A 955,284-nucleotide genomic window follows, 5' to 3' on the forward strand; every position below is an offset into this window, starting at 1 on the left:
TAGAATAGTTATATATTAAAGTAACTTCCGAATCTAGTAGGGAATTCTTACGCTCTTAGCGTACTAAGCCCGATTTATTACGAATTCTTACGCTTTTAGTATCCCGCGTCGTAACTACGATAAAGTCGACGACTTTAACGACGTACTACGTATCTAATATTCGTCGTAGTAATACAAACTTAACGCAGTTCTATTTTAAATTACTTTAAGTGTCTACTTGCGCCGAAAAAAATAGGATATCTGCCTTTTAGTATCTAAGCCTAAGTCTAAAACTCTACTCTAGACTCGACGACTAGCGAGAGAATACGAAATCGTTCAGCGATGACGTCCTGGATACTATTCGCGACCTAGCTGCAAGTCTGAACGAAGACCAACTCAAGTTTTTCGACAACGTCATGAGAGGTGTGCGCACGAATACCCTCATATTGGAGGGCTATCCGGGCACTGGCAAGACCCACACTTTGGCCATCACTGTCATCGTATTAATGCTCATCGGCACGCGAGTCATCATCACCAGCCAGTCCAACAACGGCGTGCAGGCTCTCTTCGAGAAGATCCTAGCACTCATCCAGACATATCCCGAACTACAGCACTTGCAAGACCAAGTCGTACAGCTCCGCAGTGAGCGAGACGAGCAAACCTACGCTCAATATGAGCAGTCCGGCGACTTGCGTCGATCAGTCAAGTTTGCGGCCGCAAACTTCTGGATGTCTGGAAGGATAGCAACTTACTGCAAGAGCCATCCAGACGAACCGGTGGTTCTGCAGTACCACGCACACATCAAGGCGCGGAGAGCGGGCAAAGAGGATGATTCACTGCCGCCATGGAGCAAGGTCCTGAACATACTGCGAGGCATGGTGTTTGATGCGTCTTTGTTGGTCGCATGCACCACGTACGTCGCGGGCGGCCTGAACCCCAAAGGCCACACGCAGTTCAAGGCGAATGCTATCTTCCTTGACGAAGCTGGTCAAGCAGTGGAAGCTGACATGCTCATGGCTGTCATACCTCACATTGGCAAGTTGCACCTCCTCGTGCTGTGCGGAGATGTGCAACAACTTGGACCTGTTGCGAAGTCAGAGGATCACAATCCCCTGTACCGAATCCTCGCAACGTCGACATTGAAGCGGCTCTTGGATGGCTGGCCACAGATCACGCGGGTACCTCTTACGTACAACTACCGCGGCCACCCATCGACCTACGCCATGTCAAACTGCGTCTTCTACGGAGGTATCATGAAGCCAGGACATCCCGTCAGCCACTGGGACACGGAACTCGCTCAGACGATTACCCGCATTCTCAAGCAGAAGGTCACCAGGGCCACACGATATCCCCTGCAGGCGCTCGACGCCAACAACCGACAGCTCTTCCTGAACGTCGACTCTCCGTCCGAGCGAGAAGTACACGGCACGTCCTACTTCAACCAGGGTGGCATTCTCGCGGTGGAGGGTCTGGTCAAGATGCTGCACGAAGGAGGCATTGCCCTCAAAGACATCGGCATCATCACGATGTACAAGGAAGATCTCCGTCTGCTTGTACAGCAGTTGCGTTTGAACGGATTCGACGATGTCGAGGTCGGCAAGGTGGACTTGGGATATGGCGTTCGTGTCGCCACGGTGGACTCTTTCCAGGGAAAGGAAAAGCCGGTCATGATCGTGCATTTTGTGGCTGCCCACAAATACGGATTAGGCGGCGATCCGTTCGGGTTCGTGAAGCAGCAGTTGCGGCTCAACGTCGCGACGACGCGATCTCAAGAGTTCCAATTCCTCGTCGGGAACATGAGTTGTTGGCAGCCGTGGAGGGCCTCGCGCACAACCGACGATTGCAAGCACATGGCCCATGTCATCGACTGGATCATCAACAGCCATCAGATGGTGGATTGGAGCACGGTAGAGGGACTTTTGGATGATGACAAGGTCAAATGGGTGGATGAGAAGTCGTCCTGAAGTGGAGATAGCATGTACGGTACCGTCGATTGCTCCTTCTCATTACAGTCTATCAATGGCATCACTTGCTTTTGGGAATATACATCGCAGAGGTGTTGAAAGGGCATCTACTCCGACTAAAGGTCGAGCGCCGAGACCATGCCTGCAATGCTCCAATACTTTGCGGCCGCAAACTGGCTCTCTCATTCAGATGCCTTGCCTATGCGGACTTGCGAGCGAAGGCTTTCCAGCAGAACGGTGCCACTTCCACTCTCATTCTTCCTTCACGACGATCTTCCTCCCCTTCTTCATGACCTTCCTCCTCCTCTTTATGACCTTCCTCCTTCTCTTCATGATCTTCCTCCTCCTCCTCAGAATAGTAGTGCTCCTCTTGTCGATACCGCAACACCGTATAGTCGTCCTCGTCAACAACAACGCTGGAGGTTTTGTGTCCAAATCCGGTGCTACCAGATTGCACGCCATACTCGGTAGATGTAGTAAATGTAATGGCCTCGAACGTTGGGCCGGGGTCCGTTGGTATGCGACTGATCTGCAGGCGGAAGAAAGACTCGAGTGTCAGAAGCTGATTCTGACGGTGGTCGTGACGAGAGGGCGGCAACTGTTGCGCCATGAGGACGCTGCATGCCTATTACGAGCTGTTAGCGCTATGCAATGTGACAAGATGAGGAAGCTCACCATCATAGCCACAGCAGGAAGAAGTCGCGAGCACTCCCCAAGCTCTTTTCTGAGCCTCACAAAACCACTTTGCAGCGGGCAAGGTCTGAGGTCTGGACTCTGCCCCTTGATCAAAGACTGGAACTTGGACATGAAGTGCTTCGGCTTCAGGAATCGCGTAGATTCGGTGAGATGCGGAGCACGTAAACCCCTTGCCTCCACCAGGGTGAGGAGCGGCGGTACGTACTGTACGTACTCTGCGACGAGGGTGGCAAGACTGCGTGCCAGCTTGAGAAACGCTCGATGTGAGTCGTATGTCGGGGTGGCAGGACTCTGGGTGTGGATGGTATCATCGATCTCGCCGAGAAGGTCTACACCAGCTGCGTACAGATCGTCGGCGGCTTTCAGTGGCAGGAGGTATTCCAGGTTGTGAAGCAGAGCTTCTATGATATCGTAAAAGAGATCAAACGATGCTTGATCGGCCAGCCCTTGCCGAAAGGCTTGGTTGAGGAGGGAGAGGGAACAGGAATCGAGGGCGAAGCCCAGGCGCAGGGAGTCGGTGATGAACTGTAGACGCTCAATGTCCGCCAAGTTGTCCTCAGTCATCGCCTCCCTCTCGTCTTCTAGTTCATGAACACATGAGCTTTGGAGATCAGTACCTGCAATCGCCAGATGATGGTCGCGGCTTACAATGTCCTCATCTGGGATGGATCGAGCACAGCAACACTGCCAATGTGCAGCAACTCGCAGACGTCCTTCTGAAGCAACGACATGGTGGATTCCAGTGTATAGAGGCGGCTGGATGGACTGTGCAGTTGTGTTTGTGTGAAGACCGCCAGCAAACATGTGACGCCAAGCCGCTTCCCACCACCTCCAATGCCGCTTTCAGCCATCCAACCAGCTGCTCCATCTCTCTCACAACCACACACCACTAAGAGGCGCTCCGCGTCAACCATACCACCACCGACAGGCGCTCCGCGTCACCTTTACACCATCATCAACATGGCGCCGACCTCGTGGTCCGCCGCGTGAGTTCCATGTCGGTTCCCACACGTGTGCTGTTGTTGCTGACATTCTCTCCAGGGCGGACATCAAACTCTCATCCAGCCTCGAGCAGAACTTGGCTCTCCACTCCCTTCATGGCAGCGACCAGCTGGGTATTGCCAAACGCTTCATCCACGACTACGCATACCTCGTCTACGCAGCAGCGTGCCTTAGCAATGCCACCAACATCTGGCCAAACAGCACCGAAAACATCAGAGAGGTGATGAAGTGGGTCGAGAAGGCAAACATTGCGTGGGGTGCTGTCTCCTCTGAGGTTCGTAGAGGCGCCACTGGTGCAGGGACCGCTCTGACAGGTTTCGCAGCTCGGTCTTCAGCTTCATCGCATGACTCAAGACGCCATCAACGACAGACAAGGCGACATTGAATGGTATGCGCTCGGCACGTCAGACCTCCATAGCGGTATACACGCCGTCGTCAAGGAATACGTGCGCTTCAGCTTTATCGAGCCAGTCCTTGCCAAGAACGCGAAATACTGGGGTCTTGTCGACGAGGATGACACCCGCCGTACGGGATCTGCGCAGCTCGAGAAGGCGACTGATGACCTGTGGTCAGCGCTGGAGAACCCGATCCCATCTCAAGTCGAGGCTCGCAATGCAGAGTTGGATCCAGTCCGTGAGCAAGACCGTATGCATAAGACCTTCGGTATCCGCGCCAGAATGGTAAGGAGTGGCATGTCGTACTCACTTGTCATGACGTTGCTGATATCGTTTTAGGCAGAGGCGCTGCAGCCGCTGTTGACGCAGTATCGCAAGAATGGCTTCGGAGTCGCTGATGAGGCTACTCTCGAGGCATTGCGCCCAGTGGTCCAGCAGTACAAGAAGGAAGTCGCTCAGCTCGCCGTGATCACGGAGTACGCTGAGAGTCCTGCAAACAAGGGAGTGTTGCGGATTGCAGGGCCGCATGTCGACCTCATCCTCCCAGGCGTGGCTGGAAGCAGTCAAGTCACTCGCATCACTGGTACGTAACTTGCGCCCAGTAGATCAAGAAGGAAGCGATGGTGTGTGATGGAGAGCTAGCAAGGGCTCTCGCTGTGGCTGTACAATAGATCAAAATGAAAATGAGATGCTTTGATGCGCTGCATGAAAACTTCAACTGCCTTGACGATGTACATTTCATACAGAAGCTGTTCGGCTATGGCTCGAGGCGATCGAGTTTGCGGCCGCAAACTGGAGTAGCTTGCGGAGTGCGATTGATAGCGCCGATATGAGGAAGTCGCTACAGGAGCAATGTCATTCATACTGCTATCTTACCCGGACAGTCACCGCTATAGTGCGGTAAAGTTGCCATGGTAAAACAGCATGTTCCTTGGGCTTCTCGGCACCCTCGCCCTTGTGCACCGCATCCGCCTCATCCCAGCTTCTCCTGATGCTCCTCCACCTTCTCGATGAGATACGCCATGTGATCCATATCTTGTTGAAGCCCCTGCACGTCTGTACCGTAGTCTTGGGCATCATCGAAGTTCTTCGCGTCCTTCATCTTGGCTTCCGCGGCGGCCATATCCTTCTCCAGCGCTTGCATTTGACTTCCTGCCCAGTTGGCGATGTTGTTGAGTGCCTGATACAGCATGGTTGCATCGTTGAGGTGGTTCTGAAGGTCTGGGCAAAGGTTTTCGGGTGCGAAAGCTTTGACTTGGACGAGGGCTTGAAGAAGAGTGCCGCTGACGAGAGATGGTGGAGCTGTGAAGAGGTCAGACGAGCACAGCAAAAGCGGACATGATGCTCTATGCGTACTTGGAGCGAGAGCTCCTTTCGGTTGACTGCCAGGTGCCATGCTGGTGCGGCTTTGGTGAGCGACGGGTTTGTTTGAGGTTTTTGTTTGGGGTTGCTTGGGGAGGGGATGTGTGAAGTTCGAGAAGCCCGCTGTGTGATCGCCGACCGAACCAAATTCTCCTTTGCCCGACTCCCCCTGGACCACCACATCCACAACCTCAGAAATGCATGGGATGAGGTATCTGACGCTCGAGCAGGATACCAGCACCGACGACTAGTAACGTCACCATATCGCAAAGGGTTCCCACTCAGCAACTCAAGCGTCTTAACTGCTTTGCCATCCCTTCGAGTATCCGCCACTTGCGCCTCCCTAGAATATCAAGAGTTTGCCCCAATTCAAGATCTACGACTGTTGACCGGTCTTGCCCCTGGCTCCTCCATTCCTGATATGGAAATATTCGACACCAATCAGCTCCTCACAACTTAAAGGCCAGGCCCGATGTACCGCTTTGAGCCTCGAGACTGTCACTTCAAGCATCATTGAGCTGCCTCGTCATCCTGGACGCCTGCATATCGACATACGAGAGAGCACGAGCAACGAACTCTTGAGCAAGTCATTTCAAGGGCCAGCTCATCAGTACCTGCTCGCATGCATGGTAAGAGCTGCGAAACAAAGACTGCTGCGTGTTACTGCGGTCTTTCATTGTTAAGACAAAGAAGCAGTCCGTTTCTGGACCGTAAGTACTGCTTGATCAATGGCTGAGATCGGCCTAATTGTCGTTGTTGGCTCCTTAGGCTGATGGCGAGAGCGCAAGAGCCTTTCCGGTAAATTCACCGACCTCGAAATCCACACCGATCCATAACCCCTATCGCCATGCGAGCTGGAACGCTACTTTGCCACCGCCTGGTGAACTTTCTACACCAAGATCTCGACAAGCCCTGAGGCTCTGTTCAGTCCTCACCAGGCCCTTGGAACCGCTTCGCTTCAATTGTTATGAGAAAGGATGTGCCCACTTTGCGGCCGCAAACTGGACTGGTCTCTCCACCCATTGCTACGAGAAAGGATGTGCCTACTTTACGGCCGCAAACTGGACTCGCCTCTCCACTCACTGCTGCGAGAAAGGATGTGCCTACTTTGCGGCCGCAAACTGGACTTGTCTTTCAACCATTCTTGCCCGCACATCCGGACTATGCTAATCACGTTGCCCACTTCACAGCTGCGGAACTTGTCTACTAGTGTCTTCTTCACCCCTTGGAATCTCCCAGCCATAATCGCTTTATTGAAGATTTAGTCTGCCTCATATTCCATGAACTCGTGGCCCGGCGCGATCTGGAGCTGTTACATGCTACACACGCGTAAAAGACTCGTGTCCAACTAGAAGGACTACAGCCCCATCTGCCAGTGCTCGCGCCAGCAAGAACCAGGCCTGTCCCCACGGGTATGCTCTCAGTCTGCCCAATCTCTCCATTCAAGATCATAGCACTCTATTTTGTCATCGGTTGCTGCTTGGCAGTTTGGGTCTACCTCTATCTCGACGCTTCGTCTCTGTAGCTGACGAACGCTATTGCGTTAATCTGACGGGAGTGGCGGACCAGGATGCAGAGCAAGTGTCGTATAGAATGGAGAGTTGGTCCTGGCATATCGAACAAGTTGCATGCTAGCATTCAAATGGCATTGATTCGCTCGTAGCCCACTTGTGATCAGCGAACGACTCAGGAGGCCGAGGCGCCGCGATAAGACACTTGGGTCGTGGGGAGATCTGATGGCTTTGCCATAGCTGTGCCTCCAGACTGGACGATGACTGTTAACCCTTCCAGCATCTAGTAGACGTGCAACATCTTCCACAGGTATATGGGCTCTCCCCCAGTAGTCGTCATACCGAGAAGAGAAAGTGAATGTACAACTGCATCTAGCGACCAATGCGGATGAATAGGATCTCCTGCTGACTGGCATGCCGATGGACAGCTCGTATTGGATCTGGTGGGCGAGTTGGTGGACGAGGGAGAAGGAGGCTCCAGCATGGTGGATGGGCAGGGAGGGCTCGGCATCGTCCGCGAGGGTGAAGAGCCCAGCATCGTGGCCGAGGAGGATGGCTGAAAGCGGCGAAGCCGGGGGTTTTGGAGCATAGAGTACTGGCTAGTGAGGAAGGGTCTGGGTGGAAGTCGATGTTCTCTTGTTGGAAAGAATAGAAGGATGAGATAGATCCTTCCCAATGATACATAGTGTCTTGGCTGTGGTGCTAGAGCATCATCCTCCCCGAGTTGCAAATCATCCCTATTCCTCAACTATGCGCGGGGACTGCGAGAGTCGCAACTGAAGACCCTGATAGAAAACAAAGACAGTCGGCTTCATCTTCCGCGAGGTGTTGACGACCACCCCTGTTTGACTATGGCCTCAATACGACCGCTGCTCCCTTTGAGACACAATATCTGCCGCCACGTCTACTCATCCGTGCGCTGGACAGCGAATGACACACATCATATCTGCACGCTGCAACTTTGTCCACGGCCTGCAAGCGTTGATCGAGCTTCGTTTAATCGTCTAGTGGTAAGATCTAAGAGATTCTGTGTCGAGCGAGGGCCTTGTCCAGGGACAAGAGACCTCCAGGATTTCGATCATGTGCAAGCGACTATGGACCTGATAAGGTCTTAAATTCGACTTGGAGAAGTTGTTAATGTGGGATCGGCTCGGGCGTACTTCGACCTTGGCGAAGCCGGCGTTGGCGTACTAGTTTTTGCACTAGTGGCTCTAATGCTTGGAGTAAGTACCCATGTGTGGTCGGTAATCAAACCACTTAGTGTAGATTCAAGCGTATCAGTGGTCGCGGTGATGAGGCACGTAGATGAAGCAGAGCGTACTGAAAGCAAGAAACGGGGGACGACCATGGAACGAATGGGTAGGAGGGTGGACGGACGAGTAAGAGGAAAAGGAAGCAGCCTCGATAGATGGTAGGGCATAGCAGTCCGCCATGGAGATGCGGTGTGTATGGGTAAGAGGTCTAAATTGCACTCCTGCGATACGGTCAGCTCTGCTGAACTTCTGAGTTATAGTATAAGAAACAAGATGCAAGACGAATAGCTCCGCAACCTTCACTGCCCAGGGGTCAGATATGCTGGTGCCAACAGTAGTGGGACATTTTTCACGGTCGGTGTACCCCCTGAGCTAGGATCCAGTCGTCAGCGCCCCTACAGCATCGTCTAAAATGATATCGTTGAGGCGCAAGGGTATTTGGAGACATGTCACGGTAGACTGCTTCCCTAATGTACTATCCACCAATCTCATTCGATGAGCCTTGTTGACACTTCTTTCTCTCGTGCTGCCGTCTTCAATATCCAAAAGGCGCTTTAATCACCCCTCCACACGTACTAGCAAATTCCATTCGAGAAGCGGCGGGTGAATAAGCTCCGTCATCCGGTCTAACAGTTACAGTTCATTATTGCGTCAAACAGATCAGGGCCGAGGGTGGTGCCAAGTACGGCGAGGTTTGGATGAGGTGGACTGGCGAGCGGCGAGAGGATGGCTGGACGACGAATTCCACATCCGGCGGCATGGCGAGGTGATGGAAGAGAAGTTGGTCGAAGAGAAGTGCGCAATTGCTGCAGAGGATGACAAAAAGAGTTTCATTGCCTGCCGGTGAACAAAGCATCCCCGTTCATGCGGAAATGCCTGCCTGAATTCACCTGCCTTCATCCACTGCATCCCCCTTGGAAATGTCCTCCATATCATCCATACCCCAACTCCGACCCCGACCAACATCTCCATCTCCGGCATCATTCTTGCGACAGGCATCACGCAGGCACTAGCAAAGCACTAATACCATTTTGAACGTCATACTAGAAACGTACATATCACATCCGAGCCCCGCAGCCTCAGCAAGAACATCCCCATCGCTCAACCGAATCCTTATTCCTCGCTACCCACGCGTGACACCGTCCCCGCTTTTTGCTTCCTCTACCTTCACCGACGGTCCTTTGCGACCAATCCACGAATTCACGATGCGCTGAATCAGGAGCGGCCACAACAGGCCATGAAAACACCAAGACCGCCTGCTGCAGTACATATCGCTCATAATATGGGGAGGATGTAGAGCCAGAACTGGATATCGAGACCATCTGTGTGCCTTCGCCGCGGGATGAAGAGTTCTGGGGTGAAGAAGAGCGTGAAGAGGGGCGGGCGGAGGTGGGACTGAGGGTTGGGGGAACAGGAGCATGAGGCGCATATGAGGCTTGGCTGTACTAAATGTTGCCTGAAGCAGGGGATGCAAGGCTACCGGGACCTTAGGAGATGTGGAAGTCGAAGTGATGAATTTGGAAGGATTGCAGTATCAAAGACATGCCGGGTCCTTTCAAACAATCTTAGCCAGCGAGCAGACCATATCCTGAATCCAGAGCAGCATATCACTCGATGGAATAAGAACCCGTAGCCCTCGGCGTATCCGGTTTGAAGACGCTCTTCGTCGGCTCTCCCTATCAGTCGAAAGGTTTGCTGCTCTAGGTCGTTAGACGACAGCCCGAGGACTATTTGATTTCCCTCTACATGCTTATGCAGTATCTAGGCTGAGGCATTTAATGGACCATTGGCATGCCTTGCTTGTTAGTGGTGACGTTTCCAAGCGCTCATCGCTATACTAACGAGGCTTTTCACTTTTCGGCCGCAAACTGGACTTTCTACTCCAGTACTCTCACCAGCACTTGACTTCCTCTCGCAGTCGTGGCCAGATCTGATATGCTCCACGTCATTGTTGGCTACCGGAAGACTTGCCGATTTGCGACCACAAATTGAGCAAAGGATCGATGGCTGAAGCTCCTGAGAAGGCCCCAGGCCCTTGCTTATACGGGTGAGCGAACAGCCTCTTTTGAGCAGTCCATCATTGTCACTCCCCTACCTACTCCCCCACTAATTGGTCTTAATTAGCCTCATCGCAATGAATGGAGCGGCTTTCTCTGCGACCGCAAATTGGACCTTGAACACAACTTTCACTGGGCACCAGGCTACGCGAGTTATGTAAGTCGAGATAGGTTCTAAGCATCTAAACGTCCGCTTTACACTCGAGAGTTTCAAGAGCGAGGTCATGTGCTTGAGAAGCTGGAAATGGAATGCGTATGGGAGGACAGAAGGCTTCTATGCTTCAAACTCCTGAAACACTAGGAGTATTGCTCCTTTCTACCCTTCACCGTGTTGACTGCGTGTGACAGACTATGCTCTTGCCCATTGACAGCGCAAGTCTCGCTTCCATTTCAGGGAACAACTAGGCCTGCAGTAACCATTCACTCACTAGCCAAGCATCACAAGCTTCCACGGCAAGTAGGAGCGCTAGTCCCAATCAGGCAGTCCGTCGCCTCCTCGCGGTAACAATCTGACTACGCAGAACGAACATTGATGACTTAGATTTTGGAGAAATTACTACAGGAATACGTCGACTGTGGTCTAGAGTCATGCTTTCTCCTGTCGCTTGACCACGCCAACCACCACTACGAACTCTGTTACATTTGCTCTGGAGAAGGACCTCACTTCCTCTTGACTGGCTTTTGACATGAGTGCAGGATAAGACAAACGCTATACCTCACTCTGTGCTGAAGTGGTTCGCTCCGGCTTCGTAGAAGATGATGGCGCGGCCATCTCGAACCGCAGCCCCACCATGGCCGCCTTCGCCTGGCGGTCTGATCAGGTTGCGGGCATCTGCCGCCCTGATGGTGTTGATACAAGCCGCCTTGTCAGTCATCTTCTTCTCGATCTCTGCCATGTACGTATGGAAGAGGTAGTAGCAACTATGGTTTCGTCGAGTAGGTGGACTCTGCATTCATTCAGAATCGGAGTGGCCATGTCGTTTGTTTGTCCCAGTAGATGACATGGCAGCAGCAGTGGTGCGGGATCAAGCCCGCGAGTCGCAGAGAAAGGAGCATGATGAGGAGTTTTGGCTTGTCGACGCTGTTCAAGGCTTTCTGGTCAGTCTCGTACTGCTGGCCAAGCGTCTCCTTCTTGGTGAGTGGGTAGTATCGAATCCACAGAACCCTAGATACTTCTGAACTAGAACGACTTTACTGCCAAAGCCAATGTAGATGATTACGATTTTGTTGCTCTCGACGAGTGTCAGACTAACAAGTGTCTTGAGGATGGTACAGTAGGCGTCAGTCAGCATTTGACGGAACTTTGGACAGCAGTGAAGGGACCGTGGGAGCAGTTCCTTCTCGCTCTCAAAGGGGTTTAGAAACCCGTAAAGGCCGCAAGCCCGAGTGTGTCTCATTTCCCATACCATACATCCAAGAGACAGCTTTCGACGATCCTCCCAGGTGTTGGCATTCAGGGGTTGCCATCTCCGAAACCCGGGTAGTGTGCAGATTCGAATGCTTGGCTCTGCCTCGCTCTTGATACGGTCTTGCCTCCGCGATCTTGAGGTCGGTGTCGTGCTCTTCTAAGGACATCTCCGAAAATGCATTACCTATCGTCATCTTGCTCGCCGAGTGAGAATTAATCTCCTTCTCAGTATCGCGAAAGGCTTTAAGGTAATAGGGAAATTCACCGTCCGCGAATTGCAGACGAACTCTCTTGACTTTCATCCGTGCCATATTCTGGGTGTAGGCGACCTCGACTCCTTCGGTGTTGGCGTACGTCGAAGTATAGTCTTGCGAAAGCACTATATCGTCGAACAGGATAGCACTCCTGTTCATCGCCTTCTAGGGTGCTCCTTGGTCGCCGCTACGCCGCTACTATAGCAGCATCTAGTAGTTCCATACCTGAGTCGCTGCACACTGTAACTTGTTGCGGCTATTTGGGTAATGCGTCTCGAAGATCGGATCGCCACCAAATTTTGCTTCGCTGGAGACGCCCTCCAAGTTTGGCGCCGCAGACTCGGCCTTCGAGATCTTGAGCTTCCTCGGCGTTGCAGTTCGGGCAGAGCGACGCTCTGGATCTATCCTTGGGCTCTGGCGATGTCCTTGACTATCGATCTTGTTGTACATGAGAGCTTTCGTGGGCCAGACGTTACACTTTCCGAGCGGGCCTTCACCTGGAAATTGATAAGAATAGCGTGATTGGTAACGTTGGAGCTATGGTAGCTAAGTTCTCGCGGGCAAATCGCACGCTGATCTCCTCGCCCATAGGAGATGCCGGCTGCTTACGCCTGCCGTACCGGAAGACATTGTAATCAGGGCCAGTGACAAGGCTTCGCTCATCGCATGTCTTCTGGACTAGTCCAGCTGGCACTGCGACAAGATGAGGAGTTTCCACGGGGCTCGCGGTGCCTGAATGTCGATGATTCGAGACAGCGGTGTTGCCGGTCGTCATGACCATCTTTCCCATTCCGGGTGCATCTGCAACAATGCCGCCACCACGCTTGGTCTCCTTGTCCGGTGTCCAGACGAGGCTGGTCATTTGGCCGAGCACCTTCACAGGTTGACCATTGCCCTGAGTCGGCATGGACCAGTCATCTAGAATGCTGCAGCCAGGGATCAGTTGGCTACGTGCGTGTCTGACCGTGTTGAGATTGGAGTATCTGGGGCTTACGTTGTTTGTGCCGCTGCGGAGCTCGTCGAACCCTTGCTGTGTCATCTACTGTACCTGACTGAGCTCATCTTCCTCGTTCAACTTGGCCGTCGCAGCGCGATGATCTGGCATAGCTCCCATGCGCTCCAAAGCCTCGCAATCCTCATGTGCCATGGCATATGTTGACTCGGGCATCTGTGGTCCCTCAACTCGATCACTTTTACCCATTACCTCACCCAAGAGATTATCTCCAACCAACGCCGATGTTGTGCGAGTATGAGGATTGTGTTGTTGCGGAGCAGCAACAGTGGCGGTGCGATGCCCAGGTGCTGAACCGAACGGCGATTTTGTTCGAATGTCAATGCTGGGGGCCAAGGTAGCAACAGTGCCGCTGGTGGGACTTGTGTTGCTGCACAGCAGCTGTGATGCTGACGACAGGTGTGGTGAGCGACAGTACTAGAAAGTGGAAGACCATGCGAACTGGATGGATGATCGCTACCTTGATAGCATGCTGTGGAAAGGTAGGAGGAACTAATCAGAGGAACCTGATCTTTTATAAAACGTTCATCTGCCACGAGAAAAGACTTTCAACATCCATTACCTCGTCTTCGGACGTTCAGCGTCACCAAGAGCCTTTCTCAGCCTCGCGAGGCCACGACCAATATTCCTACCTTATGCGGACCTGATTGCTCTCGAGGCGAAGATTGATATGAGTTAACACCTCGTCTTCGCGACTTCTTCAGACAACCGAGATGGCACCGCATCTACCCACAGCGATGTGGACGACCGAGAAAGCCTCAGTTGCTATTCCCATCAGAAGACGCCGACCTCAGAAGAATGAAGCAAGAGGCACACCAAATCCTCAGTGAACCCTAGGGACACGATGAAGAACACATAACCCACTTAGACAGGCAGCTGAGCTACACAAACATGAGCTCATGGCAATGCAGACGAAGTTTCGCCATGCCACCCAAAGCGCAAAGAGCACGTTGCTTCTAGAGGCTGTGATGAAGAAGCGCGGTCGAAGGTGAAGCGGCTCAAGGACGTCACGGCCATCTCTTACCGCCAATCTCAGCTCATTTGACCTATCCCGCTCTCTGGACATTGTCTATCCGACATTTGCACGCTGTGAGATGGCCGACTCATCGCAGCATCTTCTCCTACAGTCAGGGGTGGCACCTAGGCTGAAATTTCGCAGTACCCTTCAAAGTCAAAGCAGACACAGTTTTCGAAAACATTCAAGGTAGCGATTTATTTATCCTCGTCGGCTTCATCAACTGGTGAGGCTTGGGAGGTTCTGGTCCTCTCCTCCTCTGCCGCGCGACGACATTCTCGAGCGGTACTTTGACGGAATTCGCTATCAGCTGCAGGAATCCGTTTCAAAACAAATGAAACTGACCAATACAGCTGGCACAGATTCTACCAATTCGAAGCCGCCTTTCCCAATGGCACCAGCTTGTCTTCAAGGCCCAACATCTCTTCTCGTAACTTGGAGTTGTAAGAAGGGCCTTTCAAAAGCTTCTGCGTCTCATGTCTTCGCTTTCAATCGTGCATGTCACCTAGACCGTGAGACTTAAGCATCCATCTCTCACGCCACCACAAAGACCAACGTTGCTCGAACTCCATTTGAACTTCGCCATCGCACACTTAACTATGACGAAGAACACCTTCGCTTTGGCAGCCGTCCTTCCACTTCTGGCATCATCAGCCGCCGCCCAGAATGTCAAGTGTCAGACTTCAATGGGCACCGTTTCGGTCAAGAATGCGCCCACGTAGACAGTAACAAGCACAAATACTATCTATACTACCCAGCTTCTGGTCAAGGCACCCACGACCACCGTCTACAACGGAACAGTGTCAACGGGCTATCGCTACATTACATTGACCGCCACTACGACGCTGCCCACAACAACGGATACCTCCACGGTCTGGCCAACGTCAACTAGCTTCCGCAACGTCTGGGATACGCTCAACAACAACAACTACAAGTGGATCCTGGCCAACCCACATGCTGGCATCGAAGTCCGGGCCGTCACCACCGGCAAGCAGGGCGTGCAGAAACTCCTTGCTGCTGCCTATCCCACCAAGGTCGTCTGCACCAAAGTCATTCCGTTTACGAGCAACAAGACCGCCTACACGACGCTGCCCGTGTCTCCCCAAACCATTGTGGTCACGACCAAGCGTATCACATCTCTCTCCACTCTGACCGAAACATCGACGATCATTCCAGACCGTGTTACCTCAAGTGAGACCGATACTTCCACCTCGACTGTCCAAACTACTACCACCACCACTCAAACAAACACCGAGACCGCCCCAACCACCACGACCGAGATCGCACCCGGCCAAACCTTCTGGAGTGCTTGCAGCAACCCAAATGGCCTAAACACCCGCAACTTCTTCGGCCCTGATTTCAATAGCGGCGGCGTCGGATACTACGCACCCAACGTCTCCAACAATGGCCCAGGCGTCGCTTCCAACTTCCAGATCGTTGCTGATGGCGCCTCCTCCGCCGAACAGTGCTGTATCGCCTGCCAGAACCTGTACAATTGCGAGAATTTCATCTTCAGACAACAGTTCAAGAACTGCTTCTTGCTGAACCACAAAGGATCCACCTGCTCGAACCCATCGCAACATCCCAACTTCATTCTCAGCAAGAAGATCCCCTCAAGCGGATCCACCCTCGATGGATACACCGTGGGCAACGGTAACTGCGGTTACACTTGGAGCGGGAACAGCGATGGAAGCGTTTTCCGGGTTGATGGTGCTTAATCGGCTCATCATGGCTTTTCGTATGTCGTCCTTTACGTTGCTTGGAATAGCATAGCCAGCGCGACAATTCCAAATTTGACTCTTCAATGCTCTCGATTCTTTGCGTGATGAACAGCCACATACGATGCCGATTCAAACGTTGAACCCCATGAACTAACCCAGTGCAATGCAAAGCCTTATTTCGTTTCATCGTGCAGTCCCAGCTAAAGACATCGACAAATCCAACCAACTCAACAGCCCTTGGCTTCCCCCTGTCTCAGTACTTGCTGAATAACACGGCACCGGTATCGTAGTGACCTCGCAAGACCCCTTTAATGTCGTCCGGGTACACTAGGCTGACCAATGGAGGAGTGTTGGAGCCCAGGAAGGTATGTGTTCCATCGCCATCTGGCGAACAATTCCAACCGGTACTAGAGTAGGCAGACAAGGCATAGTACATTTTGTCGCAATCAATCTCGTTCCGGAAGTTGACGTTGACATGGCAGTCAAATTTGTCGAAGAGGAACTTGTTCCTTGCCTGGCATTCCCGGGGGTCCATGGCGCTTTTCAATTGTTGCCACTGGAGTGGCGTCTGGAGTAGATAGTGCCGTAGTTAAGGCCGTCAGGGAAGAGGAAGCAGCCAGGATCGTAGAGCACTGCATATTGGTGGTTGGCAGCTTGCGGGTGAGGTTGGGGGGATTGGAGGCTGATTGTAGGCTGAATTCACCCATTGCGTTGTGTACTGGTCGAGGTTGTTCCGGCTTGTTGTTGCCGTTAATCTTTATATCCTTTCAAATGTGGGCATATTGTTCACAGGAGACTGAGCGCACTTCATGAATGTAGCCCGCTTATGTTGATTCACCCGGTGGTTCGCTAGGATGCGGATACATATCGCAGCCTCACGGCCTTGTGCTCGCGGGCGACAACTTTGTCAGAAACGAGTCCATCGTTCGCACGCACGCTTGGCCGTATAGGCTCGAGGAAATGCCACGCGTAATCGAAATGGTCTTCCGTCTCACGGTAGAGTGTACCGCCAAGTTGCTGAAACACTGCATGTAGCGACCAGCCCGTACGTGAGCCGACGAGGCTGGTCCGCCCAGGAAACGGCGAAGGAGAAGTCGAAGTCCGGATGTCAATACAAGCGATCGCTAGGGGTATCAATTTGAGTCCTTGGGCATGAGTAATCCATCAATGAATGAGATAATTCGTTGCTCAGAATGTCGCACGCTCAGCCAATCCGAGGAATTCGATATTCTTCTGGATGAAAGTTCCAGATAAAGCCCGGGGAGGACAGGTATATTGTCAATATAATGATGGCACGCAACGCGGTAGCGAATGCGTTGTATCATCGGACGACGAGCACATGTTGGACGCGAATTCTGAAGTCTTCGAAGAGGGATCCTACCGCTTGATTGAACGCTGGATCTGCAGCAACGATGCATTACGAGAAGTTCTCCACTCGAGGTAAGGTTGTCTATCAAACATCCTCTACAATCTATGGTGTGTCTCTATCTTCGTAGCTCTATCGCTAACGGGGGTATATGTCAATCAATTGCAATGATGTGTTTAGGCAATCAAATCTGGGACTCCGATCAAGCAGCGACCTTCTCATCGTCAGACGAGCCGCCCTTCTCATTGTAGCCTTCAGCGTCACCCTCCTCGACGTAATCCTCTCCAACCTCACGGATACCGAGCGTGTGGGCCATGGTCTTCATCTCCTGGTAATCAAGTCGGGGCATCTCATTGGCAACAGTGAAGGCCCACTTCTTCTCGGCATGCGCTTTGGCGAAGATCAGGTCGATCTCCTCAAGATGTCTGCCGGCGGTTTCTGGGTCTAGATCATGTTATGTCAGCAATTCGTTCTGAATAATTCAGACATTTTTTAAAACTCACAGAAGAACCAAGCAACGGGAATAGCCAGCATGTTGACAAGGGCAAAGAAGAGGTACATGCCCCACGGGCTGGCATCGGCGAACACCGGCGTGAACATGACGACGGCGAAGTTGCAGATCCAGTTGGTGCAGGTTGAGGCAGCAGCGGCGGCAGTACGGGTGCGCAGAGGGTTGATCTCTGGAGGGTAGATCCAAGGCAATGGGAGGATAGTGAAGGCGAAGAAGGCAATGAAGAGGTAGATGCCGACCGCCGCACCCTTGGCATTTTCCGTGGTCGGATCGATCAGACATGCCATGGTGATGATGAAGGACAATCCTTGACCCAGAAAGCCGACGAGGAAGAGCTTGCGACGACCGACCTTCTCAATCATGAAGAAGGACGGAATAGTGAAGAGAGCGTAGACAGTAGCAAACACGCCTCCCAAAACGAGGGAGAGGCGATGCCCCAGGCCAATCGTTTGTTCGAAGAGCAGCGTGCTGTAGTAGATTGCGGCATTGCAACCCGTGAATTGCTGGAAAAACTGCGTGCTCGATCCAATGAGCATACGCTGGAACTCTTGCGTCTTGCCAGTGGTGAAGAGATAGCTGAAACCATTGCTGTTGCCAGAAGACTTGACATCGGCTTTGATGAGGTTGAGATCGGTGAGCACACGCTCATCATCCTCGTTGGTGTCGTGGAGAGCGGCAAGGACCTTGCACGCTTCGACCTCGTAGCCTTTCTTGACGAGCCAGCGTGGAGATTCAGGCAAGACGGACATGCCAATGCACATGATGACGGCAAAGACGATCTGAAAGGCCACAGGGAACCTCCATTGGACGGAGCTGTCGACGTAGCTGAGGCCGAAATCGATCCAGTAGGCGACAAAGGTTCCAACAGCGATGACCGCGCCCTCCAAGCAGACCAGCAGTCCTCGGTTCTTTGCCTGGGAAGTCTCCGACTGCCAAACGGGGATCGTCGCGGTGTTCATGCCATTACCGATTCCAGAAATGACTCGTCCCACGATGAACTGTCCCATCGCCCAGTTGCCCTTGAAGCAAGCCGTGGAGATGATGGCGCCGACAATGAGAATGATACCGCCAGCCAGGCAAAGACGAGTACGGCCGATCTTCTCACCGACCGCGAGAGTAAAGATGGCACCGAAGAAGCATCCGATTTCGTAGCAGGCAGTGACGGCGCCACGAATAACAGAGACATGTTGCTGGTAGGAAGGGCTGGAGCCGTCGGGGATGGCGGTTGCCGGGAACTCTGAGTTGAACTCCTGGCCTGAGATGAGGCCCGACATGAGGCCCTGATCGTAGCCGAAGAGAGAGAAGCCCATGACGGACGTGATGGTGATGGCTGTGCGCAGCCTCTGGCCCGTGAGGCCTGCGGTGCTCGCCCACATGGTGATGGAGCAGCGCGGAGATCGGTGTATGGAGACGGGGGAGATCAGTGTCTGGAGAAGGGGCTGCGCAGGGAAAGTAGAGAACTGCTGGAGGAGGAGAAGGAGGAGCTCGTGGAGAGTGGGAAATGGGAGAAAAAGAGGATACTTAATTGTTATCGTCGGTACCCACCATTGCACCCAGCTGAATTGCGCCGGTGCACGAACGACCAGGTGTTGAGTGCGCAGAGGTCAAAAAGTGTGCAAAGAAGTGGATATGGGGCGATGTCATTATGGAGCCACCCACACGCCCGCCCACGCCCCAACTCTCCAACTCTCGTCGCCCGGAGAGGAAAGACGGAGGAAGACGGAGGAAGCCGGGGAGGCTGGTCGGTTCGGCAGCAGCCTGGGCCAATCACAGGGGTCACATAAGCGACGCAAGATTTGCTTGGCGGCGGCTTATCTCGCCCCGACCTCGTCTTCACCCGCTTCTCTCACATGCGAGCCTTGGCGCCGTCTCCACCCTGACGTCGTGTCTGAAAATGCGTGCCCTCGCTGCTGCTGAAGAGGAAATTTGGCCCTTCCTTCGCCGGTCGCCATCGACGCCGGCCCATCGCCGTCTGCCAACACAACACACACGGAGCCAATCGGTGGCAATATTGCCCTCTGCATCGCTTCCACCTGCAGCGCGTGGTCGCCATGTTGAACTTCGGCCCGGCGAACGTGATCATCGTTATGTCGACGACGATGGGACCTGCACACGTGCTGTTAGCAGTGAAAAGGCACGAGCTAGGACGGGCTCAATCCGTCTCCGCGAGTGTGGCAAGACACCTCAAGCATGGACAAGAACGCTTGACCTCTAGCGAGTCTTGGATATGATCCATGTTCTGCTTCCCAGGGCCTGCACTTATCTGTTCGTCGACGATTCAGGCTGCGAGCCCCAGCAGGAAGCTGCCCTCGCCTTTACTCATTTCTTCAGGGCAAGCAGTCAATGACTGAAGCAGCATAGTTGTATTGGTCGACTTTATACTTCGCAGTCCATGAAGAGGCTGCCAACGACTCGAAAGCCCCGATTGACCACTCTCACAATTCGGTAGCCAGACTGCATGCCACGAAGCTGAGCAAACCGGCCTTGACACCCTCGAGGCCGCATGGCAATCGTGTACGCGAATTCAGCATTCATGATGGGTTCCAGTCGTCGCTACTCCCGCCGCAGCGTAGTCATGAAGGCGTTCATAGGACATTGCGAGTTTGGCGACCTCCCAGCCCAGCATGACCTGGTGACTGACGCCGCCATGGCCTTCACGGAGGAAACATGCCCCAACCTGGTTATTGAAATACGGTCCTCGGTTTTCCTTACTCAAAGGCCAACCAACAACAGCTCTATTGACTCCAGGACCCTCACCACTCGGCATCAGACACACCAAGATCTCAACTGACAGGGCAGCCATGAGCAACCAGTGGTTCATCAACGGCGCCTTGTTACCGAGCAGCAGTGTCGTTCGGAGGCCATCAGACTACGTACCTTTTCAAAGCTTCAGTGCAGTTGGCGATCCGACATTTACAGGAGGTTCTGCGTATCCATACGTAAGCGGCACCAATATATGGTATGGCCCATATGGCGCTTTCGGTAGCACAAGACCAAGCGGTGTGGGATACAATCAAAACTACGACTATGCCAGTGGACGAGGTTTCTACCCGACTTCAAACCAAGTTTGGTGAGGCTGGTGACCTTGGTTCTGTGGCTTGGGAGCGGTTTGGGCAAGTTCCCACTGCGTAGCATTGAGTTCTCACGTTTATTATTTGTCTCTTGAAATCTCTTTTCTTCAAGCTCTTCTTGCTCATCTGTTCTTCGGCTGCATTGTCATATGGCCGTAGAATCCTAGCCTCGACTTTGTGCATGTATCTCTTGAGCTCAGAGATTTAAGATCGAGATGCCTTAAAAAAGTCGAGATTCCTACGCTCTAGGGCAGGATCGGGATCCCACGGGAAAGCTAAGGCGATTTTGAATATCGATGCCTCTGCGCGACTAAGACACGATCTGGTAGGCTGATTTGGCGGATGTCAGGTCCAAGAAGAGGATCAAATACGAATTCTGCTTTTCGGTTCTGTCTGAGGTCATGGTCAGGAAATTGCCCACCGCCCATTTGGGGGTTGCAGTGGAAACGCTCTGACAATGCAATATACGAACTTTTTGGGCAGCAGTGTGATCCGACTCGTACCAAACCTTGACACATGAAGTTGTGACTCTCTGTTCAGTTCAAATACTGCAGGTTTGCTGAGTCCTCTGCCCGGCGTCTAGGGGCCTCTCGCTATTGAGATATTGGGTGCCGGCGAACTATTGCCCTCACGAGCATGATACTGCGTTCTGGTTTCTGGTATGTTATCCATCTCCAACACAACCTTCTCAACACCATTCACGATGATAGACTTTTCAGTCATGCTCCCAGACCTTGATATCGAAGGGCCTTCTTCTCCAGCCGCCAGCAACGGCTCTTGATCCAGCGCAGCATCATCCGCAATGTCGGATGTCCTGGCACGATAGTTCTTCTGCCGTTTCAGCGCCGGTATCAATCGCTTCAGGGGTCGATGCTTTTGATCGAACGCATCGCTTTCATCAATGATTTCCTCGCCGATGATCTCTTCCAAGACATCCTCAAGCGTGACGATTCCGATGGCTCCAGTCCCTTCTCCAGGCGATTTCGAGATGAGAACCATATGACTCTTGCCTTCCTGGAAGTAATTGAGAATGTCGAGACAAGTCGTAGAAGCTTTCGTCTCTGGGAGCGCGACGAGATCGAACTCTTGTACTTGCTTACGCTCGGCCGGGTTGTATCCAATGAGGCGTCGTACCAACAGCATTCCGGTAAAGGTTTCAGGATCGTCGGCCGAATGGATGGGTATTCGGGAGTAGCCTTGATCGAGGATATGTTTGATAACTCCCTCATCTACCACTGTATCTGTCGACATTGTGAAGACATGTTCGATGCTTGTCATGATGCTCGTCAACGGCTTGTCTTTAAGATCCAGTGTACTCGAGATGATGGTAGCTTCATCCTCGATCAATTGCTTTGCCGTCTTGTGTAGCTCGATCAATGTTTTCAGCCCTGACTTCTTATACATGGTCCCGTGAGCCTCTTCGCCGAGCACCCTATCCAAGAGCTTCGCCGCAGGCCATGCAACGGGCGACAGCACGACCATAAGACATAGGACCAGCGGCGCGGTCCATGCTCCAATGGACAGTCCATATCGCACACAGATGGCTTGGGGGACGATCTCTCCAAATATCACTGCCTCGTCGATCAGCTTCGTAATTGTTAACAAGTCTAGATAAGACCTACCAATCATGACAGTACTGCCTACGATGGCCACTAACCCGCCACCACCAAAGCTCTTGTGCAGGACGATTGGTAAGGTCTCGTTGGTGATGACATTGCAAAGCAGCAATGTGACCAGAACCCAGTGCTTGCCTTTGTTGAGAAGCCATAGCACTCGTGATGCGTACCTCTTCTCGTTCGTGTCGCCCGAAGATGCAGCGACCTTGAGGTAAGTCTCATCTTGGCTCATCAGTGCTATTGTGAGACCAGCGAAGAGTCCACCCAGTAGGACCAGCCCAGTTGCTACTCCCGCATAGTACCATCTTGGAACCTGTTCATCACCAGCCCGTCGGACCAACGACGGCTCGATAAACCCTTGCGCTGAGAATGCTGGTATGGCCGAAGCGAGGCAAGCGCGGACCGATATGAGCAGCAGCAATAGGACGCCGCCCTGGACACTTCTTCCTGGACTAGAGAATGGGGCTAGTGGCAGATATGCTTCGGTCGTCGACATCGATTTGGGCACCGTGGTGCTGCAGAGCGTGGATGCCACGAGGGCGTTGAAGAGGCATTTTTGGGCAAGTAAGCAGTAGGTTTGTAGATGTACTGCAGCCGAAAATCCCGCAGGTGGAGACTGCGCGACTTCTTGACCTTGGTAGAAGGATTCGCTAGCATTGGAGTGAGCGCCCCCCATCCGCCGCTCCTCAATGATGAGCACAGCGCAATTTGACCTGGCTAGCAATACCAAAGTGTCTGTATTTACGTTACTACATACTGGCTTTGGCTTGGCCTGCTCGCTCGACTGTGCCAACAAAAGCATGTGAAGCAAAGTTTGGCCAATATTGTATTGGCATGATGAGTCCTGGAAATCATAGACTTGTGGACCTCCTCATCCCATCAGCCGTGGAGCCCTTGACCCAGTCTCAACCTTCAGCACAATGCTGTGTTGCTTATCCGTCAACCAACAGAATGGCCAGCTCGTAGCCAGCTGCAAAGGGCAATGAAAACGTCCCGGCTTGACCGCCAGCACTGTTGAGTTGAAGTGTCGTTATACTGCTCGATTCGCCTCCTCGACTTTTCAGATTGTTGATCCTCGTCGACGACGGTGCCGACATGCGCACCAGCGTCGCGCCTGTAGCCTTGCTGCCATTCACGACAACTGCAACGCTGCTCTTCGATCCACCATAGCTAACAACTTTGAGAATCGTGCGAGAGCCAGACTTCGATGCAGCCCAGTAGTACGGGTCGAACCCGCCTCCAGATGCAGCCACTGAGAGGGCACCGTCCTTGCCGTAGTAGGTGCTGAAGAGCTTTTGGACGTAGTAGCTCATAGTAAGAAGAACTTCGTCTGCGGTCTGCTTGATGACCGCAACGGTATCAGGCGCTTCGTCGTAGCTCTTGATCAAAGCACCATAGCTGGTTCCCTTTACAACATCGGAATTGCGTTCGCAGCCGAGCAGGAATATTGCTTCCGCCAGCGCCATTCCGAACGTCTGAGCCCCGGTTTGCCCGGTATTGTTGCCTGAGTTGGTGACAGCATACTCCGCCACGAACAAGGGAATAGAACGTGGCTTGTGATCAAAAGCGTTGAACAGAGATTTGAAATATGACTCGTTTCCATATGGGTGGAGATCGACAGCCACTCCGCTAGGCGGTGTCCATTCAACTGTGGAGATGTAATTCACGTTCGGATACCTGGGCGAGAGGGCTTGGTAGAAAGCGTTGAACCGGTAGTTGACGTAGCTGTTGTAGCCATTGTTGAGGAAGTCTTCGTTGCCAATTTCCACATAAGGAACTTTGAACGGAGCTGAACGTCCGTGTTGAGCTCGAAGGGCACCAAATTTTGTCGACGTATCGCCCTGCTCGTCTGTCAGGTACTGGCTCGGAGTTGCAGAAACCCACCTACCGTGAGAAACTCCATTTCATCAAGGGCAAGCTGCACGTAGGGAGAAAGATCAGCCTGGGTAATCGTTGCGCCGTTCAAGTAAAGGCCACCCCAGACTCCCAAGACCTACGCAGCAGTCAGACATTTCAGCTCAACCTGGCCATATAGCCGTCCTCATAGCTTACGACATCCAGGTTCATGTCTTCTGCCCACTGCATCAACTCGACCAGACCAAGCCCGTTCGTCTGTGTAGAGCCCCACGTGCCTGGAAACCCAGGACGATTCTCCAAAGGTCCCACAGTCTGCGTCCAGTTGAGAAAGTATGGCGGTGCATTACCCTCCAGATTGTTCCCACCGGGAAGACGTAGGTATGCTTGGTTCATATCACTTAACGCCATTGCCAGATCTTCACGCAATCCATTCGCGCGGTTGTTGAAGGTCTGTTTGAAAGCGCTGATAAGGTTGACATAAATGCTTTGTCCTGCGAGCTTGCTGCCATCGAAAGAAAAGCACAGGGTGTTGTTGGCATTTGGTGCGCTGGAGCTCGGGTTGAAGACGTCGGTATAGTATTGTTTCCAGCCTTGGGCGGATGTCTGAGAGATGGAGGTATTGACGGCAGAAAATCTTTGGCCGTTGAGAGTGCTCTGGAAATATGTGGTCATGTTCCCAGTGTATGTGCCACGAAAGTAAAAGTCGGCAATGTATCGTTTTGTGCTGTCCACACTGAAGCCATAGTAGCCGTCGTTGCAGAACCCAACTTGGCCCGTGGCACCTCTTGGGACCGACACTTTCATGTGGGATGCAAGAGCTGAGGACAGCTTTGGCGTAGACGAGTCGATGTTGAACGAAACGCCAGATCCCACGGCTGACCAATATCGTGTTGTGGGCGTCAGACTGGGACTGCCGGTCTGGCCATTGCCGTCTTGTGTCCCTTGAAAGGCACGATTGCGAATCAATTCTCCGTACATGCCGCCATCACCGGAGTGATAGATGTCCTGGAGCAATGCGTAAGCAACACAATCTACCAACTGTAATCTAGTACTAACCTCGAAGAACAGCCCATACAGAAGCGGACTGGACGCATTTTCAGGGGATGAGGCGACAGAAAGTGTCAATGATACTGTCTCATTTGCCAAGGCAACGAGGCCGAAGATGGTCGAGGATAGATGCATGGCTTCTTGATGAGATTGCGCAGTACCATTGTCAGTCCGGCCATCATAATCTTATACGACTCTCAAAGGCTGCGGAGAAGGCAGTGAAAGCCATTAGTTGTTGCGGGGAAGCGTAGAGCGTAGAGACGAGGCTGTCCCATGGGGAAGACGAGAGTCGCAAGGTCTTGCAACACTGTCGGAGCATTTTTCCAGCGACATAGCCCGAGGACAGATGAGCTGAACAGGTGTGAAGGGACGAGGCGCAACAGGGCGAAGTTAATGGAAGACTGGATCATCTGGTCGCATGCATGGCCGGCTTTGAAAGCATGTGATTGGCGCTTGTCCGCAACCCAAAAAGCATGGCGACGATCTTTCAAGCACGGCCTTCGCGGTATTGGAGTTTTCACCACCGAAAGGTGATGCATGAGAGCCCAAGAGTCGTGACGACTGCAAAAAGACTGACTAGGAGGCATGATCAGAAGGCATTCGTCTATACCAGCGTGCTATCGATGCAGAATCTTTGGTACCAAGCAATACAATCACTGATGACCTTGAACACGATAGCAATCTGTCGCCCCACGATCAAATGGCGTCCAGCCCGTCGTCCCGGTTTGCGAATCGCGCATAGATAGCCCGAGGAGGCCAGGCGGGAGGCACATAGACGCCTTCGCGTTCGTGGCAACCACTCCCCAGAGTCTCCCCTAAATTTCGACCTGGCAGGGTGACCTCGGCGGTTGTGTTTGGTGGAATTTCCACGCGCATCCAGAAAGTCCTTGCTGAGTTCTCTTTAACCGCCCCAGCCTTGCCACGGCGTATCTCCCAGCGCACTCGACAGGTTCCATATGCGCTGAGATAAGACCCTTCAGCCCAGTCCAGACCGCCGCCGGGGATGGGCTGGACTGCAAACTTCGACCAGCCAGGCTCGAGAGGAGAAAGACCGATTATGTTACGGTGCATCCATGAGCCGACAGAACCGAGAGCGTAGTGGTTGAAGCTGGTCATCTCACCCGGATTCCCTTGTCCTGACGGCAGCATGCTGTCCCAGCGCTCCCACATTGTCGTGGCTCCCATAGTCACTGGATACAGCCATGACGGACAATCGCGGTTGAGGAGCATCCGATAGAATATGTTCGAGAGCCCGCACTTGGTCATTGCGTGGCCAAGGTATGGGGTGCCTGCGAAACCCGTGGCAATTCGAAAGCGACTACGTCGACGGACGAGGTAGTCCAGTCGCTCTGCAGCTTTGTCCACCTGTTGAGGGGTATCGTGAAGCGAGAAGCACAATGCAAGCGCGTACGCTGTCTGGGTATCTGCAGCGAGTCTCCCAGCAGGAGTAATGTACTCCTCATGGAAAGCTTGCTGTAACCTCGCACATTCTGCCCGCCACCTCGAGGATTCATCGTCAAGCCGCAATGCCTCACATACTTGGCCCATAAGTTGATGGACATGGACAAGAAAGGCGTCTGATACCAAAACAGGGTCAGTAGTCGAATCACCCGGGTCATCAGGAGGAGATTGCGGGTCAAGCCAGTCACCAAGTTTCCAGTCGGAGGTGTAGTCCCAGAGGCCATTGGAGCGGCGTGTAATGCATTGTATCCACGCCGTCATGCTGTCATGGTGACGAGCGAGAAGTTCTCTGTCGCCGAATGCCGTATACATGGCCCAGGGTAGCATAACCGCAACATCTCCCCAAATTGCATGCGGCTCACTGTCGAGTCCGGGCATAACATTGGGCACCGTCAGTGCGACGACCCCCTGAGATTGGGTTTGCTCTGCTGCAACATCTTTCAACCAAGATGTGAGCATCCCGGCCGTGTCGAAGAGATAGTTGGCAGTATCAGCAAAGACGTTGATATCGCCTGTCCAGCCCAGTCGCTCGTCGCGCTGCGGACAGTCTGTTGGAATGCTCAAAAAATTGCTCCGCATCGACCAGACAATGTTTTGGTGCAATTTGTTGAGCAAGTCATTCGAGCATTTAAACTCACCAGTCCGCTCCAAAGCAGTATGGATGGCTATTCCGGTGACAGCACTAGTTGGGACATTTCCAGGCCAGCCATCGATTTGAACATAACGAAACCCGTGAAACGTGAATTTCGGCTCCCATAGGATAGACTTGCGCGCCGGGATGATCAAGGTGTCGGTTGCTTGCGCTTGGCGGAGCGGACGAGTTCCAAGTTCATCGTTCTCCAAGACTTCTGCATGCCGCAGGACGATTTCACAAGGCGTGGAGGAGTGAATCCTAACGCGGACCCACCCAGCGAAGTTCTGCCCGAAGTCAAGTACAGTCTTGCCGGACGGGGTCTTGATGATTGATGTGACATTTAATTCTTTCATCCTCCGAACAGGAGCTCCATCGGGCGCCGTGAGAGTTTTGGGAGCTGGACTGCTTCGGACAGACTGCCAGAGATCTGCGGTTGGGACAGTGATGCGAGCATCGTAGATTTCACCATCGTAGAGGCTTGCACTACAATGAGGCCCATAGCTCCATTGCCAGCCCTGGCTTTCTGTTCCATAAGTTTCGCATGTTCCGTCGATGTAGTGGATGAGCAGCTGTGCGACCAGACCAACTGAGTGGCCGTATATGTTCTTGCGGCCGCCGTTGAAACCAATCCTGCCACAATACCAGCCCTCTGCAACGGTGACTTCGACCAAATTCGAATCTCTGGTCTTCACAAGCTCCGTAACATCGTAGGTCTGGTAAAGCAAACGGTGACGGTAGCTTGTCCATCCAGGGGCCAGGACTTGATCGGAGACTCCAACTCCATTGATGCGCGCATCGTAGATGCCGTGGGCAGACGCATACAGCCGCGCAGACGTTACTGACGACTTGCATCGAAAGCTCGAATGGAATACAATCGGCCGTTCGGGAACAAGGTCGCCAACGGGCTCGATCAAGGAGCACTTCCACTCGTTCGAATTCAAGATGCCTGTTTCGATAATCACCCAATTGGACCAGGGTGACGGTCCTTGCTTTTCCGCGCCAACAACTCTCACGCGCACACTGCATCTTTCACAAGAGCGAAGTGCTCGGAATGGCCAGCGCACAAGCCTCGATTGGGGCGATTCAGTGCTGGTTGAGCTCGTCTGACCATTAGACCATCGTATCTCCAATGTACAGGCCACCTGCTTCCAGTCCGGCTCCCCTTGGTCGAATCGCCATGAAAGGCGAGGCTGGCTTTCGCCGATCCCGATTGAGTCGGGAGCGTGATGCTCGGCATGCAAGTCAGTAGGACGAATCATCTTGAGACTACCCTTTTCGAGTTCCAGCGTCCAGTTTGCCGCCAATATACCCAAGACCCTCTCGGTGCAATTATGAGCGTCGGTACAATGTTGTCTGCAGGTTCCACTAACTTGCCGTCCCCGCAAAGCGCATGCACCGCTGATCTGAAAGTTTGGCTCAGCTCGTAGCCACTGGGGAAGCCTTCGGGCCAATGCAGTCCAGATTTCAGTACGACCAAACGTTGACTGGGATATATGTAGCAGCTTTGTGGGCATCCTTTTCAGCAATATACCAGTTTCTTCACAGCCAGGATCCGCCTACGCATTGAGCAGACATGCGTCTTCCACCAAAGCTTTACCAGGTCCTTGTGGGCGTGTTCGCCTCGCTAGGTTCATTTCTCTACGGATATGACCTGACCATTGTCGCAGAGGGTACTTCAATAGCGAGCGAGAGGGTGGTACTTTCGTTGACAAGATGCAGTCGTTTCCAGCCAGTGCTTCATTGACAAGTTCAACCCTTCCACGGCCAAACTTAGCTTGGTGGCGTCTATGTTGACTGCTGGGGCTTTCTTCGGCGCAGCAATTGCAGGATTCATATCCGAGCGATTCGGGCGCAGGTGGACAATTGTTACTGGAGGACTCATCTTCTGCCTCGGCGGTGCGCTGCAGACGGGTGCAGAGAACTATGCAATGGTTATTGCAGGTCGCTTCGTTGCAGGTTTAGCGTAAGTGTGGCATCCATTCGCAGCGAGCATGTATGCTAACAAATTGTGCCTTGCCCCAGGATTGGTGTTCTGGTCATGATCGTGCCACTCTATCAAGCAGAACTTGTGCATCCCGACATTCGCGGTTTCGTGACCGGTCTGGTTCAATTCATGCTTGGAGTTGGCGGTGTCGTCGGCTCTTGGCTCAGCTACGGGACATTTGTGTCTTTCACGGACAGCCGCCAGTGGCGCATTCCCTTCGGCGTCCAGATCGTCCCAGCGGCCATCATTGCGTCCATGATCTTCCTGTTCCCGGAGTCACCGCGATATTTGATCGCCAAAGGCAAGAGCGACGAAGGATTGAAGACACTTGCCAGGCTGCATGCCAATGGAAACATCGCCGATCCCTTTATGCTGGCTGAGTACGATCAAATCCAGACTCAGGTCACCTTTGAGAGGGAGCGTGAGGCCAAGAGCCTGAAGGAACTGTTCTCGACCAAATCCAGCTTCCGCCGGGTCATGCTGGCGTGTGGCATCCAGGCAGCGACTCAGATGACCGGTGTTTCCGCGATCCAGTACTACAGTACCACTATCTTCGTGAGTGTCGTGTAGCCTTTGGTTGGAGTGGCACTGACATGGACGGGCGTAGAGCCAAATTGGCATCCAGGATCGTGAGACGCTCAAGTGACAAGCCGTTAACTCAATTATCGGCCTCCTTGGTGAGGTGGCTGTCATGTTGGTCGTGGACCGCATTGGCCGTCGCTCATTGATCATTGCGGGCAATCTCGGCATGTGTGTGACTTTTATCGTTAGTACGATACTGCTGGCAGAGTTCCCGCCAGCATCATCCAACACCGGGGCTCATTGGGGGTTCATCGCCATGACGTGGGTCTTCAACTTCGTCTTCGCGAGCATGGGCTCCCTTTCCTGGATCCTGCCGGCCGAGATCTTCGACACCAAGACCCGGTCGTACGGAGTGGCCCTTGCGACCATGATCTCGTTCGCGTTCAAGTAAGTACTATGCAGCCTTACAACGGGTGGAAATGTCTGGGCTAATGCAGCCTCGCAGTACCATGATCGGGCAGGTCACGAATGTCGGCATGAAAAGCGTGGGCTGGCGATTCTACCTGCTGTTTGTCATCGGCAACTTCACCAACGCCCTCTTCTTCTGGGCATTTCTGCAGGAGACGAAGAAGCTGCCGCTGGAGGAGATGGAGAGCCTCTTCAGCAAATCGCCGCTCTTTGTCGGGTGGAGAGACATGGCGGCGTATCGCGAGCCCGCCAGTCTGGCCGCCATGGCCCAAACGCACTACACCATTTGGCCTGGCAGAACTTGCGAGACGCTCAACAGCAATCCTTGAATCTGGCCTCGATCAAAGACCTCGACTTGATAGGCTCCTAATCGAAGAGGTCCACATGGCTGCCGTTGTTGGAATTTCCCATGCAAAGACCCGGAAGAACGATGAGTATATATCTTTGTTGGCATTTATCTAATCTAATCTTGATCTACATCTACATCTCCTCCCACATCAACTATGGCCTCTCCACTGCAAAGATCTACCAATATCCCTTTGTTACACTTCCGCTCCGTCTTCACTCAGATTTTCCTCATCTCGGCTACCGCGTTCTGCACCGTTGGCTCTTTCAATGCTCTCCAGGGCTTGGGGGGAGCTGGCCAGGAGACACCATACGTCGCGAATGCCGCGACCGCCATCAACTTTGGCCTGCTGGGGGTCGTCTGCATCCTTGCTGGGCCCGTCGTCAACCTACTCGACATTCGCTGGTCGCTTTTCCTCGGCACTTGCGGTGATCCCATCTTCGGCGCCGCCGTCTACTGCAACACACGCTACGGCATACAGTGGTTTTTGATCTTTGCCGCCGTTGTGCGTGGTGCATGCAGCGGACTGTTCTGGGCGGCCGAAGGATCAGTCATCATTGCCTACCCTCGCGATCAGCATCGAGGGAAAAGCATCACCTTATGGGTCTTTGCGAAAGAGCTTGGATCGGTTGCCTCGTCTGCAATCAATCTTGGACTGTCGGCTCGGGACGACAAACCCGGTCATGTGGGATACCCAGTCTACTATGCAACCATCACAATCATATGCTGTGGCATACCGCTTGCGTTGCTCATGTCACCGACCCACAAGGTCCGTCACCGCGACGGCACGAAACTTGACGCCAGCAATGCGGGCAAATATGGACTGGAATACCGCCGGCTCGGAAATTTACTGCGCAAGAAAGAAGTGCTACTTCTTGTCCCGTACGCCTGGTTTGCTTACTTTTACTACTCCTTCTCGCACACATTTGTCGCCAAGCGTTTCACAGTACGTGCACGAGCTCTTACCTCGCTGCTCACATCTTTGGCATCCATACTTGGCTCAGCCATCATTGCAGTCTTGTCCGACTCACGCTTGTCATCCAAAGCACCACTCGCCCTCCTCACCACCCTGGTCTTGTCACTCTGCGGCGGGGGTTGGATCTACTTTGCCTACATTGCCATCACATCCGATTCGAAGCACAAGCTGGACTGGGCCGGTCCTGGATACGCAAAGCAAGCCATGGCAGTGGCGATCATCTTCATGGTCATGCAAGCAGCTCAAACTTACCTCTACTGGTCAGCTGCGACGTTCAGCACATCAGTGCGGGATCGATTTCACATGGCAGGCGTGGTCAGAGGAGTGGAGTCACTCGGGCAGTGCGTTGCTTACGGCGTTAATTCGTCCAGCACGAAGCCGACCATCAGCGTAGGACTGAATTTAGGTTTCTATGTTCTGGGTGCAGTCTCGCTTACGGTCTTGCTCTGGCGAGAGTCGAAGCACGACAAGGCTGACCGCGCCATCTCAGGAAGCAACATGCGGGAAAGCGTCGAAAAGTGCAACAAACCATTTTGTGACAGCCACCGCCTTCACCCTAGGATCACTCATCGCGCAGATGTAGATCGAACGGCCTCTTGATGGTGCCTTTGCTGGATGCACAGATGCCAGCGCGATGTGTTTGGGCATAGACGCGGCTTCACCACCAAATTGGGATTTTTCCGAACTTCGAGCAATTCTTCTGACTTCTGGAACAAGCACGCCATGGGTCCCAGAAGCCACGGCTGGAATTGCCCATCTTCAATTCCTGCAACAAACTTGCTTTTGTTGCCACGACATCATGCTAGCGACTAGCCTAACCTTTACACCGCTTCTTCACTACTGTTGCTTCCTCCACCCTCGCAATGACTTCATTCGGTTAGTCGCCAAATGTTGGTGTATTTTGTACACAGATCGGGGCCTGGAACTTAAGTGCTCGGCCCATAGCGGATGCCCTCATGCAGAGGATGCGTTGAAACAATGAATTCAACTTCTCCCGCTCGCAAGTGCTTCGGAAGCGGTAGAAACGCGCCGCAAATGGGAAAGACAAAATGGGGGTTTCCCGATAACTTCTGCAGAACCGCTCGATCCACGGGTGGCGTCTCTTGTTCTGGTCAAGAAGCCTTAACTTTGCAGCCATCGCGGTAACTTCCATCAGCCATTTACTACTTTGGCCATGAACCGTAGGAAGGAAGGCGGTTCGCCAGCCTTGTGACATCTTGGGCGCAGCCATTCAGAATTCTGCTGATTCAACCACATACGTTGACCTCGCCCATTGGACCACGCCTCTCAAGCGATGATGGTATTCGGCCCCGATGGCGGCAGTCTATCCACCCTCGAGAAAAGCAATTAAGTGTGTGGAGACAGGCTGACACGACATGCTCGACCATGCTCATCCTTGACGAGATCGATCTCGGCGAGAAAATTAGGGTATTCGGACGCATTACATCGACAGATACCATGCGAGGAGTGATGTCGAAGAGCGCCATCGTAGGGCGCCTTCGATTGCAGCATAAATAGAAAGGTATGGCTCCCGCATATCCTCTTCTCTCTTTCACCAGACAACTGACCTCAGAAGAGATTTCATACCTTGTTGTGCATTGCCGAACCTGACGCAGCCATGAAGTCCTTCGTGGCCTTGACTGCCTTTGCTGGCTACGCAGCCGCATATCCATTCGTACTGGAAGAACTCGTCGGCCGCGACGATAACAGCTACGGGCGTGGCACGTATGGCAGTGGTTGCGGTAACCAAGGCCCTGGCAATGGTGGATACACTTGGCCTGGAGACAAGGGTGCCTGTGGCTGGAGTGGTATGCATCCCACGTTGAAAATTATACGGTCTCGTCGCCTCTGCAAGACACTGATGTAAATGCAGGCTACCAATGTCCCACGCCAAAGTACAACTCCTCCGCACAGGCAATCAGTCAAAAGCGAGGCAACTGCGGCGCCGGCAATCCTTGCACCACGTTCAATGCCCAGGATCAGCTCGTTAGCACTACCGGCAACAATGTGTTCAAGGCGCCTACAAGCAACCAGATTCGTGGGCCATGCCCAGGTCTGAACGCCGCCGCCAACCACGGCTATCTCAGCCGGTCAGGTGAGGAAAGCAGTATCGACAACGCTCACGCTCATGTACTTATTTTGACAAAGGTGTTACAAACAACCAAGAAACTATCGATGGCTTGTTCAAAGCATACGGCATGAGCGCGGACATTGCTGGCGCTCTAGCCCAGCTAAGTATTGAGCAATTCGGCGATCCAGTCACCCAGCAGTGGTCCATCGGAGGCCCAGCCCAACGGCGGCGTTCCTCAAAACACGCTGACCAATGTCGGCATCTCCTACAGTCACAACAACTACGAGTCAGATGCCTCGCAGACTCGCTGCGACGCGGCCTTGCTCAGGGGTGATGCTCACAGCCTTGTCGTCTCTCGCTTCACCGAAACCTACGTCAACCGTCTTGTCATTGGTCGTGGTGCTACGCCAGGCAACAAGCGTGATGCAGGATACACACTGGACAGCTTTACCCAGGATTATACTTGCAAGTCGCAGTGGTCTATCGACAAGAACCCGATCTATGTGTCGAACCCTATCTATGTGTCGAACCCTCTCGCCGGTTTCATTGCTGCACTAGCGGCTTACAACTGGCAGTCTTCCCGAGAACATTACTCCTGCCATGCCCTTGTGTATTGGGCATTGTGCTAACTATACTGCAAGTCATCCTCAACTTCATGAGCAACCACAGCGCAGACAATACCCAAGGATGGCTCTCACCAAGCGTGTACAAATCCTTCTTTGCCATCCAAGGCGAATACCCAAATCTCCGCTGGGCCAAGGGCCAGGAGCGTATCCCCAACAACTGGTACCGCCGTCCTTCTCTGACGCCATACAACAACGCCCTTCTTGTCGCAGACCTGCTCACCCAATACGCCGCCTATCCGGAGTCGGCTCGTCTTAGATGCAACAACAGCCGAGTTGGCACTTATACCCAAGGCAACGCAGCCAGTGCTTTGTCAGAACTGACCACCGCTGGTCTGATTGGCTTCATTCCTGCAGCTGGTACTCCCGTCTCGCAGCTTAGTGGCTGCCCTGGCAACTTGTACGCACCCAAGGGGCAGGATCAGCTTTACTAGGCGAGCAGACTGGCCTGAACTGGAATGGTGAAACGACTGAACGACTGTGACAAACTGGTATGAAGGCTGTGGAAATTGCGTGGACATTCTGTAATACATGGGAGCTTTCAAAAGACCGGCTCACTCGTATACGGGTTCACGAGGTGAAGATGTACTTACATCGGTATGCTCGAGGAACACATATACCTGAAAGTGATTTCTGAGGGATCTTTGTGATGCCAAGCATCCTACTTGCGATGTTGACCTTTCGAATTGCGACTGGCCATGAACTGGCTCTCGAGACGAGAAGTTGCTTGACAGTGACTGACCTGCAGGGGGACCAAGCCACCGACGATGTGGGCGCTAACAGTGTAGTTGTCGACGAATTTCAGGATTCCAACATCGTGGCCCAGCAGCAAGGGATGTCGAACAGGTCAATTCGAGCATGAACTCCTCGTCCTGTCAAAGAGCGTGACAAGGCTTCTAGACTCTGCACACGTGGCCCCCATGGCCTGGCGTGGCGTTAACCCGACAGGCTGGTCTGCCAAGTCCTGCAAACTTCCATACGTCCGGTATCTCAGGTACTACAACCAGGCTCGTACCAGTCGTACTACTAATAACTATTCCTCCCAGAAGCGACTTGGTTCGGACGTTAGAGCATACCATAGTATCAGTGAAGACGGTGAACTGCAAAGTGGCAAGCAAGCTTGGTAAGTCCCTCGCTACTCTGTTCTCGCCGATGACGAACCTGCACATGCCGTATGACATTCATGTCTCCGGAGCTGGTCTCGTGTTGCTTGAAAAGACAGTTCGAACATGTTGCGCGTTCCCCCGACTCGAGCAGCTCTCCAGCTAACTGCTTTCGCTCGGCTCTTTCAAATCCGCCTGGACGGTATGATCGCGCGAGCAAAACAAATAGCTAATCTATTCGATCCAATCGAAGGGCGAGGGCTATCGGACGGCAGGCACATGAGATCATTTGGTTGCGCCACGCCCTCGGTTCTCCACAATCTCGAGGTCGATCCCCATGGGGCCAGACCCCAGATGCAGCCGCGATTCGACTCCGGAGTCAGATCTGCTTCGTTTGACTTCAGCCAACCTCCTCGTTTTGCCCAGCTCCGTGATAGCTCGTCACGGTGTCGCGGGGCTTCTCAGACATATAGAGATCGGGAGCAACGGGGCAAGGAAGCATCGCTTCGATTTCATCAATTCCCTTTGCAGTTCACGAGAAACCGCCATTGTCGTCGCCCAGTGTCTGTGTCGCAACTATGGGGAGCATCAATAATGGAAACGGGAGCGCGATGAAAGATGTGGAGAGGGGAAGTTTCAATGGCGATGGAGCCAGCCACGAGGAGAAGCTGCGAAATGCCTTGACCAACACCATGACGCTTTCTCCGGAGCTCTTCGAGAAGATCTACCTCTCTCCCAAGGGAAATACCAAGGGCGACTTGAGGAAGACATTCGCCAATCCGGTGGGTATCGAAGAGAGCCGGCATTCCGGCATCTCACATTCGAGACATTAGCTGACCATGCCTTCACGTCTTGTAGACCCCAATCGCCATTACTGGTTTCGTGGTTGGACTTCTTCCTCTATCCTGCGAATTCAGTGCGTTGAGCAAGCCAGGTCGCTTTTGCTGTTACTGACTCTTCCAAATAGTGGGCTGGCGCGGTTCTGGAGGCACTTTCGCAACCCAAACTACAACCGCCAGTGTCTTCTTCGGCGGCGTCCTCTTGACCTTTGGCGGCATTGGTGAATTCTTCTTGGGCAACAGTTTTCCCTGTCTCGTCTTCTTCGCTTATGGCGCCCATTTCTTCACTTACGCTTGTGCATTCATCCCATGGTTTGGTTCCGTCGCCTGGAATGCGGCATCTACCCCTGGAAACGATTATTCTCCTGGACCGACGTTTGCAGCTGGATTTGGTGAGCTCAATCTAAGCATCAGACGTGAGTTTTAGAGTGGTGACATGTGGTGACAGGGTTCTACCCACTCGCACTCGCCATGCTTTCATTTATCTTCCTGATTTGCTCCTTGAGGACCAATCTTGTCTTCGTCATGATCTTTGTCTGCGCGACCATGGGCTTCGGTTTCGCAGCCGGGTCGTTGTGGGCGACAGCTCAAGGATCGGCTGCCTATGGAAACACCTTGTTGATCGGATGTGGAGCTTGCTTCTTCGCGGCAGACATGCTAGGATGGTACCTCCTGCTCGCCATCATGTAAGTTCATTGACCATTGCGTTGCCGGCATTTAGGACTTCTCTGACTTGGAAACACAGGATCGCCGTGATGGAGCTTCCCGTCGGACTTGGCGACTTGTTCACTTGAGAGGTGCACTTGTTAATGTGGGGGTGATATTGCAGCATGGAAAACCGTTGCTCCTGTTGTGGCTATATACTTGTCTCTCCTTGGAAGATTCGCCCAGCTCGCAGCACCGAAGCATCGAGGCTTACTACGCTGTCGTCCCTTTGCTCTGTATCTGCAAAGCACACGGTCGCTGGCGGTGATTTGAAAGCCCGCCAGGCCTCGCGCTTACACAGCCTTGCATCGTACACCGAATTCGGAAGGTACACAGCGAGTGTTGGTCCGGCCTTATTGAGTATCTCTATGAATGTGTATATCAGTTCAAACTATTCGAAACATTCTTCATCGTTCTCAATCCACACCGGCAATCACATCGACGAGTCTTTGTTAGCTGCATGACTTTCCATGGCGACCAGATCGTTTCGATCAACTCTTGACCTGTCGCAGTCGGCTCTGCCTTCTGCCTGTATCACACAACCTGCATTTCCATCTCCGCTGATAATGTCTCTGGAGGGCGATTACCCTAGAACGAGGACTTGGACATCGATGCGGATGTGGGGCAGCAGATGGAGCGACCAGAACCCACAATCCGCAAAACAGCCATCAATAATGGCCCATCACTGAAGCTGCCATCGAGCAATGCGAAGCTCACCGCAGCGATCAAGGTCCCGAACTCGACAGGACACTGCACCATATGGCGCTGTCCAAGGCTTTGCTCCGGCAGAAGGCCAGTCGAACCGATCGTCGAGTGGGTGAGATTCCAGATGTCCTGGTAACATGAGGTGAGGGTTATTGGAAGGTAAATTGTCTGGAAAGATTGGAAAATGTGGCTAGAGAATGGACATCTGCACAACGGCAAAGAGGTGATAGCTATTTTTAACCCCGTGTCTTATTGCCGGCGTCTCCACTTTCTGCACGGAGCCAAATCCGCTCTAGTTCTAGCCCTTGACGTCGACCAAAGGGAAGCAGAAAGGAGGCAATAACAGACCGATTTCCGGCTGACTCCTCGCCTTGCAACTTGGACGATCCGGCCTTGTATTCGAAGAGTGCGGAACTGACGCCAACAAGTCTGTGTTCGAGGCCGCCCACTCTCCATCCAACCTTCACGCAAAGAAGTCGGTCCCATTTGCCTTTCTTGCTTACAGGTTCTACTCCCCCACTCCGACAACGCGGAGCAAAATCCGTCACTCCTCCATGTGTATCATCGTCACAGCTTCCTGCTGGCCGACAATCACCTCACCACGAGATTCGGCGCCGCTCCTCGGCCTGTACGCGATGAAAGACCGGTGAAATGCTTTCGCCAGAGAACCTTCTAAGAACGATCTCTGGCGCGGAGCTGGAGGAGCCAGATCAGACTTCAGACCGGGAACAGGAATCACGGGATGGCGGTTCCACATCGAGAGCAGTCGCACGAGGGAAGCGCCCAACAGCCCCGGCAGCCTGTCAACGTTGTCGACAGAGGAAGATCAAGGTACGGTTCAGCGATCCGAGGTGCATGTTCTGCTCTAACACACGGACTCTACAAGTGCGATGCCCTTCGTCCTTGTACAGCGTGCGCTACCAAGAATGCCGAGTGCCACTACGAGACGCAGGCTGGCGAGAGTCGCGCGCAGGCGTCCAAGCGTAAATACGATGAGATGGCGCACGCTCACGACACATATGCCGAGCTCTTTCGCATGCTCCGTACCAAAGGCTAGAGAGGGGCGTCGGAGATTTTGCGCCAGATCAGGGGTGGCCATAGTCCTGAGGCAGTCTTGAGGTTTGTGAAGACAGGCGATGCAGCATCAAAGGTGCCGGATGCGAACAAGTCCATTCTCGAGTCCTTCTTGGTCAGCTTGGCGCACAGTACAGGATCGCTGCAGGATATCACCAGGCTTGCCGCGTTGACGCTGCATCCGAACGCACTGGAGCGGCTGCCGAAGCCCCAGGACTATGCTGCGCTTCACAATCGTATAGTGCATGTGCCTCACGTAGAGACATTGCTGCTGCGAGGAGGCTCAGAGGGTGACAGAACAGCTGGCTCTTGCCGATTGACGACTCTGGAGAAGACCCGAACAACGCTGCAGGGATTGAAAGCAGCACACCGAATACTGTCGGGGTAGCTAACGAGACAGGTAAAGATGGCCAACCAATACATCAGGTCTCGGCACGGCCATGGACGGCCATCACTACAAGCGATGAAGCAGTGTCACATCTTGTGTCGCTCTTCCTTGCCTGGATGAATCCAACCTGGCGTTTCGTAGAACAGGACATTTTTCTGCGAGGTTTGTGTGCGCTCTGCTATGCCCGTGATTATGAAGAACTAACTGTTTGGTTGCCTACATAGGTATGCGTTCGAAACAGCTCGACTCAGACTTCTGCTCGTCCTTCCTGGTCAATAGCATTTGCGCTATTGCGAGTGTACGTCGTGATGTGACTTTTCATGGATCGTGGAGACGCATGCTTACCCAACACAAGTTACAATCTGAGCACGAAGTTGCTTTTTCGGGCGAAGGCCGAGATAGGATCACTCGCGGTCGACATTTTCATGACGAAGCCCTTCGTTTGTGGGCGCTCGAAGAGTATCGCCCAAGCCTCACCAACATCCAGGCATTGTGTATATTGAGCCTCAAGTAGGTTTGTTGCAGTTCTCCTGTGTGCTGCAGATGCTCACGCCGTCAGGTCAAACTATCGGGCCAAGGATAGATTAGGCCTGACACTCATTCCGATTGCAGTGCAGCTGAATAACGAGCTACCACTCAACGAGTACCAACGACGGTACGTAGACAATGACTTTTACAGGCGTGACTTTGCAGTTGCAAGGCTTTCCACCCACTGGACAGCCAAGTGTACGCACATGTAAGTGTTTCACTCACGATGCTTGGAATCAGATGGATTCTCACGACTACAGAATCATGAGACTTGCTTTCATGAGCCCCGCCACCGTCACAGCCAATGTGTCTGGCCTGCCCAAGATCCGTGAGGTATACGACGACAGAAGCGAGCCCTGGATAGGCTATCCGTTCACAACAGACGCCGTCGCCTACAGACCGACGATGTACCTCGTTGAGCGGTGTAGACTCGCCGAGTTGTTCCAAGAGATGCATGACTTGATCTTCACCCAGCGCAGGATGAGTATCCGCGAGTTTGCAACGGCGCTAGATCAACTTTCGTCGAGGGTGCAGCAGTGGTATCAGCATCTGCCTTTTGAACTGCACTATGAATGGCCGATGAGTATCTACATTTGGGAGCTTCAGTACGTGTGCCATATCACTCGCATCTCTGGCTCGTGAAGCTGACCGAATCCGCTAGCGCCTCCTATCTCACCTCTCTCATGATCCTCTGGTGTGCGGCGAAGACGAAGTTCGAACAACGACAGGAGACTTCCGACTACCCGCAATCATCGACAGGAACGACCGGCGGTGATGACCACGATGACGCCCACTTCAGATCGCAGATGGCACAAAAAAGGCTGTCAAGTTCAATCTTACTCGCCCACAAAGCCGCCGAAATGCTAAGAGACTTCCGAGAGCGATATGGGTTGAAAGTGACGCCAGCATGGCTACTGCAGCTGCAGGCCGTGACGGCTGGCGTCTTGCTGCAAGACCCCGAACTGGCAGATCCTACCATCATCTCCTCACCAGAGGTCAATGCCTCGGATCGATCTATCCGAAATTCACATGCCGCCTTTGACGAAGTCTTTCGCTGTCTGCTGGGGACAGGCGTCGAGGTAATGATTGCTAGAGGCATCGCCCGCATGATGTACCACACTGCGCTGGACAGATAGATTGCATTGTCCCGGTCGACGAGGTCGATGTTGCAGCTCATGTCCAATACCGCTTGGCGCCCATCGGATCTGTCTCTCATGAGTTCTGCTTTTCCGAACTATGCCGCTTCGCAGGGCCAGGAGGGTGGCGAGAGACTGAGTGAGCTGCTTTCCAAGTGGGAGACACTTGAGATATGAAGAAGTGAGCTTGGAAGGGGAAGCGTTTTTGCTCTACGAAAGGATACGCCTTGCGGAAAGTATCGAGCAGAAAGACAAACCGCCGGTTGAGCCATTCGCTGGCTCTTTGTCAACAATACCTACAAAATTCCCAACAACAAAAGGACAACTACCAACGTCTGATGCTGAGGTCTCGATCGCCACCAATGTCCGCCTGATCCATACCCTTTATGCCTCTCATCACACCTCTTTCACAAACAACCTTCTTCGCCACCACCACCGGCTTCCAATCATTTTCCGGCGGTCCAGCAATCACCTGTACCATCTGGGGCAGCGCACAACATTGCAACCATCTCATGGGCTCTACATAGATACTCATCGGGTAGTGCTTGACAAATTTCTTGAGGCAGACCCGCATGTAGCCACCTGCACGACGGGGGTTGATTCCAGGAACAGTCCTCGACGCCCAGTGCTTGAGCTGCCGACTGATGGCTACAACCTCAGGCGAATCACGACATTCTCTCGGCCACGTCTCGGTCATGTGCTTCCAGATCTCAGCATTGCTGATGCGTTGCCAATCGTCGCGCACTTGGATGGCCAGCCTGATGTTCTCGAGCTCTTCGCTTGAGGCATGGAGCCATCTTCGGTGGTTGAGCGCGATGATGTCTTCGACGGGCTCGGACCATTTCCATCTTGCTTGAGCGGCAGCTGGCCCTGGCTGATCTTCAGATGGCTTGCGTGCATGCGAAGGTCCAGCGTTGTCTGCATTCTTTCGTGGACGACCTCTACCTCTCTTTGCTGGAGGGGCAAGTGATTCTGGTTCTTTATCGTTTGCGATTGGGGCCTTTCCCTTCGCCTTCACTGACGAAGCGGCTTGAGCTTGAGTAGAAGCATGAGCGGCATCGTCTGCGGGCCGGACTTTCTTCGCATTGCCAGGTACGGGTGCTCTGTTGACAGCGTCGACATCAGACATGGGCTGCACCGGTAGAGAAGCCGGTGGTCTGGCTCTTGCAGAAATCTGCCCTCCGCTTGCAAGAGAAGTCTGTATGCGTTGTTGGACATACTCAGAATCGGAGACAGCTTCGCTCATTACATCTTGTTCTTGCGTATTAGGCCGCAAAAGCAAGCCTCCTGACGTCGCAGGTGGCAGAGTCGTCGAGTCAGCAACCGCTAATGCATTCTGTCCTGAGGCGGCAGCGGCTTCTTTTCTGGCAGCTACTTCTGCATTGGAACGCCGTCCACGCTTCCTCTTCGCCGGGGTATGAGTGAGCAATTGCTGAGGAGTGGCCAGTCGGATGAGTTGCGGTACGCTTCGGGGGTCGGTGCGCATGGGTCTGTTTTGAATCGGTAGAGGCACTCGCGACGCCCATTTCGGACTAGAGGCACTGGCATGTTGGCTTGGAGTATGTTGATGGTGATGCTGTCGATTCTGATGCTGTTGATTCTGATGCTGTTGGTGCTGCTGATGCTGATGATGCTGATGATGCTGATGATGCGACATGGAGGATTTCTGGAAGAATGTTGATTGTCGAAGAGATAATGGTGGTTTCGGATTGGTGTCGTGGTGTTGAAGACCTCCGATCCGCTCCTGAAAGGCTTTTGCTAGTAACGGCGGCATCTGGACAGAAGGCACGAGTCTCCTGATGGGAAGGGATTTGCTAATCGTGGCATGATACAGGGTAGCCGCGCGACGATCGGCTATCTCAGTAAGAGCTGCTCGCTGCGCTTCCTGAATCTGCAGGTCTCGATTGAGTTGGCTGTTTTTGTAATCTTTGCTAGGCCTCTGTGCTGCTCCTGGTCGTCTGGGATAGACAAAAGAAGGATCTGGCGGTGGATATCCTCGCGCGAGAAACCAGTCTTGACAGTTGACTTGTCGTCGCACAATGGTTGCTTGTTTGCTTGTGTTTGCAGTGGGTAGGTCCATTCCGTGCGTACGAACGAGATGCTCGACAACTTCTTCGTGACAGGGGTGACCGACACCACACCCAGGGACGATGCAGTTGTAGACCAGAAAATCCTCGTTGTGGATGACATCCCAGTGCCTCTCTAGAGTTTCGAATCCCCTAAAGGCGAATGGACAGTCTTCCTCGGGACACTTGACGACATATGGGCTAGCTTGGTGGTGGCAGAAGTGGAAGTAGGCGGCGATGTAGCTGTCGAAGGTGCGATTGCAAGCGACGATCGGGCAACAGTATCTGTTCAGGATGGGGGTTTCTGCGTGCAAACTCGGGGTCGGCAGGTGCAGCTGGTGTGTTGCTGGGGGATGCGACGAGGCGGGTCGTGAACAGGACAACATCGGCGGAGGATTCGCCATTGAGCGATCGCTAGACATCGATGTATCTAGCTCCCGTCTTGAAAAGTTGCAATCTTCTCACCAAGGGCGAGGTGGTTGGGAAAGAGATGGGTTAGAAAGGCACGGACCTCACGCTAGCGAAAGCCCAGCTTCTTCCCGCCATGACAGGGCTGTTGAGTGAATGTTCACGTTCATCTCTTGAACTGGCCTCAATAAATGTGATCTCCTTCCGTTTTTCCAGAACACTCCTCACTCTTGCTGAAGGTAGTCAAGTGCAACTCGACCAGCTTCCATTCGGTCCACTTTTGAGTTCATCGAGGGACTTCGGTGTCTACGTCTCCGAAACGATCTCATCAACCAAGGCCTGTCGGGCGTCTTCTAAGACAGACTCGATCTCAGGCCAATAGAAGCCATGATTTTCGCGCATGTCAAGGACCATCTCAAACAAACGCGCTGCCACGGTCAAATACTGCCCTGCAAACGTCTCATTCGTCTTCACGTCGGATGCCTCGATCCTCAGGCAAGCGCCTCGAGAGTAAGCTTCCAACCATTTCTTCAAGTTTAGCCACGCATGACGAAAGGTATGTTCTCTATTGTAAGGAAATACGCACTCCCATCGGATGTTCGCTGCAATCCTCCATGGCGACCTTCCGCTCCAAGCAATGTAGTGCCTGGCGTAAAAAATTGACAACGGGGCATCGCCACTCATTCTCCTTATAGTAGATCGTGATGGCTTCATTCCGAATCTGACAATTTGTGCGAAGTACTGGCGGCTCGGCAGGGCCGGGTCTTGCCCAGATCTCAAATCTTTCGTCGATTGGTAGTACCCGCCGGTATATATCGTTCCTAAGCTCCGGGGGCAGCCTGAAGAAGTGTGGTTCTTTCAGCTCGTCCTGGCCATGGGAGATTTTTGGAAGACTGTCGTCCAGTGCGTGGGATGGCTCAGTCTGCATTTTGGCGTATCTCAGGTGGAGAGCTTTTGCCGCCGAATCGCGTTGGACGATCCTCTGAAGGAAGGAGTGAGGTGATGTGAGTGAATGAATGAAGACGAAGTGATGTCCGCGGGGGCCGGATGGCTGGTGGTGGGGATGATCGAAGCGGAGCTGGTTCCGCACTTTGGCCCGCACGCGCCAATGTCGCGTTGCTCCTTCCTTCCAGACGCGTCCGCGATCTGCTCCACCAATTCATTCACTTCACTTTACTAGCACCCTCTCGCCAACAACATCGCCGCCGACGACACTCCCCCCATGAACACGAATTCGACGGCAATGCGATCATAAGACTCCATTCGTGGGCCACGCCGGCCCCACTCATCCACCGCCATGCCCGTCCGCCGCAACGAAGGCCGCTCGCGCTACGGCGCCAACAACAAATCTGGCCAGTTCAATGACCGGACGAGACGAGTCAAGACGGTAGACTCGGGTAGTCTGCGATCCTCCGAAACCACATCCAACAATGAACGGATCGAGGCGACCCGCCTGGTCAATCGCATCGATGAAGGACAAGGCTTCGAGCGGTTCGAGGCCGGCAAGAAGCGCGTTGGGTGGCTCTGCAACATGCACAGCACCGCCATCGAAGACTCCAAGATCCCCGGGGGTCGCGCCGCTGTCGACTTTTACTTCATCGGAGACCAAGGCGAGACTTTCAAAGCCGCAGTGGAGTACCAGCCGTACTTCCTAATCGCGGTCAAGAAGGGAAAAGAGCCAGATGTTGAGGAATGGGTGCGTAGAGCACATGAGGGTCTTGTAAGGGGCGTCGAGAGGGTGGACAAGGAAGATCTGAAGATGCCAAATCACCTGCTGGGCTACAGACGGACATTCCTGAAGCTGCTCTTCGCCAATGTCAATGATCTGCTTGCGGTCCGGAGAGTAATCTCCCCCATCGCCGAGAAGAACAAGTCCACGGTCAGCGCTATGGATACCTATGCCGAGGTTGCCAGCGCGAATGCTGGATTCGACTTGTTCGACGACGACGAGGCGGATCGAAACAAGAGGCCAACAACCATTGCCGATGCCAGTGACTTCATTGTCGACATTCGTGAATACGATGTGCCCTACCACGTCCGAGTTGCCATTGATCTGGATATCAGGATTGGAAAGTGGTACAACGTCGAAGCAAAACATGGCCATATCTCCCTCAGCTGCATCGAAGAGAGGCTACAGCGTGCTGATCCAATTGTCATGGCATTCGACATCGAAACCACCAAGCTTCCCTTGAAGTTTCCAGACGCCGCGATCGATCAGATCATGATGATTTCGTACATGATCGATGGCCAAGGTTTCCTCATCACGAACCGCGAGATCGTGTCAGAAGACATTCAAGATTTCGACTACACACCGAAGCCCGAGTTTCAAGGGCCCTTTATGATCTTTAACGAGCCCAACGAGGAGGCAGTCCTGGAGCGGTTCTTCAGCATGATCAAAGAGGCACGGCCAACCGTCATGGTCACCTACAACGGCGACTTCTTCGATTGGCCTTTCGTTGAAGCTCGGTCAAGCATCCACGGCATTGACATGTACCAGGAAATCGGCTTCCGCAAGAATAGCGAAGACATCTACCAATCCACTCATTGTGCCCACATGGATGCTTTTGCTTGGGTCAATCGTGACTCCTACCTACCGCAGGGAAGTCGAGGCCTGAAGGCGGTCACTGTCGCAAAGCTTGGTTACGATCCTGACGAACTCGACCCCGAATTGATGACTCCATACGCAGCAGAGCGACCGCAAGTGCTAGCAGAGTACTCGGTCTCTGACGCAGTGGCGACGTACTACCTGTACATGAAATATGTACACCCTTTCATCTTCTCCCTTTGCACAATCATTCCCCTTGGCCCAGACGATGTTCTGAGGAAGGGTACCGGCACGCTCTGCGAGATGTTGTTGATGGTCCAAGCATATCAGAAAGAGATCGTGCTGCCCAACAAGCATGTGCAGCCTCGAGAGTCGTTCTGGGAAGGCCATCTACTCGAATCCGAGACGTATGTCGGTGGGCATGTCGAAAGTATCGAGGCTGGTGTCTTCAGAAGCGACATTCCGAACAACTTTGCGGTGGATCCTACGGCAATTGACGAGCTCATCAATGACTTGGACGCTGCGCTGGAATTCTGCATTACGAAAGAAGAGAAAAAGTCGATGAGTGACGTGGATAACTACGAGGAGGTGAAGGCTCAGATCCTTCAACAGTTACAACTTCTCAAAGACACTCCAAATCGGAGCGAGCGACCCTTGATCTATCACTTGGATGTCGCGTCCATGTACCCCAACATCATGACGACGAATCGATTGCAGCCAGACAGCATGATTGACGAGTCTGTGTGCGCTGCTTGCGACTTTAATCGACCAGGGAAGACTTGCGACAGGAGAATGCCCTGGTCTTGGAGAGGCGAGTTCCTACCGGCCAAACGAGATGAGTACAATATGATACGACACGCACTGGAGAATGAAAGATTCCCCGGGAAAGGTCCCAACAGTCTTCCACGAGCATTCCAAGAACTGAGTCTCGACGAACAGACTTCAAAAGTGAGGAGTCGCTTGACCGATTACAGCAAGAAGATCTACCACAAGATCCACGATGCGAAGACTTTGGAGCGGGAGGCGATCATCTGCCAACGAGAGAATCCATTCTATGTCGACACCGTGAAGGACTTCCGTGATCGCCGCTACGACTTCAAGGGTAAGCAGAAAGTATGGAAGGGCAAGACGTCAGATCTCGAGAAGGCCGGCGCAAGTCAGCCAGAAATCGAAGAGGCAAAGAAGATGATCGTCCTCTTCGACTCCCTGCAGCTCGCCCACAAGGTCATCTTGAACTCGTTCTACGGCTATGTCATGCGCAAAGGATCTCGCTGGTATTCTCTGGACATGGCTGGCGTGACATGCCTGACTGGCGCGCGCATCATCCAGATGGCACGGCAGCTTGTCGAGCGCATTGGCAGACCTTTGGAACTGGACACTGATGGTATCTGGTGCATTCTTCCGGCGACGTTTCCCGAGAACTTTGCATTCAAGCTGAAGAACGGCAAGAAGCTCACGATATCGTATCCCTGTGTCATGCTGAACCATCTTGTGCACGCCAAATTCACGAATCACCAGTACCAGACTCTCGTCGATCCCGCGACCTTCAAGTACGACACACACAGCGACAATACTATTTTCTTCGAAGTCGATGGGCCTTACAGAGCCATGATCCTGCCAACTTCGAAGGAAGAAGACAAGAACTTGAAGAAGCGGTACGCCGTCTTCAACAACGACGGCTCGCTTGCAGAATTGAAGGGGTTTGAAGTGAAGCGACGAGGTGAGCTGAAGTTGATCAAAATCTTCCAGCAGCAGATCTTCAAATTCTTCCTCGAGGGCACAACCCTTGCAGAGACATACGGCGCCGTCGCAAAAGTCGCGAACAAGTGGCTTGACGTCCTTCACTCGCACGGCAGTACTCTAACAGATGAAGAGCTCATTGACCTCATTTGCGAGAACAAAAGCATGACCAAAACGCTGGAAGAGTATGGAACTCAAAAGTCGACTGCTATCACGACTGCGAAACGACTTGCCGAGTTCTTGGGTGACCAGATGACCAAGGACAAGGGGCTGAATTGCAAGTACATCATTTCCTCGAGACCAAAGAACGCACCCGTCACGGAGCGCGCCATACCAGTCACGATCTTCTCTTCGGATGAGACAGTCAAGCAGCACTACCTTCGCAAGTGGCTCCGCGAGGATCCTGGTGATATGGATCCACGCACGATCATTGATTGGAACTACTATCTAGAGCGTTTGGGCTCGGTCATCCAGAAACTCATCACCATCCCGGCTGCGCTACAGAAGATCAGCAATCCAGTCCCACGAGTCGCTCACCCGGACTGGCTGGAGCGAAGAATCAGGACGAAAGAGGATCGATTCCAGCAGACCAAGATGACAGACATGTTCCAGAAGCAACCCCTGGCCGAGCGCGATGCTAACATCATGAAGCCTCGGACGGGTGGTGGTGACATGGAAGATTTTGGTGCTACGCCCATGTCAAAGCTGAAGCCTGCGACTGCGGCGAAGATTGTCAGCTCCCAGAAGCGTAAGGCAGTAGACTCTGCTGCCCCGGTGAATCCTTACGACAGTCTGCCTGCGATAATGCCTTCGATTACAGAAGACTACCGAGGCTGGCTGAGGTATCAGAAGAAGAAGTGGAAGATCCAAAAGGCAGCAAGGGCCCGTCGACGACAGCTCTTCGGCGAGAAGCGCCAGGATGCTGCAGACGCAATTGGATCTTTCTTCCGCAACCAAGCAGAACTTCTTTACACAACAGACTGGCAGGTGCTACAACTGCGCGAAACCGACTCTCCTGGTGAAGTCAGAGCTTTCGTCCTCATCGGCAAGAAAGTGCACCAGCTGAAGGTCGTTGTCCCTCGGCAGGTGTACCTCAATCTGAAGGAGAGCGACCTCCCTGACGTCGACATTGATGGAGTCAAGGCCGAAAAGATCATCAACCACACGCTGCCCAACGGCCACCCATCAGCACATCTGTTTAAGCTGACCATGAGCGAGCAGGTGTACGTCAAAGAGTCCGAGAAGCTCTCCATTCTTTTCAATCACCCCAGCGTGGAAGGCGTCTACGAGAGACAGGTGCCGCTCGACGTTCGTGCGATGCTCGATCTTGGGTGCGTCTGCACTTTCGATGAGAGCCAGCGAGGTGTGCTCGGCAAAGGTTTGGAGCAAGGGTTCGATCTTTCTGCGCTGCGAACAGTCCCCCCAAAGAAACCTTACATGAGCAACTCGTCCTTCAGCTATATGGCACTGTATCACATCAGCGCTGGCGAGAGGCAAATCTATGCCCTCTTCTCGTCTACAAAGCCAGAAGCGAAGATTGTAGTACTGAATAGGGCGAGGGGCGAGCAAGGCATGCCCAATGTTGATCGGATATACGAAGACTTGCTCAATCGCAAGCTAGAAGAGGCAGGCGGCCAGCCCTGGCAGAACATTGTCGATTATCAGGATTCGCTCCACTTCAAGACTGTACAAGTCACAACTCATCGACGAGCTCTGCAGGAGTTGGGCGACGGCATCAAGAAGCTTCAAAAAGAGGAATCACAGCCGATAATGCTCGTGTTGCAGTCGCATTCTGCCGCGATGCTGTTGCATGACCTGCCTGTTCTTGAGACATTACCCACATTGAAGCTGCGTGCAGACGAAGCCGACAAGCAACTCCCTCCCTTGGGATGGCAGTCATTTGTTGCCAAGCGTGTCGTCAGCCATTACTTGGATCTTGGTCTTTGGATTTCGCACATGCTGGAGTTCTCACGGTACGGCAATGTTCCACTCTGCAACCTGGAAATGGACGATCCTCGATTTCTCATCGACATTACGTACGCACGAAGACTGCAGAAGGAGAAGGTCGTGCTCTGGTGGTCAGACGATGCCAGGCCTGACCACGCCGGACACGAGAGGGATGATATTCTTGGTTCAATGGAGACTGTCGACATGCCCTCCGTCAACAACCCCGGCACGTACTCGTCAGTTTGCATCGATCTCAGCGTCAAGAACCTGGCTATTAACACCATCCTTTCGTCTGCTGTCTTGAACGAGGCAGAAGGTGCAGACCCAATGGGCATCTCTGGGGCTGGCGCCAAAGAAGACGCCCTCGATGAGACGACGCAAAATATCCAGTCTGAAAATGCTTTTGCGGCTGCTGGCATTGGCGCTCTGCGAGAGATGGTGCGTTCTTGGTGGCAGGAAGCGTGCAATGGCGGCAGCACGATGGCAGATGTTTTGGTTCAGCATCTCGTGCGATGGGTGGAGAGTCCAAGCTCACATCTCTACGATAGGAACCTGCATTACTACGTGCAGGTGATGTCGCGAAAGGCCTTCCAACAGCTGATGTCCGAATTTAGAAGGAATGGCTCCCACGTTGTGTTCGCGAATGCAGGCAGATTGCTACTGCAAACGTCCAAATCCGAGGTCGGCAATGCCTATGCATACAGCAACTACATCCTCAAGACGGTCAGCACAAAACCAGCCTTCCATTTCTTGGATCTGGCTATTACCGAGTTCTGGGACTATCTTGCCTGGTACGATGAGTTCAACTACGGCGGGAAGGGCTGCACGGAGGTTGTCGAGGAAGAGAATCAACAGATGGACACGATAATGCACTGGCAAATGGCGACGTTCCTCCCTCCGATCCTACAGCCTGAATTCAATAACTGGGTTGTCGAGTACATCGAAATCATGCATCAACGCAAAAGGCCTGCCGGACAACCCAACGGAACGCCGCGAGCGACGCAGCTCCCGATTCATGCTGCCATGTTCAACTCGGAGAAGGATGATCAGACAACACCCGGCAATGTCCTTGCTAAGACATTCTCAAAGCCGTTGCAGAAGCAGATTGCGCAGCTCGTCAAACGGCAACGCACAGAGGCAATGCACGAAGAGCTGCTGCAGGACTGGACATTCCCTGTTCAGCCAGGCTCACACCTCAACCTCCAAAACCCGGTGCTCGAATTGGTGAAGAGCATCATGCAGGTTCTTAGCTTGGACAAGACAATCACCCTGGAAGCCCGACTTCTCCGCAAAGACCTTCTGCAGTTGTTTGACATTCGAGAGTTCAGCGCAGACGGAGCTTTCACGAACCCAAGTTCTAGCCTGTGCCTCAAACAAGTCAGCTGTTCAGAGTGCTGCGTGCCAAAGGACATTGATCTCTGCCGAGACAGCGACCTCGTGCCAGATTCCTCAGAGCCAGTCCTTACGGTCAAATGCGACAATTGCAATGCCAACTTCGATCGCCTTCACATCGAAGAGCGACTGCTCTCCGACATCCAGAAGCTGGCTGTGCAATGGATGACTCAGGACTTGAAGTGTAAGAAGTGTGCACGGGTACGGACTAATGAATTCATGGATCACTGCGCCTGCGCCGGCGAGTGGGTAGCGACTGTGAAGAGAGATGATGTGTCAAAGATGTTGAAGGTATGTGGCAGTGTGGCGAGATTCTATGGGTTGAGGATGCTCGACGGCGTTCTCGAGGGTTTTAAGGCGTCGATATGAGTGGGATCCAAGTGCATATGTTTCATTGCATGGCATAGCATGGCATGAGCGAGGCGTTCTGGATGTGAGTTTTGCATGACTGAAGCATGCACAGGGGGGCTTTCAGAGGGTTCGGCGGGTAGAAACTGAATTACGAATGCTTATACATCAACACAACAGTCCGTTTATGCGTTCTGAGCCACAAGCTTCTCAAGATCCGGCTTCGAAAGCTCCTTGATCCCAAGCAGCTTGTTGTCGCTGTACTCCGACCAATCATTGCCGTACCCATCGTCCGAGAAACAGCTGGTTAGAATGAAGCCCAGCATAGCCGGCCCAACGCTCTCGCCACCCTTCTCCAACCCGGCGTACGAGTCCTTCAACACTTGGTCCGTTGTAACATGCTGGACCTGCGGCTCAAAGCCCGGCTTGACCTTCCTCGCAATATCGAGGATCTCATTCTGCGAAACGGTCGCGCTGTAGATATACACCGCTCGGTTCCTGGTCTCCTCGGGGTGCAGTAAAGCACCTGCCACCGCCTTGCCGATGTCAGAGCGTGTGGACAAGGAGTGCTTTCCATTGCCACCATCGAAGACCTTCACTGGTCTGTTCCCTTTGAAGTCGACCACAATTCCAGCTTCCAGGCCCCAGTCGAGGAAGAAGCCGTTGACGATGAGGGTGTAGCTGATTTGGTCCTCTCGTTCCTTGAGGTACTTCTGGATTGCGACTTTGCCGTCCTTGAAGACGGGTAGGGCGGCATTGTTCTTGTTGCCGCTGACGTTGCTTCCAAACTCCGAGGGGATGAAGCGCTTCACGCCAGCCTTGATGGCCGCATCGATAAGCGAAGGCTGGGATTCGTAGTTAGGCAGGTTGGACACCACGACTTCTTGGCCTTGTAAGGCTTTGACGAGGGAGTCTTGAGAGTCGTAGTCGACTTGGGCGCTTTTGACGGTCGAGGGCAGCGTTCCAGTGGCCTTGCCAGTCCCACGATCTTGCGTGTTTGTCCTTCCTGTACGGCTGAGGGCTGTGACTTCGAAGCCGGCGTCGAGGAGAGCGTTGACGATGAAGGGGCCTAGGGTGCCCGTGGCGCCTGCTATGGCGATCTTCTTGTATGCAGACATGATGAGGATGTTGTGAATGGTTGTCCTGATGGAGTGTGGCGATGTGCCGAGCAGTTGAACTCCATGTCTACCTTAAATACTTCACCAGCGTGAAGCCTCTTCTATTTTCTGATTACCCACCCCGGAGCAAGGCCACGGGACAGGGATGGCGAAAGTGGTCGCGAAAAGCTCCCATCTTACTAGATCAGATGACGACAGCTGAGCGGTGATGGTGAAAGGTCGTAAACTCCGGGGCTGGTTTTATGAAATACGTGCACGCAGAGTGCGGAATGCTCCCGGTGTCATTGTCAATGGCATTGTAATAGAGACACTGGTTTGATGATATTGTTGCTTTGGGGAGGAAACGGTTTGATTTCCAAGGAGAATGCTGCCTCTACAAATATATCCGGCTGACCAACTTCGGAGAGCAAAAGCCGGGAAGTCGGCCGAGGCGACAGCCTCAGCCTGATCCATGTAGCTGTGAAGAGGATGTTTGTTGGTCAACCTAGTTGTTGAACAGGGCACATCTGATTACTGGCCTACCTGCTTCAGAACTTCTCGGCGTATCAATAGTAAAGGCACTCGATGCAGACCAACCTTTCGGAGTGCCAACAGATCTTATACGGATCAAGGAATGAAAGAATGACTTCTGGCATGCGGTACGTCTTCATTCTCCAAGTTATACAGCAAGGACTGACATATTCCAAACGTCTTCGCCCGGTAAATTGGATCGTTTGAGACTGGAGTGTTGAAAGAATTCTCCTTCGAACACTGTGTTGATCTACCAGCCTGATCGATCTTTACCACGTCCTGCTCCCATTCATTGGACAGTCACTGCATGGGAAATCTTCACAGTCTCAATGTCCTTGAAACAACGACACATGCAATTCCAAATCACCACAGCCTTGCCGGGTCAAACCTCACAGACAAGGTATCCCCTGAATCGAAGAGCGTCAACTCCGCCTTTGCATGAGGCTGATCCATGTCTGTACGCACAATTAAGTTGTATTGAAAGCTATATGCCGCCTGCTAAGGATGATGTCCATAAACTCGCCACGCCGACCTGTCGTTCTTGGTGCGTCTCTTGACGTAACCTTCCGTAGCCGACTCAGCTTCACAATGCTCATATTCACGCTGGCTACGCTGTCTGCGATAGCGGCCGCTACCCAAGATTCGAATTGCAAAGAAGTGAGCTTCACGCTTTCCGGCATCGCCGCGAACAGAAACATCACCGGCATCCCTCTGAACGAAAGCTTGAGCGCCATCATCGACTTCTACAATCACGCTCGCACTATCGCTACTACGGGAACGCAGTTGATCAGGGGAACATTCTGCGATGCTTCCAAGCGCAACGACAACAATGCCAAACTGCAGGTCTTATTCCACAGCATCACTACTGATCGCACCGCCTGGTCGGCTCTTGGTGGCGTTGGGAGCGAGTACGAAGCCTATAAACCCGAGAAGTATTCGTGGGTGCGCTACAGTATGCGAATTCTCAGGGGTATCCGACTCTCGCGATCGATCGGCTGGGGAATGGGAAATCAGCACATCCGGATCCTGTGCTTGTTGTTCAAGCGCCATATGAGTAAGCAAGTAGTGGAAAGACGGGCCGCCCTTCGTTCTCTTACTGAGTCTGCATAACAGGATAGCGCTCTACCACGACCTCGCCATGCACATCCGTGCCGGAGATGCACAGCTTCCAAGCCCATACACTCACCTAATCTACATCGGCAACTCGTACGGCTCGCAGCTCGGTGCCAGCATCGCCGGAACGTATCCCAAAGCATACAATGAGTACATCCTCACCGGCTTTACGAACACTCCACAGAAAGGTTTCGGAGGCGTGGGTTTGGTTCAAGCGATGCCAGCCCAAACTGTCGACCCGCTTCGGTTCGCGAATTTCTCCGCGGGCTATCTCACCACAGCCAGCAAAGAAGGCCGCACTAACGCTTTCTTCGGGTCGAAAGCGCAGGTCGATTATGAGGATACGGTCGCAGACCTGTTCTTCGAGCGGAAAGATGTCGTCTCGATCGGACAGTTCGTGACCATCTACGCTTTTCCTTTCGACGGAGCAAGGTTCAAGGGACGAGTCCTCGTTCTGGACGGCGAGCAGGATCAGCCGTACTGCGGGCCTGGTAGTCCGGTCATTGGGCTTGCGGAATGCGGAAGGCAGCCGAAAGATAGTGGGGTGCTGTTTCCGGATGCAGACTATAACTATCAGACGGTCGATAGGATCGGGCATGCTGTTCAGGCGCGTATTCGCTCGCCAGTGCTTTTTGATATTGCGCACAGGTTTTTGGCGGGTAAGAACTTTAGCAGTATGACGCCTGTCTGAACGACATGTCACAGAATAATCATCGCTGGCGTGGTGTTCAGAAAACCGGTCTTGCATTTTGGATGGAAGATCAAGGCGTCCGAGATGTTATCATCCAGAATTCGAGCCTGACGTCTGAGGAAGTCAGTGATCTCTCGATGCATCACGAGAGCAACGAGTCGTCTACTGCCACTTCTCCCCCACTCGATCTAATCGTTTCGTTTGTATTAGTCCGTCCCATCGCGAAAACAATGATGCAAGACCGTCCACCCTCGCTTCACATGCCAACGCCCAAAGAGGCAATAGTGGGCGAAACAAGTGAATCCGATTGGCTTCGTATTCGTACACCAACTATGACTCTGGGTTCACGTTGACGTCGCACGAGTAGAACGATGTCTAGGCGAGGTCTTGGAAGACTTCGATATATTCGGAAGAGGAGGAGGAGGAGGTGTCCACAGTTGGTTCTGGAGGTATTGCAATCAATCGAGCTCGTTGACATTGACAATCAGGAAGAATGAACCCTATACTCGACACAGCACTCTCCTATGCCCTTCGATGCCTCATCTTCCTCGTCATATCGATCGCCATCTTCATCGTACTCCAATCAATTCGAATCTCCAAAGCCCCTCACGACATTCCCTGGGTCGGACTCAAGAATCGAAGATTCTTCCCAAAACTACGAGCATGTCTTTCTGAACTCACAGCTGGTCAATCGATGCTCGACGAAGGCTATGAGAAAGTAAGTACTGACTGACTTACATAAAAAACCATTTCCCGCTCCTCCTATCTTGATACTGATGACAATGATCGTTAGTACGGCAAACACAACCTCCCCTTCATCCTCCCCAGCATGCTCTGGAATGCTATCGTCCTTCCCCCCTCCAACGCCGTCTGGATCGCCCAACAACCCGACTCCATCCTCAGCGGCAACACCACCATGGACGAACTCATGGGCCTCGGACACCTAACCCACGGACCCAATGCAGAATCCTGTCGAGACTTTACGGTCATTCGACGGGATCTGACAAGACAGTTCATGAGGCTCTCGGGTCAAGTTTACGAGGAGATCCAGGCTGCCTTCGATGATGAGTTGGTTGATGTTGGGGAGGATGAGTGGACTGAGGTGAAACTGCAGAGGGTCTTGCTGAATGTAGCCTTCCGCGCTGGGAACAGGATTTTCGTCGGGTTGCCCATGTGCAGAGATAAAGCGTACAAGAAAGCCGTCGATCGATGGACGCAGGCATTTGGGATCAGTACGATGATGTTGAGATTCTTGGTGCCAGAACAGCTCAGGGATGTGTTCCTGAGGATTGCGGCGATTCCGACGAAGTATTTGGAACGACGGGCGGCGAGGTTCTTCCTGGCGAGGATTGAAGAAAGATTGGTAAGGCTGCGAGGAGGCGAGGAGGGCCCGAAGGAACAAGACAACGATATGATGCAGTGGATCATCGATCAGAACGCTTCCAAAACCGATTCGAGAGAGCTGGAGTCAGGGAATATCGCAGCCAAGATGATCCTGTTGAACATCTTTGGTAAGCAAATCCTCAACACTCTCAAACATGAAGCTCACTATTCCTCCAGCAACGGCCACAACAGGCGTACAGAGCGGAACAACTATTTTCAACCTCCTGACCTCCTCACATACTTCCTCAATAATCCCTCAACTCCACGCCGAAGCCATCAAAACAATGCCTCGCATCCTCGAAGATCAACGCAAGATCCGCGAAATGCACAAACTCGACTCCTTAATCCGCGAAACCCTCCGCTACCATCCCATGACACCGCAAGGTCTGGTCAGACAAGTCGTGCAACCAGGCGGCCTGACAAGTCCAGAGGGCGTGTATCTGCCCGAGGGGACGCATGTCCACTCTATAGTGAAGAACATGCACCACGACTCCCAACTATTCGGCGAAGGAGCTGATGAGTTCGACCCATTGAGATATTACAAGCCACCTTCTGGTGATCAAAAGAGCGCCGTGCATATCAGCTCAGACTTCCTCCCATGGGGTTTGGGGAAGCACGCTTGTCCAGGGAGATTCTTCGCCGTGCATGTCATGAAGCTGATGCTGGGACACCTGTTCCTGAAGTATGATTTCGAGCCGTTGAAGGAGAAGCCGAAGCCGGTGCGGATTGGTGATATGGAGTTTCCGAGCGAGGAGGTGGTGGTGAGGATGAGGCGGAGGGAGGGTGAAGGGAGCGGTATCGAGAGATAGGTTTGGAAGTAGCAGGATCTGTATTTGTAGGTTTGGCCCAACACCACTCAATATGGGATATTCAACCCCTTCTTTGGATTCATGGACAAGACATCACAGCTCCACTTGGAAGTTTGGTGAGGCTGGATAACACATTTCCGATGCCACATCCGAGGTTCAAGAAGCATGAACTTCTATCAGTCCCTTCCTCCGTCCGCTTTCCCTTCTCTTGTGGGCCCGGTTACTCAGCCTCGCTCCGTCTACCACTGTCTTTCTTCAGCCAGGCCTCAATATCAGCTACTACAAGTCTACTCTTGAGGCATTCTTTTCTGCACCCCTTTTCCTCCTCCTCCATATATCCATCCAAAGATTCTGAATCCAGAGAACCATTCTCGAAGTCGTCCTCCAAGTCGCCCTCCAAGCCCTCCTCAGATTCATCCTCAGATTCATCCTCAACTTCGTAACTCTTATTCGCTTGAGCATACACCCGCACGATCTCAAGACCAAGCCCAGCAAAAGCCTCAAGTTCAACTTTGGGAAACTCATTACAATACGCCAAACAAATCTCCACGGACGAGAGGTTCCTAAGCCGAACAATGGTGCTGGGACGAACACTTTGAAGGTCAGGCTGGTATCCTTTTCCCCAGTCTCCTAATTGTATACTCTTGATAGCTCCCCGATGCGGAGCTACTAATCTCTCGGAGAAGAACAGATCCAGGGTATATCCGCAGCGGAACGCGAACGTATGGCATTCGTAAGGGATTACAGCCGCCTCGTTGTGGATCTGTCGACAAGCTCTCAGAAGGCTGAGGTCGAGCGCGGATTCTTTGTGGAGTTCATCCCGGGCGACACGGTTCGCCTCACGCTGGAGACGACGTTCTTCGGTCGGATTGTTATGCGGTTGGCCTGTCCGTGGGAGCATAAGACAGAGATCCTCGAATTCTTCGATGAGTGAAAAGCAATCTTCGTGGCGGTCCTCGTAGGGAGGGATGGTGATCCAGCGACAGCCTCGTTGAGGACTGCAGCTCCTCGAGAGTTCGTGTACATCGCGCTCGGATGCTTGTTGCGTGCAGACAGCGTGGGAAAACTTGTAAGGAGACTTGCGGTCTCCTTTCCCTGGTGCTTCAGACCGGCGGTATAGCTTCGCACGGCTGAAGGAGCCTTTGACGTCTTTGGGGCATTGGTGGCGGTCGATGTGGATGACCTTGTTTGCTAGTATCTCCTCGTAGATTCTATTTCTGACTTCGCCCGACAGTCGTAGGAAGGGCGACTCTGTTGCGTTTTGTTCGTCTCTATGCATTGATCAGTACCAAGTGGATGTATTCCTGTAAGACACGCACATATCCTTGTACTGAGGCGGGCATTTGGCTGTTTTCATCAGGCTTGAATTGGTCTCCAAATTCTGCATTGCGTCAAATACTCGTGTCGATAGTAGATGAGTCGGCGGTAGTTCAGAAGAAGACGCAACGGGTAACTTTTAACGTTCGAATGTGATCCAAGGGGGTGGCAACAAGAAGTTACACGAAGAGACGACTCTCAGGCAACAGTGCAATGCTGTGCCAATGAAGAACTTCTCGCCGCCTACTCATCCCAACTCCGCAACGACCTCATCCAGCCCTTGCATACCTCCCTCCAGATAGGCGTCAAACTCGCCCTTCATCTTCGCATGATCCTCGTTGATATCATCGGTCCAGCGGTAGATATACACGGTCTTCATGCCGACGTTCTACAGGGCAGGCATCAGCACTCATACCATCGACAACAAGGCAGCGAGGGAGACTCACCTTCGCACCTCTCACATCATACCCATGAGCCGCCACCATCACACATTCTTCAGGCTTTCTCTTGATCAGGCCCAGACATTTATCGTAGTTCTCTCTCGCGGGTTTGATGGTCCCTATCAGCTCACTCGAGAACAACATATCGAAGCAATCGCTCAAGCCCGCGGATCTGGTGATGTCGAGCTGCAATCTCGTCGTGCCATTCGCGTGGACGAAGACTTCATAGCCGCGTTGTCGAAGTTTGAGGAGTGCGGGTCTGGTATCGTCCCAAGCAGTTTGATGATGCCATTGCGCTATGCATTTCGTCTTGACTTCTTCGGTGAAGAGTTCAGCGTGCGCTTGCCATCTAGGTCGAGTGAGCATTTCGTCCAGCGTCATTCGATGCGTGATGTCGATGTCTTCAGGCGGGTCACCGCGACCTTGTCGTGCGGCATTGGTGTCGAAATAAAGTTGTCGCCATTCGAGCGCGAAGTCGGATCTGTCTGGTTGTGGGATGGTAGATGGGAAGATGTTGGTGATACCGGTGTGCCAGTCGAGACAAGTGCCCATGTAGTCGAAGAGAACTGCTTTGATTGGCATCTTGGTCTTGGATCAGATTGATGAGCTGTTGTCGAGATCTTGCGGTGTTCTTTGCTCAATATGAACGTGGTAGGCTTGCAGTAAGGCGCGGTTACGTCAGCTCAGCTTGCTCTGCATGTGAAAGATCTGCTGCAGAAGGGCGTTCGGCAATATCAGTAGAGAAGGCTGTGCGTTCGAGTGTCGCAACCCATTCAAGGTAGTGGTCTGTCCTTGGGTGAGAGTACATTGTCTCTGATAATCATTGCAAACCACAGGCAAAGAAACTTGAATTGCACAGGTCCACTTTCAGACCTTGGAGATTTATCTATACAGTCAGCTTTTCTTCGCTCAAAGCACGACCTCACCACTGGTTCATTCCCCTTCACCGTCCCTTCTTCACCCAGTCCTGCACAGCTTCCCTCGCCTCTTGCACCTTGTCCTCTGCCATCGCAAGACCCATCTGGCTGTGCGCCTTGCCCGTTTCAATAAAGTGTCTGACCCCCTGGCTTATTCTCAAGTGGTTGTCGCGCACAGCTGGGAACTTCTCCTCGTAGCTCCAGATCAAGTTGCCCACATTCTCTGTAGTTCGTGGGATAACATAGTTCGCGGTGACGACACCCGTCAGAATTGGTGTTGCAAAGCGCACCAGGATGTTCCTGTTGCGGCTGATGATGGAGCCGGCCATGGCAGCAACCAAGACGTATATGCCACCTGGTAGCAGCTTCTCGTTCGACTCCTTTGGTGGAGCGAGGGAGGCGACGGTGGATGTGAAGGACTTCTCCGTCTCCATGAAGCGGGCCATGCCATTGTTAACAGCGTCTTCGGCCTTCACAGCGTAGCCGTGGACGAAGAGGCGCGAAGCCTTCACCTGCTCGGCAAGGCGGTCGGTGGGAGACGGTCGCCGTGGGGTGTCGTGTTGTTGCTGCTCTTGCGGTTTGGAGGTGATGCCGGAGGCTGGGGGCGGAGTGGTGCTGGCGATGCTGCGGACGTCGGCTTCCAGGGGCGCGTCGTAGATGGGTTTCCGGATGCGCTGTGCATTGTAAGTATGTCTCTCTGCCATGTTCTGCTATCTGCGTACAATCTCTTTAACCGGATCTGAGGGAGGCTCTTCGGCGAGGACGGATCGCGTAGGGACGAGAGCCAGGGCGGTGGTGAGGCCGGCGAGGGGCAGAACGTGCTGGATGAATTAGTACTGGTCGCATCGTGACATTGATTGACTCTTACCTGCCGCAGTAGCGGAGCGAAGGCCATAGGAAGCGGGTGTCGTGGTCAATGGCTCGTCAATTCCAGGTCAATGTTTGTCGCAGCAGCAGCGTCAAGCTTCCGCTCCTCCTCGGTTGATCCCGGCTCCTGCTTCTTGGCGGAGTCGCATGTCCGTCCGCGCGCATGTGAATCTGGAACCCTTTCCTTCTTTCACCTCACCACGCGAGCATGCTGAAGCGGCTGGAACGGCAGGCTTGGACGTGTCCCAATTGCCTGCGGAATCAACTGCGCCAGTCTCGACGATGTCTCGTCACCTCCAGCCAAAGCAAAGGCGCTGCAACAGCCGCCGCCATCGCAGACGATGAGCAGCACCACCCGGTTTCGAAGGCCGCCCCCAATGTTGCACACGATGATCGAACACTACGACAAATATTCGATTCGCCCAGCTTCTGGAAAGACTTCTCATCGAAAACGCGATATCACCATGGCGGCAGAAGCGCAGGCCTGCTTCAGAATCGATACCTCACTCGACCCCAAGGCTTTGCCGAGTTCGCCAACATCACCCTTCAGAAATGCCAAAAGATCGTTGCGCATGTGTTACAGTACAACACTATAGAACAGTACAAGAGGATTACACGGGACCTGGATAGACTGAGTGACTTGCTATGTCGAGTCATCGATCTCAGCGACTTTATACGAGCCGTGCATCCGGATAGGAGCATACAAGCTGCAGCGACCCAGGCATACGCTGCGATGTTTCAGTATATGAATGTTTTGAACACGACGAGTGGGCTGAACGACCAGTTGAAGAAAGCAGCATCCATTCCTGAAGTACATTCGAGCTGGAGCGTGGAAGAGAAGACGGTTGCCGAGATCTTGATCAAGGACTTTTCAAAGTCAGCTATCGATCTGCCAGAAGGAGAGAAGAACGCATTTATCGCTTTGTCGGACGAGATTGCTACGGTGGGCAACGAGTTTGTGGACAACATGGCTGCCGAGAGACCTTACCTGTCGATTGACAGTAGCAAGATGAAGGGAATGGATCCGGTCTTTGTCAGGCAGTTGACGAAATGGGGAAGGGTCAACCTACCAACAGAAGGCATGCCTGCGACTCTGGCATTACGGACCGTCGAAGATCCAGAAACACGACAGGAGATATACATGGCCAACCGCACAGCTTCCAAGGACAACCTGCACCGATTAGAGCGATTACTTAAACGGCGGGCAGAGCTGGCGAAGTTGTCTGGGTACGAGAGCTTCGCACATATGACATTGGCAGACAAGATGGCCAAATCCCCAGAAGCCGTAACCTCATTCTTGGACGGCTTGGCCCAAGTCAATGCGGCCCAAGTTCGAGAAGAGTTACAGGAGTTACTCGAGCTGAAGAAAGGGGATGCTTATTTCGAAAACTTCCCCAACGTTTTGAATGCGTGGGATCGAGACTACTACACGGCCAAGCTCATGGCGTCGATGCGATCGAAAGCACGAACGCCAGACTTCCTCAGCGCGTATTTCTCCCTTGGGACAGTCTTCCAAGGGCTGTCCAGACTCTTTCATCGATTGTATGGCATTCGTCTCGTGCCTCGTGAGACACTTCCAGGAGAAACATGGAACTCAGACGTTCGACGCCTGGACGTGGTCGATGATCAGGATGGCCACATTGCTGTGATATATTGCGATCTATTCGAACGACCTGGGAAAAGTCCAAATCCTGCGCACTTCACCTTGCGCTGTTCGAGGCGGATCAGCGAGGAAGAACTACAAGAAGCTGCTGAACTCACCTCTCAATCCTTATCCACCTTTGCCACGGCACAGGAAGCTGTCAATGATGGCCTCGCAACCAACTTCAACCGCCGCGACGGCAACGCGCTTTACCAACTCCCTACCATTGCACTCATCTGCGACTTCGCTCTGCCCCCATCAGGATCGAAGCGACCTACTCTACTGACGTTCCGCGAACTAACCACGCTCTTCCACGAGATGGGCCACGCCTTGCACTCGATCTGCGGACGAACGGCGCTCCAGAACGTCTCAGGCACTCGTTGCGCTACCGACTTCGCTGAGCTTCCTTCAGTACTCATGGAGAACTTTGCGTCTGCGCCAGAAGTTTTGGCATTGTATGCGCGTCACTGGGAGACGGATACCCCGCTAGATCCCCAGCGAGTGAAGGAAAGGGTGGAGATCGATCGACGAATGCAGGGGGCAGAGACCGAAAGCCAAATCTTACTGGGGATGCTGGATCAGAGGTATCATTCTTCGATACCGGCGAACTGGTCAGAAAGTGAAGTGGGAGCAAGCACGAAGGTGTACCACGATGTCTGGACCAAATACTCCTCCGTCCGTGAACCCCAAGGCACCAGTTGGCAGGGTTTCTTTGGCCATCTATTCGGCTACGGCGCGACATACTACTCCTACCTGTTCGACCGCGCAATTGCGGGAAAGATTTGGCGAGATGTGTTCCAGCGGCAGATGGGAGATGCGGTCAATCCAGAGCAGGGACATCTCTTCCGTGAGCAGGTCTTGAACTGGGGTGGTGGACGAGATGGATGGAGATGCGTTGCGGGTGCACTGAAGGACCGTGAAGGGGTGCTTGCAGATGGGGGGAAAGGTGCCATGGAGATGGTCGGCAAATGGGGAGTGCACACTTGACGTGGATAGTAATCATATCGTAGTAGGCACGTAAAGTAGGCTCCTACCTACGTTGATGGATAGCAGGGAATGAAGAACAGTCCTGACCCATTTACTTTTATGCTGCTTCAATGATGTGCCATTGATTGAGTTGGAAAGGTAAGCTGGTAGACTATGTGCTGTAGGTACTGCCGCTTCCATTATGCTCCGCAGTGTCTGCCTACAAGTCGTGAAGCCCACCAAGCGAAGGCATGGCTATTCTTGAATTTCTCCGCCAAGCAATCACATCGAGACAATGCTGAAATGCAGCAACAACGTGGCCGGCGAAAAACGTGCGTGAATCGCAGTAGAGCCATGATTATTCATTTGACCCTGGGCTGCTGACATCGCAGGATATGCCTGGATCCGGCGTCGATGGGTGATCCTTCGGCCCATCTCATCAGTCAGCTGAAACGGAGACGCCGCCGCTGCTGTCCATCCTCCACCACGAGGTGACGTGCAGGACAGTCCGGAGATGCTCACGGAGAGGATGGGAGAGTCGGCCTTCTCTGCTTGATTTGCATCAAAGTTCAAGGCAAGGCAAGGTTGGCTGTCGTATTGGAATTGGCCATAACCGAGGGACGGGCAGATTGATGAACCGGGTAGCTGCACGATTACTTGGCTGAACAGGAACGAATGCGACAGACGAGATACGACGCTGCACCTTTGGCGCTTCTGCCTGGACAGCAGACGTCGTCGACGGGGGCTGTGAAGAGAAAGAGAAAGAAGACAAGAAGGAAGACGGGGACATCATTTTAACATCGACTTGCCACGCGAGCCTCACGCCGTAGCCACGCAGCAGCGTTCAGCTTCCAGCACACTTCGGCCGTAACCACCGCGTGGCATCGAGACTGCGCCCAGCGTCCACGCCGCATACCACCATGGACTCCTGGATGTACGTCCCCTCGGGCAGTAATGGTAACAATGCTCTGCCGGGTAACACGAACGAGGGCGGCTCGAACAGCCAGCGGAATTCCCTCGACAACACCAACGCCGGCACCACGACCTATTCCGCCATCCAAGCCGCCACCTACCGAGATTCAACCTCTCCCGATCAGCTGCAGCAAGGCAGTACTAAACCCGGCGGCGCCCACAACCCTCGAATCCGAAGGCGAAACCGCCAGATCACTTCGTGTCTGGAATGTCGGCGTCGCAAGCTGAAGTGCGACAAGCAGGCGCCATGTTCGAATTGCACGCGCTTCCGGAGGGATTGCCTCTATCTCGCCCCGGCCTTGGATCCGCAGAGCCAGCAGAAGCTCGCGGATATCAAGGAGAAGATGGGTGCGTTGGAGAAGAATCTTGAGAGGGAAGTCGCTGCGAATAATAGTAAGGCGCATCTTGGGGGAAGCAACGTTGCCAAATTGACTGCTGAGGTGAAAGCTGAGATGGCTGTGGCGGAAGAAGAGGAAGAGGATGATGCGGAGGAAGATGAAGATGGGCTGGAGCCGACGCCTCTGGCTGCGCTGGATCAGGTGTATGAGGAGACGGTTGACGACGAGTTGATGGATTTAGGCGTGCAGGTCAGTCCTCTAACCTTCTCGTAACAGAACCTTCGCTTACTCACTACGTACTTTACCAGATGGGCAAGATGCGCATCTCCGAACGCATAGGAGGCTGGATCCGGCCCAAGCTCGTCGAAGAGCTCAACGACACGCTGGAGGATGTCAAGGCGGGCAAATCTCGACACTCCCAATCACCCGCCATCATCGATCACCGCGAGTTACGGCCGGGAGCAGGACCCAAGCTGCAAGCCTCGCCTAAGAGCTATATCGGTCCTGGACCAGACTACATCGCCCCGGCGAGCAGCTTCTTCTTCCCGGGGACGAATATGAGTACGAGTTTGATTGATTATCTGCCGTCGAAGAATGCTGCCGATCAACTTATCGCACAGTACTGGCATGCTGTGCATTACCTGGCCAGAGCCGTGCATCGCCCGACGTTTGAAGCCCAGTATACGCTCTTTTGGGGCCAGATCGCTACGGGAAGTGAGCCTGTTCCAGCCGTGCAGGGCATCATCTTCGCGGCCATGTTCTCAGCGGCAGTCAGTATGAGCAATGAGCAAGTCATGCAAAGGTTTGGGACTTCAAGAAACGCGCTTGTCGACAGTCTTCGATCAGGCACGGAGCAAGCCCTCGCCAAAGCCAACTTCCTGCGAACGACCAAAGTCGATACCATGCAGGCGTTTGTCATGTATCTCATCCCTCTGGTACGGTCTGAAGTCTCTCGCGCGCACTCCGCTCTCGTAGGAACAGCCATCCGTCTGGCAGAATGTATGGGCCTCCACCGCGACGGCTCCTTCTACAATATGACTCCCGTCGAAATTCACGTTAGACGAATAATCTGGCATCAACTGTGCTTTCTGGACATGCGAACATGCGAAGCGACTGGTCCTCGCCCGCAGATCCGCAAAGACGACTACGACACCAAGATGCCCCTGAACGTCGACGACATGGACCTGCTCGATCCCAACGGCCCACCAACAGAAGACAAGCCCTACTGGACCGACATGACCTTTATGCGAATCCGCGCCGAATGCCAGGAAATGCGGCGCATGGTGTGGTACGACATCGTCGCCCTCGACAAGAAGAAGAAAACCCTCACGTCCGTCCTCGTCAAGGTGCAGAAATTCCGCGCGTCGATGGAAGAGCGGTTCCTGCCCATGTTCGACGACTCCATCCCCATGCAACGTCTTGGGCACCACATCTTCGAAATGCACACCAAAGCGCTCCATCTCCAAGTCCTCCACCGCTACCTCTTCAGCACCACCCAACGCATGCCGGACCGTCTCCGCCAAGTCCTCATCGAAGCCGGTCTCGTGCAGATGGAGTGCTCCATGACCTTTGAGACCGATCCCGCCATGACAGCCTGGACGTGGTACCGCGGCGCCTTCAACCAGTACCACGCCGCGCTCCTCCTCATGGTCGAAGTCTACGCCTACCCAATGCGCCGCGAAGCCGCGCGAATCTGGAAATGTCTCGACTACATCTTCGAGATCCCGGCGCATCTCGCACCAAAACAAAAGGCCGAACTGGTATTGACCGACCTGCGCGACCGCATGGAAGTGTACCACCAAATGCGGAAATTGAAAGTGAGCAATCAGATGGAGCAGCGAGTGGGCGGCGGGAAATTGGGCTTGTACGGCCGGGCGGAGTATCGCGTCGTGGATAGTCTGGGGCAGATGGTGCAGCAGAATCCGAATGAGTTTAGTCCGCCGCCGCCGGTGGCGAGTTCGGACTCGAATTCGAATCCGAGCGAGAGTCGGCAGGGGAGTGTGGCTGCTCCGAATCAGACGAATACTACCGCTGCTGGAGGAGGGCAACAAGGAGGAGGAGGAGGAGGAGGAGGAGATGTGCAAATGAGCATGATGGATGATATCGATTGGGTAAGTCCTCCCATCTCACAAAAAGCAATCTCCCTCAATACTGACGTGATATGATAATTCCAGGCGGAATGGGAAAAAGTCTTCAACCCCGAAATCTACACGGGCGACCTCAACATTCCGGACTTCAACATGACGGATTTCACCGGTCCCTATACCACCACAACCAACACCTCCCAAACCTCCACATCCACCACACAAAACCCCCCTTCCACCGCTCCGCTAGACCCCATGACCTTCAACATCCAAGCCGCAGCGAATATTTCAAGTCTTGGGATCACGAGTTCGGAGGCCTTGAATGTTCCTACGGGTATGGACGGGGTGGGGGAGGGGGATTTGAGTGATGTGCAGTTTCCGGCGAGTACGTGGTTTGCGCCGGGGATTGGATCGGGGGCGGGGCAGTCGCAGGGAGGGGGTGGTGGAGGTGGAGGTGGGTATGGGAGTGGGTGGGGGAGTGGACAGGGGAGGTATGGATCTGGATGAAAATGAAAATATATGAGGAGAGGAGGATGAGATCGATTTTTATGACGATTTTGAAGGTTATGTGTAAAAAGGAGAGATGTTGAACGTCTTGCTCTGCTCTACTCTGAAATTTCTGGGTCGTGGAAATGTTTCATGAATGATGCAGCGTAGTCGTGGGTTTGAAACGAATGTTCGGTTATGTACACATTTTCTTGAACACATTTTCTTGAATCTGCGAGATGCAGCAAGCCATTTGCAATCAGAACAGAACACTTTGTTAATTCCCTGTCGTCTCGTCATTGACTCCATTCAGCATACTCATACCCTCATCACATCGAAAAAATCCCCCCTTCTACTCTTCTCCCTCCCCCTCATCATCCTCATCCTCCTCCTCCAACTCATTAACATAAACCCCCTTCCCCCTCACCTCGGTACACCACAACCCCCAAGGCCTCTCCACATGCTCCATATTCGCCTTCCACGCATCCTTGCCCTCCCTCTCACTCAAATACCTAACCCCCTCCTGCTTGACCTCTCTGCCTCCGCCTTCTTTCTCCTTGGCCGCCAGGCTGTCCGCGAGGAGGGACATGTTGTGGGATTGCTGCATCAGTAAAGCGGTGGTCTGGACGCGGGCGTTGGCGCAGATGAAGATGGCGCGGTAGACGGCTTCCTGGATCGTCGTGCCGATGCAGGTGAAGCCGTGGCCGCGCATGAGGAGGGTTGGGTGTGGAGGGATGGGCGGTGGGGAGGTGGTGCTGGAGGTGATGTAGTTTTTTATCATGGTTGTGGCGGTTTTGGTTATGGTGGAGGGGTTGAAGCCGATGGCGAGGGCTGGAAATGACTGGTTAGATGGGGAGAGATGCGGAATTGAGGTTATTGATGGCCTACCTTCTCCTAAGTGGGAGTTTGTCACGAGGAGCGAGTGCAAGTCATCGCTGGACTTGTAGTGGTTTGCGATGTCGTAGACGGGTGGTTGGGAGCCTAGAGAGATTCAATGAGAAAGATAGAGAGGGAGGAGAAGAAAGATGGAATGGTTTGATTGAAAGAGGGATTCTCAGGATGAAGGTTGAACTCACCCATAACACCACCCATGTGGAAGACGGGCCTCAAGGGCACACTTGTAATACTGAACGGCAAGACAGCCTCGTTATGAGCATGGACCACGCTGTTCACGCCCGAATACTTCTTATACGTCTCGGAATGGATGAACCTCTCCGCATATCCTTTTGGAGCATCCTTATTGACGGGACTGGCATCCTCGACGTAATACTCTTCGAGATCTTCCCTCTTGGAGACCAACGCTGGAGCGAGAGATCTTGACAGGAAGAAAGTCTGAGGGTTCTGCGGATTGCGAACCGATATGTGACCGTAGGCGTCGACGACACTATGGTTGTGGAGGATGTGGTTGGCGGTGATGAGGGTGCTGAAGAGGTCCTTGGAGGGGGGTTTGGAGGCACGGAGGAGAGCGGCTCTTTGGTCTTCCGAGGGCATGGCGAGTGAATGAGTTGAAATGAGAAGTGGTCTTATACCCGGTGACGGTGGCTCATCAAGGTCCAGCAAGCGTCTTGGTGTCTGCGGTCGTACAGGTCTAGACGGGGTGGAAGCCTCGGGGGTCGGTGGGCAAGGTGGAGCTACCCTTGTGATTTGGCGGGGATATGCCCATCGGCGTTTTCTGGAGAGTGGGATGACGTTCAGGGTTGGTGATCACTGCAGTGGGGAGCTGCCGTCGTGCAAGTTGGAGCTGTCGGCCATTAAACCGGCGGCAGCTGAAGACGATAAATAGGTTGCCTGATTCCACGCCGTCAGTTATAAATTGATCAATCCCCTCCACAGCTGCTGTCCAGACCTCACAAACATCCACTCCGTACAAAATGCCCACCACCGAGTTTGTCGTTGCGCCTCTGAAGCCAGGCATCGAGATTGGCGAGCCCGACAATGAGGGCGCCAAAGCCATCAAGGAGTGCGGCGACACGCTGAACAAGGCGGATGGCCTCCAGCGAGTGCGCATCGGCACGCAGGTCGAGAACCCCAGCAATTTCCAGATGGCCGTCAGTAAGTTATTATCAGCCTTTCCACCCACTGATTCGCCTGTCGTCCCAAGATAGCACAGCTGCTGATGAGGTTGCAGTCTGGGACCACATCGACAAGCACAAGGAGTTCATGGCCCAAGACAGCTACAAGCCCTTCCTCGAGCGCTTCTTGAGCGTCGCGGCCGGCCACCCCGAGATCATCCACGCCGACATGGTGCCCGAGGGCGCCGTCAACAAGGCGTTCGAGGCACCCGTGACCGAGATCGCCACCTTCTACTTTGGAGGCGAGGCTCCCAGCGGATACATCGACGAGGTGTTGAAGTTTGGACAGACGCTCGACAAGGAGCAGCCCGAGGGCTACCATGGCTCGGCGGTGGGCATCACGCACGAAGACATCGAGAAGGACGGGCACAAGGGTAAGGGTGCGGTGTTGACGGTGGGGTGGAGCAGCGTCGACGCTCACCTGAAGTTCCGCGAGACGGAGACGTTCAAGACCCTCGCTCCAGTGCTGCGGAAAGGGGTCAAGACGGCCAACGTGGTGCACGTTGCGTTTTTGAGTGTTGCCCAGTAGGCGGTGGTGGGTTGATAGACAGACTGTATGTGACGGGATTCATACTCTTCACCCAGCTGTGCGATGTGATCTGCAGTATGCGCGTGTCAGTGACCTGGTTGAGATCGACAATCCATTTTTGGGTTGGGCATGAGGGATGGGAGGGAGGTGTTTGACTTAGTATCGGCATTCATCAGCAGCCCTTCACGACGCGATACATTCATTCATGATTGTGGGATGGCTATCCGCGTGAGCTCAGACTACATATGTACAGGCGAGAGTAGTGAGACAGAAAGGGGACAAGATTATTTTTCCCTGCCAAGACAGAGGGCAGGAGCGGTCCTTGGGTTCGGGCGGGATGTGCCGCTGTAGGAAAAAGTCAATACATCAAGAAGTGGATGTGATGGGATAAGATGTTGTTTCAGCAGCGTCGTCGAGTGTTTGAATAGCGCCCCATGCCGGCCTATTGCTGCCCATATCCAAGGCACCACCCGTCTAGACTTGAAAAAACCACGCTCAAAGTGGGAGGCATATTGCTTTTATCGCGTGATGAGGTGAACTTGCTTGGTTTGGGCGGTAACTCCGTGCCGGCGCGGGCTCCTCTGCTGCCCACTGCTCAAGCTGCTGCTGATTGTGCCGACTCGTCTGCTGCTGTCACGTCTGCTCTGTTCTGCTTTGCGTCTGAGGCTTGGGCGGCGATGCGGCTCTCTCAAGCTGCATCGCTCCTACTCCTCCTACTCACCACCCAAGCCAACCACACTCGCTGACTCCCTCCGCCCAACTCCTCCCCCAAGCCCCGAGTATCGCCAGCCCGGACATTGATTAGCCCTCGCCAATTCTTCCACCACCACCCGATCGCATTCGCCCGCGCTGTCGTCGCGGCCCGACGAGCAGCACCTGCGCCTGATTCGCCGGCGGACTCGAGTCCTGCGCTGCGATTCCCGTAGACCTGGTACACCTCGACAACACACCCACCGCACCCATCGCCGCCAGCGACCCCCGATCCGCCGCCCACGCCTCGTCCTCCGCCGCGCCGCCCCCTGCTCGCCGCGCAGCAGCACATATGCTGCATTCGGGCAGTCTTGCCATCACCACGCGGCGGGGTTCACTGCTGCTGGGCCGCCCCGGGCCTGCCATCAATAATCTCCCGACGACCGCCATAACATCACACGAGTCGGCCCGCCCATCATGAACGGCTACTCCTACAATGGCGCCGACGTCGGGCATGGCATGGACCAGGGCGACGAGGCCCAGGACAACGGCATCATGATGATGGACCAGAGCGGCATGCCCATGACGGGCGCCATGGGCGGGCAGTCGCTGGACGACATTGTCAACAACAACGCCAAGATGATCCGTCGCCAGAGCATGCCCCAGGGATACGGCACCAGTCCGCAGCACCTCAACGCCGACGTGCGCCGTGTCTCCATGCTGGACTATGCCTCACAGTCGCCCGCAGGCTCCATGGGCGACTTTCAGTACGATCCCAACCCATCCCTCGACCAGTCGGCCTACGCTTCTTCAGGCCAGGTCACTCCTACCGCCGCCGCTGTTGCCCCCACCGTCCAGCGCAGACCGCCGCCCACCCCAACCCACCACCGCCGCCCGTCGGGCAGCGAGCTGTCGCTCAACACGCAGTTCGCCAACAATCCTCAGAACTTCCCCACCAGCATGATGCCCCCCAATTCGGCCTATGCGGTGTCGCCTGCACACCCTCCGAACAACATGGATCTATCGGCTATCGAAAGTCCATATATCGATTCTTCCATGGGAGTGAATATGGATTATGGCATGGAGCAGAGTTTGAACGGCGCCGCGACCGCTGAGCCCATGCCGATGAACCTGTACAATCAGCCACAGTTCTCTCAATCCAACCTTTCCTCCCCCATGCACCAGCAGCAACACCAAGGGACGCCGCAGTCGGGCAGGATGTCCTCCCACGATCAGGCTGGAAACAATAGTGTGCGCTCACACTACAGCTCCACCAATCGCACACCTACCTCACACGCCAACATCCGCCAGCTGCAGCGGACTCAGAGCTTGCATGTATCGGACGTGACCAGCCCGGTTCATGGTGCTTCGCAATCGAGTGCGACTCCAACGGGTGCTCCTCCCCAGATTCCTCAGCGCACTCCATCTCGTTCCCAAACGCACTCCCAACCGTCATCACAACAGCCGACTCCGGGGCACAAGACGCCTGGCGTGGGATTTAGCCACCAGCCGCAGAATCCGCCACATGGCTCATATCAAGACCGAGGAGTCGGCCAGGTGTCGGCGCAGGGCTATGATGGGGTCAATGGGCCCGTTCCAGTGGCCGTGACACCGCAGAACTACAACCCCAACAACCAGAATTTTCCATGGGAAGTCCCAGAGGGAGGCTGGCCGTCGACGATGGTGGGCAAGACGCACATGAATTCGGCCTCCAAGAATGCGTATTCCTCGACGGGGTTCGATATGCTTGGCGTTTTGGTGAGCTTCTCTGCACTTCTGTTACACCGCATGATGGCTGACTATTCACCTCTAGATGCGCGTCGCGACACGTCCCCACCCTGAAATCAACATTGGATCCGTCGACCTGTCTTGTGCCTTTGTCGTCTGCGATGCGGAGAAGGATGATTTCCCCATCGTGTACTGCTCCGACAACTTCGAACGTCTGACCGGCTACACGAAGCACATGATCCTGGGTCGTAATTGTCGCTTCCTGCAGTCGCCCGATGGCAATGTCGCCCCAGGGGTGAAGCGCAAGTACGTGGACGACGACTCGGTGCTGTATTTGAAAAACATGATCAATCTGCGTCGCGAGGCTCAGATATCCCTCATCAACTACCGCCGCGGCGGCCAGCCGTTTATGAATCTGCTCACCGTGATCCCCATCGCCTGGGAGACGGACCAGGTCAAGTTCTTCGTGGGTTTTCAGGTCGATTTGGTGGAGCAGCCCAATGCGGTCACGAACAAGAATCCTGGTATGTGCCATCGGCCGATGCGTGAGCCGATTCGCACCGATCGGCTGCACCCAGAACACTCCACCCTCGCGTAACACCAAATTGTACCCTTGCTGACAACTGTATACAGATGGCTCATACTCGATCAACTACCAGCGGGGCATGACGATGCCTCGCTATGTCATGAACGCGCCTGAAAACACTCCAAAGTCGGATCTTGGCCAAACGGTACCTCGTGACGATGTGTCCGCCATCCTCAGCACAATCGGGAGCGGCGAATCAGAATACGCCAAGCGCATGTGGGATAAAGTCTTGCTTGAGAACACTGACGACGTAGTGCACGTGCTGTCCCTGAAGGGCCTGTTCCAATGGGTCTCGCCATCGGCCTTGAGAGTCCTCGAGTATGAGCCCAGCGAGCTCATAGGCACCGCCCTCAGCTCAGTCTGCCACCCGAGTGACATTGTCCCAGTTACGCGCGAGCTAAAGGATACCTCGACGGGAGCTTCAGTCAACGTCGTGTTTCGAATACGGCGGAAGAACAGCGGCTACATGTGGTTCGAGGGGCATGGCTCACTACACACCGAACAAGGCAAAGGACGCAAATCCATCATCATGGTGGGCCGCGAACGACCGGTGTACAGCCTCGGCAAGAGTGAGCTTCTCAACGCTGGAGGCATTGGCGAGAACGAGCTGTGGACCAAGATGTCGACTTCTGGCATGTTCTTGTTTGTGTCTTCCAACGTGCGGCAACTCCTGGATCGGCAACCTGACGAGCTTGTCGGTGTCAGTGTGCAGTCACTCATGCGCACTGAGTCCAAGGCTGACTTTGGTCGAATCTTGGAACATGCTCGCACGGGTAAGAAAGCGTCAGTCAAGCATGAGATGATCAACAGGAGAGGTCAAGTTCTCTCTGCCTTTACCACGCTCTACCCTGGAGACGCTACCGAAGGGTTGAAGCCTACCTTCATCGTGGCTCAGACCAAACTCATCAAGTTCTCGCGTGGCAACCAGTCGAGCCGACCACCCATCTATCCAAAGGCGGAGAGAACCTCACAAGAATCCATGCAGTCTGGCCAGACTACCGGCGGACAGGGGCAGGATGACAGCACGCAGACACCAAACTCGGCCCTTTCAGGACGATACATGGCCACGGACGGGTCGGCGGCGACATATGCTGGGCAACATGGACTGCAGATTGGACACCAAGATCAGTCGCTAGCGGCAGAGGACAATCTCTTTGACGAGCTCAAGACGACCAAATCCAGCTCGTGGCAGTATGAGATTCGGCAGCTGGAGAAGCGCAATAGATTGCTGGCAGAAGAGGTGCAGTCGCTGATTGCCGCGAAGAAGAAGCGCAAGAGGAGAAAGGGGGCTGGTAACCAGCAAAAGGATTGCGCCAACTGTCATACTCGTGTGACGCCTGAATGGAGACGTGGGCCAAGTGGGCAACGAGATCTTTGCAACAGCTGTGGATTGAGGTGGGCGAAATTGGTAAGTTACCAACCTATGAGAGGATCGTGGGATGATACTAACCTCTACAGAACGGCCGCGTATCGCCGCGCACCAACTCGCAACATAGCGTCCACTCGGCAGCTTCTGACAAGGCTTCCAAAGCCAGCGCTTCTCCGAGGAACCCCTCGATATCAAACACTGGTGCTGGAAGCAACAACATCAAGATGGAGAGTCCGAATGACGCCAATCGATCCAATGCAAACCACGATCCACAAAGAGCTAATGCCACGTCGCCAATGAACGGGCCGAACCAGCATGGGTATGCCGCTAGCATGGAGGGTGCTAGTGGTGTGCCAGCAAAGATTGATGAGGCCATCGAACCGGATTGAGCATGTCTGGGCGATTACCTCTTTACTCATATATCTGGCGGTCGGCTATCAAGCGCGGTACTTCGGTGATGGCGGCTCCGATCCACCTGGATCTTTAACGTTTGCGGTCTTCAGAATCTTGAACCGCCGTGCTGGACGGATGCGACTGCTTTGTTTGACTGTTTTACATTTCTTGGAAACGAGATACCCCCTTTTTGACCCATTTTAGCTGGGCGAACTGACGTTTACGACCGGGACGGGAAAAAATCTTTTCATCTTGGGACACGGCATATCCGCTCCGCCTGCTATTCTTTCCGAGGGCATGACGATACACGAACACGACGATGCTTCACTGGCGTATTTTTTGATTGTTATACAGATGCAGTGCTCGAGAGGGGAGCGCTGCGAATGGGGATGGATGGGAGGGGAGGTGTGGATGACAGGAAGGGAGATGGTAGGGAGAGACACAAGCGCAAGCTGCCGCTGCTCTAGTGCTCTGTTAGGGGTGATTGTTTCGAGAAAAAGGCGTGATCAGATGTCCAAGAACAAGCGGGGGAGAGATCAATCTTGCCAGTGTCTAATGTACAGAGTGAGAAACGAGCAAGTGAATGAAAAGGAACTGAAAGTGATTCGTACTACGCCTCTTAACTCGTTGATAAAGCCATGACCCGGGAGAGAAGAAACAAGTAAACATTGTAAGCTTGGACGTGGGATTCTCCACTCCACCGCAGCGATGTCGTGCAGTAGTTGGATGTTTCGACCACAAATTTCCCAGGAGAAAGGGTTGGGTTCGAGCCTGATTTATGAAGACGGAGGCGGAGTGAAGTCAAAGTAGGCTTATTGTAGGAGAGCCGCATGAAACTCTCCTGTCTTTTAGGTATACGGTAGGAGGTTGGCTCTTGTCTGGGGTCAGGATGCCGAAGAAGAGTTGACATTTGGAATTGCCGGGCTGGTGTACAACGGATAGATACATGTACATGTTGCCCGGCAGTGTCGTATATAGTGAAGTACAATTGTACTTGAACCTCAACTATGCCTCGGGAGTTCTATGCCGAGCCGATGGCATGTGTCTGTCGAAAGCTCCACACGCACGCACCACGCACGCACGAACTCGATCTGCGACCAGGTGCTCCTCCCCCTCTCCGCTGCCTCACAAACCCCTGCCAGCCTGGACCTCCTCCGACAAGCTCACCCGGTCCAAACACGAGCTGCGGAGTTGGAGTTGGGCATGAATGTTCCTTCTCCTCCTCCTGCTCTTGCGCAACTCCCGACGCTACTGCGCACTGGTTCTGCTCGTTGCTACCTGACCGTTGGGGTTCTTGCTAGGAAACCTTAACTTTGATTTTTTGTGTGCTGCGTTTCACACCAGCGCGAGCGAGCGTTGAAGGACGAAACGATTAGGGCCCTTTGCCTTTGCTACTAGTATTGACTCCTTTTTTAATACTACCTATTGGTTTTCTTGTTTACTGCTACTACTACACCACAGCGAATACTACCTGTTTGTTATCTATCTACCTACCTACGAACACCGAGACAAGTCGCTTGTGAAACCGGGGCCTGCGACTGCGTCCCTCCACCCGCCTCACTTCTGACATACATCCACCCATCCATCCACCCACCAATTGCCGGGACCGCCTCGACCGGACGCGCAGTGTTAGCCTCCCCCTCCGTCGGGGAAGTGAGGCGTGGGAAGAAAGAGAGGAGAGTTGGACGTGGAAGAGACGAGACGAGACGAGACATATTTGAGATACTCGATCCTCAATCCCGCTGTACCTATCCTTCGGTGCGACTCCTGTACGAATCTCGTACGCGCTTGACGACTCTATAAGACTCCGGCATTTGCATACATCCCTCGATTTCTCGCAAGACATGGACGACAACCACAAAATCTCCATCACCGTCTGCGGCGACGGCGGCTGCGGCAAATCGTCCATCACACTGCGTCTCGTGCGCAGCCAATGGACGCATGAGTAAGGATGAGCCTTGCAAAGAACCCACACAATCACTTCCAATCATCCTCTAACGCATGCGAACGTACCTGACAGATACGACCCCACCATCGAAGACTCGTACTCGGTCACGCGCACCATCGACGGCACCACCTACTCGCTCGCCCTGACCGACACGGCGGGCCAGGAAGAATACCGCGGCCTGTGGTCCTCGTCCAACATCAACTCGGACGCCTTCCTGCTTGTCTACGACATCACGCAGCAGATGTCGCTCACCGCCCTCGACTACTTCACCCAGCTGATCGAGATGGAGAAGGAGAATCGGCTGGAGCGAGGCGCGGTCCTGCCCGTGTGCATCGTCGCGGGGAATAAATGTGATTTGCAGGGGATCCGCCAGGTGGGTGCCAGGGAGGGGTTGGACTGGGCGCGCACGAGGGGGTATGGGTTTATGGAGACGAGCGCGAGGGAGATGGTCAATATTGAGGAGACGTTTGCTCGTATGCCTTTTCCCCTTACACATACACATACGTTGTGGGATGTGAGTGCTGATGTTGGATGATAGTGTTGGTCCGACGAGTCGTCCAGGCGAGGAAACAACATCAGGAAGGTGGCATTGCGCCCAATGCATTGCCTTCGTCCACGGCGAGGACTCGACCGCTGGATCCTTTGCCGGGTCAGAATGAGAAGGCGCTTCCTCCGGATCCGAAGTGGGATGATGAGGATGATGCGAAGCCGCTGAAGTGGTGGCAGAAGTTGAAGTGTTGGTGAGAGGTATGAACACCCAATAGCCTGGGCGGATTCTTCGAAGGAGACTATGCGGATGGTCCACCACCAGACATCGAAGGGCACAATACACTTCAAGCCGCCTCGTCCCTGGAGCTGGAATGACTACGGCACTTCACGACTCCTATGGACTCTTAGTCACACGCATGCTATGCTCACCTCAGCAGTGTGGCCTCACATGCGGCATCTGTTCGGTCCATCACGACGGGACCGGACTCTTTTCGAGGGGTCAACGGAAAACAAACCCTCCCACCTACAGCCCACGAGGCTTCTATACCCTACGACCTTTGACGATATCGACTATACCACGGGCATGGCCAACAGTACATGCACCCACACATACCCAGGCATCTGGACCTACACATAATTTGGCTTGGATCGGATCTACTGCACATCTGCGACAAAAGCTCATATATGAATAATTGGCCGCGGCATACCCTGATTTGGTTTTGCTTTGCTTTGAGTTGGAGAGAGAAAGAGAGAGCGACAGATGCAAAGTTCGATACCCCTGTATTCGTATATACGACATGATTCTAACGACGACCTTGTTACCTACTACACCATCTTCTCGACTTCGACCGATGAGACGGGTTTCAACTGACAGACGGCAGACATTCGATCAGGGTTCGATGGTGGTCCGTCGCCTACTGATCGATCGGACAGCGAAACCATCGCCTTGGGAGATGGCAGGCAGAACGTCGAGGAGCCTGGAAGTCATTCGCCGATTGTGACGGCGAGGCAATGCCCTCACCAACGCTTGAACACAGGTGAGCCTCGACAAGTCCCCCATACTAGGTATGTTTCCAAGCTCCAGGCAAAACCTAGGCATACGAGGATCGATGACTAGCATTCTCCAGGGGTTCGACCACTCACTATCCCCATCTCCCACACAAGCACTTCCTACCCTCGTCGGCCGAATCTCTCGCCATGCGCATGAAACTGGACTTTCGCTTCATGACCTAGACAAGTACGAACCTTCTTTGATACGCCCACCCAGGCTGAACAGCGGCTTCCCGACTTTCGAACTCTCCTGATTCTTGTTTACCGTCTGGCTGGGGTGACTTGGCTCGCGTGCGTGACAGCCGTCAAGGTATTTAAATGTGCCATGTGACGGACGTATCTTTAATTTGCGAGAGCGAAAGCATCTTGCAGTACGACAGTTCCTTTCTCTCTTATCTTTGCTTCTTGGTCTTTTTCGAAGACGTCTACATTCTTTTGCTTTGATTGAAGATCACTCTCTTTCTGGACGAAGAGGACTTCGCACCCTCGTTGACTTCTGGCATTTGAGACTTTCGTTCAAGAGACTGCCTTCACTTCTCTAGAAGATGCGACTTTTCCAGAGCGGCGGTCTATTGTCTGGAGGTTCCGCCCTCTCTTCATTAATCGCATTTCTTCTGTGCATCTCGACAGTCGCCAGCGCTGCGCATGTACCCAATGGCCATGCCAAATTCCATCACAGGGTCGAATCAAGAGGAGAGAAGTTGGACACAGTAGCAAGGCAGGCCACGCAGCATGTACAGTCTGGATTCAAGACGGTCGGATACTATGTTAGGTTAGTGATGGCATGCTCTACATATCGACACTGCTAATGAGATACTCCAGCTGGGCCATCTATGGTCGAAACTGGCCAGTCACCAACCTGCAATCGTCCGAACTCACCCACGTCCTCTACGCATTCGCAGGCATCGACAACAAGACCGGCGACGCATCCCTCACCGACACATTCGCCGACGTCGAGAAGAAATACCCAGGCGATGTCGATCCCCCAAACAACAAGACGACCAACCTCTACGGCAACCTCAAACAGCTCTACCTCCAAAAGAAAGCCAACCGCAACATGAAGACACTCCTCTCATTCGGTGGCTGGAACCTCCGTACATACTTCGCCCCTGCCCTGAAGAACCTCTCCGGACGACAGAACTTCGCGCGGACGAGCGTGCAGCTCCTCAAAGACCTCGGATTCGACGGTCTAGACATCGACTGGGAGTACCCCAACTCGACCTCCGAAGCCGCCGCCCTCGTCGACACCTGCCGCCTCTTCCGCGAAGAACTCGACAACTACGCCCGCAACCTCACGGGCCACCCGCACTTCCTCCTTACGCTCGCCGTCCCCGCGGGCCCCGATCACTTCCAATACTTCGACATGCCGGGCCTCCTCCCCTACGTCGACTTCATCAACCTCATGGGCTACGACTACGCGGGCTCCTTCTCCAACTACTCGGGCCACATGAGCAACCTGTACAAATCCCAGCGCAACCCGCGCTCCACCGAGTTCGACACCCAGACCGCTGTCGATTATTACTTGGGCTCCGGCTGGCCGAAGGAGAAACTGAACCTGGGCATGCCGCTCTACGGCCGCGCCTTCGCTAATACCCTCGGTCCCGGTACCAACTTCACCGCGAGCACCGTCGGCAGCTGGGAACCGGGTGTCTGGGACTACAAAGTCCTCCCGCAAGCCCTCAACGGCTCGCAGACCTTCTACGACGACCAGGTCGTCGCCTCGTGGGCGTACAACAACCGCACGCGGTACATGGTCTCCTACGACGAGCCGGTCATCGCGGCGAAGAAGGCCGAGTATATCGAGCACAATGGGTTGGGAGGCGCGATGTGGTGGGAGACGAGTGGGGATGCGCCCGTGAATAGTTCGAGGAGTTTGATTCGGACGGTTGTGGATGCTTTTGAGGGGTGTGGGGTGGGGGTTGAGTATTGTCAGAATTGGTTGGAGTATCCGGGGAGTAGGTATGCGAATTTGAGGGCGGGGATGGAGGGGGAGTAGCAAGGTGAGAAGGGGGTGAGGAGGGCGATGTGGTCGTTGTGGATGGGATGGTCGAGAATCATTCTGTTGAGGAGATTGTAGGTCATGATCAATGGGCGCTGACGCTGATGCATACGTGACACTGCTGGCTGGTTTAGTACACGATCATAAGCTCGGCTCCCTGGAAGCTCAAACATCAACACGCAGTCTCTAAGTGCAGTCAAACATCGTTTTAGAGTTGAAGAAGATAGACCCATCCCTACAGCCTTAGTAAACGTTCGCACCTTCCCCTTCAAGCTGGAGGTATCACAACTAAACTAACCACTCTAAGTATGTCCTACCTGTGGGGATTTTGCTTGTACTTGATAGTTCGCATACGCGAGTATCTTCAGCGCCCAAAGACCTATCAGAAATGTTTGCTGTGTAGCTATCAACACGTGCGTGATGAAAGATAGCTTGGTAAGTTCTAGTAAGCGAAGGTACATGTTTTTTTCGCTCTCCGGTGTAGAGCTATAGGGGTCTAGGTCTAGATGGATGCGCGTCCTGGTGCTGGGGTAGAGGCCGCACTCGCGTTTTAAGATAGAGGAAGAAGAAAGAGAGGAGGGGAGGGGAGGGGAGGGATGGGGTGTGATGGGATGTGCAGGTACCGCTCGTTCAAGAGAAAGGAGGGAAATAATTTTCTTGGTGGCTTTGCTGTGCTGTGCTGTGCTGTGTTGATTTTGGACTTCTATTTTTTCTTCTTCTCTTTTGGGCTGTATTTGCAGTCGACAAAGGAGATAGTGATTCGTTCTTGACGGACGGTATCGGTGTCTAGGCGGATGAGAATCACAGACCGGACAGAGAGAAATCTCGACGAGAGGATGTCGTCTTCCTCGAGCAATTCTTCCTCATCCACGTCTTCGCTTGCACTCTTATTACCACCCGCCAGCACCAATGAGAACAACTCGCCATCATATCCAACAGACCAGAAGTTCGCGCAAACACCAGCAACATCCGAGCTCGAGACGCTGACTCGCACCGTCATCGATGCCATCAACGCCCGCTCCTACCAGCCCATCCATAATCTTGTTGCGTCGACGTACAAGGCCGATCTGGATGATATCTCTCGATCAGACTCGTACGATCAGGATGTGACGCAACTCTGGAACTTGAGTTCGGATAATCCAGGCTATCGTGTGGAAGTAATGGAGGTCGAGGCTGACGTGGATGAGAGGGGTGGTTATGCGATTGGTATGTCCAGGTTGATGAAGCGAAAGTTATTGTACGCTGATTGCAAATCTTTCATAGTGTACTGCTTGTTGTCTGTGACTGGCAGACCTGCGAACATCAGAAGGCAGTCGGTATCGATCGTCGAATGGATGCGACGAAATGGCCAGTGGCAGTTTTACAAGGCCACTCTCATGAGAGGCCTGGACGGCACCGAGATCGCACACCCGGGATGCAGGCGTTGCGCGCACAAGAAGCCCAGGCGAAACTCTGCAGTCAACACAACGTGACGAAGTTGAAAGTCACTATCTCCGTGCCTTGGACGAAGCTGGTTGACAAAGACTGGTTCATGAGGCCCTCGACTACCAGCGCTGTCTTGAGATGGCTTGTCGATGCTGTTGCATTCTTGTCTCCCAGTTGGTGTACGCATTGTGCCAGCGAGCTCTTCGGACGGAGATCCGCCACCATTGCACCCAGAATGCCGTGCGCAAATGGGCGAGCGTACGTGTAAGGGACTGCCGTGCCTGGATCCATTGCCAGCGGGAGGCCCATATTTGCAGCGGCATAGACAAGCTCACTTGTTTACCCTGAGCCACCGCATGCCTCGAGGCCAAATTGAGATGGCTGCCAACCAGTTTGAAAGCCGCCAGGAGTTCACGGAACGGGAGGGAGAAGGTGGCTTCTGCTTTCACAGTCTGGACTTTTGAGTCGATCTCGCACGATATCTTCAAGGACTTGAGCGGGCTCTGGAGTTGCGGCGGCTGTGAGCGGAGAGGCCATGCCAATGTGAGGCCGATTTGAGGAGAAGTCTGGCTATTTGTGCTTTGAAGATGGAGTCTCCGTAGTCTGACGAGGAATCTTGCAAATGGAGAGAAGACGGCCATGGCGACTTTGCTTGTTTTATGTTAGAGGGAGGAAGATGGAGCATCAACGTGGATAGAGCGCACTTTCTGTCGGCTTGGGGCTTGCGCAGGATCCGGAAACATCGCGAACAGTTGATTGCATGCCCTATGGCGAGCTGAGAATGCACGTGTGTTGTACGACGTTGTCCGACGGCACAGGCTGGAGCGACGACCTCAGGATCTTGAGTACACCCGAAACCCCGGCGAGAGCAGCAAATAATACTTAGAGCATCCTTCCTGAGATTGGTAGAGGTCGGTTCTTCAAGAAAAGTGGTCTTTTTCATTTCCTCGGACGTAGTTACGAAGCTTCTCCAAGGCCGTGACGGTAAAGACAGTCCGCTTGTGCCTGACTAAACCCTTGCGAGTGGAGGTTTGCATGAAGTGTTCGAGCTGTTCGGGGTCCAGAAGCGTGTCAAGGTTGTAGACTGGCACACTTTTGACAGTCGTCGACTCCCTCGCTGGCGCAATTCCTGTAGATGTAAGGATGCAAGCCAAATCATTTCTTTCCACGGGACCGTCCCCGGATAGCTGCACCAGTAGATCTTCCCCCTCTTGTCGACCCAAGCAGCCTTTCAATGACTCTACGGCTTTCTCCCTCAGTTGTTGCAAGACCATCTCGGGCGTATCGACATCCCAAGACCAATCCTTGTGCGTAAGCTGCTTCCCCATTGCAGCCACAGCGCAAGCCTTGACCTGTTCATTGAGCATCACTTGCCATCTACTCTTTTTGTCGCTGACATTCTCCAGCGCTTCCCGAGTACCTATGATATACGATTTGCCCTGGACCTTAGAGCGTAGTGCCGGCACTAGCGATGGCTTTCGTTGCTCGTCTGGAGCGGGAATGTCGGCTGCAAAGGGGACGAGGAAGTGGGAGGGCAGGAGAGCTTGCGTGAGGCGGCATTGGCGGATGTCGGTCGCGAGGGCGTGGGCTGTGTATGAGGCCTCAGCAAGCATATTAACCAGAAAGCCTCCTTATGTTCGTACCGAATGGATTGAGCCTAAGCTTCTGCTCAAATTCACTCAAGTCATCTTCTCTCTTGACAACTCGTTCCTTCATCTGCTTGTGCCTCTGCTTTCCCGCAATGGCTATGGGATCCATGATCGGCGGTAGAGGCAAGCTCTTGTTCCCATATTTCCTGGTCCGCAGTGTTTTGCTCCCATCCTCGCTGATCACGGTGGGTTGTGCTTCTGCTTCGTAGGCAGGATTGGTCTTCCAGGCGTAGAGCCGGCGTGAAGGTGGGTGTAAACCATTGCTGGCGGTGGTCGATGCCTTCAAGGATTGATGTCTTCCCGTGTACATGACATGGCGCATGCGATGCTACAATGCTTCTCTTGGAAGAGTTGACGGGAAAGTTTGAAGTTGTTGTTGGTCGCGTGGCCGCTCGAGATTCACTCACCAGCTCGTCAAAGCGGAAGGTGGGGCGAGGGCATCTCCTTGGGGAAGTTGCAACCATTTCCCTCCATCGTCAACGACACATCTGCAAGTTCTCTACCACAACACCCGTCAGTAATCATGGAACACTTTGCCAGATCGAGCCTGAGGGCTACCAGATCACACATCCTCCGTCAAGCAGCTCGAAGACACGCCCGAACCTTCTCCAGCATACCGCAATTCCCACCAACACTCAATGCCACCCCGCAGCAGCAGCAGAAACCACCCAGCTCAGCCTTGCCGATGCCCTTCGTAACGGAGACCGTCGGCGGCGGCTGGCATACCTGTACGAATAGATACACCCAAATTAAACGTCCGCTCACTCACAAATCCTCCCACAGACGACATCTTCTCCCGCCTCCTCAAAGAACGCATCATCTGCCTCAACGGCGAAGTCGAAGAAACCTCCTCCGCCTCCATCGTCGCCCAGCTCCTCTTCCTCGAAGCCGAGAACCCCTCCAAACCCATCTCCCTCTACATCAACTCCCCGGGCGGCTCCGTGACCGCGGGCCTCGCCATCTACGACACGATGCAATACATCCAATCGCCCGTCTCGACGATTTGCTTGGGGCAGGCTGCTTCGATGGGCAGTTTGTTGCTTTGTGGCGGTGCGAAGGGGAAGAGGTATTGTCTCCCGCATAGTCGGATTATGGTGCATCAGGTCAGTGGTGGGTATCATGGGCAGGCGAGCGATATTGCGATTCATGCCAAGGAGATTTTGAGGATACGGGAGAGTTTGAATAAGATTTATCAGAGGCATTTGACCAAGGAGAGGAGCTTGGAGGAGATTGCTTCGGTGATGGAGAGGGATTTCTTCATGAGTGCGGAGGAGGCGAGGGAGTGGGGGATTGTCGATGAGGTGTTGGATCGGAGGTCGAAGGAAGGTGATGAGGCTGGGGAGCAGAGATGAGGACATCACAATCGTGAACAGATGGAGGCCAGAAGAAGAGACGAGGGCACAAAGTTTCACGCTTGGGCATTCGACGTTGAAGTCGATCGATGGCATAGCCTACCCTACTTGCTGGGTATAGCATCCAGTGCCGTCTGGAAGACTTTCACCAACGTGGCAGTCTCTTCCAACCCGACACTGAACCGCACCAGGCTCGCCTCGCAGCCAAACTCCGCCGCCCAATCGAGCTCTGCATAGTGAGCCAGCAGCACGAACGGCGAACTCAGTGTAAAGTTCGTGCCCAGGCTTGGACCCTTTTGTGTGTCGAGACTGTCATAGAAGATAGCAGCGTCTTCGACAGAATGGAACGTCGCACTCAGAAGCCCTCCATATCCACCTTCTGGCAGCCGGCAAGCGTCGTAGAACTCCTTCGTTGGACTGTACTTGGGGTAATTGACTTGCTTGACCCTGTTGTGGTTTCGCAAGACATCCACAATCGCCTCTGCATTGTGATTGACTCGCTGAATACGATCCACAAAGTCTCGGCTGTTGCGTTCGAGGTACACGCTGTCTTCTTCAAATTGATTGTCTTCATACTCCTCCGCCAGCACCTGCTTCAGATTGCTGTACCATTTGGATCGAGGATTCAGGATCATGGCGCCTCCCATGACGTTGCTATCACCGCTGAAGATCTTGGTAAGGCTGCTCACGACAATGTCTGCGTGAGGAAGGACGTGGACGTTCAAGAAGTTGCCAATTGTTTCGTCGATGACAATCGCAAATTGGTACTTGTCCGCCAGTGTACGCAAACGCTTGAGGTCGGGGGTCTTCAGAAGCGGATTACCAGGGAATTCGCAGTACAGTGAGAGAAAGCGCTCTCCTGATTCCAGCCGTCGCTCGAGGTCGTCAATATCGTCGGAATTGCCATGTCCGTAAAAGACAGCTCCAGGCCCAAATTTCTCCAAAACCTTGAGCGTGTCGACGTAGGGGAAGCCATACATAACGCTCTTCATCTCACCTCGCGCCAGCCTCAAAGCTCGATGTGAGGTGAAGATGGCGTTCATACCCGTGCCGAAGAGGTACACATCATCCACGGTAAACTCTGGCACGTCTCGTGTCCGCTCTCGATTACGGTCCACCGGCTCCTCCAACGACTGTGGCAGATCCGTGTTGGTGGTCAGCGAGCCTGCGATACGCTTGCGAATGGCGAGCTTCGCTTGCGCGGCGAACTTGGCATTCAGGTTGCGTCCAAATCGTTCTTCAATGAATTGCTCCGAGTCAAGAACATTGTCTCCATTCGTAGCCGCTTCACTTCCATTTGGAGCTTTGGCATGGCCATTCGTGAGGCCAAGGTCAACCGACGTCTGACGCTGGTATCGCTTTGGCCCTTTCGTCAACCGAGGAGTCTGTGGTGGCGTGAGTGAGCTCTTCTCTACCAGAAGGTTTTCGTCAAAAGCCCTCTGGCAGAACTCAGCCCGTCGACTGGAGATGCCTTCGCCAGTATGCTGCCAAAAGACCTTCGCCGCTGGCCAGCTCTCTTTGGGATAGATGACAGCGGACACTTTGGGAAGAACACGGCCAGGCTCTTGTGTGGCTATCTTCGATGGGTCGGGCACAAAGTCCAAGTGGCGAATAGTCGACGGGTCAGTCTTTGGGATTTGACTTGATATAAATTCTTTGCAGCGGGCAGCACATCTGGGAGATGGCATGAGCATGGCCTGCTCAGTATCCGATGAGCCATGTGCAGCTACGATGCTCGCGGCTAGCTTTTGGATCAGCTTGTGGATAAAGAACCTGGTATATGGTTAGTCAGGGGCGCAGAGTAGTGGGCTTGGTCACAAGAAGGGGTGGTTTGTGCTTTCAGTAGGAACAATTGGTATATTAGAAAACCCTCATTGATTCACTCGGGTGTACAAGTAGGTGTCATCACAGCATGCATCGAGGAGAAGAGGTCTGATCTCGACTCACCTGGGATAACCGCATTGCATCTTCTGCACGACCCAGTCCTCGCCTTCCTCGTAGCCAACATTGGACAGCCATGTCGGGAGTGATACGCTGACAGCCTGACAAACGTCAACATTGGATCTCACAAACAGGCAGTGGTTCTCTCACATGTGGAGTGTCAGGGGGAATGGTCTCTCCCAAGGTCTGGTTAAAAGGCAATGGTGTCGGTGCACCGGGCACTCTGACTCCCGGCATTCTGAAAACTTTTCAGCGGTGGTGGTGATTGGCGAAATGGATCTCTGTGTTGAGTCGGGTCTGCGGGAGATGCTCTTCTCGTTGTTATAGACAGTGTCGAGTGCACGGAGACCGGACGAAGTCGGGGAGTCAGAGCCAGAGTCAGAATTGAAATGCCGATGGATCATGGAAGGCTTGTCTTTCCCTCTTGCGGCGACACTTGATCCCTGTCACTCGCGTGCATTAGACTTTCCGCCACAAAGCTTGGCGTCGTCGAGCTCTTTGGAGATTTTGCAAGTCCATTTCTTGGTCGGTCGCAAAACATTTCCCGCTTTCGACATGGCTCCCCCGGCCAGCAAAAGGAGGAAGACGGACCATGTATCCTCAGGCGACGAGGACGATGAGGCGTCCTTCGCTTCTTTTGGCAGCGACGAGTCTGGAGATGAAGAGGCCCCGGATGAGGTGAACGGCTTGTCTGCTGAAGAGATGGATGAGGATGCGGGGGACGAAGAGGAAGATGAGGATGAGGATGAGGATGAGGACCCGGCGGTGAATCTGGAAAATGTTCAGTCCAGGGCAAGAGCTGACAAGAAGGACAAGACTGCATCGCAGTCAAACCCGAAGCCAGCCAGACGCGCAAAGGCATCACAACCGACCATAAGCACTCTCGCAAACGGATCATTCAAGAGCAATGTCTTCAAACTGCAGGTGGATGAGTTACTGGGTCAGATACGCCCACGACATGGGAAACGCGAGACAGACGCTGAGAGTGCTCTGCACACGATCAAAAAGTCTATCGAGCAGATAAAACCTCGAGGGCCGTTCACGTCGGTCGACGCTGAGCGCGATCTCATCAGAGAGAAGGTTGCGATACCGTTTCCCAATCCAAGGCCACCAAAGGACGCAAAGTACAAATTCGCCTACGAGAAGCCCGCCAACGTAAATGTCGTCGGTAGCTATGCTCTGAAGACCGCGAGCAGGTCGAAGGAGTTCTTAGAGATTGATATGGTTGTTACCATGCCCGCTTCTCTGTTTGAAGACAAAGACTATTTGAACCACCGATACTTCTACAAGAGAGCGTATTACCTGGCTTGCATCGCTGCAGGACTGAAAACGTCAATAGGCAAAGAGCAGTCTGTGCGATTCAAGCTGTTCCACGACAACCCTCTGAAGCCCATATTGGTGGCGAAGCCGATTGGACCCAGTCGCGACGAGTCCAACGATACACCGAAGTCGAAATGGCGTATCAATATCATTCCTTGCGTGACTGAGAAACAGTTTCTAGCAGAAAAGCTCAGGCCAGACAGAAACTGCGTAAGAAGTCAGCACCAGGACGAAGTGCAGTCACCAACCCCATTCTACAACTCTTCGTTGCGCTCGGAGATGCTCATGACACCCTACCTGAAGCTGCTTCACAGCGCATCGAGAGCATGTGAATCCTTCATCGATGCATGTCTTCTGGGAGCGACGTGGCTTCGACAGAGAGGATTTCAGTCGTCGATGGACTCTGGTGGTTTTGGCAGCTTTGAGTGGAACACACTGATGGCTCTTGGCTTACAAGGCGGCGGGCCCAATGGAAAGCCTCTATTGAGTGAGGGATACAGCAGCTACCAGCTTTTCAAGGCGACTTTGCAGCTACTCGCGATGAAGAACTTCACTAAGCAGCCGCTACTGCTCGGCGAAAGCCAGACAGGACCGAAAGCTACTGCTGACGGGATTCCCATGGCATGGGATGCAGTGCGAAGTCACAACCTTCTGTTCGAGGTGACTCCTTGGGCGTACAAGCTATTGAGACAGGAAGCGAGAAGCACCATCACCGCTCTTGGAGATCCACTACATGATGGCTTTGACGCGACCTTTATCCTTCGTGTGCTCGAGCCACTCTACCGATACGATTGTCTCGTGGAAATTCCAGCCAAAGCACTGTCTCTGGAACCTGAACCGCGAGAGCGTCTTATTCAGCTCCACAAACTGTTGAAGCAGGGCCTAGGTGACCGTGTCACGCAGATCAATCTCCTCACTCAGCCGCTCGACGACTGGGCTTTGGGCTCATCGCGACCATTGGCTGGCATCAAAGGCAATGTAACCATCGGTCTGGTGGTGAACGCTGACACAGCAAGACGCACGGTTGACCATGGGCCGTCCGCTGAGAACAAGGCAGAAACTGCTGAGTTCCGCAAGTTTTGGGGAGAAAAGGCCGAGCTTCGTCGATTCAAAGATGGAAGCATTCTTGAAAGCTTGGTCTGGGCAAACCCAGAGAGTGGTATGTCTGTTAATGAGCAGGTCATTCGCTACACACTCGGACACCACTTCGGACTCGTAGCCATGGACGACATCACCTTCAGTGGCGACTTCGCTAAGTTGGTGAGGGGTGGTAGTGATCGATCCAGCTTCGAACCATTGATGGCTCAATGCAAGAAGTTCGAGAACGACATTCGAGACCTGCATGATCTGCCACTTTCAATCAGGCATATCCTGCCAGCGGATCCACAACTTCGCTTCGCCTCTGTCAAAGCGCCCCATCACGGCAAACTTGCCCAGAAACCTGTGCCGGCAGATATAACGATACAATTTGAAGGCTCTTCTCGGTGGCCGGACGACCTGGTCGCCATACAACGTACAAAGATCGCCTTCCTTCTCAAGATCAACGACCTTCTCCAAGACGCTGTCGACAATGTCACTACACGGATCGGACTTGAGAATGAGGGGCAAGATGTCTTGAATCAGGCATATCTCGACGTGAGTTACGATTCAGACGCCACCTTCAGACTGCGCATATACCACGAGCGCGAGCAAGGCTTGTTCGAACGGAAGCTCAAGGACAAGACCGCAGACCCGAAGTCCCGTGAGATTGCAGCGACAGGCCTCGCCAAGCACAAGCGAGACTTCGTCAAGAACCCTGCTCACACACAAGCCATTGCCCGCTTGTGTACTCGACATGCGGCCCTAAGTGGCTCTATCAGGCTGACGAAGAAGTGGTTTGCCTCGCATCTTCTGTCCAACCATATCGCCGACGAAGTCGTAGAGCTGCTCGTCGTTCGTACTTTTACTCAACCATGGCCTTGGCAAACACCCTCGAGCGTGCAGACCGGCTTCTTGAGAACTCTTTCTTGGATCTCTCGATGGGACTGGCGCGCGGATCCCCTCATCGTTGATCTCTCTGCTAGTGGTGAGCTGAAGCAACCGCAGGCTGAAGCCATAGCAACCAACTTCGAAGCCTGGCGCAAGTTAGACCCTGCGATGAATCGTGTAGCCTTGTTCGCCGCATCGAACCTTGACTCAGATGGGACCACGTGGACAGATGGTGTTCCTGCAAAGGTTGTAGCTGGCCGTATGACTGCACTGGCCAAGGCTGCCTGTTCGGAGATATCAGACAAGCAATTGCGGTTGGAACCACGTGCTTTGTTCTCTTCGCCACTGGAAGATTTTGATATGGTCCTTCATCTCAATCCTGCCTTCGCCGGTGGCAAGAGCAGGAGGTCAATGGGTAACGGCGCGGCTTTCAAGAACCTGGAACTGGAGGCTCTAACTGACACTGATATGATCGGCCACGAGCCCGTGCAAGAGTTCTTGAAAGAACTGGAAGATTTGTATGGATCTGCGCTCTTGCTATTCTACGGCGGCACCGAGAGGCCTGTCATCACTGGACTGTGGAGCCCGCTCACCGCGCGACGAAGCTGGAAAGTCAATTTGTCATATTCCACGATACCCGTGAAAGGCAAAGACGAGGAAAGTGATGTTCTGGCAGACCTGAACAAAGATGCTGTCCTCGCAGAAATCGCTAGGCTGGGCGGAGATCTTGTTGAGAAGATTGAGGTGTACAAACATTGAGAAAAGGCCGTGACTGCTCGATGCAACATCATGCTTCAGAGCCTTTACGTTCCACCATGGAAGAAGTCTTTGCGGAACCTAAGATGTCAATGCGCACTGCGTTGTTGACTGACGTGTGTGAATAGCTGCTAGCGCCAAATAGCCACAATCACATGCACGTTCGACGGCTCCACGTCATGTTGCCGGAATATGTACAAACACGCTCAAACATTTTTGCCATTGCAAATGACTACTACTCGGTAGCTAGAGTAGTTCAGTGGTGGGCGTTAATACTAACGTTGTTGCAGGAAGAAAGAGCGACAAGAAATACTGAAGCCTGCTGCTTGCCCCGCCATCTTCGATTGCATCGATTCATGCAGGAACCCGCATCCTTGTGAGACGTCACCTACTCTGCAACCTGCCTGCCACCTCCATTATTAACACGCAATACCAACACTGAATTCCCTCTCCAAACGAACACTTTGACCATCAAGAAGACTTCACAACCATCATGGAAACAATCAAAGGCATCTTCCCCGGTTCCGCCCCCAACAACGTCGCCGCCTGGGCGCTCAAACCCAAACAACGCCCTCTCACCGTCGGAGCCGCACCCTACACCAAACCGCCCGCCGGACACGTCGTCATCAAAGTCTACGATGTAGCCGTCAACCCCATCGACTGGATCTTGCAGGACGACGATCTCTTCAAGGCGGAGTACCCGACCGTCTTTGGATCGGATGTGGCGGGCGAGATTCAGGCCGCGGCGGAGGATGTGGAGGACTTTCAGATTGGGACGAGGGTTATTGCGTGAGTGATTGAGGATTGAAAGCCGAGAGAAGGCGATTTTGGATGCTATGGAAGAAGTTGTTATGGCTAACGTTGATAAAACAAGTCACGCCTCTCGCGCTCAAAAGGTCGATTTGCCCAGCGGTGCTACGGGAGCTTTCCAGAAGTATGTCGTCGTGCAGAAAACTGCTGTGGCCGAGCTGCCGTACAAGATCCCAAGCTCAGTGGGCGTTGTCTTGCCGTTGGGCATATCGACTGCGGCTGCTGGATTGTACCAGAAAGACTTCCTTGGACTCCCATTTCCCAGCGCAGAAGAGAAGCCAAAACCACTAGACCGAACGATCTTGATCTGGGGTGGAAGCTCCAGCGTTGGGTCCTGTGCGATTCAGCTGGCCGTGGCATCTGGCGCTGAGGTAGTGACGACGGCGAGCGCGAAGAATGCAGATTACTGCAAGAGCCTTGGAGCTGCGGAAGTCTTCGATTACCACTCCAAGTCCGTTGAAGATGATGTTGTGAAGTGGCTGGATGGCAAGACGGTTCTGGGTGCTTATCATGCTGTTGGCGCTGATGGTGCAGTGCAAAGCGCTGCTCGCATTGTGGACCGCAGCAAAGGTAAAGCGATCGTTGTTTCTGTGCGAGGCATTCCAGATGATGGCATCCCCAAAGCCGTGAGGACGAAATCTAGTAAGTTTCGATACTCAGAAACCTCGTAGTCTCTCAGAGCTAACGACATGGCCAGTCTCGTCATCCTCCATCTTCACCAACGAAGTTGGCCCCAAGATCTGGCGGGAATACCTGCCAAAAGCATTGAAGGCAGGCACAATCAAACCCAAGCCCGATCCGAAGATTGTTGGCGAAGAACTGCGATCCGTCCAGCTTGGCCTCGATACTCAGAAGAAAGGCGTGAGCGCGCAAAAAGTGGTGGTATCGTACATTTCGTGAAGGGTCCATTAAAAGTATGAAGAAGGTCGTCGCGTGAGCGTCATCAAATGCAAAAAGTCTTGCGTCGAAAAATCGTATCCTCCAAAAGTCATAACCGAAAACTCATCAGGCAATTTCCTCTCCTCAGGGTGTGTATTCGTTCTACACATCTTTATTCGAACTCTTCTCATCACTGAGCTCGCCGGATTCCAGTCTCCGATCGATCTCGGCAGCCCTCTTCTTCAGGCCGAAGAAGTTGGACACGTCCCTCTCTTCCTTGAGCCCTTCGATCTTCCATCTGTTGAAGGAGTAGTTGACGGGACTCTCGCCACCCTTGAAGATGCAGAGGTCGTAGATGAGACCTCCCAGAAGTGCACCAGTGATAGTCGCACAGCAGGGACCCCATATCCACCAGTTCTGATGCGAGGTGAAGGATGATGTAGGGTAGCCAACTGCGATGGATGCTAATCGAGGACCGAGGTCTCGTACTGGATTGAAACAGCCTCCTGTGCTGAACCCCAACGCCATTGTAACGGTCGTTGTGAGGAGTCCGATGATGAAGGCGTGCATACCAGCACCTGGCGGGGAGTTGTGGGAGTCTCCGAGGGCCATGATCGAGCAGCCGATGACGGCGGTTCCGAGCATCTCGGTGAAGAAGGCTGTAGAGTTGCTAACCCAGTCTTTGGGCTGTGTATACAACGCTGCACCGGTGGAGTTGGGGATCAAGCCTCCATCGAGATGGATGATATTGTCGCGGTAGATGGCGAAGGCGAGCAGCGTGCCTGTGAACGCACCAAGGAGCTGAGCGATGATATAGATCGGTACTCTCCTAGCAGGGAACCCACGAAAGACAGAGAGCATGATCGTCAAAGCCGGATTGAGGAAGGCACCAGATCCACCACCAGCGATGTAAATGGCCAGCATGACAGCGAATCCCCAGCACCAGTACATCGATTGCATGGAGCCCGTTTGGTAGTTGGATGTGATGACTGACAGGTTGCCGCAGGAGCCGACGAACATGAAGATGGTGGTTCCGAGCCATTCGGCGAGTGGTCGCTGGAGATGGAGTCTGATCTTGGCCCAGTAGTTGAAGGGTCGATCGTCGGGGTCGAGTGGCTCAACGAAGTCTTCCTCAGCGATGGATCCAAGACGTTGGCCGCCAGAACGATAGGCATCGATGCGGCGATGTTGTACCGATGAGTCTGCGTTCGACGAATCACCTCCCCCTCCTACTTCCGTACTCGCTTCTGAGTCAACTGTGGGAGCGGTCAATAACGACTCTTGCCATGAAACAGACTGTGACTTACCCCTGTCATCACCACCATGCTGGGGTGGATGCGTTGCCTCTTCCTCTTCCGTATTCTGCCTCGTTGCCTGCCTGTTCGCTTCCGGCACCTGCGGCGCAGGCTCAGTCCCCATGGGCTCCGACGCCTCCGTCAACCTAGGCTCTCCCTCCTTGGGCTTCCTCTTGCCCCATCTTATATGATGCGGAAACGTCCCCGCCAGACTGAAGCTGGAACCGGGCTTCTCATTCCCCATCCAAGGATTGGCTGCGCGGTATCCTTCCTGGTAGTACGTGTTGTGAGGATCATATCCCTGCGACCGAATGCGCTCCTCAGCTTGGATGGGGGAAGGGCCGGCCAGACTGTAGCCATCGCCCACACTTGTAGCCGTACCGGCGGTCCTCGCGGTCGCGCTCCTGCCACCCGCGGCAGGGCGGTTCGATTTCGATTGCGGTGGTTGTCCGCCTGACATCACCACCCTGTCTCACTTTTGTTCTGCTTCTTGCGTGTGCGGGAAATGTAAGGGGAGAGGGAGATGGGGGAGGTCGACGCGAGGAATGTGTGAATGCTTGCACACCTACGCTTTGGGGGAAGAGAGACCGCACGTCAGGACGGACGGCTTTTAAAATCGAGAATGTCGTACTCCCACTGGCGGCGAGCCCGAGCGCAATGCATGCGTTGATGATGATGCCTGATAGCGCCCTATGTAGGTGGATCCGAGATAGTGTTTGCATAACCCTGGAGATACATGGCCACTTGGGACGTGCGAGTTTTGTTGATGTGGCTAGTTAGCATGACCTTGTTGATGTAGTATGGCGTCTATCTGCAAGGCCTCGCTGCTTCGTTGGTACATCAGGATGTCTGAAACTGCTCGTGCTGCTTCGGCGACTGTTTCTTCCGTCAGACTTTGCAACATCCACCTGAATCGTGGCCATTCATTGCAAACTCGGCAATTGTGTGAGAGCATCCGAGTGATGGATCAGTCGGTGGGACATGGCATGTGTTCGGTGGTGATAGCGGGCCGAAAGACTGTGGCAAAGCCGCGAAGAGATGCCAATCATTCTTCGTTTGCAGTGTTTGGTTTGATAGACTAGGCTGGGGTGAGTTGTAAGCGTGGCTTCAACACTGGTTGAGAGATCGATCGACAGCCGTGTAAAAATGTGAAGCCTGTGACGTGAGGTTGACAACATCCCTGTCCATCCACCATTCTACAGGACTTGTGAGCCAAAACTCTTGGTGACATTCAATTCTCCAGTCGGATATTCGCCCGCCCAAGTAGATCTTTCTCCAATGAATGGTCAATGTGTGGCAACGTGTGGCGTTGCTGAAACCTCAAACCCGTCGACGAAAGGAGTGTCAAAACGTGTTATGCCGGGCCCTGTTCGAAGTGAAGAGAGCACGCCATCTTTGTCTGATGGAGCATCGGGCCGAGAAAGGGTAGATAGATACGATGCAGACCAAGTTATCCTATTTCTCTGATGTTAAAACGCGTTTTCAGGCTGTCTGTCTGATTGAAGGTTCCCCCATGACTCGACGCCGATACGAGTGAGGATTGCATTCCTGACCCGCTTATGACTTTGATGCCTTGCATCCCCAATTCTTCCGGCTCGTTGGATCTAACAGGGCGAGGCGAGGCGAGGAGTCTGAAGTCTCAATGGGGAGAGAAAGTCCTGTAGACATCCAGGACGGCAAAGTCGAAGACGAGAAGTCGACCAAGCCCAGGTCTTGAGGAATGCTGGCCCAAATTTCCAACAGGCTCAGCAAGTTTCACGCGGCCAATTTCGAAGACGAGGCCATCAAGCCAGGCCACTGGGACCGGATCTCCGTCGAGTGAGAAGGCCCGAACCACTCATTTGGAAATCAACTTGTTACATGGGGATCACGAGGTGTCGGATGGAAGAACGAGATGCCGGATGCCGAGATGCGCAAAGACATGTGGAATGCTGGCCCATTCTCCGCCATCTATTAGTCAAGATGGTGCGTACTTCATCATGAGACTGAGGTCGAAAGGGTCGCGGCGGAATTCATAACACGGTAAACCAATCGAGCTCTCAAGCATTCGCGCGTCTCCTTCGAAACAGTCCTAAGATTCCCTTCCTCTTCGCCGGTTGTTGCACGTTCCCAACCATGTCTCGTATTGGCCAGCCGTTCATCTCAGCCTCTCTGTTCAGTCTCGACATGGCGTCGAAGTCATATGGTTCAGCCCACTTGTGCATTGGAATCTCGCCAAGCTTGGTGGCATCTGACTCGATTGAGTAGTACGTTGGTGTCGGCTTCCGCCTGCGTGGCTCCATGGCTGGCAGAGGGGCGGAATTGGGTATTGGCGGAAGAGGTTCATAATCTGGTAAAGGAGCGGCAAGACGTGGCGTAGACTGAGTAGCGCGCAGCTTCTCCTCTCGACGCACCTTCGGAATGTCCATGGCGGAATGTTTTCTTTGCGGTCTTCTATCACCTTCAGGAAGCGTTTGTGAACGGTGATTAGGAGGTCGCAAAGGAAGCTCAGGCGCTTGCAAGGCCAACGAAGTGGTTGATTGTACTTTGGGAGATGCCGAGCTCGAAGACTGCCCTGACTTCCTTCTTCGTTCGCCAGGTCGGACCATAGCTACTTGCGAAGGCCTGCTAGAGTCGGCGATTACCACCCTCGCGAGCATAGGGCCTTTCACTTTGTGGTGTTTGGGGCTCGAGATCTTCCTCCTGCTCGCTGCAGACAAATTTGACCTTGCCCTCGCCCGATCCTCCTGTCGATGGTTGTCAGGATAGACTCGAGCCGGAACACGCACCCGGGTTATTCGGCGATACAATTGGCGAAGTGTTCGACAGGTATCAATTCTCGATCTCTCGGACAAGCTCGTCAAGGACTGATAGTCGAGCTTGGTATCTTGCTTGTCCCGCGTCAGGAAGGTGTTGATGATCGTGACAAGGCCGGTGTTGAGCTTCAACAGAATCTCAGCGAGAGCAGTCTGGGCTACGCCTGCAATGCATACGTCGTTAGCTTGGTCCACGAAGGGTTCTTGCAGAACCCACCATCTCCATGAGCAAATTGATCTGCTGCAACCTGTATGCTCCTCTGGTACTCTCTGCCAATGTCCTCTGGCCCTTGTCTCAAACTCCTTGCTAGTCTTAGCTCTTCGTCATCCACTGACGCGTTCTTCTTGCTCCTCCGCTTCCTGCTCTTACGCGATTCATGGAACTTCTTGAACACATCCAACCCACTTGTGAACGATGCTATGATCGAGATCACACAGCTGGACACGTTGGTCTGGGCCATTCTCGCAGCTTTAGCAAGCCGGAAAACGCGGTTCGAGGAGACCTGAAAGTCAGCACTGGGAATTCATGTTTGCACCATCACAAGGACATGTTCGAAACGAGGAGCGTCACACAGGCCATGCTCGCGACCGTGGATGTGCTGTCCTGTCAGGCGAAGCGAGGCAAACAGAGATAGGGAACGAGCCCGACTCTGCATGCCTCATGTATTGACCGGGCGTAGACGCATACTCGGTCGCCTCGATCCAACTCTAACAACATCAGAGAGGATTGCCGAGCGCTTCTCAGCCCAGTAGACAGGCAGACGCTGCAGGTCCAACAAATGGCATGAACTGCGACGTCGCTGCGGCTGCAGGGCCAACACTCGAGGATGTATCGATTGGAGGAGAGATGCAGCTGTCGTGAACCTGGCGGCGGCCGGATCGTCCAGAATCCTCCGAACGGGGAAAGCTCGAGCTGCATGGTTGTCCTTGCTCAGAAGACCCACCTTTCACGTGCTGCTCGAGACTTCACTTTCACCGTTCCATTCGGCACCCTTTATCTATACAGTTTCTATATCTTTGATTCTATTCTCGTCAACGAGACGTCTCAATAAGTAAACCAGCAGCGCATCGCCCTCTGTGACTGATCGTTATCATGCATCGCTTGATTTGCTAAAGTCAGGATGTGCAGGCCCTTTCTTTTCCATGATGGCTGCTCCCTCGTTCCTCCTAGTCTCGATCACTTCCATTCCTAGTATTTCTTCATAGAATGGCACGGAGCGGGCCCAGTCTGAGGTGAAGAGCATGGACCGACGCAGATGTGGCATACCGTCAATCACGTCTCCTACGCACTTCACGAGCCATCGCCCCAATCCACGTTGCTGGAAATCCTTGTGGACCCAAACGTCTGTCAGGTAAACAAAGGTCGTGAAGTCGGTCACGCAGCGCGCTAATCCAACGAGATCATGCGGTCCAGCCGAGGTACTGTCTGAGGTGCTCGTCTTTTCGGTGGCCGTCGAATCAGCTTTTCCAACATGATATATGCCGAACGTCAGAGAGTTGTCGAGCATTTCTCGCGCAGCCTGGACAGGAATCGGCTGAGCCCAGTATATTTCCTTGGAAGCGAACATCCCGGCCAGAGAAGCGATTGGTATAAGATCAGGGTTCGTGGAGATGAAGAATTCGCCTCTCTCCCACCTCTTCTTCGAGAGTATCGATTTTGCGGACTCCATTTTGCTTCTGTGGCACCGAGGCTGAAGATTGGGTTGGCGATCAGAAGTGGAAGGATGGAAGATTCGATTGTGGCTGACTTGAATATGCAGTTCACTCGTTTCAGCTTAAAGGCATTGCAGCAATTGCCTAGGGAGTTCTGGAAAGAAGCAGATCGTGCAAAGCATCGCAGTCGAGATCAACTTGAATTTTCGAGTCACAACCATGGCACAGCCTGGTCTTGACTGTGGATACCCACGACAAAGGACATTAGCCTTGGATCGCGGCTACTGCGGACGTAGCGGGCCGATGCAATTAACGAGTCGATGAATCATTACGCCCTGCGAAAGACACATCCGCCCGCGCCATTCTACTCAGAGCTGATATTTATCCCCGTTGCGCGTGAACTGTTTAAGCAATCCAAAGGATGATTGAGAGCTTCGTCGCTTTCAGATATCGAGGGATAGCGATTCCACCCAGTCTACTTTGAGCGGAACGACAAGCAGCAATGGGTTGCACATGAAGCTCATCTTGCTTTCAAGACTTCTTGTATACCGACCCAAGATCAGAACATGATATGGGTTACGCCGAGTAGGAATGCGTCTAGACTAAACCTCATCACCAGTCTCAGCCTCACGAGAATATTATCTTAAGAATAACTCCGACATCAAAATGTCTATAAGACTGCAATCAAGGCTAGGGTGAGCGGCTTCTTCCATTGACAGTCTGCCTCGTGATCAAGGGGATCCACCAAGGTTCTGATAGATGTACCGCCGCGCATCGCACAGTTCAAGATCTCCAGTACGAAGGTCCATCCGTAGCTTGAGGTCAGTCGACGACGGATTCTTGGGGTTTCAGGGGCAACATCAGAATATGTCATCTTCCACGAGAGCCCAGCAGCGCGCCGCAATATGTTCGTCAAATGGCTTGTGTTTTGGTCGTGAGTTCACATGCCCCTTTTGCAGTGTGTTGACTTTCAGATGCCCGGACAGACACATGCGATGAACGCTCGGCTTAGGTACAATGTGAACCTTTAAAGGTCCTCTGCGACTGACGTCTCTCCTCTTCTCGACTACTACTCTCTAATTGAGACTTACAGACCCGCCTACACAGTACACTCCCCTTGAGCTTAAAACAAAGCAATCGAACACTATCAATACCACCGCCACCAACGACGACACTATGATCAGCAACCAGCTTCTCTTCACTGGCCTCGCCACCCTCTTCCTTCTCTTCACCACAGCAGCTTCCTGGTCCATCACCTTCTACGAGACCATGGACGACTGCATGTGCACCAAGGGCCCCTGCCGCAAGACCTACCTTTCCTATCAAGGTTCTGGAGACCCCTCGGAGTGCATCACGACTGGCGTTGGAACTGACAATGCCAACTGTGCCTACACCACCGACGGCGGCGTCACCTTCGGAGCATGCGACCACTACATGCACATGGGAGCGTTCGCCATTGGGGCTGATACGCAGTGTGAATGGGGCCACTACTGTACCGGAGCCGGAAGCGCTACCCAGTACGGCGAGGGCAATTGCTTCGACGCTTCGGACTACGAGGCTGAAAAGCTGTTCTTCAAGTGTGGCAGCACCCAATTGTGAGGTGGAGACAAGTCTCACATTTACATCAAGCTCCACATCTGGCCTATCCGACACACTGCACCCCACCTTCACTTCCTACGACTTTCTGGCAGAGTCGTAACTTCTTGCAAATACTTTCACAAGCCGGCAACATCTGACGCGGTCTTCGGATTGCACCTGCCCCTTTCAATCGTCCCTTCATCAACACTGATCTCACCAAACCACCATTACATCTCTTTCAACATCAACACCCAACCGACAACAACCCGAGGACTACCGACCAGTTTCACCAGCCAAGATGCAGTTCAACTCTCTCATCACAGCTCTCACTATCCTGGCTCTCACGACCAACTACGCCTTACTCTGGACGCTCATCATCTACCCAGAAACTCAAGACTGCACGGGCGACAGCCACGTCAAGTACACCTCAGACAACACCTCACCACAATGCTTCGTCGCCGGTAAACCAGGAGAAGATGTGACTTGCGAAGTTAAGAGCGATGACGGCAAAACCTGGGCTAGCTGCCGTGATGATGCGCTGGCCGCAGATCCGGACAAGCTCTCCTTCACTATCGCGAAGGGCAACTATTGTACTTGGGCGGCTGTGGGCGAGTATTGCGCTGGTGACTCTTCGAAGTCGCAGGGAGAGTGCCTGAAAGGCAGTGAATATGGCCACGGCAACAACATGCGTTTTCAGTGTGCGAATGAGTGAGCATGGCTTCAGGAGAGACGAGTACCAAGCGATGAGCGAGACCATCACATGCATTTCAAATGTACATTAGCAAGTCACTACCTAAACTGAAAACCAGCGGCCGCTGGACGGCCATCTGTTCCTCACACTTTCTAAACATTCCATCTCACAACGTCACAATTTAGCTCCAACACTAGCGTCAAGTGAAGTGAATCCGCACCATCCAGCATCCTCTGCGTACATCTCATCCCACGCCAACAACATCACCAATCGTGAGGTCATCGACGACATCATCACCACCACCAACGCCTTTCCCCTTCCACAACATCAACGACAAGCTCAAGCAAACCAGCCGCCTCCCTCATGCTCAAAGACTTCCCGCCCTCCCCATCTTGAAAACCTCCCAACCATGACAGCGCCCTTCCACCGCCTCCTCGCCTTCTACTCCAACCGCAACCCCCACGACTCGCAAACGATCCGCCTGCAAGACTCCATCCGCGGCAACCTCGCTTTAGGCCTCGATTTTCCTGTCGCGCTCGGTGTAGCCGTTGGTCGACACCTGTGGCTCAAGAATACGGGCCTCTTCTCGCTCAACATCCACGTCCCGAGCGTGTCGTGGAAGGAGACGCCGCTGCATGGCGTGCCTGTGGATGAGAAGAAGGAGTATACGAGGAGTGAGATTGTAAGTCTGGCGCGGCGGGAGAAGGGATTGTTTGGAGCGGCGGATGCGGTGGGGTTGTGGAGTCTCGCGGCGGATGTGAAGACGGGCTTGTTGAGGGGGGAGGATGTGGTGGGGTTTCAGGAGGGGAAGTTGTTTGAGAGAGTTGAGAAGAGGAGGAAGGATAGAAGTCAGGTGTTGCCGTTGTGGAGAGGAGGACCGATCAGTGTTGCGGGACATTCGTGGGTAGTGGGGAGGATGTTCGGTGTGGAGGTCTACCGCAGCGATTGGAAGGAGGATTGATCGATGAGGGTATGGATACACGTTGGAAGCGGTGAGCGGGAGAAAGGTTCAGACTAAAACTGGACAAACGCCCTGAAACACACTCCAGGGTTCGATATACTTTGGATCCTGAACTGCGTATAATACTGGATTTGCCTTCGAGCGGCAGTGCCATTGCTGTCCATGACCTCGAGCTGATACACATCGACAGCTCATGCCTGGAAACATCCTACTCCCGAACGACAGATGTCCGAACGACACATGCGCAGATGCCGACAGGTCATTATCCAAACGCTTGTATCCAACCTGCTGCATCAATACACTCTGCTTGCCCATCTAGTCTTTGCTGGAGTCCGGACTGCTGGATGAAGGGCCTCGATTCATTGCGATCCCACTCTGCTGACTCCCACTTGCACGGCGACTGGGGGTGGCGCTCGAAGTCGTGGTGCTACGGAGCAACTTGGATGCTTGCCGTTCTCGCCATTCCCGATAGTTGCTGACGGGCCCGAGCTGGTTGTAGTATCCACTTATCACAGCAATATCAGAACCCGATCCCAACAAGGTCGAGACCGGACGACTTACCTCGCGAGACGCGCTCTGAGCGTCCTCCACCATGCGATCGACATGACGATCATGGCGGCGACTAAGAGTATGACTGCAGCCATTGCCCACCAAGGTCCTTCGAGAACCGATTTGCTGTGGCTATGCTCGGCCGGCTCTGTGGGTGTGGAGGTTGTCATTGGAGTGCCGTCATATTCGACCACGCCTGACACGGCTGCGAAGGGCGGCGTAGTGTAGTTCAGGGGCTGGAGAAATTTTGCCGGCATCTCTGCCGTATCCCAATTGGAAAGGCTCTCGTTTTCGTTGCACCCAGAGTTGAAGCAGGTTGGGCTTGATCCAAGAGAGCTGGACGCGAAAGCACCGCCAACAGACGGTCGCACAGTGGGTCGCAGCCCATCTTCTGGGTATCGCTTACCTTTCGTTGGCATTGCGATGGACGACTTCGCAGCTGCTCCGCTTCAGATGGCAGCCCTTCGCAGCTTACTCCGCCCAACATCCAGGACTGGAAACGACAAGACAGAATTACTTCGATCGCTGCAGGTGGTCGTCTCAGGCGTGGAGACCTGCCGTTCGTTCGAGACCAAGGTCGCATCGCAGCAGAGAGACATGTTCATACCGATTCAAACCCGTGGACTGCCGACATAGCTGGGGAGCTGAACCAGCACAAGCCCCTGCAGCAGGGCGATGTTTTCGAATGAAGAAGAGTGGATTAGCTTTCTGCTCATCGTTAAATGGCCCACATCGGAGTCCATCGGCAACGGCATACCGTTCGAGGAAAACGTATGAGGCGAAGAACCGGCCTCCAGAGCCTTGCTCAGGAACGAACCCAAGGACGAACAACCCAACAAGCTCTATCCCACCCAGCAACCACTCTCCCAAACACCAACACCCCTCAAAAGCCGAAAACACATTACCAACCGCCTGGATCCCCCTCAAGAGCTTCCAAATCTCCAACGCTTATTCCCCAGCCCGTCTAAACCTTCGAGCAATCAAATAATCAAGAGCGCTAGTCGACGACATCTCAAACCCAAATCCGATGACATAGTGGGAGAGGCACGCGCGAGCTATGTATGCACCCACTAACGTCAGAGGATCAGTCGCCACCATCGTGGAATGCAATGTCCCATCTGGGCAGGTCGATACCGGGTTCGTAGACTAATTTTCTAGTGGACCAGATTGTTTTCGAGCCAGGACATGTGTTCGTTTGTCGTTTGGGGTTGAGGGGAAGTTGGATGTGTGGGTAGGAAAGACTTGGTCATTGGTCCTTTCTCCTCTCATGTGCGCTCTTGTGGTGGTCTGGCCGCAGGATCCGCCCCGCTGCTGGTGCTGTTGGTCCTACGAGCGCCGTATTCCACGTCCTAAGTAATGATGAAGTAGTGTTGTCCGTTCGATCATGTCGTGGCTATGCAATCATGGTGTCGTCGGGACTGTGACAAGACTTTATGTGTCCAGTTCCGTATACATCTCATCCTTCAGGATGGTCAAACATGACAATGCTCGTCAATTGGGACATTTCAGCAGTAGGATTGTGAGGAAGAGGGGAATGGCAAAAAGATGTCAATAAACGCTCTTTGCGTTTCAAAATCTCGTTTTCTTTCTTTCCAAACTATATCTCCCCAACGAAACTCCTTGTTTTTCCCTTCTCACTCAAAACAGCAGAATCGGGTATACAAAAAGTCTTCCTCATCAACCCCTCGGAACGAACGCCAACGCCGTCCGGGTCATGACAAAAAAGGACTACTCGATACATTCTCCCGTTCCCCGTAAAACTGAAACGCCGCACAAGTTCAGAAAGGAAGACTACTCCCCACAACGCCATGCGGTCGTAACAATCATTGCTTCATTGCTTCATTCCAGATTCCGACTCGGCCGTGAGCAGCGTAGTGTGCTCGAAACGGACGTGAGAGTGGAGTTAAAGTTTCGCTCAGTAATACAGTGAAGGTCCAAAAAGGCCTCGAGGAAGTTTCAAGATGGTGTGGTACTTTTTCCTTGCTGGGGGTATCAAAATCCCACAAGGTGGTGTATTCGACGCACTTGTCGAAGCGAATGCTTGGGCCTGGCGTTGATAAAGATCCAGGCAGGTATGTCCAAAAGTCAAGTCGACCCAGTGATTGGTCAGCTTTTGATATGCAACCGTTCATACTCGAACATGAGGCCTTCGCGGAAGGAAGATATGGTTTGCATTCCACACCTTCATCATGACAGCTCCTGAGCGGCATCGTCGTAGTTGAACATGTCGGCTCCCCAATCCCCGTCGCCATTGCTGCCAGGGGTGATCTGGCCGCTGTTGCCGAAATCGTGGGAGTTCAAGTCGAATCCTAGATCGCCAAAGTTGTTCGTGTCGTCGCCCATATCGCCCATCATCAACGAATCAAACGAGACGTCCATGCCCGCTGGAGCAGAGACGGCAGACTGCGGCTCGATCTTGCTGAAAGACTGGCTAGAGTACATGTCGGCAGGTGTTAGAGTCTGGTCCAAGCCACCGAAGTAGGACGTCTTCTCGCCGCTGGCGGATTTGGGCTTGCCATTTGGGTTGTAGCTGTATGATCTGACGGACGGCGTCGGTATCCCGGGTGACAGCTGTGACGGGTGTGTCGCGTTGCTGCCCATCAATTGCTGCGTCGCAAGTGGCAGCTTCGTCGTCAGTGGGAAGATTTGGGCCTCGACGTTGGCGTCGTAACCTGAGACGGGAGGCACACCGGCACTGGCGCGATACTGCGGCATGTGCTCATGGCCAGATGCGGAGCGCGGAGTAGGCACTTGCAACGGCGATTGACCAACTGGGTGAGGGGTAGGTGGGTGACTTGAGGAGTTGCTGCGTGGGTGTGATGCCACTGGGGAAGGCACGCCAGGCGATATGGCAGGAGCGGGTACTGACATGCGTCGGGTGTCCAAGTGCATCGGCGTGTTGGGCTTCATGTTCGCGTTAGTTGTCTGGTGTTGGTACGCGAGCAGCTCTTGTGGAGTGGCGATCGATGCCGCGCGGTGGTGTGCGTTGTTGTTCGGTCGCATGCCCTGCATGGGGTTTTGCATGGGGTAAGGCGACTGTGGCATGCCTTGGATACCGTTCGAGAACGCTTGCGGTCGCATCATGCCAGACTGCATGCTAGTTGGGTCCATCACGGGGTTGAAGAACTGATTCTGTTGGAATTGGGCGTTTTGGTTCGCAGCGTAGATGGCGTTGTGAAGATACTCCCTCACGCCGGCCTGACCCTGCAGGTAGGTGCTGAGTCTGCCATTGAGGAAGTTGGGGTTGAGAGCTGATATTCGTCGGTATTGCATAGGTAGGTCGTCGTCTTCCTCTTCGTACATCTCTTCGTTCATGACATCTTCCTCTCGTACGCGGAGCGACCGACCGGTTCGTTTCTTGTGGATCTCGGAGGCTCGTCGTGCGGATTCGACGCGTGCCTCGAGGCTGCGGTCGCTTCGTCGCGATGCGGCAATGTATGCTCGCTCCTGGTTTTCTTCGTGCGTACGCTCTGTGCGCATGGGCTTGGCTGGGGGGTTCCTGAGTGGAGGCATTTGGGATTGCAATGAAGAGCCTGTGGAAGTAGCTTCCGTGGCTCAATACTGCAATAATGTTGTCAGAGTCGGGTGCCACGTCCACAAAGACGAGTGCTGGGACGATGAATAGCAGATTGTGTATTGTTTCGTTATGAAAAAGCGCGCGATAGTTGAGAAAGTGGCTGCGTTGCCATGTCGATGCGTGTCTTCGACGAGTGGCAGTGCAGCTACAGGCTCTTCAACGATGCATTGCGACCACGGCTGCGACAGAAATCTGTAAACGTACCAGATGGTGGTTGCGCGGTAGTAGGGGCTGACCAGCTGCACGTCGAAACGCGGCTTCGGTGAGCGGGGCGGGCGAATAGCTCCGGGCGGGTGGCGAGAGGTGAGTGGTGTGACTCTGCGGGAGTGGGCGGATGGAGGGGGGCAGCTTGGGGGTCGTCTATTAAAGAATCGTTTGTAGAAGAGGCGTATGGAAGAATGCAAGGTGAGAGCACTGGGAGGGAGGAGGCGGCGGGCGAGGACAGGCGTTGGAGATAAAGGGAGCTGCTGGTGGTGCTGTGCGGTGCGGTCGGCGGAGTCAAAGCCTACGCTCACGCAGAGCCATCGTGCCAGGATGCCAGCGATCGCAGGCGGCGCTGCAGTAGCTACGGGGCTAGCAGACTGCCTCCCATGCGCTGCCCGCCAGCTGCTCGCTCTGTGCCATGCCCGTCGATGCAGGCGCAAACGAATCGACGCTTGCCCGCTGTGGAGCAGCTCTGGACGAGAAGCCGCCGTCGGGCGCGTCCATGATTGGGCTGGCGGAGGGAGTGGCACGAGATTGACTCCCAGATCTTGACCCGCCCACGCTACTAGCGACCCAAATTTGCGTGTTTGTGAGATCCTCCTCGATGGCCCTACGCTGCTTTGGGCAGGAGCGAACCCCCGGCGATCAGAGATGCATGGACTGCTTGCCGCCCATGACGAAAGATGGACGAGGCCGAGCAATGGATGCACGAGCACGCATCACGCAGTTCGAGCGGTGCCTCTGCCTGCCCCTCTCCATCTGACGTGGGGACGGCCATGCAATGCACAGTGAGATTTCGGCGCGTCGACTGCCGTGCGGCGATAGCTCCGAGATGTGAACCTACCGTTCGTCTCTGCCATTCCATCCATGCTGCGGTTGTCGAGACCGGCCGTGTCTGCGAATGGCACGCTGCACCGGTGGCGTGCTGTTACGCAGATGCTTTCTCCCTCTCTTCCCTTGACATGGCGATTTCGCGAGGATGCCCATCGAAGGTTTATTGATGAGCTCCTGCGGCCAAATGACCTCAGCGGCTCAGTCGGCCACGAGCAGACCCAGAGGCGTGAGAAAAGTCCCGATGCTGGCGACAAGCGGCTCCACCGTCGTTCAGACTTTCGGTGCCAGGCGATGGGAACAAGGAGGGCGCTTGCGACGCACTGCGATGGCCCTGACGACGGCGGTGGTGTCGGCGAGCGAGAGACCAGTGGCTAGTCCCTGCCGTTGCAAATGCCACGGCGCCCTGTCCCGATCGCGAAGGATTCAAACTCGTCGCTCGCGTTTTCCCGCTTGCGGCTCAGTGAAACTTCGCTTATCGCATTTCGATCGATCTCCGCCGTTGCGGCGAGCGGAGACGCGGCTTGGCTGCCACGGAGACGTGTCTCGGAGCTTCCTCCTCTTCTGCTGCTGCTACGAACGATTTGGACCTTGGTGGTAGGTTCCTTGCGCTATGCTAGAGAACCCTTGGGCTAACGACTCCCCACGAAGCCCCAATGGCAGCAGTATCGCCCGAAGCAGACTCCAACTGCCTCCCAGGCTGAGGTACTGCTGCTGCTGCTGCTAGATACCTCCTCACACTGCAGCAGAAGAGGAGTCGGATCCACGTGGCTCGATAGACTGGCGAGCATTTCACGAGCCACCTTGGGGAAACGGCAGCCGGGTGGCATTTCGAACCTTCGGTACCACCACCGCTTCCTTACTTCTCCCTTGTCATACAGTCCGCTCCATCGTAGACTCAGGACGCCTTGGCCGCTGCTCAACCTTCAATCTCGCCAATAGAATGAGCACACATGGTTCTGATTTCAGCATGTCCCTCAGGCTGCAAACGTGATTGTCCGCCAATCCTATATCTTCCTCTATCTGGTATATGCACGCCACTTTCCCTTCACCACAACGACGAGGTACGGGATATTCCTTCGGATGGCTGCCGGAATAGGATTATAGATCTACCCCATCCACTGAACCCGCCAATTCACTGCATCACACCAGACCGCCATGCTTTTCGGGCTTTTCTCCTACTCGATTATCGGAACCTGGAACCAAAGACGACTGCCCTTCGCGAAATGACCTCTAACCAGGCTCGAGCACGCCTTTGCCTCGTCGACAACATCTGGGTCTTGTGCCGCATATGCGAGATAGCATCCACACAAGCTCGAGTGCGTATGTTACAGCAATGCCACTATGGCTTAGCGAACCCCGTTCAGGAAGATTGCATCTGCCTCAAACCTGGGGTCTCACGGTGCTCACCCCGAGGGGTTGGGTATCACAACAGTAGGGACGTTCACTTTGCTGGAAGCGACGGCAATGACGATAGGTTGTCCTCATGTTTCGGCGTTACTTCCGTCAACCTCATCATACCTCGCTGATCAGGCTAATACAAACCAGTAGCTCAGCCATTAGCTGGAAAATTCCCCGGCGAATCTGAGATCTCTGCATGGGGACTGTGGAAAGCGCTGCTCGGCTTTTCTCTCCACGTAGAAATGACCAAGACGGCATCTATCAAACTTCAATACATGAGATGTACTACATGTACCCCTGGAAACGAAGAAAACGCCACGCCAGGAACCGTTCTCGCGAACCTTCTCTTGGGAGATCAAACAAGCTCGTGCTCCTTACATTGGCTTTCTGAATCTCAAACAGTTCGAGAAGCACCGAAGGACAGGACCCCAGCAGGCTCGGAAGAATCCCCAACGCCACCAACCGGAGAGCTGCAGTAGCCTCGCTGCACCAAGGCCAATACTTGTAATCAATACCCCAACCCAATTGATCCTCCCAATCGTGCTCGACTCGTCTTCCCCAACAACGAAACTCCGCGTCGCAAAAGCTCAAGATACACATGTGCGGATGAATTGCATCTCAACCAATTGATTACAATGCAGACTTCAGTTCATCCAAGAGCTGATATGACCAACAAGTCAGCGAAGGAATGAACGGCATTCAAACTTCAATACTTTGTCGGATCATACCCAACGGGTCCCCGAACACTGGCAGGCGCCGCCGCTGACATGCATCTTGCCTTCGCAGATCACTCACCTGGATTAGATGTCGAACACCTCATCTCACGCGGAGAGATCTCCTACGGCGTCGGCACCGAGAGAGACACATCATCCCAGGAACAGGCACGAGCTCGCACAACGGCGCTCGCGAATAGGGCTGATCCTATGGTCGACCCTTCATCAGCATGTGAAAGTGTTTGAGAAGTCCCAGCCACGAACCAGAGAATTCCCCGGTCCAGCCACCGTACCCATGTATCTATCTATCTATCTATACTATGCATGCATGAAGATTCCCGCGATGCAGCCAAGCGATTGCACCTCCTCGCCCGCTCGAAAAGGGAAGTTCCAGCTTGTGATTGTTGTCGAGAGATAAGCTGTGCTGATGAGGAATCGAGAGAAATCTTACCGCTCAGGACTCAGGAGGAGAACGTGTTATTTCTCGGTTGTCGTTTCAGAGGAGGCGAGTGGTTGTGATGGCTTTCGCGGAGAGAGGAGTTAAAAGCGGAAGATAGAAGGCTCCCACGACATGTGAGACAGTCTATGCTATCGAGAGCATTGCTGGCTGCATTGAGATGGAGAAGAGTTTGAGATATCATCTTGAATTGTCTACCCAGAGAGCCATATTCGGCGATGAGTAAGGTAGATATCCACGTCCCCAACCCACGTTCGAGTCATGATTACATCCCCAAATCCCCGCCCGAATGCCATCGACAGTGCCATAGAAGCATCCTCAAGCCTCATCGTCGCTGTCCGCCTCGATGAGCCCCGTGCCCTCCTCCTCCTTGACCTTCTTCTTCGCGCTGCCCATCTCCTCGTCATCCTCATCTCCATTCTCAGCAGCAGCGGCGATAGCAGCCATCTCGGCCTTGGACTTGCGGCCGCGCTTCTTGGGCGTGGCGTCCGTACCATCAGCCTCCTTCTTGGGCGTCTTCTTCTTGGGCGTCTTCTTCTTGGGCGTAGCAGCAGCATCCCCGTCACCGCCAGCAGCAGTCGCGCCGCCATTCTCATTGGCAGACTCCAGCTTACGACGCAGCTTGTTCCAGAGGACGTTGGCGGACGACTTGGCCAAGCCGCACTCCTGGGCGAGTCGGTCGTAGTCGATCTGGAAACTCAAATTAGTCTGTTGCAAGGATGTCGTAAGGGGTTGTGTGCTTTGGTCGAACCTTGGGCATGCCGCCGTCGACGCAGAGCCAGGCGCGAGAGAGCATCTTGATCTCGGACTCGGAGAAGATGAGCGACATGGTGGCGGTCGGTGTGGGTGTGGGTGTTGGTCTTGTTCTTGTTCTTGTTGTTGTTGGAAGTAGGGATGTTGGATGGTGGATGTGTGAGTGTGGAAGTCTTGTTGAGAGTGCGGTGGTTGGTGTTGAACGGTTGGTGAGTGTCTTGGGAAAATGAAATGTTTCGATGAGGCAACAGCCCTTTTTAAGTTTGGCAAACGGTGAATTTCACATGTGAATTGTGATGTTTCAGCGAAACTTTACCGTTTCCCCTTCACTCGTCTGCAGGAATGGACGAGAATTCAAGTGATCTTTCCGAATTCCATGTCAGTCTTGAATTCAAATCAAGTATTCTGCATGTGCAAGGTGCACATACAATTCCCATGTCGCTTCTGCTTTTGATGTTTGCGGGAAACGCGCAGGTGTCTCAGTGCACTGCGCAATCGAGCCCCCTTTCCATTCTCCAGCCTCCATCCTCCATCGCAGCGCCACGACTCCGTACCCGAGATGTTCCTATCCCACCGTCTTCATCTGAGAGCCACGCGATGCACCTGCACCACGGCCTAAAAATATTTCTCACGTCAATATCATCAGAATCCTCGACCACCTCGTCCCCGACCCCTTCCCCTACCTCTGCCACCACCACCACGGGGGCCGCCACGTCCACCTCTCATGCCACCAGCGCCACCAGCAGTCTTGTCCTGCTCCTTGCGTGCCTTGTTCTTTGGCTTGGGCGCATCGTCGATAAGGAGCGTGTCGAGCGGCAACGAGTCTGGGAGGATGTAGTACCGAATCTCGCTACCACGAATGCTGACATGGTCGAGCGAGATCTGAGAGCCATTCTTGGGAGTCATCTTGGCGTTGCGGAGGTTGGTGTTCATCTGTGGGGAGACGGAGGCAATGGTGCCGTTGACGATGGTGCCTGGAAGCGTTCGCTCATGTCAGTATAAGTGCAGCCTGGGGAGGCTGGCGTTTGGATCGACTTACCGGTCTTGAGCTCGATCGTGACCGTCTCGTTGGTGCATTTCATCAAGAACCTACCACATGCCCGTCAGCCAGGCCTGTTCTCCGATTGCAGCCTTCAAGAGGTGTCTTTCAGCAATGCGCTTCCGCTTGCTTCGCGGCTCAGGATGGGCTTACCTGACAAGCTTCATGTCAGCGGTGAGCGCGTCCTTTGCGCGTGCTTCTGAGTGTCTGAAGTATTTTGATAGCCCGCTGTCCAAGTCCCCTGCTCGCCTTTTGACCTTTGCGCGGCTCTTCTCACTCTCCCTCTCGCTCTCTGGATTCGAATTCGGTGAAGTCGCTCGACAGTCTCGGTGGTTGTGAGGTTTTTGGGGGTGGATGTAAGTCGGAAAGTGTTCAAGTTCGGATGTGCGCGGTGACTGATTGCGCGGCGCAAAAGTTGTGTTTGCAGATGCTTGAGATGAAGTTGGGTCGCGAAGTCAAAGTTTCATGATGCCAAGAGTTGGTCACGTGAGCAACTCCGACAGCGACGACGACTTCCAAGTTGTGTTTGAATGTCGCAAATAGCAAGCAAAGGTGAAATGTGCAGAGAAAATTCATGTGACAGCAAGGTCAGAAATAACATTCAGATTGAGGTGGTCTCGTGACATCCAGCCTTCCAAGCATCTGTACTATGACCTCTCATCAACCTTCTCCCACTCACTATCTGTGCTAATCTCGCTCGCACTCTGGTTGCCATCATCAGCTTTCCCTTGCCTCTTTCTCACATCTCCAGGAGCTGCTTTGGACGCTGAGCTCCCACTGACCCTCATAGCATCCAAAATCTCCTCCCTCACCCTCTCATCCTCCTTGCTCGGCTCCCAACTGCCACTACTGATCGTACTCGCTTTCAAAGCATCCGTCTCGACCTCTGTATCCTCGCCTTCATCATCCGCAGCTCCCTCGTCCTCTGCCCTGCTACCGGCGCCGGCCTTCGCATTCTTCTTCCTTATCCGCTCTGCCTCCACCTCTTTCGCTTGAGCAGCTGCAATCTCTGCGGCGAACCAGTTGATGCTGTACCAGAGACCGCCGCAGAGAACACTGAGAATGGCGAAGTGAATGCTGTAGGTTGCGAAGAGGAGGCCCGCGAGAAGGACTTGGAGAGCGCCGAACGTCACGTTGGTTGCGACCAGGAGAGTTGGTGTAGGACCGGCGGTGAAGACAGACTCCCAGAGTTGAGAGAGGAAGTCCGCCATGCTGAAGCGATTGTTTCTGATCCCCTTAGCCGGTACAAGGTGGCTTTCTAATGTGGGAGCCGCCGGAATTCCAGCTTTCGCTCGTGCTTTGGACTGCTGCACTACCCAGGTGTACTCTTGCCTTGGTTGGTATTCTCGCACCCACAACGATGTATGAGACTGCTCCCGACTGCTTCAACAACTTGAGACAGCTACGCGCCGAGGTCTTCAGGAGCTCCGATAAGGTGGCCGGCGTTTTTGCAGCTCTTTCTCTTTAAAGCTTCTGGCGGCTGGACACTTGGACGTTTGGCAGAGGACACCTGGCGATGGGGCAAGTTCTGAGGCAGCGAGAGTTGGAGAGGACAGATAGCTATGCTTTGTTAGTTGTTGGGAGCAAGTGTTTGCGAGCAAATAACGTGAAAGGCCCGCGTCATTCCGCAGCTCACGCGCCGTCGCGGTCGTTGGCGGTAGTCACGCGAGGCATGTCACGCAGTAGCACTATTCGATAGTTTTGAGGAGGAGAGGTAAGAGAATGGCACAAGAATGTCCTTATCCAGGTCACCGACTCTATACTCCGTGAACCCTGAAGCTGTTACTGTTGCCCTGCACAAGTCGAACGTTGATGAGAAGTGTGCATGGACCCACTTTTCTTAGCTGTTAGACGACATGCGACGTGAATGTTCGTCCTCTCCATCGTCCTTCACCACTCAACATACATGTATCCGAAAACTTCACTCTTAGTGTGTCAGGCTTCACGACAAGCAAAGCCGTCAGATTGAGGAGGAATCTGTGAAGGCGAGACCAATATCGAGACCCTCTTTACGACTTCCGGTACATCGCGAGAAAGGAGGCCTTGATAAACTCCATGACAGCAGCAATGCACGCTCTCGGTTGCCCATCGAAGCTGGCGCTCTTGTCTGATCCGCCGCACCCTTCAGCCTTCAACATCGATATTGATAGCCTTCATTCCTGAACTTGCTACTTTCCCCAGCTCTGCGAGTCGGACCACGCCGTGGGCAAGTGGATCGACCAGTCTGAGAAGACTATTTTTCTCGGGATTTCGTGCTGGAAGTGCTCCGGTGCTAAACATTCGCCTTCGCAATGACCTCGTGCGAGCCATCTCGAACCTGAATGTCTTTTTGGAAGTCGGCGTGACATCGGCACGGCCGCTCTCACCAGCGCCATCTCTACAATAGGGACAACGACAGATCTCACGGTCACAATAGATACAATACATCACCTCTAAGTTACAATAGCAACGGTAACAAAGCTCACAGACACAATAGGCACAATAACATCGCCTCAACTACTAATACTTTCTCTTCGCCTTCCTGCTTCTATGTTAGCTTTCTTCTTCCAAACACCGTCAACAGATCAAGCTTCTGTCACATCTTCAATTCTCTATCAATCGGGCAGGCCCCTTTCACATTACTTCATACAAGAGCAGGCCTCTTACCACATCTCCAGCGCTGTAAGTTCTCTCTCCACCTCCACGATTGACCTTATCCCCCTACCAACCGAACTGACCAAGCCACCAGTCACTCAATCAGCATACCTCAGACCACAAATCCAGCCGAGATGTCTTCTACGTTCGCAATCTCCACTTACCCCCTAAGCGCCACCACGGCGCTCATCAAGCTCTCGCCAGCCCCAACGGCCATCAGCATCACCCCAACGCCCAAGTACCTCGCCTACCTCACCGAGCAAGAAAACTACATCTTCGTCGCCATGCGCTTCGGCGCGGTCTGCGCCGCCCTCACCCGCTTCGACATGACCGACTCAGCAAGCAAGATAGGCCAGTTTGCCGTCGACTTCCTCGGCACGGGCATGTTCCTCACTAGCCTCGAGCACTACCTGCGCGAGACTTCACTCGGCGACGACCTCGTGTCCATCAAGTACTGCCTGTCCGATCTGATCGAAGATCTAGAGGCTCACCTCGACCCGAAGATGCAGAGCGGCTTTGGCGGTGATTTGCGCGAGGTGGTCAAACAGTGCGGTCTCATGTACGATCCCAGTGAGCTTCCTGAGGTGATTGAGATGGAGGAGATTATTGTGGTTGAAGACGGAGAAGAGGCTTTCACAGACGCTGAGGGCGAAGACGACGACGAGTATGAGGGTTGAAATGCGCTGGCGCTGTGAGTGAGGTGAAAAGAGATTTTATGCTCTGCTTGTTGTTTTGCATTATTACCATCGAGACCAGATCTCAGCATTTACTGGCTTTGCTAATTGACTGGCGTTGGTGCCGGTAGCGTAGACAGCGTTTGAGCGAGCGAGAGATGTCCATACGCAATGCGATTACTATGCGATTGAACAGACTCCCGCCTCTTCGATTCATATGCCCCTGCCTGTTTCAGTCTATATCCACCCACAGACCTCGTCCCATGCTCGACCGAGATTGTCGTTTTGATGCCGTGAAGAGCCATCCCGCATTAGGGACACAACACAGCAGAGTAGAGTCAAACCAGCTCCTCGAGCCTCTCATAATCGCGAACAGAGCTGCGAGTAGATTCAACCACAAGAGCCAGTCTAAGAAAAACAGAGCAGCGTGTTTCTCTCCAACTCCCAAGCGCCTCGCAATGCTGAAACCCATCTACCCATCTACCCATCTACCCATCTATCGCCGCCTCGCCTTCCTGTCACCACCCAAAACCACCCTCATCAACGCCCCTTACTCCCCTTCAAATACTCTCTGTCATTCTCCACATTATCCGCCCTCGCCTCCTCGAGCATCGTGTCGATCCCTCTCTCCTTCAGCGCTTTCTACAAAGAACAGCCAAGTCAGCAACAGAACCCTCGAGATCGGGCCGGAAAGGTGGGAAGAACATACCCCGATGCAAGCTTTGTACTCCCGGAAAAGAGGCTCGCACTCGTCCGTCTTCGCGGTGCCTCGAAGGTATTTCTCGCTGTACCATTTCAGGAAGCAGGTGTCGTAGCGTCTGGGATGGGGTTAGTGATGGGTTTTGATGAGGAGACCGTGACAAGCAGGCAACAAAGGAGGTGTGCTTTTGATGGTTTGATGGCTTACTCTTTCACTTCGTTGCACTCTGGCGCTAATGAGGCCGACATTGTGAGATCGTTGCTGTTCGAAATGAATGGATGTTCGGAGGTGGTGGACTTCTGAAGACGAAGTGAAGTTGACCTTTCGCCACGAATGGAAGGTACGCAGTGCGGTATGAAAGCTACGCAGCCCGACACACATTCACATGTGACAGTGCACTGAAGACACACGCGGATGCTTCGAGATGTGCACAGACTCAACGTTCTCGTTATCAATATTCACGGGTTTCGAAGTACATGTGGCATCTCATCACAAGTGCGGGCCCCAGTGCCAACCCGACCTTCCTCCCGCCTGAGCAAGAACTTTTCCCTGCTTATTCACAACCCTGACGGCTTGCTGACTGCCGCTCAACCTCGCTTTCATCACCAGTCCATCTCCATCCCAAGAGAAGTCTACACTACCACCACCTCTCAGCCTCAGCCCTTTCACACTGCCATTGCCCCAAGCGGCAGGGATCGCAGGACCCAACACCACAGTCCTAGCCTCTCGTCCCTTTCTACCCAACTGTTCGTTCGACAAAGGCAAGTCGACAACGAGCATACTCAGCACCGCGCCCGCAAAACCGAAGTTTGCATCGATCTGGAAGGGTAGGTTGGCGCCGGAGTACATGCTCAGCAGATTGCCAGCCCAGTTCTCCCCAATCGTCAATCGCAATTCATAGTGAGCTCGCTCGACGTTCTTCAATCGTGCCCAGCATGCTGCCCGCCAGACTTTCTCCCAGCCTGCGTTAGAGTCTATGATACCGACACCTCGTGAGTACAGCGTAGTCTCAATCGCTTTTCTAATGGTGTCGTTGTTGTATCCGTCCTGGTAGGAAGACAAGGAGAAGCCTGGATGCCAGCCGATGAGGTTCGAAAGATGGCGGTGAGTGTCGTTCTGAACGTCCATGTCAATCTTCCATTCCTGGATCTGACCCCACTTCCCAATGTGGAGGCCCTTGTCTAGCTGCGAGAGCTGGCTCTGGACGTCGGACAAGAATTGCCTATCGCGGTCCCCGATAGCCGTGGCAGATTGGAGTGTCGTTTCGAAAAGCTGATAGATGAGTTGTTGGTAGTGAGTACATCCGAGTGTGGTAGCACCGTGCTCTGCGCTCGTGCAAGGGTTGACGACGAGTGTGCCATCCTTGAAGTACTGATCTTCCTGCAGCTGGCTCAACCAAAATTGAGAGATCTGCTTCAACAGAGGATATCCGGTTGACCGAAGAAAGTCGGTGTCCTGGCTGTAGTCGAAGTGGTCCCATACATGGAGCATCATCCAGGCGGCGGCGATGGGATAATCGGCCCAGATTGCATCACCAGTCTTCATGCTTGTGTGGCCGAAGATGTTCATCTCATTATGCACAACCCAACCCGGAGCATTGAAGAGCAATTTAGCAGTCTCGGCGCCCCTTGGTGCCCAATTCTCCATGAGATATTCCCAAAGCGGAGTTTGCAAGCCGCCCAGTCCAGTCTGATCGGCATGCCAATGGTTCATTTGGATATTGATGTTGGCGTGATAGTCCGCGCTCCAGGCACTGGTGAGCTCGTTGGACCACTTGCCTTGCAGGTTGGGTGGAAGAGCACCATCTCGCGAGGAGGTGATGAAGAGATGGCGGGCAAGATCGAATGTCAACGATTCCAGATATGGATCCCCTGTGGTACCATTGGCGTCGTAGCGTGAGACCAAATCCGCGGTTTCCAGTTTGGAGGATCCTTGTGTATCGGGCAGGTCGAGGCTGAAAGCGTCGGCCAGAGCGCTATAGTCTGCGATGTGGGTGTTCAGGAGTTGATCAGCGCTCTTTCTTGATGCCTGTTCGACAGTGTTGTTGACATATGGTGTAGGATCAACACCACGAAAAGAGTAGTCATTCTCAGCGTTCCCTTTAGACTGATCGAAATCTGTTGCTGCAGCGATGACGAAAGTGGCCCGATGCTGGTTACTCGCCGGTAGAATTAAAGAGCCATTGTTACAATGCGTGCGAATATTGCTGCCAACCACCCTTGTCGCTGCTTGATAGATCATGCCAATGTCAGCTTTGGTTGTTCCACGAAGTTGTACTTGATCCTGCGAACATGTCGACTTGACAAGTGTTGCATTCGTCAATGTGTTTGACATGGAGACCGAGATACTTGGCAATGACCTGGTGGAGCCTACATTGTACACGCATACGTCGTCCGGGTACGTGCAATAAGATTTGCTTGGAGTTGTCAGCGACTCCTTCGTTCGTCTGGACTCACCACTTACATGGTGTACGCTGAGCCATGAGTGCTGAACGTAGTTGTGTGAACACCCGTGCCGAGATCAAGTACACGTTTGTAGTTTGTTACATCCTGTACGCCATCAATGGTAACGGTGAGATTTCCAAGCACAGCATAAGCCCCGTAGTTGTTGTTGTCTCCCATCAATTTGGTCACATTGCCGGTGCCATTCTGCCAGATCCAATCTCGGATACCAGGAAGGAATTGATATCGCTCGCCAGCGTTGCCACCGGCGTAGCTGCTGTTCTCGAAAGGACCCCCAGACCAGAGAGTATCACGGTTAATGCTCAGCGTCTCGTGGCCAGCTTCCCCAAATGACAGTGCTGCAACTTTGCCGTTGCCAATGGGATATGAAGTACGCAATACATCATCCGAGACTGCTGGCTTGGTCGACCACAGGCTCTTCGCCAGCGAAGTAGAAGAGTGTAAGAAAAGTAGAGGTGTTACGACAGCTGAGAGCCGCATGTTTTTGATCAGGCGAAAATAACAGCAGATAGGATAGACCTACGTTCTTGATCACATATATATGTATATGCAGCCCCCTCAGTACTCCTCTGGCTTGTACGAGGTGGTATTGGGATGTGGAGGCGAGTGCGGAGAGGGTCGAGAAGGGCTATTTCTTCCGTAAGATCGGCGCCTGTCAAAGATGAGTATTCATAATGACTTGTGCTTCTGGGAGACGCAGAGAGCCAAGACAATCTCAACCACGGGTCCTCCACATGTCCGAAGACACAGAAGCAGGTGTGTGTGCCATTGTCACGCCCGGTGGCCGGCGCAGGTGAAGTCAGATGGAGGAGAGAAGGAGACGTTCGGGAGAGCTTTGCCGAGCATTTAGCCGCGACAGAGTTGACGCTAGTGGAATAAGCAGCGGCCTGTGCTTTTGTGCATGCGTCTTGTGAACTGGAACTTTTTGAGTGAAGGCTGCAACACAACTGCCCTGACATGGACGCAAACATACCCTTCCGCGCGTCCACCTAGGCCACAACCTCGGATCGCGCACCATGGAGGACTTCAACAGCGTGGAAGAGAGCATCAAATCCGCCCTCATCTCCACCATCCGCAGCGCCAACTCGCTCGGCAGCGAGGACCTCGCCTTTCATCGATCTCTCGATTCCTCCGTCGGCACCACTCTCGACCGCCAGAATGCGCGCCTTCTGGGCCTTGCGGACCGCCTGGTGGGCACTGCGACTGCGAATACGGAGATAGTACGTCCTCCGCGACTGAGCGACCTCGAGTCCGTCGAGGGCAACTGGAAGGCGGTCGTTGATGTTGTCGACAGCCTGCTCGAGCGCGTAGACACTGCGCTGGACGAGTTCACTGGCGCTGTAAAGAGATTGAACCCTGGGGCGGATCAGGTAGGCATATCGAGAAAGAGAAGACAATGTAGCAATTGGATACTGAGTTGTGATTGAAGGCAGCATTGCACAGAGCACCGAAGCGATCAAGGATTGAGGCGACCGTCAAGTCGCTTGAGATCGAAAAACCCCAGCTCAAATTCGACCATGTCACCAGAAATGATGAGGTCCTCCCCTTCAAACCATTGTTGCTGAGCAAGCCTCACGCATCCGTGCCTTTGGAGGCCGAGCCCATCGCTGCCGAGCCTGGATCGCAGCCAGCGTAAGTCTCACGTTTTCATACGTCTTCTCTCGGGGCACTCGACTATGTGAATGGTTCAAAAGCGAGCAAGAGCCACGCATGTACTACGCAGATTCTGACGTTCCCGAACAGATATCCCCATCCATATCAAGTCGAGCTGGAACAGTACCGCTACCCGTCATCTGTGTACACCCACAGCGAGCCCATAATGTACCAACCGTTCGATTCCACCACGGCAACGCTCGTTGAAGACGAGGAAGAGCTTGAGAAGATGCTCCACGAGCTGAAGCAGGCGAAAGAAATCGCAATCGATCTTGAGCATCACGACAGCCGCACGTACATAGGTATTGTGAGTCTGATGCAGATCAGCACCCGCGACAAAGACTGGATAGTGGACACTCTCAAGCCATGGCGGCGGAAGTTGCAGTGTCTGAACGAGGTCTTCGCCGATCCAAGCATTATCAAGGTGCTGCATGGAGCCTACATGGATGTTGTGTGGCTGCAGAGAGATCTGGGGCTCTACCTCGTGGGCTTGTTCGATACTCACTACGCTGCCCGAGCCCTGGGCTATCAAGGAGGCAGCCTTGCTTTCCTACTCAAGAAGTTCGTCGACTTCGACGCACAGAAGCAATACCAGATGGCAGACTGGCGTGTTCGACCGCTACCCAAGGAATTGTTCGACTACGCCCGTAGCGACACCCACTTTCTCCTGTACATTTTCGACTGCATGCGCAACGAACTCATCGAGCGATCTCGGTTCGATGCGCCGGACCACGAAGGGGACAAGATTTGGGATGTGTTGCAAAAGAGTACCGAAGTTGCCTTGCAACGTTACGAACACCCTATCTACGATGTAGAGTCTGGCCAAGGTCCCATAGGTTGGTACAGGCCTCTATCTCGAACCCCAACGCTCCTCGACAGGCAACAGTTTGCCGTATTTCGGGCTGTGCACAAGTGGCGAGACGATGTCGCACGCGAGCAGGACGACAGCATACACTACATTATGCCAAATCACCAGATCTTTACCATTGCTAAAGCCATGCCGCCCACCAGACTGGCGCTTTTTGGCATCGCTCAGCCTGTCACTCAAACGGTAAAGCTACGAGCGGACGAGCTCGTGAGCGTTATCGCAAAGGCCAAAGAGGAAGGCGAAGACGGACCTGACATGTTGGAAACGATGAATCGTCTTGATCCACGGAAAAGCGAACGCACAGCCCCGGAACCTGAGCCTGTGCCAGTACAACAAGTCAAAGCTCCAGCGCCTCAACCGACACCTGCTGCAGTGAATGGTGCAAGTTCGACATTGCCGCTGCGAAGTAGCAGTTCTGCATTCTGGGGCTCTGCATTCGAGAGTAGCTCTTATCAAAAGCGCGCAGCCTCCTCGAGGGCTGAAGTATCACTCGCTGTGCCGCTCCCGCCACTCACAGCAGAAATCTTTGCTGATCCGACAGAGGCGATGCCTATGAACGATGAGCCACCAACGCCGGAGCCAGCGTCCGCTGAGGAAGCTCAGGAAGAGCAAGATGATACGTTCGTCCTCAAAGACCTGGGCAGGAAGCGCAAGCGCGCTGATCCATTCGATGGCATGGCTGCCAACTTTGACGAGGTCAACCTCAATGGGCCATCTACAGAAGAGACTAGATTGCGGGAAAGGGCCGAGAGAAAGGCCGCTAAAAAGGCCGCAAAGAAAGCTGCGAAGACAGCGGCTGCAGGAGGTGACTTGGATGAAGCTGCGGATGGCGAGGTCGACGACGAGGTTCCTTTTGACTACGCCTCTGCACCGAGCATCCTAAATCCACCACGGGAGACGAAAGAGAGCGCAAAGGAGAAGAGGAAGAGAGAAAAGCAGCTGAACCCATATGCCAAGTCTCTCGATGCTCCCAAGGGGCTGCCGAGGAACCAGAAGGAAAAGGCAGGGAAGAGCAAGACTTTCAGGAATTGAGACAGCATTTAGCCATGGCGTTTGCGAGGGACGCGTGAAGCATCAATGTGGGTGGCTTCTGTATGCACTGACTGTGTCTTGCAAGGCATGGATCGGACTCCAATTCGTGCATGTGTATAAGGCAATCATTCGGCTGGAAAGAGGACGTCTGCCATCATCATGCATTAACTACGATCCGACAAAATCATCGAAGACAGCTAAGCACTTGCTCCTGCTTGGTTTAAGTCACCTGAATGAATGACATTGCCATCCTACTGCTCGTGGTTCGATTTCGCATTCGCCGTGACGGATCACCGGGCCTTGCAGTACGAACAACCCTTGAAGGTGTCGAAGCAAACAATAGGTCGGAGCCTTCCACGGACGATGTTTTTGGAATTGTCTTCTCGTGCGAGCCGTAGCTGGATCCTCCGCGGACTTGCCGAAAATGCGAGCCAAACAACACTCCAGCCCATTGGAGTAGACGACTACGACATGCAACCGCAAGAGGTATGCAGTTCGATACAACCAATCAACAGCCCCTTTTCTACGGAGCGTAGGAACTTGGCAGAGCTGGGCGGATTCGCTCTTCCAGCGTTGCTATGTAGCCTCCATGGAACGAACGACTTTCAAGCCAGCCTGATGTCCATTGTCTGCTTGTGATACACTGAAGTACTTGTATAAGTGAGTGCGTTTTCGACTACTTTTTGCTTCATTCACATTGTCGTTCAACCACTTCCGAATACCACTTCAACTGACGCTTGACTTTCGCATCTCCCCATCGACATGGCTGACACACGAGCCAGGCTCCAAGCTCTCGTCCAAGAACTCATTCCTCTCGCCGAGAAGTACGAGGAACCAGCTCCAGGCGCCTTCGGCATCGAGGATCCCCTAATCACCAAAGCGAAAGAACTGATCGCCCAAGCCCAAGCTCCAGTCGACTATGCAACGTCCCTGATGGTCACAACCTTGGAGGCGATTAGCCTACGCACGCTGCTTCAACTGAACGCTCTTCAGGCGATCCCAGCATCAGGTAGTATCTCGCTCACCGACTTCTCCACAAAGAGCGGCGTCCAAGACTCTCTCCTCGAGCGCCTGCTCCGCGTACCTGTGAACGCAAACTTCATCGACCAGGACTCCACTTCAGGAGAATACTCACACACCCATCTCTCCCAAGGCTTCACCGACCCCAACTCCATGCCCTGCAGACTCTTTTCCTTCATCTACGACGAAGGTCTGGGAGGACTGATGCCTCTCCTCCCCCAATACCTCACGCACCAACACGCACAGACGGGCAAATGGGAAGAACCCGGCGCCTCGCGGGACTCAACCCGCTTCAACATCCAGACCTGGCACGCCAACGTCGAGGGCGTAAAGACCGCCTTCGAAGTGATGGAAATGAATCCAGAGCGTATGAAGAGATTCCAAACATCCATGGCCATCGGCGAACAACTCAACCCATTCGTTGGATACTACAACTTCGACAAACTCGCCGTCTCCTCAGACGAAGAAGAAGCGGATCGAAAAGCCCTCGTCGACGTCGGCGGCGGGCAAGGCCTCGCCCTCGCGGCGATCCTCAAAGCCCACCCGTCCCTCAAACCCACCCACTGCGTCCTACAGGACACGGCGCCCGTCATCGCCCTCGCGCAGACGTCCAACCCGGCCAACCTCCCGCCAGGGATAACGTACCAACCGCACGACTTCTTCCTCGCGCAACCCATCCTCAACGCAAAGGCATACTACCTCAAAGCCATCGCGCACGACCTCAGCGACGCGAACCTCGTGGCCGTGCTGCGCGAGCTTGTGGCTGTGATGGCGGCGGATAGTCGGGCTCTGATCGCGGAGAATGTTTTGCCGGAGAGGGGTGGGAGTGGGGTTATGGCGTTGATGGATTTGATGATGATGGGGATTGGGGGGAAGGAGAGGACGGAGGAGGGGTTTCGGAGGGTTTTGCGGCAGGCGGGGTTGGTGGTTGATTGGGTGCATAGGGCGGGTGGGGGGAGGAATTATGCGATTGTTGAGGCGAGGTTGGAGTGAATGGAGGGTTTGGATTGTAGTCTGGGGGCGTAGGTCGGAGTCGATTTGAAGGTTGCAGTCTGTCTTTATGTCGCTCGTCAGTATCGATTCGCGAACGGGTTGCGTGGGCTCAACTCCGCTCCTCCTGAATCTTGAACAAGTAGGCATGCGGATGACTTGATTCATTCCAGGTTCGATCATCGAGGTTTTGTACAGTCTTGCCCTTCAACTCCTCACCAATGCCGTCCTGCGCCTGTACATTGGAAAGCCATCTCCAAAAGACACACCAGAACTGAAACGCCAAAAGCACCATCGCTTACTCTTGTACAGCCTACACGAGAGTCTCTCAGACCCCAGCATCCTCAGGCTTGACATCCAAATTCCAATTAATCACCCCCTCCTCACCATACCTCTTCTCCAACCACTCGTTCGCCTGCTTGAAATGGCCGCAGTCGAACCATCCCTTATGAGCACTCAGCGGACTAGGATGCACGCTCTTCAACACGAGATGCTTGCTGGCATTGATCTTCGCACAACGATCCTGCGCCGGCTTGCCCCAGGCCAGGAACACAACACCTCTCGTCCTCTTCATCGCCACAGTATCGATGACTTTCTGCGTGAAACGCTCCCAGCCCTTCTTGGCGTGCGAGTTGGCTTCGTGAGCACGCACCGTCAAGCATGTATTGAGCAACAGGACGCCGCGATCGGCCCATGGCGTGAGGAGTCCTCCACCGTTCGGCGGCTCTTTGAAGTCAGGATAGTCTTTCTTCAGCGCGATGTACATGTTCTTGAGCGAGGGTGGGGCTTTCGTTGGTGGTCGCACGGAGAAGCAGAGGCCGTGGGCTTGGTTGATGTTGTGGTAGGGATCTTGGCCGAGGATGACGGCTTTGACGGAGGGGAGAGGCGTGTGTCGCGACCTGTGGTGGGAGATCGCGTTAGCGAGCTACATGGACTTGTGGATCTGATGGGCTATACCAGCTGTAGACATCCTCGCTCGGCGGGAACACTTTCTTTCCGCCTTCGACTTCCTTCTTGAGGAACTTCTTGAGCTCGAGGAATTGAGGACTTGTGACCTCATCCTTCAACACAGCGAGCCAGCTTTCGTGAAGCGTCTCAATCTCGAGCTTGAGCAGCTGCTTCTGCTCGTCATTCAGCTTCGCAAGCCACGCATCTTTGTCGAATTTGATGGGAGCTGTCTCGGGCGCTGTAGGCGAGGAACTCGGCTGGGAGGGATTGGTCGATGAGCTGGACGGGTTCGTCTTGGGCTGGCCGAAGAAGGACGTGATGGAGCCGTTGGCTTTGGGCTTCTTCGCGGCTTCAGTAGCCACGTCGACGGCCTTTCGTTTGAGAGACATGTTGTGTGATTGAGGAGAGTAGAGAGTCGCGTCGTCGATGATGTCGACGCGTAGAGTAGTCGTTATGTAAGCCAACTAGCTAAACCTTAACCAAAGCTTTATTGATCCTTTCGTTCCAAGGTTTCCTGTCTCTCTTCGTCTTCGTCTGAGTCCTGGCCTCTACCCAATTCCTTCCCAACCCGTGTGCTCTGACCTGTGAGCGTTCTTCTCCACGGCTTTCTCGACCATGCAGCGTTTAGGACGTTGATCTTCTATGTTCGATCTTTCCTGGTGGCGGCCGTAGCTGCGGGTGGGGAGCGGCAAGAGATCATTAAAGACCATTTGCCCAGAATGAGTTTTCTTTCAATCCAGTGTCGTTTGCGCTTCTTCATCCAATGTCTTTGCTCTTCCCCTTGCCCTTGTTCCTGACAGAGTCAAATCCAGATTCAATCAACGAGGAGGCCATCCCAATAGCATCCTGCATTCCAACCATAGCTGCTGTAGCGATGACGATACCCTCGATGATCTCGGCAGTCAATCCTCGTTCGGATGGTAGAATCGTCAAATAGCCTTGGTGCTTCGACCACGGAGCTGCGCGGGTATAGGTCGCCACAATGCGATTCGACCATTCTTCGACGAGATGCTGGGTTGGAAAAGGCGTCCAAGACAAACTCTTGACTGTCGATCTTCTTCGATCCTTGCTCGATGGTTCGTCAGGAGCCTTTTCAGATGTGCTCGGATTTCTTTCGACATTGGCTTCTTGTTCGGAGTCTTTGGTCGTTTCCCTCCCCTTGGGGACCATCCATACCACTCTCGACCCACCCAAGGCAGGCAGATCCAATGCAAATTTAATCGCGACCCATCCGCTACAGTGCATGTATCTCTCCGTCGCAGAGACATGGCGGAGTCCCGCCCTTTCGATCTCCTCTTCGTGGGGCCAGAATGTGATCAAGGGCCCGCAGTCGGGCTTGACGTTTTCAGGGAACTTGATCTCTGCGACTTCTCTGAGAGGAAAATTTGACTGTGGTTCTGGCGCATGCCTCCGCATTGTGGCCTTGTATCTTGTGCTGTACCTCAGTTGCCAGTAGGAAAGTTCGGGCAACAGTTCCAGGGGTGTGATGTTCAAGGTCCAGAAATCCAGCATCGGTTTCTTGAAGTCAACGACAAGTTCCAGCATGCCGGTCGCGGGATATGGGGGAATACTCGGGCTCGACGTTGATCTCAACGAATGCCGTAGTCGCTCTTTCTCGTCTACATAGCCGCTCTGTTGTCCGTTGATTGGAAGGCTTGCCGATGAACCTGTGGCCTCGGCATATGATGGCGGCGGGAGTTCGTTGTGTTCATCTTCTTCATCGCCTCCCACGTGATTCCTCGCCATGGTGAAGGCAATGACATGCGAGGGTTTGTCTGACAAGTATGAGATTGTAGGCAAGGTCGCCAACTTCGAGGTTCTTGACAGCTTACGAAAGAAGCACGAGATGAGTTCGAGAAAGTGTAGGAATCGCCCACAAACACTCACCTGTCGCGCGCCTGTGACCAATCTTCCACGCGCTTATCCAAGAATAGTGGTGAATGTGTGCTGGTGCGTGTTGTCGCCAGCCCGCGGATGGCGTGGCAGCTTCGGCTTTGCTCCGTGGCCTGTGCACACGAAGGGCAACGTCAACACTCGACTTCGCCTCCTTCACCACTTCATCGCCATCCTCTCATCATTCACGTCGAGCCACCTGGCCGCAACATCAGTGTCACCGCCAGTGTTTCGCCAGCAGAGATGCACTACGCGCCACTGTGATCGAGAGGCCCGCTCCGTGCGACTTCGAGATGAAGCTTCGCGGTATCAAGACAGCGATAGAAAGAGGTACCGTGCAGTCCAGCTGGGCAACGAGGTACACAATCGCTGTGATAATAATGTGAGTCGTGTTCAGCAAGAAAGAACTTGCTAAGTGAGTGAACAACACTTCTTCTTGCTTCCACCGTTTTGGGGCCCTTGCAAGCCACACCATGGGCCAGACCGGATCTTTTTGCAAGTGCCAGCTCGATCGACCGACTTCAGCTTCCTTCCAACATGAAGCGGTCCCTCTACAGCCTGTCGTCGACATCCGATGGCAGCACTCCCCGAGGAGTACTGGCAGCCGCCCATTTGGGATGTCGCAGATGCGCAACATACCGCTCCACATCCTGTTCGATACGACCACTATCAACCGCTACCCGGCCCCGAATGGATACGGATCTTGATTATCGAGCCGGCAGCCAGCCTCCAAGATGCTCTGGAGTGCAGCATCCAAGTGGTTCCTCTCCAGCCTTTCTCCAACTACGCCGCCCTGTCATACAGTTGGGGCATGAACAGCGATGGCGATAAATCTTTGTCTCGCGTCATCGAAATCGCTGGAAACCCGATGCGCATTACTCAAAACCTCTATGAAGGGCTTTGCCGCATTCGACCTCAAGGGGAAGCGTGGGATGCACCAAAGCGGGTGTGGATCGATGGCATCTGCATCAACCAAGCAGATGATGTTGAACGTGGTGCACAGGTCGCAGTCATGGCTTTGATATATCCGTACTCAACTGAGACTATTCTATGGCTCGGCGAAGGCCCAAGTGAAGCAGATGATGTGATCGTTTTGAGACTGCTCGAACGGTTGGAGGCCTGTCCTTCGTTCCAACTTGCCACCACGCTCAAAGCCATCATCCATACACGACAATGTCTCTAGAACTTGCATCGCTCGAGTTGTATATGTCTTGGCAGTGATCCAGTTCTCGACAGATTTCTCGGCCTTGTAGACGGCCAGATGATGGGCGAGTTCATGGGAGAAGCTCTGCCCAATGCGATGAAACGAATCATCGACAACGTCCGTCCGGACTTGCTCGACGCTATTGAACATAGCTCGCAGATGTTTGAAGCCTTTCTTACACGCAGATACTGGAACCGCCGATGGGTTGTGCAAGAGCTCTTCTATTCAAGATCCAAGCACATGTATTGGGGCCCGTGTAGGCTGGACCTCTCTCAGCGAAGGCTTGATCAGTCTCTGGATAAGATAAGAGCCACCATGAAGAACATAAGCTGGAGGATGCAGGGCGGCGTGGATACCACGGACGACGACTCATGCCCTTACCAGAAGCTCTCCGACGGGGCGGAGGCCATCAGAGAGTTGTTCCGTCCATCCTATCCAGACTCTACATCACTACTGGTGCATGCGCTTGGCCGATTCAATTCCATGGAATGTCAAGATGCACGAGACCGGCTGTACTCCTTCATATCTCTCGATCAGAGTCCCAAAATCGCTCCAAGCTACCAGCTTACCACCGCAGAAGTGTACATTCAATTTGCACAGGCGCTCATCGACCGTGGCATGTTCATGGACATCTTCCACAACCTACGACAGCGCTTCGTGATTCCAGAGAAGGCGCAGCTGAACATGCCAACCTGGGTTCCGGACCTCAGACTCACTTTCACTTCGATCCCCAGGCGCACAGTCAAGGTACCAAGGGAGTTATGGGCACATCGTGATGGCTCCCTCAGCTGCTCTCTGTACTACATTGGGACAGTCGATGCGGTTTGCATGACCACCAATGACTCTTTCTTCTATGTCCGTCTTCTACCAAGCTCCGTGAAGCACGAGAGCACGGTTGACTCCCAAGGTATACCAAAACCACCTGCGACCAAATATTTTCTTGCACCAATGAATGAGCTAGTTGTTGGCGAACCCACAGCCTTGATGATTGAGCGCGGCGACTTTCTCTTCTCTCCGATCCCGATGGAACTACCGTCCAGCAAATTCGAGACAACGAGAGTGATGTTTCTGCGCAATGTGGGCTCTTACGGAAATACCATGGCGTGTAGCATCATTGGCGGTCTGCCTGCACACGCTCTCAAGAGTGCGAACGATGATGATTTAGACATACTAGAGCGTAGAGAGATGGTAGTGCGTCTCATTTGAACACGCTCATGTGGTAGATCTTGTGCCTCGGGACGACTGTGAAAAACAGGAGAAGAATGTTCACAACTGGTATGTTTCGAAATCTCAGCATGATATCGAACTAATCGTTACTATTTAGACAGATTATGCTACAGCTTCGAAAATCGAGCTGGCCAAGCCATTTGAGCAGGCCTTTTCCAAATACACTGCCTCGCCCAATTGCGTCCTTTACTTGTACATTACACAAGAGCCAATACTCTACAACAGCATTGCGGCACCAGCAGCGCCCATGATGATGTTCGCCAGCATTGGTGCGCCGGTCACAACCACGCCAGCTGCGCTGCTGGAGCTGCTCGAGGAAGTCTGTGCCGCAACCGAGCCAGAGTTGGAACCAGTGCTAGATCCAGAAGAGGCGGTGGTGCCAGCTGAGCTGCTTGATGCTGCGGACGTGGCCGCTGACGAAGAGGAGTCGGTCGCTGTCGCCGTGGTATCCGAGTTGGTCATTGGTGACGAGCTGTCGCCAGTCTGTGCGGCGAGGGAGCTAACAATCGACGAGTAGTTGGGATCACTGTAGGCGACGGTCGTGCCGCAGGTGCCCCGAGGCCCCATTGTGCCAACACCAATGCAGCAAGATCCTTCGTCGTCGATTTGAATACCGCTGCCAGGGCAACAGTAGATCTGGTTGCTGTTGCCGAGTTGGTTGCTACTCCAGCCGTCTGGACAGGAGGAACTTCCTGTTCCGAGGCCCCCAGTAATCTACAGCGATCTATTAGATTGGGAAGAGTTTGAAGCAAGGGGAGTGAACGCACAGTCTGATCTTGCGCGACAGCAACGGCGCCAAGGGCAATGAGGAAGGCTGCTTGGGTGAACATCTTGATGATGAGTTGTTGATTGAAGTCTCGGTGGATTGAGCGTGTGGTGTTTCTGACGAAGATTCAGGTGTCAACGATGATCGTTCAGCTTGCAGGAAGTATTGGATCTTCGTGACCAAGCAACGCTGCCGCCGATATATATACATCTCGACTCCTTCATCAACACTGACCAGCTGAATGATGATCATATACAAAGCCCCTTCGACCAAGCCGCCATGTAATGATCGCCATGTGCACGGCTGTGGCCGCCAGTACAGCAACACTGTCTCAAGTACCAGCGGCCCGCCGCAAGGACCATATGGACCTCCTTCATTGGCTGAATCGACTCTGATCAATGGGACGCCTGACGCTATAGGCATTTTCGGAACCATAGAAATACTAGCGACCGTTGGGTCTATACCACAACAGGAATTTTTTTTCGGCCTTCCGCTTTGGGAAGGAGCCTCCCAAAACGTATATGGTCCTTGAATACTGGATCGCTTGGAGATGGCGATGCCACTTTTACCCAACATGCGAGTCACGAGGCCTCATTCTGCAAATGATCCTTCGGAGGATGAACCCTATCGTCGACGCATGTGGCTGCGTAGCCTGCGTTAGGTCGAAGAAGGATGTCGTTCTCGTGTGTTTTAAGAGCAGATCAGTGCCCTTCAGGCACGCCGCACATGGCACAGTTAGAAGGAGTTCTCCGACACACCGAAAAAAGACTCTGGAAATCGCCGACTGGGGGAGATGATCACTTCTGGCAGAGCTGGGAGCTAGCGGCCGCATGGTTTCTTGGACTTCACCTTCGACTTTCTAAAGACCGACTGTGTCCCCTCTCTTCAGATTCTTTTCCAAGCAGAACACTGATACTCGCGGCACCAAGACGGCGATAAATGGTTGAGATAGAAGGCGGCTTGCCTTTGATGTCTTGACTCCAGGGTCAACTTCGTCCGATGATGCGTAAAAGCCGCCGCGATGGGTCGCCTGAAGAAGTCAAGAAGACTTAGAGCTGAAGATTATAAGTAACAGGTGGAATGGCATGAACTCCAGGGCATTCTCCATACGAAAGTCTGATCGAAAATGTCTTTCACCAAATCCGACCTCGTCCTCATCACTGGCGCAAACGGCCACGTTGGTTCCCATCTCGTGGATTACCTTCTGAAAGATCCCAATGGCCCACAAGTGCGCGCAGCAGTCCGAACTGAGAAGTCTGCAGCACCGCTACAGGCGACCTTCAAACAGTTTGTTGACTCCGGTCGCTTGAAATTCTCCTACGTCGCAGACATGACAGCACCCGGTGCCTACGACTCAGCAGTCAAAGGAGCCACGCACATCGCCCATGTAGCATCGCCTCTGATCCTGGATCCTCCCGATTTGGAGAAAGATCTCTTGCGACCCGCGATCCAAGGCACGGTCGGCCTGCTCGAATCCGCAAACAAGTCGAACGACGCCAAGAGCGTGGTCGTGACGAGTTCCTTCGCCGCCGCATTCGATCCGTTCAAGGGCTGGAGCTCAGACTACACGTACTCGAGCCAGGACTGGAACCCCATCACGTATGAGCAGGGCGCTGGCAGGGAAGCTACAAAGGGCTTGGATGAGAGATATCAGGGCTTCATGGCGTACTTGAGCTCGAAGAAGTTGGCTGAAGAGGCGGCGTGGAATTACTACCACAAGCACGTCGAGGGTGGAAAGGGCAAAGGATGGAAGTTCTCGACCATACTTCCAACATACATCGGCGGACCCTGCGTCCTCCCTCTGAAAGGGGAGGTAGGTCTGGACGGTAAGTAGAAACAAGGCAAGAGCCTAGTGCTCGTGACCAAACATGCTGATGGGATATATCACCAAAAAGGCTACAGCTTCTCCCAAGCGAAAATCACCGACATCGCGCAGCGTGGCACAAACAAAGGCCTCGTTGACGACTTCCCGTTCTGGGTAGACGTGCGAGACGTGGCTAAAGCCCACGCGCAAGCTCTCCTCCGCCAAGAGGCGCATGGGAAGCGGTGGATTCTGGCTTGTCAGAAGGCGAGGATGTGGCAGATTGCGAAGTCGATTCAGGTGCAGTCTCCGTGGAGGGAGGTTGAGGTTTTTGAGGAGAATGACCGGTCTTTTGATATTGCCTGTGATGAGTCTTTGCAGGGACTTGGGTTGGGGGAGTGGATTGGGCTTGATGAGATGGTGAGGGATACTGTTGGACCTGTAGTGGGGAATCTGTAGATGTACAGTGCGAGGACATCTTCGAGGGTGGTGCGAGTGGTGATAAGAAGAGCAGGATTGGAAAGAAACGGTCGCTGTATCAACATAATCGTACAAGTCTTAAACCATTAGCCATACACATGATATTCCCTCTTCTAACCTCCCCACTCAAGCCATGCCTCCATTGATCCTCAAGACTTGACCCGTGACCCATCTACTCTGCTCTCCAGTGAGCAGCGTAACGGCGTCTGCAACCTCATCCGGCTCGCCAATACGACCATGCGGATTGGTGCTGCCGATAGCCTTGATCATCTCATCCGACTTGCCCTTGAGGAACAGCTCGGTAGCTGTTGGACCAGGGGCGACGCAGTTGACATTGATGCCTTTTGCTGCAAGGTCCTTGCTGAGCACACGAGTAACCTGCTCGATGGCTCCCTTGGTGGCGTTGTAGAGCAGGTAACCAGGAGCAACTTGCGAGACGGCCGTCAAACTGGTAGAGAAGAAGACGATGCGGCCGCCGCTTGGGATGTGAGGCACCGCTTTCTGCGAGCTATGTCAGCATGAATCAGCTGGAGAATACGAGCAGGTAGCCTTACCTGAGCGAGGAAGTATGGTCCTTTGACGTTCAATGCGAATGTGTCATCGAAGTCCTTCTCGGACGTCTTGTCCAGTGTCCTCATTGGGAGAACGCCGGCGCATGGGACGAGGATGTCGATCTTGCCGTGTTGCTTGACGACCTGGTCGACCATGGACTCGATTTCAGGAATGCTGGCTGCGTTGGCCTTGACGGTGGTAGCCTGACCATGGCCGTTCTTCTTGATCTTCTCGACCAGCTTGTCGGCCGCTGAGGAGTCTGAGGAGTAGTTGATTGCGACCGTGGCGCCAAGGCTGGCGAGGCGCTCGCTGAGAGCAGCTCCGATACCCTTGGAGCCACCAGTGATAAGGGCCACTTTTCCTGCGAGTGCGCTCATGTTGTCGTTGTTTTCGTCGGTTTTCTTCGTTCGATGGGTGAGTTTGGCAGTAGCTTCTTTGATGCTCTTCATGTAGGAAGGACGGTGATGCTGGAGAATGACATGTTGCTTTGCCGTTGGTGCTGCCTTGCTTTATACATCAAGGTGGCTTGTGGATTGCGGCGTTCTTTGTGCGGCCATGCGGCGTTGTTTGCTCAATGTTGGTGCTACGTCAGGAGCAATTCGCGGTGGCTTGCAGCTGTTGCTGCACACCGAAACCGGCGCTCCGGAGCAGAGCCATCCTTCATCTTCAGCTCCGGCTGAGGGCGAAGTCGTTGCTGCCGATCACTGCCTTGAAAGGAAATATCCGCTGCGTTCCGCAAGACCCGCGTTGATTCCGGATGGTCATAAACCCCAGCTTCCTCCCGGCTTGGATCTGGAATTCCTTCTATCAATCATCACACTGCTACCGGCGCCTCTCGCTGTCCCGGAGGTAGGCTGCAAGAGCATACCACGAGTACGTGTCCGCGTTCGAGATGGTCCTTCGGAAATTGGCATCTTGGATGGCCGCCAGCTTTTCGCACGCAGCGGCGGAAGTAACATATCGCTGGACAGTGTCGCCAGGAAGCAATTGCTACGATGACTGTTAGCCATTACTTTAGGCGGAAACAATGCGGCTAGAACTACCTTGCGATAGATCATACTGGGTCCATGATGATCTTGTGGCCACGGAGCGATGGATGGAATTAGCATCAAGGCCGTTATGAAGGCTCTGGCTTGATTCTCGGCGGTGTCAAGGTCGGTCGCTGAAGTACCACGATTCTCTGCTGCACTGGTCATGCTCTGCATCTGGAACCACTTGTCGCACCTAGGAAGTGTCAGCGGCATGTCACGATTGAGTGCGGTCCCTGAAAACACTCACAACATCAAGGCCGGTCCATCACCTCCCAGATAATTCCTGGCCACTACAACAGGATCAGGCTGTCTTGAAGATGCACACTCATCCTTCAGTGGCCCCTCCATCGACTGGTCGTGGCAGAAGACCTGCACCCTCTCGCTATGAGTGCCCGCTGCGAACTCGTGTGCACTCCTGAAGTTCTGCTGCACTCTGGACGACCATCCATGGTAGTCATTCGCAACTGCTTGCCCGAAGAGCTGAATAGCTACAGGTGTCTGCCTCCAATCTGCGAAGTTTCGCACTCTGTGTGTATCCAGGATGTCTCTCGAATCGTGCATGGCTTCCAAAATCCTGGACCGATCGTTGACGCTGCAGCCTACCCAACCATAAAGGTCGCCCGAGCTGAACGCCTTTCCATTCTCGTGATTGCTGTCGAAGTCGTGGCTTCCGGAATAGACTTGTTGAACCTCATTGGTAGGTCTGGCCCAGCTCGAGTGAGTAAGGAGCAAGTAGCTTGCTGGCAGTATCATGGAGGATCTCATGGCAAAGGAATGACACGCTCTGAATCGTTCTGTGGCCCGACAAAGCAGAGAGTGTCTGTCAACTTATCTGCAGTCGGCTTCATGGTCTTCTCGTGCGTTCGACATGTCTGTAAGCGCTGCTGAAGGCTTTCCGAATCCATATTGCGGCAAAGCGGCGGCAACATGAACGTTATCTCGCGCTACGGTTTGACTTCCGCTCGTAGTACATTCGATGCCAATGATTATTTTGCTGCTGTGGAGGCTCTTCTTACTGGGTAATATCTCTTGCCGCCTGCTGGACCTAAAGATAAGTTTGCGTACTTCGGCGTGAGATCGGCGTATCTCACATGTTGGCAGCGAGGCGCTGGCTGTGCCACAGTCGGCGGCAACGTACATAGTCGGGACTTGAGAGTCGGCAAAGGAGTAGACGCCCTTCGGGCATCACTAGCAGCAGCAGTGGCCATCAAGAATGTTTATCACACTTTTGTGACTGCGCCTTGATTGATTTGAAGCTGTGCTCAATTGTTTGATGTGTCCGATCTTGTTAATAGGGTCGAATGGCCATTAAGCGGCTTCCATGGATTCATGTTTGTGGTCATGATCCGAGAAATCTCTTTGCGTAGGGTATCATAGTACGCTTTCACCTACAGTACAGAGGACAAGTCAGGAAACACTCGAAGTAGCTCAGTGTCATTCACTCACATGCCCTCTTGTCCATCCAAAGCCTAGCGCGAAACCTTGTACCCCACCGGTCTTTCAGCTGTGCCCTAAACACCATCGAAACCAAAAATCCTCGCATAGACATCAACAAACCACTTCCACATGCATTCCCAATCGATGACTACATCAACCGAGGGCCGAGGGCGTGGATGAACGTTGTAGCGACGCTTAGCCAAACATCATAAAGGGCCGGAAAGCAGCTTCCTAAAGGTCGTGAAAAGAAGTCAATGCATCGCCTCTCAGCTTTGAAAGACCAACTTACCCCTTCCGGCAAAGCCCAAAGCCAAGTTATGTCGATTCAGATCAGCGAGGCTCGCATTGCCCAGATCAAGGAAGTCATCACCAATTGGTGTGACAACTTCTCCAAGTCCTTGAGTGAAGCTGAAGCATTGGAAGAGATCCAGAGGGACTTCGATCCCCAAGTGGAGTGGTATGATCACGGCTTCTACATCTGCCGAGTCGGTCACAATGCAGTCCTTGGCTTGCGAAAGAGCTTCCTGCATTGCAATCAGCCCTTCAGGTCGGAGATCAAGGTGAGAGAGATCCGTAAGTTCACGTACGTTGCATGCAGCTGATGATCTCTCTCAGAGTATCCTGCCTACCGCCGACGGAGCGGCGGTTGAACAGCTATGGATTGGTCGATGCACCAACGACATCGTTCGACCGGACGGCAGCGTCGTCATGAGAGGCAGCGGGAAGGAGTTCAAAAGCCATGTTGGCTTCTTCGTCAAGATCTCGGAGGCTGGGAAGATCACTAGGATCGATGAGTATGATCATCGTTATTGGGATGAAGGCGTGCATGAATCTTCGTACAAGCGAATGACTTGAGGATTGGTTGATGGGTCTGTTCCAGTTCCCGAACGACATTCATCTGTCCGGGTGGTTACACCACGCGGATTGTACGATGACCACTGACCTCGTCAAATGCAACGGCCGGAACTTGCCACTGTGTCTGCATTTCCTTCAATCGCTCGACAAACCTCGACATCCCATCCGCTTCCGACCTCTTAGCGGATATCTCGCCAAGTCCAATGCGCCTGAACGTGTTCGGCGAGTCTTCAATTGCTTCCAGCAGCATGCAAATGGCCACACGGTTGTGTCGGATCACCAGAGGCATGCAGTAGTGTTCGTCGGCTGTGCTCCGCGTCGGTACACTACTCTTCCCGTAATCGGGCAAAGACAAGGTCGGGCTGTAATGATCTTCCAGACCAGCCATTTTGAAATTCCAGTAAGGGTGGCAATCGTCAATGTGTGTGGCAAGGCCTTCAAGAACTACGGGGATGATATTTCCTCTGAGGTAGAGTGCTCCGTGCTGAACCGGCCCAGTAACGTCGTCCGTGGGGTGCTTAATCTGGACATCGACGACCTGGTATAAGTATTCGAACGCCACAGCTCCCCCTTGATCTTGCAGCGACTGGCTCAAGTACGTTGTGCCTTCAACAGACAGCCACGACCAGCTGGGCGCTCGATACTGAGATAACTTCGACTCGTCATTCTCCAACCAAACTCGCCGCCACTTTCTGATTGGAACTTCCCAGACGAGATCATGGTGGATTGTCTTTTTCCACATCCCCACCCAATAAGTGTCTTGCAGGCAGCTCTGGAAGAGCTTCGCCAGACCAGCGAGTGCAACGACGCGGTCGGTGACGACGGTCAGCCTGGTGTTGGCGAAAGCCTTATGGACAATGTCCCAAGCGCCCTTCATGTCGATGTTCGGATCGCCACTGCGGGCGAGCGCCAGCAACTTCTTTGGCATTGCTTCATTCTTCCAGCCTATCTGATCCCGATTCAGATCTTGGGGAATGCCATCTGGAAGCAGTTCACTCGCGAGGCCATCTCCGCATTCCCATATGACTTCGTCTTCTGTAAAATGTACCACCCTGGTTGACAACATTCGCTCCTGATAGACCTTCATTGGGTTGATCAGTCAAATCGTGGGATTGGATTGCAGACTCAAGGTGTGAACATGATCACTCACCCAAGCGCGCTTGTTCAAGGGTCCGTCCTTGATCTTAGCGGTATAGTCGAAAGACGGTCCGTCAGCCTTGGGATTCAAGACGGCATACGTTCCTGAGGCAAGCTCTCCATACTCGTGGGAAGTGACTTCAATCGTTTGAGCGGGCTTGCGACTCTTGAAAAGCCCTCCATTCCCATCCGTCGAGGCAGTAGCAGCCAGCGTGCAGAGCGAGTGGGCGTACACTTTATCCATGAGAACCGATTCGCGAAGCCAATCCGATTTGTCCTCTTGGTCTTGCACAATGCATAAGCTGTCAATCCACAGATATTTGACGTCCAGATATCGGCAGACTGCTATGGCATCTTGGAACGTCTTGGGTAGGGTATCGATACTGTACCCTTGTCTTAGTTGCAGCTCAGACTCCGCGGAGAGCTTCATAGGCTGACTGAGGCCCCAACAATGGCTGAGCGTAATGTATGGGCTGGCCGGTTTGACTTCTTTGCTTTCCACCAAGCGGAAGAGCTTGCCAAGGTGCGCTGAGACGTCTAGTAGCCGAGTCGGCCACCATTCCTTGAGAGTGGTGAATTGCGAGGTGTGGCACTTCAGACATGTAGCTAGCTGATCTCGGATGAAAGCTAGCGACTGTCCTGAGCCTGTATTTGCCACTGGAGCAACATCTCGAAGCCGCCTAGATACTTGAGTGGATTACGATGTTATTCATGGTTCAGTCATACAAAAGGGGCTGCACCTACGTATTGTCGTGGGTGTACATGTCGAAACAACTACACCGCCTTCCGCTTGTTTGATCTTTGCGTGCAAACTGATGCGCGGCACTTCCTTCTCAATGTCAACCCTGAACTCAAGATCGACCTCAGATGCTTCGCGGAACCTCTTTTCGTTGTATTTCAAAATTCCCTCGCAGAACCGGCATCCAGCAGCTGCGGAATCGTGCACGCCTTTTGCAGTTTGGTGATGGACATATGTCGCCGACTGGGACGAAGAGCGCCTCACCTCAGCTCTACCTTCCAGGCAGTTCTGGCAGAGCTTGCAAATTTGGACTTTCATCTTGCTGTCGGATCGAGAAGTGTGGCAGAGGTGGTTGTTGAAGTCTCGGCATCAAGGCTTCCAGAGTTCGTTTAGCTCAGCTAGCTGACCTCACCTTAGCCTGTCGTCAGCCCGACGATACCTATCTTTGTTGTCAACAGCTCATGCAGCCTGACACATGCCAGTCGCCGGCGTCGAGCGATGCAATATCCAACGCTGAGTTCACGTCCGGTTTGCTGTCTCTGAACGCCCCAATAGATGATGAACCCTGTAGGTGATGGCCTTCCTTTGTAACACTTCTGTTTCCTATATTCGCGACATAGTCCTCGTGCGACTGACCCTCTACCTGCCGCCAGTCTCGCTCTTTAAATTGAATTTGGATCTCGGGATCTCGTCGAAAAGTCGTCTCTGGGGACTCGCAGCTCGAGGAATAGGGGTCAACCTACCACTTCAGTGTACTTCGGCAACCAATACCACGCGTCGTAAGCATCGACGCCTTCAATTTCCTTGATCATGGACTCTAATCAGCTTCTGTCGACCGTCCGGACGGAGTGAAACCGACCTGCGAGGTATGGAGAGTGGTCCGGGGCCGACGACGCGCTCGAGGTTCGACTCAACACACGCGTCGAGCACGTTGATCAAGCCGACGAAGATGCAAAAAACTCCATAACCGTGATCGGACCAAGACCCGTCCTCCCCAAACATTCCATCCTACCAAAAGCGGGTCGACTCCGGCGCAGCGGAGCGTAGTCCGTCGAAACGTCGAGATACAACTTCTGGCTGTTCCAACTACCACTTGTGTCTGATCTGAACGCGCCGTTATGACGAACGTGCGGATGGCCACCTCTGAAGACCATCTGAGAAGTGGTGATGAATCGTCGGATTTCTTCGTTGCCGGGTTGCAAGTCGCACAGGGAAGGAGGGTTGCCCGACGCCGTCGACTCAGGGGGCCGGATGCGGTTTTCTGTGGAGAATGTGATGCTGTTCTGCCTGGGGTGTGAAAGATCTTGTGGATTTTGTGGTGTGGTGGCATTGGTCGACGGCAGATTTCAGGTGTTGAGGCGAGATGGACTGTTTTCCGAGCTCAAGGAGCAGCCTCCGCTATCGTTCAGGAAGATGGCCAAGCGACGTCTGGGGCCAGCAGGAGCGTTAACTGCCGTGCCGCGGTGTCGATGTTTGTGGCAATGTTGACTCTTGATGGCCCAGGCCTTCTTGATTTCCCGTAAAAGACCATCTTGATAGACGGTAGGGGGTCGCGTACTTCACGTTTTGTTGCGCATAGTAGTTATTGCCGGCTACATACCGGCTAACCCATGGCTCGATAACAACGAAAACCTACTCTAACATCCCAAGCAAGATGTCTATTGTACATGCCGTCGTTAGCACACACGACTCTCCATTACCTACTGCCCTCGTATGCCTCCATCTTCGCCATCCGTTGAAACGATAACACGACCACAACCCATCTCCTGGCTAATGCCACACTTGAGAACGACTGTAAGAGCCTGTAAGGCATACTACTTGTGACAGGTAGGCACTCTCCCATCCACAACGAAACATCAGAATATTACGGGGAGAGCCCCGAATCCTGAGGTCATGCGAGGGTCTTTGGCCATGATCGCCTATGTCGTGCTGTCAGAGGAGAGCCGTTCCATGCAAGCCCATCAAAGCACACATTGCGAAGTCACCGTCGTCCCTGCCATGGCTTGCTGGGACGTCGACGCGGTCCCGCACAACGGCCTTGCGAGATGGCAGCCTGAATTTCAGACACTCGACGATATTCTTCAGCGCTGCGCGTCAGACACGTTGGTTTGGACGACTCTATCTACTGCACAACGCGCAAACGCGCTGCTGCTCGTTGAAAGGCCGCTCCCCTCTCTACATTCATTCTGACGAAGCGCTAAGGCATACATGGGCTGTACAATGAAGGCCGTTTCCGCACTAATCATCGCTAACTCACGGAAGCGATCGCGCTCCAGAATCATCGGCTTCCTCCTCTCTCTCCTCCAGGTCCAGAGTCTATCACCTTCTCTTCCTGCCACCGCACGCGTTGATCGGCTATCTCATGGAACTCCTCATTCAATCGCTGCAGCGTCGACAACTCGGGATCAGTGGCTGCTAGGTCCAGCTGCACAAAAAGCTCGCTGCTGGGTGTAAGAGTCGGCTGTGTCACTGGGCCTAAGCTTTTCACGATGGCTGCGGCTTGTGATGGCAGTTCGACCCCGATGCGTCGTGCAACCTGCTGGAAGCCGATGATAAGATAGCGCGCCAACGGATAGGCATTGGCCATGCGCCTCATCAGTTGGAGGCACAAGCAGAAGTAGAAGCTTTCGTCAGAGACGTCCGGCTTGCCCTTGAGAGCCATAAGCGTGTCGTTGGCAACGAACATTACAGAAGTCGTCAGATAGTAAAGAGAGAAGGGCAGGTCAGGAAGCTCAAGTTCCATTTGATGGACGAGCAATCTTAGCTGAAGTCGGGCCTGCTCAGTGTGGTCATGGGCAGGTTTGAACTTGATTTGAGCCTGAGGTTCATTGTCCGCAGCTACGAACGGCTTGAAGAGCTCAATGACGCTTCGGTAGTAGTCAGAGCTGGACGTTCAGGTCAACATGGCAGCCATGGTCACGCGTAGAGTCGAACAACTTACTGCAGCGTGAAGACGTGTGGAGGGGCCCCGTGAAGCATCCCTAATCGTCCATTCAAATCCTTTCGCCGGCTTTGAAGCTCTTCGAACAGCTCGAGGGCGTTTATCCAGTGTAAGTCGCGATTCGAACCGTCTCTATGTCTCTGGTGAAGTGGGAGGATTTTGCTGGCCGTCTTCCACATCATTGCTCGCGCGCTTCGATGGCTGCTCATAAGACCAGGTCTTGGAGGCATTTGTAGTGGGTAAGGACTCCAATTCTTGCTGTCTTCCTCTTTCTCGATTACGGGTGGGCCGACCGGCGGTGAATGGCTTAACAGAGGCAGGTGTTGGGGGAATGCTAAATTGTGCATTCTGATGCTATTAGCGGACTTCTTACATCGTTTGGCAACCACGTTCACTCACCCCTGATACGAGTACAAGTTCCAGGCTAAGATGGCCCTGTGCTTTGCTAGTTGTGAGTCAGAGCTGGGATATGTCTGAGGCGAGCGATCTGAAGAGAAGAGCCCTGAGTCGGAAGCCAGGTTCACTGCGCCCGATATGTAGGGAGCGCCGTCCTTATCTTGCCCATTGCTTTCCAACGTTGCATAGAGCAAGAGTCCAGCAGACATGTTGGCAGGGACTGCAGCGTCCGAGTCCCAGTCCCAGAGCTTCGTGATCTCGTACATAGCACGGTGGCCGATCGAAGCAGGCTTCTCAGGAGAGAATAGAGAGAACATCTTCTGCACCATATGTCAGCGGCGAGCGCACGCGTCGTAGTCGAGCCAGAAACAGCTTACAGCTCCAAATGCCACGATGGCGTGCACTAAAGCGCGGTTGCAAAATTCTGAACCTCCTACGATGAGGCCCTCCCAGAAGGGCTCTTCCTCGACGAATCCGAAAGTCGGGTTCTCCCACACGAAGTAGCACTTGAGTATCTCCAGCAGAGTATGGTCATCCGTGTAGTACACCTCCCAGTCGGTCGCTTTCACGCCCCCAAGTCTTCTCTTCCACGACGTATCCGTGCTACGCGCTCTCGTAGCTAGGAGATTCACGCTTGACGCTGGCTTGGGACGAAACGTCGCCGGTGTAGACCATGTAGGCCGTGCTTGAAGGCCCGGGCGCGTCGGATCGAACAACCGCGTCCGTTTTTCAGCGCTCCGCTGGCTGCGCGTTGGGGATGGGTGTGACACTGCCGTTTGTTTGCTCGCGTTGCCGACTCGATGAATCGCTTCGGCCTCATCGTGCGGTTCTGCTGCGGTCCTCGTCGACCCGCGGCGCTCTTGTATTGACGACTCCGCACTCGTGCTGGATGAGGCTCCACTGTTCTCTGCTGCTCGCGTCTGCTGGGTCTGGTCGACCAGGAATGAAATCGACTGCTTATCGATCAAGCCCGTGGGCGGCTCAGTAGGCGTCGAGGGCTGCTGGAGCTGAGGGTCGCTGGCTTCAGAGGATGAGGTCTCGCCAGAGCGATGAGCGTTGGCGCCCTCAATCGCCAGAATCAAGCTGTTGGTCGCTGAGCCATGTGCACGGCCATCATCACCAGCTGTCAAGATGGACGAGATGCTCTCATCGGCGCGGATACGTTCGAGGATGACTTGGGCTTCGTCGTCGGCGGTGTCGCGCAGAAGGCGGATCAAAGCTTCGTTGTTGGAGGATGTATTGGACAGTTCGACGAATCTGCGCTTCAAAGCGGTAACTCGCAGCTCGTCGGGCTCGGTGATGTAGACACAGTCTTTGATCTTCTTCTGACAGCTCGTGCAAACAGGACGGACGCCATCACACTAGTCCGTTAGTCCTTTCTCGCTTCTCGTGGCATCACCCCGGACTTGAAAAAGGGTAATCAACGATACCTTAATCTTGCGAGTGCGGCAGGCCTCACATGCTGCTTTGACCTTGGGTTGCGCCTCGTCCGCAGGTCGGGCAGAACTCCCGTCTCCAGACTTGGGCGCCATGTGCGGGTGTATACTAGAGCACAGCAGTCACAACAGCCATCGGGCTTTAGGTAGTTCTCCTTCACCCTTGGGCTGTCCTACGCCGGCCGCCCACCTAATGTGGCTCGCCACGCTAAACTCGCAGTATGACATGCGCCTGTTGTAGGACAGCCGGAGTTCGCTCCTGAAGATTTATGGTCTCCACATTTCTCTTTGCGACTCCCACATCGTGATACTGGTCGGGATCATTGTCGAGCTCATGCTCGGCTCTGTCATCCCTCACGCTGGGGGAGCCCTTGCCGCCCTCCGAGACCTTTCTCGTCACGGGAGTTTATGTTACAGCGAGCTTGGCATGCCAGATCCTGGTCTAGTCTCCTGAAAGCCACATGGGCATACTATCACCGAGAGAGTTTGCCACTTCAATACTTCTCCTACAATCTCCCTAAAGACATTTTATGGACTAGATGCAAGAAAAGTGGCTGCAGAAGGCAAAGCTTGTTCTCTGCGGTACGGAGACGTTCGGACAGGCAAGCACAGCGGCGTGCAATATATGTGTGGATCGATGGTTAAGTCTAAATGTACGCTTCTACTCGTAAAACACCAGGCATCGCACTTCAATCGACTGTCGATATGGCGCATCTTTGGGCGTCTGTGGGTCGACGAAAGCCGTATGTGGCGTTCTCACCGCGAGGCCGCTCTTGCCCATCGGCTCAGAGTCTCCGTACGAGTCGTAGCACTTCAAAAGCATCACCTCCTCAGGGGTCATGTCCTTGTAGTACCAGAACTGGTGTTGCGAGTTTGGTGCAACAGAGAGCGTCTCGCCTCTCGGCTCGTAGCCCTCAGTCGAGAACAACGTCGTCTCGTCCGGCAACTTCTCCTTGCCTCGGTCATCGTCATCCATCGCCGAGTCGGGACGCTGTGGGTACATGAGATCCACTGGGATGAAGTCCTTTGGGGAGGTCGAACGCCAGTCGATCACGGCAAGTGGAAAGTCTGATGCCGGGTTCTCGATTGGTCGCCACACGTTGATGATTTGGTAACGACCCTTTAGCAACTCCTCGGCTTCGTCTTCAGGAAGATGTCGTCGAACTCGGACTTGTGTAGCTCCCGGGGTTTGGTCGACATGCACCTGTTGGACAGGTTGTCTCGGCGAGTCCTTGCTCCTCCTTCGAATGGTGTGGTCGAAAATGACGACCTTCTTGACTCCTGGGTGTGTTTTCCTGAGCAAGTCTTCCACCTCTTCGTAGTAGCCTGTTCTTACGGCCTTGTCATCGACAAAGGCCTTTTCCTTCGCGGGTGAGTTGTACACTGCGAATCCTGACACATCTGTGCTGAACTCGCTCTCTCTGCCGCGGATATTTTGTACGGGGCGCTCGATATCGGTCTCTTTATATGATTTGCCTGGTCCGTCGACCTTGACCCATGGCTTGCCAGAGTACGACGATGTGTCGATGTGCTTGAAGATGGCGGTGGTCATCCTTGCTCGCAGTATCGAAGGCCGAAAGGAGTTCTAGTCTCTTGAGCTGGCGAATCGTGAGGGTCGATATCGCAAAGTCATGGGAGGACAATCATCTTATAGCGTACCCCGCGTATACTCAATGCTGTGTGTCGCAGCTGTGTGGTCAGTTTGTGAGCAATGACGCCATATCTCCGGCGTGACACTTCAAGTCGCTGATGATTTCCAATCAGCAGAGCTTCATTCGCGCCATCCAGCGGCGGGGCCAATCTCTTCACAAGTCACACTTCTCTCGATGAGTGATCTGGCGAGACAACTCCGATGTGGTGACATCGCATTGCATCTCTGCTGGTGTGTGATCTGGAGAAGAGACGCAAGCCGGCCGCTCGCCCGAAAAGCAATGCCGCCGCACAGACCAAATTGAAGTGAATCTTCAATTTGATTGATATCAATCAATTTTCATCAAATTTTAGTTAGCGAAGCACAATCGCACAGCAGGTGTTAGAACGAACGTAAGGCTTCATCGTCGTGAAAGTGCGAGGACACAACGGGAAGGAAACGGGACTGAAGTCGGCGGCAAAGGCGACGTTTCAGGCCACTCCAACAGCCACATCTGACAAGTACGCTGCTACAACACTAATAACATCATCTGTACAACTCAATACAGTCCAGAATCTAGAACCAAAGTCAGCAAAATCACGCCTCCAAGCGAATCATCAAAACAACTCACAAAATTCGGCGAAAGGAACTCATCCCCAGAACTGCCCGAAATGACATTGATCTGGATACTGTTCTGCCCAGCGACCAGCTCGCTGCTGGGGATATCGACCTCGTACGCCTCGCCATAGCCCCTATACGCACCCCTTGTGACACCACGGCTGTCGATCTTCGTGGGGGCGTCTGGAGCATCGGCGGTCCAAGTGTTGACGACGACCTGTGGACGTCCGCTGGCGAACGCGAGGGTCGTGCGGATTCGTAAAGTGGCGTCGCTGCTCGCGTCTTCAAGGCTGAAGGTGATGTTCTGTCCACTGTTCACGGCTTTGAACAGAGCCATGGGGAAGTCAGTGGCGTTGGCCTCTCCCACGACGAAATCTGTGGGTCCCCAGTCGGACATTCTGGAGTCGGAAGGGTGCATTCTGAGCTGCTTATCCGCGTTGAGGAAGCCTGTTGGTTGGCCGTCGCAGGAGCCGATGGTCCAGAGGCTCGTGGTTGGGGCGGTTAGAGTGCTGGCGATGTCGCTGGACGTCGTTGATCCTGCTGAAACGTCCACACTTTGAGAGGCGACCTCCAGCTCGGTTTGGTACAGCTTCATGGTGTATGTCCCTGGCTTCACGGCAGGAGATGTGAAACTACCATCCGTCGACGCATATGCCCAGTACTGCGCCTCGTCGTTCGACCATGCCACCACAGTCTGGTAGTCGCTGCCAACCCCAGAAGCTGTCCCCGAGACGTATCCACGGCCAGATTCTGCCACATACCCTTGGATGTCCAGATCAGCAAAGAAGGAGAAGTCGAAGTCTGCCAACGCTGGGACACCGCTTCTACTAAATGTCAAGGCATACGGTCCATGTAAGCCCATGCGGAATGCTTCAGTCTGAACGTGGCCTGAGTTCATATAGAAGGTAAGAGATGTGTAGTCCCCTCCATTGTTAGTGTCGATGTCTCGGAAGAATGGACCACCTGAAGCGGCTTCGTACGCCAGAGCCGGTTTGACAAAACATGCATGGGTGTCGTCCCCGTATACGCAATGGACGTGATCATCGATGAAGCGATCAGACGAATAGAACTTGCTTCGAGTTTCGCCGTCGACTAGAAAGACGTCTGAGCCTTCGATCGTCTCGGTGCTGCCGACAGTGGTAGAGACGTCGCCGAACGGGTAGCTTGAGGGCAAGATGCTGTTGTCGAGACGAGCGATGTATCGCAGCTCTCCGATCTCCGGCTCAGCTGAAGTGTAAGTGGCCATGTACAGATTCGCCTCGCCTGACTTGACCACGATGTAGTGCGTAAGTGTGTCGGTCTCGCAAGTGACCTTGACATATTGGTCTCGGACCGAGATCAGTCTTGATACCTTCTGTGTATTCTGGAGACATACCATCAATTGTCTGAGCAGACACAGTTGCACTTCCCAGACCGGATCCAATATGAGTATATTTGCTCGAGGATTGTAGCTCCGCCCCGCGGTAAACGATTGAGGTCACGTCGCAGCTAGCTTTGTCGACTGTGGCGACAAGTGAGTTCGCAGAGCCAGCATTGACAACATAGCTATCATCATTGTCAGTGAGACCGAATTGGGCTGTAACGAGTGACCCAAAGCCGATGGCGGCTGCAAAGATTGACGTTGCCAACATGGCGCCAGCACCAGGTGGAGTTGGAGAAGAGAAGGAGAATGTTGGCTAAGAATCCCACGTCCATGGAGACGATGGGAGTTTTGATATATTGAATGCTTCTTCGAAGCGAGTGTCACTATCGTACTTTTGGTCTTCGTCCGGGATAGGTGGAACATCTCGTTTCATGTTGATCTCTCCCCGCCAAGGACTTCATATGCGGTGTAGTCGAACGTTGGAGAGGAATAGCTTCGCCCGCCATGTTCGACCTGCAATTTCGATGGAGAGAAAGAGCTATTCCATAGGTGTAAGCGGTATCACGACCCCCGGACAGTTTGCGATTTGAAAGAGTCCGGGCGAAGAGGTTTCCAGATGAAAGCTGGATACCCCTGTCATGCACAAGCCTCCAGACCCACATACTTGATGCACGTCAAATGAATCTTGTTGCCGACTGGTGTGGCATGAGTTCTTGTTGAGTTTAGATTCTGCCTAACCGATGGGCACGTTCAGTCTTCATCACTGGAGTCTCGAATAAATGCTAAAGCTTAGCGAGTTCTGGCAAGAAGTATTACGATTAGCGAATCTCGAAGAAATGACATTGTCAACCGCCACCTTCCCTGGAAAGCTGTTTAAGATCATGTGGAGATACCCTCGGGTAAATACGTCGCAAGACCAGTGTCTGCAACGTGTGAAGCTGCCGTAGACGTTTTGCGTGCCTGAAGCGTATACTCGCAAGCACTGGCTGGGAATTCCAAGAGTGAGTGAATGGCATCGCTGCCAAACGCATCAAGTAGCATGCATATAGCAAGGCAGTCCCGCTGGACTCGTCTTTGACACCACCAAAGGTCAGACTTTCCAAGTAGGCCGAACCAGTAGCTTAATATGAGCAGTGCTCGATGATCATTCTTCTTCAAAAGCTCAACATATGGAGGATAGATCCTGGCTCCAAAGTGTAGGTATTTCATGAAATTGTCCGGTTCGAATGGCATCAGAAGCGCCAGCGCATGCAATGGATCGTGATATGGGTTTGGGTGGATCGCAGGAAGACCCATCTCATCCGTGACATCGCAAAGCTCCCACATGGCTTCTGGTAGTCTCCTGACATCTTCGCGATCGTTTCGCGACACATAAAAGTAGTGCAGGACTTCGGTGTCAACGAGAAATGGCCGCACTTGCTCGAGGAGTGCACCCATCCCTTGTTGCACTAATAGCCAAGCAATACGATCCAGGTCCTTTGAGAACACCCAGGAGTCCTTTGGGTTCGTGGTGTCGACCCAACTGAAGTATTGCACGTTGATCATCAAGCAGGTCATTAACACCGCATCGGATTGCTCCTTGGCTATGGGTTTCGAGATAGTCTGCTGGAACTGCCGCAGCGCTGTCGACAGATGAGAAAGCTTGGCCTGTCGCCAGCCCTGGGATCCGTTCTCCAGCAAGTGGTTTGCTGCCAAGGCGAGCATGGTGTGGAAGAGAAACGAATGCTACATGCGCAAGGATAAGCTTCTCTGAGTGCTCCTAGCCTCTTGAGGCTTCGTCACTTACGTTCTGTGCCAGACGGAGGATTGCGTTATGATATCCGGGAGACGCAGGGCCGACGAGAAGAGCCTCGTTGCTGAGGGTGTCGAAGTGCTTCAAGAGATGCAAATCCGCAGACGATCGAATCAGCGTCCTGGGTACAGACGACGTAGGGGCCAATGAGTCCTTCAGTAAAGGTGGGATCTTATCCAAGGCGACCGTGAACGTGGAGCTTTCTAAAGCTTTGGGCGAATTCGCATCATAGTTGCAATCGGTGTAGTTGCGGAGACACCGGGAGCAAGTAGGCTTCTTCTCATCACACTTCACCCTCTTGACCTTGCACGTAGAGCATCCTGCTCTGGACTTTCTGTGCGTTCGGCGAGTGATGTAGTCCTTAGTCTCCTGAACCGCGTCTTGTGATTGATTCGCCTTCGCGGAAAAGACGTGAAAGGTAGGCGCCTCTCCCGCCGTTTCTGTCAGAGGTGGTGCCACTGCCATGACGGGCCCGTATACAGCTTGTGGTATACGAAGAAGCAGACATCTTCTAGCTTTAAGCAATTGAGGTCCAATGACGGAGAAACTGGGCGAGATGCCTTGGTTTCGAAGAGGCCCACTTCTCGTTTACTTGATCTGGACGAGGCGGCACGTGAGCGACAGATTGCGATCAGCGATTGGCTGTGTCGATGCGCTTGGACCTTGGTTGAACTCTACAGGCCGGAAGGATTTCGTGTTACCAAACCTCACCTCTTGTTGCTTTCACATCTTTCTCGCCCAGGCTCTTGTCTATTCTGCCGCGCCTCTCCATCTGAGTTACTTCTCCTCTCCCCTGCTCACGGTTAATACAATGACTGGATTGCTCTCGGATGACCGCAATAGGCAACAACATTGCAGAGCCAAGACTTGGGCTACTGTACCGTTCGACCCCTTTGTGTTGTACAATACTCATGCATTCTGCTCTGGAAATACTCAAGCATGAGTACCACCAGCACGACATCATCGTCAACACAAGAGAAAGGCGAGTAGCTTTCCTTTGGTCATCGGCTGGAGCAAGGCGCTCTTTCGTGGAATGTGTCGCGGACTCGGAAACCATAGGTGCCCTCCAGATACGTCTTTTCCGCACGTCGTACGCAACGAATTTCCATGTACAGGCGTATGTTGACATACTGGCCAGTGACGATGTAAGTGAATAAAGCAGTCTAAATCACGTTGCCAGGGCATCGCGCGAATCACCTCTCCTCTCGCTCTTGCAGACAAACCCCCAGCTACACAAACACTCCTACTTGATCCAACTTTGCATCAAGAAAGCAGAATGGGTTTTGCATTCACGAACAAGCCGCCGATCGCGGCGAACACCGCAAGTGCCTTCAAACCCTTGCCTTCGCTTCCTGGCACCGTTCTCCGCCATTCGCACGATATCCAAGGACCAGCTGTCAGAGCAGAGAATGCTGGGCTTCCCAAGAATCAACCTCCGCTCGTCTTCGGCATTCGCACCACACCCGCCCCCGAGCCCGACACCACCAGAAACGCCGATGCCCTCAGCTTCTTCCTGAATTCCAAAGTGCCAACCAAGCGACAAGTGTGGGATATCAAGGATGACTTCGACACATGCAAGCCACGCAGCAAGTTCACCTGCTACTGCGTCAGCACCGCCGAGTGTCGAGTTACGTACCAGCCCAGTGTCGCCGCCCACACAATACAGCAAACCGCTTTTGGCGAGCCAGACTCGAGCGACAGTCCTCGTTCGTTCCGCTTTATCGACCTCCCTCCCGAGATGCGCAACAGAGTCTATTCAGCCGCGATCAGCCCTGAACACATCTCTCTTCGAAGCTGTGCTACTCATCATATGTCTATTGGGGTTGAACCGCCACTTGCGACTGGAATCTTCGCCACGAGCAAGCAGCTCGCACACGAATCGAAGGACCTGATGTTCGAAAGCACTATCATCGTCGACGTCTCTCTGGAGTCAAGCGTCCACTCCATCATCAACCCACTGCGACTGCCCCGCAATCTGTTAGCGAAGATCAAACACATCGTTCTGGTGCTTGATTTCACTCGCGTTCACGACATGAACCCATTTCGAACCGACTGGAGGACCGTGCAGAAGATGACCGGACTAAGAACGATGAGGATCTGCGCCATCCAGATGTGGCCTCCGGCGGCGTTCTTCCGACCAAATCGCACGCTGCGGGATCATCACAGAGAGACCATCAAGACTATCCTTGAATGCGTACCGAAGACATGCGCTGTTGAGTATGGCTGGAGCAGCGAGGCAGAAGAGGAGCACGTTAGGGAAATGCATCGACGCATCACATTGCTGCCCAGTTCGCAGTGACAGAGCTTTTCGGGAGCCGAAATAGCTGACCCTGCTGAGCTGGCCGCCGCTGCCAAAGATGTCGAGAACGAGGCGGAGAAGGGGAGCAAGAGTGGAAGCAATGTTGACTATCGCCACATTGGGTTATAAACTGCGTCGTGGGAGACGTGCAACCAGAAGCATGGCGATGGATGATGGGAAGAACAGACGTTAGCGTTGAGCTCAGGGCCACGTGCGAGCTGCAGAGGAGACAGCAGGCGAAGGTCTTGAGTGGAGTGCATTGTTGGAGAGCTTTGTCGAGGATGGCTTGAGAGAACACAGAGCAACAATGGAGCGACTTCTAGGCTCAATTGCCTCTCCTTTACTGAGGCCACTGTTTCACGATGCTCAGTCTAACAGCCGTTGCAAAACGTGCGTAGACTATGTATGTATTCAAAAGTAAGTCATGCTACACCTATAATACTTCCAAATGTAAGGTAGCCCCGATCAGTGAGATGTCGGGAGATGATACCAATGACCGACAACGAGGGATCCCGCACCTGGATACAAATACGGAGAGGTATCGACGCCGAATGCACAGAAGAGAAGTGGGTTTGACTTCGACGACCACATGCAGGGATGCTGGGGTAGCGTTTCGGCAATGCACGCCCGGCACGCCGTCCAACGGGGATCAACGCTACTGCGAGACTCCTTCCTCGCGCATGTGGTGAACGCGCTCTCCTCCATCCCGTCGACTCGATTCTGCCCGCAAGACGCTGTTGCGACGTCCCCCACACGCTGCGCAAGTCGAGAGCGCGTCGAATCCCTCCCCCGTTGCGGTTCGCCCACTTCCCCCGCCAAGCAGCGACACTTCACCGCCATCAATGCAACAAGCCGTCCCATTTCCCATCCTCGCGCCCACCTCACCATGGACGACTCCCTCCCACGTCTGCCCAGTTTCGGCAGCGTGAACAGCTCCTCTGTCACCGATGACTTCTCCCAATACGATGCGCACGACGACGACGACCGACCGGAGACACCCCGCGCAAAGATCACGACTGCCGCCTCCCACTTTGACGCGCCCACAGACACTGCCATTGCCCAGCATGTGCAAAGCATTCAGGTCCCCGAGACGGTCGCTAGGGACTTTCGCCTCAGAAATCGCTCCTCGTCGCCAGCAGCTCGCCGGCCCATGTCTTCCAGCGGGTTGGACAGCAGCACTCTCAGTATCCTCGACCGTCCGCGTAGAGCCCTGACGCTCAAGGAGCAGAACACCAAGATCGACAAGCTTACGAAGGAGAACTTCGACCTGAAGCTGAAGATCCACTTCCTTGACCAGGCATTGCAGACTCGATCTGATGACGGCGTCAAGGAGCTCATCGAGAAGAATGTACAACTTCAGACTGATCTCGCCAATGAGCGCAAGGAATCCCAAACCATGCGCCGGAAAATGCGCGAGATGGAGCAGAAGATCGCAGAGCAAGACGAAGCTCTTGCTGAGGCGCGAACTCACAAAGCCGCCAAGGAAGAGGAGGACGATGATCCAACACTGCAGGCTGAAATGCACGAGGAGATTCTCTACTTGCGGCAGCAGCTGGATCATTCTGAGAACCAAGTCACGACACTCCGTGACGAGGTCATGACGAAAGAGCTTGAGAAACGAAAGATGGCAGAGCACATGCGCGGTATGGCTGGCAGGCGTGGTGAAGACACAGCTGGCATGAAAGAGACCATGGACATGTGGCAGGATCTGCTCAACGCTGAGACTGGGCGACGCGAGCAGGCAGAAGAGGACGCCAGCAAATTGCGAGACGAGCTCACCACGCTACGCCTGCAGCACGCCTCTCCAGCCGCAAATCAGTACCACCAGAACGACAGAAGGCGCCGAAGCCGAATCGACACTGGCGAGAGCCCAGCTAGCGACCCAGAGGCCGACCTCGTCGAGAGCATGGAGAACGCTGAGTCGGGCGCACTCATCGAACAGCTAAAGCACGAAAATGCTGAACTGCGACGTGATCTTGGTGCTCAGACCAGCATGCTAACCTCTCGCAATCGGGAGCGTGAACGGCTGCAGCAGGAGATTGAAGATCTGAAGCTACTGCAGCGTAAGAGCGACGGCGCAAGGTCCCTCGCCGGCGAAAGCATCTTTGATCGCTCCATTTCGCGCGCTCACCAGCGAAGCCAGTCGCGGATCAGCGATCACACGCAAGTGACTGAAGCCGAGCGGGAGGAATGGGACAAGAAGGAGGGTCAGTTGAGAGATACAAATGCCGAGCTCAGAATCAAGTACCAGGAACTTGACCGAACACATCAAAAGTATCTGCACTATGTCGATGTAATTGAGAATGATTACAAAGGCATGGAGGACGAGCTCAACGAATGCCGGGATGATCTTGTCAAACTGCAAAAGGAGCGAGACGATGCGCTGCAGGCCTACCAGGAGCAGGAATCAGAGTACGCAGCTCTCAAGCAGGAGGCCCTTGAGGAGATCCAAGCGTTGGACGAGGAGAAGAAGATGCTCGATGCTGAGCTGCAAGACACGGAGCGGAAGCTGCAAAAGACCACGTCGAAATTGCAGACCACCAAAGACGACTACAAAGGTCTTCAGAGCGAGCTTCGCCAGCTCACGTCCCGAGTCAACAATCTGGAAGATCTCAAGGAGCGTAACACGCGAACGATTGAGACCCTCGAACAGCAGCTGTCTGAGGCTGAAGACGAACTGCAGAAGTGGGAGCAGAAGTGCAGCGAGCTTGATTCGAAGAATCGCAAACTCGAGATCAACCTCGAAAGTCTGCATTCAGAGATCACATTTCTGCGAGAGGAGCAGGAAGGGGACAAGATTAAGATTGGTGAACTCGAGAATGCGCTCAGTGCTGCTCAGCAGACGATCCAAGACGAGCAGGAGAAGCTGCGCGAGATGGAGGACGAGAGGGTTGAAGAGAGGCAACAGCGCGACATACTTGAAGACAAGTCCAAGGAGGAAGTACAAAAAGTGCTCGATGACCTCAACGCTGAGAGTGCGAAAACGAAGGATGAGGTCAGGAAGCTTCGCCGTTCACTGTCCGCGAAAGAAGTTGAAGCTGGCAGCTGGAAGCAGAAGTTGGAGGAGCTTGAGCAAGCCTTGCGAAACATCTTGGGAGATCCCGACGGCACAAAGCCTACGCTGCTTGCCGACATCGAGAAGCTGCAGAGAGAGCTTGAGACGACCACGAATGACTTGGAAAGGGCACGAATGGACCTTTCTGATAAGGATCGCCTGCTGAGACACCGCGATGGCCTACTGGAGAGCACCAGTCTCGAGTCCCGAAGGCTGTCAGATCTTCTTGAAAAGGAGCGATCCTCCCGCAAACACGACCTTGATCGCTTCGAGAAGGCTCACAGTGGCCAGGCGACACACTTGCGCACCATTGCTCAGAAGGAGACCCGCGTGCTGGAGCTGGAGACTGTCCTGACTCAGGATAGGCGAAAGATGACATCTCTCGAACAACAGTACCGCGAGCAGCTACACGAGCGGAACAATCTTCTTCTCGCGTTGTGGAACCGCTTGTCTACACTCTGCGGATCAGACTGGGCACAGAACCACAGTCTTGTCAATGGCGAGCTACCAAGTGCAGACGTCATCAACAAAAACCTTCAGAGCTTCAACAAGAACATCATCTCGGCGGTTAAAACAATCGAAGCGCTCATTGGAAGTTTCAAGGTCCGAATCCGTAGCATCGAGAAGGACTTGTGGAGAGACTACCAAACGATCGAGCACAACTTGGAGATACGAGTGCGCAGAATGGATGCCATTGAGCGTGCGGTCAAGGACACCCAAAATGCCATGGTGGAAGAAGCTGCGCAAAGACCTCAAGCCAGCCGCACCGTTAGCACGAAGAGCGTCAAGGGCAGTGAAGAACTGGCAAAGCTCAAGACAGACATGAAGCTCCTTAGGTCGGAGTTGAAGCTCCATCGCCAGTATCCGAGTGCTATGGCACAGCAGCTCATCAACCAAGAAACGCAGCAGAACCCGGAGCACCTAAGACGCCAGTCGAGCAGCGGCGGTTCGAATGGCAAGTCGCAGTACAGTCCGGCCAGGAATCTGGTGAACAATCTCTTCCGACATCACTCGACATCAGCAGTCGAGCAATTCCAGATTCCCAATGATGAACCTCCACCACGGCCGCAGCCCATTATGCTGCCCCAGGTTCCTGTACAAGCCAACGACGTTCGCTGGAACCATCGCCTAAAGGAACTGGAGAAGCGGCTGAAAGCTGAACGAGAAGCTCGATTGTTGGATCGTCGTGGAGCCAGGCAAAGGCTTGAGGAGGCGAGTCTTGAAAATGAAGAGCTGAGGGCACGCCTTGAACGGGCAGAATCTCGCAGGTCCAGCGTACAAGAGGAGAGCGGAGCTGTCAGTGAGCGGTCGATTGACTAGGATCTGAAGGTGAGAGGATTGGAGAATGGAGGATAGGATAGGATATTGATGTGGGAGGAACGGCCGATGAATGTGTACTATATTGTTACAACTAGCCGCGAGGCAACGATGAACGATGAATGAATGCTTCTGAGCAGGAATGAATACCTCCGATTCGTACAAGTGACATGTTCAAGTGAGTGAATGTTGCCTGATCAAGCTTTCTCCCCACGCCGGGCCGGCAGAGCCGCGCTGGCTTGGCCGGTGACAATTGATGCAAGGTGGTTGTGCTTGTGTCGACGGCGCCTGCGAGAGCCGCAACAGAGTTGCAACTCATCTCTCTGCTAAGAAGGGGGAGCCATGCAACCCACTCCACTGCCTTAGTCACCGTTTCAGCGCCCACTACCCACTAGCCACAGCCATCATGTCGACCGACACGGCCCACCGCAAAGACTCGGACGCCCGTCCTCCCCTCCAGCCCCCTCAACCGCACCACCAGAACCCGCTCATGTCCACTCTCTCCTACTTCACCGACCCTGTCTCATACACCGTCAAGGGCCTCGTGCGCAGGCTGTCCGAAGACGAAGCTCCCACCCCGCTGGCACGAGCACTGAGTGCGAACTACAACGGCTCCATGACGGACCCTACGCTGGGTCTCTACCACCCGCCACAGGCTCCCAAGCGGAGGAAATCGCCTTTCCAGCCTCCGCCGCTGACTCCGCTGACGTTGACGGGCTACAAGCAAGGCACGGCGGGGAGAGCAAAGTTGTTGAGAAAAGCAGTGGCGGAAGAGATCAGGTTACTGCTCCCTCCGCGGCTGCAGCTGATGGATAATTGGAAACTCGTGTATTCGGTTGAGCAGAACGGCAGTACCTTGTCAACGCTATATGGTCTCTGTGACCAGTACAGAGGGAAGCGAGGCGGCTTCGTGGTAGTCGTTCGCGACTCAACAGGTGGTACATTCGGCGCATACCTGTCTGAAGCCCCCAAACCGCAACCACACTACTTTGGCAATGGGGAGTGCTTCCTCTGGCGTGCCCTTGTCCTGCCCGCGATCCCAGACCTCCTCGACCTCCCCCCACCGCCCAGCGCAGACACCACCCACGCGCAGCGAATGACCACAATTGGCATCGCGAGAAACGGCTCTTCAGCATCCCTTGCGTCCTTGAACGTCCCCAACGCCAACGGCACCAACGGCCACGCAGCTGGCACAGAAACTCCAGAAAGAATACGCTTCAAAGCGTTCCCATACACCGGCGAGAACGACTTCCAAGTCTACTGTCAACAAGACTACCTATCAGTTGGCGGCGGAGACGGCCACTACGGGCTATGGCTGGACCAGAGCCTGAGCAATGGTGTTAGCGATACTTGCCCCACATTCGGCAACGAGCAGCTCAGCGACGAAGGCTCCAAGTTCGAGGTCATGGGGGTGGAGGTGTGGTATGCGGGGTCGTGAGGATTGAAAGGCATCTCGACAGGTTTTGGGTGGTGGATCGAAAGCTGGAGATGGAAAGCAGGCATCAAAGGCATATTAGATGGGCGCTCTCTTTTTTTCTTCTTGGGAGGATGGGGGGCGTTGTTGGCATAGAAGATACCCGGCTGGAACCAACAAATGATAATGGAAAGACATTCGAAAAGAAAGACGTTGAGGGAGTATGTATTTCCTGCGCGTGAGTATAACGATTCAAGCCCAGACCAACCAAATGGTCAAGTTGTTGATGGCTGGAGCGTAGGATTTAAACCTCCGTTCCATCCTTCACTCAGAGATCCTACAGAACGTTGCCAGGATGAACACACAGTGGCCTTTAGGGCGATAAGCTGGCCCCCAATCCTCAATCGGCTCGCTCATCAACATGCGGTGCAAAAATCTGATTCGAAAGAACAGGCCTTGTCCTTATCCTCTGACATCACCGGTGTGCCTGGCGAGGAGGTTCTGGGTCATTATTACAGGCAAATGTGGCATGTGTACATCTCGGGAGAAAGGCCGTATTTGCTGGAAGTGCACGGGAAGGATTGTTGAACTGCGATGCTAGGAGGTACACAGACAGTTCCTATTCTGGATTTTGATGAGACATGGCCAACTATTCTCCGTACTCGCGGGTCTGCCCACATCTGGACTGCATAGCCATGTGCTGCTTTTGAGGAGTGGTTGCACATGGCGGGACTCTGGACTAAAAGCACTCACCGCTCTGCCGCAACAGCCCTGCGCCGCCTTCGACATGGTAGCTCACAAGATCTCAAATCAAGCTTCCAGGCAAGAGGTCCAGGATATCACAACAATAGAGCTTGTGTCTGTTCTGCAGGTACACAGCATAGAGTCACGGACATAAATAGAGCTGGACTCTAGGCTTTGGCAAGGTTTGCCGTTGTGGGATGCTCATGCGGCTTGCGATGCACCGCCGCCACGATCCTCCAGCTTTTGGGGGCTGAACACGAGTATCTAATGAGGGCGTGGTCGCTCGTCGCGTGAAGGTGTGTTTTTTTGTTGTTTGGAGTCTTGTTGGAGTATTCGCTAATTGAATATGAAGCGGCTTCTGCTGGGTGCCTTGTGCCTGAGGGAGGTGGCCATTGCTGGTGCCATTGCTGTTAGATCAGTGTCGAACTCGACGACGACGATACAAGATGGAAGTACTTCACAGGATAACGGAGCGACGGCAAGTTCTATAACGGGTCCGAATAGTCAGGCTACAGGCAATATCGGCGACTACATCATGCAAGGTCTCAGTCAGCCGAGCCTGCAAGCGTTACCGACGGACGCGGCGAACAGTACCACAACTCGGCATACCACCATCCATAGCACAGTGGTCATCCACAAGACTGTCACGGCGGGCAACGATAGTTGGCAAGATTGTCAGTCAAGCTGGGTGGCGTGGAGTGAGGAGTACAGCAAGACCCTTTCGCCGACGGTTTATACGACTACCAGCTGGGCGACTTGGAACGAGACATACAACATAACGTCTGGATCAGGCGATGTCTATACAACTATTGACGGTATTCCCCATGTGCGTGGAAACTTCACTCCAACCATTGTTGGTACCTACATGCAGTAAGTCATCGCCGTCTCCGAAGTTCGTTCGTCCCGTTCTCTAACGCCGCCAGGAACTTCTCTGAACCACACATACGAACGTCAACCAGAACACTCAATGTCAACTTTACAACGCCCTCTCCGACATGCAGCATACCGTATGATCGGTGCAGCAAGATGTGGCAGAGCTATCTACTCAGCTTGGGTATCACGACGCCGCTGAACGAAGCCACTGAGCCTGCCATCACTCCCATGCCCACAAACCGACCACGATGTTCCATTGGAGATGCAAGTTGGAGTCACACTGCTGCGACCTGGGATAATACTTGTTTCCTTTCTGGAGACCGTGTAGAGTTGTTCTACTGGCCCACTGCGACGAGCGAAGTTACGGCCATGCCTACAGGAAACATCACGGCGGCACCAGTGACGGCCGTGAGAGGAAACCTCACGTTTACGTCTCCGTCCGTATACCTCTCCTTCAATACAATCTCTGCCATACTGGGCCATGATGCAGACCGCATCAGCAACAGCCAGACAATCCCTCTCGGAGCCAGCTCGCAAAGCACAGTCTTAGTTGGAGGTTTCTACCCCGAGCCTGTCGGCCCTACTTTGACAGACCAGATCATATCTCTAAACCCCACCGACCTTTCCAGCGTCATTGCGAACTTCGGCCCTGGGGTCAATACAGTGAGTGCCATCAGTGAAATCGCTCACGGAGGACCAGATTATGCCAAGTGGATCTCTGCTCTCAAGGACTCTCGTCCCGTGCCCACAGCCAACAACTCGTACTTGATCCGTCCTGTCAACTACGCGCATTTGACCATGCCGGGCACAGAAGACTACTACATGCAGCCCAGCATCGCGCCAGGCTGCTTCAATCCATACGGGGCTCATCCCGCGTGCAGCACGATCTTCGAAGGCGCGTACAGAGCTCAACTGCTTGTACCGCAGGAAGTACGTAATCTGGCGCCTGAGTGGGCAGGCTGTGGAATCCCTCTTGATGGAGTCTACGATCCTCCTCAGGCTTTGAGTGAGGCAAGATCGGAGGTGAAGCCTTTGCCTCCTCCACCTACTCTTATAAAAAGCACGGATCCGGCGACTACTACAAACCCGACGACACCGGGTGGGAGTAGTCAAGAGGCGGAGCCGCAGTCTACGATTAGTGATCCGCTACCAGAAGTCACGGCTACTCCTTCGCCGCAGCCTGATCCGACGCAGCATACTAGCGTGGATGGGAGCGCTTCGAAAGAGCCTGATCCGCTGCCAACTCAGGGCACTCCCACTGTTGAACACACTTCTGAGGCTCTTCCTTCGCCAAGCCCTAACAGCGAGCCGAAAAGCTCAGGGAGTGGAGATCCAGCCATTGTATCTCCATCGCCTCAATCTGAAGACAATACGCCCCAGAGCTTGCCCTCCAACGAGGTCTCTGTTACCGTTGATCCAGTGCGGCCTTCAGCGACTGCAGAGCCGCCCTCCCAGAATCCCGATCCAGCATCCAAACATGGCAAGTCGAACACTGTTGTCGTCGTAATCGGAAGCCAGACTTTGTCAGTGCCAGCTCCGGCTCCATCTTCACCTGCCCACAGCGAAGCCCCTGGGGAGGACTCACCTCAACAGACGAATGCCTTGTCTGTTCTTGCAGCAGCACAGAGCATAGAAGGGCAACCAGCGCCTTCGTCGCCTACACAGCCAACCCCCGAGACACCGTCAATGGCTGCGGTGGTCAGTCTGGCAGATTCCACTATCGTTGTCGCCAGCCCTCAGCACGAGACTGGAGCAATTACAATCGGCTCAGCAACACTGTCTCCTGGTGGACCTGTCGCGACCATCAGCAACCATGAAGTCAGTGCTGGATCCCAAGGCATAGTCGTCGATTCGCAGACTATGCCGTATGCCGCATACAGCGTACTGGATCCTGTGTCTGCTCAATCACCAGACGTAAAGCCATCGACCGCAGGCAGGCCGACTTTGGCTGCTCTGGTAAAGCTTGGCTCGTCGTCGATGCTCATACCGAGCCCGACGGGAAGTGACCACGCTGTGGTGATTGGGTCCATCACAGTCGCCCCTGGAGATCCAGCCACTACAGTTGATGGCCATGAAGTCAGTGCTGCTTCGAACGGCATTTTGGTGGACTCTCAAATGGCGGCCTACTCAACAATGCTAGTTGCTCCCGCGGCGGCAGGTGATGCGGATGGCTCCCTTGCTCCATCAGCAATCGTTGCTGCAGTCACTGCCGGCGAACATACCTTTTCATTCTACCAAGCTTCTGGCTCCAATGCCGTGGTGGTCGATGGTCAGACACTGGGCGTGGGCTCTCCAGCTACAACAATTTCCGGACAGGCCATCTCTGTTGGAAGCAACGCTGTAGTCGTTGGATCGCAGACTGTCAGTTTCACCAATGCCGATCTCAGTGCACCTTCACCTTCAATCGTTGAGCTAGGTGCTGGAACCTTTGTCTATGGATCTCAAACGATCACAGCGGGCGGGCCAGCACGAACGGAATCTGGGCATATCGTGTCAGCGGCGTCTTCAGGGGTTGTCGTTGATGGCACGACGTTGCCTCCTGACTCGACTGAGACAAGCGGCTCGACCGTGACAAGCGGCTCGACAACTTTGAACGATACTAGAGCGTCAAGCAGCCAGGTCACGACAACTTCGACCTCTCGAGATTCGACAAGCCCTTCTACTCCAACCCCTGCCAGCGCTACAACGTCTCGAAGCACGGCGTCAAGCATGTCGATGAGGTTGGGCTCCTGCCTCACGGGTCTGCTCGCAGTAGTGATGATTGCAATTGCTTTATGAATAATGTAATGGTAATGAATTTTATATGGCGAACGATGTACGGACTAAAGGAACCAACGCCTTGGTGTGCCTGTTGCTACAGTGCATCGATGATACCGTCGTCTTCAGCCTCGGATGCTGGGCGTGAAGGATCGTCGCAGACCGAGGACGCTGTAAATTTAGATAATGAGTCACGGAACGAATGTAATATCCGTAAATACTTTTTTTCCTTCTGACTCCTGAACATTCACCTGCTCTAGTGCCTTGCATCTCACAAGAAGCACGTGATGCCAAGAGATCTCCCCTGCTTAGCGTGACAAGGCTTGCGACCGCAAGTGCTGGTCACTGTTCCGAATAACACAGACCGCCGTCGAACCTCACCCAGCAACTTCCGACTTCAGGTACGTCTTTCCATTCCACATACACTCAAGCACACTCTTGCTGAGAAATGTGTTCAACGGCCATGGCCATGCTCGCGATTTCCCAGTCGAGGTGTTGCGAGCATCTGACCATGCAGCTGCTTTTTGCTTCTGACGCAACCGAAAGCGTTTCAGTCTATTGCTACTTGAGATAACACTGCTAACCATGACTTGATCTCTTCAGATCGGTGTGCGTGAGGCACACCGTCCTCAACACCACCCACGATGCCGTCCGCCATGCTCGACGATCCGCTCGCGCAGCCCATCTACCGCAACTCCGGCCAGCAACCCTTCCCCGAGCCATACGGTCCCCTCCCAGAGGACATCACCCCTCGAGCCGTCACCCTGCGCGATCGCGTGACCACAGCGACCCTCGTCCCATTCTCATCACCGCATCAAGTGCCCCCGCACCTCACGGCTTACCTCTGCGAGCTTCTGAACCGCGAGATCGAAAAAGGCGATACGTACCCGATGATGGAGGCCATGGCCATGTCGGTGTTTGGGATGTACTGGTTCGCAAACTTTGGCGCGATTATGATTCTGGGAGACATCCAGACGGTTGAGGAGGTCACGCATATGGAGGAGCGGGGTGTGGATTGGGCGAAGGAGTGCTTGGGCAGCTTTTACGTCAAGCCCAACTATCCCGGTAGGAGCAGCCATGTTTGCAATGGTGGCTTTCTGGTCACGGATGCGGCTCGAAACCGCGGTGTGGGACGGCTCATGGGGGAGGGATATCTTGAGTGGGCGCCGAAGCTGGGGTATACCTACTCCGTGTTCAACCTGGTCTACGAGACGAATGTGGCTTCGCTGCGCATTTGGGATGCTCTGGGCTTCAAGCGGATTGGTCGAGTCAAGGGATGCGGTAATCTGAAGAGCTATCCGGACCAACTCATCGATGCCATCATCTTTGGTCGGGAACTTGGTGGTGAGGGAGACGAGTATGTCAGCGAGGAGCGTTTTGAGAAGATTCGCTTCTACCTCAAGAACGGCACATACCCCAATGGCTCTGATCGAGCTGAGAAGTCGAGACTTCGCTCAGCAGCCACGCACTACAGACTCGTGCCGAATGACAATGGCGACGGCGACGACGACAAGCTGATGCTCAAGGGCAAAGAGGTCATTTCTGATCCACACAAGCAATATGAGATCGCGCGTAACATGCACGTCCAATCGCACGGTGGCATCAACAAGACGACCGCAGCCATCGCGGACAAATATCACTGGGTTCGCATCAAGGAGACCGTTAGCGCCGCGATCCGCAACTGCAATGATTGCAAAGACTCTACGACTCCCAAACCAGCATCCACATCTACACCCTCCACCAAAGGTCGTCCACCAACTCTCAACGCCAGCTCTTCCACTCCGTCAAGAGCCACTCCTCGACAGACTGTGAGAGCTTCTGCAGACTCATCAGCAGACGCAGTTGGAGGTGCATCTGACCAGGCTCATGGGCAGAACGCCGCCCCTACTGCATCCATGCAAGGCCTGCAGTATACCGACAGCATGTCCACGGAATATGGCGACATGCCCGTCGACCCGCAGATCATGCACAGTATGCACGATTGGTCCAACTCCACTACCGCTCAGCAGGCCATGCACCTCGACTCAGGCGATGCTAAGAGTAACGTCGCGACTCTTGAGGAGCAGGATGATGATGACGACGACGACGACGACGACGACGATACTGATGACGATGCCGCAAGACTCAGAGAGGAGTTGGAGAATGCGATCGTTTACAACAATGGTGACAATGACGATGACGAGTACACCGCCACGGCGGCTTCCCAGGTGCAGCGAGCGCGGAACCGATAGGAGCAGGTCCCAGCGGAGTCACAGCAGCAGGAAAAGGAGACGACGCAGGTGCCGCAGCGAAAGAAGGTGAAGCTGTCGCAATTGCAACCGCAACAGGACGTGGAGATGGCGCAGATGCAGCAACAGGCGAAGAACACGGCGCAGCAAGGCCTGGAGATTTTGCAGAAGCAGGCCCAGCAGCAGGAGAATGTGTCGCCGGTGCAGCGCGAGACTCAGACGCAATCCCCGACTCAACCGCCACCGCAGGCACAGACGGTTGAGAAGGGAGATATGGTGATTGACGACGACAAGTTCGAAGTCTTCCTTCGAAGCATGCTGGACGGCTGTCAAGCGTAAGAAGGAGCAAGCCGCAAAAAGCATCCCCGTCAAGAGACTTGGAAGGGGATGGCGAAGCAGAGCAGGCTGCTCACGCGCGTTGGAGGAAGGAAAGTGTATGTACTCAACGATGGACAGCTTCTTCACGAATCCTGCCGATAGCAGCAGGGGATGAATGAACGAATGACTGAAGAAACGAGCGTGTTGCCCTCTCGATGCCTTGCCAACCTTCCTCGCCATTGTTAAGTGTGTCGTGAGACTCGCCAGACGTCGACTCCTTCGCGAGTGGGATGCACAAACATGTACTCGGTACATATGTAGTCCATGACTCACCAGCATTTCAAGTTCTAGTCGTCCAAGATGGCAGCTCTTTCTCTGCGAGCCATGTCTCTGCCCTTACAGCCAAAGATGGACGTGCTCGCCGACGACGAGGCGTGCCCATCACAGGTCAACCTGCTCGTCTTTCTTGTTGAAGCAAAGCCATTCCACACGAGAGAAGAAACTCAAGACACATGCAGTGTTTGATGCAAATCTTGCCATTTGATTGAATACGCGTGCAAAAAGAGTTTAATTCCATGTCCTTTCTTTCTATAATAGTTAGAAGAATCATCTTGTGACCTTATGACCCATCCTCCAGTTGCCATTTGCCATGCAGACTTACTACTCCCACCACCCAAAGACAAAACACATTGTAAAGAAAAACTCCGTCGCCCAAACAGGGCCCTTTCCAGTCAGTCGTGTGTATGATGAGTATGTTTTTGGGAGGAAAAAGACGAATCATAAAAATGCGCCAATCGCTTTCTCCGATGCTTCGCGCCTCCCACCATGCTTTGGTGATTACAGCCTCTCATTACCGGCCGACACTTCTCCTCCTCCTGGTCGGCCGCTCCCACGTGATGCTGTTGGTACAGAGGTTTGAGGTGCACATCTGCAATTTCCTGATGGTGGTGGTTGAAATATGTGCGATGGTAGGAGACGCGTCAAAAATTCGCTTCGGCCGTCAAAAATCAGGGTCTGCTTCGTTTATGCATCGTACGTGAACATCATCCTCGCCAGCTTGTTGTTGCCGGTCGCCGATGCAGTGGCCGACGCACCACCGCCAGCAACACCAGTACCGGTGTGCTTGCCAGAGGTATCATTGTTGTTCCAGTCAGTCGGCTGCTGGAGTTGCATCGGGAGGTCGACGTTGAACGTCACGAACTTCTTGAGGATGACTGGGCCGACGATGAGGACCAGAAATAGGATGCACATAGTGAAGTAGAGGATGGCATAGCGGATGACTCGTCGCTTGCGAAGCTTCGACTGCTTCAGAGAGTAGATGGGTGGTCGGATTTGACGGCTGTAGGCACAATTAGTACATGGTCAAAGTCAGTGCACGCAAGTTGACGTACCTTGGACGCAGCCAGAAGAGCATGACAGAGTGGAACTTGTCAATGTAGGGGACAAGAAGCGGTGGCAGCATGAAAAACAGCAGGAAGTGGCCCAACAAGAAGTCGGCGGCGAAGAAGCCCATCTCGGTGATCTTGCACAGGAATTCACGTCCGGGCTGCGAGAGAGTGTGCCATCCGAGGGCGTACCATTTGCCGGTCCACCATGCAATGTTGGAAGTATCCGCGCGGAACTCTCTGGTAAGAGCAAGGGCGATGATCAGCTTGAACACGAAGCGTTGAATAGCGACGACAGCGATCATTCCAAGAAGAGCCTTGGTAAAGCTCCAACCTTCCAGGAAGAACATGACCTCGAAGAAGACCAGGAGCATGATGACCGCGATTGCGTGGGCGATGGCAGCCAAGACGGCACCAAACTTCTTGCAGCACATGCTGAGGACTGGTCCCATACAACAAGCCATGCCGAAGAATCCAGCAGCCACACCCGCGTTGACACCAATTGGAGCGAAAGCAACAATGGCGATTCGGATGAGGGAGTTGGTGGGCTGGAGGTCCTTGCCAGGGTTCTTGTCTGCAGTGACACCAGTGCCTGCGTTGATGTACAGATATGGAATCAAAGTCGCAGCGACGAGGACAAGCGGGCCGATGACTTCGCTGAAGAAGATGTTTGTGAAGTGTGCTCTTGGCGTGTCACCGGACAGCTTGGCGGATGGGTCACCGAGCGCCTTGCGCTTGAACCCAGTAAGGCGGGTACGCGAGAGACGGACGAAACCAATCCAGGAGGCGGAGTGAGCCTTGGTGTTTCCTCGAGACAACCAGCGCAAGAACTCGCGGTAGTCGATGAAGAAGTCGGACCACGCGAATTGATGTGGGTTGAACAAGAAGGGCGAAATGCAGAGAGCCAGCAAAGACACCCAGAACCAAAGCAGCCAGCCATTCCAAACAGTCATCGTACCGAACAGGAGCATCATCATGAGACGAGCTCCTAGGTAGATCGATGGGCTGGCGAAACGTGAGTATAGGACACCAAAAGGCATGCGGGCGGTCGCGAAACCACGTCCAGTACCGATGTAGCGAGCTCCTCCGAATGATAGATCTTGCTGCAGAGCGAAGGCGTATATCTGGGTGACGAACACCTCGAATAGCGGGGAGAGAGAAGAGAAGTGCTTAGCCAAGCGGGTTGCAGCTCGCCAGAATCCACGCTCCGTCAACTCCTGAATCGTGAGAGGCACGAAGGAGATGAAGAAGACGATGAAAATGGACAGAATACAGCGCTCAACCCAATCCATGATAGGGATGATGTTCGCGCAGCCTGTGGGATAGAGCGGATCTGTCTCTGGAACGTTTCTGTTGTAGTTGCAAGTGATGGTCTCATGGCGAAGCGCACCCAGGTTGAGCAAGCACCACATGAAGAGCTGCACCGACAGCATGACGAACAAATTGTTGATGTGGAAACCAGGATGAGCGTAGTAGAACGACAAGAAGCGGTCGAGGGGCAGTTGCGTGCCGAGGTAGTAGTACTCGCGACACAACATCTGCTCGCCCATGCCAGTACCGATCTTGGTGGTGAAGTTCAGGATAGAACCGAAGCCCAAGTCACGGCCTTTACCACACTGGTAGTACTCGCAGTGCTTGATGCGACCACCGCGGAGGATGGCGTTCATACCAGCGTAGATGTCCTCGTTTAGATGTAGACCTTTTTGGGCCTTCGAGACACCACCACGAGTGGTCATGAAGATGCCGTTGAGGAAATCAGGATGTCCGTAGTGGAGCTTTCCACCGATTTGGGCGAGAGTACGAGCGAAGAGGGTGCCAAAAGTCTGTTCCTTTCCGGCGGCGACGTCACCAAGAATACCGATGTTCTCAGAGAAAATGTATTCACGGGCACCGAGAATGGCAACTGGGTTGAACTTGGTGGGTGGCAGACCTGGAGTGTATGGCGAGACGTTATCGGTCGTCATCTCTTCGAATTCGGCAAGAACGGAGCGAATCTTCAAGCACTCCTCGAGGTAGTTGTCCTGGTTGGCGTCGATGAGCTGGATGTACTCGCCGCGGTAGAAGATCAAGCAGTGGTTCTGGTTGTCGGATTTGCCGTCACCAAGAATGGGGTTGCCGGAAAGCATGATGCGGAACTTTGGACGACGCATACCGTTCTCCATGATCTCAGAGTGGCCATCGATAAGAGCAGAGAAAAGTCTTGGGTCCTCGCCCTCTTGAGTCGGAGGCTCCTCGTCCAGGTAGGCAATCTGCAGATCGGGGTAGGCACGGAGGAGGAACTCGGCGTTCTCACGCTCTTCCTTGGAGAACTTGGCGTAGCGCTGCATGGAGACGACAATCTTGAACTTGCGGCGAGCCATGCGCTCCAGTTCACGCTCGAGCTTGTCAGAGTTTCCACCGAACATCTGGACGACCTCGGGATTCTCCACGCGGTAGAGAAGCTTGATAGCACGGCTGTAGTTCATGAAACCAGAGATGGTACGGTACAGGGTCTGCGAGCGGAGCGAGGCCCAGATACGAGTGCGCAGGGTGTACTCGGGAGCGGCAGACTTGAAGCCAATGCAGTAGAAAGGCAAATCATCAATCTTGCTCTTCTCTGCGTCCTTCTCGCTCTTGTCGTAGTCGCCATTGAATTGAGACGTCTCGTCAGCCAGGATCTTCGTGTCCTTAACGAAGCAATCCCACTCGTGGGGGTGAAGCTGCTTGAGGTACTCCAGCATAGTGACACGAGAGTATGGCTCGTCCTCGCGAATGATCTCACGGAGGGAGAGGAGAATCTTTTCGCTGTAATGAGGAATCATGACCGTGAAAGTCGGCATGTTGTCAACAGGTAACGGCTCAGGGATAGGGGTCGAAAGCGACTGGGCGAAGAAAGATATACGACGCTCGGCCTCGGATTGCGCTGGGAAGAACTCGGTCTTAAACGAATGATCCTCCTGGGACACGAAAAAGGTTGGAGCACGAAGAGTGCGCTTTCCTTCTTGCTCGGACGGGACCTGGTGGTAGAGCAACTTTTGGACGTGATCAATGGCCAGCAAGTGCTCGCGGTACATGGAGATGACAATGGCGTTCCAAATTTGAGAGATGAGGACCTTGGGCTTGTACTTGATCTCCATGTCGGTGGTGGCCAGGATCTTAGAATAGACACGCTTCGGCAAGCGCGAGAAGATGTTCCTCCAAGGTGTCCAGATGGATACACCAAGGTAGAAAGACCGAGCCACCGAGAAGACACAGTTCCAGATGACGTACCAGAGGTACGTATCCAAGAAGAACAGAATCAAGTCTGTGAAGTACATGAGGATGAGCAGGACCGTCGGTTGGTGGTAGCAGAGAACTTTTCCGATTATGGCGTCTCCAAGACAGTTCTGGATGTCCATTGTGGACAAAATACGGATCGGATCACGGAGCGATAGGGTCAGGAAAAAGTAAGACTCGGCAAGCTTGGCCGCGAACACGAGAACCCAGAGACCGAAAGACATCCACATGTCGTTGCCGCGCAGCCGAGGCCAGCTGGCCGTGAATGTCTGGCTAGCCACATACTGCCTCCGCTTGCCATTCAGGTAGCTTCCGAAAAGACCACCCAAGGGCATGATAGCGAAGAAGAAGACGGTGGCCAAAGCGATCAGGAATTGGACGACGCCCAGAACAAGGGCGACCTTGCCAGCTTGCGTGACACCGAAGATGTAGACCGAGGGTGCAATGTTGATGACGAACATGACAATGAGGACCAAAAGGCGCTTGGTCAAGTGCTGAGCGCCAGCCCATCTCCGTGGAACGTACATCCATTCGACCAACGTCGCGATGATTTGGATTAGGCAAGCGACAGTACCACCAAGAGCCACAGCAGACCAGTGAGCTGAGCCACGCGGCTGATTGTTAAGCTGCTGCTGGTAGTTCTTGGTGTACAGGGTGGGCGAATTGAAGGCCGTGTAGAACCAGAAGATACAGACGTGGATGATCCAGATACGGTTGAAGTTGGTCAACATGTGGAACCATGAACGGGTCTCCTTGTAGGTCTTGAAGAACGCCTTCTTCCAGACGACATCCTTGAGGCGCTCATACCGCTCAGCTGGTGGGAGATCGACCAATCGAGTCTTATCTTCGAAGGCAATCCGCTCTATACCCTCAGGATACCAGAAAAGCTGGTTCATGTCGTCGTAACCGATGATCTTGTTGTGGTCACGCTCCTTGCGGACGTACTTGCCCTCGTAGATCTCATAACCCTGGTCTCTGCAGTAGTTGTACAATGGTGTGATGCAGTTGTTCAGGTATGTGAACTCTTCGACCGGCTCGACGCGGTTCTGGCAGGCGGGCGAGTGGTAGTAGTCGTCTGCGCACTTGAACAAGAAGCAGAGAACTTCGGACATGTAACGCACTTGATTGGCCTCACCCCAGCAGAGCAAGTACAAGGCGATCTGGCGGATTCTGTCGTGCTGAGACATCCGGTTCATGCGTGTCTTCCAACGGTATTCAGCGGCTTCCAAGCTGTTGTCGCCTTCGAGGCTCTCAAGAGTCTGCTCCTCGTTCTGTGGGTCGGCTCCAGCATTCTTCTTCTTGGCTGCCTTGCGAGCCTTCCGAGTCGCCCTGTTGGCCTTTCCGAGTTTCATATTGGCGAAACCGACGGCGTCGTCGAGATCGAGATGTGCAGCAAAGTACCATCTGCGGTAGTTGGCGTTCTCGCCACCGATGTAATCAGCGTGGAGGGAGAGAAGGGCCTGGTTGGGAGACATGCGGGAAGCACGCGAGTCGAGTAGGGTCATAAGGTGGTCGAACATGTTTCGCATGCTGTCACGCTGGAAACCGAACTTGGCGGTCAGGTCGAGGAAGATGTCCTCAATCTCTTCCTTAGAGAGAGGAATCTGGGCATCGGAAGTCCAAGCTGGGTATGGCTCCCTAGACCTTTGACCAGCTGGCAGAGCGCTCGAGTAGTCCATGCCGTAGACGGGCGTGGAGGCGCCTGAGGAGCGATTGCCGCCGTACGAGACCTGAGATGATGGAGGGCGGTATCCGCGGCCTTGGCCTTCGCCGTACGAGTTGTATCGCTCATCACCGCGGCCGTAGTAGTCCATCTCAGCAGCACGAGCCATGTCAGATCTCATGGTGAAGTCGCTGAAGGTCTCAGAGTCCTCTTCCGAGTCGTGGCCGCGACGACCCTTGCGCTGACCGTATCCGCGACCTTGTTGCTGATACTGGCCGGCAGCGGGAGCACCTTGGTCGTAGTACTGATCGTTATAGTACTCGTCTTGATAGCCGTGCTGGCCGGCGTCGTAGTAGCCATCTTGCTGGTAGCCGTCGTGGCCGGCCTGGTAGTAACCGTTGTCATCGTAGTATCCATCATGCTGGCCTTGGGCGTAGCCCTGTTGATCGTAGTAGGCCTGCTGGTCGTCTTGGTAGTAGCTGTCGGCGTGATGGCCGCCGTAGCCGTCATCATAGCCGCCCTGATGGGGTTGGGCCATGGTGGAAGTGGTGAATTAGATATTACTGGGCCGATGCGTCAGCGACGAGTGTCTTGAGGAGTCGTGGGCAGTGGGTGGTGGGCGCAAACAAGCTAATGCCAGGGGCCGCGGAAGGTGAAACGGGGCTGCGACAGGTTTTGTTGTTGATGCGGTGAAGACGTACCTTGTTCAAGCGTCGACCATGGAGATGCAGATGTGCCTTGCAGCGGCGGCAGCCGGTATTAAGGGTGGTCGACGGTGGGTGGAGGCGGGCTTCGCGAGCGAGCGGTGGAGCGGTATGGTGGTCGTGGAGCGGTGGTTCACAGAGGAGCGAGCGTTGAACGGGCGGGCGAGCCAGGAACGAGCGCTGCGACACGGGGTGGCAGGCGTGGGTGGTGCGAAGCGAGCGTGGCAGTTGCCAGTGCAGTGCAGCACTGAGGCGCGAGAGGTAGGCGCCGCCGGTGCGTGGATGCTGCAGCAGAGCGACTGACTGAGTGAGGAGATGGCGGCGGAGGTGGTGGTGATGAGGCAGAGTGTGTTACTCTGTTGCTGGGAGAACGAACGCGCGTTGGAGGCGCTCGCCCAATGCTCTCCTGTAGCGTGGCCGGTGATTGGGCCGGGCGGCAAAGTCTGCGGCTGTTCCGTCGCGCACACAGATCCTTCGTCGTGGTGGGCAGCGGCAGTCTCTCGCTCTCGCACGCAGCAGCAAACGAGTGACAATGTACAAACAACAGGCAGACAGAGGAGGTGGGTGAGCAGGGTGGAAGGTAGGTCGAGGAGTGATGGAGAAACACGAGGCAGGCGGAGAGAAAGGACGACGGTGCGGTGGTCCCGTGGAAGAAGCCGGCGCTGCGATGCGATGCGCGGCAGGGAGCCGACAATTGGAGATCCACACCACAGCACAAGGCAAAAGGGGCGCGGAGGCGATGGATTTTGCACTGCTGCTCGCTTGGCCCGCTGCGTGGAAAAAGCTGGTTCCCAAGAGTGTCCGCCAGCTCCCATCCGAACGGCTAAACCACGATTGCTTCCGCGCGGTGGGCCTCCCCTGGGCAGTCTTGCGCTGTGACAGGCCAGCGCTCTCCTGCGTTTTCTCCCCTTCGCGCCGGAGCCAACACCTTCGACTGCCCGCACCCAGCTTCTGCGTCCAACCGTTCTTTCAACCACAACCGCCACCGCCTTATCCCTGTTCAGTCTCCTTAACCACTGCCGTATTATCAACACGGGCTAATCGACGATGCATTATGCATCTTTGCGGTATAAAGTCAAGCGTGTGCTGCACTACTGCGAAACATGCAGCGCAATGCCTTGCTGCGCGTATCCGCTGTGGCAAAAAACGCAGACGTCGAACAAGTGTGGAGTGCTGCTATCGATTCTATTTTTGCGCCGGCCGCATTTTATGAAGGCCATCTTCGGGTATCTCAAGTAGTCCGCATCCGCCCAGCCTTGCCACAGTCGTCCTGTCCTCCTCGCACTTTGAACATCCTCCGACGAGAGCAATAGTGTTCACGAGTCTAGCCACCCGCTTGAGTTCAATAAACTTCATCAAGTTCTGCAGCCCGTAAGATGGAGGCTCTTCTCACCAGCCATTCACCGGACGCACATCGCTCAATGCAGTATCTTGCTGGCCATTTGAGCTCACTCACTGGACAGAGACTGCTTAGCTTCCGTGCAAAGCCGGCCAGGACCATGGAGCTTATGGAGTCTGAAACGCCTGAGCTGCAACCTTGTACACCACCTTCGTAATCGAGACACCCACGAGAGAGTCGCTCAAGAGGCGCAGTCAACACATATGTGCCTCGTAGCAGCAATACTTATGTACAGATCGACCTCAGCTTGCCATTTCCTTGATTTGAGACTGCTATCTGCCATGGACGCAGCTCTAAGAACTGCTCTCCCCGCATATTGGTTGGGTTGGTACCTGCAGTAGGCTGGAACTCATGACGCCAAAGATTGAACTGCCCAGTGTGAAGCTGTCGTCCAACACCCCCACCAAGCTCCTAGCTATGAGCCTCCAGGTGCTTACGATGTACCTCGCTCAACCGTGGCGCCCTGTTTGCAGGTCTTGCAATGCTGGAAGGATGTCCATATCAGCAATCTAGACCTGACTCGTTTCGCAGACGACGCGTCTTGGGCATTGGCATTAGCCAGCGGTCTCTTATCGGCGCCTTCGAGAGCAGTGATCAGTCCGCTCCACGGCATTTCATAACCTGACAATAATAGCTGTTCAAGTCGGACTTGGAAGAAGCGTCTCTCTCGCCCCGGACGGGTGTCCGGCTGTCGAGAACGATGGTCTATGATGAAGTGAAGTGTGTGAAAAAAACGTTGAGCCAAGCCATGATAGTCTACCGGCACGCCGTTTTCACGAAGCCCCGTGTGCAGTAATTAGCACGCCACGCAATCGTCATGCTCTTCGCTGGCGGCACGTGAGTCGCAGTTCGAGTCTTTCCAGAAATCGTCGAAAGGCAGGCATTCGACGAGGGTCCTTCTTCAGGCGTCTCGTCGCACGTTTCCAAGCGCTCCAGTCGTGCCCCTGGATGGATGAATTGAATAAGAGACCCTCCCTGCACAGCCAATCATCGCCCTCTGAAGATCTCGCCGGTGGTGGCGCTGCAAAGGTCCCTAGGTCGAAACGGGGATAGCGGGTCGGCGAAGAACGCGCAAGCCGAAAGGTTGAATGCTCGGCGCGTCTTGTCTCCTGAACAACACCCTCTCCTCCATCACTCGTTTGCACGGCAACCACTCTTGTTGTGCTTGTCTGTCGCTCTTTCCTTGGCGGAGACCTCTTGTGCTAATACCGCACCTTCCATTCACTCGTTCTTTGCCACTCCACGGTCCCTGTGCTTGCTTGTGACTGCGTCACATTCCGCGCCAATTGTTTCCCCTGCCGATTCAAGGCCAATTCGAAGTATCAGCGGCACCCGCTTATCCATTGTACCAACACCACCACACCACCACTTTAATCACCATCTGCTATCCACCATGCGCGGCGCCGGAATCGCGTCGACCGCTGTGGCGGCGGCGAGCCTGTTCGCCAACACCGTCTACGCCGCCGACTTGCCCTCCATTGTGATCAAGGGCTCCAAGTTCTTCTACGAGAACAACGGCACCCAATTGTAAGAGCGCGGACTAGATAAGGATGGCTAGAACTTGACACTGATCATATTACAGCTACATGCGCGGTGTCGCATACCAGCAAGACTACTCCGGCAACGGCACCGTCTCGAACAGCCAGACATACTCTGATCCTCTCTCCGACGCCGATGCTTGCAAGCGCGATATCCCATACCTCCAGCAGATCTACACCAACACCATTCGTGTCTACGCCATCAACCCCGACTCGAACCACGATGACTGCATGAATGCGCTCGCCGACGCTGGCATCTACGTTATCGCCGATCTTTCTGCTCCAGTGGACGGCTCTTCTATCAACCGTGCCTCTCCAGCATGGAACGACGCCCTCTACGAGCGCTACACCGCTGTGGTCGATGCCATGCACAACTACACCAACGTTTTGGGCTTCTTTGCTGGCAACGAAGTCTCCAACGCCCCAAACAACACGGATGCGAGCGCATTCGTCAAGGCGGCCGTCCGCGACACCAAGGCCTACATCAAGGCCCAGAACTACCGCACCATTGGTGTGGGTTACGCCACCAACGACGATGCTGACATCCGTGAGAACATGGCCAACTACTTCAACTGCGGTGACCAGGACAGCGCGATCGACTTCTGGGGATACAACATCTACTCCTGGTGCGGTGATTCTTCGTTCACAGAGTCGGGCTACGACGTCCGTACCAAGGAATTTTCCACCTACTCTGTGCCCTCTTTCTTCGCCGAGTACGGCTGCAACGATGTCGAGCCACGTCCTTTCACTGAGGTTGGCGCTCTCTACGGCTCTAAGATGAACGACGTCTGGTCCGGCGGTATCGTCTACATGTACTTCCAAGAAGCCAACAACTACGGTCTTGTCTCGGTCGATGGCAACAGCGTCTCCACTCGCGAGGACTTCAATAACCTGAAGACCCAGCTTGCCAGCGTCTCGCCAACTGGTGTCAATTCGGCATCGTACAGCCCAACCAACTCCCCAGCCTCTTGCCCAACTGCATCAGACTGGGACGCAAAGGCCACGCCCCTCCCACCATCGCCCAACAAGGAGCTGTGCAACTGCATGTACAACTCGTTGGGCTGCGTGGTCACCTCTGCCACCAACACCGATGACTACAGCGACCTCTTCGGCACTGTCTGCGGTTACGGCGACAGCATCTGCTCTGGCATCACTGCCAACGGCTCGACCGGCGACTACGGTGCTTACAGCATGTGCAACTCCACCGAGCAGCTTGCGTTTGCCATGAACCAGTACTATCTGAGCCAGAACAGCGCGTCTGACGCTTGCGACTTCAAAGGCGCTGCAGCGACCAAGGAGGCCACCACGGCTTCTGGCACTTGCCAGACCCTCATGTCTCAGGCTGGAACTGCCGGCACTGGCACTGTCACCACCTCCCCAACTGCCAACTCCGACGCTCAGGGCAACTCCAACAGCGGCAGTGGTAGCGGCAGTGGCTCAGGTGGCAGCTCATCCTCTTCCGCCGCCGCTGGCCCAATGGCCGCGGTCCCAAGCGTCGAGACCAGCCTGCTCCCAGTTGCATTCATGACCATTCTTGGTCTGATCTCTGGCATGGGCATGATATTCTTGTAAAGTATTCATTAATGTTTGTCAATGGTTTTCCGACAACTTTCAAGTTCGCGAAGGGGGAGAACGAACAGGAGATGCCCCCACGGCAGGAGACGAATGTTGGATACTGGGGGACTTGATAGCGTTCACGCAGCTGTCACGAGAGCTCGGGCTTAGTCTTTCGGCGACACCGATCAGTAATGAGTTGATGGCAGGATCGATGCCCGCCATGCAGCCAAGAAGTTGTAATCGATTCATTCAGCCACGATACCGCCTGGGATCTCCTAGGTATGGGTGTCACCGAGCTGGCGTTTGGTGGTTCATGGACAGCGACCATTTGGACTTCGTGAGGAAAAGCTTCTTGCGTGCTTTCGAGGAGTACCCATTTTCCCGTCTACTTGCTCGCGTGTATAGCCCTGCTGAAATGAAAGTCGTACCAGTTCTCTGATCAAAAGTTACAACCAACCAGGAGGAAGAAAGTTGAGTTCAATGTCTTCGGAGAACCCGCGTGAACGTGATGGCCAGCATCCAGGTTTTTGACGATGGAGCTAAGGAAAGGTTTCTATTTCCTTCCTCTCCTCCTTCCGTGCTACAGCATTGCGGCTGAAAGAACACCACAACGAATACCATCGTACCCTATGCCCCCAAAGAATTCAGGATGCGCGCGGCTCACAGCCCTAGTAGTACGGCCCATCATTCTTCTAATCCCGAACGAGCAATTCGACTCCCATGACCTAATCTTTCGAATGCGCGATGGATTTTATCGGCGAACGCGTAAGCGAAAGCTTGGGAGAATGAGAGAGCTGAATGGATGACATGCACTGCATTTTCGTCTGCTCTTTTAGGCGAGATAGACGAGTGGGAATGTCAGCTGCTGACTACTTACTAACTATTGAGTCTGCGTGGCCATCAGGATCAGGATAACATGGGGTGCGGTTTCCTGGGGGAGATCCTTGTTGTCGGTGTCGGTGTCGGTGTGTCCGGGAGAGTTTGGGGGATTTTGGATCCCTTTCTGCTCAAGATAGGATGGGAATGCTGCCTTCAAGGGCTCGACAGGACAGGTCTTTCGTCTCTGAAGAGTTTCCTGGGCAGAACCATTGGCGGTTCGTTACCTACGGTCTGACGGTGAGTAAGAAGACATGTACATGTAATGAGTTCGCTAAACCTGGCCCTACACGCGACATGAGAATCCACAAGCGAAGTGCAGTGCCCAGTGCCCAGGTCGGCGGGTCAGCCTGATGAGACCTTACTGTACACAGTCAGCCCAAGACCCTATGGGGCGGAAACGCAGTACGGGGTTAGGCTTGTGTAGCGCCAACATTGGAGGAGGATCTTGCGAGAGTAAAAGTATGTCTGGGCCCTGGAAAGGTGATGCACGGTTTGGGGGTTAGGTCTTATCGTTGCTGCTGCTGCCGCGCAATGCTCATCGCTAGGTAATGTATATAAGGAACGGCTGTTGCAGGTGGTGAGCTGTTTTCGTGGGATTTTGTTGGGTGCGAAGGTCGGAGAGACGACCAGCGTATTCTTGCTTGGGAGATTGTTGCTTAAGTCACCTTTCCTACTGACCTGGAAAACCGAGTCTTGCTCTGTGTCTTTTCGAAAACGACGCAACCCGACTGGTGTTGAGCCATCATGGCCAAACCAGAACACTTTGACGTCGTGGTCGTTGGAGCAGGTACGTCTGACGATCCTCCATCCTTGCCTTCTCACTGACGATCACTCAGGCATTGCAAGTCTCGGTGCCGCAAAGGCGTACATGCAATGTGCGCCACAAACGAACCTCCTCATCGTCGACTCCAACAAGACCATTGGCGGCGTATGGTGCAAGGAGAACGTCTACCCTGGCCTGCGGACCAACAACCTCTTTCCAGCACTACAGCTCCCGGACTATCCCTTCCCAGACGATCTCGGCGCTCGACCTGGTGAGCACATCCCTGGTGAATCGCTACATCAGTACTTCGTGCAGTACGCGGAGAAGTTTGATCTGGCACAGAGGGTGAGGTACCAGACCACTGCTTTAGAAGCCGAGAAGACGGAGGAGGGTTGGAAACTGCTCGTGAAGACGAAGGGTGAGGAGTACTTCCTCACGACTGCCAAGTTGATCGTTGGGACTGGGATCACTTCGCGAGCGCAGAACATGCGTCTCAAGGGCGACGACACGTACAATGCGCCTGTCTTACACGCCGGTGCCCTGGCTCGAGAGGCACCTGCCATAGCAAAAGATCCTAAGGTCGAGCGAGTAACGGTGTACGGAGGTTCCAAGTTTGCTTGGGATACAGTCTATACATTCGCCTCTGCTGGAAAGCAGATCGATTGGGTAATTCGAAAATCAGGACATGGACCGACCTGGATCGCCAACATCTATGCCAAGTTACCCATTCTGGGAGAAGTATGGGCTGAGCGCCTGGTCACCACACGATTCGTGCAATGGTTCAGCCCATTCCCCTGGGTGCTGGATGGAAGTGGATGGTGGAGGGGGTTCTTGCAACGAACCTGGCTGGGTCGAAAGATCATGTCGGGATTCTGGGACAACATGGGCCACGACATGTTGACGCAATCTGGGCTCACGAACCATCCGAGTCTGAAAGGGTTGTGGCCTGACTGCGGCTTCTTCGACATCGCCTCTAGCTTTGCCGTGTTCAACTATCCCACCGATGTTCTGGATTTCGTAAGATCAGGCCAGGTCAAAGTGTACCGCGAGGATGTCTCTCACCTTTCCGACCACACCGTCCACCTTGCAGACGGCACCATCCTCCCCTCGGACGCCCTGGTCGCAAGCACCGGCTGGCAATGGCAACCCACCCTCAAATTCAAAGATACCCACCTCCACTCAGACATCGGCGTCCCCAGCGCCGACCTCACGCCCTCCCAAAAATCCTTCTGGAACGAATGGGACACCAAAGCCGACAACCACATCATGACTTCCTTCCCCTACCTCGCCACGCGGCCCGTCCCTCCAAACCAAAACGAAACCGCCAAAGCCAACCCCTACGCCGCCCCGACGACCCACGACCTCGAAAAACAACCCGACTACTCCCCCCTCCGGCTCTACCGCACCATCGCCCCACCCAGCCTCTCCGCCCGCGGCGACCGCACCCTCGCCTTCGTCGGCTTCGGCGTCAACATCTCCCACAGCCTCAAAGCCGAACTCACCGGCCTCTGGATCTACGCCTACTTCCACGACCTCCTCACCATCGACCCGCAGCACCACCTGCGCGACCAGACCTACTACGAAACGTCGCTCATGGTGCGCTGGAGCACGCGGAGGCATACGTATGGCTGGGGTCAGAGGTTTCCGGACTTCATGTGGGATGCGGTGCCGTGGAATGATGTTTTGTTGGGGGATTTGGGGCTGGAGGGACGGAGGAAGGGGAGTTGGTGGAGGGAGACGTTTGAGCCTTATGAGCATGAGGATTATAGGGGGTTGGTGGCGGAGTGGTTGGCGAAGAGGAGGGCCGGCAAGGAGAAGAGTTTGTAGGTGAGTGGGGATTGTGTTGCCACTTTCAAGCCCTTCTTCTGTTGGGGACTAGTCCTCAGACTCTGATGAGTCTACAGACAGATTTTGGTCGCAGCATTCTTTCTGAAATCTCGCCCATGGTCCGCGCTTCTCTCTCATTCGTTTTGGTCGTCGCTCACTGCTCCCGGCGTCTATTTTTGGCCGGTTGTTGTACTTCACACTTCTCTTTCGGCTTGTGCTCATGGAACGCGCAGTCCCTCACCTCAAACATATTCTTGTGCTTCGCCAGCCGCATCTCCATCAACCTCATACTAAGATCGCTCAAGAAGTTGCGTTCCACCTTATCCTTGACCGCCAGCAGGTACGCAGAGTCCTCCTCGCTGGCATAGATCTCCACGAGCGCTCTCTGAAGCGCTCTCTGGTCCAACCCTGCGGCGAGGTAGGCTGGATTGTACGCCGAATTGATACAACTATGGTTGGGCAGACACTTCGCACTTCCGGACTTCGGCTCCCGGGCGGATCTGAGCAGCACGCTGACGATGGCGTTCCTGAACTTCGCGTCCTTCAACGTGGTTCCTATCAGGTACAGCTGCCCAAGCAGCGTGTACTCTTTAGCACTTCCCAGCTGGCCCTCGACGACGCGGACGATGCCCGTGTACAGCCAGTTGACCTAGATCTTGAAGAGCATCTGGCTGATGTGGTGGAGGTGGGTCTCGGTCGTCTCGGCGGACGCGAAAACATTCTTGAGGAATTCGGAGGTGCTGCAGATGACGTCGCGGTGGACGGAGACTTCGTCGGGCGAGGCGCCGCCGACGTGGATCTTGACGAGGTCGGAGGATGCGATGCTTTGATCTTGCTGTCAGCTTTTGATTCATGGAAGTGTTCGCTTGGATCGACTTACGAGATGTTGTCGGCATATAGCCCTGTAGGTACTGCTTTGGCCGCTGCCATGCTGCTGATTGCGAGAATTGGCGATGATGGTATGTGAGTCAGCTATTTTTGATGTGTCTTGAATGAATCGCAAGAACGCAAGTCTTCGTTTGAGCAGGAGAAAAGATAGGAGAGGTGCATTTGCTTTGAGCTAACTTCACTGTCGTGGCCGAGTGAAGTTGGAAGCTTCATGTGAAACATCGATTGTAGGGTTTCACGCTAGCGTCAGATTCGGTCTTGGCGAGCATGTGACAGAGGATAAAAACCAAGATCTTGTGTTTTACCTGCCATTGAAATCCTTTGTGCGCAGAAGGTGGTTCGGTACGTTCTCTAAGACATCTTTGAAACTCGGATCACGAGGAGAGTATAGAGAAGTAGCCAAGGGAGAGGAGGGTGGAGAACGGGCAGAAGAGTTTGTGGATTAGTACGAGGATATGTGTCGCTGATGAATTTTATTGTACAAAACAATGCAAGACTTTTGGTGATGGCACTACCATCCGCTTCAATGTACTTGTCAACCCTCGCTTTCCCACCATCGCTTTGCAAATCACTCCTGCCGACTCCGCTTCCTGGCTGGCTCCTCGCAGTCCTTCCCATCATCATGTTGGTGGAAGTCGCATGCTCTTAGGTCTGGTATGTTCCGAATCTCCAGAAGTCTGCGAAAGACATCTCGCACGAAGTCTTGGTCCAGCATTTTGTGCCCGATCACCTTTTCCACCTTCTCCGAATTCGACTCGTGCGCGAATATCTCGACCAGGGCATTTCGCAATGGCAGAAGATCATGCCGTTGCTCTATGAGTGGCCGCGAAGGCTACATTGAGTGGCTGGTAAGTTGGCAGTTTTCCAAGTCGGTTATCTTGCGCTTTGTCGAACAGAGCAGAGATGATATTGTTGCGGTAGGTGCTGACCTTGACTTTGATACCCAAGAAATACCCTTGGATAAGCGATAGATATTCTTCATCGTCGTAATGGTTCTCATTGCTGACTTTCGTGCACACAAGGCCACTATATAGCCAATTCGCGTAGAGGGCAAAGTCGTGAGGGTTAACGTCACTGATAGTCATTTCTTTGACTTTCAGGGATGACAGTTGGTCTTGCATTAATTCTGAAGTACAGCAAAGAGGCTGGCGGTGGATGGAGAAGTCTTGGAGATAGCGTCCTTGTATCTTGACCTTGACGATGTTGTTGGACATCGATCTGGGAGAATTATGTCAGCGCTTGCTCGCTAACTCATGGGATCTGTCCGAAGATACTCACGCGATGGTCCTTGAGAGTGGTGCACGGAGCACCGTGGATGCTGGCCTTCTTTCAGCCATCCCTGAGCGGGCCCAGAAAGTACCGGTGTCGACGCTTTGAACGACGAGATCTGATTTCTTGATGAGTCTCAAGTTAAATAAATTGTTGTTGAAAGGAAGTTTGAGTGAAGACCACAACAGAAAAATGTTTAAAATCCTCTTCTTCATGTGAACATGGCTTCTTAAAGTAAAGAAGATAGCACGAGATTCGAAGCTTCACGCTAGTGGTCTTAGCAAGCATGTGACAAAGACGAAGATCCGTGATCTTGTGAAGTACCACTGATTGCCTTTTCTCTGGAGGGAAATCTGGGTCAAATATTTGAAACAACGTGGGGGCTAGGATTGCGGGAAGCTTACGGACGAATAATCAAAGAACAGGATTGTGGAAAGGAACGAGAAAAGAGTTCGCCAGTGGGTGAGTCTCAGGTCGTATTTGTGCTCGACAAATTTAGGTCACTAGAAACACAGCAGAAACTAGGAAAACGACAGTCCGCTCCGCTTCAGATCACACCTAGTCATCTTCAGAAGATGATCTTCGCGAAGCCGCTTGCTCGCTGGTTCTTCACTTCCACCGCCTTCCGTGCTGACACGCTTGTGAGAATCCGAAGCAGCAGCATAGCCTGATGGTCTGGGATTCTCGTGGAAATCAGAGGCCTGAATCTCATCGAACGACTTGGCTTCCTCCGGACGCAACCTCATGAGTCTTGTGCACAGGTCAATCACAAATGCCGCCGGTGCGGATTTCTTGATCCTGTCGAACTTGCTGGCGTCCCGACTGCGTGCATACATCTCCACAAGCATCTTCTGCAGCGGTTTTGCACCTCAAGCTGAAGTGTCGTGATAGCCCTCGTACGCCAACTTGATACACTCGATGCCAGGCAAATCCTCGTAGAGATGTTCCTGGCTCTTGTCGACCATTGCGGTGATGATGTTGTTTTGGAATCTGACGTCCTTGATCTTGAGACCCAGGAAATACAGCTCGGCCAATAACTTGAACTCCTCCTGCATCCTGGCGTACTTTGTTCCCAAGATGTCGGTGTACAGCCAGTTGAGGTAGATCTTGAAGTCCATGAGTTCTACCTTATCGAGTTTGACCTCTCGGCAGGTCACGTCACTAAGAGCTTCTTTGATAAGGCCCGAAGAGTCGCAGATGAGCTTTCGATCGACGGCGAGTTCGCATGGAATGTAGAGTCCGACTGTGATCTTGACGACATTGGAGTATGAGAATCTGCCACGGTGTCATTAGCCTGTAGGTTTTACTTGCTCATGGTGCATGCGTACTCAAATATGTCGTTGTACTCGCCACGCACCACGATGTCTCCAGCCATAGCATATGGTGGCTGATATGATGCTTGAATGAATGCTTTGTGGGTTTTATATCCAAAGAGTATGACGAATATCGACCGCTTTTTGATTGTTGTGTGTCGTTGGATGCAAGCACGAGTCTAGGAATGACCACTTTATAGAAGCACACACAGACACCTCCTATTGTCTTGTGATTTGATGTGGTCTGTTAGAGTGACAGTAGCTCATGAAACATCCTCACTCCAAGATTTGGCGCTAGCAGGTTTTCCGGTCTTGGCAAGCATGTGACAGAGGATGAGGATTAATATCTTGCGCAGTGCCACGAGAATAACTTGCGTTTTCTGAGGAGATTGCCATAGAAGATGAGAACACGATTTGGGCAGGTCGTCTGAGGATTGCCGATGCGGTGCTCATGTGAACGATAGTGGGAAATCACGCCCACTGGTCTCGAGGTTTTTCTCTCATTGTCATTTGTAGTAGCTATCAAGACCTGCAGGCTTGCGTTCAATCTTGGAGCCATCGCTACTTCCCATACGCTGGTGACCATACAGGAGACAGTATCATCGCAGGGCCAGCTGGAACCACATCAGCCTTCACATTGCCCATCTCCTCGTGTCTCCCTTGTTTACTCCTCTCGCCGCCGCTTCCTCGATGGCTCTTGCGCGCTGCACTTCTCATCACCTTCGTGCTCATGGAAGTTGCAGACCTCCACGAGCGTGGACACAAGCTTTTGGAAGAACCTGTGGCTCAGGGCTTTATCTTCTAAAGCGTCCCAGAGCGTTGCCAGGTTACCGCTTCGTGCGAAGATCTCCACGAGCACATCTTGCAGCCGCCAACCGTCATCGAAACGTCCGTTGGTCACGTCTGCCTTATTGACGCATCTGGTCTTCGGCAGCACCTCAATATCTTTGCCGCTGCATTGCTCTGCTTTGTCCAACATGGCGCTGATGGTGGTATTGCAATATTTGCGGTCCTCGAGCTTGATACCTAGCAGATATCCATCCACCAGAGACTCGTATTCGTTGTCCGCCGCTGTGCCTATATTCGCTTCCTCGCACTTCGTGTGTAAGACCCCAGTGTAGAGCCAGTTAAGGTAAACTTTGACGTCAAACGGTGCGATGTCGGTGAGAGTAGTTGCTGCTTTGTGCTCATGGCTCGTACTGAACGTCTTCCTCAGCACTTCAGAGGAGCGACAGATCACGCTACGGTGGACCAAGAATTCAGTGCGATTTGAGGTAGATAGTCGAATCTTGACAACGCCCAAGGTCTGGAATCTATTGCGTAGATGTCAGCTTTCCTGTTCATTGCAATGGATAGCGGCGGCATGTAAGGGCCACTCACTCGATCATGCCGTCGAGAGCGCTGCGATGCAAGCCCATTTGAGACATTGTTGTGATTCTTGAGTGTTGAGCGAAGTTCGAAGCTGCGGTTCAATTTTGTGTCGGCAGGAAGATAGGAAGGAAGGCGCGACCATAAGGTTCGGCGCTAGCGACTCATGGGCCTTGGCTCGCATGTGACAAAATACTGACCAATACCTACTATATGCCATTCAACGGCCTCGAAGAACTAAACTAAAAGCCCCTTGGAGATGGCTGTCTATAGAAGAGGTCCCGCTTATGAAGCTGCTTGAAGACACAGACTCATACTCAGGAAGCCGCTCTGTATTGTCTTGCTCTCGCCTTCCTGAGCCTGCATCTCATATCGAAACCGTCTCTAACCCAAAGCCTCTCTAGGCTCAGACTTTGCAGCAATTGAAGCTTCATTTCTTTTTGCCGTATCGTCCTTCAATCCTCCGACCCTCCAGACTGGCCAGCACGCTTGCGTTTCCTCGTGGGTGGGGGCGGCAGGTCCGTGGTCATCTGATTCTGCATAGCCTTGAGCTCCGCCGCTTCCTCCTCGCCAATCTTTTCCGTCTTGTCTCCATCGCCAAGCATGCCATCAATGAAATCCATCAGAAACTCAGTCGGGAACGACCCCATCCTCATGCGTTTCTGCTCCGCACGCTTCACATACATGCAAACGATGAGCTTGCGGAGGAAGAGCGCCTCCTTACCCTCCAAATAGATGATTGTAACAGCATCTGAGTCAGGGAGGAACGCATACAGCGTATTGTCGGTGGTCGTGTTGAATTTCTCGATGATGGCGTCCAAGATTGCGTCGCGGAATTTGGTGTCGCGAAGCGGTTCGCTGGAGAGGTAGATACGGAACAGGTCCTCTTACTCTGTTCCCAGGACGGTGTCAAGCTTGAGGCTGTCGCCGCCGCGAAGCCAGTCGACGTAGACACGAAAATTGGAGACAAAGACGGCCTTCAGTTCTTCGACTTCACCCGTGCATAAGTCGGTCTCGTCGGCTGTTGCGAGGAGGTTGGAGGCGTTTTCGAGGCAGCTCCTTGGAATGGTGAAGCGTCGTTGGGCTGAGCCGACCCTGACGATCAGATCTGTGCGTCGCAGACTTCGTGATATCAGCCAGAGTGGCCACCTGAGCCTTGCAAAGTATACTTACGTGGTGGCTTTGTTGTCGATAGCATGGTGTTCCTTTGCCTTCGCCATGTTGTCGTGTTTTAATTGTGAATGTGTTTTCCTTTTGGTGGTGTTTGTCGCTTTGAAGCGGACCTGTTTGTTTAGTAGAACTTTCCGGACCGTCATGTGAAAGAAAGGCCCGTGCACGAAGCGCCTCTGCCGAACTATCCACCGAGATTCACTTGCTTCATCACCTTGAACTTGATACTCACTTGCTCACCAAGTCAACTCTAAAGCTCCACTCCACCCATCTAAAGTCCCTCCCACTCGCCTTCTCCCAGCCCCCTGCCTCTCCTACACACGCAAACAAAACCTCCCCCTATCCAACCCCGCCTCCCTCCCCTCCTCCCCCTCCTTCCTCCCCCTCATCAACTCCCCAACCTCCCCCTCCAAAAACCCCCTATTTCCAACCCCAAAATGCTCCACAACCCCCGCATACCTCACCCAAACCTTCACCATCAACTCTCTCCCCAGCATCCCCTCCGACCCCTTCCCGCACTTCTCGAAGAAGATATCGATGGCGGTGCTTCCCGGGAGGCTTCTCGTGGCGGGGTCTTCGACTTTGGCGAGAATCGCGGAGAGGATGGTGTTTTGGAAGTGTGCGTCTCGGAGGCGGACGCGGAGGGCGTAGAGGCGCGCGAGGAGGATGAATTGCGGGTCTTCAGCGGAGGAGTAGTGTGGACTTGAGGGGTTGAGCTGAACGCCACCGTCTTCATCTTCATGGTCGTTCTCTTCGAGACAATAGAGGCGTCCTGAGTAGAGCCAGTTGACGTAGATGTTGAATGTCGGCGGTGAGACGTTGATGAGTCTCGGCATAGCCACGACGGAGAGATCTTTTCGGGTGCGGCCCAGGTGCTGCTTGACGAGCATGGAGGACTTGGAGAGGAACCGAGCGTGCACCATGAACGCGGCTTTGACGTGGCCGATGGTGAAGCGCACCAAGCGGGTGTCGTTTGTGAAGCTACTGAAAAGTCAGGTATAGATCAATAGGGGATGTTCAACAACGTACTTGGTCGCCTCGAAGCACGGAGCTCTTGGATCCAGGGCTCTTGGGGTGGAAGGCTGGGATTCTGCCATCGTGGGCCTGCTGAAGGATATGTTAGCTAAGAAAACCACCTTGAACGTGGCCCATGACTTACTCGAGCGGCTTGGAACGTGAAGGGCATGGATCTTGTGGAACAGGAACTCCTCCATGTTGCTCTGCCATAGACGATCTCCTAGATGTGATGCTGCTTTGTCGGTCGCTGCTCTCCAATTCTTCGAAAATACTGGAGCTGCTGAAACTGCACATATCCGCCATGATGTTCGGGTGAGAAAGTCGAAAAGCTGAGAGATATTCGACGAGCGTTTGAAGAACGAAGCCTATTCTGATCAGCTTCTGCAGAAGTCCACTCACTTACCGCCTCATCACATGAAGGCGAAAGGAAGTCTGCGCTCCAACCATCGTCAGTCAGCCGTAAAACATCAATACACCTACATTAGCAATCTGTCCTCCTTTTTCATCCCATACTACTCGGCGCTTCGATCTTCGTCAACCAGCCGGCAAACATCAATACACCTACACTATCCCCTCCTCCCCCTTTTCCCACCTCACAACCCAACCATCGCCCCAAACGTAACCAACAACCCCAACCCCGCAACAAACAATCCCCCAAACCCAACATTCGACGCCTGCACCGGCGCTCCACTCCCACCGTTCGTCGTCAAAGGCGCCGCGTTGGTATTCCCCGCTCCAACTTGAGCGCCAGAAGTACTGCTCTCGGACGTACTCATGCTGGTGGTCATGCTCTCGGAGCCACTGCTGGTAGAAGTCATAGATCCAGAAGAGGTAGACGAAGCTGTCGCCGAACCCGTCATCAGCGTCGTGGACACCTGCGAAGCCGCTACTGGTCAGCGGCAGATTCTGTACATCACAACTCACCTGGGCTGCTCGTCATGCCAGTTGAACTGGTAGGTAACAAAGGCGTATCCGGCGGTAAGGTCGAAGTCACATCTTGACTATCCGTCACCACAACTGACGTGCCCGTCGGATGCCTCGTCGAATCATATTTGACACTCTGCGAGGCGGGAACGCTTACGTATTCATAGCTCGCGGTCGTCGTGCTTGCGACAAGGCCATCGAATCCGAGGGAGAAGACTTCGCCGTCGCTGAGCGTGATGCCTTCGTGGCGGAAGGAGATTGTCGTTCCGTCGACGACGGCGACGCCGGAGGTGCTTGGGGGGACTGTTGCTGTGACGGTTGTGCCTGAGAGGGACAGGACGGCGATGGTCTGGATGTCTTGGGCGGAGGTTGTTGGGGAGGGTTGTGCGGCCATGTTGGATGGTTGTTTCTCTCGAGGTCGTAGAGCCTTTCCACTCTGAAGTCTCTTTCTCAAGCTCAATATCACTCTCCTTCCTCCAAATGGTGGTAGGTTTGTGTGACCTCGCCTTACGCGTCCCTCACACTTTTTCAAACAAATATCACTCGTGCCGTCTGCTTAAAAACCACTCGTCCTCGCAAAGCGAATGAAACACGTCCCAAATGTTCACGCGATCCCAGCGGCAGCAGCTCACTCCAGGGAAGAACCTTTCTGTTGAAGAACGGTGGGCCAGTGATATGTACTTGCAGCACACTCCTGCGACGATGTGCATTTGCTTGCTTGCTTGCTTCTTACCGAAGTGGAGGTTCGAACGCACCACCACTGCACACACCAGAAATGCCATGTGCTCATCGAGGAGCTTACGCAGCTCTCTCTGCGAAGAAAAGCATAATTCTGAAAGCAGTTTCATCTTCGATCGAGGATGTTCCCCAGGATCGACGGCGTGTTGGTCTAGCATCCGTAGCACATCGTCTCCAACAACCCCGCGTTACGATGCAACCTGCAACGTGTGTGCGACCGGGTTCGAGGAAATGCTGAAGTCATGTCTGTCGTTGCTGAGCCGCACTACCCTTGTCCAGGCTAGTTCCTTCAATCCTGCCGAAGGTGGAGGTGGAGGTGAAAGTGAAAGCTTAGAGGGGCTTGTTTCAGCTTGTCTTCCATCTCCTCGTGACCACTATGTAGTGATTGAAGGCCGTCCGGGTCCAGTTGAAGAGAAAGTAGATATCAGTGCCAGCCAGGAAAGGCGACCAATCTTCAAGACGCACTTCATTCACGACATTGTCTACATTCGCTATACGTCCGACGCAGGCCATAATTCCGCCATGCATCATTCCAAGATCAATGTCAAAGATCATCGCAGAGCCATAACCGTGCACCTTGCCTCATCCAGCCCAAGAAGTTCACTAGGGAGACCAGTGCGGGATATCATCCATCCGTCCTTTTTGCCATTCTCCGTTTCCCATTCCTCACTCCTCCTGATTTGAACCGAACGCCATTGAAGCCCCATATGATAATGTTCATATGCATATCCCTCGTCCCATCCCATTATCCAGAATCGTGCAGAGCAAGCCGCCCTGTGGTTGAAGACAGGCGCAAATCATCTACAGCCTGCCATGCCTCGCCTTGAAAACCGCAACCTTATCATCATAGAACAAGATCTCCCTTAGACGCAGCCTGGCCGCTGCTTTGCTCCTCGAGGCGTCCGTGCCTTCGTCATCGGAATCTTCGTCGTCCAGGTCGACATCGTCTTCGCTCTCTGTGTCGTCTTCTTCATATTCTTCGTCATTCTCATCATCGACATCGTCCACATCATCGTCCTCGCCATCGTCATCTTCGCCATCATCGGATCCTGCTACGTCTGCAGGGTTGTGGCCGCCAGGAAGGACACCCAAATGAGACTCGTTGCGGTTGTCGTCAGAACGGTTCTCCAGAATTTCGAAGCATTTGTTCGCGATGCCCATGTAGCACAGCTCGACCTCAGGCCGCAGAGCAACGATGTCGACAATCTGAAGCGCGAGCTCACGAGGGTCGACATTGGGCCCTGAGACATGATCGGCCAAGAACGGGAGGTACAAGGAGCGCAGATGCGGTATCGAAGGGATATGCTGAAGGAAGAAATGCTGTCACAGAAAGTCAGTATCACCGGCGAATGCAAGACGTGTCTTCGACTTACCCAATCTCTGTAGTCCAAGGCGCAGCCCAACTCCTTCAGAGCGGGCATCTTTCCACTGCAGATGAATGTCAGAATCTCTCTAGAAAGCATCCAGCGGCGCCAGCGGCTCGAGTTGGTTGGCAGTCCATCAGAGCCCTTTTCAGAGCTATCGATCAGGATCTTTTTCAGGCTATTTCGATGCCGCCGCAGTGGGCCCTTGAATATGGCTTCCACGGTAACGGAGGAAGAGTAGCTGCGGGCTTCCTGGAGGAAGAGCACCTCCAGACTGTTTGGTGGTAACGTCTCCTTCAAGAAGGATATCAAAGCGGGCGAGACAGTGTTTGTGTGGACTTTCTTCAAGTTGAGGGGATACTCCAGTTCCACATCACTCGAGGACAGTGCGGCTTTGAGGCTCTTCTTCGAAGCGTTCGTGGGCAGACGGCGCGGAGTTGGGTAAGTAGGTGATTTGGCTGTGGGTGCAAATGTCCTTCGCAAAGTCTTCCAGAGCTGTTCGTGATTAGGGCAGTGCAGTAACGTGAGAGAGGTCAGTCGAGTCCAGTCGATGCCCTTCTGCAGTACAGGGACTGAGATTGGTACACGCTCAAGCTCCAGGCTCTCAAGCGTAAGCTTTTTCTCCAGTCTGTGTGGCTCGTCAGCTAGGAAGTCCACAGGCACAACTTTCTCGTCGAGAGGCTGTTCCTCCACTAGGACCTCAGGCAACACGCTTGCTACCACAGCATCCACACTATCGATAGGCAAGGGCCCGTCACTCAAGACCGCCTCTCCAGTCACTGGTGATGAAGGAGGGAACGCAAGGCTTGATTCTGGCTCATCCGCAGGTAGCTCAGCCATCACATCTCTCAGACTTGTGAGGCCGCTGGAGACGAGCGGTGGACGTTCCAATGGCTGTGCATTCTCCGATGGTGCGGGCATCTCGGCAGGCGGGCTCGTCGCTGTGGCTCTGCTCGAGTGCCTTCTATGTCGTATGCGCTCCGGAAGCACTATCCTTGGCTTTCGCATGTCGCAGACGAAGCCAGTCAAGGTGCCCAGCACACCACCAAGCCTCTTCTCACCGATTGTGAGAGATCCTGCAGTTGGGTAATCTGGATCGACCTGCTGCAGAGTCTCGCCTTCCCAGACAGTCACCCAATCCCTCGTCGCTGCGTGCCTAGCGATACCAACTCGAAGCTCTCGCAGCTTGTCGATCGACTTTCCAATGAGAACGGCCATCTCGTCTAAGTAGGCTAATTCATCGATGTCGAGTACGCTGAGGCTCTTTAGCGCAGGTAGGACGGAAAATGAAGGATGCTCGACCCGATCCAGTGCAGCCGGGTGAATCTGAGGAAGGGGCGCATTTAAGCTCGTCGTCTGCAGAGGTGGAGGCGGAACGGCAGATAGGTTGATCGGAGGGGGCGGAGGAGGTATCGGGTTGGTGGTGTCGGCGGATGTGTTGTCATGCCATCTTACCCACACCTTCTCGAGTCGACACGGTTTCCCATCGTAACGATCTCCCAGTGACGAAAGTGCAAGCCACACATCTCGCAGTATGCCCGTTGGCATGTCCCATATGAACGTCTCGAGTGCTCGCATTCGTGCCACAGCCAATGCAACCAACGTGCCCAGCATTTTGCCGCCCTCTTTCGTGATCAGATACTCTTGCACCCAATCTGAAGGTCCATTTCCAAGCGAGAACTTCCGTGTGAACTGCGCATAGTGGTTGCCTCGTCGTCGCCGGACTGTCGTCTCCGTAGCTTGCCCAATGCCGCCCACATTGAAGCGATTGCTGTTGTAAAGCTCCCTCCTCTGATTCGGCGCCTCCCCAAAGATCTCCTCTGCCATGACCAGCGTAGCCAGGCCATATGTCAACGCATCGACCCCGCTCCTAGGCTCCGCATGAGTGCTGCTGTCCGGCCACACTATGTCAAATCGCGAGTAGATGTGCGGGATCGTGAGGCTATGCAGAGCACTATGGCACAACGCCAGGCTCGTGAGATCATTGGTATGGGTAACCTCCTTCACGATGTCCTTGAGGATATCCACCGGCAAGTCCAACAACCGTAGCGGCTTCTTCTTCTCTTTCTCAATTGGTACAGCCTCCTTGCCCTTCCCTTTGAACATCCGACTCGAACGCAGCCGCGGACTCGGCAGGGTGCTGTCCGTCTCGACATGACAGTCCTCCAGGAAGCGCGTCCCGCTGCTCGGTCCACTTGGCGCCAGGCTCTTCATATCTTTGACAGCGAGCTCCGGCGACGGCGTGTTGGTGCTCGGACCTATGGGCGGCATGCTAGCGGTGGGCTTGGGGACCTGGCTGGCGGTGATTGCGAAGTGCGGACCGGATCCTCCATGCCGCGCATCCTCGTCGTACGCCGCTGGGGTCGAGACTTCGCTCGAAGGACCTGCGATTGCTGCGGAAGTCGATGTCGACGCCGCAGACGCCGTGCTGGCCTCCATGCACGCGTGAATGTGAGGAGCGTGTCGTGTAGGAGTCGGTGGTGGTGCGGTCTCGGCTTGTGTCCTCCGGTGTTCCGCGAGCTCTCGAGGGCTCAGCGCGGCATAGGAATGAGCGGTGTCGCACTGGGCAGGTGGTGTGAAGGGGTGGTGAAGGGCGTAGGGGCGGCGCGGTGAGGTTTGAGTGTCGACAGCTTGATCCACTCACGGCGCAGTGGCAGGGAGCTGATTGTTGCTAGGATCCAGATGTCTTGCTTGCTGGTACTGGTGTTGCCGGGCCGGGCGCTAGCACAACCGAAAACTCTAGTCCATCACATTTCCCCATGGAGTAGTTGCGGCAAGTCCAGCAGTATCGGTGAATGTCAATGCAGACGATAGTCACAAGTGAACATGATGATTGGCAAAGTGACAGCCAAGAACAAATACCATAGTCGGAGGCTGTACACCATACTGCACAAGATTTGAAGTCTATATGTATAGTACATCTTACAAGCCTAACCACATCACAAGCAATATGAATTTGCTAAACCGTCCATCATTTCCTTTGTCGCCATGCAACGCCTGCGACAGCAGAAGTCGAATAGTGAAGCACTCAACATATGTCGAATTCGCCTTCTTCTTTCACGCTCATCTCCCTTCGCACCCAAGCTCCGATGCTCTCAGCAGCCCTTACAGCACTGTTCAGATGCAGCTGAAAGAAGCCTTGCAATTGCGATGGCGTGAAGGTATTCTCCGGTATTTGATCGGCGAACTGAGTTGCCAACATCTTCAACTGTTCCAACGTCACGAACTCGTTCAGGAAGTCGCCACTCTCAAGGCTTCTAGCGGAGGATCGTGTTTTTTTGTGTTCTCTCACCATGTTCTGACCGAGCAAGTCGGGCGCGAACATTCGCATGAACATTTGTGCCGCTGAAGCACGGCTGATGTTGCCCATATAGACTTTGAAGTCGATTCGGCCAGGACGGACGAGCGCGCTGTCAAGCCGTTCGGGTTTGTTGGTCGTCAAGATGACAACACGACCTTCTTGAGACCCAACTCCATCGAGAACGTTGAGCAGTCCTGAGAGCGTGACAGCCGATCCATTCTCAGCATCAATGCGCTGTTCCCTTGCAGACCACACTGCATCGATGTCTTCCAGCAAAACAATGCAACGTGGTGGAATCTCTTGAAACATCTGTTCCAGCTCGCCATCGTCCTTGATGCTGGGGACTTTCACCTCGTACAGGTCCAGACCAAACTCTCCAGCAATCGCTGTTGAGAGGGATGACTTGCCGGTTCCAGGCGGTCCATAGAAAAGATAGCCTCTCCTATAAGGCATACTCCGACTTTGATACAACTTTCTCGTCCTCAAGTCCAGGTAATTCCTGATATCCGCGATCAAGTTCGTCTTGACCTCATCGTCAAAGTGCACCGTCTCAAGCTGCCGCAAGGGTTTGCGATACTTCGGCTTCCAAGAGAGTCCGTATCGATCTCGACTGTAGATGATGACATAGAACTGAGACTTACTCTCTGCATATTGTCGACAACGCTCTACAAATTCTTTGATCGGCTCGGATTGAAGGCCTAAAGAGGAGATTTTGATTTCCTCACCACCAATTCCGTCGTAACTTGGATCGCTCATGGCCGCGTTGAAGCTGTCCAGAGATCGCGAGATGGCGAACAGTCGTCCTTCGTGCCAGAACCAAGCTGATTCCCAGTGTGGGAGGTACGCCACACTTCGCTGAGATTTCTTCAGACTCGCACCCGGGTCCTGAACATCTCGACCCAACTCCGTCCGAGCAGTGTGAAATCGTAAGTTTCGTGGGTATATAACATTATCCAGGAGCCATGTCGTGACACTTCGGTTAATGGGGTCGCCGGCAGGAATCGTAATCGAGGAGATGAAAAATCGTTTCACGCAGGTCGCAGCATCATGCCAGGCTCGTTGTATATATCGACATGCCGCCGGTAAGAGACTGGCAATTGCTAGTAGCGAGCCGAAATGAGTGAGGTCCAGGTCCTGAATCTGGCGGAGGAGAATGGCCTTGAAGTGCGGCAAGTCGAAGATGGGAAGTCCTCGCTTAACCGCCGCTCCACCCGCGTGGAAGAAGGGCATATTAATACAAAAATGGAGAAAGAAAGGCTGACATGGTACTGCCAGCAACTCAGTCGATGTGGTCGAGTCTGAGATTGTGATGGAACTGAACTGAGAGAAGGGAAGGAGTTGATGCTGACAAGGTTCAGGGGATTTCGGTTGCTTCCGATGCTCATAGGTGGAGACTTTCACAAGAGCAGTCTACAACTGGTATCAAGAATCTTACGGTAATGTGAATGCGGGTTTGTTCGATCGTCAAATGTCTTGAATACAGGTTCGAATCGTCTATGCTGAGTGCAGAGCAGCTACATCGTAACGTTGCTCTCCCTTCTCGGGGCAGCAAGGAACCCCAGAGCACATGGCGTCTGCCGCTCCTCTATACGCCAGACCCGATGCTGTAGTTATACATGAACATCCTCCATGTTCTTTCCCCTCTCTGCCGTTGTGACTTGCTTACGAAGGCCCACTTGGCTGGGTGTCCACATCCATCTTCTCACCAACACCCGCCTCTCCGTCGCCAATGTCGTGCACCGTCACGTACTTGCTGATTTGCTCCTTTGTGATGACCTTCTCGTTCAGTACAGCAGTTGTACCCCTCTTGAACTTGTAGTCGCGCTGCTTCTTCTCCCTCGTATTTGGTGTCTTGAAATTCCGCAGCAAGGTGGTCTTCTCTGGGGTAATCACACAAACATCCACGTTCGAACCAGATCCCAAATCGTTCCAGATACCAGCCTCGATGGCGTCCGCGCAAAGCTTGACGGCATCGTCGCGGCTGAGGTTTGGCTTCCACTGAGTCTCGAAGACGGACATGGCAGCCAGCGAACCTGAGCCCATGGTGACGTACGGCAGCTTATCGGTGGAGCCGTGTGCGTGAACCGTGAAAAGATGGGCGCCCGTAGGGTCGCAGCCTGCTACGACGAGATACGCGCCGATGTGACCTTGGTAGCGGAAGAGGTGCTGCTTGAGCATAGTCATGACCGTAACAACGCGCGGTTTGCGGCCCGTGGAGAGCGAGTGTAGTTCGAGGTTGGAGGAGATGATGGCGGTGGTGAACTCAGTGTCGGCGGCCGTACCTGCTCCTGCACACCATATTTGAGGTGAGATGTAGTGAAGCTTCTCGCAGTTCTACCAATTCACACAGGTTAGCTTGTTGGTCTTTGACCAGATCGTGCCGTATCGATGCTCACCTTGTCCGCGACTATGGGACCGCTTGTTGCTCGGGTATCTGCTGCAATGACAACACCGCCATCGTAGAGTGCGCCGACGATGGTGGTACCGGTGGATGTGGCCTTGGGGAGAGGAACGCCTCTGGCGTGGAGAGCGACGTTTCTGTTGTGGTTGCTGAAGTCGAAGCCCGGCATGATGGGTGGTCTGTTCGAAGGTGATGTGCTCGATTCAGTTTCGGGGTGGGAGTGGTAGATGGAAGTTGTTTGGCGAGGTGGTCGTGTGTGTTGGGAGTGGACGGAGAGCTGGAGCTGTCTGATGATGCGCGGCGTTGGAGCCTTCGCTTGAGCAGCTGCTGTCACAAGCCGGCGGACAGAAGTCGTTGACTGTGGCAGCACCTATCTTGTTGCACGCCTCTCACTGATCGCAGTGAAAGACCAACCAAACATTAGGTCAAACACTGGTGAACCCTTATTGAATTGAATCGCGTTCGTTCTCATCGATGCTGCGATGTGCCGTGTTTAAAAATTGGCCATCGATCCCACGTCTTTGCCAGCACGGTCGCGTCCACATCGGAGCTGTTTCCGCTCGGCGACGCGCTGTCACGTTTAGCTTTGCATTCAAGTGAATGAATCTTTGTTGACTACAGCTGCCTGCCAGCCCTCCACCCCCTCCGACCCATCCTCTCGCCGACTCGACTTCTCCCGTAGCAGCTCAACACCTTCTACAAACGACCTGATACGCTCCCGCTCACCTTGCGAAGGCCCGTTCACGACACGAGAGCACAACAGCGCTTGGAGGTGGTAGAGACAAAGGCGCATTGCATGACGACGGCGCAAGGATGAATGCCGCCGAAGCAAATACTGGCCCGGACTTTCAAGAGACGGTGGGCGATGAGATCGGCTTTCAGGACATTGCATCGAAGGGCACAACACTGCGAGTCTCTCAGCCATGGCCCGAAGATCAACTCCCTCCCACGACTGCATCGCTGCTCAGCATAGCCTCGAACAAGGAGCTTATGGCAGTCGCAAGTCCAGATGGGCTGCATATCTCGAGAACTGAGAAGACGCGGAGGAGATATATCCCACGACCAGAGGGCAACGACAGCGTGAGACCTCTGGAACCGGAAGTCACGCTGTCGGTGCCGCGAGTCTCGCACGTCACCTTCAACTCCGACGAGAGCTGCCTCATCATCGCAGCCCAGGACGGTGGAGGACTGGCGATCTACGATACAAATCAGCTGGCCAGTGGAGCTCAACCGGCCTTCCAGATCGGGACAAACGCAACGAGCGTGCGACAACTGCTACCCAACCCAAATCCCTCTTCAGACCTGGCGTATTTCGTTGGCATTGTCCTCACTGATGGCAAGCTTCTGCTCGCCGACCTCAAGGCCCGTAGTCTGGTCAACAACGCGAATGGAGGTCTAGTGTTTCACGAGAATGTCACAGCTGCTTCCTGGTCGAAGTTGGGCAAACAGATTGTGGCTGGACTTTCTGACAGCACTGCTGTTCAGATCGATGCTCAGGGAACAGTGAAAGGGCAGATTCCGCGGCCGCCACAGTTACAGAATGTGATGCAAGAGATCAACTACGAAAACGTCCAGGCGATGCCCATTACCTCGATATCATGGTTGTCCACATACGAGTTCTTCATCGTGTACAGTCCGAGCTACGCGCAACCGGACGACATGAACCAGAACGACTCTCTTTACTTCATAGCAGCACGCGCCGCCAAAGGAGAGCCTTTGATTTTCCGCAGATTCAGCGTTGACCCAGCGCCACCATTTGGCATGTCCAGTCGGACTCCTTCGCATCAGTTTGTCCTGCGAATAAACGATTGGCACAAATCTGCCGACATTCTCATCGTCGGATCCACTGCCTCTACCGATATCAACGCGCTCGGAAGATTCAAAGAGGGAGCCAAGGACTTTCCGGCGAACGAGTTCGTGACCTGCACACCAGCAGCGGACGACAGGCGAATTCAATTACCTATGAGTGCGTCTGGCGGTGACACATCTCCACTCGGGTTGGCCATCGATTTGAGTACCAAAGAGGTCGCCCCGTTTCCGGTTCCGTCTGAAGACGATGCTATTCATCACGCTGGATTGCCCCTACCTGCCATGTATGTGCTGAATACCGACGGTATCCTCAACATCTGGTGGATTGTCTACAACGATGCCGTTCGAGATAAGCAGTTCTGCCCTGGAATTGTGCACAGATCAGGTCGGTATGCGCTGTATAGGAAGTTTGCGCCAGAGATAGAGGCTGTGCCGGCTGGCGTAGAGGGACGACACGCAGGTGCAGCAGAAAACAAAGAGTCTGATGAAACAGAGCCGCTCGGGGACTCGGCGGATCCAGTGAAGCCCGCCCCCAGTACAGGTCTCTCAAATGGTCAGTTGGGATCGGCTTTCGGATCAGTATCTGGACAGCAAACACAAGCATCCGCTGCACCTTCAGCGTTCGGGTCGAATCCCTTGTCCAAGCCAGCATCTTCGCAACAACCAGCATTCGGACAGTCTTCTTTCGGTCAAAGCAGCGCTTCGAGCACTGCGGGCTTCGGCAGCTCCAACGCACTTGGTCAGAACCCTAACCCGTGGGGTGCCCCCTCTAATGGTACAGCGAAACCAGCATTTGGCAGTTCGAATCCGCTGGGATCTAAACCCAGTCCATGGGGCACTCCTTCCACAGAATCATCAGCAAAACCAGCTTTTGGACAGAGTTCCTTCGGACAGCCGTCAACTCCAGGCCAGGTGTCTGCGTTTGGAAGGCCTTCAACACCAAGCCAGACGCCTGGTTTTGGGAAGCCTTCCATGATCGGTGGTGGAGGAACCTTTGGGCAACCGTCACAGACTGCAAGTGGCAGCGGTTTTGGTCAGGTGGGCCAGCTTGGTTCCAACAAATCGTCGCCTTTCTCAAACCCTGCAAAACCTGCCAGCGAGTCTCCCTTTGGACAGTTCAGAAAGAAGGACACCCAGCAGAATACTGCTAGCCCATTCGCTTCCACCGCCACTCCTAGCCCATTCGCATCTGTCGCTGGTGCCAGTCCATTCGCGGGATTGGGCCAGAAGAAGCCAGAACTTCCGAAGGAGACATCTATCGGTTCTACTGCAACTTTAGGATCTGGCTCAAGTGGTTTCGGTAGCTTTGGTCAACCTTCAGGTCTGGGGAGCTCTTTTGCGAGCAAGCCTGCAGTCTCGAGAGAGTCCACGATGGGTGCCACAGAAGAGCCAAAGCAGCAAGGTGGCGGCCTTACTGGGCTGGGTCCGGGAGGTTTCAGGTTAGGGTCTGGATTTCAAGGGGATGGCTCAGCGAAAGACGACCTACCGAAGCCGAAGATAAGTGACGAGATCTTTGGTTCAGGCTTTGGTGCAGCGCTGGGTGCTCCAAGTAATGAGCCCTCCACCAAAGCAGAGCCTGGTATTGAGAATCAACCCTCGCTACAGCAGATTCCAGCCGCAAAAGAAGAGACTCCAGCTCCCGAGGAGGCGCCATTGCCCCCCGACCCTTCGACATACAAGGCGCCTGCAATGCCAGATGATGCACCTCTACCGCCAGATCCGTCCACCTACAAAGCACCGAAAATGCCCGATGATCTCCCTGGTATGCCTGGATTTCAGGTTGCCAAACCAGAAGAGAAGGATGTACCCATTGCGGGAAGTCCACCTGTGGATGTGACAAACAGTCAAACCTTCTCACCAGCACAGGGTTCTGAGGCAGGTGGGCCGTCGGAAGGAGACGGGCCTACCGATGACGACGAGGATGAGTGGGAGGAGGAGGAAGAAGAGGAGGAGGAGGAGAAGGAGGAGGAGGAGGAGGAGGAGGAGGAAGAGGAAGAGGAGGAAGAGGAAGAGGAGGAAGAGGAACAACTCCCCAAAGTCACGGAGACAGGGACGATTGAAGACCCAGTCGGGCACGAATCGTTCATGAAACGCGTGGAGCTGCCGCCGAATTTGAACTCACCTACGTCTCCCCAACCGGCGAAGGAGGCATCCCGAACACCATCATCAGATAACAAGACCGACTGGAGCAGTTATACGCCTGCTGGACTTCCCAAGGGCCCTGTCTTTGCACCGCCCGCAAGCAGAACGCAGCAAAGCCCTCGCTCGCCCACTCCACAGCGAGCCGTCACGAGTCCCGTGAGGGGCCCTGGAATACCAGTGAAATCTTTGCCTTCACAAATCAAGACCAGCGCAGTGCCGCCGGCGAAGCCAGTCCAACGACCTGCCGCGCCGCCAAAAGCACGAGAGCCGACGGCGGGCGAATTGGAAGACGAAGCAATTGCCCGCGTGGAGGCGCTGCTTGCTGCTCCAATTGAACCCTCGAAAGACTTCCCATCCTTCTACACTCACACGGACTACACGGGCGCGGTCGAGCATGCCGGAATCGGAGGACAAATTGAACGAGTGTTCCGCGACGTCAATTCTATGATTCACACTGTCGGGCTCAACGGACGCTCTCTCGCCTCGTTTTTGGAAGGTCAAGAATTTCTCAAGAAGCCCGGCGAGCGAACCGTCGAAGATCTCGACGACTCTGATGCATGGTGCCTTGGCGATTTGCCAGATCTATCCAAATTGCTGGAGAACATCGGAAAGCAGCTGGAAGATGGCAAACTGGAGGATGTGCGCAACAAGCTTGAAGACATTTCAGAGGAGCAGAAAGAGGCGCCCAAGCTCAAGGCAAAGACAACGGAGATGCGAAAACAGATCCAGTCGCACACGGACCCGGCGCAGCGGGCTATGCGAGACGCAGCTCCACTGTCTGCAGAGACGCAAGCCCAACAGGCCGAGCTGCGGCAAGGTGTTCAGAGAGTTCAGACTTTGCTGAGTGAAGCCGAACAGAAGATGAGCATGCTGCGTGCTGATCTCGCCTCACTTTCCAGCAAGGATGGTCAGAAGAATGGCGCACCCGTCCCTACAGTCGAAGCAGTCACCAACACCATCTTGAAGATGACTGCCATGGTCCAGCAAAAGTCTGCCGACATCGACCTACTCGAAGCACAAATCAAGCGCTTTCCCAACGGCATCGCATCCCTTCGACTAGACGACGACTACGAAGACGACCTCGCCTCCCGTCTCGCAGGCAACCGGCTCCTCACCAACCGCAGCAGCCCAGCAGCGACACCACTCCGTCGACCTAGAATGGCTGCAAATGGCGACCCACTCGGCATGAGCGGCATGTTTGGCATGAGCAAATTCCAGACTCCACCAAGCAACCGTAGGAGCCTGCGCTTCACGCCAGAGGCAAGCGGTCTAGGCCGGAGCACGGGATCGTTGGGTGCGAGTGCGAGGAAGAAGATGAGCGAAGTCACGACTGAGGAGGTGGATATGTATCAGTCGAGGGTGCAGAGACGAGCGAAGGTGCTCGGGGCGCTGAAGTCGAAGGTCGAGCGGAAGGGGCCGAAGGTCGTTAGGGTCGAATAGAAGGAGACCTTGAAAGGCTTTGTAGGATAGATGAGATGAGTGTAATGATTGGTCGCATTTGAGCGCTCAGCGAGGGTACGTGTATAAAAGCGGACTTGAGTTCGCCTTGGGCATGTAAGACTTGCATCGTTTGCATTCCTTTCGAATGACCAGGTGAAGACATCCGTGAACAACCCAGTTAACATAATCGTACACTCAGCACATTGAGATATCAGGACACAACATCTGATACCTCCCCTTTCCCCATCCCTTACTGTACTGTACCCCTTTCAAACCTCCGCCCGCAACCCCGTCAAATCCCTCCTCGTCTTCCTCCTCTCACGCGATCTAATCCCCGGCATCCTGCCCTCCGGCACATCCCTCAAAACCACCCTATGCAAAACATCCCTATCATCACGATACTGCAATTCCGCCTCAGCAGGCTGGCTAGGCGGTTCGTGGCTGATTTGGATGTTTTGTCCTCCATTTCCACCATGAATGTGGCTTTGATGCACAAGGGCCGTTGCGCCAGACGATGAATCTGGATGGTGACGTGAAAGGACCTCCGCCGCCGACGATGGATTATGCGTTTCAGTGACTGTCCCCGGCCCTCCCATCTCGCGTTGGACACGACCATCGACTTCGCCTTGTGCGAGGGCCGTCTCACAGTCCGCAAGGTCGGTGCGCGAGTTCCCGGATTCGAGGTCGGACTTGGGCGATTTCTCGTCGTGGGAGCCGATCAGGGTGTCGTCGGCGGTTGTTGGGGGGATTTGGGATTGTTTGGCGACGTAGCCGGTGGACGTCGAGAGGGATTCGCCGTGGGACCAGCGCCAGAGGCGTTGGAGGAGGCCGGCTGTTGCGGGCTGGGAGGGTGTGAGTATCTGTGTTGATGAAGGTGGTGGCAAGGGGGTGGACACGTACCATGCATGTTGCTACGATGCTGAAGTTGATCTCGATGATGCTCCACATGGAGATGGTTTGGTAGACCCAGGTGGCGTTCTGTTTCGTGTGGAAGCTGTTCACTTGATCAGTATTGCTTGTAGCAGGTCGGGGTTGAATGTATGGCCCACCGGACGAGGTACTGCAGTCTCACGATGGCAATGATCGTGACAACGAACCCCACAAGGAAAACGGCGCACACGCCAACTTTCTTCTGCCATGTGATGTTCAATTTGAGCAGGCTGTGGATCTGGACGACGTTAGCTCATCCCACACGATGAGACCAGCAGGGCGTTCTTACTGGCAGGAAGAAGATGAGCACATCGTAAGAGACGCTGACGGCACCGTAGGAGTACGTCAAGGCGGGCAAATTGATGCATATGCCCTTTTCGCCCTGGATGTAGTTCCAAGTGCTCGAGACAGGGACGCACTGTTCAATCCGTTAGCTAGGAGCTTCTTCTAGTTGGACATAGGACTTGCCTGGAATATCAGACCGAGGTCGAACGCAATGATGGAAAGGATGAGAACCGCAATGATGATCCAGCTCGTGATGCGGAAGGGTGGGGTGATTCTATCGGCCGACCATACACCTATAAACACGATATCAGCATAGAGGCAGCGTAACAGACCAGCCAGATTTCAACATACGAAGATACAACAGGACCACGGCGATCTTGGTCGTCATGATGATAGTGTTGTAAAGGATCTCACTGATATAAGTCCACTGTGAGGCAACAAGCCAATGTCAGCATCGTTCACGAAGTCGTCGACATTGAAGGATTGACTTACCAGCATGTACCGACTGATCTGCTCAGGAGTCAACCTCCACTCATCAAGTCCAGACCCATTCACAAGAGTCAATTCCGTAGCAACAGCCACAACGACAGCCATGCCGTACGTAAAGATCATAACATGATCATCCCAAGAGAAGCCACTGCCTTGCAATGCCGGCATGCGAGAAAACATGCGTAAAGCGAAGAACAGCGTAGCAACGGCAAACGTTGTCCAAAGTACCCCTCGATGGAGCGGCTGTCTTGTGCGGTAGGGATAGTTGCATGTATGAGCTTGGTATCTTGCCCCTTCGAGTTGGTCTGCGGGCATCATGCAGCTGGATTGGATGCATGCTGTGTAGGTCGCGGTTATGTTGCCTCGCGTGCAGAAGCAGGTTGTATCCGATGGTTTGCAGTCATTGCTTGTGGTAACCTTTGCGCTCGATCAGTACAAAAGTGAGTGTTGTTCGAAGAGGTGAGGGCTCACGGAGTCCACGCAGTTGGCAACGCACTGAGGCAAGGCTCTGTACTCTGTCCGATTGAAGTCTCGACGAGATAGTGTCTCAGCGGTGGACTCTTTGATAGGACTTAGTAGGGTGGCAGGAGCCAGGACTGGCAGTGAAAGAGCCCAAAGAGCGTGCTTCATCCTGAACGACAGCGCATGTAGCAAATCCACGAGTGCTGCTTTCTGCGCTCAGACCGGCCGAGGATGCCTGAAAGCAGATACGAGTTGAGCTATGTATTCACCGCGTTACAGCATAAGTCGTAGGGTCTGCTCCTCCTACGTATGTGATATGGCACACATACGGAGCAGTGTCAATCGTCCACTGCTCAGCAAGCCTGACGGCTTGCATGGAGTATGAGACGCTGGGGCAGTTTATCTAGTCAGACTTTGAACTCTCCTGGACATGCGGCTTGAACATTAGGACTTGTTGCGCTGGTGAGGCGTGGAGATCGATGGTTCCTGTTGCAGTGCGGTGCCGCCCTTCATACCGCGCCGTAACGACCGTGACAGAATCGACGAAGCAGTGAACGAGGGATGTGTCGATGTCCGTGCAGTTTGCACACGTAGGGTACCTGACTCGAGGAACTATGATGGACCGGGATATCGGTTCCAAGTCGTGTCAGTCCAACATTCGTTCGACGTATCGGAGGGAGAGATCAACAGAATCGTGTGCCTCTTGGTGTACATAATGCAGAGCGCTCGACTCGGACCGCCGTCTTGGTTGTCCCGTGAGAACGGGCGCGACCATGGAACGGAAAAGCTGCGGTTCACTGCTCCAGGCACGACTGCAATCGGCTGGATGGGAAGCAAATCGGTTGCATTGCGTGATCGTGTGGAGGCTGATTGCGGGATGATCGAGACGATCACGTTGATTAATGCAATGACTTACAGCGGTGGCACATTGTACTGACGCTAGCTTCCACACCAGCTTGAGCCTTTAGCTGGATGAGACTCTCATGAGTCTACCCTCGGTGTTCTGCTCAAAGTGATATATTGCATCCCCGTTACTCCTAAGCCATCTAAGCAGCTTGGGTGCGATTAGCAGCACGGTCGCTTGTGAGAAGTCGGAAAGAGGGCAATTGCATATCTTCCACTTCGAGCGGACCGAAGAGGGTAGTCCTTGGAAAGGGGAATGGGCAACGTGAGAAAGTCCACGGGTTGCAGTACTCGATCTCATGCCGATCCAAAGTTGAGGCTGAGCTCTCAAACAAGGCGATGTCTTGATGCTGATGAAGACTTCGGTTCTAGGTGAAGCATACCTTCAAAGATTCTGTACATCACCATCGCAGGCGCCGCGGTGCATATTTCTTGCGTCGAATGTTGTTGGCTTACGGCTCCGCCATGGTATCCTCGATCATTCGATCTTGTCACAGACTCCCATGCCCTTCTCTGAATAGCTTGCGAGCCATGCCAGCCGGCCCTCAACTCTGGGAATTACTCGCCAATGCCAGGAAACCTCCTCTTCGCGAGTCGCCAATCACGCATCGATCTGTCTCACGGAGAGGAGGTTGGACGGAGGGGGCGTCGAACATGTGGTGTCTTGTCGTTTCATGCATGAATACAGCGCTGTCGACGATATCGTGCTCGCATTTTGAGATTTCTTTGCGTGCTCGAAGAGTAGAAGAGATGTCGTCCACGCGTGCTTGATGCTAGCCTTCAAAGGGAAGGCAAGGACGACGGCAAACACCGGTCTTATCTCGCACGTGACCTCGCAACCGTTTCCATCATCTTATCTTCGCGTCCAACTTCACCTCCTTGATACACATGTCTCGCTCCAATGCTACGGCAATGATCAGACCAGGCTGTTGATATTTGGTGGGTGTCATGGGAGTATGAGTACTGCTTGAAGTGCAGCCTCCAGCCACCGCTCCCGATACAGCTCCCAAAGGAATCAGGATCAAGAAAGACGTCACACAGGCAACGAAATATTGTAGAAGGTAACTGATTTTCATGCTCTTTTCTTTCCATCTATATCTACAAGATGACCGTCATTGAGGTCAAGGTGTACTTCGACAACATCTGTGCTTGGGTGAGTCTTCCAGATCAGAGGCAATGACTTTTGCTGAGCTTCTCCAGTGCTACATCGGGCATCGCACTCTTTTCCAGGCCATCGCTCTCTTCCAGAAGACATACCCAGGTGCATCGTCCGACAACTTCAGGGTCTCCTTCTCCCCGTTCTACCGTGACCGAACGCTCCCGGACGAGGCCGTGCCACTCGAAAGTCGACTTGTCTCGTCCTTGGGGGAGGACAAGCTCGGGGATGTGAAGACCCGTGTTGACCGAATCGGACGCGCCAATGGTATCAGAATCAACTTGCAGAGCCTCATTGGAAGTACACGAAGCTCACAGCGCCTGGTGCTCCATGCAGCAAGAGTTGGCGGACTGTCCACGCAGAAGGACCTCATCGAACAAATCTATTTCCGCTGGTTCGAAATCGGCGGCGACATCACGTCTCATACTTTCCTGCTCGAATGTGCAGAAGCAGCGGGATTGGATGCCTCGGAAGCAGCAAATGTACTGAAGACCGGCAAGTATGGCAGCGAAGTCGACGAGCTGGATGTCCACGCGAGGAATGATGGTATTGCCTGCGTGCCAACCTTCATCGTCCATGGAATCAAGATCGAGGGCGCCGAGGATGCAGCCACTTTCTATGAAGCTTTCGTCAAGACCAAAGAGAAGGAGGCATCTGACGTCCCCGCTCCAACAACATGAGCAGGTGACTTATTACAACAGCATGCTCATGATGAGACGACCGATTTTCAGTATGCCACTGCCACGGTATCGGCATTCGAAAACAGCAAAGGTTTCCAGCTGCGTCTTGAACGCCAGCATTTTGCCTTCACCGGCGTCCGACTCCGAATTCTCCACATCGCGCTGGAAGCCGCCACTTCGGACAGCACCAAAATTGTGAAAAAGTCCTGTGCTTGGACCAATACCTGACGTAACAGATAAATATGCTTACCAGCAATGGTGCGAGATCGGCATGCGTCAGTCGCCGTGAGGAGAACAAAACCAAGTGTCTACGTATAGATCGTGGTTTCCTGGACTTTTGCATCACTGTCCATCGCCACCATGTCAGATTCGAGCCGCGAGATTTCGAAAGAGCCCTACCGCGAAGATGCTGAACCTACGCAACGACGTACTAGCCGATATGGCGACGACTGGAATCTCAAGGCGGATCCGTTCGGCGACGAATCCAACGCGCAAGTCAAATATCGGACTTTGACTTGGTGGCAGACATCTCTGTTGATGATTGCTGAGACGGTGTCCCTCGGCATCCTCTCTTTGCCCTCAGTGATGGCTGCGATTGGCATGGTACCAGGCGTTATTCTGCTGGTAACTCTTGGCGCAGCCGCTTCATACACTGGCTATGTCTACGGGCAATTCAAGGCAGCATATCCGCACGTTGCAAATATGGCAGATGCAGGAGAGGTGCTCATGGGCGCCTTTGGCAGGGAGTTTGTCGGAACTGCGCAGGTACGTATGATCGAATCCGATTTTGATGGAAATTATGGCTAACATAGCGTTTTCAGATCATCTTGTTGGTGAGTGATGCAAGAATCCAGCATCTGGCAACATGAAAGACTTATCCTTTCGAACAGATCTTCATCTTGGGCAGCCATCTACTGACCTTTACAATCGCATTCAACGCCATTACTGGTCATGCGACTTGCACCATCGTCTGGGGTGTAGTTGGGCTGTGTGCGTTCTTCATCTTGTCTCTGCCAAGAACATTGAAGAAGGTGTCGTACATGTCCATAGCATGTAAGTCCGAAATCTCCATAACGATGCAGAATAAGCTGACATCTCCAGCCTTCATCTCGATAGTTGGTGCCGTCTTCATTACACTTATCGCCGTGGCGATCGAGAAACCCGGACGCAGAGTTGATGCCACTGTCACCACTGATTTCGCGTCAGCCTTCTCGAGTGCGATGAACATCTGCTTTGCATACGCAGGCCACATGGCTTTCTTCAGCTTCATCAGCGAGATGAAGAAGCCAGAAGACTTTCCCAAAGCGCTGGCTGGTCTGCAAATCAGCGATATCAGTCTCTACATTATAACGGCGGTAGTTATCTACACGTATGCCGGTCCAGACGTGGCCTCGCCTGCATTGGGTTCAACGACGCCAGTGGTTAAGAAGGTGGCGTATGGTATTGCATTGCCAACAGTGAGTCCCGTGCCCAGCTCCTTTCGAGATCGCCCTGGCTGACAAGAGATCAGATTGTGATTGCTGGTGTCATCTATGCAAATGTGGCAGCGAAGCAAATCTACGTTCGACTCTTTCGAGGGACCAGACACATCCACGAGTCGACTTGGCTGTCGGTCGGAACGTGGATAGGAATCGTTCTCACGCTCTGGATCATCGGCTGGATCATCGCGGAGAGTATCCCAGTTTTCAACGACCTCAACTCTCTGATTGTGGCACTCTTCGTTTCGTGGTTCACCTATGGCTTGCCTGGTAAGTCACACTTCCTCCCTCCCCGACCGTCTTTCGCCCACTAACTTGCAATAGGCGTGTTCTGGCTGTTCATCAACTACGGCCAATCGTTCAAGAACTGGAAGAAGGCCAGCTTAACAATCATCAACATGTTCTTAGTCGTGCTCGGCGCTGCCATCTGTGGCATTGGTCTCTACGCCACAGGAACAGCGATCAATGCTGATGCTGGCAGCGGAGCCTCTTGGAGCTGTGCAGATAACTCATGACGACGATATGATATGTATGTTGGATTGATAGATACTGCATTACTAGCTTAGGGAACGACTCGAGCAACACAGGCTCGCACCTCTATTCACAAACCCTTCGGTGCCGACATAGAAAACCGCTAAGTAGGTTCTCAGAGTGGAGAGATCATCGCCTCTACGCATTGCCTCGAAGAAGCTTGTCGGTGGTTCTTGCCCACGCGAACATCAAGAAGCCGAGGAGCTTCCAATGGGCCTGATGGCCACCAAGATCAAACCCATTGACCTGCAGATGACTAGTGGGTTGGAGGCCTCTCGGTCTCGGACATCTCGTATCACTTCGTATGGACCGCTCTTATACATACGATGAACCCTGCACCGGAAAGTCGACTGCTCTACCTCTCCTGATCGGTCTCGTCCACGTCCTCTCATCGCTCGCTCAGCATGGCTCAACACGATACTCTCGAACGGCTTCTTCCACAGAGCCTCGCCAATGCACAACGCGAGGTCTTCTGGGCAGCATTACTGGTCCTCGTTGCTTCTCTTTGGATCGCCACGTCGTTCACAAAACAAGTTTCGTTGTTTCCATCGATCAACGAGGGCAAGTCGCCATGGACGAACCTGAAAGCTAGAGCACATTACGTGAAGAATGCGAGGCAGCTGTTGGCGGATGGCTTTCGCAAGGTATGCCGCATGAGATTCGAAGGGGATCTGTCTACTGATTGAAGGTTGCCAGTTCGCTGGGCCGTTCACGGTGTTGACCGATGGCGGGAGAGTGATAATGCTGCCTCCCGATATGATCGAGCATGTCAATGCTCATGAGACTCTGAGCTTTAAACAGTATACGCGAGAGGTATGTCAACTTATCTTCATGAAAAGCAGTCGATGTGTTGTTGCTAACAAGATGTTCAGTACATGCTCGCCGACTATGAGACCTTTCGAACGTTCAAAAGTCCACCGGAGGGCATGTTCGAAGAGGCTGTCATGAAGGGGCTGACTAGGAGCTTGCGTAAGGAGGCCTGGCACATTGAAATGGAGATCTAGGTAGTTGACGATACTGTACAGCCAAGTTCACGAAAGCCTTGTCAAACGAAATGACCGATTGCCTGAACGATAGCTGGAACAAGCTTGACGATGGTGAGTCGTTGACTTCAGACGTCTAATGTTCCTTACTGAGCGTGAACAGGCTGGCACGAAATCAACCCAAGAAACGACGTCCTCGACTGGGTCGCCAGACTCTCCTCACGAATTTTCCTCCCAGGCTCCTTTGCAGAAAACAAGGAATGGCTACGCATCTCAATCGATTTCACAACGAACTGCTTCATCGCCATCACCATATGCAGATTCGTCCCCTGGCCGTTGCGATGGACGGCAGAGAGGCTCTTACCACTCTGCCGTAAAGTGCGTGCCGACTACCGCGCTGCGGCTCGTACGCTGCAGCCTGTCTTAGACGAACGACATAAGGAGATTGCGGCTGCTGAGCGAGAAGGCAGGAAGCCACAGCTACCTGACGACTCGATTGAGTGGTTCCGAAATGCATCCCATGGGCGTTGTTATAATGAGGTCGATATCCAGATGGGTTTGGCGGTTGCTGCTATCCACACGACGAGCGATCTGCTGGTGCAGGCTTTGTTGAACCTTGGAGCACATCCTGAGCTATTACAGCCGCTACGAGAGGAGGCGATATCTGTGTTGACACAACATAGATTGCAGAAGACCGCGTTGTACGAGCTTCGTCTACTGGAAAGCTTCTTCAAGGAGACGCAGCGGTTGAAGCCGATCAATATGGGTAAGCCATCAAATCCACATAATCTGAATCGTCTTGTTAATGTGTACGATAGCCACTATGCACCGCACAGCAACAGCAGACGTCGAGCTATCAAACGGCATCAAGATTGCTCGGGGCCAGCATACAGCCATCTCGTCTCACCAGATGTGGTCAAACGAGCACTATGATGACCCTGATGAGTTCGATGCTTTCCGCTTCGTCAAGCGAAGACAGACGCCTGGCTTGGAGCATCGCAGTCATCTCGTGGCCACATCTCCTGAACATCTCGGCTTCTCACATGGCAAGCACGCCTGTCCTGGAAGGTAAGCAAGCTCGGCACTGAATATCACTTGAAGTCACTGACGTGAGGATAGATTCTTCGCTGCGAATGAGGTCAAGATTTCCATGTTACACCTTATCTTGAAGTACGATTTCGAACTCAAAGATATTGGCATGGCGAAGTGGATGGAGTTCGGAACGAATATGGTCGCCAATCCCAAGGCTAAGATCTGGTTGAGGAAGAGGCAGCCGGAGATTGATTTGGAGGCACTTGCGAGCGAGACGTAGATTACGTTAAGCTCATACTGCAGTCTTTTGAACACAGACCTTTCAACGACCAAATGGCGATGACCGTCAGCTCAGAAGGAACGAGATCAGGGCGTCAGGTTCATTCCCCCTCACAACCTCTTCCTCCCCCCATCCTCACCCTTCTTCAACCCAATCCCCGCCACAATCGCCACCCTCACCAACACAAACGGCCAAGTCGTAACCGTAACCCCCCAATCCTGCCCCGTCCACTCCCACACCTTCAGCCACTCCCCCCACCCGCCCACCGCCTGCGCAACAGAATGCGTATACAAAACATCACTCAGCAAAACCGCCCCACACAACAACTTCCACACCCTCACATCATCCACGAAGCGTAGGACGACGGCTTCTATGAAGACGATGACGAGCCAGCCGCCGGCGAGTTGCGTGTAGATGAAGTCTGTGGTGGGTTGGATGGCGGTGATGGTTTCCCGCGTGAGGCCGGAGAGGTAGAAGCCGGGGTTTGTGAGGCACATTAATACGCCGCCGAGGGCGAAGAGGGATTCGACGTTTGTGAGGAGGAAGCGGTAGAGGTAGGGGATTGTTTCGGTAGCTTTTGGTAGTGGGGAGGCCATGGTTGTTGCGTTTGTGCTGGTTTGGGATTCTTCTCAGGTGGTGTTGGAGAAGTTTCTGTCTGCAAGCTTAGATTGTTGATACATGTCTCGCTGCCGGCGACTGTTTGTAAGTTTATAATTGTGATGGAGATGGAGTCGGGCTAACAATGGTATTGATGAGGTGGCCATCTTGGCTCGGCTGACTTGCTGTCAGACCAGACCAGGGGATCCTTATGCGCAGAAACCTTGTCCAGCAGGTACAGGAGATAGAAATAGTATCGAGCCCGTAGGGTAAGGGGATTATAGCAATGTGGGAATACGCGCGGTAGGCTCGAGCTCACACTGAATTTCCTTGCCGTCATTCTACTCACGTAGTAGTATTTCTAGCGATCTTCAGCAACCATGTTTAATCTTCCTCGTCGACATAAAGCAATCACCTCGCCAACCATCTTTGAGAATTGATGACACGCCCTCACTCAAAGGTCCAAGTCCAAGCTCTCCTTCGTCTCCTGCTTCTGCTCAGCATTCTCCAGGTACTGCTCAATCTCCTTCCACATCTCCTTGCGAATCTTCTTGCGAGCATCGGCGGCCTTCTTGACCCGGCGATGTGCCTTGTCGACCCTCGTACGGTCTGCAGCACTCACTGGCTTCACGTTGCCGCTCTCCAGTTTCTTCAGACGGGCCTCTTTCTCGAGCTTCTGCTTCTCCATCTCAGCAATGTTGGACTTGAGCTCGGGCAGTGGGACAATGTCAGCTCCTTGCTTGAGCAATTGGCGAAGCTCCTTCTCTTCCGATTTCAGGGCGATGGTCTCTTTTCTGATACGCTTGGTGTCTTCTTCCATTTGTTGTAGCTGCTCGATCAAGTCCTCCTCTGGCTCTTCCTGCTTGATGTTAGCCGCTGTTCTATGGGACTGCCAGCAGAGCCACACTTACCTGCAAGGCATGGTAGACTTGCTGCTTGCCGGCTGCTCTGCCTTCGATCTCCCCTCGCTCATGCAAGTCTTTGAGTAGTTTGGCTGCCGCGGCCTTGGTGACTCGATTCTTCAGATTGGAGCTGATGTCGGTTGCACTGTAGGGCCGATTCTCTTTGCGGAGATAGTCGAGAACGAGCGCGGCTTGCTGCTCAGGAGTGAGCTTGGCCTCCTTCTCGCCGTCCTTCTTTGCTGCCATTGTCGATATAGTTGACTTGGTGACTGAGGTTTCTACGGCGACTGCAAAGTGCGTGAGAAGATTTCGAAAAGATGGTGTGGTGTAGATGGTGGGTATTTGTAGGTGGTGTCTGCCTTCGAGGTGAATTTCTCCAAAGGTGAAGTTCGTTTAAGCTTCGGGAAGGCAGGTGTTCGTGCCTTCCTCAACATGCCATGTGAGGATGCACGGACCCGGAAGATGCCTGACGGGACCATAATACGGCAGTCACATGTAAGATGGAGCGTTTTGTCGAAAGAATTTCATGAGCTTCTTGTAGGTCGTACTATGCCACTGAACAGTACGATCCCGCCAAGAACCCAAGCAGGCCACCAGACACTCCAAATGACCAGTATGCTCCAAACGCCCTGTGCAGCCCATCCCTTGGCAACCTCTACGAGCATCCAGGTGATGTCCTTGCCCAGGTACCAGCTGAGTGCGAGCATGGCCAGTGGTGGAGAAGTTGTGACCCATAGTAGTGAAGAAATGGTTGCGTGGAGGATGTTAAGCAGCGCACTTGGATCGGTTGATGAGGTTGTCAAGGTCATTGGCCGGATGAAGCTGAGTGGAGATGCGAGCAGACCAACAATCAGGGCAAGTGAGAAGTTGATAGTAGCCCAGGTCGACAGTGTTGCTCCCACAAATAGCAGCGAGAACGACTGCAGCATCTGGAGCTGTTGAACGCTGGCATCCCAGACCCTGACAAGCACGCCGCTGAGGTAGATTGGCAGAAGGTAGCTGGATATCGCCAGTGCCATAAACGCAAAAGTGATGCCCTGCAGAGAATTTAGTCATTGATGCTCGCCATTGGCTAGTTGCTTTATACTTACCGACTTCTCTTTGTGAGTGAGAACATACAGCGGCACCAGACTCATCAGATGTACACCCAAAACAACAATCGCTGGCAGGAACATCTTCCGCTCGATCACTTCAAGCTCTGATTTCGGGACGAGCGCCACATCTTCTCCGTCCTGAACTGCCACAAGAGCTTTCTCCTTGAGCTTTTCGCTTGTTCCTCCGGTGGGTTTGGGTTTGCCAGGAGATTCCACGGGTCCTCTGCCACTCAGCACCCAAAGCGCTAGCGCATTGATGGTGAAACTTCCTGCCACAAGCATCGCAGCAGGCAGGTAGCTACCAATGCTGACGAAACGATGAGTGTTCAGGAGAATGTAGAAGAAGAAGCTCTGGTGGAACTTCTCCAAAAGGTTGTTGATCGAGCGGAACATGCTCTCTGCAACACGGCCCAGACTCATCTCATCGTGCCAGCCATCTCCCACAGTTTTGAGAGTGATTGCATCAATGTGATATGGCATGAACGCAGAATGAGGACCGGTTGCATGTCCCGCAGCTTGTGACATGACGCCCTTGGCGAGGCATTTGAGGCGGTCCTGATAGCTGTCGGAATGATCGATGATCCCGTGAAGGCTGCAGCCAATGCCCATCTGGCTGCTAGCGACAGATACAGCAGTGTTGAGCAAGTCGAGATTTGGGAGGGCGCCGTTGACCCCGTCGTAGAGCACGTCGAGCTTGTCGAATCGCTTTCCCCATGGACCGACTGGGTAATCTAAAGCTATAGCTCCCTGTAAGGCACCCGCCTTGACTGGCAAGGCGCTGATATTCCGAGAAGCAGTAGGTATGGTTGACGTGCTGTGGTACGCCGAAACCCAAGCCTCTGGACCGTACGTGCTGTCCGCTGGGAAGAGTACCAGAATGTCCTTGCTCCATACGCTCCACCGCTTGAAGTATCTTGCCAGTGTCAGGACCAGAGCAACCGCCGAGTAGTTGACCTCGCCGTCGAAGTTCCGCCAAGCAGCCATAAGGACCATCGCCTCAGTCGCGTCGGCGCGTGGACCTTGGAGGAGGCCATAGACATTGGTTCCTGCGATAGTCTCGCCCGCAACTTGGAAGCTGTACGGTTGTCGCGCTGGCCTCAGCCCAATCTCTTGCAGCAGATCATACAGCCCATTCGTCACCTCCTCATCAGATTGCCTGTGACCCAGCGACCAGACCTCCTGACGATATGCTCGAAAGACATTGTGCTCGCTCCCGCCGAAGTATGTATGGACCTGACCGGGGAGAATCGCGTTCTCGGAGATGTATGTCTGCCGTGAATATTCGTTCAGAGGGAGGAGTAGTAGCCAGGAGATTCCCACAAGGATACAGATGAGAGCTACGTATGTTGGTAGCTTCAAAAGTATGGGTGAACGTCGCAGCGTCAGAAGACGCGCAGCTGGTGATCGTATTGTCAGTTGGAAAGTCTGGAATATCTCATGTTGGTTAATGCTCACAAAGACCCATTCTTGCTATAGCATACTGTGTGTCGTGGAGCTTGTGACAGGGTGAACAAGAGATGTGCTTGCAGCTTAATCAAATTAGCCGGAATTGATTAAGAATCGGGAAGCCCAATCGTGGCTGCTCCTTGCCGGATCCGCGCGGACCCTTGATGAAGCCACGCGACGCTGTCATCAAGAGAAACGGTTCCTGTGGTTGCCTTCTTCCAACATCACCTGCGAAACAGCTTCGCGGCATTCCGTCGTCGTTTTGATGGCCTACTCGTTCCTTCAGTCGCTGCCGGACGCACGCCGCATACGAAGTTCTTTACTACGACTCCCACTCTGCACTCGCGGCCTGGTCGCGGTGATTACCTTGCTCTACGTGGTCCATTGGTTTGTGCCTGAGATTACGGAATGGGGAGCTCTCATACCCTCTGAGATCAACCTCAGAACGCGTACGTCGGCGGAGTATTCGATCTTGTAAGAAGAGCAGCTAATTCCTCGCCAGTACATCGATTGAACACCTTCCCTCTCCTGCACCGAGACATCTTCCACTACCTCCTCAACATAATCGCTCTTACGCCCTTGCTCGACCGATTTGAATCAGAACACGGCACAATCGTGACATTCATCCTCTTCACCGGACCATTTGGTCTCCTTCCAGGCGGCCTTTACACCCTTCTCGAACGATTCGTCTTCCATCTCGATGGCCACGCAGTTGGATCAAGTGTATGGGTGTTCCTACTCCTCTCCAGCGAGTCCATAAAGACATACCGCGAGAACCCATACTTTCAGATATCTGACTTCAAGATACCGACGTGGACGACACCCATCCTCTTGATCCTTGTTATCAATTTCCTGGTACCACACACAAGCCTGCTGGGACATTTATGCGGAGCACTGGTGGGATTTCTATGGGGCCTGGGGTACATCAAATTCCTGGCACCGCCTGACAAGATCTTGAGGTGGATTGAGGGCAAGCTGAACTTACTCGGACGGCTACCGCACTATGTGAGTGTGGATCAAAAGACCTTTGGACGATATGGAGTGCTTCCGAGCACAGGCGGTGGAAGGGTTGGCCCAGGCAGAGGCACATTAGGTGCGGCGAATGGTGTTGCCGTCGGTCCTTTGGGAAGTACGCAACGACTCGGCCCTTGATATCAGAAAGAGTTGCATTTAATGCCATAATAGCAGCCTACGGGACATTCTGGAATGCCATCATTCGTGACACATCAGCAGCGAATGAGCCGCCTCAGATATCGGTGGACCTTGTCGAGGAGAAGGATCAGCCTACCAGTCCAGATGATTCGGGGTCCTCCGACGTGCTTGAGGCGTCGGCTGCCTCCAGTGCAGCCACGCTGGGGGAAGCCTCACCTGCGCGAAATAGAGCCTCGTCTTTGGTTGTCCGCCCAAATCGTCCTACCGTCTTGCAGAGATCCACTACAAACATCTGACCGACAGTCCCAAAAGCCGGAGTTGCAGTCTTCAGGCCGGTAAACTTCATGGAGAATCACAGAATCCGTGTAAGCTCCCCGCGTGACGTTGTTTTAGTCGGAGTCATGCATCTGATGGTGAAGATCTAACAGCAAATTTTAACGGATACCAGCTCCAGCAAATCTTACCGTTCTCTCCACTTCTTAATGGACATTCTCGCACAATCGATGATTCCAAGCTTGGATGTGTTCAGCCTTGGATAATTGTCATTACAGACATCGCTCGGCCAGAAGTTCAAGAATCGCTTTCTCGATCCTGGTTAAAGCAGCCCTGGAGCTTCGCCGCAAGATATTCCTCCTGAGGCACTCTGTTCCTGATGTCGTCCATCGAGCGGCTCAAACTCCTGGCCTAAGTCGACGCCAGCTGAGAACTCACGTCACTCTCTACTGGTGTATCGATCTTCTGTCTTTTACTTCGGCCATTTTGCAAAAGCAGTCAGCGAATGCAAATATCGTCGCGACGAATGAGACCCATTCTCCGTCCAGCACAAGTACACACGCCAAAGTGACTAGCGACTTGGCATGGCATGACATGGGCTACACCATCTACACGACCCAGAAAGCCAACATCAAGGTGTGGATCGACAAAGCTTGAGCAGAAAACATGTGTAATAGATTGGAGCTGGGAGTTTATTGCCGTCGATCCCCCAGACTTCTTCGCAGCCAAGATCCTCGGTTTCCGGCAGTGTTTCGAAAGGCACGCACATTAGTCTGGAGTTTACTCATGGTCTTCGCAGGGACTCCAGCGCTAGCAACGACCAGCGATGGCCTTTCCATCTGATAAGATTCTACCAAGCCCCAGATGAAGAACAATCTGGACGATTGGAGCTAGGCTTTCCTTCGCATGCAGACCAGTGTTCCTGCGTCGCCCGCAACAGGCAAACCCTCTTCCCAAAGAACTGGACGTGCAAGGGCAAAGCCTATCGACGTGGGTGAACAGCTGATGATGGCTGTCTCTCTGGCCAGTACGGGTCCCTGTGCTCCTCGTGGCCGTCTCCATTGGCGATGTGAACAAGAAGCTTCTCAAAAGCTTTGGCGAAGGCTTCTTGATCTTCACCCGATGTCACAAACACGGCGCCTGCTTAGACACTACCAATAGACTGGCAGACATGTCAAAGGGCTATGGGACAGAGAGTGCGAATAGCTTCGATGGTCTGCAGCAGCAGAATCACTACCTCCGCGGCAGTGAGCACGATTTCATGGCTCCAAACGCATATAAGAAACCGAGCCGTCCAGGCAGTATCTGAGCCAGCAACCACAGGACTCCTGCACACAGTTCCCGAACTTGCCAACAACCCAACGACTAAATACTTCAAGATGATTGCCACCAACATCGTCGCTGCTGCTCTCGCCGCCCCGGCCACCGCTCAGGTCATCCGTGGCGTCCAGTTCCAGGACACCTTCGACAACCGCGACGGCCACACCCCAGTCACTGAGCCAATCGGTGACTCTGCCACCGGTGCTCTCAGCTACAACGGCTGGCAGTACTACGACGCTGCCCTGGAGAGCAACGTCGTGCCCGCCACTGGCCCAAACGTCGCTGCCTTCTTCAGCTCTGGTGAAATCCAGGCCGGTCAGGATGTCTGGAAGCCACGCAACTCCTCTGTCCTGTCCTTCAACCAGCAGAGGTGAGGATGCCTATACATAAATGAATACTTGGCCATTTGCTGACTTGTGTCTTCCGAAGCTTTGCCTACGGCTGCGTCACCAACTCGGAGGGACCAGCGGTCGCTGTGACCTGCACCCTCCAAGCCTCCGCCCAGCGTGTTGATGGCACGACTGTCGTTCAGAACTTGGCCTATAACCCGCGTGAAATTCGTAACGCTTTGAACACTACTTCTTTCCCTCTCAGCTTCACGAACTTGCAGAGCTTGACCATCCAGGTGCTCAGCTCTGCTGCTCCAATCGACACCGTCGCTCCTCTCATCGACAACAACACCTACGTTGCTACCATCCGCACCTCTACCTAGAGGGACTTAACTGGTACAAGGCTGGCAAGGAAAGGAAAGTTGCATGTCTGGTAATTGTGTGGAGGATTCGGTTGACTGCATGCACGGTCGCTGATGAGAAATGATGGTACGACGCTCGTTTTAAGACACAAGTATACAGTATAGTGTCGAAATAAAATGAATATTTAGTCTATGTTTGTTTCGTCCATCTTGTCGTCAGAATTTTCCAACGTGTCGTCGCGTGAAAGGACAGCGGACGTGAAGTTAAAGTTGGCTGTGACGTCGGCTCGCTTAGCACGTTGCCCAGGCCGACGGCATTGTTTACAGCCGGGAGAGAGGCTGGGCCGCTGGACAGGGACTCCAGCCACGACCTGCCATCGAATATTCAGCGACGACGTGTGCTGGTGACGGTCCACGCCTGAACGGAACTCCCTTTCGATTCTCGCAGAGCTAAGTCTCTCCCTCCTCCATCATCCACCACCACTTCTGCACCAAAAAAGCCCCGTTCTGACCACAAGAAAGAGCGTCGCAGACAATCGAACCTCGCCCCGAACCTTCCACTCTTTAAGACTACAGGCACGCATTCCTCCTCCTCCCGCCCTCGGCACGCACAGCATTCCAACACAGCGAGACAACAGCATTGTATCGAGCCGAGAAGAAGCATTCGTTAGCCTGCCGCATTCCACAACCCTCCCAACTCCCGGCCATCGGGCCGCTGGAGCTCCTCGAAATCCCCTCGCTCGACCAGACAGCCGGTAGACCTTTTCTACCATGCCGAATGTACGCTTCGCAGTCGGCATCCAGAGGCTGATTCCCTTTCTGGGATATCATCATGTCTTGATGATCTTGATTGCGATTGCGATCATCCTACTTTGTGAGTAGTCGTCGAGAGTCACGAAGGGGAGGGAATAGATTGGCTGACTTGATAACTACAGCATTACTCTTGGCAGGATGCTCGTCCTCGTCACCTTTAATACCGGGCATCTTCCTCATATCCTTCTACTACGAGATGTACACGCCAACGTACGATCCTACACAAGTCAACCCAGGAGTGACGGCGGCGATAGCGAACATCGTTGGTGATGCGGGTCTCGAAGTAAGAGTGGGATACTTTGGATTGTGTGTGAACGCAGACGGTGGAAGCTTCCTGTGCTCGAACAATGCGACCTTGTTGGCAGAGCAGGTGACCATCGATCAAGATCCACTCAATCTGATCTGGGTCGCAAACACATTCAAGAACAGTGTGGTGTTTCCATACCTGCTGTGAGTTGAGGCATAGTCCGACATCTTTATTCAATCCACTAACCTACGAACAGCATCGTCGCCATCGTCCTCGCCTTCATCACATTCCTCCTCCTCGCGACCTTCCCGGGCTGGCACGAAGAGCACGACGCACGAACCGGCAGCGATATCGACATCAAGCCATTCCCCTCCCGACCGGTCTCACAAGTCGCCCTTGCCCTCATCTTCATCGCCTCCATCTTCGTCCTCGTCAGCGTCCTATGGCAACACACTGCATCCGTAGCTGCAGCACAAATAACGCAAGACTTCGGAAATGGAAGCGTCAAGAGTGGTGTGGGCACCAGTGCAATGGTGTTGGGTTGGTTCGGATTTGCATTGCTCATCATCGTCACGATCGGTCTACTGGTCATGATTCTGAGCATACACTTGCTGGATCGATTGACGGATGAATGATGAACGAGAAGAGAAGAAAAGCATGCCACGACAGGAACGAAGAATGTGAATAGGAACATGCCAGGACAGGCTCCTGCACGACACGAAGCTCAAGAAGCTCACCACATGGCGAACAACGACCTAATGGCTTGCGAAGAGCGAACGTGTACGAAGCACTGGCGAACGAAAAGGATAGAGGACACCCAGCTTTGCTTGGACGATACCAGAGCTGCTGACCATCAGCTCACCTGCACTGCATAAAGACTCAAGTTAGCGGCATCATGATGGGCGTTTCTCCGGAGTTTGTGATTTTCTTGTAATGGGGACGGAAAACGGCATGGCATGGGCTGGATAAATGTACCCTCTGCTCCGCACTGTCGCTTGTACGAGACATGTGGCATGAGAGTGGATGTAGATAAAATGACTGAAATGGATGGCTACTGAGAGGCGGCTGGTGATGAGGATGTTTTCCGAGTTTCATTTTCTCCCGTCTGCCAACTCCTACTTCCGGCCGTTGACATCTTCGTGTGTGAGTTGCTATTCCTTGAGGACTGGCGGAGGTGACTTTCCTCTTCAGCATTCTCGCCACTCCTCGAACACGGCATTATCATCATAACATCAATCCATCTGCTTGAGCAAGTAGAGATACTGCATCACCGGACATCTTCTATCTCCCAGATTCCATATCCTCCCCACTGAGCGAAGCAAGCCAGGGATGGGCAGTTCAGGGCTGGAATGGGGTCAAGTTCCATTTCAGCTCCCAGATCTGTCGACCTTGCACGGTTGCACACTGGTCTCCCCTCTTCATCTCTCTGTTCTTTAAGAGGAAATGCATAGAGCTCCCTTGCACTCGTATCTCCCATTCCCCATCACGTCTCCCACACAGATTCTCCCTATTGTCTATTTCGTCATCCTTTGAGCGAGCACATGCAGAATCTCCTACCTTCTCCTTTCTTCATTCACGAGTCCCGTCTTCGCTTGATCTCCTCATGGGCTGAAACTACGGTTCGTTTGTATCTGAAGATGTCGGGCAATGGGCGCAATTCATCGACACGCAAGAGACGACGAGATGCGGTGGGAAGAGTTCCACCCCCTTGCCCTTGAGACTTTGACCTACCCCCATAAATAATTCTGGTGCGATCTTTCCCAGCCTACATGCAGAGCAAAGACACTCAAAACACGGAATGTCGCTTCTCCCAAACTCCTGGTCAAATCCTTTGAGGAGTACTGGTAACATGTCTCCGCTTCCCGTTCCCGTTCTCGAACATGAGCATCTAGGTCCGCGGAGACCTTCCCTCTTTGCTGCTCCCGACTTTGTTTTGATCCTTTTTCGACCATCGTCGTATATCGATGCTCTCGATCCTGAAGTCCGGAGATGAGGCCCAACCTACCACCTAGATGGCCCGTTTTTCCCTGTGAGAGACTAGCCCCTGAGTCTTCTGGTATGGCATTCTCAAGCAAAGCAAATTACACTTCCTCCACCTTCGCATTGTGCCCAGCTCTATTCACTCTCCTCGAACACCGCGAAGATGTGCACCTAACTGTCGGCTGATCACATCGAGATCTGCCGTCCGTCACGAATGTCTTATACGTTTAGAAATTGGAGGTCTTCTCCTAGAAAAGCCTTTAGACTGGTATATGCGGAGCTAGGAGCCGAGCATAGTCATCGACGGTTTGCTTGAGAGATCGATCATTTTTCTGGCAAAGAAGTTTCCAGCTTTCCAAAGGCGCCAATGTCGAGCAGCATCTTGAAATGTATCTCATCCATATCCACTCTCGAATCATCTCCAATCCCCATAACAACCCATTCGTCCATGCTCTCGAATCTCCCTCTCCACGCTTTGAGACCGACCTTTTGCTCGGGAAGCCCTCCTTCTTCTTTGTCAACACCAACTTCCAACTTCTCTAATCACAAATCCGCCAGGCCGCCCGCCACACTCCTCCCTCCATCTCTCCTTCTCCCACGATACATCTCTTTCCCCGAGAATGACGGTGATTACATGCTATGGGATGTAGATCCAGAGTGATGGTATCCCTCTTTTGCTTAGGAGTGTTTGCTTCTTTCTAGACGTAGAAACTTCCTGTGCCTCCAACGACGAGAAGTCCAAGGATCTCAGAGTCTGGCTCGGGCATTACATTCTTGCTGTGTGTTGATATCTCAGGGAGTATTGGAGGGTTCATGCTCTCGATCGCAATGGAGAGCATGCTGAGATCTGGAGTTTACTTGGGAAAGGCTGACTTCCAGGCGAGGAAGCTTCTGAAGTGTTTAGAGAAGTTGAGCTCGAGGATTGCAGAGTTCGTGGCACCGGCATTCAATTCTTCAAATGTATTTATATCCCCGTGAATAATGGAGGGTCCATGCTATCAAATCGGCTCTTGTAGGAATAGCGCCTATTCTTTCCGTGGGGATGTTTGCCTCTTTCCAGAGAAGCGAAGATAAGCTCGAGGATCGCAGAGTCTGTAGCTCCGGCATGAAATGCATTAATATCCCCGTGACAAGTGGAGACTCTATGCCATCGAATCGTCACTCGGAGTAGCAGTGCCCGTGATTTGCTTGGGGATACGTCCTTCCAGACGTAGAAGCTTCTCGTGTCTTCAAAGGACGAAGCCCTAAGGATTCCAGGATCTGGCGCAGTAGAACCTCTGCTTTTCCTTGTTGTTATCCCCGTGAATAATGAAGAGACCATACTATCAAATCGGCTCTTGCAGAGATAGTGCCTATTGTTTGCTTGGGGATGCTTGCTAGTTTCTTCCAAATGTAGAAGATTTTCTTGCCTTCAAACAAGATGAGCTCGAGGATCCCAGAGTCAGTTGTATTCTTCTTATCTGTTGATATCCCCAGGAATCATAGAGAGTCCATGCCATCAAGCAGGTACTCGGGGTAATGGTGCGCATCCCTTGCTTGGGGATGCTGCTTCCTTCTAGACGTAGAAGTTTCTCAAGTCTTCAGAGGAGATGAGCTCGAGGATCGCAGAGTCTGCACTCTGGCTCCAGCATTACACTCTTCAAATACATTAATATCCCCGGGAATAATAGAGATTCCATGCCATCAAATCGACGCTCGGAGTAATAGTGCCTATCATTTCACGGGGGAAGGGGAGAAGAAGATTTGGTGTGCCACCTTGGGCATCTGTTTGGTTTTTCTATTCTACTAGTACAGCAAGGAGAAGGAAATCAAATCGCTCAATCATCCCCGTTGAATCTCATCTGTCTGAACTCCCGTTCGTCGTGCCAATGCCTCAATTGAGACTTGCGTGAATGAGATAACCCCTTAGATGTACCACATCGAGGTCATGATGTTGCCCTGGTTGGGCATGTCGAGCAGCTTGGGGAAGTCGCCTGGGATGCCCGACGACGAGCCCGACTTGCCCTGAGAACCCGACTTGCCCTGGGAGCCCGACTGAGAGCCAGAGCGAGGACGAGTCTGGCTCGTGGGAACACCGTCGCTGCTGCCAGCCCAGTTGGGGTCGTGGGGCACAGCACGGTTGGAGGCCAGATGGGCGTAGTAGATGGCGGGATGCTGCGAGATGGGCGTCGTGGCGCGCTGGTACTGGTACGAGTGCTCGTAGAGGAGAGTGTGGAGCTGATCGTTCGGCATGTTCGCCTCGTTGAGGAGGACGTAGTAATGGACAGGCCGAGCAGTACCCTTGATGGCGGCGTGCGACTGCAGGTAGAAGTCATTCTCGTGCGGGTTGGTGACGCCGGTCTCGACGAGAGTGCCTGGGAAAGCGTTGCCGTTGCGATCGCCCTTCTCTGGGAAGAAGCGGACGTGGTGGCGCTTGGAGCCGACGATGACGATGAATTTGACATTGGCGTTGCCATCGGCGGAGCGAATCAGCTTCTTGAGATCTTGTACCTCCTGCTCGAGCACCTGGGCGTACTGGCCCTCGGAGACACCATCACGCATGTAGATGATGGTGCTAGGAACCTTGCCGTTGTTGACTGTCTGCATCCAGTGCTGAACCATCGGCTTCAGCTCTTGGGTGAGGATGTCGGTGTTGATCATCTCAACGCGGAAGCCATTGGTCTGGCACAGAGCTGCGTAACGAGTGGCAAGCTTGTCGAGGGAGACGGTAATGGCGGCCATGGAGGGAGTCTGGGCACCAGGAGCAGCGTGGGAGACGTCGGAGCCGATGATCATGGTCGGAACTTGGAAGATGCCCGCGGGGCCGGCAGTCTTCTGGCCAGAGGCGCGGCAAGTGATACCTCCCAGCTTCGCGTTGAACTTCATGCACACGTTCGAGATGTACTGGGGCTGACACTTCTGAACGTGGGCGTACTGAACGCACTGGGAGACAACACCGTAGCGGCACTCAGCTGAGCGCTTGATGCGACCATAGACCTGGCTGTCCTTGTCGGGGAGGATGAACATGAGCATCTGGGGACGAGACTGAGACTGGTTGCCGGCTGCGTTCCAGGCAGCAGTCACCCAAGCGCCGACGTCGTCACCAGCAGCAAGCGACATCTGCGGGTTGCTGTTCTCAACACGACCTCCGTGGTTCTTGTAGCCAGTGACGAACTGGCCAATGAAGCGCTCGATGGCGGACTTGTCGGGCTTGCCACCACGACGGCCGGAGATGACAGTCACGGACCAGCTCTTGAGAGGGACGGTGTTGGGCTGGAAGAACTTCTTGCCCTTCAGATCCCAGCGGCCAGAGGTGCCTGGCTTGGCCTCACCAGTGCCGAACTTCACGGTGGGAGCAGTAAGGAGACGAGCCTCGACGACAGTCTTCTGAGTGTTGATCTTCATGCCGTACTTCTTCAGCATCGGGTCGTTGGGCCAGTCGAGCATCTTGAGGCCCTGCTCAATGGATGCCCAACGCTCTGGAGGCGGGGTGACGGCGAACTTGATCATGTTGGAGGTCTGACGCTCATCCATCTTGTAGGCATAGCGCTGGTTCTCCTTCACCATCAGAACCTCCATGGGAAGGACAGTGCTCTTGCCCTTGGTCATCTTGACGAGAGGGAGACCAGGGTACTGCAGACGAATGGAGTAGTCCTTGGCGAAGTAGTCGTAGATAGAAACCTTGGTCACCTTGCCGGATGCATCGCGCTTGTCGAACTTGTAATCCTTGGCAGACTGGAAGATGAACTTCTCAATGACATACTCATCGACGGAGCCACGACCACGGTGCTTGGCCTGGACGTGAAGCTTCCGCATGCGCTTCAGCTCCTTGCCAGCGCCCTTGCCCTCGCCACTACGCTGGAGAGCGTTGACCAAGTCTGCGGTATCACGGCAGCCACAGACCAGCTGAGCAGTCTTGACGAGCTGCTGAGCAACCCAGAAAGTGCCGTTGGCGACGTCGAGGTTGACAGACAGACGGCCGGGGTGGACGACGCGGAGAGAGGCGAAGACTCCCTTGAAAGCCTCGACGCCACCGCCAAGCTCGAAACGCTTCTCGCCCTTGGCGAAGAAGTTGCGCTTGATGGACGTGAAGCGCTGGGATGGGGTCTGACGGAGGAGGTGGTCGGCGAAGTTGATGGTCTCAAGGCAGGTGTTGTCGAACGAGGCGTTCTTGGTGAGATGAGCCATCAGCGTCTGAAAGCCGACGGTGTTGGTGCAGCGGATGGCAACACGGTGCTGGTCAGACATGCCCTCACGTGGCGTACGACCCTGCTCCTTGTCTAGATCGACGATGATGCGGACCTCACGGTCGATCTTGCGGCCAGACCAAGCAAGCTTGTTGCCGTCGAAGATGGTGTGCTCTCCCATCTCCTTCTGGACGGCCTTGGAGTTCCAGACCTTGTGAATGACACCGCGCTTCTCGACGCCGTTGCCGATCATAACATCGTACTGGTAGATGGGGAGCTGAGGGAACTGCTCGACATGGAACGTGTTCAGTCCGATCTTGACGGCCTGGCCAAGCTTAGAGGCAGCTTGACGAGCTGGCATGGAGGAAGAGGTAGTCTGACCACGAGCAGTGGCCCAGCCCATCATGCCGAGGTCGAAGTTGCGAGGCTCGACGGTGGGGCGGGAGGCGTTGGGGTCACGAACAGCAGTGCTGCCATCGCTAGGGTCTTGGTTGCCGTCGTAGCCACGGGCAGAGCGAGGAGCAACACGAGAGTCGGAGGTGCGAGCAGTGCCGGCGTTGGAGCCAGTGGCACGGCCAGACGAAGAGGTGTCGCCGGAGCTGGAGCCGCCAGTGCGAGGACGAGCACTCACCTGCTCCTTGGAGACGCGGTTCTTGCCAGGTCCAGCCATTGTGTGACTCGTAGTAGGTTGGTTGATGTGTTGAAGAGGTTGTGTGGTGAAGGGGAACTGATGGGTTGAAAGTCAGTGATGTCGGTTCAGTAGATGTGTCGTCGCAATGTGATGGTGGAGGATGAAGATGAAGTAGTGAGGTTGACAGGTGATGAGCACATACGACGATGGCACTTGAAGCCGCCGCGAGTGGTATCGCTGGTGACAAGCTCAAGGCGCGTCAGATGGTTGGTGTTGTGGGTGGAAGTGGTGTTCAAGGGTGTGGTTGATGTTGTTGAAGGTGGATGGTGGTGGATGGTGGTGGAAGTCGAGGTTGGAGTGTGTTGTTTGGAGAGGAAGAGAAGTGCAAGGTGGAGGGGTTTAAGTAGGCTAGAGATTCGCCCGCGGAGGCAGGTGCGCGCACGCGTCTTCACATGAACTCCGTTTGCACGGTGAGATTCAGAGTGAAGGAGAGCGTGTTTACAATGCCGTTGTGGTGAGGGGAAAGTGGTGGCAGTTGGAACTGCGGGCTGATATGGCACGTACCTGATGTGCAGCGCGTAGCTGTCGGTGCAGTGGTGGTGTGGAAGGGTGGTTGACTGTTGATGGATGTGAGAAGGTGTTTTTGTTGGTTGTTGTTGGAGGATGGAAGATGGTGGTCGAGGGAAGAGGTGGTTGTGTGTGGGTGCAGTGGTCTGAGTTGGAGTGGAAGAAAGGCCGTCTTAAGTACCTGGCCCCGTGGCAAGGGATGACGCGTCAAGGTGCAGATTTGCTTGTGATAGGGACGTACCTGATGATCCGGTGTGCTTTCTGAGCGCTCAGATGAGTTCAGAAGGATGTGTGTCGAGGTTGGTGGTGTTCGGCAGGAGGAAGGAGCCAGCAGTCCGCTGAATTCTGAAAAGCTGAGCGTGAGCCAGGCGCCCGGGCTTGGCACCCGGAGCGACGGCGAGCTCTCAGATGCCTGAGGAAGCGCGTGGTGGCGGTGACGTGATGTTTGAAACGATTGGCAAAGACACTTGGGCATTGGAAGATGAGATCAGGACAAACAAGGGCAAACAGACAGTAGAGTTCTTGGACAAGTCCTGAAAGAAGACCTCCTTTGAACCAGCTACGACTGCTCTCCTATGCTGTCCCATACTTCATCTCTCTGGTCCTGCTCGATTCAAACCCCTACAGTCTCTCCACCGTAGATCCCCGCCCCTTCGGTCACCCCCAGCCCAGCAGCAACCAGTCTACCTTCTAAGTAGTCCTCGTCGGGACGCGAGTATCAACCAGTAACGAACACAGCAGCAGCGCAATAAACCTTCATGGCCGACCCCGACGATTCAAAACGATCTACGAACCACGACGGCACGTCCGAGATCCCTTGTCAAGAGGAGGATCTTCTGCGCGGTGAGCCTGGGAGGCTGGGACGTTGGAGGATATTCGCTCGGAGCTCATCTTTCGAGAGAACCGTCTATGGCGCGCTGCATTTCGCGGCGTTGTTGCTCTATAATACTCCTGAGACAAGAAATCCGAATCGTCTGATCGCGGTCCCCACCCGGACGGCGACATTGTTTCTCGAATGCACACGCGTCTGCCATGCCAACGAAGGCAGAGAAAGAGGACGGGTGTCCACATTGCGCATGAGATGGTGGTTGAAGCGATACCGAAGTCTCGAGGAAAGACTCATCGATACGTCGACTACCTAGATGGTCGTTGCTCCAGCGGCTGACTCCTGATCGAGAACCCTCAACCATGGACGTGTATGCTGGAAAAGAGCAGCACTACCTTGTCGCATGCTTCTGCGGCCACGACTATACTCAGGTTCAGATCGAGTGCGGATGGCGACGCGTCTCATGGTTCTCGTATCCACGGACTCCATCGTTTTCCCAAGCCTAGCTGTCGAAAGCTACTATGTGTCCCTAGACGCGTTTTGGAACAGCATGGTAATCAAGAGGTGATGCAGCTGGGACAGTAGAGGTTTGCTGCACCTGTTGCAGTGATGACAATGATTCAAAGCACTTGAGCTCAACTGTGCCAGCAAACGGAACAGAAACCTTCGTTGCACCGGTGAGGCACTGGTTGAGTACGCCGAAAAATGAGGGTGCATCAGATGGCTCAGCGTCAGTGAGCTCGTGGTCAGGCGCCATTCTCCGTTCAATGCTGTCCTGAAGAGGGTTTTCCTGCAGTATCCAAAGCTCTTGTGATCAAGGGAGAGGCCAGAGACACCCGGCGCTCTCCTGGCGCCTGCTGCTCGAATAGAGGTTGCGAGGCCTCCGCTAGCACAGCCTTGGATTGAGTGTGTGGGATGGATTTTGTTTGAAGTACAGCAATGTTCCGAGGAGACCGCACACAGCTCAACTGATCCATGGCATAGTCTCTCCAGGAGTTCAGGTTGGATGTCGAACGGGAGAGCCAGAGAACATCCTCCCACTTGATTTGGCCTGCATATCCGGAATGTTTGACCCAAAGGACTGCGACAGAGCCATGACAAAAAGAGTGAAGGTGCTTTGAACAACGAGACGAGCACATCCGTTGTTGAACCTCCAGACGATTGACAGTCAGGAAACGAAAGACGAAAGAAGATTCAAGGAAAACGCATATCTCCAGCTCGTACATGCAGGATAAAGAGCACAGAGCGAACAAGGTCACAGAATCCAACGCTCTCCGTGAGAGGAGCGAGAGACGTAGCCCATCCTCGCGCGAAGCTGACGGAAATAACGGACGCCCATTCAAGTTGGCCGTCAATGTTGCCGCCATCTCTGCTTCTGCATGGGATCCAATACGCCGAGAAATGCCATCGATGGAGATCGTTGATCCGAAAAGAAGAACCAGAGCCGCAGAGTCAAAGCCTCAATGATGCATAGCATGACGGAGGTGGTTCCGCCATCTGCTGCCTTGGAGGGCCGGGAATTCTGAGACAGTGTTCGCGCCATCCGTCGAAGACGCATTTCCATTGTCGAGTCCCTGCCTTTTAGGTGTCTCCTCGCGGTTTTCCAGATGGCCTCATCGAACATGTCGCCTGCAGCAAATGCCTGCATCGTCTGCACACAACCCTGGAGGCTCTGCGAGGTGTCGTTTCCCGCGCGTGACCACGGTCAACTATTTGGCGAGGAGCATGACTGCTCATATCCTCCGAAGGTGCTATTTCGTGCTCTTGTTCGAACTCTGAGGCGCAGCATCGTCCTTTGCTTCCATCTCATCCTCAGCCAGTGGTCGTGGTGGAGCTCGCAGGCGTAGCAGCTCGTGGCCTCTGCTTGTACTTCGTCATGGCGTTTGCGGAGGCCGTACGGCGGCGCTCGTCATCTCAGACGCAGTTCCTTCCAAGAACATCGATATCGTGTGCGTAGAGACGCTGGAAGACCCGATTGTCGTTGACTAGCACACGAGAAGATGTTGGTTTTGGCTCGTGGACAAGCTCTGGCTAGCGCGCCAGTTTTGGCTTCAACATTTCGGGCCCGATGGTGACGACTGTCTTGCCCTTCTTCCTCTCTTGCATTGCCATTAGCATCGTGTCAATGCCATCGGCGTATACATCATAGCTGAAACGACAACAAGCGCTGGCATCCAGTACGATGAGGACGTTCGAGATGCGAAGCAGAGGGACGTTGGGCAGATGCTACGCACGGCAGTAAGCTGCCTGCATACAGCACATCCGCACGCCAATGCCAGACGTGACGAACTCGTGGAAGCGCCGGAATCGCCAGAGGTCAAGACCAGAACTCCGCCAGGCGAGAGAGATGCAGACGAAGAGGTTGATTTTTCCTGGTGCTCAAAGAATGTATCTTCAGAGACGGGCAGAATTTGGCAGCGAGAGCTTCCCTCGCGAGACTGAGAATTGCACGCCCTTTTGGAGCTTTCTCATGGGCGTGGCCCTCAAGACACTCGCCGAGACTCCTGGTGAAGGAGGACTTAGCAGGACCGCGGTATTGCATTTAATTCTACATTTGACAATTTGACTAGATCAAACGAATCTGAACCGATACTCCCTGCGTTTACGGAATCCTTTGGCTACGTTTTGCCTCGAGATTCAAGACGAAGCTTTGATGACCATTCCTTTCCCAAACAATGTCCAATGGCTACTAACGAGTACACGTCGCGCTCGATTGCCTTACCTTGGTCCCGAAGGAGCTATTTCCTCTACATGGGAGTGTAATGCATCTGCTCATTGAGGGATTTGGACAATAATGGCGATGCATTTTGAACAACCCGAGCAATACTGTCCCCGTCCCACCAGAATTAATGCCATGGCCACTGACTGGCTGACCTGGAGCTGTAGGCCATCCTCCCTTCATGATTGATTCAGATATCCGGACAATCCTAGAGCTCATCAGGTGAGGTCAACTTTCCTACTTTCATGCTACGCTCTTAGTTCTGATATATTCGTGACGGCAGCACCTCTGCCCACTCTCTGACGGGTTGGAAACTCCGAGGAGTGCGACTGAAGCCTACCAACCAGATTCCATCCCGCTCAAGGTCCTACCAAGACCCCTAACAATGACATCAACCAATTTGTTAAACAGGTTCCCAACACCTCCCCAATTCGACGTATCCGACCTCCTATCGAATCCCCGTGAAGATAAATTGTTGAAATCTCAAGAAACTCGGAGTTTGGAAAACAACGACGGTCCCACATCTCCAAGCCATACATTTCTATGTCGACTACGCCACGTAAAAAGCATCCCGATCTCGTAAACGGTTGCTCTAATGGAGAGGGAACCACATCTGCCACCACAAGGATAGTTGGGAGTTATGTCTTCGACGTATCCATCTTCATCTCTCGGGACGAAGTTCTTTGGGCCTTGCTTTGGTATATTAGCAAGATACGGTAACGATCGGTCGTTAATGCCAGACTTTCGGACATGCAATCTTTGAAAACATCAAGGGAATACTTATCAAATACTGAAGAACGTTCTGCGTCCTACATTCCATTTTGCCATATCATCGAATTTAAGTGAGACTGCAATGTTTGCGGGATAGTAATGAATCAGGCAGTACGGAACACTCTGAGGCTTAAGAACTCCAAGACAAAACTTTCAAACGACTGGCGAACGTGATATAGAAAGAAAGGAAGACTGCATCAGAGAAATCGCATCAGACAATTGGTACGCTACCTAAAGGAGTCCCGATGCCGCTAATGTACAAAATCAAAAAGCCTGCCTGCCTGCCTGCCCTTATTCATCGATGAATCCCGCAGAACCAACCAGTAACATCCCAGGGCGGCCGCAATTCAAAACAACCATGCATGCTCACCCAGACTTAATCAACTCGCTCGTCGAAAAAGTAATATCCTCATAGTCTCATCCTTCAACACGAAATGCCCAAGCCGGAAAGGTAGGCGAACAAGGAAGGTAGATCCTGTCGACCGCCTTGCCACACGGGCCGCGGACCATCCTATCGCCTCGCGTTCTGCGGGTTGACGGTCGGCATGAACTGCACCAACTTGCCCGGGTCGAAGCGGACGCCGTTGTAGGCAGCCGCGTTTGGCAGGATGCGCAAGAACCAGTCGATGATGGGTGGTAGCGGACTAGGAGGCGCGGGAGCTTGTGCGGCGGCGACGTTGGCTGGCACGAAGGTCTTGGTCGCGAAACCACCGCTCGCGCCGCCAGTGGTAGTGGCCTTGCCTTGCATGCGTACGCCAGCGGCACCTTTGAGGGGCGACTCGGCGCGCATGAACTTGCGTTGAGGCGTGTCTGTGTCGGAGTCTTCGAGAGGGCGCTTGGGGCTGGCGACGTAAGGACCATTTGGTCCAAGGAGAATCTCGGGTGCTTTTGGACTCATTCGCTCTTCAATCGACGCCATGGCCTCAGGAGGTGCAACGATGATGGGCACCTCGGTCTTGGGCTGCGCTTGAGTTGGGCTGAGAAGGATTTGGGCGTGCATTGCGTCGAACGTAGGAAGCGAGAAGCGGTTGCTGAAGCGCATGACATCGGGCTCTTCTGGGTACATGTCTGCCATGCGCTTCTCCAGGCGGTGGATCTGAGCAAGGTCACCATACTTGCTCTCGTAGTCGTGCATGAACACGAGGAGCAGCCGGCACTTGTCTCTCTTCTGTTCTTGAGTGAAGTCGGCAGAATTGGTGATTTTGGAGATGGTGGACTCAAACACGACCCGAGCATTCGTGATATCACCTTCGGCTACCAGATGCTTCACGTATTCGAGAATGAAGATCTCATCGGTTGGGAAGAGCTTCAAGCCTCGGTCAAAGATCTTCCCTGCCGAAGTGTCTCGGTAGGTGTTCCACTCGATCAACGCCGATGCAATGTAGACATCGCTGGAGATGAAGCCACGCGGACGAGCTTCCTGGAAGATTCCTCTCAAACCCTTGACCGCCGGCGGTCCACCCTTCTTTTGCGGTTGGCCTTGACCCTGCACACGGCGAAAGGCTCGCATCTTTGCGACCCACACGTATGAGATGGTGCGCTTGAGTATGTCCAGCTGGCTTGTTGAGGCGGCTTTGACAGCATCAAGCTGAGCCCTCTTCTGCTCGTCGCGTGTCTGCGCCCTCTGCTCTGATGCGTCTTCATCGTCACCATCCTCCTGAGTCTGCATCGCATCGTCTTCTGCTGGTAAAGAGGCAAAGTAGTCGTGAATCTGTGCCACAGCTTTCTTGTCCTTCTCCAGCATCTTATTCCTAACAGCGTACAGTGCGGTGTGCAGGGCTTCGTATGGAACATCGAGCCTGTCACCGTTTCGTAAGAGGATCTCGTCTGTGTTTCCGGAGTCCAGACTACTCTCCACACGATCCGCTTTCATCATCGCAAGTAGAACCGACTCTGGGTTTGCAAGAATGCCCTGCTCGAGGAATTGTTCGCCTGACTTTGACAACGAGCCGACGTCACCTTGCGCAAAGCACCAAGACGCTGCTTCAAACCAAATGTCTGGGTAGAAGTACAACGACATCGTGGCTTGTTGGTAGGCGTACAGGACACGCTGTCGCCATACAGCGTCTTCTGTGCCTTTCAGAACCAGTGGATCCTCGTCTCTCTCCCATGCAATCCAACCTCGCCACTTCTCCACCTGCGTGCCAAATTCCTCCTCGCCAGCACAGCCGTAGATCGGAGGCAAGCGAGGGAGAGATTGGCGATCGAGGCCTTCAATCTTCTGGTCAAGTTGGACCTTCGCCTTGCGTGATTCGACATAGAAGGGGCTCTGCTCTTGAATGTGCTTTCGTCCGGTAGCCTTGTGTAGTCCCATTTCGAAAGCCTCGTACTCTTTCCACGACTTGACAGACTCTGAATGAGGTACTCGAATGGCGCGCTGGTATGCTGCACGGAGACGATCGACCTTTTGTCCATCCTTGACCGATGAGCCGCCGACAGTGCCAGGTGTCTCTTGCAAGAACTCGATGTAGTCGTGATAGATGATACCGGCGTCTGGGTCGGTCCCGATGTTCTCGAATGCCAGACTGAAAGCCTGGTCAATGGTGGCGAGGTTGTTGCCATCATCATTCAGAAGTGGCATGACTCGGCGCACATGATCGAGGTAGATTTTGAAGAGGTCGACGTTCGGGACTGTTGTGACACAAGCCGCGAGCAGCGAGACCACTTTGTCACGCTCATCCAGCTCTCTCTCCATCAGGATACGCTTCTTCCAAATCGAAGCCTGCAATACGTCAGCAATTTGACTCGGAAAGCCGAGCTAGAGCGGTAGCTAGCTGCTGAAGCCGTTGCCTGAGTTAGTCAAGGTAGGAATTGTAAGACGTACCGATTTTCGAAAGACTGAGACAAAGCGATCGTACACATTTCTGACCTGGTCATACTGGCCCTTGTCGGTGTAATGGTCGATGAGAGTCATCCAGGCATCAGTATCGCCCTTGGGGTCGTCCTTGATACGATCCTCGAGCTGTCCGACTTTGTCATGTGGGAGTCTCGCCGGTGGTTGTGAAGTGGCGCCATTCGTCTGGGTTGTGGGCGGAGCAGGAGCTGCAGCAACTGCGGATACTGGAGGTTGCGGAGTTGGAGCGATAGACGCCTGAGCCGATGCGACTGGCGAAATGGTCTTACCCTGTTCTGGAAGAGGTTGCTGAATTGAGGGATCAGGAAGTGATGGAGAAGTAGATGCAGGGACATGAACAGTGGTGGACCCATTGAGACTTGTGCTAGAAGTAGCAGTGTCTTGTGGTGCACTACTTAACGATACATCCTGCGCCTCAGAGGCTGCCACCGCGCCGAGACCAGAGTGCGCACCAGCCGTGCCGTTGAGTTGCGACGGTGGTGGCGCGCTCTCGTCTTGCTCATCATCACTCTCTTCCACTATGAATCCGGCGACTTTTTGCTGTGGCTTTGGGGCCTTCTCGACTGGGGCGGGAGATTCCTGAGCTGCGGGGGCTGGCTCTGTGGGGGTGGGTTGCTGGTCTGAGCCGTCGCCGCCGAAGTTGAAGCTCGAGGGGTCGTAGTCATCGTCTTCGTCGCCGGCGTCTTGCTGTTCGTAGTTCTCATACTCGGTCGGGTCGTAGGCTTCTTCGTCCTCGGCGGCTGCGTCAAAGGTCGGCGGGTCGAGCGGGTCATACTCGTCTGCCATGATGGCGACCGGCGCCCGAGGCGCACTCAAGGGCTGAGTGCGGTTGACAGCTGGCGAGCTGTGGTATGACACCGGAGCTGCAGTCTGCGAACACGTGAAGTCACACGCGGAGCACGGTGTGGACAATGCCGTCGGCGCTGGTAAGTGGGAATGAGTCGCAAGCACTGTTTGTGAGATTGGCAGAGGGGTATTGGATGGAGAAGGAAGAAGTCGCGGATCGGTGGTGGTGTTGTTGGTAGTTGCAGAGCAGCTGGCGGAGGGAGCAAAGAAGTCATGTTCGGCTCGGAAGCTCGGACCTCGTCGCTTGGCAAGCCAATCACAGCACACCGGCCAGACAAGTCCGCTGCCTGCAAACCTCACGTCAAAGAAGATGCCACATCATACTTTGGGGTGACATTTGCTGCTTGCGAGGTAACCGAGACGATAAACTTGAGGTCGGAAGCATCATCGACACGAAACCGCTGTCTTTATTCCATCAGAACCAAGGAATCCGGACCAGGGAAATCGCATAAGGGATGCTCCTGTGACCACGCGACATCAGCAATTCCCATCTCCTCGTCCCTTCAGCAGACATTGCAAGCCTCTAGCGATTCTCTGAGATGTCGTCAACGCAACGAAGAGGTCACAGCATGCGGATACCGCCCTTCTTCCGCAGACTATTCAAGTTCACATCCATGGACTTTGAAACAGTAAGCCCCCCGTTCGACCGCAGAATGACAATTACCTGACCATAGCTATAGGCAGTCTGGGAAATGACATATCTTATAATCGCTCCGAAGAAAGTCTTCAGGAATATCTATTACCACGTAAGGAGACTACTACTTCCTACCACGAAACCCAGCATATTGACATCGCCACGCAGAAACAAACCAAAAACACCTACCATCGGGCAGATCCGGCTTTCTCATATCTGCTCTCCCTTTTTCTGGCACTGACTGGACTCGCCTGGGGATTGGCATACGCGAATGGCTTCGGCAGGACCATCTCAGTTGCATTCGCCTTTGTACTCGGCCACTTTCTCGGCACTTCACTCCTGGTCTCAACAGCAATGTTCTTCCTCGTTGGCCGAGTCCTGGGCAAAAAGAGGCAAGGCCTGTTTGGGCCACCAGTGGGCGGTGAAGATGGCCTGGAGTTTGGCTATTGCTTCGACGTGAGTGACTGCAGAACTGTTGGGACTTTCCTCACATACTGACAATATCCAAGGTCTCAATCCGCGCCTTCCTCCCCGTCTGGGTCTTCCTCTACGTCCTCCAATTCCTCCTCATGCCACTCATCAAACAAGACTACTGGGTCTCCAACTTCTTCGGCAACACGATGTACCTGCTCGCGCTGAGCTACTACTTCGTCATCACATTCTTGGGCTACAACGGCATGTCATTCGATAGATACTCGTCATGCACCACTTCCGCTAACTCGCTTCACAGCTCTGCCCTTCCTCATTCGAACCGAGATCCTCCTCGCACCCATACCCGTCCTCGTCGTGCTCTGGTTCATCAGCCTCTTCACCTTCGACTGCGCGACAAATCTCGCGCCCGTCTTGTGGTGTGGCGTCAGACTCCGAAAGCCAGTATAATCCTTTACGCACTGTGGTGTATTGTACAATAGCCTATAGTATGCCAAAAGTCTTGATACATCCACCAAGATTTCGTTTACCATCTGGTCGTCCTGCGAGTTTGCGAGGTGCACGATGACAAACGGTCATCAAGAATTGTCATGTGGAGTATTAACATTACTTTCCAATTCATGGACTGCATCTCACCAGCCTATCTACTCCACCAATACCCATTCGCCCCTTTCAACTTCCCACTCCCACCCTTCTTACCAGGAGGCAAAGACGCAACATGGCCGTTCGTATGCGCAAAGGCGCCAACTCCCTCAGACTTCCTCTCCCGCGTCAATAACTGCCACAACTCTCCAATCGTGGCCCTCTGTACAGGTAGCATGCTATACTGCAGGCTGTACAGATTCTTCCTATGAATTGGAGGGATGAATTGCCCGGAGACGAGGCAGAGAAAGACTCGTGGCGAGATATAGTGTTTGCGGAGACGGTGGCCGAGTTGGGCGTATTGGGAGAAGGTTTGTGAAAGAGGTAACGGAATGGACTAGATACGAAGTCAGTAAGAGTCCAACGTTGGCAGGGCAGTATGTGACTAACCTTCAGCTTGATGTACGAGACTGGTGCCGAAGCCAGTTGTCGAGAAGATGATGACGCAGAAATCAATGCAGCAGGGGTATCTTGCAGTTCAAATCGAATCCCGCCTGGTAAACGCCGAGAGTCCTTGATCCGTAACATGAGTGCGAAGAGCGGAAAGTGGTTCAAACAAGCGAGCCATGTGTCCAGAGCGGCCTTGAGAGCGATGATTGCCATCCTAGCTCCAGCAAATGTCGCATAGAAGACCGCGACTGTAGGGAGCAGGAAGAACAGCAGAGTAAACAAGATCGTGCCCAAGAGCAGTTGGTCCAGATCGTAGTCGCAGCTGTCGATGCGGTTCCGCAAAACATTTCGCTTCTTCCCTCGGAACAGGTGGAAGAGCGAAATTATAATCGTGAGCTGCCAGTTGTATATCCGAGCTGATGCGATATAGAAAGAGTAGACGTGGATGGTGAGCAGCGACAAGAGGTCCGAAAACATCGATATCGGAAGACTGGCGCCAGCAAAGCTCGACATTCCAATGAGGCGGATCACGAATGGCAAGAACGGTCGGAGCTGGGACATACAACCATTCCAGTAGTCGATGACCCACAGGAACAGATCTCCGAGGAATTGCGCCAGTTCGTTGTTGAGCTTCAGCCCAGCAGGATAGTCCATGAGCCATGTGAGCGTCCGCTGCAACCCTTCAATCGAGTACGTGCTCATGATACTGTCCATGCGGGTAGCCACAAAGTCCACATTCTCAATGATGTAGGAACCCAGCGCAATGCCTATAATGACATCGTTCGCCACGAGCCACAAGCTGTTGAAAAAGCGGATGTAATCAGGATGGCTGTTCGTGATGCTCTCCCAGTCACTTCGTCTTTTGTTAAGGGTGATGTATTGGTCTGGCCAATAGCAGAATTGCTGCAGTCGTATGTCCAGCTGCTGTGCTGTAGCTGAGACGTCCTTGAGCGCAGCGCTTCCCAGTGGTCTCCAATCCAAGAACAAAAGTAGGCCTTCGGCTGCTATTCGAATGCCCATCAAGTAGATGATAAGGACCTGAGATGCAAACGGCCAGACATGTTCTTTCAGTGTTTGCTTCGACCAGAGTATGATGAAATCCCAGATGTTGGTCGCCGACTCTACAACTCTTTCACTGACACTTAATGTTCGCTTCGTCCGTTGCCCGACCAGGTGAATGTTCTGTTGCATCAGAGCATCAAGCTCAGCCGAGCAATTGATCTGCACGACGATATCTTGAAGTGCCAGCTCCTTTTGGGTCCGCGGGTAGTGTATGACTGTGTGTTGCTTCAGCTTCTCCACCAGCTTCTCCCTCCTCTTCTTTTCGCGCTCCTCTTCCTTGTCGATGGTATCGAAAGGTGGTACGCTGCCAAAAGCACCTGGCTTGTCTTCGAGGGCAAGTGAGATCGGCGTGAGCGAGAAATATTGCATTCGCTTTGGATCTGGCCTATCGAACATGATCATCTGGAAGGTGATGGCGGTATCTGGAGGGCAGTCGACTTGAGGAGTGGTGCTTCTGAGCACTGTGTGCAGCGAGAGGAGCTTGGGATCGAACGCTGCAACCGTGTAGTTGGCATTCAACGTGCCCAGCACCTGCAATGGCTTGCCACCACAGTGCTGAACGATCTTCTCGACAGAGTAAGGGCTGCCTCGAAAGAGGTGTTGCACGCGCAACGCATGCTCAACATTTCGCGCCTGAATTGTGTCAGCCTGTGGGCTAGAAGTTACATGAGTACCCACCTCTACTCCCTGCAGGACACCCACTACGAGGATATCCAGATCTGAATTCCTCCATCCCACCAGAACCCCAGGTATTGTATCCCTCGGCGCATCAGAAGGCCAGAATATGCGCATCAGACCATGGTTGCGGGTGGTCATGCTCCCATCGCGGAGAGCTTCTTGCTAGAACGAGCCGCGTCGCCTCAACTGTTCTCGAGCGGATATGCCAGCGTCTCGCGTGCGTGGGTGCTGGCGCCTGTTAGACCAAATGCTCTTCGTCGCGAACGCACTTCGCAAACTGACAAGCTCGGCTTCGCGCGCAGCTATGCGCTCAATGGGGATGCAGACGATGAGGAAGAAGATGGATAGAACGGCGCAACCCTTAGCAGCGCGCGTCTGGTCATATCAGTGAGCGATTCCGCTGTGGGATTGAAGATGAGCATACAATGACACCGTGATCCCAGGCGAAGATGGCTAGCTCGTACAGCCGAGTAACCAGATCCCAGCGCGCAGTGATGTAGCCAGCTAGAAAGATGCCAAAAGTGAGGACGGAGACGGGGTGCATGAAGCGATTTGATCATGTCCCGCGCGCAGTCGCAGATGGAGGACGGAGGAGGCTCTCGCAAGAAGGAGGCGGGCAGCGGAGGTGCGATTGGGGGCGGCAGAGCAGCGTGGCCGTCTGGAGAGAGAATGTCGTTTTAGGCGATGGAGAAATCGGTCGTTCGCTGCGGAGAGTAGATGACGATGGCTAGCAACCTGTCGGCCATGATGCCGGTGTTGAATGGCTTCGCTTCGTCCCAACATCTTCTTAGGAGGTAGGTCGTCGCATCAGGCCAAGCTCAATGCGAGTGGCACGTGCGCGTGAACCACATTTCCCTGCCGAGACGAGACGAACCATGCCGACAACCCACACCTTCACCAACTGCTCTCGCCTGCAACACAAGTGAATGCACGTCATTCAAAAGCACATCGGCCCTGACATGTCCTGACGCGCTCGTCTTTCTTTGTTCCCCAACGGATCCCGCTCCTGTCGACACCTCAAAGCGCCACGCGCAGACAAGTACTGGTCTAGAACGGAGAGCGTCGACGTCAAAGCAGGAATCTGGACATCTCTCCAAAGAGTCTGTCGAGCGCATGGTCACGACTTACCGGATGATGCGGTAGAACGTAGCAGCAACCTCTCCGCTAACAAGATGGTTGTTTGCAAGTTCTTCCTGCAGGGAAACTGCAGATTTGGAGGTACGGCGGCGATGGGCGATGTATGTAGCAGGATACTAAGTCGAGAATAGATAACTGCAAGAATGAACATCCCAGAAACCAGCCAGCTTCAAATCGCTTCGCGCCGCTTCAGAATGGCGGGAGAGGTAGATCAGATGCTTTTGGTGAGTGATCCTTTCTTCACGGGCTGCGGCAGCAAAGCCGCGAACGCCTTGTCTCAAACAGCACTTCAAAAACACTTTTCGACAGTGTCACCCCATCATAACCTCAAACATCTTCCACATCATGGCGTACCGCAACAGCAGATGGCCAAATACTTACGTGAAGGCAGGCCAATCCAATTCGAAAGGAGATCAGTGAGTTCAAGTGTCCTATTCGAACTCGCACTTCCTGCTGATGACATTCGAGATACGGCAACATCACGACCGATGAAATCAGACTCGACCTCACGCACATCAATCACGATGGCAATCGCCCCCAATGGCCGCTTTCATCATACGCACCCGGCAGGAACCCTCCACGGCAGCTGATCGAAGGACCGCTCGAGATCAGTCCTGAAGAGATGCGAGTCCAATGTTATCTGGCTCGAGCAAACGGCAAGGGGGACGAATACGTGCGTCAAAGCCGACACTGCGAACGGTCATTCGCTAACAGTCATGTAGATCAGCCAGGAGAATCAGCTCATCAGCCAATCCCAGCAACAAGCCCAAACCATTCTCAGTGGTCTCGAGGCAGCCAGAAACTATGTGATAGATGGACAGAACCACCACCCTAACCGTACCGACATGGAGATCAAGCCGACGCAGAACTTCCCCTGGGTCAACAAGCCCGGTCTCTCTCAGATATCGCAATCGCAGTCCCAGACGGGTGGTTTTGGACAGACTTCAGCATTTGGCGGCGGGGGCACGAACACGACGAGTGCCTTTGGACAGCCTTCTTCACTGAGCACACCCAAACTGGCATTTGGAGCACCTACACCAGCCGGTCAAGGCTCAGCCTTTGGGCAAAGCTCAAGTCTTGGAAGTGGCTCAGCCTTCGGGCAAAGCTCAAGCCTTGGGAGTGGCTCTGCGTTTGGCCAGGCGTCTCAGATGGGAGGCGCTGGTGGATTTGGACAGGCCTCTAAGCTGGGAGGTGGCAGTCCTGCTTTCGGTCAGGCCTCGACACCTGCAGCAAGTAGTCCTTTTGGAGGTGCTCAGAAGCCAGCAGCATTTGGGCAGGCATCTCAACCTGGTCAGTCTTTGCAGCCGGCGTTCGGACAGTCAGACTTTGGTTCAGCGGCGAAGCCAGCATTTGGGGCACCGAGTCAACCAGGAGCGTTTGGACAACCAGCACAGACGTCTTCGCCATTCGGCCAGCCATCGCAACCATCACAAACAACTTCAACATTCGGCCAACCGTCGCAAGCAACACCTCCAACACAACCATCAGCATTCGGCGGTGGACAAACAGGTGGCTCAGCATTTGGTCAACCCTCGGCTTTCGGTGCTGCCAAACCATCACCCTTCGCTCAAGCTGCACAGAACGCGCCACCACAATCAGGAGGCTCAGCATTCGGTGCCAGCAAGCCCTCCCCCTTCGCTACAGCAACCCAACCCACCACTTCAAGTCCTTTCGCCATAGCAAACAAACCCACGACCTCCAGTCCATTCGGCACCGCATCCAACCAGCCAGCGACATCAAGTTCCTTCGGCGCTCCAAGCAAACCCACAACATCAAGCCCCTTCGGCGCCCCATCACAACCCACAGGACCATCAACCGGCTTCGGCGCCGCATCAAATCCCACAGGAGATTTTGGCACATCCTCCAACACCACAGGAGGTTTCGGCACAACAACCAACAACACAGGCGGATTCGGCACCGCCGCAGCCCAACCCAGCGGCCAAAAGTCCATCCCCCAAACCTGGAAAGGCCACCGTGTCCTCCAAGAAGGCAACAACCTCACCTACTACCTAGTCCCCGCGCCCACCCCAAAAGACCCCTCCGCGACCAAGAAAATCCGCATCTGGTTCCCCACAGGCGCCCCCGAAGCCAAGGACGCTTCGTACGCGGAAGCTGCGTCGCCGGACGTGTACGAGGGCCAGCTGGGCGAGACGCTGAAGAGTCTGTATGAGTTTGTGGCGATGAATGCGACGTTCAAGGATGGGATTATGCCGGAGGTTCCGCCGAAGAGGGAATGGATTACTTGGGACTTTTAGAGAGGAGAAAGTGGATGGACGTTGGAAATGGAAGTGTTATAAGAGAAAGACGAGACTCGTACTCTTGTACTTTGTACTATCATGACCTTTGGAAGGGAATGCATCTCTCGCGCATTGCCTATACAACAAAATTCCTCGACGTATGGGTATGGGTACTTTGAACGTGATACCCTCTTGACCATCGTGGTCGAAGTAGGAAGGGTAGAAGTGTGATTCAAACAATCAACGCAGCACATTAGCGACATGCGCACATTCCCCATCACTCAGTAAACAAGAAACGCCACGATAACTCCATGCCCAGTTCATTGCCCCATGTGTCCCGTACCATAACCATAATCGCTCTCAAACGCTAGTCTCAGGCCGCTCATTCTCGGCGACGACCGCAACGCCCAGTCCTCGATCGGGCGATGATCGTACAAGCGCCTCTTGCCTCCGAGCTTTCATAAAGTCTGAAACTGCTCGAATCAATATGAACCAGCCAACAATCATCAAAACATATGAGAGCCACTCGCTCGTGGATATGCCGCCGACGGCCGCTGCTGCAGCGTCACCACCGGCTACTTCGCTGGGGTCGAAGTCGTGTGAATTGGGGTCATCGGGTATGCCGTCCATTGGTGCGCCGTTTCCAGGTCCTGCTGGTTCCCCTGGTCCGGGCATGGAAGCAGCATATCTCATCTGAAAGCCGTACTGAACGAGAGTAATCCCCAAGCCTGCTCGAGAACCATGCTTTGCGGCGTGGGTCGTGTGTAAAAGGTAAGTGAGCAGGAAACCGATCAGCTGGAAGGACATCGAGATCAGTGCGTTCCAGATGAACGAGAAGAGTGAGCCAACGAGCAGGCCATCAACGAACACATCGTCTGGGTTGCCTATTGTGGCGTATGGCGACAGGACGGTCGTCTCCCAGTATGGTGGTGTCGCATCTGCCGCAGCCTGTTCGTAGGTCGGTGGCTTCTCGTCAACGTCCTCTCCAGCCCGCGGCTTTGCACTCAGGTTCGCCCACACTCCATCGTTCGCGCTGTTCCCGATAACTCTTCCACTTGATGCTTGGGGCGTGAAATCAGGCAATTGCGTGACTTGTCGTTGTGGTCCATCTGGCCTCAGCGCACTGCTGGCCTGCGCTGCATCTTGTGTACCCGTGGTATTGTCGCTGGTCACAATTAATCGCCTCCGGTCTCGAACATCGTCGTCGTCATCGTCGTCGGAGGGAGCGTCAAATGCATCGTCAAGATCTCGTTCTTCCTCGTTCTGCTGAGCTTCATCCCGCGATGGTCGGCGCGACGAGGCTCGGGAGCGGAAGGAGGGCGGTGGCGAGTTGGGGATGGCGGCCGGCGATGGGCCTGTTACATGATCGTCGCTATCATCTGTCGTGATCTGAGTTTATGCCATGTCAGCTGTCTGCCATATGTTTGCGGACATTCCACCGCTCGAGGAGTCCATGGTCAGGCGGCGGCTATTACGTACCCGCTCGTAGCGCTGAGAGCTCATGGCTCTGGCGACGGAGTGTAGTGGGTGTGCCAGTCGTGATGTATGCTCTGTTCAAATGCGCGGGGCCGTAAAGGTGGTTGTGGTCGGCGTGAAGAGGGGGTGTTGGTGTGGCGGTCGCAGGATGTAGTCAGTTGGAGGTGGCCATCACGGAAGTCGTCAACTCTGGAGACGGAGGCTAAACGCCGGAATCACGTGGGTCTTACTCAGCCACCAGACTAAATTTGAGTCGCGATTCCATTGTGCTTCGACCTGCCTCGCAGCAAAGATCAGAAAATCGTCACTACGTCACGGACGCTGTCGATGCCCTCAGAGCGGGAACTTGTGAGGGTGCACATCATCAAAAATGCAAGCAGAGGACGATGACATGTACGCTGGACGGCTTGAGAGTTTCGACATTCGACTTACCATCATAGACGACTGCCCGCGGACACGTTAGCCTTGCTGGAAGAGTTCAACCGTGAGAAAGACGCCAGAGCAAAGCAGTTCGAAGACTTGAAGACGCAGTCAGAGGACGTGTTCAAAGCCACCGGCGACGGGAAGCTCAGCATGGACTTATTTGGCGAGGACTGGAACGTCTCCCAGTTCTGGTACACTGAATCGACTGCCAACCTCCTCGCGCGGCAGCTCTTGAAAGGTTGTACCAAGGATTCGGCGATCGCTGTTGTGTCTGCTCCCAGCGCATACGTGGCGTTGCGAAACATTCTGGCAGACCAAGACCCAACGACCACGCCACAGCTGTGCTTGTTGGAGTACGACAGGCGGTTCGAAGTGGTAGGCTCCGATTTTCAGTTCTACGACTTTCAGCAACCTCTGCGCCTGCCGAATGAACTCAAGGGAAAGTTTGATCGCATCATATGTGACCCACCGTTCTTGTCTGAAGACTGTCAGACGAAAGCGGCCCTCACAGTACGATTTCTTGCGAAGAAGTGGTCCAATGAAGGTGATGACGGCCTTCGCTTCATCTCTTGCACCGGTGAGCGCATGGAGTCGACCATACTCAGGCTGTACAGCAAGATCGGAACTCGGACGACAGATTTCGACCCAGAACACAGCAAAGGATTGAGCAACGAGTTCAGGTGCTATGCCAACTTCGAGTGCGAGGAGTGGGCATGGCGGAAACCCTGAAGACATAGTAGATGTCGTCGCTCGCCACAATCCAACTTTCTCGTTACCTGCTCTACTACACATGCGAAGTCTAGTCTGTGCCGCGTCTCTCCCGAATGTCGGATGCTGTACAACATCGCGAAGCTGTTGTTCTACGCCTTCGAGACCCTTTCACAGCGAGAGCGTTCTTTGGCGGAAATGAATTACTCCTTTGCAGCTTCACATGAACGAAAGCTGTTTCGGTGCTGATCCAGCTCATCTAGATGTCGACTCCGCATTGACTTATCGTCCGCTACCAGTCGTTTGAGGGGAAAGGATGGTCTCACGATATGCATTACCGCAGCAATAGCAAATCTGGTTCTGTGCGACGATGGGCTGCGCAACCCGTGGCAAACTAATGCCGATTCTCCAGACCAGGTTGAAGAGCTCGTCAATCCAGCATATGCATGCAAATGTGCGCATCCATACTGTACCGGCGAGCATTGCAAGCACCCGCTTGCCATCATCATCATGACCACCAAAATGCTGCACTGGCTGAAGGAAGGCAGGGCACCAATTGAGGGCTTCACATGGCCGTCCTGCAGTATCGTTCATGGTCCTGTTCAGACAGCATCAAGAATGTCCACCCCGTTCACCTCGTGCGATCCAGGCTATCGATAACTTGCAGCACGACTACCGGCAATGCAACACGGCACGTTCTCTTCGCTCTTGTCACCTTCCCTTTTTGTCACAGTCTTTCAAAAAATCTACGGCGGTTGGCCGCTTTCAATCAACGGCTTTCACGCCTAAGAGGGTAGATGCTATAGCGACTGCATTGCGGCCGTTCTGGACTCGCACTACGTGCCGACACGTCGTGCGGCGTGAGGGCTCGAGACTGGCGCAACACCCCTACAAAAATCCAGGCGCCATACATGCCGATACGCCGCCACCCTCATGCAGACCCAGCAGCATCTATGTGAGATCGATTGGCTGAACCTCCGCCAGGATACCGGCCAACAGAGCAGCGGTTTTGGCTTGACCACTGACAATGCACGTACGCCAGCGATTCCTGTCCGATGCGGAAGTTGTATTCTGCATGTTCCTCAACGCGCCAACACTGCGCTACAGTATACGTACGTATCCGCCCTGCGACTTCTTTTTCGTCGCTTCCAAGCAGTTGGAACATTCATCTCGGTTCCGTGCAAACCAAAGTTAAAAACAACCACCATCGAAGGCCCAGACCCTGCGTCCCGAGCAACCGGCCCTTTTCTTGTTGATGCCAGGTCTTCCAGGGTGCTAGGTGGACACCTCACAAGCGCGAGACGGGCCACCTGTAGTCCACGGACATCGATAGTGAACCACATACGCCAATGCGATCAGTAACATTTCCAACCTCCGCATCCAAAGCACGTGGCAAGCCCATCGATTAGGAAAGAGTAACCGGAGAAAGTGTGCACGAGCAATCTCATCTCATCACACGCCCCAAACGACGCAGGTGTGCGAATGCGACAAGATTTCATATATCTCGCCCGCCCACTGGAACAGGTTTCACGTATCGGGCGACGAGCAGACAGAACTAAGCGGATGGATCAGAAGGGCCGGACAGCCTGTGGTACGCAGACGCCACCGACACAGTCCCATTCCCTTGTCGCGTGCGGCAGCAGAGACAGAGAGGCGCCACGGTGCCATGGGGAGGCGGGCTAGAACAATGTGTTTTCAGGGATGAAGCTCGTCGAGTGCGGGCATATGCGGCTAGTAGTGCTGTATCCTGTCCCAGCAGAGCAACCCGACCCATGCAGTATATCAGACAACGACCCATGTTCAGCCAAGAAGTAATCAATTCGAACGTCGCTCTGGATGCGAGATAAGTCTATGATTGCGGAGAGCTTGCAGCAAGCCGATTACAAGACTCCAAAAGGCATGGCATCGATAACCATCGTCTCGAGGAGAAAGCGAAGCCTCTCTATTACACGGAAATGTGTCCCCGAAGCGAGAGATGGAGCTCTCATCGACGTTGGCGACTTGTCTGGACCAGGTGCTCATAACGCGCTAGCTCGTGAGCGCCGCGTGGTGGCGGCTAACTCCGCGTAACCAGGGCGTCGGTAACAACATGTATTCCAATCGCTGGCTGGCTTTTTATTTTCCACTTCGTCCTTGGATTGCCTGTTCTGGTGGCAGGGAGGAGGAACTCCGCCGAGGTGCGTTTGGCTGGCGGAGGAGCTCGGTGGCCGTCAGTTGCCGTGCGATGAAATAGATTGCAAGGCCGAGACGGAGAAAGCAGCTGGAAGAAACGGAGAGACGGAGTTGTCTGCTCCAGTCTGGGGAGGCGGGGAAACCTCTGCAGCGATGCAGAAAGACGTGGGCCTTTTGGAGCAGTGGCATGATCACGACCTCGGGTTGCACGAAGGGGGTGGACTTTTGACAGCGGGTAGCTACGTTCACGATAAGCACAAGCACAAGAATAATGAACGAACATGACATGAGACATATTTTCGTCAGTGAGCATTACCATTACAACTTTTGGTTGGTGTATGTACGTTCCCAACACCACCCTTCCTCCCTTGACGCCATATTCATGTTCTCGACAACCCTCCCGATAGCTAGCCGTCCAGACCCCAGACGCCTGTGCATCACAAGCATGCATGTCCTCAACGCCACTGCCGCCAAAATCAAGAACCCCCAAACCAGTGATTCGCTGCCAGCATGCAGGAGAATGAGCTGTCGGTCCGCCGTCGTGCTGTGTGCTCACTGCACAGCGCCCTCCAGGTTGTATGTATGTAGCAGCACGCTCGAAAGCGGTCGTGTGAGCGGGGTGGGTGAGCGGACGGGCGTGGTTGTTGAGCATGTGCTGCGTGCATGCTGACCGACGACGGCGTTTTGCATGCATGGATCAACCACATGTCGAGATGACGCTGTCCTTGCGGGCCTTTTCGTGCACCTAGCACTCAGTAGCTGTTCCTCTTTGAACGACGCAACGCTGAAAGCACTTCTCATTGTGACACATGGAAAGGGAGGAAGGACTGGGCACAAGGAGGAACATCACGCTTCTTGACGCACCTGTGCGCTCCCGTTCACAATCGTCGGTTCGTTGCTGCTGCGAGCCGGTTGGCTGCTAGTACCTGCAGCAGGCGGGGATGTGATCGGCGTCTGATCCTTGTCGAAACGGACGTGGAGCGTCATTTGCATGAAAGGAGTGCCATCAAAAGTTCGAAGGGCCCTTTGCGCTGCTTCGGCGGAGGCGTATTTGATCGTGGCGTTGCCTTTGGATTTGCCGGTCTGGGGGTCCTTTTGGACTTCGCACTTGACGATGTCGCCGACTTTGCTGAAGTAGGCTTCGACGTCGCGGGTGCGGGCTTTGAAGTTTAGGCCAGAGACGAATATCCCTCGTGCCTCGACTCTTACCACGCCGTTGGCGGTGTTGATGGGTGGGCCGGTAGCAGCGTTTCTGGTGTAGACGGGGTATTGCATTGCTTGTTGCTGCTGTTGCATCTGTGCTGCTTGCGCTTGGCGGGCGTAATAGTGCCGGAATTGTTCAACGTGGGTTTGGTTTTCTGGGTTTAGATTCATTGCAGCCATGGCTGCCATGAGCTGCTGTTGTGGCGACTGTATCGGTTGTTGAGGTGGTTGCGGGATAGGCATGGGCGCAGCTGGAGGCATAGCAGCCATTGGCGGCGATGGGTACGGGTAGAAGCTTTGCCATCCAGGTCGCAGTGCCATCTGTGCAATCTGTGTGCTCGGAGGATGTAATTGTGGGCTGAGGCCACAGTTGCATTGCACAAACATGGCCGGGCCGTTGCTGATGTCCCATAGGTGGACTCTGAGGTTTCGATTCTCGACCACGTTCTCCGTGAGCCATCCTGTTCAACGTTAGAAACCTGCCCTCTCATCTTCTCCAGATACCGTAGCGTACTGTAGAGCTTGTATGCCTCATCTTGCCTCTGCACCCGCGCATGACCTTTGCCACTTGGCTGACCGTTTGGCCAGAGCGTTATCTCTGTCCAAATGCCGTGGTTTGCTTTGCAGCGAATGAGATCCTTGAGGTCTTGCCATGTGTACCGCTTGGGAAGCTGATTCTCATTAGCTTGCGTTCCACCGTCGCATGTGTATAGCTCACGCCTTCAATGACAAGGAAATATTGTCCGTTGCTTCTATTCGAGGCAGAAGTTGCAGACATGTTGAGCAGATATCCACCACAAGTGAAAAGACAGCGGCCACTCCCAAGCAGAAACGATGGTAGATGCTGTGTCGATAGCAAAGAAAGATGCAGCACAGAGGTTTGAAGGAAGCGACTGAACGGCAATGCAATTAGAAGACCTCACCCCGAGGAGCGTTGCGGTTTGAGAGGAGCACATGGGACACATCGCTCTTTTGAATGTTTGCCACGAGCCCGGAAATGGCGTTGCTCGGGAGCTTCAACGCATCAAGCTGATACGTTGGTGCATAGATGGCCGCCATGCATATGCTTTGAATCTGTCCCAAGCACGGTTGACAATTGAACGGCTCCGTGCTGTACATGTCTGTTAGCGCGAAATCATACTGCCTCTTGATCCCGTCTTTATCGTGGCGAGCACCCCGGCAAGCAAACGCAACAACTGGCACACTGCATTACTTGAACGGTGAGAGCTCCCGTTTGATAGGATAGGCGCTTGAAAAGCGTGGATGTCCCTGCAGAGCCACCTCCAAGCCCACAGTGACAGTACTATGTGTGGTCAAGGGATGTGGTGAGCAGCTGTCTCGAGGGACCTCCCAGCAGATGCTGGCAGTGGCGTCGCCGTCTACAGACGTGCATGAGCAAAGTCCCACATGGAGAACTAGGGTCTCAAAATCGATAGGCACGTGGGTCCTGGATCGTTACAATATTGCTCGTCAAATGATCTGACCAGACATGACAAGTGACTTGTCGAAAATTATCAAAGTGGCTGTCCGCTCGCGTGCGTAGAGTGTGATGGCGCGGTCCAGCCATCGATCAGTCGTAAACACACCGGAGATGCGCATCGCGGCGTTCCGGGGTAGATCGGGGCTTGGAGGAGAGCAGTGAGCCCGACCGAGTTCTCGGGCCGCCGTCAACAAAAGTCGCTGTGGTGGCCGGCTGTGCGTCAGGCTCGCTGGTCAGAGCTGGCACCCTGCGGGCGGCTGTGAAGAACCCAGAACCGGATCATTATCCATTCGCGGCGACGCCTCTTTTCGAACATCATGTCGTGCAACGGTGTCTTGAAGGCCATGGCAGATTGAGAGTAGCGTCTGTGATCGAGACTCATGGCTCGTTCGCTCTAGATCGCATGGCTTCGGAGGAGAGACCGGCGTGGCTCATCGGCCAAGTGATGAAGGCGTGAAGTCGAAACAGGACAGAGCATGAAGTCGTCTTTAGCTTTTTGAGTTTCGGGCTCTTCATCCGGTTGCTGGCCCGAGCACATCAGAGAGGGTTGGTTTTGGGTTGACTCCTGTGACTCGGGGTGAAGAAGCTGTGACGAGATCGTGGGGGTAGCCTTGGTGCGCCTGTGACTGGGTGTAGACTGACAATCGGATCAGACTGTACTGCATTCGTCCTCTTCTGTAGCTGTCCTCGTTGTATCTGCGCCAAAGTATCGCCATATTGACAGCCATCGTCATACTGGAAAGTCGTGGGGAAGAAAGGCAACGCCTCCCACTCGTCTTCTGATCACCTCCATATACATATTGTCCATGGGCGAACCGCCGGAGGTATGACACGCGGGTACAAGGCGTCTTGCGATACAATACTACCATTCCCTTGACGATAGACCACATGACGAGGTTGTAGAGGATCACCGCATGAGACAGCTTCGAGGCTTGGCAACTCGACCTCATTCACCCACGCATGTCCGGAGCGTCAGGAGCGATTCGGCGAGGCTCGTAACCGGATTGACCCCAGCACGCCCGCCATGGACGATGCGTGGTTCCATACCCTCACCTCGGTGTCCGCCACCACAGCGACGAGAGACAAGCCCCAGCATCAGCGGCGAGCATCGCTGCTGCAACAGCCCGTAAGCCGGCCCTGCGCCCCTTGCCCATACTGTTCTGATCGTGTCCCAGGCGGAGGAGAAGGCTGATGTGGCGATAGAGCCCATTCAGGAGGTCGCTGAGGATGAGGATGCATGGAGCGGTCCACCCACAGCCACGGTGGCCAGGCGTGCGCAGAGCTACAGCGACTTCTATCACGCCGTGAATACGTACACGAAGGAGGCAGCATTGGAGAGGAAGAAGAGCTTGGATCTACGACAGGATACACAGCATGTTGGTAGCGCTGAGTTGGAATTCGAGAGCGAGTTTGAGGCTCTTGAGGATGAATTGTTGGATCAGAGCCATTGGGGATACCAGACCTACCAGGAACAGCTGGAGCTTTCCGACTCTCATCTCGAGGGCTTGCTCACTTCGACCACAGACACCCTGTCAGTGTTGTCGGCGTTGTCAAGCTCTTTCAAAGCTGTTGAGGCACAAACAGACGCTTTCCGGCAGCAATGCGAATCGCTCATAAATGAGCAGAGGCGCCTGACCTCTCTTGCAGATGCCCTGGACGAGAATGTCCAGTACTATAAGTATCTTGAGCCAATGACCCGACGACTCAATGCTCCAGGTGCCGCAAACCTGGTCAAGGGCAAAGACTTTCCGGAGATGCTCTCCAATCTCGACAACTGCTTGGCGTACATGGAATCGCATCCAAAACACAAAGAGTCCGCCACTTATCGCAGCCGATATCGATTGCTTTTGACACGAGGATTGACTCTGATTCGTCATCACTTTACCAAGTCTCTTGGTGAGATTGCTGCAGATATTAGCAAGCGTATCCAAAGTGGCCAGCTCAAGGACACGACTCATTCAGCATTGCTGTACGCCAAGTTTCGAGTACCCGCCCCTGAGCTGAAGGCACTTGGTCTGGAAATACAAAAGCGAGCCGTACCTACACCGGAGGATGTCGATGCTGGACGAGAGCCAGAATATCTCAGTCTACTCCGCGAACTGTACCAATCCTATGCTGCTACCCGAGGTCGACTCATCTTACCCCTGGTGGCCAAGAAGATGGCCGAGCTTGCGGCAACACCACGACAAGCAGATGTGGTAGCTTTTGCGAAGACAAGTTTAAGCTTCGTTCGAGGCATTGCTCTGGATGAGTATGACCTGTGGTTCGAATGGTTCGAAACTGATGGCGCGCTATACGAGTTCCTCGAGAGCCTACTTGATCCGATGTTCGACTACCTCCGACCGCGCATCATTCATGAGACCAAACTTGAAAAGCTCTGTGATTTGTGTGCAATGATTCAAGGTCGATACATGGAGCTTGATTCTGAAGAGGAAGACGACCCTGAGAATGCGCTGATGAGTCCATCGATCAACGGACGGTCTCTTGGCAGGAAGCTGGACTTTGCGAGTTTAGTGCAGCCTGCACTAGAAGATGCCCAGACAAGGCTTGTATTTCTGGCTCTCAATGTGCTGAGAGACGGTATCGAGAACTACAAGCCGAAAGCTGAGGATCTTCACTTCTCGCCAAAGGCTGCTACGACAGGCGCAAATGGAGCCAAGAAAGGGCCAGTGCTCTCAGGCAAGCGGAATCCTTCACTGCCCAGTACACCCGTGCCCAAGACACCAGCAGTCGAAGACGACGCCGACGACGGCGAGAGTATGTTCAGCAAGCAGCTCACCGCCGAGACAACAACCCCAGCAAGCCGGCATTGGTACCCCACCCTACGCAAAGCCATCTGGCTACTGCGTAGGATCTACCGTCTGGTCAACAGCACTGTCTTCGATGATCTGGCACATCGAATCGTGCATTCTACGATCGCGTCTCTGATCTATGCAAGCCAACAAGTCGGGTCCAAAAAGAGCACGGAAGACGGTCAACTGTTCCTCATCATCCATTTGCTACACCTCAAGCAGCAGATTGTTGCCTTTGACATTGAGTTCATTCCGCCAGAGGTGGAGTTTGACTTCTCTTCAGTGACGAATACGTTCTACGAACTGCGCGATCGTGGCAATCTCTGGAACCCTGCATCTTGGATGCGCCTCGTAAGCGGTGCTGTTGGAGGTGGCCTGCTTCCTAAAGTTGTGGAGAACATGCTTGATGCCAAAGCTGAGCTTGACGGGCGTCTCAGGACAGTTATCAACGACTTCGTCAACGGCTATGCCAGTCACATTACCGCGCCTGTGGAGCCCGTCACGGTCGCCCAACAAAAGACTGAATTCGACCCATTGAAAGCGGTCCGAACGGTGCGTGGTCTGGCCGAGAAGGACGTGCCTGCCCTTCGTGCCAAGCTGGAGGAGTTCGTCGACGATGTGAGGACAAGAGAGACCCTCGTCGCTGCCGTCAGAGATCAAGTGATCATGACGTATGAAGAGTTTTTCGACAATTACAGTGAGGGCAAGGGCAAAAAGCTGAGCCGTAAAGGCAAGGCCAGGGAGGACGAGGTTTGGGGGCCGCTGCTTTTCAATGATTCGATGGAAAGAGTATTTCAGGTTGGTGAGGTGGACGACAGTGAGGGAAGCGGCAATGTGAGCGATTAGGTAGGTACATATTGCTGCAATACTGATCGCTTTCGGTGCCTTCCTACATGTATGAATGCAGTCTGATGTTGGCAGTATGATCCGATAACTTCACACAACATCGTTTTCTCGGCACATTTACTCGCAGGGTCAAATGGCAGACGCCAGAGATTACCGTGTAGATTGGAACGTAGGCTTCAAGTGAGGCAACCCATGATATCCCACGCGCCGAAACTGACACGACTACTAGCATCGGCAACCAACCTCACATGGTCAAGTTCGTCGTTGAGGATGGACAGTTCATTCACCATATGGAACTTTCGATGCTCCATAGACGGTCACATCGTTTCAAGCAGCATGTGGCAGGAGGGATTATGTTACCCCATCGACTGGTTTTACACATGCCACCTGTTTCGTCGACGACATTCTTGACATATTTGAGATGGGTCTACCGCAGAGAAGTCGGCTGCAAAGATTCAGGAACAACGCCATCTTTCGCGAGGGAGCTTCATCGCCTGATCAAACTATACCAGTTCGCAGAAGAGCTACGAGACCTCGACGCCAAGGATGCTGCAACTAATAGCATCATGACCGCCTACATTGACTCTGTGTCGCGTGGCGAAGGCACCATCCCGTCGTACGTACTGCTCCAGAGGCTTTGCGCTGGTTACAACTTCAACGAAGCTTACAGACCAGGAGCGATTTCCACCTGGGCCAAGGCCGAGAGAGACCGGCTGGATACCAGCACGCTCGAGCTGCTGCTGGGCGGTCTTTGCTTCTTCGAAGGAAAGCCACCGCCGCACAGAGGACCGACTTTCACGGGGCCGTCGAAACCCTTTCTGTTCCGAATGGTATGTCTCAACCCAACGAGAGTACAGATGTTTGTTCCATGCATCTCACGAGTTGCTAATGCATCTGTTTCCATCCAGCTTGCGTCTGTAACTGAGAACCCAAGACTGGTAGGCCCAGGTGGGTTTCGCCACGTCAGCGTCTGCAAGTATCATTGCCACCCGCCGGATTATCCGTGTCCGCACAAGAAGAGCGCGGAAGAGATGAAGGAAGAAGAAGAGCACGACGCACTGCCAACCCAAGGCGAGGATCAATCTCAGCCGAATGTGCGGGAAGAGCAAGGCAACGGCAACGATCGCTCCACATCCCAGCAAATTCAGGGGGACGATGGCCCTCTGGTGCAGCAAGATCAAGACATTGATGCGTTTACGCGGCAACAGGGTCAAAGCGGTGGTGGCTTTGACATTCAACAATATCCAAGCATCGACGGCCCTCTCGTCCAACAAGGCCAGAATAGTGCTGGCCCCATGATACAGCAAGATCCAGGGAACAACGCTGCCACTATTTCACACGCGGAGAGCAACCACCACGCCGCAGCCTGGGCAAGCGACGGGCACGATCTCTTCCACCATGTACAATCTCACGGCGTCGCGCTGAGACTGCTCCTCCAGGGCAATCATGACTCCCAAGTGCAGGAAAGCCACAGAAACGTCAGTGCCATTCCACTTGAGATGGACAAGGATGACCACGCTGCAGCTTCGGGGCCCAAAAAGCCCAGGCCTGTACAGGAGCACATACAATCTCACGGAACCGCGCCCGAACAGCAACCTCAGAGCAACGGTGGCACCCTGGGGCAACAAGGTCAGAGCGACGACAGTGCCATTGCAACTGGAACAGACAACAGCAATTACGCCGCAGCTTTTGAAGGCATCGATTACGTGCCTCCTGATGGATGGGACAGAACCGTTCCGGATGTAGACGTCGATTTGGAAGAGTTTATGTTCGGTTCGGATGGACCAGATGCATGAGGTCTTGGTCGACATCACAATCGCTATGAGGACAATGATACTGAAGAGCATTGTTTGAATGATCACACTTTCTCAATTATGAGATAAGACTATGGCAGGCCAGTCTGTGGCTGCTGTCGCGGTAGTAAGTAGCCAAAAGCACATGTGAAGGTTTGCATGTGAGTGTTCAAGCGTTCAATCACATGCTTCACTTACCTTATTAGTGCTCAAGGCTGCCCTACAAGCATATGATGGTGCACTATAAAGGAAGTCATTCCTCGTAGGCATCTTCTCCTCTTCACCAACACAACTTGCGCTCGGCCTTCCTCGACATGGCAGACGTCGTCGACCCAAGGACAACGCCGAGAGACTACATCTTCATCATCGCTCACGACGACCAGACACCAATGGCATTTCACCGGCGATTGGTCTCTGAGAGATCACCGTTCCTCAAAGCCGCCTGCAAAGACAGCAAAGACAAGAATTGGCCCCTCGTCATCAAACTCCCCACAGCCGAAACCAGCTTTCAGTTCAAGTGGATTACACTCACCCTGTACGCCGAGTACATCAAGACCAACCGCATCAGAACCGAACACATATGCGCGGAGAACCAGCCAATTCCATTCGACCAGTACTCTTGCTTCTTTGCTATGTACCTATTGGGAGAATATTTGGAAGACTCGACGTTCCAAGACGACGTTTTGGACGCAATCCTGGCCCGATACAACGATGGCGAAGCGAACAGCAACGCATGGGTGCCTACCAACGGCACGATTCACTTCGCATACGCTCACACGCCCGCCGGTTCGCCGCTCAGGAAGTTCCTCGTCGACGTGCACGTCTGGGCAAAAGCGGTAGGGCTCAAATCAGAGAGGACTCACAAGGTCTTTCTCGGTGAACTGCTCTCTGCGTTGGTGCTTCGGAGGACCAATGGCAAGGTGGAGGATCTTTTTGAAGCTGCTGCTGCTCTCGTTGACATCGACCGGCCATCGACGCAGCGCGTGCCGCGCTTGAGGCCCAGATGTGCGCCTCAAGCGACGCAGGTCTCTCGCAAGATTCCCACTGGTGTCAGCTGCTGCGACTACCACAAGCATGAGGTTGGAGTCATCTGCGGCAACAAGAAGCGGAAGAGGGAGCTCAAGGAGGAAACGGAGCGCGCGGCGAAGCGTAGCTCAGGACGAGATCGAGAGGACTCCAGTAGCCGCGTCATGCGACTTGTGAGTATCTCGGATGATTGAACGGACGAGAAAATGCTGGCGTTCCAGGTCCAGCAATTTGTTCTAACGCAGCCATGGTGTTACGATTCACGTCCGAATGCAAGGAGAGCATCTGCCTTTCAATGTCCCTCACGGAAGAACCCCTGAAGAAAAGAATGACACACGGGAGGCGATGTAGCTAAGCAAAGCTCCATCATCCCAGCAACAAATCAACAGACTCATCACCAGGGGATTGTGCGTAGGTACCCAGCAGAGACGTTAGGAACAGACGAGGAGCTGAGCCATATCACAGACTGACAACTTCAACTTCACGACGGACTTCTTCAAAGCATGAATTCAAGAACGGAGGAGGCTCTCAAAATGCTCTACAGCGATTCAGGAAGCATCTGTATCTTCAAAACCAAAAAGCAATGCCATCCACATCTCATAAGCCAATGCGTTCTTACTGTCGTAACTCCATCGCTCATAACACATTCGCCATTCAAACGCCATCTCATATGCTGCTACAAACGGCCGTTCTCACGCACCCTCACTACCGAATTCCTTGGTCCATTCCTCGTTCCTCTTGAGATCCTCTCCGCTGACCGTCGGTCGTGCGCCCTTGATGGCTTTGATGAAGTCCTTTACTTGCAAAGGTGGCTCGAGGAGTTGGTCGGTTTCGACTTGTGTCCAGTTCATTTCCATGGCGCCTTCGTCGCCGGGTGAGCAAGGGGTGAGCATTTCTTTGCCATCAACTTCGACCTGTGAAGGATGTCAGTATTGCAGGTGGAAGTCTCATACATCTCCTTCCACATACCTTTTTGTAGTGTGTCGCCGTCTGAATCTTCCGCACAGGCTGCATCAACGCATCTTGTACCGCAATGGAGATGTCGCTTCCGGAGTAGCCTTCCGAGTATTTTGCTAGTGTTCTGTAATCATCCGCTTTAAGCTCGCAAGGTGTCGATCCAACCGCAAGTTCAAACATCTTCATTCGCGCAGGCTGGTCAGGGAGCGAGATGTGCACTCTTCGTTGGAAACGTCTTCGAATGGCTGCGTCGAGTTGCCAAGGGATGTTCGTTGCGCCGAGAATGAGCACGCCTTTGCTGTCCCTACCCACACCGTCCATTTGTACAAGCAATTCGGTCTTGATACGTCTTGACGCTTCTGATTCGCCTTCGCCTCGAGGTCCACACAGCGCGTCGATTTCGTCGATGAAGATGATCGAGGGTTTGTTCTCGCGGGCCAGGTTGAAGAGTTGCTTGACGAGTCTGCACCATGTCAGCACATATCCTTACCAGACAATGATATCAACACATACCGTTCTGATTCACCCATCCACTTCGACACCAGATCCGACGAACTGACACTGAAGAACGTGCTGTTCGCCTCGGTCGCAACCGCCTTCGCCAAGTATGATTTCCCTGTTCCAGGCGGTCCATACAGCAATATCCCCTTCCACGGCTGCCGCTTGCCAGTAAACAAATGCGGGAACTTGATGGGTAATATAACCGCCTCCTTCAGCGCCTCTTTCGCTCCCTCCAAACCCGCCACATCCTCCCACTTGATATTCGGCTTATCCGTCAGAATCGCACCCGCCAGCGCCCCCCTCAGCTTCTTACTCTCCGGATCTTGATCGTCGTCCTTATCTTCGCCCTTCCCCGCTCCGTTCGATGCCTTGCCGTTAGCACCCATCGCCGCGGGTTTCCGCTTGCCTTCCTGTTCTGATAGATGGTTTTTCAGCTTCTCCGCTCGCTCCATGTATTCGCCTGCTTTCTGCCGTATCATCTCCTTTGACTTGGCGTTCTTCTCCCATTTGAGCGCCAGCATGAACAGCTCGAGTGCTGCGTAGTAGCCCTGGTACGCTTTTTCATAGTCGCCGTTTGTGTCGAATTCGATTGCTTTCTTGACGGACTCGATTGCGCGTCCTAGGAAGTCGGTGTTCGACATGGCGGCGATTACAGGCTGCTATCAGGTAGCAGCGTGGGGTGAGAGCGGTCTCGGTGTGGGTATTCGCAGTGTCTGGATTGAAGCTGAGTCGTCGCGTTCGACGCTCGTTCGTAGATCTCGTGGTTCTGGGGATTCGTAGAGGCAAAGTCGGTGGAGATGCACAGTATGTGGGAATTGTGTGATGCAAGAGTCTCGACCACGCAGTACTGAGTTTGGCGTAGCTAGGCCCGTGCAATTGGCGGGGGAACTGCCGCAGGCGGCGTGAAACAAGTCGTGGTCAAGGTTCACGTGCTAGCGCCTTCCGCACTTTTCGACCTCACCTCGTCCAGACTGGGCACGAGACATCTTCAAATCGCAATTTGCCAGAAGACTGAGCATATCTGGACTCCTCAGAGCTCTTAGTTCATCCACGAAACAACAACTTCCATTTCGACCAACAAAATGGGCGACCGAGCCAAACTCCAAGGCCTCTCAGATGAATACCAGACCCTTCAGACCGGTAAGCAAAGAACCAGCTCCAGTCTCGCCGTATATGCTAACTTTCCGCCAGAACTAAGCAGCCTCGTCTCCGCCCGCCAAAAGCTCGAATCCCAACAACAAGAAAACGAGTCCGTTCAAAAAGTACGAATTCGCTCCCCTTCTCCCAACCCCATTTCGACACGCAACAACTAACGTTTCACCCAGGAATTCAAAACCATCGATGACGACGCCAAAATCTACAAACTCGTCGGACCCGTTCTGTTGAAGCAAGAGCCCTCCGAGGCGAAGAGCACGGTGGAGGGAAGGTTGGAGTTTATTGAGAAGGAGATGTATGTTCTTATTCCTCTCATTGCTCTTTTCGCGGCTCCGTTACTGACGTATATTCGTAGCAAGAGAATCGAAGGCAGCATCAAGGAGATCCAGGATAAGAGTGAGGGGAAGAAGATGGAGGTAAAGATCTACTTTTATCACGACACTACAAGAATATCTGATACTAATGACGTCCCTCGCAGATTCTCCAGATCCAATCTCAAATGCAACAAGCTCAGGCTTGATTGAAGTTCGGCATTGCGGTTCCTCTCGGAAGCCTGACGATGACAGAGACTGGGAAGCCGATGGATGGCTCATACCGCAGACTAGACCTGCGATTGCGGACCAACGCTGTCGAAGGTCTTGCTGGGAGGATTCGCCCACATCGTCGCAGTGAAGGTCCTCTACACGACCACAGGATATGCGAACTGTGGTTTGGGCTGGCTCGCAAGAAAATCATCCGCGCCGGAGCAGAGAGTTGCGGATAGCAAGGCCTCAAGTCAGTCAGCAGCCATGTCTGAGAACACTCCATTGAAGATAGAAGTGACGCAAGCGAACCTGAGAATCCCGTCTCTGGTTCCCATATGGACTCAACGAAATCCTTCGTCGCGAACAGACATTCCTTCCACGCAAGAAATGCACTCGGTGCGATCTTCTGTCCAACCCATTCCTCGGCCAACAGACAATCACTGCCCTTCCCAATCTCCATCATCATCATCGACGCGCCCACTTCCCCCGCCCATCTCCTACTACTCGTCCCTCCCCACCCCCCTCAACAACAACCCCTCAAACTCCTCCGCCCACCTCCGATTCCGATGCGCATCCCCCTTGTTCCCCTTCGCATGCACCGGCTTCGGCCCCACCACAACCTGCACCCCCTCCAACACTCCCTTCGGCACAGCCGGCAAGACGGGAACCCCCCACCCCTTATAATAATCCGCCACACTGAGCCCAAAGAACCTCAAATCCGTACACTCCAGAACACTCCCGCTACTCACCGCCGCGAACGGATCCCGATACCGCGTCGTCTCGCAGTGCAAGTATAACCTCCGAATCCAGAGGCGTTGAGTCGGGGAGAGCGCGATGGAGAGGAAGAGATCCATATCCTCGGGCGTTTTGAACGAAAAGGTATTATCCGCGTACAGATACCCGACCGCCTCGTCATACACCTGCCGACACGTCTTCAGCAGTCCCAAATCGACTTTCCTCCGCCCGGCCGTGCGCGCGGGGCGGAGACACGCCGCATGGCGGTCCTCGTAGTGCGCGACAGAACTCTCTTCGCGGCTGGCGAGCAGGGTCTGGGCGTGCGCTTCCGCGTCCGTGGTGGCAGCTGTGCAGACGGTCGCGGAGATTCCCCAGGGTTTGCCAGCGACGATGTAGACGTTTAGGCGCTCGGAGGGGTGCACGACGGCGTTGGAGAGGAAGCGGCAGTCGATGTGGATGTTGCTGCCGGTGAGGATGTATTGGTAGATTTGGTTGCGGATTTCGGCGGGGAGTTTGGTGAGGAAGGGGGAGGTTTGGGGGATGGTTTTGTTGGTGGTGGTTCTGGGGATGGGGTTAGTTTGGAAGGCATTGTGTCTCGTTGAGAAGGGGAGGGAATGCGAACCGTGACCCTCCTCCCATATTCGATTTCATACTCTGCATCTTGCCGATCTCTGCCTCAGACTCCGTGACGTCAAATATAGTAATGACTTCGAGGCTTGTTTGTAGTCTTACAAAGGTACCATGGATTGAACAAGTAGTTGCCGAGATGGAGCTCTGGAGTTCAAGTACCGACGCGGATGTCGTTTAAGAAAACGCCATCAGAATTTCCCCCTGAAACTCTAATCTCACACGTGTGAAACACGAGGATCCTAGACTCAACGGCTATACACTTGGCAATCCGACTTTGCCGGGGTGGAGAAGAGACGCCCAAAGGCCAACGTTGAAAGTAAAGGTCTTCGAAGCCATTTGCCAGATTGCCAGAGAGAGAGTCAAACGACTTGGTAGAAGTGCAATCCCAGTTTCATTGTATTCTGGTATACCTCCCCCAAACCCAGACCGGACGACTCCCAGCGAGTATTGTATAAGCCGAGCCCTTGATGCTGATGAACAAACGAGCCTTCGCTATACAACCAGCCTCCCACGCAAAATGCTCATCACTCGGCAAAGCACAGAACGCCGCGCTAAACAACCCATCGAAATCAGAAAAGCAGAGATGCCAATGCTACATGACAACCTGTGTCACTGTTAGCGTACGTTCACATTGGTAGGTGGTTTCCACGACTTACACAATCCTTTTCCTTCTCCTGCGCAGGCACGCCCATCTCGTCGAAAGTCTTTGGTCCTTTGCCGGGCGGTCTCGCAGGAGTGGGTGTGGAAGTTGGCTTGGGTGCATGCGCAGGGGTGTCTTTGCCTGGAGGCTTCGGTGCCGTGGAGGGTTGGCCTCCAGATGGTGTTGACTGCCTGTTGTCCGGTGGTGGTCGTGAGCCTGGCCTCGAAAGCGGCTGTTGATTGAAATTTGGCATGCTGTTCTCTCGAGAGTTTGGCATACTGTTTTCTCGATGATCTGACCCTCTCCTCCGTCGAGGCTGCTTCTCTTGATATGTGGGATCTACGGTTGGCGCTCGTGGTTCAAGAGGAGCAGCAAAGCCAAAGTCAGGAGGCCTGCTCTGCCCAGGAGGACCAAGTCCAGCGCCAAGTGCTGCTGGGGGAGCTGTTGGCTGATGAGAAAGATGACCAGGACCTGGAGGTGGTGGCCCTGGTGAAGGTCGGCCGTTCTGCACTCCTGCAGGGCCTGATGCGACTCGGCCACCCATACCAGGTCTCGCACGTGGATCGTTTGGATTCAGAGGACGGCCATCGAATGCGTAAGCGGGCGCAGAGGACTGGCGCTGATCGTACGGCTGAGCAGTCTGTGGTCGATATCCTGGTCCTGGAGGTGCAGGTCCGCCAGAATATGGGCGACCTTGTGCAGGCACAGTTGCAGTAGAGTTCGGGCGGATGTCAGGATGCAGTTGGAAAGCAGATGAAGGGCGTTGCTCTGGGTTCATAGTAGTGGCAGGTCGAGGTGCTTGAGACACATTGAAGAAACCTCCAACGGGGCCTTGCTGACCACCCGGTCTTGGAGGTCCATCCTCAAGCGGATACGGAGCAACTGATGCTGGCCTTGCTTCAATCTTGGGAGGGCCGTTATCTTCAGGGTATGGTGTCCTTGAGGATGCGCGCGAAGGCGGTGCTCCAGAGCCATTCCCATAAGCGGCATACGGCGCTTCTTCGACTGTCCCCATTTGCGGCACTGCCGGTTTTTGTGAGAATCTGCCTGGTCGTTGGCCCCTCATTGAGCCATGCTGAGACTTGATTCGGTTGATTGCGACGTTCTCGTGATCGCTCTTGTTCAAGACCTGCTTCCTCGCGAGTCCTTCCAAACGAGCCTGAGCATCGGTGTTGCCATGCTTCGAGGCTTTGTTGTACCATTCTTCTGCTTTCTCAAGATTCACTGGGACGTGCATGCCGATCTCGTTGAAGTAGCCAAGCGCGAACTCCGCGGTGGGAAGTCCAGAGGCTGCAGCTCGCTCGGCGTAGGTGTATGCCAGTTCTTCGTTCTTGGGGAAGAGACCTTCAGACCCAACCAAAAACCACTTGCTAAGAGCCATGTCAGCATCAGCCTCGCCTTGCTTGGAGGCTAATGCGTTGTAGTGCATCGAAAGAGCTGGGTGAAACTCGCATCCGAGCGAGCCAAGTTCATATAATGACCCCATCTTTGCCTGTGCCTTGGCGAACTTCATGTATGCCGCCTTTTCAATATTGAGCTTCGCAAGTTGCTCGTTGTATTGCAAGAACGTTTCCGGTACGTCGATTTGTGGTAGTTGTCGAGCGAGCAGCATGCCGTAAACGTATGCACCTTGAGCGGCGTTCTCATCAGCCGCTTCAGCCGACCGCTTGATAAGGTCAATACCCCTCGCAAAGTCTTGCTGCTGGCCATGCTGTCCTCGTAGGGTCATCATTCCGAGTCGGTAGCACGAAGCGGCATCACCAGCATCCACGCCTCGATGGTAGTGTCTCAAAGCCTTGATCGGATCGTTGTACGACTCGTAGAGCATGCCTATCCTATACTCTGCCCTCGCGTACCCTCTATCCGCAGCTCTTGAGTAACATCTGAACGCCTCTTTCTTGTCTTCGCGCTGTCCGAATCGACCCCACTCCAACCACATACCGCGAATGAACTCGGCTCGCGGATGGTGCTGGTCTGAGAGGAATGTGACGATGTTCATAGCATCCTGCTTTAGCTGATGCTCTACCCTGGGCGTCGCTGACCGCGCCTGTAGAGGCTTCAACGCTGCCAGTCGCTCTGCCTCATCGGCGCATACCCCACAGTATACCAACGCATCCTGAGCCCACGCCAGCTGCATTTCCGGGTCGTTGGAGTTGAGGACCGGTTGCCGCGCATTTTCGAGTCGCGTTTCGAGGTCATCGTCGGACGGAGGTACGTTCGGCGGTGGGTTGCTAAGCTTGGGGAAGGGCGAAAGGTGAGGCTGGTCTGGAGTGTTGGAATAGGCGCGATTCCGGCTGTTCAAGTCCATGTGCTGGAGGCCGTCGGCGATCTGGTTGGGCATCTCTGGATTTATCCTGCATCTGTGTTAAATCGTTTTCGGAGGGTTATATTATTCATGGTTCGCTTAGAGCTTACTGACCTCTGAGGCTCCGGAGCAACCAGTGGGGGGCTCGCGACGGGCATGTAGTAGTCATCGTCGAATGCGCCGGGGACGAAGGTGGCACTCATGCTGTCGGGCTGGTAGTGGTGGTTGTGGTAGGCCATGGTCGGGGGTCAGCACTACTCTGTGCGCCGTTATATTGGCATGAGAGGGCGTGTGGGGGCCTGCTGATGAGGACGAGGATGGGCTATTTTAACTAGAATGTTGGTTAGAGCGCTTGCTAAAAACGGCAGGCCATCACCCAGCGTCCCAGTCCAGCAGCGACTGTCTCGTGCGCCGCTCGAACAGCAGCATCGAGGAGGGCGGGAGATTGGGCGTGTTGGGGTGGACAATGAAAGGCGCCTGTCCTGTCTTCGCCCAGCTCCACCGACAATGTCGCTGCTTCTCGGCGGAGCGCTTGGACCGGGTGCGTGACGAATGCGGTGACGAACGACGCACCTGGATCAGGCAATAATTTCACCCTCAATATCCGCCTCCTGTTCTCCTGTCTATACGACGTGTCCGGTGGATTGTTGGTGCTGGAAGAACGGCACCCGCGGATGGAGCAGTGGGCGAGGATAATATGGCGGTGCGAGCAATGAGCATGCGCGTACGCGGAAGGTGAAGGATTTGGAGCCCAAGGCTGGGAGAGGTCGCCAGCAACAACACAGCCTCCTCGCCCTCGTCTTATGAGAACACATGTGGGAGACTGCTACGCTACCGGTCATGCCTGTCATCCCATGCGACACGACGAAGCTTGATTCCACCTCTCGCCAATCTGCATCGCCCGTGTCTCGTGGCCGCAGATCCAGCTACAAGAAATGTCCTTGCTTACCGCATCCTCCCTACGCCTTTCGCCCTCAGCCTCCTCGCATTCGTCGGGCTATGGCAACAGCGCGACTGCGAATCTCGCTGATTAGTCTGTCTGACGGGCCGCATGCTGCATGCAAGTCTCGGGCGTGCGTTCCGTCAGCGGCAACGTGCATGCACTGGCATTGCTCGCCGTGGCTGAAGTCGACACTAGACACGGAAATATCTTGAAACAGGCACCAAAGTCAAGGCGTCCAGGAACGACTTCAAAGCTTTCGTGAGCATTGACTGTGTCTGAAGACTTGCTGCCACGAGGTCTCACGTGCGAGCCGCGATGGGCAGAAAGTGTCACATTCACAAAATCGCAGTCGACCACGCTGGAACTAAACGAGTGTCACGACAACGAGATTTGCACCGCAGCAGCCCAAGACTTCATGTCTGGCAACGAATCATAACAATGTTGATTCAGCAAAGTCCAAGGAGCCGGGTCGTCTGTATAAGCTACCCAGAGCCATGGTCTTGAGCTTCACTATCCAACCCACACTCTGCTCAACTGGAAGAGAATGGCTTTTTTAATTTGCGCTTTCTTGACCCCCGAGTCGAAGACGTCCACCTCCCCAAGAACACGCCACTTGCCGTGGCCTCCTCAGCACCTCATTCCAGATCGACGAAGATGTCGATACTCACTTACTTGCTCACAGCGCTGTGGCCGCTACATTCGGCCGCGCTTCCCTCGCAGGCGAGTGCTGTGCCCTCTATACCGCACAATAGCTTGTCTCGAGGTTGGTGCATACTTCCACGAGACAGAACCGCCGCTAACATACTCATAGCAACGAACGAGACAACAATTTTCTGGTCAAATTGTACAGGGTTGAAGACAAAACTAAATCTCGAATGTGCGAACATCACCGTGCCTCTCGATTGGGATCGTCGCTCTTCGCATGAGAACATCACACTTGCCCTTGCCCGTATTCCTTGCACAGAGCCAGCCTCCCGCGTTGGTACTCTTGTGTTCAATCCAGGTGGTCCAGGGGAAGGGGCTATTGGCAGTCTAGGAGTCTTTTCCGATAACATAAAGAAATATTTCGACCTTGGTATGTTGAGTCCAATCTGCGAGCGCCGCGTAGCCGCTGCTAACGATTACGCAGTCGCTATGGATCCTCGAGGTACAGGAAGGAGCGATAAATTCAAATGCCCGCGTAGACAGTTCTTCTGTCCCAAAGGTTTCCCGCAGACAGAGACGGAATACGAAGCTCTTGCTAAGTACAACCGAGACTACGCAGAAAATTGCTACAAATTCGAGCGGCGATATCCTCAAGTATATGGACACTGCCAGCGTCGCTCGAGATCTGGAAGCGGTTCGAATCGCTCTCGGCGAGGGAAAGCTGAACTTCGTGGGTTTCTCATACGGCGCACAACTGGCAGTCACATATGCGGAACTCTTCCCAACGAATTTCCGAGCGATGATGATCGATGGCGTCTCCGACAATACTGTCAGCCAACTAGAAACGTCAATGAGACACGTCAACGGCTATCGAGAGGGCTTTGAGCGATTCGCTACGTGGTGTGACTCCAGCCTTGCTTGCATGCTCCACGGCCGCCATGTCCACAAGATACTCGACCAAGCTCTCGTCAAAGCTGGCGACGATGCGAACTGTCTATCAGACAACCTAGCCATGTGGATAATCGAAGGATGGTGGGGAGCATTGGCAGAACGCCTGGCCATTGCAGCTGGCGAAGACGACATCGTAGCAAGGTACTCCAGTCGCCTGATGGCCACCTTTTCGGATCTTCCGAAGCGGCCTTCCTACACTTACAACTACACCGAACTCTCACCGCCTTGTGAGTCGCACGTGCAGTCTGAGCGCGCACGCATGGCTCACATCGCTGTCCACTGCCTCGATGCGCCCCTCACCAGCCCCAGCCTGTCCGACTTCACCCAACAGCAGCGCATCATCGACGCTTCCAACTCCTCGCTGAAAGATTTTGGCGCCGACAAAGAACTCGCTGCGACCTGCATCGGCTGGCCATTTCCCCCCAGGAATCCTTCCCATCGGCTGAACTTCTCGGTTGAGATCCCACCGATCTTGGTCGTCAACTCTTTGCACGACTATCGAACGCCCTATGCAGGCGCTGTGAATATACAGAACCAGCTGCCCAGTTCTGTGTTGTTGACCACGAAGGTGAATAGTCACTGCTCGTATGATTATGAAGGTAGTCCGGCAACAAGTGTCATGGAGGAGTATATGATTAACGGGAAGTTGCCTGTTCCAGGGACGGTGTTGGATACCTGATCAAAGGCGACGACTGAAATGATAAGTAGAAGATCTTGTACTGATTTGGAAAGACATCTCCCTTTTCTCCTCCCAACTGCTTCACAATCTCACCTCAAAGCGCTGCTTCGGCCGCATAAGGAACATGACACCCCTCACAAACGATCAAAAACTAAACCCTCTCCCACTCTTCCTCACCCACAAACCCCCGGCAAAGACCCTCCCCCACCACTCAGCATCGCCCCACCACCCTGCACCCTAACACTCTCCACCCCAAGCCCATCTTCGCCTCCCCAGCACCCTCCACCTCTCCACTACTCCCACTCTCCCCATCCTCCCCCGCCAACCACCAAATCCGTCCCGACAACCCCCTCCTGCACCCACAACGTCCTCAACCTCCAACTCCTCCCCAAATGATACTCATACCCCTCACCCACGCAGACCTCCTCTCGAAAAATCTCCTCCACACACACCTTCCTCGCGGCAGGTTGCTCTCGACGCCCGTAGACGAGCCGCTTCATCTCCCGACGGGCTTCTTGCAGGCTGAGAAAGACTGCGCGGACGGTGGCGGGGCGGAGGAGGGTTGGTGGGGTTGTGGAGGTGGAGTGGAGCTCTTCGAGGATGGAGAAGAGGGTGTCTGGAGATGAGGGCGATGTTGAGTGGGGTGAGTCGTTCGACGCTGAAGTTTTGGAGAGGGGGATGTCGATTTGCGGAGAGGTGGGAGTTGTTGGGGTCCAGGGGAGGGATTCGTCTTGGAGGAGGGTTTGTTCATTTTCAGTGGCTGCGGAGGAGGTTTGCTGGTTTCCGTTGGTGGTGGTGGAAGAGGAGGACCTCGACTGTGTCTCGGCCATGGTGGCGATGTCCGAAGATGCGAAGTTGTTCATGGTTGCGATGAGTTGGAGTGGCGGTATGGAGTAGGAGTGTCACATTGGAGAGGGCTTGAACATAAATGTTATGGCAGATGTTTGCTCAATTCCTTGTCAGTGTTGCGTTTGGTCCTGCATCTCTTGTTTAACTTGCATCAAAGGAACAACCGTTTCATGCTCATCGAGAATGTCAGACAAACATGCAGTTCATGAGAGTAGGAGACATCGCTTGGAGCACTGAGTTGGCAGGGAGGCGAGATATCAACTCAGGAGAAAAGGAGAATTGAGATGGAAGTTTGAGAGAGGCATAGAGAACTGGATCATGGCATACAGACTTAACATTGGTTTCGCGAGAGACGAACAGCTTGATCATGCCGAGCATGAGTATCGGCACCTAGTCCACCATGTAGAACGTAAACGCTTCGATCTCGCCTACCGTCTCCTCGAAAGTAATAATCATGCTCTTAGTCCTTGATATCGGACATGCTTCCAGACTTAGAAGTTTGAAGGAAGTCTCCCCTTATTCTTCTTCTTCTTCCCCGAGCCTGGCCGGGGTTTCTCGTCGCTCTTGGGAACAACACGGCCTGGCTTGCGTGATGGAGTCGTCTCCGGAGCACCGCCGCTGCTGTCCACGTTCCCGGCGTTCGTGGGCTGTGAATTGCTGGTACTTGGCTGCAATGGCCGCAATGTTGTCGTGACCGGCGCCGTTGGTGCTGTCGGTTGCGTGTTGCTTGCTGCGTTTTCTTGATTCTGCTGATTGACAGCCACGCCTTCATCCCAGTTCGTCAACCACGGAGGCAAGACAAGCTCCCACGGCACGACCTGCATCCAGGACATCCTCGTCCACCCATCGACCGTGATCAACTCATACCCATCGCCCAAGTATTCGCCAGCCGGTGAATAGATCTCCCCGAGAGCGTTGAGCGCTAGATAGTCAACACCGCTCCTGTATCCCACAGGACTGGTAGTTTTGATGAGTTTGCTGAGGTGTTCGATGGCGTCGATGCGAAGCAAGAAGATCGCGCTGAGCCACGTGTGACTGTCGAGGGCGTTGTCAGGGGAGACAGTTTTGACTACGACGGCCCAGAAGTGGTAGTGGGGAAGGTTGCTGAGGGGAAGGGAGGAGACGAGGCGGATTGTAGGCTCAAATTCGTCCATAATTCGATGTTGTGGGCGTCGTGATTTCGTGGTCTTGTGGTTGATGTACTGGGCATGTTGAAGGGTCGACGGGTCTATGAATGATCGCAATGTCTTGGCGTCTGCATCAAAAGACTTGCGACCAGATTACTCGACGTAGCTGGTTTCGTCTGGAACTCGCCTTGTTGTAGAAATTACGGGGAAGTAGTCGCATAACGTCTTACTAGGGATTTCTCCTCGATGTGGAAAGTCTGACATGCTTTGTTCAGTGAGACCTTGATGTTTGGGGCTAGTCGCCATTCACTGCGTACGATCATGCTCGAAGTGAAAAGAGACAGCCAGCAGCTACTGTAGCTATTGTAAATGTAAGCTGAAACTCATCCACTTCCTCTGGGTACAAAACGTAGAACGATTCAAGTAGTAAGGAATTCTCCAACTTATCGATCAGCCTACCAGCGTGCTCTCCATCAATAAGCAATACCCAGGCTCTCCTGAATCCAAAGCATCCTCTCATGGCCGCTTCCAGATACTCGATAATGATACCCTAATCCGATGTACTTTCCACCAGAGAAGATCGCATCCAGAGACTCCTTGTCCTCCAAGAAATCATTGATGCTAGCGTAAGACTTTCGTGGCTTCAGCTCTGATGTCAAGTCGATGATTTGGCCGTGTGGCTTTGCTAGACACGGGTCCTGGGTTATTAGTCGCTTGAGGTAGTTGACAGCATCGACTTCGTCCCGGTAAGCGCCGCAGTAGTCGCTGTGCTTCTGAAGGGCATCCTGTGTGTTGGGATCGTGGGTGTGTAGAAGGACAGCGCATTCTGTGACGCGTACGCCTGGATTGCGACGCGGTTGCTTAGCAGAACTCGATGTCTTGCTATCCATAGCAGATAGTTCACACTTCCTGTCGACCGTTGTTCCTGTGGGAGAAGCTGTTGCCGAACAGTAAGTCATATATACAGTGTATCGCAAACAGATCTGCATCGCATCTAAGGAGCATGGCATTGATCAATTCTCACAAGCGAATGTCTAAGAAAGTGATTCATTCCTTGAAGCCTTTCGGCTTCTAGCAAACCTTTTTGGATCGATCGATGACATCTCCAGCCTGTTGAGCGTCTGAGTTGTGCACACTGCAATCATACGCTGGATAGGTGTCTGCAAGCTCTATCGCGAAGTGAGGTACGATGTCGATGGCTCTCCTGCTGGACATTTGCTGAGTGGATGTTGTTGGCGATGAAGTGGTACTTTCAAAACACGAAGCGACGTCGAGCTGAAATTAGGCGCACGGATCACTAGTCCCGGGCCGGCCGGGTAGATCCTTGCACTTATCGCCAGCCTCCCCTCCATCCAGCCACCGCGAACCACATAACGCGATGTCAGGACGACTTTCACCCACCACCCGCTCTCTTTCGCTCTCTGCTCGACGCACTCACCTCCTCGTCGTCAGCTTAGGCTGCCACCATTCTTTTCACTGTACATTTTGCATCGCGGTGCCTGAAGCCCAACTCAAGCAACGAATCCATCGCCAACGACTTCCCCACACAAGCTTCGATCTACAGCTCCGAGATTCGTGGCCTCGTGCGATTGAACGCCAGTACATGCAACACAGTCAACGCTTGGGCTTCGGTACAACGCCATAGCATTCGTATACACAACATCGACAACGCAATCGCAGCCAAGAACGAATTCAGGCCGCTCCGATCGCTCCACAAAACCCGGCGCATCGCAACCCCAAATCCATCTCCATCCCGCAGCCGACCGAACGCGAATTCAAGGGCAGAAAGAGGCGAACAGCAGCACAGAAAGCTGAAAGCTCTGCAAAGCAGTATCAGCAGGCCATACAACCCGCCAAGTCAAAATGGCGCGCAGCAGCGTGACCCGTGAGAGGGTCATCGTCCGACAGTCCTACTACTGGCCGGATTGGCAACTCAATGTCTGGATCATTATCATGCTTGCAACAGGTGGTGTGCTGGTAGGAGTATTTGCGAACTTCATCGTGGTTCAGTCGCATCTGGGTGGACTTGGGATACCATGGTAAGTTACTGCTTCTAACCAGCCACCGATCCACTGCTAAGGTCTGCGCACAGGATCATGCCTTTCGGAATCACAGTCGGCTCCCTCACGATCATCTTCATAATCCTCATGCTACTCCTCATCATCCAACGACGGCTACTTCCGGGTATACTCATAATAGGATCATTCATCCTGCTTGTACTATACATCACAGGCCTGATCGAAACCGCCATTCAACTCTTCGGTCCGTCCGGCGACATCTCCTCGAAATGCCAGAACTATGTTTTCGACCAGCCACAGAATAGCTTGACCATCAACACCTTGGCGTGGCTGGAACAGAACAGCATATGCCAGAGTTGGCTGGCCGTGTTCTCGTTTTGGATAATCGGAGCCGTGTTCTTGGTGTATCTGATTGTACTGGCGAGTATAGTGGCTCAGGGAGGATATGGAGACTGAAAGTCGTCTCAAGAATGAGAAGGATGTTTTTGAGAACGAGCACAACGAACATGGAATGGCTAGGACTGTACAACCATGGAATGTGGATACAACGGGACATACGGCGGCGTTCACTTGGTAGATACCCAGATCTGTATGGTTCACAGGACATTATTGCTGTGACTTCAAGCGTGTGCAGACAGAGTTCGAACATTGTAGTTCCGCGACTCAAAGCTACAGTACGAGCGAATCTTGGTGCCTCAGGCACTAGCTACTAGGGTTTCCGGCGGTGAGCTTTTGACCTTCTTGCTTCTGGGCGTGTGCTTTTTTCCATCGACATCACACAAGCCGACCACAGCATTTGCCCACGAGAATGGCGTCCCGCACGCCCAATGAAATGCAGCTTAGCGCATGCACAAGCAAACGCCAGCAGGGCTGATGATCGTGGCACTGCTTTCACCTCAGCTCTGCCACCGAGCAGCTGCTTGTGGTGTCGCAGCGGGCGGCCTCAAATTGTGCTATTAGACACGATGGCACTCCGTCCCAGGATTGAAGAGCGTTGAGCCTCTGAACCTTGTCGAATATAATCTCTATTTGAACGAGACTGAAAGCAGAGATGGCTTCCCTGCACTGGGAACCTGCCGATGGGGTCGAAGTCTTGCGAAGGGGTGGGTTCCCTTTCCCATGTGATTTCGGAGTGGTTGTCACTGACGGTCCAAGTGTCTGGAGGCATAGCGAAGGATCGTCCTCCGTTGATAGACGCTACTACACTTCAAGCTAATAATCGGGACCCGGCTGTCCTGTGAGTCTGCAGAATCTGCTGTTCCATACGTTTGTTGACAAGAGCCAACAGTTTCCTCCAGGCGTACAAGTCTGAGCAGCCTACCAACTTGGACGCCACTACAGAATTGTCGTCTGCCTTTGGAATTCCAAGATGGCTCTGGATGACCAAGGAACAAGATTCCAATGGCTACTTCTACGGACGGACGTTGGCGCCGAGAGGACAAACCTCCACGAAAAGACATGTCACGGTGTTCCGCTTCATGATCAAATATGTCACCAAGGTCTTTCCTAAAGAGTTCCGACCGATCCCAGACATATCCTACGACTGGCACATTCTGACATTCGTCACGTACTGGGAAGAAGGCGAAGTCGCTCGGCTGCTCTGCTTCAACAGCCCGCTTCAACTGAAGCAGATGATCGAGCACTCGCTGCGCGAGGCAATCATTGACGATCTACTAGCCCACCCCTTCGCTTTCCATGCCATTGTGATGGAGCACGTTGCGGAACTGTACGATCAAGCCATTTGGCAATTTCGCGACTTCGTACGCGACACAGAGAAACAGCGCATGCTCATCGAGGACCCTCAGCCGGACTACGCAGCCATGCACGAGCTGTCAAGGCATGTAATGCACTGCAGTGAAGTTCTCTCCACGGCACTCAACGTCACGGATCACATTCTGGGGGAGCTTGCCAGATGGCAACATGCGAACGTCCTGCAACCCGCCCAAGACGATCCAGCGCCCGCTATTCGACATCAGAAGTCCATGCTGCAGTTCATGCACAACAGATCAATCGCAGTGGAGGACAGACTGAAGAATGAGATCAATCTCGCCTTCCACATCACCTCGCAACACTCCAACCTCATATCCGCGAAGATCGCCCACGCCGCGCAGGTCGACAGCAGGGCCATGAGAACCATCAGCATCCTCGGGCTTGTCTTCTTACCCGGCACCTTCATCAGTGCCATCTTCAGCATGTCCTTCTTCAATTTCACGCCCGGGAACCAGGAGCAAGCTGCAAGGTGGACAGTCTCCGAGAGGTTCTGGTTATATTGGGTCGTTGCGATCCCCGTCACGGCGTTGACGGTTCTCGTTTGGTGGACTTGGCAGAAATGGGGAGTGCCGCCGACGCCAGAGGTGAAGTTTGTTCAGAAGGAGAAGAAAGAGAACTGTTAGTACAGTATGACGTGACGAACAAGCGTGGAGTTTCACAGGAGAGGATTTCTTCGGTATAATGATCGGAATTTATCAACACATCAGATAACAAAATAAGTTATTGCTATCTCACCAACGAACTACTCAATATGTACACTAATAATGTATCCCTCCAACCCCCCAACCCTATCCCGCATCTGCACCCAGACCTTCCAAACATCCCGTCCCCGAGCCGTCTCCTCGTCTCATCCCGTCCCAAACCACAAACCCCAAACACTCCAATCGCACACCTAGTACGCTAGTGGAAGTACATCGGCCTCGTCCCGCGAGGTACACTTGCTTGGACAGGCTCGCATCCTACCACGGGACGATATGTACGAGCACCATAAGCCGTGCGTGTATATGTCGTAGCAGGGGTGGTGGGGAAGGAAGAGAGTGTGTGACGCGGGACGGGACGGGACACGGAAAGTTGTGCAGACGCGGCTGGGCTTTTTGTGCAGGGGCGGGACGGGATAGATGAGATTGTTTGATGTGGTGTGGAATCGTTGCGGTTGCTCTGGTTAGATATTGTTGTTCACTGCCGTTGGAATCGGATCTTTTATTGCTGGGTGCATCAAAATGAAAAGTCGGGCAAGAGAAGATGCGAGTGACAAATGCATGCCAGGTACACGTAAGGTTGAAGTGGGCTTAATTATATCGAGCCATCGTCGAAGCAAGACGGCAACCGACTCTAGAACGATCCGAAGGCTGCTCATCCATAAAGATAGTACATCTCAAACCTAGTGCCATGCGTTTGCGTGTATCCTCTGCTCTATGCGTTTCCTCAGGGTATACATCCTGCACCGGCATCTACTCATCCACATCCTCTTCACACCAACATTCCCTACCTCGCCTGTTCCGGCTGGCTCATCGTCTTGCTCCTCATGAACTCCTCCACATTCTTACTCTCCATGCCATCGATCCGCGGGTCTTCTGGCTTGCTTTCCTCGGCTTTCGCTTCCTCCTTCTTACCGCCCATTCCAACTGCATTCAGCGCCATAGCAGGCACGGCTTTCGCGGTTTCCACAGCCTGTCCGGCCAACTGCTGTGCTTGCTCAACCATCGTCGGCGCACTGTCGTCTTCCCTCGTCAGGGGCGTCTCTTTGGGAGCTTGGCCCACGGTCCGTGGCTCCATGACTGCGTGTCCGCTTCCCTGGCCGTCTTGTCGGACTGCGGGTGTGCCTTCTGCGAGTGTGCCATCCGCGTGAGTGTTGCTCTGCTGCTCGAAGCGCGTGCTCGAGGTCCCTTCTCTGGCGCCTATCGGTGGTGACGCCACTTCATTCTCGTGGTCCCGGTAGGGAACCGTAAATGTGCCCGCACGCGAGGTGTCTTGTACAGTAGCATTCGGCGACTTGCCAACATTCAGATCTGCGTCTGTCACTCCCATGGCTGCAGCTGGATTCGCCGAACCGTTCGCTGCTGTGCCCTTCTTGCCGCCGGCGGTCGCGTCTTTGCTCAGTGTCTGTTGCAGCGTCGTCGCCCCAGCGCCACTGACACTCGCGAATAGTGCAGAATGAGGATTTCTTCCAGGTGATAACGCAAGCCTTGCTACGTCAGCTTCAGGATGAAGCCCCGCAATAACCTTCTGACGTGGGGTACCGTTCTGCGTTCCAATCGCTACCGCCACGAGGTCGCCGTCGCCGTCGTACTGCCATTTGATTGGTCCTATGGGGAAGGTGCGGTGCCCTTTTTGTCGAATGTCTTCTTTCCAGCGTAGCGAGTCTGCAATCGCTGGCTCGAGAGCGGGCATGTCGCCAAAGGACCATTCGAGATTGCCGCCGTATTTTTTGGGGATGTTGTCAGTATCGACGAATTTCTGGAGTGTGCTGAGCGTGTTGGCTTGAGACAGGATCGAGATTTTTTGCTACTGGAAGTCAGTACACACTTCCAGAACCAACTCTGAGCAATACGTACCACCGTGATTGGATCGAACCATCGTTTCGCCCATTCCCACACAGTAGGGAAGAAGCTAGGTGCTCCCACGACGAAGATACGATCCAGCGTTTCTGGATAATGAGCAGTGGCCAGACGACTGGAATCTTGAAGATGCGCCCTCAAGTTCCAGAACTGCTTGAATCCGACTTTGCTGATATCGACCACGTTGCTGCTCTGGCTCACGGGTGTTTCTGCGCTTGGGCGGTTGGGTATGGCAGAGCACAATGGCAGCACGAACCTGCAGAGGTTCTCATACAGAGCGAACAGCCGCAGCATCTTTCGCGGTACTTTCGACCTGATATCCGGCCCTCCTCCATCCTTCTTTCTGTCTTTGTCGTTTTGATACGCCGTGACCTCCTTAGGGTCAAGGTGTGCGACCTCGAAGACGTAGAAGGGGATTCCACGCTTGTCTCTTCTGCCGGTCCATTGTGGATAAAGTCTCCGCGTCTGCTCGTACTCGTCTATATCTATTGTCTCGTAGAGGTTGTCGAGATCGTTTTCTTGCCGCCAATCCTCGGTGTCTTTGAACTGTCCGAAGGCGTCTTGTGGGATGAACTTGCGCGCACGCAGGTATCGGAGGAGAGTCTCGTCGTCGTGAGAAGGAGGAGTCTTCCCCTCGCCAGGATGGTAATATCCCTTCTGTTTACACAACTCTTTAAATTTGTCGAGCGCGCCCTGCTGGCCCTCGCTCAAATGCCCGACGTGTCCTGAGGGCCACTATACAAGGTCGTCAATATCACATCCGCAGCACAGGAGCGTGTCGCGAGATGTCGGCGCACCTACTTGGAAGGAGTCAACCCGCTTAAGGTCACCACCGTCGATCTGGTCGCTCTTGGAGGAACTCATGGCTAACAGCGATATCCCAGCAGAACGAGTGGATGCCAAGAGTGGAGTTCGTGGGAGGGGGAAAGAGAAGGATCTGGAGAGCAAAGGACGCAGGGAAGCACTTTGTACTTGATCAATTCCTCGGGCCAACTATGTAAGACTGTAATAGCGTGAGGAGGGTTCTGCGGGAGTGTGGTAAGAGCTGATATGACGGCATCACATGTCCGCTCCTGTCCGCCCGCCATGCCTCGTGCTTCTGCGATCGCTGTCAGTTGCGGATCGAGCGATTCCGAAGCGCCGGATTCGAGGCACTTGTGCTGGAGTAGGCAAGGGTTGATGGTGTCGGTGTGAAGAGTGAACTGAACGCGGCCGTTTAGAAGCCAACAGGATGTCTAGTCCCGCAGCGGTGAGGCAACTAAATATTGATTAGATCTTTTTGATGAATGTCAGAGCCACGGCGCGGTGAAGCTCACATCATTCCACGCGGAACCAGGTCCGTTCTTCGCGAACGTCATCGCCGACCATTACTGTCCCCAGTCGCATGCCACTGTACACCTGACATCGACACACGACCCAACGCAATGGCGTCCTCCACAAACGATATGACCGAGACGCCCAACCGTTTATTCGCTCTGCCCGATGAGCTGCTTGAAGCAATTGTTTCATACTTACCACCGACGGCCACACTCTGCTTCGGCACGACATCCCGCCGAGCGAACAAAATCACATACGAACCTTTGGTATGGCGTCGCCACTGCACCAGCACATGGCGGTACTGGGAAAAGAGCCATGTGCTAGAAGAGAGGCTCGAGCTTCCACCGACCCGGACTAAATGGCGGCACTTGTTCAATGAGCGACGGAGGATTGATCGAGAGGCGCAAGAGCTATTCGATCAGATGCTTACGACACAGCAATGGCGATTCGAACGAATGGAGAAGATCGCCTCCTGGGGATACGATGTCAAAGACTTGCTACTACAGCTAAGAGATGCAACGCCGGACGATGCAGAAGATGCCTTGTGCCGACGATACTATGCCAATGCGATCTTGGGGCAAGTACATCGAGCAACGGCTTTGGAGAAGTGGACGCGCTTGCAGAAGAGACAGATGGTGCGGCTGGAGGAGATACTAGGCGCATACGATCTTTTCGTTCTGAGTGGCGAGAAGGGAGACTTGGATGATATGGATCGCGAGTTCGACAGGCTCGCAGCAGCTATCAGGGCACGGGATGATGAATTCGACGATCTCCCAATTCGAAGAAAGGCAGTACAAATTGCCAAATTCTTGAGAAGTGAGAACCTGGTGGGCAACCCAAGCGAGGACGACTATCACGCATTGAGGAATAACTTCATCAGCATGGCCTTGTTTGATGAGGTACATACTTCATTACCTCTGCAGAGTGTCGCCATCTACTGTGCAGTGGCGAGAAGACTGGGCGTCAACGCAAAGCCATCGAACTACCCTCAACACGTTCACGCAGTCATTGAAGCTCCCGCAGATCAAACTCTTGATGGCAGACCCAAGATACCCACGCAAGGCGACGAGCCAGAGCTGATGCATATGGATCCGTGGCGTACCTCTGAAGAGGTTCCAAATGAACACCTCACGCTGCGACTCCTACAAATGGGGGCTCCTGCACAGCAGCACCATCACCATCTCGGTGCCACATCTACTCTCGAAATCGCCATGCGGACCAGTCGCAACATTATGCATTCTGTACAAGAATCTCGCGAACGCCAACGAGGCATCTCAAGACGTGTTACACATCCTGACATTGAAGCAGCCTGGTACAGCATGCTCTGGTCCATGCTTGTGCTAGGCGACTCCAACTCAGCCACGACCCTGCACCGCCGTCGCCAATGTCTCCCGTACCTCGTCGACCACTTCCAAGCACACTTCCCGGAGGACATCGGTCTGATTGAGAAATTTATACCACCCATGTTTGAATCTGAACGAGAACACAACATCCTGATGCACCTCATCACGACAGCACGCACCGCCGATAGAAATCGCAAAGCACCCAGCGAAAGAAACGAGCGAACCGAAAGCGTGAGGCTCAAGATCGGCACACACTTCAAACACCGCCGCTACGGCTACGAAGGCGTCATCGTGGGCTGGGACATCAAGTGCGGAGCGGAGCAGCGATGGATGGAGCAAATGCGCGTGGATGACCTGCCGCGAGGAAGGGAGCAGCCATTCTACAACTCTGTGTATGCCTCCCCGCCGAAACGCTCGACACGAGCGTACTACTACGTCGTTGGCAGTTCAGACGCTAACGCTTCTTCTCCTAGCGCGGACGACAAGTCGGTGCGGTATGTAGCGGAGGAGAACATCGAGGTGGATGAGAGTGAGCCGAGTCCGGTTTTGATGCAGTTGGCGGGCAGGTACTTCAAGCGGTGGGATAAGGAGGGGAGGACATTCGTGTCGAATATCAAAGATGAGTATCCCGATGATTAGATCCCGTACAGCATACTCGACAACCAAATACACTACAGCATCTGCGCAGCTTCCGTATGCGTCACAACCCCCTGATCCCTCTCCTGCTCCCTCCTCCTCGCCTCCATCCTCTCCCGATTCCTCCTCCTCACGCCCTCGGTCCTCTCACGCACAAGCCTCGCCACGTCCTCGACCGGAATCTCCCCTCGCGCCCTGTACTCCTCGATCCTCCTCAGAATCTCCTGACAGTCCATCCAGATCCTCTCGCGGTTTCGCAGACCCCTCAGAGATCTATACTTTTCATCGTTCTCCCGTTCCTTGAGGAGGAGATAGAGGCGATGCCAGTTCGTCCGCGTGGGATCTAGAGTGTTTGGCACGGGGACGGGGTTGCGGTTTTCGGGGGCGACGGGGTGGGATTTTAGGTCTTTTTCGGATTTCGTGGTCCAGAAGGAGTATGTTGGGAGGGGGGTTGAGGGGTGGGCTTCCCAGAACCAGGGCATTTCTTTCAGGAGGAGGTGGTGCCATAAAGAGATGGGGAGTTGGCGGAAGGCGCGGGAGGAGAGGCGGAGGGAGGCGATGGATTGCGAGGGGAGGTCTTGGAGGATCATGAGGCGGAGTTCTGCGGGGAGGGTTGTGAAGGGGTCGGTTTCTTGGGTTGATGTTGGGGGTGTGAGTTGGGAGGATGGGATGTCGAAGGCGCCTTGGCCGACGTCGAAAGACGGGTCTGAGCTGATGGTGGTTTGCAGCTCGTCGGAGAGTGTCGGCATGAAGAGCGGGTTGCACACGATCCATTCGCTCCCCACGGCGTGATCCCACCACTGTTCACGCAGTCCGGTGGTTGGACCCGCCCGAGGGAAGGCAAAGAACATTTCAAAGTCCGCTTCGTTCTCATACCATCCCCACAGCCCGGCGATATCGACTTCGCCGCTCTTCGCGTGCGACGCCCGCTTGAAGACCTCGAGACACCAGGGGTGGAACGGCATGCAGGCTGCCTTGGCGTCGGTGTACACGCTATCGATCATGCCGTTCGTCACGTTGGGTTTGCGGACGCCGTGGCGGGCGGGGTGAGTTTCGGCTGATCCGCCGTCCATCGTCTCGGGCATGTCGTCGGAGATGCCGCTGAGGAAGACGTCTTCGGTGCGTTCGAAGGCTTCGTCGTCTGGGGCGGATTGAAAGGTCTCGGTTTTGCGGATCAGGGTCTGCCAGACGCGGCAGTGTTGCATTTCTTGCAGGGAGATGCGGTGGCCGATGTAGCCGTTGCCGTTCGTGCAGTTGGGGCCGGCGATGTGTTCTGCACCTGAAGGTTTCCCGCGTCAATACTCATGTCGAAGGAGAAGCGGATTGGGAGGTACTTACTCATCAGCTCAACAAACTGTTCCAGCAGCGGCGGCTCGTCATCGTCCTCGTCGTCTTCAGCGTTAGGAGCAAACTCCTCCCCCTCTCCATTTCCATCTCCGCCTCCCTCGTCATCTTCCCCCTCGACAACTCTCCTCTTCCAGGGATCCTGAAGCACATCCTCATCGAGATCCCGATCAACGATCATACATCCTGACTTTCGACCACAGTTCTGGATCGTGCCCTCCGCGTCCACAAAGTCGGAGCCGTAGTAGATCCAGGCGGCGGATCTGGGCTCGTCCGGGCGGCGGATGCGGGCGATGTTGAAGGAGACGCCGCAGATTTGGCAGAGTTGCTGAAGTGTATCTCAGCAAATAGATGTATCAGTGACGTACGCAGGAAATTTCGCGTACCTCTGAATAGCCCATGATGTCCACGCGAAAGACCGCCGTCAAAAAAGCTCAATCCGCCACAGGGGTCGTCGTGGAGTTGGAGTTGTAGTAGAGGGCGCCTATGAAAGTATTTTCTCCCTTCTAATCTCAAAAGAGTATGTCAATGAATCGGAGACTTGGCTTCATAGTTTCGTATTCCAAGGCCTCAGCTCCTTTGCCACGACGGTGCAACGTGCCGGGCCCAAGGCAGACATCGCCCGAACGAGCATCACAGTGGAGGCTTGGGTTTGAGTTCTAGGCCATCATGCCAATGAAATGTTCGACTTATCTGTGAGCTTGACATGAATATTGCTCTGCAAACATTGCATGTCTTTGCCTTCTCAAAAGAAGGGCGTTGATGGCAAGAAGTGATGTTCCGTCTTGAGAAGTAACGCGCTGATTGGCTCGCTTGGCTAATCCTCGGTCCAGTACTATAAGCCTATATATCCTGGTTTGCGTTCTCATCCAATTGACGGCGCGGTTGGGTTAATCAGCATTCACCTTGCCTTTTACCAGATGAATCCTTGGTCCACCGCGATAAGCCGCATTGTCAATCTTTGGAATTCTCAGTTCGATCAACCGAACTTTTTGTTTTTCTATTGAACCTTTTTGGCGCTTTGGCTATCGATGAGGGTGGATGTGCGGTTTTTTGTAATTCTTTTTTGGTGCGGTGGAGGGCGGGACTCGAACTGAGTGTCGAGGTCGCGAAATTCGATCATTTTGACTTCAATGTTTGCATCACATGTAATCTTGTAAGGATTGAGTGGAATTGTGCAAGTTTGTAGTAAGCATTTGGTTGCACGCTTCATTCTCATCACTACGAACCGGTATGTTTGCAAATATTCCATCATGGTGCGCTGTAATAATTCAATCTTTGAATGTGATGCGCAGGGCAATCGCTCAAGTTAAGCCTCCACCAAAGCTATTGAGACTAAAGACATGTCCCATTGATGATTACTGAATCCAACCCTATCACACCTCACCGTCGCCATGCCGAATCCCCAACAAAGACCGAATCTTGAGAATCCCAAGCATATGAAGAACATACCACACCGCCCATACAATAAAGAGTATGCCAAATAAGACAAGCAACGCAATAAACATGGCGATACCCCCAGTCCTCAAAATCAACACCGACAGCGCAGCTTGCTCCAGCATCGAGCCCTGGGCGAACGAGATGAGATAGCCAAGCACAAGGTATATCGAGTACTTGTCCGGCATCTGGGTGCACGACATAGTGGCTTCATCTCCAGTGTAGTCCGGGTCTCCGAGTCTGTTCCAGGGTTGGCCGTAGGTACAGGTCGTGAAGACGACGCCCCCGAAGTCTGGATCTTTGTAGGCTGTGTATGTCCTCGGATCGCCCACGAGTTCTTCTTCGAAGAGGAATGTGACGATGCGACTGGCGCTGAAGTCGTATTCCATTCGCTTGACTCGGCTGTTGGCGGTGGAGATGTTCTTGGATGCTCGTCGATCGATGTTGAACTGGACCGCTTTGTAAATTGACGTCCTGCTTCCCGAATGGCTGGCCGAAGCATCGTGACGCTCAAGTCTTTCGTGGGTGCAGTCGACGGGGGTACCTCTTGCCTGCCTTATTGAACGTGTATCAGCGACCATGTCTGCCGGCCGTGAGCTGTTCTTCTTTTGGCCGAATCCAGCAATGAGTTGGCCTACTGGAATCTGACTCCAATCAATGCGGTGACAGTGTTCCTCCTCTGTCCAGCTGTTTCCTTTTTGCTGCACATGACTGACGCACTTCTGAAAGTCGAAGTCGTGCGGCGTATCCATCACAGCCATGTAAGAAACTGTGTCTTTCGTCCACGGAGTATGAGGTGTAGTGATGTTGGGAGATGTGACTTCGAGCTGCCGACCACGATGAGGCTCTCTCCTCTTGATCAAATCTTGGCCGTTGAGAAGGTCTTTCGGAATGAAGTCATTTGACAGTGGCTTTCTGTCTTTGCTCTTCCGTCCAAAGCCTTCAATTCTCTTTCTCGCTGGCACGTCGGCCCATTCGACATCAACACAGGTGGGACCACATGCTTTGAAGATTTCGCACCCGTTGTTGTCTATCAACATCAGGAATTTGCGGTCGTCGCGATGTGGATGGTGTCGATTCTTCAACTGAGTGTTGGTTTCGCTGCTGCTACGCTCGTAGTCTGTGTTCGTCTGCTTCGAGTCATAGGATTTGATGAAGATGTCCTCTTCCGCTCGTTCGAAATCACCGAAGATAGGTCCAGCAACGTATGCGCCCCGAGGAACGACTCCACCACTTGCAGGCTCGCATCTGGCCTCCTTCATGTCGATGTTGGCCAGGTAGAACCAGGAGCATCTATCGTAGTCGCCGCCTCCGACCGCTTCGTACTAGGAATCATTGTCGCTTGCGGGTGGGTCTGACACCTCACAATCTGCTGAATGTAACGGTGCGGCTGTAGCTAGCAGTATCACGGCCGCGAAGGTCACGGTAGTCCATTGTGAAATAGTCATGTTCAAGCACGCCAAGGAAGGAAAACTCAACAGTGTTGTACGTGAAATGCATGCATTTATCGGGGGAAAGAAATCAAGTGAAGAGGAGAAAGGCTGGATAGGCGTGCCTGCTCCTAACTTGTGGGAAGGCGATGTCCTGTCTGCTAGAGTCTGGGGTAGCAGCAAAATGTGCTTATGTTTGTTGGCAAGTGCGATGGAAGTGAATCGTGATGTGTATTCTCTGCCCGGATGATCTTTCTACCAAGATCACATACGCTAAACAGGCAAGGTGTACGAGATCAATCCGAGCAACGACCCCACGTCTTCCAGCACCTCTTCTGCCGCTTCCATCTCCTCTTCGATAACTTTGCCCAATTCATCGTAGTCACAATTTCTGGAGAATCCCCCTCAGCTATGCAAATGGGGCAAGTGGTCATGCTGGTCGACTGCAGCACGCCGGGACGCCGCAGCTCTGACCAGGGCGACCGAGGACCGGTGAGGCTGAGGCGGGTCCTCCATCGCGTTGGTGATGCGCATTTGACTACACGCTTGCCGTCTTGCGCAGTGTTTGTGTCGAATTAGAGGGGTAAGTAGTCTCAAGAATGAATGAATGATGGGGGGATCGGCGGTGTCCGAAAAGAGTCGCCTTCGCAATGACTGGTCAATGATTGTTGCCTTGGCGGGTGAGTACAGCGATTGACTCAAACGGGCTCGAATGGCATATATATTATTGTGCAGCTGAGCAGGCAGCTTGCCGACACGAGCACCAGCCACAACGTCAGCTCGACTAGCAAACAGTCATCGCCTCGTTTGACTTCCATTACTTCCACTACGACTCCTCCACTACAACTACCACCACCTATATCGCACGTCTACACTCGCATGCACCCAGCCATAACTCGTTAACACACACACCACGCTTTCAATCACCGAGAGCGTACCATATACTCTCCTAACCCCCAGCATGGCGGCCGAACAACAGGCCAACACGGCCAAGCACTCCTTCCTCGACACCACCTTTCCTGTCGACCTTCCAGAGATCGATGAGCTCACATTCTCCAAGGAGCAGTTCAACACATACTTGAAGTCTCTCAAGGCCGACAGAGCCGCCGCCGCCACCTCGACTCCACTCGCCGTCCGCGCCAAGCCAAACGATGATGCCGAGCAGAAGGATGTCAAGCAAGAAGATGTCGCTAACAACACGTCCAGCCAGGACAAGTCCGCCTTCATGGATGGCCTACTGGCTGATAAGGCCACTGCACCAAGTTTCGATGAGCGGGATGGCAAGATGCTCACCGAGAACGCCGACGTAGCCCACAGCACCTCGGGTGAGCCTCTGGTCGATCTCTTCTACGAGCTGGAGGGTGTCGTCGGTGGCGACCGCCTTCGCCATGTTCTCGAGAAGGCCTGGGCTACCGACGCTGAGTCAACTCTCAAGATCATCTGGAACGCTCGCTCTATCCACCTCGGCAAGAGCAGCCGCAACGTCTTCTACCAAGCTGTTGGCTGGCTGTACACCAACCACCCAGCTACCCTCATCATCAATCTCCCTTGGCTGGTGCGCCCACTCATCCCCAAGAAGGCACCACAACAGGAGCAGAAGGGAGAAGAGAAGGGAGAGGCCAAGCAGGAGGCCAAGGATGTCGATAGTGACTTTGAGATGATCGATGAGAAGGAGCTTCCAGGCCAGCCCGAGACTAAGAAGATCAAGCTTGACGAGGATGCCGCTCTATCGGAGTTCGATGTCAAGTACGGAGTGGCCCACGGTTACTGGAAGGACCTGCTCAACATTCTGGCTCTTGCTGCCAACGACGAGCTCAAGTTTGATGGCCAGCCACGCACCATCCTCAACGTGGAGAAGCCAAAGGGCAAGCCTCGCGACCGTGACTGGACAGAGGGCCGCAAGAAGGCCATCACGCAAGCGCGCCACGACAAGATTGTCAACAAGCTCAAGACCGACCCCATCTACAAGGCACTACACGTCAGCGTAGCACGCCTCTTCGCCGACCAGCTCAAGCTCGACTTTGATCGCCTCCAGTCTAGCGCCAAGCAGGATGTGAAGGCCATCACTCTTTGCGGAAAGTGGGCACCAACCCACAAGGCCATGCACGACCAGCACACCTGCATCGTCACCTCGATCGCTGAGTTGCTCTTCTCTTTCGAGGATGTCTGTCCCGACGCCGACCCAGGCGACCGCACTCTCTACATCAAGCATCTTCGCCAGCGGTACCACTTCACCATCCCCAAGCTTCGCAAGCATCTTCAGATCGTTGAACGCTCCATCACCGCTGAGAAGTTCGACGAGATCAAGTACAACCGTGTGCCATCTCTCGCCATGAAGCAGTACACACCACTCTTCGCCAAGAAGGACTTCGATCGCTTCGACAAGTACATTGAGGATGTCGCTCAGGGCAAGGCTACAATCTCTGGTGCCACTCTCCTCCCTTCCACTCTGGTGCGAGACGTTCTTGGTGGTCCTAGGATGACGCACGGCCGTGGTTCTGTGACGACTACCCAGCTTGTTGAGAAGAAGATGCATGACATCAAGCTGAAGAGTCTGGGAGGGCAATGGTCGACTCTTGTCCAGCGCATCAAGGACTCGGGCACTTTGGAGTCTTCCATCGCCATTGCCGACGTGTCAGGCTCCATGCACTCTCCAGTCTTCCCTGACTCTACCCGTCCCATCGACTCGTCCGTTGGCTTGGCTCTCCTCATCGCCGAAGTCACCAAGCCTCCATTCGGCGGCGCTTTCATCACCTTCTCTGATCAACCTCAAGTCATGCGTGTTGGAGGTGACTCAGACAAGCGTTCGTTCAAGGAGAAAGTCGACTACATCGAGCGCTCGAACTGGAGCATGAACACCAATTTCGTGTCCGTCTTTGAAGACCTCATCCTCCCCATGGCCATTGAGAACAAGCTCACTCAGGAGGACATGGTCAAGCAGGTCTTCGTGTTCAGCGACATGCAGTTCGATGGTTGCGGCGGCGGCCAGCGCTGGACCACCTCGTTCGAGCGCATTCAGAAGAAGTACAAGGATGCTGGCTATGAGATGCCACAGATCGTCTTCTGGAACCTGGCTGGCGGTCGAAATGGCACCGCTCCCAAGCCTGTCACTGCCACTGAAGAGGGCACGGCGCTTGTCAGCGGATACAGCCAGGGTCAGCTGAAGATGTTCCTTGAGAACGGTCAGTTCGAGGACCCAGAGGAGGAGGACGTGATCGGGCAGACGGAGGATGGCGACGAGGTTGTGATTGAGAAGAAGACGGAGAAGAAGAAGCAGGACCCTCTGGCGCAGGTGAAGCGGGCCATCTCTCACGATGCGTACCGCATGCTCAAGGTGGTTGATTAGATTTGGAGTCTTTTCGCACTGGGATAGCGAGGCGTTTGGAGGCGTAGGAGACATGACGCATTTTGGGGATACTGACGACATTATGAGTGCATGGTGCAGCGAGTCTGCATAGGACATAGTAGTCCATACTTGGAATGAAGCCATAACTTCAATCTTCCTTCATCGTCTGCAGCGATAGCCTCACTTCACTTGACCGTTACTTCTCGCCGGATCTGCAACAACCCCCCTCTCAAATGAACAAAATCACGGCACCCCCCTCCCCGTCCTCGTCGCCTTCGCCAACTCACTCTGCGCCGTATCATCCGCATACCTCTGATAAATCGGCAAATAAAACTCCCGCTCACTCGTCGTGTCCCTTATACTCGGCCTTTCCTCCAAGGCCTTCTTCCACTTCCTGAACCGCGCCCAGAGAGCTTCGTCTTCGCCGCCTTGGCCTTCGGGTGGGATGCCGAGGCCGCCTTTGAAGTGGTCGAAGATCCAGAGGCGGATCTACCCATACACAAAACAATATTGTTAGCGTGTCATGAACGAGGTATCGAGAGGGAGGGGGAGGGGGTAGGAATAGTGCAGGGGGACATACAATCCAAGGCGCCACGACAAAATCAATCAAACTCGGCTCCTGGCCCCCAAAGAAAAAAGGCCCCTCCCCATGCTCCATCATCTCCTGGGTAAGTTCCTTCAAAACCCCCAAAAACTCCCCCCTCACCCTCTCCAACCCCCCCTCCTCCCCATCCCCACCCCCATCAGAAGACTTATTAGAAGGCTGCCACTGCAAAAACCGATGAAAACCCGTCACAACCCTCCCCGTACAGAACCCCACCCAAATCCTCGTCTTCGCCCTCGCATAAACATCCTCCGGCATCAACCGCGGTGCACACCCCGGGTACGCTTCCTCGAGGAACTCGCAGATCACGGCGGATTCGTAGAGCGGTCGGGAGTCGTACTGTAGGGTGGGGACGAGGCCGCGCGGGTTGAGGGCGAGGAGGGAGGGCGGTTTGTCGTAGGGGTTGACTTCGATGTATTGGTAGGGGATGTTTTTCTCTTCGAGGAGGGCCCAGACGCGTTGGACGAAGGGGCAGAACCAGCCGGAGTAGAGCTTTAGGGGTTGGGGGGCTTGATGGGCGTCGACGAGGGCTTTGGCGGGGCCGGTGGCCACGGGGTGGAGGTTGGAGTCTGGGTGGGAGCCCATGGTGGATGTCTTTTGATGCAGATCGAATGTCAGTCAGTTGTAGAACTGGTGGGAAAGGTGATATTGAACCGTTGATTTGATGCTGTCTGTCATTAAGTATTAAAGAGAATACTGTATCTCAAATGCTAATCATCGTGTCGCATGACGTTTGCAGTGGGGTATCATCACACAATGTCAAATACCAGTACCTGCCCCTCCCAATCCATCCCATCCTTGAGCTCCAGCCCGGTATACTTTTCAAACGCCGACTTCTATTCATTAATAATCGCAGTTGCAGAAAGTCATTCCTGTCGTTATTCACATTACTGTGCAGCCCGGCTTGATGAATTCGTCGCCGTAGTCCCTCGCTAGCTGTGCCATTTCGTTCTCCTTCTGTCGTTTCTTCACTTCCATCGGAAAGTAGATTTCTAAGAATTCCATCGTGTCCATGTCGAGGTTCTTGCCGTTCGCTTGCATGACCGTCTCTGCGTTGCACATTGGGCATTTCGTCATTCCCTTTGCTTGCAAGTCGATTACGCATCGGATGCAAAGAACTGCCCGGCAACAGCCCAGGTTCACCGGACGCCAGGCCATCTCGCAGCACACCGGGCAGATCCAGTCGTCGAGCTGTGGCACAATTGCGAGGACTTTCGTCCCCATCTCAGCTTGGAGATCGCGTCCGATTGAATCGGCAAAACCGCTCTTGTTGGACTTGATCTCCGGATACTTGACGATGAGGTTCTTTGCAAACTTATCTCCTTGCAAGTGTGTTCGCTTGTCAAACTTCTTGAGAATCTTCCTCATAGCCCTGGCATTCATCTCCTGGAAATGCATCACTTTCAAGATTTGCAAGTTCAGGTCGAGGAATTGTTGTGCTGCAGCTTTGGCTTTTGGCGTCTTCATCTTGGCAAGCAAACCCGTCTCGCGAAGTGTTTGATCATAGTTCTCGAGATTCTTCTTGGCCTCATCGAATGTGATGGCGCCCCGCTTCTGTTCTGTCTCGCTGTAGAAGATTGGCTTTTCGAGGTACAGTCGGAACATCTCCCTCCAGAAGTACAGGTCGCGGTAGCTGATCGATCGCTTGGCCTCATATCCTTCTCTAACAGGCTGAACGACGTCTTCAACCAGGTCGCCAAGATCGAGTATCTTCTCCTCCAGATTGCGTGTCTCGGCGTCGCGCAAAGCATCGAGCTCGGCCAGCTTGGGTTCAAGCATCTCGAAGAAGTCTTGTGCAGACGCGAGTGGTACGTACACCCATCGAGCATCCTCCACATCCGGCGTTACCGACTCTTTGCGCTCAGAGCCGTCGTGAACAGGTGCTGTCTCACCGAGTACCTGTGGTTGTTTTGGGCGTGCTTGTGCTTGTGCTTGCTCCAGACGCTTCTTTCGACCCTCGACGACCATCTCATGCCTCGCGAGCTTTTGCAGAGAAGCCTTGGTTTCGGGCGCAAGTCTCGCGTCAAGCGCCCTACCCGTCTTACTGTCGACCAGTACCTTGAGTTGAGGAGCGAACTCTTCTTGGATTGGAGAGAGATCTGGGTTGGCAGCCGAGAGATAGTCTTTGGAATCGGTCGCTGCTGGGTTGGGAGTCTGAGGCTGAGCCACGAGGTCGTTCATGGCGGCCAAGGTGTGCTCGTCCAGTCCCAGGCTCTCCAGCTCTTTGTGTACCCGCTTGATGCATTTCTTCAGATGCTTGTAGTCGATGGCGCTGTTGACCCATTGCTCGGGGTAGCCCTCGCTGGCCAGGGCCGTCTCATATTCGTGTCCGAACTTCATGGTGGGCGTGTCATGTGATATCGGGTGGTTGATATGGTACTCAGGTGGGGTGCTTTCCAAGTAGGTTTTATGGAATGCTGATCGGTAAAGTTAGATGCTCCTAGGTGGCGAGCAAGGGGGCGCGAGGTTGTTAAATAGACGGAGGGAGGAAGAAAGAGTGAGAGATTTTCGTGCGAACTTGAACCTTAGTTGAGGCGGGTAGTGTCTTCGGCGGGCGCTCTCAGGCCAAACTCGACGCAGTGGGAAGGAAGGCACGAGACCTTTTGCTCGCCAGGCAGCAAATGAGCGTGCAAGCGCGTGCATGTGCAGGCTGAGGCGAAAAGCACGCACGCTGTGTGGTCAATGGAGCCTGGTTATCCTGCAAACTCTGCAAGGATGACGGACGAGGTCGGCGCCAAGATGACTGATAGAGTTATTAGAGTTCGACGACGTCTCTGACAGGGCTTAGCGCTGCCGAGACCGGTGGCTGTGCGTCACCCTCCTCACGTGGCGGTCCAGAATGCTAAACCTTCGGCGTTCGTGCCGCACCGTGGTGGTGGAAGGCACGAGACTGTCTGGATTCTGCGTGCTGCGCATGTGAAGATGGGCCAGAGCCAGTCGTCGGGCGGGGGCAGCACCGCCACGGGAGGCTCCCAAGATGTCAAGACCAGCTACTACGTCCTCCTCGGGGTAGAGCGAACGGCGACAGAGGACGAGATCAAGAAGGCGTACCGAAGAAAAGCACTCGAACTCCACCCCGACAGGAACTATGGCAACGAAGAGGACGCGACGAGACTCTTCGCAGAGATCCAGTCTGCGTACGAGGTACTGTCAGACCCTCAGGAGCGGGCTTGGTACGACAGCCACGAAAGCGCCATCCTGCGAGGTGATGACGGCGGAGAGGCCGGTGCCCCAACGTACGAGGACGTACGCGTAACCACGGCCGATGACTTGGCTCGCATGGTGAGCAAGTTCAACCGCAATGTGGAGTTTTCCGATTCCCCATCTGGATTCTTTGGATACGTGAGGGAGACATTCGAACAGCTGGCCAAAGAGGAAGATATCGCAGCAAGTTGGGAGGATGTCGAGATTCGAGACTATCCCAGTTTCGGTCACAAGGACGATGACTATGGCGATGTCGTCAAGCACTTCTATGCCGCGTGGTCAAGTTTCTCAACGGTCAAGCCGTTTTCCTGGAGGGACAAGTACCGGTTATCAGAAGCACCCGATAGGTGGTACCGACGACGTATGGAGCAAGAGAACTTGAGATTACGAAAAGAAGGCAAGCAAGAATTCAACGAAGCTGTACGGTCTTTGGTAGCATTCATCAGGAAGCGGGACCCTCGATATGTACCCAACACGCAAACGGAGGCTGAGCGAGCCAAGATTTTGCGTGACGCTGCAGCTGCACAGGCTGCTCGAGCACGGGCGGCGAATGCTGAAAAATTGGCCGCTGAAGATATCCCAGAATGGACCAAGGTTCGGGAACCCGAGGAGCTGGAGGAGAGCGAGGAGGAAGAAGTCGAGGAAGAGATCTTCGAGTGTGTCGCATGCAACAAGACTTTCAAGAGTGAGCGGCAATGGGAAGCTCACGAGAAGAGCAAGAAGCATCAGAAAGCTGTGAAGACGCTTCAGCACAAGATGAGGAAGCAGAACGCACATCTCAATCTGGATGAAAGCGGCACTGAAAGCGGCGTGGCGACTCCTGATGTAGACGACGAAGAGGAGGAGGTTCTCGACGATCTCGCCGTCGAAGTAGAAGACCATGAAGCCCAGATGAATGGAAAGGAAGACGATGACGACGAACATATCGACGACCTCGAAAAGGCCGATGACGACGACGAAGATACAGGTAGCGACAAGGATTTCCCCAAAGACAACACTCCCGACACAAACGACGCCGAAGTAAAAGAAAAATCAGCATCACAAAGCGACGACCCCTCCAACTCCGAGGACGAAGACGAAGATTACGCCCCTCGCGAAACCATCCAAGCCCGCATGGCCTCCGCCAGCCTCGACCCCTCACCCAAAGAACCTTCCGAAGAAGACGACTCACAAGCCTCCAAACCGAAGATCGGCAAGGCGGCGCAGAAACGAGCAAAGAAGGCTGCTGCGGCGGCGGCTTCGGGTCAGCAGGCAGAGGCGGCGGGACATCGGTGTCAGGTCTGTAATGAGGAGTTTTCGTCTAGGACGAAGTTGTTTCAGCATGTTGAGCTGGAGGGGCATGCTGCGCTGAAGACTGTGGGTGGGGGTGGGGGGAAGTGGAAGAAGGGAAAGGGGAAGCGGTGATGATCCAGTAGCTTTGCATGCTGCATGAGGTGGCGTTGAGAGAGAAGGAGAGCATGATAAACGCATAGCGAACGGCGTTGAGATAGAGATGAAGATACCCCATACACATAAAACATCACATCAATCATAAAAAAGCCTCAAAACTTTTCACTACAACACCCACCGAAACCTCTCATTCTTCGGCCCCTCCTTCAACTGCTCCGTCGGCACATCCCTCGCCGTCAACCGCACCCCCTGCTTAGAATTCCTCCTACGATTATCGAGCACCATCCAAAACCCGAGTCCCAACGTCAACAAAATCCCCGCGCCCCCAAACGCCGCCGTCGTCGCCAACGCGGGGATATAATTCGGCGCGTCCTGCGTGCGGAAAATGTTCGACGAGACCACGCCCATCATATTCGCGACGGGGACGCCGATGGAGGTGAGCATGACGCGGCGGTTCTCGTCGGCGATGTTGTTGTTGTACCAGACGTCCAGGATGACGGAGGGGGCCGACGTGCCCCAGGTCATCATGAAGCAGGCGAAGTAGGCGACCTGGAGGTTGTGTTCGACGTCGATGGCGGCGTAGATGATGAAGCCGCAGAAGGTGAAGAAGAAGCCCGCGGCGATGTACGGGAAGCGCAGGCGCGTGTAGTCCGAGGAGTACGCGAGGACGAGCAGCATCGCAGCGCCGGTGACGTTGGGGGCGACGGTGTAGAGGTTCGTTTTGATGGTGGAGTAGCCCAGGCGTCCGACGATTTGGGGCAGGAAGAGGGAGACGGACTGCAGCGGGATGCCGAGGCAGATCTCGATGGCGAGGATGACCCAGGAGGTGGGTTGGTGCAGGATCTTGAGGGCCTCGCGGAGGTTGAATTTCTCCTCGACCACGGCCGAGGAGTCGACTTGGATGCGGTAGAAGGCGAGTTTCTTTTCGTCTGCGTTGAGAAATTTGGCGTGTTGGGCTGAGTAGGGGAGGAAGGTGAAGGCTATGATGGCGCCTAGCACTGTGAGGCCGCCCTCTAGAGCGAAAAGGTATTTCCAGCTTGGGAGAGCGCCGCCGTGGAGTTGGAACATCCCGAAGGCTAGGAGGCCGCCGAAAGCGTAGGCGATGTTGCTGGCGGCGTAGAAGATGGCCAACCTACGTGCCAGCTCTCCACGACGGTAGAATTGCGTCTGATAATAGATAACCAGAGGAAAGAAGGCACTTTCAGCCATTCCAAGGAACCAGCGCAGAGCCATCAGACCGCTCCAGTTGTATGCCGTGGTGGTGAGGAGGGTCATGGAACCGAAGCAGAACATCATGCAAGGCAGCACGCGCGATGGGCCCCAGATTTTACCTGCCATGCCCAAGAACGGTGCTGTGAGAACGTAGGGCACGAAGAAGATGGAGAGGAGGATGTTGTCTGCTTTCACGTTAGTCGTCCACTCTCTGTCAAGAAATCGATATACCTCATACTAACATTTATTAGTCCCAGCGAACCCCAGATCCTTCTCCAACCCCGCCGTCTTCGCATTGCCTAGATTTGCTTTGTCCAGACTGTTGAAGAGGTACATCATCGTGAGGAGTGGCAGTATCCGTAGGTCAAACTTCCAGAGCAGCGCACGCTCGGCCTTCTTGTCGATGGTGAAGCTATCGCCATCCTCGGTGACGATGACCGTGTCACCTTTGGCATCGGTCGTGACGCTCTTGGTTCGCTCCAGGCTGTCTTTGCTGCCGTCTTCGACTTCGGGGAGTTTGCTAATGTCGGCCATGTTGGCAGTCCCTTTTCCACGAGCCTCCCGAGTAGACGAGTTCAGAAGTCGGCGAGCGCAAGAGAAACGCGTTCAGGTTTATGAAAGACAGAGAAATAATAAAACGCCATGCCTACCTTATCACCCGCCGGCCGGCGAGGTCTGCACCCAAGGCCTTGCCCGATCGGCGCATCCTGCATGCAAGTGTGGCAGCGGTGCTAAATCAAAACGTCGCACAATCGTCAGAGGAATAGGTAACATTGATAGAGTAGCATTGATAAGAAAGCTTCTTGGGGAGCGAGTGCTGCAGTTGCCGAGGAGATGCCGTCAGTTGCCTTCCACGGCCCCCCGTCTCGGGGCCGATAGATATCAACGACATTTACTTCGCGGTTGAAGTCAAGATATCTTCTTCACAATCAAGTCCTCTGACAGAATTGGCGTGTTTTCATCGGCGAGGCTTCGATTCCGGAAAAATCGAGACGTCCATTCGCCTGCACATCGGCGGCTCGCTCACGGTGTCAACAATGGCCTCCAGATCTATCACTTCCTTACGCACCCGAAGCCACATCAATATCAGCTCCTCGCAGTTCTGAGTCCAGACGAGCAGCTTCCGGTTGAGCTTCTCATCCTCCTCCTCATCTTCGTACCGGAAAAGCTTCCACGTCACCTTCCAAAACGGCCGGTTGTCCGTCCTCTCCACGACGACATGCATCCAGATCAACTTGGCCTCACCCACGCTCGGCCGACACCAGAAACTGACTTTCGAAAGCCACCGCGCATGCATCTTCAATACAGAAGGAACGCCGTACGGCGTGTAGAAGATGAAGCGATTTCGACGAAAGAACATCTCTTGCGCTTCGTCATTGGTCTGTCTGCAAAGCTGCACCATCTTCATGAGGTGTTGATAGCAATCCGTAACACCGAAGACTTCGATGCCTGGAGGTGGTCCAAATCTTCTGCCCATCCGTCCTAGGCCGTAGGTGAAGGAGACCCTCGTGGCTCTGTCGTAGCCATGTGTCGATTTAGAGTTGTAGACGAGCATGACTCCTGGTGGTTCGACGAGGAGGTAGGAGAGGATGTGATCTCGCAGTTCTCGTGGTAGGTTCAGTAATGGTGAGTCTTGTATGATCGTCGGCTTGTTGATGGGACTATTGTCGGTGCGGCTGGAGATCAGGGCACTGACGGTCGCAGCCATCAAGTTCATGAAGTAGTCCATGGCGTTGTCTCGTTTCTGGATTCGTAGATGTCGTTGGTTTTAACGGACGCAGTCGAGGGTGTCGTCGCTGGCGCTGCCGTCTTCCTCGCTCGGCCAAAGTCCTCGGCCGGTATGGTATGAAGTCTGGATTTGCCCACGAATGCCTGTTCTGGCTCAATTCGTCTGCATGAAGTCGTTGGCTTGCAAGACGATGCCTTGATGGACGAGTCGAAACTCAGATGCAGACGAAGTATCACAGCAAGGAAGGAGCGACCCAGCGAATTCTGTAGCCTGAGGAAGGCACGCCGGTGTGATCATTGCAGATGCCTGTGAACCTGCAAGCCAGCTGTATACAATCAATGATGCCTTGAATTAGCGATAGCCAAACGATGTTCAATGGAATATTGCTTACCAGCTTACTGCCCTTGATTCTACTAGCGCGTTCACATGCGAGCCTCAACTGGCGCTACCACGAACATCTCGCAAGCTCCGTCACTACCACGGTGCTGGATGTAAAGCTTGTAGCCTTTTGCACGCACAAGTAAAATGGCAGGGAAACTCCTCTTCCACACTGCATTCGTTTCCCTCTCCCATATCACCACCGCCATGCGCTTCTCAACCCTCCTAACGGCCCTCCTAGCCAGCGCATCAACAAGCCTCGCCTTCCCAACACCCCCAGACGAAGACCTCTCCCTCACAAACACCACCCTCACCGGCCCCACCCCACGCGGCGACCGCAGCGAAGAAGACCGCAAATGGGACAAGAAGAAAATCGTCATCTGGACCTACACCAAAGACGGCAATTCCTGCGCCGGCCACGCCGCGCAGTCCAAGCACAAGCTCAAGCCGTTCAAGTGCAAGAACTTCGGGTGGTTTGATAGGTTTTCGGAGGTCCAGTTTGAGTTGCCCAAGGAGGTCCACAAGGAGGGTGTCAACTGCGAGTTGACGTTCTATGATGGTGACGGGTGTAAGGAGGGGAGGGAGACTGGGAGTAAGTTTGTTGTGTTAGTGTGCTTTTCTGCTTCTTTGTCTCAGGCAGGGAATGGGTGGACTTGTGCTAATTGTCGTGTGCAGAGGTGCAAAACGAGGACGAGAGACCAGAGTGCCAAAACGAAGTGGGCAATATGATCGAAAAGAGATCTTGCATGCCCAGGTGTTGGAAGGATTAGCTGGAGGTGGTAGAAGTGAAAGGGGTCTGACATGTTCAATCGTCGTTTCTCATCCAAAACCAATACTGCTAAGCTTGCTTGGTTGTATCGTACAATTAGCAATATCTACTCCTTTTAGTTGTTTGGGATATACCTCTTATCATCGTGTCGTGTCGTAATCGTAGCATGCAGTGTAATGCAATCATGGAAGCCATAGTAGTCGCTGTCGTTAGACGACTGCCCAGAGCGTACCGCCGGCGTTGCTCTTGACTTTGCCCTTGCCCTCCATTTCGTCAAGAAGCCACTTCACATCATCATCGCTGTGGACGAAGCCTGGAAGGACCATCCTCATCATGCCCGTGATGCCTAACATGCCTGAAATCTCCTTCGGGCCTTGGTTGCGCAGCATGCCCTCGATGAAGTTCTGATACATCAGAGCGTTCTCGCGAAGCAGCTTCGTCTCTGGATCGATTTCTTCGAACATCTCGAGATCGGCCTGGGTGTCTTCAACCTGTTCGATGTGCATATCCAGTCGCTCCAGCACCGCGAACTTGCCTGGAGACTTCTCGTACAGCACTTTCTTGCCGATCCAGTAGCTGAGGGCGCTAAGAACAAGATCTTCATCCATCTGCAGTGAGCTCTGGAGCTCTGCAACGGATGCACCCATGGTGTTGTCGTAAGTGGGCAGTCCAAATGCATCCACCAAGGTAGCCTTCCATTCCTCGATGCCGTTCTCCTCAACCACGCGATCTTCGAACTCCAGCTTGATATCGGCGCTTCCAGCACCGTGCTTCCACTCCAGCTTTCTTTGCCCGCTGATGGCTGTGAAAGCTTGTTCATAGTGTGCCATGTGCTGCTTGATCTGGTCGGGAACGGCGAAGTTGAGGTCTCTGAGTTGCGGCCAGAAACAACCAGAGACAATCTTGGCCCCAAAGTGAAGGCCAATTTCTTCAGAGGCTGCAGCTGGTGAGTCTCGCATAGCTTCAGCAGAAAGTCTGGCACGCTTTGGAAAGTAGAGGCCGTTGCGGTGTCGCGCGACAAGGTGCAACGCAGCAGAAAATTCCTGCCGCTCCATACGACCTCGAAACCTCTCCCAAAGAGAGACCACGGTGATGCCGTCTTCTGGTAAGGCTGCTTGAACATCTTTAGGTGTTGGCTTCGGTGCTCCCTGCGGCATGTGATGCGTAGGGTTGATGCGTCTGTTCAGGTTGACAGAGTCGCGCATGTCTTTCAGCATGACTTCAGCCTGTTGAAGCTTCGACGCATCCAGCCTGGACTTGAGAAGTTCAACCAGGCGTAGCTCCTTCACAAGCTCTGTGTCGGACGAGCGAATGAGATGTTCTCCGAAAGCTGCAGCGAGAGCCTTGATGAAGTCGTCGGCGTCGAAGAGGCCAAGGATGTATCCGACAATGTCGTCCGACCGCGAGGACTTGTAGTTTGGCCCAGCATCGATAGGATCGGGGACCCATTCCATATCATCCCAGTTCAACAATCTGTCATCTTGGGCATCGACTGTCGAATTTGCGATCTCGATGGTAATGTCGGAGCAGATCTTCTCGAGATCATGAGCGTGGACTTCTCCATTCTCGTCGACCTCAGCAAGAAGACTAGCGGCGATGACCTGCACCGTATCTTCTCGATTGCGGAGGTAGCTTCGAATAGGAATCGCGACCTTTTCGAGAAGGACGCCACGAGCGTCCAAGAGCTTGAAGACGCTGATGACATTCATGTAGACGCTCAATATCTCCGTCGTGCTTGCACCTGCATGCAGGAGCCTGCTTTGTATCTGATCAGTGAAGCTGGAACACAGCTGTACCTTTTCGCCGGGGCCGTTGGCGTTGATGTACTCTCGAATATCAAGAATGGCTCCTTCGCTTGCTGGCCAGCTGTTCACGTAGTCGAAGAGGGCGCTGACCCGCTGTCGACCGAAGCTGGATACAGCCGCTGACATGAACTGTTCGAGAGGTAGTTCGATGGTCGACTCGCCAGTCAGAGTGGCGACAGCCTGCTGAACGGATGGCATGAATTGGTCCTCAACCCAGGTGCGGAGCTTTGCGATGACGGAGGTATGGTGATTCCAGTCCACTTGGAAACATCTACGCTCAGTAGCAGGCCCTTCGATGAACTTGTGCAAAGCGTGAGCGAAGGCGCGCTGGCCATGACTGCCACCGAGTCCGATGTGGTGCAGTTCTGTCAAAGCGTCCAAGTCTAGGTTGATGTGGCACTGGCAGCGACCAGATTTCGTGCATTTCTCTGGATTACTCGAGTCCTTAAGACTCGACTTCATCGACTGGAAAAGGTAGCTTGCCAGAGTCTTCTGTATCCTCTGACGTGGTAGGGAGTTCAGGACCAGCACATGAAAGTCTTGCTTGATGTGCGTCATGAACTCTTGTAGGTCATGTCGATCTTCGTAGTCGTCGCCGGTGTTCAAGTAAACATCTTGTGCCTTTCTGAGGACTTGCACAGTCTTCGAAAAGACGTCGTGTGTCTTGTCCACAGGTATCGCCTGCTGCCAGAATGAAAGCCCCGGCAAGATGAAGTGTCGAAAGTGAGTGCTGACCTCGTGCATGTACCAGTCGAGGAGATCCTTGCGGGCCGAGGGAGAGTCGAGGAGGAAGTGAAGGGCATGATCGACGTCGGGTGAGTGTGTTGAGTTTCTTGATTGCTCAGTCAGCCCAGCTGAGAGAGTCAAGAATCTGGTCGCGATGCTCCAGGCTCGATTGAGCTTTGCAGCCTCATCTGCTGCGTTGTTGGGGATGTCGAAGCCGCCGAATGCCCCTCCAGGCGAGGCAAGCGTGCCAATGTTTGGTGTGGCTTCTGGTGTCGGCGTGGTGTGGTCTTTGGGCGGAAAAACGGAACTGAAGATGTCATCGCCATGGGCGGGTCGAAGTGCGGTAGCAGCCATGGCTCATTCTGCTGGCTGTTGTCGTGTTTGTTGTAGATTTCTTTCTAGTGGTGGTTGAGTTGCAAGAGACATTGAATTGGAAGTCGCGAAGACGTGACACAGAAAATGCGCCACTGCGCGCTGTCACGAGGCAGGCACGAGCCACAAAAGCACATGCCGCGTGGCTGTGCTTTGTACGTCACCGCCCAGGCGAGACAAATGAAACCAAGTATTTAGCAGGGCAAGCAACAAACACTCACGTCCTATATCTAGGTACCTACTGCAAACACCTGTGGAAACTCGCCCTCTACTCTTCAAGCCCTCCTGACCTTGGAGGTATCTCGCCCACGAATCTGAGTCGGCGTCAATTCTGCTTCTCTAACCAAAAGCTCCAAATTCACGCAACCCAAACGCCAGCATGTCGAAGCGCTCTGGACTGCCCAATGGCGTCGACAAGGCCGCCAAAGAGGTCACCCAGGAGCCCAGTGAGTAGCAGAGGATAGACACGTTATAACTGATATGCTGACTGCGTCAACAGCGGAAGACAAGCAGTCCCGCCTGCTCAACGACCCCAACCCAGGCCACTTCAGTCTGGTCCGAGCCTACCACCTCGCCGACCTCATCACCCTCATGAACGGCTTCTGTGGAGTCATGTCGATCCTGTCCTCCTTGCGCTACGCCATGGGCTCGCCTCAGGACACTGGCAACGCGTGGGCTGCCCTCGCCTTCATGCCATTTGGCCTGTTCTTCGACTTCTTCGACGGCAAGGTTGCAAGATGGAGGAAGAAGAGCAGCTTGATGGGTGCGGAGCTCGATTCGCTGGCAGATCTGGTACGTGACACAGAGAAGAGAATGTAATGTTCGCAGGCTAATGGATAATACAGATATCCTTCGGAGTTGCACCCGCTGCCTGCGCTTTCTCGCTCGGCATGCACACGCCTCTGGACCAGCTCCTCTTGACGTGCTTCGTCCTGGCTGGACTCGCACGACTGGCTCGCTTCAACGTCACTACGGGCAACGTTCCAAAGGACGCCTCCGGCAAAGCCAAGTACTTCGAAGGACTTCCAATCCCCACCAGCTTGACCATTGCTGGTTTGATGGCGTTCTGGGTGTCGCGAGGCTGGATACAGCAGGATATCCCATACGGAACGATTGGTGCGGGCTCGATCTTCGAGTTTCACCCAATCGTCGGACTGTTCCTCGGACACGCATGTTGCATGACGTCTAAGACCCTGCGCATCCCCAAGCCTTAAGCACGACTCAGCCTACATTTTGGCTGGACGAACGATTGAAAGCATGAAAAGAAAGCGAGATTGATTGAAAGTCTTGAAATACGAGAGCGGGTACGGCGGGTGTTTTGGCTGAAGATACCCTTCATAGTGTCTCCATTCAACATGAAAAAAGTATACATAAATTCAGATCCAAACTTTCTATATCTGGTCAATTTACGTCGCGCTTGACAGCAGCTCTACTGTCTCGCTGCCAACGCCTCGCTCTTGGTCGTGCTGTTCGGGTCCAAGTATGGTGCCTCGCCAATGCCCACGGCTCGGTTACCAAACCTCTCGCCAAGACCCTCGTAGTCGAAAGTAGCAGTGTGGAAAGCGCTGCGATTGTCCCAGATTGCTGTGCAAATCATTAGTCACGATCAAGTTTCGTTTGATGGTACTTCCACTCACCAATATCATTCTCATTCCTCCACTTGAACCTCACAGTAATATCATGATTCTCATAGATGACATTCTTAAACGAAGCCAACAACTTCTCCGACTCATCTTGGTGCAGCTCGTTGATCTGCTTGGGGAAAGGACCGATCGCGAAAAGGGTCTTCCATCCAGTCACGGGGTTCGTCCGCACGATGGGGTGCACTGTGGTAAGTCCACCTCCAACGTTCTTGGAGCTGCCTCGAGGTTCAGTGTAGATCTTCACGCGCTCGGGATCCGCCTCGGCGGCTTTGATGAAGCCGTCGCCGGAGAACGTCGCGGTCAAGCCTTCGAAGAATTTCTGATAGGGCTTGGAGAAGCGGTCGAAGATGTCGTAGCCCGACGCCCAGAGGGTGTCGCCCCCTGTCTTGGGGAGCTTCGATAGGCGCAGGGAGGTGTAGTCTGCCGGGACTGGCTCGAACTGGATGTCGCTGTGCCATTGAGCGGCGTCGTAGCGGCGCTTGTTCTTTTGCAACTCGTGCTTGAACAGCTGCTTGCGCTGCTCGGAGCTGATGGTGCTGATCTGGGCGTCGCCAACGCCAAACTCAGAGGTATTGTTCAAGACTGGGTGGATATGGAGGCTGCTGTCTGCGGGCTTGCCAGTGAGCTGACCGAGGCGATGGACGAAGTCTTTCTGCAGGTCGTTGGTCAGGTTGTCTTGGGCGCGGAAGAAGACGACGCCTCGCTCGGAGATGGTGATAGCGAGATCTCGAAGGAGCTCGTCTGCGTTGGCGGCGTGCAAGAGGTCGTCAACGATGTTGACGTTGAAGAACTCACGTCCGATAACAGGAGTGGTATCTTCATACTTGAAGCTCTCCAGAGCGCCAGACTGTCTCAATGGCTTGGGATAACTCTTGTCGCCATTGTCGGCGGCTCCAGAGCGGAGAGGAATATCGTCTGAAAGAATACCAGGTGCCATTTTTAATGATAAGAAATGCTGGAGAGACAGAATCAAGACGAAGGAGAGGGGTAGACTATATGGACGAACTTGCCTTTATCATCACTGCTGCCGAACTATGCGGTGCTCGCAACTCATCCACGCCGTCCTTTGAGCATGTGGCCGTCTGGCGTGTGGGGCAAAGCACGCGATGAGAGCACGCCATATCGACAGCTTCTGGAGCTCTTCCTATTGCACATGCTCGACACGATACGAGGGCGAATAGCGTGATAACGATGATGTGGTGGATGATGTGTGGGGGGTGGCGGCGAAGACAACGACTTGCCTTGTTGCGACGCCGAAGAGGAGGTGTCGTCAACCGGGCTGTCGGTTTCGGCACGTCGGGCTGAACCCGGAGAGGAACATCACCTCTCATGACAGTCGTCTTCTTACCACACTTCGCTACCATTACAAAGGCGCTTGATATTGCTGTGCCTTGCAAAAGATCGTCACATGAGGCTCTCGCCACGTGCTGGCTCTCCTAAAGGAGTTGATAGAGTTTGGCTGGACCAGAATGGCATGCGCTCCTTTTCTGTGCGCGCTATTCGGTGAAGGTCCCGGGAAAATGCAGGCTTCGCAGATACACAGTGGCCGATGATACTGCATTGCATGTCATGGCCGTCTCCAGAGACGCCACGGCTGTGGTGACAGCGACTGCGAGGAGACTCACGCCTGCGACCTACTGCGAGGGATGTCACGAAGTGGCCTATCTGCAGCTCACCGTCCCTTCGAACTTCGCCAGAGTCACGAGAATCACCGTCAATGTGACCTCCCATGATCAAGGTACTCACACAAAAGGGCAGGTCCAGAAGGGCAGACTCTAGTCCGGGAACTAACTTCAGCAGGCTTCAGTAGCCACGAAAACCCAGTATGCGGGAGCTTCTTCCATGTTGCAATCGTTGCACCAGAAGGTCATTTTCGCCAGCGATGGCACGCGTTTCAAAACAGGATTGCCAACCCCAAGCCATTCACCCAAACTCGGACGTGGCCCGGTGATGCCTTGGAGAAGTTTGCCGTTCGCACTATCAGAGTGAATGATACTATTCAAATCCTGCCGCAAACTCATTTCGTTGCTTGGAGAAACAACGTCTTGAAAGCGAATATCGAGATTTTTGGCGAGGTATCAGCATCTTCGAGAGGTCCTGTCAGTCCTTTGGAAAGCTACGCCAACTATATGCCCCAGGCGCTATATGCACCTTTGAAAGAAAAGGAGATTCGTGTTCTGCGACTACTTGACGGAGAGCCAGGAAGCACAATTGGCTGTACCTTGGAACACATGCAACTTGTCTCGGTCGAACATCTGCAATTCGAGGCTCTGTCCTATTGCTGGGGCGATGCTTTAGACCTCAGAACGATTGAAGTCTCCGGTCGGCCATTTCAGGTCACGGCGAACTTGCACAGAGCTCTACTGCGACTGAGATCAAGCACAAAGATGTTTCCTCGGGTTTTGTGGATTGATGCTATCTGCATCAACCAGAGCGACGAACAAGAGCGCTCTGTGCAAGTGGAGATGATGAAAGAAATATATTCTGCGGCATCGCAAGTCATCGTGTGGCTGTCAGACTTGATGCTCTCGCCTGACGACATGTCGAACATGCGAGAGATATTCGACGTCAACAACGATGAATCGTCATCCGGCTACCCAGAGCCTTCATTAGATAAGATGTCTCCTCTCGATCGGGAGACGCTGTGGAAAGGATTGCCTCAAGTATACGGTCAGGCCTCCTCTGCCCTCTTCAAGAATGAATGGTTCAACAGGGTCTGGGTGCTCCAAGAGGTCTTCAACGCGAAGAAAGCCATTGTATTCTGTGGTGATCGAGCCCTCTCTTGGACTTCAGTACTTCAGGCGGACGAGGGCGTACACCGCTCGCAGTCCTCTATGCATGACTACCAAACGATGATGTCGACTTTGTTCTCAGACGTTTTCGAATTGACAATGTCAGATAATGCTTCGGCACCGAAACGCTTTGGCTACCGGCGAAAGCCACCGACGGCGGATGTGCTGGACATCGTCATCGCCGGTCTCGAGCTTGATGCAACAGATCCGCGCGACAAGCTATACGCCCTGTTGAGCTTGATCCCATCATCTTCAAACACTGCCCTGCGTCCAGACTACACCAAAGCCGTAGGCGACGTACTTCGCGAATTCACCCGGTGGTGGATCTCTTCAAGACGGTCATTGCGCATCTTTTCTGCGATTCATTGCTCTGTAGGACGAACCTGGCAAAAGCTGTCGCCACTTCCTCCTAGCAGCTCCAGCTCGGAACGATCATCGTGGTCTCTGTGGTATGACGGCAAGAGTATTTGGGGCCAGGCTACACTAGGCTTGTCGCCAACAACCACCTATCGCGCATCAAGGGAAACAATCCCTGACGAGACATTGCTGTCGCAGACCAACAACGCGTCGAAAAGTATATTCTTGAGAGGCTTCACAATCGACATTCTCGACAGCATCGTACCGTTTCCGTACTATAGCGCTATCCAGCCTACATCGCCACACGCGACCCTTCGCAGACCATACGAGAGACTCTTCGATCCTGTAGGGCATGTAGCCGTCTTCCATACTGGCTCGCCCAGTCGAGTGCACGGCATAGGGACATACTTGGATGCGCCAGAGACGGAAATGCCAGGTCTCGTAGACCATCTGCGTACGCACGAGGGATATGCGCAGATCACTGGAGGTGCAATCAAATGCCATCCTCCCTGTTTCTTCACCACAACAACTGGTATCAAAGGATTGTGTCCTCACACTGCGCGAGAAGGCGACCTGGTTGCTGTGTTGAATGGTGGTAAGGTACCATATCTTCTTCGGCGTTGCGAAGACGATGGCCCTGGTGATGGTTCATCTTCGCCCGAGATTGCTCAACGACAGCCATTTCAACTGGTTGGCGAATGCTATCTGCAAGGGTATATGGACGGCGAAGCAATGGACGATCCAAAGGCTGGGACCGAGATCTTCGAGCTGATCTAATGGCTGCGGTCTGCCCAATGGTTTCTCAAGCCACGATACCCCCTACCAAGGATTTTCTTTCTCAATGCTTACTACTGAGTCCTGTTTCATACTCTCCGGCTACGGCGTACGGTTTGTCATTTTTGTCCATAACAGTCGGTGTTAAGGTTAGCTGCCATGGAAGAGATCCCGAACGTTGCAAAGATCCGATCAAACCTCATGAACTTAGTCGATATGACGGCGCAGATCGAACGAAACGCGTCGATGCGGCTATCTTTGTTGTTGTTGTCTCGCCACGACCAAATGTCCTTCGGCACTCTCTATATCAACACAAACCTCGACAGCCGGACCCAGCGACGTCCGCTATCGCAACGCACACAAGCCCATCATCAGCAACGAGAAGCATGCAATACTCTGAGACGCCCCCGGTCATGGGACTGCCAAACGGAGTCCTTATGCGGATGTTTTCACTACTTCCCAAGAGACAGGATGTCGCTGCCTGTCGTTTGGTCTCTCGAGACTTCAAAGAACTTAGCTCACCTCATCGGCTTCACATGGGAATATTCACTTTCACTCATGGTCTGTGTGCTTCTTTCCGCTTAAAGCTTCACTGTTCCATCTCTTCAGTTTCTCTCCTCCATCTCCACCTCGACATCGACATCAACACCAGCATCAACATCCACAATGGCACCGCCATTGACGACGGCAGTGCAGCCAAAGCTGCAACCTATCGTCAAAAACACGGCGTCATCCTCCAAATCCAAGCCCAAGCCAAAGACGACCTTCCTCTCTCTTCCTCAGGGGTTGCGAGATCATGTGGGTGCGACCCAATACCCACCACGGTGAAGCCTCTGCTGACATATACTCACAGGTGTACTCCTACCTACCTTTTCAAGCCAAGCAGCGCATCTGCATCGTGCACAGCATAGGCAGGCATGACGAGGTCCTGGAACTTGCTATGCGCCTCTCCCAGACCTGCCGCACAGTCAGCAAGGACATGCAACAAGAGTTCTGGGCGTGTAACAAGTTCTACTGGTACGTAAAACCGGGCGCAGAGCCAGGTAAGTTTCGGGGTCCGTGGACGGCGGCAACGGTGGCTCGTATCAGGGACTTGGAGATGGCACTTGTGGGCTGTTTCTGGGTGAGCGGAAGACGCTATGTTGGTTGGATCCATTTGGTCGAAGAGGATGGGGTCTGGGTTGCGCGGCTGTTGTCCCGCAATCGGGGTCAAGGGGGTCCGGGCGTGTATGCATCTGACGAGGAGAAGGCGAAGTGGGACAAGAGAGCCAATGCGATACGAGACAAGATGGAGGCGAAGGCAAAGCCGTATCTTGCTCAGGCAGAGCTTGAGCTCAACAAGCGTGGCTGCATCACCGTGAAGGTGCTCCAGATCTTGGACGACATGCGAATACCTCCAATCCAGAGCTCCTGGCGCTGAATTGAAGACGATCATGCCATCGGAGGAACAACGGGTGGGATTGCTGCAGCCATTGAGAGGCGATAGGAACGTAGCTATCGGAGACAAACGAAGTCAGCCCAATCCCTTCAACCATTTCATTATCGACTTGCCCAATTCCCATAGGTCCAGCCTAATCACAGCAACTGGCAAGCGCATACCTCTCTAACCCAAGTCTCATGTCATTTCAATCCCCAGGCGGCGCATCCGTAAGCGGCACATACTGCACACCATACTCCTTCTTCTTCGTCACATTCCCCTGCTCATCCTTATCCACCACATAGATATGTTGATTATACGCCTCTTCCACAGGGATGAACAGCCTGAGAATCCACATCAGCACTCCCACCACTGCCAATATATGTATCACCCCGAAACTCACCTCCCCGGACTCCTCAACTGCTCAATCAATTTCTCCTGATGCCCCGCCGCAGCAGCCCCAACATGAATAGCATCATAAGGCGCCTCCTGCGGCCACCCCAACCTTCCATCCGCCTTCCGATACTCCAAAGCCCCACTAGCCAACAGCTCCCTCCCCTCTGCACTCTTCCCCGTATTCCTCTGCCCCATCTCCACCAACGCCTGGATATGTTCGACCCCGACAACCTTCCCGCCGGGTTTCACGAGCTCCGCGAGCACGTGCGTGAGGTACCCGGAGCCGGACCCCACGTCGAGGACTTTGGCGCCCGGGAAAAGGTACGGGAGGAGGGATTCGGCGGCGGAGGCGTGCATGTGCGGGGCGGAGATTGTGGCGCGGTGGCCGATGGATTGGGGGGAGTCTTGGTAGGGGGATGTGGGAGCGTAGTGCGCTCTGTCGACCTTTGGGTACAAGAATCAGCATGCAAGCCTTTCAAGGGAAGTGGTTTTGATGGACGTACGCCTTTCATGGCATTCTTCACTCTCTCGGAAGTGATGAGGCCATTCTGGGAGAGATTACCGATCAAGGCTTCGTTCGTCGCTCCGCTAGAGCGCCAGGCCATGTTTCGAGTGGTCTTCGTGGAGAGGGCCCGCACGGCCTTGGATGCTGAGGTGCCAATCCTCGCGAAGGTGTTGAGGTTCGTGAGATGGGATATGAGAGGCGGTGCGGCAATGGCTGCAGCGAGAGCGAGCACAAGGAGTGTGAAGTGTAGTCTTGGGAACGTCGTGGTGGGAAGTGGTGTGTTGCGGTCGGTAGGAAGATGTTGGTTTCGTTCGATCTATCAAGGTCAGGAAGTGAGGTTGATATCATAGTTTGGAAGCTTCGTTGTGGAGCTGGAGCTCGCCCCAGGTGGAGACCCCAGCCATTACACATGATCGACGTTGGACCGCACTTCATCTTCTAACAATCCATCATCAGTGAAAGGGAGAATTGAATGTAAAATGTCTAGTGCTATGAAGGCATCTAGTGTACAGAAGGCATTGCACATGGCCAGCAGATGCACCTTCGGGATGAAGCCAAACGTCGGTAAGCCCACTTCACCCCATTTATCTTGAAAAGAGGATTCCAGATAATCGGTACATCTCGAGAGCCTGCACATTTTTCCAGTCGAAAAACGCCTTCCCGCCTATGCAAATGCTCCCAGAATGCCGGAGACCTTTGTACACTCGGCCGCACTCATAACCGTGTCGAAGGAAAAGTAAGCTCGTCAGGTTCGTCTACTGGAGGAAACCCCAGTACTTTTCGCAGTTGAAGCTGCCCGCGAAGTCGCTCTTCCACATGTCGTCGAAGGCGGTGTAAAGAATGATGTCCTTGTCAAAGTTCTCCTTCAATCCGCTGAGAGCGGCCTGCTGGTTCTCCCGGCTTGGAACAGCAGCGCCGTTGGTCTCTCCCTGCCATGGCCAGCCACTCTCGGTGATGACAGTCCTCTTGCCACCACAAGCCTGCTTGACGCGCTCGGCCTGGTCCTTGACGAAGCTTCCAGCCTCCTGTGCAGTCTTACCACCGTCGAAGAAAGCGTGGCAGTTGGCGGCGGCGTAGTCGGAGGCCTCGCAAAGCGATGGGTTGGCGATCATGGCGACGAAGGTGTCGACGGTGACGACATTGCCGCTGTAGCCGGCTGACTTCAGCTGGCCTCGGACCGAGTTGATGGCACTCACGACCTGGTCAGCGCTGCCCTTGCCGCCGTTGACCCACTCGTTGCCGACGGACACGGTATCAATGCTGCTCCAGTCGCCATTGACAGCGTCAATGAGAGTCTGGGCCTCCTTCCCGGCATTGGTAACATCGAAGATGCCAACGAAAAGCTTGATGCCCTTTGGCTTGGCCGCGGCGAGAACATTGGTGACCTGCTCGCAGTCGACGCCATACAGACGGATCAAGTCATAGCCGCTGATCTTCTCAATGTCGCTCTTGACCTGATCTTGCGACTTGCAACCACCACCAGCTACGTAAGGGGAGTAGGTGATTCCGCGACCGGAGCCAGAGTCGCCGGAGCCGGAGCCGCTGCTGTACGAAGGTGCAGCTGGCGCGGATGAAGAAGCTGGCTTGGGCTGTTCAGCGGGGGCTGAGGAGGTGGTTTCAGGCTTTGGTGCTGGGGCCGGAGCGCTGTAAGGTGCTGGAGCTGGTGCGCTGTAAGGAGCAGGTGCTGGAGCCGAAGAGGATTCCTCCTTCTCTGGAGCTGGCGCAGGTGCCTTGTAAGGAGTGGCAGCTGGGGCAGGGCTGCCATCATATGCGGTGGAGATTGGCTTGCCATTGCCGTCGACGTAGACAACTGCGTGAGGAGCCGTCGCGGTCACGTACTCGACGTGGGTCTCGACAGCCTGGTCGCGCTTTGGGTGCACGTGGCGGTGGTGACGCTCACCACGGCGGACCTGGGCGCTGGCAGAGGCAGCCAGCGCCAACACGGTAACGATTCCAGCCTTCATGTTGGTGGATTGTTATGCTGGGTTGGGGGGATGTACTGCCGGCCAGCCAGTCAGTATCAGTCGGTGAATGGATTGTCGCGATGATGTTGTCGTTCGAGTGTCAAAGGGGGTCCACTGTCGAGAAATGCGACAGCTGAAAGCGGCAATGCGACTGAAAAGGACTATTGAAAGAAGTCCATTGCAAGACCGATCATGTGGACATTCGGTGGGGTATTCACGGCTTCGTGATAAGATGTCGAAGCGAAGGACTAGACTTACGGTCGTGTGAGCGAGCAAACGTCAGGTGAGTTGTTGCTTGCCGAGCGAGGTGGAATGCTGCGACGACGGGGTCAAGGAATGTGGTGTGTGTAACGAACGTGGTAGCCGGGGGTCAAAGAGCGTGGTGGATGGAGCCAATCGTCGCTGCTTCCAGAGCGCAGAGGAGACGTACTTCTCGAGGATGTTGTTGATGTAGAGGGGAGAAGAAGAGGACGAGGATTAGGAGGACGTTTTACCGCGCTCGTATTGCAGGAGCGCTTCTTCCAAACGGCGTTCGCGCCTTCCTGTTCCGCTGCTGTACCTGCAGCCGGTTGTGGGACCCACACATGGCGCTCTCATCTAACTTAAATTTCACCAATAGCAGCGCTTCGTCTGGGTAAATATAGCGCCCGATCGCTGGGCGTTAAGAAACGGTCGTCGATGCCTTTTGCCAACGGCGAACAAGCCGCTTGCCGCCTTCACACTTCGATCGCATCTCTCAACAGATTCCAACACCTTTGCTTCTTCTTGCTATGCTGACCACAAGCCATGCGTCGCACGATGGATGTTTCTGATATGCAAGGTCTCACTACACCCACTCTTCCTGGCCAATAATTTGTGCCGAGGACAAGTCTGGACCATGGCCTCCAAGACCAGGAACACCCCCTCCAAACCGACCGTTCTCTGTGGCATTGCTTGGTACTCTGCCGGTCCGTCTTTGACCCTTAATTCTATCCGTTCACAGCGTGCGCCGTTGAGGCTGTGAAATGCCTCTTACGTAGCATGCGATACTCACAATTTGCTAATGGGGGATATTCTCCCCTACTTTCTCCATATTCATCACACAGACGAGCAGCTTCCACTATCATACAACAAGCCGCTAGCTGGTCGAGAAGCCCTATAGACGGCAGCGAATACCTATTCAGATGGGGAAGAAAAATTCAAGAAAACTCACCCGCATAAGACTCCACAACCCGCACATGTTGAGAGTCCTGGCAGCTCCTTCACATGCTCGGCGCTCACTTGCAGCTTGTCTGTTTCAGCCCACCCCGATGCAGGTCAGCAGCGAGCATGACCTCCGCCATCTGCAGCATTCAATGGAAGATCGAAGACATGTGGGAGTTTAGGTGTTGCGGTGCCGGCTGTATGGCGAACTCTAGCTACCTGTCGAAAACTCTTCGGCTGGCCTTCCAAACTAGATTTGCCTCGTTCGCAACAGTTCCAGCCTCGGTCTCCATGAACGAGAAACATTCTGGATCCCACGTCTGCAGGCACATTTGCGGTGCCGATACTCTACCTTATGCGGCGACCGAAACCTCTGGAGAGTCGCCGAAGCACCGGGCCATCATCGCAGCCGGGTATCTGGCACCCTTACTGCCGCCCACGCTCTCGACTGCCTTCCTGAACTCTTGCTCCTCCTCTTTGCTCAGCTTCACGTCAACCGCCGCGGCGTTCTCCTCGAGATACTTGACCCGTTTGGTGCCGGGGATTGGGATGAAATCGTCGCTGCACTTCATCAGCCACGAAACCTTCAGCCAGACACGAAGGAAGACGTCTTACCCTTGAGCCAGGACCCAGGCAATGCACAACTGCCCAGTCGTGCATCCTTTCCTCTTCGCCAGCTCGGTCAGTTTCTCCACCAACTTGAGGTTGCTACCAAAGTTCTCCTCTGAGAATCTCGGATGGTTCCTCCGGTTGTCCCCCTCATCCAAGTCATCCCTGCTCTTCATCGTTCCAGTCAGGAACCCTCTGCCCAATGGCGAGTATGCTACAATCTTGACACCCAACTCCCTCGCTGTCTTTAGAAACTCCGTCTGATCCGACTCAATCTCGAGCGCGAAAGGCGAGAACTCCATCTGCGCGGCGGCAATTGGGTGCACTTTGTGAGCTCTCCTCAGCGTCGCCGCAGAGCATTCAGACAAGCCCAAGTATCGAATCTTTCCTTGATCTTTCAACTCCACCATCGCTTTGACAGTCTCTTCGATGGGAACTTTCCCATCAACACGATGCTGATAGTACAGATCCACCTGATCAACACCCAGCCTCTCCAAACTCTCCTTGCACGCCTGGTGGACCCACTCGCGGTCTCCTCTCACTGTGGGTGAACCATCTGGTCCTCTCAAGTTTCCAAACTTGGTTGCAAGGAAGATCTCCTTACGACGGCCAGTCTCTTTGAACCAGTGTCCCAACAATTTTTCATTGGTGGCCGGGCCGTATATATCTGAGGTATCCCAGAAGGTGATGCCCAAGTCAGCCGCCTTGGTGAGGACTTTGAGGGACTCGGCGTCGTCGTAGCCGCCGTAGGAAGTGTATGCGAAGGACATGCCCATGCAGCCGAGGCCTTGGGCGGAGACGTTATCCTCGCCGATTTTGCGTTGTGGGTAGGATGGTGCCATTGTGCTGATTGCTAATCGCTTGGTCGGCTAGGGTTGGAGTTGGAGATTGAGTCGATTTTGCTGAAAGCCAGAGAGGTACGTCGAAGATATCCCTTCCCTTTTAATTATTCTCGAAAACAAGGCAAACACACGTCGACACTTGGTCTTCCCTGTGTCGATGTTTCAACCCATTAAGTCCTATCGCCGCTCCAAACTTCCAGTTGACCTCCCCCATTGCTACCCCTCCTCGAGCAGTGGGGCAGGCTGGATGGACTTCTGACGGCTTACGTCTCGGGCCAAAATGACGGCATGGGGGCCATTGGTATAGGGTATTGTTGCAAAAATACCATAGGGCTCGGAGACATTCTTCAACGCATGTCTATGTGCTATCAACAACGCGCGGTCATCGCCGCCACAGTGATGATGAAGCAGGAAGCGAGAGAATGCATACTGTACGATGCTCGTGGCTTTGCGATTGACTCTTCGAACTTGATCACAAGACACCGCCGTGGCGTCGAGTTGCGTTCCTCGTAGGTCGTTGAAAACTATCCACCGGAGGTAGTGAGGATATAACTTTCGCAGCGGTGGTGTTGTTGCGTGCAAAGCGTCGACGGCAAGTGCGGGAGAAGTGGAAGGTGAATGGCATTGCAAATCAACGGCGATAGCGTGATAGCGGGTTGGAGAGAAAAGACTGATGCACTCCCGGGGACCATATTGTAGCAAGGACCGCTTGGGGATATGATTGAGTGGACGCGGTCGAGAGAAGGCAGTGCAGACTTGACCGCATTCACTACGACTAGCAACGCCCCAGACATCGGGCTGGCCTTGCAACTATTCTATGCTCTACCTTATCCAACATCGACGATACAGAAGGGACGTCTCATGGACATTCTCTACGACTGCTGGGATGAGAAGCAGGTCGGTCTTCGGGTGGTCACTGACCATGCTGAGGCGACACGCCTGTCGGTGAAGAGATGGTCAACTGAGTACTCGGGAGAGCAGGAGCAAAACTTGAATACGACCTCACCTTCTCTCCTTCGACCTACTATTCGTTGCTGGACATCGAGGCTCGAGTACAAACAAGACGGCTACAAGAACGAGGACGATGAATTATATATCAAAGTCTTGGGCGCCAATACTCCAGGCCTAACTTCCTTCTACGGGTCGTTATGATTGCACTGCTTGATTCCTGTTGGAGCCTCCGGAAACGTTTCGGCATCGACACAAGTCGCTCTCGACATATTGATCGTTCGAGCACCACAACCGCGACCCGGATGAGGAGTTGCAAGTTTTGATTGTCCACTTCAATATCTACTGCGGTTTCGATTGGTTCGTCTCAGGATTTGAGGGTATTAGAAGAATCTTTTCCTTACCTTACTTTCGCAGTCTTGATCGCCATTGTCCTTACTCTAAACTGATATATCTCTACAGCCAATGAAAGTCCTCGAAGCAAAAGTCAATTGAGTCTTAACTCCGAGAATACGAGCCTTGTTGCCGTGGGGGGTGAGAGCGACTCCAATACAGTCATTTCAGCGATGCCTACCTTACCAACAAACTCTTGATTGTAGATACTTGAGGGGGCTGAGACACATCCTTCCTCTCGCGTCCTTGGTGTACGCGACTGTACCCAGGAAAATTGTCCCCTTCTGCAGCCAACATGGAAGAAGCAGGAGCATTTCCAACGCCAGAGGCTGACATCCAGGCCGAAGAGAGCACCAAACTAGAACCACAAGAATATATCAAACCACGCACTTGCGCCGAAATACGCTCGCACATCGAATGGGTAATCCACTCCGTCACACAATCCGTCAACGACCGCACCTTCGACGCCGCGCCTGGATGGAAATATATCGCGGACGACTTCATCGTGGCGGGCTCCTCACAGCCTCGTCTGCCCTCCAACACCAAAGCAGACCTCGCCGAAGGCTTCAGGAGCACCGCCGCCGAGAATCCCGATTTCCAGCTGGGCGTACCGGTCGTTGAGACGGAGATCGATTTGTCCTCCGGAGTGGCGCGAGCGTTTGCGAATTCGCAAGGGACGGCGGGGTCTGTGACGAGGAAGCATACGGTTGTTTTTACGTTTGTGAGGGATAAGGCTGGGCGATGGATGGCGAGGAATGAGACGACGGTTTTTGGTAAGATTGTGAATTTTGCTTGTTTGGAGAAATGCTCACGGTGGTAGGCGTCCTCTGAGGTCGACATGGGTGTTCGAGCTGTCATCATCAGCTTCAGCTACCGACCATTCTCCATCTGCATCTCCATCATCGAGGTCCTCTGGCATCATCAAAGACTGTCCTTGATGATAGAACAGAAGGATAAAGGAGGATCAGGTCCACCTGACCCATTTCGAGTCGAAGCGGGCGTTTTCAAAGATGACGATTTCGGCCGTCACTCCGGGCGTGACGGCATGGCAACGCCAGAAACCGTCAAGTCCAATATTCGATCAAACAGACCTGGAAGCTACTTCCATTGAACAAACAGCTCACACACAAATTTCCTCAACTGCCACCATCTTCCCTTCAACAACCTCGATCACCGCCACCACATCACGACTTCCTCGCCACCAGCTTCCAACCCAACAAGATGCACTCACAACGAATGGCCATCCGAGCCACACGCGGTGTACGCGTGAATGCACCAGCTGCCCGCCGTAATGTTCGCCGCTACGCAGACACACCTCGACCACAAGAGCAGCGACCCGGCCAGCCCAACCTCAATGGCGGCTCATCCAGCAGCGGTAGCAGCTCCGGTGGCAGCAGTGGTAGCAGTACCTCCACTCTCGCCTCTGGCGCAGCTGGTGGTGCCATTGCCTCAGTCCTTGTCTTCACTGCCTGGTACCAATTCAGTGGCGTGGGCAAAGCCGCACGATCTGTCAAGCAGACCAAAGCCTACCTGGACAGCACTGCCGAGCAGTTGAAAGTACAGTTCAAAGAGAACACCCCGGAACCCAGTGAAGCGATCGAGACCCTCAAGCAACAAGCTTACAAGTACGCCGTCTGGATACCTGGCGGCAGAGAGTACGTGGATAAGGTGTTCAAGGACCTGGACATCATCCGCAACAAACACGGCGAGGAGGTAGACAACATCGTCAAGGATGCTTACGGCGAGCTGCGGTCTGCTACCAGCAAAGGCCTCAACACGGAAGCCGCTTCAGACGTCTGGAAAATCCTCTCCAAGTACGCCTCCAAACTCGCCTCTCTGTCTGTGGACGCAGGTCAAGATATCCTCAACAACCATCCTTCACTCAAATCATCACTCGGCGGCTCCTTCGACCAACTTAAGCAATTCGGCGACAACCTTGGCCCTGAAGCCAAGAAGCAGGTCGAAGATACTTACAACGAGATTCGTGATGTGATCAACCAGGGTATCAAATGGGACACTGTGGATCGAGTGCGGAAGCTTACTCAGGAAAAGGTGAAGGAATTGCAGAAGCTGGGCGAGCAGGCGTGGAATCAGGGCTACGAACAGGTGAAGCCTCTGCTTGAGAAGAACCCACAAGTCAAGCAGCTGGTAGAGCAGAACATCGATACGTTCAAGAAGGGCAACATCATCGAAGCAATCGACAAAGTGAAGAATGCGGCGCAGTCGGGTAATGTGGGCGATCTCCAATCCTACATCGACAGGTTCGTAGATCCTCCCCAAGGTTGATGAAAACATACTGACAAGAAGTCGCAGCGCGAAATCAAAGGCTGGCAACACCTCCTTTGGCAACCTCAGCAAGTGGATCGAACAAGTGCCAGGTGGTTCGCAGATTCTTCCTCAACTCCAGAAGCTACAAGAAGTCGCTCAGTCACAAGGTCCAGAAGCAGAGAAGCTGGCCAAGGACACCTTCGCGGATATCCAGAAGGTGTTGGAGAAGCGTAGTGGACAAGTCGAGGAGCTGTACAACAATGCGAAGAAGGAGGCTGAGAGTCGGTGATTGTGGAGAGAAGGATGAGATTGTAAGAGTATGACGAAGTCGGAGGACGATGAATGAGAAGAAGATGACGATCATTCATGGATGTACTTGTAGCTCCTGAAGCTCAAGCCTCGTTGCAGCTAGCTATGCGAGGGCTGACAACACTTCAAACGGCAAGTATCTCACCAGATTGGCATTGTCCATCCCGTCTTCGTTTACGGTTTCCTCTCCGCGTATATAATCGGTTTGGCTGGTGAATGACTAAGTCAGCAGGATGGAGAGGGTGAGGTACGTACATATATGACTTCAGTCTCACAGCACTGCTTCCAAGGTGCAGTCTGTATTCTTGAGCCTACTTGTGGATATCTCCCAGCTCGACCTATCAAACCAGATTCCGGTGCCAGGCAACTTGATCACCAAACAAGAAAAAGCAAAACAAAAAAGAAAGGGGAAAGGAGAAAAATGCCACCAACCCAAGAATCCAACGCCCTCGCCACCCTCTTCAACACACTCAAACCCAACATCACGCCCACCACCACGCCAGCTATCCGCCGCCTCCTCGGCGACCAAACCTGGCAAGTCGGCGCGGAGCCCACAAACGTAACCTACGAAGAAACCACCCTCGGCGGCTCTCCCTGCCTGAAAATCCATCCCCTCCAAGCCTCTCCCACCCACGCACTACTCTACTTCCACGGCGGAGGATACCACCTCGCGTCGGCCTTCAGCGGGCACAGGAAGTTGATAGCACATCTGGCGAAGAGCTGCAACGTCCAAGGCTACGCGATCGACTACCGTCTCGCGCCCGAGAACGTCTACCCGGCCGCGCACGAGGACTGTTTCGCCGCCTACCAAGCCCTCCTCGAGAAGGAAGGCTTCGAAGCGAAAAACGTCGTCCTAGCGGGCGATTCGGCGGGCGGGGGACTCGTGGCTACGACGGCGTTGACGGCTCGTGAGGATACGAAGCCAGCGGCGTGTGTATTCCTCAGTCCATGGTTCGATCTCGCGTGCGAGAGTCCGAGTTTCCAGAGCAATGTAGGCAAGGACGCCCTCAGCTCGCACGAGTCCGTGACGCGCATGGCGGAGATGTACACGGCGGGGAAGATCGACGTCAAGGATCCGAGGGTGAATGCTTTGTATGCGGATTTGGAAGGTTTTGCGCCTTGTTGGGTTAGTGTGGCCGGGTGGGACAGTTTGGCGGAGGATGGGAGGAGGTTTAAGGAGGTGATGGAGGGGGCGGGAGGGGAGGTTGTGTTGGAGGTGGGGGAGGGAATGCAGCATATTTATGAGTTTATGGTGGGGAAGGCGCCGGAGGCGGATGGGAGTGTGCGGAGGATTGGGGAGTAGGTTAGGGGGAAGATTGGGAGTTGAAGGGAGATGAGCTTGTTACTTAGAAACCTGGAAGTAGTTGAGCTGTAGTGGCGGAATTCGTCTTGGATCAGACACGTCCGGAAGTAATGTGTACTTGCCTCTTCCGTCTTGACTGCTGTGTTGCTTAGCTTCCGTCTACCATGATTCTCCGCCGCCAAGACCTTCCCTACTCACGTCCAAGCGGCGATGGCGGCCAAGAGTCAAACTCGGTCTCCAAAACCCGGAGCCGCTTTTTCATCTTTCCCTCTGGGATCTGCCACGCATCCAACACCTCCTGGCACGGCGAATACCCGTAGAACGAGTACAATTCCAGCACCCATTTATTTCCCCTGCACTTCAATTCCAGATCCTGGGTATCTCCCTCCTCCCACGACAGCAGCAGACTCGTTATCTTCGGCATTTTCTGCGCGGCGTACCCGGCGCTGGCGTACAGATCGTCGAAGAATCCAGGCACGATGGAGAAGCTGGAATCTCCATTCTCGACGTACTCGAGCCGTTTCGGTCCGGGTTGCTGCCAGGATGTGAGGGGCATGGCGCCGCCGTCTTCTCCGTCGGGCCAGTATTCGTAGATCAGAGGCTGACCGGTCGGGGTTGCGGTGGGGTTGAATGTCAGTCGAAGGGTTTCGAGGTGGGGCCATAGGACGGTGGATTGGTGTTCGTCTTTGGAAAGACGGAAGAAGTCGGATGTCATGTCCAACTGCACGATGTACAGTTCGCATAATTGCATAGATACGCTGTGCAAGGCCCGCGAGAGCGCGTCAGATCGTACGGCCAACTGATATTGCGGCTGCGTCCGCTGCTCGAACACATGAGGTGAGATCTCGTCGCACCATTCCAAGTGCAGCGTTTGGATCCGTTTGGGAAGGAGGTGCAGGACTTTGGCCGTGTCGTTGCGCTTCTGGGTTAGGAGTGAAATTTGATTGCCCATGTAGTAGGATCCGAAGAGATTGGCTTCTACAAGAGCGTCGCAGTCGCCACACGCCGATAGGATCCGTACTTGTGCAGGCAATGAAATCATGTTCTGCTCTCCATTAGCGGTAGCGTAGACTCTAGGGAATTCGACTGCTCGAACGCAGCTGACTGGTTTTAAAGTAGTTCCGCTCCTCAATGTCCCCGTGTACCATGCAAGAGGCAATTTGTTGAGCTCGATGAGACCCGTTCCAGGCTCAACCTTCATGTCTGTAGTATGTACTTTCTCCGCCTGAAGCACAACACTCAACGTCAACAACGCAGATCTCTCCGCCCACGACGGCGACGACAAGTACTCGAACAAGGCTTGCACACCCGTCGAGAACGCCTCATCATTCTCGCGACGCAACGGATTGTCGTACGAATGCTGCTCCGAATTCCTATCGGGACTTTGACGCTCCCTAGTGCGGTCCTCCAGCCAATGCGGCACCGCAACCCAGTAGAAAATATGGCGAATCGCCGCCCGGCGGGCCTGTCGCCATGGTTGTGGTCCGGTGGTGATCTCGTCCAGCTGCTCTTGGGTCAATCCAACTTTCTTTCGGGGCTCTGAATCACGGCCGATGAAGACGCTGTCGCTTTCGGATGGGCTTTGGACCCATACGGTCGAGTAGATTTCCTCTTCGAACGCGGCTTGTCAGGCTTTGTTGACGAGGGCGTACCGGCCCAGTTTGACACGGGGGTGGTGTTCAGTTTCCCTTACAGAGACGGACTTGGCAAAGAGAGAGAGGATCTCGTGGGGCAGTTCTGGAGCCGTCATGGTGAGTGCGTTCTAAGGTTGTTCGAGGTTTTGTTGAGGACGAGGAAGTAAGTGGGAGATTTTGTTTGTATCGGTTTAGACAGAACGTATTAGATCTTTTAGCTAGTCCTTTTCTGGTTAAGATCTGTGGCTGCGGTGCACGTGTATATGCCTAGCGCATCTTCCACTTGTCCACCATCTTTCTGCTCTCAACTACAAACAGATGAGCCCGATCAGAACTCGAGTCAAATCGTGCGAACACTGTCGACAGCACCGCCTCAGATGCGACCGTATCTCGAGGGAGCCTGAGCCATGCACCGCCTGCTGGAAGCGAAGCATCGATTGCGTTTTCAACTATGGCAACGGCAGGCCCCCAACGAGGCGTGTGCAATCCACAGGACATTCTACTGTCCAGCACGATGAGCCATTGCAACATGTGCCGCCCTTTCAAGCTGCCATTGAGGACGAAACCACCCCGTCTTTGCGGCCCTACGACGGCGCAGACGTGCACGCTGACAATGGTTTCACCATGACCGCCTCGCAAATCAACAACTGCTTCTCGTCCTTCATCAAGGCTCTGCATCCCCATTTTCCTCTTTTGTCGCTTCCCCTGGACGTCCAAAACACCCTCGAGGCGTCTCCGCTGCTTTTCTGGACCATCATCACCGTAGCCAGTCGCCATGACCGGGCATCATATCGAGCGCTGCAGCCCTTTGTGCGCAAATCCATTGCCGGCGTGCTTCATCCATCCGGCCACGGCCTGCAATCCTGTCAAGCTTTGTGTCTCGTATGTCTATGGCCGTTCGACGCCGAAGACCCCAACGATGACCCATCCTATCTCTATGCGGGTATGGTCAGTCACCTGGCCTTGAAGATGGGATTGCATCGACCAGAGTTTGCCCATGAATTCAAGGACATCAATGATGCCTTCGACCGGGCACAACATAATCATGAGAGGTGGCCTACATGGTTAGCTTGCCAATTCGTCGAGCATATGCTGGCGAGCAAAAATGGTGTTCCCAGCGGTATCAGATCGGACTGGTCGTCGAACTATAAATTGCGCAACCAAGACAGTCCTGCCCAAAGGAGGATATCACCAATCCTGAGACATCATGTACAGCTATGTGCGATCCGAGATCGTCATCTCACTGCCATTGCATATCAGGGCCAGACACTTTCGGGACTGAGACCGCCCAAGGACCGCGAAGGCTATTTGAAATTGTACCACGCCGAGCTGGACGACTTCGAAGCCGCTACCTCGCCGCTTGACCCTCTGAGTGCAGTCTTCTTGAACATGAGTAGGGTGACCATTGCTGGCTTTTGCTTGGCCCGGGACATGATGCCATGTGATCATCAGCTTCGCCTGCTCCTCCGGTCTGGTCTGTACTCGGCGACAGCCATTCTCGACCTCGTAGCACCTTTGGCTTGGGAAACCTTACCTGTGCATGTTCTACGATCGCTCCTTTACGCTGGCGTGTTTGCTTCACATCTCGCGAGATGCGACATGGACACCTTCTCGACCGAGCCGATGATCGTCTTGGAACGAGCCACGGATATCCTCAGACACCTAGCTCACGGGCAAGACTTTGCGACTCGGGCTAAAATCGTCCTCGAGACCGAACTACATCGGCATGCGAAAGGGGCTTCTTCAGTCCAGAAGAGGCAGGCCGGCGTGGAATTCCATGCGCGGATGGAGGCTAATATGTATTGGGATCTTGTCGAGAGTGATAAGTCGAGGCACAACTGGAATCAGACAGCAAACGACATCTACTGGAAACTCATTCTATCCGAGGCGAATCCAATATCGCCAACGAGGCGGGGTGCCCCATCTGCAATTGATTAAACAAGGGATACACTCATGGCAAACGCGCATTCCTCGCTTTTGAATTTCGCAAGTACATCAGCTACCTACAGATCCATCATGTCTATGCAACCAGCTTTACAAGGTGAAGAGGAATTCCGGATGATTCGTCCCCAGTTCGTCAAACGACTTCTCGCAATCCGCCGCCCATTGCTCTGAACCACGCAGTGCATGCTTGTGTCGATTTTGTCGGAGAAAGTAAAAGTCGAGACCGGCAATAATGATGCATAGAGCAACGAGGCAACCTATCGTTGCCATTGTTCCCTGGAAGTATCGAGGACCGTCCGTGAAAGTGTAGCTCACCGCGAGGCCCCCGAATTGTCCGCATGCATTCTGGAGTGGAATGGACAATGCACGCCTTGATAGCCCCACGGTGTTGGTGAACAAAAACGCCAGCGTCAGCGGAATCAACGGCTGGACGCTGAAGCTGATCAGACAAAGAGCGAACATGCGTGGACCTTTACCGTGGACTACACCAGCCAGAATCGAGAAACCCGCAGCGCACACAACAGCGAGCCCGATGATGAGGGGCCCGCGTAGCTGGAATCGATCGCTGTACCAACACCAGAAGTTGACAGACAAGAATCCCAGGAAACAGATCGGAACCGTGAGCAATTGGCTTTCTGCCTCGTCAAAACCCAGGCCGTTGACAATAGAGGGTAAGAAGTTCCCATAGCCGGACGACGTCCAGATCACGCAGAAGTATGCAAGCCACATGGCGTAAGTCTCGGGGCTCTTGAAGATGCTCAGCATTCCTGAGAAGGTGATCTGGCCGCCCGCGGTGTTGCGTGCCCGCTGGGTTCTGGTGATGCACAACGCCTTTTCTTCAGCGGAGAAGTACTTGGTCAACTTCTCAGGGGACGAAGGATAGAAGTAGATCAATATGGGGCCGAAGACGATGGGCAAAATGCCCTCAATGAGGAACAGCAGTTGCCAGGGTTTGAGACTCGAGGCGGCATGTTCCTGGATCCCATAGGCGATGATGCCATTGAAGCTGCCCGCAAGAACACCGCAAGAGTACCAGATACCAGTCCGTGTCGCGATCTCGTGCTGGGTATACCACATGGTCAAGAAGACATTGTTGATCTGCGTCAGACCTTCCGCGGCACCGATGAATACGCGCAACGTTGCAGGCAGTGCGAAACCTCTGGAGAAGAGCAGCATGATGGTCATAATACCCCAGGAGATATTCGCCAGGCCAAGCAAGAGATATTTCTCGACCCGACGGATCGCCAGACTGCCCACCGGCTGGCAGATGATGTAGCCGATGTAAAAGAACGAGATCACACTGGAGAATTGTGTCGGTGTGAGATGGTTGTCTCGAGCGAACCCGGCCACCTACGGAAGAACGATTAGTCTATCTCTCGTCCAAAAGCAAGGAAAGGTGGGAAATACTTTTGCATTGCCAACGTCAGCGCGATCCATGGATGAGAAAAAGTAGTTGAGGGCGCACAAGGGCAGGATGAGCAAATCGATCTTCCTGAGAATCTTCTTGTCGAGCGCGCGTTCCTCGGCGTTGAGTTCTGGTATGGCCGACTGCATGGGTTGCATCTTCTCGACATGATCTTCATCGTTGTCGCGGACGGCCAGGACATCTGCTGGCGCTGTATTCTTGTTGATGTTCACGTCCATACTGGTGTTCAGACAATGTCGGGCTGGGAATCGTCAGATCAGTCGCAAATCTTTGGACGCGGGAAGGGACGTACTCGTTGGAAACTGGCGGCCGATGTCTTTGCTATATACCATTGCTGTTCCATATCGGATATGTGGCCACGTGAGAGTCCTTGAACAAAAGTGGCTTTTTCTCCATGGGACTCACTGATACCATGTGGTTTTGGTTGAACTCTATCCCCGGAATTCCGAGTCTCAAGGGTCTGTACGATCCTCAGGAATACCCAATGTGGTGAAGGATTCATCGGAATTCCAGCTGGCTCAAATTGGAGATTCCTGGCTCCGCGAAACGATTTACTCGACTTGTCTCAATGAGGAGCTTTGTGCAGACTCGAACGTGGATTTACGGTTCATTCGGTAGTAGGAGAGGCCCACGACGGCCACTTCTTCGACGGCCAACTTTCCCTTCGATTTGCATTCTCGCCTGGTTTCCTTCCTCTCTCACCCTAATCAACCATTGTGTTCGAACCTCCCTTAAAGATGGCAAGTCTCTCTATGATCACCCCCGTCGACAACTTGTCACCAGACGTCGCCCAAGAACTAGGCCTACTGGGTTGCGTCCCCGCATTGTCCTGTGTTTCCGATCCCAGATTCTCCTACTATCTCTACGCCCCGTCGACCTACCACCGCCAAACGACGGCACCACCTCGCGTGCTCGTCCTCATCCACCACAGCCTCCGCAACGCCTACGCCCTCCGCGAAGCCTTCCGGGCGTTCGCCTTAGACCACAACCTCTTCCTACTCTGCCCGCTCTTCCCCATCGGCTTCCTCGACCCCGGCGACACAGACAACTACAAGAATCTCCACTACCGCGGCGTTCACTACGACCGCGTGCTCCTGTCCATGGTCGATGAGGTCCAAGCCCGCTACCCCAAGATCCCCGCCGACACCACATTCGGCCTGTACGGCTTCAGCGGCGGTGCACAGTTCGTCCATCGCTTCGCCTACCTGCATGCGGAGCGCCTGTGGGGCCTGGTCGTCGCCGCACCAGGCGCGCAAACCCCGTGGGACCACACCCGCGACTATCCCGCCGGCGTGAGGGATCTGCAAACTGTGTTTCCCGGGACCGCAGACGGGTGGGAGGGGCCTTTGAGGCTGCTCCCCACGGCGTTCATGTGTGGGGCGCAGGACACGGATGTGAGCTGGGCGAGGCTGAGAGGACGTGAAACGCCCGCGGAGGGGGGACGGCTCGCGGCCGCGAGGCGGTTGCGGGAGGATTGGGTTAAGCAGGGGGCCTTGCGGACGAGGTTCGTTGCTGTTGAGGGGGCGGCGCATGAGGAGAGTAAGATTTTGGAGTGCGTGCAGGGGTTTTTTGATGAGGTGCTGGCGGAGGGGCAGGGGCAGGAGGGGAAGGAGCAGCAGGAGGGGAAGGAGTTAACTACTCGGGCAAAGACGACGACGACGCAACAGCAGCAGCAGCATTCTTACACTGCCCATGTTAATCCAACTCCGAAGTTGGATGCCCATGGCGTGAGCATCGTTGTTGGGTAGGGAGGTACTGAGGAAATGAAACGAAATTTCGTTTTTCAATAATCAAAGATAGAGAAGGGTTAGCAAGGGCATGCATGCATATCAAGAAGATAGATAGATAAGATGGACGACATGACGAATAATGGGATGTGAAGTAGAACAAAATGTCATTTAACGTCTATCCCTTTGTCGAGGGACGCACCGTGTGCCGGGACAGCTGAGGCACGATTGCACATCAATCGTCCCTTCCCCCACTTTTCCGATCGGAGACACTCGGATATAATTTGGTATCTAATTCTCCTTCGAGAGACATCAAGCTTACGGGCTTTCTGATTTGTGTTTGACTCCGCGAGTCGATCTTTTATCAACTTTAGCTCTATGGTCGACATTTCAAGTCAGCCTAGTCGTCGCTGCTTCCTTTGCTTGCCCTAAACATAGGCAGACGACGTAGCGTCAGGTAGTTAGATGCTGTTTGTAGGCTATGAAAAGTGTTTGAGTTTCGTAGCGTCTGTGATTCCAGAACGAGTGCGAAAAACAGTGCGAAATGGTATCTGTGAAAGTGGCGTCATTTGTGGCGCATGGCGCCTCTAGTGGCGTATGGTCTTAGAATTTCTTTGTCCTGCCAAGTGGGCTGGGGCGAGCCTCTCCACGAAAGCTGTAAGTATATATAATCGCGGGCGCAGACATCTGCCGAGATCGCTCAAAATGCAGAAAATGATGCAGAGTAATGTCCACGTCTTCATCTCGCGCGAAACTTTGACAAATTCTTCCTAGATGATATGTATCTTCGTACGACTTGAGTTTCCGCTCCACTGCTCCCCGTACATAATACCATGCACATAGCAGGCACCAACCAAAGTATACATCCCTTTCTTAATATGAGGTCGAAGCAGGTAAGGTACATCGCATCCTGCAATAACAGAAATTATGTCACCGATTTCTGCCTGGTAAGGCACATGGCAAATGTAGCCTTTGTCAGTACGGCCTCGACTTCCTGCCGCGAATAGGCTGAATGCCTGCACCACGTAATGTTCGTACAATGGTGCTTCGGCGTTCAAGGGCGGGCCTAGCGTTTCGGCAACCAGCATCACATTTTCGCAATGTTTTCTTTCATCTCTTTCCGCAAGAGGCGTGATCCTTTCGCGCTCTGCATCAACCCAGTGTCTCAAGTGTTCCAGCAGGTCTGTTAGGGCGTTTGCTGATTCGTCCCACTGATCACAAATGCCGAGTCTGTAGAGAACTTCGGCCTTCGACTCGCCGCTAGGGTATCTATCCAGGACGTGCAGTAGTCTTAGCGCGTCGGCGAAGCAAGCCATAACATACTTGAAGTGGTAGCCAAGCTCAGCCTTGAGTGCGAGCTCAGGATTGCCAATCCGCTCGATTCTGTCAAAAAGCCTACCATTTACGACTAGTGCTCGATCCTCGTCTAATTTGAACATTTGCTCTGACTTTTTGGCCGTACAGTAGACCTGTTGGGAACCTGACATAGCACGTGGCTTGTGCGGAAGCAAATGTCTACGATAGCTCCAATCGGGAACCCAAGATGGAAGACCTGCGTGCTGTCTTGCCACGCAGCGCAAAATGTCGGGTCCGAATCCATTCGAGATCATATATGTTGCTACACGCAAGCAAGTTTGAGGAAATGTCCTTTGATAATCCGGTTGAAGCTCTAGCACATTTGACTCTTTCGAAATGCCAACAAGTGCAAAGAGGTGGTCTCGGAGATCTGTTGCCGCGTCATGTTCTGTGAATTGCAACAAATTCATCAGATGAGCACGGTGCCAGTATAGATTTTGTACAACGATCTTCGTGCCAACAAGCGCTACTCCTCCTGACTGGAGCGTGTTTATTAGGCGGCAGCGGAATATTGCTTGAACCATAGGGCTCCGGGTTTGCAGTCGAGGTTCTCGGTCAACAGCGTTCGGAAGAAAAGGATATCGACTCAACGTATCCAGCATAAACACTAATGCCTGTAGATCGATCTCCCCTTTGCCGTAGAACATCAACGCGTTCTTCGCAACAACACTCTCTTGGATCGTCCAAATCCTACGAAACCAAGGGTGTTCCAAAAAACGTACGAAGTATTTCCACTTAGGATCTAGAATGTCGGGCAGGCCATAAAGTACGTATTCCCTAGGGTCCAGTGTTTTTGGCATCTCTCCTTTCCTAGCACGATAACAGAACATGCTGAGTGCATCGAACAGGGAGCCTATCTCTTCAACGAAATAGTGTTCAAACTCGCCCAGATGTACTGCAACTCGTGTAGCCGACTCATAGATTTTAACCATCATCTTGACTTGGTTGGTACGCTCTTTATCGTCGTCCTGGTTGATGCACACAGCATCAGCCCACACTCTCAGTATCCCGCGCTTTCGAAGTCTCCAGAGTGCACTAGACAAGTTTGGTCGAATTCTGAGAACATCGTCACCAATGGAAAGCTCTGAATCTGGTTCTCCGTCTCCCCAAGCATACGATAGAGCCACATACTTTAGCTCCTTTCTAAGGCAGTGAGTGGTGAGGTGCGCCTGGAGAGGAGCCTTATCGGAGGCTTTCTTAAGGTAGAGCAAACGGATGTATTGACCGGTTGGCAGGGTCTGGTACTCGTAGTCTTTTTTTGCCATTATTCCTACGGCGATTCTTTGACAGTAAATCGCAGGGTGTGATTCAGGACCTCAGCCGTCTTTTTTAGGCTGCAGCCCGAGATACGTTTCAAGGTTTATAAGGTTCGATCAGTGATACTGACCGACGGTACGGTTGTAATCCGATCAACGGCAAGCGATATGTTTAGGACCGTTCAATAAAGTTGATGATAGGCAGACAAGTAGTGTCGGAAGAAAAGTTGCACTCCGTTGTACGACGATGCAGAAGTGTGCAGATGTCATGCTATGCTACGCTGGCTGCAGAAATTTCCCCACATCCGGCTCTTCGGCACACCCGGAGGCACACTAGGAAGCAAGAGTCTGTGTGTCTCATAGTAATTAGACGATACCGCAGTAGGCTGAAACATTATATCGCATCCGGCATTGCAACTTTGACACTTCCGATCGTGTTTGTCGAGAGGCAACGTCTCAGATGCGCCACAATTGAAGCCAAATTGCCACAGGTCAAGCCACGACAGCTGAAAGAAACGCTCCGTAGCCACAGTGGCTTGCTGTCCCGCGACACAGTGCGTCCCTGGACAAAGGGTAACACGTTACCGTCTTGAAAAGTGGACATGCAGTTCTTCAATCGATCGATAAATCCCTCGACAGTTCTATTTCCCGCCCAACCCTACTCTATACAAAACCTCCCAATTCAGCACATCTCATTCCCTCAACCCATTCAAAGGAAACACGCAACAGGGTAAAAACCAGGACTCCGAAAGGGAAAGAAAGAAAAGTGAGGCCCTTCAAGAAGTAAATCAATTTTCTCCACTCGGGCGATGGACGTATCCTACTCTGTACAAAGAAAAATCCACAATGTTCAGCAGTCTCATTCATTCAAATCATTCAAAGGAAATAAGCAATCAGGAACAACGTACCTGCGATAGCCAACCAGCCTCCGACTTCCAACGTCTCAGCATCCGACGTCGAAGTCGATGAACGCTCCTGGAGATGTAGACGGCCATATCCACTGTTATGCTTGTGATAGTGACGGGTGGTGCGTACCCTCCGAGCAATTCCGCGCCTGCGAAACATTCGAAGCATTCCCGATCGAATACGGCGTCGCCAAACGTCCCCCCGTCACCAACGTAGACGTAGGCATCTCATGGCCCTCATGTCTCTTGGACTTGACACTCTGTCCATTATTCGAATAAAACCTGACCCCCGCAATATCGAAATACGCCTCCCGAAACGCCTGCGGATGATTCGCCACATACTCGTTACAAGTCTCAACACCCGTCCGCTGCGCCGCGCCGTCTACGGCCCAGGTTTTTCCCGCCCAGTCTCCGCAAAAATCGATATTGATTATTAACGCCATCTCCGTGAAAGCAGAAGTGAAATCGCACTCCCCCTGGGACTTGGCGAGGGGTTTCTGCGTCCAGCTCGAAGGGTTGGGCGAGCCGGCGACGAGGTCTTTCGGCAGACCGCCGTGCGGGAACATCCAGACCGTGATGCCGTCGGGCTGCCAGTTGTGGACGTAGACGCCGCCGTTTTGCTTGTTGAAAGCAAACCCGGCCGTCGCGACACGGGTCTGCGAGTTTCCAATGCGATTCTGACCGTACGCGGCGATGGAACACCCCGTCGCGGCGTTGCCGGCATTACAGTCGGCGTTCTTGAGCTCGCCCTGGAAGGACTCGCTGGCGTTGCGGATCGCACACCCGGGCGCGGTGTGCAGCGTCATGGCGTTGTAGCGCGTCTCGTGGACGTACTCGAGGATGTCGCTCTCGCCGGAGGCGGGCCAGGTGCCCTGGGAGCCGAGCAGCCAGATGGCGGGCCAGGCGCCGTCGGCGACGGGGATGTGGTTCGTGTCGATGACGGCCAGGGAGCCCGCGTTGAAGGTGTCCTTGGAGATCAGGCGGACGGAGTTGCGGCCGGTCGGGGCTTTGTTTGTGTGGTCGACGCCGATGTAGGCGGAGGTGGCGTTGGAGGTGGCGTTGAAGACGTGGCCGATGAGGTTGTTCGAGGCGGCGAAGTCGCGGGATTGGTATTTGACGTGGCCGTTGGTGGGGTCTGCGTCCGTGAAGAAGGTGAAGTGGTCGAAGAAGTTGGCGCCGGAGTAGTCGGCGATGAGCTTGTAGGTGGTGTTGCTGCCCGTTGCGCGAGGCAGGGAGGCGGCGTTGGCGATGGGGCTTGAGGCGACCAGTGCCAGGGAGAGAAGGGTGTTGAGAGACATCTTTCCGGAAGATGTGGTGTTGTGGTTGGGCTTGCTGGTATGCGGTGTGATTGTTCTCGTCCAGGAGAACGTTGATAGAGGGTTGTTCGTGGACCAGCTGTCTCAGGCAGATAGTAAAGTGTTCTTGCAGGCGAGGTAGAGAGAGTTTGTGTTTGTGTGTGGGTAAAACTTGGAAAGCAAGCAATAAAAGCACATTCAAGGTCGAAGTGCATATATTGCAAAAGCGTGGAGTGTCGTGGAACAAAGGAAAGAAACATAAAAGAGACAACAGTCATTGTAACACCCTTGAACCCCTTCATTGTGCGTTGCGCGTCGACAATGAATGCAACAATGAGAAACAGCGAACAATAGAGAACAATGACAAAGAGAAAACGCACTGACCATCCTTCACAAGCCGAGGAAATCCCGGTTAGCGCGAAACTCTCATCAGTGAATGTTGAAGCAAACACACTTTTTCCTCATTCCATAATAATCCCTGACACTCACACATAGTAGAAAGAAAATGCGTGGTTCACGTCCATATCCTATTACACGTGCTTTCTCGACCCTCCACCTTTTTCGCCCGAATACATCTGCAATGCTTCCCGTTTCCCTTCGCTCATGCATCCGTCCGTCTCATTATTAGGTGGTTGAAGAAATGGGAGGCCGTTTGTCGAGTACACTGCACGGCAGTAACCCAGCTCTTAGAATTCGAATCATGCCCATGTAGTGGCTTTTTAAAGTCGGCCTTCGTTCTGCGCGTCACGGACCTGCTCAAATACCTGCGAAATGTCAGCAACTAACAACCGCCAAGAATGTATGATTTGCCCACCTTCAACAACTTCGTCCTCGCGCCCTTAGCTGCTACACCTCTCTGCTCCAAACCGTCATCATCCAACTGCACCAGATCCTGCCACTTCATATCCTTAAGATTGTCCGTGTACTTGTGCAGTCGGAGAGTTCGCAGCCAGTTGGGGATATCGTTCAGAAGCGCCAGATCGGTTGGGTCTTCCGGTGGCTTGGAGCTTCCTCGTCGACCACGCGGGGACCGTCCACGGTTGATTTCAGAAGCATCAGAAAGATACCCTTCATTCATGTGGCCAATGCCGAAGTTTGCCAAGTTCATACCCGCCATGCCGTTGTTGAGTCCACCCATTCCACCGTCGAAAGCTGCCAGATAGCCATTGTTCTGCGGCACTTGCATACCCATAGCGGCGGTGTTGATACCAGGAGGTCCAGTTATAGCGATGCCGGGTGAGGCAGGACGTGAACGACGACCCTGCATAGCCGCAATCTGCTGTTGTTGCAGGGCAGCTGCTTGCTGTGGGGTCAAGATTTGACCCAGTTCGTTCGTCATGAGAATGTTCGAAGGTACACCTGGAGACATTGGCTGCTGCTGGCCACCCTGGCCTTCCTGAGACCTAGCTCGTCTATACTTGCGCACATCGTCCAACTGGATGCGGTTGTTCACAGTGGAGAGTGCAGCAAGCTTCATAGCAGTGGCGTTGGCAACCATGTCGGCCTGGTTGTTGCTTTGCTGAGTGTTGAAGTTGGAAACCATCGGAGTGTTGGTCATCGAAGCCCAGCTTGCCCCTGGTGCGTACGGAGACAGGATAGGCATGCCGTTGTTCGATCCATCACCAACAGTTGCAGTCTGACTTTGAATGTTGTTATCGCTCGACAGTGGGAAAGGCCTCGAAGAACGCAGTCCAGCAGATGGAGGAGGCTGGCTGACACCAAACTGACCCATGGGTTGCTGGCCTTGGGAAGACGACGACTTTGGCCGCCCAATAGGAGGTTGATTCTCCCCCTGAGATTGGCTAGTGCTTCTCCATGGACCAGACGGGATGTTCGATCCATTCTTCTTGCTCTCCTCCTCAGGGGCAGAGATAGTGGGCATGTATTGCGAAGAGCGATCCCCAACAGCACTGCTCCTGTTGGATTTTGGTGCGTTGCCAGTCGTCTTCTGGAATTCCGCCTTCTGATCCTCAATGGCGTTGGCAGCATCCGGGAACATGGACTTGATGGTGTTGGGGTCGAGTCCAGACATGCGTTTGGCCCCAGGAGATGGTGGCGGCTTGCTGCCGAAGCCAAACGAACCGCGTGACCCTTCGACATTCAATTTGTTCATAGCATCGTTCATCCTCGAAGACATTGGATCTTTCTCGCCAAACGCAGCAGGAGACAAAACGCCGGACATGGGATGACTCTTGGCCATCTGCTGAAGGACCTGAATGAAGAAGCGAATCTGAACTTGCGTCGTCTGCTGGAGGAGCGCGTACAGAGCAGCAGTCCTTTCAGGCTCACTGAGCACACGGAACCACTGCTCAATCGCACTCAGCTCGTCCTTGAAGTCCTGATCGAGCGTTGCCGCAGCCATCTCTTCCAATGTAGTCTCGTATTGATCGATGTCAGCAATCCATTGTTGTGCCGCCTTTTCAGCCATATCTTCCGGGTTGCCCGAGTTCCCGCTCTGCGAGAACTGGTTGAAGTAGACCTCTGAGGCCGGTCGGATGCCGCGAGTTGCGAGGGGAGAGGGAGCAGAGAAGGCGCCCATGTCAGCGGAAGCACGCAGATGGTGGCCAGACCCAATGGTGCGAGATGGGGGCGGTCGAAGGGTGGAGCCGGACAAGGAGGAGCTCGAGGTCTCCGGGGTGGAGTTGCGGTTGCCGATGATGTTGGACATGGCGACGGGCTGCTCGTGATGGAGGGGTTGAGGGGCGGTGGTTGATGGCGGCGGTGGGCGAGCGCGTAGAAGTCGGAGACGGGAAGTAGCCTGCAGACCAGCTGTCCTCAAAGGCTGTGAAGGTCAAGTCGTAGACGCGGCAGCAGTAGCAGCATGTGCAGTATGTCGACGGCTCGTGATGTATCTCGTCAGCGAGGTCGACCAAAGTTTGGCGCCGTCGAGCGTGCAGTCGGGAGCGTTCCTGGAGCGTGGAGTGTGTAACGCCGGAAGCAGGACGAGTGCAGCCAGCTGGGACGGACGACTCGAGCAATAACGAGTGTGGTGTGGGAGATGGAGGTGGAGGGGGGGGAGAGGTGAGGGATGGTGGTGGGCGAGGAACAAAGAGAGAGGAAGCAATCGTCCTGCTGCCCTCCATGCATGCCCGTCTCTTCTCTTTCGCGTGCCGCTCCCACACTCCTCCTAATTGGTACAGGGTCCGTCGGTTCCAGCCGAGAACGCTCCTCTGCAAGCCAATCAAATCCCCAATACCGACTTCTTCGTGTGATCCTCTCGCCTGCTCCGTAGCCCTGATATCACTCCCATTCCACCTTCCTCCTCATAACTATCTTCAACAGCTTTACAAGTCTTGATCTTTGTTCAAAGCAAGCACAGCACGCGTTCGGCTCTTCTGGCGCGTGCTCGGAATAAACTCCCACGGGATCATCCACAACCTTGATCTCCACCTTGTAGAGACCAAGAAGGGCAAAGTCCAACGTCTACACTATCAATTTTGCTATTCAAAGAACACTCAATCCCATCTCCTCCTGGAAGAGATGCTGCACAAGAAAGGGATTTGCTCGTTCAGGTGGTGAGCGTCTGCATGAGCTGCATCTGGAAGACTGAGCGAATATATGATTGATAAGCTCCTGTGATATAGTTCGTGAACGAAAGCAAAGACGCAAAGTCATGATTCATGACTCGCAGCAGTTGCAGACACAAAACGGTGACCATTGAGCCCTACCACAGGGCGTGTTGCCAAGCTGTATGAAATCAAACATCATTTGCACACCTGTGGAGAGAAAGGAACTGTCGCGGACAAAGGACCGTGAGAATGAACACATGCAGGTTCCGGGCGGCTCCCATCTGCCGTACCACAAATCAATTCTCCTGCCGAACCAGCTGCTGATGCCGAAGAGATACATCATCAGCAATACGAGAGCGACGGAGAGATCATAGCCCCGTCATAACGAATGCAGCCATTCCCAAAACACCTCGCTTGCAAGAATTCGTCTCATCATGTATGCCCGGCCAAACACTTTACACCACCTTGCCATGCTTCCCCGACGCTTGCCTCCTCTGGCTCTTGACACCCTCCAACTTCTTCATCAACACCTCGTGTAATCTCTTGTTTCCGGCCCATTGCTTCGCTAGGTTCTTCATTCGGACAGAGGCGATCACAGCAAGGCCAACGGTCTTGAGAGAGCGCTTCTTCTCTCTGAAGGAGTAATCTGGTGTGACTCCGATCTCCTCTAACAGGCGGAGGTCTTCCTTGTTGCTACGAGCAAGTCAGTACATTTTCACAGTGTATAGGTGGGATGTCGACTCACCAAGCATTGTACATGCTAACCTGCATCAGGAACCACTTCTTCACAAACACCAGGTCCGCCCGGAAGGTCTCCTCACGGATGCACTTGGCACGCAGGTACTGGATCTGCTTCACGAGACCCTTCAGCTCGCTTTGGTGCCGATTCTCGAACGCCACCAGCTTCTGGTCTGCCGCAGCGAGCTGCCTGTCATCCACAGTACGCTCGTTATCAGACGTAGACAACCGCATGCTCTTGATCTTGGCTCGAAGCTCTTCCTCACGCTTGAGAGAAGATTGCAGCCGGTTGCTACGCTCGACAAGTTGAGATTGGAGAGCCTGGAGCTCAAGTTCGGCATCATCCAGTTGCGCTTGGAGGTCCTGTCGATTGAGCTCGAATGTCTCATCAGCCTTTGCACGGCGGAGTCGATCACGAAGCTCGTGTTCCTTTTTCATGGCAGCCTGCAGTCTCTCGTCCTTCTCCACGGCATCCTGCTGCAAACGGTCGACTCCAGATTTGGCATCACGAAGCTGAGCACGTAACTCTGCCTCTCTCCTCGCATGGCCAGATGAGCTGCCCTTCTGATCTTGGAGCTGCAACTCGAGTTCTTCAAGTTGAGTCTTCGCATACTTGAGCTCCTTGATCTGGGCACGGTACTCTTTCTCTTTGGTCGCCGACGCCTCCAAGCGACTCTCGAGCTCGAACACCTGCGCCTGGAAGTCCTCAAGCTCCGACTGCGCATTCTGGAGTTGCGTTCTTACTTCGCTCTCTTTCTTCTTTGCAGAAGACTCCTTCTTGTCACGCTTGGCAAGCTCGAGCTGTGCTTGTTCTGCTTCAATCTTTGCCGACTTGAGCAGCTCATGCAGATCTTGACGCTCCTCTGCAATGGTCTTTTCCTGCTGAGCAAAGGCAAGGTCGGATTCCAGCGTTTCCACTTTGTATTGCAGTTGTGTCATCTTGGATTCTGACTCCCGAAGCTTCTGGCGTAGTTCATTCCGCTCACGAACCGGCGTGCCGTTGTTCTTGGACTTCATGATCGCATCAAGCTCTTCCTCCAGGCTCTTGACCGTGATCTTGAGGGTCTCTCGCTCGTTCTCGACAGTCTTCAGCTTAAGCCGTAACTCGTTGCGCTCGCGAGCGGGAGTGCCATTGTCCTTTGCTCTCCACGCTCTCTGCGCTTCGCTCTCGAGCTCCCGAACACGACTCTCCAGACCCGCCTTCTCGCCCTGCAACATCTCCAGATTGTCTTCGAGGACAGCAATCTCGGCTTCAAGATCTTGCTTGGCTTCTGCGTGTTCAACTTGCAGATCTGCCTTCATCTTCTCCAGTCGACGTTGGGCCTCGTCAGAGCTTCCCTTGCCACTGACTGGAGCAATCTCAAGGTCACGCTCGAGGTTGCGGACATCCTTCTGTCTCTGATCGGCTGCCTGTTGGAGCTGTGCTTGAAGACGTTCAAGCTCTTCCTCCAAAGCACCGATCTGTTCATCTTTACCTTTGAGCTCCTCGTCTTGGTGGCCAATCATGCTTTGATCGCGATCAGCAGTCTCGGTTCTTCTACGAAGGGTGTCGACTCGCTGCTGTAGCTCAGCATTCTTCGTCTCATAGATCACAAGCTGCTGGTCAAGCTTTTCCAGGGCGGCTGCTTGCTCGTCGAGTTCGGCCTCCTTCTCTTCATCCATCTGCTGGAGTTGCTGTTGAAGTGAACGAACCTGCTCTGCTTGTTGCTTGAGCAGGCTATCCTTCTTCGACGGTGTCTCCATGGCGTTAAGACGAGACTTCAGACTGGCAAGTTGCTGGCTTTGGTCCTTCACCTCACGCTCTTTCGCCTTGAGCTCAGTCTCGAGTCGCTGCAGCTGTTCGTTCTTCTTCCTCGCTTCCGCGCCATCGCCGGATTGCAGTGTGTTGAGGCGGTTCTGCAAAGCCTGCATCTCATTCTCACGAGCCTTGATGAGCCCATCTTTCTCATTGAGCTTGGCTTGTGAGCTTGCAGCAGCGGTACGCAGTTTCTCCTGCAACTCTCTGACTTGGTCTTCCAACTCACGAGCGCGATGATCCTGCTTCCGAAGTGCTTCATTTCGGACATTCTCAGCATCACGCACTCGCTTCTGAAGATCGGCCAACTCGTCGTCGCGCTCCTCAATAACCCTCGACTTTTCCTGAAGAAGACGCTCTTTGTCCCGGATAAGGCGGTCCTTCTCTTGAATACGCATATCCGTCTCTTGTGCCTCAGCGTCCCAGCTACCACGTGCCGTCTGAACACGCTCCTGGAGAGCCCTTATCTCTCCATCCTTGTCGGCGAGTTCTCGTTGCGTGTTACGCAACTCACTCTCCCGCTGCCGCAGGTCTGCAGCATGGGCCGATTCTGTGGATTGCATTCGCTTCTCGAGTGCACGTAACCGGTCTTGGCTGTCATCGAGTGCCTGTGACTTCTGTCGCAGTTGGTTTTCAAGCTCAACCACATCGCCACGCAGCTTCTTCGTCGACTTTTCTCGGTCATACGCAGAATTGACCCGCTCCTCAAGTTCGTTGATCTTGGCATCTTTGCGGTCGAGCTCATCATCCTTCTCCTTCAGTTCTGCTTCGAGTTCATCCATGTCTTGCTGCATATGTGCGACATTCTCGTCGCCCGCCTTCGCAGCTTTCAGTTGATCCCTCAAGCTCTCCAGCTTCTCGTCTTTCTCATCGATTTGGTTGTCTCGGTCCCGCAGATCATGCTCGAGGTCCTGAATCTCGTCTTTTAGACGCTGCAGCTCTTCCGAACCACCCTCTGCTTGCTCGGCACTCTGAAGCTTCTCCTGCAGGTCTTCCATCTGCGCGTCCTTCTCATCGAGCTGGCGGTCACGGTCACGGACGTCTTGCTCCAGATCCTGCAATTCGTCCTTCAATCGCTGCAGTTCGTCGTCGTCAGCTTGCAATTGCTCAGCACGATCCAGCTTTGTGCGCATATCGTCAAGCTCCTGTTCGCGCTCGTCGGCAATTTTCTGCGATTCGTCCGCCATCCTTTGCAGACGTTCAAACTCTTCGCGATCGCGTTCACTGGTATGCCGCTTCTTGATGTTCTCCTGGTACTGTTTCAACGATATCCGGTATTCTTCTAGTTGCCGCTCTGCCTCTTGAAGCCTCTTGCGCTGCTTCTTGATATCAATCTCGAGCTCTGCCTTATTTGTCTTTAGGTCCACATTCTCCTTCAGTGTCTGCTGGTGAAATTCGTTGCCGTTCTTCCGCAGTGCTTCCTCCAAGAAGTGGATCTTGAGCTTCAAGCCGAAATTGTCTTTCTGTATCTGATCGAGCTTCGCCTCTTGATCTCGCAAAGTAAGGACGTTCCCTTGGTCCAAGACACCGCCTTTGTGGTTGTTCGGTAGTTGCGGTATCGGTGTCGAGTCGATCATGGATGAGCTCCCGACCTGAGGAGCAATAGGTGTGCGATCTCTGTCTGCTGAACTTCCAGTCTCATCATCAAGCATGGAACTGCTCACGGGAGGACCAGGCGTAGCTTTGCTGCCGTAACTTTGGCGCAGACCGAATGGAGTTCGCAGGTCACCTGTCGCAGTGTTCTCCTTCTCTTCGAGGATGCTCTGTTGCATCAACTGGTTACGCTTCGCGCTCTTCAGCAATGGGGTAAACTCTTGCTTCCCTCCGGGGTTGCGCTTGTCGACAAGAGCGGTCCTCGGTCGCGGTGTTCGAGTGGGTTGTGGATGGCCGGGTAAACCTCGCATCTGATTGCGGAGGTCTTGCGCCGCATTCTTCGAAGGTGACTGAAAGGGCTGCACGAAGGAAAAATCGGGCTCGTTCTTGCTGGGACTGATGAAGGTATGGCCGGCGCGCTCGGTTCCTGGTGTGTCGATGTAGTGGGCCATATTGGCAGAGTCGCACGCTATTGTGGTGTGTTAGTCTTCGACATGCGCGCGTCCGGCGTGTCTTTTGTCGCAGAGTGAATGCTTGGATAAGTTCGTACACGTCTTGGTGCGTCTTTTGTTGTCAAAAGTAAACATCGGCATCTGCGCCTAAGTAATGCCGATCGGCGCTAGCGCCAAACTCTAATTTGCCATCCACTTCACGTCTTGTTCTGTCATAAACTTCTGCTGCCAAGAACACGACAACATGGATGATCAACCTCCAGACGACGGTCTGAAGTGGTTTGGTGAAGGCTTTGATGGCTTTCCCAAACGCCTACCGGATGACTGTGTGGAATACATAATCTACGTCGTCGACCAGAAATTGAACAACACCATCGCCGTTCGCAATCGACTCAACGAGATACTGAAAGCCGTCAACGATCTCAAGAAGAAGCACTTGAAGGACTACATCTGGCAACGAGATGGTTTTGAGCTCACTGTACACCCAAAGCTCGACCTGTCAAAGCCTGATAACTCGAGGCCTGCAAACGGACCCTCGCAAACGCCGCCACATCTTCGAGGGCGAACAGACTTTGGCGACTCAGTCGCAGACGAATGGATCATCGTCTTTCTCCTTGTCGAGATCAGCAAACGGTTTCGAGATGCTTGGATCCGCGTCTACGATACCGATGGCGAGTTCCTCCTCATAGAAGCTGCCAACTCGCTGCCAAAGTGGCTCAACCCAGACGTTGCCGAGAGTCGTGTCTGGCTCAACGAGGGACATCTCAAGATCGTTCCTATGGGACCTGAAGCATCGCGCAACCTGGCTGTCCAAGAGGCTCTTACCTTGATCCGCCAAGACCAGGACAAGCTCCTTATTGAGCCAGCAATCGAGAAGGAGGCATTCTACAGACTACGGGAGTATCCTTCCGCTATCTCCTCTTCATTCCACCACGCTCTCATCACAATACCAAGAAGACTGGCATACATTCTTCACCGCAGTCCAGCGTTCATTTCCCCAGCCACTGAGTCATTCTATCTTCGAGATCCCGTCAGTCTAAAGCCGCTGAACACGAAAGATCTCTCGACACTCTCCTTCTCTCCTGAGGACTTCGTCACAATCAGTGTCAAGTTCACAAAAGTTGGATACGCTCAACTTCGAAGTCAAGTCTTCGACCCGCCACCGGCGTGGACGGCTGTCATCCCGCGCATGCAAGATGAGAAGGTCGCGATCGGCATGAAGCTGACATGTGGTTTTGAGATGCTCGTTGCAGACCCGCAGAACCAGGACAAACGAAGTGTCCAAGCCATTAAGCTGCTTCTGGAAGATCTTGAGAGCGGCGACGAAACATTACCCTCGGACGAGGAGATTGCTGCTTGGCCAAAGACTCAGGATGATGAAAAGTGGCTCGACATCGACTACAACGACTTTGAGAATGAACTTTCCGGTAAAGGTGGATCGAAAAAGAATGCAAACGATGGAGGTTTTGGCGATCAAGGCGCACAAGAGAACTTGAGGAAGATGGTCTCTCGATTTCAAGATTTTCTTGAAGATGATGAGGCTGGCGCGGATGGCGTGGACGATTTGGATGACGACGACGATGATGAGAGTGGCGATGACGATGCCGATGAGGACAAAGAAAAAGTGGACACATCTGCAGCGGATGAAATGGAATTCGAAAAGTCCATGAATGAGACGCGCACGATGTCGGAGGATCATGTCAAGGCCAGTGGCTTGTTAGAGGAGGCGCGCAAACTTGCTTTACAGGATGACGAGGATGCCAGTGACTTCGACGATGAAGAGCAGTTGCAGAAGGTCATGGAGTTGATGGAGAAGGAGCTCAAAGGCCACGGTGCTCTCGTCCTCAATGGCACGGGGGAGTCGAAAGTCCAAGGCAAGGGAAAGGGACCCGCCACGGCAAAGACTTCAAAATCTGAAGCTACTACGAAGCCCTTCTTTGGCCCAGAACGGCCACCAGGCGCGCAGTCCAACGCTGTGGTTAAGAAGAGTGTGCGCTTCGACGACGGTGACGAAGATGATGATGATGTTGGGCCTGGTGATGGAGAGCTCAGCTCAGACGATGAAGACTACAACGACGTCGACTTAGACTTGGCGAAGAACATGCTGGAGTCTTTCAAGGGCCAGGCTGGTATGGCAGGCCCGGCCGGGAATTTGATGAGAGCGCTTGGCGTCAACATGCCCAGGGACGAAGACGGCGATTGATTGTTACTTGCTCTTAGCACTGTCGACGTGATGAGGAGGAGGCGTGCGCTCACGACATGTGAGTTGCAACTGCCAGCAGACCAAGATCTTGGATCATCGAACTTGGTAGCTAACATTAGCCGAGCGCGTATATATCAGAGGGCAGCACGACTTTCTCTTGTCCTCCATCGACACTCTCAACTTTGCCAAACCCAAACTGAGCCAACCTCGAAATCACTCCACACCCATCTTATCCCACAGGTTCCACTAAACAGTTAACCTCAGAATGTCTCAGAATCAGTCATCTCCCACTCCTGCAAGCTCCGTCTCCGAGACCGACCCGCGCGCAGTCTTTCCACTTCTGGAGGATCTCGCGAAAGAGTCGGTGTCAGCACTCGCGGAAGACTCCCATGGCCCGGTGATCGACGGCCTCAAGGAGGAAGCCAAACTGTTCGTCCCTCGCGTCGAGAAAGAGGGTTTGGTACCATTCCTCGTGGCAGCCTTGCAAGAGTACAACGACAAACGCATCAAATACGAAAGTCGCATCGAAGAGCTCAACGACATCGAAACCGCCAAAGGCGCCGAAGCGGCCAAACGTACCAAGGAGGTTAAGCGCAAGGAAGAGGTCAAGCGCATCGATGAGGTCACACGCAACAATATGGTCAAACAAATCGATGGTGTCAAACAAGTTGCAGAGGCCAAAGTCACCGAAGAGCTCGAACGCATCGACGACGACAGACGTCAGAATGCAGAACAACTGTTCTGGAAGGTCTTCACCAAGTTTGCCGAGGAACATGACTTGGCGCTCATCGTCCATTTTTCGAAGTTCATGCCGGCGGGGTGGAAGACGAACTTTTCGTCACTCACTGACTTCAAGGCTCAAGGCAAACTAAATTTGAAGATGGTTTCGAATGACGGATCCATAATGTTTATTGGGGAGTTCGGCCCAGCACTGGCTGATAGCTAAACGGGCTCGGATTTCGAGATTGGTGGAGAGCTGTCACTTTGACAAGGTTGGAGCGTTTGGCCCATGTTCACGATTCCGACTGGTTTATGCGCGTTCCATTCTGGAGGTTAATTTTTAGATGCTGTGTTCTGGTTCTTGGATTTTGGTCATTGCGTTGGACATTTGGCGTTCTCCTGCAGCGTTCTCCTGCAGCGTTCTAGCTGTCATTCACTTGAAGCTTGGCAGCCACGTGCAAGCGGGACTAGTGGATTTAAGCGATTACTCAAACTGGTCATACCACGTTCCCAATCACGATTGCAATTACTACGGTCATGAACGTTAAACATGAGCACTTTGAAAGTCCAAAGCAAATATAGAGCAACGTATAAATACTTGGAAGCATCAACGCTACGTGGCCCGGGATGGACGTGACCCAACAGGCGCACGAGGTCACTATGTGCGACTCGTTTGCGACTGTCAGACATGAACGATACGGGTATCTTCGGATTTCAACGCAAACGAATAGAGTAGGGTAATGATACCAGCAAGCATCAACGCTACATGACCCGCTCCCTCGGCGTGACCGAAAGGACCCAGGTGTCCACTGTACGCAAGCCGTTCGCGACTGTCAGATATCAGCAACATGAGGACCATCAACATTGAACACCAAGGGACAGAGTAGGGTGAAGATACCAACAAGCATCAATACTACATGACCCGCTCCCTCGACGTGAGCAAAAGGAAGCATGTGCTCACTGTCTGCGAGCCGTTTGCGACGGTCAGATATCAACGACATGAGGACCATCAAACTTGAAAGCAAACCAGCGAGGCACTGTATAACAATGTCGAAAGCAGCAGTGCTACATGTCATCAATCGCACTACTTACCGCCGTCTGCTTACCACCGTCAAACGAATCGAACTTGAACATACCTCACGATGTCGCCTTTACTTGGGGATTCTACGTATGATCCCTCTCAAGATACCGAGCCTGTCGATGGCTTTAGAAATAGCGGCGCTGTGGACGAACTGGTTCGGTTGAGCTACGAAGGGGCGAGCCAACCTGACGACGATGAACTTGGCCGCCGCTCGGAAATCGCAGAATCCTTGATAAGGGCAATTACGATCGCCGAACTGCGCAGACCCGCCTTACGAATCATTGCGGGCAGGGTTAACGGTACAAGCAACACTGCCGAGATGTTTAAAGCCCTCCTCGAGCTGTTCGCCCCCAACGATAAGAGCGGCCTGATCACGGAGTTGAGAGACTTTATGCCGCCTGGATGGGAAATGGAATTTCCGAGTCCGAACGCGTATGGTGGGCTGCGCGTGGTGCGTGTTAACGTGCCGCCATCTGGCTTTGAAGTCTTTTGCGCAGTTTGGTGGTCTGGCTTATGCCCCTTTCGGGGTGAGGCTTGGTGCTGCGTTGTGGTTGTTGAGTTCAAGTTGCCTCTTACCTGAACCTTTGCTTCATTCCGGCTGCTGCGTTCTACTTGTTGCATTCTTGTTTGTCGTCACTTCGATCTGCGGCTTGTTGTATAGTGGATTTAGCAATCAACGAAGGCGGGTTTACATAACCATTTCCAAAACGTTTCCATTCGAGTAGGGGCATGTGCACTGTCAAACTTGAAAGCAAACCGAGTAGGCACTGTATAAAAATGTCGAAAGAAGCACTGCTACAAGTTCTTAATCGCTCTACTTACCACCGTCAAACGAATCGAACTTGAACATACCTTTACGATGCCACACTTTCCCCAACTACCCCGAAGGTCTGGAAGCGGTAACGAGGCCAATCCACCTCAACAACCGAATGGGCAGAACAACGGCCTCTCGGGCGCTAATGGCACAAATCAACCTCGCCAAACGAACAGACAGACCAACGGCACGAATCAACCTCGCCAACTGAACGGGCAGACCAACGGTACGAATCTACCTCAACAACCGAACGGGCATACCAACGGCACGAATCCACCTCAACAACCCAATGGGCAGGCCGACAGCACTCGCAGAGACCGTGCTGCCAATGCACTGGCCCAAATCCGGGTTGAATCGCAACCCTCAATAACACCTGCTGAACAATACGGCCTCCTCCAAAACGCACAAAACTTCCTCGGGGCCCTCGAGACGGTCAGCATGCTCGACTTGTTCATTGGACGTATGGAATCACACAGCCGCCGCCAATTCACCACCCAAGAGTTATTCCAAGATGTTGTCGGCCATCTCGGCGAGCTCAATCGTCGAGATCTCGTCAACCGCGTGGAAATGTTCATGCCTGCGGACTGGCGGGCTGTACCAGGGACTGGCAGGGCTGGGCAGCGTATCGTGCTCGTTAATGTGCCTCCAGATGGCTGGTTTGTCTTCGGAGAGTTTCCTCCTCCACCAGCTGAGGACATTGTGGACTCGGATTGAGCTTTGGGTGCAGGTATTTTAATGTTCTGATATGGTTTTGCTTTACTTGAACGTCTATAGATTCGTTCTGGAAGTTGCGTTCTGCGTGCTGCTTTTCGAGCGTTGCATACATGTAATCTAATGGCATTCGTTCCGAGCTCAAGTCAGACCTAGTCGATCTAGAGATCAATCAAACGGTTGTCACATGGCTATCTCAACATATGATCCTAGTAAAGACTGTAATCGTGCACGACCAGACTTGCAAGCAAACGGGACAGACCAGCGTATGAACACTAGCAACCACTGCTGCTAGCAATCCTCTATTAACATGACCATAGGAAACACGAGCTCTGTTGCAAACGAGCATCATGAGATCCTCCCTGGAGTCCGACAGCAAACTGGCCATGCATCGTATAAAATCAGATTCCTCGCCGTACTTCACGAAAGCCAGTCTTCTCACATAATAGTCAACCTCCAAACGCCTCGACAATGTCACAAAATCAGAACTCTCGACCTTTTCCCACCACCACCAAGCCCCCTCAACAATCGCAGCAACCAAAGAAAACCATTTCAGCAGCTGAATCCCTACTGAAAATCTCCAAATCCTCGAATACCTCACTCCCGCTCGAGTACATCAAGTACATGGACACTCGTCCCGACGGTGGCGCTCCCTTGAACGCCGCCTTCAATTCCTCCAACAACTTTCGGTCGGCCGGTAGCGACTACAACACACTCCATCATGATCAGAAGAAGTTCTACATGAGAGTTATCGGCGATATTGCCAAAGCGGACCGCTCGGACCTGATCGAACCCCTGCTATTGTTCATGCCTACGGGCTGGCGGACGCGCCATGTGCCACTTCCGAACAAGGGTCAGGAGTACATTTTACAGTCTCCTGATTTTAAGTGCAGGATGATTGGAAGGTTTCCTGACCCCGGGGCTCCCGCGATCGAGTGGGATGATTGGATCGAGGAGTGTGAAGACGAGTAGGACCAGACTCTGGTGCTATGGTCTGGTCGCCGTCTGATTTGATGTTTTTGAAATCTAAGCGCTTTCAAATGGGTCTGAATTCTGTGTATAGTGTTTGGCACGTTGCATGCTGTGTGCTTTTCCGTTCTCTGTTGCGTTCAAGCTGACATTCACTCACGCGGAGCCTAAGCTAGCTTTAGTGGATTTTAGAGTTCAATCAAACTGTTGTCGACCAGGGCCATGTGCGCTATCAAACCTGCGAGCAAACCTGATAGCGCTGTGAAAGCAACCCTTTATTAACATTCCAGTAGATACGACTGTAGTCTAGACAATCTCATACCAGCAAGCAACACAAAGACCATGCGCCTGAGAGCAAACTAGACATACCAGCATATATATACCAGAAAACATTACAGCTTCATATCCTATCTCTCTCCTCAAACTCGCAAAATCAACCATCATCCTTTTCCCACACAACCCAACTCGCAACAGCCTCAGAATGTCGAGCAACCAGGCCTCCAGCAGCTCCAACACCACAAACCAATCTCAACAGCCCAACCCGCCGCCCAACGTCGACGCTATCGCCGACGCCCTCGCCAAGTTCAGCATCTCAGCGGCCGATCCACCCAACCAGGACCAACTCGCCACACTCCTGCAGCGCTCACATACCTTCCTCGAAGGCCTCATAGCTGTCAACCTGTTCCAGGACTTCTTTCACATCGCCGGAGAGTACTTTTATGGCCATCTCCAGAAGCCAGATGTCTTTCACCGGATCATCCGTGGACTCGCCAGCGAGGGCCATGAGGCTCTTGTGGATCAGTTCTTGTTTTTCATACCGGCGGATTGGGAAGTCAAAAATGAGCGTACGAACACGGGGGAGCGCGTCATATTTGTGAAGGCGCCGGGAGGGCAGTTCGTTGAATTTGGAAGGCTTTAGGAGATTTGAGGTCTCCCAGATAGGCGAGTGCGAGTTGCTTAGCTTGGGATGCGTTTGAGATTGAATTCTGAATTTTGTATCGTATGTGAGAGTCGTGCTATGCGTGCAGCGTTCTATGTACTGTGAGCACATTCTGATTGCAGCGTTCGGGGTGTAGCGTTCTACTTGTCATTCACTCACGCGGAGCTTGAGCTAGCTAGTGGATTTAGCGCGAAATCAAACTGTCGTCGAACCATCATATCTTCTAAGCGAGCCAGAGATAGAGCAGAACATGTTATCGCTACTGGCAACTAGCAATGCCAATAATCCTTCATCGACGTGACCAAGAGGAATCACACTCAATTGTGATATATTTGCGACTGTCACATACTAGCCACAGGTGACCAAGAAGCAAACCCAGCAGAGCAGCATATAAATACAAGAATGCACTTTATCATACCATCTTCCTTTCTCACTCTCCAGAACAATACCAGAACAGTTTAGCACCGACTTTATCACAACGTGACTCTCCAGCCAGAACAAGATCCAAGATGTCGGACAGTCAGCCATATCGACGCCCGAGCACCATATACCCACCTCCACACGTAGCGTCCCAGCAGTTCCCCGAAGTCGGCATCGAGGACTGGAGCTGCGCGCTGGCTCAACTTGTGGAGCTCGCACGAATGAGGATCGCAGACCACGGCGGTCTCCTATCGGACCTCTATCAGCTCCAACAGCAAGGCAACCCCTTCCTCAGCGCCGCAGCCTCAGCCAACATGTTTCCCCCATCTCTTGGCGGCCTTCCGAGAGTGGAACGGCGATTCCGCCAACAATTATCAGCTTTTCAAGACAGTCATCACCAAGTTCGCCGATGAGGGGCATCGGGATCTCGTCAATCAGTTCTTGATGTTCATGCCGGCGGACTGGGAGCAGGATTACGAGAGTAAAAGCGGTCGAGGGCCGGGAATACTCGTCACGATGCCCGGTGTGAAGGGTTTCTGTGCTTTGGGAAGGTATCCTACGGGGAGTTTTCCTACCTATCCTCAGGGGCCATCCAACGAAGGGGGGCGATAGGCTGTGGTAGAGTGGGTTGGGACTAAGTCCTTCATGATATTTGCAGGGTGCCATTGGTTTCAAGCTTAAGCAAACGTTGTGTATGTCGTTCCGAACATGGCGTTCTCGTTGTAGAGGATCACACTCAATTACGATATATTTGTGACTGTCACGTACGGGCGACGTGTGAGTGATCAAACTCGAAAGCAAACATGACAGAGCAGCGTATATATAGTCAAAGTCTGTCCTTCTTCATGACTGACCTTAAACCTTACCCAAACCAATTGAAGAACGTCGACCTTCTCCACAATCACGATCACCAGCTTCTTCTCCGAACAACCAACCTTAGGCATACCCAAGATGTCAGACCAAGATGACCCAGCTCGAAGGGAACTTTTCGAACGAATTGTTGCCACAGACACCAACTACCAACTTCCTCGCCAGCGGTCCCCCGAAGAACTCCAGCAGGACTGGCAGTACCTTGTTTCCAAGATGCAGGAGCTCGCGCGAGGGGAGATCAGCAAACGCGACCCAGGCAGTCTCGAAGAACTCCGTCAACTCGAGTCACACATCGAACCGTTCCTCCACGCCGTCCAATCAGCCGGCCTGTATTACGAGTTACTGGCGGCCTTCCGCTACGTGGACTTCTACGACCGCGACGTGTTTCGATTGTTTTCCAATGTCACCACGGCGTTGGCCCCTTCCGGACGGCGGGATCTTGTCAAATCCTTTATGCTGTTTATGCCGGAAGGGTGGATACAGGATGACCACAGCAAGATGGGCCGGGACATAATATTTGTGAAAAGACCTGGAGGGTATTGGCTTCCTATGGGATCGTACCCTGACCCCTGAGCAGCCTGAGCCCTTACATACATATCCCGCTTGTGGGTTTTGCGTGGGGTTGGGTTACAAACCAACGGGTTGCTGGGGCTGGTTGAGGACTCAGGGTCGGTGGTTGCGTTCTGCGTGCAGCGTTCTGTATGTACTTCCCGGTCATTGTGTTCCTGAGCGATACCTGTAGCGTTCTGTATGTCTAATTCTGCACACCATTCACTCACCTAACCGTTAAGCTCAACTTGCGAACTACGCGATAAATTTCCAGGGGCTATCGACCAAGCTCAGAATCGTTTCAATCATATGCGTACCTAACCCTCATGCTCATCGATACTTCGCTTAGCGACTTATACACTCACTACTCGTGTTGCAGCATTCCCCATCCACCATCGCATCCCCCAAACCACTCACTCACTCACCCAACCGCCAAGCTCCACTAGCGTATCCTCATCCAAACATCAAATCCAGGGGCTATCAACCAAGCGCACACAACCACCTCAATCGAAAACCCCTTATACTCAAACATCACACCCATCGATACATCTCTTAGTAACTGATACACTACTCGTCAAAACCAAAGACCCAGTTATACAAACGCTCCAAACCACAAAATCCCGAGCGGATGATGGTTCGCTGAACCCCTGAATGGATGTACATTTTCCAGCGTCAGTAGCACCGACTCATCATCACGACACCACCAACAACAACAACATCCACAGAAACACCCATTCGAGAATTTTCAAAGAAGCGCTTTCTTGCCTGCTTTGCCTGGGAGGGAAGTAAAAAACACACGCACGGCAAAAAAACAATACAAGTAGCAGAAGAAAAAACACACCAGCACACACGGTCGTGAAAATCAGACACAGTAAAAGAACGCCCTCCCGGTTTCGCCACCCAAAACCCCCCAGAATATTGTTCCCCTTTCTCCCGCTTACTTCTGTACACGTGTTGTTTGTTGCGTTTTCAACCACACAAGTCACACGACTCCCACCCTGGCCCTCGCACACCCGCCCAAAAGCAAGTAAGATCATAAGAGTAATTCCGTAAACGCGAGACACACGCTCCGTGACAACTCCAGGTTAAAAGTCAATCAATTCCGACTCTCGCGCCTCGATCCGAAATCCGCCTCCGCTGTGACCGCTTTTCGGTCTTTCCGCTCCTTGATCCCAAACTCCATCATCAATGGCAAGTGGTCGCTGGGGAAGTAGTGGTTCGGCCAGCCGGGGACTCGGCGCATGTACTCGGGGTCGACTTCGCCGAGAAGGCCGTTGACTTGGACCGAGTTGGTTGAGTAGAAGACCCAATCGATGACCTTGCGGAAGTCCGGCGTGTAGTTCGTGAAAGGCAGCTCGTTGATATGGCTGTAGGCGCTCTTGAGACTGAATGGGTGGTTCATGCCGTGTCGTGTGAAGTCTCCGTACTTTTGGTTGCCGAGCTCGACGTGCGAGTTGGAGAGAGATCCCTGTGTTATCAACTCGTGCACACCTGAGTCGCGGGTGGAGTTGAAGTCCCCGCAGACAACCAGTGGGATGTCCCGCGAGTCGTCGTACTTCATCGAAGGCGCATGATCGGGCTTGATCTCTTCCACATCTTCGGCGCTGTCTTCGTTCGCGTACTTGAAGAGTTCCTTGTCTTTGCATGGCGGTAGTTGAGCCCACTCGTCTCCTATCTTCACCAGTGCCTCCATCAGAATGGCAACTTGAACAATCTTGATATCACTGTGCCAAGGTTCCCAAGTAAGATGGGTATTTGCCACGATCAGCCTCGAGCCAGTCTGCCTGTTCTCCAAGAAAGCAACCACAGCGATATGATCTCTCGGCATCACGCGGTTGTACACGTCGTGTTCACCCTTCATGTCCGGTCGTTGAATCGCTTCCCTCGAGTAGACGATCTGCTTCTTGTCGAGCTGGATGTATTTGGTGTTTTTGAAGAAGATGGCGCATCCATCCACATTCCTCGATTCCTTCTCGCCCATCGTCTGCGCTCGTGACTTGGGGAAGAATATTCCCTTGTAACCCGCGGACGCCAGATTCGGTCGGAAGAACTCGTTGAAGTTCTCAATGTCCATTTCTTGCAAACACATGATGTCGGCGTTCCTGCCCGTCATTTCTTCGAAGATCATATCTCGTCTATGCTGCCAGGCGAGCGCTTCCGATGGCGTGTAACCATACATGGCTGCGGTTGCCGCTCGATCGCACAAGATGTTCCAGCTCAGTACTGTGAAGGTATCTGCAGGCGTTGCTCCTGTCCTCTCCTCGGTAAGAGGTATCCATTCGCGGTCCATGGGCGGCGTGGATCCTGTGATCCGCGATTAGCAGTAATTTTGTCAAGGTTGAAATTTGCACTTACTTGGAGCTTGTTCGCGCAGGTATCTGATCAGTTCCTGCGGGCCATGTTCCACAAGCCGATCCTTGTAGTCCTGCCGCATGGGGTTTCCTTCAAGACCAAGCATTTCCAGTTGGAACAGTGAGCCCATCTCGAAGGGAAGATCTTCTAGTCGGTTGTCGAACAGTAGCAACCTCTTCAAATTCGTGAGCATGCCGATTTCCGGTGGCAGGTAATCCAGTTGGTTCATCGACAAGTCCAGAACCGTAAGATAGCGCATCTGCCCAATTTGTGGTGGTATGGTGGGCAGCTTGTTCCAGTTGAGGTAGATCTTCCGTAGCTTTGGATAGTGTCTGAATAGCGCTGGCGCCATCCCTCGTAGACCTTGGCCACACAGATCCATTGCATTCCATGTACCCATGTCCTCTTCTGGATCAGCTATGCGCCGCCGGTCGCCATTCTCGTCGCCTGAGTTCTGCTGATTGTTCGAGGATTGAGAGTTGGCCACCTGTCTACTCACCGAGGAAGTAGTTCGAGCGTAGAAGTGTGGTTTGTGCTCTGCCATCCTCAACTTCTGGTATTCCCTCAACTGTTCGGCGTAGTGCTCATTGGGTGGCTTGCCCAGCGAGTTCGTGGTTTCGGGAGTGCCATTTTGAAGGTGCGCAGGTGTGAAGTGGGGAGTGTTGTTTGACAGCGTGCTCGCGGAAATCGTGTGCTGGTGGTTGCCGAAGTTGGCGCCGTGGCTTCCCAACCCGCTATGGTCATGGTTGTTGAGGTGGTGTCCCTGATGCCCATGCGTCTGGCTCTGGAAAGCCTTGTTCAGATTGACCTGCGGCTGGAAGTTGTGGTGGGTTGCCCCGCCGTTTAGAAGGCCATGGTTTTGCCGGTGGTTTTGGTTGTTGTACATGCTGTAGGGATTGTGGGCGGGCGAGTTGGCGCCGGGCGATCGATTCGGCGAGGGGGTGTCGGCGTTGGGTTGGAAGAGGCCTCTGCTATTGCCAATGGGCGAGCCCGTCCGGTGGTGCAGCTGGTTGCGCGGATGCTGCGAGTTGTGATTCTGGTAGTAATACTGCCCTCCGGTATTGAACCGGTTGAAACCATCGGCCATCACCAGATGACGGTGGGCTGGCGGGAGCGAGCGCTTGTGCTGCCTGTCTCGGGCTCGATGGGCGTGGTCCAAGGATGCGCGCGGTGTGTCTTAGGGAGGAGGAGGTTCTGGCCGGCGCACTCGTCTTCTCCTGTACATGGGCGCCCTCCCCGCGACTCATGAACGAAAGAATATGGCCTGTCGCAAGACGGTTGTGGATTTCTTCGCCCGGCTCTTGCTTGCGCTCCCCGTCCCAGTTGGCTAGTCGAATGAGGATTGGGGCGCGTTCGAGGTTATGACGGAGGGCGGTCGGAGTCGGCGAATTGCGCTCGTCGAGGCACGGTAGTGATGCCGTCGTGGTATGCAGTGTCTGCTGGAGGAACTGTAGCGTCGAATGGAGCTGGAGTGGACGGCGGGAGTGATGTGTTGACGGCGTTTGGAGGTGGTAGCGCAAAGTGGTCGTTCTTGAGCTCGTCCCGCCAAGCTCGAATCACGTGATGTCGAACCAGATGTTGTCAATTGAACGAACTCCGAAGACAAAATGAACCTTCCTTCCAAAGAATCGCTTCACAAGACGACTTTCACACGCACGCTCAAATCTGACAGACGCGTCATACTCCTATACATCTGAATATACTACACTTTGATCATGTGGCGCGACGACTCAGCTCGAAGTCATCGTCCCAAACCTCCGCAGTGCACATTCGAGATGGCTGTACGCATCGAGACCAGCTGAAAACCCAGCCTTCCGTCCCAATCTAGCCACGACTCGGCAATCGCCCTCTCCAAAGCAGCAGTCACGGGTGCAGCTGCTCCATCGCCTCCCTCTAGCAGCGCCTCTCATCGACCGCCCGAATTGCTGTGGCGGCGGCGAGACACCCCAAACCGCGTCGACAGCGATGGCCGACCTCTTCTGAAACGGCATCCCGTTCCTCTCATTGGCTCCTGCTCTATTCATCCTACTGGCGGAATGCTTGTCCCGGCGGGCGAGTAAAGTCATCAAGATTGCTTGCCTCTTAACCGACTCGATGACTACGGCTTGTGTCGCGCCAAAAGGGCAGCTCCTACTCACACGCAACCGCAGTGCAAGCACAAACCCTGAATGTGAAATCTTGAAACTCGATCAATTCCCCAGCACTGCAATGCGTGTGGTTCTTTAATTCCCTCGCTCCCACATCCCACTCTGCACACCACTTGCTCCCCCATCACTATCCCGTCAGTGACCCGCTTCCGACCGGCAGTCAATATCTCTTCGCCCACGCCAATTCGTCACCCAAGCCATGAACAAGAATGCCGAGCAATAGACTCCTCGTTACGCGCGATCCGTCGCGGCCAAGAAACTGATTAAACTGCAGCCGCCGCCGCGAAAAAGGCGCGAGCACGAGAGCTTAGCCTGTGCCGACCCACGTGGGGAGGGATTCCATCGGATAGCGCAGCGAGGTGTATACATAAAGATGGACGGCCTGATCTACGCTTACAACTATCCTCGTTCGACCGGGCAGGCTGCGTATACTGAGGCTCGTCTCGCTCAACTCGCGCAGCAGCGTCGCGAATTGCAGCAGCAACGTCAACAGCTGCGTCAATCGTCAGAGGAGGAGCAGCGGCTTGAACGCACGACATCGCGCGGCTCGAAAACGAGTCAGGGTTCGACGTCGCCTCCGGCTACACTGCGGTACTCGAGAAAATGTTCTTGGGGAGAAGTACCTGGCTTGTCGAACACTACCATCATGGAGGACTTGGTCGCGCGGGCTGCGACCGGATCGAGTGCGACATCACTACCGCTGCCATCACAACCAAAGATGCAGCGCACATTATCGGAACAACAGGAACATGAACTATTAAGCAATCCATTCGAACTACGGCATGGTCGCAGATATCTGAGAGACGTGCCTTATCCGTTGCCTTGCGATCTGGCTGAAACCCAACGACAAAACCTGAGGACACTGCTATCGGTCACCGCGTTCGGCCGCCCTGTGTGCTCGCCCAAATGGGACAACGAAGCACCAAAGAGAGTCCTTGAAGTTGGTTGTGGCAGTGGATACTGGAGTGCGATGTGCCACGATTACTTTGTCGAGAAAGGTTATACCGATGTCGAGTTTGTCGGCATGGATATCGCTCCCTTGGCACCCAATCTGAACAAGCAGGGCATCAAATGGAAATTCGTGCAGCACGATCTGCGGAAAACGCCTTGGCCCTTCGATGACGGCGAATTCGACATGGTGATGATGAAGGACCTCAGCCTCGTGCTCACCATGGGCCCTGTGTCGGAGAAGATTCTGCTGGACTGCATCCGACTCGTCCGAGAGGGAGGTGTGATGGAAGTATGGGATTCAGATCATGCGATAAGATCTCTGATGCCTGACACGCCACCGCCGCCTTCGAAAAACCCCAAGGTCCAGGAGGTTGCAGAGGAGACTGGGACATTCGCCCTCGCGCCCGGCCATCCTTTCGTCCCTGCTCAAAACAAATTCATCTACAAAGTGAGCCAATGGATCACAGAAGCCCTGGACCGAAGGAAGCTCCATCCGACGCCTTGTGTCCGAATCGCCCAAGTAATGCTCCAGGAGGCGGACCTGATCGATCATGGCCAACGACGGATAGCCGTCCCTCTTGGAGAGCTTCGCTGGGAGCGAAAAGCCTCCCAACAAAAGCGCCCTCTCAGCAATGGCCACGATTCGCCCATGTCGACCGGATCCCGAGACCAAGGCGTCAAGAATGGAGAATACGTCTTGACAGCAGAACAGGCCGCCCTTCGACAGACTGCTCTAATGACCTTCCTCCAGATGATCGAAAGCATGGAGCCAATCTTGAAAGAAGCCAGCGGCAAAAACGCCGAGGAATGGAGCCATTGGTGGGCGAACATGATGTCGAGTCTGCTGGATCCCAGCAAAGGTGGCTTGACAGGTGAATGTCTCGAGATTGGCGCCTGGTGGGGGACTAAGGTCGCCGTGGAGGAGTGAGCCACGATGAATTTATGGCGCCCCGGCGTTGAGTAAAGATCTCAATTGCTGTCATATCGCTGTTTCAGCGCCCGATACCGCTTGAGGTAGTACCTTTGCAGAGAGACAACGGCGTTAGCACGGATGGGGAGTTCAAGAGATACCAGTTCCCTTGGAATGGGAATATGTTTGTAGGAAGGCAAAGCAGGACACAACTTACAGAGCTTCAATCTCTATAGAAACAGATCTACGTCAGCACGAACGAATGACAATTTCACGATGGAGAAGTTCGCGTACCTTTCTTCACATACTCTGCCTGCGCAATGCCCTTTCGAATCTCATCCTCGTTTTGGAGATTCGACTTGGCTTTGAAGGCTTTGTGGAGGCGCGGGCGGAAGTAGTCGTAGCCGAGAGGGTATTCGCGGCCGAGGTAGAGGAGTTCTGTGGTGAGAGACTTGGTTAATGAGTGTTTTGATGTGTTTTGGGGAATGGGGAATGGGGAATGGGTTGTGGTGTTGGATATATGTATGTACCTTTGTAGATGCGGATGACTTCGTGGCGGAGCGGTGTGGTTGTCATTGTTGGTTTTTGAGATGCAGTCCGAGTTTGGATTTACTGGCTACGACCCTCTCTCAAAGGTTCATGGAACTTGAAATGAGGAGTGATTGAGGTACTGTATTGAGAGATCTAATGTTGATGGATGAGCATTCGATGACGGAGTCAAGGAACTCGGAAATCGGCCCCCCGTTGAATACTTGCCCCGCACATCCGCAGGAACGAAACTCAACACGCGCACGCGATTCTCTGCTAGCATCTAAGCGACTCACTCACAACACTTACAGCGAGGAGAAGAATGCAAAGAGGAGGTCCCCTCGCCCTCCAGCGAGCAACAACAACAATAACAACCCTCCACCATGCCCCTACCCGCCTAACCACAACGCGCCTCCTCTCCTCCTCCTCGACCGTCCCTCCCCAACCAGCAACGCAATCCCTCTCCCCCCGCTGGCTCTCCGAAGTCAAGCACCGCATCGGGCACTGCATAACCTTCGGGCTCACAACCCCCCAAATCCACGAAGCCGGCAAGATCCTAACAGCGATCGCGAAAGACTGGAGGGAACTGGTCGCGGGGAGTGAAGGGTTTTTGACGGCGCGGGAGAGGAGGAGTATGTTTCGGTTGCCGGTGGTGTGGGGGGAGCAGGATTCTATGGTAAGATATATCGCGATGCTTCTTTCGGGGTTGTTGTTGTGGATGGATGGGTTTTGTTGAGATGAGATCGGAGAAGGTTGGCTAAGTGTTCTTCTTTTGGTGGGTTGTAGGGTCATGTGAATAATGGTAAGGGATGAGAGGATGCTTTTGGGAAGGAGTGGATATTGATTTGGGGGGTTGTAGTTGTCTACAATCGATACGCGGAGACCGGCCGGATAGGATGGGCATCGAATTATTCGAAGTACATCGACCCAGAGAATGCAGATGCATGGCGAGGCCTGTGGACGCCCAAAGGCGAAGGGCTCATTCTGAGGAAGATCACCACGGAATTCAAGTTCGTAAGTGTCACAATCGGACGCTAGATATGTCCGAGAAGACTTGCAGAGAAGGTGTCACTGACAGATGCGTCCCAGCCAATGCAATACCCCGACCACGTTACCATATACCACAAACTCGCAAAGCAGCCGGTGGAGGGTACAGACACTTTTGACCTGCACGTGCTCATCCTCTCCGAGTTGCATCAACGACCTGCAGCGCGGGTGGTCGAGGATTGCGTGCTTTACGACTATCGGAAAGGCAAGAAGACACCGATCCGGCCATTCATGCTGGATGTCCTGCAGGAGACGTGGAGGCTACAGGAAGAAGCCAAGCGGGAGAACAGTAAGCGAGTCGTTGATATCCTCGACAGAGTACGGCGGCTTGAAGTGGATTCTTGGGATAGGCCAGACGCTGTGGAAGATATGGGTAGCAGTCAAAGTAGGTGAAGAGGTCGGTCCATGCAACGTGTGCCGATCTCAATGGTGTGAGAAATGCCGTGATGTACGGCCGTCCAGGATTGCCTGTATATGGAAAGTGGAAGCCTGGTAGCTTCGAGGCCAGAAATTGAGGTGCAGCTGGCAGTGAATGATCAAGCAGGGTTGACGTGGAAACAACCACATACAAGCCGGCATGCTGGCAGCAGTATACAAGTCGGCAAAGATCGGTATGACCACCCATGCGGCAGCTGTGGCATACACTTTCGCCAGTAAGCATGAACAAGCCGTACAAGCCTCATCCTTCGTGGAGCTGCGGAGGATTGTGCGATTAGTCTTGCAGGAAGGCGTGTGGGCTGGCAGCCGTCTGACGCTGACTACGAGACGGCTGCTTGGTGATGATGCGGTGGAGTCGAAGTACCTGGGTACCACCCGCGAGCTTCCAATTGCCTTGCTGCAGACGATCCTCAGCAGCGACCGCCTGGCTCTTGCCGGGCCTGATGTAGCAGAGTGTCTTCTGATACACCGGGATAATCCAGGCTTATCGGTCTCACTGATAGGGCGCTGGCGATCATTTCGCTCGCGACTCCTACCTCGTGACGTGCAGAACGGCCGCATTCGAACCAGCGCAGAAATGAAGTCGTGCGGGCCGAAGCGGAGGGAGCGTTAGCAGGAAATAGTTGCTGTGATCTGCGCTGCTCCAGCCAATCCGACCCTTGTTTCAGCAGCAGGACGGGGTCGAAGCAGCAGCAGCCTCCACCCCGCCAATTGAGCAGACGGCTCGGTGGGTGATCTGCGTTGCAGCCGGTTAGCACATTGGAAGGGCTGCTGGCGAAGACATCCCGAAATCGGTGGAACGCGGTGTTTGACGAGTGTTTTCTGCCTGTGACCGCGACTGTCGTTGCCGCCGCCGGCGTTCGCTCGGATCGTCAGCTTTTTCAGGTCGGTGTTGGCCTGGTGAGGTTGTTGTCGAACTCTGCGCAGATCCTTGGGAGCGACCTTGGCGCTATCGACCTAATCGGGCCTAGCTCGAATTGTCAGCCGCGCTCGATAGACGGAGCGCAGGCTCAGTGTTTCTGTGACTGACTGCTCGAGGCCAACACCCATTCCACACCACCCTCCCACCGCCGTGACCTCGCCGTCACTACTGCCACTCCACCCCCTCCGCACCGCCCTCCCCATCTGGCTCGCCGGACGCCGCGCAGCGAGCCAGACGGGATCCATCAGCCTGCGCTGCGCCCACAGGGAGTTTCATGCCTCCCAAGGGCAAGGCGAAGAACGCACCGAACCAGCACGACAAGCGCCACGAGAACGGCCTCGCTCCGCCGGGAAAGCGAGTGGTCCGCCAGCGAAGCAACGGACACCTCAACGGGCAGCTCAATGGCAAAGCCGTCACGCCGCCCGCCCTCCCCTCGACAGGCCTAAATCAGGGCTTCAAGTTCCCACGACCCGCAGACCCCTCCACCGACACCAGGACTGCCTCCGCCGCCGCCGCCAAGGACCATGCGGCTACCCCGGAGGACACGCAAAGAGATAGGACTTCGTCAGACGTATCTGTTGACGACACTGGCGCATGCGGAGACATGGCAGATCTCGCACACGAACCCCCCTCCATCCCGCTGACCAGCGTGGAGGCGCCGTCGGCAGCATGCAAGCCCGCTGCTGCCCATACTGGCACCCTCTCCGCTGTTTCGACCATCCTCACGTACTACCCGCTGCGAGATGCCATTGCCATCCTCATCCTGCTCCTCTCTCTACCGCCAACCCTGGTTCTGGTGATCCAGACGCTCTTCGCTTCGCTCACCTTCGTCCCTCCCACCGCCGGCCTCTCCCTCTCGACTCTGCCCAATATCAAAGAAATGTTCAACTCCTCCAATTTCGGCTACCCCGCTTTGGCTACGATTCTGTTCGTTGATTTGGTATTCTGGGTCTGTTGGCTGCCCGTCTGGAAACCTATGCAGGCCATCCTGCTGGACCTCTCCCAGGCAGTCATTGCAGTCTCGTTAAGTGGAGCGGCGGCGAGTACGGGAGGGCCGACGTACAGCATAGCGACGTGCACCCTCATCGTCTGCGTGGTCCACGTGCTGCGGTACAAAGCGATACATCTTACCGCCTTGGACTACCTCCGCTCCGTATTACATAAAATGGACATCGGAATGCCGTTTGATGAACATTTTGCAGCAACATCTTTTTATTCTTCGACACCACTCGAACGGGGGATGGCTTTCACGGCCATTCGCACCATTCTTGGAATACACATAGTTTCGCAGGGCATCACGACCTGCATTCGCCGCACTCTCGCAAACGCAAAAGCAAACGAAAAAGACCAAAATGTACCGGCCATTACGAAAACCGATACCGAAGCGACCGCTGGGTCAGAGCTATCGGCACGCTCAAGTACTGGGCATGCTGAGGGTTCTCCACCTGTTCATGGAGCTTCGAGTACTGATGGCCGCCCTCCTGGACAGCCGCCCTCACATCGCGACAACAAATTGCGCGAGTCGAGCGGCAAGAAGAAGCGGAAGCAGGCTAATCAAGTTCGAAGTCAGCAACCGCTTTGGGCTGCTATTGCTAGTACAAAAGTCACATTCGTTAAGGAAATGGAGCAGCGAGATGCGGCGGATGATGCTCGTGAAGCCGCTGCCATGAATAAAAACAACACAACAAGCACTTTTGCGAGCACTACTAACCCCACCACGGACCGTATCTGGATTTGCGAAGTTCGAGACACCGAGATTTACTTTTCTGTGGAACTCTCAGCTGAGAGCACTGCTGAAAGTGCCGATCGCAAGGAAGACACGCCTGCTGTGACTGCAGGTATTGACAAGTCGAAGCCATTCTACGTTCGCGTCAATGGGGCTGGATGGAGCTCCACGCGGATTATGGCCAGTGAGGAGCAAGAAAAGGGTGCTGGAGAACGATTTGTTGGCGAGATTTTTGGTCTTGCGCCATTGAGCAGCTACCACTGCGAAATCGTCAGCATCGCAAAGCAGCGGGTTCTTTGCTCGGCAAGTCTGATAACACAGCCTGCGCCGACTGCAGAACAAGCTGCTTCTGCGCCGATTCCACCACAGCACCAAGCGCTCCGACCGTCTTCGCCAATCACCACTTTGAAGCAGTCCATCCAGCAAGCCGAAGCCAAGCTCAACGAGGTTCGAAATCGCACGAAGAAGACCAAGAAGGACCAGCGGGCTGCTTATGCCGACATCAAGAAGGAGATCAACGTTCTCAAGAGCAAGCTCGAGTCTTCTGGCGGCGTTGACGACAAGCAAGAGCGCCGACTATTGCAAATCACTCAGCACAAGAACCAAGCTGAGGAAGCCACGACTGACTTGAAGAGCCAAATTGATGCTTTGGGCGAGATTCCTGCAAATGAGTTGGCTGAATCGCAGGTCAAGCGACGTGCCTGGCAATCAGCATTTGACGCCAAGACTGCGGCTGACCGCGATCTTTCCAGCACACTCGCTGAGCACGAACGCGAACATGCCCGGCTGCGGGCTGAGATCGCCGCTTCGATATCAAAGAAAGAGAAGCTGGTCGCTCGCAACACTCAGCGTGCCCAAGAACTGGAATCACTTACCACAAAGCAACAAGCTGAGATGACAGCCAAGCAGAGGCGTGATCTGGAACGTACGCAAATGCTCCAGGATCGTGAGCACCGAACAAACGAGCTACGCTTTCACATTGCGCAAATGGATACTGAGGCACAGACCTACGCTCAGAAGGCACAAGAAGCCTGGCAACAGGCATCAGCGTTGTCGAATTGGTCTACTCAACCTCCGCCAGGATATCCAGGCTTCTCTTCTCCTCCCACGCCAGAAGGTATGCTCCCAGGCTCCAACGGCGGCCAAGTCAGTCCTCAGGCCAACGGCTTCCCTCCTGGCGCTTTCGGCCCTCAGGCATTCGGCTCACCATTCAATACCACTCAGTCTTCGGTCACCAACATGCACGCCACAGCTCCTGGAGTTCCGCGTGGGCGAAGCTCGTCTATGCTTAGCCAGTACAGCGGCTTCACCGACAATGGGGAAGAATTCACCTTCGTCCCGGGCGAGCACCGTCAGCAACACACCTGGCCAGTACAAGGTAGCACAAGCGCTGGTGCATTGCTTGAAGATCGCAAGCCGAGTGATGGCGACACCGCTTCAGGATCTGGTACTGGATCCGGAGGCGGAAGTCTGGTGAATGGTAGCACGAATGGATCAAATAGCCCTCGACCTGAAGCGAAGCCGTTCATTCCTGGCGCTGTCAACAAGTCACCCGGTCCGATTGGACCGCCGAGCAAGAAGGCGCCGCAGAGCCCGACTTCGACAAGTGCTGGTGCGGTTGGTGGTGGTAGATAGTTCGTCTGCAATCAAGTGGCTTGTGTTGTGTTTGATCAATTCTTTCATTCCTATCGATGGCTTCATCACGAGGTAATGTACTTGTCGCTTGGTATAGAGCACTAACAATGGCAGATGGCAGCGGCGTCGGTTGTTCGTCTCGTGGGATTTAGGCTGCAGTGGCTTGCGACTTCCCGTCACCTCGATTGCTTCCAAAGCACCGACACACTTTCGACGACAAGAGATCATTCATCCATCCATCAATCTACAACCCATCAATTCGCCATAAGCCTCCTCAACCATTCTGCTCACCAAAATCAATCAACCCCCCACCCCTTCTCCCTCTGCCTCTCCCTCCTCCCCCAATCTCCTTTCCCAACCCCATCAACCTCCCTGCCCCTCCACAACTCCCGCATTCCAACTATTCGCACCCCTTAACAACGCCCGCTGCTCCCTCAGAAGCGTCTTATACTCCGGATCGTCCTCCCTCATCGCCATCAAACTCATCCGCGCTTGATAGACCATGTCCCTGGCCTGCTGGTGGTTGATTCGGTACTCTGGCTCGATGGCCTGGATCGCGAGGTCGATGTCGATGGATGAGGGGTGGGTTGTTGAGGGATCGTCGTTCTGAAGGTCTTGGTGGTTGAGCATGCTGCTTTTGTGTTTGGAAGCGCAAGCTTGAGGTCTTGAAGAGGCTGCTGCTGCCTGTTGGCTCTGGTTGTGATTCTGGATGTTGAGGTGCGCCATATCTTGTTCTCTGGACGAGCATTCTTTCTGGATACCCGCCCCGGAAGAAGCCATGCGGGTGTTGCTAAATTCTTGTCTTCGAATTGGAATTGATGTCATGCTTCCAGGCCTCTGGTGTTGGGCAAAGTCGGGGATGACTAGTAGGTTTGGAGACGACGTTCTAAGTTATTTGTGGAAGGAGCAGCAGCTGATCTGAATTTCGAGACGGGGCAGGCGTGATACTTATAGGACGAAGGTGGGCGTGACATCAAAGTCACTGGCTTGCTTGGGTCATGTGATCCCTGGGAGGGACGGAGGGCGCTTGGTAGCGGAGCGGATTGGGGAGAGTCAAGGTGGGTGCCTCGTGCTTTAATATACCCCTCTGTCTTCCTTCAATTATTTACATGTGCTCTCGTTCGTGTCGTCACGCATCAAGTCGTGACTTTCCCTCGCGATCCTGCTCCCTACTATCCCTCCATTTCTCAACCTTTTCCGTTCGCGTTATTACTCCCCCTCCCCTGTCGATACTCGAATTCCAACGCAATGCTCTCATACTCCCTGCCTTCCAACTTCCTCCGACCCATCCCCTTCGTCCTAGTCACAGGCAGCAGCCTTTCGTACTGACTTCCCCACAGCCAGGTCTTCAATCCATCGACGCTTGGTATGTTCTTGTAGATGGCTTCGATTCTGTCGGTGAGAGTTGATTTGGCAGGCAACAAGTTGTCCTGAGTTCTCAAGGGAGTGGTCTCGTGGATGTCGGTGATGAAGGGCACGTTGCTGTCTTTGCCTAGTTGGGTCTGTTCGAGAGAGTCGAGGGAGTCGCTGTCGTTGTCGTTGTCGTCGGGTCGATCGAATGGGTCGTGATACTTGGTTTCTGATGGCGAGGATTGTTGTTGGTCGCCCTCCTTCGAGTTGATCATCGGTGGATCGTAGAGTTGGTCGGGTTTGTTTCTTGTGTCTTGACGGTCGCCATGTTGTTCGGGCACTGGCGTCCAAGGGTGTTTTGAAGCTGCACCGTTCAAGACTTGGTTGCTCGCTTGGATGCCCTTGGATTCACTAGGCTGATCCTGTTCTTCCAGGTAGACAACAGTCGTCGCAGTCGTATTGGACGTTTGAACGTCTTGTGGAAGAGATTGCAATTGGCATGCGGATAAGAATATCGTGTCCACGCAGGGTAATTGAAGTTGTACCAGGCTCTGCGTTGGCATTGCCACGCAGTAGTACTGCTGGCCTCCAGTGTGTCTCAGAGGAGAGTCGACGTGCTGTCTCTGGTCTTGCGGTCACGATATTCGTTGCCCCAGCGTTTTCCCTGTTCAGTTTTCTTAGAAGCCATGCTGGATTGTATCAAGTCAGTCGCTTCCGGTCTGCTGTATCGACGGGAGTCGAGAGGCTTCTTGGTTTCATGCACGCATCTATCGGCGTATCTTGCAATTATTTATCTACTGTAGCAGAGCCACGTGATGGCAATCCAATTGCCATCCCCAAAGTGTAATATTACATTTTCCCATGCGCAGTGTCTCCCTCATCTCCGAGATTGCCCCAAGATTTGTGATCATGATCCGTCCTTCGTGTAGTTCGCTTGATTCCTGTGCTGGCGCGGCATCTTTGTCGTCACAAGTGACAACAACGACCCCGAGCGCCGAATAAAGTCGCCAGTCTTGCGTGTTACCATCGTAGCCCGGTAGTCAGCTAATCGTAGCGTTCCATAAGAGGGTCGTAGACTCCGTTCATGATAGCTTCCATAGCTTGCATACCGTCGGCGATTCCCTCATAGTACAAGTCTTGCACAACGAGGCGCACATATGCCATGCGAAAGTCTGACACACGAGCCTGTGGATCGGCATCTTCCGAGCGCGCCCGAATGGACTGCTGGAGGTGGCCACGGAATCTCTCGATGTTGCGTCCTGTCCTACGGGCAAGCCCAGCCGCGTAGCGAGCGAATGTAAGGGGCACGTCGAAGGGGTTATCGAGCATGCTGGGTGGGAGATTTGCAGCTGGAATAAGGTCGACTAGGTCAAGGCCCGTGGATTCCGTGATGATGACGAAGTACTTAAGATGATTGGCAGAGTATCCGGTCGAAGACGGCGCAGCCTTGGCCTTGGCCTTGGAGATGCCCGCTGGCTTGCTACCAGGCGAAGACGTTGCGGTTTGGCTGGAGGTGCTGCCAGATGCCTTTGCTTTGTCTGAGCGAGGTGCCATGTTGTGACTGTCCGAGACAGTGCGGTGCTTGTTGGTGTGGTGGACTGTTGTGTGGAGTTGTTGGAAGACCTTGAGACAGAGGCGCTTGTGAGGACTCGTGTGTTCGTGTGCCAAGTGTTGAGAGTTGAGTTGGTGGGTTTGTTCGGACGGTGGTGGGGGCTGCGATGAGACAAGTGCCAGCAGAGAGTCGACCGTGGGTGTATAAGAGTCTCACAGATGTGTGGCAGCCGCTACGACACTCAACACACGAGGCCTTGAACTGCCCCTCCACCTCTCAAGGAGTCGCCAGACAATGAAAAGCTGAAGGGCTGAAACGTCAGTCACAAGAACATCAAAGAACTCACCAAGCCTTCACCTCCAACAATGCAGTTACTAGCCAGTAACACGTCGAGAACAATGCAGGAGGCCCTTCTAGGGGTCATAATGCCGGTTTTCTCGAAGTGTTATACTAGTCTGTCGTGGCCGTGTCCCGCAGTGCTCGAGTCGGGGTAGGTGTGAAGTGGGTTCTTTCAAGGTCATATTCGATTCACAACTCTAGGGAATCTGCTTTGTGAGTGTATATGTACAGAGCCTTCGCCGGGCCTCTCCATCCCATCCTTTTCGTATTGACCCTTGTTTATGAAGCAGTTTCCAATGGGGACTGGACTGGCACGTCGATGCCATATCGCTCTTTGATGCGCTCTGCTCTCCTCTGTTCGTAGCCTGGCGCATAGACTCCTGTGCGATTGTCAGTTGGATGCTGCTTTCCCGACTTTCCAAATCAATGAATCACAGAGGGTATATCCTCTTTCTTCGCAGTGTCAACTTACCTCTTCCCTCACCCAACTCGTTCACTGTTTCCTCGATCGACCGCCTCCTATTCTTCCTCAAATACTCTTTCCGTGCCACCTCGTCAACATTAGGATCCCGGGCGAAACCGCTGAGAGTACCGCCGGTGTACTGGAAAGCTGCCAGAAGGATGGCAAGGCCTGAGCCGTAGCCGATGACGGCGGGTGCTGATCGGACTGTACGTATCCCGTCAGTATCCTATACCCTTCGTTCTCCAACAGATCGTGCATTCCGTACATCTCAGACCCAACATTGTACCCGAGAAGAATCCTCCAATCGCTGTGTTGTAGGTGTCGTCCTTCTGTCTCAGATTTGCGGACGCGGTCTTGGTGAACTCGTAGGCTCCCCCCATTGCGGCTGTCTCCCGTCAGCTATGCTCTCACCTCCCCTCCCGCCCCTTCTTTTTAGACGTACCAAATACCGCAATAGTACCACCTGTCCTTGTAAATATACCGAACGCGCCGACATTCTGCTTGGTGAGGGTGTTCTGGATGGTGGAGATGAAGGTGCCGGCAGCACCAGTGACCATGGTGGCCTTGATCGCAGCACCCAGCGCATCCTTGGGTTGGTAGCCAGCCGACGGCAGCTCCTCTTGGGCGTGTTCTGCCATTGTGGTGGCAGCAGAGGGGGGATCTAGAAGACAGCAGACACACGAGCTTCAGAGGGAGACGTCTGGAGGTCGAAGTGAGGTCGTCGGAGTTACCACGATGCTGATTGGCTGCGGCTGACCTTCCTCGTTGATCCCAAAGCATCCTGAGGTATTGCTATTCAAAGAGCTGCCTGTGGTTCACGACACCTTTCACAACACTCCACAAATGTCTTCTTCGATAATACCTTCTTCCGGACGGTAGTCCTCACTACCCTGCACCTCCATCAAATGGCTCGACGACGCCGCCCGCCGCGGCCTGGAGCCCTGGCAGACCTGGCCCCTTTGCGCATCCTCACTCAGATCTTCCTCTTACAGCTAAGCTACTATGGCACGGCGATCGTCCTCATCGTCTTCACGAGCATTGTCGCTGGAAAGCATCCGGATCCTGGCATGTTCTTCGACTGGCGAAACGTGCGAGGAGATGTCACCACTGGCTGGACCTTGGGTCTTTGTTGGATGCTCGATTCTCTCATAACGTATGTACAACGATGTCGAGACTCAGGCGCATAATACTCATGCTTAAGACAGTGTAATACCGATACTACTCCTAATCGCCCGAAGCAAACTCGTACCCGACTTCGCCCTTACGATTCACCTCATCCACTTGATCATCACATCCCTTTATACGCGCACGCTACCCAGCAATATTTCCTGGTGGATGCTCCAAATACTCTCCTCTGTACTCATGATATCGTTGGGAATGTGGGCATGTCAGTGGCGGGAGCTGCGGCCTATGGCATTTGGTGGAAAGTCGAAACAGCAGGCAGAGCCAGGCACGGTCGCGAATGGACACCCTCCGGAAGCGGACGAAGGAGCAGGATTTGAAATGGGGAGTGGAAGATCAGGCGGAAGAGATGGTGCAGGCGCGTACGAGATGGTCGGCATGGCGCCCAGAGAGCCAACTTGAAAGAGTACAGTGCAGGAGGGAACAAATGTAAGAGAATCCTAGGGATGACATGCTCGCTTGCAACGCGACAAAGAACCCGTTGCCATCCAACACCGCTCGCATAGATGCATTCAACGGTTCGACCAACACGACTCAGCCCAGGCCACACTAGGAACAGACATAGCTCTCAACTTCCTGTCCTCTCAACCAGAACGGACTCTCCTCGTCGGCGAACCGAATCAACCCATCCTCCCTGGCGAACGAGAAACTCCGTTGCTCTATCCTTTTCCCGCGGCGCGTGCTCTGTAGGCTATGCGTCCATACTTCGCACTGGATCTGGTCCAACTTCTCGGGATTCGCAAGTTGAGGGGAGGTGTTGATCAAGGTCGTTATTCGCGCCGTGAGCGGATGAACAGGAAGAGTAGGGGCGTCGCCTAGAAAGCAAGGTCAGAGGTGCTTCCATGGCAAGCTTGCGGACAGACATACGGGTGTACACTCTCCTCCCCAGGGGCACCCAGAAATGCTTCACCTCCCCAGTCTTGTCGGTCAGAAGCACGCCAACCGAGTTCTCCTGCGCCTCGAATCGATAGTTAGGCGATTGAGGTTCCAGCACTCTTTGCGGTGGTGGTATGCTCGTGTCGGGAGGTGCGAGGAGCAGTTGCTGGGAATCTTGCAGGCTCTGGAACGCTTTCAGGATATGTGTCCGAGGCTTATCGACCGGCCAGATCGGCTTCGCAGAAGTGAGGACGAGGAAGACGGCGACATGTGCTGTGACCGGCAAAAGCTTCATATCGTCGAGAGCAGTGAGGCGAGTCGTACAATCGAAGGCGCGGGCACGACCAAGAATACCAGATCGAGAGAGAAGAAGGCGATCGAACGAGCGAGAGATCGGATCGTCGGACTTGTGAGGCTCAAAACATTGGAGATTGGGAGATGGGGGGACCCGACGACACAGCAACGAACAAGGATGAAGCTGTTCAGCAACAAACTTGACAGCAGCAGTCGCCAAGGAGAAGATGCTGCTTGAGTCGCGTCTCACGTTTCACGGTGGTGGAAAGAACTAGGGCACACGTCCAAAAGGCAAATTGTCCTGGCAACTTTAGTACACTGCTTGGGGAGGCAAGAATGAATGGTGGACGTGCTGCGCGACATGCCAAGGGCGCGCGTCGTGATTGCATTACATTCCTCTCGAGATACATAGCACGCACAGCACGCAACGCCCTCGCGACAACGTCGCATGATTGTTGAGTGCTCCAACACCCTTTTCTTTGCTTGCCGCACAGAACATATACATCTATAGCATTAAGATTCTCACCACATGCACTGCCCATACATTATCAGACCCAAACAACCAAATATAGAAATATAGAAATACAAACAGAACAACCAACAACAGAACCTCATCATTCCCAGTCAGTCGAGAAGGCAAAATGCCATGTCTTAGATTGACAGATTCCTTCGCAGCATGAAGAACTAAGATAGTACCGTGATACCTCTCACCAACGAACCATCAATTTTCGTCTTTTGCGTTACGCCAAAAGCCCAGAGGCGTTTCTTTCTTTTTCTTCGTTCGCCTAGCCTACCTTGACAAGTTCTGGTCTGGTCTGGTTCTGTGTCCCGAAAAGTCTCTCAATCTTGCGTTCTGTTCTGTGCCTTCCAGTGCCATGGTCATCCCGTCATCAAAATGAATACATCCATCACAATCAAAACAAAAAACAAGAACTCTCCTTCTCTCCTCCTGATCAACCACCCCTCTCCCCAAACTCCCTTGCCCAATCCTCGAATTCCTTCAGGCCCTGTTTGCTCACACTCGGTCGAATATTGACGAGACTCGCTTCAAAGTCCTGGATGCCAATGGGTCGGATCTCGTCGGGGGACATGTGCAGCAGGCGTTCGCCAAGCGAGCGCAGAGGACCCATGGCGGCGTCTTTGGCGAGGGCGGTGATGTCGGAGCCGGAGAAGCCTGTTTACGCATATCAGTCAGTACGAGTGAGAGACAGAGATGAAGGGTGGTGAGGACGTACCATCGGTAAGCTTGACGAGAACTTTCAGATCACGATCTTTGAGCGAGTGTTTCTGCGCGCTGAGTAGTGTTCGTAGTTGCTGCTCGCGGACAAAGTCTTCGGGGAGAGGGATGTATTGTCGCCGCACGAATCGTCGTCTCGCTGCCTCGTCGATCGCCCAGGGTAAGTTTGTCGCGGCGAGGACCAGGACGCGTGTAGCATCGCCATCGCCATTGTCCCTGCCAGCGGCGGCTTTCTGGAGGTCACTCCATTGGATCAAGAACTCCGTCTTGATGCGTCGGGTCGCTTCGTGTTCTGATCCACCTCCTCGAGCTCCGAGCAGAGAGTCGATTTCGTCGACGAAGATGATCGAAGGTGCCAGCTCTTTAGCCAGGGCGAATAAGGCTCTGACCAACTTCTCGCTCTCTCCGAGGAATTTGCTCGTCAGGCTACTAGCCGAGATGGCAAAGAAGATGCTCTTGCTTTCTGTCGCCACAGCTCGTGCCAACATCGTCTTGCCTGTCCCTGGAGGTCCGAACAGTAGCATGCCTCTCGCTGGCTCTCTCAACCCCATGAACAGGTCCGGGCGAAGGAAAGGATACACGACCGTCTCTTTCAGCGCCGATTTTGCAATCTCCAGTCCGGCAACATCGTCCCAATGTACCTCATCTCCCTGGATCACGATGTCGTTGAATATCTGTTTCGCCGCTTGCTCGTCTACACCTTTTGGAAGCTTCTTCATAATCTTCTTCACGCGCTGCTCCCACTGCTGCTGCTCGGTCGGCGAATCGGCATAGTCAGAGTCGGGCGAGTCGTCGGTCGTGGGGGGAGTCATGGCTCGTGCTGGGACCGGTTTGCCTTCGATCTTTCGCTTTGAAGTTGGCTTGCGTGGGGCGTGATCTGGGCTACTGCTGAGATAGTCGCTTCGACTTGCTTGGGGATCGCCTCCCACACGGTCTTTGAGCTGAGATTGAGTGTTATCGAGCTTCTGCCTCTCGACTGTTGCACTCGTGACCCCTACTGCTCTGGTGACAGCTTTGCGAGGGATGGCAGGACTCGTCTTCGCTTGTACAGTCTTCGGCGACGCCCTAGATGGTCCATCAGAGTCTGAAGTACGCTCACTCGGCTTTGTAGGGATCGGAGGAGGCGGCTTCTTAAATCTGCTTGGTGGGTGATTTGGATACTCTTTCATGTAGGAAATCGAGGTCGGTCCCAGAGATGCTAGTGAAGCAGGAGCGGGTGATGGCTTCTCAGTAGGTAACGGCGGAGGAGGAGTACTCATGTGGGGAGGTGGCGGTGGAGGTGGTGCTGACATGGGTGGAGGAGGTCTTGCAGTCTCGACTGAGTCGTCGCTGTGGTTGAAAGCTTGTTGAGCATACGGATTCATGACGGGGTAGTCTGGGTATGGAGGTGGGTACCCTGTCGGCCTTGAGTCTTCGAAAAAGCTCATGCTGTTCCTAGGCTGCATATATTCTGAAGGACTTGGAGGTTGTACGATGTCCGATCTTCGCCGCATATCCGGCTGCGGCGTCAGTTGCTGTCTGTCTACCAGAGATCGTATGTAGGGATCCCAGGTCGAGTTCTGTTGCGTGGAGCCACTGGCCATATTGCTGCTACCGTTCGATGGTAGAGACGGTCTTTGTTGAGGCACGGCCCATACTTGCGTTGCTGCCTTTGCGGCTGCAGGCGGTGGGCGTGTTCGCAAAGTCGTGTTGGCGATCTTTCCACCTGACGGCGGCTTGTCCTTTCGCAGTGTCTTCAACATACCTCCTTGCTTCTTTTCCGGACTTGGGGTCCGAGTGCGTCCACTCTCAGCTGCAGGAGGTACCAGACTGGTCGAGGAATTGTTGTTTTGCAGGCTCCTCGTGCGCGGCACATCACCGGAACTCTTCTTACTGACGTACGATGGGCGAGGGGGAGGAGTTGGTCGCATTTGAGTGATCGGCTGCGGCCGTGGTATGTCCGCATACGTCGCTTGCGGTACAGTGTCATTGCCCAGCCAGGAGGTGGTAGAGGAGGTTCGACCGTCAGACGTGGGTTGCTGCATCGAAGCCAAAGACTCTCTGCTCTTGGAAGGGCCGCTGCCGTTCGCCTTTGCCTCTTCGTCTGCCTCCAGTCGACTCTTTCTCAAAGCTTCCAGCAAGTCTACACGCTCTTTGCATTGGAGTTCCATTGCCCGTAAAGAATCCCACAAAGCCTTTTCTGTCTCGCTCCGCGGAGCCCAGCTCGAGGGCATCTTGTAGGCATTGTGGTAGTAGATCTGGTCCAGGGCATTGCGCCAGGCGCGGAGGGCTTCAGGTTCATTATTCTGCAGTCGCAATCAGTCTTACATTCCTCCCAAACACACAGCCTTGTCCTGGCTACGCACCTGCCCTTCGAAGTAGATGGCCGTGGAGCAAATGAGGTAGCATTCGTCGTACGTCTTCTGCATCGAAGACGCCTGGGATTTTCGCATCATCTTGACAGTGGTTCGAGCATGAATCGGCGGTCGCCCAGCAATCGCTCGCCCGTGATATGCGTGTGCTCCGCCCCAGACTGGACGTCGTGTAGTTGAAGCCACTGCCGGTACGTCACCGCGGTCACCCGTAAATAAGGTTTCGCGCTACGGCCTCAGGCGAGAGATCTAAAAGCGTTTCTGGCAAGTACAGCGCATTTGCATGAGCCAGACACTCTTCTCATCATCCATCAGGGAAACATCAAGAGTGTGGGGGTGGAATGGTCATTGTTCGCAGGCGATGAGAGCCTGGCGTCCTGCATCATGCGGCACGCGGATACTTAGAGCTTCGCCCAGGCGCCTTCTCTCCTACTCACGTGCCCGCCAACAGGAGGACAGTCACCAACAGCAAAAGTCGCGAAGCATTGCAGAGCTGCTACAACGCGGATCTGCTGTTCAAAATGTCAGGGTCGATGGCTGGGTTCGGTCGGTGAGAAAGCAGAAGCGAATAGCTTTCGCTGCAATTGGAGACGGCTCGAGTCTTGATTCAGTGCAGGTGGTGTTGAGGCCAGAGGATGCTGCAGAGTATGTGCAACATCTCAACTTTTATTGACATTGGCTAACGTAACAGTCTGTCACATGGCACTGCTGTCTCCGTAGATGGAGAATGGATACCGTCTCAAGGAGGCAAGCAGGCGTTCGAGCTTCAGGCTGGGGAAGTGTCAATCAAAGGCGACAACGATGCAGAGAACAACCCGGTACAACCCAAGTACCAGACAGCTGAATTTCTGCGAACGATTCCACATCTGCGTCCTCGGATACCCGCCAATGCTTTGCTACTGCGCCTACGTTCGCAAGTGATAGCGACTCTGACGAGGTTCTTCCAAGAGGCAGGTTTCGTTCAAACCCATACTCCTGTTATCACCTCCTCGGACTGTGAAGGTGCTGGCGAAGTCTTCACCGTTTCCTCCAACGCTACCAAGGAGGCTGGACAGAAGTCGAAGCCTGAAGGCGAGACCCAGATTGAGCACTTCTTTCGAACTCCCAAGTACCTGACCGTGTCGGCGCAGCTACATCTGGAAGCTCTGGCTCAGGCTGTGAACAAAGTCTGGACTTTGTCGCCAACGTTTCGAGCGGAAAAGGGTGACACCGCCAGGCACTTGAGCGAGTTCTACATGCTCGAAGCTGAGCAATGCTTCACCAACGATCTGAACGATGTCATGAGTGTGGTCGAAGAGATGCTCCGAGCCGTTGCCAAAGATCTACAGCAATCAAAAGTCGGCCACGAGTTGCTCCAAAGCAGAACTACCAATCAGTCCGCAGAAGAGGATGACCAGACAGCAGTCACAGCAGACGAGCTGAAGTGGCGATGGGCCTGCATGGCTTCCAGAAGCTGGCCTCGAGTGACTTACAGCGACGCAATAAATGAGCTCAAAGGTGCAGGCTTCGATGTGGACTACGACGACGGCTTGGAGACTGCACACGAGCGATGGCTTGCCCAGCATTTTGGTGGAGGCACCCCGGTTTTCGTCACGGACTATCCGGCGGTGCAGAAGCCTTTCTACATGATGCCTTCCAAAAACGGCACCGACACGGTCGCTTGCTTCGACCTACTAGTACCAGACCTGGCAGAATTGGTTGGAGGCTCGTTGCGCGAGCATCGCTCAGAAGAATTGCTTGATGCCATGAAAGCAAAGGGCGTGGCTGGCAACAACCTGGAGTGGTACCAGGATTTGAGGAGATACGGCAGTGTGCCTCATGGCGGCTTTGGCCTGGGCTTCGATCGACTGCTGTGCTATCTCAGCGGGACTGGCAACATTCGAGACGTCGTCGCGTTTCCGAGATGGTATGGACGATGCGAATGTTGATATGGAAGAAGGAAACGGAAGTCTTCACGCGGAAAGTCCGAGACGTGCAGTCAGCCAGTGGACCTCAGGCTCGTATCCATTACACTTTGTGGGACGGTCGCCACGCGACATAAAAGACAAAACTTTTATGAACAGTATGAAGTCATTCTTGCAGTTCCTTCCAGCAATCGTTCATGTTGTTCAAGGAAGCGAAAAGTTCAATTGCATGCGAATGCGGTCCTTCAACACGACCTTCCTGAAGCGGGCAACACCCACGAGGCGCGACGAGGCTTTCGCTCCGACATCGCGGGTCGGCATGGATGGGCTGCATGGGAGGGATCAAGAAACATTGTGAAGAGGCCTCACCTCCGATTTGACCGGCGCCAATCCTGCGCGCAGGTCGAATTCGTGCGAGCAGGATTGCCAGCTCCGAAGGCGTGCGTGTAGAGTGAAGGCTGTCCATATCAGGTAGCAGGAAGAAGCAAGAGCACTACATATATTTTATGCAGTCGATCATCCAGCAACGCCCTCGGCTTCGGGTGGAAGTAGCTAGCTTAGCTGGAATTTGATTGAGTAGCGCCAATCTGACCATCGATCTGGGCCGCGGAAGTGTGAAGACCACCCTTCACGTCCAAACCTAAAACTCCTCAGCGACGACATACACCTGGCCTTGCAACTTTTTTTGTCTGCACCGTGTGCGTGTGGCAACCCGCTCTACTTCCTCGTGTAGCTTCACTCCACCCGCAAGATATTGCGTCGGGAGCCACGATTCAGCCTTCCTCCGATCCGCCGCTAATCTGGCCATCTGATAAAATCCCATCCTCCCGGAGCTTCGACAAAACCCAAACGAATTCGCATGTCCACCACCTCTGCTCCCGCCATCGTGGAGTCTCTTGTGGCGAAGCCGGCCACTATGGCGGCACACGACAAGCTCGTCATTGAGGAAGCCGACGAATATGAGTGAGTCGCATTGATGGCGTCGCGAAAGGGGGCCAGACACTGACCGCATCGACAGCTATGAATCGCTTCCACCCAACTTCTCCCTCGCCGCGAACATGGTGGCAGGCGCGTTCGCAGGCATTGCAGTACGGCATATCATTCTCTTCCGGCGGCCTCGCAGCTAATCCTCCGCCAGGAACACTCAGTCATGTACCCCATCGACCTCCTCAAGGTGCGTATCAAGCAAACGACGGACTCCGAGCGCGCCTCAGCTGACGATGCTTTTTCTTTACAGACCCGAATGCAAGTCGTCAATCCCACGCCCGCCGCGATCTACACCGGAATTGGAAATGCCATCTCGACCATTTCAAGAGTTGAAGGATACATGTCATTATGGAGAGGGCTGTCTAGTGTCGTGGTAGGAGCAGGTGCGATCGCTCTCGGATATCACACGCTGCCAAGTCAAAAGAGGCTGATTGGGAACAGGTCCTGCGCACGCCGTATACTTCGCCACCTATGAGGTCGTCAAGCAAGCAATGGGCGGCAATGCCGCTGGACATCATCCACTTGCAGCAGGTGAGAAATTTCAGAGCGGTGTTGAACGCGGCAACTGATGGACTGATTGAACAGCCTCCAGCGGCGCCTGCGCAACAATCGCGAGCGACGCCTTCATGAACCCCTTCGACGTGATCAAGCAGCGAATGCAAGTACACGGCTCCACCTACCGAACCATCACCGAGTGCGCGACCCAGGTCTGGCGAAATGAAGGTCTCCGCGCGTTCTACGTGTCTTACCCCACGACCTTGACCATGACCGTGCCTTTCACAGCACTGCAGTTCACAGCCTACGAATCCTTGACCAAATTCCTACAGCGGAGGCGGAGGCCTGGTTACGATCCGATCACGCACTGCACAGCTGGTGGCTTGGCTGGTGGAATCGCCGCGGCAGCGACTACCCCTTTGGACGTGATCAAGACCCTGCTCCAGACCAGGGGCACCGCGAACGATCTCGAAATCCGAAACTGTCGAGGTTTGTTTCCAGCAGCAGGTATCATTTGGAGAAGAGAGGGTATGCGAGGCTTTTTCCGCGGCATGAATGCTCGTGTCGTGACGGCAGCACCCAGCACAGCAATCTGCTGGTCTGCATACGAATTGGCCAAGGCATACTTCATCAGAGTCGAGGAAGAGTCATGAAAATGGATGGACAATGTTCAGAACAGCCTTGGCGTAACCGCCTAACACACAGCGCCGGAGACCCCAACTGCGCTCATTGCGTTGGCAGAGCCGCGGACAGTCTGACGAGAGGAGCGGAAGAATAAGATTCAATGAGTCAGAGTTGTGGCGATCAGCACAATGCGGCGGCTGGAGAAGAACAGCAGAGAGAGCGAATCTCTCACATCGACCTCACCCCAGGGGTCGACTTCATATTTGGCGCGGCGCTTGGAAAGGACATGTGGGAGATTTTTGGAACATGGGCAAAAGGCTGGCGCTTCTTCGTTGACGGGATGTCAAGGACTGGACAACCATTCTTGACGGCAATCGGTCCAGCAGACTGGGGCAAATCATCTCGGTCACAGTGTGTAATAGACTTGGGCCTTGGTCGAACGGCCACCGGAGCACGGTCAGGCCCGAGGAAAGAATAGTGTATACATAATTACCAAACGCCGGCTTGCCATGGCATGAAAGTCTTCGGTTTCAGCAATCGGGAAAGCAGAAAAACGTTTTGAGGTTGGTACGCCGCATCAGGGACGACGTCTGGAAGAGACTCAATCTCAAGTTGAAAGCTCAGGGAGTCCGAGTCGATCCACGGAAACAGCATCAACTATCCTTCCTGAGGCCGCGAGAAACTAGGTACGTATGCATCGTCGTGTGATCTAACGCTACTAGCTCTGCTTCTCACCACGCACATGGACATCACCCTCGACGCGATTCTCCACTAACAACCCCAGCGCCTCCTCCCTTCTGATCCTCATCAACTCGAAATCAACCTTTGGCCCACGAAACCTCTTCCGCTTATCAAACACCCACAAGAGCAAGATGAACGAGACCAACGCCACAGTCACCACCGAAATCCAGTTCATATTCTCCAGCGTCACGGGATAGCTGACGGGGATACAAGCCAGGACGTCAGTGAACAAGACCCAGGCCACGGCGATGGCATTAGTGAGATATCCCCAGGGCTCGGCGATTCGGAAATATCGAGGCGGAAGGACTTTGGAGCGGCCGCGGAATAGGAGGATGGCTTGTGGGAGCGCGCAGGAGGTCTGCAGAAAGACTATCAGCGCGGAGATCATGCTGCTGAAGACGGTCGCGCTGCCGATGAAGATGAGGCCGTAGAGCTGTGGTGGTGGAGTGTTAGTTTGCTAGGTGGGAATACGTCAGGGGGAAGAGCAACGTACTGTCACCACGACGCCCGAGAGGAGCATGGCGTTCACAGGGACCTTCAACACGGGGTGGATCTTGGCGAAAGTCTACGAGAACGGCACCGCCCCATCGCGACTGATTGCCCACAGGATCCTCGCGTTCGTCGTCCCGTTCGCCGCACAGCATCCAAACAACGCGAGTGCGTACAGTGCCATGAAGACCGTGGCGACTGCTCTACTCCCTCCTGTGCCCTGGTACAAGACCTCAATCAGAGGAAACCCCGTCGGCGTCGTTAGCACGGCCTCCAAATCGTATATGCTCGCCATCATAGCGACGGCCAAAGGCCACGCGACGACGAAGCCGATGAGGATGGGCCACATGATCACCTTGGGGACGTTCCTGGATGGCGAGGGGATCTCCTCCGCGAGGTGCGCGCCGCAGTCTGTGCCTGCGTAGGCGAAAATTCCGTTCATCGTGGCGAGCATGAACGCGAATCCCGTCGAAGGCCAGCCCGTGGAATTGGTCGTATCCGTGAAGATCCACTCCGCAGAGGAGTAGTGGTTCCTACTGCAAACGAGCAGCGTAACGAACGACGCAACAATGACCACAAGACCGAAGAACATGAGGAACTGATTCCACGCCGGAATCCACCTCCCCCCCAGCGAATTCCACCCAACGTTCAACCACACCACCCCTACAAACACAAGATACTGATGCCAGCTCTCAATGCTATACCCCTCCACATTGAACACCACCATCGCGAGGATCATCCCCGCCAACAAACTTCACGTCGCCGCCTGCCCCAACCACCACCCACAAACATTCACCCACCCCGTCACGAAACTCGCCCACGGCGCCCACTCTGGCGCGGACACCACGAACGCCCAGTAGTACTGCGCGCCCGCGACGGGGAACGCGCTGGCGAGCTCGGCCGTGCCGTAGGAGAGGATTGCGGTGAAGACGCCTGCGATGACGAGCGAGTAGAGGACGCCGGCGGAGGAGGCTTCGGTCAGCGCGATGCCAAGGGAGGTGGCGGTGCCCAGCCAGGTGCAGGTTAGGGTGAAGGAGAGGGATGTTAGGGTTAGGAGCGTGAAGCGCCGGGGCATGGCGCGGACGTAGCCTTGGGCGAGGAGCTCGGCGTCGTCGATGGTCATTGTGGAGGCGGGGGTGGGTGAAGGAGGGTGTTTCGAGATGCTTGACATGATGTTTTTCTCCAGTGGTAGGGTGTTCTGAAGGTTCGAATGAATGGATGAACGTCGAAAAGAAAAACGGGACCATGTGGTGGATAGATAAGACCGTACTACTACGACAAACTCACGAGCCTGTACGTACGTCTTCTCGAAGCTTATTATCCTCGCGACTTCACTGTATGGTCATCAGCACGCAGCCCTGTACGTACTTTCAAGCTCCAACATTCAGCATTGATCCGCGATCGTCGCCTTGTCGGGTCTACCAACTAGACGGGAAATCTGATGAGATATGCGTCTGTTGTGCATAAACTTGCGAGCTTGATGCGAGGGAGGTGGAGGTAGAGATGGCTTGGCAGGGGTTGTGGGAAGGGTTGTTCAGTACATGTGTGTATCTCATTGTGAGTCTGAATGTAGTACACATTTCGGTCGATGCTCACCTGACTTCAAAGAGGTCGTTCCTTGGCAGCCTCTTTACCGGCGTATCGCCATGTTTCTCCTTCCATTACTGGCACGATAAGATGTGGGGAGAGAGAAGAGACTCCAAACCCCTTAACACCAAGCCTGCTTCCTACACTACGACGACCCCCAAACATCCTCCAACCACTTCAACTGAATAGCGCTCACGCCCCTCGCATATGCCTTAGTCGTAAACACAAACTCATTATAAATCACCGCCTCCACTTTCCTCCCAAACAACACGCTGCTAGGATGTATCGCAACCGTCTGGTTGCCCGCGAAAGTCTTGTACGTCTTATCCGGACAGAGGCGCGCGATGTTGTTGCTGTGGTAGCCCTTCAGGAAGCATTTGAGGATGTTCTCTTGGGTGGCTTCGTCGGTGGTGGAGCGGATCGTGGGGTTCGGGGAGAGTGGTTTGCATTGGGCGATGAGCTGTTTGCGGACGTTCATGACGTTTTGCATGGCGCGGTGGGAGATTAAGTGGTCCGTTGCCCAGCGCTTGCGGTCGGAGGTTTCGGAGGCGTAGGCTTGCACGGCCGCGAGGAGGGTGAGGTGGTCGCCTTGTCTGCGGTGGAGTTGCGATCTGGCTTCGAGGGCTTTTTCTCGGGCTTCTTCGGTGTCTGTGGGTTGGAAGATGTTTTCTACGCTGAGACAGGCGATGATGTCGATTACTTCGAGGAGACAGTCTCGTTCGGGTCGGGCGGCTTCGAGGACGATGCGGCCCAGTGTGGGTGTTAGGGGGAGTCTGGCGACTTTGCGGCCGATGTCGTTGATCTTACCGTCTTCGTTGAGGGTACCGAGAAGAAGAAGCTGTAATAACGCCTTCTCCATTGCTTCACGGTTGGGTGGAGTCAGGAAGGGGAAGCTGAGAACATCCTCCACACCTCGAGCCTTCATCTTGAGCACTGCGTTGCTCAAGTCACAGCGCAATATCTCGGGCTTGGTGTCTTTTTCCAGCTCTCCATAGCTCTGTTGGGTGTACAGACGGAAGCATTGCCCTGCTGCTTCTCGACCAGCTCGTCCTTTGCGCTGGTCTGCTGATGATTTCGAGATGGGCTTGACCAGGAGCGACTCCAGCCCTAGGCGGTTGCGATACTGTTTGATCTTGGCTTTTCCCGTATCCACTACGTATCGAACTCCAGGTACTGTGACAGACGTCTCTGCAATATTCGTGGAAAGGATTACCTTTCTTGTATTCGGTGGTGCTCGCTCGAAAATACGCTGCTGTGCCGCTTGGGGTAGAGCTGCGAAAAGTGGTAGAACAAGGAGTCTAGGGTATTCAGAAGGCAGATTTCCCGCCAACTCTTCTACCAGTTTCTGAAGGCCCTGGATGATTTCTTGTCCAGTCATGAATACGAGTATGTCGCCAGGCATGGGTTCCTTGCAGTGTAGATGTAGTATGCGTTGTAGTGCGGCGTCCACGACGTCTTCCGTGGGATTGTCGAGGTAGTGCAGCTTTACCGGGTATTGACGTCCCTCTACGCGGCAGGTAGAGACTTGCTTCTTCTCCACAGGCGTAGGTTGCTCGCTGTCAGAGAACCCATTGAACTCCTCATCGTCCCCATGTACCGTGCCATTCGAAGTATCGCCAGACACCTCAGGCTTGGTCATCGGCGTGGAGAAGAACTCTGAAAGACTTTCCACATCAGCAGTAGCACTCATGACTACAATCTTGAGCGGTTTCCTCCTCTTCCCGCTTTCCAGGAGTTGCTTGAGAAACCCGAGAAGTAGATCCACATCCACACTTCTCTCGTGAACTTCATCAACGACCACGCAACTATACTGGCTCAAGGTCCCATCTCTCAACATTTCCTGCAGAAGCATTCCCTCGGTGAGATATTTTATCTTGGTGCCAGGGCTCGTATTGTCGTCAAAGCGCACGCTGTACCCAACTTTACTTGCCGGACTCGAAGATCCCAGAGGTGAGCCCATTTCCTCCGCGACGCGCCGCGCAAGTGAGATCGCTGCGACCCTTCGAGGTTGGGTCACCGCAATCTTGCCCGTACACCATGATTCTGCGAGGAGAAATTGCGGCAATTGCGTAGACTTTCCCGAACCAGTCTCTCCGGATAATACGAGGATGTCATGCTCTCGGAGACGATTTCGAATATCTCTCTGCCGACTCCAGATGGGGAGGTTTTGTCGGGATTGCAGAAGCTTCTGCTTTTTGACGGCTAAGGGAGATTGAGATTGAACTTGAGAACGAGGGTTTTGGGCGCCGTCGACCCTCTTCCGTTTTTTCGAATCGTGTGCGTTGTTCGGCGATTTGTTCTCCATTATCCCTCTATCTCAGCACGAGTTGAAGCATATGTATGTGGTGTTGTCGATCGTGCAGTGGCGAAAAGGGACGTGAAGTGAAGTCAAGGACAATTCGATGTTCAGTTTGCGGAGTCTGAGATTGAGATTTTTGATTGGCTGGATTAAGTTCGGCGCTAGCTTATGTTTCCAAAAATTCACCTACTCTTCTCGTTTATGTACTAGCGCCGGCTAAACGTATATCCGCAAGCACATGTCAAGACTTCACTTGCATTCTGCCTCAAACCACGACACAATGACATATCAGTGCCCACCGACGTTCACACTGGATTTGAAAAGTCTAGTTCCAGTACGCATGTGCTGGACTCCAAACAATGAAGTGAAGACTCCTTCGTCATTCCTTGGGCAAGCGCCTCATTGCTTGTCCATCGACTTGGCCAACCCCCTACACGAACTTACCAAGATGCAGGCTGAGGCACTGCCCACTTTAGTCTCGAATCATCTTCAAAGATTGAGTCACAGCTCATCTTACCGAGTTTCATGCAGGCCCCTCGATGACTCTAAGCGCTGGCTGTGCCGCATGCGGATCTCCCTGTGCCATATGATGACATTGCCTGTCAACTTCATTCATATATAGATCTATTGATCCGAACACCTGTTCATCCTACGAACATCTATCATCGTTCCGTTCCATCAGGATAACAAGCCTCCCAGGACATACTGCGAACACAAGCAAAAGGCGCCTCAGCGAGATGGCCAAGGGTATGCGCACCAGTTAATAAGGCTAGCCTAGCACTGATAATTCCCTACAGTAGCGACCGTGAAGATCGAACTGTCACTGACATCCAATGTCTACCGAAGATCTGCTCCCTTGGACGAGAAACCACTTTTTTGCGTCACCGCCACGCTGTTGACTCCCAAGATTGCGACCGTGGAACTAATTGGGGAGTTTGACACTGGCACGATCCTCGAGCGCTGGTTTCGCATGCAGCACTTCAACATCCACGATATTGTGACAGGAGATCACGTTGTGAACGAAGACCCTTTTCCAGGAACTTGCGACCCACACGCAGACTTATACCTAAGGTCTGTCTTGGAACTTCATGCCTCCCAACCATACATTTTGTGTCGCCCTATGGACGAGATTGATCCAAGGTCAGACCCTATCCGAGATCTAAAGATTGGCCATACGTACCGTTTTAAGCTTCAACCTCAGCGAATTCTATGCTACGATCGCAGCATCGTCGATCTGTTTGGCAAGGACGACTACGTTTCGAGAGATGAGTTGCTACCAACCTCTATCGAGATGCTGCTAGCAAGCGATGATGAGGTTATCTTGAAGATTGAGGAGTGAAGAGTAGGAGTTGATAACGCACCGATTACAAGCAGTATGCAAAGTGTCGCTTCAACCCTATTAACAAAACGTACTACGAAGATGTTCCTCCCCACTCGCCAATGCGAATGCTGCATCGAAGGACATAACACCCACTATTCACTTGCATATGTGATTGTCGAGGACTAAAGTTCGCTTCTTAGCGTCTTCACACCCAAATGGACGGAGCCTTGGGGATAAGTTGATGAGCGTCCAGAAGCTGTGTTGACTGCAACAGATTTAGTCACTGATGAGCTTCCAGTCAACTCCAAAACTGCGGAGAACTCTGCGTCAGTCGAGCGCTTCGATGCTGTTTCATCACGCGCTAGAAGGGATGTGCCGTATGTTGCTTGGACAGGCTTCCATCATGCTTCACGTTTCGAGGCCACTCTTCCCTCCTTCCCATAGTCACTACATTGTACGCACAAATGAATCCGCACTGGAGGCTGTTCACGGCGGCTCTGGTGCTGGTACTATCCTTCGGCCAGGCTCAGCCATCTGTGCAGAAGCCACTGCTGCCAATTCACGGGCCTTTCTTTTCAGACCTTCACGATATTCAGAAGTCGATTCCAGGAAACTCGCCTTTCAAACACTGCTCAAGTAACTGCACCAACGACGTTCTTCAAATCGAGTGGATAACTTTGATACCGAACGAGCCACATATGTAGGTGCGTAACATGGACATGATCTTGGAAGCAAAGTCACTCATCTCCTCACCGCGGCCACGGCATCCAGGTCATGATCAATGGCACTCTGAAGGAAGACATCTCTTCAAACGCAACCGTCCGCGTCCATCTCGCCAAAAATGGAAGCAAGTACGAGCCCCTCGACTTCAAATGGAACTTCTGCCATCCACTCGAAGAAGTCAGGCAAGAAGACGGCCCTCGATGTCCTCCAAAGAAAGGCGGCGTCGAGATTACGGCGCACGCTTTCGTGTGGTTCGTTTCGGAAGGCAACGTTCTAGAGACTACGATTGAGGCTTTGACGCCGGGGAATGAGACGATTGCTTGTCTCTATGGAGAGTTGGACGTGGTGAGATGAGTGAACAAGCCAGGTAGTTGGTCTGATCGAACAGATGGTCTATGCGGAGTTCATGAGTATCGTCGAGAAGACAATGTAAGAGAGCTCGATTGAGCTCTTCATTCAACGCATTCGTCTCCCCTTATCGCACCCGCTCTTCTCATATCTAGGGAGTTGCTTCGCCCATCGACCGACACTTCCTAGCGCGGAAAATGCAATACGCGCATCTCTCGGGTATCTTTGGGTCCGCCAGGCACTCCACAGTCCCATTCTCATCACACCTGGTGCATATGCCCCCAACTCGAGCTACGGATTCCACTTCCATGATGTTGCCAGCGCGACTCCAGTGATGTTGACTAGAGGTTTTGGCGGAATCGAACTTCTCTTGTGAGACCGACCACCACGCATCAGTCTGCTGTGGGCGGCGAAGAGTGAGTTTCTGTCTGCTGGGAGCTGCGCCACGACCGGCAGCCACCAGGCTCGACGTTGTCGTTCTTGAGATGGGCGCAGCACCATCCGTGAGAATATTCGCAGGAGTGATATGGGGAGGCTTGGGCTTGTGGTCGTCATCGGCAAGTTCAGGATTGCCGTCGCTGTCGCTCAGCTCGATGACTTCGATGTTGGATGACGAGGATGACTCGGCATCTTTGGCTAAGTTCCTAGCCACAAAGTCCAACAAGCGGCGCAACTCGATGAATTCGAGTTCTTCGACTGAGTGTGACGAGCTAGCTTCCAAGTGCAGAACTTCCGCAGCCTGTCGCCAATCCTAGGGAGGCTCTGTTAGCATGAACGACGACTTCGAAAGTCATTCGGCATGATGTTTACCTCTTTGTCTTTGGTGTCACCTTCAGCGCATGCGAGAACGACATAGTTCTGGATCTTCAGATTGAGTGGTGGATCGCTCTCCAAGTTTTTCTTGGCAAATGCGATCGCCATGTCCCACTTTTCGTCCTCCAGAAGCTGCCTCGCGTATACTAGGCAATCATGATCGACCTCCATGATCGGGTCGTGATGTATGACCATGGCTCATGGGTCGTGCCGGTATTCCGAATGCGGTGTTGTTGCTGAAGCGGCGGCTTTGCGTCATGGAATTGTGCAGAAGAACCTGCAAGCAAACGGAGGACAAACAAGGTTTCTTGGCGTCACATGCAAACGCGCTAGCGGGGAAGTGTCCTGGGCGTCCAGGCTGACAGCGCCATTGCTCTTCGACGAGACACCTGCTACATAGGAATACACTTTGGCTCCTTGCAGGATCCAAGAACGAAGAACGATGCCCTGTCACAGTGGAGATCGAGAACGCGGGTGCTCCGGCAGCTCAGCAGAACTCGCATAATCAAGTTGGTCGTTGATGATGCTCGGCTTGGCGCGAAAGAGCTCGAGGAGTCAACTTCCTGAACAACCTTTCTCGGTTCAGCTACACTTGTCAGCCGAAAGGAAAATAGAGATGGGCAGTCTGAAAAGACTGTACCATAGCAGTTAGTACCGCGGCCATCTCTCCCCTGAGACAGCATATCTCTCGTCTTTCCTGTCTACTGGATGTCGAGCCTAACGCACTCGCGATAACCGAAGTCAACCTCAACACTTTTGTTGTACCTCCAAGGCATGCTCTCCAGGACAATCAGGCAGTGCCGAATGTGATGGTGGTCCCTAATACGGTCCAGTGCCCAAACGCCAGTATGCTGCGTGCGAGCCTCGTGAAGCGCATCCGATGTCGACTTCCACACATAAAGACAATGCGACTGATGGAATTCTTCGGTCGTGTATGCAACCGGACTGTCGCCCAGAGTTGACAGGTCAGATTCGGCGATCGGGACTGTCATTTCAGAATCCAGATACCATTTGAAGGCTCCTGCACTTCCATAAGAGACAATGATCGAGACATTTTCGAACTTAGCGGAACGCTGTCGATCGTAGCAGGCAGCTGGCACCCATCCTACCGAGAGTACGTCGAAGATGCATCCCTTGGAAAGAGCTTCTTCTCTTGTTGAGCCACAGGTCAGAACTCCAGACTCGTTGGTCGCAGTGGCCTCGCCTTTGCTTGTCTTCGTCTCACAAGTAGAGATAGATCGGGCCCATTTGGAGACGAGCACCACGTAGAGTGTTATAGAGAACACCAAAATCACGACGGTGACAATAAGGCTCTTGAAGACGATGCCGCGAGCGCGCTTTGTTCTCGACTCTCTGGATCCGAGAGTTCCTTCGTCTTCATCTGTGGGTAGCAGCTTTCGTTTGTACTCGTCCAGGTCCACCATGATGTTTGTTGTGATTGACTTCTCCTTCTTCTGCCAGGAATGTGGATGATTACTAGAAACCGCGGAATTTCAAAAAAGCGAAACCCGCGGCTGCGAAGAATTGCCACTTCACTCAACATCCGACGAGGACGCAGTCCGCTGTGCAGGATGAACCAGCTGAATCCCTTGATGCAGATGATGCAGAAGCACATGAATGTAACCTTCCAAGTTGAGTTTGACTAGTCTCCACCTAGCTGCGGTTCGATATGCACTTACCTTGCAGCTTGTATACAAGACCATCCTTCGACTTTTAGGGCCCTGTTCGCAGCTGAATAACGCATCGACGGCCGAGCTACTCTTTTCGACGTTGTTACCTGATACGACGCCACCGAGTAGATCATTCGCGAGATGTGGTGTTAGATACGTGATCAGCTCCTGCCGAAGCACCTTCCTTTCTCAGAGGAATCTCAGAGGTCGAAAATATCGATACAGAACGCATATTCTTACACATCAAATAGAGCTCTAGCAAGCACAGTTCTACGGACTGCTCGACGAGAGACATGAAGGAAGACGAAGCACCGTTGCTCGAGTCCCTCGAACAAGAATGGTCAGAGAAGAGGCTGGCCAACAGCCGGCGGACAGCAACGTCACAATGGCCCAGGTGCAATACTCTGAGTGCACTGTTCAGTCTCTTCGGGGTAGTATGTTTAACCCTGAGCGTTGTTGTGGTCACTTTCGGCCCTGCCCAGGCTTCAGAGAAGAGCTCTCCAGCAACCATGAACCAAAAGCTGAAAGACACATCGTTCTACTGTACGTCTCCCACACAGTCATAAGCTCTGACGAGGGCAGCATTTATACTAATGAAGACCAAAAGCCCCAGTCCTAGATCAACTCGAAATCCCTCTCATTGAAACAAAGTCCTTCGGGGCATTCTTCGAGGACGTCGACAATCCATCTTTATTTCGTCAACCTCCCAGTCCTGAAGTCGACGCCGCCTGGGACGACCTCGAATGGATCGGAAGATTCTACGTCACTGATGAAGAAGTCGTCAAGCTAGGCAAAGACCCATCAATAACAGTCAAGTCTCCAAGACACCCCGGGAAAAACATAGCCATCGTCACAGTCTTCCACGAACTCCACTGCCTCAACTCCCTCCGCAAAGCCCTCTACCCCGAGTATTACTTCGGTACACCGCGAACGGACGAGATCTACTGGTCGCATATATACCATTGTATCGACGCCATTCGGCAGTCGCTTATGTGCAACGCCGACGTCGATGTGACCACGTGCCATTGGGTCGAGACGCAAGAGGCTCCGTATGCGGACTTGTCGAAGAATCAGGTCTGTAGAGATTTTGACGCCATAAAGAGTTGGCAGAATGAGACGATGGAGGATTTGAATGATGTTCCGGTTCACAAGCAGGGTGGGGAGGTTGAACTTCCGAGGCCGAAGAAGTTGAAGCAGATACATGAGGCTTCAGAGAATGCTGGTGCTTAGATAGCCAGAAAGAGGAAACTTGGTTTTCCAAAAGAAATGTTCTCTATCGTCAAGACATTCAGAGACTCAATTATACGTATTACGAACACGCAAAACTGCGCGACAGTTCAGCTTGTTCGTCGAATATCTATGGGTAATACAACGGAAGTGTTGACAGCTTCATAAAAGTCAATCTATAGGCCATCGAAAGCTACTAAGCCACGACATCCACCATCCTTGGTTGTCAGTGTTGACAACCAGCCATCATCTCATCGTAGACATGACCGACATCTCCAATTTAGTTGACTGGGCCCGGGGCAAGATCGCTCTTTGCCCAAGCCTGCGCCAACTCTCCACGCTTGCTGACAGGGCCAGGTTGAAGGTCACCATTGCTCCAAGCCTGAGCGAGTTCCCCACGCTTGCTCACTGGACCAGGAGCAAGATCAGACTTAGCCCATGCCTGTGCGAGTTCTCCGCGCTTGCTGACTGGACCAGGTTGGAGGTCGCTGCTGTCCCATGCCTGGGCGAGTTCGCCACGCTTGCTGACCGGGCCAGGCTGAAGGTCACCGTTGCTCCAGGCCTGAGCTAGTTCCTCGCGCTTGCTGACGGGGCCAGGGGCAAGGTCACTCTTAGCCCAAGCTTGCGCAAGGCTACTATCCTCTCCTCGAGCCTTGATCCCTTTGAAGAAAGACTGGTTAGCTCCAACTCCAGTTCCTGGGGATTTGTCCAATATACCGATGTTAGGCTGAGACAGCGGGGCAGCAGAAGAGGCTGAGATGCCCAGGGCCAAGATGGCGAAGACCTTGCTTGTGTGCATTGTAGCTGCTTGATAGGTTTGAAAGGTCGATGTCGTTGATCAGATACAAGTCGATGGCCGGAGACACTGGTAATTCCAAGGGTCAAACTTAGCCATCGAACAGCAGGGACCTCCAACGGATATACATCCCCTTTCCCACTACCAACAGAGAAGCTCCGCAGACAAGCTCCACGTAGCATTGCCATTGATGCGATCAAGGATCACAATCACGATACAAACATTCCGCACAACCACGGCGACGAGGATCGTGGCGCCTTCGAGATATTCCCTGTTGTGGGTACTGGCCCCTCAGCTGAAAAGCAGCCATGTTACATCCAACAAGGGCCGATCTCCTGTGAGTGCATCCATCGTTTCGGCCGTCGTGGTTAGATGCATGCGATACCATGTCGGTGATGATCAATGAAGAACCACATCATCCCTAGTATATGTCCGTAGGATTCTCTACATGTCGGTAGTGCAGGCGAATCCAGCCCTGATGCAGAATGGAAGCTATTATTCAGCCTCGCTCTCGCACAAGCAATCAAGTGAAGCTAGTAGACTGCTGGAAGAGGCAGGTCGGAATCTACCGCATTGTACTTGCGATGGCGAAGATACCTGCCGTCTGGTGCCATTAAGAGCTTGCTGCATTCGTTCGTAATTTCCGCGGCCGAGCAGAAGAAGAGCGAAGGCGGCGCTTTCAGCGCATTCGCCGGCCAGAACTCAATGACAAAATTGTTATGTAGTCAGCTGGCAGGCTTTTCGGTCAGGGAGTAGTCATGATGTACGGTGTTGGTGGTGCAGAAGAAGGTAGTCAAGGAAGAGGTGAGGTTGAGAAGTTATGCAGCGTCAGCGCACGGGCTTTTTATGCGATTTGTGCTGAGATATGCAGAGCCCTCACAACTTCACTCCTTCCTCAGGCTTCAGCTACAAGTCAAATTATACCATCCCATCGGACGAGGAATATTGGCAGCCTCTTTTCCTTCAGTGTCTGCAATATGATGACACAAAATCATATGTTGCACCATGCGCCGCTCAGCCTGCCAGAGATGCCGAGCGAAAAAGCTCAAGGTACGGACAATCGCCCACATCCCCCAACTCCACCCTTTTCTAACCGACGGACAGTGCGATGGCCCTAAACCATGCTCGCATTGCCGGAAGGCCAACACGGAATGCATTGCTCGGACAGTGAGTATCGGGACGACAGCACGTCCTCTCCTTCCGGCACAAGTCAGAGCAGAGGCATCCGTCCCGCAATCCGCCGTTCTTGAAGAAGTCAACAGCTTAGATCTGAGCAAAACGGTAACGATTTCATGACACACACGGTTATTGATGTGGTCTCTCACAATCTTCTGCTAGCTACTTGCAAAGGGATCCGAGCACTATTCTGCATCTGCCATCCCTGGCGGTCACACATGTAACGAGACTGCCCAACAAGCTCCTCCATGGCGAGAACAGATCCCTTTCGTACTACCAGACCAAGCGATACTGGACAGTCTCGCACGTCAGTACTTCATATCTGTCAACTGGTTCATGCATGTATGTTGCATCTCCTGGCCACAAGACAGGATTAAATGGTAGCAGGTACTTGATGAGGAATCTTTCAACGAACTGTCCAATGAGCACAGCAGCACCGCCACTGTACCCGACTCCAGGGCCAACTTCAGTGTCCTCCTGGTTTTGGTATGGGCACTCGGGGCACACTACCTCTGGACTGATCCATCAGCGCCTTACGACCATCAATATCTAGCCAACTTTCGTCTGCAGGCTTTCTCATACGTCGAATCCAGATGGTTGCACCTCTTATCTCATCCAAATCTTGAGACTGTACAAGTCGGTATCCTTTTTGGTAGCTTTCACCTATTCAATGGCCTGCCGAACCTTGGCTTCGGGATTCTAGGAAGCACCATCAAGACCGCACAGCTAATTGGGCTACATCGCGGCTTTCCAAGGACACCAGCATATGGACATGATCGAAACACATGTACGAAAGTTTGGTGGGCATTGGAGATTTTCGAGAAGTAGATCTTCAACTGATGATGACTCCGTGAAATCTTACTGACAGTCTACAGGTATGCAGCGATTGCTTTTGGACGGCCTTGTGGAATCGACGATTCTGACTGTGATGTTCCTGATATTCAGGTCTTACCTGATGATGCTGGCAATCTACGATATCACTGGGAGAAGTGCCGCTTGTATCGAATCGTGGGGGCCTTCCTTGGGCGTCGCAAAGATCCAAAGGGACCGAAGTCCCTCCACGACATCCATCTCCAGCTTCGTGCATGGTTTGATGCACTCCCAGACGATCTGAGGGTGAAACCAGACGTCGAGGATAGTCATGGGCTCAATCTTAGGCTGCAGCAAGCAGTCGCACTTCAACTAGCGTACGACAACATTCAGATTGTCTTACACAGACAAGCTGTCTTCACTCCACGGTCGAACCCATCAATAGCCACGAATAACGATACATCGCTCGACCAGCTCGTTGAGTCGGCCATGCGAACAGCCAGCGTTACTAACAACAAAGCAATGTTGCCAATTTGCCTATCATCCCACGCATCGATGCATATAGCAATTTGTCTCTTCACTGCCGGTGTCGTGCTTGCTGGACTCTGCTTGACTGATCGCCCCACTTACGATGTCAATCAGCTTCTTTCCGGCCTGGAACGGATCATCACCTTCTACCAGAGCTTTCCTGGTCAACACTACAATCTTGTATCGCAATGCCTGGAGGTTCTCAGTACGCTTCAGCTCAAATGCAATCGCTCAATACCATCTAACCCTTCGCAATCGGAACTCGCATCCAATACGACCAGAGCTGGTAAGACATGTGCCAAGGGTACAGGCTTGGTCGCGTCGGAACTAATTTCCATCTCGTGTAGACCTTGCGGAATCTATCCAAATCGACCGGATGGGGAAATAATGACATGACATCATTCTCAGACTTCACCACGACGGAGCTCTTGGACTATGCATCCGGAAGCTCGTTGGAAGGCATTGCACAAACCTGGCTGTGGTCCGATCTTGAAGGCTGGCCTTCGATGGGAAGTGAATGAGTTGTGCAAGGTTGGTGCTGACCAAGCTGGACATTTCCATGATCTTCTACTACTCTCAGAACACGCATGCCATTGAATCGAGGACTCGTCCACTAGCTGATGCTCTCAGAGCTGAAATGCCATCCAATCACTACCCTCTGCCTTCCGGATGCAGGGTCTTGAAGCTCCAAGGACCGGCTCCCTCACGGAATATGCGGCTATCTGATTGGTCTGACCTCCGACCCAAACAGTGGTGAGGTCCATCTCAAAGGCTATATAGCTCTGCTCCTGCGTATGAGATGAGACCTTGCTCCGTCTCACCAAACCTCGCCACCACACTCACCACCATGTCTACAGAACAAGACCGCAAACCCGTCGCCGACCAGGCCGAAGCCGACGCCTGGTTCCCCTCCCCATACTCCCTCACTCAATACGTAGCGCCCAAGACCGACTTCGACGGCGCCGACTACCCCAACGCCTACAAAGGAGGCAAATGGCGAATCCTCCTCATCGCCACGCAAGAACGCTACCTCCGCATGGCCGGCGGCGAGTTCTTCTCGACGGGCAACCACCCCGTCGAAATGCTCCTCCCGCTCCTGCACCTCGACATGGCGGGCTTCCAGATCGACATCGCCACCATCTCGGGCGACCCCGTCAAGTTTGAGATGTGGGCGTTTCCCAAGGAGGATCAGGATGTTAAGGAGGTTTTTGAGAAGTATAAGGAGAAGCTTCGTCAGCCGTTGAATCTTCAGGCTGTTTGGGGGAAGGGTGGTTTCGATAAGGACACGCCTTATATCGGTGTCTTTATCCCTGGCGGTCACGGCGTGCTGAACGATGTTCCTGCCTCCGAGCTCGTCGGTAATATTCTCCGCTGGGCGGATGCAAATGATCGATACTATATCTCACTCTGCCACGGCCCAGCCAGCATGTACGTATATCCACCCTCAAAGCATCCCATTCCCCCTCCTTCCCAATTCTCGCCCCAGAACAACACCTCTAACACCCACCCCCCTCAGGCTCGCCGCCAACGTCAACAAACCCCCGGGCTCCAAATTCATCTACTCCGGCTACAAAATCGCCGTCTTCCCCGACGCTCTCGACACATCGACCAACATCGACATCGGCTACATCCCGGGTAGAATGCCCTGGCTCGTCGGGGAGGAACTGAAGAAGTTGGGCGTCGTGCCGGTTAATACGGGGATTACGGGGGAGACGCATCGGGATCGGTTTGTTTTGACGGGGGATTCGCCGTTGGCGAGTAATAATTTGGGGAGGTTGGCGGCGAGGACGTTGTTGGAGGATGTTGCTGCGAGAGGTTGAGGTGAGGTGGGGTGAGATGGAAATGGAAGGTGGGAGGGGAGTTCTCTGAGTGGACCTTCGAAGGTTGTGTTGAGGTTGTCTTCAAAACTTAAGTGAGAAGAGCAGGCTCGTAATAAGGCCAAGCGCCATAGATCGTGCGTGTCCCGAACGAGACTCCTCTCTTTCCATCTTATACTATCCAAGGCCAACGAACGCCCTCGTCCCTTCACATCAAGAGTAATTATCGATCGAATCCTCTATCTAACCACAAATGCCTAGTTCGATATCCTCCCCTCAGCCACGCACATTCATCCTTCCCTCTAGTAGCGCAAAGCACCATCTCCTATAGCACAATACAACCCGGCACTAACCTCCGTCCACCTTGGCGCGCAAATCGACAGCATCCCTTCCTGTCAAGGGAATTCGCATCAGGTCGGTCAGCCCAGCAAGGACGATTCCATCCATCCATCGGTGGAAGGTAGGCTGTACTGGACTGGACTGGACTGGAAAGATCGCATAGCAAAACAAAGGAGACTCCAGCTGCTACATCTCGAGGAGGGGGAGGGAAGGGGAGTGCTATACGTACAGTCGTTCATGCTGCGAAGTGACTACTGGCCCTGCTACTCCCAATACATTTCAGTCCACGCTTAGCGAAGAGGAGACGACGTGAGACATCTCACCCTCACTCTCGTCACCCCCGACCGAAATAGATCTTCTGCAGCCTCGAGGCGACGAACGAACGAACAAAGCAGGGAAGGCAACAGCGAAGAGAGAAAGGGGAGAGGGGAAGAAGAGAGACTTAACCTGCTATCTCTGGAGATGATGAAGCCATATCGCAGAATCAAAAAGCAAAAACAGAAGATCCTCTCCCCCTCCCTTGAGTCAGAACCACACATACACAATACCCAGAATCCTCATTTCCCTCTCTAAAACATCGATAGATACGTAGCTCACGACGGCAGCATTCGTAGCGAGGATGGAAGAGAACAAGACGTACGAGAAAATCTAGATAGGAAGAAGAGAAGTTAGCACGTACGAGAAGGGTAATTGTGCATCAATAGCTATTGCCATTACCATCTCGACCGTGTCCTCTTCTTCATCTTCACCTTCTCCTTCCCCCAGATAGGACACGCCGCAGGCCGCATTCATACATACACTATTAATCGTCCACAGCCAGAGGGAGACGACACAAGGCCTCCAACAGTTCGCGCACGCCCAAAAGAGCCAGACCTCATCATCACGTCTCAAAGACTTCACCACCCCTTCATTTCAATTCACACAAACACAAACACAGCAGCACCGACATGACAAGTCAAGTAGTAATGAATTAGCGTTCGCCTCATTTCTCGAATCATTCCTTAAAAGGGTATCGACAAGGATTTGCATAATAAGGAAAAAGTACCACACAAAAAAGCAGATGGGTCAATTGGATTCGCAATTCGCTAATGTTGTTTTGAACAAAGTCGAAGTGAGACGCACGTAATCGGTGGTGGTTGGTTGGTGGTTGGTTGGTGGTGGTTGGTTATGTGGTGGGCATTCCCCATTTCACGTATGCCTTTTTCCCCCTTTCATCATTGCGCCAGTGAGTCGATGTTGAGGTCGTTGCCTCCGCGTTCTCCTGAGGTTTCTTCTATTGCTTCGTCGAGAGTGAGTCGTCAAAATGGTATGTGGCAGGGCCCGCCGCGTCGTTTGCTCAGCTTGTGCCGATGCATCCGCGGGGGCGCCTTGCGTGGAGAAGTATTGTGGTCGGTGGACGGCCACTAACTTGAGTCCGGGTTGGCGACCTGATGTCATATTAGCTCCATGAACACAACATCATCAATGATGACACATTCATACCCTCAATATCCTCCTTGAATAGTCCTGGTTATCTGCCAGACTGCCGACGCTGTTCCGCCTCGCTCCAGCTTCAGGATCTAGCCGCTGATCACTGTATCCGCTGTAGCCTGTGCTCGGTGGTTTCCTCTCACTGGTGCCGCGCATGAAGTCAGAGACTTGCGTACGCTGCTTGTAATCTTCCTCGGCCTCTTTCCGCTTCTTGTGTCGGATGAAAAAGAATAAGCCGGCTATTATGCCGGCCAGCGCAACAGCACCAACAACCACACCAGCAGCGATGCCAGCTGTGTTGGATGAGCCACCACCGGATTTGCTGGCAGCTGAGCTCGATGCCGCCGCCGCCTCAGGGTGTGCAGCAGCAGTGATGGTAACGACAGAAGTATGACCGGCTGAGATTTCGCTGGTAACGACTGTGGCCGCGGCGGATGTCGACGTTGGTGAAGTTTTCGATGAAGAGGGCGCCGCCGATGATGAAGAAGAACCCGAGTCATCTGATCCGCCATAATATGTGGCGCCGTCCTTGAGCGTATACACGGTCCAGAAGCCGTCACCACCGCCTGTATATCATCAGTAAGAAGCCATCACAGATCTCAATGCCGCGACCACATACACATTTCCTGGCCGAAACCATCGCACTTGGTGGAGCACTTCGAGTCGTCCACCTTATCACTTTCCGCCGGTATTTGGTCTCCACAAAAGCACTGGTTTCCATCGGTGAGACCCATTACTGCCGAGCTACAGTGTTCCGAACAGTATCCCGACGACTGGTACATGTATGTGTTGATGTTGTCGAGGGGGGTCGACGAGGAAAAACATCCGACGTAATCGCCGGCGGTTCGCTTGGATAACGAGTCGACTGGAGGGGCGGCGTCGGCCATGGTTGCGGCGGTGAGGAGGGATATGAGGGTGAAGGTGTGTGCGGCGCGCGCGGAGGTCGATCTGAGTGTTGATGGCATCGTGTCAGGTCGAGGGAGGCGCTCAGCGCCGAAGCAAGGAGGTTGGAGGAGTCTCGAAGGGGCCAGGCTAGCGAGTGTAGCGAGAAGGCCTGGTCGAGCGAGTGTCAGTGGTTGTTGAAAGAGTGCGGTGCGGTGCGGTGATTGTGGTGGGTTATTGTGAGGCGAAGTGGTGACAAAAAGACATGTGACGTGGTGTTAGATTAGAGTCTTCACACCTTTGTTTGCGGCTGCCAGCAGCGCAAGCGTGACCCGCGACAGGGAAGAAAGACAGACGGGCGGTCTGGCTTGAATGCCTCTCGGGGGTGTGTTGACGGAGCGTGTGCTACTCCTTCACGCCTGCTTCATGCCACGCAGACGGCGGTTCGAGGGTCGGTCGCTAGTGAATGTGGTGTCCTCCTCCCCTGATCGGACGGCGAGGCGTCGAAGTCGAAGTCGGAGGGGAAGTTGAGAGGAGCGTGGTTCGCGTGAGGCCACACGGTCGGGCGACAGGGCTGGAATGCAGAGGTGTGGTGGGCGAAATCAAGAAAGGGAGTTGGTCGGTCGCATGCAGTTGGGCCGGGCGGAGAAGGTCGTCGTCGCGTTGCACACCAAACAAGCACCGTGGCCAAGCGAGCGTGAGCAAAGGAAAACAGGCCGTTCAGGTGAAAGAGTGACTGTGAAGAGACGGCGGGCGGGTAGTGTACAGACGGAGGTGAGGTTGGGTGGTGTGCAGTGGTGGTGACGATGATGGGAGGGCGAGCAGCGACGGAAACACACGACCACGCCTGCCTCGCTCACTCACTCACCCATCACTCGCAGCAGCAGCAAGGCAAGAGCGACGGACGGCGCAGGCGAATCCTCCACGGGCCAAGGCTGCAAGGTACCCGACGCGACGCAAAAGGGAGCGGCCGCTGATTGGCCGCGACCCCTGCCGATGGCTTGTCGTTTGTTCAACGTCCGCCGCCCATCAAATCCGACGCCCTCGCCAGCAAATCTCATGAAACGCGTATCAAACACCGTCGACAGTACAAGTTACCCACTGCATGTCACCCTCCATCACAGCAACACCTCCCACCTTCACAACAACACAATCATACCATACAAAAATCAAAGGAAAACCCTCCTTCACCAGCAGCACCACCACCGGAACACGGCGGCAGCCCACCCGACACACACAAACCAGCCCGTCGCTGACTCTCAACGTCCGTCCGTCGGCCGGCATCATAATTTGCTCTCTCTTGCACGGCACACACCAGAACCGTCCGAGCGCGAGATCGCGTACACTGCCTCGATTCCCAATCCGGCATCCTGGTCACACTCCCCCAGCCCGCTTTCTGACTAGGACATCCTTAATCGAGAGAGCCTGCTGCTTGGCTAGAAATTGTCCATCCACATGTCTTGATGGAGAGGAGACGACTCTTCTATCATAGCATCTCTTCTCTACTACAACAACAACAATATGTCTATGAGAGAAGAATCCCCCACGATACGCGACCACCGGCGTTCGAGACTCCGCACCTGCATACGAAAAAAAGTCTGCAAAAGGCGTCGTCTCGTCTCAGCGTTTCAGTCAGGACCCCCGTGCCCGTGCCCGCAGTACCAAGGTCGCTTCGCATCGGCCTTTCATCGACTTTTCGCCTCTGCGCCCTCACAAGCCTCACGAGACGAAAAATAACAAGCCACCTGCATCACCACTTTTTCTTCCTATGATAACGCCGCGGCCGAAGAAGAACGCGAAAGAGTCGCGTCGTCGTTGTCTACTGTACCTACTGTGGTAAGTTTGATTCTGGTGGATGAATGCTGAATCATCCTACATCCGTCGAGGAGAGCCTAGACCTTTCTTCCTCTTCCCTTCCTCGCCCGTTGCGATCTAATAACTTACTACCCAATATACCTCTCCCTCATCCAAACCCTTCTTCCACTCTTGCCTACGACCCTTCCCTTCACACGTGTCTATCTATCTCCCACTTCCATCCAAATCCACGATCCATTACCACTCTTTCTTCTCGCCAACAAAACGCTCCAGTTGCCAATACCACTCTTTCCCCCGTCCCCGACCGCCCAGAAAACAAGGGTCCCCAACACATCCCATTTCCACCCCCAGTCCCAGAGAACCTGACCTCCAAGGTCTAGAACTTTCAGACTCCCTGCTAGAAAAGGAGAGCAGAAGGCGTGGATCGATCGCGGCGTTCAATTATTGATAATGTGTCTGCCTAAGCAGTACCTCAGGTCGTATTATTGATGCTAGAAATTCGGTGAAGTTGTGAGGAGATGATCACATCACTTCATCATGACAGAGAAGAAGGAGAATGAATAATGAGGATGCATTAATCTCAAACACCACCATCGTCATCAATGGGCATCCCACACGCACAAACAAGGACTCCCTCGCCTCGTTAACGTAATCAAGCAGAACAACACAGCACAGCACAGCACAGCGCAGAGAACAACTCATCATCACCAACATAATCACCTCGCATCAATACAGTAAAGAAGATAGACACCCAGGTCTTGCATGCCTACCCGGGCCCTCCGACTCTGACCCACGTCCACCATTCTCGAATTTCCATGCTTGTTCGCCCACACGGGGGAGTCGGGACTTTCCTCGAAGCTGAGGCGCAGCACATGCATATACGGCACAAGTAGTACAGTATAGAACAGCATATGACGTGGCGTTTCGGCATTGAGTCTCCGCTCCCTATCCCGTACGGTACACATTGGCATTGATGAGATTGATGAAGGATGGATGGCTTGTTCTGTTGTCATTGTCGCAGCAACCGAAAGTATTCCGAGGACTTATAGGGGGACTTCAGCTCTTAATGTGATACTGCTGGCGTCTTCGTGCGCCTCATCATTCATGGCTTTTTCGGGAACCGAAATCCGTCCCTTGGTCTCGTATCCGGTTTTCTCGGTCGGTTCTCCTGGAATAGCACATGGCGTGCCGCGTCCTCCTCAATTCCATTCATCCATCTATTCAAAGTCCACGGGAGAGCGCCTCGTTCCTTTGACTTAGAAACCGAATCTCGCCTTGATAACTGCAGCACGACGATGTCAGCATCCCTCACCACATAGACAACAATAGTGATTGTCAAGACTTACTCCCACCCGCCGCATTCCTCTTCTGCCTTCCCACAAATTTATTCACATCATCCAACCAATTCGCACTGTTCTGCTCCAACGCATCCATACTATCCCCGACGAGGCCCAACTTCTCCGTGCGTTCCTGGATCTGCCGCTGCATATACGCCCAGTACGTCTCGTCCGAGGCCGACGCGTGCGTGCTCGTGCGGCCGGAGCGGCGACGCTGTTCTTCTTCCGCTTTGACTTGCGCGATCATGCGTTTGGAGGGCGGTCGGTCGGGCCCACCGATGAGAATGTCCATGTCGGCAGGCGTGATGTATTGCGTGCCCGTGACCCATTGGACGGTGGAGATGGTTGGGCGGGGTGGGATGAGGCGTTCCGGGTCGAAGAGGCGGTCTTGTCTGCGTGTTAGGGGTTCGCCGGTGCCCCAGAGGTTGAGGAGTGCGAGTTCGCTGGGGCCTGTGAAGCCGAGGATCGTGCCTGTCTGGCTGATGGTCGCTTTGTAGAATTGCCGGGGGTCGAGGCCGAAGCCTTGGTTGTTGATGTTGGTGAGGTCGATTGCTGCAATTTCGCGTAACGAAGGGATGGAGTATGCTCGCGCCTTGCCGTCGCCGAAAAGACCTAGAAGCGCATAGCCTTGGTCTTGGTAGCGGACGACGCTCGCTCTGTCGCAGAAGAAGCTGTCGAAGCTCTTGTGTGCTCCTTTGGAGGTTGCTGGGCGGAAAATGTGGATGCCAGTGGGTGTGACGGCTAATAGAGCGCCATTCACTCTCAGACCATTGCGAAGTCCACCCATGGCGTATTGCGAGGCGATGGCAGGCTTGCCGTTCTCTGCATTGATCGGTGCGATGTACATGATCTTGCTGCTGTCCAGTGCCACCTTGCCAGCGTATTGTACAGTATATCGGCCACTGGGATCCGGCAGAACCTTGAATGTGCCCAAGTTGCCTTGGTTGGTGCCAACATGGAGCAGAATCGAGCTGTAGTCGTCGCCGTCGGCCATCAAAATGCTGAACTGCAAATATGTAGCCCACTCAGGCTTGCTGCTGGCGCTACTGGCTCGCCGACGGATGCTACCCTTGTGATGACTCTTGGAGAATTCCTGTACTGAAGTATTCAGGATGATGGCTGGCCCACGCAAGTCAACCACGACGATGCTTCCTCCTTCAAAACCAGCGGCTGCGAATCCAACTTCGCTCATGCACACTGCTGTGACGGGTCCATCCTTTTGATCGAGAAGAGTGAAGGGGCATAGACCTTCGCTCAATGATGGCTCGACACGATCAGTGATACTCGTCAATGCGCCAGGTTGATTGGGCTTTGATGGCGGTGGTTCTCTTCCAGCGTTCCTGTTAGTGCTCCACCGGAAGATAACAACCTCTCCACTTCGAAGTCCAACCGCCAACTCTGCACTGTTGCCAGCGAATGAGATATCTGTGACATCGATGTTGTGCCAGTGACCCACCGCCCTGGCAACATCAACCTGCAAAAGCTTCTCGTTTTCAATCTCATCACCATACCCAGGATCCCAAAGACGAATAGTGCCGTCAGCATGAACAGCCTGTGCAATGCTTCTGCTTTCAGATCTTCGCAAGTGACCTGGCATATCACTTCCGCCTTGAAGTATCGATGGACCTTGCTGGCGGCGTTCTTGCAACCCAAGCCACTTCTCCCTCTCGACCATAGCCGTGCTGAGAGACTTGACGAAGGGATGTACGAGAGTGAGGGACACAGGTAGCTGATTGGTTGGACATATCGGCATGCCTGAAGGGAATGAAAGGGTGATCAATTCTCCAGAAGCCAGCAGAGCGAGAATTGCGATAGGATCATGCGCGCCATCAAAGTGTGGCGACGTACGGGGTATCAGGCAAGACTCGACAACTTCAGCGCCAGGAGGTGTAGGCAGTATTCGTTGGCGTTTGGGCTCCTCGAAGTACTTGACCAGCATTTCCCACGAGCTTGTTGTGTATACAGGAGTTCTGCCCATCTCAAAAAGCGTTAATGCCTTTGTAGGTGATTGTGTTGATTGGCCGCCGGCGATCAAGATCATCGTATCTTCTGGATCGTGCTGATTTACGCACCACGACATACGAAAGAGCGGCTCCTTGACTGCGAGTGTACCTGGTCGCTGTCCAGCATTACCAACCACTGTCCCAGGTGTTGCTATGTTCGCGTCGCCCAATGTTCTGGCCATGAGCATTCGCCCATCTTTGAGGGTGTCCCAGAACACGATCGAGCTATCGTCATGACCAGTCATTACGAATGTACCAGTTGGATGCCAGACTGCGTGTGTAAGCTTCGGCCGCCTGACAACATTCGCAGATGCTGGGTCGCCGTCACCACCAGGGGCTCCACGAGGAATCTCATATTGGTAGAATCTCAAAGGCTTATTCAGCTTGAAGCTATAGATTACTGCACCTTCCGTGTATCCGATGAGCAAGGTGCCGATGTCCCGCGGGTGGAATTGTAACGACACGACAGTCTGTATCCTGGCGCGAGAGTTCACTTCAGCCCACAAGTTCGGTATCCTGAACGGCGCCGGTCCTTCTCGGTCCATGTCATAGGCAAGCACTTCTCCAGTTTGCATCCCCAGAAGCGCATAGTCAAGCATCGGATCCGTACATAATACCGTGACAGATCCAGGGGGTGAGTAAGAAGTGATAAGCCTCTTCAACTCAATGGAGTAGAGGGAGACATCATGCTTCGAGTCCAACGCAATGAGCTTCTCGGCACAGAACTGAATCGTCTTAATGCTCGCGCCTCGCGCCGGTGTTGGCAGCACAGCCTGTATGCGTCCCTTGCCAAAGAGGTAGATCTGACCCGGTCCGAACTGGGAACTTTTGGTGCCGACCGCCAGCAGTGATTGCACCGGATCGTAGGCCAGGCATGATATCTGCGAGTTCACACCGAATCGAGCAATATCGTCAATCTTGAACAGTTCCGTGTTCAAGCCAGCGCTGAGGTCGTTTTGAATGCCTGCCTGCTTGCCTCGGAGCAGGTGGGCCATTTTGGGTGAAGAGTAGAAGTGAATCGGCAGTTCAACTTATTCTTCAATGAGTGCGCTGCACTGTCTTATAGTCCCTCATTCGTTCATGGCCCAATAGGTTGGTGGTGGAAGTGCAAAGTGCCTTGTCAGATCCACCCGGCTGTGCTGGTGCTCGGAGTCTGGCGAAAGGCGGGTCAAAAACACGTGACCTTGCTTTAACACGCCTGCCACTAAATGGCGCGTAAGTCGCGTCCTCTTTCACCCGCGATTCTTCTTTCCTACTGCCGAGCGACAACAACAAACGCCGCCATCAACATCCTCCGTCTGCAATCAACACACCCTCATCAACTCACTATCATCCACCATCAAGCACTGCTCAGCAACACCATCAAACTCAGCTTCAATTAGCTTCACTACATCACCACTTACCGCTTCCACCTCAATTCGACACCCCGCCGAACACCACACGCCATGGCGACCGTGTCGCTGCTCAACGTGTCCGTCCGCAACAATCCAGCCCCCTTCAACTCACCCTACGAGTTCGAGATCACCTTCGAATGTCTCGAGCCATTGCAGAAGGACCTGGAGTGGAAGCTCACTTACGTCGGATCTGCCACTTCGTGAGTATCTTCGTCTGATGCCATATCGCCAGGCAGACGTCCAAGCTAACACGTCACGTGAAGCTCTGAGCACGACCAGGAGCTGGACTCGCTGCTAGTCGGCCCAATACCGGTGGGCGTCAACAAGTTCGTCTTCGAGGCAGACCCGCCAGACACCAAGCGCATCCCCGCGACCGATATTCTTGGTGTCACCGTCATCCTGCTGTCCTGCTCATACGCCGAGCGCGAGTTCGTTCGCGTGGGCTACTACGTCAACAATGAGTACATGGACCCATCCATGAACGAGGAGCCACCAGCCAAGCCCGACTTTGACAAGATCCGCCGCAACATCCTCGCAGACAAGCCCAGAGTCACGCGATTCCAGATCAAGTGGGATTCTGAGGAGAGCGCTCCCAGCGAATACCCACCAGAGCAGCCCGACGTTGACGCCCAGGAGGATGATGAGACCAAATATGGTGCCGAAGAGCTTGAGGAAGAGCAAGCTGAGCTTGCCGCTCTCGAATCTGAAGAAGGCGCTGCTGTGAAGAATGACGACGGAGATGCTGAGATGGAGGGTGTCGAGAACAACGAGGGCGAGGGCAAGGACGAAGATGAGGAGTCCGACGCCGGCAGTGAAGACCTCGAGGCCGAGAGCGATGGAGAGGAAGAGGAGGATCTTGAGGAAGAGGAGGGCGAGGGTGAGGGCGGCGACCAAGATATGGAGATGGACGAGTCTGGACCTGCTGAGAATGGCGCGAATGGCACTGCACAGCATCCTCAAGGCCAGCAACAGCAACAGCCTGCCGATGTGATGGTGCATTAGTGGCAGCCGTCCCAAGCTACCAACGCCTCGACCTCCGCTGTGCCTGATGCACTCAGACCGGCATAGTGGCCGAAGCTCAAAGGTGCGAAGGACATCCCTCAATCGTGCATGCGAAGACTGGACAACAAGCTTCGTGCTGATTCGGTCCAACCTCAACACGATCTCGTCGACAACTCTGTACCCACCGTCTGGACAGCAAAGGAATCCAAGCAACCTCAACAGCAACTCTCCGCCTTCCAATCTGGAGACGGCAACGATCCCAGCCAGAACTGTCCGCAATGTCACCTACCCAAGCACCCTTGCGCATGCATCGACATCACCTCCCGTGGCCCCGACATGTTCTATTCACCATCCACGACTCCGTTGCTAAAGCCGCGGCAATCGCGAATGACCCTGCTGCCACCCAAGAGGTACGCGTCGGACACGTCGGAAGACGAATGAATACTATTTCAGCAAATGTTTTTTGGTGTTTCTTGCGGCGTTTTCATACCCTTGCTCAGCATTGGCGCGTTTTATCATGACATGGTTTTTTGGAATTGCATCGTGGCCAGGTTTTTCATAGATGGTCTTGTAGAGAGAGAGATGTGGACACACGCAGCGATAATGCGAATGGATTGGAATGGAATGACTTTGAATGATCACAACGACCCTGTCTCTCTCCTCCCTCCTCCCGATCATTTGCAGTCAGGGTATCATCATTCCCCTTTTCCCTCAAGCTTTGTGCCTATGTACACATTTCCTATACCTCGCGAACGCGAAGAATTCAGAACACACTCCACCACACACCGCTCAACCGAGCCTATACAATAAATCCTCACGCCCTAAACATCATCATAATCTTCATATCTTCATAAAGATCTCATCTCCTCTCATCGAGATCCCTTCTCCTTCCCCTTCCTTCCATTCCCTTCCCTTCCCTCCCCTCCCTCCTCCTCCACCCTCCTTCTTCTAAACGAAAACCTCACCGCTCAATCTGAAAACTCCCCATCTCCCTCTGTCCCCTCTCCAGCACGCCCTGATTCTTCGCCTGCGCCGCCGCAGCTTTATCCGGGTTCCTTCGCGGGAAACGGTTGTCGAGTTCGTTGTTGAGGGTGCCGCGGAGGGTTTCGCCGACGCCCTGTTTGTTCACGTCGTTAGTCGGTCAATCATATATATGGGGTTCACCCATCCTTTTTGGTGCTGAGGAGGGGCTGAGGGTGCTGTGTATTGTGGACTTACGTGTATCCCCCTCGCGGCGGCTCGGAGGTTCTCGAATGTACTCTGCGTTTGCGGGGATGGCGAGGAATGTTGCTGCTGCTGCGGCTCTTCGACGCCGAGAGCTGTCGTCGAAGGAGGTCCTCCCGCGCGCGCAGGGTAGCTGAAGTTGGAGCCGCTGGTGGGTTGGATCGGGCTGACGGGTGGTTGTTCGCTGAGGGATTCTCGGGTGACGCGCTCGGGCGTCGCGAGGTTCTCGCGCGACATGCGGTTGGGGTTGCGATGCGGGAGGGAGGGGGTGTTGGTTGTGAGGGCTTGGCCGCTTGGGCGGGTTGCGTTGGGGTTGGGGACGGGCTCGGCGGGCATTTCGGAGGGCATTTCGGAGACGACGCTGTCGCGGTTTTGGGCGACGGGGGAGGGGGTGGGCGTTGGGTTTGAGACGACTTCTGTGGTGACTTCTTTCTTGCCGCCGCCTTTGGTAGTTGTCGTCGTTGTTGTCGTTGTCGTTGTAGTTGTTACGGTCGAGACGACTTCGCCCGTTCCTTCGTCTTGAACATCGCCCGTAAGTCGGTTCAGTGTCAGGTTACGTTCCTGTCCTACTCCCGGAACTTGACCAGTGTTCTCCAACGGAACGATATGCGACGACGACGATGTCCTTTCTTGCGATTGCGAATGGTTCGCATCACTGCTGGCATACGCCGAGTCCAGCACTTGCGTACTACTCCCGTTGATGACGACCGACGGCGTAGTCGTTGTATCCGACGGCGCCGCCTCTTTGTCCTTCCTCTTCCAAAACCCACTGAACCTCCTCTTCTCCTTCTTTTGCTGCGCTTGTTGCTGTTGCTGCAACACCTCTTCCTGTTGCTGCTGTTCCGCAACCGGCAACGCCGTGAGTGCCTCGTCCTTGCGATCCTTCTTGAGCTTCATCATGCCAACAGTGTTAACGGAAACAACCAAATCACTAGTTGTATATCCAGATATAGGCGAGACGTATGAGAAGTACGGTACGAAAATGACCGAAACCTGCTGCGAACGATCCCTGCCTACCTACCTACCTACCTCTTACGAAACAGGACGCCTCTCTTGAAGTTGGTCAAGCGGCGCATGGGGGGTGATGTCAGCGGGCGTGTCGATCCAATGGCTCCAACTTTCGAGGAATTCTCCGCAGCGAGCAAGTTGCCTGAACTGTGCGCCATCTTTCTGCAGTTGGCCATGTGGATCGGAGCTTTGTGGATGGTCGGATTACGAGTGGCCGTCTTGTTGTGTCGTGGCTCACATGTGCCTTCGAATGCGGCGCGTTAATGTCCAAAAGGAGGTATTCCTAATTAGTAGCGATCATGTTCTCGGACTATTTCTTGGGGTCGACAACGAGATCGAGTTTGCAAGTCGACCTTATCGTACTGTGGCCAGAGTTGCGATGGAGCGTATCGTGAATGTCGATGTTTGGGAGTCGAGTTGCTGCCTTTGAGACTCTGCGGACTTGGGGAGTGGCCAAAGCTCGAGCGTTCACGTGACTGTCGACAACGATATATTCTCGCCGCTCTATGCCTCTTCTTCGAATATCAAGCGACGCAGGGGTATTCTGTGAGATCTAGATAATCTGTGCTCAATATTTCGACTTCCCCCGACTCGTATTGGTCGAATTATGGCTTTAGTCTGCTTTTACCAGTCATGTAGACCGTGTTCCATCTGATTTCTCTTGGTCATGCTCAGAACCATCGAAAACGACGATTGCGAAAGTACAACAAGACCAAACATTGCTCGAATGGCTTCAAGGTAAAACGGAACATTAAGCTGGACTATACTCCTGACGAGACGATTCATCATTTCATGCTCTACTTGGACGCTACCGACGATATTGTCGTCGTCGACCTAACCCCAGAATAACCCTAGTGCCTGAGGCACCAATCTATACTGTATTCTCCTTGTCCACCATCGAACGCCAAGCAATGCAGGATGGTCCCATTTGCCATGAAACAAACACAGAAAGTCACAGAGGCGCATCTAGGCAGCAGAGAAGCCACACCCGGAGCGTGCACCGGCGCCTCTTGCTCTCCTTAACCCAGGCCAGCCTTCGAGGTCCTCATGACCTGCTCGACATGATGAAGTCGTCCCTCGCCGTCCTTGCCCAATCCTGCACCCTTGGTCCATCCCATCTTCTCCATCATACGATGTCCGAAATTGTTTTGTCCAATCTCAGCAGCACCGGCACCGACGATTTCTCCATCCCGTAATCCAGTCGCCGCCTGGCTGAATCCACCACCTCGGCCAGCACGCTTGCCCAACTGCTTCGACATCTTCTTTGCTTTGGCGTTCGTGAGGAAGCCGTGATTCGAGGCGTTCAGCACCCGACCGAACATGTCGTCGGAGTACTCCAGCGTCATCGAAGTCTTGTAAATGATCGGGAAGCGGTTCTTACCCGCTCCCTGTGACTTTGACTTCAAGTTCAGCGCCGTACAGACCTCATGGAGCGACTTGCGGTTGATCTTGTCCATAGGCGGGAATGCCCGCTGGTGGAGATCCTCGTCCTGCAAGAACTCACGTAGCTCGTTGTGGACTTCTTTGAGGGTCATGCCGAGCGGGTATCTGGCGCTGAGATCAGGTTTGCCCTTGCGTCCGGCTGACCCAAGAAGGCCTTCGCGACGTAGTTCCTCTCGCTCCAACTTCTTCTCACGCTTCTTCGATCGGTCATTGGCCCATTGGCCGCGCATCTCCTCCTTCAACTCCTCGTCCGAGAGCATCTCCAGCTCTGGCGGCAGCTTGCCCTTTCTACCCTTCTTGGTAGGCCGAAGTGAGGGTCGATCATAGTCCATAATGTCGAAGCCGTTGTCACCGTATTGATCGAGTGTATCCGCTAGCATGGTAGCATCAGGAAAGAAGTCAGGGTCCTTCTGGCTCTTGTTGCGTCGCATGCCGTGTTTCTTTGGTGCACGAGCGAATGTCGAGTTCGTGATGTCCGAAAGGCCGGCACGTGCAGCTTGCAAATCGCCGAAACCGTCATCAGATTCCAGGTCGTATGCTCCGTCCTCCAGCAGTAATTCATCACCCTCCATTCCGAGCTCTTCTTGCTTCGCGAGTAGTCTCGCGATCTGCTCGTCCGTCATGCGATCTATACGTCTCTGACGCAGATCATCCTCGTCCTCCCACTGTTGTCGCTCGGTGTACTCGAGCTCTTCCTCCAAATCAGAAGCGTTGAGCGATTCGTCAGAGGAAATCTCGTTGAAGTCGGGATTCATCTCACTCTCGGATGTCTCCCACTCGTTACTGTCACCATCCAGCTCGCCGCTGCCGCCAGCTTCACCTGACTCCCCCTTCATGTGCTTCGGAAGAACTTCATCTTCACCAAACTCTTGCCCATCTACCACCATAGATGGTCCAGCGATGGAACGTGAATGTGAAGACGACTCCTTCAGCACGTCCATAACAGACTCTTCACCCTCCGCCTCCAACTGCGCCTTCAAGTTTTCCATGTAATCTTCGTATGCTGCTTCGCTTCCGCCACCGTCCTCTTCATCGGATGATATGATGATGTTGCGCATGGCCCTGTTGTCGGTCTTCCTGCCACCCTTGCCGCGACGAGACTTTTTCTGTTGTTTGTTCTCGCGTAGAGTAGCTTTCCACTCGGCCTTTAGGGTGTCAAGTGACTTCTCCGTGTTTTCGCTCGTGGCCTGTTGTGAGAATTTCACCTTTGACTCTCTTGGGCCTGATTGCTCGAATGCCTTGACTTTTGCTGCGGAAGGTGCAAGATCTGGTCGTGGTACCGCCTTCCCCTTGCCCTTCTTCCAATATGGGTTCTCTGGTGCAGGTGTCCAGCCATCGGCCGTATGCGCAGTATTACCGTACTTCGACGGTCTCGCGCCCCAGCCCATCACAGGCAGCGAGGATCGGCTGGGCTCGGGAAAAGCTGGCGAGTATCCCGGAGTCGGCGCCTTGAGAGCGTTGAGTAAATCGTCTGTGATGTGTGGACTCGATGCCTTGGGAGGGGCGGGTGCCTGCTGCGGTGGAGTCTGCGTGACTGGATCATCGATGATGGTGGCCTGCCCACGATTGCGGCCATGGAAAACGACAACCTCCTCGCTGGAGTCTGATGGAGCTGGCGAGGGACTGCGCTTCTTGGGAGGTCGACTTGCGTTGGTACGTTGCTTTCCCGCGAGACTAGCATCTCCAACAGTGTCTACCACGAAAGAGACGTCTTGCTCGGGAACAGTGTGTGAGTTCTCCTGAGCAATCGCGCCTGTATCTATCTCCATCATATCAGCGTTGTGTCCTGCGATGTTCATCTTCGCCACTCCTTGCTCGGACAGCTCGATGTCGGCATCCATGATGATGTTGGTCTGAATGGCGCCGTCGTCTATGTCCTCGTCATCAAATTCCCCCTCGTCGCTATCGTCCAGCGTGATGTCCTCGTCGCCGGTCTCTTGTTCTGCGGGTTGTGGAGGCTTGACGCTTGGGGAGTTGACGCCGGCGCTGACGAAAGAGATGGCTTGATGTCTGAGCTTTGCATTCGCACTTCGCGGGGTGGAGCTAGCGGGAGTGTTTTGCGAAAAACCTCGAAATTGAAGGGGATTCTCTTCTTCTGTATCACGACCTTAGCTCAGCTGGACACCTCAACCTGTATGCGCCTACTGACCCCAATCGTCATCTAACAGCATCTGTCGAGCAAATCGCTGGTCCCGTGACATGGGAGTGCGCGGAGTGTTGTTGTTGCTGCCCTTCGCCTTCTGTTTCTGCTTGGCCCGGCCATTCTGTGCCTTCCCCTTCTTCTTGCCCATCTCTGAGAAAGCACCCCGCTCAGCGAGAGATCCCGGCAGCAGTAGCGATTGTCCCTTCTCTTCAACAACTTGAATCTATCCGCGATCTAGCGCTTGGTCGAGCAAAGAGCGACTGTGGTGAAAAGCAGAAAGTGGAGGGAAATTAGAAGACAACGATGAGGCCAGCTCCACCGCGCACTCTCCTTTGACGTTCGATGACATGCTGCACGTTCCGAGTCAGACCCTGCAGGCTTCGACGATCCGCGATCCGCCCCGCATCCTCCCAGCCAGCCAGCAGCAGCAACATCACCGCATGTCAACTGTCTGTCTCTCAACAAGTCTACGCAAGCATCCCATTTACCTCGACGCTGTGACCCTTTTTGGTGCCGGTACCTGAGGACAACAGCTTGTCAGATTGCTGGAATCGTCCTGACTGCTGCAGCTCTCCCCTTACCTCCCAACTAGATCCAGGGACGTCAGCCTCCAAGCATCACATGCCACCTCACACCTGACGTCCGCGTGAACACCTGCTCCCTGCGAAGAAGAGAACCTGCAACTCGCATTACCTCTGAACCGTTCTTCTTCCACGGCTCGCCATGAACGAGTTCGCTCGCTTCTCCAAGCGGGCCGTTGACTATATCTTCGATCGACCGCCTCGAAACGACGACTCATCCCCGATCTGGTGTCTTGGAAAGTCATACGAATCGAACGTCCACCCCGATCGACCTCTGACAGTCACGACTGGAACCTCGCCCTCTGCTAAATCCGAGTCCGAAGCCTCTCATGCCGATTCCGCCGTCGTGACCCAGCCAACGTCCAACACTGGGGCGGAAGCTCAGAATGCAGAAGATGAGCTGACGAAAAGCTTTGATCAGGTTCAGTTGACCAAGTCTATGGAAGAGGAGGATCTTGGGTGGCCGCAGGAGTTTCTTGAAGACTTTGAGTCGCGAATCTGGTTGACATATCGCAACAACTTCCCCCCGATAGCCAAATCGAACGATCCCGCTGCTGCTTCGGCCATGTCCTTCACGACGAAGCTACGCAACCTGGCGAACCAGGGTGGCTTCACATCAGATACCGGATGGGGTTGCATGATCAGGAGTGGACAGTCGCTATTGGCGAACACCTTACTTCTGCTGCGGTTGGGTAGAGAGTGGAGGAGGGGACAGAAGGAGGATGAATACAAGGATTTGCTCTCCTTGTTTGCAGATACACCAGAATCGCCTTTCTCAATACATAAATTTGTGGAGCATGGAGCTCAGGCTTGTGGAACATATCCTGGCGAGTGGTTTGGACCGAATGCCACAGCGAGATGTATACGGTGAGTCTTAGCAGATTGATCTTCCACGGCAGCAAGCTTATGTTGTGATAGTGCCCTCACAGACAAGTACCACGAAGCTGGACTTCGAGTATACGCTCGGCCAAACGACAGCGACGTCTACATCGACTCCCTCGTGGCCACCGCTTCCCAAAAGCATGCAGATGACCAGTTCGAGCCAACCCTGATAGTCTTGGGCATCCGACTCGGCATCGAGAAAGTCACCCCAGCCTACCATGCCGCACTCAAGGCAGCACTCGAGCTCCCACAAAGCGTCGGCATCGCAGGTGGCAGACCCAGCAGCAGCCACTACTTTATCGGCAACCAAGGCGACAACTTCTTCTACCTCGACCCACACACCACTCGACACATGCTCTCAGCCCAGCCATCTGCCGAAGACATCGAGACTTGCCACACACGTCGCGTGAGGAGACTCGGGCTCGCGGAGATGGATCCATCGATGTTGCTCGGCTTCTTGATTCGCTCGAAGGAGGAGTTTGAGGAGTGGCGGAAAGCGGTCGCGGAGATGCCTGGGAAGGCCATCATCCATATCCATGAGACGGAGCCGAAGTATGCAACGGGTAATGAGAGAGCTGGTGCGGTCGACGAGGTGGAGACGTTGGACGAGACGCTCGACGAGGATGATGGTGACGATTCGGCGCTTTGAACATCACTCATGCTGCCTTGACTGCTTCTCGCGAATGAATGTCCATGCATGACTCAGACGCCACTTGACGATTCGATGCATCTTGTAGATACCCAATTGACCTTCATCTTTCTAGTTTTTGCTCTCATTCAAGTCCATCTCTTTCCTTTCACGACTTCTCGAATCTCTGGGCTTGGCGGCATGTGAACAAGCGTGTCAATCTCGTGTCGTGCGCTAAGACGGAAGGGGCCATCAAAACAAACCGCATTTGCTGTTGCACAAGTCAGATAAACGTGATGGAGAACAAGTCGAAGTCGAGGTCGAACTGAACTTCAAGATAGAGTTCATTTGAAAGCAATGGAAGAAGTAGAAAGGTTGGAGAACAGACAGTAATGTTTTGGAAATCATGCATTCATCTCAAGCTGCTTCTCTAGCCTGAGCCGCTCACTGCTGAGCCGCTGCTACTGTACAGCCCTCCATGATCATGCTCTGCGCGTGCGCAATGCGCGCGTGGTATTGTGAGCACACACCGTAAAATGAGAAAATACCATTGTGTCAAACAGAGAAAAAAGCAAACCCATCCCATGATCGCATTATCAAACGCCTCGGCCACCTTCATTGAGCCCTTGTTGAGTAAACCAAAGAATTCATCGTAAACGCCCCGTCAAGAAGACCCTGTCGTCATCTATTTGGTGGACGAAGAGTACTTGGTGACGGCCTTGGTGCCTTCAGAGACGGCGTGCTTGGCCAACTCGCCGGGGAGGATCAGTCGCACGGAGGTCTGGATCTCGCGGGATGAGATGGTCGACTTCTTGTTGTATGCGGCGAGCTTGGAGGCCTCGGTTGCGACGCGCTCGAAGATGTCGTTGACGAAAGAGTTCAGGATGGACATGGCGCGGTTGGAGATACCGGTGTCTGGGTGAACCTGCTTGAGGACTGGAGACAGAAAACGCGTCAGCACAAGATGAATCATTGATGGAAATGAGATGCGATGGATGCGACGAACCCTTGTAGATGTAGGAGCTGTAGGTCTCCTTTCTGGTCTTGGTGCGCTTCTTCTTCTCGCCGGATGGGGCGGCGGTCTTCTTGCCAGCCTCCTTCTTCTCGGCGGGTGCCTTGCCAGCTGGGGCCTTGCCGGCGGTGGTTGGGGTCTGCGGACGTGTCAGATGCGGTTTGCGACTTCAAATGGCGCATCAGATGCGAAAGTACCTTCTGAGCTGCCTTGGGTGCCATTTCGAGTGCGGTTTTTTGGTTGAGTTGGAGTGGTGGATGAGTTTGGTTGACTTGGGTGATGGATGTGTGATGGATGTCGATGAATGCTGTCGTGCGTGTGTGGAAGAGAAGAAAGCGAGTCGACGGCGAAGTGGGAGGTGCAGGGCCTTTTAAAGCGCGGGCGTCACGCTGCAAGCTGCCAGATCAAACTTGCCGCGCGCCCGCTGTTGTTTTGGTGCGCACGGACCTCCGCGTCACGTTTGGCAGCGACGCTCAGCGCTGCGTGATAAGGGAAGCGCGGGGAGCACGCCAGCGAATAAATACCGCCGCCGCCCACCTCTCTTCACAACAGCTTTTTCCATCTTCCACACCACATTCCATCGACAACAGCCACTCCACCAGCCCATCCATCACCACCAACCCATTCACACCACCCAAACCACCCAAACAACTCAAATCACTCAAAATGACTGGAGGCAAGTCCGGAGGCAAGGCCAGCGGTGCCAAGTCCAGCGCTCAGTCGTAAGTCTTCACTGTTTACTGCATCTTTTTCAGATGCTTCCACCTCATCCATCACATTTGACGCGCTTTTCCGGTCCAAAACAACGCGTTTTCCATCTGATATCGCATCTGGCGCAAACTGACATCATCCATCACAGGCGTTCGTCCAAGGCTGGTCTCGCATTCCCAGTCGGTCGTGTCCACCGTCTCCTCCGCAAGGGCAACTACGCTCAGCGTGTCGGTGCTGGTGAGTCGCATCCGTCTGATTGCTTCTGCCTGATCGCATCATCTGACCTTCATCTCCAGGTGCTCCCGTCTACCTCGCCGCTGTCCTCGAATACCTGGCTGCTGAGATCCTCGAGTTGGCTGGCAACGCCGCCCGTGACAACAAGAAGACCCGTATCATCCCACGTCACTTGCAATTGGCCATCCGCAACGATGAGGAGCTGAACAAGCTCCTGGGCCACGTCACCATCGCCCAGGGTGGTGTCCTCCCCAACATTCACCAGAGTAAGCAGAACCACCTCCACAATTGCATCCTCCAGTCACTGACATCCACTTCCAGACCTGCTCCCCAAGAAGACCACCGGCACCAAGCCAGGCAAGGGCCCAGGCAGCCAAGAGCTGTAAATGCTTTCTTCTTTCATCAAGTGACAACGGCACAATGGGTTCTGGCGTAGAATGGGGTTTTCTGATGATAATGGGCTCATCGACGGCGGGCATGAGCTCTGGTTATGGCGTGTTCTGCTTTTTTCTTATTACTGCTGCATGACGATGCCTCTGATCTGATCCAGAGGCAGAGGCGAAGAGAGTATGCTGTACATTATGCCCATAGCAAGCAGCTATTGGGGCAGCAGGCTTATGATGATACCAAGCTTGAATTGAGCAATCCGATCAGACTTCAAACACTTCATTCAAACTTCTCCATTTCTCAACCTCATTCCTATTGCTTTCGAGACTTTTACTTGCAGCTTCCTTGACGCGTTGGTGAGGTCGCGTCAAAACAAAAAGCATCCAGCCAATCGGCAGCAAGCCGTATTTCTGACCTTGAAGAACGACCACGGATTTGGAGAAGTCAAGACCTTGAAGGAAACATGCGTGAGAAACGTTTGCTGATGAAGGATGCATTCGAGTACTGCAGGTTTCTGAAAGTTGAAGAGATCGTAGAAGGCGGACGGGCTCCGACCGAAGGGCGGCAGACAACCAACACACTCTCGAACTCCTTGGCTTGGAAGAAGTCGCAGCATCGGAGAAAGATCCACGTATTGGATGAAACAGGTAGAAAGAGGAAACGGAGAAGGTCTCTCAGGATGGAACGCTTGATTGTAATCTGTACAGCATGCAAAACCTACACAACATCCTCCACATGGTAGCCTGCCATCTACGACAGCAGCATGAGTCTCGGGTCCTGTAAAGTGGAATGTCAGCAAATCTCTCCTCCAACTTGACACGTTTTGTCCCGACTCACCTCTATCAACTTCTTGATCTGTACCAAGAAAGTGACTGCTTCCCTGCCGTCCAGGAGTCTGTGGTCGTAGGTGAGGGCGAGGTACATCATGGGGCGGATCTCGACTTTGCCGTTGATGGCGACGGGCTTTTGGTTGACGGCGTGGAGACCAAGGACGGCGGTTTGGGGGAGGTTGATGATCGGGGTGCCCATGAGGGAGCCGAAGACGCCGCCGTTGGAGATGGTGAAGGTGCCACCGGCCATGTCTTCGATCGTGAGCTTGTTGTCGCGTGCCTGGTAACCAAGTGTCAGTGTTTTGTACTCCTCTCGTATATAATCTTGCCCACCTTCTTGCCGAGATCTGCAATAGACTTCTCAATACCAAGCATGTCCATGCTCTCAGCGTTGCGGACCACGGGTGTCACCAGACCCTTCTCAGTTGCCACGGCCACAGAAATGTCGACGTAGTCCTTGTACACGATGGTATCTCCGCTACCTGGGCCTTCGATGCTGGCGTTGACCGTGGGGACATCTTTCATGGCCAGAACAGATGCCCGTGCGAATGCGCTCATGAAACCAAACTTGATGCCAGTCTTCTTGAGCACATCATCCTTGTAGAGCTTGCGCATCTCCATCAGAGCAGACATGTCGACCTCGTTGAACGTGGTAAGAGATGCGGCGGTGTTTTGCGACTGCTTCAGACGCTCAGCGATCCTCATGCGCATGCGGTTCATCTTGATTCGGCGCTCTTCACGGCTGCCATATGGAGATTCGACCTTTGATTCTGACTCTTTCGGCTTTGACTCTTCCTTCTTGGGCTCAGGCTTCGATTCTTGCTTTGGTTGTGGCTTCGACTCTTCTTTCTTGGGTTCAGGTTTCGATTCTTCCTTGGGCTTGGGCTCTTCCTTCTTGCCCGAGGTCTCGGATGCGCTGGGTTGCGATTCTGGCGCCGGCTCTTTCGGCTCTTCCTTCGCAGTCTCTGCCTTTTGTCCTGGCTCGCCTCCAAGTTCGAGCTTCACGAGATCTTGACCAACAGTGACAGTATCCTCTTCCTTCGCAAGGAACTCCTTGATCGTACCAGCAGCGGGGGCGTTGACAGCGACATCGATCTTGTCGGTCTCGATCGTGGCGATTTCCTCGTCCTGCTCGACATAGTCTCCAACCTGTTTCGAGAACTGTTTCAAGGTACCCTCTGAGATCGACTCTGCCATTTCTGGCACTTTGACCGTTTGCTCCTCTGCCGCATAGTCAGTATTGATTCTACTTCGTATCGTATTTGATTCTGACCATAATAGCGACTTGTCAAGCTGAATTGACGCAATTGTACAGGCTGGAAGGGTTTCCTTGTTTGCTGGTCAGTCACTGCGCCATTTTTGTGTTTCAGGGTCGCATACTTCGTAGGAAGCAGTGCTGGGAGCGAATGTGACGATGATGAGCTGGTAGAAAGTGTCCTGAGTCCAGTAGATGATCGTAGGAGCTTGCTAGATGCTGTAGGAGACTGGCGGAGGAGGGAGGCTGGACGGCATACTGAGCCGCTTGCGAGCCGGCGAAGGCATTGTGAAGACGACATGGCGTGAGAGACGGCAAGCTGCCTTTGATGAGCTCTCAGTAGCAAGGCCAGACAAAGAGGTGGAACGAAGGGCGGTGGGCGGTGTGAGTGGAGTCGTGGTCAGCGGAAATGCAAGTGATGTAGGTTCTTTGATTCTTTGAACGAGTACGGGCGAACGAGGCAAGCTCTGCGGCTGCTTCCGCGCCGCCCAACTCCAACTCCTTCAGTGCTCTCATCGGATAGGTTCCACGGCTGTTCTCCTTCTATACCCGACGACCAAGCCACCATTGACACACCTCACGGGCATTGTCGGAGAGAGTGCGACACCTCCTGCTGGACCAGAAGCCTTGCTGAACGGGCGACTCGCCCTGCGATACCACCGCGGCCATGGCCTCCAAGCAGCACGTCCTGTAATCCACCCCATGTCATTGGCCAGCAAGAGACCACCCTTCTAACACGCACGCGACAGCTCCCTATACCGCCGCTCCCTCAAGTTGGCCCTCGATTGGGCTGTCCACCGATATGTCTGGCGCGGCCAGGCGCTGTACATCAGAGGGCTGTTCGAGGCCAACAAGCACGTCACCCAGCCCAGACAGCAAAGAGTAAGGGATCAGAGATGAACAGGAAGATATGGCAGTCGACTGACTGCGTGGGCAACAGGAACTCCTAGAGCAGACCGAAGCGCTTCTTGAGAAGTGGAAGCACCCAGACCCATACAGACCACCAACGGCACCGGGTGGCAGCAAGTACGAGCGCAACCTCCCTTGTCCGCACTTGGATCGTGAGTATACACCATACACTATGGAGGAGCATTCATGCTGACTATTCCAGCACCTCCACACATGCATCTGTAGGGAACGGGACTGGGAGACGGCGCTGGGACATGTATATATGGATGACAAGCCTTCAGAGAAAAGGCACAAATGCTACAGCGAGACGCCAACTTTTCTTCAAACGTGCACGACTTTGCCGCCAGACTCATCCAATCCGCCATACTAACACATGCAGTGTCTCGAAAGCTCATTCTCATTCACAATCGTGGTCTTGATTCTATGGGTCCATCCAGCTCGCGAACCCTCCTCTGCACCCAGATGCGAATGGTGTGGACCAGGCCGTCAATCTGCTCTACTGTGTTGCCAGCGTGCAGACACACCCTCACTCTCTCGGTTCCTTCAGGTACGGTCGGCGACATGATCCCACGGACAACGAACCCAAGCCGTTGGCAGTGTGCAGCCAGGACTTTCGGCTCGGATGAAAGTACTGCAAATATGGGAGTCTCTGGGCATGCGATCGGGCTCCTCACCAAATGCTCGTATGCCGGTGGTAGGTGCAGCGAAGCCTGCATATCCAGCAGACGTTCGTGTAACGTCTGAATCAGCAATTGAAGGTTTCTCGCCAATGCCTCCGTCTTCCCGCTCATCAGCCAGTCATACGATGCCCTTATAGCTGCCAAGGCCGGATAGGACATGAAGGTTGTGTATATCATCGGTCGCGCGTAGTTCACCAGGTACTCTCGGATCGCCGGACTGCAAAGGAGGATGGCACCATTACATGCTAGAGCCTTGCCGAAAGTGTGCAGTCGAACAGTCACTTCCTTCTCAAGGCCCAGCTGGCAAACGAGGCCTCTTCCTTTTGGACCAAAAACACCGTTCGAATGGGCTTCGTCAACGATCAGATGGCCGTTCCCTTTGGGCAATAAGTTCTTGATCAATGCTACGATTTGCTGGAGTGGTGCAACATCGCCGTCCATGCTATAGACAGCTTCAACGGCGATGAAGACATTCCTCTTCCCAGCTCGGATTTGCTCGTCTTCGGCGGTGCACTGCTTCAACACCTGTTTCAGCGCACTAACACTGTTGTGCTGGAAGAACACCTTCTTCGCAGCCCTTGACGACTTCATCCCATCGTGAACACTCGCGTGAATGAACTCATCGTACACGATAACATCCCCCCTCTGCGGCAGACAGGAGAACAACCCAACGTTGGCATCGAATCCAGAATTGCACAAAAGTCCAGTCTCAGCATTATGAAAAGCTGCAATATCCTTTTCGAGTTTCTCTGCGTAGTTGGAGTTCCCGTCCAGTAATCGTGATCCTCCACTGCCAAGATGGGAGGATAGGGCGGGGTCGGAATGCAGCTCCTGGAGAAATGCATGGCGAAGATCCTTCGAGGTTGCAAGCGAGAGGAAGTCGTTCGAGGAGAAGTCGACACTCTCCGGCGGGTTGGTCGTGAGTCTTCGCAGTGTGGACTGACTCTGCCGTTTCGACAGCGTTGCCGTGATGGCGTCTTCTAGCTGAGACCTTCGAGCCATGGTTTGAAGCTGAGTCAATAACAATGGACTGGATCTTTCGCTTTCTTCACTGCCTCGCAGCAGCTCGCATGTGCAGGAAGTAGCAGAGCTCTATTTCCAGCCCCACGCGCTCATCAATGGCCATTGACTTCTCCCACCAACGCACGAGCTATGCCTCGGCGACAGTACCCATTGGCATTCTGCTGCTTAGACTTTGGTTGACGCTCCCACACCGCTACACCCTGCACGAACGAAGCCCGAGCGAGAGCAAGCCAGCACTCGGCTGCAGCCGCTGTGGATGTCAACGACATCTCTTCTTTCTTCTTCCTTCCTCATCCTCCAACTTCCTGTGCTTTTGTTGAGATCGGGGCGGTTGTCGTGGTAATGCGTGCAAGATGAGACAGGTTGGATCGGTCCTGTGGCCGAAGTTGCGAGTGCTGCAGGTGTACGGTGCCAATACCGGTGTCGGCAAGACGATTTTCAGTTCGCTTCTTTGCCGAGCGTTTCAGAAGCGACTTCCCAGCGTCAACTACCTCAAGCCTGTCTCCACGGGGCCGCTGGATGAAGCTGATGATCAGTGAGTTTGTCCATATACCCGATCGATTCGTTTGTACGAAAATTGGGCAAGGAATCAAGTTGGTTGTGTGTTTTTGAAACATGCGATCTAACCCCAACAACCCTAAGGGTTACAGTCACTGACGGACATCTAGCCACATTGCAACGCTTGACACGGGCGTGAACTCGAAATGCCTCTTCCAATTCAATGACCCCGTCAGTCCGCATCTGGCTGTTCGTTCGGCAGGCAGGGTAAGCAGGATTGTAATACAAGTCGATCAAAAGATTGACATTGATAGCCCATCACCGATGCCACAGTCCTTGCGGCAGTGTACGATGAGCTGTCGAAGCACGCCAATGGCCAAGATGGCATCTCCATCGTCGAGACAGCCGGTGGCGTCTTATCACCAACCCCATCCGGAAGCTCACAAGCAGACCTGTATCGCCCGTTGAGACTGCCTACTTTGCTTGTGGGAGATCACAACCTCGGCGGCATTGGAACGACCATCTCGGCATGGGAGTCTCTACACATGCGAGGATATGATGTCCATTCCGTGGCTCTCTTCTCGGAAGATCGTGGAGTTGATCGATACGGCAACTTTGCATACCTCAGGGATTACTTCCAAGATCGAAGCGTCACGGCGTTCTCAATCCCTCCGCCACCTCCTCGGAATGTGAACGTCGAGGAAGATCATCAAGCCATGCAGGAGTATTATGAGCAGTCAGCCGAGCATCGCGATGTCATGGCGTTTACTGAGCGATTCCTTGCGTCTCACGACAAGAGGATAGCAGAGATCCGATCGATGCCAGAGGAGGCAGAGAAAGCGATTTGGCATCCTTTCTTGCAGCATACCGAAAGATCTAAGGATACCATCATGGCCTGGGACTCTGCGTACGGCGACTACTTCCAGAGCTATACCACAACGCAGCAGACCGAGCAGAACTCGCCGGCTGATCCCGAACCATCTCTACTCAAGCCTGCGTTTGACGGCTCTGCATCGTGGTGGACGCAAGGTCTAGGCCATGGAAATCCCACTCTCGCACTCACTGCTGCCTACGCGGCTGGCCGATATGGCCATGTGATGTTCGCCGGTTCCATCCACAAACCTGCCCTTGACTTGGCCCAGACGCTCATTGAGAAGTCTGGAAACTCGCGTCTGAAGAAAGTATTCTACACCGATAATGGAAGCACTGGAATGGAAGTGGCTGTCAAGATGGGACTTCGAGCTTCACTCATGAGGTACAAGCCCGAGAACCCTCGAGATCTCGATATCCGGATACTGGGGTTGAAGAACAGTTACCATGGGGATACGATCGGAACGATGGACTGCTCAGAACCAAGCATCTTCAACGAAAAGGTTGAATGGTACAAAGGACGAGGCATCTGGCTCGACTTCCCAACGGTCAAAATGCGAGAAGGGAGATGGCTTGTCGAGCCTTTCGAAGGAGCGCCCTTCAACACCAAGTACTTTCACTCCCTAAGCGATCTTTTTGACTTCCACCAGAGACACAGAGACTGGGACGCATACAAGCGATATTTGCGGGAGACCATCTCAGACGCCGTCAAGCAAGGCGACAACATCCGTCTCGGCTCCGTCATCATCGAACCCATCATCCTCGGTGCCGGCGGCATGCTCTTCGCAGACCCCCTCTACCAGCGCTGCCTCGTCGAAGTCGCCCGCGAATTCTACGAACCCAACTCAACAACCTCCAACGGGGATGGAAACGGCAACGGAGGCGACTGGACCTCAATGCCCATAATCTTCGACGAAGTCTTCACAGGCCTCTACCGCCTGGGCCGCTTCAGCGCCGCCTCCTTCCTAGGCCTGCAACCGGACATCGTCGTCAACGCCAAACTCCTCACCGGCGGCCTCCTCCCCCTCTGCACCACGACCGCCAGCGACGCCATCTTCTCCGCCTTCCTCTCGCCCTCCAAAACCGACGCCCTCCTGCACGGCCACAGCTACACCGCACACCCCATAGGCTGCGCCGTCGCGAACGAGAGTCTGAAACAACTCCAGAATCTGGAGCGCGCCGGTGCCTGGGAAAGTTTCAAGGACGACTGGTCCCCCCGCGCCTTCTCCTACGGCGTCAGCTACCAGGGCTCCGAGCACGCGTGGAGTATGTGGTCGTGGCGTTTCGTCTCCGCCTTATCCCATAAGCGCAACGTGGATAATGTCTTCGCGTTGGGGTCTGTGCTTGCGATTAGTTTGAAGGATGTTGAGGGTGGTGGTTCGGGTGGCGGGTATGCGTCGACGGCGGCGACGGGGGTAAGGGATGCGTTGTTGAGAGGGGAGGGGAGTGTAGGGGTGGATAATTCGGTCGTGCATTCGAGGGTGCTTGGGAATGTGCTTTATTTGATGGCGGCGATGACGACGACGGAGGAGACGATTAGTGGGATTGAGGAGAGGGTTTTGGAGGTTTTGGATGGGTGATGATGAGGATGAGGGGGATGGGGATGATAGAATGTATGGGTGCGTGTTCAGATGTATATATTTGTACGGAATAGAGGTTTGGGTTTACGTTTACAGGAAGCCTGTTCCAGTATGACGGTGGACTACCAAGATCATTTCGACGTTATACACTACATGCTGATCAGTCATACCCCAGCGCCGAACGATGCATTTCAAACCTCCCAACTTCATTCGCCGGACGTAGCACCATACAAACCGAAACGTGCTCCCAAACCCAAAATCAACCCTCACCCTTCACAGCCTTCAAAATCTCCTCCACACCCAAGTCCGGCCCACCAGGCACGACCTCCCTCCAAACCCCCTCACCCACCCTCTCCCCCGGCTCCAAAACCCTCCAATGCGGACTCGGCTCATTCCTCAACCACTTGAAATCATCCACATTCGCCCACTTATTATCGACGTCCTGATCCCGCTCCGTCATATACGCTTGCGGGAGGGGCGCGAAGCGAATCTCGTAGCAGTCCTCGATGATGGGGCGGGAGGTGGCGAGGAGGTAGACGGCGCAGTTGGCGGAGTCGTGCATGCGGAACTGGCGGGCGGCGACGACGAGGACGGAGTTTTTGATGTTGGTGAGGTGGGCGGCGCCGGAGACGTGGCCGCAGATGATGAGGGAGTGGGAGATGTTTTTGAGGGTTAGCGTTGCGAAGGGTTGGCCGTTGGTGGTGGTTGTCGGTGGGGAGAGGTCGATGATGGAGTGGGAGAGGTTGGAGACCGTGCCGGAGCTCGTGGCGTGGCTGGCGGCGGTGGGGAGGACGATGTGGATGTTGTCGTGGTCGCTGATTGTGACGGAGGTGCTTTGCGAGAAGGAGGGTTGGCGGATGGTGCGGGCGGTGGTCGGGGAGAGGGTGTTTTTGGAGGCGTCGTTGCTGGGTTGGGTGGCTTCGGTGCCAGAGTCTTGCTTCTCAGCTTCTTCTTGGTCCTTCTCCCGAGATGGCGTGAGATTGCTCGCAGGCGTGTTCACGTAGCTGCTGTTGTTCGAAACATCCGAAAGATGACCCGGGATCTGCTTCCGCTTCTGATCCGCCATGTCAGCGGCGTCGTTCAAACTAATCGCAGAAGGGTTCTTCTGCGCGCTGAACAATGACTTGTTCTTGAACGAAAACTTCTGCCTGGGAGCATGCACGGCTCGGACATCCTGCAGTTTGGTGTTCAACGCTTTGATCGCATCTCCGTAAGTTCGCTGGTCGTAAGCGGGAATGTAGGAGGAGGCATCCTGGACTTCATTGGAGAGCCGAGCGATTGCTGAGAGGCAGTGGTCGACGGCGTCTGCTCGTTCGCCACCTGAGGAGGCCGTGTTCTCGATGCGGCTCATCTGGTCCTGGAGGTCTTGTTTTCTCGCATTGTTAGTGCTGAATGTTGGGTCTCTTCATGTTGAAGGCCAACCTGTGACTTCATGCTGGAAATAGCGAAAGAACTTTTCGTTGGCCGTGGGCTGGGCAGTGCCGTCTGCCGCCGTTGTCGCCATATTTCTTGGAGGGTCTTGTATCTTGGACGTGAGTAGGTGAGTAGGGTCAAGTCAAGCTGGTGTCGCGTGCCTCTGATCGAAGCTGGAGATCAGGTTGAAGACGTCCGTCTGATGTGTTTGGAGGACCCTTTTCGTTCAGCAGATTTCACATGGCGTCATGGAGCGATATAGCAAGCGTGTGCAAGGGAATCGCTGGGTGGTATCGAGATTGCACCACCACTCTCTGCACTCGCCCACCACCACAACCTGGCAAACATGAGTGAGGAGACGTCAGGCGCGAAGCCCCGCTATTTCTTGCGGTCAGCCAATCAGACTGCAGATAAATGTCCTAGTCTGGATCAAGATCGGCACACCTCGATCACCAACATCCACGTCAACGCGTCCTGCTCGTACCATGTTACATCTCCCTCAGATCAACAATGAGACTCCTAGGCAGCCGTGGAGATGCACAGGAGGATGAGGAACAGGTGCTACGACCAGCGGCGCCCGACGATCGCTAGACCTCCCATCCCCATCCTTCGTACAAGTCGACAACAACCATAACAGGCCCCATGGCACGGTCTCGTCTGAAAGGGCCGAGAAAGAATGCAAAGAGACGCCGTGAATATGAACAGCGGACTAGACAGAGGCAGGGATAAACGGCCGTTCAGAAGACCCGGAATGTTGAGGAACGATGTAAAGAGATGCAAGTCAAACGCGCGTTGCAGCAATAAATTCGCATGGCAGAGACGAGACATCTCCCATATTTACGGCAAGGTATTTGAGGGTTAAGAAGAGCTAATCATACCACTGCGCTCTTTCTGCGATTCGACCACCCTCTCCGCCCCGACCTCGATGAGCTCGTTCCTCAGCGCGACTTTCCGATCGACATCGCCGTCTCCATAAAGGTCCCAGAATGCAGGTGGCAGATACTCCGTCGCCACTTCTTTGTACTTCTTCTTCGCCAGGTCATCGAACGCGCCCAAGTCCAAATCTTCCAATCTACCTTCCAGCGTCGAGCAGACAACCGAGTCGTCTATCACATCTCCTTCAAAACGATAATTCGGCCAAACGAACGACTTCAGGCGGAGCGAGTTCGCGAGAGGTTGGTATACAACCATGGCATACGCACAGGCCTTGCCATTTCGACGGTCCGCTTGACAGCCACACACCTCCGCTGCATGATTCGAGATGGTGACATCCTCCGGGGCTGACGAAGAGTCCAACGTCCACTCTGCAATCACCTGAGCATCCTCCTGGTAAGGTATCCGATCGCACCCGTCTTGACTCTGAATCAGCGTATCCCAGATCATATCCGCGTCATCGTTCGCACAGATGGTTTCCTTGTCGGGGCTCCGCAAGTAGAATCTTGCACCACGAAGAAGATGTGGGAGAGCGAGAACTTTGCGACGCAAGGCACACAACTGTGGTAATTCGTGCCCGGGGAGGAGGTGGAAGAAGTGGTTGAGTGCCGTGTGTGGCAGGATGTCTCGCTGGAAGACTTGATCTACTTCGACCTGGAATTGGCGACAGACCAGTCGCAGAGATGTCAAGGTGAGGAATCTCTCCTTCGTAGGCTGCAGTTGCTTGGGAAAGTTTTCGTCGAAAGGTGGGAGTGGTTCTGGGAGGATCGTGTTTTGTTACGCGAAGTAGTAGATTTCTTCTCGAAGTTCTAGTGGGAGGCCGAGGATTGTTGGTAGGTTCGACGACGACATCGTGATGAACGCTCTCACGAGTGTACAGCAGGACGGGAAATCCCTTGTCGAAATGGCTCCGATATATGTCTTCTGCGGTCAGTCTCTTTCGGAGGCGGTGTCAGCTGCTGCTTCGCCCCCTGGAGCTCAGCGCAACTCGGACCCTACGTTGTGTACCAAGTGGATCCACCTGCAACATTTCTCGGGCTTCTTACGAAGGACATGCTCACCGCGCGTGGGACTACAGACATTGCTGGTATAATAGCTACTTCCCGCCTGCATACTACCAGCTCCTCAAACTCGGCAAAGAATCGAGCAACAGCGCATGTGACAGAACAGTCTGTGCCAGGCAGGAACAGCAACTTCCTTCCCAAACGAGCCAAGGAAACACGCAGTGGTGACAGCGTCGTCTCGTCTAGTACACAGCATTCTGTCGACTACTCTCCATCCTCTGTCTAACTCTTACCCTTTCACCCTTCACATCTCAACCTCGACATGCCCCGGACTAGGCGGCGGCCCCCCCGTCTCCCACACCACAGGCTCATCAGTCATCTCAAAGACAATCTCCCCTCCCCTCACCATAACATCCCCATGCTCGAACCAATTCCTCGTCCACGTCCGCCCATCAACCCACACCTTCCCAACCCACCGGTTCCTCCCCGACAGCTCTGGAGCTCGAATCCTCAGCCACACCGTCCCATCATCACGACTACCATCCACGCCCACCGCCATGCGGAGGTCCCGGAACCGCGGCGCCCCGAGCAGGTATACCGGCTGGCCCGCGACAGGCCACAGCCCCAGCATCTGCCACACCAACCAGCTATTCAGGGCGCCGGCGTCCGAGTTGCCCGGCAGGCCCTGCGCGGTGGTGTTGAACCGCGTCTCGGCGAGGTTGCGGGCGGCGTGGACGCTCTTCCAGCTGGCGTTGAGGTAGTGGTAGAGGTAGGGGACGGCGAAGTCGGGCTCGTTGCCGATGTTCATGATGGTGTCGATGCCGGCGCCGTTGACACCGAGATTGGCGAGCCCCGGCGGGTTTGGGAGGAACATTGTGTCGAGGCGCGTGGAGAAGGATGTTGGGCCGCCGGCTTTGGCGATGAGGCTTGCCATGTCGTGCGCGGCCGTGAGAGTGTATTCCCATGGGGAGCCTTCGGTGGTGTAGGGGGAGGAGGAGAGGGGGTCGTAGGATGTTAGATTGAACGCGCCGTTCGCGAGGCGTGGAGCGAGGAAGCCGGTGACTGTTGTTTCTTTCAGTGACCGTCTGCGTTAACTCGGGCTTGAACTTACCATTCAGACTCGTCACGTCGTCGCTCCACAAGCGCTGCCAACCCGCACTCCGATTGAGATACTTCTCTACATCCCCCGGCTTCTCCCCCCTCGCCACCTGGCTCAACGCAAAATCATTCGCACTATACTCCACGGTCCTACTCACCGCCGCATCATCCTGATCAGCAGCAAGAAACCCCACCCTCTTCCAATTCGCCAACCCCGCCCTCCCCTGACTCGACGAGCCCCGTACAGCCAAAGCCGGGAAATCCGAAAAGGGAACCACCTCTGCGTCCTTCACCATCGCCGCGTACCCATCCGTCCAGTTGATCCCGCCCCGCAGGCCCTTGACGTACGCGTCCGCGAGCACGTTGTCGGCGTTCGACCCGCCTTGCGTTTCGCCGTTGAAGTTGCCCGAGCGCCCGTCCGGCATGTAGCCTTGTCGTCGGTACATTTCGATCAGGGCCCGGATCATGCCTTCGTAGCGGCGGGGTTGGAGGAGATGCCAGAGGGCGGTCGTGCAGCGGAAGAGGTCCCTGTGTGTTGTCAAATTGGTTAGCTCTGCTCTTAAAGGATTTGGGATGGCGATGGGAGCGGGTGTGATCCTCCCTCTCCACGAGATGGACGACAAACCAAAATGTATAAAAATCATCCCACCAGGGCTCACTCGTCTCCCAGAGCGGATTCTCCCCCGTCCGATCCGAAGGCATGAGGTGCATAAAGTACAGACTCGAATACAGCAACTCCAGATCCGTGCGATTCGACGAAGGGCCCGTATCAACTTGGACCTTGCTAAAGACCTCCCGATTCCATTCCTCAACAGCAGCTTGTACGGTGGTGTTCAAGTCCCAAGTCTTGATCTCCGTGTCTTTGAACTGGCAAGCCCGGTCGGTAGAGATCCAGGAGATGCCGACTTTGGAAGAGATTTTCTGGGCGGAGGTTTCGTTCCAGGTGAAGAGGACGCCGACTCGGTCGTTCCAGGGTCCGGAGTGAGCGGACGAGGCGGAGGACTGCAAGACGGCTTGGGGAGTGGGACAGTCGGCGCAGGTCTGGTATCTCGAGACGGGATCGTTGTTGTAGCCCGAGAAGATCTGGGAGTTTGTGGGAGGGACGGAGAATTCTCCGCAGAAGTAGATTGTCATTGGAGCGCCTATTGTTTGAGATAGAGGTCAGTGGTCATTCTCTTCTTCGCTCTCTTCGAGATCTGAGACAGCTTACCGTAGTTCCAGCCCCCTATGTAGGTCCCATACCCCGTGTACAAATTCCCCTCGCTATGCAGCTTGATTTCACCACCAACATATTTCTGTTCCTGCGCGCGAATTGGCGGAGAGGGTAGGTAGTGCGACACATCCACCACGACATGCTTCTCCCCACGCGGAAACGAGTACTGCATAAGTCCCGTGTGCTGCGTCGCCGAGAGCTCAATATGCACACCATTCTCCAAGCGGCTCGAGAAGTATCCCACACTCCCCTCATCATGCCCCTTGCGAGGCTGACTATAGGTCATGTTATCGAGCAAATTGACCCCCTCGAGCGTAGTCAACGGCATCTGGGGAATGACTCCATACTTCGCCCCTCCTCCAGTGCCATGGACATGCAGAGCGCTGACGGCGGTGACATTCCCATCGGGCGTCCAGCCGCCATTGAGGAAGGAATTCGCCCCATCCGCTGCGGTCGTGTCGAGTCCGAATCGCACAGCACCGAAGGGCACAGCGGCTCCCACCCAGATGTCGCCACCGCCGGCTGTGGTCCCAGCCACGGGTCCTTCTGATCCGATGAAGACGCTGACGTATTGACTGTAGTCGACCATTTGGTTCGTCCCTGTGGCAGCTGCTGAAGCAGCCGCTAGAGCAAGTATCAAGTCGAGATAGGCCATGACCGAGGGGACAACTTTGCAGCTCATGAAAGCTGGTCGCATGGATCTTGCAGCCTTCTCGATTCGTTTTATGTGTATGGGATGAGACGATTTTAGGCTGAATGCGCTGGGAGTCAATCAAGGTCCTCCACATGCAATACGAACCTCTCCACCTCTCGGAAGGGTCAAGAAACTGCACATCACCAAGTGCTCAGTAATCATTCCTATGAGACAGACCCCGCAAACAAAAGGGTCAGGTCCGAGGCCTCGATGGGTATGAAGCTCGGACGATGGGTTGAGCTCCGTGAATGTTGATTCATGTTGGATTTCGAGGAGGTGCTCCGAATCTCCAGGGGCTCATATGCCATTTGAACGAACAGAGGCTACCTTCGCTGCCTTGCTAGTAGTGACCTGTCTCTGTAGTCTAGCCACCGAATGATTGATGCAGGCATTCATTTGAAGTGAGAACACAACTGCGCTCTCAAGAGCTTCCATCTCCCGTACTTGAAGCGGGTGGTTTGTTACTATCGTCGGTCCCCCTTTCTGGCATTGACGCTGACGCTCCTAATCTCATCCCCTTTCGAATCACTGCCATCAAGCCGAATATGTCCGTCATCTGTCCCAGCTCTGCGATGTCTATGCGACGGACTTTTCCGCACTCCCTTCCTCGGACGCTTCATCTCCACGCTGCGGGCCTTGATCTCAAGCTCAGGTCCAGAAGCAACCTCTGAGATTCCCTCCTGCCTGACCGGCCGAGCTTTCGTCCTCGCAACTGGTCGAGCGGATCTGCAAGAACATGGCAGGAAGTTGAGCGGCTGAGCGTGGTCACGAGAGCGCTGTGCGGCGGAGTCGTTGGCGAGGTGGCTTTCAAGTGGAGGACCGGAACGAGGGGACGGGGGATCGTATTGAGGACTGGATTGACGGTTTCGCGGGGGTTGGATCAGGCTGTAGTTGATGAAGCCTGCTGGTGGATAGGTCATTTGGGTTGAGAAGGAGTGTTGGCACTGGGTAGAGGATTCAGTTCGCGCCCTCTTTATCGGACGCCGTGGAGAGATTGTCTTCGGTGGTTCTGTGCTGTTTTGAGGTGATGGATTCGTATTTGAGTTTGTTGCATACTCGGCGGAGAACTGCAATGATAACGGGCGTTTCGGCATGATGTCCTGCGCTTGGAACTGGTGCCTCTGGAGAGATGTCGATGCCTGAGACAGGAGCAGCTGTCTTCACGAGAGCCATATCGACGAGCGTCCAGTCCGACCTTTACACGATTAAATGGTGTTGCCCGTAGCAGGAACGCATGAGGGACTTGCAGCCTTCCAATCTCGCGGCCAAGGCGAATACTACCTTCTTCGAGGAGCACCGCCTTCTCCTCCTCTTTCCGCCAGACTGACCACCTCAGAAATACCAGCTGCCTCCTGCTCATCCTCCAGAGCCTGAATCTCCTCCCGGCAATCCCACCATTTCTGTTCTGCACGATCGAAAGCTTTCTTACGGATCTCCTTCACGGATCGATCTTCAACATTTCGCTCATACTTCATCTTCTCCAGAATGACCTCTTGCCACTCTGTCGAGGTTCTTGAGAAGAAGTCGCGTAACGTTTCGAAGGGTCTGGGCATTGGCAGATCGTCCTTTTGAGCCGATGTGGTCTCTTGTTCGTCTGCGTCGGCTTCTGTGGCCGCCGTGGGCTCGGACGCTGCCACTGAGACTTCGTCTGCCACGGAAGCCACTGGTGTGCTAGGTTCTGCGTCTTCCATATCCTCATCCTCCTCGTCATCAGAACCCTCCTCCTCATCGTCTTCATCGCTCTCTTCGTCTTCACTGCCTTGCCAATCTTCGAGTTCACGCTTGAAGACTTCTTTCACACCGTCGAGCTTTCCAAGATCAATCGCCCACATCTCGTCAAAGGTAAACTCTCGATCACCCTTCTCGAAAGTACCACCAAAAATGTACAACGTATCCTCTTGCACTGCCAATTGTGCATTGAATCGAGGATGAGGCATCTCCCACATTGTCGGCTTCTCGATTTTCGCCGGCTCGTCGTCCTCATCGTCACCATTTGCAGCCGGTGCGTCTGGCATGTCTTCATCTCCAAGGGAGCCCTTGTTCTCGATAAGTGCCAGATTCCTCAACAATTCCTCCTCATCCGCCTTGCCTCTACCACGCTTCCCCCTCTCGGAAGCAGGTACCGCTTTCTTCCCTGATGTGCGTGGCCGTCTTAGACCAAGCTGGAAGAACCGATTTCGATCGATGTTGTAGGCGTGCAATAAATTGAAGAATTCACTGTCGATACCTTCCTCACTCTCTTCAACGTCGTGCACACCACCGAATGAGATTCCACGTCCTTTGTGGTGTGCCATGGTAGCTCCAGCACGAGGTGGATTCGGAGTATTGGCCGGTCGTTTTCTGCGTTCCCATCTTACCGTAGGGAGAGTATTTGCTGGTGCATCTGCAGCAGGAGGCGTGATTCGCAGGAACCATGTATCTTGATGTACCATTGGCTTCATCACGACTCTCGATGCCCCGACCTTCCCGCCCTTTGTAGCTCTCAATGCAGCGCTTGCCTTCACTCTGGAGTACCCTCCATAGATTACAGCACCACTCTCGTGTGGAAGCAAGCTGAAGGAGCTTCGAGGATCGGGCTTTTGGCTCGCTGGAGGCAGTACTGGTGCATGCCAGACAAAACGTTGTGTGTCGTAGATCCAGATATCCTGCAGGTACTTGGTTTGCTGACTTGTATCTTGGAAGCCACCAAATAGGATGATGTAGTTCTTGAAGGCAGTCATGCGATGCCCACTTCGAGCCGGGGGACCGCCCTTTCCTTCAAGTTTCGTCCATTCTCTCGTACTAGGCTCTAGTCTCCAGAAGTCGTTGTAGTGGTAGAAAGTACCCTGCTTGGGAGACGAGAACTCGCCACCGAAGAGGTAGATGCCTCCTCCATTTCCACCCTGACACATCGCATGCCCGCTTCGCGGGAGCGGCGTATTTGGAGAAGTGACTTTGCGCCATACATCCTGGTTGATCTTGTACACATACAAATCGTTGAAGAACGTGGCCAGGGCACCATTGTAGTACTCGCCACCAAAGAGGAAAAGCTCACTGCTGTTACTGGGCGATGCAACAAGCGTGGCCGAAGATCTCGGCGATGGAGGGTCTGATGGCGCTTCTGTAACTTTCAAAAACTGTTCTTGCTGTTTTTGATATGCGGCGAGCATAGCATCGAGATCCGCATCCTCAACATCGCTGTCGTCGTCTTTGGTAGGCTTTTTGCTCTGCTTTTTTTCTTTTTGCTTTTCCTTCTTGGCCGTCTTCTCTGCGACTCGAGCCTTCTTGTCGGCTTTCTTCTTCTTTGCGTCTTTGGCCATGATGGGATACAAAAAAGTCTAGGATGTTGTTGATTTGCAGGACGAGTCGAAAGTTTGATGCTCGATATTCACCTGGCTCCAGTTTTCTTGGTGCTCAATTCTACGCATCACGTGCCGAGATCTTCCGGTGAGCTCGTTTCTTCCACTTCTCTTTCGTCCTCGCATGTTCTTACCACTTTCATTCAAAGACTCGGTTCAATAAGAGTAGGTAGATACGCTTCGGTTGAGCCCCATCGGAGCAACTCAGTCCCCTATCAAGGTACTGCAAGTTGAGGGTCGAGTCAAGCTGTTTCAAGTCGGCTGCAGCTCTCTCCAAGCGCGCTGAATCGCCGACTTCACCTCTTGCATGAATATCCTCAGACGCAAGATGTCGACTATCAAGGTCTCTCCGGCCCAGATCCTCAGCGAGAAATCGCATCAGATCGCTGGTAAGTTGCCTGAACATTGAAGCACACTTTCTGCATTCAAAAAGTGAGAGGCATTGGATTGGCAAGGCGCCTAGAATGATACCCTCTCCTAAAACACTGGAGTTTGGACGCCTCCGAGATAGGAACCTTCGCTTCTTCGTGAGAAGGTTTCAATTCTTTTGACTGACAGACACGAACTTGATCAGGAAAGCTCAAAATCACCGAACACCACTTCCTCGTCCCCAAAGACTACACCAAACCCGCCTCGCCCACCAACACACTCAAGATCTTCGCCCGTAGCGTCAAGAAACACGACACCCCAATAATCCCCAACAATGACCCCGCCAAAGACCAACTCCCCTGGATGCTCTATCTGAACGGCGGTCCAGGCCTCGAATGCCGTGCCCCAAACGCTTTCGCCTTCACGCACCGTATCCTCGACGCAGGCTACCAATTGCTCTTCCTCGATCAGCGCGGAACGGGACTTTCGACGCCGGTCACGGCGAGCACGCTGCAGATGCGGGGGTATAACGACGTGCAGGCGAAGTATCTGAAGCTGTATCGTGCTGATAGTATTGTGCGGGATTGTGAGGCGATTCGGCAGGCGTTGACGGAGGGGTGGCCCGAGGAGAAGAAGAAGTGGAGTGTGATGGGGCAGAGTTTTGGTGGGTTCTGTATTGTGACTTATCTGAGTTTCTATCCGGAGGTAAGTTGTGATGATCTCTCGGATGGCTAGAGTGTATTGACTTGAAGCATAGGGCCTACGAGAAGCCTTCCTCTACGGCGGCCTGCAACCCCTGGTCAACGGCCCCGACGAAGTCTATCGAAGACTTTATGTCAAAGTCAAAGAACGAAACGAAGCCTACTACGCCAAATACCCTGAAGACATCGAAAACGTCAAAACGATCATGAAATACCTCTCCCGCTTCGGCGACGGCAAGATCAAGCTCCCCTCCGAAGGCAACCTCACACGACGACGATTCCGAACCATGGGCATCGCACTGGGTATGCATGGCGGTCTGGACCAGATCCACGACGTGGTGCTGCGGGCGAGTTGCGATATTGAGAATTTCGGACACTTGACACGACCGACACTGAGTGCGATTGATTCCACGACGTCGTTTGACAATCATCTAATCTATGCTATCTTGCACGAGCCTATCTATTGTTCTGGGGGTGGTGTTGCGCCGGAGTGGTCGGCTCATCGGATGCAGGAGGAGTTTAAAGAATTCGACATCGATGGCCATGAAGGAGGACCGATCTATTTCACCGGCGAGATGGTCTTCCCTTGGATGTTTGAGGATTATTCCGAGCTTCGCAAGGTTCAGGATGTGGCGAACCGGGTCGCGTCTGACACGGATTGGCCGCATCTTTTCGACGAGGAACAGTTGGCGAAGAATGAGGTTCCGGTGTATGCTGCGAGCTATTTGGAGGACATGTATGTCGACTCTGGCTTCGCCCGGGAGACGGCGAAGAAGATCAAGGGCTGCAAGGTGTTCACGACGAATGTCTTGTTCCACGATGCTATCCGGTCGAGGATGGACGAGGTCGTGCGGGCGGCGTTCGCGTTGAGGGACGATGTTGTTGACTGATGTCGCTGGGACTGTATCCTGGCTGGTTCGCTTCGTTCGGGACGTAGATTGCCTGTTTAACCGACAGATAGCATAGATCTCACTCCACAAACTTCACGCCCTGTTCTCTTGCAACGCGGTAGATTTCATTACAAATCGGCTCGACATCCGTCTTCTTGATCGGCACTCGATGCGTCCCGTCCCACTCCAGTAACGTCGACGTCTTCGGATCGTGATACTGCTTCAACATCTTCCTATGCAAGTGCAACCCCGGATCATTCAACCCATGCACATGAATCGTCGGTATTCTCAACACATGTGGACTCTCGCCCTCATAGTGAAACCCCTCACTGACCGCCCCTGGCCGCACACACGCCGGATGCTTGGTATAATCCGAAAACGACACAATCGGCGACCTCCCCGCCAACATGACCGCAAACTTATAATCCGTCTCCGCCTTACCCTCCTTCTCCACGTGAATCTGCTGCTCATACAATAGTGAACTCGCCAGCTTTGCGCCCTGTGAGAACCCCATCAAGCCCACCCACGGCCCGTCACCTTCGTCTTCATCCTTGCATGTCTGGATCGAATACCGCACCTCTTCAATGGCGCTCTCGTCGTCGATCTCCGGGTGTTCGGGGAGCCAGCGCAGCCAGCGGCGGAACGGGCCACAGTCTTGATATACGGGGACGATTCCAGGCCCGGGGTTGCAGAAGAAGGGCCCGTCGGCGAAGACGAGACGGAAGTCCGGGAGGTTCTTGATCAGGGAGCGGGCTTGGGCGCGGAAGACTTCAGCGGTGACGCCGCCGCCGTGGAGGCAGAGGATGCGGGGTTTGTGGAGGTCGTTGGCGGAGGAGGGGACGGGTGTGGTGGTTGAGGAGGTCATGGCGGAAAGAAGGGGCGGGACGCTGTTGGTGCGGAGGAAGTGAGAGTGACTTGGAGGGAGGAAGTAGTTGGGTTTGGAGGAGGTGGAGGGTGGGGGCGGAGATTGGATCAGCATGTGAGAGGCGATGCGTGGTTGGATCCTTTGTGACTTCTTCTTGCCATGCTGCAAACAGAAGGGGAACGTTCGAGATTATATCCCGAATCCTACACTTACCTGCACCGCTGATGATGTTCGGAGTATTCTATTATCGTTGGGGGCTGAGAGGGATCGCGCTGCGTCGGCGATGACACTCTGCAGGGGCGCGCGTGTGGACTTCCGGCGCTGCATCTTCTCAACGTCCCCGAAGGCGATGCAACATTGTTATCGAACTCCCGACATGAGGCCACGGGCATGGCGATGGATATCAGTGACGGTGTCTCAGAGATGCTGGTGACGACGACGCATCTAAATCTCGGCGGACGCTCTCCGGTGGCTGGGATCATGGGTGCTCTCTTACACTTTACATGGCCCGTTTCTGGCTGAATGTCGACTGCCGAATCGACCTTCCCTTGGCTATATATATACCTCCATACCCCGTATTCCCGTCATCTGCACTCCTCAACTCTGCCGTCTGCATGGTTCGAGACTGGGACATGCATCGTCGTGGCCCCAGATCCGTCAACTTGGAGGAAACTCTAGGGCTACGTTCTGATGTGAGGACAGCTCACGCTTCGCGTAAGATCGGATCTTCAAGATAGACCTTGCTTCCGAACATGACGAGCGGTATATGCGAGCGTTGTTGGTAAATATTTCATGGTCTTTTCTTTTCCGTGAGGTTCCACTCCCATCTCTCTTCTCATCATGGCTCAGTACGGAATGGATTCTGAGAAGAAGTACTCCCTTGCGATAGTGGGTGGAGGAATTGGAGGGCTTTGCACTGCGATTGGGTTGTTGAAGCAAGGTGTTGATGTTCACATATATGAAGGTATTGTCTTCATCCAGCCATGTTGGGACAGGATGGCTGATGGTGTATAGCGGCTCCCCAGTTCTCGGAAATCGGAGCGTGAGTATATTCTCAACCATTCTATCTCAGACGACAAGAGCATATCTGAATGCTTTCAGAGGCGTCTCCCTAGGTCCCAATGCCGCTCGAGCTCTCAAAATGATCGATCCAGCCTTGTACGCCGGATACGAAAAGACTCGGACGAACAACGCCTGGCTTGAGAAACAACATCACTGGTTTACTTTCCGCATAGGAGACGACGCGAGCAAGACACTCCCCGAAACCCATCTCTTGGACCTCCACTGCGAGACAGGGCAATCCAGCGTCCACCGAGCACGATTCCTCGACGAGCTGGTAGGCCTCGTACCAGAGCACATCGCCCACTTCGGCAAGAAACTCCTCTCAATAGACGAACGCCCCTCTTCCATCACCCTCCACTTCACAGACGGCACCACCGCCACGCACTCCGCCGCAATCGGCTGCGACGGCGTAAAAAGCATCACCCGCCCCCTCGTCCTAGGGAAATCCTCCCCAGCAAGCGCCCCCACCTTCACAGGAAAATACGCCTACCGCGGCCTCATCCCCATGTCCACCGCAGCTGCCATCCTCGGCGACGAGCTGGCGCGCAATGCACAGCAATATCTCGGGCACGGAGCGCACGTCCTCACATATCCCATCTCCAACGGCGCGATTCTGAACGTCGTGGCGTTCGGCACGAAGGCTGACGGGAGGTGGGAGGGCGAGTGGGTGAAGCCGATGGATCGGGAGGGGATGATGAGGGAGTTTGAGGGGTGGATTGAACCGGTGCAGAAGATTCTTGGACTGATGGAGAGGAGCGAGGTTTGGGCTTTGTTTGATCATCCGAATGCTGAGAGTTACGTGAGTGAAGGCGGGAGGATTTGTCTTTTGGGTGACGCGGCTCATGCATCTACGCCGCATAATGGGGCTGGTGCGGGTCAGGCTGTGGAGGATGCGTTGATTCTGTCGAGGTTTATGGGGTGTGTAAGGGAGGAGAGGGACATTGAGAAGGCGTTCAGGGCGTATGATGTTGTTAGGAGGCCGAGGAGTCAGATGCAGGTTGAGAAGGCGAGGTTTGCGGGTTTGGTGTATGATATGCAGGCGCCGGGGACTGGGGATGATTTGGGGAAGATGAGGGAGCAGTTGTCGGATAGGAGATGGTTGTGGGAGCATGATTTGGAGGCGGATGTGAGGGAGGTGGAGAGGTTGTTTTGTGAAGGGAGGAAAGAGAATGGGGTCAAGGTTTGATAGTACCGCATATGTCATAATGCAACGATGCTACGAGATCTGCGGGCCTCCTGATAGTCACCCATATCAACTCCTTCTCTCAGAGACCATGTCCGGCTTTCGAAAAATCCCTTGACCCATCCGTCGCACGGCACAGTCACCATTCCACCTTCTGACTTTAAAACTTGTGGTGCCCGTGCCATCACTTTCCATCAGGTCTATTTCTCTGGCGCTCTGCTGACAGAGAGTGAGAATTATTGCAAGGCTTGTGTGAACCTGTCACCGGGGTTCCTTTGACCTGTGTTGGGCTGCGCAGAAGAAGCACCTTGGTTGGGAGGTGGTCCTCCTTGTGGTGGCGGACCTCCTTGACTTCCATGGAATGGAGGTGCTTGATGGGTCTGAGGTGGCGAGTACAGGACCATGCCAAACCGGGTATCTCGCTGAATGAGGACGCCTGACGACAGTGTGGTTCGCTGAGCGGCGAGTTGATAGAGAGGTCTGTTTGGCATGTGTCGCAGTTGGCCTGGAGCGGGTACGAGGGATTCCAAAGATAGGGCATCTTCAAGTGTGTGCAGGTCCGTGAGTGCGCCTCCCACCGTGGCGCTAGTAGGTGTAGCACGAACAAGCTGGAAGTCTGCACGGGAAACCTCCTCGTCTGCGTCGGCTTGGTTCTGGGATTCGGTAGTGCCGATTACTTGGTCTTGATCGGTTCCGTGCTCTGGCGCGTTGTTGAAGACTCGAGAAGGATCTTGATCTTGATCATCATCATCCTGCGAGTCATGCAGCGCGTCTGAATGATCTGCGTTGTCAGAACTGGTCAGGACTGCATGACGCGAACGCTTCCTTGGCCTGTCTGTTTGCTTCGAGGAGTCTTCGTTGATGTCGCTCTTGTCTGAATCTCTTGAACGATCGCGTTTTCCGGTAGTTTGGACGCTTTCTCGTCTTCCATGCATCTCTGCCCCAATTTCTTTCAAGCGTTCATCACTTGCCAGCTCGATGTCATCTGCACAGAGCTTGTCATTGCCCGGGCTTCGATATTTTCTTGCGGCCCTGGCTAGAAGTCTGACAGCTAGATCAATGTTGCCTGCTGTCAATCTGGCCAGCTTTGAGAAGTTGAGGAGATAGGATTCGCTCCAGTCACGGGGATCTTCCGGCAGCTGGCCAGGGCGGTAGCGTCGTGGAAACCAATCCTCCACTGTCTCCATACCCCAGTGTTGCTGAATTTCTCTGAGGTGTCCGCTTCTACGAAGCTGACTTGTTGGTGAGAGGTCGACGTATGGCTTATGGCGGTTGATGGTGGATGTGTCACCAGGCTCTGCTTGAGTCCGGACGCCAGAGCCTCTGCGTGGTCTTGAACCAGTTGAAAACGGCAGGGATTGCAACGAGTTGTCCGCCATGCTTCGTTGAAATTGCTGAACGGGATGTCGTGTGCGTTTTACTGGTGAGAAGTAGACCAGAATCGCTGATCTTATATATACAGAAGTGACGTCCATGTCGCCAAGACGCATGTCTCGGACCACTTCACTGCAGATATTGTTTGCCAGGAGACAGCAGATGCTAGAAGTGGAGACATGAGTCCGCATGTCGCAGCAAATGACTTTCCACCGAGAGGCGGAGTTTGAAACCTAATATGTAAACGTCAATGTATTGTGCTCAAGGTCAAAGCCAGCCAAAGCTCGATTTGATCTTGCTGCATGAATGTGTAGAGAAAGGACCCTGTAGCATTGAACAATTTTCTTAAATCAGTGAGACAAATGGACGAAACAAAAAAGAATGGTATTCGAGCATGGCGGGGGCGTGCACTTTCTGCGCCTCACGATGAACCCAAACTCCGGGATATATACATGATGACTTCAGTGGCATCGATGGAGGTATCGAGACATCTACTTCGTAACATTCGAAGGGGTGACTGCGTATGTCGGCCGCACGAACCTGCACAGTTGTTAGCACCATCGTATGGCCCACAGAAGCGTAACTGCGTACCGGTCGTTGTTGTATACTGGGACAGCCTTGCCCAAAAGCTCCTCCTCCATCTTCTTCTGTGCGAGATGCCTTCGCACCAAGTCGCGGTCCTCTTCGGCTTGTAGTAGTGGGATAAGGTGGATCCGTGACCACATCTTTTCTCGTGCGAGCTCACTGTGATGCCCAGTCAGCCACGCCTTCTGGCCCATATGGATGATACTCTTATCCTCACTTGTGCTCTCTGATTCCCTGCCCAACTCTGTAGAATCCGTATGTCATGATGCCGGCGACTGCGACGAGGTACCACGCGGGTCTGAAGCCACGGACTGGCAGGTTTCGGCGGTATTGGACTGGCTCGTAGCCGCCCACTGGCGGCATATCCTGAGGCATGATTGCGGTGTGCAAGCTGGCCTGCTCAAGGGATCGTTGGGTAGATATAGTGTCGTGTGTGCTCTCCAATGGTGTGAGGTGCAGGAGTAAGAGCTCGGATGCTGCGGACCGAACCGCACTAGCGTTAGAGCTCTTCAATTTTCGCGAATTTCCAGAGGTCTGCTGCTGCTTCATCTTGAAATCGCACACCAACACGGCCATGTGGAGGGAGTAAAAGGCGCACAATTCGATCACATACCCGATATTCAGCATCCAACCCGTCCGATAATCTAGCCGACAGCGATACGTCCGCCCACCATGTCGGTCGACTACCTCCTCCACGAGTCCTCCGTGGGCTATGCAATCTTCAAGGTCAAGCTCCAATCCGACACCATCGGCGCTCGTCTGAAGGAGGTGCAAGCTGCGCATGAAGATCTGTCAAAGTTCGGCAAGATGATCGATCTTCTCATGTTCGCTCCCTTCCAGGGTGCTAGCCAAGCCCTTGAGAACGCCAACGACATTTCTGAGGGCATCATGAGCGATTACCTGAAGACGACCTTGGAATCGGCCTTGCCCAAGGCGGGAAAGAAGAACAAAATCACGTTGGGTGTCGGAGACAAGAACTTGGCAGGTAGCATCAAGGGTGGCTTGAATGGACTTGAGTGCGAGACACCAGAGACGAGCGAGCTTGCCGGAGACCTGCTGCGAGGACTTCGACTGCACGCGGAGAAGCTTCTGAAGCAGCTCCAGACGGGCGACATCTCTCGTGCTCAGCTTGGTCTTGGTCACGCCTACTCGCGCGCAAAGGTCAAGTTCAGCGTGCAGAAGAACGACAACCACATCATCCAAGCCATCGCCACGATCGACCATCTCGACAAGGCTGTGAACACGTTCTCCATGAGAGTGCGAGAATGGTATGGCTGGCACTTCCCTGAGCTTGTCAAGATTGTTAGTGAAAACCACAAGTACGCACAATGCGCGCTCTTCATCGGCGACAAGAAGACTCTTTCCGAGGACAGTCTTCATGATCTGGCCAAGATTGTCGACGACGATGAAAGCATTGCTCGTGCTATTATCGAGGCTGCGCGTGTGTCCATGGGTCAAGATATCTCGGAGGCGGATATGGAGAATGTCATGATGTTCGCAAGAAGAACCGCTGAGCTCACGGCTTACCGAAAGTCGCTGGGCAACTACCTCGTTGCGAAGATGGGAATCGTTGCTCCTAACCTTGCAGCTCTTATTGGTGAGACTGTTGGTGCTCGTCTGATCTCCCACGCCGGCTCCCTCACCAACCTTGCGAAATACCCGGCTTCTACGGTCCAGATTCTAGGTGCGGAGAAGGCGCTTTTCAGAGCACTCAAGACCAAGGGCAACACTCCAAAATATGGTCTCATCTACCACTCGTCATTCATCGGCAAGGCCGGCCAGAAGAACAAGGGCAGAATATCACGCTTCCTCGCCAACAAGACTTCTATCGCCTCGCGTATCGACAACTTCAGCATGCAGCCGACCAGGAAGTTTGGTGAGGCACTACGAGCTCAGGTTGATGAGAGATTACGATTCTATTCAGAGGGCATCAACCCAACCAAGAACGCAGATGCAATGGTACATCTAGAGAATGTATTGCAGTCACGAACATACGCTAACACTCATCACAGAAAGCCGCAATGGACGCTACTCTCGCCTCAATGGACATCGACGACCCGACTGCTGCTGGTGCTGAAGAGGAAATCTCAGCACCAGGTGTCACTTCGCAAGCGGTTGAACAGAAGCAACGCAAGGAGAAGAAGAAAGAAAAGAAGTCCAAGTCTGCGGATGTCGAGATGGTCGACGTTGACGACAAGGCTGCGAAGAAGGACAAGAAGAAGCAGAAGAAGCAGGAGGCAGAATCTGCCATGGACATTGATGAGGATGTGGTCAAGGCTAAGCTTAAGAAGGAGAAGAAGGAGAAGCGGAAGGTCGAGGCACTGGTGTCAGGAGAAGCGGAAGGTCGAGGCACTGGTGTCAGGAGAAGTGCCAGATGAGCAGATCAAGAAGAAAAAGAAGAAGAGCCAGGCCGAGTAGATTCTCGTCTACATTTGGTGTACAGGCAGGTTTCGAGGGAGTTTGAGGCGGCGGAGTTAACGGCGTCTCGTGGTGTTCACGTCGGTTGGCATTGGTTGTTCGACGAGCGAGACATGTACTGAATGATTGATACAACAAGCCTCTCTTGTAGAGCGCGGTATGTACAAAGCAAGCTTGCAACTTCAATTGACTCCAAATCTTCGATCTGTAGAAACGTCTCGACGACACGGATGCCTGCGCGGGATAATCTGAATCACTCTAGCAAGTTCACGATGTCTCAGAACTTTGATTTAGATGCCTGGCTTTAAAGACTTGCATCCGTGAGGATTTCGATGGTTCTGGACACCTTGCCAGGATACAAAAGCGAGCTGCTTGCCCACTTCGTCTTGGAAGCAGAACCAGCAAACCTCAATTTCGAGCCAACAATCATGACATCAAAAATGCCGGAAAAGCGCAAGTTCGACGGTGGGGAAGCGGGTGACGACAAACAGGAAGCGAAACGTTTGTGCGGAGACAAAGCAAAGGCTGGAGGCCATGAACATGAGTCTCTGGCACCAACAGCATCAGCGTCAGAGAGAGAGAGTCCGGCAAAGTGGAGAATTATGCCAGCAAAATCAGGGCCAACGAGAAGAGTCATGGTCCACTGAAAACCATACTCAAGCCCAAACGTCCAGTGGAGCGAAAAGCTGTGGATGACGCTTCCACGGTGCAGTACGGAGAACTCAAGAACAAGGAAACCGAGCACACCATCGCACTGAGTGTCTGGAACGAGCACTTCGCCCCCAGAAAGACGAAATGGGGCACAAATTTCAGGCACCGTGTCTGGGAGAAGCTGGAGGAAGAGACCCAGATAGCCCGACGAAAACTGATCGTCCAGATCCACTCCGTCACTGGAAAGAATCACGTCTACTATCTCTGCATTCCGAAGGCTGTGCGTCCAGAGAGAGCCCTACCGTCGGACCCGTGCGATTGCAGCATTGCTGTTCTGGAGCCCATCAGCTCTATTATTCTGAGTCAAGGCCAAGAAAGAAAAGCCCAGCAGCGGAAATGGCGGCAACAGAATCAACCAAACCCCTGGTACTGCCATTGGAAAGACCACAGCAACGACCACTACCAACAAGACTTCAAAAGCTGAAGCTACGGCAAAGACACCCACTGCAACCCCTGGACTCGGCAAGCCAGTAGCACAGGGGCCCAACTCGCCGCAGCGAAGACTCGGAGAGCAATCGACTAAGACCGAGCACCCCAAGCGAGCAGTCGGACAAGGCAGTACTCAGAATAGCAGAGAGGCTGGAGCGGTGGCAGAGCAGGCAAACAATCAGAGGTAAGAACTCCGATCAACAAGACATTGGTAGACTTCGCTGACAGTATCGTAGCGTGGTGCCCAAGAAGTGATGGGCTGGTGGACCCAGAAGACAGTGAGGATGAAGTGCTTTGGGGGCTATCGAGAGGATCTTCTCTTCAGGGCCCCATTCAAGTGTAATGTAGCGATGCGATTCATGCTGGGAGTCGTCTGAAAGGGAATTTCAAGACGTGAGTTGCGACCACTATGCGCTCTGGACGCTTCGTAGAAAGTGAGATATGGATCCTTGGCGACAACGAGAAAACATTTCGATCGATCGTACCAGTCGAAACCCTTCAGAATGCGACTTCCCTGGTATGACTTTGACCAGCCTTATCCTGTGATTTTTCCTCTTCCAGCATCTTCACAGTACCATATATTGCGTCAGATTCATTCCAAGCGTTCTTCGTAATTCGTGGCTGTATAAGTCTGTTGTTACCCTCGGCATTCTGGTCAAGATGAAACGAGTGGCATCATCCCCTTCGATTCCAAGAGCAACATATCTGCCGATCATACGGCAGGTTGACTGGACAATTGGCGAGCCATGGGAATGCTCCACTCTAAGTGGAGTGGGGAGGATACCTTCAGGTAACAATCAGTTCATTGCCCATTGGGTTGGTGGTGAGTCCACAGGTCTGAGACTCAGACTGGCATGCTTCATCAAGACGCTACTCGAATCCCATGCTACGTTCCTCCTCAACGTAGACCCTCACTCTTCTTCCCGTTCTTCTCGCCGTGCTCCGGCTCTGGTTCTTTCTTGGAAAGCCCCGAGAGGCTGTTCAACTCTGATTTAATTTTAGAAATTAGCTGCTGCACTCAATCACACATCATCTCCTCTCACCTCTTCTGCGACTTCAAGGACTTTCTTCTCAGATTGGTCTGGAACTTGGACGGCTTCTTCTTTGGCTGCATTCACATCAGCACTGCAAGCTGTTGGCAGCATGATAGTATGTCAGACAAGACTTACCCGGAATACCAGATTCTCAGATTGCATGTCTCCTGCTGCTGGTCCCTCGTTCGTATCCGGTTCGTTTTCATCCTCTTCCATGTTGGCGACTCTGTCCTGCATGAGACCTGGATTTTGTAGGCCGTGTCCCGAAGCCTCGAACTTCTCGTCCTCTGCATCTTGCTGGGCCTTCTCCCGTTCTATACGGTCTTTCTTCACAACATCTTCCAAAGCTTTGACTTTCTCGCCGAGAATCTCGATGGTAGGAATGTCCTTTCGCGCATGATTGACTTGCCAGAATCTCAATTCTTCTTCGGCGCGCTGGAAGTAGTCGAGAGTGTCTCGAGGTTCTTCAACGCTATTGCTAGCGAAGATAAGGCTAGAAGAGGTAAGAGGAAGGTCAGTATGTGTGTCACGACCACAGTTTAGACTGAACTCAGGACCAAAAGTTTCAACGAAACCTTGGACCGGAGTCTAGAATCTGCTCCTAGAATACATACAGCTGGATGGTATCGCAACGGCTTAGACAGGCATCTTGCTCAAGTAGTATGTCGGCAGCCTCGATGAAATCCTCTAGGTGATCATCTTCGTAGAGCTTGTAGACTTCGTTCAGATCTGGGAGGTCGGCTTTGGCGTCGGACGTGCGAGACATGTTGGTGCGAGAGATTCGAATGTGGAGTCCAAGGATCGAGAGCAACGAGGCGAATTCGACGGAATACTGCGAGATGCTGCAATACCTTGTTTTCCGTATGGTGTTCGCAAGTACAGACCGACTGGAAGGTGATGTCCACTTTCGGACCCGAACTGGGCTGGACCCTGCTACTTCCTCATTCGATCTAGTGAAAAAGCTTGTGGAGGCACGTCGACGTGCGCTGCCCTCACCACCTGGACCACAACGGACCTGCACAAACAGCACAGCACAGCACCACATACACATACACTAAAATGCAAGCTGCATACGACGCTGCCTGTCGGACCATGCTACCGGCTTCTACAACCCGCTGTGGTTCGGTCTGACCGCGAACAATACCCTCAGCTTAAGTGCGTTGCCTCTGGCAGAAAGAGATAGATACAAGCACGGACGGCAGAGCGACAGATGAAATTCTAGACAGAACACCAGACATGCACGGAGTCTTCCATCGTATGAGCGTGCTGGCAAGTACAAGTCAGCGGCATCATGATGGCTCGCCTGGCGGCGCTAGTGATGTTGGCGGCAGAGTACCCAGGAAACGAAGTCCCACTCTGCCATCTAGAGGCTCTTGCGCTCGTCAGTGTCGTTGAGAAACCAAGGAGACTCGTTACAAATGTGTTCAGAGGTAGAAAGGCTACGCTGTCCATGTGAATCATTGTGCCCTCACTCTTGAACAGCCTCGTGTAGGACGGGGACCTGATAGCAGCTGGCAAGCATCCTGGCGACTTGGAGTCAAAAATGTAAGGTCTCGAGGAGAAGATTTTCAAAGAGTCCGACTGGAATTCAACGTCGAGTGAGGGCACCAAGTCGTCAAAGACAGCGAGCTAGGTGCTCGCTCGGAATTGGCCGCGCCAATCCATTCAAGCCCATGGATCAAGCCAGCATCGGCAAGCAAATGCCCATGAAGCCCACCATCTCAATAACTCAGCTCTCTACCCCCCTCTTAAACATCAACAACACTCTCATCCTCCGGAAGCTCACCCTCAATGAAATACCTATCCACCATCTCCGTCACCACACTTCCCTCCCGCCCGTAACTCGTATGTCCCACCATCTTCGTCCTGACAAAGACCGCCCCAGGGATCTGCGCTGCGACGTTCGCTGCTCCCCCCGGCGGCGTCCTCATATCGTCCAGCGAGTTGACAACCAGAACTTTCGGCAGTCGTGAGCGCTGCGGGAAATGCAGTTCGTGCGGTGTGTTGCGCGAGGCGGCGAAAGGGAACCCCGCACAGGCGATGTGATCGTCTCGTAGAAGGGCCATGGAGCGGAAGGTCGGAGCTGCGGCATCGAGGAAGGGTTTTTGGTGGGTGAGGTCAGCGAGGGTGAGGTCGGACGTCGGGGCGTCGTGGCAGTTGATGGCGAAGAGGTCGATGGGGACTGGGATGCTGCTGTTCATGACTTCGAGTTCTTCATCGCAGGCGGGGAGGTGTTGGAGGATTGGTGCGTCTGCTGTCGAAGGGTCGGAGGCGAGAGAGAGGAGGTCCGCGACCTTGCCGTAGTGGTGGTGTTCGAGGTGGCGCCACGTCGACTCGAGGAGACAGCTTGCGTTGTTGCTGGCGAGGTTCATGGCGCGGGCGGTAACTTCTTGGATGTCTTGGTCTTGGAGGGGACAGGTCTCGTTGGCGTTGCACCACGTCGCGAAGCCGTTGAAGGCGGCTTGGGCTGCTTGCTCGAAGCCGAGAAGAGTTTCAAATGGCGGGACGGTGTGGTCGAGGACGACGTCGAGCAACATGGCGTTGAAATTGTCTGGGAATAGCTCCAGGTACGTCGTGGCGAGATGTGAGCCCCATGAGGGACCGAAAAAGTTGAGTTTGCCGTCGTCGAGGGCCCGACGAACGGCTTCGACGTCACGAGCTATGGAGCGGGTGTCCATGTACTTGATGAGAGGGTCATTGGCGTAGCATTGCTCGACGTTATCGCGTACACATTGCTTGTTGGCATCGAATTCTTCTTGTGTGCTGGGCCAGTCTGACGAGCAGTAAACCCCCATTTCGGTACAGTTCAGGGGTGAACTTTGGCCCATGCCGCGAGGGTCCATCGTTACTGTGTCGAAGGATCAGTGGATCGCAAAAGGCAGACTTTAGGATGGTTGACCTGACTCACCGACATCGAAATGCGACTTTAAGAGATCCGACAGCCCGCTCACGCCCTCCAATGCAGGAGCAGGTTCGCCAAGGCTGTAGAAGATGGTGCCCTTGCGGGTTTCTGGGTCAGCACAGCGGGATCTCGCTATGGCGATGGTAATGTTTTGATCGGCTTGTGGATTGTTCCAGTCGAGCGGCACCGTCATGTTGGCGCACTTGGTCTGACCGTCATCTTCATCACCGGTGAACCTGCATTTGGTCCAGTGCAGCTTGGGCTTGGTGGATGCTTGAGATCCTGTCAGTACTGGATTTGACCCTCGGCACGGCAGGACTTACCTGAGAGGGCGGTCGTAAAGTCGCTGTGATGATAGTCATCGGGGGATCTGAGGTTGCTGCCACTGACAAGCAAAAACAATAGTGCAAGCGTTAGCAAAAGCGTGAGTCTGGACATATTGAGTTTGCGGGATGGTCTCGATACAAATCGTCCAAGAAGCAATGCATGATTGGAAAGTGTGCTATATATGTACTGGAGATTTTCTCGACAAAAATTGCCGACGCTGAAGTGGGTATATTTTGATGGTAAGCAAAATCGAAAGATTGGTTAGGCTTTGGGACCTTCCACGGCTCTGCATTCTCCCAAGATACTCTTGTAAGGTCGTTACAGCCGGCGGCCCTCATCTGGAGTCGATGACAGTTGTGCCGATGTCTGGTACCGTTGATCTCGAAGAGGTTGTGAAGACGGACGCCGTCGTGAATTCGAAAATCGGTGTCGTAGCGTTGTCGGTAGCCAGAATGGCCAACATCTTGGTCGAGTATTGCGCTTGCACGCGTGCTGCCTCGTGCGCACGTGTCGCTTGCACTCCATGGTCTGCTACTAAGCAGGCTCGAAAGGCCAGGAGTTGAGGCTGGGTGTCGAAGCTACCTTCTTCAGAATAGCGAATCATATTCTCCTCTAGGTCCTCAACCATCATCTCGTAGTCTCACTTCGCAGACTGCTCCGTGTCCATTCCGATCCAGCAGATTCACTGACGACTCTTGAACGACTCTGATCAGTCCGAGGACTGCTCATAGGTGATGAACTGGGCCAAGACGAGCGGACGAGCATGGATTGAGACTCGACTTCTTCCAGTTTGCCAGCCCAGGATTGCCTCATGTCTGATTTGCGGAAGCATGTTCTTCTTTGACGGTTGACGACGAGGGCTGCGAAGGCGATTTGGATGATGTAGCTTGTGTGATGTTAGTAAATAGAATATATGGAGTGTGATGATTGCTCACAGTATGAAAATTGTTGGGACTGCCCACCGCGCTCCCCCAGGACTTGCAACAGACCACGATGGATACCAGCCCCAAGGCTCTCGATACACCCAAGGACAGTATCCAGGTATATCGTCGTAACCCCCAATACAGTACGACCAGAGCACGATCTGCAAGACCCAAGCACCGATCGCCACGATAGAGGACACGAGTATCCAAATGGGGTTCAATCGATTCGTCCAAAGGCAGATGTACTCGCACGCCGAGACAAGGACGTACACGAACGGTACTACACACCAGAAGAGCACGAGCTGGCTGGATGAATCGTCAGTTTGTGTATGAGACAACACATCAGGAGAGAAATCAGTGGTTCAACGTACGCTCTGACCTGCACACCATGTGTCGCAAGGTATTCGGGCACAGGCCGATCGTGGTGGGACAGATCTAGCGTGGCTGCATTGAACAGCGCAAGAACGAAGGCCGCGATGGTGTTTGCCAGAAGGAGTGCGCCCACAATGGGCATGGCTGCACGGAGCCAACCTTTCCATGGTGCTTTGATGCCCATCGTTGCATGTAGTAAGTGATTCCGGCAGCGATAATAGACGAAAGGATGTTGTGTAACGATTGTCAGGATTGAACGAGGAAAAACGCTGCTTGGAAATAGTAACTTACATATTTTGCTCGCTTCAGTCCTACAGCAGGCGTTGTTGTTTGAGTTAGTTGGAATCAGGCTGGATGCTGTGCCTCTGTGCTGTGTTGTAGCTATTTTGTCGCTACTAGGAGAGGCTGATGCGAGAGTGGATGCAAGCCGCCTGTGCCATTTGGGGGCGGGTGAATGATCAAACGCACTACAGAAGACGCCTGATGTTGCTTTTGGTCGTAGATGTGGCCTATCGCAGTATGGACTTGGCGGACTGAGGCAGACTCGGGTTGGTGGCATCTACTCAGCCAGTTTCTCGGCAGCACACGTGGGATATTATTAGCGCTGCGACGTGGAGTATCAGACTGCTGTTGGTGGTGGTTGAGAGGCTGTGCGACTGATTGGCGCTTGACCGGGGCTGTGGTGGTGGAAGGATCAAACTCGCAGCGACCTCGCCTTCGTCTTCTTCATCAAACAGGCCAAACCTCGGCGTGTTGAAGAAAACAACATTGAGGCGGCCCACAGCCTGTCAAGGGGCCCCGGCGATTCTCGCTACTGCGGTGGATTCTGTGCGACGTGACTCTGAGATCTCTGTGTCACCCAATCTGCTTGAAACGCGTGCGATGCGTTGCTGGCCTCCACAGATCGGACAGATACGCGAGATAGCGACACAGCAGGATGTGTGTGGTGAGACAGTCGTGCGACGCGGGAGACAGTTGCCGGATGCAGTTTGCTGGGCAGATATGGGTGTGTCGGGTGGTTGCAGACAATATATCATGCGGTGGTCAGTGTTGACGTGGAGAGAACAGAGCCGTTCGTCGCGGTGCTGATGAGATCGGTGGCCGATGCCTTCTCGATTTCTGTCAGCGCCACGACTATGTTGCGTGGATGTGAGATACCGTTAGATGCCGGGCGTGAGAGATCGTGTGAATCTCACGTTCAAGAAGAAATTGAAGAGGCTCGCTTAGGCTCGCTGGTAAGGCAGCGAATGCGTTCTTGTTGTTCTCATACCGATTTCTGGCCCCACTCAAGTGAATGCATGGTTCTCGGTCGGGCTTTTTTCCGCCGAGACCATCTGCGAGCCGTTCCTTTTGTGCGATGTCAGAGTCAGAGATCTGGCTGGACAGGAAGATCGATCGGCGCTACTGAACTCTCGCCTAGCGCCATAGATCTCGTAACCCGCATCACCACTTTTTGCTTCCACCACATCGTGTCGTCGACGTCGTGACCTCTCACCCTCTCTGCTGCACCACTCTGGCCTGAGACAACCACCACAGCCCTGCATCTATTTCATCCTGCTGTGTTCCGCCCTCTCTTTCAGTTGTAGCTGAAGGCTGCAGCAGAAATTTTCGCGGCACAACTGTTCTTGCACCACCGCCGCCATGCCTAGGCCAAATAAGCAGCGCGGCAGGCGCATGAAGAGGAAACATGAGGACGACCCAGACGACCCCGCTGTGGAATCCAGTTCGAAGCGGAGAAAGTCAATTGACCCCGAAATTGACGAACAAGAGTTCTTGCCGCTCGAAGTTCAAGACGAAGACATGTCCGCGGCCTACCCAACCGAGAAAGCCTTCTACGGGATGCTGGACGAGACCGAGCAGGAGTACTTCAGACTGGCCGACGAGAAACTGGAGTCGAACGAGTTCGAATCTGCCGAGGAGCGAGCCAAGTTCATCGACAATGTCTACCGAGAAGCTGAGGGCAAGGAATTGAAGATTGCTCATTCGCAGTCGAGTTCCCGCTTTCTGGAGCGTCTCATCCGTACATCGAATGCATCACAGCTGAAGAACCTCTTTCAAAAATTTAGTGGACAGTATGTGTGGCGAGTCGACGCCTCCGGGTAATCTTTTGCTAATGTTGTACAGCTTCATCAATCTGATATCCCACCGCTTTGCCTCGCACGTCTGCGAATCACTCTTCACATACGCGGCTCCTTTCGTAAGTCAGGAGCTTCGCGAACCCGTTGTTGAGGCCGGCAGCAGCAGAAATGTGGATGAAGTCTACGTGTCCATGGAGAACCTCTTCCTGTACACAGTGGCAGAACTAGAAGGCAACGTAGGCTTTCTTCTGACTGATCAGTATGCTTCTCATGCTTTGAGGATTCTCCTCTTGATCGTTTCTGGAAAACCCATTTCTACCGAAGCCATGAAGGGCATTCTCCAGAGCAAACGCAAAGAAGGAAGTTCTGCCCGGGGAGGTTCGAAAGCACATGCCGAGTCTGCTGCCAAAGATCGCCCTGTCCCAGACTCATTCTCCAAAGCGTTAGAGAGGCTCATCAGCGACAGTGTGGCAGGCTTAGATACTGACAAATTGCGTGCCCTTGCAACACACACCAACGCCAATCCGACTCTGCAGCTTTTGCTCACTCTCGAGCTCACCCACTACGGTAAACAGCGCGCCAAGGACGAACGATCGATCATTCGAACCCTCCTTCCTGATGAGCCTTTCACTGCTGAATCCGAGAGCGCGGCATTCATCGGCGGCATGGTCCATGACCCTATTGGATCGCATCTGGTGGAGAAAATCATCGAGAGCTCGCCGTCGAAGTTGTTCAAGAGTCTGTACTACAACTTCTTCAAGGATCGCCTTGCTTCGTATGCAAGACACGAGACCGGAACCTATGTCGACTGCCGCTTGATCGAGAGATTGGGCTATGACGATCTCATGGAAGCTCACGAGATCTTGTGTCCTGTGTTACCAAGCCTCCTTGAGAAGCATTGGACGAGCCTCACCAGAACCCTGATCGAACGCTGTACTGTCCGGGACATCGATACCCAGGCCATTGCAGCCACTATCGAGGAGACTTTCAATGGGCCCCAAGGCTTCGATCTACTCAAGATGTTGAAAGTTGACACGACGCCTCACAGCTCAGATCGACAGCCAGCGCAGGCGAACGGTACTACTAACGGTGATGGTACGGCAGGGGTGACTGGCACTTTCTTTGCACGACCGGACGAAGGATCGAAGGTCCACTTCAACATCCTCGCACAAGCCATGCTCATCGTTCCCGGGTCACTGAGCGCTCTCATCCTCGACTCTATGATCTTGCTCGAGACCGACACACTTGTCAAGATGGCCAAAGACTATATCGCTACCCGAACATTGCAACAAGCAGTAACGACAAAGAATGCATCGATGATCCAACGACGCAAGCTCGTCCAACGATTCTATGGGAACATTGGCGACATGGCGCTTGACAAATCGGCGTCTCACGTGGTTGACTGCATTTGGGAGGGAACACACGGTCTTGCCTTCATTCGAGAGCGCATCGCCGAAGAGTTGAATGAGAACGAAGCTGTGCTGCGTGAATCAGCCAGCGGGCGTGCTGTTTGGAAGAACTGGAAAATGGACATCTACAAGCGCAAGAGACCTGAATGGATCAGACAGAGCAAGATCAAGGCAAGCAATGACGGCTTCCAGAGCTTCTCTGAGCTGGACGTCAGGAAAAAGAGCGATGGAGTTCAGAAGACACCGTTGCAGTTGGCGCGGGAACGACATGTTCAAGAGAAGGCGAAGAAGACAGAGAGATTGGACAGGTCGGACAAGGCACGGAAGGCAGAGAAGGCGGAGAATGCAGAGACGGCGGAAAATGTACAGAAGGCGGAGAGCGCAGACAAGATAGACAAGGGGAAAAAGGACAAGAAGGAAAAGAAGGACAAGAAAGAGAGGCGCGAGAAGAAGGACAAGACTGGCAGCGGTCGTGGATCCAGCAAGTCGAGCACCAGCGTCGTTGCTGGACCTGCTAGAACTCCTGCCGCTGCAGCATCTTGACATCAATGATGCTACCATCCTTCACATGCCAACGGCCAAAAGTGGAGACAGACGGCCGCTACTGTACCCCGGGCGGAAGCGCGGTTGAAAAAGATGGCATCATGGCTTTCTTCCCTCGCTTTTTCTTCGCTTACTGAGCGAAGTATCTAACTACTGCATAGGTAGTGTCTATTAGAGGTTTGTATACTTTCAACAAACTTTAACATCACCATATTCCTTGCCGTTGACCAGCATTTTTATTACATTAAGTCTATCATCATCTGGTGACCTCCGGAATGGCAGGCACTAAGACAAAGGACACTAACGGAGCAAAGCCTTTGCAAAGGGCAGAGGAGGCTGAAAAGGTCTGTGAAACATGCCACAAGACTTGAAGGGCATCCTATTGACGATGATATTCCAGCTCCTCTCAGCTGTCCAACAGCTGGTGACTTCGTTCATTCGTTCCGCCGACGAAAAGGCGTCAGCAAACCCAGCTCCTATTACTAAGAAATCAACGAACGGATCAACGACGAATCTGCTAGAGCAACATTCACCCAAGGAACTGCAACACTTACTTGGCTTCTCACTCCCGGAACAGGGACTCGGTCACGATGGTTTCATCGAAATGGTTGACAAAGTACTTCGACATAGCGTCAACACTTGGGACCAAGGCTTCTTGGACAAGCTATACGCCAACACAACACCGGTCGGACTGGCAGCAGATCTCCTTCTCAGCTCACTGAACACCAACGTCCATGTCTACCAAGTCTCCCCTGCTCTCACCATCATCGAGAAGACCGTCACCAAAGCCGTGGCATCCATGCTCGGATTCGATGGCCCCAACGCAGGAGGCGTATCTCAGCCTGGTGGTAGCGCGGCGAATCAGTCTTCGATGGTAATTGCGAGGAACAATCTCTTTCCGGAGACTAAGACAGAAGGTAATGGGAGTTATCCATTTGTCCTCTTCACGTCTGCACATGGTCATTACAGTGTTGAGAAAGCGAGTCAGATCTGCGGATTCGGATCCAAAGCCGTTCGGGCGGTGGACGTCGACGAGCGAGGCTGTATGAAACCCGAGGCTCTGGAAGCTGCGATACAGAAGGCGAAAGATGCAGGCGAGACTCCCTTTTATGTGAACGCAACAGCTGGCACCACCGTTCTCGGCTCCTTCGACCCCATCGACGCAATCGCAGAGGTCTGCCACAAACACAACCTCTGGCTCCACGTCGACGGCTCCTGGGGCGGCTCCGTAATATTCAGCGAGAAACACCGCTACAAACTCCAAGGCATTGAAAAAGCCGATTCTGTCGCCATCTGTGCGCACAAAATGCTCAACGTCCCCTTAACCTGCTCCTTCCTCTTTGGGAAGGATCTACGCCAATTCCACAAGGGCATGACATTACCTGCTGGCTATCTCTTCCACAACTTCGACGATGGTACGAATGGCGTGGATCCCGAGAAGGAGGTCGAATACTGGGACCTCGCAGATCTGACACCGCAGTGTGGACGTCGCGGCGATAGTCTGAAACTCGCTTTGACGTGGTTATACTACGGGACATCTGGACTGGCGGCGTACATCGACCATGGTTTCGGAATCGCCGCTTACCTCGCCTTTCTCGTCAAATCGAATCCAAAGTTCACATTGGTATCGGAGTATCCACCGCCTTGCTTGCAGGTCTGCTTCTACTTCGATAAACAGAAGAATCCTGAGGTGAACAGCCAAAGGACGGCGAGGATTGTCGAGGCGTTGGTGGAGAGAGGTTTCATGACGGACTATGCGCCTGGACCGGATGGGAAGTTCTTCAGGGTGGTCGTTAATGGTCAGACGAGGAGGGAGACGGTGGAAGGGCTTGTTAGAGGGATTGTGGAGATTGGAGGTCAACTGAATGGATACTAGATGTCTGGCTCGAGCAACAACGATGGGAAAGCTCAGATCACCTGAGGTCGATAGTCCTTCGTAGAGTTGGGCTCTTCGTACGACAGGGACTTGGATCTCACCATGTGCCTCCTTTGGTCCACATTGCACTTGCTGGAGACTCAAGAATCGGACTCACGAACACGAACACGAACACGAACAGTACGAGAACAAGGCCCCAACACCAGACAAGAGATTCCTGCTGCCAGCCAACGTTTGCGAGACATGGGAAAAGGGACGGAGATAGGGGATTAAGAACGGGCGTTGTGCTCTTCCCCGAATACAACTCCAGGTTCCCTAGATTATGCCAGCAACGACAGTACGAAGCGAATGCATTCGTCTCCAGCGATCCAGAAGAGCCACCGTCATTCCTCCACTGAATTGCCACATCTGGCAGTGTGGATTCCTCGCTAGCTTTACACAAGCTGACGGTGCTAGGATCGAAAGGGCTAGCCTTTTCGAGATGCGACATTGTTCTGAACAGATATTAGAACTTGATCGAGGGCTGCTTCTTGTCAAGAAATAATTCGTTCCAACCTCGTTGACACTTCGACGGCCCAACAGCAACATGACTTCGACTCAGAGAACTTGGCTCGTCACAGGAGCATCGAGCGGTTTTGGCACCGAAATCAGTCTTGCTGCTCTTCAGAAGGGGGATAAAGTCGTTGGTACGGCTCGCAATGTCAGGAAGGCAGAGCAGAACAATCCGGACTTTACCAAACTGGGAGGACACTGGCTTGAGCTTGACGTGACCTCTCCGAACTGCGAGGAAGTGGTTGCCAGAGCTGTCAAACAGCACAACGTCGATGTGCTCATCAACAACGCTGGGTATGCAGAGGGCGGGACGTTGGAGGATAGCAGGTAAGGTATACCATGGCCCTTCCCACGACGAACAAGACTGACTTTTTCACAAAGCATGACCGCCATCCGCGCCCAATTCGAAACCAACGTCTTCGGCGCCCTCGCCGTCCTCAAAGGCACAATCCCCCACTTCCGCACCCACCGCCGCGGAACCGTCGTCAACATCTCCTCGACCGCCGCCATCGCGCCCCACTGCTACTTCTCCTCCTACGCAGCCACGAAATTCGCCCTCGAAGGCGCGTCGGAATCCCTCGCCGAAGAACTCTCCCCCTTCAACATCCGCGTGCTGATCGTCGAACCCGGCGCTTTCCGCACGAGCTTCTTCGGCGCGCTGCAGTATACCACGATTAGTGAGGTGTACAAGGGGACGGTTGTGGAGGAGACTGTCAAGGCTTTTGAGGCGATTGATGGGACGCAGCCGGGGGATCCGGTCAAGGCGGGGAAGGCGATTGTGGATGTTGTGAGGGGGGAGGGGAGAGGAAAGGAGGTACAGGGGAATTTGAGAGTGCAGTTGGGGACGGATGCGGTGGTCAAGACGAGGGATAAGGCGAAGAGGTTGAGGGAGGATTGGAGCAGGGGCGAGGAGGTGGGAAATAGTTGTGCTTACGACAGCTAGATCTCGAGGTAGAGACTATGGGCATGGTTTCTTACTTTTAGATCATTGATCTTCCCCTTGTCGACAAGTCCAGATCTCTTCCACGCGCGCTAAGACGTGATGTCACGCTAGCGCGCCTTCACATGCTTCCCGCTTCCCATCTCGGCAACACCCGACCGCTTTGAGTTGGGGCCTTCACCTCATCAATTCTTTTCGAACTTCTCTCCGCAAAACACACCAACATCGACCGGCGAATATGGCGATGTCGGATGCCAGTGACGACGACTTGTCGCCAGAAAATTGGCTGCTGGACATGTCGATAGAAGATCAGCGGCCCCCAGTGCCCAACATCTTCTTCACCCTCCCTGCGGAACTCAGAGACGACATCTACGACCTCGCGTACGGCGATAAGCGCCCGGTCGTGGTCGAGATGACGCGAGAGCAGTGCGAGTGCCGCGAATGGCTGCGCAAACAGAGGGAGCGGGAGGATTTCGTGGTACTGTGTTTCCAACTTTCCTTCATCGACGAAAAAAGGAATGAATGCTAATCCGTAAAAGCCAGGCGAAGAGTAACCCGAAAGCGACATGGCGCATCTGCTCGTCAACAAGCAGTACTTCGAGGAGTCGAGCAAGGTGTGGCTGCGCAGCAAGACATTCTACTTCTGGCACAACCACGATTTCGCCAATTTCGTGTACGCGGACGGCCCCATTCAGCGCTTCATGCTGGGTTCCGTCACGAGGATCGAGGTGAACGACGAGATCATATCGGAGCAAGCAGAGCAACTTGCCTGCGTCCCGGCACTGCGATCGCTCCGCGTGCAGATGCGCGTCTTCCACATGGAGTTCGCCGTCCCGGGTAAGATGCCATGGCTGGATGACTATACCGACGCCGAGTTGGCCAGCATTCCGCACGTCTCGGCCCTGCTGTCAATTCGTGGCCTCCGCCGCATAAAGCTCATGTGGCACTCCTTCTCTTTCGACTTTCCCAAACCCGAGCACCGCGTCAAATGGGAGGCGTTCAAAGCTCGAGTCGAGGCCTTGATCCACGACTTTGTGACTCAGCCGAGAGAGGAGACGGAGACGGGCTACAAGTCCCTACACTCGAGGAGGCTTTGGAGGAAAAGAAGGAGATGGGCGTGGTCGAATGGCCCGACATATCGCAGACTTCGGCGCCAGTAGTCGGGTTCGTTGACGGGTCGCTGTCGGACAGAGACATTCCACGAACAGAGGATCAGATGCTGCGACTGTTTCTGTCGAGGCCAGCGGAGTTCGCGAAGTGGATCAGAGAGGCCGCAGACAAGGGCATCAGTTGCACTCGGTCTTGACGCGCCTTCTTGAGTCCTGGCTTCCTTCATGGCTTCGAAAACGGCGCTTCAATGATTCGCACATCCTACCGACGAAGCATGCCGACATGTCTCAACGACAGGAGTGAGCGCTCCAGCAAGCATGCTCATACTCAGGACCGGAGGACATCGACAAAGAAATCATGCATGTCATCAAACGGCGTTGAGCCAACCTCGCTCATCCAAGGATTGATCCGCTGTATGCCATACGAACAAGCAACACCACTACGCCCTCAGGTAGCCAAGTAGCTCAAAACAACCCCATGGCTCATACTCATCTAGCTGGGAATGACACAGGCCATCCAGTATCTACAACTTCTAACACCTCCCACTCCTCATTCACCTCAATAGTCGTATTGGCGTCGAGCCTTCAATGCAACGTCCCCTCTCCCCTTCGATTTCGTCACGATATCTCTTTGTGCACATAAGTTAGGCAAGCGCCCCTTGCCTTGTACTCGTGGATATGCCCCCTTCTCAATACCCATCACCAAAACGCCATCCTGTATGCAGAGTTCTCGAGAAGAAACCAAAAGCACAACCGAACGATCAGTCACGTTGAGTGACGCTCACCATCAGATGGCACCGTACTCCTGAGGCGCCTCGAGGTGGTACTGCTCCTTCTGCAGACCTTCCATGGCCTTCTTACCCTCCTCACTCAAGATCGCTCGGCCGTCCTTCTCGGTTACAGTGGTGAAGAATCGCGGATGCCATTCCTTGCCCGTCTGCTGTCGTTCAGTGGCTTTCTCTCGTTGCCGCTCTTCGAGTTGCTGTTTCTTCGTCGTCGCCTGAGCGAACTGCTTGGAGAGGATGAATTCGGTGACATCGTTCCAGAACTGTCGGCTTTCGTTGGGGAGCTGCTCTTCCTTGGGTGGGCACTTCTTCTGCACTGGAAGCAGAGGGGTGACATCCATGAGCAGGATTCTATCCTTCTCGGGCACCTTCTTGAACTCGTTGTCGCCGTATACGAAGTAGATCTTCTCTGTCCAGACGCCTTCTATCCTGCCTAGGATCTGATCCTTCGGTACGTCTTTTAGCCGGGTGACGTTGTCTGTCTTGATATCCGTCGGTTTGTAGATGATGCCTTCCACCTTGTTCTGTGTCTTGCCAAAGTAGCCTTCTTCGAGGTAGTGTAGGATGGTCTTGAGACCGGTCTTCTCGCAGGTGACGTAGCAGGTATCGGCGACTGTGACGTAGAGGTTGCCTCGCAGGAAGCCTCCGAGAAATGCGGCGGGATGAGTGAGGCTGTACTCTTCATTTTCTCGGTTCTTCAGCCGAATGAAGATGCCTTGGTTGTACTGGCCAGGCGTGACCTTGACGCTGGTACCGGTGAACTTCGCGCTGAGCTGATCGTACCCTGTAGCTTCGACGCCCTTGTCTGGGCATTCGTAGACATATGCTGAGACGGGCGGGTGATGGCTCGTCTGTTCTGTGATGTAGTTGACCTTGACCGGCTTGCCCTCCTGATTCTTCTCGTTCTCAACTTCCCACGTACACCTGAAGAATTCTCCCAGCGCGCTGTTGTATGGCTTGCACGGCTTTCCCTTGACATACTTCAGATCTTTGGTAAACCAAAACCGCAGGCAACCCAGCATGCGCTCGAGAGGGTCTTCGCTGTCGCCGATGGCCGCAAACGTCTCCGGCCTATCGAGGTAGTGCCAGTATTCGAGATTGGGAATCGGTTCCATAAGCTGGGCGGGCAAGCTGAAGCGAACTGCGGCGATATCTGTCACACCGATGAAGCGCTTCAGAATCATGAGGAACGTCCTCAGCTTGCTGGTATCTGAGGGTGTCTGGCCGTCCACGGCGGCAGCATGCGCCAGCTCTTCCTTTGCCTTGATGGGATTGCCATTGCCATTGGTCTCGACGGAAGTGTTTTCTGACACGGGTGTGCCTGGCGTTTCTGTGGCAGTCGCTGAGGTGGAGGGTGAGTCGTCTACAGGCTGGTCATTAGCCTTCTTGCCGAATCCTAGGACCATGATGGCGGTGTAGCGGGAGGCAGCAAAGACGCTGCGGCGGTGGTTGAGGATGTGCTCCTCGCTGGCGGCGGCAGTAGTCAGGTATTTGTTCGGCGGATCGGACGCTGCTGAGCAGGAGGGGTGGAGCAGAAGGGCGAGTGTTTGCCGTCAGAAATTGAGTTTGGATAGTGAAGACAGGCAGATGCAGAGTCACGAGTTTGTTTCTGGCGGTGGATGGATCGATGTGATGGTGAAGCCCGCAACAAATGCCGCCGCCCTGCAAACTGTTGGTGACGTAGGGCCAAGCACGCCCCTCTCTGACTCGATCGTTTAGAGGCTGAGGACTCGAGGCTGTCTGATGGTTATCGTAAGACTGAGGAATTGAAGATGGATAAGAGGGAAAACAAGAGTTGAACTTCAGGAGACTGCGGTCGTGTGCTGGTCCTTGCGGGTGATTCTTTGTCTGGCGACGAGGCAGGCGACAGGGTCTTGCGCGCGCCTGTTGAGGGACGATGTTCACGACGCCTCCTGGCCACTCGTTCGACCACGAACTCCCTCTTAGCCACATCAACACACGCATCGTTTGTGGCGGTCGTGTCTTGTCTCATCTACACCGCTGTCGTGTCACGGGTGATAGCGGCCACGAGATTGGGCGGTATGCACGTGAGAAGCAATGCTGACATTACCTGCATGCTACCTGGTATCCTTCAAGCGCCTGATCAGATCAAGCACGCCTCCAACTCCTCGCTAATCCGCAAAGCAAATACGACACGATACGATACATCAATCGTCCCACGCTCTCCAAACTCCGCACTCCAGCGAATTTGGCTGATCGACAAACAACTCCACCACAAACCGCTCCTCTTGCGCCTCCGAACTGACATACATCCGATCCAGCACGATCCAGCAGTCGCGATAGCCGTACTTGACAAAGTCAGGTCCCAAGTCGAATGCATCTGTTCGAACAGGTCCGCCGCTGTCTGAGTATTCGCCGTTGTTCGATGCAATGAGGATTCGACGTTGCGGACCTCTTCCAAGCTCAATACTCAGTCGGATGTGAGAGTGGTTGGACCGTCGTGTGGTTGTGTTGCCAGCATGCTGGTGGTCGAGATGTCTTGCAATGGCGTACAAGTTGACCAAGCGTCCTGGTTCCAACGGTGCGGCGACTTTGCTTTCGCCTTGCTTGAAGGCGACAGTACTGAGCTCTGTACGAATTCTGCCAGCACCCTCCCGTGGTAGCAGTACCGCCCTGACAGGAAGTGCGGACATTATCTGCAGGGCGAAGCTATCCAGTTGCTGGGGCTCGAAAGTGCTGCAGATGATGGTGTACTGCCCGGGTTCCAAATCCTCAAATTCGGCCAAGCAGCATCCTGGACGATATTCTTTGCTGTCAACAATGATGTCCCGGTTTCGGATGCGGAATACTCTTTGGCCGTTGCTGTGCAGTAGCTTGACGTGCACATTCAGCTTTTCGTTGCAGCTCTCAAGAAGCAAGCAAATACTAGTCTTGTTCGGCACAACCAGCGAGTACTGTGGATTGTCACAATATGACATGTGCTGAGCATTGCCGCCTGCTGTCTCCTTGGTCCATGAGCCTGTGATTGGGAAAGTATGCGTATAGCGAGGTGAAGCCTCACCCACTTTCATCTGTGCATTGCTGAATGTCGAGATCGTGAAGGCGTGATTGGTGGCTGGGAGTTCTTGTTCGAGCGGCACTATCGTATAAGGGACGTTTGGCTCGCAATCCTCCAGCTTGAGCAATGTCTGTGGACTATCGACGAACCAGCCTTTCTGCAGGTACTTCTCTGAGAGTAGAACTTTGCGGCCGCGTGACGCGAATGCTATGAGGGCAATGTGTCCAGTCAAGTCGATGTGATGGCGTCCGCTTTCAATCTCGTCTGATGTTGCATGCTCTGGTACTGAGTTCTGGAAATGGCGCCAGAGCAGGATCCACATATCGCTCTTCTTAGTCGTAGTGACAGTGAATTGAGGATTGTGCTGAAGGCTGAATGAGGGTCCCCTCATCTTCTTGATGCCGCTACCATTCGTGGATTCAGACAAATCCCAACCGAAGTGCACATCTTGACGATGACGAAAAAGGCCAGAGTTCCAGTTCAGATACATCGACTCGAAGTTTTGCAAGACATTGTCGAGGTCCATCCAGAAAGTGCCAGGCTTCAGCTTCTCATTCACATTCAGAAGATCCCGCGGCGAATGAACTGGCTCGCTATCGTCTTCCAGCTGGATCAAGTCTGAAGCTGCGGGAGGCTTGTCAGATCCCGCAGCTCCTTTGAATCGACCGCGCCAGCTCGTGCCTTCGACCCATGGATTCTTAATGAGGAGTAATCGTTGGCCGTCTACTTCTCGTAGATCCAGCACAGCGTAGTCGTGCTCGCCAGCAAGTCCAAGCGCCTTCTCCGTCTCGCTCGACATTTTCCCGGTTCCCATGGTGATGAGCACATCGCCGTAAGAGAAGGCATTGGAAATGCGCTTCCAGAATCGGTCCAGCTCAAGGTCATCCTCTTGCAGGAAGACTTGTTCTGGGATCCAGCCTGTCAATATCCACAAATCGGTGGCGCTGTTGCTGCCTGGGAAGTCATAGCCCCCTCTGACCTTGAGGTATGCCTTCTCGATCAGCGCTGGCCACAGCAATGAAGGATTGTTCCTGTCAACAACATGGATCACTCGGCTTGTCGAGCTTGTCGGGATTCTATCGTCGATGACGACTCTTCTATAGCAACCATTGAAGTTCATGCGTACGATGTATTTTCCATTCTTTGACAGGATTGGTCGCGAACTTGCGAGATCGTAGGGGAACAGAACCGCCTGCATCATCCTTGGGTGGCCGCGTTGTGTCCTGGCGACCCCAGCACAAAGCGACGCAACAACCGAACAGTCAGTTGCCGCATCTTGTACGAGGTCAGTGTCTTGGCAAATCAGCATGCTTGGTCCAGAAGAGTCGTGCTGTTCTTTCGGCCATGACGGAGGCGGCAATGCCTCATGGGGCCGCTTCCAATCATCCAGAACGTCCAGCTGGAATTCAGATAGAGGCAGCTCGGATGCTTCGTCGCTTGAGGTTGAGAAGATTAGTAGCAAACGAGATCTCAGGACGCAAGGAGACATACAGAAACAATGCCTCACCGTCTTCCAGCTCGAACTCGCTGGCAGGAGGAGCGCCGGTCCATTCTGGAAACTTGACGCCATTGAGAAAACCCCCTCTGAGTAGGATAATGCGCTCTTTGGTGGACAGTTCGCGCGAGTTGACGGGCTCTGTGAGCATCCTCACCTGGGAAGCTTGCTGCACTGCCTGCCTCCAGTCGCTACTACGATTAATGGTTTCGGCATCTTGCATCAACTGCTTCGCTTTGGCTGTATAGCTGGCCTTCTCATTAGCGTCTTTCACCAGTTTGAGGGCGCTGAATGCAGTCTCGGCTGCTTTGATGGCGATGTCAAGGGCTTCATCTTTGGTAGCAGAGCGTGGCAGGCGTTCGGCGAGTCGATCGGCATCCTGTCGAAGCTGTTCGAGATCCTGTAGATGTGAGCTCATGTTTGTATCCGCGCCTACATATAGCGCGAATACACCATCCCCTCTCCAGTGAGATGTTTGTGGTACGTGCGAGAGAAGGCCGAAGGACGACGTTGCGGTCGACTCGGTAGCACGTGAAAGGAGGGACCCGGGAAGATCCGACGTCGGCTAGTTTTCGCTTGTTTTCAGAAGGAAGGCGCGATGGACTGCTGACCTCGGCAAGAGCTCCATCCTTCTTCGCCCGTCGCACCGATCATGATGCGTTACCTTGGTGCGGCCGTGTGCTTGTTGCCCGGTCTTGGTTCTTTTGGATAGAAAGCAATTCGGCCTCCTGCTTCTGTCACATCTTCAATGCTCGCAGTCCATATACCCTAGTCCTACCACCAAACTAGCTGCCGCCCCACCAGCCTCGGCCTGTGAAGAAAGAGACTCGAACGACTCGGAGATAGCACTCACTTCTGGGATCTCGCATTCGACAGGCCACACGGCGTGGGAAAGAAGACAAGATGGCACCCGCCCTCTCCAAGCAGGAACTCCCACCATGGGGCATCGCGCTCGCAGGCTCCGCCGGTGCGCTCGCCGCCAATGCCGTCGTATATCCGCTGGACATCGTCAAGACTCGGCTGCAGGTGCAGGTCAAGAGGAATGAGAAGGATACGCATACCGACGACGGTGACCACGTGCACTATGAAGGAACGATGCATGCTATCGGACACATCATGAAGGAGGAGGGTATGTCGGGGCTGTTCCAAGGTATCACTGGTAACTTGATCGGTGTCGTCAGTACCAACTTTGCGTACTTCTACTGGTATGGTCTCGTGCGGGACCTGTACCACAGCAAGATCGCGAAGAGCAATGCGCCTGCGTCGACACCAGTCGAGCTGCTTCTGGGTGCCGCTGCTGGTGCTTTGGCACAATTGTTCACGATCCCGATTTCGACGACGACCACGCGACAACAGACCCAAAGAAAGGGCGAGAGGAAGAGCATGTTTGCAACTGCAAAAGAAATCATGGATGGCCCTGACGGCGTTGCTGGATTGTGGAGGGGTCTCCGAGCCAGTATGGTGTTGGTCGTGAACCCAGCTATCACATACGGTGCCTACGAGAGACTTCGAGCTATGATCTTCCCTAACAAGGCGAATCTCGCCCCACACGAAGCTTTCCGTAAGTTTTCAATCTTAAGAGAAGCAGAACGACGCTAACAAGGTTACAGTCCTCGGTGCACTCTCAAAGATGATGGCCACAGTAGCAACACAACCGCTCATCATCGCAAAGGTCGGCCTTCAATCGAAACCGCCACCACAGCGCCAGGGCAAGCCATTCACATCGTTCCTCGAAGTCATGCAATTCGTGATCGAACGTGACGGCTTCTTGGGACTCTACAAGGGCATTGCACCTCAACTACTGAAGGGATTCTTGGTTCAAGGTATCCTCATGATGACCAAGGAGCGCGTGGAACTGCTCTTCGTTCTCCTCTTCAGAGCTGTCCGCAAGATGCGACAAGAGCAACTTGACAAGCTCGCCCGCATCGCAGCCGAGAAGATCGACAAGGCCAAGCAACAGGTTGCGTAGAGGAGGCGACTTCAAAAGGTATGGACACTGGATTTGTACAGATGCCTGGCAAATTCCCAGCAGCGAGCATTGGCGTTACAGGAGCATAGAATGGGAAGTTACATGGAGCGATACATTTCTTGCATTATCGTTGCCGAGGAGATTTGATACCTGTTTCTTGGATTGAGCGAAGACGGGTTTGCACGCTTGTTGAACGGCCGGAGAACGAGCGCGCAATGCGGATTTGGGGTATATAGTATCACAATGTACAAGAACATGAAGCTTGAACGCAGCTCCTCTGGACCGTCTGTTTGTTTCTCCTTGCGCGCAGTAATGCCAGTGTTCGACAGCTTTGATTGAGCTTGGCCTCTTATTTCTTCGTCTTCACTTCCTCCTCCAAGGCCTTGACATAGCCTTCTAGTCTCTGCACCGCAGATTGGAGAGCCTGGACTACCTGTCAGTCTGGTGTTGCGGAGTGCACAGGGCCGGCCCTCGGTTGAGGGATGCACGTACGTAGATGTCCTCCACCAGCAGCTCGTTCGAGACCTTGTACTCATCGACCACATAGTAGTAAAGCCCACCACCTGCAAGCACCGTTCCTAGGAGGAAGCCAAGCAGCCTGTCGAGTCCCCTTGTTAGCTATCCCTTCTCAATATGACCCATGCTCATCCTCTCCTCGGCCATAAGTCTGCCACTCTGCAGGCCAGCCAGTCCATGTCTGAGAGACTCACGATCCTCTGAAAGCACCAATCGGCTTACTCGGCGACACCACATCTGCCATCATCTTCCGGCTCGTCTGGAAGCTCCGTCGTGCATGCTGTGTTTGGGTGAAGGTGGCAGGTCGCGAGAGGGCGAGGGTGCGGAGGACGGAGGGCATTCTGGTGGCCATGGTCGTACGGTGGCCTTTTGGATGGTAGGTTTGGCTCAATAGCTCGCGCGGTGTTTCGTAGCTATGTCAAGGTGAAGTGAGGTCTCCCGATTGTTGCCGTGGTTGGAGGTCAGTAGGTCGACAGGGTTGTTCAGAGCTACGGCTTGTTGGGCAAGTGAGCCGAGGAGATGAGATGAGTGAACACTTTGTTGGACTTTGGTCAGCGAGTCGCATTTATGATGAACGATTCCCCCAACAGTAGTCAACCCCTTCATTTGTATGTCTCGTTTACTTCCTACGCCTTTCTTTACCTCTCATTCATTGTGTTATTGCCAGAGTCTGTCCTCAGGCATGACTGGCACCAAAGACGTCACTGGTCAAGAATCACTTCACCACCAGCTGAATACCATTGCACATGTCGAGTTGGACTCGGTAATACTGCAAACACAACGAGACATATGAGACCGCGACCTTGAGGCCACGATTACTCACTGAGGATCCTCTCGCTGGACTGAGGGACGAAACCACGCTCGAGAGGCGTGACTTGCTTCCTCCTTCGCCAGCATGCGTCCATCATCGCATGTCAAATGGACAGTGGAAGCGCCGCCTCTCAAGTATGCCGAATGCTCTGTCGACCAGAACAAGCGCTCCAATTGCGACTTTAAGCGCTGGGGAGACTACCATGCAGCCCCCGAACAACGACAGAATCAATCGTGAGGGTCAACATCCTGCCAATGGTCTAGATGTGGCAAGACTTTACGTCTTTGGCGAACAAGATTGGTTTGGGGAGCTCGTGGACTGTCTGGCGTGGGCAAGTCGAAAGACTGTACAATCGTGAGCATACATCCATTCAAGCTTTCATTGACACCTGCAATGCAAAGATCTACGGGGCCGCTCTTCCTTCTTACGGAGCAAGTGATGTGCACTTGATGATCAGTGAGTGCTTGGGCGTCATTTCTTCCGTTTCTCCGCCCATGTTTGCTTTTGAAAACCAATGCTGCATACTTTCGTACCCTCGTACAGCGCTTTGCAATCTCTGGACCAGCTCACGTCACAGCAACTCCTTCTGTTGGCACAATTACGGTGTGGCATCAGCCAACAGCCATCACAGAGGCTGGCTACCAACCCAGAAGCTCCGTCTTCCAAATCGAACGCCTCGACTCGAACTTCGAAGCTCCACGGCTCCAATCGACGCGTTGCCGTCCACTGCGTCATCACCATTACCGGAGCTAGCAAACCTTCTTCGACTCCTTCAAGCCACGACACGTGGTGAGCTCTGTCCGTATTGCGGGCTTCCACCTCGCCGATAGCACACTTGGATTTATGCTCGGCGGCGTCGAAAGTTTGCATATCAAGTCTAGAAGAGAAGCGGGGAACAGGCTCGATTGACGTTATGACTGCCGAGGGCGACGTAGAGTAAGTATAGATGGAGGTCCACACGCCAGGTTGGCAACCCTGATAACTTTCCTTTGGTCAAGGACCTTGTCCAATTATTTCGTATTGTATCACGTTACCCCAGAGCTTCATCATGTCGAGCAACAACGCAGCAGACAAGGCCAGAGAGACGGCCGACCAAGCAAAGGACTTCGCAGAGCAAGGAAAGCAGACCTTCCTTGAAAAGTTGAAGGAAGATGGCGTGTACGCAGCACTCATATACCATGTCAACGGACTTCCGGACTGAACATAAAACAGCGTCAATCCACAAGGTCTGAGCAAGTTCGCCTTCGGCGGCCTCTTCCTCGCCGCCGTACCCGTAACATCTTGGATCGCCCAACCCAATGGTCTCCTCGAGAAAGCAGTCAACGGCGTCGTCAGCAGCGTCGCCTTCCTCGGCTCAGCAGGCTCCACAAGCAGCGTCGCGCAGACCGGCAAGATCGCAGCTCTCGGTGCGCTCTACGTGACAGTCACCTACGCGATCTCAGGAGCCGGTAGTGCTGCAGGTGCCGATGCGGGTAACGAAGGCGGTAGAGACAACAACCACCCACGTGCGCAGACTCAAAATCTGAAGGGTCTGCCATTGAGGCTGCATTCGGCGCATTACAACTTGATGGAGATGTTCCCGGGTTGGGCGATCAGTGCTGCTCTCGCTCAGGCTATGGCTCCGGGAGACCAGACTTTGATCAACCTCTTGGGTCTGCATGTGTTAAGCAAGGTCTTTGTGTAAGCGGTGAGCACTGTTGAGAGCGAGCGCGACTGATTAGGCTTCTCTAGCTACTACCCGTCCTACCTGTTCAACATCGGTCTTCCACGAACACTCTCGCACGTTGTGGCAACCGCCAGTGTCATCAATGTGGCGCTGAGACTCTCCAAGAAGCCAATTCTCTAGGCAACGACACTTATGATAGTGGATCGAGGGATAACAACGCGGAATGAGAAGGCCCGATATCGGGATCAGAACGAAATAACAGTAATATGTACGACCGGCAGAGCAAGTGGAACATAGATTGGAACACAGCATCTTGTTTTTAGTTATACCCCTTAGGTACAGGAAATCATGCGAGCAAATAAGCCATCACTAATGAACACGAGACCAGACTTTCTAGTTCCCTGACCACCATGTATAATTGTTCGTCTCTTCCGCAGTATCCCACACCAGCTGCGAGCTGCTGTTGAGAGGTCTCTCAGGCCAGACGTTCTTCGTTCCGACCCAAGCCTCTACGTTCTCGAATGTTGCCTCCGAACCGTCAGCGACGTACAATCCGAAGCCCGTGCTGCAGGACTTGGATGGGTAGATTCTAGCAGTTAGTGCGAAGCGCTCGTTGACGTAGATTTCGGCGATTGAACCGTCGAGGAAGATGTCGATGGTGATAGACTCGGTCTTGCCGTTAACAGTGTATGGATAGAAATATCCAGTGATGGTAGCGTTGTTGAACTCGGCGATCTTGCTGCTGTGCAGACGCTCGACGAGGATCGTGTGGTTTGAGGGCTCGTAGATGACGGTCGTGTATTCTTCGCCGTCAGGAGAGGCAGCGAAGCGAAGACCCGCGGCACCTGTGGCGGAGGTGATGGTCGCCTTGAGTTCCATGTGTGACGAGCCTTGCTGCTCGAGGAGTTTGGACGAGCTTTCTGTGCACTGGCTGTACGACTTGTGGTGGGAGCCTTCACGGAGACCTTCGACGACATCTGAGAGTGGACGAACACCCAGGGACCGTGCTACGCCGTCTTCGATGGCCGCGCTCTTGGACTCGGTGAGCTCGTCTGTAACATCGACATTCTCGACTTCATGGACAAAGAGCTCCCGAGGCAGAGACAGAGCACCCTGGAAGCCCTGCTGCCGGACACCGAAGAGGCCGCCGTCCCCAACGTAGTCCTCCTTGAGCCAAGCATACTGCACGCGCCTGTTGTTCTTCGTATCGTTGAAGCTGGTGAGAGCATAGCCAACGCCCCAATCTCCAGCTCCGCCGTATGTAGGCGTGAACTCAGCGCTTCCATTCTCACGACGAGTGATGCTTCCTCCGTTCCAGAGAGACCATTGTGCGGACTGGTGGAACGAAACGTTGCCGCCCTCGGTGCCCATGTTGACGAACCAGTGCTTGTTGTCCTTGCTGTCGGGAAGAGGGAAGAACCCGGAGACTTCGAAGTTGAAGCCGTACGAGCCGGTCGAGAGAACAGGTCCGAGGGAGGTGTTCTTTGCTGGCTCCCAAAGAGAACCAAGGAATGTCCAGTTGGTCAGATCGCTCGACGGAGCACTCCATAGTGGCATTCGTGGTCCCACTCCCTTAATGCCAGATCCAAAGACCGAATAATAGTGTGGCTCAGAGACGCCCAGGATGACATCGAGCTCTGGAATAGGCTCAAAGAAAGGATCGCGGAAGCCAGTGAGATTCCAGTGCATGGGAGCAGTCTCAGTCGTAGCCTTGATGACTGGGTTGCCATCGTACTCCTGCCACGTCTCACCACCATCTTTGCTAATAGCAAGGCTCTGCGTCTCCGTATACGGTTCATAGTGTGACTGCCAGTTCGTGGGCAGGTAGCTGACCGAGGTGTAGAAGATGAGCAGGTCTCCATTAACTTCGCCTTGAAGGTTCACTGGCTGTGCTGTTCCTGAGAAGATGCCCAGGCCATTGTGTGTTCCGTTGCCTGTTGGGCCGAGTATTTCTGCGTCTGCGCCCTGCCAACTTCCATGATCAGTCCATGTGATCAAGTCCTTGCTCGTTGCGCTTCCCCAGCTGATGTTGCCCCAGTTGTAGTGCTCTGGGTGCCATTGGTAGGAGAGGTGGTATTCGTCTCGGACAGGGTCGTAGACTGCGCCGCATGGATCGTTCATCCAGCCTGCGGGAGCCAGGAAGTGGCTTTGTGGTCTCCATCTTGTGAAGAGCGTGTTATTGCCCGACGAGGTAATCTGATCTGCCGTGAGCTCAGTGCATTGCTCGCCTCCTGGTTGATGCTGCCACGGCTTTCCTGGACGGCCACCATTGGCCCATGGATGTCCCCATTGACCGTTGTTCCCACTGTGACCGCCCCAAGATCCCCACTGTGCGGATGCAATTGAGGCAGATGCCAGCAAGGCTGAAGGGGTGGAGAAGGCCCGCATCTTCAAGCAGCGATGGAATGCAAGAAAAGAAAAGGCTGGCCACGCGCACAATGATATTTTTGCACAACGATCAAGATGAGAAAAACAAAATGAACAAACCTGGGTCATAGCCTAGCATTTGTACTGCCCACTGAGACAGATCAATACGAGATCTCCGCCATGCGACTGCCCTGCAAAGTCGTCAACACGGACCACCGACCATCCACACAAGAGTTTAGTCGACTGAGAAGTCAAGAGAGAAATAACCAAAGCTCCGGTCACGAGTTAGCTGTATGCAGGTGCTCCCCGCCGAGACCACTCCATCTGGAGCAAAGCTGGGGTGCGAGGGCCTCCACAACGCAGGTCGGTCCGATTAGAAATATGGCCATCCAGGAACCACAGCCTTTTGCCGCCCCTTGGCTTCACTTCGTCTCTGCGGTTTAGCCGAGATAGGAAGGCGCGGTATTGGCAAGAACGTGTTTTAGAGGCGGTCCTTCCCCGGCGCTTCGGTCTCTGGCGGCGGATATTGCATGGCAGACAAGGATGGGAGAGCCACGCTTGGTTGCGAGAACGTGGTTCACGTTCTGCTTCTCGGGCCTATTCTGCATCGTGGAGTCTGGAGGTTTAGAAGGGCGCGGAGAAAATGGCGCAGCTGAAGGTGGCCGACGAGACACGAGAAGGAGGTTGCAGTGATTGTGAGTAAGGTCGTAGACAGGGCACTATCACTCATTAGCCAGAGCTACCCACCATATCCATGCGCCATGCCGAGCCGTCAGATGAGATGTCGTCGACTCCGGGTATCAACAGCAGAACTGCGCTATGCCAGTGTCCCAAATACATCATGCTGCTTACTTCTCAATGACTTCTTCATCGCATCATCTTCGTTTATCATTTCATGCTGGCTGGCCTTGGGCCTTGCCTTGCCAGAGCCCATTAATGGCTTGCTGTTGTCTCCTCTGCTGTTCATCAATCTGCTCTTGTGTCTGACCTTTGGCGTTGCCTCGCGGGTCCATGCTATCGACTGGCTGTACAACCTCAGGACCACTTGCATCGGTCATGTTGACGTCTTCGTCCTTTGGCTTTACGCGGTCGGGGTTGAAAGACATGGCACCGTCCATCATGCCCATTCCACCAGCGCGGAGTTGGTTGATTGCAAGGACTGTATCGATGGCCTTGTGCAGCGTTCGACGGGCGTTGAAATTCTTCTTGACTGTTGGCAGCAGATCCTCGTCGCCGCGACCGCTTTCTGGGCCGGCAATCCATTCATGAGTGAGTGCCTCATGGGCGGTCATGCGTTTGGTCGGGTCGATCGTGAGGCATCGCTTGATGAATTGGCGTGCCGTCAAGCTGACTCCACGCCAGTATTCCAAAGGTGTAAAGCTGTAGTCCGCAACCAAGATGGCCTGCATCTCTTCCAGATTGCTGTCCCTATCGAAGGGAGTGTAGCCACAGAGAAGAAAGTATGTGATCACACCAATCGCCCACACATCGACTGGCTTTCCATGCCCACTCTTCTTGAATATCTCAGGAGCCATATATCCTGGAGTACCGCAAGTCGTGGTCAAGACATGGAATTGCTCTTCATCCATGATACGAGAAAGACCAAAGTCTGCAATTAGCAGATCGGCGTTGTCCTCTGGCGTTCGGAAGAGAAGGTTTTCGGGTTTCAGATCGCGGTGAACGATGCCGTGGTCGTGGAGATATGCGACAGCTGAAAGAGTCGCTCGAATAAGGTCGGCCGCGTCGGACTCGTAGTATGAGCCTTTTCGACAGATACGGTCAAAGAGCTCGCCGCCGAGGGCCAAGTCAGTCACCAAATAGACTTGGATTCGTCAGTCTCCCTCTCACTTTGTCGTCGCAACCTTCACCTACGATTGTTCATAGTCTCAAAGTAGTCGACCAGCGTGAGGATATTCTGATGTCCCATTGACACTCTCTTCAGCACCGCAATCTCGTTGCGCACCATGTGCTCTCTCCCGGCCATAAGCCTCTTGTTGATGACCTTGGCCGCATAGTATCGGCCGGTATCGATATGCACGCATTCTTTCACAACACTGTACGAGCCAGCTCCCAGCGTTTTCCCAGTCTTGTATCGGCACGGTTGGACTTGTGCTTGCGGTTGAGCCATGGTGGGCTGACACGGGTTTGGCTCACGGCCGGCGAGGAGCGATGACTCGTCCGCGGTTGAATTTCACCGTCAACGGCTTTCGATATCGGTGGGAACGAGCGTGGACGTGGATGTAGATCAAAGGTAGGAGAGGATCATGACAAGGGTCATGCTGTTGTGTGTTTCAACTTTCACGGTCGCGGCTGGCAGCGTGTGAGAGACAGGTGTAAGAGTGGGGTTTGGTGCGGAAGCGATTCGCCCGTGATAGACTTATTTTTAGTCAGCCCTCGCCGCAAATGTTCTGGGCGTGGCTTTCGTGCAGCACTTTGAGATGGTTTCTTTTATGTATCAATTGGCAATCGAGACGATGGAGTTGTCGATGTCATTATCGCTGTCGCTGTTGCCGGTTTCGAGCAGCCTTGCTGTGACTAGCGCCTCGCGCCAAGCCAAGGCTGGGCTTCAACAATTCTGAATATTTTTCCTCATATCATCAACCCTATGACTTGAGAAACAATAAAGAGATGATTCTGAGGCTGGATCAGTCACTGCTGGTCATGTTGTACCCAGCGTGGGCGCGTGGGGGCTAATGTGGAGCCTCATATACAAAACCGGATTTTAGCCACCCATCCAATCAAGCTCGTAAGTTACCACGTGTTCCTGGATGCAAGGGACATTGCTAACGGTCGACTAGCTCTAGCTCAGTGGTAGAGCGTGGGATTGCAGTCCATTTGCAATCATCCTAAGGTCACTTGTTCGAACCAGTGAGTCCTCGGGACCAATGCGATCAAATTTCGACCAAATTCTGACTTGTATGAGGGTGGGGAGCTTCCAAAACCTAATTATGTTTTTGCCCGTCTTCTGCCGTGCCCAGATTAACGTCTCTTTTGTGCCTTGAACAATTGGCACCTTTTATCAATCGTTACAGGCCGTCGGGCCTACTATTTTGCTCTTCTCAGGCACGGGTTTGGACCTTCGGATGCCCAAACTTTAGCAAGTACGATGCACTCAACCCTCCAGAACCGTCAGCAACGCTATTTAGAACGATAGATGGCTCGGTGTTGAGATGTTCGGCTCTGGAGACGCAGCTGATTTGTGCCAAGCCTGATCACGTGAGGGTGACCCCTGAAGCATTTGCACAAGTCTTCAAGCCGTACATGTCTATGCCGCTCAAAACTCTCGTCAAAAACTTCAAGAATGATTATCAGTCTAACAAAAGGCATTTTCGATGAATAGAATGGATATTGTGGGGCAGAAGAAACGTTGACGCTTGAAAAGTCGGTGGACGCAACGACACAACTCGGAAGCCTGACTTTGAAAAATGATGGTGTTCAAGACATTGCCACGTGCAATCTATTTTCTATAGGATGTAGAGAGTCTATTTACTCTCCCACGTAATCGTAAACTTGGTCGCATGGCCACTGCCCGAGTACACCTTCGCCTGCGTGCTCCCCGAAGGCGCAGAATCCGTAGAAAACGCACTAGATCCGCTGTACAGCAAATTGCCATTCGAGCTCGTGAAGACGGTGCTCGAGACACCGGAACCGCAAGTGAAAAGGCCGGACTGCACCCCACAGTTACCCTTGGAGGACTTGAGCGTGAAGCCGCTGCCGGAGGAAGCAGCAGTGAACGTCGCGCAGGTCCCGCTGGTGTACCATGTCCCTGCGGAGATGATGCAGCCATTCTGACTGCCGCCACTGACGACGTTCAGGTAGCCTGAGCCGCTGAATGAGCCCGTTGGACCGGAGCCTGGCGCGGTGGTGGTTGTCGTTGGAGATGGCGAGGAGCCGCCGTTCTTGGGGAGGTACTTGATGCCGCTGCTTGGGCAGTTGGACTTGGTCAAGGATTCTGCGGCCTCGAAAGTGCCTGTTTGAACGGAGCCGCGGGTGTTGTAGAAATACCAGAGCTCGTCGAGGGCGCCGGATGCGCAGCCGACGTAGGGGGTGTAGCCGCCGTGGTTCTTGGCGAGCGCGGACTGGATGGCGGAGAGGGTGTATGTCTTACTGCTGGAGGGGGTGATGCCTGCATCGGAGAGCCAAGTGTAGGATGGGAGGTCCTTGAACAGGGCAACAGTTCGCTCGAAGAAATCTGGAACTTCTTCTGTCGGCTTGTAGGATGTGTAGCAGTCTGGGTCCAGGGTGCTGATGCAAGTTCCGTGCTTGCTATATAAGTGTCAGAAGGAGTAGTATCAATGTTGCTCGTCGAATGATGCTTACCCCCACTCATGCTCCCAGAAAGTTTCTGCTGAACCAGAGTTGGACGTCCAGTACGTGTTCATATAGTCAACAAGATCTTGCTTGCCAAACGAATTGAGAATGGCCGTGATGTTGGTATATGCACGATCATCGTCGCAGTTGGCTTCATAGGTGCCATCGCAGTTGTCAGGCTACCAATAAATCAGCCAACGAACGATACCCAATACTCTTTCGATATCCTACCCAAAGCCCATGAATCGTCCACGAATCATCCGGTCCAGTAGCAGGATTCGTATCCCAAAACTGCGTCTGCAAAAGCGAACCACCCGGCGAGTTGAAGCAACAAAGATCCTGCACCGCAGACGTATTGTGGCAAGAAAGCTGCGGGCTGGAGCAAGTGGCCGAGTTACCCTGCTCGTCCTGACGGGCCACAGGACTCTTCAAACCAAGCCCCAGCACCGACTGAGCAGCGCCCAGCGCCGTGAGAGCAAAGCCAGAGAAACAGCGTACAGAAGGCATGTTGTCGAAAGTGAGAAACTCTGGTCTGTCCAGCAGGCGGACTATCGAGTCGTTTTGTAGGCGAGCATACCAGGCCATAGTACCACTCTATTTTCCCTAGTCGAATATCAAATCACCGTCTCTTCTCTTCTCTGCCTTCCTGATGCGTGCTCGCGCCGGAGGATCGCACGGAATGAGTTTGCAGCCAATGCAGGATAGCCGAAGAGTAGCATTCAGGGAAGGTAGGCTGCAGTGGGATGCATTGAGATCTGCCCGTCACCATTCACTCCGAGGCGTCACGTCGTCCTATCGTTGGCATCTGATCAGACGCGACGTCCGCATGACTTGCACCTTGCTGGGAGACCGTGAGAGAAAGAGCGAGGGTGATTGGATGGTCGAGGAAAGAAGACGACCCCGGTTCGCGCCGTCACGCCGACTCCACAGGGTTTGATCGTGGCTTGAGTGGCTGAAGTTTGATGAGCACCACCTTCGTATGTGCTGCTTGCCTTCGCGCACCTCCGACGGCATTATGCCCGTATCATGTTCTCGCGCACCATCATCCGCCAGACGGGCCGCCATGGCCTTGCGGGACAATGGATGAAGGCGACCGCCTCCCACTACAGCAGTTTCTCCGGCGGCGGCTCAGGCTCGCTGTCCTCGACCATCAAGCTCAGCAACATCCCAGCGCCGCACGCCGGCGAGATTGCCGTTTTGTCCTTGAACAGGCCCAAGGCTCGCAATGCCATCAACACCCAACTCCTCGGCGAGCTGAACAGAGTGGTCGAACAGCTACACTCTGAGGGGTCCAAGAGCAGCACCCGCGCCTTGATCCTCGCCAGCGAGAGCGACGATGCCTTCTGCGCGGGGGCAGATCTCAAAGAACGTCTGACGTTCACAGAGGAAGAGTACATACCCACTACAACCTCACATACGCATTCATAGCTGAACACATCCCAAAAGCACGAAAGCCTTCCTCAAATCCCTCCGCCACACCTTCACCCGCCTCTCCACCCTCCCCATCCCCACCATCTCCGCCATCAGCAGCACAGCCTTCGGCGGCGGCCTCGAACTCGCCCTCTGCACCAACTTCCGCGTCATGGCCTCCACCGCCCAAGTCGCCCTCCCAGAAACCCGCCTCGCCATCATCCCCGGCGCTGGAGGAACCTATCGCCTCCCCGCCTTGATCGGCCAAGCACGTGCCCGCGACCTCATCCTCACGGGGCGACGCGTGAGCGGCGAAGAGGCGTATTTCATCGGCCTCACGGACCGCATCGTGCAGATCACAGAAGAGGAACAGTCAGGTGCTGGAGTCGCCAAAGGCAAAGTCCTCGAACAGGCGGTTGAAATGGCAACAGTGATTTGCGAGGGCGGACCCATTGCCATTCGGGCTGCTATGCAGGCAGTCAGTGGATGTTGGAAGGGTGAAGAGAGTGAGAATGCGGCTTATGATCTGGTGATTCCTACGCAAGATCGAATCGAGGCGCTGAGGGCTTTTGGGGAGAAGAAGAAGCCGGCTTTCAAGGGGAGGTAAGAGCATACTCTCGTGTGGGGAGGGGTATACATGATAGAATGTCGATATGATGTGTACATTCTTTGTGATGAATTGATGTGCTGTCATTGCTATCCAGTCTGGTCTGTGAACGTCTGAAAGTTGCCATGTTGTGAGATCCAGTGCGTTTCCGGCAGCTGTCGACGGAGTAGTTTGAGTCTCTCTGCCACGCTGAGCAGCGTTGCAGGTCGACATCAGGCCATGGAATATGATCAGTGATAAGTGATGGCCGAGCAGCCCTCTCTGTGAATTCATGGCGATGCATACGACGTATTCAGCAAATCTCAGGCTAGGGCAGTCGGATACGTATACTCGTGGGCGATCATGGAACATTTATTTCTTGTTCAATCCGACCATTCACGGCCTTGTATTCTTGATCATAGTCTACCAATCCGCGCCTCGCTTTGCACGCAGATACGAAAAGCCGAAGATAGTAGAGGAAACCCTTCCCATCCATGCTACCCGCAAAAGCTCCCAAAATCCAAGACCCCTTCATTCGTAACATGATGCATGCACAGCCGCTGTGATAAGCTCTGCTTCTATTAACGCATCCCATGATAAGACGATTCGATTCCTCCCATCGGCCAGCACGCCTAGTAGTATGTGTGTTTGTGTGTCATCCGTGCTGCCTGAAGCCATCATATTCAAGTGTCGTTCTTCTAGATCCCCTTGATGGCGACGGTGCGCTCGCTCTCGAGCTTCTCGCGGTTGCGCTCCTTCTCCTCTTGCTTGCAGTCCTCGAGACCGCTGCAGTTGTGCGACTCGAGCATGCGGTGCTTGCCGCAGAAGTGGCCGCTGCAGAAGCCGCAGTCGCCGACGATGCGCTGCGCTGCGTCCTTGCAGTCTTTGAAGTTGCAGCGGATCTTCTTCGGGGCGCCGCCACGGAGCGGAAGGGCGACGTGGAGAGTGCTTTCTCGCGTGATGTTGTAGGTGGCGAGAGGTTCTGAGGGTGCGAGATGCTTGCCGGCGTGGACGAGGCGGAGGTCGGACTCGGGCATGTTGGTTCGCAGGGCTACGAGCGAGCGGAGCGTGCCGACGGTGGTGGACTCGGGGATGGTGATGGGGAAGGCTGTGGAGTGTTAGACGGTGAAGTTGAGGGAGTGAGATAAGGAATACTGACTGTTCGATGAGGCGTCCTTCACGAAGATCTGCATCGTCGGCTCCGGCTCAGCAGATGAGGCACGCGAGGAGACGGAGGAGATGGACGAGATGCTGTTGGAACGCATGATTGCGGTGGTGGTGAAGACGGTGTCGGGGGAAGTGATCGTTTGCTTGACAGCGTCTGTGAGTCGGTCGTGAAGTGGGTGGTGGTGGCGGCTGATAAGGTGGATTGAGGTCGGCGGCTGGGTGGACGAAAGCAGAGGAGCAAGTGTGGAAGGCGAGAGAAGGTTGTGGCAGCGCTTTAAAGAGGATGCGGCGGGCTGAGTAATGGGCACGTCAAGTGAAGTGGTGAGGCTTCAGGTTAGTTAAGGGCAGCAGGGTCGGGCTAGGGTGTTGTCGTCGTGGTCCATCGTCCTGTGACTCGCCGCCGCCCAAGTCACTCGTCGGTAAGCCGGCGAAGTCGAGCCAGTCTGACGTCGCACAGCCGCCGAACACCCAACACCCCAATGCCGCAAAACGATCCCTGCGCTTGCCCTGCATCAATCCGCGCCGTACTTCAGCCACGGCTCGACGGGCAATGTCGTCAACATCTACGGCCGATTCTGCCATCATTGTTGACGAGCTGTTCTATCGCCGGTCATCACTATCGCCCGAGTCTCCAAAGACAGAGATCTGCACACGAGCATGCATGAATGCGCGCCAGCGGAACTCATGCGTACATCCGCTTCAGGCATCGGCGGACCCACGAACCGCTGGACACGTGGACACCTTTATCACCACCTTACGCCGCCCTTGCGCGGTGAATGTCGCTGTCGTGGACGAGTAACGCAGTGAATATGCGCGCGCCTAATGTATCATGCCTCTTTAGTGATTTGGAGCCCGATGCGACTCATGTACAAGCGTTGAGGAGCGATACAGCGCATAGGTCGCCAAGCATTCTTCACAGGCCTGGAACATGTGGCCCTTTGTAGAAGATGATCTAGCGAGTGCAAAGGCAAGACAGGTGCTGGCCAGGCCACTTACATTTATGCTATGTCTATTCCCGAGCTTCCTTGTGTACCATTCATTCGACACTGGCACTGGACATCCTGCTGGTTGCCTCGTTTGCAGAAGAAAAATGATTTCTTCTAATCTTTTCTCCATGACTGATTTAGTCCAGTAGTAAGTACCATCGCCGTGGCGAGTATTCGGAGTAGCCATGGACCACTGCTGTGGCGACTACTGGAGATGTAAGTTCATCAATCCGTGGTCAGCATCCAGGAACCAAAGTGTGGCGTTCGCTTAAAGTTCAATTTAACCTTTTTGCGTTTAGCCTATTACGCACCACCTCGACTTCGCATTGCGTATACTTTCCATATCCGTTTGGTAGTCTTACACTTCTTTACAATGCCTATGGAGTTCCTAACCTATTGTTGATTGGTATGAAGACCATTGCAGTGACATCGCTCCGATGGCGCTGCATTACGCCTTCCAGACATCCGTTACATGAGCTTATCGAAACGGCAGTCTATGTCCTCTGCCAACGCTACCGCCAGAATGATTAATCTCGTCTTGCTATTAGGCCTTCTGGCCAATGTATGCCATGCATCCACAGAGCAGGTCCCTCTCGGATCGGCAAAGAAGCAGCCGAACATGGTCTTCGTTCTGACGGATGATCAAGACCTTCACATGGACTCCTTGTCCTACATGCCGCTTTTGAAAAAACACATAGCAGACGAAGGCTTATCATTTACACGACACTACTGCACTGTCGCCCTCTGCTGCCCATCGAGAGTCTCGTTGTGGACGGGAAAAGCGGCACACAACACCAATGTGACAGATGTTAATCCGCCTTACGGAGGGTATCCTAAGTTCATCTCGCAAGGCTTGAACGATGCATACCTGCCGCTGTGGCTCCGAGACACAGGATACAACACATACTATGTTGGAAAGCTCTTCAATGCTCAGACCGTGGACAACTACAACAAACCAGCTGCGGCGGGATGGACCGGCAGTGAGTTCCTCTTGGACCCATATACCTACGAATACCTGAACGCCACCTTCACTCGCAATGGAGAAGCTCCGGTCTCGTATGAAGGTCAGTATAGTACCGATCTGGTAGCCGAGAAGTCTTTCGGTTTTCTGGACGATGCGCTGGCCGATCAAGACAAAAAGCCATTCTTCTTGACAATTGCCCCAACCGCACCGCACAGCAACGTACACATTGGCTCGAACCTCATCGACGGAAATTTCAGCGAGAACACAAATGTGCAAAGTCCACCTATCCCAGCTGAGCGACACAAGCATTTGTTCAAAGATGTCAAGGTGCCAAGGACTGAGCACTTCAACCCAGATGAACCGCATGGCGTCTCGTGGATCGGACGTCTGCCGAAGCAGAATAAAACCAATGTGAAGGACAATGACCACTTTTACCGCTCTCGACTACGGGCTCTGCAAGCTGTTGATGAGATCGTCGAGGAACTTGTAGATCGGCTGGACAAGGCTGGCGTACTGGAAGAAACCTACATCTTCTTCTCGACTGACAATGGATATCACATTGGCCAACACCGGCTGCAGCCTGGGAAGCAGTGCGCTTTTGAGGAGGACATCAACATCCCGCTCATGGTTCGGGGACCCGGTATTCCAAAGGGGCAGTTGACGGATGTTGTCAGCAGTCATACCGATTTGGCTCCCACATTCCTCAGACTCGCGGGAGGGGAGCTACGAGATGACTTTGATGGATCCGTTATTCCGTTGTCGGAAAATGAGCTGAACGGAGACGAAACCAAGAATGAACACGTGAACGTAGAGAGTTGGGGCATCATCATGAGCGAGGGCAAGCATGGTGCTGTACTATACCCGAACCATACCTACAAGGCGCTGCGAGTGATTGGCGACAGCTACAACTACCTGTACACGGTGTGGTGTACAGGTGAACATGAGCTCTACGACCTTTTGGTAAGCTTTGATGAGACTTCAAAGAACACCTCTTGCGACTAACAAGTCGAATAGACCGACCCATACGAAACAACCAACCTCCTACCACAAAACCACCCCTCCAGCAACACCGAAAGCCTCGACCACCCCACCTACCACAGCGACACCACGCCACCCGGCCTCACCATCCAAACACACCCCAACGACCCAGCCCACCCCTCCCCACCAATCCCCCGTCCCCTCAAATCCATCACCCACCGCCTCGATGCCCTCCTCATGGTCCTCAAAACCTGCAAAGCCTCCGCCTGCACGCATCCCTGGAATGTCCTGCACCCGAAAGGCGACGTGACGAATTTGAAGGGAGCTTTGGATCCGCGGTTTGATGAGTTCTATGAGCTGCAGCAGGAACGTGTGAGGTTTGAGAGGTGTGAGAAGGGGTATATTTTGGAGAGTGAGGGGCCTGTGGATGTGAGGCCGTATTTGGAGGGAATTGGTGGTTGAAAAAGGAAGGGGAGTAGTAGTACATGTAGCTTTATGATACGATGCTTCATCAAGCCCGTGAGCTGTGCATCTGATAGCTCCCGTGCGATCATGTGAATGATCCCCGTCTTCGGCCGCCACTTGCTGCAGCGCAGCCTCAAAAGTAGAAACATGTTGCGAGTGCTTGCTGGGAGTATCAGAACACACGGGACGTTTTGAAAGTTGATCGACCATGTACATCAACACTACTTCTCCGAGTCTCCATGCGAACTACCAGCCCTCTGCGACGTTGCTTTCGCCTCTACTACCAACGACGACATGTGTTGCTGTAGTGCAAGACGACTTGGATACGGTCATTATCATCTTTGGCATTCTCGCTACGCTGCTGGCGTTTTGGACTTTGGGCGTTGCTGTGGTTTCGATTTCCCAGAAGTATGGCCAACGAGGCCAAAAAGAACGCGACCCTTAAACCGCCATCGGCGTTCGCATCTCTGTCTTCGTATGGTTGGGCCGCTGCAGGATGTTGACGGTGTAGTAGCAATTCGGGGCGACCTGAAGGTCACACGAAGACCAAATGTTGGTTTTGGAAGTTCCAACGTGAGAGGTGTTGATCACGCATGTCAAAGCAGTCGCAAATGGGGTATAGAGCAATATCAATAGCATGATCGGGGATTTTTTCTTTCCACACATCAATCCACATACACCAACCATCCATATGCCTTGCCTGTCCACCTCCTCGCCAGTCGTGCTCCACTCTCCGTCGGCTGGCTGAAGGCAACATCACTCTCCTTGATCGCCATCCTCCGATCACAAAGTTGTTTGGCTGCGCTCGTTCGAGCCTCCTTTTGCGCGGGCGTACTCTTAGAGTTGTTCTGGATACACATAATACTGTTCGTCATCTCGAGGTGATGGCAAGATTTGGCGTGCGCTAGCGACTTGTCGAGTAGGCACTTTGCTATGCCTTGACCTCGATGCGTCGGGGAGGTCCAAATGCGCGATATGCCTAGCATGGCGGGCGATTTGGTGGTCGAGAGTACTATTGGGCGTTTGTCGGCTTCGAGTAGATTCTGCTTTTCGGCGTCCTTGCGGGCTTGGAGGGCTCCGAGAGCTGTTGTCTTTCCTGTTGTGGGTTGGGAGGGTTTTGGGGCCATATCCTCTGGTTGCAGGACTTCCAGTGCTTCTCTGATCACCTCTGTGAGCACGAACCCTATGCACTTGGTCCCTCGGATGTGTAGGTAGACCTTAAACTTCGGATTGTCGGGATCCTTCCCTTTCGCATCCCATATGTCCTTTTCAGGTATTTCCACAGCGCCCAGCTCCTTTTGCACGATCTCCAGTACGGCCTGTCCTTTCCTCTTCCTCTGCCACGGGTCTGTACAGTCCAATAATACAATCGCATCGTCATCTTTCACCCCGTCGAAACGTCTCGGCCGGCGATCAGAATGTTCCGTCTTGCTCATAAAGTCTTTGCCGACATCGTACCCTTGCACATTCTGCTTGTGAAATTTATCGTGCAGTTTGCGATCCTCAGCCGAAGACGCTGTATATTCCATTCCACACTGCGCGCACCGTTTCTGCACCTCCTGCCCCAAGCTCATCTGCATCTGCACCAGCTTCGACCCTCCATCTTTCGTCTTGACCGTCTTCGCCAGCTTCCTAGGCTGCGCATTACCGCTCACGTCCTCCAGCGGCTTTCGTTTCCCCAGCACTGAAAACGCATTCTTTCGTGGCGGTGAAGATTGCGTTATCGCATTCTCCGATGCAGCATCCTGTTTCTGCTGCACCCGCTCCCAAGGAAAACCTGGCGGGCTGGAAGGCGGAGTTGTTGGACGCGTCGCTTCGTCCGAGAAGAGGGCTTCTCCTCGTGAGGGTGTCGAAGAGGGCGCAGTAGTTTCAGAGTCTAGAGATGGCATTGCATTCGTGGTCATCGTCTCATCGTGGCGGTCGTTGTAAGAAGTACTGTTGTATTGTTTGTCTAGACCCAAGTTCCCTGACGCGTGACGGAAGCTTGACGCGAGCTCAATTCAAGGTTCGACAAGCCATGCCTGTCGGCTCCTTCCCGTTGATCCGACCGGCGCTATATTTAAGCGAACCCCACTCGCCCCGCCTTCACATGTGCTTGTCCAACCTCACCTTCTCTTTCACGATGCCCTTCAGCAAACGCTCCACCAACCCTTCCGGCCCTCGAAGTCCCAACAGCTGGTGGTCGCGCTTCAAGTCTCAGATCAAGAAACCCTTCGTCCCGAAATATCACAGCCAGTATGACTCTGAGCGGGGAACGAGCGCAGAGCTCTACCTCGAGCCGAATCATCCGCGTTTCAAGTTCTCTTAATCCGATTGATTTTGCGCCTTTTGGGGAGGTGGTTGAGAATCCGGAGACGCATGGAGGGAGAGGGAAGGTGCAGAAGGTCGAGGCTAATCAGGGTTCGGCGACGAAGTGGCTTGATGTCAGCCATTTGGAGAACTGGTACACTCTGGCGCCTTCGAGGAAGGCGGCGAAGTCGGTTATGAATATGTTTGTGTGCAAGCCGAGGAAGCTGGAGGTGAAAGATGGGAGAGAGGTGTTTCCTGTCAAGATCCTCGAGAGACACCCGTTCACGCCACAGACGTTCATTCCAATGGGAGTGAGTCCTGAAGACAAAGACGTGAGATACCTGGTCATCGTTGCACCGACGCTGAAGACAACGAAGAGAGATAGCGAAGATCTCAAAAAGCCATACCCAGCCGAGAAGCCAAAACCGAACCGAAAGTCGCTCAAGGAAAGACTACTTGGAGCGAGGCCAAACCCCTTTACGAACGACTTCGAGGCGACCACCACTCCTTCCATGTTGAGCCTAGGCCCAGGTAGACGACCAAGAGGACCAGGTGGACCGGACCTGGACAACATCCAGGCCTTCATTGCGAGAGGAGATCAAGCTGTGACTTATGGACCTGGAACATGGCACGCTCCGATGGTTGTGCTGGGCGATAAAGCGATTGCCTTTGTCGTTGTCCAGTACGCGAATGGTGTAGGGGTTGAGGACTGCCAGGAAGTGGACATCAGAGGAGACTTGAGCGTCGACATTGATGAGAGCGGGATCAAAGCCAGCGCACCTGGGATCATGCGAGCCAAACTTTAGCACCGGGCTAACGATTGTGATTTGGGTATTGCTACTGCTTCCGGAGAAGGTCTATAATACTTTTGCATCAAATCTGCACGATGACACCATAAAACATGATGGCCTCATCTGCCTTCTGTCTCAGCCGCGTTTCAGGGGTCTGGAACCGGCGCCATCTGTCGATTTGATGTGGGCGACGGGTTTGATGGAGTCGTCGATTATGGAGGAGTTGTCCTAATTGTCATCGACTCTGGAGGGTCCAGGAAAGGATTGCTTCTATTAACCGTCGGAAAACCTCAATTAAGACGACAATTCCCACGAACCGTTCTGCAGACACCTGCATCACTTGCGCATGCTCGACGTCGGCTCCTCGACCACGACGACGGCCACAACGACGATTGATTTTGATCGTTGCCATTGCCACAACAAGTGTGGCAGAAGTCAGGACCGTTGCGAGTATTCCGAAGATCATGCTCGATCTGTACGTCTTTTCATCAATCACGCTTGAAGCGTATGTCGGTGTGGCTAAGATTGATTGTGTAACAGCGGTTGACAAGTGCGTCGTCATGGACCCAAATGTGGCATGGGCGAGAGCCGATAAGGCTGTCAGATTGGTATCCATGTCATGGATTCTGAGCTTTGCTGGGGATGTTGTTCGAGACGGTCGTTGAGTGTGAAGCGGTCAGCTTGCAGGAAGAAAAAAAGGAAGAACAGGAGGAAAGGCTCGCCTTATATCTTCACTCGGGAGGCTTCGTCATTCTTCCAATGTATGAAGCTATTGGGCGGCAGCGACGTCAAATTGCTCAGCCTCCCAAAAGCTTTTCCAGAACAAGCAACTTGGTTTGAGAGTTGCGCGCCGTTCCGCTGTACTTGTATCACTCGTGCAGGACAGTGAGAACAATCGTTGGCTTGCGGTGTCAATTCCTGCAAAGAGGCGAACGAAGAGTGCAGCGAACGTCCATCGTGCCAGATGACAGACCTTGCCGAGCGGGACGTCGCGTGAACCTGTACGACAGCAGAACGTCGCCCCAAGATGCGATGGATAGATGGCACATGGGATGGTGTCCCACAGGTATGCCAAGACCATCTGCTGTGCATTGCGTACCGTCGTCACGACGCATCGAGCACACTCTGAAGACCAAGACGTGCCTCAATCAATAAGATGATTGAATTCGCCCGCGAGTCTAGGTGACATGCACTGAGTTGTTGCACCGGGGCAGAACTCTCTCTCGGAACCCATCCCACCGCCCATCGAATGCCAAGACATCGGGATGAGAGTCTACCTAGGAGCTTCCATTTTGTTTGCGCATTTGAGAAACGTCACAAGGTTCGTCGCACGCTGTTAGCGCGAGTCGTCGTGACTGGTAGCGCGATTCTGATCGTCGTTGGTGCGACCTGCACGAGCTCGCGATGTCTTTGGCAGCCTCCCTTCCAATGGTCAGCTCGATAGCCAGCCCCACCATCGAAGCTCAGGCAACGAGGAAGATTGTTGGTTGATTGTACTTATGGCGGTTCAGCGCCACATGGATGCTGCTATCCTCCAGAGACGTGAGATACATTGAGGCCGCTTCCATGAAATCGGTTGGATGAATTGGACTGGCGTGCTGGGAGTCCTTTACTGCTCGTTGCACTTCTCGATCGAGGAAGTGACCACAAGAGGGACTTGAACATAGACTTGACGGAGGGCAAAATCGACCCGAGTGGCCCGGCATCATGCGAGCAAGGCAGCGATGCATATATACGGAGTGTTGAACGGCCTCCTGATCATTTCTGTGGCAAAGATGAGAAGGTCTTTCCAACCCCTACCGAGGTACAGTCGCCGTCCCCTGGCGTGACATGATTTTTTGGGTCCTTGTGCTTCCCATGTGGCACGTCACAGCTTCGGGACACCTGCGAGAATTTCTGTTTGAGGACGCAGGTTTGAAGAGCAACGAAGCAATACTGGAACTATGCCATTTTGGCGATGCAGGTCTTGTCATCATCTGATTGCAGGATCGTCCGCTGGAGCTTGGGACCTGATCGAATCATATGTATCCCGCGAAAGCATCAGACAACGGCTGCCTGCGTGTAACGACAATCGCTGCTTTACTCTCAACTTACAAGTGTACAGTGGCGGCGATGTTCGTTGAATCTACATGAAGACCAGCACGGTTCGCGATTACACTCCCCCAACAAAAGCCTGCCCACGCCTCCTGACCCTCACCATGATCGGCGTTTCCAGAAAGTCCCCGCCATGGTTCGCAGTCACCATGTGCTCATCCGCGTTCACGAAGCCAAACTCGTAAGCTCGGAGCAAAGTGGTCACCATCTTCAGAACGTTCATATGGGCGAAGTCTTCGCCCACGCAAGACCTTTTGCCAATCGAGAATGGAGCGACGATCGACCGTAAAGATTGACTGCGGTGCTCGTGCCAGCGGTCGGGATTGAAGTCGTTTACGTCGCTGCCCCAGATTCCTGGGTTGCGGCCTAGTGAATAGAGGTTTGCAGAGACGATCGTCTGGTGAGTGACAAGTCAGCATGAGCAACGGGCATAGTTGAGGAATACCGAGCACTTACGCCTCCAGGGATGTAATTTCCATCTATCTCTACACTGCCCTCGGGGACGATTCGCGGCATGTCGAACTTCGCACCAGGATCTTTGCGGTAGCTCTCGAGAATCGCCATATTAACGAAGTCGAGCCTCGCTTCCACATCCTTTTGCTGGAAAGCTGCTTCATCAGGACCCAGCATTGGAAGCTTTGCATCGATTTCTTCAATGGCTCTTCTCAAGAAAGTCGGGTTCCGTGAAAGATTGGCCATCAATGTCGACACTGCATTCGCCGTGCTATCCCCTCCGCCGATGATCAGCTCGACAGCAAGATTCAACACCACATTGTCGTCTTGTGCCTCACCAGCGCCCTTTGGGCGCTCAAGATCTTTCCGAGCATATCAATTCGCCCATCCGTTCTGGCAGTCCGTGCAGCGATCGCCTCGACAGCTTCGTGCTGGATTTTGGACAGCGAGTTTAGAAGCTTCGTGATATACTCGCTCGGAAACCACTGAATCAAGCCCAGCAGCCAAGGCACCGGCCACGACCCCTTTACACCGCCCATATAAAGAAACTCCTGCACCGGCGGAAGCTTGCCGATATCTTCAGCCTCTTGCGCTCCCCAAACTTTGCCAAAGGCCAACTCGCCAAGAGCATCCGACAAGCAGAAGGAGATGTAATTTTTCAAATCGAAGACCTCGCCGCTCTCCGCCAACCGATCCAACTGCTTTCTCAGAATGCCATATCGCACATCCATACTCCCTTCCATTTCCCGAAGGCTCCGCATCGAGAAAGCCGGCATGAACATCTTGCGCTTGACGCCATGCGCCGCCTCGTCCGTCTCGTTGAAGAGACCTCTTGGACCTGGCGCTCCGAACCCATCGTAGAATGACGACTTGCTCCAGCCGGAGTTGTAGATTTTGATGAACGCCTCGGCGGAGTTGAAGTGCAGACTGTTCGGACCTATACGGATCACGGAGGAGTTGTAGTCGGCGTGGGAGGTGTGTAAAGACCGTGGGAGGTGGTCTTTCCAGGTTGCGGTGAACTTCCAGAGGTTGGTGAGGGCGGCGATGGGAGGGCCTGGGAAGCGGGCGAGGGGCTGGAGAGTGAGGTAGTAGGTGGTGTAGGTGATAGTAAGAAGGATCAGAAAGGAGAGAGAAAAGAACAGGGGGTCAAGCGAGGCCATAACGGTTGTTAGACCTAACATCCCGTTGACAAACAATATATGTATAGCTTTGTCGATACTGTCATTACGAAAAATGATGCCACATTTACTGCTGCTATGCACACATATATAGCTATCGATGCTGTCGTTCACAAAAAGATGAGGTCACATTCGCTCTTTGGTGTCTAGGCTAAGCGCCGAGCCGGCAAATCCCCAACTTCCCTTTTGGGACATTGTTCACAAATTCATTCCCGTTCGGTCACGTACAGAATTCCAGTAGAGAATAATACCAGTCAATTGATCAAAATGCGTACATAGATAAGAATCACATTCCTACGCACCTATTACTCGGAATGGTAGCCTCGTCAGGCTCGGCTCCTTATCCATGCTCATTATTAGTCTTAGGCAAAATAGCAACTTCGCCATCGGAATCAATGTAGAAACGCCATCCGGTCCTTCAAAGGCCCTTCGGCAGGGGGCTTGCGCTTAAGTATAACGAATGAATTTTAGATGTTGGCCACCACGAACGACATATTAAAGAGCCTCACCCTCCGTCGCTACTGACTCTCTGCAAATCAATCACTCAATTACGATGCCGACCTCAACCTACACCATCGCCATCGTCGGAGCCAGCGGCAAGCTAGGCCGCCTGATCACAGAGCACCTCATCACACAACACCCCGAAATCCAGATCCACGCCATCGCCCGCTCAAAAGACAAATACTCCCCTGTCGTCCAAACCGCCCCCCAAGTCAAGCTCTTCCAAGCATCATCATCCGACAAAGTCGCCCTCCGAACCGCCCTCTCCGGAACCGACATCTGCGTCTGCACATACTTCGGCACCCCAGACCTGATGCTCCACGGCCAGAAACTCCTCATCGACATCTGCATCGAGGAATCCATCCCGCGCTTCATGGGCTCCGAGTTCACGTTCAACTACCTCGCCATGCGACCCGGGCAGCATCCCGCCGAAGATTGGATTCTGGAGTATAGCTCGTACCTTGCGATGAGAGAGGAGGGGTCCGGTGGTAAGCTGCGCAGTGTTCGGGTTCTCAATGGGGCGTTTATGGAGGCTGTGTTTGCGCCGTTCATGCAGTGGGTCGATCCGGACTTGAATACGTTCAAACATTATGGGAGTGGGGAGGAGGTGATTGAGATGACGGCGATTGCGGATGTTGGGGCTTTCGCGGCGGAGGTTGCTGCAGATGAGCACGCCGTGGGATGTTTTAACGGTACGCTCGATTGACCTTTGCGTGGCTGGAGTTTGTAGAGAGTTGACGATATTCGCAGTCCTCGGTGATCGCAAGACTATCCCGGACATAGCACGGATATGGGGTGATGTATTTGGCGTCGAGACGAAGGTAGAGTGTCGAGGTTCGCTGGGAGGGCTCGACGCGCAGATGTGGGCTGCATATCATCGAGAGCCGAACAATCCAGAAGCGTGGACGGGTCTTTTCTATAACCATGCTATGGCGGATGGAGCTATATACCTGGGCGGATTGGATAACGGCCGAATCCCGAATGTCAAGGCGGTGGATTTGCGGGAGTTCTTGCAGCAGGGAATGCCCGCCCAGCTGTGGTAGAGTGCTTGAAGGTACTGTGTATTAGCGTTTTTCGATTGGATGACTAGGAGGAGCTGCTTCTGATCGCAAGCATAAAGACATGATACTCATCTGCTGTTACGGTCATTCTCTCATCGCAACGTCGTATGACAGATGCACATGCCTCTTCAGCTTCAATTCTGAGATGGAGAACATTTCAAAGATGAATGACTGTCCACGAGCTGTCTGAGTAGTCATATCAATGGTATTCTCTGCACTTTTGATCTAACCTACGTTAAGGCACACCCAGTCCATTTATCTCACCCTGTTCATTCTGCGCCGCGCCTCCAACAGAGTAGCTCGCGCGCCATCGCATCTTGACGCTGGTGCCCTTGCCCCTATCAACGCCCTGTAGTCGTATTGTTTGAATGATGCCATTCTGCTGGTGGGGTGTGAGACTGCGCCCTGATTGAGGCTCGAGTTTGAGAGTGTATCCCTATGAGGTCGTCAGTAACGCGCATTGAAAATTTCTGTCAGAATAATCGTACCTTCGTGACAGCAAGCTGGAAAGTAAGATTATCGACCGCCTGGGCCGTAGCGTTCGATATCCGACTCTGCAGCACAATCTCCGTATCACTGGATCGAGACACACCAAAGACCGTCTTGATGGAGCTACTAGTGACCGTGATTTCTGATGGTTGGTCGGGCAGAGCAGAGCTGAACTCCCATTCATCTTCGTGAGATGCGGCGGGGGCCGGTGCGGGTGCCGGTGCGGGTGCGCTGGTGTCCATGCCTAGCAGGTCAATTGGTTGCGAGCTAGGCGGCGCGGGAGATCGAGATTGCAAATTTTGGAAGGGCGATGCCGTCCGTGAAGGTGTGTTGAGCGCAGCAAAAGGGTCTGACTTCTTTGCTTGGTGCTGTGGTGCTTGAGCTTGAGACGGAATGGGCGTTGCCGGTTTCGAGGGCGGCTGTGAACTGGACGTTTGAAACGATCCGAGAAGATTCGGGCTCTGCTGCGACAGTGAAGGAGATGCCTTGTGTTGCGTGTTGAAGATCGAGTTCGAAGTCGTTTGAGGTTGCTGAAACTGTGCCATGATGTCCGCTGTGCCGTTCGAAGGACCAAGTGAGATGCCACCGCCTTGGCCGTAATTGCCGTCTCCCATGTTAAGACCGAGCAGGTCGTCTTCCAGGGCGTTGCCCTTCGCTTTCGGTTCGCTAGGTTGAGTTGCTGCCGCTGCAGACGTACCAGCTTGATCGGCAGACGCTGGTTCATCTGCTCCACCGAAATCGATCAAAGACAGCTCGTTGTCTGGTCCCTTCTTGACGCCCGCCCCACTAACGCCTAGCGTGCCCTTTGGAATAGCATTGGCAGCCTCGATGTCTCCCTTCTTCATCAGCTTGTACCGCTCAAGTGTCCGATGGATCGAGTCGTTAATCTCGAAAAGCTTCGCGACAGCCTCGGTGTCTTCACTCTCCTCTTCACACATCTTCTGGATCTTCGGGTGTGCACTTGCTAGCGCATTGGCCAATTCTTCAAACACATCTCCGTCCTTGATTTTGTCGCCTGGCTTGTACTCGGACATCATCTCCTCGAGAAGCTTCGCCTTTTGCTGGATTTTGCCAACTTCTTCAGCCGCTTTCGCACGGTAGTCAGTCTTAGATCGAGTGTCGTATCCAGCCATGACCTTCATCAGCTTGTTTGCTTCCTGCAAATCATGCGGAGTACCCCTTCGAATCAACTCTTGCAGTTTGGCACTCTGCGCCGACCTCTCCTCCTGCTCCATCTCCTCAGCGCTCTTGAGATTATCACTAGGATTGAGCACTGCCGCATCTTCTCTGCTGACCTGCGGGAACTGATACCCTTTATAATGCAGCAGCCTATGCATATCCCGAATGAAGCCCAGATCATCCTTGTACTTGCTGGTCTCGCATATTGTGCTCCTCCATTCCTGAATCAGCTCCAGTATCCGGTTCTGCACTCTAGTCGTTCGAATCGGCGGCCGTTCGGGGAAGCGTCGTACAAGCTCGTTGAGGAACTCCTTGGTCGATATTTGCAGGTGGAAAGGATAGCCGCAGTTCTTGACGCATATGTCAAGCAAGCTGAGTGCGAGTAGGCTGACATTGGGGTTGCGGTGGTTGATATAGCCCACGATTGCAACTGCTGCCTCGCGCGGCGCCCCGGCTTGTTTGGCATTGATCAGGTCGGCAATCTCGAGACACAGCGCTAGATTGGGCTCAAAGTTCTCGGGCGAACAGGCATTTTGAATATAGCGCTGTAGAGGGGTCGAGGCGGGTTCGGTGGGATATGCGAAACGGTCGCGGGTAGCATAACGAGCTGAGGCGGCTTCCATGGTCGGCGATGGAGCGTCTATGGGTCTTCCTGCCCCAAGGATGAACTGCTGGGGAGCGAGTGGTAGGAGAGAAGAGTTGAGATGTTGGTTGTCTGGTTCACGGGATCAATGGGCGCATCGGAAAGAGGAAAGCTGGTAGTGGGTGGCCTGCCACGTTGAAGACGACGTTGCTCAAGCTCCACCGTAAGTGGGCTGTGTGCAAAGCCGACTTCCAGGCCACCGTATTTCATGACGTCGCTATTCAATTTTAACCACAACTTCGATTAAGCCGCAACCACCGAATCACTCTCTCACAACAACACATAAACATGGTCCGTCACAAGAAAGACTTCTCCTCCAAAGGAAAGAAAGGGGCCAACGGACCTCGAACCTACGCACAACACACATACCCTGACCGCGAAAATAGCCTGGGCGGCAACAAACGTCCACCTTTCAAAGCGGCGGCATGGGATCTGAATCACTGCGATGCGAAGAGATGCTCGGGGAAGAGACTGATGAGGCTAGGCCTGATGCGCGAGCTACACGTCGGACAGAAACATCAGGGAGTTGTTGTCAGTCCGAAGGCTAAGACCATTCTAAGTCCGGCGGATAAAGACATCATGGAGCAGTACGGCGCAGCAGTTGTAGAGGCGAGCTGGAACAGGATAGATGAGGTACCCTTCAATCGCATCGGAGGACCGAATCCCAGACTTCTACCATACCTAATCGCTGCGAACCCTACAAATTATGGCAAACCCTGGCGGTTGAACTGCGTGGAGGCGCTGGCTGCTTGTTTCTACATCTGTGGACGACCTGAGTGGGCGGAGGAGATTCTGAGTACTTTCTCGTATGGCGAGAGCTTTATTGAGATTAACAAGGAAGTGCTGGATCGATACGCGAATTGCAAGGATGAAGAGGAGATCAAGAAGGCGGAGGAGGAGTGGTTGGCGAAGATCGAGAATGAGTGGAAAGAGGATCGAGAAGCAAGAGAGGAGAATCGAGATGATGCGTGGAGGGGTGGGAACATGAATCGGAGGACACGTATTACTGGGAAGGATTCAGACGATGAGGATGGCAGTGGCGACGAGGATGAGGAGGATGATAGCGATGCGAGCAGTATGGGTGGCATCGATCTTGGAGGTCCAAAGCCGGGCGAGCAGCCGAATGTACACGGGAATACTTCAGATGGCGAGGACGAAGACGAAGACCGTGACCCTTTCGATCTACTACCAGACGACGATGACGAGGAAGAAATGGCAGAGCTCCGGCGAAGAGTCCTCGCGTCAAAACCTTTCTCCAATCCCTCGAAACCTTCCACAATCGACGAAGAAAGAAAGCAACCCGAACGCGTTCAGCGACCATCAGAATCAGGCAACCCACAACTACCCGAAGACTCCGACGCAGCATCAGGATCCGACATTGGTGACGAAGACGATGAGTTCGACAACATCATGAACGCAGCACCCATCACAGATCGAGCAGGAATCTCTGCCGCTCAAAGAAAGCGAGCAATCGAAAAGGAAGGCAAGCTGAGCGCAACATTCTCAAGAGCGGTCGTAAAGGCGCCGGGTAAATGGCCGCCGTAGTAGTGTCGTGATTATAAGAATAGAAGAGCTGTACAACATGTCCTCTGCCTGCAGAGTGCTGTGCCTTTCTCATAGAGGCTTTTCTGCCGTCAAGAATGAACTTTGAGTACTTCGTCAGTATAGCCGAGATTCAGGAGATATTTTTGACTCACCAAAAGGTATATAAATGCATCTTCCCCGAATTCATCTCCTGCCTGACCCTCGCCAACAGTGCTTTAATCTCCAGTTCCTGCCACTGCCCTACCCTCGTGAAAAGCGCCAGCGTATACGCATCCAGTCCACTCTCCAGAAACTGAAAACGAAAGTATTTCCCAATCTCCTTCAACTTCCGGTCCTTCGGCCAACTTCCAAAAGGCACTAACTTCTCCACCGTCCGCACATTCTCAAACCGTTTCGAACCCTCCATATTCTCGACAAGCGAGGGCAGACTCGGGAAGACGTCGAAATTCATCTTTGAGGACAACCGCCGCCACTCCATCAACCACTGAAATGTAAAAGAATCCAACAGGACGGAATCATGGGCGTACCAGAAATTCGCGCGGCCTTCGGAGATTTCGAGTTTGCCACCGGGGCGGAGATGGTGGTAAGATTGGGATATTAGATCGTTCCAGTCGAGCATGCTCCCGGCTAATTGTCGAATGTGGATGAAATCGAAATAGTCTGGGGGATACGTCCACTGGTCCCTCGCGTCGTCGATTTCGAACCGCACGTTCGGAGGGACCCATGAAGGCTGCACGGGGGAGAGATCTGTTCCGTGGATTTCGGCGTAGGGGAAGACGTCGCCCATCTCCATCGCCCAGATTCCGGTTCCTGTGCCGACATCGAGAATTCGTTTGGGGTCGTCGAGGGACGGTTGGCTTAAGCAGAGGTCGCCTTGGAGACATAAGCGGAAGATGTGGTGGGTGATGTCGAGACGGTCCTGTTCCGCTTCGTCGTTGGGGAGGAGGTATTGGCCTGCGCGGAAGGCGTGGTAGCGTCGGCCGTTTTCGTATTGGTAGTCGAAGATGGAGGAGCTCACGCTGGCGGTTGATGAAGCTGTGGATTCGTAGTCGGAGGTTTCGCTTGCGGTCTGGAGCAAGGATTAGCCGCTTGAATACATGCGATATGGTTGTGTTCTACCTCGGCTTCGACATCTTCTACGTCGACGACGGGATGGGCGGGAGGCTGTATATTCGCATCTACCGCTGCGTCTGTTCTTTGAGGCGGTGATGGAGTTGGCATTTTCGTTTCTTTTGTCGGATGAGGGTCTCGTAAGCGCAAATTCCCTTCGAGGAACTATGGAAATAAAAGACAATCCCCTGTATAACGATATTATCCAGGGTCTTGTGCGACTGCCGGAGTCTGTATTCCTTCACGCAGATACCGGAAGAGCAATCCAGGCCCCTGCAAGATGTCGTGTACTGAGGTCCAGATTTGTTCCATGTTCCCGGCGAGCCGCGGGCCGTCCCTAGCGCAACGTTGTAGCGCGAACACGTTGCTCGGCACGTGTTCGGTACCGCAGTGGCAAGTGAACTTCTTCTTGAACGTCGCCCAGCTCCACATTGTCGTTCCTAGTGGATGTTGCAGGTTACGAACATCGACTTGACCGCCGCCTTGCGGTGACAACCCTCACCATGGCGGTCCTGGACTACCAGATCCTCGCCCTCTTGGCATTCACCGCTTATCTGGCCTACTGTTTCGCCCTCGTGGTCTATCGAGTCTGGTTCCATCCACTGGCAAAGTTTCCCGGACCCAAACTCGCATCGTGCTCCCTCTGGTACGAGTTCTACTACGATGTCGTCTTGGAAGGAAAGTGGGCCTTCAAGATCCGGGATATGCACAAGCGGTACGGGCCAATCGTTCGCATCAACCCACATGAACTCCACATCAAGGATCCGGACTTTTACAACGACATACATGCCACTGGGCGCCGGAATAAGTACCAATGGTTTGTGAACATGGCGGGTGCTCCTGGATCTATCTTTGCGACGGCCGATGAGGGACTCCATCGGATGAGACGAAAGCCGTTGGACAACTTCTTTTCGAAGAAAGCCGTTACTGATCTGGAGCCATTGATTGAGGAGAAGGTCCATAAACTGAGCGATCGTTTTGCCCAGGCTGCCGATAGCAGGGACATCGTTCGTGCCGATTGTGCTTTCATGGCCTTGACCATGGATGTGATTTGTTCGTACTGCTTTGCCGCGGATCGCATGTACTTGGACAATCCAGACTTTGGCCTCGAGTGGAAAGAAACCATCAATGGTGCCTGGCAGAAAGGAGGGATGATCCGAGCTTTCCCATCCATGCCGTTCTTTATGCGAAGATTCCCGCGCTGGCTCGCGAAGAAATTAGACCCCGATATGAGTCTGTTCCTGGCATGGCAGGACAGTGTTGAGGCTACCGTAAAGCCTATCCTGAACGGGGAAAGCGAGAAGAACCAGCATAGCATCTTCCACACTCTTCGAGACAGCGATCTTCCGGCACAGGAGAAGACCTTACGGAGGCTCAGTGATGAAGGTGAAATCTTCACTGGAGCTGGCAGCGAGACGACCGCCAAAGCTCTAGCGACCATCCTATACTATCTAACTACATATCCAGCATGTATGGCTAAGCTCAAGGAAGAACTCAGAAGTGCGATGCCAGATCCTTCGAAACTTGTCAGTTGGACCCAACTTGAGCAACTACCGTACCTATCGGCTGTCATTCAAGAGGGGATCCGTCTTGCGGGAGGGATAACGACTCGACTTCCGCGCGTGGCGAATGAGCCATTACAATACCAGGACTGGATAATACCGGCCGGCACACCGATATCAGAGACCATCAATTTCATCCTCATGGACCCTGTCATTTTCCACGAGCCATACACCTTCAGACCTGAGAGATGGATTGAAGGTGGACAAAGATTGAGCAAATACCAAGTCAGCTTCGGCAAAGGGAGCAGGCAGTGTATTGGGATGAAGTAAGATTGAAACGTTCTCCTTGCATTCAGATCACGCTAACGTTATTTTCTAGTCTCGCCTACGCTGAAATGTACCTGGCCTGCGCGGCCCTCTTCCGACGCTTCAACTTCGACCTTTACAAGACGGATTCACGAAACATGGAGTTTGTCCACGATTTCTTCGTCGCTGCCCCGGCGAAAGAATTCAGAAGCGTCAGAGTTCGAATAGCCAAGGACGAGTAGTAACGACTTAACGATTTCGATTCACGACCAACCTCTCTTCTTTCCCATCTCACCTCACTCAAACAACATATCCCTCCGTAACCTCCATCTCCACCCCTTCAAACTTCCACTCATAATCCATCCGCCCCGCAATCGTCGTCGCCACCTCCACCCCCATCCTCTCCTTCACAATCCAAAGCGCCGCATCAATCCCACAACTAACCCCACCGGCATTCACAACCCTCACACCCCCCTCCATCCTCCCGCCATCCACAAACCTCTTCCTCACAACCTCCGTCCCTCCCGCCTTCTCACAAATCCCCTTCAACATATCCAGCGACGCCCAATGCGTCGTCGCCGTCCGTCCCGCTAGCAACCCCGCCGCGCCGAGGAACAACGCCCCCGTGCACACGGAGAATAACCACTTCCCCTCACCCTCCAAAACCGCAAACCCCCTCACCACATCCATCAGCCCTGTATCCTTCTCGATCGCCTCGAGCACGAACTGCGGCGCCGCGCCCGGGACTAGGAGCATATCATTTCCTTCCAACCCCGTCTTCTCCAGTTCTTCGTAGGTGATGTCTCGATTCACGGTGATCCCCTCGTGGGAAGTTGTCGTTGGTGTGGAGGAGGCGATTTGAATCGAACGTGTGGAGGGGTCGAGACGTGAGTTTCCGAAGACTTCGGCTGGGCCTGTCAGGTCGAGGATGTTGAAGCCTGGGAAGACGGGGGCGAGGATGCGGAAGGGTTTCTTTTCTTCTTGGGGGGACATTGTTGTTGTTGATAGTTATGGAGTCGAGCTGGAGAGGGTTTGTTGGTCGAGTTCTCGCCTTCTTCTTCAAGATTTGAAGATCTTGGATTTTGGGGAGATGCAGTGTCTATTTCAATCCCGTCTTTGCGCTCACAACTCCAGCTCTTTGATAAACTTCGCCGGATACGATGCGTAAAGTGCGAGCATCCGCATGTGAATCATGCCCAGAAGCCAGGGCTATGGACAGGGGCCAGTCGCTAGCCCTAGCTTTACTGCTCCTCCTCTTCACGACCACCTACCTTCTGCGAACCAAATCTAACAAAGACTGCGCCGCGAGAAGCAAGAAGATTATGGAAGCGCGGAAAGATGCTTCAGCTGGAATCAGTTCCGTTGGCGGAAAAGTATCTCGCAAGAATCCTCCGAGCGTGCTGTGCAGTGGAACAGTTCCCACGACGCGAGGTAGCAGCAATACGATACGTAGAGCCCTAAACGTTGGTTTCGACACTACAACCGCCCATTCCCCCCAGGAAGCCTCACGCTCCCCCTGGTCTGTCTCGCCCACACATTCTCCTCATCCTCCTCCTCTTCCCCACCTACCAACCCCTCCCCCTCCCCCTCAGCCCTCCCGGGCCCATCCAAAGAACTATATCTCCCCTCTCTCGCCCTCCCCGAAGCCCATCTGGGCCACACAGCCACTCGTCTTCGATTCCAGAGAACGTACCCCACCCCACCCATGACCGCCAGCGCGATGAGGATGAAGAAGGCGATGACCCATCCGTTACCTCTGCCTTTCCTCTTATGTGGTGCGGAGACGTCGTCGTCGTCGGATTTGAGCACGTACGCCAACGCAATCCCCATAACCGGCTCCAAGCTCCCGTCCTCGTTGACCATAGGCGCATAGCTGTACGTATCGTAATCCGCTTTCACGCGCCACTCGTCGCCCTTCCGCACATCGCCGGCGTCGACGCAGAACGGCATGGAGCTGATGTGCTCGGATGTATACTCCGGCACGGAAGAACACACCGCCTGCCCATTCCTCAAAACCTCCAACTTCTCCCCTCCGTCGTGCAGATGCGTGCCAATGAAGACGATTTTACCCGCAAAGTCAGATGTCATCGTCGGCGAAGCGTACGAGAAATACGACTCGTTCGCTGCGGGTTTCTCGCTCGATCCGCAGCCGCCGATGTCGAGCCAGTAAGGCGTGACACGCCTCATCCCTTCCTCCTCAGGTTCCTGGACAAACCCCCAAGTCACACTAACCTCCACCTCGACCTCCTCCTCACCCATATTCATCAGCTCCCCTCCAAACATAACCTCATCGCCGTCCTCAAAAAAATACCCCGCCCCACCCACCTCACTCTCCCCAAAATCAATCGCCCCCCGCTCATTCCCGCTCGCGAAGAACCTCTCCTTCTCCTCCCCGCCACACACGCTGTCCTCCCGCGCCGTGTTCACAAACACCACATGATGCATCCACATCCCCGTCGCCGCGTCCGCCGTGCGCCCATCGCCCGTGTACGCCAGCGCCGCTTGCATGAACGTCACGGCGCAGTTGGTGCAGGGCGGGGCGAGGGGTGCTTCGGAGCGGAAGTGCAGCATGCCATTGTGGTGGGAGCGCGAGGGGACGGTGTAATTCCCGTAAGAGATTTTCGTTCGTGACGAGGAGTCGTGTCTGGGCGTGAGGGTAGCAGCAGAGGCGGTGGCCAAGAAAGTTACAAGCAGGAGTAGCGGAGGCGTGAACAACAACATTATCCTTTTCTCAGTCCGCAGGCATGTGGTCTATTTTCTGTTTCCAAAGTCTTCCGATGCCAATGCATGCAATGCATGGACTGAGAACGCGGGCGAAGATGAAGTCCGCAGTTGCCTGGGCATTGCATGGCCGTAAGCTTCTTTCGACAAGGTGAGATGAGGTGAGGTGACGCGGCCCAGGACAAGCGCGGTGTTCCGTGTAACGAGGGCGAGGAGGGCGCAGTTTTGAGGGGTTGGCCAATCGATGGGGGTTGTTTGTTGTTGTTCCTGCAGCGCAGTCAGCGGGAAGGATTTGCTTTCTGGTGTGTTGTGGCCTGTCGCATTCGGTATTCATGCGTGAGGCAGCAGCTTTTGATCGATGAATGCTCCGAAAAGCTATGCCTGGACGCTGGATATGTAAATGTGAGTGCCAGAAGACGGCTACGATGATATACTGTTCTTTTTCCAATTTTCACTGCCTACATCTAGCAGGCGTGGTGATATGTGTTAATAAAACAAATTTCCCTTGTACCAGCCTTTCGCGGCTTTCCGTTCCACCAGCGCCATCGCTCATGCTAAACAGCAATCAAATCACTCATAGATCATCCAAAAAAATCATCTATCCAGATCCCCAAACGCCCTTCCTTTTTCATGAGGTGTTGACCTCTTGTGTTGTGCTGTCTGCCGTCTTTTGCACATCTCCAGCCGTTGCGTGTGCGGTCGGCTGTGGTGCTCCATCCTTCACTGCTTCGGTCGTTGAGATACCATTTGGAGCCCCGGTCGTAGTATCAGGCAACGGTGTGGGCGAGCAGTAGTCGGTTAAAACTTTCTTCAACTGCGGTCGCTTGATCGGCTTCGCCAAAAAGTAGTCCATGCCACTGCCATAACACTCCTCGATATTGCTCTGCTCGGCAAAAGCAGTCAGAGCGACAATGGGTCTCTTGAACCCCGATTGCCTGATCAGCCTCGTACTAGTCAGCCCATCCATGTTCGGCATTTGGACGTCCATAAAGATGAGGTCGAAAGGCTGTGCGGAAGGTCGAACATTCTCCAGATCTGCTGGTGCAGATTCCGACTTGACGAGATCCAATGCCTTCTGGCCGTCCTCGGCAATCGTCACGTCGCTGATCTTCTCGAGCTTCAACATGCGAAGAATTACCTCTTGGTTGACTTTGTTGTCTTCGGCAACGAGGACTCGCACGTTACTGAAGTCTTGGCCTGTCTGCTTCTTGCCTTCCCTGGCTTCTTTGGTGGCTTGCTTCACGGCTTGCTTCAGGGGCGTGTCAGGCGATTTCGCCGCAGTTGGACTTGGTGCGACATCGTGATTTTTCCTCTCTGCCTTGGGCTTCGCAGAAGTGTCGACCAGGATCGTACCTGGTGCAACAATCCCACCATTGCTACTGCGACCCGTAGACTGCCTGCTCAGGGATGATGTTTCGGGCTTCTCTCCCATGGCCAGCGACTGTCTGCGCGACGCAGTAGAAGAAGCGTTCGTGATGGCGTCTTGTGAGGATTTCGGCGTGTCGGTGCGCATCAGGACATGCCTGAGCGGGACCTTCATCGTGAAGCTACTGCCTTCTCCCAGCTTGCTCTTGACGGCAATACTGCCTCGCATGAGGGAAGCCAGCTGACTGCAGATGCTCAATCCTAATCCAGTCCCAGAATGCTTCCTGCTCAAGCCCACGTCACCCTGGACGAATGGCTCAAAGATGCGATGCTGGTCCTCTGGCGCTATCCCAGGTCCTGTGTCTTTCACTTCGAATTCGATGAACAAGTCTTTACCAGGCGGTGCAACCGTCTTCTCCTGAGCCTGTGAAGCCTCACGTGGATTGATGAAGTTCGCGGTTCCGCTGCTAACAGATCCAAGCATGGTGGAATCGCGTTTACGTTGCTGTTGGGAACCGTGATCCTGTACAGATTGGCGTCTTGCTGGTCTTTCCGTCAAGCATCGAATAGTAACCGTTACTGATCCGTTCTCCGGTGTGAACTTGAGGCTGTTGGAGACAAGGTTGATGATGACCTGCAATAAACGGTGAATGTCGCCCCAGAGAGTGACGTCCCTCAACTTTCCGGATACGCCGAAAACATCGCCGTGCGTTTCGTCAAAGGCCACGCAGAGATGGATCCTCCTGTCCTTGGCTTGCTCTCCGAAGATGGAGATGACCTGCGTTTCGAGGTCGCGAAGAATGAACTCTTTCTCCTCCAGCATCAGCACTTGATGGCCGACTTGATTCGTGCTGAACGTGAGGAGATCGTTAAGTGTCCGGAGCAAGAGATCGCCACTCTTGTATATGATGCCGAGTGACCTTCGAAGCTTGTGTGGGTCATCCTCTTCCATGCACACCGCACACATGCCCAGAATTCCGTTCAACGGTGTCTTGAGTTCGTGGCTGACATTAGCCACGAAAAGTGTCTTGCTCTCGTTAGCCGCCTCTGCCGCCTTCTTGCTTTGCTCCAACTCAATCGTCCGTTGCCGCACACGATCCTCGAGCTTCGTGTACTGCATAAACAGCTCATCAGACATCTCGTTAAAAGTCTTGATCAGATCCGACATCTCATCTTTGATCCAAGACTTGCGCGTCTTTACTTTTCCAGGTATGCGAAACTTCTTCTCATCTCCTTCACGGCTTTCGACATGCGAAGCGGCTCTTCGGGTCCTCCATCTAGTGACCGCCGTGAAGATGGTGTCCTTTCGAGAGGGGCAGTGTTCTTTGAAAGCGCCAGATGAGTCATTGCTGAGTGCTTGACTACTTCCGTGGCTACTGCCACTTCGGTGAGGCGGATCAATCGTCTCCTCGGTTGCGGCACGGAGCCAGATGATGGGTCGAATGAACCAATGAGCCAAGGGAAATGACACAATGAACAGGAAGCCAGCAACTCCAAACAGACAGGCCAAGATGATGGTCCTGAGCGTGTTGATGGGCTCCCACACTTCGTCTCTTGACTGCTCCACAATAACAACCCAGTCCACCAAATCCGAGGGCGGGGCAGAGAAGCCGACAGAAACCTCTTTGTTCTCTTCGTTGTGTGTCCGAAGTACACTGCCGATAGTGTCATTGCTTGTATCGTCTTCCATAGCATCAGCAACCGCGGGATAACTGCTGGCCAGGAATGGAGGATTGGCTGTGCCAACGATATGCTTCGAGTGACGACTTGCAGCGCTGGCATTGAGAGGAAGAAGATAGCGCACTTCGGTGTTTTGAGCTTGAGATGTGCCGAGGACTCCAGGTGCGAACAAGTTGGTTGAGTTGACGGGTCCAAGTAGGAGAGTCTGTCCAGTCTTTCCCAATCCTCGCTGATCCTGAATGACTTGTTGTATTAAGCGTGCATCCGTAGTGACTGTGATCCACCCAAGAACATCATTGTCGTTTGTGGTGTTCATCACTGCCAAAGTTAGAGATAGCAATGAAAAGGTCTCATTCACAAGCAGAGGGCCGAGGACAAGTGTGGATGTGGGAAGGATAGTAAAGCCGTTATACGTAGCGACGTAGTTTGCGCCGACTTCATCAGGATCCGTTGGTTGCGATACGGTCAGATTGGGGTAAAGCGCTGGCGGGTATCCCAACCCTGGGTCGCCCAAATGCGCTCGAGTGCCATTGTCGTTATTCCACGGAAGTGCAATAGATTCAGAGCCGTAGCCTGTGCCGTTGAAGACACTGTATGACCCAGCCGGACCGGACGTGTTTCGCGAGAATACCATAGCCTGGAGAACCAAAGCGTTGCTCAGTGGCCCGACATCACCGAGTGTGGCCTCCAAATCGGCCTCAGCTAAAGCCCAATTCGATGTTTCGTTAGCAGAGCCATTGTTATAACGAGCCAGTGAGCCCTGAATAACAGCGCGAGTGGTGACAAAGGTGGCAGCAGTCTGCATCAGCTCCAGGTTGTACGCGAGCTGAGCGGCCTTCAGCGACGCAGTCGTCTCGAGACGTTCGCCCGCGATATTGAGCACGAATTGATGGTTCGCTATCCATGTCGCGATGGCGAGTACAGCCAGTCCGATACATCCTGACAGAATCAAGAGCAAGGACAGCTGCTGCCGGACCGATATTCGAATGTTCATCTCCGGCGCTGGAGCCCTCTCCCGGGTGGGAGAAGCTCCCAAAGAGCGTCCTGGATGGAATCCGTGGCGACAGATGCGGTATCAGGGCAGCGATGGTGATTGTCGAGGTGTTTGAAGGTGGTTTGACGGCGGCCTAGCCCACTACCCCCACCGCATCTCCAAGCGCTGCCGCAGCCACCGAGCCTCTGGGCAAGACGTGTCGTCGTGTTCTCCGGGGGTCCACGCGGCACTGCAGGCGTCGGCAAGGGGTTTTGCGCCCAGTCAGTCGACGGCGGTCGGTGTTCAAATGTTGCGTGGTGGTGAGAGATGGCAGCGATGAGGGTTTCGCGGATTCCAGAGCGCCCACAGCATTCTCAGAGGCTCAGCGGCCTCAGCCTACGGTGGCGCCGGGGGTTGCTGACGAAGAAGATCCAGAAGCAAAGCAGTCCGGGATTGGACGATGGGCCGCAGCATAACAACGTGGATCAATCCTTAGTCAAGTATTTGGGATGGTTCGGGTCTGGATCGTCCTGATACAGAAGTAGCTTGTCTAGATACAGTAAGCGATACAGCGTCTATGTGCAGATAACGGCGCAAGGGTACACTATTCCAGGTGGGCAGGGTTTTGTTGAACCAACAACTCGTAGAGAAGCGAAAGGAAGCTTGGCACCAATCTCCGCCCGCGGTCGGGTTCAGGGATTGATATTGATATGAACTCCGGCTTTTCTTCTCGACGCTGCAATTTTCGATCTTGAAAGTGGAGCGTCGTCCTTTTGTAGCCGGTTGTCGCTGCAGACTCATTCATGCTCATTCAATTGAAGTGGTGAATTATTGCTGTCCTTCAACATCCCGTGGCAGGAGCTGGCGGAGGAGCTGTTGCCAAGAATCGATCCCTGATGCCACCCGTCGATGCTCACTTCGCATCCAGCAGTGGTCGGTATCGAATTGGCGCGAGTGAGATGCAACATAACCTGCAGGCGGTGCTGTTGTCTGCTCTGACTGATCGCGTGACAAAGCCACGATCGCTTTCGCGCTGCCATGAGAAGTCATCTTCTCAATCTCATCACTGTCGGATCTCTCTCGCCCGAAGCGGTCCGTCGTGGAAGTCGTGCCAGGATGTCTTTTCACCGGATCCGGATGGGATATTCGAGGTTAGGCAGAGTGCAAGTGAGAAGGATGGTGCGGGAAGAACGAGGAAGGAACGAGGTTATTTCGCTCTCATTGCAGCAGGCACGCTGATTGCTTGGAAGCGCCGGGTCGAAGGCTGAGAGTCGATGTGAACTCGCCCGCAGAACTCCTGTCAAAAGTAGGCTGGCTACGACGGCGGCAGACTTGCACGCGCTTGATCGAATCCAGAGTGCGAGAACATTGAGAGCGCCTATCTTAAGTCCAGTTCAGGACCAGACAGGCGGGTCTGCCGCCATAGTAACACAGCGTCTGAGCTGGACGCCGCAATGAGCGTGAGTTGAGAGCCACAGCGTGTGTGAGGCTCATGCACGGTAGGGCAGAATCAGACAGACCATTCACGCCTCGTGTTGTGGTGAATGGGGCGGCAAGTGAATGATGGAGTGCGTTGGAAAGACGACTCCTCTCCAGCGCACACAAATACATATCCACCACAGCTAAGACTAAACTGCACCAGACACACACACAGGACTTCTACCCATATCCACCCGCTTCATCCCAACGAAGACTTTGTCACAAGTCGCAGCGACATACAACCCGAAAGACGCCTCCATAACCACCATGGAGCTGCTCGCGACATTCCTCCCAGTGGCCCTGCCATGTGCCTGCACTGTCGCCCTCGCCCTCATGCACCTCCTGCGCATTACGTCGACTCTGGACCAGATTGAATCCGACCCAATGTGCCTCGCCTACATCTACATCTCCTTCATCTTCTACCTGCTCCACTCGAAGCTGGTGTAAGTCGCCTCGTCCTGATCATGTTGGACACGTACTAACTGTCTACCAGCACTTGGCTCGGCAACATCATCCCCAAGCTCTGCACGAAGGTCGAGCTCAAGACCGAGCAGGCTTACGGCTTCTTCTCATGGCTCGGCACTACCATCTGCGTCACCCTCGAAATAGCAACCCTCATACCTTTCGCGTTCCGCGCACTCGCTCTCTTCATCACGGCGGAGCCCATGCTCGCGGACGCCTTATCTGAGCGGTTCGAGGTGGCTGCCTGGGTCTTGGGCGTCTTCAGCATTGTGCTCTTCTTCATCTCGGCTCAGTGTGTTCCCAGCGGCTTGATCTACGTTCGCTTCACGGTCGTCTACGCCATCTTGTTTGCTGTCCCAGCATACTTGGTCTGGAGCGCTTATTACATCGCATCGTCCTCTGAGGCTCTGGGCAAGGGCTTACGCTCGAGTTGAACTGATTGATGATCTACAATCTTGCTGGGCAACGAAGCCGAGGTGGGACTGAGAGTGGGCATGTCAAGCAGAACGAACGGAATCCCTCGACTAGCGGGTGTGTACTTCGCATGGGCTATCACGGCTCTGAAGGAACCACACTCGGGGTCCAGTCGACATGTGAAGCGACATTGTGTCAGAGACAGGTATGTAAACTGTTCAGCAAAACATGAAAAAACTTCCTCTCCTACCTCTCTCCAATATCAAGACCCGCCCGCCTCTGGGCTCAACAAATCAAACAAAGGTCTCGTCTCATGATCATGCTCCCTACCCACCCTCACCCCCTCAAACCCCTCAAAATCGTCACAAAGATCAAACCAACTCCCCTCAGGATTCACCTGCACCGCCCTGCCCCTCACCCCTGCATCACAACACAACCTCATCAAACACTCCACGCAATCCTCTACCTCCGTCATCTTCAGCCCATACTCATCGCAAATCGGCTGCAGCGCCGCCGTCATGGGCGATCGCGTGAGATGCGGCGCGAGGAGATTCGTCCTGAACAGTGTGGAGAACTCGGGCGTGCCTCTGAGGGATTTCCAGAAACCTCGCACACCCCATTTGGAGGCGGCGTAGCCTGAAGCCTGGTGGAGGGAAGTAGGCGATGTTGGAAGCGACGATTAGGAGGGTGTTGTCGGGAGTGGGCTGCTGGTTTCGACGCCAGTAGTCGATTGCGAGGGTTGAGGTGTAGATGGCGCCGATGAGGTTGACGTTGATCATGGCGATTTGGTTTTTGGGAGCGGCCGGGTCCTCTGAGGAGTCATCTGGTGTTGTGAAGGGGGCGTCTTGGAGCATAGGGCCTGTGGAGATTCCGGCGCACGCAATGACGATGTCGATGGATTTCGTGGGTGAATGCTCGAGGGCGTACTTGAAAGCCTGGACCTGCGAGGTCCATTGTGTTACGTCTACGTGGACGAACTGTGCCCTACAACGACCAGCAACAATGGCACCATCGATCGAGATGCTGCAAAAGACATACTTGAAGCCCTCTCCAACGAGACCCTCGCGGAGCTGTTTGCCTGCCTCTGCATTGATGTCCGCGATCACAACGCATGCCCCAGCTTCTGTTAGAGCTCGTGCTATTCCAGCTCCTATTCCACTCGCCCCGCCTGTGATCAACGCGGTCTTGTCTTTGACGTTTGAGAGGTCTATCGTTTTGGTGAAGTCGACTGGTACTGAGCAAGGAGACATTGCTGGTGTTCAGACAAAGAAGCTTGAGTGTATGAGACTGTCACAAGGTGAGAACATAACCATACATGCAGGCTTCACTTCGTTCAGCATCGTATGTAGTAGTCCTCTTTCAGGCATCGAGCGCTAAGAAGCACTAAGCTCTGGCTAGCGCATGAGCACATGTCAAGACCTTCTCTTTCCTGTTTGGGCGTATGCCAAGAAGAGTCATGGACATCAGAACAACTTCTCACGGCCGTTCAACTCCGGCAGATGTGAGCGATTGTCGATCGGACCCAGCTCCGCCTGTTGGAAGTTTGGTGAGGGGGTTTCTTTGGTCTTCAAAGAGATCAGAACTCGAGTACTGCCCTTGAAAGATAATGACGACTGGCAACGCATGCCGTATACGATCTATCCTTCGATACACGCCTCTATGAGGTATGAGTGTTGCCTAACACGTAGGGCGCAAACCCGTACATTACGGAGTTCGGCATTCGGCTCCTGCTTTGGGTGGATGTTATCAGCTGGCGGGTACGTCTAACATTTGACCATCAACACCATTTCACTTCTCTTCATTATTGACATTTCAACTGACAATGAGCCAAAGCAACGACACAGCACCGCCAGCGGCGCGAAAACCATCTCCAAAACTTCACTACGTCGACAATTGTCGCTCATGTCTTACAGCTCTTGTGATTCTCCATCACACAGCCTGTTCATACGGCGGCATTGGAAGAAATGTATACCAGTCTAGCCTGCATGGGCAGGCTTCATCCACGGCGTTGGTTGGGTTGAATGGATTCAATCAGAGTTTTGTGAGCACAGCAACGTGACAACTTTCGGTTGGAAATCAAAGTACTAACGAATTGGGTGCAGTTCATGGGCACGTATATGTGCTTAGGAGGCTATTTCTCTCGTCGAGCACTGGTCAGGAAGTCACGGGAGGGTTTCGTTAGAGATCGACTGTACCGCTTAGGACTACCTACGATTGCATATACGGCCATCGGGGCACCTTTATGCGCTGGCATTGTTCGGGCCTGGCAAGGATATCCTGTGGGCCTGCACTGGCTCATCGACTACTGGAGAGAACAGCGCGGTATTCGTGGGCCGGTGTGGTTCACTGGCACGCTGCTGTGCTTCGATCTCGGGCTTGTTGCCTATGACCGGCTGCAGAGCGTTCTCTACACCGACAGTACTGATGGCCCATCGCCGTCGAAGAACGACAAGGGGGTCAATCCCCTCAAGCTATACGCCTCCATCGCACTTTGCAGCATATCAGACTTCTTCATCCGAATATTCTACCCAGTTGGAGCCGTGGTCAACCCACTGAAATTACAGCCTGCCTACCTTTCGCAGTATATCGCCACGTATTCGTTAGGAGCCAGCGTCAGCAACCTCGCAGAGGCCATTCCCTCTCTTCCTACGTCAGCCGGACTTCTGCTCACCAGTCTCGCCAGTGGTTTCGTTCTTTTCCAGGGCCTCAAGAATGACCCGAGCTCCACCGCACAAATGGCTGGCGGATGGAACAACCTCGCAGCAGCATATGCTCTATGGAACAACGCGAATGGGTACCTTGTTGGAAGTTGCGTATTAGCTGCTTTCAGGAGATATTCGACAACATCGTGGCGAGCTATCAACGCAATGGCGTTTCCTGCATTCCTTGTGCATATGCCAGTCATCACCCTGCTGGGCATTGCCACTGACAAGTGGGAGATGGGACCTGTCGCTAAGACGGCAGTAATTGGCGCCGCGGGCGTGGTGGGGAGCTGGATTGTTGGGTATGCTGCGGATCGCTTGTGGTTGTGGGCTAAAGGTGTTGTTGTTGGATTACAAGGTCAAGACAAGTTGCAGAAGTGATTAGCATGTGGAAGGGCGATGGCGTAAGTATTTGCTGATGGTCCTTCAAAATTTACACACGGTGCGGCAAGAACTGAGTTTGCTCCAGGGACGTTCTGTAGATGTTCGGGACCAAGGATACCCGTCAAACGTCTAAGTAAGGTCGACTGCCGACGTTACACAACATCACATTCCACACGAAGCCAACGCCGCCTTTCTTCACACAACAAAATTGTCTCTGCTTTGCCGCTCTGCCGTCTCAATTCAACATCAGAAGGACAATGTACAGCTCCACTAAGAAAAGATCTACAGCCATGCGTAAGGTCAACTCCCGAAAGCCTGGCCCGCTAATATTGTTGACCTTCATCGTTACTCTGATACTGGCCTTTTGGAAGCTACGTCGAGACCAAACGTCGACCTCACTGCCACCGGAGCTTGCCAATGCAATGTCACCCAAGAGACCAGATCCCCTCCGATGTCGAAAACTTCCCGGTGCAGCCGACACGCTGGTGGTGATGAAGACGGGGGCTACAGATTTCACCAGCCAAGTCCCGACGCATTTCGACACGACATTCGTATGTGCGCCGAATTACATCATTTTCAGCGACCACGAGGAGATATTTCGTGGCCATCAGATCCACGATGTCCTCGCGACTGTTAGTGAAGAGCTCCGCGCGGAGCATCCAGATTTCGAAATCTACCGGAGACTGAGCCAGTCTGGTCGATCAGCATTGGCGCCGTACGAAAACAAGCAGATCAATTTCAAGGCCGTGGATGGGGACGTGACGGGTGGCAAAGGGGATTCGGCGGGCTGGAAGTTGGATAAGTGGAAGTTTTTGCCTATGTTCCATCAGACGTGAGTTTTGACCCCCCCCCCCCCCCCCTACTGGTCGAAGGGAGAGCAGCTGACCAGTATGTCCATAGACTCACGCTCTCGCCAGGCTACAAGTGGTACATGTTCATCGAACCGGACTCGGCGATCTTCTGGTCCACGGTTCTGAAATACCAACAGCAGCTCGACCATTCCAGGCCCTACTACATGGGTTCGCAAGTCCTCATTGGTGACCTAGAATTCGCTCACGGAGGCTCAGGTTACCTCGTCTCTGATGCGGCTCTAAAGCGTGTGGTGGATTACTACCTCGCGCACAAGGAAGACCTCGAAAAATTCAACGAGGAGCAGTGGGCGGGCGATGCCGTTGCAGGCGAGACCTTCAAGCGAGCCGACGCATCGTTGACGAGGGTGTGGCCGATTGTTCAGGGCGACCATCCTGGGGAGTTTCCTTGGGGACGAGATCACGGAGACAAGCCGTTGTGGTGCTTCCCGACTATGACATGGCACCACATGTCCGCGGCGGATGCCGAGAACATGTGGGATTTCGAGCAGCGGTGGATTGCTGATGGGGGTCTGGTGAGCTTTTTCATCACCCAGTCTTCCAATTCGACATACTAACCTTGCTCCTCCAGGACAACACCACAAGCGGTGGCTACCTCCGCTACCGCGACGTCTTCACATTTTATGTCCAGCCACAAATGAAGACCGCCAAATCCGGGTGGGATAACGGCAGCTCCGACATCGAGGGGCAACTCACAGACCTCCCCAGCTGCTACCGCGCTTGCGAAAAGGACTCGGCGTGTTTGCAGTACCGGTTCAATTTGCAAACCAAGAAGTGCACGACGTCGAAGGAGCCGAGGCTGGGCAAGAAGGCGTTGCAGATGGAGGAGTTTGTGAGTGGGTGGTTGTACGACAGGGTGGAAGAGTGGAGGAGGAAGAGGCCGGCGTGTGAGGAGGATTTGTGGATTGAGGGGAATGATTGAGAGGATTTGGGGAGGGCTTTTGGTATGTTGATCTTGTCATGATAGATGAGGAAGGTTTTGGGTTGTAAGGGAATAGGTATGTTACTTTCCTTTCGGGTACGGACTCGGCGGTTACGTGCTTGTCGCGACAATGGCAGCATGAACCATACGTTCGACCTATAGCATGCGTCCATAAAGGCGCATCGAATTCAACTGACCCGGCTCTATCGAGGCTCGTTTCAGCATCTGCCACACTCCACTATCCACCTCCCTCGAATTCATTCATTCACTCAACCTCGTCCCGCTAAACCTCATTAGGAAACAGCGAAACAACCCCCTCGATTATCTCCAATTCCAACACAGCCTTACCCTTAGAAAACGAGCTCTTCTCGCGATTGCGATCATCTCCCGCCTATCATAGGGTTACATCGAAAAGACCTACACTTGGTGTCTCTGCCCTACGGCAACAGTTTCCAAGAAATTTTCGACCACCGCGCTGACATGCACAAGTGCCGAAGTTTAAAGGAGCGCTAGTTGGAGGGAGCGGGTCCGAGGAGGCCGGCCATTTGGGGGGTTCAAATGCGGTGGTGAGGTGGGTGGAGAGATGGGAGATGGTGGTTTGCATTTCTTTTGGTGGTGATGGAAGTGTTTCATCAAGCATCAAGCTTCATGGAGCATGACTTGTCGAGGTCGAAGAGACTGCCTTTAAGCAAGCAACCTTTCACCTGAATAATTTGTCATGTACCTGACGAGAAGAGGAGAAGAAGCTTCTGTTAGATGCCACCCCCCCCCCCCCCAAAACATGGAAAAGCAACCGCCCTCTTGGGATCCAACGACCCTACAGTTCACACCCAAGGGATCCAAGCGTCAAACCAAGCAACCACCCGAGACGTGTCCAGCCCGTCACCGCTTCCTCACGACCTCATGAGAAATGGAGAATGGGAAATGCTTACGCTTGCTTACAGGACGCCGCGGAGAGCATACCTCAGCCATCAACAAGAGCAGCAACCAGAAACGACCCCCATTTTCCGCCATCGCCCTCGCCTCATCATCAAAACCTATTGAAGAGACTCCATCCATCGTTCCCCAGCCGCTTCTCCCGTCCGCGCCCCGACCCACGCAGCATCCTTCAGGATTCCTCACCACCATCAGGGCTGCACTGTCCCAATCCGGCAACGCAACGAGAAAACATCTGTGCGTTCCAGCGACCGTTTCTTCACGATTGCAGGATTGACGATCCTCGGTATTCCGCTCTTCGGCAACCCGACGCACGTACGACAGTCAGACGAACACCGGCGTCTGTCGGCTCCTGCGAGATGCAAGTTGGCGAGCGAGGAGGCGGATCCTTTCTGTGCGAGAGGGTTTGTTTGTGATCGTGGAAGAGGTGGGAACGGGTCGAGGCGAGACGGGGGAGGATTTTCTGCCTTTTTGAACGAGTGGTTGATTGATTGATGACATGTGGTTCTTTTTGTCGTATCGTATCCTCTGGTTTGTTGATGACGGGGAACGAAGAAAGTATGTATCGTCTACCTCCTCGCCTTATTACCCTACGACGACTACTACAGGATACCGTCGGCATCGCCTCAATCCGTGGTTGGACGTTATCTCGGCACCCTGACCCCGTGCACACCAAAACACCTCGTGTCTAAACTCTCGTCGAAAGCACCAAGACGAGAAAAGAGACTTTTTGGTAGGGCTGACAGTACATCAGCCGTGGGTGGGTGGTTCCTGCAGCGCGTTCCTTGGGCTTGGTGGACTCGGTCTCGCTGATGATGATGAGGAAAACGTCGAAACTGCTGCACGTCAGACTGTATGGCGTTGTAATCCTTGGGTGACGACTGGTTGGAAATGGGTACTTGGGGAGGGGGGTTGCCCTATCTCTGATGCGTCGTGGGGAAGGGTCCTGAGGGAGGATACTTTTTATGTTCTGCGGTTTTCTGAGATTGAGTGTGATGTTCTGTTCAACGTGAGCGGGTTATTTTGAGCATCTCGACGAGTTTTCTTTGCACATGCGAATCGACATCCAGACGTTGTGTAATCCGATGCCTACGACTCGAATGAAGACGAGCCAAATCATTTCGCCTCACACGACCAACCTAGCCGGTATACAGCATGGCTCAATAGCAAAGACACAGGCGAAAATGCCATTGGCACAAACAAGAAATACAACTTACCAGCACCGAGACTCCCTCTCGCCCTGCATCAGCGACCAAACAAAACGAACACAGTACAACCTCTCCCCTCTCCACAATTTAACCCCCATCCTCAATACTGACTATATATCGATCAGAATAGAACGCGGCATGCAGCGCATGCTCGAAGTCGCCGCGGCGAATGAAGCGGCGCTGAATCGCCTGACGACGATGATTGATGATTTTGATCGGAGGTTGAAGACTTTGGAGGCTGAGGGGGATCGGGAGGAGAGGTTGGCGTATGAGAGTATTTTGAATAGGAGGAGGTCGTGATGGTGGGGTTGGGAGTCGTGGCTAGGAGGGCTTTGGGAGGTGAGAGTGCTGGAAGGGTCGTGTTCGAAGGGTGGCGAGGGCGTAGAGGCTGTGTGTGAGTAGTAAACGGTCAACGTTAGGAGGTCTGGAATGAAAGTGACATGTACAGAAGCGAATTGTTGGTATTCATACTCTCTAAATCCCTTTCTCGGTCTATTCAGCATCAATCGGCGCTCTAGGTGGGGTATCATTAACCTGCACGCCTCCTCGCTTCTTATGCTGCGCATCCGAAAAGGGCAATTTCCAGCCTCCCTCCGTCTCGGGCGTGGCGAGCCACAGTCGCATGAGATGCCTCCTCGGCGCTGGTGGTGGGTAGTCCTTGTATGCGGTTCTCGAGTGCAGGACGTGTTCGTTGCTGAGGAACTGAATATCGCCAATGTCGAGGATCATGTGCAATGACAGACGCATGCATGTATCTTCCAGGACTTGAGCGGCCTTCTCTTGTTCGGGCGACAGGGCAGGAATGATGCCTTGCGAGGAGAATCGGGTGAGAGACTTGACGTAGTAAGGGTCCCATTTGGTGTAGACTCGTCCGTTAGGGCCGGTTTCGAGGTAGAAGACAGGCTGCTTGGTCCACTGTTCTTGGCCCGTGGAGACTTCACCTTTACGGTCGAAGTACCAGATGGGTTTGCAGAGGGTCTCTGCAACGTCTGGGTGTTCTTTTTGAAGGGTGTTGAAGACGTGATGCGAAGAGACAATGTCTGATTCACCGCCCTCGAGGGATTTTGCCACGCAGAGCAGACCGACAATGTCGCAGTCGTCGGCGTGGAAGAACTGGCGGGCCGTTGTGCGGTAGATGCGCACTTTGTCGATTTGTGTTGGATCGGCTCCCGTGTCCTACAATCGATCAGCGCTGTTCTGATAACGCTTGCGTCTGCCCAGAACGTACCTTCACGTGCCCAAGGACGTGGCCTAAGCCATTCTGTGACACAAAGTATCCAAGATATGTACCCAGTCCCATGTAAGCTACAGCCGACTTGTGATTGCCCCATGCCTGCACTGGGAAGCCCTTAAACAGGATAAAGCCTTTGCCGTTGAGAAGTTCGTTTCGCATCGCGGTGAGGTACGACTCCATGTTGGGGAGAGGGAATTTCTCCTAACGTTCCATCAGTCCCTGCAGATGATTGCCACCCTCCTCTGCTGACGTACCTTTGCAATACCAGTCAATGGCGTCCCCGAAGCCAAAAAGTCGTCTGCTGCCTTGCTCAACTCGGCCACCTCCTCTTCGCTGAATCGATGCGTCCATCGCTCTGGGTTGTTTTGATAATCCTCTGCCTTCCACACGGTAGGGCCGGTGATTTCTGTGGGGAATTCGCTGTACGGTCGGATCTTGTCGGCGTCAGGCGAAGTTTGGCCACTCGTCTTGATGCCATCGGGAAAGATGGCTTTCGAAGGTTTATCATAGCTGAAGAGCGGGGGCTCAACAGGCGTTTCTGTGAGAGCGGGGGCCATGGTTGTTGGTGATCAAGCCAGCCCAAGGAAGGTTGTTCTTGGCTGCAAGCAGCTGTGTCAAGTGTTGCCTCAGTCGATGATCCTCGGCAGCTTTCAGAGTCGTGTAAAATAGCAGAGCAACACCGTAAACTAAAATCGAGGACATGGTCGCGGGGCGGGCGAGGGGCAATATATGTAGGCGATAAGCGGGCAGTCGGACTAGAGAGCTCTGTTGGATGCTTCGACGACGAACTTGTTGCGTAAGACGGCAGCAGCGCATGTAAGGTACCGTGGGCAAAGACGGTCAAATAGAGCTATCCTCACGGCGATGGCGCAAGAACACACCAATGGCGAGCAGTTGGAGGCCATTGACGTGATGCATTGCTTGTCTTGGCTCGCCGGGATCAGCTGCATCGAATGCCGGCCTTTGTTCGAGTCGGATGCGACGTGATTGGGGCGGCTCGTCGGTTTGGCCAAAACATCTCCGGTCTGTCGGCGGCTGCAGATGTCGAGATTGTACAATTTGGGGACGATATTGCGGGAGGCCTCACACCAGACGGAGATGCTCGTCACTGCGTTGAGTGCCGATATCGTGCGAGAGTGGTGCGACCATGGACGCTCCCTGTCCAGCTTCGTGCCATGGGCCGTGGATCAGAGAGTTTCATCTTTCATCATTGCGCTTGTCGGGTCGCGTGCGCGTGTCATGGTGCACGTGGAAACCTGTTCCTTCCTTCTGACGGACGATGTGAGTGAATGTTCGAGCAGGGTTGGTAGTATATAGGTGTACACTTGTACAGACCGTGTTTGCGCAGGTCTAGGCTCGCGTGCCACGCGGTGATTGGAGGTCTGGTCGTCATGCGGCTGAAGGAATCGCCTCGGATGGCTGGACGTGTGATAGGCGTGTGAGGGCGGTGCAGCAGCAGCAGCAACTGTAGGACGCAGCAGCAGTGAGTAAGGCTCCAAGAGCTGGGCAGCCTTTGCCAACCAGCGACTCTCTCCCACGACAGCCACGAGGCGCAACTTGTATTCCCCTTCCTGCTGCGTATGCGAACGGCCCCATGAGCGTCTCGTCCGACGCCCAGGTTGACATCAGCGTGAGTCTCCCATCACACCACACGCGCCCCGGGTCCGCCATGACCCGGGTGCCGCTGCAGCAGCTCGTTGACATTGGGTGTGTACATAGGCCTGTCTCGACGCCGTGTCGCAGGCATTCAATGATGGCGGCGCCATCATCGAGAAGATCAAGAAGAAGCGGGCGCTGAAGCGAGCGCCTCCCCCACCGCGACTCCTCGAAGAATCGATCGACCAGGCGCCGGCCGAGATCGAACGCGAGAGGCAGCGAGGTATCGCCCGCTTCGGGAAGGCATTCGAGGAGGGCGACCACATCGCCGTGATCTTGCTGCAGCAGATCACCATCCAGCTCCAGAGCAGCCTGCTCGAGAAGCTGCGCAATGCCGCTTTCGACGATGACTCGAAAACCACCGACTTTACGTATTTGGTGGACGCCGCCGACGTGGGAAGAGACAGAACCATAGCGGCGCTGCACGAGTTCAAGCAGAGGTTGATCAACTCCCAGAACGTGAACCAGCAGCAGCAGCAGCAGCCGGCGCAGGACACAGCTCGCACCACGCCCGCCTCGAGCACCAGCAATGTCGGCATCCCACCGCCTGAGCCGACGAGGAGTCAGACAATGCAGGCGTTGTCTAACACCCAGCCAAAAGAAGCGCAACCTTCCAAACACCGTACCTGGACGCGAGAGTTCAGCCATTCGCGCGAGGCATCAGGCGAAGAAGATGCCGCGCCTGGGGCAGCGGAGGAGAACCACAGCCTACACCACCGCAAGAGAAGCTCGCTGCTACACTTCTTGAAGCACAACAGGACACATAGCAGTGAGGCGAAGGACAAGGATAAGGACAAGCATGCACTGCACCCAACCGCTGAAGAGCCCCACAGCCGTGCTCCTTCCACAGCGCCAACGAGCGTGCCATTCCGGCCACCTCCCCAATGCGATGTCAGCAGCAATGACATCCACCACCCGAACCAGTCCCAGTCCAAATTCCGTTATGAAGAGTGGGAAGACAATCCCAGTGAGATTTGGGGCTCCAGGACATCCCTCGAACGACGTGAGACCATGCAAATAGCTCCAGACCAAGCCCAGAACCCCAACGCATCGAGCTCATATGTCGGTCAACCTCTACAGCCCCCGTCGCCAGTCCTGACGAATCGCTCCAACTCCAACCCTCACACCCACCCTCACCCTCACGCATCCACCGCCGTACCCACGCCGAATCCCGACAACGACTTTCTCGGATTCTGTAAAGGCGCGTGGAAGCTGCAAAATGGCGATCGAAAAGGCAGCATGCATAAATGCCGCGAAGTCGAGCCGTGGTCCCGCCATCCCTCTCACTCGACCGCAACATCCTTCTTGGCATGCCAAACCCCTCGCTGTGCTTTTCGGTCATCCTTTGCATCGCAAAACGTCGAGGTGATCTGGAACAAGGTCTTCACTGCCGAAGCAAAGGGGATCAAGATCCGCTGGCCGTTCCTGGCCAAGAGCCACGTCACGCAGAAAGTCGTCGTCAAACACCAGTACAGCTTCAAATGTCTGTTTTGCGTCTTCACGCGCGGTTCCAGTGGGGTGTATCACGGAATGGAATACTACCTGGACCACATCTGTCAAGAGCACAGAGGAACAACTCTCGGAGAGGTGATATTGTACAAGACTGGGTGTATCAACGACAGGATCGCGACGGAGGAAGATGAGTTCGACATCAATCTTTACCCCTTGGCTGCTGGGGCTAATACCGGAGCGGGCGATCGAAGAGAGACATATCTGAACGACGAGCTTATGGATCCGTACTGGAGTAAGAACGACGACAAGAACGATTCAATGTTTGGCGCAAACGAGCCTTGGAACGAGGGCTTGAGCGATTTTCATTACGGCGGGGATTTTGACGGGAATGAACTCGAGTGATGAGGTATATGGGCATTGACGACAGCATCGCGAGAAAAGTATCGAAGCGAATTGGGGAGGACTTTTCGGTTTTCAATCTTCACGATACCCGCCAGATTCTCACCACGCACAACTTCTCCCACCCGGCCTGTTTCCCACTCGAGCCCACGATCTCGGCATTCCAACTTCCTGGCCAAGCTTGGATCTGCTCGACGACTTCCCTCGGCTTGTTCTGCTTGCACAGCAGGACGTATGCGACGCCTCTTAGGCTCAAGACTTGCGGAATTTGGCCGAGCAATCTGTTGGTCGTTTCCATGCCATCCACACCCCCGGCATAGGATAAAGACAGTAGATGCGAGTCTCGTTCGAATTGTGCGTTTCTGTCGAGATCTTGCTCATCGGCAACACTCACTGGCTGTGATGGCAGCTCCTCTGTTGGAACGTAAGGTGGATTGAAGATCAGTACGTCCACACTGCCAGGATTGAGAGAGCTTGCAAGATCTCCCAAAACGACATCCAGAAGAACACCCGCATTGCCCGACTCAGTTGCCGCCAAATTCACCGTCTGAGCGGCTCCTTTGCATGCAAACGAATTGACATCTGTGCCCAACGTTGCCACGTCAGTCCGGCCAAAGATGTGCTTCGCGTGGGCGTTGACAAACGCGACCACGACCCCTGACCCTGTCCCAACTTCCAGGACCAGTGGACAAGGCGTCTTCGGCGGGAATCTCTGCTGCATGAAAGCCGTCTCGCTACTCGATGAGAGCGTATCGAGCAGTAGATAGGAGTCTTCGGCGGGTTCGTAGATCCGGGATGGGTCGATATGGGAGGTTGACGGCGTTGGAAGCATTTTCAGTTTTTGGCTTGGGCGGAGGTGGGTGACTTCTTATGATTTAATGCGTAACGAGCGATGCGGAATGGTGGGGAGTGTCTTTTTCATTTGAGCATGAGATATCCAGATCGGCAGTCGTACATGTAGTCCTTTTGAAATGTCGACAGACGGAATCAGACCCAGTTCTCGTGTACGGCTTTTTCGCTGGAGAAGTGATTGCGCGTGAGCGGCATGGTGCTTGAGGCTGGACTAGCACATCAGCGCCCTCAATCCTAGAGTCCAGTCTTCATCGTCAGTGGTATAAGCCCATTGTATTTGATCTGCATGTGCCAGTCGAGGTTGAGTATCAAGTGAACCTTCGGCAGAAAAGACTTCGACATCTGAAGCTCGGCACCTGGGCTTTCCATGACGTCGATCAAGAACTACACCTCTCCCAGATATTCCTACCATTGGTACCATTGACAACCATTCCTATCACCAACGAATTCCCCAAATCCACATCTCGCCATGCGTGCCACCTCCCTCCTTCGCGCGACCGCCTCCAGCATCGGTACGCAATCCTCCGGCCTCAAACCCGTCCCTCTCGCCCTCCTGCCCCCGATCCCGCTATATCGACGCCTGCTTCGCGCGCATAGGAAGCATTTACCCAAAGAGATGCGATTATTGGGCGATGAGTACGTGAAGAGCGAGTTTAGAGCACATAGGTCGACGGATAATCCAGGTAGGACACGCACCGCACCACACCACACCCAGCCCACGACACATCGTTAACAACAGGTCATTCTCGCAGTCCACATCGTCGGCTTCCTAACCGAATGGCAAACCTACGCGCAACAAATCGAAGGCGACACGTGGCGGGGCGAGAAAATGGACAAGAGCAAAGTGGACAAGATGAGCGATCAGCAGATCGGTCAGATGTTTGAGTTGATGAATGCGATTCGCGAGAAGGAGTTGCAGGAGAATGATCCGGAGTATAGGATGTATGAGCCGCCGAAGGCCGAGGGGAAGGAGTGATGTGTTTGCGGCTACTGGGGTCATGGGGGAAGGGCAGGTGGGTGGATGGGGTGGATAGGGCAGGTGGTGAGGTGGTGATGTGGCAGTCGAGGCGTCTTATCATTTTCGGGAGAAAGGACTCGCGAAGAGGGCGAATAAACAACCACCACCAACTCGAGAGAAAACACACACTATAAGGAGACGCGACATACTCAACACCACCACCACCGAAATGTGCCAAACATACTACTGGCTCTCTCGCGAATGCGGCCACGAATGGTACCAACCCCATCGTCCTCCTCCTACTCTAACTAACTCCATCCTCCCGTCACAGGTTCGAGCTCATGGTTCCCTGCGGCCGCGGCATGAATCTCCTCACTTGTCGCGACTTCCACCCCAGCCAACCCTTCGGCAACATCGAGAAACCTCTGCACTCCCGCTACGCGCGGCCTCACAAGTGTCCGCGGTGCGACTGCCATGGCGGTTATGATATGCGATATCGGAGGATGATGATTACGAAGAGGACGGGGTATAGGGTGGGTGTTGGACCGGCGAGGAGGGATTTGGGGGTGGATGTTTATCCGAGGGCAATGGTTGGGTGCTGTGCTGTTATGTGAGAGAGAGATTTGTCGGGGGAGAGGGGCTGTACGAAATTCGTGTGGTATGAGACTGGGCGATGGCAAATTGTTGTGAGTACATATGCTGATTGGAAGGGTCACATTGGCTGAATCTGAAGCAGAGTTCGATATCCTTGCGTATAATGGCAATCGATTAAGAAGGCAACTTGCAACACCCGGACTCCGAGACACTTATGATACATCAAGAGACCTTATTTCACACAAAGCAGGCAATGCAACCCCAGCCGAGTGATCAGCACCCCACACCAGCAACATGCGGCCTTTTGCAGTAGTTTCTGCGGGGATGGACCTCAATCCATTACCCACTCGCTGCCCTCCCCAGAAACTCGCTGCTAAACGCACATACCGAGGCAGCTTTGACGAGGGAGTCATGTCTTGTGGATTGCTTGTCACGGACAAGGCCTGCTAGGGAGGGAAGGCTAAAAATGCTTCTTTTCCTCAGATCGGCTGATGATGGTTACAGGAACAGTATAAGAAGAGGATGACCGAGTTGCGCTGCGCTCGGACCTTGATCAGGTAATAAAAGAACTTTTCGATTGATATAAGATGATGTGGAAGGCCATTCCATTGCTGGCGTCGGCTGGTGTTGTGGCTGCTCAGGGGCTGCTCAACCAGACGTTGGGATATCTTGAAGGGACTCCTGGATTGAACACTACTTATGACTATGTAGTCGTCGGGGCGGGGACCGCGGTGAGTACATCACAGCGTCGACGGGTGGTAACCGGAAGTGACAAGATCGAATGACAGGGTCTTGCCGTGGCTGCTCGTCTTTCGGAGAGTGGCAAGTACAGCGTTGCTGTCATTGAGGCGGGGACGTTTTACCAGGTGACTGATCCGTTGCTCGCTACAAGTCAGTGCAAATGGGAGATGGTACGCGAAGTTCTTGAAGATAGCGGCTAACGTAGAGAGTAGCACCAGCAGGAGACGTGGTCTTCGTGGGTGCCAGCGCCATCGACAACAACCCCCTAGTCGACTGGAACTTCTACACCACACCGCAGGCCGGCGCCAACAACCGCACTATCCACTACACACGTGGGAAGTGTCTCGGAGGCTCATCAGCCCGCAACTTCATGATCTACCAACGCGGAACCCGTGCCTCCTATGCCCAGTGGGCGAACTTGGTCAACGATCAGAGCTTCCAATTCGACGCCCTTCTTCCGTATTTTAAGAAGAGCTGCGACTTCACACCGCCCAACACACAGAAGCGTGCGGCGAATGCCACGGTGTCGTACAACCCTGGCGCATTCACTCCGGGCGCTGGGCCTTTGCATGTCTCGTATGCCAACTATGCCCAAACGTTCGATTCGTATCTGCAGCCTTCATTCAATCAGATTGGGATGCCGACGGCAGATGACTTCAATTCGGGGAGTTTGGGCGGCATTCAGTACTGTGCTTCGACGATCGACCCTGCTAGAGAGATCCACGCTTCCTCGCAGGAGACGTTCCTCAATGAAGCTTTGGTCCAGAATCGAACGAACCTGAAGGTCTATCAGCTCACCATGGCGAAGAAAGTCCTCTTTGATAAGAACAAGAAGGCTACGGGTGTGTTGGTGGAGGCTGCTGGTGTTCTGCCGTTTGTGATAACGGCAAAGAGGGAAGTTGTCGTGAGTGCTGGGGCTTTCCAATCGCCGCAGATTTTGATGGTGTCTGGTATTGGTCCAGAGAATCAGTTGACGGCGAACGGGATTCCTGTGCTTGTGTCCAACCCTAATGTCGGACAGAACATGCAAGATCATGTCTTCGCGGGACCGACATACCGCGTCAACGTCGAGACCTTCACCCGCCTGGCGAACGACCCTGTCTACATCGCCGAGCAGTTTGCTGGCCCTTACTCATTGAATCAGTCCGGCCCCCTGACAAACCCCGTCGCCGACATGCTAGGCTGGGAGAAAGTTCCAGCCGACCTCCTCGCAAACTTCACTCCCCAAGCCCAAGCCGAACTCGCTCAATACCCACCCGACTGGCCTCACATCGAATACATTTCCGGAGCCGGCTATGTCGGACAATTCAACTCCCTCCTCCTCACGCAGCCCAAAGACGGCTATCAATACGCCACCGTCCTCGCCACGCTCGTGGCGCCCCGATCCCGCGGCAACGTCACCATCGTCAGCGCCGACACCAACGTCCTCCCCATCATCAACCCCAACTGGCTCACATCCCCGACGGACCAACAAGTCGCCGTGGCGGCCTTCAAACGCGCACGCCAGGCCTTCGCCGCCCCGGCCCTCCAAAAAATCGTCATCGGTGAAGAGTACTTCCCCGGCCCTGACGTCAACACCGACGAGGAGATTTTGGCCAATTATGCGAATACCATGTTGACGGTGTGGCACGCGAGCTGTACGTGTGCGATGGGGACGAGTATACGGAACGGAGCGGTTGTGGATTCGCATGCGAGGGTTTTGGGGGTCACGGGGTTGAGGGTGGTGGATGCGAGTGCGTTTGCTTTGTTGCCGCCGGGGCATCCGCAGAGTACGATTTATATGTTGGCGGAGAAGGTGGCGGATCAGATGTTGAAGGGGCAGTGAGTTGGATAGGGAGATGGTGTGTGGTGTGTTGTGGAGGTGTGAGAGGTTGATTTTCTTGCAGTTTCGATCGCTCTGTGAGCTCAAACAATGCCACTATCTCAGCTGCCCATACCTACCGCTAACGAAGTACTTGACCTCCATTGCTCGAATAGGGAGGCTCTGCGCTTCGCTAAACCCTATAGCGATGACCAAGACATAGGATTGCCACTCGTCTGCGGTTTCAGCTCTGACTTCCGCTGATCCTTCTGTAATAAGTGCGGACATCGCTCGAGACACCTGCCAACAGCAACAACAGACTAAACCTACAAAACGGCTCCTGAGCGCCGCCACTCGTTGTGGATCTCCAAGACACGCAATTCAGCCTCCCTCATGGCCTCCACCAAGAATCCCCTCCATCGACTCTTTGGAATCCACGCTCCCAAACACGGCGACTCCAGCCACGATGAACGAGACTCCAACGTGAACCTGCAACTCATCAGTCTCGGACTCCCCCGCACAGGCACGACCTCCCTCCAAGAAGCCCTGATCAAACTCGGCTTCGGCCCCTGCCACGGCGGCGTCGAACTGCTGCGTTCTCCCGCCCAGACCGCCCGCTACCACGACATCTACACCCGCCTCATCGCCCACAAAACCCAAGCCGGCGACCCCGACCTCAACGCCCAAATCCACAAGTCGATGCAAGGCTTCAGAAGCTCCACGGACACCCCCCTCGCGTTCCTCGTGGCCGAAACTATCGCCGCGTATCCCAACGCAAAGTTCATCCTCACCGTCCGCCCAGACGGCCCGAAAGGCTGGTGGACGTCCATCTGGAACACCTCCTCCTGGCACTGGCGCACCGACTGGCTCCGCACCGTCTTCCGCACGCTCATCTACCCCGTCTCGTTTCTCCGGCGCGTCGACGACAAAGTCCTCCTCATCCGCGAGATCTGCCTGCAGCGCTACGGGTGCTGGGATGAAGGGACGTACGAAAGACATAATGCGCTCGTTAGGGCGTTGGTACCTCCTGAGCGGCTGCTTGAGTTTGATGTTAGGCAGGGGTGGGGGCCGCTGTGTGGGTTTTTGGGGGTTGAGATTCCGGAGGGGGTGGAGTTTCCGAGGTTGAATGAGAGGGAGAGTATGGTGAGTTTGTATTTGGGGTTTATGTTGTTTGGGGGGTTTGTGTGGTGTTGTTATGCGGTTTTTGTTGGGGGTGCGGTGGCGGTGGCTGTTTGGCCTGGGTTGTTGGAGAGGGCGGTGGAGGGCGTTCGGGGATGGATGGTAGGGGTTTGGTGAGTGGGCGTGTAACGTCCACCTTATGGGCAGAGAGAAATAAGTTAATTCACTTTACTCCCCTGCCCTCCAACTCCTTGACACTCCCGCCATCAACTCACGACTCGACAGACCTCTCCACGACACCCCCTTCTTCCTCTCCCGTCTCCACCTCACCTCCATCCTCTCCATCCTCCGCCTCATCCCACTATCAACACCACATTCCTCCCAATTCGCCCTACCAACAGCCCTCTCCCACTTAAAAAAAACCTCATCAGCTCCACTCTCCCATCCAACAAGAAAAAAATCAGAAAACTCACATCCTCAACAACCGCCTCCCACAGCAACCCCACCCGAAATCCTCCCATCCTCCTCCAAGCTCAGCACAAACGATCTCCCCCCTTCCTCATCCGGCGTCGTCAACACAATCAGCGGCGTGCTGATCGGCTCCGGCACGAACACGGCCTTTGCAAGCGTTCCGTCGCCTCGCTCCAGGAGGTCGGGGCCCCGGCGGGAAGGGGAGGAGATTATGAAGGCGTCGAGGTAGTTTTCGATTTCGGTTTCGGGGTCGGGTGGATGGTGGGAGGTGTTCGGTGGGAGGTGTTCGGTGGGAAGTGTTCGGTGGGTGGGGGATGAGTGGGTTGCGGGTGAGATGGCATGGTGGGGAGGGGGCTCTGGCTGTGGGAGTGGATATGTCGCCGATTGCTGCAGCGGAGGATCGTGTTGGTACGAGTTTAGCCTGATGAGGAGAGAGGAACGTACTGCTGTGGGTGGTACTGTGCTTCAGATGTAGATGTTGAAGGGACGACAAGTGTGTGTTTTGATTAGGGAGGGATCTTGAGGGGGAAGGAGGAATAGCACTGCAACGACAGTCTCTGCGCTGAGAGTTTCGATGAACCTTTTTTTCTTATTTCTTGCTTACAGTCGGCCAATCATGAAATCCACAATCACATGCTCGTGACATATACCTCTGATATCCTCGTGGCAAGTGGAGCCACTTGCCTCTCTCAGGCTGTTGCTTTCCTAGTAACCTGGTACAGAAGTGCTTCAGACCAGAGCAAGGCAGCCTGATCAGCTTATGCCTCTGCCACGATTGGCCAACCCTCCATAAAAAAAATCCCATCCCATCCTAGAGACTCACTGGCCAGTCTGCGATGAACTCTGCGCGTTCAACAAATTCGTCGCCGCCCTTAGCGACGCCATCAACCTCTCGTAGCCGTGGTTCAGCGCTCGGAACCGCTGGATCAGGTCGATTTGAACTTCGTGCCAGGTGCCCGCGACGTTGATGGGGGAGGAGACGATGATGGGGACCTTGAACACAGTCGTTAGCTCATCGCGGTCCTCTATGTCGGAGGAAAAGGGGTGAGACTTACCTGCTCCTCGCCCGTAGAAGAATCGCGCCTCACACTCGTCGACATGTCGCCGAAGGGGTTCGCTGGGAGGAGGATTGGTGGTGGGAGCTGCAGCTCGGGGATGACGGGCGCTGATTTCGATAGTGGTGTGATAGTAGGCATCTTTGCTTTCTATTATAGATTGTCAGTATACGAGACGATACAAAGGGGTTGGAGGGCAACTGACTGGCATGGCTTTTGATGAAGTGTTGGGGATGGATGCGAGTTGTGAGGTGTGCGATGTGAGAGGAGAAGAGAGACGTGAAGGGCATGTACATTGGATTTAAGGTGAAAGAAATTCGCGCTATGCCTTGTGTGATTTTAACATTTGTGCGCTTTGAAAGCTCTTCTTTGGGGGAAGAGTAGTGAGTGAGTTTGCTTACCTTTCCCGTTCCCACGGCGTCGGGTGCTGGATTTCCTGCTAGCGCGGCTGACTAGCTCCGCTTTCATGTGAGCGCCAAGAGTACGAAGCACCATCACCTTGCGAAGAAGGCAGCCTTATGTCACACTGATAAGTTTCCACCTTACTGCCCTAGAGTTTGCCCTTGTCTTTCCACACCGAACCATTCTCACTTCCGCACATTCACGATGGCATCCCAGCAAAGCGACAGCCATCCAAGCAACCGATCGACAGCATCGGGGCATGGTAGAGGCCAGGAGATGCGAGACGTCAACACCACCGAAGCGGATTCGAAGCGCCGTGAAGAAGCTGAGCTGGCGAAGCAGCTCCACCGGGAACAGATGTACTACGCCGAGAAGAAGGCTCAGATTGGCAAGCAAGCCACCACAACGGGTTGTAGCGCTACGGTGCCCACCTCGACGCCCATGCTCACAACGCAAGCGCAAGAAGTGCATTTTACAGGTGAAACTGCCGTACAAGCAGTCATGCGCCAGAGTATGTCTATGGAGCAGCTTCGTCTGCGTGAGTACCGCCGCAACCTGCGCGCTGTGCATTCTCACGGAATTGATAAGGTACATTGCCAGCGGAAAGGCCAGGAGAGGAATGCAGCGCAGGTAAAAGCGCTTGAGGAGGAGCTCTCGAAGATGACTCTTTGAGAGAGTGTATTGATAAGGATGATGGGAGGCATGGACGGGCTTGTGGCTTCGGGGAGAAAGCGGTGTATTTGTGAGAGGAGGGATGTGTTCACTGGTTGAGACGGCGGGCACTGGATGTGACTGTCTTCGTCGGAGAGCGCATACAGAGATCACTCTCTCCTGAATCTTGAGAGTGACCAGGCTGGCGATTATAGCGCCAGGGACGTACATGGTGGATGGGCTATGGGGAGTCCGTGAGGGACAAGGGAAAGAGAAGCGAACCCAATTGCTACTCAACCTGGAGAAGATGAGCAATGACCAAAACGAGGCACCTTTCGAACGACTGCAACGAAAAATCGAAATGAGAGAATAATTGCAAAAAGGGAAGAGCCACAACGTATTGCTGTGACACGGAATTGAACCGCTTCAACTTCGATTGATCATCGGGGTCTTAACCTTTGTTTGCAGAGCTACTTCCCTGAGTGGCCAGTCACCCTCTGTTGGTTTATATACGCTCATCGCTCATGCATCCATCGCGCAGCGAAACTCGGCCGAAGGAACGAGTGAGTCAAATCCTGTCCGTGGAGCAACCTGAGGCATGCATGCGGATGCGTCTGCCTGCTGCTGTGATGCTTTTGACTTGAAAGGCTCCTTCTTCAATCGCCCTCGCCAAAATCTCCGTGTCCTGTTTTCCGAGCGTGCTCGACTGCCCATTGCTGGCCGTTGCCATTCTGCCCGCATTGGTTGCACTTCAACGAGAAGCCATGCGTGTCGGTGAAGTAGTGCTTGCTCTGCAAGCCCTTGCACAGTTCTCGAGCAGCCTCTAAAGCACCTCCATCGATTTCCTCGCCATCCGTTCGAACGACGTCGAAGACCTTGCGATCAAACTCTGGTTCAGCGCCGGAGAAGGGTGTCACCGCGCAGACGTCGTAGTGAATTCCTGAATAGACAAGGATACACCTCGTCGGCCGTCCCTCATTGAATGTGTCGATTCTCAAGTCCTGGACGTTGATGCTGCAGATCTCGATGTCGAAATGCTGGCTTAGAATCGAGAGCTCGATGCCGCCCCCCCAACTGTCCTCGCGCTGAATCCACTTGCAGTAGTCGACAGGCTTCTTCTCAAGCATGCCTTCGGTGTAGAGGTCGGGCTGCGCTTGGATGGTTTGGGCGACGACTGATCGAAGCTCGGTCATGCCATCTAATGCTGAGCCCAGGACAGCAGAGGAGAGTGCTCGAAACATGCACGAGTTGTCATCTGGCATGACACGTAACACCATCACCCCGTCCAGCAGCGGGACTGGCACTTCTGGCGGATCGCTCTCGATGTCTGGCCGCTTCTTCCTCGTGAGTCCCAGTGGCTGGTCTGGAAAGTCACCTTGCTTGTGCTGAGGTGGGGAGGTCAGGTCCCGGGGTGGCAACGCCTTCACAGTCTCTGGTGCTCGCTGGGTTCCCTCCATGGGACTGGCAAGTTTCTTCTGAACATCTCGCGGAGCGATCGTGAACTGCTCTCCGTTCAGCTTGTGGGGTATATATGAGAGCTTTGTCTGGCCATTGATGGACTCGGTATTGAACGGCTGCGGCGGGTAGCCGTACTTGATGTCGAAGTCTGCAACGCCAGTCTTTTCGCTGATTTCATGGAAGAGTTGGCTCCATGTTGCTGCGCTGTCGATGCTAATTGTTGCCACTCCTTGAGGTCCTCGAACACGCAGACGGATAGCCCCCGTCATGGCGCTTGATCGGAGATGGTCTGATCCAGTGTAATTTGCAAATCTTTCTGTACGTGGCGTATCTTTGAGATGCGTGAGTCTAATGATGAGACACTCTCGAGTCGTAATTCGAGGAATGCTATATCGTAGTCGTGGCTTCTTCGAAGGTGTGGATCGAATTCTGGTGCTTGTCTTGTGATTTGCCTCTGTCACCGTGTCGAGTTTGCTACTAGAAGCGTGATTCGAGCAAGCTGGCGAATGTTTTCTGCCGAGTTCCACAAGATCTGTTAGTCTGTTAGTAATTGAGGCAAGTGAATGATGCGCACGTGCTCTCTCCACGGGAAGTGCGGCTGCTCCCGCTCGCTAAATCTGCAAGGGCCAGCTGCGCGTCTCCAACCTCGCGCATCAGACATCGCCAATCCCACCAGCTCTCCAACGCAACCATCACCATGGCGGGACCAGGACGACCATCCAAGAATCGTGAGAAGAGTCCGAGCACAACCCCCGTTCCGTCGACCGAACAGCAGAATGATGGCTCCAACATCCCCGACGCCGAATGGGCCGCCATGTCCAAAGTCCTCAATGCCATCTACGACTATCGCACCGAAGATGGATTCGACCCATCCAAGTTGTTCCAGCGCAAGGTCAACAAGCGCGTTATCCCGGAGTACTATGACACAATCAAAGAGCCCATGGCTCTGTCCACCATAAAGCAGAAGATCCATCAGAAGCAGTACCAGAACTTTGCGGAGTACGTGCGCGACTTCGCCCTGATACCACATAATGCGCAGGTTTTCAACGTGCCGGAGAGTGGCGCTTTTCAGGATGCGCTGGTCATCAAGGAGCAGTTGGAGAAGCAGCTGCAGTTGCTTGTTAAGGACGGCGTCATCACCCAAGAAGTCGCAACACTTCCAGACCTCGGCGAGATTCCCAACTACGAGCCTGCGCCGGTCGAAGAAGGAGATGGCGACGGCGACGAAGAAGAAGAGTCGGACGAGGAAGGCGAAGAGGACGAGGATGATGACGGAGAAGAGGATGAGGAGGGGAGGAAGAAAAAGAGGCGCGGCCCTAGGAGTGGAACATCAATAGCCAAGCGGGAGGCTGCTGAAGATCAGGAGGGCGGAAAGCGATCGCGAGGGCGTCCGCCTAAGCTGTTGACGCCAATGGAAGCACGCATTCAGGCCATCCTCAAGGGCATTCGCAAACCCAGGAACAACCGCAGCACGCTTATGATCAAGCACTTTGACAGATTACCGGACAAGGCGCAGATGCCTGAGTATTATGTCGAAATCAAGAACCCCATGGCCTATGACCAACTCAAGCGCAAGGTCAAGCGCAAGAAGTACAAGATGTTGGACGAATTCATGGCGGATGTCAACCTCATGTTCAACAACGCCAAACAGTACAACACGGACGACTCGCAGATCTACAAAGATGCCGTGACACTGCAAACGGAGGCTAGCCGCCTGTACGATGAGGAGATAGCCAAGCCTGACGAGTCGTTTGCGGACGATGAGGGCAAAATGCCTATGCCGAATGGTATCCTCCACAATGGCGAACTCTACAAGGTTGGCGACTGGGTCCACATCCAGAACCCGAATGATCTGACGAAACCTATTCCGGCTCAAATCTATCGCACTTACAAGGCAGCCAACGGGCAATCAATGGTTAATGTCTGCTGGTACTATCGACCTGAGCAAACTGTCCATCGCTTTGACAAGCACTTCTTCCCCAGCGAAGTTGTCAAGACTGGTCGATATAGGGACCACAACATTGAGGAAGTTGAAGGCAAATGCTTCATCATGTTCTACACCAGATTCTTCAAAGGACGACCCAGAGGCTTACCGCAGGGCACAGAGATTTACGTTTGCCAATCGCGATACAACGAACAGCTTGGTCAATTCAACACTATCAAGACCTGGGCCAGTTGCTTGCCTGATGAGGTGCGAGACAAGGACTACGAGATGGACCTCTACGACTACCCGCGCAAAATGAAGAAGTTCCCGTCGCCTATCAAATACCTGCTCAAAGACGAGCAGAAAGAGACAGACGAGCTGCCACTTGCGACTTGGGGAGCTGAAGGAGCGCCACCAAAAGTCGGAGCAGTGCACAAGAGACCAAGGAACGAGAAAGACTCGCCACCACCAGAGCCGACTCCAGAGCCTCCGCCAAAGCTACCTACACCACCTCCACGACAAATACCACCAACACCTCAAACCTACACACCCGCCGTGGCACAGGCACAGCCCAACAGACCACCGTCCACTGGCATCGCGCCGAGCTATCCAGGATTAACACCGGCAGCGCGACCACAACAGTATCAACAATACCCCCAATACGCCCCGAATGCTGCTCCGTCTCCGGCCCAACGCCCACCGTCGGCCCAGGCACAAACTTATCAACAGCCGTCGACTCCACAACAGTCACAAGCCGCTCCACCGAGACCGATTGCACCTCCTCAATCACAGTACAGCCAACCAGCTGTGCCACCCAATCCGACAGCATATCCTCCACGGCCGACGACCGCCAACTACCGTGAGCCGCCCCCAGTTGAGGTCTACACGCTGCCAGATGCCGCCAATTTGTCGATTCCACCAGAAGTACGTAAGCAGTATCAGCGGGATAGCTTTGACCGTGTGCTTTTCTTCACCACCCCTCCTGTCAGCGCCGACCAAGATAGTCTCGCGCGTGGGCACAGCGTTCGCTATCTTGCCGAGAAGGCGCGTCGAGCAGATTTGCTCAGCAAGAAGCGCAAAGAGCGCGAGTCGCAGAAGGAGGACGAAGCACAGATTTTCAAAAAGGCACGTGTTGAAGAAGCGCAGCGTTCGACGGGACAGATTCAAGGGTTGAAACGCAAGGCCTTGGATGTCCTTGACCACCAGCTGGCCTCGTCGGTCAAGGGAAAATTAGGGAACCAGGAGCTTTCCATATTGAGTGCGGCACAAAAGACCGAGTTGAAGCGGAATCTTCTTATGGAAAAGAACAAAGACAAGAGAGACTCGATGCGCAAGGTATCTCTCGGCAGCGACTTTTTTGCAGACGACTGGGACTCTAGGCTGGTTCAGTAAGTGAGGTCTGCAATCGAGCCTCGCCGGCCAGCTAGCTGTTTGGAAACTGCCAAACCGTAATCTGCATTGGGATACCCAAAACTTCATTCAATATCAACAACAACATAACCTTCTCACCCAAAGAATCCCCGTCTAAAAGCCACAACGCCATTCTCCTCCACAGCCTTCGGCTCCGGCAACCTCTCCACATCCGCCCCATGACACCGAATCTCCCCCGTCACCAACGCATATCTCTTCTCCCACACCTTCCCATACGCCGCCCAGAAGTCCTCCGCATCCTTCACCTCCAACACCCGCATGATATCTTCCACCTCCGCATGTTCCTCTTCGCCCATCAGCCAGGACGCCGCGAAGATGCAAGCCGCTGTGATGGCTCTTTCGTCCAGGTGAGTGGCATATCAGCCCGAAGAGGCCATTTTCGTGGTGAGATCTTTGGCGATGTGCGTTGTGCGTGCGGGGAGGTGGAGCGCGGCGGTGTGGTGGTAGCAGGCGGCTGCTGAGGGGGGGGGTAGTCGGGGGGATAGTCGGAATGGGAGGACATTTTGGTGTCGACCTTGGATTGATGTGGAAAGTTTTGGGTAGGGGAGTGATTCGATTGGGAGGGGCCTGGGTTGCGATGTTTGCGGGTGAAGTGGCATATGTATGTGGTTGAGAGGGGGGGTATGGTATGTTGAACGATTGAATGAGGGAGGGAGCTGGGACGGTGTGTTGTATGCAACACTACCAAGTAGGTTGCGTGTATGGTACGCTGCGTCTTCATCTATAACGTATCCTTCTCCGAGAAGTCGACCTTCAGCCCTCTGTGCCCTCTCCTCCATACCCTCCACCAAAATGTGCTGGTCCACCACCCTCGTCCACAAATGCAGCCTCTCCACCTGTCCCGCGCCCTCCCTAGCCTTCAAAGAATTCAAAGCGATATCGCCATGCTCGAACCGCGAGAACCTGGGAAGGCACATGCCTTGGCCGAGGGGATGCTCCTTTTGTAGGAACGTCTACGGCGTGCAGAATCCCAGTCCGCATAACACGCCGTTCGATCATCGGATCGTGCAGGAGAATCCCCTCGTGGTGAGGAGGTCGGTTTGTCTGGCGTGTCGGGGGAGGGAGGGTATCCACGATCTGGGTATTCCCAGGAATGACGAGCAGGAAGTCCTCCATCCCTCGGATCTCACAAAGATATTCTGCACGATCCTGAAAATCCCCCACCCCCGAACTATCGACCTAGCAGGCGCAATCGCCAGCACCCTCGATCCCATCCGCCTTCGAAACGGCCTTGCGCCGCACGCCTTCACAGCAGCCTGCATCTTCGCCGCCTCACATATCGCACCCTGCCCCGAACCAATCCCCATCGACCACCTAATCACCACCTTCAACCTCAAAACCCGCACCTGGTTCCTCCACGCCTACGCCACGCTCTTCACACACCGGCACCTCATCGCCGAAGCAGGCGCCGTGCGGCACCCCGCCATCCTCTCCGCCATGCCGAAACCGTGCTGTCTACGCCCGCAAACGAGACATTGCCCACGCGGCAAGAACAAATGGGGGTTCGAAGAGGATCGCTGCACGGCGACGCAGGAAGGCGGACTGCATGTTATAGGCGCGTATGTGGGCTTTCGGAATTGGTTGCAGGATGGCGGGTTGCCGTTGAATGTTACGAGGGAGAAGTATTATTCTGAGAGCGATTTGGTGTTGTTGAGGAGTGAGAGGTTGCCTGGGCAGGTGGAGGGTTGAGTTTTTCGAGGTATATGTGGTGTTGTTCGCTGATTATACGGATTGAGTGGGGTTTTTCTCGACTTCGTCTTGTGCCTTTTTCATGATGCCGTCTTCGATTTCTGCTTGGGTTTGTCCGAAGATCAGTGTGCCGTTCCAGATGCCTCGGAGTGTGAATCCTAGGTTTATGATGTACAACGTCGCGATGAAAACCGTCAGAGCACAGTATATCCCTCGAAACGCTGGGGAGTCCATAGAGTTGGCCAGTTGCAGTATGGCGGACGTGGCTGTCACCGTAGGGAAGACACAACTCCACCATGCCAGCGAGTATGTCGCTTGCTTCTTGATGAGGATCTCGGCGACGCCGATGAAGGCAAGGCCAAACCAGAGAAAATCAAAGCCCAGGAGGAGTAGGGCGAGCAGGATGCCAGAAGTTTGGATTCCAAGGGCGGTTTCTGCTGTCCAAAATGTGCCGTACTGTGGTGATTGTAGAGATGTCGGCTTGTAGTCTGCGAATCTGTTGTGCCCTGCTGCTGAGAGACCGAGAACCTGCAGAGCGGCTGCCAGTTGTCCACATGGACCGATCTGTGAACACTAAGTCAGCTGGAGGCACGAAAGTTACTGTGGTGCTTGCCTACCAAGATGAAAAGACCGGGTCTCTTCGATGGTATGGTCCATCCCGAAGCCAAAAGTCGGTGGAAGTAGATGGTGTAGAGCACTATGGCCATGAAGAGCGCCACACCCACGGCGAAGTAGCCGACCACAAGCATCGGACCTGCCAGACGGGCTGACATACAGCAAGCTCGAGTCGTGATCAATCCTGCCTCTGTACCTGCGGTCGCAAGTCCGACGGGCGCCATGAACAGCACCGGCGTCATGACTCTGTCCGCCTGGTTGCCTGTGTGGAAGAGGACTGGGAAGACCACCATAGCGGTTGCAAACACCCAAGCACACCCAATCCACCAGAGGACGTAGGCGACCAATGTCCATGCATGGCCACTCCAGCTCGCGTTACTGATTTGCGTTGCCGTGAGCGCACCGATAGTCATCAGCGATATGGGTGGTATGGCGTAAGCTAGCAGTTCATCTGGATTATTCATCGCCCGGCGGACTGCAACGTGAGGATAGATGATCCAGCAGGCTATCATAATGGCTGAGAAGAGGATGTACGTTACCACCTCAACCACAAAAAGAATGGAGGCCAAGATCTCGAGCCATCGTCCTTGGTATGGAAAAGGTCCATTGAGGAGGGAAGCAAGGCCACCGGATGAGATGCAAACTGCGAACTGGTAACAATTAGTGCTGGAAGAATGCAGAGGTATCAGCATCACACATACCCACATGGGCGCGAACCCTTCCAGCGCTGCGCCCCATTTTGTCGTGGCATGTCGATAGTGCCTGATCGACCGCATGAAGAACCGCTGTCCTCGATGGGCTTTGTGCTGCTCCGTATCGACATCGTCGTCAAGGCGCTCCTCAATTAGGTTGTATGGTACGACGAAGTCATACTGGCTTTCCGGTCGAGAGAGGACGGCGTTCATCGATCCGCCAATACTGGTAATCGCGGATGCCAAGATGCGAATTCGTGGAGGCGAAGTAGACAATAAATCGTGTCAAGTGTCCAGTAGTTCAGATTGTCTCTAAGTGGTAAATGTTGCGTTTATGCGAAAAGTTCACGTGCAGACACGGAAAAAGGAAGCTCAAAATGAAGTGAAGTCGAAATTGGCTTCTGGATCCAAAGACCTACTTGACGTCAAGCGACAAACCATGTGTACACCCATCCTACCGCCCATGGCGAAGCTGCTCGTTCCTTGAACAGAATCTTCCAAAGCGACGTCGGATTTGCGTCATGGAGAACGCGAAGGCGACAGGGAACTGGGCGCCACCACGGCATCTAGCTGCGAACTGCGCTGGTGAAGTAGAACGTGTACATAGCCTGCTTGGACATTTACGAGTCGATGGATCGTGGTATCGCAGCCAAAAAAAAGTGTGTGAAATGGCGATGGCGATGTGAAAGTTGAGGGAGAGGTGTCGTTGAACTGAGGAGTGAAGAAAGTCAGCGACCACGTGACTTTCTGTTACTAAAAGCGATGTGATTGGCTGAGATAGGGGCACGGCCAACGCGAACTCCACGCGACTCCCACGATCGATTCCAACGACAGCTGCATGGCCAAAAGCCAAGAGATATATCAAAAAACCACCACAACACCAGCTCACAGCACCAGCAGATAGCACAGAAGCCTGGTCTGGACCTTGAATTCTTCTCTTCTATCGCCATTATTGCTGAGACCACCTACCTTCAGCCACGCTAGCAATCGCAAGACTCCATCCTCGAGATCCCTAGCCACGTTGCAAAGGAAAAGCAAACCGCGGAAAAAGACAAACACGTGGAGACCCAGACTCTGTTTCAAATACCATCATAGCAAGCCCTGTCGCCGTGAAGAACTTCGAGACCAAAAGCCCCCAGGCTGCCCGTCCAGCCCGCTTATCTCCATGGCTTCCATTTTGGGCAGACGTTATCTCTGCCAACGATAAGCGTGCGTTCCGGCAGATTGTCCTATAGCTGCTCCTGAATGACGACAATGGGGTCCCCATTGGAGTAAAGACTAGACGGTGATTCGCTCGTTGGTGTTGTCAGCACGAGGTTCGAGGTTCAACATCGGGTCCTTGGGCTGCTCAACGAAAATTACCTTGGGAGACGAAGTCGAGGGGTCGAACGACAGAACGACGCACTCGGCGTGATGAATTGACGACGGAGAAAGAGAATAATACTGCCAGCCTTCAATCGAATCTAGACATCGACAGAAGACGCCTCAAACCCAACATCGACAGGACACCTCGCTGCAGGAAGACAGAGATAGACGCAACAACCCGGGGTTGGCTGTCCTTCTTATCAGGGCCAAGCATTGGCCAGCTGCTCGCATCCATCTGGATTAGAGGAAGGAATCTACGCAGCCAGCAGCACAGCACGAGTCCGCGGACTTGTATTTCTTTTGCTCTGTTGGCTTTGCTAAAGCGATCTCACATTCTCGTTGACGTTGGTGTAGCGTACCGGAGAAGCACGATCTGCGCACTTGCTACCGGAAAGACTTGGGAGGTTGGATATTAACTACTAGAGGAAGTGTCTTTTTCTTGATTTCGTGTTTTCAGTATGCTCTTTGACAATCATTCATCTGGTTCATCGTACTCTAGTCTGCTGCGCTTACCAAAAAGCCGAGAAAGACTGAGGCTATTGGTGCCATAGGCCTGCATCGCGCATACAGATACAGCTGTTCAAGATGGGCTTCTCGATCTCGCTGCTGTGGGCTCAGCCAGAGGTCAATCCGATCAACGGCAAGGCTCGCTCGATTCCAGTCCTCAACCCCATCAACAAATATGGACGAGTGTTCTTCTTCTCCTGGTTTGGTTTCTTGCTGGCTTTCTGGTCTTGGTGAGTTTGGGCAGCTATGGCATTCCAGCTACCACATCTAACATTACATACAGGTACGCCTTTCCACCACTCCTTCACGACGTGATTGCCAAGGACCTCCACCTCAGCGCGAACGAAATCAGCAACTCAAACATCATTGCCCTGGTAGCCACTCTCTTGGTCCGACTGGTAGCTGGACCCGCCTGCGATCGCTTCGGACCAAGATGGACATTCGCAGGTTGTCTCCTCATCGGCGCCATCCCTACCTTCCTCTCAGGCACAGCTTTCAACGTCGCCGAGCTCTACGCACTGCGCTTCTTCATCGGCATCCTCGGCGGCAGCTTCGTCCCCTGCCAGGTCTGGACCACCGGCTTCTACGACAAGAACGTCGTCGGCACCGCCAACTCCCTCACCGCAGGCCTGGGTAACGCCGGAGGAGGCATCACCTACTTCGTCATGCCCGCCGTCTACGACAGCCTCGTCAAAGACGGCCTCACCCCCCACGTCGCCTGGCGCGTAGCCTTCATCGTCCCCGGCGTCCTGATCACAGCCGTGGCCCTCGCCCTCCTCTTCTGCTGCCAGGACACCCCAACAGGCAAATGGTCCGAACGCTTCCAAGCCGCCGAGGAGAACATGTGCCGCCAAAGCGCTCAAGAAACCATCGTCGACGTCCCCGGCGGCATCACCGCCGCAGGTAAACGCTCCGGCTCCTCCAGCCCCGCCAACACCGACGAGAAGAAAGTCGACCCCACCGGCGGCGCCTCCCCAGCAGACATGGAGACGCAAACCGGCTCCCAGCAGATCCTCGCCACCGCCCGCGGCGAGGTCGTCCAGAAACCCTCTTTCAAGGATATCGCGAAAATCTGCGCCTCCCCGCAGACCTGGATGCTCGGCGCTTGCTATTTCTGCACCTTTGGCGGCGAGCTCGCCATCAATAGCATCTTGGGCACATATTACGGGATCCAGTTCAAAGCGGATAACCTCTCGCTGCAGGAGTCGAGCAACTGGGCGGCGATGTTTGGGTTGATGAATGCGCTTTTCAGACCTCTGGGTGGCGTTGTGAGTGATTACGCCTATCGATCGACGAAGAGCGTGTGGGCGAAGAAGATCCTCCTACACACCTACTCCATCATCGCGGGAGCCTTCCTGCTGGCTATCGGGTTGACCAACCCCACCGACCTGGCGACGTTGGTTTGTCTCGTTGGTGTTGGGTTTGCGTTCTTCTTGGAAGGCGCGAATGGACTGAACTTCTCCGTCGTGCCACATGTGCACCCTCATGCGAACGGTGTTGTATCGGGATTCACGGGCGCGGCTGGTAATCTTGGTGGAATCATCTTTGCCATCATCTTCCGGTACAACTACAAGGACTATGCCCGGTCGATCTGGATTATTGGGGTGATCATGATTGCGATCAATGTGGCGGTTTGCTGGATCAAGCCTATCCCCAAGGGCCAGATTGGTGGGAGGTAGATGTGGAAGTAGTACATTACGAGGGTGAAAGCCACATGACTGCCCTGTCTTACATGTTGTTAGCGCGAGATATCCAATACAAATCAAATGAGTACATGACAACGATGACAGCACAGGATCGCAAGTAATGTGCACGTGGAAAGAGTGTGGCCTGTTCTGAAGAAAGGCGCCAGCCGAAGCCAGCGTACTTCATTTCGCTATGGTGTGGTATGGCATGTCCTCCAAAGCCCTCTTTTTCAGGCACGAAGTCCAGGGTGCCCACTTATGCAGCAATGGTAACCTCGACCTCAACACCAGCCTCGATGTTGATGATGATCTGCTTGACGACCTCGGTGGGGGCGTTGAGATCGATCAGACGCTTGTGGATTCTATTTTCAATCTTCATGTCAGTCTCCTCATTCTCTCCTTGTATTCTCCCTTTCTCGCGGAACTCCTCGTCCAAACTCACCTCATCTCATACATATCCCAAGTCTTAGAACCCTCACCGCAAGGCGTCTTGCGGGTGGAGATCTTGAGGTTCTTGGTCGGGAGACGGACAGGGCCCTTGACGCGGAGGTCCTTGGACTTGGCGCGCTCGATGAGCTCGCTGCAGACCTTCTCGAGCGACTGCACCTTGCGGCTGGTGAGGGTGATGCGGATCTTGTGGATCTTGGGTGCGTCGAGCTGGGACGTCTTCTTTGCGTCTTGGAAAGACATGGTGGGCGAGGTTTTTTTGGTGAGGTTTGGTTTGGAGGTGGGTTGGGTGAAGAGGGAATTCCGACCACGACTGTGTTGGTGTTAGTATATTCGCATTTGGTCGTGGAAGTGTGTTTGTTGCGCACCTCGGTCTGTAGACTCGGCAAAGTGATGATCGGTGCAGAGGGAAGTCTTTCGCTGTGGTCGCGAGTTGGGAATTTGGACTTTGAGATGCCAAGATTTTAACGGGTAGTACCCGCAACTAGTCCCTAATTGGAGATCGGTGTCGATCCATTTCTCCAACATCACCTGCACTCCAGTTCGTCGTAAAAGGCAGTCACTGCCAATTCTACAGAAGACTCCGGAAAGGACTATCCGCTCTTTGCCTACCTGCTCAATACATTCACCATGTCGCTGCCGCCTTTTGCACCAATTCCACCGGCCACCGTCCGCATCAGCTTGGGACCTGAAGAGTGGGAAGCATGTCTGGACGCCTGGTTGACGCTCTCTGAAATGGCCCTGCGAGTTACAGTCTCCGAAATCAACTCAATAACAGGCATTGATGGATCTCTGTCAACGTACCTGGTCTCGTTCTATTCCGAAATCTCAGACCTCAAACAGAGCGACGCCACGCTGAGAAACGCTAAGACCGTGTCCATCCTCAAAGTCAACTTCCGACTTGTGAAGCGAATATGGATAGAGTCGGATGCAGTACCACCATCGCTCCTCAGTTTCGACGTTTTGTCGAAGTTCTGCCATGCGCATACTCGAGTGCCAGACCTCCCAGTTACACAGCAGCTCTTGAGTGAGCTATGGAAGCGGAGATCAAGCGCCTTCACCCTTGTCCTGCAGAAACAGAAAGACGCCATGATTCTTTCACTCGATTCGAAGAACACCGATAGCGTCATGAAGCCACTCACTCAATTGGCTCCACTGATGCATATGTCGTTTGACATTAGTGCCTTTTTCATGACCGGCTCGGACTTCATAGATTCCCTCAACTCAGCATATGATCGCAGTCCGATCGATGATCAGAGGAAGGCGATATCGATGATTGTATATCTTGGTCTGTTGTCTCTTGTGAAGACGGAGCCGCCGACGCTTTCACTTCTGTCCGACCACCTTTACTCCTTGAAGAGCTCAGCTGAGAAATCTCCGGGCTCGCTGTTGCTGGCAGATGTCATCTCAAACAGTCAGCTTGTTTCGAAAGTCCGACAATCACTGTCTGGCAGGGCACCAGATAGACTTTCAAAGCTGCTCGACTCGCTTGACACCTACCGTACCCCCAGTCTGACCAGACCAAAGAAACGCAAGAGAAGAGCGGCGTCGAGGGCCAAGGGCAAACAGAAGCAGCAGCAGCCAGATGCTGCCCTTCACATGCATCGCATGAGTCTCGTCACTCAAATTCAAGATCTTTTCCCAGACCTCGGCTCGGGATTCGTGCTCAAGTTGCTTGACGAGTACAACGACGATGTCGAACAAGCCACGGCACATCTGTTGGAAGACAGCCTCCCACCACATTTGGCTTCACTTGACAGGACTGAACAAGCACCTGTGCATGACAATGACTGGCAAACTGAGGTCGACCACCTTGCGCCTAAACCAACACCTCCCCTAACTGCGTCTTTCGTTCCAGAACGACGCAATGTCTTCGACGACGATGAGCTTGATCAACTGCAGCTCGGCACGAGTCGTTTGCACATTGGCAAACAGGACAGAAACGAAGACGCTGAGCAGCAGCCGAATAAAGCCGCCATCCTGTCAGCCCTTGCTGCATTCGACTCTGATGATGATGAGAGAGACGATACCTATGATGTTGAAGATGTTGGCGGCACAGTCGATAACGCACATCCTGATGGTGAACCAGGGCCTGCTGCCAGAATCTCACAAGAAGAGAACGACATGGCACTCTTCACAGCGTACAAGTCTTCGCCTGAGCTCTTCGGTCGAACATTTGATGTGAGGAGGGGCCAAGCACGGCAAGCCCTGAAGGCCGAGACAGGGATGACGGACGAAGCCATCGAAGGCTGGGCGATCATGCTGCAGCGAGATCCAAAACGGCTCAAGCGACTTGAGGCTCAGACGGGCGCTTTCGACGGCAGGCAGACGGAGCTCGCTAGCACTTCGTACCGCGAGAGTCCAGGTGGCACCGAGACCGAAGACTCAGATGCACCTCAAGGCAGCAGAGGTGGCTTCCATGGCAGAGGACGAGGTCGAGGCGGCAGAGGTCGTGGTCGAGGTGGCAACGTCGCTGGTGAATCCAATGACCCGGCTACTGCGCAAGCACAGCGACGCAAGGAGGCGAATAAGAGCAGCAGAGCCAACCATAACCGCCGGGATCAACGAGCTCGCAAGATGGCTCGCGGTGGCTTCCCAGGGTAAAATTACCATACGACTAGGCAGAGGCATTCACACCCGTCAATACCAACACGTTCACAAGTCTGTAGACACTCAAGTTTTCGAGAAGGTCGTCGCAGACTCTGTTTCCGCAAAAGCCCATCCGCTCCGGGCTCGCCACCGCCAAGCAAAGCGTAAGCCATATCGCCAGCCAACGACTCGCCCGCCCAGCACCCAGCCCACAGCACAACCACCGGCCGAGGCTCGCAACCCGCAAGAAGTGACAGTATATAAGTTTGAAAAACCTGCCCTCTTCCAATCATCACATCAGTCACCCAAATCAGGGGAAGTGGTCTAGCGGTAAGACGCGGAGGGGCTTTGGCCAGATATCTCTCACTACTGGTCCAGGGCGAGTTCCATCTCTACACTCAGTACCTTAACTCCGAGACGCGAGTTCGATTCTCGCCTTCTCCAATCTTTTTTGCTTCGGTGGTGGTTTCTGATGCTGGCTTTTGTGGTGGCCCCTGACCTTTTTTTTTTGTGTTTGCCCTGCTCCCTCTCTTCATTTTTCTTGCTGTGGTCTTTCCCTTGTCATCGATTTTCGACCGTCTATTTACACAGCAGGTGCTGTCGATTCAATCCCTGCATCTTCGTAATGGCAGCCTGTGCCATGTCTCTTACAATACACACAAGACGCTCAAACATTGTCACACTCAGCATACCATTACCCAATCGCTACGTAAAGCTGCTTCATCCGACATAAATCGACTATTTCTCAGCCGACACCAACGGGGGAATTTTTCGAAGAGCAGAGTAACGCTTCTGACCCGATTTCGCTTGCGGAGTCAAGGAGGTGACAAGAGAACTCGAACAGCTACTTCACGACCCTCCGATTTACAGTCGGCCTGGCAGACCGAGTTTCCTGGTACCTGAGGGCTGCGACAGATTAAGATGGATGATAACAAGAAGGACCTTCCAGCATCGTCTGCTCGTGGAGAGGCAAGTCGGGGTGATGGATCTGCGTAGAACATCGACCACACCCCAGTGTTCGACGAGCCACCGGGCATACTGGGCGAACCCCTAGACCTGCCCGATCCTAGGCTCAACCAGCTACACCAACCTCCTGCCTGCTCGAGTACTGTCGATGTCCTCCAATCCCATCCATTGCGACTCAACCCTTTCCGGGATGAGATTGTACCGCCACAGCCTACACAAGATGACGCCTTGAGGGACCTTTTCGATCTCAACTCTCAAGGAGTAGAGATAGGAAGAACTGACCGGGCGCTGATGCCACCCATCACTCCGAGCCCCCAGATGGTACCAGCACAACTTCCTTTGGATCCTGACAGCCTTGACACACCACTATCGCCGCGGACAACCATGGATCAATCTTCGATGCTCAGCACACAGGACACAGAGACGAAAAGTAGCTCGGACGAAGCGATGGATCTGGACCCGGATGGAGATACAGACGAAAGCGGAAAGTTCGTCGAGCAGCTGGATTCAGGTGTTGCAAGCACCGCCCAAAGCCCAGACAATATGCCGCTTTCGCAGGGTCATGGAAATATGCGAGGGATTCAGGAAATGATGGAACAGTCAATGGCAGCACCCTCAAAACCATCGATGGATCTTAAGAGCGAAAGCCCTGGGCAGATGCAAGTCGTTGGTCACCGGGATATGCCAATAGGCACCCAAACTCAAGAACAATCGATAGCGACGGCTTCTCAACAAACGGGGGGCATAGAAGTCAATACTGCCGGGCAGTCACAATCATTGCACCAGAGTGAGATGGCAATGTACTATCAGCTGCTTGGACAATCGACATCAGCGCCAATGAGTCCGGCGGCGAACCACCACGGACAGCAGCAAGCACTAGGTCACCACAACATGCAAACGGGCCGTCAACCTCTGGAACAGTCGATGACGGCATCTTCTCAGGCGTCGATGGGTCCGTCTGGGGATCTTTCCGGGCAGCACCAACCACGAGGTGGCATTCGTGACTCGGTGCAGGGTGACCAGAGCAGTCTGGCTGGGGACATCCAGCGCGAACGTTTATTGGAGGCCTTATTTTTATCGGAGACCCAACGTTTGTCGGAGGTGCTTGCCAGGCGACCTGCTGCTCTTGAGCAGTATTTTGGGGTTGCAAATCGTGGTGGACAAACAGTCGCCGGGCAGTCTTCGGTGGCGGGTGGAGAAAGAAATGTGCCCGGAGGAGTGCAGAACGAAAGGCTATCACAGATATTCGCCAGACAGCATTCGCAGGCGACGAGGCAGGGGCCTCCTCCACCCTTTCCGATGGCTCAGGCAGTGGCACCAGGCCTAGCGATGGCACCTCCTGCGCCATCGACGAACGCTGTGCCTTTTGGACCGGCGTTAGGATCCGCGCCTTCTGCATCTCAGAATATGGCAACACCCGCAACCTCACAACCAAGCGCACAGTCATCATTAAACACAATCGATACCACGCTGCAACGAGCAGTCCAGCAACTCAACTCGAGCACCAAGCAGGTTCTCCCCAACGTCCCGGCGAGGACCACCGACGCCTGGATTGTCCAACACCACATCGACATCAACACCGCGGATCCGCGCTCGTTTCATGCCATGTGGATCGGCCAGGCGTATTCGTTTGACGCGGCGGTGGAGAAGATGAAGGACTGCTTGCATGTTGATCCGCCGCTTGCGGGTGACCTTGAGCAGTTCAAGCGCGAAACGCCGCTGAAGAGGATCACGGATCCTAGGGGCGAGGGGTTGGGGATGGGGTATATGTTCTTGGGAGCTGAGAGTGGGAGGATGAGGAGGATTTGGACGAGGCCTTGGAGTGGGTGAAGAGTTCGCAGTCTGACTCTGACTTTCGCTTACGCCGTACGATATTGATGATGGAATGTAGTAATACTAATCATTCTGGCTTATCAAGTGCGGACACCTCCTTCTAGCGATGCAAAGCAATGGAAAGCAACTCTTCCGCGACCGAACCCTTCACTACAGAGCGACAATGAATATCCCCACACCGGCTGTCCGCCAGCAATGTTGTCCATCTGGCGGTTAACTAGTCTTCGTACACGGACGAATTGCCCTCATCAGGGCTGTCGTACGTCACAGCTTTGTTCTTGGCATCCTTGCCATCAGAGCTGTCGACGCTGAGCTGCTTGCGTTGCTTGCAGGGACGACAGAGAGACGACATGTCGACCAGCTCGTTCGAACGCAAGAGATCCATGGCAAGTTCAGGCAGGTCTTCCAGCATCTCCCAAAACTTCTTGTGAACATCAGGCTTGGACCGCTTCTCTTCGGTGACTAACGCAATTCTTCTGACGAAGGACTTGCGGAACTCGTCATAGCCGTCCGCCCCGTAAGCCTCTTTGACGCCGGTAATGAATTCGGCGAGTGGCATGACAACCATGGATATTCCGTATCGGAACCAAGCTTCTTTGGCGAGGCCTGGAATCTGGTACTTGTTGGCGACCTTGTGGACGCGCATGTTCTCGACGATAGTGGTCCGCTCTCTCGAGAAGTTGTAGCAGAAGTGGTACATGTAGCGCAGCATGTGGTTGACAGCATCAGGATCGTCGTCTTTGAGCTCGAGCGTGGCCTCTCCCTGCATCATGGTCAGTCAGGATCCACCCACCCTCACAGAGCTATATGGATTTGCATACCTTGGACAGTCCTTTCACCATCGCCTCGAAGACCGGCGAATGCTGGACCAATTGCATCCTGTGGACTTTCCACTTGCGTTGCTTGCAGATGACGGTCAAGTCGGAGTAGCTGCCAGAATCGAATGCGTTGCGTAGGCGTATGCTGAAGCTGTCGTCGGACGTGACACCAGGCATCTGATCGAGGCCGGGCGGCCAGCTTGACATCTTGAGATTCGGAATGGTTGGTGAAGCAGGAGAGCGAGGCTATGGTCAGGTGAAGGTGAGGTCGTCCGAGTCTGCAGGTGTTGGAGGTTTCACGTCTGCCGGCAAGCAGGAGCAAGCCAAGCGCGGCGCGCTGCGCTAGTCGCGGTGTCAGCTGACCGAAGCGGGCTCTTCTGCCAGAGCTCAATCTTGACGCTTTCACCATGTGCTCGTCACTTTCCGACATGCACATGTGATGCATATGATTTGAATTAACGTCTCATGTCTCGCTATGCCCCCTTCCATCAGTTTCACCCGCGAAAGTCTCCATCGTCACGCCAAATTTTGAAGGCGCCCATGACTCGCGTTTACTACAATCATGCGCAGGACCATCGCTGATCATCCGAGCCAATTACTGGACCTTGAACCATGAGCAGTACGTGCTTCAGTACATCCGCGTGGTCAGGGCTGTGCCGCATCTCGGTGCTCTCACGGTCTTGACCCCGGCAGCTGCTCCTTCCAGATTCAGATGGGGCTTGACTATATTAGGACTAGCGGGCTTATGGGTGAATGTTGCCGGACCAAGAAGCTCATCCCTGGAGGGTTGCTGAAATGCCCAGAAAACGACTTCGAGGCGTTTTTACGATGAGTGTAAGGCTTGCATGCATCCTGATCCACGGCGACCGCCGTGCGCTGTTCGTAAGGTATGGATCGAAACGGTAGCCCGCTTACTGCGACCAGAATCGCAGTAACCACCATGCTTTCCACCGAACCGACACGCTTCTACAGGGCGGTCGAAATGGTATACGACAGTGGCTGCATCAGCCTGGCCTTTTCCCATGATGGTATACCCACAGCCTGAAAGGTAAAACTTCATCTCCGACGAGTCAACGCAGGTTGAGGTACATCGTGAAATTGGCCAACCGAATACATCTGCCATTTTGGAGATTCATACATGATTGCATCGGCTCCAAAGTTAGCAGAAGACAGGCGTGTGCTCTTGCGTGGATTTGCACGCGTTTCCTTCGTCTCGAAAGCTGGCGGAGTTCACATATTTACTGTTGCTTCATTCGGCCCTAAAGCTTTTACAGATGTCTGGGAGGATCTCAGTGGCTCAAGTAAATACATATGCTCTTGCGAAATACACATATGCTTCGTTCGGCCCTAACGCCATTGCATACGTTTAGGCGGATCCCAATGACTTGGGCAATGACATATGCCCTTACATAGTTCACATATACTTCTTCTAGCTCCAAAACCTTTTCAGATGCTTCGGCGCATTATAGCGGCCTAAGCAATTAAATATGCCCTTGCATAGTTTGCATCTACTCTGTTCAGCTCTAAAGCCCTTTCAGATGCTTCGGTACATCCTGACGGCTTAGGCAACAGGAATCCTTCCACAAGGCATTGTATTCCTTAGGTAAAAAGTAGTTAGCCGCATTCTAACGGCTTAAGCAAACAGGAATGTTTTCACAAGGCATTTTGCTCCTTAGATACTAGGGAGATAGGCGCATTCCGACGGCTTAAGCAAACTTGAAGTTTATCACAAGGCTTTAGAGTTACTTGAGTAGCGGCACGTGGGATTTGATAGATTAATCTAGCTTTCTAGCGCATAGTTTACCTATTTAATAGAGCTTCCTCGTTGCAAAAAACACTCGTAGACATCAATCCAACTCGTTTCTTCAACAGCTATGGTGTGTTATATCTAACACATCAAGCTATATAAACGACTAACGCTTTGATTCAGGCTCGACTTTCACACCTCTCACACCAGGCTGCCCCTGAGCAACGACGGGTGCCTTATATGGCTCCAACAAGGCTGTCCACGGCTCAGTTTCACGCTTTACTGCGCTCTGAGGGTACGGCTTGCGGCGTTTGCGCAGCGCGAGCCGTTGAATAGGCGACCCGGTCACACGGTCCAGCGCACTGGCCTCCCCTTGCCGGTGTGCCGAAAGCGGACATATTCGACATTCTTCTCCGAATCCCCAGTCCTTCTCGAGCATCCACACCAACAACAAGAATGGTATCCATTCAGTCCTTGATGTTTCTTCGGGGATTGAGCGATACTAACATCTCTCACAGCCGCGCACCTACAACTCCGGGCTTGGGACGGCGCTCAGCGCCACCCATCTCATCCCAGAAGTCGCCCTTTCTGCCGTGGAGATCCTCACGTATTTCCCGTTGCACCTCGCGTGGCCCGCCATCACCGTGCGCCTGCTGCAGGCGGGATTTCGGGGCCCTGATATGGCCAAGGTACGTTCTTCATATCGACGCGTCCCACTTTCACGTTCTAACTTATGTACAGGCCCAACTTCATGCGCGTGGTAGGCTCACCAGAGCCGAGTTCGAGCGCCGCAAGGCCGCATTGCGGCATGGTATCCTCACCGCCGGCAAGTCCTTCTTCGCCGACACCAACTTCACCCAAACGGGATATGCCAACGATCCCCGTCTCCAAGCGATTGTCCAAGCCGCCTATCCCCATGGCGACTGTATAGCACACTACAATGGCGCGGAGATAACCACGACTATTGATGAGAGAAACCTGGCCCCAAATCTCCAGCAGGTGGCCAACGGGGTGATCAATCACCCAACAGTAAGTCCCTCTCCTAACGGCGCCTCCCAGAAATACAGAAACAGCTATACTAACGATATAATCTACAGGGCAACGATGCGGGAGTCCTGACGCAGGTCATCCAATGGGCAGCCGCCGCAGGCCAATTGGCCAACTACACCACCGACGACGTGCCAATGCTAGCAGAGCAACTTGCTGGAACTTGGGTCAACGAGCCAGCAGCTGTCCACGGTCCCAACTGGGATACCACTGGCCTTGCCACGGTGCAAGCTATTCAGAACCCGCAAGGGAGACTGGGAGTGGACTAGATGGGATTGGGATGAGCACGACTGTGCGTGAAAGCTGTCGCGGGCGTGAAAGCATTACAGACACATGATTGCTACGAGATACGAGCGTGAAAGCGGCGTTAGCGGATTCGTACTTTATGATACCCCTGAATGAGAGCAAGTGCTGTGAATCAGCACTTCTGACAGACTACAAACTTGCTGTAAGAGCCGATCCGAATAACATCTGCTTTATACATTGGTTTGACTCCATGTGTATCAAGTACAAACTCACATGAATGACAAGACGCGCCGAGCAGCAGCAAACATGTGAATTCGCCGAGCACATATCAGAAGTCCTAGAGTTTACTCCTCCCAACCTCCTCTCCAACCTTCGCAACCCCACTACCATCCCATCTAGCAATAAGATCCTCCACAACCGAGACCTCATCCTGACCCCAAACCAAATCACCAGTCTGTCGCCACTCCTCCACCGAACCTGCCTTCCTTCGAAACACGCGATACGTCGGTACACCACACAAACCCGCCTCCTTCGCCTCCGCGGTCCTCGCTCGAAGATCCTTCTTGACAGCATCGGAGTTGGCTTTCGAGAGTATAGCTTTGGCGTCGTGACCGGCTTCGGTGATGACTTGGGCAAGAACTTCGTCGGAGGACATGTTGAGGTTGCGTTCCCAGCAGGCGCGGTCTTGGGAGGGGTTAGCAGATGCGGATGAAGGAGAAGGGAATAGAAGGAGACATACACAATGGAGCGACAAGAGCTGGCTCGGCGATGGCTGCTCGTAGGACTGTGGGCGTGCGAATGGGAAAGATGTCGGCCCAGTAGAAGTCAATGGGCTGATCGGGACGGCCGTTCTGCTCGTTGACTGCATTCCACCACCTCACCCAGTCGCTGTGGTCAAGGTTTGAGTAGTTTAGTTTCTGCACTGATACCGCAGTGGACGGCGTGTTCGGCGCACCGATCCTGCACAAAATCGTCAGCACAGGCCATGGCCCAGGAGTAGGGTGATCTGGACATACTCCCGAAACAAGATCCCCAACAGAAAGGGCTTCATCACAATCTCTAGCCTCTCCCCAAACTGCCTCCTCAGCCTCTGCAACTGTGTCCACCCCAAGAAAGCCCATGGACTACTGAAATCATACCAGAACTCAAGCTTCACCTCTTCACCGTCTGGAATTCCTCCTCTCGTACACTTCGGCAACAAAGTCCCCAGATCTGTCGAGATTTTCCCGAGACTATCTCCATTTCTACCCTCATTCAGCGCAACAAGCACAGCCTCAATGATATGCATCCGATCCTGGCCCCAGTACAGTCTTCCCTCCTTCCTCGCCCCTTTCTTATCAAACCACACTTCCTCCGGAACCCAAAACCCAGGCACACCGGGCGAGCCACGCTTCACCGCCAGATCCGTCGAGACCTCAAGATCCCTTCGCTGTTTGTTCCCCTCAAAAGATCCATTCTCAATCGCCCTTACAACTTCATTCGCGCCGGAAATCCCCGCCCCCCGCACAGCGGTGATCAAAACATTTTTATCACTCACATTCTTCCCCTCGACCCAATACGCTCGATACAGAGCATGCGTCAGCGCCGGTCTATCCGCTCCATCAACAAAATACAACAGCCGCAACGCCGCGGTCGTTTTCTGCGGATGTTGAGGTGGCTCGCTGTAGGGAATCCCAACCCGTTTGATGGTCCTCTGGAAAGCCCGAGACGAGATGGCTTTCTTCGTGGGGTTGAAGACATCTGAAGCCGAGCCTGCGGCTCCTTGAGGAGCGTTTGTGGCGCGGTAGATGGCGCCTAGCAGGACGGGTTTCCAGTGGAGGGTGGCGTTTGTGCGGGCGGCGAGGGCTTCGATTCTGTGGCAGGTGTGAGAGTTGTATGGGTGTTGGGAGGGAGAAGATGCTTTGGCTTACTTTGTTGAGGCTATGTATGCGAAGGGGCAGGATATCTGAGGTTTTGATTAGCGGTGTTGGGATGGGTGAGATTGGGGATTGCTGACGTCGCAATAGAATTCCAGATCATGACCTTTTGTTGGAGCCATTATGTCACTGATAGCTAGTTGAAGGAATGTACTCCCAGTTCACTGGTGGGTTTCTCTTGAAGCAACGATTTTCTTGAGCACACAACGACTCGAATGTTGCTTGACAGCAATGCCTCGGTAGAGCTGGGAGGAGGTGAAGTCAGAGTGCGGAATCCCTTCCGCTCAAATCGGCAGGCATGTGGCAGGGATATGTTTGAGACAACTTGGAAGGCAACATCATGTGTAAGGCAAGTCGACTTTACATCCGTATTTACAGACTAATAACTTCAATGCCGTCGTGGTATCTTCGTCAAGCGAGCTCATCCGGATTCTCTACCAATTTACTCTCCCTTCAATCCAGTTTTGTCCGCCAGATATAACAGTAAATCCCCCCAGATCAATACCCTTACCATCCACCGAGATACTTCAACTTCAAATGCATGCCATCCTTCGGCTTCGTCGTCACAACTCCATGGGGCACAACGTCCTCATTCGGGTTCGCCATGACCATCTCGAAAGAACCAGTGAAAGCCGCAACCAAACACCTCAGCTCTGCCTTTGCGAAACCCTGTCCAATACAACTCCTCGGCCCGTGTAAGAAAGTCAAGATGGCATAATTGCTCGGCGCACCACCGTTGTTGTTCGGCTTCCGCTCGCCCGTCTTCTCATCGGCGTCGATCCATCGCTCCGGCACGAATTCATCGGCGTTGTCGCCCCAGAATGCTGGGTTGCGGTTCGTGGCCCAGGGGCAAAGCATAATCTGCGTGTGCTTTGGGATGTGCACACCACCTAGCTGGGTGGGTTTGTTGCTGTCGCGGACTGTGATCGGAACGGTTGGGTAGAGACGGATCGCTTCGTTGCAGACGCCATTGAGGAGGGGAAGACCTTCGATGACTGTGGCGATGTCGAAGTCTTTGGGGACAGGTCCGTTCGGAGAAGGGAGATGGTCCTGGATCTCCTTCCTCAGAGCACTCTGAATCTCAGGATGTGTGGACAGCAGGTATGTGGCCCATGTGAATGCCGAAGATGTTGTCTCGTGGCCGGCCGCAAGGAACGTCAACATCTGATCGACGAGCTGGTGGTCGGAGAAGTTGTTTGTACGGATCAGAAGCGATAGCAGATCCTTCGACACTCCTTCAGCCTCTGTCTTCATCGCCTCTTTCTTCTCCTTCACGAGCTGCAAGCTGATGTTCACAATGTTTTGCTGGATTATCTTTGACCGCTCGTTGAGCTTCCAGGGAATCTTCGCAACAACTGGTGGGGACAGAAGGATGTTGAGCAGGAAGTATAGGTTCTTCTCCTTGGTCGGCTCCAACAGCTCTTCGTAGTTGACAATAAGTGGGTCTTCTCCGTTCTTCAATGCATGGAAGTCTCTGCCCATTGCAGCCATACCGATGATATCCATGGTGACTTGGTTCGCCCAGTGATTCACCTCCACGATCGGTTCTCCATCAGCCGACTTTGGCGTTGTGCCATCAGTCAATTGCTGGCTCACACCCTGTGTAAGCTGTGCGGACTTTTCCCAAAAGATCGGATAGAGGTCTTTGATAGCTCGGAACGTGAATGCCGGCATAATGTTCTTCCTTTGGAATTTGTGGACATCGCCTTCCACGATGATGAGGCCATCACCAAGAATGTATCGTAAGAAGTCTCGAAGTGGCTTGGGCTTTTCGAAGTCGTACGATCGGGTGACGAGCAGCTCACCGAGGATCTTGAGGTCGGTGACGAGAAGGCGGTCTTGGTGGAAGAAACCACGGAAATAGATGAGGCCATCGTTAGGAATTGTCTTCATCCATCGGAGGAAAGACCGGCCAGCAGGACGCTCAAACACGGCCATGCCATTTCCAAGGATGGGCCGCTCTTCCTGGTGTGGGGTCAGTATTGGGACTGTAATCGAGCTCTGCAGTACTGACTCTTGGACCAGGAAGCTTTCTGAGTGGACTCAGAAAGAAGGGATATATGAACCATCTGTACACAGCATATGCCACCAGCTGGAGAATAGCAAGTCGAACGAATACACGGGACAGAGGTGGTGTAGGAAGATACTCGAGCGGTACAGTCTTCGTAATGACGGCAGATTCTGCTGCTGTCCCCAGCAGGAACAGAACTGGCTTGGGAATGTTGGATGCCATGTTGTCGTTTGCACCTGGAAGCTTGACCGTTGCTTGCACCAGCAAAACCCCGCGCCGGCAACAGTCGTAAATACTCGAAAGGAAAAGATGATGCCTTCGGCAGTGTTTGGGTGTTTGACAATACTGGCATTGCGTATGTGGCCCGAGCGTGTCAATCGATCGGGGCCCCACGTTCTGATCGTCGTCCCAAAGCAGCAGCTTTGCACCCCGCATGCATGTGAATCGTCCACTGAGGTGAGGGCATTTCTTACACTACCTCGGTTTGGGCGTAGACATCAGGTTCAATTCTTGCTGGTCTGCATTAGCAGGACGAATCGTTCTCGCTCTCGGAAAGTTCCATGGCCAAGTTCCATGAATGTCACGCACACTTTTGTTCCTGATCGCACAGAATCTGGAGAGGGGCTCGCTGTCACATGCAGAAGGATTCCGGTGGTTTTGTTGGAGAAGGACGGCCCGCAGAATGTACTTTTGTCAATACCTCAGGCAACACAATGGCGGCCAATCGTCTTCGAGATGTAGGTTTCTTGCCATGCGGTCTGAGGAGATCCTTCAGCCTTGCCACCGCTGCGTTGCACTAGATTTGTTGACATTACAAGGCGTAGATTGGTCGCTATCGTGTTGCCTCTTTCAACCAACGGGAGCGAGGTGGTCTTCCAACTTGGATGTCTGCATGTAAAACTGAAGGCAACAGAATTGATCAGAAATCTAGACATCCATTCGGATGATCCTACCTGCTTTCATTGCATTTGCTTGTGATTGATGGACCAACCTTAGGCCGTGTGAGGTGTAAAGAGCAAGGCACCCATTTCGGCGCCTGTCTCCCCATTCCAGAATACCATCGACTTTAGGGGATGTCGCTGTGACATGGAAGCGAAATGCCGACGTCCGGTCTGAAAGCGCTGCCTGGCCACCCCTTACTGCGTCTCATAGGCCTCGAAAGGTTGCCCGAGAATGTCAGCTTTGATCTGTATAGCCACAAATCTCGAATAGTATCGAGCATGTGCAAAGCCATGGCCAGTGTACCAGATGCCGTGATCTAGAAGCGTTAGCCCGACATTGGCACAAAGTAGAAGTCTCGACACTTACGCCCTGTCTGTCTCCAAGCTCCCAACACTTCACCTTCAGCATCCAATCCCCAGAACGGACGCAAGTGGCGAGACACTTCAGGTCCGAAGATCTCATGTGTTGTCGACCTGAAGTTGCTGGTGTATCCAGTCGCAAAGACAACCACATCCGCATCGATTCGGGTGCCATCATCGAGCAACAGTCCAGACTCCGTGTACGCCACAGGAAGTGCATCACTGCGAACCTTGACTCTCCCATTGGCTATCAGATCCCCAGCGCCGATGTCGAAGAAATGCTTGCCTTGCGACTCGTATATTTGACCCCAAAGATCACCGTATCGCCTTGTTTTGAATCCGTTGGCTTCCATCTGGTCAAACTTGGTGGGGTTGAGGTCAGCCATGGCACGAATGCCAGCCATTGCTTCGAGGCGCTGAATTGACAATGGCAGGCTCAGCAGTATGCGATCGCTGACATCGGTTAGAGTGTTCTCGTTGTACACCGGGTCTACAAGGGCAGAGAACGTTGATCCAGGAAGGACGAACGCTCTGGACCTCTGTATCAGAGTGATGGACTCGAAGTCACTCTTGTCCATGTCTGAGATAACATCGTGAGCGGAGTTTGCGGAGCCAATGACCACGCCGCGCTTGCCTTTCCATGGCGTTGCGTTCTTCCAGGCTCGTGCATGAATGATGTCGCCTTTGTAAGTATCATGATCCTCGTACATGGGAACGTTCGGCTTGTGACCCATGTCGCCAATAGCGAGTACGATGTGCTTGGACCTGATTCGTAGGGCCTGCCCTTGTCTTTTGAGCTGTGCACTCCATACCCTTTCGCGCTCATTGTATTCGGCTTTCTCAAGGCATGTCGAGGTCATGACGTTGGTGTTGACACCAAACATCTCAGCAAACCGTTTGAAGCCATCTGAAAGCTGCTGCCCAGTGAGAAGATACGGGTCGTCCTTCCCAAAAGTTGGTGGCGTCCCTGGCATCTGGTTATAGTGTTTGGAAGTATGGAGCCTGACAGAGTCGTAGCGATCCTTGGTCCAAACGTCGCCGATCTCTTCGTGCTTTTCGACTACAATGTATGAGAGACCCAAAGCTTTCAGTCGTGCCGCCATACAGAGTCCGCCGATTCCAGCGCCTACCACAAGACAATCCAGTGACAGAGATTTGCTGTCCTCTGCTGTGATTGAATGAGACCCATTCATGGCATATTGGCAGATTGCGCTGTCTGACACATTGCTGTTCGGGACCTCTTTCGGTGCTGTTTCAAGTCGATCGACATCCGGAAAACCTTCAGGCTGTTCCAAGACAGTACATAGCAGCCAGATTCGCCAGTCGGAGTTCGTTGAGGCGTTTGCAGGCGAGATACCGATTGTGCCAGAGCATCTGCTTGGCCGCGCCCCATGGATATGGAATGAAAATGTTGCCTGGATCCAGGACATCTCGGGTCCAAGCCGCATGATGAATGGAGATCCATCGTCAATCTGAAATTCATTCGGCATGGACTGCTTGGTCAAGTCTTGCCATGTCTGCAGTATTTTGTCGGGCCCAAAGAACGTCCGGAACGTGCCGCTGAATGCGAACGAATCACGCCAAATGGCATTGTCGGCAAGGCTGCGAATGTTGGGTTTATAGAGCTGCTGCAAAGTACTCTTTGCAACTTCGGTACAGTCAGTCGAATCTGGTATGTTGACTTTCGGTAGCGTTGCCGGATGCTCTGTTAACGGAATGCTCTTCCAAGCGTTCTCTGGTTCCATCGCGTTGAAGTGCTATACTGTCACCGATTCTGCTCTCGTTCTCTGATGGTGAGGGTAGAAGCTGGCCCGCAGAACTTCCAATTTGTCTGAAGTACAGGGTGTGGAAAATCACATTGATGTCAGTGAAGAAGGAAACGAGCTCACGCACCTCTAGCCAGATCGATGCATTAAGAGGACGGTGAGTTTAGCCAAGCCAATTCAGTTGCTGCAAGTCTCTTTCAGCCGTACTTGAGCCAGTGGCTAGATCGCCCAGACATGCAGCTATAAAAGGACAAGGCGCGATGCACAACATTACCACGCATTGCAGGTAAGCTGTGAAGCAAGCCATTGGACTTTCTTCTTGCGGTGCAGACGAAAAGACAACCCCGCAGGAGCTGAAACGAACTGAATTGGACAGCGCAGAGGGTGCTTTTCTTGGGCAGCGGTGGCCAAGCAATAGGAGTCGGAATACGAAATACGACGGCTGACCTTCGATACTGTGAGCAAGGTGATGATGGAGATGTTGGTTGCGAGAAGGTAGATGAAGTCGAGACGGGATTCAGCAGGGAGATGTTTTGGCGCGACTGACGCACAGACCATGACGCGGTTTTGTCGCCACGCCACGTTCTCAGACTTGACCACGAAACCAACAACAATCTCCAAACTCGTTCTCGCAAGGATACAGTCATCGCCGTCTTCATCGAGGCCATCAAGATTCCATGGATTCGGCGTAATCTATGGTGGCTCGATGCCTCCCAGCATCAAGACTTCAGAACCAGCGAATGCGCCACCATCAAGAGCATCGCGGGCCTTTATTGGTGGAGAAAGACCTATTTGCGAGGCGTTCATTCATGCCAGCCTTGTAAGGCGATGGCTGGCCGACCAAAGTCCCGAGATCTGCACGGAAGGTTGAGAAGGAGAGGCTGGTTCAGACCAGATTATTGCTTACAATACGCTCCTATATGTCTTCGCATGCACGATGTATGATTATACCTTTCGAGCGGCACATCCGCACTGGAGTTCTGTGGATGGACCTATGTACGACATCATGCTCAAGATCAGGTCTTTTCGTTGCGCAAACTGGGCTTTGACGAAGATGTCGACGGCAGACACCTTGTACCCTGACTCTATTGGAGCTCCCAATGGCGTTTTCACGGAGACATATACCGCAATTCAGGCGACATGCGACAAACCACCACGATACTCATAGAGGCCATTCGCTCAGCAGCCCCGGGTTTCAGATTGAACCAGATGAAGTGTGGATCTCGGCTGCACACTCGCTTGTGAAACGAATGTAAGTGTGCCTACTGACGCCGTACCTTGCAGATACGGCAATGACTGTATCTGTCGTCGTTCAACTGTTCGCACATTCGCTCCAATGGTTTATTGCGGGATCCATACCCACCTTATCTTCTTCCTGGCAAATCAACAAGACCTGTCAGGCTTGTTATCGGATGGACCTGACAGGGTCGATCGCGAATGGCCCATGATCCTCTCATTCCGCCTCTGAGGTTGGGCCAATGTCTATATTAACTGATTGACCGTCAACTTGGCAGCATATAATGTGGGTAACCTTGTTTACCATGACAAGTTTTAAGCCAACGCAATCCTTCTTCACATCCACGCCGAGACGCTACGGACACTATCTCGATGCTTGGTACTGTACAGACGTATCTACCTCCTGAGATAGAAGGTATCAAGCAGCAACTCCTTCGTTGGCGAGTCTACCTGCGCTTCGGGACACGTATTCACAACAACCTCCGTCGGCGTCGTTACTGGAAAGAGAGAAACAGCTTGGATGGACGGCATGCAGGAACTTGGCACAGCATGATGCCATGCATCTCCATTATCATGCAAATGAGAGCCAGACGGGGGAGACTTACTGAACATAAATAGCGAGCCATGCAGCGTTCTGTCTTCGATCGAAGGCATTCTATCTCTTCCATCCAACAAGCTATTCCACCTTCCAGCAGCCGTTAAGATGAACTGGCTACGTTCGATTCCCTTATTTGCTCTTGCGGCATTGCAAGCAAACGGATACCCCCTTGTCGAACGACAGAGCACAGACGGCGCTTACATTGTTACCCTCAAGAGCAGCCTCACCGCCGAAGCAACCGAAGGACATGTCTCCTGGGCTACAGAGTTGAGCTCCAACGCTTTGCGCCGCCGCCAGGAAAATGGAACGTCAAGCGACTTCAAAAAATACCAGATTCCAGGATTCAATGCTTACTCTGGCTACTTCGATGCCGCCTCGATCGGCGAGATCGAAGCCAGTGAAGAAGTGTGTTCAAAGTCCAGCTTACCACAAGACATTGCTGACAACTTCCAGGTTGCGAATGTGGAGCCAGACGTTCTTGTCTTCGCAACCGTCCTTACCTCACAAAGCAATGCTCCTTGGGGACTTGGACGCATCTCTACCCAGTCTGAGTCAGGTTCCGACACATATGTCTACGACACTAGTGCTGGAAGCGATACTTATGCGTACATCATTGATTCTGGCATCAACGTCGACCACGAAGATTTCGGCGGTCGTGCTTCTCTCGGCGAGACCTTCGTATCCGGAGCCCACGTAGATGATGCTGGCCATGGAACACACGTTGCTGGTACGATTGGTGGTAGCACGTATGGAGTGGCCAAGAACACCAACTTGGTCTCTGTCAAAGTCTTCGACAGCTCCGGAGTACGTACTCTTCATCGTCGAACGTACACAGATGTTGACAGATTTTCGCAGCAATCCGCTACATCCATTATCATGTCGGCCTTCGAGTGGGCCGTCAACGACATCGTCGGCGGCGGCCGAGCCGCACGTTCCGTCATCAACATGAGCCTGGGAACCACCAACCAGCCGATCCAAGCATTCAACGACATGGTCGACGCCGCAAGTGAGCAGGGCGTCCTCAGCGTCGTTGCTGCCGGCAACGGCGTACGCAATGCGATCACGGGCGTGACGACACCTGTAAACTGCATCTTCACTATGTAAATAGCCTGACAATGCTGACTCAATTCCAGATCGACGCCTCGAATGTCTCGCCGGCATCTGCTCCCTCAGCCATCACCGTCGGCGCAGTCGATAGCGACAACGCACGTGGCTACTTCTCCAACTTCGGCACCACCGTCGATATTCATGGCCCAGGCGTGGACATTACGTCGGCCTGGATTGGGTCGAACAGCGCGGTCAACACCATCAGTGGGACTTCGATGGCCACGCCGCATATTGCTGGTCTCGCGGTCTACCTGAAGGCGCTGGAGTCTGGATTGGACTCTGTCTCTGCCATTACTGCCAGGATCATCGAACTTGCCACTGAGGGCCAGGTTAGTGACGTTATGGGAAGCCCCAACTTGATCGGATACAATGGCAACGGGCAGCAGTAGATTGAAGGCATCATACTGACTGAGAGTTGTGACTAGCCACAACAGCGATAGTCTCTGCAATATAGAGATAATATAGAGCCAGGAGAAGCCGCTCTCAACGGCCATCGTCATCGTACTTCTACGCCATGGTTGCAACACTAACCTCTACCTAAGCTACACATATAGTATCTACGCTAACAGTTAATTAACGAACAAGGCTCACTGGCTATTTGCTGTCTTAGCTTTAGACCATACACTAAACATCAGCTGTCGACCTGCAAATCGGTGTCCGACTAAGAACGTGGTCGGAAACAGAAGGTGTGACTGGATTTTGATACAGTTGCATCGCATGTTGATGGTAACGACTAGATCTTAGCTCCCAACTATACCGATCAAATGCCACAGTCCATGCCTACAACAGACATAAAATCCCCTCTCTTGCCCACCTCATCCGCTCTTCGACTCGATCTTCCCATCCTCCATCCTGTTCTTTTCGAAGCAAAAAATCAGCATCATGAAGTACCAGAGCCTCCTGTCAATTCTCGCATACGCTGCCAGCGTTTCCGCAGCCGCCATTCAAGCCCGCGACTCGGATGCACAACTCACTGTGACAAGTTTGTCACCAAGAACCAATGTAGCAGTGGAGGCGAGGACTCCAAAGTCTACGACAAGACCGGATTGTTTTCGTCGGCGTAAGTATCGTCGGCCATGCAAAACATTGACCTGGCTAATTTGAACGTAGTCACGATTGCTACTCGATCGGTGTAGTCAGTGCTCCGACAATGTCGCTTCTCATCACTGGGGGTAGCGGTTTCACGAACAACAATTGCTTCCTCCATATATTCTCGGACGATGGGTGTTCCCAGCGACTGGCAGATATCGGTCCCATTATGGAAAGCAACGGCTACCCTGTACGTCAGATGCTTGCCCATTTTATCGCGATCGATCTGACCAGTAGTGTAGTACTCTCCAAGCAGCTGCATTGGCGTTACAGGTGAGTCCACCGACATGATGTCCTGGAGATTGCGTTAATTCTCTAAACAGATCCAAACACTGGAGAATCGACTATTGCACGAAGCATGACTCTTACTTGTTAAATCGTCCAGGCTGCCTCTGTAGCGAACGGTGGATCTTGCGAGTAGAGAGTATGTGCTTTCTTGCATATGAATCGGAAAGGAGGTCACGGGTTGCCCAGCGCCCAGAAGAGCAATGTCTAACGGCACACATGGCTGAGATAGAAGTCCACTCACACGCAATCTTTCCAAAGACCTACGCCTCTACACTTTGGTTCACCTTGTCCCAGCTCCTTTACAGGACTAAAATGTCCTTGTGTTGTCTCTGATAAGTGGACAACAGCTGTGTCAGCTGTTAGACGTCCAGCAACAAACAAAAGACGGTTGTAAGCTCTGCAAGAAAGCATATCCGTGTGATAACCAGAGCCTACTCTCACATGTATGAGATAGAGCATAATAAGACGTCTCGCATGCCGCATCGTGGTGGTTTTCTCCTTCACTTGATGTGCACAATTAGGGAGTACGAGGCGACGTTATCTTGCGAATCCTCTGATCGCCAAGCCAAGTTCGGCTGTTGCCGGAGCAACCCAGCCAAACAAAACATCTGAAAGGAGCCCAAGCTCCCGTGAAACCAAACGACGACACAACTTCATTCATCTGAATATGCAAACAGTGCAGACATAAAAAGGCCGAAGAAACTTCTGGAACCTCATGATGAAACGAAATTCCATTTCCACGCCGTGCCCGGCACCTACCGACGGTTCCAGCTCGCATCGCTTGAGCATTTCTTCGGCATACAACAACACAGTAAACGAGGACACCGCACACATCGAATATACACGCGCGTTTGAGCCGACAATCAGGAATACGAAACCCCGGCGGAGCTCTCTGGTGCACGGAAAGATGGCCAAAAAGGCACCTGTTACAGTGTTTGAGGAGGTCAAGGAGGATGAGGAGCTTGTGATTAGCAAGCCTCTAGGTAAGTCGACGCTGCTTTCAAAGCCAGCGAGAAAACCAGCGGTTGGGGCAATGGCGGGCGGTGGCCGCGGAGTAGAGCAGCTAGCGGGTGGATCGAGGGAGCTTGGGCAGAGCAGGGCGAGAGCGTCATTAGGCGGAGCAGAGCTTGGAATCAGTAGGGTCGAGAGGATGCAGCAGATGCCTGGTGTCGGCGGAGGCATGGCAGACAGGAGGAAGAGCATCCGATCAGAGGACTTGTTCGGTCCGGCTATCAAGAAGGAACCAAGGCGAAAGACGATTTTCATCCCCGAGGACACGACTATCTGCACCATCCATCCTGGCGCGAACACGACGGCTGGTCTGGACGATACTTTCAACATTCAGCTGTTCCCGGACGAAGTCTCTACCCAGCCAGAGGAGAAGGCAGAAGATAAGACGAGCCACCTTTCGAAGCCAGTTCGACGACCTAGAATGTCGCTTTCTGCTGCTCCAAGGCGCGTACCACTCGTCCCAATCCGGCCTTCAGAGTACACCGATGGATTCGACGTTTGTGGCCATGATACGGGCAAGGAGAATCTTGCACCAGGGGCACAGAAGTCTTTCAAGCCGACTACCAAGTCTAGTCCAGACGGGCGGCGTCATATGGAGAGAATGGCCCATCCCAAAGCAAGTCAACCTACTGCTACCCAGAGCCATGGAGCCAATGCGGTCCGCATCAACAGGACTGTTCGTCCATCATTGATGCAGCCGACAGCTGCGACCCATGCACGCCAAATCAATGCAGCTCGTCCAGCGGTTCCTGTCCCAACAGCACTCTCTCGTGCGTCACAGGCAACACGAGGCGCACCACCTCCGACGGCAGCTCCACGTGCCACCAAACCCTTGAGTGCGGCCACGACTGCGGCGAAGCCAACAATGCGACACTCTATGGACAACGCGCGTCCTTCGCTTTCACGCAATAACAGCCCGCGCAATTCGCCATCTTCCAACGCAAACAACGCAAACAACGCAACCGAGAAGAAGTCGTTGCGCCAACACATCGATATGAAGCGTCTCGAGCTTCAGGCGTCAAAGCTCTCGCTGTATCCAGTGCTTCCGGAGAACCTGTCACAACCAGAGTTGTACGAAGACCGATGGCTCAGCCAGCAAGAAGTTGCCCTGACGGAGGTTATAAACGAGATCTTCGCTGCCGCAGAACGACACAGTCCAATTGGAAGCCAGACCATGCCACTGCGAGAGTCCCTGATCGCCATCTACCACCAGCCCGAAGTCGCTATGCTGCACCAACGACTCCAGGCGTCCTTGATCTACGGCGCTCTCAGCAGGCCTAGGGCGACATCGACCACCGCGGACCCAGCACGCGACATCGGCCTAAGGAAGAAGTTCATCAGCTTGTTCCTGGAGACTTACGACGAGGACTCACTTCGAGCTGCAACAGAGGTCATTGTTGGCAGGCAGATCCCAAAGCGTGATTCCACGGGCGATGCAAATGGTATCATCAGTAGCGAGCAGATACTGGATCCACGTGCTGGCAGGCGTGCACTGACTGGATTCCTCGAGACCTTCTTTGTCTCACCTGCCGACATCGACTTTGCCGAATGTGCTCGAGCTGGTGACAACTCCGATCATGAGACGATCCGCTGGAGAAAGAGCATCCTGCGGAGCGTTCTGCTCGTCTGGCTGCTTGACCAAGCCAAGGCATCTGACCTGGTAAACGGCTGTCTCTTCAAGAAGACTTCTGCCAAGAAGTCATCAACTGCAGTACTGGTCACGTTCGCGGGCATGATGATGCCTTCGGTCGGCGACATCGTCCGTGCTATGAAGCAGTTCGACTACGAAGTCTCTCATGTGCAAGACCCACTTGATGAGGTACATTACGAAATCAGCAACCTGGCAGTCCACCTTCGAGATGGCATCATGCTCACTCGTCTAGTGGAGATCCTTCTCTACAATCAGAAGACTATTCCGGCAGCTTCAGACGATGCCAATGCCACGATCACCATCCAGATGCCAGACTCGACCCAGCTTCTGAGCGAGATGTACCTACCAGATACATCACTCAATGGCCGGCTCCTCTCCCAGCACCTGAAGATGCCCTGCCTTGGCCACGCGCAGAAGCACTTCAACGTGCAAATCGCTCTCAGCGCGCTCGAGAACCACGGCATCCGCGGCGCCAATGTGGTGGGAGACATCGCCACTGATGACCTGGTCAACGGCCACCGGGAGAAGACACTCAGCCTGCTGTGGTCTCTCGTCAGCACTTTCGGGCTGAGCCATCTGGTAGACTTCAAGTATGTCGCTCTCGATGCTCATCGTGGGGAGGAGAAGGCAATAGCTCAGGAGAGCCTCAACCACCAAGAGCCAGAGAAGCTACTTCTCGAGTGGGCCGCCGCCTACGCCGCCAAGCAGGGCGTGAAAGTGACAAACCTCACGACCTCCTTCGCAAACGGCAAGGCCTACTCCGCCATCCTCTGCGGCTTCCAGGTGTACATCTCCAGCACCAACAACGGGGCTACCACCCTAGAAGCCCGCCTCACAGCCCTAGGCTGCAGCACAGCCTTCGTGAAGCAGCTCACCTCCTCAGTGGGCAACATTCCCTCCCGCGAGACGACGGTCTCGAACCTCGCCTTTCTCGCCTCCCGTCTGCTCCCGCTATCGCGCCAGCATCACGCCGCGCTGATCCTCCAGCGCGCCTATCGCCAGCATCGCGCTCCCATGGTCGCCTCTCAGCACATTGCCCTCATGCGCCTGGCTCACAACTGCGCCCGAGTCGTGCAGACCCAGCAGCGGGCCGTAGCCGCTGCAGTTACGATCCAGCGAGCTTGGCGTGCTGTGCTTGATGCGAGGATCTCGAAGTTGAGTAGCGATGTGGAGGTGTTTCAGTCGCTTGCTCGTGGTTGGGGTGCGAGGAGGAGGATGAGGAGGAATGGTGGTTTGACGGGGAGGGTTATGGGAGGGTGGTAAAGAGGTCGCTTGAATGAGGAGGGAGCGGAGTTTATGATTCGGGATTGATGAGGGCGTTGAACGAGATACCCTTTCTGCGAGTTTGAGATTGAACGTGGCGATTACATTCAGCCTTCACGCCAGTGGACAGATACAGAGATACGAAGTGATAATACGCGACGCCAGCCATGTGTTCAAATGCTCGTGTTCTCGAGAGTCTCAAGTCCTATATACATGTCCTCTCCTGCTATGCAAACACGCTACTCAGACAACAACTTCGATTTCGACTGCATCCCCCTCAACCGACTCTTTCCATGTCCATTCTCCTAGAATACAGCTCCACCAATGATGAACACCCTTTCCTCCTCCCTCCGAATCCACTGGACAACACGATTCGCTCCTTGGGCGAGCGCCGCCCTTGAAGCATGCGGTCCCGCAACACAATACAGCTCGAAAAACGGCGTCTCCCACGCCAAAGCCGTGGCGTTGGATGCAATACTATGCTGAACTTTCAAGTGCGCGGTCCTCGAATGTATAGATTCGTGCATGAGATGATACAACGACATGAGTCTCCTCCTCGCCACGAGATCATTGAAATGAGGCTCGAAAGAGGGCATGGCGAATTGGACGTTTCCGCGGGATTTGTAAAGGAAGTGGCGGAGGACTGTGCCGGGGACGATCTCAGAGCACGAACCGTGGCCTTTCCGGATGGCGGTTTTGATGATGGACATGCTGCCGTTGGACTCGAGTTGGGAGACGAGTTCGTCGCGCATTTTGCGAAGTTCGAAGAAGGCTTCTTTGTTGGCGCTGATGAGTACGATGGCGAGTTCGTCGTCTTTCCCCGGGGTTTCGTCTGTTGGTTCCGTGGTGGTTTCTGAGGCGGCGAAGAAGCTGACGTACATGTACAGGAAGCCGGTGTTGTTAAAACCGGGTAAGCACAGCGGTATCCAGTTCTCTCCGCCGCCTGCTCGGACACTACCTGCTTCGAAGAGCATGTTGAAGATGAGGTGGAGGTCGCCTGGGTGCAGGGAGTGCTTTTTAGGTCGGACTACGCTGACCAGGCGGCCGGCGGCTACGATGAGGCCGTAGAGGAGGTTTTGGGAGCGGACTTGGAGGAGCGTGTCATTGATGACTTTACGATTGCTCTTTCGCATGCGGAGGCATTCTAGTGCTGAGAGGAGTGCTGATGGAGAACCTCTTGTGAAGCCGTCTGCTAAGCCGTCGAGAAGGACGTCGGTTCCTTGGAGCGGTCGTCTCAGGTCTGTAGAAGGTCGGTTTGAAAACATCTTTTCCATGCTTGGTAACGTTAAGGTCGAAAGGATCTGCATGTAGAGTGCCTCCAGTTGACTTCGCAGCTGAGCATCACTCTCTGGGAGACGACTGATTGCGACCAAATTTAAAGGCCCCTTGGATAGCATGACGAACCGAGTGCCTCCAGCAGTGAAGCCCTTCAGAGGATCTTTGGCGCCTTGGTAGAACGAGATCAGTGTCTGTGCAACGCCGACATAGTGACTGATTAGCTGGTCATCGCCATGTCTGCTGTATACCGGCTTCCCAGAGGCTGAAAGAATGAAGAAATGCTTTAGCTTCGCTTTCCAATTCTCTAGCGATACCTCCTCGCTTGCGCCGTCGGCTTGATCAGACTCAACGTCTTCGAACTCGTGTTGGATCTGATCACTCAACGCCTCGTCTTCGTGCGAAAAGATCGTCTGGAATGGATCTTCCTTCTCGGATTCTTCGTTCAGAGCGGTCCATGGAGGACTGCCCTCGTCCCCGCCCACATCACCAAGAATGCTCTCATTTTCGATGCGTGCATCAAGAGAAGGGATGTAGCTCTTGATACTGGCAGAGTCGTCGCCATCGCTGCTATTATTGTTGCTCACAAAGCGGCCAAAATGCGTAAAGCTGTGCTTCCTAGAGACAGCTCTGCTCGCCGGAGACGGGATTGAGCCGACACCGTCCTCTCCACTATAGCTTTGCGTATGTACATCGGCCAGAGAAAGCGCTGTCGTGGGAGTTGATAGTAGTTGTGGTCGCGATGGCTTTTTTGATAATCGCAAGGATCCGGCTTGTGAGAGTGGCGGTCGTGGCGGCAAAGGCGGAGGAGTGAGCTCTTGTGACTTCATCACCTGATCACTATTCTCGTTTGAATGTGATTCGGTGTCGTTCTTCTCCTGATCGTTGTCCCGGCCATTGTTGATATGGGTTTGCGGCTTCTGCGGTGATTCGGAGTCGCCACTCGGCTGGGTCGACCCAGGGCCCGGCGCCTGTTCTTCAGGCATTGCCTCATCTCAGCATCTCCTTCCCAGGTCAATTTGAGACGCGGCTTTGAAAATTAAGGATTAATGTGAAAGTTGATGTGAAAGACTTCGTCGCCGAAGGTCCAGATTCCGGAACGTCACGTGAAGAGGCATTCGCTTGACTTTCCTATTTAGGCCCTAGCGCGAAGCAAGGACGACGACGTGGACTTTCGCAGACCATCGCAACGTCGAATGTCTTTCTTTATGGAATGAAACACCGCAGTGAAGCTTGAATAGTGGCCACATCCCAGATGTTCCTCCGCTGATATATCTCGCGAACTTGTCAAACGGACGATGAGCCTCGAGGCCGCCCTGAGAGAACACGGCGGGATCTCACCAACAGGTTCTGGGCGGTCTTCGCCTGTGCCGCGTGCTGCGCGTCGAACTGTCGAAGATGGTACGCGTGTCTTGAAGGAAAGAGATTGCGTATGGACGGCTGATATATAGGTAGGGCTCTACAAAGCAGACAAGACTTTGAAGCGTTACGCAGCCACCATCGAACGAGCGTTGGCATCTTGGGAGATCTCACCAGAAGAATGGGCAGACTACATTGCCTTCCTGGCACGACTATTGAAGGCCATCCAGACTCATCCGAAGGACGCACCGTTTCTACCTCACAGCAGTAGTATCGCCACCAGACTTGCACAATGTCTCAACCCGGCCCTCCCATCCGGCGTTCACCAAAAGTCGTTGGAAGTGTACACGTACATCTTCTCGACGTTCGGTAACGATTACATCTCAGGGCACCTTCACGAGTTCCTCCCTGGCTTGTCAGCAGTGCTGTCTTTCGCATCGCTGTCTGTTCGCCCTGCGCTGTACGACTTGCTTGAGAGCCATGTCGTGTCACTCTCGCCAGTCCAGCTGCGGCCGGCTCTGAAGTCGCTTATACTCGGCCTGCTACCTGCACTTGAAGAAGAAACCGCCGAGGACTTCGAGAGAGCTTTCAAGATCTTGCGGATTCTTGAATCAACATTTGTGCCCGATTCGAACTCCATTAACTTGGCTCTGGATCCGGATGGATACTTCTGGCAATGCTTGTTCTTGGCTGTCATAACGAACCCTTCGAGGCGACAAGGTGCATTGAACTTTCTCGTTCAGCGACTTCCACCGCTGGGTCCGACCTCCGGAGAGACAGATGGCGGCAACAAGAGACTGGAATTATCAAAAGCTGCCGAATGCGTGGTCTCCCCAGAGCCAGGGCTCTTGGTGCGCTGCTTTGTCTGTGGCCTCTCGGACTCGCAGATTTTGATTCAGCGCGGCTTTCTTGACCTGCTGGTGTCGCACTTGCCGCTGAACTCTCCAGTTCTGCAACAGCTGGTAGGACCCAGTGACTTGGACCGCCTTGTCTCTGCTGCCATACTGGTGTTGCTTCGCCGAGACATGAGTTTGAATCGTAGACTTTGGAGTTGGTTCCTGGGCCCCGAACCGAAAGAACAAGCTACCAACAGTCAGCCCTCGTCACCGGTGCTTCAAAGAACATCATCAGGCGACAGCGAGCCAAGCGTGCAATTGCGTTATTTCTCCAAATTTGGGCAAAATAGTCTCCAGCGATGCATTCTCAAAATGCTTCAGGAACCGGCGCAAGTTCCATGGCAGAAGGCGAGGCCATATCGAATCTGCTTGTCTCTCATGGATCGATGGGAAATTGGTGGCTTACTTGTGCCTAAAGTTTTCCTCCCAGCCATGAAGGACCTCCATGCATACAGTACAGTTGCAGAGTCAGCCGATACTGCCGAAGTTGTCCGCAGCGCCAGTCTCTTCTTCGACGGTGTGGAGGCGAGTCTGATCTGGAGGTGCCTGATAGGGACGCTGCACGAGACTGTGCAGCGAGGCCAACCCGCACTACCAGCGCTTGACCTGTTCAACTGGATTATCAGCACGTTCAATGTCAAGGACGAGGAGATGCTCACAGTTCATATCCCTCAGGCCATGGCGTACTTGATGTCCTGCCTCGATTCGATGGACTTGGAAGCCGGGGCGAGGTCAAAGGTCGTGAGTACACTATTGGCGCTTCTGGAATTTGTTCCGGGGCGCATCTTTCAGACTGGAAGTACAGCAAGCAAGGCTCAGACGGAGACTCAATTGCAGATGTCCGCTGAAAGTGTTCGAGCTGCCGTTATGAACTTCTATCGGCAGACCAGTCATGGCAACAAAGAGACCACTGTACTCACTGGATGGCAAGTTGTCGCCCTGCTTACATCCAAAACCACACAGCAGCTTTCACGTGCATTGGAAGACCTGAATGCGGAGCTTTTCGCCCAACTGACCACACTACTACTTGCACTACGCTCCAAGACTGCTGAAAATGCTTTGCCCGTCGATGAAGACGTAGGCATGGCACTTGCAGCTACCTTCAAGTCAGAGCAGGAGTCTATCATACCATTCTCAATATTGCAGTCAATAATCGCTCTGGAATCGTCATCAACGAATCGCAAGATAGAAGGCAAGGGGTACAGCCGAACCGCGCTCGCACACATCGAATCCGAGGTGACCTCACAACTGTGGTATTATCTCTCACCCGAGCAACCAAAATACCACGTCGAAGCTGTCAAGACCTTTTGGCAACTCGATGGTCTTATATTTCCCAGCGATGCAGTGACGTCTTCTTTGATTGGTCTCTCGAGAAGCATGCCAGGCTGCGCAGAGTCTGGTGTTACGCGGGCGGAGACCGCCAGACGCTTCACGATCCTATGGGATCATTCAATCTCCACGGGCATCACGAAAGCTGGTGCAGGTCGTCGAGGAAGCGCAATGTCGGTGTTGCAAGATTCAAAACAAATGGCTAGGTCTCAACAAGTGCTTGAGGAGCCGCTTCTGTTGACTCTTGACGCTTTGAATGATCCTACTGACCCGGCTTTTGAGGTAGTCAAGAGCTGGCTGCAAGGTCTGTCTAGCCTCGAGCAGGTGTTGCAGATCTTGTTCAAGCACACGCTGGAGCTGAGTTCAGCCATCAAGAAGCAGAGCACCGACTCAGTCAGAAATTGCAGAGAGCGTGTGCTCAAGTTGGACTACATCTTGGGTCACCTGCAACACATCGTCGAGCATGGAAATCTTTGGACTCGCCGTACGCTCGGCAGAATAACAATATTTCAGGAAGGCAGGCCAGACGGCACCGAAGGACTACTACTACTCGCAGATACGTGTGTCGCGCTACTCTGCAGTGACTTTCACGCGTCCAAGGCTCTCAACAGGCGCCTAATCTTCATTCTCGAATTACTTCTGTCGGGCCCAAATGCGGCAGAGCTGAAACAGCTGGACCTTGATTCGACTTTACTGGACCAGTTGATGGTATGCATCGGCGGTGAGATGGAAAGCTTACAAGGTGGAATACTCAGACTTGCCCAGCTTGCCTTGAAGCTGCGACTTGTCCAACCTCCAACTGACCATGCCGCTGACAACCGACAACGAGGCTCAATTAGCTCCAAGAGACCTTCGATCGCTCCTAGCATGCGTCCGAACTCAAGCGCCTCGTCGCTCACTCTGGCGCCTTCGCCACCACATCAACTCTTCCGTTGCCTTCGCATGGGATTCTCGTCAAATCGCACGAGGTTCTACTTGGACCAATGGCTGGCTTTCCTGGGTGACATACTGCCCTCATTTGCAGATGCGCTGTTCACGAACCTGCTGCCTTTAGTTGAGTGCTTCTGTGAACAGCTGGCCAAAGTCCATGAAGAGATTGAACAACTGTCACGCAGATCGCCTACTGTTAACGCGGTTACTCCGGAGTCTGTCGCCATGAGCTTGCTGGAGGGACTTGAAATGGTACTCGACCGGGCCTACGAGTGTCTCCTGACCGAGAACGCCCCCGAGCCAACACCCAAGGACAGCGATAACAAGACCAATTTCTTGACCAATGTCGCTTCCGGGGTCTTCAAAGCTGAAGGTCCACCAAGCAGGACCAGCAAATCGAATAGCCGCCTCACTGTCATACTGGCCCTCCAAGATTCGATCCGAGCGGCTCTGAGAATGTGGCTGTGGGCCAGCAATCCGACAGACGTTTCCGATTTCGACTCGACGAATGCATCAACTACGGCTTATGTAGCGTTGAGGAAACGCAACAAGACGCGCCATCTACTCGAGCAGATCTTCTCTGTCGAGCCTTTGGAGAGCCTGGAAGTGGTAATATCACATTGGAGCAATGCCAGCAGTGAAGGTGAAGCATCGACTGCTCTGAGTCTGCTACACGTGATGTCGGTGTCAAGACCGAAGAATGTCGTGCCGGCAACTTTGGACGCTCTTTGCTCTCGCACGAACCCGTCGGCTATTCCTCCTGCGCGCAACTCAAGCCTCACGATTGACTTGAGCGCGTCTGACACCGCCACGTTTCTGTCGGCATACCTCGACTCCACTGAGGACGATGCCATTGATGAGCTTTGGCCCGACTGCGTTGCATTCCTGCGAGATGTTCTAGCAAATCCGTTGCCCTATCGACAAGTCTTGCCACACTTTTTATCTATCATTCTCCTGCTTGCCGAGAAGCTGAACAACACGAACTTTGGGGAGCAAAGAAAGATGCGTCGAGATCTTGGCGACATCTTTCAGAGACTCCTCACCGCGACTTTCACGACTCTACCCTCTGGCTACGTGGCAGACCTGGCAGCAAATGGTGCTTTGCAGAATGGCACCCTCAAAAGCAGACGCGCCACAGTAGAGCATGACATGGGTCTCGTTGAAGTGCTCAAAAGAGTCATGTTCAAATTGGACATCATTCTGGAGACGCAGGAACGGATGGCCTACGCGATCAACAACATCACCCAAAGCCTGCTTTCGCCGATGTTCAAATCGAAGGCATTCCCACAAAACATCAGTATGGACGCTCTGGCACTGGTTGTGCAGATGACCCGAAAAGCTCCAGGGGCCAAACCATGGAAGAAAGAAATTGCCGATGCATTCAACGACCCTAAACTCCTCGCTTCAGCAATGAGTCTTATGAGCGAAGGATGGTTCCCAGTACTGCATCAATGGTCTTTGCATGACAAAGAACGCATGCCTGAGCTTCTCTCTCGTCTCACGCCGCCAGCGAGTGCTGGCATTATGTTCGGAGTCGGAGCCAGTGCAGCCAGACTCGAAGCGGATCGCAGAACGCAACTCAATCTACGCAGGTTGTGTGTTCTTCTTCTCGCATCGCCTGAAGATACCTATGTTGCTCATTTGCGGACTATCGAAGAGAAGATTTCCGAGCTCTTCGAGGCCAGTCCTTCTTCCTCACCCTCGGCAGCCATCAAGGCAGAGCTCTTCATGTTGTGCCGCACCTTGACACTCTCCGTCAGCAGTGTTCACATGAGTCCGTTCTGGCCGATCATCAACGACAAGCTCGAAGCAGCACTGACATCCCTTCTCCCAAGCAGCTCAAACAGCAATGACTTCAACAACCTGTCCATATTACAGGCATGCAAGCTACTCGATCTGCTCGTCTCCCTCTCGCCAGACGAATTCCAGCTCCACGAATGGCTCTACATCACCGACACCATCGACGCCGTCTACCAACCATCCGACTTCTCACCAGTCGCATTATCAGATCAGATCGCCGAGACCCTTGGCTCAGCCAGCGTCGACAACAACATGCTCGTTACGCCAACAACGCCTGGTGGCGGAGGGAAGGGGAAGCGGCGGCAGTTGCTCGGTGAAGATCTTGCTGTAGACAAAGGCGACATCCAAGCTTTACCGAAGGAGGAATTTGTAAGAGCGGTGATTCGCCCTTTCTTGAGCCAGCTGAGTATGCACTCGTATGAGGGGGTTTACAGCTTGGAGCAAACGGATGGGATGGTGCTCAGGGAGAGCTTGCTGGCGGATTTGTTGGATCTGGGGAGTGTGGTGGAATAGACAGGTATGTTGCACTCAATGAGTCTGATGTCTCGACCAAAACAACTAGTACTGCTCTACAAATCCGAACAGCCTCTCCACTGCCGCTACTGCGGTGTCCCCTTGAGTTTTATCTGTCGCGGCGCCCAAAAGCGGCGTCGAAATAACATTCTGCTCCCACAGCTTCCCATACCTCTCCGGCGTTGGAGGCTCCTGAGTGTACACATCGATTCCTGCCCCCCAAATCACTTTCTCCTGCAAGGCTCGGAGTAAATCGTCCTCGTTAACCACACCGCCACGAGCTGCATTGATCAGGATCGTCGTCGGCTTCATCAGGCACATCTCCCTGTACGAGATCATGTCTCGAGTGTCTTCTTTCAAAGGGCAATGAAGAGTGACAACGTCGGCTTTCCGGACAAGATCGTCCAGGTTCTCGACCCGAGTATGCGGGATATCATTCCAAGTGGTCGTTGGCACATATGGATCGTATGCAATCAACGAGACTCCAAGCGCGCCTCTGAACGCTCGGGCGACCGCAGTGCCGATATTTCCCATGCCGATGATGCCGACTTTCTTGCCAGATAGGAGCTGCCCCGAGCACATCTTCTTGGCGACCGTGATGCCCGCTGTCTGCTTCCTGGTCACAGGTCCGAACTCTCTCGCTACAGCCAATGCGAGCCCAAGTGTCAACTCTGCAACAGCGCCCTTGTTGATGCCTGGCGTGTTGAAGATTTGGACCCCGTTGGCTTTACACGCAGCCTGGTCGATTCCATCGATGCCGACACCTTGCTTTCCAATAGCTCGGAGACGTCGTGCTTCGGCGATGTCTTTTGCTGTGATTTTGCATTGCCCGACCAAGACGTAGCGAGCTTTCTCTTTCCATTCCGCATTTTGAGGATCATTGGGCCCGATCAGATGGAAAAGCTCCCGGCATCTGGCTACGGCTCTTGGATGGTACGGGTCGAGCATGTATACAATTGGCTTGAGTTCGCCATGCTCGTCTACCATCTCAGCAGAGTCTGGATACTGCTCAATAGATCCCATTTTGAGTGATTGAATCGATATACTGTTGATGATCAGTGTAGAGACTTGGCACTTTCGCGACGTTCTTGGATCAGCTGGTCATCAACAGCCTTTTGAGCCGCACGGTGCCCAATGCTTAGAATGTACCATCTCGTACGAGTCGACTCTCATTCCCTCGAGATTGGAAGAGTAGTGGAGCAGGGGAATGGCGAAACCCGATTGTTGCAATTCCCCACGGAGTCGGACCCACACCAAGAAATCGCCACGGCGTTTGGCAACTACCCTTTCTGTTGGGTGGCTGGACATCCTACGCTCCTCTACATAGGTACGAATGAGAGTGTTGCAAAGGTCTGTCAAAACTAGCCAAAATGAATTTCTTCCCACCACCACCAACCGTCGAGGCGGAAGTCTACGTGCGTGTTCCCGAGGAGGTACGATGTACTGGCAAGCAATCAGAATGGGGCGACGAACTTGCTGGATTCAAAGGCATCTTTCTTGAAGGCCCCGTGGTCGACAAGGCTGGCAATCTCTACTGCGTCGACATTCCATATGGAAGGATTCTCCGAGTCGATCCTGACAAGAATGTCACGGTTGTCGCCACATACGACGGAGAACCGAATGGCTTGGCTGTCACCCCCGAAGGCGATATCATCATCGCGGACTACAAACAAGGAATCATACTACTCGACCCGTCAACCGGCAACACACAGCCCAAGATCACTCGTCGCCACCTCGAAAGATTTAAGGGTCCGAATGATTTGATCGTGGATTCGAAAGGGGACATCTACTTCACGGATCAAGGTCAGACCGGCATGACAGATCCGACTGGCAAGGTGTACCGTCTATCGACATCAGGCAAGCTAGATTGCTTAATCGAGAATGGACCTTCACCGAATGGCCTCGTCCTCTCCAAAGACGAGAAGTTCCTCTACGTCGCTATGACTCGAGCCTGTCAAGTCTGGCGATGCCCCCTATACGCAGATGGCACAACGACAAAAGTCTGCTGCTTCTTCCAATCGTTCGGCAACGTTGGTCCGGATGGATTGGCATTGGACGAGGAAGGGAACTTGCTCATCTGTCAGCCTAGCCTCGGTTGTATCTTTGTGGTGGACTCGAAAGGCATTCCCAAGACAAGGATTGTTTCTGGGTCGCAGGGTATCAATTTGACGAATTGTTGCTTTGGAGGGCCTGAAGGCAGGACTTTGTATATTACTGATAGTGTGGAGGGGAATATTCAGAAGTTCGAGTGGCACTGTAGGGGAGCTACACCGGTGCCGTTCGTTAAAGGGGCGGCGTAGACGTGCTGGGTCATCAATCGACCTGGGTTCTGTGTCTTCCAAGAGAGTCAATGTCACTGAATGAGACAAGTTGTTATTCTATACAGGTTAGAGAAAATGCAAATGATATGATGGGCAGTTTTCATTCAGTTCGGGACAATCTCAAGCCGGGTGATCAATGACTTCCACGTTTCGAAGGGGTTTGTGTCGATTTTGAGAGAGAACACAATTACATCTTTCATTCACTATAGCTGAAGGCTGCCTCAAGATTGACTCATCACTACCATTGACCTGATCTGTCGTTACTCAACGGCTGGAGCTACTCTGACCAACTTGTTTCCCAGCCATGTCGACGTGGATATCTTCCGTATGAGTGGCATCTCCCTCAAGTGTGTGTTTAGCCTCTGCGGCTGCCATGTAGTGCTCATTCTCCAAAACTGCGTCCGCTACACGGGCATGTGCAGCATCCTCCAGAGCTCGGAGAGGCATGTAATGGCCAGTCTTCTTCTTCCGCCATCTGGCCTCCATGAGCAAGACAAAAGGCAGTGTAGCAAAGCAGAGAGCAGAAAGTGCGAGTAGACCGACTGCTGCAGCAAAGCCTGGCAAATACCACGGCTTGTACTTGGCTGGGAAGATTTGTGGGCCAATGATACTTGCAATAGACAGCCCAGCCAGCGTGATTGCACCTCCAACTGCCTGCTCGGACGCCCCATACAGGGTCATGCTTCGATAGGTCAAAGCGGCAGGCTGAGAGATTGAGATCTTATTGGCGAGGAAACATAGACCTGAGTCGGTGGTCAGATATCATCAAACGGCTTTGCGACTCTCTGCGAGCAGAACTTACCATATAGGGTAATCGGATGTAGTCCCCCAAGTGACTCAATCGATCCGCAGTATATGTAGACAATATAGCAGGGAAGGGATATGATGATTGGAATGATGAAGTGCCACATTCTCTCTCGAGTCCAGTCTCCATGCCACGACCAGATGGCATAGCAAGGAGCTGACACAAGGAACACGGCAGCTGAGAGCTCATTTGATCGATGGGCTGAGTATTGTAGAAGCTGTTATAATCAGCGATGGTCTTGCATATTCCCCGTATGATGCTTACCGAGTTCAAAATCGTTGGCAGGAAGTTCGTCACGCCAATATTTGGGATCAACAGGCAGATGTATGAGATAAAGAAGACGTAAGTGCTCGGCCTCATCATGACCTGGATGAAGGTCTTCGTGTCCCAAGTAGCATCGGTCTTTCTCGTCGCTCCTCGTCCGAAACGGTTGATTGCTATGTGACGCTCTCGATCGTTGAGCGCAGTGCTGTTCTCCGGGAAAGTCAGGAGCAGGAAGTAGACTGGAACAGCCAAGGCGATGGTAACACATCCCTCCTGCACAGTTATTAGCGTTGCAATGATTAAATAGGCACCGAAATTATACGAACAATGATGAAGACCCATCTCCACGAGGAAAGCCCCAGTCGTCCATTCAAGTTGTCGATGCCATTGGCGATGAAGCCTCCAGTGCCGATGGCAATCGAGTTGGCAGCATGGAAGAGGCCAAGTCTCAGCGCGCGTTCAGATGGCTTGTACCAAAAGCTGAAGTACATGACGACTGGGAAGTCTTGTCAGCTATGCTTCCAAACCGAGAGAAAGACTTACCAGCAGGCACAACGCCAGCTTCTGGAACACCAAGAAAGAAGCGCGATGCCAACAGTCCACTGGCATTTTGGCTGGCTGCTATACACGCCGAGAGTGCACCAAAGCCTGCCATGATCATTGGGAGGAAGTGTTTCCCGGACATTTTTTTCATGAGAAGATTCGAGGGAAGGAGTAGGATCGTTGTGGCGAAGTATGTGATCGAAATGGCCCAGTTGAAAACGATGCCGTGAAGCCCGAGCTCTTTAGACAGTGTGTCTTTCGTCCCAGCCCGGAGGACGTTGACGTATCCCATATTGGCTCTGAGGAGGAAGTTGGACATAGTTCTCGTCTTGGTGTTGGTCACGACGGATGTGCTCACCTGTCAAGGTATGCACAGTAGTACAAGATGCAACACGGGAACAGGACTCGAAAATCCAGCTTCCATAGAAGAGCCCTCTCCTCTGCTTCCTCCCAATCGACAAGGACATTGGTTTCCTCGACTCTGTCCTTGGCATGCTCTGTATGAAACCTTCGTCAACGCTGTCGTACTGTCGTTATGCAGGTACCTTACTGTTGGATTTCGTTGCAGGCACAATAGCCTGCTTCAATGACCAGCCTGATCTTTCAATGTCAGTATACGAGGTAACGGCTATCACACAAGACGTTGCTCTTGTTCCCAACTGACCTCCAATGTAGCATCCCTCTGCTTCGACTGCCGCTCGAGCTTCGCTGAAGCCAAACATTGTGTTGATGGAAGAGCTTGATTCACTTCTCTTTCGTGGCAATGGACTGGCCTATGAGATCGACGAGTGTTCATATGCACCATAGACTTATTTCTGTTGACGCCCTTTAGACATTTAACGGCTTCGATCGAACACGGTTTCCACGGTGTTTCGGCCGCTTCCTGCAGCCCTTTGCTTGTATCGATGTGGGGCCCCCATGGGGTTATAATCTACTAAGCTCTGTAAGGCTTCTGTTGCGAGGCGTTCCAGCCTTGGGATTGATTTGATGGGTTGCTTGGCCGAAGGATTATGGTCGAAGTTTGGTTCATGAGCAAGGCGTGGTCGTTCAGCCGTCCGAAACGCCGTGGAGCTTCGAGGTCTGGCGATCAGTAACGCGAGGCATTGTCTTGCGAAGGGGTTAGAGTATACTTGCAGCACATGATACTTTAGAAACAACACACGGGGCCTCAGATATCGAGTGTACATGAGCAGATCGATTGCAGACACACAGAGGCATTCTTACCAATCCGGTCACAATGGTTACAACGAACGGAAACCATGTCACGCCAACCATCCAAGCCGACATTGCAGTTCCAAATCCTATGCGAGACAAAATGTCACAAGGAGATGTGGCTTCCACCCTCATTATTAAGATGATGAGCGGAGTTGAGGCTCCAATGCTTGCGAAAAGCACCGGATTCGATGGGATATTCATTGACATGGAACATTCACAACTAGACCTCACTGCAGTGAGCCAAATGTGCCAAGCTGCTCTTTTAGCTGGCATAACCCCTATCGTTCGCTCGCCTACCAAGGAGCCTTTCTTTGTGTCAAGAATCCTGGATGGTGGTGCCCTTGGTGTTGTGGTCTGCATACGCAAAGTCGTGCCTTCGTCACCGAGCCGTGCTAACATCGCATAGGTGCCGCACATACGAAGTGTCAAGGATGCCGAAGATGTCGTTGCCGCAGCCAAATTCGCCCCCATCGGTCGTCGAAGCGCAACAGGTGGACTGCCTCAACTAGGCCTACGACCCATACCAGCCAAGAAAATGAGTGTTGCTGTAAACCAATCGACGATAGTATGTCCTATGATCGAGACACTCGAAGCCTTAGAGGATGTTGAGAAGATCGCCGCCGTGCCTGGAGTGGATTCGCTTCTCATAGGTTCAAGTGATTTGACTGCAGAAATGGGAATACCAGGGGATTTTGATAATCCAAGGGTTACTGAGGCGTATGAGAAGGTCATTGCGGCCTGCCGTAAGGCTGGCATCTTTCTCGGATGTGGAGGCTTGACAGCTCGCCCGGACTTGATACAGAAGTTCTGCGAGAAAGGTGGTATCAGCTGGGTAAGAGATTCGCTCTAGTGAGGTCATGCCAAATCGGTCTGCTAATGAAGTTCGTACCACAGGTCATGGTTGCAGCAGACCAGGCTCTGCTATACGGGGCTGCGAAACAGAAGGCGGATTTCATGATTCAGATCAACGAGAATAGGAGGGTCAAGGGCACATCTTGAGAAGTCAACGGAACTGTTCTAGAGATCTGAACTGCAACCATCAACCTGTGGCATTTGGTTCCTGCTTGTGTGTTCATGTTAGAAACATAGATACTACGTTCGAAGATTCATAACCTAGATAGGGGCTGTCATCGTAGTCAGAAGTCACATGAAATACGAGACTTCCCTGCCCAAGTTTAAAGTAATCCCTTGGGTTAAAAGATCACTCAAATCATAATTGGCCACTCCGGTCACCATGCCGCTCAAGGCTGTGATAAAGTCCGTGCACCGCCGTTAGCGCGTGCGCAGGCCCACTTCTGAACCCCAGCTCCTCTTACTTCCTCCTTCCTTCTCCCTTCTCTCCAGTCACGCGGGAGACATCTCTGCAGAATCATAAACGCATGGCACCCTTCGCGGGTCTCTTTGCCTGATGCATTGTGTAGCCATTGATCATGTCATCCTCCATCGGGCGTGGTTCTGTGCGGCGTGAGCAGCTCCGTCGCTCTGGTCTTGCTCAAGCGTGCACCAGCTGTTACCAGAGAAAGGTGTGCTCATCGACTGACTCTACCTGATCCGCCAATGCTGACATTTTGAAGATCAGGTGTGATCTCAGCGCAAAGTCGCCATGCACGAACTGCTGCCTCTACCAGTCCGAGTGCTTGTAAGTTAGCCTTGTTTCCAGTGTTCTTTGCTGAACAGGCTCGCAGACCCAGAACTCGACGAAAACGGCGCACGACAAATGCTTGCAACAGTGATACTTCGCTTCCTCCAGCTTCATCCGTAGCACCAGCAGCTGTATCTCCATCTTCGCACGAGAACCGGTTCTTGCGGCGCGCATCAGAAACGAGTCCAGATGTTCTGAATGGCGATACAGCGACAGAGGACGAAAGCCGCTCAACACCTCAAACAGATCTTCATGACGGCCGGACCATGTATTTTGGAGCACAAGGAAGTACAGAACAAGCCACTACAGCGTATGCCGAAACTTCAGGGCCGTCGCCGCTTCAAGTCGCCAGCTTGCACATCAGCAACGCATTCGAACTACCATCACGAGCCATACAGGACTGCTACATTGATTACTTCTTCAGGTATTGCTTTCAGTGTGCGCCTCTCGTCAAGCGAAGTTGGCTTGAGCAGACAGCAACGCACACGCCTTCCATACTACTCCTGCAGACGGTCCTTTTCACCGGCAGCCGGTTTGCATCGTCCGTCGACCTGGAGGCTACAGCCAGCCATTACACGAAGGTCAAGAACCTGTTCTTTTCAAATCATGAGCAAAATCCAATCCTACTCATTGTGGCGAGCTTGCTACTTCAGTGGTGGAATCCCGCTGGACCCGAAAGGTTCTCCATGGACAATGCTGACTTCTGGCACCGCATCGGCGTGGGAATAGCTTTGCAGCTTGGGATACACAATGAGAAGCCGGCCATGAAGGACTCTGCGTATCGCAAGAGGCTGTGGTGGGCACTAGTGGTAAGGACTGGTCTCCCTTAAAACGCACAATTTCGCATTTCCAAGACGCATAACTTTTCGCCGTGGACACACGCAGTGACTAATCCAAGAACTAATCGACGACTCTACAGGCTCGCGACTGCCATTTAGCGACGGCTCATGGGAGGCCGAGAGCCATTGCTACGGATGAGTCGACCGTGTCAAAACTCTCCCTCGCTGACTTTCCATCTGGCAAAGCTGGCGCATATGAAGTGATGACCTACGTTGCAGTCTCTCAGATTTTCGGCAACATCGGCGAGTGCTATAGACGTAGCGCAATCACGGAAGAGCGGCTCAAGTCAGTCGGCAACGATCTCTATGTCTGGCTCCATGAACTTCCGTGCCATCTCCAACTTTTCAACCAGGAGCTGGGCGCAGGTCTGAACACATACGACTTCGTATCTCGACAGATACATGTGATTTACTTTACGACCTTGATTCTGCTCCTCCGTGCGTACTCTCCGACTGCCAAAGGCGCCGTGTTGGCAGCATCCTTCATCGCAGCTATTTTTGAGGAATTCCTCATACGGGACGAAGTCAGGTACTTGCCAGCTATCTATAAGTTCTTTCTGCTTACTGCAGGCATAACACTTGTGCCGGCGAGGAACAAATTCACTGAGGAGATCAATGATGCCTCGGCGGATCTCGCAATCATCAAGAAGGCTTTGAGAAGCTTCGCAGAACGACACCCTTCTGCGTTAGCAAGTCTACATACACTGGAACGTATGGAGAGATCGTTTGGCAAATCTGCTCAAGGACCAGATGCGCCCGCAGCACTGGACGGCAGCCCGCGGATGTTCTTTCGGACATTCGGATCTGGACTGTGTCGGCAATGGCGTCTTTTTGAGCAATATTCATCAGAAAATATCGTGCAAGAAGCTAGCGACTTCCCGTCCTGTGGCTTCACAGTGCCCAACAACCGAGCCCTCGCAGACCTGGCAGACGACAAGGGACAGGATATCGATATATCAGAAACCAACGGTAACCAGGCAGCCCCTACAGATTTCTTTGAGGGTGGTGCTGGAGCCGGTGACTTGATCTTGCCACTGCAATGGTACGATACTGTCGAGAGTACTTCGTGGATACTCAATGAATGGCCCTTGAATTTTCTGGAGGAGCCAATGGCTGTTAATAATGACGGTGCCCATGGATGATTCTACTTAGAAGATGCAGCGAGCGATAAGCGTTGCGTGGGCACGCCGGATGTGAGATGATGAGATCACATGCTAGAGCTGGCGCATGGAGTGGCACGTGCACGGCTTGCCTACAAATAGCGACACTCCTCGGCCCTTCTTTCTTCTTACCTTTTTGCACCAGCCACCGCAAAGTTGCAGAACTCGCGGTCATGCCCCCTTCTCCTGGAGCACGAGACATCGCTATGTCGACCAAGTCGGACAATGTCTCATCAGACGCCGAGGAAGAGAACAGCGACCAGGTAAGATTTCAAGAGCTGCTCTTGAACATGTGTTGACACAGCCATTCCGCCTTCTCGATCTGCCGCCAGAGCTATGGGTGAGAATCGGAAAATACGCCATAGACGGAGCCGCCAATGTCACTGATCACAACTTTCTGAGTGGTTGCGACTTGAAGCATACCAAGTGGTCATCAGAAAAAGAGGCACGCGCAGGACTCATTCAACCGGCTATCACCAAGACATGCCAGGAAATGTGCCACGAGCTGTTGCCATACTACTACCAAACCAAGTTTCGGGTGTCGTTTGGGTCTTTCGGTTTGTTGAGCAGAGTCCATCGATCCTTCGGAGACTGGCTGCGCTCTGGGTGCGGTGTACACTTTCATCGCATTCAGAACAACCTTCACGTGGAGCTGATCGACGAGGATGAGGAGAGGCGCGAGATGGAGATGAAAATGGCCAGGTGGAATATCGCGGTCAAGCTGGAACAGATCAAAGTGTTCTGGGCGGACGACCGCTATCCCTATCATCGAGTCTGGTTGCGAATGGTGGAGTACAGGATCAAGCTCGTATAGACTCGAAATCACGAGTTGGACTCAGGAATCCGATGGAACATCCATGGATCTGCAACGGGGAGTGAGAGCGATAGGGGTCAGATGAATTATTTCGAGAACCGCAGACAGATGCATGATGCAGAAGCTCATCATTCAATGATAATGCACAAAACCAATACATTTCTTCGACAAGTTTCACATGTGATAGTCTCAACCTTCATTCTGCCTCCTTCCTCTTTCAGATGCAAACAGGGGGGAAGCGCACGGACCCACTGCGTTCTCAAGCCGAACAGCGCCTTCTTCGCTGCAGCTCTTCTCATCAACAACAACCTAAAACTACTTCAGTTTGAAATCTCCCGTGCTGCAAGGTCGTCATGACAGCGACATCAAGCACCAATGGAGATGCTGCTGGAGACGAGAATGAGAAGGTGAGACCATCTGAACCCTCGCAGCACTTCCTTTGACTCACGTGTTCATAGCCATTGAGCCTTCTCGATCTTCCACCGGAGATTTGGTCAGACATCGTCAAGATGGTGGTCGACGAAGAGCCCAAGATCAAAGATCTTTGCAGGCTCCAAGGCTCCCAGCGACCCGCGAATGGTCACCAACCGCGGATCACACAAGTATGCCGCAAGATCCGCCAAGAGGCCCTCCCATACTTCTATAAAACGAAATTCAGCAACTGCTGAGACATCACTTGTGGTTTAGCCAGGCTAAGAGTATTCGGAAAGCTCTTGAAGACCATTGGCTGGCAGAATCGTCAACACATCGGTGGCTTGCGAGTTTCTGACAGTTTTACTCCCGCGCGTGATATCGATTTGTACACGTATTACTTGCGCCAAGTGTTTGAGTGGGACTTTGGATTTGTGCTAGAGCAACTCGACGAGCCATCACAGCTGAGCGTGCACGAAGATCCTACTTTCAAAGTCAGGTTCCTCTCAAAGTGAAGGAAGAAGCGGGAAGCATCAAAAACGATGAGGACGATAACGAGGTCTCTCGATGCAACAGAAACAGCGATGTCTTTGGCATGAGGTACTGAAAGTGAGCCTGCAAGTACGGGCACCGTAATTGAGTTCCTTCTGTGATCGAAATCATGTGCGTCGTCCCCATTTGCAGTTGCTGAAAGACAATGTTTGCCAAGTGCAGTAGAATTCTCGCAATCTCTAAACTATTTTCTGTACCATCTGAGGCGATAGAAACGACTTGCGATGGACGTCGCACGAGGAATGCTGTCACGTTAGGCGGGACCAAGCGAGCTTGTGATTGCCAAGGCCGGCCCACTAAAGGCTTTAGTAGGCTTCATTTTCCCGCACATGACTTTCAACTACAAACCCCCCTCCATTCCGTTGTGAAACACCTTTGATTCAGACACCTCACGATGGAGCGGACGTCTCAAGCCAACATATGGAGACACACTCCAGCCATCGCATACAAGGATGCCGCAAAAAAGGAGGTCAAGGTAATGCGCCTACGCCGAGCTCACATAGTCGCTTCAGCTCTGCTAACACTCAATCACAGCCCTTCCGACTGCTCGACCTGCCACCAGAGCTCTGGTCCAAGATCGGCAAGATGGTCATTAGCGACATCCCCGAGTACCCCATGTGTCTATTGTGGGCTTGCCGCTCTTTAGACTACGCAGCTCCGATCCTCAGGACCTGCCGAGTATTACGAGAGGAACTCCTGCCATCCTTCTACGAAGCCGGACTCAAAATCAGCTGCTGTACCGGAATCGACTTGGATGGTCTCAAGGGACTACTTGGGCACATGGACGAGAACGCTCGGCGTTCGATGCGTGGCGTGCGGTACACGAGCTATGATCATTCCATGTCTGAGGAGAGACTGTTGTGGTTGCGGAGTCGTTTGGGCAACATCGAATTCAATCTGACAGACCCATACTTCGAGGAGTGGAAGATGACCCCTGGATTGATGTCGAGCGTCTGGGCTGACGAGGAAATGCGTGGCCGCGTTATGAGAGTGCGGACATGGACCTTCAAATTTCTCTAAAGAGCGAGATCACACTTTCCGTGTTTCTGATGATAGTGGCGAGCGCAAAATGTAACTATAGTCGATTCAAAGCAGCCCCTTTTCTTGCCCAAGGCAGCCAGAGCGCGGAGGTGCTCTGCTTGAGAACCGATACGCGTGGTTCTTTGAAGCTCACAACGTCTCCAACTTCTCGAATTATCAGATCGCGGCTTCGGCTTTCTTCTTCGCCTCTTTCTTTAACCTCTTCATCTCTTTCCTCTTCGCCTTCTCCTCCTTGCTCTCCTCTTTTGCCTCAGACGGCGAGGCTTCCACTACATCCTGCGACTTTGTCGCACTGGGTGTCTCAGCCTCCGCCCCCTCCTTGGTCTGCTTTTTCTTCTTCTTTTGTGGTGTAGTCGACTCAGGCCAAGGCATAGTGGAGCCCCCGTTGACCATGTCCACATCCGAATTCCTCCGCTTCTTCTTCGACTTCTTGTTCTTCTCAATCGCAGCACTGGTCCCCGAATCAGGTTTTTCGGATGCTCCATGTGCGCCTAGTGCTTTTGGAAACTGTAGGGACTTGCTAGTCTTCTTCGCTCGAGTAACATCCTCGTCTGAACTATCTGATTCGGATCCTAGTCGTCCAGGATCGCCACGACCGAAACCTGGGGGCTTGTACCTCATCCGCAGACCTTTGGGCTGAGGTCGCGCATCACTAACAGGAGCTTGTGCGATGTCGGCCGCGGCACTGCTTCCCCTGTTCAAATCCGCTTGGAGCTTGCTCAGATTTGGTAGTTCGATCTTTTGCTGAAGTTGCAGTGAGGTCTCAACATGCTGCCCGACTGATTGATAGCCGGCATCTGATGGTATGAACACAGTGTCGAACTTTGTGCTGTGGTTCGTGTCCGCCGCCAAAATGTAGTCTACACCCTTGTGATTGAGGACGGGTGTACCACTCTTCACTGCGTCCAACGCAACTTCGGTGATAGATTTGAGAGGAATGCTTGAGGGTGCTACGATGTGCCATATCTGCTTGCCAGCAAGATTGCTTGCCGCGAACGGTGAACCGGTGCCCAGACTGCGCGAGTCCATCGCTGTGTATCCAGATGGTGGCTCAAACGGCTTGGCAGGTATGCTTTCGATCGTAGAACTGCCAACAGCTGGAGCTGATGCATCTTTTCTTTTACTGGGGATCACCTTCTCCTCCGATCCTGAACTGCTCTCCTCCTCGTCTGACGAATCTTTCGCCTTCGATTCGGAGGCAGGCTTTGCCTTGATGGTTTCCTTTCCTTTCGTTGAACTTGTACTCTTGGCTTCTGTGGCCTTCGGCGGCTCATCCTCTGATTCCTCGCTACCCTCATCCTCTGCTGACGACGAATCTTGCATGTCGACCTCTGGCGCAGGCTCTGCCTTCTTTGTCCTCACCACCGACTTCTTCTCTTCTTCCTCTTCACTGCTCTCGTCCTCCTCTTCCGATGATGATTCCTGTACATCAGCCTCGGGCGAAGTTTTCGCTTTCTTCGCAGGGGGCTCTTGTTCGCTCGTGCCCTCTTCCTCAGACTCTTCTTCTCCACTGCTCTCCTCTGCCTTTCTCTTTACCCCATTCGATTTGATTGGCGCGGGCGCGGGCGCAGGCTTATCATCCTCGCTCTCCTCTTCGCTGCTCTCGTCCGAATCGGATTCAGCTTTCTCTTTCTCAACAATCTTGGCCTTGCTCTTGGGTTCTGCCTTTTGCGACACGGGTTTCACCGAGTTTGCAGACTTTGCAGACTTCTTCGGAGCCTGCTTGCTCTTTGCGGGGCTCTCTGTAGCCGGTGCCTCGTTGTCGCTGTCCGAATCGACCACCTTGTCCTCGCTCAAGTTCGATGTCTTCGACTTCGTTGCCTTTGATGATGTTGCTTTCTTGGCTGGCGCATCCTTCTTCTTGGAGATCGCTTTCGTTTCCTTCGCCTTCGCCATGGCTGGCGGCTGCTTGACGGACATCTAGCAGCGTTCAATGGAGAAGTAAAACCGACAAGGATGCTTTCCGCAAGTCTCCAGTTCGCGTAAATTTCGTGAAGTCAATCGAAATATCTGGTCCCGCCGCGCGCACATTTGAGACCACTCAAAATCTCATCCTTCCCGATCGAGCATCTTCAAACATTTCTCCTTTCATGGCGCAGAAAAGAAAGGCTCAAGAGGCGTTTGGCAAGGCCAACAGTGAGTACGGCCTAGTTGAATCACTGTTAATACTAACATTCAACAGCCCAGCTCAGTGCGGTCGCGGCGGCGAAGCAAGCGAGACTGCGGGCACAACAGTCCATACCCGGCACGGATGCTCTGCAAGGCGACATCGATCGAGCCTCTGCTATTGCAGATACCCCATATGACGGCCAAAATGACGCTTCCAGAGAAGGAGTATCTGAACCTGATGTCGAGGTACCTATTGCGACCCTTCCACCAGCCAAGTCAAGTGTGAAGTTGTCGAATTTTTCGCGCGATAAAAGCACTGTCCTCAAAGAGTCCGACGAGCGATGGGAGTTCTCTTTGAAAGCGGACGAGTATGTCACCTTCATCGGCGAGTTTGATCTAGAGGTCTCGAAAGGATTCGCTTCGATTCACGGCGCAATATTGCATGCCAACTCTGGTGTGCAGCGAGTCTACGCATTGAGTCCGCAAGCTATCCCGGCAATAGTGGCACGCAAAGACGACACCATTATCAAAACAACGGCCATTGGCAGAGATCACAACGACTCTGTACTAAGCCTTGAACGACTTTCGCCTCTCTTCGGTAATATCGGTGCGAAGCATAAGTATTCGTCGAGGTCATTCGCTCTGCTGAAGGAGTCATCGGACGACCCTCTACAACGACTGCTCGTCGTACTCGAGGTAGACGATGACACCAAAATGGTACTTTCTAGGCTCAATGCGAAGCTGGACTCAAGTGACAGTGCACCGCGCATCATGGCCGTGGGAGCGAAGTCTTCAGGAAAATCTACATTCAACCGACTTCTTTGCAACATGATCATCACTCGACCAGGACAACAGCGGTGCTTCTACCTTGACATAGACCCAGGCCAGCCAGAATTTGGACCTCCTGGACAAGTGTCTTTGGTTGAAGTCACGACTCCCCTCCTTGGGCCGGCCTTCACACATCCAGCATCGGTCGATTCGAAAGCTTTCCGCCTCGTTCGATCACACACAATAGCCGCCACTTCATTCAAGGACGACCCCGGACACTATGTCAACTGTGTCGTGGACCTGACGAAGCGCATACCGAACGATGTGCCTGTGGTGGTCAATTCCTGTGGATGGGTCAGCGGTCTCGGCGCGACTGTACTATCAGATATAGTCGCTTGCACCAGTATCACGGACTCGGTCACCCTTGGGCCACTAGATGCTGACCTTGAAGATGGTCTCAAATCTCGAACGACTCTGCACAAGGTGGCACGGCGTCAGGGTCGAGTGTCTGCGCGAACACCAGCAGATTCGAGGGCTATGCAAACTCTGGCTTACTTCCATCAGAAAGACAGGACGTCGAAGGGAAGGCTACGATGGGACTCCAAGCGTATCAGTCAAATGCGGCCCTGGATCATCGGATATTGTGGCGAGAGCGCTGGCGTTGAGGCTATTTTATCGTACGGACAGGCCCCTCAAGCCGATTTTTTGAGCGAGGTGCTCGACGGCTCAATAGTCGCCATTGTTGAACACGATTCCGACCTCTTCAATGCCACAGCTGTTGAACGAACCAACAAGGAGGATATTCCCTACATCACCTCCAGAGAAGACGGCTTCTCGTTTCCGATCGATCCCCAGCAGAGCAAGTGCTTAGGCCTGGCTCTGATTAGAGGCATCGACATCCAAAACAAGAAGCTCCAGCTCGTAACGCCACTGCCCGAGAGCCAGATAGCGGAGCTATTACAGCGCAAAGTAGTCCTCATCCGTGGCGGCTTCGATTCCCCAGAATGGGCTTATCTGGAAGATCTCTGCGCAGCAGACAAGGAAGACATGGGCAAAATGGACGCGGAGAACGATCGGCCCTGGGTCACATTGAGAGAACATGTGGGTGTGGAGGGATCAGTGTGGAGGTTGCGACATCCGCCTACGAGGGATAGTCTGCGGTAGAACGTGGGTTCTGCGAGGAACTTCCTAACCAGTCGATGCTCGACAAAACAGAAGCTGTCAACGTCATGAGTGTAGACAGGTTCTGGAGCTCGTGGGTACAGCCCTGCACATGGCCGCAGGATCACCAACCGTCCGCCGATCATTCTGCACTGTGCCGCACGACTTCCACTGGTGGTATACGCTCTGTGATCGACCCGTACTCATGGTTGTCCACAGGGTCGCTCTCCCACGAGAAGCGGCCAAGCCCATCCTTCTGCGCTTACACAATACGCCTGCAGAACGAGTGTGCACTTACCAGCTTGAAACCCACCGTTGAACGTCGTGGAAGATGGTCGCAAAGCCTTCTGGATTCAAGCTTTTTTGTTGGATAGCTGAGCATATCGAAGTCGGTACACCAGCACGAACGTGAACGACAGGATCAAAAGAGCCAACTATTGTGCTCACGGTTTGATGACGGAGGGAGACTTTGACCGTATCATACAGCATTCATCGCTCACACCAAGGAAACGACGAGCATACAACGAACGCGATGTGAGGATAGCAAGAATCGAATAACTCCATTGCCTAATCTAAGTCGTCACATCATACATCATACGTCGTCAAACTAATCACTTAAGGACCATTCCATCTTCCTCCAGCCTCCAACTAAAACGATATCATTGACGATATCCTCACTCCCTCTCGTCAAGCCTCTATTTCAAGAAATCCGGCACCCAATGATGATCCATCAACTTCTGCACCTTACTCCTCTGCTTCTTCTCCTTATCCTGACTCCACACACTCGAGCGCCTCACATCTGCCGCACTCGAACGCCTCACCTCTCCATCCAACGGGTCAGGTCCCCGGCTCCTGCTGCGCGCACGTTCGGTCGACTCGTGTTGCTCGGCGAGGCGGGAGAATTTGGTCGCGACGGGGATGGACTCGTCGTGGAGAATCCCCGTCTGTTGTTGTTGAGCTTGTGTGGTGGAAGAAGTGTCTGACGGGTTGTTAGGATGCAGGTAGGGGAAGTGACGGCAGCTGGGCCTGAGTGGACGTAAGAACGCACTTGGGGGCTCTTGGTTAGAGTTGAGGGTTGGGGTTGTGGTGCTGTCGACCTTGGTGTCTTCCGGTGTTGTAGACATTGTTGCGTGAATGTTTGTGGGCTCTGGTAAAGTCGTCGTTGTTGCGTATGGATCGTAGTGCATCGGCGTGCTCTTGATCGTTCTTGTTTGATTGTGATGTCTTGTGTCGTGTGCTTTCTTTCGCAAATGCGATACTTCCAGGGAAATTGATATGAGCACACGACCGACTTATATACACCATCCCCTACCTTTCGATCGATCTCTTGACCTACGAAGCCATACCGTGGCGTGACCCGCGCTGCCCGAGAAAGGGTCTCACCAGCTTTCCACGCAATTCCATCATCCGGCTGCCGACCACGACAAATTCTCGGCACTGCCATCACCAAGGCCGGCTCCCAAGCTTTTGGGAGGCTATGCAAAACGGTAACTCAGCAGCGAGTCGTGTGATGAAATCAAGAAAGTGGTTGATGAAGTGAGCGGTTGTGGAGAAGAAAAATTGGGGACTTGAGGACTGGGCTCACTGGGCTTCCGTCAGACGAGACGAGAAGGGAGTGGGTTTTTTTGTGGGGATGGGTGTGTTTTGAGGGGATGAGGTTGGTTGTTGTCTTTTTGCATGTGAAGGCGTCTTACAAGACTAAGCCAGGGTCGTCATTGTTATCAGCAGTGAGAAGGAGATGGAGATTTAGAGAGCAAGTTGGACGACAGCCGTCTGTCAATACAACGACTGTAGAATCGATTTTTGATGAGCAGAATGCCTACAACGCCAAACACGATTGCAAGTCCAAACTCCTCATCTGTTCGTTCCTCATCAGAGACATGAGAATGATCAATTCAAAAAGCATCATCCCAAAACACCCTGCTAAAAATTCCAAAACGCTTCAACCCAACCACCCTTTCATTCAAATCCCTCCCTTACTTCCCCTCCATAAAGCCGTAGCTGAACAACTTCTTCACGGAGTTCTTGCTCTTCGCCTCGTGTTCTTTCCTCCACTGCCTCTCCTGGGCAGACATCTGATGCGTGTCCCACGAACCGGAAGTCGATCGACTCCGGCTGTTGACGCTCGAAGATCTTGAACGGAATTCAGTGGGTCGGTAGTCTGGGAGGAGCCATTCGGCTGTTTCTGAGGGACGGCGGGAGTCGGTGCCCATCGTGTTTGTGCTGCCGTTGCGGGTTTCCTTGTCGAGAGATGTTTTCGGAATGTAGTTGGGAGAGAGGTTGTCTGGGAGTGGGTCAGCTGTGTTTGGTATTTCACCGGGGAGAAGGATACATACTGTTGTTTGATGTGGTTGAGGTCGTGGCAGGCATAGTTGTTGTTGAAGTTGAGTTTGGTATGTTGATCTACTGTGAAGATCCAAGTCGCAAAGGAAACTGATCGCGTAGTAGTTCTTTGTCTGAATGCGAAATAAAAAGCGCATCACACGACAAGAGACAGGTGCTTTAATACCTCACTCTTGGCCCTCCTCACCTCACCCTTATCTCAGCTCCATCCATCCTAAACCCCGTTCGTCACCGGTACATCTGAACGACTACGGCCCATTAGCCCTGCCCAGAGCGGATCATCTTCACAGCAATCGCTCGGCTACCACTCATGCCATCCTGCAGTGTGGTGGCTGAAGAAAGACACTGGAGCGGTACGATACCCAACGCAGGCAAGTCCTCGCTCTGACTCCAGGGTCTGCCGAACGAGCACGCACAGCAACCAGCTCCAGAGCTCTTGCGTCAAGTCGCAGATCCAGACACCGCAGCTCTGCTTCTCACAAAGCAAAAGCTGGACGCTGCCCTCGCGTCCCGAACGAACAAGCTTTGCATTTCTTTCGTACAGCTACGAACCAAGCGTGGCTGTGCAGCGGAGACCATTCTTTGAACACAGTCGGCGGAACTCATTCACCGTCAGCGGGATGACATCTTTCCGCCCCAACTGAGATGTTGTTATCCTTCTTCTTCGTTGTGCTTTGTGCATGTGATGTGTTGCCTATAGTGAAGAATCAAGCCTTTCGTACTCGTAAGCTTTGAGATGGCGCATGCGGATCACGGTGTCATGCTTTCGCAAGAATCATTACCTACTTTCTGTTGAGGATGGCTTGTACAGTGCAAGCGGGATGCGCGCAGAACGAGACGGCTTGCGGTCAAGCCGAAGCCTTTGGTGCTTGGTGATGATGGCGTATGTCTTGTGTTGAAAGTCTGTATGTAAGTCATGATTTCAGCCTAAGTGCTGCGCCTTCGTAATCGTACTGTCTGATCTCGAAGCCGACTTTCGCAACTTCGCGAGACCCAACGTCGAGCCCTTGCGAAGATTTCTCTCTATCCCTCGTCATCTACAGTTCCTTCTCTGCCCTGGAATGCTGCGGCGTCTCTTTGACGCGATAGACAAGCTTGGCGCCGCTGACTTTCTCATTCTTCATGTCCTCCATGCCCTGAAGCACTCCTTCCAGGCCCTGAGAACCGACCTTAGCTGGATGAGTCTTCAGTTTGCCTTCTGCAAGGAGCTTCTCGGTGATGCCAAAGATTTCCTTTGCGAATTCGAAGTCCTCTGGAGTGGCCGGGAAGTCACGACCAGCTTTGGAGAAGGCCTCGTTGAAGATGGTGTACATGATTGTGGTCTTGCTTTCAACATCCTGTCTCTCCGGCAACTTCTGTCCAAGGATGGTACCATACTTCGTCCCAGAGCCATCAGAAGACAAAGCCTCTTCACAGATCTTGGCCGATGCAGGCAGCGAAATGGTATCCCACACCAACTTCAGCGCGTTGTTGGTATCTTTGTTGATGTTCTTGCCAACGTTCGGATCCTTGTAGTTGTAGACGGCATCAGCACCCAGCCCCTTGACGAAGTCGTTGTTGTGTGGGCTACATGTCGTGATGACCTTGTATCCAGCCAATTTGGCGAATTGGATTGCGAGGGAGCCGGTTGCAGTGGAACCACCCTGTGAGAATCGTCAGCATGTGATGACTTGAGCATGAAGGGAGGTGGATACTGACGTAGATAAGAACAGTCTCGCGATTCTTTGTTGGGTCCGTTGGAAGATACAGCTTGAGAGCCTTCTGGAAGAGCCCCTGCCCGACGGTCGACACACCCAGAGGGAACGTCGATGCATCCTCAAAGCTGAGGGACTCGGGAATCTTGACCAGCAAGTCGCCCTTGGCCACGCAGTACTCTGCAAAAGCGCCATCCTCGGGGTTGCTGAAGTTTCCACCGTGACAAACGCCAGCAATCCTGTCGCCTGCCTTGAGAGATTTCTTCACCTCTGATCCGACTTCAACGATCGTTCCTGCGAAATCGCAGCCAGAAATGCCATTGGGAGCTGCACGACTGTCCTTAACGTGCTTCCAATCTGTGGGGTTCAGGGCGACCGAGTCGACCTTGCAGAGGACGTAAGTCGGCCTGGTCTTCGGCACCGCGATCTTGGAAACGGCTGCCTTGTTGCCATTGATGATGATGGCCTGCATGGTTGCTGGGGCTTTCGACATGGTGCCAATGATTTGGTGGAGCCGAGCTGACATGTATTTGCTGGAAGGTGATCCGTTCCAGTGTGGTGCTCTCGTTCTGCTGTGTGCTGAGAACGAGACTGTCTGTTCTATGCGGTAACCGCGTAGATATAGTCAAGCATGCCACTTCTGCCACTTGGAAAGTGCGATCAGCCATTGAGTGTTTCCCCGCGTCATAGCCGAGCTTTTTCCACACATTACCAATTGCTATTGCTCGATCACAGTGGATTTTGGAGGGAGCTACCTGGCTTGCAAGCAGCCACTGTGGTCCAACTCTGCTCGTTGTGTTCATGTCCCGCCTGATTTCAGGTTTGGTGTGGCCGAGTTAGAATCCCACAGTGGCTCGAGATAATGTACATGTGGTCGTTGCATGTCCATCGTGCTCTTCAATCTGCGAGAATCGGATCTACAACTCGTATTAACAACCCTGCCTCAGGCTCTGTGTCCACACTACGAACCTTCCTCTCTCACGCGTCTGTTTGACCAGATTCGGTGTTAAGGCTTCACAGAAGGGAGTGACGCCCCTGTCTGTGCATCGAGATCATGTCAGCAGCTCTTCGCTTTGAAAACAAAACGGCCTTGATGATGGGCAGGCCGGACTGCGCGCAGGAGGCCTTCAGAAAGTCTTGCATCCTGTTTGACCATATATCCGCTCTCTCGGCCGGGTAAGACTGTCTCTAGCCATGGATATCGCTTCAGTCGAGCAAAGCCTTGTCACGCGAGGCTCCTGGATTCTTGCTTGTCATCCTGCAGACACATCAAGGGCGAGAAAGCCACAGGTGTGTGTTCTGGTCGCTGAGCAGTCTGAGTGCTGCCATTCTGTCGACAACACATGAACCCGTCACGCCGGCTGTGGACGTACATAAACTGGTCAGCTATGGTCCGCGCCGCTATCTTCATGCCTACGCGCCGCCATACCACTGTCAGATGACTTGAGACCGTACTGCGAATGTCGGACCTGAGAAGTCAGATTTCGTCGCATGCAGCGAGCGCGACATCACTACAGTACGACCACGTATGCTCATTGCATCACATTGCTCACGGCGACAGTGTCCATGCTGGGATGAGATCTGTACACGATGAGACGCGATATTGTCGTTGTTGTCGTGCCCTTGGTCGAATTCGAACTTCTTCCTACGCGTTGACGCGAAATCGGCCGAGGTCATCCACAAACAGACTGATTTACGGTTGTGGCTGAAATGTTGAGCTCCATACGGCTAGTTGATACCGCATAACTAGCTGACTTGAGGCAGTGCTCCGGCTTTTGCGTATGGAGGTGCGTCTACAGTAAAGCATTTGGTGATGGAGTGGGCCGGCCAACTGACATTCATCAGCGGCCACGTCGTTAGATGCGGGCATTGGCGTGAATGAGAACAGCTCGGAGAAGAGATGCGAAAAGTTATGCAATCTGGTCAATTACTAAGTGTCCTTTGGCTGACCGTTCCGAGCGGGAGGAACCTTGACCGGACGACAGCTCCGCTAATTTGCGTGAGCCGTCCGCGGCACCCAACAGCCACCAAAGCATACCGCGTTGTGGTTGAACCGTCTCACTATGCTGTCTGTGGCATACAACACCCGGTCTGTCCGGCCAAAACAATGCTGCTTGTCTTGACGATACCTGCAGTTACCACCAGAATTTGTCGATCACCCGGCTAAGAAGCCAGCCGCATTGTAGACGCTTGTTTACAAAGCACCGGCATATCTCTGCCATGCCGGAGTCGATAGGACGCGTGAAGGCATGCACCGAGTGCAGACAGCAGAAGGTCTTTGCGTCTCATACTGGCATCATCGCAAGCTTCGCCACTGACTCTGCATCGCACAGGTACGCTGTGATGCCTTCAAAGATTACAGTCGACCTTGTTCTCGGTGTCGAGCCGCTGGGCTGCCTTGTGTGATATCCAAAGACTTCCAAAGGCGACCACGTCAAACGTGAGATTCCTCCAATCAAAGCCTTACCATAGAATCATTCTAACACATAACGTAGCAAGGCACAGCTTCAATATGAGCTCGACCGGCTCAAAGCACAAGCCGAACCAGGCTCAGATAATCCTGTGGATCACCGAGCGACAGAAAGTCCGCATACCAGCACGACCCCGGACATGAACCGTCGATCGAGCGATCATGTACAGCACCAAAGATCGCATTCTCTACAACCGAGTTCATCACATCCCGAAGGAAATGCATCATTGCAAGAACTCCTCCGACGGAGCTCTTCAGAGCAGCAAGTGCCACCGCGAAAATCACCAACCCAGGCAACAAACGGAGCAGAAGGTACAGTAGCGCGGACCCTGAACGATATCACCCTGGACCCCGGCAAAGTGAATGACTGCTATGCATTGTACGTCTGTGAAGCATGCTCGCACAGCCCCAGCTAATGGTCATTAGGTTTCTCAGTCATTATGCAGCGTATACACATGGCCTTATCGAAATGGTCATCAGCCCTAACCAACGGTACCAACAATCACCTCTACTTTTCTGGGTCATGGTATGCGTTGGTTCCCGTGGATACACAAAAGATCCTACACTCTATGGGCGTCTAGGCGAACCAGTACTGGATCTGATGTTTAAGTCATTGATACGACCAGCACATGCGTTGCCAGTTATCCAAGCAGCCGTCATCCTCTGCGGATGGCCGCTTCCTGTCGATCTGATATACCGGGAACCCTCAGAGGCGTTGGCTGGAGCCGCGATGAGCCTTGCCATGCAGAATGGCCTGCACATGTACAGCCGCGAGCAAGACTTTGTGGTGAGGTCGTTGAAGACCAAGCCAGCATACTATGACTTATCTGGCGTGAAAACAATTCGCGACGAAGTCGTCAGCTTTCGTACGCGGATCTGGGCGTTCTGCAACATCACATTCCAAGAGTAAGCACACCTGACGCGAAGATGTGTTATACCTGACGATTTGCAGTGTGTACATGTGCGATGGCTTGCCGCCGCTCTCAATCGTCCCGTGCTTCCGACGCTCTGAAAGCTATGGCGACATCAACGAGCTCTTGCCAGAGAGATTAGGCTACAGAGTACAGCTGCATCGCCTGCAGACAGATGCTACGAACCTGATAGCTGGCTCATGTGACGTCCATGGCAAGAAGTCCGACCAGACACTTAACGCGCTGATAACTTCCTACGATGACAGCATCCGACAAGTGCCTCTGCCGCAAGACACGCCCTCATGTGCGTCGACGATAAGATCACCGGGCATTGAATTGGCTAACAAAGATCATAGATCGCTTTATGCGTAGCTGCACCCGTGTCTCCGTCATGGGTCTAATCTACGTCGCTCAGCAAGAACCAGACCACATCCATGCCCTACGACTTTACAGAGTTTCTCGAGAGGCGGTCGGACTCGCGCTCGACCTGGAGCGAGATAATCCCGGTTGCACCTTCTACCTGCCACACTACTATATCCGCATGGTGATGGCGGCTACGCACATCATACTGCGAATGTGCAAATCGCCCCTAGGTGCCAAGCTGGACGTAGATGATGCCGAAGCCGTGATATTTGCCATGGTTGACATTTTCCGAAAGCGAGCGTACTCGTCCACTGACCTCTTCGCATACCATTGCGTAATGCTACCTGAGCTGTGGGCTAGTAAGAAAGTCTTCGTTCGAGAAGGCAAGATTCAGAATGGGCTGAAGGTGAACATGCGCTATCGCCTTGTCTTGAATCCCGTATTTGACAACTTCTGGTGGTGGCGAAAGGAGTACGGAAGACCGTTGGAGGAAGCCCACAACACCTGTGCAGAGACCAGTGGCTTTCAAGACCCATCCACATCGGGTGCCGATGGCGGCGGCGGCGGTGTATGCAGTGGCGTCAGCGATGGCGAACACGAACCGAACTTTACGACCATGCTACCACCGCAGCCAGACATGGCCAACATGGACATGCCAATGCCCACGGGCGATGGCTCCTGGCAGAACTCCTTGGACAACGTGTTCGCGGACTTCATGCAGTGGTGGGATTTCACTGCGCCGTCTGACGACTACTCACCCGGGGATGGATCCTCTCTTCACGATGCCCAGATGACGCAGCCATACGACACACAGATGGCACAGCCTTACAACGAGATGCCGCACACACTCATGTCCGGCTCCGAACGGCTCATGTAACTCGACAACGACAGAAGACGATACAGGTATTTTGGATGGACATCATTGCGATTGTCTCAGAAACTATGAAAGACGTGAGTCAGAGTCTCACTTTCCGACGGTATCAAAAGCTTTGCCGCCAGCAAGCTGGTCCAGAGATATGCATTCCTGCAGCCCAGCCAGGTTGAAGGCCTCCTTCACTCCAGCGCTGCCGTTGTCTTCCGAAACCGTTCCATGCTGTTTGAGATGCTCAAGTTCACCGCGGACACTCTTGATGATCGGCCCAATGCAGACACCCGGCAGGATCATGATGCGGAATCCGACCTCTTGGGCCTCTGCAGCGGTCATATTCGGTGTGACACCACCAGGGACCATGTTCAGCAGGACAGGCGTGTCGCCAAAGATCTGGCAGACTTTGCGGGCCTCTTCCTTGGATGCGAGGGCTTCGAAGAAAAGAACATCCACGCCAATTTCCACAGCTGCTTTCAGCCTCTCCACGGCCTCGTCGAACCCGTATGATTGACGAGCGTCCGTTCTCGCAATGATCAGCATGTCGGATTTGAGCTGGTTTCGAGCATTCACAGCTGCGCGGAGGCGACTGTAGTAGATCTCACGATCAACTATCACCTTGCCGAGAAGATGTCCGCATCGTTTCTCCTGTGCTTGGTCCTCGATGTGCAAGGCTGCAACACCTGCCCTGGCGTATTGAGTCACCGTCCGAGAAACCATGATTGGGCCACCGTATCCAGTGTCAGCATCCGCCACGACGGGAACTGATGGATTAAGAGATGCTATCATCTCGACATTGCTCCTCATATCCGAAAGTGTAGCAATTCCCAGGTCTGCCCATCCAAGCGTTGATATGGAAGTCCCGGCGCCAGTCTAAGCAAACGTCAGCATTTGATGCGCCTCTGTATCAAGGGAAGGAATTTCACACCATATAGAGGCCTTCAAAGCTGGCAGCCAACGCCAGCCTTGCCGTCAATCCATCGAAGACACCGGGAAGTACTACTAGATGCTTTGGATCTTTCAGCAGCTCTCGCAACCGCTGAGCGCCTGTGAATGGTGCCAGCGCCATTTTACCAGACTCTTTGAAGGGTTTGCGAAATTTCGATGTTGACAATCGTTTCAGCAGTTGGAGTACAAATAGAGGGACTGGATCGACCCAAGTCCGAATGCTCGGCGAGCCTGGTCTTCACTATAGCTGAATGTCAGACCGATACTCGGCAGCTTCGGCCTCGCGTAGACGTATTCAAGCTGCCGGCCGACTTTCGCACAGCTAACTCCTACCACAGCTACCGTCGTCGGAGTACATTGTGTGGGGAAAGGTACGTACTTGTGCTCACTATAGACAGAGATGCGCGTGCAATCAGATGAGAGGCATTACATATAAGGCCGTCCGATACTGATGTTAACGCTAATATCTCTCCAACGGCATTTGCAAGCCTGGCTATGCACCTTCGTACATTATTTTGGCTTGTGAGATACGGACAACTTTCGACATGGCAATCGAAGCAGGATTCCGCAGCGCACAGGAAGCAGCACAACAATTCCATGTAGACTTAGCGGCAATACTTTCAAGCAGGAGAGGCATTGAGACTCAGGAATGGAGCAGTAACGAAGGCCAACATGCTACGATCGAGGATGTCATCACAGCTGCCGGCCAGAGCCTACGTCACAAAGGAGAGCGAAGAAGACTCGATGCAGACGCTCTTGACGACACACACAACAAGATCATCAGCAGCAAATCATATGGCGGCTTGGACATAGCACGCGAAACGATTCCAACAACCGCACAGTATGAGGAGATCCTCTTCCAAACCGAAGCCCACCTGGAAAGCGTCAACTCTCAGACCAAATCTCGAGACTTCCTGCAAGTCAGCAATGGGATTGTGCAAGGCGCAAGGCCCATGACCTTGGCCCAGAAGATCTTCACGCAACATGCCCTCAGCGGCATTCCCTCTGGCACCCACGGTCTCGCAGTAGGAGACGTCATCCGAGCTGGAGTAGACTGGGTCCTGGCGTCAGAATTGTCCTGGTCGTCGATGGCGCAAACGTACGAAGAGCTCAACGATCCGGGCATCTGGAGAAATGACCGCTTCTGGCTTGCTGGTGATCATGTCGTCCATCCGACCATCACGGAAGTGCCCAAGATCAAAGCGTACATCGAGACTGCGGAGAAGGCGAAGAAGAACTTCCGCATGACGCAGTATCAGGGGAGCAACTATACGATTATGCATACCGAGTTTGTGCGTGAGAGAGCCGAGCCCGGAATGTTGATTGTCGGTTCGGATTCGCACAGTTGCTCGGCCGGCGCTGTTGGGTGTCTGAGCATCGGACTCGGTGCCGCAGATGTTATGATGACGCTGGCGCTGGGAGAGACGTGGTTCAAGGTCCCCGAATCGATATCCATCGAGCTCGTGGGCAAACCCTTGTTTGCCATCTCGGGCAAGGATGTCATCTTGCACATTCTCCAAGAACTGAAACGCAACACCGTAGCCGCTGAACGCATCGTTGAGTTCTCTGGAGAGGGAGCACAACATCTTTCCTCAGATGCTCGCTTCGCCATCTGTAACATGTGCACGGAATTTGGAGCCATCACTGGAGTCTTCGTGCCGGACGCCGTCACGCAGGACTACATCGGTCGACGGAAACGCAAGGCGAATAAGTCGAGTTCGTTGTACTTCAAGCCTGATCCGGATGCTCATTACGCGGAGAGATGTAAGATTGATCTTTCAAAGGTCGAGCCGACGATTGCTGTCTATCCGGAGCCTGACAATGTCGTTCCTGTATCTGACCAGGCTGGCATGCAGCTGGACGGAGTATTTATTGGTGCGTGCACAACCACTGAAGAAGAGCTCGTGCTAGCGGCTTTGGTTCTCAAGGCTGGAGTGCAGAAGAACTTGCCGCTTGCGAAAGGCAATCGACACTATGTGCCTGGGTCTCTTCCCATTGTGGAGAGACTAAGAGAGTTGAAGCTGCTTGAGATCTACGAAGCTGCTGGTTTCACGAGAGGGCCACCTGGTTGTTCCATGTGCGTAGGTCTAACGGCGGAGAAGGCGGGTGAAGGAGAGACGTGGTTGAGCAGTCAGAACCGTAACTTTGAGAATCGGATGGGTAAAGGTAAGTGCATCTGTCCTCATTCTACAATTGCTTAAGCTAATCATAATAACAGGCGCCTTCGGCCATCTCTCCTCCGCCGTCGTCTGCGCAGCGTCAGCCTTCTCGATGAAAATCACAGACCCAGCCGATCTCCTCAAAGACCTAGACGTGGAGTTCTTCAACCACTACAGAGGCATCACCGACTACACTCTGCCGACCCCAACCTACTCTGAACCTCAACCCCCGGCAGACGGCCCATCCCCAACACCCAGCACCACCACCCCAACCACCCAAGCCGCAGCCCAAGACCCCATCTCAATAACCATAACCAGCAAAATCACCACCCTCCCAGATTTCATCGACACCGACGCCCTCGCGCCCGGCTTCACCCTCACAACCTGCAAAACCGACGCCGAATTCGGCGCCCACGTCCTCTGCCACACGCACCCAGACTTCCGCTCCAAAGTCTCCAACGGTCAGCGTGTCGTCGTCGCAGGCCACGCTTTCGGCGTCGGAAGTAGTCGCGAGAACGCCGTCTCCGCACTTAAGGGAGCGGGCGTGCAGGCTGTGATTGCGAGGTCGTTTGCGTTCATCTATGGACGGAATCAGCCGAGTCTCGGGCTGTTGGGAATTATTGTGGAAGAGGACGCATTTTACGAGGTTGCTAAGGAAGGCGTGGGGATCACGATCGATCTCCCTGGGAGGAAGATTGTGGTTGGCGAAGGCAATGAGAGCGGGGAGTTTGGGTTTGGGTTTAGTCGGATCGAGGAGGAGCTTTTGATGAATCGGGGGGTTACGAATGCTTATAGGCGGTATGGGAAGGGGATTTGGGAGAAGTTGACGGAGAAGAAGGGGGATGGGGTTGAAGGGGAGAAGGCGAAAGGGGGGAGTCATGAGGCAAATGTGGATAGTCGGTTGAAGTGGTAAGGTCGTGAGGTAGTGTGGCCAGTCAATGTGTGCTATACAAATCTAGAACTTTTCTGTAGCAGATTGGCTTTGCGTATGGAGTTCTTCGAGCCGAAGTCTGCCCAGCTTCCTGCTGCACCTTCCACTCACAGTCGATGTATCCTAAGGCATTGCTGGTAACAGTGACATTCGGAATGAACTAGCGTATTTATGCAGCAGTAATGAAATTGCCTCTGCATTTCTTCAGACATTGATATCAATCGCTCTAGTCCCCCATCCGTCCACCCTCTCACACAATGCCTACTCCCGGTCTCGTCAGATCACTCACCAACTTCCCCAACCAGGGCCAACATCTTCAGAACCTCCCCCATCGTCAGCGTAACCTTCGCCCTCGCCATCATGGAGAAAATCATATCCTGCCCCTTTCTCGCTTGCGCATCTAACACATAAATCAGTACCCAAATCCCCATCACTCATCACCCCCGAAAAATAAAACAAAACAAAAACAAAAACAAAACTCACCACTCCCCTTCCGATCCCCCGCCCCCACAAGCCGCTCATACTCCCTCTGCACGCCCAACAACTCAATCGCCTCCCCCAACCCCGTCGTGATCTCCGCTCTGGCCAGAATCGAATACAGAAAACTCCTCGCGGCCGAGTCCTCCGACCCGCCGACGTCGACGCAGACGTAGTTGAAAAACGTATCGAAGGCTCCCATTTCGATCTGCGGGCGCGTGCGCACGTCGACGATGGCGTGCGCGGGGATGTGGTGTGGGATGAGGAAGGCGGAGTCGATGTAGTTTTGTCCGGGGTGTTTGGAAGGGGGAGGCGGGATGGGGAGGGAGGAGAGGAGGGCGGGGAGGGGGAGGATTTGGGGGCGGTCGGAGGGAGAAGATGAAGAAGAGGAGGACTTTTTGCGGGATTTGGGGCTATGGAGGAGTTTGCGGACGGAGATTTGGAGAAGGTGGATTTCGTCGCTGGGGAGTTTGAGCGCCCAGAGTTCGGCGTGTTCGCGGTGCGAGAAGAGGGAGATGTAGGGCGTTGGCATGCGTTCGTCGCGGAGGTAGTGCTCTTCGATGGAGCGGAGGTAGTCGCTTAGGTAGTCTTTTGTGATGGGTGAGTTGATGTGGTCGATGGCGAAGAGGCCTTCGTCGTTCCAGGTTGTGTTGCAGCTCGGGAATTGCACTCGCCAGAGGTATTGGGGGAGTTGGGTGGAGCTGCGGTTGCGGTGGTGGTGGCGGGCCATGTTGAGTCGTCTTGACAGGTCTTAGATGATGGAAATGGGAATGCGATTGATGTTGAAGATCCATTTGTGACGTCTCTCGAAAGATGTTGCAGTGGCCTGTGCCACTCGTATGCCGGTCAAAGTTGCTAAATGTAGCCCCTGGCCCATGAGTTGATCCTTGTGCTTGCTGCCGCAGGCTTCCAGAACCGACGTTCGGCGGGCTGAAGATCCCAGCGCCGATTGATTTGATCTAATAGTTGTACTTGATCCTTGCTCGAATGATAGGTAGTTCTGTTGGACATCGAAGACTCCTCCCGACAGTGACGCGATATGGACCCTCGACGGACGACTTACCTCATGCTTCAAGTTTCGAGACTCTGCCTCGACTGATGATTTACAGCCTGATGAAGTCGAAATGCTCATTTGGCACTGTCTGTGACCACAATGCCGAGTCCCTTCTCCTCATCATCCAATTGCTAAACCTGCAGGCTTTCAATAAGAAAACCTGAAATGCGGATGATCATCCCCAAGATTATCCGCATCCTCCTCTTCCAACCTCCAATCCCTCTCCCCCCTCTCCCTCTTCCTATTCTCCAGAATATTTCCAATCAACAGCGTCAAGCAAGCCGCCGCACAGATCCACACCAGTCCCAGACTCACGCCGTAGCCTGTAGGATACCCGGGTGCCTCGCTCGTGATGAAGACGTTGCTGGCCACGATGCCGCCTGCGTTGCCGAAGCCGACCTGTAGCAGACATATCAGCTTAGTGGTGATTGAAGACGCTGGAGGGGAGAAGAGACGATACCATCACGGCACTACTGATACTCCTCTTATAATGCCCACCCATGCAATTACTCACCCATGCTAAGGTGACGGGCTGACACATATACCCTCCCGTGACAATCAGGAAGATGGCGAAGTACTGTACGCCAGCGGGGACGCCATGCTTTTGAGCTAGGAGGATTGCATATCCGACGGTAGCGACCAGACAGCCGAGTAGCGTAAAGGCGTAGCGGTGCTTCAGGCGATCGGTGAGGTAGGCGGTGGCTACGCAGAAGACCGTCGCGACGATGAAGATTGGGATGGAACGGACTTGCGCCTGCTCCGCCTTGTAGCCTAGCTGGGCGATGATGGTGGGCGTAAAGAACTGTTGAAGCTCTCATTAGCATCTCAACTCGTGCCGTCATCACTCGATCTTCGAGGTAGCACTCACCGACGTAGCATACCCCGTATTAACAATCCCAAAATACACTAAAAGCGAAGGGCGGAAGGTTAGCAAATGTCTCATCAGACATGGGATTGGGTACCTTCTGCCCTTCGGTATACGTACTCGCCGTCCCCACATAAATCTTCCAATCCCCCAAAATCCTCCCCACCGCCCTGCGATCCAACCGATTCATCTTCGCATCCGCCACATCAGCCGTCAACCTCGCAATGAGCAGCTCCTTCTCCTCGGCGTTCAGGAACTTCGCCGTCTCCGGCCAATCCGGCACGAACCACTTCGCCGCGACGCCGACGACGGTCGTGAAGATGCCCTCGATGATCAAGATCCAGCGCCAGCCGCTGTAGCCCGCGATGCCGTCCATTTTGGCGATGGCGTACGCCAGGAGGCCGCTGAAGGCGCCGGCGAGGATGGAGCCGGTGAAGAATATGGACAGGCGCCATTGGAGTTCGTAGCGTTTGTAGTACATTGAGATGAGGTAGACGCCTGGGGCAATGTTAGTGCTGTGGTGGTAAGTGTGGAGAGGGTAAGGGAGATGCTGACATCCTGGAAAGAAGCCAGCCTCGAAGAGACCAAGTAGGAAACGCATGGCTTGTAAACCGCCGTTGGTTCTAACCAGCCCTTGGCCGATTGTCGTGATGCCCCAGAGAGTCATGATGATTGCGATCCTATTTGACAGTTCAGCATTCTGACACCAACGATAGATGTCTGCTCCTGCCATGGAGTTGGCCCTACCATGTCGAAGGTGCCATGCGTTTGATCAGGATGTTGCTTGGAACTTCAAAGAGGATGTACGGAACGAACTAAAACGATGTTGTAAGTCATGATCATTTGTCTCCAGTCGTGTGCCCTTCTTGACGCCAACTTAGAGCTCTAGGAGGACACAGTCGTTCGTAAAAGGAAGCATGTGGACGTACGAAGATGAACAGTGCAATGTTGTAGTCATTTCCTTTCATATTCAAGTCTTCGGTCATGCCCTGGATCTTGGCATTGCCCTTGCAAGCAGACAGCCATTAGCTGACCATTCATCTACAAAGCGATCTGCTACGGACCACGTTGGTTCTGTCCAAGAATGCTAGCATGAAGAGGAACCATAGCACTGGTACGACTCTCAGATCGAGCTTTCTGAGCAGCTTCTTCTCCTTCTCGGGGTCGATCTCGAACTGGGCGATGTGGCGGTCGTTCGCTTGGACGCGAAGTTCTTCGACACGCAGCTCCTTGAGCTTCTCGTCGGCAATGTGTGAGTCCATGGCGGGATGAGACTGGTCGTTGGGAAAAGACGAGGAGTGGAGCAGACAATGGGGAGACTTATGGTGCGACTGTGCGACTGGAGCGTGAACTTGGCTGGGGAAGTGTTCCGCTCGTTGGGTGCCACTCGTCGCCAAGTCCTCTGCGATCTGACATCGCATCCTTCGTCGTCTCACTACTGGCCACGGCTATACATGCGGTTCGGTGTGACCAAGGCCGAGAGAAGCGAGCCAGTGGTAGTGGATGTACTTCTGTACCCCACACGTGGAGACCCCGCGATGCATGGAGAAGATCGCGTTGATCAGGGCCCCGGCATATTGAACGGCACGCTTCTTTGCGTGTTCGCTTGCAGTTTGGCGCATTGAACACATGGAAATGTGTCTCTAAGTGCGGCTTCGCAGCCGCTCACGGCTAGCATTCCGCCCAAACGACATCGACATGCTTATCTCGAGTTCTGACTCTGCAGACGCAAGGCCTCGATTTCCGCCTGGAAGGCCGTCATGTCTGCGAGAACGTCGCGTTGAGATTCCAGCGGGGTCACGAGAGGATGCTCGTTGTTTTCGCCAGGCTCGGCGACCTGTTGTAGACTTGACAAGAAGCCTGAGCGGTCGCTGTCGAATGAGTTGCCACTTGGCCGCGAATGCTCGCTACTGACACGTCTCGCCATTGTGTCTGGCGCGCCGTCCATGCTCGTCCTTTTCGAGCCACCAGCTCTGCGTGGTGGTGGAGCGGGTGGTGCGTTGGGTTGGGATGGTGCAACCGCTGCAAGGAATGCATCTCCAGGTCTCTGCGCCGGAGATTCCGAATGGCGTGGGCTGGGACCAGTCTTAGATGGGTGCCTTCTAGGTGGAGGCGGTGGCATGGCTTTGGGCACTTCGGTAGTCGATTGACTGGGTGAAGGTTTCTCAGAAGGAGGATCTGACGATATGCCTGACACGACAGCAGTCGGCTGTGGCTTTCTGGCCGGGGGAGGTGGTGGAGCCAGTTTGCTGGTTGATTCATCGTCGTCTGGAGGATAGCTGGGTTCTTGCGATAAATTGGAGGAGCTTCGTGGCCGGGCTGTATCACCGGCTTTCCGGCGTGTTGGAGGTGGAGGCGGTGCCTTTTTGGGAGTTGCATCTTCTGCGGTGATCGTGGGTGTTGGTTGTTGAGATGGTGGGAGACTCTTGTCGAGGAAATGGGGCGGCACTGCATCGTAGGTTTCTGCCGGAGGTGGTGGAAGTGGTTTGTTCAGGTCACTGGAGGATCTCGGCGTCGACGGTCTGAGAATGCCGGTGATGTGGGTATTGACTGGAGGTGTTCGGGGACCAGAAGACTGGAAACCTTCAGGTATGGACTGGTCAAAATCGGCAAAGGAGACTGTCTGCGGTCCACGGATCTTGGGCTTGGGCGGAGCAGGAGGTGCCAGGTCGTCGGACCTCCCCTGTCCCATGAGACCAGACTTCTCGTCATCGTCGCTCTCAGATGCGGACTCGTAGTCGTCGAACGAATTGCGGGGAGACTCCAATTGCATGCCATAGTTTCTGTCGAAGATGGAGGATGTGTCTGTATTACTGCTGCTGCTGTCGTGCGGCCTGGAAAAGGTGGTGTTGGGCGCGGCAGAAGGGGTAGCAGTTGCGCCAGCCACACTCGAAGGAGGAGAGGGCGTAGCACTCCCCGTCAACAGAATATTCTTAAAGGCGTCCACGTCCAGCGCAGCCCTCCCACTCCCAGCACCCTGTCTCTGCTCTTTCCCTTGCTCCTCTGCATTCTCCCGAATCAACCCAAACCCCGCATCGCTGCTCGCCAACGTCTTCGCAAAGGGATTGTACGGTGCTCTCATCTCGCTGGCCGGCGCTTTATCTGGCGAAGGCAGCGACCCGGAATTCCTCCTCGTGTTTTTCAACGCCTCCTCCAGCTCTGAATCAGCGGTCGCGGTCGAGTCTGACTCTTCCTCGCTCTCTTCAACAGTTGTAGCAGGCGGCGGAGGCGACCCGGCTCTTCCGCTGGCATCGGCAGCAGACAGTCTTCTCGCACCATTGCCATCGGTGAACTGGGCCTCTGGCGAATCCGGCGGGGTTTGGATCTTGACTCGCTTCTTCTTTGTTCGCTTCGCTGCAGCCGAGTCGTCAGAACACGACCTACCTGCGCACAAAGCCTACAGAGATGTGCTTACAAGGAGCCTCACCACCACCCGCATCTGTTGCGATTGGGGTTGTTGGCGGGAGTTGTTCGGGAAGCTTGGAGCGGCGGAAGGGGTTGGAGGACATGGCAGCGAATGCGCGAGACCAGCTCTATGGGGGAGGCATGCGACGGAGGTGGTGATAGAGGGATAGTAATACGGAGGTTATGTACAACGAGCTCACAGTCAACAGTGCTACTGTACCTTTGAGGTGAGCAGAGCCCCAAGGAACAAGCGATCGTCGCGTCCAGCCCTGTTCTGTGACGCAAGCCCCTGTCGCTCGTGCGCATCCACCGAAAAGCTTCTCGTCGCCGCTCAGGACAACACCTCTTCATCAACCACACTCCATACCAAATTGCATTGCTCTCGGTTTAAACGCTCGGTATAGTCCGGGTCCTTGCAATACACGACAATGCATCTGCGGCTTCTGCGTCAAGCCACAACAGCCGCCACTTGAAAGCGCTGCCTCATTCCCGAGAATCCAGACCAACACCATCCTGATTATCAAAAGCGAGCAGAGTAAGTGGTTCTCGTCGTTAGTCTTTCTGTTCATTTCCTATTGGTTTCACACGCAGTGTGTTCAAGTGGCAATGGCCTCGTCCTCGCCATAGCGTAGTCAAAGCTCGCGCTAGAGCGTGGCTGCCTTGGTCCAGCCAGAATCCTATCGACTATACATTTTCTGCTATATCAATGCACATTTCCTTCATCTTAAGATGCTACTTACCTCACCCTTCTTCTTTTCTGCTCCAACCATGGACGACGTGCCCCACGACCGCATACTCCAATTGATGAGATATGTCGGCAACATCGGCGGCCCTCCCGGTCGACGCCTTACTGCGAAAGACATCCGCGAGGCTGTAACAACTTGGGCAGAAGGGAAGGACTCTCGCATGAGTCCGTGGGGCATTCAGTTCCAACATCCCGACCCTAACACAGGATTCGTGCCTCCTATACCGTACCAAGACTCATCCGTTATTTGTGGCCGCTGGATCAGGGACGTCGAGGTGCCAGAAGAATTCTCTGGCCATCCGGTCGAGTGTACATGTCATGGCAGGCCACCACCGAAAATGACCTTTGCGGACACGCCATCGTGGGTTCCAAGCGTCTTGCAAGCTTTTCAACATGACGAGGTCACTGATGCGTCTTTGGAAATGGCAGAGAGCCTTCCAAAGACCACATTACTGGAATCCCCGTCCGGGAGCTGTCTATTCATGGAACTGCCGCCTGAAATTCTGGAGTTGATCCTAGAATACCTGGTGCCGACTGGACAGACATATCATTTCCTCCCAGCACGGAATGGCAAGAACTCCGTCCAAGTGGTGCAGAAGTTCGTGCCGGACGGGAAACGTACTGGAACAGCAACTTCCAAACATGCTCCACCGACAGCGCCGTTGAGCGCAAATCAATCGCCCGCCCCAAACTCGATGCAATCAATACAGATGTCCAATCCGAAGCACCCAGCCACAGGCTCGACCTACATGTCGCTGGCTGGGACTTGCAAGTATTTCCAGGACATCGTCTACTCGCGATTATTCTCGCAGAACGATTTTGTGTTCAATCTCACGCCGTACACGATCCACAGCGCCATTCGTTCGTGCGACTTCAAAAACTTCAGATGCTGGACTCGGACGACGGCGCACTCACCCAAAGCACTAGGACCACTGACAGCTCGCGCTGCCAAGTACCTCAAACATGTCACGCTCATCGCATCGCTCCCCTTCTCGCACAGCTCACTAGACATCAAAGCCCTCACAGCACTTTTCAGCGATACTGCAAGCACGCTCTTCGAAGCACAGCTGTCTCATCTTGCGCTGGCTTTGAATCTGGCTAAACCTGGGAGCAATGACAATCGCTTTGCCTTGCAAGCGCTGCCTGTCGATCTGTTGCAAGCGGAAGTCAAGAAAGATGGACTGTTGTCCCTAAATATCAGAGAACCAAAGGTGGACCCAGTCCGCGAGTCGAACAAGACACAGCGAGTATTCGCTCCGTTGCTGCAGGGACCGAAAGGTGTGAAAGAGGTTAAGTTCAATGGACCTTTGAGCGAGGGGTTTGTGGGCGAGTTGAAAAGCGCGCTGATGGAAGAACAAGTGTAGTATATAGTAACAAGACATTACTGAAATTACACGTTTGAGATGTGGAAAGATGAGTGGCAGTGCTCACATGGTCCGTGCGTCTCCAAAGCCCGGAGCAAGCCGACTTCACTTAATCCCGAAAGGGAAGGTGCGTGAAAGATATAACCAAACGGCACGAACGAAATACATCTGGATTGCAAACGCGGGCAGAATTGCAGTTATTAAAATAGTTCAATTCGTCAGAACGGAAATCACAATCCGCTGTCTTCCCCAAAATGTCGCTGCGACTAAGACACTGGGCTCGATATTAACACGCGTCTTATGATCAGAGTTTTGGAGATGAGTGGCGGAGTAGCATGCAGGAGGGACACAAACGAGCTGTATGTCTTGGGTAATACCGTCTCAAGAGCCTCGCGGGCAGATGTAAGACAACGCAAACTAAGATCGTAAAATTGCATGTGCATTTATGGCGGTAATGGCGTCTCAGTACATTCGAAAAAAAGTAAAGAACGTAAAAGCAGTCACAACAGTCTCCTCTGGGCAACATACGTGTGACAGGGTCGACAAAAAAATGCGAAACACTCAAAAAGTGCAACCAATAAAAGCAAAATTTCAAGCCCGGGAATCGAACCTAGCACCAAAATAGAAAAAAAAAACCGGCCGAGTGAGCCCACCCTAACACCCCAGATACAGTTTCCGGTTTCCCTCTGCTTAAAGCGAGTTATTCCCGTCCCAGGACACAACGTCTGCGCCTTTTGGGCCGAATCGAAATTTGGCTTACTCAATGCGCACCAAAACTAGACCATTGGTGCGGACTCACTCGACCAATGGAGCTTGCGGAGTTGTTGAATATGACACTTTGCGGGAGCTAGGCCGGGGATTAGCCGGGTCTTTCTGCCGCTGGCGGCGAGGGTGGGGTGGGGTGAAGAAGGCAGGGTGGTGAAGGTGCTTGCTGGGGAAGGGAGGTTTCTAATAAGGTGAGAGTTGTGGCAGAGTGGGTTTGCAAGTGAAATGACTAGCATATAGGGGGAGAGGGTGGAATTGTCCGAAAGAGGAAGGAGCGTGAAAGTTAGGCTGTACAAGGTGACGTTTCATATAATTTGCGTGGGATAGGAATGCGATGAAGTTCAGCAGATTCATATGTAGGAGAAGACAGTGAGGTGTGAAAGTGAAGTTAAGAGACTACATGCACAGGAATGAGAACAAAAGAACCCCACCCTCCAAAAATCCAAACTCCAAAAAGCAACCAAAAAGAATCCAAGCCCGCAGCATGACCGCACAGGATTCGAACCGACGACTACAAAAAAAAGTAGCGCCACAGTGACCCCAGGTCCCCCGTTCGGCTCCAACTAGCCTATGCATAGGGTCTCGGAATGCCTGCGTAATTTGGGCCGTGCGAGGGCTTACTCAATGCGCACCCGGTTATGGTAGAAGTTTTTTGAGGACCTCGACCACTAAGCCACTGTGACAGGAAAAGCAAAGTTCAAGTTGATTATAGACCTTAAGCTGGGCTGGCTGGTGAGCTGGGCCGGGGTTCAGCCGACAGGTGAAGCGGACGGAGGTTTTGAAGGGGAAGGAGCGAACGCCAAGCCGAGCATGTGAAAGGGGTGCGTCTGTGCGAAATGGAACATGCATGCACCGTCTTCGTTGTTGTTCGGTTTCGAATGTCTGTTGCTTCTAACAACATCCACCACACTCTACTGCTTTTTGTTCTTTCTTGCACGTCTCCCTCGCGTCGGCTCTGTTTCGCTCTCACTTTCTAAAATCACAATCACAATCACAAGCATCGTTCCTCGTTCGCCCGCCTCGCAACAATGGCACATGACAATCACGAGGTCAAAATGAGCAAGGCTCAGAAGAAGAAGTCGTTTTCGCACCATAAGCGTGCACAGGAGGAGCACGTGGTGGCCGCCAAACGCGCGGTGGCGAGGGAGAGGAAGGAGAAGAAGGCGGAAGCGAGGAGGGCGGAGATGGAGGAGAGGAAGAAAGAAGTGGTGGTGGTGGTGGAGGTGGAGGGAGAGGGAGAGGTGGAGTGCGCAGGTGACGGTGAAGAGGAGGAAGATGAGCAGGTAGCGTCTGCCGTTGAGATGGCGTCTTCTGCGTCCTCCCCTCTGTTGTCGCTCCAGCAGCAAGAGGAGCAGATGAGGCTAGCTTTCGTCAATGCTGAGTTCCAGAGGAACTTGGCGGCGTTTCGCGTAAGTCTATCCTCATACCCACAAGTGAAGCTGAGAGTGGAGTCTGGGAAGGGGAGAGGTGAAGCCAGCAGTGAGCCTGGCAATGAAGCTGGAACTGAAGGCAAGACTAAAGGAGACAGTGAGCTGACAGGTGATTCTTCCATAGCACATGCGTGACATCCCGCTCGCGCCTCCACCAGAGGCAGCTGAAGAACAGATGCCCGGCGAGTACTTCGTGCCGCCACCTCCCAACACCACCACAACGCCCAATTGGGCTGACGAAGTCCTCGAAGACTTCGACGAAGACTCCGAGATGCCTTTTTGAACGGCCAAAAGGTAGGCAGGATCCAGATCATATATTTCCGCATTACGATTAAACATACAGGAGTATTTGCTAACATCTACAAAGCAGGTGGCAGCAAGACGGGCGCCTACCGCTGCCACTTCTTCCCCTTCATCACGGCAGTGATCGCATGCCGGATGACGATGCCAGCTTTCTCCGTTTCCTTTTTGGACAGGCCGGTGGTGACGCAGACTTTGAGGGCGGGCCGGGGCTGCCACTCCTTCTCCTGATCCTTGGGCGACATGCCGAGCGCTGGCGGCATTGACTTCAACCGCGTGATGAGCACGCCATTGGCGAGACACTGTTTGTAAGTCAGCGGATGAGACGTGAAGGATGGGGATGGAATGCTTACCTCGTCTACACAGTCCTGCAGCAAGAACTCCTGCTCCTGTCGACTGAACCCCCGATCCTTGACATGTTGGTCCTTCAGCACCAACAGCATGACTGGATTCTCTGGCGTGCTTGTGCACTGCACCCAATCACTCCTTGGATCGAGCTGTGCTCGCATGGCACGAATGTTTTCTCGCAGGTTCTGGATGATGCTCGGCTCTTCTTGCAAGATGGTGACGGTTTCGGATGCCGTGGTTGCAAGCAGTGCAGGTAGTGCAGCAGAGAAGGTATACGCCGCAGCAGACAGACGCTGGTGTTCAACGATTTCTTCTGTGCTTGCGCAGAAGCCTCCTCCGCTTGACATGCAGCCTGCCAGTCCACCAATGATCATGTCCACATTGTTAGGGTCGACGTGTTGATGTTCTGTTACACCTTTGCCTGTTCGTCCCATGATTCCGTATGACCAGGTCTCGTCCAGGATGGCACGGAACTTGTACTTGAACTTCAGCTCGACAAGATTCCGAAGATCCACCACATCTCCAGTATTCTCAAATAAACCCTCAGTCACAATGAACCTTCTCGTCAAAGGTTTGCCTTGTCCCTCCTTTACCACCTTTGCCAGGACTCGCTCCAAATCCTCCATGTCGTTATGTTCGTACCATCTCACTGTACTCCTTGAAATCTGTAGACCTTTGCGAATCGGGTAGTTGACGGCCTTGTCCGCAACAATAATATCCCCTCTCTTACTGAAAGCCGGAATGACACTGCTGATAGTCGAGAAACTCTGCGCATAAATGATGCATGCCGGCATGCCCAGATGCGCCGCAATATCCGCCTCACTCTTCATGTGAACATCCTGTGTGCCATAGAAACCCGGAGGCGAACAAGGCCCAACACCATACGTGCGCACGGTATTAACCGCTTTCGCCGTGAGCTCAGGGTTGCTCGCAAAGTTGTAGTGGTTATAGCTCGCCAGATTCGTCACAGTCCTCCCATTCTGCAACTTCGTCTTGGGAGCCGCAGGACCAATAATCACGGGGATTCGATCATTCTCCAACCTTTCCCACTCACTCTGCTCGCCTGCCAACGGCTCCGGCGTCCAATCCTCCACCAACTCATCGATCTCATCTTCCGTCAAATGCACATTCTTCGTCTTCTTGGTGCTGTATGCCGGCGCGAGGAGATATCGCACTGCGAATATGAAGAGGACGAGTTCGACTAGACTGCGGATGGGATCGTTTTGGTAGGAGGAGCGGACGTAGCGGATGACGATGGCGGAGCCAGGGATCTTCTGGAACGAGGCGGCGGCGCTTTCGATGAAGGCGACGGCGGTGGGAGGCAGCTCGGTGCGAATGGTGGACGAGTTCATGCTGGTGGAGTGAGTCGGGGGTGATGGAGACGCGGCGGGTTCAGATTCGATCTTGACTGTCGCGTCCATGCATCGGCAGTTCAAAGTGGTCGCATATGTTCAAGTGAGAGATTGGAGGATGTCACAAGTCGTTTTGTCAATGAAAGAAAGAGTAAGGAGGACGTGAGACTTGCGACTGCCGACGCTTCCTCGAGTGAGGTCAATCAATGTTTCCTGGAGATCCCGGCTACTCGGGTGTCCCCGCGCGCCCTGCATTAGCTTCTTGACTTAGCGCGGAGGTCACATGCCGCAGAACACTGAAGACAACATGAACTGAAAACAGCGAGCATATGTTGCTATAGTCAAGATAAGCTTCGGTCATAGGCTTGTAATTGAGGCGCACATCACTGGGACGGCACATGAGTCTCGTCTTTACACACTCTATAGTCTACTGAGTCTGCTGTCGGGTGGTAGTCAAGCTTTCACAACGAATCCCTTCCATCCATCGAACGTGGCACGGCACTGAGCCTCGTAGTTGTTGATTCCCTGTATTGATGTTAATGCTTGCTCGATGAGTGAGAGAAGTCACTGTCGGCCATACCGCAATATAGGTCAGGTTCTGAGCTTTCTTTCCGGGTATGTTCGATGCGTTCCACCAGGAGTCTGTTTGCCCGAAGAGTGTGAAAGGTATCATCGAATCACACGTGTTCTTCCACTCTTCCTCCGCCTCTGCTGTTGGTTCAATGGACTTGGCTCCCTCAGCTTCCAGCTTCTTGATGATATCGACGGCCATCTCAACCTGTGCTTCGATGATCGTGGGGCCATTTGAGAGCGCTGTAGGTGCTTGGGGTGTATAGCTCAGAAAAAGGTTCGGATATGTTGCGATTGTGATGCCCAAATAGGTCCGGACGCCAGGTTCCCACAGCTCCTTGATGTCCACGCCGTCCTTGTTCTTGAGACCCATCTGTGTTAACGATCCAGTAAAGGAGTCGAAACCCGTGGCAAAAACCACCGCATCAAACTCATACTCCTTGCCGTCTTCCATAACCATGCCTTTCTCCGTGAAGCTCTTCAATGCAGCGGCACCGAGGTCATGCAGGTGCACATTGTGCTGATCAATGACCTCGTAATAGTCTTGCTCCAGGGGATTTCGCTTCGTGGCGAAGTAGTACGGCATCTTCTCCGGAGCCATGATCTTTTGCTTCTCGGGGTCTTTGAGCCTCTCGCAGACACGCTTGCGCCAGTAATCGTAGACAACCTTGTTCGACTCCGGAGAGATACTACATCACAACATTAGCAAACGTTCCTCATGCATCAAGAGGACTGATCCATCTTGATTGGCTTACACGCTGTCGGTATATGCACCCAATGAGAAGTTGAAGCCTCCAAGGTCCCATTTCTCATTGAAGTGTCGCTCTCGCTCTTCTGGCGTTGCTTCACCCATGCTTTTGGGATTTGGGACCGCCGGAAAACCAGCTCGTGAGTCGCGACCCGCGGCGAAAAGAGCAGGATAGAGATGCTTCATGTACTTCTGTTCGTCGGGTGTCATTGAACGCTGCTTCATGGGCAGATTGTAGCTCGGCCGCCGCAGGAATACCGTGAGTTCATCTGCCTGCTTGCCGAGCTCTTGGGTAATTTGGACGGCCGTAGCTCCTGCACCGATGAGGCCGACCTTCTTTCCCTTAGCGCTCCAGTCCTCTGGCCATGCTCCAGAATGATAGATCTCTCCTTTGTAGTCACGCAATCCGGGAAAGTCGGGAGTGTATGTGCGGTGCAGCAGGCCGCTGCAAAGTATCAGATACTTTCCTGTGGCGACATGTCCCTGCTGGGTTTTGATTGTCCATTTGCCTGCGCTCTCATCCCACGACGCATCATTCACTCGGGCGTTGAAGTAGGTGTCTTTTCTGAGATCGAGGGTCTTGTCAATGTGCGCCATATACCTCCTCAATTCGTGATGGTCAGGGAAACGTTCAGTGAAGTCCCAAGTTTTGAATACTTCTTCGATGTTCAACTGGTAGAAGGGAGCTTCGGAGTCAACCCTAGCGCCTGAGGAGCAGAATCACAGAAGTTCAGCAGGTGTCTCAGCAAGAGATAGTATAATGCCAGCCTATCTTACCCGGGTATCTGTTCCAGTACCTAACAATAACGTTCGTCAGCCTCATATTGCCACACAAATAGCAAATGCGACTCACCAAACACCGCCAAAGTTCTCCCCAGATTCGAAACATTTTACCTTGAATCCAATCTTACGTAGTCGATGTATCGCAGTGATACCAGAAAAGCCAGCCCCGATCACTATAGCGTCTGTCTCTATGGTGCTGCCTCCATTGGTGGTCGCTGCCTCTTTTGTGAATTCTTGTACTGCTGGCGCAGGGCCATCAGGCTTGGATGCTGTCTCTGCCGCTACAGGAACCTCATCGTTGAGGTACGGTACTGGCTCGTCTTTGGTCATGATGGCAACTTTTCTGGGGGAAAGCTGAGTTCTGCGGGAGAGTGTGCCTTGTGAAAGTACGACGCTCTTTTACTCGAGGAAGAAGTTAGGAGTGGATTGAACGTCACAAAGGATTCGCGAAAATGAAGTCCAGGTCTGGCAGAAGACGCGCAAGGCAATCCAGTCGATTATATCTCAGCACCTACTCGGTCTGATGCTGGCTCGCTAAAAGGTAATGTGTGGTCATCGGTAAAGATTCCTCACGTCCCTCCTACGCTTAGATAGAACCACCACGCAACCCGCGGCGCTAAGATAGCTGGAGTAGCTGAGAGAGAATTATGCGAGGTTCACGAGCTTCCAAGTCTCTTGAGCGGTCCTCTGTAAGGCGATTCGCAGTTCATCCCTGGCGCACCTCCACATCGTGGAGAAAAGACCCCGCACGGCTAGACGATGGCTCATCATAGGGCTGGTCGGTGGGATGCTGGGGGCGACTGACGTGCGGTCGCAGACGCGGTGTCTCGCAAGTGTCGCAAGTTTCGACTCGTACATCTTTTTCACGACAGCTGTCGACAGTCAGCAGGATCGCGTGGAAGGTTATCCGCGCGGGACTCTCAGCCTTTGGTGGAATGCGGAAGGTCGGTCTCGTCAGAAGGTGAGGTCGGATACCATTCAAGGTTGCCGCGGTTGACACGGCCAATCGCATCTCTTTCACGACCTCACTCGCATCCTGCACCACTGTTGTCTACTCTTCCTTCTCACCACTACAAGCATCGTCCGTTCTCCAAAGGAGCAATCCTTTACCGACGCTCGTCCGCTGACGCAGTCATATTGCGGCTGAATCATCCTTCTGTTCAGTCCCGCAGCTGAGCATGGCTCCGTATCTCGCACCAGCGCAAATCGCTATGCTGACGAAGGCTGCTTCTCAAACTCACGAACTAACGCAGTCTGCTGTACGATGTATAAGGAGACACAAGGCTCAGACGACTCGTCAGGTAGGCCAGCGGCTCCTCACATCCCGCCGAGAAGATGGCGAACACATCTCACCTCATCGAGCTCGCCAGCACCATTCAGTCGCAGGTGACGGAGTTCCACAAACTCCTCGCTGCATCTGGACAACCCGACCCTTCCCTCGAACTCAACGCCCCGTCTCCCGACTTTGCAGCTGCGGGCGTACAGGCGCAAGATGTACGCAGCAAATTGCTCGACCAGATCGATGAGCTCCACGACCTGCTCCTCACGCCCATGGAGATGCTGCTGGGCACCACGCCCACTGATCTCGTGAGTCGTCACACGCTGGACCGCTTTCAGATCTATCAGAAAATCCCCGTTGGCGAAACTCGAACGTACACACAACTCGCGGAAGCCACGGGCTTGCCGCTGACCGTTATCCGTCGGCTCATTCGACATGCCATGACCCAACGTATCTTCACAGAGCCAACTCCTGGAATAGTGGCACACACACCTGCCAGTAAACTTCTGACAGAGGATGTGAGTGCGCGGGATTACTGGGGCACAATGTCCGAAATCGTCTTTCCAGCTGCTTCGCAGACGGCAAACGCGCTCTCAAAATGGCCGGAAGAGTCGGGGTTGCAAACAAAGGAGACTTCTGGCTTCTATTTGGCCAAAGGCAAGACGGTCTATCAGCTGTTGGAAGATGAGCCGGAAACGCACAAGAGATATGATTCGGCGATGAGCGCCAATCGAAATAATATGCTGTTTTCTGTGGATCACATTGCGCGTGGGTTCGGCTGGCAGCCCTTCGGCAACGGTACTATCGTAGACATTGCTGGAGGCATTGGCACTGTGTCTCGATCACTTGCCAAGCACTTTCCAGACTTGAACTTCATTGTGCAAGATCGGCCTGAAGTGTTGGCTGTGGCACCGGCTATCGAGGATGAATCCAGCAAGGCCAGAATCACCTTCATGGAGCACGATATGTTCACCCCTCAGCCGGTAAAGGATGCTGATGTATACTTCTTCCGCCGAGTCTTCATGGAGTGGGACGACGACAAGGCTGTCCAGATCTTGAGAAACCTGACGCATGGTATGACTCCTGGTAAATCCCGCGTCGTGATTGCAGACTTCTACGTGCCTGAGCCGGGTGAAGCTCCGCTGTGGATCGAGCGCAAGTTCCGCAACTCGGATATGTTGACTTTGGTGCTGTCGAATGGTGGATCGCGAGACAGGGAGGCATGGATCAAGTTGTTCGCAAAGGCTGGTTCAGGCTTTGTTGTCAAGAGCGTCAAGCCGCTGAAGAACTCGGACATGATGATTACAGAGGCTCTGTGGCAAGGCGAGTAGGTGAGTTGGCGTGAGTGTGTGATGAGTAGACATGATTATGACGGTGTCACGTAGTTGTGCTCTTCACTGGGCTTGTTGCCACATGCGGCCGTGGCGACTGGACACGAGCCACGCTCCAAAATACCATTCGCACGTCGTAATGAGCTTTCCTTTCATTTCGTGATTCAGCAGTCGATGTTGTGGTGAAAGAGGACGTGCTCAAATCCGTGCACTGTCCCAAAAAGTGACGTCACCTCCCTTACTTCAACATCCACCACACAAACAAAGGGCAACTTCAAATTAACAACTATCGAGCAAAGATGGCAGCAGAAGCAGCAGCAGGAGTCTGGGCCGCCGAGGAGGTCGTCAGCACCGGCGTTCAGGCTGGAGTTGGCGCGTACATGGTCAGTGTTCATGCTTCACGTGCTGCACAGCTTCTTGCAACCTGACCTTCTACATTAGGTAGCCAAACCGACTATGCCCCTGAAGGCCACATTCAACCAAATTGCGACAGCAAAAGACGACGAAACAAGACTGTCGCTGGCCCGTGCGAACCATACTCTCACGGTGGTCCAGGGAAAGGCGTACGTCTTCGGTGGCGAGACTGCGAGTGACAAGCTCGCCAGCAACGAAATCCATGCAGTCACACTCGAGCATAGCGATGAGATTCCTCGATTTGACTACTCGGTCCTCCCTGCTCTGGCCGATGACATCGATGAAGGAAGCGGTCGAGTCCCAGCCGCCCGCTCCAAGCATGCAGCGTGCCAATTGAACGTTTGTGTTGCAGTATTCGGCGGCGTTGACGAAAGCGGCAAGCTGGTGGACAGAGACCCAATAGTCTGGCTGTTTGTTACCGCGAAGTCTTCCTGGCAAGCCCTCGAAGACGTGAGCGGCGGCATAGCTCCGTCTCAACGGAGCAATGCGAAGCTGTTCGAGGCAAACAACAACCTCGTCCTGTTTGGTGGCATCGATGAGAACGGTCAGGAGCTGAAGGACGTGTGGCACTTTCACTACGCGACGAGAGTGTGGACTCCGCTACCAAGTGCGCCGGTAGCCACTTCCAACGCCGCCGTGTCAGGCAACACACTCTACCTCATCTCTTCTTCCGACAACATGAGCAGTGATGCTCATGAGCTCAACTTCAGCAACTTCGAGTCCGCAGAATGGAAGTCGACCTCTTTCCCAACCAATCCTCTCACGCCAGGACCACGTCCGAGAGTCGGTGGTGGACTCTTGCCAGTGTCGACCGGCTTCGGCCGCAACTACCTTCTCTACTTCTTTGGTGCTCGGCAGAACCCACATACCTCAGAAACGACTTCTCCTCAAGACACCGAAGATCCAACACAATGGGCCGACATGTGGAGCTACCAGGTCGAGTCCAGCCAGCCAGAGGTCAAAGCCACCACGAATATCACCGAAGCACTGAAGCCGTCGAAGATCAAGGACGCCATTCGATCGAAGCTTGGGTATGACACGGGTAATCACAGCTGGGCCGAAGTCGAAGTACTGCCTCCTGGTGATCTTACGACTGGTGAAGGCAAAGTACATCCTGGGCCGCGTGCATACTTCGGAAGTGATATGGCCAGCGACGGCAAGAGTGTTGTCGTCTGGGGTGGCCTGAACGCAAAGGGCGAGAGGGAAGGCGATGGTTGGTTGATCACCCTTTCGTGAGAGACTTTGTTCACCTAGGGCCAAACGACAGCATGAAACCATGAGAACAGAAAAGGCACAGAGATCGGGATTGAAAGGTAAAGCATGCATTTGGGACGGTAGCTGACAGACCGAGCTTGCATTGATACCCAGAAAATTGAGCAGACTACAGGGCATGCATCGTTTCCTTATCGCGGTAATATCAACCTTCAAAGCATCTACTAATCATCCATACCATCTCAGCAGAGAAGTCGACCAAGATTAACACGCCAGAGAGTGAAAATCCATTGCTCAAAAACAATGGATCAGTAATCCACTATCACGACCTCTGTCAAATCAACGGAGCATGACCTAAAACGATCACACTTCACGCCGACGGACTGCTTTGACATTCTATCTACGGCATTGGATATATACTTACATGGCCCAGAAAGCTAAGTCCTCCCACGGCTACCAGCTTAGAGATTCCAGCCATGGACAAGCTCCTCGAAAGGACAGCGACGTCGTCGCGCGGCATCAAATACCGTTACTACACGTCCGAGGCAACCAAAGACAACAACTCTCGCCCAGCACTACTCTTCCTCCACGGATGGCCAGATAGTTCGGCGCTTTGGCAGTTCATCGCGCCGGTATTCCACGATCTGGGCTATCGCGTCGTCGTGCCAGATCTGCTTGGGTATGGGGGGACTTCGAAGCCCCTGGACGTGGAGCTCTACACCTTTGGCTATCAAGCGCAAGATCTCATGGAACTGCGTGATAGTCTGGGCATCAAGCAGGTTATTCCTGTTGGTCACGATTGGGGCAGTGGACTGGCGCAGCGGGTTTATCATTTCTTTCCGGAACGTGTGGTAGCGCTCGTCCTGCTTTCAGTAGCATACTTCCCACCCGGTAAAGACGACAGTCCACGCGATCCAGTCGCGGGTAACGACGAGTTCGAAAGGATAGACGGCTACCGACGCTTCCAATACCAGGAACACTTCATCGAAGACGACGCCCCAGAGCTCTGGAACGACCATCTCGAGAGCGCATGGACGGCCATCCACGTCAGCGACCGCGCCATGGCGATGAAACTATGGTGCCAACCAGGAAATTTCCGGGAGTACATCTCCAGCGACAGAAGAGACAACTCCGTGTACGACTTCGCAAAGAATCCAGCCATCAAAGACCCCTGGATCAAGTCGATGCGCGAAGGCGGCCTCGCCGCACCATTCACGTGGTATCGTGCGTTCTGGGCGAACGTCCACTCGACCCCCGAAAAGGACTTACCAGCCGAGCAGGAGAAATGGTGCTTCGGTTACCCCTCCACGGACAAATGCACCGCTGGCGACAGTTCTTCCTTTTTTGGTCGCGGTGTTGTGAGAGGGTGTGGGTGCGAGTGGGTAAGTTCGAATCCCGTTGACTGCTTTTCTTTTGCGTTGCCGTCTAGTGACAGGCATGCTTTCTCTGTGTTTTGCAACAATGCAGAAATTCTTCATCAAGAATCGATGTCGTATGCAAGTTGTCGTCGGACGTCCTGGCGATATATATACTTCTCAACGAACCTCGGCACGCCGTTGATCGCCCACCCATTCGGTGGCTGGATCCTTTACGCGCCAACCAGAGCTTAGTAACGACGTGGTCCGTACTTGCATTCGAACCTCCTGCGGACAGCAACACGACATCCATAGGGCCAGAAGAATATCGTCGTGGTACAGGGAGCCGCTACATTCCGCTCCACAGCCTTTCCGCTTGATGAGGCTGCGATCATGACACCCTGGGCGAGCGGGCGGACCGAAGAGCCCGATAGCGAGGAGCGACATCGCCTCTTGAAAGACGAGGAGGAACTCCTCAATGGCGACCACCCACCCGTGCATCAATTCGAAATCGAAGACGCCGTCGACGAGGAGACGACTTCTCAGCAGAATGGACGGATCCACCTCAGAGCTGATACCGTCGACCACAAAATCAGCAACAAAGACAGACTGCGCTTCGTACTGCTCCTCCCCATCGCCTACGCCACGGGGGCAGTTCAATCACTACTTTCCAACATCCGCCGTCTCCCATCAACAGCCTCCCGACTAGGCTTCTTCGGCACCCTCCGCGCCCTCTTCAACTACCCCGAACCCGGGCTCGAGCTGCGCAGCACCGCCTGGCTCGACGGCCTGCGCGGCCTCGCGGCCTTCGAAGTCTTCCTCTTCCACTACATCGACGGCTGGATCAACCGCTCGCACGGCTGGGGCGAAGACCACAACCTCCGTCCGGAATGGTACTACGCCCCGTTCATCCGCACCTTCTACGCGAGCGGCGATGCGGCGGTGTGTTTGTTCTTTGGGATTTCTGGGTATGTGCTGTCGTATCGCATGTTGGGTCTGATGCGGCAGCAGAGGAAGGAGGAGCTGCTCACGGCGCTGTCGTCGGCGGTGTTTCGGAGGGGGATTAGACTGTACATGCCGGTTGTCGTGGAGACTTTCACGCTGATGATGATGTGTCGGTATTTGGGACTGCCGAAGCCTGGGAATTATGAGCCTCAGCCGACGCTCTTCCTGGAGTTGAGGACGTGGTATATCAGCATCCTGCACTTGCTGCTACCGCTTCGATATCCCGACCGCTGGGACGCTCTGCAAGACCGCTACGATGGTGGGATTTCTTGGACCATCCCCCTGGAATACTACGGCTCCATCTACATCTACGCCTCGATCGTCTTCCTCGCCCAAGTCCGCAGCGTGACCGTCCGCCGCATGCTCTGCATCGGCATGGCGGTTCAAAGCTTCGCCAAAGACGACTGGATCGCCGCGCAATTCGTCATGGGCATGGCCTTCGCCGACTACCAACTGGAGCGCCAAAAAGACCCCAAACCCTCCAGCCCCCGCCGCCGCCTCGTCGTCTTCCTCATCTTTCTCTGGGGCTTCTACGTCTCCGGGCTCCCCGGCGGCATCCTCAAGAAAATCGACGACCAAGGCACCGAGATCCTCGAGTCCCGCCCGGCCTTCGACTGGGTCGCCAAGCCGGTCTTCTGGCTAGGTCTGTACAAAGACCGGCAGGCCGATCGCTACATCCTGTGCTTCGCGTCCATGGCCTCCCTCATCGGCATGGGCGAGACGCCCTTCCTGCGCCGCTTCCTCGAGACCCGACCCGTGCAGTACCTCGGCCGCATCTCCTTCGGCCTCTACCTCTGCCACATCTTCTGGCGCGCGTGGCTGGAGCCTTTACGCGTGGGCATCATCTCCCTGGTCGGGCTGGACACGAGCCTGACGTTCTTCGAGTGGGAGGACAAAGGGCGGATGTTCGTCGCGTATGTGTTGTTCATGATCCCGTCGATGGTCGTCAACTTCATCTTTGCCGGGCTGTTTGAGCGGTATTTGGATAAGCCGTCGGTGTCGACCGGGAGGAGGTTTGAGAAGTGGTGTTTGAGTTTTAGGGAGACGGGGCCGGCGGAGGCGGCGACGTTGCAGATGCATGAGAGGGAGAGGGGGAGGGAGAGAGGTCCAGCGTAGGGGTTGGTGTATAGTAATGTGTATTGAGATATGAGCGTTGATTGGAGATATACTGAGCTCTTGTGCCTTGTGTGATCGGTTCTTCCACCTGATATGCGTGAAAGAGAGCGATCGACGTTGAGACACAGCCGGACGCTGTTGACAGATGCATAGATGCACGACTCTTGTAAGGCTGGAAGGTCCTCATCATAGACCACCGCCAGGTTAGGCCCAATAATCCCAGCTCGAAGGACTTAGACGAGGATAACCAAGTCTTCTCCCAAACCGGCGACGGGAAGCCGTGGCGTACGAGGGCGAGACAGAGTACATTTGACACTCGTAAAACCAACCTCTCTGAACAACATTAATTACATCCAAATACTAAATCATTATAACATGTCTATTCCCCAAGAGTCCCCCGTTCTCCCAGACCAGCCAACGCGCACGCTCAAAAAAGTCCCCCCAAAACATACAACTCATCAACCATCAATGCCTCTCGGTCAAAACAAACCAACGTCTAGACAATCGCGGCGTTCGCCCGATTCGTCTGACTCCTCTTCAGATTCCTCCCCAAGTACCCCTCCGCAACCCCCTGCGCGGTATTCCACCCAGCCTGGGCAACAGTACTACTCCTCCTCCGCGCGAGCGAATTACCATCCTCAGCATCCTTCTCCTCGTCCGAAGCCGTATTCGCCGCGGCGATGGGTTCCCGCGGAGGAGCCTGTTGCTGGGCGTCCGTCTCCTGCTTCTGTTTCTTGGACTTCTTGGACTTGCCGGCGCTGCTGCGCTTCTTGCCCGAGCGGACGCGGAAGAAGTAGTAGAGGAGGACGGCGGCGGCGGTGTTGAAGGCGACGTACGCCCACATGATGCCGAAGTTGCGCCAGCGCTGGGACCAGTAGATGCCGGAGCCGGCGAGGAAGGTGTCGGCGTTGGAGATCTGGCAGTAGTTGCACTGCGTGGTGGCGTTCGGGTTGAGGAGGTAGCCGGTGGTGGTCGGGGCGCTGAGGTACGGGTTCAGGTAGGTCTGGCAGGTCTCGCCGGAGGGCGGGTTGAAGATGGAGACTTCGTCGGCGGCGCATTCGACTTGCCGCCCGGCGAGCATGGTTGCTGCCATGCCGGCGACCCAGTAGGTCATGGGGCTGACGCGGTACATGAAGATCCAGAAGCCTGGGAGGGCTTGGGGTGGTTGCATGACGCCGTTGAAGATGAGAGACATGGCGAAGAGGAGGGTGACGATGGATCCGGCGGTTTGGGCGTCTGGGAGCGCGGCGATACACATGTGTGCGAAGGTGGAGGCGTAGATGAAGAAGACGACGCAGAAAAGGAGGACAAGGCCTTGGCGCTCTGAGGATTGGATGCCGACCACGGGGTAGTAGAATGTGGCGTAGACGATCAGGCCGGCGATGACTTGGTAGGGGATTTCGACGATGATGTTGGCGATGAGGAAGGCGCGCCAGCTGTACGCCTTGCTGGGCCGCTCGCGGACTTCGTAGAGGGATCGTTGCGTGACGAAGAGCGGCATGATCTGCTGGACGAGCGTCGAGAAGATCGTCGTGACCATGAAGAGGGAGTAGATGACGTTTTGCATGCCTTGCAAACTGCTGTCGGCGTCGTAGAAGGAGAAGCCGATGAAGAGACCAGATGCCGCGGAGAGGATCATCTTTGCCATGACATACGCTGGCATGCGCCAGTACTGCTGGAAGACTCGGGACGTCACCTCCACCAGCTGGGTGGTGAAAGGCATGGCGAATTCGGAGTGAGCGGTTGGATCGTCGTCGTTCTCAGGTTGGCCGCCTTGTTTCCTGTGGATGTCGTCGATCTCGCGTTGGACTTCAGCGGCTTCGTGGCTGTCCTTCCAGGTGCCCACCCAGTCGGCGCTCTCGTCACCGACGATCTCGAGCATGTACTCAGCAGGGTTCTCCGAGTCGTCACACTTTCGTGCACCGTTGCCTTCGAAGTAGTCCAAGAGTGTTCTGGACTGCTCGCCGATGTTGCCAAAGTAGACCGTCTTGCCGCCCTTTCTCAAGAACAGTAGCCTGTCGAATTGCTGGAACAGAATAGCGCTGGGCTGATGGATAGTACACAACACCGCCTGGCCACTATCAGCCAGCTTGCGAAGGAATGCGCAGATAGCCCATGAACTCTGCGAGTCGAGACCAGAGGTCGGTTCATCCAAGAACAGGAGCAACTTCGGTTTCGCGGCCAACTCAACACCAATCGTAAGTAACTTTCGTTGTTCGACGTTAAGACCATCGCCAGGCACACCGACCACCGCCTCGGCGAAGTCTTCCATGTTGAGCATCTTGATGACATCTTCGACATAGTCGTACTTCTCTTGCTTGCTCACACTCTTCGGCTGGCGAAGCATTGCTGAGAAGCGAAGCGACTCGCGAACGGTGGCGGTTTCGAGATGGAGATCTTGCTGTTGCACGTAGCCAGTCTTGCGTTGGAAGCTGGAGTCGAGTGGAGCGCCATTGACGAACATGTTGCCGGTGACAACACCCATGGTGGTACGTTGAGCCAGGACCTGGAACTCACGTCAGTTTACGAATTCAAGTCTGAAGCGTTTCAATACTCACATCAAGCAGCGTCGTCTTTCCAGCACCACTCGTACCCATCAGCGCCGTCAAAGTACCAGGCTTCACATATCCAGACACATGGTCAAGCAGACGTCTCGGCTCGCCCTTGATCTCAATGTCATAGTCGACATCGCGCCAGGTGAAAATGTCCTTCTGCGGTGGAATGACATTGACATCAGCCTCTTCCTCGTCTTTCCTGTCCGTCTCAGCAACCTTCTCATCGGCAGCACCAATTTCCTCGTCGTTCGCCTTGCCCTTGGCCATGTCTTCCATATACTTTGGAACATGTCCCCTTCGGAATACCAACACCTCAGCGCTGGAGGATGTCTCAGAGTTGAGCTCCACAGCAAAGAAGTACATGGCCAGGAAGCCAAACAAGAAACCGAGGAGAATGCCAAAGTTGCGCCAGACGTGGCTGTAGTAGTAGCCGTACGAGACGCCGATGAAGGAATCGCCATTGACGTAGCGTTCGCCGGGGAAAGCGCCCTTGGACGAACAGATGAACTGGTCGCCCTGCAGGTTGTTGTACGCGGGAATGTAGCCCGAGCAAGTGAAGTTCCTGCCGTGGAATTCGTTGGCGATGAGGATCTCGAAGGCGTAGAAGACCGGGTTGATCCAGCGAATCCAGCCAAACCAATCACCCATATAGCTGACCGGCACGACGAAACCTGTGTAAATGACAATCGCCAGGACCAGCACACCCGAAAGCGCCATGGCCTGCGAAACAGTCTTCGTAACCGCCGCCATTGTTCTGAAAACAGCCGACATGACGAAGATGGCGATGAAGTTGATCAAGAAGAAGATGAAGAACTGCGAAGGCTCTCTCCTCAGATTCGCCAAGAAGTACAGCACCACGTTGAACGCCACGGCTTGCATGAACTTGAGCGGGATGTCCAAGACGATACCGGCGATGGCTTCCGTGGCGGGGTGATAGAACGCGTACGATTTGTGTTTTTCCACGATGGGTCGCTGGTCGTATAAGCTGTTGATTTCGGTGATGGCGGTCAAGGCGTTGAGCAGGACGGCGAAGAAGAGTACGGCGCCTTTGGCAGTGAAGCCTTGCGTAGCGTCGGGGGTGTTGTAGAAGACGGAACCGATGATTAAGGCCATGATGATGTTGCTGACGATGGGAGTGAAGGTGGACGCTTTGTCGTTCCAGACACGCTGCCATGCTCGTCTGGTGTTCAGTCGGATTTGCATGGGCACGCTGACCATGTATGAGGATTTTGGTCGAGTGTGTTTGGCGTGTTGATCGCCCTTGTATTCGCGGAAAGCCTGCAGCTCTCCAGCGTCGCCGTGAGGATACTCCTTCTCGTAGTCTTGAATCTCGCGTTGGAGGTCGGCGTATTCTGCGCTCTTCTTCCAGTAATCAGCGAACTCATCTGGAGTGCGAGGCACCTTGTTCTCGAAGCCTTCCTTGGCCTGGCGCTCGACAGGGTTGGTGACGGAGGTGAGGAAATCGCCAGTAGTCTGGCGTGGTGGACAGTACCAACCCATCTCCTCGAAATACTTCTGTGCTCGATCGGCCTTGCCAAAGAAGATCTCGCGGCCCTCGTAGAGGACAACGGCCTTGTCGAAGAGGTCGTAAATGGCTTGACTGGCCTGATAGATGGCAACAGCGTGCGAGGTACCAATCAAGTCTGCCGTTTGACGAAGAGACCTCACGAAGGTCAACGCAGTAGCACTGTCCAGACCTCTCGTCGAGTTGTCCCATGCACCAAGTAGAGAGCCCGCCAGTGCCATCTCTGCAATCGAGACACGCTTCCTCTCACCACCGGAGACACCACGCACAAAATCGTTTCCGACCTTGGTGTTGTAGGTGTGGGAAAGACCGTAGACAGCCATACACACCTGCGTAACATGCTTGGAAAGCTCCTGGCGAGATACCTTCAGAGGCCGATGTTGTGGTGTGCGAAGTGCCGCCGCGTGCTCAAGCGTCTCCCCAACGGTAAGATGCGGAAAGTGCTTATCGACCTCCTGGTTGTAGATGATCTCCCCCTTGAACTCCTTCAACATCTGCTTCTGCGGAATACCGTTGTAGTGAATGGTCGATCCCTGATCCAGATTCAAGCCGTGCATTTGGCCCGTCAGCGACTTGAGCAGCGTGCTGCATCCCGATCCAGGACGACCCAGAACGATGAGCAGCTCGCCACTCTTCATCACACCGTCAAAGTCCCTCAAGATATGTCGTGGAGTCTTCTTGCCGAAATTCAAGAGCTCACCCATCCGCAATGGCGACATGAGCATGCTGCCAACGTTGCTCTGAATGTTGAGCGCTGATCCCGAACCGCTGACATTGAGATTCTTGAACACCACACCAGCGCGCTTCTGCTTGACGCCTTCCTCGTCCATCATCTTCAGCGTCATCCGAATCCATTTGTAGAGATCGAATTTCTGGCTCTGTGGGTTGAAGACATCGTCGGTCAGCTCCAGCCCGGCGATCGTGTCTTTTCGTTCGAGTGCCTCGGCGTCGCCATTCGCGTCGGAAACGCTGCTGCGTCGACCAGAGTAGTAGGATTGTGTTCGTGAGGCCAGTCTCCTCAACTCATCTCGAGTGCTGGCATTGATGGGTTCGTAGGCATCGTCGCTGTCAGAGCTGGAATCGCCCTTCTTCTCAATCTGCTCCGTTGGGTCCTCGGCAGCCTCCTTCCCATCGTCGGTGATGTATCTGGCATGATTCATAGGGGTCGGCGTGTCGTCGCTCTGGTTGGCGTTGCTCGACATCCTGTCCGCCAATGCCTCGTCGAGAGGCAGTTTCTCCTCGTCTTTGTGTTGTGTGGAGATGTCCTGTTCGAGTCTGCCAGGGTCATAATCCGGGACCGGCTGGCTTATATCGTTCGAGTCCGCCATTGCGAACGAGAATAATGGACCAGGTACTCAGCCTCAGCAAAAGATTGACTCCGACACGATAGTGTAAACAACAATCGTCATAAGCAGTCAGCGGATAGAAAGGCCACAAGGTGTGCGCGGGCAGCAGCGTGAGTGTTGTCCGTTCAGCTTCCGTATCCGAACCTTGGGCAAAAGGTAAACACTGCCTGCCTCAGGGAACACCTGGCCAGGAACGCGCGCAGGGCCAGAATCCGAGCCAAACGATCCACGACTGGGATGGAGGGTCGGAGTTGGAAAAGCCGTGCTGTGGGAGCGGATGCTGATAAAGGAGGAGATCACGAACCGGAAGGGCCACGAGCCTTACCTTTTCATATCTACGTCCCACACATGCGGCCGCAGAAAAGCTTTTCCTCCTCCATTCTGTGGCACGGTCGACGTCGTTGGGCCAAAGCGGACTGACTTCATCTCCCCCGCCTAGAGCTATGGCAGCCCTACCATAGCAAAGGCTGAACGGACCAATTGCAAGGGCACAATTGAGAGGAAAAGCTGTGGGTGCTCCAACGCTGTCGCAAACTCAAAAGCGAACAAGTCGAAACGGCGCTCCTGCTGTGCGATGCGCCGCGGATCGAAGTAGGAGAGGCGTTAACGCCAAGGCGCGTTAGCACTGTAGATAGGCTTACTACGCTGGAGGCTGAAAAGGCGTCGAAGGCTACAGTAGTTATGCAGAGAACATCCATTGCAAGAGCTGACGAGCTGCCGAGCGCGAACTGTTTACCCGTTGCAGCGAGGCAATTGATGAGATGAGGACAGGGAAGAGGACTGACTAAGCTGACCAAACATCGACGACCTGGTTGCAGTGCGTCCAATTCCGCCGGGCGCCCAGGCTCAAATGACGTTGTTTCGCAGGTACCAGGCAATTATCGCATGCAGCATTCTCGAACTCGCAAACATTGCAAGAAGAAGAAGCATCTGAGCGGGCCGGTATCCTCTATGCCGTTCCCGACAAGCAGTTGTTGTCGTCGGACAGCACATGGCGGTGGCGAAACAGTAGTCTCTTTCTTCCTGCAAGCCATGCCGCGCACTTCGAACTTGGCTGTCGCCGCTGGCGTCATCGCCGAGATTCTCATCATCGTCAGCTTCTGGTGCTGGACTGGAAGTTAGATTTCGTTGAGGCCGTCTCGTTGCTGTGTGAGTGGTGAATGAGCGACAGTTTGGGGGTTGAGACGGTGGCGACCACTTGGACCGGCGTCGGGTTTGTACGAAGGCGGATGTGCTGCTCTCCCGAATTCCGACCAGGGTTGTGCAGCGGCTTTACTTCTTGTTCGCACGTCACTTGTTGAATATTGAGAGTCTCTGGATCTTTTCTGTGTTACAGTACTCTTGTACAGTATAGACGCCTTCTCCCCTCTCCTCTTGCAGACATCACGTATTCGTACAAGCTGTAGCTACAGGCATTGGCGACCTCCCCTGTAAATTCCAACAACGAAACCAATACCGAGTCCGGAAAACGCTCGTCAGGATGTCGCTTGTCTGCACGCCTGCCATGTCGCATCGATGCACCATGCATGTGAGTCCGGATGAGGTGTACGACGACCCTAGCAGCTGTCAATAATGCTGGAGGATCTCTGTCTAAGCGAAGTGACACGGCAACTAGCATACTCGTTCAAGATGTCCAAGCTTGCGGCGGTGGTACAGTGCCGATGACTGAGCAAAAGCCAAGTCCTTTAACTGCCTGACAAAGACATTCACTCGTTTCAACGTACATTTATCATTCAAGAGAAGGCTATCCCAGCTCTGTTTACCTCAGCGAGGGCAGGCATTCGCAGACTTTGAGATCAACATCGACATGTCGCCCTAAGCGACTTGAGTTCCACTGTTGCGCTTGTCTGTCGACGCGATGGAGCATATTGCGCTCACGTGGACGGTATTCCGCTCTTTGGCCATCCATCAATAATGCCGTCCCGAGGTCAAATCTGCCTCTTCGTCGGTTTTAGCCCAATCCAGCTTTGACATGAATAGATGCTCTAGGGTGTCCTAAATTGAGGCAACACACCAACTTAGGCACCCTCGGGATCCGCGGCGGTAGTCGATGCGCAATGGATGTGGCCAGGCTTGCGAGCTTGCAGGATCGTGCTGAGCGATTCTGAGTATTGTTTCCCGAGGTTTCCATGGTCTCTCAAGAGCACCGAGGTCGCATGATGGGCAAAGAGAGTGCACATATCAGGGCAATCATCCAGCCGCCGACGAGGTAGTCAACCTCCATCATTTGGTATGTTGACAGTACAATCCAAGGCGGTGTTGGACAATAGGCCGTGAATCGCCTGCCATGGGCAGACTTATCTCATTCTCGTGATGAGCGCGTCCATGTCAGTCGCGTCCTGGCTCGTGATGCGCAACACATCAACCCCTCTTCAACCCCCCAACCTCCCCTCCATCCCCTTCGCAACCTCCGCCAACCCCCTCAACATCTCCCTCTGCCTCCTCACCCTCTCCTCCAACTCCCCAATCTCCTCCTCCTGCTCCTCAACATCCCTGTCCACATCCGGCAACTTCTCCACCTCCCTCAGCGCATTCCTGATCAATCCTTTGATCTCCAACGCCGCAGTCGGCAGGTCCTTGGGATTCAACGGCTGCTGATGCTCGCTCGGATTGCTCTTGCTGTACGTCGCTCCAATGTCGCCGGGCGCGCCTTCGAGCGTGTGGTAGCCTTCCGGCTCGCCGGGGAGGGAGGTTTGGTTTTGGTGCTTGTCGACGCGGGCGAGGAGTTCGTAGAGGGCGGGGAGGATGTCGAAGGTCTGGGGTGGTGGGAGGTGTAGGGCGGCGGCAGTATCGGTGGATTGCGCGGGCGCGTTGGTGGTCGTTTTGATGGGTTGTTTGAGGGCCATGGTGGTGGTGCTCAGGCCGGCGGCGATGCGTGCGACGTTGTGTGGTTGCTGAGGGTGCGAAGAGAGGGGCATCACATAGTTGTTGTGAAGAAGGCGAGTGGCATGTGAAGAATGGCAGGCCACGAAGCTCTGGACCTGCAGCTGATCCCTGCTGGCGCGGGCGGCGATGATGTCGGGGCTTCAAGTTTGGTGGGATGTGATGCGACAAGCGGTGGGGTCCGTCCAATTTTCCGCCCTCAACACCGGTTGCTTTTGTTTGATAGCAACTCCCCTCACAATTGATTGAGACTGTAAGAATCGCACTGCTCACTTCAAACAGCTTCAATCGAAAGCCGGCTAATTCCCAGCTGCAGTCAATCAATCCCAAGCAAAGTTACGGTCAAGGCCATCATTGTGCTCCATCATGGTCCAAGTCAAACAAAAAGTCGCCCTCATCTGCATCGACGGCTGGGGAATCCCCTCCGACCGCTCTCCGCCAGACGGCAATGCCATCCTCAACGCCGACACGCCATGGATGGATGAGTTCGCCAAGAAGGACAGCAAGATCACCCAGGGCTACACCGAGCTCGATGCTTCGTCCCTCGCCGTCGGTCTGCCGGAGGGTCTCATGGGAAACAGCGAGGTCGGACACTTGAACATTGGTGCGGGAAGAGTCGTGTGGCAGGATGTCGTCCGCATTGATCAGACGATCAAGAAGGGCGAGATGAACAAGGTCGAGAACATTGTCAAGAGCTTCCAGCGGGCCAAGGACGGTAATGGCAGATTGCATCTTTGCGGTCTGGTCAGTGATGGTGGTGTTCATTCGCACATCAATCACCTCAAGTCGTTGCTGGGTGTGGCTAAGGAGATCGGTGTGCCGCACGTTTACATTCATTTCTTCGGCGACGGCCGGGACACCGACCCAAAGAGCGGCAAGGGTCATCTTGAGGATCTGCTGGCTTTCATTGAGAAGGAGAAGATTGGAAAGCTTGCGACGATTGTCGGCCGCTACTACATCATGGACCGTGACAAGCGCTGGGACCGTGTTGAGATCGGCTTGAAGGGCCTTGTCACCGGCGAGGGCGAGGAGTCCTCCGACCCCGTCAAGACCTTCCAAGCCCGCTACGATGCAGGCGAGACAGATGAGTTCCTCAAGCCAATCATCGTCAACGGCAAGGAAGGCCGCATCCAGGACAACGACACCGTCTTCTTTTTCAACTACCGCTCCGACCGCGTCCGCGAAATCACCCAACTCCTCGGCGACCAGGACCGCTCGCCCAAGCCAGACTTCCCCTACCCCCAGAACATCCACCTCACGACCATGACCCGCTACAAGACCGACTTCAACCTCCCCATCGCCTTCGCCCCACAAGTCATGGACAACGTCCTGGCAGACTGGCTCGCGCAGAAAGGCCTCAAGCAATCCCACATCGCGGAGACGGAAAAGTACGCCCACGTCACCTTCTTCTTCAACGGAGGCCAAGAGATCCAGTACGACGGCGAAGACCGCGAGCTCATCCCCTCGCCCAAGAGCGTCGCCACGTACGACCAAGCGCCCAAGATGAGCGCCATGGGCGTGGCAGAGCGGATGGCGGAGAGGATCGGCGACGGCAAGTACGAGTTTGTGATGAACAACTTCGCACCGCCCGACATGGTCGGCCACACAGGTGTCTACAAAGCCGCCGTCGAGGGCTGCACCGAAACCGACAAGGCCATCGGTGTCGTGTACGAGGCGTGCAAGCAGCACGGGTACACATTGTTCATCACCGCCGACCACGGCAACGCAGAGGAGATGTTGACCGAGGAGAAGACGCCCAAGACGAGCCATACGACCAACAAGGTTCCTTTCGTCATGGCGAATGCTCCAGAGGGGTATACGCTCAAGAAGCAGGATGGTGTGCTCGGTGATGTGGCGCCTACTGTGTTGGAGTTGATGGGTCTGGAGCAGCCCAAGGAGATGACGGGACATAGTTTGCTGCAGAAGAAGTAGAGACAGTTTGATACATCAAGAGGAATTGATGAAGATGATGGTAGATGTAGATTATGCGAGCGTGGCGTTGGGAAGGAGGGACACAATCGACCAGAATCGAATGATAGCAAGGTTAGACGTGGAACAATCTGAGTAGATGAAATTCCATGAGCGATGAAACGAATTACCAGCAACGAGCCTCCACACCATCTCACACTATTCATTCCATTCACCCCCGCTCCTCCCTAACCAACTCCTCAACCCTCTCCCCCACCTCCGCCGCCTCATCAAAAACATGCCACAACCCCCTCTCCAACCCCTTGAACGCCTCCTCAAACCTCCCCTTCTCATTCTTCCTCTCATCCATCCCCTCCACGCCGCTCACCCTTCGAATAAAAATCCCCTTCACCCACCCGGGCCACCGCCTCGCCACCTCGCCATAACTCTCCGGGTCCTTCTGCGTCGAATCCCCGATGCAGATGAAGCGGCGATGGGGAAACCAGGCGTGGAGTTTGCGCATGCGGTCGACTTTGTATTCCTGCGGGTTCTGCTGCAGGGAGGCAATGAGGCCGCCGAGGTTTTGCCAGGAGGCGTCGCGCAGGATGATGGTGCCCGGTGGGTAGTGGGCGTCGCGGAAGTTGTGGAGGAAGGGGTAGAGGTTGTAGGGGGAGGCGGAGAGGTAGAAGAAGGGTGGGGAGGAGAGGGTGCGTTGGAGGTGGGCGTAGAGGGCGGGCATGCCGGGGACGGGGTCGGGGGTTTCTTCGATGAAGGTGGAATGTAGGACGCCGAGGGGGGAGGGAGTGTTGGTGATTTTGATGGTGTCATCGATGTCGGAGATGATGCCCCAGCCATGTTCGGAGGCCGCGATGGTCGTGCTGGGGATTGAGAACGGCGGTGGAAGGGTTAGGGTGTTCGACGTGAAAGGTTCGAGACCTGGATCGAAGTGTAGTTGGTGCAATCCGCTGCTGATGCCAGAGTATGATGAGGGACCTAGCGTTTGCTGTTCCTTGTCGTCGATGGCGATTCTGACCGTTCGCTTGGGGAGGATAGTATCCACAAAAGGCTGGACTCGCTCTGCGATGCGCTTCTTGGTGGCCACATCCTCGTCGCTAATTTGCATTTCGTGGGCGATGTGGCCAACGACGCGAGACAGATCCCTGCCGGAGTTCTTCACAAAGTAACAAGCCACGAACTCGACTTCCCATCCCGAACCTCCCCTCACAGGCTGAGGTTTACTTCCATCTTCACTGATGCGTGCTGGTTGTGCAGCTTTCTCCGTGACTAGATCCGCCAGATCAGGCCTCTTGTCTCCGGGTTGCGGGGTACGGAAAGCCGTGTTGTCCAGGAGCCAGACAGTGTGCAACGCAGGGTCCACAGGTTCTGCTTTGTTCCATGGAAAGACCAGCGGGAAGCGGTCAAATAGATCAGGCATGAATGAGCGGAGTTCCTCGGGTACTTCGGGCGAGAAAGGCGAATCTTCATCGATTTGGGAGCTCTGGAGAGCATCGACAGTGGCGCGCCTGCCGACGTCTACGACTTCTTTAAGAAAGTCCATGTTGGTCGCGGGTGCCTGTGTGTAGGCCTGTGATGGTGGCTGATGTGGCTTTGTTCCGGATGACTGCCAGTGTCCAGGGCAGTGACGAGTGCTTTGGGTACCTCACGTGTCGTCCAAGGCAGAGATGTGTGACTCGACTGAACAGATGTTTGTCAAAGGCACCCGTCGCGTGCTTGAAGCAGATGCTCTGTTCTCCAGTCGGACGACGGACACCAAGTAGCCGTACTCAACAGTACCGTATCATGAGGGGACAAGGACTCTGAGACTGGCCCGGCTTCGAGATGTTGGCGTTGCCATCAGCGATGTGAAAGACTTACAGAGCACGAGGTGAGGTCCACGAGATCGGCAGCTCTAGAGTGGCGGCGGCAAGGGACAAGTTGACGTGCATCTCAAACTTGCATCACGCTGCTTCCATCTGCCTTGGCGGCGAGATGTCTGTGCCTGAGCGTATCCCTCGCAAGACTCTGTCTCTTCTTACAGCCACGGAGGCTTAGACTGCAAATATACGAAAAGAGATATGGTTTTTGAAGTGAGATCCAGGTGCAACGGCTCGACGGCTCAGGAATACCTCCTGTCAAAACCCCTGGGACGCAGTGGTGAGGACAGAAGGCTGAGTGCTGGGGAGGACTTCACCATATTGCTGCTTTCTTCGCCCTTCATTATATGGCCCCAAAAGCCTTCACAAGTCGCTCGTTGGCAGAGAATATCTACCCCCTGGTTTTCGATGACGGTTGTTCGACCTCTGGTCCGTTACAATGCTGCACTCGGCCTCACTTCTCCCGAACGCATCTCCCTTTCAGCAAAACCTATTTACTCCCCAGGCTCTACCCCATCTTCTCCACATCCGCATCGCCGCATTTGCTGCGTTTTTCGAGCGACTGTGTGTCTGATTTGGTTGGTGGAAGATCCAGATCTAAAGAAGCCAAGGCAATATGATATCTTAAGATAGTCCTTACTTCTCCTCCGCTCCTGAATGTAAGTCTCATCGATGGTTGTCAAGAACAGGCTCCCAATACGTAGCTATGATTTCCCCGCTCATCATATGCATCATATCTCTCCTTTCTCTCGCTGTCTGCGGTGAGCCAACATTAACCGCACATCTTAACTATGGCTCTTTCCAAGGAGCCTACTCTGCAGAGTACAACATCTCATACTGGATGAAGATACCCTTCGCCGCGCCGCCGACAGGAGAGAACCGCTTTCGAGCTCCACAGCCACCTTCGCAAATACAAGAAAGCATATATAACAGCACTCAGCCGTACGACTTCTGCCCACAACGAACCGTCAACGGCACTGAAGACTGTCTCTACCTAGGTCTATACGGCCGTCCGTGGACAGCAGGTCAAGCACTCAAACCGGTCGTGGTAGTCTTCTACGGCGGAGCATTCATCCAAGGCGGTGGAAGCTTCACCATCCCTCCAGCAGGGTATCCCGTCTTGAATGTCAGCTCTCAGAACGACTTCATCTTCGTCTACCCCAATTACCGCGTCAACGCATTCGGTTTCTTGCCTGGTCAAGAGATCGCGGATGATCCTAACAGCGAATTGAACCCTGGTCTGCTCGATCAACAATCCGCTCTGCAATGGACTCATAAGTACATCTCGCACTTCGGCGGTGATCCGAAGAACGTCTCCATTTGGGGCCAATCCGCTGGTGCCGGCTCGGTAGTTGCACAAGTCATTGCGAACGGTGGCAATACCCAACCTCGTCTGTTCAGCAAAGCCCTCGCTTCAAGCGCCTTCTGGCCCAAGACATATCGCTACAACAGCTCCGAAGCTCAAACCGTCTACGACAAGTTCGCAGAATTGACAGGATGTTCAGGTCCTGACTCTCTGAAATGTCTCAAGTCCGTCGACGTCCAAACACTCCGTGACGCTTCCTTACGAATCAGCGCAAGTCACACGTATAATACGTCTTCGTATACCTGGGCGCCTGTAATCGATGGTCACTTCCTCCGAGAATCTCTTTCAAAAGCAACAAGCAGATGTGCAGTCAACATCGACCACGGCTTTGGGATGTACAACCTCCACGAAGGCGAGAACTTCGTCCCGCCCGGCTTTCAAAACATCACAGGCGGTGGAACTCCCCATTTCAACTCATCCCAACCTTCATTCGAGAACTGGCTGAAAGGCTACCTCCCCGGCCTGTCTAATCTCGATTTGGCGGAAGTCAAGCGACTCTATCCAGCCTCCGGCATCGCCGAAGAATTGAAATACAACACAACCTACGTCCGAGCCGGTCTCATCTACCGCGATACCGTCCTCGCATGTCCAGCCCTATGGATGGCACGAGCGAGTCGTAAAACCGCCTACCTAGGCGAGTATATCATCCCGCCCGCAAAGCACGGCGACGATATCAAATACGTGAGAGCTCCCCGTCCCGCTGTCCACAAGAAATCATAGCTGATCCGAGATGTAGTGGAACCGCCCCAACGCCGTCCAGCAGACCGACCCTCTAATCTATCAGGGCTACGCGGGCGCTTTTGCGTCGTTCTTCCAGACAGGGGATCCGAATGCTCATAAATTGACGGATGCGTCTCAGGCTGGTGTTCCTGAGCTCAGGGAGACGGGGGAGCAGTTTGTGGTCAGGGCTGAGGGGTTTGCGAATGGAGAGATTGAGGTGTTGGAGGGGAGGTGTGCGTTTTGGAGGAGGGTTGCTGATAAGATACCGATTTGATTTGGTGAAAACGAGAGACTATGTGCACTGGAATCGATCCTTGCTCATCACCTTTATGCAGTGGTGGAGCCGCCCTTTAAGGAGGGTGGACTGGCTCAGTTCATCCCCACGTCAAGCTACGACGCTCAAATCATCGTCACAGCTCCACAAGCATTGATCGTCTGCCCGCTGACCCAACGGCTCCCTTCACCAGCCAACCACGCCACAATCTGCGCGACATCGTCCGGCTGTCCCGTCCTCCTCTGCACAGGCGTCATCGCAGCATCCTCCGCAATCCACTCCTTCTCCCACTTCCCCAGCATATCCGTCTCCACCACGCCGGGCGCCACAGCGTTCACGGTTGTGCCATCTGCGCCGTAAGCCTTCGCCATGGAGCGCGTCATGCCTTCTAGCCCGGCCTTGGACATGGAGTACACGCAGCCGATGGGGAAGCCGCTGCGGGCCGCGATCGAGGAGATGTTGATAATGCGGGCGGGTGCGCGGAGGTGTGGGTGGGCGGCTTGGGTTAGGAAGAAGGGGCCGCGGAGGTTGAGGTCCATGACTCGGTTGTAGTCGATGAGGGTGGTGTCGGCGATGGCGCCGAGGAGGTCAGTGCCGGCGTTATTGATGAGGATGTCGATTTTGGCGAAGTGCTGGAGGAAGGCTTCGATTACTTGTGCGGGGGATTCTGGGAGGCTGAGGTCGACGGCCGTGCCCTGAATGGTCGTGTTTGGGGAGAGGGCCTTGATCTTCTCGATGACTTTCGCTGCGCGTTCTTTGCCGCCCGAGGTTGGTGTCCAGGTGAGGAACAGCTACTCAGACATCATCAATAGCATATTCTAGACTTTCCAGAGGCCAGCGACACCAACATCGGCACCTCTCTTCGCCAGCTCCTCAGCGATCTGAGCGCCAATACCCCTGGACGCCCCTGTAACGAGCGCAACCTTGCCTTGAAGTTCCATCCTGATTTGAATGATGAAGGAGCTTTCTTCTGGAGTTTTTTCTGAATACAGTCTGAAGTTTTGGTTTGAACTGAGAACGAAAGAGGGGATCAATCGAAAAGGGGCCTTAAATAGCTGAAAGTCGCCAAGAGAAACAAGCGCCTGGAAGAATACTTAATCCGGATCCTTCCCACAAACCTCGCATTTTGAATTTCGTCTGAACGAAGGGTGTGATGCATGAGGTGACTGCTGTGCGATATTGATATCCTGGCTGGTTCGTCGTGTTTGGTGGTGAAGTAGACGCATCGTTCTTTCTTGAGTCTTGAAGTTGGCCAAGGGTCTTCAGTGGTGGCCTGCCTGTGCTTGGAGGTGATGAGGTAACAACGTCGCATCTAGACGTAGTCCCTGTAGCAGATACCGGCCAGAACTTATCCGGAAACAAAGTTGTTATGGTCAATGATGTTGCTGGAAAAGAAGCACAGCTGCAGGCATGTGACGTCGAACTTAGCGTCCTCGATTTAGCTTGCGGGCGATCCCGTCTTCCGCTGGTGCTCCCCGAACAGGCGCGTCCAGCAACATCATCATCAACTGCCCACCAACACCACACTCACAAGCTCCATCTCGACCTCCAAACCCATCAAAGCGATCCATCGGCTGAACATAGCGCACCCACCACCGACGACTCATACTCTACCCGCCCACCATGGCGTCCGCCGACGTTCTCAGCCCAGCAAACACCGAAGCACCCCATCAAAAACGCCAGATCCCATCATCCGCCATCGCCAACATCGACACCATCGAGGGTCTGGCAGACTCAGACGATCAATATGCGACATACAAGAAGCTTCAGCGACAGCTGGAGTACATCAAGCTGCAAGAAGAGTACATCAAGGACGAGCAGCGGAGTCTGAAGCGGGAGCTGGTGCGAGCACAGGAAGAGATTAAGCGGATACAGAGTGTGCCGCTGGTCATCGGGCAGTTCATGGAGGCAATCGATCAGAACACCGGCATCGTTCAGTCATCGACGGGCAGCAACTACGTGGTGCGGATATTGAGTACTCTGGATCGGGAGCTGTTGAAGCCGAGCTCGAGTGTGGCACTGCACCGACATTCCAACAGCTTGGTGGACATTCTTCCACCTGAAGCCGACAGCAGCATTGCTATGCTTGGCGCGGATGAGAAGCCCGATGTCACTTATGCAGACGTGGGTGGTCTGGACATGCAGAAGCAGGAGATTCGGGAAGCCGTCGAGCTGCCACTTACCCAGTTCGACCTGTACAAGCAGATCGGTATCGACCCACCTCGTGGTGTGCTGCTCTACGGACCTCCTGGAACTGGAAAGACTATGCTGGTGAAGGCTGTGGCGAATAGCACGACTGCCTCATTCATTCGTGTTGTTGGGTCGGAGTTCGTCCAGAAGTACTTGGGAGAGGGTCCTCGTATGGTGCGTGACGTGTTCAGAATGGCCAGAGAGAACAGCCCCGCCATCATCTTCATCGACGAGATCGACGCCATTGCGACGAAGCGTTTCGATGCACAGACTGGTGCAGACAGAGAAGTCCAACGCATTCTGCTCGAACTGCTGAACCAGATGGACGGCTTCGACCAGACTTCAAACGTCAAGGTCATCATGGCCACGAACAGAGCTGACACCCTGGATCCGGCTCTGCTGCGCCCTGGACGTCTCGACCGAAAGATCGAGTTCCCATCCCTGCGTGACCGCCGTGAGAGACGATTGATCTTCAGCACCATTGCATCCAAGATGAGCTTGTCTCCAGAGGTCGACCTCGACTCACTCATCGTCCGCAATGACCCGCTTTCCGGTGCCGTGATCGCGGCAGTCATGCAGGAAGCTGGTCTCCGAGCTGTGCGAAAGAACCGATACAACATCATCCAGCAAGATCTTGAGGACGCATACACGAGCCAGGTCAAGGGCGCAAGCGAGGCGGACAAGTTCGACTTCTACAAGTAGACGGCATCTGGTGCACGTTTGTATGTGAGAGAGTTTGAGGTTGGCTTGGTGAGTCGCCAGCATGGCACAATGAGTGCGAGCCAGGGAAGGAAAAGCAGTTCGCATGGCCATTCGCATGGAGCCTCTGTGCTGCAGGCAAAAGCATGATAATAGCATAGCATGCTCTGTACAGTATCGTATCGACGTTAACCAATCACCCATTTATTCACCGACCCGTGTCCCAACCAACCAGGTCAACGAGAACCTTACGGACACCCATTTGCCAAGACGGGAACAACTCGCGATTGCTTACCTACGGCTGCTTCTGCTGCACGAAGCGGGTATATCTGGCAGACCAGTGCCATCAATTGCACGTGCACTGTACATGCACTCCCAAGCGGCATCTGCTGCTGCTTCACCAGCTCACCATACGCGCCCTCTAATCGCAGCGACCGTGACGATATGCCCCACAGGAGCACATGGATCGCGTCGATGCTGGCTGTGTCGACGACTACCACCACGGTCACTCTTCGGAAAAGCTCGAAGGTTGTCGAACCCGGCCTCCTCCCTACGACGCGACTCTTTAGTACTCGTCACTATACCATTTATCAGAACCTCGAAGTACCTAGCAGAGAAACATTGAACTGTTATTGTCGACGTCACGACCCGTTCGGGACTAGTGGTTGCCTGTTCCAGCTTAACCGGGCCGAGGAGAGGACGACTTTGCTCTCACAGCTTTGATTCGAGAGAGGCGACCGCGCTGCCTCTACGTCGGATGGGTCGCCCGTGTCCGGCGTCGATATAAACCGCTCTGATGCTGGCCCAGGTCGGGTCAATTCTCCACAACTATCCCACAGTCTCCAATTTTCCTCCACACGCACGTTCTCTTAAGTGAGCAACGCTGCTGCACTCTGTTTCCTTTCCCCAACATCGCCTCCCACCTACCTGGAATCTCTCCCACTCACTGTCGATCGAGCAAACAACCGAAATCATGTCTGCCGGCGAGACCATCACCGCGCCCAAGCGGCCCAGCAAGCAGCTGCGTCGCCTCAGCTCTCAAGATGCCACCATCAACGCCCTGAACATGCGTGGGCCAACGGTGGTTGTGCCGCCAAAGCATCTCATGGCTCCCAGCAACGCCCACGAAACCGCGGCTGCCTTTGAGATGGCCAGGCTGGAGATTGAAGATGTCACAGACCCAACCTCTGAGCCTGAGACCCCTCCAGACACGCTCGTTACGGACAAGTTTGCATTCGCCTTCGACATTGACGGAGTTCTCATCCGTGGCGGACGACCGATCCCAGAGGCCATCGAGGCCATGCAAGTCCTCAATGGCAAAAACGATTACGGCATCAAGATCCCCTACATCTTCGTCACCAACGGTGGGGGCAAGACAGAGCAAGAACGCTGCATCCAATTGTCGAAGCAGCTCGACATTGAAGTCTCACCCGGACAGTTCATCTGTGGCCACACTCCCATGCGGGAAATGGCTGAAAAGTTCAAGACTGTGCTTGTCGTTGGAGGCGAAGGCGAGAAGTGCAGACACGTTGCTGAAGGCTACGGCTTCACGGACGTTGTGACGCCTGGCGATATCATCAAGGACAACCCAGATACCACTCCTTTCCGAAAGCTCACGGAAGAGGAGCATGGCAACTCTAGGGAGAGGAATTTCGCTGAGACCAAAATCGACGCAATCTTTGTCTTCGCCGACAGCAGAGACTGGGCTGGCGACCAGCAGATCATCCTCGATTTGCTCATGTCGAAGGGAGGCTACCTGGGAACTCGGTCTGAAAACTTCGACGAGGGCCCACCGCTCTTCTTCTCGCACAACGATGTCGTTTGGTCGGCCTCTCACGATCTGACTCGTCTCGGAATGGGCGCTCTCCGTCTTTCCATCGAGGCTATGTTCAAAGCAGTCACCGGCAAGGACCTAGAAACCACCGCTTTCGGCAAACCGCAGATTGGCACGTTCCAGTTCGCCACCAGACTCTTGCAGCAGTGGCGCAAGGACACGCACGGTATCGATGCGCCACCAGAGACCGTGTACTTTGTTGGCGACACGCCTGAATCAGACATTCGTGGAACTAACCAGTTCAACGAGGAGTCCGAAAACACCTGGTATTCCATCCTCGTCAAGACCGGTGTCTACGAGAACGGTACCACGCCAAAGTACGAGCCCAAGGCCACTGTCGACACCGTTTTGGACGCCGTCACGCACGGCATCCACCGCGAGAACCAGCGAGAGCAAAAGAAACTGCTCAAGGACGCCCTCAACATCACGGACAGCAAGCTGAACGGAAGTGCCATGTTGTCTCCAGACGCTTCAAAGCACAACACCAACCCATTGGACCAGGCTGCCGTCGCATAAGTGCCGCAGCAGCATTCAACAATATAATCCCTTTTACTACAAACGAAAGAGGCGTCATTGCATCGCGGAAAAAGGCGTTGAGAGGGAAAGGTTTGCTTTTAATTGATACCACCACGGCGTGTCTGTCTTGGAGACGAAGGCAGTCCACGATAAAAAATGAGAAACCCCCCTTACTACAGATGATAGAGGACGATTGCTGGAGAGCGAGGGAGATGATCCACGACCAACAAGACGGCTAGAGACTAGAGACGGCCGAAGACCCCCATTTCATTCATGTTGTTAGTTAGAAACGAAGCAACTCCAATCGCTGAGATTGTTGGTGATTGCCGAATTCGAATTTCGTTCTGGGTTAATCTACGAGCTGGAATGGAAGGGCAGCAAAAGCCTCACGGTAAACGATCATTCTCCTCCAACGCTGGCTCCAAGCATCCTCAAACTCAACACCGACGGCCATTGTTTCATCTGTACCACTGATCGCCCGCAAGACGTGAAGTCCACCGTGTTGTACGACATCGACTCAAAATCACCCGAAGTTGATGCGTCTTCGGTTCTGCACTCCATGGGTTCGTGACGCAGTGCCCTCTTCTTCTTCCCCATTCCCCATGATCGTGGAGAAATCCTGACCCGATGTCCAACCTACCTTGCCGTTCTTATCTCCCGCAAAGTCATCCTGGCATGCTCATCATCATCATTCTCGACGGACGGAGGAAGCTTCACCACCATCATCAAACACTACATGTACAAACTCCCGCATCCCTCCGCTCATCACCCATCAACGCCAAAACCCCAGAAACCCTCACCAGCCAAAAAGCAAGCAGGAGCTTCAGGATGAACGACGTCGTGTTGGGTCCGGCGGTACTCGTTCACATGCATGCCAGCTCCCGTCCCGTCCTCTTGTCCGGTTCGGGTTGTAGCCTTTGAGGAAACCCGAAGATCCCCACCCGTGCGCCCACTTTCACATGCTAGAATGCGCCCCTCCTCCGCCTCCAGCAAACAACCAACCGAACGGACAGCCAAAAAAGCCACGCACGTTATTAAATATGTGTTCCTGAAGCCGCTCCTCCTCATCATCACCGCCGTCGTCGTGTCTTTCCGTCCATCCTCCTATCGAATATCTAACCCTATCAAGCTCTCGACCCAACCCAAACCAAACCCAACAACAACGACAACAAAAAATCCATCCGTGTCTGACACATACGTATGTGGGGGGAGGTAGAAGCGATTCAGCTCGTTCGCACGACCCAAGCCTCTTCCTTTCTTCTCTCTATCATCATTCTGCAATTGCGGCATTTTACTGTATCTTGCATGCAGCCAGAGAAAGTCTGATTCTTTCCATCGACGATGAGTTCGAACAAGGCACTGGCGACTTCGGGAATTGTCGGTTCGTAGGTACATACGGAGGGAGATCCGATTGTAGAATGTACCTGTACCTAAGTACTCGGATGCTGAAAACGGGAAAGAAAAGTAAAGACTGGAAGTAACGAGGCTGAATGATGATGCTTCAGATGGAAGTTGATTAGTCCGTGCTTTTTTTTCGACTTGTTGATGACTCGGCATTCATTGATGCTGGGCCGTCTGCAGCAGCAGCAGTAACAGCCGCACGACGAATGCTTCAGCCGTCGCTAGCGCGCATCTCTTTAGATAAAAAAGACCCATCATCAAAATCCGAGGCTCCCAAGTCTCTCTTGCATGCATGCAGACCATTGACACATGCACCAGTCCCAGTCCATGCCGTCCATGCAAAGACACGACGATTCCGCTACCTGCGCCCAATAATACTCTTTGTACTCTTATTTAGATGCAGCTACCCTCATCCATCATCTCTTCCTCTCAAGGCCTCCACCGCGCAGCATTGGCCTCCCGTGCAGCCATCTGCGCTAGACTGCTTGCGCTGCTGCCGCTGGCTTGACGCTGCGATCCTGGACCGCTGGTAGCCGAGGAACCGACGACCGGCACGCCGTTGCTTGCCCTCTTGCTACCCGCCACAGCAGCGGAGTTGCCCGTTGCAACGCTTTGCCTGCGGTTGCCCCCGACTTGCTTGGATGGCGACCCCTGGTTGGCGTGGCTATTGCTCGATGTTGCAGGGGCTCCATTCCGTAATGCGGTCTGCGGTGTCTCTGGCAATGGTCGACTTCTCTCCTTTGCAGGAGTCTGCTGGGCCTGCTGCTGTGCGAATGCATTTCCCGAGTTCGTAGCCACGCCGCCGGTTGTATGTACCCGCTTTACCGGGCTGGGTATCCCATTGTTGGTGGTCGAAGCTGCTGCAGTCGATCTCAACCGCGCAGCGCGGCGAGCTTCATCTGGGATTCCAGGTCGCTGATTGAGAGGTTGATTCGTGATGAATGGATGGCTGATGGCATCTTGGGGCTTAAGTCGACGATCCGGGTCCCAACGCAGGCAGCGGGTGATGAAGTCAAGGAAGGCTTCGTCCTCTGTCTTCAAAGCCTGGGACAAAGTCTTCGAACTTGGCCTCCGTCGTCGGCCCTTGCTACTGACCGTGACTCTTGGTTTTCCAACAGAGTCAAAGAAGAGCTTCTTCCTGGTGCAGCGCTCGACGAGGTGCCGGTCTGGTGGCCCAAATATCTCCATGATGCAGGCTAGCTGTTCTTGTTCGTTCTCGCCGGGGAAGAGCGGATATCCAGTCCAGAGCTCAGCAAGGATGCAGCCAAGAGACCACATATCAATGCCTAAGCCATAGCTGCTTCCAAGAATGACTTCAGGGCTGCGGTAGAAGCGGGACTGAATGTACGTATACACCTTCTCTTCTTCCTTGCAACTGCTGCCAAAGTCGATGACTCGGACATCAGCTTTGCGAGCTTCGCAAAGCAGGATGTTCTCAGGTTTGAGATCGCAGTGAATGATGCGCTTGTTCTGCAACAGCACCAGGCATGTAAGCAGTTGGCGGGCGAATCGACGAATGAGTGGCAACGAAAAGCCGACGAAGTTGTGAGCTCGGATCAGCTCGTACAAATTGATGCTGAGGCAGGGCGTGACAATGCACAAGTGCGAGCGAAAGTAAAACGAGGACGTGATGGAGAGCGTGGCGTGAGCGCCGTCGGGATCCTGGTACCAATGTCAGCGTACGAACGTCAAACAAACGTGAACACACTCACCCAATCCCTCAGGCGGCCCAAGATACCGACTTCGACCAATGCCTGCTGGTGGAATCGTTTCTTGTTGCGGATGATCTTGACCGCCACTACACCTCCGTCCTTGTGGTCCACGCATCGAACAACCTGTCCGAAGCTGCCTTTGCCAAGGATGTCTACAACTTCGTATCGATACGCTAGGTGATCACCAAGCACGATGTTGTAATCTCCACGTTCGTCGTCGTAGCCGTAGTTGCCTGCTTTGGAGTCTTTGTCCCCTGACGGCGAAGGACTGAGACTGCCGATGATCTTCCGTGCATTCTTGTTGCCGGTGAAGTAAACACCGTCCTTTTCGTAGTCCATAACTTCGCCGCGCTCAAAGATGTTGAGAGTGCAGTTACGATCATGCAGAACGCGCTCTGGACTCATGGGGGAGCGAGCCACAGCACGTTTCTTCAATTCCTCGGTTTCCTTGGCAGCTGTATCGACATCTCGTCGCTTTTGGGACAAGCGGCGCATCTCCTCGTCGGCGGTATGGTCGTCCTTGTCTTTAACAATAGCGGATAGAGTTGATGCTGTCGACCCTTGGCGGGCTTTTGGTGCTTGCGAGGGCCCTTTCAGATTTGCTGGTCTTCCGTTCGCACCAATGTTGCCCCAACTGCTAGCTCTATTAGAGGCCTGCACAGGTTGTGGCTGCTCAGAATGTAGACTTTTGGTTTTCGAGGTTGGTGTAGGCGGCTCCTGTTCATTTTGTACATGGGCGCTGGAAAGCGTGTTGATGGGCGTGGCAGTTGACTTGCGGCGTGACGAGTCGAGGCTTGGTCTTGTCGTCGCGAACGGAACTGTTGGAATATCTCCTGTACAAGTTGCACTGGCCGGTAACCTTGGCGGTGGCATCTCACTCGCTCGCTTCTGCAGCTTGGCGTGCTTCTCTTTCTCAGACGCCGGTGGCTCTTGAGGGCTGGACTTGTTGTCAGGATGGTTGTTCGCCTTGCTGCTGCTCCGCCGCCAGCCAAGGGAAAGCTTCCGTCGCAGTCCACCTTCTTTCTTGCCATCGGCTTGACCTGATTCCACCGGACTCTCAAGAGAGTTGGGGGTTTCTGCTGTCTTGTAAGAAGTATTGGTCCCGCTTCTGCTGGATCGTGGTCCTTGGGGTTTCACATTCTGCAGTTGCTGGAAGGTCTCGAAGTTACTCATGGTGTAGTCATCATTATCAACGCTAGGCCTCCCTCGTGGCCGGCCAAATTCTCCTGACGCCTTTGGCAAGGAACCCGAGGCAAAGGGAGTGATGGCACTGCGTTGTTTGGCATGCGGGACTGGAACGCCAACCCCCGTGAGTTCAACGTCGGAATCATCAAAAAACTTTGTGGTATGGTCATCGAGTTGCATCAAGTCGCGTAAGGCATAGTGTGAGGATGCACTCCTCAAAGCCATTTGTTTTGCGTACTCATCATCCTGGCGACGGAAGAATGTGGCTTTGCTGGCGGTCATGGGCGTTGACGGGGTCTTTGCAGCACGTCTCGGCTCTGGGGTTTGAGCATTCGCGTAGTCGTCTCTAGTCTCTACTTCCTGGCTCGGACGCCGAAACCCTGAAGCTCTGTTCGAGTTGTGCTGACTGATCGGCATCAAGTTCAGTGGCGATAGGCGCAGAGGCTGCAAATTATTGTTCTTGCGGCCATTCGCATCGACTTGCGGTCTTGCTGGCTTCGGCGCCGTCATGTTCACGCTTCGTTCGATGTTCTCGATCGTGTTCATACGCTGATGTGCTCGAGGACGATCGACCGAAGTCTTCCGCCGCGTATCATTAGGCATCTCTTGGTTGGCTTTTGGAAGTTTGCTCGTGAGTTGAGTATCAGCTTCGAAATCCTCGCCACTGTTTCCCCCATATCCACTTTGTGACGACTTCAGGGGGCCAGTAAAGTATTGTTGTTGTGCCTCAGACTCTCGAGGGCTTTCATATGCCTTGGGTATCGCCGGAACCGGTGGCACCATCTCTTCGTCCTCGCCGTACTGGCCAGAACTGGAATTAACATTTCGAGGCTTAGGCGTTGGCAGGCGAGATGTTGAAGCGGATGATGCGAGGAGCGATTGATAGCTCGATTTGGTGCTGAGGCTCACGCCCCCGTTGCCGCCGTTGTTACCAACACGAGCTTCTGGCGAAGTGCGAGCTGACGTTGGTGTGGTGTTGCTGGTCCTCCTTGGGATCAGACTCGGGCTTGGTTGCGCGAGACGTGGCATCTCAATCTTCAGTGGCGGCATCTCCTCCTGCGCCGGCCCTGCACTACCTTTAGCCACGCTACTTGGTAGCGGAGGAGCCTGCATCATGGACAGCCGCTTGAGACGGCGTGCATCTGTTGGACTGATCGTTCGCGCTCCCAAACCTGACGCTCGTCCCGAGACTGTTGATTGTCGCCTGTTGCCGGACGAAGATGGAGTGGTGGCTCGGGTTGGATTTCCCTTCGAGACCGGCCGAGAGTTTGGTGTATTGGGATCTGGTTCACGTGGAGGAGGTTGTAAACTCTTCACTTTGTTCGCGCGAGACTGCGTCGTCGCAGTGACAGCTGAGATACGGGGAAGTTCCGCACCTGCTGATGTTGACGGCTGCATCGTGGTACGTCTTGACGACTTGGTGAGACTGTTCGTGCGGGCCAGTGAGGACTTTAACGTAGAATCCGGGGCGCTTGGCAGTGGATGAGATGCCTTTCTGCCCTCCATCATGGACGCAATAACACCAGGACCAACAGACTTTCTGGGAGCTCGGCTGCCAACTCCTGCAGGTGGTGGTGCAGGGCCAGAGGGCGGTGGTCCTTGAGGTGCTGTGCTTTGGCGTCTGCTTCGAAGTGAGAGACCACTCTGAGGAGCATTGCCGTTGTCCTTGGTGGTTTGGCCGGTGGTCTGCTTCCCTCCAGTGACAGAACTCAGTCTCCTCCGCAGACTTGCACTCCTGCTCACACTCGGCTCTTCTCTTGCCTCCACCTTGGGTACAGGTGGTCTGGAGCTCGCTGGATTGCTGTCCTTCACGCGGTTATTGCCCGTCTCTTTCGGCACCACTCTTCCACCGCCCACGGCTGGGAAATCGCTCAGAAGCGGGCCATTGCCATCGTAATTAGCAATTGAATTCTGAAGGTCGTCGAAGTTCACGGTTGGGATGAAATCGAATTCGTCACCAAGTCGTTCGGCAGGGGTCGTGGGGGAGTCGTTGTCGTCGTTGGAAGAGGGGTTGCCAAAGCTGAATCGAGGTGCCTCGCCGGCGTTGGGGAAGAATGGTTCGGAAGAGCTCTGCGGTAAGAAGGAACGAGACGTGTTTGTGGATTCGGTCACAGAAGGCGCGATTGAGCCAATGCTCCCACTGGCGGTTCTACCATGCACGTCAGTCTTTCTACACCCCCAACAATCCCACATGGCCGATGAACAGATCTTCGCAGAATGCCTACCTTTTGCCTGGGCTGGGGAACTCTCGCGGTCCGCTCGGCACCCTCGCGTTTTCTCTCAGTGTACTACGTCTTCGGTGGTGGCTGAAACCAGCCCGCTGATCGGGCTGAGGTCTCGATGCTGATGCCGGTATTGAAGGCTTTCGGAAGGTGTCGTCGTTGTTCGTGGCGTCGGTGGTCGTGCGTTGGAATTTGCGACGTATCAGTGATTCGGCTGCCTGGCTGTCAGTGGACTGGAATCGTGGTAGATCATGGCAATCGTGGGCCAGCTCACATTCATTGCCCGAATCGTCTGGCACGCCGTTTCTCTCGCGGTCCAGATATGGCTGCGCCTGGCCGCGGAGGTGGAAGCGGGAAGCAGTGTTCATGGCGACGTCGGGGCTCAATTAAGTGAATATCATAAGGATTCGTCTCAGTGTGCTGCTGTAATTGGCAATCGAGGGGCGGAGATAGCGCGTGCGCGTGTTTGGGATGTGCACAAGCCAAGGGCAATAGTCTGTCTCTGCGTGCTCCGGACTCCCGCATGCACTGGGTGTTCACCTGTCGATGGCAGCGGATGGGTGCATGGCGGTGCCCGCACGCTCAGTGCATGTTCAATGGGTCGGTGACAGTCTGGTGTCACGAAAGGCGGGCGATCTGTGGCACATCCCCGTCGTCGGTTGCCAGGCCGAGGAGTGGTGTTGTTATTAGTGTTGTTATTGTTGTCGCCGTCGCTAGTCCGCAGCGCTCCCGGCAGTGGCCGCCAGATGGATACGGTGCTATAGGAGGCGGTGGTGGTGGTGAAGTCGGCGCTGGGACGCGGACTGGCGCTGTGGTAGTACCCAACGAGGGGTGCAGTGGTGACAGCAGAGGAGAGCACAACACTCTGGGCCTGCTGCAAGCGGTCTGGCTGGCTTGGGGCAACGTTCTTCGATCCTGCAGGGGCGATTCTGACGCCGAGCGGTGGGGCAGCGCAGACTGAACAGTCGCTGCGGTTTAAGGGGAACGGCTCTTTTGGTGCGCGATCTGCTGGCCAGGAGTCCCGCGAGGCCTGGGTGATGATGTGGTCGGCGACTCGTGCTGCTCACTGCATCCTCTCCTGCTGCTACCCATGTCCAGGATCCCCTATTCAAAGCTCTTAAGGTTAGAGGCCCGCGCCGACTCCGCTGTTGTGCAGCTCGGATGCATCCTTCACTACTGCACTTCAAACAATTCTTCAACTGAGCTCTGCGCATGCCCACGTCGCACATGACATACACCGGAGACGCATACGGCACACATCACCTTTTCATACTCATAGGCCGCTGCGTCAACATGCCCCAAGTCCAGCATGCCTCGTGATCCCCTCATAGGCCTGGTGGGCAAGCCCAGTAGTGGTAAATCCACCACGCTTAACAGGTACGATCTACTGGTTCCAACATCGAGAGGCTCGCGATAACGCCCATTGCCGTGCAGTCTCACCGACACGGTGGTAAAAACAAACGCCGCTCCCTTCACGACCATCACCCCGAACCGCGCAGTGGGCTATCTGCAAGTGGAATGCGCCTGCTCGCGGACATCATTACCAGGAAACACGCCTTCCTCTCCAAACGAGCCACCGCCATTACAAGAGAGATGCAAGCCGAACTACGGAGCGTGCCAGCAAGGCGTGCGCAGTGTGCCTATAGAGCTTTTGGACGTTGCTGGTCTGGTGCCTGGCGCCCATGAAGGAAAAGGACTGGGGAATAAATTCCTGGACGACCTCAGACACGCCGATGCGCTGATTCATGTGGTTGATGTTAGCGGTACAACAGACGCTGACGGAAAAGCGACAAGAGGGTACGATCCCTCGCAAGACATTGCCTGGCTGCGATCAGAGATTGTGAACTGGGTGCTAGGGAACCTCAAGGAAAAGTGGGGAGGCATCAAACGACGCCATGTCGCTGTGAAGGCGACTCCGGTGGAAACGCTGCAGAATCAGTTCTCTGGCTATGGGTCTAACTCCAAACTGGTGGCCCGCGTACTGGATAAGCTGCAGCTGAAGATACCCCTTCAAGATTGGGACGACGACACCATTCGACTGGTCGTGGAGACCTTCATCGACGAGAAATTCCCGACGGTCCTGGCGCTGAACAAAATCGATCACAACGATGCAGACAAGAATGTTTCGAAGATTGCCAAATCCGAAAAGCCCGAACGAATAGTCCTTTGCAGCGCAATCGCCGAAGTCTTTCTGCGGCGACTCGCGAAACAAAACTTCATCCGATACATTCCCGGATCAGAATTCATAGACACCAGAGAAGACCTCATAGAGCAAGGCGAAGAAGACGGCGGCGGCCTGCTGGAGATGGACGACAAGCTCAAAGCTCGAGTCGAAAACCTCAAAGACATGGTGCTTTACCGATTTGGCAGCACAGGTGTCAACCAGGTCTTGTCTCGCGCTTCCGAGTTATTGGGCCTTGTGGCTGTGTACCCAGTGCGAAATATAGGCACATTTGGGAGTGGCGAGGCTGGCACATCAGGTGACAGGGCGGCCGTGTTTCGTGACTGTGTTTTGGTCAAGAAAGGCAGCACTGTTGGCAACGTCTACCGCAAAGTCATGGGCGATGCGCCACTCGCGTACTGCGAGACGGTTGGTGGTATTCGGGTCAGTGAAGACGATGTGGTAGCCCCTGGCAAGAACGACGTGCGTATTTTGGGAAAGTCTTTGCTGAGATCCATGCTAACACTGATGCAGATATTGTCCTTCAAAGTTGGCAGGGCTTGAGTGTTGAATCTTAACCATCAGCCATCGGCTGCTGCGTCTCACTAATCGTGCAGACTATCATCGACGCCCGATCTAGCCGTCGCGAGACTCACTCAAAGGCGTCGAAAGACATTCGCGCACGAAGTCTTAGACAATTGATCCTGGCGCGAGCAGAATGTCCACTGGGCGAAGTATAAGTACAGCCCATGGGCAATCTCAAAACTAATTCCCCCATTCAACATTCATTTCGCCTTCCAGAAGCTGGTCTTCTTATCCCCTTTTAATCCACCACCCAATCCTTACTCAACACATTCTCTATGTCTAACCAGAATCGACCAAGAAAGCACACGATGGAGCCGGCTCCAAACCATGTCCCTGGGCCTGATGTCCCCCGAATCGAGCAGAACATTCCTTTGACACCTTTCCTCGAACGTCCAGCACCTTACACCTCTGAGCATCAACTGTGGCCGCTGCTAGACACATCATTAGATCCACTCGCGCTGAGGCGATGGCCATCGGAACCTGAAATCTTCAGTTCAGTGCCAACCCAACAACCTGCAAGGCCATCTCTCCACTACAGGCGTTTACGGAGACTCGAGTGTCGTGTCATTGCCACCGTGCCAGGGCCTACTCTCGCTAGCATTGGCATCGATAGACAGGACACTCCACGAAACTTGAGCTCCCTCGACAGCATCTTGGATTCCCCCGAACGACCCACCGCTCGACCATTATTGCTTCCAACTCCACACTCGAGCGTCTTTCCACCAACGCCATGGGGGTTCGCGGCTGAAGAGAATGCCGAACCGAGTGCAGGCTGGAACAACAACAGCACTCATGCCAGTACACCTGATAGAGTATCGTCTGCAAACACTGGATCATCCACCCCAGTTACCTCACGGTTGCGATCTCCATTCGACAGACGCAATGCTCTGGCGGATATCAGGTCGCCGCTACCAACAAATGTTGATCATGAGGGTGAGTCAGGGCAGAGCGACTTGGGACATCCTTCAGAGCATACGAACGAAGACGACGCTTTACAAGCCCCACCCCAATGCGAGCTCAAAAAGAAGTGCCGGACTTCAAGATTCGTGGAGCATCTCGATATTAGTGCTCCGCCGCAGTACTTCGATAGGGGGGAGCTGCACGACAGTGGATATGATGGTGATGATGAGGAGAGTGCTTGATGCGTACAGAGCATGTAATTCGTTTTTGCTAGAGTGTTCCTTCTACAATGAATATAATAGTAATGTTTAATGTTCCTTGCGAATGATGTCCGTTCAACGTACATCTCAAACTCCCCATCAAAGTGTTACCTGAACTTTAATTCAAAATTGATTGGCCCCACTTCAACCAATTGTCTCGCCCCTTCCCCGCGGGGGTTCATCCGCCCAGCCATATCGCTCAGTGGAAACCAGGTGTCCTCGAACATTGACAACGAAACACTCCCACCACACGTCCAACTCCCACACCTCAACTCAAACCACCCAGCCTCCACCGAATACACACGACCACCGCGACCATGGACCCCTTCGGCGCCGAAGGCGAACTCGTCAACATCCACACCGCATTCATCCAAGGCCAATACCAATCCGTGCTAGACGACTACTTGGCCTCCTCCTTCTCCGACTCCAACAAACTCCCCATCCAAGTCCTCCAATACCGCGCCCAATGCGCCCTAGGCCAATACAACGAAGTCATAAGCGCCATCTCCGACTCGGACGCGAAATCCACCCCGGACCTCGCAGCGGTTCGGACCTACGCTTCATACCTCTCTCAGCCCAGCGACGCCGCCGTGAAGGAGGCGAAGCGGTTAGCGGAGAGCGAAGGGGAGAGTTTGAGCGTGCAGCTACTCGCGGGGACGGTGTTGGCGCGGGCGGGCGAGCAGGAGGCCGCGCTGCAGTTGCTGGCGAAGCACCAGGGGAGTCTGGATGCCGTAGCGTTGATCGTGCAGATCCACCTCTCGCAGAACCGGACGGACTTGGCGGTCAAAGAGGCGCGAAGTGCGCGGAGTTTCGCGCAGGACGCTCTGCTGGTGAATCTGGCGGAGAGCTGGATTGGAATGCGGCAGGGCGGGGAGAACTACCAGAAGGCGTTTTACGTCTTCGAAGAGGTCACGCAGGGCCCTTCGTCCGCGTCGGCGACGTCCCTGATCGCGCAGGCCGTGAGCGAGTTGCATATGGGACGGATTGAGGAGGCGGAGACGGCGCTGAACCAGGCTTTGACGCTGGAGCCGGAGAATAGCGCGGCGATTGCGAATCGGTTGGTGCTGGATACAATCGCGGGCAAGGAGACGGTGGAGTTGCAGAAGAAGCTCGCGAGCGTGGATAAGGAGCATGAGATGTTGGCGGATTTGGCGGCGAAGAGGGAGGCGTTCCAGGCGGCTACGGCGAAGTATAATCCCAAGTTTGAGCCATGAATGGGTTGGGCCTCGTGAGCGATGGCGTTGGTTGGAGTTGGTGGGGAGGGACAGGTCAAAGCATGATCACAGGTAGAAAGGACAAGATCAGGATCAAGACCAACGATGTCATATCAAGAATCATGAGCCCAACGCGTTGACATTCCGTCAAGCACTATTGATCAAAACCGAATCTTCGGCCCAACAAACACGACCAAAAAACACGCCACCCACAGCCCAAAAATCATCCCATACAACTTCAATCTTCCCAACATCCCCTGCCCCTCACTCATTCTCCTCAGGGTCGACATCTTCTTCCCCGCCGCATCCATCCCCTGCCCAGCCTTATCCAGCCCACTCTCCGCCTTATTCCTCACATCCTTCTCCGCCTCCAACGACGACGAAAACTGCAGCGAACTCTCCTTCAGCGCCTGCGCGAGACCCAGCAACCCCGTCGTGAGGGCTTCTTGCTCGGTGCGGTTGTGCGACATGAGCGTTTCCGTTTGGGAGAGGTTCGGATCTGGTTGTTCTTTCTCCTGCGATCGGCCAGAAAAGAGCTGTTCGCGCGCGGAGGTCGAGGCGGCGGTTCGGTTGTCTGTCGCTTGGAGATTCGGTTTTCGCGAGCGGAGTTCCTGCTGTTGCGACTCGTCGATCCGCGGTGCTTGCGTTTCTCCCGTCTCGAGGCCGGCTTCGGTGTCGTTCCTCGCGGGCGCGTATGTGTTCAGGACGTCCTCTTCATCCTCATCCTCCTCATCGTCGTTCTCATCCCCAGCTGTGTTGAGCTCTCGTAACCGCGTGTTCAACTTCTTGATCAACTCCCTCTTCTCTTGAAGATCCGTCTGCATGTGCTCCCTTTGGCTCTGCGTCCGTATCGTCGCAGATTGTTTCTCTGACGTCAGGAGCATGGCGCGAGCGTGCTCGATGTTCGCGCCGATGCGGTTGCGTTCGTATTGGGAGTGTTGGAGGTTGGAGTCCGCATCGGGGGCGAGGAGGTTATGCTCTAGACGTGCCAGGAGGCGATTGAGATTTACTGAGGAGGTCATGGTGGTGGTTTTGTACGTTCGAATTGAGGTGGGAGGTGGTTTTGAGATTTGGGTGGGAGATTTGAACATTTAACAGCTACGTGTGCATACAGCTGTCCAAAGCCACGACGTCAATTCCAAGTTCACATGCAAGCTTCGGAAGGAGCTGCCGAGAGAGACGGCGTGAACTTTATTTTGGAGCTCCATTCACTTCACCCTGTGCCACACAATCTAGTAGTCCAACATTCTCTCGTAAGAGCCCTCAGCACCAAAAATCACAACAGATAAAAAAAACCACCCCTTCACTAACAACATGCTCCAACTCGATTCCGCCCCAGCGCTTCTAGTCGTTGACATGCAAAACGCCTTCTGCCACAAACAAGGCAGCTTCGCAAAGATGGGCATGCAAAGCGACCCAACAGCGATAATTCCACAAATCAACAACCTCCGCTCCGCATTCCGCGCCGCCAACATCCCCGTCTTCTTCCTCAGAACAGGCTACAACGCCGACTACTCCGACAGACGCAGCCGCTCCAGAGGGGACAGCGTAGAGAAACTGCAAGGCCTCCTCCGCGGGTCTTGGGATGCCGAGATCCTCGAAGAGCTCACGCCCCAGTCCGACGAACACGTCGTGGAGAAAACGCGGAATTCAGGCTTCTTGAGGACGTCCTTGGAAAGTATTCTTAAGGAGCGGAGGGTTAACCATTTGGTTTTGACGGGCGTCGGGACGGATGTGTGTGTCGAGTCGACGGCGAGAGATGCGTATCAGTTGGATTTTGCTGTGACTACTGTAAGTGATGCGACGGGGACGTGCAATGAGCCGGACCATTTGGCTGCTCTCCACGCTCTGCGGATGTTTGGTGGCACGGCGTCGACGGCGGAAGTGATTGAGGCTTTGCAAAAGTTACCAGACTCGCGCAATCAGTGAATGTCGTAGACGTGGGGTGAAATTGTTCACTAGACTCCAATTTCAAACGAGCTACGAATAGCCTACTCTTGTGAGTGTTTGATTCTCTAAGTAATTCCTGGACGACCGACTTTTCACATACGCGAAGCCCAGACAGTGAGTGGATTAAGGAGCGTCCTTTAACGCTCTATACTTTCCGCTAAATGATTCTCCATACAAACCTCAACAACTTGCCCACAATTTACTTATCTCCAAGGGGGAAAAAATGCAAAAAGAACTAGAATCCCATTTCGAGATTCTAGAGAAAACCTCATTATCATTTTACTTTTGTTTTTCACCGCCGTTCGCCGAAACTCGAATGCGAATTTCGAATCGAAACGCTCTCCAACTGCGCCATTCAATTCGTACCTGTATCAGAAATTTATGATGTCAGCTCCCACCACCACCCCTATGATTCGCTTGGGTGATGTGGTGGACTGAGGGAAGAGGATTCGAAGGGCATTAGATAACTAAATTTCTCACACATAAAGTAAAAGTCTAGGCTATTCTTTTTGATTTGAGGAGCCTCCCCTTTTACGCTCGATACTTCGGCTCCAACTCCGCCAGACGATGCTCCGTGCCGATCTCGACGACTTGCTCGTTGTTCAGTTCTGAGGGCATTCTCTGCTGCCCGCCGCCGCCGTACGTCGGTTGGTTCCACGCTGTCCAGGTATTGGTGTGTCCTGTCTCTTCGGGGCTCTGGAGAGGATGGAAATGCGGCTGGTCGGTGTGAGACTTCTTCTTCTCGAGAATGAGGAGCCAGGATAGAGCCCCGATCGCGAGCAGCAGAGGGACGCCTACGCCCGCGCCAACACCGGCCATTTGCCCTGACGTGTATCCCTTGGCGCTGTCTGGCGACGCAGCGCCCGTCGCTGTGACTGTGACCACCGGGACTGATGTCGATGAGGTACTGTCACTGTCGGTGCTCGAACTCCCAGTATCAACTCCAGCAAGCTCCATCGCAGAAGTCAATTGATCAGACTTCAACACAATCGTATCCATGTCCTTCATAGTGAAGACAGAAGAAGTCACCGAACACTTGTCCGGATTGAACCTGCAGGTAAAGGTCGTATTCGTGCATGCCATGATCGCATACCCGCCGCCAGTATTATCTGATCTCAAAGTAAGCAATGCCGTCGTGCTGTTGCGCTGAGAAGATTTCTAGCCCGTACAGTTCGTGCAATACTGCCCGCACCCGTCCGCATCCCAGCTTTGATCGGTACACGAGCCACGGCTCAGGATGCCGCTGGACAAGCAAACGCCATTGCTCAGACGGTAGGATGTACTCGCACAGCAAGCGGAATGCGTGGCCGAGCTGTTGCATGGAACGTCCGTCGAGTCAGAGCCATCGGGGAAGAAGCATTGGTCTGCGAAAGCCGTTGTCAGGAGGCCTAGAGACAGGGCGATGGCCACTCGAATCATGTCTCCGGTGTGGTGAGGTGTTCCCGGGAGGACGGTAGCTGGGTTCGAGGACAGTGAGGGTCAAAGAACGAAGGATCAAGAGGAAGCTCGGTTGTGGCTAACACAGCAGGACAGTGAGTCTAATCGTTTGGATTTCCTCTAGTGTGTATCTTCAGGTGCAGCTTGTGCTAGCCATTGCCCTCATCGTGCAACTGCGCTGGCCAAGGTTGGCAAATGATGCTCGCCTCGCATGCGTAGCTCTTCAACCAGAATGCACGAAGGCCCGCACACACAAGTTGCCCTCCGCTCAGAATTCACGAATGCCATTTGGGAGCCGGGGTTTGATCAACGGCTTGAGTCGTTCCTTGTCCAGCAATGCAGATCGACCCGCTTGGCGTCGGTTTGGATGGCCGATGCCGAAGTCGTTCCAGTGGAGGCAGGCTTCATGAACCAGTAGGCATGTTAGGGCAGCTTTCTCGATGGATTTCCAAAGTACAAGTTGCACATACAGCTCGTCGTGCAAGTTGCGAGCATTACTCCTCGTAGGGCCCTCAATGCTGGAACGGGAACGTTTTTCCATCGTGTCCAGAAAGGACTCCAGCACGAAAACATCCGAAAGAAGGTGCCTTATGAGACAGAGCTTCGACGGAGTACTGTTGCCCAGACGCGGTAGCATATTCGTTTCGTTCAACTCCAGAGAGGACTACCGTAGTCGAGAAGTCAAAGTAGTCCCGTCCTAGAGCATTTCTTAATGATTTTCGAATGTGCAAATCCAGCTTGAGGTCAACCAGTTTCCCTTCTCATTCTCGATTGCGTCGAGTCCGGATCCCTCTCCCTCCTCACCACCCCCCATCACCCAAGCATACTCTTCTTCCGTCCCCTCATCCTCACATCCTCCAACCGCCTCAACGTCCCCCTCGCCGCCTTATAACTCCCCCCATAAGCCCCGAGCATACACTCCTCAAACAGCCCCTCCTCCCTCGGATGCGTGCTCCCAAAAGCCCGCTCCAGCACATAGAGGTCCACCGCGCGATCCTCCTCCTGCGTCGCCTGCGTCGCGAGCCCGAAATCAATGAGGACGATTTCGCCTTCCAACGACGAAGAAGGAGACCCCGTCCCTTTATCTTCTTTTTGTGATTGTGATTGTGATGGTGCTCGCCGAATCATCATATTACTCGAAGTAAGATCCCCATGCACCACCCCACAAGCATGCAACCTCCCCACCGCTTGTCCAATCGCTTCCAACAACTTCCTCAACTCCCCTTCCTGTGCTACATCCCTCCCCCTCAACGCCTCCTTGACAGTGACACCCTCCACCCACTCGCACACCGTCCACCCGTTCTCCCAGTCCAATGCGAGCACCGCGGGGACACTGACGCCCTCTTTCTTGCACTTCGCGAGGACCCGGGCTTCGGCGAGGATGCGCTGCCGGGTGAGGCGTTTGTCGAGGGTTGGGTGGCGCCAGGGTTTGGAGGGCCGGATTTTGAGCGCGGCGGGCGTGGTGGGGGTGAGGAAGGTGGTTTTGTAGAGGAGGGCTTCGGCGCCTTGGGTTATGAGGGTGAGGGGGGTGGTGGAGGTGGAGAAGGGTGCGGGGAGGGGATGTCGGGTGGTCATGGTTGTAGTCATGAGGGCCGTTGGCAATGCGGTTTCGGTTCGTTTCTCATGTTGGCAGAGGTGCTAGAACAACAATGCGGTTGGAGTTCAGAATTACTCACTTGAGAAGTAGTGGTGGGGCGTCCCACGTGACATCATATGAACATTCAATCAAACAGAGAAGTAGTAATGATTATGACAATCAGAGGCATGTTATACAGCCTAAATACGCAAAACTCCTGTCACCGTAGCTTGCGCGCTATTGAAGCGGCATGGGTATCGTAATATACATCCATCAAGCCCACCCAAGTCGGTCTTGTCTTCGTAGTCCATCAGTTGTCGCAGCCGTTAATAAAGTCAATCGTTCAATCTCGTTCCCCTAACGCCGTGCCCAGGATACATTTCTCAGGGTAGTCCTCGCCCGATCTGAATCAGTCCTCCCAGATCGTTTCCAAGTCCAAATCAGCTCTTCTCTCACCCCCGCACACCGACCAACGCTTCCTCTCGCGGTTGCCGCCCCGGGTAAAGCCAAAGCCTCGTGGTGCATCCAAGCTGCTCCGTCGACGAGAGTTATCATCGACATCTTCCCCACGCTCTGCCCGCTCTGCTCGCTCAGCTGCCAACTTCAACCTCTCTATCCGCTCTGTTTCAATAGCCTCGCTTTCAAGGTCTGGCGCATCTTCAATCGTATCCAGAGAGCTGATCGAGGGTGATCGCGAACGCTGCGAGGTTGGCGTAGAGGGTATGCTGCTGAACGGCGAGCTGCTCGCGAAGTGGTGGAGAGGAGGGTATGCTTCGTTGAATCGCTGTGGGCCGAGCGAAGGTGAGTTGGAGGTTGAAGAAACTGTGCTGATTGGGACGTTCTGGTCGATAACACTAGCGGGATAGGATGTAGGTGGTGTAGAGCTGTGTAGAGGAGAAGCCGGCCGACGACGCAGCGACGACGATCGGCCGAAGACTGGCATAGGTGATGGTCCAGGTATTGGCTGTCTCGGTGTGAAGTTGAGCTCGCTGTCCTCCTGTATCGACTCGATTGCGCTGCCACTGGTAGCGTCGAACCAGCTGGGTGAACGAGGTGGAGGGTTGTAACCACTTTCCTCGAGCGCTTTCAGAGGCGATCGCGGGCGGGCCGGGGATCGCATTGGACTGCCTGGCGATAGCGAACCCGTAGATGGTGTGGACAGCTCGAATGCTCTAGTGTGAACCGCAGGACTCGAATGTGCTCTTGTCATGGCCGGCGCATTCAGCGCCGCACCCGTCGATCGTGACCTGAGGTGGGAGCGAGAATACGGCGAGCGGTTGCGGTGACTGCTCGAAGGTCTCGAACTGGCGGAGCCGAAGTATCCTTGCAGCAGAGCAGACGGTGAAGGGTCGGTGACACTGCGCGCAGCTTCGGGCCGTGGTTTGAGTGAGTGGAGGGTATCTATGCTGTCTTCGTTGTGCCTGGAGTCGGGCTCGACGGGTGAGTCAGGCTCATCTTGATCGCTAATTACCGGCCGGGTCAGCAAGTTAATATTAGGTGCGAGATTAAGTTAAAACTTAGTCCTAGACAAACCAATTATTAAATAATGAATTGGTGTGAGAGGGTTCCTCGTTGACCCTCACGCGAATGACGTGGGGTTGAGCGGTCGACATGGTGCGAGGTCGGGTGTTTCAAGGGCCCGCGAATCCGTGCAAGTCCGAGTTGGCGGAGTGTCGCAGATGGTGGACAGCGGCGACACTGCAACGCGGTGTTTGTGCAGTGTCGCCAGGCGTTACTGGCAGAGTTGCAGATGCACAAGTCGCATAGGAGAGAGGACAGTCAACAGGCTGCAGGTGTATCAGTAGCACGCCACGCTAGGAGAGGCCTCGCCAAAGCCAGGGTCCTCTTGCCGAACAAGCGAGCGTCCCTGCGTGCAACGTGAGAAATCTCGACTCCAGCAAACACACGCCGTGCAAACCTAGCAGGAAGGAAAGAGAAGAAAGCCCTTTTTGAAAACAAAAACAAGACGGTCCAGACCTCTATGTATATGCCACGCGCCGCTATTACTATTATTGCAGGAGACACTCAATCACAAGATTGCGCACACAAAACCCAACGGGCGTGCCGACGCCCTCTCACAAACAAGCTGCAAGTCATGCGTCTCTCTTTCGCTGAAATTGGAGGATTTTGGCTGCGGGACGCAACAGCTCTTGTCGCTTGTGCTGCAGATCAGACGCCTCGTTCTTAACTCCTTCGCTTGGCGCTGCATGAATAAATTTTACAGAGAAGACAGAGTCATCTGCTGCCCGCCTCTGACTGTTGTCGCTGGACGCCTCGTCGCTATCTTCCTGTGCACGTAATCACGGGTGAACCACTTTACGCGTCCTTTTTACTGCTCTTCAACGGTTCACGTGGCGTTGAACGGTTATCGCGGGGCAGTGAAGAGTGGAGGCTAGGAGGGTCATATGCAGGAGAGCTGCTGGACCCCGAATTCACCTGACGTGCAAAAGAGCGTCACGAGCTGCAGATCTTACGAACCAAGTGCTTATCTTTGCAAGGTGAGAGGCAGGGGAATTGTAGCTTGTCGGTGAAGGAATATCAGGGTCCCTTGGTGCTTGGTGGCCTCACTTGGCTTGATGGCACACTCATCATCACCAGTAATTTTTGTCATTATTGTCTCAATACTTGTCAACTGTACCTCTCGTATCGCTCGTAGTCGTATCACTTCACTCGCTCGCAACCACTGGAGGACTTCCAGCATCCTCCTGTCCACCACTGTTCTCAGAGCTATCTGAATCCGCTCGCTTCTTACGCTTCCTGCTTGGACCATGAGCGGCTCTCTCGGCCCAGGCCTTCGCAGTCGTCTCAGAAATAGCCGCGTCCGCGTCGTTCTGCTTCGATGGAGGTGGTATGAGTTTGTCGTCGATGATCTGCCAGCCAGAAGAACGCAGTGTCCTCCACTTTTCGCCCACTTTGAATCGCACTAGATCGCCGGTAGCAATTGCATCTTCCAGTGAGTCGTGTCCGCGATCCCCTCCTGTCTGAATCTGGCGGTGCAAATGCTTCTGGGTCAGCATCTTCAAGCCATATCGCATAGGCAGGCCTCTCGGGTGAGGGTAGAGAACCATCGTGTCGATGACCGTGGGATGGCAAAGTCGTACGGTGTTGAGGTCATTCTCGATGGCGTGTCCTATCAGAGGGGTCTGCGGCGTGAGGAAGCTGCACAGAAGTTCTCGTGCGCGTTGTGGGCCGTCTACTATAGGCAAAGGCTTCTCTTCCGCCGTCTGTGACGGAGGCGGTGGTGGCGATGATCGCCAGTCGTCGTAGGGAATGGCGCTGGCGAAATGTTCCGGAAACACGCCAGAGAATCGGCTGTTGAAGTCGATGATAGCGCCCAACGGTCGAACAAGTATGTCCAGCAACTCCTCGCCGTACGGCCATGATACAGCGGTCAAGCGAATTAGCTCGAGCCCAAAAGCCGTGTAGCCCATTTCGCAGTCAAATGTCACTGCTTCAATGTCTTGTCCACGACGATCCTTGGCTGGCGACTCATTCTCTGGTGTGACAATGAACGGCATGATGGCCGCCAATCGACCTGGACTCGTCGTTTTGAAGACATGCTCGTCTCTGGTGATACAGCCTCTCGTACCCATTGGTTCGTTGCAACATGGGTAGTACGGCTCTTTTTCTCCAGTCTCCTTGTCCGTCTTCGACCGTTGCGGATACACCTTCCTTAGCAAGTGAAATGTGCACGCACCCGCTGAGGTCAGTAATCCTTCTTCATTTCGATCCGGAAAGACCTGGAATCTGCCTGCACATCTGTCGCAAATCTCGTAGTTCTTGCTTGCTTCAACTGCTGCTGCCGCCTCCGCTGCCTCGGCCTCCGTTGGAGGAATTGGAATGTACCCGTGGGCAGCCAGCGGCATCTGGTCAATCACAAGTTCAGGTAGTACGAGGTGTTCCTGTTCGAGTGGTAGACCTGTCTGGATGGGCTTCGCTGCTTTCTTTGCACGCTTCGGTTCATCAACAGTGTATGTCGACTTCACGTGTTTGATCCACTCGTCTTGTGGCATTTTCTTCAGAGCGGCAATTCTTGATTTGATCACATTTGCATAAAGCGTAGGGTGATCTCGCGCCGTCTTTTCCTCATCATCGAGTGCCAGTTTAATCAGCTTCTGCTCGGTCAAGACTAGCAGATGTCTGAGCTCGAGACCGGGTGTCTCGCTCACCTGCCGATTCAGTCGAGCCATCTCGGCGTGCAGATGCTTGAGATAGAGCGCTCTCTTCGTGTGGCCAGCAGGGTCATTGGGTATCAAGCGAGGATTCAGCGATTCGACCTTTTCAGGTTCCGATTTGGCACTTCCGTTTGCCTCGGGGTTCTGCTGGCCCGATGTTGTTTGCTTGCGCAATGCTGTATTGCCTGATGACGTGGGCTTGCCGTTTGTAGGCGGAGGTGAGACCGGCTTCACTAAGCTCGGTGGAGGCTTCGAGTTGTGTTTGCTTAGCTGAGACCTGGTCTCATTTTCCTGCTTAGACTCTGGCGAAGTCGATCTCGTAGCTGCCAATTGCCCGCGTATCAACTCGGCTCTGCTGGGTGGCATGTCGGCGAGGCTTTCATAAGTGATCTTGCGCCGTTTAGCTGCGGGTCCGGCAGACTCATCAGCTGCCACTTCGGTCGGCTTTGGCGCATGTATTGGTGAAGTCGTCTTCTGAATCTCCGATTCAGGCGCGTGCTTGGGCTCATGTGCGTAGATGCAGCTAGTTAGTACGCATCTGCTGCCTTCAGGGCATGGAATGCCTTTGAAGAGGTTGGTGGTCGAGAAGACCATTTTGAGATTGCCGGATATGATGGGCTCATGTCATTCCAGGAAGAGAATCTGCTGCTTTCGGAAGATGGGGCAAGCTGGAATTTTTCTTAGCGAGCGAGTTGTTGTGGGTTTGCTGAAGAGCAATGGTTAAAGTTTGAGAAGTGAACGGCATGTCCGCGCCGCCAGTCGCGTTCAGACCAAATGAGAGAAAGGGCAGGGCAAGCCTGTGATTGAAGTCGAGTGTCGTCGACTCCTCGAAATGGATAAGAAACAAAGGCCCCTGGCTTACCAAATGCGGTCTCCGACGCGTGCTCTATTTCGCCGCAGCTGCAGACCTGAGTCGTAGATGGCGAGCTGATCCAGCAGCGGGCGAATATACCAAGCTAAGTGCTTGTCCGGGAGCAGCTGTTTGCGGCGGTGTTCATAGCTGACAAGTAGTTGTGAAGTGTGAAGTGGCAGTGAGGTCGGAGGTAAGAGGAGCGCGCGGGCAGCCGGAGTGTCCTTCTCCGGCGCCGTTCGACGTTGGACAACAATCCCGTCGTCATCGTATTGCCGACGCAAGACAGGGCTTCGAGGGGGCTAAATTCCTCGCAACAACACTATCGTTTGTTTATGGACTTGCATAAGGTGGCAGTAGAAGGCGTTGTGGGTGTTTCTCCATTTTCCTACGTTTCTCATCTCGCAACATGGACGCTCAAACGCAGAAGAACCCTGACCACATTGCGGTGTTGATCCATGGGTGAGTGCCGTCTCGTACAGATCATGGACATTGCTTCTTTGTACTGATTCCTGTCGCCTAACAGCTTCTGGGGCAATCCGAATCACCTCAGTCACCTCCGAGATACACTCCAACGGCAGCACCCCGACGATCGCCTGTACATACTAGTCGCGAAAAGCAACAGCGACAACCAGACTTATGATGGAATCGAGGTCGGCGGAGAGCGCATTGTCAATGAGATTGAGCAGACATTGGAAGAGCTGGAGAAGGATGGCACGAAGATCAAGAAGATTAGCATTGCTGGCTACTCCTTAGGTGGGGTTTTGGCACGATATGCCATCGGCCTCATGGAAACCAGTGGGCTGTTTGACAGCATACAACCAGTGAACTTCACGACGTTCGCAACACCACACATAGGGGCGCGAAGTCCCAAGCTCGGTTACAGATCGTTTTTGTTCAACTACATGGGCGCCAGGACACTCAGCACATCTGGACAGCAGTTGTTTTTGGTCGACAAGTTCCGCGATACTGGCCGACCTCTTCTATCTGTAATGGCGGATCCCAATAGTGTGTTTATGAGGGGACTGAAAAGGTTCAAGAATAAGTGGGTGTATGCGAATACGCTGAACGACCGGAGTGTGCCATATTATACTGCATTCTTCAGTCGCGTAGATCCCTACGTCGAAGTCGACAAGATCGAGGTACACTACGAACCAAACCAGCCTCCGCCAGGCGAAGTTATCCTGGACCCTTTGGACCCCGTCACGCCGAAGAAATCTCCTTACGAAGATATGACTACTTACCAAAGGTTCACGAATGTGCCCCAGAGGACACTCAACAACATACCCTTCTACTTGCTGCTCATTTCGGTACTGCCTTTGGCAATACCGGTCTTCATGGTCAACGCTGGCTACCAGACATACAAATCTGCCGAGAGAGTGCGTCATCACGAGTCTGGGAAAGCATTCAAACTGGATCGATACCGAGTAAAACTGCTCGAAGAGGCACAGGCGGTGCAAGACCGGGTATACGAAAATGCAGCTGGCCGCTCAACTGAGCAATACCTCCCGACCCCACCTCCAGAGACAGCATCAACCAATGGAGCGCCACTTGGCAAGACCGAGTCGAAACAGTTAGCCCTCAGTCGACGAGAAACGAACAAGGAAAAGTCACATTTCCCGATCTTGGCTTTGAAAGAGGAGCAATTCGAGATGATTGATAACCTGGATCAGCTGGGCTTCACCAAGTATCCGGTGCATATCCAGAAAGTGCGACACACGCATGCGGCTATTGTTGTGAGGACGCCGAAGGAGACATTTGGTGAGGGCAAGATCATTGTACAGCATTGGGCGGAGAAGTTTGAGATATGACATGATTAATCGCAATTGGCACCGAAAAGCGTCCCGCAAAGACTTGAGCGGAGTATGCATTTCGAGAAGACACGAGTCGATTCATGGAAGACGTCTGGAAGAGAATGTCGTCACTGCGATGAGGAGAGAGTGCGAATAGATTTGGATACAGCAAGATGGAGGCGAAGTCCAGACTTCATATTGGAATGGCAAGGCCAAACACTTGTACATTCTGATGAGATTCAATTTGTGCTCAAGTCATTCATACGATGATCTCTTTCGCTGGCCTAGCCATTTAGCGCCCTCCCTCTTGCATGTGACAGCGGGAAAGGTGAATGATGTCGACGCCAAGCTTTTTGAACAGGCGGCCAAAAGTCTCCGCGTCACCCTCGCGCTTGCACGCGTCGTCGAAGTCGTGGACGCCTGCCCGTCCGAGCTTCGAAGCCAGTAGCTCGTCACTCACCCAACACCTCATCGACCGCAGAAGCTCGATTGAAGTCGGATGTCGCTGGTTGTTGCTCTCTCTTAATTATCGTGACAATGCCTTCAGACATTCGTTCTTTTTTCGGTGGCAAGCCCGCCGGCACTCCAGCACCCCCTCCTCCGGCCAAGGAGACGAAGAAGCGAGGCCGTCCAAAGAAGATTGTTAGCGACGACGAAGACGACGAGCCAGTGAAGAAGCCGACACCGAATAAGAAAGCGGCCGAAACGAAGCCTGAACCTGTGCTGGAAGAGACTACCGCCGACGACTTCTTTGGCAAGGGAAGTAAGCCCAAGCGTACTTCTGATTCTGTCAGGAAGTCGAATGGCAAGGCATCAACACTGGCAACTCCTCAGAAGAATGCGAGCAAAGCCAATGGCTCGAAAGCTACACCTACTCGTGGCTCAACGCGAGCTAAGAAGACCGCGAACTACACTGACCTCGCCGACGACGACTTCCCCGACGATGACTTAGAGGACAACGCCGATGACTTGTTCAAGAGCGGTGCTGCTGTCGGACGACGCATGGGAGATGACTATGAGGAAGGAAGCGACGACGAAGACGACAAGCCGATTGTTCCAAAGAAGAGGGGGAGCGCAAAGCAGAAGAAGGTGAAGGATGAAGATGATTTTGAACCTGATGGAGACGTGGACATGAAGGATGTCAACGATGAGGACCATTTCGTTGTCCCAGATGATGACGAGGAGATCATTGAGGACAAACCAGCGAAGAAGACGCCCGCGAAAGCTTCGAAGAAGAGGAAGTCGACCGCTATGGAAGAGGACGAGGATGATCTCGAGGTTGAAGAAGCGAAGCCAGCAAAGAAGGTACGTTGTAGTGGCAATCGTACTCTGAAGTTCGCGACATCCAGACCATTGTTTACAGTCACTACGGGGATTCTTAACTCCACTTTCTGTTGCACAGCTAACTTGTTGATAGCGGGCGGCCCCAAAGAAGTCGGCACCCAAGAAAGCCAAGGAAACACCTCAGGACAGCGCTGAGATGAAAGCCATATTCGATAGCATTCCCACGATAGAGCCACCACCGCCTCCTCCAAAATCTGGCGAGGAAGATGGAGAGGGCGAGAAGAAGAAGTTCCAATGGGGACAACAGCATGCTAACTCTGCTGCACCTCCAGGTGCAATATCCGATATTGATCTGCCGACTGGAGCCGAAAACTGCCTCGCTGGACTGACCTTTGTATTCACCGGACAGCTCGCGCGCCTTGGCAGAGAACAAGGACAGACGTTGGTGAAGAACTATGGCGGCAAGGTCACTACAGCTCCGTCAAAGAAGACGAGCTATGTCGTGCTTGGCGAGGACGCCGGGCCCAAGAAGTTGAAGACGATCCAGGATTATGGCCTCAAGGTGATCAACGAGGATGGCCTGTTCGCATTGATCCGTCAGTTGCCAGCAAATGGTGGCGACGGCGCGGCGGCGGAGAAGTTTGCCGAGAAGCAAGCCAAAGAAGAGGAGAATATCCGTAAGGCAGCTGAAGAGATCGAGAAGCAGGAGCGAGCCCGTCTCGCTGCTGCCAAGCCCAAGCCTCAGCCAGGCTCTGCAGCAAAGGACGACTCCCAGAGTAGCAAGGGCACGGGTTCTGCTCAGGGGCTTGACACACGACTGTGGACTGTCCGCTACGCACCTCAAAGCTTGAGTCAAATCTGCGGAAACAAGACTCAGGTTGAGAAGCTCCAACGTTGGCTGAGAGCTTTCCCCAAAAACCAGCGAACCAAGTTCAAGATGGCAGGACCAGATGGAAGTGGTGGGTACCGCGCTGTCATGATTCACGGTCCTCCAGGCATCGGCAAGACGACTGCGGCCCATCTTGTTGCCAAGACGGAAGGCTACGACATTGTCGAGTCGAATGCCTCGGACACTCGCTCCAAGAAACTGGTAGAGACTGGCTTGAAAGGCGTTCTGTCCACAACATCACTCCTTGGCTACTTCGGCACCGGCTCTAACGAAGTCGATGCGTCAAAGAAGAAGCTAGTTTTGATCATGGACGAAGTCGACGGTATGAGTGCGGGTGATCGGGGTGGTGTTGGTGCCTTAGCGGCTGTCTGCAAGAAGTCACAGATCCCCATGATCTTGATCTGCAACGATCGCAAGCTCTCCAAGATGAAGCCTTTCGACTTTGTCACTTTCGACCTGGGCTTCCGACGTCCTACCACCGACATGATCCGAAGCCGTATCATGACTATTGCATTCCGCGAGGGCCTCAAGATGCCAACGAACGTTATCAACGCTCTCATTGAGGGGACCGGCGCGGATATTCGCCAGGTAGTCAACATGATCAGCACAGCAAAGCTTGACAAGGAGAACATGTCTTTTGAGGAGAGCAAAGATATGAGCAAGGCTTGGGAGAAGCACATCATCCTCAAACCCTGGGACATGGTCGGCAAGATCTTGGGCGGAGGGCTCTTCAACCCTGCCGCGAAGTCCACTCTCAACGACAAGAGCGAGCTCTACTTCAACGATCATGAGTTCGCGCCGCTGATGCTCCAGGAGAACTATCTTGGCACCAATCCACAACGCTCGAACGAGTACAACGGGGACCCCAGACGCAAGAAACTGGCGACACTCGATCTGGTCAGCAAGGCAGCAGACTCCATTAGTGATGGAGATCTCGTGGATCGCATGATTCACGGCAGCCAGCAACAGTGGTCACTCATGCCGACTCATGCTATCTTCAGCTTTGTGCGTCCGTCAAGCTTCGTCTACGGCACAATGGCAGGCCATCAAACTCGCTTCACCGCTTGGCTCGGCAACAACTCGAAGCAAGGCAAGTTGGTACGGATGATCAAGGAGATTCAGGGTCATATGCGCTTGAGAACAAGCGCAGACCGGCACGAGATACGCCAGACTTACATGCCTATTCTGTTCGAGAAGCTGGTCAAGCGGCTTCAGGAGGAAGGCAAAGAAATCGTGCCTGAGCTCATCGAGCTCATGGATTACTATTATCTGACGAAAGACGATTGGGACGCCATTCTGGAACTTGGCGTTGGCGAAGCCGACATGGAAAACATCAAGATCGAGTCGGCCGCCAAAGCCAGCTTCACCCGCATGTAAGTTTACCCAAAGTTGCCGCGATACATGACATACTAACCAAAACTAGGTACAACCAACAGTCGCATCCCTTGCCATTCATGAAGGCTTCTCAGATCTTGCAGCCGAAGAAGGCTCCGGCCAAGGAGAAACCTGATCTCGAGGAAGCTCTGGAAGAGTCGGAAGACGAAGCAGTCGACGATGCCGAAGCACCTGACGAAGAGGACGTCGATTTGACCAAGGACAAATACGTCAAGCAACCCAAGAAGAAGAAGGCTCCTGCTGCCAAGGCTGGCGGCAGCAAGAAGAAGAAAGCCAAAGATGAGGACGACGATGAAGAGGAGGAGGAAGAGAAGCCCAAGAAGGGCAAAGGCAAAGGCCGCGCGAAGAAGTAAGCAGCACTAACGAAGCATGTTTGACGTTTTGGCAGCGAACAGCATCGGTGTACAATGATCGAGAACAGTCCAAGAGCGTATTGTACAGAATAGCGATGTAAGAAAGGAGCGAGCACTCAATGCAGAAGACTGACATTCTGCTTGGAGCGTGGTGAAGCCATACCCCCACCCACTCTTGAGCCCGGCCTATCTCTTCCTTGCGGCCAGTGGACCTATCGCCCCGCACTTCTTCAATGGCCCATCAACATCACCTCACCTACAGCGTAGAAAATCGAAAGGCAAGTTCACCATAATCATCTCTCATCCCTCCTCTCAACCATGTCCTCCCACGAAAGCAGATTCACCGGCAAAGTCACCCTAATCACAGGGGCAGCCTCAGGAATCGGCCGAGCCACCGCGCACAAACTCGCCTCGCAAGGCTCCCTGCTCGCCCTCCAAGACATCAACGAAGCCGGCCTCCAAGAAACCAACAACCTATGCGGCGGAAAGCACTACACCGAAACCTTCTCCGTCGCGGACCCAGCCAAATGCACCACCTTCGTACAAAATACCCTCCGCACCCTCCACCGCATCGACCACGTCTTCAACTGCGCCGGCGTCAACCCCACCGCGTACGCCCTAACAGAAACAACCGACGCGTACTTCTCCACCCTCGTCGACACGAACCTCAAGGGGACCTACAACCTCACGCGGGCCGTGGTGCCGCACCTCGGGCAAGGCTCCAGCATCGTGAACGTCTCGTCCACGATGGGGATTTCCGTCGCGGCGCAGTATGCGATTTATTGCGCGACTAAGTGGGCGATTGTGGGGTTTACCAAGGCGATGGCGTTGGAGTTGGGGGGGCAAGGCGTGAGGGTGAATGCCGTGGCGCCGGGGTATATTGATACGCCGACGAATGCGGGGGTGCTTGCTGGGAGCGAGGCGGTGGAGGAGCAGGTGGGACGAGTGGCGTTGGGGAGGATGGGGACGGCGGAGGAGGTGGCGGATGTGGTGGCTTTTTTGTTTAGTGAGGAGGCGAGGTATATGAGCGGGAGTATTGTTGAGATTACTGGAGGTAGGAAGACGTGAGACAGGTAGGTATGTTGTTCATACGGTGTGAGATGTTTATCCTAGGAGAATCCGATTCGACCCATGGGGTATCAAGAAAACGTTCTTCAAAACAAACGAGCCTCTATCCGATTTTTTGTTCGTCGCCGCCGCTATGCACACCAAACCTCATGTCGATCGATCGGTCTTTTGTTCCTTCTCGATTTTCCGCAGCTCCATCTCCACCAGCTTCACACAGACGTCGGCGACATCGCTCCCCACCCGCCATGTCCTAAGGGTGACTCCATTCCTCTCCAGCACGCTTTTCGCGCGTGCCCAACGTTGTTGCCACAGGTACTCCTTCTTGCTGAGTCCTTCTCCGGGACTTCCAAAGCCATCGTCACTCCATGTCCCAGATCGTCGATGCGAAGACTGTCGCCGCTGGTTCAGAGCGTACGATGAGATGTTCCTCCGTGGTGGAGGTGGAGGTGCCGGTTGATTCATGGCCGCGTCTGGTAGATTCAAATCCTCAAATGACTTGGCCGATGTCATGGGTCGTGCGAGAGGAGATGTGGGCTGGCTTCTGCTGGGATTCGATGTGTTGCTCCTACTAGTCAACGGTCTTGGTAAGCTAAACCCAGTATCTCCAGCGTAGTGTCGGCCAGGCGAAGGGGGGAGTTTGGGAGAGGGCAAGGCTTTTGAGATAGTGTCCTTGGTCCATTCTCGATACGTCCTGGGCCTGGCTGGCAAAGCGGGTGGAATCTTGGCCGTTGACGCTTGTCTGGTTACTTGAGAAAGTGGAGAGGGTTGATGAGTCTGCAGCTGAGGGAGGTTGGGCTTGATGGCGGTAGATGGCTTTCTGGGCCGCGGAGGCGGTGGTTTATTGGCATTGTCAGGAGAGACTGATCGCTGGTCTGGTGCAGGGCTTCGCAGGCCCGCTGGCTTTGGCGGCGGTGGAGGTGATGGCGATGGTCTTTGGCCTTGGGTCACACCTTTAGCATGTTGATGTGGCGAAGGAGTCTTTCGTTCGGGCGGTTCAAGCCACGGTTTGGAGGGAGGCGGATCGGAGAAGTCAATCAAGTCTTCTTCATGATGATCTGGTTGAGTTTGCCGTCTAGGAGGCAGCTTTGGCAATGGTCTTGGACTCTTCTGACGGTTCTGAACCGTCTCGGCATTCACTGCGTCGGGATTAATCGACCTACGGGCGACTCGAGCCTCTTCCTCCATGTCCTGCAGTGATGCAGCCATCGCAGCTTGGAGATCGGCATCGTCGTTGCGGATATCATTGGGACGAGCAAGTCGCTTAGACATTGCAAGTGCATCGCCGCTCTTGTTGCGTGAGTGGTTCCGGGAATGATTCTTGCTTCCGCCAGGACTGTTGTTTGAGTCAAAGTAGCCGGTCCTGACGGTAGTGGTGACATCCCGGATAAAGATTCCAAGGACACGTCCCGGGTTGTCCAGCGCCGTCTCCGTGTAAATTTCAAGGTCGGCCTCTCCGCTGTCGCCGATGAAGATGAACTTTCTATCAGGAAAGTCGCGCATGATCTTGTCCAGCGACGATTTCTTGCGCTCAGCGACTGGCTCGAAGATACCCTGCAACATACCACTGTACTGCTTCAGATGGAACGATCCTCTGGGAAGATTTGCCAATTTGAAGAAGCTTGTGAGCACAGGATACATTTGCCAGGGCGAATTAGATACGTAATGTATCTTGACTCCCATGTCGTGGAGGGTGTTGTACCATTCTCGCACTCCATCAATTGTGAGGTCACCGAGTTCTCGGATAAAGGCATTTCGAAAGATTTCCCTTGCACCTGCACTGATAGCCGAGTGCTTGATAGTATCGTCAATGTCGCTTATCAAGCTGACGCCTTTAGGCGACGTGACGAGAACTTCCTCTGTCGCGGAGAGCTTCTCACCAGCCAGCACACGGACATGGGTTGGTATGAAGTCCAGGGCTGCACGGAATGTGAAGTGACCAGAGCCGTCTGTGTATACAGTCTGCTGCCTCGAAGCTGACTCGTTGTAGAAGAAGGCGCTGATAGGCGTGTTGGCCAATGGGTTTGCCATGAATGGCTTTAGACGAGTCAACAGATGTGTGTTGGCCACAGCAAGCTCTGCAGAGCTCATCTTTCCGGGTATGTTCCATGACTGTCTTTTCTGAACAGGAGTTGGCTGTCCAGAGTCTGAATCCTGGGATGACACAGTGCTTGCAATCGACGCTCTCTGACGGCCCCGATCAGACATATCAAAGCTGTACGTGCTGCCGTATATGCTGTCGGTATCCTTCGCCTGACTTGGCCTCTCAGAAAATGCTCCCCTGCTTGCATAGCTCTCTTCTTGACGGCCTTTGCGAACAATGTTCTCAGCTTCGAGATTGATCAACTCCTCTTCCTGCTGTCTTGACGGGCTTGAAGCTCTGCTGGGAACAGCACTCGACCCGTTCGAATCACCTGGCCTGTTGGACGGAGGAGCAGGAATCCCAGAAAGTTGTCTGGCCAGTCCGATGAGTAGTCTCTGCTTGCGCGTGTTCTGACCTCGAGGTGGTGTATAAATCCAGCCACGAACGTCCACATCCACTATGGCGTTAAGATCTTCATGCTTGTCCCACTCTCGCCGCCAGAACTCTTCCTCTGTCATTTCACGGCCTGGCGTAGCAGCTTTCCTTGTTGCAGTTTTGTGATGCTTCCTGGCATAGCTAGGGAACAGTATCATCTCTTCATTACCACTGCGTACGACAGCAGCATCTGGAAAGGCTCCAGGTCCATCCTCCGGACCGTGGACATCTCTGGTGCCATCCGCACTGAAATAGTTCTGCCTCAGCTCATTCGCGGCCTTCAAATAACCTGCTAGCTTCTTTCTCCTTGCACCTGGTTCTCTTCCCTCTGCCCGAAAGCCCCCATAGTCTCCATACGTATTATTGCTACCGGATCCCGAATAGGCCATGTTCCGATGCTCCAGTCGCGGCCCATCGTTCGAGGGCGGTTGTCGACGGATGGGAGGGCTCGCAATTCGGCGCCTGCTTTGCTTGCGCAGCTGTCGGGCGACGAGATAACGGTATATCTGCGACTGGGCGCGCTGCCTCAGGGATGGTAAGAATGTCTGGCGAAAGCTCCCGAGTCCAGCTCTTGCCTGGGCCTTCGCCTTGGGAAACCACTGGCGTCTCAACGGCCGCGTAGTCGCCTTTCCATGACGAGGCAGGAGGGAGAAGAGGCGTAGCAGGGTGCTCCACGACGGCGCCAGGATGGAGAGTTGGACGTCGAGGGCAAAGGATTTTCGGTCATCACATGCACGTCGTCTGCTGCTGCTGGAGCATCATCCTGGGCCACTCAAGTCGATGCGTGGAGGTCTGGCCGCTGTCGTCATGGCTGCTGCCCGCCAAGCCTTTCATCCAAAGCTTCGACCTGGTCTTGTTTTGCGAGTGAATGGCAAAGGAAACACGTCCAGCCACTGTGCCAAACTGCAGAATACTGCTTATAAGGCTGGCTACGCGTCGGAAATGCGACCTGCAAAGATTCATCACCGGGAGACGCGACAATGTCCTCGTTGACCACATCCTCCACAGCTGCGGGCCTGTTACTGTCCCCACCGCGGCTCTGTCAATCATGACGACCGCCACGACCTGCTCGCGTTCGCGGTGGAGCGATGTCTTCTTCACAGATGCGCATTCGACTAGACAAAGTGACTACGAGAGGACAGACGGTCATACTTCACGCAAATTGACATTGACCAGAAGCCGACAATGGTGTTCCCTCAGCCGAGTACCTTGATGGAGATGCAGATGGATGCAGGCCAACACGCTGCCAGCTCCAAGCCCCAGACACACATCGTCAAAGCGAGCCATGGGTTTGCCTTCGAGGTCAAGAAGGGCGACCGTTTTCGAATCGTCGATTTGCACGGTGAGCAGGTCGTCGACTTCGCCGCTTGGGTCCAGAGTACCAACTTGGTGGAGAAACTGAGCATGGCCTACACACGGTGGGGAGCACTCCTTTTCTTGAGCCCGTGTCTAAATCTGGCACTGACAACGAGGACCCCAGCTTTCATCTGTCCGGAGCCACGCCTGCTATTGGGGAATGTCTCTGGACGAACAAGGACGAGCCGATTCTGAAAATAACCGACGACACGGTCAAAACGCATGACATGACGTTTGTCAGTACATTCAACGCGATATGCTCGCTACTCTTCAGCATTGGGGAGAGACTGATGACTTTGTCCAGATGAGCTGTTTCCCGGAGATGTACTCGAAGCAGGGAATCAAGAATCACAGAAGCTGCGCGAGCAACATCGCCGAGGTCATGGCGCCGTACGGCATGAATAACTATCTGGAAGTCACCGGTCAGTGCACCGAGTTCACCATGGTATACATACCATTTTGACGACCAGTCGCTAATGGTTTCCTCGATCAAGATCCGTTCAACATCTTCCAGAACACCCCTAATTACACTCTCAAACCTCTGGGTAGCAGCAAGGCCGGTGACTACATCGAGTTCGAAGCGCTGAAGGACATGATTGCTGCGGCGTCTTGCTGCCCATATGATCTAGGCGGCTTCAACGGAGGAAAGGTCACAGACGTTGCTGTGGTGACAGGTCTAGGCGCGAACGACGCGTCCTGATGACTCTTACTGCAGCGCCGACTGGAGCCCCGCCGGCGGTCGCAGCATGACTTGCTGACGGTGATCAGATCTGGAGGACAAGCAGAGTGATGGCGTCGGGCGCTACTATGCTATTCCAATGGCACCGCACGAGAGCATGACGAATGAGAGGTCCTTGACAACAGTACCGTTATGAAATGCCCGGTTTCGCCATCTCCTCTTGTCCGCGATCTAGCAAGCAAAAAGCCATGATGCCAGTTTGGGCGACCGTTTTGAGAGCCCTCGCAACTTGCAGGGGGAAGTTTTCTCCATCGAAAATGCCCAAGATCTGTCAAAATTCCATTGGCTAAGTATGTAGCAAACCTGGAGGCAGGCTGCAGCTGTGCAATCCCGCCCAGCAACCAATGCTTCTGTAACAACGAGGAAGGGCTAGACGATCCGAGTTGACATATCACAAGACACGATCCTTCAAATAAACAACGCGATGCTGCTGACAAAACTTCCAGATTGACATTCCCTCAATGCAGGTAGTTTTACTCGACCTCAAGACAGAGTTCTGCCTGCACTGCAGACCTTTATAATCCGGTGTCTTTGGCAACAAGACGCGATATCGAACAACAAACACGCAACACCGGAGGACCATCGCATTCTACTATACGGCTGGCTCGCTACCCGGCAAGCTCCCAGTCAGTGCGAGCAAACATCAGCCTTAATCAAATTCGACCGTGGGGACGTGAATGGTAGCTTCTGCGAGATCCGGAAAGAGCGTGGTTGCTCTACCAAACATTCGGGACGCGCCCCGTGACCACGCGCCGCTCCTCAACACTGCACGCTGCAAAACAGCACTGCATGATCTACTGCGTTCATCCAATATTCTGCATGGCAGTCCTGGAAAGTATTCATGAAGCGTTCATGCGATCAAGCTGCAGGGCTAAAGAGGCACGCAGGCGACAAACATCGATCTGTCCCAACAAGTACCTGTGGAATATGTGTCACAGATGGCTCCACGTTCGTACCACCAGTGCAAGGTCACACCCTCGAGGCCATTATTGTAGACGCCGTGTGGCCAAAGCAGCTGCTGTGGCGACTAGTATCCTGGAGCAGGCGTACCATACCTGGCCGAATCCTGCGAAAGAATCATGCCGCCCAGCTTTGTTTTGGTTCTTGGTCAAACGCTCGTACATGAAGAACGTATCCTATCCATTGGCGCTCTCGAACCAGACCTCAGTCTTATCCAGCAGTACAGCCTCGTGGTAGGCTTGCTGTTCTCGGGACAACGCCAACTGTCGACAACAGCAAAACATCGGACACGATGCCGCAGCGTAACGCTGACTATAAGTCCGTTGTTGTTCTTATCATCGTCATTCTGCAGCGACTCTTGCTGCTACAGATCACCACTCTCTCTGTAACAGTATTATACCGCTATACTCACAAATCTCACGTTGCACAGATCCTCATTCTCGGTTGTGCCTGCGCTCACGCACTTATCCGTACACAAGCCTAACAGTACCTGCATATCTCCATAAAGCAGATAGCCGTCTGCACGACGACAAAGAAGACGAACCGAAACGACGCATAACGAAGGAAGAACGAAGGAGCGGACCCCATGGAAGGCTGTTTGTGGTGAAGACGAGTCAGAAGCTGAGTCTGCCCCATTTCTATTCTACTTCTCATCTGCAGGTGCGACGCAAAGAGGCACAGGAGTGCTGTCAATCGGTCTTTTCCGCTGCGCACGTGCTACGACAACGAGACGAGACGTACTCTGCCACAGTCTACAACATTCGGAGTGCGACGCAAAGAAGCACCATCGCGTGTTGCCAACCGGGTTTCCATCTTGCACTGAATAGTTGTACTGCAATACGGCAGGGTATTTTCTCGATCGTACACCATTCGTTGAGACGGCCAGCAACGACCGAAAGAGACAGAGATACTCTTGTGCTGCCAACCGGGCTTAAATCTTGCACCTCTCCTTGACCTTCCCTACCCTCCTTGCGCAGCATATACGGACATTGATCTCGCAAACGCGAAGATCGGTCCGCAATGCTCGCACACAACGTAAGTCTTGTCAACCTTGCGATCCTCATCTACATTGACTGACACCCCATAGCTCCTCACTGTCGCCCTGCTGGCTGGCACAGCGGTTGCGAAGCCTGTTTCACGCACTCACTTGTTTAAACGTCAGTATACGAATACTTCGATATCTGAGATGACGCAAACTTCTACAGGTGACAGTGTCCCTACGACCGTCGAATCGACACCCGCATGCTCAACGACATATACACCAAGTGAAGGTTAGTAAACCGAATCCAACTCATGCAACTATCGCTCACTATTCTACAGATCAAGATTGCCACGACATCGCTTTGAAGCACGGAATCCAACTATCCGAACCAGAAGCCGACTACGACTCCGACTCGACCGAATGCAAGACGATTCTCCGTGGATATGGCATATGCCCCGACACGGCGAATGCAGAAGCGAGTATCACGACGTCCACGTCTACATTCGCGACGGCAACGCCCAGCATCGTCCCTCCCACGAATGTGACGAGCTCGAATAGCACCATCAATGGCACGATCCCGACGAACTCAACATCAAATTCGACGACGACAAACTCGACCTCGGTTCATCTTGGCGTGGTGACGCTCACGGACATGAACACACAGACGCTGACCTATACTGAGGGAACTGGATCGGCTACCCGACAGCGTGTCGTTGTGGTGACACATACGAATATCGACATCATCACGGACTCTACATCGACGACAGCCAAGGTCAATGGAGTTGCCACGAAAGTGAAGTCCGGAAAGCAAACATCAAGCCAGTCTACTGCGAAATCAGGTGAAAAACCTAGCGCGTTCGCCACCAAGGACGACACTGCCTCCAGCTCCAGTACCGCCAAGACGAGCCTGTCGATATCAGTCGTCGATGTGGGCTCACTTCCCACGACCACAACGACAAGCATTGCCGCCCACACCACAGTCGCCAAAGTGTCCACTGCTGCGGGTTCCTGCGCTGCTACCGTCCCAGCTCCGGCACCCACGCAGCTTGGGGTCGTGTCTGGCTGTACGAAGTGGTATGTCGCCGCACCTGGCGACTACTGCAGCAACATAGCAGACCGATACGGCATCACTGCGGAGGCATTCATGGAATGGAACCCAGCTGTGACTAGTCCAATTTGCTCGAGCATGTTAGCCGGGAGCGCATACTGCGTGGCGACTTGCGAGGGGGCTTTGGCTGTGACATCCAGCATGTCCCAGCTTCTACCTACTCTTGCGGCGTCTAGCGCGAGTGTTGTGCCCTCGGTCCCTTCGTTGAGCATTTCTGGCGTCTCGACGTCCAGTACTGCTAGGGCGGCCCATGCCAGTGCGAACTCGACCACACCTTTGCAGTCCGGAGCCGCGACATCGACGACTCCTGCGACGCCGAGCTCCTCGTCCAGCACAGATGTGTACAAGTCCTACACCGGCGACGGCTCCGAAGCAGCAGGCTGGCCGTCCGAAAAGCGCTGGCTCGATTTCGACAAGATGTAAGTCCACCACAAACAAGTTCAAACTCCCAAAGCGGTCCCACTGACAATACTCCCAGGTTCACGGCCAACCAACCACAAATGAAAGGGTCCTGCGCCCAATGGGGCGTACCCGACGACACCGATGACGAGATCTCCGAAATGAAGGCCGCGATCCAGCAAGTCGCCTCGTCCAGCGGCGTCGATGCTCGGTTCATCTTGGCCATTGTGATGCAGGAGTCGACGGGGTGTGTGCGAGTCATCACGACGCAGTACTCCGTCTTCAATCCGGGTCTTATGCAGAGCCATAACGGGTAAGTCCTTCCACATCCACACACACAACGTGAATATAGATCTTCCCAAAAGCTAACAACTCCTGCCAACATGTAGCACGGGCTCCTGCAACGAAAACAACGTCTCCACGGCCATCGCCACCTCCGGACCCTACCACTCCAACGGCACCGTGCAAACGCCCTGCCCGCAATCCCAAATCCACCAAATGATCCAGGACGGCACCCAAGGCACCTCCTCCGGCGACGGCCTGCAGCAACTCCTCGCGCAGCAGAAGGGCGGCGGGTTCGCCGCGGCGCAGGCGTATTACCGCTCGGCGAGGGCGTATAATGGGGGCAGTGTGGCGGCGAGCGGGGCGTTGGAGGATGGGTGTTGTACGAAGAGTTATGCTAGCGATGTGGCGAATCGGTTGATGGGGTGGGTTGCTGCGCCAAGGACGTTTAGTGGGTAGGGTGTGGTTTTGCTTTTTTTGTGTGGTTTTGGGTTTTGTTTTTGGCGTGTGGATTGTGGTGTTTTAGAGAGCGTTTGGTTGATTGTAAAGGAGGGCAAAAGTTGGGGAGAAAGGGTGGGTGGATGTGAGATGATGATGATTATGAGAAGAAGAAGAACGACGTGTTGTGAAGAATTGATTGGGAGGATTGGAGGACGACACGATACGATACCCCTGGACGATTGATGCTTTGGAAATGGAACGAAACGGGAGACGACCTAGAATGATGGAACTACGCAGTATGGCATAATATCGTATCTAATAAGACTTCTCTTTCTTCCCCAGACCCTCCACTCACTCCTTCCCACCCATCCACCCCTCTCACCGCCCCCCAATCTTACTCCCCGTCCCCGCCGCCGTCCTCAGCGCAACCCCCTCCCTCAACTCCCCCCTCACCCACTCCTCCACGCCCACGGGCTCCCTCCCCAACAACCACCTCAAAATATTCGGACTCCCCTTCAGCCCCCTCCTCCGATAAAACAAAACCAACCTCTCCGCCCCATCCCGACAAATATCGCCCCTCCAATCCCCCTCCGCCGAACCCCCAAAATCCCCCCCTCGCCCCTCGCCAAACAGAAAAAACATCAACCTCTCCACCCCGCCCTCGAACGTCGGCTGCCGGATCTCGACGTCCTTCTCGATAACCCGCCCAATCGTCTCGATAATCTCCCGATCACTCACCGGCAACGTCCCGCAGAGCGGATACTCCGCATAATAATGCCTCTCCCCCTCTCTCAGAACCCTCTCAATCGCGGCCGCGATATCCCGGAGCGCGATCACGCTGCTGGGGACTTCGGGCGTCCACAGCCGCTCGATCGCCGGGGTCTCCATGCCCGCGAGGAGTTGCACCGGGTACGCGTCGAGGAAGTTTGTGGGTTTGAGGATCGTCCAGTTCAGGGAGGCGGGGGAGATCATGAGGCGTTCTTCGATGTAGGATTTTAGGTCGTGTTGCATGAGTTGGCGGTGCTGGGTGTTGAGGACGGAGGAGAAGATGAAGTGGGTGAAGACGGCGCCGGGGCGTTGGGTTTCGGCGACGGCGGCGTCGACCATGTTGAGGCCGATTTCTTTCTCGCGCGAGTGGAGGGAGGGTCCGATGTGGATGGCGGCCGTGGCGTCTTTCAGGAGGGAGGTGCATGATGAGGGGGAGGTGAGGTCTGTGGGGACGATTTCGGCGGTGGGGTAGGTTTTTTGGAGGGTGCTGGCTGAGGACTGGGTGTGTGCGGCGAGGCGGAGGGTGTAAGTGTTGTTTTGGGCGAGGAGAGGGAGGAGGTGGGTGGCGATTTTGCCGGATGGGGAGGTTACGACGACGATTGGGGGCATGGTTTGCGTGCGGTTTGCGATGGGGAGTTGTTGATTTGCTTTCGAGGATGGAAGGAGGTTTCCAGTCCGTTGATATATTTCTTCGTCTACCTGACGTCGTCGCAGAGGATTCTTCCCATTCACCATAGGGTCTTGTTCAGTATTACCCGATTGGGAAGGTGCGGTGGATTCAGCTGGGATAGAATAGGGCAGGAGTAGGAAAGCGCTCAAGCTCACACCCAATTTTGCTTCGCGGGACCGTGGCGCGTCCGGGAAAACCACACCGCGTGCATCGCGTCCTTTCGGGCGAGAGTGATTGCTGACCGAGGATTGATCTACTTGTCGGTGAGCCCACTTTTGTTCGATCCATCTTGCATTTCGACGCTTAGGGATCGGCGCAGAGAGTTTTTTGGATAAACATTACATTACGTCCTACGGCTATCGTTATATCATGGCTAGCAATGCCAGCAGACAGAGCATCAATGCTGATGATGTTCGCACCGTGACTGCGCCTGCTGTCTGTGTTGCAACACTCGCGCTCGCAGAAGTGGCCCTGTTCCCGCCGCTGGTTGATGGGCTTGTCGTCTTCGAGGAGGTATGCGACTGCTGTGCACTACTACTACTACTTGAAGACGTCTCGTTCTGCCCGTTGATCGCGCTCAAAATGTAGTGTCCGATGTTGGCTGAACTCGTTGATGTCGCTGCGGCGCCAGCTACCAGCATTGTCTCGCCTGCTTCGTTGGTCTTCAAAGCGTATGCGGTGTTGTCGACCGTCACAGAAGAGCCGCCGATCGAGAGTGTGGTGTCAGGTGAAACGACGTATCCTCCTTCTGTGTTTGCCTTCAACACGTTGGTGCCGACGGTGATGGACGCCGCGTTGTCCGCTGCTGGAGTGACCGCGATGGAGACTGTGCTGCCGCCAACAACAGCTGTCTGGCCACCGGAAAGAAGTGCCACAGGAGTGTTGTTGATAGTGACTGTCGCACCGTTCGCCGATATTGTCTGGTCATTCACGACAAAGTTGGACGATGCATCAGCCGTGAATGTCTGACCTCCAACTGTGACGACCGCTACTTGGGTTGTGCCTTGCTGAGACGCACCACCGTTCGGCGCAGGAATGATGCTCGAAACTACCGTAGCTTGACCGTTTACCAACGTGGTTTGCTCGAGGACAGTGGTCACTACCGCAGGACCTACAGCTGCCCCATCTGCCGCCTGCGTGGGCTGCTGTTGAACCTCAGTAACAACGCTGAACTGTCCGTTTACCGAAGTGGTCTCCTGAATGATTTGCGAAGCCGGTGCTTGCCCAACGATCTGCGTGGTTGTATCAACATTTCCTGGCGCGATGATGGCTGCCTGCGACGACTCAACCTGTGGAGTGTTGGGCGATGGCAGCTGTTGTCCGCCGCTGCTGGTCATGACCGCATCAGTGGCTGTGCGAGATGGTGTCTGCAGCTCACTCGCTGTTGACTGAATTGCCGGCGAGAGTAGAGTTGCTGATTCACTTTGCGCTGGTTCTAAGGCGCTCTCCGAAGACGCGACGACCGGGGATGGCAACGCAACAGGGCTCGAAGAACTCGACTGCCCACCATTGCTAGGGGTACTTGCTGGCGGTGGTGCCGCGGAACTTGTGTCAGCGGAGCTAGTCGGCGTCGTATCAGGCTGGGCCGTGAAGGTGCTGGTAGCAGGAGCACTGTTGGAAGTACCGGTGCTGCCAGGCTGTGCTGGAGCCAAAGTTGGCTTCACTTCAGCCGCTGCCGCCGTCGATGCCTGAGGAGGATCATATGCACCGAACCCCTCAGCCGCTCGGCAGTGATTGTCGACCCATTCTGGTCGCATGCTGATGAGAGAGTCTGGGAGCTGCAAGATAGGATGACATGGATCTTGCTCGACGGAACCGGCCAGGTCGTTTTGAGGATCGTCCGGGAAGTATACGTATCCCGGCTCAGACGAGCAGTTCTTTGCCAGATCGCTGTAATGGAGGGGAGACGGTGGTGGCCTGTAACCACCCGCGGTAATGAATTCAGACTCGGTCGTACCATCCTCCGTGGTCAACGAGTAGCTCGTAAACGTCGTGACGTATGCGTTGACTGTTGTGATCTCGTTCGGATGGAAGCCGATGGTTGTGTTGTACCATACGTCTCCCACGGTCGAGCAACGATTTTGTGCATAGAGCGAGCTGAAGGCCATGTATACAGAGGGCGAAGTAAAGGTGAAGCCATTCGGCGCAACCGCCGTCACTGGAGTACCGCTGCCGTTGTTTGAGACTGTGATGCTGCCTGCTGTCGCAGTCGCAAGGTCCGGCCACCAATAGAACTGGATGGTACCAGCACTGATTCGACATGTAGAGCAGCATGGAGGTTTGGCTCCACCATTCGCGTATGCATCATTCGGCCGCTCGGTGTATGTGATGGTTCTTGTAGAGTAAGTCTGTGAGACTACCGAACCTGTCTGATCGCCAGTGTCATCGAAGCCCTGGTAATCCGTGATGGTGGAAGTGATGAGCTCGGTCGAACTGTAGGTGCTAAAGAAACTACTCTGTTGCGCCTCGCAGTATGAGGACAGGTTGAAGACGTTGGTCTCGGTGACCATGGGCATTGTGCCCACTGCTGATGTTGGTGGAGCTGATGTTGTGCTGCCATTGTTTGCTGTGAAGAATAAGCATCACGATATATACGTATATGAAGATATCCGTTCATGGCGACAAAGTCAGGCGTTGATCGGGTTGAAACTCACCTCGTAACCCAATAGCTCGATACTCGAAATGTGGTGAAGTCCATGCTAGTGAAGAAAATGCTAGCAACAACGACAGGCTGGAAGACATGATGTCGTTCCCACTCAACGGACCGTTCAAGAGAAGAACACAACGAAGCAAAATCGACAACGAAGACGCAGCAAATGCGGAAAGAGCTGCATTATATGAAGCGTAGATGTACCTACAAACCGAAGTGATGTTCGACTTTAAAGTTGGCAAGGCGTCCAGCAGACAATCATTGCAGGCCCTACTAGTGCTTGTGTGGGCCGCAAAGGGGTGTCACGAAACAGCATGCCGACGGCAAGTGCTCCACGCCAATTCGGAGCCGTCGTCTTGGGCTGGGGCATCATTATGTCATATATGGCCGCGTGGGACAGTGAACCTGGTGTAAGGCTCCTCTAGCAGAAGATACGTGATGAAGATGGATCTGCTGTGAGATATAGCACGGGCATGCAAGATATGCTCCAACAAATCGAACAAGCCTTCGAAGTTCGCGTGAGATCTTGTCATCAATGGAGGATTCCCACGAGTCGGAGGTTTGATTCCTGAAAAGCTTGTGCGGGAGTCCCTTTGCGGATGGGCGAAGTGATGACCGTTGCTGGCGCGGGACGCCTGAGAAGGCAATGCTTTTCCGTCGGTGATGAGCAGTGGCCTCGGCTTGGGTGATGAAGATGCCGAGAGGGAGATGAATTGCTGTCAGGTTAGGAACAGGAACGAATCGTTCGTTTCTGCAGTTGGTGTAGCTGACGGAGAGCAAGCGAACGAGACTTGCCGAGATAGACTTTGAGCAGCCTTAATCATCACCAAGCGAGACCTGGCGGCTGGCCCCAAATTTAGACGGCGACTGCAGGAACTTGTCGCAGCAGGTGCCGTTCAACATGCAGGGTGGCGGCTCGACGTAACAGAGGCGTCCCTGGCAGAGACATGGTGACAAAGAGATGTCGTCGTGAAATGCGCTCCAGGTGGAATTCGGTGACGGGGGAGATGTCCACGAGAAATAGACGCGATGAGTGATCCTCGGGCTTGGGGGCGGCGGACCGTCATCTTGCCCCAAAACGTCCGTCGCTCGCCGCATCGTGTTGCTGCTGGAGGATGAGCCGAGCTGAGTGAAGCTGAAGCCAGTAAGCGCTGGCGGTGGACGAGACTACCAGGAATTGCCAGTGCGACCTCTTCGTTCAATCCCAGCACTCCCTCGTCCGCTCTCTCCATCCTTTTGCCCTGTAGATTGCAGTCTCCCACCCACAGGCATCATGCTGTCTGCGCTGTGAGTGGCATTGCAGTGCGAACCCCCTCCATATCCATCGCGCATCGTCCCTCTTTGCGACAACCGCCCTCGACCGTCTTCGATCCGCCCACGCCTGCCGCATTCATTGTCGCATACTTCCTCCAACCATGGGTTCCGACGCGGGCGCCCGCCCTGCTGCCCTTGCGCTCGCTCTCCTTCCACTCGCGTCCGCCTGGTCGATACCGTCGCTACGGAATGAGCAAAGACTACACGCAAGAGCAGACGAGAACAAAACAGCAATCCCCGCCGCGATAGACATTGGGCCCAGTCAATATTGGGATGGCGATGGTGAGGAACAATTGCTATGGTGAGACGTGGACAGCGACTGACAATCCTTCCAGACGGTCCGTGGTCGTCCTTTCCGCTCCAGGTCGGCACGCCGGCGCAGAACATACGCGCTTTGATTAGCACACAGGCAAACACCATCATCACAGTCGGCACCGATGGCTGCCCTTCATTTTACCCAAGCAATTGCAACGATTTGCGCGGGCAACTGTTCAAGCCAAATGAATCCTTGACTTGGGTGCCCAACAGCATCTTCAACATTGGAATTGAACAGAATCTTGGAATGGACACCACGTCTGACGCTTTATTTGATACCGTTGTCTTGGGATGGCAGGGCTCAGGGGGGCCATCGGTTCAGCATTCTACAGTCTTCAATCTTGCCGATCCGAACTACTGGGTGGGAGCTTTTGGCCTAAGACCGGATCCTGCAAACTTCACCACCCAGAACGACCCTCAGCCGTCATTCATGCAGCAGCTGGTCAACAACAAGACGATCCCATCATTGACTTATGGCTACACCGCCGGAAACCAGTACAGACTCAGCAAGGTCTTCGGATCCTTGGTGCTAGGGGGCTACGACCAGAATCGATTCGATGGCACTAAGAATGTGTCGATGGGCATGTATACTGACATCAATCGGGATCTCCTGATCTACCTTCAAGGCATCACCACCGACGCGGGGTCGCCTTCAAATCTGCTTCCTGACGGAGGAATCAGCATCTTGATCGATTCCACCATCGCTCAACTGTGGCTTCCAGAATCCGCCTGCACGGCTTTCGAACAGGCCTTTGGACTGACATACGACAACACCTCCGAATTTTACCTCGTCAACTCGTCTCTCCACGACACCCTCCAAGCGCAGAACGCCAACGTCACCTTCACTCTCGGAGCACAGCAGACCGGCGGCTCGACCGTCGACATCGTCCTTCCCTACGGCGCATTCGATCTGTCGGTCAAGTTCCCCAACGTGCAAAATCCAAACACTTCCATGTATTTCCCGCTCAAAAGGGCAGCGAACGACACACAGTACACCTTAGGCCGTACTTTCCTCCAGGAGGCTTACTTGATTGCGGATTACGACAACCACAACTTTACAGTCGCGCCGTGCATTTGGGACAGCGACAAGGTCTCCAGCTCAAGCCTCAAGAGCATCCTCCGCGCGAACGAGACCTCATCAGCCAATAACGGCGGTTCATCATCCAACACCGGAGCAATCGCAGGAGGCGTCGTCGGCGGCGTCGTCGGCGCGGTCCTCATAATCGGCGCCATAATCTGGTTCCTGCGCCGCAAGAAGCAAACCGCGAAGAAGCGCCTCGCGGAGCTCGAAGCGACCAACGCCCCCGGCGGCAAATCCAGCCAAGACTCAGCCAACGAAGGCAAGCCCTTCATCTCGCAGCCCATGGGTGGCGAGCTCGGCGGCGGCGAAATCCACGAGCTCAACTCCACCCACAAGCCGTTCGCGCAGGAGATGGAGTCGCCCTTCAAGATGGACCCCAACAAGCACGGATACTCGGAGATGGACGGCGGTGGGGAGTTTTATGGACCCAATGCCAAGAATCATGCGGCGGAGATGCATGGTGATACGCCTGTGTTTGAGATGCCGGGGAGTGATGTTCATGAGATGCCGACGCCGGAGGTGAGGCCGCAGGATCGGAAGCCTTGATTTTTGTTTTGAGGTGAAGGTTGTTGCATTTATGGTTTTTTCTAGAAGCGTTTTTGGCAGCATTGTTCGGCGATCTGTGGCGTTATGTATAATCGATCTCGATGACGGATGAACGGTACGGCATTTTTGGGGGTTGGGAAAGCTGGTGAGATGAGACGTACAGAGAGATTTATTCTTGTGAAATGGAAAGCAATCGGAGAGTTGTGAGGACTCTCTGATCTCAGTCAATTCATGACGAATTCTATGCTGTTTTATCTTCAGACTCTCTGGATCGTGTCTGACGAATTGTAGCTAGCAGCTTCTCTCACAGGTAGAGTCACCTGCCCATGATCTTTGGACTACCCGAGCACATCCCATGGATATGTATCGATCCCTTGCTCCCGTAATCCATTCCATACGCAATCAGGGGTATCTCATCTCAAAGCAAGCAAGCAAGCAGCTAAACGCTCCCTCCACCTCCAACCTCTCCGCCGCAGAAATCGCCCTATGAACCCCCTCACCCTGACCACAACCCCAAAACCAACCTCTCATCCATCGCCTCCGTCGAATCCTCAAGCCTCACCCCTCCACCCTCTTCACTACTCTCCTCCACCTTCACAGAGTTCCCTCCCAGCTCCAACTCCCTCACCCGTCCCCTCGCCACCCGCACCTCCCCCCTCAAGACCTCACAATCCACCCTCAAAACCCCCTCCACAAGCCCCATCTCCCGCACCACCCCCTCCAACCTCCCAACCTCCCCCTCCGCGGTCTGCACCGCCTCCGTCAACCCCGCCACATGCTGCCTCAACGCGCTATTCTCATCCGCGAGCCCCCGCGCGAGGACGCAGCCGTCTTCGATCTGTGCGTTGAAATTGTCGAGGAGGGTCTGCGCGTCGTCCAGGTCGGAGGTTAGTGTGGCGATGGTGGTTTGGTGCTGGGAGACGCGGGCGAGGAGTGACGTGTGCAGGTGCTCGAGGTAGGCGATGTGTTCGGAGAGGCGCGCGATGGTATCCGAGGTTACGAGGTCCTGGCGTTTGCGCTCGAGGGCGGAGATGTTGGTCGTGTAGCTGAGGAGGGTGGTGCGGTCGTCGGGAGAACTGGTGGCGATGCTGGTGCGGTCGGTGTCGGGGGCCGTCTCGGCTGGTGGCATGTCTGCGATGAGGTGTTGGTGCTCCATGTTATCGAATTCGTCCATGTAGACGTTGTATTCGCGGCTAGCGCATGCGAGGCGGTTGTTCGCGTAGAGGTACTGGAGGTTGAGGCCGTCTTCGAGGTAAGGGTCGCGGTTCTGGTCACGCTGCTCATCTGCTTCTTCGTATGCGGTTTGAGCGGCTTCGAGCTCTTCCGTGAGCTCGTCATGCTGGCGTCGCATGTTGTTGAGGGCGTGCGTGTGGTTGTTGTCAGTTGAAGCCTGTGGTCAGTAGAGTCATTGTGGGCTTGGCGGGGGTGGGCTGGCATCAGTCCTCAGATTGCGCTAGTCGATTGGGCCATCGCGATGGGTCTCCCGGCATGGTGTCGAGGTGAAGAGCGGGAATAGACGTCGACGTACGTGGAAGAACTTATCGCGAACAGGATTGATGATGGCGTGCCATTGCGGTTTTGTCCTGGGCCGAGGCGAGGTGAGGATTGAAGGGTCAGCGTGGAAACGATTCGCTCGATCAGAGTAAACACCAGATCTCGAACGTCTCCCAGGTCTTCCAGGCCGACTAGGCCGACTAAGCCGCCAATAGTTCCACGAAGAGTGTTCTAAGTCGCCCATCTCGCGAGACTGTCGACCTTCGCATCGAGTGAAGCTGCTCATCTTCAAAGTAATTCAAGAACCACAATCAAACTCAAATCAGCATCTCCATTCACAAATACATACTCTTCACACTCCCGTCGTAGCAGGCAACCTCTCCGCCGCCCCCTGCAAACTCGGCTCGGGCACACTCATCCTCGGCCGTCTCAACATCTCCTCCGTAACCCCATTCCCCAACTTCGTAATCCCCATAACCGGCGGATCGCCCTTCTTGACAAACTCATACAACCCGGGCAACTTATTCCCCGCCAACCGAAACGCATCTCTTACAACCTGCTCGTGAATCTCCCCCTTCAGCTCAAACAGTATCCGACTGACCGGCACGCGACACGCCCAGTGATCAAACGACCCTTTCCCCTTGCCCATACGCTGGTCATTCCCGCTCGTGTATACGCCAATGTTCGCGGAGACGCGGTGGTAGAGGCGGTATTTCATTCCTCGCAGGCGTTTCTTGATCGTTTCGTCGGCGATTTTGAGTTGTGCGGCGCTGATGCGGCGGTCGTGGTCTTTTAATCGGATTCCATATTCTCCCCAGACCAGGGTCGTGCCTTTGATGCTGCCGCCGGTGGGCACTTTGGGGCGCCCTTTGCGGGATTTGCTCGATTCGCCGGCTTTGGGGGAGAGCCAGTTGAGGGTTTGAGGGGAGGAGGAGAAGGCGCGGGTTTTCGTTTGCGCTTGCGTGCAGAGGGATTTCAGGGCGCTTTGGAGGCCTGGTGGATGTTAGGATCTGTGTGTTTTCAATGGCTTTGGAGGAACTTACAGCATGCCCGGATTGTGAGAGAAGAGAGAAGGGAGGTCGGCGCGCTCGATTTCGCAAGGGAGGCCATTTCGAACGACCGGTCTCCTACAGTATCCTCTCTCTATTCCAGATGATTCGATCCTCGTTCAATGGCTATCATGAACAAATGAAAGTGATGGGATGAAGTGATCTCCTCCGCGTTCAGGAACTGAAGTCCGCAAATGCGGGAGCAGCCGAAGGAAATCCTAGTCAAATATTGACTAGGTATTTGATGGAGCGGAACAAGTCTGGCAATCAGATAAGACCAACAAGACAACTTCTTGGTTTCTCAAAAGCGCTGTTGTCTCGTAAACCATCAATTATATCTCTAATCAAACGGCACCCTCCTCAACTGTCCCCCCTCCCCATTCTTCCTCGCCTCCAACCTCGCACCAACAGCACTAGGGACCTTAATCCCACAACAATCCCCCCAACTATTCGCGCTATGCACATGCTTCATCCCATCAACTGTAACCTCCACCTCACCCACATCGTCCTCGCCAACCCTCTCCTCCGCATCCTTACTCATAGCCTCCGTAGCAGGCAGCAAAGACCCAAACAAGAAATGCTGCGCTACAGGCAATTTCCTCAGAACTTCACCAAAAAACATCTTCCGCATCCCGCCTTCGACTTTCGCCCAGGATTTCGCGGATGAGATGTCGTCCAGCATCGGGGAGTGCCAACGGAGGCCTTGGACTGTCTTTGTGGAGTTCACCCAGTGGATTTGGTCGAGGTAGAGGAAGTCTTTGCTGCATTCTTCGACGATTAGGTCGTTGTGGATGCTGAGGGGCCGGATGTGTTTGTGGTTGACCAGTTGGCTGGCGCCGAAGAGGAAGGGGAGGAATTGGTAGTCGTCTAGACCCCATACTCCGTGCGAGCCCGCGGGTTCGAGGTAGTAGGTGCTTTGTACGTCACGCATGACTTTGAGGTATCGGGGGAATACCAGCAGGGCGAGAGCTGGGAATGTCTCCTCTTTGACCACGGATAGCTGTCGCAGACAGAGGAGCCATAGGATGAAGTTGAGCTCGTGTCCGCTGCCATAGTCTATCCTCGATCCATTTCCAAACGCATTTGCCAGATACGTTCCAACTTCTTGCTGTGCCTCTTGGTCTTTCACTCCTAGCTTATCGTGCCAAGAGGGGAGTGTGTTCTCGACAGATGCGAGGAAGTCCCGGAAAGCTGGGTTTCCAAAACGCGAGCCAGTGTCCAACGCTGGATGTTGTTTGAGGATCGCATCCGCTTCGTCTAGCACAGCCAGGAGTGCTACAATCGCTGGATCTTGAGCCGCAGTTGATTTGGCTACATTGCTGATGGTGGTATCGCGGACCGAGTCGGAGAGGGTGAAGACAAAGCTGACGATGAGGTTGTGAGTCGGCGACGCAATGAAGAGTTCATGATCGCGTTCGGAAAGAATCCGTCTGCTAGGCTTCAAGAACTTGTGTCCTTCAAGACTTGGTTTCTGTGGCAGTGCTGGTGTCGGCGGAGCGTTTGAGGGTGACTCTTCTGGTTGAATTCGACGGCGAGGCGTAAGTTTAGGCAGCTTCTTTGAAAGATCTGGTGGATGGGTCGGTATCTGCGCGTCGGGGAGAGGTACGGCGGTAGGCATGTTGTGTGACTCTTATTGTGGGTGGTAATGTCGAAGGTTGAACTTGTGTCGATACATTTCAAAGCACTCCACGTCCAGCTTCCAAGCCCTCCTCCATCATTGTCACAAGCCGACGCCACATCAACCATTCACCAAGCAACAAGCCAACACAATAAAATGGCAGAACCAACCCTTCTAGGCCTCCCAAAAGAACTCCGCGAACAAATCTACCTCCTCACACTCCCTCCACAACATCCAACTAACGCCAAAAGACCCTATCCCCGCGAACCACCCCTCCTCCAAGTCTCCCACTTCCTCCGGCAGGAAACCCTCCCCCTCTTCTACGCCAACACTCCCCTCTCCACGCACACAACCATCGACCGCACCTCCTACAACAAACCTGTCCTCCGCTATTACCCCTGGTGGCACCACTTCCCCCCAACCCGCTTCCAACACATCAAACAGTTCGATCTACAATTCGACTTCCTCGAGAGGTATTTCGGCGAACCCGTGACCATTACCTTCACCATCAAATTGATGAGGGGTGTGCATTTTGAGATTGAGCATCGCTTCAAGGAGGGGTGGTGGAGGGATCCGAATCGGAGGGGAGATCCGAAGGATTGTGAGGAGGTAATCGAGGTATTGAAGGGGCATTTTGGGAGCGTGTTGACGGGGTTATTGCAGCCTGGGGGAGCTGTGAAATTATCTGCTGATGATTTGGATCGGTTGCTGGAAGTAGACACTGATACGCTACCATGAATTAATACTAGATGGCTTGAGCACAAGATGGCGAGTCTTTTAGGAGAAATATCTCTTAAGACTACTAGACGGGTTGTACATGGAAGCGCCTGTGAGCCACCATGGCAAATCCAGGCATTCGCAGTCCACACTCACCACAACATTCGTCCATTTCATCATCTCCATCGCCGTCATCCCAGCCAGTATCCTCATCTTCATCGGCGTCAAACATGACGTTTTCAGCTTCCTCGACGTTTCTCTGAGCAGGCAGGACCTCATGCTGTTTTTCAGCTTCTGGAAAGCTGCTACCATTTAGCTGCACCGTAGACAGCCCTCCCGCATCTACCTTTTGTTTACCGACAAGCGGTGGTGGACTGTCATCAGTGACCCGGAAGTCCTTGAGCACATCCTCCTGCTTCCTGAACATGTTGGAGATGTCACGCCCATTGGCGGTCTTGCTTTCCCCAGCAGCTTCCGCCATGTTCGTGACAGCAAGATTGACAAGACTGAGGTTCCAGCCTGCTTTCTCCGGGTGGAGCTTGCGAAACATGCTGATAAGTGCCTCACTGACGAGCTTGTCTGCGAGTCGTTCGATGGTCTCGTTGAGGCTGAAGACGAAGTTCGGCAGTGGTGCTGAATGGGAGATTCGTTTGAAGGATCGAACACGAGTGCCGTCTGGCTGCAGAGGTTGTCGCGGCCGAGTAGTGAGACGAAGAGTCTTAGGGTGAGCGAGCCATTTCTTGCCGATGGTAGTAGCAGGCTTAGCTGGAACCGCGCTGTGCTCCAGATCGCTGTCCTCATTGGTGGCCTCGAAATCATCTTCGCTGCCCAGCAGATCAATCCGCATGCGAGTTAACAAGCTCTTTGCGAGAATTGTCAGTTCCTTGATGATCTCCGGCATAGTATCAAGGCGGATGTAACTATCCTCAATACTGATCTGACGCGGCACTGCTCTGGCAGAGCTGACTTCGGAATCATCCACGCCATGCAAGAGACACCAGATCTTGTAGCCGATACCATGAGGTGACCCGGGACCCGAAAGCAACTTCTCCAGAATCTCGGAGTTGACCTCTGGATGACTGCGCAAGTCGGCAACGGTAACACGTTCTTTCGTCCCGCCGTAAACAAGTCCAGAATCGAACTCTGCAGGTCTTTGCAAGTAGAACTCTCGCAGTTTCTGTGCGAGCTTGAAGCCAACGCCAGGAACTTTACCAATTTCGTGATCGTCCATAAACTTCGTGACGTTGCTGGATTCACCGTCCAGACTGACAAGTGGTGGCATTACCGTCGTTTGGCCTTTGGGCTTGTTGAGATTACCGGCCAATTTTGCTAACAGCTTGGACGTCGCAATACCAACAGTAGAGGTATATCCTCTCTGCTGCTCCAACTGGTGGCGAAGGTACATTGCTACATGACTTCCAAGCCGGAAACGCAACGTAAGGTCGTCCGGGGTTTGATCAGATTCAAACGCATAGTCCTTAGGATATGGATGGCCGGCGATGGCTGTTGCATCAAACGAGAAGCCTACAGTCGGATCATCTTTCGAGATCTGAAAGAATGACTCGTGGAGGTTGTTCCTGTTCAAACAGCTCATGTTCCATTCCACCATGTCCGTGACATCCATCCATACTTCATCAAAACCCAGTCGCTCAATTTTGTCATTCCACGAGAAGCTCTTGATGAAGCCATACAGCTCTTTACTGGCATCTCTGAACCTGCTGATATCCTCTCCCAGCTCGATAATGACCTCAGGACATGTGCGTCTTGCATCTTTAATCAGCTGCAACTTGTGCAGGCCTCGGCGACGTGCTTCATAGTTGCAGGTCACAATGATCTGCTTCTGCTGGACAGCAAATGGCAGGCTTCGCAGGGCTGGATTCTTCGCTTCGAAGACTGAGGCATAGAAACAGTCGTAGTCGAAGTGGATGATTATCCTGTGGTCTTTCCGTGCCGGGACCTTGCGGGCTTCCATCGCGTCTTCATTTTGTCGATGGCTTCAAAAGGGGGTGGTTGAATAGCCGACAGTGACCATCAGCATCAAGACGCGTCGGGTCTTTGCCGGTGAAGGTGGATAGTGTCGTTGTCGAAGTGAAGTCGAATTCGACGTCCATCGCTGCCAAATGCAGGTCGCGCTTCCAACGCACGGACTCACGGACTCAATGTCGCGACTAGAACACGAGCACACGAAAGACACGACGACCACCTCCGTCCGACTCCATCGCACCATCTGCAGAATGCGCGACCACTCGGCCGACCTCCACGGACAACTCGCCCGCTCATGGCAAAATCGATACATGCGTGCAGCAGCTCGTACTCAGTCACTACTTGGCCCGCTCCCAACGTGCTGGGATTATCCAGCCTCCAGATCCTACCTGGCGTCGAGGAATACGATCTCGAAGGCAACGTAAGACGAAGGCAGACATCTCGTCTTTGGCCAAACCACCGCCAAGACCGTCTTCGTACGCTCAGCAAGTACATCGACCGTTTGGTCTGAATCAAGACGCCTGCAACTATGGCTTGCGGCTGCATAACAAGTGCGTATACAGTGGTTAGACTTTAGTCTTGCATCTTATATTCCCTCGAACCAGTATTGCCTATAGCTGCCGGCGTCTCTTTTGGGATGAAACAAAGTACTTCCCCAACCGCCACATGGCATCCTCCGACCCTCGCCGTCGACACGAGGCGGGTCCAGCAGCAACAGTACGAGACGACCTTCCTTCGACTCGAATAGCTGCATTCGTCTCGATCCAGCCACATTGATGTCTCGTCGATTGCTCCGGACATCGCACTACTCACCAAGGCTCGGCCAATCGACGGAATATCAACAGCAATCAATCGTGAGATTGAATAGTATCCGTGATATTATCGTCGGGCCCTGTCAGTTCGCCGGCTGGCTCGCATGCACCTATAAGGCATTTACTCCGGCTCCCTCGCTTTTTTTCGACGACCGTTGCAGCCTTGTGACCCCGAGATGGCAGTCGCCATATTGCCAACGAGTCATGATCGTAACCGAGAGGCGAAACATCTTCGCTACCAGGGCAGTTCTCACAGTCAGCAGCCATTCCCTCATGCCCGCCGCAAACTCGGGTTTTGTTGCAACATGGTCATCAGATCTAATCCTGTCAGCCAACACGTGCCTCATCTGAGAGGCGTCCAACACTTGCGATCCCATGTACAGCATGCTGGAGTGCTTGTGGCTTCAAGGGTGAGCGTTGGACGACGGCAGAGAGCTTGCATCCCCAGGATGGCAGCATCTACATGTCGTCAGCGGCGCCTTCAGAGACGTCGCCAATGCACGCCTCTCGTCAAGACTTTCACTGCAGCAAGTCTTCGAGAGCTGTCCATGCAAAGCGAACGCTGTGCTCCAGACGTAAAGTCTGCTCGCAGTTACACAGAAAGGTTTGAGCAAGCGCTGATCATGTCGTCGGTGCAACGCGGCAAACAGTCGGAGAATGCGCGGTTGGGGCGAGACAACACTGCAAATTGCGTAGGCCGCGACACACTCCCATGTCGACACGCGGCAAGACGGTGGAAGCCGTCGACGAACGCCCTCAGCCTTGAAAATAACCCAAAGCGGTCCGTATGATGGCAAACAGCAACAAACACGCAACAAGTACGGCGCCGTCGGTCGCCGCTTGCGAGTGGCCGGTGCTATGTTTCGCACGCAAGACAACTAAGCCTTGCAAAGGGTTGCGCAGCGATCCATCTGTCGCCTCCGCCGATGCTTCTTCGACCTCCTCGAGAAAGTAGTTGCGACGAGGTAGGACGGCTCTCGGGACAGCTGCAATCATCGACAAAGGACTTGTGCCCGGACGCAAACTCGACAGGATGGAAGATCTGGGAGAAATCGGTCTGGCCCATGCACATCGAGGGCTCGGTAGAGCTTGCCTTTACACCGGCGCCAACCACGCTGGAGGCTAGCCTCCCGGACGCGCCCACAAAAGGCTACTGTACAGTAATTCAAAATAGCGACCGCTGACAAGGGTGTGGTCTAAGCGCCCACCAACGCTTGTCCCATTTGCCACACTATTTCCGTCAGGTTTGGAGGCCTTGGAGGGGAACGTCGATCATTTAGACGTGAGCCTCCCTCTTCGACGACGATTGCGTCCGCCGTCTCAATCACCGCAACAACAATATCGTCGTCCAGCAACACCGCGCTGGGACTGATCTCGCGTCATCCGCCCCATGCGCACGCCCGTGAGCGCTGCCTGCTGATCGGTTTCTTCTATTTCCAGATCTGGCACTACCTTTCCTTAATCAGGCGCCTTGCCGGTCCTTCAATACGAGCTGGAACCCCTCCACACGACTGGGACGCTGCCCCATCCGCGGTACACTTCTACACGAGGCGTGCAGTTGTGCCCTTGACACTTGCCTTGTTCTGCTCGCGGTGGATCTGGTGGAACCTCAGTGGCTGTATCAGAGCGAAGGTCATGCTCACCTATATGCCCTCGACACCTCCACTACCAGTTCACCCGCCCTTGTCCAGCAGCACAATGTCACTTGCCATCCTCCCCTCTGCGCCTATGGCTTATAATCAATCATCTGGTCCGACGCTCCTGGCGCCGTCTCCTTCGCCGGCGAAAAGGCCCAAACTCTCGTTAAACACGGCGAATGTCCCTTCAGTCTTTGGCAAAGGTTCGACCAGTTTAAGGCTGGACACGCTCTCTGCGACATCACCTACAACCCGAAACACCTTCAGCAATGCCTACGACCAAGCACAATCGCGACAGACGGTAAATGCTCGACCATCGAAACCGAGGCTAGCGCCACTTGCTACAGACGTTGCGAACGTCGACGATCAGATTGCACAAGTCGACTGCGAAGATCGAAACGATTCTGCTGCATCTTCATCGTCGACGTGTTCGACCGCCTCGACCGTCGACTTCTCCACAGCAGAAGTTCCCTACCGGGTGCCGTACAACGTCAAGTCGATCTTGGTCAACAGTCCGATAGCTCGGAAACCAGCTCGAATAATATCATTCGCACAATCGAAACCGATGTTTCCCGCCGCAAAGAAGGTCGCCTTTAAGGCTCCTTTGACCGAGGATATCCAGACTACCAAATACACGATGAAGCACTCGGACATTGAATCGTCGACGTCGACCATATCAACCCTCGAGCTTTCGCCATCTGAAAAGACCTCGACCGTTGACGAAGACGATGAAGACGACGAAGATGAGAAGAGTGAAACGGTTGAGGTGGAAAAGAAGGAAGCATCGTCACCACACACCGGCGACAAGCGAGAGTCTTCGGACGAGGAAGACGACAGTGATTCCTGTCCTGCGACTCCCGTGGCTGGACGCAAGAAGCGCCATCGAGACTGGCGATGGACTCTTGACCCTATCGGACCTTCCCAGGATCAACAACAACAGCAACGGGAAGAAACAGACAACGTCGATCAGCAGAGTTCTGGCGTTTGACTCGCGCACGTTTATGCATTGTTGGGACATTTAGTTCTACCCCAGTGAGAGGAATTGTGGAGAGGTCGTTCGAGAGTGTCTATATGAGGAGTTCATTAAGGGACGGGCGTTATCTGTCTTTTGAATGATACCCACTTGCATCGATCACGGACGGGAGAGAATGAGGTTCATGACTATTCTCCGACTTTTGAATTATTAGTAAACGCAATACATACTATCGTTCAGGTATGGCTGTCTCTGGACAGGCTCATTACCATCAGCCACTTATTATCCTTTGTTCATCTTCTTCCCCAACAAGATCATCATGTATTGCTTGACTATCGACAACCTTCAGCGGCTTGGCGTTAAGCTTCTGCATTGACCTGCTCCAATCCTTTCCTTTGTCTCGCTTCCCAAGTCGTCATCTCCACAGATCCACCCCAGCCTCCTTCAACGGCTCGGCAAACTTCACAACGGCTGCACAACATCATGGGTCTTGCGTTTATTAGGCTCACCCAACACACTGGACATCATCCTTGACCATGGCGGGCCTGGCCACTCTACTCGATAAATTCAATCCGAGGATCCCCTTCGGTCGGTGGCAATTGTTCGAGTTCGCGGACCTGTGGATGTGCGTTGTACAGATTGGAATATATAGCATTGAACGATAGTAAAGCTAATGCGGTATATGCAGTATCCCTCCATTCATCAAACACGACCAACAAGACGCCCTCTCCGCGCGCTGGACGAAGAAACTCATAACCCTCCCGCAAGACCACACCCCAGCCGAGCTTCTAGCCGACATCGTAGAAACAACCCTTTCCGACCTCTCCTCATCCTCCCAACAAAGTTCCTCAACCTGGACCGTCGTCGACGTCGGCTCAGGAACCGGCGGACCCCTCCCCATAATCGACAGGCTCGTGAATCATGGCCGGACCGAACTCGGCCAGAACCCGATTCAGTTCCTGCTGTCCGACCTGCACCCTCACCTCGACTCCTGGATGCGGCACGCCTCGCGCTCGGAGACGCTGAGTTTCGTGCCGCAGGCGGTGGATGCGCGGAATCCGCCCTTTTCGGTGATTTCTTCCACCACGGAGGGGGATAAGGAAGCGGCGTATTTGGAGGGGTTGGAGTCGAATGGGACGAAAGTTTTCAGATTGTTCGCCTCGACGTTTCATCATTTCGACGACGAGACGGCGCGGAGGGTGTTGAAGTCTTCGTTGGAGACGAGCGATGGGTTTGCGGTTGTGGAGTTGCAGGAACGGACGATCTTCAGTCTTGTTATGGTTTTGCTGGAGAACTGGTTGCTTTTGCTGATGGCGGTGTTTTGGTTTTGGAATGATCCGGTGCATTTGTTCTTTACGTATTGTGTTCCGGTGTTGCCTGTTACGCAGTGCTTGGATGGGTTGGTCACTTGTCTGAGGATTCGGTCGTTCGATGAGGTCTTACGACTGCTTCCGAAGCAGTACGAATACAGCAGGGACAAGATCGAGACTGAGAAGGATGGCGAGGTGGTAGAGCTTCGTGACTGGCAGTTCGAGCATACACGGGTCTTGCATACCTGGCCATTCGGATACATGAATATCATCGTGGGGACTTGCTCATCGTCAAAAGATGGTATTCGTTGAAAGTATTGGATCTGTAAAGACAGTGGAGCATGCCAAAGCACCCCAGAAGCCTGAACGCCGCATTTTCACAGCACAGTTCTCATACAATACATCTGCAACTCCTGCATCCAATCACTCCTCGACGAAGGAACCACAACTCTAGCATCGAATCTGGACCGAGTTGATATTGCTCAACAACTCCGGATCCTGACACAACCCCCTCTGCGCCCGCGAGAGATCAATAGCAACAGACCCGGCTCCCTCATCACAGCCAACATTGCGGAAAGCAAACAGCCTGCAAGTACTAGCGAAGGCCAAGTTCGATGGTAGACTCTGGAAGATGAGACTGCTGATCTGGCCGTTATCAAAGCGCCCGCAGCTGTCTTCGCCGCTATCAGGAGTGCTGAGTGTGGACCAGTCGCCCGGATTGGTGGCGCCGATGACACCGCCTTGTGGGATTGTTAGGGAGACGAGTTGGACGTTGGGTCGGGAGCCGGATTCCGCGACGGCGGGGTTGCCACAGCGGTTTTGTTGGAAGCCGACGACGTTGATGAGTTGGGTTGCTGGGGTGGTGGGAGATGGGCAGCTTGGGGTTACGGTGGATGTGACCGTTTTCTTTGGCTTCTCGATTGTCGTCGTTGTCGTGATGGTTTTTGTCTTCTTGGTGCATGGCGTCGTTGGCGGTGGTGGGATTGAAGTCGTGGCGGTGCATTTGCTGATGGTGTTCTTGCAGCTCGTGATAGTGGTTGGGACAGGGAAAGAGGAAGTCTGAGTGATTGTGGTTGGGCATTGTGCTCGTTGGCCGTCCTGAGGAGCGGCCAGGACCGCCGAAGCCAGAGCGAGGGAGACGTATGCCTGTGTATGTTAGAGATGTGCCGCCGAGTACAACGCTGGGGACTGACCGAGAAGAGCATTTTTGCGGTTGTATAGTGTTCAAGCGAATGCTTCTAGGTAGATGCTGCTGTGTTGAGCTGGTTGCCTGTCGAATCCAAAGAGAACCGTGAAAACTTCCTACCTTATATGTTCCCTACCTCACGACTCAATTTCCTGCCCATCATGCTTTCATCACGAGAGTAGAACTTCAATTATCGTCCGAGAAGCCACTGCAATAGTTTTCGTGGCACAATGAAGTAACAGAGTACTTGCTGATCCGGGGCTGTCAAGTATCACGCACGCAGCCACCAATCGTCAAATCTCCACGTCACATTCTGAATAGGACATCGCTGGCCATATGCGTTGGAGCAAGGAACGGAGAGGCCGAGAGTCTAGGCGAGAAGCTTGTCAATAGATGGGCGTGGTCATGGAAACTTGCGAAGAGACCCCGTGGGCTGGAGCTGCGTCCGTCCTACTGTGGCACCAGCCGTGGCTCTGGAGATGTCGCAAAGGGTTAGGCTGGAGATGCGCTGTGAGGAGCTCTCAAGTGCCTTCTGATTCAAGATTGCCATTTGGTGGAAGGCGATCTCGGGAGTGACAAGCCATCTGAATGTCCAATTTTAGGATGTCCTGATGTACCCTTCTACAATTGCCTGATCGTCGGTCATGCAAGTGGAAAAATTCGCTTGTGGCGCTCACTCTGTCTCTATGGTCGTTTTTAGCACGTGAGCAAGGTGATTCTGGCATGCTTGCCATAGGGTTTGGTTCCTCGAAACTGGGTGCCTGAAAGCACCAGTAGCATGGGGATGGCGAAGAAGATGAGATTTCGACGAAGTTGACCAGGGCTCATAGCACAGTCCCATGTGGCCACTCGTGCCTGAACGTGGTCAGAGTCGCAGTACGTCCGCTCTGTCCTACTCGGACTCGTGTAAGGCGTCCAAGCAGCTGTACCAATAGAGCAATCGGAATCAGAGATTGAGTCAAGGCACTAGGCCCAAGGACTCTGTGACCTGGCGAGTGTGCTGTAAGATGAAGCCGAGGAGTACCGCAGGAGGCCATCGAGTGCCCTTCCCGACTGTTACGCACTCACAAGTGCAGTTTCGTTGAGCTGCATGGTTCGATTGACTCACAAGACGCGAACGCGATGGACCTGATCCAGGCTGGCTCTTTTGTTGCTGATATTCAAGGCATGCGTGATCTGACTACCTTTTTCCCAGATGCGCAAGTGCAGTTCAGGTGTCAGGCCTTGTGAGGTTTGCTGATCGCAGGATCCTCAAGTGTCGGAAGTCTTGCTGCTGGCACGAGTGGTAGATAGCTATCATCATGGTCGGCGGCAAGAGGGTCATCTCGTATTCGCGGCGATGTGCCTTTTGTTTCCCAAGTGCTGGTCTTCCAAGTAATGTTTCTTTCGGTGCATAGAGCGTAGCGCTGAATCCAAGCCTTGGCGATCTTCACATTGGAGACTTGTTCTTCGAAGTTCTTGCGGATACATCCAGTCCGTTAAGAAATATACATCCATATACTAGTATCGATACAGTCAATCTGCATGATTGAGTTGATGTTGGAGAAAGAATGCAGGAACAGAGGTGAAGTCGCGGAAAGAGTGGATCCCCGATCCAAGAGGCACCTGACCGCAGCGCTCCGCTTTCGACGACTGCTGTCATGCAGCTTGATCAACACGTTTCCAAGATCCACTGGCACGACTGGGCACCGCGTCCCGCATGCCGTCATTGCCTCCTTTCGCTATGAATCGGCAATCAGATCTTTGCAACGCTCGTGGCGAGGCTGAACGGCGTGTGAAGGGAGAGTTGAGCTGATGACGACGCTCGGGTTTTGTTTACACAAGTCGTGAGCTCAGGTAACTTTGCATACGCAGGACTCGGCGCGTACCGAACGACAGGCAGGTGACCATTGTATTCGTCAACTCGACTTCCTCTTTGAATCACACTTGTTTAAGCACAGCATGTCTGGAAATGGCACCAAAGACCTGGCCAAAGGCGCCCCAGACCCAGGGAAAGCGTCTACGCCCGGAGAACGTCAGCAGATGTTGGAGGCTGTCGCCGCCTCTCAAAAGATTGCAAAAGCACGGGAGTATGCCCAAAGTCTACGAGACAAGGCTGCGAAGGCCAGGGATCCGAAAGAGAGGGAGAAGTTCTTCCGCGAGGCGTATGCCAAAGAGGTCGAGGCACATGGGGAACAGAGCAAGCTCTCACGACGCATGCAGTCGGGGACATGGCAAGGCATGTTTGGGGGAGGCGGTATAGGTCTAGGAACCGGACTTGGTTTGGGCGCAGTGGTTGGCACCTTGGTTGGCACGATTGTCTCTGTGCCGACTACAGCACTGGGGACACTTATTGGAGCTGGCGTTGGAGCGATACACGGACCTTGGATCACTATTGGCGGTATCAAGAAGAAGTGGACCGAAGCCTCGCCCGAGGAAGTAGTCGACTACTATCAAGCAGAAGAAGGAAAGGCTGAGGCTGCACAGCAACAAGCAGGTATGGCTGCTGAGGGTGGTGGTGACCAGCCTCTGCCTCACGCAGAGCCTACTGGGACCGCTGTCAAGAGAAAGCCCCGCAAGTTGGAAGTGAGGTCGAAAGCAGTTGCAACAGGGTCTGCTCCTGCTATAGAAGAAGCCCCTACTACCACCGAAGTTCAGAGGCGGAAGCCGAGGAAACTCGACTCCAGGTCTCAATCGAGAGATGCAGGTCTTCAGAGAAGTCGAAGCAGCTATGGGAAGGAGAATCTAGGCGAGCTACCTCCGACCAAAGAGGCTGAGGATAGTGGCTATGCTGAAGATGGATGATCGCTAAAACGTATCTCCCGAGGTTCTTGCACGCAGACCGATTGGAAATCGTTGTCTGTCCACGGCCTTCACATTGAGTCACGCAGAGAAGCACCGACTTGCAAGGCTGCCGAACGGTCAGGTATGAGCTGTGGCGATGCCCACAGTCTCGCGTGTGCCCAGCCTCATCGACTTCACGAGGCGCCTCTCACCCTTCCGTGCAACCTCAGCTCAGTCGTGCTCTGGAGAACAGAGGTTGGGCGAACAATTGCAAGCTGGGAGTGGGCCCCGGATCCAAACGTCCCGACTTCCATGGAGGATCTTCGAAGTGCAAACAGAATCTCGCAAGAACTGCTCTCGAAGCGTCCGGTCCTGTCGATCGAGCGGCCATGGTACGGTCTGAAGCTACATCAAGACCTTCACATAGAAGAGAAGGCCTTAGCAGTATTGATGTATCAAAGATTGTTGTCCACGTCAAAATCGCGATATGTGTTTGTGCGGCATTGGGAAATGTATATCTGGTTGTCTATTTTGATCTCGGATCTCCTCTCTATGCCGAAGGATGATGATCGCAACCGACTCGGCTCCGACCCACTCAAACGGAAGCCCAGCCTGAAAGCCCGACCACACAGCAATGTCTGTTCCTGTAAACCACGTCAGCGGTTCTCCAACCACTGCAGGCATTTGATTGTGAAACGCAGCAAGGCGAATGCTTGCGTGCAGCGGACTCCTGGGAATAGAATTACTGGTCAGCATGGAACAACGCAGCCACCATCGGCAATGCATCCACCACTTCACATGCAGATGGCTTGCTCCCGCCTCCTTGATTGACTAGTTGTCTTTCGCACATTGTTGCTTATTAGCTGCTTAGATTCACGCTTTCTCTTGTTCGACGCGTATACCTCACTCCTCTCGGTCTTTTAGCAACGACCCGAAATCCATCCTAGATCGTAGAGTCAAAAGAGCAGGGCACCCTCGACATTCGCTACCCTCTTCTCAGATCTTCAACGACAGGCCTTCGATACTACTACCAACATGACGCTCACTACTACTGCCGCATTGCTTGCTTGTGCTACAGCAGCATACGCACAAGGCTTTGGCGGCTACGGTGGTAACAATCCATATTCCAATGGCGGCGACAGCAGCAACGACAACGATGGAGACAACAACAATCCATTCAGCGGCGGCAACTCCGGCTTCAGCTTTGGCGGCTTCAACCTCTCCCACTACCACACGGTCGTGATAGCCCACGCTGTCCTGGCATGTCTGGCGTTCGCATTTCTATTCCCAGTTGGCGGAATCATGATCAGGCTTGCATCGTTCAGAGGGCTCTGGTTCGTCCATGGAATCTTCCAAATTGTTGCGTATATTTTCTATATCGCAGCGTTTGGCCTTGGAATCTATGTACGTACTCTAGACAACAAATTTGGACGGCGCCGGCGAGTACTAACATAACTAGATGATCAACTCAAGTCCATTCGAGAACATGATCGACAACGCTCACCCGATCATCGGGATTGTCCTCTTTGTCGCGCTCTTCTTCCAGCCGTTCCTCGGAACCCTCCACCACCTGTTCTTCAAGAAGCATAGCAGACGTGGATCCTTCAGCTACGCCCACATCTGGCTCGGTCGAATTCTAATCACATTGGGCATCATCAACGGAGGGCTTGGTCTACAATTTGCGCAGCGTTTCAGGCTTGCACCGCCCACTACTGGTGCCATCATTGGCTACGGTGTCGTTGCTGGATTGATTTGGTTGATTTATGTGATCTCTGCATTTGTTGGCGAGCGACGACGGCACTCTACGAGAGAGCTTTCTCCTCCACCTTACAAGGAGGAATACAAACCACGACAGTACGCGTAGATATCGACAGGTTCACTCAGATATTGATTTTAGCCAATACCAATCTGCTTATTATTCAATCTTGCATTTCATGGCCATCAAAGTCAATGCCTGAGGCACAAAATTTCGTCTCCACACCAGAATCTGGAGAAAGCAGGCCTGTCAAAGCCGCCTGTTGAATCCCGAGGCATGTGATAGTGCCACGATTTCCCCGTTGCATGTGACGATCTTCCTCCCAACACACCCCGACTTTCACTCCACGACCGCCAAACAAACGTAGTCTGACATATGTATCACCTACCTTTCATCGCTCCCAGCTAGCCGTCCAAAATGGCCGTCCAATCCACCCCCACCCCGGTCCCCATCTCCAACCGCTCCCTCAAACAGCTCTTATCCGATCTCACCTCGCTCTACGTCAAGAACCGCACGCGCATCTCCCGAACCATCTACGTCGCCCTCGCGCTCGCCTTGATCCATCGAATCCGCGGCGCGATCAAAGAGCAGAAAGCCGCCGCGGCCACAGCTGCCGAGAACCGGCGCAAAGGCCTCGGTGGGAAAGAGGATGGCAAGAAGAAGGCGGAGCTGAATATCGAGTTCTTCAGGAACTTGGGACGACTGTTGAGGATATGTATCCCGAGCTGGAAGAGCAAGGAGGCGAGGCTTTTGGGGAGTCATTCAGTGTTCCTGGTGTTGAGGACGTTGATTAGCTTGTATGTTGCGGAGCTGGACGGACGGCTCGTCAGTGCGCTGGTGAGAGGGAAGGGGAAGGAATTCATGAAGGGGTTGGTATGGTGGATGCTTGTTGCCGTGCCTGCGACGTTCACGAATTCCATGGTGAGGCTGAAGGGCTTCATAGATGCGAAGTCTATCGTTGCTAATCCCTGTGCTAGCTCGCGTACCATCAGACGACGCTGTCTCTGGCGTATCGATCACGACTTACGAACCATATCCATAATCAATACTTGGGGAATTTGACATTCTACACGCTCTCGGCTCTGGACGACCGGATCAAGAATGCGGATCAGCTTATCACGGTGGATGTTACCAAGTTCTCGAACAGCCTTGCCGAGCTGTACTCCAGCCTCTCAAAACCTGTCTTGGATCTACTGATATACAACTGGAGTCTGTCGAGGAGTGTTGGAGGCGAGGGCTTGTTTGGCATGAGCTTGGTCGTGCAGATGAGCGCGGTCTTGATGAGAGCATTGACTCCGCCATTCGGGAAATACGTGGCAGAAGAGGCGAGACTGGAAGGAGAGTTCAGAGCATCTCATTCCAGACTTATCGACTTCAGCGAAGAGATTGCGCTTTATGATGGACATGAGGCCGAGAAGGACACAGTCGACAAGGGGTACTTCACGTTGATCAAGCATGTCAACCGCATTCTGAGGAGACGGCTGTATCATGGAATCATGGAAGAGTTTGTCGTGAAATACTTCTGGGGCGCGCTTGGACTGCTTCTGTGCTCTGTGCCGGTATTCTTCAAACTCCCAGGAGCACTGCCAGGAAGCACTAGCACAGGTGACCGGACTGAAGCCTTCGTCACCAATAGACGACTCCTGATGTCGAGCAGCGACGCATTTGGCCGTCTCATGTTCTCCTACAAGGAGATCTCGGAACTGGCCGGCTACACGAGCAGAGTCAGCATGCTCATGGACGTGATTGCCGATATCCAGCGAGGCCACTTCGAGAAGGCTCTGGTGTCGTCAGCTTCGACTGAAGCCAACGCGGCAGTGCTCGCCGGTCGGGGAGAGCTGGAAGAGGGCGAGGACATCAAATTCGAAGGCGTGCCGATTGTCTCACCAAATGGTGACGTCCTGGTCAAAGCGCTGTCGTTCCACATCGGACGAGGCGATCACTTGCTTATCGTCGGACCAAATGGATGTGGTAAGAGCTCATTGTTCCGGATTCTTGGTGGTCTCTGGCCTGTCTATGGCGGGAAGGTTCGCAAGCCACCCAGCGAAGACATCTTTTACATCCCACAAAGACCGTACCTGAGTAAGGGCACGCTTCGGCAACAGATCTTGTATCCTGACAATCTGTTGGATATGCGCGCCAAAGGCATCACGGACCAGGATCTGATCAGCATTATGAGCACACTTGGGCTCGACCCATTGTTGGAGCAAGTGGGTAATAAGACATCGACGGTCGATCCTAGTGCACCGAGCAGCCCCGTGGATGCTCGCCCTGCAAAATCATCTGCCGATCAAGGAGCCCTCGATGCAGAACACGAATGGGCAGATGCGTTGAGCACTGGGTTTCAGCAGAGAATCGCAGCCGCCCGACTATTCTACCACAGACCCAAGTACGCCATTCTGGACGAGTGCACGTCGTCCTTGACGCCAGAGGTAGAAAAGACCATGTACGATGAGGCGAAACGTCTGGGTATCACCTTGATGACTGTTTCCCACCGACGCTCCTTGTGGAGGTACCACGGCTGGATCCTGCAGTTCGATGGACAGGGTGGATATGTCTTCACTCAGCTGGATGCAGAGACTAGGCTGCAGCTGGAGGATGAGAAGGATGAGCTGGATCTTCAGTTGAGAGCGGTGCCTGAATGGGAGAAGCGTATTGCTGAGCTCGAGGCTGGTGAGCGCGAGTGAGGTGACTTCAAAATGGGGAGCCTGCCAATCATGACGGTACGCCCAACCAGGACAAGAGGTCCAGGACCGAAGCCTGTTCCATGGGCTTGTTTTCGCCCTGTTGTGCTGGCAAGACCAACGAACGGCTGAGGCTGGGGTCGAGTCAAAATCTCCGGTGCAACCAAAGGGCTTCGAACACGAAGTCAGCACATGAAAATCGCAGTCTGCGTACCTGCAGATAGATGAGGCGAACGTGACTTCGAAAGAGCGTGGCAAAACAATGCAGAGAGTGGGTGTGGTTGCTCTCAACGTGAGGCGAGCGGCGGGTAGGGCGGCCTTAGCTCGAGCTGGTGAGGCGCAGCGAAAGCGTGGGTCACGATGCTATTCGCGCTTGTGCGATATTATGGGTGGCGACGATGAAGCGAGACTGGTGGTTCGCGCAAGGCAACGATGTGATGAGCAAACATATATAAATACTAAAGTAGACAGAAGTGAGTAGGATGCAAAGAAGCAGCATTAGTCTCGTCGGCTCTTTCCCTTGATGCCTCAGGCACTTCTTGCGTAGGCGGCCTCCCAGCCCCCTTTTCTTCGCTCCCCGCTCCTCGACTCATGGTCAACCTCCACCGAACAGGGATATGGTCGACTGCACCTCTGCATCTCGGAAGACAGAGCCGTGAATGAGATCTGAAACAATCTGGGTATATTACTAACGCCGGACTCAGTGCTGGGACGTCGACCCTCTTGGATCTGCTCCCATTTCTTGGACCTGGAAGGCTGTGGGATAATATCGTTCTCCTGGCATCAGACCGGACACCGCCAGGAACGGAACTTGGATATCTTTGAATGCGACATGAGGATTCGGTCAGCCTTCCTCGATAAGATGGCCACGATCTCAGCAACGGCTAACAGGACGGCCATTGACGGAACCAAGGCTAAGAGGATCTTCCCCCTCGACCACCACCACCCCGTTCACGACGTCGGTCTCGAGAGCTGCTTGCTGACTCCAGATATGCCTCTCCGCTAAGAACGCCCCTCGTTAAGAGTTCCTTCGTCTGTGCCGTATTGATGGCCTTAATCCTCCAGAGATGCTCCACCAACCGGCGGTCAGGGCGTTTCGAAACATTTATACTGCCACCAGCGGAGTGACAGGTCCAGATATGCGCCCAACGATGTCTCCAGGCCTCGTCACCGGAAGCACATTCCTTGGACCACTGACATCCAAGGAACGGACATTCAACATGCTTCGGCAAGTTTCCAATACCAAGAAAATGGCTTTGGCAGTGGGAATCCCAATCCTCCATATTATCCAACCTTTCATTGCATCGCAGGAACCAATATGGACATTGCCATGTTTCAGCGTCTGGCCTCAGGAGGACTCCATCGTCTCCCTCGTCAAGGCGGCCAGGAGCCTGGTAACGGCTGAGTGCTGAACTTCCGCCACTTGTTCTCAGGGTAGGGCCACTGGATACTGTTGTCGCCGAACGTCCCGCCAGCGAGGGTGCGTATGAAGACAAGCTGTACTGACTCTGGTTGATTGCCACAGCCATGGACGACGAAGCATTGGAAACCGGCCCACCACGATAATTCTGCACGTTCCTCGGCTCTCCTGGAAGATAATACCGTTCTACAGCGAAGCGTTGATGGAAGTCCTGGATATCATCACCGTGCCAGTTCTCGTCCGCGATTATGGGCTGTGTTGGACGGTTTCGCAGAGCCGCAAAGCTCGACGCCACAGTGTCGTTTGATGTGCTGTCCATCTGCATGCGCGGCCGACCGGAATAGGTACTGCCCGAACCGCCGTCGCTCTCGGCCATACCGCAATGCTACTGTGAATAATGGAAGGATCTTTAAATCTTTGGAGAGAGTTTCAAGAGAATCCTGCTGGATCAGCCTTGGAGAAAACAATAGATCTTGAGGACGGACTTCGCACGGCTCTATATCTATACGGCGCGACAAGCAACAATGTGTCAGAGACAGCATCGAACACCTTCGACCAATGACAACGCACAGGAAGGAGCAGATGATCACTTTTCCAAGGTCTATCTGGGGATGGGTGGTGATGGGGGGTGGAGGACGCAGAGCAGGATGTTCACAACGGTGAGTGATCGGTCAGCCCGTGCCCGCTGGACACACGCCTGGCGTTTATCACCGCTCCTGTAGCGCGCCACGGACGACGCCAGAGGCTATCCAAAGTCCTGGATCTCATGTTCAGTGGCAGGCAACAGTATCCACACAGCGAACGAGAGGCGGACACGAATGGCGGTTGTCAATTGCATATAACCTTACAGGTGGGTCTCCTGGATGGTGTACGCCTGGACGATCGGCTGCACGTCAATATGCTATTTCACGAGAGGGCGCCGATGATACGATGTGCTCGCGAGTAGCAAGCGCCCGGCAAAGGCCCTCTATGTTGCGCTGATCACTGAGGCTCATGATACCAGATGAGCGGCACAGCAGCGACGCACGGCAATGGCGACGCTCACGGGACTCCAGGTACGGGAACACTACAAAGATACACACAAGCACGCCCGACAAGCAGGACTGTTTGGAGACCTGCAGCATGCTCGCGCTGGTTGCTGGTTGATGAACTAACCAGGGGATCCCCGAACGGCAGCAGCGAAGCGTTCATTGACGATGGGTCCGGCGACAGCGATGACTCTTCCACTCACATCCAAACGAAAGAGGGAGAACGAAACCAAGATCTTGTGGACCTACCCGAACCCGCCATGCAATCGACTTGACTCGCCTCGAGCTGGATCCCTATTCGCCTATCCGCCAGACCGGTGAACTGCAAGATGCCGCACATCCCGAATGCATGGCATGCAGCTTCTGGGCTTTGTCGCTATAGGTGCCGATATGACGTTTCTACGCGCATCGGTAGGCGAGTAGTCACAAGGAGCAGGCGCTCGCAAGGGAAGAGGGGCCTGAGGGCCTCCCCGCTGCAGAGCCTCATTTTTCAGGACTATCGCTGCTCCCTGCGTCTGAGCAGCAGCTTGTGCTGAGCTTCTCTCTGCCCAGCTTTAACGCCCAAGACCCGCCGAACAACTTGAGGAGAAGGAGAACTCTCCGGGAAATCAGATGAATCACTGGAATGGACCACACAATCACTTGAATGTTTAGCTCGTCGAATCGTTGGCATTGCAAGCATGCAGAAGGTCAAACTCGCGACGATGGCCACCGTCGACTGACTGACTACAAGGTAAGTCCTCGAGCAATCAAATTACCATCGTAGGGAAATCAGTATCAGGACTCTCATTTCGTTCACCTCTTATCAGTTTCAAAAGATCATGCATTCCGTCGACCGTAACACACCCTCACAGGCAACCACGTCCGCAGTCCATCCTCCCGCATCTCCTTGGTGATACCATCCACCCATCTCTGATACTCCTCCACACTCCACCCCAAAATTTTCGTATGCAGCGTCTCCCCAAATCCATACATTCCCTGCAACAGGTTCTGCTGGCCCATCCTTCCCAGCGCCTGATTCTCCTCATCCTCCATCCACGGCCCCGTCAACATGCGGAACTCCGCCTCCTGGACATCCTGCAAAGCGGCGTTCTTCATGAGATCTGGCATGTCGTTCATGATCTGCAGGTTGAGCTTGATTTTAGAGCCCACTGAGATCATGGAATTGCTCCAGGCGATGAATTTCGACGTCGCTGCGTCTTTCTCGTCGAGGCTTTTGCACGGCATGCAGAATTCTTGGATCTCGACACTTCCGCCTGGTAAGAGGTGTTCGTGGCATCTCTTCAGTAGGGCGTGCCAGTCTCGAACACCAATCACGATAAACCGGGCGTGGATATAATCGAACTCTCCCAAACCAGACCAGGTCTCCTCCGCTTCGAGATCGGTTGTTTCGCGAAGTCGATGGCCCAGTTTCCGGTCCCGCAGCCGATGTCCAGGACTCGCAAAGGTTTGGATGTGTCGAGTGGTGCGCGGTGGATCCTTGAAATGTGCGGGTTAGGAGAATGTGTTGGAAGTCGAGACGGTCGGATTCGGCGGCGTTGTTGGGCAGGACGTATTCGCGGAATTGGGCGTGGGTGGCCATCTTGTTCCGCTGGAGCTCTTCTTTAAGGAGCGGGTGCGAGAAATCATGTCGCACAAGCTTCTCTTATATACAGGAAGGAGCTGAGATGGCTTAAACGGTAGGAAGTCTTGCTTACAGAGTCACACTTCGGTAATTGGACTTACTCTGGGTGAAGTGCACAGGGCCGGATTTTCATGCCACAAGAAGCCAATCACTGTACCTGCTACAAAGAGTGTTTGTGCGGATACCCTGATGCCGTATTATTGTAGGGCTTCGCGAGCAGGTGGTGCTGATTCGGGCAATATTTAGTAAGGGAAGCTCGGCTTTTGATCGTCGTGGAGTAAAACGTGCGAGCTGTGCGAGCCTTGAACGTGCTGTGTTGCGCTCTTTACTACTCTGGTGGTGGTTTCCATGGAAGGTCCGTGAGATCTAATGAGCTGGATCGGTTGTAGGGCTTACATAGGTTTTGGAGGAGACTGCCGACGATGCGACGTCTTCATATTTTCGCCTTCGTTCTTCCTGTCTGATCCATCTTCAGGGCTGCAGAATTCCGCGTATGCAGTTGGAACAGAATCCTATGGCCAGCAAAGGCGAGTACGGTATCGATTCCACTTCATAGGATCCAGGATCTCGGCCGATGTCAGAGAGACAGTCCGCGAAGAGGAGGAAAGTCCGGAGGAGCAAGCGCGTCGTAATCCCTGGACAAGACGTGTTGGCGAGTCCGAGGAGGACTTCTTCGAGGCAAGAGCATGAGAGAATAGAACGAAATTTACGAATGTTTCTCTTCTCGCAGGGCACGGTGGCTCCAGAGTTGAACTCGAAGTGAGAGAAAATGAACGGAAACGTTGAGATGCAACGTAGAAGCAACTTGCCAACCATATCGACGTAGTGAGCCAGGGACCGAGTATTCTGGAGAGTACGCCATATATATTGAGGGATAGTAGAGGGTATGTTCAGGAACAGGCGTAGATTGCGCGACGTGGACGTAAAGTAGATGTTGAGGTATTGACTTGGCTCGTTCACACAGGGCGCGCCTGGATTGCGGAGAGCGACATGCACTGTCGGCAGGTCGGCAAGAAGGATAACTAGCATTCTGAAGTGATGCCGCAGCAGTCGTCGTTCTCGGATATTGGCGGCGATCACGTGATGTTTTGCTCTTGTTTACAGCGGTCAAGGAGGTCCGTTTACGCTATGGCCCGTTCCGAGAAGCTGGCAGCGCGCACAAGCCAGACCCGCCGTCGCTCGCTGCTTTGACATGTGACAGATCGTTGAACTCGACACCACCACGCCCACCGTCAACGACACCCCGTCCGCCCACCGCCCGCCCGCCCGCCAGAATCCGCCATACCATGGACGCATTCTCGCTGTTCGTGTAATACTAATCCGGTATTTGCAGAAAACCTCAGGCATTGCTACCCGCCGCCCTCACCGTCCGCCTGGCGGATTCGATTTCTCCACTTCACTCAGCGGCGGCGACGGCCTTGCTGCCGTTCACCAAGAGCCATAGGAAGCCGAAATAAGCATACCGGCTCGAAGCCATTGTCGAAATCGACCCACAGTGAAAGACCGCAGTTTATCTGCGCCGCTGTGCTCCAGCCGCCTTCCTCTCCACTACAAGACACACCACCACCAGACCATGATCCTTCTCCTCGACCAATCCAGTCAACAATCACTACCCATCTACGAATAGTCCGCTGCCCTCAATAGCAGCATGCGCACGCAGCAGGAGGAGGAGACACACCAAGACGACGAGCATCAGGAGTCTTCTCAACACCCTCATCAAGAGCAAGCCCATTTTGGCGATATGGCATTGGTCTTGGACCAACACCTTCCGCAGAGCTTGGAACCTGGCTTCGGCTTAGGAGGTCAGTACATCGTGGAAGGGTATATCTCTCCACAATTGCTGACGGCGTATACTCCAGAGTTCCAATACGGCGACCCTGGCGATCTGGGAACACCGCCTTCTGGGCCACCGGTGTTGACCCACTCAGACCAGTCCCTCCTCAGTAGCTTCTTCAACGACCCCAATGGTATCACGTCGAACCTCATTCCCTACGATACCGGCCTGCCGCAGGGCCACGAGGCTGCGAATAGCGGCTTCATGTACCAATTCGGCAATGGCAGCGGCTCTGCGCTAGGCTCACTTCACCACAAGTCGCACGTAAACGGCAGCAACGTGCAGATCGGCCACACTGAGCATTGGAATCAGCCGCCGGCACAGCAGCACATGAACGCCGACGATATCTCGGCTGCTTCTACGATTCACAACTTGAAGGCGCCAACGCCGACTCCAAACTACTCCGGCCTTCATGTCCCTGGTATCAGCGCATCATGGGGCAACTTTGCCATGCCAACTCCGATACAGAACTCGGCTCATATTCCAAGCGTGCCAGGCCAGGCTCAATTGCGCGCTGTGCCTACGCAGACACGTCATCACTCCTTCACTTATCCAAGTCAGCCTATTTTCAGCCACAATCACATGTACCCGCCGCAGCCGCCTCCAAGTGAAGCAGCGCACGGATCACAAACGCGACCTCGTCACATGTCTTATGGCGAGCAACCTCTTCATCAATGGTCTGACTTCCAACAACAACAATACCAGTCTGGCCACGGTATGAGCTTTGGCACCGACACTTCATTTACCGGCGGCGGTTTTCAATCCGCTACTCCTACTCAGGCTCACCACGAAGACAAGGAAGGCAATCTACTCAACGTGCCAGGTGCAGAGCAAGCAGCAACGCGCCCACAAGCACATCGCACAATGAGTGACCAGCAGCAGAACGGCTCTCAGGGCCAAGACAACTCGAGACCTCCTACCAACGGCGGCTCAGGTGCCTCTCAATGGGGCAACATGACCTCATCGACGAGGAAGCAAGATGAAGGCGAGTTTGCTGAGCCACGCGACCGCAAGCGTCGCAAGAGCCAAATGGAGGGACCAGGCGAAGCGCAGTTCACATCATATCAAGGTCGGGGTGTAGAAGACGTGGGCAGCATGGAGTCGCCACACAAGCGTCGCAAGTCATCCACCATGCCGGGACTCCCAGACTCGCCGGAGGAGTTTGACCGGAATGGTCGGAGCAAAAAGAAGAATCGCGAGACTCTTACTGATGCCGAGAAGCGGCAGCATCACATCGAGTCGGAGAAGAAGCGGAGAGAGCTGATTGCCGGAGGCTACAAAGACCTCGAGGGCATGGTGCCTTGCTTGCAGCCAGGAAAGTCGGGTCTGTCGCGTTCAGAGGTCCTCCAAGAGATAGCATCTTATCTGGAGACCCTGAAAGTGGGCAACATTAGGCTTGCCCAGGCGCTGCAGACTTATGGACTGGACATCACTGCCGAGCATCCATACGCACCACAGATCAAGACCGAGGAAGGTGTCGTCAACCATGTCTTTAGTACTTGAAGTGCAGTCTCGTTTTGACCGACGATTTTCGCACTTTCAGGAAATCTCCAACCAAGAGATGGACAGGACACCCTCATCGATTTCACACCCTCACCAACTTCACCGACTCGCTCATCGACTCCACCACCACACCACCTCATCAACTCCTTATGCTCATCGACTCCACTACCTCACCGACTTAACACCTGCTACGACGAAATCTGCCGAGTAGGAGGAATGTCTGAACATATCCCAAAGAGACAGCTACACCAGTAGCTGTGCTCACACGGTACATACACCTACCTCCTTTCGACTTTGTCACTTGACACTATACCCCCGGACCCGAATGCGATAGATGAGAACGACATGATGCTTTCAAGACAGACCAGCCGGCTTACGGCGTTGGGAGGATATACCAGGACTGCTGCTTTGTGTTTCCTCTTTTTCTTTTTTCTCGACACTTGAGTTGGAATGCGTTGGAGCGGAGATATAATGGCAAGGGAAGGGAAGGAAGACAAGCTGGAACTTCTTTTGTTACGGCATGGCGAACGCCCGACTGGAACCACGACGATCTGCGACGACCATTCCGACCACCGACGACTACGACTTCACATACTGCTCTTGGCTTTTTGGGGGAGGAGGGATGATGTGGATACTTCATTTGGAGACTGTGAGGAGCATCATCGCCCAAGTGCACTTTGGCTGCGGATTCATCAATTTGCGGCTTCGGCCAAGGGCTTGACGAAGCACCCCCGGTCGTCCCTTTTGTATCTTGCGCCTTCTGACCTTACAAAGGCTTACTCTTCGTGTACTTAAACTTCTGATCCACTTTCGATAGCGAAAGGGGGATAAAAGCTTGTTGAAACTACTTTCACGTCACGGGGTGTTATTACAGGATTTCACGTACTATTGTGCCGTTGTTGATTCTGATTCTTCGGCATCCTTCGATCTCCTTTCAGGGGTTGCAGAATTGCTACTCAGAAGTCCAAGGAAAATCATTCCGTGAAATTCGAACATCGCAGTATGTCATCGTGGCGTTTGATTTATCACGACTGTGCCATTCTCAAGCTCGACTCCATCATCCTCTGATCTCTCCTGCAGATTCCTCAAAACCGCAAAGTAATACACCACCCCAAACACAGCACCACCCAAATGCGCCGCATAGCCCACGCGAGGCCTCTGCTGACTCCAAGACCTACTAGTACTGCCACTAGCTTTGAAAACCTCATCCAACCTCAACAACCCCATCACATCGCCCAAGACCTGCATGCCCGAGAGAACCCACACGGGCGCGCTGAAATCGACAACTGGGATGCCCAACCTCGCGTTCGGGGCAGCGACAGCGGCGAGGGCGGCGAACGCGGAGACGATGCCGCTGGCGCCCATGGCGGTTCTGCGATCACCGAAAGCGCCGCCTAGGGGGTGACTGCGGAGGCGCCACTCGAGGAGCTGGGCGGCGCTGGCGAGGATGCTGGCGCCGAGGGTTATGGCGCCGACGTGCAGGGCGGACATGCCGGGGATCCGCGCGCAGAGGGGGGAGTACGCGAGGAGAGCGAGCATGTTGCCTAGCAGGTGGTCTGGGCGTTCGTGCAGGAAGCCGGAGGTGAGCCACGTCCATAGGGGGCTTGTCGAGGAGAGGCCGAGCCGTTTCGTCCAGAGCAGAGTTTCCTCTGCGCCTAGGGATTTGGAGCGCGTGGTGATGATGCGTTGTTTCCAGTTCCAGCGTTCGAGGGTCGGGGAGGTCCAGCGGCCGAGGAGGGAGGATTTGGACCAGGTTTCGTAGCTTTGGATTGCTTTGAGGGTGGCGCGGGATTTGATGAGGGTGTAGTTGATGAAGGCGGGGAGGTTCAGGAGGGCTATTGCTTTGAAGGCGAGGTTTGAGTGGGGATCGGGTTTTTGTTGTTCGAATTCATTGCGCTGAGAGATTGATTGAGGATTTGACTCTGTGTGAGTATTTTCTGTTTCGCTAACTTTCCGCCTGTGAATCCATCGGCTGATCTGGGTGTATTGAATGGGGGCGAAGTCCATGTTTGATGGGATGAGGTTGGTAGTTGATTAAAAGCTGAACGACGTTTTATTTCCATCGCCAACGCTGTTCTTTTTCGTTGAAGCTCACACGATGGAGAGCATTTTCCGACAACAATGATGAGACATGAAGTATCACATGTTGTCATGACAGCGGAAGTGAAGTCGAGACCAACAAGTTCCCCTGCCAAGCACTGTCCAGGAACCGGAGGGACACACCCCACTTGACCCCACATCAACGCAGAGCAACTGATAAGAAGCAGATGAGAACTTGCTCATGGTTTTGTAACTGCAGCACAAGATGGCACACTCACACGACGGTCACTCGCACTCCCATGAAGGTACAGCCGACCATGGCCATAGCCATGAGATCCTCGACGGGCCAGGATCGTTTCTGGGTCGCGAAATGCCCATCATCGAAGGTCGTGACTGGAAAGAGAGAGCTTTCACCATAGGTATTGGTGGGTATGTCCTGAGAAAGATCCGATTCTGTGATCATGTTGGGATCAGACTTACTCACATCCGGCATGCAGACCAGTCGGCTCCGGCAAGACCGCCCTGATGCTCGCTCTATGTCTTGCACTTCGTGACAAGTACAACATCGCTGCTGTGACCAACGACATCTTCACGAGAGAAGACTGCGAGTTCCTCACCAAACACAAAGCTCTACCGGCAGAGCGGATCCGAGCGATAGAAACAGGTGGCTGCCCGCATGCTGCAGTGCGAGAGGATATCTCTGCCAACTTGGCGGCTCTGATCGATCTGCATAAAGAGTTTAACACCGAGATTTTGCTCATTGAGAGTGGCGGTGACAACTTGGCTGCCAACTACTCTCGAGAGTTGGCAGACTACATCATCTACGTGATCGATGTCAGCGGAGGTGATAAGATTCCACGGAAGGGCGGTCCGGGCATCACGCAGAGCGATCTCTTGATCGTGAACAAAACGGACCTGGCAGAGCTCATTGGCGCGGACCTGAATGTCATGGACCGAGATGCAAGAAAGATCCGGTGAGTTGCGTTGCTTCCTGCAAGAGCGTTGCCTGGCTGACCGTCGTCGGGTAGTGAGGGCGGACCAACGATTTTTGCGCAGGTCAAAAACGGGAAAGGAATGGACCACATTGTAGACCTCATCCTGAGTGCCTGGAGAAGCAGTGGAGCAGCAGCGGCGAGTGGCAGATCGAATGGATCGACGTAAGTTCGAAGCCAGACAATATTGGACGCCGGCAATTGAAGGAGAGTGTTCGAACCACTGCTAAATATTCCATCACTCTTCACTCTTGCAGGCAATGCAGAGCGTGAGAAGCCTAGATATCGCCATGGTCCCTAGCAAAGTTGGCGAGGACGGTATCCGTGAGTCAGTCAAGTCGTGGCCTGCATTGGGTTGAAAGTCCAGTCTCAAGTCGAAGTGCTGTGATCAACTGGTGGCGTTGACACTTGAAACAGGCCAATGCAGCTCACAAGTCATGCATGCACGTTGATATCCGCACTGTCTCCAGATCCGCAACGTCGAACAAGCCTGACATGCATCGCTGGGAGAGGCACGCGTAACACGGAAACCGGGTGGAAGCTCGCATCGGAAGGGGCATCCCGTCCAGCAGATGTTGTTTAGCTCTGGATAAGCCCAGAAATAGCTCGGCCGTCTGTAATTATCAGCATCAGCGACATAATGAAGCTTGGGAGAGCATCGGTGAATGAGACTGCTATGCACGGCGGTAGCATGTATATCGATGATCCGCGTGAGGTTGAAGACGGCGTGGGGAGAAGAGTGTTGCAGCGGCGTGCCGGCCAGGGGTTGAGAAGCGAAAAAGAAGGCTTCTGGCAGATGCGCTACCGAACTCTACCCTCTTGTCTCTGGAGTGTCTCAAAGAGGCAGGAGCGACTGTTACGAGTGGAGGCGTGTGGCCGTCACAAAGCAATATCGCGACGCTGGACCACATTGCCACGCCTCTGCGGTCTGACCAGCGCACAAGACCATCAATCCAGGTGAATGGGGGAAGAAGCTGTCGCGGGACCCTTGCATTTGGAGGATCTGCTCCTTCCAACTTGGCGGGCGCAGGGCGAGGCGGCCATTGGCTGGATCTGGGCCGTGAGCACGCGGCTGCGCTAGTCAATTCGCCGCTGCACCTTAATCGAGCGTGCTAAAGCCAGCACTTCACCACCACACACTCTCGGCCGCCCATTTTCTGCTGCCCATGTTTCATTGCTGTCTGAGTCGCACTCTGCCTTCCGCCCCGGCCATTGTCTCAATGTGAGCGGTCGTGCATGTCCAGCTGCCTGACGAGCGCCGACTGGGTTCAGTCGTCTTGAGCACACCTTCATGGCAACAACTTTGAGCTAGCGGCTCCTCTCGGGCGTGCTTCACCTTGCCGTACCAAATTGTCGCCATGCATCCCGGGAATCCATTCACCAATGCCCCGGCTCTGCCCAGGCCCAAAGGCCACCTCCATTCGCGTTCCATATCACGCTCGCCGGCTCGCCAGCATGCTCGTGACTTCGACCCGCTGTTGCGAGACCTTTCGCCTACCACCACGTTGCGAGCCTTCGTCTCCGATCCAGAAGACATGGGTGGCCAAGAGCCGGACGTGTTGATGAGGACTGTACAGACTACGTCCATTTCAGAACGAGCTTTGGGAGCAAAGGCAGCCCAAGCATGCCTCGATTTGCGGGCATGGACCAGGGAGTTGGAGGACTGGCAGTGGTCGGGCACATTCGAAGTCCCTGAACCAGCTCGAAAGAAGATGCGCATGTCAAACTTCGAACACAACAACACATCTTCGGCAAACGGGGTCGACGCCGACGAGGAATATTGGGGCAGTCTTCCAGCAACGACCGTGCAAGAATACGAGAGACGAGCAGATGAAATTGGGCACAGTCTGGACCAGATCAATGTCGAGGAGTTGAAGGACTACGTCTTGAGCTCGCACTACCGGGTCGAATCAAGGCCACAATCAAGAGACAGCAACTTTGGCGCAAACAGCACAACGACAGACATGAAGAAATTGGACGATTACACAGCTGTCGTCACTGCGACGATTCTACACGCTTTGCCCTTCCTTTCCAAACTTAATCGGTTACTGGATACTTGGACAATCCGTTTGATCATCCTTCGCAGCGCTCCAAACTACCTGCGCGATTTGAAGCAGGCGAGAACAGACCTAGACGATGGATGGGCAGCGCTAGCAGCGCCTTCTTCTGCCATTTCGGATGTCAGCCAGGAGAAGTTCGATAGACAGACAATGGAGGAGATGAAAGATACGCTAGAGGCACAGGTTAGTAGCCTGGGCGGCAAGCTCGATCGATTCCTGGACAATCTGGAAGGACGAGATGACTCCTTACCCGACACGTGGATCGATGACTTCGAGCTATTAGAATCTTCCTATGGGGCTTGGGTGGTGCAAGCAGAGAGGAAGGTGCTCGAGCATGAGTGGCGTGGGAGCATTCATCGAACAGAGCTTGAGGCTCGACCGCTTCGATCAGATGCAGAGGACCAGCGCCCTGCCACGAGAAATCAAATCTCGGAGCTCGAAGACGCTGCACTCGATCATGATGCCGTTCGACGACTGTCTATGCGATCTACAGATGCGGCTGGGTTTCTAGCTAGATCCCAAGAGCTTCCAGCGGCAACGACTGGAGCACTTAAGCCTGGCAATCATGCAGTAGAGTCGTCCGCCGACAGTGGTCCAGCCGAGCTCGATACACGCCCTGTTCCGGTTCTAATATCGAGCGACGTTGAACCTACTTCAGCTGTTGAAGGACAGGGCATTGCACGAGTCCCGTCATCAGGTTCCGTCTCTAAGGAAGATGGAATGGGCCAGGTCGCGAAGAGACGTGCACAGTTCTTGAACGACATCGAACGAAACCAATCATTGATGAAGACGTCCAAAAGCCCAGTGCGGCCATTTGAGCACGCTAGTAACGCGTTCACACGGCTGTTCAAGAAAGATCGAAGTCCTGAGCAGGTCAAGCCTAAGAGGACGACCAGCAACAAGTGGAGTTCGGGCACCAACGCGGACGACAGGTCTGTCTCCGCAGAACGAAATCCGCTTTCGCCGGTCTCAGTTGCGAGCTCGAAGTTCAATGCTACCAGCATGGCGAGCTCTGTCCCGTCGGCGACAAGCTCATCGAAGACATCTCAAGTTGGCAGTCCTGAGACTGATCAATTGCCTGCGAAGCACGATGGGTCAGTGTTTGACCAGTATGACACCGGCGAGTCGCATGAGGAGCCACCGTACTATACGCAGGACCACTACCGCGAGATCAACGAGATCATGCGAGATGAACCTCAGCCGTCCAATCTGTCATCCCCTTTCCACTCTCCTGCTAAAGAGAGTGTACCAAATAATTGGCCTCTGGCGTCCCCTGCCGATACCCCCCAAGAAGACAACATGTTCGAGAAGCAGGACGTCTTGCCTTCGAACAGTTCTAGACACCGTGCAGACTCTGGACCTGAGGTCAATAGCCCAGACCTCGCGCTCCTGAGTGACGAGTTCGACCGTATTTTCATTGAGTCTCTGCCCGCTGCACCAGAAGAGCGGCCGGGTTCCGCAAGAGCGCCTACGAGGACGACACCCTGGACGAACACTTATCGACGACCAGCCTCGCTTCCTCGGAACGTTCGAAAGCACATGCCGGAGATGTCAAAGTACTCTGGAAGCTACCTGGACATGGTATCTGTCAATAACCAGCGCACTGGATCCTCTTCAGGTTTGCCGAATGGTGCAAGCCGTTCAGATGTTCCTGCAATGTCCAGACCGTCTAGTAAAGACCAAGCGAATGGATCGACGCTGGATCATGGAGGCGTGGGCTCTGACGGCAGTGCCATGGACACTTCTCGCTCCTTGAAGCTTACCATTCCCGAGAATGAGTCGAACGTGGACAGGCCTTCGGAGAAGAGACCACAAGCCGCCAAGCGAGCTTCAATCGCATCCATTGAAGCCTTCCCTCGCTCTCAGCTGAAGACGATTGATGTTCCACGGCTATCGCGACGTAGCAGCGCTTCTCCAGGAATCACACCGCCCCAGACACCTCCACGGTCCCGAGAACCATCGACCGCAGGGGGAGCAGACGCAGATGAAGCTGGGCCCATGTCGTATAAAGGGATGGTTGCCTTTCCAACACCTCCTCCACGTCGTGTCAGTGCCTCAAGTCGTGCCACGCCGCCGCCAGCTTTGGTTGGAAAAGAATCTCCGACTGTTTTGCGCAGTCTCCCGCGCTCTAGTCCAGCCAAGAGCGACGTGAATGGCTCTCCTCTGGGAGACGAGAATACTTCCCCGTCCGCTCCACTTAACGTTGCTATGGCCAAGCGACGTGGCAAGAGCACGTTACGAGTGGAGAATTCGCCTTCGAGCCCGATCTCTTCGCCTCAAAAGACATCGCATTCGCGGGTCGTGGAGGAAGATACGTTCGATCGTCACGTATCAGAGGTTTTGGAGACTCTGCCTGGCCAAATCCGATTCGCTTCAAGGGCTGGTGCAGAGACTCCCTCACTTCGCCCCGCCTATAACGGCCCACGACCGAAGATCCAATCTGGTCGTTCTTCTCGTGCCGCAGGTATGACCATTGCGCCTGCAGAATCGTCTCCCAAGAAGACGAGTTCAGCCTCAGAACCAGAGGTTAAGCTATACCACCTCACGACATCTGGGCGAGACGAGCCCATCAAACTTTTCGTTCGCCTTGTGGGAGAGGGTGAGCGAGTGATGGTCCGTGTGGGCGGTGGCTGGGCAGACCTCGCAGATTACCTTCGACAATACGCAGAACACCACGGCAGCCGGACTGTCTCCGAAGGCAATCTCGAGGTGCAGACCGTGACCAGCGCACCTGGATCTCGCAAGGCTAGTGGCGCTGCTGAGATGAACAGGGCAAAGTCACCGGTGCCCGGCCCTCTTGGGACCCCGCGACCATCCAGCAAAGACAGCGATAACGAGTGGTCGTTCCCTGTATTGTCGAACGGACGATCAACACCCAGCACAACAGGACGACAGACGCCGACGATGGGATCAACCCCAAAGTCATCTTCCGGAAGCTCTCGCCCCTCGACCGCGAATGTGTCCCGACCGCCTAGCAGGCAGAACACAGGAGAAGTCGGGCTGGCGGGTCCTTCCAGCGGCAAGAAGTCTGCTCTCCCTGAACAGAAAGCTAAATGGGTTGAAGGCATGATCGAGCGTGCCAAGCAAGCAAGCGCAGAGAAGTCGAAAGATGAGAAGCAGAAGTATTTCGGGGAGCTGGGCAAGGCTGGAGGGACGAGACGGGTGATTTTCCGGTCGAGTTCTGGGACGGGAGAGAAGCCGTCGAAGTGAGGGAAGAGGACAGCAGAGGGGTTGATGATTTTGAGCGAAGCGTGGCGTTTGTGTTTTTCGTACTGCAAGCGTTTTTTCGTTTTGATCGGTGAACAGGGGAAGGGAACTTTGAAACAAAAAGAGCAAACCAATGCATACAGGATTGGCCGTGTTTGAAAGAAAAAAACGACCACGCCAAAACACAGAGAGAGATACCCATACATACACACAAAGTAAACAGACAGTAATCAACAATTCCCTCTTCGTTAAAATAAAACAGTTCAATTCCCCTAGATGATGATGAATGCCCCCCATATCTACGCCATTCTTATTCCCCAATTTTCATCACAAATCACATTGCTTCACTGTGAGGTGTCAAAGTAAGCATGCATTTCATCAGATCTCTCAAGATACATGTAATAACGCCCCCCAGCCAGCTCCAGCATCGATTGGGGGGGGGGAAAGGCGACGGTCGGTGTTTGGTGGTTGTGGTTTCTTGTACCCAAAAATAGTTGGGATCAAGGGTGGTTGTGGAGGTAGGTAGGTATGGTAGGTGTGGTGTTGGTGTGGTGGTGGTGAGTTGTTGAGTTATTCACTAGGCACTGTTATTCTGGGTAAGAGCCTTTTCCACCGATTTGGGGAAGTTCTTATGTTTGGGGCGGTTGGATCGATTTGATTTGATAGATGCTTTGGAGTGGAGGCTGGAGCATGGCGAGGCAAGGCAAGAGGGATGATGTGTGAGGATTAAGGGAGATTTGGTAACTTACTATAACGACAGGGTCAGGTCCCCGCGAATGCTGGCTTTGAGTTCGATTTCAATGTCGAGGTTCGCTTCTAGCGAGAGCTTAAGGCCGTCTTTGTCTTTGAGTTCAGACTGTGAAGGTCCATGTCAGCCTCGTCGTCCTTTACTCCCCATTTCTCCCAAGGGATGGTGGATGGTGGAGGGGGTGGATGATACGTACGCCGCCCGTCGCCGGTTCCGGCGTCATGTAGTACGGTTGATTCGGATTCGAGCCTCGTACGGGAATCTCGCCCCTCTGCGCCCTCGCCATCGTCACCGGCCCATCCATCGACGTGCTGTCCGGGCCGATTCGCTCAAACGGCCGCATCGCTTGCATGTCGCCGTTGGCGTCGGCTTCCTCGAGCGCCTCCAGAGAACCTGTCTTCATGTACGTCCCCTCCTCGAAGGCCTGCTTGATGCGTTTGCGGCGCTCTCGTCGCGAGGAGGAGCGGGAGCGGGCGGTGTCGATGCCGACGTCGCGGCGTTCCTTTTTGATGAGGTTGTCTTGTTTTTCTTGTTGTTGCACGGTGCGTTGCTTGGGGGGGTTTTGGAGGGTTTCTTCGGAGAGATGCTCGAGTTTAGGCTGTTCGATGAATCTGCGGCGGTCGGCTTCGTTGGCGGCCATGTTGGGTGGGTGGATGTGTTGGTTTCCAATGGGGTATGGATGCAGGTCAATGGGGGAGGTGTATGTCAGAGATGGGCGAGTATACTAGACAGATCCAGACCAGAACGAACAGGAAGCAGAGTACGTAGAGACGAGCTCGACCCTTCACCCACCTGAGACCCTACAGCAGCCGCCGGCAGGCCACTCACAATGCGCGCACACTCTCACAGAAACCTGTTTGCCATCCGATCGAGGAGGGAGGACTGGCCCCAAACTGTGGATCCCCGGCTCCAGCATCCCATGCATTCGTCAGCCACAAATCCAAAACCCCACCGTCCCCACCGTGGATGAAGTCATGGCGCAGGTGGCTCCTCGCACCACCCAGACACCGGCTCCCCAGCCTCTGACGCCGCAATCTCCACGCGGCCGTTGTTGCTAAAGTGCGTTAAGATTGTGGCATTCGTGGCGATCGTGGCATTCTCGGCCATCAGAGTTCAGGCACGGCGACTTCAGCTGAGGCGTTCGAAAGTTGGCAGTGGAGGCGCTAGGCATGCTCGGTCTGTGGGAGGTGAAACCATTCTCGCTGGGATGCAAGGATGGTTGTGCTGCGATTCTGTCATCCATCCGATCTGACGGAGTGGAATTTCGTCATTATGGGGCGAAGGTGGTTGGATGATTGCTGGGGTGGGTGAATCGTGACGAGGCCGAGAATTTGTTGGCGGATGGGGAAAGTCTGCGTGAGGTGAGTAAAGGTACGCGGTGGACGAGAGGAGGTGTTCAGGAGAATGAGAAGGTTGGTTGGTTTTGAGGGACATGAAAATTCAAGCTACGGATAGTACAGTTACACCTTTCCATAATCAACTCCAGACACACAATAGGAAACTACGCAAGTAAAATACAACATCCATCCCATCTTCTAGTTGAGCAGACCAAGAGTAAGGTCACCGTGAATCTTCGCCTTGAGCTGGATCTCAATGTCGAGGTTAAGCTCCAATCGCAGACGAAGCTGCTCCCCACCGCCCTCCTCCTCACCTCCCTTGTCACCACCGCCCGTCAATCCACCCAATGCCTTGCCGGCAGTATCGCCGACTTGGTTGACCGCATCGCCAGCAGTGTTCTGGACAAGATCGCCAGCCTGGCCGACGAGCTCGCCGCCGGGAACGTTCTCAGTGACGCTGTCGAGTGGGCCGCCCTGGGAGCCCTTGGTCTGGGCTTGCTGCTTCTTCTGGCGTTGTCGCTGGCGACGACCACCTTGGGCGCTCACGTCGCTGCGAGCGATTGATTCAGTATCGCTCTCCTGGCCGCCCTTGCGACCACGGCCGCGGCTCTGTCGTCGACGGGATTGTTGGCGTTCTTGCTGAGGTTCGGGTTCTTGTGCTTCTTCCTCGCCGTCGGCTTCTGCTTCTGCGCCGGCGTCTGCTTCCGCTTCGCCTTCGGCTTCACCGTCGGCTTCGTCGGTTTGGGCTGGTGTTGGTTGCTGTTGTTGCTTCTGGCCCAACTTCTTGGGAGTGCGCTTGGTTTGTTTCTGGCTTGCTTGTGCACTGCCGGAGGCGTTTGCGCCAATGTTGAGGTTGCCCTCGCCAGAGGCGGATGCTTGTTGCTCTTCTTGCTGAGACGACATGATGGATTGAACTTGTTGTAGTCAGAGTTGAATGTGGGTTTGGATAGACGCTGGAGGAATGTCAAGAGAAAAGTCACGGTTCGAGAAGAAGACGCACACTTAGCTCACCCCCCAAACCTGTTTCAAGACCGCCGCAAAGACCAATGCGCATCGCGGTTGCGTCAATGCTCCATCCTGCTGCGTCTTCAGCCACAGGTTGCAGGGGTGGACTTGCTTGTGCCTCCGATCGATCAGAGCGCCTGCAGATCGCTTACAATCCTTCGGGCTTGCAGCCGACGCGACGTGTGGCGTGAACACTCACGACGAATGATGTGAATATTCCGGGGAGCGACGGAAGAAGCATCTCGATGTTGCTTTTGTGGGATTAGAATGTCTCCATTCGAGGAGAAAGGGATGAAAAAAATGAAGTCTGACGCAGCATCACCATTTCTGGTGAGTTGCATCGCGGGAAGCCTCGTCGACATGGCACAGTCGATCACACTATTCGATCCGGACAACATGTGACGGTACGCCAGCGATACCCATTTCGCTCATTTACGAGGGCTTGACGACTTGATCATCGATGCATGCGATTCCAGCCAACATCGAGGTTTGAATTGGCTCTCAGCCGAGCCGAAACGAAATGGTGTCAGCACGTTAGTTTCTCACAGAGCTCAAGTAGAGAGGGATGGTAACAGGTCGGTTTCCATATTCGACTCCGAGGACCGGCGTTGTACATGTAGACCCATGCTGGCTGACATGAGGAAGTCAGTGTACAGAACTTCATTGTGCTCAATCGAGCGGACTGCAATTGCCTTGGCCTCTTCAGTGTGTCAACGACAATCACACCGGAACACTGTCTTATACGTGCTTGCATACTTCTTTCAATGCTTCTGCTTCTCCCGTTGCGACTTGACCAGGTCCTCAAACCGTCGATATACGAATTGTCCCTCGATGAAACAGCTGAAAGTCCAAAGCCACCAAGTGGATGATCTCGGATTGACTGAGTGAGTTCGCAACTTGTGGAGCGCGAAGTACACTGCCTCTGCTCCATGGATGCTAACCATCGCAGCAAGCAACCACGGCTGAATCGTCCAGCTAAAGTGGGCGAATGTCGATCCAAGTAGTCGCTCGACAGGACCTCCCGCGGCGAACCACCACCTTTGGCTGTACGAGATGAACGTCGCCGAGATGATGAGGAATTCCAGACGATATATGAGATTGTTCGGCGGTACGTATTGCCTCACAGTCACGTCTGAATGACCTAAGGCTTTGCGACATTCCTTATCGAGTTCGACCACTCGCTTGCGAGCTTCTCTGTATGAGGACATCGCCGGCTCGAATGGGACGCGATACGTCTTTCCTTGGCAAGAGAGTGTCAATTCATTGAGGTCGACATCTGTCATTCGGCCTGAGTATGCGCTTAGAGAAGACCGCTTCCCATAGTGCTCGAGGTAACGCACGATCTGATGTAGAGTCAGTGAGCTGAAGGATTCGCGGAGTTGTACGACACTCACGCTGTCATGGTGATCCTTGTTCATGTGGCTGATGATTCTGTCTTTGGCGGCTTGCTCTTGGCTGGCTTTTTCTGCCATGTTGGCGAGAATATTGTCTCCCAAGAGATGTCTTGAAGGCGATTGTGCGAAAAGTTGCAGATGGTTCGATTCGGTAGCAAGAACGAACTGGAGAGGAACGCAGGCGCGATGGCCAAAAGTCGCATAGTCTTCGACTTATGGCACAACATCCGCACTCCTTCCCTCCCAAGCCCGCGTCCCATGTCTGCCTCACGCTCATATGGACTTCACGTGAACCCGGGAGTGATTTTACAACTGAAGGGACATTATTTCTCTATGCCCATGCCCAACGTCTCCCACCTCTGAACTTCAATGGAAAAGCTGATGGACGTCTCCCTGTCCTGACCCAAAACAACTCCGCCACCATCTCCAGCTCTCGCCATGTCGAACCCATTCTTCTCAAGTATCGACGGCGAAGACGTACGAGTCCAGAGCGATTCAACCAATCATGGGCAAACATCATCGGCTACTTCAGAAAGTTCAAAATGTTCTCGATCCTCGTTGTCGTTGAACTCATCTGCCGCGACTTCCCCTGGAGCAACAGACCCATTCTGGTATTCACGAAAGGACCCCAGTCAGTCTGACCGAGCGAACGCCATAAGATCAGACATTTCCAACTTTCTGGCGCTCGGTTGTCTATGCTTTGAGGACTTTTCCAACTCAGAAGCCAACGATAGCCCTGGTGACTGGGTGGGCATTACGACACTGCCTGTGCTGGCTTTCGACCAAAGCATCGCGTCGAATCTTGCAAGGTTGTTTAATTACGGCTGGATTCGAATCCAGTCAACAAGATCGATCACGAACGATGCATGGCTTGTTTTTCGAATCTATCTTCTCTACAGCGATGTCGGCAATGCAGTCATCAATCGCAGCGACAAGAAACTCGTCCAGGCACTGGAAGGTCTTTTGAGTGAAATCGACACTTCATCAGAGACATGGAACGGTCGCTACCTCTCGGATCAGAAATGTCCTTTTGACCTCTGGGCGAGTGCGGATGAGGACAATTCAAGCTTGTTTTACTTGTTCAACAAGCTGCCATCTCCCAATCCTCGGCCGTCAGACATCGACCAAAGATATCCTCGAGAAGCTTTGGAAGATCTTCTGGACTGTGATTCTACTGTTCGTGGACTGAAAACCCCTCTATACCCTTACCAGAGACGCTCAGCTGGTGCTATAGTCCATCGCGAGTGCATGTCTCGCATGGAACTCGATCCTCGATATGAGGAGAGGATCGCTCCAGACGGCAATCGGTTCTATTACAACGCTAGGGACCTGGACTTCCCACGAGACGCCCCGCTGCAACAATCATGTCAGGGCGGCATTCTCGCCGAGACCATGGGTCTTGGGAAAACTCTCATCTGCCTCGCTCTCATCCTGTCAACTCGCGACCATCCACCGAAGGTACCCGTGCAGTACTCATCGATACCAATCCGGCCACAGGTGGCAAGCCTGGCTGAGATGGCAGTGTCGGTTATCAACAGGAAATCAATACCTTGGAAAGTCGAATTCGAGCGTGAGCGCCAGGCAACTGGAATTGAATTCAACAAATGTGTACAAATGCTCGATCAAAATCCGGGAAGCTATGAAATTCCAAGAGTCCCAATCCGCTGGAACCGCAACACTACACTGCCACCTCCACAACGAGTTATCCTAACAACGACGACGATCATTGTCGTGCCGCAAAATCTGCTCAAGCAATGGCGCAGTGAGATCCAGAAGCACGTCGAGACAGGAGCTTTAAAAGTCCTTGTGATGGAGGATCGCCGCAAGGACCTTCCACCGCCCGACGAGTTGCGAACATTCGATGTCATTCTCTTCACGAGGAACAGATTTGACATGGAAAGCAGAGATGGGCAAGACAGCGAAGGCAGGCGAGTATCGAAAGCGCCCTTAGTCTGCCGTTGCCCCTACATCGGAGCGACACGTCGCAGGGACTGTCACTGTTTGCAAGAAGATGCTCTCTACGATTCGCCATTGAAATACCTCCATTTCAGGCGTATAATCGTCGACGAAGGACACTTCTTTTCGAACAGCAACACCAATACCGTGATTGTGGCAAATCGCTTGGTGAAGGCCGACCATCGGTGGAGTGTCAGCGGCACACCAGCACGAGATCTTCTCGGCGTCGAAGTCGATACATCCGTCATCTCCGAGTCAAAGGAGAGTAGAGATGCCTTACTCGAACGCAGACGCACTTTCAACCCAATCGAGGACAGATCCGGTGCGATCGATAGTCTCGGGTCGCTGGCAAGCACCTTCATTAACGTCGAGCCCTTTTCACAAGGTCGAGCGATCTGGAAGGATTACGTTTTCCGGCATGAAGACCACCGGCACACCTTCTCAGGCTTTTCCACATGTCTACGAAGAACTTTGGAGGGTATGGTCGTCAAGACACGTCCAGAGGATGTTGAACGAGACATTCAGCTCCCGCCACTGCACCATTCTGTCGTACGCCTCAAGCCCTCGCTCTACGATATCTTCACTGCAAATCTCTTCACACTAGTCCTGACAGCGAATGCTGTTACGTCAGAAAGGACCGATGCGGATTATTTGTTTCATCCCAACAGCCAGAGATCGCGGTATCAGCTTGTCGGCAATCTGAGAAAGAGCACATTCTTCTGGACCGGCTTCAGCGAAGATGACGTGTTGGCATCGATGTCAAACGCGAAGAAGTATCTCGCTAAGGAAGGCACGGGATGTACTCAAGAAGATCGTGTGCTAATGACCGAGACACTGAAGTGTACAGATGCTATTCTGAATTCTCGAGGATGGAAAGCCTTGAGCAAGTCCCACGAGCTAGGTGTTTTCATCGACGAATGGCCAGAACAATCAGCTGAGCATTGGGCTTTTGATGATTCAAAATCGCCTGTTCTCACTGGTATTACCCAGCTACTGGACGCGCAGCGATTCGTAAACGAACGCATCGCACAGGATGACCCAGGGGAAGGCCTATCTGGTCAGGGCATTCGAGCTCTTGCGGCCTTGCAAGACTCGCCGACGGCACAGCAGGAAGCCGCACAAGGTGTTGGCGATGCACACAGTATGGCAACGAACACGGACAAGACGAAGATCAAGAAGCCAACAAAGAAGGGCGCAATCAAGGCGGCTCTCGCGGAGAAGCAGCTCCTGTCCAAGTCTGGCATTCCTATGTCTTCGATCGACGGTGAACCTCGCAAACGAAACGACAAAAGTCCTCGGCTGCCCATGAAAGCTTTTCGTGTTACTAAGAAACGAAAGGAGAAGCCTGCTCGCAAGCCGAAGAAGGACGATGACGATCTTGAATCAGTCCAACCCAGTGCTATCCCCGATCCTCAATTGCGGTCCAATTCAGAGTATTCGCGAGCTCGCGTCGTGGGCACGACATCAGCGAAGATGTCATACCTTATATCGCAGGTCATGAAGTACTATCAGGACGAAAAGATACTGGTCTTCTACGAGGGCGACAACATTGCTTACTACATTGCTCAAATCCTGGAACTGCTTGATGTCAAGCACGAGATCTATGCCAAGACCCTCCAGAATCGCCTGAAGTCCGAATACGTCGTTGACTTCGACTTGGGAGCAGATACCAGAGTGTTGCTCATGGACGTTGGTCAAGCTGCTTTTGGTCTGAACCTGAGCAGTGCTTCGAGGATATACTTCGTCAACCCAGTATTGCGACCTCAGATCGAATCGCAGGCGATCAAACGTGCGCATAGGATTGGGCAGACAAGACGGGTGCATGTGGAGACTCTTCTTTTACAGGACACCGTGGAGGAGAAGATGTTCCAGCGATCAAAGCGAATGACTGCCGAAGAGCATCGCGTAAAGGCCGTCGAAGATGACGGGGGCATGCGAGAGATCATTCAAAGCTCCCGCATTTTGAACGTTCCGGAAGAGCAGCAAGCGTCATTACAAGATCAGATGGCTTCGCTTGAGTCTCCAGAGCAGCTTTGGGCCAGACCAGGGTGGAGAGATTTCGTACTTTTCGCCAACCGCAAGCGAAAGCGGCGAGGAACGCTCGAGAACGGTACATCTCCTGAGGACGAACAGCAGGATCTGATACAACAGGACCGTCAGCACCCTCAAGTCGTCATCAAAAGGCAACGAACAGAGTCAGTCGACCTCGGTGATTCAGGACATACTCCAAGTGCGAGTGACAACAGTAACGTCCACGAATTTTTCCGGAAGGGCAGCATTTTCGGTCCAGATTCAACTTTCCCACCCATGGCGGTCTAACCCTGAGCACGTCCATGAACGAGGTCAGCGTTGTAACACCGTCAGATGTGTACATTGATCAACATCAACATCAATCACGGAGTCATATCCTACTGAGCGAACACCTCTTTCTCGATCCAGAAGCTTCCTGACACCTACCACAAACCTTTCTGCTAGTATAGGCGACTAGCATCCAAATCAATGACTTCAGTATGTCCACACTATCAGCCTGGCTGATCCCCTGCCGGGATGAGCGAGACAGATCATCTTCCGGGATTCTGACAGCTGCAGGCATCCGTGGACGGGTTGGCAACACAAACAAATCACCAACAGAGTGTTTTTCGCATGGCCATACGCGCGTTCATGCTGCTTCCCGACGAGCCCATCTCGGGTAGCAACATAAGGCTAATTACGCTGCAGACTGCAGCTGACTCCCCCATCCTTTGTTTGAAGCACAGTCAGGCGAGCCAGAACGTCGCATTCGATGGATCGAAAAGGGTCGATCTCGAGCGAGGGTTTTGTTTGCTTGGCTGCTGAGTGGTAGGACAAACGTCTCCGCATCATTAAGTGCACGCGCGGAAGCACGAGCCCCGGGTCAAACACGTCCAGTCCACACGAACGAGCTCTGTGAGTCCGGGACGAGCATCATGCCAGCGTCACACTGGAGGTCGTGAGGCATCCACCGTGTTTGACACCGCCATTTCGTCCTTTATCCAGGTGCCGTCACATGCAATAGCACATTGCGTTGGTGTCCGCCGGCCCAAGTCGTGGCCCACCGAATCACTCTAATTCAAGAATCGATATTGGTGTTTCGGCTATCCTGTACCCTTCCAGGCTGCAGTCGTGGGAGGCACCATCCAGCTCTCAAGCCATCATCTCCGTCATGTTCGGGATATTCAAGGTCGACGCATATTGCCTTGGCCAATGACCGAACTCGCCCAGGTCCCGGTACTCTGGCAACGCCTGATGGAGTGCAGACAGATCGCCGGTGCAGCGGCGAAGCCGTCCACTGTCGTTGCTCGAGAGTATAACAGGACAATAATTGAACTGGCCGTGTGGGTCGCACAGCACGCTCGCAGAGTTGCAACAAGGTGTAACATTCCGCTGTGGTGTTTCCATGGCGATGTTCTTCTGCCATGCCACTATGGTCTCCTGTTCCCACCTCCTCAAGCGTGGCGAGGTGGCCCACGGGTGTGCGGGCGTTTGTGCGCATTGTGGCAGGCTGCATTTCTTTGAGGCGCCTCCTTGCATTGCTTACCGCTGGAATGTCTCAAAGGCAGCTGACGTTTCGTCTGGTTGCTTCGCGCTTCGGCTTGGCCGTTTTCGGACCCGCTACACACCCAACAAAGAACAAAGAAAGGCCCGGCAGTATCGACTCCGCAACAATCGCAGCATTGCGCGAGGCAGCCGGCGGCCGTGCTCGTCATTGGACAAAGAACCGCATGCCACATGAGGCTTGGGATAATAGGCACGAAGATTCTCTGCCTCTCCTTCAATAATGGACGGAGTTGATTCGTCAGGCTCTGTCATTGGTACGCTGGGGGCTTTCATTGTCGTCGAATGCGAATGCCAGTGGAACAAGAGGCCTGTGAGACCCTCCCTCCTTCTTCCCGATGTCTGCTGTCCATCAAAACTCGTTGCAGCCGCTGCCATCCCATTGGATTCCCCCACCGCAAACGCAGCCCGCAAATGATTCCGGCCACATCATCTTCACAAGACAGCTGTGGCAGCGAACCATGAATCAAAGTGATCCGGTTGTCTTGAACAGGTCTCAAGCTCAGGAAACACGAGGCAGCCATAACAGCGCTACTACCCCTAGCCGACGCACTTCATCTTCCGCGTCGTCTCGCTCGCAGAGGCGGTCTCCCAGTCCCGAAGAACGCAGCGGTTCGAAGACTCCGCTGACACCAGAGGAGAGTCCGCCTTTCAAGTCGACCGCAACAAGGAAACGAGACGCCGGTATTGTAGAGGCAGAAGACAAAGAGATTGACGACAGCGAAGCAACTCCAACTCACGCCAGGCAGGACAGCGGTGATAGTGGTATCCACGTCTGTATCTGCCAGCCCGACCCGAAGATCCGCCGACCGAGAAACGGTAAGTCATAGATTAGAAGCTGAATGTTGGAGACGTTGCTGACGAGTCATAGCGTTCATATTATATCGACAGCACCATCAAGCCAACGTTGTTGCTCAGAATCCAGGTCTTGCAAATCCAGAAATCTCGAAGATTATCGGTGAGCAGTGGCAGAATCAGTCTCCTGAAGTCAAGAACAAGTGGAAGGCCCTTGCCGAAGAGGAGAAGCTTCGTCACCAGCAGCAGTACCCGACCTATCGTTACCAACCCAAACGCAGCGGTCGTCGCAACAGCCAGTCCTCTGACTGTAGTGGGAAGAAGGCCAAGTGTGCGAAGTGCGGTGGTAGGAGTATCTTGGCTCCATCAACACCTTTTTCGAACGTGCAATCCAGCAACCCAAGCCCAGCAGGACCACAGACTCCCAGCTCGGCGATCACTCCAGTCTCCAGGACTCTTCCAGTGCTCAGAGATCTGAGCCTCCAATCACCAGCAGCACGTCGCTTGGGCAAGCAGTTCCCTAGCAGTAACATGTCACCACTCCACGCACACCCTGACGACAGAGACGATCTTGGTCCTTTGAGCCAAGATCTCAAGCGGCGTCGATACAACGGAGAGCATGCCCCAACGCTCAGCAGAGCCATGCCAACTCGCTATGCGGCTGCTCCAGCAGCTCCTCAGAGCGGCCCGGGTACCCCATTCCCGTTCGCACAGGCGCCTCCACACCCGTATCCTCCTGGCGCTGCGCATTCTCGTCGTGAAAGCTTGCCTGGCCTTCGCGGTATGGTCAGCTCTCCAGGCGCGATGGCACCTCCGCCACGTCCTGGCCCAGGCTATCAGCAGCACCGCTTGTCCCAAGGCCACATTCCACACGATCGGTCCCTCACTCTGCCACCACTGCAGACCAGCACTACTGCGAACGTGCCAAGTGCACTGGCTACCGCAGGAGCAGGCAAGACGGCCAAAGAGCAGATCATGAACTTGGACTTCCGGCACAAGATCAGCGTGCTGCGCCGCGTTGCGCCTCCAACACCGTTGAAGAAGTCAGCTCTGCGTGGACCTTTACTCGTTGTCGAAGGAGACAACGTGGAGGCGGTGAAAGATCTTGGAAAGTGGCTGAGTGATACGCTTCGCAAGGACGACGATCTCACTGTGAGCCTTCGCAATGGACCGACGCTCTCCGCAGACGGCTCCAAAGAGAAGCTCATGGCGCAGTATCACCGTCTTGCTGCGGAGTGGTTGGATAAGAGTGGTGGGATCAGAGACTCGTTGGCGATACGGACCAGCTCACCGACTGACTCTGTCATGGTCGATGCAGCGCCTGCGGTCGTGAAGGCTGGAAGAGACATTGACGAGAACTACGACGATAGCGACTCATCGACGTCCAAGGCCAAGGCCGAGAAGGCAGCTGAGGGACGGAAGGAGACAGGCTCCGAGCGTGCCAAATCCGACGCCTCGAAGATGGACGTCGACACGGCATCAAAGGGGTTTCGCTCGTCGATGGGTGATTCAGCCATGAAAGACGGCGGCTCTTCGTCCAGCTCCGCCAAGCCGATCAGCATCATCGCCAACTACTCACTCCACGCAAGCAACTTCTTCGCGTGCAACATCCCCATCGATGCGCATGATCCATACGCGCCGACTGATCATTGGCAGTGGACGGCCACGCAATGGCGTGGCATCATCAGCCCTGACTTGACTATCTACGTCCGCGATGGGGTTACGGGCGATAGTGGCAAGCAGAGCGTCGACATTCTGGATGAAGGCAACCTGTTTGTGGTGAAGAGAACGAAGGCGGATGGAAAGGAGACGCTGGAGATTGAGCCGTCTACTCTGCGTCGTCTTGGGTTCGAAGTCAGCGAGTGGGTCAGAGCCTTTGGGTCGAATGCGGAGTGATTTTGACAGAGACAGCCGGTGTTTGGACTTTTAGGTTCTTGCTGTACTTTTGAATCTTGGAAGATTGTAGCCTGGTGCTGAGAAGGGAAGGGATGGGTTGGTAGAATAGAGCGATAGCAGTGTACGTGTAGTACATCCATTCGAAGCCCCGTGTCTTTCCCAGGACTTTTGTGAGCCGGAGAGTTTTGCCGAGGGCCGGCAAAGGGACGAATCGGAGGAGGGCCAGTCATGCTGCACGTGTGAGGACGATGTCACTCTGTCAGCTCGAGCCGATCTTCACATGTCAATCTACGTACCGCTGCATGTGCCCTTCGCCGGCGGGCTGGGTCACGATGGCTGCTCTGCTTCGTTTTGGACTTCCTTCCCGTGACCATTTCTCTCTATCCCTATCCCGTTCTCATATCCCTCTTCCTCCCTTTCTTTGTTTGCCCTCTGAATCCTTTGCGGCTACTTCGGCCCTCGTCCCTCCTTCTGCTCTACCGTGGCCGTCTGTAACCGTGGTAGTCACCTGAGAAGTCCTCCTCCACGAGACTCCATGGTATGCCGATGGGTAGCGGACTGTAGGCTTCTTCCGCCATGATAGGTAGGACACACACACAACACCCTCTCCTTCCTACAAGCGATAGAGACCCAGACTGACAACATTACCCACCATGCTAGACCACATCCTAGGCCGCCCCTCGACCCGCTTCCGCAAATACCAAGTCTTCTGCGTCGTCCTCCTCTGGTCCTTCTACCTCGCCAAATTCCCCCGCCACGGTCCCCCGGGCGTCCGCCGCCTCTCCAAATGGCTCTCCACAAGATTCACAATGCACCAGGCGGTGGTGGTGTCGTGCGTGGGACTCTACGTCTCGCGCAACTTCGCGAGGGTCGTGGGCTTGGAGTCTCCCGAACCGCTAGCGAATCTCTACGAGAGGAGCTTCTTCCGCGCGACGTGGGTGACGACGGCGTTGGACGCGGGGTTCTGGACCGCGATGCACCTGCGGCCGAAGTTCGTGAGGAGTATCTGCGAGATTGTGTTTACGGTGTATTATCTCGTCTGTGCTGAGCAGGCGGATGAGATGGTCAAGAGGGTGAGGGGGGATCTGAGTCTGGATCATCTGCGGGTCAGCTGGAATAAACCGAATACACCGATTTTGAGGTTCGTCACAAAGCTCCTGAGGCCGAAGTTGATGAATTGGCCTGCGAGGCGGATTGAGATTCCGAGGCCGAAGGGAAGTGATTATACCAGACCGACGGAGGCGTGGATTTACTTTGAGGGATCGCGGGAGGAGTTGTTGCATCAGGATAGAGTCATTCTGGATATACCTGGTGGGGGGTTTGTTGCGATGGACCCGAAGTGTCATGATGATAAACTGTTGGCTTGGGGCGCGAAGGCCAAATGTCCTGTCGTCGCGCTGAACTATGGAAAGGCACCGGAATTCCCTTATCCCTACGCGCTGTATGAGTGCTACGATGCGTACTACCAGATCATTGCTACGCGGGGCAAGTGCATTGGTCTGTCTGGAGAGGTTGTTCCTCGGATCATTGTCAGCGGTGACAGTGCGGGAGGCAATCTTGCGATCGCGATGACCCTACTATTACTCGACAGCGATTCTCAACATTCATCCTGGCAGCCTGGATCAAAGGGCAAGAATCTTCTCCCACCGCCGGAAGCTATTTGTGCGATCTACCCAGCCTTGGAAATGAACATTGGCAACTGGATGACAGACGAGCAACTGGCATTGCTCAGACGGCCACAGCAGCGGAAAGAAAATAAAGATCTCCTACGACGCAAGTCGGAAGACTATAGACGATTGACACCATCTACACCTTACGCCTCGGACGACGAAGACGACAGTGACGCAACAGTGAAACCCACTCAAAAGCCAGTGCTCGAAAGACGACCGACAAGCAGTCAAAGCAATCGAAAACCTACCACGAGACTCGCCATGAGCAGCATGATCTCCTACTTCAACGACCGCATCCTCTCGCCTGAAATGCTGCGCGCCATGATTCTGCTCTATATTGGCGAACACAACAAACCCGACTTCGCAACGGATTACTTCCTCTCCCCCTTACGAGCCCCCGAAGAACTCCTCTCTAAATTTCCCCGAACCTTCCTCCTTTGCGGCGAACGCGACCCCCTCGTCGACGACACCGCCATCTTCGCCGGCCGCCTCCGCCAAGCCCACAGCCTCGAATTCAAGCGCCGCCAGGAACTCGGCCTCGAGCACGAAGACGCCCGCTTCGCCCCCAACAAACACGTCGAAGTCCACTTCGTCCCCGGCGTCAGCCACGGCTTCCTGCAGTTCGTCAGCGTCTACCCGGCCGGATGGCAGTACATCCACAAATGCGCGCGCTGGATGCGGGATCTGTTCGACGAAAACGACAAGTCGTTCGAACCCGCCAGCAGCGTCGCATCGAACGGAGCCCCGGGCTCCTCGGATTATTTCAGCTACGCGCCCTCGCCTCGCTCTCGAAGGAACTCCCTCTCGGAAGATTCGAAACCCCTTGAAATCCCCTCCAAACTCCGCATGACGTCCATTACGAGCAATAGCAGTAGCGGTTCATCTCACCGCAGACGCGGCAGCAGCACAACAGCGACGACGACGACGAGCGGGAGTGGTGCGACGAGGAGTCGCGGCCGCGTGCAGAGGAGTCATTCGGGACGCAAGAGTCCGGCAGAGGCGAGGCATTTTATGATTTCGCGGCTGAGTTCGACGGAGGATTTGGTGTCGCGGCGCATGAATGGCGTGACGCAGAATTTGGGCATGGATTCGAAGAAGGAGGCGCCTGGGGGGTGATTATCAAAGGGGTGAGGCGGACGTGCATGTGTTGTTGTGTTGACAAGGCATAGATGGATGGTAGATGTTGGGAGGGGATTTTGAGTGTCAGCGATTTTTTGCGTATGAGGGCTTGGGAGAAAAGCGTGATGGGTTGAATGTACTTTTGTAGATATCTATGTACTACAAAACCATGGCCTCTCTCGAGGCTTTTACCCAAAGATACTCGGCCACTCACGCACCACCCTCGCAATCGTCTGCTGCAGATTCCCACCACCCCCTCCTTGATGCGGCCATCCCCATCCATAGCCCGGCGGACCTCTCCCACCCTCACCCTGACCATCAGACGTCTGCACCTGCCACCCCTCCTCAAACTCCAGCAAACTCCTCCTCAACGCCTCATTCCGTCCATTCGCCCCTGTTGTGCCATTCAGCGTAAACTGCACAAATCTCTCCCATCTAGGCAAATAATACCCCCTGACCAACCCACCCCACTGCTTACTCGCATAGTCGCTGATTTCGCCGTCAGGTCCCCACAGCGTGATCTGGTTGCGGGCGTCGTATTCGTAGAAGTCCGCGAGGGAGGCGTTGTTGGAGGCGTGTTGGCGGGCGGAGGAAATCCAGGCTGAGAGGTGGAAGTGGGCGTGTGGGCTGGCGGAGAGGATGGCGTCGAGGGAGGAGAGGAGGTGGAGGAGTTGTTGGCCGGTTTGTGAGGCTTTTTGCGCGGAGTAGGTGGGTGAAGTGTTGTTTGACGTGCTGACGAAGGTGGTGTAGAGCGGATAGAAGGCGTTGGCGAGGACTTGGCGGGTGATGTCGGTGAGGTCGAAGGTGTAGGCTTCGTTGGCCCAGAGGTTGGGGTTTTGGGATGAGGCGTGGTAGAAGGCGGTCCAGGCGGTGACGAGGACGGCGGGCTCGTATTGGATTGTCGTTGGGTGGTGGCCTGTTCTGTTGAGGAGGCCGGTCGTGTTTGGGGCGAGTTCGAAGATGGATTTTGTGACGGCTTGGGCGCGGTTGAGGTTCGTGTTGTTGTAGACTGTCTTGCGCATCGTATCCCACGCTGTGTACAAGCCATTAGGCAGCGAGCGAGCGCCGTGGTAGCGTGAGGCGACCCAGTCGTGGAAGTATTTGTCTGTGTTGAGGGGTTGCTTGGACCAGGCTTGGTCGAGGAGGATGTCGTACATGATCTCGTTGCCTTCTTGGCCTTCCATCGTCAAGCCCATGCCTACCATTGTGCTTGAATCTGCCAGAGCGGCTACGGGGTTGATTGTCACGTTTTCGACTTGGCCGTAGAGACCCATGTTCTCTCCGTAGTCGTGCAGCTCGCACCAAATCCAAGGTTTGCCAAAGTAGGATGATGTTCGCTGCCACTGAGGTTGGGATTCTGAGAAGAGGTCTAATATCAACATATCTGAGTTGTCGACGCCGCTCAGATATGCCTCCACTCTGTCGTTCGTCCAGAAGCTTTCCGAGCTGTAGAACAGCCAGCCTTGGAGTAACCATATCGCATCAGGATCTGCAGCCTTCAAGCTCTGAATCGTATTGGAAGTCACATTCCGCAGGTAGTCTAGATCTCCAGAGTATGGATTGTTCTCATTGTACTGATCCAGGGTGTAGATGTCCGTTACATCGCCATAAGCCGCTGTCTGTTTCGTGATGAAGCTCTTTTGTAGCGTCGTGAAGAGGGGATCGAATGGCTCGAGGAAGGTGACATTGGTATATTCCGTTTCAAAGCCGCTCCATCGACTTCCGTTAACGAAAGACGCATTTGGATAGTGCTCGCCAATCTGCCTGGGGACGAAACCAGTGAAGCAAGGCAAGACTGGAGTCATTCCGAGCTCGACCATTCTTGCCACGATCTGCTTGTTGAGTGCGAATTGAGAGTCAATCCAACTTGGAGGGAGATCGCCGCCCCAGCTGCCTTGGATATTGCCAAACCGATTCCAAGCCTGGAAAGCTGGGCCTGACAGGAAAGTTGCAATCTCAGAGTTGCTGAATCCAGCTTCTGTAAACACATCGGACAAGATCTTCTCATAGCCAACCCAGGCGAGCGGAAGGTTGATTCCACGCAACGCCATCCAGTCGAGCTGGAGTTGCCAGTCATCCCAATCCCAAAAGGCAGACGTGTAGCTGAAAGTGACCGTGTTGAAGTGGTATCTCCATGGGACCGTGCTTGCTCCATGATAAGTCGAATTCAGGCGTGGTAGTCGAGCGGGAGCAAGGTCGAGTTGAGAGCCGATAAACCAGTATATGTCGACGTGGACGATGTTGGTCAGGTACCACCTCAGTCCAGTGGCGAGGGCAATTGGCGAATTTCCAGAGATGTGGATTTTCCCATTGGGTGCGTTGGAGACGGTATACTCGTCGTTCGCTGGTAGTGTGGAATTGGTCTGCAAGGCATTATGGCTCAAAGTGAAGGAAAAGCTGTTGACATGATCTGGAAGTCTTCTTCTGACCAACGCCTCAATTCCAGCAGTCGAATTGTTGGAAGTAGTGATACAGCTCCCAATGCTAGCAAACGCAAGGCTAGCCGCCAAGGAAAAGAGTCTCATCTTGAGGAGTACCTACTGAAATGTTGTACAGACCCAGCATGTTGGGCGACGGGTTTTCATCATGCCTCGAAGGAATCGTAGCATGTCGATCCTGGGGCACGTTGCATTTTCATGGAGTGATGTTACTGTACGGCGGAACTCGGTCCCCTAGCGGCCAACGTGACTCCATCGCGGCAGCCATTGGATAGATAGGCCAGCCCAGGATTCTGCGGGTACGCAAGATGTCTCTGAATGCGTGCGTGACGATATGTTCAATCGTGGCCTTGCCATCGATGGTCAGTCGAAAGTCGGTCCGCAAGCCGGCTTTCCAGGCAGATCCGGGCTGGCATCAGCAGAACGATAGCCATTGCCTCCAATAGTGATGATTCGCGCCATAATGATCATTCGAGAGCCGAGAGCCATGACGGATCAATGACAGGTGGTTCATCACCAAGTGCCTGTGGGAAAGAGATCCTTGAAACCTCATCTCAGAGCGGGAGTAGGTCCGGCGGCCGTGGTTGCCCTGCCAACCTGCCCACAACGGACTCCCATCTGCCTTTTCGCGGAGGCGACATGCTAGACGATTAGCTGCATATTCGCGATGCTCACGAGATACTACACTGTGCATCGCCTGATTGAGTAACCTGGTCAATCGCACAATCATGGAGTCGCTCCTTTCCCTCTCCTTCGACAACATCTCCTCCCGGGACGGCACCAAGATTCGAAAAGGGCTGCGGCAAATCGAAGGCCTGCTCGCTCAAGTATGCCTCTCCAAGGCAAGCTCCAGGTCGCCGCACAAAAGGAAGAGCTCAGCTTTGGATGGAGGAGGCAGACAGCAAGGGTCGGCGAAGGCGCTGGGTGAATTAAAGCAAGATCCTGCCTTTAGAGAGTTCTTCCGGTTACAAGAAGGCTTCCAGTGGAATGGTAAGTGATAATATACCTCAAAGCCATCGATACGGACTCCTGACACGCTGCAGTGGCATCAAGATTACTGTCAACACTCGAATGCCTCATGGGCATGGGCAACCCCTCCGACACCGACCTCCTCATCCTCGCAGCGCTGGAACTTCTACAAGGCGTGCTCCTCCTCCACCCACCGTCGAAATGCCTCTTCAGCCGAGAGAGCTACATGAATCTCTTGCTCGACCTCCTCGACTCATCGAACCCGCCGAAACTGCAATCGCAAACGCTCCTTGTCCTCGTCGCCTGCTTGCTTGACTGTCCCCGCAACACCAGAACGTTTGAAGCCATCGACGGCTTGCTGACCGTTACCAGTCTCTTCAAGAGCCGATCAACTACCAAAGACGTAAAGATGCGATCACTCGAGTTCTTATACTTCTACCTCATGCCCGAGGCGCCGGTGGCCCCACAAATCAGCGCCAGTGCACCCAATACGGCAGTTCTACAAAGAGGGCAGCATAAATACCTGAACGCAATTCCTGGGCATGCAAGGACACATTCGGGAGACAGCATGGACATCGATGACGAGGACTTGGACACTCGAACGCAAGAGGACAAGCAGGACTTGCTCGGGCAGTACCTGAGCAATGTCGATGAGCTCGTTGCGGACTTGCAGGAGAGCGGGCCTTTCAACACTGCAGTCACTGCATAGAAAGAGCTTGCAAGGTTGCATTTTCGTGGCGTTTTCTGCAGCGTTCTGTCCCCTGCTCTCTCTTCCAACCGCATGAAGCTGGCGTTTCTGTTTCTTTCTGGAAAGGTTCATGCAATATACCAGCTTGGGTGGCCAGCGTGCCCGGATTTTGAGGGGGTTTCGGTCTTCTTCCGCAGCGAGAGGCGTTGGCTGGCGTGCCTACTTGTCGTTGTTCGAGGGCGTTCACTTCGCCTCACCAAGGCGCTGCTTACCTCCAAGCGGCTTAGTTATAGCAAGTCTGCATCAGACTTTGAAGCGAGCACATACTGCTGTCTCCGAGCCAACCCTCAATCCTCTCTTCGACTGCCACGTCCGAACGAGTCTCCTGCAAGCGTTGTTGTATTTATCTCGCGGACTGAGGTCCGGAGACGCTGATTGGGAGTCCGTGCGCAAACGAACATCTTCAGCGCTTAGAAGCCCAGCTTCGATGTCCTCTCTACCACTCACGCACGACAACGCCCATCATTGTCCTTTTCGCAGCCGCCCAGGCGCCTGAAGGACGCAAACACTCAGCCATGACGAGGAAGGCGGCGGCAATGACGCAGAACGCGAAATGGCGGTGGTGTTTGATATATGGTCTGGTCCCAAGGTCTGGATATTTCCTCCTCGCGACGCGTCCTGCTGAAACGAGTCACGATTCTCCTTGTGTCTTGTCGTCCTTCTCATTTCCTGTCTCCTTCATTCGATTCGATATGCTGCTGGCCAGCCCTCTAATGACGTTACAATCTTCGTAATACTGCTCTGGGATAGACGGGTTCTTCTCCTATGCAAACTTGTACAGTACGATGCCTTCGGGCCGATCACAATCAACAGACGGCGAATCGACAGATCAACAGTCACCGCAGGCCACGGCGACGACCACCTGGATCTTTGACCTCCCGCAACAGTTGGAGAGCACAGTACCGCTGTGTGCGAAAACTTGCGTCTCTTCCTACATCAGCCAAGACTGGTCTTGCTCAACAAACAACTTCACTTGCTTGTGTTCCAACTACAGTACACAGGGATATACTCTGGGCGAACTTGCACTCCTCTGCATCACTCTCGATTGTTCAAACGCGAGTGAAGACAAGAAAGTCGATGCGTACACTGCTTGTGCTTCCGAACCAGATGCGGTCTCGCCCACGCACAGCACACTTTCCCTACCAACCGACATTCCAACAGGGACCCGAACAACAACTGCACCAAGGACCTCGTTACCGCACACTACCTTCAGTCAGTCCATCGCTTCGACACCGAGTTCATCAGTGTCCGCAGCTGTTTCCGAATCTAGCTTGTCGATCACTTCGGTCCCGAGCACGAGCATTCATTCACCTACAGCAACACCGGCAAGTGCCGCACCCAAGGCTCCCAAAGACTCGACGTCGCTCACCACTGCTCAAGCCGTTGGCATATCGGTAGCATGCATGGGAGGACTCATGGCGGCTCTCGGACTGTTCTATCTCTTTGCGTGCCTCAAACGTCGAAAGGCCAACAAAGCCAAAGAAGACCGTCATTCATACGATTTCGTGGACGACGCTCCGCCACGGATACCATCGTCCGACCATAGGCTCGCTGACCAGAGAGGACCTCTCAGTGGATACGCAAGACCCAGACCGGAGTTAGCTACGGAGAAGCATCGTACTCAGTGGCCTGGACCGCACAATGACCCGTATCCATACCGAGAGTCTCAACCATACCAATTCAATGAGAAAGGCATCGACAGAAATACGGGCTTGAGGAGGCCTGTGTCGCCAGAGAGCCCTCACAGCGATTGCAGCATGCGGACCACATCTCAATTGCTGCCGGACAAGCCGAACAGTATACCTCCTCGAAACCTACCGAAGTCACCGCCGGCAGAGAACTTCTCGACGCCGGAGACTGTTTTCGAGGAAGAGCGAGGTGCCCGAATACCGGGTGCTTTAATACCTGGAGGTGGTCTACCAGCCCATCCCGCGGTGCTGAAAAGAAAAGCACCACAGTACACCAACCACTACACGCGGTCACCAGAGCCATTGAAGCATCCCTCTTTATCGCTCGAGATCCCCCGCAAAGCTTCTGGCTCCGATTCGCTTGGCTCCCTGAGCGGCTTTCCTCTCCCTCCACCAAGAGCAGCAGTGCCACCAGACGACGTGCAACGCAGTAGTGGGCATTCGAAATCTCGGTCCAGTAATAACAGTCTCCTCAACTACTATGCAAGTCCGGATTGCGCCTCACCAGACGACCTGTACTCATCCACTCCAATTGAGGAACTTGGTCAGATCCGCCGACCACCACCAGCTGCGGTCACGGTGACGAAACCGACTTACCCACCAAAGGCTATTCGAATGTCTACTGCATCAGATACATCCCGTCGGACGTCCTTCGAGTCGACCGATCCAGATGAGCCTACTCCACCCGAGGAGGAAGAGAAGCAGTTGACACCGGTCGCTGAACTAGAATCGCCGATTTCTGGAATCAGATACCCCAAAGTACCAAGAAGTTCGGCGCAGTCGGTGCCCAGATCGCCAAACTACAAAGGGTCTCCACGGTTGGGCACTGAGTTTGGGAGGGCAGAGATGCCTCAGGTTGTGCCTGTGACACCTGAACAGCAGAGGCCCTTAAAGCACAGTCCGAGCCCTTCACTGAGCGGTTCCACCCTCGCAGCAAAACGCAGAGGCGATGATGCTGCACACGACCTGGAGAAGGGGCTATACATCAAGGGTTCTTCACATTCTCGGAGCAACAGCCAGACCATGGCACCGTTTCAGAAAGAAAGCCGATCAGCTCCCACTCGACAAAATCAAAGGCACGAAAGTCCTCTGAAGGGCTATGGCCGAGTTGCCAGCTCGCGAACAGAAGCTGAATGGCCTCTGAGCAACAAGCCCGAAATGAACACGGCTGTGGATGCACCAATGAAGAGTCCACTATGGGAGCCGAAGCTGACGCCGCGAAAGGAGGGCGATGATTTGTACTTGAGTGTTTCTGCTGCCACGCCGAAGGCTGTTCGGTTTCATGTGAGGTAGCGGCTAGTTGTGGAGATGTATTGATGCGTTCCAGCGATCTTCCGGTTAAAGTAGTCGATATAGATTGTGTTGTACAGATGCACGTCGTGTGAATTGAGGCTCACGAGATCCCTGTCCCCACGAGTTCACGATGCTTGCTTGCTGCAGGATGACATGTGGTGCTGCCGTTCGGCTTGTGCCGCCAATGTTGACTTTGGTGAACCTTCAATCCTCCAACGCTCGCGTGTGAACCGTTTCGTGTTTATTTGCTTGAGCAGACCCAGGGACAGTACACCCAGACGACGCGTCCGACATGGAACAACTGCGATAACTCACACGTCTGGCGCGGGCAATGGAAGGTCGTCCAGCACGGAAGCACCATCTCCACCACGCCGCATTCCTCACCACTCTCGCATGGCAGTTGACATGAGGTTGCTTGGGCAATGACCTTATCTATGAGCTGGCATTTCCCTCGAATTCCGTACGCCTTTACCACACTCTTCACTCTCATCACTTCAATTGGCGGTGGACTGACATGCGACTCTTCAGGTGGCATAGCCGACGACGCTCATTACAAGAGGAAGCATGACTTCCTACCACGCCTCCTCGCACACCCTCCGACTCACGCCCTCCAAGTCCCCCTTCTTCAAATCCCCGAGCCCGCGATCGCCGACCAAGCAGAGCAAACAAGAGGAGCCGGGGTTACATTTACGAAAAGTCATCGGGACGACGACAGCTTCTGCGAATGGGTTTGACTGTTTATCCGCTTCGAGGAAGTTTGCTTTCACGGCGGGAGCCGCTGCTGTGGTGGCTACTGTGGATGAGGAGTTGAATGTGACGCAGCATTTCTTTCGGGGGAACCCGAGTTCTTATACTGGAGGAGGAAGGGAAGGCAATGGAGGCTGGCCGCTGTCGCCGACGCCTCATGATCCGAGATTTCGAGGGGTGAAAGAGCAGGCTACGGGCGGCTCGCCTACGAGTAGGGATTGGTCGGATTCACCGGGACGGACAACTTCTGCGAAGGATCGTGTCAAGGCTGCGACTTCTGTTGCGCTTAGTCCGAATGGAAGGTGGCTGGCCGTGGGAGAGACTGGATACAGGCCGAGGATCTTGATCTTTTCGGCAAGAGATGGGTCTTCAGAGAGTCCTGTATCAGTGCTGGCGGAGCATACGTTTGGCGTGCATGCGCTGAGCTTCAGTCCGGATTCGAAATCTTTGGCCTCGCTGGGGACGGTCAACGATGGTTTTCTATACGTCTGGACTATCGACGAGCGAACTGGTGCTGCAATACTATCCGCAAGCAATAAGTGTACCACCATAATCCACTCAATGGCGTGGATGGGTCGAAGCATCGTCACAGCCGGACTTCGCTATGTGAAAGTCTGGCGACCTGAAGAAGATGTGGCCTTGGACAAAGTCATCGACAGTCTACGAAACAGTACCATATCCACCCCTCGCAACAAGAACGAGCCGCGAACATCGGACTTTGGGAACAGCATTCTCAGTCCGAAGCATCGTGCACTCGCAGGGAAGAATAGCTTACTCGGCGACCTTCTCGAAGCAACCTTCACCTCCGTCATACCGATCTCTGAATCGAAAGCCATCATCTGTACGGAAGCAGGCGATGTTTGCTTGCTGGACGATAGTGGCAGAACGCAGACGCTGTCCTTGGCAGCCAATGCGGGAATCCGAATCTCAGCCGTTCGCATCGACGACAACAGCATGCTGCATGCAGTTGGTCCCGATGGCAGCGCTGTATCGTTTCTCGTTCCGGATCTCGAGAGACGTGCTGGTAGCCCTGGGAAACCTCGGCAACCTTCTGCTTCGAGCATCAAACCAAGTCAACCTCAGGGTACGGTGATAGTAGCCCTTGGTACATTGGGAAATGCTGTGGTGGAAATTGACTCGGATCGAGTTATAAGGCTGTATAACACGCAAGATGGCGCAAGTACCGGTGCGGTACTATCACAGCGGCAACTGACTGCACATGAGGATGCTGTACTTGGCGTTCGACCGATTCGATCGTCGACTCTCCAGGACGCTGCCTTCTTCACATTTTCAGGACATGGCACGATCCACTTCTGGGACAGCGAAGGAGACTCTGTAAATGACGGCCTGAGAATTCCAGTCGTCAACTCGACGGAGATGTACGGACTGCCAAATGAGCTGAAGTCTGTCGAAGCTCTGGCTGATGGGACGATGCTTGCCTCCGGGGACAAGTATGGCAGCTTGACTGTGGTCGAAATTGCGACAGGTGCTGTTCTACATCAAGTAAGAGCGCACTCCGCTGAAGTTCTGGATCTGGTCTCGTTCGAGCGGGCTGGTGTTCAGTACCTGGCTTCCGCTAGTAGGGACAGGACTGTTCAGCTGTTCATGTGCCGTGATGGCATATTGGAGCTCATTCAGACCATGGACGAACATGCTGGAGCCGTGACCGGACTGCTTTTGTCCCGCGATGGCGATCAGCTATTATCATGTGCTGCGGATCGTTCGATCGTTGTTCGACAACGATTTCTCCGAGACTCCCGCGACGGCAGCGCTTTGGCCTTTGGCATGCTTCGAGCCATCACGTTGAAATCCTCGCCAACGAGCATGTGCTTGACTACGCAGAGAGACACCATTCTGGTCTCCACAGTGGACCGCTGCATTGGGAAGTACAGCACCAAGAGCGGCCAAGCGGGATTCAGTTTCAAGTGCTCTGACAACGATGGCGGAGAAGCAGCGGTCATGTCAAAGATTTCCTACTCCCCGTCACTCAATGGCAACCCCACGATCGCTGGGGTGTCTAGTAGCGATAAGTCTGTCCGCCTGTACTCGGAGTATGGAACTCTCATCGCTCGAGACTGGGGTCACACTGAGGGCATCACAGACATGGCCTTCGTCTCTGGTGGAGATGGGGACGGCGAAAGACTGGAGCCGCCCAAGATTGCTACAGTGGCTGCCGACTCCACGATATTCCTGTGGGACAGCCTCATTGTCAGCAATCGCTCAGGCGCAAACAGCGCCGACAGTGAAAACGTTCAAAACGGAAACCTCTCAACACCCTTGGGCCCGCCCCTGAGGAAGGTCATTTCCCACACGGAAATGTCGCGCTTTCGTCGTGACAAGTCGATGGATGAGCACGATTCGCCGTCTCCACCTACGAACCCAGGACCAGCGCCGCCTTCTCCTCAGAAGATTCGCAAGAAGACTTCGAGACTGTCTCTTGCGCAGACACCCCGTCTTGAGCCTGGCTTTCGCTCCAACTTTGATCCGTCTAGGCGACGTAGCTTGAGACAGCGCTCACCTTCACCTCCAAGTCCGCGGAATCCTGCCAAGAAAGATACCAGCCGGCGGCAGACCTTGGGTATGTCTCTACGCTCCAAGAGCAGCGAGAATATCTTGAATACCGGAAGCAGCTCGACTGGCTTCGGGACACTCACCTCATCGACCGAATCGGTGTGTCGCACATTACGTGCCTATCGAAAGAAGCTAGGCAACACAGCGACAACCGACAGCATCACCCCCGAAGCGCTGCGCGAGCTCGAAAAGGAGTTGAAACTCACTGCACGCGTAGTCGGCGAAAAATCGCAAGGCAAGACGCTCGATGAAGCAACCATCGCCAAGCTGCTGGATCAAGCCTCCGACAAGATCGTGGGTCTTCTAGATGAGAAGATCAAAGCGCGAGTTGAAGGCGAGCTGAAACGAGGAGACATATCTACGTCGGCCGGCTCGACTCGTTTAGAGCCTCCTGCGGAGCTGGACGAGCACAGTTTTGAGCGCTCGGAGACGGCGCCTGGGGAGCTAGAATCACGCCAGCCTGGGTCGTGAGAGCATTACTTTCAGATCATCTTTGCATTTTTCCGGATGGTCATGGATTGCATGAGCTGAATTGGGTCACACCAGTCTCCTTGGTGTCAGGACCGGAATAGGGAAGGACAGCAGGCCCAATGACTGCCCCGTCATGTGGCGTTTGTTTTTATTGTGTTTGGAGGCGCAGGAGAAAAGAAAGATACCCATCTCTTTTTTGATCGTATGTACTTCTACTGCTACTATTATGTGAGCCGAAAGGTCGGTTCGATGTCTTGTACTCATATCTTGGGACCAGCCGCTTGGCGTTGACTTGTTCCTTACCAGAAGACCGCACTGAATCGCGATAAATTACCGACACACCTAAATGCAACTTTGCCGCGACTTCTACATGTACATATTATTCAGCCAGAAGCTGCATCTTGCTTGCTTCGACGCAGCTGATCCTGGTAAAAGAACTCTGGAGACCTGGCTGGTCGACTCGAAGTCTCCTTTGGACCCTGGACCTAGATCGATATTGACGACATGCACCCTTCTGCTTCGTACACCGCCATGACTCGAGGCGTCTGGGTACATCCTTGAGCCGGCTGGCACCGAATGGCAAGGAAATGCAACTCCAAGTTCTAGCAGCATACTTCGTAGCGACGACTCTGGAAAGGGCATCAGTCAAATGGATAGGTTTTGGGGCATTGGACTGACGAAAACAAGAGAACATCGGGTCTGAAACAGCATCAAATTGTGAGATGGACCCAAGGACCCGATGCGAGCATTTTGTGTCGTGATGGGAGGATTGCCATGCGAACCTCTGTACTCATTCCGGTGCTTGGGGAGAAGGCTACGCCATGCACCGGAAACCAACGATCACTGGACGGCTCGCGTGCGCAAATGCACATGCATGCACTGTGACACCTAGTCGGATGCCCATGACACGGTCACTGGTACCGTCACCATCGATTGTTCCCCATTCGAGGCTTTTGGCGGTGCAGGTAGGATGTTTGTCTATCTTCGCACACTCATCACAAGGCTCTTGCTTGACCTTGTCCAGGCTTGAACTGCATTGGACATGGAATAGGGTGTATATCCATCCACAGCTAGACAAGGACCCAATCTTGACTCCGACCACGAACTTATCACACCACGTTCGCAGAGCAAACAAAAAGCCTGCACATGCCCACGAGAGCGCGCTGATGCGTTGGCCGATGGTAACGAACGCAGACGATTGACCGAACTTTGAAGGCCGTCCTCCTGCGCGGTGACACGAGAGCGTTCGGTACTTCTGCCTTGGAGAGAGAGGGGGTCGGCGCGCACGTTTGGGATGCTGTGCGACGTCGACGAGACACAGGATCCTGGTGCAGCAATGGATGGCGTTTTCGTCGCTGGTCACTCGCTCTTTTTCGAGGGACTTTGACCTCGTGAGGCCTCTTCTGCGACTGTTCAGAAGGCGAGCTCACGATGACGGTGTCAGGACATGCGTCTCCTGAGGCGGTAGTCGCCGTGACCGTGGTCTTTACGGTGATGGCGGTGGTCGTCGTTGCGGCGAGATTGTATGCTCGACTTGGAGTTGGAAGAAACGCTGGGTTGGACGATCTGTTCATTGGAATTTCATTGGTACGTCTAGCAGGAAGTCGGTGATGATGGATTCTTTCTGATGAGGATGTATAGCTTTTTGCCGTTGCCACCACAATCACGATGTGCATACAGGCACGATATGGGATGGGAAGACATATCAAGTCACTCAGCCAGGACGAGGTCAAGAAGCAGCTCATGGCAGTGAGTGCATCCAGCACGGTGTACAGCGTTGCCCCCACAGCTGATGATATTGTAGTTCTACGTCTCGATATGGGTCTACAACCTCTCGCTCTCCTGCACAAAAATCTCCATCCTTCTCCAGTACCTCCGAATCTTCCCTCAACCACGGTTTCGCAGATGCTGTTACGCCATGCTGGTTGTGGTCGTTGTTTACAGCTTCTACACCTTCTTCACCGCCGTCTTCGCCTGCACGCCGATTGAGTACTTCTGGGACCAGTCTGTTGGAGGGCATTGCTTGGACAGGTTTGCGGTTTGGTCAGTCGGATACCAACACATAACTGACTGCTGTGGCTGACGTTTGTAAAGGTTCGCCAACGCTGGCATCAACATCGGAACCGACATACTCACAGCCATCCTACCATTACCAGTGCTGAAGCAACTCGAGCTCCCCAAACGCCAGCGTTACGCTCTCATGACCGTCTTTACCTTGGGAGGCTGTCAGTAACGTCCAAGTCCCCTATCAACCATTACCGCTAACAATGCTTCCACCAGTCACCTGCATCGTCTCCATCCTCCGCCTGCAATCCCTCTACGTAATCTCCCGTACCAAGGACACAAGCTGGGAGAACCCCCTCGCAGCAATCTGGTCCAACGTCGAGATCAACATCGCAATCCTCTGCTCCTGCCTCCCCACGCTCCGCTGCATCTTCCCCAAAATCTTCAAATCCCAACTCTCCCGCGACAGATCCGGCACCAACCATGAACCCCACGAAGACAGTGGCGGAGGACGCTGCACGCCCAAGTTCCTCACCAGCCTCGGCGTCACAAAACTCCTGAGCAAAGTCCACTCCTCAAGTTCCGGCGACACGTCCTCTCGCTCGTACAACGCCAATCCCTACCGCTCCCACCGTCCCGCTGCGCAGAGCGAGACTAGTCTAGAGGCTTTCGGGAGGAGTCTACACCACAGCGTGGGCGTGGGAAAGCAAAAGAGCGCATGCGTCAGGACGCAGAGCAGTTTCGACGATATCGATCTAAGGGGGTTGGACAGGAGTGGTTCGTCGAGGAAGAAGGAACCGCCGAATGGCAGGATCCATGTGTTGACGGCGATTGATCAGCAGGTGGAGGTGGAGAGGAAGGGGGATAGCGATTGTGAGAGTACGAGGGATTTGGTGAGGGATAAGGGGTACGTGTGAGGGCGTGGCATTTGGCTTGAGTTTTCGAAGGGGCGTTTGCGTGGAGTGGTAATGACGTTACGAACATGGGAATTGCTCGGGCTTCTGGGAATCGGTATGGTTGTACAGTATCTGCAGCTTCGACTTTCTGTACATGTATTTCGTGGGCGCCTGTTCGAGCATAGACGGCTGGTAGGCTCCTTGGTTTTGCGAGACTGTTGCATTGAGTTCCTGTCGAAGGCGCGTGAAGAGAACCTTCATTTCGGGGCTACGCTCGGCGGACGGCTCCTTTTCTTCACTTGATGCAGAGGCCTATCTCCCTCGTTGAGAGCTCGTGGCACGACTTGCTCCGTCTTGTTCAATGGTAGGAGTCGCTTTTCGCTGCAGATCTCCCTGTACTGGCTTGGGCAGAACCCAATGGCATGCATATTGGATACGCGAAGCTGCTTCCAAGAGCTTGTGAGGGTGGATTCCTTCCAAAGCATGAGGAGCTCGCGGTGGAGTTCTCAGTAAACCGACAGAGCATCCTGCTTCAACCTCCTTTCTTTGCGAATCTCGCAAGAGCAGGACCAAGTTCTTCTTGCTGCTTTCCCTCCTTGATCTCCTTCGCACGTTGGCGCTGCTTCTCTCTCATCTCCGTGACGCGCATCTTGTGCTCGTCGATGACGTTCTTGTTGCCCTTCTTCCTCATATACTTCCTCAAGCTGCTGTTCTTTCCTCGGCCACGATTCTTCAGCTCCTCGACACGCTCCCTCTCGGCTTCAACTCCAGTCTTGCGGTCCAGATCCTTTTCCAATTGCCGCTGTTCGTGTGAAGCTTTGTCGAGATTGCCCACGAAGTCTGGGTTCAGGCTGATCATCTCTGGCTGCAGCTTGTTCAAAAGGGATTTGACTTCGCCTTCTTGTCGCTGCTTGGCATTCTCGTAGGGGTTGACTTCTAGGGCGTCAAAGTTGGGCTCGCCAGCACCAGGGACGATGATCGACGTGAAGCCTTGATTGTGACCGATGCCTAGAACGTCTTCAAATGGGCACCATCGTACTCTCTCGACTGTCTGCCCTTGAGCGCCCCATGCCACATATGGCGACTGGACCTTGACTTGATCGACGTCCGATCGGTGCTTGGAGAATAGGTCTTTCCAGACTGTCGTCTGAGTGCCCCAGCCAACGGCCGTGAGATTTCGATCGCTGATTGCCACACTAGATCCTGGCTGTCGAAGGAAGTACTCATGTACAGGCTTGAAATTCCGAACATCCCAGACCGCCATCTTCGAGTCTTGACCAGTGCTGACCATGTAACGACCCTCTCTATCCATAGCGAGTGACCGTACTGGACCACGATGGCACAACATCTTCACGAGTGGAGTGGTTGAATTCGGTGACCAGAGCGAGACTGTTCCGTTCTGATGTCCAACGTGCAGAACTGCGTTGTATGGGTTCTGGCCGAGCGCTGTTGGCGTCCCTTGCTTCGTTCCCATTTGCATGACGATCTTGCCAGTCGACGTATCTTGCCATTTCAACCATCCGGCCTTCCCAATTGTTGCCAGCAAATAGTGATATGGTAAGAACTCCATGTGCGTGACTTCGATGTGCTGGTCAAGGTTGTGGATTTCAACGCCGTGATGATCGTAGATGTACACATTCCTCTTTTGCGCAACTGCAAAGTATTGGTTGTTGTGAAGCCACTTCGCATCTCTCACAGTCTCGCCAAGTTGCAGCTCACAGCCTAGCTTTCCGCTTCTCCAGTCGATGGTCGCAACATGTCCCTTGCGACCAGCAAGTAGCAGGTCCTTTCCGTTCCGCGTATAGTCTGCTGTGTATGGTCCCAGCTGGTCCAGCTTCAACTCGAATGACTTCTTCGCAGTCTCGATAGCCACATCCGTCTTGATCTCATCCTGACGAACTTTGTACGTCCGTTCCAATTCTCCTTCTGGTTCAAGAAATCCTGAGTCGTTCTCGAGAAGAATCTCTGCATCTTTCGCTTTCAACGCAGCCTCTTGGTATCTTTCTTCCAGCGCTTTGAGATTCCCTCGCAGCTTCTTGTCCTTGATGCTCTTGGTCTCTATCCCCCGGCCCCGTCCATACTGCTTCTGTGCTTCCTGTATTCTCTTTTTCTTTGCCGCCTGCTCTGGATCCAGTCGTGCGGTCGGCGGGCCCTTCTTGCGCTGGACCTTGACCTGCCCGTTCGCACGAACGAGGTCACTTGTCTCGAATTCGGCCATGTGGGCGGGGTGGTTTACAAATCGGCGGCCATGGTCGCGTAGATGTAAATTCGCAAAATCTCGAATCGGGTATTGAACTTTTGGTCGGAGCTTCTTAGCGCCGGGTGGTGGCGCCACCAGTCACCAGCCACATCGGCCAATAGCCGAACCCCAGCACGCTAAAAAGTTGGAGCTCCCACAGCAACAACGGCTCGAACGGTTCAATTCCCTCAAACATCCAATCCGCCATCGGAGCTTCCACTCTTGCATTGGCTTTTCTCGTCATACCATCTGATAGCAGCTTCCACTTCCATCACCTGCCGCACCGCAACCATGATCGCCAAATCTGCTCTCCAGCGAGCAGCTGCCACTCCAGCTCGCAACGTCCTCGTCCAGCACTCCGTCCGCGCTGCCTCGGCCTGGTCGCAAGTTCAGCAAGGTCCTCCAGATGCGATTTTGGGCATCACCGAAGCTTTCAAGAAGGACAGCAACCCAAAGAAGATCAATCTCGGCGTGGGAGCATACCGCGATGACAAGGGCAAGCCTTACGTGCTGCCATCGGTGAAGGAGGCCGAGCAGAAGGTCGTCAAGGCGAATCTGGACAAGGAGTACGCTGGCATCACTGGTGTACCCGAATTCGCCAAGGCAGCTGCTCTACTTGCCTACGGTCCAGACAGTGCCGCTCTCCAGGAGGGTCGCATCGCCATCACTCAGAGCATCTCAGGTACTGGTGCCCTTCGGATAGGTGGTGCCTTCCTCCAGCGCCACTATCCAGGCGCAAAGACCATCTACATCCCAACCCCATCATGGGCCAACCACAAGGCTGTCTTCTCCGACAGCGGCCTCGAGATCAAGCAGTACCGATACTACAACAAGGACACCATTGGCCTCGACTTCGATGGCATGGTCGCCGACATCAAGGCCATGCCAAAGGGCTCCATTATCTTACTCCACGCTTGCGCGCACAACCCAACTGGTGTCGACCCAACTGAGGAGCAGTGGAGAGCTATTAGCGATGCCGCCAAGCAGGGCGACCACTTCCCATTCTTCGATATGGCGTACCAGGGCTTCGCTTCCGGCGACACCAACAAGGATGCATTCGCTCTGCGCTACTTCATTGAGCAGGGCCACTACCCATGCCTTGCCCAGTCATTCGCCAAGAACATGGGGCTCTACGGCGAGCGTGTCGGTGCCTTCTCCATCGTGACCTCTTCACCTGAGGAGAAGGCTCGTGTCGACTCGCAGATCAAGATTCTCGTCCGACCACTCTACTCCAACCCACCAGTCCACGGCGCTCGTATTGCAAGCACCATCCTCAACGACTCTGCTCTCAACAAGCAGTGGCTCGGTGAAGTCAAGGGTATGGCCGACCGCATCATCAAGATGCGTGCTCTCCTGAAGGAGAACCTCGAGAAGCTGGGCAGCAAGCACAACTGGGATCACATCACCTCGCAGATTGGCATGTTCGCGTACACCGGCTTGACTCCAGAGCAGATGACCAAGCTTGCTGAGGAGCACTCGGTCTACGCTACCAAGGACGGCAGAATCAGTGTTGCTGGCATTACGTCCGAGAACGTGGGCCGACTCGCCGAGGCCATCTACAAGGTCAAGGGATAAGCTGCTCACCGTCCTGGTGGGCGTCGATTCGATGATTGACGACAGCCGAGGCTGGATTGAGAGGTAGCTCGAGGTGGAAAAAGTAAGATACGATGAACGGGATGTACAGTAGTCATGAAGCATTAACATAGCGGGCGGGTAAAGGGATGGCTTTATGGTCGATACAACAAGACAGCCTCTGGCAATTGATGCTCTCTACTCACGTTGTCAACAAGTGCCAGTGATTTCTCGTTGTGAGGGCGAAGACTCGTAACGCAATGCTGGACGCGAAAAGCGAACTATAACCCCTGCGCCGGCTGCTAGCGGGACGATCCGTGCTCGAGTGAAGGAGGGCGCGCGGCATGAGCCGACTTCACTCTTGCACTTTCACATGCCATCAAATCGTACCTGGTAACCATTACCATTGTATCGTACACAGATCAGCCTATTTGTGAATCGACCATCAACTGTATCTGAAATGATTAGTATCATGCACCGAGTCGAAACGAGGGCCGGAAAACACGTACAAGTTGCTTGGAGCCCTTTGAACTTTGATGGGAATGTATAGGGTCGACACGTCGGGACGATGAAATATTTAGTAGAGCGAGCGGCTTGATGAAATTGGAAGACTCGGTGGTTGACAAGTGAGCCGTCGTCTGCGATCGAAATGGGATCCCAATATGTCGTTGTAGCTTGCAGATGAACAGTAACATTGGATGCTCTGAAAAGTGTAGAGCTCTGCGGCGGGGAAGGCGGTTGGATACGAAGGCGTCGATTGCGACACCGTCTTGGGAAGTGAAAGAAGGAGGACAAAAAGTCGCAGCTTCGGGTTATTTACGCCGTGTGCTGTGTTCGACATTCATTGCGAACGTTTCTAAAAGGATTGACTTAGAAGGTCGTGTGTTGATCGATATTGTCTGAGTTTCTGCAATTTACTCGCGCGATGTTGCATCCTCGTCGCAATATGCCGTGCGGATCCTCTATGTTTATCGATCAGCGACCAACGCCTCAAAATCAGAATCAAAAGAACAACCACCCGCAAACAAATCCAACTCCCGCCGCCGCGAATCGAACACTTACCCAACCAAACAATATCCATCCACACCCAAGGCAAAAGCAAAAAAGGAGAACTAGACATCTCCCACCCCTGCTTAGTGAGGGATATGGGTAACGATGTATCTAGAGAGGACAAATGTCATTTTGATCCTACTTTTTTGTTGTTTTGTGTTTTACCACTACGCCATCGAACCCCAACTGGCAACTTTGGGGCGCTTGAAGGTGTAGCGTGACGTAGGAGAGTTTGGAAGGACATATAAGGGTCCATTTTGGGGTTGGGCCGGGGTTTTGGCAGTGCTTGGCCTGGAGGGGAGGAGGGGGTGGTTTGGATATCTTTTGCTAAGAGTTTTGGGCACTCCGAGAGGGTTGTGTTTGGTGATGGATGCGGTGGGTGGTTTGTCTGGATTTGCGTGCTAGTGTTCGTAAATGGCACCGTTGTTCACGACAAGGTGATAAGCAGAGCAGATTCTACATGTGATGCGACGCTTTTGGCTCAAACGATGACGAGACTCTGTGTCAGATAGTGATATGTTATCCCCTGCTCAAGATGCTACAGCTTAGATTGCTGCTCCAAATTGGCCTGTGCTGGTTATGCAGGTACAGCAGTATCAGGCACCGAGGGCTTCGGCATGAAGAGTTTGGGTGTCACGAGACAAGTTCGTTCATCGAATGACGACTGATCCATGTCGACAAGTCTCTTGCCAGGGCGCCTCGTCATTCATCGACAACTCACGAAGGTCCATCCATTCTAGCTTCAAGTCGCCGGCTAAGTCTAAGAGCAAGCACACCGAACCTCAGGTCCAGCCCTAGAGGTCAAGGAAGTCTTACAAATAGCCTCTTCTGCATGACCCTGTAAATCTATAGGCCGGCATCGTCAGAGGTTCTCGTTCGTCTCGCGAGAGAGCCATTTGGTTATTCCCAGCTTGGCTGGGAGATCTGAGAGACTAGTTCGATCGGAAACCATGGTCAGTCATTACCTACAACTACCTATTTTAGCGAGGCAGCGGTCTCAGGGTATGTTGTGAAGAACTCTCGAAATGCAATTCCGGACTCAAGTTGTCGAGGGGTCATCGAAAGGACGTATTCACAAGACTGAGCAGACGAAGGTTGGTAGTGCTGGCGGCGAATCGGTGTTCCGCTACTGAATCTAGTCAGACCTCATCGATGAGGCTTCGGTTACAGAACGCGGACTGTCTTCTCCAGTGCCGCTACGATGATAGAGAACGGTGTTCAACCGCTCAAAGTGGAACGGCTTTCAAAGCAACCAGTGTCATGATCGTACTTCGGATGTCTTGGATAGCTTGAGAGATATGAGGATGTATGTTCTACTTTCAGCGGTATGTGGAGTAGGTCAGGGGGTCAAAGAGGAGGGCAGAGCGAATGCTTGTTCAGTTGGAATGCCAGCATACGCCGAGCGACTGAATCGACATACCTTCAAGGCCGGTCGACATGTCACCGCTGAGCCTAAAAGATACAAATCCCTATTGCGTCGACTGCCGCCCCGATCATCGACTGCCATTGCTGGCTGACACTGCAGGTGACCTGGCTGTTGAAAAGCTTCTCTCCCGCGTTGGAGACCACTTTGAGTAATCGAATTATCTGGCAAATCCTCCTACTGGACGCAGCAGGAGTGGCTACCTCGAGGGGTCGGCGTCCACGCGGGCACGCTAGAACTTCGTGATACACGTGAAGTTCCGGCGATCGCTAGAGCTCCGAAGGCTCCCAAAGAATAGCACAGGCATCGGATACCGGTAGCGCTACCTGAAGCAGTAAGACCAGTCGCATTCTCCTTCGACGTGCATGCGCTTGGCGTGCAAAGAGGAGCGCAGATACGTCAGGCTGCCCACGCTCGAGTGCGTCCGAATGCATCAGACGTGTCTTTATCGCGCTGGAAATTGCTATGTGGTGCGCGAAGCTTTGCCCGTGGTGAGGAGTTGAGGTCTAGACTTGAATGTGCGTGACAGCCAACAGGGTCTTTTCGCGCCGATCTTTCGGCTGGCGGAGACATGACGTCAAATTATATAAAGAATTTTGAGGAGCACAGCGAAAGCGCGATGCAGCGGTAAAGCTGGGCGGAAAAAAGGTCAAAGGTGTGAGAGCCTGGTCGCGGCAAGGCTCGCATGCTGTGGAAGTGAAATTGGCATTGCAGGCGGCTCAGGGTGTTCTATCTGGCAGCAGACGGCAGTCCTGGGACGATGACGAAAGCGAAGCGTGAAGGCTTGACGTGCGCGCAGCTGAGAGACGAACTTTGAAGCGTTTAAGGCAGTCCAGCAGTAGCAGTCTCCACTACGGCCATCCTTCCAGCATCAAGCGCAATACCCCACTGCAGATAATTCCTCACAGCACACCACCACGTTGGGTGCGCGATACCGCTCCGCCGAAGGCACCCTTAGCGACACGTGCGACTCGAGGTCCCTGACATTGCAACCACACCACCACCTCCTCCGTGCCTCCAGCGCCTCCGTCTGTCCATTGTTCTTGCTGCCAGAGCATCGCACAGCACGCTGCGTCGCCGGCTACCTCTCCAGCAGCGCCCCCGGCACCCTTCTGAGGCCAACCTTCCCAGCAGTTGAACCGCCTGGCTTGCCCCGGTTACCCAGCTAGGAGAGAGGAAAGTACAAGACGTGCGCGCCTCGCGTCTGACATCATCGCCCGGCTCCAGCGAACGAACGGTGAAACCTGCGACAGACACTGCACCGAAGCGGTCAGTTCGCAGGTCGTCGACGCCCTCAGCCTTCCATTCTCGGACCGCAGAAGAGGCGCCAGCCAGCCTGCCTATCGCTACCACCACCCGCCCGCTGCTCTAACCATGGCGGCTTCAGGAAAGACGGATGCCACAGTACGCTCCTCCAGCTCCCACCGCAGTCTGCAAGACCGCCCGCGACTGGGCGACAGGTCTCTGCCGAGATGTCAGTCCTACTGCTGTTCGCCAGTCAGACCACAGCTCAGTCGCAGTGCCGCGTCTCATCACTCTGCTTCATCCGCCAAATCCCTGTACAGCACTGGAACTGATGGTTCACATGCACAGTCCGAACCCGTCCTGAAGGGCCTCGACCTTCCTGCAGATGACCTCGATATCACTACTTTCGAGCAGGTACGAAAAACCTAACCGTGGAACAATGTGATCGGGAACAGCGGCTAATATACATGTCCAGATCCTCGAGATGGACGATGATGAAGAGGAACGTGACTTCAGCAAATCGATCGTCTACGACTTCTTCACGCAAGCCGATGGCACTTTCCAAAAAATGAAGTCCAACCTGTACATTGACTCGCCCCCTTGATTGTGGTTCCCCTTCAAAGGAGCCTCGCACGCTAACATTCGCACTGCAGGGAGAAGAAGGACCTAGGACAGCTCTCCAGCCTCGGACACTTCCTCAAAGGCTCCTCGGCGACGCTCGGACTCTCAAAGGTGAAGGACTCCTGCGAGAAGATTCAGCACCTCGGAGCGAAGAAGGACGAGACCGGCACCCATGATGAGACTGACGAGGACCTCATCCTGAAGAAGCTGGACACGGTCATCAAGCAAGCCGAGAGCGAGTTCAAAGTCTGCGAGAAAGCTCTACGGAAGTTCTACGAACAACAATCGTGATTCATCTCCCTCCTACCATCACATCGACCCTTTTTAGACCTACAGGAGATGGGAACTTTTGGGGAGACACGGCTCGGCGACTCATGACCATCGACAGCATCTACGTCTTGCATTATCCCTAGGTTGAGAGAGATGGGCGGACGTTGGATGCTTACCACACGATGACCAAGCATATCACTATGCACAGTGGGTAGCAGTAGGGGAAAGGATGTCTGGGAAGACGGGGTTGTGTGCTTGGGTTGTGGATTTTGATATGAAAGCATGCGAGCGCGCATTGCCCCCCTACGAAGCTACCGTCACAATATGCATGAAACCCTCACCCGCTTCTTGTAGTTTTTTACATCGCATAATAAGGGATGACCTGCCCCATGATCCCTCTGTCTTGCAACGCCATTTGAACGCCATGCCGTCTGGATCTAGCAGCAAAATATCTGCCGCATACTCTTAATGAAGTGTGAAGTTTGTCTTTGGGGTAACCCTATCGTTTCCGCTCCTGGTCGCGAAGCTCACGCCATCGGGACATCAAGGGACCCATTTCCTCCTCGCAGTTCCTGGCGGGGTCGCGTTGGCAACCGTGGAAGTTTGCCACGAAGTCGCCTTCTTGGTAGAGGCCTGCAAGCATGCATTGTCAGCACTTCAAGACATATTCCTCGAGCTTGATTTGGAAAGCCTACCTTCTGTGGTGCTGGTCCCCACGTCCCTGGTATAGCTGTTCAAGACCCTTTGAGGCACCAACGCCAGCTTCGCCAGTATAGTTCCATGCCACTGCACGATATGTTCCAGGGCATGGCCCTCTGCTTTCTGGAAGTTATAGCTGCGGTACAGCGGGTCGTACCATGCATCCAAGAAGAACTTGGCCCACTCCCCTGACTTCAGCATCACGCTGCCTCCCGCCAATCCCTCCTTATCCTGGGTGATGATCAGCTCGGCGCGGTCGCCGTGTAGGTGCGAGAACGTCTTGATGACGCTGTCCGGCGGCACGACGGGTTTGTCGATGATCATGAGACTTTCGAGCTTCTTGGGCTCAGTGAGCTTATCGTGTAAGCTCTCGCGGGTGTTCATGATCAGGGCTGTCGAGGTCAGGTACCACAGCCACGGGGTATGGGGATAGAGCGCCATGGCGTGTCGAAGGGCCGGGACGGTGCTCCAGCTCTGCGGCGTCTTCTCCATGAGGTCGTAATCAGTCGTGTTGGGGAAAAAGGTCGCGTATCCATGTCGCGACGCATAATGCCTTCTGTTCTCCTTGATCGCCTCTTTGTATTTCTCTGAGAGTTTCGGGTCCAGGGTCGTGACTATGACCACCTCAGGTGTCCCTGGCGGTATCCGCACGCCGGTCGACGAGCCGCTGAAGAGCCATAGGAACAGCCATATCAGCGCGACGATACCTAGAAAGGGTGGGCCGTAAGTTTTCAGCGCTCGCCGTTGTCGGTATGAGGAGGATCGTGTGGAGGTGTAGGCGGAGGGTGTGGACGATTTTCGGGGATACGGAAACTGCATGCCTGGCATTGTCGTATTCACAAGCGCACGGAGGTTCGAGACAGGAGGGGCCGGGTGAGTGGGCGGTGGTTTGTCCTGTCGCTCAGGATGTCTACTCTTTCATTGCGTCGCGGGCGCGGCGTGCGCTGTGGAAGTATTCGTCCGGTGTTCGTTTTGGCGGGCGACGTTCAGCTGGGCGAGGTGGATATTGAAGTATTGGCCAGAAACGCCGGCTCACGAAAGATGTAATAATAACCCAGGGCATGCAGGGAGAGACGGCGACTCCCGCAGAGCCTCAACCCGCTTCCTTCAGCCCTATGATGGATCTGGAAAGCTTCTTGCGATTTCACGTGCAACTTTCTGAACCTTACATTCCTTTTTGCATCGGGCACGCGACCTTGATGTTGAGCGTTATCAGACCCGCGAAGCATATCGCCACATCACTCCGAGCTGGTGTATCGAGAAGTGCGAGGGACAGAGCTGTGGGAAGCGTTTCCACGTACACTCTGCTTCCGAGATGGCATGAACCAGGCATCAGGCGCTTTGGGCGCTCAGTAAAAAGATGGCAAGAGACGAAAGCAGAGGGGGCATTGGGAGAATTGGTACAGAATGCCGCTCTAGTTGAGCATGATAATTTTGCGTTCGCGAAGACGCTGCCAGTTGTATGCCCTGGATGCGGCGCTCTGAGCCAAACGATCGAACCCGAGTCACCAGGCTTCTACAGCCGGAAGAAACGCAATGTCAAGACGACACAAAAGAGCGATGAGGACAAGATCTTTCAAGAAGCCATGGCCAGGATTGAAAGTTTGGAGCAGCACCAGCCAGCACAACAAGAGACTGAACAGGAGCCAGAGAGCAATCGAGCGAATCTGATATGCGATCGATGTCACGATCTCATATACCAGTCTAAGGGCTCATCGATACTCCATCCATCAATGCAATCGATCCAGGACATCATCGAATCGAGTCCTCACAAGCACAACCACATCTACCACGTCCTCGACGCTGCCGATTTTCCGATGTCGCTCATTCCAAACTTGATGTCCGCTCTGAAGTTGCCTCGTCTGCGCACACAAAATCGGCGCTCCAAGAGTATACAATACGCCCGAGATCGAGTTGCGGATATATCTTTTATCATTACGAGATGCGACCTTTTGGCTCCTAAGAAAGAGCAGGTTGATCGACTCATGCCGTACATGCAAGAAGTTTTGCGAGACGCGCTCGGCCGGACTGGACGAAACGTTCGGCTGGGCAACGTGAGGTGCGTCAGTGCGAAGCGTGGGTGGTGGACGCCGCAGGTCAAGGAAGAGATCTGGAAGAGGGGCGGTGCGGGCTGGGTTGTGGGCAAGGTCAACGTTGGCAAAAGCGCACTATTCGAGGTTGTCTTTCCTAAAGGTCGGAACTTTGACGCTGTTGAGACTGCGAGAACCACAGCCTTGGGCACTTCAAATGCTTCACACGAGCAGATTGAGGGTGTTGCTAATTCGGCCAAGTTCACCCCGTTCAACGATGAAGGCCTAGCTCAAATCAACTCAGCCCTGTCTGAAGATGCCACGGAAGACCAGGGAGTAGTGGATGAAGGAGAAACAGCCCAACGACAACAAACACCCGAGGAAGACGACGAATTGGACGATGATAGCGATCTGATGCTTCTCCCCCCTGCGCAGCCCGAGACCCAGTACCCTCAGATGCCCATCGTTTCTTCCCTCCCTGGTACCACTGCTTCTCCAATACGTATCCCGTTCGGCAATGGCAAGGGAGAGCTCATCGATCTTCCCGGTGTTCAGAGGAGTTCACTTGAAACCCATGTTGCCCCTGAGCACAGATCATCTCTTGTCATGAAGAGCAGGATTGTGCCGGAACAATACTCGCTCAAACCAGGACAATCGCTTTTGATCGGCGGCATCGTGAGAATCACGCCCAAAACTGATGAACTTGTCTTCTTGGCATATCCGTTTACACCTCTGCACCCTCACGCAACCGGCAACCACAAGGCCGTTGCGATTCAGACTGGTGTTAACGAAGATGGCACGCCTTACACTGGTACCGTTGAAAACATCGGCACGGATACAGCAAAAACGCGCATCAAGAGCGCGGGCACCTATACGCTGGAATGGGACGTCACCAAGAGGCGTGCAGGGCCAGTGACCGATAAACAAGCAGGAAAGCAGAAGGCAGAGAATTTACCCTTCGTCGTGTACGGCGCCGACATCTTGATCGAAGGCGTTGGATGGGTTGAGCTGGTCTGCCAAGTTCGCAATAGACGTAAAAGTCTCATATCTGATGCATTGGGCGTGGAATTTGGGACAACCGATCAACCTGTGAACGCGAAGCCTCAAGTCGAAGTCTTTACCCCCAAGGGCAAATTCATTGGCATCAGAAGGCCTATGAACGCCTGGTTGGATGGCGGCCCCAAGAAGGTCGCGAAACACGCACGGAAATCACGACCACGCATGACCATCTCGATGCAGAGAAGAAAGGAGGGGGGCAAGAAAGGAGGCCAAGCAGCCAACGCCGTACTATCATGATCATGCCCTGCCGACTCCCGTCTTACACGCTAAGAAACACGACTCAAGGGGAAAAGCATTCTAATCTCGACTCCACATGTTGTTCTCCGTCTCCTGGATGAGCGGCGACGGACGTATCCTGCCACCTTCGACATGCGTGGCTAGGTTGGAGTCCTTGTTCAGGCGGTTGACCTCACCCCTCAGACTGTCCTCATCAGCATTGTCCTCGAGATCGTGGTATGTGATCGCTGGACGAGGTCTCGTCTCTTCCTCCGTGTTATCATTTGGCAGCCGGATCGCGGATGGAAGCCACGGAGCATCGAAGCCTGGAGCCAGGAACAACGCCACTTTCCACAGAAACACCGCCACGGGCACGATGAGCAGCATTATGGCAATCTTCCGCTCCGTCGTCCTCCACGGCTCCAGACAACCTATATCCCGCTCAAAGCGCACCATACATGTGTCCGCCCCGTGTTTCTTATCCGGAAACGGCCACGCCATATCTTTCGGTCCATTGAACCCACAACAATTGAACGCATCCTGTATCCGCTGAATACTCTTCGCATCCCTACTCGTGCGCATTTCCTGCCACTTGTCGTGCAACGGACACCACAGCCCACCAAGGGGCGCGATATGTGTCCCTGCCAACGTCGCCAACACCGTCTCATAGATCAGAAAGGTCACATTCACAGCCTGGAAGACCTTCGAGGTCTGCAGCTTGCCTTTGCTGACGAGCTGGTGCTGGAAGCTGATGATCGATTCGAGGGCGATGCCGGCTAGGGGCGGGAGGGCGACCGTCAGGGCCGAGAGGACATTTGGGATTGGCAAGGAGTAGAAGTTGGTTTGGTGCAATGCGTAGGCGGCAATCGCGGTGAGAGCGGCGAGGTACTATCGCGCCATTTGTGTGAACAAAGCATCTGTTGAAGATGTGCAAGCTGGACTCACGAGTGCGCTGAAGCCCGTTATGAGCTGTCTTCGGTTGAACTTGGCCATGATGGCGAGGTCGAGCTCGTTGTGGTGAGAGTGAGGCTCAACTCGGAATTATCGAGTGGTGTCGTGGTGGGTTCAGCAGAGCTGTCGTCGGAGTGAGCTCCTAGTCGTCGCAGAAACGCATCATCTGCCGGCTGCACCGCAGAAAGAAAAGCAGCACGACCAAGATAAAAAGAATTCGAGGAAAGAAGTCGTAATTCGAAAACGCAAGAAACTCCGCCCGTTATCAACGAAACAGAGTAGATGTGTATGCTCCTCGCTTCCCGGAGCTCTCATCTCAAGCACACACCAACTTCTCATTCCTACGCCTCCTTGTCTCTACATGTACTGTATGCAGCCTGCCAGAGGAGTGGACGAGTCGTCGTACATGTACTCGAGTATCTACCCCGCTCATCGTGCGTTTACATGCAACACCTGATGACGAGCAATCTAAATACTCTTTCGCCGTTTGCTCGAATCGCTGATCGACCGAGTCGTGTGTGTGAAAGTCACGGAGCAGGCAGGAGCTTGGGGAGGGCGGGATCGTCTGTGTGGGTGTGGGATGAGATGCGTGGGTGCATGATGCTGCATGAGATGTTGGATTATTCGGTACGCGGGGAGTGCATGGCATGGCATGACAGCTTATAGTGGGTGGTGTGGGTCCGTGCGTTTAGCGCTAAGAGTCCGTCAGGTGAATCAGAGGTTGGCCCTGGGTTGCCTCTTGACATGTGCGTGGAACATTGATGCTGTTCGATTGATGTTCGCTTCGGTTTTTGTGCTGCCCACATGTGTGCTAACCACATGTAGAGCAATGTTCTGTGCAGATGTACAGCAGCAGTGTCCCTCACAACGCTTATATTGCATATCTCCTTATACAACCACTCCTCGCAGTATATCTTCACATGCAGACTGCTTCCGCTGCGTCTGCTGCGGGCCTCCAATCGTGGCTTCAAACGCCCTGCAGAAGCTAGCAATGACTTGCAGCAGCGCGGCCTCCTCATCCTTGCTATCGCCTAGCTCGACCACCACCTCTTTCATGCTGCTACCCCTCTGGACGAAATATCGCTCGTCTATGGCGTGCCACTTGGTATTCACAGACTCTCGCACCTGCTTTTCTGCTACAGCTTGGGTGTCTGGCCAAGGACATAGTGGCGCTGATCCAATCTCTGGATTCTGGTAGAACGCGCCATCTGAACGGTGCTGGAGATGAGCTGCGATGGTGACAGCTTGCTGTTGTAGTGCTTGCACTCGCCTCGATAGCTCACCTCCAAGCGACGTCGCTCGCTGAATGTAGGAGGTGATCGTGAGGCATGAGTTCCCGACGCCAACCATGACTCCCAGCATTCTGAGAACTCGAGGCAGCCTCAGGAGGTCTGCTTTGAGCAGGACGTGATCGCACTGCAAGCATATGCTATGCAGGATGCTTGCGATACTTTCAACAACAGCCAAGACAGCCTTATCGTCTTCGATTTGGAAGTTGTAGAATATATTGCCAATGACCCGTCCACATGCTTCCAGAATCGGCGTGGCTGGTATCCAGAAGCAAGAACTTGAAATGGCCTTTGCCACGTATGCCGGGAAAATAGAAGTCAGCAAGACTGAACGAAGAGTCGGTCTGTCCTCGTCTCCTAGCTCCTCAACATCGCCCATTGCAGCTGCCATCTGATTCACCAGGTACGGCTGTTGATTGTCCGTCGCCGCTCTTTCAGACACAGTCTGAATGAACATTGCGAGCTGTGTCCGCCCACTAGCCTCCGCAAGCTTTGGTATGTAGCTCCTGAGTCTACCGACGACATATGTTGGATCCGTGGCAGGCAGCGGGAATGCACTGGAGTCGGTGAAGAAGCGATCGACTTGGCAGATTCCGAGCGCGTATTGTTGCAAAAAGGAGACAACATTCTGAACAAAATCCACATAGCCGCCTTGTAGGCTTGCGTTTGCCACTGAGTCATTACGGCCATTCTGAAGATCTTGATAGTTGGCCTTCATCGCCTGCATCAACTGGCGAAGCATTCCAGCATATCGACTCCTCAGCTCGTGTCCTCTGCTTGTACTTTCGCAACTGACCTCATCATGATGCGTTCGCATGTTGTGTAGAACTGAAGAGAGCAACCCAAGTCTCCTCTGACGAAGGTCAGTCAATGTGATATCGTATCGATCAGAGCTTCGTTCTCTTGTGAAAGGCAAGTTGCTCAGCAACGGATCATCGCCGCAAAAGTTGAGAAGCGCAGATGTCAGACAATGCTGAAACTTGAGTGTAGCCTCTCTGTCAACCAGCGATAGGAGCCATGCCACGAATGCGGCTTCTTTGACGTCTTCATGTCCATTGGAGTGCACAAGAATCTGCGACATGAAGTAAGGGGTGAACTTGCGCTTCTGTGTTGTATCCCGGAGTTGGTTCCAAGCAGTTGCGCCATAGTCGTCGACGTAAGTGGACCACCTCTTTGCGGAGGAGCTACACACTGTAACGTTGGCAAGGCGAGTCCATACATCGATGACTTGCTGAAGAAGAGAGTCTTCCGGCGCGACATCAGCGCCAAACACGTTGGATAAAAATTGTCCCAGAGGCGTGAGCAAGGCGTCTGCAATCATTCCCCGAACTGGAGATGTAGGAGAATTCTCGTCTGCGGCAAATGCTTCAATCGCGCTGATATCTCCAAAGTCCTGACTATCGTCGTTGGTTGTTTGTGCACTCCCAGGAGCTGGCTCGAACCGTTGCTGCATGTCCAAGGCAGCGTCGCAAACCAGAAGTGTTTCTTGCATTGCGCTGAGTAGTCGTCGTTGTGATGGGTCGAAGAGATCGAATATGAGCACGAAATGTGTCTGGTCAACCAGAGCTCGTGCCTTGGTAAGATCGCTCGCACATCGGATTGCACGCTTCAGACCAGCAAGGGCGTCGATGATGATCGCAGCGATTTGACGCTGATTACTCGCGATCGTGGTCTCCAGCATTGTATGATCCACTGAAGCTTCAGTAGAACCCTCAATCTCCTGCCTTGCTCGTTGGAAGTCTTGCTCAGCCTCCACCTTTGCCAGTCGATATTGGGCGAATGTCGTCTTGATTGTGCTTGAGAACCATCTCGTGAGCTCTTCGAGAGCCTCCACAGGCTCCAGAGATGAGGCTTGATAGCAAGCAATATTGGACCAAGCGCGGACGCTGAGCCGGCACGCTTCACGATGGGAGGTCGCATGATCAACAAGGCCAAGTACTAGGTCGACGCCTATGCGGCCCTTGGTAGGTGAAGCGTAATAGAGAACGCTGAACAGGTCATGTTGGTTCCGCAATGCATCCAAGTCTTTCTTGTGCAGATCTGTGTCTTTTCTGTACATGCGATTGTGATTTGGGATGAAGCGCCAGATGATGCTGAGGATCTTTCGATCTGCATACACGTTGTACTTTTGCATGCCCCGGAGGCCAGTGGAGAGCATCTTCAGGAAGATGTGGAAGGAGCAGTCTTCTGGCGCAACATCCAGAGGGACGTCAGAGGAATGAAGCTCCTCGAGGAACTTTGGTGACCCGCGAACCTCCTCCTTTTGCAACAGGTTGAAGCTTCTTCGAGCAAAGAAGTCGAAGGCAGTGTTCAGAAGAGATTCGCATCGCCACCAACCCCATTTGTTGACGAGGCAATGGCACCTGGCCAGCAATGCCCGCACGTATTCATTGACTGAGTAGCCTCTTATCTGGCTAGAAGAGTCGTAAATTCCGAGCACTCTTGACACAATTGCTTTGACCAGGCTCCAATCATCGAGTTGGGTCGTAAACCTGGATCCGGTCTTTACGATTCCAGTAGAGTCCACTTCCAGAGCTGGAAGGATGGTCAAGATATTCTGCGAAAGCACCTCGAACGTTCTGACATCGCAGACATCTGTAAGATTGCCCTGAAGAGCTTCCGAGATGGCGTGCCAGAAGAGCGTTGATTTAGCTCGTGAGTCAACCAAGGTGTTTCGGAGAATGACCAGGCTGACCCAAGGCACAGTCTCGTCGAGAATGCCAGATTCCCTGTCAGCAGCCCTGCGATTGTCTTCATAAAAGGAGCGTAGCTCGGCGAATCTCCTGCCGATGCCACGCTTGGCGAGACTCCTTGAAGCACGCAGGAGCAGTTTTTCCGTGCTGCTCTTCAAACCAAATGGCACAGCCGAGTGATCGCACAGGACGACAGCCTGCTTGGCAATCACGACTTGATACTGGAGCACGCGAATTACCACCCCCAGCAGAGATCTCTTGCTTGTCCACGACTCTGTCCCAATCTCCAGTAGGGTTGTGACCAGGGCGTTGAGAGTTTCGACACATGATTTCCGGTCCACTGGATCTATGAACCAGACACATTTCGAAAGGTATCGTATAACAGAGCGAAGCAGGTAGTTGATATTTCCTTCCACGGTGCTGAGACGAACTGTTGGGTCGATGTCTTCCTCGGGGCTGTCCAGCGTCTGCAGTGCATTGGAGATCAACCCTGGTATGCGATTGACTTGCGCTGCCACGTCCTCATTCCAAGCATCCCATTCGAACGCCTGTTCTTCGATCTGGACGCGGACATGACCCAGTCCACGATCCAAGTCTCGATCTGGTATGTTGAGCGCATCGTGGAAGTCGCCACTGCCAATGAATGTGCTGTGGTGAAAGAAGATACCATGGTCCAGAGGCTGCATGTCAAAGTCAATAGAATACCTGGTGCCAAAAGGCCTCAAACCATGCAATACAGGTATAGAAACGTCAACGGCTGCGCTTGCTTCAATGACCTCAGGCTCATCGATATCTTGAGGTAGGGGCTCGCTGGGTTGTCGATATTCGCGTGCTTCAACATCTAGTCTCCGAGCCGTTGCCTTGCGTGGTCGATGTGCTAGAGTGACCGTAGGACGACTTTCGCCGTCGGTTTCCTGCCTGTCACCAGCTTGCCGCTGACGAGTAGGTTGTATCTCAGGAAGAGCAGTGCTGTCCGCACGTAAGAATCTGTCCAGCTGGAATCCAGCTGTCCCTGACCGCCGAGATGATCGAGCAATGCTCTCAGTCATGCATTGCATTCGACGCTCGAACACCGCCTCGCGATGGCTTGCGTCAAAATCACGCTCTAGAGTCTCCAGCTGCGCTTCGCGGAGACGCTGAGGTCGTGGAACCTGTCGAGATGCCCTCGCGACTATTGGCGCTGATGGAGTTTTCCTTGTTTCGTGGGTCATGGGTTCGTGGGACCCAGCGCTCAAGACAGTTGGATGAAGTCTGGTCTGTTGCATCCTCCTTCTTTTGCTCGAGTGCTGATTGAGATAGGGCCTCTTCCGCACAGTCGAGGCAGAGAAAGCTTGTTGTACTTGCTCACGTAGAGGCTCATTATCCGGCGAATGGCCAGTGTCGTTATTGAGCGGTAGGTGAATATCATCCTCGCTGATCCAGCCATGGTCGTCGCTACGTGGAGCGATTGTTCCCTCTCGCCAAGCGCGTAGTACTGAAGACGCCTCCTCAGTGTCGTGGGCAGTCGCTAAGCGAATGAGTTTGTTCGTCGGCGAATGTCGTCCTCGATCAGATTCGTGCCTTGTTTGACGCACCGCCAGCTTGATGAATTGAGGTAGCTGTTTCATTTCCGCACGCTGCGAAGTGGTCACATCGGCGATGCTGAGATGGACTGCAGGTCTGCGTCGTTGCCTCCTGGCACCTTTCGTTTTGGAGACACGTTTCTGCCGCCCGACTGTGCTTGAAGATATTGTGGCGCACCGCTCTTCCGTGAAATCATGATTGAAATTTGAAGTGCTGCGAAACGACTCAGTGATCCGAGGCTGATGTATACCCAGGCTCTTTGGTTTACTCTGGCGCACACGTCCCGCCAGCATAGGATCGATGAAGTCGTTCTCCATGAGGTCATCGTCTACAGTCAAGTCTGGCGCTATAGACAAACGGTCAGGCCGTAACTCGAGTCTCGGTTGCGCACGGGACACTTTCGGGGACATTGCAGAATCATCTGAATCTGACGTGTCACCCGGCAGCTCTGGTAGGATTGGAGACTGACTTCTCTGCGTAGCTCTGCCAATCTTGCGGGCTACGCCTTTCTGGGCTTCTGCCTTTGCTGGGGAAGCGGTGCTGAGTCGACGACCTCTCGATACAGCGGGTGCACTTTTGGCCTGCTGCGCCTGCAGATCTATCTTGAGCCACGATGCTGGTAGCACCCCTCTGATGCGCTTCCGTTCGTGCTGTAGACGCCTCACTTCGAGTTCAGATTGCTGATCAGACTCACTCTCAGAGCTGGAGGGAATCGAGATAGCAGACTGGGTGCGAACTGGGCGTCGTCCTGCTGACATACGTGATCTCCTGGGCGGCGAGTCTGACGCTGAAGCATCGTCTATGTTGCGTTTTACGTCAGACGAGACTTGTGGTGTTGGCAATGGTACTGGCGTAAGACCCAATGGTATTCGGAAGCCTGTTGCTGTCTGCCTGAACAACGTTTCCGAATCATCCACATTGCTCAGGTCGCTAGACGTACGAGGCGGTGAGGGTGGGATCGAGAACTCATCAATCTGAGACCAAGCATTCCTAGGTTGAGGCGGGGGCCGCGAGTCGTTGACACTATTTCGGTCTTTGCTCGACACGTTCCCCAACTTCTTCCGCTTTGGCAAGCGGTGCGTTTGAGCTACTTCATCAGAGGAATTGCCCATGTCGAAGTAATCGAGCCCTTCGTGGCTCGCCTCTTGTGGACGTAGTAGCTTCGAGCCCACAGAGCTTGATGCCGCGGAGCTTGGATAGGCGATCTGGCTGCTGCCAGTCTGAAACTGCGAGTCAGCTTCTTCCTGCGCTGACTCTTGCTCCATCAACCGAATTGGCCTCAACCCTCGCGCTTTCCATTGTTGGTGGTACTGAGCTTTGTCAAACTGGTACGGAGCGAGCTGGATGGCCTTACGAGTGCGCAGATTGCGTCTGATGAAGGCCGTGGATGGAGGTAGTTCGGCATTAGGATTGCCACTTGAGCATTGTTCGCCATAATACGTGGGTCGCTCCCGAGACACAGCAGGAAGAAGGCCTGGGGCTGTCGTTGGCAACTCAAAGCCAGGTGGCGGAGAGACTTCGCGCTCACTCAAGGGAGAAGATGCGCAGCTGTTCACTTGTCCTTCATCGTCACGCTGAGGGCTATCAATGATCGTGTTCAGATTCGGCAAATCCTTCGATTGGCTTGATAGTGCCGCCTGTTGTTCTGAAGACTTTTGCTCAGTATCGAGGCTTGCGACATGTGGCGTGTTCTGAGCAGGTTCCAGTTCTATAGGGTTTCCATTCTCGCTCTGATCAGACCGCGATTGCTCGATCTCTGGCTCTGCACTGGCCTCTCGAGATGCCTTTGCCTTCCGACTATAGGTCTTTGCCACCTTTGGCCGGATCCAGTCAAGTTTCTCTCCATCTCGGTAGTCTGAAAGATCTGTAGGCCTCGGAATGAGCACAATCGGTTGTTTCGGGCTGCTATTCGATGCTGGAGTATGCTTTGCTCGTTTTCGTGGCCTTTCTGGACTCTGCGACTTCTGTGATTCGGCGTCCAGACTGAGCTCATCATCTTCCGAGTCCTCCACCTCGCCTCGGTCCTGCCAACGCTTCATTTGAGACTTTGCGCATGTCGGATATTCCTGTGAGTCCAGATTGTAGGTGTTGCAGAGGTGCAGATACTGGCTGTAGGGAGCAAGTGAGGTCGAGACTGGATACGCGTCCAGTCGCGTGAAGTGCTTTGACTTTAGGGCGCTCGGCTCCTTCCGACGTCGTCTCGTCTCGGTGACGCACGCGGGCACGTGAACACAACTGTCCGCGCAACGTCGACTCGAAAGGTAACACTCTTGGAACACTGAACAACTCTCGACTCACGACGAGAACGACCTAATCGCAGACGAACATCGACGGCGACCATGGCTCAAGATCCCCGTGCGCTCCTGCAAAAGGTGGGCTACACCACATGCGCCATGTCAAGACAGATCATTAACCCATGATCAACAGGCAGATAAAGCAGCACAATCAGCGAGCGGTGGCTTCTCACTCTTCGGCGGCCGGACAGAGAAACTCGAGAATGCGGTTGAGCTCTACACACAGGCAGCAAATGCATTTCGAATGCAAAAGGCCGGCAAGGAAGCAGGCCAGGCATTCGAGCAAGCAGCTGCATTACAATCTGGCAAGCTGAACGAGCCTGACGACGCCGCGAATACCCTCACTGAGGCATACAAGTCATACCGCAAAGATGAGCCGGAAGAAGCTGCGAGGGTGCTCGAGAAGGCAATTCAACACTACACACTGAAAGGCAACTTCCGAAGAGCGGCCACGCATAAGCAGAATCTGGCGGAGCTATACGAGGTGGAGTTGGGCGATCAGAAGAGGGCAATGGAGGCATACGAGATGGCAGCAGGGTGGTATGAGAACGACAACGCAGAACAGTAAGTTGCAAGTCTATCTTGCGTTACTTGGAACAGCTGCTGACACGGTGTTCTGCTTAGACTCGCAAACAAGCTATACCTCAAGCTTGCCGACATCTCAGCTCTTGAAGGCGACTACCTCAAAGCTATCACCAACTACGAGCGCATCGCCAAATCCGCAATCAACAACAATCTCATGAAGTGGTCCGTCAAGGAATACTTCTTGAAAGCCGGAATCTGCCATCTTGCCAACGGTGACATGGTTGCCATGAACAGAGCGTTGGAGTCATACCGAGAACTCGATCCTGCGTTCGCTCAGACGCGAGAACACCAGCTCCTTGTCGACATGGTTGAGGCGGTAGAGGAGGGCGATCAAGAGAAGTTTGCGGACAAACTCTTCCAGTTTGACCAAATGTCCAAGCTTGACAAGTGGAAGACCACCCTGCTCTTGCGAGTGAAGGAGAGCATTGAAGGCCAGGAAGAGGATTTCGCATAGATTGGGTCAATCAGCATACATGTGGCGTAATTGGCGTCTTGATGTAAGGGCAGCATCCACGGAACGGATCCAGAGGTCAGGGATATTTGGCCGGATCAGACTATGTTCTTGGACAGGATGGAGGATATTGACATGAGTCGGCCATGAGGGTCATCTGCTGCTGTCTTTTCGGTCCTCTGCTTGGGATGGCGATGGCTTCGCTGTGGATTGATCGGTGGTCGATTGTTCCTTGGACCCAAATAAAGCTTTACGAATACCCCATGCGAAACCTCCAGTGTTCGTATTCGTCGCCTCTCTTTTCGCCTCTTGCAAGTCGCTCATGATTGCTTTGCTTATGATCTTCTCTTGATCCTGCGGTGACTGATGCTGCTCTCCGAATGTGCCCTCTCTTTCCTGCTTCTGCCTCTCGAGCTCGGGTTGGAGTGTGGTGTAGGCTTTGAGACGTTAGTGATGCACACTGTCGCTCAGGTAGAACCACATGCCTGTAAACACGCCACACACTGTTACCAGTATCAGTCCTGCTGCAGGTCCTCCCCTCATGATAGCTTCTGTAAACACTGTTGTTTGTAGAAGTAGTTCGAGTCGATGAGCGCATGTCCATTGAAGAAGCCGCGGAGGTCGGAATTCGCGCCGAAATGCCGCCTCCAACCTCAGATATGCTTCTGTCTTGACACAACAACACGCAGCAACAAATTGGCCAGACCTGACAGACTATGAGGCCAAGAATATTGAGAGAATGTAGTTCGACGCTTTTCAAGCCCAGGAACTACCGGCCTCAGCCTCTAGCTCAAGCCCATGGATTTTCCAGTCGCTCCTGGGCGGCTTCATCTCGCGATCAACAAGTCGACATCGAACAGCTCTTAGCGAAGCCTTCATGGTCGGTTTCATCTCTACTTCCATCCAAGGAATCCAAGTCCCAGACACCAGAAATAACGAGCAAACAACTCCACCATCTTCTGCGACTCTCGGCCCTTCCACCTCCCAAGGACGAACAAGAAGACCAGAAGATGCTGTCTACCTTGAGCTCTCAGCTACACTTCGTCAAAGACATCCAAAAAGTGGACACGACCGGAATCGAGCCATTACGGAGCCTTCGTGATGAGACGGCCGAGGGTGAGAAAGAGTCTGAGCTAGGGCTGGATGCTATGAAGGACGCCTTAGCGATGGAGGAGATTCGAGGGAAGCACCATAAGAGGATAAGGAGGATACGATCACCTGTCAAGAATGTTGAAGGCGAGTGGGATGTGATGGGGAACGCTTCCAAGAAAGTCGGACGATACTTCGTGGTCGAAGGCGGCAAAGGCCGATGAAAGACAGAATGTCGCAGTCATCAGTTGTGCTCGAGGGAATTTCCAGGCAACGAAGTCTACAAAACTGCTTCTCCGCGATCAAGATGATTGGACTTCGAAATCGTACTGCACCGTGTCTGCCACAGCGCGCCAGTGTCCGAGCAGTGTCCGAGAGGCACTGCCATGGAAGGTGATGATGGAGGAGCCGGTCGAGCGTTGACAGTGAACCCCAGCAGTCTGAACAGCCGAACTCTTCCCCATGGAAGGGAGGTCTGGTCTCTCGGTGATGCACCGTCCGCCATCAGTCGAACACGACGCTCATATTACCCGAGGAGAGCTCCAGAAACAAGTCCAATGGATCGTGAGATATTGCAAAGTGGACTACATATATCGGGACCAGAGGGTGTCTTTGTCTGCGAGAAAGCAGTTATGCAAGTCCACGGCTAGTCTACAAAGACTTTGCCGACTTCAACGCTTGGTGCACCTTGGTCACGCCCCATTGCCTTCGGACGACCATTATGGTGTTGGAACAAACATAGCCAAGGTACGGGCTTGCGAGCATGTGGAAAGGTTGAGTGGGAAATAGATGGTGTCAAAATATAGGGATCCAGCGTCTTCATTCGCCTCTTTACCCTGGGTATTCCGCGCAAAGTGGAAGGCTCATCCCCATCATTCGCAAGCTGTCTGATTTGCCTGAGATGTCAACAGAAGCGTGGTCATTTCCAAAGAATCGGAGAGATAACATTCCCATGCGTTTCGCTTTGAGCGGAACGAGGAGTGTAGAATCAGCTGTGATCTTAACGTAGTACGTTAGATCGAATCGTCGGAGAAATCGTGCTGCGCTGCGTCTGATGTATGTACTCCATCGAATATGTTTACGTTCGGCCGTTAAATGTTACAATGCCTTGGGTCGTCCCAATATCTCGGCACCAACGGAGACCGGGAACGAAGAACAGTAGTAAGCAGCAGACACCGAAGCATTGCTCAAGCACGTACCCCACCACTGCCTCAGCCAGCGCCTTCCTTTCCACCTGCAAGGGAGATCTACCTTCGATCTGTTGAAACGTGAAGCCTCCACTCCAAGCACACGCGCCTCCCACGCGATCGACCGACCCTCGAATGCGATTACCTTCTCCACCACCTGCTCGAGCGGTGCAGTCAACCTGAGGCAATGCCGTCCGCCGGCAGCATCTCACCGCACCCTCCAGCCGCCCCGGCCTCGACGATGTCTGGCACGGGCGGCGTCGCCTCGCGTCCGCCGTTGATGAAGCGACAGTCGTCGCAGTCGTCGAATCAATCGAGACACGCCGTCATCAGCCCGGGCTCCGTCGAACACCAGCAACCTCTCCGCCACCCGGTCAAGAAACATACCAAGATCATCCTCCCTCGAAACCACAGCTCTGGTCGCAACTTGGCGAAGCTCAACCGACAAACCCAAGCACAAGCGCAGGCGCATGCTGAGGAGTATAGGAGACATGGCAGACAGCGCTCCCACGAAGGTGAGTCCAGCAGCACGTGCGTGCACCGAGGCGCAACCAGGCACTTTTGACTGCAAAGCGATAAGGCTCGCATGCGACTCTGTGCCAAGATAGAGCAGGATTATAGAGGGGACATGACCATTGTGCTAACGCATGTAAAGGCGACACCGAGATCCGGCTACCCGGTAGCCTTGACGAGAGCGTACGACCGACGACATTGCGACGCAACATGACGGCTTCTCAGCTACCGAGAAATACGTCGCATGCCAAACTCAAGAAGAACTTCTCTCACGGGCAACTGACACGGCTTGGATCGGGAAAGAATCTCGCCGGATTGAACGCAGCCGCCAATAGAGCGCCGCCATCTCCGGGGCTGAGAGGCAAGCAGAAAAGACCCAAATCTGCGGAGATGAGCGCGGTTGAGAAAGATGCACATGAGCGAGAGACAAGGTTACATCAAAGGAAGGGATTGGGGAAGAAAGTCGGATTCGCTGTGGGCAGTGCTGGGGATGCCAGTGATGAGGAGGACGCACCTGAAATGGAAGGCAGCATGCAGGAAGACGAATGGACTGAAGAGAGTGCTAGTGCGAGTCCGTACAGCACGCGGCAGAACACAGCCAACAATTCGAGGAGGACGAGCATGGTGATTGACAGAGCAGCAGAGAAGTTGCCTCTTGGGACTGCGGCAATCTCTCAAGATGTGCAGGCCATGGAACAGGAACGCCAGGCGCGGCTTATTCGCGAACAGCAAAGGACAGTACCGGATGTGGAGGAGAGGAGAGCTCCCCGACCTCACGGAACGGGGGAAATAGTCCAGAATGCGCTCGCGAAGGGCAAGCAGCCTCTGGGTCAAACGACGCAAGAGCCCCCAAGCGAGCGTCCACACGAAGAACAGCAATTCCCGCAACAGCCTGTGCATCCGAAGGCTCCACAGCGAAGTCCATTACATGCGGCGAAAGAGCACGCCAATCCAGCAACTCGACGGCTGCTAGACAAAAGTCAGCAGCTGCCTGCTCCTGCTCTCGTTAGCAACGTGAGCGCGATGGATGACACACATAGCAATCGTGGCTCACCGGCAGCGTCGATGAGGTCTTCAAGGTCCAATCTTGGCGAGGGCGCCGGTGACCAGCATGAAGATGAGTTGGTCTCTCGATTTGTTCCAAGTGCGTCTCACCCATCGATGGGGAGTGGCACGAACACCGCTGTTGGGACGCCAAAACACACAGCACCTCATACACCGGAAGATGAAAGCACATTAGCCGGCCAGAGGCGTGACAGAAATCCGGGTTTCAACATTGGACCAGTCAGCCCTGGATCAACTGTCTCTGGGACATCCTCAGGTGCTGCAACGCCAGCTATTGGGCGGTCTCGCACAGAATTGAGGATGTTGCAAGAGAAGGCCATGGCAGACATCGAGTCTCAGGCGGACCAGAAACCCCATCTGCCAGCCCATGTTTACGACCGACGGAACGAATCGCTTAAATCATACTTAAACATGGCACCGCTCGGTGAAGGGCGAATACCACATACAGGGTTGACCATGGGGCCTGATGTGTTCCAGGGCCGCTTCCGCGCCCTCAACACCGAGCTGAGAGTTGTGCAGAAATTCCGTGACCCTATAGGTGAAGCCGTGGCAAGACTGAAGGGATGCAGAGGGAGCGCGCTGAACAAGCGCTCCTCTCCGCAGAAATCGCAGCAAGGACCGGTACCCTCTGGCTTGCCATCGAGCAAAAGCGCCATTTCGCTCCCTGTACACAGAGCGCAAAAGGCTAGCGATCTCGCGAAATCTGCCTCCCCTCCCAATGCAGCAGGTCCGCTGAAGCGAGGGACGAGCACCTCTCAAGTTCAAAGTCAGGGGGCCGAGCGACAGAAGCAAAGGAGAGAAGTGAGCTTTCGAGCACAGCCAGAGACAAGAGAGTTCGAACGGAGCGTCGAAGAGTTGCCTCCAGATGTCATTGCTAGACAACTTTGGGAGAGCGTTTGACGGCCGTGAGGAGTACGTTTACTATGCATAGCGCATGCATGTGTTTTCAAGCCATCGACAAGTGATTGGTGGTTGGTGTTGCTGTGCTTTTCAGCGAGGAGTTCTGGGTTGCCTGGGGCTGGAGGATTGTTATCATGGAGGCGCGATAATGGGCGCTGGGGCGCGATGGCACAAATTACGGCTTTCAAGTCGTGCTATATGGTGTGCACGAAGGGCTTCTTGTCCGTCCGTCGACGGCCTCTTACTGGCGTCGGGTGGTTTAATGAATTCACGCTGCTATCTTCCTTTCCCAAGCGAGGGTAAAGCACATGGTCTCCTTGTGCCACGCTACACGCAGACACTAACGACACTCCCCGAAATGAGCGCTATATCTTCGCCGTCGACTCTTCACCAACAAAGGGCGAGATGAGACGAGACAAGACCGACGGGCTGCAGGAATCTCGACATAAGGTGTTTGTATCACCGCGTGAGTACAGCGTGGTCAATCTGCTTGTGCAAGGTCGAGTGCCTTGCTTCGGTCTGCAAACGTTGCTAAACAAGGCATTGATGTCGCACAGGACCTGTCGCAACATTCCCTGACCTGCTGGTCTCTTTCATCGTCTTCATCACCCGAGGTCTTGTCTGCAGAACGTGGACCGAGGGCAAAGCGAGCACGACCTTTGAGTTCGGGCGTCAATCGAACTTGTTGCTGGAGTTGCCGGGTTGATGAACCGTTTCGGCAGGCCTTCCCTTGCCGCGATGCAGTGGAGAAGACATGCCACGCTAAGGCAGGAACGTTTCTAACTTTTCCTGTGGAGATCGCGTGCCAGCTCAGAGCCTTTCCGACGTTGTCAACATCCGATGTTTGGTCTGGACGCGCCTTTGCCGACGACGATGGATCTGTTGGGGAGTGGAGCGCACGCTTCAACCAAGCGTTCGAGACTGTGTTGTGTTTGTCGTTGTTGCTCATGATTTTGTTATTGCGACGGGATTTTGCTCTGCAGGTTCAAGCAGTGTGTGACTTCATCCATGCCACCCGACATTACCGCGATTGCAGTGGAAATTGCGTTAGAAGTATAAACGAAATGATTCGCTGCGCAGAGATCCCCGGGGCCTTGATCGATGTGAGACAAATGATTTGTTGGTTACATTCTACTCCGCTTCCACGGGCGCGCCCAGGCACATGTTCTTCTTCTCCTTCAGGCTCTTCGCTGGGCTTTTCTTCTAGCGCTTGCAACTAGTCCATCCTCAACGACTTGAGCGAAGCTCCACTCTTTCGCCGCTCTCTTCTTCCGCCATATTTGACGGGCCTCCCGCCGCGACGCCCATTTCGTTCGTTTGCGACAAACGCTGGACCTTCGCTTTTCCTGTTGTCTCGAAGACGACATCCACTGCTCTTCAGCAACCCACAGACACCACTCATTACTTCGCGCGCGTCGCAGCTTGAGCACCGCCTTCACTCTCCGACGAGACACCAGCAGCCGCCGACCTCTACTCGAGACAAATTCGCGACACCGTTCCCTGCGTATATCATCAGCGACTTGCGCAGCGACTGTCCATCGACACCACGTCAACAAACAAACCAAGCTTAAAGCTGCACTCCCACATTCCGATCCAGCGTCATAGTCATAGTCGATCCGAGATCTCGCCAGCCGATCCAGTCAACCAGCCGCCTCAATCGCAATGCGCTCCTTCGACATCTCCGCCACGGCGCTCTTCGCCGCTGCCGCCGTTGTGAACGCTCAAACTCCCGACAGCTATGGCAGCCTCACTTCTGCAACGACCACCTACACCATCACCCGCACTGTGTCGCGTGTCGTTGAGACTGTCACTGCTACCAGCAATGGCTCGACTTCAACGTTCGAGAGCACCAGCTCCCTGACGACCTCCATCTCCATCCCATTGACCACGACGGCGACGGCCTACTCGCACCCACCTTCATCGATTGCCAGCGTCACCATTCCCTCTTACGGCAACGGCACCACTGTCGTCGGCGGCACCGGCACCGGCGCTCTCCCATCCGCTTCTGCTTCTGGATCATTCGTCCCACCACCAGCATCGGAAGGCGGTGCAGGCAAGCTCGGTGTCGAGGCCCTTGGTCTTGCTGCCATCGCCGGCATCGTCGGTCTTCTCGCCTTTTAGGCACATTCTTCACTTCACTTCTTGCGACCTTGCCACCCAGCCAAGGTCACCCTTCTTCGACACTCCCAACGTGGATAACGACTTTACGTGTGATGGAAAGCGAGCGTTTGCTTCTTGCGGAACCACGAAACGATGTCTGCTTTTGCTGTTGTGAGAGAGATTGTGTGTTTGATTGGTTTTTCTGGCAATACCCCCGAGGTGCTCATGATGATGATGAGTGGGAGAGAGAGAGATGGGACTTCACTTCTTCTGTTCATACTTCTAACCGATTCCCCTTGAGGTAGCAATCTGAGAGTTTCTGCTCCTCTATATCAATCTCCGCGTCCTTCTATGCGTGCTTCCCGGTTGTGAGTAGACCAGGTTCATCTCCGCTTTCCGTCAAAGTTCGATGATGAATAGCGTACATGCCATGTTGATGAAGACGAATGAATTCTGCAAACGTGAATCGAGAGGTGAGGCCACATTAAGCTATGTGATCGTCCCGTCCGAGCTCAATCAATATTTGACGTTAAAGCGGTAAGAAGTCAATGATCACTGCTCAATAATTGGTCACAGCTCAATCAAAAGCCTATCTAATCAGCTCTCCATCAAAAGCTACGAGTCATGCGCTCATGACGTTCTGAACATCCACTTTCTTGAGCTCAACAACACACTGCCAGCAAACAAACAGTGCTCAAAAACTTTCGCCAAACCTCTTGCCCTGTCAATGCCGCAACAATGCAACGCAACAAGAACATCGAGTACGACGAAGACGAGCTGTATTCAGACGGGGAAGAGGAGTATGGTGAAGAGGGAGGGTATTCGCAAGAGGACAAGGACAACTTCGCGACTTTGACACCCGTCGTTCGGGCAGAGCTTGACGAAGCTGGTGTTCCGGTCACGACGCAGCAGATCGAGGAGGCGCTGTGGCATTACTATTGGGATGTTGGCAAGAGTGTGGCATATCTGAAGAACTCGAGGACACCCAGAGAAGGGCAGAAGGAGGCTAAGAAGGAGGAGAAGCCGAAGAGCAAGTTTGATCAGGCGGCGGAGAAGGCAGGTGAGTCGAGATTGTTTTCTTGTTCTTCTGCTCTTGGGTTGAGGCGTGGGTGTGAAGGTGGAGGGCTGTATGATACAGGTGCGCACTTTTGCCCCATCAATGGCTGTGGAAGGTATGGCTGACGGTATTCTGGACAGTAGGGACTCGATGCCCGACCGTTACGGCAGCCGACTGGTTTAAGGATACCCCATGGACGAATGTTCCCTCAGACATCCTTGGTCAACTGGTTCCAGTAACGCCTGAACCGCCACGAATCAAGCTCCTTGGAGGGTCTTCGAAGTTGGCCAAACTCGCAGAGGAGCGTCGCAAGAAAGCTGCCGCCGCCGCACAGCCTGCTCAAGCACCGACGACTGACTCCACGCACTCGCTGGATCGGCTCACCAAGCCCAAGGACGTGAAGGAGAACGTTGCGCCTGCCCCCAAAACAGAGCCGAAGAAATATGCCATTCGGCGCAAGAGATCGCCCACGCCTCCACCAAAGGAACCGACTCCGCCACCTGAAGAGCCAAAAGAGCAATTGCCTAGTCTTCGCTCGTCACCTTCTGCGTTTGGCCGAACACTGTCTTCAAGCTCGGCTCAGGCCAATGGCACTCGCCAGATGGCTCTGCACGACTTACTAGGCTCTGGCTACACCTCAAACCCTTTCGACGGACCCTCGCCAGACGATACTGTCATGCGTGCTCAAGATAGAAGTAAAGGGCTGAATAAATGAACTGGCTAACAGGATTCAATCTACAGAAAAGACAAAAGCACAGCAAGCATCGAATGGATTAGCGAAGAAGACAGAAGCACTCAAGATCGATGCCACCCCGGCAGCACCATCACAGCCGAAAGTACGAAGTAAAGGCCTGGATGTGCCTTCCTTATGGAACGAGGAGAAGTCGAAACGAAAAGCTTCGGCGGCCTTTGTGGTGATAGGTCATGTCGATCACGGAAAGAGCACGCTCATGGGTCGTTTGCTCCTGGACACTGGAGCGGTATCTCAGAGAGATATCGACAAGTATGTGTTGAATCCACTCGAGATGGCTTACCACCAGCTAATGACTCTAGGTACAAGAAGCAGGCCACAGAGCTTGGGAAGGCATCCTTCGCTCTGGCATGGGTTATGGACACAGGTGCCGAGGAACGAGAGCGAGGTGTTACCGTAGACATTGCTCAGCACTACTTCAGCACTGAAAGGGTCGACTTCACAATCCTGGATGCACCTGGCCATCGAGATTTCGTACCAAACATGATTGGCGGGGCTTCAATGGCAGATCTTGCGGTGCTCGTCGTGGACGCGAATCAGCTGGAATCTGGTATGAAAGGGCAGACGAGAGAGCATATCCTACTAGCACATGCTGTTGGGCTACGAAAGCTCGTTGTGGCAGTGAATAAGCTGGATTCTACGACTCCTGCCTGGAGCAAAGATGTCTTCCAATCGGTCAGCGCAGAGGTCTTGAAGCTGCTTGCACAGACCGGATTCAAAGAAGACAACGTCGCCGTGGTTCCTTGTAGCGGACTCAGTGGCGAGAACGTAGCAAAACAGCCAGGAGGAAACTCAGCAGCATCATGGGTCTCCAAAGAACATCCAACATTATTGCAACAACTGGAGAAATTCGCCCCACATTCGACATCCATCGACGTGGTCAAGAAGCCTTTGCGGCTGCAGGTTGCGGACGTGTTTAGAGGCGGTATCACGAACCCATTATCGATTGCTGGACGGATAACGGCTGGCCATGTTCAGATTGGCGATTCTGTGACAGTGCAGCCCAGTGGCGAAACAGCCACGATCAAGGGTGTCGAAGTCGGTGGCGACGGCAAGGATTGGACGATAGCAGACGACATACCGACTCTTCATCTGGTGGACATCGAAGCTCAACATCTGAGGAGCGGGGACGTGGTCTGCAGCTCGCAGAAACCGATAAAGGTCGTCAAGAGCGTCACGGCGAAAGTGCAAGCACTTGACAGTCTGTTGCCACAGAGAGTTGACATTCACGTTGGACGGTTGCATGTACCTGGCGGCATCAGTCATCTGGTGGCTACAGAAGATGCGAAGGGCGAGACTTTGAAGAAGAAGCCTCGCATTGTAAAGGCAGGGCAAAAGGCAGTGATCAGATTAGCACTCGATGATGGCGTGCCGCTTGAGGATGGAGACAGGGTAGTGCTCAGAGCTGATGGCAGTACCATTGCGGCTGGTAGAGTAGAGGCTATTAGCATGTAAATGCAATGGAAAAGATTACAGCAGTTGATCGATGTTCATGTGCAAGTCTCGGCATGCGATGGATTGGATCCGCTTAAATTTGATTGGCCAAGCGCGGACAGCTTTATTGAAGTGCCTCCTAGATGACCGCACTTCGACCTTCCAACCAGGCACCAGGTCCTACCAACACGTCTGCACCACCGCTCTCTGACACCGACCGATTGACCTCTGGCTATCCCGCCTGCAACAGTATCCCTTCTTCTCACCGCCTGCCCTCGCCACAGCAATCATGTCCCGCCGACCGCCAGCTCCAGGAGCAGACCGAGCAGAACAGAACCGAGCAACGCTCAAACAACTCGTGAAGCTCGAATCGAACAAGAGCTGCGCCGACTGCAAGCGAAACAAACACCCACGATGGGCGAGCTGGAACCTAGGCATCATCATCTGCATCCGCTGCTCGGGCATCCACCGCGGCATGGGCACACACGTCTCACGAGTCAAATCCGTCGACCTCGACTCCTGGACCGACGAGCAGATGCAACAGATGCTGAAATGGGGCAATTCGCGAGCGAACAAGTACTGGGAGCATAAACTCGCCGAGGGCCATGTCCCCAACGAGGCGAAGATTGAGAACTTCATCCGGACAAAGTATGATAGTAAGCGGTGGGTGATGGATGGGGGGATCCCGGATCCTACCACGCTGGATGATGGCGAGGCAGATGATGATGTGCCGTTGAATGTGGTGCAGCAGCAGGTCAAGGAGAGGGAGAGGAGTGCTAGTATAAGGAATCGGAGTGCGCCTAATGCGGTGCCGCCTCCTCCTGTTAAGGCGCCGCAGGTTGATCTTTTTGGGGATGAGCCAGCACAACAGCCTGCGCGGCCGAGTACGACTGAGCCTGCTGGGAGTAGGCCTGGTCCGCCGAAAGCTCCTGCTGCTGCGACGAAGCAGAGCAAGCCTGGTGAGAGCTTGCTTGGATTGGATTTCTTTGGCGGGACGCAGTCTGCGCCTCCAGCGAGGCCATCTAGTACTGGACCCAATACGCCTGGTGTGTCTGGACGGAGCGATCTGAAGCAGTCTATCCTGTCTTTGTACGCGTCAAAACCAGCTGCACCTCCACAGCCGCAACAACCAGCGGCGAATGCGTTTGGGGGGATGCAATCCCCGCCGTTGGCATCTCCAACAACACAGCAGTCAAACACGCAAGCACTGGGCGGCTTGGGCGATGCGTTCGGCTCGCTGTCATTCAACGCGCCAGCTCAACAGAAGCCGGCGCCATTCTCCAACTTCACAGCTCCAACTGGACATTCAAGACAAGCATCTCAAGTCTGGTCACCACCTCCGTTGAGCGGTGGTGGGTTCTTCGACTCGAAATCTCTCGCGCAACCAAAGCAAGCCTCACCTCCGGTACAGCCTGTGACATCCACGCACAGGCCCAGCGATAGCTTTGGTGCGGACTTTGGCGATTTCTCATCAGCATCGCCAGTAACTTCGGCCAAGAGTCCACTTCCAGCAAGCAGCTCGATGGGCGATTTGTTTGACATGTCGACCCCTCAACCTCCTGTAAAGCCGGCTGCTGTACCTGCTCCTGCTCCTGCTCCAGCGCCAAAGCCTGCTCAGCCCGCACCAATCAACTACTCCGCCTTCAACCTCACTCAACCCGCTCCTGCACCAGCAGCAGCACCTAAGGCCGCACAAACGTCTTCCATCCCAAGTATGTCCATGAACAACATGGATGCTTGGGGCTCAAACAACGCCTGGGCCGAACCAGATGAGCCAGCACCCGCTCCTGCTGCACCAGCCAAACCAGCCCCACCACAGCAGACCTCGCCCGCAGCATTCAAGTCGACTCCAGCACCGCCACCGACGAGTGTTCAGACGCCATTCGACTCCGGCTGGGGAGACCCAGAACCTGCTAAACCAGCGACCACATCCAGTGCGAGTGGCTTCCACGTCCAGCAGGATGAGGAGTTTGGTGGCTGGTCCCATGCTAGTCCAGTTGCGACGACTTCTGGACCCAAGCAAGGTGGTCTGGGAGGCAACTCTGATGATCTGTTCGGCAACGTTTGGGAGTAAGAGGTAGATGGGTAGAGGAAGACAGAACTTGGGCCTCATGAGTGCATAGCGTGGATGAATAGAAATTGAATCAAAATGTGATTGATAAATTGTTGAACTGATGCCGTTCTTTTCACGTGCCGTATGCCCTTTTCCTCTCTCTCACTCTTGCAAATGTGTCTAAACTCCTCCAGCGCCTTGCTCAAATCAATGTCCATGCAAACCCCTTTTTCACAACCCACCCCAACCGAATATCTATGCAACCCCCCCCCCCCCCCCACCCCCATCACCCCTTCAGAAAAACCAACTCCCCACCCACCACACCAACACCACGACCCCAATAATCATCCCCGCCAACTTAAAAATCGCCACTTTATTCCCCTGGCTCGCCATGACACCCAGCCGCCGCGCGGAGCCCTTGAGGGACGTGGACATGGAGGAGAAGGTTTCGGAGGTGGAGTCGAGGACGCCTTGGTCGCGGGCATTGTCGTAGATGTCGACGGTGACGGAGCGGAGTTGGGAGACTTTTTGTTGGAGGGAGGTGAGGGAGTCGTTGTTTTGTCTGTTGGTGGAGGGGAGGGTGTTAGTGGGTGGTGGGTTTGGTGGGTTGGTGGGTTGGTGGAGGGGGGACTTGCCGTTCTCGTTCGTAGGCTTCTGACATTTTTGCCTAAGGGGATTGGGATATGTGTGTTTGTTCGCGGTTGTTTACGAGTCGAGCTCTCCGCGGATCGATGGAGAGTTGGTGGCGGAGTGGTGCGGTGTGGAGAGGGTCGTTGCTATTGCTGTGCCTGGCTGACGACGACGAAGGCGGCTGGTTGATAGAAAAGCGTCTGCCTGGAGAGGACAAGACGGCCGTAGCAGGATTACTGGCAGTTGGAAGTATATTCTTTGTCGCAAGCTACTACCGCATCAGCTGCAGCCCGTGAAGACGCGCAAAAGGCCGGCTCGGCCTTCGGTGACGTCGCGGGGCTGTGCTGTCTGGCGCTGAGAGCCGACAGCTCCAAGTGCATCTGATCTCGAAGGATGCGATTTGTCTACGACTTACTCACCACCACCGCCTGAGCCTCCGAACGAAACAAACATAAGCCCCTGGGCGCGCTCCTCTTCGTTCAGCAACCGAATCATCCGTCTTGTTGAACATCGACGTCTCGACTCAACATGCCGTTCATCAATAACCCTCTCCCCTCGTCGATGAGGAGTGAGTTTCTACCTGCCCTTCAGCTGAGAAGAAACATGTCCCACTGACTTTCGACTACAGGCGAATGCAAGAAATGCGGCCGCATCCTCGCCTCCTTCATCGACCCGCGACAAGCCTTCGGCCCAGATAAGATCATCCCGCCCGCCATCCTCGCCAACGCCAAAGGCCTCGCGATCCTCACCGTCTTCAAAGCCGGCTTCCTCGGCTCAGGTCGTTTCGGCAGCGGTGTCGTCGTCGCCCGTCTTGCGGATGGAACCTGGTCGGCCCCGTCGGCTATCGGAACACTAGGTGGTGGTTTCGGCGGACAGATCGGCTTCGAACTGACCGACTTCGTCTTCATCCTCAACGACGCCAGCGCGGTCAAGACGTTTGCGCAGGTGGGGTCGCTGACGCTCGGTGGCAATGTCAGTATCGCGGCGGGCCCTGTGGGACGCAATGCCGAGGCGGCGGGCGCGGCGAGTCTGAAGAGCGTGTCGGGCATCTTTGCTTACAGCAAGACCAAGGGTCTGTTTGCGGGTGTGAGTTTGGAGGGCAGCGTGCTCATCGAGCGAAGAGATGCAAATGAGAAGATGTACAACCGGAAACTCACCGCGCGGGAGCTGCTGGGCGGGAACGTGCCTGTCCCACCGCAGGCGGAGCCGTTGATGCGTGTGCTGAACTCGCGCGTCTTCGCTGGTGTGGGAGGATCGGTCAGTGGGGACAGTGCCATGTACAACGACGTGCCCGTCTACGACGACTCGCACGACGATGTCGTCTGGCAGGGCCGGACGGGGAGTGGCTATAACGCAGGCATTCCAACGCAGAGGACCGGGGACTTCAGCAGAAACGACGACTTCGACAAGCCGAGCAGAGCATCGACCTGGCAAAACGACAACTACGGAGGCGGAAGCAATTCCTTCGGCCGCGCGAACCCGAGCGAGACGTTCGACCGGTTAGAACAGACCAGAGGACGCTCGTCGACGTTTGGAGACCAATCTGATTATGTGTACAGCGATCGTAAGGGACCTCCGCCTGGACGGCCGAGCGCGCCCAAGCCGACTTTTGCGTCGAAGGGGTCGGCGGGGCCTGGGCAGGCGATTGCCAAGTTTACGTTTGAGGCGGATCAGCCGGGGGATTTGGGGTTCAAGAAGGGGGATATCATCACTATTATCAAGAGGACTGAGAGTGAGGCGGATTGGTGGACGGGGAGGATAGGGAGTCGTGAGGGTATGATTATCCATCCATTGGACTTGGAAGATTGATGTTTGCTGACACGAATCAGGAATCTTTCCCTCGAACTATGTTGAAGTGGTCTAGTCGATCAGAACCAACAGACAAGGGAGCCTACAACGACATCGAGTCATTCACCCACACCTTCCCAAACAGGAAACACGACGCGACGACCACCACCAAAACCCCAAAAGCACCACGAAACGAATGATCCAATTCTAGGAGTCCGAATACAGCATTACGAACGACCGAGAGAGAGAGAGCGACTTTGTTGTTGATGAGAAAGAAGATGCCAACCCCCAATTGTAGATAGTGCGGCGTCTTTTTGACTTTTTCACCGGAGGCTTTTGGTTTGGGATTCTCTGATTCTTGTTGATGATGATGCAAAGGAGGGAGCTCAGCATAGCGGAAGATACTCTACGATTCAATCAAGGCGTTCAAAGGCGCGCACGAAAAGGATGTTTCGTGTCTCTTTCTTTTGTCGTGTTGATTTGCTTGTCCCACTGTAGGGGCTGTGTGTCTGTGCTATTGTCACGATTCAGGATCTTGTGGTATCGAGTGAGATATTCGGGGGAGAGGCCTGGAGTCATGTGTCTTTTCCTATTCATGGTTCTGTGGTGCTATGAAACCCAGGTCTCATTAGACCAGTGCCATGTCCTCTTCCCTTGCCATCTCAGACTCGGGTTGCTTCTGCTTTGCACCGCCGTCGTCGTCGGAGGCCGTCACATCACCTTCGGATATGCTCGAGCCCAGAGCCCGTACATCCCCTCCACTCATCTGCACGTCTGGGATCTCATTGCCTCCCTCTCCCTCATCCTCATCCTCGTCCGTCACTCTTGCTCGCGCTTCGTCAGGAGCATCTACCACCATCTCCTCATCTACACCCTCTTTCTCGGCGGCTGCTTCCTCGCCTTCGTCTTCGACAGAAACCATCGCTTCGAGATCCATCGATCGATCCTCCTGGCTCTGAGCCTCTTCTCCATCTCCTTGTTCTTCCTCATCCTCCACCTCCCCCTCATCCTTCCACTCCCTCCGCACAACCCACCCCTCCCTCCCCACAACAACCTCAAGCGCCATCCCATCCTTATCGAAATTCGGCACTTCCCCCAACTTCGGCTTCCCCGCCCTCGACGCCTTGATCTTGACCTCCTTAGGAAATTGATGCAGCCATTGCCCATCGAAATCAAAGTCCGGATCCGCGAGCCAGACGTGGATGGCGGGGATTTCCGGGGCGAGGAGAGCGATGCAGGCGTCGCGGGCGAGGTGGAGCGTTTCCATCACTTCGGGCAGGTTGTTGGCGATTTTGGTGGTTTTGGAGTAGTCGCATGCCGTGATGTCTGAGGCTGATGAGAGACAACTAATTAGTTCGGTCTGAAGTTATTTGGGGCAAAAGGGAGTCTTACGAGTGTAGTGGTCTCGGATCCATTGCATGAAGAGGTGGTCTTTTCGGACTCTTTTCTTAAGGCCGAGGATGCTGAGGAAGATGTGCAACGGAGGCACAAGGCTGTCCAGCTCTTCTTGCTTCTCCTTGTCATTTCCCGAGACCACGAATCTGGCCGCGTGTCTGCTGGCCTTTTGTAGCTCCTCGATGGTCAGTAATGTGGCTTCGTTGTGGACGGAAAATGCTAGACTCCGCGCTCGTACGCAACGATGGTAGAGACTCTTCATATCTTCGTTCTCTGCAGTCACTAGCTGCTCGTGGTAGTCGTAGAGCTCATCGTCCAGGATGTCGAGTAGGTTTGCGCGGTAGCTGTTTTTGTCGGATAGAACGATGCCATGAGACAGCCACTCGCCCGTGTACCAGTCGTTTGTGAGCTTGCTGACCTGACCAGGCTTCCAGTTGTTCCAACAGCGAGCATTCGTGACTCTCAGCAGACGCTCTGCAGAGTAGAATTTGGTGGAACCAGCTCGGGTGACCGTGCCGTTGTCCAGACGCAGGGCGATCGACTGATCTGCGTTCCTCTCGACTTTGTACTCTGACTTGACAATCTTGGCCTGTTGCGCTTGCTCGGTATCGACACTGGTGATGTGGATGCTTCTCTCCCCTCGAGCCTTTCGAGCTGTACCTAGAACCAGCACGAAGAGCATCGAAGGCGTCCATGAGAGGAATGGATCGCTATTGCGGTCGTCCCACATGAGTCTGTGGCCCAACTTGCTGATGATGTCTCGCTCCTCGATTAAGCTGTTGGCGATGTGGTGTATTCCCTTTTCAAGTCCTTTGCCGTCGTGTTTCACACAAGAGATGGCGGGAACGTGGATGTCTTTGCTGTCTAGACCCTTTGTCGATTGATAGTGCCTGGCGCTGATGTCCGATGCCACGCGGAAAAGATGCTTCGGCGTATCCCATTTCGAATCTGAAGAGACTGTCAGTATACCACGATCAGTCAAACCTTTCCGGCTTTGTATCTCACCTTCGAGCTTTTCTTTCTGGCGTTCGCTCAGCATCGATGAACTGAACCCATAGTAGGCAAGTAGTTCCTTGAGTAGCTTCTTCTCCCGCCTGAAATATTTCACGGCCTTCGCGTGGTCTACCAACTTCTGCCGGTCAGTCTCGAACTCGATGGGATCCGAATGGACTTTGGCTCGCATTTCATTCTTTTGCCATTGAGAGATCAGGTTCCGCGCATGCATTCGTCTCCGCTGGGCCCTCGCCTTCTCTCTCTTGGCTTCTTTATCCGACTTCGTTTTAGCCGCTGGTGCTGGCTTCATCCAAGAGCGGCCCATGCTGTCGGTAGTGTCTTTCTGTATCAGCACTTGTCGTTGTAACTGTCGCCAGATACGTTGCAGGGCTGTGGATCTTTCAGCGCCGTGGTCGTCTCGCTGTAAAGATTCCACCTCTTTAGCGTTCAGTCATAGCTGCTTGATAAGTAGTGATGACAGTCTTGGATGATCTGTGAAAGGGTCGTGTTGCAAGCTCAAGTGCCCGCAGCGGTATCTTGCTGAATGATTTGTATTGTTGTTGGCGTCGAGAAGATGAGATTCGGAAAGATCTAAAAATGATTATATAGCCATCTGATGATGTTAAGTGAAGCCAAAACGTCATTCGGTGTCTTTCAGTCCTGCTGTTGGTATCACGATATTTGAACCGTGCGTTGGGGGCATGTGATGGAGGAAGGCAAGTGAAGGGGAAAGAGACGGTTGCATGCAGCTCTGGAGAAGTCAATTCTGCCATCACACTGTTTCACGTTCCACGTATGGTGCCAATGTGAGGACTAGCTTTTTGATATCGTATCATCTTGTAGACCCAATTCCTATTGCGAATGCAGATCGATTGTTCTTGCATTTGTATGAGGAATACCATAGTGGCTCATTGTCTACTCGGTACGGCTGGCATAAATATACCGTCTCCGTCTCTTGGACTTTGCACGCGACTGTACCTACAGTGCAAGCTCAGTGTGCTCGGTATGCGTATTGGAGACGGCAATGGGCAAGAGGACATGTCTTGGAGACAATCTGCTCCTGCCTCGTCTTGCAGATGGCCATGTTCAGCGGCAACTCAGTTGTCGAAGACAGAAACATCACATGTTCTCCACCGAAAAACACCAATAAATGCCAAGCACATGTTGATGTCTGGACCCAAGCATGTGATGGAAGTTGAGGTGAAGTCGAACGAGCGCCAAGGGGCCGGTCCTCGGCTCGGCGGGTGCAGCGCTTGGACGCACTGAGGAGACGACGGAGTCGGGAGCGGTTCGGATCAGATTAAATAGAAGTCGAGGAGTCTAGGAGAAGGCATCGAGGTGATATACAACGCCGCGCGTCGACCATCGCTCTGAGTTGAGTCTAGGTGGTGAGTAGTGCCAACTGGAAAGACGCGCAGAGCTTCGTGCTGCACCTGGCGAGCTCCCAGGCCAAAATCTCTCTCTCCACTGACGTCTGAAAATTCGAGCTCCGCAGCCGGGCAGCATCCCACCCTGATTCACTCCCATTGATATAAGACCACTACCAGCCGCGCCCTGGGACTTCTTCTCCAGCTGCCGCATGCTCCTCGTCGTCCACCATGCAATCAATCGCTCGGCCGCTGTGCCGGCAAGCTCTTCGCCAGCAGCGTCGCACTCTCGCCAGACAGTCTAAGGCCCTCACCATCTCGCGGCCAGCTGTCCAAAGAGTCCAGCAGTATGCCACCTCCCACCGCGCCGACGAGAGCTCTGCTCGATCCGCCGTTATTAACGTCCTCAACAACATTGCCTCCAAGCGAGAAGTCCAGCAGTACCTCGCCCAGTTCACCTCGGTCTCCTCCCAGCAATTCGCCGTTATCAAAGTTGGTGGGGCCATCTTGACCGACTACATCGATGTCCTCTGCGCATCCCTTCGCAACCTGAACCAGATGGGCCTCTATCCTGTCATTATCCACGGTGCAGGACCACAATTGAACAAGCATCTCGAGGAAGCTGGGGTGGAACCCAAGTACAATGAGGGAATTAGGATCACAGACGGCAAGACACTGGGCATTGCTCGCAAGCTGTTCTTGCAGGAGAACCTGAAGCTCGTCGAGGCTCTGGAGTCATGGGGTGTCAGAGCTCGTCCAGTCACCTCCGGCGTACTTATGGCAGACTACAAGGACAAGGAGACTTACGAATTCGTCGGCGAGGTCAACCAAGTCAATGCCCAGAGCATCAAAGCTGCCATTGCCGATGGCTACATTCCAGTGCTGACCTGTATGGCTGAGAGCGAAGATGGCCAGGTCTTGAACGTCAATGCCGACAAAGCTGCTGCCGAGCTTGCCAAAGCGCTGGTCCCTCTCAAGATCGTGTACCTTTCTGAGAAGGGTGGCATCTACGACAAGGAGACTGGCAAGCTTATCGAGGCCATCAATTTGGACGAGGAGTACGACGAGTATATGAAGAAGCCTTGGGTCATTCATGGCACTCGCAGTAAGATTCGGGACATCAAGACTCTGTTGGACGAGCTTCCACGCAGCTCTAGTGTGGCCATCATTCACCCCGAGAGCTTGGAACGTGAGCTTTTCACCCACTCCGGAGCCGGTACATTGATCCGCCGTGGCACCAAACTGCAGTCCGCTTCTTCCCTCAAAGAGTTCGAGGATGTCAACAAGCTTAAGGAGACCTTGATCCGAGACCGTGAGGGCCTTGACGCCGCCAACGTCGTCGACCGTTACCTTGAGATCCTCGAGTCTCGCCCGTTCAAGGCTTACTATGACGAAGGCATGGAGGCCTTGGCCATTGTTCTACCACCCGAGAATGCTTCCAGCCAGCTCGGACATTTGGCCACGCTCACCATGACTCGCAACGCTTGGCTCTCCAACATCGCCGACAACGTCTTCCAAAACCTCAAGCGTGACTATCCCAAACTCGCATGGACCGTGAAGCAGGACGATGAGAATCTGACCTGGTTCAGCGAGAAAGCTGACGGTTCCATTGCTCGACGTGGCGAGGTGCTCTTCTGGTATGGTATTGACACTCCTGACGAAGTCCGTGAGCTCATGGCCGAGTTTATTCAACACGGCCGCCAAATGTTCGGCGATATCAACCTGGAATCGCAGCTTCACCGAGCGGCAACGGCTGCTGAGCGCATTCGCAACAAAGCTGCTGAGCTTGCAAGGGGTCGACAAACCCAAGCAAGAGCATTCAGCACCAGCGTGAGACCCACGAAGCGGGCTCGCATCGGAGAGATGCAACAACAGTTCAGGTCCTACACCACGAACCCTAACCCACCTCTTGGAATCAAGAACAGCGAGAAGGACTACCCATCCAAGATTGCTGTCATTGGCGCTCGTGGCTACACCGGTCAAGCTCTGATCGACCTCCTCAACAGACATCCCAACATGGATCTCTGTCACGTCTCTTCACGAGAACTGGCCGGCAAGAAGCTCAAGGGCTACGAGAAGAAGGAGATCATATACGAGAGTTTGACTCCTGACGATGTCCGTAAGATGGCAGAGAACAAGGCCATCGATTGCTGGGTTATGGCACTTCCGAATGGCGTATGCAAACCATATGTCGATGCTATCGAGGAGTCTGGGCACAAGGAGGCTGTAATTATCGACTTGTCGGCTGACTACCGCTTTGATTCAACATGGACATACGGTCTTCCTGAGCTGGTTCAGCGCAACAAGATCGCCAGCGCCACCCGTATCAGCAACCCAGGCTGCTATGCGACTGCTGCTCAGCTTGGTATTGCCCCATTGGTGCCATTCTTAGCAGCGGCACCAGCAAACCCAACTGCCTTTGGTGTTTCAGGTTACTCGGGTGCAGGTACCAAGCCATCGCCGAAGAACGATGTTAACGTCTTGACGAACAACCTCCTCGCCTACTCGCTTACAGACCACATCCATGAGAAGGAGATCTCTTCACAACTAGGCCGAGAGATTGCATTCATCCCGCATGTTGCTGTCTGGTTCCAAGGCATTCACCACACAATCTCTCTGCCACTCGCAGACAAGATGGCGAGCCGAGACGTTCGCCAGCTCTACCAGGATCGATATGACAAAGAGAAGCTCATCAAGATCTCCGGTGAATCTCCTCAGGTCAAGAACATTTCAGGAAAGCATGGTGTGGAGATTGGCGGCTTCGCGGTCCACTCAGGACAGAAGCGTGCGGTTATCAACGTGACCATTGACAACCTTCTCAAGGGTGCTGCCACTCAATGTTTGCAGAACATGAACCTTGCGCTTGGGTATGGTGAATATGAAGGCATCCCACTGGACTGAACGTCGAGACCATGGGGAAAGCGGTATTCAATGCAGAAGCCGGGAGCAACCTCGGATGCTTGACACCTAGCGCACTCGCTCTGGACGTCCAGGCATCGCAAAAGTGAGCGTTCGCAGCATGGACAGGCGTTGGTAAACTTCCTTGGGGAGGCCAAGCCACTGTTGGCTCTTGATAGATGTGTGATTGTAGTTATAGCGACCATCACTGGCGCTGAATGGAGCGTTACGATTTTGGGCTAGCACGAGCGATTATCTGCTCTTCGAAATACCTCAGCTTCTCACTGTGGCTGCGCGTGAAACGCGTAGTCGCTTGTTCGCCGTCAATGGTCCGTCTGTGCTTGCAAAAGTGAGAGACCGGGAGAAGGTACGGATCGTGATTGCTTCCTGTTCCCCTTATGGGTGCAATTGAATGTTTAGACCTTCTCTGGCACTATCGCTGGATGAATCGGCATACCAGCATAGGCGGGTCTTGGGGTTAATCCTCTGGCCGGCGTAGAGAATGTTATGTCAGAAAGGATTCGACACCAATGAAGAAAACGATGCGAGCTGAACGATAGATGACACTGGACCATAAAATCTCACGTCTGGCAACGACTTGCCTGTAAGATGCACATCGCAGCATCCTGGCAATGGCTTCGCAGAAAAGCCGCAAGAATGTCCTCCTTTTGACTTGCTCTCGCACACGGTCGAACCTCGTCTTTCGCTGGATCTGCACCAGCCCAGACGTCCACGCAATCCGGTACCCATTCGTCGCATCGAGGAGATACGGCAAGACCGAGAACAGTCTGCTCTACCATCTTCGCCACAACGAAGCGCGGCATGAGGAACTCGTCAACTTCCACTGTGGCGATGACACTCCCGAGGACTCCCTCGCTGCTCTGCGCAAAGACCTGCGTGCCGCCGCCGACGAGGGCAAAATCGCTGTCATGGTCGATCAATGGGAACACATCGTCAGGCTGCAGCACGGTCTGGAGATCCTCCGCGCAGAGCACTGCGTCCTGCCCCCGAATCCCACACACCTCCCAGACGACATCCTCACCTCCACGACAACCATCATCCTCATCCGCCACCCGGCCGCCGTGGTCGACTCCATCTGCCGCATGGCCCTCGGGCTCTCGCGCAAATACAGCCCGGACGGCGAAGACTTCCGGCTGTTCGGCTTGGTCCGCGCTCATCGTCTCCTGTTCGATAGTTTCTCTTCTCAGCACATGCAGCCGATCGTCGTCGATAGCTGGGACGTCGTCACGGATACCACCCGGGTTCAAGCAGTGCTCGAAGAGAGACTTGGAACTCAGGGCATGACGGACGTGTGGGAGCCGAGGACGCAGGAGGAATTGGCGAGTTTCCATCCTATGACGCTTGCGGCTACGAGGGTTGCGAATGAGAGTTCGGGCATTAAGAGACCGGAGAGTACTGTGGTAAGTCTGCAATGTACTTTTTTTTACTTGATCAGCTAGTCTGCCATTTCTTGTTGCTGCTGTCCAGATCGCTAACGACCTTCATCTAGACTTCGGAGGGAGACAGCAAGAATTTTTTCTTGGAGTGGCAGGAGAAGTATGGGGACAAGGTTGCGAAACAGTTGCAGGGGTTCGTTGACAGAAATCTGCCGGACTACGAGTATTTGAGGCAGTTTAGAATATAAGGATGCTGTGTTGTTTATGCCTCCCATCTCTGAGCTCTTAAATTTGCATGCGAAGTGACTGAAGTCGGGATCCAAGTGGCCATAAGTCATCATCGGACCGGAACGACGGTCGGTAGTCAAACCTTCCGTACTTTCGACTTGCCTCAGTGCATGACGAGATGTTTCCAACAAATACCATGCATCTCCTACCAAGCCATGAACAGGCTCCATGGCAGGCCCGTCCCCTCGAATACTCTCCTACGATTCCTACGAAGCCAGCTCGACGTCGAAACCTCGCATCGATGCGCTCTAAAACCCCATTCGTTCCCCCGGCGTCGAACATGCCCGTCGACGAGGCAATGCGGCACTTTGGGGCCTGCGAGTAGACCGACTGCTACTCACTCCTCTCCATCGATATTCACGAATCATGATAGAATGCACGACCGCGACTTCAGTAATTCTTCAAGTCTTGCCGCAGAAGCGTTCTGGCGACGTTTGCGACAACCTAAGAGCAAGCAATTACTCCGGGAGGACCTCCCACCCCTATCAGGCTTCCTAGACGACAACGCCGGCCTTGGTGGCAGAATCATCAAGCCCAGCAATGAGCTCAAATTAAGATGCACGGAGTTCGACGAAAATGGGAACGTCACTTTGGTCAATGGCGAGTTCCGCAAGAGCGAGTTGACGGCCAAATATTCTCTTCTCCCGCGAGACCTGCGCAAGATCGACAGCAGTGTGCTTCCGCATATTCTGGTTCGACCCTCGGCGATCTTGATCAATCTGCTGCATTTGAGGTGTTTGATCAAGCATAATCGCGTGCTGGTTTTTGATGTGTATGGTTCGACGGATTCGTATGCGCAGAGTCTTTTTATGTATGATTTAGAGGGCAAGTTGAGGCAGAAGCAGCAGTCTAGTGCGGCTGGGGCTTTGCCGTATGAGTTTCGCGCGCTTGAGGCGGTGCTTATCAGCGTTACCGGCGGACTGGAAAGCGAGTTTGAGGGTGTGAGGGAGCCAGTTGTAAGAGTTTTGAGGGAGCTGGAGGAAGACATTGATAGAGACAAGCTGCGATACTTGCTCATTTACTCGAAGAAGCTGGGAACGTTCGAGCAGAAAGCACGACTCGTTCGAGACGCCATCGAAGATCTCCTCGAAGCCGACGACGACCTAGCGTCAATGTACCTCACCGAAAAGGCACTCGGTGAAGAAAGAGACGACGAAAACCACGAAGAAGTCGAACTCCTCCTCGAATCCTACCACAAAGTCGCCGACGAGATCGTCCAAGTCTCCTCCAACCTCGTCTCCGCCATCCGTAACACGGAAGAAATCGTGCGCGCCATCCTCGACGCCAACCGCAACAGCCTCATGCTCCTAGATCTGAAATTCAGCATCGGCACGCTGGGCATAAGCGCTGGTATGTTCATCGCTGCGCTCTACGGCATGAACCTCGAAAACTTCATCGAGGAATCCCACTATGGCTTCTTCGGCATCTCTGGCATGTGCACCGCCCTCTCCGTCGTGGCTTGCTACTACTGCTTCGGAAAACTCCGCAAAGTCCAACGGATATCCATGTGGGGCGAAGGCGGGCTCACGAAGGCCGCGAAGGATCGTGCTTCGAGGGGGAACTGGCGAGAGATTCACGAGAACCACCTTTCTGGTGCTGCGGCGGCTGATATGGGCGATAAGCCGCTCGCGGAGGCGGTTGCGGGGATCAAGAGGGCGGATCGGTTGAAGTTGTGGAAGCATGCGCAGAATGAGCGGTTGAAGGCTATGCAGGACGAGGCGAACCGTCAGACGCCGGTGCCTTTTGGGCCGTTGAGATGATGACGATGGTTTGTATTATTCTCTCTACTCTGGTAGATGCTCGATCCTAGAGGGATGGTGCTTTTGTATATGGACGTGGGCATAGCGATGGCGTTGAGGGGATGGATAGACTGTACAGTATGCCTAATTACGAATGGAAGAGAGATACCACTCACTACTGAGGGGGAGAAGCTGTTTTTACATCAGAAGCAGTAGCCCGAGCCCCTGGATTACTGAAGCTGTGAGATCAACAGCTATCTCAAAGGCGGAGCTTCAGCAATGACGAAAAAGAAGCGGAATCTGAGCACCGTTCACGAGTACATTCGTCTATCCGAGATCTGCCAACTAACTCACTTTCTTCACACGTCGATCAGTCGTTTCTAGTGCGAAGAATTCGAATTATCCGCGCACGAAAACGCAGACCCTAAGGTAATATGTCAGCCTTCTACCCCAACCGAAGCTTCAAGGATAAATATCAAACTCACCAATCTGCCCATCAGCATACGCCTGAATAATCTCCTTGATCACACCATACGTCCCGCCCACAAGAAAGAACAACCCCAGCGGAATCAACATCGCATGGAACCAGAAGACCGCTTGCCTCAGCAGACTCCCCCTGACCCAATCCTTGTGGTCGTGTATCCACAGCCACCCCGGGAGTGCGATAGCCAAGGGCGCAAAGCAAACACTCCCCGTCAAAGCGATGAGGTAATTGAAAATCGGAATCGCCTCCGCCAGCACGAACGCCAAAGCCGCGAGCCCAAACGTACAGCTCAGCCAGGTGCTCCAGTGCACGAGAGTGTTGGCCTGGAGGTGCTTGCTGTTCCGCAAGATCCGCACGAAGACGTACTTGGCCGCGACGTGGAGGTAGAGGCAGGCGCTGACGATGAGGCCGATGAGGCCGACGCCGTAGGCGACCATTTTGACCGTTTGGCCGGCGGAGCCGAGTGAGGGGGACGCGACCCATTGGCCGCACCAGCGGTAGACGACGAGGGAGAAGGCGAGGTAGGCGGCGGTGACGAGGGACATGCAGACGAAGAGGGCTTTGCGGTAGTCCTTGGGGTTCTTCATCTCGGAGATGACGGGTAGGAAGGCGGAAGTGCCGGCGGACGAGACGAAGATTGTGGTGGAGGCGACGACGCCTGCGGCGAAGGTTACGCCGGAGGGCACGACGTAGTAGCCGAGTTCGAAGTCGCCTGTTGCTGGGGCGGCGGCGGGGCGGTCGCGTGTGGTGACGGCGACGACGACGATGAAGACGGCTACGAAGATGGATATGAAGCCTGCCCAGGTGAGCCAGCCGATTTGGTGGAATTTGCGGACGGAGGCGGTTAGGGCGACGACCATTGTTGCGAGGAAGCTGGGATATCGTCAGTTCGATGGAGATTATGCTGGGTTGCGTTTGTACGTACGCCCACCAGACTGTGCATGCGGCGTGGTGTGAGAGGGCGTTGAGACCAACTGATACGCCTATGATTCCGGAGCCTTGTTTTCGAGGTCAGTCTTCCCTGCTCCCTCCATATCGTCCTTCGACGCAGGACTCACCAGAACATAGCACATAAGCAATGATGAACAAACCGCCAACAAGCTCCTGCCCACAGCGAACCATATTAGCCACGATCCCCCTAACTCTCAAACTAACAGGAGTTGAATCATCCAAGGAAAAACCCACCCTCATCCAAATACCCCCCACCTCCTTCGCCATATCCGCAATCGAATGACACCCGGGATGCCGATTCCTAAAATCCCCCTGAATCACCGCCGTATACGTATTCAACGCTCCCCACCCGATCACATTCAGCGCACCGCCGACCGCCCCGAGCGAAACCATGGCCGTCGGGATGGAGAGGACTCCCGTGGCGAAGATGATTTTGAGAAAGATCACCGAGGCGCGCGGCCAGCCGACGGTGCGGAAGTTGACTTCGCCATCTTTGCGGAAGACTTCGCCGGCCTCGAAGTCGGTGATTTGGCCGACGATTGCTTCGGGGTCGGAGGGGTGGGTGTCGTGGTGGGCTTTCTTTTCGTTGGATTTAGTAGAGGGTGGGGAGGACATGTTGTGCGGGAGATCTGCTTCGAGGTAGAAAGGTAAGGAGAGGGAGGGGAGGACGTTTCGGGGGAATATCATGGGAACGATATAGAGGGTAGTGGTAGAGAACGCTTATCAGTTCACACACTACGGTCAACATGACTCGAAACGATAGACGAGGTCTCCTGGCTTGTCGACATACTATCATCAGCCAGCCAGCTCATCACTACTACACGAGGAGAAGGAGAGAGCTCCATGGTCAGCCAGGTCCAGTGTGCCGGCGTAACGATACAGACCAAAGCGAGGTCCTGATGAGAGGAAGGGAGAGAGATAGGCGACGCGCTTTGGCCGAACAGCAAAGGAAGAAGGTGGCGTCCGACCTGTGCGTTGGAAATTCATGTCTCCAGAAAACCAAGTAGATAACTAGCCGCAGGACAGCCAATCCTACGCTGATGATCCTGCTGGTGTTCCTCTTCTGATCCCTCGCGTGGCAAGTCCAAGGAAGGCTCGTCGATGGCTCGGCAGATAGCCCGTCCTTTGCATGTGGGATTTCCTCTCTTTGCACGACTCGTGCTGTGAGTGTAGGGACTTCTCATTGGTATGCCTCCGCAGGGCCCCGGCGATGTGGCTGCCATGCGGTGCTTGCAGCAGATCTCCATTGCTCCCAAGGCTCGGTTCTGGGTGTCGTTATCTCTGGGTGGGTGATAAGGGCCAGGCCGCCGGCCAAGGTCGTGAGTGAGAGTGTTGATGGTCAGGTTGAGAGACAGCTTTCGAGCTTTTGAATCAACAACGCTTCCTCATATTTGCTTGGGGTGGTGATGTTAGTCTCTTGATGCTGATAGAGGTTCCAGGTTGTCCGCTGGGCTGGCCTTCACTCGAGCGTCTGGAGTTGTGACGTCACCCTAGAGCAGGCGGCATTTTTGTCTACCTTGTATCTGTTAGCAGCATCACTCACCCTCCCAAGGATGAGACGTACAATGCAACGATGTTCTCTGTTTGTATTCATCATTCAACATTATCTCTTTGTATGTATCTCCAAGCCAACTAATTGGTGATCAGACTCACAAACTCCTTCGCAAAAGACAGAAGCAGTTCCTTTTCCCGCCTTCCTTCTTGAACTCCTCTGTCCACGTTGTCCATTGCGCCTCCTCTTATATGTACAGTCGTCGTAAGTAGTTTCATCATAATTCTAGCCTTCACAGAGACACCTCAGCCCGCTGAATGGTGTCGGCGTGCTTCGACTCCGTCTCATCCTCACCCTCGGCGTATGGACTGGACTTCACGGACTCGCCAGATTCGTCTTCCAGCTTCACTGTCTTTTCCGTCTTGCCATCCTCGGCGTCACTGGTCAAGGCTGTGCTGACTGAACTGCTCCTCGGCGAACCACGGATATACGCAGAGGATCGATCTGTCGTGTTGGACTCGGATTCGGTAAGTGAAGGGGCCCGTGAGTCTTTTGTCTGTTCAACGAAATTGTTCGATGCTGACGATGCAGATGATCCTGAGTCTACGGCTGTGTCAGTTTTTCGTTGGCAGAGTCTGTGAACTTCTGGTGAACTCACTTGAAGGTGGCGGTGGCGGTGGGGGCGCCAGACGGGCTGGGGAGGTCTGAGAAGCACGCAGGGGCTTCGTGCTGATCACATAGTTCGACATTGGCTCATCCCAGGCTCGGTGCGATGGCCGTTCGTATACATCAGAAGATGTGCTTTCCTCCACTTCCCAGTCCCCTGCTTGTTCCTTCCCTTTACCCTTGTCTGTCTTGGACCGCAAGTCTGGGAGTGGTCCCTTGTGAGTGAAGTAAGGCTTTTGCCGCACAGGTGCCGGGTTGGGACGTCGAGCAATCTCCGGTGTGTAGCCAAAGCTTGGCGTCGATGCTCTGCTAGACGCATCATTATCCGCCTGCTCGCCTTCTTCAGCAGAAAGACTCATCTCCTGCATGGCTCCATCCACGTTCTCGACCTGCGACTCTGGAATCATCTGTGGTATGTTCGCCTGGCTTTGTATGGTTCTTGGGCGTGGCCTCTGGGGAAAGGCAGGCGGCCCGTTGTATGAGAGGCCCTTCCACTGCATGTCCCTGTAAAGAGGTACTGCTGGCATCGACGAGTGCCTCTGCATCGCCAAACTGCGTAGACTGCTGCTGGAGCTACCCGGAGTCGCTGGATCAAATGTAGCATTACGGCTGATGTGCAGGTTCGGATGTGTTGAAACTGCGTTCAAGTTCAGCGATGCTGTTCTGGCATGCGAAGATGATGACCGTGAAGAAGAGCCGGTGGAAAAGCCAATATCTGAACACGTCCGCTTCAAATTCGTCTCCTTTGCCTTGGCAACCAGATCAGGTCGATCTTCCACAGGTACTGACAAGATCATGTCTCGCTCAACATATCGAGGTGTGTATGTCCTCCGAACTCGTGGTCGCTGACTCTGCTCGTCTTGCGGCTTGCTGATCGTATCGCTGGCAGGTTTTGCGGAGCCTGGACTGGACTCTTTCCGTTTGAATATACCACGCAGACCGCTCTTCTTACTATCGTTCTTCTGGTCCGGCATGGTCGTTGCGTGAAGCTGTGTAGGTCGACGATCCACGTCGATAAATTCTTCGCAGAGAAGCGGTGCCGGGCGGCGGTACGACGCTCATGCAAGAAGCAGCAATAAGATGCAGCCGGTAACAAGCGTGCTGGTTCGTGGAGAGGGAAGAGGGTCAATGTGCACTTCGTTGGGTGACCGACACAATATACAACAATTCAGCGCGCAGGGTGCTATCTCGTGGCCTAACTTGATCGCGGAGAACGGACCCTCAACAGCAGCGAAATCCGCTGAGTGCGCTAGCTGGTTCTCACATGCCTACCGGTGGGCGCGGTCTGGGAACTTTCCATGCAGCCGGATTTTGGTTGATCTGGCCAGAGGTAATCAAGCTGTGCCCGGCGCACCGTAGAACATGCCAACGCGAGGTCGGCCACTGTACTACTGAGGGACCGCGGCATGTTTCAGTAGTCGGACCTTCTCTTTGGTACGAAAGATGGTCAGAATTCCAGCATAACACCTGCATTGATAATATAAGAGTGGACGGCTTGGAAGCATAAGGACGAGGTGAAGTGTAGGTTGACGCTTGCCGAGATCCGATTGGCTTTGAATCAAAGTTCGATCAGCGCAGCCTCCTGCGCATTTGGAACGCCATCAAGATTTGACATGGCCGGAATACACCATTGGCAGGCCCGACTGGGAAGGTAGCTGGCTGAATTGTACTATTCGGTCGCGAAAGAGGTATAGCAAGAATTTGCTTTGCATTATGGATTCCTCTTACGCAGAGTGCGTCCAGGCACATCTTGCTTGACAGCCGCAGGCTTCTTTCCTGTCGGAGCGGCTTTCGCGGTAGTCGTCTTCTTGGGCGCGGGTGGCTGCTTTCTCTTTCCTGACTTCGTGATGATGGTGGTGCCGGCACTTGAGTTGCTGGCTTCGCTGGTCCTGCCCTCCGTGCCGTCAGTGGCCGCCCCAGCACGTTTCGTCTGTCGACTCGGTGCGCGTGTCGAGCGTTTAGCTGGTGCCGGCTGTGCAGAGAGTTGGGGTTGTGCAGGTAGGGCTTTCTCTGGTGATAGCGTGGAGGGCTTGATTGGCGATTGGGGTAAGGTCCGAGAGTTGTGGGATTTTGGAGACAGAACGCGGGCAGGTCCGGCCTTGCGGGATGCGGTGCGAGTCGCTTTCGAGTTGGCGACTGCTCCTGTTGTCTTGGTGCGTTTCTTTGGGTTTGCAAGCTCTGACGCTGGGTTTGACGGTATGTTTTCCTTGTCGTCGCCGGTCGAGATCTCATCGCTGAACGACATTAGCACGTGCGCACATGGGTCGCTGATCCAGGTACCTACCTCTTTCTCTTCTTCGAAGGCTGTGTCTTTTGAGCTGGCGCTGTCTGCGCTTGTTGGGCCGTGTGTGATTGATGTGCCTTAGAGGCGACTGGCATGGGAGGTGGTGGTGCAGGTCTGGACTTTGAAGCATGCTCGTCCAATACCTCTTGAATGTTTCTCTTCCTCAGGGCTTGTGGAATTCTGTTGACGCGCATCTCTAAACGCGTGCGGAGTCCTTGGGCCTGCAACGCATACTGCGCCCTGAGCTTGCGGGCTCGCTCGGTGACTGCACGCGTCAGGTCAGTAATGTGCTCTGGACTCGGCCATGTAGGATTCCGTACTCTCGAGTTGCAAGTTGTCAGTTAGCGCTTGCTTTTGCGACTGTGTGATTCCAGCCATCTTCTTTGTTTCTGCTGGGCTTCGCAGTGGTATCTGTGTCGTCTCTTCTGAGGTGGGAGGAGCAGGGAAGGTGGGGATTTCTTCGTCGGAGGAGATGGACGTGTCCTTTCGCGCCAAGGACATTTAATTGCGTGTTCGGTACTTCGTAATGGTGTTTCGTGATTCTCGTCTCGGTTGGTCGTGAGATCGGGGGGTTGCTGGGGTTGTAATGTGTGGTGTTTGTGAAGCGATGTGTTTGTTTACCACGACACTGATCGGCGAGTCCGCGGGCTTCAAGCTGTGACGCCACACGCACGAGCCACACAGCTTGACAGCCTCATCACCCAGCTCACTTCCAAGCCAACTCCGACTGTCTGCCTCCATCACCATACCTTCATCTGCTGTCCTCAACACGACCTCAACACCAAGACGAATACAACCCCATCGTACTTGCATCCCCAACAAATACCGCCATCATGGTGCTCGAGGCGACGATGATAGTGTACGACACCTCACGTGCATGCCGATCGACCATACTAACGTCTACGCAGCGTCGACAACAGCGAAAGCAGCCGGAACGGAGACTATGTGCCGTCGAGATGGGAGGCCCAAGTAGACGCCGCCAACCTCATCTTCCATTCCAAGACCCAAGCAAACCCAGAATCATCTGTTGGTCTGATGAGCATGGGTGGCAGCGGTCCCGAAGTCCTCACTACCCTCACCACGAACCCCGGCAAGATCTTGGACGGACTGCATCGAACGAAGGTGAAGGGAGAGTCGCATCTGTACACCGGCATCATGATCGCTTCGGTATGACACACACAGTCCATCTGGCATGAACTGCATCTCTGACCTTCAAACCCCACAGCTAGCACTCAAGCACCGACAGAACAAGTCACAACGGCAACGCATCATCGTCTTCACCTGCTCGCCCATCACCGACTCCTCCGCCACCCTCACGAAACTCGCCAAGCGCATGAAGAAGAACAACACCAGCATCGACATCATCGCCTTCGGCGACCTCACAGACGAGAACCTGGAGAAGCTCCGCGCATTCAACGAGGCCGTCAAGTCGAACGAAGGCTCGCATCTCGAGATTATACCCCCGGGCCCCAACCTCCTCTCAGACACCATCGTGGCATCCCCGATCCTGGCTGGCGAAGGTGGTGGCGCACCGACAAACGGCGCGGGAGCTGGTGGCGATGGCGGCGCGGGAGGAGAGAGCTTCGAGTTCGGCGTGGATCCCAACCTAGACCCAGAGCTTGCTTTGGTGCTGCGCATGAGTATGGAAGAGGAGAAGGAGCGACAAGAGCGTGAGAAGAAGGCACGGGAAGAGGCAGAGGGCAAGACAAATCTGGAGAGCGTGCCGGAGAACAGGGAGGGCGAGGCGAGTGAGAGCCAGCCGTTACTGGATGGGAATGGTGAGCCGAGTGGCTCTGCTTCTGAGGCCAAGAAGTCAGAGGATAAGAAGGATGATGATAAGATGGACACTGCGTGAGTTGTCAAGAGCCTCAACTCAAGCCTACATGAAATGATTACTGTACCATACGGCAAAGCAAGGAGCTAGCTTTAGACTACAAGGCATACAGCTTTATTGCTGATACTCATGTTGTGCAATGCTGTCCCACCATCCTTCCGTTCTACGTGCCCTAAGTGAGATCGTCAACTCCGAGACATGGACAAGCGACTCAGCTCACAATCATAGCTCAATATGGCGTCGTGACTGGGGATAGGTAGACGAGGAGATAGAAGTCAGAACTAGCCGGAACATTGAGACAACTTGACGAACGAGCGGCACATGTTACATGTACTGGAAAGCGAGAGCAAGCGATGAAGACACTGTGCATGCATGCCAGCTTTCATTTGATATGGTGCACAACAGCACGCTGCCACTACTCGCCAGCATCTCATCTGAGCCTCATCATCCATCATTCGCGTCCAAGGATACGGACACATCCGCCAATTGATCCCTCCCACTTTCTTCAAAAGGCTGTGAGATGTTGTAAGGATCAGTGTCGTGTCGTCCAAGGTGAACAGGACGTTCCGCCAGCATGAATCAAGCGTACAAGCCTACAGCGTCAACGGAGCAGGGACAGCGCCAAACGAGCTGTCGCCATTCATGCCGGCGTCCTCAGGCTTCATCGTGCCGTTGAGGAGAGGGCACAACCTTGATCACAGAATTCATGTCAGTTCAAAGTCTCATTTTAGGGTTTCGGTACAAACAAGAAGAACAGCAAAACTCTGCAGAAGTATCATATGTGGAATGACTCGACTCGACTCGCCCACCTCCAATCAATCACAGAATGAATTCAGAGTACGAGTCATCCACGAAGGAAGTAGTAGCAGCCCGTCCACCATTGGCGCCAGCGGCAGCTTGCGCACTGCTCTGACGCCCGTGGGAGCCACCACCCTCTCCATCAATCTTCTGCTTGGTTTTGCAAAACTTGCAAGTAAAGGTAGATACTGACTTGCGGTTGGTCTTGATGTGGCCGGCCTGACCACAGTTGGCGCACTTGCGCGTGGTGCCGTCCTTGCTGCGCTTGGCCTTCTGTGGGGTGTTGTCAGCGGTGCCAGTGTTGACGGTTGACGCTGGTCCATCGGCATCAGATGGTCCTGGTGAGTTGGCTACAGAAGGCGACCCATCAGTCTTGTTGCGGGCCTTGGCTTTCTCGCGAGCCTCACGACGCTCCGCGTTGCGTTGGATACGTTCGAGCTCTTTCCGGAGCATCTCCTGTGCGTAATCGTCTTTCTCCTTGTCGCCGGTGGGTTCGAACTTTTGGAGGCTAACCAACACGTCAACACCCTCAAAGGGGGCATCTTCTGTGGAGTCATACTTAGCGTTCTTAAAGTCTCTCTCCATCACACGCTTCCGGTACGCCTTGATCACGCGTGCATCGGTGATGGTGATCTCCTCAGCCGGGCGTGGATTTCCCCACTTGTCATGTCCCCCGGACCGCTGAATCACAAGAGTCTTCTCGCCACGACCAGCGCTGTGTCCACTAAACTGGCTCATGTCGTCTTCCTGACGGCTCGCAAAAGCAGCTGGAGTGCTGAAGGAGGAGCGTGGAGTATTGGCGCGGCCGAATGAATAGTCCTGGTCGTTCTCACCATCATCATCCATGTCGTCGTCGGAGAAGACTTGGTCGTTGCTCAGGCTGTTCTTCTGAGCGTCCCAGATCCGGCGGATGGAGTCATCATACGACTTCTGTTGCGCTGCTACATTATATGAGTGACCGTTGTTCTGTTTTCGCTTCGCCGCACTGATTTTGTCCTCTACGCTCTCACCGATTGCATGGAACCCACCCTTCATGGAAGTCTTCACGAAGCTGAAGCCCTCGCCACGGTTGGTCGGATCGCCATCACCGTGAAGCTGAAGCATTGCCTTACCTTGACAGGCGTTGAGGAAGTTCTTGGTAGCACGCCATGGGGCGAGTTGCTGTTCGATGCCGGCACTCTCGTCGATGTCCTTGTCCTCGTCTGCATCCTTCGTCTCGCTAATACCGAGATCAGAGAGGTGCTGGACACCAACTTGCATAGAGTCCAGCAGGCAGACGTCCTCGGGACGAATCCAGCCGCGGAGCGTGTCTGCATCAGGGACAATCGATCCAGGTTGTGGAACCCAAACGCCGCTGCTGCCGTCGCTGCGGTTCGCAACTCGCTCGTACTTCATGAATTCACGCATCTTGCTGCGAGTCTGTGGCATGTCATGGCCAGGAAGATGAGGCATGAGGGTAGCGTTGTCGAGGACCTTGTCTTTGCGATCCAAGCTCTTCGTGTAGATGCGGTAGGACAGTGCACGGAGGCGCTTCTTGGCTGCGTCGGTGACCTTGCGGGAATGCTGACCTGGTACCTCCGCCAAAGGGAACTGCTGGCCGACGATATGCAGGTTCTCGACGTTGCGCAGGAAGAAGCGATCACCCGACTCGTACGTGCTGCTGATACCAATGATGAAGTCGGTAGTCTTAGCGGTGTGAGAGAAGACTGGCGCGCGGTAGAGTCCGTTTTGGATGGTCGGTACCGTCTCGCCTTTGTCTACGTGACCAAAGATGGCGAAAGGGCTCTTGTCCTGCGGAAGGAGAACCTGCGCCTCGCCGATGTCACGCTTTGGCCGCTCGTTGTCGTCTGTATCCTTCTTGCGGTAGTAGTTGATCAGGCGATTGCCCATGCCGAAGTTCGACATCATCATTGGCGCTTCTTCAGAGTACTCGAGGAGCAACATGGAGGCGTTGTCGCCCAGAGAAAGATCTTCGGCTTTTGCGAAGACTTCCTTTGCCTCGCGACCCTTGACGTTCTTGCGCTTGATGTGCTTGGGCTTCTGGAAGCGGTACTCGCGACCTGGCTGGTTCTTGAGTTCCAGCTGTGGGCGGTGGAAGCCGCGCTTGGCCTTGTTGTCGAGGCCAACCTTGTAGAAAGGATACTGCAGCTTGGTGGCTGGGAAGCTGTGTTCTATCGCCATGCTGCCGAGCGTGCTGCGGACCTTGTGCTGATGGTTCTCCTTGAGCAAATCATAGGCCTGGTCGTTGCTGATGTTGTAGCGCTTGGCGATGTCACGGCTCAAAGCTGCGTCTCGCCTGTCTCCCGGCACCCGCTTGAGCTTTCGCGTCGTTCGTGGCGCATGCTCGTCGATGAGAAGGTTTGGATCGTTGAGGTCCAGTGCCACTGACTTGGCGAGCTTCGCTACAGCGTGTTCAGGATTCTCAAAGGATATCTGCAAGCCTTCAAACGACAGCGGAAGACCAGATGCGAAGTCCCCAGTCTTGCGCTTCTTGGAGGCACGCATTTGATCTTCAACATCGTAATCGCCGTTCGAGAGGCCATTTGGAGCACCGTTTGCAAAGTCCACCGCCGAAGTTGCAGAGTCCACGCTTGCGAAATCCCAGTCCTGGCAGATGAAATGCAGATCTTGCATGGAAAGGCCGCCGACGAGTTCGTTCTCATCAAGAGAGCTTGCATCGAGATCATCGTCGCTGTCTCCTTCGGCAGCAACAGCATTGCCGATCGTGATGATGCTGTTGTTGAATGTACTCTCCTGGCCTGGCTTGTGCTGGATAGTGGTTGTCTTGAAGCTGCGCTCTTGGTCTTGGAGAAGATCGAGCGAGAGCTTGGTTGGAAGTACAGCTTTTGGCGGCTTGACCGGAACCTTGCCCTTGTATTCGACACTGCGTGGTGGGAAGAGCTCGATGAATTTTGGCGCTTCGGTAGACTCGTATCCTGGGAAAAGAGTGTGGAAGAGCTCCATGTCGGTCTCGATGGCCTCGCTATCCACCAGGTCTCCCGCATGCTTCTTCTTCGCATCCCTGAACATGCGCAGCTGCATTGCCTCTTCCTTGCTGAGCCCTGCCATGTCGTCCTCATCCTCGCTTACTTCCGAGGGAGACATCGCCGAGCCCTCTCGGTCGCCATAAGGAGGTGGACTGAGAGAAGAGGGGCTTTGCTGTTGAGCCGCACGAGGTTGCTGATATGAGCTGACCATGCCAGGAAGTGCAAGTCCAGATTTGGAAGGCAGAGCCAAACCACTCGACCGGTGCTGCGGAGGTGCTGGGCGACGCTCCTCCTCTGGCGATGAGACGCGGTCGCCGAAGAGGTCATTAAACTCATCGGTCTCGCCAATAGCATCGCTGCTCGGGAGTTCTTTGGCGTCGTGGTAGCCGTTGGGGGGCTGCGCAGAGAAGCCACCGAGGCCGCCTACGCTTGGTTCGAAGACATCATCCATATCCTCTCCATCACCAGTACCCTCCTGCTCTTCTGGCAAGTCATCGTCGCTGATGTCCTCGTAGTCGATCGCATCATCCGCCTTGCCTGCCTGATCAAAGCTACGCTCTTGCTCCTCCGCGTCGGGGTTCAGGCCAGAGCCCAGGAACTGCTTCACCACATCGTCCTCGTTGACTCCGCCCATCATCTCGTCCTCGGTCGCGTGCGGCATGACGGTGGGTTCAGTCGAGGGATTCAGCGGGTTGCGCAGTGGTCGAGTGTCGGGGAAGTGCGCCCCTCGCGGCGGCTTATGAAAGGATGGTGGGTGTTGACATGTGCGAGTCGCGGTCGCGCAGCGTGGAGGGGCGGGGCGGGCGGGTTATTTATGCGTTCTCGAGGCGGGTGTGTGATTGCGCGCCGAGCGTCGGTTGCCTCTAGTAGTGAATAGTCGCAGTCGCGGTGGAAAGTGGAAGTGACGACGACGGGAGGCGGGACGTCCCGAGGCCTCGTAGTCACGTGACTACGTCAAGAAACTTTCGAAAGATCAAGGATTTTCCCATTCGCGCAGCAACTTCATTAATGATTAATGGCAATCTGGAGCACAGTCAGTGCTTCCTGATCGGAGAATGATCGTTAATTGCGGTGGACCATCGGAGTCAGAGCTCGTCGGAAGACAACTCTACCTCGCACAAGGATCCCGGATGTACATACTGGATCATGGCAATAGCAGTGGTGCATGTGCCGCTTCGAGCAAGGCATCGACGCCTGGCCTTGCGCTACATGTTATTGCGAGATTCCCCTCCAATCACCGCGACCGCTATCTACTACATCGGACTGGGACACTCGCAGCAGCTTCCCAGATACACACATGCATGCAAGGCGCCATGACAGCCGAAAGTCTCGCAGCCACAGCCGGATAGAGCGAAGTCATTGGCGCAAGCCAGGTGCTAATGCTACCCGTCGCTGCGAAGGGCTAACTCAAACCTTGGGCAGCTGCAGCTACTGGCTGCGCGCCGCGAACGTGCACAGCTATTGACGCAGTCATATGATGATGCTAGCATCGGATTACCTACGAGGAATCGTGCTTGCGTGCGTGCGTACGTGTGTGGGCCGCCCCATGGCCGCCTGTCCTGGTCATTTCCGGGTTGAATCGTTCGGTTTGACGTGCGCCACAGATGGCACCGACGATAAGATGGCAGTTGTCTGAGACCAGGCGGCCACGCGCGCTGCTGACGATGAACAGCAGCGGCGCCGGTGCTGGCGGGTGGCAGGCAAATAACGACATTCCCAGCGCGGGCATCGCTGACCATGCGCTCGAAACGTCGAGCGAGTGTGTTTTAGGGCGCCACGTCGGACGGACTGCTCGCCAACAAGAAACAGCACGTCTGGCGGGCAGAGGATCGAGCGAGCTGGGCTCAAACCAAACATTCAACACCTGCTTCTGATCACCAATTTGCGACGTCGTATAGCCGCGACACGAGCCAATTGGCACCCCTGGCAAGCGCGCACGAACGCTGGTACTGCGACCAAGTCTAGACTGAGCATTGCCCGTTTGGGCCATCCCTCCTGGCAGCACTGGACCTGCTATTCTTCGCCCGTGTGCTCTATCGTAGTAGTAATGCCACTGGAATGCCCGCCCACAAGGCCAGCTCCGTCGCGCGGCCATCGTCAGGCCCTCTGATCCTGCTGCCCGTCGTGGAGGGCGAAAAGCGTATAGTGGCATCTATTATTCGAAATGGCGCCGGCGTGAACTTTGAGTTCGACAGTGGCTAGTAGGTTGTCTCCTATCATACTACTTAAAGGCCCTGCATCTCCACTATTGTACTAGCCTCGATTGAATTCATATTTGACCGGCCCTCCATTTGCTCGCGGCTTGCCTGCTTGCTTGCTTGCCTGCCCGCCGTGTAGGCTCTCTCTCGGTTTCACCGTCCCTGCCGCGCCCAATGCCCCAGCTCCTCCGGCCTATACGTATATTGGAGGTATGTCCATCGTGTACAAGTACTTGTGCCTGCCTGCTGCTGCCGTCCCGCCCAACCGTTTTCTGTTCTAATTGTCCCAAGGTTCTGCCGCGCTCTACGCTCCCGTCAAAAAGCACCGCGCTGACGTCGCCCAACAAGGAGCGTGGATAAGGAAGCTGCATTATTGCTGAGCGAAGCAAGTTTGTGGTGCGCCTGTCCCCGCTGGCGATGCTGTAGTGTCGCGCAGCAGGTGTTTCTTGCAGATGCACGCCGCAACGCCCGCGGGTGGTATGGAGATGGACAAGACTGCAGACGGCGCCGATCGCTCACGCGCAGCTTCTTCCTCGACCCACGATGTGGCTATTCGCGAATCTGCGCCGCCACTCCACCGATCCGTAGATCATTCACGACACCCATCCATACCGGCCAATGGCCCGGATCGCCTGCCCAACGATGTCTGGACCAGCGCCATCTCCCGCCTGCAGGCCCAGGTGTCGTACAACACCGGCATGCTGGAATCGCACCGTCGCCAGTTCACCGAAATCGAAGGCGCCATCACCAGACTGCACCAGGAAGTCGGCAGCCTCGCGGCGACTGTGAATGATGTCCGCGCAGAGATGCGAGCCAGGCCTCCACCCGCCGAGCATGCCAGGCATGATCCTAGCGATCTGGACGTTCTCTCTGTGCAGCTGCAGAGGTTGACGAATCGCGTCAACGAGGTCGATGGGTTGAGCATGCAGATGGACTTGATCAAGAATCGCATGAAGCGGTTGGAGGAAGGCGGCTCGGCACCACCACCAAGTCTACGACCTACGTCTTCGCAACACCCAAGAGATCCGCCCTACTACCAGGAGTCAGCTCCTCCGCCCTCTGTGCCTCAAGGTCATCCAGGTCCTCCAAATCCTCACCTCGTCCAACATCCACCACTGCCGCCTATGAGAACGGCATCGATGGCAGCTACCGAAGCAGGACGACCTCCAAGCTTCCCTGCGCCTGCGCCTCTCGAGTCCCAAAGCTCGCATTCGTACCGTCCGTCAACGGAATCACGACCATTCTCTCGAGAAGACCACCCTCCAGCAGGCGGCGCGCCACCACCACCAGTTGCACCATACCGTCCTGGCGAAGCACTGCCTCCACCTTCTGCTCTCACTGGTTGGCGGCCGGCCGAGTCATTTCCTCCGGCGGGGGCATCGCCTGCTAATCCTCCCCTAGGACCGCGGTCTCACGCAGGAGAATCAGAAAGCAGCGGCAACAGTGGTTGGGCGCCAGTCAATTCGAACCCAGCGATAAAGCGACCTCCCGAAGAATCGCGGTCACCTTACGAGTCTCCACTCGTAGATGGCTCCAAGCGTCCTAAACTTGCCCCATTGATGCCAAACATGCCAAGAAGCAACTATCCTGATGATGGTTACGGCCCGTCACAGCCTGCATACCATTCACATGCCACGTCTAACCCTTCAGACGGCTCTCTACACCCTCGAAGTCGAGCTCCTTCCGATGGCTCCCAATCGTTGCATTCTCAACCAGGGCCTCCTACAGGTCCACCTGCGGGACAGCACAACTTCAGATTCATCACATCCACCACGCAGGCAGACTCCCAGGAATCATGGCGTCCAGAAGCAGAACGGCAAGCCGCACCACCTCACGGACGCGGAGGCCGAGGACGAGGGAGAGGTCGCGGACGAGGAAGAGGACGTGGAGGCGGCGGGTCAGGAGCAGCACCGATAGTCGCCATCGCCCACCCAGAAACGCAAGAGCTCGGAACGCCAGAATGGGAGGGCAAGTCCGAATGGACAGGCAGCCAAATGTCACCAAACGGGTACTACAATCCTATGCACCCGTACTCGCCCAAGATGGCATCTCGTGGCGGTATCGTTCGCAGGGCTGACGCGCATGCGCCAGCAGGGCCTGAGACGCAGCACGAGTTCCCATCCACACCGATCCAACACCCTGGCCCTCAGGACCCGCATGCCGCGGCGGGCGATGCGCAGTCGAGCAGTGGCAAGAAGACGAGGACGAAGCCGATCCGTAATGCGGAGGGGATTTTGATCAGGAAGGATGGGAGGCCGGATATGCGGAGTGTGAGTTCGGCGAATAATCTGAGGAAAGTGCATGCGAAGAAGGAAGCGGAGAGGGCGGAGATGGAGGGTGAGTCGCATTTCAACAAACTGCAGGTGAGGGTACCGGGTTCTAACATTCCTCCCAGACGACGACGGCACGCGCTCCGGCACGCCCACCAGCATCGCCCCCGGCGAAAGCGAAGCCACCGACGAGCACCACCACCAACAAGACACCCAAGACCGGCACCGCGAGCTCATGAACAGGATCTTCCCGCACGGAGGAGAATCAGGCCACCGAGTCGCCGAGCAATTCTTCCCTCGCCACCACGAAGAGGCGATGAAGACGGAAAGCGAGCGAGACGATAGTCGAGAGGCGAGCAGTGGCGGAGGAGGAGGAGCAGGTCCACCACCAGCACCGACGACGAATGCGAATGCAAACGCGGATGTTGTAATGAAAGAGTCGAGCGAGGCGCAAGCCGTCGAGGAGGAGCGGGAGAGGAGGGAACACGAGAGGGAATATGCTATTGCGGAAGAACAGGAGCGGGAGCGGAACCGCGTGGCTGTTGAGACGGAGCGCCAGCGTCAGGAGCAGCAGGCTGGTAGCGGTGGTAGTGGTAATGCCATGGATGAGAGTGGTGATGGTGGTGGTGGTAATGATACAGTGGCTGCGAGCGGTGCGCCAGCGGCAGAGCAGCCTGCTGCAGCAGCTGCATGAAGATGAAGATGAAAAGAGGAAGAAGTAATTTCTCTTGGAAGTGAATCGATGCCGCTGTGTGTGTTTTTTTCTGATTTTCTTTGTGTGGTGTACATATTTTAACTCAGGAGATACCCCAGGGCTTGAGTACCTCCACTCCTGGCGTATGATTTTAGAGAGAGAGAGAGCAAGCGCAGCAATGCCAGACGGCAGAGTGTCTTCAGCAGCAAAGGCCCAATGCCTCTAGTTTCATACTTGTATATCACTTCACCGTGATGAAACCAATCCCTCTCCGCGCCATCTCACACGCCTTCCTCAACTTCTGCTCTTCGACGTCCGTCCACTGCACGCTGAGCTGATCCCACTTCTTGACGCGATACTCGGCCTTGAATTTCTGCTGTTGGGCTTGCATCTCCGTGAGCTCCCTCGGATCCGCAGAGCCGCTGTACACGACCAGCGCGCTGCAAGGCGGCAGAGCATCGTACACGTCCTTGATGTACTGCACCGTCTGTTTCACCATCTCCTCCAAACTCTTCTCCTCCGCATTCCCAGCAGCCGATGACCGCAGAGCCTCGGAGTCGACCAGTTTGGACTTGTTCCACCACCCACGATGGACCTCCAACTCACGCATCCGTGCCCAGATGAAATCGCAGCCTCCCTTCGGCACTTTCTCGCCGAGTTCATCTCCCTCAAGGGCGCACTTAATCCCCGCAACGACGTCTGCATCGGTTTCGCAGCCAAATGTTACTTGCGCTTGGGCACCATATCCGCGAGTGGGATCACCCCAGTCGATGACGGCACCAACCCTGGGCTCATCATCGCCGCTTGGGTTGACCTTGTCTCGCTTGGGCCGAATCGAGCGTGACAGGCGTTTGAAGATGCTTTCGGCGCTGCCGTCCGGGGTGCCCCATGCTTTGCCCTTTTCAGTCTTTTGCTTGACGAGATCTAAGCAGGCGCGGGCGTCTTCGATGCTGTCGTGGCCGGTGGAGCCGTGACCTTTTTGGATCTCGCGGGAGAGGTATTTCTGGGAGAGCCATTTGAGGGATGATTTCAGGGGCGGTCCTCGTGGATGTGGGAAGAGTAGGGCGGTATCGATGATGAATGGGTGAGTGAGCTTCAATGCGTTGAGATCGCTGTTTAATGAATGGCCAATGAGAATGGTCTGTGGAGTGATGATGGACAAGAGCTTCTTCTGAATATCCTCCAATGTCGTGGTAACACCTTCCAGAGAGGCTGGTGTAATGCCGGAATATGGCGTCAGGTAGTCGGTGATTGGGTCTGCCGGTTTGACATACTCATCGAGCACAACCTTGCCGTCCCAGTCGATCAACGAGACTCGTGTTAGACTGAAAACCTGTGGAGTTTGGCCTGCTGGAGAGGTAATACACATTTCGCAATCCATAGAAAGAATCTTTCTGCCCGCCGTGACAGATCCTTTCTCGATGTCCTTTTCCGGAACCGCGCCTGCAGCTAGATCGGGGATGTCAAGCGTGTCGACCCATCCGTTTGAGGTCGAGGTTTTGGATGATATGCGACGAGCAGCTTCTGACTCCTGTGCAGGCTGGCTCGCGAAATGAGCCGGATGCATGGCGTAGCCCTCGTCGACCAGTTCTTCTGTCGTGGCTAAGAGGTCAGTCACTGGCGTGCGCTTGTTCTGCCAGTTCTTATTCTCAGCCGGTGGTTTGGGACCTTTAGTCTTCTTGTCTTCTCTATTTTTGACAATTGGCGCCGTCAGCATGCCAGCCAGAGGCGAGTGCATCTTCGCGTATTTGTCGTCGCCTGGTGTCTTGATGGGCCACAAATGTTCGAAGAGCTCAGTCAAGGGTTGCAATGGACCTGGAATCTCTTCTTGCTGCAACTTGATGGGATAGTATTCGTCAGGAGACCTCGTCTTCCCGTTCGACACTTTCGTCCATCCGTTCTCTTGGTCATCGTGTTCGGCAGATGGCTTGGCTTCGGTCTTCGCAGGCTGTTCACCACCAAGTGAAATCTTGCCGTCAAACATTCCAGCCTCCAAGCCAGGCACCATCAAGGCCACAACCTTTCGAACATTCGCGTGGTGTTTGACGGAGCACCATTGGGGCCCGGTGCCATCAGCGAGCATGTACAGAATCAGATTTTGCAAGTCACCCAATTTTACGAAGCTCTGCAGGCGGGAATTTGGCGAGTGCGATATCGAAGGATAGCTGCCTGACTCCTTCTTAGGGAGCTTCTTGCGCTTCTTGCTGGATCTCTCGACAGTCTGCCATTCGCCGCCGCCAGAATCAGAAGGCGAGTCTTTGGCATCGTTGTCAGGTTCACGCAGTGCAGCGAGCGTCTCACCGACGCCCATCAAATTGTCGCCTTCATATTGGCCGCGAGACCGCTTGCGACCGCCCATCTTGGCGCTCAAGTTGGTTGGATTGTGTAGGCAGAGCAATTGTTGTTGTCACAATGTGCAAGATCCGCCTAAAGTTCAGATGTGATGGAAGGAACGAAGGAGCGGCCCGAACTCCCGCCTCTAGCGCGATTCCCCGTGGGTCAAAGCTTCAACGTCCTCGTCCTAGTGTTTGTGACTTGGACAACCCATCTTCAAAATAATGAGCACGATGAGGCTCAGACTGCGATGATACGACCTACTTGTTCCAGGAAGCACCGTCAGCTGGACTTCTCAACGCTTCGCATAGCTGCGCCGCCATCCTTGCCCCTTGTGCGTTGACTCATGGAGGCGCAAGCGCTTATGTAACGACACTGCTTCAAAAGCGATATCTTGTTAGAACTACTTCGCCCAACATCCATTCGACAGACGCAGCGCAATCATGAGAGTCTTACCGCAACCGCATAGAGGACTTCATCCGGCGTACCCAGACTGGACGGAAGGCTCCTTGAGAAATCGTCTTGGCATCTTGGACTTTCTTCTGATAGCTGGGGGTTTGGCACTGCCCTTCTTGTTCAGGCGACGTCAGCCCTTGGCAACTACTATTAAGGCTGCCGCATATATCGGCAGCGGCACCATGCTATGTGTTACTGGCTTGCACTACGTCAGCTGCCGCACTGCCAGAACGTTTCTCGAAAAGCAAGGTATTGAGGTTCCTGATGGCAAGATTGTGGATCGAGTGGGGTGCTTTGACTCGGATGATGCGGTTCTGTCTGGTGGCATCGCGGCTATGTTGGTCTCTTTTGCGAGCAGAAAGCCCCCCAAGGTCCTTGGATGGAAGCGATATGTAGGGACGTTTACGTTAGGAGGCACGCTCGGCGCAACTTTGTGGTACGGGCTTATGTGGTATAGACTTGGCTTTCACAGGTTCGCGCAGATAGCAGCGCACGATGGCGAGCTCGTCAAAGAAGCTGAAAAATGTAAGTCAGTCATAAATTCTTCGCCTCCACATTCAGGTATCGGGGGCCTGGCTGCTTTAAGATTGCCACTACGAGGAACATCAAACGACAGGCCCTCTGGTGCTCAAGTCTCACTTGGCCAGCCTGGCGCTGGACAACAAGCGGAAATTCTCAAAGATGGCCCTCACATCTCGGTACAGATTCCTGGAGAGCGAGAACCAGTACCCAGGCCCCAGACGAATTATGAATGGTCGTCAGACCATGAGATTGAAGACCTTGAGAAGCACATTGCCAAGTTGCGCGAGAGACGACAGCGTGTAGCGCAGGAGAGCGAGTGGCTTTGGGCCTGGCTTTCAGAGAAGGAGGCCGAGTACTACAACAGCGCAGACTCCAAGTCGGACACACCAAATCGCAAGGAGATGTTGCGTTATCTCGACTTGCTCTCCGCAGGCCAAAGACTCACTTGGAGTGAGGTTTCGATGGTCGACTGGATGATAGCAGACTCCCAGAAGAGACTCAACCAAGGGCGCTCAGCATCGGACAATCAAGGCCAAGTGACATGGCGCGCCTCCACAACTACTCAGACTGTACCAGAGGTCGCCCTCACGGGAGCTCGCAACGGAATTCGGGAGTTAGATGGCGTTGAAAATCAGTTGCGGCAAGCAAAGACCGCGATGGCCATAGAGATGGCTGACCCTGACTTCGACATGAAGGAGGACAACCAGGTGTATCACCCCGTGAAGCAGAAGACGGTCAGCGAGAAAGAAATGTTCCTCGAAGCGAGAGAAGCATTGGACAAGCAGCTGGAGGAATTCGCCTTGCAACGTAAGATCTTGGGTCTGATCATCGAGGATAGCCAGAAAAGGACGCAGTAAGCGTCAAAGAAGACTTGAGTGCTGGATCTTTTATCAGGTCACGAGCATGTACGAAAGGAAGAATGAGAGGATCACTGCAGTGGATGGGGTGCAGCTCCAGAATCAAGGGCTGGGAGAAAAAAGCGAAACGGGAATGTGGTCTCCGTATTGTCACAGTTTAGCTGAGGGCCTTCATCATAGCGTGTCAAAGGAGCGACTATCGCACCCTAGGAACTTCTTGCGATGGATCAACCCTCCTGCTTACACATTCCGCCTCCAGCACCATCCAAAGGCTATGACGGATTTCCGGACCCGTTGCCTTTCACGGACAGTTTGTACCTCTTCAACCTCTTCATCTTTTCAAAACTATCATCCAGGCACCTCTCATCTCTACCTTCCTCACACATCTTCATCTCGTAGTGACCATGTCAACCGATCAAAAACGTCAAGAAGTCGCCACATGGCTACAATCCTGGTACGACGTGGCAGATAAATGCGTCCCGCCCAACAGCGTCAAGTTCTTCGCGGAAGACTGTGTCGTTCGTCAGTAACAACCCCTAAAACCACCACACCTTCCCTCACCACACTGACATATACATCAGGCTTCAACAACGCCCCACCCGTCCACGGCGTCCCCAACGCCCAAAAAGAATTCGAATCCATAGCCCCCATCATCGCATGGATGAAGCATGAAAGCCTTGATTTCGGTATGGCAATCACCACATCTACCTTTCCCTCATCGAGGTGATCCTGCAGAGGAGGCTTACTTCCGAATTCAAAAGACATCGTCGACAACAAAATCTACAACGAGTGCAACGTAACGTATGTTTTGAAAGGAGACCCGGAGGAGAAGCAGATCACGATGCATCGGTTCAATTTCTACGAGCGGAACGCAGAGGGGAAGATCACCAAGTGGACGGCGTACTTTGATAGCTCGCCGATGAAGGAGCGGATGGCGAAGATCAAGCCTGGATCGAGGGTCTACTGAGCAGAGAACACCAAGGAACGAGGAGAGTCAAGGGTTGAATAGAAGAAGTCCACTGTTCTTGGATTGCAGAAGCTACGCCGAAACACCTCGCTAATAATGCTGAACCCTGGGTATCATGTTTTCTGGTCCGTTTCCCACCCAATTCAATCTGTCGTGAATTTCTGATTCCGTGAATGAAACGCCTGCTTTTGAGTCTTGCTCTGAAAAATGCCTCATTCTGTGAAGTCTTTCCTTATCGATCGAGCATCTTCAATCGCTGAATGAGGGTTGTAAGAACCCATTCGTGCTGAGACTGCGCCTTGGTTGGATCAAGCTCCAAGCCTGCAAGGGATGGCAGTCAGCTCGAGTGTTTTGGTTATGTTGATGAATGCGGTGGTGGGTATCGTAAGCGAAAGACACTGCTGAAGGCGAAATCGTAGTATCACTCGCGTTTCCCTTATCCAGTTGTCGAACCAGAGGCTCAAGTCTTCATCATCAAGCTCGTCCTCTGAATGTGGAAGTGCGGTCCACGACGACGATACAGCAATGATGAGAGAAGCCTCGTTCGTGTGGAACACAAAGAAACAGTTCACATGAACTCACTGCTTTCTTGGGCGCTGCGTCTCAGTTTGCGGTTGTAGACCTTGCGCTTGTCGTCGCCGCCCCAGTAGAGTTCAAAGGCCTCGGGATGGACCATGGCGCGAGGGTCGTAGTTTGGTTTCTTATCCTCAATTGCTCCGACGACAGCCTCGAGATGCGAAGAAATCTCATCAGGCTTTGCAGGGAAATAGCAGAGGTTGCCATTGCTGCTCACTCGATGGTGGAACATTGGCACTTGCAGAGTGACACGAGGTTGTGTCTCGGGAAAGGTGGGCGAGATGTGCAGCTTCATGTTGAATATGCCGCCATCTAGGTCGGTCATGGGTTCGCCGAGAAGTGTGAGATCCCATACGAAAGGATTCTTCGGATTTGACAAGTTCAACTCCAGTCGAGGGCCACTGTACTGACCTTCGTTCCACTTGTATTGTAGTTGCTTGAATTGGAAGGCAAGTTGAGTAGCCAGCTGTGTGGCGTCTTCAACTTGCTTCATTCCCTTCTGTTCCCAACCCATCTTCTCTTCTTCCAGCTTCTCAAGTATGGCCAAAACTCGTGCCCGAAGTCCCTTGTAGTCGAAGTGGCCTTCCATGCTGTTCGGTGGGTACTCGAACTCCATTCTCTTGAACGCAGTGCCGTCTCGCTGTTCGCCGCCGTAGGTGTTGATACTTCGCAAGTATGCGTCGTAATACCAGAGGAATCGACGTTTCATGAGATCTGCAAATGGATCCCATTGGGTCAGGTCTAGAGCGTTGAAAGTGGCCTCGGCGTCGTACTCGTACGCTGCTGGTTCTGTCGATGGTGTCGTGGTATCGGCCGAGGACACGCTGCCGCTAGGCGATGGCGAATTCTCGAATGGTGTTGACCCAGTGACAGTACGCTTGAGCTTCTTATGCACAGGCTCTGAGGTCTTTTCCGGTTGCATTCCAAGCAGAGCCTCCAGTCGCTGGATGACGGAAATTCGAAGGGTCTCATGTCTGATCTTGGCGACGTAGGCAGTCGGGTTTGGTTCCTCCTTCTTCGCCGTCTCGTGGCCTGGCTCGTTCTCGTATGGGTTGGAGCTCATTAGAGATTGTATGCTCAGTAGTACACTCTCGAGGCCCTGTGCACTGCTCCACTCTTCACCCGGCTGTCCACGCCATGTGCCGAGGATGGAAAGGCAGACCTTACCCTCAGCATAGATGTTGGGGTTGAAACGAGTCTTGCCACCATTTGTCGTAATACAGCGTACGGTAGGAGACTTTATGGGATAGTCCTTGCCAAACTGGAGATCTGTGAGCGGACATGTCCAACTCGCACACCGTTTGCACTCACCTTCATGTCGAATTCGAAGAAGCCAAACTCGTACGGAGTCTCTGGAGGACCAACGATCAAGGCACGGACATTGCGAACATCGCCTTCTCGGAAAGCGACTGCGATAGAAAGGTCGGTGCCTTTCTGAGCGCTCATGAGCTCACGGGTGAGCCGGGCGATCGAGCCAGCCGTGTTGGCGTTCGACATGGTAACGGTGGCGATTCGGAGAGGATGTTGTCGGTACGAGTGGCAGTGGCAGATTGGCAACAAGCTGTGCCACTCATGCCTGGGCGAAGAAAGGTCAGTCAGATGTTGTGTGTCGAGTTGGGAAAGATCAAGTCGGCGAGCCCAGTTGAACAGGTGAAGCGAAGCAGGCAGCTCTCGCGCGCTAGCCGACCGGGGTGCCGCATTAGCGCAGGGCCATCCCTGTCACTTCTCTTTTGCCTCAGGCACGACTTCCTGCCGTCGGTGTTCCAGTTCAGGCTACACATCTTCTGAACAAGAACACATGCCAATCACACAACGACGACCACTTGTTTGAGAAAAGTACATATGCCAATTCTACACACACGAAACTGACCTCCACCCTCCAAAATGGTCGTCTTCGCGCTCCTCATCATCAACAAAGCCGGTGAGCGTGCCCTGAACTCACACCACATAAACCACAAATCTAATCCCGATTCATAGGCGGCCTCATTTACAACCGAACCTTTGCCCCTGGCCTGCAGAAGCTGGATTCGAATGACTACCTCATTCTGGCAGGAACCTTCCATGGCATCCACGCCATATCACGCAGCATAAATCCCGCCCCTCCAGCTCAGCCCGCTCCTGGGAGCAGAAAGCCTCCCACGACTGGTATTGAAAGCCTGGAGAGCAGTCATTTCAGACTGACTTGCTTTCAAACTCCGACTGGAGTCAAGTTCTTACTCTTTACGAGTCCGGAGCAGCCCAACACGGAGCTGGTAATCCGGAGGTGTTACGAGATCTATGGAGACTTTGTGATGAAGAACCCTTTCTACAGCATGGAGATGCCCATTCGCGTGGAAAAGTTTGACCGAGCGCTCGGCGGCTATCTCGTGAGGCCGTCATAGTCATTATTACAATGGCGAGAAAAGCAAAAACTTGTCCTCTGGATGATCATCTCCGTCAAGCAGGTGCTCATCTTCCCCAAACCGTGTTCGGGCCGTATGGCGCTACTCTGTGGCCATGCTATGGTGCAGGAGATTCTACCTCAGCACAGTCTTGCTGTCCTGGAGGTTACACGGCTCCCATGGCACGGGCGTCGTCTTAGCACAACCATGCCAAGGAGACGCCGATCTTGGCTACTACTTCACGCCGCCAGAGCACATGAAATCTTTAAACTGTAGCAAGAACGCAGGAGAGCGGACTGAGACGAAAGGGCAACACAGCAGTGATTGTACCCAAGGAGACACTTCCCGCGCGCGGGAAGTTCGCTGATGTATTAAAGTATCCAAACTGTCGCAATGACCAGCATATACACAGCAAAAGCAAACGCCTCAGGTCATGGCATGTGTTCGCACACCGTGTCGTGTTGTGCGCCACAGCTGAATCGTACAGGCCGTTGACCCCTATCGTCCCAAGACTGACTGTGGTCTTTCCCTCGAACTCTTTCTCTTCGCGACTCGGTCTCGATGGTCGGGTGTTTAGCAGCAGTCCATGCAGCACTGTGGGATAGTATGTCAGTTCTCGTGTTATCCACAACTTGAGTCGCATCCTCTCTCTCACCTCGCAGCAGTCGGCGCAGCATTCACATCCCTCCTCGCAGACGAAGCAACAGCACAGCGTCGCAAGACAGGCGCCCAAGCAGCCGCGATCCTTCGACTGGCGTGGCGGTGGTGCCTGCTGTTGTGGTGGGTAGTATTGCATTGGTTGCTGAGGTGGTGGTCCTTGTGGGTAGCCACCGCTATCACATGTTAGCTGGGACATCGCCAATCCTTGCGAGGTCGCCTTACTATGACTGCGGTGGGTATTGTGGTTGACCATACTGTGGCTGACCGCCGTAGTAGCCCTGGTTCGACATTGTGATGTTGATGACTGAAGGAATGTCAGTGGCACAGCTCTGCGATCGCGGGCTCAATGTGTCCAAGTTGCGGCGTACAGTTTGGAAAGAGTCGAAAAGGTTTGTCTTGTGATGCCGAGTGAGATGAAAGTGACGAACGAGTGGTGGGCGGCGAGGGTTTAGGGATGCGCTCGGAGTGAGGTCGAGAAAGTTGAGAAGAGGCGGGCGCGGTGGAGGAAAGTAGTAAGTGACAGGTGAAGGATGCGATCTGCTGCTCTGGTCTGGTTCCAGCGGCTGGGGAGCGGCGCTATCTTTGGCTTGAAGCTTGCGCGGGTTTAAGCTGCTGATTTCAATGGAACACGTCTTTTGACGATGGAGATCAAGCCCGACTTTTTATTCAAACCTGCGAAACAGCGACAAACGCTTGCCAGCGATTCGCGCAGGCCCGGCTCGCTCTGCGGCAATGGAATTACGACGACACTGATGAAAGGTCTCAGCCACGCTACTAAACGAAGCAAGTTGGCACGGAAGAGGATCCAGTCAAGTGCCACATCGCCTCTTCTTTGCTGCACTCTGCTCACCTAACGAAGGCTCGAGCTACTATACAGCACTGCCACCGCTGCTCATACTTCATGCATGCACACGTCGGCGTGGTTTCAACAAGACATCGCTGAAATGATGGCGATGTCATCAACGACCTGGTCTTTGCCCTACCACGCTATCCCTAATCTTGGGAGGAACTGCAATGCTTGTCGGTTCTGCCGAGACATTGAAGCTTTTCATCGACGGGCCGACAATGCTTGGCTGTATTCCTGGACAGCTTTTGCCGACTCTGACGAAGGACAAGATAAGAGCCTGTTCACCCGAACACTCTCACTGGGATCTTGAGTCTGGTCGCGAACACCTTTGGATTGATGGCCCGGGTATTTCGTTCAGGCCGGACCAGCCAACCTCACGAACAGGAAGCATTTCGACCGTATTACCTCACAATCGTAAACATCTCTGAATCACCATAGCAGAGACGGGCAGCTCTGTGAATCGTAACCTGGAGTACTGGACACTGCTTCTTGGAACAGTGCACATTGCTCTCTGCCTACGGATACGATTGCGACCAAGCCACCCAGTAGCTTGTACAAAGACCTGCTTGGCCCTTAACCCACTAGCCTCGTCGTTCTACTCAGTAGTACGCATGCACATGCAACAGCCGATTCTCCTCTTGTTCACAAGCAGCTATCCTCCTAGTCGCACTTAACACCATTCAGACTTGCGATTGATGGAATGAATCCTCGACTTTTAGCGGAAGACCCCGGGTGCGCATTGCGAATGCTGCACGTTCGCCGGCTCTTGGCACTCTCTGGCGATACAAGGTCTTGACCTCCGCAACATCAGCATCTGCGGTCCACTGGCTCGAGACAGACGATTTTTACATATCCTCACAACAACCAGTGACACATGCTCGACGGGACACAGCCGGCGCTTAGAGGCACCTGAGACCTCTTCCCGTTCGCCACGCGCCGTCCTCCGGCCGTTCGTGGCCGCCGATAGCGCTCGACGATGGCCAAGACCGCAATATGGTCTCGGGAACTGCTCTCCCGACTTGACTGGAAGATGGTAGGTCGACACCACAGACGTTCTACTACAGGGCTGTGGCCAAAAGATTTCGTGATCGCGGAAAACGGGCAACAGGATAAGTAGGCAACACGCTCATCGATTTCCCTTGTGTATTCTACAGTCTCTTCCTACAATGGCGTGTCTGTATGACTGATGAGCAGAGCAAACTAATCTCAGCGCATGCCTGGACTGGTCACGGAGGCAAAGTAGGAGGCGGTCCAATCAATCGCTTCGCATGCCACGGCAGTTTCGCCAAGTCGATACTCGTCGACTTTGGAGCGACGGTGTCTGTGTCATTCAGTCATTTGAGTCGAAGAAGAACGTGAGGTGCCTCTGATGTATGAGTGCATGGAGAGTGTGCGCTAGGAGGAGATGGAGGTGGTAGGGTTTGAGGTTGTCTTGGAGAGTGAAAAGGGAAAATATCGTGTTCTCAGCTGAATCTGAGTAATACCTTGGTATGTACATGTCAACGCCAGTGAATATACCGAGATGAATGCGTTTCGCTTTCGTCAAATGATTCCCTCGCCGATAGAATGCCAATGCCGTCGACCATCATCAATTCGCCTCGCAATGCTTTCAAACGCCATACCATGCAAAGGGTCATTCACTCATCCTGCTCCAGCAAGCTAAGCACATCCAACTCCGTCCTAACAATCCTCGTGAATTCCTGCCGACTCATCCCACTCGCTTTCGCCAATCTGAACAGACTCTTCACATCGGTGCTGATATGCTGCTTGATAGCGAGCTGAGCCGTGTCGGAATCTCCAGTCGAGCTCATCTCAGCCGCCCTCTCTTCCAGCTTGTCTATACTCGAGTGGGAGCTCGTCGGTGAGATGGGCCTAGGCATGGAGATATCGTGTTCACCATCCAGACTTCGCTCCCGTCCTGTGTGTACTGCTGAGTCGTGAGGCTGCTTCCACCCCGCGTGTGGTTGTAATGAGCTGAGGTAGTCTGCTTGGTCGGCGATCCCGTTGCTGGTTGAGGTTTGAGGTTGCTGTAATAGGGAGTCTCCACGAAGGCTGCCCCCTTGATCACCCATGTCTTCGTCTGGATCGTGAGGGTCCATAGCTGGTTGCACTTCTGAGCCGTATCTTTCGTAGTAGTCCCTTTCTGATCTGTCTTGCGTTTGCGAGCGGTTTGTCATTTGTAGTATTGATGAAGAGTTTGGTGCCGGGGAGCGGTTTGCAGGTGTCCTAGAAGCGGGTGTCTTGTTGTATGAGTCCCAGTAGTCGTCATCGTCATCCTCCTCCTGTTCAGCCTTTTGTGTCGCCTCGTTGGCAGACGGTACTGCTATTGATCGACTGCTTCCTGCCTCGTTCGCTTCTGAGGGCGAGTCGAACCATTCTGTGCCATCCTCGAGATCGTCCAACGTCCGCAGCTCGAAAAGCTTCCAACCTGCCTCTTCCCCGCCCCGTTCGTCCTTTTCACACCATACGAAGATGGGCAGCAGTCCAAACTGCTCCACCTCAATCCTCGCCTGCAACGTCTCTTGATCCAATCTTCGATACTTGGCCGTATTTGTCTCTTCAAGCTCAAGTTCTCCCGACACTGGATGCGGCTCTAGATCCATGCGCTCAACCACAGATGGCAGCTTTTTTGCTCTTTGAGAATCCCATGACAGCAGCGGCAACCAGCCATCACTACCAGCAGAATCGCCCGCGAGGTAATTGACACGTTGTCTGAGGAGTGGCGAAAGAAGCGGTAGGAGGACTGGTGGCGGTCTGGGGGCAGCGAAGGAGGTGGGAAGGCAGGCAAGGAGCGGCGGGAGCAGGTCGCGTGAATTGGGCGGCGGGGCGAGATGCATGCTGCGGTGTGTGTATATTGTAGAGAAAGACAACGACAGAGCTAACCGGCGTGGCGAGAAGGAAGGCGTAGGTAAGTGAATGACAGCGGTGGGAGGGCTGTGGTTAGGTCACACGGGAGAGGTGAGGTGAGGTGAGGTGTTGCAACAAGTGGTGGTGGTGGTGGAGGAGTAGAAAGGTACAGTACAGGTGGTACTTAGCTGCAGGACGGTGTAGTTCGGCGCATTAATTCACATGCTGCTCGCACGAAGGGATGCGACGGCGTGGTTAGTGGTTACTAACATTTGCCGTGGAGTCTTGGGGGGCTGTGAGTGACGTGCGCTGGGCGGGCAAAGGGAGACTCTTTGCCGCAGCGACGTCCGTGCGCAATACTCGCCGGGCGAGGCTGGCCGGTTCACGTGCAACGCCAACCTCACTCTTACTCCTTCACCGCATTCTCGCATTTTTGTTGAGTCCCGCGCTGCATCCTTCACCTCATTCACTCACCTCGACTTGCCGGCCCGTCGGCATCATTCCGCAGTTCGGACTATATTCTCGCTGTCTTATCACTCTCTCTTGCGGTAGCATCGCGGTCTGGCCGGCTAGCCCTACTACCGCCGCAACTTGTTTCAGCCAAGCCTTTCCACTACAATAGCCCGCCTTTCATTGGCACGCTCCCACCAGACCTCATTCACATCCCAAGCAACACGTGCACACGCACCCGCTTAACCAGACCCTGCAGCCATCCACTCTACTCTCGACGTGACGCGCGCGGGGAGCCTGTTGCTTCACTCTGCGTCAGACACACTGACACTGCAGCCGCGACGGTCGACCATGTCTCGAACGGACGGTGTCTCTACATCAAGGCCTTTGTCCTTACTCGACCTGCTCCGCGAGTGTTTCATGGCGTTCCGAGGACTCGAGCAGCTTAGACGCATGTCTTCACGCGACATATGGCTGCCTTTTTGCCCAGGTGTTGGGAGTTGACCTTCTCACTTTCTCTTTGCATCTCTTTCCCTCTCTAGAAGATACATTCGCTTGTACATTTTGCCCGTGCAGGTAACGCGGCCTATTCATTCCTTCTCTTAACAGTCCTAATCCTTAACGCTTAAGCGGCTGGCTGCTATCCAATGGACTTCCTCAAAAGCATCTTGTTTGCATTACTGTCGTTCATTATTACTTTCGCTCTTTCAGCACCGGCTATTGTAACGACTGTCGTTACAGTCACTGCCCCAGAGGCGACACCATCAGCATCAGCATCGACTCACGAATCTGGAGGCGAAGAACACATCGTCATCATCGACAAGAACGCACCAGTACCACCACAGGTCGCCGAAGTCCTCAAACGCCTGGATCTGGATGAAGGCCACTCCGATGTCCGCCATGTCTTCAACAACAGCGCATTCCAAGGCTTCGCCGCATCGATGAAATCGCACTGTCTCGATCTCCTAGCCAACATGTCCGACGTCTCCATGGTCGAAAAAGCCGTCACGGTCAGCAGAGCAGACATGGCCCGCCACGACGCCCCATGGGGTCTGCAACGAATCTCGACATCTTCTGATTTCGCCGGTAGTCCCCAGGACATGGACTACACATACACTTACACCGACAACAATCTCGGCGAAGGCTCCGACGTCTACATCATCGACACAGGCATCTACACCTCGCACAACGTCTTCAACGGCCGCGCCTCGATGCTGTGGTCCTTCGACGGCGACATGGACGACAAAGACGGCCACGGCACGCACGTAGCAGGCACAGCAGCCGGCTCGATCCTCGGCGTCGCCTCCAACGCCAACATCTACGGCGTCAAAGCCCTCGACGCCGACGGCGGCGGCTGGTCCTCCAACGTCGTCGCCGCCATCGACTACGTAATCCAACGCCACGACTCCCAGAAGAAATCCACCCCCAACTCCAACTTCGCCGGCAGCGTCATCTCCATGTCCCTCGCGACCTCCGAACCCGTCACGGCAATCACCCAAGCCGTCACCGCCGCCCTCTCCGCCGGAATCCACACCATCGTCGCCGCTGGGAACGCCGCCACAGACGCCTGCACCTCCTCGCCCGCCTCATCAGGCGGAACGCACGGCTCCGCCTTAACAATCGGCGCCATCTCCATAACCAACACCCCGGCGTCCTTCACCAACTACGGCTCCTGCGTCGACCTCTACGCCCCCGGCGTCGACATCGTCTCGAGCTGGATCGGCTCCCCAAATATGGTCAACGTCCTCTCCGGGACGTCCATGGCGACCCCGCACGTCACGGGCATCGTGGCGGTCGCAATGGCGGGGAACGCGACGCTGGCGAGGAATCCGGGGCTCATGAAGGAGTCGGTGAGGATGGTGGCTGTGGATGTCGGGAATGGGGTGCTGGTGGCGAATAATGGGATTCGGCAGGGGGCGAGTGGGAATGGGAAGAGAGAGGTTGTCGATGGGAAGGGCAAATGGGAGAGGGCGTTTTCGGGGCTGGATGCGTCGGGGAGTTGTAGGAGGGAGAGTGAGAGCACGACGGCCGCGTGGCTCTGCAATGCGAGAAGATGACGAGGTCCCTTTTTGTTGGGACGTTTTCATGATGGCTGACAGGGGAAGCGGGGGTTAGACTCACGGCTGGCTGTATCATAGACTTTTTCTACGGATACGGAGGATCGCGAAGTACAGGGCAAAAGAGATGCGTTTTCGACCGCAATTTATACTCGTTCGGGGTGCAAATTTCCGTCTGTATCCCAAGAATGGGGTAGTTGCGCACACCTGAGTGTAGCAGTGGACAGCGCCGGCTTAGGCAGTCGGCAGTACAGAGCGAACATGTTGCCTATGGAATTTATTGACCTTCATGAAAGGCTTATCTTGCTCGTCCGCGCCAGCTCTTTCCCCGCATAAATGTCTCTATGATCATAATACACGGACGGTAAAGCCATGCCTTGCCTGGGTATGTGGGACGCGGTCTGTTAAGTTCCAGAGGTAGGGTGAGATGTTCGACCAGAATCTTGCGTACAGCAGGGCTGCAGGCAATGAGGCCGTGAATGAAGGCGCGAAGCCGAGCACTCCAGCTGAAGGTTACTACTGATTCCAGGTCATATGGATGCCGCGCCTTGTGCAAGTGCCTTTCCACAGCATCTTGTGTAGGGCTGCTACATACATGTCTCAGCTCTTCCAAGGTCTATGCTCTTTCTTCCAGGATAAGCTATTGCCTAAGTCATCTGTGCAAAGTGGGGGATTCTTTGGCGATGCAATAATCCGATGGCTGTTAAGTTCGACACAATAATACCGTCGCATACCTTCCAGTGACACGTGTCTCATTACTTCGGTTCATACAGCTAGGCAAATGTAGTGTGCGGATAGCCACTTGTCCCGAAATTGCACACTCGCGCACTGTGGCCGGCCTTCATGCATAACGAGAATGTGTTGACCAGTAAAGAAACCGGCGGCCGCCTACCTCATAGGTACTAACGCACGCCGCCTATAAGACAACCTTCTAACCTCACCTCTACACTTCGTCTCGTCTCTTTATATACTAAAGCAATCGTATCGGATTCTAACATCTCGTTCAGTGTTATTAATAGCGCTATCTACCTGTAGAATTCTACTCTTATACTCTTAAGGTATTTACGAGCCTTCCTACTACTTTTTATAATCTCTTCGTCGAATCTTTACTTCTAATCTTAGTATAATAAAAAATCTTCTCTTTCTAGCTACTACCGCTTTAGCGCCGAGGCTATCTAATAGCTAGTATCGGGATTCGAAGCGTTCGAAGCGTTCTTTAGAGGAGGAGGAGAGTAGTATCTATATAGTTATCGTTACGTATTACTACGACCGATTTAGTAATAAGTTCTAGTAATACTATTAAGCTTTAGGGGATTCCCTAGTATATACGATAGGGTACGTCTAGCGTTACTCGAACTTACTAGAAATATTAGTAAGTCGTATTATAACTTATAGGTAAGATCTTACGTTTTTATACCTCTTTTAGTATTTTTAGTCTAAGCTCGTATCTCTTTTATATAGGAGTTCTTCGTAATAGATAGATCTCGGTAGGGTTAGAGGGATTATCCTTTAACGCCGCTATATCTCGATATCGTTTTCGGTATCTCGACGGTATAGGATTTAAGTATAGGATAGGTAAGAAAATATATAATATAATATATAGGATAGAATCTATCCTCGTTATTTGTTCTTAGATTTTAATAGAGATTAGTAATCGTCTATTACTAACTCGTACGTACTATATAGCGTATATATCCTTAATTACTTTAAACTTATTACGTCCCGTAAAGTAGTAGATAGGTATCCTATAACTTTCGTCTACGGCCTTTTCGGAGTATTAAAGAACTTTTCTAAAGATAGTATAGTAATAATAAAGACCTCTATATATATAGCGATATCTTCTTACTTATAATCTACCGCCGCCGCGTATCGCGTTTATATAACTAGTAGTATAATTTCTTACGGGTAGTATAATAGCTAGCGCGCTAAGCCGGTCTTATACCCGAAGTAGTAGTATAAACGAGGCCGTACTTATAGCTACGCCGCCTATCGCGTCTAGTTTATAAGCGTATATCCTAATACGGTAAAGCGTTTTACCTCTCGCGTTTTACCGTTCGTTTAAAGAGCTACTATATCGACGTCGGAATCGTAGCTATAGTACGGATAGTTAGGTACTTTAATAGTTTATACCCTAACTTCTTCCCGCTATACGTATTTCTCGAGGAACGTAGATTAATACCTACTATCTTCTTTAAACCGCTAAATCCCTCTATACGATAAACCGAATTAGAAGGAAAGATCGGGGCGAGCTAGGCTATACGGTATATATAGGCCTATTTTTACCGGCGCTACCTATACTACCTAATTAAATAAGACCTATTAGCTACCTAGGGTTACGGCCGTACTATCGTCCGATCGTTATTATTATAATATTATATCTATATATCGCTATACTTTCGAGGTACCGTAGACGGTATATTAACTCTACCTTTTTATAGACCGTAGCTACTATTTTATATCGATAAGGAGTATATAGGCTTTAAATATTCCGATCCGCCGACTACTCTTCTTACGCCCTCCGTAGGAGAGCGCGAATTCTCCGTTCTATCGATCTATAACTTTAGCCGAACTAACTAGCTTATAGATCTTCTATATAGACTACTACTAGTTTCTAATATACGAGATATACTATCGTTCGGTTCTAACTCTTAATCGAGCCGCTTTACGGTTAAGACCTCGCGGCCGAAGAAAAGGAGACGTAACCCGAGAATAGTCGGGGGCTTCCTATATACTTATAATAGCTATTCTATAGTCTTTAACTAAGAGGTTAATTGTACTAAATACGCTAAAAGCTATCTCTTATAGTATAATAGAGCTTATACCTATCCCCTCTATATAAAGGCTTTCTACTAGCTAAAGGACCTCTAAAAGTACTAAAGATCTATATATAGATATAGTATTACGCCTATCGTCTTAAGTACCTATATTCCGAAAAACGGTGTAAAGTTAACTAATATTACCTCCGACTCTTCGAATACGCTAGCTCTATTTTCTAACTACTAGATTAATACTTCTCGGCTTCTATAAAATACGTCTTTAGAGTACTAGTAATTTATCGAATTACCTAGAGCTACGATACTAATCCCTTAGGAATCGAGCTTTAAAGCTACGTCGTCTACCTATAATATCTACTCGCCGCTAGACGTAAATAGCGAATTTCGTATTATTAGACTTCGGCCCTAGTATTTAGGAGGTAATAAGATCGAATACGAACTAATATCTTATCGACCGGGCGGTATTACCTACGATATACTATCCTACGTCTAGGGTAAGATACCGATAGAAGAGGTTATATACGTTAATAGGTATAGTATACTAGTAAGGTCTAACCTTTACTCCGTACTACGGAGTTTACGAGAGCTAGATCGGTCTCGCTACTTTTAGGTTAACGTAATTTATATTAATTAGGTAGATTATAATAAAAAAGCCTCCTAAGTATAGATAATATCCTCGATTTACGGTAACGCGGCTATAGTCTACGTCTAGCTAGGCGAATATAATAAAAATAGTACGCTAGCTATAGAGTTTATAGGATATATAGAGAGTCTATACGACCTAAGATCTAGAATATAGAACGTAGAAAAGTAGTTAGTACTAATAAGTCTAATAAGTCGATAATAGTTCTTACGCCTTTAGGTAATCTAGGAGGTTACGCTAGTATAGCGCGCGACTTTATACTACGGTAATACTTAAGTATTTTAGATAGCCTTCGAATAGGCCGTAACTCTTCTCTAATCGGAGGCCTTTAGATTATCTTATAGGAGTTAATAATCGCTAATTCCTAGCGCTATTAACGATATTAGTTAACTCGGCGCGGTACGCTTAGTTTATACGAAAAGTACTTTATATAGAGTTAATATAGATAGTAAAGTAGCCGAATTTCGCTTATTATTAAGCGATCTTATTTCCGCCTCGTAGTTTCTAGAATATAGCGATCGACGCGATAGAGTATATACGCTTCTAGTACTAGCTAAAAATAGCTAAGATATATACTATCGATATTAGATAATATAGCCGCTATAGAATCCGCCTCCTATAGCTTATAGACTTAATAAATAGCCTAACCTCTCTTCCGACAGTTTAAATATAAGTCGAGAGGTAGGATCTATATAGACTCCTAAAAATAGTTATCGCTCTCCGATATAAAGTATAGCGCGGAATCTCTAGTAAAACCGTTTTACTCTCCGCGTTAACTACTCGATATCGGGGCTATAGGTCTATAAGTAGATTCTCCTACTAGCGTCTAACGAAGAGAGTTCTACTGTTCTCGATACGTTATATCGACTATAAGGAATCGATCTTAATCTTCTATTTTAGGCGATAGACTTTAGATCCGTACCCTTTTACGTCGCTAAAGATCTACGCTCGCTATACGTATATTAAGTTAGAAGGATAAATAGTAATCCTCTCGTCGGACTTATATCGCTAGACGGCTCCTACTATAACGTATACGGATCTCTACGGGCTAAATTTAGTCGAGACTAGGGCTTTAAAGACGACGAGAATATTAATAGTAGTATAACGGCTTTATACGTAGTATACCTATTAGGTTAGTTTAAAATAGTAAAATTACTTCTCGAAGCTAGAGCCGACCTAAATTATCGGGATCTAAGTCCTAACCTCTTAGGATTTAGTTATAGCGGATAACGTCTTAGATAGACGCTATTATACTATACGTATCGCTTAGGGAACCCTTTAATTATTTAATTACTACTAGAGGTAGGCGCTAGTCTAGATCTTATAGATAACGCTAATACGGACCTAATATATATAGGCGCTAGTCTAGATCTTATAGACTACGCTAATACGGACCTAATATATATAGGCGTACAGTTTTAAATAGAAGAGCTTTCCTTTACTAGGTTACCTCGTATAAAACGAATAGAGGAACGAGATTACCTATTTATAAATAGCTTTATCTTAGACGAGTTTAACGAGCTTCTTAATACTTCGTAACGCGGTAATATCGCTAAGGATTAGCTAGCGTTAGGGGGCTACGATCGAGGAAACTTAGATACGCTAGACGCCCTCTAGCGGACTCTTATCGTAGATCGAGGTCCGAAAGGTACTAACCTACCCGCGTACTATAAACGAGCCCTCGAATCTACTATAGGGCTTAGCGTCGATAGGATAGATATAAATTATCTTAGAGTATCCGAAGATAACGCGCTATTAAATAAATTCTTAAATCGTATAGAAGGTACCGTCTAGAATAGGCGATTATTTCGAAGCCGGAGATATAGAAGACTTAGGCTTTATCTAAAAGCTACTTAAGTAGGTAATAGTAATTACTAAAAATAGATATACTATATAATCCTAAGTAGCTAACCGTTAATATTTATAGTAATTTATATTATAGTAGGTCTTAGCGTACTAATTGTACTACGAAAAGTTAAGGGTAAATACTACCGAGTTATTAGCGAGTATTTTATATATAGCGTAATAGACGGTTAGGGTATAGATATATTATTACAATAGCGAAGAGACAAAGCACGCCCCGAAGAGACGTAAATATTAGAAAGCGACCTCTCGCTATAGATCGAGAAGTTTCTACTAGTTTAAATAACTAGTACGAGTATTAACGCGGCTAGCCGTATACGGAAGTTCTCTAACCGCGATACTAGGAAGATTACGTATATAGAGACGTTTACTCGGAGATTAGTTAAAATCTATATTATATATATTTTATATTAACGGTAGAGTAAAGCTATAAGACTTTTAGTAGAGAAGAGGTCCTAGATAAGGGTAAAAGATACGTTTAGCGTACGGTTAGGCTTAGCTATCTAGGACTTATCGTAATATATAGTTAGTAAGTAAAAGCCGCTATAGAAGTCGTTTTATATATCTCGAGGTAAAGTTTAAGCCCTATTAACTTAATTATATCCCTTTTTACGTTAAAACAACCTAGCCTAAGGATTCTATTATACGTATTACGTCCGCGTTATAAGGCAAGTCCTTACTCCGATAGTAATTCTAGTCTTCGAAAATAGTATCGCTAATACCGCCGACGTCTTAATCGTATAAGTAGCTAAACGCTTATCTAAAGGTAATCGGCGTAGTATAAGCGTCGCCTAGGAGTTTAAAGCCGTCCGAGTCCGCTTTACGAATAACGAAAGGGAACGGGGCGCTACTAAAAAGATAAATACTATTACCCTACCTAGATATAGAAAGTACCTAGGCTATAATCTTTCCGCCGTAAACTTTAACGATTACAAAGTTCTAAGTCAAGTCTATTATAGTATATAGTCCGTATAGAGGTCTCCTCCGCTCCTATAGTAATACCTATCGAATAAGCGTAGATAATAACTCTACGTAACTAGCTCTATTAGCTTCTAATAGCTTAGAATAATACTCCTCGGTAGTATTTATAGCGGTAATATCTTCGGGCCTAGGCCTTTTATTACGATACCTCTCGGTATTAATATTATAATAGCTATAAGTAAGAAAGGTTAGAAGCTACTAATTAAGACTTAGACGTTATCTAGTCGTTACGAAGTAACTCTTATATCGCTAGTACTATTTAGCTATAAGAGTATATATCGTTTATAGGTCTTTTATATTATAACAAGTTACGTCGAAGTAGCGGTACTTAGGTCGTAGCTCCTATATAGTTCTAAATACCCGGCCCTTTACGAGAATCCGATTATCCGAAGGCGAGGGTAACTTTATAATAAATACTAGTAGAAAGCGTCGAAACGGGCTAATCTCGATATAGTCTAGGCGCGAGTACTATTTATATTTATATCTAGTCCTCTCGCTATAGTAGTAAAAGTTCGGAACCTAAGATAGCTTACTAGGTACTAAGCCTATAGTCCTAATAAAAGTAAAAAACTCGTAACTTTTATAGTAAAGCCCGCTTTCTACTAGATATACGTATACTAGTCGCTAGTAGACTTCTACTACGGCTAGCTTATAGTCTAGTATTAGTATCTCTATTTCTTCGACTCGGAGTACTAGCCGGACTACGAATACTCGATCTCTCGGATCTAAGTATACGAAAGATAATAAAGAGTATATAAGATCTAGGACGTTAGATATCGAGAATATTCTACGACTAGTTCGTAGATTATAGCGAGGAAAGTAGATAGAGATTAGGTCGGATAGTTTATAAGCGGAAGCCTATAGGTTTATATCGAGATCCCCTACTAGCTCTTTACTTAAGAGCGCGATACTATATAAAGAGCCGATTATAGATAGAAAATTTAACTAGCGGGCTCGATAAGAGCCGACGTAGATTTCGACCTTTTTAGCGGATAGAACCTCTTAGATTACCTATATACGAGTAAAGTAGCTTCGTTCTAATAGTTTCGTTAATATAGAAATATATTCTAAAGCCCGATCTCTTTAGATCTCCGCTACTATATAGTAGTAGTAATAGCGGCTTTTATTTTAGAAGACTATTATAAGTCCTTCTAGATTGTAGTCTTCTAGATAAAAGATATATATATACTTCTCCTCGAAAGCGCCGAGGCTAGCGAACGTAGCGATATCTAAATTTTAAAGAAGGCCTAATTATATAAGTATAGTTATAGCCGAGCTATAGATCTTCCTAAAAAGCTTAACTTAGGCCGTCTTCTCTTCGTCGTTTATTTAATCGATATATATAGCGTCCGCCTATAACTTTCGTTATCTAGTACGGTACCGGAGATACTATAAAGCTTAATATAGAGACTCCGTAATAGGCTTAGTACTATAACTATTAATATAGAGCTAGCGATCGAAGACCGGAGAACCCTAAGTATATAAAATAGCTTCGAAGTTCTAGGAAGCGTTTAGTAAAAGCCGTAGTCGTCTCTATAAGTAGCTACTCGACGTATCTAGTAAGTATCTAAGAAGGACGTATTTAAGCTTATAGCTAAAGGGGCTACCGGGTTTCCTAGGTTTTAGATATAGAATACGTATTTCGCTAGGTTATAGGTACTAGTATCCTAAGTTAGTAACTCCTCTTAAGCGCGAGATAAATCTTTCTAGCGGAATATTAGTAAAAGTACTTACTCAGCGAGTAACTAAATCCGAGTTCTTAATTATTTCTATAGCTATACTTAAAAGACGCGGTTATATAGTAGCGCTACTATACTACGAGAGTTACGAGTATATAAACGACGAAGAGTAGGCGGGCCGTATTTCTACTTCCCTAATAACCTCGAGGCTTAAGAGCGTATACGATAGGAGAAACTATACCTCGAGGGTTACGATACGTATAATAGTAGTATACTTAACCGTATAGAGTTACTACGAAGTATACCTTAAAGCCTACTTTTAGCTAGTCGATAACGTAGGCTAACGTTTTACGATATCTCTCGGACTAAACTATAGCCTATAGCTAGGTTCTAGCTGTTTATATACGAAGTATATACCTAATAGCCTTCCTATAAGCTACTAATAGAGTATCTATACTCGCTTATAATTTCTATATAATTACGATAACTTATAGTAATCTTTAGGTTATAGGGTAAAATATTTAGTTTATATAGTATAATAATACGGAATAGACGTCTTTACGTATATCTACGTAGTCTATTAGGTGTCTACGTAGACTTAGCTAACCGAGATATAGTAACGTACCGGTTTAAGGCCGCCTACTTACCTTAGCGGTTCTCGACTACGTACTAAGAGTATTATATACCCTTAATAGAGCTTAAGGCCTAGTCGAGGAGGCGGAGTAATACTAGATAGTAGGTAGTACTTCTATTATCTACTAGAGCTTACCTAGTAGGAGAGACGGATACTAAATTCTAGCGAGGATATACCGTAACGTTTATTATAGTATTATTACCTAACTATAATTGCCGCGAAACCTACAGTCCTAGTATAGCTCAAGCGCACTTTGAGTCATTTGTGAATTGCTTGCGGCATGTCTGGAATGTTACGCTTAATTAAAGACAAAGGGTTAGCAGTGGCCGGAGGCGAAGTGAAGTCGTTCTGCGGCCAGCGCTAGCCGTGTTCAGGTCACGTGTCAGTCTACATACGTTGACATTGTTCGAAGCGGACACAGACCGTGCGCGACAAAGAAGAGGGAGAGCCACTAGTGCAACAGGCGACTGGACCTTCGTCGAATACGGGCGCTGTTGCCCACTCGTGCTGACTCCATAGCAGCATTTGCTCACTGTTCCTTGCCCGTCTAGCTACTCTTTTAGTTCATGCGGCACGTCGGTGGGCAAATCAAAGGCACAGGAGCCTCAGCCCTAGTGGCGATTAGGAGCTAAGGAGTGTTCATTCAAAATCCGAGTCCTGAAGGTGGCGGTCGATTCGAAGTCCCCGCCTCGTGCATCAACGCTGTGGTGTGTGACCCTAAGGGCGCTTAGGGTTTACGAGGGGCGATAAAGCCTTGTGCGGACTGCACAAGGCAAACGCGTCCGATCCCGCAGAGGGTTTAATCGTCGAAAATACGTACAAGGGAGGATAGCGATAGAAGAGTTTCGCGGCGCAGCGTGCACAGAAGAGCGCGAGGAGAGACCAGGAAGTTTGAGGACGGGCAAAAGGTGAGGTCGGTGGTTGTAGGGACGAGCTCCTAGTGAAGGGCGCCTAACTTGAAGTGGTCTGCCCTGACCACAGACTACGAAGGAACGAACAAGCATGTTGACGACAACGGAGGGGTTTTCTTACTTTTATACATTCTTGCATGCATCGCTACATCTATGACTACACTTATGATATAGAAAGGCTCTCTCTCCCTCTCTTCTGACTTCTGACTTGGGAGCCGGAGTGGATCTGTCTGGATCTTCATCTCTCTTTTTTGTCGTTCCTTTCTCTTACTTTCTTTTTTTGTTGGGAGGGGGTATATGCTGAGTTTGGTGTTCATCCTCCACCAACCAACGCCATCGATATGCTTCAATGCTGGTCGTCAAACTCGAGTACTGCTGCCACCAAGACTCTCTGTCAAACATCTACCTCACTTCCTCAGCATGATTCTCCTTCTCAGCGTTCTCGACATCCGCCTTCTTTTCCTTCTTGCGGGGCTGCTTCTCCTGCTTCGGCTGCTTCTGCTGCTCGACCTTGAAGCGAGGCCCATCCTTCGGTCGAGGGGTCTTGCCCTTGCCATGGTAAATCTCTGCACGAAACCACAGCCCTCTCTTGCCGTCTTTGGTCCCAGGGAAGACCTCAATCACATCCCCGGTATGTAGCTGACCGTACAGGTACTTGCCCTCGGGACCCGCATCGAGTTGCACGCCATTGACCCTCAAGCCGTTGCTACCGTGCGTGAGGATGCCGGTGTAGAGGCCAGGCAGCTGAGTGATATCTTCGCCTTCCGGCACATCCTTGATGCCATCAGCGTAGAAGAACGTCAGGACTGCCGTTCGAGGAATCCGTGTGTCTAGTTCTTTCTGATAGATGTACGTATTGCCGGGCGAGCGACCCCAAGACATGTCGCGACTCTTCATGTCAAGCACGATGCGTTCGAAAGAGTCCGAGGTCGAGACAAGACGGCCCAAGATCTGTCCTGCGTCTCCTCGGAGGAATTCTGGCGCTTCGGTAGCGGATGCACCGTTCTGGGCATATATGTCTGGTTCCCTCGTATCATCATGCACTCTGCTGGTCTCGGCACTGCCTGGGAGACTCTGCGTGGTTAATTCTTCGGTGGACTCGGCGGAGCCATTTGCTTGCGTTTTGAACTCAGCAGCAAAGTCACGACCGCTGGCTTTCGACGCATACTCCAATGTATGAGTGCTCTGATCCGCAGGGTCGAAATAAAACGACGGCGGTACGGGGATGTGAATCTGTCGATTGAACACCGCTGGTTGGGGTGGCCGTGGCGTTGGATCAATGTCTGCTGAACCTGGCGAGTGTTGTGATGGATCATGATGGCTCAGCTCTCCAAAGCTGTGCTCAGACTCTGGAGTTGCCGGCTCTTCGGCATCGTCATCATCAGAATCGTTGACTGAGTCCATGTTCATGTCTCGTACCATGGACTCTGCACCAAACAGGCTTGGTGATGCTCCGAATTCGTCTGACGATCCTTGCTGTGCGCTCTGCTGGCTGCGGTTTGACGTGCGTGCGTGGTCAGATTGTATCGAGCTGGAGGTATTACCAACAGCGTCGTTCGCTCGCATGTTGAAAGCCGGTCCTTGCAAATCAGATTGGCTGATCTCTCCAAACAACTTGGATGGCTTCAATCGATCTGCTGTAGCTTGCGTCCGTTGCTCCGTCTCTGGCTGGTGCACTATGGGAATGGAATCGTAGAGCAGCTCCGGGCTGGAATCGAGGAAGTTTTCTTCTTCCTCCCGCTGATCCATTTCGTTCGTCTTGAAACGCTTCGACTTGCGTGGGTCGAAGAAGTTCATGTCTGAGGAGTTGATGCTGAGATCGCTGTTTCCACTGCCAATGCCACGTTCGACGAGACTCAAAGCAGCGACGTCAGGATGCTCGGTTCCCTCTTCTTCATCCCTGTCTGCCCCAGCTTCGGCTTCGACGTCTTCTTCGATGTCTTCCAACTCGAGCACAGGCTGAGACTCACGCTTTGGGCCCAGAAACCTTTCGCCGAACCAATCGTGCCGCAAGCAATCCTCTGCCGAAGGTCGTGCTGCAGGGTCGGTATTTAACATCGAAACTAGCAAGGCAACAGCCTCGTCCGAGACTCCTTGCTTCACCAAATCGGCGGCATCCAGGGGTGTCATCATGATCTTATCGAACATGCCACGGCCGGCATTACCAGGCACGCCTTCGAATGGAGGTCTGTGACACAAGGAGTACCACAGCACAGCACCAAATGACCAGATGTCCACGGCTTGACTGTAGCTGTGGAATTTGCTCGACTGCTGTGGAGGCGGCTTTCGTGGGCGCTTCGTGCCTTTACCCGAGACATGCGCATCGTAGTGTGGGAACACTTCCGGCGCGCAGTAGAGGAGTGTGCCACAGAATGTCTTGAGGAAGGTGTCATTATCCTTGACCACTTTCGAGAGACCAAAGTCGGAAAGCTTGATGATGAAGTTATTTGGATCGCGTGAACCGATGAGGATGTTGTCTGGCTTGATGTCGCGGTGCGTGATTCTCTTGTGATGAAGATAGTCCAAGGCATCGAACACTTGAGTCGCCATCTGCTTGGCAACAGGCTCATCGAGTGGTCCAACTTCGGTCAAGTACTGCTGCAAGTCGCCACACGGAACATACTCCATGATAATGTAGAGATGGTTGGCGACGTCCTGGTATTCGTGGTATTGGACAATGCTCGCATGCTCGATCTGCTGCATGATGTGCATCTCGTTCTCCAACTTTTGGTCGAGAACGCCGTTCTTCATGAACTTGCGCTTTTCCAGCTCTTTCGCCGCGAAAAGCTGTCCATCTGCCTTTGTCGCCAGCTGATAAACGCTCGCAAAGGCGCCTTTCCCAATCTGACCCACAACGTTGTAGGTCTCACCACCATTCCAGTGCATGCCGTAAGAGTTGTGAACGATGGGTGCCTTCACCGCGGTGTTTGGTAGTCGTGCCTGGCCGGGGGAGAACTTCGGTGCGGCCATCGCCCTTCCCTCTTGCTTATCAAATCTGACAGCGGCGACTTGCCTCTCAATATACTCGCTGAACTTGATCTCATATTCGTCCATGAAATCGACGCGCGATGGAATGCGCACAATGAACTTCAGTGCCTCGGTCGGAGATGGGGACAGGATCTGAACGATACTTCCGTGGTTGAGCATCCGCTGCTTCGGTCCATTGTGATTTCTGCCCTTCAACAGCACTTCATCGACCATCGTACCATTTGTAGACATGTCCTTAAGCATGAGTACTCCTGATTCGTTCATGTAGATGCTGAAGTGCATGTTGCTGACGCGCTTGTGGACGTCCGACGAGACTGCGATGTCGCACATGCCCATGTTACGGCCAACGACGAATCCCAGAGCTGGTCGGTGAAGTCGTGACGAGAAGCGCAACGCCAGATCCAGCGCCTGGTTCGTGCTATTTCCTTCCAAAATGAATGTCTCTTCCTCTTCCAACATGCTAGGACTGGCGGCATGCTGGTTGCGATATCCATATACATCCTGGAGAATGTGCTGTGGAGAGCGACGTGCAGTCTCGATCACCAATTGGAATGCTGCTGGGGTGGAGGGATGCAGGATACACATAACATCCGAGACATCTGATGGTGCCAAACCTGAGTTATTCCTGCCCATCCGCCGCGGGTCCATGGTGCTCTGCGTGCCCTGCGTGGGCTGCGTGAGAAGGTCTTCCAGCTCCATTTCGAGGTGTCCTGGCCACGGGCCGAAAAGCTGGGAAGGATCGACTTATATACCTCCGCTCGCTCGAAGGGCTGACAGGTCCTATGCAGAGTATGATGGCCAGGCAACCAGTGCCGTATGCCCGCGAACCCACCGCTCGCTTATGCCGCAGTATCACAGGTCTCTGGCCGAGGGCGCAACAGCAGCGGCCGTGAAGGCGGACCGTGAAGGGCGTCGTCGAGGGCAATGCAGCGAAAGACGAAACCACCCAAGTCCAAGCAGCGTTGGCCGAGGCGGGCGTGTCCCCGCCTCAATACCTCTTTCGTATCTTGTCACAGTATCATCCAGACGTCGTTGTTGTACCAATTGGTTCGAGTCGTTCCTTCTCCTTCACAACACCTCTCTGGCTCTTTCGATTGTTCCCCAAGGTTCGCCAACCGTGAAACAGAGACTTAGCCAACAACGGAATCGAGGAGGACGGTCGTCCAGCCCACGACGAGTGGGGTGGTAGGTAGAAGACGAGGTCTGCGAGACGAGTAGTTTGACGAAAGTTGAACGACCCACACGTGCGGCCTCAGGCGTCAAGCTTCAGGCAACCATTGGCCCTTGCACGTGTGCATGAACAGATCAAAAAGTCACTTGCTGCAGACCAGAGCCTGCATGCTCGAAATCACAAACAGGCGGGCGAATGTTATACACTCGAGGTGAAGTGAGTAATCCACAAGATCGCGGCGGGTTGGACGTCCAGAGAAAGACGCGATCGTCCCCGGCAACCTTCCCCCACTAGCGCAAGGGGAACTGGTTAGTGCATCCGCGGAAGGTTTGATTGGCTGGGGTGCCTCGAAATCAGAAACAGCAGACGGACTCGAGTTCACACCATGTCTTGAAGGTTGGAAGAAGCACGAGTGTACTGATATGCTCGCTTTTGATGTCCACTTATCTACTGCTATGCGCCAAGCCTGTCGACCACTTCTACAGCTCAAATCCCAATTACTCGTCGAGTTTGACGTAGTTGCTAGGAAAGATTAGCACAAGATACCTTCGATGGACACTGCTGGTACTTACCTTGGGAATAGGCCAACCTGGCCTCTGTACTCACCCTGCCACCAGTTGTCGTCTGGAAATTCCTAGTCGACGTTAGTCAAGCTTCACAAGGCCTCAACCCTCGACAACTTACAATGTTGATGATCTTCGCGCCGTCAGGGAAGCTGAGCTCGTTCTCTTCCGCAGCCTCGTAGTCGTACTCGGCAGTCGCAGTTGGAAGTCCATTACCAGCAAGTTGCGGTGGGCCTGGAGGAGGTGCTTCATCGACCGCAGGAGCTGGGGGTGGAGGCACGGCTGCAGCACCGCCTGAAGCACCAACCTCGTCCAGCTCGACGTAGTTCGAAGGAAACAATCCCCGTTCACCACGACTGTTCTCGCCCATCCACCAATCATCGTCCACCATATCAATGTTCGTGATGCGCTCGCCTTCGCGCATGCTGATCTCGTTTTCTTCGTCCTTGTCGTAGTCGTACTGTGCAACGGCTTCCTTGCCTCCAGAATCCCCGGCGCTTCGTGGATCCTCGGTCTGACCGAAAGTGCCGGCCGCGGCGTGCTGTGCGGCCGATCGAGAGATGTCTTCGTCCTGTGCTTGCGGTTCAGGTTCGGATTCGCGGTGGCTGTCAACAGCTTGAGCGAGCGAGTCGGTAGGAACAGGTCGTGGAGGTAAGGGCTCGGCTGGCTCAACTGGATCAGCACCACGACCCACGGGCATTGCAATTCGCACGGGCGAGCCTTGTGGTAGTGGTGCTGAGTCGTCTTCATCTTCCTCATCATCTGGCTGCGGCCTGGGTGGTGGTGGCGGAAGGACTTGATGCTGCTCTGCCGGCACGTCAGGTTCTTGCTGTTGTGGAAGGCCGGGTATTGGAATGCCGCGAGCTCCAGCATTCGGCTTGCTGGAGGTGTCAAGTGGCGGAGGCTCTGGAATACCACCACTTGGCTCGCGCGCAGCTCCCATGGGCGCAGCCCCAGCAAAGCGGTCTTTGATCGATGAGACACCGCCGGCTGGAGGCTCATTCTCCTCTCTGACTGGCTCTTCTTGTCCAGTGCGCTGCTCACTAATACCGCTTCCTCCTGTACGCGTTGGAATCTGTACATCCCACTTCTTGCCTCCATACCCACTCTGCCAGCCGCCACTTTGCTGGCTCCTGATAGGTGATGCGGCGCTGCCAAATCCTCCCGGTTGCTGGGTGTCGGCAGCACCACTTGTACCCCTCTCGCGTGCCTTCTTCTCGGCCCATTGCTGTGCTGGAGTCTTGCCGCCTTGATCGGCGAAGGCCTTGTTCACAGCGCCAACCGGTGCCGAAGATGTGAGGGCTGGCTTGGCCTCGAAACCTCCAGGTGCTGGGGCTTTGGTTCCGGCAAACGTGCTGGCGGCTCCCCCAAATCGATTAGCGACCTTGGGCTTCGGTAGCTCGGTAAGAGGTTTGGACTGGTTGAAGGCGGCAGATCGTTCAGCGAGAGATTTGGGCCTATCGTCCTCTTCTCCCACAGGTTGTGACGGCGGAGGGGCTTGCACAGGTGGTGGTGCGCCTTGTGCCTTTCGTCGAATCTCGTTGATATCAACCTTGCCCACGGGTTCGTACGATCCTTTGACAACAGTTGGACGGTCGTCCTTCAGGCTGCCGCTCTCCTGAGCCTGCTTTCTGATAGCCGCAATATCAACCTTGCCCACTGGCTGGTAGCCACCGCTCACAACATCCGCTCCGCTATTGTTTGGCCTCAGAGGCGCTTGATATCCTGACGATTGGGGCTGGCTTTGCAAGCTCGCCATGTCGACTTTGGTAGGCTTGTAGGCGGATTCGACCTTTTCCAGCTGCGATCTCGTAACTGGAGGCGCATCATCCCCCCACCCGTCCGCATCTGTTGGGCCAGATGGTGCAGGTTCGCGGGATCTCGAGCCAAGAGGCTGGAAACCGCCAGCAGCTCCAAAGCTTTTGGTAGGCAGTACTGGTTTTGATGCCACCGGTGGAGGAGGGCCGGATGATGCCGGGGTAGGTACAGAACCTCCGCCGCTGTATTTGGAGCCGGAAGAGTCTGCTACCTTCTGCACAATCACCTCAGGCGTGAGATCTCGGTCAGATCGAGCGGTGACCTGGACATGATACCCATGCAGTACTTTTGCTACGGCATTGAGGTGGCTGGTGAAGTATCCCTTGGTCCTCTCCGGCACTCCTTCGCCACACCACGCAACGAGTACGCTCTTAGGGAGAGTAGTATTTGGGTCCTTGACCTTGACGAATGCAAACTGGATGCGCCCATCCGAGAACTCTTCAATCAAGTCCGCCAATTCCCCCTCGGCTGTTGTTTGTACATTGAGGACACTCTCTTTCCCGGAGTCTGCCTGGAAGGCATTGGCGAGGGGCGCTTTGACGGAGAAGACAGCCCAGATGCCGTAGGTTGGCGAGGAAGAAGCTGGACCGGACGGAGAGGAATTGACGATCTTCTGGTAGCTGGCGGTGATGGAAGGTCCGTTTTGGGACAGGTTTAAGGTAGCCATGATGGGGGAGGGTTTGGAGCAGGGCACGCTCGGCGGGAGTACGGAGTGGTTCGTTCAAGATATTGGTCCAGCCGTGGTGTCGAACGGCAAGATGTTCCAAGTGTTTGAAGGGTGTCTGAAGACGTGAAGGCTGCAACGCGCATAAGCCAGAGAGAGCTGGGACAGCCAGCTTGTGCTTAGGTTAGCGAGCTCGCAGACGTCACAGCACGTGGCTGAGGAAGGCGTTGCGACCAGGCACTCGTTTTGTTCGTACAGAATACGCTGCTCGCATTCGAGTGGAAGAGAGGCTCCCACTGTTATTCCGGCAAGGCTACGACATTGTACGACGCGCGTAGCAGAGCAATGGGAGCCTGGGCAGAGCCAGCGCTATGTGCTATAGGCACGGTGCGAGGCCATGTTGACAGCTATACTGTGTCTGCAGTAACAATAATGCAACGACAACACTACTCAAGGCAAAGTTATATTGCATCGTCTCGTCCCACTTAAACACGTACAGACACCAATATGCCATCACTTTTGCACTGTGACCACGAGGTATTGCACCGGCCTGATCGATCCCCTTTCCCTGTGCCAAGACTTCACGCGGGAACAGCCGCTCACTCGCCCTGCTTTTCTGGTTGGTCGTCTTTCACTGTCGCAACACCCTAACCTCTACACACACCACACCACCACCCGCGCATCCAACTGCTGCAGCAGTGTCCGCGCGCAAAGGCATAAGATCCGCCTCTCCTCTTCTCTCTCACCTCACCTTTTTTGCTGCTGCGCGCCGCGCCTTCACCAGCCAGAACTCGCTTCTGCCGCTGTCATCAACAAGTGTCTTTCCTTCTCTCTGTCTTAACCCTCCAGCAGCTGCCCGCGATGTCGCTCCTTTCTATTTAGACTGATCTCTAGCCGTCGAAATGGAAGGAGAGGACTGGCGCGAGTCAAGCGAGGCGCGCCCCTCGTCCTCTGAGGACTTTTACGCCCAGGACATACCAATGCACCACCAGCCGCCGCCGGAGTGGAATGGGGTCGCCGAAGCCAGCGACGTTGACGACGACTCCTCCGAAATGGATCTCTCCTCGCCCAGCCGTCCTGCCACACCGGAGCCACAGCCACAGCCAATGCCAGATGCCGTCGCCGCCAACACTCTTGCTGGGACCAAGCGCAAGCTGAGTGACAGTGACAATGCTGACAGTCCCGCCAGTCTCCTCGCTGCTGAGCGATTCAAGAAGCGCAAGGTGTACATGGCCCGCGCCCAGCACCAGCCTGTCGCTCCACCTACTGCCGGAATGCCCGTTGAGATCTGGCAGCGCGTTTTCTCGCAGTACCTGTCTCCCATCATGCTTGCTCGTTGTTTACGCGTTTGCAAGAGTTTTTCCCAGTACCTTACTGCTGTACCAGCCCAACCTCCAGTGGCCAAGAAGAACCAAGGCAAGGTGCAACCCGTGGAGAGCGAGAGCATTTGGACCCAGTCCAGGAAGAACTATTTCACCACCCTCCCAAGGCCGCTGAACGGCTTGTCTGAACTCCAGATGCTCCAGTTGCTAGGTGGACGCCGCTGCCAGTTTTGCGATAAACAGTCGGTACAGACACCAGCAACATCCGTCTACACCGCAGGTCCAGGTCCTGATGGTGTTCGGGTGATATGGCCTTTCCGGGTTCGCTCGTGTGGACAGTGTCTGGAGGACCGAATGCTGAAGGCAAGTCCCTTACTATTTTCTTCGTACACTGCTGGACTGACTAGTGGACAGGATATTCAAGTCCTCCCAAATCCTGATTACGCGCCTCTACGCAACGGTGTTACCCACGGCTTTCGATCTCAAGACCACCATTTCGCCACCGAGTCCCTACGCCTATTGGCAAACATTCCTGCCAACCTCCGCTTTTCCAAAATGTACTACAAACCTGAGCTAGACGCGATCAAAGATGAGGCAGAACTGGCAAAAACTTTAGGTGAAGGCGCGGCGGATGAATGGCGCAAAGGCCTGGTCGCCAAGGGCAAAGAGGCCATGGCAGACTGCGCCCGCTGGGAGAAGTGGGAGTTGAACATGCGCGCAGGCACGGATCTGGCCCAAGTGCTCAGGGAGTATGATCTCTCTTCTTTTCCGCGCCTTGTTCAGGATGCTCAAAGTAGGTCTGCTGGAGTCAACGGGACTCAGCCGCCTGTGGCGGCCAACGGTAAGCAATACTTTCCACTGTCGAATGTGTTTATCCTCCGATCTTCGCATGCGTCGCCATCTGCTTCATGCGCTTGCTACGCGCACTTATCAGCCAAGAGATCTTCGTTTGATGCGAACGACGGATACTGATCTTGACGGTACAGGTACGACTCATCCCTTGCCCCAACCCGTTCATGTCCACGGCAACACCGCTGGGTTGCCACAGGCTCCATTGCAACACTATCCTCAGCCTCACTTCACCCAACACTCCATGCCTTTTGCACAACCCTTCCCGCACTTCCAGCACCAGCCTCAGCAGCACCATCCACGAGCCGGACGGAGCTTACAAGAGGCCGAACAAGCCCGGCAGTCCAGGAAGGCAGACATCGAGCGGCGATGCAGGGAACTCGAACCGCCATTGGAACCAAACGTGTTGCAACACATCGATTCTTTCCAGGCTGCCATGCAAATTGCCCTGCCAATGACGGACGATGCCTGGGAAATACTCAAGCCTAAGCTCCTGGAGAAGAGAGAGGCCGCCGAATGGGTTGAGCACGAGCGAGCATCCCAGCTTGCTGTCCTCCAGGCCGCGATGCCCTTGAATTCAGCAGATGAAATAATTCCCAAGCCGGCCAAGGAGACGTATGACCGTGAGTATGAACAAGCTCAAGAGCCTTTGCGCAAGACCTTGGGTGAGTATGCGGATGACTTCATCAATGGCCGATGGAATGCTGGAAAGCTCGTGGAGAACAGCAATGCTCCCGTCTTTGCGATTCATGTCTTGTTGCATGTTAACCAGCGGTATACCGAGGACAAGCAACTGGGCCTCCTTCCAAGATTCGAGCCCCCAAAGAGGAAGGACAATGGCAAGCAGGGCACACCGCCTTTGGAACCGTTCTTATCCCTCGACAACATGAAGTGGGTATATGACAACAAGGTGAGGCCTTTGACCGACGTCCACAAGCGTGAGCTTTTCCTTTGCCCTGGCTGTACCAAGGAGAGAAATCCCAAGTGGTTCGCGTTTGAAGGCCTCATCCAACATTACGGTGCCAAGCATACCACGGCGTTCAGCAAGGGCAACATTGTTGTTCATTGGCAGACTGCCCAATGGCCTGAAGACCCTCCGTTCCATACCAATCCTGGACAATGGCTCGCGGTGGACCGTCGTCCTTCAGACTACAAATCCCATGGCAGAGCTCGTCACACCCCTCAGGCCAACCATGAAGGTCCATTTGCGGCTCCGAATCCAGCGCCACAGCCTGCCGACAATCAGTACCACGCAGCCCACAACGGATATTCAGCCTCCAGCCACAGTAGACCTTTTGCTTCGCCCGCCTCGCATGCCGGACAGAACGGATACTTCTATTCACAACCAGCGCAGATCCAAGCGCAGCCTGTGGCGGACATCAGCCATGATGCCCAGATCACCAAGCTTTCCAATGATGCCCGCGAAATTTGGGATGCCCTTGACGGTGTAAAGAACATCTTAGAATGCATACGAGTCCAGACTGTCATTCATCATGCAGCCGTGCGATATGTGGAGTATTTCCAACAGCAGCCACCAAACCTAGATCTCCTGACGGATGCCCTGGCCACAAATACGGTGATGCGACCCTTGAAGAATGCCCATGGATTGGCCTGCAAGTCCTGCGTTGCCGCACAGCCGAATGGAACTGGCAATCACTCTTCGTATTGGACTCGTGTCCAAGGTGCGAGAAAGTACAATACTTCATCTCTGATCACCCACTTCAAACTCATGCATCAGGCTCAGTATCAAGCTCGTTATGCGGATTGGACAAAGGACATGATCGAACTGCCAGAAGGCCATGTTGTGAGCGAGCTCCTCCGCACGCCAGGCATGGATGACAGCAAGTTGGCTCTGATCGCGGTGGCTTTTCCAAAGGCTTTCCCGAACCCACTGCCCAAGATTGGATTGGTGACCGAAGATGCTACGGAAGCTACAAACGATGACAACCCTGCTAGGAGTCTGATCGAGCGACTTGCCAGGAAGTCGCAGGCTTCGCAGAAGAAGAAGAAAGGGGGACAGCCATCCAATGGTGCCGCGGGGCGCAGCGTTTCGCAAGAACCATTACCGGAGCCACGAGAAGATGAGTATGACCCGCGCCGGCCTATGTTTGTGCAGCCAAAGAGTCAAGCACCAGACCCCTCTCAATTCGACACGGACGCTGGCAAGGCGCGGGTCCCATCAGTGCCACCACCAGCTGGGATCAACTTCACGCCCGAGACACTCGCTGCACTACAGGGCATTCAACAGCGCCAAGCAGAGCCGGCGCTGGGTAGGCAAAGCCGAAGTCCGTCAGTCGGACGGCCTTCTGATGTTGCTACATCTGCACCAGGTGGACAACCGGACATTTCCGCCATTCTGGCCGCCCTCACTGGCCAAACTCCGGCGCAGGCAGGGAATGCGCAGACGTCGAGCACCAACAGGCCTGCCAGTTCATCATATCAACCTTATGTTGAGCCACCTTCGCGGCCAGGTTACGAGATCACCGGCACTCATCAGAGTGAGAGTCGACGGTCCAGTGGCCGTCACGAGAATGCGCATCAAGCATCGAATGACCCATTGGCCGCTCTTCAGGCAGCACTTTCGCAAAACAGCCGACAGTTCGACCAGAATCAGCGCAATACCTATGTCGAGGCACGCCCTGAACCAACGCCAAGGTATCAGTACGGGTACGATGGCGATCGACAGTTCGCCCAGCAACCTGCACATGCGCCAACGTACAGAGAGCCTCCTGTGCAGTATGTACAGATGCCTGAGCGTGAGTACGCCTCGTACTCGCATCAGTATGAGCGCTCCGCGGCCCCCAACCCCATTTACGTGGATCAGTATGGCCGGCCATTGGAGCTCATTCCCATCGACTCTGCGCCAGCACCGGTGCAGTACGCGCCAAACCCGTACGAGCAACAGCAGTACGTACGGCGTCACGAACCTACTGTGTACACAACTCTCCCTCCAGGTGCACACCCACAACCCATCTACGACGACCGCCGTGATGACCGTCGTCCTGTGTATTATGAGCCAGTCTCTCATGCTGGCAATGGCGTTCGGTATGCATACGACGACGCCCGTGCTTCGGTGCCGCGTTCTTAGCGAGAAAAGTTGGGCTTGTACGAGTATGCTTTGCTTTGTAACAAGCGCCTATACTATTTGGCGCATTTATGGAACGAGGATTGAAAAGGATTGAGAATCATTGAGTGGAAAAGCGTTCTGTTGATGTCAAGCTCGCTTTTGGAAAGGCGAAAAATACCCCCTTGTTCGGTTGTGGCACTGCTTGACTCGACCTTTCCGCTGGAACAGGGTCGTTCTTTGTACTACTACCACTTCACCCTAGTGTAATAATCACATGCTGGCTTCTTGCTTACCTCACGTTCCGTGTCCAGAGCTCGATGAGGCTGTAGATTCGGCGAAATGCTGCAATCCTTTCTGGCGAAGTGGACCTTTTTCACTAGCTCGCTCCAATGCATCGAATGTTCCAGCCGGAGTAAGTGCTGCTTAACGATGAGAACAAAAGCCCCGCTGATAGCAGCAGATTTTGCTGTGATTGCTCATCCCGATGACCGAGGGGGGCGACGATCCCGGTTATGGCTCTCAACCGGAGCAAGATCCATCACGCAACGATAAAGTCAAAAAGCATATACGAACCTCATCCTTGTTACACAGTCCGTCATACACACTCTTCCGACCGATCAAGAGTCTTTCTAGACTGATAAAAGGCTGTGATGATGGGCGACGCCTCCTCGTCGTCCAAGGCATATTCGCCACCGGATACCGTGAAGCACATATCCGACGACAGCACCCAGCCGGTGCTCATAGACGAGGACAATGAAGAAATATATGGCCAAAACGATCCCGATTCCGTCCCCATAACCGACCTGGAAAGAAAGCTCCGGCTCAAAGTGGATCTACGACTGTGCACCATCGCTGGTATCCTCTGCTCGCTCAACCTCCTCGACAGTGGCATTATTTCCTCCGCCAGCGTCACCTCTATGCTCACCGACCTGGACCTCACCCTCGGCAACCGCTACAGCGTCAGCATCTTCATCTTCACAATCTCCTCCATAGTCTTCCAGCTGCCCAGCACCATCGCCGTGCGGACCTTCGGCCCGAGGATCTGGTTTGCGTTCATAACGTTTTGTTTCGGGCTCATCACCATGTGCACAGCGTTCATACATACCTGGAAGGAGATGATTGCGTTGAGGGTGTTGCTGGGCATGGCGATGAGTGGGATTTATCCTGGGTTGACATATCTGATCAGTACGTGGTATTTGAGGAGGGAGCAGCAGACGAGGTTTGCGTTTTTGCAGAGTGGGGAGGTCATTATTCTGGCTACCGGGGGGATTGTCAATTGGGGGTTAAATCACCTCGATGGGAAGGGCGGGTTGGAGGGGTGGAGGTATATGTTCCTTGTCCAAGGACTCATCGCCATGGTCCTTGGTGTGGTGACGTATTTCTGGATCGTGGATTTCCCTGACCAGGCGCACAAAAGTCTCTGGTTCCTGACCGAAGAGGAGCAAAAGTTGGCCGTGGCGAGGATCCAGAGAGATCGTAAGGACGTCCAGGTGGATCCCTTCTCTTGGGGTAAAGTCTTGCAGCACGCGAGTGATTGGAAGATCTACGCTTTTGCGTGCATGTTCTTCCTGCTCAATCTGGTCTCGACGTCGTTATCCTATTTCCTCCCGATCATCCTCCAATCTGGAATGGGCTTCGACGAGGACAAGAGTATCATCCTTGCCGCGCCGCCGTATTACTACGCCGTTATACCGGTCATCCTGTCCTCGATCGTCGGAGACAGATACAAGTTACGAGGACCCGTCATCATATTCAACTGCATCTGTTTGATCATCGGCTTCTGCATGTTGGGCTTTACAGAGCAGGTCACCGTTCGATATATTGGAACATACCTCGCAACTGGAGCCTACGTTTCGAACTGGGCGGCTATAACAACCTATCAAGCGAACAACATCACTGGACAATGGAAGAGGGCTTTCACGGCGGCTGCTGTCACTGCTATGAACGGTGCGGGAGGTATCGCTGGATCTTGTAAGTCTCGACCACACCCACGAGACTGTAGTACTGACATTCGTTCTAGTCATTGTCCGACAACAAGAAGCACCAAAGTACATGACAGCCGTATGGGTATCCATCGGCTCACACATCCTGCTCATAGGCTTTGTGCTGGCGTTCTCGGCGTATTTTTATGTTGCGAATAAGAGGCAGAGGGCTGGGAAGGTGATTCTGGAGAGGACGGAGGGGTTTAGGTTTACGTTTTAGGTTGGCGAATGAAAAGGTCGTTGCTTCTGATCTACTTTTGCAGTTCTGTATCGCATGGTTTCTGTACGTTGGCGTGCTCGTCTGATCTGAGTGGCTGCGTGCTCTTGTGATAGGGGTTGAAAGAGCAGGGAGGAGATGTTGGATGATTCGTTTGCTACTGACGAGTAGAAAGAGACGCAGTGAAGGATTAATTTTCCTTCTGAAGGTTGAAGCCTCATTCCTTGCAAGATCAACGATACAAGAGGCGGGTTTGGGATACGTAATGGCGCGACTCTCTCAAGGCGGCAGCCTACAGAAGCCGACCAAAATCGTCGGTCCACGACGGCCGCGCGGGCCGATCATGCAAATCGTTGGACGCTTGAGACAGGAAGGCCTGTGGAATATACGTTGGTACGAGGCTGACGGCCAATTCGAACGGCTGGAGCTGCACAAGACGAAGATCAACGGAACGACGCTGCTCGTGAAGAGCGGTACCGAGCATCATGAAGAGGACGAGGCGGCAAGCCAACATGTTAGCCAAGATGAGCCTCACCAATCTCCCGAACAACTTCCCCATCAACAGCCAGCCTTGTCTGTGCCTCCAAAGTCTCATGAAGACAGCTTGCGTGGAGAAAGCACTACAAATGAGCAAGACCTGAGAAAGAAGACACCACAAAAGGATCTGAATGTGCCTGGGGACACACCTGAATTAGCACAGCGGTTCCTAACGAGCGTAGAGGAAGTACGTACCGATTCCTCCCCATTGTCAAGACAGACTCTCGAGAACCAGGCGCCAGAGGAGGTGGACCAGCAGGAGGAAGAAGAGTACGTCGATACAGAGGCATCACAGGGGCAGAAACGAGCCGAGGTGGCGACACGGGACTCTCGTCCGCCCTTGTCGGAAGAGCAGATCCAAGAGATTGAGTGCAATATCGCTGCAGACAAGGCTGAGAGGGAGAGGCGGGAGCAAGCTGCTGCTGCTGCACGAGCGGCGAGAGATGGTCATGGTGTTGGGCCCGAGGAGTTGTGGGAGGATGATGTGGAGGAGGGGGAGGTGTTGGATGAAGACTGACGGGCATGTATTGATCTTGCGGGGAGGAACGCGGCAGAGATGAAGGTCAGTTAAAGGTGTTCATTGATCGACTTGTTAGCGGTATGGCAAAGGGCTTGCAGGACGTATCAATGCTGTCGATGGCATTCAGTGAGTAATCTCGATTCCCCAACCCCTAATTAGCACCTGTTCCACCATCAATCTCCATCACACCTGGGCTAATCGTGGAGAGCGTAAGCCAAGGCTTGTTTCAAAGAATGCAGTCCCAAGCAAGAAGCACAAAATGTTTGCTACACGTCGGTCCAGACAATGTTTTGGCTTTGACAGCGGTTGCATTGAGACGGATTGCCACTGAATAAAGAGGAGTAAGATATAATGGAGAGCATAGCAGGACGGAGCCTGAGGTCGGACTCTTCTCCTTCCTCAACTCATCCCGAAACACGAATTCCAGGCCATCACCATGCCACCAAAGAAGACAAATACTGCCAACGCAGCGCCGAGACTGGTGAGGCAGCCCAGGAAGAAGTCCACCGCAGTCGACCCTCCACATCAACCATCTCAGCCTGCCACCCTGCCTCAGCAAGAACAAGAGCAAGATTTCGCCGAGATGTCCAAAAAAGAAGGGAAGAAGCCTGTTCGAGACAAACCACCAACCCGTTCGACCGCTCGTCAAGCTCCGCCAGTTCCTGCCAATCAACCAAATCCACCAGCTCAGCCAGCTCATTCAACTCGTGGCAGAGACCAGCAGGCTCCTCCCCCAAACCCAGCGGACAAGCTCCAACGCATGCCACTCGTGAACATCCGAGGCAATCTCAAGCTCGATGGCGTCTGGAATTTGCGGTGCTACGAGTACAAGTACGTCACGGAGTGCCTGCAGTTGCATCGTTTCCCGACGGACTCCACGCCTGCCACCAAGGCAAGTCGGCCAGAGCATGATGCACAGAACGAGTCCAATCAGATTATCAAGAGAGGTGGAATTCTGACCACGAAGTCTACGGGTGGAGATTCAGGGGTAGGCAGCAGTGCTGGAGGCGCTCAGGATGTGAGCAATGCGCGGGACGCTCGTTCTGAACATGACGAGGTAGAAGTGCTGGGCGGATTTGATGATGGGCAGGAGATCGTCTCGGCTGAGGAGGATGTAGAGAGCCAGCCTGACGAACGAGTGGATGAGCCTGAGGATGAAGACGGCAACGAGTACGTTATAGAGACGGCTGGAATCAAGCCTGATCGTGGTCCAACTTCTGGAAGACCGCAGGCACCACCACCTGCAGTATCCCAAGAGAGCTCGAGCAGACAGGTTGAGAACGTAAGTATCGCAGATGGCGATGTTGGCGCTGTGGCGGATGACCAAGATCTTATCCCCAAGGTCGAAAACGAGTCTGAGGAAGGAGAGGTTGCCGACGACGGAGAGTCAATTGCTTCGGCCAAGACTGAGGCTGTTCAGCCTGCTACTCCAGATGAAGAAGAAGAGGATGCACTGAGTAGTCCAGAGGCCGTCAACTCACGATTGAGCCGCATCGATGAGGAGGATGAGGTCATGGAGGACGACGAGTCCGAGGGTGATGCTGTGTTGAAGCAGCCCAGCATTGAATCGATTCCTCCGCCATCCGAGCCTCAGAGACAGCCGAAGTCGTCGAGTCAGGCTGTTAACACCGGAAAAAAGAGAGATCCGGAGTTCAGCAATTTGCTCAATGGGGCCTTTGGTTCTAGGCATCCACTGAACAAAGCCAAAGCACCGCAGGGTGCTGCTACGCCAGATCAGGAGAGTCCCGAAGCAGACCCAGAGTCGACGGGTCGAAGAGCCACCAAGAGTAAGTTGACACCATGTTTTTAACACAATTGCTTTTCGATGCTAATCCTTTACCAGGTCGAACCAAGAGCCCAAGTCCCTCGAAGAGACGACGTTCCACCTTCGAGAGTGCGAAAACTCCGAGTGATGATGGCAGGGAAGGCTCTGAACCCTCGGGCGTGCACGCCAGTTTCGTCGGCAAACACATCGCCGCACAGTTGAATTTGCCAAAACTGCGTTGGACATCCGAGGAAATGGCGCCGGACACGACGGCTCGAGTCAAGACCGAGGGTGAGGAGGAAGGTGAGAGAAGTGCGGATGAGCCATTGGAGGAGTCTCCGAAGAAGAAGGCGAAGAAGTCAGAGGGGCCGACAGCCAGGGGTCGAGGAGGTCGAGGTGGACGAGGTGGACGGGGAGGGAAAGGAAAAGGTCGGGCAAAGTGAGGATGCTTTCATCGGTTCAAGTAGTCGTTGTCTTTCGTTTCGTTGAACCTGTTAGGGCGGCGGCTTGGCTGGTTATGATCCTGTCCAACGAGATATCCTCAGGGACGAGTGTTGTGATGAGATAGACGTATCGTGGCCAGGCGATATTGTAGGACACCCCCCCCCCCCCCCCCTCCTCTCTAGATGATCAGTATCAACAATATCCTTAATATCGAGAAAAGTTGACTTGCCTTCCAGCATGAGCGGTGCCCCGTGAGAGAGCTGCACATCTGTTGTTTGCTGATATACGCTGCATGGACAGGACGTCTGCAGACGAGACAATGCGTCAAAGACAAGGGCATCTCGCTCCAGGTGATTGCCCCTTTAACAACAAACAAAGGTGGATGAGAAGTATAACCACGGGCAACGCTCAACAGAGCCCCAGTTGAGGAATTCCGCCGATCCAAACCATTGCCCGTCCTTACTCTTCGCCATGGCAGCAAAGACAACCAAGGCACGAGACAAGCAGAGGGCCGCAGCAGGCCAGCCACCACCTCAACCAGATCATGCTGCTCGCTCGGCTCACCAAGCGCAGAGGAATCAGTCTCTCCGACTCGCGCAGCCACGGCAACCCTCTGGAACACCACAACAACAACTGCCGCTACTACCACCACCACAACGACCACCACCAGTCAGACACTCTCCTCACAAGCCCATGGTCAGAATCGATGGCCGTTTGCAGCTGGATGGAGCCTGGAACCTGCAGTGTTATGAGTTCAAGTACGTGACGGAGCACCTGCAGCTCCACAGATTTCCCATCGACCGTGACGAGAGACGCAAGGAGTCCGAGCCAGCTGAACAGTTCAAGGCTACACGAGTCAACATCAGCAATGGAGTTATCCCGAAGCCAGCGGCTGAGGTAAACACCGCGAGTGGTGAGAAACCCAAGGGCAAGGAGGTGTCTGGACTTGGCGCAGCTGGAGGCCGTAGTATTTCAGGGGGAGGTGAGGTCGGGAAGTCATCCCAACAGGCCACGAATGAGCCTCAGCTCAATACGATGGAGGAGATGTCGGCGAACACGAAAAGCCATCCTTCCACCGAGAATGTCATTGCTGCAGATCCAAAAGAGCCAGAGCAACGTCCTGCAACACCTCGAAGTGCTTCCTACGGTAACGCCAATGCAAAGACGACCAGCCAGGAAGCAGCAGCCAAAGATGTCCCTTTGACGGATGAGCCTGTGGTCAAGCGCAAGTCGATCCTGAACGACATCCTTGGTCCGCCGGGTCAGCTCGGCGGCATCACAGCGGCCAGGGACTCATCGATGAGAGCCGGGCTCAAGTTCTCTGTCAGTGGTCTACGAGCGTCCTCAAGCGCAGTTGCCGACACGAAAGGTATGTTCCCATTCGGTCCCGATGCGTAGACTGTACTGACATGGTTCGAAGTTCGTGCAGGCTCGGAGGCACCGTCCTGGCCACCAACAAGCCAACAGCCACGGAACCAGCCAGACGTTGATTACGACGAGAGTTCTGAAGGGAGTTCTCTTGAAGGTTCTGAAGAAGAGGACGAGGAGGGATTCAATCGGGAACTCGACAACGACTTCGAAAAGCGCCGTAGTAAGATGTTGTCCATCGCAGATATGGCGAATCGTGAGGAGGAGACTCCGACCCGACCCAAGCGTATGTTTCTCCTTGCCCCTTTTCTCCTCCTCCCCAAGTAGACTTGCATGCTGACAGTCATCAAACAGAACCCCAAAATCACAAAACGTCTCCAAAGCGGAAGCTGTCCAGTGTCAGTTCGGATGCCAGCGACTACTACAACCGATTCCCAGACAGCGACGATCCTGGGGAATCCGCCGTTGCAGAAGACCATGGCAAAGACAAGCAGCGTCGCCCAAGCTTCAACGAACAGGTCTTCGACGAGTCTTCGCCATCAAAACGTCGACGCACTTCTTCGCCCGTTCCGCCAGAGAGGACGACGGTGCGAGTCAAGAAGGAGATGGTGGAGGGTGCTGAGATGGACGTGGGAAAGGCAATGCAAGGGACGTCGAAGAAGGGCAAGAAGACGGGAGGACTGGCCGCGGGAGGACGAGGACGGGGTGGCAAAGGTAAAGGTCGGCTTGAGTGAGCGCGGATTTCCTGCGTTCGGAGAGACAAGGTGTTCTGTTAGATGTGTGCAGAGTTATGAGGTCGACCCGTCCTCTGGTCATCATGTTCCATGTCGAGTCTTCTTGGCATCAAGCGATAGATAGATGGATGTCCTGCAAATGATAGATTTCCTGTGAGACGCTCCCTTCCCGTCTGGTCAGCAATCTCAACCATCCCCACAGCGAAGGATATCGACTTGCCTCCCTGTCCTAATCGTCTTCCTTGCCTTCACGCGTGTCTTGTCGTCGGCCAGAGCGGTCCATGTTTGCTTCGAGCCTGTAAGTTTCATTCAGTGCACGTTTGTATGAAAGACCGCGCAGTGCTAGACGCTTCGCGCGTCGACAAACTGCATGATCAGAGACAATTCGTCCTTGTCTTGACATGCCCACGGTGCTTTGTTGCACCTCTTCAGCATGAGATTTATACCTATCGCTGCCGTCTTCTCTTGCTTGGATCATCAAACTTTCCAGTCGAAACCCCCACGCAAGCGTACGACAATGTCCGTCAACCTCTCCGGTGAAGTTCAACTCAATGCCGATGCCACTTCAGCTACAGGCCACTTTCACAAAGTCGACGTGCTGGGCAGCGTTGGCTTCGATGGCGAATGGGTCCTGTGCAAGTTCGCTTGCGATGGCACTGGCGACACGATCAATCTGGAGCGGCGTCTTGATGGCGTGGCACCGATTGCAGAGAAGCCTGAAGCAGAAGAAGACACGGCCGATGAGGAAGTCGAGCAGTACCCCCATCACGTCGTTCTGCCAGAAGACCAAATTCCCATGACAAAGGAGCAAGAATACAAGGAACTCATCGAACAGGCCACCAAGGGCAAGTCTCGTCCTCGCAGGGGCCAGAGTAGACAGGACTCGCACATCAATCTCGCCGGCGAATCCAATCTAGCCACAACAGCAGACGCGGCAGCTTCCAGCAAGGCCACCAAGAAGAGGAACCGACAGCCGTCCACGGCTGATCCCAAGCCGAAAGCCGATACGACCCTCGACGACGATGACGGCGAAGACGCACCACATGAAGACCAGCCACCAGTCTCTAAGAAGGGGCGGACCAACAGCCGTCCGAAGGCCACGGCTTCGGCTGCTCCGGCCAAGGTCAAGACGAAGAAGGCATCCTCGGTCCCAAATCAAAATCCGCCAAAGATTGGTAAAACGTTCCCAAACCTCTCGCCAAGAAAAGTGTACGCTGACCGGATGTGAAAAGACGAAGCCGAGCAAGACGAGAGCGAGGACGAAGATGGCAGCGAGGATGACAGCGAGGATGACAGCGAGGAGGCTGAAGAGCAGCAAGAGCCGCAGACTGTCCCCAAGGGACAGAAGAAGGTTGGTCGACATCGTTCGTATTCCGTGGGCGTTGCTAACAGTGCCCAAAACCAGAGGAAAAAGTCGGCAGCATGGCCTGCGAAGGACAAGAATATGCCCCGGAATCGGAACAAGAAGTGACAGAACTGGCGGAACTGGACCTGGGTTTCTGTGCTGTGGGAAAGATGTTCGCATGGGAGTTTTCATTAGTCGTGGATCGTTGTTTGAGCAGGATGTAGATTGTCCTGAGGCTGTGCTGGATACTCAGGACGTCCAATCGTGCCCTGTCATGCCTTGCACTGAACTGTCATCATGTTTGTTAGCAGAAGGATCAGATTGTGGTGTGCTGAAATGAAATGCAAGGTCTGCTGCGTCTCTTCACGTCCCATGCTCGGAGACTTCACCTTGTGCCGAATGACTTTCGTACAGGATAGTGATTTCGGAGTTTGTCTATACCGTCTCATGCTATTCCGTTCTGCCCTTTCTGAAAACGAAAAGGTCGGCTATTAGGCATATGTACAAAGCTGGGGTGATAGGAAGCGTCATTTCGCGATTCGAGGCTCCATAGAATACACATGCGCCTCTTCCGACAGAGGTATCAGAGCTGGTCTAATGTCATCGATTGAGTATGCCCTTTCACCGTTCAAGGTCTGAGCACACGGAGGCCGTCTCGGGAGGGCGCGGTTGCGCGCTTGAAGCTCTGGAAGACGTATTAGCACACATGCCCAGATATCCATGTTCGCAGCTCTTTGGTGTTGTACGTACGCTATCACATTCTTCCCAAGCTCTTCCAGCACCAAATCCAAGACCTGCCCAGACTGGCCACGATCTCCGCTTGAACAGGAGGACGGAGAAGATGACGCCAAAAGATGCACCGAGCGTGCTTCGAATGAGGAGGGTGCTGAGGCAGTGGTCCCACTGGTGCATACAATGTCAGATCAAGTTCTCCAAGTTTCATAGATTATCCACCCGCGAGGGATTGCAATAGCCTCACCTTCTCGTTCAACAATGCCTCGCTCAATGGCCGGTTGGGGCGGGTTGGCGGAGGCACGGCGGGTGCGGTCGAAGTGTTCTTGTCGGCCATTGCGGTTTGTGGATAGGTTCGCGCCTCAATTGGCCTGTTCGGAGATGTTTGTGAGGCGTGGTCGTAGAGCGAGGTGGTCGGGTCAAGCTCCTGTGGTTGTTGGAAGTGCTTGTTGCTGCTGGGCCAGGGACGAGTGAAGTTGAGCGAAGACCGCTGGGCGGTCCAAGCTTCGCTTTCTCAAAAAAGTCAAGACGACATCTGAATTGGATATTCCATTACAGCCCGACAACAACACACGAACACACCATGGGAGGCATTTCAGTGCCTGAGCGGTCCTCGCTGGATCGCCTCAAGGCGCTGGACAGCCTTCCCAGCCTCGAGGCGCAACTACAGGAGGCCAATTCTCTTTGCGATCACAGTTCACGTGCCGAGATGATATTGAGATGGCTGCTGGGGAAGTTGAAAGCATCAGATGAGGCAAGGAACGGAAGCGCCACCTGGGAATTGCTGTCTTCTTGCATCCGGATCATCTCGACTTCGCGAATCGCTTCTCTGCTAGGATCGAATGGATTCATCGATGCATTGCAAACGATATGTTCGGGGACAGATCTATCAACGGAGTTGATGCATGCCATTGCCGGCAATTTGGATCTACTTCTTGAGCTCTGCGAGAGCGATTCTGGAACCGCCATCAAGTCACTCTTCAGCATCGAGAGCTCGGTTGCGGCGCCTATCTGTGGCAATTGGTTTCGACTTGTGTACGAATCTTCCCACGGAGATGAAGGATCGAACTCGATTACAACGTATGCTTTGTTGGAGCCAGCATTGAAGATCTGGTCACTCCGGAAGAGAACAGGCTCTGATGATGAGCTGTTCAGTGCGAACTGTATCGTCCCTGCTCTGCTATTGCTGCGGCAAATCTCAGACTCAAGGCGCTCGGAGTCCCACAAGCGAAAGCGTGGTTCAATCGATGTGTTTGATGCTCGAGCAGCTGGCAATGCTATTGAGGCTATGACAGCCAAGCATGTCATCTTGCCTGCCAGAGCCGTGTTCTTCAAGGATCGCGAGGGTCGCTCAACCAAGTCACGACAGCGTTCTACGGAAACCAACCAACCGGAGATTAAGGAGCGTCTGGGACCTCTCAAGATGGCCGTCCTGAGGGAGGACAGTCAGCAGATCGCCAAAACGATCCCCTTACTGCTCGATATTGCTCTACGTTCAGTTGCAACGCCAACACCCAAGCATCGCTTTAACGAAAGACCGTGGCTCGAGACGCTACTCGACTCCCTCCGGAATTACTTTTCTACTAAGGACCGGAGTCTTCGCAATCAGGTCCTCGCAGAAATGCTGGATGTGATACACCGAGAAGGCCACCAAGTCGCTCTTCGAACACTTTCCACGGTGGTGAAGGATGATGCCTTTTCAAGCGACAATTCGACTGACGTTGATTGGAATTTGATCGCCAAAGTCGCAAGGCTCGATGCGAACGTTTTCGGTGACAAGATACTCCTGGAGACACTATTCAATGCGATAACGTTACATCATCCTTCCTCTGAAGAACATCAGCTGCTGACAGGAGAGATTGCAATCCCTGTGATGAAGGCTCACGCGAAGAGCAGAACTTTGACCTCGTTCATCGACTGCTGGAGTGAGCAACTATCACGGCCCCAAGGACAATCTGCAGTGTCAGTCTGGACAGATTTAGCCACTCCATTCTCACAGATCTGCGAGGAAGCAATGACCTCGGAGCAGATAGTGTTTCTTTTCGACAAGCTGGCATCAGGTGTCAACAGCACACCAGATTCATTGAAGCTGTCGGACGACCCGTCCTCATCCGGGCAACTTCGCGCAGGCTTCACTGTCCTAGATGGACTTCTATCAGGCATTCGAAACGAGAACACGATTGTTAAACTGCAAGGTGGCCTTGACAGGCTACAATGTAGCTTACAGACCCTGGCATACAATAAGACTACGAAGATCACCAAAATGCTACCTTTTGAGCTCTGGACATTACTCGCCCGTGTCTTCAACTTGTGGTATCCGTCATGGGCTGTCCAGCAAAAAAATCGAGACAACATCATCGATTCTGGCCTGAACGACAATCTCCGAGGCGTCTTTAAGTCTGCCTTAGGTCAATGTGCCCCCAAACAGGATTCTCAAGACGCAGTTCGCATTGCACAAGCCGCTCAAACGTATGTCGCCACTATCTGCACCTCCTTTGGAAGGTATAGTGAGTCTAAGGACTGCCAAAAGGTGCGCATAGAGGCCGTTGAGCGTCTCAGTCAAGAAAAGGGTGCCGCTCTTCCCGTTCTCCTCAGATTCCCCAGCTTACTCGCATATTGCACGCCAGATGCCAGAAAAAGTCTTGTGTCTCACTTGTTGGCTGAAGCAAGTGAAGCGGAAGCTCTAGGACAGGAACGTCAAGAATTGTCCGTTCTACGACTGCGGGCTTTGGTCTCTACTGCCTCGAATTTGCCCGAGCGACCTGTACTTGATGACTGTATCGCTCCTCTCCTCGACTGTCTTCGAGGGAAGGATGCCAGCCAACCTACGTCGGAGCTCGAACTTGTGGTCTTGTCAACATTCGCAGCCGCCGATCTGGCCACGTTTGATCAGGAGCAACGAGTGGAGATTTTAGATGCTCTTCTACAACTCCAACCACCTCCGTCGACTCAGTCTGGATCAGTTCAGCTTCAGCAGCGCCTGGCCTTGATGGTTGGCCTTTTGCGCTATCCTTGCCGTGGGGCTCGTTTGCTGGCGGACGCTGAGGGCGTGTGGGATATTGTAAGCTGGTTCAGTGACAGCCGCATAGGCAAAAAGTCCGCTTCGAAACCTGCCCACCCTCTCGACTCGTTGAAGAACTTGGAGATCTTCGACGAGTTGGTCAGATGTCTCGTCGGATCCTTGATGGCCACACGAAACCAGAAGTCCACGCGCGAGATTCTGGTGAAGCACTCTGAGCAGACCAAGAAGAGAATTGAGCAAGTACGCACTGGCAAGGAGCTTACGCCAGCCACTCGAACGGCTTCAATCGTCCTCTTCAAGAATGTCTTTGGGGCAGTGGGGCAAGGTGACTCAGATACAACGGGAATCATTCAAGATTCAGACGCCACCGCCCTCTACCTCAGTGCTATTGCAGCCGAGTTCAAGTCGCTGATCTCCACATCAGGATCTTGCTTCTCTATCTGGACAGAGGGCGGCAAGTCGGGGCCTCTCTTGTGGATATTTGACGCTTTGGTCATGATACCCGATGCACTCAGACCTTCACCGTCACGTATGGAGCTTGCCGATATGGTGAAGTCGTTAGCGTACACCGTACTGGATTTCGAGGATGAAGGTCTGCCAGGAAAAGGTTTCCCCGAATTGTCCAGGATCAAGGTAGCCAGCTTTCAGGTTGCTTGCAAGTTCGATCCCACTGCTGGGAGAAGATTGCTCCCTCTCGCACAGAAGCTGCTTCAGCGAGATCTTTCGGCGAGAGAGTATGTGACCGTGCTTTCAACCTTTGAGGACGCTTTCGAAGCCGACGATGACGAATGGACTGGTGCATTGCAGCAGATGATGCTTGACGAAAGCCCTCAGACTCCGGCTTCTCTCATTCTTCAGCAGAAAGCCATCAAGAACTTGAGTCACGAGGATCTTGAAGGATCGCAGGATGGCACGGGACATTTGAGAGGCACCGAGTCCTTCACGGCATACCAGATCTTTGATCGGACTCTGGCTGAGGCTGCCAACAACACAACCCTTCAAGCGAGGAGAATCGCCCTCCAAACCCTCGCCATCATCTTCAAGGACAAGTCCTTCATGGTCAACCAATACGGCATCGAACAAACCCTCTCGACCCTCCACAACCTCCTCAAGACCTACAAACACGCCTCAACGCTCTACCCCGACATCTGCAACGTCCTCTCCACCCTCTTCGCATCCCACCGCTCCCGCCTCCAAGGCCGCTTCCACCTCCTCGTCGCCCTCTTCCAAGCCCTCCTAACCCAACTCTTCACCGCCACCACCCCCTCCAACCCCACCACCCCCATCCACCACGCCAAACTCCTCGCCCGCCTCCTCGAATCCTTCTCCAACCCGCAAATCCGACCAACCTCCAAAACCCCCCATTCCTCATCCCTCATCGACTCCACCCGCAAAGCGCAATCCCGCGCCGGCCAATACGCGCCCTACATCCTGCACCACTACTGCGCGCAGCTGCTCGCCGGTTCAGGCCCAGAAGGCGTCCGGGAGGCGTTAAAACCGGGGCTGTGGACGGTGATCGAGGCGATGGAGAGGTATCATTCTGAAGGGGTGAGGGTGTTGAGTGCGGCGATGAATGCTAGTGAGAGGGCGGTGTTGAGGGGGGTTTATGAGGAGTGGAGGAGGTTTGGGAGGTGGGAGGGGTTGTAGATGTGTGTGAAGGGTGGGTGGTGGGTTTGGATGATGGGGAGTGGGATGTGTGTAGGCTGTTGAGCGATTTGGTTGTACTACTGTGGGGGTTTTTCTCTGTGATAGAGCCGTGCAGTGTGGAGAGCAGACGGAGAGACTGTGGTTGGTCTTTGCACGACGATGATAGTGGTGCGTCGAGGCCCTGCATTCTGCACACCCGCACATCTTCACATGCACATACACCCTCTACAGCTCCAGTCTCAACCAAAGATCAAGCCCGAACGCCAGGGAACTTCAATCCCAACTCGTAAAGCGGTACCGTGACACAACAGTAGAACCTTCTTTCCAATTTCGTCCCACGAGCCCGTCTCCGCGAGTCTGTACTCCCCCCTCACATGTCAAAAAAATCCAGAAAGAAGCTCGCCTGGACTGGCTGGTAGCGAATAGTGGAGGAGGTAATCTTTAATTGTACATATATAACTCACACAGCTCCCGCGTCATGCAATGCCGCTTTGCACATGTTATATACGTATTCACACTGTCTAAAACGATTCGAGCATACCGCGTATCAGCCTGGACTGCTGACTGCGGCAAATCGCGGTTCTGCAAAAGTCCTTCGTTGGCATCGGTAACTCTCGCTCGCTGAGTCCTTTCGTCGCTGTGCGGTACTGATTGCGAATAGCAGAGCCTCTTGGCGAAGATTCAAACCCTCCCACGTCCACACCATATCCAAGACAAAGAAAGCCATATCCCTCATGTGCGAATTCGTCACCGGCACCCTCCACGCGTGCGGGCACCCACGCACCCGCACCCTCGTCGAGAAATGCCAAGCAGCGACGCGAACTCCGACTCCATGCCCGCGGCCTTTACCAATCAAGATGAAATCATATTGCCACGAGTGTGGTGGACCTGGAGCAAAATCGGCGAGCATGGGCAAACGACCGGAGTGGTGGCCTGCATCGATCCCATGGGGTCGACCAAAGAGTCGTGGCAGCAGCTCGGGATCAACATCTGAGGTCGAGGAACAGGGCAAGCGTGAGAAGTCGTGAATTCTCGGAGGGGCTGGCGTTGAAAAGTTGGTGGTCATGTACAGGCGTTGATGGGTGCGGACTTGACTCTCGGTTGTACAGGCGTCGGTGGATGTGGGATTCGGATTCGGCTGTACTGTATGGGATAGCGAAAAGCCTTGCGGGTAATTTGTAATCGATAGCCATGAGTGATTGCAATCGAGGACGAATCTTCAACGCCACTGAGGTCGTCATCATTTGGCATAGTCCTTTCCTCAATCCACGAGGTCGTTTCGGGCTGTCAGACGCCGGACAGGGGGATTTGTCCCGTCCACAATGCCATTCGCAATCTGCCACGGAATCGCGTGACATCGGCCGAGTAAACATCGAGATGTGGCGTCGTAAGATACAGTTCGCAGAGTCATCAAGTTCAGCCAGTCAACTCTGCGGCGGCGAAGTAGCCCTTGTTTTCGATGACACCTCTGTTGCGAACGACGGCCGTATACTTGACGACCCACTGAGGCTGGACATTACCCTCGAGACAGTCATTGCAACGTCCGTTAGTCTGCTCTTCCCCGTGCAAGCTCTTTCGCTTATCGCCTGCCTTGCTTGGCTCTGCAAGGACACCAGCTCCGTCAGGACCTTGGCCAAGCAGTTCGCGAACTGTGCCGCGTGGGAGAATGTTGGAGCAATCGTTGTGGACGAGCAATTCGACCTTCTTACTCTTAGCAAGGGCCATGAGGTCTTTGGGCACAGAGCAGCAATCGCGAAGGTTGATCTGATCGACGGCTGGTGGGATTCTGGCTTTCTCAAGCAGCGATTCCAACCTTTCCTCTCCAAATTCTGCGATTCCAAGCTTCAACACAACGCCCTCGTCGCGAAGTTGCTCTATTGTACTCCATGCCTGCAGTTGGCTTTCAAGCGGTTCAGGATCAGCTTCTACTGGTCCGCGAGTGGAGAGTTTGTCGGGACAAGCCTCTTGCTCGTCGAAGTAGATTCCGGGAAACGACACAATCAGAAGATCGATCGATGGTATGTGCAACTCTTTCAATACAAGCTCAATCGCTTCTCGTGTTTGGGTGGCTCGTTTCTCGATCGATGCGCCTGGCAGGTAGAAGAGCTTTACAGTGATATCGTACTGTTCGCGTTCTTCTTGTAGTGCCGTGTTGGTGAAGTCTAGACTTGGTATTTCCAATGTATCGTCTGTTTTCCTCGTCCATGTCTTGTAAGACGGCTTCTTGACCTTTCCATCGCCATTGACGTGGATGTCTTCAACGCCCGAATGGTCCGCGAAGTTGGCCCGGAGAGAAGATATAAACTCGGCGTTCGATTTGGATTTGGGAGAGAGCCGGAGCAAAGAGCCTGCGCCCACGATATTACTTCAATCGTCAGCACAGCCACTTGATTGTTGGAGTGGGGAGACCAACGAGGTGGAAAGAAGAAGCTTCATTGTGATTAGAAATTCGAGGTAGGAAGCCGATCTGAAACAGATCCGGCTGGCGGAGAGAAAGGACAGCCAATGTTACGACTGGCAGCAAGGGAAGGTGGCGAGGCGCATGTGAAAGAGAGTGGGCACAGACTGTCGAGGAAGAGGAACAGCACATGCATTTAAAGAGGCTGTCATTGTGATGTTGTAAGGGCTGTTCGGGCGGTCATTGCCGCTCTTTGCTTTGCTTCCGGCGTGGGGCTCTCCGCTGGCACTTCGGCGCGCAACCACCCACCCACTTCGACGACTTCTTTTTCGCCCAGACCACCGCAAGTGTGCTCCCTCCCCCATGGCCATCCGGTACGTCGTCGACGTCCTGCTAGAGCCACGGGCTATGACTGACGCCGCTCGAGGTATCTGATCCTGCTGTCGCGGCAGGGCAAGGTCGTAGGTCTGCCCGTCCCCCTTCCTCACCCGACAGTCTGCTAAGACGCCCTCCCTCCGCCAGCGCCTCGCGAAATGGTTCACCACGCTCTCGCCCAAGGATAAGGCCAAGATCATCAAGGACGTTTCGCAGCTGGTCCTGGCGCGCCGCACGCGCATGTGCAACTTCCTCGAGTACAAAGGTATGCCGCTGGTCACCCTCCCTTCAATCCTCCCCGTCCGCGGCGGCTTAAGAAGACCACAAACCGTAATCCCACTTCATTTCCTCGCCTGACCTGACATCTTCATCCTCAGACACCAAAGTCGTGTACCGTCGATATGCCTCGCTCTTCTTCATCGCCGCCACCGATCCCACGGACAACGAGCTCATCACCCTCGAGATCGTCCACCGCTACGTAGAACAGATGGACAAGTACTACGGCAACGTCTGTGAGCTGGACATCATCTTCAACTTCCAGAAGGCCTACTTCATCCTCGACGAGCTGCTGCTCGCCGGCGAGATGCAAGAAAGCAGCAAGAAGAATGTGCTCCGCGTCATTGGCGCACAGGATAGTCTCGAGGATATGGAGGTGAGTAACACTGCGGCTGTGCGGGCCACGTCTGTCTCCTCTCCTCTCTGCTCTCACATGATGACCGTCATCTTGTATCACCACCCGCTGATGCCTTGGCTCATTAGGTCGAGGACGATGCTGTCACAAAGATTGGCTGAATCGAGTTGCATTATACATGACCTGAATCTTCTCCCTTTACATATCTTCAGCCAGCTGGGCTAACACGACTGGCACATACAGACAAATGCAGAGATGAGCAGAGAACTCGAAAAGTCACTGCAAGATGCTGGTCTTATGTAGCTGCCTAGTACCCTTTCAAAGATTTTTGTCTTGGAAGCGGGAAGAGTACGCTTCCAATGCATGGCGTTTGTGGCGTCTATTGGAGTTACAAGATACCCATGGCTTGATGGCTGTTGTTTTTGAAGCCCGCCAGTTGTAGGTATAGCATCGCGCGTCCTGGGCACTGAACCCAGCAATGAAATGGATCAAACAAGAACTCTATGCCTCCTGTCCCTCAAGACCGATACATGAGCATGGCTCGATACTGACCACAGCAAACTGGATTGCAACCACATTCAAACATCACCAAGGTAGGTACATCATCCCTCCTCATCCCACCAGAATGCTTGCTGAACGTGATTTGGAAAGCCTTGAGCATCCCAGAGGGTACGTCCTAGCTCTGAGCAACAGCAACGTCTCGATGTACCACGAGGATGGCGGGTGTGTACGGCCTACATCCAACAATGCGTTGTCTTGCAAGCTGGAGAGTGCACGAGAGTTCACATCGTTGCCTGATTGGCGCTTCGAAGCTTGCAACTCCTCATCACGTGATGATTCGTACCCCGATGCCCCGGCCAAGGAGCTGACAACATCCCGCTTGCTGGCTCGACCTCGCGGCGTCGCAACCTCCACTCGCGCGCCCTCGTCATCCCCTCGACAACAAACACCACCACCCCGCCACGACATGTCACCCACGAGCGTATCCGACGCCTGCTAGACGCACAGCGTCTAGTATCTAGTCTCGCGCAGACCCGGCACCCGTTGGAGGGGTGTGTTATCAGGCATATCTCAACGACTCCGAGCGACCCAACCGCACCGAATCAGCGCCGTGGCAGCTGCGGCCTGCCTGCAACTCATCACCGACTCGATTCTCGACATTTTCGAGTACCACGAGCTGTTGCGCCGGAAGACCGGGAAGCATCAAGACACGTTTGGCAGAGCCCGGCCGATGGGCTTACACTCGCGAAGATGAAGGTGCGTAGAGACACAAGCACCATCGCTGGTGCGCAGGCAGAGATATTGAACATACGCAGACTCGATGAGAAGTGTTCGAGAGTCTGGCGACTTCCGTACTTGATATGGTCGCATTCCGCGCCTCAAGTGCTCTGCCCGCGCATCGGTGGTGGTTGGCTGACTCATCGGCGGAATTGAACCTCAACTGACAGCTCGTAGTACCTACCACTCCGCGATATCGATATCGTCACGAATGCGCTGAACTTCTCGACCGCCGACTCCCACGTCATCGGAGGATGTGATATCTACACCACGAAAGCCGCAGGAGGCGACAAGAAGCTGTATAAGAACATTGAGCACAGCCTCGAATCGCAGTATGAATCTCTTGTAAGGCTTTCGGCGTCCCTAAGTCCACCATACCGGACAGCTAGTGATGATGGAAATGGCAGCGAGAGGAATGGACGTAGCAGACGAGGACACACGGTTGATCCGATACACGAGATCGACCTTTCGCGTGCTTCGCCTTTCGGACCGCTGAGCCAAATTACCGCGCGTCGGACCTTTGCGTATCTGATCGCAACGCTCAATGCGTCACACCCAGACTACGACTTCTCGCACATTCTGCGACCGTCAGACTTTCGCAAAGAGCGGAGTCTCCGGACCGTCATGCATACCATCGACTCCACGCTCCAGAGCTTACGACCGAGGCAGACCGCGGCGTTGAACTACTTGTCCCCGCCGTCATTGTCCGGATCTGCGCCCTCTGGACATGGATTGATGAATGAGATCTGGAGCCAGAACATGTGGAAGCTCATCGACAAGGAGATGAATCTACGCCAGTGCGAGAAATACTCGTATGTCCCAGAGGACGACCCATTCGACGGAGAGGAAGGCGCGATCTGGAGCATGCACTATTTCTTCTTCAACAAGGAAAAGCGTCGCGTCTGCTACCTCTACCTGCGCGGGTTCAGCGTGTTATCCCATAGTCCGGTGAATGCGCCAACCCGCCCAAAGCCGGTGCAGCGCAAGATCTCGAGTCTCTCCGCGAATGAAGGTGCTGGAAAGCGAGCTTCGTTCTGGCTCAGCAACGACATGCTCCAGAGGAGCGTGGACACCATGGGCTACGGCGAAGACGATGACGACGAGATGATCATCCCCGAGCCCGGCGATGACGAAGTCGAAGTACCCTTCATGCACCTGGACGACATCCGCAGCGATCTGCTGGAAGGCAGATACAACTACTCGATATCTGAGGATGACGAGTACGGAGTCGAAGAGTCATGGAAGGCTTCGCAACACGTCCGCGGCTTGAGCGAGGAGATTGGAGCTCAGATGGAGCTTGATGATTGAAGTGCCTGATGTTGATGACGGCAAACCTCACGGTCTGGAGTTTTTCAGTTGACTGCATTATGGGTGGTTGCGGCGTTCAGGGGATGATCATTGCCACTGTACTTGACTCTCTTATGGGATGGACGCCTGAGCAGTTGGTGGCGCTTCTGGTCGGCGAGGAGTAGGGATGGGTTTGCTATGATACCTCTTATGCGTGCTCTGAAGGTCTCCTACTTTAGCGTGAAATCGAATTACTTGAACTTTGAAAATTGTGCTCTTCCTCTTCTCTGTATGTCATCGGCACTGTGAGAGACTGTTGCTCTGTGATGTGATATCGAACTACCGAACTACTCTACATCGCTCAAAAGGGGTATCATGTTGTAGCCAGCCCATACCTACACGCCTTCCGATAAACACATCATGATCAATCTTTCCAAAAAAAATCAACTCCACCGCAAACTATCATTCACACCTTCACTCACTCTTTAACTCAAGCCTTCGTAAACGGCTCCGCATTCGTCTCCTTATTCATCCGATCCCACTCCGCCTTCGCCGCCCACTCCGGCACCTTCCACACCTGATACTCCGCCTCCACCTCCCCCTTCACCACCTCCACGGGCCAAAACACCTCCCACCCAACTGCCTCGCGCTCCCCTTTCCCCGCGCTCTCCTTCGCCTTCGTCAGCGCATCCTCCAACCAATCATCCCAGACTTTCGTCTGCGGCGCCGCACCGCCCGGTCGCACCCACTGGATCGACTGCGTGAGGAGTATGGCTTTCCACAGGGCTTCGGTGAAGTTTGCGTTTTCCGGGCCGGTCGAGAGGCCCTGTTCGCGGACGTCGTAGCAGGACAGGTCCCAGTGGGTGTTTTGCGGGAGGGCGGCGGCGATCCAGTGGGCGATGTTGGTGATTATGTAGGCGCCCGCCCAGGCGACTTGGAGGTAGAGTTTGGCGTTGGCGAGGGCGACGATGCCGAGCATGAGCATGAGGGTGCCGATTAGGGAGAGGAGGCGGTAGGTTACGGGGGATTTGATGGCGTAGTCGATTTCTTCTGGGGCGAAGTAGAGTTCGCGGGCGACATGTTCGTTGCATTTGACGACGAGGAAACTGCCGTTGGGGTAGCGGATGACCACATCACCCTTGGGGATTTCGCGTTTGCCTTTGGGGGGTTGGGGGAGTTCGAGGGTCCATTTGTTGCAGATGCCTACGAGCGTGGAGAGGCCGGCTAGGAGGATTGTGGCGATGAGGGACATGCCGTCGCCGAAGACAATGGAGGCTATGAGGAGTGTGAGGGCCTCCATGAAACCGATCAGTGTTACCCAGGTGAGGGGTCCAGTGGCTCTGGCTCGGACGAGGGATGGCGATGGATTGTCCGATTTGTTGGTTCCTGTTCGTTTGGGCTGCCCACGGAAGACGAAGTCGGTCCATGTTTGTTCGCCGCCTTCTTCCTATAATATCGATCAGCCTGGCTACCTCAAGGCCGTGGAATTCTCTAGTCTTGCCTCTCTGACTTCCACGCAACGGACAGTGAATGGTTTCATGGGCTTGCCACTGTAATTGATCGTTAGCCAAAGTCATTCGCCTGTAGACACGTCAAGGACTCACAGAAGGATGTTAGCCACATGGTGTACATGGTCCTTGACGTTCCCACTGACGACCCCAGTCACCTTGCCATCACTATGCGGCAGCGAAGTAGGCCTGGCAGTTCGAATGAGTGCCTGAGGTGCAGGCAGAATACGAGGGAGGTAAAAGAGTCTCGAGAGAGCAGCAACCTGAGCATTCGCTAGCACCGCCGACTCCCCCAGCACGGCGAGGAACCCAACAATGTCGAGCTGGAAGTTCTCAACTCCGTTCCACCACCAGACGCTCCAGTTCTCCTGGTCAGGAAACGCCACGGTGATGTTATTGTTGCCGGACATGGCTGCTAGGGTAGGATCGTGCTGTGCTGAAGTTTAATCGAAGCGATGAGTCTAGCGTACGACGAGTGAATAATGATGACACGAAGGGAGCGAGGATGAGGCCAACGAAGGAATCATATACTTCGGCCTCTCGAGAACAAGGCAAATGGCAGCTGATGTCTCGTCAGAAGGCGACGAGTTGCGAGACAAGGCTGGCGCTTGAGACGGTGGGTTCCAAGCCTTCCCCGCTGCTTTCTGCAGGCGGCTTTCGAAGGGGCATGCTGAGGCCGCCTATCGATGCATGAAGGCGTCTATGTTCAAGACCTGTCCACTGCGATCAGTCGATGAGTATGCATGTCGAAGAACGGTCTTGTTGATGATGGAGCAGAAACCGAGACATTTACGCGAGCTGAAGTTGGTTCCCTCTGTTGCTGGCTGGGCCTTGGGCACGGTGGGGCGCGTTCGCGTCGCAATCAAACACTTCACCTCTTCACCTTCGCGACTACGATAAACTCTTCAATCTTGCATGCCGCCATCTCCATGTTCAATCGTCGAGATAGAATGTGTTGAAGAAGCACCTTGAAGCAGAGGCCGCCCATAACTCGACCTTGCCTTCGGTTGCACAGCTTCGCGTGACTCCGAAACGAGGCGCAGCACGAGTGCTACTGCGGTCTGACCTGTTCAGTATTCGCTCCAAGCACCCGAGAGCGTCTTGACCATTCGGGCCCACCGTGGCAGAGTGTCAAAGCATCAGTCAGAACTCAGAAGCTTGAATCACGACAAAAGTCCCACTCGGCAGTCACAATCCTTGTGGTCACGAGCGCCACTGCACTGCCGACATTGGACTCAACAGACGGCGTCCAGTTCAGAGCGCCTGAGATTTCGGTGTACGCCAGCGCGTATATAGGCTCATCTGAGAAAAGGCACTGGCAAGTGACTCCGGTTTGTTTGTTGTCCTCGAGTTCATAACTTCAATTGTTTGCTCACGATGCCCGGTGATAGACTATATCTCTCTAATAATGTGCCCGACGCGACACTTCAACAACAACACACGCAGAGACTCGACACCGCCAAGATACCAGACATGCGTGGTCTCGACTCGCTGAAAGACAAGGTACGAGGTAGCGATGAGTTCTTTGTTCAATTTCGCCGCAACCGGCTACCATTGTCGCGGCATAAGAACACGAGCTGTCTTCGCGGAGGACCTTTTAGCCTCGAGACATCTGACATTCTGTAGTTTAAGCAGCTGAAAACGCCTAAGGAATCAGCCAGTACTGTCAATGGTACTTCGAGTGATCAAAATTCGCCACCTGGAGATCAAACCGCCACGATCAACACCAACCTCAGCCAGCCAAATATGGCATCCATTGCACTCGACGATGGCACTTCAAGTCTCGAAACATATCAACTTGACAGGCAAACATTGTTGGCGAATGAGCGCAAGTCAGCTTGGGACGAACCGGCAAGACAACGTGCCTCGTCATTAGAAAAGCAAGCAGGTGAAATCATCATCAAGCTCAGAGAGCATGAGCGCTTTCGACTATTCGGCAATGTTGGTCGTGAAGAACTGCCAAAGTCCGATCAGCTGGACATGGGCGGCCGGTTCCTTGTCAACAAGGAGCGGATCGAGCAGAGCAAGATCTTCGAGATTGCCTGCCTGATGCCCAAGGGTGCACACCTACACCTTCACTTCAATGCTGAACTTCCTCCCGAGAAGCTCTTCCCACATGCGCGGAGATTGGAGGACACCATGTTCATTCGCAGCAAGCAGCCATTACTGAAGCCTCAAGATTTTGCGGAAACGGAGATTCAATTCAATGTTCTGCCGCAGGACACAAAGACGAGCAACATCTTCAGCAAGGAGTATGACTTCGATTGGAAGAGCCCAACAAGTGCATCATGGATGAAGTGGATCGACTTTCGAGAGCAGTTCCCCACAGGCGAGTCCTTCAGCGAAGTGCCCATGGAGTACAGAGCGGATGATTGCAACGGACAACTTGATCATGCGGAATGCTGGGCTCGAGAGAAGATGATCATTACATCCAACAAAGCCTATGCTGAGCACCAAACGACCAATGGTGTGTGGGCGTGCTTCAATCAAGGTACTCGTGCGTTCAAGGGACTTATGAACTATGCGAGCGTATACCGCTGGTACATTGGCGACGCTATCGACAACATGGTCCGAGACAAGGTCATGTATGCAGAGCTCCGACCCATGCTCATGGACAAGTCAATACCGGCGGACGATGGCGTGGGCAAGCTCGGTCACAACGAACAGATGAAGATTGTTTGTGAGGAAGCCGAGAAGAAGAAGAAGCAACACGGTGATAGGTTCCCATTCGGACTCAAGATCATCTACTGCACGCCCAGAAGCATACCACCGGCCAAAATGAAGTCAGAGCTGGAAGACTGCATCAAGTTGAAACTGGCGTACCCTGATCTGGTCTGTGGGTTCGATCTGGTCGGGGCTGAAGACCGTCCGAACCACATTGGCCACTACGCTGATCTCTTGCTGGCGTTCACGAAGACATGTGAGAGACTGAAGATCAGCATCCCATTCATGTTCCATGCTGGCGAGACACTCCTGGACACCGGCGGCTTCATGCCACTAGACTCTGAGGCCGAGGCAGGCTTCCACAACCCGGACAACAGCAATCTCTACGACTCACTGCTTCTCAACGCCAAGCGGATTGGTCATGGCTACGCCTTGCTAAAGCACCCGCAGCTAGTCAAGAAGTACTCAGACGCGAAGATCTGTTTGGAGCTCTGCCCCATCTCGAATGAGCTGTTGGGTGTTTGTGGCAATGCGAGACAGCACATCTTCCCGGAGCTTCTGGCCGCAGGACTGCAGTGCACATTGAACGCCGACAATCCCGCGTTATACAGGTAAGTCGCATTGGGTATCGTGGTGCTCTTGTAGATTACTAACAGCCATAACAGAGGGCCCGGACTTGACACCTATTCTTTATCACACGAGTTCTACCAAGTCATGGTCGGCGACCTGCGCATGAACATTCACGGATGGAAGCAGCTAGCCGAGTGGAGCCTTGAGCACGCGTGCCTCACGCCTCAGGAGCTAGACAGAGCCAAAGCCATCTTCCACAAACACTGGGAAGAGTTCTGCGGCAACGTTGTCGACACCTTCGGCGAATACGCGAAGTCCCTGCCCGACAAAGTCAAGGGCAAAGACCTCAAACTGCAGGTCCTGAGCACCGGATCCGCGAACCTGATCCCAACCATGGCATCTGATACCAAGTGACGCCCCGCGAGCAAGATGTGAAAGTGATCAGACGCACTCCCAGCCGGCAGCTGCACCTTCCCGAGACTAGCTTCAGGGGGAGCACGGGTCTGGGCGAGCAGCAATCAAACCCGTGAAAGAAGAAGATAGAGACGGGAGGTCAGGTGGAGGGATGTGTGCATGTTGGTAGAAAGCGACTTTTGCAGTAAGTCGTGGAGCTAGTGTTGAGGCTGGGGAGGCAAATGCAAACAGTGATGTTGAAGTTCTGACAAACGCTGCACGGTTGGGCTTGGGCTTGGCTGGTCACATGTCCGCTGGCTTCTTGCTTTCTTTTTCCACTTCACGTCCGACTTCGCCGATCGCGTGATGTCTTGATCCAGCGGCTTCGTCTTGAGCAAGTGCTCAGGAGTTCGACATTACTGTTGACGTCTACAGATCGTCCCACCTTCATTCAAGTCGCTGCCGTAACATTCACGACTTCCGCCACGCTTGTCTAGCACCGAATGACTTCCTCTTCGCTCAAGATGGCACTTTCGCACTTATTGGTGTCGGCACTGCTTTTCCACTCTATTTGTGGCCACCTCATTACTCCTGCAGCAATAATACCCGCGAGAGCGAGCCAGCCTGCGACTGTGGGCTCCGGTGGTGACAAGGAGGTGGATGTGCCATTGGCCAACCAGCTCTTCAAACGCGACACTCTTTTCTGCGACGGTGCTACTGGAGCTTGTGAGTATCCAGAGCCGTTGTCAAAGGCTCAAACTGACACCGAATCTACAGTCAAGTGCACCATAGGAACCTGCTACACAGGCCTCGATGGATTCGTCGGGTGTTGTTCTGTGTGAGTTTCAGCTTCATTGATCACAATATTCACATGCTAAGATTCAACAGTTCGAACTGCAAACCGCGGACTACGTGCATGGATTGGCATCCTTCAGTCGCGGTGAATGTCGACGTCGACACGGTCGGTTTCATGTATTGGTATGGACTACCTCCAAGACCTTCGAACGTCTGGGAAGCTAACATTGCCCAGCTCCGATCCATCGCTCCCACTGTGCAATACCCTCTCGAATAGTGTTGCAGACCAATACATCATCTGGTGTGGTGCGACGGGCGGCCTACAAGTTACGGGGTACCCAAATCCTGTCACGAAAGGCTCGATGGCATCCGACTTACCTTCGCCATTCGATTCTGGCCTACTTTTCCCATCGACCACAACAGAGTTCACCGAAAAGCTCACGGCCAAGGCGACTCCGTCTGTGGTCACTGTTGTATCTACTCAAGCACTGCCAACAGCAACATCCTCACCTACCGAGGACGAGCAGACTAAAGAAGCGGGATCAAAGAAAGAGCATGATTCGACTCCACATGGCGCCATCGTGGGCATTGCCATGGGCGCAACAGCGGGAGGAGTGTTGCTTCTGGCTGCTCTGTGGTACTTCCGACATACTCGCAAAAGCAATGGAAATGCGCATGGAGACGGAGAAAAGCCGACTTCTCCATCCCCTGACACTTCACGGCCACCATCCAACGACAGTCAAGGCTCTCCGTACGCCGCGTCAAAGTCGCTCGCGCCAATCGACACGAAGAACAGCTCACCCGTCTCTCGCTTTCCTGGACATCCAAACCGCCTCAACGACATCGGCTCACCAACCAGCTCAGCCGTCGAATTCGGCAGCCTCCAGCGATACACGGTCACAAACCCAGACTTAACCTCACCAGGAGAAACCGCCGCTGCCAGCCCAGTCGAGGCCCCATCATCGCCATACACCTTCCACGCACCAAAGCTCCAACAAAACACCTCCCCAACCTCCCTCGTCTCCCCACTAGTCGGCGACACAACCCGCGACTCCACCGTCTCCGCCCTCTGGCCGAGCCCAGCCCGCCCCCCATCCAGCACCTTCACGCCCTACACCCCCTCCAACTACGCCCCCTCCGCCCCCTCCAGCCTCCCCCGCTCCACAAACCTCCAGCCCCCAAGCCTCCCGCAACCCTACTCAACCGCCACATTCGCAACAACAACCACCTCCTCCTGCGCCCCCTACACGCCCTCAACCTACCGTTCCGAAGCTCCCGACAGCATCCCGCCGACCCTCAGGCCTTCGTGTGTGCTTCCGCAGGAGTACTCGGCTGCGACGGTTGAGTCGGAGCGCACGGAGGCGAGGTCGCCGGTTTATCGGGGACTTAGTGGGAATGCGGCGCCGTCGGATTTTTTGAGTGCGGAGAGGGCGATTGGGGGTGGGTGGGAGAATGGGAGTCCGACGAGGGGGGAGCGTTGATGTTGGAGCGCGAGGTCGAGGTGGGTCATTGCATGATCATGGGTGGTGTTTTGGAATCAGGGCGCGTGGAGTGGTTTGCTTGTCACACGGTCAGCGAGGGTTTGAATGTCGAGAGAAGAGAGAAGGCTTGTTTCTGTTTGATGCGCAAGAAGAGGAATGGGATCGCGAGTGCGGTGTTCGGTAATGTTTTCTGATGAATTCAAAGTCTACTCAAACATGTTCCCCTGATGTTATTCCGAAATGCCATCGTCCTGTCTGTGTCTACCAAGCTGTCGAACCGGCTGCCTTTCCTTCGCCTCAACGCCAGTTCCCCTGGCTCAGCGAAAGGAGACCTTGCACGCAGTCCAGATCGTCATCACCCGCTACGCCAGCTTTCCTCTGTTCTCCTCCTCGCGTGAAGGCCGATAGTTCTTCATCTTGCTCGGGGTCTGCACCCACGCCTTCTCCGGACCTGTCAGGGCGGACGTGGGAGAGTCTGATGCGTTCATATGGCCCGGCATCTGAATGAGGCGACATGTTCTCCTTGTCAGAGTCACCGCGCCCTTTCCCAGGCAGCGGTGCTGCAGACTCGGAGTGCTTCAGTTTTGGTGCATGTCGGGCACTTTCGGCAGGTCGTCCTTGGAGTCTGCCCAAAGACGTGTTGGATCTTTGCAGTGGAGGTCGCTTGTGGTCCAGCTTCGATCGTTTGTTTGCTTGATGTACTGAGAGCGGTGCGTTCCTTTTCGAAGACAGGCTGCCCAGGATGTTCCTTCCCGACGTGGTCCTCAACAAACCAATCGCACCTGCCGCCGAACCACTGCCATCCTTCTCGGCTGTGTGCTCGAACTCACTTCGGGATTCCTTGTCACACCAGAATTCCCACGCCCGAGAATCACGAGAGCGACCACTGTATGATCTCTGTAGGCGGTTTGATGAGTCTGTCGAAGGTGTCACGTCTGGCATTAATGTCTGCGGAGGCCGTGGTGGTGATGGAGAGGCAGCATCTTTGGTGACGACCTCAGCCTTGCCTTCTGCATTCAGTGAGAGACGGACGAATGATGCGCTCTTCTTGATCCGTCGATCTGGATTAGCCGTCGCCGTTACTACCGGCTCCTCTGGTTCAGTGGCAGCGAAGTAGAGAGATGCAGCGCGCCGCCTGTTTGCCAGGTATCCCAAAGGCTGTGGTAAGGCCGATGCTGCAGTAGGCGCTAGTGTGGAAGGAGCATCAGGCTGGGTTGTAGCATCGGCTTCTGTTGATATTTGCTCAACCCTCTCTGTAGCTGGTGGGGTTGATTCACGGCTGTGACTGTCGATGTCTTGTTCACAATGTGGAGGGCTGCTCGACTCAAGACTCGATGATGGAGAGCTCCCTTGCATGGCCGCCCTTGACCGTTGATATTGGGCAATCTCGTGGGGTAGAAGTGGCCTTGACTTCCTACGCGAGCTCTGTCGTCTGTTTTGAAACCAGATCTAAGTCCGTCAGCCTTTTGGTCGCAGACACGGCCCTGTTAGCTGTACCTGAACTTCCTTTTCTCCCAAAGCAACACGTTTGACTAGCTCCAGGCGAGCTGTCTTGTCAGGCTTTGGATCATCTTTGTATGCAGCCTCTAGGATAGCTTGGTCTTCAGGACTAAAGCCAACAATCAGTACTGACTTGCAATCTATTCCATCTCCAAGATACCTGGTCCTTCTACGCTTCTGGCGGGCAAGAGGCTTGTCGTCCACGCTCGGGGGTAGGTTATTCGGCACGGTCGTGGTCGAATGGTTCAAGAATGCATAGCTTCCTGATGCCGATGACCTCTCGGTTTCGTTGTCCATGGCTATGAGCCGGTGTCGATTGCTGCAACGGAGTAATGTGAGTGAATGTCGAGATGTATCCATGTGTTGAGACGCGTGTAGATTGGAGGACGCGACTGTGCACTGTCCAACTCGCTTGATGACCAATGAGAGCCAAGCTTCGAATCTCCTCCCATCGACCTCATGTTCTCTTCACCTCACTTCTCGCACTCTTGTCCCATCACCAGCACATTTGGCAATCCTCCTTTCGAAAACAGCCTCGTGGCGTTGCCTGATGATGGAATACAGACCGCACAAAAATGTCCACCTTTGAGAGCTCGGCCCCAGGACAGCTCGAGCACCGAGTCCGAGCACGAACGATGCACGCCGGCACGTGTTGTGTTGTGCAGAGCCCCGGGTATCTTCATCAACGATCGCCCACAACTTGCATCAACACTGCATAGACGACGCATCAGCCTTACCAGAGGCAACTGCTCCTGCTGCAGGCACTCTTCACCGGTGGGAGTCTGGTCTGCATCATGCGTCCAACCTCCAGTACACGGATCTGCGGCCACAGGGTCGCCTGTAAGACGGCCTAACATTTTGCCCTCCCAACATAGGATCGGTCGCGGAACACGCACGGCGCAAGCTTCTTCTCATTAACCGAGCTCTATGCTTGGTCACTCCAGACCTCTGGCGGATTTGCGAATGTGTGGACAATGCAACATCCAATCCTTCTGACAGTGAGCCCTCGGAAATGGTGCTGGGCGGACGGAATAAAAGCGTCCATGTCACGACTAGTGAGGAACCTTAACCGGGGTCTCCGTTGATCTATCGCAGCTACAGGCTGCAAAGACCGGGTGGCACCAATCTAAAACTTATGAACATGACATATGAATATGCGCGTCGCGAATACTTTGGCGCCCAGCTTCAAAAGCAGTGGCTTGTTCTGCCAGGGAGCTCCAATGCGGGAGGTGCCTGCCAGAAGTGGATGGGCTAGCGAGCACCACATCAGATGCTCGCACAGTCGACAACGATATAGCCGAGAAGACGGAGCATACGCGGAGAAGACGGCTGTTGCGCTCTTGTGCGTGTGTGTGAGGACCGAATGTGAGTTGCCCGAGTGAAGACCTTAATCTGAACCAGTCCGAACCCGCCTTCATCCCATCTGGCCCGACTTGATCACATCGGCTTGACGATCAAGTGTGCATACCGAGCGGCATCTGCGCGCAGAGCAGCCCAAGAGCTCGCTCGATAAGCTGGATCGTAGACACCGAGCGTGATTCGCATGGACCTTGACTGCGTCACACGTGCTGGGGCACCTGTCGGCTAGGTGCCGTCCACTGAGAGCTAGTGGGTCTCTTGACCGTCTTGGGTTATGAGAGGGCTGACCGGTGAAGGTCTAATAAGTTTGCTGGTCAGCGGCATGCAATGATGTTGCAGATTGCAAGTGCTCTGGCGTCTTGAAGTAACGCCGCCATGTTGCGGCCACGCTACGTGAGCCTTCGTGCCGTGCCTGGATGGATGACCCCCTTGGCCCACGGGTAACAATGCAATTGTGTCAGTCGCATGGCTCTGACGACCTCCCAGATCTTTGCGGTGCCATCCGGTCCTCCTGATGGCATGCCATTTATTGGTCCTACATGACCTCCCGTCCGACGCCCACGCCGCACAGGGCCCACACATCTTGATCAGAGGTCATGTGCGCTTGTCCTCCACCAGATCCGATCGTTGACGTACAAAACTTTCAGTACGAGTGCAAGATTTCACTGATCCCTACTTCTGATGCGTCGTTTCAAAGCCAAGCCACGCTGAAAGGCTGACCGGACCAACGACCTGCGCTAGGCACCCGGACGACCTGGTGCGGTGGTCTCGTCGACGAACCAAAACGAGTGGAGACTGGCACTCATCGACACCCAGTACGTCCCAGGCAACGGCCCGATCGGCGGCTGATGGCAGCCTTGCTATAAGCCACTGATGCTGGGATCTGATTTGTCCAGAACATACCTTCAGGTCTTCGAGTGTTGTCCCGGTGGACCTTGATTGGAGCGTGGTTCTGTGCCATCCGGCTCCTGCAAAATAACCAACGCCCTAGTTGATCGTCTAACGTGGCAGGAGCTTTCCGGCATCCGATACGTATGTGCTCGAGCACTTCGTTTAAGGATATCACCCTCCCATTTCATCGATGAGCGCAGCCGGATTCTGCAAGATCATTCGTCGATACACTCAAGTAACGTTGCCTTCTCCTGTCCATGCTCTCTACCACCATGCGACCACCACACTTATTGGAGAGGGCCAGACGCAAAACACGCCCCACGCCTTGTTGGCTGGACGAAACCTAAGGAAACGTGGTAGCCACGTACACACAGTTGGACGACGTCCGAGTAGCGCTGTATCGACTTGTTCACACCAGGCAGTGCCCTATTGCAACAGCAATGGGCAGCAATAAACGACCAGAGGCTCCACGACGCAAGGCAAAGCAAGATCCGACGAACATGTCGATGATGAGGATTGCGGTGGCCGGTACTGGCGGCCTTGCTCGTCTGATCGCCCACTACATAGACGAGGACACAAGTCACCATGTCGTCTTCTTGTCGAGAAGCGTACGTCTGTCCACCGCGTCCCAACTCGTGGAGTCGGCTCGCGACCGTAATCACAATCGTGACGACCAACATGCTGATGAGAGGGCAGCAACAACCACAGCTTAGCAGTGCTGGCTATCAGGTCGCGGTAATCGACTACAGCGAGCCTGAAACGCTGCGCTTTGCATTACGAGGAATCGACACAGTCATATCGACTGTAACAGGTCCGAATCAAATACAGCTGATACAAGCTGCTGTTGCTGCACGCGTTCGACGGTTTGCTCCAGCAGAATTTGAAGGTCCTCCTCGACTACGAGCAGCGAACGACCCATTAGACCGCGGACGGAGCGTCGCCCGCCAGTGGCTCAACCACTATGCGCAAAACATACAATCTACGGCATTCGTCTGCGGAATCCTATATGAGAGATTCCAACCAGGAGGATTGGCTCAATCGCAGATAGGGATGGCCTCTGGTTTCAGCGGCGAGGGAGACTATATCATGAACTGCAGACTCATGACAGCACAAGCTCCAGCATACGATCACAACAACGAGCCGAATGCAACAATCTGCATGACCGCAGCACAAGACGTGGCACGGTTTGTCACGCAGTCGTTGGATCTGCGGACGTGGCCGTCTGAGCTGCGAATGCATGGCCAACGCATCCAGGTCAAAGATTTCGTTCTGCAGGTTCAGCGACTGACCGGTACGTTGTAATAGCGCTGGGACGATGCACGGCTTCACTCGCTAACCTCCCCCTCAGGACGGCCTTTCGACATACAGTGGCACGGTCCAGTCACCCTCAGGGCCGAAATGCAAGTCGCCGTGGCCCAGAACGATAACGCAAGGCAGACACGACTTCGAACCTTGATGAACACTTGCGAAGGACGATATGATTTCGACCACTCGAACCTCAATCAAATGTTTGGCGACATCCAGCCGATCGACTTTGACATGTGGTTCACGGCGAAATGGAACCCTCAGCAACTGTGACAAACAGATGGAAACTTTATGGACGGGTTTCTGGACTCCAATCTCCTCTCAAACGCGCGAACAGATCACCATCTCCACGGATGCAATGCAGAATCATCCGAGTACCTGGGAACGAAACGTCGTTCGCGACACAAAACTCAAATATGACTTGTCAGCCACTTTATCAGCTACCAACGCGGAGTTCACCAACCACAAGTCATCGGCAAACTACTCTCAGATCATAGCTATACATAAAGCCGTCACACAGGCAATGGGGAAGGTTGTCCCCTGCTCTTCCAACGACTCCATCTCCGAAACGCCGAGCAAGTGAAGTCGCAACAATCTTGGCATCAGCCTCAGGCAGAGTGGCGAAATCCTTCAATTCACGCCCATATCCAATCACAGCATGACCCTAACTTCCTTCCTATCCGAGGAAAGGATCACAATAATCCACCAGCACGTGCAGACGCGAGGGCAGACAGGTCTCGATATCCAACTCCGACCGGGCCGTCAGAGCCAGGGCTGAAAAAGTACCATCAAGAGTGCTGTTAGAGCTGATGTGAGGGAGGAAAACTCAAAACTCACCGCACACCGCTCTGCTCTGCTCCCCTCGAGCTCGTTTCCCGTTTGAACCAGACGGCGAAGAACGCAGCAGAACACAGCTGGACCCTACAGACAGTTTGCCGCTAAAACCGACCTGGGCCTTTGGACGAATCCCAGGTCTGCGGCCGTGAATCCTTTCTGGCCCCCAACGATGCAACGTGGAGCGGTAGTTGGATACATATCACCACTTGAGTATGCATTGACGGGCACCCTTTCCTTGTCGAGGCATGGGTACGCGAGCGTGGATTGGTACGCTAATGTGAAAGGAGATGGGCCCAACGCGAACGAGATCTGAGCCAGGGCAGGCCTTGCCGCGAAGGTCGGACATGTTCCGTCACACCGGCCCGTTCGAAGAAGAATGTTCGGTGTGCGACTCTACGGTGCCGGATTTTAGGAGCTCGCTGTCGGTGCAGTCGACGGCCAAGCGGATGTTGCAGGGACGACGACACCGGTCTTGGTCACCGGTCCTGTCGACCAATGCGTGGACCAATCCCACGCATACCACATGAGAGAAGCAGATGAGGAGACCGGTCGATACTATAGTACACGCATTACACCGACTATCTTCATGACTCGTTATTCTGACCTCCGGTCAAGAACCATATGCTTTGCTAACCCGAACGCCAAGCCATACTGATGGTAGTAGTCAGGTCCAGACGCACAGGCTCTTGCATGCTGAAATACCATCGAGACGTTACATCTAGGCGCTAGCATCTCCGCCCAGCTTGTCGAACGACGACTCTCCGTCGATTTGGCTCTGGCGAGGCCCAGCACCACCTGCGACTGGGACGTTCTCCTGCTCCTGTCCCATGGGGTCAGCACAAATACAGTCAAGGTTGTCTCAAGAAAAGAGATGACTTACGAATTGACCAAGCGCGACACGACCTGGGTCTTTCTTGCCGCCCACATCCGAGTTGAAGCTGGCGTTTGGAGCAGAAGAGTCGAAGCCGCCCTCCTGGAGATTCTTGCCCTTGGGTGCGAAGTTGTCGCCCTGGTTTGTCGAGCTGCTCACGCTGGCGTTGTATGTTGGTCCCACTCCTGACTCCTTGCCGAGCTTGCTGCCGGCGTTGAGCTGCTCGGCCTCACTCCACTCGCTGCTCGCCAACCGAGCCTCCGCGTCGGGAGCTGGGTCTAGCCGAGTGGCGTTCGAGACGTCGGTCGTGTTGGTGGTGGTCGAGTAGGACGGTTGGCCGATGGGGCCGCGAGCGTCGCTGTTGGCGGCGAAGCTGCCGCCCTGCTGGATCGACTCGCCGGCGAGAGAGTCGCTGGTGACGACGCCTGGGTTCTCGTTCTTTGGGTTCTGGAGAGTCTCGGGGTCGGTGGTGACCTGGAGGGAAGAGTTAGCCATGCTGTCCATTGTCACATGCTCGTTTGCCATCCTACCTTCTGGCCGTGGGAGGAAGCCATCTTGTGATTTGGTCGAGGTTTAGTTGTTGTTTGGGTGATTTCTACGATGACTGGTTAAGTCGAGAAAAGTTGGAGAGTTGTAGAGGGTGTTGTGGTGTTTGAATGAAGAGGTGGAAATGCAGGTCGAGCTGTACATAAAACATGAAGCTGTTGCTTGGTGACATCACCGTGAGGCAAGCAAGATCAGCCTTCAAGTTCTTCCATGCACACACCAACTCGGTCAATTTCAGTGGAGCTTCTTGACGGCATTCTCTTTAGATGTGAGTGAGTAATAATGCTTATGATATTGTGTCTCTGCGATCGGTGATGTGTGATGTCTGGTTGCCGGAGAACAGGAGATTCACTATCTCTACTGGGGCAAGATGGATCCGCATTGAACGCATTTACCCTAAGTGGTAGCTCGACACGTGAGGTTTTCGCAAGCACTTGTGAGGTTAGACGAAGCCATGGATCACAGAGAAGACGTATTTGTGTGAAAACTTTGAAACTGTTTTTGAAGCCTGCTATCTCTTCTAGCGGCTATCTCAATCCCTTTTGGCCTGTCCTGACGCCTTCGTGGGCTCTGAAGTGAAGCTTCATGCCGTCATGCAAAGCATTCAATCGTACGACGTACTGTCTCCCAACGAGAAGTGTAGAAAGCAGTCCACCTTCCGACGCTTACTGGTTGGTCGTGTCCTCGAGACCAGCCTTGCCCTTGGCGCCCCGTGCGACTGCGTCGTTGGGAAGGCCGCTCAAACCGTCTGCACCCTCACGTCCGACATTCTGACCGAGAACCTGCTGACCCGTCGCTGATGGGTCTTCTCGCACTGCGCTGCCGCCAGTAGCTGGCTCGCGGAGGGAGTCGTTGCCGTGGGAGAAGTTGCCAGAGGTGCTGCCAGAGCCGACATTGACTGTCCGTGCGTCTGCGCTGTTGAAGTCGGAGGCCTGCGGTGGTTGATCAGGGAGAGGGAGGTTGGCCTGGCGCTCTGCGATGATCTCCTGCTTGTTCTTGTCGGCTTGGTCGACGATGGACTGTACTCGGTTGTTAGAAGCTGGGCCTCCTTCTTTTGAAGCTTTTGTCATGACTGACCTGAAGACCAGCGGACTCAGAATCTGCTGGGATGTTGCCGCCGTGGGCCTTGGACTCGCGCTGCTCGGCCTTGCGAACGTCCTCCTTGGTGAGGTGGTATGCTTCTTGGGTGCCAGACATGGTGAAGTGTGGTGTAGTTGCTGAAGAGTGGTTTCTGCGGGGTAACGTCTCTCAGCAAATGTTGCGATTAATGAAGTATCTTTGTCAGGGTTGGTAGCTTACATTGAAGAGCTTTAATGGAAAGCTGTGTGAAGCTGTGTTGTTGTCGTGTGATGTTTGAGGATTGAAGTTGAATCAGAGTAAGGAGCTCATGAATTGTTTAAAGCTCTCGCGTGCTGTGGCAGGCACGATTGAAAAGATGACGCGCCGTGACGCAAATGTGGGCAGGGACGACCGTCGTGGAAACGTCGGGCGCTTTCCTCGTGACCGTGCGGCTCTTTAAGCAAATAGCCCACTAAATCTTGATTAGGTTTGGGCGACAGCTCCACTTCACATGCACGACCCCATCGCTCTACACGAACTCGAGATCCATCGGCCACGCCCAAAGTGGAATATCTATCCTTGTTAACAGCGACCTTCAAATTCATCTCGAGCCGCGATCGTCAGCGTGGTCCACCTCAATATTGGGGAGGCAGGGCGAATATACGACGAGACAACTACGCTCCGAGCACAGATATCTATCCACCATGGCCGAACTCACGACAACGAAGCTTGACCCAGATAACCACCTTCTACTCGACCAACCATTACTTCGCTTGCCCAACGAGCTGCTGCGGAAGAACTTGAAGACGGCGCAACGGAACATCGAGCAGACCAACAAAACTATCACTAAAGATGTGCAAGCAGCAGTCAGTCAGCAGCCAGACCAAGCCCTGGCGGCACTCGAAGCAACTCTTGCCAAAGCACAGAATCTGAAGCGCAAGCTCGAGCAGCTCCATGCCGAAGAGCAGAGCCTCCAGCGCCAGCAGCGCTTGCGGATCGAACACTTGCAACAGCTCCACGAGATACCGAGCCTCGCAGATGTCAAGTACGACACGTGGTCGCATACCCGCTTAGATCGCCTACTTGTGGACTATCTACTTAGACAAGGCTACACGGAAAGTGCTCGGGAGCTGGCGGTTGAGAAGAACATCAATGACCTGGTCGATGTTGGTGTCTTTGAAGATTGTGGGAGGATAGAGAAGAGCTTGGTGGATGGTCGGACGCAGGAGTGCTTATCGTGGTGCAGTGAGAACAAACAGGCTCTGAAGAAGATCAACAGCAATCTTGAGCTTGAGCTGCGGTTACAGCAGTTCATTGAGCTGGCGAGAAGTGGTGATGTCAAGAATCAGGTGGATGCGATCGTTCATGCACGGAAACATTTGGCTGGTGGTCAAGATACCGAGTTCGGCTTAAGAGCTGGTGGTCTGCTCGCACATCCGCCCGACACACTCGTGGAACCATATCGAGTAAGCCAACGACTTTCATGTCAATGCGAGTTCTCACTGACTTCTGGATAGATGATGTACAGCCCCGAACGCTACGTTCACTTGGCACGGCAGTTTGTCAAGACACATCATGAGCTCTTCTCACTACCATCACAACCTTTACTACACATAGCACTGAGCGCTGGTCTTTCGGCATTGAAGACCCCCAGCTGCCACTCAGAGTACGCTCTGCAAGCGAATGCGAATACTGGTGCTCCCGTGTGCCCGATCTGCAGTACCGAACTGAACGAATTGGCACGAAATGTTCCATATGCACACCACACCAAAAGCTACATGGAAGATGATCCTGTCGTCTTACCGAATGGTCGTGTGTTTGGGAGAGATCGATTGAAACGATTGAATGAGAAGCTCGGGACTGATCCTGGCAAGATAAAGGATCCTACAGACATGGAGACGGAGTGGGATGAGCGGGAGCTCAAGAAGGTGTACATTTCGTAGTCTTGATACTTCACTCGGTAGTGATACGATCATTTCCTCTGACTATTAATGCGTCCTCATACAGCGTGTACAATTGCAGAGAACACACGAAAAGGGATAAATCCAACGGTGACACACCTTCTGATGGCATCATACCTTAGCTGCTGCCTGGCACCATCTCTGCGGCTTCTCTTGCGAACTGGTCTCATTTTCCTCAAGTACGGCCTTCAACGTTTTTATTTTCAATTTGTTAATCCATGCAACCACAATAGAGCTATTGTTGCAAGTGTGATTTGGATGCCTCTTGTCTCTCTCCCGCTCGAGGTTCTTCAACACATCGCAGCATGTGTTGAAGCAGCACATCAACCTAGCGTTCAAGCCTTTAGCTTGACGAGCCAAGCTTGCCACGAAGCCTCACTTTGTATCATCTTTCAGCGAATCAGTATCACAGTCCGTGATCGGGAAGGACTGCGGCGCGATGTCGACGCACTTATCGAGGCTCTCGAGGGTACCAATTCCTTCCGCTACATTCAACAAATCACTATCAAAGGAGCTTTAAGGCTCAAGTCCAAGAAGAATGAAGGCTATGCCACACGTACACCTTACCTGGCTTATACTGGCCTCAGTGAAATACTGGACGAGGAACCAATCTCCTACAACGGCATGTATGCGGTCTATGATGAAAGCGTCATCGAAAAGTCTTCAGAAGAGGATATGGCATGGGCTCCGATGGTCAATCTGCTCCAAGCCCAGCTCCCACTAAAAGACCTGGTGTATGACTGCCAGAGTCAATTTCCGCCAAGTCTGCTCACGACACTTCACGAGCAGCACCCCCAATGCAGGCTCCATCACCTCACGTTCAAATTCCGGACCTTGTTCTGGGGGGTTCCCTATCCTTACGAGATGGAGCTTGCTACATCACCATCTCTCTACAGAGTGAAAGCCATTTGTGCTCAACGCGATAGCGATGGTGACGACGATTTCAACCTGGACGCTATTATGGAGCTCACTACTGGACTTGCTCCCAACATAAAGGAGGTCGTCATTCTGCACTTTTTCCCAGGAGGCTCCGGGAGATCAAGGCGGCCTCTAGGGACGTTCCAAGGCCTCCCAGGATTTACTCACGGGAAAAAAGGATCGTTGAAATCACTATCGCTGAAAGGGTGTACGCGACTTAGGACTCCAACGGTGGTACAAAATTGGGCCAGACACATAGACTTCACTGGCTTGCAACATCTCACTCTTGGTGGATACCTCGACTCCACGGGATGTGGGCTTAGTGGCGAGACAATGGAGTGGCTGGCCCAGACTCAGTCGTTTCCCCAAGTCAAAACACTTGGTGTATGGCTTACGCGCGATGACTTATGGTTGGAAAGACCTCGCTACAGTGAACAAGCAGTCTCCTTTTTCCGGAGTTTTGATAGTCTTGAGCAACTGAGCATCGACGGGCCAATCGATTCCAAAATCCTGGACAACGTCCTTTACCATCATGGACAGACGCTACGGAAACTCAGTTTCCGTCCTTATGAGGACAACCTCTCCATGAGCAACGCTCGTGAGCGACTGGACATACCCTTTCGGTTCACTAAGGATCGCGTTTTGCAGATTGAGGCTCAGTGTCCGGTACTAGAAGAGCTCGCAATCCCGGTCAAGCGCAACAACTCGAGTGCATCTGAGGCTGAGATCTACAGATGCTTCGGGACAATGAAACGTTTACGATCTCTGTTCCTGATACTGGATTGTTCAGATTGGCGGATTTACCGAGATCCTGCGTATGCACGCGATTTTGATGAGGAGGATCAAAAGCTCGTAGACAGAGAACATTTTCCCTTTTTCAAAAGGGGGAACTTGAAGGAAGCCTTCATCAATTGCGCAGTGGACGAGACACTGGCCAACTCAATCTGGAAGGTGGTTAGCGAGAATAAGAGCGGCAGACAGCTGGAGCGACTCAAACTGTGGCCGACTGGAGCGGGCGAATATGGCAATAGCACCGGGCCAGCACACACCTTCGCATGTCTTGCCCGCCATCTGGCTCGATCATGGCTATTCGAGCGGGTTCCGCGGGATGACACAGACGACTTTACTGTCAGGGAACTGGGGCGAGAGACCAGAAAGGCTCTCAATGAAGGCGACGCCGGTTACTTGAACTACGGTCATAATCCTGAGATTTGGGAAGTCTTCCGTGCTCTCTGGCCCGCTAAAAAAGGTAGCAAGGATTTCTCAGATGATTGGTCGGGCGTTCCTCTGTAGGAGAAGTTATGGTTGTTTGTAACTGGATGCCGAGGTGCTGTGTCCTTGTTCTAAAGAATCATATTTCAATACTCGTCCACCTGAAGTCCCAGAGTAGTCTCAGACGCAAATACACCCCCTCAGACAGTGCCAAAAAAGCTAGCTTAATGAGCCCGCCGTGCGGTCTTTGCACGTGAGACTAGTCCTAGAGGTTGAGGCAAATCCTTGTCACTGCCGTTCTTTACAGCAACACAATCGTCTTTATCAACTTCGCTATCGACACCATTGCTATATAGCTGGCCGGCCGAGCTTCTATATCTACTGCTCGTCTGGTCTCCTTTCCAGCCTGCAAATTTGGGCAAGGAGTTAAGGTAGGTACGACAACGGCGGCCCTTTCTTCGTCAGGCTGCCACAACTGGCATGTTCACCCTTTCCGATTTATATCATATTATTCTCGTCCAACTTCCAGCGATGCCGCCGTCAAATACGGCTGTTCTGCCCTACACTTCCTTCGCTCTCCACATCCTTCACTAGCATATCTGACGTAAAATGGAGCAGAAAGAACACTGCAACTACTTGGATCGAAACGGCATGTCAAGAATCAAGACGGACCTACACAACCGACGCTCTTATAACGACGCCAACGATATGCTTCGAACCGCTGTGGCAAGGTCAAGACAAATCAGCGTTGGCATTGTAGGCGCTGGGTTTGCTGGGCTTCGATGTGCGGACGTCCTGCTTCAGCATGGCTTCAAAGTTACGGTTCTCGAAGCGAGAAACCGTCTCGGTGGGAGGGTCGCTCAGAGTAATCATCTGGGCCATTTGGTAGATCTGTAGGTGAGAAAGCTAGTAGAATGGATGTTGATCTAACAGAGACTTATTGGATAGTGGTCCAAATTGGATACACGGCAGCAACGATAATCCAATCATGAAAATCGCCCATGAGACTGGAACGAAACTCCATGCGTGGGATGAAGAAGCCATCGTCTATGACCCGGAGGGCAAACCTCTGGAAGATAAGGAAGTCGAGCAACACAACGCCCTCCTCTGGGATGATGGCCTCATCGCCGCTGCTTTCAAGTACTCCAACGAGTATTACGATTCCATCGATCCGCAACGAAGTCTGTTCGATTTCTTCTCGGAGAAGGTTGAATCTTTGTTTGAGGACGAACCAGCTGATATCGCCAAACGGAAACGAAAGACTTTACTTCAGTTTGCAAGTCTTTGGGGATGCTATATCGGTAGTCCAGTGACGAGACAGTCTCTCAGGTTCTTTTGGTTGGAAGAGGTGATCGAAGGCGAGAACCCTTTTGTTGCTGAGACGTATCACAAGATCTTGGATGCTGTTGCTGGACCTGCGAAGCAGGGAGCAGACATCCGTCTCAAGCGGGAAGTTTTGAAGATCCATTCAAAGGCTTCAACGTCCGAGACCGATGGCCATGCACCTGAAGCGAGCGTGAAACTGGCCGATGGAGAGAGCTTGGCCTTCGATGAGGTTGTTGTAACATGTCCACTGGGTTGGTTGAAGGGTAACAAAGCAGCTTTCGAGCCAGAACTGACTCCTCGCCTCTCATCTGCAATCGACAGCATCTCTTACGGCACACTAGACAAGGTGTACATCACCTTCCCCAAAGCATTCTGGAACTCGTCTGGCCCGTCGCCTCTGAGCAACACACCCAACCGAATCGATCCGGAAGGCACAACGCCAAATGTCACGGCAACAACAACTCCACTCCACCAACCACGTTCAGATAACAAGACCACCCCAAGCCCAAGTCTGCTCAACTGGCTACACCCCAACTACGCCTCATCTACAAACCCGGAGCAATGGGAACAATTCGGAATGAACCTAGCCGCCCTCCGAGAAGACTGCGCCCAACCAACAATCCTCTTCTACATCCAAGGCCCACAAAGTAAACACATCGGCGAGCTCGTCGCCTCCTCCAAGAACGAGCAAGACCGCGACGAGAAACTCAAAGCCTTCTTCGAGCCCTACTACTCCCTCCTCCCCAACTTCTCCACGAAAGATCCAAACTGTACTCCCAAAGCATTTTTGGCCACCGCTTGGGCGATTGACAAATTTGCTGGATATGGATCGTATGCGAACTTTCAGGTTGGGCTGGAGAAGGGGGATGAGGATATCGAAACGATGAGGTTTGGGATGCCCGATCGGCACGTTTGGCTGGCGGGGGAGCACACGGCGCCGTTTCTTGCGCTGGGGACGAGTACGGGGGCGTATTGGTCTGGCGAGGCTGTTGGAGAGCGGATCGTGAAGGCGTATGGCAGGGAGAATAATAAAGAGAAAGCGACGTCGTAGAAGCATCAAGTGACAAACCAAACGAGACGATGAAAAGAACCCACCTCAACCACTTTGAAATGTTACGTCAATCATCTTCAGATTCCCACCGAAAACGCCTTCTTTATACCGACATATCTATAGCGCTCGTTTCTCGCCGTGGTTCCCATTGAGCATACCAAAACTATCAGTCCTCTTGTTCCGCCTTCCGATCACCTCCCTCGACCACTCGCTGATCTGGAAGCACCAGCCTCCAGCCACCAGCAAACCAGAAACGACGTTGACCAGCCTGATGAACAATGCTGGTATTGAGCTCCACTCTTCCGCGATCGTGAGCTGGATAGGCTCAATATCGAACTTGACGAAAATCCCCGGTACAGCATTCTCTGCGACTGCATGCGACTGTTCGGTAACAGCGTACTGGTTCGTGAAGACGCTGTTCTTGCTGAGGCGGTGCGGGTGTTGATTGAGGCCGTCCTCCCCTGACGATGGCGATTCGTGGTATTTGTCGATCTTGCGCAGGGCTTTGGCGTCGGTGGTGTAGATTGTTGGGACGATGGAGGTGTAGTATTGGAATTTGTAGAAGTGGGATTCGGTGAGGCCGTAGGTGTTGTCGAGGGGGTTGGTGAGGGATGGGTAGAAGGGGCCGAAGGAGAGCTCATTGATGTAGTGGCTGAAGTTGAATGCTGGGAAGGGGTCAGTCAGGACGATGCCTCAGCCTTGCACTTTCGTGGTCTTACCATTGTGATCCAAATGTGCTCCAAACTCCATGTAGCCATGTCCTCGCGCGGTAATGTGGAAGTCTCCCTGCACTTTATTGCCATGCAGACTCCCGTATACCCTGCAGCTATCCGCAGTTTGTCCCCAGGGAAGCTTCGGCGTCTTCTTGAACTTCTTGCTCTTCTGCGCCGCGCCCAGATAGTCATGCACATCCTCCTCTTGATACTCCCGTCTCTGCCCTGCCTGCTCCATCCGTTGCTCTTTCTCAGCAGCCAAAGCATGTGCTCCTCGACCCCACGACTTCCAGAACGTGGGATCTTTGTGAAGGGCTGTACCAGCCATGACCCGATCTCCTGACGCATCTTGCACGTTCACATGTACATCCGCGCATTGCATCGCCACGACGATGTCGAGGTTGATTTGCAAATCATGTCCAACTCCTTGCTCCACCGCGAACGCATGCGTCGTTTCGCCTGACCACCATCTTGCCAGTTCGCTCCATGCTAGGAACACCGAAGCGGCTATAAGTCCCACTGTCCAGATGCCACCGGTCTCTGTTCGTTGCGTATACGAGGATTTGGTCTTGGGGAAAGCGTCAAACGAGCTGAGCGCAGTCTTCTCGCCGAAATTGGAGTCGTCCAGACCGCGATCTACGAATCCATTCATTTGGGCGTTGTGACAGCGTCGGCGCTGTCTGCTTGTAGTGGTGGTGGTGGGACGAGGCTTTTAAGCGAGTGATATGAACCTCTCCATTCAGGTGGCCGTGTTCTGGTCGTTCAATGTGTTGTCGGAAGTCGCATAATCGAGATTCAAGAACATTAATCTCGCACGTGCTGTACGTGGCTGAAAGCTCCAGTTGTCATGTTTCCTCTTGCAATGGCCGGCCGGCAGCCCTGCATCGGACGCGGCCCGCTTGTCAGCCCCAGGAACTTGTGCTCTTCTTCTCCTGCAATCTCCTGCACCAACCTTGTCATCAACGACATTGCGGTTGGGGACCATCGGAGAGAAGAACTACGAGCTTCATATTCGTGTTCATGGAAGCTCATCACTGGACATGCAGAATATGCTATGGACGAAGACCGTGATGGCCTCGACCTCCGAATGAGCAGTTTCCCGACAGACACTACAACCGAGAGACTGGAAAGCCACTCGCTGTTCTGCAAAGTAGATGCATGGAAGTGCTATGTCGCAAGAATTAGACAGACGAAGCTCGCAATCGCAGATCGAGTCGCTTGGACACCTTGCAATTCGTGGAGATGGACGTTCGATTTAAGCAGAACACCCAGGCACAATGAACGTCCCATAATATGTTCTATCAGGCACTACGTAACGATCTACCAAGGCACCTCCTCCATCGCATTGTTCTCCCAAGCCCAGAAGCCAGGCTTATACTGCCCCTTAGGAGCCAATGCAAGCTCTGCAGCAGATTGAGCCCCTTCCAAAGGATCTTTCGGCCCTCTGAACCCATTGAAGCCCGTCTTGCACCAGCCGGGATTCACTGCTTGAAACTCGATATCCGGATGAGTGTGGCTCAGCTCGACTGTGAGCAGATTCAAGGCCGCCTTGGAAACGGAGTATGGGATGAATGCCGTTGGTGGGTTCTTTCCCGTAGTGACCAGTGTCAAGGAGCCTCGAGCGGAGGACACGTTGACGATTCGTGGATCCTTGGCCTCTCGAAGTAATGGCAGGAAGAGTGTCGAGACCAGGCCGACCGAGGTCACGTTCGTGTTCAGGATCTTCTGGTACATTTCCCGGAAATCAGAGTTGTCTTCAGCAATCTTGCCCGCGATGCCAGCGTTGTTGATCAAGACTAGAGAGTAGGTCAGTCATGCTGATGAGCTGCTAATATCACGTCGGACTGCTTACCATCGAGCTTCCCATAGTTTGCCTTGACTTCCTCAACGGCACCCTTGATGCTAACATCGTCCGTAACGTCCAACTCGATAGGTTGGACATCCGCCTTCAGACCCAATCCTTGCAGCTGAGATACAGCTTCATTGGCGTTGTCCTTGGATCGAGATGCAACTAGGAGCGTGAGGTCGGATGAGCGCTGTGCGAGTGCTTGTACGATGGAGAAGCCGATGCCACGGTTGGCGCCTGTCGTGAGAATGACCTTGGTTGCCATGTTGCTGATATTGTGAAGTTTGGGCTGAACGAGATCCTCTTCGCCGCCGTCTCTGCGGTCTTATATTCGCCATGGAAAGATTGCCTCCTCGTTGACATCGTGGACCAAACTCCAAAACCCGAGCGGCATCCTCGCGTTTGGTATAGATCGATGGGGCGCCTGATGTGGTATGTTGGACTAGCAGAATGTCTTTGACGTTCCTTTCTATAACAGTCTTCGCAAGTCGAACCTGTATATGTAACTCCGTCGTGAGCGGAATGCTGAATCGGGTAACCTGACTGTAGCGTCGAACTCAATTTGAAGACAGCCTTGCTCTCCAGCAGTATCATTCCCATACTGTCTATACATACGGGATATCGTCAACTGCCATACTGCTGAGTCTCTTGTTGGTATCCGTGGCCCTCATATCGTCTTGGTCTTCAGTATAGCCTCACGATCTGATCGATCCTGATTTGGGCTCCACAGCCAAGGCCGTGAACCATGGCTTCGGACGTAGTTGTGAAACGCAACAGTATACTGTTGTACCACTTATGATTGAAGTCGACCAAGAGTCGATGATGAGTCCGTGACCTTTCACCATGCAGTCGTCGTCAGACTTTTGAATGTTTCATGGTGATTGTTGCGACTCGTCGCAAAAGACACACACTAGCGTCACTGAGAGCTGGTCCAATCAGGCCCTGTCGTCGCGGTACAGTCTGTCATGAAATGGAGACTCCTCTTCTCCACCTGTCATCTCGTCGATTTGTTGGACTGGGAATGGATTGGGTCTTATTGAATGTTGGAGCAGCACCATTGCTTGCTCCAATATCTTGGTGTTCGTGAGCATTATAAGCGATTATGATATGGGTGGTCGTTTGGGAGGGCGTTCAAAGTACATCAACTAGCGTCCTGGGTTGATGCTCCAATCAGTCTCCGTTCGAGGCCGTGTCGACCAACACTATTCTCATTCACCTGTCCCCTGCTGTACGCTGTGGCCTGTTGGACTTGAGATCGAATCCAGAAGGCTTCCTCGACAGCTCAAGCCTCATCAATCGTCCACAGTTCCTATGGTGGGAAATACTTGGGGGATTATCGTATGGCTGGTCCCTGGCCCGTAGTGTAAAGAACTTGCGTTAGCGTTTGAGACTTCTGTGCCAATCAGGAGTTGCTCTAGAGTCCTTTCTCGCGAGCTTTAGAGTCATCGAACATCTCCCCCGTTGTCCCACTCTTCCAGGCGCCAGCATGGTGCCAGTAGTGACTCAACACAGCCAGGCAACCGCATCTGCCTATTGTTCCCAGTCCTCCAGACGCACATAAAAAGCCCACTCGCCCTCTCATCAAAGCCCTTTCTTCCGGTAGCTTCTCTTGCCAGTTCGGCTAAGATCAAGTGTAGTATCTGTTCTTTGAAAGGGTGACCCCTTTCAATCACCGAGAAGACCGTTGTGTCTTCAAATTTCTGATTTTTGGATTTCAAAGTTCCTCAGACTGCTTGGGTTTTAATTCATGGTCTTGGGGAACGCTCGTGTCGCTGGCCTTGCACTATCGCCTGCTGATGCGTTATACTTTTTTCATCAATCATTCGGCACTTTGATGGTGCTGGGTGTTGGAGAAGAAGAATCAGTTCTTGTTGTTGTGAAAGTTAGGTGTTGTTGTTCGGGAAGTCGTTGTTTGTGCTTGCCTTGGAAATTTTAAACCTCGATCGTTCTTGACGTCTCTACCACTTCAAACCAACAACTAAATCACCACCAATATGGCGACGAACGGCGGCGCTGGCATCATCCAGCCTGGCATTTTCGAAGACCTGCAAAAGAAAATTGACGAGGACACCGCCGTCAAAGATGTTCGTCAAGATGGTGCAGACGAGACGAAGAGCCAACATTGACTTCTCATTCAGGCGTTGCGCGACATTGTCCAAAACCTCGAGAAGCAGGGTCGGAAGGACATATTCAGTACACAAGAATGCATGAGTTGACTTGTTGTAGATCGTGCTGCGCAATCAGCTCTCTCCAGAGCCCATTCGACCACCACGGCCAACAGTCAGTGAACAATTCTTCCTTCTGTCCTTTGTATTTCTGGCTACTAAGACGCATGGAAACAGTGCCCACTGTGATCAAATCTGCTTCAGATCACATTGCCAGCGAGATCGAGACGGTTCAGCAGCTGTCGAAGGTGGCGAGCCAGCATCCATACTATCGCTTCAACTACGCCTGGTCGAGACAGATGGAGAGTGTCGTATGGCTCAACGATGACTACGATTGCTGCAACACGTTGCTGACGATCTTCCAGTGCTTCTCGATACTGCTATGCGGTTGGCTTGGGGGATTTGGAAAGAATGAGGCCGGCCAGCTCTTGACTATTGAGGAAGTTGGCCAGATTCTGCAGAGTATGTTCTCTTTTATAATGGCGAAGACAGCCATGCTAACACCAGCCAAGTCCCTGTCAACGTCAAGGACCGAGACACCTTCCATCTGACCATCGAGGAGTACCTGCTCTCACTCATCTCTCTGCTCGATGAGCTTGTAAGTTCTCCCTATGAACTGAACGAGGAGATTCATGTAGCTAACATCTTGCAGTCCCGCCTGGCTCGCAACTCGGTAACTCTTGGAGATTACCGCAGACCACTCCAGATCAGCCAGTTCATCAAGGATGTCCATGCTGGCTTCCAGATCCTCAATCTCAAGAACGATTCACTCCGCAAGCGGTCTGACGGGATCAAGTACAAAGTCAAGGAGGTCGAAGATGTAGTGTACGACCTCAGTCTCAGAGGCCTGCTGCCCAAAGACCAATAGTCGTCTCCATGAAAAGCCTTTCTGGGGTTATGTAGAGCAGAGAAAAGAGTTTTCTTCTCACCAGCGAGTCCGTAGCTCGCAAGACCCCGAACGCCCCGCAATGCTATCCGCCTCATGCCATATCCTGCTCTACTTATACACGCATTCGAACTGCTCTTTTCCCTTCTCATCTATCGTCCCAATCCTCCCATGCCGCCTTGCTGTGCCATCGCCGCATTCTGCTCCTGGAATCGCTCGCCTAACCGCTCCGAGCTCTTGAGGAACTTGTCCACGCATCGCATCACACAGCCCTCCTCCTTGCTGGCCAAGCTCTTCGAGGTGAAATCGCTGATGCAGTCGTTGAAGCAACGTTGGACGAGGTTGGAGTACATCTGAATTTAGGTCAACTCGATGCGCCGTCATGATAGGCTCGATGGTCGCGGATGGCGTACGTTCATGAAGTCTTTCATCTGCTTCCTCTCCATGCGGCCCTGCAGCTCGCGCTGCTCGGCGGCGTTGAGCCTGAGGCTATTGTTAGCAAGATGCTGCTGCTATCGCGGCAGAGTTGATGGAGGGTTCGTGACCTACATGTCCATCCCGCTCATGTTGGGCGAATGTGCGAGTTGATTGGCGTGGAGGTGATGTTTATTGGGATGATATGGTTCTGCGTGAGTTTCAGAAACGCCAGATGATGTCGGATACGAGAAGGAATCTTGTTTCTCATGTGAACCGCATGTAGCGACGAAGCTACGAACGAGGAGTGGCACGAGCCGCCGATGGATATCAATCAAAATTTGATGAGATTGATTAAGATCCAGCGATTAGCCCCTAGCGATGGCTATTTTAGTTGTTTGCGGAGCAGTCTCGACTTGTCGCCAACAGCACACCTCGTACACCTGAAACCAGGGCTGTCGGCTTCATGTTGACAGCTTCCACACTTGACATCATCTAACTGTCGGTTCCTGTTGTTGCGGCTTGTTGCTGCTATTGTCGACGTCGTTGCTGCCGCTGCGACAGCGCCTACCGAAAGGATCGACCGTCCACCTCGCCTATGAACGAAAGAGCCTCATCCAACGCTCATCATTGCCCTGCGAAACGAACGCCCACGCCAGCCAACACCCTCGCACATGACCTGTCGTCGACCCTGACCGATCAGCGCGAATTCCGCATCTTCTTCGTCGTCGCCGACATCCATTATCCTGCTCTTTCGCACTGCCCCAGAGCGCCCACGCGCTGCGTCTGACCAACCTCCACGCTCGTCCGCGCCCGCGCCGCATCGCATCGCCGCCTGTCGACCCGATACTGACACTCTGCGCATGCTGTAGCCGGTCGTCGCGACTGCGACCGCACCACCGCCAGGCATGACCAGCAGCGGTCCCTCTACCGCTCCAGCTGGCGCCGGTGGACCCAGGCCACTACCGCAGGCGGCTCAGAGCGAGGCTGTGAAGGAGAAGAAGGACTTGGCCAGCTGGTGGAAAAACTTCAAGAGGAGCGACAAGAAAGGGCAGGATCAAGGTACGCATGACCGCTGAAGAAGAAGCAAGTGTTGGATCCCTCAGAGCGATGGCCCTCCCACCCCGTGCGCGTTTAGAGGCGAGAAGATTGCCCCTTGACGCGTGAAATGTATACACTTTGCGGTTGTTGGAAAAGCTGCCCTCGGAAACTTGCTTTGGACGCATTCCTTGGTGTATAAAACCCGTTCTAACCAGGACTGCACAGTGGCGCCCCAAGGCATATTCGGCGTGCCACTACAGACTAGTATCCGTTACGCCAATGTCGCCATCAGCCTTTTCAACGAAGAGGGCCAGAGTTACATCTATGGCTACGTACCCATCGTTGTGGCCAAATGCGGAGTGTTTTTGAAAGAGAAAGGTGAGTCGCTTGTTCATACGCATCGTTCGCCATACTAACTGGGTGCGTAGCGACCGATGTTGAGGGTATTTTCCGGCTTGCTGGCAGCGAAAAGCGCATCAAAGAGCTTAAGGCTGCCTTTGACAGCCCAGATCGCTACGGCAAAGGTCTTGACTGGACAGGCTATACCGTTCACGATGCTGCGAACATCCTCAGGCGATACTTCAATCAACTTCCGGAGCCAATCATCCCACTCGAGTTTTACCAACGATTCCGTGATCCGCTGCGGAACCATCAAGCACAGGCTGTGGGAGCCATCGAAGCGCAAAGCCCGAGTGAGGGTGAGTTCGACCATGAAGCTGCCATCAGAGCTTACCAGAACTTGATCACCGAGCTCCCGCCCTTGAACCGCCAGCTGCTACTCTACATTCTGGACCTCCTGGCTGTGTTTGCAAGCAAGTCGGATCTGAACAAAATGACAACCCCCAATCTTGCGGCCATCTTCCAGCCTGGTATCCTCAACCACCCACAGCACGACATGGCACCTCAGGAATACCGACTGAGCCAGGATGTGCTGATCTTTCTGATTGAGAACCAAGACAGCTTCCTGATCGGTATGCAAGGTACAGCAGCAGATCCAGAGACCGTTCGAGACGTGCAGGGTGGTGGTTCTCCGGCAAAGCCACCGACCACTCCCACAACCCCTAACAGGTCCAAGACTGTGATCGGCAGGTCAGGATCTAACTCGAGCGTGGCGGCAGAGAGCGTCAGGAAATGGGGAAGCATCCGCAGAAACGTCTCTGTCTCGAGCAAGCACAGCAAGCGATCGGAGAACATTGCACCTCCAGGGACGCCAACGCCTGCCACCCCGACCAGCGGTGTCCATAGGAGCAATACCGTCCCGTCAAGGAGGGGCGGTAGCTCAGCGCAGTCTCCTCGGTTTTCGCAGCATAAACACTCAGACCCTTCGACGCCCAACCCATCCACCACCGCAACAGGAGCTACGATTGCGCCTCCTGGTGTTGTGGAGACGATTGTCCAAAGACCGTCGACGTCCGAGAGGCACAGCTCGATTCAGAACACACCAACCGCTACGACTGCGCCTGCCTTCCCCGCGCCTATCGAGGTCACGTCCGCTTCGTCCAGCGAAGCAACGACGCCTCTGGCTGGTATGGGAAGCGAAACATCATCTGCGGTCACTCGTGACTATCAGACGCCCAAGAAGGATACAACACCATTGCTTGCACCCGGTGGTAGCCATGAAAAGTCCGGTGAAAGATCCACATCGAACACGCCGTCTGCTGCTTCAGGTCGCAAAGGGTTCCTCGATATTCTCAAGCAATCTCCAACAAGCGATGGCGAGGGAAGGAAGCCTAACAAGCTTCAAAAGAAACGTATTCCCGGATCAACACTATCCAGTGCTCAATCGTCGAATCATTCTCTACATGATGACCACCAGGACATACAAAGATCGCCAGTCTCGCCAAAGTTTTCGACAGTCCCGCAATTTTCGGCTCCTGGACCTGGACCTACACCAGCACCAGCGCCAGCGCCAGCAGTCGCTCAAGGACCTGCTGCTGCGGCTGCTGTTGCTGCAGTATCGGGACCAACTGATGTTGAGGGACATTCAACTTATGCCACGGCTCAGAACACACCAATCGCAGAGCAGACGCCATATCGATACCCTACTGAAACTACTTTGCGGCCAACTGTATCACCGTCGCATTCCTTCCAATCTCACACAGATACTTCTGATGCTGATATGGTGGGAGACGACATGCCAGCACAATCTGAGGAAGAACCGAAGGAAAAGAAGCGGCACCGCTGGCGCTTCTCACGAACACAGAACAAACTTGAACAACCAAGCACTCCAGGCAATCCAATGAGTGCAAAGGAGCACGCAACGTCACGATCAACTATCGGCAGCGGCGGCTCGCAACCCCGGAAAAGCTTCCAGGAGCCAGCGCCTCTTGGTTCTGTTAGTACCGATCCTGTCATTGGCGGTGTTCAGCCTTCAGCGACTTCGGATACGGTATTCTCGGACTCTGAGCGTGAGCGAAGAGGACCGATGTCGTGGTTGAAGAACAAATTGCAAGAGAGGAAAGAGAAAGACAGCGAAAGGCGATCGCACACTCCCGAGCGCGGTCACGAAAGATCGAAGAGCCGGCAGGACGTCCAACTATCCGCAAACGAAGGACTGCCCGTTCGGGGAAAGTCGTTTGAGCAGCCAAGAGTCGTATCGACATCGACAACAACATCGACTGCGCCTCCCGCAGCAGCTCAGCAAGCTCAGCAACCTGTGGCAGGCTCCACAAGTAATGCAGCAGTAGAAGCCGCGCAGATCGCAAGCACCAACGGCGAAAAACACAGCGAGAACATCGAACCGAAGCCCGAATCGAAGGCTGAAATTTGACGTGGAGGATGAAGAAGGGGAAGGGGCGCGTGATAGCAGTGATGACATTCATTCACAGCCACGGCGCGGCATTTGCAACCGAAGTCGTCTGTCTATAGAAAGTCGCATTCGATGGCCAGTGGTGAGGAAGAGCTCGACACGAGCAGGCTATCCTCGGATGACGATGTCTTTCTTCAAGAATAGACGACGCTACGGTTTCATGTGTCAGCGACGTGGCCCCAGCAAAGCAAAGAATGCAGGAGATGTAGAGGTATGGAGTACCTCTCTTGATCCGGAAAACAATAGTATGTCTGTAATGGGAAAAATGGAACGGGGAAAAAGAAAGTAATTCTTTACGCACACACATGGGTCGACAATTTTCAAAATGAACAAGGAAATGGAAAAGGAGATGGGATCGAAAATGGTTTCTCTCCGTGTAGAGAGTGAAGACGGACGGATGGATGCACGTCTTTCTTTTTGTATATACGCGACACCGAATCGATGGAGTGTGTATGTCTCGCCACTGCATCCTGCGAGTTCTGTGTGGTTTCATGATGATGGCTGCCGGTGGCGTGGCAGACACACCCACCACCTCGTGTAGGTACATGCAGATGTGCATACGTGCTGTCCGCATACTACGTCAGAAAATATCCCTGTCCGTCCTGATGCATACAGCCTCACAAAAAATAGAACCTCTTACTTACCTCTCCACCCATCAACGAAATCCATCACACCCTCGAACTCCACCCCTGAAAGAACCCCAACCTCATCCCCTCCCCCTCAACATCCACCTTCGCCCCATACACCACTTCCCCCTTCTCCCCCTCCACCGTCTCCGCCTCAATCCTCCCATGCACCATCAAATCCCTCCCCGACTCATCCAGCGCATACACCTTATCCACATAATGCCGGAAGAACTTGAGCGTGCGTAAGAATTCCCAATCCGTGCCGGACGTGGCGAGGGCGGCGTGGCCGACGAAGGCGGCCGAGGGCGTTTTCCAGGTTCCGGTGGGGGTGAAGATTTTGGTGAAGGTTTGGGAGTTTTCGGGGTGCGTGGGGAGGGAGTCGACGGTTGAGAAGAAGGTGTCGAGGAGGTGGATTGTGGGGGTGGGGAGGGGGTGCGAGAGGAGGGTGGTGGGGTGGAAGGCGTGGAGGGGGGTGGTGTCGATGGTGATTTTGGACATCTTTTCGTTCGAGGTTGGTTGGATTGAGTGGTGTCGGTTGATCGATTGGCCTTGCGCGGAGATGCAAGCAGATGGAACTGCAGGACTTCGAAGATGAAACGCGAGCTGCGTCTTTAATAGATGTACCTACCGTATATGTGCGGCGACTTCGCAGAAACCCACTGATCCGATCCGCGCTTAATACATCGAGGATGTAGGTGACTCCTATAAAACTTTGCAGGATAGCAAGCAAAATCCATTCCTTCAATATTGCTTCGTTGGAGGAAGTATTCGAAACTTGCTGGAAATGATAGCGAACACAGGCTTGGGACAAGGGAACAGTTGAAAGCCGGCAGCCGGCTCAGCAAGCGATGTTCTACGAGAGCATCCGTACGCGGTCCTCTGTACGGGACGCGAGAAATATAGAAGCGATGTTGCTGGTTCTTGGTACTCGAGTGCCGTGTACACCCGTCTTGGCCGTGCGATAGGGTTGGTGTGGTGGAGAAGAAGGGAGGCTCTTCCAGACTTCCGCGGCAACATGTGAAAGGAACGGAGGATGCGTCGAAAGGATCCTGCTTGTTTGGAGTGCGAGATGCGAGAAGGGCCGGCATACGCGATTAGTATAGGCCTGGGCCAGTGAGGTGCCAAGGTGGATAGGTAAGTTGAGATGCGACGTGGTTTCTTGGAGTGTCATCACTTGCAGGTGATTGATGCAGCTAGTAGATCGGAAGAGGATTGAGGGGTTTTCTTCCTTTGCTTTGGTCTCGATATATGTATACATGTGTCTTTGCTCGCGCGGGACGAGGGAGGGGAGGGTATGGAGAAGAAGGTTGTTACAAGTTACGAGGTTTCGTCGTGGATGGACATGGGTAGATGGGTAGGTGTGCCGCCGCCGCGCTCGAGCACCCACGATCCGACGGCCAGAGCTCTGGAAGGGAAAGGAAGGCTTCTCGATCTTTGGGTTGTGTCACACCTGACACGGCAGGGAGAATGCATGCAGCGTGCGCGAACCGTTCTCGTGCAACAACCACATTCTTTATCTTTTCTCTGATATCGTTCTGCACGCTGCTGATGTCGATATGATATGGGTGGGTGTGGCGTGGAGATAGCAGTCGAAAAGCGCAGACGGTGAGGCCAAGAGCAGCCAAAGCATCCGTTTTGAGGCTCATCGGCGACGATCTGCCGCGCGCTAGTGCCCTTATACGAGTTTCGAGTCTGTACCAGCCTCTTCCTCGACATAGAGAACGGGCTGCGACCAGACTTTGCTCGTGGCCACTTGCCGAGGAACTGTTGGCGAAGTGTTTTTCGATGCGTGTGCGGTGTCCTTTCCCTACTTGTTGAGAGCGTTCGTTGTGTATGTTTTGTCCTTGAGCCATGACATGAGCGATTAGTCTTACCACCTCGTATTGCTGGCGTAAGAGAGAACAGACCATTGCTGGGACCAGTCGAATCCTTCTCGCAGCGCCGCGGCGTCCATTGCGACTTCTGGGCCGCCACTGCACGTGGCCCGCCTACCAGGTCATTGGCGTGTGCGCCGTGCACTGACACTGCTGAGGTGGTGAGTGATGCTGAACTCCACTTGGCCTGCTACTTCACCCTCTCGTCTCCATGATGATGCTTCCGTCCTCTGACATGTCTGCTTGAACGCCAGCCCGGACCAAAACCCCCCAAGTCATTCGTTTCGCTTGCGAGCAGGTCTCTGCACTTTGGCCCTCTGGATCGATCGACCTCTTCACTGCGTACCAGTAGCAGCAGCAACAAGATGCCGTCCCTACGATCGATCTTCCTCCTCGGCCTCCCGCTGCTCTCGTTTGCTCTGCCAGAGCCGCGAGTTGAAGAGAGCGAGTTTGATCCCTCGACTGTTGCCGAGTGGGAAGAGATATTGAAAGAGTTGCCTGGGGATTCGTTGAAGGCGGCATTGGAAGGCAACCTCAAGCCAAAATACCGGGATGGCGTCTTTGAAGACGGCCACGATGCGATTGATGCGGTCCATAACGATGATCCTGAGCTTGCGTCGAGATTAGTCGATCTTGCCAAACAGGATGCTATGGTGAAGGAGTATCTGAGAAAGAGACAAGCCAACAATTCGACCACGGCTCCTGATACAACGATCACTTCGACGACGGCCATTGTCGTCACGGACAGCTCCACAACAGCTGTGTCGTTCACAACCGAAACGACTACACCATCGTCGACGCAACAATCAACGACTCCAACAAGTCCCACTTCGACCGAAGGTCAGTCCTCTTCCTCTACTCCCGAGAGCTCTTCGCCGGTTGAAAGCTCCACCACCACCACCTCTCCTCCCTCTTCCTCTCCCTCCTCTTCACCAACAAGTGTGGAGCCGACAAGTACTCCAGGTGAGACTACTCCCACCCCCTCGTCTACCGAATCGAGCGTTAGCACATCGAATGTGGTAACCACCTCGGACGATACGACGATTTCCTCCCCCACGTCGACTACTGTACCAGTCAGTGTCGATTCGACGAGCAGTAGCAGTACCGTCGAAACGAGCGATCAATCACCCTCCTCCCCGTCGACCGTTCCTCCTACTTCTTCTACTTCTCAAGAGCTGGGCTCACAAGCTTCTTCTGCAGCTGCATCCATCTCAGTGACGACCACCAACAGCCAAGGGCAAACAACGACGACGGCGGTTCCTGTGTCGTCGACTGAGGAGGCTAGTTCCCCAATCACCGCACCAACCGTGTCCGATGTACAAAGCACACAGACTGGCATCCTCGTACCAGTCCAAGTCACCTCGACCAGCGACGGCACAACGGTCGTGCGAACTACGAATGCATTCGACACAGGTTCCGCCCCAACGAGCGTCATGATCGACGTGACTACCACCAACTCCCAAGGCGAAACCGTCACCATCTCCACCGCAGCCCCAGCAATCGCCGTCACCAGCACCGACTCGCAAGGCAGCGTCGTAACCACCGCGATGCCAGTCTCAAGCGTCGCCGTCGCCCCAGGAGGCAGCGTCGTCGCGTCGTCCGCCTCCTCCGCCCCGTCAGCGTTTACCACGTCGGACAGCCAAGGCGACATTGTCGTCCTCTCAAGCCCCACGCCCGGCGGAGTCTACACCGTCACGGACGTCAAAGGCCAGATCGCCACGGTGACTTATCAGGTCGGCGACGGCGTCGTCAGCCAGCTCCGTGTGCAGACGACGACCCTCCCCAACGGACAACGCTCGACTATCACCTCGTTCGCGGAAGTCGGTGCTCAGACGGGCGATATCACTCCACCGCCTTCTGGTGGGCCATCGTCCACTGCGACACCCAGCTTGCAGTCTGGCGCTAGTGTGTTGCAGACCTACTTTGCTGCTCAGATCGCCGTGGTCTTGGGCGCGGTTATCGGTATGGCGGCGATGATGCTGTGATTGAAGGCCGAGCAGATCTACGACCAGTATATATAACAGCAAAGGGAAAAAGGACATAATGGCAGGATAAGACGAAATCACGACGGTGCTGAACTAGGTAATGTACATGTTTCGAGACGAAAGAACGAAGGACAAAGGGCGTAGAGGAAAGTTTTGCTGTTTTATTGCATAGCGTGTGGGAAAGGGCTGGGATATATGCAAACGGCCGGGTACGAACAGATACGGCTATGAACTGAGTGAGAGAGATATGACACGAGTGTGTGAGAATTTTTGAATATACTTCGTGCATCTGACTTCTTCAATCATCATCCTCCTGTACCTAAGTACTCGTCCCGTCGGAATTGGGGTACTCAGTGTCGTGCGACTCCGTCAGAATCTCCCAGCTTCTCGAGTGTGCATCCTCCATCGGCATGGCGTCGTAGATGTAGTCTGGGTCGGCTTGCTCCATCTGTGCTTCGGGGCTCATTGGCCTGTGATTTTCTGCTGTGGCCCGTGGCATGTATGGTTGTTGGGATGGCCTGTCGTGCTCGGCTGCAACTGGCCCGTGGTAAGTAGCTGCGCCAGCATGGCTGTTCGCTCGTTGAGAAGGGCCATCCGACCATCTTGAACGCTGACTGAAAGCTGATTGATGGCGTCGTCTGAGACCCGCTGTGCTCGGCCGGCTGTATTCCAGCAACTCTGGGATCATGGATGGCGGTAGCATGCCAGAGTATTCGATCTCTGAACTTTTACGCTTTGGCGGTAGATCGGTTTCGGGCAGTTCGAGATGCTGTCCGGTTTCATTGTATATCCGAATGCTTTCTTCCACGAGTCGCTGTTCGATGTGACGGACGGGATAGCGGCGCCGGTCGTTCCAGAAGATCTGTTCATTGCGTCGCCGATTCAGCTCCATCCTTTCGTGAAATTCTTCCCAAGTTTCAGGAGGATCCGCTGGAGGCTTTCTTCTTTCCTTCTTGGAGATAGCTTCTCGAATACGGTCATGGTAACATTTACGCTCATCCACGCCTTGACCATCGATATCGTCCAATTCTATGGCCCAGCGTTTGGCCAGCCGTGACCATTCCCAACGCTCATACTACGGTTGCTGCCGACGCAAAGCCTTCTGAAGCCGCCGGGGGTCCACCGGAGTTGAGCAATCACGATGCTATTGTATGGACAGAACGGCCTTGAGATCCGGCAGTGAGGTGTGGTCGACAGTGCTTTGCATGATGTGCAACCACTGGAGCTGGCCCTGTTGGAAGAGCAATTCGCCTCCATTCTGGTCAGAAGGCCCGGCTTTGCCTAGCAAGACAGATGGACCAGACTTGAGGGCATTCCACATGGAGGCAGCCACGATGTTGGCGAATGAACGGTTGGAATACGTCGGAGATTTGCCGCTACCTGTGAGGGTCTTGACCATGGAGAGCTTCTTGTAAAGCGTCTGAGTCGGATCGCAGTAGATTGGGTAGGGACAACCAGTGCGTTCGGCGTAGGACTGGATGAACTGGGAATCGCCGCAACCGATGACTGTGAGGACAATGTTGTGTTCGGCCAGGAGGTCGAGTGGGAGATCTTTGGTGACGGCTCTGATGTAGTCTTCGCATGACTGGAGACATTGTAAGCCACGACTTATGGTAATTCAAAGATGGTACTTACACCACAGAAGAAGTGGCGGATGAAAACGATCAATTGACGTTGTTCCGCAGGTTTGTCGGTAAATAGCGAGTGAAAGGGCACCTTGTTGCCGTCCTTGTCCTTGATCTCCAGCCGTCCAGCTTCTTGGATGATCTTCTGGTCGAGCAAAGGTTCTTTGGTCTCTTGAGTGCCGTTCGTAGCCATGTTGTAGCGATAGTATAGCAGTGCTGTCAAAAAGATGTGTGTCTGTGTGGTAGGGAGAGTAAAGTTGTGTATCGTGAAAGATGAGGAGACAGGAGGAGGGGAGATGACAGGTACTTCCTTCTTGTATTGCAGCAGCGGAATGGACAACTTCCGGCAGTCGCGCGTACAGCAGGAATGAATTGCTTGGCCGCTGACTCTCGCCTGCTCGTGTGATTGTTGGTGTCACATCGCGACGAGGAGCTGCATCGTTTGTCCAGCTGGATGCGAGAAACCTTGCGAGTGCAATCCATCTTGGCACGTGATCGCGGAGCTCGGTCGGCTGAGGCTCTGCTGCAACTTCGCCATTGTGTCACGAACCGAAGACCCTCTTCCTCCACCACCACCACACCTCGCTCCTCTTTCCCAACACCTATTTGACCGGCCGGGAGGATATCGTCGCCGCCGCATGCGATGTTCTCCAACAAACTCACCCGCGCCGCCCACCGCGCCACAGCTGCCGCCATCAACTCCTCCACCGCCGCATCTCGCTCAACCACCTGCATAGCCGCCCGCCGGACCCATCAGCGAAGACACTCCAGCAGCAAGGCATCATGTCCGCCAGATAGCAACACCAGCGGCGGCAAGCCTGCTCCGGCTACCAAGGCTTCGAACGTCGAGGAGGACAAATCTCACATCTCGCCCCCGACATCGCAGCAGAGAGGCGGCAAGCGAGTATCACGACCGAAGCGTTCGCGCAGCGTTGGCAGCGCCGATAAGGTGGAAGATCAGTTTGCGGGCCTACCAGCAGTGCCCGGCACTCAGCACCTCTCATACGCAGGTGATCTGTGCCCTCTTATCTATTCTCATTTGAACAAAGCTAACATGATACGCCCAGACTTCTCGGTCTCGTCCTTCTTCTCCCTCCACCGCCCTCTCTCACTCTCCTCGACCATCCCACCTTCTGCTACGACCGAAGCATTTGATAACATCTTTGAAAGTCGAAAAGAGGTCGACCCATGGGAAAACGGCAACTCTGCCGAAAGGCGGCCCGAGGATGTCGTCTATGCACTTGGTAGCCTCTTTGACAACATCGACGGCGCTGCAAACGAATCGCAAGATGATGGTGTGAGATGGGAGGTCATTCAAGAGAGTCCCAGCAATCAGGACGGAGCTGTAAAGCACCTTGATGGGCCACCTCGTGTGAAGAGTCTGGATGAGCAGATCGCCGAGTTCAGGCCCTTCAAGGCACCTCCACCGCCACATCCGTTTCCTCAGGAAGAGCAAAAGTCTGGCGCTAGCAAGCGTAAAGCCTCCAAGCCAAAGCAGCAGAGCTACGAGATGAGGATCATTCTCACCGAGAACACAAACTCTAGCGGGGAGAGGACGTACACCGCGTCCTCCTCGCCAATTATCCGCATCGAAAACCCTGAGCAGCAGAGCAAGAGCATCCAAGAGCCTGCGCAAAAAGGCCAGGCCAGGCATCCCTTTAAGGAGCGTATGCAAGAGCGACAACGGGCCTTTCAACTGCGAAATCAGGGCAAGATCAAGGCCATGACGAACGCACAGCCCATGATCAGAAAAGCGCCGAGTGCGAGGAGGGGAAAGATGCTGCTAATCTCCGTGAAGAGGCAAAGGAAGTTGAAGATGAAGAAGCACAAGTACAAGAAGCTGATGAAGCGGACGAGGAACTTGCGAAGACGGCAAGATCGTGCTTAAGAGCGATCGCATCTGCTTTTCATTCGACGGCATGGTTTTAGCATGATTGAGATTTGTCCTTTGTCTGCTTCTTAACGATGCATAGCCTGGGCGTTCGGTAGAGGGTTGGAGCACGTGGGCTCCTTTTCCCTGTTTGAGCCGGAGTCTAGGACACAGTTGTTCTACAGTGTGGATAGCATTCTCAGAAGTCACAACTACATTAAATCTGTTATCACGGCCTTAACGTACCTTGATCTGAGCCTGGGACTGAATCCACTTCTCGTGAGGAGAGTGAAGTCTCAACCGTGTCGAGGTGGAATCCACACCCACTGAGAAAGTCAGCGAACACTGAACCCTCGAGTGATGCTGGTAATGAAAGACTTCAAGCCACAAGATGAAGTCGAGTCTGAGGACGACGGTGATTGCAAAAGTGAGCCGAGAGCTGCCGTTAAGGGCATCACAAGAGTCGTTTCATTCACTTCGTCACTCACTTCGTCACTTTGAGCCTGACTAGTTCGAATCAGTGGACTACTCACTTAAAGAATGAGGGAAGTGAAGCCTACGAAGTGAGGTCAAGACTAGCGCGGTGTTGACGAACATGTGACTGAGCCTGAGCCAGCCTGGCCAAAGGTGGAAGAAGAAGCAGAAGGGGGATGTTGACGGAGTTCGTCGATGAAATGATTATATGTGTTTCTTCACAACCAGGGGTGATCACAAACAGGTCATTTCCTAAGTTCGAGCTGTCTTCCCCGTCGTGGTTACGCCGTCGGGGCAGCAGATAGTGTTGTCGATCGGTTGCACAGAAGCGATAGTATGGGGATAAAGGCCAATATTGAATAAAGGCCGTCTTCGTCGATGATATCTCATATACCTCGCGTCACTTCTTACGGAGGTGTCCAAACCCAAGCTGCATTCCATTGTAGCCCTCACTTCTCTCCTGATCAATCCTTACTCCATCCTTCACTCTAGATCAACCCCCGATCACTCGCATTACATTGAAGGTTAGAAAGGTTTTATTCAAGAAACCACTTCGGCACCTCAGGTCCCCACACCGCAAGGCTCTCATCGCCCGCCAAACCCCACCCAACAGGCGTATCTTTGTTCACCAAGTCCCCGTCCGCATAGTGCTCGATCATATTACCTGTAGTGTCGAACCAGTAATCAAATATCTGCGAGCCCACTTTTGAAAGAGTCAGTCTAAACACGGTGCAAAACATAAGTGGATGTGTGGTCAACTCACGAATATGCCTCCCGATCCCCCACACACTCGTATACCCCTTTTTCGCCAGCCACTGATGCCCCAGCTGCTGCGTATCGTAATCATGGACTTCGAAACTCGCGTGGTGGACGTGGCTCGTCTTGTTCGTCGACATGAAGAACGTGTGATGGTCCACCGGATCGTCGCCCCTATCGACGTGCATGAAGACCGCGACGTCCTTGGTCGCTTTATTGTCGTCCACGGGCACGTACAGGAAATCTGTGGGGACGAGGTTGAAGGTTCGAGAGTACCATTCGACTTGCTTGTCGAATTGCGTTACGCAGAGACCGAAGTGGCCCAGTTTGTGTACTGCGGCCGGTCCTGGCGTGAATCGGTTGAATTTTCGCACGCGGGGCTTGTCCGTTTCGTCGTTGTAGATGATTTTGTCGGGTAGAGAGCCTTTCGTCGTGGGAGTTTGGCCGTGGATGAGGTTGATGGGGTAGCCCTCTGGGTCTGTCAGGGTGATGATGTGCCCTCCTCCTGGCGAGTCTTCAAGGGCCGTTATGGGACTCGCTCCAGGGATTTGAGAAGCCTTCTCGAGATCGGCGTACGATTCCACCTCAAACGCCCCTCCCAAGAACTTCTTCTCGCCCTGTTGCGCGTAGTAAACGTACTGATCCGTGCCGTAGCCGCGAAACCAGATCTGCGTGGGCGTCTGCTTGGCAATGTGCATGCCAAAGTCCAAAAGAAACGTCGTGATCTCTGCCAGATCCGGATGTTGATAGCGCATATGAGCGAGCTTGACGATCTTGATCTGTTTCGACGGGTCGATGTTGTTGCGCTTTTGCCAAGAGATTATGGACTCTGAGTTGGGACCGATGGCCTCGATGTCGGAAATGGTGGCGCCATGGTTGGGTTTGACGGTGATGGAGTTGTCTGCGTGGGCCGTGATGGTTACGGGCCTGTCCTGGCCGAATTGTGTGGCGGTTTCTGTTTGGGTCGTGGACATTTTGGCCGGATAGTATGGAGACGAGAGTGTGAGAGTGGATGTGCTTACTTTCAGCTACGAAGAGACAATGTTATATTACTGCATGACACCCGGCAGTGGAGCTCACACGAAGGATCAACTGCCGACGAATATAGGGTGAGGTCGTGGAGCCAGCACTCGCTCACAAGGGCAAGTGTGCAAGCGGAGACATTGCGGGACCAATTGTGGGGAAGGATCGCCGGGTTGCCCACGTGTTTAGCGCGTCCGCCAGCAAAGAACATCACCAGGAGCTCTGGAAACCACCATCCCATCCCTCTCAATCGCAACAGCGAGCTCTTCCAGCCAAGATGAGCTCGAAACAGCCCTCAACCAAACCTCCCGACCCGCAAAAGCCGCTCAAACACGTCGACGTCCTGCAGAACCAAGCCTCCCTCCTCTTCGCGAATCTCCATCCCGTGCTGCTGCTCTCGCTCGTCCCGTTCAGCTTCAAGAGCTTGGTCAATGACCCCGTCAACACGCTCCTGGGCCTCGCGCCTACAGTCGCCCTAGTCCAAGCAATCTACTGCGTCGTCTGCCTCCCCTCCACAGGCCAAACCCCTCCACCCGCGCATAAACCAGGACAAAAGAAGAAATCCGGGAAACCAGTCCAAGATATCTGGGCCAGGGTCGTGGTACGTCCTATACATAAAATCCTCACAGAACCTCCCCACAACAAAAGCTAACATTTGTTCCTCACAGCCCGCCCTCCTCTCCTTCCTCCTCACCCTCTTCCTCACCACGCCCCTCCTCTACATCACGACAATCCTCTTCGGCGCCCCCCTAATCTCCCACCACCTCCACACGATCCTCCTCTCCCTCCACCTCGCCCTCCTCACGACGCCGCAACTCTTCTACGTCCACGGCCTGGACCTCTCCACCTGGCTGCGGCTGGTCAGTCTGCAGCAGCCCGTGGATGAAATGTACGGGATGAGTTTGGGGACGTTTGTGGGCGCTTGGTTGGGCGCGATCCCGATTCCGTTGGATTGGGATCGCGAGTGGCAGCGGTGGCCGGTGACAATTGTTTGTGGGGCGTATGCGGGTGCGGTGGTCGGGAAGGTGGTCGGTGGGTTTTTGTTTAAGGGGGCGAGGATGAAGATGAATTGAGGAGGAGGGATTTGATTTAAATGAGATTGAACACGAAGGGATATGGCAGGAGAGGACGACAGGAAAAGGACGCGATAACGAAGTTGTTGTCTCGCTATGCGGCCAAGGACGACTGAGGGCACCCCCGAGATGTCCGTCAAGGTGAATTGCCTTGACTGCTGGGCGCGGTCGTTAACCAGGCCGCTGGAAGCACGACGAGAACAACCGGCTAGCTCGATGCACTCCACGTATATCATGTAAGATTGCGGCAGACCTGTATAGAATCTAGAGAGCAAAGAGCCGAGAAATGGCTTCGCAGCCAGCTGTACTGCTAGACGAAATTGTAATGGTGGCAACTTTGAACATGTTTTTGATGGTGCTATAGCTTTTGTTTTCTTCCTTCGCCTCTGCAATTCTGCCACTCTGACCCTTGCAAGTCTCTCGTAACCGGACCGCCCACCGCGTACGGCTCTTGGATATCTGCGTGCGCTGGACCAGGCGTCTTGTGCATGTGCAGATGGTTCTAGCAGGACTAAGACGATTCAAATCAGAAGCAACGTCGTCCGTTCGAACTTCGTTGATCACCTCTCGCCCAGCTTTTTCAATGCCGCCGCACCTTGCTCTTCCCACTCCTGCTTCGAAACCCACATATTGTCCCTCTCCGACATGATGTTCGCCAGAACCGCACCACCAAGGAAGACCATGTGTCGTCTTCGCGGCGGGTCTTCTATCCGCACCTTGAACTTGTCCAAACGTTCGGGGTTGCCGTGCAAGACCTTCGTAAGCCACAACTGCTTGATTTCTTTCTCCATACGAGATGGCAGGCCAGGGTACATGCTGCTTCCACCAGAGAGCACAATCGCCTTGTAAAGTGATGATCGAATGTCCAGGTCGGCGGATTGAATGGTGTTGAAGAGGAATTCGGCGATACCAGGTTGTTCGACGTCGACTAGATGGGGTTGGAAGAGGCACTCTGGAGCCTCGAATCGCTCGCTACCGACACGGATCACGCGACCATCAGGGAGGGTGTATGACTCGACTAGAACAGTGGTGTCTTCGCTTAATCGCTGATCCAAGGCCAAGTCGTATGAAACATAGCAGAGCTTCTCTTTGATCGCGCGCACGGTTTCGAAGTCGGCCGTTCTGTTGAGAGCATAGCCGCGACGCAGAAGGAGCGAGATGAGATTACGAGTGACATCTCGTCCAGCAACATCCAGTCTCCGTGTCAGGTGGTTGAGGACAGTACTCTCGTAGACTGGCACAATGTGTGTGACACCATCTCCCGAGTCCACAACCACTCCCGATGAGAGACCCTGCGCGTACAGTGCCAGCACTGCCTGAATCGCAACATAGACTCCGCCAAAGTTGTAGCGCTCAAACATGACCTCGCACATCTGCTCGCGGTTCCTCAGCGGGTTCATGGGTGGCTCGGTGAGGAGGATCTTGCGGCCGGTGGGATCTATTCGCATCTTCTCGAAGAAGGTGTAGTCCCAGAGGTGTTGCATGTCGTCCCATCGCTTTACGATTCCGTTCTCCATCTAATGAAATGCTGTCAGCGCCTGGTCTGTTTCACACCTCCTCCTGGTGTCTGCCTACAGGATATGTGATTTGAAGCATCGACCTCGCAGCAGCGGCCTCGTCACCGCACATGATATCCTTGAGCTGTATATCACCCGGTGCCTGCTCTTCCGTTCGTAATATCGGTCGGCCTACGATCGATGGGTATTGGTGGTCGGGAAAGTTCTGAAAGGTACCACATGGTCAGCCTGACAGTCCTGCTCAACACGTTGATTCGGAAACTCTCACCTGGCCAGCATATCCGGCCTTGAGGAAACCGGTACCTCCATCGAGCACTGCCAGCTTCATCAGCGAATGTAATGCGGTCAGACATGATGGACTACGTACCAATTGGCGCCTCCGCCATGGTTCAAACCGTAGGCCGAGGAGTAGTGTAGAGGTGGAAGGGTCGCAGAGAAGTCAGGATGCTGCGAGTGGTGTTTGCGACTGAAGTGAGGTGTGAAGCGTCGAGATTCCAGTTGCCTTGACCGCAGACGACATTGTGGGGCTGGCAAGAAGGGCAGGAAGCCCGCGTGGCCGCCGCCAAGCTTCCTCTCCCATCAACATTCACGGAGTCCTTCACATGTGAACATTAAAAGAGAGAACGATTCATTTCGTCAGACGCGCGAATGTCAACATTAAAAAAAAAGACATTATGTACAAGGTTGCAACGCCATCGCTCGCTTCGAACTAATGAGCCACGTAGACCATCATACTGGCAAGTCCATCGTCTTAGGCATTGTGCTCCGACCTCTTTTGTCGCAGAGGCCAAAAGATCCCGCAGAGCATATACGTCTCCTTCGCGCGCGCCTCTCGAACAAACAACAGCGACCAGCAGTAACAGACAGGCTCAGCTTCCTCCATGCCACCGCCGCGCACCACTCTCGAACGACACTGGTACAATGAAACGTACAATCAAAGGGAAACTCTGTGAGCTGATGAATCGTGCCATTTGCTCAGCGCTGAACCCGCAGTGCGAGACCGGAACACGAGTTGGGGATCAGATGCTGATGCTAATATGCAGATTCGTCTCTGAGGGCGCACATCGATACGCCCTCGCTCTCGCTCGCGAAAAGCTGGACCAAGGGGGGTTGAAGATGTTGGGTATCATATACAGGACGTGCCGGGCCGTTCGTTAGATAAAAAGCGTTCGAGCGGTAGTGTGTGCCGTGGCGGGATTGGTGAGCGCCGTCTGCACCGTCGCTACTCTTCGTTTAATCAGAGAAGACGAACGTGGCCGTTCCTGAGCTGATTGATACCTGGTAAGATTGTCAGTACGAATTCATACGCGGAAGATGCTGGTATGTGCTTACCGTGCAACCCGTGGTCCGGCTGCACTTGTCGTAGCCTTCGCCGCTGCAGTACTCGCCGTTGGAGTACTTGCAAGTGCCGCTCATGCCGTGACCTTGGATCTCAACCGAGAATTGAAGCTTTGCGTCGGTGGTCGGCGAGTTCTGGAAGATGGCGAGCCATGCAGCACCGTTGCTCCAACCAACACCCAAGTTGAGAGGAGCGAAGTTGCCCCATGGGTTGGAGCCGTCGCCCCACTGGCAAGCATCACTGACAGGAACACCAGCTGGGTTGACGTAGTACTGTGCAGACGTCTTGCCGCCTGACCAGGAGTAGTACTTCTCAGAATCAGGGCAGGTGAGGTTGCTGGAGCCGCCTGGCTGGACGTTGACGGGGACGGTCTCGCTTTCGGTACCTGGGTAGTCGGTACGGCAGACGGCAACATTCTTGGACAGCTTGTTCTGGACGAGAATAGTGACCTGCTCGGCGCCGGTCATGCAGAGCTTGTTGGACAAGTCGGGGTTGGTCAGGTGAAGCTTGCCGCCAGTGCACTTAAGCCCACCGACGGACTGACCAGTCGAACCTTGGGTGGTTGGCCATTGAGACTTCTGGTAGCCAGGGGGGCAGGCGTAGGAGCAGTAGCTGCCCTCGGTACAAGATCCTCCCGACGTGACGGTCATGATGTTAGAGTAGCCACCGTAGCCAGAAGCACCAGGAGATTGAATGCCGGTCCATCCACCGAGACCAGTCCACTCGACTGGAACCGCACCGTACTCAGATGGGAAGGTATCGCAGCTGATTTCGCCGTCCGGGAACTCGGAGTCGACACCGCTAGCATCACTGCCCCAGTCGCCGCTGTCAGAGCTGCCGCCGTAGGATGGCGCAGATGGAGCGGAGGCTGAGCTGGATGGCTTGCTCCATGGGATGCTGAAAGATGGCTCGTGGAACTTGCCTTGCTCGGTGGAGGAGGAGCTGGAGGGAGCTGCGGACGACGAGGCCTGGGTGCTTGATGGTGCCTCGGTCGTCTTTGGTGCCTGGTACGTGGATGGCGCAGCAGACGAGAGCTGGCCGTTCTGGGCGAAGACCAAGGATCCGTTGTGGATGCCCTGCTGGACCTCATCCTCAGAGATTGACTGTCCGTTGAGGACGTAGACGATTGCCGTGGGCCCTGGGACCGAGACATAGTCAGGTGCTGCCTCTGGGTTGCGCTTCTCCTTGTGGAGATGCTGGTGTCCGTGACGGTGAGGTTGTGCAGCGGAGACCACGACGGCCGCGCTGAGCAGCGCGAGAGAAAGCTTCATCATTGATTAAGATTTCCACAGGAGACAGTTAAGTATTGGTTGTGCCGAAGTGAAGGTCAGCTGAGCCGTGAGTGGATGTGTGTTTCCGTCCGTTCCAGTGAAGCCACGATAAGAATATCGCGTGGTTGTTCGAAGTCGAGCTGGGTTCACAGGAGCGTGATGTGGTCAGGCGAAGGTGCGGCTGTCGAAGGCGACTGCCGATTGTGCGCTGAGCAGGCTAGGCCGCGCGCGGTGTGAGGCGTGAGGGCTTGCGGTGGTGTTGTTTGGGGTCGGCGAGGCTGGTCGGCGCGAAGCGAGCGGAAGAATGCAACGGACTCGTGGGTGGTGGTAGTGGTGTCAAAGGCTGGATTCCAAAGAGTGAATACGACCAAATGGCCGTGGTGGAATTGAGTGGTTGTCGAGGGCGAACGGACGATGCTTTCACAGCATCTGCTGACAATGACTGAGACGCATGCAAGCAGGCAGAGGTCAAAGCGGACGGCGAGAGAAGATGGGGATCAGAGAAAGGGAGCAGGGTGAGAGCTCCCAATTTCGCTTATGCCACCAATCATAGGAGGTTAGTGCGCGGGCCTTTTCGGTAGCGCCAGTTCATTTCCCCAGTATGAACATCTCTCATTCTAAAGTCGAATCGTCGCCCTCGTCGCCAACTCTGTTCTTTTTAGCGGACGCATCGCCGCCTCCAGAGCGCAGGCGATATCGCGGGCAATGGCTGCCATCACGCGCTGCTCGTCTGTCCCGCGGTCGCCCATCACACGCTGCCATCTCCGCCTGGCACAGGAATAATAACAACAACAGACACGCGCCGAACGGCAGTCTTGGACACCCAATCGCGATGGCGGTCGCTCTCCGCCCCAATTTCCTCGTGGCGAGGTGTCCTCCCCAGTCCCGCCCTCTCCGCTTGGCACCTGCGCGATCAGGTCGTCGACGAGCATGAGCTTCGTGGCCGCGGTGGACTCTCACAACACCACCCGCAGGGATATGTAGACCTTGTTGTGATGAACAACATCTGGGTACAGGCATTGTACCTGCGCTAGCCTCTCATTGGCTTTCACTAGCGTCGAGCTTCTTGACCTTCTTCACACAGCATTCCATCTCGAATACCAAAACAAACACCACCGCGGCATTTTGCCAGGCGCGGTGCTTCGAATGTTTGGGAGAACAAGTCACGCCACATTCCCGTGACGCTGCTGTGTGCCGATGATCTCATCATCGCGACCCAGAATCTCTCCATCGAGATGTCGAAACGAGACGGGTGCCAACAAATCTAAATCGGGCCCGGCATGCCGAGGCCTCTGAAAACTCGAGCGCTTCCGATAGCTGTGCACACCGTGCGCTCCTGCCCTCCTCTGTACAACGGTGATCATCATTATTGCGTGAAGCCGTCCGGCCTGACCGATTATGCGACACTTGGCCGTGATGCACGCGACACTCCGGCATTTACTCTTTCCCCGCCTCATTGCTCAGGGTCTTCAATTTTCATGCTGCTGGTAGAATCTCACTTCATCTCGCGGTAGGAAGCTGGTTTTCCAGTTCCCCTGTGCCTGCTACTTCTGATGGTCATGGATGCTGTTCCCCATCCGCAATCTCACGGCTTCGTCGTCCTACCGGAGCCGCGTCACAGGTACTACGTGGGCTTCACGAATTTTCCGCAGCTTGTGCCACGGTTGTGTGTGGTCCGCCGGACTGCACCTCCCTATCTGTGTTATCTATGGCGACAATGCGACGACCTGCCAAGCTCGCCATGGATGTACAAGATCACAGCGGCTACGGCGTGCGCTGCACGTGGCGGCTAGATGCTGGCCGTCAATATCGTCGCCCTTGCAGAGCGGTCAAAAGCACCACGAGCCCTACTCCGTGCAGTGAGTGTTCAGACGCTGACACGGACGAAAGCTTCCATGTCCTTCACGTGTCATGTCATAAGCACCGGGCACCGCATCATTCTCATGTGAGGTCAAATCAAGGGGTGATCGCGCGCTAGTAGCATTCAATGGCAAGGCAAAGTCATGAAGTGAGCTTGCGCTTCATCGTTGCTTCCGTGCCCGATCTTCAATCCATATCATTCATGATCGACGAGAGCGCCTGTCTCTTCATTCTTGTTCTTCTACCGTGCACATCAAATCGCTTTGTTATGATGAAGTTGAACCTTGAGAGTAACTATACTTGTTGCTGCTTGATCGATTGCTTGCCGAATACTGGCCTCCCTCACCCAATGTACGGCTACCGGCAGCAAGTTTGACTTAACTCTTCTGCTCGCCAATCTCGACTATGCAGCATCTTCCAAGCCCATCGCAGCGTGTCCTTCCCACCAAGCTCTTGCTCAGCCTGAATAGTTCTTGTCTCTTACGCCACACCATCTCGACCTCGTTGTGCTTCCGATGTGAATCATGCGCCTCCTCCTTGGCCCTGCGATTCCATCTCATACAATCCTCATCACAAACCAAGCTCAATGCCATGCTCGACGCCCTGGTATAACTCGTTCTCCTTCCCATCCATACCAATCTCCATCAACTCCTCCGTCTCGAAGAAAGGCAAGTAGTTCCATTCCTTCGACACCGAAGGCGATTCGATGAACAGCCCCTTGAGCTTGGGCAGACGGCGACAAGTCTCGGCGATCTTGAACCATTCGTCGTGCGATGGCCGCTCTGCCAACAGGTCTCCTTCAAGTGCAGCCGGGACAACGCATGCATGAGGAAATCCAGGGAGCGTCGCAGCTCCCACTCCACCAATGTTGATATTGGACAGTTCCAACGTCTCGAGGGTGACGCTGTGCGCTTCGAGTAGAGTGCAAAGGCCTTCTGAAGACTCGAGCCACATGCTCTCCAGGCGCAAATGCCGAAGGCAAGGGAAGAGGGTGCTGCCGAAAACGTCATGTATCGACAGGACTGTGTAGGAGAGCATGTCGGCAACGAAAGCGACGGAGTAGAGGCGTATGTGTAGCGACTCGAGCTTGGGAAGGCTCGCAAGGAACTGTGCAAGGCCGCCGTTTCCAGTGTTCTCGCGGAGCGATTGGTTTTGAGGACGACCTTTGATGTTCTGGTCGCCAATATCGAGATGCAGTGTACGGAGCTTGCGTAGAGGCCACATTGATTGCTGCAACTTCAACGGGTCGGAGGCCATCCAGTTGAAATGAAACTGAAGGCCTGGAAATGTGTATTGTTTGGCACCCTCCTGTCCGAGAACCGTCTTGGGGGTGGGCAGGGTTTCGAGACTGGTGAGCTCGCGTCCCGCTCTTGCAAGAAGAAGTGGCAGGAGCATGGTCGAATATGCTTGGTTGCTCTTTGTGGCGCGTGCGTCGAGGAGGGTCTGAAATGGGGGCGGCATGAAGTCGTCTTTTCCAAGGAGAGTTCTGGCACTGAAGAATTGTAAGTCATCTCGTCGCCATGATGTTACAACGACTCGGCGTAGGCCAGTGAACGACGACAGGGCGGCTTGGACATTGGCAAAGAACCAAGTGGCGGTAATGAGTTCAGCTTCATCAGCAGCCAAGGCGTCCATTCGTGCTGTCGCAATTCTCAGTCCTGATATGAATTTCTTCAAGCCTTGGTCGTAATGTTCCGTAGTCAGGTCCAAGCAATCCAGTACCTGCTGCATCTTGTACGGGCTCTTTTGGTTCTGATATGATGCGGTCTCCCAGACGATTTCCCGAACACCTTTGCTGAACTTTTCGTTAGCCGCAATACGTCGAAGCCGTCTGAGGTATCTCTTTCGGAAGCCGCAAGTGATGGAGGTGAACAAGTAGTGAGAGGCAGCGGGCTCGAATTGGCGATGGCATTGGCGGACGCTGGCGATGTCTTGCTTTGAGCAGTTTTGAAAGATCTCGTGTAGCAGGTCCTCATTCGCAAACACCGAGGCCGCCATGTTGAAGATGGCGCATCCGCGGATGTCACCGCCTTTGCTGTGGATAGTGTTGCGAAAGATTGAGGTTGAAGGTGCGAGAAGAGAATGCTGTTTGTCGTCCAGGTGAGAATTAGCTAATCCGCATTCACTGGCGGCGGCGATTCACATGCGACCAAGTGAAGGAGGGGTAGGTCTGCATCGTTTGCATTCGTCCACAGTGGAGAAGAGTATTATACGCACATTCCCATGCTATGCCTTGACTTTTGCCATGGCGCCCAGGTCATCATAAGGTATATCTACAAGTGGCGCCTCCGTCTTTCATCCCTAGCTTTTTCCCGTTCCCCCTACGACCTCAGACCGAGCAAGAAGTTGCCCTTGCCACCGCTACCTGATCCATCTCCGCTGCCTCCAGGCAGGTATGTTACGTTCGGGTTGGCGGCCAACATCTGAGCAACATCCTTCTGGGTCTCGATTCTTCGAATCTGGATCAAACCATCACCACTCTTCGCCACAGCCTTCGAGATGACCTCTGCAGCCTCTGATTCACCCTCTGCTCGAATAACGTTTGCCTGTCGCTCTTGCTCTGCCTTCTCCACGATAAACCTCGCCCGCTCTGCCTCTTGCTGCGCGATCTGCTTCTCTTCTACAGCCTTCGTGAACTCGCGGCCGAAAGTCATGTGTGTGATGCTGACGTCTTCGAGGGCGATGTTGAATTCGGAGGCACGCTTTAGAAGGTCTGCACGGATGCGATTCGAGACAGCCTCTCGCTGGGTGATGAGCTCGGCGGCATCGAACTGGGCGACGATGGCTTTGAGGACTTCGTTTCCGATGGAGGGGAGGACACGCTCGTCGTAGTCTTGGCCGAGATTCTTCAAACAGATCAGCCCGTGTACAGTAATGGATCTGTATTATTCGGTATTACCTGGTATATCTTGGGCAACTGCTGCACCTCCGGTCGATGCAATACCCTCAGCGTCAAGCTAACCATCTGCAAGTCCTTGCTACCAGTCGTTGTGCTGATGTTTCTCGGCTTTGTCCGTACATCGAATGTGATAGCCTTCTGTAGCCATGGGATAAGGAAGTGTGTGCCTTCGTTGACGACCTGGTCAGAAACACCCTGGAGACGGTCGAAGATGACAGCTCGGGTGCCACCCTTCACATCGTAGATGGATGCAGATGCCAGTGAGAAACCGATTGCAGTAGGGACCGCCCATCGATAGACGGCGTTAAGTGCGTTGGCCGCCATTTGGAAGGGTCGTAAGGATGGTAGTGGCGGTGGATGTTGAAGAGGAAGTGGTCTCTGTTGGCTTGTTTCTTGGAGCTAGGTTGTGGTGATGTTCTCGAGATGTGACGTCACGTGACTGCTGACCATTCGGGCTTGCAGCTTTCAACATTCACTGTCTACCTCAACTCCGCCATTGCCCGACCTCTCGCATACCAAAAGACCTCCTCTTTCGCAGCGACTGATACAGCGACACAATGAGGCCATCCCAGATCTTGCGCGCCGGTGGCGGTGAGAAGAAGCCCGGACAGTGAGTTCTCCCTGGACAGACACCACAGGAGCCGAGCACTTTTGTTACAGGCACGGGTTTGAAGATTGACATGCTGATACGTATTCAGATACTTGGGCCCATGGGGCGCACTAGGTACGATTCCAATGCTTCCACCGATTCCTCTCTGGAACGAGCGCACGACACGAGCCTTCCCAAACCACATACCGAAACTCGAGGCGCTACAACCGGACGAGGAGGCTAACCGTGATATCCAGGCTCGATGCCACAGAAGGGCATCGTACACTACGGCCTCGCGCAGAACCGACAGAACCCACTTGCTGGCATAACCCGCGCCGCCGTTTTCAACACTTTCCGACGCACCCGCAACCAGATCCTGTACTGGTCCATTCCGCTGCTCGTGGGATACGAAATTATGCAATGGGCAATCGAGAGGTGAGGATACAACACAAGACAAGTCTGCGTAACCAGAAGAGCGTGATGTTGACTATGCACAGGAACGAGTATCTCAACTCGAAAGCTGGACGTGCCGAGTTCGAAGGCCAGGAGTAAAAAGTGGAAGAGGATTGGGCATTTGTGCCTTTAGCACCTCTCCTATGTGTACATATTGCAGCGATGAGCGCATAGAGGCTGTATAACACGTCTAGATGAAAATCCAGCGCTAAACCTGTCATGCTGATCACAAGGATTCGTATTCATGAGAGCTCACGAGAAAGAAAGAGAATCTTCCACCAATCGAAGCCTATAACCGAAAACTGTACGCCGCAGCAACTCATCCTGGAGCCCGTCAGCTATCATCAAAATTACAGCATAAGCAAACTTACCCCACGATCTTCCTCAAACATCACTTTGTCCATGACTGTCTCCAATATCTTTTCAACTTGAAACCCGCCATCTCGTGCCAGGTCGAAGAATGCGAGATCCTTCTCGAGCAGCCAGGGACGGTAAGGCGTGAAGAACACCAGTGCTTGAGAGTCGGCGTCTTTCTTCAGCGTCCGCTGTATGCTAAGCAGAAGCTTCGAGTGTTCTGAGTGATTGAACAGAAGATCAGCAAGGATCAAAAGATCGAAGCCTGCTTCTTTGTCCGCAGGCGGCAAATATGCCCGCAATGACGAGGGATCTGCACCCCAAAGGTAGCCCTCAGCATGGATGTTCACTGGCTGAGGAAGAAGAGAGCAATCCTTGATGTTCAGTCGCAGATTTTCGATGAGTTCGGCGTCAGGATAGTCAGTCACAATGACCTGCTTTGCTCCATTGATGGCGGTGATGAGGCTCGGTAGGCCTGCACCTGCACCCAGCTCAAGGACAGTCTTGCCGTGAATGAGACTTTGCTTGTGCTCCTCCAGGTAGTCTGATATGATCCTGCCTGCCTGCCATAGAAGGTGACCCTGAATGTCTCATTAGCTCCCTTGCCAGCAATCAGGTCATCCACTACAAAGAGAGATATTGACATCAAAACAATATAAGCCATCAAAAGAGATGATCTATAAGAAAAGAAAGCCCCATATACGATCGACAAGACCTGGACCCTTACCAAGAGTCTTCATATGAGATTTCTGCATTAGGAAGTAGCGGGATGCACCTACCCACAAAGGATTCTGGCCCACCAAGTGCAACGTCAAAGTTTGGCCATCCAACGTCCGATGTTGAACTTGCGTGGGTTCTTTCTCTTTTTGAAAATACCCCTCGGGCTCCTGGAACAAATCTATTGTTTCCTCGTTGTCTGAGTCCATCAAGGTGGGCTTTGGTCGGATTTGGGTGTGGGAAGTCGACTGTTTGACGACAACGGCTGGATGCAGCGCTAAATTCAGGGGCTCACGTGCGAAAGTGATCCACGCGGTGACAGTGTGCAGGAGTCGGTCTTCTAATCTTCGTGATTGTTGTTGATTGAAAAATAGAGACTCCAACAGATTTCTTTCATCAGATGCTGAGAACTAAGATTTTAGTAAGCCGAGACCCACAATAAACTCTCGTCCCTGGTCCCCTGTTCGTACTTCACACGTGGGACAGTTGCCTCTCTCTTTCAACCTAACCGCTCTCACGCATATATCGACACCCTCTTCGACGCCTTGGTCACCCGAACGCCGCCGGGGATGGTCATGACCAGCCCTTTGTACTGAACCCATTCTCTCAGTCCAGATTCGCCGATAGCGCCGCGATCTGGTTAAGCTTCGAAACTTGCTCAGTCGAATCCGTTTTGAAGATGTGAGTATTACCAACGCTTTTGACCGACCCTGTGTACCGTTCCTGGCAATGACGCATGCCGCATTGCCTCTACTCGCTGGACCTCGAAAAGGAGCCATCCCAGGGGCATTCCTATTGACCTAAATCCCCAGCACGCCCATGGACCAGGGATTTCGATGTCACGGCGCAAAAGCTGCTGAACGATCGCTGACACCTCTTCCCAGCTCTTTTGGAGTCGCCTCAACGGTGGGGTCTCGGACAAATCCGGCAACATGGAGCAGGAGAAGCCCTTCAAGACCATAGAAGTCATCGACTCGCGGACAAACCAAACATGCAAGGTGGCATGTATGTCCTGTATCCGCGGCCACCGTACGACCTCTTGCGGCATCCCAGTTTGCCGGACTAAGATCTTCTGGACTGTGAAACGACCGGGTCGGCCCTCCAACTCGTGCACATGTCGATATGGTGCTACAGGAGGCTGCAAATGTGTGGTCGCGAGATCAGCTTGTCCTCACAAATCCAAAAAGGGCGAGAAGCGGTCGGGCGAATGCCGATGCGACGAGCAGGGACGGTATTGCTGTCTCATCGAACCGGATCACTGGACTGCTCTGCTATCACTACAGAAGCCGGTCGTTGAGTTCCACGCAACTCGAGAAGCACTCGAGGCCAAGCAAAAGGCCGCCACAAATATGTCACTACCTCAGACGCCGGCATACTCGTCGATAACCAGTCCACCGTCTACAAACAGCATGCCTAGTACCCCAGCACCGCAAGGTCGGATGCAGCATATCCACATACTACCGAACGCCTACAATGGCTATCCTCCCCCATTGCAATCATCCACACTCACGCCGCGCTTCGGCATGATGGGAATTGGAGCGCCCATGGGCGACACACACAACCCACCTGATCAGCTGGTCTGGGAAGGCCAAGCTCCGTTGGCTCCGCGAGAACTTCCACCTCAGCATATATACGAAGAGCAGGGATCCTGCTGTCAAGCATCAACTCCATCTGCTCAAAGCGTCCGGTCTCCAGCGCCGAGCTTTGACCCTTCTTTCTCTCAACCACAGCAGATCGGATCTAGTCTACAGCCCTACAATGGAACACACGACACCGTCAGCTTGCCTCAGATCTCACCAGCAGCGCCCGCCTTCAACTTCGACAAGCTACAAACCGACTACTTCAACTACCAATTCCCGTCGGCGATCTGCCAGAATTGCGGTCTCAACGGCTGCACGTGTAGAAACTGCCCGCCAGTCTTTCAAAACTTCGGTACGACCAGCTGGGCACAATGTTGTGGACGAAAGCACGCACGAGATGTGCAACCCGCACCAGCAGAGCCGTCAAAGGTGGCGAGGACGGAGAAGTACGATCCAACACAAGGACTACACGCCCAGACTCCAGCAGTGGCGACACCGCAAACATACCATCCCTCCGACGAGTTCGCGCAATCGCTATCATTCGATCCGAATGGAACACGCGCATTCGGAGAGGGCTTCGAAGAGATGGAGTTACCTCCTATACCGCCGGCGTTCGACGACTTCGACATACCCCCCGACCTGCTGCTGAATGGGAACGATCCGATCGACTTAAACGAGTTCTTAATGTCGGATCTGGATCGAATAAATCACTCGACAGTACATACTCCCGCGGAAGTCCAGCCTTCGCCAGCAGGAGGAGGAGGAGGCGGAGGAGGCGGATGTTGCTGTTCTGGGGACTGACGATAAGATGCGATGATGGAGAACCACATAACGACCTCAAGAAGGTCGGCTCGCGAATGATCACGAACCGTGGACACTATCGAAGGACCACCCAACAGCTCGGACACTGAAAGAGCAGGGGAGACGATGATGGCAAGACACAAGCCAGTGACATGATGATGAGGACAGATGAAGCTTCCAGGAAGGACAGGAGGCGTTCAGAGGATAAGCAAACGGACGATAGAGGGAGGTTTTGGGGTTTGAGACAGTCCAACTCACGATGAGACTTTTTTTTTTCACGAGACACGACCACATGCACTGAAACCGCCCACCTTTTCGGCGGCAGGCAGCGCAGCTTCCCGTTGAATGAAGAGGCGACGACGTAGGAAAGGATAGATAGAGAGAAAGAGAGAAAATTCACCACAACCACACTTCGACATTAATGTTGTTCACGAGGGGAAAAAGGTCGACGGGGGGAAGACAGGCTACTACAATACCACTCGCTCTTTCTCTCTCTCACACACACACACTTCATTACACCCGTCTTCCAACTCTTCTTCCATGCCTTTTCCCCCTGCTCCCAATTTCCAAAAACAGAAGTCACTTTTCACAAACATTTCCGGAACCACACGTGCTGTACAATTATCTCTTGCTCTTTCTTCTCCGCTTTGGCTCTTCTTCTCTTCGTGTCTTCTCTTGTCGCGAAAAGAATAAAAAAGCGAGTGGTATTTTTGCGGGTAAAACGGGTGGGTATTGCGTACAATGTGGATGCGAGAGACAAAACGTACGCTCAAAAAGATACGAAAAAGAGCTCTGTCGACGCAAGAGGGTCTTTGCATCATCCAGAGCCCAAGAAATCGATGCCTCCGACGTAATCCCCCAGATCCTCGGGGTCGTTGGGGTCGATGTCGTTGGGAACGCCATTCTAGTTCTTGTTCAAACCAAAGTACAGACCCAGGACCAGGGCGAGGATGATGACGATGGCCAGACAGATGAAGAAACACCACCATTTGAGTTTGCGGGCGCGGCGGGCGGATTCGATGCCCTTGTCGAGCTGGACGTTGCCGGCTTCGGTGTCGTGCTTGACGTTTTCCGTGTGCATCTCGGTTTGCTGGATCGGTTGGTCTTGGAGAACGACTTGCGTGGCGAGGTCTTCCATGAGTTGTTGCAGTTCGAGCATGGTGCGTTCGATCTTTTGGATGTCGTTGTGGCGGGCGCGCACGGCGCCGAGGACCGTGTTGGCGGTTGCGGAGCGGTTCGTTTTGAGCTGTAGATATGTCAGATTAGATAGATGCCGCCGTAAGTGGAGAATTTATGACTTACAGCAGTCTGGAAAACGCCCTCATTTCCCCAATCCGCATCTGCGGCTTCTTGCACCTCAGCGTCCGTGGCCTCGGGGTTCACAATACGGTACTGTCGCGCGATTTGTTCCCTGTAGCGCTTCTCATAATTGGCCTCCTCAACCCTGTACTCTTGCAGCTGTTTCGTGAAGCTCGTCTTGAGCTGGCCGACCTGCGTATTCTTGACCTGATTGTCCTTGCTGCGCACCGCGTCCGCCTCGAGGAACTTGATCTGATCCTTGATCGACGTGTTCAGCACCTGTGTCTGCGTGATCATCGACTCGAGTTGGCCTGACGAGCTGCTGTCGGGCGAGGAGAGCGTGCGCTGGTGTAGGGACGCGATTTGGCCGACGTGCGTCGTCAGCGTGCGGATGTCTGCCTTGACGGCTTCGACGCGGGAGAGGAAGTCGGAGACTGGTAACACGGAGGGGCCTGCTTGGACGTATTGCACATTTTGGCCGGGCTGAACTGGCTGTCCAGGCATCGCTGGGGCAGGAGTCGGCTGGGAATAGCTCGATTCTTGGTAGGACTCCTGGTGTCCGAGGGTGGGAGCTTGCTGCGCATTGTATTAGCCGGATGGTCGCAGTCGCGCGCCGAGCAGTGCATCTCACGCTCTGTCCATCGTAGGTGCTGGTGCCATAAGGATTGCTGCCGGGCGGTTGCTCCTCGCCATAAGCTGTTTCCGAAGTCAGTTATCTCGCAGCGGCAGCCGACTGGGTGCACCTGGATCACACGTACGATTGCCGCCGTAGCCCTGGTACTGGTTATAACTCATGCTGGATGGATGTCGAGCGCAGAGGGTGCGCAGTCGGGGTGGTGTTGCGGACGGCGGTCGGGCTGTCGTCGACGAGGATGAGAAGAGGCGCCGGCAGGGTCGGATGAGCCAGTGGCTGGTGGTTATTACGGCGTGCAGCAGCGCTGACCTTGGGCGATGGATGAATCAGCAGTTTTTCGTCGGGCGGCCACAATCACCGTCGGTGCATGGCAATTGCGAGGCCGAATGATGGACTGCGGTAACGTGCGACAATGTTGTGGTAACGATGCTGCTCGTGGTGGTCGTGGTCAGCTCGGCGCATTGGCTTTGATCAGTGATGATGAGCTCTCTCGGCCGGACAGCTGCTTGTTGGTCGGTGCGCAGCATCAAGATTCCACGGCTGCCTTTCAAGGTCGTTGTTCCATACATGTATGTAAGCTACATACCTCCACCTCATCATCACATACATATGTCCCTACCGACACCCTTGGCAATCCCATCTATCAACCCTACCTCGCTAACTCACCGTGCTACTCCGCGTGCATCATCCTCACTTCGACGCTGACCAACAAAGCACGTGGCCCACGTGCGCTGCACTTACCCATCACTCTACCTTGGATACCGACCTCGAAGATCACACCAACGAGGCGCGTTTCGAAATATCGTCGTATTGTTGCCAACTCCATGAGTTGGATATGGGTAGGCTAATCTATACTCGTTACATCACAAATGCCGCCGATTGCTGGAAGACAAATGCTGCTGTCCCATCCATCCTTGCTCCGGTATCGTTGCTGCAATCAAAATGCTGTCGTCAAACCGTAGAATGTCATCAAATTGAGTGTCTCTCGCCGTCCACCAGGTTTGTGCGACCACTCCTCGCGTCGACTAGAAAGGTAAAGAGGTCGCCCTGGCGATCTATCCCATGTCCTTATCCATATCGACGAGACCCTGTGCGAATCGTCGAGCTGTTTCGCAAAGCTGTCGAGCTCTAACTTTCCCTCCTCACAGTCCGATATCCCCCAAATCTCTCGACAGGCATGCCATCTGCGCTCTCTTCGCTGCCTCGGCCAGAAGATTGAACTGGGCGAGGTGAGGTGCCGTCTCTGGCGCTCCACCAGTGTCGCCTCTTTGCCCCACATACGGCGAGGACACGGCTTGCTGTGCTTGGGCTGGTATTCGTTGCGACTGTGTGGGATGCGACGTCGGCGCATGTGACGATGATATTGAGCTGAAGTAGTTGTTCGGTTGGGCCATCGACGGCGACGGTAACGGCGCCGACTCTGCCATGTGTGGGTTGTGCGGCGCAGAGTTGAGGGACGACAACGAGGCCAGTGAGCTTGTGCTTTGAAAGACTGACGATGTCTGCGACGACGGCGACGCCGCTTGCACGGTTACTTGTGGGTATGGTGGTCTCTGGCCATGCGACTGTCTCTGTTGTCGTGGATCCATGTTATGAAGGATCGTAAGGCTGCCGTCGAGCAAGCAGTCGGCCTCAAAAGCGAGGTCGGCTGATGGAGCTGAGAATCGTGGTACTTCTGTACCGAGGGACGCCTCCGAGCTGCTGTACCGGCCTTGAAACGAAAGCAGATCGGCAGGATCTGGGGGAAGGTGGCAGTGTGCAGTCTGATAAGCGGTTTCGCGGCGGCGGTCTAGAAAGGCGGCAGGTGTGTTGGATCCCCAAACTCTGTCTCTCGCATGCAGGAAGAGAGGTTGTAGGAAGATACCAGCAGCTCGGTCTCAGTAGTCGCGAGACAGATCAAGAGGAAGGTCGGAGGCGAGACGTAACGGCTACGTCTTGTGCTTCCTTCTGGTAATAAAGTGGGCGGTTCCGCCGAGGCAGCACAACAGATCGAGGGTTTCTCAATCCAGGATAACCCGATGTGGGATGAGATTGCACACCACTCGACCGGATTCTTCGCCCCACCAAACAACCGCGCCAGACAGTCAGAGCCGGCTCGAGCGAAGAAGGGACTGACACGCCGAAGAGACGTCGATGATAGGCCACGCGCGAAGAAGGAGCCGCCAAGAGGAGTTATAGCCGTGCCGCAGAAGAAGTCAAACAGAAATCGCAGAAGACGGACAAAGACAGCAGCGATTTGGTGCGGGCGTCGGGTGTCCAGCCAATAATCGGCCTGGGCGGCGGCGACGGACGGCATTTCTCCAGGCTCTCCTCCACCTCCACACCTCCGTCGAAAGATCTTCGTGACGACGTCGTGTCGTCTCTCGCCTCGTGTCATCCTCCTCCACCAACAACAAGCAAATCCGAAGAACCCTGAGAAAAGGAAGGCTGCAACGGCTTTCCTGTTTGAGGTCAAGACGCTTGCTCGCTTTTATCCCGCCGGCGGATTTATGCACGAAGGACATGAGTGAGACACCTTAGACTTTTGCCGTACACGTGACAATATGCCTGTGAGTGAATGCAACAACAACCACTCCATCAAACAAAAGATATACTAACCATCTCCACCCCCAAGCTCATCCTAGTATCCGGCTACCCCAGCAGCGGCAAAACCCACCGCAGCACCCAACTCATCGCCCACTTCACCCAAAAAATCAGCACCTCCACCGACCCGCGCATCACCCGCCTCACCATCCACCACATCTCCGACGACACCCTCTCCCTCCCACGCACCGTCTACGCCAGCGCGCGCCCCGAAAAAGACGCCCGCGCGACCCTCTCCTCCGCCATCAAACGCCACCTCTCACGGGACACCCTCGTCATCGCCGACGCCCCAAACTACATCAAAGGCTTCCGCTACCAACTCTACTGCGAAGCCAAAGCCGTGCAAACCCCCTCCTGCGTCGTGCACGTCGGCACCCCGGCCTCCAAATGCCGCGAGCTGAACGCCTCCTCCCCGCACCCCTACGCGGAGGATGTCTTTGAGAACCTCCTCTTCCGCTACGAGGAGCCCAACGGCATGAACCGCTGGGATGCCCCCTTATTCACCATCCCCTTCGAGGACGCCGAACCCCCCAGCGAGGACATCTGGGAAGCGATGGTGGGGTCCGAAGGCAGCAAGCCGAAAGTCGTGCGGCCGAATGCCGCCACCGTGCTGAAACCCGCCGCGGAGCAGAATTATCTCTACGAGCTGGATCGGACGACGTCCGAGGTGCTGGCGCTCATCACGGCGTGGTTGGGCGATCATCCGGGGGAGGGCGGAGGGGAGGTGAGTGTGCCTGGGTCGGAGCAGACGATTAGTTTGCCCCTGAATGCGCCTTCGGTGCCGCAGTTGCAGAGGCTGAGGATGCAGTATATTGGCTTGAATCGGCAGCATTCGTTGAGTAAAGGAAGGATTCGGGATTTGTTTGTAGACTATTTGAATGATGCTTTTCAGACTTGACAAGCCTTCCATCCTTTCCCTCTCGAACGAACGACGATGTACCCTCTCAAGGCGAATCCAACATCAACTCAAACGTCGTTCCATCCGACAAGGTCACCCATTCCTTATTAGCATACACGCAATGCGTACAAGGTTCAGGCTTGATTCCCGCATCGAGACTCTCATGCGGACCTGTCGGTGAATCCCAGCTGTGGAAATGTTCCCCATGGATTAGAGACATCGTCTCGGCAGAGATTCCAAAAGGCCCTGCAATCACAGTCGGACCACGCTGTCTGGGAGGAGTAACAGTCGGTCTCATGGGTACTGCCCTGGGCAGAAGCGCTGGCGGTGGAGGTGGCGGCGGGATCGGTGCTCGAGTGCCATACGTCGTGAAGTCGATTTCCGTGTCTCCTCGGCTCCTTTCATGATCTGGAGCGGATGGCACGTTGCGCCTGGGGAGATTTCCAAAGGGACTGAAGTCGATGGATCCAAGCAATGGGCCTCGCGGTGTCATGATCTCGCCTACAGTTCCCCCTGGAGTCGTTGAGGCCACGACAGGTGTCCGTGGAGCGAAGTTGCGGTCGAGCGAGTGTATCGAGCGCAGCTCTGGGAGAGAGTAATGGATTCGACGATCGGTTGCTCGCGACATGGTGCCTGCTTCGCTACCCTCCTGCAGCGTGTAAGGCGTACGAGGCTGATCTGAGGTGGCGAGGACCAGCGAGCGAGGCGACTGACCAACAGCTGTCGAGCCCGACAGCCGTCCCAGTTCACACTCAATGCTGCACTGCTGATCGGGCGGCTGCGTGGGACCTTCATCTGGACTGCATGGATCCCATAGCCAGGGTAAAGCTCCAGGACGACTATGTGGAAAACGAGGTCCCGCTCTCGGCATCATGTCGAACTCCAGCTCCTAATGAGAACGACGCGGCGGATTCGACATTGAACGGACCGGCTGCGCAACGCTGGTGTCCACACGAATGCCCTGCTGCCGAGCCAAGCGTGCCACTCTCCCACGGCCTGTCTGATGCTCTCGAATTTCTTCCTGAACTCTAATAGCAACATTCAGTGGCAGTGCAGATCCGCCATGTGCAGCGGCCAGAGCCTGTCGAGTTGTCAATAGGGTCTCACTCATCGTCTCTAGCACCACATACTTCGTACTCGTCGCGTAATGCCCTCAGCTCATCCATGCTGTTTGAAAAGTTCTCCACTTCTTGGAAGACAGCCTCAGCTCTCCGCAGCATGAGATGCCGAGTTTCAGGAGAATGGCTTTCGATATTTTCCAGGTCAGTCCTTGCTTCTCTTAACTGTTCTTGCAAAAAATCGAACCCTGCAGCAATCGTGCTGTGGACGCGTGTTCTCGGATCTGGTGATGACGGAGCCGGCGTGTGAACAGCAGTGGTCCCAGACAGTGGCGAAGAGACTGCCGAGTTCATAATGTCTTTGATGTTCCTGCTTCGTCTCTCAACGCTCAAACGCCTCAGGCGCAACAGCAACAACCACAATCAAGCTCGCAACAATAAGCGCAACGGCGACCGTAGAGACAATGATGATAGTGCCTCGGGAAGCAGGAAATTTGCCGCGAATCACGTAGTGCTGGCTCTCGAAATAACGATGGAAACCCAGCATGAGGATCAATATCGCTTTGTTCTCAGTCAACACACATGGCCAGCTTTCGTGGTAGGAGTAGGGTTGACAACTTACAGATGGCTAAGAATGTCGCCCCAAGCGGTTTGCCCACAGCTCGAAGCTTCTTCGTCGCAGCGAATGATACTACGGCGTCCGGGTTGTTGGAGGCGATGGTGGTGTTGAGGCGGAAGAGCTGGGTTACTGCGATGCCGATGCTGGCGAAGGATAGGGACGTTCGTAGCCAGGCGAGGAAGGTCCTTTCTGTTGTCGACTGTCAGTCCTTGCAACGTATGTAGATCTATGAGTGAGGGAAGGCTCACCTAACGCAAGATGGTCGCGTGCCACACTTCCCTTGTTTTCCAACTCGACGCTGCCGTACTTCTCCACCAGCGATCTCCACCAACTCTCCTGCTCTGGCTCTTGTTCCGTCGTCTCTGGCTGAGCTTGTGTCTGGCCCTGAGCGGGAGTGTTTGTATTCCGAATACTCCCTCTCGACCGGATCGATCCACTCTTCTTCTTTCTCAAAACGCCCACACCTTCGAGAGCCCCATCATATCCCACCAACTGATCTTCCTCGTGATCAACTCCATTCGCCGTCGCTCCATATCCCGACTTGATTGACACATTGTTGCTCTTCTTCACAATCGCTGTATTCTCATCCGCACTACTGTCCCCCACTTCCTCCGAGTCCCTCCCCAACCGACTCCTCAATCCCCCAAGAGGACTCTGACCCGGCGAGGAGCTCGCTGCCATCCCGTAACTGCTCTCCCCAGAACGCTTGGGCGAAGCAGTCTCCGGCAGAAACGTCACAGAACGCTGCCTCTCGTCGCTCGCCCTCCCAGACGCGAGCAAGCTCCCCAACTGCCCACTCCCGTACGAATTCCTAGGGGAATCCCGCTTGATATGTCCCAGCGAAGCCGGACGAGGCCCCGTCTTCTCCTCCGGCGACGAAGCCACAGGCGGGGGGAGCGAAGGTCTCGAGAGGTTCTGAATCGTCCTTTGAGCAGGGTCGGCGGGGCCTGGACGAGGGGTGGTCAAGGAGTCATCGGAGTCGTTATCAGAGGTCGGGTGCGATTGCGATTCAGACGAGGCGGTGGAATTGGAGACGGGCGAGCAGGGCAATGGCATGCTTTCGACCTTTTTTGGGATCGGGCGCGGTGGAGCGAGGTTGCTGGGAAGCTATTCTAGTTTGAAAGCTTAAATGGTCACGGCACGTGCTGCTCCTCTTGGGGATTGTTTATTAGAAAAGGATATGTGATGAGTATGTTCTGAGGGGGAGATTGGGTGCAACAATCGCGTGGAGCTCTGTGACGCTCAGGCGTTGATGATTGAAGGCGTTGTGCTGAAGGTAATCCTCATGAAGCTGATGAAGCATCCGCGGACGATGGACTCGCTCGGCCTGGCCAGCGGATCCCGCGCTGAGGGTGCCTGCATGCGCTGGTGGCACATCCGATATCTGGATTGCTAATAAAATGGCAGTCGAATGGCGTGATACCGTGGCCGATTCGCGCGAGAATGTTGGAGTGAGGGCAAGCTTCACACGGCAGTGGGACGGGGGTGGCCGGGGATGAGGTCGGTAGGGTCCAGCGAACACTCGGTAAGAGAATATGCAAGACCGCCTCGCAGGTCATATACCGTCTACTCTTGGCTCCACTAACAGCTGACATGTAAATGAACTGCTCCTAGAGGAAGCCATATTCTGGACCCGAAAGATCAGATCACGGTCATGCTTGAGAGATTCAAGGGCGAGATTACAGCAGGAAAGTACAACATTTTGCAACGCTCTGTCACACTATCACACGCTCCATGTCAAGACACAAGTTTCATTAAAAAGGTTAACCGAACATGCAAGGCGCACCAACACATAGCAAGATTCTCGCAACCGCCCGTGTCGACTACCAGCAAGGCGAGTGCAATCTAAACTCTCCCCAAAGGCGCACACTCGAGCAAACCGGGTCCATGAGGTGTGTGGTTGTAGTGGGCTTGAGAGGATCGTCTACGGTGGCTGGTGCGATCTCTGGAACGACGCCGTTCCGGTCCATTTGCAATGCGCTCCCAAGAGAGCCTTCGTGCTCGTGGGATCCTGCCACCCTCTGAAGATATCGGTCCGAGGTATCGACCCTGGTGATCTTGGTGGCCGTTGGCAACAGCCGTGTTGACTACGGCTCTAGTCGACAGGTCGTTCCCAGCGGCAATGCGATTCGATGCATCAGCGCTACGGTGCGATGCTTCTGCTGCATACGTCGTGGCCTTGGCGGATCTCTTCGTGGCTTGTGCTGACTCCCTGGTCGCCTGGGTGGACAAGCTGACGGCCGCTACACTGGCGACGCTGGCAATGCTGGCGATGGTCGTCCAGAAAGTTTTCTTTTTGAACCATGGTTTCTCGGGTTTGCCTTTGTAGTCGTTGTCACGGGGAGACAACGATCTGCGGCGTAACGAAGAAGGCCGTGAACGGTCTTCCCGGTGGGGGCGCCAGTTTGAGGATGAACGACGACTTTGTCGTGGTCGAGATCGTGATCTGTCACGCCGGGCAGAGACCAATGAGTCGTTTGATTTTCTCGCACGCGGGCTATAGTCACGACCCCGATCGTCACTCTCAACCGCATCTCTTCCGTCGGGTCGCCAGCGTTTGTGATAGGACTTCGACTTGGACGCATTGTCTGGATAATAAGTGGTCCCAATGATGTCAGGGTCAATCGTGCTTGCCATCGTCGTAAGACCTCGCAGAGAGTGCGGTCAAGTAGTGATCGAAGTTCTGCTACTCACTGCAACGAGTCAGTGGCAGCTTAATAGTTCGAGCAGCAAGGAGAGGGTTTCGAACGGAGTGCAGCTGTCAAGACGTAATAGGTGACTGACGTGGCCGGAATGCCTGATAAGTCGCGGCCAGATGCGTCGAACATGCTTGCGCGGGATACTAGCATCTGCCGTCGTCGAGGCATCCTTGCTCGGCTAGTCGAGATGATCGTGGTGCTTCCTTGAACATAGCTTATTATGATGTACCAACCAACCAACCAATCCTTGGCAGTAGCATTGGAAGCTACTTCATTCGCAGATTGGAGCAGGTGTATCCCGGATCCGGATCACATGCCCAGAGTTGGACAGCAACGACGTGGCATAGTTCCTCTGCATCTTGACGATCTGCCTGGAAAAGCGATTCACTCTGCGCTGCGCGAGGTATTCGGATTTATTCGGGCGCTGGTGGCCCAAAAGCTGTTGGACAGGATCATTCGTCATTCGATGGTTCGTAATCTCTGCTGCTCCTGCGGCTTTTATCTATGTTCCGGTATTGCCGCCTTGACCAGGACGCCGAAGAACCCTAGGAAACGATTCGTCATGTACAGACTCGCTGGTCTGTTCCCGGGAACGAGAGTGGTTGACTGACTCCTCGGCGCTCCGCCCGATGTGACCGACAACAGTAGAGGTAATGATGAGGCGGACGACGCTGCGACTTCACGTCGAGTAGAATGCAAATTCGTGTTCCCTGCGACCTCCTAATGGACGAGACGCTCCTGCAGAATCAACGTGGGAGATGACATGAGAGAATGTTTGGGATGAGGTGGACTTTGTATGAGGAATTGTGGCTGTAATCTCCGATTCGCAGGCGTTTGGCGATTGAGGGCGGTGTTGTGGTGGAACGTCGCCCTCTTCGAAGCTCACCAAGCGTTGGAGGAAGAGGAGAAGGAGGAGAAGGAGGAGGAGGTTGGCTCGCGACCGAAGCGAATCCCGGAGTTAAAAAAAGCAGCCGAGCAGATCGGGGAGTGGTGTTTAATAGCGCGGCCTACGCGCATGCTCGCGCTTTGGGGTTCGTGACGGCAGTGGCATTAAGGGTTACATGTACTTAGTGTAAGTGCCGACGGCTTCCGACAGAGACAACCATTACTGTTACGATTAGAGTCAACTGAGCTTTCTGCAATATTGAAGTATTTCATCATGAGAAGGGATAGAGGTAGCTCAAGTCCAGTGGTCGAAAAACGTCGCCGGCTAATAGGGCACTTTGGGAACACCACTCGAGACTGTAGAGCGTGCTTGCCAATACACTGGGTTGATGAGGAGCCCCGTCAGACAGCGACAATGAACTCGCTGCCTTTTATTAGTGTCCACTTTTCTCCTCATCTTGCATCAAATAGTTAGGTACTTACTAAGGGTCATGTATGTACCTTGGAGCACCCGCTCGTTTGTAACGCATTCTAGCGCATACTCTCCAATCCATGTGTGAATTGTCGTGGCTCCTCGTCCAAGGAAACGCTCGGCCGAGTTTAACTCCAAGCAGCTCTCCTTCTATGTGTTCACGCTTGACCAGAGAGACATTCCCTATTTAAGCGACATGCTACGCTTCCGAAACAATGTCCACCATCTCCAGCATCCGAGCCACACGTGACTATCAAACTGCAATCGAGAACCAACCGAGTACGAGGAACCTGAATTCAGCCTGGAAAGGTCCAAGAGACTCACATCCTACCTCAAGCAGACTAGGAAACAAAGATGACCGCCCGTCTCCCACCAAAGCCTCGAGAGCAGCTGACTCCTGAGCAACAGGAGATGCACGATCTCTACGGGAAAGCGACTAAGACGGTCTTCGGAGAAGCCGGCGGCAGCTTTATCTTTGAAGAGGCCGATGGCTCCTACAATGGACCGCTACCATTCTTTGCGTATCTCCCCTCGGCCGGCCGATCGCTATTCGCGCAGATGTCAGCGATTGGAAAGCTTCCGATTCCACCGGACGCGCGAGAAGTAGCGATCTTGACGACTGGTGCCCATTTCAAAGCCGGATACGAAACGTACAGTCACATTCCTCAAGCCGTGCACCTTGCTGGACTATCACAGCAACAGGCGGAAGAATTGGCGGTGGGCAAGAAGCCGGATGGTCTCAGCGCAGAGGGCAGTGTGACATACGACATGGCGACTTATCTGACGAACATACCTGGTCCGCTGCCGCAAGAGATCTGGGACCGGGCTGTGAAGGTATTGGGAAAGGAGACCGTGGTGGGCCTGCTGCATTATATCGGATTTTATGCCTATGTCTCAATCGGTCTGAACGCCGTCGACGCTGCAGTACCAGAGTAATATTGAAGTTGCCATGGCTTCCTACGTACAGAGACATTACTGCATAAGCCGTCGACTTCAGTTCAAAGATACACTCCAAATCGTACGCATCAGCGCTGTCCGATTCCACAGCGTCGCTGTTCTACGTTCCTTCTGTATCTGTCAGCAACGGTCGAGTACAAATCCACACGCTTCCGATTAACGTTGCATCCGGAAGACACGGAGTACCATATCCATGATTCTTGGTCGCACTCCCACAGTCATTTGGAAGGCTGAAAATGCGACGACTAATATTTCTCCGCCATTGGTCCACGACCTCCATGAGTGAATCTCACGAGTGTAATACATAGTAAATATCCAGCTTGACAACTCGAGGCCCAGTTCACTCAGACCTCCCAAGATTCGAGACCTATTTGCTGACCTGAACGCCCAGCTTTTCGGCGGCACTTACAAGTCCGTACTCATGCTCATTCACCCATACATCAGGAATGCTCTCATTTCTCAATTCTTTATGACTCTCCTCATCAGGTCGCTCAACGTAAACAGTTCTGAGGCCGCATGACTTCGCAGCTTGCAGGTCTGCCAGATGGGCTGCTACCAGAGCGCACTGTGCGGGCTTCAACCCCATTTCTTCCACCGCCCTTAGGTAGACTTTGGGGCTCGGCTTGTACGACCTGAACATCTCCGCAGATAGGATCTGCTTGACGGGCAGCTTGCCATAGTCGACTAAATCATTGAGAAGGGCCATATTGCCATTGCTTAATATGCAAGTCTGAAAACCCTTGTTAAGCTCGGCGAATCCTTGTCGGGTGTCGGGCCACGGATCTAGCCGGTGCCATACCAGGCTCAAGTCTTGCACTTGCGCTTCTGTCCATAGCGAACCGTCGCCAGGGTTGTTATTGTCGGTCCTTGGGAACATCAGTCCTCGCGAGGTAAGGAGGGCCTTGAACGATTCGAGATGGTGCTCGTCAACAGTCTTCCATGGCTTACTCGCATCTTGCGCAATCTCTAGTGTGAAGTGGTAGTAGCCGTCCCTCCAGTCCTGCGTCCTTGTTAGTCCTGCGTCCTCGTCCGTGCTACAGGTTTTCTTGCGAGTAGTGCTTCTAGGAGAGATGGCCGAGGCTTCGTGGCAGCCCCGTTGCGCTGCTTCTGCTTGAAGATGTGCTGTATCTCCGACCTACTTAGCTTACCTGAGCGAACTTGCCCCAATCCTCACGTGTCTACTGTCGTTGTTAATGATGCTTTCTCCCTCATTGAAGTTTGGCCTACCATGTCAGTTGCAATGCTGCGCGCCCGGCTGTCAATCGACGCGGTCGCGGAACAGAGCGCATCTTTGGCTGCTTTCCACAATGTCTCCGTCACCGTGGTTCGCCAGTCGACGCAGGTTCCAAATGTATCAAAAAAGAGGCAGCGGACTCCGGAGTCTTGAAGTTTCGACATCACAGTTTGAGCTGGAAAGGAAAGATACAGTTGAGAGACCGTAAAGGATGATCGTGTAGATATTCATTGGCCTCCAGACCTTCCTACTACTGCAATCGCCGCATATTAACGTCTGTTGACTAAAAGCTATAAAATGCATGCACGCTCCGGCAAGCATGAAGTCAATTTAGTCTCAAAGCACAGACCATACTCGCTAAACCGGCCAATAGTAACAGGCCCGGCTACATTCACTTCGACAGCAAAGTTTTGAATCAGGTATAGTCAGAAAACCTTGCGTCACGCCAGTGGCCTGTGCTCTGAGGCTAAAGCCAATTCGTAAGCTGAACATATCAATGGTAGAGCTACATGTACTCTGCCTGTTTTGTGTCCTCTCGGCCGCAGCTACTGAGATCAACTACACTTATATCACCAAAGAGTCGATACGCATCCACCTTTCCTCTCTGTACTAAGCAACGGTTCTCGGTCTCGACAGGACTACTTGTTCGATAATGCTTGATCAGCAAACGCGTTTCTACGCATGACGACCGTTGTCATTACTACTTACTAGAAATGACGACTACTGTTTTCCTACTCAACCTTCACCAATTTGGCTCACTTTTCCAGTGAAAGCTCAGAACAGTACTTTGCACCATGTCCGAGATTAAGACAGTAGGCGTTGTCGGAACTGGCGTCATCGGAGCCTCGTGGACGGCGCTCTTCTTGGCTCATGGAAAACATGTCCTGGTCGCAGATCCAGCGCCAGATGCAGCCAACACTCTAAGAGCTCATCTTGAATCGTTCTGGCCACTAGTAGAGCAGATCGGACTTTCGTCTGGCGCATCCCTGCAAAATTATCGCTTTGTCGGTGCTAGCCTCGGAGAGCACTATGGCGAAGTGGATTACGTACAGGAAGTGAGCAGCAGCGGACCTCCACCAGCAACTACAAGCTGACGCCCGTGATTCAGAACGCGCCGGAGAGACTCGACCTGAAGAAAAAGCTGATCGCAGAGATCGATTCCAAGACTCGACCCGAAGTAGTCATTGCATCCTCCTCCTCAGGCATCCCTAGTTCACAATTCGTGACGAGCTGCAAGCATCCTGAGCGCGTACTCATCGGCCATCCTTTTCATCCGCCTCATATCATGCCGCTTGTCGAGGTTGTGGGACATCCGGGTAGTAGCGAGAACGCAATTGCCACCGCCATGCAGTTCTACACCTCGGTCGATAAACGGCCTATACATATCATGAAAGAGACGCCGGGTCATGCTGCGAATCGTTTCCAAGCGGCGGTGATGAATGAGGCGTTCAGTTTGGTGTCTCATGGGGTCCTTACCGCTACGGATGTCGGTGAGTTCTGTCATACCGATTCCATCTTCTCATCATACAGAGCTATCGGGAGCTAAATGCTGCATAGATGCGTGCATAACCACTAGTCTCGGGCCCCGCTACGCGCTGATGGGCCCTTTCCTATCGAACGTCAGTGGTGGAGGTGGTGGTAAAGATGGGTTCAGACACCTGCTCGAGCACCTTGGGCCTGCTGTGCAAGGCTGGCTGAAGGATATGAAAGATAAGCAAATCAGCTACGACGCAGAGACCTACGATAAGCTGAGCGAAAGTGTGAGGAAAGAGCAAGAAATCTTCGATATTAAAGAGGTCGAGAAGCAGCGAGATGAGCTGCTTGTGCGGCTATTAAAGGACAAGAAGACTGCCTCAGCGATAGTCTAGATTATTTGTGTTACGGATTAGCTACGTCGCGCATCTACTGCACTGTGATCGTAGACCGAGCGAGGAACATACTTCTTGGCTCGGACTCCCTCTCTCGAAGATCCATGGTGGAAGTTTCAGACCTCGGTGTACTTTATACATCGTCTCCACTCCATAAATCGGCAACCGCCAAAAATTGCTGTCGACACAGCTTCCGCCATTGATTCGATCCGACTTCCATCGCAGCTCTCGCCTACGCAGTGCCCGAGCACTGATCCTCTCTTGAGAATTGATAAAGCCGTACACCAGTACTACCGTCCTTTCGCCCTGCAACAAGACCAAAGAGTCGCACCATTCATCCCTCACGCTCCCGCCATGGCTTCAGCACCATCGATTCCCACAGGAGCCTCCCTCCGATCTCCCTTGGAATACTCGCGAACGACACGAACCCGATACACAGCATCCCCAGGCACACGTTCCAGCGAAGCCTCAAACTCCTCCACGCTTGACCCACCCTTGGGTCTCGACACCCACATGAGCAGCTTCTCGCCCACATAGAACTTGGACTCCGGCGTCTTTCCCGCCGCCGTCTTCTCCACCCCATCCACAAGTCGCTTCAAGTCCTCTCCAGGCTCCGTCGTCCTCACAGGCCTCTGGTAAATGTTCACGATCCTCTCTGCTGCTGCTGCCGCATCATCATTATCCGTCCCAACAACGATCCGAAACTCATCAAAGACATTCTGGCGCGCATCGTGCATGACCCGCAAATGCGTCGGATGATTCCTCCACCTCGCCAGAGCGGCCGCATCCGTGAATTGCGCGAAGAGACACTGCCTGTGCGGTTGCGTGGGATCTCCGAAGGGAACCTCCTCGATGAAGCCCGAGATGTTTTGGAGGATCGGTTGGAGCGTGCCGTAGTATTCTGCGCCTACGGCGGCTTTGCTTGCTGGCACGATGCCGGAGAATAGGACGTAGTGCATTGTGGACGGGTGTTGCCGTGATCGAGGGTTGGTTGTGGTCGTGGTTGTGTTGATTGTGAAATGTCTAGGTGAGATCTGAAATGATGGGAAGAAAGCTTACGTTCCAACACCCTCTTCAATGTCCTTTGTGAGCGCCTTGCAAAACCATCACCGACGACATCAAAGTCCTTATATGCCCTTGAGAAGCAACGCAGGAAGAAGGTATTTGATATGCCAAGAACGGGCTGAAGACATGCCCAGCAGATGCCGAGAACGTGATTCCACATGATTATAAGGAAAACCACGGAGAGCCATTCTAAAGGCCGAGTATGTGCGCCTTAGTCCCGGTGATTTAAGCTCTACTCGAATGTCGCTGGCAATGGTCGTTGCTATTTGGAAGGGATGAGATCGTTAGGGTCCAGGTCGTTCTGTCAAGCCTGAGACGATGAGGTGAATGACTACACATCTGGTAGGTAGGAATGCGATCGTAGATCCAGAAGGGAACGTATTCATGACTCACATCAATGACTAGCTAGTGGATGTCATCGAAGAAGGCATGGAAGAAAGCAGTGGACGATGTAGGTGCCATAGAACGTCCCTTTGTTCGCAAACAGACCACAGTCTGTTGTCCTATCTATCTCAAGATCACTTCATACTTCAGTCACTCCCCAGCGCCACGCTGTAAACGATTCCCTAAAAAACCTCAAACACACCCAATGCGATCCGCTCAAGGATCCGAGCCGCCGACGACAGCGAGCATGCCCTCGATCTCCTTCAACGCCTTTTGTAGAAGGACGTTATCTGTCCCATTCGTCACCGTCTTCGACCACCTCTCCTCCAGTGCATTCGTCGGTGTCAATCGCTCACTCAGATTCCTCTTCCGTGATAGTGCCTCCACCAACGCCTTCACTGCCTCCACGTCGTATTCGAGGGCGGGAATGTCTGCCGCATTGATGCCTTCCGCTGCTGCGCGAGCTTCATCTGAGTCGAGAATAGCCGATAGCATCGCCAGACTGTTCGCTTCGGCCACAAGGCCCAGCGTCACTGCCCCTGCTCTCGGATTGCGCGGCGATGGTGTCTCGTTCCGTAATGATCGCCCTGCACGGTGTAGTTGTTCTGAGAAAGAGTTAAGGAAAGCGCCAACCTCTGCTGCAATCGGCGGCCCCACGGCGTCCAGCAGGTTCAGACATATCGGCAGAAAGCCTTCGCTCCAAATGACGAACATGCGCTGAGGTTCATCGAAGGGTCCCTTGCCACCAGGTTTCCGGAAGTAGTTGGAAAGGTTGCTGGCCGAAAGCTGGGTGAGCGCGCCAGATAGTGCTATTTGCACTGCAATGGGAGGCACAGTCGACAAAGCCAACAGGAACATGACCGCTACCTCGCCGAATATCGGATCATGCGCTGTTGATTCTGCCAACTGATCGGACCACGAGTAGAGACTCAAAGCCCCTCGTATGAGAGAAGAGTCGGCCACAATGTCTGACAACCGCGTGTGGACTGAGCTGATGCCTGGGACAGATATCACAGCCTGTAACAGTGCAGTGAGCAATGCGAAATCCGCAGGTAGAGCCAAATCCGGATCAGTGTGAAGGTTGGCACACAAGGCGCGGAATCCAGGGGCAACGACTTTGCCGATAATACTGACCAGGATGGCGCTGATTTCAGGGTCCAGATAGAGAAGCTGAGTCTGGCTTGTCGCTCCACCTTGTTGAGCTTTCCCGACGAAGCCGTGAGGCAGAATAGTGAGGTACAAGACTTGAAGGAGTTGGCGGTAGTAGTTCACATCCTCGGAGACAGTCGCGATGTCGAAGTCAACCGGCGACAAGTTGACGAGTTCCCACGCAGCCTTCACGAGGTCCTTCGCCTTCTGGTCCTGCACCTTGAGAGCGACGACCTTGGAGCAAAGCACGAACGCCAGTTCGATCCGCTCGTTCAGCACGTCCGCAGCACCTGGCTGGTCGAGTTGTGGATCAGCATTTGCTAATAGGCACTGCTCTGCCACCTCAGCTAACACGGGATGTGTACTTGGCTCCTCGTCTGCCAGTTCGCAGATCGTGATGGCCACAGCCTTCCAGCTCGTCAACAGCTTCGTCTGTGCATCAAGGAGACTCAGATTAGCATTCGCTCGGGCGAATTCGTCTGAAAAGCCTTGACTTCGGCCCTTGTTGCCACCATGCCAGGAGACATCATGACTGAGCACACTGGTTGCGAATCCCCTGTCGTAGAAAAACTCGGTGCCGTATGTCGCAGGATTGACAGTCGTCCTCTTGAAGTCAGACAGCTCGGCCTGGGGAAATTTGCGTTTGAGGTTCTCTGAGAGGTTCCTGTGCAAAGATCGATTGTACGCGTTCACGGTGACCGCATGCTCACGCAGGAACGACAGCTTAGGAATCAGACTCTTCAGCACAGTCTTGTCGCCTGTCTCCTGACCTGCGTGTATGCTGATCGCGAAGATATTGCACAGGTACGAAGCCATCTCACACTCCTTGGCAAATATAATGGAGGAGCCTGGAGACGGATCTCGAGGGGCCACTCCGAGGGTATCAATCCAAGTAAGGGTGTTCTTGAGAAAATCCGGATGCGAGCGTATCTCCGTGTTCGCCCACACCCAGACCTGCTGCGAGGTTGCAACAAACTTGAGCATGCCATTGCCACGCTCCGGTGGTAAGATCGATATCGCTGCGAGTTGATCCAGCACGTGCGTCAGGATTGATTTCGTTTTGACGTGATTCGACTCATGTCGATCTACGCGCTTCTTGGGTAGTTGCCCAGTGAGGAGGAACGCTGCGAAATAGCTTTGCTTGCTGCTCATGACGGTTGACAAGAATTCCCATACTCGCCGCTCCACTCGAACATCACACAGTGGTCGATCGAGCTGAGTTGTAACCGACAAGAAAGCCTCCTGAGCTTTCGGCTCGAGTTGTGCCAGTATGGATGGTGGATCTTCGTCTCCCGAGCCGATGGCCTCCAAGACTTCGGAGAGCAGCGGGAACAAATCTGCCTTTAGGCTGTGGTCACTCACCAGGAGCGAGACAAGCGTAGGAAAGTGCTTGACCATGTCTGAAGCCAGGTTGATCGTCCGCTGCGTGGCAGCTTTGCTCTTCTCCTCTTCTTTAGTCTCCTTTTCTCCAGTTGCTGACAGATTGATACCTGCTTTCGCAGTGCGTATCAAAAGCGTGAGGAACTGGAATGATGATTTGACCTGCTCTATCAAGAGTCCGCGGATGTGGATGGGCAGACCGTCTTCAGCTATCGGCAGGCCTTCAGGTAGTAGTCGACCGAAAGTACTAACAACAGGACTGGAACCGCTCTGAGGAGCACAGACGCCGAGAAGCGCTTCCGCTGCTGGGGCTAGCACGTTCGTGAGTCGCTTTGAGGGATCCTTCGCCACATCGACTCCAAATGTGCACCTCAACAACTTGGAGAAGGCGTCCAGGATATTGATGGCGATACTGCATCTCTCCTGACGAACGTGAAATTTCCAGTGGGGCAGGTTTTGAAGGACATCCAGCAGGATCTTTTGGTACGAATTCAACACCGCGCTCATGGTGCGGTCTGGCGTGGCGTCGAGGTCAGCGCCTGCTTGAGCAAAGCGATGATTACTCTTCACAGCCACTGCCTTTCGCTTTACCAGTCCAGCCAGTGCATCGTCCAGCAGCAACGAGTGAAGCAGCGTACAAGCATCGAGGAATTGGTATCGGCCGACTGGTATCTCGCTCCCGCCCACGACAGACGCAAGCGACACGGCCCCATCTTGGACTCCCAAAAGGCTGCTGCGTACTAGTATTGACCATACTCTTTCCGGGTAGACTTTGACCAACTGGTTGAGAAATTGGATGCAGGACGTCACCACTTCCAGCGAGCCTTCTTGAACCTTTTGGTCAAGATGCGCCAGCAATTCCGACTCGAGCACCTCCGAGATAACGGTCACAATATCTTGCTCGTTACGTAGAGCAGCACTCAGCCGCCCGAGCAGATGAGTGGCGTTGTCATCGCCTGTACTCTGCTCAAGCGTTGCAGAAAGTAATGATGTGAACAAAGTCACAATCTCTGCAGCTGTGACTGGATCGAGGACAATGCCAGGGGCAGCTTGCCGAATCTCTGAGCTCGGCGCGAACGTGGACAGAAGGAGGCCTAGATACTCGAGTCCAGAATGCTGATGTCGTAGATGGAGGATGTAGGGTTTGCTAGGCTTGACGATGCGACCTGTTGTGCCTTCAGGCACAAACATTGCCCTCCACGCTTCTCCTGAGTCGCTACCGGAGGCATTTGAAGGCAAGGCTCGTTGGGTCGTCGTTTCGAAGAAGCTGTGTCCTCTTTCCACAAACATGGGCACATCCACGTTCAGCACGATCCCATTGTTGCCGTCTTGTGGATCTGACAGAGCGTACTCCGAAAACATCGTATGAACGATTTGTGTGTAGGCGGGCATCGAATCCAGCTGTGACACAATCTTGGGCAATTCGTCCGAGCTAGTTGCGTCTTCGACACCTGCAAGAGCTGTGAAGAGGCGAAGAAGTGGTGAGAGCTCGTAGGGGTAGCGGAGTAGCGTCTGGTCGAGGAGATGAGTCCGGAAGTTGCCATTATCGTGGTAGATCTTGCTGGCGAGTATACTGCTCTGCTTCACTGAAGTGCTGCAGAACTCAGCAGGGGTCAGTGTCGACAAAATGGCGTCTAGAACTGGTGCCTCGTATTCCGCAAAGTCAAGTCCCTCTCGTAGGAGGTCCAAGAGCGCTTCTTTGCAAATGAACCCAGTGGCAGACTCAACATCCGATCCAAAGAGAGCGTTGGCTTTGCTGCTGAGGATTGTGATCAGGTTGTTCACGTTCATGTCGTCGACGGCTGCACGTAGAAAGACTTGTGGCGTCGTCGAGTTGCCTGCTTCCCACTCACGAACGACGATGACCTCGCTGTAAAGGTGCTCCAACTCAGATCTCCAGTCCTGTGTTCGTTGGTCGTTGGCGGTATTGTTTGAGCTTTTCTGTGCTTCCTCGATGCCATTCTCGCGGGCGATCCGGTATTGACTTGCGACCAGACCCACGATCGAGGTCATGATGCTCCAAGCGTAGATGGCCGGAGCCGCGCAGACTAGCTGTGATGTTGCAGCTCGATGGAATGCTGTGGTCAAGAAGGACATACACTCGTTGTCCTTGATATAGAAGGCGCCTTCCATCGCGTTCGAACTAAGCAGTTCTACGCCCGCTACCCTCATGATCTCTTCAATGACAAATTGGAGCTTCAGGATCTCGAGCGAGATCACAGATGCCAGCAGTTGCGCAGCCTCGCAGTCAGCGAACAGGGCGGCAAAATCGTTCAAATAGTCGCAGTTATCCATGGTGGAGTACCATTTCCTTATCAGCGGAGCCGAAGGTATCCCGTCAAGGGCGTAGAGGTTGGCTAACAGAAGACGTAGCAAAGCGACGAGCTCGGTATACACCGAAGCAAGATACACTTGCGCTTCTTCCGAGTTATCCTGGAACCTCTTTGGCCATTTCTTGGTATCTCGTACGGTATCGAGCAAGGATCCAATCGATTCGACGGTTTTGGTGCAGAATGCCTCGTGCTCTGCTCTCTGCCCGCTCGAACAAAGCTTCTCAAAGACGTTCGTGGCCAGGTCGTCCATCCAGGTCCTCTTCGTATGCTCCTGTAAAGAACCGACATGCTGGCCTTGGATATCGCTCTTGCCAACAGCACTACGGGTAACGAGATCCGTGCTCAGCTTCAGGAGATGGTTCTTCTCACTCAGGTACACATCCACTAGTCGCCGTCGCCTAATATCCTCATTTGCAAAGTCGAGCGCCGGTCGCGAAGAATGGCCGGTCGTTGAAGCCGCAAAGTTGAAACTGCTTTTGCCCAAAGCAGAGCTCGAGAGCACGACTGGACCGGACGACGCACTCGGGGGGTTCATGGAGGTGTTGAGAAGCTGGTCTGCCGCCCTTTCTTGCCATTCAATAACAGCCATGCGCAGCGCTACCAACTCGTCGACCTGCATTTCCTTTGCTAGCCACTTGGTGTCCGCTTTGATCTCGTCCAGCTTATAGTGCCCATTGCTGTTCTGTGACACATTGATCGGCGCCGTCCTTGTATCCAACTCTTGCATGCTCTTCTGTGACGGACCAGGGAAGGGATGGAGTGCATTGCTGAGAAGCGCGACAGTGTCGTTGTCGGCGAGGAATTGTTCGAGGTTCGAGTTTGACAAGGCCGAGTCCTCGTCGCATAGCGCCCTGTATGCTGTCCTCCATGATATCAGGCGGGTCTCGCCTGCTAGACACCTGTCAAGCGGCGGGAAATAGGTGGTGTCTGCGATTGGGGCCATGTTCGTGGTTTTGATGTTTTGTTGCGGGATGCTGGTCGCGGCGGTGTTTAGGGAGTCGCATCCATTCGAGGTCCAACATCAAAGCCTATGCCCATTCTCCAGATTGAACCAGGTCGATGTTGTGAGTTGTAGAAAATGCGACGGGCGTCGACAATAGGATGGAAGCTGTCTATTCACTCACGGCTTTCTTCACGTCGGACGCGTTCTGAGCTCACGGAGACAGGTCCGCTCTTGGCGTCTCCCGCAGCTGCACCTCACCTCGTCCGCCAGCTTCAACGCCACGTCGTCGCGATTCGACTCTTCGCCATTGCACATCATGACGGTCACCGAGAGCATCAAAGACGCCGCAGAGACGGTCAAGGAGGCTGTCGGTCTCGGTCATGGCCACTCAGCCCCCACAAGACGTACGAATCGCCGCCAGCCAATGGAATCAGCTGCATTATGCAGTCAGGAACAAGATGAATGCTGAATGATATGCAATTATAGCTGCCACGCGCGAAGAAATGTCCGCGAACAAAGTCCCCCTACCGTACCGCGACTCCTGCGCCCACCTCCTGATTCCCCTCAACAACTGCCGCTACGATAACTTCTACCTTCCATGGAGGTGTATGGTATGAACCGGTACGAATGCGAGGATGCGAGGGCAGCCATACTGACTTTTTGGTGTGAAGGACGAGAGACATTCATACGAGAAATGTCAGTACGAGGAGTTCAAGCTGCGGATGAAGAAGATGGAAGAGATCAGGGCGGAGAAGAACGGAGCGCGGTCAAACTAGGGTCAGGGAGAAGGATATGGGACATGTCGCGAGCAGGAGACCATGGTCCAAGAGATCAGTTCATACCCAGGTCTCTAGTTGCTATTGTACATATACCAAAAGGAAGGCATGAAATGAGATCTGGTCTGCCCCGCTGGTCACATATCTCCTCGTAAGTCTCCACTCACGTTGCTGCTGATCCGTCTTAGCATCTTAGGGCGTGCCGCTGGCTCGGTTTCCTTTGGACTTTCTCAGCTTGCTTGGCGGCTCATCCTCTGAATCCTCTGGTGTTGAATCCTCGACTTCCTTGCGCTTGCCGAGACTCGAGTTGCCTGCAGCGAGCGTCTCCTTGTCGAATTGGTTGGTGAGTGCGCGTTGGGCGGCTTTGGCTTCGAGGCGTTGTAGTGCCGTCTTCGGTGGACGGTCCTCCTGCATGTCATCGCCGCCGACGTCTGCCAGCTTCTTGGACTCTTGCGTCAAGCTTGATGCGGCAGAATTCTCAGGCGAACTCATCCGACTCTTGTCCTCTCCGCCACGCTCTTGCATCAGTTCGGCTTTTGGCGCAACGTATCTGTACTTTGCGCCGCTCTCCTCCGGGCTAGCATTGGCTCGACTGGCCCACTCGACACCCGTGTACTCCTTAAAGATGTTGCTGAACAACCGAGACGCGGTGAGGAAGTTGCAGCCGATGCAGACGATGATGTTGTTCTGCGGCAGCTTTGAGGTATGGTGAGCCTTGGCGTTGAAGGCATACGTGGGCGGCTCGGTCTTGGACTCGTAGATTTGGAGCTGTTGTAGGCTGATCAGTATTTGCAAGACAGGTCAATCTTGCGAGTTTCACTTACAGAGACATTTGGTGGGTCGTCAGGACCCCCAGTCTTGTCGACAGGCTCCAGAACCACATCCAAACGGAAACTCTTGCCGTCGACGTAGATGTGATGCTTGTCGGTAATGAGCTCGTTCCTCTTCTTTGTGATCCCACGCTTAAACAAATCCTGAAGAATCTTGAGACTCTCGGACTCTCGCTGCTCCTTAAACGCCTCTTGCTTCCGCTTTTCGTCCTCCTTCCGCTCGTCTTCCTCCATCTGCCACCGCTTCGCCATCTTGTTCTTCGCAGCCTCCGAGAGAAATCCCTCGGTACTCTCAGCAAAGACCTGCGACATCAGACCCGCCGTGCTGCGTGGCTGGACTTTTGGACCTTTGGCCTTCATGGCCGCTCTGGCCTTCTTCACCCATGAGTAGCTGGACTCGGCCCTCTTGGCTTTGGCGTGGAGGCTATCGTCGAGCCAGTCGAACGACACGATGTGGATCTTTTGACTCTGCTCGCTGCGTTTGAGAGCATCTTTGACGACGGCTGGTTGGGTTTTCCACTGCTTCTCGGCGACGATGATGTGGGTGGTGTGGTCGGTGATCTTGGGTTGGAATGAGATCTTGCCGCGCGCCGCTTGAACCCAGTCTTTGATCTTGCTGTCTGGATGTCCGCCGTAGTTACCGACGGCGACAATGTCGCAGTCTTTCAATGCGCTGTGCACCATGTTGGTGGAGGTTGCTGGAGGTCGTGAGATGTGTTGAGGATGTCCGTTGGAAAGAGTGCAGAAGGAAGAAGCGCGAAGTAGTAGTAGTCGAGTGAAGTTGAGTGGTAATAAGACGCTATCACATGAGAACGCTAGCCTCTAGGCTAGGCGGCAGCTGAAGCTGAAGCAAGTGAAGACCGCTGTTTGCATGTGATCCTTTGCATGTGATCCGTCATTTGCGCATGCAGTAGAGATTCCACCAGGAGTTCGAATCAAGGCCAATCTTGTGTTGGTCGCACATATATAGCAGCTACATTCTACAATTCCACGCTTTTAGCTGCCTTCACGAATGCACGAATCTTGTCCAGATTTTGCTTTCCATCCACTTCCACACCACTGCTCACATCCACACCAGAGACTTGCGCCTTTTGCTCGCCCAACGATTCCACCGCAGCCGTGACATTATCAGGGTTGAGACCGCCTGCCAGTAGAATACGCAAGCCCTCATCAGCTTGCAGAAGAGTTTGCACACCTGATCCATCAAGTTGCTGACCGCTGCCGGCACCTGGATCCAGGAGAGGCAAGGAGTGATACCCACGTGTGGCGATGCCTGCCGCACCTAGTTTGAATGACTTCACCACCGGCACAGGAATCAGCGATGCCCATTCCTGTGGCTCAGAGCCATGAAGTTGGACAATGTCCAGGTTCAGTAGCCTCTGTTGCTCCAGAATGTAGTCTAGAGGCTGGTTCATGAAAACGCCAACAAGCAAGGCACGCTTTGGATGCTGGACGTGATGAGCTGCAGTGTGGGCAAAGAAGCTAGTCGCTTTGCCCTTCGCTTCTTCTGATGTATCAATGACTTGTGCGGCGACTTTCTGCGTCCCGTGCACAGCTTCTGAAATTTGCAGGGCTGTCTCTGTAGACACACAACGCTTCGTGCCTGTAACGAGGATCATGCCAATGAGGTCCGCGCCAGCCTCAACGGCTGTTTTGGCAGCCTCAGCGCTCCGTGTGCCGCAGATCTTGACGAGTAACTTTCGCTGGACTTTGGCCTTGATGGCGGCCTCGCTGCCTCCAAGAAGCTCCGAAATGAATTTGGCAGTATCTTGTGCACGCATCAACGCCTCGCCAACCAACACAGCACCTACGCCATTCTGCTGATAGGGAATGACATCCTTGGGTCCTGCAATTCCACTCAGAGCGCAGAGAATGGTCTCCTTTGGCACGATTTCCATCAGTCTGGTCGTAGTCTCCATGTCAACCTCGAAGTTGGTAAGATTTCTGTTGTTCACGCCAATGACCTTAGAGCCAAGATCGACGGCGATCTTCATCTCCTCTACGGTATTGACTTCCACCAGAGGCTCCATGCCAAGAGACTGCGAATACTTGTACAGTCTAGTAAGCGTCTCGGTATCGAGCATTTTGACGATGAGTAAGATGGTGTCGGCTCCATTGAGACGCGCTTCAAGGATCTGGTACTCGTCGAAGACGAACTCTTTCCTGAGCAAGGCTGGTCGGTTGGGCATTCGGTCAATCGCCTGTCGGACGCTGCGAAGATCTTCTATGCTGCCTTTGAACCATTCAGGCTCAGTGAGCACAGAGATGACACTTGCTCCCGCCAATGCGTAAGTGCGCGCTTGGGCTGGGGCGCAAGCAGAGAGAGAAATGATGCCCTTGGAAGGTGACGCACGTTTTATCTCTGCCATCAATGATAGCTTGAACGGCGACTGTCTCAATCGCTCAGGAAACGAGACGAGCGAAGGAGCCAGGTTCAAGTCATAAGCAGCCTGCAAGTCCTCGGGTCGTTGAGACGGGACTTTCTTCTGAGCAGCGACTTTGACCTTACGATCGTCGTAGATCCTTTCCAGTATCGAGGGTTTCTTGTCACCATTGATCGTAGTGCCGTTGGCTTGAGGCTTTGTTGCTGTAGGAGGAGCCTCTTTCTGCAGGCGATCGTTCTCTGCCCAAGTGCCGCCCTGCATATGAAGGAAGTTCTTCAGCATGACCCTTCCTTCTGCGGTGAGGATGCTCTCGGGGTGGAATTGCACGCCTTCAACTAGCAGCTCTTTGTGGCGTACGCCCATGATAACTCCTTTTGCGCCATCGGGACCCGCTGCAATCCAGGACGAGACTTCTAGGCATTCTGGTAGAGTCGGGTGGGTGCCAGCCAGTGAATGATACCTTGTCACTGGCAGGTCTTGAGTGAGATTCTTATACACGCCTTTAGCGTCGTGCCTAAGAGGGGATGTCTTTCCGTGCAAAATCTCGCCAGTCTGCTCAACCACGCCGCCAAAGACTGAGTAGATGCATTGCTCGCCCATGCAGACGCCTAGCACTGGTATCTTGCCACTAAAGTGCCTGATGGCGTCTTTGCTGATACCCGAGTCCGTCTCGGGATGGCCGGGTCCGGGGCTAACAACCAGCTGAGTGGGCTTGAATTCGATCAATTTGTCGAGAGTGATCTGGTCATTGCGGAAGACCGTGACCTGGGCGCCCTCGAGGACAAGGTATTGGTACACGTTCCAGGTGAAAGAGTCGTAGTTGTCTATTAGCACAAGATTCGAAGCGGTCGGGATCGGATCGGCTGGCGAGGGATGCTGTGGCGAGTGGTCGATGAGATCTATGCCCGACATCTTGAGGAAATTCGTGGAAGGCCGTATCTTTCAAACAAATTGATGGTTGATGCTCGACGCTGCAAATTCGATTCTCAGTCGTGGAATCGACGGATGTAAGCCGAAGCTCTTGAAAGTGTCCCTTTGGCCAATGTGTTCTGGGAAACCCAGTCTGACTCAAAGGTGAAAACTTAAGGTCGGATCCGGCGAAGTTCTGATCTCTCCAGAGCCAAATAGTATCCTCGCAGATCCACTCTATGTGCAGCGGCTCGGTCTATTCGAAGGCGAAGGTTTCGCGAAATATACCAAATTTCTGTTCAATGGGCGGCAGGTGAAGTTGTCTAGTTTAATGTCACGTGCTTTCAGATAGAGTTCGCTAGCTCTTCGCGTCACCTCGTGCACGGGCCTCACCAATTACGACCGCACGCGTCGAACTCCAGCAAACCGCGCCGACATCACCTCAACCACCCATCTGAGCAGGCTCACATCACCGACACCGCAGCCACTGAGCTGGCATCGCGCACGAACACCACCACCATTTACCTCACAACATGTCGCGCAACGCAGACAAGATATACTCGGCGACGTACAGCAATGTCCCCGTCTACGAGCTCGTGGCCGGCGGGGTCGCTTGCATGCGGAGGAGAAGCGACGACTGGATCAACGCGACACACATTCTGAAGGTCGCGGAGTACGACAAGCCCGCGCGAACTCGTATCCTCGAGCGCGAGGTTCAGAAGGGCGTACATGAAAAGGTGCAGGGTGGATACGGCAAATATCAGGGTCAGTCATGTCAGGCTGCTGAAGGAAATATGTTCGACTGACTTATAGTGACCACCTACAGGGACTTGGATTCCACTCCCAGATGGCAGAGAACTTGCCGCGAAGAATGGCGTTCTGGAGAAGTTGCGACCGATCTTCGACTTTGTACCTGGCGACCGAAGTCCACCGCCAGCACCGAAGCATGCCACCGCTGCTTCCAAGCCGAGACAGCCTCGTGCGCCAGCAGCAGCCAAGAGACAGCCTGGTAAGAAGCAAAAAACTCACCGTTCCGGTGCAGCAACTGAGACTAGCGCAGTCTATGCAGCTCAAGACTACGACCAAATGGACTTGAGCGTGAACGATGGCGGCACACCCGACGATATAACGATTGCGTCTGATGCTTACGATGATTTCGACAACTCTACCTATCCCGGATCTCGCAAGCGGAGACGGACTGAGGACAACATGAGCCAAGCTGACAGAGAGCACCGACTATGGGCCGAGGAACTCTTGGACTACTTCATGTTGCAAGAAGACCCGGAAGATCAACTTCCACAAGCACCACAGCCGCCACCGAATGCGGACCTTGACCGACCGATTGACGACAAAGGCCATACTGCATTACATTGGGCGGCTGCCATGGGTGATCTTGAAGTAGTCAAGGATTTGATTCGCCGAGGAGCCAACGTTGATGTGCAATCAACGATCGGACAAACGCCTTTGATGCGAGCAGTCTGCTTTACGAACAACTACGATCGTCGTTGTATGGATAGGCTTGCCGGGCTTCTGATCAGAACCGTCAACATGCAAGAGTGGTTCGGGCAGACGGTCTTCCATCACATCGCCAAGAGCACGCAGCGCAAGAGCAAATACGAGTGCGCTAGGTATTACATGGAGTGCATTCTGAACAAGATGCACGACGTCATGCCAGAAGATCAGATCGCCCATGTGCTTGACGTGCAGGACAACGAAGGGGACACTGCGGTTACGATTGCAGCCCGCAACGGAGCTAGAAAGTGCGTGCGATCTCTCATCGGCAGAAGCGCTTCCGTACAGATCCCGAACCATCAGGGCGAGACCGCAGACAATCTGATCATCCAACTCAATCACCGCCGACAAGAGCGGCATCAGCTGAACAACCGCCAGCTATCTTCCTCTCCTTTCCAACCGGACAACAGCATGATATCCATGGGCGGCGCAGTACAGCCGCGTTCAAATGGCATGAATGGCACTGCTTCAATCGACCCGATGATTGCATCGCAGCAGTCGTTGAATTCGGGATCCCACCTACTGGACAGTGGTAACGACGTCTACAAGTCAGAATCGGCGCTTGCACTCACGTCATCCATCATGCCTGTCATCTTCAACAAGGCGCGGACGCTTGCCGTTAGCATCGAAGCAGAGGTTGCTGAGAAGGAGGCAGAGCTCACAGAAGCTGAGCGTGTTGTTGCTATGCGTCGCCATGAGATCGACCTCCTCAAGCGACAGGCGGACGAGCTGCGAACAAAGGAGCAAGAGCAAATTGAAGCCGCTGACACGGGCAACGACCTTGCCGCAGAGCTCGACGCTCTTATGAGGGAATGCGCAGAGCTGACTGAAGAAGAGCTAGATGCTGATTTGAAGGACCTCATCGAACAGGAGGAACAATCGCAACAAGACGATACCATGATGGACGATGACGATGATGAGGTCTTCAGGCAGAAGGCCGATCTCGTCCGTCGTCTCCAGGATGTCGTCAAGCAACGCCAGAGTCTCTTCGAGACCATCGTGGAGAGCCTGTCCGTCGCCGGTTTAGGTGACAAGCACGCCGAGTACAAGCGTCTGATCACCGGCGCCCTCGGCGTGCGAGAGGAAGACGTCGAGAGCATGATGCCCGAGATCGTGGCGGAGCTGGAGGACGCGCAGTTGGAGAGTGTTGGCGGCGCATAGGCTGCGCGCAAGCAGCAGACTCCTGGCGCGCCTTCCGGCAAGCGCAAGTCTACGATCGACTGGATCTACAGCACTGGACGCCCGGCTCGGTGACCACCTCACGTCGACATTTTTGGAGTATCGCAACGCGAGGATGGAAGAGGTCGACGCGTACGAATGGCTTCACGATTGGACGTGTATTTTACGAGCGCTTCCGCTCATACTAACTTCGCTCCAGAGACATGTTGGAGGGAAGTGTTCTGCATCACAGAGCCTTCTTTGTAGCTACTTGGTCCGCTCAACTTCACTGAGCATCCATCAATACCTTGGTCCAGTCAAACTTGTCCCACTTCTTCCTGAAACTCTCCAACCTCCTGTCGTGCTTCTCCCATCGTCCCTGTTTCTTGATCGTCTCCGGACCCCTATCCAGCATCCCTCCAATGACCTCACGCGCAAACAAGTCGCCTTTCGGCCACCGCCGCTCGTCCTCGATCACATGTCCCATCCCGCCATCCAGCGTGTAGAAGACGTGAAAATACGGCATCTCCTTCACCATCGCCTTGCGGAAAGCCGCCTTCCCGTACCCCGGCTTCTGCACCAACGCGAGCGTGTCGATGATGGGTTTATGCTGACTCCACTGCTCATCCGACGCGAGGATCGCCTCCTTGAAATACGCCGGCGCGTTCTCGGCCAGATGATGAGGCAGCGGGATGGCGTTCAACGCGGCGTGGCCTTTGCGACTGCCCATGAACGCCGCGTTCTCGTAGAAGATGACGCTCTTGTCCTGGGCGTGGTAGAAGCGCGTGAGGGATTTCATGAAGTTGCGGATCTCCTCCCATTCGTCGTCGTCGCATTCGAGGAGGTTGAGGCGGTGTTGGAGGGGGACGATGACGGCGCTGTATTTCGATAGTTCCGGTTCGGTGGCGAGGGTCATGTACGTTCGCGTCGCGAGGCTGATGACGGGGGCGGCGGGTGGTTGATTGGACTCTTCGTGATAGCAGAGGGGGCAGTTTTCGAGGATCTTTTGCATTTTTTGGAAGTCGCCGATGGCGGTGTTGCGGAGGTTGGTTTCGGATTTGATGACTTTCTTGGAGAGTTTGCTGGCGTTGTCGTCCATGTAGTCGAGGTCGTTAATGAATTTGGAGTCTTTGGCGATGCGTTCTGCGAAGGCTTTGCCCTCGCCACCGTTGACCCCTCGGGTCCTCTTCTCTTGCTTCACCATATCCTCGATGGACATGTCCTCGTTCTCTACTACCAGTCCTCGTTCGCGGCCGCGCTTTCCAGAGACAGCTGTGACTTCACCGGATCGGTCGCCAGCGAGCATGCGGTTTTCCATATTGCTTAGTACTACCACGTCCGACTGTGCCCGGTTAGCAAGGCTTGCAGCTTCTGCAGCATTGAACTCTTCTTCCAGCTGGGCAGCATTCGCTGCGCCTCGTAGCTTTGCTTTCATCATCTGTGCTTTCAATCGATTCAGAGCCGTAGCATCCAAGGGTGCTGTCTTTGCAGGAGGTTCCACCTCGGCCATTGATTCGCCTTGTTGAGTGGGTGCCGCAAAGGCTTGCTCTTGGCTTTCCTCTGCCTCGCGTCGAATGCCAGCCTTCATCTTTCGCTCCTGGAAAAGCTCACCCGATGGCTTCTCGAGGCCAACATAGTCTTTGCCATACATCTTCCTGCGATCCATCTCGCGCTCTTCTTCTCGTGCCTCGTCAAAGTCACGAAGATCGCCGTACCTCTCAATTGCCACGTCTTCCACACTTTTGCCCGACTCCTCTGCTTGGCGATATACAGCCTTGAGCTTGGTCATTCTCCAGGAGCTTCCACTATCGCCGAACGTATATGAGACCTCATGCTGAGCCGGTCCATCCTTGACAGCTTCTCCTCCTTCGTCTTCTCCATCTGAATCGAAATCATTCTGTAGGTCAGCAAGATGCTGGTTGACGTTATTCTCATGGATCTTGAACTCGTTATTGTCCTTGGCGCCCACGAACTGACTGGCTGGTGCTTCGGGCTTTCTGCTCTGAACGTAGTCGATATCCAGTTCAGAAGGCTCTTGCATCCAAGCGTCTCTCTGAACTTTCGTCTCTTTGAGGTCTTGATCTCTCTGATCCAGTATGTTCTCTTCGGGTGGTGCAGCAGCAGCTTCCTTCTCTACCCAGTCGTCCTCATCATCACTGTCGAAGACCTTCAATTCCTTCTCCGGCTCTTCCTTCTCTGACTTGGGCGAATCGCTGCGATGTCGCTTTCTGTGCCTCCGCTCCGAGTCGTCATCCCTATCGCGGTGTCGCTTATGTCGATGGCGTCGTTCCTCGTCTTTCTCGTCGTCGCGGTGTCTGTGGGAGCGATGGTGGTGTCTGTGATGATGCCGTCTCTCGCCATCTTCATCGCGAGATCTGTGACTTCGGTGTTCTTTCGAGTCCCGTGACTTGCTCTGTGCAAGCTCGTGCTCAAACTCTTCGAGCCCCATGGTGCGTGTGAGAGTGTTTGTCGGGTTGTTTGTCGCGACTCGAGATGCGAACTAGGGAAAGCGTTCGAGGTTGCGTCACAAAAAGCTGCCCCTCAAAAACTTTCACATGCAATTCCCACGCGACTACCTCCACGCGACCTCTTCATCTTTGACTTTGTGCAATACTTGACCAGCTCTGCATCAACAAATATCGAGACAATTGTCGCGAAACAAACTTCGAGGCTGCTTCAACATCCGCCCCCGATGGCGTCCTCTACCTCGACATCTGAGCGGCCGCCTACAGCAGTCATCTGCGTAGGCATGGCAGGCTCAGGAAAGACGACATTCATGCAGAGAATCAACGCGCATCTACACTCATCCGAGTCACAACCGCCTTACGTTCTCAACCTGGATCCAGCGTGCGTAAACCCGGCATGGCCATTAAGAAATGAACTGATGGGTATGCAGAGTGCGAAGCGTGCCGTACGACAGCAACATCGACATTCGAGACTCAATCAGATACAAAGAGGTCATGAAACAGTACAACCTAGGACCAAACGGAGCCATCTTGACCAGCTTGAACCTCTTCAGCACCAAGATCGATCAAGTCATGGGGATCCTCGAGAAACGCTGCTTACCGCAAACCCCACCAAAACCGCTTCCGAGTCACATTATCGTAGATACGCCGGGTCAGATTGAGGTGTTTGTGTGGTCTGCGTCTGGCAACATCCTCCTGTCCTCTCTGGCATCGAGTTTTCCCACGGTCCTCGCATACATTATCGATACCCCACGGACGACCGAGAACACCAGTACTTTCATGTCGAATATGCTTTATGCGATTAGTATCCTCTACAAGACCAAACTCCCCATGATACTGGTCTTCAACAAGACAGACGTCAAGTCAGAAGAGCAGGCAGTGGATTGGATGCGCGACTTCGAGAAGTTCCAAGAAGCCGTGCGAGAGGAAGAGGAGGAAGAGCGAGAAGGTGGCGGATACATGGGTCCACTTCTGAACAGCATGAGCTTGGTATTGGAGGAGTTCTACAACCATCTGTCCGTGGTCGGTGTCTCATCGATGACAGGCGACGGTATCGAGGACTTCTTCAAGGCGGTGGAAGACAAGAGAACGGAATTCGAGAAAGACTACAAACCCGAGCTAGAACGGAGGAGGGCAGAAGCGGAAGATCAGAAGAGCCAGATAAGAGACCAGGAAGTCAACAGGATGATGAAGGATATGGAGGTGTCTTCCAAGGCGAAGGGCACTGGCAAGTACGCGAAGAAGGACGAGCCGGAGACCGTGAGTGACATGGAGGATGCTGAAGATGATGAGGACGACGAGGAGAGCGGCGGTTTGGTGGATCCAGATGGGGCAGATGAAGAAGAAGAGGCCAACCAAGCATTCGAGGAGGGGTTGAAGGCGAGGTACGAAGCTGCTCTACGGGATGGTAGTGCGTCCGCGTCTGCCAAAGCAGCCTCCTCTGCAAACTACATTCGAGGCAGCCAGAGATGATTGGGTAGGCAGTTCTGTGATCTGATTTTAGCGATGGCGTCTGGTGTTCATCATCACAGGAAAACGAGTCAGAAGATCAATGAAGTCAAAATTCAAGTCGTTCGTCCAATTCACATGTTTCAACAAACCCTTGGAGGACATCCCGTGTCTCTCTCTACTCCAAGCAGAACCACCTGCGAACACCAGCCACAGACCCACGATTCAGTGAACCTGTTCGAGGCGGACGATCACATCCCACTCTCGCACCTACCCACCTACCCTCGACTCAGGGCGCCAGGCAAAAAGCGATCGTCGCTATATCAATCAAAACGAAATCAATATCTCCTGACTCAGCCTCAAGAAAGAAAAGTAACTCAGCAGGTGTATATGTTTTACACGATCAGTGATCTACAACATGATCACGATCGAAGTTCCCCCTCCCTTTCTTTCCTTGTCGCAAAATGTCGCGAAGGCGTTTGGGTGAACCATTGTGAGATTTGTTTGGTACGAACGTCAAACACCCCCTCTATTTCCCCAGCCTCAGCCCGCAATGGCGAGATGCAGGGTCTGATGACGGGAGGCTTGTATGTATGGGTAGTTAGCGGGGTGAACCATTGGGAGAGAGGAAGGGTAATAATAAGGGAGCTTTTTCAAATAGCAACAAGACGGGAGAGTTCCAGTTACAGGAAGGGAGTTGTCGTCGGTGCAGGAGACCGAACAAACCCATCTGCAGACTGCAGGCGAACAACCACTCGCCGATCCCCATCCTTCCGCTCGTTCCTGTTCCTGACACTCGCGTGATCGAGCCAACGAGTCGGGGAGAATCTTCCACATTCCAACCACTCCCCGAACCCTCGATCGATGCGCACAAGTCCCCCGTCTCACACATGACGTTGCTGCATGGCCCTGTCCAGGCCCACACCTAACAACGCCTCGATATGCGTGGAGAGTGGGACCTGTTTAGCCCCAAAAGCCGCGTGAATCGCGAGCGAGTTCCGCGTGAGAAGTGCGGCAACGGCAGCGGCATGCCGATGCCGATGGACGAATCCTCGGCGGGGATCGACTTTTGTCTTTCGTATCGTCCGTGTGGGTAGTGAGTAGCAAGAGTGAGGTAGGCGGGTGATGAACGGAAAGGATTTGTGAAGAAAAAGTCAACGGGATCGGAACGAGACTCGGGGCACAGTCTCATGCGACACTTCGATAGCAGCGATCGAAAGCAATTAGATTTCGAAATGCGCTGCTGGGTGGGCTGGGTTGATCCAACTATATCGGCAGCGGCGAGGATATACAGCAGCTCAGCCGCCTACGTCAACGTCCCATACCGATACGGTGGGCGTGTGGAGAGACTCGTGGTCTCGAAAAACGACCCGAGTATCGCAATGTGCAGCCCGTCTGTGTTGGTGGTTGGGGGTTGTTTTAATAGTAAGTATTGGCAACGGGCGCATCTCGAAAAGGTGAACAGACCTGTCTGAAATAGTAATTCTGACTTGATTCATTGGTTGAGGATGCGATGATCATCAGAAGTGAGGAAGGGCCAGGATCGACTGAAAGACCCTGTGTCTTATCTCGACTTCACTTCATCGCGATCGAGAAAACACTCCTGCTCATGCATTGGACGAAAGAGAGTATTGAGCAACATTTGATGTTGTGTACTTATTGTTTTCAATTTTCATTTGATTGTATGACAATGGCAGCAAGACCATGCTCGCTTCGCACTCTTGTCAATCATTGGCAAAAAAGCCATAATACTCTTCTTCTTGAGAATCTGTGTATTTCCTTCCCGCCGTCCGTCTTCTTTGCGGAACGGCGCCATACTAAAAAGCTTTGCTTTGCTTTCGCTCGTAATCATGTCCGACTGAGCCTCGTCGTATACTGAAAACACGTCGTGAAGTCCTCCTAATCGTGACGACATTGGCGTCCATGTATCCCATCAAGGAACAACCACAACCCGTTCCAATGTCCTTGCTGTTGTTGGGTATTCCGCCCAATTCCAGCGCCTGAAAAAAACGCATTTCTGGGTATATAACATTCCGCTTACTTGCGCGCGAAAACACTTTGTGAACCCCGAATATTAGCACATGATTTGAAGAGAATCCGATTCTTCGATGTTTCGTTTCGATTAGGGTGTTTCTTGTGAAGGACTCTGTGATGATGACTTTTCAGACATCCGACGGTGCTCGCAAGCCGCCAGGGCCAGGGAGTTCAATCCGTTAGATAGTCCTGGAGACGGGTAGCTGTAGTGCAGAGTGTCTGGGTCCATCATCGGTGCTGTTGGCGGGACGAATTCCAGAGAGTTGGCAAAGCTCGATCGGTGAAGTGGTGGGCGCGCGGTGAGGTCTGGCATTGCCATTGGCAAAGCTGGAATCGGGCCTGGGTCGATGCCACCATTCAAGAAGTATGGGCCTGTCGCTGGGAGGAGGAGCGCTTGCTCGGCTGTCTGTTGTGGCATGCCATGCACTGGAAGAATCGGGGCGATGCTCTGCGATTGTGTTGCCTGTTGTGCTTGTTCTGCGAGCTGCTGCTCTACGGCTGCCTCGAGCTGTGGCTCCGCCTTGGGCACGCTCTTCTTGGTCGTCTGCTTCGTCGGCTTCTTGACCTTGGAGTCGTCGTTGCTGGACCTGGACGCGCCGCGACCGTTCTGGTGCGTTCTCCGGTGCTGTTCCATGTTGTCTTTGCGGGTGAAAGCCTTGTTGCATTCCGGGCAAAACGCGTCCTTCTTGCCAGTGTGCTTTTTGGCGTGTCGTGCGGCGTGACCAGATGTCGTGAAGAAATCGGTGCAGCCTACTTGCTTCGCCATTGGACAAGGGTACTGATTCTTCTTCGGTTGAGCCTTTTGGTTGGACTGTGCGGAGACTGTCGACACGCGCGACGGTTCAGACGAGGGAGAGGCGGACATGCGGTAGAGCTGCTGGGCGGATGGTGGCTGTTGTTGCATCGGTTGCTGAGGCATTGCGGGAATCGGGTAGGCGGACGGCATCACGCCAGTCGTATCGGGAATGGGTGGATACATGGACGCATTTTGGTCGTCCATCTTGGCGTAGTGGTGGTGGTTGGAAAGGTAATATTGCTGGTGATGGTGGTGCTTCGCCTGGGTGGCCTGCTCGAAGCTGTTGTACGAGGGCGTCAGAGGCGAAGGGCTGGCGAAGGCGCGGGAATCGCTCGAGCTGCTGCGACTCAGAGTCGGAGTCTGGGGACTGAGGCTGGGGGTGGAAGTGCAGCTCGAGGTGCGAGAATGTAGCGGGGGAAGCTTCGTCGGCACGGCCACGTCACTACTGTCGTTGAGTAGTGATATCTAGGCACGGGTCAGACGCATGAAGGGAGTTGGCACAAGCAGACACGACAAACCTTTCTGCCCGTGCAATTTCTACCGTCCATTATGTGGGAGCCAGCTTGTGACAGTCGTCGGTGAGGTCGAAGCGGGTGCTGCAGTGGTGCACTTTCACGTGTCAAGCAGGTCGTGGGTGAATGGATGTGGCAGGCGGTGGTGTTGGCTGGAGAGGGCGGTAGTAGTAGGTAGTCGTAGACGCAGTCAGGTGTTGTTGGTGAAGAGAAGGACCCTGTGCAGAGCGTGGGCGAGCGCGGGCTTAAGAAGAAGGCGACACAAGGTTACTGCGCGGCCGGTTGACGGAGGGTAAAGCGTTCACCATCCCAGACAGCGTGCGCCGAGGGAGCGTGTGGAAGAGAGGGTCAACCAGGGTCTACTGTCAATTTAATGCGCTGCAGACGCTCGCCCGCAGCAGCGCCCTCTTCCCTTGGGTGCCGGCGTGGATGACCGACTTGGATGCTGGTCGTTGTCAGATCGCCGATGGGTGCAATAAGGTTGGCGCCTCTGCAGGGATCCTGCGGCAGCCAGTGCCAAGCGAAGAGTTCGGCCGGCGCGCAGCTTTCGTCACGCTCGCGGGCTGCTCCAGCACAACACAGCAAACAACACCACCGTCGCACAGGAACGTACGGCGGCGTCGCGCTGCAACACACACAATGTGTGCCTGCCGTCGTCGCCGCGCCGCGATCAGAGCAGCGTGCAGCCGGCGCTGTGAAACGCGGCGCGCCCTGGTCGCTGACCTGCCTTTAGCGTTCATCGCGATCGAGAGATCGAAGCGCTGTGTGAGAGCAATTTTCTGCCCCTCGCCGCCAAGTGTGGCTTGACCAACAGGCCCTCACCCGACCATCTTGTGACCTGCCCGTTTCGCCGTCGAACGAGCTGGCAGCATCCTGCTGTTCTTACGTTGCGCAGCGCGTTGTGATTGCGATCCTCACGCGAGTGTCTATGTTGTTTGTTGTCGCTGCTCCTTTCCGGGCAGCCTGCTCTATCCAGCACGCGCAGCACCAGCATAGCCGCCGCCTCCCGGTGCCTCGCCGTCCAGCAGCCATGCCATGCGGTGGCTGCTGCTGGCGTGCTCTGGCCATTGACTTTCTAGAAGAGGGGTCCCCGACGCCCGTGAGACCGGAGCTGCGAAAGTGAAAAGTGATACCACTGCTCCAGTCTCACGCCAAACATGCGACTCACACCGGTGTCAGCCTGTTTGATGGCTTGTCCACCCACGTCCGCCGCTGAGTCGAGGCCATCGCATCGGCTGCAGTCTGGCTAATCCGCGAAACTCTCCGCGGCCGTGACAGCGTCGCGCACCCATCCCATCCCGCATCCCTTCCGGCACGTCAGATCAGTCGCAGCAGGTACAGGCTCTGGCAAGAATGATATGAACCCCTGCTAGTGGCATTCCTTCTGCTAACTATATATGGTTGTTATTGTGGGCCTGCTTCAAAATACGCTGTACGCGTCTTGATTCCTACATTCTTCGATACAGTAATACTAAAGAGGATATTCTTAGCCTTTAAGAAAGGCTAGATATAGGCCCTTTATAAGTATATATACTAGCTACTTTAGCGGATTACTAAGAAACTAGATACTTTAAAATATACTATATTTTAGGTTATTATATACCTAGAACGCGAACTATATATACTACTCTAATAAGGACGCTCTTCTATAATTATAACCCGTAAACGACGTCGTTTTATAAATAGACTAACTACTAATACCTATTATAGATAGCTTAGACTAGATTAAATTATATACTTTAAAAACCTTTTTTATAATTTCTAGACGATTCGAGTAGTACTTATAAAAGAAAGCTATTAACGATATATAGTAAAGAAAAAGCTATAGCTTATAAGTAAATATAAAGTAGTATAGCTATAATAGGTAAAAAAGTATATTAACTAGATAGATAAGTAGTAGTTAAAAGTTTTATTAACTAATAAAGCTTTAATTTACTATAGCTACTTTAGATAGGTCTATATAATAAGAATAGTTAATAAAGCCTATTATATAAACTATATTATACTACGTTTCTATAAGTACTTAGCTTATATAATTTAAAGCTATATATTAGTAGATAGACTAAAAGAATATACTATATTTAATACTAGATTAATTAATAGAGATATCTACTATTAGAAAATTGTTCTATTAATATAAGCTACTTACTAAAAGTAGTAATAAAAAGGTATTTTCTAATAGTAGTTTTTAGTAATATAAGATAATATATCTATTTATAAAGCTAAAGCTATATTAGCTTTATTTAAGGACTATTATATATAGCTCTTTATATAGCTAGTAAACTTACTAGATCTTAATCTAATTAAAAATCTTTAGAGTTTTTTAAAGTATAAAGTTAGGCTTTATTTCCCTATAATAAAAGTAGAGGTTATTTAGGCTATATAGACTAAATAGATAAAGCTATCGATATCTAATATATTAAAAATCTACTAGAGTATTAAAGAAAGATATTAAGTAGTAATCGATACTAAAGAAAGCTATTATAAAGGAATACTAAAAGATATTTAGAAACCTAAAAGGGACCGAGGTAAACCTTTCTTACGTAATAGTATACGTAATTCCCTAGTACGTATTTTATACTCGCTATATACGAGGATAGAGAAAGTAGAAGTTTATTCTACGCTTAACCTAGTACTAGGTTAATTAGAGTTCTATATATTACTATAACCCCCTATTATAGTTTAAACTTCTCTACTCTACGGTCGTAATCTATAGAACCTAAAAAACGACGATAGTTAATCTTACTAGCGCGACGTAGGTACCTCCTCCTAGCGTTACCTTCCTATCTCCTAACGATTAGTTCGAGTAGAACTTTTAGCCTAATATTACCGCTAAAATCGAGAAC

General features: G+C 53.8%; 411 protein-coding genes and 2 non-coding genes across 413 annotated transcripts; 209 read left to right on the top strand and 204 right to left on the bottom strand.

Moving 5' to 3' along the window:
- Positions 1 to 395: 395 nt before the first annotated feature.
- Positions 396 to 1,943, top strand: M409DRAFT_52043 (uncharacterized protein; the record flags this gene model as incomplete). Its single annotated transcript, XM_033811970.1, has 1 exon — positions 396 to 1,943. The coding sequence occupies one exon, from the start codon at positions 396 to 398 to the stop codon at positions 1,941 to 1,943; it is 1,548 nt and encodes a 515-aa protein (XP_033670391.1).
- Positions 1,944 to 2,232: 289 nt separating this feature from the next.
- M409DRAFT_52044 (uncharacterized protein) lies at positions 2,233 to 4,627 on the top strand (the record flags this gene model as incomplete). The annotated part of the gene is made up of 6 exons (XM_033811971.1): positions 2,233 to 2,708; positions 2,927 to 3,166; positions 3,413 to 3,625; positions 3,681 to 3,915; positions 3,965 to 4,321; positions 4,376 to 4,627. The coding sequence occupies 6 exons, from the start codon at positions 2,233 to 2,235 to the stop codon at positions 4,625 to 4,627; spliced, it is 1,773 nt and encodes a 590-aa protein (XP_033670392.1).
- Positions 4,628 to 5,009: 382 nt separating this feature from the next.
- Positions 5,010 to 5,432, bottom strand: M409DRAFT_19919 (uncharacterized protein; the record flags this gene model as incomplete). Its single annotated transcript, XM_033805151.1, has 2 exons — positions 5,010 to 5,338; positions 5,393 to 5,432. The coding sequence occupies 2 exons, from the start codon at positions 5,430 to 5,432 to the stop codon at positions 5,010 to 5,012; spliced, it is 369 nt and encodes a 122-aa protein (XP_033670393.1).
- A 5,503-nt stretch (positions 5,433 to 10,935) lies between these two features.
- On the bottom strand, positions 10,936 to 13,028 carry M409DRAFT_19920 (uncharacterized protein; the record flags this gene model as incomplete). Its single annotated transcript, XM_033805152.1, has 5 exons — positions 10,936 to 11,140; positions 11,745 to 12,046; positions 12,107 to 12,378; positions 12,491 to 12,807; positions 12,925 to 13,028. 5 exons carry the CDS (start codon positions 13,026 to 13,028, stop codon positions 10,936 to 10,938), a joined length of 1,200 nt encoding a protein of 399 aa, XP_033670394.1.
- Positions 13,029 to 14,507: 1,479 nt separating this feature from the next.
- M409DRAFT_52047 (uncharacterized protein) lies at positions 14,508 to 15,626 on the top strand (the record flags this gene model as incomplete). Its single annotated transcript, XM_033811972.1, has 2 exons — positions 14,508 to 14,609; positions 14,667 to 15,626. 2 exons carry the CDS (start codon positions 14,508 to 14,510, stop codon positions 15,624 to 15,626), a joined length of 1,062 nt encoding a protein of 353 aa, XP_033670395.1.
- A 1,571-nt stretch (positions 15,627 to 17,197) lies between these two features.
- M409DRAFT_36077 (uncharacterized protein) lies at positions 17,198 to 18,882 on the bottom strand (the record flags this gene model as incomplete). The annotated part of the gene is made up of 2 exons (XM_033810498.1): positions 17,198 to 17,439; positions 17,499 to 18,882. 2 exons carry the CDS (start codon positions 18,880 to 18,882, stop codon positions 17,198 to 17,200), a joined length of 1,626 nt encoding a protein of 541 aa, XP_033670396.1.
- A 2,616-nt stretch (positions 18,883 to 21,498) lies between these two features.
- Positions 21,499 to 22,470, bottom strand: M409DRAFT_33320 (uncharacterized protein; the record flags this gene model as incomplete). The annotated part of the gene is made up of 2 exons (XM_033810287.1): positions 21,499 to 22,148; positions 22,200 to 22,470. Coding segments are annotated over 2 exons (921 nt in total), but the record flags the coding sequence as incomplete, so codon positions are not given.
- Positions 22,471 to 23,125: 655 nt separating this feature from the next.
- Positions 23,126 to 25,232, bottom strand: M409DRAFT_36072 (glycoside hydrolase family 51 protein; the record flags this gene model as incomplete). Its single annotated transcript, XM_033810497.1, has 4 exons — positions 23,126 to 24,034; positions 24,082 to 24,186; positions 24,246 to 25,055; positions 25,107 to 25,232. The coding sequence occupies 4 exons, from the start codon at positions 25,230 to 25,232 to the stop codon at positions 23,126 to 23,128; spliced, it is 1,950 nt and encodes a 649-aa protein (XP_033670398.1).
- Positions 25,233 to 25,793: 561 nt separating this feature from the next.
- M409DRAFT_64630 (glycoside hydrolase family 78 protein) lies at positions 25,794 to 28,451 on the bottom strand (the record flags this gene model as incomplete). Its single annotated transcript, XM_033816158.1, has 2 exons — positions 25,794 to 25,987; positions 26,018 to 28,451. The coding sequence occupies 2 exons, from the start codon at positions 28,449 to 28,451 to the stop codon at positions 25,794 to 25,796; spliced, it is 2,628 nt and encodes an 875-aa protein (XP_033670399.1).
- Positions 28,452 to 28,765: 314 nt separating this feature from the next.
- Positions 28,766 to 30,495, top strand: M409DRAFT_64631 (uncharacterized protein; the record flags this gene model as incomplete). The annotated part of the gene is made up of 5 exons (XM_033816159.1): positions 28,766 to 28,862; positions 28,912 to 29,155; positions 29,215 to 29,731; positions 29,859 to 30,145; positions 30,204 to 30,495. The coding sequence occupies 5 exons, from the start codon at positions 28,766 to 28,768 to the stop codon at positions 30,493 to 30,495; spliced, it is 1,437 nt and encodes a 478-aa protein (XP_033670400.1).
- Positions 30,496 to 30,669: 174 nt separating this feature from the next.
- On the top strand, positions 30,670 to 32,071 carry M409DRAFT_64632 (uncharacterized protein; the record flags this gene model as incomplete). The annotated part of the gene is made up of 2 exons (XM_033816160.1): positions 30,670 to 31,909; positions 32,031 to 32,071. The coding sequence occupies 2 exons, from the start codon at positions 30,670 to 30,672 to the stop codon at positions 32,069 to 32,071; spliced, it is 1,281 nt and encodes a 426-aa protein (XP_033670401.1).
- A 1,035-nt stretch (positions 32,072 to 33,106) lies between these two features.
- On the top strand, positions 33,107 to 34,616 carry M409DRAFT_19927 (uncharacterized protein; the record flags this gene model as incomplete). Its single annotated transcript, XM_033805153.1, has 5 exons — positions 33,107 to 33,296; positions 33,362 to 33,583; positions 33,637 to 33,760; positions 33,831 to 34,099; positions 34,201 to 34,616. 5 exons carry the CDS (start codon positions 33,107 to 33,109, stop codon positions 34,614 to 34,616), a joined length of 1,221 nt encoding a protein of 406 aa, XP_033670402.1.
- Positions 34,617 to 35,863: 1,247 nt separating this feature from the next.
- M409DRAFT_64633 (uncharacterized protein) lies at positions 35,864 to 36,918 on the top strand (the record flags this gene model as incomplete). The annotated part of the gene is made up of 5 exons (XM_033816161.1): positions 35,864 to 36,067; positions 36,144 to 36,201; positions 36,253 to 36,516; positions 36,573 to 36,810; positions 36,870 to 36,918. 5 exons carry the CDS (start codon positions 35,864 to 35,866, stop codon positions 36,916 to 36,918), a joined length of 813 nt encoding a protein of 270 aa, XP_033670403.1.
- Positions 36,919 to 38,088: 1,170 nt separating this feature from the next.
- Positions 38,089 to 40,660, top strand: M409DRAFT_52055 (uncharacterized protein; the record flags this gene model as incomplete). The annotated part of the gene is made up of 7 exons (XM_033811973.1): positions 38,089 to 38,162; positions 38,199 to 38,365; positions 39,015 to 39,158; positions 39,221 to 39,506; positions 39,556 to 39,732; positions 39,785 to 40,129; positions 40,186 to 40,660. 7 exons carry the CDS (start codon positions 38,089 to 38,091, stop codon positions 40,658 to 40,660), a joined length of 1,668 nt encoding a protein of 555 aa, XP_033670404.1.
- Positions 40,661 to 40,736: 76 nt separating this feature from the next.
- Positions 40,737 to 43,130, bottom strand: M409DRAFT_19930 (uncharacterized protein; the record flags this gene model as incomplete). The annotated part of the gene is made up of 2 exons (XM_033805154.1): positions 40,737 to 40,935; positions 40,990 to 43,130. The coding sequence occupies 2 exons, from the start codon at positions 43,128 to 43,130 to the stop codon at positions 40,737 to 40,739; spliced, it is 2,340 nt and encodes a 779-aa protein (XP_033670405.1).
- An 8,161-nt stretch (positions 43,131 to 51,291) lies between these two features.
- Positions 51,292 to 52,224, bottom strand: M409DRAFT_19932 (uncharacterized protein; the record flags this gene model as incomplete). Its single annotated transcript, XM_033805155.1, has 1 exon — positions 51,292 to 52,224. One exon carries the CDS (start codon positions 52,222 to 52,224, stop codon positions 51,292 to 51,294), a length of 933 nt encoding a protein of 310 aa, XP_033670406.1.
- Positions 52,225 to 53,322: 1,098 nt separating this feature from the next.
- M409DRAFT_52059 (uncharacterized protein) lies at positions 53,323 to 54,538 on the top strand (the record flags this gene model as incomplete). The annotated part of the gene is made up of 2 exons (XM_033811974.1): positions 53,323 to 53,788; positions 53,853 to 54,538. 2 exons carry the CDS (start codon positions 53,323 to 53,325, stop codon positions 54,536 to 54,538), a joined length of 1,152 nt encoding a protein of 383 aa, XP_033670407.1.
- A 493-nt stretch (positions 54,539 to 55,031) lies between these two features.
- On the top strand, positions 55,032 to 56,730 carry M409DRAFT_64636 (uncharacterized protein; the record flags this gene model as incomplete). The annotated part of the gene is made up of 3 exons (XM_033816162.1): positions 55,032 to 55,256; positions 55,332 to 56,049; positions 56,099 to 56,730. The coding sequence occupies 3 exons, from the start codon at positions 55,032 to 55,034 to the stop codon at positions 56,728 to 56,730; spliced, it is 1,575 nt and encodes a 524-aa protein (XP_033670408.1).
- A 1,564-nt stretch (positions 56,731 to 58,294) lies between these two features.
- On the bottom strand, positions 58,295 to 59,069 carry M409DRAFT_64637 (uncharacterized protein; the record flags this gene model as incomplete). The annotated part of the gene is made up of 2 exons (XM_033816163.1): positions 58,295 to 58,435; positions 58,494 to 59,069. The coding sequence occupies 2 exons, from the start codon at positions 59,067 to 59,069 to the stop codon at positions 58,295 to 58,297; spliced, it is 717 nt and encodes a 238-aa protein (XP_033670409.1).
- A 361-nt stretch (positions 59,070 to 59,430) lies between these two features.
- M409DRAFT_52062 (uncharacterized protein) lies at positions 59,431 to 60,108 on the bottom strand (the record flags this gene model as incomplete). Its single annotated transcript, XM_033811975.1, has 1 exon — positions 59,431 to 60,108. One exon carries the CDS (start codon positions 60,106 to 60,108, stop codon positions 59,431 to 59,433), a length of 678 nt encoding a protein of 225 aa, XP_033670410.1.
- A 371-nt stretch (positions 60,109 to 60,479) lies between these two features.
- On the top strand, positions 60,480 to 62,900 carry M409DRAFT_64639 (uncharacterized protein; the record flags this gene model as incomplete). The annotated part of the gene is made up of 1 exon (XM_033816164.1): positions 60,480 to 62,900. One exon carries the CDS (start codon positions 60,480 to 60,482, stop codon positions 62,898 to 62,900), a length of 2,421 nt encoding a protein of 806 aa, XP_033670411.1.
- An 899-nt stretch (positions 62,901 to 63,799) lies between these two features.
- On the top strand, positions 63,800 to 66,780 carry M409DRAFT_52064 (uncharacterized protein; the record flags this gene model as incomplete). Its single annotated transcript, XM_033811976.1, has 3 exons — positions 63,800 to 64,438; positions 64,498 to 66,300; positions 66,364 to 66,780. The coding sequence occupies 3 exons, from the start codon at positions 63,800 to 63,802 to the stop codon at positions 66,778 to 66,780; spliced, it is 2,859 nt and encodes a 952-aa protein (XP_033670412.1).
- A 331-nt stretch (positions 66,781 to 67,111) lies between these two features.
- M409DRAFT_19938 (uncharacterized protein) lies at positions 67,112 to 68,250 on the bottom strand (the record flags this gene model as incomplete). Its single annotated transcript, XM_033805156.1, has 3 exons — positions 67,112 to 67,590; positions 67,648 to 67,740; positions 67,836 to 68,250. 3 exons carry the CDS (start codon positions 68,248 to 68,250, stop codon positions 67,112 to 67,114), a joined length of 987 nt encoding a protein of 328 aa, XP_033670413.1.
- A 380-nt stretch (positions 68,251 to 68,630) lies between these two features.
- Positions 68,631 to 69,360, top strand: M409DRAFT_52066 (uncharacterized protein; the record flags this gene model as incomplete). Its single annotated transcript, XM_033811977.1, has 2 exons — positions 68,631 to 68,811; positions 68,888 to 69,360. 2 exons carry the CDS (start codon positions 68,631 to 68,633, stop codon positions 69,358 to 69,360), a joined length of 654 nt encoding a protein of 217 aa, XP_033670414.1.
- A 1,167-nt stretch (positions 69,361 to 70,527) lies between these two features.
- M409DRAFT_19940 (uncharacterized protein) lies at positions 70,528 to 74,122 on the top strand (the record flags this gene model as incomplete). Its single annotated transcript, XM_033805157.1, has 4 exons — positions 70,528 to 71,808; positions 71,864 to 72,302; positions 72,412 to 73,772; positions 73,823 to 74,122. 4 exons carry the CDS (start codon positions 70,528 to 70,530, stop codon positions 74,120 to 74,122), a joined length of 3,381 nt encoding a protein of 1,126 aa, XP_033670415.1.
- A 1,848-nt stretch (positions 74,123 to 75,970) lies between these two features.
- M409DRAFT_52068 (uncharacterized protein) lies at positions 75,971 to 76,818 on the top strand (the record flags this gene model as incomplete). The annotated part of the gene is made up of 3 exons (XM_033811978.1): positions 75,971 to 76,071; positions 76,147 to 76,547; positions 76,613 to 76,818. The coding sequence occupies 3 exons, from the start codon at positions 75,971 to 75,973 to the stop codon at positions 76,816 to 76,818; spliced, it is 708 nt and encodes a 235-aa protein (XP_033670416.1).
- Positions 76,819 to 78,158: 1,340 nt separating this feature from the next.
- On the top strand, positions 78,159 to 79,609 carry M409DRAFT_52069 (glycoside hydrolase family 18 protein; the record flags this gene model as incomplete). Its single annotated transcript, XM_033811979.1, has 2 exons — positions 78,159 to 78,385; positions 78,436 to 79,609. The coding sequence occupies 2 exons, from the start codon at positions 78,159 to 78,161 to the stop codon at positions 79,607 to 79,609; spliced, it is 1,401 nt and encodes a 466-aa protein (XP_033670417.1).
- Positions 79,610 to 80,448: 839 nt separating this feature from the next.
- M409DRAFT_19942 (uncharacterized protein) lies at positions 80,449 to 81,084 on the top strand (the record flags this gene model as incomplete). The annotated part of the gene is made up of 2 exons (XM_033805158.1): positions 80,449 to 80,818; positions 80,876 to 81,084. The coding sequence occupies 2 exons, from the start codon at positions 80,449 to 80,451 to the stop codon at positions 81,082 to 81,084; spliced, it is 579 nt and encodes a 192-aa protein (XP_033670418.1).
- Positions 81,085 to 81,957: 873 nt separating this feature from the next.
- On the bottom strand, positions 81,958 to 82,996 carry M409DRAFT_19943 (uncharacterized protein; the record flags this gene model as incomplete). The annotated part of the gene is made up of 2 exons (XM_033805159.1): positions 81,958 to 82,625; positions 82,681 to 82,996. The coding sequence occupies 2 exons, from the start codon at positions 82,994 to 82,996 to the stop codon at positions 81,958 to 81,960; spliced, it is 984 nt and encodes a 327-aa protein (XP_033670419.1).
- Positions 82,997 to 83,371: 375 nt separating this feature from the next.
- Positions 83,372 to 84,038, top strand: M409DRAFT_64645 (uncharacterized protein; the record flags this gene model as incomplete). The annotated part of the gene is made up of 2 exons (XM_033816165.1): positions 83,372 to 83,414; positions 83,470 to 84,038. The coding sequence occupies 2 exons, from the start codon at positions 83,372 to 83,374 to the stop codon at positions 84,036 to 84,038; spliced, it is 612 nt and encodes a 203-aa protein (XP_033670420.1).
- A 104-nt stretch (positions 84,039 to 84,142) lies between these two features.
- Positions 84,143 to 86,216, bottom strand: M409DRAFT_64646 (uncharacterized protein; the record flags this gene model as incomplete). Its single annotated transcript, XM_033816166.1, has 3 exons — positions 84,143 to 85,811; positions 85,986 to 86,080; positions 86,130 to 86,216. 3 exons carry the CDS (start codon positions 86,214 to 86,216, stop codon positions 84,143 to 84,145), a joined length of 1,851 nt encoding a protein of 616 aa, XP_033670421.1.
- A 318-nt stretch (positions 86,217 to 86,534) lies between these two features.
- On the top strand, positions 86,535 to 90,026 carry M409DRAFT_19946 (uncharacterized protein; the record flags this gene model as incomplete). The annotated part of the gene is made up of 1 exon (XM_033805160.1): positions 86,535 to 90,026. One exon carries the CDS (start codon positions 86,535 to 86,537, stop codon positions 90,024 to 90,026), a length of 3,492 nt encoding a protein of 1,163 aa, XP_033670422.1.
- A 490-nt stretch (positions 90,027 to 90,516) lies between these two features.
- Positions 90,517 to 91,733, top strand: M409DRAFT_64648 (uncharacterized protein; the record flags this gene model as incomplete). The annotated part of the gene is made up of 3 exons (XM_033816167.1): positions 90,517 to 90,812; positions 90,898 to 91,475; positions 91,531 to 91,733. 3 exons carry the CDS (start codon positions 90,517 to 90,519, stop codon positions 91,731 to 91,733), a joined length of 1,077 nt encoding a protein of 358 aa, XP_033670423.1.
- A 141-nt stretch (positions 91,734 to 91,874) lies between these two features.
- Positions 91,875 to 93,467, bottom strand: M409DRAFT_19948 (uncharacterized protein; the record flags this gene model as incomplete). Its single annotated transcript, XM_033805161.1, has 2 exons — positions 91,875 to 92,968; positions 93,020 to 93,467. The coding sequence occupies 2 exons, from the start codon at positions 93,465 to 93,467 to the stop codon at positions 91,875 to 91,877; spliced, it is 1,542 nt and encodes a 513-aa protein (XP_033670424.1).
- A 1,579-nt stretch (positions 93,468 to 95,046) lies between these two features.
- M409DRAFT_64650 (uncharacterized protein) lies at positions 95,047 to 96,263 on the bottom strand (the record flags this gene model as incomplete). The annotated part of the gene is made up of 2 exons (XM_033816168.1): positions 95,047 to 95,966; positions 96,020 to 96,263. The coding sequence occupies 2 exons, from the start codon at positions 96,261 to 96,263 to the stop codon at positions 95,047 to 95,049; spliced, it is 1,164 nt and encodes a 387-aa protein (XP_033670425.1).
- Positions 96,264 to 96,893: 630 nt separating this feature from the next.
- M409DRAFT_52075 (uncharacterized protein) lies at positions 96,894 to 97,472 on the bottom strand (the record flags this gene model as incomplete). Its single annotated transcript, XM_033811980.1, has 1 exon — positions 96,894 to 97,472. One exon carries the CDS (start codon positions 97,470 to 97,472, stop codon positions 96,894 to 96,896), a length of 579 nt encoding a protein of 192 aa, XP_033670426.1.
- A 1,159-nt stretch (positions 97,473 to 98,631) lies between these two features.
- On the top strand, positions 98,632 to 99,054 carry M409DRAFT_19950 (uncharacterized protein; the record flags this gene model as incomplete). Its single annotated transcript, XM_033805162.1, has 1 exon — positions 98,632 to 99,054. The coding sequence occupies one exon, from the start codon at positions 98,632 to 98,634 to the stop codon at positions 99,052 to 99,054; it is 423 nt and encodes a 140-aa protein (XP_033670427.1).
- Positions 99,055 to 99,331: 277 nt separating this feature from the next.
- Positions 99,332 to 99,745, top strand: M409DRAFT_19951 (uncharacterized protein; the record flags this gene model as incomplete). Its single annotated transcript, XM_033805163.1, has 1 exon — positions 99,332 to 99,745. The coding sequence occupies one exon, from the start codon at positions 99,332 to 99,334 to the stop codon at positions 99,743 to 99,745; it is 414 nt and encodes a 137-aa protein (XP_033670428.1).
- A 388-nt stretch (positions 99,746 to 100,133) lies between these two features.
- M409DRAFT_19952 (uncharacterized protein) lies at positions 100,134 to 100,685 on the top strand (the record flags this gene model as incomplete). Its single annotated transcript, XM_033805164.1, has 1 exon — positions 100,134 to 100,685. One exon carries the CDS (start codon positions 100,134 to 100,136, stop codon positions 100,683 to 100,685), a length of 552 nt encoding a protein of 183 aa, XP_033670429.1.
- A 315-nt stretch (positions 100,686 to 101,000) lies between these two features.
- M409DRAFT_52077 (uncharacterized protein) lies at positions 101,001 to 101,833 on the bottom strand (the record flags this gene model as incomplete). Its single annotated transcript, XM_033811981.1, has 3 exons — positions 101,001 to 101,190; positions 101,247 to 101,673; positions 101,710 to 101,833. The coding sequence occupies 3 exons, from the start codon at positions 101,831 to 101,833 to the stop codon at positions 101,001 to 101,003; spliced, it is 741 nt and encodes a 246-aa protein (XP_033670430.1).
- A 1,588-nt stretch (positions 101,834 to 103,421) lies between these two features.
- On the bottom strand, positions 103,422 to 104,747 carry M409DRAFT_52078 (uncharacterized protein; the record flags this gene model as incomplete). Its single annotated transcript, XM_033811982.1, has 1 exon — positions 103,422 to 104,747. The coding sequence occupies one exon, from the start codon at positions 104,745 to 104,747 to the stop codon at positions 103,422 to 103,424; it is 1,326 nt and encodes a 441-aa protein (XP_033670431.1).
- A 3,988-nt stretch (positions 104,748 to 108,735) lies between these two features.
- On the bottom strand, positions 108,736 to 109,246 carry M409DRAFT_19955 (uncharacterized protein; the record flags this gene model as incomplete). Its single annotated transcript, XM_033805165.1, has 2 exons — positions 108,736 to 109,107; positions 109,169 to 109,246. The coding sequence occupies 2 exons, from the start codon at positions 109,244 to 109,246 to the stop codon at positions 108,736 to 108,738; spliced, it is 450 nt and encodes a 149-aa protein (XP_033670432.1).
- A 566-nt stretch (positions 109,247 to 109,812) lies between these two features.
- Positions 109,813 to 110,261, bottom strand: M409DRAFT_36099 (uncharacterized protein; the record flags this gene model as incomplete). Its single annotated transcript, XM_033810501.1, has 2 exons — positions 109,813 to 110,144; positions 110,210 to 110,261. Coding segments are annotated over 2 exons (384 nt in total), but the record flags the coding sequence as incomplete, so codon positions are not given.
- Positions 110,262 to 110,856: 595 nt separating this feature from the next.
- M409DRAFT_64652 (uncharacterized protein) lies at positions 110,857 to 111,420 on the bottom strand (the record flags this gene model as incomplete). The annotated part of the gene is made up of 1 exon (XM_033816169.1): positions 110,857 to 111,420. The coding sequence occupies one exon, from the start codon at positions 111,418 to 111,420 to the stop codon at positions 110,857 to 110,859; it is 564 nt and encodes a 187-aa protein (XP_033670434.1).
- Positions 111,421 to 112,977: 1,557 nt separating this feature from the next.
- M409DRAFT_52081 (uncharacterized protein) lies at positions 112,978 to 113,520 on the top strand (the record flags this gene model as incomplete). The annotated part of the gene is made up of 1 exon (XM_033811983.1): positions 112,978 to 113,520. One exon carries the CDS (start codon positions 112,978 to 112,980, stop codon positions 113,518 to 113,520), a length of 543 nt encoding a protein of 180 aa, XP_033670435.1.
- Positions 113,521 to 114,057: 537 nt separating this feature from the next.
- On the bottom strand, positions 114,058 to 114,465 carry M409DRAFT_19958 (uncharacterized protein; the record flags this gene model as incomplete). The annotated part of the gene is made up of 3 exons (XM_033805166.1): positions 114,058 to 114,159; positions 114,227 to 114,335; positions 114,425 to 114,465. 3 exons carry the CDS (start codon positions 114,463 to 114,465, stop codon positions 114,058 to 114,060), a joined length of 252 nt encoding a protein of 83 aa, XP_033670436.1.
- A 241-nt stretch (positions 114,466 to 114,706) lies between these two features.
- Positions 114,707 to 117,159, bottom strand: M409DRAFT_19959 (glycoside hydrolase family 95 protein; the record flags this gene model as incomplete). Its single annotated transcript, XM_033805167.1, has 2 exons — positions 114,707 to 116,633; positions 116,681 to 117,159. The coding sequence occupies 2 exons, from the start codon at positions 117,157 to 117,159 to the stop codon at positions 114,707 to 114,709; spliced, it is 2,406 nt and encodes an 801-aa protein (XP_033670437.1).
- A 3,835-nt stretch (positions 117,160 to 120,994) lies between these two features.
- On the top strand, positions 120,995 to 122,245 carry M409DRAFT_52084 (uncharacterized protein; the record flags this gene model as incomplete). The annotated part of the gene is made up of 1 exon (XM_033811984.1): positions 120,995 to 122,245. The coding sequence occupies one exon, from the start codon at positions 120,995 to 120,997 to the stop codon at positions 122,243 to 122,245; it is 1,251 nt and encodes a 416-aa protein (XP_033670438.1).
- Positions 122,246 to 122,570: 325 nt separating this feature from the next.
- On the bottom strand, positions 122,571 to 123,579 carry M409DRAFT_36100 (uncharacterized protein; the record flags this gene model as incomplete). The annotated part of the gene is made up of 2 exons (XM_033810502.1): positions 122,571 to 123,141; positions 123,200 to 123,579. 2 exons carry the CDS (start codon positions 123,577 to 123,579, stop codon positions 122,571 to 122,573), a joined length of 951 nt encoding a protein of 316 aa, XP_033670439.1.
- Positions 123,580 to 123,946: 367 nt separating this feature from the next.
- M409DRAFT_19963 (uncharacterized protein) lies at positions 123,947 to 124,936 on the bottom strand (the record flags this gene model as incomplete). Its single annotated transcript, XM_033805168.1, has 1 exon — positions 123,947 to 124,936. One exon carries the CDS (start codon positions 124,934 to 124,936, stop codon positions 123,947 to 123,949), a length of 990 nt encoding a protein of 329 aa, XP_033670440.1.
- Positions 124,937 to 125,657: 721 nt separating this feature from the next.
- On the top strand, positions 125,658 to 126,266 carry M409DRAFT_19964 (uncharacterized protein; the record flags this gene model as incomplete). The annotated part of the gene is made up of 1 exon (XM_033805169.1): positions 125,658 to 126,266. One exon carries the CDS (start codon positions 125,658 to 125,660, stop codon positions 126,264 to 126,266), a length of 609 nt encoding a protein of 202 aa, XP_033670441.1.
- A 336-nt stretch (positions 126,267 to 126,602) lies between these two features.
- M409DRAFT_19965 (uncharacterized protein) lies at positions 126,603 to 128,031 on the top strand (the record flags this gene model as incomplete). The annotated part of the gene is made up of 2 exons (XM_033805170.1): positions 126,603 to 127,194; positions 127,616 to 128,031. 2 exons carry the CDS (start codon positions 126,603 to 126,605, stop codon positions 128,029 to 128,031), a joined length of 1,008 nt encoding a protein of 335 aa, XP_033670442.1.
- A 1,375-nt stretch (positions 128,032 to 129,406) lies between these two features.
- M409DRAFT_19966 (uncharacterized protein) lies at positions 129,407 to 130,540 on the top strand (the record flags this gene model as incomplete). The annotated part of the gene is made up of 2 exons (XM_033805171.1): positions 129,407 to 130,106; positions 130,176 to 130,540. The coding sequence occupies 2 exons, from the start codon at positions 129,407 to 129,409 to the stop codon at positions 130,538 to 130,540; spliced, it is 1,065 nt and encodes a 354-aa protein (XP_033670443.1).
- A 147-nt stretch (positions 130,541 to 130,687) lies between these two features.
- M409DRAFT_36121 (uncharacterized protein) lies at positions 130,688 to 131,490 on the bottom strand (the record flags this gene model as incomplete). Its single annotated transcript, XM_033810505.1, has 2 exons — positions 130,688 to 131,062; positions 131,116 to 131,490. The coding sequence occupies 2 exons, from the start codon at positions 131,488 to 131,490 to the stop codon at positions 130,688 to 130,690; spliced, it is 750 nt and encodes a 249-aa protein (XP_033670444.1).
- Positions 131,491 to 131,874: 384 nt separating this feature from the next.
- Positions 131,875 to 132,909, bottom strand: M409DRAFT_52091 (uncharacterized protein; the record flags this gene model as incomplete). Its single annotated transcript, XM_033811985.1, has 2 exons — positions 131,875 to 132,337; positions 132,392 to 132,909. 2 exons carry the CDS (start codon positions 132,907 to 132,909, stop codon positions 131,875 to 131,877), a joined length of 981 nt encoding a protein of 326 aa, XP_033670445.1.
- A 989-nt stretch (positions 132,910 to 133,898) lies between these two features.
- M409DRAFT_19969 (uncharacterized protein) lies at positions 133,899 to 134,436 on the top strand (the record flags this gene model as incomplete). Its single annotated transcript, XM_033805172.1, has 2 exons — positions 133,899 to 134,141; positions 134,197 to 134,436. 2 exons carry the CDS (start codon positions 133,899 to 133,901, stop codon positions 134,434 to 134,436), a joined length of 483 nt encoding a protein of 160 aa, XP_033670446.1.
- A 55-nt stretch (positions 134,437 to 134,491) lies between these two features.
- On the bottom strand, positions 134,492 to 136,003 carry M409DRAFT_19970 (uncharacterized protein; the record flags this gene model as incomplete). Its single annotated transcript, XM_033805173.1, has 2 exons — positions 134,492 to 135,517; positions 135,587 to 136,003. The coding sequence occupies 2 exons, from the start codon at positions 136,001 to 136,003 to the stop codon at positions 134,492 to 134,494; spliced, it is 1,443 nt and encodes a 480-aa protein (XP_033670447.1).
- Positions 136,004 to 138,590: 2,587 nt separating this feature from the next.
- Positions 138,591 to 141,181, bottom strand: M409DRAFT_52093 (uncharacterized protein; the record flags this gene model as incomplete). The annotated part of the gene is made up of 5 exons (XM_033811986.1): positions 138,591 to 139,179; positions 139,254 to 139,559; positions 139,653 to 139,969; positions 140,027 to 141,010; positions 141,080 to 141,181. The coding sequence occupies 5 exons, from the start codon at positions 141,179 to 141,181 to the stop codon at positions 138,591 to 138,593; spliced, it is 2,298 nt and encodes a 765-aa protein (XP_033670448.1).
- Positions 141,182 to 141,746: 565 nt separating this feature from the next.
- On the bottom strand, positions 141,747 to 142,637 carry M409DRAFT_19972 (uncharacterized protein; the record flags this gene model as incomplete). The annotated part of the gene is made up of 1 exon (XM_033805174.1): positions 141,747 to 142,637. One exon carries the CDS (start codon positions 142,635 to 142,637, stop codon positions 141,747 to 141,749), a length of 891 nt encoding a protein of 296 aa, XP_033670449.1.
- A 624-nt stretch (positions 142,638 to 143,261) lies between these two features.
- M409DRAFT_64658 (polysaccharide lyase family 4 protein) lies at positions 143,262 to 144,964 on the bottom strand (the record flags this gene model as incomplete). The annotated part of the gene is made up of 3 exons (XM_033816170.1): positions 143,262 to 143,291; positions 143,347 to 144,659; positions 144,709 to 144,964. The coding sequence occupies 3 exons, from the start codon at positions 144,962 to 144,964 to the stop codon at positions 143,262 to 143,264; spliced, it is 1,599 nt and encodes a 532-aa protein (XP_033670450.1).
- A 611-nt stretch (positions 144,965 to 145,575) lies between these two features.
- On the bottom strand, positions 145,576 to 146,953 carry M409DRAFT_52096 (uncharacterized protein; the record flags this gene model as incomplete). Its single annotated transcript, XM_033811987.1, has 2 exons — positions 145,576 to 146,421; positions 146,483 to 146,953. The coding sequence occupies 2 exons, from the start codon at positions 146,951 to 146,953 to the stop codon at positions 145,576 to 145,578; spliced, it is 1,317 nt and encodes a 438-aa protein (XP_033670451.1).
- An 811-nt stretch (positions 146,954 to 147,764) lies between these two features.
- M409DRAFT_19974 (uncharacterized protein) lies at positions 147,765 to 148,787 on the top strand (the record flags this gene model as incomplete). The annotated part of the gene is made up of 1 exon (XM_033805175.1): positions 147,765 to 148,787. One exon carries the CDS (start codon positions 147,765 to 147,767, stop codon positions 148,785 to 148,787), a length of 1,023 nt encoding a protein of 340 aa, XP_033670452.1.
- Positions 148,788 to 149,673: 886 nt separating this feature from the next.
- Positions 149,674 to 153,162, top strand: M409DRAFT_19975 (uncharacterized protein; the record flags this gene model as incomplete). Its single annotated transcript, XM_033805176.1, has 1 exon — positions 149,674 to 153,162. The coding sequence occupies one exon, from the start codon at positions 149,674 to 149,676 to the stop codon at positions 153,160 to 153,162; it is 3,489 nt and encodes a 1,162-aa protein (XP_033670453.1).
- A 403-nt stretch (positions 153,163 to 153,565) lies between these two features.
- Positions 153,566 to 154,597, top strand: M409DRAFT_64660 (uncharacterized protein; the record flags this gene model as incomplete). The annotated part of the gene is made up of 1 exon (XM_033816171.1): positions 153,566 to 154,597. One exon carries the CDS (start codon positions 153,566 to 153,568, stop codon positions 154,595 to 154,597), a length of 1,032 nt encoding a protein of 343 aa, XP_033670454.1.
- A 4,994-nt stretch (positions 154,598 to 159,591) lies between these two features.
- On the top strand, positions 159,592 to 161,178 carry M409DRAFT_64661 (uncharacterized protein; the record flags this gene model as incomplete). The annotated part of the gene is made up of 1 exon (XM_033816172.1): positions 159,592 to 161,178. The coding sequence occupies one exon, from the start codon at positions 159,592 to 159,594 to the stop codon at positions 161,176 to 161,178; it is 1,587 nt and encodes a 528-aa protein (XP_033670455.1).
- Positions 161,179 to 162,516: 1,338 nt separating this feature from the next.
- Positions 162,517 to 168,334, bottom strand: M409DRAFT_52102 (glycosyltransferase family 48 protein; the record flags this gene model as incomplete). The annotated part of the gene is made up of 2 exons (XM_033811988.1): positions 162,517 to 162,832; positions 162,885 to 168,334. 2 exons carry the CDS (start codon positions 168,332 to 168,334, stop codon positions 162,517 to 162,519), a joined length of 5,766 nt encoding a protein of 1,921 aa, XP_033670456.1.
- A 481-nt stretch (positions 168,335 to 168,815) lies between these two features.
- Positions 168,816 to 169,813, top strand: M409DRAFT_52103 (uncharacterized protein; the record flags this gene model as incomplete). The annotated part of the gene is made up of 3 exons (XM_033811989.1): positions 168,816 to 169,080; positions 169,115 to 169,347; positions 169,610 to 169,813. The coding sequence occupies 3 exons, from the start codon at positions 168,816 to 168,818 to the stop codon at positions 169,811 to 169,813; spliced, it is 702 nt and encodes a 233-aa protein (XP_033670457.1).
- Positions 169,814 to 171,292: 1,479 nt separating this feature from the next.
- On the top strand, positions 171,293 to 173,009 carry M409DRAFT_52104 (carbohydrate-binding module family 43 protein; the record flags this gene model as incomplete). Its single annotated transcript, XM_033811990.1, has 2 exons — positions 171,293 to 171,426; positions 171,482 to 173,009. 2 exons carry the CDS (start codon positions 171,293 to 171,295, stop codon positions 173,007 to 173,009), a joined length of 1,662 nt encoding a protein of 553 aa, XP_033670458.1.
- A 1,608-nt stretch (positions 173,010 to 174,617) lies between these two features.
- Positions 174,618 to 176,463, top strand: M409DRAFT_19981 (uncharacterized protein; the record flags this gene model as incomplete). Its single annotated transcript, XM_033805177.1, has 2 exons — positions 174,618 to 174,660; positions 174,710 to 176,463. The coding sequence occupies 2 exons, from the start codon at positions 174,618 to 174,620 to the stop codon at positions 176,461 to 176,463; spliced, it is 1,797 nt and encodes a 598-aa protein (XP_033670459.1).
- Positions 176,464 to 176,617: 154 nt separating this feature from the next.
- M409DRAFT_19982 (uncharacterized protein) lies at positions 176,618 to 177,393 on the bottom strand (the record flags this gene model as incomplete). Its single annotated transcript, XM_033805178.1, has 3 exons — positions 176,618 to 177,112; positions 177,182 to 177,287; positions 177,344 to 177,393. The coding sequence occupies 3 exons, from the start codon at positions 177,391 to 177,393 to the stop codon at positions 176,618 to 176,620; spliced, it is 651 nt and encodes a 216-aa protein (XP_033670460.1).
- Positions 177,394 to 179,489: 2,096 nt separating this feature from the next.
- M409DRAFT_52106 (uncharacterized protein) lies at positions 179,490 to 179,995 on the bottom strand (the record flags this gene model as incomplete). Its single annotated transcript, XM_033811991.1, has 2 exons — positions 179,490 to 179,895; positions 179,949 to 179,995. The coding sequence occupies 2 exons, from the start codon at positions 179,993 to 179,995 to the stop codon at positions 179,490 to 179,492; spliced, it is 453 nt and encodes a 150-aa protein (XP_033670461.1).
- A 602-nt stretch (positions 179,996 to 180,597) lies between these two features.
- M409DRAFT_19984 (uncharacterized protein) lies at positions 180,598 to 181,360 on the bottom strand (the record flags this gene model as incomplete). Its single annotated transcript, XM_033805179.1, has 2 exons — positions 180,598 to 181,246; positions 181,314 to 181,360. 2 exons carry the CDS (start codon positions 181,358 to 181,360, stop codon positions 180,598 to 180,600), a joined length of 696 nt encoding a protein of 231 aa, XP_033670462.1.
- Positions 181,361 to 181,756: 396 nt separating this feature from the next.
- M409DRAFT_52108 (uncharacterized protein) lies at positions 181,757 to 182,521 on the bottom strand (the record flags this gene model as incomplete). The annotated part of the gene is made up of 3 exons (XM_033811992.1): positions 181,757 to 182,159; positions 182,193 to 182,423; positions 182,475 to 182,521. The coding sequence occupies 3 exons, from the start codon at positions 182,519 to 182,521 to the stop codon at positions 181,757 to 181,759; spliced, it is 681 nt and encodes a 226-aa protein (XP_033670463.1).
- A 264-nt stretch (positions 182,522 to 182,785) lies between these two features.
- On the bottom strand, positions 182,786 to 184,806 carry M409DRAFT_52109 (uncharacterized protein; the record flags this gene model as incomplete). The annotated part of the gene is made up of 6 exons (XM_033811993.1): positions 182,786 to 183,452; positions 183,501 to 183,578; positions 183,631 to 183,853; positions 183,888 to 183,925; positions 184,054 to 184,363; positions 184,413 to 184,806. 6 exons carry the CDS (start codon positions 184,804 to 184,806, stop codon positions 182,786 to 182,788), a joined length of 1,710 nt encoding a protein of 569 aa, XP_033670464.1.
- Positions 184,807 to 185,951: 1,145 nt separating this feature from the next.
- M409DRAFT_64665 (uncharacterized protein) lies at positions 185,952 to 188,953 on the bottom strand (the record flags this gene model as incomplete). Its single annotated transcript, XM_033816173.1, has 2 exons — positions 185,952 to 186,470; positions 186,524 to 188,953. The coding sequence occupies 2 exons, from the start codon at positions 188,951 to 188,953 to the stop codon at positions 185,952 to 185,954; spliced, it is 2,949 nt and encodes a 982-aa protein (XP_033670465.1).
- Positions 188,954 to 189,542: 589 nt separating this feature from the next.
- M409DRAFT_19989 (uncharacterized protein) lies at positions 189,543 to 191,045 on the bottom strand (the record flags this gene model as incomplete). Its single annotated transcript, XM_033805180.1, has 1 exon — positions 189,543 to 191,045. The coding sequence occupies one exon, from the start codon at positions 191,043 to 191,045 to the stop codon at positions 189,543 to 189,545; it is 1,503 nt and encodes a 500-aa protein (XP_033670466.1).
- Positions 191,046 to 191,477: 432 nt separating this feature from the next.
- M409DRAFT_19990 (uncharacterized protein) lies at positions 191,478 to 192,385 on the bottom strand (the record flags this gene model as incomplete). The annotated part of the gene is made up of 2 exons (XM_033805181.1): positions 191,478 to 192,149; positions 192,212 to 192,385. 2 exons carry the CDS (start codon positions 192,383 to 192,385, stop codon positions 191,478 to 191,480), a joined length of 846 nt encoding a protein of 281 aa, XP_033670467.1.
- A 644-nt stretch (positions 192,386 to 193,029) lies between these two features.
- Positions 193,030 to 197,607, top strand: M409DRAFT_64668 (uncharacterized protein; the record flags this gene model as incomplete). Its single annotated transcript, XM_033816174.1, has 2 exons — positions 193,030 to 195,237; positions 195,277 to 197,607. The coding sequence occupies 2 exons, from the start codon at positions 193,030 to 193,032 to the stop codon at positions 197,605 to 197,607; spliced, it is 4,539 nt and encodes a 1,512-aa protein (XP_033670468.1).
- Positions 197,608 to 197,876: 269 nt separating this feature from the next.
- Positions 197,877 to 199,941, bottom strand: M409DRAFT_52112 (uncharacterized protein; the record flags this gene model as incomplete). Its single annotated transcript, XM_033811994.1, has 7 exons — positions 197,877 to 198,449; positions 198,508 to 198,601; positions 198,657 to 198,775; positions 198,827 to 198,955; positions 199,020 to 199,115; positions 199,315 to 199,728; positions 199,783 to 199,941. The coding sequence occupies 7 exons, from the start codon at positions 199,939 to 199,941 to the stop codon at positions 197,877 to 197,879; spliced, it is 1,584 nt and encodes a 527-aa protein (XP_033670469.1).
- Positions 199,942 to 201,781: 1,840 nt separating this feature from the next.
- On the top strand, positions 201,782 to 202,512 carry M409DRAFT_19993 (uncharacterized protein; the record flags this gene model as incomplete). Its single annotated transcript, XM_033805182.1, has 2 exons — positions 201,782 to 201,829; positions 201,877 to 202,512. The coding sequence occupies 2 exons, from the start codon at positions 201,782 to 201,784 to the stop codon at positions 202,510 to 202,512; spliced, it is 684 nt and encodes a 227-aa protein (XP_033670470.1).
- A 360-nt stretch (positions 202,513 to 202,872) lies between these two features.
- On the top strand, positions 202,873 to 204,505 carry M409DRAFT_64669 (uncharacterized protein; the record flags this gene model as incomplete). The annotated part of the gene is made up of 5 exons (XM_033816175.1): positions 202,873 to 203,277; positions 203,403 to 203,565; positions 203,614 to 203,969; positions 204,023 to 204,260; positions 204,315 to 204,505. 5 exons carry the CDS (start codon positions 202,873 to 202,875, stop codon positions 204,503 to 204,505), a joined length of 1,353 nt encoding a protein of 450 aa, XP_033670471.1.
- Positions 204,506 to 204,925: 420 nt separating this feature from the next.
- M409DRAFT_64670 (uncharacterized protein) lies at positions 204,926 to 206,816 on the top strand (the record flags this gene model as incomplete). The annotated part of the gene is made up of 7 exons (XM_033816176.1): positions 204,926 to 205,165; positions 205,218 to 205,334; positions 205,394 to 205,490; positions 205,547 to 205,618; positions 205,668 to 206,270; positions 206,323 to 206,572; positions 206,624 to 206,816. 7 exons carry the CDS (start codon positions 204,926 to 204,928, stop codon positions 206,814 to 206,816), a joined length of 1,572 nt encoding a protein of 523 aa, XP_033670472.1.
- Positions 206,817 to 206,926: 110 nt separating this feature from the next.
- On the bottom strand, positions 206,927 to 207,412 carry M409DRAFT_19996 (uncharacterized protein; the record flags this gene model as incomplete). The annotated part of the gene is made up of 1 exon (XM_033805183.1): positions 206,927 to 207,412. One exon carries the CDS (start codon positions 207,410 to 207,412, stop codon positions 206,927 to 206,929), a length of 486 nt encoding a protein of 161 aa, XP_033670473.1.
- Positions 207,413 to 207,867: 455 nt separating this feature from the next.
- M409DRAFT_64672 (uncharacterized protein) lies at positions 207,868 to 208,561 on the bottom strand (the record flags this gene model as incomplete). The annotated part of the gene is made up of 2 exons (XM_033816177.1): positions 207,868 to 208,272; positions 208,325 to 208,561. The coding sequence occupies 2 exons, from the start codon at positions 208,559 to 208,561 to the stop codon at positions 207,868 to 207,870; spliced, it is 642 nt and encodes a 213-aa protein (XP_033670474.1).
- Positions 208,562 to 208,839: 278 nt separating this feature from the next.
- M409DRAFT_19998 (uncharacterized protein) lies at positions 208,840 to 210,874 on the bottom strand (the record flags this gene model as incomplete). Its single annotated transcript, XM_033805184.1, has 3 exons — positions 208,840 to 209,352; positions 209,407 to 210,806; positions 210,865 to 210,874. The coding sequence occupies 3 exons, from the start codon at positions 210,872 to 210,874 to the stop codon at positions 208,840 to 208,842; spliced, it is 1,923 nt and encodes a 640-aa protein (XP_033670475.1).
- A 246-nt stretch (positions 210,875 to 211,120) lies between these two features.
- Positions 211,121 to 212,007, top strand: M409DRAFT_64673 (uncharacterized protein; the record flags this gene model as incomplete). The annotated part of the gene is made up of 2 exons (XM_033816178.1): positions 211,121 to 211,304; positions 211,358 to 212,007. 2 exons carry the CDS (start codon positions 211,121 to 211,123, stop codon positions 212,005 to 212,007), a joined length of 834 nt encoding a protein of 277 aa, XP_033670476.1.
- A 3,055-nt stretch (positions 212,008 to 215,062) lies between these two features.
- M409DRAFT_64674 (uncharacterized protein) lies at positions 215,063 to 215,986 on the top strand (the record flags this gene model as incomplete). The annotated part of the gene is made up of 3 exons (XM_033816179.1): positions 215,063 to 215,165; positions 215,227 to 215,554; positions 215,608 to 215,986. 3 exons carry the CDS (start codon positions 215,063 to 215,065, stop codon positions 215,984 to 215,986), a joined length of 810 nt encoding a protein of 269 aa, XP_033670477.1.
- An 11,536-nt stretch (positions 215,987 to 227,522) lies between these two features.
- On the bottom strand, positions 227,523 to 230,651 carry M409DRAFT_20002 (uncharacterized protein; the record flags this gene model as incomplete). Its single annotated transcript, XM_033805185.1, has 2 exons — positions 227,523 to 229,733; positions 229,836 to 230,651. 2 exons carry the CDS (start codon positions 230,649 to 230,651, stop codon positions 227,523 to 227,525), a joined length of 3,027 nt encoding a protein of 1,008 aa, XP_033670478.1.
- A 599-nt stretch (positions 230,652 to 231,250) lies between these two features.
- On the top strand, positions 231,251 to 232,224 carry M409DRAFT_64677 (uncharacterized protein; the record flags this gene model as incomplete). Its single annotated transcript, XM_033816180.1, has 5 exons — positions 231,251 to 231,340; positions 231,392 to 231,457; positions 231,514 to 231,801; positions 231,855 to 232,020; positions 232,076 to 232,224. 5 exons carry the CDS (start codon positions 231,251 to 231,253, stop codon positions 232,222 to 232,224), a joined length of 759 nt encoding a protein of 252 aa, XP_033670479.1.
- A 190-nt stretch (positions 232,225 to 232,414) lies between these two features.
- Positions 232,415 to 235,090, bottom strand: M409DRAFT_64678 (uncharacterized protein; the record flags this gene model as incomplete). Its single annotated transcript, XM_033816181.1, has 5 exons — positions 232,415 to 232,753; positions 232,807 to 234,501; positions 234,547 to 234,708; positions 234,829 to 234,921; positions 234,971 to 235,090. 5 exons carry the CDS (start codon positions 235,088 to 235,090, stop codon positions 232,415 to 232,417), a joined length of 2,409 nt encoding a protein of 802 aa, XP_033670480.1.
- A 938-nt stretch (positions 235,091 to 236,028) lies between these two features.
- Positions 236,029 to 237,938, top strand: M409DRAFT_52123 (uncharacterized protein; the record flags this gene model as incomplete). The annotated part of the gene is made up of 4 exons (XM_033811995.1): positions 236,029 to 236,099; positions 236,152 to 236,356; positions 236,406 to 236,727; positions 236,914 to 237,938. 4 exons carry the CDS (start codon positions 236,029 to 236,031, stop codon positions 237,936 to 237,938), a joined length of 1,623 nt encoding a protein of 540 aa, XP_033670481.1.
- A 342-nt stretch (positions 237,939 to 238,280) lies between these two features.
- On the bottom strand, positions 238,281 to 239,423 carry M409DRAFT_64680 (uncharacterized protein; the record flags this gene model as incomplete). Its single annotated transcript, XM_033816182.1, has 2 exons — positions 238,281 to 239,309; positions 239,400 to 239,423. The coding sequence occupies 2 exons, from the start codon at positions 239,421 to 239,423 to the stop codon at positions 238,281 to 238,283; spliced, it is 1,053 nt and encodes a 350-aa protein (XP_033670482.1).
- Positions 239,424 to 239,766: 343 nt separating this feature from the next.
- On the top strand, positions 239,767 to 240,548 carry M409DRAFT_52125 (uncharacterized protein; the record flags this gene model as incomplete). The annotated part of the gene is made up of 2 exons (XM_033811996.1): positions 239,767 to 239,789; positions 239,837 to 240,548. 2 exons carry the CDS (start codon positions 239,767 to 239,769, stop codon positions 240,546 to 240,548), a joined length of 735 nt encoding a protein of 244 aa, XP_033670483.1.
- Positions 240,549 to 243,545: 2,997 nt separating this feature from the next.
- Positions 243,546 to 244,680, bottom strand: M409DRAFT_20008 (uncharacterized protein; the record flags this gene model as incomplete). The annotated part of the gene is made up of 3 exons (XM_033805186.1): positions 243,546 to 244,363; positions 244,417 to 244,573; positions 244,621 to 244,680. 3 exons carry the CDS (start codon positions 244,678 to 244,680, stop codon positions 243,546 to 243,548), a joined length of 1,035 nt encoding a protein of 344 aa, XP_033670484.1.
- Positions 244,681 to 246,406: 1,726 nt separating this feature from the next.
- M409DRAFT_64682 (uncharacterized protein) lies at positions 246,407 to 249,020 on the top strand (the record flags this gene model as incomplete). Its single annotated transcript, XM_033816183.1, has 2 exons — positions 246,407 to 246,508; positions 246,558 to 249,020. The coding sequence occupies 2 exons, from the start codon at positions 246,407 to 246,409 to the stop codon at positions 249,018 to 249,020; spliced, it is 2,565 nt and encodes an 854-aa protein (XP_033670485.1).
- Positions 249,021 to 249,153: 133 nt separating this feature from the next.
- M409DRAFT_20010 (uncharacterized protein) lies at positions 249,154 to 250,816 on the top strand (the record flags this gene model as incomplete). The annotated part of the gene is made up of 3 exons (XM_033805187.1): positions 249,154 to 249,200; positions 249,250 to 249,850; positions 249,929 to 250,816. The coding sequence occupies 3 exons, from the start codon at positions 249,154 to 249,156 to the stop codon at positions 250,814 to 250,816; spliced, it is 1,536 nt and encodes a 511-aa protein (XP_033670486.1).
- Positions 250,817 to 251,127: 311 nt separating this feature from the next.
- Positions 251,128 to 252,033, top strand: M409DRAFT_20011 (uncharacterized protein; the record flags this gene model as incomplete). The annotated part of the gene is made up of 1 exon (XM_033805188.1): positions 251,128 to 252,033. The coding sequence occupies one exon, from the start codon at positions 251,128 to 251,130 to the stop codon at positions 252,031 to 252,033; it is 906 nt and encodes a 301-aa protein (XP_033670487.1).
- A 498-nt stretch (positions 252,034 to 252,531) lies between these two features.
- Positions 252,532 to 253,938, bottom strand: M409DRAFT_64683 (uncharacterized protein; the record flags this gene model as incomplete). Its single annotated transcript, XM_033816184.1, has 3 exons — positions 252,532 to 252,753; positions 252,809 to 253,259; positions 253,310 to 253,938. 3 exons carry the CDS (start codon positions 253,936 to 253,938, stop codon positions 252,532 to 252,534), a joined length of 1,302 nt encoding a protein of 433 aa, XP_033670488.1.
- A 441-nt stretch (positions 253,939 to 254,379) lies between these two features.
- M409DRAFT_64684 (uncharacterized protein) lies at positions 254,380 to 254,972 on the top strand (the record flags this gene model as incomplete). The annotated part of the gene is made up of 5 exons (XM_033816185.1): positions 254,380 to 254,437; positions 254,489 to 254,559; positions 254,623 to 254,747; positions 254,808 to 254,868; positions 254,931 to 254,972. 5 exons carry the CDS (start codon positions 254,380 to 254,382, stop codon positions 254,970 to 254,972), a joined length of 357 nt encoding a protein of 118 aa, XP_033670489.1.
- Positions 254,973 to 256,933: 1,961 nt separating this feature from the next.
- On the bottom strand, positions 256,934 to 259,525 carry M409DRAFT_64685 (uncharacterized protein; the record flags this gene model as incomplete). The annotated part of the gene is made up of 3 exons (XM_033816186.1): positions 256,934 to 256,945; positions 256,998 to 259,335; positions 259,401 to 259,525. The coding sequence occupies 3 exons, from the start codon at positions 259,523 to 259,525 to the stop codon at positions 256,934 to 256,936; spliced, it is 2,475 nt and encodes an 824-aa protein (XP_033670490.1).
- Positions 259,526 to 260,883: 1,358 nt separating this feature from the next.
- On the top strand, positions 260,884 to 262,504 carry M409DRAFT_20015 (uncharacterized protein; the record flags this gene model as incomplete). Its single annotated transcript, XM_033805189.1, has 4 exons — positions 260,884 to 260,992; positions 261,041 to 261,304; positions 261,359 to 261,473; positions 261,547 to 262,504. The coding sequence occupies 4 exons, from the start codon at positions 260,884 to 260,886 to the stop codon at positions 262,502 to 262,504; spliced, it is 1,446 nt and encodes a 481-aa protein (XP_033670491.1).
- Positions 262,505 to 262,797: 293 nt separating this feature from the next.
- On the bottom strand, positions 262,798 to 263,367 carry M409DRAFT_20016 (uncharacterized protein; the record flags this gene model as incomplete). The annotated part of the gene is made up of 1 exon (XM_033805190.1): positions 262,798 to 263,367. The coding sequence occupies one exon, from the start codon at positions 263,365 to 263,367 to the stop codon at positions 262,798 to 262,800; it is 570 nt and encodes a 189-aa protein (XP_033670492.1).
- Positions 263,368 to 263,844: 477 nt separating this feature from the next.
- On the bottom strand, positions 263,845 to 265,370 carry M409DRAFT_52131 (uncharacterized protein; the record flags this gene model as incomplete). The annotated part of the gene is made up of 3 exons (XM_033811997.1): positions 263,845 to 264,555; positions 264,711 to 264,840; positions 265,045 to 265,370. The coding sequence occupies 3 exons, from the start codon at positions 265,368 to 265,370 to the stop codon at positions 263,845 to 263,847; spliced, it is 1,167 nt and encodes a 388-aa protein (XP_033670493.1).
- A 973-nt stretch (positions 265,371 to 266,343) lies between these two features.
- Positions 266,344 to 266,954, top strand: M409DRAFT_20019 (uncharacterized protein; the record flags this gene model as incomplete). The annotated part of the gene is made up of 2 exons (XM_033805191.1): positions 266,344 to 266,519; positions 266,573 to 266,954. 2 exons carry the CDS (start codon positions 266,344 to 266,346, stop codon positions 266,952 to 266,954), a joined length of 558 nt encoding a protein of 185 aa, XP_033670494.1.
- A 923-nt stretch (positions 266,955 to 267,877) lies between these two features.
- On the top strand, positions 267,878 to 268,891 carry M409DRAFT_52133 (uncharacterized protein; the record flags this gene model as incomplete). Its single annotated transcript, XM_033811998.1, has 1 exon — positions 267,878 to 268,891. The coding sequence occupies one exon, from the start codon at positions 267,878 to 267,880 to the stop codon at positions 268,889 to 268,891; it is 1,014 nt and encodes a 337-aa protein (XP_033670495.1).
- Positions 268,892 to 269,753: 862 nt separating this feature from the next.
- Positions 269,754 to 271,690, bottom strand: M409DRAFT_20021 (uncharacterized protein; the record flags this gene model as incomplete). The annotated part of the gene is made up of 3 exons (XM_033805192.1): positions 269,754 to 270,773; positions 270,824 to 271,561; positions 271,628 to 271,690. The coding sequence occupies 3 exons, from the start codon at positions 271,688 to 271,690 to the stop codon at positions 269,754 to 269,756; spliced, it is 1,821 nt and encodes a 606-aa protein (XP_033670496.1).
- A 581-nt stretch (positions 271,691 to 272,271) lies between these two features.
- M409DRAFT_64688 (uncharacterized protein) lies at positions 272,272 to 274,125 on the top strand (the record flags this gene model as incomplete). The annotated part of the gene is made up of 1 exon (XM_033816187.1): positions 272,272 to 274,125. One exon carries the CDS (start codon positions 272,272 to 272,274, stop codon positions 274,123 to 274,125), a length of 1,854 nt encoding a protein of 617 aa, XP_033670497.1.
- Positions 274,126 to 274,157: 32 nt separating this feature from the next.
- Positions 274,158 to 275,867, bottom strand: M409DRAFT_52136 (uncharacterized protein; the record flags this gene model as incomplete). Its single annotated transcript, XM_033811999.1, has 3 exons — positions 274,158 to 275,395; positions 275,461 to 275,794; positions 275,853 to 275,867. The coding sequence occupies 3 exons, from the start codon at positions 275,865 to 275,867 to the stop codon at positions 274,158 to 274,160; spliced, it is 1,587 nt and encodes a 528-aa protein (XP_033670498.1).
- A 599-nt stretch (positions 275,868 to 276,466) lies between these two features.
- M409DRAFT_52137 (uncharacterized protein) lies at positions 276,467 to 278,351 on the bottom strand (the record flags this gene model as incomplete). Its single annotated transcript, XM_033812000.1, has 3 exons — positions 276,467 to 276,727; positions 276,849 to 278,221; positions 278,270 to 278,351. 3 exons carry the CDS (start codon positions 278,349 to 278,351, stop codon positions 276,467 to 276,469), a joined length of 1,716 nt encoding a protein of 571 aa, XP_033670499.1.
- Positions 278,352 to 279,558: 1,207 nt separating this feature from the next.
- Positions 279,559 to 281,679, top strand: M409DRAFT_64689 (uncharacterized protein; the record flags this gene model as incomplete). The annotated part of the gene is made up of 1 exon (XM_033816188.1): positions 279,559 to 281,679. The coding sequence occupies one exon, from the start codon at positions 279,559 to 279,561 to the stop codon at positions 281,677 to 281,679; it is 2,121 nt and encodes a 706-aa protein (XP_033670500.1).
- A 243-nt stretch (positions 281,680 to 281,922) lies between these two features.
- On the bottom strand, positions 281,923 to 282,868 carry M409DRAFT_36094 (uncharacterized protein; the record flags this gene model as incomplete). The annotated part of the gene is made up of 2 exons (XM_033810500.1): positions 281,923 to 282,168; positions 282,260 to 282,868. 2 exons carry the CDS (start codon positions 282,866 to 282,868, stop codon positions 281,923 to 281,925), a joined length of 855 nt encoding a protein of 284 aa, XP_033670501.1.
- Positions 282,869 to 283,165: 297 nt separating this feature from the next.
- M409DRAFT_52140 (uncharacterized protein) lies at positions 283,166 to 284,623 on the bottom strand (the record flags this gene model as incomplete). Its single annotated transcript, XM_033812001.1, has 1 exon — positions 283,166 to 284,623. One exon carries the CDS (start codon positions 284,621 to 284,623, stop codon positions 283,166 to 283,168), a length of 1,458 nt encoding a protein of 485 aa, XP_033670502.1.
- A 582-nt stretch (positions 284,624 to 285,205) lies between these two features.
- M409DRAFT_20028 (uncharacterized protein) lies at positions 285,206 to 286,891 on the top strand (the record flags this gene model as incomplete). Its single annotated transcript, XM_033805193.1, has 1 exon — positions 285,206 to 286,891. One exon carries the CDS (start codon positions 285,206 to 285,208, stop codon positions 286,889 to 286,891), a length of 1,686 nt encoding a protein of 561 aa, XP_033670503.1.
- Positions 286,892 to 287,041: 150 nt separating this feature from the next.
- On the bottom strand, positions 287,042 to 288,622 carry M409DRAFT_64693 (uncharacterized protein; the record flags this gene model as incomplete). The annotated part of the gene is made up of 2 exons (XM_033816189.1): positions 287,042 to 288,273; positions 288,331 to 288,622. The coding sequence occupies 2 exons, from the start codon at positions 288,620 to 288,622 to the stop codon at positions 287,042 to 287,044; spliced, it is 1,524 nt and encodes a 507-aa protein (XP_033670504.1).
- Positions 288,623 to 289,046: 424 nt separating this feature from the next.
- On the bottom strand, positions 289,047 to 289,817 carry M409DRAFT_20030 (uncharacterized protein; the record flags this gene model as incomplete). The annotated part of the gene is made up of 1 exon (XM_033805194.1): positions 289,047 to 289,817. The coding sequence occupies one exon, from the start codon at positions 289,815 to 289,817 to the stop codon at positions 289,047 to 289,049; it is 771 nt and encodes a 256-aa protein (XP_033670505.1).
- Positions 289,818 to 290,402: 585 nt separating this feature from the next.
- On the top strand, positions 290,403 to 290,965 carry M409DRAFT_20031 (uncharacterized protein; the record flags this gene model as incomplete). Its single annotated transcript, XM_033805195.1, has 2 exons — positions 290,403 to 290,787; positions 290,871 to 290,965. 2 exons carry the CDS (start codon positions 290,403 to 290,405, stop codon positions 290,963 to 290,965), a joined length of 480 nt encoding a protein of 159 aa, XP_033670506.1.
- A 208-nt stretch (positions 290,966 to 291,173) lies between these two features.
- Positions 291,174 to 293,849, bottom strand: M409DRAFT_64694 (uncharacterized protein; the record flags this gene model as incomplete). Its single annotated transcript, XM_033816190.1, has 1 exon — positions 291,174 to 293,849. One exon carries the CDS (start codon positions 293,847 to 293,849, stop codon positions 291,174 to 291,176), a length of 2,676 nt encoding a protein of 891 aa, XP_033670507.1.
- A 397-nt stretch (positions 293,850 to 294,246) lies between these two features.
- M409DRAFT_52145 (uncharacterized protein) lies at positions 294,247 to 295,081 on the top strand (the record flags this gene model as incomplete). The annotated part of the gene is made up of 3 exons (XM_033812002.1): positions 294,247 to 294,313; positions 294,367 to 294,659; positions 294,713 to 295,081. 3 exons carry the CDS (start codon positions 294,247 to 294,249, stop codon positions 295,079 to 295,081), a joined length of 729 nt encoding a protein of 242 aa, XP_033670508.1.
- Positions 295,082 to 295,296: 215 nt separating this feature from the next.
- Positions 295,297 to 296,447, bottom strand: M409DRAFT_20034 (uncharacterized protein; the record flags this gene model as incomplete). Its single annotated transcript, XM_033805196.1, has 2 exons — positions 295,297 to 295,451; positions 295,505 to 296,447. 2 exons carry the CDS (start codon positions 296,445 to 296,447, stop codon positions 295,297 to 295,299), a joined length of 1,098 nt encoding a protein of 365 aa, XP_033670509.1.
- A 632-nt stretch (positions 296,448 to 297,079) lies between these two features.
- Positions 297,080 to 299,436, top strand: M409DRAFT_20035 (uncharacterized protein; the record flags this gene model as incomplete). Its single annotated transcript, XM_033805197.1, has 2 exons — positions 297,080 to 297,248; positions 297,311 to 299,436. 2 exons carry the CDS (start codon positions 297,080 to 297,082, stop codon positions 299,434 to 299,436), a joined length of 2,295 nt encoding a protein of 764 aa, XP_033670510.1.
- Positions 299,437 to 300,099: 663 nt separating this feature from the next.
- Positions 300,100 to 300,853, top strand: M409DRAFT_20036 (uncharacterized protein; the record flags this gene model as incomplete). The annotated part of the gene is made up of 2 exons (XM_033805198.1): positions 300,100 to 300,231; positions 300,287 to 300,853. The coding sequence occupies 2 exons, from the start codon at positions 300,100 to 300,102 to the stop codon at positions 300,851 to 300,853; spliced, it is 699 nt and encodes a 232-aa protein (XP_033670511.1).
- Positions 300,854 to 301,058: 205 nt separating this feature from the next.
- Positions 301,059 to 301,851, bottom strand: M409DRAFT_64697 (uncharacterized protein; the record flags this gene model as incomplete). The annotated part of the gene is made up of 3 exons (XM_033816191.1): positions 301,059 to 301,194; positions 301,254 to 301,690; positions 301,750 to 301,851. 3 exons carry the CDS (start codon positions 301,849 to 301,851, stop codon positions 301,059 to 301,061), a joined length of 675 nt encoding a protein of 224 aa, XP_033670512.1.
- Positions 301,852 to 302,506: 655 nt separating this feature from the next.
- M409DRAFT_20038 (glycoside hydrolase family 17 protein) lies at positions 302,507 to 303,715 on the bottom strand (the record flags this gene model as incomplete). Its single annotated transcript, XM_033805199.1, has 1 exon — positions 302,507 to 303,715. The coding sequence occupies one exon, from the start codon at positions 303,713 to 303,715 to the stop codon at positions 302,507 to 302,509; it is 1,209 nt and encodes a 402-aa protein (XP_033670513.1).
- A 1,535-nt stretch (positions 303,716 to 305,250) lies between these two features.
- M409DRAFT_20039 (uncharacterized protein) lies at positions 305,251 to 306,348 on the bottom strand (the record flags this gene model as incomplete). Its single annotated transcript, XM_033805200.1, has 2 exons — positions 305,251 to 305,458; positions 305,513 to 306,348. The coding sequence occupies 2 exons, from the start codon at positions 306,346 to 306,348 to the stop codon at positions 305,251 to 305,253; spliced, it is 1,044 nt and encodes a 347-aa protein (XP_033670514.1).
- Positions 306,349 to 307,984: 1,636 nt separating this feature from the next.
- On the top strand, positions 307,985 to 308,520 carry M409DRAFT_20040 (uncharacterized protein; the record flags this gene model as incomplete). The annotated part of the gene is made up of 2 exons (XM_033805201.1): positions 307,985 to 308,462; positions 308,510 to 308,520. 2 exons carry the CDS (start codon positions 307,985 to 307,987, stop codon positions 308,518 to 308,520), a joined length of 489 nt encoding a protein of 162 aa, XP_033670515.1.
- A 390-nt stretch (positions 308,521 to 308,910) lies between these two features.
- Positions 308,911 to 310,246, top strand: M409DRAFT_20041 (uncharacterized protein; the record flags this gene model as incomplete). Its single annotated transcript, XM_033805202.1, has 2 exons — positions 308,911 to 309,950; positions 310,003 to 310,246. The coding sequence occupies 2 exons, from the start codon at positions 308,911 to 308,913 to the stop codon at positions 310,244 to 310,246; spliced, it is 1,284 nt and encodes a 427-aa protein (XP_033670516.1).
- Positions 310,247 to 310,687: 441 nt separating this feature from the next.
- On the top strand, positions 310,688 to 311,569 carry M409DRAFT_64700 (uncharacterized protein; the record flags this gene model as incomplete). The annotated part of the gene is made up of 1 exon (XM_033816192.1): positions 310,688 to 311,569. The coding sequence occupies one exon, from the start codon at positions 310,688 to 310,690 to the stop codon at positions 311,567 to 311,569; it is 882 nt and encodes a 293-aa protein (XP_033670517.1).
- A 190-nt stretch (positions 311,570 to 311,759) lies between these two features.
- Positions 311,760 to 313,319, bottom strand: M409DRAFT_20043 (uncharacterized protein; the record flags this gene model as incomplete). Its single annotated transcript, XM_033805203.1, has 2 exons — positions 311,760 to 313,178; positions 313,263 to 313,319. The coding sequence occupies 2 exons, from the start codon at positions 313,317 to 313,319 to the stop codon at positions 311,760 to 311,762; spliced, it is 1,476 nt and encodes a 491-aa protein (XP_033670518.1).
- Positions 313,320 to 313,827: 508 nt separating this feature from the next.
- On the top strand, positions 313,828 to 315,141 carry M409DRAFT_20044 (uncharacterized protein; the record flags this gene model as incomplete). Its single annotated transcript, XM_033805204.1, has 1 exon — positions 313,828 to 315,141. One exon carries the CDS (start codon positions 313,828 to 313,830, stop codon positions 315,139 to 315,141), a length of 1,314 nt encoding a protein of 437 aa, XP_033670519.1.
- Positions 315,142 to 315,405: 264 nt separating this feature from the next.
- M409DRAFT_31302 (uncharacterized protein) lies at positions 315,406 to 316,656 on the bottom strand (the record flags this gene model as incomplete). Its single annotated transcript, XM_033810225.1, has 2 exons — positions 315,406 to 316,497; positions 316,555 to 316,656. Coding segments are annotated over 2 exons (1,194 nt in total), but the record flags the coding sequence as incomplete, so codon positions are not given.
- A 654-nt stretch (positions 316,657 to 317,310) lies between these two features.
- M409DRAFT_20046 (uncharacterized protein) lies at positions 317,311 to 318,321 on the top strand (the record flags this gene model as incomplete). The annotated part of the gene is made up of 1 exon (XM_033805205.1): positions 317,311 to 318,321. One exon carries the CDS (start codon positions 317,311 to 317,313, stop codon positions 318,319 to 318,321), a length of 1,011 nt encoding a protein of 336 aa, XP_033670521.1.
- Positions 318,322 to 319,070: 749 nt separating this feature from the next.
- Positions 319,071 to 320,921, bottom strand: M409DRAFT_52153 (uncharacterized protein; the record flags this gene model as incomplete). The annotated part of the gene is made up of 4 exons (XM_033812003.1): positions 319,071 to 319,569; positions 319,624 to 320,135; positions 320,379 to 320,712; positions 320,788 to 320,921. The coding sequence occupies 4 exons, from the start codon at positions 320,919 to 320,921 to the stop codon at positions 319,071 to 319,073; spliced, it is 1,479 nt and encodes a 492-aa protein (XP_033670522.1).
- An 867-nt stretch (positions 320,922 to 321,788) lies between these two features.
- On the bottom strand, positions 321,789 to 323,390 carry M409DRAFT_64719 (glycoside hydrolase family 16 protein; the record flags this gene model as incomplete). Its single annotated transcript, XM_033816198.1, has 3 exons — positions 321,789 to 321,887; positions 322,027 to 323,071; positions 323,371 to 323,390. The coding sequence occupies 3 exons, from the start codon at positions 323,388 to 323,390 to the stop codon at positions 321,789 to 321,791; spliced, it is 1,164 nt and encodes a 387-aa protein (XP_033670523.1).
- A 441-nt stretch (positions 323,391 to 323,831) lies between these two features.
- Positions 323,832 to 325,780, bottom strand: M409DRAFT_20048 (uncharacterized protein; the record flags this gene model as incomplete). Its single annotated transcript, XM_033805206.1, has 2 exons — positions 323,832 to 323,876; positions 323,927 to 325,780. The coding sequence occupies 2 exons, from the start codon at positions 325,778 to 325,780 to the stop codon at positions 323,832 to 323,834; spliced, it is 1,899 nt and encodes a 632-aa protein (XP_033670524.1).
- A 5,663-nt stretch (positions 325,781 to 331,443) lies between these two features.
- M409DRAFT_20050 (uncharacterized protein) lies at positions 331,444 to 333,402 on the top strand (the record flags this gene model as incomplete). Its single annotated transcript, XM_033805207.1, has 1 exon — positions 331,444 to 333,402. One exon carries the CDS (start codon positions 331,444 to 331,446, stop codon positions 333,400 to 333,402), a length of 1,959 nt encoding a protein of 652 aa, XP_033670525.1.
- A 265-nt stretch (positions 333,403 to 333,667) lies between these two features.
- Positions 333,668 to 334,348, top strand: M409DRAFT_20051 (uncharacterized protein; the record flags this gene model as incomplete). Its single annotated transcript, XM_033805208.1, has 1 exon — positions 333,668 to 334,348. One exon carries the CDS (start codon positions 333,668 to 333,670, stop codon positions 334,346 to 334,348), a length of 681 nt encoding a protein of 226 aa, XP_033670526.1.
- Positions 334,349 to 335,264: 916 nt separating this feature from the next.
- Positions 335,265 to 335,783, top strand: M409DRAFT_52158 (uncharacterized protein; the record flags this gene model as incomplete). The annotated part of the gene is made up of 1 exon (XM_033812004.1): positions 335,265 to 335,783. The coding sequence occupies one exon, from the start codon at positions 335,265 to 335,267 to the stop codon at positions 335,781 to 335,783; it is 519 nt and encodes a 172-aa protein (XP_033670527.1).
- A 279-nt stretch (positions 335,784 to 336,062) lies between these two features.
- On the top strand, positions 336,063 to 336,731 carry M409DRAFT_52159 (uncharacterized protein; the record flags this gene model as incomplete). The annotated part of the gene is made up of 1 exon (XM_033812005.1): positions 336,063 to 336,731. One exon carries the CDS (start codon positions 336,063 to 336,065, stop codon positions 336,729 to 336,731), a length of 669 nt encoding a protein of 222 aa, XP_033670528.1.
- A 468-nt stretch (positions 336,732 to 337,199) lies between these two features.
- On the top strand, positions 337,200 to 337,700 carry M409DRAFT_20053 (uncharacterized protein; the record flags this gene model as incomplete). Its single annotated transcript, XM_033805209.1, has 1 exon — positions 337,200 to 337,700. One exon carries the CDS (start codon positions 337,200 to 337,202, stop codon positions 337,698 to 337,700), a length of 501 nt encoding a protein of 166 aa, XP_033670529.1.
- Positions 337,701 to 338,178: 478 nt separating this feature from the next.
- M409DRAFT_52161 (uncharacterized protein) lies at positions 338,179 to 338,616 on the top strand (the record flags this gene model as incomplete). The annotated part of the gene is made up of 1 exon (XM_033812006.1): positions 338,179 to 338,616. The coding sequence occupies one exon, from the start codon at positions 338,179 to 338,181 to the stop codon at positions 338,614 to 338,616; it is 438 nt and encodes a 145-aa protein (XP_033670530.1).
- Positions 338,617 to 339,146: 530 nt separating this feature from the next.
- On the top strand, positions 339,147 to 339,470 carry M409DRAFT_52162 (uncharacterized protein; the record flags this gene model as incomplete). The annotated part of the gene is made up of 1 exon (XM_033812007.1): positions 339,147 to 339,470. The coding sequence occupies one exon, from the start codon at positions 339,147 to 339,149 to the stop codon at positions 339,468 to 339,470; it is 324 nt and encodes a 107-aa protein (XP_033670531.1).
- Positions 339,471 to 340,008: 538 nt separating this feature from the next.
- On the top strand, positions 340,009 to 340,500 carry M409DRAFT_20055 (uncharacterized protein; the record flags this gene model as incomplete). Its single annotated transcript, XM_033805210.1, has 1 exon — positions 340,009 to 340,500. One exon carries the CDS (start codon positions 340,009 to 340,011, stop codon positions 340,498 to 340,500), a length of 492 nt encoding a protein of 163 aa, XP_033670532.1.
- A 1,072-nt stretch (positions 340,501 to 341,572) lies between these two features.
- M409DRAFT_64705 (uncharacterized protein) lies at positions 341,573 to 343,714 on the bottom strand (the record flags this gene model as incomplete). Its single annotated transcript, XM_033816193.1, has 2 exons — positions 341,573 to 342,780; positions 342,832 to 343,714. The coding sequence occupies 2 exons, from the start codon at positions 343,712 to 343,714 to the stop codon at positions 341,573 to 341,575; spliced, it is 2,091 nt and encodes a 696-aa protein (XP_033670533.1).
- A 1,979-nt stretch (positions 343,715 to 345,693) lies between these two features.
- M409DRAFT_64706 (uncharacterized protein) lies at positions 345,694 to 346,854 on the top strand (the record flags this gene model as incomplete). Its single annotated transcript, XM_033816194.1, has 1 exon — positions 345,694 to 346,854. The coding sequence occupies one exon, from the start codon at positions 345,694 to 345,696 to the stop codon at positions 346,852 to 346,854; it is 1,161 nt and encodes a 386-aa protein (XP_033670534.1).
- A 467-nt stretch (positions 346,855 to 347,321) lies between these two features.
- Positions 347,322 to 348,804, top strand: M409DRAFT_64707 (uncharacterized protein; the record flags this gene model as incomplete). The annotated part of the gene is made up of 5 exons (XM_033816195.1): positions 347,322 to 347,358; positions 347,814 to 348,040; positions 348,151 to 348,166; positions 348,224 to 348,378; positions 348,454 to 348,804. 5 exons carry the CDS (start codon positions 347,322 to 347,324, stop codon positions 348,802 to 348,804), a joined length of 786 nt encoding a protein of 261 aa, XP_033670535.1.
- A 1,241-nt stretch (positions 348,805 to 350,045) lies between these two features.
- On the top strand, positions 350,046 to 353,132 carry M409DRAFT_20060 (uncharacterized protein; the record flags this gene model as incomplete). The annotated part of the gene is made up of 1 exon (XM_033805211.1): positions 350,046 to 353,132. The coding sequence occupies one exon, from the start codon at positions 350,046 to 350,048 to the stop codon at positions 353,130 to 353,132; it is 3,087 nt and encodes a 1,028-aa protein (XP_033670536.1).
- Positions 353,133 to 353,495: 363 nt separating this feature from the next.
- Positions 353,496 to 353,957, bottom strand: M409DRAFT_52167 (uncharacterized protein; the record flags this gene model as incomplete). Its single annotated transcript, XM_033812008.1, has 1 exon — positions 353,496 to 353,957. One exon carries the CDS (start codon positions 353,955 to 353,957, stop codon positions 353,496 to 353,498), a length of 462 nt encoding a protein of 153 aa, XP_033670537.1.
- Positions 353,958 to 354,319: 362 nt separating this feature from the next.
- Positions 354,320 to 355,045, bottom strand: M409DRAFT_20062 (uncharacterized protein; the record flags this gene model as incomplete). Its single annotated transcript, XM_033805212.1, has 1 exon — positions 354,320 to 355,045. One exon carries the CDS (start codon positions 355,043 to 355,045, stop codon positions 354,320 to 354,322), a length of 726 nt encoding a protein of 241 aa, XP_033670538.1.
- A 481-nt stretch (positions 355,046 to 355,526) lies between these two features.
- M409DRAFT_20063 (uncharacterized protein) lies at positions 355,527 to 356,036 on the bottom strand (the record flags this gene model as incomplete). The annotated part of the gene is made up of 1 exon (XM_033805213.1): positions 355,527 to 356,036. The coding sequence occupies one exon, from the start codon at positions 356,034 to 356,036 to the stop codon at positions 355,527 to 355,529; it is 510 nt and encodes a 169-aa protein (XP_033670539.1).
- A 616-nt stretch (positions 356,037 to 356,652) lies between these two features.
- Positions 356,653 to 357,474, bottom strand: M409DRAFT_20064 (uncharacterized protein; the record flags this gene model as incomplete). Its single annotated transcript, XM_033805214.1, has 4 exons — positions 356,653 to 356,753; positions 356,846 to 357,040; positions 357,102 to 357,221; positions 357,279 to 357,474. The coding sequence occupies 4 exons, from the start codon at positions 357,472 to 357,474 to the stop codon at positions 356,653 to 356,655; spliced, it is 612 nt and encodes a 203-aa protein (XP_033670540.1).
- A 267-nt stretch (positions 357,475 to 357,741) lies between these two features.
- M409DRAFT_64710 (uncharacterized protein) lies at positions 357,742 to 358,420 on the top strand (the record flags this gene model as incomplete). The annotated part of the gene is made up of 2 exons (XM_033816196.1): positions 357,742 to 357,989; positions 358,042 to 358,420. 2 exons carry the CDS (start codon positions 357,742 to 357,744, stop codon positions 358,418 to 358,420), a joined length of 627 nt encoding a protein of 208 aa, XP_033670541.1.
- Positions 358,421 to 358,567: 147 nt separating this feature from the next.
- M409DRAFT_20066 (uncharacterized protein) lies at positions 358,568 to 359,189 on the bottom strand (the record flags this gene model as incomplete). Its single annotated transcript, XM_033805215.1, has 2 exons — positions 358,568 to 358,833; positions 358,886 to 359,189. The coding sequence occupies 2 exons, from the start codon at positions 359,187 to 359,189 to the stop codon at positions 358,568 to 358,570; spliced, it is 570 nt and encodes a 189-aa protein (XP_033670542.1).
- Positions 359,190 to 360,141: 952 nt separating this feature from the next.
- On the bottom strand, positions 360,142 to 362,860 carry M409DRAFT_20067 (uncharacterized protein; the record flags this gene model as incomplete). The annotated part of the gene is made up of 3 exons (XM_033805216.1): positions 360,142 to 360,362; positions 360,424 to 362,710; positions 362,771 to 362,860. 3 exons carry the CDS (start codon positions 362,858 to 362,860, stop codon positions 360,142 to 360,144), a joined length of 2,598 nt encoding a protein of 865 aa, XP_033670543.1.
- Positions 362,861 to 363,137: 277 nt separating this feature from the next.
- M409DRAFT_64712 (uncharacterized protein) lies at positions 363,138 to 366,815 on the top strand (the record flags this gene model as incomplete). The annotated part of the gene is made up of 7 exons (XM_033816197.1): positions 363,138 to 363,421; positions 363,468 to 364,682; positions 365,699 to 365,768; positions 365,819 to 365,854; positions 365,918 to 366,050; positions 366,109 to 366,198; positions 366,253 to 366,815. The coding sequence occupies 7 exons, from the start codon at positions 363,138 to 363,140 to the stop codon at positions 366,813 to 366,815; spliced, it is 2,391 nt and encodes a 796-aa protein (XP_033670544.1).
- A 689-nt stretch (positions 366,816 to 367,504) lies between these two features.
- M409DRAFT_52174 (uncharacterized protein) lies at positions 367,505 to 369,139 on the bottom strand (the record flags this gene model as incomplete). Its single annotated transcript, XM_033812009.1, has 4 exons — positions 367,505 to 367,960; positions 368,021 to 368,062; positions 368,108 to 368,679; positions 368,803 to 369,139. 4 exons carry the CDS (start codon positions 369,137 to 369,139, stop codon positions 367,505 to 367,507), a joined length of 1,407 nt encoding a protein of 468 aa, XP_033670545.1.
- A 609-nt stretch (positions 369,140 to 369,748) lies between these two features.
- On the bottom strand, positions 369,749 to 371,908 carry M409DRAFT_64720 (uncharacterized protein; the record flags this gene model as incomplete). Its single annotated transcript, XM_033816199.1, has 1 exon — positions 369,749 to 371,908. The coding sequence occupies one exon, from the start codon at positions 371,906 to 371,908 to the stop codon at positions 369,749 to 369,751; it is 2,160 nt and encodes a 719-aa protein (XP_033670546.1).
- A 731-nt stretch (positions 371,909 to 372,639) lies between these two features.
- Positions 372,640 to 373,241, top strand: M409DRAFT_52176 (uncharacterized protein; the record flags this gene model as incomplete). The annotated part of the gene is made up of 2 exons (XM_033812010.1): positions 372,640 to 372,649; positions 372,700 to 373,241. The coding sequence occupies 2 exons, from the start codon at positions 372,640 to 372,642 to the stop codon at positions 373,239 to 373,241; spliced, it is 552 nt and encodes a 183-aa protein (XP_033670547.1).
- A 756-nt stretch (positions 373,242 to 373,997) lies between these two features.
- On the top strand, positions 373,998 to 374,300 carry M409DRAFT_20074 (uncharacterized protein; the record flags this gene model as incomplete). Its single annotated transcript, XM_033805217.1, has 1 exon — positions 373,998 to 374,300. One exon carries the CDS (start codon positions 373,998 to 374,000, stop codon positions 374,298 to 374,300), a length of 303 nt encoding a protein of 100 aa, XP_033670548.1.
- Positions 374,301 to 374,445: 145 nt separating this feature from the next.
- On the bottom strand, positions 374,446 to 375,278 carry M409DRAFT_20075 (uncharacterized protein; the record flags this gene model as incomplete). Its single annotated transcript, XM_033805218.1, has 2 exons — positions 374,446 to 375,045; positions 375,105 to 375,278. 2 exons carry the CDS (start codon positions 375,276 to 375,278, stop codon positions 374,446 to 374,448), a joined length of 774 nt encoding a protein of 257 aa, XP_033670549.1.
- A 530-nt stretch (positions 375,279 to 375,808) lies between these two features.
- M409DRAFT_52178 (uncharacterized protein) lies at positions 375,809 to 376,531 on the bottom strand (the record flags this gene model as incomplete). The annotated part of the gene is made up of 1 exon (XM_033812011.1): positions 375,809 to 376,531. The coding sequence occupies one exon, from the start codon at positions 376,529 to 376,531 to the stop codon at positions 375,809 to 375,811; it is 723 nt and encodes a 240-aa protein (XP_033670550.1).
- Positions 376,532 to 377,286: 755 nt separating this feature from the next.
- M409DRAFT_20077 (uncharacterized protein) lies at positions 377,287 to 378,007 on the top strand (the record flags this gene model as incomplete). Its single annotated transcript, XM_033805219.1, has 2 exons — positions 377,287 to 377,320; positions 377,385 to 378,007. 2 exons carry the CDS (start codon positions 377,287 to 377,289, stop codon positions 378,005 to 378,007), a joined length of 657 nt encoding a protein of 218 aa, XP_033670551.1.
- A 277-nt stretch (positions 378,008 to 378,284) lies between these two features.
- Positions 378,285 to 378,803, bottom strand: M409DRAFT_52179 (uncharacterized protein; the record flags this gene model as incomplete). Its single annotated transcript, XM_033812012.1, has 1 exon — positions 378,285 to 378,803. The coding sequence occupies one exon, from the start codon at positions 378,801 to 378,803 to the stop codon at positions 378,285 to 378,287; it is 519 nt and encodes a 172-aa protein (XP_033670552.1).
- A 1,002-nt stretch (positions 378,804 to 379,805) lies between these two features.
- On the top strand, positions 379,806 to 381,702 carry M409DRAFT_20079 (uncharacterized protein; the record flags this gene model as incomplete). Its single annotated transcript, XM_033805220.1, has 6 exons — positions 379,806 to 379,850; positions 379,905 to 380,081; positions 380,139 to 380,318; positions 380,364 to 380,800; positions 380,852 to 381,600; positions 381,662 to 381,702. 6 exons carry the CDS (start codon positions 379,806 to 379,808, stop codon positions 381,700 to 381,702), a joined length of 1,629 nt encoding a protein of 542 aa, XP_033670553.1.
- Positions 381,703 to 382,161: 459 nt separating this feature from the next.
- Positions 382,162 to 383,134, top strand: M409DRAFT_20080 (uncharacterized protein; the record flags this gene model as incomplete). The annotated part of the gene is made up of 2 exons (XM_033805221.1): positions 382,162 to 382,742; positions 382,831 to 383,134. The coding sequence occupies 2 exons, from the start codon at positions 382,162 to 382,164 to the stop codon at positions 383,132 to 383,134; spliced, it is 885 nt and encodes a 294-aa protein (XP_033670554.1).
- Positions 383,135 to 384,873: 1,739 nt separating this feature from the next.
- Positions 384,874 to 385,827, bottom strand: M409DRAFT_20081 (uncharacterized protein; the record flags this gene model as incomplete). The annotated part of the gene is made up of 3 exons (XM_033805222.1): positions 384,874 to 384,897; positions 384,953 to 385,506; positions 385,560 to 385,827. 3 exons carry the CDS (start codon positions 385,825 to 385,827, stop codon positions 384,874 to 384,876), a joined length of 846 nt encoding a protein of 281 aa, XP_033670555.1.
- Positions 385,828 to 388,893: 3,066 nt separating this feature from the next.
- On the bottom strand, positions 388,894 to 391,972 carry M409DRAFT_20082 (uncharacterized protein; the record flags this gene model as incomplete). Its single annotated transcript, XM_033805223.1, has 2 exons — positions 388,894 to 388,919; positions 388,984 to 391,972. 2 exons carry the CDS (start codon positions 391,970 to 391,972, stop codon positions 388,894 to 388,896), a joined length of 3,015 nt encoding a protein of 1,004 aa, XP_033670556.1.
- A 450-nt stretch (positions 391,973 to 392,422) lies between these two features.
- M409DRAFT_33323 (uncharacterized protein) lies at positions 392,423 to 392,962 on the top strand (the record flags this gene model as incomplete). Its single annotated transcript, XM_033810288.1, has 2 exons — positions 392,423 to 392,571; positions 392,635 to 392,962. Coding segments are annotated over 2 exons (477 nt in total), but the record flags the coding sequence as incomplete, so codon positions are not given.
- A 1,372-nt stretch (positions 392,963 to 394,334) lies between these two features.
- On the bottom strand, positions 394,335 to 395,494 carry M409DRAFT_20084 (uncharacterized protein; the record flags this gene model as incomplete). Its single annotated transcript, XM_033805224.1, has 2 exons — positions 394,335 to 394,490; positions 394,592 to 395,494. 2 exons carry the CDS (start codon positions 395,492 to 395,494, stop codon positions 394,335 to 394,337), a joined length of 1,059 nt encoding a protein of 352 aa, XP_033670558.1.
- Positions 395,495 to 396,624: 1,130 nt separating this feature from the next.
- M409DRAFT_20085 (uncharacterized protein) lies at positions 396,625 to 399,339 on the bottom strand (the record flags this gene model as incomplete). The annotated part of the gene is made up of 2 exons (XM_033805225.1): positions 396,625 to 399,143; positions 399,198 to 399,339. 2 exons carry the CDS (start codon positions 399,337 to 399,339, stop codon positions 396,625 to 396,627), a joined length of 2,661 nt encoding a protein of 886 aa, XP_033670559.1.
- Positions 399,340 to 399,914: 575 nt separating this feature from the next.
- M409DRAFT_20086 (uncharacterized protein) lies at positions 399,915 to 401,303 on the top strand (the record flags this gene model as incomplete). The annotated part of the gene is made up of 2 exons (XM_033805226.1): positions 399,915 to 400,639; positions 400,691 to 401,303. The coding sequence occupies 2 exons, from the start codon at positions 399,915 to 399,917 to the stop codon at positions 401,301 to 401,303; spliced, it is 1,338 nt and encodes a 445-aa protein (XP_033670560.1).
- Positions 401,304 to 401,967: 664 nt separating this feature from the next.
- On the bottom strand, positions 401,968 to 402,322 carry M409DRAFT_36039 (uncharacterized protein; the record flags this gene model as incomplete). Its single annotated transcript, XM_033810495.1, has 2 exons — positions 401,968 to 402,218; positions 402,289 to 402,322. Coding segments are annotated over 2 exons (285 nt in total), but the record flags the coding sequence as incomplete, so codon positions are not given.
- Positions 402,323 to 403,154: 832 nt separating this feature from the next.
- M409DRAFT_34173 (uncharacterized protein) lies at positions 403,155 to 403,601 on the top strand (the record flags this gene model as incomplete). The annotated part of the gene is made up of 3 exons (XM_033810318.1): positions 403,155 to 403,242; positions 403,302 to 403,505; positions 403,561 to 403,601. Coding segments are annotated over 3 exons (333 nt in total), but the record flags the coding sequence as incomplete, so codon positions are not given.
- Positions 403,602 to 404,376: 775 nt separating this feature from the next.
- On the bottom strand, positions 404,377 to 406,012 carry M409DRAFT_20089 (uncharacterized protein; the record flags this gene model as incomplete). The annotated part of the gene is made up of 5 exons (XM_033805227.1): positions 404,377 to 404,403; positions 404,464 to 404,736; positions 404,790 to 405,679; positions 405,730 to 405,785; positions 405,837 to 406,012. The coding sequence occupies 5 exons, from the start codon at positions 406,010 to 406,012 to the stop codon at positions 404,377 to 404,379; spliced, it is 1,422 nt and encodes a 473-aa protein (XP_033670563.1).
- A 366-nt stretch (positions 406,013 to 406,378) lies between these two features.
- Positions 406,379 to 406,845, top strand: M409DRAFT_20090 (uncharacterized protein; the record flags this gene model as incomplete). Its single annotated transcript, XM_033805228.1, has 4 exons — positions 406,379 to 406,401; positions 406,461 to 406,593; positions 406,652 to 406,772; positions 406,823 to 406,845. The coding sequence occupies 4 exons, from the start codon at positions 406,379 to 406,381 to the stop codon at positions 406,843 to 406,845; spliced, it is 300 nt and encodes a 99-aa protein (XP_033670564.1).
- Positions 406,846 to 407,021: 176 nt separating this feature from the next.
- M409DRAFT_20091 (uncharacterized protein) lies at positions 407,022 to 408,302 on the bottom strand (the record flags this gene model as incomplete). Its single annotated transcript, XM_033805229.1, has 1 exon — positions 407,022 to 408,302. The coding sequence occupies one exon, from the start codon at positions 408,300 to 408,302 to the stop codon at positions 407,022 to 407,024; it is 1,281 nt and encodes a 426-aa protein (XP_033670565.1).
- Positions 408,303 to 408,676: 374 nt separating this feature from the next.
- Positions 408,677 to 411,271, top strand: M409DRAFT_20092 (uncharacterized protein; the record flags this gene model as incomplete). Its single annotated transcript, XM_033805230.1, has 3 exons — positions 408,677 to 408,858; positions 408,992 to 409,088; positions 409,136 to 411,271. 3 exons carry the CDS (start codon positions 408,677 to 408,679, stop codon positions 411,269 to 411,271), a joined length of 2,415 nt encoding a protein of 804 aa, XP_033670566.1.
- Positions 411,272 to 411,530: 259 nt separating this feature from the next.
- M409DRAFT_20093 (uncharacterized protein) lies at positions 411,531 to 412,775 on the bottom strand (the record flags this gene model as incomplete). Its single annotated transcript, XM_033805231.1, has 2 exons — positions 411,531 to 412,636; positions 412,694 to 412,775. 2 exons carry the CDS (start codon positions 412,773 to 412,775, stop codon positions 411,531 to 411,533), a joined length of 1,188 nt encoding a protein of 395 aa, XP_033670567.1.
- Positions 412,776 to 413,542: 767 nt separating this feature from the next.
- Positions 413,543 to 414,067, bottom strand: M409DRAFT_20094 (uncharacterized protein; the record flags this gene model as incomplete). The annotated part of the gene is made up of 1 exon (XM_033805232.1): positions 413,543 to 414,067. One exon carries the CDS (start codon positions 414,065 to 414,067, stop codon positions 413,543 to 413,545), a length of 525 nt encoding a protein of 174 aa, XP_033670568.1.
- An 858-nt stretch (positions 414,068 to 414,925) lies between these two features.
- Positions 414,926 to 417,521, bottom strand: M409DRAFT_36049 (glycoside hydrolase family 92 protein; the record flags this gene model as incomplete). Its single annotated transcript, XM_033810496.1, has 4 exons — positions 414,926 to 415,683; positions 415,733 to 416,247; positions 416,345 to 416,861; positions 416,930 to 417,521. 4 exons carry the CDS (start codon positions 417,519 to 417,521, stop codon positions 414,926 to 414,928), a joined length of 2,382 nt encoding a protein of 793 aa, XP_033670569.1.
- A 1,382-nt stretch (positions 417,522 to 418,903) lies between these two features.
- Positions 418,904 to 420,925, bottom strand: M409DRAFT_20096 (uncharacterized protein; the record flags this gene model as incomplete). The annotated part of the gene is made up of 1 exon (XM_033805233.1): positions 418,904 to 420,925. One exon carries the CDS (start codon positions 420,923 to 420,925, stop codon positions 418,904 to 418,906), a length of 2,022 nt encoding a protein of 673 aa, XP_033670570.1.
- A 367-nt stretch (positions 420,926 to 421,292) lies between these two features.
- M409DRAFT_64730 (uncharacterized protein) lies at positions 421,293 to 422,924 on the top strand (the record flags this gene model as incomplete). The annotated part of the gene is made up of 3 exons (XM_033816200.1): positions 421,293 to 421,353; positions 421,539 to 422,038; positions 422,091 to 422,924. 3 exons carry the CDS (start codon positions 421,293 to 421,295, stop codon positions 422,922 to 422,924), a joined length of 1,395 nt encoding a protein of 464 aa, XP_033670571.1.
- A 79-nt stretch (positions 422,925 to 423,003) lies between these two features.
- Positions 423,004 to 423,789, bottom strand: M409DRAFT_64731 (uncharacterized protein; the record flags this gene model as incomplete). Its single annotated transcript, XM_033816201.1, has 1 exon — positions 423,004 to 423,789. The coding sequence occupies one exon, from the start codon at positions 423,787 to 423,789 to the stop codon at positions 423,004 to 423,006; it is 786 nt and encodes a 261-aa protein (XP_033670572.1).
- Positions 423,790 to 424,629: 840 nt separating this feature from the next.
- M409DRAFT_20099 (uncharacterized protein) lies at positions 424,630 to 426,037 on the top strand (the record flags this gene model as incomplete). The annotated part of the gene is made up of 3 exons (XM_033805234.1): positions 424,630 to 424,753; positions 424,804 to 424,831; positions 424,891 to 426,037. The coding sequence occupies 3 exons, from the start codon at positions 424,630 to 424,632 to the stop codon at positions 426,035 to 426,037; spliced, it is 1,299 nt and encodes a 432-aa protein (XP_033670573.1).
- A 233-nt stretch (positions 426,038 to 426,270) lies between these two features.
- Positions 426,271 to 427,413, bottom strand: M409DRAFT_20100 (uncharacterized protein; the record flags this gene model as incomplete). The annotated part of the gene is made up of 1 exon (XM_033805235.1): positions 426,271 to 427,413. One exon carries the CDS (start codon positions 427,411 to 427,413, stop codon positions 426,271 to 426,273), a length of 1,143 nt encoding a protein of 380 aa, XP_033670574.1.
- Positions 427,414 to 427,899: 486 nt separating this feature from the next.
- Positions 427,900 to 428,368, bottom strand: M409DRAFT_64733 (uncharacterized protein; the record flags this gene model as incomplete). The annotated part of the gene is made up of 3 exons (XM_033816202.1): positions 427,900 to 427,948; positions 428,000 to 428,152; positions 428,211 to 428,368. 3 exons carry the CDS (start codon positions 428,366 to 428,368, stop codon positions 427,900 to 427,902), a joined length of 360 nt encoding a protein of 119 aa, XP_033670575.1.
- A 297-nt stretch (positions 428,369 to 428,665) lies between these two features.
- On the top strand, positions 428,666 to 430,411 carry M409DRAFT_64734 (uncharacterized protein; the record flags this gene model as incomplete). Its single annotated transcript, XM_033816203.1, has 3 exons — positions 428,666 to 429,952; positions 430,006 to 430,311; positions 430,343 to 430,411. 3 exons carry the CDS (start codon positions 428,666 to 428,668, stop codon positions 430,409 to 430,411), a joined length of 1,662 nt encoding a protein of 553 aa, XP_033670576.1.
- A 440-nt stretch (positions 430,412 to 430,851) lies between these two features.
- On the top strand, positions 430,852 to 431,806 carry M409DRAFT_52201 (uncharacterized protein; the record flags this gene model as incomplete). Its single annotated transcript, XM_033812013.1, has 4 exons — positions 430,852 to 430,916; positions 430,973 to 431,342; positions 431,431 to 431,735; positions 431,788 to 431,806. The coding sequence occupies 4 exons, from the start codon at positions 430,852 to 430,854 to the stop codon at positions 431,804 to 431,806; spliced, it is 759 nt and encodes a 252-aa protein (XP_033670577.1).
- Positions 431,807 to 432,449: 643 nt separating this feature from the next.
- M409DRAFT_20104 (uncharacterized protein) lies at positions 432,450 to 433,351 on the bottom strand (the record flags this gene model as incomplete). The annotated part of the gene is made up of 4 exons (XM_033805236.1): positions 432,450 to 432,528; positions 432,595 to 432,659; positions 432,721 to 433,078; positions 433,200 to 433,351. The coding sequence occupies 4 exons, from the start codon at positions 433,349 to 433,351 to the stop codon at positions 432,450 to 432,452; spliced, it is 654 nt and encodes a 217-aa protein (XP_033670578.1).
- A 982-nt stretch (positions 433,352 to 434,333) lies between these two features.
- Positions 434,334 to 437,251, bottom strand: M409DRAFT_20105 (uncharacterized protein; the record flags this gene model as incomplete). The annotated part of the gene is made up of 6 exons (XM_033805237.1): positions 434,334 to 435,433; positions 435,494 to 435,760; positions 435,811 to 435,872; positions 436,590 to 436,700; positions 436,750 to 437,043; positions 437,109 to 437,251. 6 exons carry the CDS (start codon positions 437,249 to 437,251, stop codon positions 434,334 to 434,336), a joined length of 1,977 nt encoding a protein of 658 aa, XP_033670579.1.
- Positions 437,252 to 438,750: 1,499 nt separating this feature from the next.
- Positions 438,751 to 443,015, top strand: M409DRAFT_64735 (uncharacterized protein; the record flags this gene model as incomplete). Its single annotated transcript, XM_033816204.1, has 4 exons — positions 438,751 to 439,181; positions 439,234 to 440,904; position 441,305; positions 441,540 to 443,015. 4 exons carry the CDS (start codon positions 438,751 to 438,753, stop codon positions 443,013 to 443,015), a joined length of 3,579 nt encoding a protein of 1,192 aa, XP_033670580.1.
- A 586-nt stretch (positions 443,016 to 443,601) lies between these two features.
- Positions 443,602 to 444,510, top strand: M409DRAFT_20108 (uncharacterized protein; the record flags this gene model as incomplete). The annotated part of the gene is made up of 2 exons (XM_033805238.1): positions 443,602 to 443,894; positions 443,949 to 444,510. The coding sequence occupies 2 exons, from the start codon at positions 443,602 to 443,604 to the stop codon at positions 444,508 to 444,510; spliced, it is 855 nt and encodes a 284-aa protein (XP_033670581.1).
- A 563-nt stretch (positions 444,511 to 445,073) lies between these two features.
- Positions 445,074 to 445,667, top strand: M409DRAFT_20109 (uncharacterized protein; the record flags this gene model as incomplete). The annotated part of the gene is made up of 1 exon (XM_033805239.1): positions 445,074 to 445,667. The coding sequence occupies one exon, from the start codon at positions 445,074 to 445,076 to the stop codon at positions 445,665 to 445,667; it is 594 nt and encodes a 197-aa protein (XP_033670582.1).
- Positions 445,668 to 446,403: 736 nt separating this feature from the next.
- Positions 446,404 to 447,807, bottom strand: M409DRAFT_52208 (uncharacterized protein; the record flags this gene model as incomplete). The annotated part of the gene is made up of 1 exon (XM_033812014.1): positions 446,404 to 447,807. The coding sequence occupies one exon, from the start codon at positions 447,805 to 447,807 to the stop codon at positions 446,404 to 446,406; it is 1,404 nt and encodes a 467-aa protein (XP_033670583.1).
- Positions 447,808 to 448,569: 762 nt separating this feature from the next.
- M409DRAFT_64738 (uncharacterized protein) lies at positions 448,570 to 451,333 on the bottom strand (the record flags this gene model as incomplete). The annotated part of the gene is made up of 2 exons (XM_033816205.1): positions 448,570 to 450,856; positions 450,912 to 451,333. 2 exons carry the CDS (start codon positions 451,331 to 451,333, stop codon positions 448,570 to 448,572), a joined length of 2,709 nt encoding a protein of 902 aa, XP_033670584.1.
- A 485-nt stretch (positions 451,334 to 451,818) lies between these two features.
- Positions 451,819 to 452,884, top strand: M409DRAFT_64739 (uncharacterized protein; the record flags this gene model as incomplete). Its single annotated transcript, XM_033816206.1, has 2 exons — positions 451,819 to 452,476; positions 452,526 to 452,884. 2 exons carry the CDS (start codon positions 451,819 to 451,821, stop codon positions 452,882 to 452,884), a joined length of 1,017 nt encoding a protein of 338 aa, XP_033670585.1.
- A 349-nt stretch (positions 452,885 to 453,233) lies between these two features.
- M409DRAFT_64740 (uncharacterized protein) lies at positions 453,234 to 453,752 on the bottom strand (the record flags this gene model as incomplete). The annotated part of the gene is made up of 3 exons (XM_033816207.1): positions 453,234 to 453,308; positions 453,377 to 453,482; positions 453,595 to 453,752. The coding sequence occupies 3 exons, from the start codon at positions 453,750 to 453,752 to the stop codon at positions 453,234 to 453,236; spliced, it is 339 nt and encodes a 112-aa protein (XP_033670586.1).
- A 1,507-nt stretch (positions 453,753 to 455,259) lies between these two features.
- M409DRAFT_52211 (uncharacterized protein) lies at positions 455,260 to 456,057 on the top strand (the record flags this gene model as incomplete). The annotated part of the gene is made up of 3 exons (XM_033812015.1): positions 455,260 to 455,369; positions 455,424 to 455,891; positions 455,943 to 456,057. 3 exons carry the CDS (start codon positions 455,260 to 455,262, stop codon positions 456,055 to 456,057), a joined length of 693 nt encoding a protein of 230 aa, XP_033670587.1.
- A 213-nt stretch (positions 456,058 to 456,270) lies between these two features.
- Positions 456,271 to 458,265, bottom strand: M409DRAFT_52212 (glycoside hydrolase family 32 protein; the record flags this gene model as incomplete). Its single annotated transcript, XM_033812016.1, has 1 exon — positions 456,271 to 458,265. The coding sequence occupies one exon, from the start codon at positions 458,263 to 458,265 to the stop codon at positions 456,271 to 456,273; it is 1,995 nt and encodes a 664-aa protein (XP_033670588.1).
- Positions 458,266 to 459,137: 872 nt separating this feature from the next.
- Positions 459,138 to 460,372, bottom strand: M409DRAFT_64743 (uncharacterized protein; the record flags this gene model as incomplete). The annotated part of the gene is made up of 2 exons (XM_033816208.1): positions 459,138 to 460,066; positions 460,117 to 460,372. The coding sequence occupies 2 exons, from the start codon at positions 460,370 to 460,372 to the stop codon at positions 459,138 to 459,140; spliced, it is 1,185 nt and encodes a 394-aa protein (XP_033670589.1).
- Positions 460,373 to 461,040: 668 nt separating this feature from the next.
- M409DRAFT_t22 lies at positions 461,041 to 461,122 on the top strand. The gene has a single exon. It is a non-coding gene; the product is annotated as a tRNA-Cys (tRNA).
- A 604-nt stretch (positions 461,123 to 461,726) lies between these two features.
- On the bottom strand, positions 461,727 to 463,062 carry M409DRAFT_20116 (uncharacterized protein; the record flags this gene model as incomplete). The annotated part of the gene is made up of 3 exons (XM_033805240.1): positions 461,727 to 462,510; positions 462,565 to 462,734; positions 462,787 to 463,062. 3 exons carry the CDS (start codon positions 463,060 to 463,062, stop codon positions 461,727 to 461,729), a joined length of 1,230 nt encoding a protein of 409 aa, XP_033670590.1.
- A 576-nt stretch (positions 463,063 to 463,638) lies between these two features.
- M409DRAFT_36102 (uncharacterized protein) lies at positions 463,639 to 464,572 on the top strand (the record flags this gene model as incomplete). Its single annotated transcript, XM_033810503.1, has 2 exons — positions 463,639 to 463,946; positions 464,002 to 464,572. The coding sequence occupies 2 exons, from the start codon at positions 463,639 to 463,641 to the stop codon at positions 464,570 to 464,572; spliced, it is 879 nt and encodes a 292-aa protein (XP_033670591.1).
- Positions 464,573 to 465,249: 677 nt separating this feature from the next.
- M409DRAFT_64746 (uncharacterized protein) lies at positions 465,250 to 465,816 on the bottom strand (the record flags this gene model as incomplete). The annotated part of the gene is made up of 2 exons (XM_033816209.1): positions 465,250 to 465,659; positions 465,711 to 465,816. 2 exons carry the CDS (start codon positions 465,814 to 465,816, stop codon positions 465,250 to 465,252), a joined length of 516 nt encoding a protein of 171 aa, XP_033670592.1.
- Positions 465,817 to 467,323: 1,507 nt separating this feature from the next.
- M409DRAFT_64747 (uncharacterized protein) lies at positions 467,324 to 469,108 on the top strand (the record flags this gene model as incomplete). The annotated part of the gene is made up of 2 exons (XM_033816210.1): positions 467,324 to 468,628; positions 468,683 to 469,108. 2 exons carry the CDS (start codon positions 467,324 to 467,326, stop codon positions 469,106 to 469,108), a joined length of 1,731 nt encoding a protein of 576 aa, XP_033670593.1.
- Positions 469,109 to 469,776: 668 nt separating this feature from the next.
- On the bottom strand, positions 469,777 to 471,000 carry M409DRAFT_64748 (uncharacterized protein; the record flags this gene model as incomplete). Its single annotated transcript, XM_033816211.1, has 1 exon — positions 469,777 to 471,000. The coding sequence occupies one exon, from the start codon at positions 470,998 to 471,000 to the stop codon at positions 469,777 to 469,779; it is 1,224 nt and encodes a 407-aa protein (XP_033670594.1).
- Positions 471,001 to 471,348: 348 nt separating this feature from the next.
- On the top strand, positions 471,349 to 472,206 carry M409DRAFT_20121 (uncharacterized protein; the record flags this gene model as incomplete). Its single annotated transcript, XM_033805241.1, has 1 exon — positions 471,349 to 472,206. One exon carries the CDS (start codon positions 471,349 to 471,351, stop codon positions 472,204 to 472,206), a length of 858 nt encoding a protein of 285 aa, XP_033670595.1.
- A 2,137-nt stretch (positions 472,207 to 474,343) lies between these two features.
- On the bottom strand, positions 474,344 to 475,898 carry M409DRAFT_20122 (uncharacterized protein; the record flags this gene model as incomplete). The annotated part of the gene is made up of 3 exons (XM_033805242.1): positions 474,344 to 474,682; positions 474,742 to 475,083; positions 475,161 to 475,898. The coding sequence occupies 3 exons, from the start codon at positions 475,896 to 475,898 to the stop codon at positions 474,344 to 474,346; spliced, it is 1,419 nt and encodes a 472-aa protein (XP_033670596.1).
- Positions 475,899 to 476,469: 571 nt separating this feature from the next.
- On the top strand, positions 476,470 to 477,460 carry M409DRAFT_52220 (uncharacterized protein; the record flags this gene model as incomplete). The annotated part of the gene is made up of 2 exons (XM_033812017.1): positions 476,470 to 477,109; positions 477,168 to 477,460. The coding sequence occupies 2 exons, from the start codon at positions 476,470 to 476,472 to the stop codon at positions 477,458 to 477,460; spliced, it is 933 nt and encodes a 310-aa protein (XP_033670597.1).
- Positions 477,461 to 477,713: 253 nt separating this feature from the next.
- M409DRAFT_52221 (uncharacterized protein) lies at positions 477,714 to 479,769 on the bottom strand (the record flags this gene model as incomplete). Its single annotated transcript, XM_033812018.1, has 2 exons — positions 477,714 to 477,914; positions 477,967 to 479,769. The coding sequence occupies 2 exons, from the start codon at positions 479,767 to 479,769 to the stop codon at positions 477,714 to 477,716; spliced, it is 2,004 nt and encodes a 667-aa protein (XP_033670598.1).
- Positions 479,770 to 480,077: 308 nt separating this feature from the next.
- M409DRAFT_20125 (uncharacterized protein) lies at positions 480,078 to 481,334 on the top strand (the record flags this gene model as incomplete). Its single annotated transcript, XM_033805243.1, has 1 exon — positions 480,078 to 481,334. The coding sequence occupies one exon, from the start codon at positions 480,078 to 480,080 to the stop codon at positions 481,332 to 481,334; it is 1,257 nt and encodes a 418-aa protein (XP_033670599.1).
- A 69-nt stretch (positions 481,335 to 481,403) lies between these two features.
- M409DRAFT_64752 (uncharacterized protein) lies at positions 481,404 to 482,555 on the bottom strand (the record flags this gene model as incomplete). Its single annotated transcript, XM_033816212.1, has 3 exons — positions 481,404 to 481,434; positions 481,487 to 482,403; positions 482,454 to 482,555. The coding sequence occupies 3 exons, from the start codon at positions 482,553 to 482,555 to the stop codon at positions 481,404 to 481,406; spliced, it is 1,050 nt and encodes a 349-aa protein (XP_033670600.1).
- Positions 482,556 to 482,947: 392 nt separating this feature from the next.
- M409DRAFT_64753 (uncharacterized protein) lies at positions 482,948 to 484,494 on the top strand (the record flags this gene model as incomplete). The annotated part of the gene is made up of 2 exons (XM_033816213.1): positions 482,948 to 484,272; positions 484,326 to 484,494. The coding sequence occupies 2 exons, from the start codon at positions 482,948 to 482,950 to the stop codon at positions 484,492 to 484,494; spliced, it is 1,494 nt and encodes a 497-aa protein (XP_033670601.1).
- Positions 484,495 to 484,552: 58 nt separating this feature from the next.
- On the bottom strand, positions 484,553 to 485,245 carry M409DRAFT_20128 (uncharacterized protein; the record flags this gene model as incomplete). Its single annotated transcript, XM_033805244.1, has 1 exon — positions 484,553 to 485,245. The coding sequence occupies one exon, from the start codon at positions 485,243 to 485,245 to the stop codon at positions 484,553 to 484,555; it is 693 nt and encodes a 230-aa protein (XP_033670602.1).
- Positions 485,246 to 485,728: 483 nt separating this feature from the next.
- Positions 485,729 to 486,973, bottom strand: M409DRAFT_52226 (uncharacterized protein; the record flags this gene model as incomplete). Its single annotated transcript, XM_033812019.1, has 1 exon — positions 485,729 to 486,973. The coding sequence occupies one exon, from the start codon at positions 486,971 to 486,973 to the stop codon at positions 485,729 to 485,731; it is 1,245 nt and encodes a 414-aa protein (XP_033670603.1).
- A 451-nt stretch (positions 486,974 to 487,424) lies between these two features.
- M409DRAFT_64754 (uncharacterized protein) lies at positions 487,425 to 491,012 on the bottom strand (the record flags this gene model as incomplete). The annotated part of the gene is made up of 2 exons (XM_033816214.1): positions 487,425 to 487,437; positions 487,759 to 491,012. 2 exons carry the CDS (start codon positions 491,010 to 491,012, stop codon positions 487,425 to 487,427), a joined length of 3,267 nt encoding a protein of 1,088 aa, XP_033670604.1.
- Positions 491,013 to 492,737: 1,725 nt separating this feature from the next.
- On the top strand, positions 492,738 to 493,366 carry M409DRAFT_20131 (uncharacterized protein; the record flags this gene model as incomplete). The annotated part of the gene is made up of 2 exons (XM_033805245.1): positions 492,738 to 492,913; positions 492,964 to 493,366. The coding sequence occupies 2 exons, from the start codon at positions 492,738 to 492,740 to the stop codon at positions 493,364 to 493,366; spliced, it is 579 nt and encodes a 192-aa protein (XP_033670605.1).
- A 468-nt stretch (positions 493,367 to 493,834) lies between these two features.
- Positions 493,835 to 494,596, bottom strand: M409DRAFT_20132 (uncharacterized protein; the record flags this gene model as incomplete). The annotated part of the gene is made up of 1 exon (XM_033805246.1): positions 493,835 to 494,596. One exon carries the CDS (start codon positions 494,594 to 494,596, stop codon positions 493,835 to 493,837), a length of 762 nt encoding a protein of 253 aa, XP_033670606.1.
- Positions 494,597 to 495,451: 855 nt separating this feature from the next.
- Positions 495,452 to 496,429, top strand: M409DRAFT_20133 (uncharacterized protein; the record flags this gene model as incomplete). The annotated part of the gene is made up of 1 exon (XM_033805247.1): positions 495,452 to 496,429. The coding sequence occupies one exon, from the start codon at positions 495,452 to 495,454 to the stop codon at positions 496,427 to 496,429; it is 978 nt and encodes a 325-aa protein (XP_033670607.1).
- A 425-nt stretch (positions 496,430 to 496,854) lies between these two features.
- On the top strand, positions 496,855 to 498,223 carry M409DRAFT_64755 (glycosyltransferase family 31 protein; the record flags this gene model as incomplete). Its single annotated transcript, XM_033816215.1, has 3 exons — positions 496,855 to 497,264; positions 497,333 to 497,816; positions 497,873 to 498,223. The coding sequence occupies 3 exons, from the start codon at positions 496,855 to 496,857 to the stop codon at positions 498,221 to 498,223; spliced, it is 1,245 nt and encodes a 414-aa protein (XP_033670608.1).
- Positions 498,224 to 500,859: 2,636 nt separating this feature from the next.
- Positions 500,860 to 502,158, bottom strand: M409DRAFT_52230 (uncharacterized protein; the record flags this gene model as incomplete). The annotated part of the gene is made up of 3 exons (XM_033812020.1): positions 500,860 to 501,543; positions 501,596 to 501,802; positions 501,856 to 502,158. The coding sequence occupies 3 exons, from the start codon at positions 502,156 to 502,158 to the stop codon at positions 500,860 to 500,862; spliced, it is 1,194 nt and encodes a 397-aa protein (XP_033670609.1).
- Positions 502,159 to 503,195: 1,037 nt separating this feature from the next.
- Positions 503,196 to 505,111, top strand: M409DRAFT_20136 (uncharacterized protein; the record flags this gene model as incomplete). The annotated part of the gene is made up of 2 exons (XM_033805248.1): positions 503,196 to 503,231; positions 503,321 to 505,111. The coding sequence occupies 2 exons, from the start codon at positions 503,196 to 503,198 to the stop codon at positions 505,109 to 505,111; spliced, it is 1,827 nt and encodes a 608-aa protein (XP_033670610.1).
- A 79-nt stretch (positions 505,112 to 505,190) lies between these two features.
- M409DRAFT_64757 (uncharacterized protein) lies at positions 505,191 to 505,940 on the bottom strand (the record flags this gene model as incomplete). Its single annotated transcript, XM_033816216.1, has 1 exon — positions 505,191 to 505,940. The coding sequence occupies one exon, from the start codon at positions 505,938 to 505,940 to the stop codon at positions 505,191 to 505,193; it is 750 nt and encodes a 249-aa protein (XP_033670611.1).
- A 489-nt stretch (positions 505,941 to 506,429) lies between these two features.
- Positions 506,430 to 506,936, top strand: M409DRAFT_52232 (uncharacterized protein; the record flags this gene model as incomplete). The annotated part of the gene is made up of 2 exons (XM_033812021.1): positions 506,430 to 506,643; positions 506,713 to 506,936. 2 exons carry the CDS (start codon positions 506,430 to 506,432, stop codon positions 506,934 to 506,936), a joined length of 438 nt encoding a protein of 145 aa, XP_033670612.1.
- Positions 506,937 to 508,099: 1,163 nt separating this feature from the next.
- On the top strand, positions 508,100 to 510,078 carry M409DRAFT_64759 (GMC oxidoreductase; the record flags this gene model as incomplete). Its single annotated transcript, XM_033816217.1, has 3 exons — positions 508,100 to 508,243; positions 508,301 to 508,403; positions 508,466 to 510,078. The coding sequence occupies 3 exons, from the start codon at positions 508,100 to 508,102 to the stop codon at positions 510,076 to 510,078; spliced, it is 1,860 nt and encodes a 619-aa protein (XP_033670613.1).
- Positions 510,079 to 510,447: 369 nt separating this feature from the next.
- On the top strand, positions 510,448 to 511,350 carry M409DRAFT_20140 (uncharacterized protein; the record flags this gene model as incomplete). The annotated part of the gene is made up of 1 exon (XM_033805249.1): positions 510,448 to 511,350. One exon carries the CDS (start codon positions 510,448 to 510,450, stop codon positions 511,348 to 511,350), a length of 903 nt encoding a protein of 300 aa, XP_033670614.1.
- Positions 511,351 to 511,650: 300 nt separating this feature from the next.
- Positions 511,651 to 512,910, bottom strand: M409DRAFT_52235 (uncharacterized protein; the record flags this gene model as incomplete). Its single annotated transcript, XM_033812022.1, has 5 exons — positions 511,651 to 512,004; positions 512,249 to 512,357; positions 512,468 to 512,637; positions 512,700 to 512,849; positions 512,905 to 512,910. 5 exons carry the CDS (start codon positions 512,908 to 512,910, stop codon positions 511,651 to 511,653), a joined length of 789 nt encoding a protein of 262 aa, XP_033670615.1.
- Positions 512,911 to 513,305: 395 nt separating this feature from the next.
- Positions 513,306 to 513,773, top strand: M409DRAFT_52236 (uncharacterized protein; the record flags this gene model as incomplete). Its single annotated transcript, XM_033812023.1, has 1 exon — positions 513,306 to 513,773. One exon carries the CDS (start codon positions 513,306 to 513,308, stop codon positions 513,771 to 513,773), a length of 468 nt encoding a protein of 155 aa, XP_033670616.1.
- Positions 513,774 to 514,408: 635 nt separating this feature from the next.
- On the bottom strand, positions 514,409 to 515,479 carry M409DRAFT_64760 (uncharacterized protein; the record flags this gene model as incomplete). The annotated part of the gene is made up of 1 exon (XM_033816218.1): positions 514,409 to 515,479. The coding sequence occupies one exon, from the start codon at positions 515,477 to 515,479 to the stop codon at positions 514,409 to 514,411; it is 1,071 nt and encodes a 356-aa protein (XP_033670617.1).
- A 428-nt stretch (positions 515,480 to 515,907) lies between these two features.
- Positions 515,908 to 518,526, top strand: M409DRAFT_64761 (uncharacterized protein; the record flags this gene model as incomplete). The annotated part of the gene is made up of 1 exon (XM_033816219.1): positions 515,908 to 518,526. One exon carries the CDS (start codon positions 515,908 to 515,910, stop codon positions 518,524 to 518,526), a length of 2,619 nt encoding a protein of 872 aa, XP_033670618.1.
- An 831-nt stretch (positions 518,527 to 519,357) lies between these two features.
- M409DRAFT_20145 (uncharacterized protein) lies at positions 519,358 to 520,254 on the top strand (the record flags this gene model as incomplete). Its single annotated transcript, XM_033805250.1, has 1 exon — positions 519,358 to 520,254. One exon carries the CDS (start codon positions 519,358 to 519,360, stop codon positions 520,252 to 520,254), a length of 897 nt encoding a protein of 298 aa, XP_033670619.1.
- Positions 520,255 to 520,448: 194 nt separating this feature from the next.
- On the bottom strand, positions 520,449 to 521,774 carry M409DRAFT_52239 (uncharacterized protein; the record flags this gene model as incomplete). The annotated part of the gene is made up of 4 exons (XM_033812024.1): positions 520,449 to 520,475; positions 520,528 to 520,818; positions 520,872 to 521,519; positions 521,571 to 521,774. The coding sequence occupies 4 exons, from the start codon at positions 521,772 to 521,774 to the stop codon at positions 520,449 to 520,451; spliced, it is 1,170 nt and encodes a 389-aa protein (XP_033670620.1).
- A 1,737-nt stretch (positions 521,775 to 523,511) lies between these two features.
- Positions 523,512 to 525,112, top strand: M409DRAFT_52240 (uncharacterized protein; the record flags this gene model as incomplete). The annotated part of the gene is made up of 2 exons (XM_033812025.1): positions 523,512 to 523,663; positions 523,717 to 525,112. 2 exons carry the CDS (start codon positions 523,512 to 523,514, stop codon positions 525,110 to 525,112), a joined length of 1,548 nt encoding a protein of 515 aa, XP_033670621.1.
- A 262-nt stretch (positions 525,113 to 525,374) lies between these two features.
- Positions 525,375 to 525,808, bottom strand: M409DRAFT_20148 (uncharacterized protein; the record flags this gene model as incomplete). Its single annotated transcript, XM_033805251.1, has 2 exons — positions 525,375 to 525,480; positions 525,561 to 525,808. The coding sequence occupies 2 exons, from the start codon at positions 525,806 to 525,808 to the stop codon at positions 525,375 to 525,377; spliced, it is 354 nt and encodes a 117-aa protein (XP_033670622.1).
- Positions 525,809 to 526,195: 387 nt separating this feature from the next.
- On the top strand, positions 526,196 to 528,169 carry M409DRAFT_64764 (uncharacterized protein; the record flags this gene model as incomplete). Its single annotated transcript, XM_033816220.1, has 1 exon — positions 526,196 to 528,169. The coding sequence occupies one exon, from the start codon at positions 526,196 to 526,198 to the stop codon at positions 528,167 to 528,169; it is 1,974 nt and encodes a 657-aa protein (XP_033670623.1).
- Positions 528,170 to 528,467: 298 nt separating this feature from the next.
- M409DRAFT_t23 lies at positions 528,468 to 528,598 on the top strand. Its single transcript has one exon. It is a non-coding gene; the product is annotated as a tRNA-Gln (tRNA).
- A 477-nt stretch (positions 528,599 to 529,075) lies between these two features.
- Positions 529,076 to 530,950, top strand: M409DRAFT_52242 (uncharacterized protein; the record flags this gene model as incomplete). The annotated part of the gene is made up of 2 exons (XM_033812026.1): positions 529,076 to 529,133; positions 529,170 to 530,950. The coding sequence occupies 2 exons, from the start codon at positions 529,076 to 529,078 to the stop codon at positions 530,948 to 530,950; spliced, it is 1,839 nt and encodes a 612-aa protein (XP_033670624.1).
- A 296-nt stretch (positions 530,951 to 531,246) lies between these two features.
- Positions 531,247 to 531,978, bottom strand: M409DRAFT_52243 (uncharacterized protein; the record flags this gene model as incomplete). Its single annotated transcript, XM_033812027.1, has 3 exons — positions 531,247 to 531,252; positions 531,435 to 531,716; positions 531,775 to 531,978. 3 exons carry the CDS (start codon positions 531,976 to 531,978, stop codon positions 531,247 to 531,249), a joined length of 492 nt encoding a protein of 163 aa, XP_033670625.1.
- A 1,996-nt stretch (positions 531,979 to 533,974) lies between these two features.
- On the top strand, positions 533,975 to 534,834 carry M409DRAFT_52244 (uncharacterized protein; the record flags this gene model as incomplete). Its single annotated transcript, XM_033812028.1, has 4 exons — positions 533,975 to 533,977; positions 534,037 to 534,207; positions 534,260 to 534,547; positions 534,616 to 534,834. The coding sequence occupies 4 exons, from the start codon at positions 533,975 to 533,977 to the stop codon at positions 534,832 to 534,834; spliced, it is 681 nt and encodes a 226-aa protein (XP_033670626.1).
- Positions 534,835 to 535,148: 314 nt separating this feature from the next.
- Positions 535,149 to 536,849, bottom strand: M409DRAFT_64765 (uncharacterized protein; the record flags this gene model as incomplete). Its single annotated transcript, XM_033816221.1, has 5 exons — positions 535,149 to 535,495; positions 535,551 to 535,771; positions 535,828 to 536,664; positions 536,722 to 536,756; positions 536,808 to 536,849. 5 exons carry the CDS (start codon positions 536,847 to 536,849, stop codon positions 535,149 to 535,151), a joined length of 1,482 nt encoding a protein of 493 aa, XP_033670627.1.
- Positions 536,850 to 537,234: 385 nt separating this feature from the next.
- Positions 537,235 to 538,960, bottom strand: M409DRAFT_52246 (uncharacterized protein; the record flags this gene model as incomplete). The annotated part of the gene is made up of 2 exons (XM_033812029.1): positions 537,235 to 538,692; positions 538,742 to 538,960. 2 exons carry the CDS (start codon positions 538,958 to 538,960, stop codon positions 537,235 to 537,237), a joined length of 1,677 nt encoding a protein of 558 aa, XP_033670628.1.
- Positions 538,961 to 539,874: 914 nt separating this feature from the next.
- Positions 539,875 to 541,784, bottom strand: M409DRAFT_20155 (uncharacterized protein; the record flags this gene model as incomplete). The annotated part of the gene is made up of 2 exons (XM_033805252.1): positions 539,875 to 539,996; positions 540,047 to 541,784. The coding sequence occupies 2 exons, from the start codon at positions 541,782 to 541,784 to the stop codon at positions 539,875 to 539,877; spliced, it is 1,860 nt and encodes a 619-aa protein (XP_033670629.1).
- A 1,960-nt stretch (positions 541,785 to 543,744) lies between these two features.
- Positions 543,745 to 545,135, top strand: M409DRAFT_52248 (uncharacterized protein; the record flags this gene model as incomplete). Its single annotated transcript, XM_033812030.1, has 4 exons — positions 543,745 to 544,044; positions 544,093 to 544,443; positions 544,495 to 544,686; positions 544,773 to 545,135. The coding sequence occupies 4 exons, from the start codon at positions 543,745 to 543,747 to the stop codon at positions 545,133 to 545,135; spliced, it is 1,206 nt and encodes a 401-aa protein (XP_033670630.1).
- Positions 545,136 to 545,628: 493 nt separating this feature from the next.
- On the top strand, positions 545,629 to 546,126 carry M409DRAFT_52249 (uncharacterized protein; the record flags this gene model as incomplete). The annotated part of the gene is made up of 3 exons (XM_033812031.1): positions 545,629 to 545,806; positions 545,883 to 546,025; positions 546,109 to 546,126. The coding sequence occupies 3 exons, from the start codon at positions 545,629 to 545,631 to the stop codon at positions 546,124 to 546,126; spliced, it is 339 nt and encodes a 112-aa protein (XP_033670631.1).
- A 715-nt stretch (positions 546,127 to 546,841) lies between these two features.
- Positions 546,842 to 550,048, top strand: M409DRAFT_64769 (uncharacterized protein; the record flags this gene model as incomplete). Its single annotated transcript, XM_033816222.1, has 1 exon — positions 546,842 to 550,048. One exon carries the CDS (start codon positions 546,842 to 546,844, stop codon positions 550,046 to 550,048), a length of 3,207 nt encoding a protein of 1,068 aa, XP_033670632.1.
- Positions 550,049 to 551,559: 1,511 nt separating this feature from the next.
- M409DRAFT_64771 (uncharacterized protein) lies at positions 551,560 to 558,150 on the top strand (the record flags this gene model as incomplete). The annotated part of the gene is made up of 3 exons (XM_033816223.1): positions 551,560 to 551,568; positions 552,634 to 552,724; positions 552,779 to 558,150. The coding sequence occupies 3 exons, from the start codon at positions 551,560 to 551,562 to the stop codon at positions 558,148 to 558,150; spliced, it is 5,472 nt and encodes a 1,823-aa protein (XP_033670633.1).
- A 45-nt stretch (positions 558,151 to 558,195) lies between these two features.
- Positions 558,196 to 559,137, bottom strand: M409DRAFT_36080 (uncharacterized protein; the record flags this gene model as incomplete). The annotated part of the gene is made up of 1 exon (XM_033810499.1): positions 558,196 to 559,137. One exon carries the CDS (start codon positions 559,135 to 559,137, stop codon positions 558,196 to 558,198), a length of 942 nt encoding a protein of 313 aa, XP_033670634.1.
- Positions 559,138 to 559,520: 383 nt separating this feature from the next.
- M409DRAFT_52253 (uncharacterized protein) lies at positions 559,521 to 560,450 on the top strand (the record flags this gene model as incomplete). Its single annotated transcript, XM_033812032.1, has 1 exon — positions 559,521 to 560,450. One exon carries the CDS (start codon positions 559,521 to 559,523, stop codon positions 560,448 to 560,450), a length of 930 nt encoding a protein of 309 aa, XP_033670635.1.
- A 1,249-nt stretch (positions 560,451 to 561,699) lies between these two features.
- On the bottom strand, positions 561,700 to 562,551 carry M409DRAFT_33245 (uncharacterized protein; the record flags this gene model as incomplete). Its single annotated transcript, XM_033810284.1, has 4 exons — positions 561,700 to 561,813; positions 561,867 to 562,036; positions 562,084 to 562,406; positions 562,466 to 562,551. Coding segments are annotated over 4 exons (693 nt in total), but the record flags the coding sequence as incomplete, so codon positions are not given.
- A 769-nt stretch (positions 562,552 to 563,320) lies between these two features.
- Positions 563,321 to 564,297, top strand: M409DRAFT_20163 (uncharacterized protein; the record flags this gene model as incomplete). Its single annotated transcript, XM_033805253.1, has 3 exons — positions 563,321 to 563,650; positions 563,705 to 564,130; positions 564,193 to 564,297. 3 exons carry the CDS (start codon positions 563,321 to 563,323, stop codon positions 564,295 to 564,297), a joined length of 861 nt encoding a protein of 286 aa, XP_033670637.1.
- A 909-nt stretch (positions 564,298 to 565,206) lies between these two features.
- M409DRAFT_20164 (uncharacterized protein) lies at positions 565,207 to 567,753 on the top strand (the record flags this gene model as incomplete). The annotated part of the gene is made up of 4 exons (XM_033805254.1): positions 565,207 to 565,749; positions 565,860 to 566,821; positions 567,085 to 567,202; positions 567,244 to 567,753. The coding sequence occupies 4 exons, from the start codon at positions 565,207 to 565,209 to the stop codon at positions 567,751 to 567,753; spliced, it is 2,133 nt and encodes a 710-aa protein (XP_033670638.1).
- A 353-nt stretch (positions 567,754 to 568,106) lies between these two features.
- M409DRAFT_20165 (uncharacterized protein) lies at positions 568,107 to 568,679 on the top strand (the record flags this gene model as incomplete). Its single annotated transcript, XM_033805255.1, has 3 exons — positions 568,107 to 568,160; positions 568,212 to 568,355; positions 568,464 to 568,679. 3 exons carry the CDS (start codon positions 568,107 to 568,109, stop codon positions 568,677 to 568,679), a joined length of 414 nt encoding a protein of 137 aa, XP_033670639.1.
- A 431-nt stretch (positions 568,680 to 569,110) lies between these two features.
- M409DRAFT_52257 (uncharacterized protein) lies at positions 569,111 to 569,736 on the top strand (the record flags this gene model as incomplete). Its single annotated transcript, XM_033812033.1, has 2 exons — positions 569,111 to 569,191; positions 569,251 to 569,736. The coding sequence occupies 2 exons, from the start codon at positions 569,111 to 569,113 to the stop codon at positions 569,734 to 569,736; spliced, it is 567 nt and encodes a 188-aa protein (XP_033670640.1).
- A 177-nt stretch (positions 569,737 to 569,913) lies between these two features.
- Positions 569,914 to 571,653, bottom strand: M409DRAFT_52258 (uncharacterized protein; the record flags this gene model as incomplete). Its single annotated transcript, XM_033812034.1, has 1 exon — positions 569,914 to 571,653. One exon carries the CDS (start codon positions 571,651 to 571,653, stop codon positions 569,914 to 569,916), a length of 1,740 nt encoding a protein of 579 aa, XP_033670641.1.
- Positions 571,654 to 571,847: 194 nt separating this feature from the next.
- On the top strand, positions 571,848 to 573,798 carry M409DRAFT_20168 (uncharacterized protein; the record flags this gene model as incomplete). Its single annotated transcript, XM_033805256.1, has 2 exons — positions 571,848 to 571,893; positions 571,940 to 573,798. 2 exons carry the CDS (start codon positions 571,848 to 571,850, stop codon positions 573,796 to 573,798), a joined length of 1,905 nt encoding a protein of 634 aa, XP_033670642.1.
- Positions 573,799 to 574,490: 692 nt separating this feature from the next.
- M409DRAFT_52260 (uncharacterized protein) lies at positions 574,491 to 574,919 on the bottom strand (the record flags this gene model as incomplete). Its single annotated transcript, XM_033812035.1, has 1 exon — positions 574,491 to 574,919. The coding sequence occupies one exon, from the start codon at positions 574,917 to 574,919 to the stop codon at positions 574,491 to 574,493; it is 429 nt and encodes a 142-aa protein (XP_033670643.1).
- Positions 574,920 to 575,771: 852 nt separating this feature from the next.
- On the bottom strand, positions 575,772 to 576,165 carry M409DRAFT_52261 (uncharacterized protein; the record flags this gene model as incomplete). Its single annotated transcript, XM_033812036.1, has 2 exons — positions 575,772 to 576,079; positions 576,132 to 576,165. 2 exons carry the CDS (start codon positions 576,163 to 576,165, stop codon positions 575,772 to 575,774), a joined length of 342 nt encoding a protein of 113 aa, XP_033670644.1.
- A 1,010-nt stretch (positions 576,166 to 577,175) lies between these two features.
- M409DRAFT_20171 (uncharacterized protein) lies at positions 577,176 to 578,325 on the bottom strand (the record flags this gene model as incomplete). Its single annotated transcript, XM_033805257.1, has 2 exons — positions 577,176 to 577,781; positions 577,837 to 578,325. The coding sequence occupies 2 exons, from the start codon at positions 578,323 to 578,325 to the stop codon at positions 577,176 to 577,178; spliced, it is 1,095 nt and encodes a 364-aa protein (XP_033670645.1).
- A 1,727-nt stretch (positions 578,326 to 580,052) lies between these two features.
- M409DRAFT_20172 (uncharacterized protein) lies at positions 580,053 to 582,453 on the top strand (the record flags this gene model as incomplete). The annotated part of the gene is made up of 5 exons (XM_033805258.1): positions 580,053 to 580,165; positions 580,328 to 580,681; positions 580,729 to 581,208; positions 581,255 to 581,517; positions 581,570 to 582,453. 5 exons carry the CDS (start codon positions 580,053 to 580,055, stop codon positions 582,451 to 582,453), a joined length of 2,094 nt encoding a protein of 697 aa, XP_033670646.1.
- Positions 582,454 to 582,540: 87 nt separating this feature from the next.
- On the bottom strand, positions 582,541 to 583,510 carry M409DRAFT_64777 (uncharacterized protein; the record flags this gene model as incomplete). The annotated part of the gene is made up of 2 exons (XM_033816224.1): positions 582,541 to 583,314; positions 583,370 to 583,510. 2 exons carry the CDS (start codon positions 583,508 to 583,510, stop codon positions 582,541 to 582,543), a joined length of 915 nt encoding a protein of 304 aa, XP_033670647.1.
- Positions 583,511 to 583,934: 424 nt separating this feature from the next.
- Positions 583,935 to 586,461, top strand: M409DRAFT_52264 (uncharacterized protein; the record flags this gene model as incomplete). Its single annotated transcript, XM_033812037.1, has 2 exons — positions 583,935 to 585,555; positions 585,608 to 586,461. The coding sequence occupies 2 exons, from the start codon at positions 583,935 to 583,937 to the stop codon at positions 586,459 to 586,461; spliced, it is 2,475 nt and encodes an 824-aa protein (XP_033670648.1).
- A 299-nt stretch (positions 586,462 to 586,760) lies between these two features.
- On the bottom strand, positions 586,761 to 587,686 carry M409DRAFT_20175 (uncharacterized protein; the record flags this gene model as incomplete). The annotated part of the gene is made up of 2 exons (XM_033805259.1): positions 586,761 to 586,879; positions 586,963 to 587,686. 2 exons carry the CDS (start codon positions 587,684 to 587,686, stop codon positions 586,761 to 586,763), a joined length of 843 nt encoding a protein of 280 aa, XP_033670649.1.
- Positions 587,687 to 588,157: 471 nt separating this feature from the next.
- On the bottom strand, positions 588,158 to 590,137 carry M409DRAFT_64778 (uncharacterized protein; the record flags this gene model as incomplete). The annotated part of the gene is made up of 8 exons (XM_033816225.1): positions 588,158 to 588,409; positions 588,471 to 588,812; positions 588,879 to 588,916; positions 588,996 to 589,373; positions 589,431 to 589,555; positions 589,623 to 589,690; positions 589,805 to 589,882; positions 589,940 to 590,137. The coding sequence occupies 8 exons, from the start codon at positions 590,135 to 590,137 to the stop codon at positions 588,158 to 588,160; spliced, it is 1,479 nt and encodes a 492-aa protein (XP_033670650.1).
- Positions 590,138 to 590,577: 440 nt separating this feature from the next.
- M409DRAFT_20177 (uncharacterized protein) lies at positions 590,578 to 592,384 on the bottom strand (the record flags this gene model as incomplete). Its single annotated transcript, XM_033805260.1, has 2 exons — positions 590,578 to 592,229; positions 592,291 to 592,384. 2 exons carry the CDS (start codon positions 592,382 to 592,384, stop codon positions 590,578 to 590,580), a joined length of 1,746 nt encoding a protein of 581 aa, XP_033670651.1.
- Positions 592,385 to 593,048: 664 nt separating this feature from the next.
- M409DRAFT_52267 (uncharacterized protein) lies at positions 593,049 to 594,389 on the top strand (the record flags this gene model as incomplete). Its single annotated transcript, XM_033812038.1, has 1 exon — positions 593,049 to 594,389. One exon carries the CDS (start codon positions 593,049 to 593,051, stop codon positions 594,387 to 594,389), a length of 1,341 nt encoding a protein of 446 aa, XP_033670652.1.
- Positions 594,390 to 596,182: 1,793 nt separating this feature from the next.
- M409DRAFT_20179 (uncharacterized protein) lies at positions 596,183 to 596,867 on the top strand (the record flags this gene model as incomplete). Its single annotated transcript, XM_033805261.1, has 2 exons — positions 596,183 to 596,563; positions 596,709 to 596,867. 2 exons carry the CDS (start codon positions 596,183 to 596,185, stop codon positions 596,865 to 596,867), a joined length of 540 nt encoding a protein of 179 aa, XP_033670653.1.
- A 106-nt stretch (positions 596,868 to 596,973) lies between these two features.
- M409DRAFT_64779 (uncharacterized protein) lies at positions 596,974 to 598,584 on the bottom strand (the record flags this gene model as incomplete). Its single annotated transcript, XM_033816226.1, has 2 exons — positions 596,974 to 597,186; positions 597,238 to 598,584. 2 exons carry the CDS (start codon positions 598,582 to 598,584, stop codon positions 596,974 to 596,976), a joined length of 1,560 nt encoding a protein of 519 aa, XP_033670654.1.
- A 453-nt stretch (positions 598,585 to 599,037) lies between these two features.
- On the bottom strand, positions 599,038 to 601,015 carry M409DRAFT_52269 (uncharacterized protein; the record flags this gene model as incomplete). Its single annotated transcript, XM_033812039.1, has 5 exons — positions 599,038 to 599,109; positions 599,165 to 599,843; positions 599,910 to 600,609; positions 600,680 to 600,699; positions 600,756 to 601,015. 5 exons carry the CDS (start codon positions 601,013 to 601,015, stop codon positions 599,038 to 599,040), a joined length of 1,731 nt encoding a protein of 576 aa, XP_033670655.1.
- Positions 601,016 to 602,020: 1,005 nt separating this feature from the next.
- M409DRAFT_20181 (uncharacterized protein) lies at positions 602,021 to 603,295 on the top strand (the record flags this gene model as incomplete). Its single annotated transcript, XM_033805262.1, has 1 exon — positions 602,021 to 603,295. The coding sequence occupies one exon, from the start codon at positions 602,021 to 602,023 to the stop codon at positions 603,293 to 603,295; it is 1,275 nt and encodes a 424-aa protein (XP_033670656.1).
- A 299-nt stretch (positions 603,296 to 603,594) lies between these two features.
- M409DRAFT_64781 (uncharacterized protein) lies at positions 603,595 to 604,945 on the top strand (the record flags this gene model as incomplete). The annotated part of the gene is made up of 2 exons (XM_033816227.1): positions 603,595 to 603,678; positions 603,737 to 604,945. 2 exons carry the CDS (start codon positions 603,595 to 603,597, stop codon positions 604,943 to 604,945), a joined length of 1,293 nt encoding a protein of 430 aa, XP_033670657.1.
- A 452-nt stretch (positions 604,946 to 605,397) lies between these two features.
- On the top strand, positions 605,398 to 608,397 carry M409DRAFT_20183 (uncharacterized protein; the record flags this gene model as incomplete). Its single annotated transcript, XM_033805263.1, has 2 exons — positions 605,398 to 606,303; positions 606,592 to 608,397. 2 exons carry the CDS (start codon positions 605,398 to 605,400, stop codon positions 608,395 to 608,397), a joined length of 2,712 nt encoding a protein of 903 aa, XP_033670658.1.
- A 496-nt stretch (positions 608,398 to 608,893) lies between these two features.
- On the bottom strand, positions 608,894 to 613,805 carry M409DRAFT_20184 (uncharacterized protein; the record flags this gene model as incomplete). The annotated part of the gene is made up of 2 exons (XM_033805264.1): positions 608,894 to 610,903; positions 610,956 to 613,805. 2 exons carry the CDS (start codon positions 613,803 to 613,805, stop codon positions 608,894 to 608,896), a joined length of 4,860 nt encoding a protein of 1,619 aa, XP_033670659.1.
- Positions 613,806 to 616,195: 2,390 nt separating this feature from the next.
- On the bottom strand, positions 616,196 to 616,669 carry M409DRAFT_20185 (uncharacterized protein; the record flags this gene model as incomplete). The annotated part of the gene is made up of 1 exon (XM_033805265.1): positions 616,196 to 616,669. The coding sequence occupies one exon, from the start codon at positions 616,667 to 616,669 to the stop codon at positions 616,196 to 616,198; it is 474 nt and encodes a 157-aa protein (XP_033670660.1).
- A 403-nt stretch (positions 616,670 to 617,072) lies between these two features.
- On the top strand, positions 617,073 to 618,638 carry M409DRAFT_20186 (uncharacterized protein; the record flags this gene model as incomplete). The annotated part of the gene is made up of 1 exon (XM_033805266.1): positions 617,073 to 618,638. The coding sequence occupies one exon, from the start codon at positions 617,073 to 617,075 to the stop codon at positions 618,636 to 618,638; it is 1,566 nt and encodes a 521-aa protein (XP_033670661.1).
- A 208-nt stretch (positions 618,639 to 618,846) lies between these two features.
- On the bottom strand, positions 618,847 to 620,172 carry M409DRAFT_20187 (uncharacterized protein; the record flags this gene model as incomplete). The annotated part of the gene is made up of 1 exon (XM_033805267.1): positions 618,847 to 620,172. One exon carries the CDS (start codon positions 620,170 to 620,172, stop codon positions 618,847 to 618,849), a length of 1,326 nt encoding a protein of 441 aa, XP_033670662.1.
- Positions 620,173 to 621,194: 1,022 nt separating this feature from the next.
- Positions 621,195 to 622,848, top strand: M409DRAFT_20188 (uncharacterized protein; the record flags this gene model as incomplete). The annotated part of the gene is made up of 2 exons (XM_033805268.1): positions 621,195 to 622,535; positions 622,591 to 622,848. The coding sequence occupies 2 exons, from the start codon at positions 621,195 to 621,197 to the stop codon at positions 622,846 to 622,848; spliced, it is 1,599 nt and encodes a 532-aa protein (XP_033670663.1).
- A 125-nt stretch (positions 622,849 to 622,973) lies between these two features.
- On the bottom strand, positions 622,974 to 623,789 carry M409DRAFT_20189 (uncharacterized protein; the record flags this gene model as incomplete). Its single annotated transcript, XM_033805269.1, has 2 exons — positions 622,974 to 623,639; positions 623,697 to 623,789. 2 exons carry the CDS (start codon positions 623,787 to 623,789, stop codon positions 622,974 to 622,976), a joined length of 759 nt encoding a protein of 252 aa, XP_033670664.1.
- A 682-nt stretch (positions 623,790 to 624,471) lies between these two features.
- Positions 624,472 to 625,740, top strand: M409DRAFT_20190 (uncharacterized protein; the record flags this gene model as incomplete). The annotated part of the gene is made up of 1 exon (XM_033805270.1): positions 624,472 to 625,740. The coding sequence occupies one exon, from the start codon at positions 624,472 to 624,474 to the stop codon at positions 625,738 to 625,740; it is 1,269 nt and encodes a 422-aa protein (XP_033670665.1).
- Positions 625,741 to 626,710: 970 nt separating this feature from the next.
- On the top strand, positions 626,711 to 628,087 carry M409DRAFT_64789 (uncharacterized protein; the record flags this gene model as incomplete). The annotated part of the gene is made up of 1 exon (XM_033816228.1): positions 626,711 to 628,087. One exon carries the CDS (start codon positions 626,711 to 626,713, stop codon positions 628,085 to 628,087), a length of 1,377 nt encoding a protein of 458 aa, XP_033670666.1.
- Positions 628,088 to 629,917: 1,830 nt separating this feature from the next.
- Positions 629,918 to 634,975, bottom strand: M409DRAFT_64790 (uncharacterized protein; the record flags this gene model as incomplete). Its single annotated transcript, XM_033816229.1, has 3 exons — positions 629,918 to 631,150; positions 631,201 to 634,555; positions 634,611 to 634,975. 3 exons carry the CDS (start codon positions 634,973 to 634,975, stop codon positions 629,918 to 629,920), a joined length of 4,953 nt encoding a protein of 1,650 aa, XP_033670667.1.
- Positions 634,976 to 635,916: 941 nt separating this feature from the next.
- On the top strand, positions 635,917 to 637,332 carry M409DRAFT_20193 (uncharacterized protein; the record flags this gene model as incomplete). The annotated part of the gene is made up of 3 exons (XM_033805271.1): positions 635,917 to 635,984; positions 636,042 to 637,251; positions 637,303 to 637,332. The coding sequence occupies 3 exons, from the start codon at positions 635,917 to 635,919 to the stop codon at positions 637,330 to 637,332; spliced, it is 1,308 nt and encodes a 435-aa protein (XP_033670668.1).
- A 329-nt stretch (positions 637,333 to 637,661) lies between these two features.
- On the top strand, positions 637,662 to 638,495 carry M409DRAFT_20194 (uncharacterized protein; the record flags this gene model as incomplete). Its single annotated transcript, XM_033805272.1, has 1 exon — positions 637,662 to 638,495. The coding sequence occupies one exon, from the start codon at positions 637,662 to 637,664 to the stop codon at positions 638,493 to 638,495; it is 834 nt and encodes a 277-aa protein (XP_033670669.1).
- Positions 638,496 to 638,830: 335 nt separating this feature from the next.
- M409DRAFT_20195 (uncharacterized protein) lies at positions 638,831 to 639,727 on the top strand (the record flags this gene model as incomplete). The annotated part of the gene is made up of 1 exon (XM_033805273.1): positions 638,831 to 639,727. One exon carries the CDS (start codon positions 638,831 to 638,833, stop codon positions 639,725 to 639,727), a length of 897 nt encoding a protein of 298 aa, XP_033670670.1.
- A 161-nt stretch (positions 639,728 to 639,888) lies between these two features.
- Positions 639,889 to 640,749, bottom strand: M409DRAFT_20196 (uncharacterized protein; the record flags this gene model as incomplete). The annotated part of the gene is made up of 1 exon (XM_033805274.1): positions 639,889 to 640,749. The coding sequence occupies one exon, from the start codon at positions 640,747 to 640,749 to the stop codon at positions 639,889 to 639,891; it is 861 nt and encodes a 286-aa protein (XP_033670671.1).
- Positions 640,750 to 641,041: 292 nt separating this feature from the next.
- On the top strand, positions 641,042 to 641,656 carry M409DRAFT_52284 (uncharacterized protein; the record flags this gene model as incomplete). Its single annotated transcript, XM_033812040.1, has 1 exon — positions 641,042 to 641,656. One exon carries the CDS (start codon positions 641,042 to 641,044, stop codon positions 641,654 to 641,656), a length of 615 nt encoding a protein of 204 aa, XP_033670672.1.
- A 552-nt stretch (positions 641,657 to 642,208) lies between these two features.
- M409DRAFT_52285 (uncharacterized protein) lies at positions 642,209 to 643,096 on the bottom strand (the record flags this gene model as incomplete). Its single annotated transcript, XM_033812041.1, has 2 exons — positions 642,209 to 642,786; positions 642,847 to 643,096. The coding sequence occupies 2 exons, from the start codon at positions 643,094 to 643,096 to the stop codon at positions 642,209 to 642,211; spliced, it is 828 nt and encodes a 275-aa protein (XP_033670673.1).
- An 831-nt stretch (positions 643,097 to 643,927) lies between these two features.
- M409DRAFT_64795 (uncharacterized protein) lies at positions 643,928 to 644,689 on the bottom strand (the record flags this gene model as incomplete). The annotated part of the gene is made up of 1 exon (XM_033816230.1): positions 643,928 to 644,689. One exon carries the CDS (start codon positions 644,687 to 644,689, stop codon positions 643,928 to 643,930), a length of 762 nt encoding a protein of 253 aa, XP_033670674.1.
- A 410-nt stretch (positions 644,690 to 645,099) lies between these two features.
- Positions 645,100 to 646,899, bottom strand: M409DRAFT_64796 (uncharacterized protein; the record flags this gene model as incomplete). The annotated part of the gene is made up of 2 exons (XM_033816231.1): positions 645,100 to 646,058; positions 646,770 to 646,899. The coding sequence occupies 2 exons, from the start codon at positions 646,897 to 646,899 to the stop codon at positions 645,100 to 645,102; spliced, it is 1,089 nt and encodes a 362-aa protein (XP_033670675.1).
- Positions 646,900 to 650,124: 3,225 nt separating this feature from the next.
- On the top strand, positions 650,125 to 651,526 carry M409DRAFT_64798 (uncharacterized protein; the record flags this gene model as incomplete). Its single annotated transcript, XM_033816232.1, has 2 exons — positions 650,125 to 650,177; positions 650,242 to 651,526. 2 exons carry the CDS (start codon positions 650,125 to 650,127, stop codon positions 651,524 to 651,526), a joined length of 1,338 nt encoding a protein of 445 aa, XP_033670676.1.
- A 519-nt stretch (positions 651,527 to 652,045) lies between these two features.
- M409DRAFT_64799 (uncharacterized protein) lies at positions 652,046 to 655,429 on the top strand (the record flags this gene model as incomplete). Its single annotated transcript, XM_033816233.1, has 3 exons — positions 652,046 to 652,813; positions 652,926 to 655,054; positions 655,105 to 655,429. The coding sequence occupies 3 exons, from the start codon at positions 652,046 to 652,048 to the stop codon at positions 655,427 to 655,429; spliced, it is 3,222 nt and encodes a 1,073-aa protein (XP_033670677.1).
- A 318-nt stretch (positions 655,430 to 655,747) lies between these two features.
- Positions 655,748 to 656,497, top strand: M409DRAFT_52290 (uncharacterized protein; the record flags this gene model as incomplete). Its single annotated transcript, XM_033812042.1, has 1 exon — positions 655,748 to 656,497. One exon carries the CDS (start codon positions 655,748 to 655,750, stop codon positions 656,495 to 656,497), a length of 750 nt encoding a protein of 249 aa, XP_033670678.1.
- A 147-nt stretch (positions 656,498 to 656,644) lies between these two features.
- M409DRAFT_64801 (uncharacterized protein) lies at positions 656,645 to 659,401 on the bottom strand (the record flags this gene model as incomplete). Its single annotated transcript, XM_033816234.1, has 1 exon — positions 656,645 to 659,401. One exon carries the CDS (start codon positions 659,399 to 659,401, stop codon positions 656,645 to 656,647), a length of 2,757 nt encoding a protein of 918 aa, XP_033670679.1.
- A 796-nt stretch (positions 659,402 to 660,197) lies between these two features.
- M409DRAFT_20206 (uncharacterized protein) lies at positions 660,198 to 661,068 on the top strand (the record flags this gene model as incomplete). Its single annotated transcript, XM_033805275.1, has 4 exons — positions 660,198 to 660,430; positions 660,493 to 660,604; positions 660,673 to 660,790; positions 660,839 to 661,068. 4 exons carry the CDS (start codon positions 660,198 to 660,200, stop codon positions 661,066 to 661,068), a joined length of 693 nt encoding a protein of 230 aa, XP_033670680.1.
- Positions 661,069 to 664,235: 3,167 nt separating this feature from the next.
- On the top strand, positions 664,236 to 665,297 carry M409DRAFT_64802 (uncharacterized protein; the record flags this gene model as incomplete). The annotated part of the gene is made up of 3 exons (XM_033816235.1): positions 664,236 to 664,576; positions 664,636 to 664,869; positions 664,946 to 665,297. 3 exons carry the CDS (start codon positions 664,236 to 664,238, stop codon positions 665,295 to 665,297), a joined length of 927 nt encoding a protein of 308 aa, XP_033670681.1.
- A 360-nt stretch (positions 665,298 to 665,657) lies between these two features.
- Positions 665,658 to 666,656, bottom strand: M409DRAFT_20208 (uncharacterized protein; the record flags this gene model as incomplete). The annotated part of the gene is made up of 1 exon (XM_033805276.1): positions 665,658 to 666,656. The coding sequence occupies one exon, from the start codon at positions 666,654 to 666,656 to the stop codon at positions 665,658 to 665,660; it is 999 nt and encodes a 332-aa protein (XP_033670682.1).
- Positions 666,657 to 667,079: 423 nt separating this feature from the next.
- Positions 667,080 to 669,233, bottom strand: M409DRAFT_20209 (uncharacterized protein; the record flags this gene model as incomplete). Its single annotated transcript, XM_033805277.1, has 1 exon — positions 667,080 to 669,233. The coding sequence occupies one exon, from the start codon at positions 669,231 to 669,233 to the stop codon at positions 667,080 to 667,082; it is 2,154 nt and encodes a 717-aa protein (XP_033670683.1).
- A 1,549-nt stretch (positions 669,234 to 670,782) lies between these two features.
- On the top strand, positions 670,783 to 672,623 carry M409DRAFT_20210 (uncharacterized protein; the record flags this gene model as incomplete). Its single annotated transcript, XM_033805278.1, has 2 exons — positions 670,783 to 670,963; positions 671,017 to 672,623. 2 exons carry the CDS (start codon positions 670,783 to 670,785, stop codon positions 672,621 to 672,623), a joined length of 1,788 nt encoding a protein of 595 aa, XP_033670684.1.
- Positions 672,624 to 673,119: 496 nt separating this feature from the next.
- On the bottom strand, positions 673,120 to 673,974 carry M409DRAFT_20211 (uncharacterized protein; the record flags this gene model as incomplete). The annotated part of the gene is made up of 1 exon (XM_033805279.1): positions 673,120 to 673,974. One exon carries the CDS (start codon positions 673,972 to 673,974, stop codon positions 673,120 to 673,122), a length of 855 nt encoding a protein of 284 aa, XP_033670685.1.
- A 495-nt stretch (positions 673,975 to 674,469) lies between these two features.
- On the bottom strand, positions 674,470 to 675,227 carry M409DRAFT_20212 (uncharacterized protein; the record flags this gene model as incomplete). The annotated part of the gene is made up of 2 exons (XM_033805280.1): positions 674,470 to 675,110; positions 675,161 to 675,227. The coding sequence occupies 2 exons, from the start codon at positions 675,225 to 675,227 to the stop codon at positions 674,470 to 674,472; spliced, it is 708 nt and encodes a 235-aa protein (XP_033670686.1).
- A 279-nt stretch (positions 675,228 to 675,506) lies between these two features.
- M409DRAFT_64804 (uncharacterized protein) lies at positions 675,507 to 676,784 on the bottom strand (the record flags this gene model as incomplete). The annotated part of the gene is made up of 1 exon (XM_033816236.1): positions 675,507 to 676,784. One exon carries the CDS (start codon positions 676,782 to 676,784, stop codon positions 675,507 to 675,509), a length of 1,278 nt encoding a protein of 425 aa, XP_033670687.1.
- A 156-nt stretch (positions 676,785 to 676,940) lies between these two features.
- On the top strand, positions 676,941 to 677,522 carry M409DRAFT_20214 (uncharacterized protein; the record flags this gene model as incomplete). Its single annotated transcript, XM_033805281.1, has 1 exon — positions 676,941 to 677,522. The coding sequence occupies one exon, from the start codon at positions 676,941 to 676,943 to the stop codon at positions 677,520 to 677,522; it is 582 nt and encodes a 193-aa protein (XP_033670688.1).
- Positions 677,523 to 677,586: 64 nt separating this feature from the next.
- M409DRAFT_20215 (uncharacterized protein) lies at positions 677,587 to 679,473 on the bottom strand (the record flags this gene model as incomplete). Its single annotated transcript, XM_033805282.1, has 1 exon — positions 677,587 to 679,473. One exon carries the CDS (start codon positions 679,471 to 679,473, stop codon positions 677,587 to 677,589), a length of 1,887 nt encoding a protein of 628 aa, XP_033670689.1.
- A 2,521-nt stretch (positions 679,474 to 681,994) lies between these two features.
- M409DRAFT_20216 (uncharacterized protein) lies at positions 681,995 to 682,921 on the top strand (the record flags this gene model as incomplete). The annotated part of the gene is made up of 1 exon (XM_033805283.1): positions 681,995 to 682,921. One exon carries the CDS (start codon positions 681,995 to 681,997, stop codon positions 682,919 to 682,921), a length of 927 nt encoding a protein of 308 aa, XP_033670690.1.
- Positions 682,922 to 683,442: 521 nt separating this feature from the next.
- M409DRAFT_64807 (uncharacterized protein) lies at positions 683,443 to 684,528 on the top strand (the record flags this gene model as incomplete). Its single annotated transcript, XM_033816237.1, has 2 exons — positions 683,443 to 683,531; positions 683,595 to 684,528. 2 exons carry the CDS (start codon positions 683,443 to 683,445, stop codon positions 684,526 to 684,528), a joined length of 1,023 nt encoding a protein of 340 aa, XP_033670691.1.
- A 138-nt stretch (positions 684,529 to 684,666) lies between these two features.
- Positions 684,667 to 685,421, bottom strand: M409DRAFT_20218 (uncharacterized protein; the record flags this gene model as incomplete). Its single annotated transcript, XM_033805284.1, has 2 exons — positions 684,667 to 685,362; positions 685,410 to 685,421. The coding sequence occupies 2 exons, from the start codon at positions 685,419 to 685,421 to the stop codon at positions 684,667 to 684,669; spliced, it is 708 nt and encodes a 235-aa protein (XP_033670692.1).
- A 1,922-nt stretch (positions 685,422 to 687,343) lies between these two features.
- Positions 687,344 to 688,186, top strand: M409DRAFT_52301 (uncharacterized protein; the record flags this gene model as incomplete). Its single annotated transcript, XM_033812043.1, has 1 exon — positions 687,344 to 688,186. One exon carries the CDS (start codon positions 687,344 to 687,346, stop codon positions 688,184 to 688,186), a length of 843 nt encoding a protein of 280 aa, XP_033670693.1.
- A 1,014-nt stretch (positions 688,187 to 689,200) lies between these two features.
- Positions 689,201 to 690,029, top strand: M409DRAFT_52302 (uncharacterized protein; the record flags this gene model as incomplete). Its single annotated transcript, XM_033812044.1, has 2 exons — positions 689,201 to 689,569; positions 689,625 to 690,029. 2 exons carry the CDS (start codon positions 689,201 to 689,203, stop codon positions 690,027 to 690,029), a joined length of 774 nt encoding a protein of 257 aa, XP_033670694.1.
- A 309-nt stretch (positions 690,030 to 690,338) lies between these two features.
- M409DRAFT_64809 (uncharacterized protein) lies at positions 690,339 to 692,608 on the top strand (the record flags this gene model as incomplete). The annotated part of the gene is made up of 2 exons (XM_033816238.1): positions 690,339 to 690,842; positions 690,899 to 692,608. The coding sequence occupies 2 exons, from the start codon at positions 690,339 to 690,341 to the stop codon at positions 692,606 to 692,608; spliced, it is 2,214 nt and encodes a 737-aa protein (XP_033670695.1).
- Positions 692,609 to 693,519: 911 nt separating this feature from the next.
- M409DRAFT_52304 (uncharacterized protein) lies at positions 693,520 to 694,401 on the bottom strand (the record flags this gene model as incomplete). The annotated part of the gene is made up of 1 exon (XM_033812045.1): positions 693,520 to 694,401. One exon carries the CDS (start codon positions 694,399 to 694,401, stop codon positions 693,520 to 693,522), a length of 882 nt encoding a protein of 293 aa, XP_033670696.1.
- Positions 694,402 to 695,872: 1,471 nt separating this feature from the next.
- M409DRAFT_52305 (uncharacterized protein) lies at positions 695,873 to 696,635 on the bottom strand (the record flags this gene model as incomplete). The annotated part of the gene is made up of 2 exons (XM_033812046.1): positions 695,873 to 696,334; positions 696,414 to 696,635. The coding sequence occupies 2 exons, from the start codon at positions 696,633 to 696,635 to the stop codon at positions 695,873 to 695,875; spliced, it is 684 nt and encodes a 227-aa protein (XP_033670697.1).
- A 1,690-nt stretch (positions 696,636 to 698,325) lies between these two features.
- M409DRAFT_52306 (uncharacterized protein) lies at positions 698,326 to 700,014 on the top strand (the record flags this gene model as incomplete). Its single annotated transcript, XM_033812047.1, has 1 exon — positions 698,326 to 700,014. The coding sequence occupies one exon, from the start codon at positions 698,326 to 698,328 to the stop codon at positions 700,012 to 700,014; it is 1,689 nt and encodes a 562-aa protein (XP_033670698.1).
- A 1,005-nt stretch (positions 700,015 to 701,019) lies between these two features.
- On the bottom strand, positions 701,020 to 702,021 carry M409DRAFT_20224 (uncharacterized protein; the record flags this gene model as incomplete). The annotated part of the gene is made up of 1 exon (XM_033805285.1): positions 701,020 to 702,021. The coding sequence occupies one exon, from the start codon at positions 702,019 to 702,021 to the stop codon at positions 701,020 to 701,022; it is 1,002 nt and encodes a 333-aa protein (XP_033670699.1).
- Positions 702,022 to 702,325: 304 nt separating this feature from the next.
- Positions 702,326 to 703,179, top strand: M409DRAFT_31961 (uncharacterized protein; the record flags this gene model as incomplete). Its single annotated transcript, XM_033810245.1, has 3 exons — positions 702,326 to 702,483; positions 702,552 to 703,028; positions 703,083 to 703,179. Coding segments are annotated over 3 exons (732 nt in total), but the record flags the coding sequence as incomplete, so codon positions are not given.
- A 1,225-nt stretch (positions 703,180 to 704,404) lies between these two features.
- Positions 704,405 to 708,316, top strand: M409DRAFT_20226 (uncharacterized protein; the record flags this gene model as incomplete). Its single annotated transcript, XM_033805286.1, has 1 exon — positions 704,405 to 708,316. The coding sequence occupies one exon, from the start codon at positions 704,405 to 704,407 to the stop codon at positions 708,314 to 708,316; it is 3,912 nt and encodes a 1,303-aa protein (XP_033670701.1).
- Positions 708,317 to 708,647: 331 nt separating this feature from the next.
- M409DRAFT_20227 (uncharacterized protein) lies at positions 708,648 to 709,701 on the bottom strand (the record flags this gene model as incomplete). The annotated part of the gene is made up of 3 exons (XM_033805287.1): positions 708,648 to 708,660; positions 709,063 to 709,169; positions 709,258 to 709,701. 3 exons carry the CDS (start codon positions 709,699 to 709,701, stop codon positions 708,648 to 708,650), a joined length of 564 nt encoding a protein of 187 aa, XP_033670702.1.
- An 895-nt stretch (positions 709,702 to 710,596) lies between these two features.
- M409DRAFT_52310 (uncharacterized protein) lies at positions 710,597 to 711,301 on the bottom strand (the record flags this gene model as incomplete). Its single annotated transcript, XM_033812048.1, has 1 exon — positions 710,597 to 711,301. One exon carries the CDS (start codon positions 711,299 to 711,301, stop codon positions 710,597 to 710,599), a length of 705 nt encoding a protein of 234 aa, XP_033670703.1.
- An 863-nt stretch (positions 711,302 to 712,164) lies between these two features.
- M409DRAFT_20229 (uncharacterized protein) lies at positions 712,165 to 712,875 on the bottom strand (the record flags this gene model as incomplete). The annotated part of the gene is made up of 2 exons (XM_033805288.1): positions 712,165 to 712,746; positions 712,798 to 712,875. The coding sequence occupies 2 exons, from the start codon at positions 712,873 to 712,875 to the stop codon at positions 712,165 to 712,167; spliced, it is 660 nt and encodes a 219-aa protein (XP_033670704.1).
- Positions 712,876 to 713,235: 360 nt separating this feature from the next.
- On the top strand, positions 713,236 to 717,595 carry M409DRAFT_64817 (uncharacterized protein; the record flags this gene model as incomplete). The annotated part of the gene is made up of 3 exons (XM_033816239.1): positions 713,236 to 713,428; positions 713,462 to 716,814; positions 717,590 to 717,595. 3 exons carry the CDS (start codon positions 713,236 to 713,238, stop codon positions 717,593 to 717,595), a joined length of 3,552 nt encoding a protein of 1,183 aa, XP_033670705.1.
- A 1,192-nt stretch (positions 717,596 to 718,787) lies between these two features.
- On the top strand, positions 718,788 to 721,017 carry M409DRAFT_64818 (uncharacterized protein; the record flags this gene model as incomplete). Its single annotated transcript, XM_033816240.1, has 2 exons — positions 718,788 to 719,145; positions 719,198 to 721,017. 2 exons carry the CDS (start codon positions 718,788 to 718,790, stop codon positions 721,015 to 721,017), a joined length of 2,178 nt encoding a protein of 725 aa, XP_033670706.1.
- A 653-nt stretch (positions 721,018 to 721,670) lies between these two features.
- On the top strand, positions 721,671 to 723,803 carry M409DRAFT_64819 (uncharacterized protein; the record flags this gene model as incomplete). Its single annotated transcript, XM_033816241.1, has 1 exon — positions 721,671 to 723,803. The coding sequence occupies one exon, from the start codon at positions 721,671 to 721,673 to the stop codon at positions 723,801 to 723,803; it is 2,133 nt and encodes a 710-aa protein (XP_033670707.1).
- Positions 723,804 to 723,994: 191 nt separating this feature from the next.
- M409DRAFT_20233 (glycoside hydrolase family 89 protein) lies at positions 723,995 to 726,331 on the bottom strand (the record flags this gene model as incomplete). The annotated part of the gene is made up of 1 exon (XM_033805289.1): positions 723,995 to 726,331. One exon carries the CDS (start codon positions 726,329 to 726,331, stop codon positions 723,995 to 723,997), a length of 2,337 nt encoding a protein of 778 aa, XP_033670708.1.
- A 641-nt stretch (positions 726,332 to 726,972) lies between these two features.
- Positions 726,973 to 727,922, top strand: M409DRAFT_20234 (uncharacterized protein; the record flags this gene model as incomplete). Its single annotated transcript, XM_033805290.1, has 2 exons — positions 726,973 to 727,234; positions 727,288 to 727,922. The coding sequence occupies 2 exons, from the start codon at positions 726,973 to 726,975 to the stop codon at positions 727,920 to 727,922; spliced, it is 897 nt and encodes a 298-aa protein (XP_033670709.1).
- Positions 727,923 to 728,746: 824 nt separating this feature from the next.
- M409DRAFT_52316 (uncharacterized protein) lies at positions 728,747 to 730,942 on the top strand (the record flags this gene model as incomplete). Its single annotated transcript, XM_033812049.1, has 1 exon — positions 728,747 to 730,942. The coding sequence occupies one exon, from the start codon at positions 728,747 to 728,749 to the stop codon at positions 730,940 to 730,942; it is 2,196 nt and encodes a 731-aa protein (XP_033670710.1).
- Positions 730,943 to 731,506: 564 nt separating this feature from the next.
- On the top strand, positions 731,507 to 734,731 carry M409DRAFT_52317 (uncharacterized protein; the record flags this gene model as incomplete). Its single annotated transcript, XM_033812050.1, has 1 exon — positions 731,507 to 734,731. The coding sequence occupies one exon, from the start codon at positions 731,507 to 731,509 to the stop codon at positions 734,729 to 734,731; it is 3,225 nt and encodes a 1,074-aa protein (XP_033670711.1).
- A 1,431-nt stretch (positions 734,732 to 736,162) lies between these two features.
- M409DRAFT_52318 (uncharacterized protein) lies at positions 736,163 to 737,652 on the top strand (the record flags this gene model as incomplete). Its single annotated transcript, XM_033812051.1, has 5 exons — positions 736,163 to 736,318; positions 736,373 to 736,480; positions 736,536 to 736,774; positions 736,826 to 736,956; positions 737,012 to 737,652. The coding sequence occupies 5 exons, from the start codon at positions 736,163 to 736,165 to the stop codon at positions 737,650 to 737,652; spliced, it is 1,275 nt and encodes a 424-aa protein (XP_033670712.1).
- A 511-nt stretch (positions 737,653 to 738,163) lies between these two features.
- On the bottom strand, positions 738,164 to 739,849 carry M409DRAFT_20238 (uncharacterized protein; the record flags this gene model as incomplete). Its single annotated transcript, XM_033805291.1, has 1 exon — positions 738,164 to 739,849. The coding sequence occupies one exon, from the start codon at positions 739,847 to 739,849 to the stop codon at positions 738,164 to 738,166; it is 1,686 nt and encodes a 561-aa protein (XP_033670713.1).
- Positions 739,850 to 740,161: 312 nt separating this feature from the next.
- On the top strand, positions 740,162 to 741,445 carry M409DRAFT_64824 (uncharacterized protein; the record flags this gene model as incomplete). Its single annotated transcript, XM_033816242.1, has 1 exon — positions 740,162 to 741,445. One exon carries the CDS (start codon positions 740,162 to 740,164, stop codon positions 741,443 to 741,445), a length of 1,284 nt encoding a protein of 427 aa, XP_033670714.1.
- Positions 741,446 to 745,289: 3,844 nt separating this feature from the next.
- On the top strand, positions 745,290 to 746,072 carry M409DRAFT_64825 (uncharacterized protein; the record flags this gene model as incomplete). The annotated part of the gene is made up of 4 exons (XM_033816243.1): positions 745,290 to 745,319; positions 745,527 to 745,574; positions 745,636 to 745,742; positions 745,814 to 746,072. 4 exons carry the CDS (start codon positions 745,290 to 745,292, stop codon positions 746,070 to 746,072), a joined length of 444 nt encoding a protein of 147 aa, XP_033670715.1.
- Positions 746,073 to 746,550: 478 nt separating this feature from the next.
- M409DRAFT_52322 (glycosyltransferase family 34 protein) lies at positions 746,551 to 747,578 on the bottom strand (the record flags this gene model as incomplete). Its single annotated transcript, XM_033812052.1, has 2 exons — positions 746,551 to 746,684; positions 746,747 to 747,578. 2 exons carry the CDS (start codon positions 747,576 to 747,578, stop codon positions 746,551 to 746,553), a joined length of 966 nt encoding a protein of 321 aa, XP_033670716.1.
- A 371-nt stretch (positions 747,579 to 747,949) lies between these two features.
- On the top strand, positions 747,950 to 750,076 carry M409DRAFT_20242 (uncharacterized protein; the record flags this gene model as incomplete). Its single annotated transcript, XM_033805292.1, has 1 exon — positions 747,950 to 750,076. The coding sequence occupies one exon, from the start codon at positions 747,950 to 747,952 to the stop codon at positions 750,074 to 750,076; it is 2,127 nt and encodes a 708-aa protein (XP_033670717.1).
- A 60-nt stretch (positions 750,077 to 750,136) lies between these two features.
- On the bottom strand, positions 750,137 to 751,048 carry M409DRAFT_64828 (uncharacterized protein; the record flags this gene model as incomplete). Its single annotated transcript, XM_033816244.1, has 2 exons — positions 750,137 to 750,943; positions 751,001 to 751,048. The coding sequence occupies 2 exons, from the start codon at positions 751,046 to 751,048 to the stop codon at positions 750,137 to 750,139; spliced, it is 855 nt and encodes a 284-aa protein (XP_033670718.1).
- Positions 751,049 to 751,963: 915 nt separating this feature from the next.
- M409DRAFT_33996 (uncharacterized protein) lies at positions 751,964 to 758,107 on the bottom strand (the record flags this gene model as incomplete). Its single annotated transcript, XM_033810312.1, has 1 exon — positions 751,964 to 758,107. A coding segment is annotated over one exon (6,144 nt), but the record flags the coding sequence as incomplete, so codon positions are not given.
- Positions 758,108 to 758,890: 783 nt separating this feature from the next.
- On the top strand, positions 758,891 to 759,884 carry M409DRAFT_20244 (uncharacterized protein; the record flags this gene model as incomplete). Its single annotated transcript, XM_033805293.1, has 3 exons — positions 758,891 to 758,923; positions 758,979 to 759,409; positions 759,470 to 759,884. The coding sequence occupies 3 exons, from the start codon at positions 758,891 to 758,893 to the stop codon at positions 759,882 to 759,884; spliced, it is 879 nt and encodes a 292-aa protein (XP_033670720.1).
- Positions 759,885 to 760,597: 713 nt separating this feature from the next.
- Positions 760,598 to 761,194, top strand: M409DRAFT_64831 (uncharacterized protein; the record flags this gene model as incomplete). The annotated part of the gene is made up of 2 exons (XM_033816245.1): positions 760,598 to 760,622; positions 760,749 to 761,194. 2 exons carry the CDS (start codon positions 760,598 to 760,600, stop codon positions 761,192 to 761,194), a joined length of 471 nt encoding a protein of 156 aa, XP_033670721.1.
- A 1,150-nt stretch (positions 761,195 to 762,344) lies between these two features.
- M409DRAFT_52326 (uncharacterized protein) lies at positions 762,345 to 764,635 on the top strand (the record flags this gene model as incomplete). The annotated part of the gene is made up of 2 exons (XM_033812053.1): positions 762,345 to 762,672; positions 762,813 to 764,635. 2 exons carry the CDS (start codon positions 762,345 to 762,347, stop codon positions 764,633 to 764,635), a joined length of 2,151 nt encoding a protein of 716 aa, XP_033670722.1.
- A 1,662-nt stretch (positions 764,636 to 766,297) lies between these two features.
- Positions 766,298 to 766,756, top strand: M409DRAFT_20247 (uncharacterized protein; the record flags this gene model as incomplete). Its single annotated transcript, XM_033805294.1, has 1 exon — positions 766,298 to 766,756. The coding sequence occupies one exon, from the start codon at positions 766,298 to 766,300 to the stop codon at positions 766,754 to 766,756; it is 459 nt and encodes a 152-aa protein (XP_033670723.1).
- A 717-nt stretch (positions 766,757 to 767,473) lies between these two features.
- M409DRAFT_52328 (uncharacterized protein) lies at positions 767,474 to 769,998 on the top strand (the record flags this gene model as incomplete). Its single annotated transcript, XM_033812054.1, has 4 exons — positions 767,474 to 767,795; positions 767,933 to 768,487; positions 768,534 to 768,795; positions 768,846 to 769,998. The coding sequence occupies 4 exons, from the start codon at positions 767,474 to 767,476 to the stop codon at positions 769,996 to 769,998; spliced, it is 2,292 nt and encodes a 763-aa protein (XP_033670724.1).
- A 268-nt stretch (positions 769,999 to 770,266) lies between these two features.
- Positions 770,267 to 772,051, top strand: M409DRAFT_20249 (uncharacterized protein; the record flags this gene model as incomplete). Its single annotated transcript, XM_033805295.1, has 1 exon — positions 770,267 to 772,051. The coding sequence occupies one exon, from the start codon at positions 770,267 to 770,269 to the stop codon at positions 772,049 to 772,051; it is 1,785 nt and encodes a 594-aa protein (XP_033670725.1).
- A 1,137-nt stretch (positions 772,052 to 773,188) lies between these two features.
- M409DRAFT_64834 (uncharacterized protein) lies at positions 773,189 to 774,524 on the top strand (the record flags this gene model as incomplete). The annotated part of the gene is made up of 3 exons (XM_033816246.1): positions 773,189 to 773,228; positions 773,289 to 774,434; positions 774,490 to 774,524. The coding sequence occupies 3 exons, from the start codon at positions 773,189 to 773,191 to the stop codon at positions 774,522 to 774,524; spliced, it is 1,221 nt and encodes a 406-aa protein (XP_033670726.1).
- Positions 774,525 to 775,076: 552 nt separating this feature from the next.
- On the bottom strand, positions 775,077 to 777,161 carry M409DRAFT_20251 (uncharacterized protein; the record flags this gene model as incomplete). The annotated part of the gene is made up of 3 exons (XM_033805296.1): positions 775,077 to 775,780; positions 775,841 to 776,791; positions 776,849 to 777,161. 3 exons carry the CDS (start codon positions 777,159 to 777,161, stop codon positions 775,077 to 775,079), a joined length of 1,968 nt encoding a protein of 655 aa, XP_033670727.1.
- Positions 777,162 to 778,434: 1,273 nt separating this feature from the next.
- M409DRAFT_20252 (uncharacterized protein) lies at positions 778,435 to 781,104 on the top strand (the record flags this gene model as incomplete). The annotated part of the gene is made up of 1 exon (XM_033805297.1): positions 778,435 to 781,104. One exon carries the CDS (start codon positions 778,435 to 778,437, stop codon positions 781,102 to 781,104), a length of 2,670 nt encoding a protein of 889 aa, XP_033670728.1.
- Positions 781,105 to 781,733: 629 nt separating this feature from the next.
- On the top strand, positions 781,734 to 782,746 carry M409DRAFT_20253 (uncharacterized protein; the record flags this gene model as incomplete). The annotated part of the gene is made up of 2 exons (XM_033805298.1): positions 781,734 to 782,522; positions 782,612 to 782,746. 2 exons carry the CDS (start codon positions 781,734 to 781,736, stop codon positions 782,744 to 782,746), a joined length of 924 nt encoding a protein of 307 aa, XP_033670729.1.
- Positions 782,747 to 783,160: 414 nt separating this feature from the next.
- M409DRAFT_64836 (uncharacterized protein) lies at positions 783,161 to 784,546 on the top strand (the record flags this gene model as incomplete). Its single annotated transcript, XM_033816247.1, has 1 exon — positions 783,161 to 784,546. One exon carries the CDS (start codon positions 783,161 to 783,163, stop codon positions 784,544 to 784,546), a length of 1,386 nt encoding a protein of 461 aa, XP_033670730.1.
- Positions 784,547 to 784,905: 359 nt separating this feature from the next.
- Positions 784,906 to 786,575, bottom strand: M409DRAFT_64837 (uncharacterized protein; the record flags this gene model as incomplete). The annotated part of the gene is made up of 5 exons (XM_033816248.1): positions 784,906 to 784,949; positions 785,011 to 785,882; positions 785,935 to 786,007; positions 786,068 to 786,113; positions 786,195 to 786,575. 5 exons carry the CDS (start codon positions 786,573 to 786,575, stop codon positions 784,906 to 784,908), a joined length of 1,416 nt encoding a protein of 471 aa, XP_033670731.1.
- Positions 786,576 to 787,744: 1,169 nt separating this feature from the next.
- On the bottom strand, positions 787,745 to 789,092 carry M409DRAFT_20256 (uncharacterized protein; the record flags this gene model as incomplete). Its single annotated transcript, XM_033805299.1, has 2 exons — positions 787,745 to 788,055; positions 788,111 to 789,092. The coding sequence occupies 2 exons, from the start codon at positions 789,090 to 789,092 to the stop codon at positions 787,745 to 787,747; spliced, it is 1,293 nt and encodes a 430-aa protein (XP_033670732.1).
- A 737-nt stretch (positions 789,093 to 789,829) lies between these two features.
- Positions 789,830 to 790,780, bottom strand: M409DRAFT_52335 (uncharacterized protein; the record flags this gene model as incomplete). The annotated part of the gene is made up of 3 exons (XM_033812055.1): positions 789,830 to 790,352; positions 790,403 to 790,667; positions 790,723 to 790,780. 3 exons carry the CDS (start codon positions 790,778 to 790,780, stop codon positions 789,830 to 789,832), a joined length of 846 nt encoding a protein of 281 aa, XP_033670733.1.
- Positions 790,781 to 791,235: 455 nt separating this feature from the next.
- On the top strand, positions 791,236 to 792,257 carry M409DRAFT_52336 (uncharacterized protein; the record flags this gene model as incomplete). Its single annotated transcript, XM_033812056.1, has 3 exons — positions 791,236 to 791,261; positions 791,311 to 791,569; positions 791,628 to 792,257. 3 exons carry the CDS (start codon positions 791,236 to 791,238, stop codon positions 792,255 to 792,257), a joined length of 915 nt encoding a protein of 304 aa, XP_033670734.1.
- Positions 792,258 to 792,829: 572 nt separating this feature from the next.
- M409DRAFT_64840 (uncharacterized protein) lies at positions 792,830 to 796,682 on the bottom strand (the record flags this gene model as incomplete). Its single annotated transcript, XM_033816249.1, has 4 exons — positions 792,830 to 792,926; positions 793,228 to 793,542; positions 793,594 to 796,193; positions 796,230 to 796,682. The coding sequence occupies 4 exons, from the start codon at positions 796,680 to 796,682 to the stop codon at positions 792,830 to 792,832; spliced, it is 3,465 nt and encodes a 1,154-aa protein (XP_033670735.1).
- A 1,397-nt stretch (positions 796,683 to 798,079) lies between these two features.
- M409DRAFT_52338 (uncharacterized protein) lies at positions 798,080 to 801,183 on the top strand (the record flags this gene model as incomplete). Its single annotated transcript, XM_033812057.1, has 4 exons — positions 798,080 to 798,166; positions 798,279 to 798,429; positions 798,610 to 800,556; positions 800,615 to 801,183. 4 exons carry the CDS (start codon positions 798,080 to 798,082, stop codon positions 801,181 to 801,183), a joined length of 2,754 nt encoding a protein of 917 aa, XP_033670736.1.
- Positions 801,184 to 803,960: 2,777 nt separating this feature from the next.
- Positions 803,961 to 805,352, top strand: M409DRAFT_52340 (uncharacterized protein; the record flags this gene model as incomplete). Its single annotated transcript, XM_033812058.1, has 1 exon — positions 803,961 to 805,352. The coding sequence occupies one exon, from the start codon at positions 803,961 to 803,963 to the stop codon at positions 805,350 to 805,352; it is 1,392 nt and encodes a 463-aa protein (XP_033670737.1).
- Positions 805,353 to 805,756: 404 nt separating this feature from the next.
- On the top strand, positions 805,757 to 806,319 carry M409DRAFT_20263 (uncharacterized protein; the record flags this gene model as incomplete). Its single annotated transcript, XM_033805300.1, has 3 exons — positions 805,757 to 805,874; positions 805,934 to 806,038; positions 806,114 to 806,319. The coding sequence occupies 3 exons, from the start codon at positions 805,757 to 805,759 to the stop codon at positions 806,317 to 806,319; spliced, it is 429 nt and encodes a 142-aa protein (XP_033670738.1).
- A 568-nt stretch (positions 806,320 to 806,887) lies between these two features.
- Positions 806,888 to 808,392, bottom strand: M409DRAFT_20264 (uncharacterized protein; the record flags this gene model as incomplete). The annotated part of the gene is made up of 2 exons (XM_033805301.1): positions 806,888 to 808,156; positions 808,207 to 808,392. 2 exons carry the CDS (start codon positions 808,390 to 808,392, stop codon positions 806,888 to 806,890), a joined length of 1,455 nt encoding a protein of 484 aa, XP_033670739.1.
- A 387-nt stretch (positions 808,393 to 808,779) lies between these two features.
- M409DRAFT_20265 (uncharacterized protein) lies at positions 808,780 to 809,276 on the top strand (the record flags this gene model as incomplete). Its single annotated transcript, XM_033805302.1, has 2 exons — positions 808,780 to 808,816; positions 808,873 to 809,276. The coding sequence occupies 2 exons, from the start codon at positions 808,780 to 808,782 to the stop codon at positions 809,274 to 809,276; spliced, it is 441 nt and encodes a 146-aa protein (XP_033670740.1).
- A 573-nt stretch (positions 809,277 to 809,849) lies between these two features.
- On the bottom strand, positions 809,850 to 810,226 carry M409DRAFT_20266 (uncharacterized protein; the record flags this gene model as incomplete). Its single annotated transcript, XM_033805303.1, has 3 exons — positions 809,850 to 809,870; positions 809,932 to 810,109; positions 810,159 to 810,226. The coding sequence occupies 3 exons, from the start codon at positions 810,224 to 810,226 to the stop codon at positions 809,850 to 809,852; spliced, it is 267 nt and encodes an 88-aa protein (XP_033670741.1).
- A 2,194-nt stretch (positions 810,227 to 812,420) lies between these two features.
- M409DRAFT_20267 (uncharacterized protein) lies at positions 812,421 to 813,620 on the bottom strand (the record flags this gene model as incomplete). The annotated part of the gene is made up of 1 exon (XM_033805304.1): positions 812,421 to 813,620. One exon carries the CDS (start codon positions 813,618 to 813,620, stop codon positions 812,421 to 812,423), a length of 1,200 nt encoding a protein of 399 aa, XP_033670742.1.
- Positions 813,621 to 814,727: 1,107 nt separating this feature from the next.
- Positions 814,728 to 816,137, top strand: M409DRAFT_20268 (uncharacterized protein; the record flags this gene model as incomplete). Its single annotated transcript, XM_033805305.1, has 1 exon — positions 814,728 to 816,137. The coding sequence occupies one exon, from the start codon at positions 814,728 to 814,730 to the stop codon at positions 816,135 to 816,137; it is 1,410 nt and encodes a 469-aa protein (XP_033670743.1).
- Positions 816,138 to 826,024: 9,887 nt separating this feature from the next.
- On the bottom strand, positions 826,025 to 829,309 carry M409DRAFT_64846 (uncharacterized protein; the record flags this gene model as incomplete). Its single annotated transcript, XM_033816250.1, has 2 exons — positions 826,025 to 826,573; positions 826,667 to 829,309. The coding sequence occupies 2 exons, from the start codon at positions 829,307 to 829,309 to the stop codon at positions 826,025 to 826,027; spliced, it is 3,192 nt and encodes a 1,063-aa protein (XP_033670744.1).
- Positions 829,310 to 830,278: 969 nt separating this feature from the next.
- On the bottom strand, positions 830,279 to 832,829 carry M409DRAFT_52346 (uncharacterized protein; the record flags this gene model as incomplete). The annotated part of the gene is made up of 3 exons (XM_033812059.1): positions 830,279 to 830,303; positions 830,354 to 830,415; positions 830,466 to 832,829. 3 exons carry the CDS (start codon positions 832,827 to 832,829, stop codon positions 830,279 to 830,281), a joined length of 2,451 nt encoding a protein of 816 aa, XP_033670745.1.
- Positions 832,830 to 833,728: 899 nt separating this feature from the next.
- Positions 833,729 to 838,085, top strand: M409DRAFT_20271 (uncharacterized protein; the record flags this gene model as incomplete). The annotated part of the gene is made up of 2 exons (XM_033805306.1): positions 833,729 to 834,989; positions 835,135 to 838,085. The coding sequence occupies 2 exons, from the start codon at positions 833,729 to 833,731 to the stop codon at positions 838,083 to 838,085; spliced, it is 4,212 nt and encodes a 1,403-aa protein (XP_033670746.1).
- Positions 838,086 to 838,453: 368 nt separating this feature from the next.
- M409DRAFT_64849 (uncharacterized protein) lies at positions 838,454 to 840,266 on the top strand (the record flags this gene model as incomplete). The annotated part of the gene is made up of 3 exons (XM_033816251.1): positions 838,454 to 838,476; positions 838,876 to 840,035; positions 840,085 to 840,266. 3 exons carry the CDS (start codon positions 838,454 to 838,456, stop codon positions 840,264 to 840,266), a joined length of 1,365 nt encoding a protein of 454 aa, XP_033670747.1.
- Positions 840,267 to 840,528: 262 nt separating this feature from the next.
- Positions 840,529 to 841,317, top strand: M409DRAFT_20273 (uncharacterized protein; the record flags this gene model as incomplete). The annotated part of the gene is made up of 1 exon (XM_033805307.1): positions 840,529 to 841,317. The coding sequence occupies one exon, from the start codon at positions 840,529 to 840,531 to the stop codon at positions 841,315 to 841,317; it is 789 nt and encodes a 262-aa protein (XP_033670748.1).
- Positions 841,318 to 841,756: 439 nt separating this feature from the next.
- On the top strand, positions 841,757 to 843,528 carry M409DRAFT_20274 (uncharacterized protein; the record flags this gene model as incomplete). Its single annotated transcript, XM_033805308.1, has 2 exons — positions 841,757 to 843,107; positions 843,164 to 843,528. The coding sequence occupies 2 exons, from the start codon at positions 841,757 to 841,759 to the stop codon at positions 843,526 to 843,528; spliced, it is 1,716 nt and encodes a 571-aa protein (XP_033670749.1).
- A 472-nt stretch (positions 843,529 to 844,000) lies between these two features.
- M409DRAFT_20275 (uncharacterized protein) lies at positions 844,001 to 845,631 on the top strand (the record flags this gene model as incomplete). Its single annotated transcript, XM_033805309.1, has 3 exons — positions 844,001 to 844,898; positions 844,950 to 845,183; positions 845,252 to 845,631. The coding sequence occupies 3 exons, from the start codon at positions 844,001 to 844,003 to the stop codon at positions 845,629 to 845,631; spliced, it is 1,512 nt and encodes a 503-aa protein (XP_033670750.1).
- Positions 845,632 to 846,148: 517 nt separating this feature from the next.
- On the top strand, positions 846,149 to 847,102 carry M409DRAFT_20276 (uncharacterized protein; the record flags this gene model as incomplete). Its single annotated transcript, XM_033805310.1, has 3 exons — positions 846,149 to 846,806; positions 846,864 to 846,982; positions 847,037 to 847,102. The coding sequence occupies 3 exons, from the start codon at positions 846,149 to 846,151 to the stop codon at positions 847,100 to 847,102; spliced, it is 843 nt and encodes a 280-aa protein (XP_033670751.1).
- Positions 847,103 to 847,604: 502 nt separating this feature from the next.
- On the bottom strand, positions 847,605 to 848,045 carry M409DRAFT_20277 (uncharacterized protein; the record flags this gene model as incomplete). The annotated part of the gene is made up of 3 exons (XM_033805311.1): positions 847,605 to 847,661; positions 847,727 to 847,879; positions 847,956 to 848,045. The coding sequence occupies 3 exons, from the start codon at positions 848,043 to 848,045 to the stop codon at positions 847,605 to 847,607; spliced, it is 300 nt and encodes a 99-aa protein (XP_033670752.1).
- Positions 848,046 to 848,291: 246 nt separating this feature from the next.
- On the top strand, positions 848,292 to 852,377 carry M409DRAFT_52349 (uncharacterized protein; the record flags this gene model as incomplete). The annotated part of the gene is made up of 1 exon (XM_033812060.1): positions 848,292 to 852,377. One exon carries the CDS (start codon positions 848,292 to 848,294, stop codon positions 852,375 to 852,377), a length of 4,086 nt encoding a protein of 1,361 aa, XP_033670753.1.
- A 1,416-nt stretch (positions 852,378 to 853,793) lies between these two features.
- M409DRAFT_20279 (uncharacterized protein) lies at positions 853,794 to 854,813 on the bottom strand (the record flags this gene model as incomplete). The annotated part of the gene is made up of 2 exons (XM_033805312.1): positions 853,794 to 854,742; positions 854,791 to 854,813. 2 exons carry the CDS (start codon positions 854,811 to 854,813, stop codon positions 853,794 to 853,796), a joined length of 972 nt encoding a protein of 323 aa, XP_033670754.1.
- Positions 854,814 to 855,138: 325 nt separating this feature from the next.
- M409DRAFT_20280 (uncharacterized protein) lies at positions 855,139 to 858,367 on the top strand (the record flags this gene model as incomplete). Its single annotated transcript, XM_033805313.1, has 5 exons — positions 855,139 to 855,149; positions 855,203 to 855,236; positions 855,298 to 855,415; positions 855,528 to 855,802; positions 857,237 to 858,367. The coding sequence occupies 5 exons, from the start codon at positions 855,139 to 855,141 to the stop codon at positions 858,365 to 858,367; spliced, it is 1,569 nt and encodes a 522-aa protein (XP_033670755.1).
- Positions 858,368 to 858,836: 469 nt separating this feature from the next.
- On the bottom strand, positions 858,837 to 860,264 carry M409DRAFT_64853 (uncharacterized protein; the record flags this gene model as incomplete). Its single annotated transcript, XM_033816252.1, has 2 exons — positions 858,837 to 859,686; positions 859,951 to 860,264. The coding sequence occupies 2 exons, from the start codon at positions 860,262 to 860,264 to the stop codon at positions 858,837 to 858,839; spliced, it is 1,164 nt and encodes a 387-aa protein (XP_033670756.1).
- A 1,336-nt stretch (positions 860,265 to 861,600) lies between these two features.
- On the top strand, positions 861,601 to 863,502 carry M409DRAFT_64854 (uncharacterized protein; the record flags this gene model as incomplete). The annotated part of the gene is made up of 2 exons (XM_033816253.1): positions 861,601 to 863,129; positions 863,184 to 863,502. The coding sequence occupies 2 exons, from the start codon at positions 861,601 to 861,603 to the stop codon at positions 863,500 to 863,502; spliced, it is 1,848 nt and encodes a 615-aa protein (XP_033670757.1).
- A 503-nt stretch (positions 863,503 to 864,005) lies between these two features.
- M409DRAFT_52355 (uncharacterized protein) lies at positions 864,006 to 865,757 on the top strand (the record flags this gene model as incomplete). The annotated part of the gene is made up of 4 exons (XM_033812061.1): positions 864,006 to 864,207; positions 864,259 to 864,319; positions 864,370 to 864,459; positions 864,512 to 865,757. 4 exons carry the CDS (start codon positions 864,006 to 864,008, stop codon positions 865,755 to 865,757), a joined length of 1,599 nt encoding a protein of 532 aa, XP_033670758.1.
- Positions 865,758 to 866,054: 297 nt separating this feature from the next.
- Positions 866,055 to 867,554, bottom strand: M409DRAFT_20284 (uncharacterized protein; the record flags this gene model as incomplete). Its single annotated transcript, XM_033805314.1, has 3 exons — positions 866,055 to 867,206; positions 867,255 to 867,366; positions 867,418 to 867,554. 3 exons carry the CDS (start codon positions 867,552 to 867,554, stop codon positions 866,055 to 866,057), a joined length of 1,401 nt encoding a protein of 466 aa, XP_033670759.1.
- A 2,462-nt stretch (positions 867,555 to 870,016) lies between these two features.
- M409DRAFT_64855 (uncharacterized protein) lies at positions 870,017 to 871,085 on the top strand (the record flags this gene model as incomplete). Its single annotated transcript, XM_033816254.1, has 3 exons — positions 870,017 to 870,115; positions 870,204 to 870,798; positions 870,856 to 871,085. 3 exons carry the CDS (start codon positions 870,017 to 870,019, stop codon positions 871,083 to 871,085), a joined length of 924 nt encoding a protein of 307 aa, XP_033670760.1.
- A 1,282-nt stretch (positions 871,086 to 872,367) lies between these two features.
- M409DRAFT_20286 (uncharacterized protein) lies at positions 872,368 to 873,074 on the bottom strand (the record flags this gene model as incomplete). Its single annotated transcript, XM_033805315.1, has 3 exons — positions 872,368 to 872,469; positions 872,530 to 872,994; positions 873,051 to 873,074. The coding sequence occupies 3 exons, from the start codon at positions 873,072 to 873,074 to the stop codon at positions 872,368 to 872,370; spliced, it is 591 nt and encodes a 196-aa protein (XP_033670761.1).
- A 657-nt stretch (positions 873,075 to 873,731) lies between these two features.
- On the bottom strand, positions 873,732 to 874,263 carry M409DRAFT_20287 (uncharacterized protein; the record flags this gene model as incomplete). Its single annotated transcript, XM_033805316.1, has 2 exons — positions 873,732 to 874,085; positions 874,144 to 874,263. 2 exons carry the CDS (start codon positions 874,261 to 874,263, stop codon positions 873,732 to 873,734), a joined length of 474 nt encoding a protein of 157 aa, XP_033670762.1.
- Positions 874,264 to 874,829: 566 nt separating this feature from the next.
- On the top strand, positions 874,830 to 876,068 carry M409DRAFT_64856 (uncharacterized protein; the record flags this gene model as incomplete). The annotated part of the gene is made up of 2 exons (XM_033816255.1): positions 874,830 to 875,591; positions 875,643 to 876,068. 2 exons carry the CDS (start codon positions 874,830 to 874,832, stop codon positions 876,066 to 876,068), a joined length of 1,188 nt encoding a protein of 395 aa, XP_033670763.1.
- Positions 876,069 to 876,191: 123 nt separating this feature from the next.
- On the top strand, positions 876,192 to 878,297 carry M409DRAFT_64857 (uncharacterized protein; the record flags this gene model as incomplete). The annotated part of the gene is made up of 2 exons (XM_033816256.1): positions 876,192 to 876,265; positions 876,434 to 878,297. 2 exons carry the CDS (start codon positions 876,192 to 876,194, stop codon positions 878,295 to 878,297), a joined length of 1,938 nt encoding a protein of 645 aa, XP_033670764.1.
- Positions 878,298 to 878,924: 627 nt separating this feature from the next.
- On the top strand, positions 878,925 to 880,593 carry M409DRAFT_64858 (uncharacterized protein; the record flags this gene model as incomplete). The annotated part of the gene is made up of 2 exons (XM_033816257.1): positions 878,925 to 879,109; positions 879,165 to 880,593. 2 exons carry the CDS (start codon positions 878,925 to 878,927, stop codon positions 880,591 to 880,593), a joined length of 1,614 nt encoding a protein of 537 aa, XP_033670765.1.
- A 117-nt stretch (positions 880,594 to 880,710) lies between these two features.
- On the bottom strand, positions 880,711 to 881,958 carry M409DRAFT_20290 (uncharacterized protein; the record flags this gene model as incomplete). The annotated part of the gene is made up of 2 exons (XM_033805317.1): positions 880,711 to 881,258; positions 881,313 to 881,958. The coding sequence occupies 2 exons, from the start codon at positions 881,956 to 881,958 to the stop codon at positions 880,711 to 880,713; spliced, it is 1,194 nt and encodes a 397-aa protein (XP_033670766.1).
- Positions 881,959 to 882,626: 668 nt separating this feature from the next.
- On the bottom strand, positions 882,627 to 883,417 carry M409DRAFT_36108 (uncharacterized protein; the record flags this gene model as incomplete). The annotated part of the gene is made up of 2 exons (XM_033810504.1): positions 882,627 to 883,102; positions 883,159 to 883,417. The coding sequence occupies 2 exons, from the start codon at positions 883,415 to 883,417 to the stop codon at positions 882,627 to 882,629; spliced, it is 735 nt and encodes a 244-aa protein (XP_033670767.1).
- A 1,729-nt stretch (positions 883,418 to 885,146) lies between these two features.
- M409DRAFT_20292 (uncharacterized protein) lies at positions 885,147 to 886,185 on the top strand (the record flags this gene model as incomplete). The annotated part of the gene is made up of 7 exons (XM_033805318.1): positions 885,147 to 885,236; positions 885,291 to 885,327; positions 885,379 to 885,432; positions 885,495 to 885,628; positions 885,683 to 885,779; positions 885,830 to 885,915; positions 885,970 to 886,185. 7 exons carry the CDS (start codon positions 885,147 to 885,149, stop codon positions 886,183 to 886,185), a joined length of 714 nt encoding a protein of 237 aa, XP_033670768.1.
- Positions 886,186 to 886,355: 170 nt separating this feature from the next.
- On the bottom strand, positions 886,356 to 886,769 carry M409DRAFT_20293 (uncharacterized protein; the record flags this gene model as incomplete). The annotated part of the gene is made up of 3 exons (XM_033805319.1): positions 886,356 to 886,556; positions 886,617 to 886,686; positions 886,753 to 886,769. The coding sequence occupies 3 exons, from the start codon at positions 886,767 to 886,769 to the stop codon at positions 886,356 to 886,358; spliced, it is 288 nt and encodes a 95-aa protein (XP_033670769.1).
- A 756-nt stretch (positions 886,770 to 887,525) lies between these two features.
- On the top strand, positions 887,526 to 890,428 carry M409DRAFT_64861 (uncharacterized protein; the record flags this gene model as incomplete). The annotated part of the gene is made up of 4 exons (XM_033816258.1): positions 887,526 to 887,679; positions 887,884 to 888,036; positions 888,087 to 890,314; positions 890,357 to 890,428. The coding sequence occupies 4 exons, from the start codon at positions 887,526 to 887,528 to the stop codon at positions 890,426 to 890,428; spliced, it is 2,607 nt and encodes an 868-aa protein (XP_033670770.1).
- Positions 890,429 to 891,135: 707 nt separating this feature from the next.
- M409DRAFT_20295 (uncharacterized protein) lies at positions 891,136 to 891,591 on the bottom strand (the record flags this gene model as incomplete). Its single annotated transcript, XM_033805320.1, has 1 exon — positions 891,136 to 891,591. One exon carries the CDS (start codon positions 891,589 to 891,591, stop codon positions 891,136 to 891,138), a length of 456 nt encoding a protein of 151 aa, XP_033670771.1.
- Positions 891,592 to 895,271: 3,680 nt separating this feature from the next.
- M409DRAFT_20297 (uncharacterized protein) lies at positions 895,272 to 895,844 on the bottom strand (the record flags this gene model as incomplete). The annotated part of the gene is made up of 1 exon (XM_033805321.1): positions 895,272 to 895,844. The coding sequence occupies one exon, from the start codon at positions 895,842 to 895,844 to the stop codon at positions 895,272 to 895,274; it is 573 nt and encodes a 190-aa protein (XP_033670772.1).
- Positions 895,845 to 896,096: 252 nt separating this feature from the next.
- On the bottom strand, positions 896,097 to 896,770 carry M409DRAFT_20298 (uncharacterized protein; the record flags this gene model as incomplete). Its single annotated transcript, XM_033805322.1, has 2 exons — positions 896,097 to 896,537; positions 896,588 to 896,770. 2 exons carry the CDS (start codon positions 896,768 to 896,770, stop codon positions 896,097 to 896,099), a joined length of 624 nt encoding a protein of 207 aa, XP_033670773.1.
- A 450-nt stretch (positions 896,771 to 897,220) lies between these two features.
- On the top strand, positions 897,221 to 898,465 carry M409DRAFT_20299 (uncharacterized protein; the record flags this gene model as incomplete). Its single annotated transcript, XM_033805323.1, has 2 exons — positions 897,221 to 897,587; positions 897,645 to 898,465. 2 exons carry the CDS (start codon positions 897,221 to 897,223, stop codon positions 898,463 to 898,465), a joined length of 1,188 nt encoding a protein of 395 aa, XP_033670774.1.
- Positions 898,466 to 899,457: 992 nt separating this feature from the next.
- Positions 899,458 to 900,651, bottom strand: M409DRAFT_52370 (uncharacterized protein; the record flags this gene model as incomplete). Its single annotated transcript, XM_033812062.1, has 2 exons — positions 899,458 to 899,624; positions 899,685 to 900,651. 2 exons carry the CDS (start codon positions 900,649 to 900,651, stop codon positions 899,458 to 899,460), a joined length of 1,134 nt encoding a protein of 377 aa, XP_033670775.1.
- A 326-nt stretch (positions 900,652 to 900,977) lies between these two features.
- M409DRAFT_64864 (uncharacterized protein) lies at positions 900,978 to 901,773 on the top strand (the record flags this gene model as incomplete). Its single annotated transcript, XM_033816259.1, has 2 exons — positions 900,978 to 901,301; positions 901,369 to 901,773. The coding sequence occupies 2 exons, from the start codon at positions 900,978 to 900,980 to the stop codon at positions 901,771 to 901,773; spliced, it is 729 nt and encodes a 242-aa protein (XP_033670776.1).
- A 560-nt stretch (positions 901,774 to 902,333) lies between these two features.
- Positions 902,334 to 903,676, bottom strand: M409DRAFT_20302 (uncharacterized protein; the record flags this gene model as incomplete). Its single annotated transcript, XM_033805324.1, has 4 exons — positions 902,334 to 903,290; positions 903,349 to 903,495; positions 903,559 to 903,605; positions 903,658 to 903,676. The coding sequence occupies 4 exons, from the start codon at positions 903,674 to 903,676 to the stop codon at positions 902,334 to 902,336; spliced, it is 1,170 nt and encodes a 389-aa protein (XP_033670777.1).
- Positions 903,677 to 904,523: 847 nt separating this feature from the next.
- On the bottom strand, positions 904,524 to 905,900 carry M409DRAFT_20303 (glycoside hydrolase family 132 protein; the record flags this gene model as incomplete). The annotated part of the gene is made up of 2 exons (XM_033805325.1): positions 904,524 to 904,568; positions 904,623 to 905,900. 2 exons carry the CDS (start codon positions 905,898 to 905,900, stop codon positions 904,524 to 904,526), a joined length of 1,323 nt encoding a protein of 440 aa, XP_033670778.1.
- A 617-nt stretch (positions 905,901 to 906,517) lies between these two features.
- M409DRAFT_52374 (uncharacterized protein) lies at positions 906,518 to 906,832 on the bottom strand (the record flags this gene model as incomplete). The annotated part of the gene is made up of 1 exon (XM_033812063.1): positions 906,518 to 906,832. The coding sequence occupies one exon, from the start codon at positions 906,830 to 906,832 to the stop codon at positions 906,518 to 906,520; it is 315 nt and encodes a 104-aa protein (XP_033670779.1).
- A 1,498-nt stretch (positions 906,833 to 908,330) lies between these two features.
- On the bottom strand, positions 908,331 to 909,758 carry M409DRAFT_20304 (uncharacterized protein; the record flags this gene model as incomplete). The annotated part of the gene is made up of 1 exon (XM_033805326.1): positions 908,331 to 909,758. The coding sequence occupies one exon, from the start codon at positions 909,756 to 909,758 to the stop codon at positions 908,331 to 908,333; it is 1,428 nt and encodes a 475-aa protein (XP_033670780.1).
- A 323-nt stretch (positions 909,759 to 910,081) lies between these two features.
- On the bottom strand, positions 910,082 to 910,983 carry M409DRAFT_64867 (uncharacterized protein; the record flags this gene model as incomplete). Its single annotated transcript, XM_033816260.1, has 2 exons — positions 910,082 to 910,606; positions 910,660 to 910,983. The coding sequence occupies 2 exons, from the start codon at positions 910,981 to 910,983 to the stop codon at positions 910,082 to 910,084; spliced, it is 849 nt and encodes a 282-aa protein (XP_033670781.1).
- Positions 910,984 to 911,216: 233 nt separating this feature from the next.
- Positions 911,217 to 911,800, top strand: M409DRAFT_20306 (uncharacterized protein; the record flags this gene model as incomplete). The annotated part of the gene is made up of 4 exons (XM_033805327.1): positions 911,217 to 911,269; positions 911,358 to 911,383; positions 911,506 to 911,683; positions 911,746 to 911,800. 4 exons carry the CDS (start codon positions 911,217 to 911,219, stop codon positions 911,798 to 911,800), a joined length of 312 nt encoding a protein of 103 aa, XP_033670782.1.
- A 153-nt stretch (positions 911,801 to 911,953) lies between these two features.
- M409DRAFT_64869 (uncharacterized protein) lies at positions 911,954 to 914,981 on the bottom strand (the record flags this gene model as incomplete). Its single annotated transcript, XM_033816261.1, has 4 exons — positions 911,954 to 912,025; positions 912,073 to 912,636; positions 912,835 to 912,953; positions 914,948 to 914,981. The coding sequence occupies 4 exons, from the start codon at positions 914,979 to 914,981 to the stop codon at positions 911,954 to 911,956; spliced, it is 789 nt and encodes a 262-aa protein (XP_033670783.1).
- A 1,076-nt stretch (positions 914,982 to 916,057) lies between these two features.
- Positions 916,058 to 917,247, bottom strand: M409DRAFT_64871 (uncharacterized protein; the record flags this gene model as incomplete). Its single annotated transcript, XM_033816262.1, has 3 exons — positions 916,058 to 916,399; positions 916,456 to 917,024; positions 917,211 to 917,247. 3 exons carry the CDS (start codon positions 917,245 to 917,247, stop codon positions 916,058 to 916,060), a joined length of 948 nt encoding a protein of 315 aa, XP_033670784.1.
- A 981-nt stretch (positions 917,248 to 918,228) lies between these two features.
- Positions 918,229 to 918,675, bottom strand: M409DRAFT_20310 (uncharacterized protein; the record flags this gene model as incomplete). Its single annotated transcript, XM_033805328.1, has 1 exon — positions 918,229 to 918,675. One exon carries the CDS (start codon positions 918,673 to 918,675, stop codon positions 918,229 to 918,231), a length of 447 nt encoding a protein of 148 aa, XP_033670785.1.
- A 954-nt stretch (positions 918,676 to 919,629) lies between these two features.
- Positions 919,630 to 920,567, top strand: M409DRAFT_20311 (uncharacterized protein; the record flags this gene model as incomplete). Its single annotated transcript, XM_033805329.1, has 2 exons — positions 919,630 to 919,635; positions 919,701 to 920,567. 2 exons carry the CDS (start codon positions 919,630 to 919,632, stop codon positions 920,565 to 920,567), a joined length of 873 nt encoding a protein of 290 aa, XP_033670786.1.
- A 46-nt stretch (positions 920,568 to 920,613) lies between these two features.
- M409DRAFT_20312 (uncharacterized protein) lies at positions 920,614 to 921,195 on the bottom strand (the record flags this gene model as incomplete). The annotated part of the gene is made up of 1 exon (XM_033805330.1): positions 920,614 to 921,195. One exon carries the CDS (start codon positions 921,193 to 921,195, stop codon positions 920,614 to 920,616), a length of 582 nt encoding a protein of 193 aa, XP_033670787.1.
- An 812-nt stretch (positions 921,196 to 922,007) lies between these two features.
- M409DRAFT_64873 (uncharacterized protein) lies at positions 922,008 to 922,925 on the bottom strand (the record flags this gene model as incomplete). Its single annotated transcript, XM_033816263.1, has 3 exons — positions 922,008 to 922,186; positions 922,248 to 922,433; positions 922,493 to 922,925. The coding sequence occupies 3 exons, from the start codon at positions 922,923 to 922,925 to the stop codon at positions 922,008 to 922,010; spliced, it is 798 nt and encodes a 265-aa protein (XP_033670788.1).
- A 1,164-nt stretch (positions 922,926 to 924,089) lies between these two features.
- On the bottom strand, positions 924,090 to 924,881 carry M409DRAFT_52381 (uncharacterized protein; the record flags this gene model as incomplete). Its single annotated transcript, XM_033812064.1, has 1 exon — positions 924,090 to 924,881. One exon carries the CDS (start codon positions 924,879 to 924,881, stop codon positions 924,090 to 924,092), a length of 792 nt encoding a protein of 263 aa, XP_033670789.1.
- A 1,773-nt stretch (positions 924,882 to 926,654) lies between these two features.
- On the top strand, positions 926,655 to 927,236 carry M409DRAFT_52382 (uncharacterized protein; the record flags this gene model as incomplete). Its single annotated transcript, XM_033812065.1, has 1 exon — positions 926,655 to 927,236. The coding sequence occupies one exon, from the start codon at positions 926,655 to 926,657 to the stop codon at positions 927,234 to 927,236; it is 582 nt and encodes a 193-aa protein (XP_033670790.1).
- A 388-nt stretch (positions 927,237 to 927,624) lies between these two features.
- Positions 927,625 to 928,655, bottom strand: M409DRAFT_20315 (uncharacterized protein; the record flags this gene model as incomplete). Its single annotated transcript, XM_033805331.1, has 3 exons — positions 927,625 to 928,257; positions 928,406 to 928,435; positions 928,485 to 928,655. The coding sequence occupies 3 exons, from the start codon at positions 928,653 to 928,655 to the stop codon at positions 927,625 to 927,627; spliced, it is 834 nt and encodes a 277-aa protein (XP_033670791.1).
- A 630-nt stretch (positions 928,656 to 929,285) lies between these two features.
- On the top strand, positions 929,286 to 930,359 carry M409DRAFT_20316 (uncharacterized protein; the record flags this gene model as incomplete). Its single annotated transcript, XM_033805332.1, has 3 exons — positions 929,286 to 929,546; positions 929,600 to 929,981; positions 930,049 to 930,359. 3 exons carry the CDS (start codon positions 929,286 to 929,288, stop codon positions 930,357 to 930,359), a joined length of 954 nt encoding a protein of 317 aa, XP_033670792.1.
- Positions 930,360 to 930,700: 341 nt separating this feature from the next.
- Positions 930,701 to 931,318, bottom strand: M409DRAFT_20317 (uncharacterized protein; the record flags this gene model as incomplete). The annotated part of the gene is made up of 1 exon (XM_033805333.1): positions 930,701 to 931,318. One exon carries the CDS (start codon positions 931,316 to 931,318, stop codon positions 930,701 to 930,703), a length of 618 nt encoding a protein of 205 aa, XP_033670793.1.
- Positions 931,319 to 932,024: 706 nt separating this feature from the next.
- On the bottom strand, positions 932,025 to 937,613 carry M409DRAFT_64877 (uncharacterized protein; the record flags this gene model as incomplete). Its single annotated transcript, XM_033816264.1, has 2 exons — positions 932,025 to 936,239; positions 936,339 to 937,613. The coding sequence occupies 2 exons, from the start codon at positions 937,611 to 937,613 to the stop codon at positions 932,025 to 932,027; spliced, it is 5,490 nt and encodes a 1,829-aa protein (XP_033670794.1).
- Positions 937,614 to 937,929: 316 nt separating this feature from the next.
- Positions 937,930 to 938,389, top strand: M409DRAFT_20319 (uncharacterized protein; the record flags this gene model as incomplete). The annotated part of the gene is made up of 3 exons (XM_033805334.1): positions 937,930 to 938,017; positions 938,100 to 938,224; positions 938,285 to 938,389. 3 exons carry the CDS (start codon positions 937,930 to 937,932, stop codon positions 938,387 to 938,389), a joined length of 318 nt encoding a protein of 105 aa, XP_033670795.1.
- Positions 938,390 to 938,581: 192 nt separating this feature from the next.
- Positions 938,582 to 939,903, bottom strand: M409DRAFT_20320 (uncharacterized protein; the record flags this gene model as incomplete). The annotated part of the gene is made up of 2 exons (XM_033805335.1): positions 938,582 to 939,157; positions 939,214 to 939,903. 2 exons carry the CDS (start codon positions 939,901 to 939,903, stop codon positions 938,582 to 938,584), a joined length of 1,266 nt encoding a protein of 421 aa, XP_033670796.1.
- Positions 939,904 to 940,199: 296 nt separating this feature from the next.
- M409DRAFT_20321 (uncharacterized protein) lies at positions 940,200 to 942,515 on the bottom strand (the record flags this gene model as incomplete). Its single annotated transcript, XM_033805336.1, has 1 exon — positions 940,200 to 942,515. One exon carries the CDS (start codon positions 942,513 to 942,515, stop codon positions 940,200 to 940,202), a length of 2,316 nt encoding a protein of 771 aa, XP_033670797.1.
- Positions 942,516 to 943,045: 530 nt separating this feature from the next.
- On the top strand, positions 943,046 to 945,185 carry M409DRAFT_20322 (uncharacterized protein; the record flags this gene model as incomplete). The annotated part of the gene is made up of 3 exons (XM_033805337.1): positions 943,046 to 943,277; positions 943,339 to 943,521; positions 943,573 to 945,185. 3 exons carry the CDS (start codon positions 943,046 to 943,048, stop codon positions 945,183 to 945,185), a joined length of 2,028 nt encoding a protein of 675 aa, XP_033670798.1.
- Positions 945,186 to 945,468: 283 nt separating this feature from the next.
- M409DRAFT_52389 (uncharacterized protein) lies at positions 945,469 to 947,631 on the bottom strand (the record flags this gene model as incomplete). Its single annotated transcript, XM_033812066.1, has 1 exon — positions 945,469 to 947,631. One exon carries the CDS (start codon positions 947,629 to 947,631, stop codon positions 945,469 to 945,471), a length of 2,163 nt encoding a protein of 720 aa, XP_033670799.1.
- Positions 947,632 to 947,874: 243 nt separating this feature from the next.
- Positions 947,875 to 949,120, top strand: M409DRAFT_52390 (uncharacterized protein; the record flags this gene model as incomplete). The annotated part of the gene is made up of 2 exons (XM_033812067.1): positions 947,875 to 948,029; positions 948,079 to 949,120. The coding sequence occupies 2 exons, from the start codon at positions 947,875 to 947,877 to the stop codon at positions 949,118 to 949,120; spliced, it is 1,197 nt and encodes a 398-aa protein (XP_033670800.1).
- A 2,098-nt stretch (positions 949,121 to 951,218) lies between these two features.
- Positions 951,219 to 952,474, bottom strand: M409DRAFT_20325 (uncharacterized protein; the record flags this gene model as incomplete). The annotated part of the gene is made up of 2 exons (XM_033805338.1): positions 951,219 to 952,391; positions 952,445 to 952,474. 2 exons carry the CDS (start codon positions 952,472 to 952,474, stop codon positions 951,219 to 951,221), a joined length of 1,203 nt encoding a protein of 400 aa, XP_033670801.1.
- Between the last annotated feature and the right edge of the window lie 2,810 nt (positions 952,475 to 955,284).

The sequence above is a fragment of the Zasmidium cellare genome (genome assembly GCF_010093935.1).
Source record: "Zasmidium cellare ATCC 36951 unplaced genomic scaffold M409scaffold_9, whole genome shotgun sequence".
In the NCBI taxonomy this organism is placed as follows: Eukaryota; Fungi; Ascomycota; class Dothideomycetes; order Mycosphaerellales; family Mycosphaerellaceae; genus Zasmidium; species Zasmidium cellare.